Below are 980,000 nucleotides of genomic sequence, written 5' to 3'. Positions count from 1 at the left end.
CAGGTAGCTCTTTTTTACTTTTTCCATATTGACTTATTGGTAATGGCAATCATCCTTTGTCCTGACCATTTTATACTCTCTAAGAATGTTCATCAACAATCCAGCATTTTATAGACTTTTCTAGAATTAGGTTCTGCATTATCATTGAAATTTCTTCGAACCTTGTAGACAATACTGTCATAGCATCAAAGGGTATGAATACTTTTGAATTAGCGTTTTTGGAGTTTTGCAAAAAAAATTACTGAAATACATAGCTTTTTTCCACAAATCAAAATCCACAAAAGCAAAACTTTTCCTACAAGAGATTTTTCCTATAAAGTTGTTTTTTATTAATTTCTAGAAATTATAAATTCATTGGGGTATGTAAAGTTTTGTGATCACATTTGCTACAATGTCTTATGAACTGTTTAGAACCTGATTTATAACTTAAGAATGGCAATTGAATTGATTGATGTCTGCAGGAAAACAGATTCTTAGCAGATTAAGGGATACTGGTTTGTGTTCATTTTCAGTCAAGCTTCTCCGAATCAATAGGAAATGAGTATATTTGAGTTGAGTTAGTAAAGTCAAATGTAAATGAGCATCCTCATCCGTGGAAAACATGCTTTAAACTAACCACTTCGAATCCCTGAAGCCATTCTGTCTATAAGTAGTCTTGGATACCACACCTACAACAGCTAATCAATACATTTGACAGCTGCTTGGTGGATAATCAATATCTGCTGGATTTAGAGCTCTTTAAGATTCTAGAATTAGCTGAACAGTTTCCCCAGTGTTCCCTGGAGTTGTGAGCTCTGCTGCTTGATTTGATTCTTACTGTTATAGTACTTGTATCAAGGGCACATTGCTGCATTATTATAAAAGTGGTGAAAAAAAATGCAACTAAAGTGCGATTTTAACTGGAATAACGTATTCCAGTGCATACTTCATATGTCATTTTAAAATAAGTGTTTATTGACGTCTTAATTTCAGAGTACCAGCTTGTTTGAATTTTCTGAAGAATCCAGATTAATCATTCTGTGTCATTTAGTACCTCAATTTTCCACACTGCCTTGTTTCTGCAATTCTGGGGAAGCTTGGCAAGCTGGAAAAGATTAACATGTAATGAGCAGAGTATTAAATATAATTTGTTCAGCAATCTATTTTGTATGTATGCAGATAAATATGGCTTTCATTTAGCACCATGTCTGAGGCAATGTGCAGATGCAGACATGTCTCAATTCTGAACAAGATATTGAAAATGAGTGAGAAGCAGACATTCAAGGCAGCAAGATGTAGTTGCAATTGTTATTACTGTCTGATTCTATTAATGTTTTTCACATTACTGTAAATCTTGGTTTTTAAAAGATGGAATCTTTTATAGGCTAATAAGGAAAGGAGATGTGCTGTACAATGTAAATATGACAGACTAGAGACAAGGTGAGTTTTATTGAATATTAATGTCCAAAAACATTCAGTACACAAGTTTGAGAAAAGAAATGACAAAATCCAATGACTTTATGTAAATGGACTACAGTTCCTTCTAATGAGAGCAAAGACTTGGTTTGATTGTTTAATAATGCCTTCTGAACGAATTGCAAATGACTTTGTGCAGGGGGAAATAGGCAAAAGTGAAAAAGTATTCTTAATATCTTACCCACTGAAAGGTGACATCTCAATTAAATTAGCATGCAGAATTGATGTATACTATTACAGTAGATATATTCATTTAACAACTCAGTTCCCTTCAAAGTTGTCATTAACTGAAATTTACCAAGAAGTGAAAAGCCCCAGTTTTTAAGTGTCTTTAGATGGAACGATATATACTGTAGTTCTACAAATATGGCACTGAAATATATCTGTTTTAAATGTTAGTGTTAAAAAATGTAAATGAGAAACAGGAAATACCCAAACACGGAACAGTTTACTTCACATGCGTGTAAAACCAGAGAGCAGGCTTAAATAGTACTACAGAACGATGTACTACAATTCTCCTTACAATAAATGTGTTGTACTTACAATAAATTCTAAAGAAGACCATTTTAAGATAAGAAATTGTCCAACGTTGTCTGCTTTTTACAATGTACGACCTCCCGCTGTAAATCCCTCTGTTTTGCATGGAGCTTCGTAGCCAGTTTCAAAGCCATGATTCTGCCTCAGTCCACCAGAAATATGCAGTTGCGAAGTCAATGTGTTATAAAAGCTGCATGTAGTATGCACATAAATCATGCAAATGCACTGTGTGGCACTGGCAACTAGTAGTAAAGTTGTCAATAAGCGACGTGCAGTTGCTAATATAAGAATTACATTAACATATATGGGATGGGATTGGTTCCTTGAAAATGTAAAAAAAAAAAAAAACGAAAAAAAAAAACGAAAGTTGTCTTTATTAGGGTTGCTAATAATTGGCATCTACTGTGTGTGTGTCTGTGTGTGTGTGTGTGTGTATATATATAATCTCTGAGTTAATTATAACGAACCCCCCTGAGACCTGGAGAAATGTTCATTATATCAGGTTGTTCACTATAATAGGATTTGGTAATTTGCTGTATCAAAATAATGAATAAACGCCCAAATTGAATTGAACGTCTTTATACAGTGTACAGTAGTTCGTTCAAGACAACTTCACATTGATCAACATTTAAACTGTATATTTAAAAAATACAGTAAAGAAATTAACAAATAAGAAGTCCACTTACATGTTGAATACAGTAATTGCATGCCCTTAGTCTTGAAAAACATATCCAGCGTATATTGCTTCATATTTTTTGTGCTTTTCTCAATGCACACTGTTTCAGTCTTGATACCTCCTCACACCTGTTGCTGTGGTTGGAGTTTGAGTTTGCATACATCACACGATTCACACTACAATAGGTTATCTATGAATCAGCCTTATCTTCGAATTAGCCTTTGTTTTAGGGCTTTGTTTTCACTGAAATTATAACACATTCACACTGGAGAAAGTTGTATCGGTCACTTCCGAGATTAGTTTTATCCAGGTAGATTTTATAAAAGTTATCTTTCTAATAGGGCTAATTCCCATTGAAAAAATATATCAAACCTATATTTTGCCCCTCCACTTTTTTTTATATATATATATATATATATATATATATATATATATATATATATATATATAATATATAAATTGTGCCTGTAAATGATGTATGTATTTTGGTTGTGGTTGGCAGGAATGGGGTTTATCCCCAGCCTATCAAAATGCATTTGAGAATGTAGCTGCTCTTTAACGAAGCAATTGGTGCTAATAGGGAACAGTCACATGCTATAAAATTATGTTGTTCCTGTGCAGGAAAAACGCTAAAGTTGTTTCTGTGTCTGGGTCACATATTTTGAAGGGTTCAAACGTAACCTTTGCTACAATATATGTTGTTTCACACTAGGAGTGCCAGTATGAAAGCTGCTTTAGCAAGCAATGTCTGATGACAAAACTAAGCGCCAGCACTACATTTAAAACAAAGCTGAGCAAGGAGTATTTTAACTGTTAACATACATATGTCAACATATCTATCAATAAACAAGCCATATTATAACATTTTGTACATGTTATTGTTTGTTTTTTGCTTAGCACTTCTTTAGTAACCTGCATATTGGAATTATAGGTACTGTACAGTGTTTTGCAGATGTACCACTGGTGCTAAAAAAAAAAAAAAAAAAAAAAATGCTCAGTTAGTAAATCTACATTTTATGTTGAAACACCTGTCTAATTTTGGTTTACTATTACAAAAACAGTGACTTGAAAAAAGATTGAACAGTAAAAATGAGGTTACCCAGAACTACTTGGGGGGGAAAAAAATAAATAAAATAATAAAAAAAAAAAACATCTTGCTACGCTTGGCAGTTCTTCTTTACCTCAGCACCCCCACTTGTAAACAAATTTAGGTGCCCATACTGACAAATGATCTAATGCGTTGGGAAACTAAAAAGTACTGTTTCCACCTTAGATAAACGATTTACACTCCCAATGTACTGTACTTTCTGAAAATACAAACTTGTACAAAAACTCAGTGGGCACTGCAGGCGCCAGCTACTACCTTCCCCAGTACTGTCAGTCTAATTATACACAGCACTGTAATTAAATTTACTGCTAGAATACTTGCACAAGTCCCAATGCATACCTTTTTTCTTCAGAGTAAGCACGTATTAGGAAACATGAAGGCAGCAAACGCCGTATGCGCAGCAAATACACAAACATGAAATACAGTACTTAACAAGTTTAGCATTATCATTATTATTGTTAATAATAATAATAATAATAATAATAATAATAATATTAATACATGTCCTAGTTGTAATTGAGATAGACAGTTGGCTTATCACTGACCCATTGCATAACCCTACACACCTGTCTGTTAAATGTATTGGTGATGAGAGTCTGTAAACAGTCAGGCTGAGTCCGGTGTTGTGTCAAATAGTGTCTTCAGAAGAAGTGCTGTCTGGTCCCCTGGTAATAACAACTTAATGGGCAGGTAGGAAGATTGGAATGTGATGACAGTAGTTTATCTAGTCAGTTTAAAAAAATTAATAACAATACATCAAAATAAAATTACCGCTAAAGTCAGCTCGTGTCCGGGTTCCATTTAAATAGTATTCTGTGTCTTTTACAGGTTAGTAATATTGGCAGTGTCATGTGATGGGAAATTCAGATTTTTATTTTTGTATTGATTTGATTCGGGACTTGGAGATCGGAATTGAACACATTTTATTAACATTGGTATTGACTGTCAAAATACCATACATTCAAATGTGTTTAAATTATGAACTTACAAATTGTTCTGTTGGTGAAAATTGATGCCTGTCTAGTACTACTTGAAACTTTTTGTCTCTATTATGGATGACTTAGTCATAAAGTAATTTTAGAACTGCATAATGGATGGAAAAAATGCAATATACTATCGATCATTTTTCAGTGCGATGTCAGAGTTACCGAGGTGCTAAACGTCACTGGAGCGGTGTTTCGCAGATTCCTTGCTTTCATTTTTATTTTATTTTTTGCCACCTGCCTAAACTTTCTTCTCTAGGTGACTGCCTAGTTTGCCTAAGCCTTGCTCAGGGCCTGCACACACAGACACACACACAAACAAATCATTTAAAGATTGTCAGCTTTGGTTAAGTTTGCTTAAACTGACAGATACTGAGCTTCAAACTAAATGTTTTATTAAAAAAGAGAGATTTTAATGCAGTAATATAAGTAAAATATCAAGTGCTGGAGAGTAAATGATGTTTGATTTGAATTATATGGTGTGTGACCTGCTTTATGAATTAAAAGTAGATTGGCGTACGAAACTTTCACTGAACACTTTAATAATTTGCGACATCTACTGTACAGGAATTGTAGGAAATGACTTATCTTACAGGCAGCCAATAAAATGTTTTGGCAGCCAATAAAATGTATTTAATATATATATATTTAATAAATTATACATGGCTTAATTTTATCCACACATGCTTGGCTGCTTTCTCTGTTTTGTTAGAAGGAATTTAATGTAGTGTGCAAGAGTTTTATTACATGGAACTGGCAGAGATTTTCTTTAAATAAATTGGTGACCCCAAGTGGAGTGACAGGTTAGCTTATTAAAAGTAATTTTGTTTTTTACTTAAGTATCTTTCATACTGTTTTTTTAATGGGCCATGTCCTTACACCATATGCAGAATAACATCACAGAAGTGTGCTTGTGCGTGTGTTTTTTTTTTCTTTTCTTGACGGTGACTGTCATCTTTTGAATGGCACAAACTGAGCATTATTTATTTATTTATTATAATTGGAGGTATATTAAGGATGTGATATTTGCTTATTTTTATCCCTTTTCCTCTCCCTGGGATACATATTAGTTGGTATCTTGGAGGGAAGAGTCATACAGTAGACAGCACCTCCAAAAAATGTTGCATTCTTTTAAACAAGTCAGACAAAAGCATGATGTTTACAGCAAATTGATTGTGAGACTAATTATAAAATGTGAACTGTAGAGGGCGGGGAGAACTGTTGACATTTAGGAAAAGATTATACATTGAGCCATTAGCCTCAGAAATGTGTTTTACATGATGATATGTGACAACTGTCTAATCTACTAGATTTGAGTGAATAAAGTGTATGTACAGTTGGCAAGATGTGATATGCAGATAACTAATCTGTTTCCAGTGTGTGTCCCCTGTATCAAGAATATAGTGATGCACTGAAGCCTTTGAAACCACTGTTAACTAATGCACACTATCGTTAATCTGTACACATGTTTGAAGAGCAGCCCTCTGACCTTTCCTTCTCTGTAGAAATTAGGGGTAATGACGTGACCTTTTTGAGTGTCTGTTATGTATAAAATATGGAACTAAGAAAGGACTAAGACCTGGTTTTTGCTTCTCCCATCTTCTGCAATTTGCTATTTAATATATGCATGAACCATATAGACCATTTATTGTGCCCCTTTTACAATAATATTTTCTCAGTCCCCGTTTCTACACTGTGTAAATGTTTAATGCTTTATCAGACTGATTATTTAAGTGCATTTTCCTTTGTTGGAACATTAAACCTATGTAGCTGTGTAATCAAACCAGTTTTGCCCTGTGTGTTCCCAGACTACAGTATGCATTTTTTTTTTTTCAACAACTTTTAATACATCTGAAGAAAAAGCAATCAACAGTCAGATAAAAAAACACCAGCTATTGAAGAATTGTATGATTTTGTTAAGCGTCCTGATAAGTGTTAGTTGGGGAAAAGCATATAATTTCACCTTTTATTTTGTTTATTTTAATAAAGCCACAGAAGAAGGAAGAGAAGCAGATAGATAGCAGAGTGAGTCCTCTGAAAACTGCAGAACCTGCTATTGATCTTTTAGGACTAGGTAAGTAATTAATAATACATTGTGCCAGATTTTATAGTAGCATCAGGGCTACGAGACCTTTGTTGGAATAAAAGTAAGAGTCTTTTTCTCCTTGTGCCTACAGCTATTGTTAAGTAAGCCAGAAATGGCATGACTGGGAATTGTTATGAAACCAGACTAAAGTAACACCACATCCAGAGATCGATATCTCTCTCTCTCTCTCTCTCTCTCTCTCTCTCTTTCTTCTGTCATTTCTGTCATTCAGAAAAATATACTGGTAATGAACCCCTTGGAGAGAAGGAGCAGCAATCTGTTTCCTTTTAGAGAATCCAGGGTATGTGACATTTCAACATCTGCAATACAATAGCATTTAAAATAAACCCACAATGCGCCTTATTGTAGTCAAAGGCACATCCTGTTATTTAGACCCCCCAACGGGCGGCCGGGCGGGGGGGCGGACGGTAAATAAAATGCATCCTAAAGAAGGCCTTCCTATTAGACAGATTATTGCAGTGTCGGTACCTTATGAAGAGTGTGATTTTATTTATATAAATAAACAAAGACCTCACTACATTTTTTTATTTGAGATATATATACACACACAGTGCATTGCAAAAGTATTCAGACCCCTGACCAATTCTCTCATATTACTGAATTACAAATGGTACATTGAAATTTCGTTCTGTTCGATATTTTATTTTAAATCACTGAAACTCAAAATCAATTATTGTAAGGTGACATTGGTTTTATGTTGGGAAATATTTTTAAGAAAAATAAAAAACTGAAATATCTTGCTTGCATAAGTATTCAACCCCCACACATTAATATTTGGTAGAGCCACCTTTCGCTGCAATAACAGCTTTAAGTCTTTTGGTGTAAGTATGTACCAGCTTTGCACACAATGTCGGAGTGCTTTTGGCCCATTCTTCTTGGCAGATTTGCTCCAGGTTGTTCAGGTTGGTTGGACGACGCTTGTGGACCTCAAGTTTCAAATAGTGCCACAGATTCTCAATGGGATTGAGATCAGGACTTTGACTGGGCAACTGTAGGACATTCACCATTTTGTTCTTGAGCCACTCCAATGTTGCTTTGGTCTTTTGCTTGGGATCCTTGTCCTGCTGAAAGGTGAATTGCCTCCCAAGCGTCAGTTTTTTAGCAGACTGAAGCAGATTCTGTTGCAGTATTTTCCTGTATTTTGCTCCATCCATTCTTCCTTCAACTGTAACAAGATGCCCAGCCCCAGCTGATGAGAAGCATCCCCACAGCATGATGCTGCTACCACCATACTTCACTGTAGGAATGGTGTGTCTTGAGGCATGGGCAGTGTTAGGTTTGCGCCACACGTAGCGCTTTGAATTTTGGCCAAAAAGCTCTATCTTGGTCTTATCTGACCACAAAACCTTCTTCCACATCGCAGCTGGGTCACTCTCATGCTTTCTGGCAAACTCCAAACGTGCTTTCAGATGGTACTTTGAATAACGGCTTCTTTCTTGCCACCCTCCCATACAGGCCAGTGTTATTGAGCTCTTGATATGGTTGACTGGTGCACCATTACTCCACTCCCAGCCACTGAACTCTGTAGCTCTTTCAAAGTGATTGTTGGCCTCTGTGGCTTCGTCTCCTTCTTGTTTGAGCGCTGAGTTTTGAGGGACGGCCTTTTCTTGGCAGTGCCTGGGTGGTGTGATGCAGCTTCCACTTCCTGATTATTGATCCAACTGTGCTCACTGGGATATCCAAACACTTGGATATTATTTTGTACCCTTTCCCTAATCTATGCATTTGTATTACTTTATCTCTAACTTCTGTAGAATGCTCTTTGGTCTTCATTTTCCTTCAGATTCACAGCCTTCCCTGTGATCCTTCAACAGTGGGGTTTTTATCCAGAAAATGTGACAGCAACTTAAATGGTTCACAGGTGGAGGCCAATGGTAAGGTAATTGTGTCCTCGTTAGGGCAATTTCTTTCATCGGTGCAAACTGGGAACTTCCACAGCACAGGGGTTGAATACTTATGCAAGCAAGATATTTCAGTTTTTAATTTTTCTTAAATATTTCCTAACATAAAACCAATGTCACCTTACAATAATTGATTCTGAGTTTCAGTGTTTAAAAATAAAATATCAAACAGAACGAAATTTCAATGTACCATTTGTAATTCGTTAATATGAGAGAATTGGTCAGGGGTCTGAATACTTTTGCAAGGCACTATATATATATATATATATATATATATATATATATATATATATATATATATATATATATATATATATATATATATATATACACACACACACACACACACACACACACACACACACACACACACACACACACACGTGTGTGTGTATGTACGTATGTATATGTGTGTGTGCATGTAGATGTAATGCAGCCATTGTTTTGTAGCTGACAGGTGGCAAAATGTTTGTTTGATTTTTAGGCAAAGATTTGACTCCTGCAAAGGTCTGCCCTACTTTCATCTTTTAGGTTGTCAGCTATAATGCACTCTTTTTTTCCTGGGAGAATGGCAAGCAAGGCAGCCATCTGTTTTACAGTTGTCTCTGAAATACACTATATTGAGAAAATACACTAACTGACTCCACAAGGACTTAATTATAATTGTTTATCCTAAGGCAAATTTGTGGTTGCTGTAGCATTCCAGAAAGCAAGTCATTTCATCATTGTTTGTCATCAGTCTACCAATAGATTAGGGAAAGTGTTTGATGCCAAATATCATTGACTCGGTTTTTGACAGGTTGATTTCATAAAACATACAGAAAAATAACACCCAGTTTTGTGGGGGTTTTTTGTTTTGTTTTGTTTTTTCACTTGACAAACCTTCTGTAAAGAATTGTGTAGTCAAACTGCTCAATGATTTAGATCTACCATGTAATAGGATTTAAAAGTAATTTTTGGTTTTGATTTCTCAAACCACATATTTTATCCCTTCGAAGATTAGGTATATGGAAACCTAAATCCAGCTTCATCTTTTACTTACAGGATTCAGTGTTGAGATGTGAGAAACATGCCAATCAGAACTGGGTCAATATTTACTGTGTCATTCCCATTGAGGGATTATGCTATCTGTGTTATATTAGTCAGTCCAAATTATTTTTTTTTGCACAGTTATTAAAAGTTTTTGTTATTTTTTTTTAGATCAAGAATGTGTTTTTTTACCGTAAGTGTATATGTGGCAAAGTGGTTGATTTTATACAGGTGCAGGAGTTTTAGAAATGCTTTTATTTTGTATTTCTGGTAACCAAACAATAATTCCCTGGCAGTACACACCAATGTGTACAACATGGGTATATAACAAGAACAGATAGTAAATAATAAACAATAAATAAACAGTATCCATCCCACAATAATACAATTACAAACAAACAAAACACAACACTCAAGAATTCAGAATTTTATGCACTTTTACTGGCTTCTCGGTTCTTACTCTCTACAAACCAATGCTAAGGAACAGATTACAATTCTCCGTCCCCTTTTAAGCTGGCTCGCATGAACACTTGGTAGACGAGTGCAGCTGCCTCTACAATCTGTGGCTGCTACGTTGTTTCCATTCCGGGTCAATACGTTCTTGCAACGGAATCTTGACGCCTTCCAGACTGACCGATTTCCTGACCCAGAGAAAGAACTGTTAGGCCAGCCCGTCCAAAGAACTCTGTTCTTGCTGCTTACCGCCATCACAGGTCAGGCGAGAGATTTACAACCTAGATTCATTGTATTTCTGCCACAGCATAACATCAGCATACAACTGCAATAAATCAAATACGTCACCAATAAATTAGGCCATCACTTGAGTTTAGTGGTTGATTTTTGAAAGGGTTTTAAATTGATCCCATCAGTGATTTAAAGAAGTGTGATACCCCTGCAATCTTTATTATATATATATATATTTATATATATATATATATATATATATATATATATATATATATATATATATATACACACACACATTACTGTGCAAACATTTTAGGCAGGTGTGAAAAAATGCTGTAAAGTAAGAATGCTTTCAAAAATAGTTTATATTTATATTTATCAATTAACAAAATGCAAAGTGAGTGAACAGAAGAAAAATCTACATCAAATCAATATTTGGTGTGACCACCCTTTGCCTTCAGAACAGCATCAATTCTTCTAGGTACACTTGCACACAGTTTTTGAAGGAACTCGGCAGGTAGGTTGGCCCAAACATCTTGGAGAACTAACCACAGTTCTTCTGTGGATTTAAGCAGCCTCAGTTGCTTCTCTCTCTTCATGTAATCCCAGACAGACTCGATGATGTTGAGATCAGGGCTCTGTGGGGGCCATACCATCACTTCCAGGACTCCTTGTTCTTCTTTACGCTGAAGATAGTTCTTAATGACTTTGGCTGTATGTTTGGGGTCGTTGTCATGCTGCAGAATAAATCTGGGGCCAATCAGATGCCTCCCTGATGGTATTGCATGATGGATAAGTATCTGCCTGTACTTCTCAGCATTGAGGAGACCATTAATTCTGACCAAATCCCTAACTCCATTTGCAGAAATGCAGCCCCAGACTTGCAAGGAACCTCCACCATGCTTCACCTTTGCCTGCACTCATTCGTATACTGCTGTCCAGCCCTTCGGCGAACAAACTGCCAAATATTTCAAATTTTGACACATCAATCCAGAGCACCTGCTGCCATTTTTCTGCACCCCAGTTCCTGTTTTTCGTGCAAGTTGAGTTGCTTGGCCTTGTTTCCACATTGGAGGTATGGCTTTTTGGCCACAAGTCTTCCATGAAGGCCACTTCTGACCAGACTTCTCCAGACAGTAGATGGGTGTACCAGGGTCCCACTGTTTTCTGCCAATTCTGAGCTGATGGCACTGCTGGACATCTTCCGATTGCGAAGGAAAGTAAGCATGATGTGTCTTTTATTGAGAAAAAGATTATATATTAAAAATACAAAACTGAAAGATCATAATTGGATGTGTCTCCACCCCCCTGAGTTAATACTTGGTGGAAGCACCTTTGGCAGCAATTACAGTTGTGAGTCTGATGGGATAGGTCACTCACGACTTTGCACACCTAGATTTGGCAATATTTGACCATTCTTCATTACAAAACTGTTCAAGCACTGTCATGTTACTTGGAGGGTTGATGAACAGCAGTCTTCAAGTAATGCCACAAATTTGATTGGATTTAGGTTGGGGCACTGACTGGGTATCTCAAGGACATTTACCTTTTTGTTCCTTAGCCACTCCAGTGTAGCTTTGGCTGTGTGCTTTGGGGCATTGTCATGTTGAAAGGTGAACTTTCGTCCAGTCTTGACTATGAAAGTTTGTAGCTCTTGCAAAGTTGCCATTGGCCTCTTGGTAGCCTCTCTGATCAGTCTCCTTCTTGCTTATTCATCCAGTTTGAATGGATAGCCTAATCTAGGCAGGGTCTTGGTGGTGCCGTACACCTTTCACATCTTAATAATCGTCTTGATCGTGCTCCAAGGGATATTCAAGGCCTTTGATATTTTTTTGTGCCTTTCAACAACTTTGTCCCAGAGTTCTTTTGAAAGCTCCTTGGTGCTCATGGTTGAGTCTTTGCTTTGAAATGCATTGCCCAGCAGAAGGAACCTACAGGAACTGCTGAATTTATCCTGAAATCATGTGAATTACTACAATTTAACACCAGTGGAGGCCACTTAACTTGGTGTGTGATTTTGAAGGTGATTGGTTACACCTGAGCTAATTTTAGAATTGCTATTACAAGGGGGGTGGACACTTATCCAACCAAGCTATTTCAGTTTTTATTTTTAATTCATTTTCTAGAAATTTCTAGAATATTTTTTCACTTGGAAGTTATGAGGTAGGATGTGTAGATAAATGAAAAAAAAAAACAATTTTAGTGCATTTTTATTCCAGGCTACAAGGCAACAAAAGGTGAAAATTTTGAAATATATAAATATAAATAAATAAATTCAGTAGCATCGCAAACTAATCTTGCTAATCTCGGCCCTTGGAATGCCCCTTACGACTGCCCGTGGCTAGTTTAGTGTTTTCCATAAAACTTGTGTTTACTGTTGATAACTGTTGAGGGTACAAGAGTACTGCGCTCACAGATTTTTACACACATTATATATGATATTAAAATAATCGCTGCAATAGTTTTTACTAGTATGTTTTGTGCACTACAGCCTGTTGTTTGTTGTGTCCCACTGCTGCCTTGTGCCCCGCGTGAAGCCAGCGACTCGAGTCGCTCCTTCCCAGGGAACCCAGGGATCTCCCCCCATGTTGCATTAGCTCCGACTGAATTATTTTTTTTTTTTTGTTTTGGCTTGGACTAAAAATATGAAACGTTTTATATTTATGCAGTTGTTTACTGTATTTGTTGAGTTTTTTTCTCTTGTGTTTTAATTTCTTTTACAGATACTACGCACAGGCCTGTCTACAACATGGTGCTATAGCACACGTGCAGCAGGAGCAGCTGCTGGGCTCAGCAGCACTGCGCAGGACCATGATACTTACTTCGGTTGTGATTGCTTGCAATCTTTTCCACAGTTTTGGTGACAGTTTTAGCATTACCATTATGAAGGCTATTAGTACTATTCTAACAAGCAGGCTTCCCTCAGTCTCGTCATGACTTACTCAGTCAGGCACAAGGATTGTTTCATCCCAACCCATCGAAGTTGCAGCTCTGGATTTGGCCCCTGGCTGCATTTGAGCCACCTGGGGCTTTCTAATAGGGTCATTGACACCCTGAAAAAATGCCAGAGCACCGTCCACGCGTTCCCAGTACGGATACAAGTGGGGTGTTTTCAGGCATTGTGTCTGCCTCGTGGGTTTGACCCTACCACCTGTCCCGTGGCAGTTGCACTGCAATTTTTGCAGGACCTTTTTGACGAGGGGAAATCCCTCTCCATGTTTTTAAGGTCTATCTGGCAGCCATTTCGGCTCGCCGTGTCAAAATTGACTTTGTCTCCCCAGGACCTCGCTTCCTGCCAGGGTAATTTTTGAAAGGCTTTGTTCCTCGCTGGAGTCTAAACGTGGTGCTTAATGCACTCGTGAACCCTCCATTTGAGCCCATGCATTCAGTTGAGTTGACATTTTTATTGTTCAAAGCAGCTTTCTTCTTTATTGTAACCTCCTTAAAACGGTTGAGTGAGATGAACGCTATTTGATCCTCTGACGTCTAAACATACCTACTGTATCCTGGGATGCAATGTAGGGCTGCTTATTACAGTGTCAAAGCAAAACCGCATTTTAATCAAAATATTGTGTATTTCCAAGTAAATAGTACCGGAAAATATTGAATAGTAGACAACAAATCGGGTAAAATCAGTAAAACCAAGGTACAGTTAAAAAAAAAAAAATTAAATAATTAAATAAATAAGTCCTGTAATTTTTTTCAGTGAATGGGGAAAAAAATGGAAATGTGGAACACTAAGTATATTTGGCAATGCTTGCAATAATGTGCAGTGCATATATTGTTTGAAGTGGCAATAAAGGGTATAGAGAATTAAAGAAATGGGAAGCATTTCTGGAGGTCTGACTATGTTAAACCGTCATTATTACCAGGTGCGATTCTCATGACAAACCTGTTTCAGAGTCTTCCTTCCTTTTGATGGCATTGATATTTGTCGAGTTTTACCTTAGTAGCTTGCTTGCATCTGATTCTGTAACTGGTTAATCCCTTAGAGAGGTCTGGTATTTTCAGTCAGAACTTAATTATTATATATTAAATATGCATCTTATAAATTGTGAAATGGAAGGATTTAAGTATATGTATGTATTTATGTATTTATGTATGTATGCGTGTGTGTGTGTGTGTGTATATACACACACACACACACACACACACACACACACACACACACATATGTATATATATATATATATATATATATATATATATATATATATATATATATATATATATATACATACACATACACACACATATGTGTGTGTGTGTGTATATATATATATATATATATATCCTTGTGTAACTGCAGTGAGACTGTTATTCACTGTCCATCTTAAATCAATGATTTGAATCTTTAAATATTCCTCCATGTCAGCTTCTATTACACAATTGTTACAGTTGCAGAATATTTTTGAAAGCAGTGCGATGCAAAGAGAGAGAGAGACAGTCTAGAATGGTCTTCATATGCAGATGAGAAAAACTTAGTAAATTAATGTAACTTTAATTTTAAATGCAAAAACTAAATGCTTCGGAGTACATGATTCTGGAATAGTTTTACAATTCATTGTAAAGTGTTTTTATTTATTTATTTATTTATTTTAATTTTCAAGATGCCCCAGCTGTTGCAAATGGAAGCAGTGCCACGACTAATGCACCTTTGAGTGATGATCTGGATATCTTCGGTCCTATGGTTTCAAATCCGCTTCCATCTTCTACCACACCGTTTACTCAGGTAGGCTCAAGGACATTGCTCATACTGTTATATTTCATCCTTTAAATTCAGCTGGTGGATTTTACATAAGGCTTTCCAACTCCTTATGACCACTTACTGCACAGCCTAACCAGACAGGCTTTCCTAAACATGGATTTTCTTCAGATTATATTCATTATAGAACACCAGGGGGTCTGAATAATGTTACATTCTTTCATGGTCTAAAGTGACAAAATTGCAGCACACTGACATTTACATGTTAAACATGACCAGTGGGAAATAGCTGACTCAATTTTCAATTTCCTCAGTGTACAAAGAAGATTACATTTCTCTTTCTAGTTGCAGGAGAAATGGCTTTGTAAGGTCTCTGATAGATTAAATTATGCTGAGTGAAATGGTATTTGCATATTATCATACTTTGTTAGAGAAACTGCACTCTGGGATAAGGTTAATTTAGCATTTCTTCAGATTTCTAATGTGTTCTCTGTTTCTCCCCCACAGTGAACCACAGCTTTTCTCCATTAAAAATTCAAAATTCAAAAATCTAAAAAAAATAAAAAATAAAAAATGGTATATTTGATGATAAAGCAGCTTACATCTGAGTGTTTATGCAAATACAAGTGTAGAAGACAAGAAAAAAATGGATACCTCTTACATGTTATGGCTTTGCAAAGAAATCATCTGGGACTCCTGAGAGTTTGAGGATAAAGAGCAATTTGTCTTTGATCTGTGAATGTAGTGAGACCACCAGGCCTTGTGTGTTTCAGAGGGTTCCTGTGAGATAACTCTGCTGCTGTTTAACTGATCTGGGAATTGAGCAAGTGTCTAACAAAATCATTTTCCACTTAAAGTGATGTTTTATTGAAATATGTACTGGGAAAGTGTTTCTGCTTTGTAGACTATAAAATGTGTAATGTGCTTCTGTTCATATAGTAGTGCCTTTTTGATACTGGCTTGCATTATCAAACAAAAACTATTAAACCTATTTTTATTATGGCTTCCTTGGAGGTTATTTTTTAATAAAATGTGAAATAGGTACATGTACAGTATATAGATAACAACAGTATTATGTGTATATATAAAGATTTTGGTACCCAAATACATTCCAAAACCAAAGGTGCTACAGAAAAAATACCTGACATTATATAGTTTTTTCTTTTTTTAATGCATATAATATATAGTTTAATACATTTCCTACTCGACAAGATTTTGTTTGTTTGCATGCATATATCAAAGGGTGTTGTGGAGTGTTCTCCATTGTTTTACCCCTCACACAGAGACTTTATCATGTGCTTCTCTTGTATATATTATATTCCTTAAGAACAGCAAGAGAACTGGAAATCTTATTAGCTACATTAGAAGTGTCTGAGCTTGCAATGTTTGGTATGTAGTGTTAAAGTATATTTTCGATCAGCTAGGCAAACTAGCTAATAAAAACATGATATGTTCTTATTATAATCGCCTAGGAGCTTGGAGAATAATTTATATTCAAGGTCAGCACAGGTAAATCCGGAACTGGCTACCTGGGTATTTTTCACATCTTTTTCAGGTAATAATTAAAAGAAGAAAATATATATATTAAAAAAAAAAAAAAAAAAAATACATATATTAGTGTTAAGTGCATGATACCTATTTAAATCTGTATAGTACACATACAGTTCCTTTTTCAGGACTGGAAATATCAAAATAATAATTTCATTGCTCATTTCTTGTAAAGACACAGACACATCTGAATTGTGTTCATTGCGGTTTTCTTTTGAAACTGCTCCAATCACATGAAAACAATTTGTTATTTTCCTCATCTTGTTTTGACAAGTTTTCAAACTTAATCTGCAAAACAGTTAACACGTTAATCGCAGAAGATAACAGCAATCTAATTTGCAGCCCTGTATATTAGGGCTGGGACGATAGTGTTGTGTTTTTGGGGTTTTTTTTGCTATCAATGCATCATTTGTTTCAGAATGCAAAAGAAACGTGTAAATAATAAGTACATATTTTCATCAAATCTAATCATGAAAAGTAAATGTTGTCTTGACAGCAACCGTGGAACACAAGAATAACTATTTACAAGTCCAGCTGAGTTTGTTCACAAGCATCCCTGCTTTGCTGAACACACGCTCACTCGGGACCGCTGTTGCAGGGATACTTAACATACTCTTTGCCAAGGCTGCTAGGTTGGGAAACGTGTCTTGTTATTTTTCCACCAAATCAGGGGATCTTCGCAGATGTTTAATGGAGTTTCAGAAGCATAAATTGTCATCTCTTGTTGGATTAAGGTTTCCTTGGAAGTAGTGTGTGTTTGTTGCCGTCCACGAGGTAAAAATTCCATTGCTTGTTCGGTCTTTGTTTTCTTTTTAACAGGTTAAGTCCTCTGTGTTGCACTCACTTGTACATGCACGATTTCAGTCATTTTCGGGGTTGTCCTCCACCAGCCTCATTAGTTCATAAGACAGTGCTTCAGACGTGGGCATTGGCCTGCTCAGATAGGAAATCCAGATGGCGAAATCATGTGGTCAAGAAATTACACAAAAAGCAGTGGCATAACCTCATTACTTGGTTCATTCAGCTGATGTAAACAAAATCACTGAGACAAATTACTCACTAGCTTGTCTCTCAAACTATGTGTAACTGGAATTAGCAAATCAGTTGAATTAGAAGACAACGATGTTTCCTCTTCATCAGGAACTTCAGTCTGTGTTTTATCCCTGTTACAAGTGGCTACAAAGAACTAGCCGTAACGTTCGAATGGCTGTAGTAGAGGTAGTATCTCAGCCATTAGCTTCCACTGCTCAGTCGTGGGATTTAAACTAGCTGTGCCAAACTTTTTGGTCAAATACTTTTCTGATGTTCAATGTCCGTCCTCAAAACACGATATACATCACGTTAAATACAACTCAAATGATAGTTTCTTTCCATAACGTGCTATACTTCTAATTTAGCAAAATCCGACACATCCACTGAGCCAATCGGCGTGCAGTGTCGCTGTCGTGTAACCCTATTTAATCTTGTAAATGGTGATTTTATGATTAAATGATGAATAACTAAAAAAAAATGCAAGAGTCAATTTTCTAACGGGGTGTAGCAATGGTGAATAAGCATTCACAAATTATGCTTAGAAAACTATCACTCGATCGGAACTGTGAAACCTCGCGTCATCTCCCTTGCAATGCCAACCCCACTTAATGGTGTTTTACCTCTGTGTGGGATGCGAAGTTTGTTTTAATTTACGGAAATGCGTTGCATCTTTAGAAGTAAGCGTAAAGTAATTTTACAAAAATGTGGAGATTTATACTTGGTTACAACCCTGACTAAAGATGTCGTTAGCAAAGGGGGCCGGTTGTACTAACGAGGTCAAACAATAGGTCAAAAAAAGAAGCCAAGTTAGAAGCAACAATTGTGTGAATGTTGGGCCCCAGCATCTTTCTAATTGTGGCTATTTGCTTGGTGCTTGTCAAGGTTGCCCCAGTTGCTTCTCCTGACTTGGGCTTTTGTGTTTGATATCACCACTTTAAACATCTGTTGCCTTTTTCTAACTTGTTGTTTTGCATTGACAATGTTTTTGTTATAGATATACTATGCAGGACTTTGTGGTGATTCAAGTTCTGCGCTGGAGATGACCTCTTAATCGAAGGGAATAGAAAACGAACGTGCATGATAAAAATAACTAAACCACTAAAGACAGTATTTACCAGCAAGATGCTTTTAAAATATGCCAATCTGGCAGCACTACGGGAGTAGCCTATACAAGTTGCATTCATTACCTATTAAATGTTACCTCAAGCTCAATTAACAAATAAAGCAGGAATTTGTATCTTTTTTTTTAATTTTTTTTTTTTTTTAAGAAATCAATATTTTGTTGGCGTTCCAGAACTTTTGGGTTTAGGACTATACCACCACTGAGGGGCAAGCGTTGAGAAGGAGTCCCGCCTCCGCCCCCTTCCAGCCCCCCCCTCAGGGTCTTTTTTGAGATCATCTCCGATGGGGCTCCCCCCCCCGCTCCTAGCATGTTTGCCGGAGGTGGTGGAGCAGAGGAGGCGAGGGCGGTGTAGGGAGAAATGATAGTCTGGAGATAGGAGGGAGCAGAAAGGTCAAGACAGCAATAGGCGAGTACAAGAGTTTTGAATTGGATTCAAGCAACGATAGGGAGACAATGCAGAGAGCGGAGCAGCGGTGTAGCGTGGGAGAAATGAGGAAGGGATGAGCTGCTTATCTGACAAGATATATATTTCAGCGTTTTATGTTGTGAACAAGTTAATTGCTTTCATGAGCTTTGTGTATTTATAGATTTGACCCTTGTTTCGCAGGCCACTTCCAGTAAGCCAACAGCTGCCACCTCTGCTGCAGTGTCAGGGGATATGGATCTATTTACTGAGGCAACCATCAAATCAGAGGAGTCAGCAAAGAAGCCCCTCTCAAAGGACTCTATATTATCACTGTACAGCACCGGGAGTATGCAGCAGCAGACAGCTCCTGGTATTGCATCCTTTTAAATATTATCTCTTGAATCATTGCAATTTAAACTTAGAAGCCACTACATAGCCCAATTAGATACAATTGGAATTTTGAACATTTAATTACCCAGAGCTGTTTGAACTAGGCTATGTCTTAAGACTACTGTATACATAATATTGTGTAACTGTATTATTAGAAATACAGTACACGCTGGTCAGTTTTAAAAACCTGGAATTGACGCAGTTATGCAGAAAAAGCTAATGGTTCTTGATTGTGGGGAATTGTCTACATTCCCTGTTTGTTTATATATACACTTCAATGGAAGGAATCCACACATTCTAAATACGGTTAAGCTAGAGGGATGTAATCCCCTTAGAATTTTTGTAACCGCGTCGCAAAAACAAATCAAACAATATCACTCTGTGAGGGAGCACCCTCACTTGGGCATGACTGTTTACAATGAGTCGTGGTGTTGTGCTATGTTATATATAACTTACTCTGAGGTGTTTTTATTGTTGCATTGTGAAGCCATGTTAGTTTAATTCCGTGTGCAGAGAGGACTGACCAGTATGTGAACCAGTGTTTAACATTATTTAAAAGAAAGTAAATGCTTGTACCTGAAAAACAAAAGTGTCTCTGTGATCCTGACGTGCGAGGTGGACATGTCACCCAATCACACACTCCATCAGCTATTTACAAAATGTCGTTTAAAGTCAATTTCAACCTTTTTAATAAGATGTCAGTTGAGGAATGGTTAAATCAAAACCTCCTGGAAAATACGAGCACCTCTGAGATGTCTACAGCCGCTATAAGTAGCACAGAGAGAAGTACTGCTGGACAAACTGAAAAACCTACCATCAGTACTGCTAGTAGTGCTAGACATGGGAGCGTTACCAAACAGCGACTTGATTTAATTGAAATAGAAAGAACTAAAAAAAAAAAAAATACCAGAAAACAAACAGCTTGGGCAATTAATGCTTTTCAAGACTGGTTTAAGGAAAATAGAATAAAAACACACTTTTTGAGGAAAACACTTGCAGAGTTTAAATGAATATCTCGGAGAATTGTGTGCAACCGTCAAAAATAGAGGGACAAAGTATGGTATATCGAGTTATATTTCTTTGACAGCGAAAATATTCAAATCAATCGCCAAGGAAAAGACGACGACGTTGTTGTTACAATCTTTTTTTTCCCCGAACTTTGTCCTATTTTCACAGAAGCATTTTTGCGCACTAATAATAATAGTAGTAGTGGTAGTAATAATACACTTTATTTACAATCCTTTGTTCTCTGTTTATTCAAATAAAAGTATAGTTTTAAAAATGCTTTTTTGTACTCATTTTAGAGTGCTTATGTGAAAGGATGCTCCATTGAAACACATTTTCCTTAAATATGTTATTTTATGCAGTTAACTATCTGCCCATTTTAATTCACCGTTCCTGAATTATCAAAATTATTTTTAAGATTTTTTAATGTTCATTTAATGTACGTTCTTATTATTCATTAAGTTCTTTAACACCCATTATTGTAATGTTTTTATTACAGATACCAATATTCATGTATTATAAAAACAAATTATAGATGGCTTCAGTGAGTTAGAGGAAAATAATTCCAGCTCGGGTTTCTGTGACAGTTTATAAACTACTTCACATAACGGTTTTGTAGTTTGTGATGCCACATAGACCCGAGATGGAATTCTTTTACTGTAACTCAGTGAAGCCCATCTGTTATTCTTTCTCTCTCTTTTTTTTTTTTAACCTGTCATAATGCTATTACCAAATCGTGTTTTTAAAAATGACATTTTAGAAGGTGAATAATGAGAATTAAGTTATTGTGCATAATTAAGAATCCCCTTTTTTCTGCTTATAAGCCCATGGCTAATATGTGTTCTTATTTTCTGGCAGCTGGCATGTTCATGGGACCAGCTCAGATTCCATTTCCTTCCCAACCTGCAAATTTTCAAGGTTTTGCTAATATGGGAGCCCCTATGGCTGCTTCCACTGGTATGATGGGACAGTCGGTGCCTATGATGGGACAGAATGCAGGGATGATGGTTGGCATGGTGATGCCTAATGGATATATGGGCAACACACAAACTGGAGTTATGGGACTGCCTCAGAATGTCATTGGACCACAAGGTGGAATGCCTGGAAATGTGGCCAACCCTCAAAATGTGTATGGCATGCAGACAAGTCAGCAGGGACAGTGGAACCTGAGTCAGGTATGAGGCTATTTCTATGCATTTACCTCAATCTGTGTATGATTCTTTTCATTAATCCAAAGTATGCTGAAAATCCAGAATATCTTTCCAACTTTCATTGAATCTTAACCTTCTTTTTCCACTGAAATCCTGAGAATTATTATTATCATCATCATGATGTAATTTATGTTTTTCTTTTTTAAAATCTTTGGAAATGTGTCAGTTTATTAACCAAAAAGGCATCTTGGCATATATTGAAGTTTGATGCATTGCTTCATATTTTATATTGTTTAGTTATGGAAAGAAATTCAATAAATAGCAAGTGGAAGGCAATTTTAACATTTTCACACAACCCTGCTGTATTGGTCACATTTAGCAAAAAAAGTAATATAAATTATTTAAAAATCCACCCTGAAACATGCTTTCTTACAGTATAGCCAGAGGTTTGAGATGCAGTGTGATCCAGTCCCCTGCCCTCCTCAATACAAATGATTTATAAATAAACTGAACTCACCGATCAGTATGATGCAAAAACTAAAGTTATGAAGCCGCCTTCCCCTTTTTTTTTTTATATTCTTTCTCGATGTTTAACATGGATGTTATCGACCTTCAGAAGGTTAATTAGATATAGTAAATCGATTGAATGCACTTCAGATAAGGTTGTACTAATTAAAGTCCTCTTCACCATTTGCACACATGAGCACTGTAAAGTTAAATGGCTGAAACACTACATTTATCATTGTCACAGTGTTATAATCAGGAATTCATAAGTTAATAATTGCTTCCGCTGGCAGCACATTGATGCATGTTCTGTTAATATTCTGTATGATTCTTAATTAACATATTGCAGGTTTTATTTTTTCCCCAAAAGAGTTTTGTAATCAGTAGTATATGCTCAGAGGTGGATAACTATGGTAATTAGCCATTTATCACAAGAGGTGAAACCCATATCCCATAATAGTCATCGACAGTAGTAATAGTAAAAGAAACAAATACAAAGTTTTGACTTGAAGTCTTTCTCTGTCTTTAAATGTAAGGCATTGAAATATTTATTTTAGAACATAAGAAAGTTTACAAACGAGAGGAGGCCATTCGGCCCATCTTGCTCGTTTGGTTGTCAGTAGCGTATTGATCCCAGAATCTCAACAAGCAGCTTCTTGAAGGATCCCAGGGTGTCAGCTTCACCAACATTACTGGGGAGTTGATTCCAGACCTTCACGATTCTGTGTAAAAAAAGTGCCTCCTATTTTCTGTTCTGAATGCCCCTTTGTCTAATCTCCATTTGTGACCCCTTTGTGACCCCTGGTCCTTGTTTCTTTTTTCAGGTCGAAAAACTCCCTTGGGTCGACATTGTCAAAACCTTTTAGAATTTTGAATGCTTGAATTAGGTCGCCGCGTAGTCGTCTTTGTTCAAACCCGGAATAATCCTGGTCGCATTTCTTTGCACTCTTTCTAGAGCAGCAATATCCATTTTGTAGTGAGGTGACCAGAACTGAACACAATATTCAAGATCAGATCTTACTAATGCATTATACAGTTTTAACGTTATTTCCCTTGATTTAAATTCAACACTTTTCACAATGTATCCGAGCATCTTGTTGGCCTTTTTTGTAGCTTCCCCACATTGTCTAGATGAGGACATTTCTGAGTCAACAAAAACTCCTAGGTCTTTTTCATAGATTCCTTCTTTAATTTCAGTATCTCCCATATGATATTTATAATGCACATTTTTATTTCCTGCATGCAGTACCTTACACTTTTCTCTATTAAATGTCATTTGCCATGTGTCTGCACGGTTCTGAATCTTGTCTAGATCATTTTGAGTGACCTTTGCTGCTGCAACAGTGTTTGCCGCTCCTCCTATTCTTGTGTCGTCTGCAAATTTAACAAATTTGCTAACTGTACCAGAATCTCAATCATTAATGTAGATTAGGAATAGCAGAGGACCTGCTACCGATCCCTGTGGTACACCGCTGGTTACCTCACTCCATTCTGAGGTTTCTCCTCCAATTAGTACGTTATGTTTTCTACATGTTAACCACTCCTTAATCCATGTACATGTGTTTCCTTGAATCCCAACTGCGTTCAGTTTGAGAATTAATCTTTTATGCGGGACTTTGTCAAAAGCTTTCTGGAAATCTAAATAAACCATGTCATATGTTTTGCAATTATCCATTATTGATGTTGCATCTTCAAAAAAATCAAGCAGGTTAGTTAGACACAGGCTCACTTTCCTAAAACCACGTTGACTGTCTCCCAGGATACCGTTACCATATAGGTAATTTTACATTTTGAATCTTAAAAATTATAGTTTGCATATAATAAGTCAGGCTTATTGGTCCATAGTTACCTGGTTCAGTTTTGTTTCCCTTTTTGTGGATCGCTGTTATGTTCACAATTTTCCAGTCAGTCGGTACAACCCATGTGCCAAGAGACTGTTGCATGATCTTGGTTAGCTGTTTTTTTCTTACTTCTTTCATTTCTTTGAGTACTATTGGGAGGATCTCATCCAGCCCAGGGGATTTGTTTATTTTAAGATTAATGTATGCAGTATACAGCTATTAGTTGTTTTATAGTTAGCAACAAAATAAATGTTTAAATAAATCCAGAGTTATTTATTTTTATGTTTATGGCATATAATAAACAAATATATCTTACATGGGCCTGTAATATATAGATGTACGTAGGTAGATAGGTAAATGCAAGTTTATTGATTGTTCACAGTTAGGCAAATTGTTCTGTATTGTAGAATACGTTTGAGTGAAGTTTATCCTAAATTATGCCCTCAAAAACTTCCACGTGCTTGTATAACCTCCCCTTTCTACAAACCAAATCGAGATGCCAAATGGGGGGGGGGGGGTTTCGGGTCTCTTGTTAGTCGGTAAGACTGTAACAAACTAATTAGACAAACATTTAAAATCAATAAATAGTGGTGTTAGAAATATTGAAACCACCGAGGTGCTGGAAACTGCACCCCAGTTCTTTTTAAATAAAAATTGAAAATGAATACAAAATAATCTTTGGTGTTTTTAATTAAATTACCAGTTTTACTGAGGTGGTGAATGTTAAGCCTTAAAGGAAAGTTAAATATTATTGAGCATTAAGAACCCTACTAAATGCCAAAAGAAAAAAATAAAACCAGCAACTTCCCGCTCCAGCACATTCCTATTATGGATTTTCTTTGACTTAAATTAGTCAGACATTTTTGTTATAAGAGGGGGGAAAAAGACTATAGACACTTATATATTCTGTAGTGCTAAGTTGTTCTTTTTAGCACTATTTGTTTTCAGTGAATGCACAGATGCTACTGAAATGAGGCAGCAGATTTTGTGTGACTTTCCTCCAGAGAACTGGTTCACTTACTCTCCTTGCAAAGACAATAGCTATAAAACATAGCTCATGCCAGTGTGACCAATACACTATACATCATGTAGAGATTCAGATAAACAGATGGGTAGATGCCACAAGGTTAAGTAAGTAATCAACCAAAAGTATTGGCTTTCAGAACTCACTTCAAATGTAACATCTCTACAAACCTGTTTCACATGGAATAATTCACATTTTATAAAGTACTGTCATAGCCATCCTTTGTACAGTATTTTTTGTACTTATTAAAATAAACATTGTGCATTAAAATGTGAGTTTCTCATCCAGTATTTTTCTTATTTTTAGATCAAGAACTAAATTGCAGTATCCGTTCTTACATCATACCACTAATGTTTAATTTTTGATAGGGGCATATGAATGTTTTTGTAATTTTCCAGTACTAATGAAGATATTATTATTATTATTATTATTATTATTATTATTATTATTATTATTATTATTATTAGTAGTAGTAGTAGTAGTAGTTTAGTTAGTCATTAAATCCTAAACTGGTAGGGTAATGGTATTAATATATATATATATATCACGGAAACGTTTTGCAAGTTTGTGGGACTGGTAAGAGGAACCAATTCTCTCATATTACCGAATTACAAATGGTACACTGAAATTTCATTCTGTTCGATATTTTATTTTTAAACACCGAAACTCAGAATCAATTATTGTAAGGTGACATTGGTTTTATGTTGGGAAATATTTTGAAGAAAAATAAAAAAACTGAAATATCTTGCTTGCATAAGTATTCAACCCCCACACATTAATATTTGGTAGAGCCACCTTTCGCTGCAATAACAGCTTTACGTCTTTTGGGGTAAGTATGTACCAGCTTTGCACACAGTGTCGGAGTGCTTTTGGCCCATTCTTCTTGGCAAATTTGCTCCAGGTTGTTGGATGACGCTTGTGGACCCCAATTTTCAAATAGTGCCACAGATTCTCAATGGGATTGAGATCAGAACTTGGACTGGGCCACTGTGGGACATGCACCTTTTTGTTCTTGAGCCACTCCAATGCTGCTTTGGCCTTGTGCTTAGGATCATTGTCCTGTTGAAAGGTGAATTTCCTCACAAGCTTCAGTTTTTTAGCGGACTGAAGCAGATGCCCAGTCCCTGCTGATGAGAAGCATCCCCACAGCATGATGCTGCCACCACCATACTTCACTGTAGGGATGGTGTGTCTTGATGCCTGGGCAGTGTTAGGTTTGCGCCACACATAGCGCTTTGAGTTTTGGCCAAAAAGCTCTATCTTGGTCTCATCTGACCAGAAAACCTTTTCCCACATTGCAGCTGGGTCACTCTCATGCTTTCTGGCAAACTCCAAACGTGCTTTCAGATGGTACTTTGAGTAACGGCTTCTTTCTTGCCACCCTCCCATACAGGCCAGTGTTATTGAGCTCTTGATATGGTTGACTGGTGCACCATTACTCCACTCCCAGCCACTGAACTCTGTAGCTCTTTCAAAGTGATTGTTGGCCTCTGTGGCTTCGTCTCCTTCTTGTTTGAGCGCTGAGTTTTGAGGGACGGCCTTTTCTTGGCAGTGCCTGGGTGGTGTGATGCAGCTTCCACTTCCTGATTATTGATCCAACTGTGCTCACTGGGATATCCAAACACTTGGATATTATTTTGTACCCTTTCCCTAATCTATGCATTTGTATTACTTTATCTCTAACTTCTGTAGAATGCTCTTTGGTCTTCATTTTCCTTCAGATTCACAGCCTTACCAATGATCCTTCAACAGCAGGGTTTTTATCCAGAAAATGTGACAGCAACTTTAATGGTTCACAGGTGGAGGCCAATGGTAAGGTAATTGTGTCCTCGTTAGGGCAATTTCTTTCATCGGTGCAAACTGGGAGCTTCCACAGCACAGGGGTTGAATACTTATGCAAGCAACATATTTCAGTTTTTTATTTTTCTTAAAAATATTTCCTAACATAAAACCAATGTCACCTTACAATAATTGATTCTGAGTTTCAGTGTTTAAAAATAAAATATCAACCAGAACGAAATTTCAATGTACCATTTGTAATTCAGTAATATGAGAGAATTGGTCAGGGGTCTGAATACTTTTGCAAGGCACTATATATATATATATATATATATATATATATATATATATATATATATATATATATATATATATATATATTATATATTATTAGTACTCTCCAGCTAAGAGAACACCCTTTGGGAATCAAACGAACTGTTCTTACTGCCAAAATGCTCTACAAGATGGAATTAGCCATCAGTCACAATATGAATCGATAAGTAAATAAAATATGTATTACTTGTCATGGCACACGTGCATCAACATATGAAATTAACTGAATAAAAGAAAAGCAATAGGCAATTGTATGTTAAAGGGTACATTTAAGACCATTTATTCAGCGCTTGTCAGGCGTGTCAGGTACAATTTATTTTCACACGCACTTTATTTTTACATGCGCAGTTTAAAATATATATTTTGCAGAGTAAAACAGGTTTAAAAGCCACTGAATCACAAAAGGACACTCAGTACTGTATCTCCAGCCAAGCCCCACCCCTTGTTCGCTGTATTTTTCAAATACCTCTTTATAGACGTGCATACTGATAAATCCTCTCCTGATCACTCGTTTTATCACCAAGCTCCTCAATAATGCGATCCAAGGCATTATTTTATTACTATAACATCTCAAAAAGCTCTGCAAATGTCTGTGATATTCTTTGAGCGCTGGATGCAAAAACATCCTTAACTAGAGACCTGTGCTTTACGTATTTTTGATGATGTCAGCTAGGGTCCAACATCGGACTGGAAAGGGAAAATTGTAATGTCAGACCTGGTCTGACATAGGACCACAAACAGTTAAAAGTGGTCAAAATGTTAAAAATAAAGCAAATAAATCATTTTTTTTAAACAATACACACACTCCTTACATAAACAGTTGTAGCAACACATGGGAACATGTAACATAATAAATAAAAAGGTCCTTATGTACCCTTTAATAAACTAATAATAATAAATTAACAGACAAACCTAACATTAATAAACTAACTGTCAAACTAAATTTAACACAGCACCCCTACACACATTAAAAAATTATGCAGTAATATACAAGACATGCATGTTAATTTAAAAAAAATGGTGAAGCAACTTGCCAGAACAGGAAACACCAAATTGCTCGGCGACTTGTCTGATTCAGGTTTTGTTCAAGAGCTCGAACAATTTCAAACTTTTTGTAGCAAGAGAAACAGTGGTGCAGTTCACCGTTTTGTTTACATGCCATTTTGTATATGAGGTGCACTCATGGAAATCAGAATACAAAACAATGATATGACAGCTGTTCTGTAAAGATTTAATAAACCAATCGGTGTGCTTCAATAAATTTATTTGGAACTATAATTTTTCATCCCTAGAGCTTCTGATGTCTCAAGGTTTTAGTCCCCCCCACCCCCCATGTCCCATGTCCCAGCCCAAAATGTGGCTCTTTAAAGAGAATGCAAATAAAGTTTCTCCTTTCCTGTTGTGTTTTTTTTTTTTTTTTTTTGTTTTTTTTGTTTTTAGATGAATCAGCAGATGGCTGGAATGAATCTGGTTGGTCCCAGTCCCATGATGGGCTTTGGGCAGCCCATGAACACGATGGGAAACTGGACAGGAACCACCTCAGGCCAGACTCTTAGTACTCAGCTGTGGAAATGAAATGGGAGACTCTACTGTACCTGGCATTCTTTGCTCTGCTGAATACAGACCCTTTTACTTTATCCATGTACTGTTTCTCGTTAATGTTATGAAGTAAATCCACTCATCGGGTCTGTGTATATCGATTTGATTGATTGAGTGACTGCCTGTTTAAGTACATAAATTGGCAGCTTGTCCATCTTCTCACATCACAAACCCATTTTCTTAAAACATATCATCAAGAGGCTGCTGGACCAATTATACAGTGTCTAATATATCATTACCCAAATCTATAGTGAGTAATAGTATTTAAATGGCAAAGAGATAGGGCAATCATGTTTGGGAACCCCACCCCACAAGTAATCTGTATAACCTCCAATGACCCCAAAATTCTGTAGAAGATATTGTATGAACAAATGTATGTTAACATCAGTAGAAATATAAATGAATCGGTAAAGATTGTTTTGTTACACATACCATCTCTTCAGTTGAGAAGTCAGCCATTTCATACTGATGTTTTATATGTGTTACAGAAAAGCAGAGTTAGTAAATGGAAAATAAACCTGGATGACATACGATTGTAAGTAGTTTCAAATAAGAACATGGTCCTCTTTTTAGACCTCTATAGTGTTAGTAAAATACTAAATTTGGCGCAAAAAATCTACCATTTTTATATAATGCGAAATCTGAATTCTTACAAATGTAATTAGGGTCAGATGTGTTGAAGTAATTGTATTATTTCAGTTTCCTCCAGGTTTACTTCTATATTGTGTTTTTATGGTGCCAGGTACAGGTGGTAAGATGTTATTTCCCAGCATTAAACAGATAACAGCCATTAACTATTGTGTGATCCTTTTGTCTAATGACTCATTTATTATTTTGAATACAGAAAATACTGCCCCACACTGTCAGTTTTCTGGAATCATCCAGGTGCACTGAATTGTAGACCACCTGCTGACAAACCATTTGTAATCTGTAGGCATGTGACATTTTCATTTTCTAGAGGACGATGTACAGCATCACAGAAAATCCTCAAAATGGTCCATCCCATACCCATTTTATCTTGCTTCTTAAGATTTTATAAATGTCGGACTTTATTCAGAGCACAGCATTAAATAAAGTTTAGAACAAGAATAAAAATGCATGCAGGTGGAGACAAAAACGCACTGTATTGGTTCCAAAGTCATCTGATATTCCGTCGATCGGATAAAGGCCCGTCGAATGAGTACCTGGTCCTGTTTCATGGAGACAGACTGAAGAAAGCTTGGAAGATCAGCTGTGATAAGCATTTTGTATTCCAGTCTTCACTGTATGCCTTTTGTAATACTACCTTTATTAAACCTCAATCTGAATGGTGTCCTGGTGATGTTTAGTCTCATTCCCTAGGTTCACTTTTTCAGTTCGAGTGTGCCAAACGAGGACCTTGACAAAGGGGAAAAAAATAAATAAATCTGTTTGCTATTTTAAAAGAAAACTAAAAATGTATTTCATTTTTAGTTTTCTTTGTTTATTAATATTGATGTTGAGTTACAGCTTTACAGCAATAACGGGTATAACATGGATCACGATTGGGTGGTTGTGAGTGGATGTTTGAAAACAAATTGTATTTCTTTTTTTTATCACAATTTATAATTCTTTTGACACATACTGTGTGATTGCTTGCTGTCAATGGATGGTAATGGGGAGTGCATTCTCCACTGTATTTAGCCTTTTCCAGTATGTTTATGTTCCACTCATGGCTTTCAAAAATGGAATTCAGCAATGACAAATGACTGAATATAAATTGGACCTTACCCTAAATAATCTGCATTTTCCAGTCTGACATGGCAGGGCTTTGTACGCTTGACAATTTCCACAAGTACCATGTGTGTTGGAATGTCATTTCATTTTAATTGGTTTAACTTGTGCTAGCAGTGTGAGTTCTCATTCAAAATGCAAGAAGTATTGAAAAAATGGAATTGAATTGTGCTGGATTCAAAGTAGTGAATATAAACTGCATCTTAAAATATTGTTAAATATTCCTTGACATTCTTGACTAAATCCATCAGCACATATCTCTGTGATTGATTATTGATTGTGCGGCTATGGCCAAAAGTTTTGCATCACCTAAAGTTTTAGGATTGAGACAGTTGTAGCCAAACGTTTACAATGGAAATGTGTAATTTCTTGAAACTTCTCACAGAGTTTTTTGCTTTTGTGGATGTGGAAAAAAGTTACAAGAAATAGATGTCTACAATTATTTATTTTTTTTGCAAAAATGCTAATTTAAAAGTATTCATACCCATTGATGCTATGATAATGTCTACAATGTGTTAGAAATTTCAGTATGATGATGCAGAACCTACTTCTAGAAAATTCTGGATTGTAGGTGAATATTCATAGTGTGTAAAAGGATGCATAGGATGATTTGGTGTCATTACAAATAAGCAGTGTGAGGGAAAAAGTAAAGAGCTATCTGAAGACCTTACACAGAAAATGATTTATTAAAATAAAGCTGGCGGAGGATACAAGAAGATTTCCAGGAATTTGAGTATCCCAATTTCAACTATTGTTTCTATTATGAAGAAGTAGTATAAGACACATCGTACTGCCGTAACACTCCCTCGGTCTGGTAGAAAGAAGGTTCTTTCACCGAACAAGTAGAAGAATTACGAGGAAGGTTAATAACAATCCAAGATTGACTGCCAAAGACCAAGGAAAATGCCTGTCTTAGGAAAACATAAGGACAATAGCTTAGAGTTCGCAAAATGACATTTGAATGATGAATCTGAGTTCTGGTCAAAGGTTTTGTGGAGTGATGAAACAAAAATCAAGCTATTTGGTCACGCTGATAGCACCGTGTAACAATAACATTTTTTTTTTTTTTTTTTTTTTTTTTGTTCCTGGGTAGTAAGTGTTATTTCCTAATTGCTTATGCCTCAAAAGTATAGAAAATGGCTATTATTTCCCACAAACTTTGCTTTTGTGACCAGGACAGTGATATTTCAAAATATCACTATTTCCAATGGGAAAACGGGCAAATGTGTGTCTTTTCGTTCACATAAAGTCAGAAAAAAACAACATATGAATCCAAATTAACATGTATTTATACTAAAGTAATACAAAAATGACTACAAAAGATTTAGAAGTGAGTAGTTTTTCGAGATTTACACTTATACTGTAAATACTCACTTCGAAATCTTTTGTAGTCATTTTTGTATTACTTTAGTATAAATACATGTTAATTTGGATTCATATATTGTTTTTTTCTGACTTTATGTGAACGTGAGACACACATTTGCCCGTTTTCCCATTGGAAATAGTGATATTTTGAAATATCACTGTCCTGGTCACAAAAGCAAAGTTTGTGGGGAATAATAGCCATTTTCTATACTTTTGAGGCATAAGCAATTAGGAAATAACAATTACTACCCAGGAATAAAAATTGTGTTACATAGTGTAGTCGTTACGTTTGGAGAAAGTCTGGTGAGGTGTACAAAGAACACCATACCTACTCTCAAACGTGGAGGTGGAAATATCCTTCTATGGGGAAATTTAGTTCCAATGCATGGTAAAATGGATTCCATAGCATACCAAAAGATATTGGCCAATCATCTGAAACCCTCTGCTACAAAACTTGGATTAAACCGAAACCGGACATTCCAACACAACCACAATCCAAAGCACACATCGAAATCTACTTCAGAATGGTTAAAAAACAAAAAATCAAGGTTCTGGAATGGCCTAGACAAAGTCCCAATCTAAATCTGATTGAGAATCTTTGGTATGAATTGAAGAAGGCTGTACACAAGAGAAGTCCTTGGAATCTGAATGAACTGTAACAATTTTGCTTTGAAAAATGGTCAGAAATCACTAAAAAAAATTCTGTCAAAAGCTCATTGACAAATATCAAATTGTTAAAAGAGATTATTATTGCTAAAGGTGCCTCAACTAGCTATTCATTTAATTTTCCTTGTCAGGCTATGAATACTTTTGAATTAGCATTTTTTGAGTTTTGCAAAAAATTTGCTGAAATTAATAATTGTAGATATCTATTTTTTGTAACTTTTCCTACAAAAGAATTGTAAAGTTTTGACTACCACAGTGGGGTGTGTGTGTATAATATATATATATATATATATATATATATATATATATATTTATATATATATATATATATATATATATATATAAATTATGAACATTTAGATATTTTATTTAACATCATGTAATCAAACTACAAAATTGAATCGCATAAGTCTACCAGAAGCCATAATAGTACTACAATATTTTATGTTTGATTTCGAAATGTCACAATTTTCAGTTTGTAGTATTCGATATACATAATGAAACCCACCAAAGCAGTATGTAATTTAGTATGTTAACATTATTCAGCAGGTTTAATTTGACTTTATGAAGCAAAATGTGTTAATTCTATAGGGTAATACAAAACTTTTGGCCCTAGCTATACATAAATGTCATTATAATTGGAACCAGTACCTTGGTACAACTCCGTGCTTTGGGTTCCAGTTCTTCCACTTTTGTTATCTGCTTTAGGAAATCAGATTCCTGCATTCCTGGCTGGGATCCCCGGCGTTTGAACACAGCTTTGGGGTTTGCCAGAATAACTTGAAGATTCACTGAAAATCCTTTAGAAAAAGATTTAAAAAAAAAAAAAAACCTTTTGTGGAGTGCTACTGTAAAAATACCACAATAACGGCACCATAATAAATACCATAATAAAGGCACAATAACCTTCTTTCCCCCCAATCATAGTAATAACAATAATTTTAAATAGTTATAACTATATAACTGCATTATTTTGACAATAAGTGACAATCAACCTTGCACCCACAACACTGCAAACCAAAAAAAGGTGGTCATATAAATTAATTATACTTTTACTATTGCATTGTTTCTTTGTGTCAACTGTAAATGTGCTTTAATTATATGGGCTGGCAATTTATGGTATGTATTGGAAATGAAAATGCATGTACTGTAGTTAGCATGGAAACACATTTACATTCAGATGTTTGATTACCTGTTTCAAATTTACCAGTACAATTCAGAAATGGTAGAAAGGTAGAAAGTCATATACCAGAATCCCAGTGGGACAGCCTGCACTTCAACAGTGGCTTATACTGTCAGCAGCACAGGGATCACAAGAAAGAGGAGAACACAAGAGTATTGAATTTACGTCTCCACGATTGATCTAACCAAAGCAGCTATTGCCTCAGTCTGAGCTTCTCAAACCACTGGAAACATGGGAGCTTATTTAGTCCTTTCAGGTGGGTATAGATAGGGCAGACAGGACCCCTACTAGGACAAAGGTGGCACTCTTTATGATCATTTACTGTCTGAATGGATAATTTCAAACTCAACCAGTGACCATTTATTAATTAAGTAGTAATGCAAGATAGTGTGTGTGTTATCATGAGATTTTGCCACACCTTGGGTGCCTTGTGAGGCACGAGAGAAAGTCGTGTGCTTTCAACCACCCGAGAAGTGGTGATATAACATACAGACCCTGGCATGTATTATTAAATGAGTCTATGAGTGTGTTGTTGTTGATAAATAAAGAAGCCTTTTTTATTTATTTTTTTGTGTAAAAAAGTAGTATCTAAAATTGTTAGCTTAACAATAAAATACTTGATTTTAAACAGTTTTGTGTAATATTTGCTTTTTCCATGCTTCGATAATAGTTTCTTGTTTAGGCTTTGTAAATGTTTAACTGAATGTTGCCATTCATTGTTTCAACATGTATGTTCTTTTCAGTTAGCCAGTCACAGAAAACATTCATAGCCCATTTTGTCTGGCAATTGGCGTTTTCCTTGGTTGTATTTATTTCTAGTTTGTCGAAATCTGCTTCATTTACCTCAGTATGGTGAAATGTTGACATTTGTTTTTCTTTTTCAGTGTTTTCAGCTGCAGAACTTTTGTAGTTAATCTCAAGGACTGCTGTCATTCTGACTGACTCGAATAGTTTTGTTTACCCAGGCGTACGGTTACCGTTGGCGTATTGATTTTGTTTACTGTGATGAAGCCGCTTCAGATAAAGACGTTCTGCACGGTTGTGTTATCACCAGATATCTAATAGCTAGGGAGAAGGTCTCAGCCAATCAGAATCTAGTATTGTCACCAATTGTTTCTATCCATTTAATAATGAGTATTGTTATAATACCCATATACTGTTTAGCCCATATAAATATATATATAAAAAATAAAACATATGAAGGACCGGCTTTAGACCAAATAAATATTCTTTGTTATCTCAATCTAATTTATTTTCAACAAGTATATACTTGCTGCTTCCACATTGAAATAAAAAAAAAAAAAACATTTACCATGTAATCAAATGAGCCTTCTGAGCAGCAGCACAATCGCAAAACTGTCATTCTGTGTTGATTAACAACATTCAGTAACAGCTGCCTTCCAGGTATCCTTGGTCAGTGGTGATGGTAAGGGAAATGTCTGAAAGCTTGTCATAAGGGTTTTGTACAGTATAATCTCAAGAAAGGTACAGAATGGTAATTTGTTTCCCCTAATACAGACATTAACAGTACGAGATGGGTGTATGGTTTTAGTTATATACCGTATAATTAGACAGTCAATCAAGCTGTTTAAAATACTTTGGGGGTGATGTATAGGTGTAAATAATTGTGGATGCAAAATTCAAACTCCATTGCGGCCAGGCAATTGTTTTGCACTGCACCCTATGTAAGCTTAACAGCAATGCAAATTACATGTACAAATAATGATCCTGGTCCACGGTTATGATAACGAGGGTCTCAGTGAGTGCATCGGTCTATTTAGAGGCCGCACTTAAAAGTACAGAGCAGTAGTCGCTGTATGAGGAAGGGCAGCAAAGCCCTTCCCGTACGGAAAAGAAAATAAGTTTTCTTTGAAGGAGCTGAGAGTCCTTATGGCTCACTCAGCATGAAACAGTTGTTTGGAAAACCCTCAGCCAACATCAGTTATGTTAGTATCCTTAGGAAATTGTTCATTACTGGTTTGGAACCTGCTCTTTTTACCATGACATCCAGAAAGTTGCCTAGCACTCTGGAAAAGGTGGATTGGGCTATCCATCCAGACATTCTAACTGTGGTCTGAAAGGAACCAGAGGCTAAGTAGTGCAGAGAACACAGCACTTTCACATGTGCAGGGATAGCGGGTCCACAGATTGACGCTGTGGTCAAGCTCATCCCTCAATTCAGCTAGGATGACCTGTAGAGTGAGACAATAACGTTTAGCACTGCATCCTCTGGCATCCCAAACAAAGTGACCCTGGGATTGAATATGCATTGTCTTCTTCATCTTGCCCTTCTCTGAACGTGTTCCTGTATCTCCTCAACAAGAGCCAAGTGTCGCCACATCAGGAAGTTACCACAGCAGCTACCCTGAGGTCAGTGACAGGTCTCTGCAGGTGTGTGCTTGTATACAGCTCTTAATTGCTCATTTCTACAATGGTTTGCACCTTGTAAAAAGAGGTGTCAAGTTTTTGTAGGGTCAGCAATTGCCCAAGTGCCAGGCAAAATCCTTACATCTCATTATAATGTTTGCACCTGCTTAGTATCCAGATCTCGCCCAATTACATGCTCTTTTCTTCATTTGAATGCATTTCAATATCATTTTAATGGATTAATTAGCAATTTGTAAATTTGATAGCAGGTGGAGAAAGCCATAAGAACACCATTCTTTATATATGCCGCATTAATTGCGGCCAGTAAAATCAGACTTTACGGCTGTTAAACACGATTTACTGCAGCATGACGGAGGTTTTGAACCTGCAAATCACTTTGTGTGTATCCTTACATCACCCCTAAATGCATTAATACCAAACATGCTCATTCTGCTGCTTACTAAAAGGAATGTGATACATTGCTCTTTTCTGTACTTTAAATAGTAGGCAGTAGGCAAAGTGGCTTTAACACTGGTGGGGACAGTTCATCTGTCATCTCAGGTTTAAAGATATGCCCAATGGAGGTTCTGTTCATTTACAGACAGCTTGATGAAAGCCAACTGGCCAAAATGTTGCTCTATTTTTAACTTTGTTCTTTTTAAATAATAAATAATAAAGAATGGAAATGTGATCTATGATCCATTATTATGGTGTTGCACATCTACTTGCATTAATTGTGAACTATATTGGGATATTTGGGAGACTGACCCTGGAGGTAATCCCCAGGAATGGAAATACTGGTAAATAAATAAAATAGTCAGTGTATGATTCAGGTTTGCAAGTATCAGACACTTGTGCACAAAATGGTGTCCATTGTGGACATTTCCATTATTAATGCAACATTACCTAGTCAGGTTTCACGTGCTACAGAACAGGGATCTTTCTGTGAATGGAATGGAGTCATTTATTAGCTGATATTTGTGTTTAGACTTTTATTTACTCAAGCTTTCTGCCATTCTGGTAAGAAATAATAATTACATTAATGTGACACTGAGGTAAGAACATTGAAAGTAACCTACCTGCCATGTCAATGGCAAAGGGCCTGTCTGCCCTCCAGCCCGTGTACCAACCCACCACTCTGCCTTTGTCCACTAGGGGGCGCTCATACCGACGGCCACCTACTAGACCCACTGGCCACACTGACACCCTCCGTGTTGAGCGCATCTGCAACCACAGCCAGAAGGACGATTGTGTTACATATCATGTTTTTTATTATTTTTTTTTTTTTTTAAACGATTAAGAAACATGATAACCATCAAATATTTACTGCATTACTCAATTGTAACAAGTCTTTCTGGTTGAGACTATTCAACTTAATTATTAAAAATACTGCAGTGATGTACTATATTCATGATGTGCAAATAAATGTTGTAACTGTTGTTCTTGACATGGTGCCACCAGGTGGCCAAATACCATAAATGAGACAAGGATCTTAGATAGTTCTTCATACTTCAATTTGCATTATTACAATACTGCACTATCAAAAACCATACAGTTCCCCTAAGTATAATAACAAAAATATATGTATTTCGACATTGAGCAATGCGTCTGCTTCATTATGTTATTTCTTTTTGTAGATTTACACCACCTTCCTGTATCAAGAATAATATAGTAACTAATTCAGTTGTGAAAAGATGAATATCTGCAGCTGGCCTGTCATAGTATTTAAAATATATCCCTTGAAAGCTCCTTTACTGGCACTACATCTCCAGCTGTGAGCTGTGAATATTTGAGATCATTAATTGCTTAAAACCTAACATTTCCAAAACTGATTCAAACTTAGCTATTTAGTATTCTAGCTCCACAAACGATTTTATTCACATGGCATACATTGTCGCTCTAGCTGTTCCCCTGACTGCCTCTCAGCAGGGTTATGCCTCTGCAGCCTTCTGTATGTAGAGTCTTAATGGGCTTAGAGTATTGGCACCATGCATCTTGTATCCAGCAGCAAAGTTACGGAACCAGGGGCTACAGAGTTCCTTTGCCGTTTTATTCTGACCAAGTAAATGCCAGGCTGCTCCAGGAAGAATTCTCCATTGTTATTCGCCACTAGGCTGTATCTGCTTCCACAGTGGATTGAACCTTAGGGCTACCAATCAAAAAGTCAGGTATGTTTTGGGGCAGATTCATCTAAAAGGCTTAAACGACTTCAGTACTCCTTTAATGGGATAGCACAGTCAGTGGAGGTGTTTGTATCTGGTTAGGGTTTATGTAAGGTACATGTTGTTTTGGTTTAAATTAGTATTTTTTGTTGTGTTTTTTTTTTCATTTATTGTGATCAGATGAATACAACAGCCTGTCAAAATCATATCCATGTTTAACTTAAGTGTGTAAAATAACCTTTGTAATGTATTGTTCCCTTTCAAGTCCGAAATGTAACCGCATAAAGATCTGAATCATGACAATTGTATACTAAAGCTGCTATCTGAGCCTGTGATGCAGTCGTGACCCCGCCCCCGAGGGATGAAAAGGACTGCACTCACAGATCTCTGGATCATTTTTCCTTTCAAGACTGACCAGATCGGAGAGCCTGGTACCATCCCAGTATCGACCAGGTGCTAAAGTCACTGAATTGGTCCTGAACTGATCCGATACCGTTCGGGTACGGACCCAGGCTAAACTCACCAAACCGGAACTGAACTGGCCTGATGCCGACCAGGTTCGGAAACTGTAATGAACCAGTTCTGACCAGTACCGGCCCTGTATTAAATACACCAAACCGACCCAGTACTGACCTGGTTCCAGCCCGCTACCAACCCGGTGCCGAGAAAGTAGCACAACAAGGTAATCCATCTTTGATGAGGAGCCTCCCGACACCAAACCGGTACAAAACAGATCCTGCTCGGGTCTTGACCCGCCCAGTCGATATATATATATGAGCAGATTGAAGCAGCAACTGTACTTTGCATTGCTTTTTCCTTGCATCATGCCTGGGTTCCATCCCTGTGAGACATGCAAGGACAATCTGGCTGAGGCCAAGCACGACAGGTGCTCTTTCTGCCTGGGCCTAGAGTATGCCAACATGCTCTAGGAGACGGGCAAACAGGAGCTGACGTTCTGATCTCAAGACATGGAGTCGGACAGAAGTCGCAGGCCAAGCCACAGGCTAAGCAGCAGCCCTAGGAATTTGCTGCCACTCGCCCAGGGACCCTTCTTAGGAAGCCATTTGGACTATTGGTGTCAGTGCACCACAGACATCTGACTGCTTACTACCATTCAGACCGGCTATTCGCTGCAATTCAAGCACAGTCACGGACATAGAGGATGCCGCTGTGGTGTCTCAGGAGGTAGCAGCTCTCCAACAAAAACGGCCTATTCGCATGTTATGCCCCCTCGAGTTGGAGAAAGGGTTCTACTCCAGTTACTTCCTAGTGCCAAAGCAGGATGGTGGCCTCAGACGGATCCTCGACCTCAGACAGGTCAACCTGTATCAAAGCCAGAGCAAGTTCAAGATGTTGACAATGTAACGGCCGTTGCAGTCAGTCAGGCCAGGCGACTGGTTCACTATGGTTGACAACAAGGACATCTATTTCCACATGCCCATAAAACCAGCACACAGGACGTACCTGTAGTTCGCCTTTCAGGGAACAGCGTACAAGTTCTGTGTCTTGCCATTTGGCCTCTCCCTAGCTCCACATACCTTCTCGATCTGCATGGAAGGTATTCTGGCCCCACAGAGACTCAAAAGCATCAGAGTACTCAATTATCTGGATAACTTGCTAATCTGTGTTGCGTCACCAGCACAGACAGAGGCCTACACGGAGCTTGTCACCGGCCCCAATGGTTGGGCCTTACAGTGAATCATGTGAAGAGCCAGCTGACCTTTCTAGACAGCCTCCTAACTGGGAGTGTACTTAGACTCCGAGTCCATGCTGGCCACTCTGTCGGATGGCAGAGTGTAGAGAATAGTGCCTGCTTGGAGCTTTTCCAGCTCAGCAGAGCATTACAGGTAGTAATATTCCAGAAACTTCTGGGCCTCATAGCAGCAGCTTCCCAGACTCTTCCATACATCAACCACCAAGGCGGTCATCCAGTCTCCATCATGTCTCCATCATGCACAAGAATCTCCTCTCACGGCAGGCAGTGCATCTCCTCTCAAGGATTCCCCAGCAGCTCAGAGTGGAAGCTTCACCCCCGAGATGGTAAGCCTCACATGGGAGAGGTTTGGGATTGCAGAGATAGACCTCTTTGTCTCTGTGACGGGGAACTCCCTGTCTATATGAACATGCTTGGAACTGGCAGGGAGGGGGTTAAATTTCTCCCTGCCAGAAAAACATGTGAGAATGTGGCTGGAGCCCTAATTGAATAATTATTGATTAATTGGGCTCCAGCCACAGGGGATAAAAGCCAGAGGAGAGGCCCTGGCTGGCAGTGTGAGTGAGTGTAGTAGAGTAGTGAGTAGCTATGTGTGTAGTAGTGCGTGTAGTAGTGCGTGTTTTTCTATTTGGGTGTGGTCTTTTGTTTGAAAGTTTGTTTTTTTTATGCTGGAAGATTTTGTGGTTAAATTAAAGGAAGAACCGGGACTGTTTTTGTAAGTTCATTTTGATTATTTATTTTTGAACCTTTTTTCTGTTGGCCCTTGTGTCTGTTTATTTGATTACTTTTGTTTAATAAAATAACTTTATTTTGACTTTAATCTGTCTCTGAGCCTCAACACTCTGTCATCCTGTCACAGTCTCCCAGGAATCAACCCACTGTCTGGTTCCCTATAGTAGGAGGCAGGGAACCACTGGGAATAGATGGGGAATATAATCTGGTTTTCAGCCCTGATGCAGCTCCTGAGCTGCCAGCCATGGAAACTGCTGACGTACCACGACCTGCTCAGCCAGGTACAGGGGGAACTTTACGGCATCCTGACCCATCAAACCTGCAGCTCTGGGTCTGGCCCTTGAATGGCTACGTTTAAGCCATTTGGGTCTGTCCAAAAGGGTTATTGACACTCTACAAAATGCCAGAGCAGTGTCCACGCATTCCCAATACGAGTACAACTAAGGCGTGTATATATATATATATATATATATATATATATATATATATATATATATATATATATATATATATTATAACCTATTTTAGCCAAAGTTGTAATGACTCAAATCTGCACTAAAACAAAAAAGGGAGTTTCACTGTTGAGAAAAAGTGAAAAACACTCAGGCTGCCACCACTAAAATTGTAAATAAATGTTTACATGAATTATTTTATTTTGCGGTATCCATTACTGTACATCTAATCCAATTGAGCATTGGTAAAAGGGCTACTGTACAGTCAATAACAAAATCTGCTTATAAATAGGCTGCTGAAATGGAGAGACAAAACACAAGGCAGAAACCTTGGAACTTTAATGATAAGCATCAGTGGGGCAAGTATGACCACATTATTGTGCATCTCAATTTTGTATTTATAATTGGAATGTTCTTTTCTTTTTACTTGTAGATTGCTAATCTCCTGTAAAATGAATCTGATTAAATCAAACTGTCTCGAATTGTCAGACGATAGGTGACTCAACTCCACTCGACACAAGCAAACTCTGTGACTCAACTCGAGCTTGGGATGTCAAAGACTCGACTCGACTCAAGCAAACTCTGACTCTACTTGACTCGAACAAATTTTGTGACTCGACTCGAGCTTGGCATGTCAAAGACTCGACTCAACACGACTCCACTCCTAATGTTTGTGACTCGACTACAACACTGATTTTAGCATACATTAATATTAGACGTTATATAAACTGGCTTTTCCTAGGGTAAATGTAAAGCAACCAGCCATAAACATATGATTATGTCACATATGTCAAAATTAAAGCAGGTCTGACTATTCCATCAGGACTGTACTAGAAAAAAAAAAAAACTGCTACTGAAAATCTAATGGTTATACTAATGAAACACTTGCAAAATAACTACAGCTGTTGATTTCCACTGGGATTTAGTCTTTCCGTCGCCTATTATTTACTGAAATAATTTATATTCACTCAATATGGTGTATGCATACCATTAGAGACTGCTAGTCTACAGATATAAATTTAAAGCACAAAACTAGAAACTATTTATTTATTTCTTAGCTGATGTCCTTACCCAGGGTGACTTACAGTTGTATATTTAACAGGTGCAGTTTTGATTGCTCTAACTACATTAATATCCACTGTAATAACTGACACTACATTTTGAGTCAAGTAAAAAAATTAAAATTCCAAATTCTTGTTTCTTTACTTGTAGACTATATTATCACAAACTAAAACATTAACAGTCAATTAAAAAAAAAAAAAAAAAAAGACAACAAAGTCAACGCTGTGGTTGTTGAAGTTTCCAACATCATAAATCACACTGCTTGCACTTAGTGGCTTAAATGCAAACTGATGTAAAACTATAGGATTGCGCAAGTACCATAAAATCAACATATCAAAGTAGATGGAATGAACTACAAAGGTTTTAATATACACAGACAGGGCATGAAAGACCCCATAACGTGCAATATGCTGTTTCATATTAAAAAAGACATTCTCTAACAAGTATGGCATATGAAACACACACACACACACACACACACACACACACACACACACACACACAAATATATAGGCTGTCACCAAGGCACTGGAAGTTAATCAACAACATTTGTACTACTGTACTTGTGGGACGCCCTTAAGGAAAAAAAATATATTGGTATACAATATATTGTCACTTTAGTTTTGTACTTCTCTTAAATGCTTATTTGTTGTTGTTTATGCACTTGTATGACTACCAACCACTTACCAAACATATTCAAATAAAAAAGCAAGTAATACAACATAATATTTTATATATTGTGCAATATAATGAATAATATATTGGTATATATTGTAGAATACCATTTGTAACTTTATATATATTGAACTACATTAATCAACTTATTACATTTCTCAGTATATGTTTTGTGTGTGTGTGTGTGTGTGTAAAGACGGATATTTACTATTTGACAGACAATATGCCTATAAAACAAGATGATTATCTGTGTAGAGGAAAACAAACGTTTAGAATGATACAATGATTTGTGTGGATGACACGGTACCTATAGTCTTCACCCATCCTTGCAAATTGCCTGTCGTCTTTATCCATACATCCATCAACCTCTCTCTCTCTCTCTCTCTCTCTCTCTCTCTCTCTCTCTCTCTCTCTCTCTCTCTCTGCGTTTTCGTCCTGTCTACCTTAAATACGTGCTTGTAATCTCTGCAAGGAAAATCGAAACTAGTAAATTGCAGAGTTCATGTAAAGCTGGGAAAACAGTGAGGAAAGACAGAGACCAGATCAATAATCATAACCATGAAAAAAGTGAGTGCCACTTAAAACAAGCGTTATTCCTGAAGGAATACATATTTTACAATAACAAATCAAGACGTGCAAAACATAGAAATAAGTAACAACAATACAACAAATAATATTAATAACTCTTAGAAATAACAAAATATGTTAAACAGATAAACGGTTAATGTGTGAGGGTGTGAATGTGTACCTCCTCAAAGAGCTCCAGACTGTAAGTGTTGTCATCATCTGCAAAAAAAACGACCCCGAAGTCCCGATGGGAACGGTGCTGCCGGAGCCAGCCGAGCCCCGCGTTCCTTTGTTCGGTAGCCCTCGGTAACCCAGCTCGCTTATACCTCCTGGGGGTCAGCACATGCAGGTGTGTGTAAGGGACCCCCGAGCGCGCTAAGAAGCGGGATACGAGCTCCGTTCGCATGTTAGAATCCTCCACCAAAATCCAATGGAAACGGGGTACCTGGCGGAAAGTGTTAGCCAAGCGGGTGAGCTCCGCTTTCTGCACCGCCCGTCTGTATGTTGGGGTTATGGCATAGATTGTTGGCAAAGACGAGTGGTTATTATTGTCATTGTGGGTTGTTCTACCCAGTCGCTGTGAATTTCCGAGTCTTGAGAAATAAAGATGCGCTTGACTCCTGGCTAAGGATCGGTTAGTGTCAATGTCTATCATTATAATTACAATCAGAACCCAAGGCAGAAGGATAAAGAACCTACTGTAAAACAGTGATTTCATGATATATGTGATCAGTGAAAAAGTCGACTTGGGTTTATAAATCCTCAAATATATATATAAAAAGAAAGAAATCCAGTACATCAGTGTTTCTTTGCGTTATTATTATTATTATTATTATTATTATTATTATTATTATTATTATTATTTGACATTGGGGGGGCAAGCATACCCATTAACTGACACCCTTGACAAAAGAAAAAAAATCATTTTAGTAATTGCAGTATTCAAAACCAAAACCGCCCCATACGTTATTCAAGCAAACGCTGCTAATCTAGCTCAACAGCAAGTAGATCCAGCACAATGTGAATGACCCGCACATATTCGACTGTGCAACGTGATGGTCGCCCAATTCATGTTTTTGTTACCATCTTGCAAAGTTTTTTTTTTTTTTTTTTTAAATTATTATTATTTCAACACACTCGCTTCAGTAAAAATACCTCGCATATTGATGTTTTACATGTGTCAAAAGCTGAGTAACGAGTCCTTTATCTGTGAAACTACTTCGAAATGTAGCTTTTTGTTTTTCAATAAAGAAAGGTAATGATGTTTCAAAACCAAAACGAAGTAACACTAACAGGTTAGTTCAACACTAGCATTACAGTGCGGTACAGACTGTACTCTCGGGTCTTCTTAGTCACAACATCTTACGCCAATAAACATGGACAGACTTTAAAAGTACAATAAAATATGTTTAGCTTCTGAGATATATTGTTTTTCTTTCTTCGGGGTATATTCTTTGAGTTGTCCTGAAAATGACGTTGTAATATAAGTTCCTGGAAATCTCCAAGCAGCTGGTGCTCAACCAAGGAACTAGGCGAGCAGCAAGAGAAACGGCTGGAGACTGAGAGAGAGAGGAGGAGGAATAACGACGTTGAAGATTTGTTTTGCTGTGCCCTGAAAAAAACGCCAGTGTCTATAGAGATTTGAGAGAAAAGCTTCGCGTGTACACCAGCAGAGTACTCCAGAGAGAGAGAGAGAGAGAGAGGAAGGAAAGAAGGAGGTGGAGCATCTATAATTTAAAAGGTATTTATAATTAAAGAATATTCAAATCCAATATGATTTTTGGAATGCGTTTTTCACATTGACCAATGAAGAATATAGATTACAGAATACTGAGCAGATATACGTAAATTAAATTATGTCAATGATATTTTTGATATTCACGTTGTCTTTTAGATAAACATTTAAAGAAAATAAACAGCACATTCTTGGTAAATGGAAAAACCACATGTTTAGTCTTTCTTTTCAGAACAAAAAGCACAAATACAATATTTCATTTTGAGTCATTATGTCTTTTTGTTATACAAACGTTTTTATTTCTGAATTTTATAAAGTTGTTGTTTTTTTCATATATTTTTCTCTTCATTTTATTTACATATTGCTTTCCTTTCAGGACCATTATTTTTTTAAGCCATGCCCACCCACTCCACTTTATCATTCTGAGGCACATTGATTACCACTAGAATAAAACAATTACATTTGTAGAAGCAGCAGTTCTCAAAGGGAGGGGGAGGGGGATATCCTTACCTGTATATATTAATCTTACTGCTGACACCTCCTGACATGTCAAAGTCATTCTTGTCATCCAACCCATGACAGACAGCTCGGCTCCAAAACAGAAGCTCATCCATGTCACCAACATAGCTAGCTTTTTTTAAATTTAATTGTATAAAAAATTATTGTATACTAATGTGCATGCCTGTTAAACCTGTGATGCACTACACTTTTTTATATATATTTAGTGAAAGTGGTGTGTTGTTGTTTTTTTGTTTGTTTTTTTTACCAGTAAATTTACATGTGTGTGCTGGAGAGGGTGTTGTCAAATGCCACGGGGGGGGGGGGGGGGGGGGGGGGGTAGTCTAAACGTTAACTCTGGTAATTAGATTTTCTTTTTTACAAGTTAAAAAAGTTTTTTTAACAATGACCATGGTACGTGTAGACCATGGTTACCACGTCGTTTGAACAATGGTACCTTAATATATTGTGTTTACATGGACTCTAGTGATATAATATAGTAATGTTAATAATATATGTCATGTATAAATGCAATTACAATGCTGTAAAGTTGTACTGGTACCTATTTTCTCTACAGAAGGGAGTTTAATTAGGGACCGATTACTATCTTTTACCATCAATACTGCAGGTTATTATATATATATATATATATATATATATATATATATATATATATATATATATATAATATAAGACCTTTTTTTTTTTTTTTACAAAAAGGCCCTTAAAGGTAAAAGTACTCAACATCAGTGCTCTTCTGATCAACTTTAAAGGCAGTCTCCAAAGAGCTACCTCTTGAACTACAAGCCCTTTGAAAAATAGCAGTAAATTTTACTAAATCAATATGTTCTCACAACAAGATGTGCAAGCCAAAAAGACTTGCACATAAAAGTAACAGCATTAAATAACACTTTATGATAGAAAGATTAAAGCATCTAATAATTTCTGGTTTTGCACAAAGTTATGACAACATTGGAATACTGCAGCAAATGTTCAAGCAAGCTGACAAGAAAATAAGTGGTATCCACTTCCAACCAATGTAACTGTGAGACGCTGGGTGCAAAGCAGTCCCATCACTGCCCCAAAGCGGGTGTCATCATTTGTAGTGCTTTAACTGAAAGGATATTACTCTTATCCCCTGTTGAGACTGGCAATCATGTTCTCCAATCTAAAGGTATTAAAAGGGTCAGACCAGTTTGCATGAGTAGCTATTAGCGCTTATATACCACATATTACCTTGTCTAACCTGCAAAGGTCAGCAGTAAATATAACAGAAGTGCCACCATCAGTACAACATGTTACATTTGTAACCTATCTCGGCAAATTTCCAAACAGCTAAATGCAAAATGTGTAGTACTGTATTGAAACTGGAAATTAGAAACCCTTAAAGGCAAAAAATGCAGGTGTGCTACCACTCATAATTTATTTTGGAAATTAATAAGTGACAACAAATACAGTGTCCTACACTACTGTTAGTTGTTGTATTATTATTATTATTATTATTATTATTATTATTATTATTATTATTATTATTATGAATTTGTCAGTTTGGTCTGAAATCAGTGAAGCCTTGTTTTGTTTTGTTGTTTTTTTTATCAGCTTTATTGTAAACATTGAAAAGTGTTCTATCATTCTGTTTAAAAATGTACAAATATAAATAATTTAAAAGGTTAAATTAATTCTATATAATAGATTTGAACTGCTGTAGAGTATGGATAAAGGAGTTAGCTGCCTACTGTAATATTGATAGCACGTGACAAACACACTGCACGCCACAGCAAAGGGACAAATGGACATTTATTTTAGTCTTGCTGGACTCGGTATACTATCCTAATGGTATCGGAAATAGATGTTTATTTGGATGGGTTATCCTCAGGGCTCCTCAAGTTTGCTGACATTAGGTTAACATAATGTAGGTTGACAGGAATGCAAAACAGACTTTTGCTAACATATACAAAAAGCTAAGGGATAAAGGAACCGACATGATCTTGCTGTAAAGCAATGACGTAGAGAAAGATTGATTATTATGTTATTATTCTTATATAAAAATACATTTTAAACATAGATATCCGAAATAGGTACAATCTCTATAGTGACTTAAATGACCACATAATGTAGTTTGCTAATTTAAGTGCATTTGAGGACGTGGCTAGCTTTTGTTCTGAAAGTATAAACAAGGAAGATCATGGCAAAGTAATAATAACACCTTTTCTCATGGAGCATTTAGTGAGCAGGATTATGTTATTTGCCCCAACATTGTTGTTTCTGATTAATAAATAAGTGAAGATTTAGTTCTCACTTTAAATGACACCTGTCAAAGTAATAGAAATGAAACAAAGTTTTGCTACCAATTTCAGAAGGGCTCAACTGCATGTGCAAATTTGGAAACTTGGAAAGGTGCCAGCAGGTATCTGGTACAGGATAAAAGCAGGTCACTTTACCCATAATAGTGTAGAAATCTACATAGCAAAGGGGCTTTTATCTTGAAAATGCACGATTATTATTATGCAATAGCAGCTTAGTTACGTATAAGCTAGATATTTAATGCGATACACAACGTTTTAAAGAAGCAATTACTATTTCATAGGTCTTGCAATATACAACAGTCCCTTTATACAATATTCATGATATTATCATGTAATATCTTTCATTCAAACACAAGGTTTTATACGTCTATAAGTAAATTATGAAATAAGAATACTTTAGCAGTTCTATTTCCTAAATGTAGTATATTATATTGTTTTGTTTTATTAGAAGAGAAGACTGACATTTTCACAATCAATGTGCTGTAAAAATGTATACTGTATTTTATTACTCATCTAAAGTAAGCCATGTGGATATTAGATATTATTATAGATAATAGTATTGAATAATGACGGTTGGCACACCTATAAAAGCAAACGTTATGGGCCAGTGATTATACTGCAGATAGATTGCATTCCCTCCACATCCAAATTAAGTGCTAAGAAAATATTTATTAACAAATACAATCGTTGGGGATGCGACTTGCTGACAATCCGTGGGACTGTAATGTGTTTATGTGCCAATTGCAGAACACAGATAGTATTCACAATAGTTGTGTTCTTTATTATCTTGTCTTGCAGTGCGATAAGTCTGCTTTTGTGCCAGGATAATGCATTTATAATGGCAGGCAATGAGGCTCATTATTTATTTCTACAGCCCTCATTTAGTTAAAGATTACTGAAATAATTGGACAGTCTTTTAAGAGGTTCAGTTCAGCAATATCCATTTGGTGAAGACACAATTAAGCAAAAGCATTTGATCATCAAAACATCAACATCATTTATAACTTTGTGGTTTTGATACTATCCACTTAGCTGTCTGCAGGACTGTTTCAATGCTTATTTCTAGCCATTTCTTCAGCAATGCTTTATTACGTGAAGGTCTTGATGGAATCACATTACTTTTTTATACTGTACAAGGTGGCCACAAAGTCCTGTTACCCCCATGTTTTTTGCTACAATTATTATTTGTATTTTCTGTTGCAGGTGAGTTGAGCTAAAACAAGTTGTCAGAGATGTATTTTGCCTCGTCACTCCATCCATGTTATGGAAGATGTCGCACCAAACATGGTGACGGATCATTATCTGCTATAAAAATGATGGCACTCACACAGATCCTCTGGGTGTTTAAATACAGTTAAATACTAAATACAACGAAGTACTTCTAAATACAATTATCATCATTCTTCCACGTTACAGGGGTTGGTCAATGCATTATAGAAAAAAACATAGGGATAACAGGATTTTGTGGACCTGTGTATATGAAGTTTGATGCATATAGGTATCCTTTCAGTGGGTTTTTGTCAGGTATGTACATAAATGTTAATTTTAAGTTATGCATAGTGACAGTGCTGTTACACCTGGTCGTCTGTTTCATGGCTGTGAATAATGTACTAATTCTTATTAGTAACTTAGTTGAACAGTGAAATAAGGAAAAATATCATATCTGGTATTGTCTAAATGGACACATTTGTGCATAAACTGTTCTGGACTATAGATATCTTATAACTTATGAGGTCCAGAAAAAAACTGCTAAATCACTGATTAAATGAATCAACTATATATTGTAATCAATAATTGCATTACCTTTGCAATACAAAGCGTACATATATATTGAATGAACCGCTTTATGTGATGAGGTTTACCAGGTATCGTAGTCATTAATTAAACAATACTGTAACAAACCCCTGAATGTGTTTATACATGTACTTCAATGAAGTTGAGGTCAGGTGTCTTTAATAGGACCTCTATTGTGAGCAGTTACACAGCTTAAAAGAAAATAACATTAAGGTTTCCAAGCAATGGATTAATCAGGAAACATTTGCAACTGAGTCCTGACCAAAAAACATGGGGGTGTATTCCATTGATCTACACAGTGTTGGGTTGAAATACTGCCGTCATAGGAATCATTATAAATCATACATTTTAACACCTCCTAAAATGCAAGGCTGTTTCTTTACTACTTTTACTATAGTTCAGAACTATTTCTATAGTAACATGTAGAACTTCAAGGAGTAGTTTTTTTTTTTTTTGTTGTTGTTGTTTTTTTTCTATTGATGGTGATGGTATTTGGATGAAGTGAATAGGTCCTATGATGTGATTCCATGTGAGCTTGTAAATTTACATTTAAATGCAAAGCATTCTTTAACTAAAGTCATTCTAGCTAATAAAATAGTTCCATAAAATGTCTCCATCATGTTATAGCAAATATGTATTTTCATATCAAAACATGCTTTATGACTGTCTTGTACTTCCTGGGTCATTTCACCTGGAGACTGAAATTGTCCCCTCCCCTTCACTGGCTTTCCTGCCAATAACTGTGAGGAGAAATGACCCAGGAAGTATAAACTGAGAGCTTATTTCAATCTAAAGTACTACCATGTTTTAAAATGAAAATGCATGAGTGCTATAACACGTTTCTTTTAAAACTGCACATTTGAAAAGGCTATTGCTCATGGGAGTGCAAAATGGCTAAGATGTATGGAATGATGTTGATAGTTACAATTGCTTTAAACCCAAGGTTTGTGAGTTAAGAAAAAAATAAAATTGTACATTTATTTTTGTCTTGTAAGAATAACTTAAAAGTGTTCCCGAAGAGCCCTAATATTTTAAATGCTTATGTATCTTAACAATCCATCTGAACCTATTTAAAAACCGCACTGTTTGCATAACAAAAATCTGTTTATATTTCTATACAATGCACCCTCCAATCCCCTAACAAAGAGCTGAGAAAGAAATGGAGTGCATTGGCTCAGTGATACTGAATGTTTTGTTGCAGTTGAATAACCTAGGGAGGATATGACAGAATACATATAATAGACATAGGCTGTTACCGCAATGCTGTTTAAAAATCGAAATTCATTAAATCCTCTTTCAATGCAACCAAACATAAATATTTATTAGTTTCAAATCTGTCACTGACTGAGTTTAAATGTTGCATATATTTACACCATAGTGCTGATGAATGACATGAGCTAGACCTATATGTGCATGATATATGCAGTAATTCAACACTTCTAAATGGCTGAAACTTGTTAAGCTTTGAAGGTGACTTAGGAGGAGAATGTACAGTGCTTCCCCTTTGTAACGTTGCAGCTGGGAACCATAGTTAAGAGACTGCTATTTGTGTTTTGCTTTATAACGAAAATACTAGTGTTAGTGTAATGGCATTATGAGGCAAATGGGAGCCATGACCGTACCGTCTTATAACCTGTTCAGCAGTATAAAGGGCTGTCTTATAAATGGGGAGCACTGTATGTGGTATGGCAGCATTAAAACCAGTGTGTGGCATATTAATGAATGTAAGGAGTGCTAACCCGTTCTTTACAAGTCACTTTATTAACTCGTATTAGCTATATTAACAATATTACTATCCCCCTTTAAATTGTGCCGCTAATGTTTTTCTTAACTTTATTATGAATTTGAGGTACATAAATATTTCCAGTGCAATTCTACAGGTAAACTGCTGCATCCTGGTACATATGCTGTTGGTGATTAGAAAACAGGAAGCAGCAGAAACTTTTCACCTATAGCATTGAAGTATAATACAATACAAAAGATATTCAACCGAACTAAGGGAGGAAAGTTATTATGTCTACCAAAACATAGGTTAAGACTCCTTTAAACACTTCACGCCTCATTCATTAATGAATATTGCATTCTTTTAAAATGTAGGTGTCCAAATATGTTACCGGCATGCCCAATCTGAATTTCAGCATGCTGCTACAATCCACTTCCTGATCTAAGAGGACTGAAGATCACCTTTTTTCACCCATCAAATCCCAAGCAGCAGACTCTGCCAAGCAGCTGAACCCTGGAGTCAAAGTTGCTCCAGGAAGCAGTTGGAACATGACTATATTACCAGAGCATTAACAACTTTAATCCTGCATCTTAAATGTCAACTCGACTAGTTCTGATGAAGCAGAGTACAGGCCTAAAATTATTGAATTATTGAATGCAAAATCATTACCAGTAAACAAAGTACCCAGCAATCACATTTTAATAGTACGTATTCAAGTTTACCGTGGTGAATGTGAACAGTAATCTTGCAGATTGCAATGCTTTAACCTGGCTTTCATTATGCATTCCACATGCTTTATGGAGATTAAACATATTTTAAATTTACAGTACATGCCTATGATCTACCAAGCTTTCACAATGATTCCACGTGTTTTGGTACAGGCTAGGCTTTTACCATAGTATAGTAAACTTAAAGGGATATTTTTATCAGATACATTTTCCTAAAATTTAATTTCTTGCCTATTTAATGTTCGATTATGTTTGTTCTGTATTATTCTGTATTGTCATTAATTATTATGTTTACGAACTACACCAAACTTGGCTACTGAAAAGAGGCTCATTGTGGGGAAGTGAGGTAGGGAATGATAACAGGTTTTCTGCTACAGGTATCAATCAAAGTGCTTCACATGACAAATAAATATACTATACAATAATATAATATACACCATAACATATAAAAAAGACATCCAAAAACAAATGGGAAAAAATAAATAAAAATAAAATAAATAGATAAATAAATAAATAAATAAATAAAAAGGTGTGTGTGTGTGTGTTCTGTTTTCTCAATTAGATATTAAACAAGTAAGGGATCAGATATCTGGGAAATGTAATGATATATCCCTTTAAGGGTCAATGTCTCTAATGTAAACGCACATGCTGTGATCTCTTCCGTTGTCATTTGTTTCATTTTGAAAGATAACACAGTATGCCAACGCCATTAGCTCTGATACCGACGAATCCCACGTCAACGACTGATCTGGCACCTTCACTTTTCGGTTTGAACATTACACCCCCGTGGCTGAGAAATGAGCCATTTCTGAAGCATCAGCCGTTTGATGATTTTGTGAAGAGAAAAAAAAAGTATTTCTGCCCTCCTTGTTATTCTGCTCCTACCACACCCTTGGCAGGTTAAAATCAACCAGCAGATCAGCTCCATCGCTGACTGCAGGTCTAGATCTAGATTTTCTCTGGAAATGTAGTGTGAGCCGCACTAATTAGCACAACGTAATGTGTCAACGTCCATGCTGTAGCATTAATTTTTTTTTTTTTTTTTTTTAAACACCTTATTCAGTGCCTGAGTTTGCAGTTAGTTCACGTTTGCATTTCTAAATATTTGCCTATACGTATATTAACCAGTCTATGTATGTATATTATGTATTTCAATTCTAGTTTATCAATAACTATCAAACACTCGACAGTAAAGAATTTAGATTTCATTTAAAGTTTATTTTATTAATTCTAGTTTGCTCGGTTGATTTAAAATACAATACCTTTCTTCTTTATTTATGTTCATAATAATGTAAATAAAATGTTAATATTGTATGATTACAGGGTTTTAATTACACTGTATTTTCATATTGATCAAAATTATTTTAAATGAACATGGTGTTGTATTCAGCCCATCAAAACTGCACCGTTAAATAAACTCGTTATTATTGTTGTCCCTGACAGCTCATCAAGTTGTCAAATATTTGACTTGCTCGCCACGTACTGCTTGAGATGCACTTTCTTTACAAAAACCCTTGCTGACATTCGTGTTCAGATTATAAACTTCATTAGATTGCTTGTTTAGCATTTTCTCATTTTGCCCAGTCGTTATCATTAATGTAGTTCCGCGTGACCGCTGTACAAAGTAACGAACAGACCATTTAAATGCAGAATATTTACAACCTGTAGAGGCTCACTCGAAGGCGGGGAAATGATAAGAACTTAATTAAACAACAATTGCCGGGCTGTGCAAACTGTTATTGTATGACAGACAGAACTCTACTGACGACGTCTTCAGTGCGCAGCCTGTGTGCTACGATACATTGAAATACTGTGTGTGTGCTTCAGGATCACTTCACTCTTCAGTCTTCATACACAAACACGAATGCAGTAGGTACCCCTTGTGGTTGGAGGTATAATAGCTACCCGTCTGAGTATAGAAACGGTATAATGTGCACAAATACATTATATACTGTAATTTACTAATTAAAAAAAAAAAAAAAAAAAAAAAAAACGTGAACAGACAGAAACCAATGCTGCCTGTGTAAAAAGTGGGTACGATTCCACTTTTTGCTTTTGAAAACTCACCAGGAAAATTGTCTTATATTTATTCCCGGGATTCTATATCAGCATGCATATCTGACGTAAATACAATGAATCTTGCACAAAATAGTGTCAGTTCTATTCCACATCATCACACCATGTGAAGCATTTCTTTCTTTAAAAGTATCCCCTTTGCCTTAATCACTGCCCTCTCCAGAGCTACCCTGACAGCTTGCTTTGTATTTTAGAAGATGACAACAGACCTGCTTTTACAGTCAGTTTCATATTCCGCCAGTTTATTTGAAAACTAGTCTTGTATCTGTGGTGGCCACACCACACTGCAAAACAGAAAAGGTCCTTTAAAGAAAGTGTTGCTGGGTGCTTTGTGTGTTACAGTTGTAACAGAGGTCTAGTAACAGAAGCATTTAATTACAGCACAAAACCTAACAATGACTAAAGAATTAACAGCATACAAGCGCCTCAGTACATCTTGAATTAACCTGTCACCAAAGTGACAGCCATTTATAGCTACTAAATGGTGATTTGCTTTTATTGAAATGTAAACTGATTCTAGGGTTTACAGGCTGGAAAAAAAGAAGTGGCTGCAGCATGTTAAAAACAATAAGAAAGGCCTGTAACAGGGATATGCTCCTTGACATTTTATAGCAGATCTAAGTGTTTTGCATGAGCAAACATTTGTTTATCAAACAGAAATCCTTGTGTACACCCATATTCTGAGGATTTAACCACATGATAACAATAGTATTTTCTAATTCATTTGATATGACTCTGCTTAACCTTCATTTAATCCTACATAATTGGTTAAGGTGTAGTCTAGCATACAGACATGATTATTGCATATCAATCCACATTTCTCTACAATGCACACTGTTTTCAACAAAATCTTGTGTAGTACTCTCTCCCCCACAGAATAAACAGCAGTGGTAGCGCAGTAGATGCGGAACAAATATTGAACAGTGGTCTTGATAGGGGCGCACATTAATACGGGTATGGTATCATGGTACAGGTTTGTCAAAATATGAACATTTCCTCTATGTGGTTCCATTATGCCAAATCTCATAGCAGCTGCCATTGCACTGCCATTGGCTCAAAACGTTTCCATTACAACATTAATGCCACTGCAATGCCATTGAATATCCTAAAGTTTACCATAGTAATTTTGTACTTTTCACATGGTTATATTATTCATTTATTATAGTTCGGTTTACCATGATTTGTAACATGCTTTACAATTAACTCTCTGGGCTTTACAATGCTTACCTATGCTTTAACTTTGCTTTATTACACTTTGCTGTGGTTTTATTGTGGTGAACTTTCATATGGGGGAAACAGCTGGAGAGAGTATATCACAATTACACACAAACAATAGCTGTGTTGTACCATGTACGGGTAAGTTTCTCAACAGGTACAGTAATCCAATGGCAAGTGTTCATGTTAGCAGTCAGAATCACTACCAAGGCAAATCCCTGTGACTTCAGCATAAACACTTCTAGCAGCAATTCCCTCTTTGATATTCTTGTCTAGTTGACACTGAAGATCTTTCTGCACTTTCCTGACAGGGTCATATAGTGTCTCATAGCAGACTGCTGAGAAGGGAGTAGAGAACAAAAAACCATTGACAGGCTGGGAATACACTGGTTTCTTGAAACATCTCTCGTTGTGGTAACCCTAACACTCATGTGATACACAGGGTCCGATTAATGAAAGCTGTTCACCCCAAGGTGCAAGTTGCTCTTATTTTTATGATAGGAGAACACACTTTGTCTTTTACAAACCAAGTCATGCATTCTGGTGCAGTTTATCAATTGCTTGTGTGTGCAACCTAGCACTGTTATTTTGTAGTTTTTCCATATTTATTCTATGCTTTCATCATAGTTTATCATGATTTGCCATGCTTTTTCATATGTTTTACCATTCAATACCCCTGTGGGATTTGCAGAGCTTACCTATTATTTATCTTGCTTTCATTATGCTTTATTACATTTTGCTAGGCTTTTATTGTGATACACTTTTATAAGGTCACAGTAAAAATAAATAAACCTTACTGTGAAGGAAAGTGGAATACTGTATTATCATTCCCCTTTTCATCCACACTTAATTATGGTTTGATTAAGGTCTTCCTTCTGACCTGGTTGCCTAGGGAACAGCTACCCCCACATACAGTACAGGAAGTGAAAAGATTCATGAAATGTTGTGTAACAAGGCATACAGCTATGGTCAAAAGTTTTGCATCACCTATACTTTTACGATTGAGACGTAATAATAATAATAATAATAATATATATATATATATATATATATATATATATTATATATATATATATATATATATATATACACACACACACACACACACACACACACACCTACACCTGCTTGAAACCAGGTTTTTCATGATTATCTATGTTTTTAACTGTATAAACTTGTCTATAAACACTTAATATTTTATTATATGATAGTGTACTTATATAAGCTGAAAACCATAAGTGAATTGCATTCAAAAATTTAATTTTTAAATGAAAATGTAAATCTTGTCAATTTCAATGAAATGGTCACCCGAAGCAAGGGGATTTCAGTCTGAAGCCCAATTCAGTTAAAATCTGAGATGTGTATAACATGGTGTTAGAACACTGGCCTAAGTATAAAAGTGTATTTGTTAGATGTTCTCTGAGTTAACTAGCATGTTACCTAATTAACCTTTTGTCACCAATTGTTGTTAACAGGTGAGGGTCTACGATTACTATAAATATAGGTAGCATAGGCACAAGTTTGTCATTCCTGAATGTAAGGGAGCAGAAAATGGCAAAATACGCTCAGTTAAGCAAAGAAAAAAGTCTGTACTTACTTTAAGAAATGAAGGTCCATCTTTAAGACAAATTGCAAAAACTTTGCAAGTGTCTGTAACTGCTGTGGCCAAGACCATCAAACGATTTGAAGAAACTAGCACTCATGAGGACTGAACAAGGTCAGGCAGGCCAAGGGTGACCTCACAATCAGAGAACAAGTTCATTCAAGTCACAATTCTGCGAACCCGGCAATTAACTGCCCCTGAAATACAAGCTCAGCTAAATGCTACTAGAAGTACAGATGTTTCAACATCAACTGTTCAGAGGAGATTGCGTGAAGCTGGCCTAACTGAAGAATTGCTGCAAAGAAACCATTGATAAGAGTGCAGAATAAGAGGAAGAGACTTGCCCGAGCCAAAAAACACAGAAACTGGACGTTTGAGGAGTGGTAATCAGTCTTATGGACCGATGAGTCAAAATTTGAAATATTTGGGTCCAACCACCGAGTATTTGTAAGACGCAGAGAGGGTGAGTGCATGACTTCTGCATGTGTGGTTCCCACTGTCAAGCATGGAGGAGGCAGTGTCATGGTCTGGGGCTGCTTTGCTGGTGACAGAGTTGATGATCTTTACCAAGTCCATGGCAAGCTCAACCAGCACGGCTATCATAGCATACTTCAAAGACATGCCATTCCATCAGGATTACTACTAGTTGGGCAGTCCTTCATTCTTCAGCAAGATAATGACCCGAAACACACCTCAAAAGTTGTGAACTATCTGGCGAATAAGGAAAGTGAAGGACAACTCAATCTAATGACCTGGCCTGCCCAGTCTCCAGACCTCAATCCCATAGAACTTGATTGGGACAAACTGGACAGAAGAGTCAAAGCAAAGCTAACCACAAGTGCCCTACATCTCTGGGAATTGCTGCAGAAGAGCTGGGAAGACATGTCGGTGATTTCCTGCTGAAACTTGTTAACTGAATGCCTCGTGTTTGCGAGGCTGTTATTAAGGCAAAGGGTGGCTAGTTTCAGTAATCCAAGATTTGGAGACAATTTTCAATTTTCTTGAACATTGCTTGATACTCCTTACGTTTTGTTTTGTAACATGTATTGTTATTTTCAAGTATTTACAGAAACGTATATGACGTCAATTATGAAAAGCAGCAAGTGTACTCAAACTTTTGACTGGTACTGTGTGTGTGTGTGTATATATATATATATATATATATATATATATATATATACACATATATATATATACACAATACTGTGCAAAAGTTTTAGGCAGGTGTGAAAAAATGCTGTAAAGTAAGAATGCTTTCAAAAATAGACATGTTAATAGATTATATTTATCAATTAACTAAATGCAAAGTGAGTGAACAGAAGAAAAATCTAAATCAAATCCATATTTGGTGTGACCACCCTTTGCCTTCAAAACAGCATCGATTCTTCTAGGTACACTTGCACAAAGCCAGGGATTTTGTAGGCATATAGTCAGGTGTATGATTAAACAATTATACCAAACAGGTGCTAATGATCATCAATTCAATATGTAGGTTGAAACACAATCATTAACTGAAACAGAAACAGAAACAGCTGTGTAGGAGGAATAAAACTGGGTGAGGAACAGCCAAACTCAGCTAACAAGGTGAGGTTGCTGAAGACAGTTTACTGTCAAAAGTCATACACCATGGCAAGACTGAGCACAGCAACAAGACACAAGGTAGTTATACTGCATCAGCAAGGTCTCTCCCAGGCAGAAATTTCAAGGCAGACAGGGGTTTCCAGATGTTCTGTCCAAGCTCTTTTTAAGAAGCACAAAGAAATGGGCAACGTTGAGGACCGTAGACGCAGTGGTCGGCCAAGGAAACTTACTGCAGCAGATGAAAAACACATCATGCTTACTTCCCTTCGCAATCGGAAGATGTCCAGCAATGCCATCAGCTCAGAATTGGCAGAAAACAGTGGGACCCTGGTACACCCATCTATTGTCCGGAGAAGTCTGGTCAGAAGTGGCCTTCATGGAAGACTTGCGGCCAAAAAGCCATACCTCCGACGTGGAAACAAGGCCAAGCAACTCAACTATGCACGAAAACACAGGAACTGGGGTGCAGAAAAATGGCAGCAGGTGCTCTGGATTGATGTGTCAAAATTTGAAATATTTGGCTGTAGCTGAAGGCAGTTTGTTCGCCGAAGGGCTGGAGAGCGGTACACGAATGAGTGTCTGCAGGCAAAGGTGAAGCATGGTGAAGGTTCCTTGCAAGTTTGGGGCTGCATTTCTGCAAATGGAGTTGGGGATTTGGTCAGAATTAATGGTCTCCTCAATGCTGAGAAGTACAGGCAGATACTTATCCATCATGCAATACCATCAGGGAGGCATCTGATTGGCCCCAAATTTATTCTGCAGAATGACAACGACCCCAAACATACAGCCAAAGTCATTAAGAACTATCTTCAGCGTAAAGAAGAACAAGGAGTCCTGGAAGTGATGGTATGGCCCCCACAGAGCCCTGATCTCAACATCATCGAGTCTGTCTGGGATTACATGAAGAGAGAGAAGCAACTGAGGTTGCCTAAATCCACAGAAGAACTGTGGTTAGTTCTCCAAGATGTTTGGGCCAACCTACCTGCCGAGTTCCTTCAAAAACTGTGTGCAAGTGTACCTAGAAGAATTGATGCTGTTTTGAAGGCAAAGGGTGGTCACACCAAATATTGATTTGATGTAGATTTTTCTTCTGTTCACTCACTTTGCATTTAGTTAATTGATAAATATAAACTATTTTTGAAAGCATTCTTACTTTACAGCATTTTTTCACACCTGCCTAAAACTTTTGCACAGTACTCTCTCTCTCTCTCTCTCTCTCTCTCTCTCTCTCTCTCTCTCTCTCTCTCTCCTCTCTCTATATATATATATATATATATATATATATAAAACATATTTTAGATCTTTTATTTAACGTCATGTAATCAAAGAAACTACAAAATGATGCTGCAAAAGTCTACCGGAAGCCATAATAGTACAGTATTTCATGTTAGATTTTGAAATGTCACATTTTTCAATTTTTGTCAGTATACGGAAAACTACAAAGTGGTATGTAATTCAATACGGTAACGTAACATTATTCCGTAGGTTTCATTCAATTTTATGAGGCAAAATTAGTTAGTTCTATAGGGTGATGCAAAACTTTTGGCCATAGCTGTACATCATAGGTTGTCAAATATCATCTGTTATATAACAGCAGCTTAAAAGCATTTTTTATAAATTGTGATTTAGGGTTAGAATTAGATTTATGCGTAGCTTGGATGCTCTAAGAAGAGTGGAGGTTCCTGGAGAATTTGGCCGTGTATATGTGCATCATCTTGCCCTCAGAAGGGGACTGGAAGAGGGGACTCATTACAAGTGACTACACAAGACAGAAGAGTCTGCTCAGCTTAATCAAACGGCTGCTGACACACCCGACATTGGTATGTGTTCTGACCTGGTGTCAGCATCCTGGGTTCTCATCTGGGAGATGGCATTTCAAAGACATCAGTAATGTGGGAAAGCTCACATTGCTGCAGCATGGTTTTACAGTCTACATTTGTAAAATATATTTTTCATCACAAAACTTGTTTTTTAAGCTAGCACAGTATACACCATACCCATACTAATTAGGAGCATCCTAAAACTACCATATATTGTTCACTTCCTCAGAAATGTGTAATAACTTTATTAGTGTTTGTTCCCACTGAAAATGAGATCATGTTGATATGTATTAGACAGTGATAGTATAAAAGCTAAAAATGAATCCAGCTCTTAGTGTCTAATATATCACCACATTATAATGAAAGATAATAATACTGTATATGAGGCAATGGTCAAACATATTTTTTAAATGTACATTATATATGTATGTGTATATATATGTATATATATAACAATGCTTATAACAAACACACGTTTTTAATGATCCCAACAGAAAGAACCCATTTTTTTTCAATGCAAATTAGCCTTATTAGAACGATCTCTTACCGGATACAACGATCTCAGTACTAACTGACACTGAACTTTCTCCAGGGTCAAGTGTGCTATTAGTGAAAACAGTGAAAACAAAGAAAAGACCTAATCCAAAGATGACCTATTGTAGTACGAATCATGCATGACGAGTGCAATCGTTGCCTGTTCGTTATCTTCACACAAACTGCAACCAGGTAACGGGCATGAGGAGCAATCTATGCAAAAACTCTTAATTAAATCCATTCCGATTCCATGTTGTAACACAATAAAATGTGGAAAAGTCCAAGGGGGTGAATACTTTTGAGAGCCACCATATATATATATATATGTGGCTCTCAATATATATATATATATATATATATATATATATATATATATATATATATATATATATATATATAAATATATTTTTTTTTTTTTTGTAAGACAGCAGAACATTTTGTAATTATTACAAATGTTTATGTGTAGACCACTCTAACCTCTACATCCTGTCCTCATATGCATACCCAGAATATGCAATATAGTTTTTAAGGAGGCTTCCTATTATCCTTCCGAAAGTTGTTAGCCATTTCAGAATGAACGCTGCAGTGTTAACTACATTCCTGCAGAATTCTATCCTTCTGTGCACTCCCAAAAGTAAGATCTGGTCTAGATTCCCAAAGGTAGTTTTACTGTTTCACCCCCTAAGAGCTTCCTAAATAAACACGGATGTTTGCAGTAACATGTACTTCTTTCAAAACTACACACGTAGGACCTACATAGTGAATGGATGTACAAGACAGGTAAGATTTATGAAATTGTTTCATTAGTTGAGATTGCAAAGAGGAATTACTAAGAGAAATACAGTACACCAAATAATTAAGCCTTTAAAATATTGTTCTAACTGTATTGTCAATAGCAAATGTTACTACTATGCTGTAGATCTATCTGTTTACAGTTTGATATGTCGAATATTAAAGTACCACACAGGGTGTCCCATAACCATAAGTCAAGTACCATAGGCTTAATTGTTAATATTGGTTGGCTTTCAGGTGTGAGCATTTTGATGTTTGGTGCAGATAATAAATGGTGTGTGAACACCCACATTTAACAGAGAATATCCTAATCAGTACAATATATGATATTGTTAATGATGCCTGTCTTAGAGGACAGTCTGGAGTTTAAACTGTTGCTTTCTGATGCCTTATTACTTCTTGAGCTGAAGGTTGGCTTTACTCCCATGATCTGAGTAAGGTTGGAAGTATGGGAGGGCAGGTAGACCATATGAGTGAAACTAAGCTGTTACTGTATGTTGAAATCTGTGTTGACTGTCTCTGTTTTTTCTGCTTCTCCCCTTTCTCCCACTCCATCTATTTGAATCTTATCTAATTGTATGCATCCTGCTTCTGACAGTAGGATATAGGAGGAGCTCACTGCTTAGTGAATTTACGTATTTTTAATTATTTACGTAATTTGCCATTATTACTGAGGGAATCAATGCCATTGAACAATTACTGCAGGGAAATCGATCACTACGCAAAACCATTAGGAGGTTTTCAAGAACAATATAGGGGGTTGGTATAACAAATAATAATAAGTAAAATAGTAATACATAGCGCATATTTTTGTATAAATGGGCACACTCATCATATTTCTGTGATATACAAAAGCTGCCTTGTCTTGTTGTAAATACGTTACAACTGGCAAGAAGGAAGATCTGGCAGACTCTGATAGTGGACTGATAGCTGGCAGGTGTTTCGGTGCACAGAAGTATTTCTGATGTTTCACTATGAACAGTGAGCCAAGGATTATATGGTCATTCTCAAGAACAGACTTTGCAGATTTCCACTCCTAATTTCCCTTAAGGAATTAGAGGTGGTGACAATGAGTAATGTTTTCATATCTTTTCTAAAACAATATATTTTTAAAGATTTTTAATTACCTTCACAGCCATAAGAGGGCATTGAGAATCAGCAATGAAAAAAAAGTAATTTGGAAGGAATCAGCTTGCAGTAAGTTAAAAACGAATTAGGGTAGCTGAGTGGTCTGCATTCAAATCCCAAGTGAGAAGGTTGATAACAGGTATATATTTAAATATTGCGGGAGCTTACAGTGATATCAGATTCTGATGGCCTCACAGCTCGAATCTGAAAACTCATGACTTCCAATAGATGATGTCAGATCTGATATTGATATCAGGCATCTGGGGGACTGGGTCGTCACATACTGCATTTCACCAGGGTGTAAGGTTAAACATTCGTTATTAGATTCCTGGTATATGCAATGAAAATACAGATAAATAATGTGACACTTGCGAGTCACATGACACTAAAGATCCCTTTCTCTGGGGCACTGCCTGGACCATCCATTAATAGTAACATTTAAAATTGCATAAGAATGTTCATTATTATTAATCACTGAGCCAGTTTTTATAGGACTGGAGTCTAGACAATTGCTGCTGAAATAGAAGAGACTAGCTGCTATATTGTATGAAAGTATTGCTGTTGCCACAGAGGATTACAGACCTGTTGATAAAAGGCAATTCTGACATGGAGAGGTCATCTCAGGGCACAAATGGACAAGTCTGCAGCAGTCATCTGGGAATTTCATCTTGATATTCACCTGTTGGTGAAATACTGTATAACAAGGAGTTTTTGTTGCAACATGCTCTGGAGGATTGCTGCAGAGAAATCAGAAGGGAAAGGGTTAGACACAGGTGACCAAGCAGTTATCCGCGAGCACAGAGTGGCGCTAGTGTAGCCAGGGAAAAATATATGAAGGTGATGGTTGTATTCAAAGAACTGTCAAACCAACACTTACACCATGTTGTAATGTATTTATTCGTGCATGCAAATTAAATGCATTCATTCACTAAAATAAGCTAATTTAATTAATATCCTGTTTCCTTTATTTCTACATCTAGAAAGTAAACTATTCCATTATTATTTAGGTATGACTTTCCTTTGCTCCACAGCAGTAGTTAGTGAAGGGATTTCCTTGGGAAGTCATCTTGAAAACACATAAGGTTTTAGTTGCTGACACAGGGAATCGAATAATGACATGTCTAGATATTCTGTTGTCAGAGGAACTAGGAGCACTGCTTTACCAAAAGCAGTATCTAAGAAGGTTGTCTGTATGGGCTGCTGAACACATGAAAATAGACACATAACGTTTTCTTAGATATACAGGTTATTTTTCAAACCTGTATATAAAAAGCTTAGATTTTTAAAACAGAAGTCAGACAGTAGATAGATGCCACCCAGTGGCAACTTCTAATACAACACTGTAGCACACTTATATTTCACCATATATATTTCAATCAGTAAGCCATACATTTAATCAGTTAGATCTCATGTGTGTAAAATACCAAATATAGTTAGCTTTTCACTATATAATTCAAACAAAAAAAAAGGGCTGGGGTTCTGGCATTTATTTCAAACCAATATATATATTTTTTCCTATCTCTCCAAACTGTCCCTGCATTGCCTATTTTTACCGTACACATCAGATATATGAAAGGCTCCTGTACCTACCCACATCTATATCTATCAATTTAAACATATAACTATATAAACATGTATTAAAGGAATCATTTATATCATCTGCATTTTCATAATAGTGCTAAGCTGAAACAGCAAAACATGCATGTTAGCATATAAAACAGATAATAAATTAAATACTCAGGAAATGTGGATGGTATAAACTTGGCATCCCGTTAATATAAAATAAGGGATGTTTAATGTGTAATATTTGATGTGCAATAATTGACATGATTTTTATTTGTACTCTGTTGTCCAAGGGTTAATAAAGGTTAGATTAATGGTTGACTAATGGTTACTATTATAACTCTGACAATATCAAACAAAAATCAGAATTTCCTGTTTATATCCAAGCAATAAAAAGATAAAAGCAGCAATTTTTGAGTCAAGCAAATTTTAATATTTATAGATTTCTATTTATTTATTTATTTATTTTTTGTAGCAAACTCTAGTCAGAAGCCGCTGCTATACTTCAGTGCATGTTAGCCCCATTTCTTTTACATATACTCTCTCAAGGTGTGCTAGATATGGCCCAATGCTGTCTTTTTTAAAAACTGTGTGTGGTTTTCAAAGTATAATTCAAATCATTTTAAAGTCTAGATATCATTCAACAGTCAAAACAAGAGTAATATATTCATCAGAAGTTAATTTAACTACTAATTTTAGAAAGTGTGTGGCATTGCTGTAATAAAACAACATTGTTCCACTTTCATAAGCTCACTGAGTGCAGCATAGTTAAAAGCACATTTTCTACCTCAGTGACTCTCATTTGCTGCCATGCTATATATTGTACTCCCCTGGGAACCTTTCCATACCATATAAGAAGCCGTCAAAATAAATATTTAACATACACATTTCTTCTAGTGCCTCGAAATGTAATCCATCAAACCTAATACATTTGTAAAGGGATTGGCAGACAACATTATTTAGTGCATGTGTGCTGATTTCTCTGACTCACAAAAGAGAAAGATTAGATTTATTTACACATTTGAAATTAAAATGTAGCTTAAATGGATTAGGATATAAGAATGCAGGAATAGAAATGGAAAAAGCACAAGGCAAGATTTCACACAACAAAAAACTCCAGTGGGAAACAGCAGAGAATAAAGAATAACGTTTGTAAAAAATGAAGAAAAACGTCCCAGGTGAAGAAGCAACATCACCCCAAGTCATACCATTGCTGGATGCTTAGTGGTGGAGCATGGTAGTGTGACTACCTGAACCTGCATCGTTTTTGTGTTTGTAAAATAATAAACTTGGGTATTTCACACTTATCAGCAGATTCCCATACCCTTTTACAGGTGGTCTATGCCTTTATAAAAATGTACTAGTATACCATTGTAAAAGCATAGCAAAGTGTAGTAAATCATATAAGAATAGTGAAACTTAAAGTACAGTAGGTGCCTATTGTTCATCATGGTAATTCACAATAAATGCATAGTATTACAAAGGAACTGTATCTTAAACTGCAAAATGACTATGCAAATCCATTGTGGTCAGATTTTAAATTGGCCAAGAAGTTAATGAATGTAAGGCTACATATACTGAACTGTATGTGGTCACATAACAAGTCTTTCAGCCTCAAGACCTATAGAATGTTGTGTGCCTGTGCACCTGGGTTGATCCAGAACACAGCGACTGCATTGACCTTCAACCCTGACCACGACACACCAGTTCCATTCGAGCAATGCATCTAGAGTTACGGCCTCCTTAACACGCTTCAAGCACATGTTGTAGCTACAAGGACTTCTGGTAACCACACAATTAACAATGCCTTATAAGTTCCATCACTAGTTTCTGAGTTAATGAGTTACTTTTACATCGGAAAAAAAGAATGCACAAGAAGAATATTTCATACACTTCTTGATCTTCAGTCACACATCCCGGTGGAGCCTCTACAATCATGACAAGTAATTCATTACTTGATGCTCCAATGAAGATTATCTATTACCAAAAGTCTTTTGCAGATTCTGCTCTGCTGGTACTCCTCCTTATGGTTTAAAGCTTTATTCATTTCACACCACCATTTGCAATACATATTTTTTTTAAAGGGGTTTTCATATTTTCTCTTTATGAAAGAAAGTGAAAACTAACACTGTCAGGTAATTCATGGGTTAGATGAAAAAAGTTAAATAAAACAAACTGATAGATGACCATATGATCTGTATGTACCCTACTCAGCTCAATCTAGGTGGTTGTCATGCTGATGTGCTGGGGAGACCACAACGTGAATTAATCCCCAGAGCCAGCATTGCAGCCGTTGTGTGTGCTGATGCACTGGAGAGGCAAAATAAGCTGATCCCTGGAGCCACCATTACACTTCAGTCATCAACACCAGGTAGAAGGATATCTACATCATCAGATGGAAAGAAACGCAAATAGATGGAGATGCAGATGGATCACATTAGTTTACTGTAAGGCTACGTCTTAGTTGGTGCTTATCTTGGCAAGAGCCGAGTTCAAATCAGCATGACATTTTTTTTTGTTTGTTTGTTTTTTTTAAATTTAGTTGTTGCCAATTATTTTTTTATTTTCTTCCAATTTGAAATGGCCAATTATTATTTATTTAAGCTCGGCTCACCGCTACCACCCCTGTGCTGACTCGGGAGCAGCGAAGATGAACACACGCTGTCCTCCGAAGCGTGTGCCGTCAGCCGACCGCTTCTTTACACACTGAGGATTCACCATGCAGCCGCCCAGGAGGTACAGCGCAGGAGGACAATGCAGCTCCCGGGCAGCTAACAGGCAAGCCCACAGGCGCCCAGCCAGACTACAGGGGTCGCTGGTGCGTGGTGAGCCAAGGACACCCTGGCCGACCTAGACTCCCCCACGACACTCAGCCAATTGAGTGCTGCCTCCTGGGAACTCCCATCCACGGTCGGCTGTGGAATAGCCCAGACTCGAACTGGCGACGTCCAGGCTATAGGGCGCATCCTGCACTCATGCAGAGCGCCTTTACTGGATGCGCCACTTGGGAGACCCCAGCATGAAGTTTTAACATCTACTCTCATGTAATGGAAATCGTTTGTCCACAGCTATTGCTTGTAGTTTTGTGTTTGAAGTGTGGCATATAGGAGAACACTGAGCAACCTAAACACCCTGTGGAGTAAGAAAAAAAGACTTTGAAGAATACTGCTTAGCTTAGTTTAGCTGCAATCTACAAACTAGGACTAAATAGAAATACTGATCATCATATTTCTATGATGGCAGGCTGTAGCTGGCAATGTGGGCGCTGTATAGGGAGGGAAAATTGCATTATTAACCTTGATAAAGGACTTTGGGTGTGACACTGTTGTGGATTCCGAGTTTCATTAAACTGTACTGGGATTTGCTAAAGCTTGCCAACAGATGTATCCATGTGGAGTTATGATGAAAACAAACTGATTTATTTTAAAAGCAAAAAAAAATAAATAATACATTGGTGGATCAGTGAGGCTTATGAAATGCATTCCTGTTGTTATTTCTGGAACAAAAAATCCTTATGAGGCTCAGCCAGGATAAATGTGATACTGGTATGGGTGGTCTTTATTGTGTTTTGTCAGAGCTGACATAAAAGATTATTTGAATTTAACAGTTAACAAAAACACCACCAGTGTTCATAATCAATGTCACTGCTTATAAAAACAAAGTCAAAGTTAATAAGCAACTAAACATTAATCTTTTCCATCAGTACCCTGTACTCACTTGCTCAAAATGGCATGTGCACTACTCTGTTTATGTAACCTAGCAACCACCCATTTCAGCAGTGTGAAACACTGATACTAAAAATACACCAACACATATGAACACTGAGCAACACAGAGTATTACATTTAAGTTGAAATGCAAATGTAAAGCAGAGCTTCTGAATTAATTTTGAAGGCTACCGTAATCCTTAATTTCTTTTTTAGGCGTTTCCTAATAATCATTCAATTTCCCTTTAATATATTCATTTATCAAAGCTGTGATTCGATCCTTGCATTATAAAATCAAATGCAGTCTATTTACACCCATATATCATGTCAGTTGTCTCTGTTGTGTCACCAGATTTACTTTAAAAACAGAAGCCAGTACTTACAGTATATAAGAACATAAGAACATAAGAAAGTTTACAAACGAGAGGAGGCCATTCGGCCCATCTTGCTCGTTTGGTTGTTAGTAGCTTATTGATCCCAAAATCTCATCAGGCAGCTTCTTGAAGGATCCCAGGGTGTCAGCTTCAACAACATTACTGGGGAGTTGGTTCCAGACCCTCACAATTATCCAATTTGTAAAAAAGTGCCTCCTATTTTCTGTTCTGAATGCCCCTTTGTCTAAACTCCATTTGTGACCCCTGGTCCTTGTTTCTTTTTTCAGGCTGAAAAAGTCCCTTGGGTCGACACTGTCAATACCTTTTAGAATTTTGAATGCTTGAATTAGGTCGCCACATAGTCTTCTTTGTTCAAGACTGAACAGATTCAATTCTTTTAGCCTGTCTGCATATGACATGCCTTTTAAGCCTGGAATAATTCTGGTCGCTCTTCTTTGCACTCTTTCTAGAGCAGCAATATCTTTTTTATAGTGAGGTGACCAGAACTGCACACAATATTCAAGATGAGGTCTTACTAGTGCATTGTACAGTTTTAACATTACTTCCCTTGATTTAAATTCAACACTTTTCACAATGTATCCGAGCATCTTGTTAGCCTTTTTTATAGCTTCCCCATATTGTCTAGATGAAGACATTTCTGAGTCAACAAAAACTCCTAGGTCTTTTTCATAGATTCCTTCTCCAATTTCAGTATCTCCCATATGATATTTATAATGTACATTTTTATTTCCTGCGTGCAGTACCTTACACTTTTCTCTATTAAATGTCATTTGCCATGTGTCTGCCCAGTTCTGAATCTTGTCTAGATCATTTTGAATGACCTTTGCTGCTGCAACAGTGTTTGCCACTCCTCCTACTTTTGTGTTGTCTGCAAATTTAACAAGTTTGCTTACTATACCAGAATCTAAATCATTAATGTAGATTAGGAATAGCAGAGGACCTAATACTGATCCCTGTGGTACACCGCTGGTTACCACACTCCATTCTGAGGTTTTTCCTCTAATCAGTACTTTCTGTTTTCTACATGTTAACCACTCCCTAATCCATGTACATGTGTTTCCTTGAATCCCAACTGCGTTCAGTTTGAGAATTAATCTTTTGTGTGGGACTTTGTCAAAAGCTTTCTGGAAATCTAAATAAACCATGTCATATGCTTTGCAATTATCCATTATCGATGTTGCATCCTCAAAAAAATCAAGCAAGTTAGTTAGACACGATCTCCCTTTCCTAAAACCATGTTGACTGTCTCCCAGGACCCTGTTACCATATAGGTAATTTTCCATTTTGGATCTTATTATAGTTTCCATAAGTTTGCATATAATAGAAGTCAGGCTTACTGGTCTGTAGTTACCTGGTTCAGTTTTGTTTCCCTTTTTGTGGATCGGTATTACGTTTGCAATTTTCCAGTCTGTCGGTACCACCCCTGTGTCAAGAGACTGCTGCATGATCTTGGTTAGCGGTTTGTAAATTACTTCTTTCATTTCTTTGAGTGCTACTGGGAGGATCTCATCCGGCCCAGGGGATTTGTTTATTTTAAGAGCTCCTAGTCCCTTTAACACTTCTGCCTCAGTTATGCTAAAGTTATTTAAAACTGGATAGGAACTGGATGACATGTGGGGCATGTTGTCAGTATCTTCCTTTGTAAAAACTTGTGAAAAGTAATCATTTAATATATTTGCTATTTTTTTTTCTTCATCTACGATTTTGCCATTTGTATCTCTTAAACATTTAATCTCCTCTTTGAATGTTCTCTTGCTGTTGTAATATTGGAAAAACATTTTGGAATTGGTTTTAGCTCCCTTAGCAATGTTCATTTCTATTTCTCTCTTGGCCTTTCTAACTTCCTTTTTGACTTGCGTTTGCAGTTCTGTGTACTCTTTCTGCGTACTTTCTTTTTGGTCCTTTTTTAATGCTCTGTAAAGTGCCTTTTTTCGCTGAATATTTTTTTTAATTGATCTATTAAACCATTTTGGCAATTTAGTTTTACATTTAGATTTGTCTACTTTAGGGATATAATTGTTTTGCGCCTCTAGTACTACATTTTTGAAGAACAACCATCCTTCTTCTGTGGGTGTTTTCTCTATTTTACTCCAATCTACTTCTGTAAGTCTCTGTTTCATACCTTCATAGTTTGCTTTTCAGTCCTTAGCTTTAGTCATTACTTTTGGGGATTTAAAAAACACTTCAAATGAGACCATGTTGTGGTCTGAGTTTGCCAGTGGTTCTCTGACCTCTGTTTTAGTTATTCTATCTTCGTTATTTGAAAAGACTAAATCAAGGCATGCCTCCCCTCTAGTCGGTGCCTTGACAAATTGTGTTAGGAAGCAGTCATTTGTCATTTCCACCATTTCTATTTCATCCTTCGCGCTACCCACCGGGTTTTCCCATTTTATTTGGGGGAAGTTGAAATCCCCCATTAGTATGGCTTCTCCTTTGCTACACGCATTTCTAATGTCATTGTATAACAGATTATTGTGCTCACCGTCTGAATCTGGCGGTCTATAGCATGCTCCTATTATTATGCCCTTTGAATTTTTGTCCGTTATTCTGACCCATATTGATTCGGTTTTATTTTCTTTGTCCAGGTTTAACACCTGGGCTTCAAGACTGTTTCTTATGTATAGCGCTACCCCTCCTCCTCTTCTGTCCTGCCTGTCTTTCCTATACAGTGTATACCCACAAATATTATATTCGTCCCCATCACTCTCAGACAACCACGTTTCTGTAACACCTATCACATCATAGTTACCTGTTAGTGCAGTAGCTTCAAGTTCTAGAATTTTGTTTCTGATACTTCTAGCATTTAGATAAATACATTTAATGGTTGTCTTACCTGAGTTGTTGTTCTTGTTTTGATGCGGTCTCCCTTCTGTTTTTTTGTTGATTTCTCCCCCCTTCCTTTCTAGTTTAAATGCTTCTGAACCTGCTGGAGGATCTTTTCTCCAAGTAGAGTGGTTCCCTTGTTATTTAAGTGCAGTCCATCCCGTCTATATAGATAGTCCTCGTTGTAGAATGTGGCCCAATGATCAAGATAGGTGAAGCCTTCCCGTGTGCATGTTACTCACAGGTATTTGTTAATTTAAAAACTACTACGTTTTAGACACATTTGAAAACGGTGCATCAGCGATATTACTAGTTATTTAACTGTAGGCCCTATGTTTAACACCCCTGCTTCCTGTCATAACTTTGGGAATATTCTTACTTCGTTTGCCATGCTCTCTGAGACTTCCCTTCTATTTTTATAATATTCTCGATTGCTGAGATTTTTTACTTCATAGATGTAGCCTTCAACAGCATACAGAAGCCCCTTTTGTCGAATGCGGAACGAGATTTTGTCAGCTGTAACGTTTTGTTTTAATTCTTAAAGTCGAACACTTGGCGCGGATATCATTAATCTTGGTAGCTTGTCCAACGTAGCAACAGTATCTAGGGCGAGACAAGTGGGCGGGGCTAAAGTCGGATTTGCTAAAGGTCATAAAACGAGCTTAGTTTATTCTTCAGAGTTGGACTGTGTAGCGGTGTATATTGCTTTAGGACTGTGCTGCGTCCTAGGCGGTTAATATGCAGAAGGAGTGAGATGTGAATTGGTGCGGAGTTTTAAATGGGAAATCTGCTGGGCAGCCAGAGGTACAGGGAACCAAGTACAGTAGAGGAATGTGACTCGACCTGGGAGACAGACTCGGAGAGCGAGGAACTGCAGGACTGTCAACCCGGAGACCACATCAACATCACGGAGCCTAGCAGCCACAACGAACCAGATTCCAAAGAAGGGGGCGAAAATATCAACTTACAGGTACGGTGCACAGTCAATGAAACTGACAGAAATGATCAGAAATCTTTCTCTGAGGCAAATTGCTTTAGTTTAATGCCGACTTCTAAATCATGTGGACACTAGAACATTGTTTTCGGTAAATGACTATGGCTGACAGTGTGTAGTTATCAGTCATGGACTATGCACAGCAGAAGCATCATGATGGGCTTATGTTCTCGCTGTGGCAAGATAACTAATTTGTAAAAATACAGGCTACTAAACCGGTTGACTTAAGAAATTGTAACATAATTGACGCAGATAGTGGGATTTACTGTACATTTTGCGGTACGTTAAGGACATTTAGTTTAATACAAAGTACGATAACTGTTTCAAGAAATATAATATTGATTTGTTAAATTATAATTACTTGTCAATTACATGTTTACCACTGTGATAACGTACATTTTTGCTTCTGTGTCAAAGGACCGTCTTTCAGTTCAATACTTTCATGATAGCCAGGGTAAAGTTGCGTCAGTCCATTTCAGTACTCTTTGGTTCGGAATTATTATTATTTTATAAATTATTAATTTATAGTTATCTATTTTAAATAGCTGTAGCTTCATCTAGCCTTCATTTCACAGTCAAACCACCATGCAGACTACTGTAATTCCTCAGGAAAGAGATAATTCCGTTTTTTGTTTGTTTGTTTGTTTTTTTTTAAACTGAACACTCATAAGACCTAGTTGCATTATTATACAGTATTTCTCATAACTGAACTCGTTACATGTCATTTAGGAACTTCCAAAGCCATGTCAGAGTAAGCTACATGTATAGTTACACAACTAATAGGAAGCAGTTTTAAATGTTATTCTCAGGTCTGGTCTGAACCACTCATGAGCTGTCATTTTCATTTCAGGAAATCTGTGCAAAATATCACACAGTTGGCAGAATGATAACAGAATCCTAAAACAAAAGTAACATGCAACAGCTTTATTATCACTATTATGCTGCAACTTTCCAGCTTATTTTAAGTTGTATGTATGTATGTATTTATGCATTTACTTTTCTGATAAAATGTAGTCCATATTCCATATTACTTATTCCATGATAGTTAAATTAAAAAAAGAAAATCAAATTATTTATCTTCAAAGTTATCTGTGCAAGTGGTCCTTTACAGTAAACTAATACACAGTTTCATCTTTTTATTTTATTTTTGCATTTATTTCAAATTTTACATAGATTGTCACATTCGGTATTCCACTGAAGTGGTTTACAATGCATCAAGACACTATCAATGTTATTAGGTGATGTGGTGCATCACCTAATTCTTTAAACTGCATGAAGGTGTTTGACAATTCAATTTACTGAACATACTAATATATTAAACCTTATACTTTATACAAAGTGTACTTAAAAAAAAGAAAAAAAATGTATGGGTTGCTACCTCAGAGAGCAAGTGCCAAAAGGAACAAGACCAAGTTTATTGCATGCTAAAAATAGTTTTGTATTAAACATTTCTGCTGCTAAAGATTGAAAAGCCTTGCAGCTCACAAGCATGCTCTGCTAATCAAGGTTAGTCTATTAAACACTGAATTGGGTTTCCAAGTGATGTTTAAAATGACTTTTTTTTTAATGGATGTGATAAGAGAAAAATGTGTTAAATGTACTGTTTTTATAATATTTTTCTATTTTATATGCTGCTGTCCTTTGTATATTTTCTTAAATTCAGTGTAAAGGCAAGCTGATGGAAAGTTACTGATAAAGACATTCATTGGTGTCTGGTACTCCCATGTTGTAATCTTATAGTAATATATTTTATTAGCGGGGGGGGGGGGGGGGGGGGGGGTCAAATACATGCATTGTGAGTATCTTTAGTAAATGTATTTTAAATCAAATATTCAATAGGAGGTTATTGGTGTAGTTTAGAGTAGAAATAATATGGAGATTTATTACAGTTCTCATCAATGTCTGCCCAGAGATTGTCAATGGAAATTAGCCTACTGGATAAATTGAAAATGCAATGCATCTTGTGTCATGTAAGTGACACTTATGTTATAATTGTATGTGTCCCTGATAAATAAATACAATAAACAAAACAAACAAACTGACTAATTGTTGTATTGAACGAATCATAAGACTCACACCAGTGAGCCAGTAACAGATGGCTTACAGTATTCTTTTTCACACCTGTTTAAATTTGTTTCACAGAATAAAGACACACGGGATTCTACACCCAAACTGAAGAGGAGCTTTTATGCTGCCAAAGACTTATATAAGTATCGTCATAGTTACCCTGTAAGTGTGTTCAGTAGTCTTTTACATCCCCATTTTTGTGGTACATAGTTTTAGATCTGCATTATGTTTTTGTTTTTTTTTTATATCAAAGTCTTATGAGTCTCTATTTTTGTTTCTTCTGCACTTGAATTGTGTTATGGCTAACTCATCTGGAAATAAAGCATTCCTGTGAAATTTTGATATACAGCTATTCTCAAACTAAATAAACATTTTGTCATTTTGCTACAAAGAAAATTTTTGCCTAGTGCCTTTCTACCTAACATTTAGAAGCTATATTCTGTGTCTCCCTGGCAGAACTCTAAAGAACACAGACAACTTAGTGATTACCAAAACCTGAGGTTCTACTTGAATACAATTCCATTGGTCCCTGATGGTGAGTACAACATTTAGATTAGCTGTCTAAGAGGAAACCAGGCTATAATAGAAGGGGTACTATATAGTGATCTCAGGTCTATTGGAAGTGCCAGGCCAACTACATTTTGATAATTTGGACATCATGCAGGCCCTCCGTTCCGATAGTGGTTTATTAGGGGTTAGTTCAGTGTTCCTCACCATAGAATCATTATGAAGAGCTGCAAAGTTATAACATTAACAAAAATAAAAACATAGGTATTATGGCATTGTATTAATGTTGCTTTTAAAAGTTATATTGTTTAAAGTGTTAATGAACAGGCTGTAGAGTTTGAAACACAACACATTCCTTTTCCTAGCTTCCTTCTTTGTTATATGTACTTCTGAAATCGCATGTTTTCGATGTCTCTACGTTCCTTCCTTGTAAACTTGATGTAAAATCCAGGGACACAGCGGAAGTGCAGCTTTTAAATAACTGGAATCCAGGAGCAAATAGTATATTCAAAATAAAATACACGTATACTAGGTCTTTTATAAAGGAAAATGTAAGTCTTGAGAAATTATAGAAATTCCTAAAAGCTGTGAATTACTAACTGGAGTTGTGGAGCTTGCTATACTTTACCTCGTTAAGGGGTTAATTTTTTTTAGTTTTGAAACATTTAGCAGTTTACAGAGAATTGGACTAGCTGATTCAATTAATCAAAAGGTCTGTGATGTGAGGCTTCCTTAATTCCACTGTTTGTAAATTTGAATGCATATCTATTATGCTGGATTGAAAGCCCTGTAATTTTTTTAAATCCTTTCTCCTAATTAAACTAAGGGCATGACCGAATTAGATCACCCTCCCCACCCCCATTCAACGTCTAGTCCATGTGGGTTCTTTTACATTTAGTACATTGACTGCTTATCTCTATCTATCTATCAGTCGATCGATAGATATTCAGAATTTACTGAGCAGAAACATTTTTTTAAATATGACTATTTTATTCTCTCTTGAAAATTCTCATGCTTTTTATAGCCACCTAGATACTGACAAAAAATAACTCAGAGGGGTTTTTAATGGCTTTACGTTGTCATTGTACATGAGTAAAGTATAAAACAAAATTATATTCTCTTTTACCTACTGATGAGGTTTTTTTAAAACCACACTATTGATTCTTCATAATCTAACAATTCCCTAACAAGTCATTTACTTAATCAATAATAATAATAATAATAAAGCTCACACATAGACATCCTTGTAGCTGTATAGTACATGTGAATATTTCTTTAGTATTCCCACAGTATGTTATGATTAAGTGCTTTGTAGTTATTGTAGTGTCTTTGGAGCCCTAAGTTGCTTGAATGACTATCAAGTATACCTGGAACTAGGTCATTGTAAATATGGTTTACACTGCAGAACTACACCTTTGGTATTTTGAACACATTTTTTAATCATTTCATCCAACATCATTTTCAGAGATCACTGCTTTGTGTTACATATTATTTAGATTAAAATAAAGCAGTCCATGCTGTGGAGAGCTGGTGAAAAAACAAACTTATTAACAATTAATAAAATTAATTTGAAAGTACCTCATCATATACAGTTTCGGCTAGCCATGCTCTGATTCCTCATAGGCACTAATTGTAGCTTTGCCTGTTGGGCCCCTCTTCAGAATCATTCGGATAAAAAGAAACCTAATATAATGTCAATTGTACTATTACTAAGTTCTCCATGTATTTCTGTTTTGTTTGGTTTTTTTTTTATTATTTGTTGCTTCATTTTGCGATTGAAGTGATACTGGTATGTCTGTAGAAAGGACATATCTGGATTTGTTACTCACTCCAAGGGCGTTGCTGCTGGTCAATATCGGGAGATCACTGCATTCACTTACTGTGCACTGATATGGAAGCACTGCATCTGCTGTCATTGCTGTATGTGTAATTGTGTCCATGTGCTTGTTCAAGTGGAAGTACATTGGCTTTTTTTAGTGCAAACTGATGATCTGTGCTGTAATTAACTACATATATTTTAAATGTATGTTGAATTTTAAATTATTAATCACAGCTATTTCCCAATTTCCACAGGTATTTATATTGAAGAAATTCTCACTAAGTGGAAAGGAGACTATGAAAAACTGGAGCATAACCACACCTACATACAATGGTAATCTCATATACCAATGGTAATCTCATTCTATATATATATATATATATATATATATATATATATATATATATATATATATATATAGTCTAGTACTATAGTACCAGTCAAAAGTTTGAGTACACTTTCTGGAAACTAGGTTTTTTTCATAATTGACAATGTTTTACGTCATATACGTTTCTGTAAATACTTGAAAATGAAAACACATGTTACAATATACAAAACAGAACATAAGGAGTATCAAAGCAATGTTCAAGAAAATTGAAAATTGTCTCTAAATCTTGGATTCCTCAAAATAGCCACCCTTTGCCTTAATAACAACCTCACAAAATCAAGGCATTCGGTTAACAAGTTTCAGCAGGGAATCACCCAACATGTCTTCCCAGCTCTTCTGCAGCAAGAGATATAGGGCACTTGTGGGTAGCTTTGCTTTGACTCTTCTGTCCAGTTCGTCCCATACAAGTTCTATGGGATTGAGGTCTGGAGACTGGGCAGGCCAGGTCATTAGATTGAGTTGTCCTTCACTTTCCTTCTTCGGCAGATAATTCTAGCACAACTTGTTTCGGGTCATTATCTTGCTGAAGAATGAAGGACTGCCCAACTAGCTGTAATCCTGATGGAATGACATGCCTCTGAAGTATGCTATGACAGCCATGCTGGTTGAGCTTGTCATGGACTTGGTAAAGATCACCAACTCTGTCACTAGCAAAGCAACCCCAGACCATGACACTGCCTCCTCCATGCTCGACAGTTGGAACACATGCAGAACTCATGCGCTCACCCTCTCTGCGTCTTACAAATACTCGGCGGTTGGACCCAAATATTTCAAATTTTGACTCATCGGTCCATAAGACTGATTACCACTCCTCAAACGTCCAGTTTCTGTGTTTTTTGGCCCAGGCAAGTCTCTTCCTCTTATTCTGCACTCTTATCAATGGTTTATTTGCAGCAATTCTTCCAGTTAGGCCAACTTCAGCTTCACAGTTGATGTTGAAACATCTGTACTTCTAGTAGCATTTAGCTGAGCTTGTATTTCAGGGGCAGTTAATCACCGGTTTCGCAGACTTGTGACTCGAATGGACTTGTTCTCTGATTCTGAGGTCACCCTTGGCCTGCCTGACCTTGTTCGGTCCTCATGAGTGCTAGTTTCTTCAAATCGTTTGATGGTCTTGGCCACAGCAGTTACAGACACTTGCAAAGTTCTTGCGATTTGTCTTAAAGATTGACCATCATTTCTTAAAGTAATTACAGACTGTCTTTTTTCTTTGCTTAACTGAGCGTATTTTGCCATTTTCTGCTCCCTTACATTCAGGAATGATAAACTTGTGCCTATGCTACCTATATTTATAGTAATCATGGACCCTCATCTGTAAACAATAATTGGTGACAAAAGGTTAATTAGGTAACATGCCTGTTAACTCAGAGAACATCTAACAAAGACACTTTTATACTTAGTCCAGGGTTCTAACACTGTGTTATACACATTTCAGACTTTTAACTGACTTGGGCTTCAGACTGAAATCCCCTTGCTTTGGGTGACCATTTCATTGAAATTTTCAAGATTTACATTTTCATTTAAAAATGTAATTTTTGAATTCAATTCACTTATGATTATCAGCTTATATAAGTACATGTATCATATAATCAAATATTAAGTGTTTATAGACAAGTTTATACAGTAAAAAGCATAGATAATCTTGAAAAACCTGGTTTCAAGCAGGTGTACTCAAACTTTTGACTGGTACTGTATGGATATATATATATATATATATATATATATATATATATATATATATATATATATATATATATATATATATATATATATATATATCTCCATGAACTGTATTAATAAATCCACCATTCTGTACCATGCACTGCAGTACACCACAACTATTTCAAATGTTGCAACAATGTATACAATTTGGCAGATACATACTTAATATATTACATTAGTTTTTTTTTATTTTTATCTGCTGTTAGGAGTTAACATTTTTCTTTCAGTTTGATGCATTTTTTAAATTTATTTTTTGTCTGGATGATGACCGTTATGGTTGTCCACCATTTCAAAAGGAATGGCATATTCTATTAAAGTGAATGGACAGTTTATGTAAACAGAGTGTTGTTTTTTTCTTAGTTATAAATAGTGAACTAACATAATTGCTTCCAGAAAGCTGTGATGTTGGAATGGGAAATATTCAGCATCACAGTATCAGACAGAAGTTCATCTCAGCCATGTACAGTTTTACTGCTGATTAGGAAGCAATGAACTCATTATTTGCTTAATGTATTGCAAACAGCTTGCAGTTCCTCTTCTCTTATCCAAGGCAAAAAGTGCGGAAAATCTTTTTTTTAATTTTTATTATTCACTGTGAAGACACATTCCCTTGTGTCAACTGTGTCATTCTTTAGCATTTTTAAAGCCTCAGTGAAATCAATTATATCCTAAAGAAGAGATGTCTTTCTGGAAAATGACTATATATTATGTATACATTTTATTACAGTTACAGTGATGCAACCCATTTTAAGCACCTGAGGTGTAACCCCATCTTGTGACCTATTTTGCAGGCTTTTTCCATTACGAGAACAAGGCTTGAATTTTTATGCCCAAGAACTAACTCAGGCTGAGATTAAGGTAATAATATCAGAGGTATGGTGTGTCTTTTATCTTGTGTTAAAACTACCTAATACTGACACTACCTAGGACAGACAGTATTCTTTGTATATTTCCACTTGACAATGGTGGGAAAATGCTGCAAAGCTGGCCTTCTGCGTCTTAAAGCTTTAACTGTTGAACATGAGATCAATCTGTCAGGCTGGGATCAAAACTCAACCTAAAAGTTCAAACAAGGTGGCAGATATAGGCTCCTGCAGCATCCTTGCAAAGCCAAGCAAGGATCAGGTGATCAGCTTGCCAAACCAAGCACAGATCAGCTTTGGCTGGCACTTTGCTCCAGCCCAACCTCTGAATTCAGTTCTTATTGTAAAGAGAAGGCAAAAGAGTGCAAAGAATAGAGATATAAATGGACATATATCTCAATAGACTTATTTTGTTGGTGTTACAGTTCAAATAAAATTAAGTAAATCTGATCTCTTTTTAAAGTAGTTGTAGAAAACACAATAATTCCATAAATATTACCAGGTGTGCACTTCTATCCTCTATATAGGTCTCAGATGTAGTTTTTAAATAGACGCATGTTATAGCAATCATGTATTTTCATTTAAAAACATAATATCTGATCCTACATTAGGTTAAATAAAGTTTGCTTGTTTTACGTAAGTCATTCTCACCTCAGCAGTGTTTTTGTGTCAAAGCATGTCAGTCAATAGGCGAAACAACTGGTTCGTTAATAACAGGAAAGAAAGCCTTGAAAAGGATGGGGACAATTTCACCTACCAAGTGTAAACCTAGTGAAGCACCAGATATCATGTTTTAAAATGAAAATACACTATTATTACACGTTGTGTTTCCTTCAAAGCTGCACAGTAAGTGGAAGTGCATGACAGGTAAGATTTGTGTTCATTTTATGTTAGGTAATTGTTTTGTTAATTACAACCGCTTCAAATATCTTACTTCCTTTTATGCTTTGTATTTTCTTTTTACCTGTCAGGAATTTCAAGGTACCAGGGAAGCCAAAAGACGATTTCTTGTGGCGTACACAGTGATGCTGGATTTCTTTGGAATAAAACTACTGGACAAAAATGGAACTGTTGCCCGGGCTGCAAACTGGCAGGATAGGTTTCACCACTTGAATGAGTAAGTGCTGAATCAAAGAAGTGCCTAAAGAAAATATGGTAAAAACAAAGTGGTAGATAGTAGAATAGGCAAAATATAAATTTCTATCCATCTCTATTACCAATACAGTTTTAAAATTGCTTTTGTGGTTGATTACTTTTAACTGTAAAATATAATATAGTAATTGATGTTAAATTGTGGTATTTATCAAGATCCCTAGCATTTATCATTTGTAGCTTTTGTGATTCAATATAGGCTACTACTTCTGATAATAATTTACCCACCCTCCTTTTTTTTTTAATATATTTTTGTAGATCTCAACACAATTATTTACGAATCACCCGCATTTTAAAAAGCCTAGGTGAGCTGGGATTTGAGAGTTTCAAAGCCCCTCTGGTGAAGCTGTTGCTGGAGGAGGCTCTTGTTGAGGAGACCATGCCCAACATGATACACAGCGCCCTGGAGTACTTTGTTTACACCATCCGGAACAGAAAGGAGAGAAGAGTCTTGCTGCGGTTTGCTGAGCTGCACTACCAACCTCCTGAACATTTCATCTGGGGCCTGCCGAAGAAGAGGAAACCCGGTGCCAAAATGAATTGCACTCAAGAGAAAAATACAGCCAGGGCTAAACTCACAAGGGAGGCCGTGGCAAAAAACACTGCTTTTCTGCATATTGGCGGTGACAGCAGCACATGGAAAACTGAAAATAACAGGAGTGACAAAACAGAGAATGAGAATCAGGCAAAAACAGCTAGCCCAGCTAGTACAGATGGGCAAGTCTGCAAAACAGAAGAAAAATCTGTTTCAGGGGGGGAGCGGGCTTCAAAGAATGGGAAAGCATCTGTTGCAAATAAACCGAAACAAGCTAACACTTTCAAGAAGAAACCAGAGCAAGGGGGAAGGGTAGAAAAGCAAAATCAGAAATGAAAAAAAAAAAAACTTTGATCCGATGTCTGTGCAGTATTAGTCCTCTCCCGGGCATCCCAGCAAAGAAAGTATTATTTTTCTGGACAATAAGATGACTGTAGCAATACCTGTTCAATGCCTTGCACCTTTGAAAAAGTGAAGACAGGCAGAAACAGCAGCTTACAGTGCTGCAGAACACATGCAAAGTTTACAAGAAACACATTACCTTGCTTTTGCTGTTTTAAACATATTTATGTGTAACTAAAAAAATATCTAAGCTATCAGGAAAATTGCTGCGATATGGACAACACGGGATAGGGCAAAGGTAATGTGTTTCTTTTAAACACTGCAGGGGGTTCTGTAATGCTTTAAGCTAATACAGATAAATGCAATAGTAAAGCCTTGCTTATAGGGCTTTGTTCATTTTTATGTCTGAGATGTGTTGCATTTAAAATGTTTGTTATAAACATTTTCTGTAGTTCTTGGTTGGCTGACCCTCTAGAAGGACCATAACATAGAAAAATCAAGAGTAAATATATTTAATAGATGCTGTTGTACAGAAAAGCACCTTTTCTGTGGCTGTTATAGTCTTCCTTTATGATTTCCATTACATGATAGTAGTTGGTAAAACTTCATGCTGATATTGGACTCAGCTGTCACCGAGAAAAGCACCAACTAAGACATATCTTCTTTTACTGTAAACTAATGTGATCCATCTGCCAGATATCCTTGTGCGTTGTGTTGATGGCTGAAGTGTAATGCTGGCTCCTGGAATCAGCCTATTTTGCCTCCCTGGTCTATCAGCACACACAACGGCTGCAATGCTGGCTCCAGGGATTAACAACAGTGCGGCCTCTCTAGCGCATCAACATGACAACCGTCTGGACTGAGCTGAGGAGGGTACTTCTCTGGGCTCTTCAAGTGGACACCTTCCATCCTTGGTGTTTCGTCGACTACTCCACAACACCATAAGAGGGCTCGACAGTGATTCTGGGGTCCCAGCATCACCCCCCCCCCCTCCATCCCCCACTCAGCTAAGGCCAGCTTACTTACCTTTCTTTCCATCAGCGTTGTTTTCTTTCTACTATGCTTGAGGTCCCCAAATAGAATCTTTTCTGTCTCAGCCAGAGCCAGTTGCTGCTCCTCTCTGCTTCTTCAGCTAAGTTCTTCACTATGCGTCTGTGGAAGGGTGGTGGGTAATTCACTGACACAGGAGACAGACAGGTGAATTTGGCAACACCGCACAGGTACCCAGTTTTATTTCAGGGTGCTGTTTTTTTTTTAGTCCCGCAGATGGCGCTGTGGGTCCGTGGTCTGATTTACCAACGATGGTAAAAAGAACCACGGGCATACCAAGCGATGGTACACAATACCGGCGCCCTTACAGGTGCTTCGAAACAATAATTCAAAACAGAAGGCACAAAGAAACAGGGAAAATAAAACAGTAACAAAAACTACAAAGAAAAGGTGCTGCACTTTGCAGCGATATCCCGATCGCCACTGCCCGTGCGACCCGGATCATCGTCCTACACTGCCTGCTCACTAGCCTGCTCTGATATACTCATCAGGGGTCTGCCCAAGGGTTCCCCGCCCTCAATATCTCGCTCTGAACCTCCGTTTCTTTCTCTCCCACTGGTTCTCGGTCGTTGACCAGCGCTTCCGCACTCTCGGCGCGTTTAACAGGGCAGAGCTGAGGAAACAACAGAGCGTTAATTTATAGGGCTAACAATCTCCCAAGACGCGCCTCTCAGCCATTCAGAAAGGGGGAAAGTCCACACAGCCACTTTCCCACCTCCCCGTGTCACTGCCATGACTCACAGGCGGTTGTTGGACGACTGTCGCCCTCTTCCTGCAGCCCGTGAACACGCCAGCAGAGTCAGCACAGATCTCTCCCTGCTACAGCGTCGCAACTCTTGACCACTGAATCTGATGTCTCTGAGAAACCGGGTTGTGGAGTGTGCCACAAATCCTAGACAACCCACCTCCACTGGGTAAGCCTGGACTCTCCATCCTCGCTGGTCATCTTCAGCAGCTAGTTGAGCATACCAAGGTTTCTTTCTTCATGCGCCTGATCCACAGCATCCTTCCATGGCACTGTTAAATCTCCCAGGTGAACAAGGCGTGCTGATCCAGACCACAAGACAATATCAGGTTGAAGGTTGGTGGTGGAAGTCTCAGGTGGGAAAATAAGCCGTTGTCCAACATCTGCCAGCATTTTCCACTCTCTAGCAGGTTCAAGTTGTCCTAGACGAGTTTTGGTTTTAATACCTTTTCTTGGAGGTTGCTAATATGTACACAGTGTGGACAGAGGAATGTTGTTTTTCGTGTATCATATATTGCTGGCATTGGTGGCAACCTGTTGGTCATGCTGCGCTTTTCTTCCAATGCTAAGGCCAAACATCGCAGCACCTGGTCATGACGCCAAGTAAACCGTCCTTGGCTAAGACCTACCTTATACCCTGTCAAACTATGTCTTAGTGTAGCTGGCGATGAACACAAAGGACACCATGGATCCTCTCCTACCCATATATTAAAGTTCTGTAGTGATGGGAGAACATCATATGTTGACCTGATGAGGAAATTGATCCTGCTGTGTTCCACAGCCGATCTTGCGTTGTTCCACACTCTCCCATCTTGTCCATTCTCCCTGCTTGGCGTGGGAAACTGCCTTTGTGCACCTCATCCTCTCTTCCTGCTTTTTCACCTCATTGACTATCAGATTCCTCTGTTGAGCTGGGGCTGCTTTGTGCCATGCAGGAAGAGCTGAACTGAAACCAAGGCCCCCTCTTCCATGCTTTACTTGCCCCATGATATCACTGATACGAAGGGCAGCCTTTGCCTTTTCCACAGCTTCCTTTGCCACCCACTTTTTTCCAGTTTTCAACACAGGTGCTGCCTCTCTCACACTTCGTCATGTGACTCTACCTGTGTCATTTCCAATCAAACCTTGGTGCACTTAAACTCCTCGGTTAGAGCTGAGACTGGCAGCTGCAGTATCCCTTTACCATACAGTCCCACTGCTGAGGCAGTGTGGAACCCCTAACCATTTCCTGACGTATGAACTGATTACTGCTGCCAGCTTCTCTACTGTTGTTAAGGAAACTTCATACACAGTGAGTGGCCACAGAAGTCTTGGTAGTAAACCAAACTGAAAGCACCAGTAAGGCGCTGCTGTCTATGCTCTATCCTTGCACTGCTTGTTGCCTAACTTCTCCCACACAAACTGTGTCCTTTAGGTCCCCATCATACCATCTCCCAAGACTTTTCACTGGCTTCTCAGACACTGTTGGTATTGCCTCACCGTTAATGTAGAACCTCTTATCCACTACTTTACCTTTAATTATAGAGATGCCCCTTGATTTAGTGGGCCTGAATTGCATTCATGCCCATTCAATGTTATTGATTCATTTGCCCAATAACCGATTAGTGCAGGCTACTGTTGTAGTCATGATTGTCATGTCATCCATGTATGCTGTAATTGGTGGCAGTCACCAGAAGCCAGAAGCCAAACGTTCTCCTACTACCCATTTTGACGCCCTAATAATTGCTTGCATTGCCTTGGTAAAAGCCAGTGGAGAAATGGTGCATCTTGCCATTATTCTAATTTTTAGACATTGCCATGTAGTGGTGAATTTTGAAGTTGAAAAACAACATTTCAAATCTCCGAAGTAGGCTTTTATTAAGTTTGTTATTGTCCTCGATACACTAAAAAAATCAAATGCTGTCCTAAGAAGTTCATATGGTACTGAACCATATGCATTAGTTAAATCCAGTAATGTGACATGGAGCTCCTTCCTCTCCTTTTCAGCTGTTTGAATTTACTGCCAGATCACACTGATGTGCTCTAAACATCCTGGGAAACCTGGTATACCGGCTTTTTGTATTGAAGTGTCAAAGAAACAGTTCTTCAATAGGTAAGCTGACACTCTGTCAGCAACAATGCTGAAGAAAATCTTGCCTTCCACGTTTTTAACACGGAAATAGGGCGAAACTGACTGATACTCGTAGAATCTTTTTCTTTAAGTTAAAAGACCCCACCTACTCAGCGCCATACTCTTCGTACAACATGTTTTTCCCCCATGCTACTTTCATCAATTTCCACAGGATTCGTAGAACACCAGGGGAACTCTTGTACACTCTGTACGGAACTCAGTTAGGCTCAGGAGATGATGACGCCCTTGCCTTTTTCACAGCTTGCTCTACTTCTTTCCACTTAGGTGCACAGTCCTCCATTTGTTATTCTGGTGGATTGATAGGTGGGATGTCTGAAGGAAGCACCTTTTCTGTGGCTATTATAGTTTTTATAATAACCTGTCTCATTCCAGAAGCTCCTGGCTGATTTTTATGTTTAACTTCTTAATACTGCTTGACATTTTTGTTGTCTGTTGGATTGTTTCAAGTACAACCTTAAATATATCAGCTCTGTGTAGATTTTGCTTTCTTTGCAGTAAAATGTATGCTGATTCTAAAGTAAGATTTTCTTTTTTGTTTGTTTGTTTTTTTTGTTTTACAGCAGTGTACCGAAATTGCCACTAAGTTTATTTATTAGATATACCTGTTCTTTATAGGAGCATGTCTTTCATTTTTTAAAATATGAAGTGCCTCCTTTTTTTTTGTATGACATACAGAGCTTAACTGAGTACAGGGAATAAATGCTTTCCAAACCTTTTTCCACGTTACTGAATTCAGTATTTTGCATGTGTAGCTAACGAGATAAGAACCCACTAAAGCAAAAATAACTGAGGACAGAAAAAGCAAAAAGTTGTACTTTCAAGTTATTTGTGATTAATAAAACTATGTTATTTCTCAAATATAGGAAACATATTCCTTGCTCCTCCTATCCATACTGTGTATATATTAGTGCTGGGACACATATCCGAATATTCAAACAAATATTTTTTTGACATATTCAGATACAAAAATCTGATGTTGGTATTCACTAGAAATGAGAAAAATACCTTCCACTTATTTACCGTCTCACCAGAAGTTGCGCGACAGTTTAAAAAATGGCAAATGAAAAAGAGCTCTGTGTGATATGTGAGATTAATATATTAAATAAATAAATAAATAAATGAATAAAACATAGGATCAACACAGCAACTCCTGAGCTTCTATTTAAAAGTTTTAGACAGCAAAAAGTAACAAACCAGATTATGCACGTGCACTTATGCATAATGATCTCTATGGAAGGCCATCTGGGCAAAAAAAGCATTATGCTGCTTTAGAGCTAGTCAGAATCTCAAGGGACAGAAAAAAGGAAAGCACGTCATTCTGAAATGACTCGCTTAAACAGTGCCCAACTTGCTAGAAATGTTGTGTGGTGATTTTTATATAGATTGTATATATTATATGTATTTTTTTATGTGCAATGTAATACATGAGTACCAAAACTCCATTTCCATGTTTGTTTTATTTCAAGTGTTTAAAGTTAAATTTCAGTTTTCAGTCAAACAAAGTAAAAAATAAATACAAATAAGTTTTCAACTTTATGTACTATTTACTCCAGGAATAAACAAAGCATTATTTAACTTAAACTGCTATTTAGCATCCTTTTGTTTTGTAGTTAATTGCTGCTTCATTTTGATGGCATTACCCCATGCTTCCCAAATTGTGACAAAGCAGGGAACTGGGAACACTGCATCTTATAAGTTATAAATGCTACTTTTTCAGTCTATAAAGGGATGTCCCACAATTTAATATTCATTGTGCTTAATCTTAGCATAGCCATAAAAATCTGGAAAATGAACATTATTTTGTGATATGAAACAAGGATTCTAAAGAAATCTTCCTGTATGTTTAGATTTCTTCTATCCATTTTTATTATGTAGTGTACTGATATACACACATTAATGGCTTAAAGTCAATACTTTTACATATAACATGAAATATGAATTGTAATACATAACTGCTGGTAATCACAGATTTAGAGATGAAGTTTGATCTACAATCTCCAGTCCTCCTAAACCCTTAGCCACATCAGGGTCTATTTCACTGATTTTGTTTTATTACTGTAATAATGTTATTAAGTGGGTGAGTACATCACTCCTTATGGAAAACCTCAGGAAAACTACTATAGGTTAGACAGTTTAGATCAGTAAAATAGATCCCATTTTCTGACAGGTAATTTTTAAAGGAAATTTGCAAGAATTTCTTTAAAACTAATCTGACGTTTCATAAAGTGGTCTCTTTGCAGGGATGTTATGTAAAAATGACAGAACCTGGGACTCTTCCCAATCACATAGATTCTCAAATCACTTCTTATAATGGAGATTGGGAATTTCATTTATCTTGTAATGAAAGCGTTTATGCTGAATTAGTTACAGTTTTGTTTTACAGTTAACTTAAAACAGAGCTGTTAAAATGATTGCAGCGAACAAACTAACCCCATAAATCTTACCGATTTTGTACTTCCATTAGTTACATGGGTCTCAAATGCCCAGTTTTGAAAGAAACCCTGTCATAGCAATGCATTTGCATTAAAAAAACAAACTAAACAAAATAAACACTTAATGGCTGGTGCAAAATCAGCTTAAAGAAAGCTTTCAGTTTTGCCTTATTCTCAGAAAATCTGTTATACCTACACTCCTGGGTCATCACTGTCTTCTGGGTCAAAGATTGACAAGAAAATAGGGGTGGGGACAAATTAATCTTCAAAGTAAGATGACCAAGCAAGTGTAACATGTTCTGAAAGCATGGCCATTAAACAGAGATTTATTTAACCAAGTATAGTACCAGATATCATGTTTTAAAATAAATATTGTTTACATGTTTACTCTGACATTTGAGACAAATGAAGGAGGACATCAGGTAAGATTTAGATCATTCTTTTGTTAGCTACTATCTTTAAAAACGTATCATGGAAATGGATAAACAATTTTTTTGTGAATATATTTAGAATGGAATAAGTGTGTATTAGATTACTCCAGTAAAAGTGCATTGATATATTTTGGTAGAATTGGAACCTTTCCCTTGAAAAAAGAGGGTAACAATTTACATCTCTGATTACTGTGTATTTACATAGTAGTTACTTAGTAAATGCATGTGTACTTACACAGAATTACTATGTTATGCATAGTTACAGTGTTTCGTTTTTTTTTTTTTTTTTTTGCACGATATAACCCTAACGCTAAGCCTAACTCTAACCATTTTCAGATAAAATTGTGTACTTACATATATTGTGCAAAAATATGTACACATTAAGTACATTGTAACTATGTCTAATAACACTGTAATTATGTAAAAGTGCATTTAAAAAATGCGCAGTAATAATTAGAGATACTTACTGTAAAGTGTTACCAAAAATTATTGTCATATTAGATCTGAAGAAAAAATCTTAATTCACATGTAGGAATTCCAATACACATTGTAGTTTAGGCAGATAGACAAGTCTGTTGTTTAGGGATTTATTGAACCGTATAGAAAAAAAAAAATGGACACACCTGTTAAATATGCCAGGATTTCGTAAGGGGGCCAGATCACAAAATTATCGTCTGCATGTCTTGGCCTCATGTTAGGTGTTATCTGGAAACATCCTGGGGCTCTCCCCTCTGCGGGTAATGATGTCTGTAGAAGCCTGCAAAGATCTCCTCTCCTGACACAGTGAACAGTTATCATGCATGCCAATTTCCTTTGTTGCTAAGTTCCAGAAAGACTCAGTAAGGTCAGTGGCTCACACCGTTATCTCACTAAGTGGAGAGAACTATGTGTGATTTGACAGCAGCTGTCTCCAATACAGAACTTGTTTAGGGGTGGAATGGTGAAGTCACGTTCTCATTGGTTTATAATCAATTCCTTATTAAATATGCATGATAAACAGTAAGCACAGCATGCACATGAGAAACAGGATAAGACATATAGGACATATAAAAACCAGTGTTATTTTATTTATTGCATTTATATAGCATTTTTTATGCAAAACACTGTACAGTACATAGAAGGCAGAGCATTCCATAATTTAGGCGCTGTACAAGAAAAAGCCCTACCTCCCATGTTGCTTTTTTTGACCCTAGGAATAACCAGCAGCACTGCATCCTATGGTCTCAGGGAGCGGTTTGGAAGATACAGGGTCAGTAACTCCTACAACTAACAAGGTGCTAATCCATTCAGGGCCTTGTAAATTAACAGCAACATCTTAAAATCAATTCTATACTGCACAGGGAGCCAGTGTAAAGAGGCCAAAACAGGGGTAATATGTTCACTTTTCCTGGTTTTAGTCAGAATTCTAGCAGCGGTATTCTGAACAAGCTGCAAGCTTACAATAATCAATTGTAGATCAAACAAAGACATGCATTAGTCTTTTTATCAGTGGTTTGGCTATATTTTCTCAAATGGTGTAAAGATACTTTAGTAACTTCCCTAATATGAGTCTCACATGATATGTCAGGATCAAAGATGAGCCACAAACTGGTTCGGTTTTGTTTCTCTTTTTGTGGCTCGGTATTACGTTTGCAATTCACCAGTCTGTCCGTACAACCCCTGTGTCAAGAAACTGTTGCATGATCTTGGTTAGTGGTTTGTAAATAACTTCTTTCATTTCTTTGAGTACTATTGGGAGGATCTCATCCAGCCTAGGGGTTTTGTTTATTTTAAGAGCTCCTAGTCCCTTTAACAAACTTCTGCCTCGGTTATGCTAAAGTTATTTAAAACTGGATAGGAACAGGTTTATATGTGTTGTCTGTATCCTTCTTTGTAAAAACTTGTGAAAAGTAATCATTTAATATATTTGCTATTTTTTTTCTTCGTCTATGATTTTGCCATTTGTATCTCTTAGACATTTATCCTCCTCTTTGAATGTTCTCTTATTGTTATAATATTGGAAAAGCTTTTTGGAATTAGTTTTAGCCCCCGTGACAGGGTAGCCAATGTGGTGACATCAGGCCAGAATGCAGGAACATAAACAAGCACAGTACTGCAGGGCAAAAGGCACAGCACAAGCCGTTTATTTAAATAACAATAATAAAATAAAAGGTTCAACAAAAAATACATACTTACTCACAGAGTGAAATAAAAGGTTCAAACAAAAGCAAAAGTCCTGAACATAATACTACAAATATGATCCAGGTCATGCTGGGAAGATCGCCTTCACTATTCCTAGATTTGATTTACTTTCTGTTTCGTTTAGTTTCTTTCACCTCTCTTCCTCTCGCTCCTTTCTCTCCTCTGAACTCCCGCCCAGAACAGGGAGAACTGCAGACTTTTATATTAGTGAGGGAGGGATTAACTAGCTATCAATTATCTGATAATCCCTCAGTCAAATTCTGCACAGGTTTTTAATGTGGATGAGGCTTCCCATCTACGCTGCAAAACAATACAGAAACACACAGCTATGCCGTCAGAAATACAATAAATAAATCATAATACAAATAAATACAAAATATGCACAGGGGCGGGGAGTACCCCTTTTATTAAATAAATACAAAATCAAAACAAAATCTTGCTCGTCCTCCACATACAAAAAAACATTTTATGGCAGGACTTTTCCCTGCCCCCTATTCATGTACAGGGTTTCTCTCCTGCTGCCCTGCTACAGCCCCTTAGCAATGTTCATTTCTATCTCTCTCTTGGCCTTTCTAACTTCCTTTTTGACTTGTGTTTTCAGTTCCAAGTACTCTTTCTGTGTACTTTGTTTTTGGTCCCTTTTAAACACTCTGTAAAGTGTCTTTTTTCGCTGAATATTTTTTAAATTGATATATTAAACCATTTTGGCAATTTAGTTTTAGATTTAGATTTGTCTACTTTTGGGATGTAATTGTTTTGCACCTCTAGTACTACATTTTTAAAAAACAGCCATCCTTTTTCTGTGGAAGTTTTCTCTATTTTACTCCAATCTACTTCTGTTAGTCTTTGTTTCATACCTTCATAGTTTGCCTTTCTAAAAATGTAAACCTTAGCTTTAGTCATTACTTTTTGGGTTTTAAAATTCACTTTAAATGAGACCATTTGTCTGAGTTTGCTAGTGGTTCTCTGACCTCTGTTTTAGTTATTTTGTCTTTGTTATTTGAAAAGACTAAATCAAGCCATGCCTCCCATCTAGTCGGTGCCTTGACAAATTGTGTTAGGAAGCAATCATTTGTCATTTCCACCATTTCAATTTTGTCCGTCATGCTCCCCACCAGGTTTTTCCATTTTATATTGGGCAAGTTGAAATCCCCCATTAGTATGGCTTCTCCTTTGCTACACGAATTTCTAATGTCATTGTATAACAGATTATTTTGCCAGCCATCTGAATTTGGTGGTCTAGAGTATGCTCCTATTATTATGCCCTTTGAATTTTTGTCCATTATTCTGACCCATATTGATTCTTCTGTCCTGCCTGTCTTTCCTATACAGTGTATACCCACTAATATTATATTTGTCTCCATCACTCTCAGACAACCAAGTTTCTGTAACACCTATCACATCATAGTTACTTGTTAGTGCAGTAGCTTCAAATTCTAACATTTTGTTTAGTTAATCAAAGAAAAAGACCCCATGGCAGCCATAATAGGTGTAGTTGGTAACATTGTCCTCCTTAATAGAAGATGTCTGTAGAATCTAGTAATTTATTTTTTAAAGAAATGTAAGAAGTCATTGCAGCTGTGACAGGAGCCAATGTTAAGGGTCGGACTATTAGTGGAAGGATTAATTCATTTATAAATCTAGGATTATTTTTATTTGTTTCAGTTAAATTAGAATAATATGATGATCTAGCAAACGCCAGAGCCTTGCTATATTTAACCAGGTGGCCCTTCCGTGCGTTGTAATGATCATGCAATTTAGATTCCCGCCATCTCTGACTATTTTATGACCCTCATATTTAATTTTACGAGTAACAGAGATGGCTCCCCCACCAGCGAGCAGCAGCCAAAAGAAAAAAAAAACCATGGGATTATCTATTTTGTGTATAATTTGTAATTCTTCAATAAAACAATAAAAATTGTGCTGTTTCTCATGCACAATGTACATTTATTTAGAACGCTTCACATATAAAATGCTAATTTATGGTTATCTGGTGAGTGGACGGCACGGATTAAAAAAATACAAATTAAAAATTAAACCCCACTAGTCATTTACCCTTTCAGGGGGATATTTTGCCATAGTGTACTACATACAACCCTTTTAATGTGCATTTTGCAATCTTTTTGGGGTTAAAAAGAAAAATATACCTTTTTTTTTGGATGGGGAGCCATCTATGTATATTTGTTTGAATTTATTTTCTTATGTTGACATCTGCTTTTGTGTGTATTTTAGTATGTACAATTGCAGGCTATAAATAAATACGCTTGAAATTGCATTTGTGTTTGTAGTTGTTAGTTATTATACATGTATACCATGTATGTGACCAGTGTTAAAAGTGGTTTGAAAAAGGTGCCGTTGTACTGATATTTTCAGGTAAGCAGTAAAAAGCGGTATGCAGCGCACTGCGCTTGCTCATGCATGCCTAAACAATACTTAAATAACATCCACTAAGAAAGCAGGGAAATGTCCATTCAGATCGGGTACGTCAAGCTTTTATTGATCTTATATATCTTCTTTAATTGAATTGAGCATATTTTTCAGTCTTTTACGCCATTGTTAATGCAATTTATCATGTTTTTCCACCATTAAGAAAATAGTATGCAAATATTTATCATATGCAACGCACTGGGTTATTGTACTTTTTTTCTTGTGCAAGTTTGCGGTGGACTTCTCGTTTTGTCTTGTTCATCGTTTTTTTTCTTTTTAGAGAAATTGATTGTTTCCAGTTTAAGTTTGCAAAAAGATCTATTAATCTATTATTAATGGTAAATGTACCTTTGTTTGACAATAGGAAAACATCGATCAGATCGCAATTGATTGTACTTGTACCAAAATCTGACAGTGTACCACTTAAAATGTGACAACATATCACTTTCTGACATTACATGGGCCAACTGCCACGGATCAAATACAGATCTTCTTTTGGTTGTTTTTATTTTATATACAAAAATAAAATGCTGCATGATTAAATTGTAAAACACATTAATATGTTATAAACTATTTTTTTGATTAACAGGTCTCATTAGTCTCTTCGGGATTATAATATATTTATATATATATATATTAATATATATATATATATATATATATATATATATATATATATATATATATATATACTGCTGTGCAAAAGTCTTAGACATGTTTTATTTTTCTACTCTGCATTATGAGCATCAACAATTTACTCAAAGCCTCCACTAGTGTATTCTACTATAACAACCTTTAATTGCATAAAGAAGGAAAAACATAAGTACACAGGAGTTACTTAGTTTTGGTTCCTTATTGATCAGGAAACAGGAGTTTTCAAAACTGACAGCAGCTGTATAACCACCTTAGCATAAAAAATATGATATACTGGTGTGGCACCTATTTATAACTTAAGATTGATTATTTAGGGTAAATTAAGTAAAACTGCATTGGTTAGTATATAAATTACAGTATCGCAAAAGAAAATATTATCTAACCTTTACCAGTTAATGTAAATAAATTCAATTAAAATACCAAGACTACCTTAATATTTATATATGTATTTTTTTTTATGTTCATGATATATAGCTAATTTAATATTTTAAACAATATTCCCAATTTACTTATTAGGTGTTATTTCAAACTAATTTGCATTCAAAAATAAAACCAGACAACTAAGTTAAAAGGTATTAACATAGAATTTCTAATAACTAATTTTGTAATTAGTTAAGCACATTCAGAAAATGAATAACCATATACTTTATCAGAGTTTTAAATATATAAAACATTCAAAAATGCATTCATATATTCCACGAGCTTAAGAATTCAAGGTACGTTCAAACAATGGATTAATTTCACATTTCATTATACACTGTTTACAAATTAATCCTGTAATGCCTATGCACCATGGAAATTCAATACATTTGCATATAGTTACCAAACCTTCATTTTAGCAATAGGTTGAAAACAGTTTTGGAATAGGATTCAGATGAGGAAGAAATTTGTTTACTTCTAGTAAAGAAGATTTTGAAAAGTTCCAAGAATGAGCATCAGTTTTACTTTGGCTGGTGATTTTCTCAAATAAATGAATTTGTGGTTGTGGTCTTTTTAGAAACTTGTAGTGACGTCTCGCAGGATACAAGCATGATAAAGAAGCTGTCTTTCCCATCAGGCCTCGACGCATTCCAGAAGATGCCAGTCAGACAACACACTGTAGCTTTCAAAGTTTGATTCCTTTGGAGCACGTGTGTGTGTGTGTGTAGGGCAAGAGAGAGCACGGGAAGAGAACAGAGTTTGTGGAGAGAGTGTGGAGATATTATGTTGTTGTCAAACAAGCCCTTTTCCAAATTCTGGTATATGATTGGGTAGTATTGAAAATAAACAAAGTTCATCATGTCTTCTTTGTGAACAAACTGCTCCCATTTCCTCCAGACCACGATATATGTTAGTCTATATTGTAATGGAAACAGATGTCAATACACAATAGGTCTCTGAAGTTTCCAGAGAGAGACTGTTTGTCTACCAAGACCATTTTGTTTACTCCAAACAATAAAAATTAGCTTGTGCTCACAGCTGTGAGTCTCTTTGAATTCAAGAACACCAGTAGGGACTTACTATAAAGACCCTCCAAGAGAGGCCCCTGGCCTAAAAACGATCTCCAGTTCAAAAGAGATTTAGGGGTCTATTCGTAAAGGGTTAACGCCTGTTGAAATGAGAAAACAGGAGGACATGATCAGATTTTGTCCATAGCCGCCTATTTAATGGCAGTTGCTATTCATAAGAGATCATTTAGATGCGTTGTTAAGCCCCAGCAATTTTCGTCTAAGAAGGTATGTTTTTACAATCAAGTCTAATCCAACGACAGTCTCGGCCGACTATTTTTTTAAAGACATATTTTATTACTACACTTGCTCTGTTATACAGATTGGCATACATCTATGCCTATTTTGAAAAAAAAAAATCTGTAGCATTATACTCACTCAAGAACATATTCTGTGTTCACAATAGTTTGGAAGAATACTGCATGTGTGAACGTGTTTATTTTCATCAAGCGTTACAATATACAGTATACCAGTGCTACTGATGCAGTCAGTGGGAAATTTGGGCTTGCTTGGTATTGCAAAAACATTGATCGAGCTTCAGTGCGAGGCTGGAAAGTGTTCGAAATGGAGTCTTTTTATTTTGGTCCTGCAGTTGAGAATGGAAATCTTATGTGCGCGTATGGAAATGTTTTTAAAAAATACTTTTTTTCCTAAATTATGACATGTCCATTTTTGGAATCAGGTTTTGCAAACTGCCCGAGACTGGCAGCTGCAGACTCGGGTTTCGGTAGTAGGCTTCTACTGATGGATTCCGTTTTTCTTTTTGTAACAGCTACCAACGCCACCCAGGGAACGTAATAATGCTGATGATGTCATTAAAAAGAGACCGATTTTCATTCTGAACAATGGTATACCCATTTGTAAAGTGCTTTGCGACAGTCGCCCTTATTCTCAGATCATTTTATGAATAGCAATATGGACGGCTTTTGATTAGTTTTAAACAAAATTTGTCTTATTAAGGCAGTCAGCAAGTACTTTTATGGGCCCTTAGTGGGAAGGATGTTTGGTAAATTCCATATATATAAGCTGTACATTAAAAAAAAAAAAATATGTATATCAAATCATTCTCCGTTGTCCAGTGCGGAGAAAAAAGGTATACAATACATGTTAAAGTATAAATATATATATACTTTAACATGTATTGTATACCTTTTTTCTTTGCACTGGACAATGGAGAATGATTTGATAGTTTTTGTTTTTTTTTAATGTACAGCTTATAAGAACAACAACAACAAATGGGGCTACCATATGTATTTTATTTTTAACACCTTTTTAATGTTGAGAAAAGAATCATGTGAGTGAGATTTTGAGTGTTACCTGTGTGATTGAGGATGGCAGGTGGTTTCAGTGTGGGTGTGTTAAACTCTGATCAACTGTGCAGCCAGTCCACTGTGTGAATATGAATAGCCTGTACCCAGGACCTGAGGTCAAATGACAGAAGCAATATGGGGCTTTGGAGTGGTATAGGTTATCTAAATTGTAATTAGCCATATTCATGTGCCACTTTCTGCAATTTGAACTAGTGCATATTGCATCAAACAACGTTTACAGCACATAGAAAAAACAATATAACAGGAGGTACAATTTATTCCAAAACAACACAACTAAATACAACATATAATACAACTCCACGCTTAAATTGGCAAACCCAAACTAATGTATTTAACACTTTTAAGTCACAATGAACTAAAATGAATTTTTCACTCCTCGATTGTAAAAGCGAAGCTCACAAACACCAAATTGAATAATGCCCCTTGGAAATAATAATTGCTTTATAGAAATGGAGATTAGCATGCCCTGGTTTTTATTGTAATTTTAGGGAAATTCACAACCTTCATCACTGATGATTCAGTCTTAACATTAAATGTTAACAGGGAAACATTCAGCTCCAGTGCAGTCAGCAATTACCATACTGATCAGTTCTGTTACTGAGTAATTCCATTAAAAATGTTCCCCTTAAAATGTCATCATTCTATCAAGCTTAGTTGTAAATCAGATACGCTTATTGTTACTTCATGGAATCCTCCTGATGAGTCTTACAGCAAATTCTACACAAAAAGGCTTTCTTTACACTGCACTACTAGATACTGAACACTGCATTTATCTTACTCATTTACTAATTCATTATGATGCCTTAATATTACAGTGGACCCATTGACCACTTTAACGTTTTTTTGGTTTTTTGTAATTGTTTTTCATTGTACTCGAATGTGTGTTAATTGCAGCATCCTAATTATAAACAGTGACCTCAGTTTTGAAAAAGTAATTATACATATGCAGTTCTATTTATAAATGACAGTTCTTTTGAATTTGAACAGAACTTGTTTAAATTAAAAAGCTACTTAAAGCCATTTGCATTGTTGTATTATATATTAAGAGGCAGTGTGGTCCAGTAGTTAAAGTCTAGGGCATAAGCAGAAGGTCACAAGTTCAAATCCCACCTCGGTCACTGTGTGACCCTAAGCAAGTCTCTTAACCTCCTTTTGCTCTGTCCTGCGGATGAGATGTTAAATCAATGTTCTATTGTAAGTGACTCTGCATATAATGCACAGTTCACAGCCTGCCTCTGTAAAGTGCTTTGTGATGGTGGTCCACTATGAAAGGTCACTTTGATTTACCATACTCTTGCCAATACTTTACCATGCTTTATTACACTTTCTTTAGCGAACCCTGCAGTGAACTATGAGCACAGAAATAGATTTTTTTCTTTGCAACAGGCCTAACCAGATTACTCGCTGTCCTTTATTATCCACATAGATATCCTTATAAGTATAACAGTGTCCTAATTAATGACCTAGATCTACACTGCAGTGAATCTAAGTAGCACTACTGTGTAGATAATTAATATACGATTATGTGGGTACTGTGCCAAGATTATGCAAATCAAACTGCTTAGAATCATTCTGAGTGGGTTTAATTGCATATACTTTTTTTAAGCACCATCACCCTCTAGTGTACAGTAGTGCATTGCCTGCAAAACTAAAGGCACTTTGGAGGCAAGATGATCAACAGCGTCTATGCAGGGAAGTACATTTTTAGGGTAAAGTTTACAAATTTCCTCTAAACTGAACTTCCCTCCCTTCATACAACTTCCCAGTAACTTTATAAAATGTACAGAGAAGGGGCTTGCCATTTTTAAATTACACATGGTACTACTCCTCAGTCATTCATCAAACAAACTGGCCTACCTGCCCTCATCTAAGACATTCTGTAGCACATATCTTGATGCAAAGCTATCACATATAGGCTGTAAGAAAATTACATGTTACAAAAATAATCAGTGAGCACCTGTGAACACACTGGCCTACTGACACGGGTCAGGAATTTAAGCATTGTATTGTTTTATACGTCAGCAACCATGCACTGCTTAATGAGGTTAGTGTGCGTATAGTGTTGCTAGCCATGGATCTGAATTAATTTTGTCCATACTTTGTTTTGTACAGTGTATTTCTGTTTGTTTATTTGTTTGTATATGTGTATACAGATAATTATAATTAAATGACTTTTTCCATTTTTTTTGCAAAAGGGACCAATTTGGCATTCTTTGAAGTGTGACTAATTGTTTTATGTATAACTATATACAAATATATTCATTGTTTGTCATCAGTTGAGTTTAGAAATATTATAAAACTGTGTGCCAACGATATCTAACAGCCATCTTGCCAAATAAATGCCCCAAATCTATGCCAAAAGTGAACAGGCTTTGAGTGATAATATGTACTGTACTCCTCTTTTACTATTTGAAATGAAACGCACAGTACTTCGCTTAAACTTAATTGAACTTCCCTGCAGCTCTCCGCTATCCTAAACATTGATTGACTTTGTGGAAATCAGTAGTGGGAAGTTTGCATCATTGCAAACATCATAAAAAGGAAAGGAGACAGTATTAACAAAAAACACACAAGAAAAAACGGACAGGAAGTTCTTTAGTAAATGAACAGGAAGTTATTTAGAGATACCTTAAAATGATTTAGAGCTATCTATAAATGAATCGGAAATTATTTCAAGATATCTCGAAATGACTTCCTGTGAAAATGTTTTGAATGGACTTCCGGTCCATTTACAGATATCTCCAGATCAACCGAAAGTTAATTTAAAGCTAACTCTAAAAGATTTAGGAGATATCTTTAAATAAACAGGATGTTATTTGGAGATATCGCTAAATGATTTAGCGGTATCTTGAACAGGAAGTTATTTCGAGTTATCTCTAAATGATTTAGGGATATCTCGAAATCAGGAGTCTCCAACCCTGGTCCTGGAGAGCTACTGTGGCTGCTGGTTTTTGTTTCAACCAATCTCTGTTACTTAATTGAACCAATTATTGGCTTAATTAGTCAAGATTAACAGGTGTTCCAGATCTTTAGCCACTGATGATGTAAAGACACCTATAAAACTTGTTGGATAGGGGCTCTCCAGGACCAGGGTTGGAGACCCGTGCTCTAAATGAACAAGACGTTATTTCAAGATATCTGTAAATGATTTAGAAATATCTCTAATTATTAATTTAATTATCTCTTAAATTATTTAGAAAATAAATGAACAGGAAGTCATTTTAAGATATCTTAAATTTAATTTCAGATATCTTTAAATGATTTAAAGATGTCTCAAAATGCATTTTAGATATCTCATTTAAAGCTCCACTTAGAGATATCTAAATCAATGTAAGATACCTCTAAATGTATTTTAGATATCTCAAAATGGATTAGAGATATATTTAAATATTTGAAGATATCTTCAAATATTTCGAGATATCAAGAAATTATTTAGATATCTTTAAATAATTCAGGATATCTCTAAATGAATTTGAGATATCTCTAAATGATCATTTGGCTTGCCATATAGATGAGGTATCTTTTTGCGTTGCATTTGCAGTCACTTTTTGAGAACAGAAGCAGGATTGAGCTTGATCATGAATGTGTCTGTTCCAATAATAACTTGCAAATCACTCAGCAAGATATTATCTCGTGCTAACAAAATGTTATGTCGTGTGCACATGATATTATTAAGACAACACATATAAATAGAAAATGTTCCAAAATATCAAACCCTGTTGATTAAACAATCTCATATTTTAGTTTGCTCCCTGCTTACATGGAATCTTCTTCAGAGGTAGGATTTATGACCTGTATTATTTCCCTGTTCAGTTGTACTTTTGAAGCACAGGCAGCGTACAATACAACCTCAAAGCGCTGGCCGCCTGTGTCTGAAGGTCTGGTTTATTATTGAACAAGAACACCCACTGTGAAATGTACTAATGATTGGATATCCATAGAAATAACAGTGCCATTAGAATTTGTTGCCATTTTTTTAAAATGTTTTATAATTGAACTGTAATGTTAACAACACTGCCGAAACAACATACAGATAAAACGTGACATTGATGTTATTCTTTGTTCTCCTTTTGGTCAGTAATAAGTATATAGCATTCTTTTTTCAATTTTTTACTGTACATTATAATGTGTGTTTCTGAATAACTTCACAGATTTGTTCTGTGCTGTAAAGTAATATGTTTTGCTTATAATGAATGGCAGGCACAGCTGATTTATTGTCATTATTTAACACATCCTCTGTGGCATTTTACACTGATTACCCTTACAATTAAACCAAGCAAGATTCCTCTATAATTCACTGGTGGTGCTATATTCTTACTCCAAAAAATGCACTAACAAGCATGTCTAACTCATCAGTAATCAACCAGCCTCCTTTAGATCAATTTTCATGTTTTTTCTTAGTAAAGACATGGCAAAAAAATTCAAACCTTGGAATGTTTAGGGTGCATATAAAAATATATAAACGCATACAATTGTATGGCAATAAACAATACAGGTTGTACCAACAAGTGTTATGTATTGAAAATTACTTTAAATTACTTTTTTTTTTTTTTTTTTTTTTAATATATAAAATACTTTTAGCTGAGAGGGGCGTAATGCTATGCATCTCAAATGAAATGTCTCTTTCCTGTATTCACAAAGACAGTGAGATTAAAATACAATAGGAGAGGAGAGTCAGGAGATTACAGCATTTACAGCAGATATGCCGGCCTTGTGATCAAATCTGAACCTTGCTTTATTAGATATTGAGTGACAGCTCTGTGCAAATATCCAGACAGACTGAAATTATCTGTTTTAGAGCAGCTTTATTAAGTAATGTATCAGTCTAACAAAAAAACATGATAAATAACATGAATCAAGCACCCTTTATTGTAAAGCTCCCAGTCCTGAAGTATTTTTTGTCTGCAATCAGACTGTCATTGTCTGTCTGAATGAAAGCACTGCTTGCAAGTTTTAATAATAAATAAACAAAATGAAGGGTTTGAACAAACAGAACACAAATACAAAACAGACAAACACAGAACAAACAAGTATTGTGCTGGTGTCAAGCCAGCACGAGTAGCAATTGTTATGCTTTACCGTATTTCTTTTACATTGCCTCCCAACTCTCGTTCCGCCTCTGAACACACTCTGATAAGCCACAGCTGCGGGTTTTTATACATGTGACTGTCTCCAAATTAGTAATAAATTAATCAATCTGGAGACAGTCACATTCAACATGAGTTTATCTGAATGGGAAAGTTTAACCCCATCCATGCTACAAAACAATTAACAATACAAATAATGTTTTTACCCACCTAAACAATACATTTTAAATAATAGTACAACAAAAATACACACGGGGCAGGGTGTACCCCTCCACACAAGCCTAATATTTTAAATTGCAGTATCATAATTCAAACTGATTTGCAGTCTCAAGATAGGAGTAAAAGCCCTCACTTTTAAATTTTAAATTTGTTAGTCATATTCACCAGTGGGTTGTGGCTTAACAAAGGCTTCAATGGTGACAGAAATATTAGTGGCACAAAGTCGTAAATTACACAAGAAAGACTTGTGTCAGTATTCTGAAGTTTCTCTGTGAGAACATTTTTGGGTTCTGAGATGAATGTAATCTGGAACTGTGTCTCTCTCATTGCCTAACAGTAGCACACTTTCAACCCCGGCTTTGCTTCCACTCAGTGGTGGAACAATAGCAGAAGCAGCAGGTGCAGCTGTGCTTGAATGTTTTTTTTTTTTTTGTTGTTTTTTTTTTAACAATGATACTGTCCTTCACATTTATATTTGCAGATGTTACACATTTGTATTACTGTAGCTGCCGTTGTGCTGTGCCAGTAATTCAGATTGTATCCTCCCTCATTTCAACAGGTATAGCTATTGTCTTAATTATCCTAACTTTTTCCACTGGAGGCTGGTACAAAGGACGTCTTCATGGAAGGTTTTAGGGTACTATTCAGCACAGACATTTGCAGTTATATTCTGTGTGCACGATTCAAGCTGTTGGGTGCTGCTGCAGGCTCCAAAATAAACTACAGCAAATCAACATGCCTGCATTTCTGATTTTAAAAATAATAATAATAATAATAATAATAATAATAATAATAATAATAATAATAAATAATAATGATTTCCTATGTGAGACAATTTCTGCAAATGACGTGATTGCATAATTGGGGAATCTTGGTAGGATTAGTGATTAAACCTGTTCTTTATGATTGAAAAATAGTGTAGTGTTGGATGTAAAGATGTACGCAGAATAAAATTAAAGTAGGTGAGTAGAAAACATTCTTATTGCATACTGTTTCATAAATGCTAACATTCTAACACTTGATTTGTTGTGTTTGATGTTTATAAATAATGGTTAAATTAACATTTGGGAAGGGGGGCCCACAATAAGGTCCTGCACTGGGGCCCATCTTCCTCTTCCTCCGCCATTGTTTTCACTTTTTAACCCAGGGGGTTGGGGGTGGGGGGGGTGGGGGGGTGGGGGGGTAAAAGCAGTTTTCTGTTTACATCAGACAGCATTTGTCTGCAATCAGACTGTCATTGTCTGTCTCAGCAAATTGACAAGTAAGCCAGAAAGGTAATTCTAGTGATAAAAGCCTTGATTTTAATTGATGTTTTTGGAACCTCTCTTTCCTGCTCTCAATCAAGAGTCAGTCATTTAGACCTATACCACCAACACATTAATAAACCCCAGGAAACACAAGCAGTGAGTCTGCCAATTGCAAGGTTTTTAAAAGTATGTGAAAATATGTTGAAAAACTAATGCTTTATCCCCCTCTAACTAAACTGCCTGGAGTCGATATGCAGTAAGGCAGACGTGTACACATTGTGGGATCATAAATCACACTTGGGGTGCATCGATACTTTAATGTCAGGATACGATGAAATTATCAATTAATGACAATTTTGTTTAAAAACAAAAAACAAATTAGGAGAGTTGGTATTCATACCAACTATAAAACATAAATATTCTTTACTGAAGAACTACTCAGTGAGCTACAATGATCTTTATTGTGCTTTCGGTCTTCTATCACGATACACACAATATATGCAATACCTCTATTGCGATATTATATGTCATGAATCATTACAATTCTAACTCCAAGTAGTTTAAAATCATTACTACCCTTCACATGTGATCTTGAACAGCATAGTATTGCAGTGGTTCCGTAGGGCAATGCTAATGCAAAGGCTGTACCAATTGTATTGCTTTTGTTGGTAAAGCTGTGGTTTTCTTATGGTACTGCGTGCGTTTCTTCAGCCAGCATCTGAAATGGCCTGTTTCATGATTATTAACTCCTGCTATTTACAGAATAGACAGGGGGTGGTGATTAAGCACTCAGCATTACTCTAATTTTGCCATCCTGTTCTCTCAGGCGTTGTTATGAGTAGCATTATGCTGCCGAGAGGTAATGTTCTTCCCACCAGTGTACCTCAATAATTTCATTTCTCTTATTCAAAGGATTATGGTGAGATAAGAGGGTATGTGTCAAAAACCTTTAAAAAGACCCCTACAGCATCACTGTGCCTCTATTTTCTGTTATCAGTGGGAGTTGCAATGTACAAAAGAGCTTTATAATGCTTTGCATCCTTTTGATGGCTTTCTGTTAAAAATGTACCTAATCCTGTTCTGCAGATTACTATACTTAAGACAACTGTATGGAAAGGTAAAGAAACAATAGTCTCTTAATAAAATCCACATTTAGTGATATTTAGTTTTAATAAAGTGAAAGCTAAAGAATACACACACCGCAGTTAAGGGGTAACAGCATGTTCGTTGTATACTGAGAATGTGTTTCCATTTTATTTATTTTTTTTAATGTTTATCATGGGACACATAATGTATCACATAAATTCTAAGATTGTTAAAAGGCAAACTCAAAAGACCTCTCACCATATTTAGATCACATTTTAGGTACAGTAAAAGACCTGATAACCCAAAGAACCTATCATTTGCTGTTGGAAGTTGATCGGATAAATAGAGGGTTGTTAATACTTTGACACTTTCAAATACCACTCTATATGACTCTGGTGCCTTTGCGTAGTTAAGTGAGGTCGCTGTCACTTTGAAGCTCACAGCACTGTGCCGTGCTGCAATTCCTAACAAACTGAGCAATTTTATCCAGAAAAGTGAATCAAAAAATGACAGCTATAATTAAAATGCCACAAATGTTCTGTCAGAAAAGCTGAAACAGTGACAGGATAATTTAAATTGAAGAGATGTTCCTTTAATATATGAAAGGTGGGAGTTATACCAGGGAAGGACTGACAAGTTTTATTGAACTGTACTATAATTACATTTACAATTGAGTATAAATGTAAGTGACAGATAACACTGTGTAACATTTTTTTTTTTTTTTTTCCTGGGTAGTAAGTGTTATTTCCTAATTGCCTCAAAAGTATATAAAATGGCTATTATTCCCCACAAACTTTGCTTTTGTGACCAGGACAGTGATATTTCAAAATATCACTATTTCCAATGGGAAAACGGGCAAATGCGTGTCTTTTCGTTCACATAAAGTCAGAAAAAAACAACATATGAATCCAAATTAACATGTATTTATACTAAAGTAATACAAAAATGACTACAGAAGATTTAGAAGTGAGGAGTTTTTCGAGATTTACGATTATACCCTGCATCTCCCGTACAGTGTCATCAATCATAAAGAAACAATTTGAGTATGGACCCAAAGGAGCCACTATACATTTGTAAATGTGTCCCTCAACATACTCTGCTATTTGGTAATTTAATTGGACACTACACATTTTTTTTGTAAAGCTGCTTAAAGTTTAGTGTTAAATACATGAATTTTAAGTAACCATTTTTAATGTCCAAGTGTGCAGTATAGAATCAAATGGTCTACAGAGCTTCTTACCTTTTATGGTTAGAATACAGTGAAAGTTCCAATGTTTAGTGTGAGTACTGAACTATTTAAAGTAAACTTGACTGCCATCTAGTGCTCTATAAAGCACATTTCTATTTTCTATTTCTTTTTTTTTTCTCTCCACAGTTTTGAAGTCATATCCCCCCTCACAATATAATCAGAAATGTCATTAAGGTATCTCTTGTTGTTTTGACTGTTCTTTCCACTAAAATTGTATTTAGTCATCACTGCTACCCTTCTAATTGAACAAAAGATGCGAATTTACAGTGAATTAACACTTGGTACACATGGCAAGATGCTAGGCAGGCACTCCAAAATGAACACAGAAATGCTAAGAACACATGCAAAGGGTACATGAGGAAAATTAAACAAGTCAGACATACAAACACTATCTTAGTAAAAAAAAGTGATTTGGCTTTGGTATTTAAAAAATGCCAAATACAAACGAACCGATTACAGACGCAAATTAGAATGATCATGTGTTGTGGTAGTATAAGTGATGTCTCAGCACTATAAAGCTGAGGGAGCAGAACAACTACAAACAGCCTATCAAGATTTGCCAATTTTCTAAAGAGGCATGCTAGTGGGCACATAGCATCAAACAAGTAGTTAATAAGCCTCCTCCTATATCCCTCTAGAACAACTCGTTCATAATGCAGACCCCATTCAGCATGCCACGATCCCATATCTGTTAGGTCTAAATATAACAGTTCATTTTTAAAGATACAGTGACCTTTATTGTACTTGGCACAACTTACAACAAATAAACGTTGTCAAGTTAAAAATGGCAACTAATATCAACGTTATACTCTCACTTACAGGTACAAACACTAGATGGCATTGCTGCTAAACACACACACAAGTGATATTGAACACAGGACTTAGAATAGCTTGAAAAACCGAATCCATTCAAGCCCTGTCTGTGAAGTCTGAATTCCTTATTAATATATTATTAGCACCCAAACTCTGTCTATAGACATGCTTGTATTTTATAACAGAGTCACTCAGAAAGCAATACTGATTGAGTTTTGCAGAATGGAAACCCTATGAAAAAGAAACAATGTGACCATTTAACACCTGAGCCACCTCTCAGAATGAGGTACCTGTCTGGATTTCAGGGATTTGTTAAAATATTGTAAGGAAGTCCAACACAAGGGATGTTTGCAGGTAGGATTTCGAAAGGTTAAAGCTGACACCCCTAGTTGTTTCTTGCCAACTGAATTTCATGTGAAACTTGCATATATCAGAAGCAGATCCAGAACTGGATGGCCAGGTTTGCCCCTCCCCCTTTGTCATGGGTCACTTCCTGAAACTCAGATTGCAAAGACTTCTGCCATTTGATATAAACCAACATAGAACAGTTCCCTCAGTGATAAGAGCCTCAGAAGTTCCGGTCTTGAACCTTAGTTTCAGTTCCTGACACTATTTTGCAAGTGTTTGCTTGTAAAGTGCATCACCTTTTACAGTAGTTATTGTTAAGGCTTCATACATCTGATAGCTTTATCGCTATTGTGACTTAGCTACTTTTTTGTATTAATTGGTACCCTACAATAGACCTAAACTTTGTAATAAATAAATAAAACAACTCTTACTGTAAAAAATAGAAAAGAATAAAATAAAAATAAAAAATAGAACATTACTAGTTTCTTCCTGAGCTGTTTTAAATTTAAAAATGTAGTTTTGCTTTTGCACTAGCTTCAAAATAGCACGTGGACAGTAAATACTAACCCATCATTCTGACATAGAGCTTACCTCTGGTCTTAGGTTTATACAGGAGAAAAGTTTAAAGCCACATTTTAACATGCCTTTATTTTCACACATGAAAAAGAAACAATGCATCTATCAAAATATACCATGCATACCATGTCTACAGGATAATATGTACAGTATGCATTATTAAACTATGCCTACATATGAACTAAGAAAATAAATAAAGAAAATAATGACAAGAACTCCATTGGGTGTTTTTGATTGAAAGCCAAGAGCCACTCCAGAATGTCCAAGGGACTCATCATCTGTTAAAAGAAAAACAAAACAAATTTGATAATTCTGTCAAAGTTAAAACATGCCTTTGCCTTAGGGGCTCCATTCATAGCGACACCCTGTGGCTTGCAGAGTTTTTTCAACATTCCCTGCATCATGCTATAATACATAGTATTAACTGTGTTGTGCTTGGCAATGCATCCATTTTTTTAATTGCCCATATCCCATGAACAACCCCATTAGTTTTACAGTTCTCATAGAGCTATGGGCTTAAAAAGCACTCTGCTCAAGTGTGGACAAGTAATTACACATAATCTCCTTGACAACTTACTGTACACCTGAAGGAAGTGTATTTTTACCTCAAGAATAATAACTGAGCAGATAATGTACATATTTTAAACTGCCATGACTGGCAGTACAAGAGAGTTCAACCCGTTCTGATATTTGATGTTCCGTTACCAAACAATTACTGCTAAATTACGCAACCCCAACAGAAACAATGGGTATCTGTTCTTTTGAGGTGGCTTATGATAACTAATTCCTTTGGCTTTGAGAAGATTGTGTAAGGCTTGTGTGTTAATTGTCGATACACAATAAGTGTGTTCAAAGGGCTTTATTGGGAGAGTACATGTGAAGGTACAGAACAAAAGAGATAGGGCAGTTGTTCAGTCTTGCTTACAGTCTCACTCACATCATGTTTTTCTCTCCTTCTCACTTTCTGTATCCCCTAAATAAAAGTCAGCCCCCAGTCAATATGCGGGAGCCCTGACTGTCGAAATCCAAAAGTACAATCGATTTCTGGTCGCTTCTCTTCATTTTTCTGACTACTATTTTTAAAAGACTCAATGCTAGTTCGTCTTTTCAGCAGGAATGATTGTTTTTCCAAGCATTTCAAGAAATTGAAAAAAGAGCACCTGAGCATAGCAGTTACAGCGATGTCAACATACTGACTCTTTAAAACCAGTGTACTCAATGATTCAGTGTCTGTGTGCTTGAAAGTGCTTAGAGAAGCACAATCATATATGGTAGCTAGAAAGTCCATAGAAGACACTGAGAACCAGAAGCAGTATATACCCATCCAAACCACTTAATGTTCAATTCACGAAAAGATACCTCTACACCAAAACTGCACACCGCTTTTATGCTATAAGAACCAATTTAATTAGTCATCCTGGACTTAGGGTACAGTTAAAAAAGGAGTTAACTCAATGTAAATACCCCACACTTGTAGTAAACAGAATTGCAATTATGCAAAGCAAAATACTTTTTCAGGACATAGGAAATTAAAAGTCCTGGTGTGGGAGAGGTCAATTAAGTGGCAAGGTCAAGTGTGTAACTCAGTTGGGTCATCTGTCAATAGGGCAGGAAGAGGAAGGCCTGGAGCAGCCTGTCTGGGGTCTGGGAGTTTCTGATTAAGGTTTCCTTTTTCATTATGGCGAAAGAGGTCCACACTCGAAACTCTCACATGCTGTGCATTGAGTGTCTTTAACTAGATTCCTACTGTCTGTTAGTGAATATTCTGTGGTATTTATTCAAGTGATAAAAATCACTAAAACTTTCTGTTAAAGGATCTCTTGATCACCAAGACAACAACAGTTTTTTATGACCAAGCTTTTGACATATGGAAGTACTGCAGTGACTGGGACACAATTCGACGCCAAACACTGTACAGCCTATCAAAGCTACATAGCTCCCATTTCCTACAGCCGTCACAACTTACAATGTTTAGTGTCTTATAGAAAACTTTTAGATTAGATTTAATGCTGAACAAGTTGGACAAGCATATATTCACAACTGCTTTATGTTTATATTTGCTACTGTATACTAATTTCCAATGGAAATGTGAGGAAAATAAATATCAGAATACAAACACAATTTATGAAAGAGCCAACGACACCAGCCCATTTTCTTATTCGCTGCTTTTCCGAGGCAAACAGCGCAAACACCCTCCTCCTAGCCTCTTCACTTGCCAAAGCTAAGAGTGTAGGATGTTTACACTGCATGTCACTCGGAATTGTCCATTTCTGAAACATCCCACATGTCCCCCTGCATCACAGATTTTTTATATCCTGGTGCACACATGTACCTCAAAAAATAATACAGTATGCAAACAGTCTGGATAAAACTGAGGTTTTGAGATTTAGTATTGCACATATAGATTAGCACTGAACTTACCTAAGGTAATATTATACAATGATGACCCTACATATACAGCTATGGCCACAAGTTTTGAACACCTAGAATTGTAGATTTCGACATGTCACAATTTTAAATTTTTTCAGTTTTTTTTTAGTATACTGTATATGGAAAACTACAAAGAGATTTGTAATTCAATATGGTAACGTAACATTATTCAGCAGGTTTCATTCAACACTATATGAGATAACATTTGTTAATTCTATAGGGTGATGAAAATGTTTGGCCATAGGTATATATATATATATATATATATATATATATATATATATATATATATATATATATATATATAGAGAGAGAGAGAGAGAGAGAGAGAGAGAGAGAGAGTTGCTGAAACTAAAAGGTTTACTGCCTAAATATATTCTGAGCGACTGTATACACAAAACACTTTCCGATATAAACAATATTAATATAAAATGGAAAAAATGTGACTAAAGTCGGCACTCACATATCCAATCCTATAAAATGATGACATCATTAATGGTTAAATTGGTGTAATACATATCCGTTTATTTCATTTTGGCCCATTCCAGCCCTTATCCATTTTTCAGGGAACACAAAGATACAAAGTCAAAAATACATAGCTGAAAGGACTGTTTAAAACTAGTAGGCTTTCAATTAGATGTACTGTGTTGGTTATGTTGTTACAGTTCTATATTTTCAACAGAAGCATTTTAATTCAGAACACTATGATTCTGAAAATATCACTTGCCAAAAGAGACGACTGTAATACAATAACTACTTTTAAATCTGGTACGTATTGTAGCAGTATAAAATTCCCCATTAAGTAAAATTCAAAATGTTAACCATGCACAGAGCTGCGTAAAACAATTTAGCAAAAGATTAAAAAAAAAAAAAAAAAAAAAAAACAGTTTCCTGAATTAAAACAGTATCCAAAGTCAGTATTCACAATTGCAGAATATAGTGCTCGATAAGGCCCTAATGTCACAGTTCACTTGCAAATTAAAATGCACAAAAGCAACTAAAGATCACAGATTAAAAATAAATACATCACAGTATCTAAACCTGTTTAATGATTAACTGTTAACTGCACAATAAAAACAGACATGCGAGAAAAAAAAAAACACAGGCTGTGGCAGATAATCAAATAAAATGTAACACTGAAGAGGAGAGGGGTTTGCATCAGAAAACTGGTGTCTGGTAATGGGAATTCATTTGTTTCTTAAAACATGGGCGGTAAAACGCGACTGACGTGTATCTGAGTGTTGTATATCCGAGTGCAGACTGTATTTATTAGAGGCTTATTGATGGGTTCTCTATTCAAGCCCCTTTACTAGCTGCTGCCAGTCAGGATTTTCAACACATGCTGCCTACCCTAGCCTAGCCTTACACCGCAGCGTTGATCTGTGTTGGCAAGTTAACAGTTCCTTCATATTATTTACAAGCCTGGATTCAAAACGGGGAGCCATGTCAGCAGCGTGTCTTTTTCCCCCATTCTTTCAGATAAAGCTTCTCTGTTCTAGCTTTCTGTGAAGAAGACTGCAAGGTGCATTTTCCAGTGAAAGATAAGTCAACCTTTATTAGCACAACAGGGTCTTTCTTTGAAGTGATGTTACATAAGGAGCAGGAGAAACTGAACTTTAACTACTCAAAATCTAGAAGCAAAAGAGAGAAAAAATGTGTGCATTTGTATTTTTATAGCATTCTGTCAGAATCATTTTAGAATATAAACAGAAACTGTATGCATTTGTTTTAAGAATGATAAAATCCAATAGTGGATTATTAGGCTTACAGTAATATCTTAAAACTGCAGTATTACAAACTGCAGTATTACACACATTGTGGACAGACCTTTTTGTGTACATGATAGTGAGTCAATTGGCAGGATCTCCCAAGTTATTAAACCTTTTCATGTAAAAAGCAAATGTCCAACAGAAAGTTTCACAGTCACATTTTTGTCCAACACTTCAAAGCAAGCAAATATGCAATTAACCTCTAGTGTCAATGTTTTGCAAGAATGTACCTTTATAAGTACCTGAAACCATCTCCCATTGATAAATACCATTTATAGTGAGGAAAAAGCCCAAATATCTCTCTACCGATTTATGCAAAGGATGTAGTTTTCGCTGTGACTGTTAACAACTTTGAATGAGAGCTTTTACAATCAACAGATTATTTCCTCTGTTGGAAGAGAGTCTCCTGAGTAATCCCCTGAGCAAACAGAGACACAGAGTCAGTCCACATTCTTGGTTTGCAGAGCAGCCACAGCACTAAAGTGATAGTCTGGGATAGTGCCTCTTGATACTTGATACATGGGAGCCAACACAAAACAAAGCAAAACAAAACAACACACAAACTAATTAGGCTAGATTTCTGACAATACTCCTTTTTAGCTCAGAGATATTGGCCTATTTTGGAAAACAAAACAAAAAATCCTTGTAAAGAAAAAGTTATGAAAAGCATTTTTAGAACATAAAACACAAGGCCTCAGGGCTGAATAAAACCTGGAAGGCCACCTCACACTTCTGCAGTACATACAAGCCTTTGCTTGAATCCTGTTCCTTCCAGCACAATAACAGCCTGAAACCTATAGTTCAGCACAAACATCTGTGGGAAACAAATAATACAAATAAGTAGTAATTTTAGAAGGGGAGAAAAAAAAATGGTACCCATTAGGTCAAATTTATTATGAAAATGTACTTTTTATTGTGGTTGTGCATTTTCTGATGGGCTTTATTAATAATAATAATAATAATAATAATAATAATAATAATAATAATAATAATAATAGAACATTTAAAAAAACATTCCTTTCCGGCCACAGTGAGCATTAACATTTTTGCACGCGAGATCGAGTTTGTAAATTACATGGAAACCCAAAAGCTTGACTGACATTTGAATCAATAATCTGGGCTAAGGCAGGAGGACTTGAGTATCTGCTTGCTCTCCCCCAGAGTTCAGCACAATGCAACTCTGAAGTGCTGCATTTGCAAACCATCAGTGAGATAGAGTTCACTCCCACACATATGTGCCCAATCAAGCTCTTAATTTCCATGCCGCCTTAAAAGGAGTTGCCAAGTGTCCATATAAGATTACACAAGCACTTGAAGCCACAAATTCAGCTTTCACCAGATATGTCTACTATAGTGTAAGTATCAAAACTGACATTTACTAGACAGCCCTCTAATGTAACTTTAGTGAATTAACTCATGATGCGGGTGAGTCAATGTTCTCTATAAACGTGATGCTCCAAAACCACTACATTGAAGTATAATATAAGAAAGTATTAGCAAAAAAACACAACCCCAGCTAAATTGATACAGTGTGTTTATACAATGATTTTTTTTTTTTATTTCATTTTTTTTTTTTTTTTTTTTATTTTTTCTTTTTTTATTTTTTTTTTTAAAAAAATTTTTTTTTTTATTTTTTATTTTTTATTGTTATTGGCTACTTTTAAAAAGTAAGTTTTAAGTTTAATTTTAATAGATTTTTTTTTTTTGTTCATCATTTAGTCCGGTATCTATCTTTTTTTTTTTTTTTTTTTTTTTTGTATTTCTTATGCTGATTGATCTTTCTTTTAGCTTGCCTAAGAAACCTAAACCTAACTGACTGACCAAAAAATCAATGTATTAATTTGATCTTCCAACTGCTTATGTGCAGGACAGCAGAGACAGAAAACAGATCAAACTAAAAACTTTGGAATAAGAAAATACTAAAAATAACACCACTATCTTCCTATGGATTAGGCTATTTGGGGTCAGTTGAACATAAAAATATACATACATCCTTTGTCTTCACACTGTTATCATACAGCATCTATACGTGAATACAGTAAAATGATCTATTAATACAGGTTAAGACATTTCTTTCATTTAACATAGAGTATGTACAATCTTCCTCTAGGGCTATAATCTGTGTGCCACAAGTATTAAAGTAGAAATAGAGCAACACCTGTAATAAAATGAAAGCAAAAGTTCAGATTCTCTGCTGTATTGAAATAGCTGAAGAGGCCTTGGGGAATCATCAAGGAAAGCCACCCTGACCATGCAAAGCTGGAAGGAATGCCAGGTCAAGTGTGCCTGGGTTGACATTTTCATGGCTAAAGCGAGCACATTCTAACATTACCCTTTTTGAAGTTACCACCCCAGGTGTTTTAACATTTTCAACAAACCAAACAGAAGGCCAACTAAAGAAAATCCTGCCCTCCAGTGTTATTTGTTTTCTATGTTCTTAATGTTAGCAGTTCTTAGAACTGTATGCATTTATAAAACCTTTCACTAGACGCTGACATTCACCTTTTTTATATTAAATTTCCAAAGAAACAAAACAAGTCCACAGGATCGTAATGGGGGAATCAAGAAGTGTTAACACACCATGGGGCAATGCCAGTAGACAAAGCTTATGTACCAGTGAAAAATCTGCACCACTTGTATCTAAAAGAAAACCAAAAGACATTTTGGGCCACATGTACCCATTGGCCCTTACATTCTTAGACATTTATTCCTAGTCTTGATACATAGGGCTGGATTCCCAAAGCGATTTACTCCAAATTGTCATTAGCATTACTTGTCAAATAGGAAAAAAACCCAAAAAACCCCCCAAAAAAACACTGTTTACAATTCTAAAACAAATAACAAACTGTTCAAGGCTACTCACAAGCTCCAGCATCAAATGTCTTGAGTTGTTTTTTCCTGGCATAGTAACTTTATTGGGTGTGTTATTACTTTGTAAAAATATTATGCTACTGTAATGGCGCTTTGCAGTAAATAGATTTGAGAATCTGGCCTAAGGTTTGTTGATTTTGATTAAGAGGGGATACCTAGTACATCTAACAATTGCAATCGTTCACTAATGCTAGGATTTCAGTCCCATAAGATTTTTACAAACAACATGTACAGTACAAGTGTAATGACAACACTTCAACAGGATACATGAAGATTAGTTTATTTGGCAGATGCCTTTATTCAAGATTGAGTGTAACTCAAACAAAACCTTAAAAGGTTTTTAGACTCTTCAAAGCTTATAGACAAGAGGGCTACCTTTAATGAACTGTATTATATAAAATAATTAGGAATTAGGTATAAAATGAATGGTTCCTCCCTTATAGCTCCATGAACCACTCCTATTAGTTACAACTTATTCGTACTGTGGTAATGCAATAAATTCAGAGCAAATTTACCAGCAGCCTGACTGTTCAAACTACTGGCACCTGGTAATTTCAACAATATACCTACAGCAAATAAGGGAATTTTCAAAACCCAGGATTCAGTGCAGGGCTGATGAGAGCTTCAAGTATCAATAGCCGACACTCAGGTACACTACCCTAGGAAAAACATCATAGTGCTATATACCAAATATATAACTACACAAACATACTGTACTGTGTCCCTTTATATTTATAAATATAACACTATGTAACACAATTTTTGTTCCTGGGTAGTAAGTGTTATTTCCTAATTGCTTATGCCTCAAAAGTATAGAAAATGGCTATTATTCCCCACAAACTTTGCTTTCGTGACCAGGACAATGATATTGCAAAATATCACTATTTCCAATGGGAAAACGGGCAAATGTGTGTCTTTTCGTTCACATAAAGTCAGAAAAAAACAACATATGAATCCAAATTAACATGTATTTATACTAAAGTAATACAAAAATGACTACAAAAGATTTAGAAGTGAGTAGTTTTTCGAGATTTACGATTATACTGTATTTACTGTACTAATGTAATGTATTTACAGTATAATCGTAAATCTCGAAAAAATACTCACTTCTAAATCTTTTGTAGTCATTTTTGTATTACTTTAGTATAAATACATGTTAATTTGGATTCATATATTGTTTTTTTCTGACTTTATGTGAACGAAAAGACACACATTTGCCCGTTTTCCCATTGGAAATAGTGATATTTTGCAATATCATTGTCCTGGTCACGAAAGCAAAGTTTGTGGGGAATAATAGCCATTTTCTATACTTTTGAGGCATAAGCAGTTAGAAAATAATACTTACTACCCAGGAACAAAAAAAAATAAAAATAAATTGTTACACAGTGAATATGACATTGAGCAACATTGCATCATCCTGCAACAACGGCATGCAATGGCTGAACTCTTAATAGTCCCAGTTGTTCTCTTGGCTTAGTCTAGTCTGCTAAGTTGCATATTACTGCGAGCTTTGTCACATACAGGATTTATTTATTTATTTATTTATTTTTTTTAATGACTGTACTATTAAGAGGAGGCTGGTGATGTTCCTCGAATGTCTAAGGTAAGTCCAGAATTAGCTCTCTTCTCTGTTATAATCCTCAATCAGTGGTTTTAATATGAGAGAAGTGGCATTAAGAAGTCAATGGCAGTTGGCAGCTGCAAACATCCGACTGAAAGCCACATCTTCTATACCACAGCTTCCAGTCGAGGATGTTTACAGCTGCCCACACTGTCAGACAGTTCTCCTTCACTCCTGTGTGCACCTGCACCCAGCCCGACCGGAAGTGCACTTCCCTGGCAAGCCATCATCTTGTACATCCTCTTAGTTTGAGAAGTATATTGCTTTAGCTTGAAGTGAAGAATATTTAGAGGACTAGTAGAGGTCATGGTAAAGGTGGCAGGGTTTGAATAAAGCACCACCCCACATGTGTGTCAAAATCTCTAGACACTTGCAGTTTTTGACATAGATGCTATCCCTTTTTTATTTTGTTGCTTTTCTCTCAACTGAGGGCTGTCTTCCCAAAATGTAATGCTTGAGCATTGATAATTCTTTGGTATGATCAAACCCAAACTCCCCAAATCATTTAGTACTGTAGCTAAAAAACAAAACAACCTGTTGTTCAAAAGACTTTACACAGTGCACTTGAATAGCTTGTTCATTTAGAAAGTGGCAAATCCAGTTTTAATTAGGGCAGAAGTAGTGACTGAATGAAAGCAAACAGAACAGTAGTGGCTGTGTTTTTTCACAGTATTATGTACTGTACATTATGCACAAAATCTTCCTAGAAACCATTTCAACTGTGTTCAAAAAGTCCAAATGAGGCTTTCCTAGTGATAAAATCAAGCCTGGAACTAACACATTTGAAGGTTACATTCAAAGGACCAAGTGTAAAGCATGTGCTGCTCTAAATTTGTTTGAGGTATTGTGTACACAAACCTCAGCTGCGACCAGGAGCCGCCTTCACATACATACAAAAGCCTGGCATTATTCACACGCATTAGCTTTTCCTAAAAGAAGAACATTTGAAATGATTCACATATTTGGTAAATGGCCACAAGCTGGTTCTCTAAATGTAACGCACTGTAAGTTGCAAAGTACTTAATTAAGGTTTATGTGCTAAATATGTTGCTGTAGCCCTAAAAACCTTTGTCAACCATGTCTAAATTGTCATTTTATATTGCAGTTTATCACCAACAGTAAGAAGTACTGTAAGAAAGATTGCCAAAGTCCATTCCAGGTTAGTAACTGATGTCATATATTCTGTGGTATTATATTCTGAACAGAACAGGCCACATTAAATGAACACGCATAAGCTTTTACAAGCTCTCATGGTTTAATTGCACTCCTGAGGAATGAATTTCAAGGAATCACTACAGTAATGCATTCTGTTCCATTTAGGCGATCACATGATTTACATCGCCCGGGCCCCAACACACAGGGAGCAGTACTGTAGCATTGCTCTTGGATTTCATTAGCCACGACAGACAATGCTACCTTTTCATTTGTGGAGAGGAGGGTAATGGTTTTAAAGCAGGTTCTAGGGCAACATAATTATACAGCCATTTGCTACCTTGGTGTAGCATCCACTCTGGAAAGCTCTGACATAATCTTATTATCGCTTTTTATAAACTGCACTGAGATGTTTACACCCACTCAGGATATTTGTGTTGTCTCAATAAAACATGGCATGTTGATTCAACAGTGTTTGTCTTACCATAAACAAGACCTTATTAAAATACATACATTTTTCTAATAATGTATTAAGCCCTGGCCACGGTTTTCCAGTCAGGTCACAGTTTTCCAGTCAGGTCTGTACTTGTTCTGCTGAATAAACTAACTCATGTAGTCCGCAGGTGAAAAAAAGCTATATGGCACTACATTTCACACTACTGGCTCTCTGCTATTAACATTCACAGGGACCAGTATATTTTCTCAGTAGGTCAAGTCACTGAGGGAACAAAGCAAACTTTATCAGAACAGTGCAATTCTGCATTCCGGGAATTCTTAACACTTGGCAACCGTACAGCACTGTAAAATAAATGGGGGAGGGGTGTTTTTCTTCAAATCAGAGGTCAAACACTTTCTTGCATATACAGTAAATGCAGTGTCACATCTTGTCTAAATCAAATGTAGTTTATACAAAGAGTATAAACATAGGGCTACGGCTAAACATTTTGCTTCATAAAGTCAAATAAAACGTTTTAAATAAGTTACTTTAACATATTGAATTACATCTTGCTTTGTAGTTTTCCATACACTTAATGGAAAACTGACAAATTTTAAAATATAACATTTCGAAATCTAACATGAAAATGCTGTTATGGCTTCCAGTAGCTTTTGCGATGTCATTTTGTAGTTTCTCTGATTACATCAAAATTTTGTTCTCATATATATATATATAACACAGTGTGTGTATATTAATGATGTCTCAATCCTAAAATCCTAAAATGTCAGTTTTACCTAATACCCACAATGTGTGTGTCATGGTAGGAATAAAACAATACAGTATCGGAATGCAGTATCGTTTTTTTCTTCTGCTTTTGTATAATCTAACTAGCGGTGGTATCAATTCAAATGCAAGCTTGACTTTATTGGACCCCTATTGGTACTTCATATGCAGTCCATACCAAACAAGGTCCTTGTTCAACCAGGTCCTGAATACTCCAGTTGACAACTACTTTTCAGACTATTCAAAGAGTAATGTGAATATTACAGCTGGAGCTTTTACTAAATATTTCCCTTAAACTGAGTTCAAATCTGAATATATTACTCTAATTTCCCATTAAAACTGCCCACTTGAAGTTTTCTCAGGTGAATCTTTCTCAAATCCATAAGCTCAGTTCTCTTTGCTTTATGACTGCCCAATAAAGTTATCAAAAGCTATGAAAAACAGAGCTTTTATCCCCAGAAATACAGTAAAACTGTAATCTAGGACAAATAATGAATAGAGTTGTTTTACAGTTTTATTTACTTAAGGGCATAAACTACTCTAATATTTATTTTCTTACTTTTCATTAACTACAATTCCTTTATTAAATTAAATGTGTAATTTTTTTAATCAGTTTCCTTTTAAACATCATTACAAATCTATAAGACAGGCCATGTTGGTCTATATGCCTGCCACAGCGCCCAGTTCACACAAAATATGAACTATGAATTTGTCTCAAAGCCTCAGTAAAGCTGGATATTACAGCAAGTGTCAAGCAAAGTTCAAACTTGAATAGGAACCACTTTCTCAGACCAACATAGAGAAGAGAGTTAATTTACAGTACAGCAGTGGTACTCTACTAACTTGTGGCTCTTTCAATCCATTTCAGACCAGAACCTTGTTCCAACTATGTCCTTTATTAATGAAATGTGAAGTGCAGAGCGATGTTCAAACCAGGGTCTTTAAAGTTTAACAGAACTGGAGTATTCAGGACCTGGTTGAACAAGGACCTTGTTTGGTATGGACTGCATATGAAGTACCAATAGGGGTCCAATAAAGTCAAGCTTGCATATTGAATTGATACCACCGCTAGTTAGATTATACAAAAGCAAGGGAAAAAAAACAATACTGTATTGTTTTATTCCTACCATGACACATGCATTGTGGGTATTAGGTAAAATTGACATATCAGATATACAGCTATGGTCAAAAGTTTTATTAAACTTATGTATTCCTCTTCAAAAAACATTGATAATGCTCTCTTTCCTGATTGAATTCTTTGTGTACTTTGGCAACAGTTTCTGTTGATAATTTACCCCTGTACAGGAGCTACACCCTGGAATGTTTTGGCTTGTTTAATGTCACAACAAATAAACCACTGTTTTATAAACTGGGTGTATTGACAGCAAACCGTGAATCCAAGAAAAGTCAGACCAAAAGTGTTTCAACACATTTCACATTTACAGTACTGTACATAGTGTAGGACTGAAACTAATTTCTACAACAGACACAGACATCATTCTACAGTTCTATATGCTGTACTGTAATACATATTTGATTAAACAAGAAAGAACCTTATGTCACACCTTTAGAATGGTCTTTAACTGTATAACTTGAGCAAAACACCTTCAGTACACATAATTATCACATTCCCCTATACAGACCTTCCAGTGTACACACACACACACACACACACACACACACACACACACACACACACACACACACACACACACACAGTAGACAGATAGAGGGAAACTGACAGAAATGCCAGTATCCACATAAACAAACATTTTAAATATTCAATTAAAAAAACACCCTACAATAAAACAGTATATAAAATTCAAGGCAGAAAAGTGACAATTTTTAAAAACTGCCTCAAAACAGTCATTTGAAATTCAGCCTTCAGGTTTCTTTTAAGAAGGATTTCCTATGGTTGAAAATGGACAGTAGTTAGCAAGCTATGCAAATAATGATCAAAGCAGAAACCATGATAGAGAATTGTACAATCTTATTGATGGTACATGATTATGTATTAATATTGTGCTTTAGTTTTCAGAAAGTTATTAGGATACACTACTACTGCATGTGTGTGTGTGTGTGTGTGTGTGTGTGTGTATATATATATATATAACACACTAAGACACCATTTTCATTATTATGAATTACATAACTCAGTTAATATTAACTCTCCACTTAGGTTCTGTTGAATGCATCAGTAAAAACGGGTTAATGAGTAGCTCATAATAATCTTCAGAACTGTAGTCTGTCCTTTTTTTATTCCCATTACAATTTAGATTTTTAAAAAATGGTACACAAATTAATCACACGTTTTTCCATTTCTGATCTGATAGACACATCCGCACAGCAGAACTAGTGGAAGGAAAGCATTTCCATTCAAATATTTTACAGCAAGGAGCTACCCTGGGGTGCAAATTAGAGGAGACACAAACCTTTTGACCTTTTCTGAAGGAAAGGTTTGCACCCACTACTGCACTGTAAATGATATGCTGAGCACGCTCTAAAGTAAAAAATAACAAAACATACCACTAGTCAACTGTAGCTTTATTACACTGATTAACAGGACAAACGTTAAAGGTCAACTACATGTCACAGTAGTTCCAAAGCACTCCCCCTCCAAAATATCTTCAATGTTTTAAAGTAACTAGCTGGCTTTTACGAAAATGTAACACACTTGGAGAGACTACAGGCCTTTTTCACAAAACTTTAACTCCCAAGTAATTTGTTGGCTTCTTCAACACTACAGAACACCAGTCTAGAACAGTTTCAGGAATGTCAAACCTTATTGTACTAATAAAAACATACTATGAAAATAAAATTCTGTAAATAACTCACAAGTTTATCATTTGTAGATATGGTCCTAAATATACATAAATCTATTTAAAAACAGAAACCATAATATCATGTATTAAAGTATGAGCTGAGAGACCAATTAGAACCTCTTCACTGGATGTAGGATCAACCCTAAAAAATACTATTTACACACCAAGAAACACAACCTCAAACAGTCCGAATACAACACGTTGATGCTTTTATCCCTATATGTGAAAAGTTTAGCTTGAATGTCAATGCCATAACGTCAATTTAAAATGTTATATGACCATGACACATATTTATACTTTTAAATAAATAATATTACTATTTTTTAAGTGAATACACACTTAGATTAGGACCTTTGTCTTGATTTCGTCATCCAAATGAGGACCTGGGGACAATTTACACACGTCTTAATTAACATGTGGAAGCTTGGTGGTCCAGTGGTTAAAGAAAGGAGCTTATTACCAGAAGGTTCCTGACTCGGTGTGTGTGTGTGACCCTGAGCAAATCACTTAACGTTGTGCTCTGTCCTTTGGATGAGACATAAAACCGAGGTCCTGTTGTAATTGACTCTGTAGAAGCAATTGTAATGCATAGCTCAACCCCTAGTCTCTGTAAGTCACTTTAGATAAAAGCCTCTGCTGAATGAATAATACTACTACTACTACTACTACTACTACTACTACTAATAATAATAATAATAATAATAATAATAATAATAATAATAATAATAAATGTCAATAAACAAAGCAAACACATTAAATAAATTGTTTTTTATATATCTTGTACTGTATCCCCGAGTAATCAAAGTGATTGCAATGCACATAAAATGCATAAATTCATCTTTTTTACAAATCACAAAATAGATGTTGCACCATATATTGTAGTATAATCTGAAATAATATTGCAGCTATGACACAAATAAATACGATTTAAAAACAAAAAATCAGGTGAATGAATAATTTAATTAAGTCTGCTCTCAAACAGAAGCAACACTTGTATTTAAAGTTCCCCCAAACTATACTGTATTGCACAGCTGCACGTATATCATGCTGGCTCAGAAGAGCAATTCGTTGTCTTGGAATTTTGTTTTCTGAATATGCAATAGAATTTGTGTCAGAAATAATGTTTAGGCGGATTATACTCCCCTGCCACTTTCGTAAAACTTACTCAATTTGGAATGTAACAGCTGTCAAACAACAAACATTATCCAGATCTTTAAACGCTTTACTTTTAATACAATGAAAACCAACTGTCAGATTTGCAGTTTTACACCATGATTCATTTGCTACCTATACTAACTATACATATTAATAATTCCATTCCCTTCTCATTGAGTATAATTATCCAGTACTGTACTTTTTACCTACAGTACTCTTGCGTTACTCTCAAGTACAACTATAACAAACAACAAAGTTTTTCAACCAAAATTTCAGTTGTGAAGAACAAATACAATTTGACATGGCAAGCATCACATTACATATTAATTATAGAGGTACTCTATTATATAATACTAGGAGTGTTAAGCGATGGATTACCAAATTTTATTACAATTACATTAAAATTGAATTGTAAAGAATTATAAAATCGAGTTTTCTTTAAAATTATACTCACCGGAATGTACTAAATACTGAAGACAAGTGAAGGGTAAATCATTTGACCCCTGTAGTACGCACCCTAAAGTCATTTTTCCATTAAGTGGAGACATTTTTAGGGAGTCTATTTATGATAAGCGTTCACGTTTTAATTTGGCTTAAAAAAACAAAAAACAAAAACAAATTTCAAATGCCCAGTATCTCTCTCCATGTTCTTTGTCTTTTCCACTTTGCTCGTGTCCCTCTGTTTGACAGCTGTGGACTCTGTGCAGTCGCGCTCTCCTCTCTCTCTCTTAGGAAATCGTTTCAGTTCCACTAAAGAGATTTACAAGACAACCCGATCATAGTAACACTAGTAAAACAAGCATAATAAACCACTACACTATCTCTTCCTGTGTTTGACTCCCAATCCCAACAATATTTGCAGTTAAAAATAAATAAATAAATAAATAAAAAACAGGATTTGTTTGTAAATCCCACTCCTGCACACCGTAGGTCTCGACTTTTTCTATGAACGTTCTTTGAATAAGACCATACCCCTTTCTGGCTCGGGTACACAGCAGCGTACAATGTATTTCCGCTCAATTCACATCAATGGGAAAAAATAAAAAAAACTCCACATACACACAGACTCATTGACCTCTAACCAGCCAATCAGCCACAGCGGGTTTTGCAAATGCCCCTAAGGAACCAAGCTGTTACTTGTAACTTTATCTTAAAAAGCTCATCGTAGTCCTGAGAATGCTGAGTCTCGTCAATTAGCCAACTGGTTAAAACAAAAAAAAAACATTCAAGTTGACTGATCGCAACTGATGCAATGTGTCCTTTTGACTTGAGTTTGATAGGGTTGAACTAGACTGAACTCGATGAGTGAGTTTTTTTTTTTTTTTTTTTTTTTTTTCCTGGTTATAACGGTTAAATACACTGGCTACACGATTGATGTAAGACCCAGGGCAGAAAACAAAGAAAATGTATACTTTTGCAAATAAATGGAAAAGCACGATGTTACCTTTTTTTTAACAAAATGAATCCAATAGGTGTAAACACTGGAAAAGTAAGACAGATTGTAAGGGTGGAGTGGCAGAATAATTCTGAAGGGACAAAGTGACAAAATCTGTCAACAGCGTTATGGACCACATTTTAGCTTTTTGTGTTATTGTTGTGTTTCAAACCTTCTTCGATTCTCTTGACATTGGTTACAGAGGTCCCTGTTTCTTGCCCCAGCTGTAGTTTTCATGTTTCCACAAGCACTGCTTCTCCTGTTCGCCTTAGATTTTTCTTAATGACCTCCGTACCTGAATCTACCCATTATATTCTGCTATAACATTTAAATGGCAGGTCGTGGCTGATTCTTTTTTTTTTGGAGCAGTAGGTTGGAGACTCTCATGGAACCTCATGGACAAAAGGATGAGTAAAAAAAACATTGATCTGCAGGTTCTTCTTTTTAAAGGTTATTCAAAATTGCTTAATTGCTTTTTTCTTTCTAAAGATTATTTGTTAAACTACCAGAAATTGTGTATTGTATATTGGTTTTTGTCATATTAGTGGCTAATATTGAGAAAATGCTTGTATTGCACATTGTCTTATAGTAAGTGTAGGGTGCCAATACGTTTGTCTGCAACTGTACAAACCTGATGAAGTTGGCAGATAATTAGCTTATTTTAATGATATTCTGTAAACCTTAGCTACATTTACAAATGCACCCGTTTAGATCAATTGCATAAATAGATTCAAATTAATCATGAGATTAACTGCCCGGTTTTAAGTGAGGGCAAATGTACATGAATGGTTGATCCTCTGGACAAATTATACCCTTTTATGAATAACATCCTGGCTTTGGCTGCCAAGTATTCTTAAATAAAGAAAAGTGTGTTTGAAAAGCAGATAAGCACCTAGATTTAAACACAACTAAGAAACAGTCTGCAGTGTCAAAGCCGTGGCCTTTTTTGAATCTACAAGATATTAAATACATTCACAGAATTAACCCTCACAAACACCTACTGAAAAACAAGCAAGATGACATTTCAAACACTTTGAAGGTATAATCTTCCATTGTGAATTATTAGCAAACTAAAATTTGGGAATATCATTGCGCAATGCATTACTTATATGTTTGCAAGGGTATAATTTTAGGGACACTGCATTTTCTCCCATTAATATTTAGCAAAATGGGGAAAAGCAAAATTCCAGGTCTTTGGTTTAATTCATTCTCAAAGGAAATTTTAATTCTTTGCTCTCTGTGACAGGACATAACTTTTTGTCACTAAAATAAGAAAACAGTGCCCCCCCCACCACAGAGTATTTACACACATATGCATGTAAGAACATAAACTGTACTACCCAATCAGCACAAAACCTGAATGTGTATGACAGTTTACAGTGCATCTTTGTTGACCAAAGCAGAGGTCCCTGAATCAAAATGCTACTTTTCAAGCCTGACAGTTTCTAGATCTGGTCACTTCCCTCTGTAATTATGAGGCCAATGGTATCCCACCCAGGCGACAGAACAGGAAATTACAACATTCCATTCTCCCTCAACTGATTGGACCAGGCGTTGGCAGGCACTGGTAACCAGGGAGTCTGTTGCTCTAATCTGGATGGTTCTCTCCAGGGATTTCTATGGTGTGAGGTATCCCCAACTAGGGATAAAGGAAACATCAGGGATTAACACAAATACACAAAATAAACCAAGACATGTAGCAGGGAACTGTATCATTTTATTTATGTATTCATTTTTGAGAAAGCAATCTGAGTTTTGGGTTCTATAAAATAAACAATCCCAATGGTTAAAGTGCTTTGTTTGGTAGAGGTTCATTTGGTTTAGATTATAAGAGCATAATACTATAAAAGGACAAATCCAAAAAATCTATGATTATGTGTAGTTTCGGACATTAAGCATACATTTGGGGATAGTGAAATTGTTTGAAAATGGGTTGTTTACTGTGATGGGATAAATTATTTTTTATTTTATTTTTACCCACATTTAAATCAAGAAAAGCAATTTCCACAATATAATTCTATTTATTTGATCATTCCAAGACATCTTTTAAGGTTAATGTTCCAGTTATCTACTAGAAACAGCATAAATTACATATCATTTTTTGCAACAGCTGTTACAAGCAAACAATTTTGAAATCATGAGTTACCAAGAATTTCTAATACATATCATTTTAACAGCGTTACAAGCAAAAACAATTTGAAAAACATGAGTTACAACGTAACAAAATTTTGACATATGTTAAAACAAGTATATATATATAATTATATATATATATATATATATATATCATAACTTACGTAGATATATATATATAAACCACCATTAGAGCTGTGTTTCCAATTAAATATGCCTGTGGTATGCAAGTAGTTCGTATATGATTCCCAAAAATCCTTCTATTGCATAAGGGGTTAATTCACATGTGTCATTTGCATGACACCAGTATATATAGGATACAAGGTCAGTCGCATAGTAGGGTGAATAAACCACTTAGAGCTGTGTGTTTCCAATTAAATATTAGCACATCTAGGTGGTTAAAGGCCCTTGGCTTCATCTCAGCATAATCACAACCCATGTGTGTGTATTTTTCATGGGAACTGCATGGCCTGAAGTAGTTTATACTGCTTCTAAAATGTCTATTTCAAAGTTAATTGTCATTTGGGGAAAGAATTATTAACTTTTTAACATTAAAAACTTTTATTGTGTATACATCCAGCTTTATATAGGTCACAAAGGAGTCTTTCATTTGTATTTAAGAAATAATTAAGTTTCACTTAGTTAAAAAATAAACTACACATTTACATGAACAGCCCATTTTGTAGATTTGTGTTTTTTTTTTTTCAAATCTTTGTTTTCTTCTATTTCATTTAGCTGGGCCTCATTTACTGTTATGTGCCTACTGTTGACATTTGCTGTAAGGCTTTTTCTTTTTCAGCTGGACTACTGTAAATGTTCACTGGGAATGTTGGTGCTGTACCAGTTCTCTGGAGTTTCATATCCAAATATATTCAGCCTACTTAATTTTTTTTACATACAAAAAATGCATATAAAATCATATCCTATGCAGCAACACTGTACTGTACCTTTGCAGTGGAGAAGACATGTTTATACCAGCAGTTATTGTCCTCATACTCATATTACTAATTACACAAGCAACTGGACAGTTGTACTTCCACCCATTGACCTTGACTAGGAATCTTGTGTACTACTTTAGAGAGCTTAATACACAGCCTTCTATATCATTCATTTCAGGCTTGCTATTATAAGGTATTCTACAGTATGTTTTAACAAAATTTACCTTAGCCTTTTTAAGACAAAAGTATGGATTAGTGAGTCAACTTCTAGTATATTTGTAGTCTAGCTACACCTTTAATCGTTTTTTTACTGCAGGGTGGAATCTTTATCACACAGGTGCAGTACATTTCTCATTAGATGATGCATTGACTTCACTGCTACTCACACACTAGCAAAGTGCTGGATGCACTTACCTGCAGTGAATGTCACAATGCTGTACTGTGTTATAAACAACAGAGGGCACCAAATCAACTTGTGCTTTCATCACAATTAAATAAGCAGAGTTCTCTAAAAAAAAAGTTTGAACACTTCAACAATTTAAATATTCAGAAAGAAAGTAACCACATCTGCTACTGTATTTGGATAATCATAAGCAACTTTAATTTAAATGTTGTACAGTATGCAATTTTTTTGTACCCAAATAAGAAATTATCTACAGCCGTCCTTTCCCTTCAGTCCAAAAGGCATTTATTCCATCTTAAATTACAAATATGTATGAGTCACTGAATGGGTCTTTTTCAATACTATTTTATGCATTTGGGTTTCCTTTAAACATTACACACAGTGCATTTTTCCTCCACACATACAGTTGCAACATTTTCCAACGGAACCAGCACTTTCGTAATTGTAAGAATTTGGAGCTACTTAGATTTAAAGTGTTATAGGACACCCTGCAAAGTTTATAAGAAATGCATTTGCTGTTTCCCGTATTTTTTTTTTATTATTTTTTTTAAACATATTGCCGGCTCTTGATATTTTTAATCAAACATCATAGGTCATAAATCAAACGGGCAAAACATAAGAACATAAGAAAGCTTACAAACGAGAGGAGGCCATTCGGCCCATCTTGCTCGCTTGGTTGTTAGTAGCTTATTGATCCCAAAATCTCATCAAGCAGCTTCTTGAAGGATCCCAGGGTGTCAGCTTCAACATTACTGGGGAGTTGATTCCAGACCCTCACAATTCTCTGTGTAAAAAAGTGCCTCCTATTTTCTGTTCTGAATGCCCCTTTGTCTAAACTCCATTTGTGACCCCTGGTCCTTGTTTCTTTTTTCAGGCTGAAAAAGTCCCTTGGGTCGACACTGTCAATACCTTTTAGAATTTTGAATGCTTGAATTAGGTCGCCACGTAGTCTTCTTTGTTCAAGACTGAACAGATTCAATTCTTTTAGCCTGTCTGCATATGACATGCCTTTTAAGCCCGGAATAATTCTGGTCGCTCTTCTTTGCACTCTTTCTAGAGCAGCAATATCTTTTTTATAGCGAGGTGACCAGAACTGCACACAATATTCAAGATGAGGTCTTACTAGTGCATTGTACAGTTTTAACATTACTTCCCTTGATTTAAATTCAACACTTTTCACAATGTATCCGAGCATCTTGTTAGCCTTTTTTATAGCTTCCCCACATTGTCTAGATGAAGACATTTCTGAGTCAACAAAAACTCCTAGGTCTTTTTCATAGATTCCTTCTCCAATTTCAGTATCTCCCATATGATATTTATAATGTACATTTTTATTTCCTGTGTGCAGTACCTTACACTTTTCTCTATTAAATGTCATTTGCCATGTGTCTGCCCAGTTCTGAATCTTGTCTAGATCATTTTGAATGACCTTTGCTGCTGCAACAGTGTTTGCCACTCCTCCTACTTTTGTGTCGTCTGCAAATTTAACAAGTTTGCTTACTATACCAGAATCTAAATCATTAATGTAGATTAGGAATAGCAGAGGACCTAATACTGATCCCTGTGGTACACCGCTGGTTACCACACTCCATTCTGAGGTTTTTCCTCTAATAAGTACTTTCTGTTTTCTACATGTTAACCACTCCCTAATCCATGTACATGTGTTTCCTTGAATCCCAACTGCGTTCAGTTTGAGAATTAATCTTTTGTGTGGGACTTTGTCAAAAGCTTTCTGGAAATCTAAATAAACCATGTCATATGCTTTGCAATTATCCATTATCGATGTTGTATCCTCAAAAAAATCAAGCAAGTTAGTTAGGCACGATCTCCCTTTCCTAAAACCATGTTGACTGTCTCCCAGGACCCTGTTACCATATAGGTAATTTTCCATTTTGGATCTTATTATAGTTTCCATAAGTTTGCATATAATAGAAGTCAGGCTTACTGGTCTGTAGTTACCTGGTTCAGTTTTGTTTCCCTTTTTGTGGATCGGTATTACGTTTGCAATTTTCCAGTCTGTCGGTACCACCCCTGTGTCAAGAGACTGCTGCATGATCTTGGTTAGCGGTTTGTAAATTACTTCTTTCATTTCTTTGAGTACTACTGGGAGGATCTCATCCGGCCCAGGGGATTTGTTTATTTTAAGAGCTCCTAGTCCCTTTAACACTTCTGCCTCAGTTATGCTAAAGTTATTTAAAACTGGATAGGAACTGGATGACATGTGGGGAATGTTGTCAGTATCTTCCTTTGTAAAAACTTGTGAAAAGTAATCATTTAATGGATTTTGCCATTTGTACCTCTTAAACATTTAATCTCCTCTTTGAATGTTCTCTTGCTGTTGTAATATTGGAAAAACATTTTGGAATTGGTTTTATCTCCCTTAGCAATGTTCATTTCTATTTCTCTCTTGGCCTCTAACTTCCTTTTTGATTTGCGTTTGCAGTTCCGTGTACTCTTTCTGCGTACTTTCTTTTTGGTCCTTTTTTAATGCTCTGTAAAGTGCCTTTTTTCACTGAATATTTTTTTTAATTGATCTATTAAATCATTTTGGCAATTTAGTTTTACATTTACATTTGTCTACTTTAGGGATATAATTGTTTTGCGCCTCTAGTACCACATTTTTGAAGAACAACCATCCTTCTTCTGTGGGTGTTTTCTCTATTTTACTCCAATCTACTTCTGTTAGTCTCTGTTTCATACCTTCATAGTTTGCTTTTCTAAAATTGTAAACCTTAGCTTTAGAGATTTAAAACATCTCCTTCAGTCTTCCAAGAATAGCAATATATCCCGATCACGCTCCCTCCTGCAACATTAGAAATCACGGCACCAGCATTGTTGCAGGAGAGAGCATGAACTGGATGCAATGTTTAGAAGAAAAAAAAAAACTCTCTACTGGCAAACGTTCCTGAGGAAAAGTTGAAAAAAAAAAAAAAAAAAAAAGTAATTCCCTAGTTAATTTACCCATGGCCGTGTCATTGAAAAAATAAGAAATATCCAAAGTATACTGTGATATGGACAACATGGAATACAGCAAAGGTAAAAGTAACATGTTTCTTGTAAACACTCCAGGAGGTTCTGGAACACTGTGAGCGCTTCTGCAAAGACAAGTTTAACAATACAGACATTGTAAAAAGTGAAAATATTATAAACTATAATTTGGAAGAAATAGTAGACATTTTGGCAACTTTGCAAAGCTAAATACAGCGAGATCTTTTCACCTGATCTAAAATGTAGCTGATCTGAATATCACCATTGATTACAAGATTAAAATAGTGCCCTTTTTGTTTCAAGCTTCTGAAAATAAGACATTAAAATGCATGTGCATCTCTTTAAAGTATTTATGTTTAAAAAATATACTTAAATTGGGATGTTCCTATTTTCTAAAAAGCACCAGTATTTTCCCCCTATTGAAAATCACTTAACTGTCAAGGAGGCAACTAAATGCTGCTAACTGGCAAAGTGAATGATTCTCCTTTGTAAAATCCATAATGGAGCTGGTCATTCTTTACTGCTGCCCAAGGCATCTTTTCGCTGGTAAATCTTGCTACCCAGTCACCAGAGCTGTTAACTACTATAACTCCTCCAATGCCCTGTACTCTTGTCTTCATGTATTCGAGCGCGGTGTCCGCAGCCTTTTCTGGTGACATTCCTGAAGGGGGGGGGACAGAATCGAGTAATTACTTTCAGTAGGGTTACATAAAGCCACAACTGCATATGCAGGTAAAACCTGTGTAAATCAAGCACAGCCATGTGGTGTGCATGGCGAGTCATACAGCACAGGTTCAGGTCCTGGCTGGCCAAATTCGCCGGTCTACGCTGGAATTCCAAAGGGAGCATCGTATTGGCTACGGTGCTCCCTTGGGTTAGGGAGGCAAAACCGGCAGGTACTTTCGTGGCTACAGCAAACCCTGTTGGCTAGGCGCCTAGTGAGCTCAAAAGCAGACACCTGCAGGGCTGGCCTTTGTCCTCCAGAGGTCAGTAGCTCGCTGACATCAGCTCTCGAGTTCCTGGATGTTAAAGAGGAAGCTGGCTCAGTCGTGGGATCAGACGACACCCACTGAACCTTCAGTTCGCCTGAGTTGTGTGGGGAATTGCGGTGGGAAGGGAAAAAAAGACTGGAAAATTGGGGGTAAAACATTTTTAAAAACTTACGTAACAGACCTTGGTCACATATTTTAGGCAGCACAGTAAAACAAACATTCATGTTACATGAGGCGAGTTAAAGACGACATGCGGCAATGTCATGAACGTATCCAGTAACGTGATTGGCTATTCAGCATGCAAGCCCTTGGTTGCTTAGCTGCTGGTCAGTAGGCCACAAAATGGGTTTGAAAGGGGTATAATAGCATGATCTTGTTCCATCTCTGATGAAATGCAACATTGCTGAATAATTTTTCTAGCACTAACCTTAAATCCTCTAGCAAATGGGAATAGTATTCTACATAGCAAGTTAAAGAACATGTTATATGATAAATACATGTAAAAGAAGTACATCAAGAACAAAAACAGTAGTTCACACAACAAATAGGGTCATGAATATTTGTTCCAGACAAAGATTTTCATATCCATTTGCTTAATATGACTGGGATATAGGGAGTTTACTGCAGATATGATTGAACATTATGCCTGATTGAAAGAGTAAATGAAGGAAAACAAATAGACATTGTGGTATTTATCTTACAGTTCTCAGAAAAAAAATGAGCTGCCTAATGTTCTTCATCCTTTGCATCAAATAGATGTTTCTTCCCACCTTCACAATATAATAAAATGACATTTGCCATAACGATCCCGTCTTGTCACTCCACTAAAGCTACTATTACATTCTGCACTAATCTTATTTTAATATATTTTGCATGTATCATTAAAACACTCACACATTTTAAAAATGTCCTATTGAACCCTATTGCAAATATTTATTTAGATTTAGCTAGTCATACCCATAAACAATCAAGAAAAAAAAAAACATACTGAACCACAATGAAACAGGGAAAGGTTGAAATTAAGAACCATGGGTAGCATATGTACACTTGCCTCAGTAAGTACACTGTGCTGATGTGCTGTACAATAACACAAAGTCTTGTTTTTTTGAGTGATTAGATCTTTGTAGCAGACTGGCTTGTTTATTTTCTAACTCTGCATTACGAATCCCTAATTTTACTAGGGGAATTTTTCTTCATAGGAAATTTGGCCAATTGGTCTGATCAACTACTGGGGAGTACAGCAGGTACGTTTTTTTGTTTGTTTGTTTTTTTTTAATCAACTTGCCACCTTAATCATGCATGACTTAGATGAATTCAAAGACCTCCAGTGTCCAATATAGTGATACTCGTAGCCCAGACAGATGCAAAGTTATTCTGGCTTTAACTTCACTTGATGACAAGATTAATGTTTAACCACAAACAAGACATGTGAATGACCTAAAAACAGGTCTTGTAGGCTCAACTGTATGTATTTACATGTTCAGGTTTTACTTGACAAATGTGCCTGGTAATTTCCTTCTCTCACCCTCCAGCATGCTATCAAGCTGAAAGCAGCCCAGTTCATTTCCACTGATAGCAGAACAATATCACTACTTGAATTGGGATGAAGACTGAATACAGGTAAATAGAAATACCTCTGGTTCTGTCGCTCTAATGAAGTATTCAAGTCAATATGAGCACCTATATGCAAATAACATATGTGCAGACTCAATGTGGTTCAAAACTTAGTTTTAAATATTTAATACGATCAAACACATTTTATGAAACATACAGAAATGTGCCAATGTATTAGAACACCCCATTGCTTCCATTTTGATTTGTTGTGCATTTATGAAATCAAGCCACTATAACTGAAAATCTTGGAAAATTGTCAAAATAGGAAAATATAATTGCTTATGTAGCTGATGACTTTAATAGGCCACAATTCATTTAAAATAGTAAGAGAAAAGAAAGACAGACACAAATGGTAAAATGCATGACACTTAGAAGTTGTTTAAGATGCCTGATTAAAGCACAAAGTGGTCTAATATTTTCACACAAGTACCTATTATTTCTATATCACTAATTACTGACTGAACTTAAATTCTCACACCCAAAAGGTTTTCATGCAGGCTGGTATATAAAGAACATAAATGACAAATCTTAAGGAGTTTTAGTACATTTGCATACTACTGTACAATTTTGCTTAAAAGGATGTTTTGAAATATCAAGGTACACGAGAAGGTAGATCAGCCTTAAAAAACAGAACTTAAAGGCATTAAATCAAAATCTACCTGAAGCATTTTCATACTGGTTTATACAGTGCAGTGTTTGTATAAAAACTTCACCTGTGCACACAACACATCCACCTGCACCGCTCAGCCACTCTGCTCACTTTGTATCTACACACACAACAAACAGACTTGTTGTGAGTGTGTTTACAGTACCTTGCTCCATGTGAAACAGGATGAGTCTGCACAAAGTCACCTTCATGATCGCCTCCCCGTGTCCAGTGGGGGAGGCTGCACCAAACAGGTTGTCAGCATAGGCACCACACCCTGGGGAAAAAGGAACAGCCTCCTTTATACGAGTGTGGCTAGTAAGGATGTGGAGAAAAGAAACTAAACTGGAATATTCCACTTGCACGCAGAGTATTACAAGGGCAACATGTATCTTTTTAAAACATATGTATTGCCCCCAGTGTATTACATATGGTTGCATTTAATTAAACATTTTGGCTTGGATACACCCAGGCACCCCTAATTACACATACTGGGTTATTCATGGTATAGATCAGTTATTCATTTTTCATCAGGTCAGTTCAAGTTTATCTACAATGAATACATGGAAACAAATTACAGATTTTAATATACTCAAACTTGAATAAAAAAATAAAGATGTATAATAAAGATTAATATATTGCTCTATTTGACAGACACCTACCTGTATCTTGGTATCTTTTTTATTTTTATTTAAAAAGATGGACATAGGTTTTTATTACTCATTATTTTCAGGAACTTTCTTGCTTTGCTTACAGAATATATTGTTCTTACATACACTTTACACTGCTTACAAATAAAAGTATTTACATACAACTTTGTAGATCTGTTTTCAAAAACATAGAAGGGGTTGCCTAGCAACTAAATCAGCTGCAAATATCTAGCCAATAAAGTAAAAGTCTTATCATTCGTGTATATCACTGTGGTAAATACAACAAGTTAATTAGACATAGAAAGTTCATTCAGGGCAGTTAATGTGAGCCACCTATAAAAATGCTGAGTTAATAGAAAACTTCAGTGTTAAATCACACCTCCAGTTTGTGCAGGGTCAGGTTCTAGAAATGCAGGTTTCCTCTGGCCTAACTCTGCACTGAAGAAGGCAAGTCTTTTAGCCACCATTGTAAAATGACACTCAATTGTTTTGTTATCAATTAAAAACAAACTTGACAATTAAAATGATAGGGTTAGTGTGTTAAAAATAAGTTAGCTGTGCTAGGAATATTGAAGGTTCTCCCTAGACTGTCAGGGAAGGTACATGCTTCACCTAAAGCTCTCCAACAGTTTACCATGTGTGTCTGAGGGTGTGCTCCTTCACTAAAGCAAGTCAAATTGCAGTACATTTGTTTGCTTGCCATACCTTGAATGGGACACTTAGAAAACACCAAATGGAGCACTAGTTGTCCCTGACATGGGAGTCTACAGAGAACCCTGCTAAATATTAACAAGAGCTAATGATTTTCCAGTGTGTAACTACTTTGCATGTCTTTGTTTTCCAGTGCCCTTCTGATTTAGTGACCAAAGGTTACCTCACTTTACAACTTCTAGAGGAGACTTTGCAGTATCTATTTCTACTCCTCTTGATTCCACCACCCTCTCTCCTCATCCAGCAAGAACCTCAGTGTCACCCTCGACCCCTCCTTCTCCTACTCTCAACACATCTCTACTCTGGCACGCTCCTGTCACCCCTTCCTCACCGACTACGCCACACAGCTCCTAGTTCAGGCCCTGGCACTGTCCTGCATCAATTACTGCAACTCCTTCAGGTTATCAGGATGTTAACAATGAAAACAAACATTACAGGTACATTATTTAAACAGTTGTAGAACACTATTTTTATGAAAATCGTTACATACTCTTTAAGGGTCCTACCATCTGCATCAAATTATCTATTTAAAACAGGGGAAAAACGTTGTAAGCCCACGCTTAAGCTTTATAAGCTTCAAGTCAAGGCTCAAGGTTTTTGATTTTATCTGTGTAATGCTAAATATTTTTAACATATAACACTGGAATTTGTAGCACAGTAACATGCCAACATGCTTACCTACGCAGGGTGTATCACCGACACGACCAGCCATTTTGTTTAGCATCCCACCAGTAGAGGTCGCACTGGCCACATTGCCTTGAGAATCTATGGCAACAGCACCAACTGTCCCCATTTTACCCCTGTAATATAAAGAATACAAGCTATTTTAGATACAAAAACACCTAAAGATGATAAAATGCTGTTCAGTTATACTGTATAAATATAATGATCCATGAACCATGGGAGCCTGACCTATTTTGATTTAAAAAAGAAACAGAGACAGACTTTCCATACATCTGACTTTCCACAGGATTGGATCCAGGTGCCAAGTTCTCCACCCATCTCTTTCTGGAGTAATCTGTTTTTAAAGACTCCTCTTCCACTTCTGGTACACCCATTGCTTTTGCAAACCTAGAAGCCCCTTCAGCAGTCAGACACAAATGTTGTGTCTGAATTAAAGAACATTAAAAAAAAAATCATTAACAAGCATTATTCTTTAGCAGTCAGGTTTCATTTTTTTTATTCTAGGTAGTCACTAAGATGGAGAAATTAAATTTAGTAGCAGCACCTAAAGATACATCAGATATTTTATTTTTTGTTGGGGGTTGACAATATCCAAGGGCAGTATACTCAGGCCCTTGGATACTCAGTATTTGGCAGCAATCTGCTATAGAAACTGCTCCACTGGTGGGGCAAAAACATTTGGTGGTGTACTTAAAAATAGTTTTTCATATCCCTAACACAATCAGGAGTCTTTTATTATCATTTCATTCACAGTTGGCGAAAGAATGACATGCTGTTGCAATACCTTTTCCATGACAAGACGAGACAGTTTGATTGGGTTTGCAATCCCCCTGACAGCAGATACTGCTCCACTCGCCAGTGTTTTCCCATCCATGATGATAGCATCCATTTCTACCTCCCCTAATTCATTCAGGACAGATCCACAGCCTATGCCAAAAAGAAGATAGAATTAATTTCCAAAAAAAACAAAAAATGTATATATATTTATACCCAAGTCATCACACAAGTACACATATTTGACGGTCTGCTACTGGAGGATATTAGCTGGTGCAAAACAGCAAAGCGAGTACCAAATTTTTGAGTGCCTATCTAGTTATTATTAACGCTGTTTTCTCCCCAATCAAATTTTCACCTCACTGCTTTAAAATGTATCTGAAGGAAATTATTACCTGCATTATACATTGGATTATCCTCCATTTTCACAACAGCCTCTTCCACAGCATCCAAAGCACTGCCCCCCTGCTGGAGGATGCGATATGCAGCAAGCGCAGCTTCTTGCACACCACGGCAGGATCCTTCTAATCGCTCAGCCCCTACCAGCCCAGCTCCCCCATGAACCACAATAACAGGTAGCATGACTGCTATCCAGCTTCTGAAATTAAATTAAAAAAAATAATAATGCATGCAATACATAAACATTTGCAAAGGAATGCTGAGGAGTACTAAGGAGTGCAAAGACGTACATTCTGTTCATAAAATGAAACACAAATTCCGACTGCTTGCAATAATCTTTCATGTTTGTCTCTCTACCTATGGAATCACCTAATTCCGATACATTAGCTGTGCACGTCTGAAACTAAGGCATTACCAATACCATTCTTGGGAGTGCACACAGTAAGCACATCTTTACTGAATTCTGTACAGAATACAGTATACTATAAAAAGTCTGTCAGTACAGATAAAAAGCGGTCACAAATGTTAATACACAGAAATGAGGCTATTAATCATCACAAGTCAAAACGCTGGCAAAACAGTTCCTTGACTAAATTAATGATAGGCTACACCGTTTTGTTATGAGCCAGTCAATGTCAATAACTTTGAGTAATGTTTTATTTACACACAGATCATTTAAAAGTTATACAAATGCAGAAAGGTGTTTCTTTAAAGAATCTATTGAACAAAAATCAAATCGATCAAAATTGAGCATAAAGCTCTCAAAAACAGTGTTTATTATTATTATTATTATTATTATCTGTCCTACCTGCTCATATTTCAATCCAGGCAATATCTGTAAACTAGTTTTGACTTAATTATTCCATTAATACATACAATGCATGTAGGCCGATATATAACTTCACAATTTAACAACATTTGCCTCTTTTTTTTTTTTAAGAGGGAAAGGATTCCTTTCAGGAATTCAAAAAGATGTTTTGTGTAAACAAGTGCGACGAGCTGTCTGGTATAGGTTCTCATAAAATGTTACATATTCATTACGCTTTCCTGTACAACACCAATCTGTGTTAATCTCATAGCCTATAAAGCACAGCGACACTGCAGAAACACTAGACACTACACACCACAAACGATATACAGTACAGTATTCCACAGCAAATAATACTGAACACAATCGTAAAAAACTTACATAAAACGTAGACAACGTATTTCAGAGCTCTATTTTTACTCTAGTGCACGTCAACTCAAGCAATCTGGGGTGAGTTTTCACGTTTTAGCCGCAACAGGACAAGGTTAAACGACCTTTGACCAATAACCCGTGAACGTGATCACAATGGTCGCTGTTATTAAAAATGGCGGAGGTTGAAAATGCAGTCGCAGGCAGCAGTTATGAATATTACTAATTAACCTACAGGCTGGTTATGTATATAACGCTGACTAATGTCACTGATATGCATGTTAGTTCTGTACCAATAAATAATGCACCATATATCTCTAGGCAAACCTGTTGCGTTGTTATGTATACTGCATTGCACCGTTAAGTATACTGACTATAGTATAGTCAGCGCATGGAAGTTCGAATCAGGGATTTACGAAAAAGCAGATTTTACTCTGTTGTGATTATAAATGTACATAAAGTAAAGTATGAGTTATTACCAGTTTGGTTTCTGCTTTTGTTTTGTTTGTTGGGAGAAATAAGCTGAGTGCGCAGTGAATTCAACTGAACCGAAATGAGTATAAGAGCAGCGCATTTAAATTGTTAACACTGAAGAAAGCACCTTTACTATGTTGTATATCCCATTGTTTGCCACTGTTTCAATATTTTTTAACTTAACAGCAACTGTGTCAGCTGGGCAAGGTAGGTATTTATATAGTGACACAGCAAATGTGTCAATTAGTTCAGGTGTTTATAAAGTGACAGAGCAACTGTATCAACAAGAACAGGTAGCTGACACAGTCAACAAGTACATGCCTTTATATACTGACACAGCTCCTGTGTCAATGATTACAGGCGTTTATGTATTGACACAGCACTGTGTCAATGAGTACAGGTGTTTATATATTGATACAGACCCTGTGTCAATGAGTACAGGTGTTTATATACTGACACAATCCTGTGTCAGTGAGTGCAGGCGTTTATATACTGATACAGCCTGTGTCAATGAGTACAGGTGTTTATATACTGACACAATCCTGTGTCAGTGAGTGCAGGCGTTTATATACTGATACAGCCTGTGTCAATGAGTGCAGGCGTTTATATACTGACACAGAGCCTGTGTCAGTGAGTGCAGGCGTTTATATACTGACACAGTCACTGGTGTCCGTAATACATAGAAAAAATGGTATATGTGATTATAAATTATTATATCTGAAACTTGAATCTATATATACTATAGATAGATAGATAAATATTTTTTCTATTGTAAGTTTGTTTTTCTATCAGCTATTGTTTTGGTGTGCTACTGTTAGCTATATTTAGTTCTACAATGTTTGTATATAAATATGATTTTTCTCTTCATGATGCAACATTATTTAATAATTTAATAAAACCAGCTGTACTGTATTTATTCATACATTTCAAGTTTAAAAGGTTTTACATTAGGCTTTGCAATGTACTTTGTGATATCTTGCTTAGTCTAGACTACTTCCATAAAGTAGCAGACAGTGGTGGAAATAGGGTCATTTTTGAACATTTTTTAATACAGACCATGCTCAGACAAAATCTTAAAGCTCCCCAACGGTAAAAGATATTTGAAATCTGATTTTTTTTTTTTTCATTTGAAGTCATTATAACATCTCACAACTGTAGCATCCCAATATTTTTTCTATAAGAACATAAGAACATGAGAAAGTTTACAAACGATAGGAGGCCATTCGGCCCATCTTGCTTGTTTGGTTGTTAGTAGCTTATTGATCCCAAAATCTCATCAAGCAGCTTCTTGAAGGATCCCAGGGTGTCAGCTTCAACATTACTGGGGAGTTGATTCCAGACCCTCACAATTCTCTGTGTAAAAAAGTGCCTCCTATTTTCTGTTCTGAATGCCCCTTTGTCTAAACTCCATTTGTGACCCCTGGTCCTTGTTTCTTTTTTCAGGCTGAAAAAGTCCCTTGGGTCGACACTGTCAATACCTTTTAGAATTTTGAATGCTTGAATTAGGTCGCCACGTAGTCTTCTTTGTTCAAGACTGAACAGATTCAATTATTTTAGCCTGTCTGCATATGACATGCCTTTTAAGCCCAGAATAATTCTGGTCGCTCTTCTTTGCACTCTTTCTAGAGCAGCAATATCTTTTTTATAGCGAGGTGACCAGAACTGCACACAATATTCAAGATGAGGTCTTACTAGTGCATTGTACAGTTTTAACATTACTTCCCTTGATTTAAATTCAACACTTTTCACAATGTATCCGAGCATCTTGTTAGCCTTTTTTATAGCTTCCCCACGTTGTCTAGATGAAGACATTTCTGAGTCAACAAAAACTCCTAGGTCTTTTTCATAGATTCCTTCTCCAATTTCAGTATCTCCCATATGATATTTATAATGTACATTTTTATTTCCTGCGTGCAGTACCTTATACTTTTCTCTATTAAATGTCATGTATCTAACTTAGAAAGGGTTTGAAATGTTGCTGTTTTTAAAAATATTATTTATTATTATTTTTTTGGAGTTTATTATAGGGTTTTTTTTTTTTGGGGGGGGGGGGGGGGGGGGGTGCCTTATGTATGTATAAACACATTCCATAACAAAATACATGCTATTAATGGAAACAGCTATTCAAGGCCTTTCTGTAGGTATGTCGGGTTTTAATTTCTGATTTAAGGTTGCCAAACTGCAAGCGTTAAAACACAAAGTGCTAAATTAAAATCGCCCTCCTTTGAATGATCCTCTTTTTACATTCTCTCTGTATGTCTTTATGAACTGTGCGAGTGGTGTGGTGAATAAAACAATGTCCAAACAGTTATTTTCCACCAGAATCTCCGTGTTTTTAATAAAAGAACAAAAAGAAACACCCCTCTACCAGCAATGGCATCGGGGTGAACAGGACTGGTTTGCAGTCCAAAATAATGATGCAGGCAGGCTCCGTATTCCTCCTCTGCAGACAACCAACCAACAAACCAATAAACACGTATCACAACAAAACGCAATCCTCCGGCCGGTAGGTTTACGTTATCAGCGCAAGGCCACGTACTGACGTATCTGTTTCCCCTTTGCACCCATTCACTCCTCCCTGCAAGCAACCCGTCGCCATGGTTTCTCCAATAGAGGGCAGTCCCGCAGCTGTTTGGGATGGAGTTGCTCCGGGTACTTGCAACAACGCGCAGCTCCTAATGTGGTTACCTTCCGGTTTCCACCTACCATCAAGGCGATCAATCTAGGAGGCAGTGTACCGTTGTTCTTACCCGGAATCCTTTCTTGTTGGGAGGGAGATTTGCAACATCGATTCTCTCTCTGTCATAGTCTTCCAAACTTTTCATTAGTCTACTGTGATATTCAGCAAGTATACTTTACAGCATCACGCATCTCACGGCAGGCACCAAAGGCATAATTGTTTGATCATTACGGTACAGAACACTAGCAAATTATTTTGACGAGAATCCCCCCCCCCCCCCCCCCCCCCCCCCCCCCCCCCCCATTGTATTTGCATGGCCCAATTGTTTAAACATTATGTATAGCCAACAATTTGATAACTATCTAGGAATCCTGATAAGACTATTTATAATACTATGTATATTACTTTGACGACTTCCTGTGGACCACTGGTCTATAATTGAAAAGAGCTGATATAAGCCGTATTGGATTTAAAAAAAAAAAAAAAAAAAAAAAGGTTAATAAAATATGTTAAACTCGCTATTATAAATGAGATATCATTTTTTGGAATAGGCCGACTGTTCTTTCTCAAAAATGTGTTTTAATAACACTTGCATTTTCATGTATCCATTTCAGTGCAATGTAGTTAATTCATTGTAAGAAAAAAAAAATTAAACATTTGATTTATGTTTCTTATTTAAAAAATATATATATATTCTGGGAAGAGTCAAAAAATACATTAACTTTGATACATGTACTAAGGGTTACTCTTAAATGAATTCATGACCCAGTTCTGGTGTACATTTTTATGTTCAACTGAGCATGACCTACAAACTTGGCTGTCACCTGTAAGAGCAGAACATTCCAAAAAAAGCAAAGTGGCCCAGAATTTGGGACGTTATGTGAAAACCAGAGCGGCATTGAATTTGAGTTGTTTTCTGAAAAGCATATATATGCAATTAAAATAAATCACACACACTACTATAAATACAGTTACATATGTACAACATACATAAATACAGCTATTAGAAAGAAAAAGCTACATCATCACAGAAAGCAAATTCTTACATTTGCGCATCACATGATAATTTATAGAAATTAATAGTCCCCGTAGTTTGTTATATTAGTACAGCAAAATACTATATTATATTTTAATTGAAAGGTTCTGGAAAGCAGATCTGTTGCAGCAGACACACGCTGCTTAACAACAGAAGTTCTGCAGGCCTATTCCTCACCCAACCTGTTCTTAAAGAAGAATAAATTAGCTGTCCACTAATCATGTGAGTGCTTATCAGAGCTTGGGTTAGTACAGTATTATTAACTGCAAGCACTTGAGGCACTTAACATGTGATGATGTTTCTGATGAGCGCCATCTACTGAGAAAAACACTGTACACCTGGAAACTCGTGTTATCACAAACAGTGCATACTTTCATCTCTCTCTCTCTCTCTCTCTCTCCGATCCCAATGTTAAAAATGCCTCCAAGCTTTCCCCACTCATGTTGACGTCATGTTGATGTTGAGGGAAGGGGGTTAAGTCCTTGTGGGTCACTTCATTCAGCCGCCGGTAGTCCACACAGAACCTCCAGTTTCCATCCTTCTTGGGGACCATGACGACCAGTGCATCCCATGGGCTGTAAGGCGGTTCTATGAACCCAGCCTCCCGCATCTTGCTGAGGATCACTTCCGCAGCCTCCTGCTGGGCCAGGGGCAGTTGTCGGGGTTGCAGCTTAATAGGTGCTGCGTCCACAGTGTCGATGGTATGTTGCACCAGGTGAGTTCAGCCCACTCCTTCAGGATTGGTTTGCGAAGGTATTGCTGTATGCCAGCAACAGTTCCCTGCTGCTCCGGTCTAAGCCCCTCACAGCTACGGCGCCAGACTGTGTTCACTGCCGCTGAACAAGCATTGTGTTGGGCAGATGACTGAACTGCTGCCGGACTGGCAGGCTGACGAGTTGCTAGTTGAGGAGACGTGTGTCTGTTTGGTTGTTTGGCTGTTTGGAAGTTTCATTCCTGATCACTAAATTCTATCTTGTGAAGACATAAGAATGGCATCCAAGCAAAGCATTGAGTGGCATCCAAGCAGGAGAAAACAGAATTTGCAAACTCTGCCAAGGAAATATTTCATTCAAAGGAGGAAGCATGAAGGAATATTTGCTTATTTATTTTTAAATAAAGGCTACTTAGTTTATCTTTTTGGTAAGAAACAATATCTGTCCAATGAACTGTAGATAAAGCATTCTGTTTTGGAAGCCACACATTTATTATTAATGGATCACAGAGTGATCACTGACATAAACCAACAGGATGTTGTTTTCTTTCCAATTTAGTTCCTGAGAAGTCACTGCAGTTATTATTGCTGAGGTGTACTTGCCACTTGCTGAGTGTTATTGTTTACTGTAAAACATTGATATCCTGTCAGACCCCTTCAATGGCTCCTACAAGAGGGGAATCAACTACAAGTGAAAAAAGGAGTCACATTACCGTGGATCCACGATGACCATTCAGGTGAGCTCCACTTACAGATTACTGTTCCCCCCAGCCCAGACCCGGATGATATGGGAGAAGTACCACAATGTGGTTGGGCACTTGAGTGGAGAGAAGACTTCTATTGGCCCAAAATGAGGGCCGATGCCCAGATTTGGACTATAGAGTGTCCCCAATGTGGCCAGAACAAGGCAGGAGGAGAGGTGAGAGCTCATATCAAGTAATGTCCCTGTGGAAGTAATGACCATTGATTACCTGCCTCTAGGTCAGCCCACAGATAGTCACCCGTATTTATTCTAGTGATGGTGGACTTATTTTCAAGATTCACTCGGGCTGTGTCTACTCAGGACCAGACAACTCAGACTACTGCATGAGTCCTGTGGCACATTCTTATTCAGCCGTTCGGATGCCCAGAACAGATATATTCTGATTGAGGAGCCAGTTTTGAGTCTGCAATTATGCGGCAGTTGTGGACCATGTATGGGTGTACCAAGAGTTGCACGACCCCCTATCAAGGGAATGGGGCATGAAAATTATTTACTCAAACTCTGTTGTCCCTATTAGGTACCTAAGTGAAGAGGGCAAATGACATTGGGAGGAATGGCTTCCTGAAATGTTGCACACTTCCAATAACATTGTCGATAGTGGAACAGGGTCAACCCCTTTTTGTAATGTTTGGCCATCAGGCTCGACTCCCCATAGATCTTCTGCTGGGGGCAGTACCTAAGGCTGGTGTAAAGTGACTAGATTGGTAGGTAAAATCCCATCACAAGGCCTTAGCCCATGCTTACGATAAGAAGCAGCATGACCAAAATGCCTATGCTACGTGATTTCCATTATATGAGAGTAGATGTTAAAACTTAATGTTGATTTGAACTTGACTCTCGCCAAGATAAGCACCAAATAAGAGGTAGCTTTACAGTAAACTAATGTGATCCATCTGCATCACCATCCATTTGCATTTCTTTCCATCTGATGATGCAGATACCCTTCTGCCTGGTGTTGATGGCTGAAGTGTAATGCTGGCTCCAGGGATCAGCTTATTTTGCCTCCCCAGCGCATCAGCACACACAATGGCTGCGATGCTGGCTCCGGGGATCAACCACAGTGCAGTCTCCCCAGCGCATCAGCATGACAACCGTCTGGATTGAGCTAAGTAGGGTACATCTCTGGGGTCTTCAAGTGGGCACCTTCCAGCCTCTGTGTTTCGTTGACTAGCCCACGACACCTCAAGAGGGCTTGACAGTGATTCTGGCATCCCAGCATCACCACCCTCCACCCCCCACTCAACCCAGCCCAGCTTACTTACCCATACATCAGCGTTGCTTTCTTTCTATTGTGCTTACGATCCCCAGCCAGAATCTTTCCGTCTCAACCACAGCCAGCCAAGTTTTCATTGTGCGATGCAACTCTTGGCCACTGAACCCGACATCTCTGAGAAACCTGGTTGTAGAGTATGCCAAAAATCCTTGACAACCCACCTCCACTGGATAAACCTGGACACTCCATCCTCGCTGTACCACTTCAGCAGCTAGTTGAGCATACCGAGGTTTCTTCCTCTCATGCGCCTCATCCACAGCATCTTCCCATGGCACTGTTAACTCTATCAGATGAACAAGGCGAGCTGATCCAGACCACAAGATAATGTCTGGTCGAAGGTTAGTGGTGGTAATCTCAGGTGGAAAAATAAGCCATTGACCAACATCTGCCAACATTTTCCAGTCTCTAGAAGCTTCCAGCTGTCCTGGGTGAGGCTTGGTCGTAACACCTTTTCTTAGTGGTTGCTCTCCTGGGTGGAGAAATATTGTCTTTTGTGTGTAATGCTTTGATGGAACTGGTGGCAACTTATTGGTCAGGTTACGCTTGTCTTCCAATACTAAGGCCAAAGTAAACCGTCCTTGGCTAAGACTCACCTTACATCCTGTCAAAATGTGCCTTAATGTTGCAAGTGATGAACACAAAGGAAATGAGCCATTGTCCCACAGGGAAAGCAAGCCATCCCATTAAGAAGATTCCAGCATGGAGGGGAAGACCCTATGTCAGATACCTAGAGTAAGGAAAATGATTACCTGTGTGTAGTTCTGTGTTCTTTTGTGTACGTTGTTATTATTATTTAAGATATTGCTTGAATTTTGTGGTGCAATTTATTTTCATTAATTTATTGTTTTAAATATGTGTGCACATTGTTTATTGTTTTTGTTTGTTTCACTAATAATTGAGCACAATCAGTCATGTACCTTTCCTAAGATCCAGACTTTAATTGCCACAGGTGCATGCCATTCTGCATCAATTGACAGTCTGCTGAAATGAGAGCATGCAGGAAGTCAGCAGACACTGAACAGAAAAGAAACATAGGAACAATTCAGAAGTGGATAAATCATTGCTTGAGAAACAAGGGAAGTACCATTTTTGGCACTGTTAGATAACAAATACTAAACTTTTTTCAAACTTTAGTAAAAGTTGGATTAGTATTGTTGTTGTTTCAACGAATCAGAAACATATAACTGCTGTAGTAAATTAAAAGATTGTTTATAAAATCTATTGAATATATTTTGAGTACTGCAGAAGTAATTAAAAGATAGAAGATATCTGGGGAAACAGCAAAGATATCACAAGAAGGATTACAATCATTGGAGACCAGTTTTGTGTGAAACTGTTATACATGTTTTTTTCACTTTCTTTTACATAGGATCCTTGCTCCCTCCCGAAAGGTGGAGGAGGAATGAAGAGGATTAGTGGCTCTATTTCCAGGGTCACCGGGTCTGCCCATTTACGGGACGGAAGCTTCAGACTGTGGTCATTTCCCTGACCTAACTGGATAAAATGGACATGGTTGTGAACATTTCAAAGACTACTGATGCTACAGAGGCTTGGGTTCAGGTCTGATGCATTATGTTATGTCTGACTGTATATATAATTTGTAATGCATGTAGTTAGGCAGTGATAAGTATTTAGTTAGCAGTTAAAATTATAATAAACTGAGATTTGTATGTATAGTTTTAGGAATAGTAGCTGCTTTTTAAAATATTAAATATTAGTTAGTTTTATATTGTCTTTTCTATATGTCCTGGCCTCCTTGTGGATTTTTTTGTTGAAATTGATTTCTGCTGCATTGTTGTTGTTGTTGAGTATTATGTGTTAGAAAATAAAAATATTTGATTCTTACCTATTCTTACCTATTGTGGTCCCTCTTCTCTCATTTTCCAATGGTCTGGGTGGTAACTCAAAATCCAAAGAACCTAAAAAGGGGGAAAATAAAAATATTAGTTATTTATTAAATATTACTTACCATTCTCACAAGTCCCATTGTGACACATACATACTCACTTTACATTGTACAGTAGGCTACATCATATAATGGTTCCTAGCTCCTATAAACAAACTCTCAAAGGAATGATATTCCGTCCCATGAAAGATGTCATGCCAAGGAGTAAATTAAGACATCTGTCATCGATTTGCAAATTAGTAATATCTAGTTATGCACACTTACAGTAACACAAAGGATGAATTTGAATGTGGCAGTTACTGTGAGAGAACGTCGCAGGGTAGAGAAATAGAACAGCAAATGAATGAGTAACATCAACAGGATTATTTATACAATTCAATATGCAGGGTTTTTTTTGCAAATGTGTATCATATGTTTCTGCAAACTTCAGTTTGTGGTGCTGAAAGAACAGCTCTGCGCAAACGTAACGTTCATAGCACCACAAAACCTTTTGGGTTATGGTGACCCTGAAGTGCAAAATGAAAACACAAAGAAAATATGCCAAAAATAGTGTCTTCTTAAAGCAGTGTGATTTTTCTAAAAGTAGTGTGCATTTTTTATATAAAGCACACACCTTTTTTTTAATGCATGCCGAAAAACAGATGTCTTCAAAATAAAATGCTCCATCAAAATTAAACCTGAATTTACTACTGGCAACCTGGTTTTGACCATATAACGATTGGTCAAAGACATGGAGTCACATCCGTTTTAAAAGTTTCATTTCCAGCACACATTTTTATAAGCAAGCATTTTTTTTAAAAAGCACATACATTTTTAAAAAGGTGAGAGCTTCATACAAAGAATGTACACTTCTTTTAGAAAAATGCACACTACCTTTAGAAAAATGCACACTACTTTTATAAAAATGCATACTACTTTTAGAAAAATGCACATTACTTTTCGAAGATACAGCATATTTATTTATTTTTTTGGCATACTTCCCTTTTGGTTTAGTTTTTCGCTTCAGGGCCACCATAAAATACAGTTTATTTACACAATAACATGCACATGATTATTATCGAATTCTACTTGCATGAATGAGAAGTAGGATTGAACTCATCATCTACAATACATAAATCCTATCAATCCTGCATTTCTCCATTTATTATGATGATATTATTACACTGAAATATATAGTGATTATTTAAATCATACATTCTCAGTACAGCTGAGAACATTAATATTTGCTTAGTAATGTGTGTCAAAAATATGTTAAGGGTCATTGCCTTCTCTGTAAACTAACAGTGTAGTTGTAGGTAATGCTACTTTATTTTTTATATTTCAGTTACATTTGATTAATGGCTTGATTTAAACACAATGGATTGTGCAGATCTACCATTAGATGGCACTAAAGAGCACAAAGCACCTCATATGATTAGGATCAGTGAACCAACGGTTCAAAGGGCTCAGTGATTCACAAGGCTTCACATTTCCCATCACTACCAGTTGCAACAGACTCATGCTTCTTAACGATACAAATTCTGCAAGCCTATTCCTCACCCAACCTGTTGTTAAAGAAGAATAAATCAGCTGTCCACTAAAGTGAGCGCTTATCAGAGCTTGGGTTAGTACAGTATTGTTAACTGCAAGCACTTGAGGCACTTAACATGTGATGATGTTTCTGATGTGCGCCATCTACTGAGAAAAACATTGTACATCTGGAAACTTGTGTTATCACACACAGTGCATGCTTTCATCTCTTTATCTCTCTCTCTCTCTCTCTCTCTCTCTCTCTCTCTCTCTCTCTCTCTCTCTCTCTCTCTCTCTCTCTCTCTCTCTATATATATATATATATATATATATATATATATATATATATATATATATATATAGTATATATTTTTAAAGTATCTCCTTTAAAAAAACAAGTTAATTAAAGATGAAATGCTTTTAAAATTTGGGACAATATCAACAAGATAATTGCTAAGGAGTTCCCCATAGGTATATGGAACAAGGAGCCAAGGGGAGCTGAAACAATATTATAGAATCAGTGAAAGTTTGTGGAGGGGCTGCATGAATAATGATTATACGATTATACGATTATGTGCAAAAACTGCAGTAATATTTAATCAAATTGCAGTATTTGCACACATTCTAAAATGTTTATATATATATATATATATATATATATATATATATATATATATATATATATATATGTATGTGTGTGTGTGTGTGTGTGTGTATGTATATATATATATATATATATATATATATATATATATATATATATATATATATATATATATATATATATATATAGTGTTAGCAAATGCAGCAGGCATTCAGGACTACTTAGTAGTTTCTATTGAGTTTCAACAAAATTCTGATTTATTTCCAACTTTTGCAACTGGTAGCAGCAAACTTCATTTTTCTTGCCCATATCTTTACAAAACATCTAATTTATAAAGTATGAATGATTTCAAAAATCTGTGTACACATTAATCAGTACGTTATGCCATGCAATGTCACAGGCCTAATGAATGAGTACGGGCCAAAGAGAATATGTTGGAGTTCGACAGACCCCAGATGGAAGAGACAGTTATAATAATAAAATATAATATCTTTATTTTTATATAGTGCCTTTCATAGTGGACCACGATTACAAAGCACTACAGACCAGCCCTTATCCAGTGCAGGCACCGCTAATGTGATGCTAAGGAAAGTAAGAGGCATCAGTTAAGGAGGACTGAGGAAAACAAGTCATTGTGTGATTGTCAAAAAGGTCTGCTGTCTTATCAAATAAGGTACACAGAAGACTATATTATGGAAGAATGGAGTAAACTGACACCAATAAAACATGTTTGTGTAAAATTGACTGTGTGACACCACAGCTTTAAAATGTTTAATTATCCAATCAAATATATTAATACACTGGTATTGATTAATATACAGTATATATATTAAAGGTCCATATGATTTTATTTGGGTGTTGAAATCCATACAACAGATGGATGTTGCTTAAAAATCCCTACAGTGACAAAACTAATTAGAAAAAGTTTTTTTGTATTTTCAGCTCCATTGACCTGGAATGATTACTACATTCACAGTGTCACAAGCATCAACTATTTAAAGCTTGAACATGAATGAACTGTGTAAGGTTATACATCAGTATTTGGTTTACGCATGTTGTAACAGGCCAGCTTCACTGCTAGGGACACTTTTGAAGAAAGTTTGCCATAAATAAATAAATAGCTGTTTAACTTAAATCTCAATACACAGACAATAATTTAAATTAACAGGAAAAAGGGTCTAAGTGAGATGTTGTTGTTAGAATTGATGTATTTGATAGTATATTAATTTTAGTTGTGGCTAAGCACATCTACAGTAAACAGTGGTGGCTGGTGACCTCTGAGTTGAGGGAGGCACAAGTGTGTATGTGTGTGGGGGGGTGTGACGGAAAGATGAGTTCTGGTGATGAATCTTCCTCCCAACCTGTGAGGGCGCTAAAGAATGGGAGGAGAAGCATTTGGAAGGGCTGGCCTGACAGTTCGTTTCCGGGTCAGGGAAGTGGGTCAGCCTGGAGGGAAGCGCGACTCTGTTGTAAGACCGTATTGATTTGAGAGATAAACGAGAGGCAGCTGCAAGTAATAAGGCAGCTGCAACCGTTTATCTTGATATCATGCGGGATTACATATAGGGGCCAGGGTAACGCTGGTCTTCTCCTTCGTTTGGGTTAAATGCTTGGAGAGAGAAGGATCGAGAGAGGAGCTCTCGTTGTAAAGAGGAATTGCGTGTTGTGTTTGTTTTGTAATTGTCTGCGTTTTGCACCACCAGACAGTTAACTCACCTATCCGGAGCTGTCGACCAGGGTCAGCACAATCCGGATCACCACTGCACGGAACCGTCACGAAATACAGTGTCTTCACCCACCACAAGCACGTCTGCACTCACCCAGGACTGGTGACCGTGTGTTCGTTTTGTTCGGGACCGTGTCCTATTATTGCTATCCCCGTGCTTTACACATTGTTGTGTATAGCCGGGGATTTGTTATTTAACGGTCACCAGACCTGGATTATAAATAAAAGCACCTTTTCACTGGAAACTGTTGTCTGCCTATCACTCCTGCATCGCATCACCGCTATACCTGTTCCCCTCCACTAGCCACTTTGCCACAGGGGGTTGTAATTGTTTAAAACTTTTTTTTCAATGTGCAATCTCTGTGTTTTTTTTAAAATAGGGGTTTTCAACGTGACTTCTAACATAATTGTCATCTTCAACATCACATGTTAACAGTGACAGTGAGTTAAGGTAAAAACAGGTTCATAAATAACAGTTAAGGCCCTACAAAATCTGATTCATTATTTTATGGTTTCAGTTTTTGTAATTCAATTGATTTGATTGAACTTAATGTACAAAGCTGGTGTAGCAAACACAAAACCGTAAATCTACAGGCTCCTGTTCTTTCCATTTGGTTTGAGTTCCTGTGCATTGGAGTACTGTAAGACTCTTTTTTTAAATTGTAATTCCACAAAACCATTTTTTATTTATTTTTGGTTTTATATATATATATACAGCTCTGGAAAAAATTAAGAGACCACTGCAAAATTATTAGTTTCTCTGGTTTTACTATTTATAGGGGTATGTGTTTGGGTAAAATGAACATTTTTGTTTTATTCTATAAACTACTGACAACATTTCTCCCAAATTCCAAATAAAAATATTGTCATTTAGAGCATTTATTTGCAGAAAATGACATCTGGTCAAAATAACAACATGCAGTGTTGTCAGACCTCGAATAATGCAAAGAAAATAAGTTCATATTCATTTTTAAACAACACAATACTAATGTTTTAACTTAGAAAGAGTTCAGAAATCAATATTTGGTGGAATAACCCTGATTTTCAAGTACAGCTTTCATGCGTCTTGGCATGCTCGCCACCAGTCTTTCACATTGATATTGGGTGACTTTGTGCCACTCCTGGCGCAAAAATTCAAGCAGCTCTGCTTTGTTTGATGGCTTGTGACCATCCATCTTCCTTTTGATCACATTCCAGAGGTTTTCAATGGGGTTCAGGTCTGGAGATTGGGCTGGCCATGAAGGGTCTTGATCTGGTGGTCCTCCATCCACACCTTGATTGACCTGGCTGTGTGGCATGGGGCATTGTCCTGCTGGAAAAAACAATCCTCAGAGTTGGGGAACATTGTCAGAGCAGAAGGAAACAAGTTTTCTTCCAGGACAACCTTGTACTTGGCTTGATTCATGCCAAAGTTGCCCGATTTCAGCCTTGCTGAAGCACCCCCAGATCATCAGCGATCCTCCACCACTTTTCACAGTGGGTGCGAGACATTGTGGCTTGTAGGCCTCTCCAGGTCTCCGTCTAACCATTAGATGACCAGGTGTTGGGCAAAGCTGAAAATTGGACTCATCTGGGGGTGCTTCACCAAGGCTGGAATCGGGCAGATTTCTCTTTGTGAAGGGCGCATGAATCAAGCCAAGTACAAGGTTGTCCTGGAAGAAAACTTTAGTATGCATGACAATTAAAGTTTCACACTTACCCTTCAAATATGTAATCTCAAATGTAATGCTCTACTGCCAAATGAAATGACCTGTTCTTATCAGCAATTTCAATTTTTGGTTAATTTATGGCTTTCCTTCAGATTTTATCTTGAGTTTTTCAGCATAACCTAATGTGTAAAATGGAGTCTTAATCAGCTGATCAACTGCGTTATGTTGGATTTCACACTTGACCCCTTCACAAGACAACCACCAAAATAAAACAATAAAAGCAGATATTGTGTTTCTTACCACTGATGAAATGCAAAACAAAGCCATTTCAAACCTCACTCGTACATTGCACGTACAATTACAGTACAGCAGTACTGTACTCGGACCACGCGACCTGCCACTGCTGTTTAATGGGAGAAGGGAGGCTTGCCTCCCTTTGCTAAAAAAAGCTACTCCAGGACCAGAAGACACCATCTGCCACTACTAGTGCTGTAAGCGCGTGTCTTTCAGCAGCCAGAATTACTGTTCGTTTAGGAATGTTGAATCTAGGGTTTGAGTTAAAATATTTGTTTTCTTATGTTTTAGCCAATAATTGTATTTCATTTTATTGAACATTATTATATTATATTGCTATAAAAAAAGTATTTATTTATTTGTTTTTCTTTTGAAAAATTGAGGAAGCTCTGCCTCCCTTGCCTCCACTGGTAGTAAAAATATAAATAACAGGTCTCTATCTAAAAAAATTAATAATAATCTCCTTAAATGTCCGTAACAAATGTTCCTTGAGCATAATACAGTATTTAGAACCATGTAGTTCATTTGGTCTGTCTCTCATTTAGGTTAAAGAACCATTCTCATATATTAAACAGCCAAGGATAAATCCAAGGACTGTTCAGTTAGTGATCCATGCCACCTAGAAATTCTTAAAAAGATTTGAACAACAGAGTTTTCTATATAATGTGTTCTACATAGATACCTTTATATTCGGTTTCCAAAAGTGAAGCATTGAATTATTGAACCTCTATTTATAACGTTATATTTTATTTATATTATTATAGAAATAGACACATGGGTAGATGATAAACAGTGAATGTTAAAAAATACAAAAACGTATATCATTAATTCACCCATTCTATTTTACCTTCTGTCTGAGTCAAAAACACAATAAGGGTTTCAAAGAACTACATTACACATACTGCAAGGTACAAACGGTACAATAGGTAGCAACAATTCACGGTGCTATCCATGGTGCTGAATTATGTTTAATATATGTTTGACCATGCGTATTCACCTGAATAATGTATACTCTTCATCTGTCAACGTGAGCATCAGCTCTGTCGGGTTTAAATCCGTGTAAAATATCCACAAAACCCATTTAGTAATTTAAAGTAAACAATTACTGTAAGCCATCATTCATAAAACACTTCTATTGGAGAAGTCAGTGTTTTATGTTGACCTTTGGAGACACCACTAGGAAAAACAAATCATGAACTGTCGTTTTCAAAGTGATAAAAAAGTCAGTAAATGAACCTAAGACGTTCAGCAAGCATATAATGACCACTGGGAAAGGATTAGTTTGGCAGCATCAACAAATGTAATATATATATATATATATATATATATATATATATATATATATATATATATATATATATAGGCATAGTACTATTAGAAATTGACACACACACATGTCAATTTAAAAAAAGGTTGTCAAAATATGTCTAAACGTTTAGGATAGCCTACTGAACAGATTCACCACGTTGTGCGATACCCTTAGTATGTGGTACTGGTACCCATGAAAATGTGGTTTAGGCGGGGTTAATATATTAGTGTGCTGTACAACTCGCTGGTGTGAATTACATGCGGTTTATGCACGTTGTTGTTGTTTATATGTGGTAGCTTACACGTATTTCTATTTTTTATCTGCTGTATTTTTTGTTCTTTTAATAGTACTGTTCTATACATTACTTGTTATGTGACAGGTACTTGGCCCTTCCAGAGTTATTTATCAAACGTAAACCTTAGTATTCGTTATTTTGTCTCTGCGTTAAAACGTTATGCTATACAATTTAGCGAAGTGAATTACTTACATTCAGTGTAGCCTTTAAACCAAGCTGAATGTTCTGTCGGATTTCACAGTAAATCGACGTCGATCTACATCAATCAGCTGGAGTGGGCAGTACCACTGATTGTTGTTAATGCTTACAATACTTTCAGCAGATTTCGTGATGTTTAATCGATTTGTAATCCTCCTCGTCCTAAGGTTTGTGCAGAACAAATGCAATTCCTGATAAACGTGCTTTTTGAAACACAAGTAATCTGTTACTTTTCAAATTCATATCTGAGTAGACCTTACATACATTTGTGAAGCGAATAGAGTATTATTGATCTGTTTTATTGTCTTAAACGCCTGCTTTGCGACTTTGCTGCCTTAACAGGCCTTACATATTTGCAGGTTTCTGCGAGGAACCAGACCTGTGCTGCATAACCAAATGATTAAGACAAACCCACAAGGCCCTCTAAAACTTAATCAAGAAAACGCGTCAACCACAAAACATAATCATAAAATAAAATAAAATAAAAGGTTATACAAATTTAAAAAACAAACAAACAAACAAAAAACATTTATGTATGGACAAGAGCGCATTCGTTTTTCCAGTCTGGGGTATTATGGGTTCCAGAAATGCTAAATTGGGACCATTATGGTTCTAAAGTAAGTGCACCATCTTTTCTTAATAAATAGCAACGGTGAAATAATTCATTAGTTAGTAAATGTAGGCTATGTTAGTGTTTGTTTGTTTTTTATTTGTTATACCATTTAACACACAATATTATTGCGCCCAGAATACAGAATTTCAAGCTTCCTTCCACAGGCGCGCAAATGCTTCAGATTCTCCCTTCTCCTTAGTACTGGGTATGGAAGGAAACAAGTGTTCTAAAGACTAATAGTACTTGTCATCTATCTGTAGCCGAGTCCTGAATTTTACAGCTTACAGCTGTAAAGGGTATCGACTATAGAAAAACTGAAGGCATTGCATGGTGCAATGTTTGTGTTTTCAGTGAGTGAGTTCAGCAACCAACATCGCATTTGGCTCATATCCTGAAAGTGTAAGAGCAAAGAATAGAAAAGGGAGCGCGCACGGTCGTTGGGGCTTGTGTAGTGTACTTCTTCATCTAGATTTATTTGTGAGCGAGCCGAGACCAGCATGCTATGGGCATGGCAAGGTGATACTGGGGCGCGCCGCCAAACGGTTAGGATAGATGAGGTGCATGAACGAGGAGCCCCATTCTGAAATGTGTACGCGCGTGCCCGTGTAAAGGAGGGGGAGGGGGCGCGCTTGGGGGGCTGCGGTCCCATTGACTGTGTTCCATCTCCCTGACAGCAGCAGCAAAGAACAGAGCGCTGCACAGACTCCGCCTAGCCAATATCAAGCATCAAACCTCACAGCAGCCAAACACAGACGTCGCTGATTTACTGTATATTATCTCCCCAGTTAAGATGGGCTACCAGTAACTGAAAGGGGTGGGAAGGAAACAAGAATTGAAACAAAGCACAACGGTTGGTGCACGGAATCATGAAAGGCTTGCAAGATTTACAAGAGCTGCTGCTCAGTCCGTGGACTACACTGTGAAAAGTGTTTTGGGTTTTTTTTTTTACCAATAAAAAGGCACGATAAGGAGGGGTAAAACATGTCTGCTTCACTGGGGCCCCGCGGCCCTCGCCCACCCACCGCGCCTCTGATGGAAGATCTTCCAGACCTTAGCCATCTGACGGAGGAAGAAAGATCAATTATAATGGCTGTTATGGTTAGACAGAAGGAAGAAGAGGACAAAGAAGAAGCCATGTTAAAGTAAGATCAGAACAACTACATTATTTTATTTCATTGTATTCAGTGCTCTCGTTTATGTAAGGTTAATCAAATATGCCTTGCTTGTATAGGTTAGAGGACTGGATTCCAGTCTGGCATTATTTATTTTATTAAAATATATTCTCATATTTATGGTTACTATCTCAATAACATACACGCTGTGTTATTATTATTATTATTATTATTATTATTATTATTATTATTATTATTATTATTATTGGGATACTGCATGTCTATATATCCTTTTTTTGTTGTTCTTGTATAACTTAAATGACATATTATTACATTGGCCACGATTAACATTTATGCTTAGTTTTATCTATTTAGATTACTGTCAGATTTGTGAATTTGTTCAGTGGGAAAAAATAATGTACATTTTTACACAGGTATAGGTTACTCCATCCATCAGAGATATATCAGTTTCTCTTTAAAAATAGAAAAGATGAAGTCTATTTATTATGATGATTACCCTTGGAGCTGTCTCTGTTTAAGTAACATTATATTTTAACTATAAAACAGTAACCTGGGGTAACATTATTCACAGGTGTATTCAAACATAGGGGATGTGATCAATGCTGACAAACAAATTAATAATCAAAGAACCACAAGCTCAAATTAAGCGTTGTACATGCAATTACTATATAATATAATAATCGATTACCAAGTTGTTCTATTTTTAGACCTAAGCTCCCCCAGGAACGATCCTTGTTGCTGAACAGTATAGTTTGCAACTATAAAGCCCATTGCATTTAGTTTGGTTTGCAAAGCAGCAGATCGTGAATGTGAATTGAATACAATATGGGGGTAATTGATAATGCAGTTATTCAACAAATGCATTGCATTCAACATCAGTGTTTTACGGAACGATAGATGGAAATTCGTTACTTCATCAACAACTGTGATTCATTCATGCATAATCTGTGGCCAACATTCTCTGGAAGTGGATTCCTTGTTGCTTTTTCAACATGTGGGTGTGGTTAACAATTTTGGTGCTTCGTGCTGGCCACTACTTTTTCAATACATTTCTGGGACCTGTAGACACACACACAAACACAAATACACACACACACACACACACTATATATATATATATATATATATATATATATATATATATATATATATATATATATATATATATATATATATATAGATATATATATATATATATATATATATATATATATATAGATAGATAGATAGATAGATAGATAGATAGATAGATATTAATTAGGAACACACATGCCACTGAAACATGTTTTGTTTATTTTTTTGTAGTATAGCAATGTTCACATTTTTCATGCAAGATCAGATAATAACTTGCAGCTAGCGTTGTTTACTAGTTCTGCTGCACGCACAGTAGTAGCTTTGTTTTTTAATTTATATCCTATACAGTACTAGTAATACTTCTGATAAAATGCAGTTTTACCTAGTTTGCAGGATTAATCACTCACTTAAAGAAAAACTGTCACTGTACCCCTGGCTTGTGTGGAATAGTTTATGTGAAAATCATATTTATTGAGGAATGGGAATAGGCTTTTTATTTTTTATTTTTTAAATGGACAAAACACAGAAGGCGTTGGGTTATTGGAAATGGTACATTGTATTGTTTTATAAAAACTGAGATCAGAAGACACACCTCCAAAAAACTTGGACTTAAATTACAGGCTTTTTCTGTGGCCTCATCATTAACACAAAATATGAAGTGTTTTATTACATGGTTGCAATAAGGGGTCATCACAAGTTTCGATATAATTCAATTTTCCTCTATACAGTTTTTAAAATAATATTCGTCTGTGGCTCACCGTGTAAATGCAGATTTGTCTTTCTAACATTTTTTTTTTCTTGATGTCCAAATCTAATAAACAAAAAATGAATAACACTGATAGCTTAGAGACTTTCTCAGGCACTTGTATTAATCCTATATAAAGCACTCCATTTATTAAGTTTCGCAATATACAGTATGTAGGAACAGGAACATTGCATCCAATATTTCCTTTCAATGTGTTCAGCTTTACTGTACTCTGCTAGTCAGTTCACGCAGTAGTTTGCTATTCGAACTTTGGTTTCTTTACTGACAGGCTATAACAGTTTCATGAATATCAAACTGCACATTATTTATAATAGCATCATTATTTTATAATAACTTGTGTGTTGAAGCTTTGAGGATAGGGTCTGATACTGTGTCAGTTGAGTGGCTGTGGTGTTATTCCTGTGGTACTCAGCTGGAATTCATTATGAATTTCCGTCCATTATTTTATAGTGTTACCTACAAAACAACAAAATGAATACCCAGCACATTCCTGTCCATTTTAACCAATCTCTCAATGTTCTGCAAGTAACTGTACACAGTCACAAAAATGCAAAAAGTTGCATTGTAGTGACCCTTGCCTGTGTAGCGTAAAATTAGTTATAAAGCCTTGACTTCCATTTCTCCATAATCTCCATGATCTTATCCCCTTTCACTTGCACATGTGTTAACATTAGAAGGCAGAACACATAGAGCACTGTAACAAAGACACCAGTACAGGTATTTCCTAGTACTGAATTTCCTGCAAGCATTTTTCTTATGGGTCAACCTAGATGACATGTTGCTTGACATCACGTATCCACTCTGTGGTTGTGTAACTGATAGTAAAGTTCTGCAGAACAAGTCTGGAGGCAGCTATCCATGGAGCCATTACTGGCCTGTTATACCAGTTCATGTGAAACATGGAACCTCATAGGATCTATTTTGACAGTATCAATTGCAGATCTCAATGCCTCCATTCTTTAACTCAACATTAACACTACAGAATACAATGCAGCATATGGTGGGAGGTAGTCTACCACTCTATGATGGAACAATTTTAAAAGCTTAAGGATGAAGATCTGCCAATGTTGATCATTAAAAACAGACCATCTGTAAAACAATCAAATATTTTTACATTCAGATAGAACCTATGTATGTTAAAATTGAATATCTGGAACAAGTCCTACTCAAACTTTATTTTTCACTTAACATTTCATCATAATTATACACTGTACTTAAACCTGTATAACTTGTCTTCAGTAACCACTATGATCCATGCCCATAAACTATTGTTTCTGAATCTAAACTATCATACATCCCATGTAAAAGCGGCTTTAATATTATATTATTATATTGAGAAGCAAAACGTATAGTACATGAAGGCTGATTGAAACCTAATATACTTGTAGGGGTGGGTATTAACAAGGCATCTACTGTACATTATATACAAAGACCATCTATTTTTAGTCCAATAAGCAGGCTTGATTATGTACTGTATGTATACAGTAGTTTATGACTCCCTGCAGCCTGAATAAATTCAACACATGATATTACCTGCCCATCCTTAGAAATCTGTCGGTATGTTGGTTTTAGTGATCATGCAATACATGATGTTTATAAGGCCCTATGCATACAGAAGTGGAATCTCTGAGTCTCATGGGGAAAACATTAACCTGCTGCTCCACAGCCTTCATCTCCCTATCTTTGTGCTGAGATGAGGAAGCAAGGTCCTGCTTTGTGAACCCTAAGGCTTCCGTGGCACCTGGTCCCTGACTGCCAATGTCAGAAACTCATTATTGGGGTAAAATGAAGAACACATGTCTCACCCAGTGGTTTTGCATTGGTAGTAAATGGATTGAAATTAAGATATAGCGCTTACAGTATTTGATCATTTAAAATCATTACAGAATTACCATCCCGAGTTGTTGGGCACTTATCCGTCTGTCCAAATACTTAGAATAATGAGTATATATATATATATATATATATATATATATATATATATATATATATATATATATATATATATATATATATATATATATATATATATAATATCCTGAACATCTTTCAGCAGTCATTCATTGCTGAAACTGTGGATATATAAGAGTAAACTTGGTAGGAACAGGTGTTTCAGCTTTTGTAAATTGCATTTACTACCTCAGGGCCTAATATCTAGCCCCTTTTGGGGGAGAAATCTATTTTAGATGCAAATTGCAATCCTTCTTGCACAAATGCAATTTTATAGAACTGGGGATTTTTTTCAGAATGTGTATGATTTTAATGAATATCAGAAAGAAAAAGCGACTACACATCCAAGTAGACTGAGGCTGTCTTTGAACTTTAAAAAATAAAATTTAAAAAATGTTCAGGTTCATTGACTTGCTGTGATTGTGTTGTCTTACTGGTGTTATCAGCACTGGTGGAAAAACACTGGTTATATCAAAACCAAGCTAGTGAAAACTAGTGTAACACAGCCTCCAAGCTAAGGCTTGTTTTCGCCCTTTAAATCAGCAGACTCAGACACAGAACATGCACTTTCGTGCACTTTTATTATTTACAGAAATAAAAGTAACCCTAACTCCCATGTAGAGTGCTAACTTTACTTTTCTTTACAATCCCTAAACTATAAACCAGATGGCTAAGTCATTTACCGGTTGCAAAAACACTATTTCACACACAGTTTTACAAATTCAACAACACAAAGGTTCACACAGTACCTTTTCTTTTGACCACACAGGTCTTTGGTCCTTACACACAGACTTCGGCTTCACAAAGATAGCCCAGGCTACAAGGTTTCCCTTGCTTTTATCCAGGGCTTAATCTGCCTCAGGTGCTTCACATTAAAATGGAGCCAGGTGATTCCCTTCTGGCTCCTGCTAACCCTGTGGCATTCTGGGGAATGTAGTCCTCCAGCACCCTCGACTACATCTCTTCTCCTCTTCCCCCTATTCTGCCACACCAGGCAACAACATTCTCTATGAAATGTGTATTTGGATTCTATAAGATACAAAACAGTCACAAAAGATGTACAAGTTTATGAATGATAGAGGTGGCTGTTGAACAGTTTAAAAGAACCCATTTAAACCAGGACCCAGGACATGGAAATTGAAGTTTAAGCAGCGGTGACGCGCTATTTTTAATAAACCCCAAAACAAAATAAACAAAACAAACACCTAGCTCTTGCTAGAGCACTAACTGAACATTAAAACTCACAAAACCAAACACACAAAGGTTTATTCACAATACCTTTTGACGGTTGCACACACTCACAACCGGGCTCTTCACACTACAGCCCTGCACCTGGCTCTAATTTACAATACACACCAGGTGCAGGGGATAACTAATAATTAAACAACTAAAACAACAAATGTACATTCGCCTGTGTTTTTGGGCAGGGAAAACTTAACCCCTTCCCTGCCATATTACACATCCTCCCCCTTGTCTTTTCAAGACACCAGCCATTTAACTGCCACTTCCCTCCACCCTTAAAAGACCACCTACCCTCAAGTTCACAAAAGTCAATTTTCGCCAGATAGAAGAAAGGTGAAGAAAACATGTCAAACATGTACTATTGATAAATGTATATTTAAAATAACAACATTGCACTCTATAAAATCTTGTGTGATGATTAACCAAAACAGTGTTCACGCAGACCACTGCTGTTTAATTCCAGAAGTTAAAATAAGAATCATTCAATTAATAAAAGTGATAGTTTGTAGCATGTCTGCTTCATTTATGTTACCTTTCTTTCCAGTGTGATACTTTTTTCACATCACTTCTCTATGGTAAAGAGAGAAGTACTAAAAAGCAACATATTGATAATTGTCATAAGAACCCCCCAATACAATCATATGAAATGTAAAAGTTATTTTTAAACACTGCAATATTACAAAAAAAAAAAAAAAAAAAAAAATTATGTAAACTGAATTAGTTTAATTAGGGTTTTAATTTTTGTGTACACTATTTGCTCACAATTTGCTTGATTTAAATACTTCCCAGAAACAGATTTCAAAAGATGTCATTGCTTCCCATAATTTACTCCAAAGTGTGTGTTTTCTTTCTGCGCCAGACTGTTACCATTGCACTTATGTACAAAAATGTGTGTCTGTGTTCTTAATGTGAGCTTAAGTAGTAATTAAAGAACTCCTGGAGGAGCACAGTTTAAAAATTCAGGAAACAAAGTTGTACTTAAGATGCTGGCATGATGGTGGTTCATTTGGCAGTTATGGGAAACAGCCCCCTGAGTGTGCTTATTCTTTATAGAGGGTTGTGTATATAATAAAAAATAAATCATGAAATTATTACATTTAAACTACCAAGATAACAGGTAACATCTTTAGGTAATACAATACTTAAAAGTAGCTCAACTCTACTCAGCAGCATTCCCATGTCACAAGCCAGCGCCACTAGTTCATTGTGCCAGGTTCACATTCCGGTGAAGATTCTCTGTTTATATGCATGGTTGTTGAATGCAAAATCAACTGCATATCACCCACACCTGATAACTGCACTCTTTTTTAGATTATTATTGTGCATGAACAGCATTTTTAATTTTTGTTCAATTTCTACGTGCCCAGGAAGAACTAAATTCTGACTATGTAAAAACTGTTTAAAAATATATGAGACAGGGACACTGCTTATTTAGGATATCTGTAGCAAATTTTTAATTATGCTAAAGCCATTCACAGCAAAAGTAAGTCACATTAACCATACATATCAAAGAAAACAAGTCACGTGTGGTGAATATGCTGTTGCAGAGTAGTCTTTCACATAGAAAATGTTGTTCTTGTTGAGTCACGGTCTACATTTTTATCAGCACTTTCAGTTACTAAAGAGGAAGGGACATCTGAATAGAGTTATTTAATTAAAATGACTCACAATTGCACTTGAGTCACAAAGCAACTCTAGCTTAAACAAATAGATACTGTTAGAAAGAGAAAGCTACTGTCGATGACGTCTCCTCACTGTGCTTCAAAGCCTTTCTGAGAGATTAGATTTGAAGGTTCTGATTGTGAACAATTAAAGAAATTATTGAGGTATGTTTCTTATTCTTCAGGCAGATCTACTACTGCATATAGCTTGATTCACAGTAGATTAGCATGTTTCCAAGTCTTAAAACATCTGAATGCATTCATGAACAGGTACCTGTGGTTAATATAATGCAGCAGATGGTTGTGAAGTGTGTTGAAATGTGGTGGTGCTAAGCGTAGGCTGTGCAATTGTGAATAAAATAGGAATTATCAAACAGAGTTTTCAGGGTATTCCTGCTCTGTTTTAATATGCCAAAAAAACCACCAAATAACATTAAATATAACCCAATCCCCATCAGCAGATTCCAGAATACAACCCAAACCTCCCCAAACAATTGGCCAAGGTTGCAACCACAAATGAATCAGCCGTTGATTTGTGTATTGGGAAATCTGAAGACGTTTCCAGTGTGTCTGAGTGTTTAGTTTCACTGCACTACATGTGTCCAATTATATATTTTCCCACAGTATGCACTTATTTAATGAGTGTCCTTGATGTACTATTATAGAATGAGCGGTCCTGTGTTTCCTCTGTAGAATGTGTAGTATCTTGTCATTTTTATCTTTAAGCAAGTTTTAGGCAAACAGGAGAACAGTTTATCAGACAGAAAAGTACTGTATTATGTAACTTTCCCTCATTGTTTTGAGTTATGGACCACTATGATGAATACACTCACATTTAAGGAACTAGAAGACATGTGTATAGATATACTGCTCACTTGAAGAGACCCCTCTGCCTACAGATGATATTCATAGTCTGTAATACTGAATTTATTTATACAACAATTCAATTAGAAATGTTTTATTTTAGCCAGACAGAACATTTTAGACAAGATAAATTATTGCGCCAAATCAGTTCTCAAAATGAAGACAAAAGAGGAGTTTAATGGTGACCTAAAAAAAATACACACTTGAGAATTAGAAAAGTGTGAAGTTGCCAAGATGTGTAGCATTACCATGAGAATATTATCAAGAAGTTAAAGAGATGTAATTAATTCTCTTATTAACTATGTGACCATCTGTGCAGGATTTTTTCTGTAGGTTTTTTTTTTTTTTTGTCAAATACTAATAATATGTTTTGTCACAATCCTAATGTGAGGGAATGTGCATTCTCAACATTGTATTTGGTTGTCAGAAAACTTGGTCACAAAACATAAGATAAGAGGCTGTAGACATTGCCATAAATATATAATATTGAACAAGCAAGCCAAACATTTTTCATTTTCTTTTTGCAGCTTCTTTGGAAAATGTATTGAAAAAGAAGGCCTCTTCTTCAAACCTGTTAAAATCTACCAGTACTTGAATTTGTAATCATCCATCTGTTTTTTGGTCATATCTCCTGGTAATACGTAGCAAACACATTCTAAATTGGATTCTAAATGGTGTTCACAGCACCATGCCATTGTTCAAAGAGGCATTGATGTTCTTTCATTCAAGACAAATGGAGCTTTTTGATAAATGTATTTGCTTTTCATGTCAACAGATCACTTGGAAGAGATTTGTCTTTTTTAAGGGTTTAAATACACAGTGTAACTGACTGTTGATTAGAAAACAAAAGTCAATGACTTAAAACTAGCCATTCAGAATGTAATTTTTAAATGAATATGTATATATTGCTGGATGACAAGTGTGCAACTGTCATTGAGAACCCCAGGTTAACAGCTATTATTTTAAGTCTCATTGGAATACTAAGGCAATCAAAAATATATTGCCTATACCACTGCTTAGACCCAGGAATCTGCGTGGCCTTCATGTTTTGTGTTATGCCTAAAGTTTATTACCTGGCCCATAGCCTGGCATGGCATCACATCGACAGACAAACAGAAGCATGTTCTGAAACTGCCAGCCCTGTAGTGTGTGTGTGTGTGTGTGTGTGTGTGTGTGTGTGTGTGTGTGTATATATATATATATATATATATATATATATATACACACACAGTACTGTGCAAAAGTTTTAGGCAGGTGTGAAAAAATGCTGTAAAGTAAGAATGCTTTCAAAAGTAGACATGTTAATAGTTTATATTTATCAATTAACTAAATGCAAAGTGAGTGAACAGAAGAAAAATCTACATCAAATCAATATTTGGTGTTGCCACCCTTTGCCTTCAAAACAGCATCAATTCTTCTAGGTACACTTGCACACAGTTTTTGAAGGAACTCGGCAGGTAGGTTGGCTCAAACATCTTTGAGAACTAGCGACAGTTCTTCTGTGGATTTAGGCAGCCTCAGTTGCTTCTCTCTCTTCATGTAATCCCAGACAGACTCGATGTTGAGATCAGGGCTCTGTGGGGGCCATACCATCACTTCCATGACTTCTTTATGCTGAAGATAGTTCTTTCGCTGTATGTTTGGGGTCGTTGTCATGCTGCAGAATAAATTTGGGGCCAGTCAGATGCCTCCCTGATGGTATTGCATGATGGATAAGTATTTACCTTTACTTCTCAGCATTGAGTAGACCATTAATTCTGACCAAATCCCCAACTCCATTTGCAGAAATGCAGCCCCAAACTCAAGGAACCTCCACCATGCTTAACTGTTACCTGCAGGTACTCATTCGTGTACCGCTCTCCAGCCCTTCGGTGAACAAACTGCCTTCTGCTACAGCCAAATATTTCAAATTTTGACTCATCAGTCCAGAGCACCTGCTGCCATTTTTCTGCACCCCAGTTCCTGTGTTTTCGTGCATAGTTGAGTCGCTTGACCTTGTTTCCACGTCGGAGGTATGGCTTTTTGGCCGCAAGTCTTCCATGAAGGCCACTTCTGATCAGACTTCTCTGGACAGTAGATTGGTGTACCAGGGTCCCACTGTTTTCTGCCAATTCTGAGCTGATGGCATTGCTGGACATCTTCCGATTGCGAAGGGAAGTAAGCATGATGTGTCTTATCTGCTGCAGTAAGTTTCCTTGGCCGACCACTGCGTCTACGGTTCTCAACGTTGCCCGTTTCTTTGTGCTTCTTCAAAAAAGCTTGGACAGCACATCTGGAAACCCCTGTCTGCCTTGAAATTTCTGCCTGGAAGAGACCTTGCTGATGCAGTATAACTACCTTGTGTCTTGTTGCTGTGCTCAGTCTTGCCATGGTGTATGACTTTTGACAGTAAACTGTCTTCAGCAACCTCACCTTGTTAGCAGAGTTTGGCTGTTCCTTACCCAGTTTTGTTCCTCCTACACAGCTGTTTCTGTTTCAGTTAATGATTGTGTTTCAACCTACTTATTGAATTGATGATCATTAGCACCTGTTTGGTATAATTGTTTAATCATACACCTGACTATATGCCTACAAAATCCCTGACTTTGTGCAAGTGTACCTAGAAGAATTGATGCTGTTTTGAAGGCAAAGGGTGGTCACACCAAATATGGATTTGATTTAGATTTTTCTTCTGTTCACTCACTTTGCATTTAGTTAATTGATAAATATAAACTATTAACATGTTTATTTTTGAACATATATATATATATATATATACATAAAATGGCCCCCGAACCTAGACATATTTAAAAAAAAAAGAAAGAAAAAAAGACTATATTGCTTGTAGCACTATGCAAGGAGCCATTTAAAGAACATGTGAATGTATTAGTTGGAATTTGCTTGAAGTTCTACTAATACTCAGGAATAATCCAAACTGAAAAATAATTGAAATGGGGGGCTCCTGAGTGGCACATCCAGTAAAGGCACTATGCCCAGAGTGAAGGATGCACCCCATTGCTTGGAGATCACCAGTTCGAATCCAAGCTATGCCACTGCCGACCATGGATGGGAGTTTCCAGCAGGCAGCACACAATTGGCCAAGCACTGTCTGGGCGGGGTAGGGGTTACGTCAGCTGGGGAGTCCTTGGCTCACCACACACCAGCAACCCCTGTGGCTGGCCAGGCACCTTAAGACTGTCCTGTACACAATTCAGAACTGTGTGGTCCTCCAACGCTGTAATTTCTGAGATGGCTGCACAGCGGGCTTTCAGATCAAAAAAAAAAAAAAAAAAAAAAGCACATGGCTGGCGGCCCATGTCTCTCCCATTAGTCTGGGAGTTGCAGCGGTGAGCCAGGTTTAATAATTTTGGACATTCCCAAAAAATATGAGAAAATCAGGAAAAAAATGAATAAAAATCATTATTAAAACAATGAAATGCAGGTTTTTGCCATAATACTGTACCATGTGTTGTAGAGAAGAAAATCCACTAGAAGCAAGAACTGTACTCGTTATTGGAAAGAAACGCCCTGAGCACGGTGAAAGCAGGTAATTGCTGGTATTTGTTTTTATTTTACTGTGTTTATTGTTGAACAATGGAAAATGTACAGACCTGAGTCAGAGAGAATATATTATATCAAATCACTGTCACAGGCTCTGTGGTGACGTCAGACCAGTTTTTGTGAGTGAAATGCGCTGGTGCACAGATTTAATAAACACACAAACAGTTTTCACAAAACAGAAACAAAACAGCACGTTGGCCAAAATAAATAAACAAACAAAACAGACATGTAACAAACACTAAGTGAATCAACTATCGTGCTTGTTTAGAACCAGCACGCATAGCAAGTGTTTCAGTTTAACTTCAGTTTGCACTTCCTGTGCCCACATACAAATATCCACTTTTATCTGAATGTGAAGTGATTGTGCAAATATACATTTGAAATCACCCGTGCTACATAACCTACACTATACACAATAAACCCAAAATACACCCAGGGGCGGGGGGTACCCCGTCACAAGCACTGATTGTTATCTCAAAATATTTTCTATAAAGAGGCTATGTAGGTTTTATCAGACAAGGCTCATATGTTTGTGGGATTTGAAGAGTAGGCAATATACTGCATACCATAGTTACCCACACCTCATTATGAGGTCATTTACTGTTGCAATCGGTGTAGAAAATGTTGACACTAGCTAATGAATGAGTTCATTGTTAATGCTACTGCCAGTGACAACACATACACATCTGTAATTGCAATTGCTAAATAACAATATTAGCAGGTGTTTCACAGATTGTAAAGATAAATGACAACTGTAGTGGACAAGAATGGAAGGTTGCTGAAAAGAGTAAACCAATTATTTTCCTTCTCCATTTTTTTTTTTTTTTTTTTTGCAAAGGTGAACAAAGCATGTTTTAAGATGCTTGCCAATCAATTGGATATGTTTGAAAATATGACAGTTAATTGATTTAAAAACATAGTTGATGAGAGAGAAACAAAGCATCCATCAGTCACAAAGTGAAGCACTTAGTAAATCATTCAGCATTAAGTGCTGCATATATTTTTCAAGACAGAGTGATTCTGTTGTTCGTGTTGTGGGTTTTTCTAAGGTTTTGTTTTGTAAACTGCTGATTAACTATTATGCTGAGAAAAGGTGCATGACACCAATGACAATCTGTAGGTTTTGTTAGCTCATATTGGAGTTCCATTGTAAGCTTTTTTTTTCGGTGAGACTTTATTATGGTAGATTAGCCATTAAAAATATGCAGTTTAACTGCTCAATAATTTTGGTTTGTGATAGTACTGTACCTGGCGTGGATTTATTAACTTAAAAGGATTCAGTTTCTAAAACATATTGAGGTTTTATAGGAGGAGTGGATATCCATCTACAAATAGATAGAATTAGGACATGCAGTTCTCATTATGTCGCTATCTGGTTTACACATCAAAAAATGGTTAAATATTCAAAACAGTGAATTAATGAGGGGCCCTACAGTATAGTAAGTATGTGTATAATTTACCGTTAATTTGGCCTAACTGAATTCACCACTTTTAAGAATTTAAGAATTGTGAAATAACAGCGGAACTGTACATTAGATTTGTACAAGAGCAATTTTTCTGTGAACCTCAGTCCTGAGCTGAAGGCCTGTGTAAGATTGTGTGGTGGTTTTGTAACATTGACAGCGATTCGCATTTGATTACCAAATACGTTTCTCCTGTAAAGTTGTATTCAAACCAGAGAAGAGCCAGTGCATTAGGCCACTGAACCCTCAACCAGCCTCCCGAATGCATTGTTGTAATGTCCCACGAAGTGTTAACATACCCTTAGCATTTTTGATTAGATCGATTAGTTCAGGTATAGTCAGAAAGAAGGACATGTCCCGGAAAAAGGGCAGAAGGTTGTGGAAATGGCTGGGTGTAATTATGGAGATAATCTTTAGGCCTGTTCCCACTGGAACAAAATGAAATTAAATTACACAATCAATAGGTACATGCCTGGTTTATGCATGGAGTTGAGAGCTTGTTTTTAAGAAAAATATTCCTGTGATAAAATATAAATAAAAATGTATTCAATTTTAGGACCATTAGGCTATTTTTATTCTGGTTTTGTTTTTATTTAAGCACAGCAGGTCCCTTGGCCATTTTAACGCCCAGTTTTCTTACTGGGAAGTGCTTGCACAGATTTATTCAGACTGAAATGCATTTATTCAGAGAAACTATGATGAGCTGATTACCGTGAAAAACCTTCATCATGAAGACCTGGGTGCAGCTGTTGTTTTTAGGTGCCATTTCTTAATCTTAGCTTAAGTACTGTTTGCCTTTTTAGCGTGTTTTGGACAACAGTTTCAATGTCTGTTCGCCGCGAGCATACTGTCTCAGCATAAAACCTGATTCTGCATATGTCCAATGGTTATATTTTATATTGCATTCATTGAAGAGTCACACAATGCTATCGTGTTAAAGGTGGAAGCTATTTATATACTATGCAGATATGACCGATATGGAGTCCTGAGGAACTACCTTATTGATCTGTTGCACTTAAGAAAATCTATTAGCAGCCACTACCAGTGTTTGCAGTAGCACCCAAACCATCAGAGCACATCCTTTCCAAGCTCTGCCCGGCTAATAAGATTACATGATCCATTGTAGAACAAAAATTTATAACATTTAGGGGTAGATGTACTAAGATGGGCTAGTCGCAGTGCAAACATTCCTCAATTTGCATTTTCGTTACGACACTTTACAAAGTACACATTTTGTCTTATGTACTAAGGAAAAATATGTTAATGAACAGAGCAGCAATATACTCATTTAAATATTATTTGCCTCTCTAGTGAGAGCTGTGCAACATTTTTTCAGCAGGGGGTGCCCGAAGGATAACATCTATACATGCAATACATGCAAGGGTGCAAGAATCAAAATAACATAGTTTTTGTATAATGCGTTCTGTTCCATCTTCATTTTACCTATTTTAATACTGTTCTATAAAATTATATATATATATATATATATATATATATATATATATATATATATATATATATATATATATATGAAATTACAGTGTGAGGGAGTACCCTCACTGGGGCATGACTGTTTGCAATGAGTCATTTTATATTTAACGTACTCTGGGGTAGTGTTTTTATTGTAGCAATGTGAAGCTGTGTTAGTTTAATTCCGTGTGCAGCTTAGCCACGGTGTTTTATATTAATAACGGTATATTGCATAATAACAGTAATTAAAACCCTAAATATTTAACATCAAGAAAATAAATGAAACGCTTGCATGTTTGTAGGTACTATTATGCATTGTTAAAAATACTGTTTGCATGAGTGCACAGTATAAAAAAGAAACAAATGACTTAAATAAGGTTTTGTATGTGATGTTTTATACATGTAACTAAAGATATATATTTTTGTTATAAAAAGAAACGGTACTAAGTTGTTTAAATAAGGCTGTTAATGTGGGTGTGGCTAGCTCTTTAAAATGCTGCCTGTCTGTGTAAGGGGGAAAAGTGGAGAGGACTGACCAGTATGTGAATCAATACTTGATATTACTTAAAAGAAAATAAATGCTTGTACCTGAAAAACAAAAGAAGGAAAACTCAGAGCGTCTCTGTGATCCTATGAGGTGGACTTGTGGCTCAGACATGTCAGCCTGTTCACAAGCAGTTTAATCCCATCAGATTCTACAGTGGAGCCCCAACCTTCACCCCCAAAAAAGTTTTTCATAATCATACAGTAGCCCCTCGCTAAACCGGACATGTTTGTTCAACATATGAGATGTCAGGTTTAAAAACAACAATAAAATCGCACACACAGACATTAAATATAAATCATTGCACTGAAATAATACTGATGTGTTTTGGGTACACTACACATTGCATTATGTAAAAATATAAATCTGTGCAGTAGGCCTCTACAGTATACAGTACAGCAGTAAATTCAAATGAATACCTAGCACGCTTTTTTGTAATTTAGCCTACTGGTAACTCAAAATAAATCTTATTTTAAATTGAAATGAAATGATTTTAGGTTTTTTTTTTTATTTTATTTTAATTATTATTATTTTTAACTTGGTTTACTTAGTAGCCTAGACAATAGATCATTGTCCTATACAGATGCTCAGTATGAGCTGGAGTGGTTTTAGTGGCAGTCTATTGCTCCCAATAATCTGGGAAAACCAGAAATGCCATAGAAATTTGTTTTCAAGGCTTGTAAGTACACCCTGGCTTTAGTGAAATTTAGGTACTTGGGTATTTGTCTCAAAAATACTTTGAGCGCAATAGGTAACATACGAGAAAAATCGGACTGGGAAGTGCCAGCAACAGTTGCGATTATTTAAAACATGCTTTCAAAAGTTCTTAGCAAATTGATGCAATTGTAAGTGTCACAGTTGCCTGCAGCTTTAGTGCATCTCAATACAATATTTTTGATCCCTCATTTGCACTCTCATCTCCATATTCATTTAAGGCTAAAGCGCAAATAAGAACTGCAGCCGCAAAGCATTCGTTAAAATGATGCTAACAGCATTGTGTTTGTTTAGTACATTTCATGCTACACTTCTGACTGGTTTGCATGTGGTTTGCAATGATGCAACAGACGCAACACTTTAGTACATCTACCCCATAGTGCTTTAAAGCAAAACAATTAAATGCTGAAAGCGAATAACATTTGTAAAGAAAATGAGAAAAAAAACAAACAGTATTTTGTAAAATATCATTGCTTAACTTGGTTCAATTACCAAAAATAACTGGTTCCTGCTATCTATAATCACACATAACATGCATTTTTAACAAAATAAATCTTTTAAAATAAATGTGACCTTGCACAGTTGTATTGAAATTGCCAGCTGTTTTGATGAAAGAAAGAAAGGTAGTGTAGAAGAGTGTTTTTAGCAAGTACTTTACAAAGAGAATCAGAAACGTATTTTAGCAGTTTGTTATACTGCAATTTTATCAAGCTATTAAAAATATATCAAGTTTTTAAAATCACTCTGAAGCTGAAATTTACTAAAAATGTAATATGCTGATAAACCCTATGTTGACTTTTAGAAATACAGAAACTAACATGAACTTGTTTGTGATGGATTCAATGTTGCAGTTTAAATCAGAAAAGCAATGAGAGGAGCTGCTACATTTTTATTGTATAGGTTTAGTTAGTCAAGCCATGTGTATGATAAAATAACTGTATAAAGGTCCTGTTTGGGCATTTCAGATACCTCTGCCATACAGTGACCCATTTAATGAGAGCCAGTAAGTACATTTACAAGCTTTTTCATAATTTTTGGCGACCATTTTTTGCCCATGGATATTGAATTCACTTTTCAATACTAGTTATTCATCAAACCCTATTTTTAATTGCCATTGCTCTTTGACCCCCAGCAACGCCTGAGCTTTTTCTCTCTCGCCATGTGGTTTTAGACAGAAGTGGTCTGTCAGACATTTAACCTTCCTTGGGCATGATCTTGTCAGTCCTGGGTATTTTCAGAAAGTGGGTATCTGTGTTAATGTGACAGCCAAAGATTATGGGCTGTTAACATTTGAACTTGCAGCATACTTAATAACAAAAAAAACATGGCATCTGTCAGTGATCTGCATTAGAAAGGGTTTTCTAAAGTTGACAGTTTACGACTCACGGCTTTACCCGGACAGGGCAATCTGGTTTCAGTTAACATGTCTTTTCACTTTGGTAAATATCTGTCAAGGGACAAGCAGTTATTTTGTGATATGGTGTCGTAACTGTGATAATCAAGGCAAAGGTAAAAATGCTTTTTCATAAACTTAAAGTGCTTGACAAGCGCTGCATAACTAATTCATAGAAAGCGTAACCACTGAGGTGCAGCCATCTCTGGGGTGAAGCACAGAACTTGCACCAGGAAGCTACACAACACCTGTGTTTGTTCTGAAAGTGTATGGTGTCCCAGGACTTAATCACACCCATAGCTGAAAGGATGGTGTTCTAACCACATAAACCTTCTCTAAAACCGGAACACACATTTGCATGTTTCTAGCTGGTTATGCAGGCTTACAGAGATTGCCCTTATTTAACGATGCCCGATTTGGGGTCTCTAAGATAACGGGTCTTTAGATTAGTTTCTCTGGGGAAGGTCTGGTTTGTTATTCTTTAAACCTGATTTACAAAACATGGTAAGTGGTATAAATCTGTTTTGTTTTTCAGCAGAAATGCAGTGTTCTTTTTTTTGCTCAGTAAGGTTAATTTGCCAAAAATCTGATTTTTAAAAAAAATGCCTTTATGCTATGAGAAGGCTTTCCTCCAAACACACTACTAGAACTATTAGGCTATATGACAAGCACTTTGGACTTTTCTTTTTTCCCCCTGGATTTTATGTACGTAGTCAGTAATGTGTTGCTTTAGAGTCTGACTGCTACTGAATCCGTCATCCGGCGACAAGATGCTGAGCTGGACTGCCTATGGAAGCCTTTGTGATTTTTGTCCATCCAAATTGAATCCAAGTGAAAGTGAATGGCAGGTAAATTCCATTAGTCATAATCCTTGACCAGCATTTAATAAATGAACAGACAGCCAGAAAATAAACGGTTGTAACAAACACAAAAACACAGGACACGGCACATTCGCCAAACAAAAGAGACAAACAAAACTGACTAACGCTACACAAAACATGGTGAGCAGATATTTTAACTTTACGTTATTATTTTATTATTTATTACCTCCGTCTCCAATCCCGTTCTCCACTCATCGAACACCCAACCCCGAGTGGGTGAAATCATGCAGCTTTTTTGCAACTGTACCCAGACTTAATTGCTAATCAGTCATTGAATTGGAGTCGCGGTAAAACTGCATGTGAATTAATAAAATGCAATTCCCCGTGCTCACATATTATTACGTTTTACTTGCACGTGAAGTTCTGTGCAATCCTCGTGCCTAAATACAAATATACATTTTAAACACTCGTGTTACACAGACCCGTTTATATCCCGTGTACCAATGACTATATACCAACATTAACACACAACACAAAATACACACAGGGGCGGGCGCTTTGCCACAGGGTGTAATCCTGATTCAGTAAAAGTTGTGGTTTGCATACTAATACTAAAATACAAGTACAAATTAAAAAGGCTCAATACATATCAATGTTGTCTGGATCACTCACAGTATAAGCACATAGAGTTCAGATCGAGCCAGAGGTGATGGAAATAGATCCCCTGTTGCAGACAGCTTGTGAAATGTTGAAATATTCTGTTGGTAGGCTTTTGTTGATGCTGTAATTTTTTAAGAACATCTTGTATATACATTTGATATGTTTTATATTTCAGGAAGGGTCACAATGGGAGAAGCCACTTTCCTCGCTGTGCCTTTCTAAGACTAAAAGGCCTTCAGATTCATTATCAAGTTTTCTGTTCTTTAAGTCATTAAAATGAAAGATTCAAAAACTGATCACTGCAAACAGAAAAAGGAATATTTATTATTTGAAAGTAATTTATTTAGGTGTTCAACTTTAAGTGTACAGTGTACACTATCCTCAAACATTTATTGATGTGCAGTATTCAAGGTCATTTACCCAAGGGGAAATATCCAGCTCAAATTAATCATATTGTTCTGCCTACAGCACAACCAAGTGCTATAAATAAAATTAAAATGGACTATGTTTTACGTCAAACTTTTTTCTATAAGAGAAGCTTAGACTATGTGTCACAATATAAGTCTCTTGCAAGTATGTTTTCTGTCTTGACAGAAAAAAATCTAAGTTCTGCAAACAGTTCAATGAAATATTGTATCCCTTGTTGTTTCATTATAATACATTTTTTGTTACAACTAGATAGAAGGGTAGAGTGTTGTAATGTGTTTCCCCAAATTATTCCCAACTGTTTTATCAGAGTCACATTTTCTTACCATTTTCTCCACTATTTACGTATTAGGATAGACTGCCTTTATAACTCACTGACGTAGAAGAGATTCAGGATATCTCAAAATGGGCTTCACACTTTAGAGGCCTTCATTTTCCCATAGGACTAAATATGGATTCAAAGATAATCAAAAACTGAAGAGAAAGATGATTTTTAATTAGTCTTCCTCTTTGAAAAGGTCTGTAAGACAAGTAAGGAAGAAAGAGTGCCGCCAAATTCACATACAATAAAGTGCTCTCAAATAACACACAGTATTGGTAACATTACATTTTGACATTTCTTGTTTCAAGGGCATGTATTCCAAAAGTTTGGCATCTAGTGCAGTATTATTCAATAGTCAAATACTACAGTAATCCTTCATTTGTGATCATAGACACTGTTGCACTTGTGCACTAACTGTCGACACACTTGGCTATACCTCTGCATTTCTATACAGAACAAGCTGTCACATCCCAGTATGAAGTAACTGTACAGTAGTGTCTGACAATGGATTTTGTCCTAATTATGATATTAATTGCTTAGAAATTGTTAAAATTGTATGTTTATGTGCAGTATTAAATCTATAATGCTAGCAACATAAACAGATTATTTACCAAATGTAATCAAGATTATTATTATTATTATTATTATTATTATTGTTTATTATTATTATTATTATTATTATTATTATTATTATTATTATTATTATTATTATTATAATAATAATAATAATAATAATAATAATAATAATAATAATAATAATAATAAATCACCCACAGCTTGTTCATTAATTTGGTTTACTGTTTAAAAAACAATGAAATTGATATTTTCAAATATATTGTTAATTAATGGGTGCCTGCTGGCTCTCCTTCCTTCTGCAATATGATTTTGAACACATACATTCTTATTAAATTATTTATCAAAGCTCCTTATGAATGTAGGAACAATATGAATATGGCCATATTATGTTTCTGGCCATTTATAATTAAAAAATAAAATAGTGTAGATCACCAGACAACAGTAATACATGTAAAGGCCATCTCTAACTTTTAGTAGTCTGGAGAGTGCTACTGTATATATATAACCTTTGGTAAGATAGCCTAGTCTAAGTGAATACCATATCTACCAAATTATTGCAAGGTAGGAAATGTAATTTAACGTTTTTTTTCCTATGAGCGTTTTTTCAAAATACCCCCAACATACTCTAACCAGGACATGAATCAGATTTATCGGTCTTGGCACTATTAATAGATGGTCCTATACAGGTTTTATATAAAAAGTGTTAATCTAAACCAATCATGTTGTTGTTGTTTTTGTTAGTAATAAAAAACAGATTATTTGCAGCACTGCATGTGAAACAAAAGCAGGCTCCACACAGGCAGGGAGATTCAAGCAAGAAGTTTTAACATGGACAAGTAAACAAACTGTCTGCCATGGACCACGCCAAGGTAAAACAAAATAACCAAAACCTACCCTGTCTCTCTTAATCAGACTACCTCTGGCTCTGTCTCTCACACTGTCTGTCACTTACTCTCCAACTCTCCCTCCACCCCCAGGCATGCACTCCTCTTTATCTCCTTGCCTAAACTGCGCCTTCCAACTGCCTTCACCAATCTCGGGCATGCCATTCGGATCCCAGTCTCCTGCCAGCATTCTGTGGATGCAAATGCATAACCAGGATTGGTGAGCCAACAGTCGTCCCCTCCCCCCCTTGTATAACACAAAAACATAAAGGACAAACAAACTGGACAGTCAACAAATACTTTTGCAGTGCAAATGCCTGGGTTGTTACACTATATATATATATATATATATATATATATATATATATATATATATATATATCTATATATATATAGTGTGAGATAGGGAGGTGGTTTTAAAATTTCTCCCTGCTAGAAACATGTGAGAGCCCAACTCTGTGTGTGTGTGTGTGTGTGTGTGTGTGTGTGTGTGTGTGTGTGTGTGTGTGAGTGTGAGCGTGAGTGTGAGAGAGCAGTCGTTCGCAAGGTAAAGCGTGAGTTTGAGTTTTGTGTCAGGTAAACGACTTAGCCATCGAGAGGGCTTAGTTAGGTTCCAGTTGTTGTTAGTCAGAGCTCCAAAAGGGAGTTAGGTGTTTATTTCTGTTTGTTTAATTTATGTTTTTGATTTGGTGTTTATAAAAAAGTGCGCATCAGCGCTGAAAATATAAATTTTTGTGTCCTGGGTCTATTTTAAAGGGGCAACAAACGTGAGTGAGGTCCAAGGAAGTGTATATATATATTATATATATATATATATATATATATATATATATATATATATATATATATATATATATATATATATATATATATATATATATATATATAGATAGATAGATAGATAGATAGATAGATAGATAGATAGATAGATAGATAGATATACGTATATTGTAACAACCCAGGCATTTGCGCTGCAAAAGTATTTGTTAGCACTATTAATATATATATATATACTGTACGTGTCTGTGTGAGCGTGTGTGTGTGGTTTTGCACTGGACACTGCAATACTACTTTTCCTGTTAATTTAGTATTTCGTGCTGTGTTTTCACACTGGACACTGCAATTGCTTACTTGCAGAGATTACTTAAAGCCCTTTATTTTAGTGGACCGAAAATTTCACAATATTTATTATAGCGTTTTTCAATTTGCAAATGTGGTTTTTCATGATGTGGTTTTGCTCTGGACACTGTTGCTTTAAAGTTTAATGTTTATTTTGTGAAAAGATTTGAAATGGCAAAACAGTGGACATACTGCAGCAGTTTTGAATTGTATTTCAACAGTTATTAAATATGTGTGCAGATGCGTATCAATAAACAAAATCAATCAAACATGAATCTACTTCCCTTTCAGCAGCAAACTTGAGGAACCTAAAAATATCCCTTTTGAGAAGGAAACGATAACTAGGTCATCTTCCCTGAGAAACACAGTTTTACATTTTTACAGTAAATATTAACAAAACTGTCTTATGATTCTCTTGGGGTGGCGGCAGTGGTGATGGAATGCATGTATATATATAGACACACACACACACACTAGATTTTGTTAAAGATGTTAGGCGGGGAGGGTGAGGATGGGCAAAATTACAGGTATTATTGCAGAAAGAGTATTTAACATTAGGTAGATAGATTACTTTTACAATTAGGCATACTTAAAATTAAATGGTAGAGCACAGCACCAGTTAACATATTTAATGACTGTTGAAATACAATTCAAAGCTGCTGCAGTATGTCCACTGTTTTGCCATGTCAAATATTTTCACAAAACAAACATTAAACTTTAAAGCAACAGTGTCCAGAGCAAAACCACATCATGAAAAACCACATTTGCAAGTGAAAAACGCTATAATAAATATCGTGAAATTTTTGTAGTGTAACAACAGGAAAGCATAACGAATCAGACTGCAGAGCAGTGGCTTGCTGTCTACTGTATGTATGCAAGCACACAATATAACTCACACACAAAAAAAATCTAAACATTATATTTATTATTATTATTATTATTATTACACTAATAATAATAATAATAATAATAATAATAATAATAATAATAATAATAATAATAATAATAATAATGTATACGTATCATATTGTCTGGCATGTCAACCCATGCAATGTCACGAGTTGCACCTCGTTACCCGGGCAACGCAATGCTGTGCGACAGATCTCCACTCTGGCCGCCAATTGAAAAAAGTAGCTAAGGCTACAGTATAATAGTAAATCTCGAAAAACTACTCACTTCTAAATCTTTTGTAGTCATTTTTGTATTACTTTAGTATAAATACATGTTAATTTGGATTCATATGTTGTTTTTTCTGACTTTATGTGAACGAAAAGACACACATTTGCCCGTTTTCCCATTGCAAATAGTGATATTTTGAAATATCACTGTCCTGGTCACAAAAGCAAACTTTGTGGGGAATAATAGCCATTTTATATACTTTTGAGGCATAAGCAATTAGGAAATAACACTTACTACCCAGGAACAAAAATTGTGTTACATAGTGTTATATTTATAAATATAAAGGGACACAGTACAGTATGTTTGTGTAGTTATATATTTGGTATATAGCACTATGATGTTTTTCCTAGGGTAGTGTACCTGAGTGCCGGCTATTGATACTTGAAGCTCACATCAAAAAAATTGTTACACAGTGTTATAAGAAATCTAAAAGGTATTGACAGTGTCTAAAAGGTATTGACAGTGTTCTAAAAGGTATTGACAGTGTCGACCCAAGGGACTTTTTCAGCCTGAAAAAAGAAACAAGGACCAGGGGTCACAAATGGAGGTTAGACAAAGGGGCATTCAGAACAGAAAATAGGAGGCACTTTTTTACACAGAGAATTGTGAGGGTCTGGAATCAACTCCCCAGTAATGTTGTTGAAGCTGACACCCTGGGATCCTTCAAGGAGCTGCTTGATGAGATTCTGGGATCAATAAGCTACTAACAACCAAACGAGCAAGATGGGCCGAATGGCCTCCTCTCATTTGTAAACTTTCTTATGTTCTTATGAAATTGGCCACTGAAACTGAAGTTAAAGACCATGTACAAAAGCGAAGGGAAAGAGTTGAAATGGTGTTTCAGTGAAGCTGTGTACAACTACTGGGTCTGTGGATGTGGGGAGACAAACAAGCGAACCAGGAAACTACGGACCAATAAGCTTGACTTTTATTATATTTAAACTTATGGAAATTAAAATAAGATCCAACATGGCAAAATTACCAATATGGTAACAGTGTCATGGGAGACAGTCAGCATGGTTTTAGGATGCAACATCAACAATGGATAATAGGAAAGCATATGAAATGGTTTATTTAGATATCCAGAAAGCTTTTGACAAAGTCCTGCATAAAAGATTAATTCTCAAACTGAATGAAGTGGGGATTCAAGGAAATGCATGCACATGGATTAGGGAGTGGTTACTATGTAGAAAGTACTGATTAGATGAGAGACCTCAAAATGGAGGGAGATAACCAGTGGAGAACCATAGGGTGGAGTATTAGGTCCTCTGCTCTTCCTAATCTACATTAATGACTTAGATTCTGGTATAGTAAGCAAACTTGTTACCTTTGCACATGACACAAAAATAGGAGTGGCAAACACTTGCAGCAGGAAAGGCCATTCAAAATGAACTAGACAGCATTCAGAACTAGACAGACACATGGCAAATGGGATTTAATAGAGAAAAGTGTAAGGTACTGTACTCAGGTAATAAAAGTGTCTGATATAAATATCACATGGAAGATACTGAAATTGAAGACGGAATCTATGAAAAAGATCTAGGTGTTTATGTTGATTCAGATGTCTTCATCTAGAGAATGTGGGGAAGCAATAAAAAAGGCCAACAAAATGCTTGTATTTATGGTATAGTGAAAAGTGTTGAATTTAAATCAAGGGAAGTAATGTTAAAACTTTACAATGCATTAGTAAGACCTCATCTAGAATATTTTGTTCAGTTCTAGTCAACTCGAACTAAAGGAATATTGCTATTCTAGAAAGAGTGCAAAGAAGAGCAACCAAAATTGTTCCAGGTTTAAAAGGCATGTCATATGCAGACAGGCTAAAATAATTTAATCTATTCAGTTTTGAACAAAGAAGACTACGTGACGATCTGATTCAAGAATTCCATATTCTAAAAGGTATTGACAGTGTTGACCCAGAGGACTTTTTTGACCTGAAAAAAGAAACATGGACCAGGGGTCACAAATGGAGATTAAATAAAGGAGCATTCAGAACAGAAAATAGGAAGCACTTTTTTACACAGAGAATTGTGGGAGTCTTGAACCAACTGCCCAGTAATGTTGTTGAAGCTGACACCCTGGGATCCTTCAAGAAGCTGCTTGATGAGATTCTGGGATCAATAAGCTACTAACAACCAAACAAGCAAGATGGGCCGAATGGCATCCTCTCGTTTCTAACCTTTCTTATGTTCTTATGTTATGATTCTGGTAGCGGTGTCTACCTTCAGTTAACGAGGAGTGTTTTGGAATAAGGGTGGATACCATGATTTAAACAATTTACACAATGTCTGTAAATGTCATGAAACTAGCCAGAAACACTTAACCACGTATATACAGTTACGAACATTTGGATAGCTTGCATTGATCTGCAGTTAAACAAACAATGGAGACTTGCTGTCAGACAACACAGTGAAAAAGTCCATCAGATTTGTGACCGGATTTCTACAGTTTAGTCAATGTGGAACCATGAAAAAAGACAGACAAATGAAATTTTGATTTCAGTAGAAAATTATGGTAAGCACACGTCTTTATATTCCCAGTGCACATTAGAAAATGTCTTTATGCCATGTAAAATATTGTTGATTGCCTTACTGAAGAAGTCACGGCACACCACTTCTGTGGAGTCTATATCCTTTGATCCAAAACCACTGAACTCCATGTCTTCATTATCTGAACCGAAGATAACCCTAACCCTGAATTATTCAATGCACAAAGCAACTACTTCTAGGCAGAGTTTTTCTATTCACACATGAGCCATGATATTTCAACTGAAGCATTATTTGAGCATGGTTATTAAAAACTGAAAATTAATGATAAAAATGTGACTTTCAGTTAAAAGTTTTTCAGTTAAAAAAATAAAAAGTTGGGTTTTTTGGACAGGGACATCCTTGTAGTGGTTTTGATCTGGCATGGTGAAGTTTCTCAAAAAGGTCCTGTTAATTTAATCAAGTTGTATAATGTTTTAAATTGTATTTTGTGTAACAGAAATTTTGCTAAAAAAAAGAAAGTTTTGCAAATCAAAGCTAACCAAACACAGCATTTTTTTGTTTGTTTGTTTGGGTTAAACTAATTTCCATTGGTGTAAAACTGAATAAACTACATTGCATTGTAAAATAACAACAACATGAATATAAGAGCACCCTATGTGAGGGAGAAGTGATCAGAATTAACCATAGTCAACAGCAATGTTTTTGGTGTTACCAGTGTTCCACCATTGTCATAGCAGATATCAGTGATTGAAACAAATTTCATGTCTAAATCCTTAGGGAAATGTGCTACTGCTTGACACATAGGAGAAATCAGTAGTACAGATGAGTCACTAGTGGCAACTGGCAAGTACTTTCATTGAACCATTTATCAACCAACAAAAGGGCGTCTTGATTTCTTTAAACCACCGGTGTCCTCGCAGAATTTACTGTGGTTCTATATTGATAATGAATAGTGTTAAGTATGTGACCCTGCCCTGACCTTTCCCGTGGGACTATCATCAACGTCAAAATATAGAGGTGTCTAGAGAACTAAAGATTCCAACAAAAAAAAAAAACGAGGAAGAAAAAGCCTGACATAAACAACATGTCACGGTCTGGACTTAGGTGCCCATCAGTGTATAAAGCATGCAACAGCATCACGCAGTTGAACTGTTTAGAGGAGCCCATGTACTGTAAGGCATTGATAATGGACCAGCATGAAAGTTTAATGTGGATACTCTACAACCCTATTCGCATCTATTTCCAAAGCCTCCGGTGTGTGTTCCCCCTGCATCAGAAACCGTGTGTTTCCAATACTGCACAATGCTGCTTGTAAAACCATTGTAATGCCCACTGAACCATCATCTTCACTGACTTGGTGCAGTAGATCCAGCAGGCACTGTAATGGTGTTCTATTGTCATCACTTTTGAGCAAATGGTTGGAGGGTAAAGAGTTAATAATAAACCTTCTATTAACCAAACCAGCTATTGTATTTTTTTCTTTTAAATTGTGTTGCTTCTGGCTATTGTTTTTGAAGGTCTTGTAACAGGCCAGTTTCAGATGAACTCTGTCCACTGGGACACTGGATTCTTATTGCGGTCTGTGAAATGATTCACTACATTACATAATTTACAGCAATGTTCTGTGCAAATCGAGACTATGAACTCTAAAGCTACTTGTACTGTAGTTCACCAAGCTCCTGCTGATATGGTTTCAAAGCTCAAATCCTAAATTAGTCGCCACTGTGATTATCTGACCGTATTACAAAGTAGTCTATAAGGACCATTTCATGTAGCATTGTGATGTGTCGTTTCTGTAGGTGACAAGTTACTACTGTACTATGAGAAACAAAAAAACAACATTCGGTGCACATATATCATTATGTGCCTGCATCCTAACAGACCACTTTCTGCTCCTGCTTGCCAAGCCATGTAATCCACCACCTGTCTCCCATAAAGAGTACCCGCGCTGTGATTACGAGCAGAGCCAGACCCTCTGGGAGAACTAGCAGCATCGTATATGCAGCCGCTAATGGTGGTGTATTCCATGCGTGTGACATGAATGATGGAGGTACTGTGACAGAGGAAGGAAATCCTACAGCCTACTGATTTATTTTAATGTAAAATGGGAGTAGAGGAAGGGAGGTTAACCTCATGCAATATTTTGATAAGCATCCATTTATTTATTTTTTAAATATCGCACCGTGTTTAGTCACAAATTCATGGTTCTTTAATGTGCTGTAAACATCTTTTATATGCATAGCTTCTTATTGGCACACAAACAAAAAGGAGTTCCATGTGAATCAGAATCTACTGTAAATGAGAAAACCTCCTTGTACTTTAGGGAGAGGGGAAGCAAGTGATTTTTATAGCAGGAGTCTCTTTTCTGAAAGTTCAAACCAGATTTTGGCCACTGTTGTTTGAACTCTTGTCAATAATCCACCCCCATGGAATGCTGGCATCACTCCACAATGATCGTTGCTTGCAGAAGCGGAACTTTACAATACCCTCAAGCAATTCCTGCCAACGCCTTCTCCCAATCCACAGGCAGACAAAGGGGCCGTGGAGAATCTTGCCTGCATTCTTAGGCTTTACCTCCTACAGGATATGCCCCCGCTGCTTACCTTACTAAGAAAAGCAACTCCTCAGGATTGTGGGTTAGGGATTCATGATGCCCCTCTTGTTTAAACAATGAAACATACATTTCTTTATAGGCTTTTCATGGCAAGCATCTCCAGGCACTTTACCTGTAAGTCTTTTCAAAACAAAAAAGTCTGGAGTTTGGATTTCAATTTAGTACAGGAGTTTTGATTCACCAGTGTCCTTAGGCAGGGAATTCCACCATTGCGATGTGTAGTCAATGGGAAATTGCATGATTATAATATTACTGATGATATTTAGTACAAATTCAACAGTAACAGCTTTATTTGAATTGATTGTACTGCAATGTTTATTGGGCAAGGATTGAAAAGAAGTGCAATTTTTCTCACTCTTTCACTCGTCTTGTGCAATTGAATAGTTTCCCATTTTAAATATTATTTAAGTTCAAAGAGATTGATCATTTACTTATGAACACCAACACAGGTACACAGATGTTTAAATGAATAACTGTAATTTATTGGATAACAGTAATAACAAAGTTGCATGTGGAAACCATTACTTAACAGTCGTGGAAAACTGTGACTTGTTCATAGTTATGGAACGTAAATCATTGAAGTATGTGGCAAAGTTCTCTTCACGATGGTTCTTTGATCTCCAACGGGATTGACACATTCTTGATGGAATGTTCTCTTTTTTGGTTCTTCAACCACAACTGTAGTTCAGCTCAGTCTTTAAGATCTTTTGTAAGACTGTAGACTTGTTTATGTGATTATCTTTTCTACTTGTCGTGGTACAGTACTTTGTTTCACAGGCTAGAACCACTTTCTCCCTGTATTGCATCTAAGGAAGAGGTTTTCTTCAGTCAAGGAGCTGCAAAGGTTGTATAATGTTTTAAATTGTATTTTGTGTAACAGAAATTTTGCTAAAAAAAAGAAAGTTTTGCAAATCAAAGCTAACCAAACACAGCATTTTCTTGTTTGTTTGTTTGGGCTAAACTAATTTCCATTGGTGTAAAACTGAATAAACTACATTGCATTGTAAAATGGAGAACTACTACTAGCAACATGAATATAAGAGCACCCTATGTGAGGGAGAAGTGATCAGAATTAACCATAGTCAACAGCAATGTTTTTGGTTTATATAGCTACTGTAAATTATTTTTACTACAAGACTAAACACTAGAAAAGATTTGCAGTGCTTTCTTATTCAAACCTTTAGGGTTTTCTTTCAAGGTTTGTTCTTCAAAACAAGGCAAGAAGTCTTCCAGCTTTGGAAACTTTAAGGTTATATTTTTTTTCTTTTCTCAAAAAACAACTTTTGAATTAAGTTAACCCCAGAAAGCTTAAAAGAAAGACCGAGATGGTACAGCCTTTGAACAATATTATAATGCACTAGAGTAATTCCTGCTCTGTGGAAGGGCTGTGGCAGCTCAGTCATACACTATACTGTTTTGAAAGCATATAACAGAAGATATTGCCACATTTTTCTTACTGTCTAACTACTGTACTTTCTCTAATAAATATACTTCAAAATTATCAAAACGCAGGCAATAAAAAGGACAGAAAACAATACATTACCTTTATAGTCTTAAAAGAGATGATATTGAGTTCATAGACACATACCTGTACATATAATTCTCACTTAGGATTCATGGTAATTACATCAAGGGTTTTTAATGTACATGGTGCACTGTTAACTGTATCAAGTGGAATAATCCATGGACATGCTGTGAGTTTCTCTTTACAGTACTGCCATTTCAGTAATTTGATTAACATTAAGCAGAGAATTGCTGCAGTTTGGTCATGGGCAGTTTCCAGTCCAGTTTCTCCTTCGATTATATCACATGGTAACCAGGTCTATTAGACAGTTAAGATCTTCGGTTTCACTTTCTATTCCTAATTGAAAAGGATGGGTTACATTGCATTGGCTTGGGCCCCTGTGCACCCAGTAAATTGGTCAAATACTTGAATATTTCTGTGTTTTGCTGTTTGAAAGGTGATGAATAATGGTTCTCAGAGGATTGTAAAGCCTTTAAAAGTTGTGATGGCATACAGACACAGAGTTCACAGATGGCTGGAAGGATAGATATTCCGGAGTGCAGCCAGCTGCCAGTGCTGAGGCTCAGAACAGGAGCTGTGAATCCTGAACTGATATGTGTTGAGTGAGCCTTGAGACCTGCATTTTAATGCAGTACCAAAAACCTCAGCTGTAGAGTTAATGTAATTAATGGAAAGTGAAGCAAACTGCAGCTCTGTGGTGGGGTAAACACCCTGCTCCTGTGTTATATTATATTATTTGTTATATTATTATTTAAAAAGTATTGTTTATGTGTGTAGTACAGAATGTGACCGTCTCCAGATTGATTAATGTATTCCTAAATTGGAGGCGGTCACATGTATACAGTATTAACCCACAGCTTTGGCTGATCGAGGTTAGTGTGTTCAGAGGCGGAACGAGATGTGAGTGAAAGAGAAACTGAAAAGCTTAAATCAGAACAATTGCTAGTCGTGCTGGCTTGACGCAAGCATGATACTTGTTTATTCCGTGTATGTTTGTTTTGTTTGTCTGTTTTGGCCACTGTGCTCTTTTGTTTCTATAAAGTGTTTTGTTTTGTTCTATTCAAACCTTTTATTTATTTTACAATAAACCGGCGCACCATTCATATCCCGGCACTGTTTTCTGTCTACTTACTTCCTGACCTGATGTCACCACATGAGCCATCGTGTACATATGGTGTTCAGCAAAAGGAAACAGCGCCTCCACACTCAGGCCAGGAATGGTACTGTGGGTACACAGTTTGAAGAGGATTTTGTTGTTGTTTTTGTGAAGAATAGAGGAGGTGGATATGGAGAGGTGGCATGCGCATCAGAGGGAGTTGAAGGAAGGAGGAGCTCCATGGTGCCTCGTCTGTCTGGAGTATGGGCACCTCCCACAGGTGTGTTCCTATGAAGACCCCCTCTTCATGAAGGCCTTCAGTCAGGGTGAGATGGAGACCGTGGAGGAATGGATCTGTCTAAAGGCCATATCATTGCCACAGGCGGATTAGGACACCTGCCACACCTGCCTTAAAGGGGAAGAGTGGTGCTTTGCTGTTGGAAAAAAACCTACCCCCATGGCAGGAGGACGAACAACTGCCAGCCCCTAAGAGGAAGAAGGGGAGTAGTGGTTGTCCCCCGGAAGAAGGGAAAGAAACCGTTGCAAGTTCCAAAACCCACGAGGGGAGATTCAGAGCGCCCAGCACTCATGAGGGGTAAGCACGAGCATCCAATGCCCTCGAGGGAGATCTTAAACTGACGGATGGACCCTGAGGGGAACTTTGAGGAGGCCCTCCTGATTGCAGTCAACCTACTGTGGGCCAGAGTTGAGGAGTGATGGGATGCCTGGGAACAGCAACACCACCAAGCATCCCTCTCAGACATTGTAGCCGTGGTAATCGACTACCTGGCTGCAGATATGGGAATGCCCTCACAGTTTTGATTCCCATTAGGAGGAACCACACCTACCCCGCCTCCAGAGGCAGTAGGCATGTCCACACCAGGGCTCAGAGAAGAGCCGCACCAGTCTCCAGTGACCGAGGGAGAGCCGCACAACCCAGCTCTCTTTTCGCCACAATCTCCGCTCACTTTCTGCGACCACATTTACTTCCTCTGTTCTATAAGTCACTTCGGATAAAGGAGTCTGCCAGATAAACTACTACTGCTACTACTACTACTACTACTAATAATAATAATAATAATAATAATAATAATAATAATAATAATAATAATAGTAATAATCATCATCACCAAATGTCTCAGCCAATTAGGTCCCGAAAAGTCATCATCTGACGCAGACACCCACTAATCTAACAGGTCTTTAGCATGTTGACACTCTTACTGTAACATATTTGTATTGAATTGTTACTGTAATTTGGAAATCAGAAGTTGCAGTAGGATTGCACAGTATAAGAAGTGTACAGTATATACAGATAGCTGCTAACATGAAGAAACGTTTTGCACTGTCGACTCATGGCTCATAATTAATGGATCGCCCCCCTCTTGCGGTGGTATTTTTGACCCAGTGTGAGGTAGGACAGCCTGTGTTGATGACTGTCAGTCAGATACGGCTACCACCTTCTCAAGAACTGATACCCAGGCAGATGTGAGCAGTTAATGTGATTGTAGCTAACAAAATATTCTCAGAAATCGTACCTGTTGTGTACTTCCATTGCCGGTCTCAATGGTGCAGTTTTGAGAGAAACACATGTTAGGATTTCTGGTACTACACCAGGTGAAATAAACCTTGTTTGTAAGCCATGTTTCAGAATGTGTTGAACATACATGGTCATTTCACATGTAGGGTGAAATTGTCCACACTTCTTTAATGGTTTCTTTGCTGTTATTAACCAATCAGCTGCTTCCCCTGTTGGTTGACATTCTTACAACCAGTAACATGCTTTAACCCAGAAGTGTTAAGACTCAGAAATTGTAGATGAACAGACCACAATATTTAATAAAAAATTTAAAATGTCGATAGACACTTATCACAAGTTTAAACCTAATACACGTTAAACTAAATAGCTCTTTAAAATAATGTCAAACCTAAGAATGACACAATCTAAACTAAACGAATCAGAAGTTGATCACATGTTCCTATAGCTTCCTGGACAATTTGGATGCCTCATGTTTTCTTCAGTCTCAATATAGATGTATCTCATGTCCTGTTGCTTGGAGGCTCATTCAGCCATCCAGTGATGTATTTAAATCTTCAAAACACCACCAGTGTGAAACAAGCGAGCATAAGGTGACTTCTGGTGACCTAGAAATTGTGCTCAACTCCAATATTCCTCAGAGAAACTACCCTTGTTCTTGACTAATCTGCGGTAAGCTTCATCTGTCCCATATAAAACACACACCCACAGTTTGTGTACATGGTTCACTTTTGGCAGGTGCTACATGCAGTCTGCTGTTCATTCCTTTATTCTTTGTTTTCAGGGCTGGGTTAGATTTTGGCTGACTGGTTAGCTTAAAAGATTTTTTAGCCAACTGACAATACAAAATGTATAACTTTCTTCAATACAATTGATGCTATTTTCTGTAGCAGAGGTCCATTGAATAATGTAATATACATACATACATTGATTATAATTAGGTTCTTCTGTTTTTTATTTTTTATTAATTGTATTTTTCTATGCTTATTTTTAGCTATTTTCAACTTTTATGTAAATCTTTTTTTCAGGGCTTTCGTTTTTGATATACTATATGAAATAAGTGCTTTCGGTTACTTTCCAAAATGCTCGACCATTTTATTTTGTATCAAAATATGTATAGTAACTCAACGGTACTTGCACACTTAAGTTGTACCTTCTTTCCTTTGCTGTCTTCCACAACAAAATCCTTATGGTCACGGGCACATTCTTCTGGAGTTTTTGTGTGTAGGCCACATTTCACCACAATTTTGTTTTAAGTCCTACGTATCTTAACTGTAATACAGCTTTAAAACCTGCAGAGAAGCCTTCATTCCTGATTGTAATCTCGTTTTAAATCTCACAAGTGGAGTCTCCAATAGAAATGTAGAAATGTGCTGTCACTCAGTAGTTGGGGCGAGTTTAAAGTATTCAGAACTAATCAATGATAGATACAAGTCAGGAAGGCGGGACATTTCCCAGCAGAACTGGGAAATGTATTTATTATTATTTTTGTAGTAGGTTTTATTTTTTAATGGGAAAAGGGTAAAGTCAAAGTGAATTGATTAACCATTTCCATAGTTTTTCTGGTGTTTTCAGGTGTTTATTGGCTATCCACTGATTTAATTTTTTTTGCATCATGGGTGTTTTATCGGGTTTTATATATTAAAACTGAAAAACAGAAGCTCTAATTATAATTCAGGTTTTCTAACTGGATCAGAAGGAATGCTTGCCAAGGTTTTCTTATGGGTTAGCATTAACAGCATGGCCACTGGCCCCCTTTTCATGTGTTGAAGAACTTTTGGCTCTAGTTATTTATACTTGTTTCTTTCCAGTAAAGTCCAGGTATCTTGTGCCATTTGCCAAAATCCGCTGTTGGATAAATTAAGTATATCTGCATCAGAGAGTATGCACACTCAGGATTTGTTCACCAAAATATATCTTACTTTAATTTGTTCAACATTAAGATTAAAAAGTGAACAAGTTAAATCAACATTCTGGTGCTTTGGTTTGGTAACTTTGGTTAAGTCCTTGTTTAGCACCAGAGAACTTAAAGAGACCATGTAAAGGATCAGAATGTGGACACGTCACTGTGTGCCTTGATGCATGCTTACACCACTTCTCACAAACTTCAGAGATGAGAATGAGAATGTCAGAAGAGGAACTGAAATAGTAATCCCTGATCGCAGTATATTTATAGAGGTGTTAGTTCATTTTGTTCAGACTAAGCAGGGTAGCGCCGTTAACAGTGCTGGAGATGCTTGTATTTCCCCAGTAACAGGGTAGAAATATACTGTGTTCTAGGCAGTTTTTTTCTATTTCTTCTTCATCCCAGAGCTAGGTGAAGTAATGATAGCCCCTTGGTAATTAAAAGACATTTCCAATTGCTTTGCTCAGGAGATGTTAAGCTTGGTTACATTTATTTAAAATCAAATTAATTTTTAAACTTGATACCTAATATTGGCATACACATTGCTTACTTATGAAACTGTTGCTGTTGAGATAGCATTGCTCTGTTGTTTCAGTCTGAAGCTGTTACTTCTGTTCTGGTTGAGGTTCTTAATGATGGTGAAATCATTTGTTTGTTGGAGGGAGTTAAGTGTTTTTGGCCAATGTGTAGATGTTAGTGAACCATATACTGAAGGAGGATGCCCGGCCTATATTGTATTGTTTTGTAAACCTTTTGTTTTGGCCCTCATGTCCTGTTTATTTTGTTCCTGTTTTTGTGTTTAATAAATGTGCGTTTTGTGCTTTAGAATGCAGCATCTGTCTCTGAATCTCTAGAGGGTACTATCCCATTTCTTACACCACATGGGACAGGATAGCACTGTGGCCAAATACTAAAACAGGAACAAAATAAACAGGGCATGCAGGCCAAAACAAAAGGTTTACAAAACAACAGCGACCTTGCCCTCGCCCTCCAACAGACAAACAAAGGATTTCTGCTTCCCTTTATACAGGTGGCCACTCCCCAATTAGTACTCAGTTACTTAATTGGGGAGTGGTCACACCTGTGATTGTTGGCAGCGATAGGATTTGACCCCATCCTTGCCACAGATGGTCTTAGGCATTCACAAATCTCTGTCCTCATGGCTAGGTTTCTATGCAGTGAAGAAGATTTCTACGGTTGCGGAGCATTTTATGTCATAAAGTGCATTCTTCATACAAAAATATTCATAAAACAAAACAGGAAGAATGGAAGGTGAAAGTCAAACTGCTAACATTATAGGACTAGCACAAAACAGCTAAAGTGCATATAGGCGCTCTTAAATTAACATTAAGATTTTACTTTCTTTTTAGAAAAAAATAAACAAATGGTGTTAACTTAGTACAGTGGTAAATGCTTTGTGAATGTGGCCTTAATTGTTTCAAAGACACTCATAATGACAGTGTATAGAAATCTTGTTCAAAAGTTGTTTGATTGCCAAGACCCTGTTTACAAAAAGGGTTTCTTGTTATATTAACCCATTAAGTACCAAATAATTTTTTGTCTTTGAAAAAATCATACCACAAGCTGTATTTATGTAACTACAGTTTCTAGCACCAGTGCACACTTTAATAGACAAAACAAACTAAAACCTCCCACTATTCGGGCTGGGCAATCACCTTCCCTGAACTATGCTCCCCAGAACAAATGATTTAGGTCAGTTTTAATACCATGTGGCTGGGGCTTGATTGCTCAATTATTCAAGCAAGGCCCAGCCACATTCCCCACATAGATTCAACAGAGATGGAATTAACCCAATCCCTGCCAAACCTAAATATAAAATAATTAACCTTTATTTGTACGTAATTAAAACCACATTATTTACCTTGGCAAGTTATAAATCATATTCAACTGCTAAAAATGATTTTATAGATTTGTACTGACCCTAATGCACCATATTTAAAGAACAGCTCATGAGCACTGTTTTTTTTTTTTGTTTTTTTTTTACTGTCAGCTGAGCAACTTTTGCCTAAGGAGAAGCAAAGCCTGTAAACATCAATGTGTCAGTGAGAACATTAATGATGAGGAGATTAGGCTGGATTCTTAATGGCCATAAAGTGTGAAAATAAATGAGATGAAATGTTGTATATGTGTTGAGTTATGTGCTTGGAGATACAGTCACACTCATTTATAAAATGCAGTTCTACTTTAAAATAACAACATTGCACCACATATTTAAATCTAAGCAGTGGGTGAAATGTTCATATATTTTGGAAAATGTAAAGTGTATAAAAATGTACTATACAGTATGTGCATACAGATATGAAACGTTGTTTTCTGATGAAACTTGGATCACACTACTCTGCAGAGGCACTGGAACAAGTTTTATAGCGGGGCTACAGAAAGCCATTGAACAAAACTGTAACCCCTGTATATGATGGAAGCAGGTACACAGCACTTCAATCCAGGGGCTGCTGCCACACCCCCAGCACCACTAGTTCCAGCGCCTCTGTTACTCTAATTAGATTAGGATCAATGATTCCTTTCTAGGTTGTGCCAGCTGTTAGCCCTATCTGTGGAGAAGCTGACAGTAACAGATACTGTCAAATCCATATAATAGGTATACGAATGGGGAACTGATTTAGAATCACCGTGCTCTCCCATTATACAGTAAGAAAACCCTTTATAGAAAAACAGTCTTTATGTAAGCAGAACACATATAGCACAGCTTCTTAACTATGACTCGGATCTACAGCACTGTATAAATACCACACCACGATGTAAAAATGTGAAGATTGTGTAAAAAGCCAGAGGGTAGCACAAGTATGAACGGTAGATCACAGATACACCACGTTTTTAATTTAGGACCAATAACTTGAATCTTACATGTTCCTTTTTGCTTTGTCTGCTTTGTGTTGGCATAGTCTCTTTTGAGAAATGTGGGAATTATAGGGTTTGGAATGGGGTATGTATAACTTGCGTGAGTTATAGCTGAGGTAGCAGTATGAAAGTTTTGAATAAGGCCATTTGCATTTTATTTATATTCTAATGGGGCTCACATATGGAAAGAATATAAAGATAGGAAGGGCAATTAAGACATAGGTATATATATACAGTAGAGCCAAATTCACAAAGCTTTAACTCATCAGGGACTATTTTAATATTCAGGGTTTTTTAATGGTATAAACTGTAGCAGATCTTAATACAGATTTCCTAAAATGTATAAACCAGATTTATTTTGTGGACCATTTCAATATATATTTTTATTGTACATAGTAATGTTAATAAATAGATCAACAAATCAATTCTGGTGGAAAATACCAGCAGGATTATTACAGAATTAAAGAATGGTGGCATTAAGATAACCCACTGCAGTGATCATTTAAACTGACCACATTTTCTTTTCAAAGTCTTTGATGAGTAAAGCTATTTATTGTAACTCTAGTATTAATTAAATAATTTGGGAGTTAGGAGAATAGGAGCATTAGGGGTATTAATTTATAGTTGTCACCAATGTCCCTCCCCAGGGACTATCAATGGAAGTTAGCCAATAGTCTAAATTGAAAATACAATGCATCTTCTGTTATGTAAATGACACTTATGTTATTATTGTATGTGTCCCTGAAAAATAAATAAATAAATTAAATAAAACACATTTATTAGATATGTTTTAGATTCAGTTGTTAAAGTAGTATTTATGAAAATGCTTTACACTGTTGTTGGCTTCTTTAAGAACAGTCTAGAGCAGTTTCATGAATATTAAACTTTATTTTATGCATTCAATTTTGATTTTGAAAAACAAACATCCTTTAAATAACTTGAGTTAGCGTGTTGAACAGAGCCTGTTATTTGTAAATACTAAGTAAAAACCAAGAGGAGGCTGAATAAGAAGCCTAGTTAATAATGTGTCCCTGAGATATACAGAAAAGCCGTCTCTCTTCTCCAGTACACTTGTGTGCATGGCATAATGAGGACATCTCTTCATGTTTTGTATTCTGTACCTTTCCTGTGGGATGAAGTGTGGGCGTCACATGACGTACTTAGTATTAAACCGAAAAGACTTTCCTGGGTTTTCTGAGAGAAAGTATTAATAAGGTATTCCCCTCTGGTAGGTATCTTTTGGATCATAGACGACAGTTGTCATACACTGTTAGATGTAAATGAAGGATTTCCAAGATTTCTGAAAAACAATCAGGATAGATTATTTTGCTCAGAGTACTATTTACAATTAAGTGAAACCTTGACATTGTAACCTAATGACAAAACACCGTTAGTATTAAAATAGACAAACATACATCTGTACAATTAAACTGAGTGCTCAGTGGCGGAGGAGTAGCACTCAAATGGCCCTGTAGTGGTCCCAAAGTTTGGAAGAAAAATATTCAACAATGATAATATTCTTCATCTTGTTCATTTCAACAGTATATTATATAGTGTATATATATCAAATATATATATATATATATATATATATATATATATATATATATATATATATATATATATATATATAATATATATATATTTAAAAAAACCTTTTTTTCTAGATAGTCTATGTAGTATGTGGGAATGTAAAATTGACAGGGGATGGGATTACACTTTACCTGGCCAGCAATCACATTATTTGTGCTCATTCCCCAGTTAGGTAATTGGTGCTATTTGGTGAGTGGACACATGTAGAAAGGAGCCAGAAATCCTTTGTTTGTTGGAGGGAGTTTGGACCTGTGTTTGTAAAGTCTGGAGTGAAAGTGAATGCCCAGCCTACCGGCACATATTGTATTGTATTGTTTAATCTATTATTTTGTGCATACATGCTTGAACTGCAGCTTTCCCTGACTCTGGGTCTCTTGGGGGTGTATGACAGAGTGTCCCGCCCCTATATTCATGTGTGCGCTGTTTTATTATTATTATTATTATTATTATTATTATTATTATTATTATTATTATTATTATTATTATTATTATAATATATGTGTTTGTGTTTTGGGCGGACAGACGAAAGCCATCCGTCACTGTTTGCTGTTTCAGACCGGCGGAAAGCCGATCTCAAAGTGTGGATGGGGTTGAATCCCCATCCCTGCAAAGCTCGTGGGAATGTGGCCGGAGCCTTAATAAGGTAATGGTTTAATGGTTAATTAAGGCTCCAGCAAATATATAAAAGACCCACTCCAAGCTCATTAGGGGAGAGGGTTCAGAGTGGAGAACGAGTGAGGAGTTGGGAGGTAAAACTGAAGTCGAGAAATAAACAATTTCTATATGTGTTGGTTAAAACCAGGGCGATACTTGTTTAGTTACTATTATTGTTTATTTGTTTTGCCAACACACCTTTTTTTTTGTTTCTTTTATGTTTGTTTAAATATTTGTTTTATTATTTAATAAATATACTGAGCGTCCCTCTGCCTCAGTTCTTTTGGAGTCTATGTTTCTGGTCTGACGTTACCACTGCAAGCCACCCTTTCACAGGGTGTTATCCCACTCATACACCATGTGGATAGTGGCAGGAGTGAGGCTTAGAGTCAGGGAAAGCTGCAGTTCAAGCATGAATGCACACGTTTATCACACAAACAAACAGGAACACCCAAAATAGGCACAAGGGCCAAAATAAAAGGTTAAACAATACAATATGTGCCTGTAGGCTGGGCATTCACCTTCACTCCAGACTTTGTAAACACAGGTCCAAACTCCCTCCAACAAACAAAGGATTTCTGGCACCAATTAGCACCAATTACCTAACTGGGGAATGGCCACACATGTGATTGCTGGCAGGAAAAGATGTAATGCCATTCCTGCCAACCTAACATTCCCACACACACACTACGTACAGCAGCAGGGCTTCTGCCCTGCCACACCCTGTAACTGTCTTTGCATGGAGGCTGGTACTAGGCACTGTTTTACATTTTGTTGGCATCTCCTTTTCCAACTCTGCAACTACTTGTGCTTTAGCCTAGTGGTCACTCAACATTGCAAATCAGTTTCTGTTTAAAGGTGTTGGTTACCTAAACAAACTAAAGCAAAATGCCGTTATTTCTGATTTTTTTTATTTAAAAAAAAAAAAAAGGTTTTCTATGTGAGAAAATGTTTGCGAATTTCTGCACGCAATTATTCGTCCTTGTGTAAATTCTGTATTGATTTCTGCTGTCGCTGTGGTTACTGCATACTGTATATTAAAGCATTAAGGTACGAGAGGGCATGGGTTACAGTGGATATTGTCACTGCTTGGTACGTTGTTAGGTACAAGTCATAGCCAAGAACCTGCAACCAACCATGCAGTGACAATATGCATGGTAACACACGCCCTCAAGTACCTTAATGCATTTATAAAACAGATTTACTAACGTAAATATAAATAAATACAAGAGAAATAGAAGATTTATTAAGACATTTGAAAGATAACCTTCCGCAACAGAAAATAGTTCCAATGAACTATTTATACTCAAGTAAGATTTTTCTTTATTTTTTTTTTTAACAATTTTGTGTTCATATACATTAATTTGAATGTTGCCATTAACTGTATAATTCTCAATTGTTGCAGAAGGGGGCACTGAAGTGCAGGAAGGGGGTTTGCTTTCATCTGATCTTATTTTTGTTTTGTTTGGCAAAGCTATGGAGTTTTCCTCCATCAAGATGCGCTTTTGATTTTCTAACGACAGTCCCAATAACTCTCCATGGAGCGCTCCGATCTCTGGCCGCTGACGGACATAATTTCCCTCGCTTGCAATAATCCAGCATTGGACAGTTTCTGTATTAAGGTACTGTGGTTGCAATGATTGGTATATATTTGTGTGGTGCCTGCCTTTTTACATATTCTAGGCAACATTGTTGCTAGGTAATTCACTCCCATTGGTTCTAGCCTATACCATGCACCGCGATAATTAAATGTGTTTTGTTCTTCTTTGTTAGGGTGAAGATAAAGGGCAGGTGGATTTACTGGAAGTTTTGACAAGTATTTCTCTAGTGATGCTACTGGACACAAGCGATTTCCGGGCTCTTCAAACATGAATCCGCGGTGACATTCTTTGTTCTGTTCATAGAGATTTTTGTGATTATTTGTACTTTCCTTAAAGGTCATGGTGACATTCTTAACTCCATTTTCATCTGTTATTATAACAAAAGAATCTGCCCAAGGGCGCTGGAACTAGGGGTCCTGGGGGTGTGGCAGCACCCCCTGGCTTTGCATGGCTTCCATCATATACAGGGGTTACAGTTTTGTTCAATGGCTTTTAGCACCCCCACTTTAAAAATTGTTCCAGTGCCACTGAATCTGCCAGTACTGTAGATGTCTGTTTCGTTCTTTTTCCCTGCATCCAAAATGCTGCATATTAAACTTTACTCACAAGACCAACAGCTGTGTCAGGGTTCAGGGCTTCAAAATGTTTGATTATTTGAAAATTTCTTTCAGTTATTGCATGATGATTTTGTGTTTTATCCCACCCTTCTTATCGAAGTTTTTTAATTGTAGCCACAAACATGTTGTTTGAACTTGTGAATTCTGTGCCACTCATTAGACACCAGGATAAACTTAATGGGGGGTCATTTAAATGTCTGTTCAGTCCAGCACGGAGCCTAACACAGCTGCTGATTCTGTATTGCTTGCCTTTACAGTTTCAAACTGTGCCATAAAAACCTCTAAGGATATTATTTAGCTCTTCCTTTGTTAGTTATATAAATTCAATATGTATTTTTTTTTTCAAACAGCCAGTCATTAAAGCATTTAACAGCTCAACTGGTTTGTTTGGTGGAATTCATTTTATTTCTAGAGTTCTATACCTCAGCGTGACGGTTTAACTTATTCTTTTCTTTGCATGTATGCAACTTCTGTTTCTATCCATTTATTGATTGTCATTGGTGCAAACAGCTCAAAAGCGATGCTTTTTATGGTATATTCCATGACTGCCAGGTATTTTGACAGGTGTTTATTTTTATTTTTTTATTACCGTTATTTCAATAGGCGCAGTGATATAATCGTGCCATGGGTCTAGTGATTTACCAAACGGCTTAGAATCACTGATTGGCCAATCAGCATGCAGCATTATAACAATCCCTAATATAATTTTGCATATACACTCAGGGGTCATCTCTGTTTTGTCTGACTGACTCTTACTAACATTAGGCTCAAAATAAGATGCAGTTTTCTTAAATTGAATGTAACCGGAGCCCAGGCTATTCTGACCTGGTCTGCATCTGCTGGCTCAGCTCCAAGGTCTAGTCAGAGTCTGGGTATAATTTTAATGATCTCTTGTTGTAGTGCTTTCTGCATGTGTCCAAAAGCACTTTGTCCAGAACTGAGACGTCATCTGGTTCTAAAAAATGAACAATATATATGATACCTGTTTAACCCACATGTATGCTTTTATATAGCATATGTCTTACTATGTTACAATACACTGTATATGGTGACAGACTGTTTATTTTATGTTAAACATCCCTTAGATGCATGCATACACAACACCAATTTCCTAAGTCTTCATAGTGCAAGATACAGTGTAAGATGTGTTAGAATTTTATATTACAACATTAGGAAAGCACAAAGTTGATTTTGATGGCTGTGGTGTTTTCAGCAGCTCTTTATTACCGAACAAACAAAAATATTTAATTTTTAAGGCATAAAATTAAATGAAAATACATACATAAACATGCCCCTGTTTTATCTGTAGTAATTTAAGTGAGCACTTTTTGTTTTACCATGGTTATAGAGTTAACCATGAATCTAAATACATTAAGAGGTATCACCCGTAACAGGGCCAAGGAGACAATTATCTTTTCAGGGACACCAAGGTATTTAGTGAATAAGTAGTCTGAGTGAAGGTATCCGGCAACAAACTCCCCATCCCCAGTTGTAATGCTTTCGAAGAAAAAGGAGAACATTTTGGAGTACTGTTCTACTTGTGAGTTTTAAGTAAGGGGTCTGAGTGAGGGAAAATGGTCAATACAATCCACACCCCTGCTCTTGCTGTAAATCATTTGCTGTTTCTAAACTTTTGAACACTACAATAGTTAAGCATGTTTTAAACTTTGAGCACAGACCGGGTGAGTGTTATTTTCAGTCAGTGTTATTTTTAAAGCACATCTCTTCCGTTCAGTTTGGCAACTTTACTGTTGAGCGATCGCACCTGTCGAGGTTGTTAGTTGGATTGGAGCAGCTCACAACTACACCACTACTTGTCAACCTAATCCTGTTCAGTTGCTGCTGGTCCTGAGAAGCAGACTCTCTTGGCATTGCAGGTTCCTGCGAGGCATGCCAGTAGTCAACACAGGCTCAGCTTTCACAATGATACTGATGCCATATGCTACCATGCAGTATGAGAACAGACAGTGAGACCAAATTGAAGTGCTTATGCAAGCTGAAGAAGATATATTAAACGAGGCCCAAGCCAAAGAGCCTGACCACTGACAGGGAGGCTTGGAAAGTTTCTTTACTGTTTGTAGTAGAACCCTGCTGGAAATATTTTAGGCCAACTGCCATCTGCTGTTTATCTAGATAAACTGTAACACAGTTATAAAGACAAACCTATAGATGGGCAACAGAATTTTGTATTTATATTAATTACACGTCAATTGCAGACCGGAACCCTAATGACCACACAGCCTGGGGTCACTCAGTTAGACCGGGAGATAATTGGTTTACTGTTTCTTGTCACTCAGTCAGTCACTAGCACAAAGCCTGCCAGCTACTGTAGGTCTTTTGTCTCAAGGTACCCGCCATTCCCTCTATAGTAAACACAAGGTAACTGCCACTGCTGACAGTCAATCAGTCTTCTAACAGGCTTGTGTTCAGTTTTATATTTGTGATCAAATCCGTTGGTAAGATACCATAGATTCTGACTGCTGGAGAGTTCCACTAGTGTAACCTACAGTACAGTAGATCATTTGCTAATGTACTTTGGTAAATCAAAATCTAAAAATATACCTTTTTTGCTTTCCATGCACTCACTTGAAATTAGTAGTAATGTGAATAGTGAAAAAAAAGGTTGCCTTTATGCATTAGGATGGGTGCAGATGTATTAACTAATAACAGGTGATATGTGTTTATAAATGCAAGCCGTTCCAGTTTTTGTTCAGATAAGCTCAGCGGTTGGTTGTGATATTTTGGTGTACTACTTACAGTATATGTACCTCTTTGTTACAGTACAATGGGGAATACAGTACTAGCTACAGTGTGTGTTGCTGCAAGTGAAATTACATGTTGTCTTACTCTAAGTTCTTGAAAACTCAGTCGTTTGTTGCACAATTATTTCAAACACCCTCACACATGGACCCCATATATCCAGGGCAATTGAAGCTGTACATTGTTGTACATAAACCCTAAGATAAATCTAAAATGGCCTAACAATTTTTGGTAGTGATCGCCGAAACATATTTTTAAACTATTAGGAAATAAAGTTGAGCACATGATGAGGCAATACGGACCTGCCAATTGACTACTACTGGTCAACATGACATCAGACACAACTGCCCAACTGACTCTAATCTGGCCCCTGTCAATATACATTAGGAAATGGTGCAGGTGTGCAATAGTATATTAGATTGTGCCCTTGTGTGCAATCATCTCGTAAAAAAAACCCCAGAAAATTAATCATAATTCATCTGATTGTACGGTAATAGGTTTAGTAGTTTTGTTTCCCCAATGTTTACATTTTCACAAAACGATGATTTCTGGTTAAATGCTCTCTACGTTATTTCTTAGTTGAGCATTCCTGGCTTTCTCAGTTCTGTTGGCTCTACCATTTTATATTACCTGAGGCTGTTTAAGCAGTAGGCTAAATCTCTCTCACTCCTTGAATCTTTCTGACCACTTTGTTGCTCAAAAGTGAACCAAACAACCATCTCCCTGCTAATACCAGTGTGACTATTATACTGTAAGCTCAGTTTTATGTACATGTACATGTAAAACAAAACAATATTTTTTTTTTTTTTGTAGCACCTTGAAAGGTACTTGTCATAACTTTGAGGCTTGTCATAACTTTAGCAGTTAATAATGTCATAGCATAGATTATTTTAATCACATACTTGTTAAGTACATCTCATTAACTGCAGCATTTCAAGGCACTTAACAATAACAGCTAAACAAGAAATATTAACAGGCTGAAACAGGCTTTTAAAAATTATGGTAGGAAGATTCAAACAAGAAGGTCTTCGTAGCCAATTAAAATTGATTAATGGAGCCAATCAGGCAAATATCAGGAGTTAATAGAATACAATACAATTCTGAGGATAAGGACCAACCCAATCAATGGGCTGTGATCAAACTTAAAGGTTCTGAAGCAGTGGTCTTAAGAGTGAGCTGCGTTCTCAAGGAGGCTTTTACACCAACCTGACGCTTTTTCCTGGTGATTGCCTCCTCACATTTGCTTACTGTGGATGTGTTCAGGTGCTTGAAGCTGCATTATTAACATGCATAAAAAGCACTCAAGGCTTTACACAGATTGATCTAAAATATACATATCACACCCCCTTAGGCCAGAGTGACACATTTATACATCTCTGTATGTAGAGCAGCGGTCTGTTGGGGGTGCTATGTGTGTAGGCCTATAGCATCCTCCTGAAAAGGTGCAATATGTAGTCTGAGAAAGAGTGACTCACTAAACTTTATGGATAATTAGGGATCATGTGCCAAAAATAAAGCTCTTCCTTTGAATGCCAAAGAACAAATTAGGCAAAGTGACAGCAGACCATTTTAAGAATATTAGTACACTCTTAAGACCACTCTATTTCAATTGCAGAAATGCTTCCATAAAAAGTATTCAGCGGTAAAGCTAAAACTGCATTCAAACTGCAGTCCTCACTTTTTATCTCGGTTTAATTGTGCCACAGGAGTTCAGTCATAGCTGTCAATCCAGCTGTTAAAGAAAGTACAGGGTTAACAGAGTGTTAAATGATGTAGACTCTGGAGACTTGATGTAATTGTGGTCCAGAGTTGAACCATCTACAACAGTGGTCTTCATAATATGGCCTACTGACCACAAGCAACCCCTAGGGACCAAATATCCCCCACCCCCACCTGCAAGTTGTACACTTGCTGTTATGTTTGGTTTGCCCTGTAATTTTAAATGTTCTGGGAATAAAGGTGATTATACTGCATGTAGTATCTCCCGGTGTACACTATTAGTGTTATTCAATAATTCTGTACTTTTAAATGAAAATGTAATTCCTTTAAGGTAGAATGTGCCTTATTCCCAGATGGATGCATTTATATTGTCATGTCTTTCTATCTTTGGGGCTATCAGAAAGGGATGATCAAAGAGAAACAACGAAGTTTAACTTGTTTTTTGTCTGCTGGATATATCAGGCTGTTGAAAGCCTAAGCAATTTAATTCGGAGGCAGCCTATAGTTGACATATTTGCAGTTGCTTGGGGAATGTATGCTTTGTCTCTTGCTATAGTCTTTGTTGTCTATCTCCACTATAACATATTGCTTTATTTGAGCTTGCATGTTTTGTACCCATGTGAACTACTCACTGTGAACATAGTCCCAGATGTAAACACAGCTCTACTCACCAAAATAGCACAGGAACACAACAAAAACACACGTTTGAAGACTATTGATATATTTTGTGTATTATATTTAAAGTCATATAAATATGACTACCTTCTGTATAGCTGTCTAATTAGCTCACACAAACAAATGCTGTTAAAGTTTAAATATGTAAACCGTTAAAAAAAAAAAAAAAAAATGTGCTGAAATGATGTACATGTCATTTGTTATTTGTTTTAATAATTCAACATGATATAATGTATACCACTGTATTTTAATATTGTGCAATTAAAAATGAATACCAAAGTAAAAGTACAATTTAACGGCACAGTTTGCATTGAATGCACTAGTCTTAACCCTTTTACACAAAAATGTGTTTTTATCCACAATTAAACTAAAACAGATCACTAACAAATAAACCTTTTACACTTCTTGTTAGAAGATTGCACCAACAATTTGAAAGCTACAAGGAGCAAGTTCGGAAGATCGGGGAAGATGCTCGCCGGTGCCAAGGAGAGCACAAGGACGACGCCCCTACCTGCGGGATCTGTCGCAAAACAAAGTTTGCAGACGGATGCGGCCATATATGTTCCTACTGCCAGACGAAATTCTGTGCCCGGTGCGGCGGCCGAGTCTCTCTTCGTTCCAACAACGTGAGTATTACTCTATTCAAAAATGTGTTATGCTATCTGCTTTGACTGGCCTTCGCTTTCTTTCTTTCTTTCTTTCTTTCTTTCTTTCTTTCTTCAGTGATTTTTTTGGTGAGGATAAAAAGACGAAAATCATATTTTTCTCTTTTTGGCTGTATATTTGTTGGTGTGTCGCGTAAATTAGGATGTGTCTTATGGTTGCAAAACAATACCTTCACACTTAACTCTAGGCATTACATTTACTTTAATAACCAGGGCTTTGTACTGTATATAGTCTATATACTGTATATACAGTATTTTTTTAAAGACAAATCATAAGCATTTGGAAAATAATATAGTTAATTCATAAAGTTTGTTATATAGAACTATACCACTCATGTGACTACATTGTATGAGTTACAGTATTTCATGAAATGTTAGCGATCACCTCTATTAGCGAAAATACATTCTAAGCACATATTGAAAGAAATAGGCATATTGAAAGAAATAGGATTACATATTTTGGTGGCACATCCAGTCATCATAAGCACACCGCATCGAGAAAAATCTGGTTAATTTATCCTCTAGAAATCTGATGTGTAGTTTGATAATGTTTCCCTGAATGCGTCCAGTTGCTTATACACTGAGCTTAACGCATGAAGATGCAAAATCAAGATGCTTTGGTAAAGCACACTGTTTTACTTTTAAACTCTGACTATTTTTAACATGTGAAAATTACTTAATTTAAACATTTACTTAATTTAGAAACAAAACAAATCCAAACTCATTTTTACTGTGTTTACTACATCTGGCTCTTTAAAAGTGCATTGCTAGGGCTGGAAAAAAGTATGTGACATGACCGAGGTAATTAATGTCAGGTCTGGAAGACTCGGGCATGGGAGATGTGACAGACACTAGCAGGAGAGATGCATAGTTGTTGGATAAACTAGGATATTGTAGGAGTAGGCTATAATATCCTGAGGGTTATCTAGAAAAAAACAATGATCAATACAGAACATTGGGCTATATTTGTGATCCATTATCACATCTGTACATGCATAAAGTTACAATGCACTTACTGGCACTCTAATGCTTCATAAGTATTATGTGGAACAACTCAAACGGTTTGAAAGATGGGGGCTGTTGAGTCATACCTTGTGATTAAAGTGAATGCATTAGTGTACAGTACAGCATCCAGTTTTAAATTAATTGATCAATGAAACTACCCAATATTCAATATTCAGCTGAGCTGAGTCAGACACCCCTGTTTGACCGAAAGGCTCATCCCATTCCAACTTTAAAATGAATGTCATATTTTCAATTTTTAATTATGCAAAATGCATTTCAGAGAGCATGATGCTGCCACGTTCTCCCTGAATGTGAAACTAATTTTGGTTTAAAAAATGTCTCTCCTTGACTTTTTGCTCAATTCTAACTCTTAGCCCCATGGGCGTTTACTTGACAGAATTCGGAATAGTCTTAGGCACTTCTCCATGCTGCTAAGCCAATATTCCTGAACTCTGCAATGAAGGGCGGGAGAGGAGAATTCAGTCTCTTAAATGATTAAAGTCCCATCAGTCACATCCCCATTGACGAAATGTCAGTCCACTTATTTATTGAGAATACTGTGGTACTCAGGGGTGGGTAGAAAACTATTCACTGGAGACTTAAAAAAAATGCTATGACCGTAGAGGCTAATGTTCGCCTTTAAAATATATAATTGAAAGAACGATTGGGCAAGCATGTGGGGAGCGTAATGTCGAGGCTGTGTGTTAGAGCAGGAGTAATGAGGGAAGTCGTGAGCTTGCTGAGGAAAAGGTCATGGCAGTGGAATGGGGTGGCACTGGCCTCTCGTCAGGACTGCAGGAATACAATGGAGGTTAATAAGGGATATTTTAAAAGAAGGGATTGCTAGACACCAGGGGAACTCTCCTGGGTGTGGAAACTGATACTGTCACATTACATCTATTGTGCAATATTTTGTTGTTGAGGACAAAGTGGCTGTGTGCCAATATAAACAAAGTTAATAAGTAATAGACTGCTTTAAATGTGGAGGAACCTCAATTACAGTATGCTAGTACACATAATCTAAGAATACACTGATGATGTTAATATAAAAAATTGAAAATAAGAAAATATGAAAAAGTTCTTAAATATCCCATCTATCTTATTTTTTTATAAGGGGAAGGTACTGTACTTCTTGATTGCATTAGTTTACTGAACTACGTGCATGACAATTGCGTGACACTTAAAAATTGATTTTTAGAGCATCTATAACACCTGGGAACCCCTGTGGATTGCACTGTCAGCTCATTTTTAGGAGAAAGCATACAGTGAACCTGCTAGCTTAGAGACCGTCATCGTACCAGTTAACTAAACATAGCTATGTAGTCAGATGGTTAAGTACATGTATAATGCTGATGTCAGTACTGTACTTCAGTTGCTCGGAGGAACCTATTACAAGTAGGTACCTTATTATTTATCTGATAGGCACATATATTTCTGAGCGTATTTCTTCCCTACTCGGTGACCTAATTTAATAATTTTTAGGTCATGTACATATAACTAACAGCAACATTATTAGTCAAGCAAATTAAAAGTGACAGCATATGTGATGAGCACATTCATTTAACTAAGTGTGTTCTCTTTACTTTCAGGATTACTAATTAATATGACAGGGAACATTCCCCACCAACTATATAGCACTGTCCTTAAATTAGCAAGTGAGAAAGTTAACCTGTGATGTTGTGTAAACCTGTGTAAGCAACCCAATGGGTCCAGCAGTCTCTGATCCAAATGATGGAAAAGTCTTACTAAGCAATTGTAGCAATGTTGCCCCGCCCTTGTCTGTATTTCGGTGTTGTATGTTACGTGTAGTGTGTTAATGTTGGTGAATAGTCATTGGTACACGGGATGTAATTATGAGGTATGTGCACAAGTGTTTAAAATGTATATTGGTATTTAGGCACGAGGATTGCACAGCACTTCACGTGCAGGTAAAATGTAATAATATGCGCGCACAGGGAATTGCACTTTAATTAATTCAAGTGCAGTTGTACAGAGACTCCAATTGAATGATTGATCAAGTCTTGGTACAGCTGCATAAAAGCAGCATGTTTTCACTTGGGGTGTGTGTTCGGTGAGTGAAGAATGGATGTGGAAAAGGAGAAAGTAAGTATCCTGTGTTTTGTTCGTCTTTCAACCTTTTATTTTCTGTCTGTTTCATTATTAAATGCTGAGCAAAAACAATCACTCATCTTCACCAAACTCCACCTCTCTGTTGTTTATTTGTTGGTTCTGGTCTGACCTCACCCACTACAGCCGTCTTTGTGACACGTGGTGTCATCGTGGGATTACCAGCGCCTCCTAGACGCAGACCAGATCGGGAAAAAAAAAAAAATGGAAGGCTGGAGAGACTGCTGCACTGAGCTGGAGGAACTCCTCAGTGGTATGGAGGACCAAGGCTGGTGCCTTGCCGGCGGGGTGTACGGGCACGTTGTGGCTGTCTGCCCCTTCAAAGAGGAGGAGAAGGAACCTGCCCAGGAGAGGAAGGTGAGGAGAAGGAGTGGCAGGAAAAGCTGCAGCAGCAACCGCAGCAACAGCAGGAGGAGGTTAGGAGGTTTTTTTTAAGAACTTTGCGGCGGAGTTGTGCCCCGGCTGTGGGGCGTATGGGCACACGTTGGCCATCTGCCCCACGCAACATGCAGAGGCGGAAGTAATGCCTAAGTGGGAGGAGCCTGTGCGTCCAGCACCCGATGGGGGGACGGTGAGCGTCCAGCGGCCAGACGGGGGGACCGTGAGGGTCCAGCGCCCAGACGGGGGGACCGTGAGCGTCCAGCGCCCAGACGTGGGGATCGTGAACGTCCAGCGCCCAGACGGGGGGACTGCTGGAATCCAAAGCCCGAGGGACTGCTGTTTACACCTCCACCAACAGAGGAAGACTGCCTGCTGTTTCCACCTCCACGGCCTGTGTGGAAGGAGGCCGAACGTCCACAGCCTAAGATGGAAGGGTCAGTGCGTCCACAGCCCACAAAGGGGGAGTCGGAGCGTCCACAGCCCAAGTCTCCACCAGCAGAGGAACTTTGTCTGCTGGTTCCATCTCTAGCGTCGGTGGGAGAAGTCCTGCTTGCTCGAGGGCCACCATCGAGGGAGATCTGGGAACAGACCCTGACAGTGGCCTGGAAAGGGACCTCCCGAAGGTGATTAACCTGCTGTGGGCCCGAGATGGGGAGAGTTGGGAAACTTGGGAACAGCAACACCACCCAGTGTCCCTCCGAGACATCGCAGCCATGGCGTTCAACTACCTCGCTGCCGATATGGGAGGGGTCCCTCCATCTCTGGTCTTATCAGGAGAAGCCCCAATGCTGTCTCCAGCACCAGAGGGAGAGGAGCCAACGTTGCTGTCCCCTGCAAGTGAGGGAGAGCTGCACCAGTCCCAGGCAAGTGAGGGAGAGCCGCACCAGTCCCCTGCAAGTAGGGGAGAGCCGCACCAGTCCCTGGTAAGTGAGGGAGAGCCTCAGTCGCCAGGAGACTACACGCTGCTCCCACCTCCGTCGCCAGTAGACTACACGCTTCTCCCACCTCTGTCACCAGGAGACTACACGCTGCTCCCAGGAGCAGAGTAGCAGGAGCTGCCTCTTCCTCCGCCACCTCCACCACCAGGAGCTGCCTCTGCCTCCGTCACCTCCACTGCCAGGAGCAGAGCAGCAGGAGCTTCCTCTGCGTCCGCCACTGCCAGGAGCAGAGGAAGTGCCTCTGCCACTGCAAGGAGCAGCTCCGCATCACCTGTGGTTGCATGCCGCTCTATTTCGCCTGTGGAGCCACCTGTTGCAGGGTACGAGGGAGAAGTGGAGCTCCCACTGCCGCCTCTATGGCCAGGGGCTCCCATCCCGAGTTAGCCTCCTGAGGGTCCGCTGCTGCCTTCACCTGGGGTTGCTGGAACTGCTTTGCCAGGGGTCGCCGTCAGCTCTGCTCGGCCGCAGAGGTCAGTGTTGCCGGAGCCCCACCAGAGGGAGTTGCCGGCTATGAAGGGGGGAAAGGTCAAGAGACCATCTTCCTCAGCAGCCTTTCCGCTGCTGGAATTGCCCTGACTGAAGGAGTCAGTCTCTGAGCTGTCAACACGTCTGCTGACAGCCTCGCCATTGGCAGCATTTCTGCTGCCAGTGGTACAGCGGGAGGAGAGACTTGCCCCACTGTCAGCACGTCTGCTGACAACATGGCCAGTAGCAGCCTGGCTACTGGCAACATTGCCACCCATGAACCCCTTAAAGTCCCCGTTCTTGGCCCGGGACTTTGAGCAAGACTTTTGGGATTTTAAGGGGGGAGGTGGCCACTGAGGCCATGTATGCTATACACAAGGGGAGGGCGGGGGGGGGGGGGGTATGCTCACGAGTGTTTAAAATGTATATTTGTATTTAGGCACGAGGATTGCACAGCACTTCACGTTCAGGTAAAATGTAATAATATGCGAGCACGGGGAATTGCACTTTATTAATTCACGTGCAGAGTCTCGGTACAGCTGCAACATGTTTTCACTCACTCGGGGTTCGGTTGTGTTCGGTGAGTGGAGAACAGGTGTGGAGAAGGAGAAAGTAAGAACTAAAGTAAATAAATGATTTAAACTCACAGTGTTTGTCTGTTCGTCCACTAGTTAATCCGTTTTGTTTGTCTGTTTATTTTGGCCTCAAGTGCCGTGTCCTGTGTTTTGTTTGTCTTTCAACCTTTTATTTTCTGTCTGTTTCATTATTAAATGCTGAGCAAGAACAATCGCTCAGCTTCACCAAACTCCACCTCTCTGTTGTTTATTTGTTGGTTCCTGGTTCTGGTCTGACATCACCCACTACAGCTGTCTTTGTGACAGCAATATTTAAAATGGTCACTGTATTGCCTAAGACACAATAAACCTATCACACTTCAAATACCATGACTATTGTTACCACTGCTACGACTACTGCAAATAATAATAATAATAATAATAATAATAATAATTATTATTATTATTATTGATAATAGAATTACAGCCTTATATGTACAGTTTTGGTGTAAATTGATTTATTTACATTTCTATAGTGCTTTTATACAGGGGTATCTCAAAGCACTGTACTAAACATAGCAAAGAGAATGATACATTAAGATAAAACAATACATTAGTATAACATAATACATATACATCTACCACTGTCAGATCATCAGATATATTAATAACAGTGTAGAATAATAGTGTAACATAAATAAATACAAATAAATATAGTTGCCAATATAGACATAGATTTGTTTTTAAAAATTAAAATTAGATGTTTTATCACCAACCTTATTATACACGGGCAATCTTATTATCCACCATCTAATCTTTTTATAAACGGTTCTCGTGCCACCACTGTGTATAATAAGACTGTAAAACACAGATTGTTCAACATAAGAATAAGAGTAAGAGTGTATTGGAAGATGGGTGACTTTAGTTAGATCGTGATAGAAACTACTTTAGTCATTTTAAGTGTTAAGTGTGTCGGAAAAACAAAATCAACTCAAAAGTGAACCCCCACATAGAGATGAATATTTAATGATTCCCCCTTGGTGACGACTGCTATTGAACTACCTGTTACTTTAATTAGTATTCATCTGTAACCAGCTTACGTAGGGGAAGTCGGCAGGCAGCAAAGCCTTGAAGTAGCCATTATTGAAAAGGGTAAATCACTTCAGAGAATCTGGAATGTCAGAGTGAACATCACCTCATTAAAAACACGCACACATCGTGTTATAAACAGTCTTTATATTAAAAAGTTGAAAATCAGCCCTGTAAGTAGGAAAACTATGGGACATGGTTTGTCAACAAACTGCAGTGATACATACCATCGTTTGAATGTGCCTTAATATGCATTTGAACATGGTATGTTCATACCATGATATGTAGCGCCAACATTTGTTTTGAATAAAATACAGTTTTATTCAGGAAACTGTTCTATATTGTTATTGGCTTCATTAACAGAACAGTGACTATCAAACTTTTATTTCTTTATTAAAACAGACTTTGAAAAATCAAAACAAACAAAAGAAGAACCCATAAGTAAAGGCTTTGTGAATACAGCACGTTATGGGTGTTCTCAATAATTGTAGTTGTTTTTTTCTTCTTGCATTGTTATTTACCAGGCTTACTATGGTTCCATCGAAAATAGTCATTTGTTCAACCAATGGATCGGCTTCTAAAAGCTGAAACTGTAATTTCTGGCCCCTCCTCAATTGTGGCAAGTGTGAGTTAATAAATGGAAAACAAAAACCTAGTGGTCATTTTTCAGGCCAACTTCAGAAATTCAATGGTTGGTAAGCATGACAAATACTGATGTAAGCATAAACAACAGTAGATGATGATAGCGCACACGTTATAGAGAACAATGCAGATGATATCCCTTTAAATTATGTGCCCAGGTTTAATTGAAGGACATACAGCAGAAATGTATACTTTAGCCAAGACCTGCAAAGGTATCCGTTACTTGTGCCTTACTTCCAGCAGTGAGGGTTTTTTTTGTTTGTTTTGTTTTTTTAAGGTAGATGCACCATTCTAACAAATATCAAAATATAAGAAATACCCATCATCAAAGAAGTACAGCACTGGGCACTCTGCATTGACGTGCCTGTAGACACTACGGTCATAATGGTTTAGAGGTTGTCTTTTTTGTCAACAGGAAGGCGACCTCCCCCTGGGAGAGCAGACCTGGATCTTGAGCTCTCCTGCGTTGGCTAAGCCAGCCCCCGCTACTCACCAAGCTGCTCCAGTTCCGCTGCTCCCAGCAGTGAGCGCTGCCAAGCTGTGGGGCTCTGAGAAGCCTTGGGAGGTGCACTTGACACAAAATACTAAATCTACAAAGACGGCAAAATGGCAACCCCCATACCTGAAACAAAACACCTCATCATTTGAGTGTGTTCCTGCCCAATGTCCAGATTATTTTTTATATATCAATAATATTATATTTTATTATAATCAATACAGTCTGGTACAGATCTAAGTTAACAAGAGTGTGCTTTCGTTGCTTTTTTATTATTATTTTATTTTTATAACATAAAAACAAATGATTAACAACCGACATATCTAACTATAATAAAATAACAAACAAGTGGAAATATTTTACTGGGTTTTGTACAAAAACAAATACTGTATGTACATACATACCAAACCTTTATTCTGATAGTTACCTTGGAGTGTAATAACAAGATTACAACGTATAAAAATGGCCACTGTATTATGTAAGACACAGTAAATCTTATCACATTGCAAATACCACGACTACTGTAAATAATAATAATACTTGTTTACTTCATCTACTAAACTGCCCACACCCAAATTCAACATTCTTTAATTTATACTCACTTTATATAAAGAAATAACATTGAAGCATTCAGCATTTGTTCATTTTAATACCATCATTAATTCACCACCATCATCCTATATTTCCTATATACTGTGTTATATTTGCAGTACACTTCAGTGACCTTAGTGTGGCATCATTAGTACAGTGCTTTAGTACCATGTATACATAAATACTGATACCCATATCAGAAGAGGGAGAATGTAAAAATAGTAATTTCCACAGGATTGGCTTAAAGGGCAACCTGTTTAATTTCCTGCCAGTGTTTTGTGGGTGTTAATCACATTTAGTAAAACATTTAGTAAACAAGGGTTATGCAAAACAAACTAAATGGGAATAACACATTGATTTATATCCACTGCATTTTATTTGATGCTTTTTATTTTGTTCAACATAGAAAACAGACAATTTCAGTATGTTCTAGGAAATCATTAGTATTAGTAATGGAAGATATACATGCAATAGTATAGAAGCACTAGTTTTATCTTTATTGAAAATTAGTGGTTTCAAACACACATCTGTAGCCAGAGCTTAGCTTAAAAAACACGCTCTATTTGCCATTACCAGACTCCAGCACATAACTATTTCCATTTATGTGCCTAATTGCAACCATTTCTTGGCAGCTAGCCAGCAACTCGTGCACTCAGTGCATTATAGGGGGTAGCATTAGGAACAGAGGCCTTAGCAAGTAGAATAAACAGCCCCATTTCTGCCCTTATAAACCTTGTTTTAATGTTTTTTTTTTTTCTCATGCTTTATGATATAAAAGAATACATTAACACGTAGCCATAATCTCCAGTTCTTGGTATTACTGGCAAAATTATTACTGTAATAATTATTCAGTAAATCCTGTTTGTATTGCCTACCGTAGTTAAGGATTTGGGATAGGTTAGGTCTAGAGCTAAGGTTAATGCTAGTGGCTGGCTTGATACTTACAGGAACTATTGTGACTAATAATAATAATAATAATAATAATAATAATAATAATAATAATAATAATAATAATTTGTGTTTTGGAGCAATGTGGAATTGATTTTACAGTACTTTGTTTAACCATGATCTCCTCCCTACTGTCAACTTCTGTTGAGCAATTTTCACCTTTAAGTCTCCATGACACAAGGAAAATGGTAATTCACCCGACCGCAGCTAATCTCATGAATATTCGATTTAAACAGTTCCCTGATAAAGCTCTTGCATTCCATGCTTCAGAAGTACAGGGGTGTCTTCTTCAGTGCCATTTTAAGCTTAGCTCCTCAAAGAAAGCGATGAAGTATATTGAACTCTGCTTCTGCAATTGCTTTTCAACTGCTCTCTGGAGATGCTCTGAGCAAAGTGAATTTTTGATAATGACCACGACAGAGATCAATGTAATAAACTACTTAATGTAGTGAGTAGAATGGGTTGATGAGATGAACAGTTATGCATCGGGAACCAGGACAAGCTTTGGAAGTCAGTGTATTCATAAAAACGCTCAGGACTGTGTCATGGAGCCTTAAGGGCTATTAATAACCTAGGCTTATTTCTGACCTCTCATTAGCTACTGTGTCTCTCAAGTCCCTTATCATTTTTCTGTTGATAGTTCTCTAGACTTTATTTTCACTTTGAATCTAAGTAATTTTGTTATCTTGCCACAGTGCTGTACTGTAGATTTAATCACCGTACTACAGATGTTAGGATCAGGTAGGGTCGTAGCACCCCTTATAAACGATTTACCATAGTAAAAGCTTAGCAAAGTATAATAAAACATAGTAAAAAGTAAGGTAAACCATAGGTAAACATGGTAAAGCCCAGAGCGCTCCAATAAAGCATATAAAAAAAAAACATGGCTATTTCAAAGTAGAGCCATGGGAGAAACACAGTGTACAAATAAAAAGTAAACTTTTAGAAGGGACAATATGTGAATATACATTGTGTTGGCAAGTAAATTAAGCTTGCACGGGTCAAAGTGAAAAAAAAAAGTTTGAAAACTCCTGAAAGATGATTTGCAAGTTGTTTTTAGTATGGTAAGGGGGCGATAAAATGAAAAACATTGGATATTACAGCTGGTAACACTACAGTGTGAAACTGTAGTGTTTGGATTGTAAATGCAATCACATGTCTAAAGTATTGCATGGAACCTAGCAAGTGTACGGAGAGATTACTGATGCTTGCATGTGGTTGTTTATTTTAATCTATTCAAAATCACTTAGTGGAATTGCTGCCTGTAAAGCTGTCAACAAGCTCTGTTGTATGTTATGATGAGTGCATTAACACTTGCCTTCCTTTTTATCCCCTCTTCTTGTTTTGTTTTCTCTTTTTTTGCTCTGCTTCCTGGGCTGCACTGCGTAAGGAGGACAAAGTGGTTAGAATCTTTTTTATGTAGACTCTTAATAATGCTAGCAATCTACATGTATTATATTGAGCCACAGTGTATCCATGGTTTATGATTTAGTTCATCAGGTTTTTAAATATTTAAACAGTACATATTTCTCAATGTGCACTTATTATTAATTTACATTTATAGTTGTCTAAATATGATTCTAACTGAAGAGCATTGATCTTTTATTTTATTTTTTGTTTCTGTTATGTTTCACATTTTGAATGAAATAGTAAGATTAAATCATTTGGCAAGGTTCACGTTAATATTATTGCCGGAAACACTTTTCACTCTCTTAAGTGGCAGTCATTTAATTCCCTTTTCAAAAAGCATGATCACTCTTTGCAATGATACTTTTTCTAGAATGTCTTCTTTACATGATGTTCATAAGTAGCCTAAGAGAAGTCATGGGGAGGCTGAAAACACCACACTGGTTCACTGACTATCTGAAGCATGTTCATGTATCTCAATGATTGAGTAAAATGTGTCATACATGGCTTTAAATGATATTTCTCTTTTCTATTAAAATATCTATTATATCTTATTAGCATATTACAACTCCCAGAAATCCATAGGGTTTTTTTTTTGTTGTTGTTTTGTTTTGACTTCATTTTTATATGAGGCAAAACACGAGCTTCACTTCCCGTGTTTCAAGGTAATAGAACCGCACTTGACTCTACATAGTTTCCTATGTGCAGCAAGGAATGCGAGTAAGGCTAAGGTAGGAACTGTAACACAGGAAATTGCATCATTGCATCGGGTCAGAAAAAAATCAGTTACTGTACAAAAAAGCGATGTCTGTAAAGCAAAATGATCAACCACAAAAGAATAAGGACTGCAAGAATGATATTATGCTAAGAATTATTTTATTTTAGCCCATGGTTAGAATGTTTGTTTCAGATCGGAGAAAGGCATGGGAGGCACATTATTTCTAGGTGTTTGTGTTATAAAGTAAATCCCTAATGAATCTCTATAGATCATGTTCAGGACCGTTCCTTCTCAAATCTTTTTTGTAGCAGCTTTAGTCCTGAAAATAGATGTCTATCCTTTATTTTCACATCTCTGCAGTTTTTTGTTAAACATACACTGCTGTTTGCAGGTTTTATTTTGAAACACATGCAGAGTTTGCTCTTACATATTCTGAAAGAGTTTTCTAATTATAAACCTAGAAACAAACCACTCAAAACAATAATGAAAATGAGTTGTTTCATACTAGTTTGATATCAACACTGCATGTACCTGGCAACAGCGATATACACTTTAACACACAGTATAACTACAGAACTGCTCATGGAATTCTGATGGCACCTTAGACAGTTATGGAGGGTATCAGAATATGACGAAATTAATGTTGTATGCTTTCTGTAGATGTAGATCATGACAAGCTTTTTTTTTTTTCATTTTTATCATACCGATAGGTCTCATTTTTAGCCAAGATGGGTGACACTATCTTTCATTATTGTTTTTTGGAGGGTACCATTTGCACTGACAAAATTGTGCTTAATGTTTACTTAAATGGTTTATGTGCTCTTTTATCTATATATCGTTTGAAGTCCTTGCCTTTTTCAGAAAGTTTCATCCATGCATGGGTAACACAAACCAAGATATGTGTATTAAAGAAACAAGAACATGTTTAACTGTAGAGGCGTAGGCCCTGTTCTGCTTAAAAGAGACTCCTGTATTAATCACATTACAGTTGTTGAGATGATTGACTTCCACTGCTGCATAGCTGTTCAACTTTTCCTAAAATCTCGTCTGAATTCTGGTATGTTTCAAAATATTGCAAGGACATTTAGATTTGTTTTATTTATTTAAGCCAAAGGATGACTAAAGCATGCATCCCTAGTAAAAAAAAAAAACAATTATAAAATGATGGCCTGAAATATGTTCTGCCTTGCTTGTTCAATGTCCAATATTTTTAATGCAAAACCATTTAAAAACTTGAATTTCCATTAAATTAGTGACTAAACAATAAACCTGGGAACTGGTTTAGTTTCTTACCCAGTTCCTCAAGCAAGATATCAAAAAATAAAAGGAGGGACCCCTTTTAAGTTCTTTACCTCAACACTGCTGCCAACACGTAAGGTTTACTGTTCGCTTTATTAGTCAGCCATTAATTAGATGGCTGTTATCAATCAATCAATCTTTATTTATAGAGCGCACTTCACATCAGTAAAGGCATCTCAGACCGCTTTACATAACATATAATGAGAAAATATATTCATAGATTAGAAGTATATTCATGATTAAATGCAATACAAAATATTTAAAGTATCAACAAAATAATATACCCTTGGCAATATGTAATTGAAAAGTGATAAAGATGTGTATTATAATAATTAAGACCAATACTAAAATCATGAAATAACACAGTAAAAATAGATACTCAAACTATGTTACAGCTGCACTGAAGAGATGGGATTTTAGTAGACATTTAAGTGAATTTAAACTATTATTCCTAAATGCACTGAAAATAACATTGGGAACTTTACATAAGTGAAAAATTTGTTCGTAAAAACCTTTAATTTATTTACAAATATAATTGAAGTTGGTTTGTAATTATGATTAATGAATATTTCTTTTGTATGTGTGAAGTAATGTCAATTAATTGTAATCATTGAAAAGAAAGGATATTGCATAGAACAAACATGAAGATATTGGACTTTATGTTGAGAAGAATTGGCTATCAGTAATTAATACTATTATAATCTGTACCTGGAGAAAAAGCCCTTTAAATTCACTGATATACAAGTTTGCTGTGGTAATTTTGCATTCTTTGCTGTGGTAAATGCTGCACACCAAGCTCATCCACTTTGTGCACTATGCTTTTACAATGCTTCCTATGCTTACATTGTTCCTCCCACACTTGGCTATGCTTCACCACACTCTAAAAAGCTTCTTTCTTGCTTTACCAGAGTAAACATTTATAATGGAAAACACTAAAGGATCAATAACTGTCTTACAAATGGAGGATCAAGTTGGCAGTAAAACTACAAACCTACCTATTAAGTTATAACTGCATTTTCTGCGGTTTGCAAATCTGTTGGCTGAGTGAAAGCTGTTTTCTTAAAACAGTACACAATAACAAACAAACAAATACACAAACAAACAAATACATGTCAGTGGATATCCTTACAGTAGTGTGTGGTTAAAACTATTAGAGCTTATCTAATCAGCTGAAACAAGAGGTGGGAAATTGGCTTGCACCTCATACAGTGGGTTGATGCTGTACCTGGTTGTGCTTTGTTTAGTTTGAAACCTACATTTTCTATGCTCCAGATGAACAGCATATGTCGACTTCTGAAGCTCTTCTGTGTCAAAGATCACACATGTGCTCTGTGTGTATTAATCATACTACGCAGCTTGGTTCCACTGCTTCTGCTCAAAAGAAGCTAGATGTCATTAGCAGTTAAAGTCCGTTGACCCTGTAAATGCCTAGCCCTGACTCCACCAAGTGGATCAGGAATAAACAAAGAAGTCTTTAAATTCTTCATCTGAGGAAGAAAGTTCAATCTCGGATATAAAGTGACCTAAAAGAAAGGATTCCATTCTCCAGCTATACAGTTTGGATAATAGTCTACTGTAGGTTTTGTTTCTATTCACTCATTGCACTCAATTTAATGGATGGTAAAAAGGAAAACGTGATTAGGAAATGAAATGCAAGATTTAAAGACAAGCATTTACCCTATCGGTATGCTGCTGCCATCTAGTGTTTATACTTATAGTCAGACTACATAAAGACTAGCACATTAGCACACTACACACTGCTTTTCTTAAAAAAAAAAGTGTACACTGCATGCCTTTTTCCTGTTTAATTTAAGGATCAGTGGATTTAAGTACCACCACTGCTTAAAAAGACAACTATATAGCGATGACCACAATCCTAAAATTTTAGGACTGAGGCACAATGAAATAAAATTAAATTAAATATAATTTTTATATTTTATTTAACATTATGTCATCAAAGAAGCATACAAAATTATATCGCAAAAGTCTACCGGAAACAGTAGTTCAGTATTTCATGTCAGTTTTTATCAGTTTTTTTGTTAAGTAAAGAAACACCGAACACCAGCACAGACTTCAGAAAAAATTAATTGAAGGCTGTTGGGTTGTAAGCAAACACTTGGTTCCTTGCTTCATTATTCGTCTTTCATAAACAATTGAATTCGATGTTAAACACATCCCAAACAAGTCAAGGCATATTATCATAACAGACTGTCAATCAAAATAAATGCCTCATCAAAGTCAGATTTATATGTCTTAGCGTTTAACGCTAAAACATTTCATGGCTTAGTGGTTTAAATTCTGTGTCATCAGCAGTACCATACATTATTAATAATATTGACCTGGTAGTTTGCAATTGAAATGCTAGATATTTTAAGAAAATGTACAATATTATAAATAGCCTAAACAACACAAAATTAAGGGACATAACATGTTAAAACTTTACAGTGCATTAGTAAGACCTTATCTGGAATAGTGTGTGCAGTTCTGGTCACCTCACTACAAAAAGGATATTGCTGCTGTAGAAAGAGTGCAAAGAAGAGCGACCAGAATTATCCTGGGTTTAAAAGGCATGTCATATCAGACAGGGTGAAATAATTGAATCTGTTTAGTTTTGAACAAAGAAGACTATGCAGCAATCTGATTCAAGCGTTCAAAATTCTAAAGGGTATTAATAATGTCGACCCAGGGGACTTTTTCAACCTGAAAAAAAGAAACACGGCACTTTTTTGCATAGAGAATTGTGGGAGTCTGGAACCAACTCCCCAGTAATGTTGTTGAAGCTGACACCCTGGGGTCCTTCAAGAAGCTGCTTGATGAGATTCTAGGATCAATAAACTGCTAACAACCAAACAAGTAAGATGGGCCGAATGGCCTCCTCTCGTTTGTAACCTTTTTATGTTCTTATGTTCTTATTCTTACTGAGGCTGATATACAAGCTAATTATAAGGACTGGGCTGTAACCTGTTTTATGACAGTCAGTAATCCTTATCCAGGGTTTATAAATCAGTGAATTATTGGTAGTGCATTGCCCTATATTTCAAATTGGCAGTAAATGTAGTATGCATATTACACTATAATGCATTAAATGGTAGCCACAAACATAAAACTAGATCATATTAAATAATGAATTGTGAAAAGAAACAACTATTTTCTACTAAATTCTGAACATCATACCCCCCAAAAGTTAAATAAAGTTATCTGATAATACCTGTCTACAAATTAAGACATTTTTGAGACAAGGACATTTGAAAGTGGCTGTTATCAAAACTAGTTTATTTACATTATTGTATAAAGATGGATATCCTTGTTACACAATTCTTCCTTTTCAAAATACAGCAGTACAGTACCTACTGAACACCAGTCAGCTTGTACTAATTACCGTCCTGTGTTCTGATGCATACAGTCTTGCAAAGGATATAGCAGTATGTGTAACTTGCCAACCATTTTAAATACTAAATCATTATATGCAGGGGTACGGTTTTTGAGTGGGGGTACATAAGTTGCAGCATGAGCCATATGAACATGTTCTGTGAATGCCACTACAGCATGCATTGGAGATGGTTAAATTATTATGAGGATATGAGATTTATTTTGAGATTACATTGATTAGGTAGCCCCTTGCCAGTGGGGTATTGTGAGAATACAAATAGAGAATATGCATACAGTCAAAACCTTTTAATACCTGTGACGCAGAATTGACTAGGTACCCTAATTGTGTACATTAATAAAATGGATTTTTTGTCAAAACATCAATTATACTGTATAACCCATTCTGATAATTAAAGCATAAGAAAGCTGTAAATATATGAAGAGTGCTTCATTGTATAACTTTGTATGCAAAATGTTTGACTAACTGAAATGTAAAAGTTATAGTCTTCTACTTTTTTTTTTCTTTTTTACCAAAGTGAAATTAAGTAGAGAGTAACTCAGTTGTACAACTGATAAATGTTATTGATTTTAACCAGCGTGTAATAATAGTCAAAGTGGTATTATCGGAAGCTTGTCCCCATTCACTTATTTTAATATAGTAATTATATGCGGAGGGTTAAGTGATATTATAGTGATATTACAGTAGACATGTTTAACTGTATATAAAATACACAGGAACTCCCCCTCTCAGTCTACAGCTGTTTTTCTGTTTGTCTTTTAGTTATTTGTATTCTATTATGTGCAGTATTTTTTTTAAGATTGTGATTTTATTAGATATTGTGTTTCTAATGAAAAATGATGCTTCTTTGGGGGGAAAAAAACCCAGTAGGTTCTGTTTGTATTCAATTCAAATCAGCTGCTATTATTAGAAGCACTTATTGGAGAGATTGCTCAGCATTTCATTGAAAATGATTTAATAAAGCCTAATTCATATAACATCTTTGATTGATGGGTCTACATTCCGCATAAAAAATACATCACTCTTTAGAAAAACCTCCGATTTAAAATCCAGGTCTGTACTTTCACTGTTTGCTCAGTCTGACAGCTCAGCCCTCATTTTTAATGCAATATGAGAGGCTCACGACAGAGATGACAAGTTGCTGATGCCGTTAAACACCCTGCGTTTAGAATTCCAGCTCAGGTCATTTCTACTGCCATGGGATAAAGGCTCCAAGCCGTGACTAAAGCTGAATCCACAGTTCTGGGTATATTCTGGATGCAGACTTACCTACGATTACCTAATCTAAATTGTGTCATAGCATCATGGGAGATACCTGGTAGCCCACTCAATGTCACTGACAGAAACGGAAAGAGTGATTTCAAATTTCTACATCTGGAATTCATGGTAACAAAATATATTTCACCTACACTGGTATGTGCAGAGAATTATTTTGATTCATACTAAGCTCTGAATGACCCCAGACTTGATTATCTGTAATGTATTTTGTTCTTTTTACACGTCAACTGAGGTGAAAATACACTAGTCTTCTTATAATCCCTGTGGTTTGGCTCACATCCCATTGTGCCTGTTTCTCAACTCTGAAACACTATTTCCACAAATACCTGGAAGTCCAGCCCCATCAGATTTTAAAATCTGGAATTAAAACCTATTAATTTGACTTACTGCTCTTCTTTTTTATTTCTTTTTTTTAATGTGGTTGTTTTCCAGAACCTTGCAATATTGTATATGTATTGTATAAGTCTTAAATGCTATATTGAATCTTACTGGTTTTGCTTCAGAGAAGAGCAAGTGTCTTCTCTGCTCTGTATAAATAAATTAATACAAATGTTTATTTTTTTATTTTTATGTGGGTCAGCTACTAATTTGGCTCAGTAAAATGAGTCTGGTTTCATCCAGATGTGATATGCAGTAGGTATGAGATTTAATTTGTCTGGCCAAATCACTGCAATTTGAGAAAATACATTTTAGAGAACGAGATCTGTAAACAAAACCTCTTAGAGCCAAAGTTTATGTTCTGCTTAACAGTCAGTTAAAAGGTGCACCTTTATTGGTAAATACTTTTTGTCTATATGATGTTGATGATGACATATAAATGAAATTGATGGATTCCAGAAGCATATTTTCAGTTATTAATACTGCTAGATTTTTGTTTTGGAAAATGTTGCCATTCATTATCCTGCATTTTCTTGGTGTATTAAATAATGTTGAAGTCATCGAATTAGCCCTAGTAATCCCTCATCGTAGTCTTTAGTTGGTTGCCTGACATCTGTGAATTGTTAAGCTAAATCATTACTCAGCCTCGCTTTAGTTTAGATTAGTTTGGACTCAGTCCAAGTATATTCAATCAGGGAATAATGCTTGTGCGCTGCCAGAATGCTGGCCATGCAGAGACACAGCGCAAAAGTCATGCAAAATGCAAGTTGCATTGTGACACTTTGATCATGCTTGAAGCGTTTTACACTTTTAAACTTAACTGTATTAACTAAATGTAACTACTTTTTTAATTTGAAAAAAACAAAAACAAACAAACAAACAAAACTTGTACTGTAAAGAGCGACTTACTCATTCGAGATGGCTGCCCTGTAAGTATTATAAATAAGAATTACTTGTTATATTCTATATAGTAATATTGTCATTTTGGTGCAGTGGTATATTTAATTTTTGCAAAAGATGCTTTGATAGAGACACATCCATTTAAACTACAGGCATAGTGATGCTGACCATTTTGAATGAATGAATCGGGTTTATTTGATTTTTCACTTCAAAATGTCTGTAGTTTCCTAGGTTCCTGTACAATGCTGTATACTAGTTTCTTATTTATTAGTAAATCAGCGCTGAGATGTGGTAAGACTGATTTGTAGCCTGACTCCGATTTGATCATAGTCATTTTTAATAGACCTTTCCTCATATGTCACTAGTATTGTTGCAAAAACTGATCAGTTTCCTGTTCTATTTTTTTGGAATGTGGAAAGGTTATGGGAATTGATTTGACTGTAAATAATATAAAACATACTGCCACTTCTTAAACTAATACATCATAAATGTACATTATCTTTTTGGACAAAATGTATAGAACACTGTTTTTCTTTTCTTTTCCAAGGCGAAAAGGCTGCTTGAATGACTTATTTTATAAAAAAAACTAAATATACTGTATTTATTCTGTTGCATGTTTTTAGTATTTCTGTTTCTTTTTATTCCAATTCAAGCAGGTTTGCACTTTTAAATGTAAGATAACTTGTTTCTTTGTTTTGTTTCTTTATGTATCTGTCTGGGTTTGCATTGGTTTTTAACAATTAATTATTTATATACAATGAGAACTAAAGTCCAAATAACTGGTATATAATGCAATGTATTATAGTCCCTTAAACACCAAAAACTATAACAGTATTGGGCCCGCTTTACTAAAGCTAAGCATTTTTTTTTTTGGATCCTTTACAGCCGTATTTTAAATGTGTGTCAATTACGAGCAATTAATGAAGTAGTTATCTGCAATCTTCTCTGATACACAGTAATATATGTTAACATATAGTATAGTAAGGTTTATAGTAAGGTTTTAGAGCTATAATATGAAGAAAAAGGTTTTTTTGGTTTTTTTTTTTTTTTTTTTTTCCATATTTATTTTCCTTTTAAAAAGCTAAATAAAATATTTTTGAATAGATTTCCTTTTAAATACAATATTGTCTGTAGACCAGACAGAAAGTAACTTAACATAACGAAGCTAGACTGCTATGATTAAAAGAGAACTATATGCAGTATGCATTAACTTTTTCTCCCCCTTTGTTCTGTTAAATATGAATGTTCATATTTAATCAAAAGCAATTTGTAAGCGAAGTTAGAAGAGCAGGATATTTTTAGAAAAGTGCAGCCTCCTAGTTAATGAACCATTAGTGATTCTATTACTGAAATGAAAAAAAAAAAATCAGAAAAAAAATCACATTGAAAAATAATATTTCTTAGTGCCTGATGTTGCTAGCCTAGCTGGCTCAGAGCCACAGCTCCATGTGGATTTTTGTCAAAATTGCCCTTTCTTGTTGACCCACCAATTTTAACCCAAAGTTATTTCCAACATATTTATCACATTAGTAAAAACCTTAATTCTTGTCTAGGCTCACTGGTCTGGATGAGTTATGGGTGGGACTCACGATCATTTTCCCCAATGCTTAAGCTTTATTAACTTTTTATTGTACTGGGACACTCCTCTCCTTAGATTCTGTCATAGAGAAAGGAGCTTTGCAGCTAAGCAATACTCCACCTTGCACACCTGTCCAAATGGGCCAGCTGTCCTTTGAAACCTTTGTATAGCCATTGTTATGCCCTGTACTACAAATTCCTGAGAACCATCCTGTAACATGTCTTGCAGTTATTGGCGACATCACCCGGGTATAATATATATACCTCTACCTGTAAAATATACGATTTATAAAAAAAAATTAAAAATTACCAAAAAAAAGTGACCATTCCTAAATCGGGCCCATAGAATTGCTCAGAAACCACAATATAGTAAAATAGCATTTAAATAATTTCAAATTATTTAAAGTTCTATTATGTTTAATTATTATTTTTTTATATTTTATTAATATTATTTTGTATTTATTTATTACCATACAGAGATCATTTAAACTGTTTTCTTGTTTTTGAAATAGGTAATGTGGGTATGCAATTTATGTCGTAAGCAACAAGAAATTCTAACAAAATCAGGAGAATGGTTTTTTGGAAGAGGTCCGCAGCCATCCAGTCAGGATGGGGCTTTAAGCGATACAGCGACTTGTGGTGATGCGCCTAGAGAAAAGAAGGTCCGGCTTCAGGAACGATCAAGGTCCCAAACCCCCCTAAGCACAGCGGCAGGGTCCCAGGAGGCTCAACCACCCATTGCACTCACCAACAGGGACCAGGGGGCAGACATGCCATCGTCCAGGTCAAGAAGTGAACCCCCAAGGGACAGGTAAGGGACTCACATTTTGCGTCCAGTGGGGTCGTGCATTCGTAGTATGGGACAGGATAGAACTTTTCTGTAAGAAATCTAATTCTATAAAAAATAAATCTCCAGTTAAACACGGCTTCTACAGAAAACCACTGTATTCTTTCAGCAGCATCTGTACAACCACACATCAAACTGTTTCAGTTATTACTATTTGAAAGTATTTAAACAGAGCCCTTTTTGTGTGCATGCTTTTTTCTAACACGTCCCTGTATCAGTGAGAAGGAGTGCTGCCCTTTAAACTCTGTGCCCACAAGAGGAAATTTGAACAGTTATGTCCATCTTTAAGCTGTACTGATTATCTGTGCAGCAGCAAATAAGAAACTGGATATCACCTTGACAGCCAAGGGTTGGAGCGTAGTTTTAATATTTTATTCTATCAGGCATATTCAATTTTGTCTTGTGGCCTCACAGTTCCTCTTTCAGGCCCAGTATCCATGGTGTACTCTTATAACTAATGTCGGTTGTTAACTCTAACAAAGCAGTGGAGGCCTCAGTTTTACAGTTCAGCAGTGCTTCCTCTTCTAATAATGGTTGTTAATATATCTGATTCTGTTTGGGTGCTTTGAAATTGTTACAATATTATGAATTTATAAAGTTGCATTCATTTTTTTCAAATATTGTATATGCTATGCTAAATCAATTGTTGTTCTTTTGGAGATCATAAGCTGCAACTTGAAAAAAAAAAAAAAAAGAAAAGAAAAGCATCATGATTATTTTGTATTGTGACCATGTGAAGTTCTGAATGGACAATGCAACTCATTTCAACCAAACCTTTAATAACCTCACATTGAAAACCATTGTTGTGTAAATCACTTCTCCTTCAGGTGTACCAATCCTGTTCCCAGAAGCCAAAGACCAATAGTAGTAAATGACAAATCCACTGTACAATTCTGGCAGTCCTTTTAAACCCTTGTTCCTATACAACTGTATCGTTTATATAATGTGCTAACATTTATATATCTGTATTTCTAAAATGTTTTCATGGAGATATTTTTTTAATAATAACTAAGGACCAAACCCTTCTGTTAAGATACTTTTCACTTCAATGGCATTGTTGTCAGGATTAGAATTTTTTGATTTCCCTGATGAACTCATTAAGCAAGTGCATTGTTATGCTGTGTAAAATGATCCAGAGATTCTGGCGCAAGTGTATCTTTGTAGCTTTACAATTACAGTGAGCAATTGTCACTTCATATAGAGTATTTGTCTATTGTCTGGGTGGAAATATCAAAGTTCTTGGTCCAAAGCCAATTCAGCCCAAATAAACTGCTAGATCAACTGGAAGAGGTTGGTAAAAAACAGGCAGTCTTCAAGTAGTGAGCAGTAGAAACTGATCTAGAGGGAAGGCTAAAGATATGCCGCAGACTTGTACAAAAAGCCTGCACTTGCTATTACATGTCATCTATAAGCTGGGGTGAAGTTAGGAGGTCATGCAAACATTTTAAAAATAATAAACTGTGGCTGACCATTATTTATTTATGATCTCGAATTTTCTTCACTTAAAAGTATTATTGTTTTACAATATTGGATTATCAAAATGTAGATGGGTCATTGGATTAACAAACCAGAAAAATGGTCTTATTTTGACAACACTATGTGCTAATGACAGTTTGGAGTAAATAACTTTGAGACTAGCTCGTGGTTCTTAATGATAACCAATAATATATTTTCTAATGTTCAATATATCTTCATTTTTGATTCCAGGAAAAAGCCCACACCAGTTCAAGAGCAAAATGGGAAAGGAGGTCAGAAAACCGAAAGAAAGCGGGTTCCAAAAACTCAACAGGGCGAGAGGCAGGCCGTGGAGCGCCGTGAAAGCAGACGCTTGGAGAAGGGCAGGTCGCAGGATTACCAGGACATGGACGAGGAGAGTAGAAAAGCTGAGGAGGAAAAACAAAGAAAAGAGGAAGAGTTTCAGACGCAGTACCAGAGTGAGCCGAACTTAGCAAGGTATCCTGTGAAACCCCAGTCGGAAGAGCAGCAGATGCGGATTCACGCAAAGGTTTCTAAAGCACGGCACGAAAGGAGGCACAGTGACATAGCTTCAGCCAACACAAAGATGGAGGTGTCAGAGGTGCCTGAAAACAGACTGGGAAGGCGGTCTCAACCAGGAACAGCAGAAAGAACTGGGGATGTACTCATTTCGGTTTCTAAGCAAATAGCCAATCACAGCCCACTTACGCAAAGGCGTAGCCTGGTTCCCGCACATGAGTTGAAGGACCAGGACTGGTGCAAAAAACAGTGCCATCTAGATCCCAGTTCTGCTGTAATTATCCACAAAACTAAGAAGGTAAAAATGGAAACCATGCTGAGGAATGACTCCCTAAGTTCTGATCAGTCAGAATCCCTAAGGCCTCCCCCACCCAAACCACACAAAACTAAAATCAAGAAAAGGCAGATTTCTGTCAGTAGCTCAGAGGAGGAAGGAGGGTCAACACCAGAGTACACAAGCTGTGAAGACGCTGAGCTTGAAAGCGAAAGTATCAGTGAAAAAGGTAAGGCTTCTCTCACTCATTTACTAATACCAGATATAGTTTAGGCATGTTAAGACTACATCGCATACAGTAGAGGAAAACAAATAATAATAATAATAATAATAATAATAATGTATTTGTATTTTTGGAAATGAATAAGAAGACCACATATAAAAAAGTAAAGTTTGTCTGATTGGTATAAATCTTTACTGCTGTGTTGTGTAAGCACAGCGTTTACGGATGAGGTGAGATCACCAGTTCACACCCAGCTCTGCCATTGTTTCACTTTGCTTCCTTCTGATAGAAAGCAGGTACGGGACAATGAAACAAGTAATAGTAAATTCAATTGTATGCTCTTCAGTACCCCTAAAATCTGTTTAAAATGGAAGGTAACTTGTTAAAATGTTTTATGTTATAAGTATCTTAGTATGTTGGACCCTGTGATTGGACTTTTAAAACAAATAACAACAATGATAATATGATAAAGATTGTTAATGGTAAATACATTATTTGAAATAATTTGCTACATTTGTTTTTTGTTATTTGATGTTTTTTAAAAGCTACTCTAAGAATAACCATTCCATATTTTTCACTTTTTTAAATTATTAGGGCTGCACATTGATATGACCGCATTATTATTTTGGGGACCTTTTTTTTTTTTTTTTTTTTTTTTTTTTTTTACAATTGATAAATAGCCCTGCAAATTTTATAGCCCACTTTCAAAATCACAAACAATATTACTTTTTCAACATGTATTTATTTATAGTTCTGTATGCAGCTTGAACTATTACAGAATCGGTCTGTTGCTCATATTCTAAAAGAAGTAGGGAACCATTAAATTCTCACTAACTGCAGGATTCTATACAATCTGTCCTGTTTCAAGAAATTGCACCAACTGGTGCAATGACAGGTTTTTTGTAAAAGTGGTTAATGTTGGGAGCATATGTCACCCTGGTTGACATATTTTAAAATTCTGTGCTTTTTTTTTTTTTTGCAAGGGAAAGTCAAACAGTGAGTAAGAAACATACAGTACATCACAATAAAAATAAAAAATAAATTAAAAATGTACCCCAGTATCAGGCTTGAAGCCTCATCCGAGGTGCATTTAGGAACTCTTAAATTAGTTTGAAGGGTTAGAACATGAACATTCTGGGCTTTTTTTAGGAAAAAACAACCTGATTTTCACTTGGTACAGGGGCTAATGCTTTGTGGATATAGAAATCTAATGAACTGCCTTCTAAGCTTGCAAAGAAGCAGTTCATGGAGAAATGTGTGCTGACATCATCCTTTAATTTGCTAATTCTGCAGGATTATTAAATCCAGCTTAAAGTAAAATACCACATAGTTTTAATACATTTAGAATTGTTGAGTTGAACTGGACAGAGCACACATGGTTAAAATTATTATATGCCATCCTATTCTGTACTGGATGTACTGTAAATGTCAGAAGATATGTTGAGACTATCCCTTGGTACAGTATTTGTGTATTCTAGAACACTAATACCTCTCCCAGGGGCAAGACTACCTTGAAACAAGGCTTTGTAAGCTACCAAAAATACAAAGTAACACACTAAAGCTGGTCTGAATAAATATGTTAAGCTGTAAGCAGGCTACTGTACATGCAAATACAATAGTGACTTTGCCCATACAGTATGTCCATACTTTTTAGGCTTATGTATATACTTAACCAGGACAAAATAACTCTTATTACAATACAAATATATTATTTAACATACCATTATTCAGTTAATTTTTCTTCGCATATGCATGAATACCGTATATGTGTGGTGAAAAATAAAAACGGAGATGACCAAGTCCAAATGATATGAAGCCTTAGAGAATTCTGTACAATTCCCAGGCTCTCTTCTCATGTGAATGTAGTTGCCTATTCATGGAACAAAATGTCCTTCATAAATTCATGGTAATGTCTTGCAGCTGTCGGTTATTATAAGAGAAAGCAGAACAGGACTGCTGTCTTTGCATGAGATGCAGTAGCTTCATTGTATTTCTAAACAGTAAACTGAGTATTGCACAGAAGCTCCTGTCAGCCCCCACAAGATCTGTAGCTTGTTAATTGCACATCCCCTGGGCTTGCTTGTGAATGTGTTTTTCAAGAATCTTGAGAATATAGTAAAACAAGCTTCTTTAAAATGTAAAACCTCACTATCCAAAACGTCACATAAATGAGCAACGTTACCTTGAGAATGACTGCACTTGACCACTGCCAAGCACTGTTACTCGATCACATGTATTCCTTAAATAACCCAATGCAATCTGAAAGGTCACTACAAGCAAAGTTTGAAGAACAGCTGAAGGGAGTTAGTGTGGCAGACGGACAGGATTCATGCGTAAGGACTCACATTTGTAATAAGGGCAGAATCATATTTTTCCAAATGGTGTACTGAGTTTTACAGAAAATGCTTATAGAACTTTAGCATTGGCTAATACGTAGGGTAGCACACTTTTTGAATGTCGTATGTAACAAATATGATTGCAACTGTATGAGGGAACATGTTCTGCTGATGGCTGCAAGTCTGCATTTTTAGAGTGAAGACAAGTGCTCCAGCTGTGAAGTTGTGTGAGATAGAGCCCTTACTTTTCAGTTTCTGTTTTCCAAATTGATTTACACTTAAAATAAATTGCAGACATCTGGTTAACTGGCTTTGTCATACAAGGTCTTGGGAATAAATGCATCACTTGTGTTTAACGCACATTCAGAACTGAAATCTTATAACTACATGATGACAATATGACACTGACATTTATGAAGCACTTGGTCGTTAATGGCAATGTTTACAAATTACCCATGATCCATACTGGTATTAAGGTGTAGGAGAAATGTACACCATTTTACAAAACAAGAAACACTTGTATTTATTTTAATATGCGTTGTTCATTAAGGAGGCATTTCTTGCACATTAAAGCACAAAGATATCATGTGTATATTGTACTGTATATTTTGCCTGAAGCTACAAGAATAATAACACAGCTATTGTATGTTTTCCATCTGTCTGTCTGACACTCACATAGGTCATAGAGGTAATTGTGACACAGGTAAAATAGATCAGGTGCAAGGATTGTTGGAAACTTTTGACTTACTGGCCAAGGTCACAAAATACTAGACCACTCCTCTGATGATCTAACTTAGATAAACATTTGTAAAGTACAGGAGATTAGGAGATTGTTTTGATGTTTTTAAAGATCAAGTAGGTTGAAATTAAATGTTCTTATTCAAAAACAAAATTACTCAAATAATGTGGGGTTTTTTATTATTATTTTTATTTTGATGAGTCTATGTTAAGATACTCTCACAGTATGAGTTCAGGAGCTTCCCTTACGTTTCAGATGCCTGCCATAGACTTATGTAATGCAGTTTGTGGTGGGGTGTCCCATCCCTGTGCCTATTTTTGTGTTTTATGTTGAATATGGTGTGGTATTTTTGGGGTGGATATAGTGGTGCACGGGGGTATAAATTGGGCTATGTAGCACAAGTGAATTAAAATGTACCGTATGTTTGTATTTAGGCATGGGGATTGCACAATCACTTCACGCGCAGATAAAATTTGTATTCTTATGTGGGCATGGGGATTGCACAAATTAGTTCACGTGTTGGGATTTAAGTGAATGATTAATTAGTAATTGAATCCCGGCACAACTGTATATATAGATACACAAATCACTCAATCAGTGTTGGGTGTTTGGTGAGTGGAGAACAGGAGTAGGAGGAGGTAATATTATTATTCAAAGAAAGATAACAATTGCTACTCGAGCTGGAAGCACCAGCACCATACTTGTTGTTTTGTGTCTGTTTTGTTTGTCTATTTATTTTGGCCAAAGCGCCATTTTGTTTTGTGTTTTTTAAAATCTTTTGTTTAATAAAAAGCTGAGCGTGGTGGTGTTTCAGTTTCACCCGCAGTTGCCTTGTGTGTTGTGGATTCATTTCCTGGCCTGACATCACCAACAGTCATCCTGTTCACACGGTTATATCAGCCCAAACAGATTTATACAGTATTTGAAAAGTGCCAACACCATTTAGTGCACAGCAATATATTGCCAAAAAAAGCAAAAGGAAACTTAATCCAAAGTGTAAGCTCACTAAATACAGTTGGATCTTATTTCTATAAAAATGTGTTCTTATTTCTATAAAAACACTTGCCTGTGGCAGGCAACTCGAATTGAAGAGTAACACAAGCACATCTGTGGCCAAACGTTTTGCATCACCTAGAATTTTAGGATTCAGACAGAAAAAAAAAAATATATGAACATAATGTAGACCTTTTATTTAACATCATGTAATCAAAGAAGCCACAAAATGATATTGCAAAAGTCTACCACATTTTTTTAATTTTTGTTGGTTTTTCATAAGTTTATGAAAAACTACAAAGTGGCATGTAATTCAATATGTTAACATAACATTCAGCAGGTTTCATTCACCTTTATGCAGCAAAATTAGTCAGTTCTATAGGGGGATGCAAAACTTATGGCCATAGATATAGGTCAAAACAGCCGACATGAATAATAGTAATTATCAATGATTTGATGTGGTTACATTTTTGCACATTATTTTTCAAGTGGAAGTACCGGTAATGCCTGTCATTTTTCACAAGGCACAAAAATGATTGTATGGTGATGTTTGCTGTGTAACATAATGGCAGATACCAGTATACATGCTTCTAGTTAATATATTGTAGCGACCTAGGCTAATGCAGGTAGGCGCACCACACAGGGCAAGGAAATCCACACACAGGTGGGCGTAAACCTGGGACCCCTTGCACCGAAGCACAGCGCCGATACCACTGTACAAAAGAGCTGCATTAATACTATAACAAGGGCATAACGCAGTTCATGGTAAGTGGTTTTATACAGAACTGTAACCCCATAAGAGATATACAACATGACAGTCCAGGCACAGCAAAAAACAATAATAAAAAGCTGCCTGCATTATCATTAAGGTGAACTACACCACTGCTAACCATAAAATTGCCCAGCAGCCACTACTTTCTGCCATCTTGGAATCCACCGTAACAGCTGACCTGCTCCCTTGCAACATTTATAGTTAAGAATAAACATGCTCATTAACATTTACACGTGAAAAAAAGGTTACCAAGCGAAACTGAGCGTGGATTTTCCTGTGTGTTTCGTCATTTACACGAGTAAATGAGATTTACCCTATCCCGCTCTTTGGACGTTTTTTACGGCCACAAACCTGGTTTACCCAAGTAATTCTCCCAAACGTGCACATGCATCACCATTTCACATGTAAATCAACCCGCATGGAAACTCAGTGATTGATATAAAGTACAGTATACAGTACTCTGTTACACAAAATGTGTTATTCACTAGAGTACAAGTACAGTAACAGTTTTATTATTGACATCAAATTCCAGGTTCCCAGACTTGCCACAAGGTCCTGTTGTAAAATAAACTTTGTGGTTAAGTTGGGAAGCAACTGCTGCACCACTAGAACAACAAAATACTAAATAGTACAATATGCTGTTGTTTTTTTATTTTATTTTTTACGTTATTTTACATTTTCACAAATCTAGGAGTTATCTATTTAAACTGTATATAAAGTTGAACGGTAAAAGGTAGTATTTGCAAATATTTGTGGAGCCCAATTCCAGGGGATGTCACATTACACTCTGTTTATTTTCACACAAAAAACAGAACAGCAGCCAGTGAGGCTTTTAAAAGGTCACTTTGTTAAAACACATTGTTGCTGAAATATAAATATGTAAGTGCCATGCAGTACATCTGGCGTTTTAACTTACAACATGCACAGTATAATATTCATCTGAGCTCAGAGGAGACTGCAGACTTGAATTCCTCGCTTTGTTCAGTTTAACATACAAGAAGAGTGGGCTCCAGTTGTTTGTCATACAGTACAACTTAGTAAGTTCTCCTTGTTTGTAGTGAATGATAGTGGATATTTGATTGTTAATAAAAACAACTGGGGTATAACTTGTGCTAGGTTTAGATGTGCTATTTTGTCTTCGTTTAGACATGATAAGACTGTAAAGAATGTTCTGTGCTTTGATGAGGAACTTTAAGTATTTTTCATTACCAACCTAGATATTAGAGATACAGTTTATTCTGTACTTTCTTGCATGGAGGTAATGGAGGCACCTAAATGCCCTTACATTCAACACGTCGGTATGTCCTTACGATGAATCATCAATTTTGCTGCAAGACTTTGTTCCACATGCACATTACAGACTGAAACAAAGAAAGACACCCTTCCATTTATGGCATTTCATTAGATTGCATTGTGTTGTTTCATTAGATTGCGTTGTGATGTTTCATTAGATTGCATTGTGTTGTTTCATCAGATTGCGTTGTGGTGTTTCATCAGATTGTATTGTGGTATTTCAATAGATTGTATTGTGGTATTTCATTAGATTGCATTGTGGTGTTTCGTTAGATTGCATTGTGGTGTTTCATCAGATTGCGTTGTGATGTTTCATCAGATTGTATTGTGGTATTTCATTAGATTGCATTGTGGTGTTTCATTAGATTGCATTGTGGTGTTTCATTAGATTGCATTGTGGTGTTTCATTAGATTGTATTGTGGTATTTCATTAGATTGCATTGTGGTGTTTCATCAGATTGCATTATCAGATTGCATTGTGGTGTTTCATTTGCATTATCAGATTGCATTGTGGTGTTTCGTTAGATTGCATTTTGGTGTTTCATTAGATTGCATTGTGGTGTTTCATTAGATTGCATTGTGATGTTTCATCAGATTGCATTATGGTGTTTCATCAGATTGCATTATGGTGTTTCATCAGATTGCATTTTGGTGTTTCATCAGATTGCATTTTGGTGTTTCATTAGATTGCATTGTGGTGTTTCATTAGCTGTAAGACACTAAGCAACATGTTTGTTATTCATTTCTTCAATAAAGAAAGTCTGAATTTCTTATTCTCATTGATGGCTTCTTTGGGGGTGTACAAGATGTACATTTCTGCACCCGTAAGAGGAAGTGTAATCTATTACTGCTGCCCTGGGAAATGCAATATTAAATGGCAATAATATCTGCTGCACAGGTATTGATTGCTGCGATGCTCTAGGTTGTGCGTTCTTTTTTTTTTACTGCACTAGCAGCATACAGCAAAAGCATTCATTTACTGTGAGCCGCAGAGGGAAGTCAGAATGTATGTCTTGCTAGACAGTTGATTTTGGTCTGATCGAATCTTTAGTGTCTTTCCTAGTAGGAAAGCGTATTGAGCTTCTCACACTGTACCTGTGGATTACCATGCTAATCAATAATTAGCATTATTGATCACTGCATTACCCTGCAGAGATTTGTTTTGATTACGGTTACATTTCTGACCTCGTTGTCTGCTGTCACACTGCTTTACTCTGAAAACAATAAATGCAGGCAATGTGATCTGGCTTGGTTGTGAGTAAATAGTGTTGAGGTTTCCACACATACTAGATCTGCTGACCACATTTCTATTTGGAAATTGAACTCCTGCACATTCACAGCAATGTTTGCTGGGGTTCTTCCGTTTCTGCTAAACACTTTGAACTCCGGGACAGGTAAGCTAATACAACCTGGGCTGATCTATTAATATTGTGCCATTGCACTTTTGTGTTGTTTGTGTTTAAAATGTTGTTTAGCATTAATATTTTATGTATTGATTTGTCACAGTGTAACACTCAGAACTTGAAAACATTCTAAAAGCATAGTTAGAACTTAAAAAGTTAAGTTGAAGAAACAATGATAGAAACTAATGATAAAATGTGATGTTGTTTTCAAGATGTAATTTAATGTTGTAAAGCTTATAGTGCACGTTAGTTTTAAAAGAAAATGGCTAAATGATCCTGTTATGTCTGGTATTTTCAGCTGCTGTCTTTGGCAGAAGACAGTTGGGTTGCCCATCTTCCGAACAATGCTGTGGTTAGTAGACTTCTGAGTCCTCTCTTTAAATATTTGTCTGTGTTTGTTTTTGTTACAATCTGTGCTACTTACAGAATATCACAATTATTTTCACTGTCATAACTAGTGAAGAACATGCAGCAGTCCATAGAGTACTATAATATTAGTTTGGTGTGAAACAATTTCCTTTTTTTATTCATTATTATTATTATTATTATTATTATTATTATTATTATTATTATTATTATTTTTAGTCTCTTTAAAATAATCTCTATGTAAAATTTTATAGTAATGAATTGGTGGTTAGATACACTAGTTTTGTTTTACAATACATGAACAAAATTAAAAACCATTATGTGATTTTTTCTGGAAAGCACATTTTCTACTTGATTTCTCACAGTAAAGTAAATCTGTAAAACACACTTCTTAACCTGTGCTCATAATTTGGGATACGAAGTGTATTAAACAGAAGTATTGAAAGGTAAAGCTGGTGATTTGTTTGTAAAGAGAATACTAAAATGAAAATTAACTTCTGTGATTGAACCATGCTTTCCCCTTCCATGCCAATCCCTTCTCTGTACTCACTGGTAACTTTATGTCTGAAAATAGAGATTACATCTGGTTTTAAAAAATCTAATTTAGCCTGAGCACCCCCCCCCCCCCCCCCCCCCCTCCCCCTCTCCTCTTGTGGTGGATTTTTATAAACACGTGCTTTTTTTAATAATGACATTTTTTATTTTAAAACTAATGTGACAAAAACAGTATACATCTATTGTTAAATATATCCTTTCACAAAAGACACTTGACACATTTGTCTACTAGACTAATATGTTTCTCTCAGTATAACTATTGTTGTTACTTTAACAAGCAAGAAGCTATAAACAGCACCTGCTTTTAGACAACACAATGTTTTTTTTTTTTTTTTTTTTTTTTATTTCAAAATGCAGCTGTAGTGAGTGGTATGTTAGATATCATGTGCCATCCAAACTCTGTGCTGTCAAGCAAAAATGTGCCCAGGCAGACTTTTACATTTGTTTGTGGTGCGAAGGGTAGTTTGCAAATAGTCAGATACTATGTTGCTTTATATAGCTATGCTGTTGTATTTCTGAAATGGGACAAAACAACAGCATAGATCAGCAGTGTTTTAGAAATAGGTCAGCTACGCTGTTATGTAACTTGTGGGATATATAAACCAGTAAGCTTGCTTGAAACGGGCAGGCTGGAATACAGAAGTCACTTGCATGTTACTTTAAAGCTAGAATTTGAGTTTTATGGTGGTGAACTGTCCGTTTATCAAGAGTAAGCCCTAAAGTATTTAGCAATTGTGATTTTCATCCCATTCTAAATTTGTTATAATAATTATAGTACAGAGCTGTATTAGTATTCCACTAGCAGACTGTGAACACTGGGAATACATTGATAAAATAATGAAGCAGGTCAATGATGGTTGTACAAATGTACAGTGTGGAAGATTGTGACTAGGCATTGGAGGAAAGGAGCCTGCTTATTGGAAGAAAGAAAGTCCTTTTTTTCTCTACCTTCCAGTAATAGACTATGAGGATACAATATTCTATATCAGAATGCATTTACAGTGAAATGGGGTAACCTAAATACTTTGTTAATGCTCACAAATGACTTCTCATCGGGCTCAGTTCTACTGGCTTTAACTCATGATTTATTTAAATAATGCTTTTCAAAGTCTGCTTTTATAAATAAGATACAGTAAAATATTAATGAGGCTTATTACTGTAGCTAGACTGTTGTTAACGAAACCAACAACACTCTAGAAGAGTTTCTTCAACTGAAGTTTTATTATAAAAACATTTTGAACTGTATGTAACTGATGAGTTAACACTTCCTGAATAGGGCCTATTGTTACATGTATAAACAATTGAACTGGACAAGTTTGGTGTTGGTATGTGTGACAGGATGCCTTTGTGGTGACGTCAGGCCAGGAAGTAGACAGACAACAGTGCTGGGATATGAAATGCATCGATGAGCTGATTTAATAACAAATAAAAAGATTTAACAAAACACTAAACAAAACCCTCGGCACATTGGCCTAAACAAACAGACAAACAAACAGTGGACGAACCCAAGCAAGTATTGTGCAGGTCCTCCCACACGAGGAGCAATTATTATTCCTTTGACTTTTAATTATTTCTCCTCTCTCTCTCTCCTGTTCTCCACCCAAACCTGTGTGCGTGAAACACTGACTCTTTTATGCAGCTGTATCGAGACTCGATTGCTAATCAGTCATTCAATTGAATCTCAGCACAGTCTGCACGTGAACTAATTTGTGCACTCCCTATGCTCACATATTGATACACATTTTATCTGCACGTGAAGTGATTTTGCAATCCCCTTTATAAATCACTTGTGCTACATAACCCACATTATACCCTGTGCACCAATACATACACATCAACAATAACACAACACATAAAACATAAAACACAAAAATACACACAGGGGCGGGGCACCCTACCACAGTATATCAAAGGAATGTACACACAGTCACTAGTAGTAAATAGAGTAGGCTTGACTGAAATGTGCTTACATGATCAACATCTGTAATTGGAACATTATGTGTACATTATGTATTTATTGATCATTAAGAATATCAATATATTTATAGGGTCCATTTTTTATTTTTAGCTGGACCAAGGAAGCAGGGCATTGTATTTTTGCATGTTTAATGTTTTTAACATGTGTGTAAATGTTTACGACAACTTTTAGCACTAAGACTGGAACATTATTTTTCTAGAAGTTTGATTTCATCCTGCTATACTTTTCTAGATTTTGGAGATGCATGTTCCAAGTGTGGAACACCTGGAGAGGGTAGGCCAGGGCCAGTCTTAAATCTCAGCAGCAAGCCAAACTTGCCATATAGCTCAATTAATAAAGACTTTCTTTGGGCTTTCTAACATCTAGTATTGAATCCTAGTGTTAGAAAGTCTTTTTAATAATGTACAGCAGCTGGAATGGAATCTTTTTACTGCTGGTTTCACTGACAGCGATAAGCACTAATCTTGGACTCTTTAGTGTTACCTTAGATAAGGTGAAACCAGGCCTCTGAGTAAAGATTAAGAATTCATCATTTGATTTTGATATATCAGCTTTACTGTGTGAAAGATGTAACATTCAGTGCAGGTGTGGACAAGAGGTTCTTCAGTACAGTAACTATTAATTTTAGTCATAACATGGTGCACTGAATTCATGCGATGCACCTGTTCTATTTTAATTCCAAAAATACCATTGGTATTAGCATCTGCTTATCATGGTTACATTTCCTATACATTTTAACACCATGCAAGAAAAGCAGATGGGAAACCCACAACTGAGTAATTTGTTTCTGATTCTGAAATGTTTTAGAAGCAGTTTGTTAACATGATTAATATTCTAGTAATATTTTTAGTAATGAAATTGTAGTCACAGTGTGGCCAGTTTTAAAGTCACTACTCCTGCATTTGCATATTCAAACAAGTCATCATAGTTTAGTACAGCAGAGAAGGCTACGATAATTGATTCGAAATCTTATCTGCTGCCAATGACTTTGTCACACACCACATGAACCTTATTCTGCTGGCTTACTTCCCCCCCTGAGTGGTTTACTTCTAAACATGTTGAAAAAGACTCCCATTCTTTCTTAAGTTAATCCTCTTACTGACACTTATTATGTGGGTCATGGTTCATGGGCTATCTGACTGACTTTCCAAGCCTTTCCATGCCGTTACTTGTCAAGGAGAGTAATCAGTTAACGCAAATACTAAATGTCAGACAGGGAGACTTAATGTGATAATAGGAGTTAATTCAGCATATGCAGCAATAGTTAATGGATGATGTGAGGTACTGTGTGAGGTAAAAAATCAATGTATTGTAATACTCCTATGTAGGTCTTCATATCTCCTATGTAGAACTTAAATGTAGATATAAAGCCCTACATAGGATATCTCTCTCTCTCTCTCTCTCTCTCTCTCTCTCTCTCTCTCTCTCTCTCTCTCTCTCTCTTACTTAGCGAGTGAATATATATATATATATATATCTATATATATATATATATATATTATATATATATATATATATATATATATGTATATTATATATATATATATATATATATATATATATATATATATATATATATATATATATATATATATATATATATATACTATTATCATATATATTACTATCATGACAAAATTGAATTCATTAAATTTGGATGGACAAAGCTGAATTTACATTATATATTACATTATATATGCTAGAACAGATGATTATTTCTAAAAGCAAAAATAGGACTGTACAAAAAATTACAGTTTCTAGTGTATTACAAATAGGGCTTCTGTTTTTTGGTTTTTAATACATTTCATTTGTGTAAATTGTTTGTTTTTGGGGCTTTCAATTTTTATGTTCTGTATGAAATTATTGTTTTCGTTTACTTCCCAAAATTCCTGGGCTTTTTTCTGTCACAATATGTATTAACTTGACAGCACTTCTACACTTCACCTATCTTCTTTCTTTGCTGTCTTCCACAATGAAATCCTTATTTTAATGGACATATTCTGTGGTTTAGGCATTTTACACCACAAATTGCAATTATGTCTTAAATTCCATGAGCGTGTAAGTACTCCCCATGGAACTGTACTATAGCTTTAAATATCACAAGCGAGAAGAATCCTCTGCTCTAGTAATTGTAATCTTGTTTTAAATCTTGAACATGTGTTACAGTCCTCCAATAGAAATGTAGGAATTTGCTGCCACTCAGCAGTTGGGGTGGGTTTAACCCTTTGCAGTCCATTTATTCAGCACTTGTCAGGCGCATCAGGTCCAATTTATTTTCACATATGCTGTTTATTTTACGCGCACTGTTTAATATTTTTTTTCAGAGTAAAACTGGTTTAAAAGGCATTGCATGGCAAAATGGCATCAGTACTGCATTTCCAGGCAAGCCTCACCTCTTGCTCGCTGTATTTTTCACATACCTCTTTATAGACGTGCATACTGATATATCCTCTCCTGATCACTCGTTTTATCACCAAACTCCTCAATAATGCCATGTCATTATTGTATTACTATAACATCTCAAAAAGCTCTGCAAATGTCTGTGACATTCTTTGAGTGCTGGATGCGGAAGCAGCTCTCTCCTTTGTTTGTGTCCATGTTATCTCTGTGGTGCATGGGGCTATCAGATACGCCCTTTTTCAGCTTCATTCAGCTCCTATCAGTCTCACTCAGCCATTGAAAGGTTTCCTCAGCTTTTTCCGGAGGAAAAACGACTAGAGACCTGTGCTTTACGACTTTTTGATGATGTCGGACAGGATCCGACACCGGACTGGAAAGGGAAAATTGTAATGTGAGACCTGGTCCTACATAGGACCACAAAGGGTTACAGTATTCAGAATGAATCAGTGCGAGATACAAGTCAGGAAGGCGGGACATTGCCAACTTTTTGTTGGTTACTGTGTTTTATTTTTATTTTTCACAGGAAAAGGGGTCAAGTCAACTGACGAGTAACCATTTCCAGTTTTTTTCCCCAGTGTTTATTGGATATACACCGATTTCATTGTTTTTTATATTGGGGTTGTTTATCGTTTTTTATCGCTTAAAGACGAAAATCAGAAGCCCTAATTAAAACCAGTATATAGAAGGAGAGTACTGGGCAGGAGTATAATGAAATTGATCTAGTACAGCACCAACCCTGGACCATAAACAATGGGTTGAAGGCATGCCTATGGCCCACTTTGTTATACAATGCATTAGGAAAATATGTACTGTGTATTTTGACCTAATCATTTGAGGAGCATGTATTTCATCAAGGTTTCTACTTTTCACATATTTGTTGCAGGTGACTGGGACTGTTTCCCATTGGACACTGCCATCTGGCACGTTAGTGATACTTCACCAATAAATACGGTAAGTTCTCTCAAGCCCTTGTTGTTACTTATCACATTTATTTTCCTTTAGATTTCACCATTTCACTGTTGATGCAATTTAATGTCACTGTTTTAACAGTATACCCATATCCTTGCTTTCATTTCACATTATTCACATTGCTCAATACACCTCTTCCTCTGCCTGTACCCCCCTGGCACCAGGGGCTGCTGGCGGGTCCTCCCATCAAGCCTGGCCCACTTCGCTCGGTACAGGTCAGTAATCACATGCCTGGCATGGCCGTACACGCTGTAAAGGGGTACGCCACTTAGTAGAGGTGGGTGTGCTTTAGGAAACTGATTAGAGATTTACTTTTTCCATGAAAAAAAAATTCTGAAATTCAGAACTACTGCAAATAACCATATGGATATCCAATAATTTGCAGATGGTCCAAAAACACAACAAATTTTGTGGGAACAGACACGTAGTATCTGGTTGCTGTAGGAAGGCGCTCTACTTGGATGTAATTCTAAGTTTAAATGTAATAAAATAAAAATACACAATGTAATAACTCTGCCTGCATATGTCGTACAGTAATTCATTTGCAGTTAACTTGTTATTACACTATATATATATATATATATATATATATATATATATATATATATATATATATATATATATATATATATATATATATTTATGACTTTCATAGCCATTCCATGCTTTTCTTTTACCATACTTTTACTAGTCTTTGTGCTGTTACCTGCATGGCTTTACTTTGCATAATTATGCCTTGCTGCAAGATAAACACATGGTAATAGAGGTAATAGAGGAATTATTTAAGTCTTAGCGAGATTAATGAGTTGCTCAATTAATAATAAAGTGTGAGAGTACTGCTTTCTCTTTTTTCAAACAATGTGAGGCCAGGCAAAGTACACACTTTCTAGTCTCTCACTTGAACAGCTCAACACTTCTAAAATAGAACAGAAAGCATTATCTAAGTGCAGGGCGTGACCTGTGCAATTAAACATGTGCCAAGATAATTACAATGTGAATCATGCTGGTAATTGATAGCACTGTTAAACCAAGAGAGGTATTGGGTATCTTGATGTTTTGTGTTTTTTAGACGGATATTTGTTTTCTGTAATAGAATTAAATCAATACCTTCTTATCTACAGCATCCTGTTACATGGCAGCCATCCAAAGAAGGTGATCATTTAATTGGACGCATTATTCTAAGCAAGAGAACAACTATGACAAAAGAGTCAGGTGCATTACTAGGTTTAAAAGTAAGTATGTTAATTGCAGTACATTAACAAAGCAAAATAAGGAAAAAAAAAAAAAAAACATTTGATTTATAATCAAACTAAATCCTGAAAATTAAGTATATACCATATAATATTACAAATGCATTAGTTTAGAGGACTTTGCATTTTTTTCTTTTGCTTAACACTGGTTATTCTTTCTTTTGTTACACCCTGGTGAAGAAACAAGGTACCAGCAGTGCATTTAATAAACATATTTTTACATTTTTACTGAACTATTATAGTTAGCAAGCGTCTGAGATCTTTTGAACACTGGGGTTTATTGGAGACAGCATTGCTATGTGATCTTTGTTGGTTGATCTAGGTTGTTGGGGGGAAGATTACGGAAACAGGAAGATTTGGTGCCTTCATCACCAAAGTAAAGAGAGGAAGCTTAGCAGACGTTGTTGGCCACTTAAGAGCAGGTATGCGTTGATCATCTGTGTTCCTAAAACCCAAATAGCATTTTTGTACATTTTGTCCCATATGACATGAAATTGTAGTCGTAGTGTGGCCAGTTTTAAAGTCACTACTCCTGCATTTGCATATTCAAACAAATCAGCATAGTTTAGTACAGCAATTAAGTCTACAATAATTAATTCTAAATCTGATTAACCTATTCTGCTGGCTTACTCATTTGCCCTCTGACTGGTTTACTTCTAATCATGTTGAAAAAGACTCCCTCTTCCCATACTTTCACCACGATGTATTACTGTGTACTTAAGAGTCCTGGAGAATGCCAGTGTTCCTAACACAGATGTGGTAATCAACATGGCAAGCCAATACTCAGATAGTCTGAGAGTGAGCTTAGTACCTTGCATGTTGCCAGTCTAGATCTTAACCAGTGTATAAAAGAGCCAGGATTGTTTGGATAAGAAGTTACAGACTTTCTGTTGCTTTCTTGTGCACAGCCTAATTTACACAAGAGGTCAGTCTTGTACCAACTCTTACTGTATGCATCACCCCCTAACCAGTTGCATAACAGTATTGTACTGATGTTAGCTGAGCAATAAATTCTCTGCAGCAATATGCCAGAATCTCCTAAAATAATTATTCATCTTCCAGTATCGCTGTAAAGCTGCACAATCTAACAGGTAAAAGTTGTTATTGATTCAAATATAAAATATGCGTGTTCCAGGTGAATGTTTTATAAAAACTGTCATTATTTCTATCATTATTTAAAATTAATTTGGTATGTTGTAATGTAGTACAGAATTTTCACTTTTGTGTAAAGAAGGCAACTATTTGCAGAAAATAACTCGAGTTGTGTGTTGAAAGGTGACGAGGTGCTGCAATGGAACGGCAAGCCATTACCTGGAGCGACAGAAAAAGAAGTTTACAATATCATTCTGGAGTCCAAATCAGAACCTCAAGTTGAAATAGTAGTTTCAAGGCCAATTGGGTAAGGTATTAATGTCCTTTTACATTGTTACACTTTAAATATGTTAATAGTAAAAGCTTCAGTATGCTGCATGTAAAAATAATAGCTTGAACTAGAGGGTTGCCACCTGGCTCCATAATCTCGGGACACTAAAACAGGCCCAGTTTTTCAACTGACCTCTCTAAACTGGAAATTAATTGATTTTATTCAACGTGTAAAGTCAGTGTGAATTGTGTGATCTGTCGATAAATGAATGAGCTTGCTGATTTGCTTTTTCTCTGATTGAGTGGGATTGTATGAAGCAGAAAGAAATATTAAATAAAGAAAAACTTAACCACAAGGTTAAATTTAAAAGCGTGCAGGTGAGTGCAAATTTCTCTATGATGACAGAATTGCACTATTTTCATAGATATTGTTAACCGTATAAAAATTTCAAGCAATAGTATTTTAGTTTGCTCATCCGATAGAATCACCACCAAAATTAAATAATTAAATACATCTATGGAAGCCTCTCAAGCAATTCACAGTCATTTTACCTGTTGATTAAAATTGGTTCATTTGTGGTTTAGAGGTGACTTGTAAAACCAGACCTGTCAGGTGGCAACCGTATTTCTGAAACAACAGAAGTCTGCCAAAATTGTAATCTGCTGCGTTAAAAAACTGTTTGAAAAAATGTGTCTGGGCAGATGGGAAAACAGCAGCATCATCAGCAAAGTGGCAACCTTCGTGGGGAGCTCTGATCTCTTCCTCTCTGCTTTCCCTGGCAGGCATCCGTTCACTGTTTGTGCATGCTAGAAGATCTGTTTTCAACCCTGGCAGATTTGTAACATACAATATGTGCATATGAAAATATTTATGCACTGGGTTGGATTGTGAGCATATGTGGTCATTTCCTTAGAGACATCCTGCCTTTTTCAGGAGGAGTACAGAGGATTTCTTTGAGGGAATTTGGTCTGGGCAGCAGGTGTAATTACCCTGCTTTCATTAAGTCTCAAACACTACTTTCAGTACTTTGTTTTAGGCACTCTCAAATTGTATTTTGAATAACACAGTTATCAAGTCACCTCTGTATACAGAATCTCCCCATATTTGTTGTCTGTAGGTACTTTCCATCAGACAGGAACAAACTGATTTTGGAGACATAATTATTCAACTGTTGCAGTTTTGATGCTTGTTCTAAAGCAACAATGATTAGAGTAGACATGCTGTTTGAAATGTTCCCTGTGTGAATGCAGTATGCCAGCTTTTGTTGCAGGGCTTTATTGGAGTAATCATGCAAAAGGGGGCCTTTTCACGCTAAATTAAAAGCTGTAATCTGTTTAAGAAAAACGCTAGCACTACAAATCCACATTATAATAGGATGAGTGATATAAAGCTTGGCATTGACTATACTGCTTGTGGTGTTGCTGTTTTCTAGATTAGTTTTGGCTTTTATCATGAGCACAACACATGCAGAACAGTGTGTTTTACTGTATGTCATTACAAACAAGCATATTGTTATTCCATGCAATGTTGAAACAATACTACACTTGTTTTCCCTATATAGCTGCCACAGCTTTTCCAAAACAGACTTATGTTTTTGTATTCATTTACATTTTTGTTTAAAAATATTTTGTATATGTTTTTCTATAAATATATTCTTTACATATTTTATTTCCTGTGTTTTATTGTTTTTTTTTTTCCTTTCTCTTGATTTTTTTTTTCTAAATCATAAGATGTATTCGTCGGTTTCTTTCCAAAAACTTCTTGAGAAAAGTGTACAAAGCCTATCAGTAAGTAAACTGTATAGCTTTGGTAGTCTGAACATCTCCATTTTCCGTTTCTAACTGACTGCTTTGACAGCAGCAGGCAACAGTCTATATTTATAGTTGCTGATCGGTTATAAAGCAGTGGGCCTCTGCAGAATCTCTCATTAAGACATTTCTAGTCTCGGTGCTTGAAAATTGTGGCTTTCAAGGGTGTCCTATTTTCTCCTGAAAAATGGGAAATGAAAGGTCTGAGTACAATAACGCATTCCTCAAACACGAGCAATGCATTTAAATGGGAGTTTTCATATAAACAAATGTTCTGTGTTCTAATAAAATAGCATGGAACATAAGTTACATGTAATGACAAACACATTAAGAGACTGTGCCCTGGAATCCAAACTTGCTGTAAAATGGCCAAGTAAATGTAAAATAATTGGGGCATGCAGCTATATTAGAATGAATAATTGTATCTGCATTTGAAGAAATTGGATTCATTTGATAGTGAGTATTGCCTGATGTTGGTGTTCACTGTGTTGTCTGCCCCCTTCCCATGTTACTGCATTAAAACGACTGTGTTGCAGGATATTCCCCCTTCATGTGTAAACATTTTTGTGGTACATTTAGTGGCTGAAAATAAACTTTGTGTTGGTATTATGATTTGTGTTTCTTTCTGAATTACAGAGATATTCCAAGAATCCCAGAAACGTCTCACCCTCCACTAGAATCTAGTAAGTTTACAAAAAAAAAAAAACATTACAAAGTAAAGATACTTTTTAAAAATGACCCATATTCTTATGGGTATCAGTAACTAGTATGTTAAGAAAGATCTATATTTTTCTGAAGAAATAAAAAAGGAGTATATGTTTTTATTCTAGTATACACTTTTTTTCTATTGCCAGGTTCAAGTTCTTTTGAGTCTCAGAAAATGGAGAGACCATCTATTTCTGTTATATCCCCAACTAGTCCCGGAACCCTAAAAGATGCACCCCAGGTCCTACCAGGACAGCTTTCTGTAAGAATATCATGCTTTATCTGTGCATTAAAGGTGTAACAGCCGTGGCTTTCTCACCTCATATTAGCATGGCAACGTTCTCAGAAGTCCCTTATTGTTTTGTTGCTGATATTTTTGTTTTCCTCGCACAGTTGCTGTATGTTCACTTCCTGTGTCACAGTAGAGCCTCAGAGTTACAAACACCACATGTACAAACTGACCAGTCAACCTAACTGACCACTTGAAACTGGACACAGGGCTCCTGTTTGCCGTAAAAGATGTGAAGATCATTACTTTTTGTTTTCTTATTATTATTTGTACTGGCAGACTGTTAATACAGTACTCGTATATGAAATAATTGAAAGAATTAAACATTTCAGAGTTACACCCTGCATTCCTTATGTGTTCTTAACTTTGGGTTTTTACTTATATAGGCAATAGAGAAACTACATACAGTCCTATAACGTGTAAAACAGGAATACATGGGCCGTGCTTCCATCAGACCTGTAACTTTTGAGGAAAAAAAATCAAAAGCAAAACAATGACAGTGTTATGCTAATGTGAAGGATTTTTTGTTTTTAATTAAAGTTAAAAGTAAAAAAGAAGAAAAAAGACAAGTACTGTAGCCCAGATGTATTTGTCTTCTTCTGTAAACATCTCTATACTGCAAGAGACGTACTGTCATTTCTAGGTTAATTAACTGAAAATAAACATCCTTATTAAATGATAAATGTGCTTTTCAAAGTAAAATGATACTCCACCCAGTCAAAGTTATACTGTTATTGGTCTCAATCTCTCTCTCTCTCTCTCTCTCTCTCTCTCTCTCTCTCTCTCTCTCTCTCTCTCTGTATCTTGTTCCAAAAACATTTTTAAATCTGTTGTTATTCAAGCATCACGAAGCAGTCATATCTTTATTCTCCACATAAAACTTTTTTGACAACATTCTTTAACTATGGCTTTTTGAATTATTTGTAGTTGCTTGTTTGCCTGAACACCAATGTTTATATATTTTCTAGGTAAAGCTGTGGTACGACAAAGTAGGACATCAGCTAATAGTAAACGTGCTTCAGGCAACGGACCTCCCGTCGAGAATGGATGGCCGGCCAAGAAACCCATATGTTAAAATGTATTTCCTTCCAGATCCTCATTGGAATATTATATTCATATGGATATATTATTATATTATATATATATATATATATATATATATATATATATATATATATATATATATATATATATATATATATATATATATATATTTATTTTTATAGATGACCATGGAATGCTGTGCAATTAACTTGGTGCTGCATTTGTTTTAGTGACAAAAGTAAAAGGAGGACCAAAACAGTTAAGAAAAGCTTAGAGCCCAAGTGGAACCAAACCTTTATCTATTCCCATGTGCATCGGAGGGACTTCCGAGAACGGATGTTGGAAATCACTGTCTGGGACCAACCTAGAGTACAAGAGGAACACAGTGAATTTCTTGGCGAGGTACCATACAGCTAACCTACAAAAAAAAAAAAATGAGATGTACTTATAAGTTTTTATAAATATACTTTTTCAGACACTTTGTTATTCATGAAACAATTCTAGGCTGTTTAAAGGTACCAACAAGAGTGGAGGACAGTATTGTGAGTGCCAGGTAAAAGTTAAAACTTTGTAAATAGGGCCAACAAAATATGTTTGCCTCTGCTGATTTTTTAAGAAAATGAAACTACTGGAGTTATCGCTTTCCAGTCCATTACATTTTAAATAAAGCCTGGCAGGCAAGATCTTTAGATTTAAACAGCACCATTTGTAACAACAGTGGTGTTTTTTGCAGATCCTAATAGAGCTGGAGACAGCCCTGTTGGACGATGAACCACATTGGTATAAACTCCAGACACATGACGTATCTTCACTACCTCTGCCTCAGCCATCACCTTATATGCCACGGAGACATGTGCACGGGGAAAGCCCTTGTAAAAAGTTGCAAAGTAAGTGTTCTAATCCCTGTGGTAGCCCCCGTGTCAATTCATTTAAATAAGGCAGTCGGGAGGTAGGTTGATGTCATTGATCTCTACCTGCCATTGCAACATGTAAGATTACGCTGTAGTGATCCACGATAAACAATGTTGAAAATGATAAGTACAAGGTGGACAACAGTGACTGTTTTATGAATATGTACTGTATTTCAGACAAGACAGACATAAATATGGGGGTATTGCTTAATTAATTTTCACAGATTTTTTTAATATATATTACCCCCCACCCCCACTCCCCTCCTCTGGAAATTTCCAAAAGTGAATCTTGTGAAAGTTCCAACTGAAATAAATCTATCAAGCTCGGCTCTATCCCTCACTGTTGTCGACATCAGAAAACTACATCAGGGGTCAGCAAACGTCCCGTTCAGAACAGTCTGCAGAGGCCCAGGAGGGAATGAGCACCTATCCCAGGCAGTTCTTTAGGTGTGGAGGGGAACCAATTGGCTGCCAATGTAGTAAGGAAAGAAACATCACTATGTTTCATTGGGCTGTACCTAGTACTACCTGTAGTTTGTTTGGACTGTACATTAGTTCAGTCAGTATATCACTTTTCAACACCAGAATATGTGATACAAATATATATATTATACTATATGGTATTTTGAAAGAAATGCTGTCATATAATTGTTTTAAAACCATAAGTCTTTTTCCTTTCTGCTTTAGTGACTTTATTTTCTTAAATGTCCTTTATTTTTGGCACCTTGTAATTGTCATTTTCAGGTTTTTACGTAGATTAAACAAATGCAACTATGTTAATGAGAAAAAAAAGTGCAAATAAATAGGTCGTAAAGTAGAAAAAAACTTTTTTTAAAAACTCAATACTAAATGTTTAGCAAAACATATATGTTCACTATCTGATACATATCCAGACAGTCATGTTCTATTAGGTAGTAATTATATTGTTTTTAAAAAAAAAAAAAAAAAAAAAACATTTTTAGCAAGCCTTTCTGTAGTAAAGTAAAATGGGAGTGCTGATTTGGGCCCAGGAATATGTGCAAAAGTCATTCTTTTGTGATATGTAATGAATACCCCAGTCGTGTTGCTGTGTGTTTGTCCCATCACTATACAGGATCTCAGCGAATCAGTGATAGTGACATCTCAGATTATGATGTTGCTGATGGTATTGGAGTAGTTTCAAAAGGTGGGTGGGGGGGAAGAGCATGATCAAGTTATTTTAATCTGTAGTTTACAGGACTTGACCAGGAGGCCAGTAATCTAAATGAACAACCCGCAGTAATGCCAGGCACATCGTGGGCTTTAGTAATGCACAAGGAGCCATGGATGTTATTCATTGATGCAACAAAGACATGCATCAACATAATAGAAAAAGAAAAAAACAAACAACTGCAGTCCATTAAATACAACCTTTTACAAATAAACTGTATCTCTTCTCTGATGCAAAGACTGAAAAGTATATGCGTTTTATAGCTTCTGCCTTCCTGCTTAAGCCCTGAAGACAACTAAATAAAACAAAATAGTTCATGCATGACGTTTAAAAGAACATAAACGTCACATGGAATATAACTGTTCTTTTTCTTCTTAACGTTGCATGCATATTGGAGAAAAAGAACAGCCCCCCGAATATTAGCTGTCATTCAGCATGTGCTGCTTTGCAGAATTGTAGATTAACTCAGTCCTAGCATGACTAAATATTCTCATTGCAGTGAATGTTGCATAGCGCTAAACATTATTTTTTGAAGCTGTACTCATGCACAGTTTCTATTACAACTTTGCAATGATTGCAGTTAACCCAAACTTACCTGTTGTGCACTTCCATTCATGTAGAAATGTGTCTGAAATGTGCAGTTTTGAAAGAAACACATGCTGCATGATACCTTGCACTACACGGTAATTCTCTGTTTGTAAGCCGTGCTTTCAGATTTAGTCCTTGGTCAATTCACCTGGAGTGCAAAATTGTCTCCCCCCCCCCCCTTTAATGACTTCTTCTTTCCTGTCAAACAACTGATTGTCATATTGACTGACAGGCTTTCATCCAACATGCTTTGACCCTAAAGACATTGCTAAAGTGAAATGACCCAGAATTGGATGTGTAAATGATTTCCTGGGGAAGGCATGGGAACTGAGAGTTTTCTTTAATGTAATGTAATCCCGGATACTATGTCTGCTATAACCTGTGTTTCTTTAAAATGTAAGATCTGTTAAGATCTATGTAGCCAATGGAAGTGAAAAACAGTTGCGATTTAAGAAATTAAGTTATTAGGTGCAATAACTTTTAAGCTAACACATGATTGTAACTGCATTTTTTTTTTTTATTTCATTTGTGTCTAGCTACAGAATGTAGATCAAACAATAGAGAAAGTACATCCACTACACTTACTGTGCCAGAACAACAGAGAACAACACATCATCGCTCACGATCCGTTTCTCCTCACCGCGGTGACGACCAGGGCAGGACCCGGTCCCGATTACCAAATGTGCCACTACAGAGGTGCGTCTCCAATCACGTCATTCATAACCTTGCATTTGATTTGCTTTTTTAGTTCCGTTGTCAGAGGAAGTTGGTAGACTGTGAAAAAAGCGTAGTGCTACAAAGATATCACGAAATGTTCCTGTCAGGACAACGGAGGAAGTCAGCACCTCCAGTCACTTTTTTTTTTTTAAATAGAAAAACAATTATTCACTGCCAAACATAAACTATTTTAGTTGTGTAATGGCTGCAGTATTGGATACTGACCTTAGGTTTAGGATTTCGGAGAGGATTATTCATTGTTTTATTAACAATAATATGATAACCAGAGTACAGTGTCCTGACAGGAACATTTCGTGGTACCTTTGTAAGGACAGCGAAAAAAGTAGATATCGCCTTTACTGCGCCTATACGGATTTCTGAAATTAAAGGGAGGGTTCACACCAACTGGCATTTTCTATCTGTGAACTTTAATCATTGAACGCCACGTAGATGGTCGTCTTTGTTTTAAATTTGTAAATATAGCAAACTGTTTTCAACTTTGTGCCAGAATCTTTATTAAAAGCTACATTTTATGTGAAAAATGTTAATGATAACAATTTTTAATATGACATACCATTAGGTATTATAATAGTAGACTGTATTTTTTGGTAATACCTATTATCATTTAATCATAGTGGTTAACTTTACCAGTCTGTTTATAAAAGGCTATTATCTATTTATAAAAATTGAACAGGAATTTGTACGACCCCATCAAAATACAGTGGAAATGATCTCTATTTTTTTAAAGTTGCAATATAGTCTATATATGAATATGGAAACCGTATTCATTATTTTTGTTAATGTATTGTAACAACCCTGAATCTGCTGTAACCACATTCTGGAAGGTTCTGTGACCCAGAGTCAAAGGTTCTGCTGCAGCAGGAGTTTAGGGATGTCAGAGACGGGAGAATCGGTACCAATCAGTTCGTCAATCAGCACCAATCAGGGGCTCAGCTTGCAGCATGAGCGGAACCTGGTTGCAACATTGTTGTCAAAAATCAGGGGTAAAATTGTTGCAACAATGTTTCAAGGGATCAAGAGCTAGAAGTCGTGCATGCTTGGGATTGGTGGCTGGTTCACCGGGGGGCGTGGCCTGGACGAGAGGATAAGTAGCTGAGTGAAGACAGTGGCAGGTTGCTGCAGAACTGAGAGAGAGATTTGGAGAGAACAGCCAAGGAGAGCCACAGAAAAGGGGGACAGGAACAAAGAATGGAACAAACCAGAGACTGCACTTAGTTTGGACTGAGCCTTCCTTCCTTTATTATTTTTCACAGTCTGAGTAGCCCTACACTGCTCAGCTGTATCTGTACCACTGGCTGGTAAAGCAGCACACTTTGCTGGTCAGTATGGAGTCCAGTTGTAACCTCTCATATTATAGCCCAAGAATCTACACAGGGATAATCTGGGAGGGGGGTAGATTTTCAGACTTTACACCGGTTTAATAAACCGCTGCAATCGAGAACCTGAAATACCGGTGTGAGTCTGCCTTCATTCTCACGCAACGCTGCAATATGTATTACACGTACTGTATGGCAATCTAATTAGCTTATTGTTATTGTGGATTTAAAACAAACCTGCATGCAAAAGTAATCAAACCATGTTTCATCAGCAGTGCTTCTCACCCCTGTTGCATTTTTACTTACTGAACCCTAATCACAATAACAGTTATTACAGCTCTTATAAACGTTTACTATAGAAAAATGCATTGCAGACGTAATGCTGTATGTTGAAGCAGTGAGGTATGGTACACTGTATTAAAAACATGGTGAATACACAGGATAACTATTGGAAAACTGAAGATTTACATTGGTAACTTAAAGCAAAAAGTCAGCGTTTGTCAAGGAGTGATTTCAACCACACACAAATATATATTATAACTAAAAACATAATTTGTATAAATTTTTATAATATATATAATATATATATATATATATATCTATATAGCCGTATATATATATATATATATATATATATATATATATATAATTTTGCTAAAAACACATTTCATTAAATATTCAAATACAGCCATTTGTATATATATATATATATATATATATATATATATATATATATATATATATATATATATATATATATATATATAAAATAACATTTTTGATGACAAATATCGCATTTTTAAAGAAGATAACTAATGGCGTTTCGGTCCGAATATTCGTTGAATTTACAACAAACCCTCCATTTGAATTTAGAAATTCGCGCATGCACAGTATAGGCAATATCTTACTTTTTACACGGTCCATCCATTTCCTGTGACGCCGTCACAAAATGTTAGTACTTTCCACTGATAGCATTTTATTCCCAATTTCCCTTATTAAAAATGGCAAGGACAATGATTGTGCCTTCAAGAGTATTTGCCTAATGCATATTCCTGTTTGTGTTGATTATGTAATGCATGCTGCTTTTTAAAATGATTTAAGTCTTACAATCTTAAACTTGCTTTGTAGGAGTTTAGATGAAATTCATCAATCGCGAAGGTCACGTTCTCCCTCTAGATACCATGATGCCTCGAGAAGTCCAGTAGAACACAGGTCTAGGGATATGGACAGTCAGTATTTTTCAGAGGAAAGGTAATATATTGGCTTAAATGCTACGGTTTTTATTTTTGCTGTTTAGAATCCTAACGTTTAGAAATGAGTAAGTGTGGTTCTACGTTCTACGATCAGCTTTTGGTCTTCATTATCTCATGCCTTTCATTTCTGAAGGCCTCGGTTTGAATCAGGCTCAGATCCTGAGTCAGAATAATTTGAATAAGTTAGTCCCAAGTGTCCATAAGTCAACGTCTCCAAAAATGCAACACAATTCAGCACATTTGAAAGTCTATGTTTGAAAGAGGTCCAGAATTATCACAAACGTATACCCTGACTTTTAAAGTCATTACCCTGCATTACCCCCATCTTTATAAACCCAATAAAATAAAAATAATTTTGTGGATTGACACCGTTCCACAACTTCCATCATTTTACCTTTTCAATTAAACAATTTAAAAATATCATTGTAACAGAAACCTGGACTGGAGTTTTGTCCACTTCTGGCCTAAATAAACAATATGATAACAGCATTTACATCTGTGTTTAAGAATAACATTGGTTTACACAACAGTTATGGCACCTTGGTAGAAATGAGTGTCAAGCAGCACATTGTTCAGCTTGACAGTTTAACAGGATCACCCAAACCGTACACCCAAATATGCACCCACTAGATGGCGCTGTTGTACCTCCAGCCTGTCCTGTACATTTACAGTTCTTATGCTTTGTGGAGATATTTTAACAAATGGAAACAGGGAGTTTTATTAGGTTTAAACCACTGCTATAAAACACAGAGTACACGTGTAATACCCAAGTTTAGTTTATCACAAAAAAGCAAGCTAGACAGCATCTAAAAAATGCAAATTGATTGAATCATAGAGTTTCTTTTCCATTTAAAATTGAATTTAGTTAGTATTGTAGGCTTGATGGTGTGGACTATGCTTAGTGCAAACCCGAGTCTAAATGCTTAACATAAGATCTAAACCTAATACAAGTCCCCATTTTCAGTGTTTAAAAAATGTCTTTGGGTACAACTGTAAAATCTTCTAAGGGGCATGAGTTGCTGTCTTGCAACAGGGTTTTTTACCATTAGTTTTACTTGGTGCTTAGCCATCATAGGGGCTGTGCCAGAACAATACATAATTGCAGTATAAATGTACTCCAGCCTAAATGTGCTAAATAAGTTTGCTAAGGTGACAGGGTTTTCAGATATCAGCACTTTTCTGCTTTCTGTACAAAGCTGCTTAATCTGCAGCTGTGAGCGTGAGGCTGTCACGTGTTGTACAGATAGGCTTGTGCCTGGTTATGTTATGCAATATGTTAATTCTTAGCCTGTTTGTGATAATTTAGATGTGTCTAAAGAAAAAAAAAAAGGATTTTTGATTTTTCATTTTGCCCTTTCTTTTTACATTTTCACTAACTCACTGATATACATTTTATTTTTCTGGTTGATTGCTTCATATTTAATTTTATCTATGTCACCCCATACATATTATCTGTGCAGTGAGTTCCTCATGCTGCCCAGAGCAAAACGGGGAAGAAGTGCAGAGTGCCTGAATACTAACAGGTAAATAACTACAAGTGTCTGATAACTTACATGTTGTTTGTTTTTTTTTTAAATCCACACTAAGCCATTAAATATAAAGTACTATGTTTTTTGTACATGCACTAATGACAGTATTTCCTTTAATTTTTTTTCATCTTCATTGAGTAGGTAAACTGATTTTCATTGCCCATCTTAGTTACTGATTCGGTAACTATGTTATTTTCGCAGCTGCTTATACAGGTATCGAGTTGTTATTTGTTAAAGACAGGCATCACATGCAATGGATGCATTTGCTTCTGCAATGTTTGTCCTGGATTCTTCTTTTTTTGTTATATTATTTAGCTACATAAACTGTCTGTGGCTGCAGTCAATCAAAGTCCTGGTGAAAGTCTGCTGTTTTTATTTTGTCCAAAGTCATCATCGTTGTGTTGTAACAGGCAGGAGAATGGGGTTAATTGCAGCAAACAGTCACGCATGATAAGTCCCTTTTTGTTTTTATTATCTGAAGTCAGTTTGACCCTGCACTGTACCATCACAGCAGATCTTGCTTGGATAGTTGGCACATGAAATGTAACTTCCATTTAAACATGATATATCTGGAATCTTTATGTTCAGAAGCTTTTAAATTCTGTCCACAAAGCTGAAGGAATTGTTTAAGTCCTAATGTTCAGTTTGAAGTCTAGAGCAGACCACGTGTAAATTCATACGGCCTCTTATTACAGGGCTACCTACTGTATTACTTTTTAGTCTATTTTAGTGCATTTAGCTTTTGCAGGTTTAAGATAGTCCATGTGGGTTATTTATGACAAACTGTGTCTGTCTGAATTGGAAGTAGCCAACCTGAATCACTTTTAAGTTAGTTGGTGAGGATTAAAGTCAATATGCAGTACATGTCCAATTGGAATCCATAAAAGGGGGGAAAAGGAACATGATGTGAGACAGTTGTAGACAGTTGACAGGCAATATCTGGGTCTAGATTTCAGTCATCTTCTGGGTGCTACTACCTCATTGCTTCTTGAAAATATTTTGTGAAACTTATTTGACTGAAGTTATTATTGCATATCCTTAGATGACACTGTAGCTTGAGAGCCTCAGAAACTAAATTACAACATTCAGCAATTTAGAAGCACTTACTGTAGGAGGTGCAAGGGAAAATAAATTGAGTGGATTTTGTTTGGCTACAGCTATTACTAAATATAGTCTACTGTGGTTTATTTTGTGTATCACATTCCTGTCTATGCATCTGACATAATGTATCTTTTATGATTTTTAATTAATTTATTATGTTACCATAGAAATTGTTTTACTTGGCATGTTTATTTTTATTTTATTTGTGTGTGTGTGTGTGTGTGTGTGTGTGTGTGTGTGTGTGTGTGTGTGTGTGTGTGTGTGTGTGTGTGTGCTTTCTGGCAAACATAAGGAGATCAGTTAGATACAGTAAAAGTTTACCTCCCAAGATGGAGGTAACTTTGGACTTTGTTAGTGAACGCTATTCACAGGAACATATACAGGTAAGGCACAATAAAACATACCAACATTGTGAGGAAAAGTGACATCATCACCAGAAGGCCCATTACATCCCCTGTCAACTTGTTTAACTTTGTCAATGTTTTATAAAACTACCAAAAACTGTAAAAGTGTACCTTACTTTCCACTGCCTACAGTATGACTGTTGTCTTATTATTTTCCATTGGTTTTCCTGTGATTTCTATGTGTTTTAAAGTTTATTTGCCAATGCTACCTATTTAATTGCACCCAGTACACCTCAAACACTGTTTAAATACCTTGGAATACCTCAGCTGTAACTGTTTATAGTGATATCCGGTTATATCGCAATCTTGGAAAGGACTGTTTAAATTTAGCCACCACATCAAGTACCAGAACCTATAACTTGAACATTTTACATTACTATTGGCACAGTATTTTATGTTTCCTTCTGTACTGTGTTTCACTGCTTCATTCAGTATGTTATTTAGTAGCCTAATTACTAGGTCATTTGTGAAATACTATACCATTTGGCCTGCTACATACTGTAAATGTGCAAAGAAAAATTAAACCAATTAAGCTTTAAATGCATGCTAAAGAACTTGTCAGTTAACTTTTTTTTCTCTGCGTGTCTCTTTCTCTTTATATATAGCAGATTTACACGTGGTAGTGTATGTGATTCAAATTGTTACCTTTTTAAGATTAATTAAAATAATACATCAAATAATGACAGTACAGTGATTAAAGTTCCCTATATAGCAGGCCTCCTGTGAAGTCTGTCTACTTACTGTGTAAAGCAGCTTTAAATTTCTATCAGCATTTGGTTACACCAACAATGCCAGACATGGTGTATGGTGGCAGGCTTGTTTTCTCAAAAGCCCAGCTTTGTCATTGGCTCAGACATTGGCCTCTCTGACTGAAGAACCATGAAAAGGTAAACACACACAGTAAACTCTGCTCCTTTATACTGCACACATATTTGCTTCCAGCTCCCAGGGTAAACATAGAACACACTGGCAATGTAAATACTGTTTTAAGACATCTTAACATAATCATGAACCATACATGGTAATCAGTCGACTAGCGTGTGTCTTCAGAGAATGGTTCCAAGTACCTACAGTCCTGTATTAGGACACTGCAGTAGACGGAAGTTAACTGTTAGAAAACTGAAGCACGGGGTCAGTATCTAGATAAATACAGTGTAAATGTGTACTGGGTGCAATGTTTTTTTCTCCGCTTTCTCTTTGGCTTCTCTGTGGATTTAATACATGCCATTTTTAAGGAGCCTATTTCAGTGAGGGAGGCAAGCTAAAGGGCAGTGATTCGGTTTGGTGTGTCCACTCAACAGAAACCATTCGATTCATTTCTTTCGTCTTCCTTTTCTAAAGCATATCAATGTTTCCTCTGTATTGTCTCTCTCTCTCTCTCTCTCTCTCTCTCTCTCTCTCTCTCTCTATATATATATATATATATATACACACACACACACACACACACACACACACACACACACACACACACACATATATATATATATATATATATATATATATATATATATATATATAATTGTTGCTTATGCATGGCTATTTTAAATTTGTATTTTATTTGTGAAGCTCCACTCTACCTGCATGTTTAAAGACCAAATCGCTGATTAGACTGGATACCGCTCAGCCTTGCGATTCCCTTAGCCCGAGAGTGCTGAGATTTACTGATGAAATCATGAATAGGTAAGAGGTAGAGAAAGTGCTTGGATGTTCACAGTTTGCACATCATTATTTGCAGCTAATTGACTGGGATTGTTTAAAGCAGAACATCCTCAAAAGCAGCATTAAAGCTGCAAGTCAGAAATAAGCTATATATTACTAGTATATAAGAACATAAAAAAGTTTACAAACGAAAGGAGGCCATTCAGCCCATCTTGCTCGTTTGGTTGTTAGTAGCTTATTGATCCCAGAATTTCATCAAGCAGCTTCTTGAAGGATCCCAGGGTGTCAGCTTCAACAACATTACAGAGGAGTTGGTTCCAGGCCCTCACAATATGAGTACATACTGTAAAACTGCTACTATATGTGTTCAACATTGAACAAATCAAAAGGTGATATAAAACATGAATTAGGCAATCATTAGGGGAGGGGGAATGGGGTGGGTGTGGTAGACTAAAATATTTAGAATATTCTGATCTACACAAAGTACTAGAAACAAGCAGATTTATCAAGGGCTTTATACCAAAGAAGTTTTTTTGTACAGCCAAAATGATTTACTCTAAGAGTTTATTACAAAGCAGTCTTTCTCATAACAGTCTGTTAAATGCTTTCTACGTTCATCCTATCAAAGTCCTAATTGTTTCTTCTGATCATGTTGTAAGATTACATGGCCTTTATGATTTCCTATCTAACATGCTATTCCCTTTTGTTTTCTTTTTTCCTTCTTTCTCTTCCTCCATTGGATGCTATGCACTGGCACTAGTGATCTACAGCCCTCTCTTGACAGAGTTAGGAGTGCTAGTACCAACTGTTTGAGACCAGATACTAGTTTCCATTCACCAGAACGAGAAAGGTATACATAAAATACTTTTTAATTTATTTGTTCTGTGCTGGTGATTTTAGTTTTTTTTTGTAAGTATTGTAAATATTTTAGATTTTAGTCAACATACAGTAGTAACCACTTTCCGTTTGTTATATTGTATATAAACGTTTCACAATTGCAGTTAAATTGACTGTGAAAGCTATTAACCACTTAGGTTTTCTACCACCTACTATCTACATAATTATAAGTGTCCTTCATATTAGGCCATATTCACAAAGTAGTACCTCATGAGTTATTTGAATCATATTATTTTAAAGTCTGTTTAGAATAATAAAATACAGCTTGATATTTATGAAAGTGATCTGTAGGCTGATGTTGGCTTCTTTCACAATACTCTAGAGCAGTTCCATTTCATTTTATTTCTAATAACAGACTTTGCAATGACATTCTTTAAATAGCTCCTGAGTTAAAGCTCTGTGAAAGCTTTTATTTCTGGCCAGCTTCTGAACCCAAAAGACAAAACAGCATCACACATTTTTCCAACTTAATAACGCTGTGGAGCTTGTGAAAGTTGGGCAAATTTTAACAGAATATTTTCAACAAATCAGACCAAAAACCTGCTGAAAAGCTTTCGAATCCGGTTGGCGTTCTTGTTAATTATTTTTTTTTGTACAGTAGGATCTTAATGAATTATTTGTAACATGTTTGTTTGCTAGTATGTTTATGCTGTATTGCTCATAAGTCACACAAAAATATGTCTTTTATTAAATTTAAAGCAAGGGCAAAATTTGGTTATGAAATAGCAGGACCCTGGATTCACAGTAATTAAGTAAAACTTGTGAACAGTGAATTTGCTTTTGTTTAGCTATTAGACTATTTATCCATTAAACACATGATCTATATTTGTACTTCCATTCATCATTTATATTTTTATAGTGTTTACATTCTTCAGTCATTGAATGCTCTGTATATTTACTTTCTGTGTGTGTGTGTGTGTGTAATTAATCAGAAAAAGTCAAATACAAAGTATCTCAAAAGAGATAAATGTTGTTGGTTTATGTAGTTAGGGGTTCTTATGAAGCTATGTTGTTCATTTACATTACTCATACTTCTCTGTTTTATCATTCCCTTGCCTGTATAAAAAATGGCTTTAGCATTACGCTAGACAGGCAGCATTGCTAAGTGGATAAAGCTGAGGACTGAGAGCCAGGAATGGCCTGGCTTTCAAACCCTGCTCAGCCACTGACCTGCTGTGTGATCCTCCACATTATGGCCTTACTGTCACCCAATACTGTTTATGAAGCCCTAGAAACCAGTGTCTCTATTTAGATGAATAATTTGTATATAGTTTTCTTTCTTTTATGAAGTAAAGCCTGTTCCCGAAATTGTTGCTGCAGGTTTTCATGCCTCCAGACCCAGTTTAATTGTTTTTTTCAAACTCTGCTGCTTAACTCATTCTGTCTTTCCTGTCTCATTAATGGGGCAAACATGGATAGATGTTCCCACTCACTGGATAGGAGACGGCCTACTAGCCCCAGGATTTATATCCAGCATGCCTCCCCGGAGGATGACAGGTACTGGTCAAGACCTCCAATATCCCAGGGTGCCAGGCAAAGCCTGACCCAATTCAACAATTTGAACCCAGATGTAGACCCTTAGTATTCCCTTGATTGTGCAGAATCCTTTCATTTAGAATCACTTAGAATCTTAGAATCACTTAGAATCCTTTCATTTAGAATCACTTAGAATCATTTCATTTGTCCTGCCCTAGTGTTTATTTGTATTTTTTATTTGGGTGCATTGTGTTAATTTCTCTAATCACTTAGACTCGAGCTGTGTGTTATGTGATTAATTCACAATTAAGCGGTCAGGTTCACTAAGCACTTACTGTAGTGCAATGATTTGTTTTGCAAAAGAAAAAACAAACTATGAATTAATTGCATTGCAGCTCTTCATATCAGGCTATATATTACAAGTTTTGTGAGGTAAACGTTTCCTTTTATAAAAAAAAAAAAAAATGTCTTTGGTCTTAAGAAATTGCTTAGTGAATTGAAGCCAAATGTTTAGTCCTGTATTTTAATAGTACAGCAGAAGTCCTAACCTGATACATTATATACACACCCATCACATTGGTGCAATTAAGTAGCAAGCCATACATTTCTTCAGGTAGATTTCCCTTTAGTTGTTTTTTAGTAATATATTATGACATATTCTTAAAGTACACGAAGCACGAAAATGCATGTTGATGTTGTTTAACTGTAACCCCAAGCTTTTCAAGGTGCTTTTTTGACAGTGTTAGTTATAGTCATTGTTAATAACTGTAACATAACTGTAAAATCACTGTAAACTGGCAAATTTACATAAAGTAACCAGTATGAAAACAACAGTTACACACTGCTGCATTTTCATGAAATGCTACAGATTTATTTTTCTTTTTTCGGTGTGTGAGTAATAGTTCAAATCACGCACCTCCACACTTGCTCTTTGAGGCATAATACCTTCCTTGTCAATAAATAAATAAATAAATAAATAATTATGCATGGCGTTGATTCAGAAAGTGGACATAAATGTGCATGGTTTAGGAAAATTGACCTTAACTTATTGCTCATGCCTGTGTAAACCTGACAAAAATGTAAGGATGCCATGTTCAGAAGCCAGCAAAATTACATTCTTGTGCTTTGTGTCCTTTAAATTATTATGTTAATACAACTATGTGCACCAAAGGTACATGTTATTGAATATACTGTTTTGCCAGCATGTGATTTGATGCAGTTTGTCTGCATTCATATTTTTAAGCCTGAAAAGAAGTATTAAAAAAGTATTATCGGTTGTGCTGAATGGATATGTTACTGTGAAGTATTTTAGTTGTAAACAGATAAGCACTGCAAGGCTATGTCCAGAACATCTTCACCATCTCTATATTCCAGAACATTGCAGCAATGTACAGCTAAGGCCAAAAAATTAGCATCATAATAAAAAATTAAAAAATAACTATATGAACATAATTTAGATCTTTTATTTAATATTATGTAATCAAAAAAACTGATATCGCAACAGTCTACCGGAAGCCATAATAATAATAAAGTATTTCATATTAGATTTCGAAATGTCATATTTTCCCATGTTTGTCTATTTTTTGTTGTATATGGAGAACTAGAAAAAGGTATGTAATTCGATATGTTAACGTAACATTATTCAGCAGGTTTCATTCGACATTATCAAGCAAAAATTTGCTCATTGCTAAGGGTGATGCAAAACTTTTGGCCAGAGCTGTATTACAGCTTTAGCAGATGCTGCTGTCGTGGATGGAGAAAACATCCAGAAGATTTTGCAGGGCAGTGCCATCTAGAGTTTATATACAACATTGCAACTCAGTTCCTGCATACAGTAGAGGTTCTAGCTGAAATGTATCTGGGCACAGGACTGTAAACCTGCAGCTATTGATATACATTCCCATCGTCACTGTGTGTAACCATCATTGTGTTGTTTTTGTTTGTTTTTTCCACCCTTTTCCCATTCACTTCCATGTTTCCACTTTTTTCGAAGAAGCTGGACAACGGACCCTGTTGTTCCAAAACAGGAGACTCTTAATCACCTCAGTGCTAGACCAAAAGCAGTCCAGAGGTACCTTTTATATACAACTACCATCTACAAAGGAGCTGGCTCTAAGTGTAACTGCCTCTAACTAATATAATGGCTGAACGCTGTTGGATACGTTTACTAGGTTTTTATATCAGAGCAAATTCTGAAATATTTAATTTTTCTTAGTTTTCTTAAAAACAGAATGCTTAAAAACTGATTTGAAGAATGAAATTAAGTTTGGAATTCATAAAAGTTGTCTTGGCTGTTGTAAAAAGAAGCCAAAAAGAAAGCTTAACAAATAGCAGAAACGTGTTTTAATTAATAAAAAAAAAAAAACTCAGACATAGATTTTTATTTTTTCATTATTTAAATAACTCATGATTTAAAGCTTTGTGAATGCAAAAAGTAAGATAAAAAGCGTGCAGGTCTTAGAAAACATCGGTATTCTAACAAGAAACGAATGGGATGCAGGTAAGAGTGGTTCAATTTTATTTTGAGTTGTTTCCTGTTTTGTTTTAACTAATTCTTTTTAACAAGCACGACTGAGGTGTCCAAAAGTTGAAAATATTGTTTTATTTATTTTGGAAAAATTGTGGCAGAAATGTTCACCCTTTCTAGAGATGTGGATGTTTTAAATGCTCATGTCGTATGGATTCATGTTGAATACAGGCAGTCCGCGCACTTGCGACACAATTGGTTCCTGAAAGTCGCATTGTAAGTCGAAGCACATTTTCCCATAGGAACAATGTTATAAATTGGGGTTACGTTCCTGACTCTTCAGACAGGTAATATAGTTTTACAAAAACGGCCTGTTATATCGTACTCATGCAAATATTTATTTAACTCTTTACACTCAGCATGGTGATTACGCGCATATTACTCAGACACCTAGACTAGGGACTTTCCATTGACGTATTCAGTGTGTGTATGTGGTACTCCTAGCAAGAAATACGATCGCCTGAAGCTAAGCCCCTCATGATATGACAGAGTTCAGCTTAGGTTTCTTTTTGAGTCAATTGCTCTTATCAGACCTTGTTAACAGCAAATACATTAAAAAAAAAAAAAAAACAATTAAATGCATAAAAAAACAAACAAAAAAAAACGTTAGACTAAGTCAGGGTGATCACTGCAGGTGCTGCAGTTCGGACCCCGAGCATGCGCACAGGACGTAGGGCTCAGGTCTCGTCGTGTCATAAATGCCGTATCGATGTCGTAAAGTCAAAGCAGGGTAATAATGCTAAAGAGTCGTAACTGTCGTGGGTCGTAAGTCGAAGTTTACCTGTATTTAAAACACTCTTAGAGTGTGGAAAGAGTCATATGATATGAACTAAATTGGAAATATCCCAGTTTTCAATATTATTTTGTTAATGATCATTGATATGGTATCGAGATAGTTTGGTAGAAATGCATATGCACAGTAGCTGTATAGTGTCTCTTAAAAGGGATCCTAACATTACATTGTAACATTAACAGCTGTGTGCTGGTCGACAGTTATATATAATTTGGGATGAAAAGTAATGATGTTACTGTATATAAATCCTATAATACAGCAGTTTGGGGGTGTTTGATATTTATTATATCATGTTCATGTTTGTTGATCCCTAAATGACTAAATTAATGATATATATGGTACTAAGAATATGCATCTGACTGTGTCTATAATCACTTTCCTTTTACAATTGCATTTCTTAAATGAGATTTTTTGCATAGCACACAGTACCACCTGATGGATGGATGTTGCACCTGTAGTCTAACTGTTATAAGTTTGGACTCAAATAATTTTGACCCAAAGGAGACACAGCAATTGGAAGGGAGCACCCAATAATAAGCTGTGCATGCAATGATTGTGTGATTCTCTAGAACTCAAACAAACAGGAAACACACACAAATGATCTACTGACCCAAGTAAGCAAGGAGCAAAGCCTCAACAGGCCAAAGCAACTCTTAACAAAGTTATCAATCTCTAATACAGTGACTTTTCGTATAGATCTTCTTGAGTGCATTTTTTAACTTGCTATAATTGTCTCCCTAGTGCCTTATTATATTATAATGTAGGTCTTCAGTTTTGCACAGTAACCACAGGGCACAACTCACTTTAGAGAAGCATCACAGCATGATCTCCCAGCAGATGCTATGGGGCAAGAGTTCAGATGTCTGGTTAAATATGTAATACAGTAGACACCAAACTATTATAATGAACAAAAAGCAGCAAAACCTTTAAAGAAACCAGCTGAAATCTTTTTTCTAAAATGGTTAAATGGATTCTTTCATAGAGACAGTACAGAGGTGATAACCATGTTCCTACAACACACCCACAAGTGAGCTGAGACTCTACCTGTCTGTGATTGACTTTTACCAGTCATAGATACAAGACTAAGTAACATCATACATTGGCCAATTTGGATCATATAGACTAGTGTTTCCAAAACTATTTGGACTTCGTCCCCTTCCTCTGGTTTGTGGTACTTGACGCTTCTGACAAATGATGTTTATCACCAGATGGCAGCTGATTTTGTTCAATAGTACGCAATCTTAAATAAAAGGCACCGGTCAGATGTACTGTGCCATCTAGAGACTTTTGACATGCCAAGAATTGTCAGCAGGAAGAAAATTAAAAAAAATAAATAAAATAATCCTGAACCTTCGTTCTGTGCCCCCAGTTTGAACCACTTATGGAGACAAATATGTCTGCGTTTACTTTGCTGTAGATATCTGTAGTTTTTTTTTAAAATATATTTTACAGTAAAACATTGGCAATATTAACTGAGATTTAATTAATGCTTTGTCAATAATGATGCATTGATTGTTACTGCTGCTGCTGTTATTATTTTCGGATGCTCATATGTTGAGTATACACTGGTATTCAAGAATAGCTGTTTCAACAAAATGTACTTCCAAGTTTTTTGTCCAGCTAAAAAGTGAACTGAATTAAGCCTGATGTTTAATTTATTCATCTGTTTTGCATAACCATTTTGCCATTTTATCATTTTCTCATTCTTCATACTTTTTTCTGTTTTTTTTCTTTTCTTTTTCATTTCAAATGTTACAGGCAGTCAAGAACGCTGGAAAGATCTAGTAGCAACAAACATGGTAGAAAAGACACTGCCTCTGAAAATGAAAGGTAGGACAGTTGCCAATCACTGCACTTGTTTTTCCTTTTTTACATTCTAGAGTCCAGTTTTTCAGAATTGTTCATCCATTTTTTTCATCATCTGAATTTGTATAACAACCGTATAAAAGGGTATTTACAGTACAAGAAGAAACTTAATCTCTTGCTATGTCATTGATGTATTATATCCGTTTTTACCTTTCATTGCCCTCCAGACTTCACCCATAGCACTGTAACACTCATCTGAAGTATCTCAAGTAGTGATAATAAAAAATGTAAAAGTAGGGAATCACCCTTTATTGTATCAGCCACCTATACTTCGTAATCCTGGGATCACCCATAGAAAGAAGTGGTTGATGCATTCCAGGTGGATTTCTGGTACTGTTAAATCCAGTTGTGGCTTATCCCAGATCGGATCAACACCTTACTAAAGGTTTCGACTAGCTATGCCATAGCTCCGACTCCATGGGTGCTCCGGGGCTCAAGCTCCCATGGGGAAAAATTAGTGGATGCTCAGGGCGACAGTTTTTTTGTTTTATGCGATAAAGGTGATTAATGATCTGTCATGTTAAAAACACTGCCCACAAATCAGACTTTTAAAAAATGGCTAAAATGAAAACGTCCTGCATAGTGCAAATACATTCTCAGTCCACACTGGTACAGTTCAGCTGCAGAATGTAGTGTGGCTGCTTCACAATCAGAGCTATAGTATTGTAGCTGTTAAAAAGTAAAACGTTAAAGTCGAACATCAGTGAAGATCATGTGTCTATGTGAGTACAGTATTGTAGTAATTCATAGTTATTTACTCAGAGGCTGTAACCCACTGGCAAGAACAAAAGTCGGCCCCCATGAGCTATGCCTATATTTCATATATAAGTAGGACTTACATACTGGGAGAATAAGAAGTTTTGTTTTTTTTCATAAGGGAAAGCAGTCCTTTACAGTTTACAGTATATCCCCAAGGTAGGAACCCTCTCTAAAATTTACAGTGTCGTATTGGAACATTCGAAAGTTAATTTACTCACTGTGTTGATAGTAAGTGATATATATATATATTATATAGTAAGAAAACAGTATGTGACTTCCAATTCCCACACTGGTATTTATGAAAGGGCTATGCGTTAACCTAAATATGTGACTTCTACTCCTTGAAAGTTTCTTTTTCCTATACATAGTCATTGTACAGCATTCCTGGATACAAAAACACCTTTCATACAAAGCTCAGATTAGAGGTCTTGCCCTTGCTGGTCCACAGTGTATTAAATGTGTTGAATTGCAGATGCTTCTTATTAACTGTGTACTGAATTCAGTTCTTGTTTGCTGCATTTGCCTCAGCCTACCAAAGCAAAATCGCCCCGGAGGGCGAGGTAGAAAATCTGGGCATCAGACATGCAGGTAAAGCAAATGCATGGCCATGCGGTACCCAGTGCCTGATAATATCAACACTTATCTGTGCTGGCATGAATCCGTTAGTACTGAATGTGTTTTAAAAAGAAACAGCTGTCATTTTCTTCTGCTGATGACGAGATTGACATGTGCATTCCTGATGTTAATGACAGTAGGCTGGATATACGCTTGTTATGCTTTTTGTATCATCTATCTACAGTAAGGATAATTTGCACTTTACCTTACATATTCGTAAGCATGCCATTGCTGTGCTCACCATAACTAAATTATTTTTATTCATCTTATGACCAAGAAACTGGCCTGGTGATGCGCATGAATAACTTTCTGTTACAGCATTCGACTTTGTAACCCGTGTAGAAACACTCAGTTAGAACAAGCTGAAAGCCACGGTGTCTCTCTGTGAATCCAGTAGGTGTGCCAGTGCTACTGCTTATAGCAGTAGCGTGCTGTATAAGGTGTTGTGACAGGATAGCTGGGAGGACAGAGACTCGGAGACAGTAAAACTGCAGTTAAAGCGCTGCTGCGCTGTTTTAAAATCAACAAAAATAAATCAAAAAGACAAACAAAACACGCTCACAGAGCCAAAAATAAAAGGTCAAACAAAAACTGTTCAAGCTGGGCAGAGCCTTCACTGCTTTGTAACACAAAACCAATTTAGCAACACAGAAACACTCACCCCAAAACACCTCCACCAAACAAAGGAATTTCCCCCTTTTTTATAGAATGTGCCTGGAGCCTAATTATCAATTACTCAATTAGCTCCAGCCACATTCTCACATGTATTTTGGCAGGGATAGGAAATTAACCCCATCCCTGTCAACAACCACCAAATCACCACACAACAATATTTACAGACAGGGCCCTGCCCTGCCACAGTTATCTATGCAGAAGGCATTAAAAAGAGCATTGTTCAAATGATGTTTGCGTGATACTGATAGCACTTTGTAGGAAAATGTGTCTATTGCGTTACATACATGTTTTATCTTCAAACCATGGGACACTTTATGGGTTCGTAAGCTATCAAACCTCTGAAATATAAAAGCTATTTTAAAAGCATGTATAAAGTACTGCGCCAATGAGCATTATAAGCACACTTTTGTCAGTAACCTGTATATAACAATATTGGAAAAATGCAGCTAGAAACAGAATACATTTTTTCTGTTTGGTGTACTTTAGAGATTTCAATGCTATTTTTCTTGAAAAAAAACTTACTTGCAGTTGGTTTCAATTAGTACTACTTGTGGACTGCTACTGCCAAAGTCACATTAGGAAGTTCAAGATTTGGGCTAACGCGGAGTATACTAGAGAACTGTAAAATCAGCCTTATAAGTAAATCAATTATCACTGTGTTTTATTATGCCTTCTTGCAGTATTTAGGTGCCAGTTGCCTTTAACAGATTTATTTATATTAAGATGTTGCTCTTTGAAAAACTGCATCGTACTAACTTCATTTAAATAATTGTTTTGAAGTATTTAGCCTCCATTACAGCAGTGCTAAAAAGATCACATAACCTACCACGTCCTACCAAACCTAAATCCCACACATCAGCTAAAGGGTGTGTAACAGGGCGAGGAGCCCTGTACATTTGTTTGTTATTTATTTTTAGAACGGGGTCTGTGTATGTGTTTGTATTATGATTTATTTATGTATATATATATGACGGCATAGCAGCATTATTTGTTGTTGTTTTTATTTAAAACGTGGTCTGGCAGAGGCGAGGTTAGAAATTAGTAATTAAGTAATTAATAAACTCATGCAGATTGTGGCCGAGGGGTAATAGAATAATTACTAGTTAGTTAAAGCCCTCAGCCACGGTTTATTGAGGCTGTCAGGAAATGTGACCCATCAGTCATCCAAGTGCTTTTTTCCCCAATTTCAAGATTTCATTATAAAAGCGCAAGCACCCACAGCATCTATCCCACTGTGCTATGGAATGACGTGCTTGCAAAAACAAATGTAATAACCTATGCACTTCTGTTTCAGTAAATAGTTGATGATTCCACCTCTACCTGGGGTGTACATCATCTCTTAAGAGGTAGCAAAGATCATATTACTTGCTTGTTTATTGAAACAGAACCTCTGAATAAGGAATGCTTCGTGGGGGTGTCTGTTGGCGAAAGGAGTAGAACTGTAAGACATTGTACTTGAAACTGGTGTCCTCAGGCTTCTTCTGTTTTGTAAAGCACAGCTTGAATAGGCTATTGTGCATAGAATATTTTATAAATGGTCAAGCAGTATACTATCATGTTGTATATGTAGTTTTCATAAAACCTTTCAGTGTTTTTAATATTAATTTAAAAACACTGATAATATCAATCATTTGATCTGGTACATAATAAATATGCAAACTAGATTTAATCCACCCCTAAGTGTGAAGTCTACTGAATATATTTTTCATTTAAATTCAAATGTATGCAGTTATGTTTTGATTTATAACAGTAAGTGTCAATTCAAGTTTGGTCCTTTGGAAAACAGTCATGCAGATGCAGCAGTTGAAACAAATGTAAGTTCAGGTGTGTTATTAGGTATTGACATGCATTCCAATGTATTTTTTTTCATATAAATTTACAATTGAAATGTAATAGAATGGAACCATTTTAAAATGGTTGCCTTTTGTTTAACCTCAAATTTCCTATCTACAATTACCTGTGATTGAAGTTCAGTATAAAGACTGCGAAGTCTGTAGATTTCTCTTATGAAAAGATGTGACTGCAGATCTTTTTTGAGCCTGTACCTAGAGTGCTGCCAACTCCAATTAGAAGAGTGCTTCCTCCAAGCCTGAGGACAGCTGATCAGCTTAGTCTTACACAGAGAAACCACACTCGCTCCCGGTCGAGTGAGCACCCTAGTGTCAGGCATTTGTGCTCTGTCTATCAGACAGCCCCTGGAGGGTCTGCACCAGTCTCCCCCCCTGCTGGACAGGTGGTATTTCATGTATCATTGGTGTCCTGCCTGCCTTGTTTGGTGTTGTGCCTCACCGGGTGTGGAGTGTACCATAGCCACTTTTCTATTGATCTAGTACAGTAGTACTGTATGTATAGTCCCTTTACCACAGTGTTCAGTTTCCCCATCTCTGCTCTTTTCCTGCTAATGATACATCATTAAAAGGATGTAAAGAAAACTATGGTAGTGCGTATGGTGGCCCGTGGTTTTAAAGCTTTGATTTGTCATTGTGTTTTGCTGGTGGCAAATGAAAGGTTATTATTTTCATGGTGATTACTTTTTCATAGATTTTTTCATCATTTTACTGATACTGTACATTTAAAGACATTATTAATTACTACATAGTAATTCGTAATATAATATAATATATCTATATATATATATATATATATATATATATATATATATATATATATATATATATTATATATTTATTTATAATTCCAAAAGGTTTTCCATCTAGATATATTTCTGAAAGTTCTGCGTAGAGTATCACGAGGTTGTTTCGTGGTACTTCTGGTACCTGGGAAAACTTTGTCAAGTCAGGGATAAAGTGGCACAGAAGAGGAAAATGCATCATACCACCCAGACACTACCCAGATCAGGTTGCCCTCCCAAACTGAGCAGCCGGGCAAACAGGCAACTGATTGATGTCACTCTGAAGCCATCAATGACCTTGAGAGATCTGCAGAGTTCTGTGTCTGAGATGGGAGTCAGTGTTTACACCTCAACAATAAGCCGGTCCTTACACAAAGCTGGTGTTTATGGACAAGTGGCAAGAAGGAGGCCATCACTCAAAAAAGCCTCATCTTAAAGCACGTACAGAGTTTGTGAAAAAGCATATAGATGATACTGCAGACATATAAAAAAAGGTTTTGTGGTCAGACGAGACAAAAATGTAACTTTTCGGTCTAAATTCCAAACGTTACAAACCCAACACTGCACATCACCCAGTCATCACCATCCCAAATGTCAAGCATGGTGGTGGCCGCATCATGTTATGGGTTTCCTTTTCTTCAGCAGGGAATGGGAAGCTTGTCAGGATAGAGGGGAGAATGAATTGTGCAAAGACTCTGAAACTTGGGTGGAAATTCACATATCAGCAGGACAATGACCAAAAAAATAGGGCCAAATCTACACTGGAGTGGTTGAACAAGAAGTGAATTAATGTTCTTCAGCAGCCCAGTCAAAGTCCTGACTTGAATCCAATCGAAAATTTATGGTGAGACTTGAAGATTGCAGTCCATCAACGATCCCAAACAAACTTATCAGAACTGGTGCAATTTTTCCATGAAGAATGGGCAGAAATGTCACCATCCTACTGTGCAAAGCTAGTAGAGACCTATCCAAAAAGAATCATAGATGTAATTGCTGCAAAAGGTGCTTCTACCAAGTACAGATTTAAGGGTCTGAATACTTAGGCAACCTGTAAATTTCATGTTGTATGTTTTCTTTGCAAGCTTTGCTGACATTTAACCTCCTCCTCATAAAACAATGTTCAGTTTAACCACTACAGCTTTGAATAAAAATTGTTTGAAAAACTGTGCAGAAATGATTTGTAATTCAACAAAATGGTAGGGGGTGAATACTTCTGCAAACCACTGTATATAGCATTGGATATAGCCATTTCAAAAAGTGTTTTTGCACTGTTAAAGGTAAGTGAAACAATGGAACAATGTATTGACAATTAAATAAGTTGATAGAACATGCTTAATGTCCTTGTTTTGTTACCCCCAAATAGAACACATCAACAAGGCAGCTCGTCTCAGTCACCCCCTACGGGAACTCCCTCGTCAGGACGCAGAGGAAGGCAGCTCCCACAGGTCCCTGCGAAGAGCAGCAGTGTAGAGCAAGGTATGCACTGACATCTCAGCTAAGGGGGTCGATGGGAAGGTTTAGAGAAGACGTGGAGATTCTCCTGCTACTCTCGTTCAGTTTCTAGTGTTAAGTTCAATTTTATCATGATATTTCTCATTGTGCTTTACAGATAAAGGGGAAGCTATGTAAATGCTAACCTGGCCATAAGCAACTAGAAGTTCCCGTTATCTTAGTGCAAATGGTTTCAGTATACACGACAATAGCGTTAGCTGGGCTAATAACGTTCCTCTTCTTTAAATGAATAAAGACTTTAAAAAAAAAAATTATTATGCAAGTTTTCTGCAGTCAAGTTTCCATTGCAAATCAAAAGATGGCAAAAATGATGGCACATTTGGTAACGTGGCTAATTGTGCTCAATAAATTCAGTGAGGGGAAGTGAGGGTACATTTAAGTATGACAAACTGTAGCATCTGTGCTTGCATGGGGTTAGTGTTTATCACTGAATGTCTTGCAAAAACACAGCATATGACTCATGTTTCTTCCGGCTATTGGATTAGCCGCAGTGGTTCTAATGGTAGGTGTTTCTACTAAGTGAAGGTAACTCACTGCGTAATGTGTTTGAAACTGAACTTTGTCAATTAATTTCCCATAAAAGATAAAATATTGATTTTATTTTTTCCAATGTTTCACATGAACCACAGGCGTTCAATGCTTTTACTGCTACTCCTTGAATTTTGATTTCTTTTATTGAATGCAATACACAAAACATTAACTTTATTAAAGTCTGTTTAAATAAGCATTTCTGAACTAAAGAGGATTTGGAGTTTAATGTTGTGTTCCAATGCACTCTTATAGAATGTTTCAAAACACTTAAAAAGCTGAGCTTTACTCAATGTATACCTCTTCAAAAACACATTGTTATTTCAGCCTTGCTGTGATGAAGCAGGATCTTAAATTAAAATAGTTCTGCATTTCTATTTCTATTCATGTCGCGATAGTTTCCAAGCCTTTATTGGATGTATTTTATGGTATTTAGCCACTATTCTTTGTCATATATTTTGCTTGCTTTGCAATGCTTTTGGCGTGCATGCTGTAACTGATTTCTTCATAGTAAATTGCAGTAAGCTGTTTATTTGATGCTAGTCTTCTCCGTTGTTTCAGCCCTAGCGGTAGAAGAGCGAGCACGACAGATGAAAATTAAAGTACATTCCTACGCATTAGCCACGATGTCCAGCTCGAGTCAAGAACTAGAGCGAGAGGTGAAGACAAAGCGAGAGGTACTAATGATACATCTACAAACTGGATTGGTCACTTTGCCACACTACCCTGAAGTCCCCCATGTTTCTGATTTGCTCGAAATCACACATGGCCAACAAAACTAACTTAGGTCCAGTATTTTTAGCTGGAGGGAAATTGAAAAGGTTTGCCAGCTGCTAATGTTCCTCATGTGTTGATTGAATCCAAATCCAGATGTGCACATAATGGGGTAGATTTTCAAAGGCGACTAATTTAAATGGGTATAACTCAGCTTTTTAGACGTTTGGATGGAGGTCTAGTGTAAGAGCGACTTTATAAAGCTTCTAAAATGTTCACCTGATGCTCTTAGACGTCTATTGTTATCTAATGGCATCTATTCGTTTTTGACCTCATTAGCATTTGTACATGCGATTTTCAGAGTATGTAGATGTTGTAAAACAGTAGTTTAGATATCGTAAGTTACACCTGGGTGTAACTGACATCTAAGTCAATAAAACTGAATGTTTTTTCTCTAACTCCTCCAACGTACAATGGTGGATGTATTGGTAGAAGTGTTTGCTGTGCGTACGAGATGCACAAAGAAGAGCTGTTATACAATACTGTTTAAAAATGTAGGTAGTCTTTTTTTTGTTTTGTTATTAAAGTCTAAATAAAATATATAAAGCATATAGTGGACGTTTGGCAAAATATGTCTGCTGACTGTGAAAAAATATTAATTAATTTTGTATTGGATTCCCATGCCCCCTTCTATTTGTGTAATACTATTATAAGATAAAATCACCAGCCAATGGGAAAGCTTGACTGTATTGTGATTTTTTAATGTGATATTTTGGGACGCCGTCTGCCATTAAATAAATACATTATTAATAATAATAATAATAATAATAATAATACATAAAAGTATGTACTTTGTCAGTAACGGCAAATAAACATGCAGATACCATAGAAAAAGTAGGCTATACAGCGTTTTCAACAGTTTGGTATATTTTGAACATGTAATCGTTCAGTTCAAAACAGAATGTTGCAATGTAATGTTAATACTTAAATAACAACTTTGTTCAAAGTATTACAATGTTGCCTTGTCATTTTTAATAGTGTTCAGGACACAATGTAAATGTAAAATTTTCTGCAGTTTGCATGTGTTGTTATTTGGTTGTGGGTATTTAAAAAAAAAAAATTCCAAAATTTAGATTTCGGTTTTCTTATTTCCTAAAGTCTGACATGAGGGCTTAGTACTAAGAGAACCACTCATATAAAGCCAGGATAGCACACTTTTGAAATGTGCTCGTTGGGTTGTTAGTAGCTTATTGATCCCAGAATCTCATCAAACAGCTTCTTGAAGGATCCCAGGCTGTCAGCTAAAACAACGTTACTGGGGAGTTGGTTCCAGACTCCCACAATTCTGTATGTAAAAAGTGCCTCCTATTTTCTGTTCTGAATGCCCCTTTATCTAATCTCCATTTGTGACCCCCGGTCCTTGTTTCTTTTTTCAGGTCGAAAAAGACCACCGGGTCGACATTGTCAACACCTTTTAGAATTTTGAATGCTTGAATCAGATCGTCGTGTAGTCGTGTAGACTGAATCAATTCAGTTCTTTAAGCCTGTCTGCATATGACATTCCTTTTAAACCCGGAATAATTCTGGTTGCTCTTCTTTGGAATCTTTCTAGAGCAGCAATATCCTTTTTTGTAGTGAGGTGACCAGAACTGAACACAATATTCTAGATGAGGTCTTACTAATGCATTGTAAACTTTTAACATTACTTCCCTTAAATTCAACAATTTTCACTACATATCTGAGCATGTTGTTGGCTTTTTTATAGCTTCCCCACATTGTCTAGATGAAGACATTTCTGATTCAACATAAACTCCTAGGGCTTTTTCATAGATTACTTCAATTTCACTGTCTCCCATATGATATTTATAATGCACATTTTTATTGCCTGCATGCAGTACCTTACACTTTTCACTATTAAATGTAATTTGCCATGTGTCTGCCCAGTTCTGAATGCTGTCTAGATATTTTTTAATGACCTTTGCTTTCGCAGCGGTGTTTGCCACTCCTATTTTTGTGTTGTCTTCAAATTTAACACAAATCTAAGTCATTAAGGTAGATTAGGAATAGCACTGATCCTTGTGGTACTCCACTGGTTACCTCGCTCCATTTTGAGGTTTCTCCTCTAATCAGTACTTTCTGTTTTCTACATTATATCTCTTGTACACCATGAACCTCTTATATACTTCTTTACCATAGTAAAGTATGTACAATATTGTATACTACGCACCCTGTATATAACATGCAACTTGTAATAGCACGCAGAAATGGATGCAAGTTATATACTGAAAATTACAGTAATTATTATTGGGGAACACCTGTCTTAATGGACCATTTTCCTTCAGAACAGATTTAGTCATTTTGATACATTTATAACACCACCTTCTAGGACTGGTGTGACCTGCATGACGTTTTCTATTTCATTGTGTGTGATCCTGAACAATAGAATGGTTAACTCTCCCTACTATACAAACCAATATTTATGTGTTTTTTTCTTTTCTTTTTTCTCCATCAGTTATATAAAGAACAGCGCAGAAGTTGTGATAATATGTCCACTAAATCCACGGACAGTGATATCAGCGATGTGTCAGCCATTTCTCGTACCAGCAGTGTCTCTCGCCTCAGTAGCACAAGCTACATGTCAGTGCAATCCGAGCGTCCTCGAGGCAGAGTCAGGTACGTCCTGCCAGAGAGCTACTTTAAAATCCATGCAGAAGCAAGTCAATTAAAGCAGTTTTTGTTTAGTAATTGCATGTCTTGAGTTTTATCTTTTTATATGCATATGAATTCTAGTAAATAATTAGAAAGTGTTTTCTGTTAACAATATAATAATATATTGTATATATTGTTAACAGAAAAAGTTTTAAATCATCTGTAATTATTATTTTCTTGTGATTATTATTATTATTATTATTGTTTTTTAAATTAGTTGACGTTTTGGTTAAGCATCAAGGTTCTGCAAAGACTGACAGGATAATATTTCGATTCCCAAATTTTTCCATGAGAACAAAATGCATTTTTCTGTTTTAAATGACATGTAAAGCAATTCGAGATATTGAAAGGCACTTTTAAGAGTGGTGTTCAGTAACATTTCCTGTTATAATTAACTTATATCTGTTGAGATGAATCAAGCATTATTTTGTCATTTACACTAATGTATAATACACTGATATACAGAAACCCTAAAGGGACATTGTGAAAAAAGAAAATAATGTGTGTGTGTGTGTGTGTGTGTGTGTGTGTGTATATATATGTATATATATCGTGGTCGCCAGATGCTATCTCTTGCTGACTAGAGATGAATAGCTCGCAAATCAATGAGACGTGATTTAATTTACTCCATAGCATGACATCTTTCATGTGGTGAAATAGCATTCTTTTACGTGTTTGTATGTAGGAGCTAGGAACCATTATACTGTACAGTGAATATCTATGAGTATACTGTGTGTGCATAACTAGAGATACCATATACTGTACAGTGAATATCTATGAGTATACTGTGTGTGCATAACTAGAGATTCCTCACAGATCATTGAGACATGACTTAAATGACCCATTATCATGTCATTTTGCACCCACTTTCTGAGAGCAAAAGCAGTCCCAATAATAACTCGCAAATCACTGACTCGATTTACCCTTTATCATGAAGACATTCATGGGGTAAAATATTTGCGAAATTAGTCTTCAGAAACTATAAAATATTGTATGACATAGCCTACTGGATAATGTAAATGGCATATATGTGCGTATTTTTCTTCATGATAAATCGAGACAATTAAATCGCAAATCCTGAAACATGATTCAAATTACTCCATTTGCTTTCGTAACCGGGTGAAATATTCCAGATAGTAAGACAATACAATTGGATGCAATAAATACTGTATTTACGTTAAAACAGCATGAGTCTAAAAGCACACCAGTTGTTCATAGTCGTTATGCCATGAGCAGGAAAATACGGTGATTGTCTGAATGGATTCACCGAGAACACTGGGTGACTGCTGCAGTCAGCAGGATATTAACTGGTGCTCAAGAGATAGTATCTGGTCAGCACGAGGTAGTATTTTTATTTTCACAATGTCCCTTTAGTGGTTCCGTATAAGTGAAATTGACAATTTAAAAATAAATATGGCTGTTTGACTGCAGTAGTGCAATACTGGGTCGGATCCCCTGAGAATTAGGCAAACCTAATGTCACTTTAAACTAGAACTTCAAAGTTACGACATAACAAAAAAAAAAAAAAACATATTAATTTTTACCTGTATTATTTATTACACCTTGTGAAGCGTGTACCTGAGTAAATCCTCAGGAGTAGTAATTAAATGCCTTTCGTCTTTTAGTTTAAATTATACATTTTGTTTTGTGTATTTCTTTGTTGTTTTTAAAAATTTAAAATTGCATGCCTGCATGCTGTGCTGTGAAAAGGTCAAAGTCCTTAGAAAGCTACAAAGGTGAGGAGAAAAAAGAGAGGCGGATATCATGGGAGTTAAATGAGAAGGTAGAAGAAAAGCATGAACACTCGGTAAAGAAGCGCTGTACAGAAGACCTGAGGAAGAGGCGGCATTCAGTCGCTGGTGACTTGAGGTAAAAGTCAGCTGTCACGCCCTGTTGCCTCACCCCAGTGTCTTCCTCCCTGTACCGCTGCCTGACTGAACCACCAACCTGCGCTACTCCCTTCTGCAAAGCCCCATTGCAATTTTACATTTTATAATTATTTATGGTAAGTGCTAATTGGGGGTTGTGAAACCTCAAGTATATTATTATGTAGCCCAGAAATATGGAAGGGTGATGACTTTGTTTGGTGCCTGACTTCAATGTTTTGCTTATGTTATATATCAGTTCATAATGAGTTTTAATTTTATAAGACTTTAATAGTGCTGAATTCTCTGGGTCATTAATGTGGTCAGGAAGTGTAATGAAATTAACTTTTACAGCATGGTGATGAGTCAGTGTGGCTAGCCATGACTGCTTAAACACTGAAGGTCTGTTGAGTACAGTAACACATAGGTGGAATGGTGGCCTTGTTCATCTGACAGCTTCAGCAGTAGCCAGCATTGGTACAGCTTTGTCTCATGGGACACATTCACAGATCCCACTTCATTGTTTATAATATGTCCTGGTAGGTTTGTGAAAAGCATTGTAGCAGGTCTTACGTGATGTTTTTCTGAACTTGGTTCAATGTATTTTAGCTATGTGTTCAAAATACGCTGATTTGCTTTGTTTGGTTTATCGCTAAACAGTGCATTTTTAATTAGATTACATTTCCTTAAGGCTATCCCAATAGTCAAATCATATCTATTTAGATTAGATGAAAGGGTTGTGTGAGATTCCATCAAGACAAGGACATGTTGTGAAACAATATGAAACAAAAACATCCTGTTGAATCTAGGATATCGTTTGAACTTTATCGATATGTTTTACAGACACATAGAAATAGCAGTCCAAAACTGGGGTAAGCGACAGGGACATTTCACAGAGAACAAAGCGTGAGCACACTAGAAGGGTTCAAAAGCATTTAAACTAGAAAGGAAGGGGAGAAATCAACAAAAAAAAACAGAAGTGAGACTATATCAAAACAAGGGCAACAACTCAGGTAAGACAGCCATTAAATGTATTTACCTATATGCTAGAAGTCTCAGAAACTAAATGTTAGAACTTGAAGCTACTGCACTAACAAGTAACTATGATGTGATAGGTGTTACAGAAACTTGGTTATCCAAGAGTGATGGAGACAAATATAATATATATTAGTGGGTATACACTGTATAGGAAAGACAGGCAGAGGAGTTGCGCTATACATCAAAAATAGTCTTGAAGCCCAGGTGTTAAATCTGGAAGAGAAAAACAATATAGAATCACTATGGGTCAGAATAATGAACAAAAATTCAAAGGGCATAATAACAGGAGCATGCTATAGACCGCCAAATTCAGACAGCGAGCAAAATAATCTGTTATACATTAGAAATAGGTGCAGCAAAGGAGAAGCCATATTAATGGGGGATTTCAACTTCCCCTATATAAAATGGGAAAACCTGGTGGGGAGCACGACAGACAAAATTGAAATGGTGGAAATGACAAAAGACTACTTCGTCTCGCAATTTGTCAAGGCACCGATTAGAGGGGAGACATGCCTTGATTTGTCTTTTCAAATAACAAAGACAGAATAACTAAAACTGAGGTCAGTGAACCATTAACAAACTCAGATCACAACATAGTCTCATTTGAAGTGCTTTTTAAAACCCAAAAAGTAATGACTAAAGCTAATTACAATTTTAGAAAGGCAAACTATGAAAGTATGAAACAGAGACTAACAGAAGTAGATTGGAGAAATAGAGAAAACATCCACAGAAAAAGGATGGCTGTTTTTTTTTTTTGTTTTGTTTTTTTCTAATGTAGTACTAGAGGTGCAAAACAGTTACATGCCAAAAGTAGACAAATCTAAATCTAAAACAAAATTGCCAAAATTGTTTAATAGATCAATTAAAAAAAATATTCAGAGAAAAAAGGCACTTTACAGAGCGTTTAAAAAGGACCAAGAACAAAGTACACAGAAAGAGTGTAAGCACTCTTGGAACTGCAAGCACAAGTCAAAAAGGAAGTTAGAAAGGCCGAGAGAGAGATAGACATGAGCATTGCTAAGGGGGCTAAAACCAATTCCAGTATTTTTCCAATATTATAACAGCAAGAGAACATTCAAAGGAGGTACAATGTCTAAGAGATACAAATGGCAAAATCATAGATGAAGAAAAATGATTACTTTTCACAAATTTTTACCAAGGAGGATACGGACAACATGCCTCACATGTTGACCTGTTCCTAACCAGTTTTAAATAACTTTAGCATAACAGAGGCAGAAGTAATAAAGGGACTATGAGCTCTTAAAATAAACAAATCCCCTACGCTGGATGAGATCCTCTCAGTAGTACTCAAAGAAATGAAAGAAGTTATTTACACACTGCTAACCAAGATCGTGCAACAGTCTGTTGACACAGGGATTGTATCAACAGACTGGAGAATTGCAAACTTAATACCGATCCACAAAAAAGGAGACAAAACTGAACCAGGTAACTACAAACCAATAAGACTTCTATTATATGTAAACTTATGGAAACTATAATAAGATCCAAAATGGAAAATTACCTATATGGTAATAGTATCCTGGGAGACAGTCAGCATGGTTTTAGGAAAGGGAGATCGTGTCCAACTAACCTGCTTGAATTTTTTTGAGGATGAAACATCGATAATGGATATGACATGGTTTATTTAGATTTCCAGAAAGCTTTTGACAAATTCCTGCATAAAAGATTAATTCTCAAACTGAACGCAGTAGGGATTCAAGGAAATGCATGCGCATGTATTAGGGAGTGGTTAACATGTAAAAAACAGAAAGTACTGATTAGAGGAGAACCCTCAAAATGGAGCGAGGTAACCAGTGGAGTACCACAAGGATCAGTATTAGGTTCTCTGCTATTCCTAATCTACATTAATGACTTAGATTCTGGTATAGTAAGCAAGCTTGTTAAATTTGCAGACGACACAAAAATAGGAGGAGTGGCAAACACTGTTGCAGCAGCAAAGGTCATTCAGAATGATCTAGACAGCATTCAGAACTGGGCAGACACATGGCAAATGACATTTAATAGAGAAAAGTATAAGGTACTGCACACAGGAAATAAAAATATGCATTATAAATATCATATGGGAGATACTGAAATTAAAGAAGAAATCTATGAAAAAGATCAAGGAGTTTATATCGACTCAGAAATGTCTTCATCTAGACAATGTGGGGAAGCAATAAAAAAGGCCAGCAAAATGCTTGTATTTATAGTGAAAAGTGTTGAATTTAAATCAAGGGAAGCAATGTTAAAACTTTACAATGCATTAGTAAGACCTCATCTAGAATATTGTGTACAGTTCTGGTCACCTCGCTACAAAGAAGATATTTCTGCTGTAGCTATTTGTTTGTTTGTCCCCATGACACCACACATAAACTGAAGTTGGGAAGATTTTTAAACAAATTATTTTGCAATAAATATTTTACACATATTTTACTGGTAGTAGTACTCGCTGTTAACATATTATTATTATTACAGGCATTAATCAAGATTAAGCATATGTTGCTTCACTGGTTATAAGGCTCACAGTGTTGTCTTTAAGTAAGTATGTGAACAAATTGTATTGTTTAATCCTGCTCTGTGATGGGTAAAATACAGTAGCTGTTCAAAATTGGAAAGTGGAACCACATACTGTAGGTTTGTCCTCTTAAGTAACAGGGCTATCTACAGGCTGTTTCAGAATCGTTGGTGAGCTTCAGGCAGCACAGTTTACCAGGAAAATGCTACATTTAAATAAAGCTTTGCTGCAGTGCAGTGGCTTTTTGTTTTTCATTAAATAATAAATAATGAAAACCATTAGGCACAGGGTAACTGTTGTTTCTACCTCTAAATGAAACATTGCATTTCACGATTCATGGTTCATGAGTCAAAATTACCAGTGTATTCAGGAACTCTTGTTTAAAGGCTTGTGTGACAAAGTGTGATTAATTAGTTGGGATTACACAGCAGAATGCAATTTATCTTCCTGCAGAAGTGTCAGGAGCTAGTTGTTTTGACATGCTGCAAACAGCCATGTGTGTCTGTTCAAAAACATGTCAGTTGTTTTGAAGCACCTAAATATTCTGCCCTTTCAAACATATTCACATTATGTTCAAATTAATATATTACCACCTAATCGAGGGAAGTATTGTTTTGAGGATCACTGTATCAAGAAGCAGATTATGACCCCCTGTCGTCAGGCCCATACTTTTATTTAGTTAGAGTATTTCATTTTCTTACCCTTAGACCTGGTAGTTTTACATCTGTGTACCTTGTGCATGACGCATATGATAAGAACTGGGCTAACTACAGGCTTTCACTGTGTTCAATGAGTTAAAAAGCAGTTTGTAAAGACTACCTTTTTTTTTTCTCTCTCAGTATGTATATACTCCACGCCAAGTCAAGAATCAAATTTCAAAGCATGGAATGTCCCGTTTTTGTAAATTAATACATTCAAAGGTATTAAACTAACAAGAAACCAATAAAAACTTTAACTGCTCCTTCCTGCAATTGTTTCTTTCTAGTACAATATGTTTTTAAAACCCTAAGCACTCTACACTACTTTCATGTATGTTCTCCACTTAAACAGCATTCAAAAGTTCTGAAACTTTATTTTGGTATCTTGGGGCCTTTTTGTTGCAACTTACATAATATATATACATAAAAATAAGACTGCAGTTTGCTTTTAGGGTACGCTGTTGCTTTGGAAGCTGAGGCATAGATCTCTCCAGAAATAACTACCAAGGTAAAGGATGCATGTCCCTGACACCAAAGTATACTCTTTAATAATGTTTGTTTCATTTTATTTTAAAAAACATAAAAGCAAATTTTGGGCTGTGTGACCTGGAAAGTATATTATCAAAGTTCCCTTTTATCCCATACAAACTGCTTAGTGAAATAAATAAAAAGGGTTAGAAATAATTTAGGAAATTCAATGACAAACATTTTGACTAAAAGTCTTTTTCAATGCCTTCAACGTTAGTTGTTTGTTATTTAAGAGTTTTTGGGGGTTTTTTTGTATTGGTAAATTAAAGATTAGGTAAATTAAAGCGTGGGTGTAAAAAAAAAAAAAAAAAGTATTTTTATATATTGTATGTCATGTTTTTGTTTAAAACCCTGGATCCATTGCAGTATACCAGTTACATGTTGTTCAGAGCATTTTAAACTTCTCCTTTAACATCCTAAAGAAAATTACACCATCCCTTCATACAGAGGCATTGTTTGCCAAGGCAAAATCCAGCATTTCACCACTAGAGGCACTGTGTGAATAATGTACTGGAATTAGGACTATTGATATGCTGCAATTCATTCTGAATGAGTCACACTAACACAACTACCTTTGCTTTTGTTTTTTTAAATGTGTTTGTTCTCATTTCAAAGTTTTTGTTTATTTAAGCATGTGTTCTTTTGTGTTATCCTCTCTTTTTCTTAATTTAACTGTTTCCCCTTTTTCCCCTTCAGTTTTGTGTCATAGTCCATCATTCATTTGGCACATTCTTTGTGACAGCTATATGAATACAGAGAGAGTGAAGGACTCCAGGCCCATGGAATGTAACATTCTGTCCGGCCAAGAGGGTGTAGCAGCTCTTCGCCAGCCATTGCCAAACCCAGGGAACAGACCACTAACAGACCCTCAAGTCTATTAAAATACTGTGACAGGCTGACGAGTGGATAGAGGCCCAGAGACAGACTGCAGTTCAAAAAATAATACTTTTATTATAAATAAGCAGAAAATAAAAAGGGCACAAGGGCCAAAATAGAGGTATTTAAATCACAAAGCAAAACTTACAGAAAAGGTTTCCAGGCTAGGCGATGCCTTCACTGGACCAGAAATTCAAAAACGCAAGCAGCAAGCAGCAAGCAGCAAGCAGCAAGCAGCAAGCATTACCTTGCTTCCTCAGGTCCCTCCTCTCCATAATGGGAAGCTGAGGCCTCCTTTTATGTCAGGTGGCTGCGTGCTGATTAATCGTTAATTACTCCAATCAACCCCAGCCACCTGAACACAATAAACCCAGGCAGGTAGGGGAATTTAACCCCATCCCTGCCAATCTATAAGGCAGAGCTCTGCTCTGCCACAAATACATACTGCCAGTATGACCAAAATTTCTTGCAACACACTTGGTAAAAGAACAAAGGACAGGCAGAAACTGTTCAGCAAACCAAAGAACTGTCATAAGAGATTGTGTATTATTCGTAATGCCAGATGCATGAATGTTTTGATCTGAAAGCATCATTACATTGAGAAAGGATAAATGTCAAACTAATTATTATAGTACATGCATACATATATACGTGTGTGTGTGTGTGTGTGTGTGTGTGTGTGTATATATATATATATATATAGACAGTACTGTGCAAAAGTTTTAGACAGATGTGAAAAAATGCTGTAAAGTAAGAATGCTTTCAAAAATAGACATGTTAATAGATTATATTTATCAATTAACTAAATGCAAAGTGAGTGAACAGAAGAAAAATCTAAATCAAATCCATATTTGGTGTGACCACCCTTTGCCTTCAAAACAGCATCAGTTCTTCTAGGTACACTTGCACAAAGTCAGGGATTTTGTAGGCATATAGTCAGGTGTATGATTAAACAATTATACCAAACAGGTGCTAATGATCATCAATTCAATATGTAGGTTGAAACACAATCATTAACTGAAACAGAAACAGTTGTGTAGGAGGAATAAAACTGGGTGAGGAACAGCCAAACTCAGCTAACAAGGTGAGGTTGCTGAAGATAGTTTACTGTCAAAAATCATACACCATGGAAAGACTGAGCACAGGTAGTTATACTGCATCAGCAAGGTCTCTTCCAGGCAGAAATTTCAAGGCAAACGGGGGTTTCCAGATGTGCTGTCCAAGCACAAAGAAATGGGCAACGTTGACCGTAGACGCAGTGGTCGGCCAAGGAAACTTACTGCAGCAGATGAAAGACACATCATGCTTACTTCCCTTCACAATCGGAAGATGTCCTGCAATGCCATCAGCTCAGAATTGGCAGAAAACAGTGGGACCCTGGTACACCCATCTACTGTCCGGAGAAGTCTGGTCAGAAGTGGTCTTCATGGAACACTTGCGGCCAACAAGCCATACCTCCGACTTGGAAACAAGGCCAAGCGACTCAACTATGCACAAAAACACAATAACTGGGCTGCAGAAAAATGGCAGCAGGTGCTCTGGACTGATGAGTCAAAATTAGAAATATTTGGCTGTAGCAGAAGGCAGTTTGTTCACCGAAGGGCTGGAGAGCGGTACACGAATGAATGTCTGCATGCAACAGTGAAGCATGGTGGAGGTTTCTTGCAAGTTTGGGTCTGCATTTCTGCAAATGGAGTTTGGGATTTGGTCTCCTCAATGCTGAGAAGTACAGGCAGATACCTATCCATCATGCAGTACCATCAGGGAGAATTTATTCTGCAGCATGACAACGACCCCAAACATACAGCCAAAGTCATTAAGAACTATCTTCAGCGTAAAGAAGAACAAGGAGTCCTGGAAGTGATGGTATGGCCCCCACAGAGCCCTGATCTCAACATCATCGAGGCTGTCTGGGATTACACGAAGAGAGAGAAGCAACTGAGGCTGCCTAAATCCACAGAAGAACTGTGGTTAGTTCTCGAAGATGTTTGGGCCAACCTACCTGCCAAGTTCCTTCAAAAACTGTGTGCAAGTGTACCTAGAAGAATTGATGCTGTTTTGAAGGCAAAGGGTGGTCACACCAAACATTGATTTGATGTAGATTTTTCTTCTGTTCACTCACTTTGCATTTAGTTAATTGATAAATATAAACTATTAACATGTCTATTTTTGAAAGCATTCTTACTTTACAGCATTTTTTCACACCTGCCTAAAACTTTTGCACAGTACTGTATGTATATGTATATATATATATATATATATATATATATACACACACACACACACACACACACACACACACACACACACACACACACACACACACACACACACACACACAGTATATATTAAGGTAACTATTTCACTTCAAAAAAATCCCTCTCTGGGGATTACCCTTTTAAGTACCTAAAATATAATTTACATTAGCGTGTGTTCTAAGAGTTTAATTCTACAAGATCATTTCAATTAATTTAAGAATGTTTTTGTAAAAATCTTTTTGCATACTATAACTAACTACACCTGTATATGTTATCAGTTGGAATCCTGCTACACACTGGAGTTTATTGCCTTGTATAAGTACTGTCACTGTTTAAATAATTAATGAAGGCCTCTGGGTTGTGAAAATCAAATATCAAACCATTCATGTTAGTCTCTTTAATTCTGTGCATAACATTAAATAAAACTTCATATTTTAATAATTTAAATGACGGCAATAATTAGATTCGCTGCTGTTCAGATCAACTGATTAGACCCCTCTCTGCCACAACTGTAAAATTTGTAGGGAGCTCCAGAATTAGTATTGGTGAGACACTATGTTAGAGTGCCACGGGGGCTGAGAACCACAACGTAGTTCTGCATGCGGTAGTAGGGGAAGGCAACATTACCAGTTAGAGCTAAAGCTAAAGGCCAGTGGAGCTGTGAGAGGCTTTGGGAGCAGAAGCCTTTGGGGAGATGCACACTCACTGTGACCAGAAGAAGCTGCACTGTTGACACTGTTGAAGGCAGCACGAGGAGACAGGAGGTGAGGAAGGAATATGTCAAGGAATGCACTTCTCTGAATCTGTTACTTGAAAAATTGCAAATGACACATCAATCCAGTCTTAATCTTGGCTTTCTCTCAAAGATAGGTTTGCATCGCAGTGGGTGATTTAGATATAGAAACCAAGTAGGTGAGTCTGTGTTGTTTTTGAATTTTTGGATAGTGCTCCTGGCTTTCAATGGTTTATTTTTGTATTGTTTCATGTGCCTTAAAAAATCTAGCTGCACTGGTAATGATGTGATTTTAGTGTGATATGTTGTTTATTTACAGACTTGTCAACTCCACTTCAGTGTTTCTGTGTCTTTCAATGTCTTCCCTGTATTTATCAGTATTAAATGCATTTACTAATCACTCCTCCATTAAATGTTCAATGTTCACCTGTTAATATGAATTTTGTCATTTTATTTACTCCTTTTTAACATATGTATTCTTGGTTCATTTATTTTATTGTAATGTGTATCATAATATAATACTATAATGTCTGTAATATTAAATACAGCGTTACACACCTTTAGAGGTGGTATAATGTATCTTTTTGATTTTGGATCAATATATTTCAACACATTTCCATGGTGGATCATGTTGCAAGTTATATATAATGAACAATATGTAGATCAGGGTTTTTCAACCGGGGGTACGTGTACCCCTGGGGGTACTACTGAGGATGATAGGGGTAAGCAGGACGACTCAGAAATTCGAATAAAAATGAAAGTAAAAAGGGCTTGAATTGATTTTCTTTACAGTATTATATATTATCTCTAAACTACTGTGCATACATATTTAACTTTCTTTTTAGAAGTTCAAAGTGAACTCCAGCATGCGTGGATTTGAGTAGATTTCCACTCTGATATTCGTGGGTGGAGCAGAGGTCTAGTGATTCTGTATCTTGTGGTTTATGTTTCTGATGTTATTAACAGTTTAAATGGCACACATAATTATGCTGTGACGTGAAGTAAATGGTAACATGATAAACATTTACAGTACAGCCTATTTTGTATTATTTATAATAACTTTGCGGAAGACTAAGTAAATACGAGTGTTTCCAAAGAGATTCCCAAATACTTTTGATTCTGTGCAGCCAAAGACATGTAATTAAAAGTTTTTTTAGAATTAAGCCTACTGTATGGTATTCTGTCCTAAACCAGCAGTTTGCCAGTTCCAAACTGTTGTGACATAAATAATATTTTAAATAAACATGAAAAAAAGATATTTGTTGATCAGATTATTTTGCCTTTTACTGCAACTGTAGTACCATTCAGTTGAGTGAAAATTCTAAAGCGGTACACAAAAGGCTAGCAATGTCAATGACTCATTAACCAGTTACATATTCTTTGCTGCACTATGTAGTATATCCATGACAACAATGTCCGGAGAATTTATTTATTTTTAATTAAAACTCCAGACAGAAGGGGTACAGTTTCACAAAAAGGCTGAAAACCCCTGATATAGAAGGACACAGTAATTGGAGGGCTGCTTAACTGTCGAGGCAATTACAGATTACAGATTACAGTTTACAGTACTTCGTGAGTACAGTATACAATAAATGGGTACAATGGTGCGGATGACAGCTCCACTCAAGTGGACAATGCTCACAATTACATTAGAGGACTGTGGGCCAGATTTATCACAGTTTCTGTATGCAGTTTCTGTACCATTGGAATAAAGACAAGAGGTACATTTGTAGAATAAAATAATACAATTACCAGGAAACTACATAATAGAATTTTCACAGCTCCCTCCTTGATGTAAGTGGCATCTTTTTATACCTTAATGACTGGTTTATGTTTTAATGTATGTCTAGACCTTAATGTATCTGGCCCTGTGAACAGGACGTATCCACACCACATTTCATTTAGATTCTAATATTTTCATTTTCAATAGCTAGCAAATCTATATTCCTGTTGTCACGGACGGAAAAAATAACCCAGCACCCCCTAACAGCCCCACTGAGACTTTCTCATCAATAGGAAGGTCTTTTGGATCTAACTGTTATATTAAAGGCTGTTTCTGGTTACCACAGTTATCTTACATCCCAAAATATATCCCAACTAATATAAGGATATGTTGGTAATTTTATCCCAGAATCATGTAATAAATATGTTTTGTTTGTTCGGTGTCCTTAACAACCCATAATAAGAAGCCTTTTTTTTTTTTTTTTACAAAGAGACTGTACTGTGCGTAATTAGCCAGAAATGTGTTTATCACTTTCCACATCTATTCTAAACAGTTTTTAAAGAAAAGATGGCTGCTTTGTTAAGGTAATTATTTCACTTCAAAAGAATTCCTCTCTGGATGATTTTGTCATGGATATACTACACAGTGCAGCAAAAAATATGTAGCTGGTTATTGAGACATTGACATTGCTAACCTTTTGTGTATGTAAATACAAAAGCAATATTAAAGAACATAGCAATAAAAGGACATAGTAATTACAAATTCTTGTCATGTAGGATAGGCTTACTAATGAGTACTGTAATTGCAAATTCAAAATCTATTTATATAAGCATGCATTGTCTGCCACTGACTGCGCAACAAAGCCTGAAGCTCTTCGTCTCACTGTGCAGTTCATATAAAGCTTCAGTTTGAAAAAAAGAAAAAAATGAACTTGAAGAAAGCTATCTCCTGTTTACCTCTGCAGTCACAGATTCATTTGAGATATAAAAAGCTTGCTTTACATAGGCTTAGTTATACAGTACTACCATGTCCTGAAATATCACTTTAAAAGGACTTGCAAAAATTACAAAAAAACTAAAATAGCTGTGCTGTACCTACCCCAAATGAAAAGCCACTAAAGAATACTTATGGGTATTATAATTTGCTTTATGAGGCATCATTTTATAGTACTTGAGAACTGGTTTGAGTTTAAACAATTTAATTAAGCACAGTCGTGGGACCAATTCTAAGGCACAGTAAAATTTGTCCAATAGCAATAAATATACTGACATAATGCACCAAGATTATCTGTATGCTTTTTATTTTTTCTTATGTCATTATAGTTGTTTCTTATATGGATCCAGAAAGGCTGTTATGGAAGAAAAGTAAAGGAGATTTAATGAGGATGAGGACATTTTTTTCCTCAAATGATGAACTAGTGTAAATGACAGTGCCCCGTCATTATTAGTTTTGTTAATGCAACATACTGTATTAGGTTAATCCAAGACAGTTCTTTGATTGCATGTTCATAATCATATGGTTTACAAAGTGATATGTCTGTAACTTTTATGTTTGATAGGCTTGTATTTTCACCAAGAGCATTCAAAAGGAATATACAGTAAAACCGGACACTACCAGTTGTCCCTTGCTTTTGGGAGAAATCACAGAGGAGTGTGTGTGTGACTGAACGTGCCTGTATAATTTAACGCATGTTATGTCCCTCTAAGACCTCACCTCATTGGACCACAGTAGCAAGAACCGTGGCCTGCATGGCTGCAAGGCTTTTATTCCAATTATACAATTACGTCTTGTCTTGTCTTTTTTTTTTTTTTATTCCCTGTTTATTTTGATGCAAACAGTGCATTTACTTCTAAAATGTACAGCAGACAAATGCGGACTTCGGGGAGGAACATGACGAAGAGCACAAGCGTGAGCGAGGAGATGTACAACCTGGAGAGGAACGACGGCAGCCAGTCGGACACAGCCATCGGATCAGTGGGGACAGGAGGGAAGAAGCGGCGCTCCAGCCTGAGTGCCAGAGTGGTGGCGATCGTCGGCCTGCCATCGCGGAGGAGTCGAAGCACATCCCAGCTCATCCAAAAAGGTAGGCCTCACGCTTGTTTTAAGATGGCGAGGTAAATAGCTGTTACTGTTTACTTGTTTTTTAAACTGCTGGCGGTCAGGTTAAATAACTTCTACCAATCAAGTACTATTGGTATTCCACTGCTTCTGTGTCAGTAGGTTTCTGTAATGCTCGTTCTGGTGCTTCAAGGTTATCAGAATGTGTTATATTTCCATCGCTCCTTCTCTGTTTTGACCAGTTTTTGTTTTTCAAAATATAAAAAAAGACTGCAAGCTGTAAAGGAGGCAAAGAGTTGGCACACAACATACTAATGTAAGGGTGCCCAAATACTTTTGTCAAAGTATGAAATTAGTTTTTTTGCATGTTCTGTAATTGTTTTTTTATTATAAATCTGCCAATTTTAATTTATATCTTTCAATAGAACACTTAGACATTATAGAAATCACTTTCTTTGTGTTTTTTTTTTCATTTTCTTTAAACTGCCCAAATGCTTTTATCTGCAGTTGTAGTCAAAAGTTGACATACCCCAAAGGAAATGTATAATTTCTAGAAATTTCTCGAAAACAAACAATTATAGAAAAAATATTTTGTAGCCAAAAATGCTAATTCAAAAGTATGCATACCCTGCAAGGAAAATTAAATTAATAGTTATTTTAGGCACCTTTAGTAATAATAATCTATTTTAAACGATTTGGATATTTGTCACTGAGCTTTTGGCATGATTCTTTAGTGTTTTTGACCATTTTTCAACGCAAAATTGTTCCAGTTCATTCAAATTCCAAGGACTACTCTTGTGCACATCCTTCTTCAACTCATACCAAAGATTATCAATCAGATTTAGATCAGGATTTTGACTGGGCCATTCCAGAACCTTGATTATGTTCTTCTTTAACCATTCTGAAGTAAATTTTGATGTGTGCTTCGGATCGTTGTCATGTTGGAACGTCCAGTTTTGCTTTTAAACAAAGTTTTGTAATGGAGAGTTTTAGATGATTGGCCAATATCTTTTGGTATGCTAGGAATCCATTTTACCATGTATTGGAACTAAATTTCTTGTGCCATTAGAGGAAAACAGTGTCATAGAAGGACATTACCACCTCCATGCTTAACAGTAGATATGATGTTCTTTTCTTTGTACGCCTCACCAGACTTTTTGTTTCATCCCTCAATGAAACCTTGGACCAGATCTCATATCCATCATTCAAATGCCATTTTGCAAACGTTAAGTGATTGTCCTTGTGATGTTTTCTTAAGTGTGGCTTTTTCCTTGGCCTGCGACCATTGAGACCTTCACCATGCAACACTCGACCTGTGGTTGACATGGAAACCCCAGTCACACTTGCAGTCAATTCCCTTTGAATATCTTTGGCAGTCAATCTCAGATTGTTATTAAACTTCCTCACAATTCATCTACTTGTTCTTGGTAAAAGAACCTTCTTTCTTCCAGACCGAGGGAGCGTTGTGACAGTACCATGAGTCTTGTACTTCTTGATAATAGAAACAATAGTTTAAATTGGGATACGCAAATGCTTGGAAATCTTCTCGTATCCTTCTCCAGCTTTATGACAATAAATAATTCAGATAGTTCTTTACGTTTTCCCATATTGTCTTATTGATAATGACAGCAATCATCCTATGCCTAACCATTTTATACTCTCTAAGAGTATTCACCTGCAATCCAACATTTTCTAGACTTTTCTAGAATTAGGTTCTGTATTATCATATTGAAATGTCTAGCACCTTGTAAACAATACTTTTGTAGCATCAAAGGATGTGAATATTTGTTAATTAATATTTTTTGGAGTTTTGTTCAAAAATTGCTGAAATAAATAATTGTAGACATCTATTTCTTGTAACTTTATTTTCCATCATAAAAGCTTTGAAAAATATATATATTTTGATATATATTATATATATATATATATTTATATATATATATATATATATATATATAGTGATGGCGTGTACATTCCAGAGCAAACTTGAGCAGCTGTGGGGCCGTGGGTGTAACGAATACACACTCCAACTGGTTAAAGGTTGTATGAATCCTTGAGGAGATGTTTAAAATAAAACAAAAGTAATAAAATATGAAAGACACCATAAACCAACTGGGTGGTAAACAAAGTGTGGAGATAATATAATATGTTTAAAAGTAAAATTAGAGACTTAACAAATGAACGTGAAGTGGCTGTCACAGATTGATTTAAGAAAGGCTGAACCACAAACTTGGGTTCCAAACTATATCCCCAATATAGCTTAATTGTTTAATTGTGTAATTGTCTGCATGTTAAAAGTGGTAAGGCTGAGAAGGTAGGGGGAATGGGGAATGTGAGGAGGACTTGCTGAGAGCCTGAGTGGAGTTCGTTGTGTGTGTAATTCAGGGTAAACAGGAGTAGCCTGTCCCTGTTTAGAGAGGCACACCTTAACTGTTTAGTTAAACCCCAAAAAGGGTTTAGGCTTTTCTTTTGATTGCACCAACAGTGCAGTTGTTTTGTTTTCAAATAAAGCCACGCCCTGGCGTGTTTCATTCTAAGTACTGTTTGGCTTGGGATTATTCTTATATATTACACCACGCAAGGTCATTATCCAGAAAGATGGCAGCAAATGTGTTTATATTTTCAGCAGCCTGGGGCATGGGGGTCTGATTGGTGTTGTGTCTGTGGTAGTCTTGTAACTTTCCACTGCTGAAGTTTATCGGTCTTCATACACTAGTGACATTTATTTACAGATGGAATTGTTGATGGTAGTTGAAGTGTGTACTACAAGTGAACTTCTAAACAAATTACAGGTTGATGGATAGGTTGTTAATAGTGATGGCTCACAATGAATAGGCAGTCATTAAGTATGCAATACATTTATTGCTTTTTTCTTTGAGGGGCTAACCTTTGTCTAGCCTTTTTTTCCACTACAATAAGAAGAGAATCAGACAATGATTATTTTTGAATAAAACAAGACCTGGAAAATAAAAGGCTTTAGTGCTTGAGATCTCAGACCCTTGATTCTCGTTGCACAAAACTTAAAAGCCTATTAGATGTATGTGGCCTAAAGGAACTCTTCCTTTTGTAAGGAGATAAGAGGTATAAGAATACCTTGGCTGGGTCTTGCATTTGAACAACCACCACATAGAGCAAAGGCAAGCTGTCACTGGGATAAAGAATGTGAGTAAATATTGTAATTAATTTACTGTTTTTAGGTGAATGGCATTTGATATTGTAATACAATTAACTTCTGCACTTTAGATGGCTGTACATGGTGAATTCATGTTTCACTTGGGGAATAATACAAATAAATATGCGATTACCATACTATAGACTATTTTATTATAACAACAAACATTCTTTACAAGTTTGACGTGAGCTTCTTGAAGAGAAAGTAAAGCATAATAATCTTCAACTGGAATTCATAGATAATAATTCTTTGTTATTACCCGCTTAATATTTATAAACTGGTACGTGACCTAATTTATTTGTTTGACTAACAGTTTGAAATTGCGGCCCCTATTCACAAATCTTTAACTCAATAGATCTATATATATATATATATATATATATATATATATATATATATATATATATATATATATAGTACGTAAAGGTGCACAAACTACAACATAAATACTTAAAGGTTTTTAAAATTGCTTTAAAAATTTTAAATAATATCTATATATATATATAGATATATATATATAGAGATATATATATCATATATATATATTATATCTGGTTTTGATTAATTAATAGAATTTTGTTGTTTGGTTTCTTGTAATAAAGCAATTGGTTTATCTCATTTAACTGAAATCAGTGCATTCTGATGGGTTCATTCAATCAGAAGTTGCTCATTCTGAGGATGTACATTTAATAAGGTAAAAGGCAAAGCTGAAACTATGCATTTATTAGAACTGTGTGATAGTTTTCGTATTGTATTAAAACGATCACTTCATCTTGTAGGTGATTTGAAACGGCATGTTTTGCTTCAAGATATATCTTGAAATTGATTGAAAAAGGTGTGGGTGCTTTGTGCTCATACCCTGGGGATTTTCTACAGAAATAAGATTTGTGTTTTGCAGACATGCTGCTGGTTCTTATTGAGTGTGTAACGTCACATTCTGAGTTCTGTGGAATGGTTTAATGATAAGCACTGCACTGACCCACACTAGCAATCATTTCAGTCAGGGTTTCACTGCTTATTAAAAGGTATTCTATGCTGTGCAAGAATGGTTCTGTAGCGTATTGTTAATGATTTGAATATATATATATATATAGTAGCCCTGTAAAAAATAAAATGTGCATTATTGTTTGTTAATTGTATTATAGATAATAGATTTCTTAATTACTGTCAGCTGGCGAACATTGCAAATTGCAACCAGCTGCAGTGTATTTAAGAACAGCAGGCAGTCTACTCGGGGCTCTGCTGTGGGAAGTCGTCAGATTGAGAGTGCTCAATCGTATTCAAATGTACTGTGTGAAGCTTTTTTTTGTTTTCATGTTAAACTGTGTACTCTGTTTTGTCAACCAGTAAACAGCTTACCTATCTGTTTATTTAGGTAGGTTCCTGAAACGTGTAGTTAGTGCTTGAAGAGAGCTAGATTTTTGTTTTCATTTTTATTCATTTTGTAAATTAAGAAAACCTCAAGTTGTGTGTCAGGTCACCTTTTTAAAGGGGCAACAAACCTTTTATTTGTGTGGTTACAAGACAAAATGTGTGGCAATATCTCACACACACATATATAATATTGAAGTGCCCCATTGTCTAATAGACATTTCAGTAAATTATTTGTGATTCAATTCCAAACAGGGGATAGGAGGACTGTTTAAAATCCCTTCATTTGTTATGTTTTTAGGATCCTATTTTTTTAAGAATTACTTTTTTTTCCACATCACATAAATACTGTCCTGTCCTCATTCAGTGTGGTTTTATCCACACAAAAATTCCAGTTTTGGAAAAAGTGTTCCAATTCATGTCAACACAAATGTTTTGCTATGAGAAAATGAATATTCTAACTTAGGGCTGGACCAAATCAAACCCTAATCGCTCTTGCGAAAAAGTGTTTATGCGATAATATCGCTAGTTTCCTGTGACAAAGTGGCTGAGTGGATTCAGGTGCAGGGGTGATGTAGTGTGGTAAAGAAACAGACAGAGAGGTTTGATCCAGTTGGAAAAAAAATGCTTTATTGTTGATGGTATTTGTATCCAGGTCTGGCGACTAATACCAAATAATAATGGGTTTGGAGACCCTAACAATAACAATAACCCAAACAATATATCCGCCCCACAATTATACACACGGTCACCAGTCCTGGGTGAGTACAGTAGTGTTCCTGGTGGATGATACAGGTTAAAGCTGTGACAGTTGTGGTGCTATTCCAGCTTTAGTGCCGTCCCTTAGCGACAGCTCTGGAATCGTGTCTAATGTGGTATAACAAACAAGACAATTACACACAGATAAACAAACAAACAAAACACTCACAAACACAGCTTTCTCATACAGGGGTCTCTCGGTATCCTTCTCAGTTTAATAACACATAAACCAAAGCGAAGGAACAGATTACGATTCTCCATCTCCTTTTATGCTGTCACACATGACCCCTTGGTAAACTAGTGCAATTGCCTCTCCAATCTGCGGCTGCCACGTCGTTTCCTTTCCGGGTCAATGCGTTCTTGTAACGTAGTCTCGCTGCCTTCCAGACTGGATGACTTCCTGACCCTGGGAAAGAACTGTCAGACCAGCCCATCCAAAGTACTCTGTTCTCACTGCTTAGCGCCCTCACAGGTCGAGGGAGATTTACATCCAAGAATCATTGTATTTCTGTGACATTTCCATATCTAATATTCTTTATCTCTAAACCAAAACTAGCCATTTCCAAAAAACCACAAACTAGGCAGAGAGAGGTTTCGCAGGAGTAGGAGTGACCACTGAACGTACTGTGAAAATGGCTTTTGACCAATCCCCAGCCAGTATTTGTGACCTTTTGAAAGGGAGGAAACAAGGCGGTAACATGTGAAAAAGGCAGACGAAGACAGCCAGGGCAGAACAAAAATAAAATAAAAATCTGTGTTGTACTACTGTTTCGTTTGAATATCAGTGAATGCTATTACATACAACTAGTAGTAACAATAATAAAAATATGTTTATTAGTAATAATAATAATAATAATAATAATAATAATAAAATAATAATAATAATAATAACAACAACAATTATATGCTTTTATTTTTATTGTGTAAAACGGAGGAAGCTGGTAGTCAATGAGGTGCAAAAGCAGGAGGAGAGGATCAGGTGTGTAAAGGCCATTTCCCAGGCCAAGCAGGGAGAATGGATGAGATGGGAGAGTGTGGAACAATGCAAGATCGGTTTGCAAGACCTATGGACAATGGAACCGAGCAGTATCAGTTTCCTCATCAGATCAGCATATGATGTTCTCCCATCACCACAGAACCTAAACCTCTGGGTGGGTGAGGATCCCTCATGTCCTTTGTGTTCATCACCTGCAACATTAAGGCACATTTTGACAGGATGTAAGGTGGGTCTTAACCAAGGACGGTTTACTTGGCGCCATGACCAGGTGCTGCGATGTTTGGCCTTAGCATTGGAAGACAAGCGTAACCTGACCAATAAGTTGCCACCAGTTCCATCAAAGCATTACACACAAAAGACAATATTTCTCCACCCAGGAGAGCAACCACTAAGAAAAGGTGTTAAAACCAAGCACATCTCAAGCACAATAGAAAGAAAGCATTGCTGATGTACAGGTAAGTAAGCTGGACTGAGCTGAGTGGGGGATGGAGGGGGGTGATGCTGGAACGCCAGAATCACTGTTGAGCCCTCTTGAGGTGTCGTGGGCACTTGGCGATTACCTCATTTCCACAACGTCTGCAGCATCGTGCTGCATTGCACTGTTATGAAAGTGTGCCACAATGTTTTCGTGATTTTTGTAAAAATCCATACCGTGCCCTGGCTTGTGTCAGCACCTTGCAATGCCAGCATCCTCTTACCCGACTGGCATGGTGCTGCCCAGAGCCCGGTTGTGCACAAGGCTGTATAATAGGTTATAACTGCACAAGAATGAAGATTAAAAAAAAAAAAAAAAAAAATGTTGGTTAACAAAAAAAACTCTATGCGAGTATTATAAAGATAAAATGCTGATATAAAAAAAAAAACAATTTGAATAGAACATCCAAAAACCAACATAACACTGTCACCAGGATCAGTACCTGTACATATTGTAGCGAACCTCAGTTCCTGCAGGCAGGCTCCTCACACAGGGCGAGGCAATCCACACACAGGCAGAGGGCGAGCACAAACCTTGACCTCTCGCACTGAAGCATAACGCCGATTACATCATCTACCAGCCCTGCAGCTGCCTTCCCCCATGCATGCTACAATATTATACAATGTGCCATGAAAAAAATAACGTTGATTGCAATTTTTTTCATTGGACAGTCAGGTAGTTGCATATTATTATTATTATTATTATTATTATATTATTATTATTATTATTATTATTATTATTAAAGGTATTACATAATTATGTTATCTACACAGATTAGTCAAAGAAAAATTTGCTCTTCCTTGTACTGGAATGGTGGGCATGTTCTTATATGCCGAGAATTTGGGCTTCATGTAATGGTTCTGTGTAGGCCTATATGTTGAAGTACCTTACGAGAGCAATCAAATGTTAAAAACTAAAATTAAATACCTTTAAAGTGGTTAAAACATTCATACATTCTTCATTAGTATAATAGTTTGTTCACATTTGCTAGCCTGTAGTTTTATCGAAGTTCAATGTAAAGGAGCAATGTACCTTTGAGAAATTAATAATTTGAACAGAAGTAGGTGACGTCATAGATGAAGTGTGAGTATGTCCATGGACTTAAAAATAAAAATGTACCGTAGTTGTATCTTACTACAAAGATAAGAAATAAAAGAAAATAGATCTAAAAAGCTTTACCAACACTGAAAGAGACACTGCTCCACGCAAAGCTATCTGTGCGTAGAAAAAAGTTTATTGTTTGTACATATTAAATAAATAATATATATTGCTTTATTAAACACTTAACTCGAACGGTCTTGTTCGTGTTTCATTTAAAGGTGCAACAAACACAACATATATTGTGATAATAATAGGCACAATACATATAATAATATTTGATACTGTAAATTATTCATTTTAAATTATTCAATGGTGTGTGCATGTGTTCGATATATGAGGTCTTTTTTTTTATTTTTTTTTTTTTTTTTTTTTTTATTTATTTTTTTTTGCAGCTATTTAATTTTTATTACTATTTGCTTAATACTCGATAGCTTTTGACAACTTCGAAGTTGACTATAAAATCCAGTCCTGCGAAAGTCTTGCAATGTGATTTATAGCTGGAATTGAGTAGATTTGGTTGGAGTGATAGCAAACCACTTCCCCTTCTCAACCTCCCTGTAGTCAACAAGCGATATCTGCTTTTTGAAGGGCGAAAAGGGCATGTTTTGGTTCCACGAGATTTCACTTGGAATTTTTCTTGAGTTTTCATACTGCGAGTGCTTTCACGTCCTCGTTCGTTAAGTACTGGCTTTGATTTGGCCCTTGGTTTCGTTATTAAATAATCATGCTAACGTGATTTCCGAAATTATGTTGATTTACGAAATAATGTTAATATCTTAACGAGCAGTGTTTCTTGTGACTATTTCTTTTGTTTTAACACAGCAAATCTGTGTTAATTGTCAGAATTTATCAGGAGTTAATTTGCACTTGGAAAAGTAGGGTTTTAATTAACGAAAGACTATATAATTCACCTTGAAACTGAAATTGAACAGACCGCAGCTGTGACGCTGATGATACAGAGACTACCTAGATAATTCAGTATTTGTAGTTATGAACATATTTTAGAATTTTATATACTTGTGGTTATGAATGAGATTTGTTCACTTCTTTTAACAATTTGTAACCTTAAGCCCGGAGCACACTACTCAATGATATGACAGGAAGGGGTGCATGGATGCATAAAGTACAGTGGCAATGGAGCGAATCAGCAGGCTAAAAAACATAAGGCTTTGGCAGTAATAAATATCTACAATTTTGGCTAGAACTTAAGGCAACAAAAATCACATATGACTGGAGACATGCATCTATTCTCTGTATTACACACACACACACACACACACACACACACACACACACACACACACACGCGCGCGCTCACACGGTATTCCATTGGTTTGTAAACAATGTCCCTGCCGATATTTTTTGAAAACAAGACCTAGCCGCAGCCCCACATATTATATACGAAATATTTACAGAATACTTAAAAACTGCTTCAATTATTATTAATATCTTTATCATTAAATTATGTCAAATCACTTTTTATATTTACAATGAAGAGCACCTATACTGTGTCCCCCAAATGATTATAAAGTCAGCAAAAACATGGTGTCCCTTTGTTGTAAATAAATACATGATTTGGTATAGTTTCATTATAACGCTAATAATAAACTAATCATGCAGCATGGTCCTAATAGCAGTTGTTAAGTACTCTGTAAACGTTTCATCTAACAGTTAAAAAGTGCAACATGGGTCTTGCTTTCAGAAGATATCACCACAGACATGAATGGAATACCTAATTGACATTGACATGGATTTTGCCTAACTTATTTTATTGTTGTCAGATTCCCACTTACTTTAATGCTGTCATGTGTACAATGTACAACTCTCACCTTCACATGTCTGCATGCACATATTATAACATTATAATACTGTAAGTGTTCGGTGGCTACTTCTAATCATGTTGAGTTTATTTATTGCAGAGGCGAGCAAAGAGTACCAGAGAAAATGCATGATTAGAGGAATTCACCAAACAATTAACTATAAACAAATTGTGTATTAGATTAGAGAGTTCTATCATCATTTTAAAAGCTTAATAAATATATAATTAAGTGTTACATACATGGTATACATGTATAATAACTAACAACTACAAACACAAATGGCTCGTCAAACATATTTATTTATAGCTTACAATCATACATAAGAAAATAAATTCCAACCAATATAGATAGATGGATTACCCACCTGCACCATCCAAAAAATAAATAAAAAGTTATTACTTTTTTAAAATCTGTGCAATCTGATTTTTACCCATATGCCAGATAATTGTAAATCAGCATTGTATATGTGAAGTTATCTAAATAAATTTACATTCTGCATGTCAAAATGCACAATTTTAAACAAATTTTACAAATTATACACAAAATAGATATTCCCTTTATTTTTTTATTTCATTTCAATTTAGCTGCTGACCACAGGTGACAGAGCTGTCTCCCTGTACGTTAGTAGTTTCCACAATAATGAATTATGCTTCCATTCATTTTTCTTGATCTCATTAACATGCATTTTGATTAATGACTTCCCCTTATTTAGTCATTGAGACAGGAACTGATGTGTGTAACCTGCAACAATTAAGCTTTTTAACGAGAAATGCGTTCATTAACAACCTCAACGACTCAACTTCAAAGCATTAACGGATTGATTTATTTAACACATTTTTTTTGAAAATCACTTGCTACTAAAGCTGTCGTTACTATACCAAGAGTTCGATACAATAACACTGTTTTTTGAAAGTCCTGCCCTGAAGCTCTTTGTTCAGCTCTGTCTGTACTTTAATAATGTGCAGCATTGACAGACCTGTCATAAAGCATCATCGTTCCCAGCTGAAAGAATGAACTGCACCATTGCACATAAAGCACCTGCTTTCAGGAAGATTGAATACAGACAAGACAGACTGGAGGCCAAACACTGAATTCCCATCTTATCATTCTTTATCGCTTAGTGCCAGCATACCTTGCTTTTGTTTGTTTAGCCGAGGCAGGACTGCAGTTTATGTATGTCCGAGATTTTGTATTATTATTATTTTTGGAGAAGACTATCCTAAATGGAATAAATGTTGCACTTATTTGCACCCCTGATCCACCTCCCAGAAATAAATCAGACTATTCAAATAATTACAGTAATTGAACTATTAAAAACCTGGGGCTTTACTTAAATAACTCTGTGTACTCAACTCGGGTCCAAACAAGCCAAAATAACACTATGTAACACAATTTTTGTTCCTGGGTAGTAAGTGTTATTTCCTAATTGCTTATGCCTCAAAAGTATAGAAAATGGCTATTATTCCCCACAAACTTTGCTTTTGTGACCAGGACAGTGATATTTCAAAACATCACTATTTCCAATGGGAAAACGGGCAAAAAGATTTAGAAGTGAGTAGTTTTTCGAGATTTACGATTATACTGTAAATACAGTATAATCGTAAATCTCGAAAAACTACTCACTTCTAAATCTTTTGTAGTCATTTTTGTATTACTTTAGTATAAATACATGTTAATTTGGATTCATATGTTGTTTTTTTCTGACTCTATGTGAACGAAAAGACACACATTTGCCCGTTTTCCCATTGGAAATAGTGATGTTTTGAAATATCACTGTCCTGGTCACAAAAGCAAAGTTTGTGGGGAATAATAGCCATTTTCTATACTTTTGAGATATAAGCAATTAGGAAATAACACTTACTACCCAGGAACAAAAAAATATAAATAAATTGTTACACGGTGTAATCACTCCCATCATTTCAACATGTTATAAACTATTCTCTATGTTCTTCCTACGGTAACATTGCAACAAGTACTGTCAATTTATACTTTGGCTACCTATGTTTTAATAAATGGTCTTTTGAAAGGTCCCTGGCTGCTTTTTCTGCCAAATCCCTCAATAAAATTTTAAAAGCAGATGTTATGTAACAGTTTGAAGTTACAGCTGCTTTTTGCTGTTAAAAAAAAAAAGCTCCTTTCCGCATTAGTGAAGCTTGCCAGTTTGGTGAACTTTTTGGATAAACTGTGAACTTCTATGTGGCGCAATTGCTAAACGAATCACAAAAAGACAAAATCACCTACAGAAGTACAATTATTTTGTGTGTGTGTGTATATATGCACAAGAACACAGGAATTAGACTATGGAAAAATGGTTAAAGGTAATGTGGACTGTTGATGGATGGACAACGACACCTGTGACTTCTGCCAGTTCTGTTGTCAATTCAACATCTGTCGTCTTTCTTCTTTCTAAGGATATTATCTTCAAATGTTGCTCATCCTTGTTAGACAGCTTCCAGTCCTGGGTTTGTCAATTACTGATGATGTTCCTCTGTACTTGTTGATTATGCTTTGGATATCACACCTTGAAAATAAAGTGATGCAAGTTATTTCACTCAATGTTTTTCCATCTTTATGCAAGTCAAGGTTGTTGTAATAGTAGAAAACACTAGTGGAGGCTTTGAGTAAATTTTTTATGCCCATAATGCATCAGAGTAGAAAAATGCAACATGTCTAAGAGTTTTGCACAGCAATGTGTGTGTGTGTGTGTGTGTATATATATATATATATATATATATATATATATATATATATATATATATATATATATATATATATACAGTGGCTCTCAAAAGTATTCACCCCACTTGGACTTTTCCACATTTTATTGTGTTACAACATGGAATCAAAATGGATTTAATTAGGAGTTTTTGCCACTGATCAACACAAAAAAAAAGTCCATAATGTCAAAGTGAAAAATAAAATCTACAAATTGTTCCAAATTAATTACAAATATAAAACCGAAAATAATTGATTGCATAAGTATTCACCCCCTTTGCTATGACACACCTAATAAGCTCTGGTGCAACCAATTGTCTTTAGAAGTCACATAATTAGTTGAATGGAGTCCACCTGTGTGCAATTAAGGTGTTTCACATGATTTCAGGTTAAATACACCTGTCTCTGGGAGGTCCCACAGTTGGTTAGTACATTTCCTAACAAAAACTACATCATGAAGACAAAGGAACATTCAAAGCAAATCCGGAATAAGGTTCTTCAAAAGCACCAATCAGGGATAGGATATAAGAACATTTCCAAGGCATTGAATATCCCCCAGAGCAGAGTAAAGTCCGTTATTAAGCAATGGAGAGAATATGGCACAACTGTGAATCTGTCTAGAACAGGCCGTCCTCAAAAACTGAGTATCTGGGCGAGAAGGGCACTAGTCAGGGAGGCCACCAGGAGACCTATGGCAACTCTAAAGGAGTTACAATCTTCCATGAATGAGCTGGGAGACACTGTGCATACGGCAACAATAGCCCGGGTGCTTCACAAAACTGGCCTTTATGGGAGTGGCAAAAAGAAAGCCATTGTTGAAGAAAACTCACATCATATCTCGGCTAGAGTTTGCCAGAAGGCATGTGGGAGAGAAACCAAGTGGATGAAGATTCTATGGTTTGATGAGACCAAAATAGAGCTTTGTGGCCTCAATGCTAAGCGCTATGTTTGGCGCAAGCCTAACACCGCACATCATCCTGAGAACACCATCCCTACCGTGAAGCATGGTGGTCACAGCATCATGCTATGGAGATGCTTCTCTGCGTCAGGGCCTCGAAAGCTTGTGAAGATAGAGGGCAAAATAGATGCAGCAAAGTACAGAGAAATCCTGGAGGAAAACCTGCTGAAGTCTGCAAGAGACCTGGGATTTGGGCGAAAATTCATCTTCCAGCAGGACAATGACTCCAAACATACAGCCAAAGCCACACTGGAGTGGCTTAAAAACAAAAAGGTCAATGTCCTGGAGTGGCCCGGACCTCAACCCAATTGAGAATATGTGGAAAGACTTGAAAATTGCTGTTCACCAACGGTCCCCATCCAATATGACAGAGTTTGAGCAATTTTGCAAAGAACAATGGGCAAAAATTGCAGTGTCCAGATGTGCAAAGCTGGTATATACTTATCCAAATAGACTCATGGTTGTAATTGCTGCCAAAGGTGCTTCTACCAAATATTGACTCAAGGGGGTGAATACATATGCAATCAATTATTTTCTGTTTTGTATTTGTAATTAATTTAGAACAATTTGTAAATTTTATTTTTCACTTTGACATTATGGACTTTTTTTTGTGTTGATCGGTGGCAAAAACTCCTAATTAAATGCATTTTGATTCCATGTTGTAACAATAAAATGTGGAAAAGTCCAAGGGGGGTGAATACTTTTGAGAGCCACTATATATATATATATATATATATATATATATATATATATATATATATATATATATATATATATATATATATATATATATATATATATATAATGTGTGTGTGTGTGTGTGTATGTATGCACTGAAGTACTGCCCTGCAGCTTTCAAGCAGCTAGCAGGAGTAAGAGATTATCCACAAATTACGACTTTATGGAAAAGGGAGATCGAATATTATGGCCAACTGTTTTGTTTTAATTTCCTGTTTTTCTTTTTATTAATTTAAAGCAAAGCATTGCCTTTCGCTGTTGAAATTACTCCATTTGTCAGCTGACTAATTCTTTCTCCTAGCGTATGTCACCCAGTCATTTTAATTTACCTGTAGTACGTCTTAAATATGTTTAGCATTGATTATGCTCCATCACACCTTTTCCAACCAATCAGATTGACCTATTGAAGAAGGATATGTTTTGATGTGCAGTAAAATCTGAGGTATATTAGCAATTAAATAATACATGTAAATGCCTCCTCGATGATGACAATGGCATACGTTCTATTTGATTAGGCTCCATACAAGCTGTCTATAGATTAATTTACAGGGACAGATGTATTTAAAATAGTGCATGCGCATGTCTGTTAGAATGGAGGGGAGAACGGGGTCCATCCTGTTCCTTTATCATAAACCTAGCGCATATAAGCAGTCTTCTAAACGGTATGTAACACAATACAATAAAAACAACAAGTGTATATATACAGGCACTCCACACTGTATATAACCCCCTAACATGCCCTGATGGGTTTGGCTCATTGATGAAGATGTCCTCCTTTGAATTAGAGATGTTACTACATTAGTTCAAAAACAGCTGTTCTCTTACAGCAAGCAAATTGGTTGTTTGTTGTTGCATGAACAATATCTCCTCTCGCACAGGGAAATGGTTGGTTTAGCCAGCAGGTATTGATATATAATTGCCAGTTGGTAATTAATCGTTCGTTGTGTTTAACATCTTAGTGCCCTTTAGTAGAGGCTATTATCATTGTAGCAGTTAGCTACCTACATTGTCTGATTCTTACCTCTTTGCTAACCCATTCTGCTAAGCACAAAGCATTTAGTTTCGTTTAAAAGGAGATCTCCTACTTTATTGCTCTGCAGCAGTGAGGGTTACGATACTTAAAGTAATATGTCCAGAAGCAGCAGATGGCTGAATGGGAAATGAGCCCAGGACAGTGTCTTATGAGAGCTGGCTCAGCTTATATTTTCTAAATACCTCCATGGGGAGCACTGTACTCTTGGAAGGCACATCAGCGCAATGAACTCTGATGGAAAGCGGTGCAGTTGTTACAAAATTAAACAAAGTGACGAGCGCTTAAAAACACAGAAGCTGTTGAACACGGGCTCAGTCTGCGGAAATCGGAAGAGCAGGGCATAGCATGTTTTGAATATGGCAATTTTGCTGTAAGACAGAGATTTGTATTTCTGGTTAATTTTTAATTTTGAAGCTGGGATATGTATGTGCAGTGACACCATGCTTGTTTTGAACCGCTTCAGTTCAGTATGTACAATAAAGTATGTGTGCTTCAGTGGTTAAAGTTCAAGGCTTGTAACTAGAAGATCACTGGTTCACATCACAGCTCAGCCACTGACTCACTGTGTGTGACCATGAGCAAGTCACTTAACCTCCTTGTGCTCCATCCTGTGGATGAGCTGTTATATCAGTATCCCATAAGATCTGAGTTGCGATAAACAGGATCGTGGTCCAATGGCTGTACCACAAGCATCCACCTTTTTGTAGTATAGTTACACCATTTTTTGTTTATAATGATTGATCTGATTGTTCATTTTCTCTTTCTTTGTTCAGGGCTATTTTTACTTTTAATTTTTCCTTCCAAAGTACCCTGTTATCCTTCTTGGTGATTGGGGGGGGGGGGGGGGGGGGGGGGGGGGGTCTTCCTGCAAACTTGAGACATTTTCAGTAACGATGTCACTGATATGCACCTGTTGCTTTATCGAATGCATTTGTTTGCAGAAGCTGGCCACAAGAAGTTGAAAAGTACCATACAAAGAAGCACAGAGACAGGAATGGCCGTGGAAATGAGAAAGCGCATGGCCCGGCAGCCGAGCCGTGAGTCCACCGACGGGAGCCTGAACAGCTACAGTTCAGAGGGGAAGTGAGTCAGGGCTGGGGCTCAGGAGAATGGGGTCATCTTTTCTACTTGCCTTATGTTGTCTTCTACAGTAGTTAGGCTGGCATTACAGTATTTTATTTTTTTTTTAAAGGTGGATGCTGTCTTGTTCCGTTTTGCTTGCACAAGGTGGCTGGTTGTTTTTGTTATACACCAATTAAATACAGTAATACACCACTTAAATACATTTAACTCACAAAATAATTCCAGTAAATCTTGCCTAGTATATATAGCAATAATTTTGTAGGTGTTACAGTTTCCTATTGGCAAGATTCACACATTAAGGTGTCTTTTTTTTCTGAAACTATTAGTGAAGATGCAAATATTACGCTTCCTTTTCACCGCATTCTACTTTAAAATGCATTTTATGAAACGCAGTCGACACTGAAAACACATCAGTAATAGAAAAGGTGAAAAAAAAGATTTTCTTGACCAATATGTTTTTTAAAAAGAACGCTCAAAAAGATTGTTTTTCCTTTTACAAGAACACAAGCAATGTATTTTCAATGTCGACCGTTACAAAAACAAAAAAATGCAATTCAAAATCACATACACATTTACCATAATGTTTGCATCTTTCATGTTGGAAAGTGTGACGTCTACAAGATGATGGTACTACATAGGTAAGATTTTAATGTAATGTTTTGTTGCTGGAAATCAAATGTCTGTTATCTGGTGTTACTGATTTGGGCTACCAGAGCATTTGATTAGTTTTCACATAATCTGCAGAGCATTCACAAAAAAAAGTCCAGCATTCCTAATCTGGATCAGTATCATGTAATATCCTCATGCACACAAAAGTAATGACAGATTCATTTCTAATTAAAGGTCAAAAGTTAAATTATGTATTTTTGGCAGATTGTTATGCACTGTAGAGTAATGCTGTGAAGTACGGTTGTGTAACTTTAAGATAGTATATGGTTTTAATGTCAACCTGTTTAAGACAGCTCGAGAAAGAAGACACTCAAAACCCTTAGCATTTTAAAAAAAAGTAAGAATAAATAAAATGTTATTTAGTAATATATCCTACATGTCAGTTTTTTGAGCATGTGTGCTCAATTCTCATGAGGCTTTGTCACAATGTTGCGAAGAAGAAGATATGTTCCTCGGCATCTTTGAAATCTAAAAAGTCAGAAAGAAATTCTGTTTTCATAAATCAAGGTAAATGTACAAACAAGGTTCTAACAACAGATAACACTATGTAACACAATTTTTGTTCCTGGTTAGTAAGTGTTATTTCCTAATTGCTTATGCCTCAAAAGTATAGAACATGATTATTATTCCCCACAAACTTTGCTTTTGTGACCAGGACAGTGATATTTTAAAATATCACTATTTCCAATGGGAAAACAGGCAAATGTGTGTCTTTTCGTTCACATAAAGTCAGAAAAAAACAACATATGAATCCAAATTAACATGTATTTATACTAAAGTAATACAAAGATGAGTACAAAAGATTTAAAAGTGAGTAGTTTTTCGAGATTTACGATTATACTGTATTTACTGTATAATCGTAAATCTCGATATTACTTTAGTATAAATACATGTTAATTTGGATTCATATGTTGTTTTTTTCTGACTTTATGTGAACGAAAAGACACACATTTGCCCGTTTTCCCAGTGGAAATAGTGATATTTTGAAATATCACTGTCCTGGTCACAAAAGCAAAGTTTGTGGGGAATAATAGTCATTTTCTATACTTTTAAGGCATAAGCAATTAGGAAATAACACTTACTACCCAGGAACCAAAAAAAAAAAAAAAAAAACTGTTACACGGTGTAATCATACTAAAGAATGTGCTATGACAGTACATTGTTTTATGTAATACCAACCAATCATCTATACTCTATGACCCTCGATCTGAAATAATACTGGAAACTGAATGGCTGTGTATGGATAAATGTACTAAATTGAAAAATGCCCTCAATTTTCTCATTTTAGTTTTTTATTTTAATGAATGATGGCACAGAGGAGTTTGGAAAGCAAACATATTTCAACCAATTACGGGCTGATAAATAGCAAAATGCTCCTCAAATCTGTGGTATTGAATACTTTGAATGGTTGGCATCTTCAGCTGACAATAGCATTCCTAAAGGGGTTAGTAATGGGAAGTATGCACCCCATAAGAAAGAAATTAGATGTAGCCATGTTTTTTTTTTTACAACCCATAGAATTACCTTATTTGTTAAGGACTAATGCTGTAGAAAAGGAGTGCAATGTAAAAACCATCCATATGTTGAAATTCTCTTGTTATATAGGTTATTCAGTTAAGTTATTATTTAGTTAAGTAATTGTGAGCTCGGTTATAATGAAAACCAGAAAACTTGGGTCCTGAGGACCAGGGCTGGGAACCACTGCTGTAGATCAATGTTTCTGACAGTTAAACAATCTGCTAAAAGTGAAGATTGTCAAGTTGGAATCTACGAACATCTAAAGTCTGGGTATAACTTCATTCTAAAGTTCCTAATAAATTGCAGCATTTCAAACAACCCATGTTGATCAGTTGCGAGTGGCACACAACACCAGCAGAAATCATTTGGCACAGTTTGAGCAGACAGAATGTGCCCAAACCACACACAAGGACATTATTTTTAATAATAAAAGACACACTATACTACAATAAATAATGAGTACATAAAAAATACACAATTGTAGCTAGTCATAAAAAGAAAACGCTGTCTGCTTTTGCTTCTTTTGTGGAGATGAAATAAAATAAAGAAATAGCCTGGGTACACCACACACTAAAAAAATGACGTTTAACGGTGAACATTTATATATGAGCTGGTTTAACATGTAAATTATTAAAAAAAAAAAAAAATAAAAATACATCTGCACATATTTCTTTGTAAATACTGAGAAAATTAGTTGAATATAAAGTACTTTTATTGATTTTCAGTTTTAATACAATCTTCTCAGTTAGTGTGTGAATGTGATTATTATTATTGGTCAACATTATTAAAACAAAGAAGCGTCATTATACAGAAATACGAAACCAGTGTGTGGCGCTCCCCGTCTCCATCGACTAAGATTAAGGTGAAATAAAGAGATAAACATACCATCAATTTCCAATTCTTCTGCTATTTCTTACCATATTGTGTCTTTCTTTTTACTGTCTTTATAACCACTGACACTATAGCATCACAAAGAACATTATATTTTTCCACTTTAATAATTACATTACATCAAACTTCTATTTTATTTCTGTGGTCATTTCTGCATGAATGAGACAGTGACGGTCTGACAGCTTCTCCTTTGACTCTGTCCAAGTAATGACCTGTTGTGTACAGAAACATAGAAGGCTCACCCAGACAAACCGTCATTTTGAGACAAGGCAATTCTATCTTTGGAGTAAGGGGGTAGTTTGCGTAGCAGCTATAGGAATATAAAATGGCAATGTACACCTCTTCATGGTGACCACCCCCACTCCTCCAAAATGAATAATCTGCTTGGAGAGTTGTATTGGATTGTCACAAGGCTGGCTGAGTGATGACGTCACACCCGGAACAGTAACACACAGGACAGACAGAGACATGGAGTCTGATGAAGCTGAGTGCTTGGTTGTGCTCAGCATTTAATAAACAAAATAAAAGATTTAAACAAAAAAGCAGCACACCAAAATAGGACACAGCACTTGCGGCCAAAATAAATAGGCAAACAAAAACATACTAACAGACAAATGAACTTGTGTTCATAACCCATATTATATCGCATGTACCGACTACAATACACCAACATTAACACACTACACACAACATACAACACAAATAAATAGCCCAGGGACCGGGCACTTTGCCACATATACCCTCCCTTCTGCAAAGCACACCTGGCTTCAACAGCCACCTCCACCCTTAAAAACCCAGCAGTCCAGGTCAAAGTCTTTGTCCGGGAAGGGAGGCTTCACTGGGCCCATGATAGAAAATGCTGTCAGCTCCTCTGCCGGTAGTGTCACGGCTGACAGCATGGTGGTCCACTCCTGCAGCGGAAAAGCTGCTCTGTCCCATTGCACCCCTGGCAGTGAAAGAACTGCCAGGGGCAATGCTGTTAGCAGACCTGCTGACAGCTTCCAGGCTGACTCATTCAGCCAGGGTAGTCCTGGCAGCGGAAAGGCTGCTGGGGTTGGTGGTCTCTGGACCTCTTCCCCCTTCTTCGTGGCTGGCAGCTCCCTCTTGTGGGGCTCCGGCCACAGTCTCCTGACCTTCCCCACGATCTCTGGCAGCGAAACTGCTGCTGGGGTTGGTGGTCTCCAGACCTCCTTCCCCCGTCTTCACAACCAGCGGCTCCCTAGCTGAAAGCGGAAAGGCTGTCAGCTTACTGACTGGCAGCAGAGCCATTATTGGCTTCCGGGCTGGTTCCTCCAGCTTCAGCATATCTCCAGAGCTGGCGGCAACCCCTGGCGAAGCAGTTCCGGCGACTCCAGGCGAAGTAGTTCAGGTGACCCCAGGTGCTGCGGAGCAGTGGGCATTCCCAGGCACTGCAGAGCAGCAGGCAACCCCAGGCAATGTTGAGCAGCAGGCAAACCCAGGTGATGCGAGGCAGGCATCCTTGGGTGAAGCGAGGCAGGCATCCTTGGGTGAAGTGAGGCAGGCATCCTTGGCCGAAGCGATGTAGGCATCCCCAAGCGATGATGTGAAGGCATCCTTGGGCGGTGTCATGCAAGCATCCCCGAGCGATGACATGAAGGCATCCTTGGGCAGTGTTATGCAGGCATCCCCGAGTAATGACATGAAGGCATCCTTGGGAGGTGTCATGCAGGCATCCCCAAGCGATGACGTGCAGGCATCCCCGAGCGATGACACGAAGGCATTCTTGGGCGGTGTCATGCAGGCATCCCCGAGCGATGACATGAAGGCATCCTTGGGCGGTGTCATGCAGGCATCCCTGAGCGATGACACGAAGGCATTCTTGGGCGGTGTCATGCAGGCATCCCCGAGCGATGACGTGAAGGCGTCCTTGGGCGGTGTCATGCAGGCATCCCCGAATGATGACTTGAAGGGATCCTTGGGCGGTGTCATGCAGGCATCCCCGAGCAATGATGTGAAGGCATCCTTGGGCGCTATCGTGCAAGTATTCCCCGAGCGATGATGGAGTCAGGACCAGTCGTGGTGCTGTGGTTGGCCACTGTGGTCGTGGAGCTGTGGTTAGCCACTGTGGCAGTGGCTGCGGCGGTGCTAGCCCTATTCGTGGCCGCTGCAGCCAGGCTGTTTTCCACTGTGCTCCCCTCAGCAGACTATGCAGTGGCTGCTGAAGAGTGCCAGCATCAGGCCCTGGTCCTTCTTCTGGTGAAGGGAGAAGCAGCTCCTGCTCTTCTCCCCCTAGTGGTGATGGAGGCAGAGGCAGCTCCTGCTCCTCTCATCATGATGGTGATGGTGGGGAAAGTGATAGCAGCAGGCATTCACCCTCTGCTAATGGATGGGGACCCAGCAGGCATTCACCCCCTTCTGGTGGATGGAACCCAGCAGGCATTCACCCTCTGCTGGTGGACAGGGACCCAGCAGGCACTCACCCTCTGCTGGTGGATGGGTACCCAGCAGGCATTCACCCTCTGCTGGTGGAGGTGTTGGAGGCAGAGTCAGCTCCTGCTGCTCTGTTCTGGCGGTGGAGGTGGTGGAGGCAGAGGCAGCTCCCGCTGCTCTGCTCCTGCCGGTGGAGGTAGTGGAGGCACAGGCAGCTCCTGCTGCTCTGCTCCTGCCGGTGGAGGCAGAGGCAGCTCCTGCTGCTCTGCTCCTGGCGGTGGAAGTGGTGGTGGTTGGAGCAGCGAGTAGTCTCCTGGCGATGAAGGTGGGAGCAGCGTGTAGTCTCCTGGCGACGAAGGTGGGAGCAGCATGTAGTCTCCTGGCGATGAATGTGGGAGCAGCGTGTAGTCTCCCCTGGCGCTGGAGGCGAGAGCAGCAGGTAGTTGCCTAGCAGTGAAGGCGAGAGCAGTGGGTAGTCTCTCTCACTTGCAGGGGAGTGGTGTGGCTCTCCCTTACTTGCAGGGGACAGGTGTGGCTCTCCCTTACTTGCAGGGGACAGGTGTGGCTCTCCCTCTTGCTCTGGGGGCGAAACCAGCAGGCATTCTTTCTCTGCTGGTGGAGATGGGGACAGTAGGCATTCTTCCTCTGCTGGTGGAGGTGGGAACAGCAGACATTCTTCCTCTGCTGGTGGAGGTGGAAACAGCTGTCTCTTGGGCTTTGGATTCCCGCGGTCGCCCCATCTGGGCGCTGGATGCTCACAGTCCCCCAGTCTGGGAGCTGGGCACTCACGGTTCCCCCCGTCTGGGTCCCCCCGTCAGGGCGCTGGATGCTCACATTCCCCCCTTCTGGTCGCTGGATGCTCACGGTCCCCCTGTCTGGATGCTGGATACTCACGGTCCCCCCGTCTGGGCGCTGGATGCACGGGCTCCTCCCGCTCAAGCATTAGTTCCCCCACTGCGTATTGTGTAGGGCATAGGGCCAACATGTGCCCATACACCCCACAGCCGAGGCACAACTCCACCTCGAGGTACTCCAAGCCATCGTCCCGACCTCCTCCTGCTGTAGCTGCAGTTGCTGTTGTGACTGCTGCAGCATTCTTCTCCTCACCTTCCTCTCCTGGGCCGGTTCTCCTCCTCCTTTTGGAAGGGGCAGACAGCCACTGTGTGCCTGTACACCCCACAGGCAAGGCACCAGCCTTGGTCCTCCAGACCACCGAGGAGATCCTCCAATTCCCTGCAGCCGTATTTCCAGTCTTCCATATATCTTTCCATATAAAAAAAAAGACGCACTTTCCTTGGTCTGACGCTTTTTGGTTGCACTCAGCATTTAATAAACAAAATAAAAGATTTAAACAAAAAAACAGCACACCTAAATAGGACACGGCACTTGTGGCCAAAATAAATAGGTAAACAAAAACACACTAACTGACAAGACAAGTGGACAAATGTTAAACAAATAAATACCGTGCTGGCCCTCCTGCATGACTTAGCAATTGATATTTATTTTAACTCTCTTCTCCTCACCCATTCTTCATGCGCATACACACCACCCCGAGTGAGTGAAAACATGCTGCTTTTATGCAGCTGTACCGAGACTCGATTGCTAATCAATCATTCAATTGGAGTATCGGTAAAACTGCATGTGATTTAATCTAACGCAATTTCCTGTGCTCGCATATTATTACATTTTAACTGCACATGAAGTGTTGTGCAATCTTTGTTCCTAAATACAAATATACATTTTAAATCACTCGTGTTCATAACCCATATTATATCCCATGTACCAACTACAGTACACCAACATTAACACACTACACGCAACAAACAGCACTTTGCCACATGGATTTACCGCTGTAACATGTATAAAGGATATCACAGCCTTGCAAACAATAACAAACTTATGCACAAATGTGAGAATCCATTGCACGGCCGTGAGACACTCAAAATTGTTAAACAACTTGAGTTTCACGGGTAAACCTTGAGACTTGACATCCATGTTCAAGTGACATAAATGATCCCTTTTAAATTGATTAACTAAGAAGCCAAGTGGATGTGATTCAATTAGCGTACAATTTAGATTGAATTACCAGCGATATGTTACTGTAAACCAGTGGTACTCAGCTCTGGCCCTCGAGATCCGATCCAGTCCAGATTTTTACTCCAAGCAGGTTCTAAGGTAGTTAATTGAAAATGTTAAGAAGCAATTAACTCATTTAGGCCCTGGATGGAATAAAGGCCAGGACTGGAATAGATCTCGAGGGTCAGAGTTGAGTACCACTTCTGTAAGTTACATATAATGTGTTCGCCACATTTAGTGCATGCATTTATTTACACGTATTTCCCAGACTTATCTGCTCAAAAGTGGAATTGACTTCCTGTTGAATTCCAGTAGGTACCCAAGAAGCATCAAATGATCAATTCCTTTGTTGACTCATGTGAACAGCCTCATTCCAACTGTAATTCACTTGCCATAAAACTAAATGCATACCTGTTTATACATGTAGGTTATGTGTTTAATATTTAAATTGAAAGTTTCTTTCGAAGTGCAAAGAAGGTGTTATTGATACCACCATTGCCTGGGGTTTTAATTTCATGTTTCCCTTTTCAGTTTGATATTCTCTGGGGTGAGGTTAGGAGCTGATAGCCAGTTCAGTGACTTCCTTGATGGGCTGGGACCTGCACAGCTGGTTGGTCGACAGACACTCGCCACTCCTGCCATGGGTAAGTGATCATCTTCTCAGTAACAATCTTACCAAACAAGGTACAGGACAGTGCATGAGGGGTGTTCCAGTTATGACCATGTTACCCTTTAGGGTGTATGACTTAATCTGCGACAGCTAATTACAATAAAAAGAATCCTGAAATAACTTATAATCATGCCTAATAACCTGCAGTTACCTATCATATATTACTAATGCAATTAAAAACCTTTCAACTGAATGGCTGGTGGTTGATTTAGCTGTCATACCATCACAGTTATAAACTTGTGAAGAAATGGGCTTGTAACCAGGAGGTCCCAAATCCCAGCTCAGCCATTGACTCATTGTGTGACCCTGAGTAAGTCACTTTGTGCTCTGTCTTTCGGGTGAAACGTTGTTGCAAGTGACTCTACAACTGATGCATAGTTCACACACCCTAGTCTCGTATCTTGTAAAGCGCTTTGTGATGGTGGTCCACTACAAAAGGCGCTATATAAAGATTATTATTATTATTATTATTATTATTATTATATATTATTATTATTATTATTATTATTATTATTATTATTACTGCCATGCTAATCACTGTCTTCCATTCTAAAATGACACACACTGCAAGGGATGCATATAGCTGTAGGCAGTTTCCTAATATTGCCCAATTTTCTTTTCAGGCAACATTCTACAGCATTTGTGTTTATTTATACTACTGTATTTTACTGTAACATGTTGCATATGGTGGTTCCTTACACCTCTGGTGGAATAGACTATATTACTGTATAAACAGCACAGATTGTTAACATTCTACCAACTGTCCTGGACCAACCTAATGGAGGATTGTTGAACTGATCCTTCACAATCTTAAAATGTGTTCATCTGAATGGTGGCCTGTATTTGGGAATTACTCCATTGTTGTAAGTTTAACAGTCCCTTAGGCTGGTCATGCCGTCAATAGAATCCATTTTACAACAGTTTTTTTTTTTTTTTCTAATATTTTGAAGTGTATTTACCACATGAAAAAAATGAATTTGCCTGAGCTGTAGTAAAAGTAAGCAGCCTTAATCCACAAGCAACTGAGTGCATGCCAGATTGGATCACAACTCTAATGGCATTGCTTGCTTATGCTTTTATGAATGAAAACTATTTCAATTTATTGTTATTGATAACACGTCAGTTTAAGAATCAGTCATATATATGTAATAACATGTAATATCCAATAGCTGTGTGCAGCTTATCTGATATTTCTCTTTACATTTTTGGCTTGACACCTGGCGGTAGCATTGGCAAAAAAAAACCTGGGGCAAAACGTGGTACCAAAATCACTTTACAGGGCAGTCTGATTGAATCCATTTGCACCCACCTATTGCCCCATAATCAGTCTCTAAAACCCTTTCCCTTGGTGCTTTGCCATGATCAAAATTGCGCCCTAAGTCTTTATTAGCAGGCACTGCTTATTGTAATGTAATAGTAAGTCTGTATAGAAACGTACTGCTTATTGTAATGTGAGAAGGTAAATACTACTTAAAAATGCAATTGTAAACCAGCATTGTCTTGAACCTGTTCTGCTGTGTTTACTGTATTCCACTGCTAGAGCTGATTTTACTGTACTTTATTACCGCTGTTATCCGTAGTGTAGTGTGATATTGTGTAATGTGATATGTTGCAATGTGATACTTTGTATTGTGATATTTTGTAACAACTTTAAGTCGCTGTGGATAAGGGTGTCTGTTAAGAAATAAATAATAACAATTAAACCTGAATCAATTTTCCATGATCGCCCCCTGGTGCACTTTCCATGAAAGCATTGGGACAGATCTCCTTGGCTCCAGTGCAAAGCTTACACTACTTGTTTCTTAAGTAGAGTATACTATTTATGTGTTTTTCAACTCAGCAAAAGGCGTATTAAGTCTGGTCCAGAGTGTACAGGAAAACAGAACAGTTATTTCTCAACTTCTTTCCTTAAACACAATTGCAAGTAAGTTCTGATGTGCTTGTGCAGCGGAATGAATTGAAGGCTGTCAGCCCCAGCAGATCATAACCTGATCTATTAAATATTTAACAAGGAACAGAAGAAATCCCTGGTTAATGACAATGGCAAACGTGGACATTTCCTGGATAAGCAGTTGAAAGTTACTTTTCATCAACCCATGTGTATGTTATCATTGCTGTATTTATAAATGCCCTTTAAATCAAGCCATATTTATTGAGTTGTCTGTGGACTTTCATTCTAACAGGTGATATTCAGATTGGGATGATGGACAAGAAAGGGCAGTTAGAAGTTGAAGTTATCAGAGCACGTGGCCTCACAGCTAAACCAGGTTCTAAAAATCTTCCCGGTGAGTGACACAGAGCATAAAACCCTGTCTTGTATGTCACCATAATGCAATTCTAAAGTACAAATAGGCATATTCATTATGCTCTTGGAGTAGTGTAGGTAAATGTCTGAGTGACACAATGAATGTCCACACAATATTTTTTTTTTCAAAACATCCAGGTTTTATTGTCAAATCAGTCCCAAAAAGAAACCAATTGATACGGTTACAATCCCCACGAAGTGGTGCTGTTCGAAACGGGAATAGTGGTGTGTTGTGCCGGTGTGCTGTTGTGCTGTGAGGGTAGTGTTCTGAGGTTGCATGCTGGCTCCGTGGCTGCAGCTTCCTTTCACTCATACTCTGTGGACATAACAAAGACAAAAACACAGCACTCCAGCGCGTTAGCCACATCAGCATAAGGGGCCGTGCTTGCGTAACTGCATTCCCCTTTGTACTACAAAACCCTACCTGTGATTATCCGGGCGCCACCGTCTATCTCCAATCACAGCAAGCCCCGTAGATGACCACGATGGAGTTGTTTAGTAGACTTGCAGCTGCGTGCCCTTACCAGATGGCTGACTTCCGGTTGCCACCTACCGGCGAGTCAGCCCATTTATGGGAAAGCATACTACCCCCCTTTCTAGTCGGGAGGGTGATTTGCAGCTCAGATTCCTTCTCTCTCTGTCACATTGTCCCACTTCTGTAAATTTACAAAAAGTACCACTATCTGTACAGTTTATAGTATAAACATTTATGTAGTGATTCACAATTTGTAAAACGTGTTTAGTGCAGATGCTAATTTGACTTGTTGTGTTTCAGCTCCGTATGTTAAGGTCTACCTGCTGGATAATGGAGCATGCATAGCCAAAAAGAAAACAAAGATTGCACGAAAAACGCTTGACCCCTTGTATCAACAATCACTGCTTTTTGAGGAGAGTCCACAGGGTAAAGTTTTACAGGTCAGTGAATTACTGTACTTCCTTTCCATTTCCACATGCCACTCTTGCACGATTCATTTGAATTTGTCTTAAAAATCAACATGGACTTGTTTCATATGTTTGCTTGTTACAGATTGTTACTGTGCTTGCTCTGCATGCTATCAGTATAGTAGAAAGGGCTCTTTACAGGCTCTCTATTAATCTCTAACTATATAAAAGATTTTCCCTGAACTCCAAATGCACCAACATGGAAATGTATTTAAATTGCCTGAAACTATGAAAATAATGATGTGGTTGGATGGGATAAAATAAAATAATGTGTCCCTAAATTTGTCTTCTTCAACACAGTAAGTTAAATGTGCTGTATTTTCTGTTTCTTCTAAACAGGTGATAGTCTGGGGAGACTATGGACGTATGGACCACAAATGTTTCATGGGAGTTGCACAGATCCTATTGGAAGAGTTGGACTTGACAAGTATGGTGATTGGCTGGTACAAACTGTTCCCACCCTCTTCCCTGGTGGATCCCACATTAACACCCCTCACCCGCCGGGCTTCCCAGTCATCTCTTGAAAGTTCAAGTGGACCTCCTTGCATAAGATCATAGGGCCCTGGCTGGAGGTCTGTACTAACGCAGAACATAGCAACGGGGACAACAATCAGAACCAGGCGTAAGCATGATCAAAGCTTTGTTGGAGCCAGACAATCACTCCTGTTGTTTTTTTCCGGTAGTACTTTTTTTTTTTTTTTTTTTAAGAAATAGGGCTGTTAAAAAAAAGAATAATTAAAAAAAAAAGAATAATATCACAAAGCTGCTTTCAGCTGGCAGAACAAAGCACTACGCAGAATCTAGTAAGCCAGTGACAGTCCCTGTTATTTGTGATCTTGTACAATCAAGATAATGAGTAATATACTGTAGCTTAAAAGAAAATCAAAGTAAACTGGAAAGTCCCCAACTCAGTTTAATGAAAAAATGTTTGTCCACACTGAATGAAACCATAAGCAGTGTTAACATGATTTTTCTGCACTTCTTCCACGATGCTAGCAGAGTCCCTTTCAAAGGGCTGAAGTCTGTCCTCTAAGCATTGCAAAGCATTCAACAATTAAGAGCAAACACCCCCCCCCCCCCCCCACCCACCCACACCCCCACAGAGGATACGGTGGTTCCCAGTCAGACCAAGGGATTTCTTTCTTTGTTTCATTCATTTGTATACAGGCACACACATTTGCATTATGAATAAAGTTTTTTATGTTTTCTGGTGTTTTGCATGGGAAAAAGAAAATGTTCTAAAGCAATTTCTCTGCAAGCAATGCCGGGACTGTTAAAAGCAGCTGTAGTTTTAATTTTTACAGTATGATGTTAAGTTGTAATGCAGTTTTCTTCCTAGAATTATGAAGAGTTTTCAGTGTATAAATTTATATTTGACTTCTGGAGATGTTGACCAATAAAGGGGGTTTAACATATGACACTTTTGAGCTGTACCTAGGATTCTCTGGAAGCGTGTCGCTTTGGACACCTGTTTGCCCTGGATAGAGCACTGTACAATTTGTTTGGAGTTTTGGTGAAACATCCTGCACAGGTTTAGTGTTTTATCAGACTTTAGTTTACATTATGTTGAGATTAATCCAAGCACAAAAGCTTGATTTTTTTACTGCAAAAAGTTTAACTTTTGAAAAAAAAGAGCCAAATTTCAATTTGCTCTTTGTCCATTTTATTTCCTCTTTGCCTTGACAAAAATAAAATCCCTTTGTGAATCATATCCTCTTTGCCTTGACAACAACAACAAAACATCCCTTTGTGAATTTCTGTAAATGTGACAAAGACTGCAGAATGATAATGTTTCTTTCATCGTTTAACAGGCCATTTTATTTTATAATTACAGAAGTAGATCAGCATGACTCTGGAACTGTTCAAAGCTGCATGCACATTTTGTAAAACAAAACAAAAAAAGGGTTATTTAAACAAATATGTGTGTTAGTACCACAGAGGCCAGCTTGTATGTTGCATGTAGTTGTACAGTTTGCTCGTACTTATTATAAAAAGAGCTATCCAAGAAATTGAAGCCATTCATTTTTGTATATAGACATTTTGCCGACTTTGATCCAAGCTGTGTTTCTCAGTCTGGTGCTAAATGTCTATAGACAGACTTTATTTTTTGCCCTATGGAAAAGTGACGTAGTACAGACCAAACCCTTCTAATAAATATGTTGGTGTTGATTCTTACTGTGGGGCTGTAACAGATGTAGAAACTGTGTAGTACAAGTAAGATATATATATATATATATATATATATATATATATATATATATATATATATATATATATATATATATATATATACACACACACACACACACACACACACACACACACACTCCCTGCACCAATTGATTTTCTTATTAACAAATAGGTCAAGACTAATCTGTCCATAATTCTGCATGGCAAACAAGGTTGGTCACTGCTCGACCTGCTGGAAGACCTGTATCATGGGTGCACTAACATTAGAATGTATTGTTTTAGTGTAACAGTGGCCAACTTAACTACTGGTAATTAGGTGGTATATTTCTATTTAAATCAGTTGTCAGAACACTCCCCTGTGTTTTTAAATGAACTTCCAACTCATGTCATGTAAACATGTTTAATAAAGTTTACTTTTTATGTCCAGCAGGGCTGACTTGTTTATTTTGTCAATGTTAATAATAAAATACTGATTGTTTACAATTATGTGTTCCACAAGGAAAAAAAAGTAAAAATGCAACTTTTTACCTATGTGGCAGATGTGGCTCTTAAATTGACGTGTGTGTGAGTGTGTGTGTCTATATATATATATATATATATATATATATATATATATATATATATATATATATATATATATAGATAGATAGATAGATAGATAGATAGATAGACACACACACACACACAGTAATCCCTCATTGCAGTTGGTAAATGGGAAATAGGAGGTTAGGTTCTCCACAGCCGCGGTTATACTTATCAAAGTCTATCTAAGTTGCATTTTCCTTCACTAAACACAGGGGGAGATGCTGGCAAGATGTGAGCGCAGAAGCAAGTGTGGATGCATCATATATTTCCGTGCAAAACCCCGTATACAGAAGTCTATATGCTGCGGTTGGCAAATTTGTATACAAAAGGAAAACCGTGTATACATGAATTCCACGGTTAGTAAATACTCGGTTTGCATGGGATTACTGTGTATGTGTAAATATAGATATATATATATATATATATAAGGACCGTGATCTAGATACACCACAATGTTTACAAGAGAAACACTCTCAGGTAAAATGTATTCCCCAGGTGATATATGACCCATGATGTGCAAAAAAAATCTGGAAAACAATCAAGATTATACAGCCAAGGTTATGCAATATGTTTTCAGGGTGTTAAGTAACACTTCTATAGAGCATACATAATACACAATTGATTGCCTGTAAAATGCCTGTACGATGTTTGAAATGAATGGAGTACTGTGGGTAAAGAAAACAAGCATTCAGAATGACTGTACAATGTTTAGTGAGATACTTAGTGAGAAATCTCTACAGTACATACTAAAAGATTGCTAAATTTCATTTAGTCAGTTTAAGTTGTTTACAAAAGTTAATTCTAGGAATTATTCCTTTCAAATCAAATCTTTCCCTGAATTAAGTGTCAATGACCATGGCTGGTTTTAATTATGCTGGGAAACAAAAAATAGGAAGTAGGACCCTGATTTGTATCAATACAGGTGCATCTTTAAGTTAAAGTGGTTGATAACTTCTCAAAGGACGTGAATTAATGCAACTTATTATAAAAGAGCTCTATATGTGTTATTAAAGCTATAACACATATGCCTGCACGTCATTTCAATAATGTCAAATACTGGAGATGCAAATAGCTGTGCCTCCTGGGTTTTCTCTTTGGTCTTCTTTTTTTATTCTCCTCATGCTCTGTACTTAATATCAATTTACTTGCTTCTACATATTTTCCTATATTACCTTTTTCTGCTCTAGATTCGTAATAGTTTACCCTAACTAAAGGGAAATGACAAAATTAATTCTTCGCCTATAGTGTGTGTCAGGATAAACTGCAGAATCTCAATGTCATATGGAACGAGTTCCAGGAATGGGACATTACAAGCAGGCTGTGAACAGATATTTCAAGAAGCCTTTTTTTTTTTTTACTTTAATGTTGTTTTATTTATGTTCAGTGAGTATAAGAACATCAGAATATAAAAGTTAAGAATGATAGAGGGGTCAATTTGGCCCATCAATATTCTTCTGGATTTTAGCAACTTTAATTGATCCCAGAACCACACGAGACAGCTAGTACTTATGTGGGTTTTTATTAAAGTTAAGATGTCCATGTGACCTGTTCATAATAAACCTTATAATCTTACAGCTGTATAAAATAAGATTGTGAACTCCGGGAGATCTAATATAATCTATAGGGCTGCAAACGGCTACTGCTGATTATATAGAGAATAATGCAAGGGCTAGTGTGTGATATGACAATGTAATGCACTACTCTGTGCTGTATTTTTTATCATCTAAGATAAGCAACTTTTTTTCCAGGCTGACAAGCGAGCGAGAGAAGACAGCAACTATTTGAGTTGGAATTCCTCTCAGTTTGACAGTTCACGCTGGGGTCGCGTTCTGTTGCTGGTTTTAATAAGCATGTTTCCCTAATAACCGGACGGATGAGCCCATTGAAACAAATGCTTGCCAGTTATATATATACACACATGCCTATAGAAAGTATTCTCCCCCCTTGGACATTTTCACAGTTTGTTGTGTTACAACCTAAAATCTTGATGCATTTAAAAGGGATTTTTTTTTCTTTGATTTACACAACCTACTCAACACTTTCAATGTGTGAAAAAATGGGGGGGGGGGGAAATCAATTAAAAATAAAAGCCTGAAAAATCTTCATTAGATAAGTACATGCGGTGTATTTGCATGCTGCCTGTATGTACTATCTACCAAGGACTCAACATTGGATATGTTGGCTATAGCTAGATAATAAAGTTTGGAGATCAAATAGTGTTTGTAGTATACCTAGTAGACCCTGGCTTTAATGGTATGAGAGGGTCATTTAGTGCAAAGTGCCATTCATTTTTTTTTATCAAGATAGTTAAGTGGGTATATTTCCTGATTCCCCTAACATGTATGGTGTCCATTTGAGGACATCCTCAGCTGTCACCCCTCCTCGAGTCAATCCTCACACCTCCTCTAGTCAGTCGCCCTCCCTCCTCCAGTCACTCATCACCCCTCCTTCAGTCAATCCTCATCCCATCTTCCAGTCAGTCGTCACCCCTCCTCAAGTCAATTTTCATTCCTCCTCGAGTCTGTCATCACCCCTCCTCAAGTCAGTCGTCATCCCTCCTCGGGTCAGTTATCACCCCTACTCGAGTCAATCCTCATCCCTCCCTGAATCAATCATCAGACATCAGTCCTCCTCGAGTTTTTTTTTTTTTTTTTTCGGGGAGAATGAGGGGTTGGACAGAGTCATCTGAATCATCCAATCAAACAAGTGCAAAAAAACTTTCAGTCTTCCATTGGATAAAACAGATATCAGTGTAGCTGCTGATTGGTGCATGCATTTTTACCTTTCTTCATCTTTTAATATGTATACTGTAAGAGTTTTAAAAAATACTTAAAAGTTACAATGTGAAATTTCATTATTTGAATTTGTTTGGATTTACATTATTGTTCTTTTGTTTGTTTTTTAAACAGTGTCAATGTATTTTTTATTTAATTTATTTTTGTTATGTAAAGCGCTTTGAGATGTCTTACGTGAAAAGCGCTATATAAAAATTAATTGTTTGATTGATAACCCCATCAAGTGTGTGTTTGTGTAGGGACTGGGTAAACCCAGAATGGCGAAACTTAAGTTTGCATTTTTTCTATAATAACAAATTCATGTCTTCATATTGTCTTTTTATAAAACAGTGGGTTTTACACATTAAAAAGGTAACCGAAAACAATCCAAATTACACATGTACTATGGGGTACACACCCTAGTCTCGTATCTTGTAAAGCGCTTTGTGATGGTGGTCCACTATGAAAGGCGCTATATAAAAATAAAGATTATTATTATTATAAACAAGACTGAGATGAGTCATGAAAAACTGTCACCAAATCAAATTATCCTCCTTCTTGACCTTTTCAAGATCCTTCACTAATCAACATGCTGATAGCGTGCTGAACAATATTTTCATTACACACATTCATAATTATTGTGTTGTTCAAGAGTATCGTGCTAATATTCATGCATGAAATGCATTTAAAAAAAAAGAAAACTATACAGAATATTACAAAGTTTGCACAATTCCTCATCAGAATAAAAGCAGCAATCCATGAATAGATAAAAGGTAATTACCGTTATTTAAAATAAAAAGAAATACAAAAATAGTAACATTTTTGGCAGATCTTTAATAAAATAAATAAACAATAAAAAATAAACATCTTTGTTGATACTGTAGTGTGCATAGGTGTTTGGGTCATGGCAGTGCCTAAATACAAAATATACATTTTATACACTTGTGCTCGCAACCCATATTTATATCCTGTGTATTTTATTCATAAACACCAACATTAAACACACTACATACAAAAGAAAACACTAATAAACATAAAGGTGCCAGACACTCTGCCACAGTCACCCATATGTATTTACCCCAGCCCAAAAGGGATTTTGATACAAAAACCGGGCAAAACACGGGACAGATAGCAAGTAGGCATGCTATCCAATTATTACAAATTGAATAAGCAACTGAGGTATTTCAGGGATTAAAACGTTTTGGGTAACTTATTTCAAAGCTGCTTCTCACACAGGGGGAACCCCTTTATGTCACCCATGTGTATTTATCCCGGCCCAAAACGATTTTGATACAAAAAAAGCATAAATCATACAAAAATTCGGGGCGTCACCATTTGCAAAGACTGTAACTCAGTAAGAGTTTACACGTTCATCCAGTCTGCATTAACGAAGTGTGAACTCAAAACATATGATTTCCATTACATGAGAGCAGGTGTTAAAACTTCATGCTGATATTGGACTCAGCTCTCGCCAAGATAAGCACCAACTAAGACATAGCGTCTTTTATTGTAAACTAATGTGATTCATCTGCGTTTCCTTCCATCTGATGATGTAGATATCCTTCTTTGTGGTGTTGATGGCTGAAGTGTAATACTGGCTCCAGGGATCAGCCTATTTTGTCTCCTTTGTGCGTCAGCACACACAACGGCTGTGATGCTGACTCCAGGGATCAACCACAGTGTGGCCTCCCTAGCGCATCACCATGACAGCCGTCTGGACTGAGCAGAGTAGGATACTTCTCTGGGGTCTTCAAGTGAGCACCTTCCATTCTTGGTGTTTCGTCAACTAGCCCACAATACCTTCTGGTGTCCCAGCATCACCTTTCTCCGTCCCCCACTCAGCTAAACCCAGCTTACTTACCTTCCTTTACACTGAGGTTGCTTTCTTTCTACTGTGCTTGAGGTCCCCAACCAGAATCTTTTTGTTTCAACCAGAGCCAGTTGCTGCTCCTCTCTGCTGCTTCAGATAAGTTCTTCACTGTGCATCGCAACTCTTGATTACTGAATCCGATATCTCTGAGAAACCAGGTTGTGGAGTTTGCCACAGATCCTCGACAACCCACCTCCACTGGGTAAACCTGGACTCCTCATCCTTGCTATTCCGCTTCAGCAGCTAGTTGAGCGTACCGGAGTTTCCTCCTTCATACGCCTCATCCACATCATCCTCCCATGGCACTGTTAACTCAAATTCAAATTCAAATTCAAAGTGCTTTATTAGCATGACCAATTCATAGTATTGCCAAAGCAATAATGTCAAGTTGTCATCTTTTACATAAAACAATTTATATTTAAAACATGTTCACAGGTAAATATTATAACAAAAAGCAAGTAAAAGAAAATTAACAGTATATATAAACAAACCACAACAACAACAATAATAATGATGATAATAATATTTTATACTGTTTTCCTTGTGTGAGGAGAATCAGTGTTCAGTCTCTGTCCCCCTGGCTGTGACAGGCACTTGTGTACTGGGCTGCCACTTCTACACAGCTTGTCTGCTCTCTGGAGTTTTTCTGGGTTTGGCAGGTCTGGGAATTCTGTGCAGAGATGTTTTATTTTCAGGAAGAAGGCTTCCCTTATTTTATTATATTTTGTGCACTGCAGTAAAAAGTGTATCTCTGTCTCGACCTGATTGAGCTTGTAATGATCACACAGCCTGTCCTCGTTGGACAGTCATGTCTGCCTGGCCAGGCTCTGCTCGCTGAGCCTGTATTTTGTTAAGGTCTATCTCTGTTTACTGTCTTTCACCCTGGTCAAGTATTCAGCCAGAGTGTAGTGTCTTTTTAGGGCCCGATATCATTCCAATTTGCTTTATGTTTTTGTGTATGTGTCCCAGTGGCTGAGGTGTTCTTGTTTGTGTTGTGCTATAATTTGGTTGACTCTGATTGTGTGTGTTGGAGTGGTGTGTGTTTAGTTACACATTCCAAAAGAAAATGAATGGCACACAAAGACCTCAGCCTGGTACTAGCCATGGTGATGAGGATGCTCAGAAGGGAAAACTGAAATTTACCAGTATGGAATTAGAGATTTTGGTACAAGCAGTACTTGTAACATATGAAGATGTGTTACAAGCTCAAAATACATCCGCAGGATAAATGAATAAAATATGGAATGTGCGGTGGCTTCTTAATAAACAAATGTACCACTTCAGAGTTTGTAGTAGGTTGCTTGTGCATTGCGACACATCATCCAGTTACTGTGCTTCGCATATTAGTTCAAATTCATATAGAATAATTCCAGGCATAGAGACTTTTCAAACTTCAAAAACAGTAAGTTTTATTTACTTACATCCATGGCAGTCAAATGGATGGATAATCCTACCATTGTTGTACAGTCTTCAGTTTAACTACAACTTATATCTTCTTAAAGTCTTATGCAGTTGCAACTCTTCTATTTCTTTTTCTCCTATTTGTTTCTCTGTATTTCTTACTCTATGCATGATTTTAAAGCATATCTGTATAGTATATATGGTCGAAAAACTATACTTGCTCTAGCTACAAACTAACTGCATCATCTGTCCCTCTGTCCTAATTTTACCGTTTTATTTCAAACTCGTATTTAACAGTACTGCCTGAACTAGCATTATTAAATAGCAGAATGCCATATTATAAAAAATACATTCTGCAGGCATTACTAAAATAACTGTGGAGGATGAGCCCTCATTGTATGAGACTTTTTCTTTCATGTGCCTCGGAATATTGTTCCATCTTAATCTCCTCCACCATTCTTTTAATAATGCCTACAGTCTAGAAGTAAAGGCTCTCGTTAGAACCTTGCTTTGCCACTGTGGGAAGACCTTTTTAGGTGCTTCTAAGAACCTTTTTTAAATGGATTCTATATTCTCTATTTTCAGACTTTCTGTTTTGTCATGTAAGCTATGAAACATTTATTGAAAGTTGGAGCTTACAAAACAATACGGTAGCAGTATTATAAACCATAATTTACAAACTGACTTGATCAGACGGGTTAAAAAACGAGCTCTTTGCAAAATGTTATTAAATGTTTCTTTGTCCTTGAAAACAATGTCTCCTTCTTGCTGTACACAAGTCTCCCACCTTCACCTTGCCTTTTCTATAGCCTACTGTCTGACAGCGGTAAATTAACGCCTGCTTTTCAGAGTTCTTAAAACCATCACGCAAATACGAGGCCCTCAATTACTGGCAGCTTTAATAAATTAGACTGAATATTTAATAGGCCTCATTTGCAAAATCCTCTCCCAATTTTAGCGGTTTCATTCAGAAATGCCACAGAATTACATATGCATATACAGAATGACATATGCATATACAGAATTATATATGCATTAGTGAATGCATGAATAAAGGGGGGGTCTAGGTCAGTAATGGTCTAATCTACTACACTGTTGCCAAGAGCCGAGCTTTAGGTGTATCTTCCCAAAGAGTCTCCTCAAATCCTACCATTAACAATGTACAGGCCCAGGCCTTGACAGAGCTGCAGTAATTGTCTCCCGTGTTTATTCATCTCCCTGTCATAACTGTTGCTGTGGGAGCTGATGGGTGTGGAGTATAGGGAGTTTTGACCAAATATGTGGTTGTCTCTGTGTGTGCTGATACAGTCAGGCTGCGTGCCTGGCCTGGCATTCAGATCGCCACAAATCAGTACATTCCCCTGGGCCTGGAAATGGCAGATCTCTGTCTGGAGATTGGAAAAGATTTCCCCGTCATAGTATGGGGATTCTAAAGGGGGAATATATACTACACTTAGGAAGATCTCATTTTGACTGGAGACAATATATCTGCTCTTTTTTAGGCACATGTGTGACTCCTTTTGATTCCATGTACTATAAATTTGGTGAGCTCTACTTTTTACCAAATAATGACTCCTACCAGAGTCTCTGCTGTGCCTGACTGTGCTGTGTTTCAGGGAGGGCACTATGATCTCAGTCAAAGCACTGTAAGGCCAATAGGACGTGCTGGTGAATAAGGAAGCTGTCCTCTACCGCTGCTGGTGAGACGCAGCCATGGATCACTACCTCTGGCAGCTGGTTGTCCTGCAGAGCCTTGACTCTGAAGTGCTTAAAGGTCATACAAGGGGGCCCGGGCTTCGGACACTTCGGCATCTCCAAAATAAATAATTTTTAAGAATAAGGACATTGACACAGGCCCAATATTGCCTGTTTATTTTTTTCTCATTCATGATGCTATTTGGGACAGAGAATATTTAATGCTGACACAACTCCCCAACACTCTCTGAAATGATACCCCTGCTGCTGAAGTCTCATAAACATAAGGTATAGCTTTTGGGCATGGTTCCACCCTCTAAAGTTGTGCCATGTTTTTGACATGCACTTCCTATATGTGACTGCTACGTCACATAAGTCATGACATTGGAGAGACAATTTGGAATTTCTACACTATGTGGAAACCCAACCACTGTCAATGACATATAAAGTACCCTAACCCTAACCCAAAATGGGAAATGCTAATGGGAATAAATGTTCTTACATCAAATGTTATTACTTCATAATAATTACAATCCATACCACCTGTTTTTAAGTATGTGTCATATACAATTTGTCTCCCAACAATATTTATTATATTATTATATTTTAGTAAATTTATATCTGGGTTTTAGAATGTATGGTATTCTTTACAATTACATTAACTTGTTCCAGATGAAGGCATAGCCTGTAAAATGTAATTAAAATAAAAAATCTAAACTATTTTGGGGACATCAGAGTTGTGGTACTTCTTATTATATTGCAGTATACTTGAATGTATGCTTTAAGTTACTAGCAACAAAACTTAGTGAGAGGAATTTTTTTCAGTCTTCTGGATGTTTTCAGCAGGTGTTCTAATACACTGCCAGCTGTTTAACTGATAGCCAGCACTGTTGAATACACTCTATTATTCTTTTGAGCCAAATGACTCCTTTAATCTTACAATGGATATAGTTATATTTTGAGAGGCCCTGTTATGAAATGCCAAAGCAGTACTAATGGGTACCATCATGTGTCAGCCATGCTGGGAACAGGAAGGAAATTTATGTCCCTTTTTATGAAGTGCAAGAGTGAAGAACACCAGTGAAATGAAAGGTGCCTACAGCTATCTGGCAGGAGCAGCGCAGACAGTAGCCTATGGCTGACTTAGCACAGACAATACAAAAATGTTTTTTATGTGCATGTGGTCATTTTGAATGCTTAAAATCAAATGTGCATAACGTTCCCCAAATCACATACAGCTGTCAAGACATATTGAATATTGAGACTATAATGTACTGTTGACTTATTTAATTTTAACCAATAAACCTTTGAGTGTAACCATGTACATGTCTTTCTATATGTCTCTCTGCAAACACAAATCAATATCATAGAATTTGGTAGTACCTGACTTTAAGTGGCTTTATCTGCATTACTATTACACTATAATAGCAGGTGTGTTCCTGTGGTTAAAGTCCAGTGCTTGTAACCAGAAGGTCATCGGTTCAAATCCCACCTTTGCCACTGACTGACTCATTGTGTGACCCTGAGCAAGTCAATTAACCTCCTTATCCTCAATCCTGCGGATGAGATTTTAGATCAATGTCCTATTAAGAGTTCATAACCTACCTCTGTAAAGCGCTTTGTGATGCTGGCCCACTATGAAAGGCACTATATTAAAAATAAATAAATAAAGATGTGGTTACATTGTGAATACACAACTACAGTACATGTCTAAATGCACTGTAATTACAAGACACTAGCAACTGATTGAATGGCACACGTATATGAACTGATATATAATAAAAAGGTATTTAGCTTTCACAAACAGTGACTAGTGCTTTCATTTTGTAATTAAACATGTCTTTTAATTTTATATGTGTAATTACTGTGTTATTTGCAGTCACAGCGTAGCTTGAAGCACTTAATGTTAAGTGTTACCTGTACTTCAAGATTTTATTATTATTATTATTATTATTATTATTATTTTTATTATTAGTACACGTTGCTCTTTAAACTCTCACCTCAGTGTGTCTGCTGAGGCTCAGAGCAGTTATTTAATGTGCTCCAGTAAATATAGTACAGTCTTATGCATTTTCTGGAACAATCCTGCCTTGTGAAAACAGCCTTCCATCTGGCTGGGTTTTGTAATCAATGTTCTCAGGAGCATGTTTGGTAGAATTTGAATCTTGGAGAAGAGAGGTGTGAAATTGACAGATGGGGGGGGGGGGGGGGGGGGGGGGGGTTCATTCGGGGGGGGGGGGTTGGAGCCAACATCAGTGAGACGTGCACAATCTGAAACAACAACAGCAGCAAAAAACTGTAAATAATCAATAAAACTGAACAGTAAAATACTTTTGATTCATTAAATGTGTGCGCGTGGTTGGGTTTAATGTGTTTCAAGTATCTATCTGCTGAAGAATATCTGTCCGGAAATTATAACAGATGTTTCCCTAATATGGTGCAGTCCCATGTTATTGCCACTCAACCTATCTTTAGATGTATCCAGAGGCTTATTAAAATCAAACCGAGCAACAACAGTCTCTAATGTCATCTCCCTTACATTCTGAGCAATTCCCTAATCATCTTTAAATGTGTGTACTTTCTGTTGATGGCCAAAAATCAGTGTGTGTCAGGGTTTTTATTTTTTAACACACTACAGAGTGAATTGTTCTCTTCTTATCAGTGTTTATCAGTTAAAACCTAAATACAACATTTGGTTACAGCGTTTGTGATGCCGTTAAAATATGGATAGTGTGACATATTTTTTCACCAATTTGGAATAGATCACTTTCTGTGAATATTTGGATCAACTCCTGTATCTATTTCACTGAACTGGATGTGCCAAATTATTAGCAATTGCTGTCTCTTGGTATATGTAAAGTATATACAATCCAGTTGGTGTTTTTTTTTGTCCATGCATTGGTTAGACCGTAATTCACCAAAAATTCTGGCATGTACTGTATAGTGATTGAAAGATACCCACATTACTTTTTGCACTGCAATTTTGTAATTTTCAGTCCAAATCTATAATACTATTGACTATTGTGCAGTATATATATTTTTTTTTATTTTTTTTTTATTTATTTATTTTTTATTATTATTATTTTTTCTTAGGAGCATATCAGTGCACTGTGCATGTTGATCCAGGATAAAAGTGCCCACAAATAACAATGTTAATCTGTGTGATTTATTGTTTTGCTTGACAGCTGTTTTCTGACTAAGAATGCAATAATATATATTTTGCCAACATCCCAGAACATTCCTGCAGTGAAGGCAAAAAACTGGGAAACCAGGCTCAGTTCACCTGTAATTTACTTAAATACATAAACAACACCTACAGTTAAAGTGCTACTACATTTTTATATAGATATATATATATATATATATATATATATATATATATATATATATATATATATATATACACACGATATATATATATATAATCTAAGGATTTCAATGCTATGATCGGAAGTACTTTTCACCCTTAACTGCATCCGAATTTGAGAGTTGATTTGCTGTACAGGCTTTGCTAGAAGAGGATAACCAACCCTAGCCCCATAGTCAACAAAGGGATGTATTATATTGCCACCTGCTGGCACATTGTAAGATCTTCTGCATCTACTGTACTATTATGTCACTGTCTTCCAGCAGTACTAAAATGCAATACCTTAGGACCTCACTCTAAACTTAACTGCCAGTTCTGCTAATGGTGAACTGGCGTATTGTTGATGTCTATAGCATGCAGTCTCAAAAGCAAGTATTGTACCTGCACTCTTCTGTTCGTACTGTTTGGTTCCTGTTTATTTTTGTTATCTAGTTACAATGGAATTCATTACATTGGTTCTTAAAGTCTCCTTCCACCCTCACTTCTGCAGAAGGGTATAATTAGGCTCTAACTTGAAGTGTTGTACAGTATATGCTTTTTGTAATGTGAACTGGTGAACTGCAGCAGCAAAAAATTACTATTTTTCTATAGAAGACCATTCTAAGGTTTTTAAATATGTACACCTTTTTTTTTTTTAACATAAATATAAATAAAACATGTCGCTTTTGTTGCTTTATTAGCCAGTGGAAAGAATTTAGTTTGCATTCTAATTGACCTTAGTGATAGGTATTGATAGACACTCATAACACTGTACCATGCATGTTGCGCAAAGAAAGACAAAAAGATATTGTTGCACATTGCCTCCAACTGCACAAGCTTGAGGCAGTTATGATCCATCTATATACGTGGGATCAGGAGTGGGATGCTGTAGTCCTGGTCATTCTACATCAGATTTGACTAGAAGTACAGACATCATTGTAATGAATTGATTAGATTATGCAGATTCGTTCCATGTCTCTTAAATATAACATTTTAGAATTAGCTGGTGGCATTGTTTCTGTCAAATTTATTTTAAATAATTTCTGGAAACTACAATAATCCCACCTACATGACCCCCTTCAATGTGGATACATTCTTTGGATCGATATCTTGCCGGTAAGGAACTAACTAAAACTGACCCTGGTTTGTGATGTAAAGTTCATGACAAAGGCTGCGTTCAATTTCTCTTTAAAGGAAATCATTAAAACATTTCTCTCTCATGACCTCTTAGTGGAACTACTGCTTCCAAACTTTTGACCATTTGGGTAGTGTACAAGAGAGCAGTGTGGTGTACTTTAATAACAAGGAGCCGAACACTTTATCAGAAGATTATCTGCAACCCACAGGAAACACAAATCAGTCCTCATGTAGATAAATAAATGAAATGATAAACAGAAGACTCCCTACAATAAAAATGCACTGTTATCTTTTAGTTATTTGTCAGCATCGAGAATGGAAAAATACACGTCAGTGTGTGATTAACCTTGACTTTGGAATGTGTTATTAAAAGTCCAGATACAGTCTGTGGGAATGTACAATATATGCCTGAAACTAAATATTGTTGTATTGTTTATTAGGCCAATGATAGTAAATATTTTTTGTTTGGTCGACACGCTATTTCTCAGTGAAATTAGGCTTATAGTTTTAGGTTGTCAGAATTAAGATTCCCCGCTGTTTCAGTTATTCAAATGTACTTTTTTGTCTTTTACCTTTGTGTGTTTTCTGACAGTGTCTTACGAGTCTACCTTGCTTATTGTTTTCAACATCTTTTCTGATCTCATGTTGCTTGTGATCTAAACCAGACTTGTTGTTTTCTCTATTGTACTGGGTTAGAATGGAAATTTATCTGCAAAGCATCTCTGAGAGCAAACTCCAGCAGGGTCTGACTTTCCCTGCTAATCCTCAGTATCATAAACAACAGCTAAGGGTCTCTTTCATATACATAGGATGTCTTGGCACATGCCAAATTACCAATCACTGATTTTCTATGACTCAAGCTATCCAGGCAGTCTGGTCTTGATTATTTAATTATACCCAATGGAAGCGCGGAGGAGCAAAATTCAAACTGGTAGTGAAATATTCCCTAGCATGGAGGTCACTTAAAGTGATTAATTTTCCTTTACACTCATTGCTATGAAAAAATAACTTTTAAAGATCAAATACACATTTAACATGCTGTGTGCTTCTTCATATGGGAAAACGGGAGACTAGTATTCACAGTCAAAATATACTGGTATTATTTCATAAGTATTACAACTTTTAAAATCCTCATTACAAGTCTTAAAACCAAAAGATCTTAGATACAGCAGTAATTGTTCTATATCTTTGCTCATAAAACTTTGAAAACTGAAGCCTGGGTTCAATTTCAGGATGGAAAATGAGAATCTAGAACTGGTGGTATTCACTTGTACAGTATGTGGGTTGTTAATTTGTCCTTTCTATTCTTAACTATAGTCAATATTTAAAAGAAAAAAAAAACTACAAACTTCCAAATAAGGTATCACAAACTACATGAAATGCAACTTATGTATCAAAACAAGAACTTTCCTTTAACCTTCAGTCTTTAACTATAGTTTGATAACTGGAAAAATCAAGGTAGATTACTATTACTCATTTTTTTCCCCTATCACACAGAACATAGATATGTTTGGTGTCTTCTCCTTGCTTACGTGTATATTAATCAATATGTCCCAAAGGGAATGGGTAAGCTTTTGAGTAACAACATTGTCTTTTATCTATTGACAGATACACAAAATCCAATTACACTGAAGTCCAGCATAGTACTTTAATACTTTGTGTAAGAAGAAACTTTTGTGTCACTTTTCTTGTTTGACCAGTAAATTTCCTTTTATGCTCATTTGCAAGTCTCTCAAAAACAGAAGGGAAACATAAGTTAGGTAGGTTCATAAATAATTGTACGCACAAAAGTAGTCCAGTTTTGTCACTGGCATGAATATATACAATACAGTGCAGAAGTCTTAGATATGTTGCATTTTTCTACTCTGATGCATTATGAGCATCAACAATTTACTCAAAGCCTCCACTAGTGTTTTCTACTATTAGAACAACAGCTTTCATGCGTTTTGGCATGCTCTCCACCAGTCTTTCACATTGATGTTGGGTGACTTTATGCCACTCCTGGCGCAAAAATTCGCAGCTCGGCTTTGTTTGATGGCTTGTGACCATCCATCTTCCTCTTGATCACATTCCAGAGGTTTTCAATGGGGTTCAGGTCTGGAGATTGGGCTGGCCATGACAGGGTCTTGATCTGGTGGTCCTCCATCCACACCTTGATTGACCTGGCTGTGTGGCATGGAGCATTGTCTTGCTGGAAAAACCAATCCTCAGAGTTGGGGAACATTGTCAGAGCAGAAGGAAGCAAGTTTTCTTCCAGGACAACCTTGTACTTGGCTTGATTCATGCGCCCTTCACAAAGACAAATCTGCCCGATTCCAGCCTTGCTGAAGCACCCCCAGATGAGTCCAATTTTCAGCTTTGCCCAACACCTAGTCGTCTAATGGTTAGACGGAGACCTGGAGAGGCCTACAAGCCACAGTGTCTCGCACCCACTGTGAAATGTGGTGGAGAATCGGTGATGATCTTGGGATGCTTCAGCAAGGCTGGAATCGGGCAGCTTTGGCATGAATCAAGCCAAGTACAAGGTTGTCCTGGAAGAAAACTTGCTTCCTTCTGCTCTGACAATGTTCCCCAACTCTGAGGATTGGTTTTATACACATCTCATACACACACACTATATAGAGAGTGCTGTGAAAAGGTATTTGCCCCCTGTCTGATTTTCTGCATTTTTGCATATTTCTGACATTGAATGTTACCAGATCCTCAACCAAAATCTAATATTAGATAACAGGGACCCTGTGTGAACAAATAACACAACATTGTGATACTTATTTAATTTATTTATTAAAGAATGTTATGCACACCCAATGCCCCGTGTGAAAAAGTAATCGCCCCCTTAGACTCAGTAACTGGTTACGCCACATTTAGCAGCAATAACTGCAACCAAATGCTTCCTGTAGTTATTAATCAGTCTTTTCCAGTGCCGTGGAGGAATTTTGTCCCACTCCTTCCTGCAGAACTGCTTCAACTCAGTGACATTTGTGGGTTTTCTAGCATAAACTGCTCATTTCAGGTCCTGTCACAACATCTCAATGGGGTTTAGGTCTGGACTTTGACTAGGCCATTCCAAAACTTTAAATTTCTTGTTCTTCAACCATTCTGATGTAGACTTGCTTGTGTGTTTCGGATCATTGTCTTGCTGCATGACCCAGCTGCGCTTCACCGTCAGCTCACGGACGGATGGCCTGACATTCTCCTGTAGAATTTTCTGATACAGAGCAGAATTCATGGTTCCTTCAATGATGGCAAGTAGGTCCAGGTCCTGATGCAGCAAAGCATCCCCAAATCATGACACTACCACCACCATGCTTGACCGTTGGTATGAGGTTCTTATTGTGGAATGCAGTGTTTGGTTTTTGCTAGCTATAACAGGCCAAAAAGTTCCACTTTTGACTCATCTGTCCATAGAACATTGTTCCAGAACTGTTGAGGATCATCTAGGTGCTTTTTGGCAAACATGAGATGAGCATTTATATTCTTTTTAGTGAGCAGTGGTTTCCTCCTTGCTACTCTGCCATGAATCCCATTTTTGCACAGTTTCTGATGAGTCATGAACACTGACCTTAGCAGAGATTAGAGAGGCCTGCAGATCCCTGGATGTTGTTCTCTGACTGTGGTTTGGTGGAGCCCCAGAGCCTTAGAAATGGCTTTGTAACCCTTTCCAGACTGATAGGCATCAACAACTTTTTTTCTGGAGGTCTTCAGGAATGTCTTTTGATCGTGGCATGATGTGCCTCTAGAACCTGTGTGCCAACAACTTCACTCCGATGGTAAGGGCTAAAGTTATTTATATTAGGCAGGGCTAGCCCAAATCAGGTCTGATTGTTAACCAAAGTATTCAAACAGCTGACCCTAATTATCCCTTTAATTGAGTTGAGTTAACTAGTTGGGTAATAACTTTTTCACACCTGAAGATTGCATGTTTGATTACCTTGCACACCAAATAAATGAAAGAAGCATCAAACTTTGGTGTCCTTTTTTCTCTCAGACTCCCTCTATATACTACTACAACCCAAAAAATTTGAACAAATTCAATTTGAAAAATGAGCAAAAATGCTGAAAAATATATATATATATATATATATATATATATATATATATATATATATATATATATATATATATATATATATATATATATAGACACACACACACAGTGCTCCCTCGCTATAAGGCTCTCGGTTATAACACGCCTCGGATATAACGCTCATGCAGCATGTGCCCCAATTCCCTATACTAGTGATTCATGCAATATTTCTATAGTAAATACAGTACCGGTGTTGTTTAAACTGTAAACAACTTCTCAACTTCCGTTTCTGTCTCCCTTTTGATACAGTATCTGAATTGTAGAAAATCTGCTCTGGCACTTTATAACACAGACATCTTATTCAGCATTCGTTTTATAAGTAAATAAATATTAGACCTATTACATGGTTATCTTTCCTAATGTATTCCATCCGAACCTGGGGCAAGCCCATTCCCTCTTCCCCTCACCCGACCCGCTCTCCTTCTTGGATTGCTTATCTGTTGCTTCGAACTGAGTTTCCGACTGCCGTTTAACCAGGCTATTTATAGTTTAGTTACATTTTTTTGCTTAACTATAGCATTATAGAGAGGGAGCTATTTTATTTTGTATTTTACAGATGTCTGTTGTTATGTGTCTCATGAAGCCCCCCCACCCCACACACTCCCTCCTGGACTTATAACGCTCATATTGTGTGTGACCATGTATATATATATATATATTATATATATATATATATATATATATATATATATATATATATATATATATATATATATATATATATATAGTGCCTAGAGAAAGTCTACACTCCCTTAAACTTTTTTCACATTTTGTTGTGTCAGTGCCTCAGAGTTTCATGCATTTAAATGAGGATTTTTTTCCACTTATCTACACACCATACTCCACACTGTTAAAAGGAAAAAAGTTTTTTATTGAGAACAAATTATATATTAATAAAACAAAACTGAAAGATCATAATTGGATAAGTCTCCACCCCCCTGAGTTAATACTTGGTGGAAGCACCTTTGGCAGCAATTACAGCTGTGAGTTTGTTGGGATAGGTCTCTAACAACTTTGCACACCTAGATTTGGCAATATTTGACCACTCTTCTTTACAAAACTGTTCAAGCTCTGTCAAGTTCCTTGGAGAGTGTTGAGGACAGCAATCTTCAAGTCATGCCACAAATTTTTGAATGGATTTAGGTCAAGGCTCTGACTGGGCCACTCAAGGACATTTACCTTTTTGCTCCTTAGCGACTCAAGTCTAGCTTTGGTTGTGTGCTTTGGGTCGTTGTCATGCTGAAAGGCGAACTTCCATCCTAGTTTCAGTTTTCTTATAGAGGGCAGCAGGTTTTCCTCAAGGACTTCTCTGTACTTTGCTCCATTCATTTTCCCTTCTATCCTGACAAGTTCCCCAGTCCCTGCCGATGAGAAACATCTCCAGAACATGATGCTGCCACCACCATGCTTCACAGTAGGGATGGTGTTCTTTTTTGGTTTGAGTTTGCGCCAAACATAATGCTTTGCAATTGTTTTTGTGTATACTTCAAACAGGATTCAAGGTGGGCTTTCTTGAGTAATGGCTTCCTTCTTGCCACTCTACCATACAGACCTGATTTGTGATGTGCTTGGGATATTGTTGTCACATGCACACTTTGACCAGTCATAAAAGCCTGTAGCTTTTGCAAAGTTGCCATTGGCCTCTTGGTAGCCTCTCTGATCAGTCTCCTTCTTGCTCGATCATCCAGTTTGGAGGGACGGCCTGATCTAGGCAGGGTCTTGGTGGTGCTATACACCTTCCACTTCTTAATAATCGTCTTGACCGTGCTCCAAGAGATATTCAAGGCCTTTAATATTTTTTTTTATACCCATCCCCTGATCTGTGCCTTTCAACAACTCTGTCCTGAAAGCGCCTTGGTGCTCATGGTTGAGTCTTTGCTTTGAAATGCACTACCCAGCAGAGGGAATTTACAGGAACTGCTGAATTTATCCTGAAATCATGTGAATAACTACAATTTAACACAGGTTTGAGGCCACCTATCTTGGTGTGTGATTTTGAAGGCGATTGGTTACACCTGAGCTAATTTAGCCTGATTGCTATTACAATGCTATTACATTGGTGAACACTTAACCAACCAAGCTATTTCAGTTTTTATTTTTAATTAATTTTCTACAAATTTCTAGAATATTTTTGTTCACTTGGAAGTTATGGGGTAGGATGTGTAGATAAATAAAAATAGAACAACTATTTTAATGCATTTTAATTCCAGGCTATAAAGCAACAAAAGATGAACATTTTGACTATATAATATATATATATATATATATATATATATATATATATATATATACTAACTCCAGTCGTGGTCATCTACCACACGATAGAGCCTGCATCAATGGGCTCTATCGCATTAAATAAATAAATAAATATTTTTCAGTAACTGAGAGCTCAGTTAGAATGAAGACAGAGGGGTCCCCGAGGACCGGGGTTCAGAACCACTGCTGTACTGGACAGTTCAGTACTAACAAAGGTGCAGATACTTATACTAATAACTCCAAAAAAGAAACAGAAGTCATAATACTTTAACACATGAAACTATATCAAATAAATCAAACACAATTTCAACCAAGGATACACAAACCAACAAAACCAAAAATGTGCAAAGTGCAAACCTTGCCAATATTTAATTATATGTAACTATTTCATTACGTCACATCACACACAACATTGGAGGCTATGAGGTCCAGTGGTTAAAAAAACAGGCTTGTAACCAGGAGGTCCTCAATTCAAATCCCAGCTCAGCCATTGATTCATTGTGTGACCCTGAACAAATCACTTAAACTCCTTGTGCTCTGTCTTTCTTGAGACATTGTTGTGAGTGACTTTGCAACTGATGCATTGTATCTTGTAAAGCACTTTGTGATGGTGTTCCACTATGAAAGGTGCTATATAAAGATTATTATATTATTGTTGTATTCAGTGATAATAAAAGTCCATGTGGTTTTGTACAATGCAAATCTTGCAAAATTGTACTGAAATATGACATCAATAAGATGGGAAATTCTTCTATGCAGCAGCACACTGAAAAGGGATGAATTTGTCCTATAGCTGGGCCAAGTCAGTCATACATGACTTTCTTTTGTCCAAAATGATTATTTGAATTTGCAAGAGCATCTTAATATGTGGCTGTGAACTGGATGGCTGTAGGATGACGTCAGACCAGGAAACAGAAACCACAGCAAGTAATGACTGCAAACTGAGAGGCTACTTATTTTATTAAATAATATAAACAAACAGTTTAAACACAAAACCACTCAAAACAAAATACCAAACAAATAAACAATAACAGTAACAAATAGTATCGTGCTGGTCTAAAGCCAGCACGTCTAGCAATTGTTAACTCTATTCAATAATATTGTCTCCTGTCTCCTCACTCGAACACCCTTCCGTGAACAAGCAAAGCTATTGGCTTTTATATCGATGACGGAGGGATTAACCAGCTTTAATTATCTGATTATCCATCTGTCACATTTGCACAGGTTTAATAAGGATGCGTGACTGCCAGCTAGTTAAATACTCAGTAGCTGATCAGTCACGCATCCTCACAAGGTTTTTACAAATAATAACAAAAAATAACAGTAATGGAGGTGACTTTGTCTGCGCCGCAAATAATAACAATACATAAAAATAAGGTTTTTGCCGGTCATATTTACATAAATCATAATAATACAAAACAAAACAAACAAAACAGCGCACAAATATCCACAGGGGCAGGGCTCCACACCAAAGTGGCTATTTATAGTAACAAAGTGAAGTGCACAAGCCTGTTGTCGTCTTTTAAATCATGCAGCGTTGGATTATTGGGAAATGAAGAAAAATAAGATATGATTAATTGAAAGTGATTTTTTTCTTATGTATTTATGTTTTAACTGGAAATTGGGAATATACTCTACATGGAAGGTACTTAGTTTCAATAGCATATGTTAGGAATATTTGTGGAGGTGGTCAGGTTGGGTTGGGAATGCAAATATTTCAAAGGGCTTGGGCTTGGTCAGGTTTGATTTGTTTGGTCGGGTCGGATTTGGATTGGGCTTTACATTTTGGCCCAAGCAGACCTCTCCTAGGGATACCATTGCTGGGATACCATTGCTGGTACCCTAGAGGCAGCCACCAACCACTGCAACTGCCTGCAATATTTGTGATTATTAATAAAACCTGGCCATCTGTGTGGTGTTTCAATCGCAAACTATCTGTATCTCTCTAATATCTCAGCAGATACCTACACTGTGACAGTACCCCCTGTCACAGTAAGTTATCACCCACTAACGCAGTATAGGTGTAGTAAATATGTATTTATAGCAGTTGTAAATCAAGTCAGGTCCTTGACAGGACATAAAATACATTAAAATATAATGGGCATTTCTCTACAAGAAAAAGAATGGAAACTAAAATAAACCCAAACTTCCCTCGAATCTACACAATGACAGGATGTCTGGAGATTACACCGTATACCAGTCCTGGGTGACACTTTACAAGTAGCAGTAAATGTAAACTTACCCTTAACTTTTACACTTTTACCAGAAAGTTTTTAAACTAGCTCAGCTCTCCCCGGGCTAACCCCAAGCACCCTTTTATATAATCATTGCTTTATCACAGTCAATCTCTAACCCCAAATTATACCAGCAAACAAAAACCCATGGGACCCCCACTGGTCAACCACGAGCCCTGTAATGTGCTATAAGTCTTTCCCAGCACAATCCATACCCCAGACACACAAGTTGGTGTGTGTAGCTGTAGAACCACCTCGGGAACAGGCTGGTCCCTAATGCTGTTTCCCCTTTTACCCCAGTGGCTGTGATAGCACATTACAATATGCTGGATGTATCCTTCTACTTTTTCCTAACTGATTTAGGCCCTATTTATACAGGATTATTTTAGATGAAACATCTTAACATCTGAGCGAATACATTTACTCAACCTTACTACACCAGAGAACCACCTAGCAAGTTATGAACAGTCTCATGTCTCTGTGTTCCCTGTTTATCGAGAATGCTTGTCAAGGTGTATGGAGCTCCTGGTTAATATCAGGGGAGATGCTGCACAGCAGCTGTGAAAAGTTTCTACATATGAAAATTGATTTATGCCCATTCGTGCAAATATGCTAAAAAGCTGACTAAGACCAGACCGTCCTCTTAAATGAACCCATTTCTAACATTTTAGGACTCATTATTCATTCCACTTCTCCTTGATCCCGATGGCCATATAATTCCGTCGGTATTTCTCATGACTGAGTTTGCTGGAGGATCTGTTCGAGCTCACGCAGCTCCCAAAGGCTGTGCCATGTCTGCAGTTTGAAGAATTTTGTTTGGAGTTGAAGGTATACAGATCTTTGGAGCTGCAGAATCAGTTTTTATTTGGTTGGCAGGTTATACACATTCTGTTGTTTTTAGTATTTGTGGAGTGCTACCAGTTTAACTTTCGGCACAGCAATGTTAGGGGTTAGGGTTATAGAGATTGTTGTGCAATAAAACAAATATCCCCTGTATACCATGGAGACAAATCCTGCAGAGCTAATGTCAAGGCAGTTTCTATACAGCGGAATCAATTAAGGAAATTGGTTAAAGTTGGTCACCGGGGGAGAGATTACTAACAATGCAAGAATATACATTATACAGCACCATGGGGTTTTCTGGATTGTACCAACCATTTATTTTTAGGGGTCATCCCCTGATAACCATGGCAGGTAGCTGGTGCAACTGTAACAGGTACTGTTGTTATACACTCCCGTTGTGGATTCTGTCCTGTCCCGTCAGTAAGATGAGATGAGGTTAAAAGCTTTAAAATCACGAATGCAGATGAGCCCTGCTCTTTTGCACTGTGGTTAAGGTGCTTGCTTGCGGTGAGCAGGGTTGCAGGTGTGCACCCAGCCTCTGCTCTGTTACACAATCCAGCGTGAATCCCCAAAAACGCTCTCAGAGAATCTAGCTGTGGCTTATCCAGTCAAGGTATAGGTAGATCTAATCAACCCCTAACTTTCTTTGTAGCACTAGCTTATATACATTTGTTCTTTGTGCATTTTGGACTGAATTTTAAAAGCTCTTTAATCATTAATAGCAGGAAAATGTTATTCAGTAAAAATAGATTTAATTAGGTGCTTGTACGGTAGAACCCAAAAGAAGAGCACCGTGTGTTGAAGAATGTTCAGAAGACTGAAATGCCTGTAATGCTGAAACTTGTCTTGGCTTCAATGATTTAAAACACTTGTATTGTATTAATAAAGATTCTGCAGTTTAACATTTCTGGTTTCAATAGGTGTGTTTGGTTAGTGGTCAGTTCGTATTTGTGGGATTCATAACTTTGACATTCTACTGTATTGTATTTGTATTTATTTATTTTTATCAAAAAAGTTAACAACAATTTGGAGAACAAAGCTTATTGTGTCCATTTGAAAATAATTAATCTAGGAAGACTTTTTATTGCTTGTGTTAATGGCTACATAAACCACTCATGAACTCAGAAAGGTGAAGCAATAAAGAAAGCCATACAATTGTGGAATATGCACTATGCACAATAATTAATTGAATTAATAATATTGTAGTTATCTTTCACAGAGTGCTGTGAAAGTAACCCATCATATTATGCTTCTTGTGAACATTTTTTTTTTGGATTGATAAAAAAACATAATGAAATACAACGGTCTGGAGTTTGTGTTTTGATCTATTTAAAGAAAAGAAAACAGTATCTATTACTGTCTGAGTGTTTCATTCATGTGTAACCTTGCTGTAAACCAATGTGCTTTCTTTCAATATTACAACACTAACCAGATTAAACAAGGTAAAAATCAATAACTGTGTTTGGTATAGTTTTGGGCATATTCTGAATTTGAAAAATAATGCATAGTACCCAAATAGAGATTTGCTAAATAATTAACATTGTATGTAGGCTGGTAATTTGAATGATGTTTTTTTTTAAATATCTTTAGCAATAATGTATATTCTGGTTTTCCATGACAATCTGCCTACGGCAAGATACAGAAGCAGGGGGGTTGCAAACATTTTATTTCTGTCCATTTCAGCAAATGTGTTTTTGGTTTAAATCTTAAGCTTTGGTTTGCTTTATTCATTTTTTTTATTTCCTCAAAAATCCCATACAAACTGAGAATCGGAGCTCTGAAGAATGTTATAGGACCAGTAAGTGGTAAGCGTACCAAAACTTGACCTGTGTAACGTTAGAAAATTGTATGGTGTCAATGCTGTGATTGACGTCTACACAAATCACTACAAACAGAACAAACTGTAGTTCACTCACAAAATCGTATATGTTTAAACTTTTAGATAACCTAATTTGTCGCTCATCAGTTAGTCACATAAATTTGCTTAATTATGAATAATGAAAAATATATATTAAAAATAACTTTAAGGGCCAAATTCAGTACATCATACCCCTTTCAGATGGGCTTTTCTTTGTTTTCTGAGCTAAAATCATTTTCACATGCAAGGTCAGTAAACAGTGTACCACTTTTTAACACGTACCACAAAATAGCACCACACATGCATTGTATATTACCTATACTTGTCCCGAAAATATTCTGCAAACTAGTTTCACAGTAATACCACTAGAGGGCGTTGCTTTATTAGCACATCAACAACCTGTAGGATGGTAAAAAAAGCAGTCTGATAAAACGGAATCTCTTTTCCCAGTGTCATCAATCCTGAAATTGTAATTAGGTCTTTTAAAGATTAAACCCTTTTTAGAAGAGTCAGCTGTTTCTAATTACAGACTACTTTGAGACGGAATTGAAAGATTTATACCAAACTGCTCACACTAAACAATGCAAAGTCAGGAAAGATCTATGCAGTGTAATGTTAGAATTGGGGTGGAGGGAGGGGGGTCAATGTCAAACAAGGTTTTAAAAATACTTCTGTACACATTTAAGACTTTGTTACCTTTAAATCCATGTTAAAATTAACTGGGCATGGGTTTCCCATAAAATGTTTTGTATAACAATTCTATGTTCTTCTTTATTTATATTTTTTGCAGAGTTTGCACATACATATGAAAAGGGGTAACTCCTGTTGCTTCAGGTGCTTTATATATAGATATATACACTGTTATATGCTATATGTAGTATAATATAATGGTCACTTTACTACAATATTTCCTGCAACTTTTACTATTATCAATTCTGCTGCTTTAGCATTAGGTCACGTTACGAAAAACATACTAGCTAGTGTTTCAGTGTATAAATGAACACAAACATTTAAGATCTCTCAGGATCATACAGCACTCTGCAGTATAATCATTCATTCATTCTCTCTCTCTCTCTCTGTCTCTCTCTCTCTCTCTCTCTCTCTCTCTCTCTCTCTCTCTCTCTCTCATTAGTCACAGTGACTCAAAAACATACATATTGTAGCGATGACATGTAGCCACCCACTGGGCAATAAACACATTTCAGTATATGCAGTTTTAGGAAGATTTCAATGCCCATTGGTGTTCTGAACAGGGTTACTGTAGGGCTTTGAACCTATGTAATCACTATATTGATCTCACCCTTGCAGCTCTGTGCAATATTTCTTAATGGAATTTTTAGTGAGAAGAAAGTATATCTGGTTTCCATCTTCTTGCCTTCAAAGAAAATTTCTTCCAGGACATTTCAGAATTATTATCTAAACCTTTTATCGCTTTAAAAGGGATTTTCATTCATTAGTATTAAAACAAGATGAAACCTTTTACTCTATTATTTGGTCTCAGAGATCATAGGTCTAATTTTGACAATACATTTGTGTTTTGGCTTGGGTTTTACTGACCAATACCAAGAAAAATAAATATTTATATTTTATTGTCCTTAAGTTTAGAGTAAGGACAACATACATTTGCAAGGAGAGTCATTTTAATAGGGGATAGTATTAGACGTGTAATATACTATCTGACAGAGGACAGTATTTGACATGCATAAGACACTATCTGACAAGGAACTGTATTTTGCTTTACACAGGAGCAACTTATTTTATACAAAAATCTATGGAACTAAATCCAATGACTTTGCTACTACTACATCACTGCAGTAAAACTGAAGAACGTGTGGGAGGGTTCATGGACTAAACCTTGATGACAGTGCAAGTGGCCTGATAGGCTAATCACTTTTAGCACAGAATCCACTACTGGTAAAAAAAAAATTAATTAAAAAAAATAAGCCATCGTAGAAACACTGCTTCTGCATGAAAGTGTTTCCTTCAACTCATTCAGCTTAGTGGCAATTAAGGTATAATGCTAATACCCTTGTGTCACAGGATGGCTTGTAGTGGTGACCAGCTTGCGCTGGTTTATTGCAAATAAAAGGTTTAAACAGAAAAAAAAAAACCACTGAAAATCAAGGGCACAATGGCCAAATGAACAGACAGACACTAACAACAACACACTACATATAACAGATAACACAAAATACACACAGGGGCGGGGCACACTGCCACACAACTCCCCCTTGTGCGTAGCACACATGGCTTCAACGGCCTCCTCCCCCTTAAAAGCCCAAAAGTCCCAATAATAGTGCTGGGCCAGGAACAGAGGCTTGAAAGGGTCCACAGGTTGTAATGCTGTCAGCAGCAATGCTGACAGTGGGGTGGCATACTCCTGCCACTCTTCAGCAGAAATGTTGTCAGTGAACTGGCATCCCCGGGCGGCGCAGGCTCGGCAGCCCTAGGCATTGCAGGACAGGCAACTCCAGGCGATGCAGGAGAGGAGCAGTCCCTCTGTAGGCAATGGCAGCAGCAGACCCTCGTAAGGTGACAACAGGTGCAGACCCTTGAGAGGTGATAGTAGGGCGGGAGCCCCCGGCCAATAAGGCGGCAGCAGGAGCTCTACTTCTCCCCCTATTGATGGAGGCAGGAGCAGCATTCTTCCCTCTAGTGGTGGGAGTGGTAGGTAGCCCTCCTCTAGCCCTACGAAGGTGCAGGTAGGTGTGGCTTCTCCCGCTTGGAACTCAACCTGCTGGGGCAGTCCCATATCAGCAGTCAAGTAATTTATGACCATGGCTGCCGGGTTCACTGGGTAGTGATTTTGATCCCAGTGTTCCCAATGGTCCCCATCTCAGCCCCACAGTAGGTCAACCACTATCGGGATGTCCTCCAGGTTCCACTCTGGGTCCATCACCCATTTAATCATCTCCTCAGAGGATGGCTAATACTACCTCCTGGGTGCTGGAGGCTCCGATTGCTGTTGTTGCTGCTGCTGTGTGGTTGTGCCGGGATTCAATTACTAATTAATTATTCACTTGAATCTCAGCACATGAGCTAATTTGTGTTTTCCTCGTGCTGACATATTAATACACATTTTATCTTCATGTGAAGTGATTGTGCAATCCCTGCCTAAATACATATACATATTACAACACTTGTGCTACATAGCCCAACATTATATCCTGTGCATTTATACATACCCCAACAATAACACACTATATACAACATATAACACAAAATACACACAGGGGTGGGGCACACTGCCACACCTTGTCACACTGAAAATACTTGTCATTAGTCACATTTTTAACATGTGCATTAACTTGTGCATTATTTAAGTAGTCTGAATCGGCTATAAGTATAATACTGCACTGATGCATTATTGATAATGGTTTCTGCTTATCTAGAAGTTTAAAATACATTCACTCATTAATGTGGTTTAACAGGTACCTGCTGAACACAATCTGTCATTGAATACAGTTTGAACTTTTAGGTTGTTCCTATTGGCTTGTCTGCTGTAGTGAACTCAACTGTGATTTCCTTAGATCACCACAAGCTAGTTAAATATGTATGGACTAGACAAAGCTAGGGTCACAGCATGAAGCATGAAGCTGGCTTCAGGGATTAGTCATTAGTCAGCTATCTACAGCATCATTAGAAGAGAGATGGGAGTAAAAAAATATAAAAATACACAAGGACTGAAACCTCAGGCATCAGTCACAAGGATCCAACAACACAAGAAACCACAAATAAAAAAAGTTGACAAAAGTAAAAGAAAAAAAAAACAGTTGAAAGGAAAAGGTATGGAGATATATAATCAAAGCTATTTATTCATAATCGTCAAAAAGGCACTTTCTTCTAAAAGATAAAAAAAAAATCAATTATTCTAAAATTAAAAAAAAAAAAAAAAAACTATTTAAGGCTACTAACTAGCCCCAATATTAAATGTCTAAGTTGATCATTTTATTGGCTGAATTTAACTTTCTGAAAAAAAAATGTGCTAATGACTATTTGAAGTAAATAGTTACGTGCAAGCTCCAGGAATCAATTGTCCACACATTAGTTTATATAATTTCTGTTTTGTTTGCCTGTGGCCAAGATGCTTTTTTTAAAATGTCCGTCACCACTCGAAATGGTGCAAACCCCAGTCCTGAACACATAGATATCAATGAAGACGTGAGCCTTAACATATCTGGCTGATTTTGCTTATAATTTGACCTCTGAATTTATGGTGGACTATTTGAAGTCATATTAAAAACAGCTGTAGGAGTCAAACACAACTGAATCCAATCTGCGATTCAGCCTAATTCAGCAGCAGAGACAACTGAGTGGTACATTTCAGTGTTTTCTCCAGAGAATTCCAGTTGTCAGCTATTAAGAATTCAAAAGAATATCTACCAGATTATCATTGTAACTGTAATGGGACTCAGTTTTACACACAGTATTATCTGATCTAAGGTAAATTTAACGGTGCGATAATAACAAGCAGGTTCTAGATATGATGTGTGGGACCAATTCATGTTTAATAAAGAATGTATCTATGCTAAAGTCCTCAAGCAGTTAGCCAGGTCATTATAGTCTCTCCTTTGAGTATTTTAAGTCTATAATACTTTGTTTTATGATTTCAGGCTAAAAATGTAGGCCTACTACAATAATGGTGTGCACGGTAAGGTGCGCCAGTAACAAATGCAATTGTGGAGTGGTATAGCCTATACAGGCTACCCAGCCATGTTCAGAAAATGTGCTAATGTGCAGAAAAAGTGGTATGAATGAATATATGCAGTTCTGTTGACGTCATAAATAGTCTTAGTTGGTACAACTGCAATACGAAAAAAAAAAAAAAATGTATTGGTCATATTTATGTAGATTACTTTTGTACTATTTCCTTAATTTGGCTATGGTGACCTCTCCGGCACCCGGCGTGTGTATTTCATTTCAGTGGATCACGTGGGTCGTTTCTGACAGCAGCACATTGCCTTAGAATAGAGAGGCAGAGAGAGTGAGCGGTATGGGAAAGAGAGATTGTATGAGGCAAAAAAGGAGTGCAGCGGATAAACATTCAGATGTTACTTCGAACAAGGACGTGTTTCATTGAGGTTGCTGCTGCAAAACTGTTTTCTTTCCATATATACACACACACACATACAAAGAGCGCAGTCAGAGAACGAACGCCGCAGGTTAAGAATCTATATGTAAGTAGAAATTATTGCCACGATTTGCGCTGAATGTGGACAGAAGAGATTCGTTCTTCTTTATTGCTATCTAAGTATTCCCAGTACGCTGAAGGGAAAGTTTGCTGCCGTTTATACAGTATAAAAATAAGTGTGCAGGGCAGAATTCAGCTGGTTTCCGGAGCTGGTGACTGGAAATGTGTATGTTGAATAATCTGGATCAGTTTAAAAGCCAGATAAAAAAAATGATAATGATGAAAAAGTCTAACGGCTTTAACGAATGAAATGTGTATTTTACTGTGGTGTGTTATGCTGTCTTTGTGGAAGAAGCAAATAAGACCTCGGGTTTTTCTTCTGCTTCTTCTTTTGAGTTTACTGATTAAGTAATTATTGGTATGCCGGTAGAAGGAAGTGCTCTTTGAGCATTCGGTGGCCTCAGTATTAGACAGTAGGCTACACTACTTTGATTTTATATTTTTAACTCGAAGTCATAAAAGGGTACTGTATGAGGAAACTGGTCAAGCAGACTGGACCGACTCGGCTGCTTGCGATATATCTGGTGTTAAAGACTGACAAAACAAATACAAAACGATGACTATATAAATGCTGGGCCCTTCAGGACGTTTGGATTGAAAGCAACAGCTTGCACTTGCTGCTCATGTGCTCAGACCAGTTTGGAAATACATTAGAGAAATGCATTTCTGCCCTTTAGAAGATAAATAAATCTATCTATCTATCTATCTATCTATATATATATATATATATATATATATATATATATATATATATATATATATATATATATATATATATATCGGGTTATGAACCATCATTTAATAATAAACAAAATAAGTGCCAAATACGTTGCTATGTACGTTTGCCAATTTTGTTTTAAAATACATATCTACAAAGTGCAACTCTTACGCTGTATGTTTTGTGATGTTACACCACACATACTCGTGTGGGTCGTGTGACTTTCAGCACTTCAGCCTGCTAAATGCTTTTTTTTTTTTTTTTTTTTTTTTAACAGGAAAAATGAGCCTTAATTAAAAAAAAAAAAAAAAAAAAAAAAAAAAAAAGGGAAACTGTTTTTTTCTGACAAACGGATGAGCAAGAAATATTGAACAATGTGGATTACCGGCAAGTTTACCAGATCTGGGATTACTAAAACAGGCTGACGCCTAGCCTTGTGAAAAAAACAAAAAACAAAACAAAACAAAAAAAAACAAACAAACATTGATCGTTTTTTAATAAAATCAAAAGTTGAATCTTCATAATTTGATTGTGGTTAGACGGTTTATTTGCATGCCCTCAAAGCACAAAGCGCCATCCCAGCCACTGCTGATGATGAGATGCCCCGCAACCACAGCGGAGATGAGGGCAGCTGTGGGCTCTGGATGAAAAATTCACCTGGGCACCGCGCTGAATTGTATTGCATGAAGGATGTGGAGTCTGGCCAAAGGATGAAGAACTCGGCGCAAGCGGTGGACGGCTTGCTGCTGGCGGGTATCCGCTCGTCGCCATCGACCACAGGTGTAGGAGGTGGAGGAGGGCCAGAAAGTCAGAGTGGGAAGCAAGGAGCCCGCTTGAGCCTGCTTGGAAAGCCGATCTCGTACAGCAATAGCCAGAGCGGCAGGAGGAACGTCCGCTACCGGAGACTCCAAAACTGTCTGTACAATGTGCTGGAGAGACCCCGGGGATGGGCTTTCATCTATCACGCTTTTGTGTAAGTACTGTATAATTCAAACTATAACTAAACACACAGAAAGCCACACTAAACAGGAGTGCAAATAACCAGCATACCTCCTAACTTGTTGCAGTAGTCTCCATAACCCTGCCTTGTATTGTACAGATTGCATTACTATTATTTGCAAAATAATCAACTGTAGGCTACAGTGAAAGTTCCATTTCATTTTTTAGTTTGTAGTTATCCACCAGGCGAACCTAGCTGTGAAATAACAAGAATGTTTCTGTTTTAAGTAACGTTATATATATATATATATATATATATATATATATATATATATATATATATATATATATATATATATAATAAGCGGATTTAGTTATCGGAATGTCATAACAAACTTACAAATAATTCAACTTAAGGAATAGGTGATGGAATTGGTTTTGATATGTAGTATTTGAATAGATATTAATTGATAGAAAACATGGATAGCATACCGGTAGTTTCAATTAACATTTTTTAAGTGAATTAGCTTTCACTTTTCACTTTCATTAGCTCCCCTCCCCACACACACAATCAATTGAAGTGAAGTTTCTGGCTTCAAAACTTGCACATTTTCTCAAATCAAATGACAAGTTAATGATCCAGTGACATACATTTTAGAGTTCAGTGGGGTGCATTTTGTCTGTTTGGTACCTTTAAGCATGATATAGACTTGTAGTTTCGCCTTTCTATAAAATGAAATGATTCGCAACACAGCAGCAAGTTCCAAAAGTAGCACAGCTATATTGCAGCAGTCTGCATGCGTTTCCGTTTATCATTTCCAATCATATAGTGTTCAGATGAAGAATGAAAGGGACTCTACGGTCGTCACTAGGGTTTGTTATAGTGCCCTAAGTTAAAAAGTCCTCTGGTGACTTTAATGGTATAGTTTAGCAGAAAATACAATTATTATTATTATTATTATTATTATTATTATATTATTATTACTATTAATAGTATCATTGGTATTGGTTTATTTATTTGTTTTATTGCTCTATATGAAAAAAACATATAGAACCATATTACAGTGTTCAACAAACCTATTATTTTGTAGTTAGCTATACATGCTATGTACTGTACCTTCTACTAACCAAATACTGTACATGAAATGCAACCTAGCCCCCCAGAAAATAGAATGGCATTACCTGTGTTCTGTTTATTTTATTGAAATTTTGTTCTGTACTGACTTTTCTAGAAAATTAACTGCCTGGGAAGTAACCAGTGAGGTTTCTTGTTTTAGATTATGTAATTCTTTACACCTGCTACAAGAATAAAAAAAGGCAAATAAATGCTCGGGTATATAGTGAAAAGTGTTGAATTTAAATCAAGGGAAGTAATGTTAAAATTTTACAATGCATTAGTAAGACCTCCTTTAGAATATTGTGTTGAGTTCTGGTCACCCCGCTACAAAAAGGACATTACTGCTCTAGAAAGACTGCAAAGAAGAGCAACCAGAATTATTCCTGGTTTAAAAGGCATGTCATATGCAGACAGGCTTAAAAAATTCAATCTATTCAAGCATTCAGAATTCTAAAAGGTATTGACAATGTCGACCCAAGGGACTTTTTCGAATTGAAAAAAGAAACAAGAACCAGGGGTCACAAACGGAGATTAGACAAAGAGGCATTCAAAACAGAAACTAGGAGGCACTTTTTTACACACAGAATTGTGGGAGTCTGGAACCAGCTCCCCAGTAATGTGTTGAAGCTGACACCCTGGGATCCTTCAAGAAGCTGCTTGATGAGATTCTGGGATGAATAAGCTATTAATACCCAAACATTTCCTCATGTTTGTAAACTTTCTTATGTTCTTACGATAGCAGCGCCATAATTAAAATTGAATTTCCGACCGTAGAGTGCTTGTAGAAAACAAAACAATACAAAAGTCAGATTGATATGTGACTGATAAGTATTGCTGAATACAAACATATAGTAATTAAGTAAATATAATGATTGAAATCCACTGGACTGTATAATGTACTCAAGCATGCAAAGGTCTACAGATAAAATCTGCTGGAGTATACTGAACAGGAGATGCTGCTGGGTGTTAATGCACCAGCAAGTATTTTAATGATCACAGGATTGCAGAAGATATTCTTCCAGTAAAATAGTGCCTTATAGGACATTTTCACTCTCAGTGTTTTTTTTTTTTTGTGCCTGTGATTGCAGATCACGAGAGAGCAGAAAAGATGCAAGCAGTGCAATGCCAGCATTGCCAGCTAGCCACTTGCATGTGATGCTCTGGAGTAGAAATTCATCCATGCTGCATTTTGTTGTGTGCGGAGTGGCTCAACAGGAAGTTAATCTCTGATCTTTGTTCTTCTGCCTCTTTGGGTTGGATTGTATGTTTGATTAAATTAGGTTGTACTGTCTATTCTCTGCTCTGAGCACAACTCTCCCAGTCTTCCCTATGGCACACTATGCTTGCCTTAAGAGTTCAGTTGCTGTACAGCATTATAAAGCATTCTGATTTAGGCTTAAGTGATTAAGCTGTTGATGTGCCAAGTAAAATGTATACAAGGCTTCTGTTGTATTGTAAAGTATTACACTGTGCTACTTGATTGTAAAGGTGCAAATGTTCATTGGTCAGAGTACAGATGCTTTCCTGAACCATTTAATGCAAGGTACTGATAGGAGTAGCTTGTGCTAGCCATATGCAGAGCACCCCAAATGTCCTGTCGGTGCTCTGAAGCACCTGTTTCAGTACTTCCAGGTCTGTGATGTCATACCATGAAGCCAACCTGCCACATGGCTCTTGACTTACAAAAAAATAAAGTTCAAAAGGTCTTTGTCCCCTGTATAGACCTGAATGTCACGATGCCATAACAGCATGAGTTTATTATTGGCTTCTACTACCTGGACACAATTTACTAACATAAACTGTATTTTTCCTCAGACTTGCCATCTGTTCTTGGCCCCAGGGTATTAGTATATCATAGTAATGTATACTTTTCTGCAGTGGTTTCTGGTCCTAATAAACCTAAATGCACAAGTAAGAGAACTTTTGACAAAGTCCCGCATAAAAGATTAATTCTCAAACTGAACGCAGTAGGGATTGAAGGAAAACAGAAAGTACTGATTAGAAGAGAACCCTCAAAATGGAGCGAGGTAACCAGTGGAGTACCACAAGGATCAGTATTAGGGTCTCTGCTATTCCTAATCTACATTAATGACTTAGATTCTGGTATAGTAAGCAAGCTTGTTAAATTTGCAGATGACACAAAAATAGGAGGAGTGGCAAACACTGTTGCAGCAGCAAAGGTCAAGATCAAAATTATCTAGACAGCATTCAGAACTGGGCAGACACATGTCAAATGACAAATGACATTTAATAGAGAAAAGTGTAAGGTACTACATGCTGGCAATAACAATGTGCGTTATAAATACCATATGGGAGATACTGAAATTGAAGAAGGAATCTTGAAAAAGACCTAGGAGTTTATGTTGACCCAGAAATGTCTTCATCTTGGCAATGTGGGGAAGCTATAAAAAAGGCCAACAAAATGCTTGAATAGATAGTGAAAAGTGTTGAATTTAAATGGGCTGAATGGCCTTTACCCTACACCCACTTGAAGGCATTAGTTTTTGCCAGTTACTCCCTTATGAGATACTTGAAAACCAACACATATGTCATAAATGATGCTCATGAGAATTTTAAAAGGTTTTGAGAAACACACAAGATAGGTCGGAAGCAGCTGCTTCTTACTCAATCTAATACATGTTCTAGAGAAACTAATCTTTGGTCAGTGACTTGCTATGTGCGGGTGCCATAATGACAAGGGTCTCTAAACAGCAAGAAGCCTACCACTTGACAGGACTTTCCACTCAAATGGTTTACATTCTTAACATACTTGTAAAGATGAAAAATGTGGCCCGGTAATTGGATTTTAAGGATAACATAATATGCATTGTAACTATGTTTGTTCTATAAAAGATAATTAATTTGGTCAAAGTTTGATAGCAGATGTGAAGTCTTGCCTTAATGAAGGTTCATTAGTGGCAGCTCTCAAACAAACTGTGCACTTGCTTTTATTTAGTGTAGTGGCATTGTAAGAAATTAATCTTAATCCCCCTCCAAAAAACATGTACAGTTGTTTAATCAGAATGGCATGTACATTTGATAAATCAAAAATGTAGTTTTCAGAGAGAAAAAAAGCTTTTTTAACTGGATAATAATGCCTAGGGCCCCCAAAATATGGGATCATGTAAACAGCTGTAGAGTAGGATACCAATGCATGCTATCCATATATTGTATAATATTTATTTTCCATTATTTTAACCAGACTGCATGAAGACACATCTTCAGTATGTCTGTGCTCATTAAACATGTGTAACATTTAAACACATTGATAATTTGACTGTACAACTATGAATTTTAGGATTGAGATTCAATTGAAAAAACTACATAAACATAATTTAAATCTTTTATTAATGTCATGCAATCAAAGAGGCTACAAAATGATGGTGCATGTTTGGTGATGGTGATGATTGATATTGAAATGTCACATTTTTCAATTTTTCTAAAGCAAAATTAGTTCATAATATAGGGTGATGCAAAACTTTTGCCCATAGCTGTACTTGCTTCTACCAAAGATTACAGATTACCATTGTGATCTTATTCAAACCCATTAGGATCTTTGAATTGTAAAGTGCTTTGTGATGGTAGTCCACTATGAAAGGCGCTATATATAATAAAGATTGATTTATTGATTGATTGATTGATTGATTGAATGTGATAGTCCACTTGTACTTCAATAGAGACACATTGCATATTGCAGAACTCAGTTTATATTTCCCCACTTGGGTAATTTCTAAGATAAAATATTGTAAATTAAACAACCTGACAAAACACTGCCTTGACTGACTTCATACTGTATCCATGTATTGTAGATTTATTGAAGCTGAAGAGAGTTGGCTTTCTTGTGTTTTTTTTTTTTTTTTCCAGCACTGCTCATGTATCTCTGTGAGAATGAGACATTCTTTATGAGCAGATCTTAGGTGTCCGCTCATGCCAAAAACAGCATGTCTATTCAGCTTACCTGTCGGGATTACTAAACAATTCATCCTTACAAGTATGTCAGACAAAAAAAAAGCATGAAAAAGGATACATGCTTTCAAAGCCATAGTCTGCACAGGTATCTCTGGCCCTGACAGAGTAATCACAATCACTTTGTGTTTTCTACCGTTCTTTCTTTGCGAGTTCTGTTGCTTAGAAATCAGTTTGAAAATCGTTTTTCACATGTCCTTGTGCCCACCAGAGATTTCGGGATTCAATATTCTTAGATTACAGCACACGCAAGCAAAAGTTAAATACATTATAGTACTGTTTAATCAGATAAATCAATTACAATGATCTGGCTTTAAGTGGTAACCACCATTTCCAAAGTGTAACGTGACTGAAACTCCCATTCAACCTTTGTACAGTATATTGCCGTCTTTAATAAGAGATTAGATATATGTAGACAGCAGATGTTTAACAATCTGCAGAAGCACATTTTGGATAATGTTAAAGAGTAAGTAGAAGGATTCCGAAAAATATAGCGTTAACCATCCCCACATGTTGCTACAACTGTTTAAATAACATAACTGTAATTTGTTAACATCCTGACAACTTTTTACACTTCTAACTTTAAAGTCTGTTTCAAAGTTCTTTTCAAAATGTCTGCTCTAGTGCACTCAGCATTTTTCGGAACCCTGCTACTTACTCTTTAATATTGGAAATATTACCTACATAATATTTTGCTTATACAAGTTAGTCACCCAACTCAACACATGATAGGGGTGGTCTTCAGTTCCAGTGAGCAAAGTATGAAGATACTGTTGGGCCATGGGTATGAGGATGTTCTTCATTTTATTCATATCTTCAAGCTGTCAGTGTTCTCAGACTGTTTTTTTTTTAAATTTCATCTAAGCATAATGGAATCTATTCTAATCTTACCAGCGGCAGATCTAAATACTGTTGCCATTTTAATTAAAATAGGGCCCTGAAAAATACTTACAAGATCCTCACACTTGTAGATGTTTGATCTTCTTAAACTTGGTACACAGAAGGCCTAATGTAACTTATCTAAACACTGACGGCCTTAGAAATACAGATTTAGTTTCTTGTTCCTGTACAGAGGTACCCTGCAAATGGCTTATGAAAATGAACCGAAGTAGCCAGAAAGTGGTGAGATTGTTATTAACATCTGCAAAGCAAAGACTGGGGCTGGTTCATGTCTGTGCAAAGGTGGTTGTGTATTTGCTATGTATAGCTGAAGAGGTTTTAAACAGTGGGGCTTGAGATGAAAGACTGTGGTGTTTATTTTGTATTCCAGTTTTGTTTTTCTTCTTTACCATCAGCAAATCTCTAAAAAAGACTTTCCTGCACTTGCAGACATAATTTCATTTTATAGCTGCTTTTCCTTAATACATATTAAAAAGAATAGGCCTATGAATACGGTTTATGTTGTCTCAACACTTTTATTAGACCAATAAATTTGGCCTCAGCCCTTGGAAAATCTATTTTAATATAACATTTCCCATAATATTTTTCTATTGGGTTATTAACTTGGTTTTATGTAGAATGTATAGTATTTCTTAATTTTTTTTATTGGGTTTTTATCTGTTGTAGTTTCTGTTATTTTGTACAAAAAAATATCCCCTTCAAGTCTACAGTAGTTAAGGAAACCAATGATTGTTAGGGGTCAAATTCATCAACTGTTGTCTTATAATTGTTAACTATACAAGAGGAAACAGGCGTTGTTCAGGCTGGAGTTACTAAAATAATGTCTGTTTTTATGAATAAAAAAAGTTAGTCATCAAACTGTTATGGCCTGAGAAACAAGCAAAAACCTAGGATTTAATGAATATCAAACTGTATTTTATTCATAAAAACACATTTAACAGTGAATAAAAAATAACTCATGAGCAAAAGCTGTGCAAATAGGGACCAACAACTTTGGTCAAAACAGCAAAGGCACAGACGTTCATAATTGTAAGATAAACACGTACAGGCTAACTGACTTGTCTAAGACAGTCACCTTGCATTAAAGTGTTTTTCAACCTTGATCCCTTCATTGCAGTCTGCATTTCACAACTCAGAAGCTCTTACGAATTATGTGGCTTTTAATAGGAAGCGCAGCAGTCTTTCTTTTTCCTGTTAGACTTGCCACATGTTAAGTGAAAGAGCATGCTGTTTAAAGGGCATGGTCTATGTAAATGTATACTTGAACAATACGTTAAGATTATGAGAAATGTTCAGCTAAAAAAACAGGTAGGTAAAATTCTTATTACAGTATTGGGCAGGTAGCATGAGTTTAGGTACTCATTTGTAATTTGGGTTTTACTACTGTAGTTTCTGCAGTAACAAATTTGTTTTTTGGACCATCAACCTACACATTTGTTTTCCTCTCCACATGTAACTCCTGAAATGACAACACAGATGGCTTTTTAATATACATGGTCTATAGAAAGTCTACACCCCCTTGAACTTTTTTTCACATTTTGTTGTGTCAGTGCCTCAGAGTTTCATGCATTTAAATTAGGATTTTTTTTTTCCACTCGTCTACACACCATACTCCACACTGTTAAGGGGAAAAAAAGTTTTTATTGAGAAAAAATATATATATTAAAAATACAAAACTGAAAGATCATAATCGAATAAGTCTCCACCCCTCTGAGTTAATACTTGGTGGAAGCACCTTTGGCAGCAGTTACAGCTGTGAGTCTGTTGGGATAGGTCTCTACCAACTTTGCACACGTAGATTTGGCAATATTTGACCATTCTTCGTTACAAAACCGTTCAAGCTCTGTCAAGTTCCTTGGGGATATAATATGTTAGTGCTGAGGTGAACACAGGATTTTCACGTTTTCAGATTCGTTCATAATTTAAATATTCATTCAGATATTTGTTTGTTTTCAAAAAGTAATAAAAGCCATTATATTGTTCAGAACACAGGCAGAGACCGCATAGCAGCAGGGGCCAGGGTGTGTGGCCCATGTGTGTGCCTTTGGTTTACAGCAAGACGTTACAGTCAAAGTTGAAAAATATCACAGGTTTAAACAATACGTTGTGTAGGCCTTACTTTAACCTAATGAATTAAATACAAAAACAATGTCAGTTCAAGTTAAACACTGTTTTGTTTATTCATGAAATAAATAGTACATAAAGTTGACACCGCATTTCACAAGTCAACTTTACACAGAATTCTGCATTATATATACGCAGGACATTTTAATAAAATGCAAAAAAATGAAAGCAGTTTGTTCCTAAAACACAGATCCCTTTCATCCCTATCCAATAATTTTGTTTATATTACAAATTAAAAAATAGAAGGCTGGGCATCTAAAACACGAGGCAGTAGCTCAATTGGGGCTTCAAAACAAAACCAGTTTCCATTAGTCATTGCTGACAGCGTTAGTTTAAAGCTGCCGTTCAGTAATGTATGTTTACTTAACATTCTCGGATTCTTTTAAGTCAGTTTATGGAAATACATGTGCAGTAGTAAACAGTGACTGCATTTGTGTCTGTCCTGTGACACAAACAGCGGAATGACAAGGGGCTGACAACATGTATATGCGAACAGCCACTCAGGTTCCAGATCTAGCAGGCTTCTATTTTGCATAGATGCCTGCTGGAACGTTGTGCTGCTTAATTGTGAATTATATTTTAAAATCAATCCACGCATAAATACTGTCTATTTCCCTTAACATTCTAATCTACAACTAATCCTATAACATAAAAATCTACTTAAACATGCTTTCTAATGCTGGTCTAGAGACAAGCAAAATAGTGTCTGTGACAGGACACTGTAATGAAAGCTCATTTCGCAGCTACTGGACAGCAAATCAACAGGGAAGACATGATTGGTCCACAAGTCTGTGTGTAAAATCCTTCCTGCCAATCACATGTGCAAATGTGTGTAATGTAATTTATTTAATTGTTAATTATCACCTGCACCTGGGTATTATTGTAAATTACAACCAGGTGCAGAGTATTTAAGGAAAGCAGTTGCTCTCTTCTGGGCAACAGCTCTGTGGAGTGCTCGACTGTGCATCTTAACAGTAAGCAAACATGAGCTGTTGTACTGTTTCAATTTCGTGATTAAAACGGTCTGTGTTTTTTATTAGTCAGGTAACATTCTTGTTGTAGTTAGCACTTCGAAGGAGCTAGGTGTTTGTTTTTGTTTTGTTTATTTTGTATTTTTAAACATGCGCATAAGCGCTACACGTCCATTTCTGTGTTGGGTCAGTCTTTTAAAAGGGGCAAAACAAATATATATATATATATATATATATATATATATATATATATATATATATATATATATATATATATAACAACACCAGAAGGATATCCACCACGGTGACTTCCACTGTTTGCAAAATGCTAAATATATTGCAGAGTTGAATACTTTCTCATGAACAGTATATGGATGGGTATAATTACAACTTTCAGCATGTATTAGAATAGTCATCTGAATTATAAAATCATATTTGGATATGAACAAAAAAAAAAAAGATGAAAGGATCATAGTACTGTGGGGCATGGGACATACCAGAATATGATTTGGATAACTTATAATGTTACGTGCACATTTAGTATATGTGCAAAAAAATGATGTGTGTCTCTCTCTTGTAATTAAATATAATTGTTTAAACCTTTTATGCCTATTAGTATCATTTGTACACACTTGGTGACCATGATGACCGCTGTTTTCACCATGTTGATGGCTGTATTTTTGTATTTACAGCAGTGACAGGGGAGTTATGTTAGTAAATACTTGCAAGCTTCTGTTTTTTGTAGCAGATTAATATTTAAACAGTTTAAAGTCATGCAAAAAATGTTTTACGTAATTTAAAAAAATAGCTTGTTTCAGTGTTTTATTTTGTGAAAAAATACAAGGGTGTATGTATAGAATATGTTTTATAAGTAAACTTGTAGTTTATCATCTGTAACAGTCAATGATAATGTATTCTTGTATGATGATGTAATTTTTAATATGTTTCGTGTCATCTTTTTTTTGCTATTTTTTTTATTGGGATTTATACAGTAAAAACGTGCATTAAATTAAAAGTTGGATGGGGGAGGGTGTGGCGCGGTTGTTGTTGAATTTCTCAATGACTAAGAGACAGTATCTCCACACCGTTCTTGCTGAAATAAACAGTTTTTCAATTCCCATTACTTTACTGCAATGAAATGTACAAAATATGATTCCTGCAGCCAGGAGCCAGACATGGCTCTTTGGTTGTGCCTAACACATGTATTAAATATCTCTTGGGAGCCTCTCTGTCAGCAGATGTCCAGCTCTGTGCGTATCCTGCAGTGTTTTTTATTGCTGCCATGTTTGTAGTTGAAACTCCCACGACCTACTGGAGGATATTTCATGTCTGACCACTTGGTTAAGGAATAAGCACCTTCTTCATGCAAATAAACCTTGTAACTAAATCTTAGACCAGATTTACAAAACTTTATCACACCATTTCTTTCTAGTAGGATACAAAAACCTGTAAAAGTTTAAAAGCAAAAAATATATAATAATGTGTTGTAATGTATATTCACAGTTTTCTAGAATGAGCTGCACATTATTCATGTTTATCATTGTGCAATACAATAACATAGAACAGTCCATAGTTGCTACAATGCAGATTACAGAAACAGTTATGATGCAGATTACATAAACATTTTGTGAAGATTCAGAGTTTGAGACTTTAGTGCTGGATTATTCATTCAAAGTATGGGTTGAGCATTATGAGAAATCTCCATGATCCTCAACAGGGACTTATGAACTGATCAGACAGCTCTCCTGGCTTGGTTTTTGCATTCGTATTATTATCCCTGAGGTTAAAGGCATGATTTTATAATAGACTACATATTCATTAGATCACAGAACCCGAACTTGACCGTCCTTGGTTGATTGTGGGTAAGGTAGTTCAAGACCAGTGCTAATCTGGATCTGGGAATTCAGCCGGCAGAGTTACAGACTCATTTCACCCTAACTAAACCACTTTGAGCCTCTACTATACTGTTATAGGTTTTGCACGACCCCTAGTAATCCAAATCAACAGGATAAACCGTGAAAAAAAGATTTACAGTAACCTGATTCACACAGTTCTATGAAAACACATCATACCGTATGGTGTTTTTTAATGTAAGTTTTGACATGAACCCCCAATTAAATATGAATGCATTTCATGCTGATTATTACTCTTAAAAACATATTTACAGTGTCCGCGCCATATGCGGTTTATGAATTAAAATAAATAATGCATAATTTTAATAACACAGAACTATGTATAAGCGTTCTCTTTAAACCATTGAGATCTTTAAAACATACATTTCAGCAGCTGAAAGTATTCGCCTTTCTTTATTGCTTTGTGTTGGAACCCAAGATCCTGGTTTAATTAACAAAGTAGTCTGTTTTAAAATATTGTGAGCGGTTGAGTAAGCGCTAGTGGGCATGAGTTATTGAGAGTGATTCATGTCTGTATACAGTCTGTATACTTTAAGCACCTTGTGATACTTTTGTCATACTTTAAATGCCTTTTTTGTTTACAGCTGATGCAACAAAATCGTTTTACATAAATATCAAAATGATTTAGGACTGCCCTAATTTCATGGTGAACTGGCCTTGGGCAAAGTTGTGGCATCTGTTTATGTAATTGCAGGCATTGTTTATTTGTGGTTACATGTCTCCTTTAACATAATGGCTGTAATAAGCAACCATTTGAACTCTGAATATATAATAAAAAAATATATACATACATATATATATATATATATATCATATATATATATATATATATATATATATATATTTTTTTTTTTAAATACAGTATTATTACAGTAGCAGTATTTACAAACAGGGGACATACACTGCAGCAGATGCTGGCCACCACAACGAAGAGCCAGAGGTGAATTTGAACTCCAGTACCAGAAAATAGTCTGCATATGTGAGGCCAGTTTTAAACGACAAAAACATTTTAACCGAATATGACATTGCGTGTTTGCTAAACTGTTACTGTAGTTTAAAACCACATTCAAGCAATCGGAACAATTGCTGGTCAACCTCAGAATATCCAAATAGATTTAGGAAAAGCTGCTTCATGGAGAAATGTTAGTTACATTTGATGCTCTTCCTGTTTTCTGTTTTTGTATTTTAATATCGTATTTAGTGGCTTGGCTAAAAGCAACTGTTTGCTTTGCTAAATAAAATAATTAAACCTGTGGTTGGTAAAAGTTTAAAAGTCACTAAATGTTTTTTTTTTTTAGACATGTGGAGCAAAAGTGACTCACACATAATATATAATACAGTTTCAGAGCAGAGTTCAGATTTATATAAACACTGCAAAACACACTTTCTTAATATTGTTAGATAGGTTAAAATGTACAGTTAACTGAACAGTTCCCGTCAAGAACCTTGTACAAGGCGGTTTGTGACAGGAGATTGAGAACTAAATTTAAGTGTAAAGCCCTTGGATGATAAATTGGAAGAGCAAGAGTTGTGGAAGTCCTGTGTGAGCAGTCTCGCTTGAATAGTGATGACTCCAAATAGCTATGTTAATACTCAAGACAACAGATCAATGGCAGGGAATGGGTGGCTGTCTGTCACTACCCCTTTTTGTGTTGCTCTTCTAAATGAACTTGACACAGGAGCATACCTGGGATGTTTCTATTTGGATATGCTGTGCTAATTAAAAATTGCAGGATAGTACATTTTAAGTAAGACATAGTGACTACAATTCTTTATTGGCTAATCAGGCCAGATGAACTGCTAAGTATTATGCTATCTGAAATAAATGGGCAAAGCCAATAAATTTGACTTATAAAACTGAATCATTGTACTAGACAAAGGTCAAAGTGGAGTAGACTTGTTCAGTAGAAGTCATTGACCATTGTTCAGTTCTTTCTAGTATAAAATTGGGCTCTTTTCATGCACTTCACATAATAGCCTACTTGGTATGTTTGCCTATTTGCTGATTATTATAGCTCTGAAATTATTATATTGGAAAAGAAAAAGAAACATCGCAATGCTACACTATTTAATAGTCAGTAGTTGCATTTTCATACCTACAACATTCATCATAAAGATGATAATCCTTTATTAGATCGCACTGGCTTATTTGGAATAGGTTTGTTGCCAATTATTTAACTGCTTGAAGAACCACTCTGCATAGCCTATTACCACGTGAACAAAAAAGTTGAGCCGCTGAATCACTAGTTTTCAGTAAGTGTACAGCAAAACATAGATTTAGATCATAAAGCGCCAGGACTGCATCTTATTTCTTTCGAAAATATTTATATTGTATTCCCACAAATTGTATCGTCCTACTTGGTTTCTTCTCAATGCTGTTGGCAACCATCGTTTATATGAACGGCTTAGTTGCGAGCCGCACCACTGCAAAATGTTGTGTGCAGTTCCATGCCAGCGGCCTTGAAAATACAACTGTGCAGTTGTGACTGAGCCATCACAGTATATAATGTAATTCAAACCCTAATTTTTGGCTAGTGAAACATGGCTAGTGGTATATTTCTGGTATCTGAAGTGTGCTAATTTTGAAATATCTGCTTAATTCTCTCATCTCACATTTTAGAACATGTCTGCAAACTGAAGCTGCTAAAGCCACAGTGTTGGTTTAAGGAATTCTTGCAAGTTGCTGTCTAAACAGTAGGATTTAAATTAAAGCTATTTGGATTGTGTAATGGTAAAGTTAACCCACACGCTTTTTTAAAAGTATTTTTTCAGTGCATCCTAAAGAATACTGTTTGATGTTTACAGGAAAGCAAAATAAATAATTTCTGTATTAAAAAAAAAGCCATTTGTAAACCAGGAGGTTACACCTCTTACACACAGTATTTTCTCTTAACTCGAAGAAACTATCTTGTTTAGAATTTGACATTCTTGCTATGTTAAGGAGAAGTGATGTGAAAAATAAACAACGACATACAAACAAATAAAAGCTGTTGAAATACAAGAGTAAAACCAGAGATTAACAATTGTGTAACTGCGCAGGTCATTATTAGAGTACTTACAGTAGTTTGAATGAATACTGAAGTGTGCAAGGCGTTTGTTATGCACTCTTATTAATATTGCTACTATTAATATAATACACAACAGATCTTGTATTGTGACGCTGTTCACACAAATTAAAGCAGGTCTTGTTTAAAGAATGTATTACAAGAATAAGACCTGTTTTTGCCACTGCCATTCTGTTGACCCAAAGCTCACATTCCAAGTACCCAAATGAATATTAAGTTTTCGCTAAAGTGGCCGTTGCTAGGAGCAACCACAACCCAAGCCAAAAGTTTGATACTCCAGTTTCGCTGTATAAAGCCCACTTTGTGAGCCTACATAAAGAGATGGATTGCAGCAAGAGAAGTTGAATAAATAGAAAATATCTAAAATTCTCTGGATACTTCCCACAAAACAAAGGTGTTTGGTTCGAACACTGAAAATACCTTCATTAGATAACTAGTGCAGCATTTTTACTGTAATTACAAATACTTGTGACAACCCTTGTAAAACTTGTAAAAACCCCTACATTTTCAAATGTGCAAGAATGTGTGGTGATTTTTTATTTAAAATAAATATAGTGTTTGATATAGTTTTATGAAGCAGAAGTCACATATTCAGTCTGATCTTATAGACAAATCTTTTTTTGCTTGTATACATATTTCATTAGGACCTGAATTATAAGATATATCATATAGGACTCATGCTACACAAACTGCTTTTACTTTCGCAATCAGAGTTTGTTCGTCTCAATCCAATACAATTTAAGTAGGTTCAGTTAGTTGGTCTTTCGTTGAGTTCATTGCACAACTAAAGCTTGTGTAGTCGTAATACAGATGAAATGGGACCTGGGAGAAAGTGGTGTGGGTTTTACTTCACTTAGGGAAGCTTTTTAAGCCTTAGCCTGTCTTTGCCTAGCCCTGGGTGTACTGCATTACATATTATCAAAGAATATTATCAAAAATAATTGGTCCACAGGACACATCCAGTACAGAGGTTTAATAAGCATTTTCTTCATAACAGGCTACGATTCTCATACGGTGTAAAAACTTGTTAACTTGCATTTATTGGTCTGTGTTTGAACAATATATTTGTATTTAACTCCCTGTGGTGGGTAAACCTGTTGTTTCTGTAGCGGGCGCCATAAGAGGTTACGAAGGACTATGGAGGTTTGTTATACACCAGCTTTCTTTAGTAGCATATATTAGTTGACGTCAAATTCAGGTACATGATCCGCACGTGACCATTTTCATATTCAAGAACAACATAGCTTTCATATTCATATTGCCATGGTGTACGATATTTGGTGTTGGGACCTTCAATGCATTTAAGTGGGAGCATAACGCATTCTAGTGCCCAGACTAACAAACTCTACCGTGTTTGATCATAAATGAAAATCCCAACATCTATTTAATATTAATATAGGGACTGAGAAGCTTATTGGAATAGTGATATTTTAATTTAATATGCAATTGCGTATTTAATATTAATTTATGCCACACAATATAAAGCGTTACCATACATATACCATGAAATACTATACTGCTACCTAGTAGTTTAATATGTAAGCATTGTTCAGTTGTTTTGTTTCAAATAAGTGCACAAGGGAGGTACCACACATTTTTTATTGTGGTTAAAAAAATCAAAAACATTACATCCATTAAATGTGATTTGCCTTCAATTGAAAACCAATAAAGTGGAGCATAGTTCATGAAGCTTCATCAGTTCTTTTGTGTCACCAGTTCTGTCTGTCAATTTCAATTGGATTAAGAGCTGACTCATTCAAAATAGGAAGCTAGCACTGGAGGATTTCCTGCCTCACTTTGGTCTTGGAGAAGGTAAAGCGATACATGAAAATGGATTGCAGGAATGTTTGGGTGAAGAGGTCCTGCAATTAGTATAGCAGAGCTGTGAAATAGTTCACTTTTTTTAAAAACATAAAATCTCTGTAAGTGTAAATTCCAGCTGATGTTGACTGGAAAGTGAGATGCTGGCTAGTTTAATGTAAGTATTGTGACAGTGCATCAGAAAGCAGTCCAAACACCCACACACACACAACATGGCAATCTGCACAGTAGCCCTGCAGCTACTGTTACTGGTTTACATTTACCTCTGCTATTCTTGGCAAGTGTGCCTTGATTTTGCAGAATATACAAAAACAATTCAGGCTCCTGCAGTGCTTTTTTTATGTCATTCTTGAGTCAAAAGTGTGGCTGTGCATTGCTGCTGGGGGTGTTAGGTTTTAACAAGTGCACGCTTCTGTTGGGTTTACTACTACAATAATAAATGTTTAATAAATATAAAGAAAACTCAGCCACTAAATTATTAGTTGTTTATTTAGCAGACGCCTTTATCCAAGGCAACAGTGAGTCAGTGATGGAGCGAGGATTTGCACCAGGGACCTCCAAGCCTTTTTCTTTAACCACTGGACCACAGTATGCTTTTTATCCATGTTGTTACTCAAACCATTGCTTTTTATTGCCTACTGAAAGGGAGGCAAAGTTATAGCAAGGTAAAGTTTAATTGTGTACTTTGTCATTTTGTGAGTTGGTCCCTGCATTGTGTCTTTGACACAATCATTATGTATTTAGGTGTAAACAGTTCTGTTTAGTTTAACTGGAGTTAGTATACAGGTTTACAAATGGATGCAAACATGGAGGGCCTGACTGCTACATCATTCTTTTTATTTGACCGGGCAAAGAATAATGCAGTTAAGCAATATTCAAAGCTTAAACCTGGAATGGGTATGAAATATCAGAGTTACCACATGCATTCTTCTTGTTTTTTAGATTTAGAGTGTATCGATTTCTGTTTCAGTTTCATCACAGCCTGATAACTTTTTTTTAAATGTAATATATTTTATTATTTCAGGACAGTACTTTTTCATTTAATACAAGCTGTGTCGTCCTGAAACTGAAGCACTGGTTATTGACTTGTACATTTTTTCTCTCTGATAAGAGCACACGCAGAACCTGTGAAACTGGCCAAAGTCAAGCTTCCCCTGTGAAAGACATTGCATCACCAGAGGCAGCCACTGCAGAGGCAGAGGGTTTGGTCCCAATCCAAGAATCCATATATGTCTGGAGAATGAAAAAAAGCAATCTATTGGCTTCCTGGTTTGCAACCTTCCCCAGTGCCCCATCCTGTGTAATGTGTGATCTCAGATATAATATACATTGTATGTTACTGTGGCAAAGTGCTTTGTAGTGCACAGGTGTAGCGGTGATGCAGTGATTAGAAACAACAGTTCAAGTAGTGAAAACAAGGCTTTGTTATGGCTTTTATATAATAATACTGACTATAGACAACTATGTGTAAAGTCAGTAAAACCACTGGGTTTAGTCCCGAAATAATAATAATAATAAAGACACACACTTTTAAACACAGTCCAATAGTGAGTGCAAGTGAGATTTTTTTTTTTAGATGGATTTACCAGTGAGCAGGAGGATGATGGGAAATGTAGTTGTGAGGGGTCCATGTGGGTACATGGGAAGCCACCTTGATGTACGGAATGCAATTTAAAAGTTCAAAAAATGGGTCAAAATGTAAAAAAAATAAATAAATATAAACAACCTTACGTAAACAGTTGTAAAAACACATGGGAACATATAACACAATAACATTTTTAAAAAGGCCTTATGTACCCTTTAAGTTATCGTTCCAGAGGGAAAGCGATGTGGCAACCACGGATTGGTAGAGAAACAGCTGCACTTGCTAACCAAGGGGGTGCGGCTGAAGGTACAAAAGGGGACGTGGCTAGGTGATCTGTTCCTTTGTTTATGGTTAAGAAAAGGATAAAGGACGAGCGAAATATTGCCGTGTCTAGTGTTTGTTTGTTTTGTCGGTTGTCATTGTATTGTTTTTTATTAGACAGCTAACATGATCCGGAGCTGTTGCTACAGGCCAGAACTAAACCCGGACAACACTGCACCATTGTACACAAATAAATTGTATATTCACTACAAGCACAATTACAATGAACGTATGTCTTTGTGTGTGTTACACTGTGTTTCATTAATTACAAACTGTGTCTTATTATTTCGGGACTCCAAGCCATTGTAATCCCAACATTGTGTATTGCCTGGGATTATTCTTTGTGGTCGCCAGACCAGGATTACAATAATAAAACCTGTTTGGATTGTGAACTTTATTTTCTGTCTTCTGTTTCCTAATCACATTAACACTACACCTGAGCACTGCAAACCACTTTGCCACAGTGACCTATAGGTATCTCAGTGTAAGATTGTGTACCCAGACACGGAACAGCAGCAGCCTTTATTGCGCTAGAGGGGTAAACAGATATTTTGTGAAGCAATTCATTTGAAATGGATAGCAGAGGTTATTATTAGAAACATCATTGTATATCGCATTAATTCTTTATTCCTAACCTTTTTTTTTTTTTTAAGTAAATGGCTTTGTGCACTTTCCCTCTCTGTGCTGAAAACTCAATTTTTCAAAAACCTTTCATAATTTTATTTAGATTTGTATTAGGTATGTGTCACAGATAATGAGTGGTAATGTGGAAGTGGCGTCAGAGCCACAGGTATTCCAGGTTTAACCAGCAATGGTTTTAATTAGAGTGACACCGTGTATAATTCAGTTCAACAACAATGGTGACGACAGTGCAATTCCAATAGTAGTGCTCCATGTTCCGCTGTGCTGTGTAGGTTCATGGCATGCTGGGGAAGGTGCTGGTGCATATGCTGAGTAAAGGTCTTAGCTCCAGTCCTCTCTCTCCCAAGTTGCACTAGTTTCCTGTGAGACAAAATTAACAAACACAGCCTTGCTTCACATAAATAGGTTCCAACAGCAATGGGTGGGCCTGTTTCCTGTGAGACAAAATTAACAAACACAGCGTTGCTTGGCATAAACAGGTTCCAACAGAACGGGTGGGAAACGTCTTTCTCTTCACATCGCCATAAATACCCAGCTAATAAAACCGAGTCAATATTTGTTCCATTTTCTTACCAGGTTGGGTTACAGTCCGTCCTGTTTCCGGAGCTTGGCATACCCTATACAGTAACTGCCCAGTTATGGTGTAACCAGTAGATGCAAGCAGATGAGTGCTGTCAACTGCCTTCCCCCGAATGTTCACCAGAGTAGGATTATTATTCTGCTCCCACTCTAGGTCAACATTCCGGGTCTAGATTTCCGTTATATCGAGTGGGGCCGGAGTAACCTCGCTGTGCAGTTCACACTGCACACCAACCTCCTTGCCCTGTCGTTTAACAGTTAAGCAGAATCTCCTAACCCCTAACCATGTCTCATTGAGAACGCTTTCCCAGAAGGGAATATGTCGGCCTGTAATGGGAAGATTCGGCCAATAGAATCTTCCATTTACTGCTCTGCCAGGATAACGTGTGCACGGGGGACTGGCCTAAATTTTTCTGCCACCACTTTGTTATATTTTGTCCAGTCTCATGCCAGAATCACTACATACGGCAACTTTTCTGCCACGGCCACGATTACGCAGTACACTTGTTTTCCCACTATTAAATCAATTTTAAGTGTAGGATATGACTTTGTTTCCCCATGGATACAGGAGATGGCCACAGATCCCTGTGGCTGCCAAGCCACACCCCCTATGAGAGCTTTCCAAAGGAAAGTTTGACCACACCCTGAGTCCACTAATGTGTGGGTGCTCACTTTTCCTACTTTCACATCAATGATACAAGGCCCCTTACATGTCTACAGTGTTGGGTATATCGAGGCCACATCACCCTGGCGATGTGGCCAACCTCATGGCACCAGAAACATTGCGGGGAGGAGGCGCTGTCGGACTTGTCATGTCCTTGGGCTGTGTAGGCATCGGGTTAGGGGAAATGGTCCTTACCCAGCTAGGGGCCAACCGTATGCCTCCATCTTTGAGAGGTTGGGTTGAAAAGCTCTGGGTGCAGTTAAGAACATAAGAAAGTTTACAAACGAGAGGAGGCCATTCGGCCCATCTTGCTTGTTAGGTTGTTAGTAGCTTATTGATCCCAGAATCTCATCAAGCAGCGTCTTGAAGGATCCCAGGGTGTCAGCCTCAACAACATTACAGGGGAGCTGGTTCCAGACCATCACAATTCTCTGTGTAAAAAAGTGCCTCCTATTTTCTCTTCGGAATTAAGAACATAAGAAAGTTTACAAACGAGAGGAGGCCATTCGGCCCATCTTGCTCGTTTGGTTGTTAGTAGCTTATTGATCCCAAAATCTCATCAAGCAGCTTCTTGAAGGATCCCAGGGTGTCAGCTTCAACAACATTACTGGGGAGTTGATTCCAGACCCTCACAATTCTCTGTGTAAAAAAGTGTCTCCTATTTTCTGTTCTGAATGCCCCTTTTTCTAAACTCCATTTGTGACCCCTGGTCCTTGTTTCTTTTTTCAGGCTGAAAAAGTCCCTTGGGTCGACACTGTCAATACCTTTTAGAATTTTGAATGCTTGAATTAGGTCGCCACGTAGTCTTCTTTGTTCAAGACTGAACAGATTCAATTCTTTTAGCCTGTCTGCATATGACATGCCTTTTAAGCCCGGAATAATTCTGGTCGCTCTTCTTTGCACTCTTTCTAGAGCAGCAATATCTTTTTTATAGCGAGGTGACCAGAACTGCACACAATATTCAAGATGAGGTCTTACTAAGTGCATTGTACAGTTTTAACATTACTTCCCTTGATTTAAATTCAACACTTTTCACAATGTATCCGAGCATCTTGTTAGCCTTTTTTATAGCTTCCCCACATTGCCTAGATGAAGACATTTCTGAGTCAACAAAAACTCCTAGGTCTTTTTCATAGATTCCTTCTCCAATTTCAATATCTCCCATATGATATTTATAATGTACATTTTTATTTCCTGCGTGCAGTACCTTACACTTTTCTCTATTAAATGTCATTTGCCATGTGTCTGCCCAGTTCTGAATCTTGTCTAGATCATTTTGAATGACCTTTGCTGCTGCAACAGTGTTTGCCACTCCTCCTACTTTTGTGTCGTCTGCAAATTTAACAAGTTTGCTTACTATACCAGAATCTAAATCATTAATGTAGATTAGGAATAGCAGAGGACCTAATACTGATCCCTGTGGTACACCGCTGGTTACCACACTCCATTCTGAGGTTTTTCCTCTAATCAGTACTTTCTGTTTTCTACATGTTAACCACTCCCTAATCCATGTACATGTGTTTCCTTGAATCCCAACTGCGTTCAGTTTGAGAATTAATCTTTTGTGCGGGACTTTGTCAAAAGCTTTCTGGAAATCTAAATAAACCATGTCATATGCTTTGCAATTATCCATTATCGATGTTGCATCCTCAAAAAAATCAAGCAAGTTAGTTAGGCACGATCTCCCTTTCCTAAAACCATGTTGACTGTCTCCCAGTACCCTGTTACCATATAGGTAATTTTCCATTTTGGATCTTATTATAGTTTCCATAAGTTTGCATATAATAGAAGTCAGGCTTACTGGTCTGTAGTTACCTGGTTCAGTTTTGTTTCCCTTTTTGTGGATCGGTATTACGTTTGCAATTTTCCAGTCTGTCGGTACCACCCCTGTGTCAAGAGACTGCTGCATGATCTTGGTTAGCGGTTTGTAAATTACTTCTTTCATTTCTTTGAGTACTACTGGGAGGATCTCGTCCGGCCCAGGGGATTTGTTTATTTTAAGAGCTCCTAGTCCCTTTAACACTTCTGCCTCAGTTATGCTAAAGTTATTTAAAACTGGATAGGAACTGGATGACATGTGGGGCATGTTGTCAGTATCTTCCTTTGTAAAAACTTGTGAAAAGTAATCATTTAACATATTTGCTATTTTTTTTTCTTCCTCTACGATTTTGCCATTTGTATCTCTTAAACATTTAATCTCCTCTTTGAATGTTCTCTTGCTGTTGTAATATTGGAAAAACATTTTGGAATTGGTTTTAGCTCCCTTAGCAATGTTCATTTCTATTTCTCTCTTGGCCTTTCTTTTCGGTCCTTTTTTAATGCTCTGTAAAGTGCCTTTTTTCGCTGAATATTTTTTTTAATTGATCTATTAAACCATTTTGGCAATTTAGTTTTACATTTAGATTTGTCTACTTTAGGGATGTAATTGTTTTGCGCCTCTAGTACTACATTTTTGAAGAACAACCATCCTTCTTCTGTGGGTGTTTTCTCTATTTTACTCCAATCTACTTCTGTTAGTCTCTGTTTCATGCCTTCATAGTTTGCTTTTCTAAAATTGTAAACCTTAACTTTAGTCTTTACTTTTGGGGATTTAAAAAACACTTCAAATGAGACCATGTTATGGTCTGAGTTTGCCAGTGGTTCTCTGACCTCTGTTTTAGTTATTCTATCTTCGTTATTTGAAAAGACTAAATCAAGGCATGCCTCCCCTCTAGTGGGTGCCTTCACAAATTGTGTTAGGAAGCAGTCATTTGTCATTTCCACCATTTCTATTTCATCCTTCGCGCTACCCACCGGGTTTTCCCATTTTATTTGGGGGAAGTTGAAATCCCCCATTAGTATGGCTTCTCCTTTGCTACACACATTTCTAATGTCATTGTATAACAGATTATTGTGCTCACCGTCTGAATCTGGCGGTCTATAGCATGCTCCTATTATTATGCCTTTTGAATTTTTGTCTGTTATTCTGACCCATATTGATTCGGTTTTATTTTCTTTGTCCAGGTTTAACACCTGGGCTTCAAGACTGTTTCTTATGTATAGCGCTACCCCTCCTCCTCTTCTGTCCTGCCTGTCTTTCCTATACAGTGTATACCCACAAATATTATATTCGTCCCCATCACTCTCAGATAACCACGTTTCTGTAACACCTATCACATCATAGTTACCTGTTAGTGCAGTAGCTTCAAGTTCTAGAATTTTGTTTCTGATACTTCTAGCATTTAGATAAATACATTTAATGGTTGTCTTACCTGAGTTGTTGTTCTTGTTTTGATGCGGTCTCCCTTCTGTTTTTTTGTTGATTTCTCCCCCCTTCCTTTCTAGTTTAAATGCTTCCGAACCTGCTCGAGGATCTTTTCTCCGAGTAGACTAGTTCCCTTGTTATTTAAATGCAGTCCATCCCGTCTATACAGATAGTCCTCGTTGTAGAATGTGGTCCAATGATCAAGATAGGTGAAGCCTTCCCGTGTGCACCACGTCTTCAGCCATGCGTTTTGATTAATTATTTCCAGCTGTCCATATGGTCCTTTGCAAGGTGCGGGTAGTATACCAGAAAATACCACAGTTTTGGTTTTCTCTTTTAATTTCCTTCCTAGCTCTCTGAATTTATTTTGCAGGGATTTTGGTCTGTCTCTTCCAATGTTGTTTGTACCGATGTGGACGACTACTACCGGGTCGTCTCCTGTTCGTTCTAGGAGCCTGTCCACGTTTTCAGTGATGTGCTTGACCGAGGCTCCCGGAAGGCAGCACACTGTTGTAGTAAGGGGGTCCAAACTGCGAACTGAACTTGCTGTGTTTGTCAATATGGAGTCCCCAACAATCATGACCTCCCTTCTTTTTGCTGTCTGGTCACCACTGTCAATGGGGTCCTGGATGTTGTTCCTTTCATTCTCTTGTTGTTGGTTCTGCTCATCACAATTCTGAAGTGACTCAAATCTGTTGGTTGTTTTGATTTCTGGTGGTTGTGTTTGACGAAGTTTCTTTTTTTCCCTGCTTCTGCCTACCTGAACCCAGCTGTTCTGACCTTCTATCTCCCTGGTGGCTTTCAGTCTGTTAGGGGTGATGCAGACTTCCATGAATTGTGGGTGTGCCAGTTCCTCAAGATCCTGTTGCTGTCTCACTTCCTCCAGCTCCATTTCTAGCATACTTACTAGTTTATGCAAATCCTGGATCGCGCGGCACTTTACGCACACTTGGTTTAGCTCCGCTGGGTTTTCTCGGATTTCCCACATCAAGCAGGTGTCACAGATTACAGGCTTGAAGACCATGTTGAGGTTTTTTTTTTTTTTTTTTTAGTTTAGTTTCTTCTGCAACTGTCAACCTCCTTTATCTAATGTCCATTTCTGACCCCTGGACCTTGTTTCTTTTTTCAGGTCGAAAAAGTCCCTTGGATCAATATTGTCAATACCTTTTATAATTTTGAATGCTTGAATCAGATTGCCAAGTAGTCTTCTTTGTTCAAGACTGAGTAGATTCAATCCCTTAAGCCTGTCTGCATATGCCATGCCTTTTAAATCCGGAATAACTCTGGTCGCTCTTCTTTGCACTCTTTCTAGAGCAGCAATATCCTTTTTGTAGTGCTTGGAGGGTTGGAATGCTTCGGGGAAACCACTGGTGTCAGACAGGTAGGAGACATGCATACATACAAAATAAGGGAGATATTGCACTGTGTCCAAACTAGAGTTTTTAAAGTGAATTAACTCTTTGTGGTCCTGTGTTGGACCAGGTCCGACATTACAGTTTTCCCTTTCCAGTCCGATGTTGGACCCTGTCTGGTGTCATCAAAAAAAAAAGTAAAGCACAGGTCTCTAGTCGTTTTTTCTCTGTAAAAAACCGAGAAAACCTTTCAATGGCCGAGTGAGACTGATAGGAGCAGAATGAAGCCAAAAAAAAAAAAGGGCCGTATCTGAGCAATACACATAGCCCCTGCACCACAGAGATAACACAGACACAAAAAAAAGGAGATAGCTGCTTCCGCATCCAGCGCTCAAAGAATATCACAGACATATGCAGAGCTTTTTGACATGTTATAGTAATAGAATAATTGTGAGTGGGTTTATCAGTATGCACGTCTATAAAGAGGTTATGAAAAATACAGGGCACAAGGGATGCGGCTTGGCTGGGGATGCAGTACTGATGTCCTTTGCCATGCAGTGCCTTTTTAACCTATTTTACTCTGAAAAAAAAAAAAATTAAACAGCACATGTAAAATAAACAGCTCTTGTGAAAATATGTTGGACCTGACGCGCCTGACAAGTGCTGAATAAATGGACTGCAAAGGGTTAATGGGTCTCTTTTTGTCTTTTAAGGACACAAAACAAAGTCATACAAGTTAAAAATGCATTCCACTTTATTTGGCAGAATCACTGTGATACAATGCTTCTTTTTAGTGATTTTCAAGGCAAAGCAAACAGCAAACAGATTAACAGCGATACAAATAAAGAGTTCACATCAGATATTGGAAAAGTAGGTTATTCCCCGTCCCTGTTAGCCTTTCCAGTGACACCTGCAGTTTATTTTCAAATACTGTTTATTTTATGAAAAAAAAAAATAAAATAAAATGATAACTGTGGAAAGAATAATTCAAACTTTTATTAGAAAGAGTAAATATATTTGTCCCAGGTCTGGGTCACATCAGAGACAACCAAAATTCATAGTCATCAAATGCAAACATTCGCTGTACCCTTGAGGCTCTGGCTGTGAGCATAGGTTGCAGATTTGGTAGCAGCCAGTACTTCACTAGAAGGCTATATTTGTGAGCCGGTTCAAGGTAGTCAATTTTGCGTAGAGCGCATGCAGTAGTTATCTAGGTTCATCCTGTTCTCAGTCACAATCTTCCTAACCATGCTGAAATTTCTCTCTTGCTGTGAGGGATGCAAAGCAGTGCCTTCATTAATGATGACAAGTGCCTAATTCTTGCTTGCTTGCTTTCCCACAACTCCCCAGAATCTGTCTACCTTCCCTTCTTTGGTATCTGTGCTGTCTGTTATCTGGAACTCAATCATTTCATCTCTCAATCTGTCTACATCACATTTCAGCTGTCAGATGACTTCCAATCAGATATGACTAACAATTAAAGACACTGGTTATACTAAAGTAAAGATTAATTATTGTATTCCAGCAGGATTGGAATTTACATGAATACTTCATTTATTTTACTTGACGAGTAGGACTTACATCTCAGGAAACCATTGCCAGCAGTGAGTCGAGTGACAGCACTGGCACGGGTGCTCTCACGTCTCCTGAAGCTGCTTCGTCTACGTTACCAACCCTGACACGCTCCTGCGTTGCCTTCCTCTGGCTTTCCCTGGGTGCTAAACTATGACAGATATCCTCCGGTACTGTGCTAAGGGCACTTTGATTTAGAACTTGAAAAATTAGGAAACAATTACTTTGGCAAAATATTAAATTTTAAATACGGGAGAAAGTTTAAAATACAGGAGAAAGTTTGTCCCGGGAGCTGACCGGGAGATGGGTAAAAAATACAGGACCCTCCTGGCAAATGCAGGAGAGTTGACAAGTATGGACATGAAGAGGGTGGTCACTGTAGCCAGGGAATCTTCAAAGCCCTCAGAATGGACTGTAGAATGGCCTGCTCCAGGGTCTTTGGTTCATTCCGGCTGACCCAGTCCTGGGTATCGGGCCCCACAACATAATAAATTGCTCAATGACTATACTTTGCAGTACTTCTTCTTTTGTATTATGGGTGGGGTCCATCCAGCGGGTAAGCTGGTCAAACAAGTATTGTTAGTCGAGGTCTGGTGTTTTCCTGTCTCCTATACTCCCGGAAATGACAACAATAACTTTCCACCGAAATATTGAGGCGCTTGAGAATTGCCTGCTTGCCGAGCTGGTAATCCAGTGCGAAGTCAGCTGTCATTGCTCTATACGCCACCTGGGATTCTCTCGTCAAGCAGGAATGTGAGTTAAACAGCCCACCATTCCTGAGGCCGCCTCACCATGGTTGCCATGGGGTCGTCCTCCAGCATCATTTTCTTCGCTTTTGAGGTGGGCAATACCATCGATGGTACTGCTGCCACTGCTTTCAGCTTTCAAAGCCTGTGTGCAGTGAAATATGGAAATATTTCGGTTTTGAGGTAGGTGATGATGAAATTGTTTTTCTCCATGTATGTTTATGAAGCAAAGCACCACTAAGTTAAAGTAAGTTATTGCTTTTCACATGTAAATATCTGTTATATATACGCTCGTCTCCATGGGAGCAGGAGGCAGAAGTGTGTGCTGGTTTATTTACAGTCTGTGTGTGGGACTGTGTGAGGCTGTTAAACTGCAGCAACAGAGAAGTTGAATTTGTCCGTATGATTTGTTTACTGAGCAAGAAAAGCAGATATCACAACTCTGTTCTCCCAAATAAAAAAATTAAAAACTAACACACACTGTCAACATCCTAGTCTGTACACACTGGATGCCACCTCCGCAGTGAAGTCATCTCTTTTGGCTTAATAAAAAACGCATGCTGTGTAACTACGAAAATGGAAAACGAAAACAAAAATAATTTTATGTTGCATCAAAGCTCTAAACTATATTGATCGTTTGGAAAACGGAGGCTGTCAAAAAGCAGTTTTTTGGCTTGTTCAGTAACTATGCGGCAAACCAAAACTAATTAAAGAAAAAACAACACAAATATCTTGAGACTGATTAACTTTTCATATTAGTTTGGGATTCTTTCATGTTGGAATAATATTTGGTGCACTTTGAAATTATTGATTTTGAATAAAAGTTCAGCTACAATTCGGGATTGTTGCTTTTTGTACTGCATTTTAATTCATTAACGAATAGGTTAAAGCAAAGACAGAATACTGCATACATGAGATGAACAGGTATGTGTAATTATACTTTTATTCACAATTTCATCTCATTCACTTATTCCAACAGTTTAGCGTTCATTTTGATTTTGGCCCTTTTGCTATAACGAACCCCTGATATAACAAACAAAAGGCTTGGCCCCCAACAGGTTAATTATAGTGAGGTTGCACTGTAGTATTTGATACTGCAATTGTATGATTATATTTTGCTATGTTTTGGAAGACTTTGATATTATCGATATCAAAATATGTGCACGATATCGATATAAGATTTTCATGTCGTTGCCCACCACTAGTAATAGTGAATATTAGTTTTTACCAGGGGTTAATTTGTGCTGGATCACAGATCCGGTACCTTTTTGTCTTATAAGCGACAATTATACAGTTTGCAAATTATGAACCATACGAAAGAACTCTATTCACATAGTGTGTACAATAATGAAAAACTTTCCGATTCCATAAACGAAATGACAGAAGTACTGCAACGATATATGTTAGGATGCAACACCTATGAGTAAGAATGGCGAAACGCAGAAAAATGAGCGCTCTGAACAACAATGTTGTCACTCCTGTTCATCAGAATAGTGGGTCTGAAGATTATGTTAAAACGTAGGTAAAGGTTGGCATGCAGTTACCTGCACCAACATTAAGGCATGAAACCTATAATCAGATGAGAACTTGAAGCATATATGGAAGCTACTGTAAGTCAATACATTAGGTCTTGAAACAAAAATGCTATCCCTCTTAATGATAAGGTACCTTTTTGTTTACAAATTAACCCCTGTTTTTTACCAAAGTAAACGTCATAAAAAAATATTCTAAGTTTGGTTGGCAACTAGAGGGTCGTAATTTGTAAGGTTTAAAACCTAGTATAACAATCCCAAAACTGCTATGGTGCTAGAACTTTTGTTTTTAGCTGAGTTTAGCCGTGGACATAATACTTGTTTGCCTCTTACCAACAGGTGCCATGGGCCTGGAGTGTGCTGGCAAGTTCCTCTCTATCTTCGAGTATGCATGCTCTCAGATTCATATCATTACAGAATGTTGGAATGGCATATCTCTGCTTTGATGCCCTCAGCTATCTCGTTTATCAAAACTGTGCAAGAGCACATTTTTGGTTAGCAAAACAAAAAATACATCATGTGTAGCTGAAGTGGATTTTAAAACAGTGATTTAAAAGGTCCATCACCCTTTAACTTCAATGTGTTTAAACCTTGCACTGAAGCAAACGATGATAGGCAAACATGATATTAAAAGTAAAAGTAAGAGCCAAGCAGATGTAACCCTATGCAATGTGGTGCCAGTGTGAGTCTGTGTACTATATATATATATATATATATTATATATATATATATATATATATCTATATATATATATATAGATATATATAGATATAGATATATATTTATATTTATATTTGACCTTTGGATTATACTGGGCCTTTTAAAATTACATAATGTGTGTGAATGTGTTGGCTTGTGCTGTATTTCTGTGGAAGCAATGATTGCTTAATGTAATACACAGTTTAAGCATGCTTTTTACTCCAAGTTGATATTTGCACATACAAATACCTATTACAATGAATAAACTAAGTGTCTTTACAGGAAGACACATTTCACTTTATTTTGGTGAAAATAAATAATAATTGACTTATAATACTTATAGCACAGCCCCCTAAATCAAGTGGTGGCACCATTTATTTATGGTTTTAAGTGTGTTTTTCTTTAAATAAAAAATAATGATGTTAAGAATGGTTTAAATAAAGAGTTTAGCACAGTGACTTATATGATGAGTAGTGTTCCACGTTTCCGGTTTATTCCGAATTTTGCCAAAAAATGACAGGATTTTTTTTAAATGGACGTCGGTTTTTACTGATACCTGGTTTTTGTCTATTATTCAATATTTTCCCTATACTATTTTCTAGGAAATATGCAATATTTTTATTTAAAATGCTGGTTTATTTTAACTCCAACATTGTAATGACCAGCCCTACACTGTATTCTAGGATACAGCAGACTATTAGACGCCAGAGGATCAAATAACAAATAACTTTGCAAACACATTATCACCTCATTATGTTGACCAATCAAAGTCTGATTATTGTGGCGATTGCTGGGCGTAGTAACTACTAGCTTGATCAAAAACTAAATTGAAATACTTACACAAAAATATAATTTTAGTTGATGAGGAATGGGGAGAAATCGTAAATCAGTTTATGAATATTCAAAAGAAAACAAATGTTTCAAAGTATGCAAAAGGTAAAAATAGCAGAAGTGGCTCAGATGAGGCGAAGGATGCATAGCTCTGCACATACTGCTGCATTGAGGTACATGTTCACACTGACAGTAAAAGAACATACTGAAAAATATGCGACACATCAAACTAAAACAAGAAAGTGAAATGAGAGGCAAGAAATCAATTTATGCTGCTTTTACACGCGCTTTAATAGAAAGAGAGTGCAGAATGACTGTTAGTGAGTATGTCAGACCACATTGAGAGTTCCCGCCACGTCTGATGTGGTCAGTGAAGTATGTCTACACAAATGTCTTAGAGAGCCGAAGTCCTTCTTGACTGCTAGATAAAGTTCTGGGGTTTGGTCACTGCTTGGGCTTGCTCCAGTGTTTCTTTGTCAGTTTCTATTCTAGTTAGTGGCAACTGTTTATGACAAGACACTATCCCCACTACAGTATACCATCTGCCCTTGCATCTGAAGGGCCAGGAGAATGGGAACTGTTAGCACTGTGGTCAGTTGTCATCGGTGTTTCATCCTCTGCTTCTTTTAAAACTCTGATCAAGGATTTTTAAGCAGCCTTCTTCTGTCAGTTCTGTCATAGCTTTCACCAGTTTAAACCGGCAAAAGTTTCCTTTTTGCTTTGTTTTGCAAAACACAAAAACAAAAGAAAGACCAGCTGCGAAAATTGGTTATACAAATATACATGATGTTCAGGGATATAATATAATTGAAAGCAGCTGCTGTATATAGACACACCAGTGGAACACCTGTATCAGTCTGTACCTGCTATAGTAGATATCAACCCATTGTCATAAGGTATGACACAATGCAGCTGTTTTGCAATAACAAACTGTGGCCGTTATTTGCATGTTGTTAAGTAACTGTTTTTTGCCTGGGTGGACTTGATTGTTGGTTTGCAGTAATGTTGTAACTAACAAACTAATTCCATTAAATGTATACATTGTACATTTCCATCTGCTGCATAGGTTTCAAATGTGTAGTTCTGAAAGAAACACACATTATAGCACACATGTATTTTTATTTTGAATCCTAAGATGTGGCCCAGCTCCAGGAAAAGTTTCGGGTTCCAAGCCTATCTCTCAGTTAAGCACAGTGGTGGAAAGTAATGAATTCCTCATTTAAATGCATGAAACTTTAGGGCAATGACACAACAAAATGTGAAAAAAGTTAAAGGGAGTGTAGACTTTCTATAGGCACTGTGTGTGTGTGTGTGTGTATATATGTATATATATATATATATATATATATATATATATATATATATATATATATATATATATATGTGTGTGTGTGTGTGTGTGTGTGTGTGTGTATATATATATATATATATATATATATATATATATATGCCATATATAATCTATTATATGGGGCTGTTAAAATGTGGTCTGCAAAAGCCAGAAAGAATTTGCTAGTCAAATAAACTGGTGATGCAAAAGCCAGAAAGAATTCCCTGGTATTAAGGGAACAGTACAGCAAGATCCTCTTTCTTTCTGATACGTTCCACTGGAGTGAGTCTTTAGGGTTTATGTGCCCTTGGTGAAGTCTTCACGCTTTGGAATTGCCTTCTGTGTCACCTTTTCTCTTTGTTGTATTTGGACCTCACTTACACGCTCTCCAGTGAGGATAGAAGAAGACTGAATGCACAGATGTGAATATCGCTCAGGGTGTTTCCCTTGGTGTTGCAGGGGTCCTGCACCAATGTGCTTGATCCTGAGAGACATTACGTATGGCTGCAGTGTTAAACTGTTAATTGTACAGTGTTGTACTGTAATTCTTTATGACGCATATGGGTAAGGGCGTCTGCTAATAAATTAATAATAATAATAATAATAATAAACAGCACTGCTTACCTCAGATTATTACTTCAACTGCTCCTACCATCATTGTGTAAGCACAGATTGATCTCATGGAGCCACCTGGGACTGTCCTTTACCATGCTGGTTTATAGGGTGTTAAAAAAAAAATAAATACATTTACAAAATTTGTCTAGTTTTAAAAACCTTCATCTGGTGTAGTCTGAAAGCTATTTCTACACTGCAAAAGGAGGAAACATAACAAAACAAGTAAAAACACCCTTCGGGCTAGATTCGCAAAGCTATTTCATGTAAACCATTATTAGGGCATTTTTTGTCTGAAATGAAAAAAAAAAAAAAACACTTTAATTCTAAAAAGAATAAGAACATTTTAGATGACTCACAACCCCCTGAATTAAATGGCTGTGTTAATTATTTCTGGTTTGGCAATTTTATTGAGCGCATTTTTACTAACTGAATAAGAAAATGTACTAGTGATGATTTGGAGTAAATAGCTTTGAGAATTCAGCCCTTTGTTTTGTTCTAGGTTTTTTTTTTTTTTTTTGTAAATCTGAGCCTCTTGATTCTTTGCATGCTTACTAAAGCATATGAATATTCCTTTTTCAAGAGAGCATTGATAAACGTAGACTTTCTTATATATCCTGTGAAGCTTGGATGTTTCGTAGGTGGGTGGAAAGGAAGCTCAGTATTGTAACCCTGTTTGTAAAGCTGTTAGCCCAGTGGTATGAAACAGATGGACTCATCCCAATGTTCTTTCTCAGTGTGGGACTTACAAAGACAGGAACATCCAGGAGCTTTCCCTCAGTAGCATCCCCATTCTGTTCTTAAACTACATCCATTAAATCTTACCTTTGAAAACCCAGTAGGTCACTAAGAAGGTGAGCCAGTGCGTGAGTTCAACAAACATTCTGAATTTGTTTTTCAGTTCTCAAAAGGAACTTGCATATTTCCAGTGTCGCTTGCGTTTCTTTATTGCGTTACTGTGTGCATCTTTCATATTGGAAGATGTTAGGTGTATGGAGTGATGGTAATACATATTTGGTAAGAGTTATTGGGATTGATTTGTTTTCCTATGCACTTAAAGATCATTCTCTGGTTAGAATATAATTTACATTGTGATTTCACCAGTATTTGCTTAATGGGAAATGTATTAAAACTATTTTACAGCGCTATTTATATAGGTATGTATATTAACAAATGCATTATGGTAATTTTAAATTAATGGGTGGATTTTTACTGGATTTTTAATATTATTTTGTCCTCATGCTAATGAAGTCCCTTGAAGGTACTCTAATGCTGCAGCATTATGTACAATCTTATAATTATTTTACAGCTAGAAAACACAAAATTAGATCAATTATTTAAAATGTTATGACAAACATTTGTAATGAATTTCAATTTATGATGTTGTTTAGAAGTCTGTGGAAAAAAAAGGAAGCTTAGCATTTAGAAACAGCAGACCATAAGGATGGTTTGGCTTCCATAGACCTTGCATTATAGGGTGTGCTGTCATGTGCTGTATATGCTTGTTGTTACTGACCTTGTTACCTGCTAAGTTGCACTATGGCTCTAATTTTTCACCTTGCATCTCTGGAAACCTTTTTAGTGACTTTTTATAATGTTACATGGCCATGTTACATTTCTGAAGCATGGGTATTATTCAGTAGTATGCCGTGATCTTCTCTGATACAGGTATGAAGTTACGCAGATGTCCTGTCAACACACTTTGTATTTAGGCAAAATGAGGATTATATCATGACCTTTATACAAGTCACCAGCTGAGCAACCCTTGTGCAACAGGATTACTATTTGCATTGAGCTTGATTTTGCTTCTGGTCATTACAGGTGTACCTGTTTGTATGAAAAAAGCCTGCAGTTTCATGTGCTGATCCATATAGTCATAGTAATAAAGGTGAATCTGCAATTTTTCATTTTTGTTGGATATTTATGCAATACACTGCCATGACCAGATGTATTCTTACCTAAGAAAATGTTCAGAAAGGCCACGGGGCAGCATCAAAACCACTTGCTGATCTCAGGGCCAATCAGAGAGCAATCTACAACAGAGTAGTATGTGAATGTTTTCTCTACCCTCAAGTCACAAGAAGAGACCAAGGGAACAGACATAAGCATCTTCTGTGAGATTCAAATTTCAAAATCTTAATAAACAACTATGATTTCTTTCCCCATATGTACTGAAGTTAAGCCACAGTAAGATTACTAACCACCGTCTCACTCACTACTGTACCTGCCAGGATTATATCTTTGATCAGGTCACAGGCGGATTGACCAACTCACATTTTGATAGGAACCTTTAATGACCTTGATATTAACTTGACAAATTTCAAAATGTTTGTCAAATAGAGATTTGACTGTGGGTTTAATGATCGGAAATAGGACTTCTAGCTATCAGTAATACTAGTACTGTTGACAGGACATTTCCATTGCTGCATTTAAGGGTTAAGAGGTCAAAGTTAAGTAACATGTCTTTGTTTCCTATTGGTGGACAATGTAATGTCTTAGCCTGGCATTTTGTGGTGAGTGTTATGTTTGGGAGATTAATGTTTTGTTTTTGTTTTTTTACGAGATTTAGGCACCTTTTAAATGTATTAATCGATTGTTTGTATTTCTCTGCATGAAGGTGTTATTGCATATATTATTGCAAAGCAACAAGTTATTCAACTCAAAAGGCTGAAGCTCAATGAGACAGAACCCAGAAGTTCTGTCTCAAATACATTGCTGTTGACGCTGAACATTTGAAAGGACTGATGCTGCTCAATTTACTAAATTGAATCATGAGGTGTAGCCATTAAACATAAAAAGTAAGCACATGCAATACCTTATGTTTCAATTCCATTTTCAATATAAAGTTTACAATATCTATATCTATATAATGGTCTATGTATATACAGTCAGCACTGACATATCTGACCCTATAAAATGTTGACATCAGTGACAGTTAATACTTTTAAGTACGGTACATATTGTAGCAGTATGTAAAATTCCCCATTAACGACCCAACAGCAAAATGAAATCAAAATGTTACCCATGCACAGAACTGTGTCAAACATAAAAGGCAATGCAACTGAACAAAAGAAAAAAGAAAAAAAAACGCAATTTTCAGAATTAAAACAGTATCCAAAGTCAGTATTTAAAATTTCTGCATATAGTACTGCTCGATAAGGCCCTAACATCACAGTTCACGTGCAAATAAAAATGCACAAAAGCAACTAAAGACCACAGAATTAAAAAAAATACATCACAGTATCTAAAACTGTTTAATAATTAACTGTTTTACATTACAGTAGCAGGTCTCGTTTGCTTTGTTGCTGCATTTTTGTCAGGTGAAGCTGGACGAAACGCTGTGTAACTGCACAATCTGATCTGCGCATGTGAGAAGAAAAGAAAGATTGCCGGCTGTGACCAATAGTCAAATAAATCATAAATCGTGTGCGAGTGCTTTAATTTGTTACATATTCTAGCTATCTGCACCTGTGGGTTGGGAGTGGGGGGGAGCATGAGTCGTGGCCCCAGTGTGCCTGTGAACGTTGTCCAATCGTGTTGTGTTTGGGGCTCGTTTGATTTGTGGGGTCTTGCTATGTCTACATTGTATGTCTTGTTATGTCTAAAGGTTACATGTTTTCACTGGGTTTTTCTGTATAAAGGGGCAGCTTGCATGCTGCTGTGGGCTGTGTTGTTGTGTGCTGACCCTTGATAAATACAGTCTGTTGTTTAGCAAACAAGATCTTGCTGCGGTCATCCGGCTCCTTATTTTCACTCAGTTACAATATATATATAATGGGAATTTGTTTGACGGTAAAATTTACTCAAAGTCTCCACTAGGGTTTTTTACTATTGTAATAACCTTGACTTGCATAAAGAAGGAAAAACATTGAGTGAGAGAGCTTGCATCACTTGATATTCAAGGTGTGGTATCCGAAGCATAATAGTACCAAGAAACATCCATCAACAGTCCAAAGCTTCCATAGTCCAATTTCTGTGTTTGTGTGCATATTTTAGCCTTTTAGGCCCAGATTTATAAAAGGATTGTGCTGAGGGTTCTGAATTCTTGGATGGGATTTAAAAAACACACGCAATGGCATAAACACGCAATTAACACATGATTTGCGGTGGCAGCGCTTTATCCCTTGATGCATGTGTAATTCTGTATATGCATGTGTAATTCTGGGGAACTGCTAAAATTGGGAGGGAATTTTGCAAATGAGGTCCATTAAATACTCCTTGTTAGACAGCTTTTTGGGTCTTCTAGTCTTGGGTTTGTCAATTATAGATGACAAACTGTACTTGTTGATTTTGCTTCAGGTAACACACCTTGACAATTGAGTGATTAAACATGGGGACAGGTTTTGCTTTAAAAGTAAGCAAACGTAAATGAGATTAATTAGACTACAAATACACAGTGTTGCTATGCGGTTTACTATAAGCCAGCTCCACGTTAAGCTTTTTAAAAAAATAAATTAAAAAAAAAGGTAAATGTACAGTAACCTGCAACTGATGGCTTCTTCCTTAACTCTTGAAGTCCCTGCCTCCCTGGTTCGGCTTTCTTAATATCTCTGTCACGGTACTTTGCGCTCTTTCTTGATATTGCCAACAGCCAATAAGCACCTCGGTTTGAATATTGCTTTGGCTATTTTAAAGAAATGGCCGGTAAGCATTGCGTTTATGAAGCTTGCTTTGTTTAATTCAGATGCATTTAAAAACTACAACAACACGCTGCCAATATCGGCAAGCGTGCGCTTCGTCATATATAGACATTGCACAAAAAAAAGCTTTCTTGACTGGTGTATTGAAACGTCACTGCTACACGCAGCTGACTGACACACACACACAGCCCGCCTCTCTTAAAGGGGAATGCACCAATACGGTGATTGCTATAACGTTTTCTTTCTTTTTCCGTTGCGGAAGCTGCATTTGCTGCTAATGCCTACTTTTAATATTTATTTATTTAAATATTTAGTGAGGTGGTTAATTGATCAGGGCGTTATGTGACGATCGGATATGCGACATTCCACTGTGTGTGTATGTGTGTGTGTGTGTGTGTGTGTGTATGTCTATCTATCTATCTATCTATATATATATATATATATATATATATATATATAGTCACCACCAAAATTATTGATACCCTTCATAAAAATGAGCAAAAAAGAAAATAAACAACACAGGTAATGAGCTATATTGTAATTTTCCAACATGTGGAATATATTGTACTTTATTAATAATTCAAGGGCATCAAACAAAATTACACATTTCTCAAAATATAAATTGATTTCCAAAAAAATTAAGTGTCACAATTATTGGCACCCTTGTTTTCAGTACTTTGTGCCCCCTCCCCTTACAAGATTAATGGCACTGAGCCTTTTTCTGTAATTTTTTATGAGATTGGAGAACACATTGGAAGGGATCTTAGACCATTCCGCCATACAGAATCTTTCCTGATCCTTCATATCCTTCGGTCTGCGCTTATGGACTGCCCTCTTCAATTAAAACCACAAATTTTCAATAGGATTTAAGTCCGGAGACAGAGATGGCCATTGCAAAGTGTTGATTCTGTGGTCAATTAACCATTTCTTTGTGGATTTTGATGTGTGCTTGGGGTCATTGTCTTGCTGGAAGATCCACTTGAAGCCAAGTTTCAGCCTCCTGGCAGAGGCCTAAAGGTTTTGGGCTAAAATGTCCTGGTACTTGGTAGAGTTCCTGATGCCGTTGACCTTAACAAGGGCCCCAGGACCAGTGGAAGCAAAACAGCACCATAACATCAAAGACTATATTTTACAGCAGGTATGAGGTTCTTTTCTTCATACGCATCCTTCTTTCGACGCCAAACCCTCCGCTGGTGTGCATGGCCAAAGAGCTCCATTTCTGTCTCATCTGACCATAGCACCCGGTTCCAATCCAAGTGCCAATGCCGTTTAGCAAACTCCAGACGCTTACATTTGTTGGTTGCTCTCAATAAAGGCTTTTTTTCTGGTAACCCTTCCAAATAGGCTATTGGCATGGAGGTGGCGTCTAATTGTAGATTTGGAGACTTGGTGACCCCAAGATGCAACCAAGTTCTGTAATTCTCCAACTGTGGCCCTTGGATTCTTCTTTGCCTACTGAACCATCTTTCTTCATTCCTGGTGTGTGGGGCCAAGATGCACTTGCGTCCTCTACCAGGCAGATTTACCACTGTTCCACTGGTTTTGAATTTCTTAATTATTGCCCTAATATTGGTAAGTGGTATATTTAGGTTTTTAGCTATTTTTTGTACCCATTTGTCTCTTTTCATTTGTGAGTTCTTTGCCTTTCCCCTTGGTGATGGATTTTACATTTGTGTTACAGGAAGCCATGGAAGATCACAATACAGTTCCTTAAGACTGAAATGTAGTTAAAAAAGTAGAATGTTAATTTAATTTTGTTTGATTTTATTTATAAGAATCTTTAGGGGTGCCAATAATTTTGACACCTGTCTTTAAAAAAAAAAAAAAAAAAAATTACTTTTTAAAAATAAAACTTTTTCTCTTAGCAATTGTATTCGTATAAAAGAATATAGTTTTCCCATGTTTTTGAGCATAAAATACTGTGCTGTTATAAAATACATAAAATACTGTATTTTATACAGCATTTTGTAGCTCATTTTTATCATGGATGTCAATAACTTTGGTGTTGACTATATATATATATATATATATATATATATATATATATATATATATATATATATATATATATATACCATGTAAGATGGTTTATTTTTTTGCTTTAACTTCTAGTTCAGCTATTGTGCATCCATACTCTACTGACTGAAGTAATTTGGCAGGATACAGTATCTGCTCTCCTGTTTTTTTCAGCCCACCCCAGTCATAAGTCACTGTAACAAATGTATTCTATTATATAGGTCCACAGAAATTGATGATTGGTCAGTAGTAGCAATGTCTTTGCACATGGCCTGCCTTCTGAAAGCCATTTTCTTTATGTAGACAGAGAGTAGTGCACGTTTGACATTATTTAAAATATATTGCCAAATCCCATTTGTATCGGTTAAAAAAAAAAACTTAATTGGTATTTTGGGAGTGGGGGGGGGGGGGGGGGGGGGGGGTCAGTTATGATCGGTTAAAACTGTTTGGACATACATTAAAATAAAATAATGTAATCTTGTTCGCTCACCTTTTGTCATCCAGTTCATGGAGGGTTATGAGGCTTACATTGTTTAATTTCCTGTAAACTGTAAACTGTAAACAGCAGAGTAAAAAAATGCAGTTTTTCTGCTCTACTCACACCTCAGCTCCAGTAATTATCCTTATTCTGTCCATGCTACAGAAAAGAAATATCAGAGCTTACTAATATACTTTAGTCTCCTGACATCAAACGCATGGTTTGAGTCATTACCGAACGTCAACTTTAAATAAAAAAAATTACAAAATTGACTAATGGAAACGCCTCAATGCAGAAACTTTAAAGAACACATAGAACCAGTATGTGTGTATAATATACGCCAGAATTGAATACTTTCAGTAATTTGCAGTCTATCACTGTAACATGTTATATTCATGACAAAAGAAAATAATCATAGCAGAACAAAATAACTACATAACACTGGTAGTAATGCAGGTCAGGTGGTTTATAATTCCTCTATCATCTGCCTATGTTTACAATAAGTGTTAGTCCTTGTGAGTAAAGGTTGGAATAAGGCTGTTCAATTTCAGTTTAAGTGTGTTTTAGGTTATATTGTGGTCGGGATTGCTTAGTCTGTTGAAAGCGAGTTTGGTTAGCTTTAAGGAGTGAGTAGTGGGGTTCCGAAAGCTATAGTGTAATACGTTCCCACGTGTTGCTACAACTGTTTAAATAACACATCTGCCATTTCTTTTCATTGTTAACATCCTAACAACTTTTTATACTCATAACTTTAAAATCTGTTTGCAAGCTCTTTTCAAAACGACCGCTCTAGTGCACTGGGGTTTGAGATCTATCCTCTAAATCACATCAGGAAGAGTGATAAAAACAAAACAAAAAACATAACCAGATTTTCTGTTCCGTACCACATGATGTATCGTTATTGCTGTTAACTGTTTGACAATGTGGGTAGAATCCTTACACTATCAGTGCTCTAGAGTGACCATTTTGAAAATAGCTTTCAAACATCAAAGTTGTAAGTGTAAAAAGTTGTATTTACTCTTTAAGAGGGCATCTACCTGAAGGAAAATGGCCACTCAGTATCTGATTGGCTGAGACGATCAATGAGGTTTATTTGAGGTAATTGTCCATAATTTCTTCATTGGGCTCCACTAGGAGCATTTATCTTTGTACTTACCATGCCTTTGTATACTCAGCACCTACATTGTTACCAATGTGTTTTAAAGCTGTAGAGTCACACAATCATTGTCAGGTATAAAATTAAATAATACTTCTGGGTCACCAAATCTATATGGGAGGCAGTTAGGTATATATATATATAGATATAGATATATATATATCTAATATATATATATTAGTTTATTTTTAAATACAGCAAACACATACATAGCTGCCATATTTTCATAGGTGTACATTATGATGCAATAAAGATGTAACAAAATCCATGCATGTAATGGATTGTACAACAACAGTTAGTTGGTTGAAGATTCATAGTTCTCGTATATGGTAAATAAATTACGCGAACATGATATGCAGGACAAATAGTCACCAAACCAAACTACCCTGGGTGGCACAAAGGTTACCATATTATTATTATATATATATATATATATATATATATATATTATATATATTTATTTTTAAATACAGCAAACACATACATAGCTGCCATATTTTCATAGGTGTACATTATGATGCAATAAAGATGTAACAAAATCCATGCATGTAATGGATTGTACAACAACAGTTAGTTGGTTGAAGATTCATAGTTCTATTAAATTGCAAACAACCTGAGACACAGCCGTATTGTTTAACAGCAACGTGAAAAGTCTTCATACAGTACCTGTGGAATCACATAGCAATGTAGGCTTAGGCATGTGTTAGAGACTCAAAACATGAACCTGCAGTCACCCTGTTGCTTACCACGAATTTGCAATGCTAAATTTGAATTCGTCTAGTGTTCCTAAGTCTCCATCATGTCCGCTTTTGTGGTGCAAAGAAGTAAGATATAATCCACCATTGTTTTTTAATTTTCCCCTCATGATCTCTTACTGTGTAAAATGCTGTACTTCAACATCCACCTTTTACATTATTTTCATATTTCATGTCACAGTACCTGTACAAAACCTCCAACACTGCAAGTGCTTTTAAGAGCTAAGTAAATTATATAAAATCATTTTCTCTTCAAAATGAGTTTTTTGACAGGCATTTGATATACAGCTAGAACAGTAAGCATGTTTTAGAAAGCTTTGTCTGAATAATTAATTGTGATTGAAGATTTGTTTCCATGCATTTGCTGATCTCATGTTTTCTTATAAATTGGAAACCTTCATTTGCACATTACTGGAAAACGTTTGACAGTGTGCAGTTTAATTGCTCATCTGGCTCTACTGAAATGATAACAATAATACCAATTTGTATATTAAACCAGGAACAGTGTAAGGAACAGGTGGTCGTGATTGATAGTTTATCAAGAGAAAATACCCTCTCAACTTAGATAGCCACTGAACACTTCTAAACATATGCTAAGCCATTAAATGTAAATAAAATAACGATAGAAAGCTGATAACATATTGAATCTGTTTAAATAGAATAAGGTGGTGTTTAAATGTTAGAATGTTTTGTCATCGACAATCCGAGATTGAGATCTACAGTACTACTCCCAGTATAATGAATCTTCACTCCACCATCTCATAACTAGTTATTATAGTGATTCCACTGTTAACATTGTCCGTAGAGAGAAGTAAATGGGGTCTGTTTTACTGAGCTAAATACAAGCAGATCTACCGTCATGGAGGCTGTGTGGTCCAGTGGTTAAAGAAACAGTATTGTAAGCAGGAGGTACTTGGTTCAACTCTGTCACTGACTGATTGTGTGATCCTGAGCAAGTCACTAAACCTCCACGTGCTCCGTCTTTCGGGTGAGACATTCTTGTAAGTGACTCTGCAGCTGATGCATAGTTCACACACACTAGTTTTGTATCTTGTAAAGCGCTTTGTGATGGTGCTCCACTACGAAATGCGCTATATAAAGGTTATTATTATTATTATTACAATAAGTACTGTGACCTTTCAACTTGTGAAACCTCTAACAAAGACATCTTTCCACTGTATTAAGGGATTGTTTAGATCAACCTATTCCTCAACGGGATAAGCCATAGCTTGATCTTTATACAGCACTGGATAATCACCCTGCTTCAGTCACCTCAGAATTAGCTCTGAATATAAGTGTTTCCATGCAATTCAGGAGGATTCTCTGGTATTACGGGTATAACGTTTATGTACAAGGTGAGTCCGATGCATTCTCCCTGCACTATCATTCTTGAAAAATATTTCTGTTCCATGCATTCCCATCAGCGTGATATATCTGCCAAATGGGCTAAATTCAGTAGTGTTGCAATAAAACTCCTCAGAATGCTGCTTTTTTTAAGCTGTGCTGAGAAAGTGGAGAAATTAAACTGTCAATTTATTCACTTATTTTTTTTTTTCCATGGAAACCTGAATTACAGTAGCTGTTATTTTCATGTGAAACAATTTGGAAGCCCCCTATCATTTGTGAATTAATACAGTGTTAATAATCAATGTTACAAAGTATGTTTACTACCATAAGCAACCTCACCACAGGACCCCATTGTGATGGAAATCTTTTAGTGCTTTTTTTTAATTTATTTTTTTGTTACTTTGATTCAGGTGATACAGATTTCTTTTTTTACAGATTGACATTATATGTACTAGTGAACTTAAACTGCTGTTTCCTTGGATGAGTCATTGCTTGTAATCCTTATAATGCTGCTAGCTTTGTTTAGTTATCATGGTATCTCTGTGTCATGCTAGTCTTTTTTGATTGCGATAAAAGTTGGTGTTCTCAACCCAAGTATGTTCACACTACCTGTTCAGTGGTATCAGTACTCTCTAAATACTTGCAAGACCATTGGAAAAGGAAATGAAAAATCATTTGTTGGTTATATATCCTTGTCACAAAGACGGCTGCAGTTGGTGATGTCAGACCAGAAACAGGAAATAAACGACAGAGAGAGGTGGAGTTTGGTGGAGCTGAGCGAATGGTTTCGCTCAGCATTTAATAAATGAACAGACAGCCAGAAAATAAACAGTTGTAACAAACACAAAAAACACAGGACACGGCACATTCGCCAGAACAAAAGAGACAAACAAAACAGACTAACACTACACAAAACACGGTGAGCAGATATTTTAACTTTACGTTATTATTTTATTATTTATTACCTCCGTCTCCTATCCCGTTCTCCACTCACTGAAAACCAAACCCCGAGTGGGTGAAAACATGCAGCTTTTATGCAGCTGTACCATGACTCGATTGCTAATCAATCATTCAATTGGAGTCGCGGTACAACTGCACGTGAATTAATAAAGTGCAATTCCCCGTGCTCACATATTATTACGTTTTACTTGCACGTGAAGTGCAGTGCAATTCTTGTGACTAAATACAAATACACATTTTAAACACTCGTGTTTCACAGACCCATTTTTATCCGATCTACCAATGACTATACACCAGCATTAACACACAACACAAAATACACACAGGGGCGGGCAGTTTGCCACAATCCTGTAAAGCATCAAAGAGTTAATAGACTTGTTTGCCCTCTTACTGGCAGATAATTTCAAATTGATACGATAGAATGTTACAATACCCATAATAAAATTCAGTGAACTTTTGTGCTTTTTCAGAAGGTAGTTTTTATATGTTCATTCCTTACAACACCGAGAAGTCTGATGTTTTGGGTGAAAAAACAGACTACAACGCTGAAATATACCGTTTCAAAAAAAAAAAAAATTTTGTGTAAAAAACAAAAAATCAAACAAAAAAAAAAAGCCTTTGAAAAATAAGCAAATGTTTTTTTCATTCCCTTGGGAGCTGATTATACAATAATACATTAACGTTTTTAAATGCACAGACTATTTATTTACTCCACAGATGTGGAATGTTTAAAGTTAGATAAATCTGCGTATGTATTCTTGAAATTAGGCTTGAAATGCATCTTGCATAGCTTGAACGGTAATGTCTTTTTTATTACCACTTCTCTTTAGGGTGCTTATTGCTTGGGATTTGAATTTGTTATTTTGATTAATTGTATTAAACAGTATCAAGAAGGAACTGATCATACTTGAAAGCAAAAATCTGCATGCATCATTACCCTGGCATTGTTGTAAACTGTGTGCCTAGTTAGCTTTACTTTGATCACAACTGTAAATAACAATGAACGTTTAACACAGTGTATCTTTGCTGTAGCCCATTAGTTTGAATCACAGAGAAAACATATACATGTCACGGATAATTTAAGAAAGACAACAAACCTCTTTGACCCCTGAATATATGAGAAATAATTTATCAAATGTCTGTTTTTAAAATTATTTAAATATTTTTGATCAGTGCATGCCTTGAGATTTTAATACAAAAAATAGCTTTGTTTGATGTAGGAGAGAAATAGTAATAATACAACACAAGCATAAAATGCAATTTATACTTCTAATGGCTTGAGAAAATATTGTAATTATGGACTGGACATGCCTCGGTGGAAGAGAGGTAGGTGACATCCATCTTCCTGGAGCCACTTGCATTACCATAGCGCAAAATCAAATTATAACACTCTAATACCAAAAAACACAAGGCGATTGATCTTACTAGACTAAAACAGTACAGTTTATGATCATTTAAAGCCCATATACCACAAAATGTCATTGAATGTCACCATAATACAGGAAAATAAGGCATGTGGTATTTTATTTATTTTGTTTTATTAAATCTCCCCGTGTCATATAATTTCTGTTTGAATGTGTATGTAACAGCTAATAAACAGTATCAGAAATGAAGAATTTCTAATGAGGTCTGTTATATAAAAGAATAATTCCTCGCAAGTCACTTGGTGTCACCCACAATTAGAAACCAGGCATAAGAACATGGTGCTGGTGTTGGCCAAATTGATAGTCCCCATAGTAGAAGCCAATTCGATTGCTGTGAAGCGGGCCATTTTTAATCGTGCACTGGTGGAGATTTGTTGGTCAGGAAACAGATGGGTATGTCTTGTGTGCTACAAGGGGCTGTATGGGATGGCAATTTTTTGAACATTAGGTTAGGAGATTTATGACCTGAACAAAGTTGTCAGTCGTTGCTTAGATGACCTGTGCCCCTTAACCAGCATTCCAGGCTGCCCCTCAGATCATGTTGCAAATGTTTACCCAGCACTTTCTTATTTTAGAATCAAAGACTAGCAGGGGCAATTTTGTAATTGGCCATGACTCTCAGTTCAACTGACCCTACTCTAGAGAGGTTAAAACGCATTCTGTCCACTGAGCTACCCCTCGCTGTGCAGGAGGGAGATGAGACAGAAGTTAAAGAGCGATTGTAGATACCATTTGTTGTATTTAAAGTGTATTAGTTGTGTTGAAAAACTCACTGTTTTGTTATTATTGTTTACAGCCTGGATGGGGTTAAAATGCCCCATCCAGATAAAATCATGAGAATGCATGGTCAACAGCGAATGATTACTGACAAATTGGCTGTTGACCACGCAAATGATAAAACCTGTGCTAAATGTGGTTGAGGGGTAAATTAGGTAACTGATAGCCAGGTGACCCCTCGGCCACAATATAAAAGTCCTGCAGCTTTGGCTGACTTGCTTTTTAAGTGCCGTTTTGTTTTGTATAAGTGTTCTGTTTTGTTTAAACTTTTTATTTATAATTAAAATGTGCAAGCAGATCATTCATACCCCAGAGTTGTTTGTGCCTGTGTCTATCTTCCTGGCCTGACGTCACCACCCAAGCTATCCATGACACATGCACCCACTTGACATGGAATACGAAGCGTGAAAGACAGATTTGTGAAACGCTATTTTCAATTTGAAAAGCACTTGGCCACAGAATCATGTGTAAGGATTCGTAAAACAACAGAAGAGTATAGAAAGGGTTATGTGCTGAACAGGGAATATGGTCGTAAGGGTTAACCCATTGATTTGTGCAAATGCAATTTAAGGCATTTGTATGTTTCAGCGTGTAAAGATTCACTTTTTATAAAATCTGTACAAGAAGACAAAGAAAATATCCCTGTCTTGCGCAAGATGAATCTCTGTTGCCGAGTATTTTATTAGCCATGTTCAGATGTGTATTCTATCTATTTAAATCTCAGTTGGAAGCTATCTCCTTTAGGGCTCAATGTTTCTTTCAGTCTTTTGTGATCAAATTGATTTATTTTAGCAGGTTCTCCCCCCCGATAATGAGGTTTTCTAAAATAAACTATATTGTAGCACTCTTCTAACTCCTGCTGTTGCCTCCAAGGATGTCCTCCTTGTACTTTTATAAATTGATGCACTCAGTGTTTCAACAGCTTATATCATGTAGCACAAACAGCCAGATTCCTTATCATTTAAGGCAGCATACTTTTTTTTTTGTGATGCACAGGTGTATCCAGGGTATTTTTAGTGTGGGGTTAATTTTTTCCACCCCAGAAGAAAACAAACCCCACCATCAATTGACTTTGTTACAGGTCAAAAGTTGTGTTCCACCCGTCACCAGAAAAATGGCAGTGATTCCACTTTTTTGAATAGCTGTATTTATTTCTATGATAATTTCAGATTGCACTATGAAATAGAAGATTATGCTCCTTGATGTACTCTCTCTTCTTCCTTTTCTTGCTGTTGGATTTCCAAACCTTTGCTGTTCACTTTACTCCTTTTAACTATAGCCACGTTATCTTTTGGGGAAATCTACCACACAAAGTTAAGTGTGTTGAATTAAAATCAAAGGAAGTAATGTTAAAACTTTACAATGCATTAGTAAGGCTTCATCTAGAATATTGTTTTCAGTTCTGGTGCACCTCGCTACAAAAAGGATATTGCTGCTCTAGAAAGCGTTCAAAGAAGAGATTTGTTCTGGGTTTAAAAGGCATGTCATACACAGACAGGCTGAACTAATTTTGTGTACTACAATTCCCTAGGAACCAACTCCCTAGTAATGTGGCTGAAGCTGACACCCTGGGATCCTTCAAGAAGGTGCTTGATGAAATTCTGGGATCAATAAGCTACTAACAACCAAGCAAGCAAGATGGGCCGAATGGCCTCCTCTTGTTTGTAAACTTTCTTATGTTCTTATGTTTTAAAGGAGGAGATATGTTGCAAACTTTGTGATTGTTTGACTAATTTTTAAAGGGTTAGCTGTTTGGAAGCAACAGGAAGGGTTCTGTGATGATGCATTACTTCATCTCTGTAATGTGAGGGAAAATTACAAACTAATAGTTGTTCATCAATTAAAAAAAGGTTACACTGTCTGACTCGTTTACATGTAGCAGAGATCTGTATTCAAATTCACTTCCCTTTGAATGCTATCAATCTAGCATGTCCGGTGTTGTACTAGGGGAAAAGGAAAGGTCAGTGGTTATTAGTGATGTGCAGTTTGTGAACGATTCGTTCTTTTTGAAAGACTCATTACAGTGACTCATAGGAATGGGTGTTCAGAATTCCGTTTGAATTGATTCATTTGATTCACCTTATCAAACACACTACATGACATGAGTCGAGTTACCAGCCCAGAAATTCCTCTTGAATCTACCGATCATTCTGATATTTCCAACTCAAGTCTACACAGTACACAGAGCCTACACGAGTACCAGTAAACTTACCTCGTATCACCAGACAAATGTTTTGGTTTTCCCAGATTTAGCACAAATGTGTAATATTGTACTTTGTATTATTATTTATTTATTAGCATTATAGTAGCTGGGGACATGAGTTGCATTAATTCATATGTGTCATCTAGCTAACTGAAAAAAAACAAGGTGTATTTATTTAAATGGACATGTCTACTATTTGTCAGATATTTATGTATTATTTTGAAGTGTGCGTGGTGTGTGCTGAGTGCTGCTAAATTCATAGTCAGGGTTGCCATGACTTTAGCTGTTCTTTCCTCTGATTCATTGTAACCGGGCAACCAGGTGGGTTTCAATCGCATTGTTGAGTAAGTTATGAAACTTAATCCCAAATCTGCCATGTTGGGTTCAAATACTCTATAGTTTAGTACATGTTGCTGAGTCTATGTTGGAGCCACAATGGTGTCGGTTTCATAAGCTCGACTACAGATGCTGTACTAATATTTTTGGTTTTATTTGTTTTATTTTTTATTTTTTAAAACTACATCGATTACATTGAGTTTTATAGATATAATAGTTAATGGTAGTCTTTTTTTCATTCCACTTAACTGATTTGATTTGTTTTAAATACTTTGTAATTTTACGATACAGTGTACATTACTACAGGATCTCAGTACATTATACACTTTACTCTAAAACCTACCGCAAAAAAAAGGGTGAGATCACTTCAAACCACAAGGGAAGTTCCATTTGGTGCAATTTTACTCCAGTCACAACCAGCAAAGCTAAATGCGACATATGTCACAATGAGCTATCTTACAAAGGTGTGTCAGCTACAAATTGACATCGTCGCCTCAAAACAAAACATCCATCAGTACAGCCTTCTCCATTGAGAACAGTGGGAATTGGATCTAATCCTAACTCAGTGTCAACTTGGAATGTAACTTCAACAGATGCAGAAAGTGCCAGTACAGAGAAGATATCCAAAGTCAGCAGGTGTCTCCAGCGAGACCAACGAGCAGTGTCAGAGTATATTGCAAACACATATTACTAATTATGCCATTCAACCTACAGTGCCTGCAAGACAGAAACAACTTGAAGTAATGGACGATCAGCCATTTTTAGAGCCTTTACAAATTAAGAGCCTTTACAAATTTGATGACTCCGTCATATGTATTACCATCCTGACCAACCCTACAGCTTTATGAAAAATCCAATTCTGAGGTTCAAGAGAAAGTAAAGACAGCATCAGCAGTGTGTCTCACCACCGATAGCTGGACATCAAACACAATGAACAGCTACATTGCAGTAACTTGCCACTTCCTTAACCCAGATTTTCAGATGACTCCATGCCTTTTGGACTGTTCTGTATACTCTGAAAGATATACAGCTGAAACCCTGAATGATGCGCTTCTCCGGATTACCAAAGTATGGAATTTGCAAGACAGAGTTGTAGCAGTTGTCAGTGACAATGCTGCTAATGTTACTGCAGCAATAAAGCTTACAGGATGGAAGCACCTACTTTGCTTTGCCAACACTTTAAATATTGTGGTGAGAGAAGCACTGAAGGAAATTAAAATCACTTTGGAAAAGGTAACATGAATAGTGGAGTATTTCAGCAGCATGGGATGTTGTGACTGAGTCATGTGATGTTCCAAAACCATTTGATGAAGTAACAGCTGAAATTAGTTCAGAAGGACTTCTGAAGATTACCACTACACTACAAAGGAGTACTACCCTTCCATTATCAGTCATAAACATGCCGAGTGTCATGCAGACCAGTATGTCCAGAAGATTTCACAACACTGAGTAAAAAACATTGCTTGCAAAAGTTTCTCTTCTGGATCCTCATTTTAAAAAGTGTGCTTTTGCTGATGATAGAGCAGCAGAAGAGACAGTCAGAAATATCACTGCAGCAGTTGGGAGAATGAGTGTTGCCTCTAGTGGTACTACTGAGCCAACAAGAGATAAATAAACACAAACTCAGACAGCAATGTTTAGGAAAGACTTTGATGACCATGTGTCACATCTTGTTTCATCAAGTAATCCAATGCCCGAATTAATCATTGCAGTAAGATCCTTTCTAGGTGAACCTCTGCTTTCCAGAAAAGTAGACCCATTAATGTGGTGGGAAGATCATTCTATGGTATACCAGAGGCTATCACAGGTTGTGAAGACAAAACTGTGCATAGTGGCCACATCTGTACCATGTGAACAAAGATTATTACTGAAAGGAGGAATTGCATTAGCCCTGCCAAAGTGTGCCAAATTGTGTTTCTAAATGCCAACCTGCTTAAAAGAATTGTTGTTACCTGACTTTTCAACAGGGAATGCAAGAGTCTAATTTAAGTTGCTCTGTTATAGATTTGGGACTTTATTTATCAGACTGTATTTTAAACACCCAAGCAAGATAAATGTTACTTTTGCGTATGTTAATGGAGAGTTGATTACTTACACTGTGTTAGGCCACCCCTTATACAACTACAGTAGCTACTGTATGGAAAGGTACTGCATAGTAGTCATAATACTTATGCAGCAGTGCAGCACTAAAAAGTCACTGTCCAAAATATTGTATTATACTGAATTTTATTGTAATACTGTAGTGTAAATGTTACATAGACCAATATTTCAGTTTAGTGCTCAAATAATATTGAACAAGTTGCTTCTTTATAATCGTTAAAAATAAATGAATAATTTGATATGCAGTGTGTTGATATTCGGATTGCTACTAGTCTCCATTCTGTTGACTGGAACTGAATTTTAACAACGGGTGCAAATCAGGGTAATCAGTAACTGCATTGTGCTTTTGCAACCTCTAATTTGTTGAATAAGCTTTTATGCCAGGGAGCCTATGAGTCCAAGTAAAACAGGCTGGTAAAAATCAAAGTAAACGGGATAAATATGACACCGTTCTGATCAACCAGACTTTGAAAGTAGAAAGACTAAAGGGACAATCCTAAAAAAAGTTAATATGCAACACACATAGAAGATATTAATAAAAGGTAGTTAAAAGTGTATCAAAGCCCTGGACGTCTTGCTAGCTCCTGCGACAGATACATGAACTGGCAGAATAAATAACATATATTATTGCTACTCTTATAAGTTCAATCTGCTCTGTACAATCTCATATAAAAAGGTAAGTAAGAAATCGACTATTCATAATTTCATTACACTCATAGCTTCTAATTTTTCATTTTTGTAAAATTTCAGGTTATTAAAAAAGGATTTTTCTTTTTTACTAAAACATAGTTGTTTTTTTTTAAAGTATAATACAATTTCCTGTGTAAGCACTACTCAAACAATCAATGATCCTTTCTGCACATTTATCAGTTCCAATAACCCAGTGATTCAGCCAAGACATAGTTGTTTTGCTTCAGTAAATCAAGCGAACCGATTTGAACCGATTCAACAAACTTAACTGAATCAAACTAATCGAGTCAGTAAAAATAATCAAATTGCAGTAATGGTCATGCACACATCCCTAACTAATTTAATCAAAGTATATTGAATACTGTGTTTGCATGACACCTCCTTTGGAATACAATCAAGGAATTCCTGCCAAACTACTCAGAATACTGGTGTCTAGAATACTGTTCTTGTATGCTGCTTATATCACAGAAGTCATTTGCATTCTGAATAACAAGTATTCTACAAACAAACACATTTTTGTCTGCATGCAATCATAGTAATTGTGAGCCATCAACGCTGGATATAGATTTCAGTCATGGAAGCAAAACCATAAAGACAACATCACTGTGACATTCAGCCAATACTGTATTACAGCATGAATATCGACATCTGGTACCACCATTAAATTTGTTTAGTTATGAGAAGTACTCCTTATGCTGGCAGTAGGGTATTATTGAGCTTATAAGAAAATGGCTTTCGTTTTAGCAGCCTTGCCAATCTTTCGTTGGAGATACGTCCAGAAATAAATCAACAATTGCTCATGTTACCTGAGAGGGTCTGATAATTGGTCCTGTCATCTCCCTGACGTACAGCTTCTGTCAAAAGAAGATATAATTAATCACCTTGATATAAGTTGGATCACAGACAACTGAAGCCTTCAACATTACTATAGATATCAGACTGCAATGGATAGTGGAGACACTGGCTTCAGTTGAAATGATTAGTTTTGTTCCTGTACCTGCTGAATGCTGATTCATACGCTGGAGCATGGAGCACTGTATGGTACTTGAACCAAATGCGCAGAGTCCTGTTTTGATATTTTAGCCTCAAACCTGTATTGTTTGCTACAGTGGAAAATGGTTGGTACTGTGATTTCCTTTAGTTTACTTTTAAACGCAGTTCTACACAGAGTGTCTGCCTGCATGTTTAAATACACAGCATTGTTTGTATTTTAAACACAATTCACATACTGTAAGCTGAACAAAAAACAAGTTTAGCCTTCTTCATTTTACTAAGAAAGAGTGCAAGCTGTACTATACATGCATATACATAAGCGTTGCTACCCTCAATTCCATTTAATGTTATTTCTCTTAGCATGCATAAATACAGCTTGTCATTAAATGATTTAAGACTGCAAACATCAATGCTCTTGGTCCATAGCACAGACTGTCTGCAGCTCTGAATCCAGCCGAGTATTGCTGGTTTGAGCAGAAGAAGCTGGTAAAAAACTTCATTGACTGGCTGGATGTTAAATCCTCTGCAAAGGCCTCTCTTGCAGATATTCTCTTTAACGGTTGCTAGGGATGTAATTTTGCATGTCAGCTTGAATGCTGTCTTCTGAGTCTTCCTCTCAGCAGATTTGCATGCTGTCATGCTTTCTCTCTCTGTATTTTCAACAAGTTCCATTTTAGATGCCTGGGGCACTGTATAAGTTTGCTTGTAAGAATCTGTCCAGTACTTGCTAACAGATTTAGGTTACAAAACAGCGTTCCTCCCCATGGCCCTTCACACATTTTGAATGTGTAGTGTTATTTTTTTAGGAACTTGATTGATGCCAAACAGCCAACTTCTTAAACTAAAACTTCAGTTTAAGAGGTAAAGGGGCTCGATTTGTGTAAGGCGGTTGCTCATTGAAATTAGCTTGCAGTCAAAGACTCCATCATCTTATAAATGTTTTATGCACAGCTATTAAACCATGGTAATTGTAATTACATTTGTGCTATTTCCACATAGAAAATGGAAATATATTATATATTGAAGTATATGGATGTGAGGTAATGGATTTATTCTGTTTCATAAAAGTAAGATGTTTTTCTTGGTCTGATTTTATCCAGGAGTGTAACCACTGGAATATAAATAAACCTGGAGACTGATGTTTGTCAGATATTCCTTTCAGTCATTTACTTTGGTCTTTGCCTACTGTTAAGACAAGAGCTTTCCAAACGAGTTTGGCCCATTTGTCAGTTTAAAGAAAGTTCAGGCTGTTTCCTTCTTTTACTGTAGAGTTTTTCTTCTTTTTTTTCTCTCCACAAAAGGGCACAGCACTCGTAAACACAAAGCTATGTATTCATCTGTACTTGTGGATTTTTCAGTTTGGGCAGTAACAGTGTCAGCCATTCGCTACTGTAAGTGCCTTTGAAAGGTTTCTCTCAACGAGAGCCTCTGTGTCATTCATAGTGGGCAGTTCAAAATAAAATTATGTTAACAGTTCAGGCCTGAATAGAAATATCGGGTTTATAAATAGAATTATCCATAGGAAATAGAAGGCTGGCCATCTAAAACACGAGGCAGTAGCTCAATTGGGGCTTCAAAACAAAACCAGTTTCCATTAGTCAGTGCTGACAGCGTTAGTTTAAAGCTGCCGTTCAGTAATGTGTGTTTACTTAACATGCTCGGATTCTTTGAAGTCAGTTTATGGAAATACATTGCAGTAGTAAACAGTGACTGCATTTGTGTCTGTCCTGTGACACAAACAGCGGAATGATACTGACACTCAGACAAGGTTCTGATACAAGCCGGCGAGAATTCATACAGGCAGTTTGTAATAAAGGCAAGTGTAATAACAAAGCATTCACTGTTCACAGTATTTATTCTAGAATGAAAAATATTGACTTTCAAATTAGGTAGATGGATTGGCCTGAACTTCTGTTATAATTCTATGCTCTGAATAAGACAGAAAGCAAGCAAGTAAATCCAAATATCCAACTGCAACAAAATGCTGAAGAAAGTAGCTTTCACCAAATGACTGTATGTTTGGCTATTGTTAACTCTGAAACAAAGGAGTGATGCAGTTGGGGATTAGGGCCTTTACAGTGCAAAACTTCCGATTGAAAATGTGGCTTGACTCTTTTTTTCATCATTAAAAACGTTGGCTTGAGACTTTCATTCTCAGGCTGTATAACCAGTCACTATGTTTTGTTTACTTGGTTCCTATTGTACAATTTATTGATGATACTTTAAGACTATTTCTCTCTGGCTAATAGAAATTCCATAACAATACGTCATCAATCACCTCACTCAGCAAGACCCGTTCTTGACCCATTTCTTATGTTTCAAGTGCATCTTGATAGCTATACAAATAGTTCAGCACAGTTAATCAGCTAAAGACCAGGGCTGACTGGGTAGTAAGTGCTTCATTTCCTTTTGGATTCTTTTGTGCACAGGATTTTCATAAAGCCTGTGGGTTGGTGTGTAGGAATGAGGATATGTTCCCTCAGGAGTGAACAATTGTAGCACAGGCATTCATTCTGAATGGTTTTAATTAAACTTGGGACATTTATTAATGTTGTTTAAAAAATGAAAGGGATAAAATGCACTATACTGGACTGTTTACACACAATATGGTCTTTACACAAATACTCAGGTTTTTTTATTTTTTTTTTATTGTATTTTTTATAGTGCCAAGCAGCTGATGTTCCCATTTTATTTTACATAAGAGACCTTTTATCTTGCTGGTTCAACTGGATTTGTTTGTTGTGTCAGTACATGCAGCAGTCAGTAGATCCCTTGACATACAAAATTAATGAGAAAAGTCTTAACTACAAGTTTCAAAGGAAATAGAAAATACATTAAACTCTGTAACAAAAATCTGTATACTGTAGCATTCTTACAATATGTCACAGGCATTCAGTGCTATTATATTTAATAATCCATAACTGTTAATAGCATAGTTAATAACTTGCTTATAGACTGTATATAATAAACTTAAGTGAGAATTGTGATAACAGAATAATAAACAATCCAGTGGTATGTACTATTTTGCTGTATTCCATTGGGTCTAAGAATACAAATACTATGGCTAGGAAGATTGACAGTAGTGTATTGGGAACTGATTTGTTTAACACTGCAACAAGTACTTTATATTCTCCAGGGAACAGGTCTTAAAGTATCTTTCGTAGTCTTAAAGTAATAATGGGTGCTGCTTATACTTGTCACAGTCTTCTGTACTACTTTGTAAAAATAGAATCCCAGTGTTTTATAGTAAATGTTTTTCAGTGCACAGGAAAGGTGTCCTGATCTTGAACACAATACAATACTCTGCTAATTAGTTGTCAGACATGGGAAACATTGACATTCAACTACAGTACGGAGAGTCTGTCTTTAGTGGTAATTAACAGAATGCTGTGAAGCATGGTTTTCTGGTTTGTCAGAAGAATGGTGTGAAGTTAAAATGAGAAACACTGTTGGGAAAACACTGTAAAGTTAGTCTAAGCAGGTCATAGAATCACGGACCCCCATTAACAAAAACCCATTCTTGAGATTTTTTTTATTAAGTTATATGGGTAATAATTATTCTTTTTGAATGCTTCTAGAAGAATTAAAATGACACTGCTGTACAGATTTAAATGTGAGTTAAGTGAGTTATACCTAATCAGGAGCCTGACTGAAAGCAGAGAGAACAAAGGCAGCTGTATAACTTTGTTCATGAACACTAGCCTCGACTCGAGTCACTTGCTGAGATTTGACTTTGAACGCAATCTGTTTACAAAATCTATTTATGTTGTTAACTTTGCAACAAAAATAAACTTTCATAACATAACTACAGTTTTCATTTGGGTAGTGTTGATGTTCCACAGTCATCCACTTCACCTGTACTTTCATGCATGTTCAAACCAGCCACCAACATGTTTTCTATGAATAATACAGTCGACATGTAGACTCTTGTCTCATTGTTTTACTGTGTACAGTATGTCTTTGTAATATATTTTCACACCTTTTCTGAGAAGCTTAGAGTGAAATTCAGGGGAGTGATTATTGAATAATTGCTCTCTCATCAGATCACTACCTCGGCAGGGTCATTACCTGAGTTTGGTTTCTAACAGCAGTAATCCCCTCGGCAGGGTCATTACCTGAGTTTGGTTTATACAGCAGGAATCCCCTCAGCAGGGTCATTACCTGAGTTTGGTTTATAACAGCAGGAATCCCCTCAGCAGGGTCATTACCAGAGTTTGGTTTCTAACAGCAGGAATCCCCACGGCAGGGTCATTACCTGAGTTTGGTTTATACAGCAGGAATCCCCTCAGCAGGGTCATTACCTGACTTTGGTTTATAACAGCAGGAATCCCCTCAGCAGGGTCATTACCTGAGTTTGGTTTCTAACAGCAGGAATCCCCACGGCAGGGTCATTACCTGAGTTTGGTTTATACAGCATGGAATCGTTTTGTTTAACAAAATTTAATCTAAATTTTTGACTCATCAAAGTAGCCACCTTTTGCAGATATAACAGCCAAACACACTTGTGGCATTCTTTCTACAATGGAAATCAAACATTGTTTGGAAAGTTCTTCCCAACACTGTTGCAGAAGTTCCCACAAATATGTTGCACTTGTAGGTTGCTTTGCTTTCACCCTTCTGTCCAGTTCATCCCAAACCAGCTCGATGGGGTTTAAGTCTGGAGACTGAGCTGGCCATTCCATGATTTGAAGCCTACCGTCTTGTTCTTTTCTTCAAAGGTAATTCTGACATAGATATGATATGGGTCATTATCTTGCTATAGGATGAACCCCTGACCAACTAGGTGTATCCCAGAGGGTATTGCATGGCGCTGCAAAAGAGCCCCACTTCCTCCTCCATGTTTGACAGTTGGTGTCACACACCGAGGAACCATCCTTTTGCCTACTCGACGGCATACAAAAACCCTGCGTGATGAACCGAAGATTTCAAATTTTGATTAATCAGTCCATAAGACCTTCTTCCAGTCTTCAGTAGTCCACTGGCGGTGCTTCATGGTCCAGGCAAGCCTCTTTTTCTTATTTTGCCATCTTAGCAATGGCTTTCTTGCTGCCACTCGACCTGTCAAACCTGCAGCTTGAAGTCTTCTCTTCACAGTTGAAACTGAGACTTGCTTACTTCGACCAGTGTTAAGCTGTGCTTGAAGCTGTTGTCCTGTGAGCCGCCTATCACGCAAGCTGTTGACTCTCAGAAACTTGTCTTCTAATTCTGTTGTGGCTTTGGGTCTGCCAGACCTCTTCCTGTCAGAGTTTCCTCCAGTTTCCAAGAGCCTTTTGATGGTGTAGGAAACTGTACTCACTGACACCTTGGCTTTCTTTGCAATTTCTCTAAAGGAAAGACCTACACTTTTAAGGGTTATAATGGTCTGTCTGTCTTCCTTTGTTAATTGCCTTTTTCTCGCCATTATGATAGCAATATACTACTTCCTGCAGTACAATACTGTCCAAATAATGCTTAAGAGGGTGTAGTAACACTGTCTGTTCCAACACTGCTTTTATACAGGCAGAGGATTTGTAAGTATCAACAAAAGTTGGGACACCTGTAGGAATTGTTAGCATCAACTTTCAAGGCTTAATTTACTTCCATTGCTGCAGAACAACTGTAAGTTGTTAACCCATTACTTGTTCCCTGAAAAAGGCCTTTTTGTATAACTCTGAAATGTACATTTTTTTTCAGTCTATTTTTTTTTTTTTTTGTTATTCCTGCTCTTAAGTGAATTGGTGGATCCGCTCGGTCTTTGGCTTTTGGGGGAAGGCCACAGCTTCGGCACAGTCCACTCTACTGACCGGGCATCGTCAGATGAGTTCCTCTTTCAGAGAGCCGTGGCTTTTTCTCCCCTTAACAGGAGGGAACAGCGGCCAAATAGTCCATAATCACTTCTCACCATACTCATACAAGCAGTTATGATCACCCCTCTCACTATACCCATACAAGCAGTCATGATCACCTCTCATCATACCCATACAAGCAGTCATGATCGCCACTCATCATACCCATACAAGCAGTCATGATCACCACTATCACCATACCCATACAAGCAGTCATGATCACCACTCTCACCATACCCATACAAGCAGTCATGATCACCCCTATCACCATACAAGCAGTCATGATCACCACTCATCATACCCATACAAGCAGTCCTGATCACCACTCATAATACCCATACAAACAGTCATGATCACCACTATCACCATACCCATACAAGCAGTCATGATCACCACTATCACCATACCCATACAAGCAGTCATGATCACCACTCATCATACCCATACAAGCAGTCATGATCACCACTCATCATACCCATACAAGCAGTCATGATCACCACTCATCATACCCATACAAGCAGTCATGATCACCACTCATCATACCCATACACGCAGTCATGATCACCACTATCACCATACCCATACAAGCAGTCATGATCACCACTCATCATACCCATACAAGCAGTCATGATCACCACTCTCACCATACCCATACAAGCAGTCATGATCACCACTCATCATACCCATACAAGCAGTCATGATCACCACTCTCACCATACCCATACAAGCAGTCATGATCACCACTATCACCATACCCATACAAGCAGTCATGATCACCACTATCACCATACCCATACAAGCAGTCATGATCACCACTCATCATACCCATACAAGCAGTCATGATCACCACTCACCATACCCATACAAGCAGTCATGATCACCACTCACCATACCCATACAAGCAGTCATGATCACCACTCTCACCATACCCATACAAGCAGTCATGATCACCACTCTCACCATACCCATACAAGCAGTCATGATCACCACTCTCACCATACCCATACAAGCAGTCATGATCACCACTCATCATACCCATACAAGCAGTCATGATCACCACTCATCATACCCATACAAGCAGTCATGATCACCACTCTCACCATACCCATACAAGCAGTCATGATCACCACTATCACCATACCCATACAAGCAGTCATGATCACCACTCTCACCATACAACAAGCAGTCATGATCACCCCTCTCACCATACAAGCAGTCATGATCACCACTCATCATACCCATACAAGCAGTCATGATCACCACTCATAATACCCATACACGCAGTCATAATCACCACTATCACCATACCCATACAAGCAGTCATGATCACCACTATCACCATACCCATACAAGCAGTCATGATCACCACTCATCATACCCATTCAAGCAGTCATGATCACCACTCATCATACCCATACAAGCAGTCATGATCACCACTATCACCATACCCATACAAGCAGTCATGATCACCACTATCACCATACCCATTCAAGCAGTCATGATCACCACTCATCATACCCATACAAGCAGTCATGATCACCACTCATCATACCCATACAAGCAGTCATGATCACCACTATCACCATACCCATACAAGCAGTCATGATCACCACTATCACCGTACCCATACAAGCAGTCGTGATCACCACTATCACCATACCCATACAAGCAGTCCTGATCACCACTCATCATACCCATACAAGCAGTCATGATCACCACTCATCATACCCATACAAGCAGTAAATAAAATCACTCTAAAATGCATGTGTCTACATGTTCTGAATTACCACTTTTTTTTTAGAAATTGCCAAATCCCATATTAAGTATGTATATAAATGTTGCAAAAATTCACCTTTTATATGTGACTGGGTACATTTTAAATGCACATCTTTGTCTTTCTGCACAGAAAGTCACTGTGCATTTTGTCAATCACTGGCAGACTCAATCACAGCACTGGTAAGCATCCTAGAACGTCAGTACAACTGTCTACTCAAGCCTTTTGTGTCTGCTGCTTAAATTAGTTTTTATCTGCATGAAATGATTCACTGACAACATGTAATATGCATTCAGTCCTTTCAATAAAAGGAAGCTTGACCAACAAGGTTGACAACAGTAAAGATAAAATAGTTTATCAGTAATATACTGGATTTTTTTTTTTCTAAAGCAACATAATGGTAAGAATGTCCTGTCTTTTAGTGTGTTTCTATAAATGTACTATGCTTCTCATTTTTTCTGAATTACTGCCAGAGAATAGTTTTATGTGAACCATATAAACAATCCTGACTTAAAAAAAATCAACCTTCTTTCCCCCAAAAAGCACGCCTTACAGCATATCTGTGTGCTTAACAATGGGAAAACTCTGTTATTGGTTAAATAAGAGAGGTATTACTTATTAAATTTAATCAAATCAAATTTTATTTATAAAGCACCTTTCATGGCAAGCCATCCCAAGGTTCTTTTAACAAGAAAAATAACATTTGGAAGTACATTTAGTACAATAAAAACAATATGAACAATAAAAACAGCAAGAGAAAACAACATTTTAAAATTAAAGCAAATAAAAGCAACACACGAGGAACTCAAACCAAATAAATAGGAATTAAACTATATAAAAATAAATATTATAAAGACATTAAAGTATAAAAGTATGTTTTTAATTTATTTTTAAAAATTGCCAATGTAGGTGTTATAGTTGAGAGCCATATAGTAGTTCAGAGACAATGCAATTTGGATTCTGATATATAACGATTATGAACGCTCTTGTGGAAATTTATTATGGAACAAATGGGAGCCATGACCATAACTCCTTATAACGATTCAGCAGCGTGAATGGATACATTATAGTGAGGGAGTACTGTATCAAACTCGGAACATGACGTGATGGATACAGGCGACACTGGAGATGGTGTAATTTTATTGTAGTTGCTTGGTTCCTACTTATCAGGGGGATTTTACCACATGAGTGGTAAACACATGTTTTCAATAAAAGCCAATGATATCAACGTGGTTTATTGTTGGATGTATTATTTATGGATTATGGATGGATTTGGACCAGCACGATATTTGTTGAGTATTGTGTTTGTTTATTTTGGCCACCGTGCTGTTTTGTTTTGTGTTTCTGTTTTGTTTTTGTTCTGTTATTTAATTAAAGAAGGAGTTCATTTGCGACTCAGCTGCAGTACTTGTGTTGCTTGTATTTCTTGGTCTGTGACATCACCACTCAGCCACCCGTGACACCCTGTGGAAGTTTGATTGAGTTGTGATATAGAACAGGGGAAAAGTGCAGGTCAAAGCAAAAAATGTTTGTAGGTTACCTGGTTAAACTGTAATGTTGCACGCCAGAAAGTCAAAATAATAGCAGGCCACTGCAGAGCTGGGAATGGTACCTGTTTCAAAGGGGTACGAGGGAAATCAGCTCCCAGGCCAAAACGAGTGAACAAGTTCTTGCTGATGATCGAGTTTGAGTCACAGTTTCCCTAGCGCTGCTGTGCACTTTTTGACAGATACTAATAAAAGCTGTCACTGTGCTGAATTTGTGAGAGCAGCAGCAGTGCTGTGTTAGCAAAGCGGGAGTTGACCTCTCGTGCAGCTCCGGTCTCTTTAACTAGAAGAGGAAGCACATCGTCGTAAGCAAACAGACAGTAAGGGAGTTAGACCAGAATACAAAATGCAGCACAGATTCTCTAGTCGTAACAGGTGATAAAACATGTGCTCCAAAGGCTGCAGTGACAATGATGTGTCACTATTCATGCAATAGATTGATTTCCCCTTCCCAAGTCACTAATGGGCCTAAAAATATGTCATGTCATTTTTTCTTTTGCTTTTCTCTTTTTAATATTTAATCTGTTAGAAAATGAATTTATCAGCCAGAAATAGAAGGTAATTTTTATTTGGAAAAATGTTAAATGCTAAAAAAAAGTGAAAATAGTCTTTAAAATTTTGTAATTATAGAATACCAGGATGTAGTGTTTCAGACAGGGAGTTATTTCAGTGCTCTAAAGAATTGTACTGATTTCTTAAAATATTCCTATATTATCTTCTGATTCATCCAAACTATTAACACTCAGAAGTAATGCATTAGAAAGCCTAAAAGACAATTTTGGAAATTCAATGACAAATGTATTTGTAACTATATCTTATTTTATAGCTAGGTGCTTTACAGTATGGTTCAGCATTTTGTTTTACATTTTTATGCGTAACTTACTGTACTGTAGTCTCAAGCTTTTACTTTTAGAAATGACAATTGCAGCTAGAGAGGGTAGCTTAAGAAAAGCAAACTCTTCTTTTCTCTGTCTGGATCAGCAGATGATGTGGCGGTATGTGGGAATCCTCTGTGATAAGAGCTGGCTTCCTTTCCCTTTCAATTATACCATGCTTTCTGAAAAGGCAAAAGGGCAAATCATCGCTCAAGAGGAAATTTGTTAGGATTTTACTAAACACTGCCTTCTAAGTTTGAGATCCTGTATAATTTGTTTTTGTTGGAAAATGAATTACCCTTTAGTGAAAAGAAAACAGCGGCATTTCTCAATAGCAAGGATGCTGAATGTTTTACTGCTCAGAAACTTAGCAGAGAAAGCACTGCACTTTCCCATTCATCAACCGCAAACAATGGCTGAACTTTATATGTCTTTTTTTATATTTTATTTGGTTCTCAGAAATAAAAGCAATTAAAAAGAAACCCGCCATTAATCTATCTAAGTGTGAAAACTGTTTTTTTCAAGATATGACCAGTAGTTTCCCTGCTCTGTTTACTTTTCTCTATTCATTAGCAGTTTATTATCAGGCTTAAGTCATCTTATTATGATGCTGCAGTACAAATTGAGTAGCACAGTTACCATTTTTCTTGTTATGTTAATTTGCTTTGTGCCTTCTAGTAAAAGCTGATATTTTTTCTAAGCAAAAGTAGAACGACTGTGTTGGTACTGAATAAAAGAATTACCAGTAGTGTTCGTAGCATTTTGGAAAACAGTAACCCCATTGTTAGTTGCTATGTTACATGCTTTGGTAACATGTATGAATTGCACACAGCCTGTCTCTGTGCTGTGTGCTTCTGTTCACATTACTTCATGAATACACAGAACAGATAGAAGGTGATGGTGGCATGGCTATAAGCAGCATCATAAGGGGGATAAGATTGCCATTTAATGCAGAGCTGAAAAATAAAATCATAATTAGGTAACCTTAAGACAATTAATGAAATCATGTCAGTGTAGCATAAAACAATACCAAATATTACAAATGGGCACTCCGGGAACTGGTTTTCTAGCCTGCCGTGTTGAGTGGAGTTACAGTATATCTTTCCTAGACAGCAACAACAATCTGCCTTTTTCTACATGTCTGTGCAGATCTGTAGAGTCCATAGAGTTTTAATCTATGTAGCCTCATTTCATAAAATAAATTTGAAGAAAAAAGTGTTTGAAGAAATACTGCTTAAGGCTATGGTCAATTGCAAATCTTGAACACAGTCTTGAATTCCTGTAGCATTACTCTTACCGCTTGCTATGTATTAAATCTCAGCGGTTAGTTTGCCAAGAGAAAGAGTGCTGTTGAACAATGTAAGTACTTTTTGAAGTATAATTATGGTATAAGTATAATTGTGGGTATTTGTTTTTTAAAGAGTGTCATTTCTCACACGCTGGCCTGTGTGGTTTCTTTTTAATGACAGCGTTCCTTTTCTCCTTGCATGTGGGATTATTTCCATTACAGAAAGAACGTGGTTATCCTTATACAAGTTTCCAATAGTAAAAACATAACAAAGTGCAATAAAGCATAATGAAGGCATAGTAAAGCATTGTAGAGAATAGTGAGGTATGGTATTGATAAACATGGCAAACCAGGATAAATGCATAGTATAACCATGGGAAAACCAAGGGACAACTGCAAAAATAGCGTGATAAACTTTTATAAGGGTAACTGTGAAGTCACAGTGTGTATATTTTGCATCTTGAGTCTAGATGTGGTGACACCAAAAGAAAATGTGGATGGTCGTTTTATCCTTCATTTCAAAGCACTTCCTCTCTAATTAAACCCAGCAGTTCGGAGAAGGGTGCTGCACAGCTTGAACCAAAGTTTGGGAAGGATTCCATATGAGGTGATAAGCAAATATTTGCTACTTTTCACTCTCTTTTATTTCAAACATAGCTGAAGTCAGGTAATAATTAGTTAGCATTTAACATTAAAGTGTGCCCTTTTAAACACTCAATGGTGAACTTAATTGCCGTTGATTGGTAGTCGGTTGTAAAGGTGAGGGAAGGACAGCTTTTCTTGTTTTGAAATCAATGCATTATTGAATGGATTTATTTAACACCTGCGGATAAATACTTCTTAAAGGCAATTGTGAGTAGGAGTAGGAGTATTAGCACACCCCTATTGGGACTCCAATTACATTGTTTTAAAAAGGAACCAATGTGAAGCATGATGGAAATAAGCTGTTCCTTATGCAGGCTGACAAGTTGTATGTGATTACTTTTATTTCCGAATTGGTTTACTATGTTGAAACTCGGTTTTTGATCACCCTGGTATATTGCAGCGTAAGGAACAGGCAATGAGTTTTAGGTGAACTGCTATTTTCTGTATAATATATTTGTATTACAAGTGACAGAAATACTTGGTATATTTTTTTTTTTTTATGCCGCAGGTTAGAGGATATCTTTTATTGCTCCTCATTAGTGTACATATTACTAAATGTAACAAAAGGGGTCAACAGCAAGTTGGAGAAAATGGGATAATGCGACATTTACCACCATTTGACAGGAAGCTTTCTGTAATTAGACTTCTAGTCCCAATCTTCACCATCCACATTGTCCTTTACATCTTCTGCTCTGCCATATCCCTGACTTTAATTAATATGCCCATACATTACTATAACTTAATCTTCCCCATTGCACACCAATGAAGGGAGGCAAATTGTAAATTAATAGGCATGATGCCATTTCCAGTGACAGTTAATCTATGGTTATTCTGCTGAAACAGAATTACACAGAAGCCCATGCTGTAATAAATGTATTGACATAAAATAATTCTCCCAAGCCATTAATTAAAGAAGCCTATTATCAGCTAATTCAGAATGTGATTTTGCTGCAATGCTCGACAACTGTGAGTCCTGTGAGGTTCACTCAAGACAAAGATTTGATATGAAACAGAATGAAGACTCTCCTGAAGTGTAAAAGTCATGATGGCTTGCTGGCTAGTTGCACTACATAACATTCTGCTGAGTCATTTTATATATAGTGTATAGCACTCAGTGGGACTGCAGTGTCATTCACATTAGCTGCTCACAGACATTGAAAACATATACAGATGAACCCGCTTTATATCATGATTGCCATGCAGGCGTAATTCGTCATGTAAGCAGATTTCATGTTTGCCTGTGGCAGCACATTACGAGTGTGAGAAAAATACATTTTATATCATCAATTGGAGCAAAACAGTCTGTGTCATTATCTAAAAAGAGCATGAATTGTCGACCGATGAGAGCTATCTGTTAGGCGTTGCACTTGGTGTTTTTTTGTGTGCATTTGTATAAGACTAACTGTGAAAAGAAAAATGTGGTGACGTTAGTGTTTTGTAACTGAACTGTATCCCTTTAAAACCACCCATGCAGCATTTGACAGGCTGCACAAAATATCAGTTTATCAGCCGAGATTATTTTTGATTGTTAGTTGTCCTTTGTCCTTTGGTTACTTAGAGAAGCCTGGTCATGCAACATTTGACAGGCTGCACAAAACATGACAATAAGCGGGTTTGTGAGATTATATTAAGAGAGGTAATTTCTCAAAGAACCTGTGGTGCATGGCGAGTGGTTTTTGAAAAATCATGATAATAAACAGGGAATGATATTAAGCAAGGTGATTTAAAACGGGTTCATCTGTATATGTATTCTATATACACACAAGCTGCAGAAACATGTGTTCTCATATAGCCAAAGCCTTATATCACATATATGCATGTATTTATGAAAGAAGCATCTCCAAGTCAACCAGTTTCAAATCTTCCATCAAACTCAGAGCTTCAGAGCGATGTAACTAGCAGAGTCTTCTCAGACTAATAATTTAAAAAAAAACACAACTGCACCACTCTCTCTGCATCTCCACGCCTTTGTTGTTTATTAATTGTATTGTGCACTGCTGATGTATGCGTAGAACATCTACTGTAACCAATATATCTAGCCAGGAAATTTCTAAAGCCTATCAAAAACTTAGCACAGCGAATTAATAGTGCAGCGTGGTTCCCATATCTCACAACTATTGGTTCTGCTTATCATAAAAAAAGATGTTATCTTCTGCTGAACAATATTAGGGTCTAGTTAATACTGGACAGGAAAGTCGGAAGAGCACTACAGAGGTTCACCGTACTACCATTTTGTTACAGTAAATAGGTAATTTTTACAGAAATTACTTTTATCACAAAAGTTAGCAAAGGTGAGGCTTGGGCCACATACTATCCACAACAGGTCAAAAAACAAAAAAAAAAAAACATCTATTGTTTGAAATTAATAGATAGATATTATGTGTGTAGATTTTGCAGATGGCTATGTACATTTATCAAACTTGACAAGAGGTATGCCCCACTCGGGGACATGGTGGGACAGTTTTTTTTATTATTATTTTTTTTATTTTATTTAATTTTTCATTTACCAGTAACACATTGATTCCGTTAGCTGAGCAGCTAAAAATAAAATAGTCACAATTTCCCTTAAAATAGTGCTGAAGGCTGCAGGAGTTTAGCTTTTCTGCAGCATCATATATTTTGTGCAAACATTTAATAGTTAGCAATGCCCCTGAGGAGCCCTTCTGCAATGATTGCTCTTCTACACAGACTTCTCCACGATTTCAGCGAGACCAGTCAGAGAATTAGCCACTAGATGCTGACACCATGCTGACTGTGTTGGCGGAAGGTTTGTGAAGTAAAGGTTTCTGTGGAAAGTAGGCTGCAAAGAAACTCGTAATTGAAGATTACTTTTTTTCTCATCAGTTGAGACAATTGGGTGTTACTGTGTGATCTGCACAAATTGTTTTATCTGCGTTAATACAATGTTCAAAAAACAATTCAGGGAGGCTACTGTAGCTGCAGGGTTCCAATTATTTAAGCACACAAGGTTCATTATAACTTCTTCGACTGAGCTTTTAATTAATACCCCTTTTCCACCATCATACTCAGCAAATGAAAGCAGGGGAAGAATAAAGCAAAAGCAGAAAACATTGTCTCAAACAAGCAAGGCAAATAATTGGCCTTTTGTGCACAAAACAATATGGCACAAGAGGTTTCAACATATGCAGGCAGTATTCAACTAGGGTGACTTAGTAAATGCCCAGAGCGCACCTTAATTAATTAGTGCTCCAAGTGTTATAAATAACAAATACCTATACTGACATAATATATAATACCCCTCTAGAGTCCTACAGCTTTGATGTTAAACAGGTATCAGGTAAGATGTCAGGTGATAATGTGCAAATATCTGACATTACAACCTAAGATGGGATAGGTCCTATATGTCCACTCTTCTTACAGTGTCAGTATTGTGAGTGGTGTATGCAATACAAGGGTTCATTTATGCCAGATCACAGACCCGGTACCTTTTGTCTGGTGAGAAATATACAGTTTGCAATGATGAACCATATAAAAAAAAATTGTAATGACCCTGTGAACAGGGTGGCTTTGTAGGGGTGACATCAGACCAGAAGAAGGACGAAGAACAACAAAGGTAGGGCGGTGAATCTGTGATGCTACGGCGTCCAGGGTTTTATTGCAAATAATAAACAAAAAGGTTTAAACAAAAGACACAAAACAGGACACGGCACTTGAGGCCAAAATAAAAAGGTAAGCAAAACGCACAACACTAAACAAGACAGTGGACGAACAGACAAACAAGTACCGTGCTGGCACTTCCAGCACGCTGTAGCAATTGCTCTCAAAACCCCCAAAAAACTCCTTCTCTCTCCCGTTCTCCACTCACGAACACACAACCCCAAGTGAGTGAAAACATGCATCTTTTATGTAGCTGTACCGAGACTCAAGTGCAATTCCCCGTGCTCACATATTATTTTACTTGCATGTGAAGTGCTGTGCAATCCTAAATACAAACTATACATTTTAACCACTTGTGCTCGCCACCCATATTTATATCCTGTGTATTTTATACATAAACACCAACATTAACATACTACATTCAACATAAAACACTAATAAACATAAAGGGGCGGGATACTCCGCCACAGGCCCTTAAAGGGTTCTTCAAGCAGATGTAGACATGAAACATATATGGGAGCTACTGTAAATCAAGGTCAGTACATTAGGTCTAGAAACAAAAATGCATCCTTCATTATAAAATCTGGTACCTTTTTGTTTACAAATTAACTCCTGATTTAGTAATACTAAAATAAACAACGCTGTAATAAATGTTTCTTCTAAAAGTCTGTGTTTATGTCTAGAGTTTGTATTTTTGTGTTTGTGTTCCTGTATTTTTAGCATGAATGTACTTTCAAAATTTTACATCAAATATGAGCTTTTAAACACTTGTATGTTGAGGCTGTGAATGCACGGTCTTTCTTGCAGCAGTGCACCATCACTACAGTGGCATTCCAACTCCAATTACATGCAGATCATTTACAGTTACGAGACATGTCAACTGCTATCCCACAAAAACAATCCTTTTTAGTGTTTGTACCAATGCACAGCACTGTTAACTAGGAACTAGAGATGTGATCAGAATTTAGTCACCAAGTTCATTCAAAAGAGCTGAGAGCCATTAATTACTTGTGCAAGTTAGTCAGACAAAATAGCACAGTGTAAAGGAAATGTCTTTCAGCTGAGCTTGAAAAGTTGTTCAGAGAGACAAACACAGAGCTTAAGAGCATCTACCATTTACAATGTTCCTCATCATGTTTCATTCAATTATTGGTAGTGTTGCCATCCAAACAAATGGTGGTTGGCTCATTGTCAATTTCACTGTCAGTCATGGTTGTTTTCTATATTTTCATGCAAATAAGGCTGACAGACATCTAGCCAACAATATAATTTTTTATTGAGATTTTAATGATTGGGTGTTTTAGAGTAATAGATTGATGTTGGCACTTTTGTTCCTGTGGGCTTTATAGACCAGTTTCCCCTCAAATATCCTAAACATGTTAAAAGAAAGAATAGTATTCATATAGATGAGAAATTAAAGATTTTGGGGGCATTTTTAAAAAGTTTAAATTACAGTACTTAAATTGAAAATGTAAATAAAATTGAGAATAAGCATTTCCTAGACACAAATCCATATATTTTACAATCTTTTTGTTATTTATTGTGTGTTATGGACAACGGTAGGAAATACAGTGCTAGGCTGTACAGAGCATTGCCACACTGCAAAATTACCTGGGAGCAGAGTGCAAATAATATGATGCTTGTACAGCCCCAGAGTGATACCAAATTAAGAATAAGCATGTTCAAAAAGCAGAAGCAGGAATGTTTTTACACCACTCAAATAATTTAAAACTGAGTTTTATTTGGGTATATGAAATACCAGTTTCTTTAATTAGTATGTTATAATATATAATAATTCTAACATCAGTAAAAGTTAGTGTACAGTTCAAAAGCATTTTTATATTTCCATTGAATTTTAAACTAAATATCATGAGTCACTGCGTTTTTACTGTTCACCTTAAAAAGGAAATCAGTCGTTGTGGTCTCATTAGCACTTCCTTAATCTGTGAAATGGGAGTTTACTAAACAACAGTATTTTGCTTTCTTGTCTGGAAATAATTCTTGCAAGCTGAAATAGTGACTAAAAAATAAACAGGAAATACTCTTTAAAAATAAAAAAAAAGTTTTAGAAGGAAATTCAGTAACAGACGTAATATTTGTGTTTGTCTATAACTTGTGATTTCAAGTTATTGCTAGCAATTTTACACATTTTCCTCCCAGGAATTGTACAGCACTGGAAAAAACCTTTTCTTATTTTGTGTCCCAGCTCTACTGATTTCTGTATTATCTGGATAGATTTCTAATGCTGCCATCTGTCACCACTGCCGGTTTACACAACCAGCCCTTTTGAAGGGTTGGGCTTGATGTGATGTGTTTTCATGTGACAGTTTATGCAATGGGAATGCCCTCTGTACATAAATTATTGTACCGCTTAGAGTTTGTCATGCGTTTGAAAAAAAAAAAACTGACCTAGTTGTGACATAAAATTGATAGAAATACGTTTATATTAGTGACTTGGTGGCGTGATTTAATATAAGTATGCTTTTTTTTTATGTATGAGTATATGTATTTCTATGCAGTACAGTGTGTTGCAGTGAAATCAGTTATGCATGATTTAGTGCTCTTATTTGTGGCCAACTAGTCATGCCTTACAGATCTGGGAATACAGTATGTGTTTTACATAAGTTTGTACAGTGTACTGTTCTGTTAAAGCCAGGATATAAAACTATTGAATGGATAATCACCCTGTACAAATACAGGCACTGATTAGCATTAAAGTCCACATCACTGTAAACACAAGTAGGCTGTCTAATGGGATTTAGCTGCCAGAAGTGCTAACAATGGCTTCCTTTCTGTGAGTTATAATGAGATTGCTCTCAGACCGTTAAGCTTTTGCAAAGAGACAGGATTATTGGGAGTGAATAAGAGGCATTATGTGATTTTTTGAGTCCCTGCCTTTATTGCTCTTTATTTAAATATGTTAATCCTAATTTGTCTTGGAGTAGCCAACTAAAACTACATGTCACATACCGTTAGTGCATGCTGTTTATGAATTTTTTTTTTTTTCTGGACACTTTCACCTCGTGCGGTCTTTAACCTCTTCGCTCATACTTTCACTTGCAACACAGTCAGTAACTGCGTATGAGAGCAAGAGGCTATCACGTGTAATATTTAATATCAAAGCGTAGAGCAAAGGAAAACTGTTTTCAACATTTTGCTCAGAAGACAGAATGAAAAAGAGCTAAATAAACTATTCAATTAAAGATGCTTTATTTTCCTATACTATTGTCACATAAGGAATTTTATAACAGCAAAACATTGGAAGCTGCTTTGTTGAGTCACTGAACCTCTAAAGTGGTTGTAAAAAGTCTGCAGAGCAGTGCTAAAAAAATAAATCGAATTCATAATGAAGTTTGGCTGAGTACTGCCAGCAGTAGTAACACCTGGATATTTTAATCACTTCCTCAGAGTTCTAAAGTATTAATTTGAATTCAGCCCTTGTTAATTTGTGTGGATTTAATTTCCTATATTCATTCAACGTTCCTTTGTAGCAGATGATGCTGATCACATATAAAAGGCATGCGGTCGTACCCCCTTACTTGCCCACCTAGGGTGACTTATACATGGAATCAACATAATTTGTTACAAAGGAACATGGAATGAATTCAGATAATTAAATCCAGAGAAATTAACTGATTCAAAACAGATTCAAAGTATCAGGTGTTATTCTTGTGGTATTCTGTCAGAATTAATTCTGTAGTTGCAGCCATTATTTCTAATTGTTGCTGAAGTAATTGACCACAAGGGGTAAAATAATATGCTTTATGGAAAAAATACTCACACATCAGTGGTTTTTTTTGTCATTAAATACCTCCCACTCTGCTGTATATTGTGTAATTGGGAGGGGGGTGGGGGTTCAACTTGGTAAACCTTTGATGCAGTAGACATTTTCAAATGTCTGTATTGTAAAGCATATCAATCCTTGTCAGTGTGTATCATTGGTTATCAAGTATGTTGCTTCAAACAGAGTGCTGGAAGACCTGCAAATGTAGCCGTCAGAGCTTCATCCATTATCGTTCCTCGCATTATTTATAGAACCGAGAAGCAGCTATTTAAATAACACGGCTACATACAATAGCTTTCCGTCTGGGGGATATTACAGTTTACAAACTGAGCTGCTTTGCAGGATAACAAGGGGGGTGGGTGTCGTTAAAGAAATACTGTATCTGTTGAATAATTACTAATTAGCCTGGTGATTAATGACCAGGTGCGGGAGACATTGGGGGTTAAATTGGGCTTTATATTGTAATTTCATTAGGTTTGTTTTCTGCATTCATTGTGGAAGCAAACCATTTTGTATTAAGATATTTACTGCTTGTAGAGACATACACTTTCAAGCAGCAGTGATTTAGTGTGGAGTTGTGGGGTCCAAAGACCCCTCATAGAGTATGTTTAACACCCACAGTATACTTAGTCAAAATATTTTTCAAAATGTGTACATTTACAGTACTGTTTCAAAAAGCTAGGGACACTGGTTGGAATTTTGTCCCTTTGTCTTTAATCTTGGACCAATAAGACCAATATATTATGTAATATGAATGTGTGTGTGTGTGTGAAAGTAAATCCACAATAATACAAGAATAATAGTGCCCTTTTGGCAAAAGGACTTATTTATTTTCTGTGCAGTACATTTAGTGCCGTCATTTTGAAAAGCATCTCTAATTATCTCACATGTAACACCAAATGGCTTTTTTTAATTTATTTTTTATTTTATTCCACAATTTTATTAATGGAAAATGTGGGTTGATTTATTTCCAAGCAGTTATAAAAATGTCCTCCTGAGCCGTGACCACAGTACATTTTGGCCAACGACGGCAGTTTAGTGCCGACAGAAAGGTGTCAGCAAGCATTTCAAAACAAAACAGAAACATATTTACTGAGTAAAAAGCATGTTATTTTGATTCATGTTTGTATGAATAAATGGAAAAAAAGGGAGTATGCGGTTAGCAAAACCCTCGTTGATATATGGGTATGTTAATCGGTTTGATAACTATTTAATTTATGCTGGTTGCTGCAGTCAGCAGTACTGTGATCCATCATAACTAAACATGACTGCTTAGTGGATGAACCCCTAAGACCCCTAATGTGCCCATGCGGTCGGTACCCTATCTTATTCCCACTATGGTAATAATAAAATAAAAAACTGCAGGTTTGGGAACACTGCACTTTTCCTTAAATAACTATGATTAATGCTTATCTCTTTGGATTTGCTGCTAGAACAGGAGAGAGGGTTCCATTTCAAAATGTATGATGGTGTAGCCCAATACCCAGAGTAATTATTATTAAGCGCAGCTCTTTCTGCTTACCTCAGCGATATTGTTTAGTCATTTCAGGGCCAAAGATGAATAGTGGTCGGAAACTGTGAAGACGGCCTTTTTTTGGCACCCACTGTGCTGTAGTCCCTTTACTGGTGCTGCTGGAAATACGAACAGCAGAATACATTTGTTGAATGAGAATATGCAGTCAGCTTTATTAGTTTCACATTCAACTTTAATTACTCTGGGTATTTTTTAATCAAATTATTTATTTAATGTCTTTCTGGGTAAAAGTTATAACACCAAAGACTCCCTGGAATCATAGGAACAAATGGAAATAAGACTTCCATTGCATAGGAGGCTGACCCATTCTTAGTTTTACTATGAGTTTAATAAGACACACCAAGCTTGTTACCTATCTGGCTAATCCAGCTCTTAGTAGAACCTGGGATGGATGAAACTGCTGTATAATAGGAGTGTCTTTTAATACTGCCACAGTAACATCCATACTGTATTAATCCTGCTGGCGTTGTTGCCCAAGACTGTATTTTACTACTGTCTGTACTGTCTCATGTTCTGAGAGCTACACTTCCGTGATCATTCTTAGAAAGACAGTTGGGAATATGCAGTGCCCTCTGAGAGTCGAGGGTTTCAGACAAAAAATGTCAGCTCCGAATTGAAATCTACCTGCATGTCTGTATGTAATGAATATAGAAATAGCCATGCAGTGAATAGTGTTTGGTTGTCAGTGATCCATCAATGTATTCTGAGTGGCTCATAGGATGTGCTTGAAATATGTTTAGATATGTTCATTCATTAGGTCCAGTCTGGCCGTGCTAGTTTCCTACCTAGCATGTAATTAATGACACATTTCAGTTATTGCTCTGGCAATTGTTAAGGTGTTACTTAAATCAAGACACTAAATGTGTGGTTATCAAGTCAAAGATCTATTTTTCTTTCAATTAAACATGTTTCTACTACCCCAGTGTCTGCCATAAAAACTAGTGAATCATGTCTGAGGTGAACGGACAAGATGATAATATACCAGTTGATGTCACCATTTAACAGTACTGTACAGGGTGACTTCTGGTTAAATTGGCACAGCCTTATTTCATGATCAGATGCAGTCTTGAAGAGCAATGTGCATTCTGTCACACTAGTTCATAATCGTAAGCTGATACAGTTTTTCATTGTAGGGCAGATGGGAGCTGGATTTCATTGGCAGCTGGAAAATTTAATCAGGAATACAGCCTCCGCGGAGCACTTGCCAAGTCCATATTTTTAGAGGCACATGTCACTGTTGCTATTTGGAAACAGTGGGGCTGTTGTCACTGTTAATGATGTACAAATTACTCAGGATACACCGCCCACTATAAAATATTTCAACAAACTGCTCCTCCACTCACTCCTGCCTGCTGGTTCACCTAGAGCACATATCCAAGAGTTAAAGCAATGATAACAAACATAGTCCATTGGAATTCTTAATTGTATTGGATAATGTCATCTTGTATTGCACTGGGGGCCACAGACAGCAGGAATTTGCTGCATTGTATCTGGGTGCATGTGTGTTACAGTTGCTGTTGCTGGAAATATGCCTTGACTGATTTGAGGACTGTTAGCAGCTGTGAATTTCAGTGGACTTGTCACAAACAGAGTAGAAAGTTATGTGTTCTTGGCATTAGTGCTACAGAGATGCTTTAACTGTCAGAAACATGAGAAATTATCTAGATAGAAATGATCAGCTGATATTAACATTCTCTTAACTGTTTATGCAAATACAGTACGCTGATTTCATTTTTGGATTATCCATCACATTTATGGTGTTTCACAAAGATATCAAGTTAAACTGAATTTAAAGCTGTAGTTACAAAAATGTGTTTGCTTGGTCGTGTATAGTCACCACAGTCCTCCATATTTTTTTTTCTGTCCACCGTTTATAGCACACATGCGTGTCACTTTGTGAGTTGAACAGTCACATAGTCTTTTAAGAGGCTATGCATGCATGGAGATGTAGGCAAAACAAATGAAAAACAGGAAATACATTTTTGTCCATGTGATGTTGTTGGCCTGCATCAATACAAACAATATCAGGTGATCTCAGTTGGACCTGTTTAAGTACTTCAATGGGGCACCTTCATTAAATTCAGTCAAAACTATGGTTCTATCTCCAGTGTGGTCATTTAAGATACTGTGGCAGTATCACTGATTTTCAGTGAGATTCTCATAAGAACATAAGAAAGTTTGCAAATGAGAGGAGGCCATTCGGCCCATCTTGCTTGTTTGGTTGTTAGTAGCTTATTGATCCCAGAATCTCATCAAGCAGCTTCTTGAAGGATCCCAGGGTGTCAGCTTCAACACATTACTGGGGAGCTGGTTCCAGACTCCCACAATTCTGTGTGTAAAAAAGTGCCTCCTAGTTTCTGTTCTGAATGCCCCTTTGTCTACTCCATTTGTGACCCCTGGTCCTTGTTTCTTTTTTCAGGCTGAAAAAGTCCCTTGGGTCGACACTGTCAATACCTTTTAGAATTTTGAAGTAGAGGATCCAATATTGTAGTAACAAATGCAGAAATTATGAAATGACATACACTATAAATTACAGTAGCAGTATTGTTGTTTTCCAATATTATATGGCGTATAAAGCTATTGCTATTGCAAACTATGGTGCCTACTGTGTGGTATTATTGGGTGAGATATTACATGATGATTACATGAGGCAAGTGGCAGCAAGTGCAACATAAAGTAATTACGGTGGACAGAACAGAACACAGATGTACAACATTACACACAAGTAACAACAAAACATCTTGAACATCTTCCTGTCATTTAAATAGGGTTCTGTAGTGGCAGTCATTTTGCTTTTAAATCTATTAAGATGGAGATGAGTCTAATGTCAAGGGTCAGTAACAGAGGTTCCACTATTGTAGTAACAAATGCCGAAATTATGAAATGACATACACTATAAATTACAGTAGCAGTAAGTTTTTTCCAATATTATATGGCGTATAAAGCTATTGCGAACTATGGTGCCTACTGTGCGGTATTATTGGGTGAGATATTACATGATGTAATATTATTTTAGACATTGGCTGGCAGCCTAGGTTTAAAGAATCTTTGTGCAGCTTGATGCAGGTTAGTATTTTCTGCGGTTCACAGGAAACACAGAGGCACCTGTCACGGGAGGCCACTTGGCACCGTGAGACTGAAGAATTTTCAGCGTGATGCGAAAATGACGTGCCATCGTCAGCAAGTCATGAAATAAGGAACAGATGTGGTGGCTGTGTGTGGCTGCATTGAGACATCACATATTCTTCTTTTCTTTTTCCAAAACAAAGTCATTTCTGACTTTTGGAGTTGTTTTTTTTTTCTGTTTTGTTTTTTCAATTACTGAAATTAAATGCAACACATTTATAAAACTGAGAGGTATAACCCTGAAATAATTTGCTTAATTGTTTAATTAGAGGAAACTCACATTATTAATTGTGTTTCTCTAAATTTAGCTTACAAATTTAGTACAGTCTAACGGATGTGGATTTGGAATATACAGTCTTCCCTTGCTATTTCACAATTCAGTTAATTCTCCGTCGTGCTATGTCTACAGTAAATTACAGTACAAAGGCCTTTCATTAATTCACTGTTTTCAATATATCATGTTTTTTGATGTGTAAGTAAGATAGTGAAATAATGAGTGTATTTAGGAATTCTATAAATTATAAAATAGCTAAAATGTTATTTCCATAGTTTTGTAATATTTCATTTGGTAGGCAAAATATAAAATACAAAAATATAATAAATGTGGCGTTTATTCTACAGAGCAGAACAACGTTTATTGCATACATTTAGAGGGCTTCAGATGCTACTACAGTAAAATGTCTATATTGCATTTATTTTTTTACTACTTTTCATATTTCTTCGAACGCTTCGTGAAGTCATGAAGATTTATATGTGCATGATATTATTTTTTCAGCCTTGTGGTTTGTTAGTCCCAAATTGATACTAAAACAAGAATCAATTGAAACACAGTGAGCCAAAGCTCAGCCAGTCACAAAAATGGGTAGTCAGGTTAGCAATTTAATCAACACGACTCTCATCTAAATGACAGTCATTTTACCTTACTGGTGGGTGTCCTTGCATTAATGAGAACAGAGAACAGAATGAAACTGCAGAGGGGTGAAGGGCCATTTTATTGACAGAAGTCTGTGAATAAAAGTAGTATTTCTCTATAGATATCTACTGTATTCGCCTGCTTCCCTACCTGTCATGGCATGTATTTCTTTTAGGTGCTTTTTTAAATTAAAATGGTTCACTGCTTTTCTGCTGTGTTTTACTCATTTGTTTAAAAGGACAATTGGTTAAACACTTCCCCACAATAGCATTCGCCAGAAGAGCTGGCTTAAAGTACCCTGATCCATGGCATGAATTATCTGTGCTGTAGTTATCAAGTGGCATTAATACTGGAAATCCACTATGAATTCAGGGAGAACAGAAACTGCAGAAACCAATAAAATTGGTACATTAGGCACCATTCTTTTGTATTATTAAAATATGTGACAGTTTCAAGTTGTTGTTATTGCTCCTGCTGCTGTGCTTCTTCTGTGCCATCTTGGAGACCTGATCTCAATTTCATAAGCCTTTGATTTGGATGCTCGAGCAGACATACAGCAACACAGAAAATATAATCTCTGATGTATTTAGTCCCGTGACAATTTAAAGCACACCAAAAACAGAAGTTATTAAATGAAGCCCTCTTGGAAGCTATTGGTGGAACCTAGGAGTCTATTCATAAAGGGTTAACACCTGTCGAATGAGAAAACAGGAGTACACGATCGGATTTTGTCCATAGCCGCCTATTTAATGGCACTTTCTATACATAACAGATAATTGAAATGTGTCGTTAAGCCCCAGTGATTTTCATCTATGAAGGCATGTTTTAAATGAATTGAGATAAAGCTTAACAATTACTTCATTAGCATAAAGTTTTAAGTTCTATTCGTAAGAGTGAACAACAGCAAAATGCTGTCGACAACTTTGAGTTATTGAATTTAGGTGGAGTCTAAACTAGCGACAGCATCAAAATGACATTATCTGACCATACTTAACAAATACCCCCCCCCCCCCCATAAAATTAAATAAATGAATAAAACAATAAAAAAGACAGCAATTGTTTTTTTTTTTTTATTAAACTGTTTGTATAAAAGTTGATTCCCCTGTTATTAACACTGCCTATTTTTTTTTTTTTTTTAAGTAATGTTGTATCTGTGTTAAGCTGAAATAATGATTGAAATAATTGGTTTAAAAGTGTTTTTAATTTAATTGCGTATGTTGTGAAAAGCAAAGGAACATTAAGTAATTTAAATAACCTGAACATGATCACATCCTCCAGTATATAAATCACATATTGTACAGGCAAGCTGTTAATAACGTGATGGGTGCTGCTGTTGGTAGATTCCATTTGTTCATGTTCCCAAAAACTATACGGAACTGAGTGAAGGTTTATAATAATAATGATATCTTTATATAGAGCCTTTCATAGTGGACCACCCTCACAAAGAGCTTTACAGAGGTAGGCTGTGAACTGTGCATTATAAGCAGTCACTTACAATAGGACATTGATTTAATATCTCATCTGCAGGAGAGAGCACACAGAGGTTAAGTGACTTGCTCAGAGTCACACAGTGAGTCAGTGGCAGTGGCATAGGTGGGATTTGAAGCAGTGACCTTCTGGTTACAAGCCCTGGACTTTAACCCTTGGACCACACTGCCTTTGTTTATAGAGCTCATGATGTCATCAAAAGAAGACAGATTTTGGTCATGAACAAATACATACCCATTCATAAATTGCTTAGCGACAGTTGTCGGTCTGCACAGATAATTTTATGATTATCAACATGGACGACTTTCGTTAGTTTTAAACAAAAGTTGATTACCTAGGACAGTCAGCAACTACTTTTATGAATAGAGCCTCTAGTCAACACTGAGGCTTTATGTGATAATATATCAGGGGATAAAGGCCAAGCACTGCAATTACACATTATCCCAGAACTCTCTCAGGCAAAGGCCCCTAAAGGGAACTCTCTCAGGCAAAGGCCCCTAAAAATTGGCCTTGGGCAACCTTTTTAAAATTGCATTCAACGTTTATTTTACCAGTCGTAGTAAAAGCAAGGAGACAACAAAGCCTAGAAACACATGTTAAACTAATAATATAATATATAAGTGCAGCATGAGGCTCAAAATAGGGCACCAGGGCAATTAATCACTAAATTATATATTTCTTTGAGACTCGCAAAATTAAATATTCATCAATTCATTGTTGCATCTCTATTACTAACAGAAGGATTACGTTTGAATTATGCTGCCATCCTTTTCAAAAGTACCAAAAACTGTATTAACTGTGTTATAAAATGCACAAATATCTTTATCACAGTTGTTGTTTATTTGATTTGTACTTTTTAAAAGCTGCTATAAGCATAACGAGGGTTAGTCAATTAAATATATCTTTAAAGTCTGTGTTACTTCATTATTATTTATTTTTTTAAAGCTCTGGGGGACTCAGCCTGGTAGCTGTGTGTACTGCATCAGGCATGTTCTGGCCAACCACTATTAAGTTTGGCAGTGGCAACTCGTTATATTCTTGGGATCCATCCAGATTGACCTGACTCTCCGTAATTGTCCTCCCCCTGCCAAAACAGGGTTGTCTAAAAGTGAAAACGATGCCACTGTAGAAGTAAATTAGCTTGCAAATGTCACACGACTCCCAGAATGGCAATTAACAGTGCTTTAGAACATCTGGCTTTCACCAGCCAGTCTAAATTAGACAGAAGCAAACTTCTAAGGAATCAGACAATATGTGTCACTCTATTTATTTTTGCAGTTGGCTATGTAGCCTTTGACAGAAAGTTAAAGAAATAGGCTTGCTTGGGGGGACTCAGACCTGGTGAGCTGTGTGGCACGCATGGACAGCGGAGGAGCATACCTAACTCATGGCTCTGTGACCATGAGCAAGTCACTTAACCTCCTTGTGCTTCGTCTCCTTCCATCTCTGGCATTGGGGACAGCGGCGGATCCTCCTCCCTCTCGGGCTCTGGGAGGGACGGATGCTCCTAGTGACTCTGGGAGCGACAGCAGATCCTCCTCCTCTCTGGCTCTGGGAGCGACGGGGGGTCCTCCTCCCTCTCTGGCTCTGGGGCCAACGGCAGCTCCTCACCCCTCTCTGACCCTGGGAGCGACGGCAGGCCTCACCACTGCAAAACATGGGTGCGATAAAAGTGAAAACGATGCCACTGATGTTGGTACCCCGTCAGAAAAGTGCATCTCGCATGTTTGACGACGCGCTGACAGTAAATTAACGAGTCTCAACTAGCGACGACTGGCTTTCACCCTGACACTCGGTTCAGACTAGGACAGTCAGCAACTACTATCTCATCGATCCCGGAATGGCTTTATTTGAAATCTATTTGTGGGGGCTGGGAGGCGCCAAGCACTGCAACTGTTACTCCCCCCACTTTATCCAGCACACAACACCCGAAGGCGGCTCACCCCTTTCTAAGGGAGTGACTTGGGCTGCCAGGTCTACCGCCAGGTAATTAACCAACATGAGGGCAACCTCTGGGAAGGACGCCTGGTGGTGTTGTTCCTCCCACTGTTCCCACCTCTCCCCATCTCGACGCAACAGCGTGTTGAGTATGGGGAGAAAGTGGACGAGAGACTGCCTCAGCCTAGAAACAACCAGTCCCAGATCTCCTGGGACGGTGGTGAAGGTGGTGGGGCTGGAGGTATAAGTGCAGCATGAGGCTCAAAATAGGGCACCAGGGCAATTAATCACTAAATTATATATTTCTTTGAGACTCGCAAAATTAAATATTCATCAATTCATTGTTGCATCTCTATTACTAACAGAAGGATTACGTTTGAATTATGCTGCCATCCTTTTCAAAAGTACCAAAAACTGTATTAACTGTGTTATAAAATGCACAAATATCTTTATCACAGTTGTTCTTTATTTGATTTGTACTTTTTAAAAGCTGCTATAAGCATAACGAGGGTTAGTCAATTAAATATATCTTTAAAGTCTGTGTTACTTCATTATTATTTATTTTTTTAAAGCTCTGGGGGACTCAGCCTGGTAGCTGTGTGTACTGCATCAGGCATGTTCTGGCCAACCACTATTAAGTTTGGCAGTGGCAACTCGTTATATTCTTGGGATCCATCCAGATTGACCTGACTCTCCGTAATTGTCCTCCCCCTGCCAAAACAGGGTTGTCTAAAAGTGAAAACGATGCCACTGTAGAAGTAAATTAGCTTGCAAATGTCACACGACTCCCAGAATGGCAATTAACAGTGCTTTAGAACATCTGGCTTTCACCAGCCAGTCTAAATTAGACAGAAGCAAACTTCTAAGGAATCAGACAATATGTGTCACTCTATTTATTTTTGCAGTTGGCTATGTAGCCTTTGACAGAAAGTTAAAGAAATAGGCTTGTAACCAGGAGGTACCCAGTTCAAATCCCAGCTCTTGATCTCATTGTGTGACCCTGAGCAAGTCACTTAACCTCCTTGTGCTGTCTCTGGATTCAGGTGAGACGTTGTTGTAACAACTTTTGGATCGTCAGCAAATACTCCCTGGCATCACCCGTAGAAATTGTTTCTTGATAACATATAAACCAAATGCACATTACATTAAAAGTATTATAGTTCGAAGTAAATCCCATAAGCAGAGATAGGAACCCATCCCATCCACAATTATGGCGTCCCTGGGGAATTTGATACGGACTTTCGCATAAGCTGTTGATAGAATTATTTACTAACAAGGCATGAATCTGTCCTAATGCTCACGTGCCTCATAGTATCACACCTTCTATATAGTGTAGTTCGAGTATCTATTACTACATGATCAATTAATACGTGTTGCTATACACTGGTTTCAGCATATTTTATTTGAAAAATAAACAACACAGGTAATGAGCTATATTTTATGCTCAAAAATATGGGAAAGCTATATTCTTTTATACTAATACAATTGCTCAGAGAAAACGTTTATTTTTAACAAGTAATATTTTTTTTTCTCAAAAAGATAGGTGTCAAAATTATTGGCACCCCTAAAGATTCTTATAAATAAAATCAAACAAAATGAAATCTGCATTAACATTCTACTTTTTTAAGTACATTTCAGTCTTAAGGAACTGTATTGTGGCCTTCCATGGCTTCCTGTTTTACTGGGTTATAAAAATGAGGTAACATGCATGTAAAATCCATTTGTCATCCATCACCATTTGGAAAGGTAAAGAACTCACAAATGAAAGGAGACAAATGGTTGCTGACCTTCATAAATCAGGCAATGGGTACAAAAAAATAGCTAAAAACCTAAATATACCACTTGCCACTATTAGGGCAATAATTAAGTTCAAAACAGTGGTAAATCTGCCTGGTAGAGGACGTAAGTGCATCTTGCCCCCACGCACAGTGAGGAAGGTGGATTGGGGCAAAGAAGAATCCAAGGGCCACAGTTGGAATTACAGAACTTGGTTGCATCTTGGGGTCACCAAGTCTCAAAATCTACAATTAGACGCCACCTCCATGTCAGTAGCCTATTTGGAAGGGTTACCAGAAAAAGCCTTTATTGAGAGCAACCAACAAATGTAAGTGCCTGGAGTTTGCTAAACAGCATTGGCACTTGGATTGGAACAGGACGCTATGGTCAAATGAGACAGAAATAGAGCTGTTTGGCCACACACACCAGCGGTGGGTTTGGCGTCGAAAGAGGATACATATGAAGAAAAGAACCTCAGACCTACTGTATGTATATATACACACACACACACACACACACACACACAGAATACTCCATGGACGTTAATGGAGTCATGTGAGTATTTTAAGTGTAGACAGCATGGAATAACCACACTGCTGCATGAATGTTCATGGTGTATCTTCATGTATGTGTTTAGATACATTTGTCTATACTGTATATCTTCATTACCTGTCATCCAATTGTTCCAAAACCTTTAGATTTGTTTTATGACTGCTTTTTATGACCTTTTTGACCTTTTCCAAGAAGCGGCATGTCTACGTGGATCACCAAATAAAAACAGTGACTATCGCAGCAATACCAACAACTTATTCGTACATCTTTTCACTGTCACCACATCAGACACTTCACCTGACATACTGTTAGGGGCCTCTACAGTACAGCTGTGACCAAAGATTCACCCTATAGAATTAATTAATTTTGCGCCATAAATGAAATGAAACCTGCCGAATAATGTTAACATATTGAATTACACACCCTGCCAACTTACATATTGTATACTACCGCCTTGTAGTTTGTTCGGGAACATAAAAAAAACCAAATGGTATATAAATTGATTTTTGACTGTTTAACTTTTTACTGTAAAGTTTACATTGTAATTTATGACATCATGATAATACGGAAGACAATTGAAAACGTTTTTATTAAATCATCAAAGAAACTGATGTACTACAATGTGTTTTATAGAGTTAATACAAAGTATATCACAATAAAAAAATAAAAATGTTTATTTTTTTATTATGTTTCAAGCCAAAAATTCTAGGTAATGCAAAACTTGTGGCCATAGCTGTAGGTATGAGCGATAGACAACTGTTTATTTTCCCTTGCAAAGGTTTAATTCACAGCAGCCCCATAAAACATAAATTTAATAAACCTGCTTGAGTTTAATAATGGATCCTTTGGGAGATTTGGGCAGAGAGGTGGCCATAAAAAGAAAAAGGCCCTGTGGAGACAGACTAAGGCTGGTAATTTGATAATGATATTGTTACAAGATGATAACCAGATGTTTGGAGCAAAACAGATCTGTTATGTAGTAAACAGGGAATGGGCACATTCTGTAAAACTGCAGGTGCTTAAGCTTACAAGAAGAATTGTCAAATTAACAGTGAGTTGTTTGTACATGCAAGGCAAAAAAGAGTGAAGGTTTCGGCAGAATTAGTTGCATAGATTCTGGATTCGCACAATTTTTTAAAAGTAGTTATACATTTGAAAACAGTGCTGGGAATTTGGTGTATTTGATTCAGTAATTGTGAGTAGCATAAAATATTAAAATCATTTTTAACTTTCTTGGACTGCATAAACGTTTCAATGTCTTTCCATTAAAATGATTAAGTCATCAGTTTGCTGTTTTGTTTTTATGATGTAATGAAATACCCTGGTGACAGCTAAGATCAATTATACTGCTTTTAAACCCTTTATTCTATACATTGAAAGAATTAGCTGATATAGGAACGTCTGTTGTTCTAAACTTACTGTAAGTAACAATCATCACCAATAAAAATGTGTAAAACTTTTTTTTTCTGCTGCCAGTTTAGATCTGTTGTTTTAGTGTAAGGAAAATGATTTGAAAGCTATATCATCTTTGAAAACACTTGGAAGACATGTCAAACCACTGCTTAAAATGGCATATATTTTGACAATAACAGGGAAGTTTGGTATTCTTAAAATGAATGTTGTTTTTCAAAATAGATTTTTCTTTGGTTTTGGTGGGAGGGTTGGAACAATAAACAATTACTGTGATTATATCGAAAATGCCTATCCAAAATCATATTAGTGTCATTATTTGTGTTTTTTTGAGTCATCTAAAGCTAAAAAGGATCGGAGCCACCACTATCAAGATGTTTGTTCCACCCTATTCATGTAGACGACCGATTTGTCCATCAAGAGATTTATTTAAAAAGTTAAATTGGGCATGTGAAAACAACTTTATTCTGGAAGAGAACAGTGGTATTGTATAGCTTTATTAAAAAAAAAAAAAAGCAGCCAGAAAACAAAGAAGGAATGTGTGAATTATCGTCCATCCATGGTTGGTGGGCTGTCTTCACTTTATGCCAACTGTAGTTTTAGCCTGTCTCTTCTCCACTGGCATGTAGTATTGATTGAGGATAACTGCTCATCACACCCCTACAAAGTGGACACATTTATGATGATGCTGGCTCCTCAACCCGTAGGGAAGCTCAAATGCACAGCTGTTTGGAGTAGTTGTCCTGGAATTTGCTGATTGATAGAGTAACAGATCCAGTTATTGTGGAAGGGACATTTGAATATGGTGACGACTCAGTGTTCCAGCCCAACAAAAGGGCTGGTGGAACCCCAGGATAAAATTTAGGATACAAAATTAGGCTGTGGCAGCCTATTTTGTTACATGAAAAAGGATAAGTTCATTTTTCTGGTCAGGAAATATTTGTTTTCTGTATATTTTAACTAATTGTACAGTTCACACCCATATTTATGCATTGCTTAAAGAGTAAGTAGCGGGGTTCAGAAAAATATAGCGTTACACGTCCCACGTGTTGCTACAGCTGTTTAAATAACGTACCTGTATTTTTTTTTCTTTTCATTGTTAACATCCTCACAACTTTTTTAGTCCAGACAGTCCAGTTTTTAAACTCGCTGTCCGGTTTTCAAGTACACTGAAATGCGGTCACGCATAGCCTGTTAACACTCAGTGCCTACGTCACCGAAAGGCGACCACCGGCTGGTGCAAATTTGTGACTGCTGTGCGTTTAATTATCAATTGCTGTTGCTAAAACAACAAAAGATCCAAACAAATTGACGTCACCACGAAGAGTAGCACGATTTCAGCTTTCCATGCTATTCGATTATTTTCAGCATATCGCTCTAAAGACAGATGTTGCTAGCAGCCAAACCGAGAAGGAGGTGGTGCCTGCGTTGTGTAGCAAGCCTGTTGGTTTTGTAAAGGCTGCTACACACCAGACGCAATGTGACAAGAAGAACTGTGCAGCGATGCGAAAAAATGAATACAACCTATACTTTTGATAATTACACCACAGGAGACGCGACAGGCGACACAGGTGTTATATAGGTTATTATTAATAATAATAATAATACTTTTTAATAATTATAATAATATTTTTTAATAACTGTTTCGAAAATATTTTGCTGGCAAAATGGAAAAAAAATCTTCAAACTGTGTGTCTGTGTATGCTTGCTTATAAGTGATGTTGGAAATGTACAGGTTCGATGCCGACAGACGTCATCAGAGACTTCTAGTTAGTGATACTTATGGGATTACTTTTACAAGCATGCTACCAACTAACAGATAAAAAATAAATGTGCTGAAAAATCAATTGCAGTGATGTTAGACAGCTGAGCCGGGAAACCGAGCAAAAATATAAAGCAATAGGTCAGTAAACGAGTGAGAATTCTGTACTGGGAAATGCCTGAAGCGTCTTACGTGAGGTTTTGAATTAAACAAATAGAATAAAGAAATAAATCATTGTGGTAGATAAATGTGATTTTTTCTTTTCTTTCAGTGTCATTTGTATATATAAATATTTGAAAAAAAATGTTTGTCTATATTGATTTTTTTTAGTTTCTGTAAGATTAGCGTGACACAACTCCAGTGGCTGGTGGGAGGGGGAGGTGAGTGGGATCAAGGTGAAATATAGTATTTATCTGTGTATTTCCTGACAAATAAAGTTTAAATGAACAGTTTGCTAAATCAAATCGTATATATAATGTTTCTGGTTCACTTTGCTTGGTTGAACGACTCATGACATCAATCTACTTCAAAGTTGTAGTTCTAGCATCAGTTCCCTCAGTTAGTTTCTGGGAGCCATAAAGGAAACAAAATGAAGAAAACAAATAGAAATTTCTGGGCAAACAATACCATGAAATAGTTCTAAAATGCACCAGATTGCACATTTTTTTCAGATGTCAGGGCTGAAACCACCACCAGACCCTGACACCCCCCACCCGAGAAAAAGAAGTGGGTGGGCAGGGGGGAGTGTCCGGTTTTGAAAGAATGCAAAGTTGGCAACCCTACTCAAACCCACCTCACTAGAGCAGCCATTTTGAAAAGAGCTTTGAAACACATTTTAAAGTTGTCAGGATGTTAACAATGACAAGAAAATTTAAAGGTACGTTGTTTAAACAGTTGTAGCAACATGCAGGGACGTAGAACGATATATGTTTTTGGAACCCAGCTACTCTCTGTTGAATGGGTGTTTATTTTGTATGGTTTTTATTGTACAGACAGTTAGAGGAAATGAGTAAAAACATCTTGGAAAAAATTCTGTTTAAAACCACTTCAGAGAAGACTGTCATGGTTTCCTGGTGAAAGAGAGTTCACAGAGAGTGAGGGAGAGGGTAGAAGTTTCCGTGACGAAAACAAAGTATTACATTTAATACCAGTCTTGCCAAAGTTAATATTTGTGCATGTGGATGCAGCAATACTATGACTTTCTTGCTTTAAAAAAAACAAAAAAACAAAAACTGTTTTGCATTTATTTTATTTTAGACGGGACTTTGGTTTTTGGTTACTAAGACCACAGGCAGCTGAGTGGCAGAGCTGTTTAGCAGATGATGTGTTAGCTCCTGTGTGAGACAGTTCAGTACTGGTAAAATGCAAAAGGGACAGCAATACATTTTATAAAATATAACAACTTTTCATTCTGGATCAGAACAGCTAACAGAGAGAGACAAAGGTGGTCTGATAAATTCTAAACAGCAAACTTGCGTCATGCTTCTTATATCTAGCCTGGCTAGGATGTAACCTGTAGAGTACAAAACTAAAAAATATCATTCCTGGTCGGTTTGATACGTGTGCTTTGCTACTCCACAGGAAGCAATGCATATTAAAACAGTAAAGAGAATAGCCTTCTTTTCTCTGGGTTATTGGTTTCCACAGTTTTTATATATATAAATGTATATTTTATATTAAGCCTTCACTTAGCAGAGACCAGTCATTGTCTGCTTGGTATTTACAAGGGAAATGCATTGGAGAGTAGCCTGGCTTTACTCCAGCAACAGTAACAGATAGTAGTGGTAATAATTGAAAACTAAGCACAGGTATTAGTATATCCTAATAGAGCCATTAGCTGTAAAGATAACACACACAGGATAAAGATAACCACACACACACACACATATATATATATATATATATATATATATATATATATATATATATATATATATGAAGTGTATCTGAAGTAGTAAACAGAGCTTCTTTTATGTTCGCATTAGAAAGAAAACTCTGCATCATCACTTACTAAATGTGGCAATTGCTAAGGTTTTGGACCAATTATAGGTCATTCTAAACACCATCAATTATGCATGTCATTGAGAGTATTATGGGCACTTACCCAGATAGCTCCTAAAGATGTGTTACAACTTTGTAGCCAAAACATTTCCCAGGTCTTATACAGGAACAAGGTGGATGATATTTGAGACCTCTTACGGAACAAACAAAAAGATATGAAACATATATCGCTAGTGTATAATAACAGAAATTCAAAGCATGGCGTTTGTGTTTGGCACAATAGTGGGACGTCTCAGCATGCAGAAGTTAGTTAAGATATGATTTGTACACATACCAATTTGCCCTTTAACTATATTTTGAATGGACAAACACAACCGAGAAAGAAACCACGTCTGTGTGGTAGAGTCCTGCATGGGGTCGGGTACCCACGGGGCCCGTGGGTGACCCGCAAAAGCGGGTCAGGTTCGAGACGTAATGTGAACTTTCCCAAATAGCGTATTAGAAGGTAAATGTACCAGTATTTCCAGCACTAAAGAAGGAAATTAGGGAGAAGTCAGCTGACTAAGCAGTGTTGTTCTTACTTGTTTGATACGTCGCAAGATCTTTTTATCACGTCTGCTTAGTGATATTAAGAATGCAGGCTTTATATCATTGTAGTGGATACAGTGCGAGAGGTAAATCACAAGTGTGGAATTATTTTTGAATCATAGCGATTGAAAAATATGAACATGTGACTGGATTCGTTGCTTGTAAAACCTGTCATTATGTTTTTGTGAACGAAAACTGGTACATCACCTCTGCAAAAGCACAGGTGTAGCTCCCTTTCAACTGGTGGAACCAAAATAATAGACAGGTATTTTATGGTAAAGTAAGTAGTGATAGTTAATATGTTACAATGTTAAAATATATGCAGACCACTAGAGAAAGCTACAACACTGTTGCCTATTGTGTAAATCAGTCTGGAGAATGGTAGAGATGGCAGAGCGTGAGAGAGCCAGTTGACGCAGGCAGTAGGTAAAGGACAAACACTTGCGGGTATGGGTCGAGTTACAGGTCTTATTAAAGTGGGTCGGGTCAGGTCGTGGGTAAGAAGACGATGTTGCAGCGGGTTGCTGTTTCTGGTCGGGTCCTATCGTAGCGGGTACAGGTCGGAAGCGGGTCGTAGAAATCGGACCAGCGCAGGACTCTACTGTGTGTTCTTGAGCCCAACAGTGAATGGCATTGCATTCAAGGTCAGATGTACTTAATTAGCTTTACTGTATGTAAAGTAACTGTTATAATCTTACTAACACTGGTAAGTACATTTGAGCTGCCACAACAATCAAAGCCGTCTGACATTCTCACCAAGTGCCTTGTTCTTGTGTGCTTTAGGTCTGCTTGCTGCTTTAATCAGATTTCTTTGCAGCTTTATGCCCAGAAAATGAGGCAAATCAACATTTCTGAACCGATCTGGCATTCTCTTTTAGCCATTACAATATTCCCATTGTGACAACTATTTAATGGTCTTGTAACTGATGAAATAATTCCAAAAATCATACCTTTCATTCACTGTGCCGATGTTATTTGTGCCATTTTGAAAGAAGCATATGCGATGGCAAACATGTTTTTGTCTTTAAAAAATACATCTAGTACCATACAATGCTAAAGAAAGCTCAGTTGCATGCCTTACGTTCAGGTTATCTCTTACTGTTTCATAGATAACTGACAGTAAAGCATGGCAGTCATTCAGAGAAGTTGCTGGTGGTTAATAACAGCAAAGAATGCATTGAAAGGGATCAGTTTCATTCTCCAGGTTAACACTGAAACCACCACAGCAGTCATTTTGACGATTTGAGGTTTTCAAATTTAAATTTCTCTTGTCCATTTGACTTTTCCAAATATATGTATTAAATACCGTGACGGCATTTGAAAATAAGGAAGTTATAATCCCGCCCACCTAGAACCGCCAAAGCAGTCATTTTAACTGCCTTTTATAATGCATGTTTTTATTTTTAACATAATGTAGAATATTATATATACACACACACACACACACACAAGCCTGTTGTTATCTCTTCTGGACCTGGCAGCCATTTTGAACATCCAGCGGGGCAGCTCTGAGCTTAACTCAAACAGCTCAGCAGCTGGCATCAAAATAGAAAAGTAAAGCGGGAGCGGTCAAAACAAAGTTATGTATTGAATACCTGCGAAATAAAGATAAAAACATTTTAGTTTAAGAAACAGTTACGTTAATGTATTATTATTATTATTTCCACTTTTTACTTTATTTTGAAGTGAGTTAAAAAAAGTTGCTTTATAAATATCAAACAATTGACAGTTTTTTTAGGAAAATTGTTGGGAACAGGAGTAATAAAGGGGAATTTTATGTGAAACCAGTGTCCCCTGTAGTGGATCGAGATTAACTGTGAAGGAGATACTAGTAACTTAACAGGTGTACCGGTACACATTGTCAATGTGATACAATCGTGATGCAATTCAAGAGGATTTGGTGCTTTAAGCTATCTCTCTTTATGTTTGGTAAACAAATGCCAATGTATGACAAAGACTAAATATATGTGGAAAGTGACCATGACATGAAAAGCCCCAGTAGTCCAGACATATCTTTTGATCAGAAGCTTATTGTGAAGGTGGCTTACATTGACCGAAAAAGAGCGATCAACATACACAGCAGCTGAGGACAGGCAGAGGCAACGTAAAGTGAAACTGCACTGCTTACCGTTTAATTTTAACATGTATTCTTTATCTGGTGTAAACAAAAAATCTTTTTTTTTCTTTCCCCTTTAATGCATACAATAAGTGATTTTGTGCAATGGTATCTTTTTCTTTTTCTTCTGCTTACTCAAGAAATATTGATTAATGAGATGTAGACTCAACTCTTCCTTGTCGGCATTGCCAACCTGTCCTCTGTTTGGGCAATTTAATATAATTCCCTGGGAGAATTAGCAGGGCTTTTTTTTGTAAATTGCAGTTTATTAAATTGCAATTTACAAAAAGTTTTAAAAGCTGAATGACATAGTTTTAGATAAATTGTTAATATTCTAAAGCAGGGGTGTCAAACATTTGGCACACAGGGCATTTTTTTTGGTGGCCCGCCCATTAGTTTCTAAAATTGCATTGATGTACTTTATCGTTTTGGAATTTTTCTTTAAAACAACCCGCCTCTTTAATGTAACGTGCATATTCAACATGTGCAGTCTGCTTTATATGAGTGATATTCCTATTAAGCCAATCACCACTCAGAGGTAGTAAAATAGCCAATCAAATAGCACACAGGATCAGTTTCCTCAAGCACATGTGTAACACAGAACACATAATTTTGATTAGGATAGCAAAGCGAAGGCTTGTTTAATCTATTTATTTTACTTTGTATAAAATTTTAAATCAAGTAGTTGGAGATGTCACTGAGGCGAACGGTGGAGGCGGAACACAGAAGATTCCAAAATCTTTAGCCAGATGATTATTTGTTCAATGAATAGTTTTGATGGCAAGGCAATATGTCTGATTTTCAGTGCAACGGTTGCAGTTATGAAAGATTAGAACATACAACGTCTCTATGACACGCTGCAGAAAGCAACGTATTTTGAGTTTACTGGAAATTAAAGAAGCTATGGAGTCTCAACGAAAGGAAAGGACTTTTTTGAACTTAAAGAAACTATTTTTTCCCCAGTGCTGTTGAATTTTGGAATATAAGTTAAATATTGAGATTATATACTCTGACATCCTTTTTTTTTTTTTTTTTTTACTGTTTGTAATTTCCATTGAAATAAAATACTCTACTATGTCCTCCATTATATTACATTTGTGATATTGATTTTTTTTTTCAGGGCTCTAGGAAAGCTATTTCTATCTGCCTATTTCTATACTATAAAATACATTAAGTAATGTGTTGATTAATTGATTGAAACTGTGCCTGCATAGCTATTGATGACTAGGAATCGTGTAGTGAGGGTAATGTGTTTTGTATAAAGTAGTATATTTGAGTGTATTGGCCTACATACACTTTATATAGACATATTCACTTACATTACGATTATATATTTTTATATAAATTTTCATGACCAAGTGTGAACAAGTAATTTGCAGTGTGCAGGTGTAGATGGTGCAGTGCTCAGGAATAACACACACAAGACAGTGAAAGTTCAATGAAACCGCTCCTTTATTTGGCTGTGTTGCAGGCTCGCAACTCTTAATTAAGTACTTGGCTCTACACAACAATGTGTATCACACAGGTAATACCAAGTGGTACAGTCCCGAAATAATAAACAAACAACACGAATAATACACGAAACACAAATACCGTCACAGGTCCAGAGTGAGTGCTTATTAGTGTACGTGGTGAAGTACAGTGATGACTTCTGGTATTGTGACTCAAATGGCTTCCGACTGAGCCTGGAATGAACTGCCAAACCATCCAGTACGAGGCACACTGTTCCTGTTATACAGCGCCCTCACAGATCGAGAGGGAGATTGTTGACTGGGATTCATTCGCTCTCTGTCACACCAAGTAATTTGTATTTAATTTGTGTTAGTGAATCAGTCAATCAACGAACAAATCTGTTGAACTGATTCATTAACTGAAGAATCAAATGATTCGAGTCAAATAATCAAACTACACATCACTAATTTTCAGGCCAGAAAAAGAGGTTTAAACAGCACGCCTATTAGTGGTTAGCCTGATTTCCATAGACACTAATAAAAGATCACTTTAATGCATGCAATAAATTTAACATTCTTTAGTAAATACCATATGAATATTGCTCATCTCATTATTCTGAGCTGGATGTTCATTTATACATCAGCATGCATTGCCATAAAAATCCCATATTCATTATGATTACCATAGTGTGAAGCACTAAATTTAGTGCGCGCCATAATTTGCCAAGTGGCGCATGCGATAATGAGTAAAATTGCAATAGTAAATACAGAAATCATGAACATACACACTGATTGCAATTATCGTGAACCATAAAGTTTAGCGCCCTTCCGTAAATGAGGCTCAGTGAGACTTAACTACATACATTTTTTGTAATAGTCTCTGATAACTCATATAATACGTTACACTGTGTGCTTTATTGCAGTTTTCATAATAATGTTGTCACATAAGTTTTACATAACAATGCTGGGGAAACTATTTTATTGCATGTGTTACAAATAAAACAAGAAGACACATATACATTTAGTGATGTACCATTTGGGTAAAATGGGTAACATTGGGAATACATAACATTATAAATATTAATAATACATATAACAATAATAACTACTGGGATGAAGCAGGTCATTGAAATAGGCATCCCTATCCAAATGTGTGGTTATTTTATTCTTGAAAAATTATCTTTGATACAGCTTCAGAAGTAGGGTTACTGTATTACCAGAGTGAGAAACTGGGGCATTTGAAGCGTTACCCTTCCAAATGCTGTGCCAAAAGTAGAGTATCTGTATTTCTGTGCATGCACCTCAATACCAGACTGTGCTCAGAAAACAGCATTTTTCATAATAATGATGTACTGTCATAATTTGACAATGTTGCTGTTTTCTTAGAGACCTTGGGCAAAACTGAAATTTACTTTAAAAGGTATATACATTTTTTTTAACATAGCAAAAATCAGCTGCGTTGGCATGGCGCCATTGACTTCAAATTAAACAATTTAGAACATGGCTGGAACAAAGACCAGGAGCAGCAGACACAACTTTGGACACATGTGCAGTATACTGTGCAGCACAAAATGCATTATACAGGCACCTGTACAATTCAGGATGAGAATAAAAGTAGCAGAGAGAGGGAAATTATTGGCAAAAAGTATCGCCATATATGTAGTTAAAAGTTTCTATTGTATGTACTGTACAGTAACCCTTTCACTCAGTAGATAACCCATATGCCCAGGGCAGAACTCCATCTATGATACAAAATGGAAATGTTGCCAGGTTGACTCATATTCTGTACTGTACTGTACCTTCAGGAAAACAACAACTGATTTGCAAAATCCCAATGCTGAATTACATTAAAGGTCATATGCAAATGAAATCAACTATTTCCACAACAGTTCAATGGAGAAGCGAATTCAGTGAATCTGTCGACGCCTACATGCAGTCTCATTGAGTTGTGGGTTGTCACTGGGAGTGAATAATAAAGTTTTTTTTTTTAATTAAAAGGTTAAACAAAGAGAAATGGGACACAGCAGCTATGAATGCCCATTGAAATGAACTGATTTACATAGAAAAGGAAAATTGGATTAGGAGAACTATCAGATGACTTTGCTTTAAACTGTGTAGCATCTTATTTGCTGACAAAAATATGTTTATAAGACAGTATGTCATCTAAAATGAATCCACTCTTGAAGGTACAAGACTGATTACATTAAATGGGAGCTCTGCTTGACAATACCCAAGCTTGGCTAGCCAGGGTTGTTTTTGAAATGATGGTAGTTATTTCTCCACTATTATATCTAATCATAAATTATAATGTGGGGGTCAAGAACACAGACGCTATGGGCCGGTAGATGGTGTCTGGGATTGATTATAATATTAAAATCATATTTTTTCAGTGTAAAACATTTTCTGTGTATAATGTGCAGAATATTGAAGAGATGGTCCCTGAGGTCTAAATACTTTTCAGCTACCATGTGAGACAGACTGTCTGTGACCCTCCATTTGTTTCCTTAATTTTCTGTGGGGTGTACTATATGAGGAGATGTGTCACAGTATAGTATGAAATTGTGATTTATAAAAAGGAAAAAGGAACTAATAATCTTGGTTTGGCACATGTTGCCAGTCTGTCTTTAAAAAACAGAATGTGGAGCTTATTTGCCATTCAGCTATAAAGAAACTACACAAGGAGATCCACACTAAGTGTAGTATGATCACATTGTTGATAAACCACCATGCTATGTAAACCCTTTTTTTCCAGGGATAAATGTATTTTCTGGTTTTCCAGAGATTACATTTAGGTGCATGATGATTAATGGGTTCTGGTATTATTCCTGATTATGATGTGATTACCTAAATGAAGTGACATGTGGAAACTGGATTATATGCATTGTTCTAAGAAAAGGTCTGCTAATGGTTGGAAAATACCTGAACGCATTATACATGGTGCCACTTACAACCCGCCTGTTCCTAACAATTAGGGTATAATGGCTCTATTTGATGCGTGTAGGGGTAAATTTACTGCTTCTTTTTTAATTAGATTGTATTTAATTACCCTTCCCCCCCTCCACACACACACATTTTTTCACACAAATTTTCACATTTGTACTGACCTAAATGAAATTGATTTAATGGATTATTTTGTAATGTTCCGATTAATCATGTATAAAAAATAGCAATCAGTGTGTCTAATGAAATTAGCAAAGCACCTGGTTTTGTGTGTTAAACATCATATTAGATTATGCAATGTCACAGCTAGAACACCTGCCATCCTGAAATATTACACGTGGCATCCTTGCAAAATTATGTTCCTTTGGCACTTCCCAATATAACACCAAAAATAAATACTGTAATTTTAGAAAGAAAGACAAAAAAAGTTTTACAGATTTGTGTGTTAACATATCTTTCTGTTTTACTTATGAAAGTCATCTGGCAGATTAGGCTGTGGAAGTATATAGCTCTACAGTGCTTTCTGTGTGACCACCCACACAAAGCCTTTGCACAATCACCTCTTTAGACATTGAGGGAATGTTGCCTTGACCTTGTAGAACAATGTTTTCATGTTTCTCTGCTCTGAAACAGATTAGTCTTTTCTCTTAGAAAGAGCTCTGTTTAAAGAAGCAGAACCCACTTTACTGCTCTGATCATTGCACTGCAACAAGACGTAGTTTGAGCTGCAGGATCCAGCACTCCTGACAGTATTCCATAATGTAATTCTGTTGTTCCAGAGTTCAGGCATCTGTACTTAATCATAAAGCAGTCTGGTACCAGTGGGGTACTATACTAAACCCCTGAACCTACTTACCAGTTTGCCAAAGTGCATACTCTTGCTATTTTGATTTATTTAAACTGATTAAAATCAAGTTCAGAAGGTGACAAATGTTGTGTGCCTTGGTTTTCTTGGCATACCTTACTTTAACCCAAATTAAGTTTAAGAAACCCAACTGCATTCAATCTGGCAGTGGTTATAACATAACCCAGAAAAAAAAAATGGTTGCTTTCTTTTAAAATGAATGCCTGCGCAGATATCAGAAATCTTATTGTATCAGTTACTGTCTACCTCAGAGCCAGGAAGTCCTAATTTATGAAGAGCATACCAAGGTTCTGCGGGTCTAAGCCCTCTGTGTGTGTGCAATCTCTCACTCTGCTCATTCCTGTGTCCATGCCAAGGCTGCTTCAGGTCATCAGAGTATAGTCCGCATATGTCAAGATGTCTGTAGGCAAATTTCATTTTGCTTACATTGCTTACATTTGTGCATTTATTAAGAGTGCCTGCATCTGTGATGTCGTCACATATATTTATGAGTTTCCCGTGATCTGCTAGGCATGTGTTGCATTTTTAAGCAGGAAAAAAAATGTAATTTAATGGGTTTTTTTGTGTACTGGCTTATTTGGTCTCGTTTGTAGTTAAAAAAAATGAAAAAATAGTAGTAATGTAACAATACAGAGAAGAAAACATAAGAAATGAAGGGTACAAGAAAAGCCCACATAAAAGCCTGTGCATTTCCATTGCTTTCATGATCACAATCTTCTCTCATTACCTGATTTCCCACCATCCTTGTTTTTTTATTTACTTGACTAAAGCCTGCATCATAAGCTGTGTGTGTAATTCCCAGAGGTTTGATAGAGGCTTTTATTATTATTTATTTAGCAGATGCCTTTATCCAAGGCGATTTACAGAGACGTACTTAATCACAAAGCCTTTTAAATCTAAGTTCTTGGTATATTGTATTACGTATTTAAATAATTTGATTATATGAAATTTTATTGCTAATGCTCTTAATAATAATAATAAAAAGAAGACGACGAAGAAGAAGACGAAGAAATGAGGTACACCCAACTGGTCATAATAAGGCTGTGGAAGGATGATTCCTCATCACTCAAGAGCCTCTGCTTTCTGAGAGCCATCAGTCTGCACTGGCTGAGATATTCTTATTAAACTTTAGTTTTTTTTCTAACCTTGCATTATTTTGCTCTTCCACAAAATGTCTCCCTGTCTTAAGCGGACAGGGATAAAAGTAATATCTGCAGGCCATTGGTTTGCAAAATGTAAGCTTCATAAGTGTGGACTTGCATGTAATCTCATGTAATCAGTTAAAGTGAAACACACATTTTAAGTATATAGGATTGTACTGTTTATTTAGTGGTAGTTATGAGCAAACGGAAGCAGGTAAGTTTGGTTGAAGCCTTGAAAAAGAGCGAAAAATCATTCTTCTGATGAGCCAGAATGTCAAGAGGGAAAAAAATCAGTAAAAGCACCTAACTGTGTTTCTGGCACTAACGGTGGTGGAGTTTTAAGTATTGAATGTTAGTAGTGCGTCTGCATAATCTGAATGCTCTTCCAGGATTGACCACAGTAAATGCACATTTATACAATTTTATCAGTGTCTTATATTAAAATATTTAATAATACATTTCTTAATAATTAACACATAATTGTTGTGTTATTATTATTATTATTATTATTATTATTATTATTATTATTATTATTATTATTGCTGGTTTATTTTTTTAACTCTGTTTTGACACAATGTGTAAAGTAAATGTTTGTACACCATGCTTAGGGGTTGAGTAATGATTACATTAATGATGGAGCCAGCATAACAGATTTGTGTGCTGGTTTTCCCCCTAGTTTAAGTCTGTGTTTCAAATCGGTTTATTTGTAGCTTTTATTGTTGTTGTGGACTATTAGACTGTCACTGTAGTTGCTGTTCTGTCTCGATGGCAGTGTGCTGTGTTTATTAATTGAGGTTAGCACTTATTATAAATGCAATGGCTCTAATTTTCTATTTTAAATATGTTTTATAGATTTTTTTTTTTTTAATGTTTCCCAAATGGAAATGTTGCCCATGTTAAAAACAAAGGAAAACAGCTTCTGCTTCGAGGGTATCTGTGGTCTAATGACCGAGTAACTTAGAACCTGATTGGCTGAGACAATCTGTAAAGTTTGTAATTTACCTTAGTATTGTAGCATTTCGCAGGAGGCAGAAAACAGGAGAAGATACGCATTGTCCCTAGTTCCAAAAACTATTTATTTCTTCTTCTCTAGACGCTCTCTCAGCACCCAAGCCAGAGTCACTACTCTGCGCCCACCAGAGTCCACTGCTCTGTCTGCTTCACAGCATACACTTTTCACACAGGAACACAGGAACCATGACAACCAGAACAACAACAACATTAATGGTGGCTCAGCGCCTTTTTATAACCTCAGCTCAGCCTCTTTAATCGAATAGGGTACCGGCGTTTACACATCTCGTTCATCCTCAGCCGCACACTTCGGACCAATGGGAACATACGGAACACGTGCACTCACAGTGACTCACGGACAGGACCAATCACAGGGGAGACACAGACCATGCACTAGAAGCAGGCTAAGACTACACAGATAGACAGAGCTACACAAAACCAGCGGCGGGAAATACAGAGCGGGAAGGGAATACAAAAACACTGGAAATAAAGCACAAAAACACAAACGCATGGATCACTAAAGTATGATGCAGTAAGCTTTCACTGCAGTGCCACAATGAGATCTTCACAATCCCCCATCTTTCTTCCGGCCCAGCTCTGCCACATATTGGATTACAATTAAAGCCAGGAAAATCACAATTTGAACAAAATAAACATAGGCATAAAGCATAGGATTTGATCAAGAAAAACATGATAAACTGATGGATAAAAAACAAAAAGGTTGAAACTGAAGATTAATATTTTAGTCATTCAGTTCTTTAATAAATTGTTCTTGAACCTGTTTTATATTTTATATTAACGTGTTTTAAAATGTATGCCAAAAATGCCATTAAAATAATAATAATTAGGGTGACAAATTTCTAGTTCAATTGAAGGTATAATCAGTGTATATATTCTAGTTGTGCTGTGACAGAGGAAGGGAAGTCTGTTTCTTTCCTTGTCCCGTCTCTAATCAGCAGTCAGTCCGGACTCTGTTTAGCAGCTGAATCAAGTCTAGCCTTGCATTGAGATATGATGATATATAGCATCCTTCTTATGGTTAAAGGCATGGTTTATACAAATGCCAATTATGTTTAAAATGACGTCTTATGAGCAGCATTTTAACAGTTGTAGTATAATTGGTTATGCTTGAATAGCACAGGAAGCAATAACACAGATCAGTGAAATGTAAGCAGTTGACTTTTCATCTGGTATGAGTTTGGTTTACCCCACTTAAGTTCAGTGTTAAAGGTTTAGACCACTCTATGTTCTTAACAGTGAAGTGTAAGGCATTGTCTTACAGTCTCAACATTTGTCAAAGTGACAGCTGTTTATTCCCTATGCCTGCCTTTCCAAGGTGAAATATTTAGTCGTTGGGGCTCAGCACTGGCTATACTGGAACACAGCTTTATGAGACAATTAGTTAATTGCTGTGGACTGAAAGATCACTAAAGTTGGATTTCTGAATTAAAAGGTAGTGGAAATAAGAAGACTAAACATAAAAGGAGTTGTCATGCTGTATATGTTTATGTACATAATAAAGTCCACAGAGATGTTTTTCTTACAGTTAAAATTACAGTAGTTAGTAAGGCCTAGCTTTTGCACCAGTGCAAAGTTTGGGGCTTCGTTCCAACATGTGGTATACTAAGTATGCACCATTGAATACCTGCAGCACAACAGGGTAAAATAAATTGCTCAGAGCCCATTAAATTCATCTGTAGACTATGTCCCGTAAAATACCGTAAACATAACATCAATGTTTGAGGGTGTTGTTCCTTGTATTGGCACTGAGTTGTTTGTATTGTTCTTATTGGCATTAGCAATGTCATTTACTGAACTATGTATATTATGCCACAGGTAATCTCTCACTACAGCATTTTTTTTCCACGGCTCTCATGCAGTGCCCTACAGATGCAGGGAATCACATATTTTCTCTGAGTTATTCTGATTCAAGAATGGATTGCTCTAGGTTTCCCTTCCTCATAAGTTATAGCGATGCAGGGAAATTCATTGCACACACTGGATTAGTTAATTAGGTAATAAGTGATTCATGTGTGGTTTGACTAATGACTACTGGAGTGCAACCGTCCCAGGAGTGTGCCAGAGTTCACCTGTGCCGATTTAAAACTTTGTGCTCCAGCCACAAACACATTCCTTATTCCTTAACCATTTTTAAATAGTGCTGAGCTTGTATTTCCACAATAATATTAGTACTATTATTAACTTCAAATACCATTTACAGTGACATTGTTATGGTACTGTTATTACTGTATAGTGACATGATTTTTGCTCATATGATGGGTTCATTTTTGGCCGTGTTAGATGCTGTGAGTTTGAGGCCAAATATTCAGATCTAGTTGCCTTGCCTTTGACTTTGTTGTTGATAACAGAGTTACCATACACCTATGCAAAGCTCTGTTGAGTGGTCAGAGAAGGCACCATATACTACAAATATATAGTGTGGAAGAGGGTTATAGTTTTTTGTTAGGAAATGCCTTCATGGGCCCTAATTTGAAGCGCAAAGGATAATGTTCATTTGTCTGAAAGGAAAGAAATACAGGATAAAACTAGAAGTAGACTATTCTGAACAGTTTTCGAACACTTCCTGGAACTGTTCCTTCAGCAGCTTTTAAGAGCATATAAGCTCAGGTATGAAGGGATGAAATCGGCCGAGTGAAGAATGTGAACGTAATGAAAAATGTAGGGACCATATTGTATTAGTTGATTGGACTGGTAAAAAGTAACAAGGGAAATTGGGTAAGAGTGGAACAGAGCTTATTCAGCATGGATGAAAAAGCTGGTGTTCTCAAGGAAGGAAAAGCCAGTAGCTACTGTACTGAAGGATCTAGTCCCAGCCGCAGAGCGGCCTCTTCTGGGTATGAGATCTGAAGGAAATGTGATAGCTGCATCTGTCAGGCTCGTTGTGTCACTGAACCCCGGGTGAATCTGTAAAGAGGAAGTCCAGCTGGGCGCTTCATTAGTTTGAAGACATGTGTTAACAAATAAATATAAAAACCGAGCTTCAAAAGGGTTAATTCACCAGTATTGTTAATTCATAAAAACCATGCAGTAAAAGCCATGCAGTACAGATACAATTGAAGGGTGTCCTGGAAAAACTTGAAACCCACAATTACATTTTTTTTGTTTGTGGGTTTGAGTTTTTCCACCACCTATTTTTTTTTATTTCCCAGAAAACTGTTTTTGATGGTAATATTAAGCAGATTTAGGTGAATCAGGAATTGTGGCTTATTAAGTTTTTCCTACACCCCTGAATTCTGATGTTGAATCACACAGTGACTATTGTGTATTATCTTTATCCATGGCAATACTGTGCTCTTATTGTGAGTCAGAAAACCTTTCTTTATGTTCACTGTCAGACTGACAGAGGTTGCTGCCTTTCTTGATATTATCCTTAAGTTTCCATTGCAGCAGGTATCGTTGCTTTATAATATAGATGTTGCGTGGGATTGTTAATTGTAATATGCAGGTAATTAATCATGACTCCGAGGTAATCTATCAAAGAATATTCCTGCCACATTAATTAGCCTTGTGGAGTATGGGGTTTGAGTTTTACTAATTTACTCTAGCCTTGCACTGCCTTTAATTATTTCACAATTACATTTTCATATTTGCTGAGCTGTACAGAATATTTTATACTGTGGTGTATAATTAATCCTGTAAAAACGTAACAAAGGTATCTACAGTAAAAACTTACCTATGATAAACCTGGAGCTGAGTTTAACTGTCTTTCTGGTTCATGTTTCAGATAAGGAAATCTTTGATCTTGCATCAAAGCTATGATATAAATCTCCAGTAAGGACCAGGACATGTAATTCATTGTCATTGCTGGCTGCAAACTGTGCACTGTGCTTCCATTGACATCTTAATATTGGATTAGCTTCTCTTAATTGGAAACAGAAGCCTGATGAGGTTAGAGAGGGGCCTACACTGTAGCTCGGCATGTCGAGGGGCAGTGATGTTGACCCTGTAAAGCCACAAGCACCTTTCAAACTGGCACTCCTACCAGAGTCCGGACCCAGCTCCTGGCTACCTGGGTCACAATCCTGTATAGTGTGAAACCATGTACCTGGGTCGTACCCGGGTTAATCCGGGTCCCAGTGACCCACCTCAGGATTTGACCTGGTTTGAGCAAGGCAAAATGCTTGCGGCCGTTCGTAAGCCGACGCAGTAACAAACAGCCACATCTGCATGAAGGTTTCACTTCCGCAAGGAACATTTCTGTCTATTCTATTTAGCCATATCTTTGTTGATTGAGATCCAGTATGAGCCCAATTGCAGCAGGGATATAGAAACATTTGCTCTAATCATCATTTATTCAATCCAGAGAAGCTTGGATGGGAGCATTGATGGGTCATTGATATGTGCATTTTGCACTTGCCTGTCACCCAGGTCAACCATACTTTATCAAAAGCAGCGTGAAATCGCGTACCCAGCCGCATGACATCGGTCCTGAGTAGAAGTTAAAGTGCACAGCCACTCACATGATTCAGAATTCTAATCCCCTACATGTCCATGTCCCTATGATGCCAGATCAAAGATTTCCTCATCTGAAAAAGTATATACTGTATTTGTATTCGTATGTGTGACACGATGGCTCGTGTGGTGAGTTCAGGCCAGGAAATGTAGTACACAGAATGGTGAGTGAAATGCGCTGGTGCGCAGATTTAATAACAAAACAAAATAAAAGGTTTGTACAAAACACAAACACTTTCACAAAATACAGACAAACCGGCACCGTGGCCAAAACAAACAGACAGAACAAAACAAGTGTTGTGCAGGTGTAAAACCAGCACGGGTAGCAATTGTTTTCAGATATTACTTTCTTTATCTCACAACTCACGCCTCTCGTTCTGCCCCTGAACACAAATGGTCAGCCAAAGCTGCGGTTTTATATACATGAGACCATCTCTAAATTAGTAATAAATTAATCAATCTGGAGACGGTCACATTCTGCACGAGTTCATAGCATGGATGGGGAAGTTTAACCCCCCATCCATGCTGCAAAACAATTACCAATAAAATAATGTGTTTTTACACACATAAACAATAAATTTTAAATAATAATACAACAAAAAATATATAATACACACAGGGGTGGGGTGTACCCATCACAATATTCCTGTTGAAATCAGTGTTATAATGTGTTGCTGCTTCTGTTTCTGTTTATTGTTTCACTGTTTTTCAGTCAGAAAATAACATAAGTCACTGGCAGACTTGACACCATTAGAGATGCAACAGTGATTATTAATCGGCAAGGATTTTAATTTGCATGTACCATTAACCAAACAAGTTGCCCAGTTGCCTATTTGAAGCCTCATGCACATTATAATTCTGTGCGCATATGCATATATATATATATATATATATATATATATATATATATATATATATATATATATATATACTGGGTTTATATATATATATATATATATTTTTGTTTGTTTTTTTTTTTTTTTTTTTTTTTTTTTTTTTTTAGAGTTACGGTTACACTTTTTTTGCTTTTTTTGCTTCTTGTGTTTGACTAATAGGGTGTTCTCAATACATCAATTATTGTGTTTGCACAAATCTTCTTGCTATTATAGTAAACAGATCATTGTGCTTGATGTTGGTTCGCTTAGATCCAGCATAGCAGTGATACTGAGGAGAACAAAGTTATGCTTTGCTAGGTCATTGGACTTCACAGTTGGATGGCATTCCAGTCAAGGCCTTCCAAAGTGCTGGTTTCAGACATTTCCATGGCTTAAGGGTATTATCCAATGACTCAGAGGAAATTCAGTTTAAGGTGTTCTAAAAAATCTATGAAGTATGAAAAGTCAAGTACATTTGTAACTTTAAATGGAATGTGAAAGGCCATTACACACCCAAGACCAGTTTTAAATGGAGCGAGGAGTATATTTTTCTTCAAAAGTGATGACTCCAGAAAGATCTTCCCAGAAGAAACAGGATGGCTATACATATAGTAATTGTGAAGGGATATGTGAATGTAATGCAAAAAAATGGCTGGACCTGAGCAGATTATTGAAGTGACAAACAGTCTTCTCAGTTTGTACTCTTTATCGAGGTGTCGAGGTGGAAAAGCAACAAAAATTGGAAGCTAGAAAAATAATATACCTGAACCGAACCTTTATTAGAATTAGATGGAAATAAGTCAGAATGATGCATTTTATCCTCTTTAAAATATTTAGGTGAGTAATGGATTTGCTGGGTATCAAATACAGGGCAGTCATTAGATTTTAGGGGTTTCAATATGAGGGACTGTACTTCACTTTAATAAAGTAAAAACATTTGTTTACTAAGCACTAGATTTTTGCAATCATTCTCATTTTGCTAATGGAAATATTTAATCTAATAAGAATAATGGAGACTGACTGGACATATTCTTTGCACATCTGGTCATTGTTATCCAGGTGGAATAGTCATTCTGCAGGTGAAATCAAAAGTATTTTAACAATTTATTACTGTTTAGAAAAACTTTTGTAGAAACCTGACCAGCTGCCAGTCTAAAATCATTACAGTACAGTCAGCAGACTTCCTTCTGGCCAGGTTTGAAATGTAAGCTATATGTTTACTGTACCTTCAAGTTATTTGTCTCCAAAGTCAGAACTTTTTCAAGGTCAGATTAAAATGACCGTCAATGTGGGAGTTTTGAGTCTATCTTTCTAAACTAATATTTTCTTCCTTGACTTGGTGGTGATTCAGTATGTCTTGTGTTTGTGCCTTTTTAGAACCTTAACTGTGCTTGACTGGGTTCCCTTTGTAACGTCTTAGTGAAACTACCCCCATGAAACTACTTTATTTTAGTTAATCAAATAGTTGGTAAATGTATTCTCAGCTTAATTGAAGAATCATGTATTATAATATGCAAATATTCTTTCCATTCTTCATTAAGTTGCATATTTAATTGGTTGAAGTTGAATGAGATGGATTCCATGCGTCACTGTATTATTTATTTAGTTATTTTACTGCATTTAAATAGCATGTTTTATACAAAAGTATCGCAAAACACTGTACTGTACATAGCAGAAAAACAAGAACAAACCACAATACATTTGTATAGCTGCTATACAAATGTATTGTGGTTTGTTCTTGTTTTTCTGCTATGTACTGTACAGTGCTTTGCAATACTTATACTATAGCAGGTCACACATACGACTGCCACACTCAGCCCATTTAAATACAGACTTAGACAGTATGTATGTATGTACAAAATAAGCAATTTTAAAGTTACATTAAAACCCACTAAGATAAGTGTGTTTTTAGTCTTGACTTGAAAAATTGTAACAGCCCCAGCTTCACTGATAAACGAAGGCAGAGCATTCTATAATTTAGGAGCTCTAAAAGAAAAAGCCCTCCCTCCTCCCATGTTGCTTTTGTTGACCCTAGAAATATCCAGCAGCAAATAGCTAGTGCTAATTCATTCAGGGCCTTTTAAGTTAACAGCAAAATCTTAAAACCAATTCTATGCTGCACAGAGAGCAAGTGTTCACTTTTTTCTGGTTTTAGTCAGAATTCTAGCGGTGGTATTCTGAACAAGCTGCAAGCGGGATACCACATGTTTTGGGACACCAGAGAAAAGTGCATTACAATAATCAATTCTAGATGAAACAAAGGCATGCATTAGTCTCTCAGCATCAGATACGGAAATAATTGGTCTAAGTTTGGCTATATTTCTCAAATGGTAAAAAGATACTGTAGTAACTTCCCTAATATGAGTCTCAAATGATAGACTAGTATCAAAGTTTCGATCAGAGACTGCTAGGGTCAAGCTCATGTAATCCCACATTTCTTTTTAGTTGGTTCTGTGAGCCAACTAGCATAACCTCGGTTTTATCTGAATTCAACCTTCTGTGACATCCAATGCTTGATGTCTGTAGGCAAGAAGCTAATCCCAGGCAGAAGAAATTCCTGGCTTTAGGGACAAATATAGCTGGGTATCATCAGCGTAGCAATGGAAGTTCACTCTGTGTTTGTAAAGACAGCACTTGAATCAAAAAGAATTAATACAGATGGAAAGCCCAAGTCAGAGTTTATCAGCAGATTGTTCAAAGCTCTGACAAGGGCTGTTTCGGTGCAATGTGTAGAACGAAAACCAGACTGAAACATCTTGAATATACCATTAAGAGTTAGACATTCTTGTAACTGAATTGCGTGAATTTTCTCTAAAACCTTTCCTAAGAATGGTAGGTTTGGGAGTGGCCTATAGTTATTGAGGACTTTAGGGTCCAAATTGTGTTTCTTAAGCACGGCTACCTTTAGTGCTGAGGGAAGTATACTGGAGGAGAGTGAACCATTTTTAATATGTGGGTGTTAATAACAACAAGAACGTCTTTCAATAGTTTTGTAGGAATAGGATCAAGAGAACATGTGGTAGCTCTCATATGTTGAACTAGCTCTGTCAGTTCCTGCAAGGTAATCAAAGAAAAAGCCCCCATAGTAGCCTTAATAGGCATAGCTGGTAAAATTGTGCTGGAGTCCTCGTTAATAGAAGGTGTCTGTGGAATCTCATTTCTGATGTTAGTATTTTATTTTTAAAGAAAAGTAAGAAGTCATTGCAGCTGTGAGAGGAGCCAGTGTCAAGGGCAGGACTATTAGGGGCCGTTTACTTCATTTATCTAAGGCAGCAAAACAAAATCTAGGATTATTTTTATTTGTTTCAATGAGGGCAGAGGACTGATTCATTGGTGTTCTGCGGTTTTGGGGTTGGGGAGGCAGGTTACCTCAGAGTAAATCAGCGAAAAGGAAGCTCAGCAGAAGTTTGACGTTGTTCCACTGTCTCTCCAATAAAAGTAGAAATATGGTATGAAAGAGGTTGCTATATTTTAGTGCAGCCTCTTTTTTTTTTTTTTTTTGACTTTTTAGATTTAAAGTGCATGTGGTCTGTCAACAAATATCTTGAGCACTCATTTTGCTGGGACATTTCTTTCACATGTAATTTAGCTTCTGTAATTTAATAAGGAAAGCTGCGTACACCAGTATGGTGACAATGAGCCCTTAGAACCAGTTGGTTATTTAAAGAATGGTTTTACAAATAAGATAAAACTTGGTATTTTTGCATCTGTAACAACACTTTAGAACAGTTTCATGAATTGAAAACTTTTTCAATTTAGAAAAAGCGCACTGAAAAATATTCATTACATTTTTGTTAATAGGGATAGCCCAGTGTTTTGTTTGAATATTTGTCTCAGCCCTACATTACAGTCAACAGGCCAGCCAATGCAAACACTGTAGCGTAGTAAAACCCTGATTACTGTAGGTAAGTAAGGCCCTGTCCACAATATGCCTTTAAACCGTAGTTGCCTTTAAACAGGCTTAAAAGTGTTAAATACGAATAGCATCCACACTACACAGTGTTTAATACTGTACTCAAGAACCACACTCAAGACCACCTCAGGGGGTAGTGTCGAGCCCTGTTCTAAATTAGATTGCATCAGGAAGTGCGGTTTGTCAGAGGTGTTGATGCTGTTATACCAAACTACATTTTTTGTGTATCCTCCACTAGCCCAAAATGCTTTCTAGTTTTGGCACATGTATATTCCAAATACAGTACTCAGAACAGGCGCCTGTCCTTAGTTGAGAACGACTCAATATTGCTGTACCGTATACAATTTCTGAGGCTTGCTGTAAAGTGGTGGATCGTGGAGAGAAGTGATCAGATGCCGAAAGGCACAGTGATATCTAGAGCAACGAAATCGGTCAAAGAGAACTTCAAAACAAAACGCACATATTATGATACCTTACTTAGGGAATAATTACGTTTAAAAGAACAGTACTTGCTTTTCTTTTAACACTTTCCTTTAATAAACTACATGTGTGAATTCTAGGTGCAGCACTGTGCAGAGATGCCCTTGGTACTGGTTGTGCCATGTGGTGCTACTTGCATATATTTGTAATTTTTGCATGCTCAGTAAATACATATTGAACATTTTATGCTGAAACACGTTCCCAATTTTGTCGGCTTACAATTACTAAAACCGTAACTTCACCACAGCAAGGTTTGCTTGGTTTCTAGAGATTCTTAATTGTAAAAAAAAAAAACAGAAATAATAATACATTTGCATCTCTATGCTCAGGAGTTAGTTCTTCAATCTACACCCCACTTTTAAGACACCAATTCCTTGGATTATTGTTTCTGACATTGATTACAACCATAAATTGTACGGCTTTTAGAATGAAACACTCACCTATAGGTACCAAAACTGACTCAGAGTTACTGAATAAGAGAGTCTTAGTCAAAATGATTATTGGCTACTTTCACCCATGTATCTCTATTACAGTAATATATTGAATCCAAGCCCACACTGCTGCACCAGTAAATATTTAGATAGCTTGTGTGGTTAAGTCTAGGCTGTCTGTTTGGTGTTTTGGCTTTTGGGGAAAGTTCCAGTTTCTCCTCATTCACTTTCTCTGAACTTGCTTTTCTTATATTTATAATATAAAAGGTTGTTTTACACAGCCTGGAGTATTGTTTTCTCCTGCTCTGTGTCGAGCCAAAGCAGTAGTCTCAGCAGTTTGGTAACACCGTGTCGCTCTTTGTTCTGCCTTGACCCAGAAATTGTTTTTTTGGGTTTTTTTTTTTTTTTCATAAATAAATAATAAAATGACATTAAGTAAGCACACGGTGTCTGAGAAGCTTATTATAGACTGACCCTTAATCATTAATATCCTTTGCATAAATGGGAATTTTATTGTTAGCTGTGTGAAGTATTGATTAGCCATAGCTTCAGAATGAAAATAAACAACTCTGATTTATGGGTAATTGAAGCAGAGGGTCATGCTTCTGTGCTGTCTAGCATTAGGTACTTCATTTCTATTGTGGTTAATGAAATCAGCGCACAGGTCAGCCATAGCATAGGCCCAGCGTAGCCTTGAGCTTTATTGGAGGAGACATTCAGTGTACTGTGCAGTGGGAATGACAAGAATCAACTAGGTTTCTGACTCTAAATAATTTTAGGGTAGCTTCAAGAGACAGGGTGCCTAATAGTGTTTATAGAAGAATAAATTGAAACAATGAAGTTAAATAGCTCTTAATCTAACTGGTGTGTCCGAGTACATTTAAAATGTACCTTTGAATATATTGAATTATTTTTCTGTAAAAAAAGCTAAACAAATTGTATAATCCTATCAGAAGAAACTTCTTTTTATTGGACAAACTTTCAATTGATGAACTAGAAGGTCACTTTATTTGTAAATGTAAAATCCTGCCGTTCACTCATTGGAAGACATTATTGAAGTGACAGCGGTCTATTGAGTTAATCTAAATGGTGGCAGCTCTGAATCCTGCTGTTTAGATCAATAGACCAGGACCTTCACTGGCCGTGAAGTTTAGATTTATTCAGCTTTTTATATTTAATTAATTGGGTAGTGAGTTCTGCATATCCAAATGTATATGTTTTAATAATAATAATAATAATAATAATAAAATGATTTAACAATACAGTATACTGGTAATATACAGCTATGGCTTAAAGTTTTGCCACACACTCTAGAGTTAACTCATTTTGCTTCTTAAAGTCGAATGGAACCTGATGAATAATGCTACTTTAAAATTGAATTTGTAGTTTTCCATATACGGTACTTAATGAAAAACTGTGACATTTTGAAATCTAACATGAAATACTGTACTATTATTATTATTATTTATTATTATTATTATTATTATTATTATTATTATTATTATAAATACTACTGATATAGCTTCCAGTAGACTTTTGCAATACCATTTTGTAGTTTCTTTGATTACATAAAAAATATTAAATCAAAAATCACAAATTATATTCACATAGTTGTTTTATTTTTTAAATTATGCTTCAGTCCTAAAATTGTAAGTTATGCTAAACTTTTCACCATAAATGTACAGTAGTTTTTAGATCTGCATGGTAAAATCTGTTAAAATAAAACTAAAATACTAATGCTAATACTAAAATAAAGCCATATTAGTTACACTGTATTTAGCAAAACCTTCTTATTCATTTTATGCGTCCTGTAAATGAAAAATGGCCGCTAACTTTATAGTGCAGATTGTCAAGTAACTTGACTAATGGGGGTGTAAGCACTCTAAAGAAAGTATTTGCTGGATCCACACCCTGAAAGTAACAAGGATGCATTGCAAGAGTGAACACTACTAAGAACCAAAAAGTGTAACACAGCCAGTTGTGAAAACTGACAATCTGGTAGATTAATGGCTGTATACTCGTTCTATACTGTTATTTACTGTTATTGCAGAAATTCCAAAACTAAAAAGTTTGCTGTATAGTAAGTCGTTTGGCAAATAGTAGAAGCTTTCCTATACAACAGTGAGCAGGTTGGACGCATAGCTGCAGGCGGTACAATCTCTATTGTGTATGTTCTTCCAGACGCACCCCCAGAGATTTTTCACATGGTACGCAAAAATTGAACCACACTGACAACCCATCTTATGCTGATAACAACTCTGCATCAACATGTAAAGTGTTTCAGCCAATCGAAGTGCTGCATTTCTGTTCTTTCCTGAATTTCACAGCACCTACACTATCACATTAGAAAACTGCAATCACCCTTCACCCTTTCTAAAAATAAATAAACACAGCACAGTGCCATCGAGCCAGAACAGCCAAATAGTCCGCATAAAAGCTACAAATAAACCTATTTGAAATACAGACTTAAACCAGGGGAAAAACCAGCTCACAAATCTGTTATGCTGGTTCCATTTCTAATCATTACTTTCACAATCACTACAACTAATGCAATCATTGTGCCCCCTAAGCATGGCGCATAAACATTTATGCATCAACAATAATAATGATGATGATGATGATTATGACAATAATAATAACACAACTTGGCAATTATGTGTTAATGATTAGGAAATGTATTATTCATTTTAATATAAGACACTGATAAAATTAAAATATAAATTAAACTTGTATAAATCTCTTTTCTTTTTCAAAGCTTCAGCCATACTTATCTGATTCCGTTTGCTCATTACTACCAGTAAATAAACAGTACAGTAACCTTAAAGTGTCTGTTTCGCATCAACCGATCGCACAAGATTATATACGTCCACGCTTATGAAGCCGAAATTTTACAAACCAATGGTACACACAGTGTGTAAAGAATGACAACCATTACCAAAGGGGAAGAGCCTCTCTGACCTGTCAATCACTAAGCATATATAAAAAAGCTGCCCTATCAGGGCCCTGCTGTGAGGGGGAAGTCCTTCCCACCTCCTGCTGAAGAGGGACATCCTTACAATAGCATATCGCCATTTCGAAATCCAAGGTCAGAGAGGAGACCAAACCAGGTGCGCCTCAGCCATCTGGGTGCGACCAGCAAAACCTGGGCTTTCTCCACCCTGATCCTCTCTAGTGTCAGGGACAATAGCGGTAGAGGAGGAAACGCATACAAGAGCCCCTGTGGCCGGTGGTGAGCTGGCATGTCTACTGCCAGGGGACCCCCTTATCTCTCCATAGAGAACCATATGGGGCAATGAGTGGACTCGGCTGTGACAAAGAGGTCAACTTGTGCCGTACGAAACCTCTCCCAAATTTGTTTCACACCCTGAGGGTGCAGTCTCCACTCTGAGCTGTCTGGAGCTCCTCTGGACAGGAGGTCTGCTGCACTGTTGTCCACAACGAGAAGGTGAACCGCCCTGATGGAACACTAGTGTTTCTGTGCGTCCAAGTCAGGAGTCTGTGCGCCGCATGGTGAAGGCCAGGCGAGCGCAGGCCGCCTTGGTGTTTTATGTAAGCTACCATGGTGTCGGTGACCGTAGTCGGCACCAGCGTTGGCCGACTCAGAAACAGTATGAACTACGTGAGGTAATAAGAGAGAATAAAAGCTTAGCGCCAATCTCTAATCTCTAATCAATAGAGTCTACCAGAGCGAGACTAAGGCAACTATCAATCTCAAAAACACTTGTAATATTGTAGCTTACCGTAGTGAATCCAATTTGCAGGATAAAATCGTACAAATGAGCCAATTTCCAGCACAAAGAGAGCACAAGGAAATCTAGGTATTGTCTCAGTGAGGCAAGAGAGAAAATGGAAATATTCTACTGTGAGGACGTCCCTCTTCAGCAGGAGGTGGGAGGGACTTCCCCCTCACAGCAGGGCCCTGATAGAGCAGCTTTTTTATATATGCTCAGTGATTGACGGGGTCAGAGAGGCTCTTCCCATTCAGTAATGATTGTCGTTCCACTTGAAAGGGAACTGCATATGGCTGCGGACGCCAATGTGTTCCTCTATCGCCTCAGAGGATGATGAAATTGAGTTGTTTGGTTTGATGTAAGACGTTGTTTAGATGCTGTGATGTGGGGACTTGTAACAAAGCAATACTGTTATGCATATGAAAATCATTCTGCATTACAGTCTACCCATATCAAAGATTACCATAGTAAAAACACAGCAAAGTGTAATAAAGCATATGGAAAGCATGGTAAAGCATAGGTAAGCATTGTAAAGAATAGTGTGCTATGGTAAAGCATATTAATAAACATGGCAAACCAGGGCAAACTATGGTAAATGCTGAGTATAACCTTGGATAAAATACAATGCAGAAACGCTGTGGTAAACCTTTGTAAGAGTGTTTCCCCAGCATGTTTTTTGTTCATGTGGGAAAGTAGAAATGCTTACATGGTAATTCTACTTCCAAATATCAGATGTGATTTATTGCTTAGCAGAGGCAACGGCCTCACTAGACCTTGTAAGTGCCGTGTTGCATTTTCTCTTTAATCGTGTTAGAAACAATTCATTAATACTTAATTACCTTTTTAAAGAATATATCACAAGCTGATATGTAAGCTTGCTGTATCTCAACAGTCCAAATGTTTGGTTTATCACACTGTTTTTGAAAGCTGCTCTGAGAAGCTCTTTTCTTGTGTTTAACATATGTGATGCTACAAATCCAGGACTTCTGGTGCTAATTAAGTTCAGATTCATTAAGCACAGTCAATAGAATATTCATGTATATTTATTGCAGACCTTATTGTGCAAATTTATTATTTTTCTTTGCGGCATAAAAAAAAAAAAAGTTTATATGTGGTTGCTGTATTTTCTTTTTGGTTGACAATAATATGTACAGTAATACTTGTTTTATTAACATTGTTAGAACCCTATATTTTGCTTACCTCTCCAGTGGAAGAGTATTCTGTACTGTGCATCACTGTACTTTTAGGTTGGCCCAGGTATGTAACCTCTTCTGACAGGAGGATTTCCAGCGACTGAATTACAATAGGATCTCTCTGGCAGTTGTTACACAGTGTGAAGATTCTTACCTCCGGCAGTAAAGCCATTTGCAGACTGGCACACGTGCTTCACTTCTTTCTTACAGTGATTGTTTGCGCTGCATTGGTGTATTTAAAGGAATACTACCTATTGCCCTAGGCTTTGCTAATATCTCTCAGTGAAGTTTTGATTATTGCAAAGGTCATATTCCCTACATGGCAGTTTTCATGTTCTTTACCTAAGTGCATATATTATATTTTAGACCTGCCAGACCTGCCACATCGGATCTCACAAGCAGTTTGCAGGTTATATTTATATTAAGTGCTTATTCTTTTAGCATATCCTGAGATTTAGCTAATATAAAGAAAAAAAGAAAAATTAAAAAGGCAGAATATCGTGATTTTGAAAACAACTTACCAGAGTTAAACTCAAGTGTTTAAATACAACATTCGTCACCAGTTTAGCTGTTCTTCTGCCTTGTTATTAAGATATTTCATGTTTTGCCTGTTGTACTGTCTACACCATTTTTGTTTTGGTCCATCTTGGAAAGAACTTATTTATATTGTGCCAGGCATTGGTTAAGTGCTTCACGTAAATCAATTCTGCCCCGGTCTTGCCTGCTATTATTATACTAGCACTTGAAGCAACCCTCTACTCTTGCATGATGTCAGGGGACTCAGCAGTCAAACACTGTACTCCTTAGCCCTGTTTTCATATTAACATTCTGGAATCCTTTCATTTAAGTCTCACAGCACAACAGGCATGGAACAGAGAACTAATGCAGCCAGACTGCAATGTTCGATTGGCTCTGCTCTTTTCTATTCTGACTGCCTTTGCTATCATTTCACCTAATGTTTATTGCTATAAACTGTCTAAAATAATTTCTTATGTACAGTAGCAGTTTTGTACAGATCACCATTGTGAGTAATAATGCTCACTTATGTAGAGACCGATTTATTATAAAGTACAGAAATGTTTTCAGTAAGTTACACTGAGCTTTTACCCCCTCCTTCTCGTGTCTTTAAAGAGTTTAATTATTTCAGCAGGAAGCCTGCATCACTTCTTTGGCAGTTTTGCTGATGGCTTTATGTTTTAAAAGTAGCAGTTAAGCATTTTTCAATCTTTAGGCAATGTTTAATCCAACATCCTGTCCCATTTTTCACTGCTGTATTAAGTACGGGAGCACTTTAATTGACTAATTGAAACCAGAAAACTATGTGCAATGATTTGAAAATACATCTTATCAAATAAATAAAGCCGCTCCCCCTTCTCCTGCTCTGTTTTTATACTGCTAAATCTTTAGTTCATGTGGCTCTTTCCATTACCATCTGTGACATCTGCAATCCCAACTGGGGGCATCCCCACCTATACTGACTAGAATTAATATAAAATACCTTGGTTATTTCAGACACAGAAAAGGATTTGTCCACAGCAGACATTTATATCCGACATGTTTGTTGGCTGTCAGTTACTGCTTAAGGATATGTGTGTTTTAAGAGATGTGTACCTGCTCTACTGTACATATTGTTACAGCAGTAACGTCTCCCATAGATAAGATATATGTAACTGAAGATGTATGTATGGTGTTCAAACTATAATATTCTTTTTAATTGGGTTCAATAGTTACAAAATGGTACTCGATTGGCAACATGAATGTGTTCGTCAGGCAATGAAGCGACATTAGGCAGGCGTGTGCCATTAGCTTTCAAAGCCTATCAGTCAAATTTAGTAATGAGTAACACAAAAGGGGAATGCAAACATATTAATCTGTTTAAGTGCAGGCATTAATTCTTAGATCATGGAACCAGTGAATTGCACCTTTGAACATGTTAGTTCAGTATTACTATTGTGCAGTTTCCAGGGCTTGTGCCTTAAACAAAGCAACATTTTAAAGTTCCCCGAGTTTCACGTTAATTTACTAAGTGAACCCTTCAAAGTCAATTGCCTTTTATTTTCCCTGACGCACGGGAAAGAAGCACATCTGTACTATGTTATCTAAATTCCGAACGTATTGAAATTAAGTTTGGATGCAATTTATTACAGTCCTTCTAGCATTAAGCATATGGTCATTAGTATAGGGTAAAATATGTGCATCAACTGCTTATTGAAAGAAACAAACCACATATCTGCCTTTCGGTACTTTGTGGTTTCTTTGGAAAGTGGGCAAATGTTCACACCAGCTGGGAAAACTGTGTACCACATTTAGAAGGACTAGGTGTAAGCTGGCATATCCCTAAATAAAACCAACATGGGTATAATGCCTATAGTGAGCAGTTTTATTATGGAAAATTATTTAATTAACATTCCATAACATTTAACTATTAATATATGTAACCCTGTAAAATCACAGCATGGAGGCCTGGGGTCCATTAAAGTATTGAGATTTCATTGCCTCATTGCAGGAAACTGAATACAAAATGTGAATTGCTTTCTGAATAATCATATACCTCACTTGTTTAATTAGTGCTTTGTTCCTTTTCTATTTAATGTTGTATTTTTTTAGGAATTAGGGGCTCATAAAAGATGCTAGAGGCTAAAAGATTGACAGGTGTAATTACTTTGAATAAAAACCTTCTGAATAAAAAAATATTCTGTAGCAGATTACCCATTGTGTGACGTTTCCAGTAAATCTAAATACCTAAAAAAAATGGAATCCAGAGGAATCCAGGTGGAGATGTCACAATATAGGCTCCTACCTCTGGGATTGATATCTATTGGAAACAGAGATTGCCTGCTGATCATTAGTCTTGATCAGTCAGTGGGTTGATGTAACATTTTAACTGGTTCCCTTTCAAGCACTAAATTAGGGCAATTCAAGCAGTTATTACCTACTGATTTGGGTCTCCCCACCCAGTTTACTTCTACTACTGACTATTTTGAATCTGGACAATTATACGTTACTTTCAAACGGTTTCTAATGACGATATTTAGAAAGTAGTATCGAAGCTCCGTTCTAGTTCATGCAGCTAAGACCCTTGGTCTTCCTGGCTCATTAAAGAGTGTATCTCAGTCCTTTGTCCTGTCTTAATTAACAGTGAATTCCTCTTTAACTTTAAGTACTGTTCCCCTAGATTTGAAACTGGCGCAGTTGAGATCTCTTCTTAAGAAACAAGATCTCTCCTCTGAGGTGCTGGGAAACTACCGTCCTATTTCCAACATACCATTTTTTGAACAAGTAATTGAAAAAGTTGTTGCTGACCAACTTTATGACCATCTCAGCAGTAATGATTAGCTGGAAAAATTTCAATCTGGTTTTCATTCCAGTCATAGTACTGAGACTGCTTTATTGAGAGTTTGCAATGATCTTCATGTGGCTACAGACTCTGGAATGCTTTCAATTCTGATTTTGTTAGATCTCCTTGCTAGCATTTGATACCATTGTTCGTGAAATTCTGTTAAATTGCCTGCAGTCTCATGTTGGTCTTTCTGGGAAAGCTCTTGATTGGTTTGTTTCCTATCTGTCTCATTGTCGCCAATTTATCTCACTGGGCAACTGTACCTCTGAAATAGGTACTGTACAGTTTGGCATTCCTCAGGGCTCTGTTTTGAGTCCTTTGTTGTTCAGTACATATTACCTCTTGGGGACGTTATTAGAAAATACAATCTTGATTCATTTTTATGCTGATGATACACAAATCCTGTGCATCATTTCCAGCGCAGGCAGATACTGCAATAAATACACCTACAGAGTGTTTAACTGAGCGCCAATCATGAATGGCTACAACTTGTTGAAAATAAACTTAGACAAAACTGAGGGTTTGTTAATTGGTTCTAACATGGGTTTAACAAAATGTAAACCAATCAATATTAATTTTGATGGCAATTCCATTTTACCTTCCACTAGAGCGAAGAACCTGGGTGTTACTCTGGACCCTGAGCTTTCTTTTGATTTCTGTTATCAGAATAGCTTTTTATCATTCAAGAAATGTTGCAATATTTAAATCCACATTGGATGTGATAGATTCAGAGATGTTGTGCATGTATACCTACTTGTCTTGATTATTGCAATTCTTTGTCTGTTGGTATACCTACCCCTAAACCCAGAAGGCTTCAGCTTGCTCAGACGCAGCTGCCAGGCTGCTTTCTCAACACATTACTCCAGTGCTTGGGTCCTTACATTGGTTACTAGTGATCTACCAAATTGATTTTAAAGTTGTTGTAATAACTTATAAGGCTGAAAATGCAAAACTTTTAATTGTTCCAAAAAGTCATCTTAAAACAAGAGCTTTTTTTGCTGTCGTGCTCCTCGGTTGTGGAATTCTATTCCGATTAGGCATGCTGAAACACTGGATTCTTTTAAATCTAAATTGAAAACATAATTTTTTGAATGTGCTTTAAAAAATTGGTTATAAGTAGAGTGTGTTGCATACATGAGCTATTTTGTTGTGATTTTAACTTTCTACAGTGCTTTGGGATGCCTTGGTGTGAAGGATGCTATATAATAAAACTTGGTATATGTAATGTCATGAAGTAGTGTGCTGTCATATTGCAAGTGGTGTGCTGTCAGATTTTGGTACATGTGCAATCTGATGGGTGTTTTCCTACAGTCAAAAAGAGGTACATTTATTATACGTTATTTTTTTGCAAACTTAACTGGAAACAGACAGTCGATTTCTCCAAAACGAAAAAAAATCAAGTCCACTGCAAAGTTGCACAAGTCTCATGTTGGTTTCTTAGAGGAAGTTGTTTAGGGATGTGTGAAAAAGCGCAGTGCTTGAGTACCACTTTTAATACGTACCTGAAAATAACACTACACTGGTAAGAAATTAAAGTTATTTTCACCTCTGGCTGTTGTAGCATCTACTTTGACTTCAATTCGGGTAAAATCTGCCAGTCTGATTTAGACACTGCCGGAACTGTATATATACTGTGTTCTTAAATAGTAAATGTTGTATTGTTTTTATTGTTTGTTTTGCAAAACAGAAACGATATGTGCTTTTACTGATTTTTTCTCTATCATATAGCTCATCAGAGAAAAGATTTTCACTATTTTTACAAGGCTTCAACCAAACTTATCTGTTTGGTTCTCTTATTGCTACCACTAAATAAACAGTAGAATCCTATAAGATTGAAATGTCTGTTTCGCTTCAAACGATCGCATAAGATTATATGTCGACATTTTGCAAACCAGATGGTACATACAGTGCGTACCGTGCGTATGGCTGCGGGTGCCAATGATCCTGCGTGTAGACAAACTATTGAATATAAAAAGTTTTTTTTAATTGGTTGATGTTGATTTGCCTCCAGAGATATTGCTCTACTGTAATAAGGTGCTATATTTTCTGATAACTGTATATAGTATTTGACTTATATGCTTAATACACGACACTTGCACATTTTAATATATAATGCGTGCACATTTGTTATTTCATTTCTGTTATTTTTCACCACCCATAGTGTTCAGCATTTAACAAGGGTATAAAGAAGTTTGTATCAGAATCCAATATCATCCCTTACAAAAAAGTAACATACTGCAAGTATACTTGTGCCAAAATGGTCTGGTTTTAATATACTATTGGTACCATTATACTATCCTATTTTGGCACAAGTATACTTGCAGTATACAACTTTGTATATTGTTTTTATAAATAATGCAACATAGTTCTCAAATATTGGACATTTCTTAGACTGTGTCTTACTTCTCTTTTGCATACCTGCATTGTCTCTTGCTAGATATGCAGATTCCAGACTCTTCCGAATACTTTTAGAAAACTAGGAGCAACTTCTGCTCTGTATCAAAAAGCTATAATGCTCCGCGGCTGCCTGCCTATGTGGATAACTATCACAAAACTAGTAGAAACTAACTAAAACACAAGACTGGGAAAAACAAATGGCAGTCTGGAAAAAGTATATTGTATATTGAGTACAAATCACAGTCCAAGGTCAATTATGGGCAACTTGACGTTTTTTTGGACAACCAAATGTCTACAATGGACTGCCCGAAGGGCAAGTACCATTACCATAATTTTGTGAGCCCTGTATACAATATGCAAATTTGTAACTGATCTTGCATGCAGGTACGTGCATTTGCTGCTGAATGACAGGCAGGAGATCAAGACAGAGGTTGAAGTTGACATGCCCCCCAGGCAGACCAGGATTTATTAATACAAGCAGAAAGTAAATAAACAAAAGAGGTCATGTGACGTTACCAACGATGGTAACGCACAGAGGACACATACAGCAAGCTGTAAAAAATAAAAATAAAAACAGTACAAAAAACTATGAAAATAAAGGTGCCTTAAAAACGGCGTGCGCTACTCCCTAAGGTCCCGCTCTATACACCTCGCTCACTATACATTATTGGGATTTAGAATCCCTGAACTAATCTTCTCTGTTCAATTATACCCAAACCCAACTCCGACTACTAGCAGGGCCGTCAGAGGTTTCATTTCTGGTCCCGGGTCACTCTCACGGAGATCAGGATTACACAGCCAGGTCTGGGTAGCGAGGAAGGTGTTCAGTCCATTTTTCTTGGCTTTGCAGCAGCCCTGAGGTGAACAAACAGGACCTCTTTGTACTTGATGCCGTGCTTGGACACACCTACCTGCTGATTATCCACAGCTGACAATCACACACAGCAGGCAGGCTCTCCCAGGAGCATCAGGTGCTTCATTAATTAATTGTAATGATTACACACATTAACAATATATACCCAAAACTCTTCATATGCAGGGCTCCTGACCTGCTGCAAGGCTTTATTTGGATTTTCAGATAATTAACAATGAATGAGTGTTAAAAAATGCCTTTGAATTTTTTAATAAATTCAAACATTTAAATTTCACTTTGTAGCAACACTACAAATCTGGATAGCAGGCCTAGAAAATACTATGAAAATATTTTCTTTCGCTAGGAATATAGAAAATAACATTGACATCAAGAATACTGTGCACTACATTTAAGTGTGTCTTTGTCTGTGTATTTCTGTCTTTGTGTTTTCCCTAAAAACGGTAAAACTGAGCCTTTAATTTATTATAAAATGTGTTTGCCCATAGAATTATCGGTGACATATTAACAAAACAAAATATCCTGTGGAATAATCAAAAGAGCTAGTAAACCAAATAATTGGAAAAACAAAGTCAACACAGAGACACTGGAACTATACATTTCTTCAAATAGATTAAATGTCTTCTATTCATGTACTATGCCAGTGTAATCAAATTTAGAGCACAACACAAACTCAGCTGGAATGATTATTACTGTATAGTGGCGATTGCTGATTTAAAATTGTATGGCTCAATAAATCATTCATGTTTTAAATAAAAAATCTATAGCTGTTTGTGACAGAGATCGAATGATTCTCTGTGTAAAGGAAACAGAGTACCGTGGACTAGATGGACTGACAGTTCACTCCTAGGGTTAGGCGGAAGTCAGCCATCTAGAAAGGAGACTAAGCTGCGGTACACTAAATCATTGACCCAGAAGGTTAATGGTGTGGCACCTGCTGATTGGAGGAGGGGGTGTAGAGAAAAATACTGTGAGTGTTTTGTTTGTTTTGTCTGTCTCGTCTTTAATATAACTTGTTTGGTATTAGATTAGATGGCTAACACAATCCAGAGCTGTCACTTAAGGCCAGCACTAAAACCGGAGAACACTGCACATTGTATCACGGATAACTTGTACTTCACCACGAGCACTACAGCACTAACTTTGGACTTGTGACCGTGTTTGTGTTTTGTATGTCTTAACTGGATTATTGTCATTATTTACGGGACTGCAACCCATAATTATCCACTGCGCAATACACATCACTGTGTGTCGCCAGCCCTCCTTTTGTGTACCGTTTGGTCATCACACCGTTTGGATTTACAAAATAAAACAGAAACCATTTCACCCGTACTTTGTTGTCTGTCTTTAATTGTTGGATTACTGCACCTGCAGTGCACCTGCTCTACATCTGTGCACGAATTACCACTTTGCCACACAGTCTAATAGTTAGTAATAAAAAAAGAATGCAAAGCAAGTTTGATAGTTATTTATGTTCTATAAATCTCTGGACTAGAGTATTAAGCCTCTTGATTGTGTTAGCAGTGAATAGTCTATATGAAGGCGACTGAAGGTATGCATTGGCAGCCTGGTTTGATAAATACGGTTTTAAGTGATGTTTGACAATATTAATTTCAAATGACTAATTGTTATTGTATTTTAAAAAATTAAACAAGTAAAATAAAATAAAATGGTCTTGGTCAAACAGTGACCCTTACTGGGAGAAGGCAGAGAGTTGTGGAGGGTCATACTGTAAATGAAAGCAGGCTTTAAATACAACACAAATAAATCTCACCTGCCTGACATAAATTTGTCATACTTTTATATTATATATATATATATATATATATATATATATATATATATATATATATATATATATATATATATATATATATATATATATATATATATATATATATATGTGCTGCTGGCTTATTATAATGTGATAACAGTAACAGGCCCACAGTGAAGCGTACATGTTTTATATTTAATATATGTTGGCCCTTTTTTGCTCCATGATGCTAAAATAATATTGTTAGAATGTTTTCTCTAGAATTGTGCAAGATGATGAAAGCATCTGCACCAACCTCTTTATACAATAGGAGGAGAGTTCTCTGCTAGAAGGGAGGCCTGAAGCGTACTTGAATATGTTGCCATTTCATCATTCAGCAACTGCCTACCAAAGCACATTTCGTCCTCCGAAGGGAATGGACTTTGCTAATCTGTTTTTATGCAGTTTTACAATGACAACAAATATTAATGTTATTACTAGGGTAACACTCACAATCATATTAATCAGCAAATAGCTTGCAGATGTATGCATTAGACTGCAGAGCATTTACTCATTTACACACACACACACACACACACACACACACACACACACACACACACACACACACACACACACACACACACACACACACACACACACACACACACACACACACACACACACACACACACATAATAATTTAACCATTATATTAAAAACAGTCTAATACAAAATGTTATAAAACAGAAATAAAAAAAGAGACACAGGGTCACAAAACACCTTTGCGACGCATGATAAGTTGCAAAAAGTATTTTCAAAAAGTTGTATTTCAGTGGAGCAATGGAATTTTAGGCTTTGCAACTTGCATTACAGCTTGTTAAGCAATTGAAATTCATAATTGGTTCTATTTGGAAAATAACGACCTTATTTTCAAAACACCAAAATACACCCGCTATGACATGCCCCCCTCTTGTGTCTTATTTAAACTGCGACCGCTGACAGGGATACTGAGCAGTAATCGACAATAGAGGATATCGAAGCGCTTCCAATTCATTGACTGCGGCACGAGAGGGAAGGGAGGAGGAAAAAATGACCCTACACTAAACCCAGAATATTTCATCCCCTGTAACTGTAAAACAAGTTATTCGTAGTTACAGTTTAGATACAGGTGCTATACAGCTGTGTGATCTGCTTAAGTCTGATTTAGAATCACAGACAGCCCACAGTCGCACTATACCTCTAGCTGTAAAAGTTACAGTAGCCATTCATTTTCATGCAATGGGTGCCATCCAGACAACAGCTGGGGACAGATTAGGCATCTGTCAGTCTTCTATGTGAAAGATACTGATTGATGTCACAGATGGACTTTTCTGTAGGGCAAAGTTACATACTATTTCACAGGGCAAGGGTGTATACTATTTCATAGAGCAAGGGTATATACTATTTTATAGGGCAAGGGTATATACTATTTTGTAGGGCAAGGGTATATACTATTTCCAATTGGGGATGTGGAACAAAACAGAACCAAACACAAATATCATCAGTTGTCTGGCTTCCCAAACGTGCTAGGTGTAATAGATTGCACACATGTTGCTATATCCCCAGACTCAAGGAATTAAATCATTTTTTCATTGTGCAAGTTTTATGTGATGCTCAGTTTATCATCACGGATGTAGTTGCCAAGTGCCCTGGCTCATGCCATGACTCATTTATCGTGGAGAACAGCGCCTTGTTCAGAAAATTTGAACAGGGGCTTATAATTGGAGGCTGGCTAATTTTAGAATATATTAAATACATATTTAACATATGACCATTCAAAAATATACTTAGGTGGCAAAAAACTTGCTGTGCAAATGCATTGCAACCTCTATTTCCTCCCTAAAAACGTGCCTTCTGAAAATCAGGCTGGTAATGTGGCTTTAATGGTCAAATTTGAAAAACTAAGATAAAAAACTAGTTTGGAATTATTTTTTTAAAGGAGAAAAAATCATGTAAATGTTACAAAATGAGACACACATTGAAAGTACTAAAGATAGTTTGTATTATATTGCCTAATTTGGTTCTAGTTTTGTAAAAGTAACAGGGGTTCTACCTTTTTTAAAAAGGAGTTAATTAAAGATAGTACTAAAGGCTTTGAAAATATGGCTTTATGGCTTCCAATAGCCATGAATGGCTTCCATTGCCCTAGGGGTTGTGAACATGCAGTGTTAACAGCTCCTGACTTGAACAAGTTTGGAAGGACAAAATAGGGTAGAACATGAACATGTCATTGTTCTTTAATTAAAAAATTGAAAGCAACTATCAATCAGGATTTAGATGAAACAAGTTTTTTAATACTTTTGGATGAAACAGTTATTAATATGTTGGACTGCATTATATTGATGTTCAAGTACAGAAGGTAAAATATTTCAAGTATACAGTTAGGGCCAAAAGTTTTGCATCACCTAAAATTGAGACATAATAACAAAAAATAAAAATAAAATAAAACATATTTAGATCTTCTATTTAACATCATGTAGTCAAAGAAACTACAAAATTATATCACAAACGTTGACCGTAAACCATAATAGTAGTACAGTATTTCATGTTAGAGTTCAAAATTTCACATTTTTCCGTTCTTGTCAGTTTTTCGTTAAGTATATGGACAACTACAAAGTGTATATAATTCAATATGTTAACATAACATTAGTCTACAGATTTAATTTGACTTTATGACGCAAAATTAGTTAATTCTATCAGGTGATGCAAATCTTTTGGCCATCGCTGTATTATGCTATGAACACCATACATAAATCTTCAGCAGCTGTCCTTATTATTTTTTCTATGGGAAAAGTTACTGCTGTAACAGTATACACATCTATAACAAAGCAGGTATGCGTCTCTTAAAACATATTTTGGCCATAGCTGTATATAAAAAAGATCATCAAGTACAGTCCTCAGCGAAGAATTAAAGAAACAGATCAAAGTAAAAGGTCAAGGCTATTTCTCTTCTATGTGTATTTTCCATGCACTCTTCTCTGACTGCCACTAAATGTGTTTTCCCCGCTCAACACTATTTCTAGGCAACAATCTTCTCAAACAACTGTGAGCAAGGACACTGGCCTGGCTGTTCGATTTCAAGCTGTCCTGGGCGTGCTCCTTATGCATGGGGCCTCAACATATCAATTAAGCACCTTCTATTGTTTCCGCTCATTCATTCGTTAGCCACTTTAATGGGACTTTTGTTTATATCCCAGGACAATAATACTTGATATTCCTGCCTTAATTCACCTTATGAAAATTCATAAGGTGGAGCACACTGCATTCAGATGTCTTTGTAACCGGTTCAAGCTGGCCTGTGTTTCCCTGGCAAACAGGCTGTCATGTCTTAAGTGGTTGCACATGAAACCTTCCTGAGCTACGTAGATGCCTCTGGATTTAGAAGAAGTGGGTTCAAACTGCCACGGCTGAGTCAGTCTAGATAAATGGGTCTCAAGGGTAGGCAAATCCTACCTAAGTTAGGCCGGTACATTTTATTGCGATGGAAATGGCCACCCAGAAGTAATATAAATCCACACATGATGTAAAATGCAATAGGTGTTCTAAGAATAGACATGCAGTTGTGGAAAAAGAAAGATCAGTTAAACCAGGGCATGCATTCCGGCCACACAGCATGTGGGGTTTGAGCACAAAATGGGAGTCTGTTTCTGATTGAGATACATTTGGGGCTTGGCTGAAGATGCAGTACTGTTGTCTCACTGCCTTGTTTTACTCTGAAAAAAAAAAAATATTTTAAACAGTGCGTATAAAATAAACAGAATCTGCGAAAATGGCGTGAAAACCAAGTCATGATTTTTTTTAAAGGCAATCAAATGACACAGAGAGCAAAAACCAACCAAACCCAAAAAAGCAATGCACTAAAACGCCGGCAAGCCGAAAAATACAAAATCACTGGTTTCAAACTTACAGCTGGCTGAAAAAAGAGGAACGATCTGATGGCCCTGTTCACCTAAGTAACCTGTGCTTATCCGCTGGAGAAAAGATCGCTGGTAAATCCGATTTGCTAACCGGCTGCACTACTTTTAAAAAAAAAGATACTATTGACAAACATAACAACAGCAATAAGCACAAAACATTTTGTGCTTGAATTCTAAACAAGGTGCTGTCACTCTGCTAAGCGAAGCTGCAACTCCAGGACTCAGCTTAAAAACGGACCCAAGAAGAGGAAGCAAGCTGCATACGAGTCGCTACCACAAGCAACGAGACTGAGGCCCGACTGGAGGACTGCCGTAAAACGTACAGAGACTGTTATCAGACAAACCAGTCTGGGTCTGCTGTACACCTAAAACCACAGTATCCAAAAGAAACTGTGCCCTGCTGCCTGCGTAGGTAAAAGATTCAGCGAACAGGATAGCAAACAGCTGCTGTGGATCCTATACCGAGGACTGAAGACTTTCTTGCAGCTGTTTGTTGATTCTATCGAGAATTGAAAGCTTTGTTGCCAAGTTTGATCCAACATGGGATTGAAGACTTTGTTGCTGATAGGTGAGCCTTTTGTACTGGACACTTCAACAGTTTCCAAAGTAGTTTCCAAACTAGCGGACCAAAAGTCTAAGCTTCAAAGAACCTTTGAGTGTAATTCCAGTTGCATTTTCCTTTCATGGACCTAAATTAATTAATTGTAACACATTCACATAGAATTAAACTTTATTATTTAGTTTGCATACTTTGCATGTGAAATAACTTTGCGTAAAATTTGATGAACCATAAGTAATCTACCTCATAGTGTTGTATGAATAATTTATTTAAAAGTAAACTTGCCATATCCTTAGTCTATATACCATTAATAAGCTTAATGTGATATATTCTAAGCTGTCTGCATTAGTTCAGTTTAGACTGTGCATGTGTGTTGGGGGGGGGGTGTGGGTGAGCAAGTTACTAGCGACGTCACAGCTTGCTTGGACTGAGGAAGTGGCTGCTTGGTGTGTGAGGAGATAGGCAGTGTCATATTTGAATTGCCTTTCTTGCCAGCATGAAAGCAGTGAGGGTTTTGAACTTGAGTTTGGTGCTTAGAGACAAAGAGATTCACTTTCTGACTTTTCTCATTTCAGTTTAATATTTGTGTTCTTAATAAAATACTACTATTGATTATCCCTTGTGTCTAGTGAGTGTATGTGGGTTCAAAGTAAATCCTCAATCTTTGTGACACATCAATTAAATATTATTAATAAGAAAACTAATCAACCCAGATAAACTCTAAATGATCAACTATTGAATTGTTCCTAGAACAATGTAATACCTACTCAATAGCCAAAAATGAAGATTCATTTACTAAATTTGTACCGCTGCTGAAAACTCAGAAGAAAAACAGGGTACCAGTCAGCATGAACTACATGTCTGATGTGAAATGGGCAGAGTTATTTCGACAATAGCAGAATCACTGGAAAGAAATGATGGCATGCACTGCCGATGGCGCATCTGTTAACAAGCTAAATTCAAATAGAAAGCCAGTCACACAGTACATTTTTGGTGTATGTGTCACAGGCTTGAATTGGCAGTATCCGAAAGCTTTAAAAAAAATGTTGTCTTTCTACAACCGTTATTGAAACGATGGACTTGATATACAAGACATACCACTTTTCTTGCAAGTCGGTGGTTACAGAACTTGGGGACGTGTTGTTGCACAGTAAATATGATAACTGACATGGGACAATGTGTTGTTATTATAACACACACAGAGCACCTTGCATCATCTTACAACAAAGCAGAGATAAAAGAAAGCAAAAAAAGATGAGTTTTAACTTCTTATATATAATACTATAGTTAGAGTAATGAAGTATGGGAATGGGGGAGCATATCTTTCAAACTGTTTTCTATACACTGTTAAATAAAGTGAATACTATTTTGTTTAGAAGTGTGATTATCATTATTTAGATTTTAGTTTCTTTATCATTACTGATGATTTGTATTAATTTTAAGATATGCTTAGTGGTGTCCGTGTCCCCCCCCACCCCACCCCACCTTTTAAAAATTAAATTGACCACTATTAAGGTATTTTGGCTTCCTAATTAAAACTGAGAAATAAGTACAAATTTAAACATCACTAATGTTTATTTTGTTGCCGTTCAATGATCTAATCTAACTAGATGAGTAAGCTATTGAAAAGAAGCACTACCCAGTTTTTGCAGTCTACAAACAATAAAACTTGGCCAATGTAAAGGATAATTTAGCTGAATTACTTTGCAGAAACTCTTAGGGTGAACCAAATACACAAGTAACAGTTTTTTGCATTGGAATTAAGAAACACTAATGGTTCAATGGATATCAGTTTAATTAAAGCAAAACCAATCAATCAATCAATCTTTATTTTATATGTGCCTTTCGTAGTGGTCCACCATCACTTGCTTGTTAAAGCTCAAAGTGAATCAGAACCTACACAGCAGGGGCTTTTCTCCTTTCAAGGAGTTGCTGCAACTAGCAGCTTTGTGCAGCTGAGTGGTGGAATACAAGATTTACCAACAGTCCTGCCTTCTCCAGTTAGGGATTGCATTGTACACTGTAGCAGCTTTAGAGAACTAGATTTAGCAACCTTTTTGAAGATAACAAGAGGGTGGAGAGAAGTCCTGCAAAGGCTGTTGCATGCCTTGCTCATTGCTTCCAACCTGGCAAATGGCCAGAAAACACAATGGACCTAGTCAGCTATGGTGACAGTGAAGTTGATTTTCTCCTTGATTGGCTTTGATTACTAGGTAGCGCATGACTCATTTATACTAATGTAAATGAAGATTTAGTGTTATATACATTAATACTTAAATTTTCTATATATAAATTCAAATCATTAATGATACATTATAGTAACATCTTTATACTTGTTTACCAGAAATGGATGCAACTTTTAGGCAGGCAAAGGAGCTGAAGACTGGTTTCCCAGCAGTTTCGTGACAAGTTTTTTCTGTCTTGTGGGCCCTACTGCTTGACAAAGAATCATACAAGGATGACTTAAAATGGGTTGAAGAACTCTGAAAGGGCAAGAAGTTACATAAGTTGGCCCACATCTGAGGAATGATGTATGGCACATGTGAGGATGAGCAGATTCAAGAGTAGCATTTAGCATTTCTACCAGTATGTTAGTTATACTGACAGTGTATAAAAGTGTTCTACTTTTGTTGTTGAGTTGTTGTAGTTAGTGTATTACAGTTTTAAGTCCTGGCATCAGGTATTTTATTATATCTCAAGCTGTTGTAGGTCAACTTTCAGTAAGTTTGGTTGTTTTTGTTTCATTCATTCATTCATTCATTCTGTCCTCGCTGTGTGCTAGAGTTTGCATCCTCCTCCCCAGCCTCCATCGCTTTCTTGGCTTCATTTAAGGGGAAGTGCAGCTATTAGCCTGAATGGCGAGGCCAAAGGCCAAAGAATGTGCAATAATAATATATTAATGTATTGTTGTCTAATAAACTGTATGCTTAATAAATATTCTTCATCTATTGCATGAGTTTTCCTGAATGGATTTGTTTTAGCATTCCATCTTATCAGAGAAAAATGTCTGGTTGTTAAAGAGTTAGTACATTTTACATAAGTTAATTAATTTAGTGTCAGTAGAACAATGCCTTGTTAAATAGCTGGAGTTATAGATCTAAGAATATTTCACTTGGCCCTAAATTTTGAATTGGCTACCAAGTGTTGAAGTCTAGGAGCCAGATGCCCCTAAGGATTTTGGCAAACTTTGAGCCCTGCAAATACCAGATCAAATTGTCACTCAAATAGCTAGTATCTTATTTGTCCTTTGATAAACAATAAATCCAATGATCAGCAAGGAAAGGATTTATATTTTACTCCATTACTTTCCTGCTGTGCGCCAGAGTTTGACTCCTCCTCACCAGCCTCCACCTGCTTTCTAGCTTAGTCTAACAGGGGAGGGCAGGGAAATTATTCATGCTACTGTCAGCTGGAGAGCCCTTGGGTACGAATGTTCAGAATACTAAGCATTCGTTATTTTAGGGTTCCAAATATTGGTCACATATAAAGCAAATAATGCATTTCACAGGAGGATAAATGGCTATGTTTGTTATGAATTTGGAGTAAAAGTTTTGAGAATTTCTGGAGGGCCATTCTGGAGATTTCCTGAAGTAATTGGAAGCAGTATTCATTGATGTATTAAGGTCACATATCCCTCCAGAACTAGGGTGACAACCCGTCCCTAATTGGGTGGGACAGTCCCGAAATGTAAAAATCAAGTCCTGGTCCCGGGCTTCATACCTCCGGGACTGCATTTCTCACTCGCCAGTTAAAACAATAAAAAAATGTATGTATATATCCAGACGCGCTCCCAGAAGTCTTTCACATGGTACACACAACTGAACCACACGACATCCCATATCATGCCGATAACGACTCTGCATCAACATGCTGTGAAGTGTTTCAGAGTGCTGCATTTCTGTTCTTTCCAGAGTTTCCCTTTTTAAAAATGAATAAACACAGCGCACTGCTATTGAGAACAGCAACTACAGTGACAGCCAAATAGTCCACAACAATAAAAGCTACAAATAAACCTATTTGAAATACAGACTTAAAGGAAAAGCTAGCTCAAAAATATTTTATGCTGCTGGTTCCATTTCTAATCATTTTACTCACGTAATCACTACAAGTATTCACGCTCTTGGGGGGGGGGGGGGGAATAAAAAAAATGTAAATAGAGTGTCCCGTTTTTGCATTTTGAAAAGGTGGTCACCATATCCAGAACAATTTAAACACAACAGTTTTGTGCTGGCCTGGTTGATCCTGGTACCCCAGCATTCTAATATCATTGATAGGTAAGGTGCGTCTCTGTTTTTTTTTTTTTTTTTAAACAGTAGGATTGATTCAGCAAAAATTATTCAATCAGATGAAAGGTAAGAAGTGTGTAGCAGTAGTTTAAAAAAAAGAACCTTGTGCTTTGAAGGAGAACTGCTGTAATTACTAATCATTTGAGTGATTTATTTTATTTGCACAATGTATGTACAGAACTCTCACTAATCCAAATCCTAAACCATGCTTACATAGTGAAATACATGTTTTGTACAGGTTAATTTGCCTGATTGGTTTAATTCAAGTCATTTTTTTTTTTCATTTGTTTATTGCATTTAATAATATAGCAACCTGATAGGCTGAGATGAATTGTGAGGTTTAGAATGATTGTCGGTTTTGTGATGCTAACTGATGCCAAGTAGGAGGTAAGCTGAGACTTCCAATCTTATTTCACTTGTGACCTGAGCCAGATTCAAGACACGAAATGCTGGTGAATAGCCAATTAAGCCAGATAGTACAGTTCCCGCCAACCAGCCGCAGCTTGGCCAAAAAATAAATAAAAAATAAAAAACAACAGTCAGTCAGCCATGTGTTCCTGCACCGGGGCTGTGCTCTAGACTGCCCCACTGTCAAGGAGACCTCGCCGGCTGCCTCAAGCCACCCACCTCGGTTTGGGCCTTCAAAAAAAAAATAAAATAAAATTGTGTTCTCCTTTCTGTTCTGTTCTTTATCAACTAACTGAGCTCTTGTCTGCTGCAGCTTCGGCCTGTGTGTCTCCCCTGGTGCATGCTGCGCGCTGACCAGGTGTGTGGCTACGTGCGGTCAGGGTAGGCAATGCTGCATTAGTTGCTCCTGGTGCTTCGGTAGCTCGTGCACTCTCAGCCCTTGGTACTTCGGTGCTTGGTGCGCACAGTGCTTCAGTGCTCACTGCACTCTGTGCACTCGGTGCTTCGGTGCGCATAGCACCGCAATGCTTGGTGCACATGCTGCTCGGTGCACTCACTGCACACGGTACTCGGTGCACACGGTGCTTGATGCGCAAGGTGTTCAGTGCCTCAGTGCACATAGTACAACGGTGCATATGATACTTGAGGGGAGGTCTTTACCCATCGGAATGGTGACTCCGCCCTCAGGTGATGCAGTGCATTTGGGATCGCTTCCAGGAAGCCCAGGTCGATCTTGCCCCTTGTGGTTCTCCCCCCACAGGTTCGGAGGTTCACTAGGTGTCGAGGCCCTTGACGCTTTTCCACCGGTACCGCTGCTCCCTGTCTTACTCGAGAAGGTCAGGAGAGAGGAAGCGATAGTTCTCCTGTTGGCTCCCAGGTGGCTTAGGGGAATCTGTTTTTCGAACCTTTGATAGCTCCAGCAGGGCCGCTGAATTCTTTCTGCCCAGTTAGGGCATTGAGAGGTTATATGGATAGGAAAAAAGCGCAGCATCAGTCTGACCAGCTCTTCGTTTGCTACGGTGAAAGAACCCTGGGGCAAGCCCTCTCGAAGCAGTAACTGACCCACTGTATTGTGGACACAGTATCAACTGCGTATAATGAGTCCAGCCTACCCCCACCTGGGATTGCTGCCATGCATTCTACTAGAGGTGTGGCCACGTCATGGGTACTCTTTTGAGGAGCATCATTGACTGACATTTGTACTGCGGCTAGCTGGGCTACTCCGCATACATTCACCAGGTTCTACTGAATCAATGTGGTAGATCCATCTACGCCTTCATTAGGCACAAGAATCCTTGAGGGTGCATGCGCGCACCACCAACACTCGTATGCTGGTGCTCACTCTCCCTCGCAACAGTTTCCAAAAGTATTGGTTGGTCGTGGTCTTCGAATTGAAAGGGAACGGTAGGTTACTTAGCGTAACCCTGGTTCCCTGAAAGAGAAGATGATCACCAATCCTTGCAAAGTCGCATCACTCGCATTCGCTGGTTTAATGCAAAAGATGAAGTGGTTTCAGTGGAGCGACTACTTTTTTCCTCGGCAGGCGGGACCGAGGACGTCACTCCACAGAGGGGCCTATCGGCAGCTCTGACATAATATGCTCAGCGAATACCTACCTAAGGTAGGCATATCCCAAAAGTATTGGTTGGTGGTCGTCTTCTCTTTCAGGGAACCATGGTTGCAGTAAGTAACCTTTTACAGCTTAGATTAGAAGAAGCACACTTGCTTCTCTTAGACTGTGTTCACACTGGGTCCGTTTAGAGGGTTTGGTCCACACTCGGTATGATTCGGTACATTTGGTGTGAAGTGTGAACAACAAAGTCAGCTTTGGAAATGAACCGCACCGAGTGGGAAACGAAATATACAAGGTAACCTGACTCAGAAGTAAACAAACAGCATCTCTGGGAAATGCACTAGGGTTACCCGACATCCTTGGAAAATTCAGACTGTCACAGTTTTCACCCTTAATATTTTTTGTCCCGGTCGGAAACAGTAAAATTGTTGATCATCCCAGTTTTGCTATTGCATTTTTTAATTTATTTTTTTCAAGTACAAAACTGTGTCAGCGTGTTGAGCAAGTTAATAACAGAGTATTGTATTGGGTTGTGTGTAGTGCCATTCAAAAATAAAATAAACAATCTTATGGATTGTTTGTTTAATCATTCTGATTAGGTGTATACCATATGTTTCAATGGTAATAGCTGATCTATATTTAAATATTGTACATTTCACAGGCCCGATATTCTAAAGGTTTGCACACCACGCAGAGGGGTATGTGCGTCGCAAATGGCCGTTGTGCCAAAATTGTGCCAAGTTGTCATATTCGAAACGTCCTTTTGCGCGTCACAATCCATTCAATAAAATATATGCATCGCGCAATATAGGGGGAGTGACTGACAATATGCGTGATCCTGGTATATTCAAAGGTATGCACCAAGCACAAAACCAGGTTTGTGACGCGCAGAATAAGGATTGTAAAAGGACTCCACGCACACTACCATTCCAGCACTGACTACAAACAGGCAACAATGGGAAACGTGGGTAGCATGCAGCGTGTCCGTCGATGTGTGGATGTGAATGATGCAAGGCACAGCCAGCAACAGCAACCCAGACATAGTTGAAGATATGCTGAATGGGTGCACCGGCCTCGGCACACATATGAGGAGCTCAGCAATGAGCAAATCGTGTCCAGGTATCTCTCGACTCATCTATGCCACATGCTGCATGATGACCTGTCCAGAACAAACCTGCGCAGTCATGCCTTGTCTGAGCAATTTGTAGTGTCTGTTTGTATGTGTAGCCTGCCTACCGGGACCTTCCAGAAGGTAGCAGGTGATACAGTGAGGATCACCTAGTCAGCCGTGTCCACCACCTCGAAAGGTTCATAACTGTGTTCCTGCGACGTGCTGAGTAACATATTCAACTCCCCAGTACCAGAGCAAACAGTGAGGAGATAATGCAGGGTTTTTATGAGGTCGTGCACCTTCCGTGTGTGGTAGGTGCAATTGACTGCACCCATATTGCTATCCGAGTACCTGGTCCGGTTGTCCTGTTCTATCAGGATTCCAGTTGTATTCAGAATAGTGGGAAATTTGAATAATTATTCCATGCCATGTAAACAGGGTATTCCAAATGAATCCGTCCATATTCTGGATACCAGTATTCCGAAAATGTGATACCGAATACCCACTTAGTATTAGGATACTATCGGAATACTAGCCCTTCTAGACACCTTATTTTTTTTCTAGATACACAAGTTGTCGTTTTATAATCTATAATATATAAGATGATGGCTTGTGTGCCCAACAAAGCCTTTGCAAAAACTGCACAAATATATTAATACTTGTATGACCCCAAACTGGTTGTCAACTATGCAACATCTTCTTTTTTTTAGTAGATCAACAGTCAATACCTACGAGTGAGACCTAACCAAGCAGGTAGCAGCAAGTCAATCGGACAACAAGAACAATACACAGTAAAATACAATTAAGACACAGGCAAAATACACAAAAGTAGTCAACTATTTAAACAATTACAACTCTCAGTCACGAAATCATGCCGTTTACTCTTAAATTGCAATAAAGATATCTGGGTCTGCAGCTGTAGTTTGGACTGGAACTCATTCCAGGACCATGGGGCATAATAAGCAAAGGATCCTTTACCAGCCTCAGTACGCACATTTGGAATTTTAAAATGCAAAAGAGAATGAGATCTGAGGCTATGGTTACAATGGGAAGTTATAAGGTATTCATTTAAATAAGTATATTCATATAATTTACATTGAATAGCCTTATATACCAGAATATACCAGTGCTTCAACCTGCGTAAAACCAAAAAAGTCCAGCCTACCAAACGCATAATATACAATGATGAGTATTAAATCTTGTATTTGTATTGTACCTCGATGCTGCATGAGATTGTCCAGTTTACCTGAAGTTGATGGTAATGCAAACCTATATACTGCATCATCATAGTCAATTTGCAGCAAAAACATACAAGCAATAAGCCTCTTTTTTTTTTGTTTCCATAACATATACAGTACTGTGCAAAAGTTTTAGGCAGGTGTGAAAAAATGCTGTAAAGTAAGAATGTTTTCAAAAATAGACATGTTAATAGTTTATATTTATCAATTAAAAAATGCAAAGTGAGTGAACAGAAGAAAAATCTACATCAAATCAATATTTGGTGTGACCACCCTTTGCCTTCAAAACAGCATCAATTCTTCTAGGTACACTTGCACACAGTTTTTGAAGGAACTCGGCAGATAGGTTGGCCCAAACATCTTGGAGAACTAACCACAGTTCTTCTGTGGATTTAGGCAGCCTCAGTTGCTTCAGTCTCTTCATGTAATCCCAGACAGACTCGATGATGTTGAGATCAGGGCTCTGTGGGGGCCATACCATCACTTCCAGGACTCCTTGTTCTTCTTTACGCTGAAGATAGTTCTTAATGACTTTCGCTGTATGTTTGGGGTCATTGTCATGCTGCAAAATAAATTTGGGACCAATCAGATGCCTCCCTGATGGTATTGCATGATGGATAAGTATCTGCCTGTACTTCTCAGCATTGAGGAGACCATTAATTCTGACCAAATCCCCAACTCCATTTGCAGAAATGCAGCCCCAAACTTGCAAGGAACCTCCACCATGCTTCACCTTTGCCTGCAGACACTCATTTGTATACCGCTCTCCAGCCCTTTGGCGAACAAACTGCCAAATATTTCAAATTTTGACTCATCAGTCCAGAGCACCTGCTGCCATTTTTCTGCACCCCAGTTCCTGTGTTTTCGTTCATAGTTGAGTCGCTTGGCCTTGTTTCCATGTCGGAGGTATGGCTTTTTGGCCGCAAGTCTTCCATGAAGGCCACTTCTGACCAGACTTCTCCAGACAGTAGATGGGTGTACCAGGGTCCCACTGTTTTCTGCCAATTCTGAGCTGATGGCACTGCTGGACATCTTCAGATTGTGAAGGGAAGTAAGCGTGATGTGTTTTTCATCTGCTGCAGTAAGTTTCCTTGGCTCTGCATCTACAGTCCTCAATGTTGCCCGTTTCTTTGTGTTTCTTCAAAAGAGCTTGGACAGCACATCTGGAAACCCCTGTCTGCCTTGAAATTTCTGCCTGGAAGAGACCTTGCTGATGCAGTATAACTACCTTGTGTCTTGTTGCTGTGCTCAGTCTTGCCATGGTGTGTGACTTTTGACAGTAAACTGTCTTCAGCAACCTCACCTTGTTAGCTGAGTTTGGCTGTTCCTCACCCAGTTTTATTCCTCCTACACAGCTGTTTCTGTTTCAGTTAATGATTGTGTTTCAACCTACATATTGAATTGATGATCATTAGCACCTGTTTGGTATAATTGTTTAATCATACACCTGACTATATGCCTACAAAATCCCTGACTTTGTGCAAGTGTACCTAGAATTGATGCTGTTTTGAAGGCAAACGGTGGTCACACCAAATATGGATTTGATTTAGATCTTTCTTCTGTTCACTCACTTTGCATTTAGTTAATTGATAAATATAATCTATTAACATGTCTATTTTTGAAAGCATTCTTACTTTACAGCATTTTTTCACACCTGCCTAACACTTTTACACAGTACTGCAAAACATGTTCATATCATAGTGACATTTATAGAGTATTCCCATGCCCAACAGACGAGTGTGGAAACATGCACTCACCTCTGTCCAGCACACTGCCTTCCTTCTGTTCCTTTAATATGGTCCTATTAGCATATGGTAATGCATCGGTAAATAGAAACATGATATGCAAATGTATTCTAGGTGGACATTCAATATGCACATAGTGCAATCACATTTGAATTGGGTGAAAGCCCTAATTCATCTGAATATACCAATCTGTGCGATAATTGCGACGTACTAGTCCCAATAACTGCGCACCTCTGGCTCAAATAGTGTCAGAGTAACAGTCCACTCTGGAGTTGGGTACAATAGTACAGAACCCCAACCCTACCCCACCCTACACCCCCCCCCCCCCCCCCCACATCTATAAATTAATTGTATAAATACGCCATATACTCATCTTTTGGCCCATTGCTTTATTTGGCTATTCCATAGGTTGCTATGCATTACAGGTGAGGAGTGGGCAGCTGCAGTTAACGTTTTCCTAAAATCAGGCCGGTGATATAATCAACTAACCAATCTCTGCAGCAGTCCAATTATAAGTTAGCTGAGGCAGGACAAAAAGTTTTTATGCGTTTGTCCAGTTTGCGGAATGTCGGTGTTGCTAATTTTACAGAGCCTGTTCATTTATTGAGAAATTATAGTAGACTACATTTAATATTTTAGGAGCTTGTTTAGAATTAATTATGATTCGTACAAAAAAATGGCATAACGAAAAAAATCCATTACGGCGACACTCAAAACCTTACAGACTGGGCTTAATCATGGTGTTCAAATGGGTAAGTAGAATAAATAACATAACGCATTTCTTGGTATTGTGTACATAAAAATGCTTGATTGATGTTTACTTTACAGGTGAATGACCTTGTTACATTTACAATTGAACAGTGGCTTTATCATTACATTCATTTGAAAACTCAGCGCCTAGCTATGGAGCCAATTGTGTATTTGAATGGTATGTGTGCACGATATATTGTGTGGTCTCGTCTGCTGTCATATCTGTGCATATACTATGGCAACACCAATGATAGCAGCTTGTCGCATTACTAATAGTGACTGTCCATCATTCTGAATTCTTGCTTGGCTGTTGTGCGCGGTTGCTATATTGGTAGTGAATGCGCAGACGGTTTTGTGAGGCACAAACAGATCTGCGAATTGCTCAAAAAACTGCTATATTCCAATGTCTCGCATTCCATTTTGGAATATCTCTCATTTTGTGCCAAAGCACTATTTAATATATATTCAGTCTTTTCTCAAGTTACTTTGTTTAATGCCAACAATAGGAGAACCTGCAGAATTGCACAAACTGCATTCTCCTACTGTAGACATTCAAGAAATGTATTCATTAAATTAGCGAAGTGCTCCCTTGATGCTTTCTTCCACAGCAATATGTAAGAATCAAACATGCTATATTAAAACCGAAGCAATGCAATTTAATATGGCTTGCAGGATATTATAAACTTCCAGTTCATACACCACATAAACCAGCCGAGTGCACTTGCAAACCGCATTGTGAACACAAACTCGGGCCTGAAAAAAATGGAAAGGAACCAAAGTAAGTTAACTTTAGTTTGCATCTGTGGAAGGGTTGTGGGTAATTCACTGACCAGGAGACAGACAGGTGTACTTGAAAACACCACACAGGTGCCCAGTTTTATTTTGAAGGGTGCCTTATTTCTTTTTAGCCCGCAGATGGCGCTGTGGGTCCGTGGTCTGATTTACCAACGATGGTAAACAGAACCGCGGGCATACCAAGCGATGGTACACTATACCGGCGCCTTGCAGGTGCTTCAAAACAATAATTCAAAACAGAAGGCGCAAAGAAACAGGGAAAATAAAACAGTAACAAAACTATAAAGAAAAGGTGCTGCACTCTGCACCAATATCCCGGTCGCCGCTGCCCGTGCGACCCGGATCACCGTCCTACGCTGCCGGCTCACTAGCCTGCTCAGCTATACTTTTAAGGGGTCTGCCCAAGGGTTCCCCGCCCTCACTGTCTCGCTCTGAACCTCAGCTTCGTTCTCTCCGACTGGTTCTCGGTCGTGGACCAGCGCTTCCGCACTCTCGGCGCGTTTAAAAGGGCAGACCTGAGGAAACAACAGAGCGTTAACTTATAGAGCTAACAATCTCCCCAAGACCTGCCTCTCAGCCATTCAGAGAGGGGGAAAGTCCACACATCCACTTTCCCACCTCCCTGTGTCACTGCCGTGATTCACAGGCTGTTGTTGGACGACTGCTGCCCTCTTCCTGCAGCACAGTGAACACACCAGCAGAGTCAGTCCCCCTGCTACAGGATCCAAAACACATACAGAAAAGTAGAATATAACTTTTTATTTAAATTTAAAATTTTGCTTTTATTTAACAGTGAACACAATCAATTAGCGATTAGTCCAATGTTTGCTTCATGAAATTTAAGATAAAAAGCAGTAGTGGCAGCATTATCACTAGCACTAGGTTCACTCAGCTCTTTTGCATTGTTTTTTTTTTTTTTTCTTTATCCTGAACCCAAAGTTCAAAACACTGTGAGACATGGCTAAAATTACAGCTATTTCCTAATGTTTGTTTAAACTTCATTTGTTATTATACAGCACACTGCTGCCTTAGTTTCAGGAATAATGGCAAGTTATGATGACGTACTGTATCACTTTAAATAATAAACCATGCAGCCTTATAAAGACACATGGAAATATGAGTCATTCGCATTACTGGCAGTCTGTACTTTTTATGGGGAACTGTAACAGGGTAGCGTCATGACCCAGGCTGATTACCGGCAGGAAATAGACCCAGAGACAGAAACCTGCAGTTTAAGCATTGGTGCAAACAAACAGGGCATGAGTGGCAAAATAAAAGGTTTAAACAAAAAAAATGAAATAGTTGTAGGCTGGGCATTTGCCTTCACTACAAAGTAATACAGACACAAACAAGTGTAAACAGACACCTCCACCACCTCAACTTACCTCACCTCCACCTCCTCACTTCACCTCACCTCCAACACCTCACTTCACTTTACCTCACCTCCACTACCTCAGCTCACCTCACCTCACCCCCACCACCTCACTTCACCTCACCTCGCCTCGCCATGCCTCGCCTCACTCAATATTTTAATTGGCGTGCCGGTGCTTTTAAGATGTCAGACTACCCCACTGTATTTATGGTTGACGGTACCACCTGCATATTTTACTTCAACCTTCAGCTACAATTTTTCTTCCCATTGACTTCTGTACTGACTAGTGAGTATACCAATAAATGATTGTGAAATAAAAGTTTTAGTACTCCTGCAATGTGAGGGGGACATTTCCCCATCATTGAAAAAGTGAAGGGGACATGTTCCCTGTGTAAATTAAGCCCATGTCTCAATAACTTCAGCATTTAGGTCATGCTCTTTTTTTACATTAGATCAGGTGCTGGAGCTCTTACAACCATCTGCATGTGTGAATATTCATTAGCTGTCATTGTGTGATCTTTTTATAAGAGGGTCTAATTAATGGGTACTTTTTAGTTATGCCCTTTTCCAGTACCTCAATCTGTTATCGCAATTGATTCTGTTAAACATACGGGAGCTGCACAATAATAAAGAATGCAAAAAAATAAATAATTGCTATGTTATGTTTTATTTTTTTAAGCACCATCCAGACAATTTAAAATGGTCCCAATTCATTACTGATAAGAGTGGTAATTTCATTCAAGAGGGACACAGGGTCAGAACCAGGGGTCGACACCTTGTTCGTACAAGGACACGCATGTCTAACACCAGTGGTGCACCGCGGGGGGGGGGGGGCTAAGCAGGCTATAGCCCCCCCAACGAACCAAAAAAGAGCTCAGCCTTGCTATAACGTTTCTTTCAGCAGGTTATACAGCGTCTATGTTATTTTGCTGCTCACCAGACTGACAGCTGAGAGCTCTCTCGGTCAAAACTGCGGCGGGAGCAGGGGGGCTTGGCTACCAGACTGCGTGTTCTGTTGTTTATGTTCCAGTAAGTGTTAGGCACACTGGACTAGCAAGCGAAAGGACAGAACTGAAGGGGGGGGGGGGTTTGTACAATCATGGAAATCATGAAAAATACATGCAATTTTAAAACAGCGATTTCCAGGTCTGGAAAAAGTATTGTAAAAGTCAACAGCTGTACCAGTTTGTTCTATTTGGCTCAGGTTTGCCTTTGGACTTTCCCATCTGCTTTAAAGAGGCTTTACCAGGAGGAAAATAGCATTTGTTGCAGGACATCTTCAACATATTTATTTTTTAATTGGGATTTTTTCAGTCATTCTGTGTGACAAATTCTGTTGTATGTTTTGCGAAGCCCTCGAGATGGGTACTCAAATGGATGAAAGAGGGATTAGAGCTGAGTGCAGCCTGCTGCTTTCCCTCTGCCTTTAGTTGAGACATGATTAACTGAGATTGTGCTTACTGTTCAGTCAAGAAAGGGGAACGCGAAATACTGTTTCTGTGCTGAACAGCACAGAACACCTACACAGAATTAATAGGCAGTTATTAAAAGTGAAAATCAACAAACTTTACACATAACAACATGCAAATTCACATAACACAAAATAATGAACGTTGTGATACAAGTCTGATCCAAATAACTGCTGTGTAAGTGGACTAGTTATACCTTACTGCAGACGTTAGGAAAAAATCTCTGTCGGTTGGAGGTACAGTACCAGTCCAAACCTCTTCGAAAGTTGGTCAGAATGAACTCTGTTAACATCAAAACAGAACTAAGGTTCTGCTTCATGTCAGTTAGAAAGCTGGCAAAGCACATCCATATTAAAAAGCCATTGTGGAGATTGAGGTCCTCTGTACAGGCAGCTGTGTCATCACTCAGACCAATCTGACCCTTTTGAAGATGTGAACTCAAAGGCAGACGTTTATTTCATCACACTGCAAATTCCCACATTAGGAGGGTATCATAGCTAAAAAAAAAAAAAAAATTAAGTAACAGCGTCAAATGGAGCCTGACATCTGTTTAACACAGCTACATGAAGTCTGAACAGAAAGGGCAAGCCTGGGAATTAGAGCTGATAAAAACCTTCTGCTGATACTGTGTGTACCAGTGTAGTTTATTAACCTTGTCAGCTGTTAGTCGCTTTTTATCTGGATCCTGTTAAACAGGGATTTGTATTCAACTCATGGAAAAGAACTCTGGCTTTGCTTTCTTTACCCTAATAGTAAAAGTCTCCTGGCTCACACCTTCAAAGCCACTAAAGTCTACTACATCATGGAAATTTGGCTGCAATCTCAGAGGCTGTGGTGATATAAAATACAGGGAAGAAGAAGAACATCCAGTGCAATTTCACAGAGCGCAACCCCTAAAGTCAATCTGTGAGTCATGGAGTTTAGAAGGCTGTTTTAGTGTTGAATGCTGTTTCAACTTTTGTTTTATTCTCAAGCAGAAGGAAAAATTACAATAGTACAAATAAACAAATATAAAAGTTAATTAGAAAATGATTCAGTATCTGCGGCCGATCAGCTTTCAGCTATAGGGGGCATTAATACACAGTAGATGCCTGCTGGAACGTCACCACATCACCTCTGAATCTAATTTAAAATCAATCCAAGCAAGTGCTGGCTTTTTTACTTTGACTTGGTGTATTTTTCAGCTCAGTTTGGACATGAAATACTAAACAAAGACACAATTGCTCCAAACTTATTTTGTTATCCATCGAAATCAATCAATCAATACTTTGCACCACCGAAAGCAACCAGTCCTGTACCGGCAACTGTAGAGTCAGCCATTCACAGCCTTTTATCTTGACTGGAGCTCAGACACAGTATCTTTCAACAACAGCAGACCGAGACACGGACAGTAGAGTAATATTGCAACATTCAGCAATCTGGCACTATTTAGACCAACTATAAGCAGCTCTGACAAGTAAAAAAGTTATTTGTTTAATGAAGTTATTTGTTTTTTTTCCTCATATTATGGAGCGATCATTTATGAAAATTTGTGGGACTATTTTCCGAAAGCTTTTCTCAACGGAAGGGTACCCATCAAATCATTACACGTTCAAGGTAAAAGGCGGGGGGGGGGGGGGGGGGTTAAAACCAGGTCCTGTGGCTTTTGGAAACACGTAAAAACTAGTTTGCAGAGGTCAAGAATGATAGCAAACACACTACAGCATAGAAAAACAGAATTACGGTGAGGCGAACAACCAGTGATTGCAAGTGGAAAGGAAACAGACATGTGATAGTAAAAATGGATTCATTTACAGATGTAGACATTGGCTAGCTTATGTTTGGTCAAGTAGTTGCTTAGATATTAAACATTGTGTTGCAAAGAGGTATTGTAAATTACAGTATCATACTGTAAAGTAGCGGATTATAGGGTAATAAAGGCTTATAGGGTAATAAAACTCTGAATGGCAATTTGCCTAAATATGAATACTTTCATTCTGACACATCACTCAAAAAACAATGGAGCAAAATGTGCAGTGTCATTTTGTTTGACCAAGTGTCCAATGTAGTGTGGCAACAAGGGCTCTTGGTGCACTGTTTATTCGATGCTATTTGTTTTTCAAAGATTGCAGATGGAGGAGGATAACCAGTTCAGAAGAGGGGCTTCTAAAGACACCCAGAGAATGTAAACTAGAGAAACTACAACACTTAATAGTGTGGAATGAGGTGGGGTGGGGTGGACCTCACCCCACCCCCACCCCCGAACAACATTGTGGTTGACACGAATCAACTGTAGCTTAAGGTCTTTACCTTCCAGTTGGAAAAATTTATCTAAATAACATATACACAATCTTATAATACAAAAAAACTATTTCTCAAATAATTCTTTAAACATTCACAAATGTATAAATCTAACCTACAACCCACACCTTTAGAGTGATTATTATTACAAATCACTAATAATAAATATTACCATTTGTTATAATGGTGTGTAAGTTTTTACAATTCAATTTTCAGTGACATAGTAATATAATATAATCTATATATATATATATATATATATATATATATATATATATATATATATAATTTATTATATATCATTATATATATAAAATTAGTAATTAAATTATTTTTGGGCCATACATTTTAAGGAAGTCATTTAATTTTCCTTTTATCTGACAGGTAGCGCCTTTCCAGCTGTAATACATATAGTATTAGGTGTTTATATTATGTGAAAGTTGGACATTTCTCACCTTTCTAGTATTTAAGGATTCACTTTTTTATATCACGTAAGGTGTCTTTTACTCTTTACAGTTGGAGCTGTCATGCAGATGAATTAGCATAGTCATACGCTTCATTTTTTTGCAAAGCAGCAAGTCAACTGTCAAAACAAATCTAGTTTTAAATGAGAAAGTGCAGCATATGCTTAAATTAAACTGAACTTGGGGGCATACGTAAAGATGCACTCATTTTCTGAGCTGCTTTTTTTTTTTTAATGAGTTACCTTTGACTAAACGACCAAAAATGTCAAGATGTGGACAGGATGGTTTGGTGGTGATGTCAGACCAGGAAGAGACAGACAAGTACTGTGGGTTGAGGCACTGAGGGTGTATTTAATAGGCAAAGTAATTAATTAAACAAAACAAAACAAAATACTTTTACAAATAAAAACGGCACAATGGCCAAAACAAAGCAGACAATAATCAGACAAATATGCTGGTTTAAAGCCAGCTCAGGTCAGAGTTGTTTTCTGTATTTTCAGTTCTTACTTGTGCTTCATTCCTCCTCTGAACAACCCCACCCCGGTCAGCAAAAGCTGCTAGTTTTTATATAGTGGTTGAAGGATTAACTGGCCATTAATTACCCAGTTTATCCCTCGACCACACTCTGTAAGGGATTTCTGATACATGTGGTCGACAATCAATTTGTCGATAAATCATTAGCTGCTGACCACACATTCTCACAAGTTTTAGGTGGGGGGGGGGGGGGGGGGGGGGGCGGGATTTAATCCCATCCGTGCTGTCAAACTATAATAACCAAACTTGGTTTAAAACAACCACAAAGCAGTACTTTTAAATAATAATAATAATAATATGCCACAAATACAAAATAAACACAGGGGCAGGGTGTCACACAAGATTAAAACCCCTGAGATGGCATTCAGTCAGGACAATCTTGCGTTAAATAACCACCTTTATTATAATAGAACATCCTACAGATTTCCAAAAACATTGAACACAAACAATGGGCGAATAAAAAAAAAAAATAGTTGGAGCACAGCCTCATCCCTTGGAACATCCCGGTGTCACCTACTGAAAAACAAACAATAAAATAATAAATCTATGCGACGTGTTCATCGAGCATCATATACTTCCCCTCTCCGGACGAGGCTGGGAGTGAGGTGGTGGTGGATAGGGAGGAGGTGGTCTGACTGAGTTTACGAAATAGGTTATATACACACCTTATAGCTTAATTGGAACGTGCTGGCAATAGGCTTGTAGATTAACCAATGAAGCAGGCGCTTGTACTGTAGATTTCCTGCCTGAAACCTTGCAAGCTTTCTGCATTCTGGTGCTAAAATTTGTACCACAGTTATACAACCCAAAAGGTATTTGTATATATTAGTATATTATATTAGTGTACTCTGTTTCGTTTGTTGCTATTATATGCTGCTTCCTCTCTGTATTTCAGATTTAAACAATGGGCACAGGTTTCTGAGAGATTTTTACAGTGTTGTTTTATCCATGTTCAGACAGTTCAGGACAAAGGTAGGGTGTCTGAGAAGACGTGTAAAAATGAAACTCTAACAGAAAGAAAACAACCCAGCATGATGTTAGGCACCAGTAAAATAAAGTTCCCAGAAGTCATTAGGCCTTGTTTTTGTTCTGGCTTCATCTGTCTTGTTGTCTCACATGGCTGACGATTCAGTTATGTGTATAAGAATGAAGAAATTGTAGATAGTTACCCGGTTCACTTGTTCTTGTCAAAATCTATAGGAATGCAGTAGCTGGTCATTGGCTTGCCAGCATCGTTACCAGTTGTTCATATACCGTATATGATTAGCCTCTGAAACACACATAAAACAGTCACATAAGAAAAAGTTATAATTCTGATTTCTGATGCATAGCCGTGATTCAGAGTTGTGAATTACGCCCGATTGACTGAAGTAGATTGTGCAAAAAAAAAAAACAATACTATAAAAATAAAAACAGAATCTGTGTAAAATAATTAACTATTTGATTCCAGAATATATCACAAGTTTTATTGCACAAATCTGTCTTTACCTGCAGCCCAACCTCTTTAACTTGATCCAGTCGTGCATGATTGAATTCAGAATGGGAAAATGTCTGGGTCAGGGACCAAGAACATTGTTGTTTCCATCCTTGTATCAAAGCTTTTACTGGAAATCAACTTTGTATGCTAATGTATTAATAATATTGAGAAAAATGTGTGTGGAAATACTTAAGGACACCACTCACTGTATGTTTTTATACTGAAACGGTGTACCTTAAAAATATGTAGTCCCAAGCATTCTTTCCTTTCATGTGATTGTGGCAATTTTGTATAAAGACAACAAGGATGCTGTTTACAGTGAAAGTACTTGTATTTAACAGTGGATTTCTAAATTGGATTGCCAGTGTTACACTGCTAATGAAGCATCTCTTTCATTCGGTCTCTAGAATACTTGAAGTTATGGAGGGCTTAAAAATCTGCTCACTAATAAGCTATTATCCATTAAAGGTTAAGAGCTACTCGTTGTGATTCAAGAAATATAATTTCTACAACAATTAACCCACGCCCACAGAAGGGAGAATCTGCAAAAATATGGTGATGTATTGCAGGCTTTAGGACTGCAATACATTATCATGTTTTTTATCTCAGAACAGCAGCAGTGGTAAACTGGACAGAAGTCCAAACACTGGGCGGTGTTTGAATGCGTAATCCAATCTGATCCCTGAGGTTGTAGTGACGGGAGACGGAAAATTTGAATGACATGAGCACTAGTTCATGGGAAACATCACTAGGTTTTATCATCCAGCTAAGTGCACTACTACAAACATATTTTGAGGTCTGACTGACATAACGTGACTTTTGGCTTGTGTATCGGGACAAATATTCACCAAAAGTATAGTGTATTATGCCTTTCTAAACAGCTGAGAATCTGAAGAGTATTAAGATAATAATGCTTTCACTCTATGATGAAATATACCCTATGATTGCCTATTTTGAATGTAAATAATGTTTCAAAATCTGGGATGGGATGGATCGGGGTTGCAGCTCATCCACTGGTACATCGCTGATTTGTAACTGCTACTGCTTGACACTGGTGGGTTTGTTGTCAATCCCGCGTCTGACGCTAGTGTACCATTTTCCAGGCAGGTAGAAAGGACGGAAACAACACGCTTGATTCAAGTTGCAATGCTTTTATTTCGGATGCTAATCTCTAGCACCCGCTTCAGAGACCACTGCTCTGACTGCTTCACCGCATACAAGGAACAATAACCAGCTTTCAGGGCAGGCACAACAACTACCTTCCAGAACACACAACACATGTATTTGGTGGTCCAGCGCCCTTTTATAATGTATCTCCGACCCTTTATTCTAATGGGGTACTGGAGCTTACACACATCCCATTGGTCCTCAGCCACACACCAGGATCAATATGCACAGACAAACAGCAGCGAATAGGGACAGACAAACAAAAACACAATTACATGGATTGCTACAGTATTATATTTACATATATTACGTCTCATCTTGAGCAGGTACTGTAATCCCTTTCAAAATAAATACAGTGCGTTTGTCATCCACAAAGCTCAACAGTATTTAATGTACACAGCATTTTTTTTTTAAACCCTTCATTCAGATCTTCAAGCGAAGAGCTTGTCAAAAAGAATCCTTACAAAAATGTGTTTTTATGTGTCAGGTATTGTGTTTTGCTTCATAATTAAATATATTTTAAAGTGTATAATACTTACAGTATAAACAGAAATCGTGGCAAAAACACCATAGTGTTACATTTAAAGTTTAATACATTGTAGATCTACAGTACAGTACAAATTACAGAGAAACTGTAGGCAATGTTCTATCCTTTGTTCTTGTGTAGTTTGCTGCCATCAAGAGATATCCTAACTACTGTACTGCACAGCAATGCTAGTATTTAAAATGTCTTGCTCTCGCAAACATTTAATGTTTTGCAGTACAGTACGGTAGTGTCTTGCGGCTCTTGACCATATGGAAATTTTGGTATTCGGCAAGATACTGAAATGCTGCACCTCATAATAAAAGGTATTTCGATTGGCCTAGGGCTTTAGTGAAATGCATTTTAACTGGAGAGTCATCCATGATGTTTATTCTATGAATATTTCACTACAGTTAATATTTTGTTTATATGTTTTTAGGTTTCTAAACATTTTGGACAATTTATTATGATCTCTGTTAAGCTTGTACTTGTGATCGCCAAATCTCCCGACCAGAAAAAAAATAAAAATAAAAACTCACTTATCAAGCTTTCTGTTTATCTAACTTTACTTTTGTTTTGAAAGTATATAAAACCATCCCTGATTGGTTGTTGGAGCCTTTGGAGAGGGCAGTCAACCAATGGTTGTATAAAATGGCTTAAAATGGGCATCTAATGTCACCATTAGTTAAGCTGGACAGGTTCTATCCACAGAACACGACTGAATGTGTAGTACCCTTGAAGCTGCAGTGCACATTACAGTAGTATTGTGTGCGACAGACAGAAGGTTCCCTCTTCAGTAATGGATATATAAACAGTTCATACCGCTGTCAATCTGTTATCAGTGGTATGCATGGAAACTGTCAGGTTTGTTGAGCCGATGTAATAGGTATAAATCAGTGCCAATCATGAGCCGATAACTCCTGCACAGTAGACTGAAGTGCTTTGCATTGTGTTTCTTTTTTTTTCTTACAAAGAATTGAGTCCACAAGGTGACCACATTATCTGCAGCCTTATTCTAATGAGTAAAACAGACAGAGGAAAACATCTGCCCTCTTGCATACATCCGCGTACATCAAACTCTAGAACATCGGGAATTGCATGGGACGAGTTAATGGCTGCCAAGGCTTTTTCTTACCGGCTTTAGGAATATTCCACATTAAAAATGTGTTGAGGGGGGCAATTATTGTCCTTGAACTTTTTGTAGCTATCTAAAAATACCACTGTAATAGGATATTTATGTAGTAGTATTTGAGAATTATTTTGATAGGCTTGAATACGCCTGTATATCGATCTGTTTCTCTTTCTTTTACTCCTCCCCAGATTTCCAAAGTTGTACAGTTCAAACACTGCCATTAGTGAAGTATACAGAACTATCGACCTACCAGAATATAACCCAGAGTGAGTTTGCAAAATTAATTCAAATGGGCCAACCAGCATATAACACAATACATGCAGTAAAAGGATGATTTCAAGTGGGAGCCTATTTTCCCTTCCATACTCTGAAACAAGATGTCATACTTGCACGAGTATCAGTGAGGGAGAAGAATGACCTGGGTGAGGGAAAAGAATGTCTAGATTCAAGTATTGAATTGCAGCCCCCAATAGGATTCCTTTGCAAACTCTTGACAGAAGCCAATGATGTGATTCAACCAGGTCCTTGAATCTATATCCAATACAATATAGACTTTGACAACTTGATTCCTGATCATTTTGAAAGCAGTCGTGTTTTATGTTCCTTTAATCTGTACTGTAAGTCTTAGTAAATGTGCCTGTTGCTATAACTAAGCTGTTGTATTTAAAAAAGCAATGCATAACATGGCATAATTGTATGATGAGAATAATAAATTAGTATCCTTATCATCAAGACCACAATTGGCGCTGGAGTTTTATGTGCATTTTGTAAAGCACTAGTCCCTCCATCTTTCTCACAAATATTGATATCCCTAGAAACAGTAGTAGCTGCCCAATTGTGACTGGGAGCTGATTTAATGCATTTTTAATACAAAGTAATGAGCAGTAGGCTTCTTTACATGTGCATAATTCATAGTAGGAAATATCATCGTAGCAAGTACTTGTATGAGCCAAGTACTTGGCACACCCCTATTAAAAACTAATAATGAAAGATTAGTGGAATTGGTTGTATTTCTGTTTATTATTATTAGTAGTGAAGTAGTAGTAAATCTGGTGTTGAAAGGCAAAACTAGATCTGGAGATGTGTTTGATGCTAAACTAAAAGCCATACAATTAAAAACAATGCAAACTGGAAGTACTACAGTACCTTGAGAAAAAAAAATAGTATTTCATGAAAAACAAAGGGTGTTTGAAACAAACTGCAACAAGACCAACTTTTAAAGCACCATCTGTAAGAGTTTCCTGAAATGTGATTTTCTGAGCGATCCTTTCCCAAGGTGTTCGATGCGGTTTGGAGGTCATTTCAGATAGCTATACATCGGAAGAGCAGAGTACTGCTCACTGCTCTTAATGCCAGGCTGGTTGCTGTGTACAGTCTCGGAGAAGCCAAGCCACATCCTTTTACCGGTACTACGTGCTCTTAAGAAGAAAGGCTTTATGAAAGTTGAAAGCTTTTTTAAGAATGAAAATTGATCACCTTTGGATTGATGACATTCCTACAAAGACATAAGCTGTGTCAGTAAACTCTTTTTGCAGTTCAATATTTAATAAAATAAATCATTACAGATGACAGGAGCGTATTAGCAGTGCCAAAAGAATGTCCAGACATGCAGTTGGTGTGAAAGACCCAGACAAACTCGAGGGAGCAGACTTCCATATAAACATTCCATGACATGCAGCTCTCTGTGCAGGAGAATGGACCTGCTGATTTGGGCACTGTGTGATCAGCTGGATGAGGGAAAAGAATGACTGCCCTTGATTTGTATTGCTGTACTCAATAGGATTGCTTTACAAACTCTTGACAGAAGCCAAGGATATGAAGCGTCCCAGGGCCTTTACCAAAGCCTTGACCCTGTATCTTATACTATTAATACAGACTGACAACTATACTGATAATTTTGAAAGCAGTTGTGTATTTTGTATTGTACATCTTAGTAAATGAGCCTATTTGCCTGATATTAGCAGCTGTATTTAAAGAATAAAACACAACAGCTGTTTTTATGTCATGACTTAATTGTATGAAGAGGGAGAGGATAATGAATGAATATCCTTAACACCGAGGCCATATCCTCCTTTGAATATAATAAGAGAGGAATTCTGACGCTTCAGTGTTTCCAGAAAATATATAGATGAACCCATTTTGTATCACCTTGCTTAATATCATGCCCCGTTTATTACAATTTCTCAAAAACCACTCGCCATGCACCATAGGTTCTTTGTGAAACTACCTCTATTAATATCATCTCACAAACCTGCTTATTGTCACGTTTTGTGCAGCCTGTCAAAAGCTGCGTGGCTGGGCTTTACTAAGTAACCACATGACAGAATTACTTTCTAACGCAACTAACAGCCAATAATCATCTCGACTGATAAATTGATGTTTTGTGCAGCCTGTCAAATGCTGCATGGGCGTTCTTGACGGGATACAGTTCAGTTACAAAACACCAACGTCACCATATTTTTCTTTTTTAGCATTTTTTGCTCGTATTCAGAATGTGCTGTCAGAGGCAAACGTGAAACCCGCTTTGTATCAATCATGATATACAGCGGGTTCATATATACTCTTACGGCCATGAGTGTCAATAGTGCATGGTACATGGACGGGTGGTATAGTACAGTAAATACCCCACTGTGTAGTTGCTGAAATTTGTAATACAACATACAGGTTATAGAAATGTGGAAGACAGAAGAGGTGCTTTTGTTAACTTACTATTGTCAAAACTTAATACCAGTTTTGGTTGGGACTTGAATTCAAACTCCTTATTATTGATATTTTTAATAAGATCACACCGGTACACATCTTTTATGTTCCAAATTTAGCTAAACATGCTTTTGTCTACATATAAAAAACAACATATGTTTCCTAAATAACATCTATTTTACACCAGGAACTCTTTGTGGGGAACCTGTTTCTTTCAAACCTCTACAGATTTATAATTGTGTTTGTAACTGATTGAGTACATTGATTAATCCCATAAATGGGGAAATTTATGAGCTTTATATGCTTGGTGTGGAAAGGAACAAATGTTTTATTTTTTTTTGTTTTGTTTTGTTTTTTTTTTAATACACAGAATGGGTCTGATTGCAAAGCTTGCATAATTAATTAATTATATAACTCATGGGGAAAGTCAAGCTGCCAATTGATGGGACAAATTATTTTTATTCCAGTGCACCTTTTTAGATAAATAAGAGGATAAATCTATTCTAGCAGTGGTACTTGCTTTTGAGTCATTTTTTAAAGAGGCTACTGGAGACCACTATTTATGTGTTTTTAAATTGTACACAGATCCATATGTAGTTCAGGAAGAGAACATTGTGACAGAGAATGAATGAATCTTGGTTATAAATCTCCCTCCCGACCTGTCAGGGCGCTGTGGAAAGGGAACAGTGCCCCGGACTGGATGGTCTGACAGTTCATTCCGGGAAAGGTGGAAGTCGGCCATCTAGAAAGAGGGTGGGGCTATAGTACCCCAAGTCATTGCCCCAGAACCGCTGATTAGAAGAGAAACGGTTCCACTCGCTAACCAAGGAGGCGTGACTGACAGTACAAAAGGGAACGTAGCTAAGCGATCTGTTCCTTTGCTATGGTTGCGAGCGAATCAAAAGGAGAACCAAAAACGTACCCAAAAACGTGAATGTTTAGTGTTTTGTTTGTTTTTCGTGTCTAATTATACTTGTTTGTTCTTGGTAGATGATCCAGAGCTGTTTAAGGCCAGCACCAAACCCGGACAACACTTCAGCACTGGGCACTAATAAATTGTATTTTACCACTTGCATGTTAGCACTCACTGTGGTCTTGTGATTGTGTGTGTTTAATACTGTGTTTATTATTTCGGGACTGTAACCCATGTTTAACATTGCTGTGTATTGCCTGGGATTATCATTTGTGGTCATAACGACCTGGATTATAAACGGTATCAAATGAAACATTGTTTGGACCGGGAACTTACTTGTTTGTCATTACTTGAGCACTGCATCACCTCTACACCTGCACACTGCAACCCACTTGGCCACAAACATTAATAATAATCTATTTAAAGGTTTGTCTGACTGTTCCATTCAAGTTTTATCGTTCAAAATGATACAGCAGAGAGAACACATTAAACTCTTTAGCACCACCACAAGATACAGTGCTCATGTCTTCAGTTTCAGACAGAAAGGGGCTGTTAGAAGCTCAGAAAATATTGAATACAGATGTACTGAAAGTATTTGTATAAAGTATTCAATAATTCAAAAGGCACCCGTTATAATTCAGGCAAAATTGCATTTCGGATGATAGGTTTCCCTCTTTATATATCATAATAATCTGATGGAAAATGAATTATCTTAATCATGTGAGAGGACAATGTGTTGGTGATATAGCCAGTACTAGCGGGGGAAAAAAACAATCCAGGCCGCAGCCAAAATATTATTTTACTCCCCACTGAAATACGGTGTGCGCTTTTCATTTTGTTATTTTTTTTGGCCATTTATTACTGAAATACTTAGGTCAATTACTCTTTAATGGAAAAGGCCTCTGTTTTAAGTATTATGATTTTGCTTTTATAAACCTATTTATGATCTATATACAGTTATTTATGTTTAAATATTATGGAAATACAGACTGTAATTAAGGATTGCAAACTTTTGCCCCAAGGGTCAAAGAAGTGAGTGCCAGAGTTTGAGGCCTAAAAAATAATTGTTGGCTGTCAGGCACATTGTGCAGCCTGGGGTGAACAGTTTCCCACTAGAACCCTAAGGACTACGTCCATACATTATTTGTTTTATTACTCTTTAAGAAAACTTTTGGCAGGCAATTGAACAGTAGTTTTTTAAGTTTTTCTCTAGTACATTTTTCATTGTCTTCCACTGTCAGTTGTCTTACATATATACATTCCAGAAGCACTGTTAATGTCATTTTTATAACCACTTTGTTTTAAGAGACTTTTTTATTATATAACAGAGTTTGATTTCTCTCACGAGACTTGTGGAAATCATTCTGTGTTCAGGAGCTCAGCCAAATAAGTAGGGGAAGGGGGGTAATGGCTGTAGTCAGAATGCTGGGCTATAATTTATAACTAATGACTGCTGGACAGACTTTATCCCATTATATTTGTTTGAAGTTAGTTTGAATTTGCAAACAAAGGGTTAAATTCCTGTAGTTTCCTGTGGTGACTGAAATTTAAAGGGGTTAAGCTAAATAAATAATTCTTTATTTCTTCTAAATAATTCTTTATATTAATTCTTTTTTATTACCGGCATTACACTGGATTAAATAAGTTTCTGTTTGCATGGCTTGTTTTCAGTACTGCACCCCCTTTCTTTCCAGTGAGCCTGCAGGGTAGCCGTGTCTCTGATAGGACTTCCATTCTCTTTATCTAAATATTTCTTTCAGTAGGCTTGGCATCATCTGCGAGATTCGCAAATTATAGCCAAACACCAAACCAACTGGTAGCTTCAAAATCATCTTTCTTTGCATCAATGTAACATTGTGAAAGAGGATGCTACCATGCCAATTTGAATATATACTGGACTGAATTGTTTCTCACAGTTTAGACTATCTCAGGGCACCGGAATGAATAATACTGCTCTATCTGAATTGCAACAAAATTAAACACAAGAGAGCAATATAATTGTGATTACTATAAAACAAAGGATGAAGGGGTTAGTAGCCTTACACGCTAGTATACACACAAATCTGTAGCCGCTGCCAAACATCTGGAGAAAGACAGACAAATCTTGGGTCCTGTACTAACCTCATCAGTCAATGCAAAAAGATTAGCAGTAGGCGAGAATCTGATGACAGCTTACAAGAGTGACCTCTAGTGTGCAATATTGTCGTTCTTGTGCATTACAGAAATGTTGTGCTCCTTTATGTTAGTTTAACAATATAATGAATATAATGCAGGTAAAATGTTTCCTTGGATGGGAGTTCAATTGGTTCAAATATATCATTTAGAAAAGGGTTGGAACAAAGGCCAGGATTGGATGTGCCAACTATGCCCACCAGTGACATAGAGGACTTTTATTCAATTTAAATGTGAAATTGCAAGACAATGAAAACATTAAAAATTAATTTATAATTATATATATATATATATATATATATATATATATATATATATATATATATATATATATATATATATATATAATATTGGGATATTGGGGGTTTCTTGGTTCACTTCTCCCTATAGCTCTCTGTTTTGATCCTGATCTTCATCTTGTTGCCCCTAGTACTATTTAATTTTTTCCATTCCAGCCTATTTCTTTCTGTATCCCTGCAGGCCAAAAATAAACAATAGGCTCCAAAACAAAGGCAGGTGGCCAACACAACTCCAGTTGGAATCTGCAGCAGTAAGCATTATGAGTTCATTTATGTAACTTGCAGGTTGAACATTTTACCATGGCACAGAGCTGGCTGTAAACCATTTTTCATACTTTCTGATAACAGAATAAGAAGGAAAGTCAATGAAGTGCCTGTAACTTCACAAACATTTGTTTAGCTTTCCAAAACATCTTTCAAACTCAATTAGTTTTTTTCTTAAAGATGCTAGAAATGTAAAGATTACTATTCTTATTATATGTAGGCTTAGTGGTGGGATTGGAGGACTCCCTCTGTATAAACTACCCTTTATGTGTATATATACACATAAAGACACATAAACAGATATATATATAAGTAATATTTGATTTCCTTTATTGATACTCGTATTATTTCCGTTAATTGCTATATATAGGTCGTATAAATTGCACAGAGTCCTTTTATGTTCACGCAGTGCGACGTTTGTCAGAGGATGGTTTTGGTTACAGGAGGAAGACTGAAGATAGGAACATAGCACAAGTCAAATGTGAACCTCAGTTGAAAATATTGGACATCTGTCCTTTTTTTTTTCATAGTCAATGGTGCTTGGTGATAAGGTAATCCGCGTTAGGATAAACACTAGTGTATGCCAGAAAGAATATTGTTCTTTCACGGAATCGTCCTCTTTTTCGTTTCCAAGATATGGTTTTGGTTGGTATTGGACTAACTTCTAAACCAATTCCGATACTAACCAAATGCAAATTCCTTTTATTAATCCACCGTGTGACAACGCATTTTCTGATGGCACATCTCGTAGAAAATTTTGACGGGGTCTCTGTTGGCCAACGCAAAATTAAAAGGAATAACGTTAACGTTCTGAAACTGAGTGCCAAGCGCAAGGTTAGCTCTCACTACAAGGAGATAAGGGGTCATTCTTATCTATCCTTGCATTGATATTTACTATGCATTATTTCAACTGCTTATAAACAGGAAGTAACAAACACATTTTACCACAGAACACCTCTTCCATCCTCCAAATCCTATGCTGTATCTTGTTCAGTTTATTTCTCATCAACAAGATAACCTGAGCAGGAGAAAAAAAAAGTAAACCACAAAACCAAGCATTATGATTGGTTACTGCTATGATTGGTTAAGTTACTGGCTGCTTAGCCCTAAAGGTGTTGGCCTGTGTCAGTCAGCTTCCTCCCCCCCCCCCACAACCTACCGGATGCGACTCTTTAATATACCTGTACAGTAAATGGAAATATTATACAGTTTCACCCTCATTACCACCGCTCAGCATCTTTAGAACAACAGATTACTTCTGATTAAAAACATATGGTAGCAACCACGAGGAAAAGGCTTCTATAAAAATTACTGTTAATTAGGATTTAAGATTTGTTAAGGTTAGATTCTTCATTTTACAAGTGTTATTAGGTTTTCACAACTTTCGTAAAGACCAAAGTTTGAAGATAAGCTTTAAAAATGCCTTTTGTTTTTACCTTTTAACTTTTAACTTTAACCCTTTGCAGACCATTTATTCAGCGCATGTCAGGCGCGTCAGGTCCAATTTAGTTTTACAAGCACTGTTTATTTTACACACACGTTTTAAAATATATATAATTTTTCAGAGTAAAACAGGTTTAAAAGGCATTGAATCACAAAAGGACACTCAGGTATCTTCAGCCAAGCTCCACCCCTTGTTCGTTGTATTTTCCACATACATCTTTATAGACATGCATACTGATAAATCCTCTCCAGATCACTCCTCCAAACGTCTCAATAGTGCGATCCAAGTCATTGTTTTATTACTATAACATCTCCAAAAAGCTCTGCAAATGTCTGTGATATTCTTTGAGTGCTGGATGCAGAAGCAGCTACCTCCTTTATTATGTCTGTGTTATCTCTGTGGTGTATGGGGCTATGAGATACGCCCTTTTTTCCGGTTTCATTCGGCTCCTGTTGATCTCACTCGGTCATTGAAATGTTTTCTCTGCTTTTTCCAGAGAAAAAACGATTAGAGACCTGTTCTTTACGTCTTTTTGATGATGTAGGACAGGGTCCGACATAGGACTGGAAAGGGTTAACTTAGTAACTCACCTAGTGACAGTGATTCTTTGCTGAGATTCTTCAGGGAGAGTGTCTCATTGGTTCTGTAGCTTCCACTATTTAGGGAGGCAAAACTGTCGGACTGAGTCACCTCACCACACTACTTGCCAGACACCCTGTGAGCTCAAGCTCGCCAGCATCCACTGTGAGCTTCTGAGTGTAAAGATATGATTTGCTTGGTGGAGGCTGGAGGATTCCTATTGACTTCAATTTCTCTTGATCTGTTGTGGGAGAAAAGCAGGGGTAAAATAATTAGCCAATCTATGAGTGCATTGTCTTGAAGAATGTCTCACAGAGCAGCCTCATAGTACCGATAATAACTTCAATCATTCCATCTGTCCGGTCAGAGGACTAAATGTTTGCCCGTGGGATTTGGAATATGATCAATTCTGTACTACGTTTCAACCAGGTATAATATAAGAATAAAACCCCACTATTTTTTCCTTTATCTATCATACTGTGTCCTCTTTCAAAAGAGTGAAAAGTGTAAATTGTGTGTGCAGATGCTTTTGGCTCAGCTCTCGGCTTTTTACACAGGATCATATTAAGGAACACAATTCCATTTACATTGTGTGGGTAGGTTCTTTGACTGCACTATGATAAGTACATGCTTTTAGACTAGTGCAGATGTATACAAAGGAGGCTCGCTGAACTGACAGGTTACACTATTTTTAGGTTTAAAGTTGCACAGGAGCTAAGGCTGAACAGTTCTGCTGCAGCTTACCACCTAAGGCTAATGTTTTACTGTCTGTAAAGCATGAGAGAATCAACCATCTGTTTGTTCAGCAAATCAAATAGGCAAGCTGCAAAGCTTAAGATTTCAAATTCAGAAAACGCTGTGTTTGAGTCAGAAACCAAGCGAGGACACTAATTATATAAGGTTCCGCCAGGGATACGGTTTGGAATATGTGGTGCAGACAGCTGGCTTTAAACAGCACTCATTTCTTGTTTCGAACAGAAACTCACAAATATTAACTAAACAAAGACAGTGTTGTGATAACTGCTAATTTGTACAATACACAGTCAGAAAATAACTTGTAACACTATAACTTGTTTTTATTTTTGTGTAGCTGTAACCAAGATGTGTAGATGACAGGCTGCAAATGAGTATACACACCTTCTTTCATTTTGAGAGAGAACTACAAAAAAACTAAGTCAATCAAGTCCAAGTTTTGTCTAATCCCTTCAACGCGGAGGCTAATGCCTTCAACACAGATGAAGACATTGGACAAAATGTATCTATCCCAATCTTTGTTTAGGAAAGTTTCATCTTATAACAAGTAATTCAACACAAGGAAACCTATAGAGGTACATTCAAGGTGCACGACTGAGTCAGTTTGCAGTTGAATTATTACTTTCCTTAGATTACAGATTGTTTATGTGGCAGGTGAGTCATCATGACCCATTGTTCAGCTCACACAGAGTTACAGGAAATGTTAATTCTGTCTGAGTTGTTTTCTTTAGTTACAAATTAGAGTAGAATTATTTTATAAAAAGCCTCAATAGTTCACCGGACTGGACGAGGTACACCCCCAAGCTATAGCTGCTCAGAAAGGTCTGCTGCTTTGTTTAATTCCAGCCTGCCCTGCCCTGAGTCAAAGTTCAAGGTCACTGCAGTGATACAGTCAACAGCAGTTTTCTGTTGGGATAATTGTGTTAGTTGGAAGGGGATCGTGTGTGTTTTATGAAAGCCGTCTTTGAGGAAGCTCTTAACATGTAATGCAAAACATCAGGAAATAGGTATGTCATGAACCTAGGCTAGCATAGCCTTGAAAATCTCAATGTGATTCATCTGGACTTGAGAGCAATCTGTCTCTTACTGGTTATTTTTTTAAATTGAAGTCGCTTTGGTTAACTTGTTTAGCATATAAAGGGTACTCAATAGCTTTTGCGGATCAGTTCAGTGGTTGTCGATTGTATGTTTATCAGTAGAAATAAAAAGATGAAAAGGTAATAAAGTTAACTTTTTATAGTATATTTGTTCTGGGATCCCCCCAAAACAATTACAAAACAGCAGTAAAACAATATTGTATTGTTATATGCTGCTATGGCCAAAAGTTTGGCATCACCTAAAATTTTAGTATTGACTTTAAAAATATATATATATGAACATAATTTAGATATTTTATTAAACATCACTTAATCAAAAATACTACAAAATGATATCATGAGTGTCTGCAGTAAGCAGTAATACAGTATTTCATGTTAGATTTTTATGTCACATTTTTTTAAATTTGTGTCAGTTTTTTGTAAAGTATAAAATTCAAATATGTTAACGTAATAGTATTCAGCAGGTTTCATTCAACTTTATGAAGCAAAATGTGTTAATCATATAGGGTGATGTTTGGCCATAGCTGTATATTTAAACTGAATCTTGAGAAATGTACAACGACTGTGCAAATAAAATAAAAGGGAACTCAGACGATCTATGTGCATTCAGCCTGATTTTTGAGAAACGGACAACTGACATTATATTTTCAGCTGATGACATTCTTTATAGCTTTATTGAAAAATAGGTAGAGATCTGAAAGTCATACCAAATGCACAAAGACCACTAAAGCGATTTAGGCCATCAAATCACTATTCCATGGTTGCTTCATGTTAATGCATTTGATGCCAGTAATATTAAATGGCTTAATATGGAAAACAATGACATAAAAAAATACAATTCAATGGTTTTTGTGTAGTTTTGATATCTAAACTCTGCATTGGGATAGTTGTAAGGGTTTTGGTAATACACTGTATTGAAATGTTGAGCTCAAGAGTACTTTAACTAACTCTTAAAACTGCATTTTCTTTTGCAGTTTTATTCTGGTCTTTGGCTGCTTGGTTCTGTCTGTCTTTTCCACTATCCCAGAATACCAAGAGCTCGCCTCCCGTTGTCTTCTCATTCTGGTAAGCTGAAAATGAGCCTATTTTTTAAAATGCATGATTTACTCTTTTAAGATGAGTATTGCTTTATGTAAGAGATGTTTTGCACCTGTTGTTTAGAACGATTTCGACATTCTGTCAACTTCTCAACGCACCCCCTTTGTACAGTATTCTCAAAACACGTGGGATGTTGCTATGCAATGGCCAGCATTGTGTAATGCACTGCCGTTGCAGATTCTGTCCCGTCAGTGAGATGACAGGAAACGGGACTGTCAAGAACACTTACACAAACAGAAAAGCTCTTTCAGGAATTTGTAAGTTTACAGACCATGCCCAGATTAACTGTCTGGGTGCATTTTAATATATAATATTAAAGCAATATGTGCATATGTGATTTTAGACAGTTAACATAAGGAAAAACGAAATTGGAATACTAGAACCCCAATTGTCCCCATTAACCCAGCCCCACGCGCAATTGGAAATCCACACCAACCTTGAAAAAAGGAGGGTGATATTGTTGCAAACATAGCATGGAGGCCCATGTCTCGTTGTGAGGAAAACAATATAGTATCACCTAACTAGAACTGTGAAAACGGAGCTCTTTTCAATGCTGCATGACTTTGGGGGTTTCCCCATTTATGTTGTCAGCAGTTTTTTTTTTTTTTTTTTTAACTTCTTTTTGTTAAAAATGGCACCAGATACTTTACAATGGCCCACAGCCAGTGAAAACAAAGCGCGGACCTAGAAAAAAATTTACCAAAAGGACATGTGGTGTTTAAATGAACTGTTCTCTAAATTACCGAGCACACACCTCACAGCTTCTTTTACCAGATTGAGACCTGTAAAAACTACCTGACAGACTGAACAGACCATTTATAAACTGTGTTCGGTCATCGATTATAAAGTGTTCCAGATCTGACATGGTTAGTAAGGGGTTTTGGGCTATTGCTCATTATATAAGGTGTGATTTGTGTTCCTGTTGGATTTATTGGGGGTTTGGCATTATTATAAATCACCCGGTCCTTCTCAGGTTACCAGAACACCTGAATCCATAATTTAACATAAATAGGTTTTTCCTATGCTCTGAGAATGGTTCCTTATTTGCTTATATATCGTATTACTTTAATTTGGCGCTGCCCTCGAATAAACGCCGCGATCAATAAAGAAACATTAAGGTATTTTTTTTTCTCCCCCTTATTAAAAAAAACACACACAGTAAACTAATAAATGTGCAACACTGACTATGTACATGTAACGCCCCCTAAGAGGAGGGAGCCTCAATCTAGCACGTAAATTACAAACTAATGTACACACACATAGTAAGCACATTTTATTTTATGGTAGTACAGTTCTGAAAGAAAATCCAAGATAAACTACATCTAGAACAGCAGTCCTTCTGAAGTTCTTATTGTTTCTAGTTCATGTAATTCCCGTACTCAATCCTGTACAAATAAAAGCAATGTGCTTACTATCTATGAGAATATTTAGTTTCAGTTTTTCTTTCAGAGAAATTAGAAACATGCAAGTTATAGGGAGAAAAAAATAATGAAGTAGGATGTATTGACAGAAGTCAAGCTGCAATTGGTGCAGAAAAACATCTACGTCACACTCTTAGATCTAACTGCCACAACAGCATTGTCCTGCCCCTTAACAACCAATACACACACCTGATTCGCTGGTACAGTACTCCCCAGACCTCCCAACTCCCACACAAAACACAGTATTATACTACCAATATAAAGAGCCATTAAAGAAACTAGAATGGAAATTTTGATTGTGTCATAATTGGAATTCTCTGTTAATCAAATCCCTTCCCAATTATAAAACAATGAGGGGAAATAGATTTTCTGTACTTTATAGTGCTGCAAGAATGCACTTTAGTCCCACTGGGGGTGCATAGCAGCACAGTTGGGAAGATAGTTTAGCACATCATTAGTAAAAAATCAATGTTCAGATTCCTTTTTGCTCAAAAAAATTAATTGTGGCACTGATCTAATGACACCTGTCATTGCTCAATATAATTGAACAGCAAGCTATGGCATGCACTCAGAAGGAACAGCAAATCAGAATTGTGTTATTAATCGTGTGCAGTGCAGATCAGCAGGGCCCCTACAGGTACAAATGAACTGTATTAGGCTAGGGTGCCCTACAGTATGTGTCCTGCAGACACATAGAAGTCAATGGACGCGGGTGATCAGCACTAACACAAGTTAGTTTACTGAGGCCCAAATATTGAAAATAATAATAATAATAGTCTTTATATTTAAAGATATTTTTCAAGTTAAAATAAGCTGCTTTTTTATTTCTGTTGAAATGTCTCTTTCGAAAATAAATAACTACAAACTGAGGGGAATCAATACTGATTGACACTGTGCCATTTTCCATAGCTGAAACTGCCCGCTGTCTTTCACAATTGCATGAGAAACAAATTATGCACAGAAGACACAGACGTTTGGTGGATATTACTGCAAGGCTTTAATTTTGCAAATGTTTTTGGCTTGAGTGACTCGACTTCAATTCTCTGGGCCTCATTCATTTCTTTGTAATCAAGCCAAAAGCAGCCTATATGAAAGATTATAGTAGTTAATAAGATGGAGACAAGAGAATGCCAATTCTAATCCCAACTTGACTTTAATAGGAAGTCAAGCTTTTAACAGCGATGATCCGATGCAGCGATGAAACAGGATAAAAAATAAATAAAAAATTATGCATTCCAAATTGGGGAGAAAACCGGTTATTGTATCATTTTTGTTTAAGAAATGTATATTTTGTTGGAGTTCCGATACTTTTGGATTTAGGACTACACCACTGCTGTAGAGGATAGTTTTTTTCTGTTTTTGGAGCTGCCTTGAAAAAAGCAACACAGACTTTTCGGTTTGATTGGAAAACCAGACAGTAATAACTTGCACACACATCTGTCATGGTTTCTGCTGTGAGTAAGACTCAGTAATAAGGCATCAGCGATGTTAACTACCCGTGAAAATAGGCCTAACTATTTTGAACTGTGTTCACTTGGGGCCTGTGAGGGCTGCTTTTCCTCTTAGCACAGCTTCCTAAAATCATTTTGCCCTATTTGGTTGGAAAGTGTTTATGAAAGAATTTCAATGAGTGTTTACGACCCACTCTTAAAACAAAAAAAAAGTGCTTAGGGCAAGTGTAACCGAGCTCTGGCTGTAAAAGAAGTGACATGTCTTTTCTTTCTAATTGTAGGAATTCGTCATGATCGTGGTGTTCGGCTTGGAGTACATCATCAGGATCTGGTCAGCAGGCTGCTGCTGCCGGTACAGGGGATGGCAGGGCCGGCTTCGCTTTACAAGAAAACCATTTTGTGTCATAGGTAAGTACATTATTAAGCCTTGATTCTTGTCTTTTAAATCTGTGAGTGTCACATAAATGATTCTTTGGCCCTAAACTCACATTGTTCCTAAGCTTTTGATTGATTTACATTAGCCTGTAGTCTCCAAAGGCTCAGGGTCTGCCTTAGTCACATTCCCTACAAGACACTGATTACTTACTTACTATGGCACAAAAAATCAGACAGGCGTACAAAAGCTAGAGCTTGCCAAGCTTGCACCTGTGTTGATTTTAGGCTTCAAAATACCATCAGTGATCCCTTTTAAATGTAGGCCAATGTAAAATTATTAAAGCATTCCTATATATACCGTATAACAAGTTTAAAAGGTTGATTAATATTACATCATCCCCAAATACATGTGAAATGTGTACAGCAGTAAGATGGATAATGGGTTCAAATTAGATTCTAAACATCGTCGACCTGATCTCATCATTTCCAAGGTTCTGGAGGTGCTTTTAGTTGCTGATTGTAAGGATGTGAGGTGGGGTAGCATTGTGCAGTGCACTCAAGCCTGTACATGTAGGTGGAGCAGTGTGCATTGAGGCCTGTACAACATTGATATGCTTTCCTGACTTACTTACCCTTTGTTGGTAAGCATAGCAAATCATTATTTAAACATAGAATCATATAGATTTCAGGATCTAAAGCTTTATTCATGTGACAGACTAATAGGATAGTAAACAGGTTATAAATAAAAAAATAGGAACATGTAGATCATATATATGAAAGTATCCTGTACACTAGAGCCCAGAACCACACAAGACACATCTGGTTGTAAATGTAGAACAGGCTGTCGCAGTAAATAATGCATTATTCATGTCTCTATCAATAACATAATATCGAAACAGGTCAGAACGATTGAACATCTCTCCAGATCAATTTCTTATGAATGGGAAAGCAGCTGATGAAGTGCTGTAATGCTTGTATTTACTGAGGCTGGGTCAAACAGATCATCACAGTCTTTCTATGTGCTTTACTCTGTATTACTTTCACTGTATTATGAGAACCGCTCTGCCTTGAAAAGTCACTCCTCAGGAGAACAGAACTCATACCATCAGTTCCTAGTAGAATCATAGATTAGTTGTGATTCTTGTTACAGTAAGAGCTCATACATGTGCCTCAGAAGAAGATATTGCAGAGTTGTTTTTCTTTAGGATGGAGTGGCATTTTTCATCGGCAGGATCAAATAAATCCATGTGACCAAAGAATTTTCTGCAGACAGTTTGGCAGAAACGTAATACAGCAGGTGCTGATTTATCACAACCTGCTTGGTGCTAGTGCAGAGAGATTGGATTCTGTGGAATGGAAATGCTATAGCAACACATCAAAAGCAGCAATTACCTAGAGGCATGTATGATACACAGCTACATTCAGAGGCACACTACGATTCCAAAGAAATTAAAAATGCCATCATGCTATTTCACATCAGAGTCTGTTATGTAAATCACTTACTGTACTCTTTACGAATTTGATAATGTAGTTGATTACTCGTTGACATTGTGCGTCTCTGCATAGATCAGAATGGTGAGCTTTTTTTGGCTATATGTGTGGCACAGTAGCAGCTCAGCACACTAGGTACATGACTGCCCTGCCCAATGCTTCCAAGTTGAAATTCGGAACAGACGTTTGCGGTTTTTAACTGGGAAGTCCTGATTTTGTTTACAGAATGATGCATCTATTCCTGGATTCCATACTTAACTAAGTGTTGCAATTGCTACCCATTGCTTTAAATTTTTAAACAGCCAAACAAGTAGCATTAATAAACTGCAGTGAAATCAGAACGCAACATTTACAGTACTGGTATTATTTAATCTATGTGGCTGTCACATTGCTAGTATCAACAGTTGTCTTATCTCAGTTCTACAGTATAAAAAGCCCCGCTCCTTCATAAAGCTCTTCACAGACGGTCAGTCTGCATCTTGTCACGGAGAGATGGTGTATGGTCGATAAAGGAACTGCTAAAGTTGTCACTGCAGATACAGGTTGACCTGACAAAGGAACTCCACATTCTGTACATGATAACTACTTCACTTTAAAACACCTTAGTGTATTTTAAAACACCATTGTAAAACTTCTGGGTATCACCTGAATAACCATGTAATTACATTGTAATAACTGCTCTTATACAGAAATTACTGTATTACATGGAAATAGCCTTGTAAACAACATTGTGTTCCCTGATATAATCCCATGATAACAGACCATCTCCATTTAATTACACACTTATTCTAACACGTACCATGTAAGAGCAAGAAACATTGGTTATTACCAGGTTATTAAAGTGCTACCGGCTTCTGCTATAACGATACCCCAGTTTTTTCAACTAAATGATAGTAATTTTTATATAGCGTCTTTCATAGTGGACCACCACCACAAAGCACTTTATAATATACAAAACTAAGGTGTGTGAACTATGCATCAGCTGCAGAGTCACTTACAACTACTCACCAACAAACACAGCACAAGGAGAGTAAGTGACTTGCTCAGGGTCACACAACAAGTCAGTGACTGAGCTGGGATTTGAACCAGTGACCTCCTGGTTATAAGTCTGGTTCTTTAACCACTGGACCACCTTTGGAATTTATAGCAGTCTAAAGCCAACAGTGAATGTATGGGAATTGAAAGCTAGGCAACTGAAAGAAAAGAAAGATTAAAACTCAATCTCAAGCAGCACGTTTTTTCAGTTCCAGAGCTTCGTTTCAGTAAAATCAGCAAGGTGTCTACAGAAATGGTCATATAAAAAAAGAAACAGGATTCTCTTCAAGGCCCCTTGCACTCTACTCAAGCACTCCAGCAGTCCACTCCTATCCACTAGGCTGGTCGATTCTGGATGCATCCCATCACTCCTCTTTGTGTCTCCTAGATATCATTGTTCTCATTGCCTCAGTGGCTGTGGTCTCTGCTGGGAGTCAGGGCAACATTTTTGCGACATCAGCACTGAGGAGCCTTCGTTTCCTGCAGATCCTACGCATGGTGCGTATGGACAGGAGAGGGGGGACCTGGAAACTCCTGGGCTCTGTTGTTTACGCACACAGCAAGGTAGGTTCATGCAGTTAAGAGGATCATGTTTTAGGAATAACTCTTCCACTGCAACATTAATTTAGTCCAAAACTGTAACAGCAATTTACGCACAACAGCATTTCCCTGTTTAATAGACACTTTTCAGTGAAACCCACCAAGCCATACAACTGATTGACTCTCTGGGTCTAGATTATCTTTGTGATTTTACTGTTTGGTAACAAGGTGTTTAATAGTTTCACACTTAAGTCCCTTTTATTTGATAAAGTTGATCCAAGCAGCTAATGAAAGCAACATTTTAAATCCTTTCATATTGTGTATTAGTCTTTTGAAAGGTTAAGTACCCTGTATAGTCTTACCTGGGTTTTATAGACTCTGTGTTAAAAAGAGTTGGATGCCATCCTCAGTTCTGTGTGGTCCGGTGATATATTAAACAAGGGCTCAAGATGAATTGAGTGCTTTGTTTTAGAGTGCAGCTCCTCTGCAGTCAAGTGCAGTAAGCTCTGGACCTGACAGGGTCGCCAACCCCTGACCAGTACGCCGTGAAGTGCTGATGCACTTCATTTTAATGGAGGAGAATTAATATTTCAAGCAATTTATATATCAAGCGCTCTATTTACCACTGCAGGCAAACTGCAGATGTCATGCATTTACTCTGTAGTGGGCAGTTTGCCTACAATTTGCCCACAGTGGAAAATATGGGACCAGATGTCCTGTCGGATGCATTAACATTGATGACTTACTGTGGCAACGTGCCCACCCCTGTGTGTATTTTCTGTTATATGTTGTGTGTTAATGTTGGTGTATAGTCATTGGTACACGGGATATAAACGGGTCTGTGTAACACGAGTGTTTAAAGTGTATATTTGTATTTAGGCACAAGGGTTGCACAGCACTTCACCTGCAAGTAAAAAGTAATAATATGTGAGCACGGGGAATTGCACTTTATTAATTCACGACTCCAATTGAATGATGCAGTCGAGTCTCAGTACAGCTGCATAAAAGCAGCATGTTTTCACCCACTCGGGGTTGTGTGCTCGGTGAGTGGAGAGCGGGATTGGAGATGGAGGTAATAACGTAGTGAATAAGTAAAATAGAAGCTCACCGTGCTTGTTTGTATAGTTCGTTTTGTTTGTCTTTTTGTTTTGGCGACGAGTGCCGCGTCCTGTATTTTTGTTTCTACAACCTTTTTATTTACTGTTCTGTTCTCTCATTAAATGCTGGGCAAAACCATTCGCTCAGCTCTACCAAACTCCATCTCTCTTGTTGTTTATTTCCTGTTTCTGGTCTGACGTCACCAACTCCAGTTGTGTTTGTGACACTTACCTACAACAGGTTTCTATAATATAGTAAAAAATGAAGACTTTGTCTGTAACATGCTTATGTACAGTACATTTCAATTTCACTTTTTGAGCAAATTTGATATTGCCTTCAAGCATAATGACAGTATTCATTGTTGCTCCTCGAGTTTAAGGTGTCATACCATTTTTTAATTTCCAATTTTTATTTGCATGTTGTAAATTACATACATATTATATAATATAATGACATAAAATGGGAGGGGGGAGTTGATCCCAAAATCTAATTTAAATAAGTCAAGCTGCTGGAAATATTACCAGTATGACCTTGAGTAATGTTTTCCTGTATACACGGGTGTAGGACTGCTAGAAACTTATACATATTTGGTCACACACATTTTCTCTCTTTGCAGGAGCTAGTCACAGCTTGGTATATTGGATTTCTAGTTCTCATATTTTCATCATTTCTCGTCTACCTTGTGGAAAAAGATGTCAACTCCCAGTTTTCTACCTACGCAGACGCTCTGTGGTGGGGCACAGTAAGTGAATTCTGCAAAATAAACAAGCTGCTGTATTTCTCATTGTAATACAGGACTTTTGTTTACCCATCAACAGGGCAGATACTTGTACTTTCTAAACATTTACACAGACAGTTAGTGCTGTATTCATTTTCCATAGATCATCTGAACTTCATAATCCCTGCTTTATTATATCCCCTTGGAAACAAGAAAACATTATTCTAGACATCAGACAGGTCTGCAAACATTTACATGACTGTTTTATATTGGTGCCTCTCGGGCCAAGTCAGTTTTTAAATGTTTAAAATATAAAAATATCTCTCCAAAATCTGTCAGGTTTAAAAGTACCCTGTCATGATATAAAATATCCATATCCATATAGAGTGAAAGCAGAATTAACTGTCCATTTTAAAATGGTCATAGTTTAAGATAAGTGGCTGATTATTCAAGGCGCCTCATTCATCAACCTGTTTTGAAAAATATAAATACATTGCGATGTTTGCTGACACTTTAGAGCAGCTGAATGCTTAGTCCAAGTAACCAAAAATACAGGCTTTACTACTGTAATAGCGTTGCTTTAAAAACATGGACTGTGTGAAAGGTTTCTTGAACAGGCGGTCATGTTGTGGAAACCACAATCTACAACTCTTCCTGAACTGCAGCAGCACAGGCCATTGACGGAATTTTGTTAGACAAACAGACTTTGTGGAACAGGAACATGTTTTTGGAACTGCTCATTGAGCAGACCAGACTGTACACCAGAACAAGCGAAACACACTCCAGAGCAGGAAGGTGGACGATTTTGCTATAATATCAGATTGTCCAAGTCTGTCCAATCTGGGCCGAAAGCAGTAGGCCTCTTGCTGCCTGCAACATGCATAGGAGGATTGTGGGAGGCCCTGTTGGGGCGTTCCTGTGCCTTCTTTTTATTGACATAGAACAGACCTGCCACACAGAGGAAATTAGCAGCAGGCCATTTCAAATAGTTTTGAAAGTTTGGTTTTCCAGAACCAACACTGCTCAGCACTGTTGGAATGAGAACATGCTTTTTTTTTTTTTTTTTTTTTTTTTTTTTACTTGCTTTACTTTACTTGCTCCCAGGCATATAATTTGCGAAACAAATTGTCTTGGGAGGAACAGCCCATTAACACCAAATGCGCAGAATAAAGTACATTATTTGCACTTCTATTATTTTGTCCAGTCAATATGTGCATATACATTCAGTGGAGATTTCCATCTGCATACCTTGTAAAAGTTAACCGGGGTAAATGTGCACAGTAATTTTTCAGTTTTCCAATGCTTTTCTCATGGTTATAGTATGCATGTACCATAGTTTAGCATGGTTTGCCATAATTCTCTGAGCTTTACAGTGCTTATCTATGCTTTACCTTGCTTTCACTGTGCTTCATTACACTTTTCTGTGCTTTTACTATGGAATGCATTGTAAAAGGGTATGCACCCCTATTTGGCAGGGCTGGTTGGCCATTTGTCAGTGACCCATAACTGCTGGGAGGTTTTGACAGTGTAAACAAAAAAAGTCTACTGCAGAAGAGTGCCGAGGGGAGGCATCATTTAAACGCTGCCGAGTAATATTAATCTGCCAGATCACACAGTTTTATTAGAAGTGTAGCATTTTGTTTTAGCTTCAGCCCAAGGAATCATAATCACTCACGTACTTGTAAGCCACGTTTTTTTTTTGTTTGTTTTGTTTTTTACAAAAAATGTCCACGAGTACAGCACTTAGATGTTAATAGTGGATATTTATTACATTCAGTTTTATTACGTGCCATATACAGGTTGATTAAAGACAGTTGGCCACTGCCTAATGTTGTTGAGGAAAAAAACAGTCACAGCAGAGACTGATGCCACTAAATAATGGACAGCAACATTTTTGACTAACTAAAGCTGTCACTGTAACTGATGTCCATTAAGTGTTTATAGATAAACTTCTTATATAGTTTGAATCTTTAAGGCCCTGTTCACATTATGTATTTAAACTGTATTAGTTGCTTTTAAACCAACTTAAAAGTGCTAAATACGGTTAGCAGCTAGACTTCAGAGCGTTTAATACTGTACTCAAGAACCATACTCGGACCACCTCAAATAAGAGTCTCGAGCCTGCTTCTAAATTAGATCCCATCAGGTAGTGCAGTTTGTCAGAAGTGTGGACGCTGTAATACAAAACCACATTTTTTTGTGTATCCTCCAATATCCCAAAATGCTCTTTGATATGTTTGACGCATGGACATTGCAAATACTCAGAACCAGGTCCCTGAAAGAGTTGAGAATGACTGTCAATACATCTTCACTGTATACAATGTTTTGAGGCTTATGTTTTAAAATGGTGGATTGTTGAGGGTCATGGTCAGATCCCGAAATCAAGGGACCTATTCATATCTGGAACGATTAAATCATTCAAAGAGAACTTCAGTGTTCAATGTTGTAATTGTGTGGCTTTTATTTTGAGACACATGTTTTACATTTTTTTTCAGGGTCTATTTTAATGATCTAAACTCTGTATTTTAAAAAACAAAGCCATAATGTCCATGCTAAGAAGCGCTATGTCTTTTGTGGGTATGGGCTCTATATTTGCAGGGTTGTAAACATAAAATACAGTGCATAGTGGGATACTGTCATATTTAGTCCCGTTGTTTGTACGCATTAAACCCAACTAAACATGAAGAGGTACTTCAGTGTGGGGGCGCTTTGAGCTGGATTAAAGAATGTTTTCCGGTACAGTTCTCAGATCAGTTATGTAGTGTGGACATAGCCTCAAATTTAAAACAGCAGAATACCACCTTTTTTTTCCACATGGACAGAAAAATATCACTTTAAAATGAGATGATATCCTTCAGAATGTGAAGGAATGCTTTTGCTTGTGAGTATACTTGTTATATTCATGTGAAATAAGATATATATATATATTTTTAATTCTTGGTATAATGCATATTAATCTTTGATCCATAACTTTTAAAACACTCAATCAAAATATGTAAAACTTCTAGGAAACTAAAGTCAAGTAAACAAGGGTTTCTGCAAGTTCCTTCATAAGGTTAGTGATTAAAACACCTTCAAATGTTTCCAGGACGGCCTGCAGCCTATTTCCTTTTGGCTCACAGGAATTATAATAATAAGCAATAACAGAAAAAAATGTAAGTTGTTATACAGTAGCATGACTCACAAAAAAGTAGAACATGATGTAGAGAACATTTTTCTTCAGCTTTCCTTCAACACATTTTCAGATTACACTGACCACGATAGGCTATGGTGACAAGACTCCCCACACGTGGATGGGAAGATTGCTGTCTGCAGGGTTTGCCCTTCTTGGGATCTCCTTCTTTGCACTGCCTGCTGTAAGTATCTGAACCAATGCACACAGCTGTTCAGCAAGAATGATGTCAGATAAGGCCACTTCATATCACTACAGATTAGAACAATGTCTGTGTGGGAAAGCAGAGAATCTGTTTTGTGATTTTTACAAAATGATGTCATAAAAGGTGAAAATTCCAAATGAATTTCAAAATCATGAACAAAACCTTAAGTGCACAAAATACATTGCATTATATGAGCTAAGTAAAAAATAACTGGTGTTAATGCTTTAAAATATGCCCCAAAAGTCTAATAAAGTCTAATAATATCTATCTCTCTTCGATTATGCTGATTTTCTTTTTTTTTCTTTATCTGTTGTTTTTATGCCCAGGTTTATTTATTTATATTATAATACTGACTCCTGCTGGTAAACGCGACAGATGCACGTGTTTGTCAGTGTAGGTGTTTTACCTTTGTGTAAGAAACTTCACAAAGTCTTTTACTTTAATTGTGTTTCAGCAGAGTAGTTTTTATTCAAGCAGGAATCTTCATAGTATTAAAGCACGTTGAGCATAACTTGCTAGGTAAACTCCACGGTATAGAGAATTACAAAGGAGTCCGCTTTTCATTTGATATGTAAAGTCACTAGTACACAGCCTACACCCTAGGCCCCTACAATGGATACATACTTGTTAACGTAGGGGCACATATACCAAAGACAAACATATCTTCTAATAACCCTACAAACTAGTTATAAAAGCACATTAGTCCTCGCTCTGATCTGACAACATGGGATGCACTTAACAGAATGTTTCATGAACACTCTGCTATGCAAGCAGAAATACACAACCCAAGCACCTCCGACTCGAGCAAACAACACATAGGATCTCATTTCAACTGTGAGTGGAATTTGACCCCATGTATATACCAATTTCACCTAGTCAGTGTATTCTTCTGAATCAGTACTGCACATAAAGCTATCTAACCAATGCCTTACACCCCCCCCCCCTCCTGTTATTGCAGAAAAAACCCTCCCCCAGTATTCAGAGCGATTCAAATTGAAGCATCTACAGCATCCAGAAAGAATGCTAAATGGCTGTGTGCAAGGGAAACACACTGTAAAACATGCCCTGTGTTGTGCTCTGTTGAGAACTCCCGTCAGCATGGATTGATTGAAGCCTAGAGGAGTGTGGTGTCTACTCAGACATTAATGATAAATGACTGTGTCACGGCTTTGACAGCACAAAGAAAATGGCAAATAAACCAGATATCCTGAATAATTAGTCAGTTGCCAGAAATAAGTCATCACAAGGAGGGGGGTTGTGAAAACAAACTGATATAATTGTGGCTATTGTTTATTTTCTTGTTTATTTATAAAAGTTTTTTATTGGACCAAAAATATCTTCAGTAATCAAACATGTGTTTTTTTTTGTTGTTGTTGTTTGTTTTAAGAAAGGCTACCCTCCACATTTGTATTCTACAAATTGCACCTGTTCTAGTTTAATGAGCCAAGAGATGCACACAACTCTAGGTCAGTGCATTCTGGTTCATAGGCAGGCCTTGACAGGCAGTCTTTTCGTAAATTAAAAAAAGGTTTACATTGTAGGTCAAGTTACAAGTAAGTAGGTTAAAATGTCATTTTTAATTTAATTTTACATTACCCTTACTATTTTAATTTGATTGAGTTGTTCTGAGTGGTTCTGGGTTATGTTCTTTAAGTAGTGACTTACTGTATTTCTTCTCTGGCTTTGAACTTGTCTTTAGAATCCTAAATTCCAGGATTGAACTGCCTTCTTCATTATATTCAAATCATGTGACAATCAGTGCGTTTACATGAGCATAAGAATTCCGATTTTTTTTAAAAAAACTAATTCCAATATTAAAAGTCATGTTTTTGGAAATTGTATCGGAATATTCCAAAAGTCAGTTTTTAGAAAACAGCACCTCGAAATTTCCAATTAAATTCTGAAAACTAACAAAATGTGTATCAGGTAAACACACTTTTCGGGAAAACTTATTCCGATAGCGTACTGCACACTGACTTTGAGCTTCATTCTTGCACGTGGTTTTAGAAAACAGAGAAAATAAAAATAATCTGTAGTCAGTCTGCATGCATCCATTTGTCTAGTTAGGGATAAAGTAATACATTTGTTAAAGTCTGCATGTATTTGTTAATAGCCCATACTGAAGCAGCAAATGTTTTCCAGCTTTAAAATGACGTGACAATTTTAAATAAATGTCTGCAAAAGAAACTAGTAATACAGAACAGGATGAGCTGTTGGAAAGACTGATTGCCCATTGTGGGGAATCTGAATAGAGGTATAGAATAGTAATCTTTTAATTTAAGACCTGACACTTCGATGAAGCACTATATTGGATTGGTCTTCTTCTATTGCAGAAATGTCCGGTCTTCAAATCGTACATAGGCTACTACAGTACTTTGCATGTGAGAATATCCTACATTTTCCAAAACATCAATCCATGTATGCAGTTGAATCCTAATTAGATTTACTGTCGTTAATTATGTAAACATAGAAAAGTGACATTTTAAGAAAATCAGTTTTGTCATGTAAACGTACTGAATGTGACCTTTCAACTCTGCCAGCCACATGAGACACAGAGCAGACATGGCTGGCAGAGTTGGAAGATCACATTGTCACATGATTTGAATGGAATGAGGGAGGCTGTTAAGTGCTGGTCATTTGGATCTCTAGCTCAAGCTCAAAGCTAGGTAAAGACATCCATAAAAACTGTTAATACCTTAACACTGGAGCCGCAGAAAAGAGAACCACTCAGAAAAAATGCATGCACCATAAAACAGTAAGGGACATGTAATTAAAAGTAAAGTTTTAAGGTACATCCTCTTTGACAGCCTATATTATAATGTGTATTATTTCTTTCTTTCTTTCTTTCTTTCTTTCTTTCTTTCTTCCTTTCTTTCTTTCTTTGTTTATTACACAGGGTATTCTGGGCTCAGGGTTTGCTTTAAAGGTTCAGGAGCAGCATCGACAGAAACATTTTGAAAAAAGAAGAAACCCGGCAGCCAGCTTGATTCAGGTAAGTGGAAATATCACACCTTTCCAATGAAAATATAAAATCCTGAACACAGTTCTGCTGTACCTTTGTCTTCTTTTACAATAATGTATCATTGTATAACATGTGTTTGTGCTTGTTCAAATGGGGGAGATATTCTTGTTAAGTAAGCCAATATCTTTTTCCCATATGAATTGACCCAAACTGGCGCTGCTTTCTATATTTTGATTGTCAGCAAAGTGTCCTTATTAATAGGCCCCTGCTGTGTAAGATTCAGTCTGTGGTATTTTTTTTTTTTTTTCTGAAAAGCTGTGAGTGATGACACAGTTACTTTGGCTCAAATTGGTAACCCCCTGTTGATCTCTAGTGTTTGGCTGCAGGATTCATGCTCTGTTGATCTGAGATTAATATACAGGTTTTCACAGGCCAGACTAAGCAGTGTAGATAGTGGTGCTCCTCGTTTTCTCCAGTCCCAGTCTTATAAATTACTTGGGAAATCTGAATCGATCATAAAGTGCCAGGGTTAGTAGAAGGCAGCGGCACTCCCTGCTCACATTCAATTACTTACAAGCACTGAAAGTACAAAAGGCACTGAAGAAGCCAAAGCCAGACTTTAGAATAAAACCTCTAAGATTTACAGAAGTACTTTTCACTGAAATGAAGCCAAAGGAATAATTTGGATGTTTTAGCAAAACTGAGAGGAATAAGTGATGTCAATTGTGTGACTTATTTTGAGACACACTTTTGTAATGATCTAAATTCTGTTTTTATTGCAGCACTAGTGTATTTTACCCAGGTTAATTTTTTCTGAAAAGCATCAGTTTTATACACTTTAGTATGGCGGTAATAGATCATTTAAGGTCCTTCTCATAACTAATAAAGCGCTAAATGGCTCCAGCTTATTTGAAGGATCTTTTAGTCCCCTATGTTCCTCGGCAGCCTCTCTGATTCCAGGATGCTAGGCTGCTGACTGTCCCAAGGATTTTAAAGCAAAAGACAGGTGGTAGAGCATTCAGTTATAGGCTCCCAAACTCTGGAATGCTCTCCCTTGCTCAGTGAGAGATACACCTACTTTGGCAATTTTTAAAAGGAGATTAAAAACTCACTGTTATAATACGTCTTTAATACTTTCAACCTGGTCGTTGTTATTGTTGTCATTCTCTTGTTTTACTGTTTTTATTATACTAATGTTTTATTGTACCTAAATGCTTTTCTTCTTTGTTAAGCGTCTTGAAGATGGTTTTTGATACAATTTGATTTGATTTGATAACGTTTAGATAATTCAAATAGACCCCCATCACCTTTGAACTAGTTTCTACTGTATAGTATTAGTTTAACTAAAGAACATTGTTTTAATGAGTACCGTAACTGAAAAAAATACTAATTAATTGTAAATATACAGAAGCACTTAAAAGACTTTATAGAACATACAAAAATACGCTATCAAAAGCACAAATTTAGTACGACAATGTAATCAGACTGTTAGACAATTTGGAACTTCAGCTTCAGTATTAGCAGGAAACATCTTTGATATCAAAAGAACATCAAGGTTGTTGTTGATCCCAACCTGGCCTGCAAGGTAGAACAACCCTGTGACCTTGTGTGCTTTCTAGAGTCCACCACGGTGCCAGGTGTGCAGGAAGATAATTATTTCTGTGTCCAGTGATTTGAAATCTAATCATATGATATGTTTATAGCTCATATTCCTGTGCTGCTGCCATTACACTGGTTTTCAAATTGAAATTAAAGAGCTTCTTACTGAGCAGCAGTTTTTAGTACATCCAAAGATAACATTCAACAAAATATTTTATGACCTTTTCATGGAAAGAATTTCAAGATATGCTATCCCCCAGATCTACACTTCCCTTTTATAGACAAGATGTATTTTTTTGTTTTTTTTTACCACAAATGAAGGTTTAGTATGTTTTACTGGAGCTGCTTAAGAAACTTTGACTGAGAAAGGTAACAGAGAGCTCCACACTGTAAGCTAATCACATTTAATTTTTCCACTTTTCTTTCCCGCCATTTATCCCTTGTGTTGTGTTGTCCCTGTTGGTGGCAAAAAAAGTGTCATTGTTTTTCTCTGAAAACTATGGGCCCTATTTTCAATGCATCCTCCATACTTTAATTCCTATTTTTTTGTAAAAGAGAAAAAACATGTTAATGTTACAAAATAAGAAATAAACACCATGAGATTGCTGAAGAGAATTTGGTTCATATTTTTTTTTAGTTTTAGTTTGATAAAAAAAAAAAAAAAAATAAAATACCAGCCGTTTTACAGTACCTCTTTAATTAAATAGTCGAGTAAATACTTTGAAAATATGGCCCCATTTGTCTTACCACACAATTCAGTACTGACAATTCAGATATTATTATACTATAAAAATCATACAATATCGTATGTTATCATACTGGCCCACTTACCAAATTAATTATAAAATGTTACCCTAGAATGGCAAAGTGTGGTAAAGCACAGTGAAAGGGTGGTAAAGCACAGTGAAAGTGTGGTAAAGCACGTGAAAGTGTGGTAAAGCACAGTGAAAGGGTGGTAAAGCACAGTGAAAGGGTGGTAAAGCACAGTGAAAGGGTGGTAAAGCACAGTGAAATGGTGGTAAAACATAGGTTAGCATGGCAAAGCCCAAAAAGCTATTGTAAGCACAGGCAGAGCCTGTAGTGTTTCTGAGATAAACAAAACTAAAACTGACAAATATGTATTAAGGAATATCATAAAAATCTGTCCAGTCATGAGGTTTTCATTGCCGCAACCTTTAAGGAGTCTGTGAGCTATACATTTCATGGGTTTGCTGACCTTTCAAAGAGAATACTCTCTATATTTGCCTTTGTATACTGATGGAAAGAAATCTACCATTGAATTTCACTTTACAGCTCAGTTTGACCAATCTAAAGCAGTGTTCACACTGGTTCCGTTTAGTTCGTTTGGTCTGCATTTGAAAATGTTCAGTATGTTTGGTGTAATGTGTGAACAACAAAGTCCACCTAAAGAGCTGGACTCGGCCATTTTGCACATAGGAAACAAACTATACAAGGTAACACCACTCGGAAGTAAACATTTTGTGCGTAGTTTAGTTCATATTCTGAGGAAACAAGTAGAGCAAAAATAGACTTCATTTTTTGTCCTGGTCGGAAACAGTGAAATTGCTAACTCATCCCTGTTTTGCAATTGTATCGCCTTTTTTTTTTTAAGTACAAAATTGCAGAGTCATTTATTAGCAGGGGCATAGTGCTGCCAGAGCGCACCGGAGTAATGCTCCCAAACTGTGGGTCGCAACCACAAGTGGGGTCACAGGTGGGCTTGCGAGAAGCCACCTCAGTATTTCTCCTACTTGCATACTGCACAGCACACTGACAACCTATCTTGCAGGCAAGCCTGCATAGGCTCTACTGAACTCCACAAATCACATAACTCCCTTACCAAATAGGGTCCTCCCACATGCTAGTCTCAAATGCACATCACTGAAAGACACCCCATTCCACCTTCAGTTTGATTTTGTTAATTGTTATAGTAGAGCGGCATGGATTTTTTTTACAAAGAGCATCAACTTCCAACAGTGATTCTACTGATTTTAATGTGAATGGAAAACAAGAAGAGGGCAAGAAACGTTTGCAAATACGATGAGGCTTTCCTTGAGTGTGGCTTCACCAGTGCATTTGTGAAAAACGAAGAAAAGCCAAAAGGCCTAATATGTCACAAGGTGTTATCTAGCGAAAGCATGAAGCCAAATAAACCGCAGCGACACTTGGAAACCCTTCACAAGGAATTCATGGAGAAACCAAAATCATTTTGCCCGCTGCAGTCGATATGGTGAGAATAATATGTGGGGAAACTGAGATGAACAAACTCAGAGCCATACCTCTCTCCAACAACACTGTGAAATGAAGGATGAAGACGATAACAACAAATCAAGAGAACACACTGGTGGACGTCTGAAAAACATGGATGCTTTTGCACTTCCAGTTGATTTGAGCACTGCGAGGTGCGATGCACAGTTCTTTGCTTTTGTGTGATACTTACAGGAGGGTGCAATTCTCGAAGACATTCTGCACAATCCACAGAGAGCAACTGACAGCTAAATATTTAAGCACAGAGCTAGGTGAAGTCTTGCAGCAGGCCACATCCATTGTGAACCACGTCAAGCCTCATCCTCTTTGCACGAGTCTGTTTGCAAAACTGTGTGAAGACTTGGGGTCCGATCACAACATGTTGTTCCACACTGAAGTTTGTTGGCTCTCAAGGAAGGAAGGGTACTAGAACTGTTTTTTTTAACTGAGAAGAGCTACTTGCCTATGCGATGGACTGCAAAAAAATGAATTTGTTGTTATTTTTTTTTCTGTGGTCAAAATATTACGTCCCTTCTTGCATATCCTACAGATGTATTTGCAAAACTGAATGAGCTGAGTGCATGTTTGCAAGGAAAGAACTCTAACATCTTTCAGCTGTGATCAAATCACAGCATTCGTGAAAAAAATGGCTTTCTGGAAGAATATCTATTGAAGTCAAATTATGAATCCTTTCCTCAGCTTTGCAAGCTCCTCGCTGACAATTATATTATTCAGCCTCCCACACAGGTCATGGCTGAGCATCTCAGGCAGCTGGAGTCACAGTATGGATCCTTTTCCCCAACTTAGACATGACAAAATATGACTGGGTCCAAAACCCCTTTCAGTGCACACCTGATACTATGGATTTGCCAGCAGCTGAAATCGAACAGATAATTGACATTTACTGTGATCATATTAATGTGTTGGTTGCTATGTTATGTCGATTTGGTTACGAATAGAGATTGTTAAAAAAAAAGGAGGTATGTAACACAAATACCCAAACCGACACAGAAAGGGAAGGGATATACTCACCACCTCCGAAATTAAAATTATTAAAGGTATCCGCTGTCAATTAAATTTTGTTGTTTGTTTTTAGATTCTATTGATTTAGAAGTATTATTATGCAGGACAGCTTCTGTAAGATTGTTACCTTTATTAAAAATATGGATAAACATTTTTTATCGAGTTCTTGCCGGGATTAATAATTATATTATCTTCCATACTATATATATATATATATATATATATATATATATATATATATATATATATATATATATATAGTGGCTCTCAAAAGTATTCAGTATACCCCCCTTGGACTTTTCCACATTTTATTGTGTTACAACATGGAATGAAAATTGTTCTAAAGTAATTACAAATATAAAACAGAAAATATTTGATTGCATAAGTATTCACCCCCTTTGCTATGACACACTTAAATAAGCTCTGGTGCAAACAATTGTCTTTAGAAGTCAAATAATTCGTTGAGTGGAGTCCACCTGTGTGCAATTAAGGTGTTTCACATGATTTCAGGTTAAATACATCTGTTTCTAGGGGGTCCCACAGTTGGTTAGTATATTTCCTAACAAAAACTACGTCATGAAGACGAAGGAACATTCAGATCAAATCTGGAATAAGGTTCTTCAAACGCACCAATCAGGGGTAGTATATAAGAACATTTCCAAGGAATTGAATATCCCCCAGAACAGGCATCTTTAAGCATCTACTTAAATGTCTCGCTAAACACGGTTTTGGTGACTTCTAGCTAAAACAAAACCTTTTGGCATTCACAAGTGATGGTGCCAGTGTTATACTAAATCTGGCATAGCTCACAAACTTTTGGAGCAATACCCAGGTATTATTGTATGGCACTGTTTAAACCATAAGTTAGAACTGGCAGTGGGTGACTCAGTCTCAAAAGTCAGAGGAGTTAACGATTTTCATTCTTTCATGGACAAACTGTATTCAGTGTATAGTCGATCTCCTCAAAATCAGCAGCAACTTCAAAAGTGTGCTTCCGAACTTGAACAGAAAATCACCAATATTTGTTGTATTTTAAGCACCAGGATTGGAGTGCACCAACAGGACATAAGTCCAAGTCTTAAAAGTCGGTCGTAAACCCTAAATCAGACATAATTACATCTGACTTTTTTTTTTCAATATGTCTGGTGCACCAACACACAATTCTCAGGAGTAACTACGCCCAGCGTTAATGCTTTAAGTCTGGTGTATGTAACGCACGTTTATGTGAACACAATGTGTATATTTAAATACATCTGCTAGTTGTGTTTTAAATAAATATTACATGATCACAGTATGTGTGATTTCATTTATTAGAATGCTCTTGCCTTCATTTCCTTGAAAAATATCACAGGATATTTCAACCTAGTTGCTAAGCACTCAGAAACTTCCTACACCCGCGAGCCTTTAAAATTGTGTAAATTATCGTGTACTGAGCGCAAAAAAGAAGAAAACTAAATTTACCGACACTGAAATTAGAAAATTGATAGAAATGTATCATAAATATAAATCTATTCTAACTGCCAAGCAAAACAATTTAGTCACGAACAAGAAAAAGAACTCGGTTAATTGATGCTGCAGTGAGTACAGTGTTGAGGAAGTGAGGAAAAAGTAGAAGGATCTTTTAGTGTGTATGGTGTCCATTTTAGGACATCCTCAGACCTAACCCCCTCTCATGTCAATCGTCACCCCTCCTTGAGTCAATCCTCACCACTCCTCGACTCAATCCTCACCCCTCCTCGAATCAATCCTCACCCTTCCTCGACTCAATCGTCAGACATCAGACCTCATACCTCCTCAACTCATTTGTTACCCCTCCTTGAGTATATAATGAAATAAATAAATGAAACATAAAAAACAACTTGACTTTACAGGTTCATGTGATAGTGTCTTCTTATACTGTGTTGCGTCACATTTAAAAATTAGTGATTATGATGCGACTGTGAACCAAGCATCCATTCATGTCATCTCTGATCTCGCCTGAGAGGTGCAGAATGTCCCCCTCATCTGCAGCTTGTGTAACATCTTCCTGAGGCAGCAGGACCCATTTTTGGATACACATGTTGTGAAGCACAATCATAGCAGTGATCACAGTACGTGCTCTCCCAGGTTGCATTCTTATTTCCCCACGTAAGCAGTGAAACCTTCACTTCAACACACTGATACAGCGTTCAGTTACATTTCGTGAGGCTGTATGAGCATTGTTGTAATGGCGTTCCCCTTCAGTTCGGGATGCTAACACTGGCATCATTCGCCATCCTTGCAGTGGATATCCAGTCACCGAGGATACCATCTAATTTCCTTGACTCAAAGTCCCCTGAAATTGTGCTTTCTTTAAGGATGCAGGCATCGTGTGCTGAGCCCGGCCATCTCACTACACAGTTAAAAATGGTCATGTCTGCATCACAGACAAGTTGAGCATTTAGGGAGTGATAACCCTTCAGATTTATGTACGAATGTTGACCCTGTGCTGGGGCTTGAATTCTGAAGTGATTTATACAGCCAATTATACCAGGGATTCCTGATTTTGCTATAAACTTCTGCTTTATATTGACGATTTCTCTCATGTGGATCCGGCACATACCTGTGCAGTCATTGCTGTATTGCCAGAGAAACTCTGTGAATTGCATGGCAAGCAGTTGTTCGATGTACATTCACCATGTCTCCAACTGCATTTTGAAATGCTCTGTTTGCATAAAATGCAATAAGCATTTGACTAGGGGTAGTATGCTGTTCATGCTAGACCCCTGTTGTAATCGCCTGAGAGTTCATCAGTAAATTCCGTTAACTCACATCAGTAAAAATTAAACCTTTCAAACAATTTGTTGTCATAATACTTGTCCAAAGGATTAATTCAGTCCAGTCAGCACACATTCATGCCTAAATGCTCACTGGTACTGGAATCTGCACTAAACATAGCAAACTTTGTACTTTTATTTTTTTATTTAGATTGTATATACTTTGCTCCAGTTATTTAAATAAGTTACATCTGAGACTAAGTCATTAGGCCTAAAATTTATGAGTAAAGATCTACTTAAATCGCAATTTCGCAGAAATCCTGAAATTGAGGGGTCACCACGAAATTCACCTCTTTTAGGGGCCTATGCATACAAACAAGTACGGAGAAAAAAAAAAGAAACCTTGTTTAAATTAACTACTGCACAACGCAAGCAACGCAAACTACGTATTTTCCTTCTGTAGATAACCCTTTTTTATTCCTTCGCCGTCCTGTGTGCAAAAAACAAACAAAAAACACCCACAAATAACATTTACAAAAAAAATTATCCAAAACGGTTAACTTTCTTGTTTACTATTCAAATGAGAACAAAGGTTTAATCAGCCTATCAGTGCATCTTTACTGCTTTTCTGTGACCTGTACTGTGCAGTGGGGGTGGGACAAAGTTGGTGCTGCATTGTTTTTGTTTAGGTTGCTAAAATCTAGTTTTCAGCATTGGAGGTAAAATAGTAGAAGTGGACGATGATCATTTCAAGATATTTCCCAAAGAAACTGTACATGCAGATTGAGGTAATCTTAATGTATCTTTTGAGAAAATACAATCGACCGCTATTTAGCTTCGGAATCATACATTAAACAAAAGGCTACTACAGAGACTGCTGACAGGAATGTAAAATAAACAGCTTTCAAAAACCAAAATGGAAAGTCTGCTTAGACAAAAAGTATTCCTGTCTGCAAGTTAAATCAGTACTAAAACGATCTAGCACAGCCACCTCACTTCAACCTGCTGCTTACTTTTTCGCAGTTAGAATTTTAAACACGAATAGGCACGTTTTCTTTGTTTTGACTTGGTACAAATAAAATTAATTATTGGATCGTACAAATAACACGACAACTAACGTGCTGCATATGCCAGATGCCCTTGGGTAACCTAGTTTTGGTGCTGTTTCTAATCAAGTTCCACATCTGTATAACTTGGCAACACTTTGCCTTACACTTGCCAATTCAGTAGATGCAGAACGTGCAGTCTCAATGTATGGGCAAGTCAACTGCAGGGGGATGCTGCATTCTTGCCTTTAACAAATGACAACACTGTTTTAGTAAGGAAGCAAGTACCACTATTTTTAAGCTTTATAGTGTTCTGAAATACTGTCTACTTGGGTTTATTTAATGTTTAAACAGGTCTGCGAAATCCTAATTTTATTCTGTAACCTACCTGTGAAAAATAAGTAAATTTACAGCGATTTAGGTAGACCCTATTTATGAAGCGTAGGAGTTAATCACTAGGTGTACATTTTAAGTCTGATTTATTTTTGTTTTTAAGTCTGATCCATTGCGGCACACGCTTCTTTGAAGGACTGAAAGAACAACCAGGTACCAAAGCTCTTGAGGCTGAAATTGCAATTGCAGAAGGAAAATATGGAGCTGTTTTGTGACAACAAAATTATTAGCATCAATCTTCAGCAATTTCTTGCCAGTCTCATTAATAATCAGAAATGTTGGATGTTCATTACATCTTCATCAAAAGGATCTTGTTCAGCATCCCACGCTCAACCCAACTATATCTCTCTAATCAAACAGATACAAGTTCATGAGCCTGACTGGCCAGCTCAGCTTCCTCCAGGGTATGGGGAATTAGAGGTAACTTCTCTCTGCAAGTGGTTTAAATTGCCATCTACTACTATTATAAATGCCTGCACTATACAATACATTTGTCATTAAGCTGGAGCAAAGCAATTTTCATATAGAAAAGCCAGCCTTAATGGAGCGCTGTAGGGCTGCGCTGGCATCTTTTTATTGTTGGATTTAGGTCTGTAAAATGCACTGCCCCAGATCTTTGGCTATTCTTTCTAATAGATGTTAGTTGTCATTATGTGGAACATATGAAATTATCTTGGTGCAATGCGTTCTTCATATAGAAATAACAGCTGTAATGAGCCAGCACATATAGCTGTGGGTAACGTCATTTCAATGGTCAATAAAAGTATGTAAATCGCATTGCCACAAACAATTGTCATTATTCTGGAGCAAGGCGTTCTTCATATGTAAATGATAGCCTTAATAAATCACTATAGGGTCATTCCATATGAAATCAATCGCCAAAAACCTCGACCTTTGATTTGTTTTAAAATTTGGGGAGAAGTGGTTACAGTGTAAATTTGTGGTCCTACTTGACATCCCGTTCATGAGATACAGCTCATCAAAACTGACCCATTTTGGACCCCCCACCCAACCTTTCCATGGTCATTATTGACACAGAAAGGTAGTTTTGGTGTCATTTTGAAGCTCTCGAATAGCACTATCTTCTTATTCTATGGAAGGTTCTGTGTAGTGTAAGATAAAAAAAAGTTGTGTGATTCTGTGACCTTTGACCTCACCCAGGTCAAATCACGTAACCCTGGCTTTTCGTCAGTTTCGATAGCCTTATCTACATTTCCTGCAAGTTTCATTTTGTGCCTGCCATTGGTTGAGGCACAGCACAGAGTGCAGAGTGTCAGGTGAATCTTTTAAATTAAGCGATTACACATCTAGTACAATTAAACAATTATTAAGTTGTAATCAAGTATACTCACCTGTTAAATTGAAGCTGCAATGAAGTGATGCAACTGTAACATTCATGTTAATTAACCAATTTGGCCTATTAACACTTGTCTAAAGTGTAGCACAGGTGAATTAAATACAGACCAATACTGAAATGTGCCCTTTATAAAGTGAAAAACAAGAAAACCTAACTATAACTCAACTAACATGTGTCCTTAAACCTGGCACTCTTCCAAAAAAACATTTATGTATTATACCTATCCGTTTTACAATCTTGACATTAAATCTTTGTAGCTAAAATTCTTGCAGTTTTGCAGTATTTTTTAAATTGAAGACAATTTTTACATAGCAAGTACTTCCAATGACTTTCTTGGAGTTAAAGACATCAAAGTATGCTATTATCAATTTGCAATTAATGCCAGTAGGTGAACAGTGCAGTGTTGTGTAACTGAATATTGCACTATTCTTCTACTGCATGTCATTCAACACATGTATTAATTAAGTTAGTGAAGTGCTTCCCCTGTTCCCCTGCTATCTTCCACAGAAATATCTAAGAATTAAAACATGCTATTAAAAAATGAAGCAATACTTCAATAGCTGCTATCTTTAAAGATATTGTAAACATCCGGTTCACAAACCATAAACGAACCAAGCGCACTTGCAAACCATTGTGAAAACAAACTAACTAAAAAAAAAAAAATCAAAAAACCAGAAAAGAAAAGCTTTAGCTCTCATCCAGATGAACTCAGTCCCTTTGCTCGCAGATAAGTGTGAACAGCAAGGACACTGATACATTGTTTTAAAATAAACGAATCAGACCAAGTCCATTTGAAACTGACCCAGTGTGAATGCAGCCTATTTATCCTCCACCTAGGAAAGCTTAGGTGGGTGTGACTAATTAAAGTGGCATAGCTAATTTGTGGATACAAAATAAAAATAATGGCTCTAATTTCTGTGCAATGGGAATCTTTTTTTCCATCCATTTTGTGCACTGATAAAGCTTTGGTGGAGATTTAGTGTTAAATGTTATTTATGGAAGCAATAGAATTAAATCACAAGTTAATGAGTGTTACAAATATGCATTTATATAAAGTAAAACTAAGTGCAAATGTTGCAATATATATTTATATATATATATATATATATATATATATATATATATATATATATATAATATATATACACACACACACACACACACACACACACACACACACACACACACACACACAATGCCTACATTTTCTCCACTGACCAACATAAGCTACCATCCTATTCCTGCCATTCTTTTCCAAGATATCAGGTACTAAATAATGGAAAGGGATGGTGAGAAATGCATATGTATTGTCATTGTACTTACAAGGATGTGCTGTTCGCCCTGTGTTTTGTCCCCACTGAAATGGAATAAAAATAATTGTTTATCAGGCAAGCCACCAGAAACACCCCTGACGAAAGCAAATGTGTGACAATCTTGTTTTGCCATTGTGCTTCATGTGTTGTGGTTCCTTTGTGCCTTTTGTATCTCTTCCCCCTGTACCAGGCTGCTTGGCGGTTTTACTCCACTGATGCCAGCCGAATGTACCTGAATGCCACCTGGCGATACTATGAAAGTGTTCTCCCTCCACTCAGGCATGTATCAGTGCTATGAATGATGATAAAGCCATGACTTGTACTGGTTTTTACTAATCTGCTTTTCAATTTTTTTTTGTTTTATCCCTGCTCCCTCTGGCCTTGTTTTTTTTTTGTTTGTATATCCTGCACGTAGTGTGTATGGCGTAGTTATGCGGCTGATGAGAACTCGGTTTCCATTGCTACCTGGAAGCCTCATTTGAAGGCCTTGCATACCTGCAGCCCTACAAAGTAGGTACAAATATGGCAGCTGATGTTGTACTTGGTGTCTGTGTTCCTGTAGCTTTTGAATACCTGGTATTTCTGTTTGATCTGTCTCTTTCTGTAGCTTTATCTCTCTTCTTTTATTGTATTTTTTTTGTTGTTGTTTTTTTTGTAGCCTTTTTATTAAAAAGGGTCACAGCCATCAAACAATCCAATATTGTCCAGGCTCCCATTCAGACATACTGTATCATGAGTCCATAATATTTGCCCAAAGTTCCCACATTGGCCCTATACACACTGTTCAGACCATTTCACAGGATATAGCTTGGCACCAACCAATGCCTGCCTCTGGAGTTGCGTACAGTTAATAAAAGTCCAAGGTAAGAACAGATGTTATAACACTCCCAGAAAGACATCGCCTCCTCTTAATGAACTCAGCAGATGCAGTGCTTATAGTAAGTATTCACCCCCCTTGGACGTTTTCACAGTTTGTTGTGTTACAACCTGAAATTGTGATGCATTTAAATGGGATTTTTTTTTCCCTTTGATTTACACAAAATACTCAACATTTTGAAGAGGCAAGAGAATTTTTATTGTGAAACAACAGTTAATGAAATATAAAAAAAACTGAAATGTCTTGGTTAGATAAATAGTCACCCTCCGGAGTCAATACTTGCTAGAACCACCTTTGGCAGCAATTACAGCTGTGAGTCTTTTGGGGTAAGTCTCTATCAGGTTTGCACACCTGGATCGTGCAATATCCACCCATTCTTCTTGGCAAATAGTTCAAGCTCTGTCAAGTTGGATGGGGATTGTTGGTGGACAGCAATCTTCAAGTCTTGACAAAGATTCTCAATCAGATTCAAGTCTGGGCTTTGAGTGAGCCACTCTAGGATATTCACTTTCTTGTTTTTAAGCCACTCCAATGTCGCTTTGGCTGTGTGCTTGGAGTCATTGTCCTTTGAAAGGTGACTCTTCATCCCAGTCTTAGGTCTTTTGCAAACTGAAGCAGGTTTACATCAAGGATTTGCCTGTATTTAACTCCATTCCATCCATTTTGCCCTCTACCCTGACAAGCTTCCCAGTCCCTGCCAATGAAAAGCATCCCCATAGCATGATGCTGCCACCACCATGCTTCACAATGGGGATGGTGGTTGTTACCTGGGTGATGTGCTTTGTTGGGTTTGCGGCAGACATAGCGCTGTGCATTTAGGCCAAATAGTTTCATTTTCTTTTGCCACATGTTTTCAGAGTCTCCCACTTGCCTTTTTGCAAATTCCGAGCAGGATTTTAATGGGCTTTTTTCAGAAATGGCTTCCTTCTTGCATCTCTTCCATACAGGCCATGTTTGTGGAGTACCTCAGCTATTGTTGACAAATGGACAATTTCTCCCATCTCAGACATGGAATGCTGTAGGTCTTTCATAGTTGTGATTGGCCTCTTGGTGGATTCTCTGACCAATGTCCTTCTTACCCGGCTGCTCAGTTTGCGAGGACTGTCTGGTCTAAGCAGATACTGGGTGGTGCCGTATACCTTCAGCTTCTCAATGATCTACTTGACTCTGCTCCAAGGGATATTCAAAGCCTTTGAAATCTTTTTATACCCCTCGCCTGATCTGTGCCTTTCCACAATTTTATCCCTGAGTTGTTTTGACAGCTCCTTGGTCTTCATGGTAGTATCTTTGCTTTGAATGCACTACCCAACTGTGGGACCTTACAGAGACAGGTGTATTTAACCTGAAATCATATGTACCACTTTAATTGCACACAGATGGACTCCATTTAACTTATTGTATGAATTCTGAAGGCAATTGGTTGCACCTGAGCTTATTTAGGAGTGTCACAGCAAAGGAGGTGAATACTTACCTAATGAAGACATTTCAGTTTTTTATATTTTATTTATTTGTTTTTTCACCCCCCCCCCCCCCCCCCCCCACACACACACACACACACACACTTTTTCATACATTGAAAGTGTTGAGTAGGTTGTAAATCAGAGGGAAAAAAAATCCTATTTAAATGCATCACGATATCAGGTTGTAACACAACAAACTGTGAAAACGTCCAAGGAGGGTGAATACTTCCTATAAGTACTGTAGAAGAGGGAATGCTGACAACATTTGTTTTCATGTAACTGTAGGTCAGGTAATGGTGGAGCCTGGAAATATTGGGGGTACCATCTGCTGAAAAATACATAGACCAAGCAACTAACAGATTTAAAATCAAACTAATAGCTCAAAAATATATTTATAAAACCCTTCTGTTTTAAAAATATTTAGTAATTAACATATAACATTTCCTCAGCTCAGATTGGAAGGAAATATTTAGTTTTCACCTCCCAAATAATATAAACACAAAATTTGCGGATTCCTCGTTATTTCTGTCCTTTCAATCAAAGCTTTCCCAGCTCAGTCAGTCTGCCTTGGTATGTATTATGCATTATGCGCATGTCTGCTCGTGTTTGTTGCGGGCGGAATGTTGTAGTTTGTCTTGCTGAACTGACTATGAATGGTCTTCTCTGAATGTTCATGGATCCCTTTGTTTTGCTTGCCTGGAGGTTTGTGCTTGATGGTTTGGTTTGTTTTGTTTTGTTTTTGTTTTTTTTTAATGTTTATTCATGTATAACAGTAACAAGTGAATATATTGACGGTGACTTCTCAATATATATGTTTATTATGTTGTATTTCTATTTTTTTTTTTTTTTTTTTTGGTGTGACAATGATTATAATAATTAATCTATTTAACTTTGTCCCTTTTCCTTTGTTTACTAACAACTGAAGGAGAGACCAAGGGGAGACTTCTGGCAGGTTTGTTACATTTCCATTTCCTGGAATTTATTAAAAATTTATTATAAATTTATTTTGGATTCTGTGATTATCTTTATTAGTTATTTTGTTTCACAAAAGGAATCTCTTTTTTTAAGTAAATTGAAGTGAGGCAAATTAAATTGATGTTAGATGCCCCCTCACTTGATATTACAACAATACTGGTTGAAAGTTTACTTGTAGCCTTTTATCTACTGAATTGCCCACGAACAAGTTCTGGGCATGATCATCTCAGTGCATCTGGGGCTTCTATAATGGCTCAAAGTTTTGCCCCAAATCAAAAGTGAAATGGAAAAACAAAAATATGAAACATCTTTAACTGTTCCAACTGTTTAGTCTGCCTGTGCCAGGCAGGATGTGTTATTAGAAGTTTATGAACTTGGCTTTAATAAAAGGGGTATCTCCAACAGAGCTTCAGCTGTCAGAGCCATAACCTTTAAAATGAGATACTGAAATATTAGATAGCACTGAAGCTAGCAAGGTCCCCTGCTTCTCCAACATGTTTAAACTGCACAACCTCGGCATTTGTCATGTGTACACTTTCAGAGATTATGCTGTCCAGTCTGTGTAGCTGTTTGATGAATGACTTTTTCCATTAGTGGTTTATTTAAGTTACTCATGAAATCAGCACCAGTGCCTAGAGGAGGTCTTCTAGAACCTTGTGAGAAGTGTTATTAAATGTTCATCAGCTACTGCTACAGACCTCTTTGGGCTCGCAGAAATGACCTGTTCCTCATTGTAGACTTCCTCCCTCCTACAACTGAACCATGTTAAATAAAATGCATTGTTTTCCTTTTTCGCAAAGCAGAACCCCAATGTAGGCATAAGAACTAAACCCTGTAGACTCTGATACTAATATAATTTGTACAATACTGTACAAATCCTTCTTGTAAACTTTAAATAAGCACATTTATAAAACTGTGTTTAATATTTGTAGACTAATTGGAACCTAAATGTCTTTTAAATGTCTTGCTAAAAACTACTGCTGTAGTAGTTTGCTGGGATAAGATTATTTATTTATTTATTTGTTTCTTTGTTTTTATTAAACATATACCTTTAGGGTAAATTTTTCTAGTTATTATTTCAGTTAGAGTAATTGGCATATAGTTGTGCAGAAAATGCATTTTGTGAATTTTGTACAGTATGTGTTTCCTGTATTTAAGGCAAGTTAACTGGACCGTATGGATATGCAGACACAACAAGAACACACAGCTGAAACAATGACAGCTGTTTTGTTTCTGTTTAACCCTGAATGCCTAACCAACAATGAATCAGCTGCTTTACTGTTGGTCTTTGTAAAGGTATCCGTTTTCTTAGTGAAATGACAAGTAATGTGGACCTCTATCTCCCCTCACTCCTAGTAAGCTTTTTTGTAATAAACAGAAGCTCTTCAGGATGTACACGTCACGGAGACATAGGTACCCAGCATCCCCTCCAGTCACATGATCTTTGAGAATGCAAACTAACAGCAGGTGCATGATCAATTACAATACCTCTTCTAAGTGCCTTCCCACTTCCCCCTTCCAGAGGGACTTTTTCTTGATTTGGTGTTTTTTTTGTTTTTTTAACTGCTTGTTGTTTTCCTTTCTGCTTGTTGCCTGCCCTAAGTGAACAGTAAATACGTATACGCAACCCCCAACCCCCCCCCCCCCCCCCCCACACACACACACACACACACACACAGACAGTACCAACCAGCCCTTGCAACTTTGATTCTGAAGAGAAGTAAAGAAAAAAAAAAGAAGAATGATACCTTTATTGTACATCATTTGTTACAAACAATTATTATTATTTGGGCCTACTAAGACAGGACGGCTTTTCCTGATTAAAGACCCTTTGTGTTATTTTTTGTGTCACGCAGCCAATAAAGGTATAATTCTTGTTTTTTGACTTTCTTCAAATTCAGAATCTTTTTAACAAGCCCCATTGCAGTGCCCAGCAAGGATGGACTTGCCTGGGGCATGAAGAGGATTACAGTAATGGGGAATTTTAAGGAAAATCCAATGACAACAGAGGGCGAACCAACACGAATGTCACATGGATAAGCAAATGTCCTTAGGGCCTCACAGATTACTGCAATGCTAGTTCTGTGCTCATGATACGCAACCATTCATTTGTGGTGCAAAATAAGGTTCGCTAGGCTTGAATGATGACTTCCACTTGTTACTGCTATATAGGAGCATCCTCTCGGATCTGGCCTGTGGAGCCCCTGTCTGATTCAGTTCATTAGTTCGGAGCTGCGGGACTACATGCCAGGAGTGATGGTGTTTGCCTCAGCTGGGCTTCACTGGCCCGTGTATCTTTCTTGCCAGAAACAGTATCTCATAGCTTACAGTACTCCAGGGAGCAATCAGTGGCTGTCTGCCATAATATTGTTTTTATCAATTTTTCAAATCAAGCTAAATGGTTTTGAAAAAAAAATCATTGTGACATAGCACATAAACATTTTTACACACTGTCCGGCATGAATAAATTAAAGATGCGGTGCATTGCACTTATTTGCAGTTTATAAACCTGCAGGAAGATTCTGAGAAGCAACACTGTAGCTGAAAATACTGCAGCAGTTCTGCAAAGCCATGCTGAGCCCAGCAAGAATTATACAAGCAGGCAGTTTAAAGGACCCAACATGTCTATACTTTGATCAGTTTATTAATAAATATGCTTTCAAGCAGTCCTAAACCTTTTACTACTTCAGCTTTTTATTGCTGATATGTACTGTTATTTGAGCTGTGCCTCCCTTTCAATATAATAATAATAATAATAATAATAATAATAATAATAATAATAATAATAAATAATATTAATAGTAGTAGTACTCAACATTTATTCTCCACATAAATCCAATTATAAATCCTCATTATAACACATGTATGTGTTGCAACTAAAATTCTAACAAACTTCGAGATAAAAAATGTGTTTAATCTTTTAATAGCATCTGAAATAGTCCAAAAAACGTACGCCTTAGATTTTACTCAATTTGAATAAAAAAAGAATGTTTAACCTATGCCTAACATACATAGAAGTGAACAGTAACAACCAAGAGGTAGCCCTGCCTCACCTATATGAACCAGCAGGGATTGAGCTGCCTCAAATATAAAACCTTAAAAGGAAGGTGTTTCATTTATAAATGAAAACTTAAAATCAATTTGTAAAACAAGGTGGATTCCCTTTCAAGTGCAAAATTTAACCATTACCATATTGTTATTTACCTCTTAAAGACCCTAAATCTGAATCAGATGTTTCAAAGCTGCTCACAGCATCTGTGACGCAGTCATGGCCCGCCACTGAGGGCATAAATGTACTGCGCTCACAGACCCCGGGGCCATTTTTCCTGACCAGAGCCTGGTTCAAATAAGTACTTGTTGCCTATCTAGTTTTTTCTCACAATTATTGTGTTTACACAAATATGAAGCAATATTATTACACTGTGTTTTTATTACTAATTTCACGTATATTGTGCACTGCAGCATGTTGTAAGTCCGACTGCAATCTTGTGTCACTCGTGAAGCCAGCGGCTCGAGTCACTCCTTCCCAGGGATCCAGCAACATAAGTCAGCTGACTTTGTGCTCTTCCCTCAGGTAGCAAATATGAGATGTTTTATATAATATTAACTGTAATTTTTTTAATTACTGTTTTTTGTGGAGAAAAAATGTTCTCTTGTGTATATATTTCTGTGTTTTTTTACATATACTATGCGCACAGCTACTGGGCTCAGCAGCACAGCACAGGACCAAGATATGCACTTCGGCTGTGATTGCTTGCAATCTCATCCACAGTAACTTGATGCCGTTTTGGTGACTGCCTTTGCATCACCATTGCAAAGAATGTTAGTACCTCGAACAAGCAGGCTTCGCACAGTCTCGTGTGTCATACTGACTGAGTGGCTTTTCCAGTGGCCTGTACAGGTAGGCATCCCTGTACACGACTATTCACGTTGACTTTGAACCATCACAGAACCGAGTTTGGACCCTCAGGAAAGTAGCCCTGGCAGGAAACCCTTCATGGTCTTCCTCATCTTTCTCTGCTTTTCCTTCTCCTCCCCTGAGGGCATTCCCAGAGATTGGTGGTCTCAGAGTAGATGGAAAACCTTTGGGCTGCTGTTTCCCACCAAGGAACATTTCTCACAGAATTACTGCGTGAACGTTCGGCACCGTCTGCCCCGCTTGTCCCCTTGGGGCCCCAATGGACTATGAGCGCAGATTTGCCACAGAAGGACACCCTGTCCATCGCCGCCTCTGAGGAGGAGGGCGAACCAGTTTCCGTTGGATGATGTGGAATCTGACGGTACTTCCCCGGCAGCTAAGCTCTCCCTGTCGGCAGAGCTTCTAATGCTGATTAAGAGGGTCACTGCAATCTTGCAAGTGGCCTGGCCTACAGAAGGCAAAACAGTCAGTTTTTGAAGATGAGCCTACCGCCTCTCCCACATTCCCCCAAGTTGACCCAGATTTTCTCTTTTCGTTCTGGGATCATCCAGCTACAACTCCTACTGTTCCCCGGTCAATGGACACCCTTGATGCACTTTCCACCAGTAGAGGCTTCAATCGCCACCTTGATCCAGGTGTCTAATTTTCCTGTCCAAGGACGCTACCTGCCCCAACAAGCAGTGCCGGGTCTCAGAGCTGCTCCTCAAGCATGCCTATGCAGCCAGTTCATTCACCGCACAGCTAGGCAATTATAATAGCATTCTGGTTGTCTACCAGTCCCATTTGCTGAGGTCCCTTTCTGAGTCACCGGCCCTCTCCACAACAGATTGATAAGCTGCACCTGGTTAATAAGAACCTACTACGTGTGTTAAAGCTCCACCGGCAAGCAGTAGGGAGTAGCTGCGCGTAGGCAGTATTGACTTTCCCAAGCACGCATGCCTTACGGGGACAAAGCACTGCTGTTGGATGCCCAAAATACGCCTGGCTATTTGCATAATAGACCCCCTCCAGTTGGAGGAAGGGTTCTACTCCCGGTACTTCCTTGTGCCCAAGCGGGATGGTGTCCTCAGACCAATCCTCGACTCCAGACAGGTCAACATGTATCTGAGCCAAAGGCGGTTCAAGATGTTGACAGTGCAACAGCTGTTGCAGCCAATCAGGCCAGACGACTGGTTCACCACGGTGGACTTCAAGGACACCTATTTCCACATCCCCATAAAACCAGCACACAAGAAGTACCTGTGGTTCGCCTTTCAGGGAACAACGTACAAGTTGCGTGTCTTGCCATTTGGCCTCTCCTAGCTCCCCATGCCTTCTCAAAGTGCATGGAAGTGTTGCATTGTTATTATTTATTTTCAGTTTTCTTGTGCTCTGCATTACGCTGCTTGCCGTAGTTAACAGACTGCAACACTCAGACATGTATTCACTTTTAGAAACAAATTAATTTACAGTTAATCAGCATACTTAATATTTATATACAACAGTACATAACCAGGAAATGCATCTGTGTCTGAATATTATTCCTCCAGTAATTACTTTTAGAGCATAGGCCAGTATAACCTATTCAGAAACATATAAACTTTCACAGTTTAGGTATTCCAATGTTAGTTATCATTCTTAATTTTGCATTTAGCAATTGTCAGTCTAAATGATATCAAATATATTTTAGCATTGTGCTTAATTCAACAAAATAATATGCCATAAGTACTTTTTCATGTTACAATTAAATTCCACTAGGGCCTATACATACAGCACTGGAGCACATGTATACCGAACACGTTTCACCAGAAGTGGATATGTCTACTACCATACATATTAATAATAGATACTAATTAAACAATAACAGTGAAACCAATATTGCGTATAACTACTGACTTTTTTACTAAAGTCATATTTACATTAAAAATACAGCATCTTTAACCACAGTCAACATTTCAAAACACTGGTCTACTAGGCCTTCACTTTTCCCATTGACCTCCATTACAGTGAGTGCATGGTAAACAAACTACATTTTAATCCTTGTTTGATATTCTTTAGTACACACTGAAAGTTCACAATATCCAACCCAGATTACTTAGAATACATTTACAAAGCATGTATGTTTAAGTGGGATGACTATCTTACCTGTAAAATAAAAGATTTACACTTTCTAATTTCAGTTTTCTCACGCTCTGCATTACGCTGCTTGCAGTGGTTTACAGACTGCAGTGGCATTCAGGGTAATGCTGGAGCTAGTATTTCCACCTACTGACAAACTAAACAAAGCAGTAGTATGGTGTCCGTATTAGGACATCTTCTTACGTCAGGCAAAAAGGAGTCATTATGTGCTCCCTCCTTTGAACTTCTTTTTCCTGCTTTTGAATCTCCATCCTCCCTCTTCTGAAACTCCCTCCTCTGTAACTCCCTCCTCTCGCCTCTGAATCTCCATCCTCCCTCCTCTGAAACTCCCTCATTCATTCTGTAAAAATCCCTCCTCCCTCTGTCATGCTCCAAAACGCGTAAGAGTTGAAAATGGTTCTTTATTGGCTGATCTCATCAGACCAACAAAAATGATAAGGGAGGGAGGAGGGAGCATGACGGAGGGAGTTTTAGAGCAGGGGTGGGGAATCCTGTTCCTGGAGGGACGGTGTCCCCCCTGGCTTTTGTTCCAATTGTGCCCTAAATTATTTAATTGGACCAATTATTACCAATTATTGGTCTAATTAAGTAATTAGAGGACGGAGGAGAGGGAGTTTCGGAGGAGGGAGGAGGAAAATACAGAGGAGGGAGCAAATAATGACTCCTTTTTGCCTGACATACGAAGATGTCCTAATATGAACACCATACAATTGAAATATATATCAGCTAGTAACAATACTTATTGAAAATATATCTTATTTTAATTACTTTTACTTTTTAAAGGGGGGTGTATTATAGTCAGTCGCTTTTAATATGCACTGTGTCATAGACGCTATCCTGGCTTCTTTGAGACTCAAGGCATCAGAGTGCTCAATTATCTGGATGACTTGCTCATTTGTGCCCAGTCTCCATCACAGGCAGAGGCCCACGCAGAACATGTCACCGGCCACCTTCAACGGTTGTGCCTTCCAGTGAATCATGTGAAGAGCCAGCTCAAACCTTCTCAGACAACCTCCTGTCTAGGAGTGCTTGGACTCCAGGTCCATGCTGTGCACTCTAACGAAAGAGTATAGAGAATATTCGCCTGTTTAGAGCTCTTTTAGCTCAACAGAGTCTTTGGGGCTTGATGATAGCAGCTTCCCAGACCCTTCCATTGGGTCTAAGCAGAGGCTGTCCAAATGGATAGCAGACACAGTCTGGACTGCCTATGAGATGTCCAACCTGCCCCCTCTGGAAAAGCTCACTGCCCACTCCACCAGGGCATGGCAACTTCGTGGGCTTTATCCCAGGGTGCATCTTTCAAGGACATATGCAATGCAGCGGTGTGGGCTACTCCCCATACCTTTACTAGGTTCTACAGACTGAATGTCGTGGATCATCAAAACCCTGGGTTTGGAACTAGTATTAAGGGCAGCTTCTCATTCAACCCTTACAACACAACCATAGGCTTAGCTTAGTAGCATTCCAGTAGTTCTCCAATCTTGCCCTTGTTATGGCTTTGGTGCACTCACCCATACTGTAGTGGTTACATTTCATACTTGAAAGGGAACGTTAGGTTATTATCATAACCAGGGCTCCCTGAAATAGAACCGTTAACCTTCAAGGTCGCTGCGTCCATGATTGCAGCAGGCTTGAAGAAAGAATGACAGGTAGGTGGGCCAGGCAGTGGGCCATGTCTGCATCACAGGCTTTGTGGGCAGGTTTCATATATCTTATTCAGTTTCGGGTCTTTTAAGCGGTACATACCCATACAGTAACTGTTACATTTCTATTTCAGGGAACCAGGGATATGATAATAACCTAATGTTCTGGCTTCTACAAATACATATAATACATGTATAGAGATAAATTTAAGTAGATAACTGTAACAATATTGTGGGTTGGGTTTATGAGGCCAGTTTAATTGCTCAGTTTTAATTAAGTGATATGTATGTTATCATTGGAAATGCTCATATGAGGCTTGTGGATCAGTCCTAATTTTGTCTCACTTTTCCATGAAGGCACACACACAAACAACACACACACACACGCAACACATAAACAGGTGGGTACAGAATTAAACAGGTAAAAGCTAATGATGAAGAAAGGTTGCAAGAGGATTCAGGGTCTGCAGTGAAGCAGTCCAAAGAGCAACTAGAAACTAGACAAACACAGTCGCCTGTCATTTCCCTGTTCTGTGGCAACATTTATGCACACTTTCTTGAGGTTTGGAATGTGTTCCAGTGTACAAAGGAGCAACTGGTATAATGTATTTTCAAACCCTGGACCATGGGGGATGTGTTATTCCCCTGGAAGTTTCCTGTAAACTTTACCAAGTTCAGATTAAGAGTACACATAAAGCATAAATGTTTCTCATGATGGAGATTCTTTTACATATTCAGTGTGCAGAGACTTGTCAGAGAAGGAAATACATCCTCTAGTTTCCAAATATAACAGACGTGAAACAGTCTAATACAGGAGCTGAAGGTATATCCCCTACAAAGATTGAAAACCAAAAACAAAGTGTGTTAGCTAACAGTATATCAACATTTCAAAATAAGAAAGTCAATATCACATGTTGATATCTTGGGACCTTCACCTGAAGAGCAGATATCAGAGAAATGGAATCCACTTTGGTCTTTTCAAGTGTTTTATATATTTATATATATATATTATATATATATATATATATATATAATTATAATATATATATATATATATATATATATATATATATATATATATATATATATATATATATATATATATATATATATATATATATATATATATATGTGTGTGGAAAATTGTTGAATGATTGAAACCATTGATGTGGTCCCTCTTAGTAACCCATAATTGCCTGCTGCCTGCCAGTGCCTGTTGCATGTGCTTTGCTTGATCAAGAACTGAGCGCTTTAATCTGGGTTTGTGTAACAGAAAGGCAGGCATAGCACATCCATCTTCCTTTTGGTTTCTTTAAAGGGCTGTGAAACAGATTGATTAGATATCTGCAGTTTTACTTCATTTCAGGGAAGCTTTATGTTCCCCCCTCGTGGTATTTGTCTTTGTCTGTCACCCATATGCTGAAATGTTACGCAGAGTCAAGTACATCAGGGTTTTATAACCATTCTAGAGGGGTGTGCAATTCGTATCAGGACAACAAGACTTGTGTGAGGGACAACAAGTTTTGCCGTTATGCTTTGCCAGTTGGACAAGTAGTTTTTATTTATTTATTTTTGCTCTGGGTATATTTCTAGAGAGCCATGCAACTTTATGAAAACTAAACTGTGAAAGTGTTTATGTCCCACCCTTATCGCTTCTGATTGAAAGAAGCTGATCTTCTATTGGCTACAAAGAACCCCAGAAATGGCTGCCTGAGAGCCTCTGGCAACGCGCAGACTAATCTTTTAAACTTGAGGCATTACCGGTATTTACGTTTTTTATAAACTGATACTGCTTTCATAATGCATGAAACTGGCATTTAAATGCAGCAATCTAGTAAAGTTTCAAACAAAAGAAAAAAAAAAACATCATATTCGCTAAGGTATTAGAAGATTATAAAAAACTGTTGTGTATTCTTAAACTAACAGGAGCTTATTATAATAAGCAACCTATAATGCATGTACTTCTTGGGGTGTTTACTGTTTAGAGGCATTTCAAGACAAACTTGACAAAAAATGTAATGATTTTTTTTTCTTTAGTTTTTAGTGTTGCTAACCTAGTTTGATATTTACCATGTTTACATTTTTTATTTAGATATAAACACTATATTATTTTATTTATTTTTTTTACTAGATTTAAACAGAAGCGATGTTAGTTATTTATTGGACATGTACAATCCATCGATTTATGAAACTCTTAAAACATGAAGATTGACAAATAGTCTGTTTATGATTGAAATGAAATTCTTGTATATGAGATTATCTGTACACTAAAATAAAGACTGTAAATCTCGTGGCAATGAATGGCCCTCCCAAAAAAAACAAAACAAAAAAAAAACAGCAGGGTATAAAACCAGGAGTTGCAGCAGTGTTCCAGCTAGCCATCGTGGGACAAGACATTAGAGAGGAAAATAGCGAGTGGCGCATCCAGTAAAAGCACCTGCGTGAGTGCAGGATGCGCCCTATAGCCTGGACATCGCCGGTTCAAGTCTGGGCTATTCCACAGCCGACCGTAGTCGGTAATTCCCAATTGGTAGTTCTCAATTGGCTGAGCGTCAACCCAGGTGTCCTCAGCTCACCACACCAGCGACCCCTGTAGTCTGGCTGGGCACCTGCAGGCTTGCCTGATAGCTGCCTGGGAGCTGCATTGTCCTCCTACACTGAATCCACAGTGTGTAAAGAAGCAGTCGGCTAACGGCACACATTTCATCTTCGTCGCTCGAGTCAGCGTAGGGGTGGTAGCAGTGAGCTGAGCCTAAATAATTCAATTTCAAATTGGGAGAAAATAAAAAAATAATTGGCAACGTCTAAATTTAAAAAAATAAATAAGAAAATGATGGAGCCTACTGCAAATATTGCGTGCATTTTGGTAGACAAACAGTAAAAAATGCAGAGAAACCTGACAGGTTATACACAAGACCTTTAATAATCTGGGGTTCATCAGTTACAAAACTGAAAGAACATCAAGAAAAATCAGAATTCCACAAAGCAGAAGTAATAGTTGGCAAATATTTCATATCTGTGATGCAATAAACTAAAACCCCTGTACATCAGGAGTTGGATTCCGCTTATAGAGAAAGTGGGGGAAAAAAAACAGGCAGACGCTATTTTTATATTTCAATAACTCCCATGTATTGCTTATTATAGTTGTACTCTTAGTATGATACTTACATTTACTAGCAAATGTGTTCCAAACTGCATTGAAAGGAACAGTTCCTTAAAGTATGTTATCCATTTATTGAGGTGAGGCGGGATCAAAGGGAAGAATGTGTAGCTTGAAGAATTTACTGAACCCATCAAGCTACAAGGCTAGATTTTCCCCTGTAATCACTAACTGATTGATTGTGTTCTGTTAAATAAAACCAAAATCCTACAAGTTATAGTCAACTTTTTTGTGTGTGTTTTGGGGCAAGCAGATTTTTAAGAAGGACAACACGTTTTTTGGGTTGTTTTTTTTTTAAATTGCACACCCCTGGTTCAAGGATTTATCGCTCTTGCTTGGCTCATAAATCCTAACTCATCATTGCTTCCATGCTGCTAGCCCTCTTCTGGGTGTTCTTTTATGTTTCAGGTCCATCAGTGTCATGCAGAATATTCTACCCGTGTATTAGATAGAATTCAACGAGCAAATAGCCTCTGACAGACTTCAAGCTACATTCAGTGCTGACTGGCATCTCTGTCAGGTTTCCCTGCTATATGCTGTAGATTAAAGTTCAGTGAGCATTGACAATGATATATTATAACATAGTATATATTTAAGGCTATTTAAATGTGTGTATCTGTTGACTGAGGATTGAAGGAAATCGTGCTAGTGCAACTTGCATGCTACAAGCAGTATGCATTTGGTGCCTTGATTGCATGTTATCTGATGTTAACCGGGGCAATTTCTCATTTATTTCAAATTATTGTACACTGAGACTAATAGCCATATTAAGTCCTGTTAAGTCAATTAAGCTTGATAGTTTAATAGTTTCACTTTCAGCAATAAACCATTTAGAAACATTTCAAGACCTGCTGCCTGCATCTAAAAAAAAAAGAAAAAACATGCAAACACAGAACAGCACTGCGCATACACTGTAATGCGGCATTGAGCAGTTTTTGATTATTAAAACAATAATAATAATAATGATTAGTGGTGGGCAACGATATGAAAATTGTATATCGACACTGTGAATGTATTTTGATATCGATAATATCAAAGTCTTCCAAAACACAGAAAATATATAGTAACATAATTGCAATATTATATATATATATATATATACACACACACCACACACACACACACACACACACACACACTGCCGGTCAAAAGTTTTAGAACACCCCCATTTTTCCAGTTTTTATTGAAATTTAAGCAGTTCAAGTCCAGTGAATAACCTGAAATGGTATAAAGGTAAGCGGTAAACTGCCAGAGGTTAAAAAAAAAAAGTTTAGGTTACCAAAAACTGAAAAATAATGTACATTTCAGAGTTATACAAAAAGGCCTTTTTCAGGGAACAAGTAATGGGTTAACAACTTACAGCTGTTCTGCAGCAATAGAAGTAAATTAAGCCTTGAAAGTTGATGCTAACAATTCCTACAGGTGTCCCAACTTTTGCTGATTACTTACAAAAGTATTATATATATATATATATATATATATATATATATATATATATATATATATATATATATATATATACACACAGCTCTGGAAAAAATTAAGAGACCACTGCAAAATTATCAATTTCTCTGGTTTTACTATTTATAGGTATGTGTTTGGGTAAAATTAACATTTTTGTTTTATTCTATAAACTACTGACAACATTTCTCTCTCCCAAATTCCAAATAAAAATATTGTCATTTAGAGCATTTATTTGCAGAAAATGACATCTGGTCAAAATAACAAAAAAGATGCAGTGTTGTCAGACCTCGAATAATGCAAAGAAAATAAGTTCATATTCATTTTTAAACAACACAATACTAAAGTTTTAACTTAGAAAGAGTTCAGAAATCAATATTTGGTTGAATAACCCTGTTTTTCAATCACAGCTTTCATGCGTCTTGGCATGCTCTCCACCAGACTTTATGCCACTCCTGGCGCAAAAATTCAAGCAGCTCGGCTTTGTTTGATGGCTTGTAACCATCAATCTTCCTCTTGATCACATTCCAGAGGTTTTCAATGGGGTTCAGGTCTGGAGATTGGGCTGGCCTTGACAGGGTCTTGATCTGGTGGTCCTCCATCCACACCTTGGTTGACCTTGCTGTGTGGCATGGAGCATTGTCCTGCTGGAAAAACCAATCCTCAGAGTTGGGGAACATTGTCAGAGCAGAAGGAAGCAAGTTTTCTTCCAGGACAACCTTGTACTTGGCTTGATTCATGCGTCCTTCACAAAGACAAATCTGCCCGATTCCAGCCTTGCTGAAGCACCCCCAGATGAGTCCAATTTTTAGCTTTGCCCAACACCTGGTCATCTAATGGTTAGACTGAGACCTGGAGAGGCCTACAAGTGTCTCACACCCACTGTGAAAGTGGTGGAGGATCAGTGGTGATCTGGGGGTGCTTCAGCAAGGCTGGAATCGGGCAGCTTTGGCATGAATCAAGCCAAGTACAAGGTTGTCCTGGAAGAAAACTTGTTTCCTTCTGCTCTGACAATGTTCCCCAACTCTGAGGATTGTTTTTTCCAGCAGGACAATGCTCCATGCCACACAGCCAGGTCAATCAAGGTATGGATGGAGGACCACCAGATCAAGACCCTGTCATGGCCAGCCCAATCTCCAGACCTGAACCCCATTGAAAACCTCTGGAATGTGATCAAGAGGAAGATGGATGGTCACAAGCCATCAAACAAAGCCGAGCTGCTTGAATTTTTGCGCCAGGAGTGGCATAAAGTCACCCAACATCAATGTGAAAGACTGGTGGAGAGCATGCCAAGACTCATGAAAGCTGTGCTTGAAAATCAGGGTTATTCCACCAAATATTGATTTCTGAACTCTTCCTAAGCTAAAACATTAGTATTGTGTTGTTTAAAAATGAATCTGAACTTATTTTCTTTGCATTATTCGAGGTCTGACAACACTGCATCTTTTTTGTTATTTTGACCAGTTGTCATTTTCTGCAAATAAATGCTCTAAATGACAATATTTTTATTTGGAATTTGGGAGAAATGTTGTCAGTAGTTTATAGAATAAAACAAAAATGTTCATTTTACCCAAACACATATCTATAAATAGTAAAACCAGAGAAACTGATAATTTTGCAGTGGTCTCTTAATTTTTTCCAGAGCTGTGTATATATATATATATATATATATATATATATATATATATATATATATATATATATATATATATATATATATATATATCTAGCCAGCCATGAAAAATCACAAGGCACTTATGTATAGTAACCTACAGTGTTTATCGAAGGCAAGCCCCCAAACCCCTACCTAAAATGATAATATTCACAACCTGGGTCCTGTAAACTATTGCATAGAATTGTTAAAATGAACATAAACCAGGTTCACTAGACTGCAGTTTACAAGCCGTTTGGAATTGGGTTCACTAAACTGGGGGCTACCAAGGTTTTATGCTATACCTTATTATTAAGCTGATACTTCGTTTTAAATCAGCATTATTATTTTGCTTCACCTTGTAAAAAAAAATGATAATAATCCTTGGTTGTTTCGAAGCCATTTGAACACGTTTAACTAACAGTAACAGCTTTGTTGGTATGAACTGGGCCATATGGTGTTGCTGTAGTCTGCAATGACAGTAAAAGAGTTTGAAGAGCACAGCTGTAGATATCAGCAGGGAATTTAATTACAAAGAGGGATGGACTGCATTTTATTTTGCAGCAAAGCAACATGTAAGAGAGCTCAAATAAATAAGTATTAGTATGATTTTAACCGAGGTCCGTGCCTCATAGCTGGCTATAGCCTTGCATATATAGACATTAACAGATATTTACTAAGATAAGCAATAACTTACTTTAACTTAGTGGTGCTTTGCTTCACAATATCCATGGAGAAAAACAAGGTCTTGTTCTATTGTTTTACTATTCCATCATCAGCCACCTCAAAACCGATATATTTCTATACCTCATTGCGCACAGACTTTCTAGCCAATCCAGAAGTAACTGCATCTTCAGCTGCTCTGCATGTAAGTGCTGGCACACGACACCTCTAAAAATATTAAGTACGGTGTCATGCAGAATATTGCATTATTATGAGATGTGTTTTGATATTTTAAAATTACATCTCATTTATAATGCCGAAAGTTCACATTTAAAAAATACATTAATAATAATGTAAGTAATCACATGGACAAAATGCATTGAACCGCTGACTCATGCACATATCTCAAAAAACGGATGCCCAATAGTGCTTAATGCAGCATGGAAATAGCGTTTGGTACCTAAATATTGATCGTTGGAATACAGTGGTTAAATAATACATTAGTGTGTGATGTTTGCCTACAAAACTGACAATGATTGGTTTGTATCTTAATATAAAATAAACTTGATTATACTGCATAATAGCAGTGTTAGCAATAAAAAGTATGTCTCCACGAGCTTACATGAATTTGTTTTTTAATCTCGCGATATTGCGATATTAAAATTATTATTGATATCGAACGATATCAAAATATCGATATTGGTGCCCATCACTAATAATGTAAAATAAAAGGAAAGCTGTCCATCTCCATTCAGTGGGTGGTGTTCAGCATAACCACTATGCAGTTGTTAACGCATCTACTACACTATCTTTACCTGTAACATGTTAACTGCCTATCATTCTATATTGATTAAAAAAATCAGTATCAAAAGCTTCAGATAACCAGTTACTAAGAATTCCTCTCCCTTTGCCTCTCTTGTAGCCAGAAGTTAAGCTTTAAGGAACGGGTGCGAATGGCCAGTCCGAGAGGCCAGAGTATTAAGAACAGGCAGACATCAATAGGGGGTCGCCGGTCGCCCAGTGCTGACATCACAGTGGAAGGCAGTCCAGCCAAGGTGCAGAAGAGCTGGAGTTTTAACGACAGAACCCGGTTCAGACCCTCCTTGAGGCTCAAGAGCCAGTCCAGAACCACACCAGATGGTAGGCGGTAATCTTCATGCCTTCATGTTGTCCTGGTGCCAAACCCAGGCAGTGTTCCCTGACATTACTGCTAATGCTAGCTGCAGTTAAAGGGGTACCGTCTACATTTTACAAATACTTAATTTCTTGACCATTAAATGTCCTATTGTATTTCTGCTTTGATCATTATTTGCTGTGCTGACTAACTATTCCAGCTGAAATGGTTACTGAAACAAAAATAATAGGATAAGATACACCATGAAAGTGCATAGAGTGCTGTAGTTATTCCACAAATGAGGAAAGCGGAATAACCCACAGGTCAAGTGGGTTGTTTACAGCTCTTCTCATGAGTGAAATAACCACAGGACTCTGAACATTCATGGAGTACTATGTTTACATAACAAGTGCAATGTATGTAAAAGAAAGTATGTTTCAGCCAAAGTTAACAGCTGTATTTAGAGAATCACTTTCCATAGAATCAAACTCTGCATCTGCTTAGCCAGTTGGATCAGTGCAATATATTGGGTAGAATATTATTCTTTTATGGAATACCTGTGTATCATGGAGGGATTCTTAACAACTACATAATACAGGTATTTGTATTGATCAGAAGTGTCCTTTGTTTGTGTCTTTGGAGCAATACTTTTTATACAGTACAAATATTTTAAAACCTTAAAATGTCTGTGATCATGCCCTCTACAGGACCCAGAAACAGTTTTCATTGTCTCTGTTTTGTGACGGCGATCTTCTTTATGTACCATGGCATCACAAACCAGCTCTCTCCTGTCAGCTTGAGTGCTAATCCGCTTTGCTCTGTGTAGCTGCTGGCATCTCGCTTATGCAGTACAACCTCCTGACAAAATAGTTTTGTGTTTGTTTCAACTCACAGTGGATAATGAGGGCATTAACCAATGAGATACACAAAAGACAATAAATATATACTAATACAAAGTGGCTTTTATGACAATATCAGTAAAGAATCTCCTAGGGTTGCAAAAAAGTAAATCTTATGCTGAAGGCAATATCACACAAACAGTGCAGCTTTTGTAACCTAAGGGAAATAATTAGCATCCTTTTTTTTCTTTTTTTTATTCTTTTTTTTTAACCATTGTCAAGCGAGCTGACGCATGTCTGCGCAGCATCAGAGAAAAAATGCGTATGTCCAATACATGGGCCCCTTGCCACATGTGGCGAATTTATGCTCTTCATCAGTTAGAATTTTTTTAAAACTTTGAAACAATATTCAAAATTTACGTTGTGTGTGTGTGTGCGCGCACGCGCGTACGTGTGTGTGTGGAAAATGTTTTCCATACGACAGAGACTGGGAGCGAAGATATATAGCGTCGACACCCGTAGACAGGCATACGATGACTGCACTGCACAGTTCCCAACGAGCTGTCCTGCGATAAAAGTCGTATTTGTCCACATCTATATACTGGTAAGCTAATAACATTGCCAGATTGTTTGATCCACTTAATTATTTTAATTTACTACAAGTTTTTATCTAATTATTTATCTACTATTCAACTATTCTTTTATTATGATTACTTTTGATTTTGAAGGTAATTCATTTACTTAAATATTTTTCCCTTATTTCAGACATGGATAGGTTTGATATCAGAAAACTGACTATGAAAAAGCCTGCATTTTGCAGAAAATGCAGCAAAGAAAAAGAGATTGGAAGAAGAAAGTCGCCCGTAAATTTCACAACGAATGGGAGTTGGAATTTGCCATCGTGGAAAGGCACGAAAAACCGGAGTGTATGCTGTGTAAAAAAATCTTTAATGAAAGCAAGGTGGACAGTTTGAAAAAGCATTTCCAAAGCGCATACAACGAGTTTGATAGCAAGTTTTCTCTTGGCAACCAAAATCGAGTCGACGAAATCGCACGTCTGAAGTCAGATTTGAATCAGCAGCACCAGATTTTGAAACAGTTTTTTTCATCGTCTGAGCTGGTGACTTTGGCTAGCTACAACGCGGCGTGGATTTTTTCTCGAAAATTGTACAATTGTGGAAACTTTGCTTGAAAATTTTGAACCGAAGACAAAAAACAAGAAGGGTCGAAATCTGCAACTGAGTCACCAGACGGTTGCTCGTCGATTGCAAGATTTGTCGAAAAAATCTTGAAGCTCAACTGCGTGCTCAGTTGAAGAACTGTGAGTCTTTTTCAGTAGCATTGGATGAGTCATGTGACATCCGAGGCACAGTACAGCTCCTTTTCTGTATTAATTTTGTGTCAAAAGACTTGGGGAGTCACAAAAAAATGCTGGCAATTTGTGGGCTGAAAGACCGCACTCATGGCGTCAACTTCTAGACGCTTTCAAAGGTGCCGTGGAAAAGTTTGAATTGGATTTGAAGAAGTTAGCTTCAAATGGATGGTGCACATGCGATGATTGGACAAAAATCTGTGTATGTCAGTCTGCTGAAGCAGTATCTGACAGCAAATGGCCTTAATGGTGATGATTTGGCCTCGATTCACTGCATTTTGAACCAAGAAAATCTTTGTGCTCAAATGGCAGGGAGAGACACACTGAAAGATTTGAAGGACACAGTTATCAAAATCGTCAGTTTTATTAGCGGTAGCACTCTGAACCATCGACAATTTCTGGAGTTGAAAGAAGCTGAGTCTGATTTCACCGAAATGGCTGAGTCGTGGAAAGGTCTTGCTACAATTTGCTGCCTTGCTCACTCCAATCCAAGACTTTCTTGCCAAGAAAGGAAAGTTGGTAACTTACGCTGTGATTGAGGATGAAGCGTGGCAATGTGACTTGTGTTTTCTGACCGACATCACCGCCCACTTGAATGAACTGAATCTGAAACTTCGGGGAAAGGGAAAGCTAATTTGCGATTTGGCACAGAATGTGCAAGAGTTTCTGTCAAAACTGAAACTTTTGGTGGCACACATGAAGAGTCAGGATTTCACGCACTTTCCAGATCTGCAGTGGTATGCAGAAGATGCTGATTTTGACCTGCAGCGCTATGTGAATTGGTTGGAGAATCTGCTCAGCAAATTTGACAAGCGCTTCTCTGATTTTGAAAGTTTCAGGCTCGCCTTTCAGTTCATGCAAGATCCATTTCACTTTGGCATTTGTAATTCTCGACTGTCTCAACAGCTTGTCAGTCTGCTCTCCCTAGACGGGTGTGGTTTCATAGCAAATTTGCTTTCGCTTCAAAGCCAGCTCAATCATCATCCAAAAGATGAATCTGTCTTGATGCTGTGGAGTCGGTTTTTGAAAGAAAATGAGTTCATTGTTCTCTGACATCGCAAACCTGCTTTCGATGTTCGGATCATCGTGGCTCTGTGAATCCACTTTTTCTCCAGTGACTTTCATGAACTCGAAGCATCGATCGCAGATATTGGATGTAAATCTGGAGGCGGAGTTGAGATGCTCAGTCTGCAAAAGTTTCTGCTGAATTTCAGGATGTTGACGAAAGAAAAAGACTGCAAAGTGTCACACTGAACGTTTAAATTTGAAATAATAAATACAGTATCTGAATATTATGCTATGTTTATTTTGTCGGTACATTCATGTTGTTGCTGATTCTTTTTTCTGGATAAATAATGGTTACTGTATTTTAAACTCCTAAGTTACCATATTTTACTGTGTATCATTCTTTGACTGACGGTTTACAGCCTCAAACCAAAAGATTGTGCATCCTATTTATTAATATTGCATATATTTTGCATTATGTGATGAATATTGTGAACTGATCACCACACATTGAAATCCTATTGGACACCCATGGTCTAGTGTATGACAGTGGGGTTTGTGAGGCAGCAAGGTGGGTTCAAAGAAATCTTTTACCTTTTGGTATCAAGGGTTTATGCCCAATTCACCTGTCTCTTGCTGTTCTAACCTTTTTCACATTCAAATTGCGCCCCGAGTGCCAAGCAGATCTAATTACAAAAGACATACTTTGAAACAGGATGTGAGAGCGACGTGGAGCCATTATTGCAATGGCACAGCAAAGTTACTACCAGCCGAAAGGAGACAGTGACTGGGTTTGTTTGTTTGTTTTTAGTTTTTGATGTACTTAAATTGAATGAATGACATTGAAACTGAATAGTTAAATATTCCCCCTCCAACAAGTCCTTTTAGCACTTGAATAGTGAATAAACAGTGGAAGCAGCCATCTGCTGTACATTCAGTGCTTAACAAAGCACTGGCACTTCAGCAATTAAACAGCTGATTATTATTTGAAATTAGCCGTGGTGCTTGTTTAGCGTGCAATAAATCTGTAGTTTTAATTACTTTTAATTGACATGCCCATTGCAATTAATCAGAAGGTCTTAATGAAATTTAGCTAGGTGAGTTAAGCCTGCATCCTGCATTTCAGCACTACAGGGAAAAAAATAATGCTGTTTTTTTTATTTCTTTTTTGATAAAATGGACCCCAGTCTTTCTACTCAGCTCTGACTGGAGTGCATTTATTTATGACTGCTATACATGACACATTGATATAGGGTGAAGTAATGATATGGGGATAAAGCTGCCACTTGTAAAGATCCATTTTGAATACACATCTAGTAGAACCTGCAGACTTTGAGTGCTGATTTGTAAGGACTGGGGGTGGGTGCAACAGCATCTCTAAAGCAGATATCACCATCTGGGTACAAGTGCAGCATATTTGGGTGAACCTGATCTGAAACCATGCTTAAGCGAACTGCAGCATTCATTCAGCCTTCCAATGGAGTAATCAAGGGTATACCATAGAGTGCATTCAAATGGCTGGGCTGAGGAGGAGTAAATCAGCCCAATGATTCATTGTTGATATTCCTGATTGTTAAAGAGTGAGTAGCTTCAAATTACTTTTTATTTATTGTGTAACCTTTCCCTTCCTTTTTATGATGTTTGGAATTATGTTGAGTGGTTCTGGGTTCTGTTGATCCAATACTGAGTTATTAGTTATTAGTGTTCTCTTTGCGCTTGGCAGGAAATTTCAAGGACTGAACAGACTCCCTCATTCCAATCAGATGATGTACTCTTTAACGATAAAATGTCAGTGTCACACCACACATACGTTATAACAAGACCTGTAAGCTGTATTGGACTTTGCTGTGCTGTTTCCTATGGTCCCGGATCACTTGAAATAACCTTCACTACTTTTTCAATCTGCATCAAAGCTATGTGGTATTGTTTTCATTTTTGGCTGCAGTCCTGGAATTAGCATAGTCAGTGGATGCACCTATTATTCCTGACTGTGGTCAAGACACATCTCTTAATAAATAATTAAAAAATTATTCTAATAAATATGATTCTGAGAACTTGCTGTATGTCGTTACAAGTCAGTTTAGAAAACAGCTAAACAGAGTGTCGTTCTGCTCCCCTGACAAGGTGGCAGTATTTCAATGACAGGTTACTTATATTGCGGTGAGCAGGTAAATCTTGATTCCTGCAGTCTTTTGAAATCAAGTCAGGGTTATTTTAAATTCAGTTTTTTTCATTTTTATTTAGTAGTTGCCAGCTGATTTTACCCAATTTTTCTCTCAATTTGAACTAGTAATTGTATTTTTAGGCTCAGCTCACCGCTACCACCCCCACTCTAACTCAGGAGTGGCGAAGACGAACACACACTGTCTTCCGAAATGTGTGCCATCAGCCGACCGCTTCTTTTCACTCTGCAGGCCCGCCCGGAGCTACAGCTTCGAAGGACAACGCAGCTGTGGACAGCTTACAGGCTAGCACTGAGGCGCCCGGCTAGTCTACAGAGATCACTGGTGCGCGGTGTGCCGAGGACACCCTAGCCGACCTAGCCCCCCCTTCTTCTGGGCGTTGCTTGGCCAATTGTGCGCCGCCCCCTGGGAACTCCCATCCACAGTCAGCAGTGGAATAGCCTGGACTTGAACCAGCGACCTCCAGGCTATAGGGCGCATCCTGCACTCCACGCGGAGCGCCTTTCCCAGATGCACCACTTGGGAGCAAGTCAGGGTTATTTTCAAGTAGCAATTTGATGGATGGGATTTTATTGACAAGAAGCATCTGTAAAATAAATTATATTCATTTCATATTCAAAATGTGTTATTGAAAGAAAGAAAGAAAAAGAAAGAAAGAAAGAAAGAAAGAAAGAAAGAAAGAAAGAAAGAAAGAAAGAAAGTGATATATTAGCTTTTAATACACTAGCATGGATTTCATAAACTGAAGCAAAACACATTAGATTAAATGGGATGTTAAAAATATATAGATTCTCTCTCTCTAGCTGTCTCTATGGGATACACAGAACATTAAAGTTTGCCAAAATTAAGCTAAATCCATTTGCATTGCTGTTATCAGCAAGCTATTTCCCCTGTGGCGCCAAGTGATGCTTTAGGGATTGTAAAGTCTGCTTACCAGTAACCAAGGAAAATAACAAGCACACAACTAGATTTATGGGTAAAATAAAGCCGTCAAATATCCAAGAGGTAATTTCCATTCCAATCATTACTTATATGATTTCCATTACATGAGAGTAGGTGTTAAAACTTCATGCTGATATTGGACTCAGCTCTCACCAAGATAAGCACCAACTAAGACATAGCGTCTTTTACTGTAAACTAATGTGATCCATCTGTGTTTCCTTCCATCTGATGATGCAGATATCCATCTGCTTGGTGTTGATGGCTGAAGTGTAATGCTGGCTCCAGGGATCAGCCTATTTTGCCTCCCTGGCTTATCAGCACACACAACGGCTGCAATGCTGGCTCCAGGGATCAACCACAGTGTGGCCTCCCTAGCACATCAGCATGACAACTGTCTGGACTGAACTGAGTAGGGTATTTCTCTGGGGTCTTCAAGTGGGCACTTTCCCTCCTTGGTGTTTCATAAACTAGCCCAAGACACCTTAAGAGGGGTCGACAGTGATTCTGGCATCCCAGCATCACCCACCTCCGCCCTCCACTCAGCTAAGCCCAGCTTACTTACCTTCCTTTACATCAACATTTTTTTTTATTTCTACTGTGCTTGAGGTCCTCAACCAGAATCTTTTCGTCTCAACCAGAGCCAGTTGCTGCTCCTCTCTGCTGCTTCAGATAAGTTCTTCACTGTGCATCGCAACTCTTGACCACTGAATTTGATGTCTCTGAGAAACCAGGTTGTGGAGTGTGCCACGATTCCTTGACAACTCACCTCCACTGGGTAAACCTGGGGCTGGTTGCATAACGATAGACTAACATTTGAGACTGCCTAATGTTAAGTCAGTCTTGTTAAAGCCATATGGCTAAGCCTGTTGCATAAAGGCGTCTTATCTGAGACTGGTCTAACGAGCCAACGTGCGTTCTGGGACACTGACAAAGAAGGAAACAATGACTGACGTTAGAAAAGAAAGACGTACGCAGTTTACCACAGCTGAACAATTATGTCTTGAGTACAATGATGAAAAAGGAACACTGTTAGGGACATTTTCCAGCAAGTGCACAAACACTACAAACACCAAGCACGGGGAAGAATTACTGAGAGTGTAAATAACGTTAATCAACAGAGCAAGCGGCCTGTAAAAGACATGCAGAAAACAGTAGAAAAAGATGGAGCAGGACGCTAAAAAAGAAGTCTTTTTAAGAGGAACATTTCAAAAATTGATGGTGGTCCTCCAACCAAATTGAAAAGAGTAACTGAACTTAGGGTACAGGTTTTTGGAGAGGAATCCAAATAGGATTTGTAGGCGAGAGTGGGATTGCTCAGGAGGGCGTAACAGATTCACTTTCAGAACTTGTTGCCCCCGAAACAAACAACAGTGTTACTGAAATTATTTTAGATGTATCACTAGATTGAGGTAGGCAGACAGATGAAAAAGGTAGAATGTTTTAAAATTAATACATTTGTGACTGCTGTTATTTTTATTTTCAAACTGCTGTCTGTTACTGTGTAGAGCGTAACTTATTGAATGCTTATTATAATTTGTTACTCATTCACGCATGCCTTTGCTGTCGTATATTAACTGCTAATAAAATTAATAATAATAATAATAATAATAATAATAATGATAATAATTACTATGCATGCAAGTGTAGTAAGAACATAGAGACAATAGGGTTAAAGCAGAAAATAAAATATATATATATATTTGTTTTGTTAAAGTTTTGCGTCATAAAGAAATAATACACGTTATTATTCAGTTAGCTCAAACCGTTAAAGCTAATTGATCATTTTAAATCACCATAGTATTCTATCATTTAAACCATGGCTATTATTGTATTAGAACAAGTTACAGAAGTAACTGAACAGGGACAGGAGCAGTTTTTTGACAACAGCATGGAAATAGTGAGAGAGAAGGAAGTGAGGGATATCACCTTGGCAACGATACTTACAAACAGTATGGAAATTCTAACCTACAAGAGAAGAAACTTAATTTGGAGATAGAAAAGCTAGAATTAGAAAAGAAGAAACTGTGTATGGAATTAGAAAGGCTCACAAAAAAACTAATTAAACTAATTAGAAAAATACTTGTGTTTATGTCATCTGTTAATAAATTAAAACGTTTCACATTCGTGTATAGGAATGATGTTTGTAAATATTATTTCTAATATTTTAATGTTTCTGTATGTGTAAACTGTTTAAATAAGTATATGTACTGTACATATTTTCTGTATTGATTTTTAAAATACATTTATCAAATAATATTATTGTCTATGTGGAATAATCATTAGGCATTATTCATAGAAATAATTCTCCACAATCAGCTGTCTGATGTATCTCCCAGAGTCTTCATTGTGGAGGTTTGCCTGCTGCTCAGTTGCTATATCATGGCAACAAAGACTCAGAGTCTGCCTGGGGCAGAGGAGGCTAATATTTTAGGCTAACAATAAGTCACTTTTTATGCAACTGTCTAACTTTCATTAGACTAGTCTAAGTGACAAAACTAAGACCGGTCTAGCAGTTTAGACTAGTCTAAACCACTTTTATGCAACTGGCCCCTGGATTCATCCACAGCATCCTCCCATGGCACTGTTAACTCTACCAAGTGAGCCAAGCGTGCTGATCCAGACTACAAGACAATATCAGGTCGACGGGTAGTGGTGGTAATCTCAGGTGGGAAATTAAACCGTTGTCCAGCATCTGTCAGCATTATCCAGTCTCTAGCAGCTTCCAGTTGTCCGAGACGAATTTTGGTTTTAATACGCTTTCTTGGAGGTTGCGCCCCTGGAAGGAGGAATGTTGTTCTTCTTGTGTTATATATTGCTGGCATTGGTGGCAACCTGTTGGTCATGCTGCGCTTGTCTTCCAATGCGAAGGCCAAACATCACAGCACCTGGTCATGACGCCAAGTAAACCGCCCTTGGCTAAGACCCACCTTACATCCTGTCAAAAAATGTCTTAATGTAGTTGCCCATGAACACAAAGGACACCACAGATCATCTCCTACCCAGGGGTTTAGGTTCTGTATTGATAGGAGAACATCATATGTTGACATGATGAGGAAACTGATACTGATCTGTTCCATTGTCCATAGATCTCGCCAGCCAATCTTGCGTTGTTCCACACTCTGCCATCTCGTCCATTCTCCCTGCTTGGCCTGGGAAACTACCTTTACCGACCTCATCCTCTCTTCCTGCTTTTGCACCTCGTTGACTACCAGCTTCCTCCATTGAGCTGGGGCTGCTTTGTGTTATGTAGGAGGAGGTGAACTGAGACCAAGGCCTCCTCTTCCATGCTATACTTGCCCCATGATATCACTGATATGAAGGGCAGCCTTTGCATCTTCCACAGCTTCCTTTGCTGCCCACTTTTTTTACAGTTTTTAACACAGGTGCTGCCTCCCTCACACATTCATCGTGTGACTCAACCAATGTAATTTCCAATCAAACCTTGGCGCTCTTAAACTCCTCGGCTACAACTGAAACTGGCAGCTGCAGTATCCCTTTACCATACATTCCCACTCTGCTGAGGCAGCATGGAACTCTTAACCATTTCCTGACGTATGAACTGATTAATGCTTCAAGCTTCTCTACTGTTGTCAGTGATTGGCCACAAAAGTCTTGGCAGTTGACCAAACTGAAAGCACCAGAGTTTAAGTTTGCCCGATAAAGCCCTGTTGTCTGTGCTCTTTAACCCTTGCACTGCTTCTTGTCTCACTTTTCCGACACGAACTGTGTCCTTTAGGCCCCCATCATACCATCTCAACACTTTTCACAGGCTTCTCAGACACTGTTGGTGTTGCCTCACTGTTAATGTAGAACCTCATATCCACTACTTTACCTTTAATTATAGAGATGATTTTTGGCTTAGTGGTCTTGCATGCCCATTCAATTTTATTGATTAGTTTGCCCTATAACCGATTAGTGCAGGCATCCATGTGTGTTCTAATTCAGTGGTGGCCAATACACCAAACATTGCAACCCATTTTGGTGGATCTCAACGAGATTTAATATATTAGCCTCCAATACATAAAATAACAATAATAAAACAAAACAACCAATCAAAGCATTTTTAATATTAAGCATAGGTAGTTATAAAACAGAAACTTACCAACATTTTTCATCTGAGCACACGTGTTCCCAAGTAAAAAAAAAATGTAAACGCACGCTGAGAAATTTAGGGGCACACAAAAAATACAAATGTATTGTTGAATATCTACAAATCCTTTTTTTTCTTCCTTTTTTCATAACATGTGCAGTTCAATACTTTTGCATGAACAAAATTATAATTGATAACTAGCATCGTCTTCAGAATGTGCTACTTGGCTGTTTATAGTAGCAGGATGGCCTGGCTGACGTTTCTAGATGTATATGCCTCTGCACATTGCATGCCATTTTGAAGCACTGTGCTTTAATATATTTTCAAGTTTGAACTTCTGGCACCCTGTTAAAAATGCAGTCTTACCTGCCATCAGTTCCTCTGCATCCTGACAAAAAGTGTAAAACATGGATTTTTTTTTAACATTGTCAAACTCAATCCAGGGAAAATCTTTTAGCCACTGTTGGTTGAACCTGTATATTCTTTTGCTACTTATAACTGTGAACACGCAGTAACTAACATAGCCCTTCTTGAAGTTCCCTGTTCACTTTCATCTTCTGACATACTTTCATTGCTCATTTCTTGTAAAGATGCCGACATATCTGAATTTTGTTCCTCGTGGTTTTCTTTTGAAACCTCTCCAGTCACATGAAAATAATTTGTTATTTTCATCATCTCGTTTTAACAAGTTTTCAAACTGTCTGGAAACGAGTATAAGAGATAAATCAGTGAAATTGACAGGGTATAGGATTTGTAGTTTTTAATGTGTGATTAAAAGCGGGCAGTGGACACCAATAAACTACATTCCCAGAGTACATTATGATTGAGAGTTTAGATCCGACTGTGAGGTTTTTGTTTTTGTTTATACTTTCAGCTGAAATAAAATCAGGTTATTTTTTACAGTCAACCTTTAGGAATTTCTAGTCGCACATGTTTGCACATGCATTTTTTTAGTCCCATGTGTAGAAACTCTCTGGATATTTTCATCTGTGCTACTGGACAGCACAGAAGGCTGTCCCAGTCAGCCCTTACAAAAACTGTTGTATGCTTATATGTTAGTGCTTGTTCTGATTTGTCCCATGATCCACCAAAGTCTTTTTTCGATCCACCTATTGGCTGCCACAGTTCTAATTGGTGGCAGTCGCATACCGGAATCCGAGCGTTCTCCTCCCACAACCCATTTTGACACCCTAATAAAAGCCAGTGGAGAAATGGTGCATTCTGCCATTATTCCAATTTCTTGACATTGCCATGTAGTGGTGAATTCTGAAGTTGAAAAACAAAATTGCAAATCTCCGAACTAGGCTTTCACTAAGTTTGTTATTGCCCTCGGCACACTGAAAAAATCAAATGCTGCCCAAAGAAGCTCATATGGTACTGAACCGTATGCATTAGCCAAATCCAGGAATGTCACATGGAGCTCCTTCCTCTCCTTTTTAGCTGTTTGAATTTGCTGCCAGATCACACTGATGTGCTAAGCATCCTGGGAAACCTGGAAAACCGGCTTTCTGTACTGAAGTGTCAATGAAGCAGTTCTTCAATAGGTAAGCTGACAATCTCTGAACAACAATGCTCAGCGCCATGCTCTTAGTACAACTTGTTTTTCCCAATTTCATCAATTTCCACAGGATTCCTAGAATTCCAGGGGCACTCTTGTACACTCCATTAACCCCAGGAGTTGATGGCGCCCCTTGCCTTTTTCACAACTTGCTCTACTTCTTTCCACTTAAGTGCACAGTCCTCCATTTGGTATTCTGGTGGATTGATAGGTGGATGTCTGAAGGAATCGACATAGGCTCCTGCCTTTTTTAATCTGTATGTGTTTCAAGCTCAGACTTAGTTGCTTTTAGTGTGCCATGTTTCTCCCCGGTGAATAACTTCTTTGCAAATTTGATTGGGTCTTTATAAAAGTTAGTTCGCACGCTCCTCCTCTTTGCACTGTTTCCGTAGGCGTTCAGCTCTGCGCAATGTTACAACCTTATCTTTTATGACCCTTTGTAATATATTGGGTGCCGCCTTCTGACTTTGTTCTGCTCTCCTCCATTGCTTCCTCAGCTCCCTCATTTTTCTAAGTGCACAATCTCCTGCTGCCATCTAGACTTTACAGCAACAGCTTTCTTTTTTCAACTCCAAAAACTCCAAACCTGTCACTTCCATATTCATAGATGGTATACCCAAATTTATCCAGCTTCTTTTCACTGTTCCACCTAACCTAATGCCAAACAGAGATCCTTGTTTACTGTGTCCCACACTGTTTTCTCAGAAGCTCTTGGCCATTTAACTCCAGGCTTGTGCCCGTTGAGGTTTTTTTCTCTCTTATGCTGGTTTATCTGACCGGGTTCACAAGGATCATTAGGCTCATCACTAGTTGTGTTTATGCATTACTTACAGATTTTACCAAAGGCAGTAAACATGTGAAAACTGCATCACGTTTCAATATTCATGTGTAAAATGAGTTTTAACTTGAAAGGATTACCGCTAATGGCAGACCAAAGTTTAAGAATGAACATTAATTACTCCTGAGTGGCTGTGTATACAATCTAGAATAGAATGATGAGTGTGCATGTTGTGTGGACAATTCAATTTTTTTTACTTTTTTTTTCTTTTTGAAGATACAGTCCTATTTTAATTAGACATGGCATTGATTTCTTTATCAGTATTTTTTTTATGAACATTTTATTATTGACGAAGCATGCAGGCCTGTTAAAGTATTGAATACACTGAAAATGAGATTAAGATTATTGTAATAAAAGTTAGATGTGTGTTGCATTGTTGTGACACTTGCAGGGCTGCCGTTCACAAAGCTCACAGAGGCTTTTAGTCTGTAATGTTCTTTGTCAACAGCCAACAGACTTGTTTAAACACTGTGCAGCATTGGTTCATTTTAAACAGTCCACAACATTTTGTAGATGGTTTTAAAGTTTTAGTTTTTTAGGTCACTCAGCCTGTAGGTGGCTGTATAATACCTAAGGCCAAGTCAGTAACTGTCCAGTGTAGATAACTCTTCTTACATGAGGGGCACTCATTCTCCACTCCCACAAGTAGGGGGGCATGAGGCAAGTCTGTCACTTTCATTTTTCTTAGTCCTCCTAAGTCACACCAGACAACAGTAGCATGCATTAGCATCAGCCATTTAGTTTCCAAGTGTCGCTTGTTTACAGGATGTCGTTGAGGCGAGTTGATTTTTTTTTCCCCAGATCTCATAAAGGTTTCGTGCCTTTGTAAATAAAACCTAGCGCTGTAGGAAAACCAAACATGTAATCAGCGAGGCATACCATACAGCGCCAGGAAACTTTCATTGCAGGCATTTAACTTTTGTGTTACAAGTGGCCTTGCTGATGTTTTAAACCTGCTCTTTTGTGGACATCCTTCCTGCACATTAATGATTGTGTTTTATTAAAGCTAATATTAAGGGGGTTGATAGATCAGCACCGGAGGAACACACCGGCAGGATTACAATACTGTCGTGTTAAAGGCAATGTTTCCAACACTGTTTCAATTATTAACAAACTCCCACTGTTTTTTCACAGTTTGGCTAGAAGTTCTTCAAGGGTTAAGCATTTATGAAGCCATTAACAACAACACCTCTACTGCACACAGGACCGAAAAATAACAATGAGCTAATGTTTAACACCTCCTGAAACGACAGCGCTGAATTATGATCTCTCTTTATCTTCCAGCTGACACCAGTCTGGGGACAGATGATGGATTTGATGAGAAAGGGTGTCACTGTGAAGTATCAGTGGAGGATCTCACCCCAGCTCTTAAAACTGTCATTAGAGCCGTCAGGTTAGTGAAAGGGGGAGAGATGTGTGACTGCGTGTTAATATAATGTGCTGTTGTGAAATCCCTGCAGCCCTCAATCGCCCCCTGCAGTCTCTCTGTTACTAACCATTTGTTATATATATATACAAACACACACACACACACACACACACACACACACACACACAGATATACTCCTCCTGGGCAACGTATGTGGACCCCCAGGTGTTTCCAGATCCTTGTTTGAGATCCACTGATCTATACGGTTCTATATATCGTTCCATACGTTTTCTCTCTGACACTCAATACATCATTAATTGATATGGCATCTTTATTGCACTGTAGTGTGTGGTTTAAAAAATTGCAACCATATGCAGTACGATATTTAGCGCTTTATGAATATACTGCTTCAGAAACGTATATCCTTTTCTGTGCATGTGTAGATACAAATAATATTCCAGTTTCTACGATGCAGATTAAAGTTATTATACCTTTTGCATTGATACCTGCTTCAACAGTTGTTTTATTCACTCCTAACTACAATTTTTCCAAAAAAGAGCTAATGATAGTAAAACCTAAATCTTGCATCTCCCCAGGGTTTGGCTCACATCCTCATAATGTAGCAGCTAATAAATCCTGCCATTCTAAGACCAAAGGCAGTACTTTTTGTATTTGCTGAATATTTTACTTGGCATGTTCAGCATACTCCCACAGACCTGACAGCAGATTTCCTATCAATGTGCAAATGTAATAATACAACTAATGCATCTAATCTCATGAGGTGTCACAAGGTCACATTGCAGTGTTTAAACATGTAGGTGTCTGTCTAACAGATAGCCTTTCACCAGCATCAGTGACAGATATATACATCACAACTTGCTATTAAGTGTGGAGCAATAATCCTTCTAATGCTCTTCAAACTGTACTGTTGAACTCCTCAACCTCTTGCAGAATAAGGGACAATTCTAACAACACATCATAGACCCACATCAACAAAAATGTGTTAACGTTTGGCTGTTTTCTTTTTCCACACTGTAACATTGAGAAATGATCACATCTGCTGCTGGTAATCCATAATTTATTGTAGCACATTCCTTTTCCCCCACATAAGGGAATAAGTGGAGAACTGGTTTCTGCTGCCTTATCAAAACACTCGTCAATTTAAGTTTATATATGGTAAATCCAATAGGTCTGTTACTCTATTTCATTAGGGTCCACATAATCTTTGTTTAACGTTACTTGCAGTCTTGTAAACTTCAGGCTCATTTTTAACTTCTGCTCCTTACCTAATAAAACCTTCTCGTTATTTAGATTTTTTGTATTATTTATTATAATCATTATTATGATTAATCATTTCCAGTGTTTACTCCTTAGTTATTTGTTATCAGTATAAATAACTGATTTAGCTGATGATGATTTTATTATTTGAATCTTTGGTGTTTGAACCATGATATACAAGTGATGTGAACTTGATCTTCATTTTTATTGTCATTGGACAAGCGTTTCCACTTTAACATGGCCATTTGTATATCAAGTTTCAATATCCAATGGTTTTTTGTAGGAACTATTCTCAGATACTTAGCTCCCTTTCAAGTATGAAATGTAACAATTACCTAATGGGTGTTTACTGGCTAAAGACCCCGAAACCTAAGTATTATATACCAAAGCTGCACGTCAGAGCCTGTGATGCAGTCATGCCTGCCCCTGAGGGTACAAAAGGACTGTGCGCTATTTATCAGATCTCAGCACTATTTATCCTTTCAAGACTGACCTGGTAGGGGAGCCTGGTATTAGATAAGTACTTTTGCTTATGACGGTATAATTTTTGCTAATTATTGTGTTTTACATAATTTATGCAATATTTAATTTACACTGCAATATAGTGTTTTTTTTGTTTTTGTGTTTTTTTTTTAATGAATGAAATATATATATATTGTGCATTGTGTGGTTTTGCCAGTAGATTGTACAGGTGGGCAACCCAGTACAGTGCTACCCACGGCAACCAACCCGCTCCGTTCTCGATTCGCTAAGTTCCTGACCCAGTAACATACCGTACCGAACCGAGACCGAGGTTAATGCACCGATATTGTACCATATCGACCTGGTACTACAGTTACAAAACCGGTACCGAACCGACCCGGTATTTCACTTCTTTCATCATGCCTGCACTTTATCTCTGCAACACATGCAAGTCCAGTCTGCCTGTTGAAGACAAGCACGGCAAATGCTCTTCCTGCCCGGGGGCCGACCAAGCCAAGCATGCACTGACTAACTGCAGTTTCTGTGCCTTTTGGGCATCTTTCTCCAAGTGCATGCTGGAGGAACGTCTCTCCTGCGGCTCTATAGAGCATTGCGTCCCTCACTCCTGCGCAGCACTCTTCCTCATCACCTTCTGGTGTAGGAGAGGTGGCTGCGTCCTCTCCCCAGGGCTCTGTGCCAAGGGAGTTTGGACGACGCATCTAGGAAAGAAGCCCACGCAGGAAGCAGTCCTCACGGTCTTTCTCATCCTCCTCTGCCTTTCTCTTCCCTCAAGGAATTAGAATCACCATACCAAGTGATCTGTGACCTCAGAGCCGATGGAGACACTCTGGGCAGCTTTTTCCCACCAAGGAACGGTGCTTGCAGAGTTACTGCATGAACGTTCAGCACCAACTGCCCCGTCTGTCCCCCTGGGGCCCCACGAGGCTACAAGCGCAGACTGGCAGCAGGATGACATTCTGTCCGTCGCCGTATCTGAGGAGGTGGGCGAACAGGAGCTGGCAATCCCATCTGTGGACGTGGAGTCAGACAGCACCTCCCCAGCGGTTAAGCTCTCCCTATCAGCAGAGGTTCTACTGCTGATCAAGAGGGCCACTGCAGTCTTGCAAGTGCCCTGGCCTACTGGGATTACCCGGTTATTAACGCCGCTTTATCCCCGAGTATGCCACAGTGGTTAGCCCTTTAGTCAACCTCACCAAAAAGAGTTCCCCACTCAGTTTGAGTGTGAGGGGGCATTTGATACTATTAAGCATAAACTTTGCCAGGCTCCCACCCTTATCATACCTGATTTCATCATGAGATTCATCCTCCACAGCGATACGTCGGATGTGGCTTTGGGTGCGGTCTTGTCCCAAAAGGTAGACTGAGTAGAGCACACGATAGAGTATCTTAGTAAAAAGATGCTCCCTCAGGAGAGCAACTACTCCGTAGTCTAAAAGGAGTGTTTGGCCATTAAATGGGCTACTCACTCTTTATGATATTACCTGCTGGGACATTCATTTGATCTTGTCACAGACTCAAGTGGTTAAGCACAATGAAGAACAAAGTGCCCAGATAACTCGGTAGTATCATGTACCACATGGTACACCGTGCGGGGAAAGACCTGTGAGGGCACTAAGCAGCAAGAATAGGGTTATTTGGACGGGAAAGGGGTGAGACTCTGTTGCAATAACGCATTGACCCAGAAGGGAAACAACGTGGCAGCCGCAGATTGGAGAGGCGGTTGCACTCGTTTACCAAGGGGCCATGTGTGACAGCATAAAAGTGGACAGAGAATCGTAATCTGTTCCTTCGTACTGTTTTTTTGTAAATAAACTGAGAAGGACTGTGAGAGACCCCATTCCACAAGCACTACTGCACGCACCTAGGACAGTTGACCGTGTATGTATTATTGTGGGTCAGATATTGTCTTTATTAGTTGGGACTGCAATCCCATTATTGTTTATCCCGTGCAGTACACATTGTCGTGTATTGGCGGGGGATTATTGTTTAGATCACCAGACCTGGAATATAAAATAAAGTTCACAGTTCCAAACTGGATTACAAGGCTCTATCTGTTTAATTATCGCACTCCATCACTCCTGCATCTGTTCCCACTCAGCCACTTTGTCACAGTCTGGCAACATGTTTCAGCTTGGATATAAATTACCCTCATAGAAATCAACAGGAAAAAGGAACATTCCTCAAAAACTATTCAGTACTATTTACACACTACCTGTGAGTACTGCTGACTGTGAGAGAGGCTTTAATAAAATTAATATAATTAAACATATTCTGTGGCTCTGGCTGAATGTGGCAAAATCATCAAACAAATCCTCCCCAACACATTTTCTGTGCATATCGGCACCTTTTTCAAACCACTTTAAACAGTGTACACCTGACATAGAAAAAAAAGCTGACAACATTATAATGCATTTTTGTTTTACAAATAGTGGAACATTGTACTTATAATTGGACAGCAAAGTGATAAAGAAGCCGATTTCTGCTTACTAGTAATTTTTATGTTGGCTTCTGCTTCTTGAACTTATACTTCTCTGATCGTGTAGCTTCCAGAAGTGCCTTTTCCTTCAAAACATAGGCATAAAACTCTTGGCAGTCTTGTTCATAGTTTACCTTGACTTGAATCTCACTCTTGATGAGTTCCACACTGCTCCGGTTATGCTGATCTGTCTGTGCTCCAGGCATTAAGGAAAAGAGTCTTTCAACTAAGGTGCTGATTAGAGGCAGGCTTAATGCTAAAGAAACCAGAACAGTAATAGTTGGCGCTTTTCAGACATGGCAAAATAATGCAAAACTCATAATTGAAAGCATCCATTTCTATCTTGGATGTCATTTGAAGAGCTTCAAGTGCTTCACATAGTTCAGCAAAGCTGACCTCTTTCATTGCATTGCATTCACTTTAAGTAATTAGCCTCAGAAAAATCAATCATTTTTTTCAAGTAGGCCAGGAAAACAGGTAAAAACATAAAAAGTCATCTCGAATTGTCAAACCCTGTGAAGGAGTAAGTTGCTTCAGGGAAGAGTTGGTCTCAAATCCAAAGAAAGTCGGTTATTCTTTGCTGGATTTTTAGATGGAGTGTGGCCATGATTTCATACAATTTGCATGCCGTTACTTCATTTCCCTCTATAAGAAAGCCACTGTAGAATATTTAAAGTGCTTTTTGTAGGGATTTCACATATATCTCAAGTCCACACAGTATCACATCACCCTCTGTATCATGTTCAAAGTATTTCCACAGGGTTCTTGGACACTCATATTCCCCTAAGGAGAATAAGTAGCTCTTTAAGGAGGGCCAGCAATCATGTAACCTCTTGACTGCAGCGAACAAACTAAGCCACCTTGTAGGTACATGCCTACATAGAGTCAAATATTCTTCAGACACAAAATCCCGAAAGATTTTTAGTTTAGACACATTTGGCAGATGACGACAAAAGAGTGTAAATTTTGGTTACAGCACTCTCCATGTCGAGTCTAAGCCTGTCAGCTGCATGATGTGCAGTTGTGTAGAATGTGGGCCATGCAGTTTGCTTTAATGATGCCAGGATTCTTATCCTGAATCTTTTTTAATACAGATTTATGTTTCCTATAATTTATACTAGCATTGTCCGCTGCGTAGGCAGAAACTTGTTTGAAACTCAAATCACGTTCAGCTAATCTTGTGACAATCTGATTGAATATAGCATCAGATGTTTTGTCATTGTCTTCATAAGATCAGGTCTCCAAAACTGGATTGCAAGAGGAAAGAGCTTTGTGTTGCCATAATTGGAGGCATCTGAAGCTACAGAAAAATACATTTTCATATCAACACATAAGTCAGCCACCACCTCGAACATTTTAGCCTGCAGATTTTTTAAGCACCTGTCAGCAGAAGCAGGAGCAAGCACATCTGTAACAATTGAAAATAATTTTGTACACCCGCATGACAATTTTTGTGCTGTGTCAGAGTCTGGGAACAATGTGGAGGTAAGTTTTATTCCACAATCTGCTGATTGATAGGAATGCCCATGACGAATTTTGTGGTAGATGCTGGTCAGCTCAGTTATTTTGTTATTACAGCTATCTTGGATAGCGATTTATTTTTTTTCTTGTTGTAGCTCAAACCTTTTGTGCAATTTGTCAGCAGCATGATGTTTAATTTCATTCTCTCATCCACGGTGGTGTCTCAGGAGGTAGCAGCTCTGCTGCAAAAACAGACTATTCACATGATAGAGTCCCTCCAAGTGGAGGAAGGGTTCTCTCTAGGTACTTCCTAGTGCCCAAGCAGGATGGTGGCCTCAGACCGATCCATGGATAGGTCAACCTGTATCTAAATCAAAGGAGGTTCAAAATGATGAAGATGTAACAATTGCAGTCATTCAGGCCAGGCGACTGGTTCACCACAGTAGTCGACAAGGATACCTATTTCCACATCCCCATAAAACCAGCGCACAGGAAGTACCAGCAGTTCGCATTTCAGGGAACACCGTACGTGTTCCATGTCTTGTCATTTGGCCTTTCTCTAGCTCCCTGTGCCTTTTTAAAGTGTATGAGAGCTGTCATGACTCAAAGGCATCAGAGTGCTCAATCATCTGGACGACTGGCTCATTTGTGCCCAGTCTCCAGCATTTCTGGGCTTCATGGCAGCAGCTTCCCAGACCCTTCCATTGGGTCTCCTGCGCATGCGCCCTCTGCAGGCCTGGTTCAACAGCAGGGTTGTTGAGCCTATGTTGAACCGTGACCGCGTATTGACAGTGTCTCGCCACCTCATTTGAGAGAGGTTAAGGAGAGCAGAGATAGATCTGTTTGCCTCCCAGGAATCAACCCACTGTCCCCTCTAGTTTGCCATAATAGAAGACAGGGACCCGCTGGCAGTAGACGCCTTGGCACACCAGTGGCCGAGACAACTGTTATATGCACTCATAAAGTCTCCATTTGAGCCCTAGCATTTTGCATCACTCAAAGTGTTTTCAAAGTGTATTTCTTGCTTGCAATCACCTCTGCAAAATGGGAGAATGAGATCCAAGCATTCTCAATTGCAAAAGCCTACTTAATTTTTGCAGAACACAAGACAAAGGTTACACTCCGTACCAATCTTGCTTTTTTGCTGGTCTGTTTCGGCATTTCATCTCAATCAGTCTGTGGAATTGAAGTTTTTCCATCCACCTCCTTTCCAGTCTAAGAGGGCAGCTCCATACACTCTGTCCTGTACGGGCATTAGGGTATTATATTGATAGGATGAAAAGTTAGCAGCAGTCCAAACTATTTTTGTCTGCTATGGGTTGAATTGCCACATTTTAACCTTGTCTAAACAGAAGCTATCCAAATGAATAGCAGATAGTCAGTACTGCCTATGAGCTAGTAAACTTGTCCATTCCACCAGGGGAATGGCAACTTTGGGGGCTTTATTCCAGGGTGCATCTGTCAAGGACATATGTAATGCAGCGGTGTGGGCTACTCCCCATACCTTCACTAGGTTCTACAGACTGAGTGTCGTGGATCCTTAAAACCCTGGCTTTGGAACTAGAGTGTTAAGGGCAACTTCCCAGTCGACCCTTACAACACAGGATTTATGATTTCCATTACATGAGAGTAGGTGTTAAAACTTCATGCTGATATTGGACTCGGCTGTCACCAAGATAAGCACCAACTAAGACATAGCTTCTTTTACTATACAACTAATGTGATCTATCTGCGTGTCCTTCCATCTGATGATGTAGATATCCTTCTGCCTGATGTTGATGGCACCTTAAGAGGGCTCGACAGTGATTCTGGCGTCCCAGCATCACCCCTCTCCGTCCCCCCATATATATATATATATATATATATATATATATATATATATATATATATATATATATATTTTATGTTTTATTTTTTTTTACTTCGTCCGGTTTTTAGCATGCAAGACTTCAAAGCCCAGACTTCAGGACAAACATGCAAATGTTTACATTTACTCACATACTTTTTAGAATACTCTGCCACTCGCATTTGTTTCTGTCTGTCACCTGCTATCATTGTGTATGCAATTCTGCTGCCAACTGAATTTGCACATTGGTGTTAACACTTTGATACTGTATTCTGTATCTGGAGGCATGCCTTAGTCTAGGCGTCTCATTATTGTACAGGCTGTCTGACTGAGACAGCAACAGTCCTCGAAGCTGCTATAAAGCTTTCTCATTCTCATACTATATAATTTGAAAGTATTCAGAAGTCCAATTTGAATAATAAAATCAGGTTGTCACAGAACACTACTTTGTCCTCAATATTATTCCCTAAGCTCGTCTTTGACACAACCATCAATCTTTTTTCTTGCAAACACAAAAAACAATGATAAAGGCGTTATCATTCCTTAAACTTAGCTTTGACCTACATTTTGAATTAATCAAGTTATTTAAAAGTGCTAATGGGATGTAAACCTTTGGTTCGCAAAGCAACTTCCTGCAAGTTTACTACATAACAAAACATTACTGTACTAGTCCAACTAGCAGAAATGTGTTCCCTCTAACTGCATTGCAATAAATGCAGTAGCAGATAAGGAGTTGCGACATTAAGTCTAACTGGATGTTGAAGACACAGGTCAAATGTAATGAACTCTTTTTCAAAAACATAAACAATTAATAACCTCTGTTGTTTTCTGCACTACTTTGATTGAATTCTACATGTTCACAGGCCTGCTGAGTAATGCTGTTGCTTATGCCCTCCAGTGGCAGTACTGTGTATATAAATATCTTATCCTAATTAATACACTTACTATATTTGAGAACTGTTTATATTGGGTTCCTTAATCGCCCCCTTGTGGCCATTATGAGACATGTTTTACAAAAGAAGTGGACATTACTCACTGATTACGGCAAGCCAAATGATCATTTAGAGATATCTCAATTTGCTTTTTAAGGTATCTTGAAATATTTAGAGATATTTGTAAACCATTTTCAGATGTATTTAAATTAATTTGAGAGATCTGTAAATAACCCATTTTGAAAATATCTTCATTTCATTTTAGGAACATCTTTAAATCATGTTTTGCTAGCATGGTACGCCAAACTGTCTTTTAGAGATATCTCTAAATAATTTCCTGTTCATTTAGAGATATCTCTAAATCATTTTAGGATTTCTCTAAATAACTTCTTGTTCATTTATTTAGAGACATCTCCATTTTAAAGATATCTGGAAATAATTTTCAGAAATCTCTAAATGTATTTTAGATATCTTAAAATGATTTAGAGATATCTGGAAGTGATTTAGAGATATCTTCAAATATTTAGAGATTTCTATAAATTAATTTTAGATATCTCTAAATGATCATTTGGCTTGCTATACACTGACTGCACACCTGATAATAATCATTTGAAATTAAATGGGATATCAGGGATATACAGTACTGTAAAGGTAGCATTCAATTTATTTAAATAACCTTGGATTTTGTATTGCCTAATATATCAATTTTTTTTTTTGTTTTGTTTGTTTTTTTGAGGTTTTTGTTTTATATGTAATAAGGCATTAGAAATATTCAAGAATTAAGAATTAGGCTTTATTAACATTTCTGTTTTTTCTTCAGTTGCATCAAGTGCATGAGCATGCCCATGCAACTGGACTGTCAACAAGGCCTGTTTTGTGATAGACAAAGAAGAAAACATTATTTAATAGACACAATGGAATTGTATGCTTGTGGAAGTTTTAACATGATTGTAGGGGCACTGCAGCTGTAATAACTCTGGGCTATTCGCCCTGAAGTATTTGCTGGTACTCTGGCGTCATTCTTTCCCCAAAGTTTTATGATGAATTAGAGGATCAGCAAACTGATCTGTACTTATAGATCAGTCCCCTCTTGTTGAAACACACAAAGCCAAGCAATCAATACAGTTTGGCAATATCAAAATGTTGGGAAATAAAACATCCTGCTTTTACATGAATTAACTGTAATGTGCGTGGCTTTTAATTGAATTATTAATACAAACTGTAAGCAGGATTGGTGCTAATGCTTAAAGTGGCACAAACCAAACTTCAACAGTAATTTCATTAGCACTTACATGCTGTTAATTATGATTACAGGAGCACTCATAGACTGTTTGTGAATTCATTACACCACTTATTATAATAATTACCTGCAATGCTTTTACTTAAATGTATTGTGTAAGAAAAGAACGGGTCTTTGCTCGATATGTACATAAGAATGGAAATCATAATATATCACAGGCCTCTTCAAGTGGCGGCCCGCAAACCACATCTGGAGCACAAGGGACAAGCAAGTGACCCCCCTGACAGTCATCAAAAATTATACAAACTAACTAAAATAAGTATGCAAAATAAAAAATAAATAAAAAAAAAACAGTAATATCGTAAATCAACTTGTGATTAAGACTTGTTTTATTTTTGTATCCGGCAAAGCAGCGCGCGCATCACACCACCCCCTTATCAGTCACTAGCCACTTCACACGACTCATGCAAGCCAGTTCCCATCGAGTGACGCTTTGCGCACTCTGTGGGCGATTTTAATTTTTCACTTGTGCTGCTATTAAAAGTTTTTTGTTTGTTTTTGGTAAATATATTTCCAGAGGGCTCAGCAGTTAGCTCAAAAGTAGAGGAGCTGATCTTTTCACTCCAACGTGCTTGTGCAGCTCCTGTGCTCCTTGCACTCATCCATTGTGTTTTGAGAGTCATTAAAAAGTATACCATACAAAGGAGATTAACAGTTTGGTCAGAAACATCAAATATCATTATTTGGGAAATTAACTAAAATATAGAAACGTGATTACGTCCCTTTCCATGGGACTAACCTGTTTGTTTTGAACTTATTCAAGTTTTCATTTTTGTGTCAGAATAGAAACAAAGACACTAGTTTTTAAGGGGGCCAGATTGGAAAAAAGTTAGGAGTAGGCGGGCCAGACATATTTTACTCGCACATTTTTTATTAATATAATAAATATTATATAATGTAATGTTTGGATATTGAACAAGACTTAAAAAATGTTACCATATGAATAGTACTTTAATAATAGAACAGTGAACATTTAACAGAGCATCATTGCAAACATTTGAAAATGTATGTGCCATAATAGCATAACTTTTATACTGCAATATATACTATTATATACAGTCTGAGAGCAAGAACTGTGCAACAGTGTGGTTGTAAGGTATTGATGTGCAGACAAAAAACTTTCATCACACAATATGTGAGTGTGCCATTTAAATAAACTAGCAGAGCTCTGCATTAATACCTAATTTATAGCTGTGATGCTGATTCTCAAAGGCTCAGAGCGAGTTTCAGAGAGATTTCTAAAAACATGAACCTACTATAAGGTAGTCCCATTTCCATTGATATAATCTAGTTGATAATCATTAACCCTTTAGGGTCCCAGCTATTTCCGCCTGTTTTTACTGTTAGATTTGTGCCTATAACTCTTTAACTAGAAAGGTCACAGGTTCATACATGGAATGAATGTGCACACAAAAAATATTAAATAGTCTAAGACTCACCCTGTTTAGACAAATAACAAAAACCTCAGAAAAAGAGAGAAAAAATAAACAATTATTGATTGTTTATTGTCTTTTACATGGCCAGCTCAAATCTGACAGTATATAATGAAACTTTTATAGGGAACATGGAAATAACAATTGAACAAATTGGATAATAAATAAATCAATTATGACCATATATATTAAAACAAGGTACCAAAAGCAACGAAAAATAAAGAACAATTAAAAACAAAAAGAAAACAAAGAAAAAAAATTAGTTATTCATGCCAGGGACTCTGATCATGTGGTGCAAGATGAAGTTGTGGCTTCAAAGCCAACTCTAACCCCTAACCCTAACCCTAATGGGCCAGGTTTTTAACATGGGGCAGAACCTAAAATGTTTTAATTAGGTGTGACAGAAAGACAATGATTCTTGGTGGTAAATCTCCCTCCCAACTTGTGAGGGCACTAAGTAATGGGAACAGAATACTCTGACTACTTGACCTGACACTTTGTTCCCAGGGTTAAAAGGAAGACGTCATGTAGAAAAGAGACGGAGCGTCGTCTCATTGACCCAGAGGGCAAATGATGTGGCAGCTGTAGATCATAAACAGCTGCAATCGTTTACCAAGGGGTCATGAGTGACGGTATAAATAGGGGAAGAAGCAATGTTATCTGTTCCTTCGCTTTGGTTGGTATTAAGTAACCTGGAAGGACCTGTATTTTTTTGGGATAATTATGAGTGTTTCTTTTGTTCTGTCTATTTGTTATGTGTTATCACTAGACAGTTAACACATTCCGGAGCTGCAAAACCTGAAACAGCACTTTACCTGTATCACAAATAAAACTGTATTTGCACCACTATCACTAATTCATTCACTAACATACTTCTGTATGTGTTTCGTGTGGGTGTGTAATAATAACAGGATTATTATTTGCGGGGCAACACAGGGATTATAAATTAAGTAATACCTCCTTATTGTTTACTGTTTGTTTTGCCGTCAGGCACTGGACTTAAAAATAAATAAGACAAACCTTTTCACCTGGATTATAATGGTTTGTCTGTTCTTTAATCACCTGCACCTGTACACTATCAACCAGTTTGCCACAGTAGGGTGGAAGGACCAAAGGTGAAATGTGCTGCAGTGTCTGTGGAACACCAAGGTGGCTGCTACTGTACCACTGGGGGAAGAACCAGATGATGTCAGGAACAAGACATCTTTAAAAAAAATAAATAAATCTACAATTGAGAGAAAAAAATGTATAATGTATTTATTTGTTCTAGAAAGTGATTTAAGCTGTCTTGTTTTGTTTTGTTTGTTTTTAATTCACAGAATAATGAAATTTCATGTTGCAAAGAGAAAATTTAAAGAAACACTGCGGCCTTACGATGTGAAGGATGTGATCGAGCAGTATTCTGCAGGGCACCTGGACATGCTCTGCAGAATCAAGAGTCTTCAAATGCGGTGAGCAGGCTGTGGACGCATACACACTACACTGTCTTAAAAGCACACACAGCCCTATCTGTACAGAACTAGAACAGCACAGTCACCCTCTTGAAAGCACAACAGTGAATGGCATTCACTTACCCATAGCAACACTGTATAGATGTTGTAAAGACAAACTTCGGTGCAATTATCCACAAATATAAAGATTAAAAAGAACTTGTATAGCAGCTCACTTCATTGATAGGATGAGATGTTAACTGCATAGGTATTGGCATAATTTCCACCATTTAGATGTTTGAAGTGATTTTTTTTGCATTTCTCTTTTGCTCTGAGACCATGCATTGTACTGTAGATTGTTTGTTCTTTATTCACTGTATAGGAATTACACAGAGCAGTGCAGTGAAAAGGTAAACGAGAGGTATCCACCGCCATATTTTCTTTACATATCACAGATTAAAAAAAAGAAAATATTTGGCAATGATTCAAACTTTGAAAAGGAATAAAACATTATGTATAAGAGACTGATCTTTAACTTTGGGTCTTTAAAGTTGTTTTTTGCTTCAAACTGTTGTAACAAAAAATGGTAAAGGAGATCATATTATTCCTATAAAAGTGGGGTGGAGGCATTTATTGCTGAGATCCCATTCTCTCTAAATATGTCATTATCTCTTATTCCTTATTAGATTATTGGCCAATCCTCGATACATGGAAAATATTATAAATCAGCACTCTATTCCAGTGTCCCAAATTTTATTAATGGACTACAAATCAAGAACAACTGGGTGGGACATTTATCTAAAAATGGGTTCCTGCAATTGTGACTGGTACAAAAAACTTTACTGGAGTGTCTCTAATCACTGTGTATTTACACAGTAGTTACTTAGTACATACATCCTTTTGCACGTACACAGTTGTATCAGAAAAGGGTTAGGGGGTAAGGGTTAGGTTAAGGGGTAAGGTTAGGTTTATATCATGCAAATAAATGTCTACACATTAGTTACATTGTAACTATGCATAATAACATTGTGATTATGTATAAGTACACTTGTATTTACTAAAGAACTACAATGTAAATACACAGTAGTTAGCCATTTAATCTGAAGTTTTACCAATAATCCCACCCCCAGTCATTCTGTACTGAACGGTTTCAAATAATGTCTCTTCACACCCTCAATAAGTCTCACATTTTGTAATGTATTTACCTGCTTTCTTTCCCAATGTAATGTTACCTCTTTCATGTAGGTTGGACACCATTGTAGGTCCACAGCCACAATTGACGACCAAAGTCAAGTCCTTTTCCTCCCCCTCTGTGCACTTATATTACAGTCAACATGGCAGAAAGCAGTCCACACCAGGGTTAGGCCTATTGCTGTGAAGCTGTTTCTTTGACAAAAAATGAGATCTGAGGGGACATGTTCTAACATCTTCTTATGTCAGGGGGTCAATATCAGCAACAATTTTGCAATAAGGAAATACATGACTTGACATTCATGAAAATGAACGGTAGTCAGAATCTTCATTTTTTCTTTGGGTCTTCCCTTCATTAGTGCCTGGTACTGTCCTGGAACAGAGGTGAAGCCCCTCCTAATAAAATAGTGATTGTAGCATACTTGTTTTGCACTTCTGTTAGCTACATAGGTCTCAAGTGTTCAGTTTTGAAAGAAACACATGTAGCCAATAGGTAAAACAGCAGGAAAGAAGCAATTGAAGGGGTCAAATTCGATGTGTCCTTCATTCAGCAAATAATGAAGCTGCACAGCTTTTATAGCTGCCTGTGCCTGGCGTATCGCATTAATCTCCAATGTATTTGTTCTTCTGTCTTTACAGAAAACAGCTCACTCGCAATTCTTTTGTACTGTAAATCCAGAAATCTTTGCAAGCCTTTTATTATGCGATTGTCGCAGGTTAAAAAAAACTGTAAACATTTTTGGCACATGTATAAGTGCTTCCAATATATAAATGCTTCCAGTCGTTGACTCATACGAAATTCATCTGACCGCTATGGGGCGAAAGTAGCCCACATTATCGATATTGATGTGGATCTGAAAACATCCACAGTAAAGCCAAAGCATGCAAACTGGCTTATGTCTGTTCTCCACGAACTGGGGGGGGGGGAGAAATGATCATTTCAGGCTGGTCTCTTTCAGGGATATTGAATGCAGTTAAGGAAAGCCTCACTACCAGCACAAGCGATATTCCTGAGTAAAAAAAAAAAAAAAAAAAAAACGAGAACTGAATTTAAAATTGTTTTTTCAGATTGGTTTTCAGTACAGTAGCTTTGTATTTGGTACAATTTAGACTATCTTCTAAATAGTAAATAAATGCTACTGTAAATGGTTTGGGTTGATTGAGTTTCATATTCATTTTTCTGTCAGTAAATTATATTTTATATGCAGTATTGTGTGTGTCTTTTTCTTTCTTTCAAACCCTGTGATAACCTGTCATGTTACATTAGCCTATGTGTAAAAATGTTTTATTTTATTTATTTTTTGAAGGCACATACACAGTAATATTAACCATTATGAGGTCTTCATGATGTACATACAGAATTATGAAGTAGTATACAACTTTCAGGGCAACAGGTCGGCAACATTTCTGCAGCGAAATTGGTCTTATGGGTGTGATTCGCCAAATATTTCTGGATTTACAGTATTTCAGCTGTCGCCCATTTACATGCTTCCCCGCTCATCTATCTCATTCGCTGCCCTACATAGCTACTCTTAAATGCTTCGTGTACCCAAAAAAACAATTTACACATACTCAGAGATTTGTATTTTCAGTGCATGACATACTGCATTTTTAAAGGAAATAAAAGAATAGAGGTGCACAAGTACTTTGTTTGCTGTAATCTCTTAAAATTAGTAAAACGTGATCCGTCCGCTTTGGGTCAGGGGGAATTATCTCTTGTGTCCTAGCAAATTGAATCAGTTTGACCAGGATATAGTAAAGATGATATTTTGAAACTGTGCAAGAATTTTGACTTCCTGATGTCCTAGTTTGTAATTGTGTTCAATCATGGGAACTGTTTTCTCTTATTTAATATAGTCTCTCTTTTAACAGCTGTGTGTTACTCTGTAATGTGAGAAACAAACATTTTATAAAAAACACTTCAAAAGGGAGAGATTAAAGCCCCTTTCACACTGGCATGCTCTACCTGGGTCAGGACCCGGTGTCATGCGGGTCGGGTACGTGATTCCACACTGCTTTTGATAAAGCAGGGTTGACCTGGGTGACAGAGACAAGTAAACAAGGCACATATCAATGCCCCGTAAGCAGCAGCTGGTTACAGATGCTTCCATCCAAGCTTCTCTGGATTGAATCATCGGTCCAAATGTTAATTAGAGCAAATGTTTCCTCATCCCTGCTGCAATCTGACTCAAGCAACAAAAATATGGCTAAACAGAATAAACAGAAGTATTCCTTGCAGAAGTGAAACTTTCACGCAGGCGTGGCTGTTTGTTATTTCGTCTGCCATCATGCATTTTGTCTCTCTCAACCTGGGTCAAAGCGTGTTGACCCACATCCTGAGGTGTATCGCTGGGACCTGGATAGTCAGAACCCGGGTCCAGACCTAGGTAGGAGTGCCAGTGTGAAAGGGGCTTAAGATTAGCAGGTAATTTGGGCAAAATGACCAATTTGAATTCAAGCTTTTAAATCTCTATTTTTCATTTTACAGCAGTTACTATCCCTAATATTTTGCTACTATATTTAAATTATTACTATTCTGGTCAATTGTGTGCAAGTGTTAAGGTTAGGATGTTGGATAATGTTCTTAATAATATTTTGGTATGTTTCCACAAGACACTCACCAACCTCCAAAAACTATTGGGATGCAGTCATTTCATTTTTGTAACAGTCAGAATTTATCCTGGCTGGGCAGAGCCTTCACAGGCAGCGTCTTGCAGTTGAAGGGTTCAGTAGTAGTTATCCTGTGGAGTGGACGCTGTCCTCCTCGATGTAAACGAACCACCCCACTGTTAAGCATGGCAGTGCATTCGCCTTGAGCTGTGGCTCAGACACTTCTTGAGCTGTGCGCAGGCTCCCCGGGCACACCTCCCGGGCACGCCCCCCCTGCCAATCCAGACCTCATCACCTGCTAAATCGGTTAATGCATGCCTGGAGCCAGTGAAGGCTTTGCCAGTCTAGTTTTTGCTCTTAAAAGTTACATTTTTTTACCATTTTAATGATCAGGTGTTACTGGAGCATAATATTTAATCCAACAATCCAACCTTAACATCTGTGCTCTCACGGTTGTCAAGATGTCTGCTTATTCAGATTAATTATTAGAATACTGAAGCTAATTGCTTTTATTGTCTTACCATACAATCCCATCAGTGTCTTGTTTACTAACTCTCAGTGACTGTTCTCCTGTCCTGTTGCAAGATATTTTACACTGGGTTCATTTCTTCATTTCTTTACACAGAGTTGACCAAATTCTTGGCAAAGGACAAATACCAGGAGATAAGAAAACTAGAGAGAAGATTATGCCAGAGAGTGAGACGACTGAAGACCTAAGCATGCTGGGACGAGTATGTAAAGTGGAAAAACAGGTGAGGTTTTGTAGATTTCTGTAAATTTAATAGACATGTCGCTTACTATTTCTGAAGTGTGAAATAATTATGTGGTTTTGTTATGTTGCTCCAATTTATTTACATCTCTCTTTCTGCTTTGGAGTTTACTTTAACCTTCCTTGTTATAAGGAGGTGGAAGCAATTATAATTATTTTACTTTTAATTAATCCATGTTGTTAATGGTACTTGACAACAGTGAGTAAAGTATATCAAACATATTTATTAAAGCTTACATTATTTAAGGACTAGCAATCGAAGATTATTAGTAATACACAGTTATTCTAATTATACCTCTAGGCGTGATATAATAGTCAGCTAGTTTTAAACAGCATACAGAGTAATTGGACACTATTACCTGAAGCCAGATGTTATATTTTTCAGGAACAGGAGTGAAGGATGTCATCTTGAATCTACCGAATAGCCCAAGAATTGTATCTAGGTTCAGTGTATTTATATGCTACAGCTCCAACTCTAGGATGAGGCCCTTATGTGTAATTGGTTACATTTCTATATGTGTTGAGATTTGATTTGTTATAAAACAGCTGCAATGCTGCCATCACTATTACCCCATAGTTATAACATATATTATGAAAAAGTCATCTCTATCACGCCATGTACTTTCAATCTTGTACTGTTGACTCAATGCAAACCTTCATAACCCTTCATAACCCTTTCAAACATACAATTAACCCTTCAATATATACAATTTCAAACATACAATTAACCCTTCAATATGATAACCTGATCCTTCAACGCTGCCAGCCCCACTAACTATAAGAGGTAGTAGACAGGCTTGCAGAGTTGAAAAGTCATATAGTAATATGACTGGATCAGAATCAGTCCAGGTACTTATAGTTAGATCTTTAGTCAAGCTCAAAGAAAGCACCAATCAAGGTTAAGGCAGATTTAGAGAGAAAAAGAGAAAATAATTCAATATTGAAGCAACACAACCATATCATAAAATAGCAAGGGAAATGTAAAAAAATATATTAAAATTACATTTAAAATTCTTCAAGAATGTACTCAATTTAGTGAGTGTTTTTGTTTTAAGGCTGTACTGTCATCATCCCATAAAAATCCAAGTTTTGCACAAAAAAAGCATCAACTATCTAAATCCTAAATCCTTTCAATTTGTTTTCACCTTCCAGGTACAGTCCATAGAATCCAAGCTGGACTCCCTCTTGGAAATCTACAGACAGGTTTTACGAAAAGGATCGGCCTCAGCGCTGACCCTCGCCTCGCTGCAGATGCCCCTGTTCGAGTTTGAGCCCACCTCTGACTACCAGAGCCCCTTGGACAGCAAAGACGTCTCCAGCTCAGCGCAGTACAGCAGCAGCGTGTCCAGATCTGCCAGTGCCAACATTCCCCAAGGATTGCAACTGATATCGACGCCAAACGAGCTGAACAATTCAGCGTACTATTCTTACTCTCCAACTATGCATGGCTTAGCCACGCAGGTGCCAATGAGCCAGAGTGAGGGGGCTATACCTGTAGTGACACCCAATAACTTGTCAAGCCAAATGACTCAATCTTCCAAGCCAGTCGCCCCGACGACCTTGCAGATCCCCTCTCTGCCATCCCTTAAGCATATCAACAGGCCCGTAAACATTATTCCAGTCACCACACAGGAGGGTGCTTCTGATGTCACTGTCTGCCTTGTTGCTTCAACAGATAATGGACAGACTGCACAGACCAATGCAAAAGAGAAGGGCTCATGGAGAAGGCATGTGGGCCTGGAGGGGGAAGCCTCAGTTTCAGGGCCCTCAATGACGGACAGAGTCTTGGAGAAGTCGCTCTCTGTTCAAGACCTGATGCAGTCCACGGAGGAGCTCCACACAAACCACTCGAGCAGTGACTCAAATGGCTCACAAGGGAGCCAGGAGATCTATCCCGATTGGAAGGACACAGAGCTGTTCATAACAGACAAGGAGTTGGACGCAGGGACCATGACAGAGGGCTTTGATTTCCTCACACAGTCCACAGTGGACGCAACACTCCCCGCTGACTTTCTGATGCCTGGAATAGGAAGATCATCTCAAAGTACTGGTGGAACCGGGGACAACTCCGACTCCCTCAGCCTGCCTCATGTCCGACTAAAATAGCACCACACAGGAGAGTTTTCTTTGTAAACTTAGTACTTCCTTTAATCATACATATCATTGCATGGACTATTCCTAAAAAAATAAAAAATAAAAATGTAATCGGACGTAAACTTGCAAGAACCTGAAAGAATCCGAAAGGCAGTTGTATGAGCCCATAATCTCCTAGCTGCATGACATGTGCATGTTTAAATTAACAGTGCATTTAATTACTGTAATATACATACATCAAGCCCTTTCCGTTAGCAAGAGTACAAACAGATTTTGTGGTAATCTTTCTAGCTAATGCAACAGAGATCTGCCAAATCCTAATGATTGAACTTACTAAAATGTACTGTTACTTAGCTGCAGCAGTCATTAAAAAAAATAGTTTAGCATTTTACTTTCTGGTGGGAAAAACCCTACCGTTAGTGGGTAATACAGAATTTTATGTTTACAATGAAATATCTTAAGTACAGCTGCTAGCAAAGGTACTGAGGAAAACAGAATAGTATGGCTGCTACTTACAGAACACACTTTTGGTCATTTACTCTTTGGTTGAATGTTCATTTCTACATATCCTTGGTCAGTCAGTGAGTGATGTGTACAGCAGCACTATCAGAACATTCTCAAGAACAAACTTTTCATACAAAATGTGGAAAAACTTTTTTTCAGAGGATTTATTATTATTATTACTATGGTAGAAAGGAAGTTACTGCAGTCTTAAGTGTAGCTTTAAATGCCTCAAACTGTAAGATAAAGGACTCTGCCAAACAGTTGTAAGTTACCCTCAACTTCTTTCTTTCTTTTTTTTCAAACATATTCTTGGATGTTACTCATCAGCTGTGTGACATGAAAGTTAATGACATACTGTACAATGTATATATCATCACGTTAATATGTGTATGAGATGTCTGAATACTGGGTAGCAGTGTACTATAGTTTATGTTTAAATCAATGCCAACAGGTGGATCCAGAAGGCTGTCTTGAAGCACAATTTGCTCTGAAGTGATCTGCCAAGCAATGCAAAATGCATACCAATTTATAACATTCTGCCACAAGCTATCTATGTATGAAAGCCATGATAAAGCTAAATAAACAGATACAAAATGTCAGACTGCTTAAAGCTGGACAGCAAAGAACAATAACATTTTTCAACATCTCAGAAACATTAACTTATTTGGCATACGTTCTACATTTCAAATGATAAAGGATTCAGATTTTTAATGAATGTCCACATTTGGCTAAACTAAAACTGAATTATTGTATAACATACACCCTATACAGATGTAATGATTTGTTTCCTTTCTTTGATCAGATATGCTTTATGGTGCCTTTCTTGCATACTGTTTGTATTTTGTATTCAAACTGTTACAGGTCTCCTGTAATGGAGACTTCTATTCTGACGATGATATCAATCAAACTGTTATGTGTTAGAAAATACTGTTTCCTGCTGCAGATCTGAACACCATGTCAGTTAATTACACGTGAATATGTTTTTTTTTTTTTTTAAACTAATTATTTCACTGGTAATTTATTACACAGAACTGGCCTTAACTTACATGCTTGAGAATTTTAAGGTTCTGTTTTGTTTTTAACTAATTTATTTCAAGAAAATATGTGCACATAACAGAGATATTCCATAAACTCTGTAAGAAAAACAAATGCAAAATGACTTTTTTTCAATAAACTTCAATAAACCAGGAACATTTAAAATGATGCCTTTTGTGTTATATATAAACGACTATAAAGTATATATTTGAGGACATTGCATTTCAGTGTCATAAAAAAGGATATTAACATGATGACCTGACATACATACATACATACATACATACAGTGGTTTGCAGAAGTATTCACACCCTACCAATAATGTCACATTTTGTTGAATTACAAATAATGTGTGCACGGTTTTTCAAACAAATGTTTTTATTCAAACTGTAGTGGTTAAACTGAACACTGTTATGAGGAGGAGGTTAAATGTCAGCAAAACTTGCAAAGAAAATGTACAAAATGAAATTTACTAATTGATTAAGTATTCAACCCCTTAAGTCAGCACCTTTTGCAGCAATTACTGCTATGAGTCTTTTTGTATAGGTCTCTACTAGCTTTGCACAGTAGGATGGTGAAATTTTTGCCCATTCTTCACAGGAAAATTGCTCCAGTTCTGATAAGTTTGTTGGGGATCGTCGATGGACTGCAATCTTCAAGTCTAGCCATAAATTTGCGATTGGATTCAAGGTAGGACTTTGACTGGGCCACTCAAGAACATTATTTTTTTTCTTGTTCAACCACTCCAGTGTGGCTTTGGCTTTGTGCTTCGAGCCATTGTCCTGCTGAAATGAGAATTTGCTCCCCAGTTTCAGAGTCTTGGCAGACTCAAACAGTTTTTTCCTCAAGGATTCGCCTGTACTTTGCACCATCCATTCTCCCCTCTGTTCTGACAAGCTTCGCAGTCCCTATTGAAGAGAAGCATCCCGATAACATAATGCTTTACAGTTGGGATGGTGTTGATTGGGTGATGTGCAGTTTTGGGATTGCGCCAGACATAACGCTCGGAATTTAGTTCAATTTTTGTCTCATCTGACCACAAAACCTTTTTCCACATGTCTGCAGTATCATCTACATGCTTTCGCAAACTCCATACATGCTTTAAGATGAGGCTTTTTGAGTAATGGCTTCTTTCTTGCCACCCGTCCATAAACGCCAGCTTTGTGTAGGGACCGGCTTGTTGTTGATGTGTGAACACTGACTCCCATCTCAGACAAATAACTTTGCAGCTCTCTCAAGGTCATTATTAGCTTCATAGTGACATCCCAAACCAGTTTCCTGATGGTGACCTGATCTGCAAACCACTGTACATACACCTCCATATATTCCCAGATTCTGATACTCGTTTGTGTCCAGTGTTACCACAATTGGATAAGCAGGTCTATAGATATGCAAAAATGTTAGCGTGGCGTATGAATGTACTGTAAGTGCATGTGAACAGACCTGTGAATTAAAAATGTGTAGAAGAAGGTAACCCACCAAGTTTCAGCACAATTACATTACTGGTATTGTATGATACAGTATATACACAGATTCTGATATGTCTTTACCAAGTAGGCTTTTCTCTATTTAGGCTTCTGATTCTGTTTCTTCTGTGTTCTTAGTTACTGGCTACCATTAGGAATGCCGCAGGTGGGTTGATCATTTATGTATGTAAAAATGTAGGTGTGACACCTACGTACAGGTGGGCATCCACTTATCCACAGTTTCTCATATTCCCAACTGCTTGCGCTAGTGTTAACTGATGGTGTGATCTAGCAACTGCACATTTCTGTAAAATTCATCATATCATTTCTTCATGCTGTACTACTACTGTATTTAATAGATTTGCTGTGGAGATTTACACAGTAAGATATTATTGATTATAAGTTAAAGCACTGCTGAAGTTGAACAAATATGGCAAATAACATTCATTTAAAGTTAGACAAAGTTAAACGAAGACAATTTAAACAGCTTATACTTTTTTCTTTCCACAAAGTAACACACCATGCAAGACTGAGAAGACAAACAAAGTCGTGCTGCTCATATTTATAGCCTTTGTTGCCTTGGCACATGCGTGCTGATCTCCTGATTACCGTGTTCGCTAACGTTAGGTTATTACCATAACCCTGGTTCCCTGAAAAGGATAATGACAACCATTACCGAATGGGAAGAGCCTCTCTGACCGTCCATCTCAAATATACAAAAGCTGCCCTATCAGGGCCCTGCTGTGAGAGGGAAGTCCCGCCCACCTCCTGCTGAAGAGGGACGTCCTCACATTAGCACATGGCCATTTTCTTTCGAAAACAGAGGTCAGCTGGGAACACGACCTCAAAGGGTAATGGTTGTCACTCTCTTTTCAGGGAACCAGGGTTATGGTAATAACCTAACGTTCTCTTTCAATTCGAATGACAACCATTACCGAATGGGAAAGCTGTACCATAGCTGTCGTGGCTCCAGATTACTGACAATACAGCCCCACGACGATAGCAGCAGAGCCCACATGACGCCTAAGGCCTGGCCGTCTGCAAATTCTAGAGCCCAGAGAGGGTCTCGTTCGGTTTGTCACATCAAGTTCGTAAAAATGAACAAATGTCTGACAACCTGTCCATGTTGCAGCATTGCATAACTAATCTACGGAGGAAAAGCCTAATCTAAGGAAAGCCCACGAAGTTGCCTGGCCCCTGGTAGAATGGGCCGTAATGTCCCCCGGTAACCCCAAGCGTATCGCATCTGCCACCCAGTGAGTTAGACGTTGCTTCAATAGGGCCTGACCTCTAGAGCGGGACCCATAGCAGACAAACAGCTGGTTGGACTGTCTCCAGGACACCGTCCTATCCAAATAACAGCGCAGAGCCCGAACTGGGCATAGCGTATGTTGTCTACGGTCCTCCTCTGACTCGTGCGGGGGAGATCTGAAAGTTTCCAAAACCATTGCTTGGTTAATATGGAATGAGGATACCACCCTTGACAAAAAGGATGGATTTGTTCTTAATGTTACCCGTGAGTCATTCCCAGTGAAAGCCATACATATGTCATCGATCGACAGCACATGAAGCTCATTTACTCGTCTGGCAGACGTAATGGCTATTAAAAATGTCACTTTTAATGAAACAGGGCGCAGTTCTACTGACGCCATGGGCTCAAATGGGGGACCCATAAGGGCCCTCAGTACCAATTCTAAATTCCACTTGGGGACCATACTTTTCATGGGAGGATGAAGCCTCCGAGCCCCTTTAAGAAATTACACTGCCAGGAAATGTGCCCCAGGGGACACCGAGTCAATTTTGTCATAGCACACTGATATTGCTGCCAGGTATACCTACAAAGTAGATGCTGATTTTCCTGCATCAATCAGGTGTTGTAAGAAGGTTAATATAGTCTCAATCAGGCAAGTCACCGGATAGTGACCTTCGGCAAGGCACCAGTCTTGGAAAACTTTCCATTTTTATGAGTACTGGGCTCTAGTGCTCGGCGCTCTAGCAGAGTGTAGTGTCTCTACAACTGCATCTGGCAAACCTCGTCTGAATAGACGGCTCTGTTCAAAGGCCAGACCCAGAGTTGGAGCTGGGCTGGGTTTGGGTGCCATAATAGCCCCTCCGCTTGGCTCAGGAGGTCCTTGCGCAGTGGATTGCTGCCACGGCTGATCCGACAAAATGTCGGAGAGGAGAGCAAACCAGGAGCGTCTCGGCCATCTGGGTGCAACCAGCAGAACCTATGCTCTCTCCACCCTGATCCTCTCTAGTGTCATGGATATTAATGTTAGCAGAGGGAACACATACAAGAGCCCCTGAGGCCAGAGACTCATCTGTTCTGGAGGCTGAAGGTGCAGAAGCTGGGTTGCCCCAGGAGGAGCACACCAAATCCAGGAAGTCCTGGCATAAAGGGAGGGCATGCTGTGGGTGTCCTCTCTGCTGGAGGAAGCGGTTCCCCTTTCCCTCTTGCTCCGCCGGCCATGGGATGTCCGTGGCTGCAGCTGCCCGCTGCATTAGTGGCACGAACTCCTCCCTCTGGGACACGTGTGGCAAGGGCGGCAGGGCGCTCCCCACTGTGGCCGGCACGACGGAGGTGGCTGGGTCCGACACATCCGACCTGGATGCCGTGAAGAACAGCTCGCCTGGGCTAGGTGGTCTAGGCAGAGGGGACGGGGAACCAGATTGTGGGGGCTGGGGCTGCCCGGTCATAGGGAGCAGCCTGCCTTGAGACTTTAATAGGGTCTCCAGCATAGTTTGCTGAGCCCTTTTACAGTCTCTGCCAGCTCTGCGAAGCGCCGCTCGGCCGAGCTTGGGCGCCTTCGTGGCGACTGCGATGGTCACCATCTGCGTCTGTGTGGGGAAGGGGCGCGGTGCCTGCGTGGCGACCGTCTGTCTTATGGTGAGCATCCCCTTGAGTGGTACTGCCTCGGCGGTGACCATCTCGCCTCCCCTGAGAGGTGCCTGCACCTCTGCACCACTGGTGGAGAAGAGGAGGGTGACCAGGTTGTGTGGGAGAGTTCCCTGGTCGTTGTAGCAGGGGGAGTCCTGGACGACCTCTGCAGAGGCTCTTGGACCACAGATCTCATTCTCCCATGGCTTGAGGAGAGAGAACTTTTAACAGGGAGAGCAGTCCAGCTCACTGTCAGTGCCTTGGCCATGTGTTCTGGCCCCAGACACCTGGTGCAGGATCTATGCTCGTCCTGCCTGGGCAGCTTAGCTGAGCACCAGTCACACTGGTGGATCCAGCTGAAGACCCAGTTGACTGCACCGACATGTTTGCAGTTGTTGTTGTTGTTTTTTTTTTGGTTTTTTTTAAACTGCTGTGCTCAATGAACAGCCTGCAGATGCGTTTTTAAAACGATTCACCGGTGCCGAATCAGTCGGTGCCGGGATCGTCGTCGAGGCAACCGCTGTCAGTGCTGAGGTCGGCGTCGAGAAGTACCACCGTCTGTGCCGGGCTGTAGACTGCCTCAAAGCTATTCCCCGGTGTCGAATCAATCGGTACCAGGATTGGTGTTGAAAAGAGCGCTGTCGGCGCCGGGAGGTCAGTGCCGAGTCAATTGATGCTGAGGTCGATGCCGACGTGTAGCGCGGTCGGAGCCGGGCTGTAGACGGCCTCGAAGAGGTTCATCGGTGCCGAATCAATCGGTGCCGAGAAACGTGCTGCCAATGCCGAGACAGTCAGTGCCGAATGGACCTGTTCCAAGGTCGGTACCAATGGTAGGCACGGTCAGGGCCAAGCTGTAGGCCTCGCCAAAGATGTTTACACCGGTGCCGAGTCAATCAGGACCGGATAGGCGCTGTTTCTTCAACCTCGTGATCGATGGGAAAAACCGCGGTCGATGCCAGGGTATGCAGCCGATTCAATCACCGTGGTTGCCGAGGACAAGCACAGCCGTGCTAGGAAAGCCCGAGGATTGAAGTGGGCGCAAGGCCCGAGCTGGTTTTTTTTTGTTGGTCGCTGTAACCGATTAAATCGGTGTAGAGGGCGACGCCGCGAGCCCGTGGGGGTTTCCTTACAGCACCACAACAGCTCTCACACGGTGTATCAACTACACAAAGCCTTGTGTAGTGAGAGTAATGGCCGCTCGCTAATCCCTGAAGAGGGGTCAAAACCAACTCTAGAAAACATGATTACCAAGGATTTTTTAATTTATTTAAAGTCAAATAAATCAGCCAAATTCGGAATGCAAATGCAGAAGTAATTTACGACCTGTATCAGAGAGATAAGAGAGAAAGTGGGTGATGTGCTACTGTGAGGACGTCCCTCATTAGTAGGAGGTGGGCGGGACTTCCCCCTCACAGCACGGCCCTGATAGGGCAGTTTTTATAGATTTGCTCAGGGATTAACGGTCAGAGAGGCTCTTCTCATTCGGTAATGGTTGTCATTCAAATTGAAAGGGAACCTGTTGCGCGCCATCCAGACATTTTTAAGCCTATCATAGCCAGTCCTGGCTGACGGCTGTCTTCTACTGCGCATGTGCGCGGCGGATTTGGGCGCTCACATTTCTGAGCGAGCATAGCCTGGCTTCAGCCCATTAAACAGATGGGAAGAATGGCATTGTTGATATGCCGTGTGTCATGTGAGAGGGGGGGATGAAACGAACATCAACACCCAGAAGAAGGGAAGCGCGATTCTGTAATAAGAGACTGGGGGTTCATCGAGCAAGCGAACACTGTTACGGTCACAGAACCATGAAAGCATATTGGTATCACATTAGCATTTGAAAAGTAGATTCTGATCTGCTTGACCATTACAATCCTGAAACACATGGACATAACAGTGTAATGTGCAAATGTATTTAACCAGGATAGAACCCTGAGATAAGATAGGCATGGATCTCGTTTTAAAGTGAGTCTTGGCATACTGTCTCTAAAGACCGTGGGAAGCTGACCTACTAAATTGTGTGTGGGCACTTTGTTGTGTAATTTAAGTCTATGCTTGTTTGTACTAAAGAACCTGTATGCCATACAATTAGCAGTTCTGATGGGGAGGGGGGAAGTGAAAATCTTAAAATCCCAATCTGTTGAGAATTTAACTTTATTTATTTAAATAATAAATGTGCTTACAGACATCCTCTTAAAAGTGTTTAACATATTTGAAGCTGTTGGGTTTATATTTTAAACAGACTGTGGGATTGTTACAATCTGTGAGCTTGAAGAAAAAACAGGAGCAGGAATTAAGGTAATTTAATACTGCAGGTGAAGATGTTTTTTCATTGAGAAAGTGTTTTCTTTTTTTTTCTAGAGCTTTATACAGCGTAATTTACAAAGACACACCTAATGGGCCAGATTTATAAAGGTGTTTTCTCTCAAATACAATTTGGACAAATTTTCTGAAAGTAAAATCAAACTGTCAATGTTGCAAACCAAGAAAGAAAGTATTTGGAAGGTTCATTTCAGGGCATTTCAGCATCACTGATTTTGTAACTTAAACAATTGAACTTTCACAAAAAAACGGTGACCGCTTTATTTTGGTGTAAAGATATTGATAAATTTGGCACAGTTTCCAGAAATGCCCTGTGACAGAGAGAGAATCTAAGCTGTAAATCTCCCTCCCAACCAGAAAGGGCGCTGTGTAAGGTGAGCGGTATGCTTCCCCGTAGATTGGTCGACTTGACGGTAGGCAGAAACCAGAGGGCAGCCATTTTGGCGGAAGCGCGTAGCTACACATACACCAAACGAATCCCTTGCGACCAGCTACAGGACAGACAGTGATTTGAGAAAGCCTGGCACCGAGCTGATTGCAGGGAGGAGTTGGGTTGTACAAAGGGGACGCTGCTACGTGAGTACAGCCCCTTGCGCTGAGACGTAATTGCCAGCCGGCAATTACACACATACCATCATTCCATTGTTATGTTTGTTTTTGCAAAGATAAACCAGGGGACAATGAAGGTGAAATGAAAGTCTTTGGAAGTAGTGAAGCCTTAATCAAAGCCAAATAATTGATTGATAAACTCATTGAAAGCAATTCAGAAAAGGTCCCGAGCTACTACAGAAATGAACAAGGTAGAAAACTACCATAGCTGAGCTGACAGTTTTACTGAAATGTACCTTTCCGAGAATGTGTCTGGAATTTAGAGTTTGAATATTGAATTCTGAGTTTGAATATTGAATTATTATAATTGTTTTATTGGGCTCCCTGAATGTAGTTTTATAAATATAATAAATACATAATACTGTTGAAATCCAGTTACTGAGTCTGTAAAAAGTGTTATGACATTTGCTAATCAGATTTAGCTAGCCTATATAATATCTTTGAATCGAATCTGAGGACATGCATGTGAGAGAGGTCAGTAATTTTCCTTCAGGAGTTGATTTACCAGACTGGTTTGGAAGCACTCAGATGCATTGCATTGTGAAGTGTGCTTTATGGGTATTGGCCAGCAGGTGGGAGTACAGTGTAGCTGTATAATTGGATCATATTTGTTTTTTTAAAAACAAATATTTACTGAGCATACATTTCAATTCCCCTTTGAAATAACCTAATTTATTCTTTATATTAATTTATGTTGTTTAGTTTGTAATACAACACTTAGCTGTTTATAAGGCTAAGATCTGTGCCTTTCAACAACTTTGTCCCAGAGTTCTTTTGAAAGCGCCTTGGTGCTCATGGTTGAGTCTTTGCTTTAAAATGCACTACCCAGCAGAGGGAACCTACAGGAACTGCTGAATTTATCCTGAAATCATGTGAATCACTACAATTTAACACAGGTGGAGACCACTTAACTGGGTGTGTGATTTTGAAGGTGATTGGTTACACCTGAGCTAATTTAGGATTGCTATTACAAGGGGGTTGAACACTTATCCAACCAAGCTATTTCAGGTTTTATTTTTAATGTTCAGAATTTTCAAATTTTTAGAATATTTTTTTCACTTCGAAGCTGTGGGGTAGGATGTGTAGATAAATGAATTTTTTTTTTTTAATGCATTTTAATTCTAGACTATAAGAAAACAAAAGGTGAACATTTTGAAAACGGTGTAGACTTTCTATATGCATTGTATATAGTAGCAAATGGGCTGGAGGCGGGACTGTTAGTGTTGTTGTGTTTGCATTCTGCAGAGCTGTGCAATGTTTCCGTTTGTAGTCCTATCCCCACTCTTTATTTTGTGTTACCCTTCTCCTTTACTTAAAGGTGTAGTAATAAAAATGTCACTTCCTATTGTAACGCAGCATTCCTGAAAGCTAGATGGCCACTTGGTTGTGTTGAATTACACATTCTCCTTTTGTGCCTGTAAAATGTTCCAAATTAAATGTAGCCATTGGTTGCCAAAACTCTCACTACTGGTAGCTGATTAGTGGTAACTGATACGCTGAACGTAATGTACATGGCTGGCTAGATAGTAATAGAAAGTGAGTGCAGAACTGGCCAACTGCAGGTTAAAAGTTCATTTAAAAAATACATGAAAACCTTGGCTATCAGCTGGGGAGGGAGGCAGTATGAAAAGAAAATATATCAATGAAATGTCTTTATTGAAATGGGGATTACTATTATTAGTCATATTTTCCTTACTTCAACAGCAATGTTAAAGGAGACAAAAGTAAAAACAGACGTGCGATATATACGGAATTATATTTCAACAAAATACAGTGCACAATGTGGGATGATTACATGCCTTCCGAATTATGAAAGTGAAACATAACTTAACAATTTAGAACAAAAACATCCAATTTGTACTTTGAAAAATATACTGCAAAATCAAGTGAGGATTAGTACCTGCTACTTGCAAAAACACTAAAGCAAATTCTGGAACAACTAATCACGAACACACTTAGGGTTACATTTTTTTTTTTTTTATGGTCTCAATTTCCACAAACTTGTTAGTCACGGTGGTGTTCCTATTTAAAAGTACAATGAAAACTAGTAACGGTCACAATACAAATTAAAACGAATAGTCAACAAAACTTTTTTTTTTCCTTCTGATACTTTTACGATGCATTGTAATAATTAACCAGTCTTTGACTATTGAACTTAAATTGTCAATTGAATTAAAAAAATTAGAGACCATTCTGCCATTGATTACTGAGGAGGCAGGTAATGAGCATATAATTCATTTAGCCTTTTGAGCCTTCTGGGCAGACTTAGTGATCTTCCCCGAGGTGGAAGCCTTCTTCTCCACAGCCTTGATGACTCCGACAGCCACAGTCTGCCTCATGTCACGCACAGCAAAGCGCCCTGGAAAAAGTTGTAATTTGTCAGGCATTTACATTTTTTAAATAGAGCCATCCCTGTCATTATACGTTCATTGACAAAATATAAACTTACTGTTAAAAAGATGTTGACAGTTCTGCCGCCATACAACTAGGTTTTAAATTAGTTCATCTTTATAACTAGAAAATGTCCCTAAAACACCAGAGGATCATTTTTGACCGACTAGGATACACAAATATGCTATACTGGAGAGGATGAATATCACACTTTCCAGATATAACTCGCCAACACATGAAAAAAGCACAATTGGCAATGCCCTCTGAGGACAGTGTAAACAGTGCTGTAAAACACAGCAACACTCCAAGAGCTATGCTTCTAACTTAAACTAATCGTGTTCCAAATGGCAGAGGTGCTCACCCAGAGGAGGATAGTCAGAGAAGCTCTCAACACACATAGGTTTGCCTGGGATCATGTCAACGATGGCAGCATCACCAGATTTCAAGGATTTGGGGTTGTCTTCCAGTTTCTTGCCAGAACGACGATCAATTTTCTCCTTCAGCTCAGCGAATTTGCAGGCAATGTGAGCAGTGTGGCAATCCAGCACAGGGGCATAGCCAGCGCTGATCTGACCTGGGTGGTTCAGGATGATGACCTAAAGTTTACAGAAGAAACATTTACATTTTACTTAAGTCCCTGGTGGTTACATCATTTAGATGTTGGACGTGAATTATCTTCTTTTTTTATCATATAGAAATCTGTGTATTGATTTTGAAGTAGTAGATCTTTATCTGTAAACCAAAAAGTCAAGTTATGGGTACTGGTGGATTTTGTCAGGGAAGTTTCCACAACGCTGAAAATATCAACTTGGCATCTCAAGTCTTTTAATATTCGAATTTGAAGATGCGCCGTACTTACAGAAACATATAAGCCCATAATTATACATACTTTAACTAATATAAAGTGACTCAATCATAACCAGTCACACTGCAACTGCAAATAGCAGCATTGTGTTAAAACTTGAGAGCAACACATTATTTTGCATTTCTTTATGTGAAATATCTTTAGTCCATTCACTGTCAATAAAATTATTTACTGTAAACCATTTAGGCAACAAAATGTTTCACCTGTTTGAAGACAACCCCACCTGTGCAGTGAAGCTAGCAGCCTCCTGTGGAGGGTCATTCTTGCTGTCTCCGGCAACGTTTCCACGGCGGATGTCTTTCACTGATACATTCTTGACATTGAAGCCAACATTGTCCCCAGGAAGTGCTTCGGACAGAGTCTCATGGTGCATTTCAACAGATTTGACTTCAGTGGTGATGTTGACAGGAGCGAAGGTAACCACCACACCTGGTTTCAGGACACCAGTTTCAACACGGCCTACTGGCACAGTACCGATACCTTTCAAAAAGATGCAGACTTTTATTGGATCTGCAAACCACTACAAAGTGATACAAGACTCATAAAACACAGACACCCTGCCATGCTGTAAAAGTGTGAAAATCTTTTTCATCAAACAACCCGTACCTCCAATTTTGTAGACATCCTGCAGAGGCAGACGTAGGGCTTTATCAGTGGGACGAGATGGTGGCTGGATTGCATCCAACGCTTCCAGAAGGGTAGTACCAGCAACACTGCCATCTTTGCGGGTGACCTTCCAGCCCTTGAACCAGGTCATCTTAAATTGAAGAGGAAGGTGAGAAATCATTAAATCACTTTAGATATTTTATATACAATGCCTTTATGTCAGAGACGGCTTGCGTCACCAGTCCTGAAGCCTGAGTTCATATTACTTACGTTAGAGCTGGGCTCCAACATATTGTCACCGTTCCAGCCAGAGATTGGCACAAAAGCCACGGTGTCTGGGTTGTAGCCGATCTTCTTGATATAAGTGCTGACTTCCTTGACGATTTCTTCGTATCTCTTCTGGTTGTAAGGTGGCTCAGTGGAGTCCATCTTGTTAACGCCAACGATCAGCTGTTTGACCCCCAGGGTGTAGGCCAGCAATGCATGCTCGCGAGTCTGCCCGTTCTTGGAGATGCCAGCTTCAAACTCTCCAACACCCGCGGCGACAATCAGAACGGCACAGTCAGCCTACATGTACATCAAACATGGTCAACACCTGTACTTTGTTTCTTTTCTGGGTTTTAGATTAAAATACAAGTTATTACACATACCTGTGAGGTACCGGTGATCATGTTCTTGATGAAGTCCCTGTGCCCTGGAGCATCAATGATGGTAACATAGTACTTGCTGGTTTCAAACTTCCACAGGGAGATGTCAATGGTGATACCACGCTCACGTTCAGCTTTCAGTTTGTCCAACACCCAGGCATACTTGAAGGAGCCCTTGCCCATCTATATATAGAGGAAGACAGTGACACAGTAAATTAACAGATGTCCTACTGCAAGAAGAATCCTGTCCAACGCTGCAAGAAGCAGATGGACTTTTAAATTCAATATATCATAATGTCATCATAATAACTTGGCACAAAATCCTTGAATCTAATCTCACCATGTCCTATTCCAAAACACAGCGGCTCCCTAAATCACCAAGTAGGTGAGTAACTACCTTATTACTGTCAGCACTCAGATATACAACATGTCAGTCGCCTTTTACCATCCTTTTTTAAGAAACAAAATAAATTCCCATTATATATACCAGCGTTCCAGATAAGGTTTTGGGTCTGGGGCCAACTTACCCTCTAACTTTAACACTGAGAGAGTACAAATGTATTTTCAGGGGGTAATATGCAACATTACTTTGAAGTCATGAGTAATCTAGATAAATACTGTACAATACTTAATGATAATGGGGCAGGCATTATAAAAATAGCCTTTCATTTTAACTGTTACTTTGAACTACTGTACAACCATGCGTGTGTTCTACAAGGTTCTTCAGCTCAGCGGAGTTTATTGTGCAGTTACACAGCGCTTCCACCAGTTTCACCTGAGGAAAATGCAGCAACACCAAAGTGAACGAGACCACAGTTTCATAATGTGATGTTTTTAGTTTTTTTTTTTATTATTATTATTATTTTATCTGTGATCTTTAGTTGCTTTTGTGCATTTTCATTTGCAAGTGAACTGTGAAATGAGGGCCTTATCAAGCACTATATTCTGCAATTGTGAATACTGACTTTGGATACTGTTTTAATACCTTTTAAGTTGTACGCATATTGCTACAATACATACAGGATGGGCAAGTGATATTTTCAGAATCATACCTTTCTAAATTAAATGTCTTCTGTTGAAAATATAGTACTGTACCAACAACTACAGTACATCTAAATGGAAGCCTATTTATTTTAAAACACAATCTTTTCAGCTATGTATTTTTGACTTTGTATCTTTTTTGTGTTCCCTGAAAAACGGACAAGGGTTGGAACAGATAATCAGATATGCGTCACACTCTTTTAACCATCACTAAAGTAAAAATTGTATAGGGTTAGATATGTGAGTGCTGACTACAGATAACCTATATAAGGCTACATGTATAATTTAAAGTTGAACCGTATTAAGCCTTCATTTATACGCTTGTTGACAGCTGATCCGAATGTATTTCGATACAGTCTATGTTTTCTATAAATCTTTTAATGCAAGACTATACCTCAGCAGCTTCCTTCTCAAATTTCTCAATAGTTCTCTTGTCAATGCCTCCGCATTTGTAGATGAGATGACCTGTAGTGGTGGACTTGCCAGAATCCACATGTCCAATAACTACGATGTTGATGTGAGTCTTTTCCTTGCCCATTGTGGACGTTTTAGTGTACTACACAACCAAACCTAAAATAGAAAAAAATAATAACTTGTCATATAATGAAGAATATAAGCCTCTTATAAAAAGAACCCCTCCAGATCAACACAGTAAAAGAGCTGTTTACTGTACAAAAATGATCTGATACTTGCTAGCGGAATATAATAAAAGCACCACTACAAAACTGGTTTGCAAGCATCAGCTGCAGCATCACATGTCTACTCCAATCAAAAGTCTATTTTGATTAAATGATCTAGTTATTAATCGTCCTCTAGATTAACTTTATAATCTCACTGAAAGTGCCATTCTGACCTTGGTACCTGTGTTGTTAAAACTTTATTGTTTTTGTTATGTACTTTTTTTCTGTGAAAGAAGGATCAGTAAAATTCTCACACTATAAACTTGTCACTTAGCCCTCCATTTTGTAGAACATTTCCACTTCCACACATAAAGCAGCCATTACAGTAACACATAGACTACTTACAATGCACTACAAAAAATACACCTTTTAAAATACACATTACAGCACAAACAACATCAAATATAATTACAAGGTACAGTTATGTCTTTATTTGTTATTAAAGGTACCTCTTGAATTTCACGTTTTAAAAACGAGTTGTTTATTTAAAGAACGCACCATGAATTAAAAATAAAACACACTACGCATTACCTATTGCGCAGGAAGCTACTGATATAGCAAAACAATATGATGCCATTGTTTGACCCTTTCTTTAACGTGTTGCTTTACATAGTAAGCAATGTTGTTATTATTTCTAGTAAAACTAAAAACCTGTGCATTATTTTGTAGCTATTTATATTTTGCAAAACGAACCTTTTAGTAAACTTCCTTAGCCATAAATACACTCATTATATCAATGTGCAGTTTACATAAAGCTACACTAAGCTGACAATCGACTAAAGTAACGCAAAAAAATCCTTAAGATTATTGATATAGCCTGTTGGATAATTTAATAACAGAAGTACTGAAGAAAAGTTATCAGCTGCATGAAGGTACACACCCTGTCCCTCTACCAGGTCATGCCCTTGCTCTATTACCTTCTCAACAACTGTGCAATTCATAATAAATAATTCAATTTTCTAGAAAATGTACACTGAAAGAACCCTCTGCCATACTGCTCATGTAAACACTACACTGCCACAGCCCTTATCTACGCCAACTTACTGACGGCCGCATTTATCAACAGCAGATGGTGGATGCAAATTATTTCAATATATTAGAAAACATACGTGTAAAGATATTGCTACAGTTATTTCCTACCTGTCTGTCTCACACTTGCTTGTTGAAAAGACAGAATGCCGCCGCTGATCTGTTTATATCTCTGTTGGGAGGGGGTACAGTTATTGTCGTCAGGGCCGATATTATTGGTACCCCCTCTAAGGCAGCACAGAGCCAGTGTAGGGATCAGGCTTTCTCCACGATCCCTAGAGCGCCCAATCTCCGCCCTCGGTTGTCAAGGGCAGGGAGCTATTAAAAGGCTGTCTTTAATGTAGGGACTCTTGAGCTGGCTTGTTTGTCCGTAAATTAAAGACAGACATTCAATGTCTCTCTGTCCTTGACATCCTAGGGCGGAGATTGGGCGTTCTCCAAAAAGTGAACTTGTGCGCTGTTCCCTTTCTCGGTGGTTCTGAAATCCTTACTGGAGACTTAAAGTAAACGACTCTGCTGCCGTATTGTAATGGTTTAATATTGATTGAACTTTAGTTTTCTTTTTTAGTTTAAACAAAATGTCTTATATTTGGAAAAGGCCTATAGTAAAAAAAAAAAAAAAAAAAAAAAAAAAAAAAAAAGTTAATAAGGTAATATCGATATAATAGGATTAGACCTTTCTGAATGACACCTGACTTGTCATGTGACTATAGTGTCTTTGCTGGCAAAACCGGATCTCCTAAAGCTGCCTCTTTACTTACCCTGTTGAATATAGTTTACCACTGCAGTACAGAAACATCCAATTCACATGAAAAGCAAAAACTGTGACGATGTAGCTTTTTTGGTCTGTTTTTTATAAACGCTTCCACCACCAAAATATATTTGTAAGTACTACAGATTAGCACGTTTGATTTATTCTATTGATTTAAGTACACTAAAGATTCTAAGAAAACGTGGATCTCTTGTTTAAATAAAATTCTGAAAAAGGGTGACCTGTTCTGAATGCTGAAGTTTTTGCCATTGTTAAGTAACCCTATTGTACAGTAAGCTAGAACAGAACCGTTTTAAGTCGATCTGACTCATGAAAATTTTGAATTTGTAAGAAAATGCATGTTGTGGACAAATAGTACCGTCAGTATGATATAGACCATGGGTGGCCAAACTTCTGACCCTACGAGCCGCATACCAAAATTGTCATATGGCCGATAACCGCAAGACATGGGGCAGGATTTTCAAAAAAGTCTGCTTTGACGTTAATGAACACATTTCTCAATAAAAAGTTTAATTGTCGCAGGACACGTACACTACTTTCTGTCTCAATGACTTGATAAGAGGAAATCATTAATCAAAATGCAGGTGAACAAGATCAAGAAAAATGAATGTAAGCATAATTCTCTGTTATGGAAACTACTAGTGTACAGAGAGGCGCCTTTCCCACCAGCGAGCAGCAACCAAAAGGAAATAAAAAATAATGAGAATATCTATGTTGTGTATAATTTGTAAAATTCATTTAAAATTGTGTATTTTGTCATGCAGAATGTGCATTTATTTACAACACTTCACATATAAAATTATGATTTACGATTATCTGACGGCATGGATTAAAAAAAATAAAGTTAAACCCCATTAGTAATTTATTTTGCCACAGTTTACTATAGACTCAGTGGTCCTCAAAGTAATTTGGGCACGGGCATAAATTGATTTTACTTGGCTGTTGCATAAGTTCTTATCTTACACACTGCCATCTCGTCGCGCTATATAGAATATATATATATATATATATATATATATATATATATCTATATATATATATATTATATTCCTATATATTATATATATATATATATATATATACACATATATATATATATATATATATATATATATATATATATATATATATATATATATACATATATTTACTTTAGTTTTAGTGGGGTTATTCTTGGCTCACTCTGATAAAGCCAAGTCTCAGGTAGTAATTGTGCGTGCTGCGCTTATTTTTTTAAATAATTTAATAAAATACGCAATGCAAATATTTTTAATAGCATGTTTACACAGATAACCATGAATAAACTAAAATAAACGAGTATATATAGCGTCTTGCTTTGTTTCAAATTGTACAGATTTGTAAACACTACTCTGTTTTAAAGATCGCTCATCTCCAGTACAATTATTCAGAGAAAGTGGATTCGTAGCTAAATATACTACGGTGTTCCACTTGTTTGGTGAAAAAAAAAAATATAGAGATAGAAAATTAAATTCTAAATACTGAAATGTATTATTTTTCTCAATAACAGTCGGCGAAATTCAGTGCTTACCCGGCGGCATATTAACGCAAGCCTCTGCTCAGAAATGATTGGACAGCTGTCAGATATGTTACTTTCCCATTGGCTTCTCACTGGCCTTCAATTTTCATGCAGAATACCGTGAACGGCCACTGCTTGCTTATGATTGGACAGCTGCATAAAACTTGGCAGATATTTGACTCTCCTATTGGTTAAACTTACTGTCAGTAACTGTAACTGAAACAGAAACAGGTTATGTCCCACCCAGCTAACTTATGATCGGGCTACCGCAGAGACAATGCAGATATTCAATTGGTTGATCGTATCGCAAAAGCCATTCAAAAAAAAAAAAAAAAAGTCGAGTACGTACAAGCTCACCATAAGCTCACCTTTAGTTGGAAAACGTGTTTAAAGCTTTCTTTATTTTCCCACGCTACGACCCGTCAGAAATGTGTTCACGACCCATAACTTAAAAACAGCTGCCGCGGGCACGATGGCATGGCTTCGCGGGCACGAATTTGTCCGCGGGCACGACTTTGAGGACCACTGCTATAGACAATGCAGCCTCTCTCTCCTCCGTCCTGCTCCTGCGCAAGGTCGACGGGACAGGGTGTCCTCGTTGGCATGCCTTTCTCCAGGTGTTGAATCTTATACTGCAAGGCTTGCAGCTGCTCTATCCAGCGGGCAACCTATCCCTCGGTTTCCAGGAACGTCATCAGCCATTGCAGGGCAGCATGGTCCGTCTGAATGGTGAAGGGGAGTCCACTGATGTAGTGCAAAAATGATGTGCCAACATAACAACCTCCTGATGCTGTCTTCGGATGATGCAGTATCGGCGGTCAGCCTTGCTGAGCAACCAGCTATAGTACGCTACTCTCCTTCAGGCCCCGCTTGGGACAGGACAGCTCTGATGCCCTCGTGGCTCGCGTCTGTATCTAGCAGGAAGGGAGAGTGGGGGTCCGATAGAGCCAGCACTGGAGACTGGCACAGGGCGCTCTTCAGATGACCGAATGCCTCCTGTCAATCAGGGGTCCAAACAAAGGCCTCTTTGCCGGTGGAGAAGGCGGTCTTGGGTCATGCAGAGGGGGACAAAGCTACTTGACAGTAGCCACTTAGGACATCGAGAGAGGATAACCACTTTGATCCGGACCTCAGATCCAGGGACTCATCGATACGGGGGCGAGGGCATATAAGTCCTTCTCCGTCACATCGTTCAGGCACCCCTAGTCGACGCAGAAGTGTCACTTGCCATCCTTCTTGGGGACTACTGGGGATGTCCAGCGGCTGTCCGAGGACTCAATGACGCAGGCTTCCCTCATCTGGAGAACCTGTTCTGTAGCCTCCTGACGTGCCAGTGGTTGGCGGCGGGGGCACAGCTTAATGGGACGAGCTTCCCCTGTCTCGATCTGGTGCTGGACCAGGTGTGTCCGGTCTACGTCCTCCGATGTGGCAGCAAAGCTGGATCGATACACGAATAATAGATCCCACAGCTGGGCATGTTGCTCTGGGCAAAGCACCTCACAATTCTGACGCCAGACTGTGGTCACCATGGCAACAAACTGGTCCTCTGCAGGGGCTGGCAAGACCCCATTGAGTGAGCTTGATGATGTTGGTGCTTGTAGAAGGCTAGGGGAGGAAAGGATTTGATTCCCTCTGAGCTCACCTGGGCCAGTGGAGGGCTGATTCAGACAGGGTCAGACAGGGTGTTGTACTGTCCGTCCAGCTACTTCAATAGTGAGAATGCCCTTCCCTTGCTTTGGCGCTAGCTCTCCTGTCACAGTGCGTAACTGTACAGTGGTGCGTTCCAGCTGAACTCCAGCGGGGAGCATATCAGGGCAGACTAGAGTCACTGTTGAACCTGTGTCCACTACAGTAGTGCACGGAATCCCATCGACTCGGACAGGGTCGTGGCAGAAGTCCCCTGCAGTGGTCCTCCCAAACACTACAGCCGGGTCATGCTGTCTGTGATCCGTGGCTTCCCAGGAGAGCAAGGCCCCGCTCTCCCAGCTACACTGGTGGGTCCTGATGGCAGGTGCTTCAGCTTGGTACTCTACGGTGAAAGTGACTGTGTTTGGGGCCCGTGCTTGTCCCATCTACGTGGGCCCCTTGGTGTTTCTGTGTAACTGCTGTGTCAGATGTAGGTGGTTGGGCTGGCCACAGCCCCAGCACAGTGGGCAGGCTAAGTGATTGCTGCCCTTATAACGGTGACCAGCTCTGTGCTGGTGCCGTCCAGGGCTTCCTCTTCACTGGGTTGGGCCATGCAGGCTCTGGGTGGTGTGTGATCGGTCCTCCTCTTCTGCTGACTCTGTTCCCCCATGCTCCCCCTCCTCGAGCACAGCCTTGACTCGTTCGGCATGAGCCACAGAGAGCTCTAGGGAGGTTGGGGCAGCACTCAGGACAGTCAGGGTCAGTCCGCAGACAAAGGCCTCCGTGACCAGGTTATCTTGGGTGGCTGGTGGGAAATCAGGTTACTCTCTTCCGGTCAGGTACCTGATGTCAGCTGCCAGTATGCCTAGTTTCTCTCCTGGGCCTCGAATTCGGTTGACCAGGCGTAGGCACAGGTCGACTGCAGGCTTCACTCTTCCAAAGTGGCGATCCAGGGCTGTGGCTAACATGCTATACTGGTCCATCTCATCTTGGCCGAGGTCCAGCAGAACCTACAGCTCTTCTCGCTCCAGTGCAGCTGCCAGCTGTCTAGCCTTCGAGGTAGGTCCCCAGCCATTAGTGGGATTTTCCATCATAGTGACCTGCTTTCACTGCCTGCATGCTCACTGAGTAGGGTTCTCGAGATTGGTTATGTAGTGTGGACAGAGCCTTTGTTGTATGCATTAATCTCGACTAAACATGAAACGGTACTTCAGTGTGGACTCTTTGAGCTGGATTAATTAGAATGGTTTCGAGTATGGTTCTCGAGATTGGTTATGTAGTGTGGACAGGGCCTAAAAACTGAAAACAAAGAGCACTAGGCATGGAATATCACTTGACAAATGTCCTTATTCAGACAAATTAATCTTTTGATAAAACTGGAGTGGTGGTGCTAGACTAGAGAATGCATGTTTAAGGCCCTGTCCACACTACATTACTGATCTCGAAAACCATACACAAAAACCTTTTAGTGAATCCAGCTCAAAGCATCCACACTAAAGTACTGTTTCATGTTTAGTCAAGTTTAATGCATATACACACACTATTAAAATAGTGTCAAAGTGCATCTCATAGTGCATCTATGTGTATGTATGTTAAGTGGTCATGTATTCAAAGCAAATATTAAAAAGCATGCAATGCACATAAAGCTTATAACAGTAGCCTATATACAGAGGTTTGCAGAAGTATTCACCTTCCTACCAATAGTGTCACATTTTGTTGAATTACAAATAATGTATGCACAGTTTTTCAAACAAACTTTTCTTATTCAAAGCTGTAGTGGTTAAACTTAACACTGTTGTATGATTAGGAGATTAAGTGTCAGCAAAACTTGCAAAGAAAATGTACAAAATTAAATTTAGTGGTTGCATTATTCGGCCCCTTAAGTAAGCACCTTTTGCAACAATTACTGCTATGAGTCTTTTTGGATAGGTCTCTACTAGCTTTGCACAGTAGGATGGTGACATTTTTGCCCATTCATCACAAGAAAATTGCTCCAGTTCTGATAAGTTTGTTGGGGATCATCAATGGACTGCAATCTTCAAGTCTCGCCATACATTTTTGATTGAATTCAAGCCAAGACTTTGACTGGGCCACTCAAGAACATTAATTATCTTCTTGTTCAACCACTACACTGTGGCTTTGGCTTTGTGGTTTGGGTCATTGTCCTGCTGAAATGTGACTTTCTTCCCCAGTTTCAGAGTCTTGGCTGACTCAAACAGGTTTTCCTGAAGGATTCGCCCGTACTTTGCACCATCCATTCTCCCCTCTTTCCTGACAAGCTTCCCAGTGCCTGCTGAAGAGAAGCATCCCCATTACATTATGCTGCCACCACCATGCTTGACAGTTGGGATGGTGTTGACTGGGTGATGTGCAGTGTTGGGTTTGCGCCAGGCGTAATGCTTGTAATTTAGACCGAAAAGTTACATTTTTGTCTCATCTGACCACAAAAACTTTTACCACATGTCTGCAGTATCATCTACATGCTTTTTCGCAAACTCCATACGTGATTTAAGGTGAGGCTTTTTGAGTAATGGCTTCTTTCTTGCCACCCGTCCATACAGGCCAGCTTTAAGTAGGGACCGGCTTATTGTTGATGTGTGAACACTGACTCCCATCTCAGACACAGAACTCTCAAGGTCATTGTTAGCTTCAGAGTGACATCCTGAACCAGTTTCCTGATGACGACCTGATCTGACTCCCATCTCAGACGCAGAACTGTGTGGCTTCAGAGTGACATCCTGAACCAGTTTTTGGTTGCGTTTGACCTGACGCTACACTGTCCACCGCTCAAACACTTCTCAGCCTGGGAAGAACCTACTGCGGTCCGGTAGCGGAGGGGCAAGCTATGCGGTCTGACTGGGCATCCGTGTAAGCCCCCAGTTGTCAGGGACTGATTTGAGGACGGTGCAGGACCCCCAAGGACTCTCTCCTTGGGGGTCGGACAGCGCAGAGCTCTCTCTCGGGGGCTCTGGCAATGCTTAGCTCTCTCTCTCGAGTTCAAACGATGCTGGGACCTCTCTCGGGGGCTCTGGCGATGCTGAGATCTCTCTCGGGGGTTCTGCCAATGCTGAGCTCTCTCTCTGGGGTTCAAGAGATGCTGGGATCTCTCGAGGAGGCTCTGGCGATGCAGGGCTCTCTCTCGGTGGCTCTGGCGACACACGACTCTCTCTCGGGGGCTGTGGCGATGCAGGGTTCTCTCTCGGGTGTTCTGCCGATGCTGGGCTCTCTCTCGGGTGTTCTGGCGATGCTGGGCTCTCTCTGGGATTCTGGCAATGCTGGGCTCCCTCTCGGGGTTCTGCCGATGCTGGGCTCTCTCTTGGGGGTTCTGCCGATGCTGGTCTCTCTCGGGGACTCTGGCAATGCTGGGCTCTCTCTCGGAGATTCTGGCGATGCTGGGCTCTCTCTCAGGTGTTCTGGCGATGCTGGGTTCTCTCTCAGGGATTCTGGCGATGCTGGACTCTCTCTCGGGTGTTCTGGCGATGCTGGGCTCTCTCTCGGGGATTCTGGCAGTGCTGGGCTCTCTCTCGGGGATTCTGGCAACACACAGCTCTCTCTCGGGGGTTCTGCCGATGCTGGGCTCTCTCTCTGGGGTTCCAGCGATGCTGGGCTCTCTCTCGGGTGTTCTGGCGATGCTGGGCTCTCTCTTGGGGGTTCTGCCAAGGCTGGGCTCTCTCTCAGGGGCTCTGGTGACACAGGGCTCTCTCTCTGGGGTTCTGCCGATGCTGGGCTCTCTCTCGGGGGTTCTGGCGATGCTGGGCTCTCTCTCTGGGGTTCCAGCAATGCTGTGCTCTCTCTTGGGGGCTCTGGCGATGCAGGGCTCTCTCTTGGGAGCTCTAGCAATGCGACTCTCTCTCTCAGGGTCTCGAGTGATGCTGGGCGCTGAGTGCTGGGCTCTCTCGGCGGCTCTGGTAGCACGGGGCAGCGTTTCTCAGGCGGCGTGGGGCACTCTCTCGCTGGTGGCTTGGGACACTCTCTCTCTGGAGGCTGTTGTGGAGAGCAGCAACTACGGGCTCTCTAGTAGCTGCCACGGTTCTCCGCTAGCTACTGCAGGCTCTCGGTCAATGGCTGCGGACATTGTGGTAGCAATGCTTGCTCAGGTGCTGGCACACCAGCTGTGGCCACCCTGGCAATGGTGCGGGGCAGTACATGTCAGCAGTGGTGACGGTACCGGCAGTATCAACACTGGTGGTGACGGTGAGCACTCAGGCCGTGCCTGTGGTGTTAGCTGCTCCTATGGTGCCAGCTGCTCCTGCTCTCTGCTCACGACCTTTGCAGGGCTTGCTGTGGCAGCGGTGGCGGCTCTCCCCATCTTGCAACTATTTCCAACACCGGGGCTCAAGGAGATTCAGCTACATTTCCTCTGGCATGCTGGGGCAGTACATGGTGTAGTTTCTATACCCTCCGCAGACACAGCTCACAGCATCCAAAAAGTACCCCCGGTTTTCAATGCTTTCCTCCTCCTCCTGAGTAGGGTGCAGGGGTGCAGGGGATTCCAGCGGCGGCAGCACCTTTCTCTCCGGCATTATAACGGGCAGGTCCTCCATCTCTGGCACTAGAGCAGGCAGGTCTTCCCTCTCTGGCACTAGAGCGGGCAGGTCCTCCCTCTCTGGCACCGGCTCCTTTGACTGCCTTCCAGAACAGCCGCCCCTCCTCCGCTATCATTTTCCGGTACACAGCTCATCTCCCTCTTGGCTCAGGAGGGGACAGTGGACCTCCTTGTGTCCGAACTCTCCACAGGCAAAGCATCAATCCTGGTCCTTGAGGCCACCGAGAAAATCCTCCAGTCTGCCATCCCACCGGATTCAGGACGTGTCGGGGCTCCAGTAGTCCCAGTGGTCCATCATTCAGGCATTCCTTGCAGTCTTCATATCCCGCTTTGTTCTGACACCAGTGTAGCACAGGATGCAGCTCAAAGCAGTAAAAACTGCTATTTTATTAAGCATTAGAACAGCAGGTAAAGGTAAGCTTCTCTCTCACCTGATGCAGCTCAGCTCCAGGACACACACTCACAACACCACATGCAGCGCGCAGGCCGTGTTTATATAGGCTCCTGCTTATTGCTCATTAGCTGGTATTTACAGTGACTAATTTACATAACCTACCACGACTCACACGCACAGTAAGCCTGCCATGGGCAGAGCACACATAGAATTGGCAGCAGAGCCGTTCACAAAAATACAGGCAGTACAGCTCATTCACATATAACAGTAAAATAACAGACCTACTCACAGAAACTATGATCCCATTCCCCCTCAAGTTCAACACCGAACACACAAAGTCCCAGTCTTTGGTTATGTTTGACACAATGCTACAATACTACATGTAACTCTATTGAAAAAAAAAAAAAATATATATATATATATATATATATATATATATATATATATATATATATATGGATTCTGTGCTTTTTGGTTCTTTTTTACATCTGCAATTCAGGGCTCCATACACTATTGAGGTAAAAAAAATTTATTTATGTTTTTGCTGGTGGCTGAGGTGATTGAAACGCCTTTTCTATTAAAATATAACGTTATTGGCTGAAGCAGCTTTGCTTGAGACTGGATTTTCATTGGTTGCCTTTTTGGCATAGTACAAGATTGACATTTGACAATTAATCTTTCAATTCATTAATTCGTAGGTCAATCATGGAGCAATAGATTCGCCCAGAAGCCCGTCAAGCCTTTCGTATGGATGAATTGACTAATTGATTCATGAATAGCTGCACAAATTGATGAATTGCCAAATTAATTTATGAATTGACGGACGAATGGACAAATTCAGTGATGAATAGTTTTGGCACAAATGGCGTTCCATACTCACAAAACTGATTCCACTGACAAAATTAGCCACATGCTACTACTGGACATAGGCTTACTGTTTTTCTTAAATGGGTTAAAGTAATTTTGATCAAAGTCTTGATCAAAGCTTGATCAAAATATATGACCAGCTGGAAAAAGGCAATATCTAATAGCCTATGGGGGTTTAACATTGTTTTGAAAATATTTATTGACACCTGCTGTATTTTACAAAACACCCCTTATTAAAATTGTACATCCTGCCACTATTTGATCACTTTGTGGTTGCCTTTGAAATTGGAATATATTTCAGCAAAAGACAACCAATTATCCTGGTTAAATAATATTCAGTAATATCAGGACTTTAAGCAAATAGTACGCAGTAACTAACCAGTTTCTCTGCTTCTGCTGCTGGCAAAAAGAGATCAACATGTCATTATTTGATGTCTAGTTTGAGTCTTTCTGTAACAGTGCAAATAATAACTACCTGTTGAGCATGGGTAGTAATATATTGCAATTCTAAATCATATAGGTACAATGTTCTGCTATGTTGTTATATACTCTGTGGGGGTCAAGAAGAGCTACTTCCTCGTAGTGACCCCTGGGCAACGTCTCTGACGGCAAAAAGCTATTCAAATCGAACTTACCATGCAATTCTTAAGCAAAGCAATGTTGGCTTGGTTAGTACTTGGATGGGAGACCACCTGGGAATACTGAGTGCTGTAGGCTGCATATTAAGCTCATATATATATATATATATATATATACACACACACACACACACACTCTGTGTGAACACTGCCTTAGACAGCTCTTTATAAATCAGTTTTGAAAGTAAAAATAAATTGTGGTAACAAGGAAAACAGCAACATAAACTTATTGGGGAAAAAACACACCATAGTACTGGACCCTTGCCATGGTTGCTAACACCTTTGAAACACCTTCTTTGTTAATGGCTGAGATGACTTCCCCAGGCTGCACTAACTAAGCTAAACTAGACATGAATCCTGATACCATGAAAACATGTTTTTAATGATATCTAATGTGGACCTTTTGCTCATTTTTCTGGAACGTTGTAGCAACAGGAATATTCCCCTTAAAGTTTACTGACCATGTTGAAAGCTAGGTGGGAACCTCATGGTCCCCAACCATGTATTGCAGTATCCTATACTGTACTAAGGGGTCAGGTAAGTTTTCTCTGGTAGCTATTAACAGCTTTTACAGTATAGCGTATTACCTTTTCTTACCAGCAGGAAGCAGCATTGCCCAGTGCAATACCCAACATGTTGCACAAGCTTGGTTTTGGTGCAAGCAAGGATAGCAATAAAAATGTCGGTAAACGTCATAAAAGGTGTGGTGTACCGTTGTGTTAGTATTATCTCATAAACAATGCATAGCAATTGAAATGGTCAGTTTATCTTGTGTAATTTAATTTAGCTTTATGATTAACAACCATAGATATGAGAATAACAAAAAACATGTTTTCACTCAAAATCTCTTCCTCTAAGCCATTGCCTTCTTGGTTTAACTACAATCCACCTTTTGAGAGTAGATTTGGAATGCCCATGCAATAACATGTACGTTTGTCAAAATGGTAACCAAAGGAAGGGAGTTTTCTGGGTTGTCGTCAAGGTATCACCCACCATCAAAGCCAAGAAAATTGTCCTTCCAAATTGTACTTCCATAGATGCAGAACGACTTTGGGAATAAGCTGTTTTGTCAGAGCTGGGCTGAAAGATACTTTGTAATGTAGTACTGCTGCTTTAATAATAGTAATTAGGCCCAATGAACTATGGCTACTCTATCATTGCCGCTGTGTTCAAAGGCAAAAGCACAAGGAACTTAGAGCTAATGCCTTTGTCTCTGATACCTCAGAATGTGTGATTGAGCGTTTCAAACAGTGGATTATAGACCCTGCTGATAATCAACTGGTGACCAAGAATGAGTTGGTGATTGGAGCAATTACACTGTGTAACAATTTTTTTTTTTTTTTTTTTTTTTTGTTTCCTGGGTAGTAAGTGTTATTTCCTAATTGCTTATGTCTCTAAAGTATAGAAAATGGCTATTATTCCCCACAAACTTTGCTTTTGTGACCAGGACAGTGATATTTCAAAATATCACTATTTCCAATGGGAAAATGGGCAAATGTGTGTCTTTTCGTTCACATAGTCAGAAAAAAACAACATATGAATCCAAATTAACATGTATTTATACTAAAGTAATACAAAGATGACTACAAAAGATTTAGAAGTGAGTAGTTTTTCGAGATTTACAATTATCCTTGTATTTACAGGATAATTGTAAATCTCGAAAAACTACTCACTTCTAAAACAAGTTGACTTTAGAACTTTATAATAACATGATTTATTCTGGATTATTTTATTTTTTTTGGTCGTTTGTTTGTTTTAGATCAGCTTAACCAGTTCCTAAACCACACAGACCAGCGCACGTCAATGCTGACATGCCTGGGGCCCAAGGGGAAAGTAGATGGCATCCTATACAGTAACTGTATCAGTAGAGTGGTAGTAACATATTAGTGAGTGAATGGTATCTGTGTATGTTACTGTGGTATTAGCTTGCTGTAAATGGAAAGTCTGCCTCCTGCCAGACACGCAAGCCAAACACACACAGACAAACACACATTGTACTGTAGCTCTTTTAAGTAAAATGTATTCATTACTGATATACGTAATGATAAAATAAAGTAGGGAAATTACATGATCTGGGTTGGACTCTTTGCATTATTCTATTGTCCCAATAATAGTTTCTGGCCCCCCAAGAGGAAATATAAGCTCTTCTTGAGGAAAACAAAAAGGCTTTTTGCCATGAATGAGACAGTTTGTTTTAGATCAAAGGAAGCTGCAAGTCTTCTCAGATTTCAGGGCAGAGATTTGTCATTCAGGTGAAACCGAAATGCACCTTGGAATGTGTGTGCGTCCTGTTGTTGTGCCAGCATTGTCGGCTTTACTCTTACTTGGGAGAAACTGTTGGCTTTAAAACAGCAACCGCAAGAATGTATGTTGAAGCCTTCAGGGAAAGAAACAGGGACAAAAGCACTGAAGCTTTACAAAACCTTATTTCCTGTACTGCAAACTTCAATTCGCACAGATTCTCTCATGAAGTTAACCTTTGTAAGTTAATATGTTGTGTAGGGTGTATCTTCTTGTTACCAGCAGGGTTGTATTTTTTTCCATGGCATTTCACCATCTAAAAATAGGGATTTCAAGATATTTTACGATTAAACATAATATTTATTAAAGCAGAAAAAATAGCAATCACATTTAAAATTGATATTTATTTTTTAGTTATTATACAACAAATGTTCCTAAATAGGTAAATGCTTACGTGGAAAACAGTATGTGGTAATTCATAGAATATTTTGTTTTTTATGTCCACTTTTAAAGACTATTTCTATATAAAATTCTATTTTCACCTTCAGTTAATTATCAAACAAAATAAAAACATCAATACATGTAAAAAATAACAACAAACACATGAACTGTCTCTTTCTTGTACTGGACAGAGGGATTTTTAGCAGAAGTATGTCCGATCTTTCACACAACCGTCTTTTTCATTGAAGACCTTTTTTGAAGAAATGGTGCAGCTCTATACAGTGTGTTCCATAATTTCCCAGACGGCTGCCAGGTACCTAAATGCAGTAATGAAGATCGCCTGGTTGCTATCGGCGTGATTGAAGGGGGCCTGTCTGTGAGAGAAGTTGCCTGGAGAATGAGATGTTCTGCTTCACAATCAGAAAACTAGTCAAGAGAAACTAGGAAACCAGCTATGTGAGGGACAGGTCATGACCTGGAAGGCAAAAGGTCACCACCCGCCCACCACATCGTGGTGAGCATTATACTGACTGTTGCGTTGCTCAAGCCAACCAGTGGGGCAGTAGAAGTGTGATGATGTGGAGAGGAATCTCCTTTAACACAATAACGCCTTTGGTGCAGATTGAGGGCAACCTTCCTGCTCAGTATTACACTGATGAAGTCCTTGAGGCAACAGTTTTTCACTTCCTGCAAGTAAATCTGGAAGTCAAGGTCTTGCCATTGCCAGCTTTTTCTTTTGACCTGAGTCCAATAGAACATCTATGAGACCAAATCATCAGTGCCATCCACAGGAGACAACAGCGACCAGCCAACCTTCACCAGCTGGCTGCAGCTGCACAGGAAGAGTGGCGGAACATTCCACAGCGGTCTATCCAGAGGCTTATCAGGTCTATGAGTCAACACTGCCAGGATTGTGTGCTCAGGGAGGTCATACCCGATACTAACTTAAGGTTTTCATTTTGACAGTGTGTCACTTTTCATATTGAAAACATATCATGATACTTTGATCTGTATTTTTGTTCACATTTTCTGTGACTGTTTGATATCTACATTTAAATCCATTAGACCTGAGTGTTGTATTTATTTCGTGCATCAGTATCTATCTATCTATCTCTATCTATCTATATATATATATATATATACACACACACACACACACACGCGCAAATTTGTATTATTTTACTTTAGAACGTTGTCGTGTTCTTTCCATGAGATGACAATGACAGCACTGGTTTAGAATGTACTGCAATTTTTTAACCCACAAAAAAGACTTCACAAATTTGTTATACAACAATTTATTACAGTATGTGTAAAATTCAAATCTTTGAAATATATCACAATACACACACCACTAAGGAGGGATTTCAGGCAAGCTTTTTTGATACAAATGCCCAAGTTGTTACAATTGTACACAGCGAGTCAAGTAGAACTCAGACAATTCCACATGTTTTAAAACCACAAACTTCTGACGTAAGGAAGAAACACACCCTGAATCAAAGTGATCAGGGACTTCTCAATGAAATTACATTTTAGTACAAATGCTAAATAATTCCATGTTCTAATGTATATAAAAACTAATTACAAGTGATCTGTGAAAAATCCTGCACAGATATATATATATATATATATATATATATATATATATATATATATATATATATATATATATATATAATATATAATCACACACACACACAATCACGTCACCTGTTTAAAAACAAAACGCTTCATTTAATGCTAACTTCTACCATCCACAATGTGCTAGAACTAGGCATCTTACATTCCTATTAAACATCTAATAGGTTGTCCTGTAAGTTTTAATTGTAAATGCAATTACAAGCTTAGTGTTTTTAATCATGGTTTCAGCTGACGTATTTTCCTTAGTCTGTTTCTTACCTCCTCCCCCACCTCCCCCCCTCCCTGCACCCTCAACAGCAGTCTTCACATGCAAGTCCCATTCTCTTTACTTTCTACCACTCTGGTTCATCTGATCCAAGCCAGACTCAAACAACAAAAAAGCTGATTTTGTTGTGAATAAAGAAAACTTTCGTTTTAGAATGCAATTGTTTTCATTGGAATGTTAAGAGAACACATTACTATTATGCACTTTTTAGCTGTACTGTATGTTTTTCTTTTGTTTATTAGGCGTATTCTTTTCTCAAGTCAATAGAGGAAGCTGTGAATTATTAATTCCAAACAGGCTACACAAATGACTCCAAGGTGACGGGGGTTTGCGTCACAACAACAGGGAATGTCGATGTGTGCGTTTCTTTTGTCCCTACCTTTTTGTGATGTTTACAGTCAGCCAGTCATTTCAGTGTCATTTTTGCCGGTGTCTTTCTGTTAAGTTTACATTGTTTTGTGTCAAGTTTTTCTTAATTCCATCCGTGCTTTCCTTGAAAACATATGGTGCCAGATTTCTCAAAGTCTTTGCACCATAATGCAATTTCTAGGATTCTTTGATAAATGACTTTCATACAGTTAATCTACAGGTAAAACTAGTAACATCCCAAACACTTCTTATTCATTAAATCAAATGAAGACTCTGCGTTTTATATATATATATATATATATATATATATATATACTAGTACCAGAACATTTACTGCAGTTATTAGACAAACCTCACCAAATGATAGTGAGTGATTTTGTTGCCAGAACATTTACTGCAGTTATTAGACAAACCTCACCAAAATGTGAGTGATTTTGTTGCTGTATTTTGTTTATCATTAAATCCCCCCCCCACTACTTCCTTTGACTTCCACTCAGATGCCACAACGTTTTACGTGTACATTCCCTGCTCAGGAAAACGCATATATTGAAAGGTTCAGAAGTTACTCAGTCTGCTTGAGAGGCCAGTGTCTTACACAAGAGGCTATACAGGTTCTGTATAGCAAAGATAGTTCCTTCAAGAACCATGTTCCTGAAAAACCTCAGTCTCAATACTTTAGTGCATTGAGGCGTGCAATAGTATATGTGTATGCTCTAGGACCAGCAAGAGATTTCTGCTTAACCCTTTAAAAACCAGGCTTGAGTTTTCTCAAGACTATGCTCATGGTATGACTACACTACGTGATTATTGGTTATGTGTTGTATATGCTTTAGATTGGGGATGAGCTTTACATTCTCTGCAGGGCACACTTGTGTACTTGCTTATGCTATTGTTACAATACTCACTGTATTAGATTTTTCAAAATACCGTGTCCACTGCACATTTCAGAAACAATGAGAGACTAATAAGAATAATAAACTTGTGATTTGTGATCTGTAGTAAACATTAATCTGCAGTTTGCGCCCTGCTACTGCTCTTTTTGTCTGGATATAAACCGTTGTTTATTTAATTTTTTTTAAAAAGCATCCCAATGCTCAACAACAATGAAAATACAGTATATAATATTTCATATTATAAAAGACATTTAAGTGCATTTGATACATTTTAAAATTGAATACCAATGGTGTTTGCGGTGCCAGCGCTAGGTCAAAAATACCTGGTCTTCAAGGGCTTACAGATTTTAGAAATGTTACAAATTACCACAACAGTTTACCAGCAACTGCAATTGTTTCTAACAAATTTACAATACTATTTAGTTGACATAGTTGACATTTTCCTATAAAAAAAAAAAATGATGCCATCATGTTAACAGTCTTGAAGGATGAAACCCACCCAAAATGCAAATGACCTGGTGCACTGCATCAGGAATTCCTTTCACTTGTGGAGAATGTGGGCTACAAAACAAAATATGAGATATCAAATAATAACAGTATAAGGGATAATGTTTCAGGAGCTTGAACAGTGCTATTGTTGTTCTTCTATTAAGATACACAATCCTGTCTCCCCCCCCCATCTGTCTAAACCCTAACGCTGAGGGTTCTTGTTCTAGAAAGAGAAACGAAAGCAATGCACTGGTGTTCTGATACAGAATGCTTCACCGAATCCAATGTCTGTATCCTGCCAGCAAGTCACACAAACATTTAGGTAAGAAGCAAACGAGGGCACCAGTTCAGTCCACCTCATGACTCCTAGAGCCAGGCCTGAAGGTTCACGGTTTGAGATCCTGACACTTGGTAGCAGCTCAGGCTTTCTCATCCAAGAACCAGAATTGTTCATTAACAGACAAGTTTACTGGGTGCCACCCAGTACAAACAATCAGTTCCTGAATTAATTACCAGAATTTTAAAAAAACAGCGCAAGGTATTATCTTGCTTACCCAGATACCAAGCCAATTACCCTGCCAGCAGAAAATAGAAAAAGATATAGTTGTTTGAACAGTTTGGGTGCTTGTTAGAGGAAAGTATTTCCGTTCTCTTCATCAGGGGGGACGCATATCTGAAGGTTTGTGGGACGTTTGTAGACAAAATGGAAGGGAAGTGGTTGGGGTCTGCTGTGTATCTCGGCTTTGATTTTCTGAGGGTAGGTGTCCGGAGCTAGCTGCTGGCTCGTCTCCTCCGTGACGAGGAACAGGGCGTAGGTACTGGGTTCCTGAACTTTGAACTTGTCGGCACACATCTCGCACAGCTCCTCGGTAGTCGTGTACGGTTTCACTACCAGGGTCTTGGCTGTACAGCCACTGTTTACTTCTTGGAAGGCCACCCGCAAGTAGTTCTGTGGAGAGAGAAAAGAAAAATGTGTAGAAGTAGAGCAGAACAGTCAAAATCATTGTACTGCACACTGCATGGAATGATCTCAGAACTCAAGAATCCAGATTCATCGAGCCTTATAAAACAATACAGCTTCTTAAGAAAAACACTGGGAAAACATATTTCTGCTAAAAAACAAACATTAGATAAAAACAACTGTATCCTTAATGCTTTGCATATCCACTCCCCACTAGGAACTGGGCGACATGCAGCTCAATGTAACATGCAAAGCTGACTGCTTAAAAATGAACCCTTCGCGATGGAAAAATCAGGGAGATACCTGGAAGTCGTCCACGGTAGGGATGGTCCGGTTGGTGGTCCTCCTGCGGTGCCACTGGTGTAGGGTGTTCCTGGTCTCGGAGCTCAGTAGCCTGGCTGCCTGCTCCTCCTGGAAGTTTTTGATCAGAGACATGGCTCCATAGGCACTGGTCAGATAATACCCACCTGGAAGAAAAATCACAACTGATGGGTATACAGTATATCCTTTAGAATTTGTAACAGCCACATGCAAATTCAATAGATTTCATAGCTAATATTATTACAACATGGGATCGATTAATAAAATTTGAACTCATCCTTAGGTTTAGTGTTCAGACGAAATACACTGACAAAGACTTCTTGTTGAAACGTGTCTAATTTCATAGCACATACTGTTTTGGTACTACATAAATCTTGGAAGTGAGACTTATGGGAATTTTAAAACACAAGAAAAAACTTTGTGCTGCGGCAGGTTAGGGCCACAGCGACCCTTACTGGCCTAGAGGAGACCATTCTAATGGAACTCTTGCCTCCAGGGTATAGGTCTTCACAGATCCAATTTAATCAACCCGACCCAACCACGAACCACCCCAATGTAAAATTCTTGTTATTAGACCCAGAATGCTTTTCCTTTCCCCAGCTTAGTATACGCACTGACTAGAAACACTTTTAAATCAGTGTATTTTTCCAGTCAGCCTGAAAATCTGTCTGAACTACAGACAGTGTTTATTCCATCATGCACCTAAAATTAAATATGTTTGTGTAAAAGAGATAAAGATAAATACATAATCTGAAAATCAAATTAACTGAAGTGCGATCTCATAAAATGTGTGAATTTATTACAAACTCAACACAAGAGCAAACGGAACTGAGATGTTAAATTTGTGTTTTGCAAAACTTGTTTTCCTTCTTTGTCCACAATAACAAATGATTCCCACACTGCAGACTTGCATTTCTGTGAGATTTTTTTCATGGAATTTGTTTTTCTTTAGTTTTTCTTTCACGTCCTCCATTACTCCAACTTAAGAATGATCTAAAAGAAACACCTTCGACATGAGTCACGTGTCTGATGCTGCGTGTCATGTGCTAGTGAGTGAAAGCCAATCCATGTAACAGGAAATATAAACAAGGATTTTTAGGACCAAAGAGAGCCTCTTTACTCGTATTCGACAGTTTACTCCAGGGTTGAGAAGATTGGCAACATCCACTTTCCAGTTTACCAAGTGAAATCTGTCGATTGGCTAGATAGGGTGAGCTGAAGACTCACTTTCACATACATTTTTCAAGTACAAGTAGGGGACAAATTGAGGAGAAATTGAGGGTAAAAGTTTTAACGAATAGGACACATGTTGGTTCCGAACGATAAACAGAAGGTAACACGTTGTTCCGCACACTATTTTAATTTATGGTCGTTGTTCTGCTCTGCCTCTATTTAGGACAGCAAATTGTTCTTCATAATTCCAACGTTTGTCCTGGTGTTGTTATTTTATTTATTTGTTGCACTACCACTTTGCATTGTGCAACTTGTTTGGAATGATGCTGCTGCTAAACACAAGGCAATATCAGATTTAAATGGAGCTAAACTAAAACTATTTAAAATCACTACATATAATACTAATGTCACCACCCCACATCTTTCCTTCATCTTCTTCTAATCAGCACCATTTGGCTTCCTCCTCATCATGCACAGACAAAGTGTTTGGATTTCTGCTTCGGAATCACAGAAAACTAAGAGGACAGTGCATAGTGAGCATGCAAGTACAATAGAACCGATCTGTTTTTGTGGCATTGCTCTCATGGTCTACTGCATTAAAAAGCAGATAACTAAATATCTATTAAACTAAAGAGGCCACAGCTAGGCAACCTCTGAAATTAAATACAATCTACAGAGTCCCTTTAAATAGTGCACAGTGAGGTACATTGATTTGTATTGGATACACATGTCAAATACCAGAGGCTGCTATTATTAGAGTCAGAACTATGGTACTTCTACAGAGAAGTCAGCTTCCTGTAACCCAGGGAATGTTTCACTGACGCTCAGTGAAACATCTCCCAGCAGCAAAGAGGCAAATATTTCACAGAGTCTCAAGAAGTCAAGCCATACACTTGACGCCACTATGCCATTTTTGAAGACCTAATGAGTAATATGATGGAAAAATTGTCATGGGACTAAAGTGACTTGATATTAAGCCTGAGCTGTGATACAAATCAAGTTATCTTGGCTCTTGCTGCAGGGGACTCTATTGTTTCCACATCCCAAGTGCAGTACATCATGTTCCTCAAGGAACGCCTTGATAAATGTGAGATAAAGCCCAGGAAGGTAAGGGGTTTAAATTATGCTTAAACAAATCTTTTAAGTCCCAAACATTGACAGGATGTAATAACTTCAGTTCTTCTGAACAGACTTTCCCCAATCGTTAAAATATGTCGGCCTTCCCATGGAAAAAAACAATGTAATTTCCGTTGTAGTTTGGTTGCCTGCCACTGAATAACTCAAGGAGCAATACTTGTTACTTCATTGCAAGTTGCATGATGTAATTCAGCTTAAATGTACCCCTGCAGATCCTATTTCCACCAATTACAATGAGATGTGGGATTGGTAATAACAAATTACATGAAACCACATCACTTTGAAACTACTGGGATGCTTTACAAAATGGAAATCATGCCATTGTTCAAGCTGACATTTTCAAAATGTATACTTAAAAAAAAAAATAAATAAATAAATAAATAAGTTCATCATGGTTCCTTTTGTTTATCTGAATCACTTTTTTTGAAATATTCTTACTTTTAAACAAAGAAGGAAATACTTCTTGCATAGCAACTAATAACTGTGTGCTTAGAATAGCTGGCTTTTAAAAATGAACAACTAGTAATGGTCTTTTAACCAGAACAAAGAAAGTTTAACCCCGACTTCAAAGATTACCACACTCAAAGCTTTCAATTAAATTCTTTCCCATACCTTCCCCATGCAGCAGTGAGGGGTCCAGGAGCTCCATCATGTACTCAATCTCAGTGTCCAGCTCAGGCATGTCACACTGAGCCAGCACATAGGTCAACATGGGAAGGAAGTCGTCAGCGCCGTACATCCTCCCTGTGAACACAAACAACACAATTAATGTCCCCATCCCAAATCCACTTCCAACCTGTTTCTGAGAAACACACTGAAAACACCATCTTGAAATGACCACCTTTACAGCTAATGATGTTGTGTGTTTTCATTATTTAAAATGTATTATTCTTGAAAGTCAGATGCAACATCTCAGTGGTTGACTTTGACCAACTCTGCTGTAAAATGAAGTTGAAGTACAGAGTCTGCATTTCCATGAGTGGCACACCAATGTGTTTTCCACAATGTTCTATACTGCAAGATTAAAATGCTTGGCCTACCACTGTGTTTCCATTACTAGCAGATTGTGTTTAACCCCATGTACAGCCCCTTCATCAGAAAGGCAGCAGCGGCTCCTACCTGAGTTGTTCTCCATGACGGTGTAGATCAGCTTGCAGACTCGCAGGAATAGAGCCACTTTCTTCTCAGGCGAGTACATCTTCTGCATGGTGACAAACTTGTGGCGGATCTTCTCGATGGTGACTGAGTCTGGAGCTGTCGCGTCCACCCCGAGCTCCTGGGGTTTCTTCTGCTTGGCCAGCAGCAGGTTCTCCTTCAGCTGCTTCCAAGAGCCACTGGCTATTTGGAAGTCCTTCAAACTGGCTTCAATGTGGCTCTTGAGGGGCTTCAGGATGCACTTGTGCATGGCCTTCTCCAGGACTACGTCTGCAAAGAGAGAAGATGGACATGGAATGAGCTTCTACTCTCAAAGGACCAGGCATTTTATGGGTTATCACTTTTATTAATAATTCATGGTAGACTGCTGAAGTTTGAAAGTCCTACCAAAAAAAAAAAAAAAACAAAGCAGATACTGGCACCAACCATTGTATATTAACAAGTCAGTGTTCAGGAGTAATGCATGTAATGCTTTACTGTAATAGGATTACATTTTTTCAGTAACTTGTAACTGTAATGGTTCCTGTTTCAGACAGGTAACACAATGTGGTAATGGATTACATTTTAATGTGAGAAAATAACAGTTACTTTTCATTTCATTTTTAAAAAAAGGGCTACGGCTAATGCATTATATGGAAAGCGATTCAACAGCAAGTCAAACCTTACAAGTCACATGAACGTGCATTTCATATTATCTGTGCCTGAGAAGTAACTTTTTTCAAAGTAATAAGTTACTATAGAACTATGGCATCTGTGAAGACGTCTGCTTTATCAAATAATTTTATACAGTTTTATATCACATCCATATTTAAAAGGTGCTCCAGTAATGCTACAGTTTGAGTAAATCACCAGTCATTCAAAACAAAACTGAATTAGTTTATTGCTTGCCATAAAAACCATACAAAAACCACGCCCAATTCGACTTTAAAAGTCAAACCAGACCGCTGTTATAAAATGCGTAACTATTACAATAAAAAAAACACAAGGCTGTCTGATTATATTATTTATGAGCAACAGCAGTGCCAATGTTACACCCAAATAAAACAGAACTGGTTAAACAGAACTCAAAATTCAACAGTCATGTCATAAAAAAGTAGTCAGATTTACTACTGCTACTTCACTGTAGAATATTGTTAGCCCCTCTCTGCTGGCTGCATGTCAGCTGCTGGCTAAAGGCTAAGCTGACACTGCATGGCTTATAAAAGATCACAAGGACATTTTATACACTGCGAATGCTGACCATATCCCCATTACCAGGACTGAACCATGATTGAATATATGATCCAGGGTAAAGTGTACTTTCAATGTGGCATTTACTTTGTCAGGTTTGTCAAGTATGAAATATTTGTGAACGGAAACTGTGTTAAAACATCTTCAGCAGAAATGCTAAAGTGCCTCCATGGTTTACTCAATTAGCCTTTTAAGCATATTAATAATCTTCTGAATTAGTGTATCACATTATACACAACATCATTTGTGGTTTGTTTTACAAGAGGAAACAGGACACCTCGTCATACAGCACACCTCCAAAGACCAAAATAGCATGAAACCACTAGAACCACAAACTACGTTCTACAGAAAGACTTTGAATTGCCATAGTCACATAAACATTATGGAATAATATTTTTTGGATGCAAAATTATTAGATTATCTGAGTCTTTTTAGAAGTACTTTTTGCTATAAAAGTAGGCAGGGAAACTAATGATCATACAGAACACACATTAGTGTCCATCAAACAGAAATTAAATGTTTGGGAAATGAGTTGATATTTAACAGCATGAAAGCATGGTGAACAATCGGTAATATGTTAAAGTTACATTTGGTAAAGCATGATAAATACATTAGTAAGCCATGCTACATGATCAGTATAAGCAGAATGGGAAATCTACAACATTACAGTGCAAATTTACCATGCTAGACTTTTATATTATATGGGTAAGAATTGTCTTAAAATAAAAACTTCACATATGTCCAATTTGTAATTGTTTTTGTCATACAGTACATATATGATAACAGAAAAGAAAACTTGTTACTTTTGAAGGGGAGGTAGGGCTCTGGTTACTGTTATTTTTCTTTTATATCCTCTTTCCTCTTCGTACTCAAGTAGCTTCAAGGTTAATACCACGTCACTACCTACAATTATGTATTTGCAGGGAGTAAATCGAAAATATTTTCAGAAGTTCTGTTTTGCTGTTTCATTATCTACCTTTACTGGCTATCTGCTGTAAACAATCAAAAGCAGCAAAATGGCAGTAAATACAGAACCAGGTACACAACCTGATGCAATAAAATATTCCATGTGTCTAATCCCTTATAGTTCACTCACATAGTTGCTTCTCTCTCTATTTATTTTTTTTTTTTCCTGGAATCCGAGTCATTTACACACATAATCTACTTTTCCTCACAAAAGGTAAAATCCAACGTTTTTTTCAAGGAAGACTTGAAAAACACAATATAGGTGGGGGAAATTACTGACTGCAAGAATGAAAGTTTGCTTTATAATAATAATAATAAAGCCTTTTACTGGCGTGTTATGGCTTGAGAGAGGTAATGGACCAGATTCTTTTTTTTATCTGAAGATCAGACACTTCTCCTGCGTAGACGGCTACAGAGCAGTGCCAGTTTTAAAGATATTATCGTTCTGCGTCTCGTATACATCACATCTTAGAACTGTGCCGAAAACTATGTTCTAATGAATTTAACTAAACGTTCATAGGCGCCGCCAGCTCGGGTTGGAAGCAAAACTAGGCATCATACATCAGTGCTGACAGAAACACATTTATAATGAACCGTCCCGGGAATATTAAAATATATTCCATCGCACGTATAGCCTTGTTGTGTACGGTTTATTTGGGGCACCTAAATGCATGATGGTTTTTGTAATTTTTACATTATAATTTTGAAATGAAATTCTGTACATGTATTCTGTACATAATGCAGTGTATGTATGACTCAAGACAAAATGTAAACTGGAACTTAAGTGGGCAGCAAATATAAAATGGTAGCAAGTCTGAGCCATTCTAGGTCTACTTGAGAGCCCAGTTGTAAGTTACCTGTCTAAAATGAGCATGCTGTGTCCGGTTAAACGCAGGTGTGTCTAATTATGCTCACACTGAAAGCTGGTATAGCTCAAAGTAAATGAGTTTTTGCACACACAATAGTACAGTGTGTGAGGAAATATGTGGATGTGTGAGTGGATATAAATAGCAGTCTGTGGGCCCTTCATTGCAGAAATGGTCTAGGAGCTGTGAGTCACTGCTTCCTGAGGATGTGTGTGTCTCACTTCATCATCTCAGACACGCTCATATTATGCTGACCGATTCCTCATAAAAAAAAAAAAAAAAAAAAAAAAAAAATGTTGCAGAGTGAAGAAGAAACAATGCCAGCTGTCACATTCACACACAGAACAAGGCCCTGTCCAGACCACAGCTTTCAGCATCGTTTTTCAACAGATAGTGTTTAAAAAGCCGATTGAAGTTAACTTTCCTCTAATCCAAGGAGCTGATGTTTTTATTGCCGTAGCGCTGTGCCGTGGATGTAAATTGAACCTGCTGGTATCTTGATTAAGCAGCACTTAAGAAGAGAAGTGCTGCAAACTTCTTAGGGGACGGTGACTGTAAACAAAATATAATTTGCCACATATATAATCCACAATAACCATTTCAAATGCTTATGGTAGATTTCTAAACAGGATGGCCTTAACTGTCAAGGTCTTCACATGTAAGCATTGAACTAGTAGTAAGCATGTAAGACCTTTTTTTATTTAATTTTTCTTAAATTTGAGTCAAAGCAGCCAATGTGTGTGCCATATGGTGCATGTGCTGCTGAGATAAGCATTGTTTTATTACAGTCAGCTCCCTGTGGTCTTCCAAGGAAGTATGTGGTAAGGTAAACACACTCTATTCTGCTTTCCCTTTTGTCCAATTATTTGAGAGTGTGAAGAAATTACTGTTTGCGACTAAATAGATACTATAGGAATGGATTTAAGGAATGACAAATATCCCAGAATTACAGAACAGTGTACCTGTGATTAGACTGCTGATACTTGTACTGTACTTGAGTTGCAGGCCCTGTGTTGACCTAATCTTGTGAAATATATACTTTTTAAACTTACAGTAACTCACCATCCATTATTCAACATTCAAGACTTTACACTATGCCCCCTGTACAGTAACAGCCACACCTTGGACTACCAGTGTTAATGACGCACCCTTGAGGACTTTGTGCTTCTTTCAATGCTGAATGAACCAGCAACATACAATAAAATAACAATAAAAGAGCCCAATTCAGTGCCTCGCAGGATGACAGCCAACAGCCAACCCCTGGATGAAATGAGTCAAGACTGCTCTGTGGTCCTTAACCAAAACATCCTGTTGCTCCTGCAATGTTTTATTGTAACGCTTCTGCTGTGGGGAGGTAGGCACAGGATCACACTAAACATTCCACCTCCAAAACCAAAAAGCATCTTAGAAATATATTTGCATATTTAAATGCTATACATATATATATAAGACACACACATAAATAAATATTCAAATCTAAGTATAAAGGAAGTTGGGTGACTCAGTAATGTCAATGTGGTTTGAACCAGTCAAGTCAGTCACGATCCAAAGTTTTTTTTTAATGACGCAGTTTACAAGGCAAGGGGGGTGGTGGCTATTTTAATAAAGAATTGAAGAGACAGAAGTAAAAATCTTTACCAATCCACCTACAACTCTTTAAAAGTGTGTAGAGCTGTAAATGTCTTTGCTATGTCTTGTACTTACACTTGTTCTCCTCCAAAGGGGGAGCTAACTGCAAATCAGTGCAGTGCACTTCCAGGACTGCACAGTATACTTTGACCAACAAAATATGAGACACTGGAGTAGTATGTGTGAAAACTGCATATACTGTATATAGACCATGCTCCAATTTCCATGATTACACAGTACTGTACTTACAATGTATAAGGTCTCATTACCAGAGAAGTCTGGGCACAAATTACAAATGTAAGGATCAATATAATGTAAACCTTACTGAAACACAGTAATGAAAAAGCTGATAGAGTGCCATAGTTTTTACAAGTGAAAGCATTTGATAGTATTCCAGCTGTCTAGATGATCTGCAGCCTTGGTTAAAACGTCTACGTCTGCCACATAGTTCTCTCAATTAAACCAGCATGACAAAACAGTCTTTTGTCTGGGATTACAAAGAGGCCAATATTGTTGGGGTTTGGAAGCAGAGGGTCGTACACAGTGCTGATTTGCCACGGTACGCTGCACAACGAATATTGCTTTGCTCTTCTGCAACACTCTTTAACTTGTTGGTTGTGGAAAAATAATGTATTATTGTGCTGAACTCGGCAAACATAATTCCACTCCCTTGACCAGAGGTTTTTTTATCCCATATATAAATATTATGTATGAGCACTCTTATCTAAGCAGCAGAAACCGGTAAGAACATAATTGTAATGAGAGGCTAATATTAAAACACACAATCAGTAACAGTTAAGTACAATAATATTCTTTGTTATTTATCCAGTTAAACAAGCATGTCTTTTTTCATAAACTTTGACTCCATGCTACGGGATCAAGCTTCTGAAAAGAAAAGTACACAGCGTTTTTAATTTCTCATCTGGAAGATAGCGCCGCCAACATAAGAGAATAAGAATTATTCAAAAACTGTTTCCTTTTGTAAGTCAGTTAGTATAAGATTTGCATGCATGAAGCAGTGTTTAAACCATTGTAACACAAGGGCCCAAAATTTCTATTCCAATTGAATACCGTGTACTTTATTTTTTGGCTTCTATACGTAAGTTTATGTATGATATGATTACATGATATATGATACAAGGTCAGTCCAGTGCTAATGGAGGTTTTGCCATTCTAATGTTAAAGTATGAATAACCAAGATAAAATGTAATATTTCATTTACAAAAGAAAAATTAAGATTATACTGTACAATGTAAAACTGTCAGGTACAGTATACCTATAAGCTAAACAGACCTAAGAGCATTACTTTAAATGATGAATATTGATTTAACAGCAACCTGTCAAAGTAAATCATTTAATTTCACTGACTTCAGAAAAAAAAAAAAACACTAAAATGTTGACTGTCCCTGTGAGTTTAAAACAGACTCCCACATTGTGGATCCATTAACAATATTGATCACAATTTCATAACACTAAAAAACAAATAACAACCCCTGTTTGAACTGTTTCGCAACTTCCAATGCTCACCATGATATATTCTGTAAAAGCTGCAAAACAATGACTTAATACTTTCGTACATGAATCTCCCATACACCAGTACAAACAGTAAAAACATGTTACAAAACTGTGTTAGTAGCGAGGGAGGCTGAAGGTCACACAAAAAAAAAAAAAAAAAAAAAAAAAAAACACGAACCAACAACCATATAAAAATCCTGGTTAGAAAAAAAAATAAAAAATTCAATCGACACAATTACAGGACTGGTGCTCACTAAAGAAGCCAGGGGCTGCAAGATTGTGAAGACCAGGTTAGGTGGCCCTTTTGTGGCAGTGCTGCGTAAACTGTCAGGGTGCAGTGTGGGAATCCAGCTTGAGCACTGCACCTGCTTGATGGTTGATAGAGAACTCTGGTATCAAATTCTAGTGAAATGTTTTGAAAGCTGTACTTATGGGACGTTTTTGCCAGTTTATAAACTGCCTTTATACACTACCCACGTAGTCAATCTTTCATTTCTTTTTTTTTTTTTTCTCACTGTATGCAGTAACTGGTTTAAGAGGAAATCTAACAAATTTAAAGAAATTATAATGGCAATTTGAAACAACTGAACATTGATCCAGCAAGGAGGACAAGACATTTACGACAAAAATAAAAAAATATTCCCCACTATTAAGTTTTCAGTACATTTAGAAATTATTTTGCCCACACAAATACAAATATTGCTAAGCTATTGATTAAATAACTGGCTTACCGATTTCTTCTTCTGGGATGAGAGACTCAATGGGTGGGTCAAGCTCCGAGCTCTGTGCCAGGTAGTTCTTCACCTGTGTCATGAACTGGCGGATGGTCTGCAACATATCGGCTCCAGAGACATGACAGCCCTTGTTCTCCTGCAGGAAGCTGATGTAGTCCTGCACCAGGCAGCCGAAGTAGGTGCGCTTGTCCTGCGAGACCTCGGCTATCCTCTTCACCATCCTCTTCTCTGGGGTCATGAAAGAGTTGAACACCCCGCTGACTTTCCGGAACTGGGTCTTTACGATGCGAGGCAGGACGAAAGAGCCGCTGCGCTTCTTTTTGGGCTTGATTGGCGGGACCATGCTCTCATGGTCGCTATCGACCTCATAATCTTCCTCCAGGCTGCTGTCCCCACCCTGGCCACCGGGCACAGCATAGCTGCGCTCGTAATCCAGCGAATCCGAGGAGGATGTTGAAATGCTCATGTCGCTCAGTCTCTGCCGCCCACCTTTGTTCTGCTGCACCATCTCCTGCAAGCAGGGGGGCGGGCAGTTCACGTTTGCGTTCACCAGAACGGGTTCCACACCAGGAGCACTGCCAAGGTTCCTGGCTACCACAGACTGGAGTTTCTGAGATGATATACTGGAGTCTCCCATTTGGGATTTTCTGCTGCCCTCGACCTCCGAGAAGCTCATGTATTTCTTAAAACGGGGAGGTGGGATTGGAGTGGCCTTTTTGGTGGGACCAGCACCCATATTGTCCACCTCTATTTGTTGCTGCTTGATCCAGCTGACAGTTTCTGGCATGCTAACCTGCTTGCCGTGTGCACCGATGGCTTGAGCTTTCCTAGGCGGTGGGGGTCTAGGTGGAGGCGAGCGGGACCGTTCTGGAGAAATGGGGTCTCGGTTCTTGGGGCGCTTGAGCGAGCTGCCACTGCTGTTGCCTGTGCCCTGACGGTGCACTTCCAGGAACAGTGGGTTAACGAAGCACAAAGCCCCCTTGGTCTGGCTGCATTCCAGCTCTGAAGGAGTGCGTGTCAGTAGGGAATGCAAGCCCTTGGCAGGGAAGACCTGCTGCTGCCTCTGTAGCCTGCACACACTGTCTGAAGGCAGGGGGCGAGCGGGACGAACAGGGGGGCTCTGCTGTTTGTTGTAAATAGGAGAATTCCAGAATTCTATTACAGAAAAGGAAAGGCAGAAGAGAAAACAAAAACAGTTAAATCAAGTAGTATAAACTGTCCCAGCTCCTGAAAAGTGCACATGCTCAATAGACTGTTTGAACAAGGCAAGCTCTAAATTCTCTAAGCTCTGGAGTCTATGTACTACTCTAAAGCACAAGTGCAGCTCACACCCATACTTTGTGTGACTAGATACAGGAGTGGGCAGACCACAAATGTTTTTTTTTTTTTTTCTCTCTCTTTCTGTGTCTCTTTAGCATTTTTCCTGTTATGTAGAAGCGGGGAAAACTGCATAATGTTTTGGACAGTTCTTCCCATGCTTTATTCTAAAAACATTTTTTTTTTTTTTTTTTTTTTTTATGATTTTAGTCATACTGATAATCACCTATACATCAGGTCTGTATGTGGGCTAGGTTAGATCCTTCCACAAAAAAAATTGCTACAAAAACATTCACTGAAAAATGTAAATAAAAAATGATATCCTGCTGTGTAATTCTGATCCAGTAGGAAAACAGAACAGGAAATAAGATATCATGCAATTAGAAATGTATGCGTTATTATAACTTGGAAATTGTATTCGGGAGATAACCGGGCTTCCAGAAAAATGTCTGTATTATTCTGGGGAAAGAAGTCACTGGGGCCAAAAATTGGGTTTGCACACTACATAAATAACACTACAGTAAGCATTATATAGCTCTGACATGAAAGAAGGGGATATATAATTAAAACCAAATTACTACAGGCAGGATATTGGATATAGAACAATGCATCACTGTATGCAGATGTCCTTGAAGTCTGGATACAGCCATTTTCTGTTTATATATGCATTTTCTCTACCAAAAAATTGCATGGGCTGTGACACTCATGCTAGAGTCATGAAATCTGACCTTGCAAAATTGACTTGTAAAGTCAACACTTAAAGTGCCACAGCCGGTCTTTATCTGTCTCCTTAGGATCACTCAGTAAAAGAAGTAATGCAAATGACTATTTTGCTTGGTTGCTAAGCTCTAAGCCTGCAGATCTGGTTGGAAAAATGTCATAATTTGACATCCATTATCTTTATGGACAGCAGAGTGCATGAAGATGTCCACTGTGTGGGATGGGTCATCGCCTTTACAGTGCAGATTAACATGAATTAATTAACAGTATTGTTGGGCACAGTGGGATAAACACACTGGCATATACACTGTATCCCTAAAATCTGGTCAGGACACAACCTCCTTTAGCTATTTTATCTGACATAAATGGCAATGTCTGATCATAAACACATTTCCCTCAGATAACATCATCAGCAATGTTATTGTCATATGAAATGTGTCTTATAATTTCATCAATATTGTCCTGCACACACATAACTGAATAGCAGAAGCAGCATAATATATACCTGTAGGTCATACACCAATATCTAAACTGTGGTAAAAGAATCAGATCCACTCTTATTAAAAGCCTATATTCCTGTAGCCCACCGCCTCACATTCGTAATTACCATCACCCCTTTGTCAGAGCCCCAACTCTAATTTTGACCAAAATCTAATGTATGACCCGGCATGTATTAACAAGAGGGAGTCTTGTGTGATATGATACATACGCACTGGCCCAACACCAATAAGGGTCCTCTTTCATTTGAGGAAAGTATGGAACTACATGACAAACACCAAGGCCTTCCATGTAAATAGGGATAGTAAAACTTTGAGAAAAAAATCTGTAACGATGGGAATACACAGAATATAAATATATACATAACACAGATACATAAATATACAGAACAAACGATACCAAACTATTTTTTTTTAAAAGCAAAACCATGTCTTTAAATGCCAGTAGAGTCACTGCATCCAATTATTCATGTAATATTGTATTTTTTGTTACTCTGAACCTCGTATAGGAAAAAAAAAAAAAAAAATTCCAAATGTTTGAGTCAATTAAGTTATAAATAGAAATAGCTGTTCCTACACAATCTGAAAAACAAATTCTCACTTGTAGCGCATGTATCCGCCTGACATCTCTTCTTACTGTAAGTGTGGTGATTAAAATGTCACAAAAACCACACTGCAAAACAGGTGGAAAAGTGAGCAGAAAATGATTGAGTTTGAGCAGCATCAGTATGCAAAACACGGTCACCAGTACGTATTTAAAGTTGCCAAATATGTTTACATTGATGTGTTGAGTGATATTTCAATGGGGTTACATCACCGGATGCAATAATCTCTTATCTAATGAAAGGTCAATGGGTTCCATTAATAAGCCGACTTCTAAGTGATTTAGTAGTTAGTGTTTACTGCTGCATTATTTATTACTGATATGATCCAATTGTATGAACATGGTTTATTCTGAATATTAGGAAGTCTATGGATATGTTAAGTCAGCCAATGACCAGGCACTGTTGTCTGAGCCCAACAAAAGCATGTGTATGCTTTGAACAAACAGGTCACTAGCAGATTGAAAAAAAAAAAGTTCAGAAAATCTAAATGCTGTATACAATACAGTCTTTGTTTAAACATCCCGAAATATCCAGTCGCCCAAAAATATATTTTTAATCCCAAAAATAACTATGCAAAAAGAAAAAACAGCTTGGTCTCACGTAATCCAAATCGAGAAGGAGGATTCCTCAGCAATAATATTCTTGCTGATCACGGCTTTGGAAATTAGCAGCTGTTAACATCACTGGGGCACGGTTTTTCTCAAACACAAGAAAGATTTCTTGTCACAATGTTTGCAATAGAATTATATACGTTTCTATCAGTACTACTTCAAATAGAATTTCTCGCAGTAAGTTTTTTTTTTTTCTCTCTCCATCTGCCATGCAAGCTGTACCAATAAAAAAGTAACATATGTTTTAGATTTTTCAAACTATTGGCTTCAACTCTTACAATCTGATTTCACTGATTTACACACCTACCCAAAAAACTGACAGGACTCATTTCAGGAATCAGTGGTGTTCTAATCCAGCAACATGCGTCAAGGAGTTCATTTCTGCTGACGTCAGTATATCGGCTGGCTACACTGCATCCCAGGTGTGCATTAAGAAATAATTTGAGAACCCTCACTGCTCCTAATCAGCTACAAAGGAAAGAGCAGCTCCTCTCAGTCAGTCACTAAACTCTTCATTAACTCTACAGATAACTGCTAATTAATGTGACTGAATCACATAGAAGTAAATCACAGTTACCTGCATCCACAAGGAAGACTGCTACACACCTATTTACAGTATACCGCTACCCCCATATTCTGGTACTCTTACTAACTTAAAGCTAAAGAACGGCTTTGGTAAGTAATTTCATTACAACTGGCCAAGCAGTTATCTAGAACAAACTATACAACAAACATACTGTACAGCTATGGCCAAAAGTTTTGCATCACCCTATATAATTAACTAACTTTGCCTCACAAAGTTGAATGAAACCTGCTGAATAATGTTACATTAACATATTGAATTACATACCACTTTGCGGTTTTCCATAAACTAACAACACTTGAAAAATGTGACATTTTAAATCTAACATGAAATACTGCACTTGTATTATGGCTTCCAGTACACTTTTGCGATATAATTTTGTACTTTCTTTGATTACACAATGTTAAATAAAAGATCTAAATTATGTTTTTTTTTTTTTTTATTTGTTTTTTTTTTTAAGGCTCAATCCTAAAATTCTAGGGGACACAAAATTTTTGGCCATAGCAGTACTTCGACACAGTAAACCTGTAACAAACAGATTCATTTGATGAACAGATCTTAAAGTTTTAAATCAATTTTCTGTTCCACAGCAAAAGCAAGAAAGGTGCACTTACCAACTCCCAGCTGAGCAACCTCTTCAAGGTCTGCCTGTGTTTTTGCTGCTGCGATCGTCTCTGGTAACCTCAAGGTGAATGGCAGGACATCCCTTCCAAGAGAAGGAGCAGCAGTTAATATGGGCGTCTCAGAACGGGAACAGAGTTAAACATTGCCTGCCTGGAGGCGGTTTACTTGGGGAGGAAGTTACAGCTGAAAAAAAAAAAAAAACTGCATACGGTAGGGCTTTTAAACTCGAGGGTTGTTTGCTTTTGACTGCTTTCTGAAGATCAATGTCTAGGAAATGTTTGTTTTTTTATGGTATGTGTAAAAAAATAGATAAAATTGTCATTTTTCTTTTTGACACTTGTTTGGACAACTTAGTCAAAATAAAAAAGGCATATACTTTGCCCCTCAAGCAATATAGCTTATAATTACAGTTTTTTTTTTTTTTTTTTTTTTTTTTTTGCAAAAAAGAAAACAAGAGGTTTGGAAATATTGCACTGAGCATGCTGCCTTCTATGGCAAGGGACTAGGGGAGGCTGGGGTGTTGGTTTTCAGAAGGGGAATTAACTGAATGACTGAGACCCCCTGGGAGGTTTCATTACCACATTATTTGTAACACATTGGGGGTCAAAGTGAGTTCCACCTTGTGACAGAAGTTTAATTATATGTGATGAGTTTCTTTCCATTTTAGCCTTGCTTTTTTGCTGCCAGTACAGCTCCAAAACATAGCATTTAGAAAAAAAATGACTAGTCTTAGATTTAAAAAAACAAAAACACAAGTTCTAAGTTAACATGTGTGTTGGAGCTACACTGAGGCTTGTCCCACTTCTATGTTTTTAAAGATCACATAGAGCACTACTTTGAGCAGTTATTTGTTCTGCAGATGAACAACTGCGAGAAAGAAAAAAAGATTCAATGCCTGCTTTCAAGTAGAGCTCTTTTTTTTTTTTTTTTTTTTTTTTTTTTAACAAGAATCACGCTTCTTGAATTCCAAGCTCTTTACAACAGTGCATGGACATTGGTTTAAAATGTGATCACCTGCTGTAGTAATACTTACAAATCAAAGTTAGGACTTAGAGAACGAGGACGCGAAAGCATTCGCGTTAGAAAACAAAACAAAAAATTCCAAGTGAAATCTCGCAGAAGCAAAAGAAGCCCTTGTTTTTCGCCCTTCAAAAAGTTGCTACCGCTTGTTGACTACAAGTGGGTTGAGATGGGAAAGTGGTTTGCCATCGCCCGACCAAATCTACTCAATTCCAGCTACAAATCACATCGCAAGACTTTCGCAGGACTGGCTTTTATAGTCAACTTCGGCTCTTCTTTACTACTTTTTTTGCAACAGTTTGAGTTAAATGTTTCATAAAACAATACGTGTTATTACTTTAATACGTACGAACAAAAAACTATTTTCTAATCATGGAGAGCTCTGCGTGGAGCAGTGTCTCTTTCAGTGTTGTTAATGCTTTTTAGATATATTTTCTTTTATTTCTTAAGTTCTTGGACATACTCACACGTCATCTGTGACGTCACCTACTTCTGTTCAAATTATTAATGTCTTAAAAGGCACAGTGCTCCATTACACTGAACTTCGATCAAAGCGAGGCTAGCAAATGTAAACAAACTAGAATACCAATGAAGAACGTATGAATGTTTCAACCACTTTAAAAAGATATTAACGTTTAGTTTTTAACATTTGGTTAAAAAAAAAAAAAAAAAAAAAAAAAAGAGTAAAAGATGTTATTTGTTTTGTACACTGTGAAGGTGACACCCGATGCGATCCAGAGCGCTCTACAGTCAGGGGAAATTTACATCGACTTGTTATGGTCATCAAAACGCTGACCGTCTTCCTAATTTGAAAACATCAGCTTTCAGGTACATAAATGCAGCAACTTGCTGTTTAATCTTGTCTCGTCCGATCGGAGGCGTTCTTTTTCGGAAGACAAACTGAAAGCTGATGTTCCTTTATTTCAATCTTGGAATACAGAAAGACTATGTGACTTTAAAAAAAAAAAACTTCTACTAGTATTTGATATCCAATATTTACCCAATACAACTGTACAATACTGTGTTACTTTGCACATACTTGTACAGAGATACCGCATAATTTTTATTTTTTAAGTGCATAATTCCCTGGGGTGTAATTTACGCCAGACGCGCCCAGAGAAATAAGAACACAGTTTATTTCATACACCATCTGTTTCTCTACGCGACCGATGTGAAAGCATGCATCGTATTAACAAAAACAAACAAACAAAAATTACGTTGGTTGAAAGACTTTTAACTAAGTTTTGTACTCTAAAGTAACATCTACATTTGCCAGCTGTCAAAAGCAACAGTTTTTATATTATTGATTTTGGTGTACTATTTAAAAGCTCTTGTGTGTTCATGTAGCTAAACCTACATTATTTGGTGGCCTTTCTGTGAATTCTTGTTTTTCCTTAAGTCGCCCATGGAATGGTACTAAAAATCACTGCCAAAATCGTATCCTTACCGATTATTAATGCTTACTGTACCACTACTAGACCACACTGCTGAAAAAAAAAGTTGGACTGCAAAGTAGCTCTCAGTTACTATGGAATACCCTGTGCTTATTAACCGATTCCATCTGAGGTTATAGGAAAATATAACTCATAAAAAGAACATCCAATTGCATCAATAGGAGTTACTTCCATGATATCCACCAACCACACTGGGCCCTGCAACTATAAAATACAAAACAAAAGAACACTAAAGCAAACTACAAGAGACACAAAGAGTGCCTCTAGGGCAGGGTGACTAGAGTCACATAGTTTTGTTGGCCTGTTTTGTCAATGCTTAAGGTCCATGCAAATTACAAATGTGTTTAAAATGCATCAATAACATTGTTTTTCTGCCTTACCTGCTGATGCAGTAGAAAGCAATGAGTCTAAACAAATCCGCAAAACTGATACCAGATCCTTCCAGAGAAAAAGCTACAGAAAGAAAAGAAAAAAAAAAAAGTGGTCAACATAAATATTGCACAATTCCAATTGAGCTTGTGCTGCAATGGAACTAACATGTTTCAGTCCAAATGAAAAGCTTGTTTTGACATACGAGAAGCAAAAGGCTCCCTCATAATGAAAAACATGTGTGCAGACTGCCTGCTCAGAGCAAAAATAGCACAAGTAGAAGAATTGGTAATCTGTTAGTAATGCCTGCTTGCTGAATTAAAACAAAAGTTTTAAAAGAATACAACCCTGTAAATCTGTATTAGCTAAGAACTTAGTGAAACATTAACCCACACCAACCAATATAAAACTGCTCGACAGACTAAAAAATAAATGTATTCCTGATTTACAACAGCAAATAACCTTGAGGTGGCCAGCGCATTCAGTTCTAGGTGACAAGCCTTGATTCTGCCAAGATCACGTAGACTGCAAACAGATACTGGATGTTTTAACTTAATCCTTTCAATTGATGATTTTTGTTCTTAAATCTGCGCCCAGTTCTGTAACCAAGTTGTGCCACAACCATAAAATAATGGCGGGAGCATCATTCAATCAGCTGGAGTCTTGTGGTTTCTTTAATATCAGTGGCACCACAGTAACTGTTGCTTCAACCTTTGTTTACAACTAGCACAAAGAGTACAATGTTATACACTATAGACTTTGCTATTCAGGATATAGTTCCATATAAATGATATTTAATAATGTCATAAAACTTGAATATTCTTTGTAATGAAGTTTTTTACACAGCAGAATATACTGCATTTATTTATGAAACCAGTGGGGTTGTTTTTCAATTAAAATGACACAGTGAACAGATGTCTGGTGTGTGTGTGTCTAACATACTGGTTTATTTACTTATTTATTTACTTATTTATTTTTAGAAATGTGATTTACTACATAGTAGTTTCTGGTATAATGAAAATAACCTGCCCAATGGTGCGAGTCTGACCCTTGGTTCAATAACTCTCCAGACGGGGAGAGAATAAAACAGATCTGATCATTTACAGCTCACATCCTAGTCTCTTATTACTGGTACATAAAACACTTTCCCTATAGCACAAGAAACAGGGTTAACTGTTACAAAGCACCTGCTGAAGCTTACATTTTGTTAATCTTTTTTTTTTTATTTTAGAAGAATATTATTTATGACAGAACATCATTTTTCAGTTAGTTTCCTTTTGGTGAAATAAGACAAAAAGGTTTTTGGTAAGGAATTAAATGAAAGTTTGACTACAGTAGACTAAACCCACCTGTCTTGATTCACCAGCTGTATGATATTAAAATACTGTAAAGGTGCTGTTATAGGTACACATCAGTTCAGGTCTAGATAGTTGCATATGTAGAGTTGTATACAGTATGTGTTCGGTTGTGGTGATATACAGATTGGATTACAGTATTTTAAATGTTAAATGGTATTTAAAAACTGATCATATGGTTTAATCTACAATCTCTAGGTAGCTGTAACAGGGTGACTTACTGATCTACACAGGATTCAGAAATGTCTAGGACACCACACAGGTGCCAGGATTTATTATTCACAAGGTGTGTCATTATTTGACACTCTTATGGTTGCTACCAGCAATGGTATCACCCTGAGGTACTGTACGTGTAGAAATAATAGTTTATAATCAAAAGGAGAAATAGAAAGGGAAAACAAACACTGCAAATAAAACTACAAGGAAAAGTGCTGTTAAGCAGGGTCTTGCAGCCTCTGCTAGCCTGCAAGGACACGGATCTGTTCCCTCAGTACACTTATATGGGGTTGCCCAGATCCCCCTAAGCTCAAATAAATAACATCCCAGGGACTGTATTTTTACCAGTTTGGGAACTTAAGCAAACTCAAATCGAGCGGCTGTCTTCCTGTGCCTTTATGTAGTCTCTGCTGCCGCCTTCTGCTTTATCAGGATTGTGTCAACGCCACGATTGACAGGCAGGCACCCCCCCCCACCCAGGACCATGAATGCACTTGATACCCAGCACAGTTCTCTCCCAGTCACAGTATCTTATATACATTTTGAATTGCTAAAGGCAACCTCTTTAAAACAATTAGAACATAAGAACATAAGAAAGTTTACAAACAAGAGGAGGCCATTCGTCCCATCTTGCTCGTTTGGATGTTAGTAGCTTATTGATCCCAAAATCTCATCAAGCAGCTTCTTGAAAGATCCCAGGGTGTCAGCTTCAACACATTACTGGGGAGTTGATTCCAGACCCTCACAATTCTCTGTGTAAAAAAGAAGTGCCTCCTATTTTCTGTTCTGAATGCCCCTTTGTCTAATCTCCATTTGTGACCCCTGGTCCTTGTTTCTTTTTTCAGGCTGAAAAAGTCCCTTGGGTTGACATTGTCAATACCTTTTAGAATTTTGAATGCTTGAATTAGGTCGCCACGTAGTCTTCTTTGTTCAAGACTGAACAGATTCAATTTTTTTAGCCTGTCTGCATATGACATGCCTTTTAAGCCCGGAATAATTCTGGTCGCTCTTCTTTGCACTCTTTCTAGAGCAGCAATATCTTTTTTATAGCGAGGTGACCAGAACTGCACACAATATTCAAGATGAGGTCTTACTAGTGCATTGTACAGTTTTAACATTACTTCCCTTGATTTAAATTCAACACTTTTCACAATGTATCCGAGCATCTTGTTAGCCTTTTTTATAGCTTCCCCACATTGTCTAGATGAAGACATTTCTGAGTCAACAAAAACTCCTAGGTCTTTTTCATAGATTCCGTCTCCAATTTCAGTATCTCCCATATGATATTTATAATGTACATTTTTATTTCCTGCATGCAGTACCTTACACTTTTCTCTATTAAATGTCATTTGCCATGTGTCTGCCCAGTTCTGAATCTTGTCTAGATCATTTTGAATGACCTTTGCTGCTGCAACAGTGTTTGCCACTCCTCCTACTTTTGTGTCGTCTGCAAATTTAACAAGTTTGCTTACTATACCAGAATCTAAATCATTAATGTAGATTAGGAATAGCAGAGGACCTAATACTGATCCCTGTGGTACACCACTGGTTACCACACTCCATTCTGAGGTTTTTCCTCTAATCAGTACTTTCTGTTTTCTACATGTTAACCACTCCCTAATCCATGTACATGTGTTTCCTTGAATCCCAACTGCGTTCAGTTTGAGAATTAATCTTTTGTGTGGGACTTTGTCAAAAGCTTTCTGGAAATCTAAATAAACCATGTCATATGCTTTGCAATTATCCATTATCGATGTTGCATCCTCAAAAAAATTGAGCAAGTTAGTTAGACACGATCTCCCTTTCCTAAAACCATGTTGACTGTCTCCCAGGACCCTGTTACCATATAGGTAATTTTCCATTTTGGATCTTATTATAGTTTCCATAAGTTTGCATATAATAGAAGTCAGGCTTACTGGTCTGTAGTTACCTGGTTCAGTTTTGTTTCCCTTTTTGTGGATCGGTATTACGTTTGCAATTTTCCAGTCTGTCGGTACCACCCCTGTGTCAAGAGACTGCTGCATGATCTTGGTTAGCGGTTTGTAAATTACTTCTTTCATTTCTTTGAGTACTACTGGGAGGATCTCATCCAGCCCAGGGGATTTGTTTATTTTAAGAGCTCCTAGTCCCTTTAACACTTCTGCCTCAGTTATGCTAAAGTTATTTAAAACTGGATAGGAACTGGATGACATGTGGGGCATGTTGTCAGTATCTTCCTTTGTAAAAACTTGTGAAAAGTAATCATTTAATATATTTGCTATTTTTTTTTTCTTCATCTACGATTTTGCCATTTGTATCTCAAACATTTAATCTCCTCTTTGAATGTTCGCTTGCTGTTGTAATATTGGAAAAACATTTTGGAATTGGTTTTAGCTCCCTTAGCAATGTTCATTTCTATTTCTCTCTTGGCCTTTCTAACTTCCTTTTTTACTTCCTTTTTGACTTGTGTTTGCAGTTCTGTGTACTCTTTCTGCATACTTTCTTTTTGGTCCTTTTTTAATGCTCTGTAAAGTGCCTTTTTTCGCTGAATATTTTTTTTAATTGATCTATTAAACCATTTTGGCAATTTAGTTTTACATTTAGATTTGTCTACTTTAGGGATGTAATTGTTTTGCGCCTCCAGTACTACATTTTTGAAGAACAACCATCCTTCTTCTGTGGGTGTTTTCTCTATTTTACTCCAATCTACTTCTGTTAGTCTCTGTTTCATACCTTCATAGTTTGCTTTTCTAAAATTGTAAACCTTAGCTTTAGTCATTACTTTTGGGGTTTTAAAAAACACTTCAAATGAGACCATGTTGTGGTCTGAGTTTGCCAGTGGTTCTCTGACCTCTGTTTTAGTTATTCTATCTTCGTTATTTGAAAAGACTAAATCAAGGCATGCCTCCCCTCTAGTCGGTGCCTTGACAAATTGTGTTAGGAAGCAGTCATTTGTCATTTCCACCATTTCTATTTCATCCTTCGCGCTACCCACCGGGTTTTCCCATTTTATTTGGGGGAAGTTGAAATCCTCCATTAGTATGGCTTCTCCTTTGCTACACACATTTTTAATGTCATTGTATAACAGATTATTTTGCTCACCGTCTGAATCTGGCGGTCTATAGCATGCTCCTATTATTATGCCCTTTGAATTTTTGTCCGTTATTCTGACCCATATTGATTCGGTTTTATTTTCTTTGTCCAGGTTTAACACCTGGGCTTCAAGACTGTTTCTTATGTATAGCGCTACCCCTCCTCCTCTTCTGTCCTGCCTGTCTTTCCTATACAGTGTATACCCACAAATATTATATTGTAACAGTTCCAATTAAATACAACACCACTAATAATAATATTTAAAAGTGCTATTAATAACACCCAGCATAAATAACTGCATATGTAGCTAGTGTACTAGAGGAGATACTCACTGTACTGACTCTCCTTTATTGGTAAGTCTCTGATAGAGGGTCCGAATTCAGTGCCAAGGCGCAGGGATATAACCTTCTTTTGCAGCTTAGCTGATTTCCTCACCAGGAAGATCTAACAGGAGAAAGACAGTGAGCTTACTGGAATGAGGTGCAAACAGCTCCTGCAGGGGCTGGACAGAACTGCTATAGGTAGAGTAGGTCCATCAAAGCTACTGTCTGCCCACTCGTTTAGCAGAAGCTTGTGCAGGATAAGGTATACCCCAGTGTAAGATTTTCTGCCACTTAAGGCTACTCATACTAGGTGAGAGGTACTGTGGGTTTCTAAGCCCATAACTAAATTCCACATTTTTCTGATCTCTGTTATTGCTTCAGAAGGTATACAGAACAGAAACAGTCTACAAGAAACCCCCCTATACGAAAAAGATAATTGAAGTAAATATTCCTAAAGCTACAGATGATATGATCTGTCTCTCCGTGGGACTCTACGTAATATATTGATTATATATATTATATATATATATATTATATATATATAATCTATAATATATATATATATATATATATAAGATATATACTAATTGCTTGTTTGTATATTTTAAATTACACATCATGGGTCAAAAATCATGCCTTTTACTCAAAGCATTTGCCAGGATACAGTAGATTTCACTTAGGAGCATCCCAGTGTATCCAGCTCATGCTACCTGCTGCAGCAATAATGGTGTTCCAATTGAATTAAAATGGTATATTATGGGCCAGAAAACCAAGTAAACAATATAAACAACTTAAAGAAAATAAAAATATTTTCAAGACCAAATTCAAAGAAAAAAACTTAAAAAACCCTCAAAAACCATCATCCGTAGAGTCAACCCCAATCTCACTGGTGTGTGAAGCAGGGATAGAAATAATTGCACAGCAGTTTCACCCATTCCAGGTTTTAACATGAGCTTGGTTAGCCACAGTGTAAAGGTAACAAGCTCAGGTGTGTCTTATTAAACATAGTAAAACAAGGAATGGATCAAGCCGCTATGCAATGGGAGTTTTCTTTTCATCCCTGTGAAGAGTTTTAAATATGGCTCTCACCCCAGGCTGCTGTTGTCGCAGGATTCGGTGTGCTTCGTCGTCACTCAAAGTGAGCAGAAGCCACACTGAATGGGACAGGATGAGCCGGTCCAGGATGCTGAGTTTCCTCTTCAGAGAGTCGTAGCCTGAATCTCGGGCACTGCTCTTTGTGTCCTTCTCCTGCAGGTACAGACTGCTGACATCTTCCTCTAAGCTGCTGCTAGGAGAGATCAAGCAGAGCTTATTATAAGCAGGGCTGCCAATTAGAAGAGGAAAGTCCTGCATAGATTCCTAAGCTTTAGTCAGCTTTATCAGTAAACATGCTATATTATTTTTCACCTTTGAATAATGAAACAAACAATACATAAATAAATATGTCAAAATGTGATATTTCAAGATGCAATGAAACTACATTGTTGTCTGTACTTACCTAGACAAAAACAAAACAGTCCATGAAGGATTCAGTGGAACACAACTTATATAAATATCGAAACTTTCTGCAAAGCAGTAGAAAAGGAGGTAAATATTGATAAAATATATTAATAAAATAAGTCCTTAATCCTGGTTGCCATAGGGCTCCAATGTTTTTAGCATTGTTACTCAACCCTTAACCATGTCTGAATACCAATAACAAACACTTTAGAGAGCAATGTCTCCCCCCTCAGGTATTTCCTGTCAAAGACTGCATTTTTTAGCTGTCTCTGTTGATCAAAAACAACCATTGTGTTTTTTGGTTCTCCTGCTGTACAAGTACATGATGCAATATTCTGTATTAAAAAGGACATGGAAACATTTTATTTAACTTGTGCAAAAAGAAAAAAAAAAGGTCAAGCACAGTTCCAAATCCAAGTTGTTCCTCTTGAAGGGGGGAAAAACAAAAAACAAAATCAGTCTCAAAATGATTCTGTGTGTTGGAAAGCACATGGAGAAATGGCTGGATTGGCGTATCTTCCTTTAAGTTTGTTTATTACAGCTTTCTTTTAAAAACCTGCCATGTATGAACTGAAGAAATGTTAACCACATTTATGCTGCTCTTCATATTAACTGTGGAGTGTGAAACCAAGAGGAACAACATTATTAATAACCTGTAATGTCAACCATGTTAAATAGTGTTTGGGAACGGTTACTTTTATAATTCACATTTAACTAAAAGCTGTACGTCATAGAATAACCTTCTTCTGACTAATTGTTTAGAGTTTCAGTATTTTTTTTTTTTTCAGGAGGAAGAAGTTATTGTTTTAATGTTTAATTTTACAAAGTTTATTAGTATGCACTTAACTGTGTTTTAGCTTTTCTGCAAAGTTTACAGTTCATCATACCCCCCATTTTTTTTTTTTATTATTGATGTTTAACCTATAGTCAAGTCAGCAGTAAGTTAAGCTCCTTCAATGGTTTAGTGTTAGAAGAACTGAAGCAGGTCATTTCCAATCTAAAAGATGTGATTCAGATAACATTCTGTGGCCTGCATACGAGTGATTCACTGACTGCTCTAAAGGTATATCGTAGTCTTCACTCAAGTTCTAATCTGCACTTTATATACCTAATACTCTGTGCTCTGAATCATAGCTTCTCTAGAATACAGCATATTGATGAGTGGGAGAAAATTGAATTTTCCCCAGTCAGTGAGATTATGATAACCTTTAGGAAATGTTTTATTTCAAAACAATGGTGTGCAATTCTATCCCAGATGGATGCTATTACCACTGATTTGACAGTACAGCAAAAGCACCATCAACAGTATCATTGTACAAGACCCGGTTACCTTTTTCACATTATCATCGCACGGTGGGTAACGGGGGATGGATTTGATGAGCAGCTTTGTACCATCTCTTTTTCCACCGTGAACAACCTTAACTGCCCAGGGAATGACTTCTTGTTCCTAGTGTTCATGCAAAATGTAATCAAGTTCGGGAATATGCATCTTGAAGGAGAATTATTTTAATGATGGAGAAGCAATGTTAGTTTCAATTTTGGAATCATGAAATACCAAAAGAATGTTCAATTTACGTCGTTTCCCTATTCGAACTTGGCATGATGCTTTTATCTTTGCATTTATTTTGGCACTCTCTGAAGCATTGTAGAAGGTGCTAATGCTGGCCTTTCCCTTGTCTGATAAAACACTGATGAGCTACTAGTCTAGGTCTGCATGCTTCCACAAAGGTACATTGTCTCGAGTTCTGGGATGTCTTGATAAGCAATGTTCCCAAACAAGAACAGGGAAGAACCTCTTTATTCTGGCAGGCTGTTAGCATTCCCTAAGATCAAAGCAGATGTGTAGCATGTCAGCCAAACATAAGATGATGTACGTGTAAAATGGAGTAAACACTTAGATAAAGAAATGTATTGTAAAATGTGATCTAAAGTTGAACATAAAACACAAAAACAAATCATTAAATGATAACCAGCAAGGCGTTATAATCATAACAGGCAATTAAATATCAGCTGTGATACTGCAAGTCTATGGATTCCCATAGATGAAACAGGCAGTGTTCAGGCAATGCCAAGGGAGGATTATGGGATTATTTAACTTTAAAAGAAGCCAAAAATATCTTATCTCCACTGCAGCCAGATCAGTCTTGTGTTAATCCCATTGAAATCTACTCTGTGAAGACAAATTAGGACTTAATTTGCTACTCTTCTGTATTAAACATAAAGACCTGCTGAACTGAACCTATGATCTTAGTCATATCCTATAAACACAGGACCATTTACTGTAAATATATACAAACACACAGTCAGTGCCTTGCAAAAGTATTCAGACCCTTCCTATGGTGTCTCATTTTGTGAAATTACGAAATGATGCATAGACATTTTTTTTTTAAACTTAATATTTTATTCAAAACTTGAATGCTCAAACTGAAGACTTCTAAGGGTAAGAAGTTACAGCAAATGTCAGTAAAAACTAAAAAGAAAAAACTAGTATCCAAAGTATTCAGACCCGTCAACTCAATATCTGGTGGAAGCATCTTTGGCAGCAACTACAGCCGCAAGTCTTTTTGGGTAAGTCTCTACCAACTCTGCACACCGTCTTGGTGCAATTTGTGCCCATTCTTCTTGGCAGATTTATTCAAGCTCTCACAAGTTGCTTGGAGATCGCTTATGGACAGCAGTTTTCAAGTCTTTCCACAGATTCTCAATAGGATTCAAGTCAGGACTTTGGGCCATTCACTTTCTTATTCGTAAGTCACACCAGTGTAGCTTGGCCTTGTGCTTTGGATCACTGTTCTGCTGAAAGGTGAATTTTCGCCCCAGTTGTAAGTCTTTAGCAGACAAACAGGTTTTGCTCTAGTATTTGCATGTACTTTGCTCCATCTATTTTTCCTTCAATCCTAACAAGCTTTCCAGTCCCTGCTGAGGAGAAGCATCCCCATAGCATGATGCTGTCACCACCATGCTTGACTGTAGGGATGGTGTTGACTGGGAGATGTGCTGTGTTGGGTCTGCGCCAAACGTAACATTCCAACTTGGTTTTGTCTGACCACAACACCTTTTGCCACATTTTTGCAGGATCACTAAGGTGCTTTGTTGCAAACTCCATGCAGGCTTTGAGATGGCTTATTTTTAGTAGTGGCTTCGTTCTTGCCACCCTGCCATACAGGCTATTTTTGTGAAGTGTTCTGGATATTGTTGACTAATGCACATTTTCTCCTATCTCAGCCTTTGAACTCTGTAGCTCTTTCAAAGTTGTCGTTGGCCTCACAGTGGCATCCCTCACCAGTTTCCTTCTTGCCCGGCTGCTCAGTTTGGAGGGACAGCCTGATCTAGGCAGTGTCTGGGTGATACAATGCACCTTCCATTTCTTGATGATTGAGTAGACTGTGCTCACAGGGATATTCAGAGGCTTCGATATTTTTTTGTATCCTTCTCCTGATCTGTGCTTTTCAATGACTTTATCCATGACTTCCTTTGAAAGCTCCTTGGTCTTCATGGTTGAGTCTTTGCTTGAAATTCACTACCTGACCAAGGAACCTCACAGAGACAGGTGTTTTTATTCTGAAATCATGAGCACCACTAATATTGCACACAGACAGAGGCCATTCAACTAATTGTGTGGCTCATTAAGGTCATTTTGTGCACCTGAACTAATTTAGGTTTGCCACAGCAAAGGGTTTGAATACTTATGCAATCATGACTTCCATTTTTATTTCCTATTAATTATCTATTTGCTTCTTTTTTTTTGTTTTTCCTTTGAATGTGTGGAGTAGGTTGTGTATATAACACATTAATTCCTACTTCAAAGTGTCATGACTGCAAGCTTTAAACAACAAAATGTGAAAACTGTGAGAGGGTCTGAATACTTTTGCAAGACACTGTGTGTGTGTATATATATATATATATATATATATATATATATATATATATATATTATATATATATATACACACACATATATATATATATGTGTGTGTGTGTGTTTGTATGTATGTATGTGTATGTATGTGTGTGTGTATATATATGTATATGTGTGTATATATATATATATATATATATATATATATACACATATACATATACACACACACACACACACACACACACACACACACACACACATATATACATACATATATACACACACACCACACATATACTGTAGCTGCAACTCCCTGTTCAAATAAATATTCAGTCACAATAAATAAGGGAGAACCAACAGCACTTGGCTTGTAGGTGCAGACACTGCTAACGCTATTGAGGAAATCACTGAGGAATGGTCACAGATCAATCAAGGGCAAGTAAGAAAACACAAAACACCACTGGGGTGAATAAGTGTTGTCCACTGACAGTGTTATGGCAGGGTTTTCTAAATATTGTTCAGAGTACAGAAACAGGCTTGATGTTGCCAAGAACACAATCTCCTTTTAGTTTCCTCTTTCATCTCCTGCTCGCCTCCTGTTTGGGTTGGGGGTTGCTTGCGCAAGATCACAGGATTTCATAATATATATTTTTTTCAGTCAAAGTAATGTGTTTACTTCTACTTAGCAAATACTTTGCTGTTATTAAAGAAATGCTACTCTGGGCGTTAGATCACTTGCACATTTTCAGTAACTTTGCAAATGTACATATGGGAATAAGAACAGCAAAAAAATGAAGAAAGAAAAAAATACATTTCAACTCTGCAACCTCCTCAATAGTTGCATATAAAAAGCCCATGGTGTAACTAAGGTCTACAACTCTTGGTAATTTGTACCGCAAGTTTTATAATTTAAAGTACAACTACAATCACCATTATATTCAGTATAGCATTTCCATTTTATTTAGTAACTGGTTTCATATTAGGAAAACTGGCTAATACCACGTGACACAATGTCTGTCTCATGTGAGTGTTAATGACGTACGAGAGTTCATTTCTGCTGAAGCCAGCCCAGTGGCAGCCACAAAGGTTTCCTTTTCCTTAATTCATGAAGTTTCTAAGCAAAGGAACATGCTTAGGTCAAGAAATGCACACCTCAGCATGTATTAGTTCCTTTAATAGCATAATGGTGTACATTTAAAGAAATAAGGATCTACAGCATGCAATCAGTGTACTTATAATATCATTCTTACATAACTGAAACCTAATTGTGGTCACCTCAGCATGTGGTAGTTCCTTTAACAACAAGGAATAAGGACCTATGCAATCAGTGCACTTACAATTTTTTACATAACTGAAACCTAATTGTGGCTGACAACGATTACTTCTCAACATAAAACGACATTCAGGCTTCAATTGACCAAGTCAATAAAACAGATTGCTGCTTATTCAAAACACTTTATTCACTGTCATTTATTGTGTTGAATCCACTTTTCTTTCTTATCAAATCAACAGCCACAAACAATTGGTAAACATTGGTATTCATGATCACAAAATATCAGCATAAAATGTCAGCTAATAACAGTTCAGAAATTGGCCCATTCACCATTAAATACCAACTCAGCAAGTGCACAATATAAGTTAATTAAGTATAAGTCTGTTCAAGCCAGAGGAATCCCAAGTACTGGTTTTATCCTGCATACATATTTATTTAACGCAGTTGCTAGTGATCAATTTCAAGTAAGCAGGGCACCCACGCCTTCATAGTAAAACCTTTTGCCCTGATCTTGTTTATTTATTTATTTGTGCCATACTGGAGGGGCAATAGCACTTCATTCTCACATTTCTACAAATTAACCATTTCTCATAGTATTTCCTGCTGTTTAACTACTAAGCAAAAGGAAAAGCCTTTTGGCGACTGCTGGCGAGGGGAAAGAGCAAGGTCCAGAGGCGTCAGATTCAGCACTTATCAAACACATCAAATACACAGGTAAACCTTGTTATAAACTGATCCGGATAGGAAAAAAAAAAAAAAAAACTTTGCGTTTATTAAGCACACCACCCAAACTGCAGCTTCCAGTTTATCAACAGTTGTTTATTCACATACATTTCGTGCAAGGAATAGTGTATCGGGACATAGATGAATTCAGGTCTCAGTTTAAATTTAACGCAAGCCAATATAAGCAAGAACGAACTAGAGAACTGTTTGATAACAAATATCTTGGACAGACAATTAAAATAAATATTCAATTTTAATAACCTGAAGTTCAACATTGACATCATTTTTGGTACATGCCTAAAAACAGATCCATATTAACCAGCTTACAGCAGCTAACACTCTTGCCTGCATTAAAAAGAACTGCACTAGACTTGTAGACACTGCAACGCTCTAGTCAATAAAACCACGGGAACCAACTTGTTAGTATGTACAACTCTTCCTCACACAAATAACATGCTCCACTCCCCACAGCCCATCATGCTGTTTTCCATGTGGCTGGGAAGCTGGCACGACGGGGGTTAAGTGTCCTGCTGTTTGCCTGCAGAGAGAAGATGGAAGAACAGTGACTTACCTCTGCATGTCTGGAGTTTCAGGGTCCCCGTCGGCTGCAAGGCCCGTCTGTACCATCTCCTGCTTCAGCTCTCCAATCTCCGAAGCAAAGGTGTTGATCAGCTGCTTGAAGAACACAAAACACAGCAATGTTATGAGGGGCAGTGTATAGGATGCTGTTAGTCATTTTTCTAGGAACGTGGCAATTGCCAACATCCTGAGATTGTCATCTGCAAGGACTTCCCGTTTGTTAAACAAACAGAAAAAAGTAGTCCAAGTACCGCGAGGACCAGGGCTCCAATTTAAAAGAAGTGCTGTTAACATCCAGTCAGGCTGCTCAGTGGTTGGCTTTTACCTCTAACTATATACAGACTTTGTAAACCCTGATTAACCCCTCTATATAATAGTCAAGAAACACAAAATACTTCTGATAACATGCCACAAGCAACATAAAAACTCCTTAACTCATATGTATCCACACCACTTAAATATAACCTTAACATTAATATTTATTAATTTGCAAAGTGCATACAAATTTGAGAAACAGGATGTATGCGGTGACTTGTGTGGTTCTAAAATGTGAGGTAAATGTTAATGTACATAAATTACACACCGAAGCCTGAATCAGTACAAACAGAAAGCTGTTTTCTGTTTATTTTATTCCCCTGTACTTTTGTAATTAATTTACTGTTAAACATTTCCTTTTGACTAATGCACAAAAAGTTCTGGTTATAGCAGCAGATGCCGTTGCCAAAAAGAATGAGAATTTTGGAAATGCCCTAAAAAACAAGCATTTACACCATGCAATTGAGCCATTAAACCTTTGTGAAAATCACCACTGCATACCCCAAAGAACACTTAACTGATATAGAAAGGAGGACAACACTTTAGCACTAGGTTAACTACACTTATCAATGTCAGAAAATAAAACTGGAAACTTTTGTAGGTTCAGCATACTGCAACATGTACATCTATCTGTCCTTTCTGTATTTTCAAACAAACTTTATAAATATGAATTTGGATTATTAATGTTAGTTGTTAATCAGTAAGCACCAATGCTTCCAAGTCTCTATCCATTGTTGAGTTAAGGTCATTACACCCATAAAAATCTACACTTTATACAACTCAGACACTCAACAGGACAGATATTTATGCATATAGCTATGGCCAATAATTTTAGGATTGAAAAAATAAAATAAAACTGTATGAATATAATTTAAATATTTTATTTAGCATCATATAAACAAAGAAACTACAAATTATATTGCAAAAGTCTACCAGCAGCCATAATAGTAGTATGGTATTAATGTTAGAGTTGTCTAAATGATCAATTTTATATTACAAAGCAGAATGTAATTCCATATGTTAAAGTAACATTATTCGACAGGTTTCACTCACTTTATGAAGCAAAAATTAGTTCAATCTATAGGGTGATGCAAAACTTTTATTTTACACATATGCAGGACTTATAGTGATACAAAAAAAAATTCATTTAGCCATTAAAATGGCCTCATGCCAACCTTACCCCCAAGAAGATTTCCATTTTCCATATTCTGCATTTATACTTAGTAAACTAGCTCTGAATTGAGGAGTTCATATCAGCTTGTGATCCTCACACATGTACTGTTAAAGATTACTTGTCATTGTAAGGCAGTTTCATCACATGACTATACCCATTCTAAAAATGATATTCAAGCAGCCTTCAAAATGATTTTGTTCCGTTTGTTGCAATATTCCTGTTATCTGGCAACTCTCCAATTGTTTTAAAATGTTGATGTAATACTGGCAATGCACAGTAGATGGCAGCGGTTATCTGTCATTTTGGGGAGAAACTAGCTATGAGAACTTCACAGCTAATCCTTACGATTCCTGTAGTAAACGCATGGCAAAGTGTAACAAGAAGGACATTTCTTATGGTTCTTTTTTTTTAACCATCATACTACATTGTCACTATTATTATTATTATTATTATTATTATTATTATTATTATTATTATTATTATTATTATAAAAAAACTATTTTAAAACATGATTAACTTTGTACCCAGCACATTTATGGAAAAGAAGACCAAAGCATTTTGGCATGTGTGGTACATCCCAATGCTGTGCATGGTTACATCTGAACAGTCACAATGGAATGTCTTCTGTCTGTGGCTCCATGACCTGTCGTTAGATGAAGGACTACTGTCCGATACAGTACTATTCACAAGGAGCCTCTTCCTAAAAAGGTTATAAAATCAAACTCCTTTTATCACAGTTTATAAGTCATAACACGCATGTACACAGGTATTTTCTATCAGGATATGTGACCAGATATCAATGTAGATACAGTAAGGGTAGTTATCAGTGCGGGTTTTTCAAACAGATTACACTATCAGGTAATTACTGTAATCTGGTACCAGTAACCAGTGGGCAGCAGTTCCGTGTGATCTAATATGGTATAGTCCTGATTAGGATATCAGATATTTCTGCAATCATATTGTCAATATTTTTCAAAACTTTGCAGCTACTACCCTGTTTTTATGAAATACGTGGATGAGGTAGTTAGTGTGGCTGGAGTATTGACATCACCTCAATATCTCATATTACAAGAAGCCAAAAACTATATTGTGTATGGCATGACTGGCATCTTTTATGATTACCTAGATCAAGCCATTCAAATAAAAATAAATGAATAAAAGGAGAGCTAAAATAAGGTCTAAATACATTTGGTTACTTACTTAATATGTTAAACATACCGAAATGTTGGGAAGTTGGCTCTTTGAGCAAAAACTAATATATCCTATAAATACCTCCAATGTTTTGATTCAAACACATGCTCCCTTGAGAAAGATATGTACAACATACTGGAAAGTTGGGGAGCTGGCTCTTTGAGCTAAATATATATATATATATATATATATATATATATATATATATATATATATATATATATATATATATATATATATATATATATATACACACACACACACACACACACACACACACACACACACACACATATTATATATATGTTTTGTTTTTTTTGTTTCTCAGTCTTGGGGAATGTGGTATATATTTTGTATTGGGGGAATGTGGTATTCCTTACAGTACATTCTGGAGAGCATTGGAACAATTGGCTTGAAGTGAAGAAATAATGCATTGTGGTAGACAGCCTTCTAATGTTGTTTTGCATTTCATTTGGTGAATATCTTGGAAGTCATTTCTGCAAGGTGGACACTCGTCATTCATGCAATATTGTGTCATAACCCTTATGTAGTACATTTAAAGGCCCTAGAAACACATAGGAGAAGCTGAAGTGAGTCGCCTCGCTGGGCAGAAGGGCTACCTGGTCTTCTGGCCATGTTTTATGTTTTTGTTCTTAACGTTTCAAGGTGGAAATCTGATTTTTTTTATTATTATTTATTTAATACCGGTACAAAAACGATGTCCCACCAGACAACACCTTTACAATTGGCAGTGAGCAGAATCCTCTTTACAAAATGTTTTTATTACCATTTTTGATTTACTATAACATGAATAACCTTTGAAATTATGAATGCCACTATCAAATTAGACCAATGAGCATGCCATTTACAGTAATAAAATGGATCAGGTTAGCACAGCATTCCAATTGCCTGAACAAGATTCCAAGCAGTGCTTTTGTTAGACAACAGTGTACAGCGTCTTCTGGAACGGACCATTTTATTCACAAGAACACAACATGATGTGCTTCATTCTGAAATGTTCAAACAGCTTTACCTTGTTTCTAACAACGCATCTATCAGATCGGTATTTCACACCTCAGTGTGTTCTACTGCTTAAATAATGTGCGTTAGTGCCAATGTTGTCTCTAAGTCATGATATGTCCTGCACTGTACTATTTAAAAAGTTTTTGTATGCGTTTATGTGGTGACTATTTCTTATCGGTGTCAAAATGCAACTTTAACATTATCCGAGACACAAATTATATATTTTAAAGCACAGTCTGACAAAGAGGTATGGGTTAAATAACTTCCTACAAACTACAGTATAACACTGTATTGGTTCTGTAACTCTGAAGTTGATGCTAAGCAAGAATTACAAAGCAATAACGTCTTATAATAATAGCTTAGATCTGCAGGAGTCCATTCTTCGAAGAAGATTCTCAAACAATGTAGTGATATGAAACAAACTTGGTGGTGCAATGTGTGCAAACAGTTTATTACTATGCAAATGGCATCTTACTACAGCAGTGGCAAGAACATGCATTTAAGATTTAGTGCAATGGAAGAAAATTGAACAAATAGTTGTTTTCCATGTTTATCATTGCGTTGTGCAAATTTTAAGAGTGGAGGTACTGCATTTAGAGTGACAAGTTTGTCAATGAAATAGACCCAATAAGAAATAAATAACTGTTCTACCATGGTGTGATCTACCCAAACACAAGCCAGACCTCATGAATAAGAAGTTACATTAAGTGCCACGACCTAGATTGTAATACCCTCAAGGTCTTGGTATAATGATGAATGTCCATGCCAAGTTTCATCCCAATTTGTCGACTGATTCTCCAAAGTGAACACTTCTATTTCACAATAATAGGACAGTATTTAATGCTCCTACAATTCTAAGAAGTCAAAAAATTCAGTCGTGTGTTTAAAACAAAAGGGTTAACTGGCATCTAACCTGTTTCCCCAAGCAAAGCACATTCCAGTCAGCTTACTAAAATTGTGGCAGAAAAACAAAACAAAACAAAACTTTGCAAATGATGCAATGATGTGTGTAACAGCTGAATCCCTGTCTGAATATATGTTGTTAAAAATAATAAAATAAAAATGGAAATTAACACTTGTATAAAGAAGGTATTCAGGTTTAGTCTGCAGATAGCAGAACATTTACTTATTTATTTTAAAATGACTCCCGCTTTCCCCTTGTCTTTTAAAAGGAAAATCTGATGTTATGTACATGGGACAGCATGCTATAAATCTCTTCAGTGTTCTGCTATGCAAGCTCAAAAAAAGTAGATACTTCCAGACAACCAGGGGATTTTAAGAGTTTAGATCCTAAAAATTGAACCAAAAGATATTGGCGGTCAGGGCTTCTCTAAATGGGGTTGATTAAGCCAGTGGGCATGTCAAATAGAAGGTCCCTCAGGCATGCCAGGAATTTAGTCAAATATTCACAATCCTGTTGCACTTGTTGGAAAAAGATTGGCACAGCCAGCTGTATAGCCCAATACAATATGTGATACCACCAATTATTCTGAAAACAGGCAGTCTACTGAAACAAGGCACAGGACCTGGTATTAACAAGTAAAGTTAAACATAACTATCAAACTATAATATGCATTATTTCTTGACAATTTCTAAAGGTGTATGTTTTTGCTAATTAGTACCATTGATAACAGTGAAATCCCCCCCATTAGCAACCCCCTTTGTAGGGTCCCCTTTTGTGACATACCCATGCCCCTTGATTCCTTTTAAGTTTGCAGTATACACTTTTGTTTCAACCCAGTCTCTAAATACAAGGGACATGAAGCTTCGTCAAAGGGTGTCAACTGAACTTTAATACAAGCTTCATATTCTAGTTATTTACTTAGGAAAAATTCTAAATTTCATAAGTCCCGGGGTGGAGTAAAAGAATAGTATGAACTCGATGATCCCTAGTTTGTCTTTTTGCTTGCAGCTGCAAATCTAGTTATTGGCAACAGTAGCAACAGTAATCAAAAACAACTATGAGAGCCCATGCACCAGCAACAGCAGTATTACACAATCCTTGGTTTCAAAGACCTGGCTGGAACAAGGTCCTGGAGTGGAGCGGATTGAAAGAGCCACAAGTTAGTGCCTGGTCTAGAGGGTTTCATGCTTCAGTAAGATCAGTTTGTCTCTCACAGTTAGAAGCTGTGGTGGAGCATCTGGTTCAGTTGTGGGTCTCCCAGCAAGTATTACTTTATATGTTATTTGTATTTTCCTGTTTTCTCAATTTCACATGGGCTTGCTTTACAAACACTAAAGGCACTGGCATAACTACCTTGCCAACCATTATTTTGGTCCTGCCAATAGTGTTAAACAAAACAAGCCAAGCCACATATACCCAATAACCAACCAGCACACGCTTTATTTTGGGCAAATAAAAAAAAAAACACATATTGAAAAACAAACAAATGCATGGAATGTAAACACTTAATTGTAACACAATATCTCAGGTCTTTTCCTCAAGCACATTTACTAAGCTCAACATTGCTGTCTAGAAAAAAATAAAAATAAATCTGAGCACGCTTTTACCTCCAGTACCCAAACCGAACTAAAAAGCTTCAGGATGCTTTCCTTTCAGCACTTCCATCGCATACTGTGTTTTTTTTTTTTTTTTGTCTTTCTGTTTTGGCTGGGACCCCAGCAATTTCTCTGCAGCTGGCACTCTACAGAATAGGTTTCTGACAAGCACTGTTTGCTAGGAAGTGAGAAGATATCAGCCAGTTTACAGAAAAACAGAAAATCAGACCAAAAAAGAAATCACAATACCTTGAAGAAGCTTCCTGTCCTGTCCAGCCGGCAGGGATCAATTAGTATGCTCGACATCCTCCCGTCTGTGTCTGTAAAGGCTGCCTAGCCCCTGAAGTCCTGAAAGTAGAGACATTTAATGGTTAGTCCAGCCTGTAGGAAATTCCATCGTGAGCCGCAGGAACAGTCACAACATCAGCTCTGCCAAAGTTTCTTTTTCTGTCAACAGCAGCCTTGTGCTTATTCCCTCTCCTCCCACCTCCAAGATATCCTTGTTATTCCTGCTTGCGTGCTCTGGTTAAGCCCACCGGGTTGACTTTGTTTTGGTTTGCCCAAAACAAACCCTCCCCTCCATCTCCACCCCAGTCTCTTGAGCTGTTACTGCAAGTCTTAATAAATGAATGTTCTCAGACAGTCTAGTGTGCACTCCCATGCGTATAGGGGTGCTGTAATGGATTAAAGGACTGCCTTGCAGTGCTGGCTTATCACCCGCTAGCCTTGCTTTCCAATTCCAGACCATGCTGAAGTGATTAAAAGTCCTCTAGTGTTTGCAGATGTACAAAGCAGCAGTACACTTCAGCAAGGTTAGAAACTAACAAAATGATGGTACTTTTGAAACTTACTAGTCCTTATGAAGTTTCTGAGATCCTTAAATGTTATTTTCCTAAAAAACAAACAGATACAATAAACATTAATGCTCATTCCCAAATACATTGATTGGGTTTCTGCATCTGCCTTCCCCACATTCTGAACCCCAACACTGTTAACAGCATACTTCACGTAACATATCGCTGCCTCAGTAATGGAACAATCTGTAGAACCATCCTAGACAACCAACAAATATTTAGCAGTTGGGCTGGATGCAGGGTCCTCACAATAGCGTATATATACTCCTGTGCCTGTTTAGAATTTTTATAGGTTTTCCCCACATTTAATTATTTTGCCTCATCCAGGTCAAACATCCATTCAAATGTTTATGGTGTGTAGTAATTGTTACGTTTTTCAAGTGCCTTGTTTGGCAGTCATTGCCTTCATCAGTTTCACACAGTTATAGTGATGACTTGATTTTTCATGTGCTTTAAAATCAACTATTAAAGGTAGACGACCCATTCACAAATGTGCCACTCTGGCTTTTGTCACACTGAAAAGTGTGCTGCCTCTTCTCTCTGTCACATTCGCTGTGTTTGCGAATCATCGCCTTTTTTTCCCCAAATCAGTGCAGACTCACCAGTCTGGATTGCAAGTAGCTTTGAAAATTGCAATTAAGCAGTAGCGTAGCTGGACAGCTACAAGAAGCTCGGCAGTTCAATAAAAAAAAACAAAAAAAAAAAAACAAATAAAAACTGTGCAGTTATTCTGTATATTTCATCTGGTTGCCGCCTACCGGAAAAATGCAGGCATTTCCTTTGGTGCCTTGTAGACAAGCGTCTTAGGTTAGATAACTCTGGGCCATAGCGCACACAGAGCAAAGTTCTTAAAATCCTCTGCTGCAGATGTAAACAAAACAAATTAGAGCAGATCGAACGATAACACGAAAAATGAGATCACCGTGACTTACAGTACTGTAGAACATCCTCTGTATGCACACATTCAAAATGTAAGTTTGTCATACACACAGACATGTCAAAGGGATGAAAAGATGACCATTGCATAGCAGTTTGATATATTCCTAGTTTAATACAAGTTTAATAACACTTGAACTTGTTACCTGTACTCTGGCTAATCAGGCTCATTTTAAAACCAAGAATGGGGGAAACTGGTATGCAACAGGATTCATATTTCCATCCATGTGTCTCCATATATCCACAGACTGATACTATCAATACTGCCCTAACCAAGTTTTAGAAAGGATGGAGAGACTCCCAGACAACCTCCACATACTGTACTCCAGAACAGATTTCAACATAACTGCACATGCAGTACAAAATGAACGTCTAAAACAGAAAAGCGTGCAGGGGGCAATGATAATGTTCTAGTGGAACTGGAAGTATTCATTTATTTATTTTGTAATATTTACATCAACAGCCACCTTCATTGTCACACCTTTAAATACAGTGAACTTACAGTGCAAAAAAATCGGTCGCCAAAGAGACTGAACATTTGTTGCTACTTAATAGAGGTTGCTGCTATTTAAAGATACCCCTCTCGCACGTATTTTGAAAAAAAGAAAATACCTTCTGGTTAACACAGGTATTACAATGCTTTTCTAAAAGCAAGCCATTAGCATTTCTAATATTTTGTGGGAAGAAAACACTGAATACAAAGTCAGCTAGTAAATTACAGTACTAACTCCTGTTAATGTCAGAAATCAGTCAGTATTTTCATCTGGGTGCTGAACTAGGGGTAACAACATGCGAAAAAAAACACATGGAAGGAAAAGAATGAAAAAAATGAAATCAAGTTCAGGCTAGTTGGGATTTTTTTTTTTTTTTTTTTCCCAGAAAAGAACTAAATGTGGGTAGAATCAAAACGCATGGTCTTGCAGTGGAACTGTCCTCAAAGTAGCTGAACAGCATTAATGTTGTTGTTTTTGATTTTGTGACGTTCCAGAGATATTTTTTTTACTGCCTTTTTTTCTTTTCTAAAAGACAACAATCCCTGGGCTTTGTATTGTAGATATTGTCCTTCTGTTTTTAACTAATTTCTTCATACATCACAAGGCATCGTGAGAACCGCAACAGTTGAATATTATTTACAAAATCAGGCAATGCGACCAACAGATAAACAGGAAGGCCGCCTCATTAGTCCTCAGTTGCATTGTGTAAACAAACAGAATTTGATTAGACGCACTTAACATGCTCAACATGCCTGGGCAATTGCTGTTTACAAACACAGGCCTTGTTTTGCTTTCCAACAAGTATTAAAGTCAGGAAAAAAAAATTAGGGGGATATTAAATTAAACGCTTAGCTTGTTCACTTAGTTATGGTTCAAAACACAGATGGTAAGATTAAGGAAGCATTTTTAAATGCTTTTTAAATGCAGAATACACAAGATATATTTTTTTTTTTATATATATATAGCCTAATATAATATTATAGTATATATATACATATATATATATTATATATATAATATATATACGCTAGGCCTATGGCTATATATATATATATATATATATATATATATATATATATATATATGGCTCCATTCACTGACCACTCCATAGAAACATTTAAAAAATAGCTGAAGAAAACAAAATTATAAAAAGCCTCTTTGAACTGTTTCTTCTGCAGTACATGCCTAGCTGCACAGATTACTGTTGTGCGTCCGACGCCACCCTTCTGAAACCTTATATACTGTAGCAGGGTAAGAAACTCACACTCGACCTGCACCCAGTCCCAGTGTATAGGTATACAATGGTCCAAAATTCTCTAAAGGAAATACTGTTTATTGCTATGCATTTGTGCAGTTGTCACTTCTACATTAAGCATAATCTCTACTAAAAAGTTTCTGAAGTTGTTACAAATCATAACTTTTGTTACAGTACCAACAAACATTAAACAACAGATCACCAGTACTTTATTTGTTTCTGTATATGATACATGTTGGCCAACAGCTGACAGTATAACCCTGTCTTACAGCCGTATGCTAACATATGCCATCAGAAATCATGCTGGAACCTCCCAGGACTCCCCTGGGTCCCAGCCTGAGGTAGTGTATAAATATCTGTAAAAAAAAAAAAAAAAAAAGTTTTGTCCTGCTCTCATGTATACTCAATAAAGGAGTTATTTTTGGAATTCTATAACTTAATTTTGACAAAGAGAATCCAGGGCTGAAAGGGTTAATTAACACGTTTGGCAGGATTTAGGAACAAAGCATCCCTAGAGGATATCGCCACGGTGATCCCTTCCTGGCTGATAACAAAGGAAGTAAAATACATTTATAACTTTACAGTACAGCAGTAAAGTATGCCCTCTTAGCTCACAGAGCAAAACACTAGCAGTAGGGTAAGCTTATAGCTGCAGCTATCCCACCTTTACTAACAGGTGGTGCTATTAAGCAATTGACTTTGCACACCACAGGAGGAAATACAGCAAAGTCACTCTGGTAAGTCCAGCTGGCACATTCCAATGAGGCTGCTGGTTTCATGTCAGTGAATCTATATAGCCCATTTCACACGCATGATCTATCCGGTGTCATGCCGGTCAGGTATGTGATTTCACACTGCTTTCATAAAGCAGGGTTGACCTGGGTGACAGACGCAAGTAAATAATGCGTGCATCAATGCCCCGGCAGAGGCTTGTTACCGACACTAACAACCAAGCTTCTCTGGATTGAACAGTCGGCTCAAATGTTGATTAGATTAAATGTTTCTTCATCCCTGCTGCAATCTCATTCATGCTGTGTCTCAAGCAACAAAAATATAGCGAAACAGAATAATTACAAATGTTCCTTGAGGAACTGAAACCTTCACGCAGACGTGGCAGTTTGTTATTTCATCAGCTGGTCATGCATTTTGTCTCGCTCAACCAGGGTTAAAGTGTGTCAACCCACATCCTGAGGTGGGTCACTGGAACCCAGGTTAACCCAGGTACGTGGTTTCACACTATGCAGGATTGTGACCCAGGTAGCCAGAACTCGTGTAGAAGTGCCAGTGTGAAAGGGTCTTCTGAAACAGCGCCAGATACTACACAGCTGCTGATGGAAACAACAACCACCAAGTTACGAAACATGCCTCTATTTTGACGTAGACTTCAAATGAAGGCATTGCTTTTGCTTTTTTTTGCTTGTCGAGGCAGCTGCATCAACACAAAGGGACATTTGGCCCCTTTCAGTGGATCAATACCCCCACAAGCACAAAGAGACCTGTTGTCCTTAAAACACTGATGTCTAAGTTACAGCACTGGTGTTGTGTTATTCTTTGTTTTTATCAGTGTGGCGCTTTATCATCGTCCCAGATGACCTCCGTAACAGAAGAGCTGTACAAGGAACACTTCCGAGCCTGTAGCTTCCGTGTCAGTGACTAAACAGCAAGCAGAATGCATGGACACAGTGTACAGCAGAGTAATACATGCAGAGGTAAAGGTGTACATCAGTAAACCAATTACATTAATAAGAACAACTCCAACATTGGACATCAGTTGTGTGTATTATAAGTCTTAGCCAAACAAGTGGCGATTTAAGTACTTAAACTGATGGCCCAAAACCAAATTTGAGGATTACGTGACATAACAGTGACTACAAGTGAAGAAAACATTTTTTGGGTCCCAACAGACGACATCATTACCTATGGGCTTTATCAAACCCACAATCTTTAGTCTTTCTGCTACACTATTTGGTTAGAAGGTTGGTCTCAGCCACATATTGAATGTTTTTCATCAGCACAGGAAGTAGAGATCTGACCAAGCACAGTCAAACATGCTGTAGTGAGAATATGAAGAAACCAGGACAAGTGGTTTCTGTTATCCACAGCTTTTATTAATACAGGGTTTACTGCGCTGTATTAGGAATCAGATGTGGAAGATTTAGATTGAGGCAGCCACCAAACTGTTCTGAATGTCCTTTTAAAACTCAACACATGCTGGAAGACAAAAGAAGACCTTAAAAGAGAAATAATCACTTGCAAAGAATTACTGATGTAACTGGAACGATGTTAATCACTTTGAACCCTGAGCTTACATCAATTGAGACCCTCCCCCCTTTAATTCATGCATCAGAATGCAAGATGGGGTCATCTGCACTACTTTAAATTGTAGAGGAGGGCAGAAAAATCTGTGCAAGAAAGATACATGTATAACATTAGAGCATTTATCAAAAACCCTGGAAATACAAGAGGCAATACGCCCTAAATTAACGGCTTCAACCTCACACAGATTTTGTTTTGGCAAAAAAATGACAGGGTCATGGAATTTGAATAATACAGTACATAGGATCTAAATGAAATTAATTAAATACTAAAAAAATACTTAAAAAAAACACACTAATTCAGAGATGATCTAATGTACCCTCTGATCACGCTTCCCAGTGAATAACTGTGTAGTCTGTCAATGCGATTTGCTTGCTTTTTTTTTTTTTTTTTTTTACATATACCTTTTGAAAATATTTGGCACAAAACTAATCTACTAAAGACTAAATGCTACTGTATTATTTTTCAAGAATTTCTTTTCAGACAGCAAGTTCTGCAGACAATCAGTGTTATGTGTTGTACAGGGATATTAACAAACACAAACACTGTGCCACACAGGAATATTATGGCGATACAATGAGCACGCTTGGATCCATTTTGTAACATTCTGTCTCCAGGTAATCCTTGTTTATTAATGTAGGCCATGGAATTTATTCTTTATTTCAAAGCCATAAAACTCACACTTCTTGTCTGTGCTACACATACAGTATTAGTCTGAGGTAATTTGAGGTTCTAATAGATTTACCTTCTGCACAAGAAGAGCACTAGGAACAAATCTTCAATCAGTCAAGTGGCTGTAGTCTGGAAAATGAAAAGACAAAATTAAGGGACGTGTAGTACGTGGAAATGTTCTTTTCCTATGGTAAGAAGATGAGGCAAGAAGCTGTTTTTAAAAGCTTTGTCTGTTTCACTTTAAAAGCTACATAACTGATTCAAATCAAGGTACTTAACTACACTGTCAGTTCTATCCTTGAAAGATAAGTGGAATGCAGATGAGGGGTGAGGGTTGCTGAGAAAAAATGGTTTAAAAAAGGCTGAAGATCCTGAACAAGAGAATTTGAATAATAACCTCACAGTGCAGTACTGTATGTATCTCACATTACCTCTTTTGAGATTGGACAATATTTCAAATATTTACATAAGGTGCTAAATGACTTAATGGGTGTTGCCTGGCAAAACATAAATCATTTGTCAAATAAAACCATTACTTAGCAGATATGATGCATGTTTCTCTGCCGTCTTGTTTACTGAAAACTGAAAGCTCTGAGGTTAAAAGTCAGGTCACTTAAAAGAAAAAAAAGTACTTAGCAGTACATGAAAATATAAGACCAGGAAGAAATAAAATCAAATTCTGCAAGTGTAGCGTTTATCTCTGTACAATCAATAGCACATAAACTCTGTGTGCAGATACTCGCACGAGACTCTTTGTCAAGCACTGTGTTTTACATTGAGATAATTAGTTCTGAAACAACCGTCTGGAAGTTCAGAGATTTGTCTGTTTGAGAAAAAACAATAGAAAACTACTTTTTCTCTTTTTGGCAAACATTTGGAAAACAGTTGTGGCTATAAATAGAAAATAATAGGCTGCCGCCACTGGGAAATTGCGCCAAGTGTTCAGACATGATTTAAACAATTTGTTAGTTTTTATAAACATGACATTCTGGCTGGGCTCAGTTAGTGTCGGGGTGGAGTTCAAGTTGTTTTTGATGTGCAAACATAAAACACATTAGACCAGTGGTTTTCAAACGTTTTAGGCCCTGTACCTCTTTCCAAATAATCTAGTCTACCGTGAACTCCCATCTGAGATAGGGTCATAATATACCTATGAAAACAGAAAAAAACATTGGTAATTACTAGATTAAGTACTGTAAATGGAAAAGCGCTGTTAAAAATGAACGAAATAAAATACAATTAGTTAACCACGGTGCAAACGCACTAACTAATAATGCTATGTAAAATGATTTTAAAATCCAGACTCCAAAAAGTATGCCAAAACAAGTCCAAATTAAGAGTCCAAAAACAGGTTATGCTTCCGAAAAACAAAACTAAAGGTTCCAATTTAAAATAAAAATCAAAAAGCAATTCTTAAGACATGCATTTCTTCTAACAAATACAGAAGTGTAGAAAGAAAACTGATTTTTTAAAAAGTTTTTTTTGATTGAACTCGAATTTTATCATTGAACAATTGAGCTGAGACAATGTAAAATGCTGTGTGTGTCTTGTCATTGAAGTGAATATTTCCAAAAGCTGATTTGTTTAAGCAGAAAGGGGAAATTATATCAGGCAGTCAAAAATGACTTTTAGCAAAATGCTTCTATGTTAGTGTTTAGTGCATTACTCTGTTCATGTTAATCAGCTGTAAAACGTGATATGAACACACTCAATATGTCTGGAGTAGGGAATCCAACTCTGGATTCCCTACTCCAGGGAATCCAACCCAGGATTTATTTATTTATTCATTTTAATCCCGCGATTCCATTTCTATAATAATAATAATAATAATAATATTATTATTATTTTTTTTTTTTTACACAGAGAATTGTGAGGGTCTGGAACCAACTCCTCTGTAATGTTGTTGAAGCTGACACCCTGGGATCCTTCAAGAAGCTGCTTGATGAGATTCTGAGATTAATAAGCTACTAACAACCAAACGAGGAAGACGGGCCGAATGGTCTCCTCTCGTTTGTAAACTTTCTTATGTTCTTACAACGTGGTAAAAAGTGTTTTCTGTCATTACAGGATTTTTCTTGCATATCCCCTGACGAGAGCTTGCGTATGTGCACCCCAGTTTGAAAACCGCTGCATTAGCCTGTAGGGAATTCTGTTTTTCTTTTATAAGAAATGTCATTGCATGAGGGCAAGCAAGGATGGGAAAAATGACAGGATGTGGTTCACAGAACTGAAAACCTATCTGGTATTTGATTTTATTCTAGGGTGAAGTCTGTACTAAACAAAAGTCTTGTTTATCTGGTGTTTTTTAGGGTCTATAGGAAATGAGTTTATTGTCAATAAGTGAAACTGAGATAAGCAAAGAACCAAGTAGCCCCCTATAGCAGGGTGAAGGCACATTAGTGGAACAGTGTGGGGAAGCTCATTTTCCCTGTGCTTAAAATAGAAGACTTCATGCAGTACAATTTGGCCTTACTCATACTCATCTTACAAGGTAGTTTTTAAGTGTTATGAACTTTACACAGTATTATTTTTGGGGATACTGTTCATAGGACAATATCAGATCCATGTCAACTACAGTCTATCCGTAAGTGGTAAATTATTGTTTTCACATTTGTATCTGATGAATTTAACATTATAATTGAATCAGTGCCACACATATGGTGTGTCAGGACTCTCAGGTTTGCAGTTGTCTGCATCCTCGGGAGGCGCGTCTGACACGGGCAGCCACACCGCACTTGTTTTTTTGGTTGATTTTTTATTTATTTTTAAATCAAGCAGGTAATACAGCTGCGTTGTGTGAAGTGCAAGCTTCATAACAATGATGGGCCCCTACTCTGCATTGTAGTTCCCGCTGTGGAGAACTAGAAAACGTGGACCCCGGTACTCTCTTGAATCGGAGCAGGAGTTGCACCCCTTTCGCGTGACCTCTTGTATACTATTTTTGCTGAATCTATTTCAGTCTTCCTTGCTGACTGCTTCCCAAGCATACTGTAAGCAACTGTGTTTGAAAGACATTTGCGGCTGTGGACAGAAAGAAATGGCTCAGAAGTTTAATAATGTTTTTTTTTCCGCTGTCTGTTTGGCAGCACTGTAGTTACAATACTGCTAAGTTTAAGGGTATACTGTGGTTGCTTGTAATTCTTGACATTATTAATGGTAGTAGTTCTGATGTTGTGCACCGGTATAGTATTAGAAAGTGGTACATCGTCAGAATGTTGTATGCGTACCAAAACTTGACCCATGTAATGTCAGAATGTGGTACGCTGTCAGAATGAAAGTGGTATGCTGTCAGAATTTGATACATGTGCAATCAATTGCGATCTGATGGGTGTTTTGCTGTTGTCAAAAAAGGAAAAAACTATTCACGACAAACAAGACAAAATGAGAAGTCACTGCAAAGTTGCACAAGTAAAAACATTTACAAGACCCAACATACTGCATATGATAAATATTTGCACACTATTTTCTTAAATGGTGGAAAAATATGATAAATGCAATTAAAAAATGATGTAATAATCGAAAACAGCATAACTTACCAGATTTAAATGGCCATTTCCTTGCTTTGTTAGTGGAAGTTGTTTAGCCAAGATTCTGTTTGTGGCTTTTAGTGTATGTTTCTTATTATAAAAAAAAAAAAAAAAAGTCAAAACTTTAATTAATGAAGGAAAAAAAAAAAAAAAGATTTCTGTACTATACCATTAAGACTTTATACTTTATTGGGACCCCCAGTTTTTTTAGTTGCGAGTCCAGGACCATTATTATGTGACACAAGCAATCCCTCACTATTACTTTGAATCCCCAACATTTTGGATGGTTATGCAAAACTGAATTTATATATATAGCTATATATATATATTATATATAGATATATATATATATATATATATATATATATATATATATCAGTGTGTTTCACTGGAAGGTTACTTAAAGGCAAGGAAGCCAAAAGGCTACACGAGAACACATATATGCACTATTTCAAATGGTAACATTCCAATCAAATTCTGCCCTACCGTCTGATGCTTGGAACCGAGGACTCAGATACTGAAGTCTGGGTTAAAAATGTGTCTCAGTAACTAACTTGAAAGATAGGCAATAACTGACTCCAAAATAAGGCAGTAAGTGCAGCCCAATGGAAAAAAATGTATGAGTAGGGCGATGCATCGATTTATAATGAACATCTCACAAGTGTATTCGTTGTTAAATACAATGTCTGGCTCAAATGAGGGAGTCGGTCTCTTGACTAGGGTTTCATGCCTTTCATCTGTACAGGTCTGGTATGGAGTCTGACACTCTCTGCTTGAGAGATGTAGACTGAACTTTATTTGGCCTATCATTGCTAAATCATTTTGAAAGAAAAAATGTGAAAGTATAGTCCAGTACCCTCCCCTACTCACCCACCTCCAATACTGTACCTGGCCGAGCATGCCAAAGGCAGCTGGTGGTTAACATTTCACAGATGCTTAAAGACAGCCTTTAAACACACTGTCAAACTGAGTAACTCCTACCCCATGCCTGTACTAGTGGAATTAACTGCAGGTGGAATGTTCTAGGGCTTTATTTATCTTAACATCTTCCTAATCTTCTATTAAAATAAACACAGAGGGCCCTATTTACAAAGACAAGAGTATTTTCTGAGAGGAATAAAATAATTGTACTCCACTATTAAAAAAAATTGTCTTTGCACAATCATGTGCATTTTCACAGTGGAATACATTTTTAAATTATAGCAAGAAACTACTCAGAACCACTATTTAACTATGCAGAAAACATGGATGAAGAACTAAAGTTTTTTTTGTTTTGTTTTGTTTTTTTAAAGCAAAAGGGGCCAGAATAATTTTAATCAGCTAACCATAAAAAATAAATCAGTATTATCTAATTTTAAATGTAGGATGACACAAACTAACGACGTACACTGCTGTGAAAGTCTTAGACATGTTGCATTTTTCTACTCTGATTATGAGCATCAACAATTTACTCAAAGCCTCCACTAGCGTTTTCTACTATTATAACAACCTTGTCTTGCATAAAGAAGGAAAAACATTGAGTGAAATAGCTTGCATCACTCGATTTTCAAGGTGTGGTATCCGAAACAAAATGAACAAGTACAGAGAAACATTATCTGTAATTGACAAACCCAGGACTGGACCCAAAAAGATAACATTGAAGATAGTATCCTTAAGGAATAGAAAGAAGACAAGCGTTGAATTGACAACAGAACTGGCAGAAGGCACAGGTGTCGTTGTCCATCCATCCATCCATCTATCCATCAACAGTCCAAAGCACCTTTGACCACTGTTCCATAGTCCAATTTCTGTGTTCTTGTGCATAATTTAGCCTTTTAGTCTTGTTCCCCTTTCTTAACAGAGGTATTCTTACTGCAACACATCCTTCAACTCCTGATTTCAAGAGTGACCTTCATACTTCTGATTTGATGGACAACGACACCTCTGCCTTCTGCCAGTTTGTTGTCAATTCAATGCTTGTCTTCTTTCTATTCTTAAGGAAATTATCTTGAAGTTGTTAGACAGCTTTTGGGGTCTTCCAGTCCTGGGTTTGTCAATTACTGTTGATGTTTCTCTGTACTTGTTGATTATGCTTCGGATACCACACCTTGAAAATCGAGTGATGCAAGCTGTTTCACTCAATGTTTTTCCTTCTTTATGCAAGACAAGGTTGTTATAATAGTAGAAAACGCTAGTGGAGGCTTTGAGTAAATTGTTGATGCTCATAATCAGAGTAGAAAAATGCAACATGTCTAAGACTTTTGCACAGCAGTGTACGTCTGCAAGATTAACAAGAAGCCACTATTGCATGTGTAAGTGAATGTGCATACCTGTACCAATCAAACTGTGTTTTTCTTTTTCTATAGTATACTACAGTAGCATTGTAAACCTTTCCACACACCATTATACAGGGTAGCCATTTTGAAAGAGTCAAAAGGTGATCTGGTTGTCATCCACAAAGCTTTAACTAAGTTTAGTTAAGTGTATATTCCTCTGGTTTCAGCAAAACAAATGACCACTAATCTTAAACAATCTAATGTTACCTTAGGTAGTGTAGTTCAGGATCGGTGCTAATCAGGGGTTCCACGTGTGGGTTCAAAGGCTGCTTTTCAACTTAGTTCTAGTTTTGCAAATAAAGACATGGAAAAAGACTTCAAGTCTAAACATTTGTTATTGAATTTTAGTTTCTTTTTGTATTTCTTTAATTACTTACTCGTGAAGATGCCCCTTGAGCCCATTTACAATAATTTAGCCAGAGGTTTTGTAAAGACGTAAAACTTGCCAGACCAGATGTGAAGCTATGCACTGTCCAGACCTAAGCTGCTAGAATGAAACTATCAACAGTCACAATGAATACAGTCAGAACTATGTGTTGACAAACTACTGTTCTGAAAGTTTAACATTTTTTTGTGAGGGTGCAGTTAAAACTGGATGTTAGCTTCAAGGGATCCTGGAATTCAAGTTGTTTTTCTGTAAACTTGGGTTTTCTTTTATATAATAAAATATATAAATGCATAGTGGGCTGAACTAAAGAGTGTTTGTTTGATCCCCACATGTATACTGGGCATCAAAAGAAACTCGTCACATATTTGAGCATCAAAAGAAACGTATCACTTATATTTGAGCATTAAAATAAACTTTTCACTTATTTCGATAAAATGCACTAGATGCGATAAAAAAATGGCAAACTGTTTCAGAGCAGGTGCAGTGACTTTTTACTGTGCTGATTAACAACTGACATCACGAAGACGCTGCAAAATGATCTGTCGATCTTGGGCAGGTGCTGTGACTCTTCGTCTCACAGTTCGTGGCCTGTCATTGACAGATTGCCTCTGGTTATACCGTCTTGCCAGGTTTGAAATTGCTAGCTGTGAGCACCCAAGACGACGAACCACAGTATGCTGCCCTATCCAGCCTCCAACATGTCGACTGCACGAAGGCACTGATCTCGACAGACGTGGCATACTGTTTTCTTCTGTGATTTTCTTTATTGTTTTTATTCAAGCTTGCAATTCAACAGCTGAAATCACTCCATATCCAGGGTCCAATCAACTGTCTCACTAATTAGGTGATTAAGTGCATGTGCTTCAGTCACAGTCACTCAGGCGCATCATGGTCAAGGATGAATGATCAAGTGATTAAAAAGAAACCAAAAACATTTTGTCAATGTCTATCATTTATATACCTTTTTTTTTTTTTTTTAAATAAATGTTATAATAGTGATAAGTTTCTTTTGATGCTTAGTATAGTTTACTCATCTTAAAAGGGCAAATATAAATGTGTAGTGTTGACAAATATACTAGAAATACCTACAGTATGTAAACCAGTCATACTAATACTAGTATGGTGGGAGGTCTTCAAATATATTTTAATGGTTATGTTCCCAAAAACAATGAAATAGTGCCAACGATTTACAATTTACAGGGTAAATACTTAGTTAGCAAATCACTGGATCAGCATTCTCTTGAATGCTACATTGCTTTGCTGTAGGTCGTTTAGTTTCTAGACTTAATGTTCACTTTGCCAATTCATTTGGCTACCTTGCTATAAATTCTCTACTTGTACAACTTCGTCACCCCATACAACCCTTTTTGAAGCAAGTAGTGCAAAGTCAAATGTTCTTATTAATTAGTCATACAGATACTTTTACATAAATCCCATCCACACTACATGCGATAATTTGAAGTTGATGTTTTTGTGAACAAAAACAAAAGTATTCCTGGGGGGTTATATAAAGGGAATATAGGATCCAATCAAATATTTTGTAAACAAAGTAAAATTAAACATTTCAGTTAGGGTAACTAGGTTTTCAGAACTCTCAACTAAGCCTTTAAACTAAAAGGCTTTCTGAACAGCTACAGCAATTCCCAGGAAAATTCAGTTCTACACAGAGACACTTTAACCTATGAGACATTGCCCCAGAAACAAACCTACCAACAACAACAAAATAAACCAGAGCTTCCTTGTATCTCAAGGGTGATAAGGACTTGAGCAATTGGGTATCCAGGAGTCTAGTTTAGCGATCACAGAAACAATGGTCTAACTTCCAGCTCAAGAATGTGTACCATTCTAAACATAGCTTACCCATCCTTGATGGTTGCTAGAGGGAAGTCAAACTGCCTGGGGCTTACATCAATCTTGTTTTCTTTTTATGTTACTGACAGTTTTCAGAAAACCAAAAAAACAGACACTATGAGCTAACTTCATTGTGTCCTTTCCTACCCACCTTTTCACTGGTAACTCCCTGTGACTTGTCATCATGAGAGTGTCTTGAGGCACACCGATTGGTTTATTACATCTTTCCAGGACCGCCGTCATATCATTCAATTGTTTTTTATTCCGATTCCCACAAGTGCACTACAAAATGGCACGTAAACAAACGGCAAAATGCACCGATGTTTCTCTCGCTACACCAAGGTGGAAATTATTCGAGTTCTTGAAATAAACCTGAATCAAGACACAAGTCACTGAGCAATTTGGTGTTTCCCATTCTGGTGAGTTGCTTCACTATTCTGTTAAAAAATGTGCATCTCTTGTATATTGCTGCTGCATTTTGTAACATGTGTAGGGGTGCTGTGTTAATTAAGTTTGACAGTTAGTTTATTAGCATTAAGTTAACCCTACGTAACACTCATTATGTTTGCCTCTGCTATTGTGAGACCCCGAAACACACCCACCAGCATAGTACATAGCAATTTAAGCCTTTTGTCTGTGTTGTTTTGCTTTAGTTTTATTAATGTTAGTTTGTCTGTCACTATTATAATAGTTTATTAACATATACTTGCCTACTGTTTTGCTTTTACTTATTCAGTTCATTTCAAATGTGCATCCTGACTAAATACATATGTATTTATTTATTGATTCATACTGGTGTCTGGGGTGGCTAACTCCATCTTAGAGAACACTTTTCTTGCTTCCCGAGGGGTGTTCTCTTGAGACTACTGTACCAAGTTAAAGAAGTCAAAGCAAAACATAATAAAAATAACCTACTTTACAGTATACCACTGTGACATGGTGAAGAACCCTGTGGATCTAAAAAAACTGCTTCATGGACTCCACTTACTGCATGTATGAAAACTGAGTGTTGATAAACCCCTTTCTATTTTTACCTCTTTCCAGCAAGCTGTTTCATAAAATAAGCCTGTTATCACAGGTGCTAGAATGCAAGCACAAGGAAGTTAGTAATACACAGCAACAGTAAACGATCTTGGATTCGTTCAGGGAACAGCTGGTAATTCATTGAAAAATGGAAACGTACTGGGAAAGCCGCAGTTCATTTGCATGTGGAGGCTAAAACTTTGTTGTTTGTGCCACTCCCCCTTTTGCAAAACTGCAGTTTCAGCCCAAACCTCTGCAGGTATTTTCTGTTTAAACAGTTGTTTTTTGTGTCATGAACTGTTCAAATGATCTGCTTGTGGATTTCATTTCCTGTAAGTGAGCACAGCAGGAATCAGCAGAGGGAATTACTTGTGCAAGTCCCAATACCTTTATTTTGTTTTAGTTTGCTACTAAGTTCCGGCTGCAGCTTTTCTTTTCTGTTGGCCTCTTTTAATATGGCATGATTGGACACGCCAAAAAACTAATCTGAACCACAGTGAGAGACTTGGAACACGGCCCATTTAATGATTTGAAAAGGCACAGTTCCTCTCTTGTGTTTTCTTTTATTTGTCCCAGCAAGCAAATAAATTTGGGTGGGATGTTGATTGGTCAATGGTCTGTACTCTTAAGTATCACTTATCCATTAAGAAGAAGCAACAGATTAAAACACAGAACACACGTGAGCTTGTGGTGCAAGTTGTAAACATTAATAAGAAAATCCAACGTTCAAGTGGAAAGCTGTGAGAAGGAAATACAGAATTTGAATAGACTTCAATACATGGTGGGAACACGTACTAGAGACTGGAATTTCCCTTTTAATGAGTGAGTAGTGTCTGGGTACTTTTTAAGATTTAAGATTTCTTTGGCTTCCATCTACATACAATAAGCAATGTTTACTTTAATTCAAAATCAACCCATGGTTTAGCAATGGTAAACTTCCTGCTGATTTTTACCATTGTATAGGCCTAAACCTTTTAGTCTAAACTAATGAATCTCTTATCATCACTCTTTTAAACAAAGCAGTTTCCTCTCTCCTCTCTGAACTCCCACGCGCTTTTCATGGGTAGATAGTTTGTCTGTCTCCAAATGGATCATTATTATGATGACCTCTGATGCTCCAACTGCACAATTCAACATCCACCGCTACAGAAACGTTCTGGCAAAGGCCCATCATTTCAAAGCATTTATTTAAGTTTTCAACTAGCTTTCTGACAGGCGGAGTGACAATTATAATAAGAAACAAACTTCCTGAGCAGTCATATGAAAACTTCTTAAAGTATTTAAAAATCGGCAGGCACTAAATAAATCTATTCATGAATGTGTTGAATTATAAAACATAAAAAAAAAAAAGTTGTCAAAAGGCAATTAACTTCTACATTGAGTGTTTTAAAAGCAGACAAAGTGAATTTTCCTCTCGTCTGGGGAGTTGACATTTTTGCTGCCGCACCACTGTATCAAGGCCATAAACTGCGGAATGCGGAAGTTTTATTAAAATTATTTAATACCTACCGATAAATACTTCTTAAAGGCAATTACGAATACAAGCACCAGCAGACCTTTTCTCTGCACACTAATTGTTAGATACAGTATACCACACCAGTTAAACCAGCTATGGTATGTGCTGCCTGTCCTCAACAAGAGCCAAGCGTCACCGCATCAACAACAATTTTGATTTATATAGTGCAGACCTTCACATCTCAAGGCGCTTTACACAGTTTAAAAAAATATACATCTAAAAGAGAGAAAAAAAAAAAAAACAATCATAAAATCAGGACATAAACACAAAAGCAAATTTGGTTATAGAAGCAAACAGATAGCAGAGGACAGTGGGAGACGGTCTTCTCGAGGGCCTTAACTCGAGAGCGAGCAGATAATTCTTAAGGCCTTTTATAAACATTCGACTGACTGGCAGTTCCTGATGTCGGCGGGGAGGTCATTCCATTGCACTGAAGCCAGGTGGCTAAAGGAATTTCACATCAGGAACAACCAGCAGGCCAGCCTGGGAGGATCTAAGGGTACCACTCGGTTGACAAGGAAAAAGTAATTCAGTAAGCTAAGCAGGAGCAATACCACTGTGTGAGCTATTAGTCAGGAGAAGTAGTTTAAAAAAGATTCGATACTTAATGGGAAGCCAATGAAGCGAGAACTGGGTGTAATGTGGTGGTACTTTTTCGTACCAGTCAAGATTCTGGCAGCTGCATTCTGAACTATTTGTAATCTATCAATTGCTTTAGATGGAAGGCCTGTAAATAGAGAGTTACAATAGTCAAGCCTAGATGTTACAAATGCATGGATCAAAATGTCAGCATCACTGAGAGAAAACGTCCAATTCTGGCAATTTTCTGTAAATGGAAAAAAGAGGATGACAACAGACGAAATATGTGCCTCAAAAGACATTGTGGTGTCTAAGTGTAAGAAGAAGCTGATGGCTGCAGTAGATAGTTACCACAGCTAAACTAAAAAAAGTGAAATATTTCACTTGTGTTTTAGAGTCAGTAAGCAGAATTTCAGCTTTTACCAGCAATAAATTAGCAGAGATCCAAGATTCTGTGTCTGCAAGACACTTGGTAAGCACTAATATATCAGCAGAAATGTTTGTACCATATCTTGAAATTTAGACGCAGCCCAAATTAACCACTCTCAATTTGAGGAAAAAATAAAACATCAAATAAATATGCATTTACAAAGATACAACCTCAACTATGATGTTGCATCATACAAAACTGACCCGAAAGTGTTGTTGCAGATTAACCACGGAGCTTATTTATTGTGCTGCGCACTGTATAATACTTAAGATGGTGTCTGTTTCACACATACCACCACTTATTTATGGCATCACACACAACAACAAGCACGACACAACACTCCATGGCATCAGGCAACATGTAACCCAGCAACCACAACAGCATTGAACATTGCTTGGCATGTCGAAAAATACGGAGTCTGAGCAGCATTTCCGATCTGTCCCGCTAGTACTGTTTGTTAGAAATGCTGAAATTGTACACATTTCTCTTGGAATTCCTCAGGAAGCTTGGTTTGTTTTTTCTCAGCAGTGTCACGTTGCTGCTTGTGTATTCGGGCAGACGCCTTTGTTGTCTTTTCTCAGCAGTCAGTCGCGTTGCTGTTTGTGTACTCGAGTAGTTACGTCTTTTGTTGCTGATTTTAATACACGCATCACTATACTGTACTCAAATTAAAGACGCGGGCTATTGTTTGAGAAGCAAAAAATGGTTAAAAGTGTGTCTTAAATTCGAAGGAATACGGTATTCAGATCTAGCTGTGTATAATCTGCATATGAATGAAACTGAACACTCTTCAAGATTAGGTAACATCCAGATTTCTTACAGTAGCTGGGCTGTGGTGGTCCAGACATGGTACGGTATGTTTATGGTAGGTCTTTAGTATGTTTAGCAGGGCAACCTGGCAAAAAAGAAACCACCAAAAAAATTCACAAAATAAAATGGATGCTTCGATTTATTAAGGTTAAGCTAAACAAAGCTAAGGATACAGCCTAGTACAATATTAAAATCAACAAAACCTGCAGTTGAAAGTTGAAATTACCTTATGACCACTGCTCTGGGCAAATCAGTGCTTTCCATTATATATCTAAATGTAAACGGATATTTCCCTCACATCAAACACTCTGATTGTACTGAATAGTCAATATAAATCATTTCACATTTTTACTACAAAATTCCTCAACACTGCCATTGCAGTCTTTGTTTAATTACAATGCATCACCTCACAGCCTGGCCTGCACTGACCAATTTTTGGTCCTTTGTTTCTAAGGATGACTCCACTTCAAGATTAGTTTTCCATTCCAGAAAGACCTAAATTTGGAACTTGAGAACTCTTCTACAAAGTACAGTGATGAATGCGTTTCAAAAGAGGCCTTCATGTCTTTCTATAGTTAGTGAAAAACAAAACACAACATAAAACTGACATCTTTTTTTTTTTATTTATTTTTTTTTTAAGTTTGATGTTTTTTGGGATATTATTAATTAAATACATTTTCACACCTGCAGGTACTGTAAGGCAAAGGTCAAAGTCAACTGCTGGTCTTCATACTGTAAACAGTTTATAAACATCATCATAATAATAACAATAATAATAATAATAATGTCTTGCAGCGAGACAAAATGCTTGATGGCCATTTGTGAGCCGACGCAATAACAAACAACCACACCAGCGAGAAGGGTTCACTTCAGCAAGGAAAATAACTTGTTTATTCTGTTTAGCCATTATTTCTGTTGTTTGAGACACACCATGAGCTAGATTGCAGCAGGGATGAAGAAACGTTTGCTCTAATCAACATTTGAGCCGATGGTTCAATCCAGAGAAGCTTGGATGGAAGCGTCTGTAACAAGCTGCTTCCGGGGCATTGATATGCACATTGTGAACTTGCATCTGTCACGCTGGTCAACCCTGCTTTATCAAAAGTAGAGTGAAATTGCATACCCGACCTGCATGACACACGGTTCAGCCAGGTTAGATTCAGTCCAGTTAGATTCAGTCCAGTGTAAAAGGGGCTTTAGTTTACAAATCAGTGAAAGCAGAAACATCAACCAAACAATTCTCCAATCCACACCAATGTGGTTACAAGTATGTGGCTCTGATTTGGCATCAGAGATTCTGCTTAGACAAGGAAGTCTACTACTGTACTTATGGTATTGGTTTAGGACTATTTTAAGCTATCATATCATTAGACTACCATCTGCTTTTAGATGAATGCCAGTTTAAATTACACTATACTGACTGTCTGTTTACAAAGTGTGCATCATCACATCTGGCTCTGTTATCAGAAATATTTAGGGAATCATTAAAAAAAAAGAGATAATGATAGACTATAAACTACAACTTTGCCACTGCTCTCCAAATAATAACTCTTAAGGATAGATAGTTTGTGTGTCTTTTGGCAAAATAAATGATCTTACAATGGCTTTGACATGCTCAGAAACAATATTACTATATCATCTGAATGTCCTCAATAAACTGACTTATTCTACCTGATAAGTCGAACGGGTTTAAAACAAAAAAAAAAAAAAAAAAAATATAATCAGTTGCAGATTTTTTTATATTTAGTTTACTACTACAGGCATTTTGGAAAGATTTCAGGTCATAAACTGCTTAACATTTCAGGACTGCCAGCATGCACAGACCATTATTCAACAGCTGTCACACTGCAGCCAGAAATTCATAATATATAGGAAACAAATTGCTCTTTTTATGTTTTAGTATTTTTGAAAATTAACTGTCAATTAACATCCACAGTATTGTAATGTGGCTTGAAGTACTTCATCCTTTAAAGCGAACAAATTAAGCATTATTACTGTGCCACATTATACATGTATTTCAACTGATGACATTATCTCATACTGTGAAACTGAGCTGCAAATCTACTTCCCGACCAGGGAGGACGCTAAGTAAGGTTGGTGGTACACCTTCACAGGGATAGGCCGACTAGATCGTAGGACGAAACCGGAAGTCAGCCTTTTAGGGGAAAGAGCGTAGCTGTAACATTGCTGAACGGCTTTACTGTGATCAGCTGTGTTGTGTGCAGCAATTGGATAGTGAGGGGTACTGCACTGATCACAGGGAGGAGTTTAGCAGTACAAAGGGGACACAGCTACGCGAGTATGGCCCCTTACGCTGAAAAAATAAACAAGCCGGAGCGCTGCTTGAGTTTGGTAATTGTTGTGTATTGGCAGAGTTCTACGAATCCTGGAGCTGAAGCAACTGAGCCAGCACAACCGCCCGGAGAATCTACACTGCCACCTGGGCATTCACTGGAGAATCTACACTGCCACACCACAGCCACCTGGGCATTCACTGGAGAATCTACACTGCCACACCACAGCCACCTGGGCATTCACTGGAGAATCTACACTGCCACACCACAGCCACCTGGGCATTCACTGGAGAATCTACACTGCCACAGCACAGCCACCTGGGCATTCACTGGAGAATCTACACTGCCACACCACAGCCACCTGGGCATTCACTGGAGAATCTACACTGCCACAGCACAGCCACCTGGGCATTCACTGGAGAATCTACACTGCCACACCACAGCCACCTGGGCATTCACTGGAGAATCTACACTGCCACAGCACAGCCACCTGGGCATTCACTGGAGAATCTACACTGCCACAGCACAGCCACCTGGGCATTCACTGGAGAATCTACACTGCCACACCACAGCCACCTGGGCATTCACTGGAGAATCTACACTGCCACAGCACAGCCACCTGGGCATTCACTGGAGAATCTACACTGCCACAGCACAGCCACCTGGGCATTCACTGGAGAATCTACACTGCCACACCACAGCCACCTGGGCATTCACTGGAGAATCTACACTGCCACACCACAGCCACCTGGGCATTCACTGGAGAATCTACACTGCCACAGCACAGCCACCTGGGCATTCACTGGAGAATCTACACTGCCACACCACAGCCACCTGGGCATTCACTGGAGAATCTACACTGCCACAGCACAGCCACCTGGGCATTCACTGGAGAATCTACACTGCCACAGCACAGCCACCTGGGCATTCACTGGAGAATCTACACTGCCACACCACAGCCACCTGGGCATTCACTGGAGAATCTACACTGCCACACCACAGCCACCTGGGCATTCACTGGAGAATCTACACTGCCACACCACAGCCACCTGGGCATTCACTGGAGAATCTACACTGCCACACCACAGCCACCTGGGCATTCACTGGAGAATCTACACTGCCACACCACAGCCACCTGGGCATTCACTGGAGAATCTACACTGCCACACCACAGCCACCTGGGCATTCACTGGAGAATCTACACTGCCACACCACAGCCACCTAAACATTCCTCAGAAAATCTACACTTCCCCACCACCTCAACCCGTGTGCGCACTGGTGGACTGGATATTGTATTTGTTGGTAGCAGGGGTACTCCGTTTGTAAAAATGCAACTGCTGTTTGGACATTCTATCCTTCCCCACATACTCAAATCCTGACACACGCATAAAACATCTGGTAATTCTCAGTCTTAACTAGCATTACAGTAATATAAAACAGTTGCTATAAACCCTTACAATGTGATATTTCCATTAAAACAAATGAATCTCAACCCCCCCCCCCACCCCCCCCCCCCCCCCCCCCCCCCCCCACCCCCCCCCCCCCCCCCCACCAACCCCCACCCCACCTAGCCAACTCTGAACGCAGCCAACACATCCCAGTGATTAAAGCTTTGGACAGCTATCAATTCAGCTATAAGCTACTCAGCTAACCCTGGAGCTGCAACAGAGAAGGTTAAACCTGGTTAAGTCAGAGAAAACCCTATTGAAAAAGGTGGGCTGGAGGTCCTCACTAACTTCCACACATCTGATTGAAGCCTACTGTACTAAGCTTCAGCACTTACTGGCATGTTTAGGTTGGAAGATCACCTGTTTTTTCAGGAAAAAAAAAGAAATAAAAGTAAGCTGTTAATGTATCTTATACGAGTTTAACTTACGTGAAAGAAAAGGTTTGGCACAATACTGCACTGGGGTACCCAGACATAATGTGTATTATTTAAAAGAGTCTAGAACTATAAGCAGGGAACTATTTGTCTAATTGTAAATAGGAGCGTGGGAAAAGCCAGTCAATAAACTGCCATTATCACAGCAAAACTGCCAGCTTGCTAAACAAAGCCCAGGAGTGAACGAATGAATGATCAAGATCACAGCAAGAAAGGTTAGCCCAGTGTGACACTTAGTTAAAAAGTGCTGACAAAGCAGCAGGGGGGGTAGCTTCTTGTGCAGTGACACATTCCGTTAGGGGACACACATTACATAGTCAATTACAGTCTAATTACAGGCAGTCCTCGCACTTACGACAAAACTGGTTCCTGAAAGTCACGTTGTAAGTCGAAGCACATTTTCCCATAGGAACAATGTTATAAACTGGGGTTATGTTCCTGACTCTTCTGTCAACCTGTTATATTGTACTCATGCAAATAGTTATTTAAATCTTTACACTTGTTTAAAAGTACAGACTAGGGCCTTTCCAATGACGTATTCAGTATGTGTACGAGGTACTCCTAGCAGGAACTACGATCACCTGAAGTTAAACCCCTCATCATGTGACAAAGTTCACAGCTTAGGTTTCGTTTTGAGTCCATTGCTCTTATCGGACATTATTAACGTCAAATAAATAAATAAATAAATAAACAGTTACATGCATTAAAAAAAACGCTAGACTAAGACAGGACGACCACGGCAGGTGCTGCGGTTCAGACACCGAGCATGCACACAAGACTCGCCGTGTCGTAAATGCTGTATCGATGCCGTAAAGTCGAAGCAAGGTAATAGGCCTACCCCTTTTTAAATAGGCCATGCCGCCATGTTTTTTTGGGTAGCATTAGGTATTAGGTGAAGGAACTGACACAAACACCTAATGATTTTCCACTGTTGAAAACATGATGTGTGTCTTTTTAAATTAGGTGTGGGGTTAGAATCCGACGAATGCCTCATGCAGTTAAGTTTTGTTTTTAAACCAATTGTTTGTTAGGTTATTTTCATTCAGCTGCTCCCGGGGCTAACATCACATCCTCCAATGACAGATTGGTTTGGATATTTATATTCATGGCGTGCCTGCCCTATTTTCACTTCTGGTGAAGATCATTTATTTTTGGCTCAGCCACGCAAATGTCAAATTTAGCACGGGAAATAGACAACAGTTTTGTCAACGCATCCTTTCAAAATACAGATCAGGAAGGCAGACCACTGCCTCTATAAATACTACAGTGAACACTGAAATTCATCTAAAAGAGAGGAAATGATCAACATTACATCTAGAACAGGGGGGCCTTTTACAAAGACAAGCGGATTACAAATGTATAAATACTTTCAAATCTGAATTTCACCTAATAATATCATATAACATTTACTGATATTGGCACATGTATCTTATCTGGCAAATAACTATACACTGGCCTACTGATAAACATGGTGCTATTACTTTGCCTGGATTGATTTGGATTGATTCATGCCAAAGCTGCCCGATTCCAGCTTTGCTGAAGCACCCCCAGATCATCACCGATCCTCCACCACATTTCACTGTGGGTGCGAGACACTGTGGCTTGTAGGCCTCTCCAGGCCTCCGTCTAACAATTAGACGACCAGGTGTTGGGCAAAGCTGAAAATTGGACTCATCTGGGGGTGCTTCAGCAAGGCTGGAATCGGGCAGATTTGTCTTTGTGAAGGGCGCATGAATCAAGCCAAGTACAAGGTTGTCCTGGAAGAGAACTTGCTTCCTTCTGCTCTGAGAATGTTCCCCAACTGTGACGATTGTTTTTTCCAGCAGGACAATGCTCCATGCCACACAGCCAGGTCAATCAAGGTGTGGATGGAGGACCACCAGATCAAGACCCTGTCATGGCCAGCCCAATCTCCAGACCTGAACCCCATTGAATACCTCTGGAATGTGATCAAGAGGAAGATGGATGGTCACAAGCATCAAACAAAGCCAAGCTGCTTGAATTTTTGCGGCAGGAGTGGCATAAAGTCACCCAACATCAATGTGAAAGACTGGTGGAGAGCATGCCAAGACGCATGAAAGCTGTGCTTGAAAATCAGGGTTATTCCACCAAATATTGATTTCTGAACTCTTCCTAAGTTAAAACATTAGTATTGTGTTGTTTAAAAATGAATCTGAACTTATTTTCTTTGCATTATTCGAGGTCTGACAACACTGCATCTTTTTTGTTATTTTGACCAGTTGTCATTTTCTGCAAATAAATGCTCTAAATGACAATATTTTTATTTGGAATTTGGGAGAAATGTTGTCAGTAGTTTATAGAATAAAAAAAAAAAGTTCATTTTACCCAAACACATACCCCTATAAATAGTAAAACCAGAGAAACCGATAATTTTGCAGTGATCTCTTAATTTTTTCCAGCGCTGTATAATATATATATATATATATATATATATATATATATATATATATATATATATATATATATACACACACACACACACACACACACACACACACACACACACACACACACACACACACACAGTACTGTGCAAAAGTTTTAGGCAGGTGTGAAAAAAATGCTATAAAGTAAGAATGCTTTCAAAAACAGACATGTTAATAGTTTATATTTATCAATTAACAAAATGCAAAGTGAGTGAACAGAAGAAAAATCTACATCAAATCAATATTTGGTGTGACCACCCTTTGCCTTCAAAACAGCATCAATTCTTCTAGGTACACTTGCACACAGTTTTTGAAGGAACTCAGCAGGTAGGTTGGCCCAAACATCTTGGAGAACTAACCACAGTTCTTCTGTGGATTTATGCAGCCTCAGTTGCTTCTCTCTCTTCATGTAATCCCAGACAGACTCGATGATGTTGAGATCAGGGCTCTGTGGGGCCCATACCATCACTTCCATGACTCCTTGTTCTTCTTTACGCTGAAGATAGTTCTTAATGACTTTCGCTGTATGTTTGGGGTCGTTGTCATGCTGCAGAATAAATTTGGGGCCAATCAGATGCCTCCCTGATGGTATTGCATGATGGATAAGTATCTGCCTGTACTTCAGCATTGAGGAGACCATTAATTCTGACCAAATCCCCAACTCCATTTGCAGAAATGCAGCCCCAAACTTGCAAGGAACCTCCACCATGCTTCACTGTTGCCTGCAGACACTCATTCATGTACCGCTCTCCAGCCCTTCAGCGAACAAACTGCCTTCTACTACAGCCAAATATTTCAAATTTTGACTCCTCAGTCCAGAGCACCTGCTGCCATTTTTCTGCACCCCAGTTCCTGTGTTTTCATGCATAGTTGAGTCGCTTGGCCTTGTTTCCACGTCAGAGGTATGGCTTTTTGGCCGCAAGTCTTCCATGAAGGCCACTTCTGACCAGACTTCTCCGGACAGTAGATGGGTGTACCAGGGTCCCACTGTTTTCTGCCAATTCTGAGCTGATGGCATTGCTGGACATCTTCCGATTGCGAAGGGAAGTAAGCATGATGTGTTTTTCATCTGCTGCAGTAAGCTTCCTTGGCCGACCACTGCGTCTACGGTCCTCAACGTTGCCCGTTTCTTTGTGCTTCTTCAAAAGAGCTTGGACAGCACATCTGGAAACCCCTGTCTGCCTTGAAATTTCTGCCTGGGAGAGACCTTGCTGATGCAGTATAACTACCTTGTGTCTTGTTGCTGTGCTCAGTCTTGCCATGGTGTATGACTTTTGACAGTAAACTGTCTTCAGCAACCTCACCTTGTTAGCTGAGTTTGGCTGTTCCTCACCCAGTTTTATTCCTCCTACACAGCTGTTTCTGTTTCAGTTAATGATTGTGTTTCAACCTACATATTGAATTGATGATCATTAGCACCTATCTGGTATAATTGTTTAATCATACACCTGACTATATGCCTACAAAATCCCTGACTTTGTGTAAGTGTACCTAGAAGAATTGAGGCAAAGGGTGGTCACACTAAATATGGATTTGATTTAGATTTTTCTTCTGTTCACTCACTTTGCATTTAGTTAATTGATAAATATAATCTATTAACATGTCTATTTTTGAAATAATTCTTACTTTACAGCATTTTTTCACACCTGCCTAAAACTTTTGCACAGTACTCTGTGTGTGTGTGTGTGTGTGTGTGTGTGTGTATATATATATATATATATATATTTCTCCTTTATCAAAAATTCCTTACATTACCACACATGTATATTAATAAATCCAAGATATGTATAAAACGCTAAATACAGATTCCAGATGCACTAAAATCAGTCAAACACAGAAGCAGCAGACAGGAAACATGACTAAGAAATATTGCCTCCAAGACGTTTAACAACAAGCCAATCCGTTAAGAATCTTAATCCTCATAACATACAATGTTCTGAGTACGCCAAAAACATTGTGCAGCACCATACCAGCATGTCAAAACATGATCACACACACAAGGGCAAGGCAGTCTCTTAGGGAGCCAATATTTTGGGAAGTCAAAACCCCATAAAAATGACATGGACAGATACCATCTATTAATCAGCTGTGAGCTGCAGTACCACTCAGTTCTCACTGCAGGAATCTGTGCTTTAGAAACTGAAGTTTAACTCACTGAGTAAACTTGTATAGTAATTACTCCCAGTCTAGCTCATTTTCCCTTTTCAGGGTGATTTGGGGCGGGAGTGCTTAACCTGGCAGATATCACGCTCTTCTTAAATTCCAATCCTCTGACATAGCCTCAACAAGACTCAACTCATTTTACAGATCAATCTTTAAAAAAAAAAAAAAAAAAAAAAAAAAAAGTTCCTTAATTTAGGTCATTTAAACCGGTCCTCTGCGCACCTTTCAAACTTTCAACCCCTATTAACTTACCACATCTAATCAGCTGCAAATCTTTTTTTTTAAAAAACATCTACAAACATTACAGGGGTCAAACTGCCTGTGTTGTTTGGCAGTGAGCCAACCAAGCTACTGTTAGTCATGGAATTTAGTATGGTGTGTTACAGCACGGGCACCCAAACTGTGGGCCGAGTGAGCAGCAAAATTCTGTGTATTTGTTTATACATATATATATATATATATATATATATATAAATATATATATATATATATATATATATATATATATATATATATATATATAGTGTATATATATGTAGTATATGTAACAACAGATAATAATACTGCTTATATATATTTATATATTTCAATTGTAAACTTACAGTATTAAGACTACTGATTACATCATTCAGAGACCCAATACTATATTAAAAGAAACAGCCATTTAGAAATGTGTCAGTTAAACACACACAGCTGTTAACTGTGTATATGTGTGTGTGTGTGTGTGTGTGTGTGTGTGTGTGTGTGTGTGTATGTGTATGTATATATTATATATATATATATAGCCTTACGAAAATAACCTATAGGGTTCTATAGACCTATCGGCCAAATGTCCCAATTCTCTATAAAAACCTACTGTATATGTTCAATACAATAGCCTACAGGTCTTCTATAGAATTCTACAGAAATGCAACAGAATATTCTATAGTTAACCTATAGGTTATTTTCATAAAGGTATATACACACACACAAACACAGTGTTCCCTCGCTATAAGGCTCTAAATTATAACCTCGGATGTAACACTCCTACAGCATGTCCCCCCAATTCCCTATACTAGTGATTCAGGCAATATTTCTACAGTAAATGCAGTACCAATGTTGTTCAAACTGCAAATAACTTCTCAGTCTAACTTCTGTTTCTGTCTCTCCATTTTGATACAGTTTCTGAACTGAAGAAAAGCTGCACTGGCACTTTATAACACAGGCATCTTATTCAGCATTTGTTTTATAACTAAATAAATATTAGGCCTATTACGTGGCTATCTTTCCTAATGTATACTTTTTTGCTGCGAGAGGAGCTGTGGCTTTCTCCAGGAGGCGAGACGCTTCAGCCCGGCTCTGGCAGCCAAACCTGGGGCGAGCCCATTCCCTCTTCCGCTCCCCCAACCCGCTCTCCTTCTCACACTTGGTTTGCTTGTCACTTTGAACTGAACTCCTGACTGCAGTTTAGCCAGGCTATTTATAGTTTAAAAAAAGCTAATTAAAATGATCCAGGAGTGGGAATGTTACAATTTTTTTTTTTTGATTACATGCTGCGTTTTGCTTCACTAAATGTGCATTCTAGAGAGGGAGTTATTTTATTTTGTATTTTAGTGAGATGTGTATTGTGTCCCGCGGCTCCCCCCACCCCCTCCCCCATTTATAACGTTCACATTGGGTGTGTCCCAAGACCCGCATTATAGCAAGGGAGCACTCTGTGTGTGTGTGTGTGTGTGTGTGTGTGTGTGTGTGTCTATATATAAGCAACAATAAAACACTAATGAAGAAATAAGCCAAATAAAAAAGAACAATTTAGATTAAGTTTATTTAGTGTTAAAGGTTTAAAAATGTTTACTTTTTTTAAAAATGTATCATTGTGTTACAGAATGGACATTGTGTTGTTGGGTCATACAAATTCTGCAAACTCAGGACTAAACAGATATATATTGTAAGACAACAGCTGTCCACCAATCTTTTAGTACTGTAGATGTTGATACTGACAGCGAGTCTGCAAGAGGTTTACATGAGTTCTATATATTTTGACTCATTTTTCATTGTCATACTGTATAAGCCAACATCCCCTTGCCATTGCATTCAAAAGCAGGGCAAAGCTGTTTAATCATATAAAAAAGTAATGACGTGTTTGCCCACTTTGTTATGACAACTGAATCAGCCTCCAATAACAGACATCTATGTCACACACACACACTAATGCCTTTTAACGCAGATTTAGCACATGTTATTAATAGTGACCGTGTGGATAGCACAATGCCTGTCAGGTAAAACAGACACCAGACATTCAAAACTAGGAAAACCAGACGAACCAACATGTTGCGGCGAGGTCAGCAATGCACTCCATATGTTTCTGTTAGATTTTATATAGGAAGAAGTTGGCTTCATCCGCCTTACAATCCTTGGCCATGTTTACGAAAACTATTCCCAATGCTTGATACTGTAACAGTGCGGACCCCATTCCACCTCTCTAAGAAGGACACCTGCCAAATATCTATAACTATAATATAACTCCACTATAAATAAATTAAAATGTTCCTTCATATGTTTACATTTTCACCCTTTGCAACACTATCTGTAATAGGTCTGTTATGGTCTCACACTACATAAAGGTTTACCATACCTCATTTTAAGCATGACTTGCTCTGTATATATGACCAATTTATTGACTTGGTAATGTTGTGTTCAAAAACCTAAATGTTTTCTCATTTAAAAAAAAAAAAGTACTCTTTTAACCTGAACAAATTATTACTGTATACTGTTCACAAAAAATGTTATAGCATAAGTTAATTAGCAAGCTAAACAGTGATGCCCTTTCCAAAGTTTAAAACTGATAGTTAAGATTGCTAGATGAACCATGTTTTCATATTTTTTCTACACTATAAAAATAGACAACCACAGTGTGTTCTGGTAACACTTACAATTTAGAGCACAGATAGAACTGCCATGTTTCAGATGCAAGTGGTAGAGTCTACATAGGAACAACTACAAAAGTAGGCCTGTATGCACTATTCTGAGATATAAAATCTATACAAGGACCAGCAGAAATGCAGACTGCTGGACACCAGTGTCATCATTTCAGGACCTTTAACTTGAAACTAATTTTTATTTTATTTTCAGATGCATTAAACACATCACATAACAAAGAACGTTATGTAATACAGTACTATAAATGTGATGGGGATGGTGTAATGATTGGGAGCATCTGATAGGGCGCAAGTGTAAGAACATAAGAAAGTTTACAAACGAGAGGAGGTCATTCAGCCCATCTTGCTCGTTTGGTTGTTAGTAGCTTATTGATCCCAGAATCTCATCAAGCAGCTTCTTGAAGGATCCCAGGGTGTCGGCTTCAACAACATTACTGGGGAGTTGATTCCAGACCCTCACAATTCTCTGTGTAAAAAAGTGCCTCCTATTTTCTGTTCTGAATGCCCCTTTGTCTAATCTCCATTTGTGACCCCTGGTCCTTGTTTCTTTTTTCAGGCTGAAAAAGTCCCTTGGGTCGACACTGTCAATACCTTTTAGAATTTTGAATGCTTGAATTAGGTCGCCACGTAGTCTTCTTTGTTCAAGACCGAACAGATTCAATTCTTTTAGCCTGTCTGCATATGACATGCCTTTTAAGCCCGGAATAATTCTGGTCGCTCTTCTTTGCACTCTTTCTAGAGCAGCAATATCTTTTTTATAGCGAGGTGACCAGAACTGCACACAATATTCAAGGTGAGGTCTTACTAGTGCATTATACAGTTTTAACATTACTTCCCTTGATTTAAATTCGACACTTTTCACAATGTATCCGAGCATCTTGTTAGCCTTTTTTATAGCTTCCCCACATTGTCTAGATGAAGACATTTCTGAGTCAACAAAAACTCCTAGGTCTTTTTCATAGATTCCTTCTCCAATTTCAGTATCTCCCATATGATATTTATAATGTATATTTTTATTTCCTGCGTGCAGTACCTTACACTTTTCTCTATTAAATGTCATTTGCCATGTGTCTGCCCAGTTCTGAATCTTGTCTAGATCATTTTGAATGACCTTTGCTGCTGCAACAGTGTTTGCCACTCCTCCTACTTTTGTGTCGTCTGCAAATTTAACAAGTTTGCTTACTATACCAGAATCTAAATCATTAATGTAGATTAGGAATAGCAGAGGACCTAATACTGATCCCTGTGGTACAACACTGGTTACCACACTCCATGTAATATTCAATCCACTACCATTAAAGGGATGACAAAACATCTAAAAATTATCAGGTGAATAACAAAAAAGCGTTTGAATACTACAACATAAATAAACATACAACTATGTCAAAACATAAAACATTTTATTTGGTGTATAATGCAGATGACATTTGAAGTGACATTTCACCAGAGGTACATGCAGCTCCAAAAGCCACCACAAGAAGCTACCGGCCCTTTTCTAGAAACAGATATACAAATATATTAACACAATTATTTTCTATCTGCATTCTTGTCTTTTGAAACTGGTTTCAGTAGCATTCTTGTCTATTGCAACATGGGTGCTTATAAAATTCCTGCCTGCTTAAATCATGGCGTCAATAGCATGTGCCTTTAACTAATGGGTGTAGTTTAATAGGTTTCAGTGGCCTCGTCATTAAAGTAAACAGCACTGAGAAACTTTGCCGTAAACGCATTCTTTTTTTTTTTTCTTACTTCAGGTGGCTTTTACAGTATGTTATATAAGATGATGTCAAGGTGAACAACTTCCAGCAACCAGAGAGGCTTGCAACTTAAATTAAACTAAGCTACTATAACACAGATCATTGGGTGCCAATTCAAAGTTACTGAATACATTACTGTACAGAATCACTGTTGAAAGAATTGCTCCCCCTGCTGCTTACACAGACTTAAGCTGACTACATGTAATGCACTGTTGACAAACACACTGCACGTAATGTAGATGCTTAAACAATACATATCAGTTGTCCTAGTAAGCCATTACGGAATTTCATTAAACCCCAATATTGTAAAACTATTTAACTATCACAGCGCCCTTTTTGCACCTGAAACGAATGCACACGGTGTGCCAGTCAAATAACATGTGTTTGTATATGCAGGTGCTGCGTGTTGAAAATGACGAAAGCCTTGAAATCCCTAACTGCCAGTATGCTACTAAGTGTAATGGTTTCCCTAAATGCGCTACTGAATATTTGTCTGTTTTTTGTTAGTTTTTTCTAACTGTGGTGATCAAATGATTAAAACACAGACTACACTTTTCAAGGAAGTATATTAGATATCAATTTTACATATGTCTCACTTTTGGGACACCGCTCTCGGAATGTTAAATGATCACCGACGCTGCATAAAAAGTGTGTGTGTGTGATTGTGATTATTTCGCCTTTAATAAAGTACCGTAGCGGTACAGTTTACAAAGTTTTAGCTGACCGCAACTTTAATTACTACACTGTTCTCTGAATCAGTTTTCCATACCACTCCCCAGTCGTTCTATCAATGTATTAAAACGTTTAATCTGTAAATTCCTGTTATGTGAAACTTCAAAGGCTGAAAAGTTATTTGTGTTAATATGAAAATAGATTGTAAATAATACACCTACCTCACTGATGCTCCACCCACAGTACGTGCAATCTAGATGGTGTTTTACTTCAATTAAAATGCGTCTAGTTCCCGATTTGTTATTTAAAGCTTGTTTCTGTGGGCTGTTTTTCTGGAACACTTCATCTTGGTTCTAAAAAGCTGCCTCCTGCGTTGCCTCTACAGCGCATGTGTGACCTCACCAGCCACAACAACAAAGTTCAGAGAACAAAGTAAACTTTTAGAGTCTTTAACTTTCTCATTACGAGCCTCTGCTGGAATTTCTGGGATCGTGTTTTTTTTTTTTTTTTTTTTTATTTTATTTTTTATATCCCCTTGAAAAACACACTATGTGATCTTGATGCTTCTGTTGGTATCTACAGACTATATTGTTTTATATTTTGACATTTTAACGCTGCTAAGAATCTTTTTTTTTTTTTTTTTTTCCAAGGGATGTACAGGACCTTGTCCGTAAAGAAATACTGGAGATGCAAATGACATCTGTCTTTTTAAAAGCTGTTGAGATGACCGACAAAGTACAGCAATGTTAATTAATAAGAGTTTTAAAAAACATTTTATCTCTACAAAGACTTGTTTGTTTACACAAATATACTGCAAGAAATATGTTTTAAATTCACCAAATTATTTTTTTTACTTGAGACCTAAACAGGATTAGGAAGAATGGCATTATCACGCTGCGCCACCTACCGCTAGCTCTCCTGTTTGCATTTTCAATTTATGTACTTCAGAATTGCCCCCTGGAGTGGGATGGTGTGAACATAAAACAAACACAGATTAATTAATTCTACCAAAATGACGAAGGTTGTGTTAACTGGGGTTAGTGTTGAAGGGTAATATTAAGAGCATTCACATACACAAAGCGGTCTTTTAAAATGGCAGCAGCTAACACAAACATCCATAAATCTCGCCTGTTGTGCACATCCATTCGTTATAGATCTCGAATTTCTAGTTTTGACTGACAGATATCTTCAAGAAAACTGGGTTTCATTTGTATCTGATGGGGCTAGTGTTATGCTAGACAGGAACTCTGGTGTGGCAACAAGATTGTGTTCTAAATATCCAAAACTTCAAATGGCACTGTATGAACCACAGGCTTGAATTAGCAGTGGCAGATGCTATTGATGAGATCACCACTATCAGCCATTTCAGAGCCTTTATGGAAAAGCTCCTTAATATTTACAGCCAGACAAGCAAAAGTGAACGTGAGCTCAGTGAATCAGCAGCAGAAGTAGGATCCCAAATCCTACGCATTGGACGAATCTTGGCTGTACGCTGGGTGGCTAGTAGTTTGAGGACTGTACAAGCTGTATGGGTGTCATTTAGTGAAACAGACTACTAGAGCGTTAGCCTCCTTCAAGGACTCATCACGAGACAAATACGAGGAGGCTTTGAAAGCCAAAGACGGGAGAATTCAGGGCAATAACTCTATAGCCATATGCAAAGCTGGAATGTATTATTGTTGGGCAGCTTCTTCAGAGTCTTGTTAAGAATATGGTAAAGCACCTTTCATATGGAGATGGCATCTTGACAGTATCTCAGTATCTTGGAGTCATGTAGATGGCCATCAAATCCAAGCATTCGCCATTTTGAGAGAAAAGTGAGCCAATGCTTCAGTTTGAGCACAGAACAAGCTATTAATAAAATGCGAGACTAAGTAGAAAACCCTAACAGTGAACCGGAGGACTTGAAACCTCTTATGCCCTGTATGGAGACTTTTCCATGTAGTACTGCTGAGTAAAAGAGGTTTTAGCCTCATGAATAACATTGCAACAGATAAGAGAACCGTTCCATCAATGCAACATATTGCCAGTTTGATGATGATTAGAATCAACCCCCCACTGCACTATTTGAACCAAAAGAAGTACCTCAACTCATGGCTGCAAAAGCACCATTCCGCCAGTTACACTAGATCTAGGCAGTGCAAGGCCCACTCCTCTGATAGCTGTCATGATGATTAAAAGGCCTTGTGGCGCCTGCTGAAATGTTTTGTGCTCATGTAATGACTATACAGTATGTGTGCTTGTGGCAGGGGCGGAAGCTCTGCAAATGTAAGTGTATTGTTTATTTGATTTATATATAAAGTTAAAAATATTGACAATAAGTGTGTGTTAGATAAGGCAGGGCTGGAGGTTAAAATTCCAGAATTGGTAATTGTCTTGTAAGTAAAGCTTAAATATTTTGAATTTAAGTTTCCCAGGAACTTAAATCCCATTCCTGCCAAATCCATGTGTGGAATGTGGCTGGAGTTTGATTGATTGATGGTCAATTAAACCCCAGCCACATGGTTTAGCTGGAAACCCAGTTATTTGCTCTTTTATTATTATTATTATTATTATTATTATTATTATTATTTCTTAGCAAACACCCTTATCCAAGGTAACTAACAATTATTACAAAATATCACAGTACAAAGTATCACATTACAGATAAAAGCAGTTAAAGTACAATAAAATCATTAGCAAAAGATCAAAATCAAATAAGAGCGAAAAATAAGGAATACAGTAAATAATTACATGTAAATAAGAGCAAGTACAAAAAAAATCCATACACACTGGATGAGAGAACTTATGCAGCACATGCAGTTGGTGAAAGTAAAATGAACTTTATAAGGCTCCACTGCCAAGTTTCTTTTTTATGTGGCAGCCTTTTATTTCTTATTATAGTATTTTGTGTAAATTCCAACTGACTCAACTGTGACTTCCTGTGACTCTAACTTTCCTCTGTTCTGTCCTGTCTTCTCTCTTCTTTTTTTTCTAATCTTTCTGTTTATTACACTGATTGTGAACTGTACATGTGAACAGTGATTATAAATGTCTAAATGTGTAAAATCCAATAAGCAGAACAAAAAAAAAAGTGAGTACGGATACTCGTAAGAGTAAAGTCAAATAAAGTTACAGGAAGTAGTTATAATTAAGAGCAGTAGTAGAATACGGCAAGGTGTGGAGCAGTTCAAGCTGATGCAAGTACTGGTACAATTGGGTGCCATATAGTCCAGTATAGTCGAGAGTTGTTTGAACAGGTGTGTCTTGAGGAGGACCTGGAAGGTGGTCAGGGACTGAGCAGTCCTGATATCCGTGGGTAGTTCGTACCACCTAGGTGGTGGAGAAGGAGCAGGTTCTGGAAGGGGGGTAGCGGAGGTGGGGGAACAGCTAATTTTCCAGTGGTGGAAGAGCAGAGGAGGTGAGAGGGGGTGTAGGGAGAAATGATACTCTGTAGGTAGGAGGTAGCAGAAAGGTCAAGACAGCAATAGGAGAGTACAAGAGTTTTACAAGCAGCGAAGTAGTGTGGGAGAAACGAGGAAAGGAAAAGACAAAGTGAGCAGCAGAGTTTTGGATGAGCTGGAGTGGACAGATGGCAGAGGCAGGGAGGCCAGTTTGTGGATGTCCTCCTGCATAAGGGTTACCATAGCTACTATCCCTGTGGCAACCACCTGTTACTGCAACTGCAATTGTAACTTGTAAATAAAACCTGGATGCCTGGGTGGCATTTTCAATTGCATACTTCATTCAGGGGACACCCACAATTGACATAGCAGGTAACAAAACCTCCTGTTACAATGCTGAATAACAACTGTTTGGATGGGGGTGACATTGGTTTGTTAATTTTCTTGGGAGAGGGCTTCACTATTTTATTTTAAATAAGTTTTTCCAGAGTTTCAACATTTATAACGTGTGTATTTTGTTTGCCTTGGAGACTCTTCTTTATTCTGTGCAAGAAATGCATTTTAATGGCTTTCGTTTTTGCCCCTGATGTCCTCCAAACCCAATTAAAAGATCAGAAACAATGGTCAACTTAAGTTCTTACCATGCCACTGCCTGACCTGGGGCACCAAACAGGGGAGTTTACCCACTTTTATTTACCACTACACCACTGCTTTAACCTAATGCAGTGCACCACTGTGATGAGTCAAAGGGGTTTCAGTCTGTAATTCAGCCTCCCGACAGTAGAAGTCAAGCTTTCATGTAACAAAAAAATAGAACATAATTTTTGTCTCACCTATTTTCCTCTGGAAATTCCATTTTTTTTCTCACATGCCTCACAACCACATATCATGTTTACAGTTAAAATACACATGTTTCTTCAAAACTGCATATTCGAGACCAATGTAGCTAATGGAAGTGCAAAACAGGTATGACTTATGCCATTTTGTGATCCCTGGTTTCTATAAAAACAAAGACTTATTTCAAAGTGTATAAAGCCAAGTAAGACAGACTGAAAAAACACAGATTTGTACCTTCATGGGGTACACTGTGCTACTGTCAAAACTAAATAAAAAAAAAAACTGCCTAACTCTTTCTTTAGCATGATCCAAAAGATTATGATGTATTTTCTCCTTGAATGCCACAAGGAATACTTTAGAAAAGCCAAGTATATTTGAAATAGCTTGCAATCTCATTAAGCAAGCTTAGGTTCAAGCTCACTAAGTCTGCATTACCATTTTTCATGCAAACAAGTTGGATGAGGTGAACATTTTGATTAGCTACTCTGATTAGAATTAAGTTCAAGTGAAGTGAACGGGTTATTAGAGCAGGTTTTATTGCTCAGTTTAATAAAAGACATGGTACTGCAACACAGCAGTCAAAGTATCAGCTTCTTTACAAAACAGTGAAGTAAGATATGTTGTTAATATGCCTATGCCAACCCAAAAGGAGACCTCCAATGTAACAGTTTACACTTTATCAGTAGACTGTACTTTTCCAGATCAGTGGTATTCACTGGCTTGTCATTCAGGGAGATCTTCATTTTGGTGTACATGTCATTAGAGTAGCTTACATGTAGAATTATTTGTTTATTTGTGAGAAAAAATAAAACACATCCACAATGTTATATTACTGATAAGGAACGTTTTGATAACACTATGTAACACGATTTTTGTTCCTGGGTAGTAAGTGTTATTTCCTAATTACTTATGCCTCAAAAGTATAGAAAATGGCTATTATTCCCCACAAACTTTGCTTTTGTCACCAGGACAGTGATATTTCAAAATATCACTATTTCCAATGGGAAAATGGGCAAATGTGTGTCTTTTCAGTCACATAAAGTCAGAAAAAAACAATATATGAATTTAAATTAACATGTATTTATACTAAAGTAATACAAAGATGACTACAAAAGATTTATAAGTGAGTAGTTTTTCGAGATTTACAATTGATTTTCACCCCACTCAAGGTACCAGAGTTTATATTAGATGGAAATGTTCAAATTTAACACACACACATATGGCCTGGGGGATATCAGCTTGTATTATACAGCAACATGGTCACTATTTATTATCGATGAAAGTTATTGCAGGTTATTACTTTTGTTTCAGGTAATGCCGACCCCTGCTGGTGTGACAAGGTACTGGAATTAAAGTGAATAACTACCAGCTCTAACTGCTCTAAGACTTTCTAACAGCAGAAATTGGTGACTTTGGTGCTTTCGTGATGCACTGTACTTTATTTTCATTTACGAGTAACATGGATTCCAACAAATTCTGTAATGGAATGAAGCATTCCAAGCCAATGCCAAGTCTATCTCCTTAATGGAAAACCCAAAAGAAATATTCAGCTCAGCATCTGGAAATACTGTTGCTAACATGCAAATTGCATTTAGAAGAAAGCCAGACACTTGCTAATTAAAGTACCATGACTGCTTTTGAAGAATGTGATTTAGTTTTCCATTAAGAAATCTTGGATATCATAAGCAAAGTTAAAAAGGGATTGATATGCCATTTCTTTTAAATCTCTCATAGAAGCCCACCACTTAATAACACAACTGGGTGTTTATAAAAGCAGTATCTGCCAATGGCTGGAAATCATGTAATTTATCATAAACAAGTGCCAGACTATTAGGAATAACATCTGCACAACATTTAGATTTCCTTATTAAGTTTTACATATTGTATATGTACTACTGCTTCATTGGCAATGTAATATATTGTGCATACCAAATCTGAAAATCATCTAGGGCAGTTTAAACAGGTCCCACAGGTTCTCAGCTTTGTAAATAATTTAAAAAAGGATAATTCAGAATCTTAAATTCTCTAACACAAATTTGATTGTTCCAAAAATCATCTAAAATGAGTTAGGGTAGGTTCTCTTAGTACAGCAGTTGATTATACAATTGATTATATCTCATAGTCATTATTTTGTGCATTGTATCTACTGTGCTACTTGCTGTGCCCTTTATTAATAAATAACTCAGAAATGCTTCATTTCATGCTTGCATTTCTCATGCTTACTGCAGTACTGTGGAAGGTGATTCACATTTTTCGTGCAACCCCTTTAGTGCTTCTTAATGTTCTGGTAACTTTAAGAAGATTCTTCAAATAACTTCACTCAAACAAGAAAAAAAGGAGACTTGTATGTAAATCAGTTTATTGCCAAGATGTCACTTGAACTCACAATCTTTAGCTTTTTCTTTGGATCAAGAACAGCCAAAGAAAGAGTCAAGAGGGGATTCACAAACAATCAGTTAATTACTTTCACAGTTGCAGGAAACATTACAGTAGAATATTTAAACATATGAATATACCGACATTCTAGATATTACAATCTGCCTTAACATTCTTACTTAATCTAATAATATTTTAAAAGTTTGAACATCATTCAAATTGTGTCAGTTTTCTGTGTCAGTCTTTGTTGTACACAAAGTAAAATGAACCTGCCCACAGTGGGGGTTTTATTTACGTTTGAAACATTAAACGTGCAGGAACCTCTTTCTTCTGAGAGCTACATTAAAAAACAAGAAAGAACTCTCAACAAAATACTGACTTTGTATCTACTGTACATAAACTATGCTCTAAGAAAACTGTTTTTTTAATTTTTTTTTTTTTTTTTACCAAGCCTCTATTTATTTACACTTTCTACAGTTTCAACATCAAATGCAGGACTGAGCACAACAACAATGAGAAAACGTCTCCACAGCAAATAGCTGTAGCTTTTTCCTGGAATGATAAGATCTTTTACCATAGTTAGATCAGGTTCTGTTGACCAGTATAGGATATACGTGCACCAGCACATCCTGCCTATAGTAGCTTTCCATTCCCCTACACCATTCTTGAAATGTAATTAGGTATGGACCTGAGTAACAGCCTTTTCTCATAGTAAAAGTAAACCATCTCAAGACTACCTCTTCTTCAGTATACTAATATTGCTATTCAAATTTGTTTTGTTTTTCTTTGTTTGTTTTTAAAATGCAGTTTACTCATAAAGCCTTACCAATACCTTATTAAATATTAAAAACAAGTTGTCAGATAACAACAAGGTTGAGCAAGGTTTCTGGTAAGTTTTATTTAGACACATAAAACATTAATAAATATCTGGTTAATTGATTAAATAATTCAAAATAATAATATTAATATAACTGTTTTTTTTGTTTTAGTTTTTTTTAAAACTCCAGTGTTGCTGACAAACTAATAAAAGGACCAACATTACAACTTAGCAATGTTCTTAACAGGCACCTGTTTGAAGATTGATTGAAAATTAGGAAAACAGACTGCACATCTATATATATATATATGTGCAGTCTGTTTTCCTAATTTTCAATCAATCTTTAACCAGGTGCCTGTTAAGAACATTGCTAAGAATTACTATACTATATATAGACACACACACACACACACACACACACACAGTTAACAGCTGTGTGTGTTTAACTGACACATTTCTAAATGGCTGTTTCTTTTAATATAGTACTGGGTCTCTGAATGATGTAATCAGTAGTCTTAATACTGTAAGTTTACAATTGAAATATATAAATATATATAAGCAGTATTATTATCTGTTGTTACATATTACTACATAGACCTCTGTCATACTAATGATGCACATAAAAGCACTGGGTAGTCTTTTTAATAAAGTCATTAAAACAACAAAGATTCAGAGAGCAGGATTCAACTACTAGTACAACAGGCATCTAAAACAAATTCCACTGGGATAAAGCAAGCAACTCGACATGTCAAGCAGATACTGCTTTTTTAATATATTGTTTTGTTTTATCAGTGATGATGCAGTTCTGTCACTGGCTGGCAAGGAATATGGAATGGTATTATATACCGGCCCCAGTACTGCACTGGTTTATACCAGTGCCTCACTGGAGTGTGTGTCGGGTGCAAATCCATATCATGAAGGGAACTGGACCAGACAGTTGAGGATTTGGTCATTTAGTGGCTTGTGAATGAACATGAATGCAATGAAATAATCAAACTGATTATATATATATATATATATATATATATATATATATATATATATATATATATATATATATATATATATATACTGGTTAATTGGGAGAGTGTTGTGTGTCTCTCTAGTTTAATATAACCTTATATATTAATAACTTGTGGGTATACTATAGACCATCTGTTACTTGGACTTTGTGGTCCTAAGAAATAAAACACAAGTACTACACAATATTTTTAATATCTCTCAGGATTAGCTTGAGCTAGATTCTAAAAGCTATTTACTCCAAATTTTCATTAGAGTGATCTTTGTCTGAAGGGGAGAAATACTGGTTTACATTTCCGAAACAATCAAGAAACGACTTCAAATTACTCACAAGCCTTTTCTGATTTGGCAAATTACTGGCTGTTTTTATTATTTAAAACAATTTGTGCTAATGCCGATTTGGAGTAAACAACGTTAAGAATCTAGCCCATCATGTCCCAGTTGTATAAATGTATCCCTAAATTGGTGCTTTAGCAAGCGCCCCCTTACTTTTGGAACACTCTCAATACTTCTTAAGCACAATTGATTTGGATATGTATATCCTGAAGTGCAAAAATCAAGTAAGAAGAAATTTCCCAGCCCACAACTTCAAATACCTTAGGGGGACATCTGCCAGCTGAACACCACACTTGCACAATGTAAACAAATAAAATCAGTCACAATTGTGTTTAAATAAAACATATTACAGTACAAAGTTCCAGGATCAGCGACAGGGCGTAGATAGAAAGCTATGAGAATAGAAAGATTTTTACTAACACACTAATGCACAGATTTATAAGAGATTCCCATAGTAAAAACATAGCAAAGTAGAATAAAGCAGGGAAAGCATGGTAAAGCATAGGTAAGGATTGTAAAGAATAGTGATTTATGGTAAAGAATAGTAAAAAGGCAAACTATGGTAAACTAACCCTTATTAAAGTTTATAGTAAAAGCATAGCAAAAAGTAATAAAGCACAGCAAAAGCAGAGGTAAGCATTGTAAAGAATATGGAGGCAATGTGTGGTAAAGCATATTAATAAATATGGCAAACGAGGATAGACTATGGTAAATGCATGACCATGTGGAAAGGCATGGTAAAACTACAAAAATACCATGCAAAAATACTGAAGTAAACTTTTATAAGGGGAATCTTGAAGAACCGTGTGTTGCTGAGCCTGTATAATGGTACTACAGGTACTGTACTGTACATGGAGTGCCACAGGTATAGTGTTTCACATAGCATCATGTGTGCCTAGCTTTACTCTGACCACCTATTTCAACACAACAAATGTGGGTTTGTACTTTTACCCACCGGTCTGTAACCAAATATGTTTCTGTGCTTGCAACAGGGGGAGTTATTAAAGTTACAAGGATGCCTCCTAGCCTCCCTTAATAAGTTAATGAGTTACACAGCCCTTAAATATCAGGGGAGAAGTTATTATTAAAATACAGGATGCATTTACAGCTCCATGTGGATTCCATTATGAATTACGGACACCGTGGCTCGCAGTCACTTTTGCTTTTCTCAGGGCTCCACTCGAGTCTGCTAGCAATTTTCTGTACTTATGCTGGTCACAAGTAACTAAGCTTTTTTTGGTGAAACACATAATAATGTGAGTTCAAGGAATGCGTCTCATAGGTGCCAGATCAGTGCAAAAAAATCAGGGTCATCTTTTGAAATCAGGATACAGAAAAGAGCTTGTATTTCAGTCAATAGTATAGAGTTATTTTAAGTCATTTTTTGTTTCTATTTCCCAATACATCCCAGTAATGAGTTGAGTGTTTTGCCTATGATAACCAGTAATGGTTGCCCCATTTGTCCATACTACACTGGGATATTTTTCAGAAGAGAATGTAACAACTTGACTTCATAAAGCCAATAAACTAAATACACTAATTACTCTCAACTGGTATCACTAATTCTATTTCAATACAACAGTATTATAATAGACATACATTATGGGTATACGGATTTTGGATAATGTTGATTGTATATCCAATATATTAACTTTGCATTATTTTAAATTATAAATCTAATAATTATTCTAACTAACTTCCGCAACTAAAGTCTTTTTGCAATTGTATGCTCATATTTTCAATTAAGGCTGCCTGTACTGCACTACTACTTTTGAAAATTAAATATATACTGGCAAAGCAGAACATTGATTATGCATTATTACCAGTATATTTAATAGCAAGAACAAAAACTACCTTACCTTTTTTGTTATGTTTTTGCTTGAGTTTTATATACAGTGGTGCTTACAAGCAGTTATCTAACAGGTAATAGGTAATTTAATGCCTAATCTAATTAAAATCTAATGACAGTGATGACAATTTACCATTCATTTACCATAAAAATGACCGTGAATATGTTTAGTAATGAAATGACATGATGGTAAGTATTTTATTAAACATCCAAGACGTCCTTTGGATTGATCACAGCTCCGGGATGACCTGGCATTGCACGTACAAGCTTTTTATTTGCAAGTCAAGGGGGCATATCTTTTCCCACTATTCACTTTATTTGATGTTAGCCTAGGCTTTGGGTCAAGAGCCTTGATGCTGTTACCCCCTGGTTAAAACATTTTATCAAAATCAATTGTACTGTACTGCTGCTCAGCAGAATTTTATTCAAATTTAAAAATAGGAAGTTAATAAGTTTTATATCCTGGTGGGAATGTCACTTTCCAAACTATACCCCTTAATTTCCCCATTTGGAGAGCCTCACGATTAAAAGCATATTGAACCCTGCTCCTTGAAAACATACTAACTTACACTTTCAACATAAAACAAAACTGACAAGTACCACAGACCTAGCTTAACCCTTTCATGCATGACAGTTTGAAAATAGCTGAAAAAAAAAAAATCTAAAGTCATAGTTTTAATTGAAAATTCTCAACTTTTTTCCATTGCTTTATATGGAGAAAAAACGGCACTCTATAGCAGAGTTCTTTTTATCTGCCCCCATATGAGGTTGCCATGCATGAAAGTTAAGCCGCCGCTATTTCCAAAAGCAGTACATCATTTTTTAACCTTTTCAATCATTCAACAGATTGTGACACATCTTTATCAATGTGATTATGGGTCTGACTTATTTACAAAAAAATAAGGACTGTTTTAAGGAATGTCTATAAATATTCTTACAGGTTAAATAGTGCTTTGAAAGATGAGAATAAACCCTCTCAAGAAACGTTTAATCAGAGGCAAACTTGAATTTATTAAATAAAATGGACTTTAAAAAAAAACAGTCCTTAACAAATCACCCCTTAAAGCTTTCTGAAAAGGACCCAAATATTGCTAAACCTTTTCACAAAGGACCAGCTTTTGCTGTTTAATAACAATTGTATATATCTGTTTTCCAAATGATTTCCAGCAACAAAGCAGTCTACCGTAAAACAGGAAATAAGACTCCCACAGCAACACTGGACCTTTAACCTGACCTATGCGAAAGGTCATTTTATTTACATTACAGTAGCAGGGATCAGATTTAAAAAAACAAAACAAAAAAAAAACCTCTTTATATATTAAACATCATTATACGTACAGTACTTTTGGAAATGATCAGCTGTAAAAGTAAAAATATACCACAGGAAGGCTATGATTTAAAACCAAGCATGCAGATATGCATAACAACAGCCTCTTCTAGAGTGCCCTGTGCCTATTACATAATTATATCTTATAACTGTGATTTTTAAAAATAAATAAATTACGCTTTTTTTAAAAAATCACCATGCCGTCAAAAATCCAAGTAAACCATTTTCAATGGCTATACATTGTAATTTCCATCATAATCTGAAATAATAGATCATAAAACAGTGCAGACGAACAAAAACAAACTCTATAGTATATAATATATCTAAGTATATTTAACATTGTTATTTGGAAGAGAAAAAAATACCAAAGATATACAGATAAAAGTCAAAATATATACACACAAGTACAGCTCACTCTGTGAATATCACAAATTAACAAAGTTTCTTTTATTTTGTTTGTTTGTGCAAGACGGAGTAACTGCTGAGAACAAAATAAAAGTCATCACAGTAACATACTAGGAATGGAATTCCATATAAATTTGAGTACCTTATAATGTAAAACCTCAAAGTCTTTAAAGTTATAATATATTTTTATATAGAAATTCCCAACTTGAAAAGAGAGCTGCTCTTGTCAACTGTCCGCATTGTGTCTCTGGTTTGTTTGTGTTTGCGGAGCTTTGAAAGTGGCAAAGTGAGTTTCACAAAAACATCAGCGGGACCCTAACAACAAAGAAAGCTGTTAAAACTCAACTCCCATCTAAATGACTTCCTTTTAAATCAAAATGCTTGACATTTCTCATTGTTTACATTTTCACTCCACCTGAAGCAAACAGTCTGTTTCAAAGCTCTTTTCAAAATGGCCGCTCTAGTGCACTGATAGTGTACGGATTATTCCCCACATTGTCAAATAGGTAATACAGCAATAACAAAAACCATGATGTGGTACGGAACAGAAAAGCCAGAGCAGTTGTTGATTTTTTTTTTTTTTTTTCTTATTTTTTTTAAATCGCCTTCTGCAGTGATTTTGATAATAGATCTCAAACCCAATGCACTAGAGAGGACATTTTGAAAAGGGCTTTGAAATAGACTTTAAAGTTCTAAGTGTAAAAAGCTGTCGGATGTTAGCAATGAAAATAAAAATTACAGGTATGTTATTTAACAGCTGTAGCAACACGTGAGGATGTATAATGCTATATTTTTCAGAACCCCGCTACTTACTCTTTAAACAAAACTATGTGGAAACTACAAGACATTTCAACAGGAATACAAACATAGGTATATATTACTTTAAATAAATACTTTATGGGGGACTTTATCTTGAAAATTACATTTGAATCAGAACAACAACCAATACTTTATATACAGGAATGGCTATATCTAGCACTTAAACCACAGTAGTTGAGAGTGCAAGTGTACTAGAGGGAATGAACGAAAGCATTTTAAGATATTGTAACTCAAAGGGAAAGTGGAATTGTCATTTGGAATATGGGTACGTATTAAACTGCTTGATATATGAGAACCGCTAACAACAGAACTGCAAACAGATATGAAATTTAAGACGGACACGTGCAGTTTAAAACTATATAGAAATACAATGGCCATGAGACAGGGTGATATCAATGTTGACTGAATTGCAGAAATCTTTACACAAGAAGACTTAAAATAAGCTATGTATACGAGCTATGTATACAGTACTAAATTCTTCCAAAGAAAGGTGTGCAGTTTTATTCCCTTTAAAAATATTTTAGAACTATTAACAGTACTATTAGCTGAGAAGTGATTTTTTTTCTCGTAGCACTTCAAATGGTTCTGTGACATATATATGTATATATATAAACCTTCTAAATGACTATTCATCTTGTTCATTCAACATGCATTATCAGGTTACCCTGCAATAGTGATGCTTAATAAAAATACAGTAATCCGTCACGTATCTGCCCCAGCCCTTTATCCGCCATGACCAACCTCTTCAGCAACGTTAGTTTACTACTGAACACAGAAGATTAGTACAGATATTTTTCGTACACTGTGTTGTATGTCCATGCGCTGCCATTGCTGGTAGTGCCACGTGAGCTGTTCAGTTCACTACTCTGTCACAAGCATTAATAACTTGTATCTTCTGAAACAAGGGATTTGGAGGAGCTCCCTAATAAAGCTGAATTTCAAAACAATAATTGTGTGAATATACTAATTGTTACAGCTGTGTATAATGGTATTTAAAACAGGATTCATTAATGTGCCTTTTTACATATCCACCCTTACTCTGGTCCCAACACTGTCGGATTCGTGACAGATTACTGTAATAATAAAAACTAACTTTGTGCACGTACCTTATAAAACCTGTTGCCAGTCCTTTCTGAAATCGTAGTTTGTAGCCAGACTTGTTATCATTGAGTTGCCACCGTTATCTAGGTAGAGTGCATATCAACAGATCATGGAACAGCTTCACTTTATCATTCCCTGTTAATGTGCTGATTGACTTAAACAAATTCAAGGAAAAGATAACGTTAAGATAAATGTACAATACATAGCAATGAATTCCAGCATTGACATGACAGATAACGCATCAATACAAAGGAAGTTAATTCTGGGTACAGACAACATCCTCATTATGATTCTGTCACAACTAAATGCTACAGAGCAGTAGTGCTTAATAAACATGAATTTCTTTTGAAATGAATTACTTGGTGACCAAGATGCATATTCCACAGCGAAAGATTACTTGATGGACACGTTTCTTTGTAATCTTTTGATGAAGACTGGCTGGATTACAGCCCCTGTACAGCATTATTCTTCTATTAGTTAACAATACAGACAGTGCTGAGGCAGTCCTGCAAACCTTCTCAAGCAGACTCCTCTATGTGCTTGAGTTCAGGCCACCTTCCTAGGGGTAGAGAGGCCATTAAATACTTGGCCTCTCTGGGTAACAAAAGCGTGAGTCGTGAAGGTTGCTATGCGATGCAGTTGGTGGAACCTTCCAATTTGAATTGTAATTTACACAGAGGCCCCCACCTAGCAAACAATCACCAAAGACAGCCTTGTAATGAGGGTGGAGAGTACAGACTTTACTAAGGATGGGGCGGGATGGTTCAGTCATAATAATATACAGCTGCTTTATGACACACATTATTTCAATGTTATTCTGTTCTTTGATTCTCTTAAAAATATGTCCAGGTGTACTGTGGGAGATCATACTCCTGGTCCCAACACACTCCTAAAATAGATATTTGACAGGAAAGGGAAATCATGCTAATCATAAAGCAGCACTGCATTTTTTAATGGAATAAACCCTTAGCCTAAAGTATTTCATAATTTCCCCACAGATATTCTAATGAAATTTATAATACCCTGTGAGGAATAGGGTAATTGTGATTTACAAGAGACAAAGTTCCACCCTTGTTGCTTGCAAGTGTGGCCTAAACCTAAGGGAACACAAAGCCACTTTCGCAAACCAGTTTGAGGCAACTTTGCTGTATCAAACCTCAAGGCTCCCCTGGTGTGCTATGCAGTGGCCTGAAACCTACTCCTGAAACCAAGTTCCAAGCCACAAAGTGGCATCGTGTTCCCTCTGGCGTCAGGAACGGTTATGAGTCTCTTAAAGTGACAGTGCTGAATACTGGCCTGAATAATCAGAGGATAACCTTGTCATTTTTTTTCCACATCGACTCATACAAGTATAGTAGACCTATACTATATAAATAATTTAATAATGAGTTAATACAGCTAGTATCTGATTGTATTCTTTTTGTTTTACGATAATATTACTGCTCCCATGTTATCCCATTATAGAATGCTGCTAATTATGAACCAGTGATCTTTTTTTTTCATGGAACTAAAATGTCAATACATTTGAAATGCAAGAATCCTATTCTGTATAATCAAGCGTATTTCGTGATGCAGTTCTATGAGCAATTTTAAAGTAAAGGGTCAGAGATTATAATGCCATTTCACTAGACAGTACACTACTCAGTACATGTTTGGTTGATTTGCTTATAGTTCAGTGCTGAGTATAAATGAAATAATTGGAGGAATACTTAGGGCAAGAACTCCAAGAATTGCACAGTTCCGCAGGCCTGTACTAAAACACTGACCATATAAAGCAATGCTGATTTTCAATAATCAATGCAATACTTTTAACAGGATAAAACCTGCATTAAAAAGAGCATCTTACACTCCACCTTCACAATAAAGCCCTCTGTTGGCTTGATAGAAGGCTACTTTCCTTTTACTTGGGAGCAACAATCTGTCTTGGCATTGTGAATTTCAATCCATATATTAATTTTGTACGCAGGCAGAATGATGAGGGAAAACAGTTTTAAACGAGGCAAAATCGTTACTTCAGCACTCCAAAATTTTAAAAGACGCAATTTCCCATCTCCAATTATATACAGCAGGTCACCTGTAACTTTCATTAAGTCTTGTCTGTCGCAAATAACAAAAACAAAAACAAAAACAAAAACAAAAACAAAAACAAAAATCCATTACAGCATTCTCTTCTGTTCAGCTCTCCACTGGCTAGCAGCAAATAAAACTGAAGTTGCCACAACCCATTGAAAAAGTCAGGCCAAGAATCACAAAAAAACTGTAAAATACATTTTCACATCAACACAGGCATTATTCTCATTCTTGAATTTTTTTTTTTTTTACAACAGTCTGAAAGATATTCTTTGTGGCTTTCTCTGCGCCATATATTATGCTCTGTACCCAATAGAAATGCACAACGTGTTCATATTGCACCGTAGAACAAAAACAATTAGAGAAAACAAAAACAGAAACCAGCACTATGTGTCTCCAAGCTGCCATGAAAGTGGATCAGAGCTCCTGGCACATTGGCAAGTTGACAAAGGTGAAGACATTGTACTCGATCAAGATGGAGAAACACAGGAAGATAGCGTACAAGAGAAGGCAACCACACCCCAGCTTCTTATCCAGCTTCCACTTGTTCAAATGAACCGCCACAACCTACAGGAAGAGATAAAACATGCATGAGGGCTACAGTAAACTGACAATTTAAGATTACAAATGGGCACACATTCACATACAGGCACATTTATTTTATAGGCTAATGTGTTAAGTTCAGGGTAGGGATGGCTACAGTTGGCCTTCCACACCTGGTCTTTTTTTCCAACCCTTTTCTAAATTGTTTAATTGTACCAATTAAATCTCCAGACCCTGAACTAGTTAATTATATCGTTTTACCTGTTAAACCTGGAGTGGCATGGACCTCTTAAACTAATTTAGATTCTAAAAAGAGACGTCATGCACACAGTAGATTAACTTGTTATAAAGTACAACGTTTTTACTGAGGAACTACTGTTAAAAAAAAAAAAAAAAAAGTGTTTATTTAAAATTGTGTCATATGTTCTATGCATAGGGTGATAACTGAACACAAGATAAGATGGACAGGAATTTTGTGAAATCCTAAACTGTGAGTTGCTCATTTCTTATATGTGATTTATAACTGTGTTTAAAAATGTCCTGCATGAAGTAGGTAAACATGGTTAACATGAAGTAAAATGGACATGTGAAAAAGTTCAGCAGCATGGATCATTTTTATATTATTGAATAGCACTTGTAATGGAACTTGACTGAAAGAATCAGAAACCATGGCAATCAACCTAGGTCATAGGTCAAAGCAGCAGGTGCCTTTACGATATACCCGAGGAGTTTCCACAACTTTGGAAATATTATGTGGGTATCGTCAATGATTTATGAGATAGTAGCAGTTGTAACGGTGAGAAAAACAGTGCAACATATTGTAAATTATAATTTTTTTACATTATGGTATTCATTAAATGCATATGGCATAAGAAATCCATAGGAATCTGACGCAGTCATCTATTTTAATAATGTAATCAAGGCTGTAAGTGAACCACTTTGAGGACAGTCAAAACTCTGTCATGGCAGATTCAGCAGAAGCTTTACCTAGCACAGATGTGTGAACATGAGCTGTAGCAGGGGGGCTGACATGAAGCTGAGGTGTTGCATCACTGTTGTTACGGTGTGATAGAAACAGTCCTTCATTTGGTAATGGTGTTTGTTTGGTGAGTAATGAGCGTCACATTTTATTAAAAGTATGTGGAAAAGGTCATGCAGCAGAAACTTGCCACACAAGACAAATGATAAAGGACAAGGCCTTTGGATTTTAACGGTTTTAACCCCTTTGGATCTGATTCTTATGGCTGTCCCTTCTCTTGCAAACTATAACTGGTTGATCTCTTACAGGTGATTTATAATTACAAAGCTTTAAACTTTCATTGGGAGTTTTGAGGTGACTTAAAAATATGTTGTTTTCTTTATAGTTTAGTGCATGAAACCTTTCTCCAGTAAAAATCCATCTAGGCTTTTATTATAAAGCACATTGAAGAGGAAAGTATAGGTCAGATGGGACAGAGTGTGTTTGTCTTTTGTTTACGCCACACAACAGAATGTTATAATATCATTTACTTAGATTATGTACTTACTGTGAGAAAAACTGAAGCTAACAACAGTCCCACGGAAAATATCAGTCCTCTGCTGTTCAAATGAATCTACAGGAAAAAGAAATGAATAAAAGAAGGATTATTTTTTTTGCTTTCAGATCGTGCTTGATCTCGCTTTCTTTCGTCAAAAATTCTAGGCAGGCCATGAAGACAGGGCTGTAGCAAACATCCAAGAAGAATACAAAATCGCATACTTTCATGTAGCTTTTCTTTTCTTACCAAATGTTTTTTTACAATGTCAAAACATTGTGTAACTGCAAGTCCATAACCTTCCTCGTCAGCATTGTTTGCCGTAAGTAAAAAGACAGCCTTCGTTTTCTCAACCAGCATAAACTACTTTCACAGTATGTGAAATAACTCAAATGTCTATTCAAAGTATTATCAAAACCTGTCAAACACTTCTGAAGGACTCACCATGAACTAGATTATCATGTCTTCAAGAAACTAGTGTGAAGAAATACCAATCTATTCACTACTACTGAATGAGCAGTGTAAAATACATCAATATAACCCTTGTGCAGGGTATATAATAACACATATCAGTATCTTTGCTTTCTCTGAATAGCCTTTGTTAAGAACTACACTTTGTAATGTAGAACAATACTACTATTACTACTACTACTACTAAACATACTAATAATACTATTAATAATAATAATAATAATAATAATAATAATAATAATAATAATAATAATAATAATAATACCTTATGCCTGGTACACAAAGAAGGCAATCACATCTGGAAGGTAACGCTTGCTTAGTTTGGTCACCTAATCTAATGATGAACAGATGACCTGTGTAAAATTCCTGGGAAACATTGCGCTGTGCCTAACAGTGTACTGTACAGTAAATGTCTGTTAATTACAACCCCTGGGACCCAGAAAGCATTTAATGGCCTTTAAAATGCCTGTTCATGACATCATCATCCTGATATTTCTTCATCTTCATGCCATTTTCATTACTGAAGCTTTGCGTGTCAGATAATAGAAAATAGCATAGCCTAGCAGAGAAACCATTAGCCCTGGAACGAGGTGGATCAGGATGAACACTATCAGTGACTCATTCAGGAACTGAAACAGGCGTTTGATATTACAACCTTTATTACAACCTGGAATTGTCAAATTAAACAAAACACTCACAGTGTCCTCAGATTGAGAAACCCCAGTGTGTGACCTTTTTAAAACAACGCACTCCAGGAATCAACACAGAGTAAGTCCCTCTAAATAAGCACTTATGTGAGAAATAATCTAATGGTAATTCAGGCTGAAACTTTATTGTATAAGAATAGCACCCTTTACTGAACTCGATATAAGAAAATAGCTTACTCAGAATGCGTTTCATTGGTTATGCAGATAATACAGATTGTCTGGCCAAGCTTTTCAAGATAGATTTTATCAATGGAAATTCAATATGAACATTTCAAAACATTTTGAACTACCCCCATAGAGCATGTATAATGTATGCACTTTCCACAACATGTAGGCACTGTGTAAATTACAAAGCATTTAGAATCACCAAGTCTAATTCCAATCAAATACCCTTTGTGTGGTTAATCCGTCAGGATTTGATATGACGTGATGTGAATTTAGAAGTTAATTGTTTCTCTCTTAGTCACCTTCTGAATCGACCTCATTTAAACCATTACTGCACTGCATCCACTGCACTTAACAACAGCTGCACAGCATTCTTCGATGTAAGTGTGGATGTACCCTCAAATGCTTGTTGTAGACATAAGGATGACACAATATTAAGCATGTAACAACAATTTAAATACACAGCTTACTTTCCATACTCCAGAAGTTTGGAAAAAGCATATATGAAAGTTTTTCCATAATCATACATATTCAAAACAAAGCTAAATGCTGTGTGGAAGATACTACTGTAGATAAAACTGTCATGGGAGATTTAGAAAAACATTGGGAGTGGACTCGTTGATGATATAGTAAACGTTCAAAGTCAAATAACTGGTGCACTCCTACTATATAGATAAATTTTGAAAGGAAAATAAAGCTATCCTCATACAGTATGTACGATATAGCTGAAGTGTGTCAATGCGTGTAGCGAATGCAAGATTTCTTTTTCTACATTATTATACCCCTGATTTTCTTCCTAATTTAGAATACTCGCTTCTTTTTCCCCCTCACCGCAGCTCAGCAGAACTGAAGGTTTAGTGGGCATCCTCCGATCCCACAACCAAGCCAACTTCCCCTTCTACACCCAGGAATTCAAAAGTGGATGTCAGTGAGCTTCTGGCCTCTGGAGGACAATGGCAAGTACTACAGGTGTCTGCCTGAGCTTAGTGGGTACCTGACTGGTAGCATCCACTGTAATTAAAGGAGAGTAAACAATCCCTTCCACTTTTACCTCCCTAACCAACCGGGGCATCAAGGCCAATCCAAAGCTCCCTCTGGAATCTCCAACCAGCACTGATGACTTTGCACAGCCAGGATGTGAACCTGTGCTCCCCTGACTGCATGACTCACCCTTCACTCCATGAGCTGCTACTTTTACCAGGTGAGCCACTCGGGACCCCCATGTAAAATATGACGTATTGTATTAGATAAACACTTACATATGAACCATAATCGATGACCAGGGTTTGCAGTGCCCAAGGAAGTCCCAGCCCTATTAAGATATCAAACACATTGCTGCCGATGGAGTTTGAGACTGCCATGTCCCCCATACCTGCAGAAAACACACAAGTTATCCAATGCAAACAACACAAGGACCTACTGTGAGGACATGGCTTAAGAATATTTATTTGAAAAGTTCAGCACATTTTACTCTAAAATAACAAAGCTTCAATCCACATGAGGCATTTCAGCAATGTTGTTTTTGGAATATGTTTCTGATATAATAATCATACATATTCAATTTCTGGCTTACAAAGCCAACTGTAGCCTACAGAGAAGAAATGATAGAAGTGCTAGCAACTAGCTTACATAACCAAAGAATAGAGTCTCCCGAGAAGGCCTGTGGAATGTTAGGTGGTATTGACAATCCTGGAAACTCTGAAATTTCAGAAGATTCCACCATGGACAAAAACAACTCCTTACCTTCTTCAAATCCTTACCCTGTCCCTTTGTTTTGTACACAAGCAGGGCTATGAGCATTGCTTACCTTGGGAATCACAGAAAATGCTTAGGTTGCAGAAATTCATTTTAAAACATGCACACAAATATTAATAGCTAAATTCAATACAATTTTGATGGTGGGAAATGCCGAACTACAAATCTGACACGGAGACCATGACCGGAAGACACTTTTTTACACAATAGTGAGGACTGGAATGGGTTGCCAAGCTCATCATTACTGAATAATTTGGAACCAACTAGACAAAGTTTTGGGATCAATCAGCTACTGGGAACCGGCCAAGCATTGATGGGCTGAATGGCCTCCTCTGAACTGAAACCTTGATTACAATTCTTATTCAATTAACTTGCAGTTAATGGAGCTAATGCTATTTCAATTCAATGGTAATATGTGGTTAACTTAACCCTAAATAAGTCTGATGTTTTCTTTGTTAATTGCATGTGTATGAGTTAACCACTTAGCTGCTCAAACCTTCGTTTAGGTTTCCAGAGATGATGGTCTCTTGTCTTACCTTGTCGTGCCACAATGAGGCTGGCCATACAGTCTGGTACACTGGTTCCAGCTGCAAGGAATGTGATGCCCATGATCACATCAGGAATTCCCAGTGTGTATCCGATAACTGTTACCTGGGCAACGAGAGTGACATGACCACATTAGTGGCTGGGCTAGAAGGGGTTAGAAATAGACTTTAATTGGCCAAATACATTTGCTGCAATACAAATAACAAATCTGTATTGAATTGAACAATTTACTTGAATTGCCCTTAATAATGACACAGTAATCATCATAACCACACGTATAATGAATATTTTCTGGTATTAGCTTTCTGGCACCATTTCTGCAGTGAATCTTTGAAAGGTCCATTTAATTCCTCAATTTTTCCACTAGCAACGGCAGACATGATTAGAAATAAATATATACATATAATAAAAAATATATAAATATATAATAAAAAAACTGTGTGTGTATATATATATAAGATTTTAAAAAAAAAAGAAGTTTTTTAATTGATGTGGAATCTTTAATGATGGTCTTAGATAGTACCACATAACTTACCATCCAGACCATGATGTAGGAGAAGCCTGCGATCCACATGGTAGATGTTGCGAAGGTGACCATGAACCATTTCTCCCAGCGGGGGTTGGCACAATTTGGGACAGTGAAATACAACAGAAGACTCAGTGGCCAACCAACAAGCCACTTGACCTTATCAAATGCCCCTACTGTGAAAAGGAAATACAGTGCTGTCCTCAGTTTCTGTCATTTAGTTTTAAGTTTTTAATTGACTGTGTAAAGTAAAGTCAGGTCTCTTAAGTACTCTCATATTGTTTGTTTCCACATTAACTAACATTAACATGCAATTCCCTCTAGCAACAAGAGTTTGTTAAAGACTGGAAAAATGCTCATAACTAGGATTTATACAGAAGTATTATACAGTATAATGAGTCACATTCATAAAACATTAGTGTGCCAGACAGTATATACACTGAATAAAAGTACGAACTAAAGTTTTTAAGTATTGGGACTTGACTGCCATTGCCAGCAATTGGGATAGTGGTATTATGCTGTGAATAGAACTAGAATGAGACTATTATATCACATTTATTAATTTTACATAGGTCTCCTATTTTTCGGTGCCAACAGCCTTTGCGACCCTTAAAGTCTGCCTGTTACCTGGCAGTTCAAAGGGCACCAGGGGTCCTTGATTGTCATCATCTTCTTCCTCTTCCTCCTCGTCATTCTCATTGTTCTCGTTGTCCTCGTTTTCGTTCTCCGTCTCGTTCTCTGCTTCGATCCCATCCTCCTCGCCATGATGTCCGTTCATGCCCTTCTCGGAGGAGGCGCCCAGGCCGTTCTCGATCCTGTGCTTGTTGGATATCCTGATGGCCACCTCCGAATCACCATTGGTGAAGGACTTGTTGTTTATCAGCCTCTGCCTCTGTCAGGACAAGGAGCAATGCATACTTAAGCAATGTACTGGTAACGCTTAATCTGTGAGCCAGCACTGAAGATGCATGCCTAGAACAATCAATTCAAAATGACTTTACACCAACCTGGCTACTTTTGTCATTGTTCTTTTTAACCCTGTAATGCTCAAGTATTTTGTGTAGAGAAAGAAAAGGTATTTGCATGTATATTACAACATACTGTTCCTTGTACCAAAAACAATACCAAAAACATAATGTGTTGCTTAATAAAATACTTTGAGGCAGGATTATGAATGCAATATTCTACAGGGGGTAGAAAGGTACACTTCTGTATAAAATGTGATTCACTAAATGGTTATTGCTAAGGTTAAGGTTGAATACAGTACTTGGAAGTATTCATGTTTGTATAGTTTGTATGTAGTTCTTGTGAAAGGCAGCTCTGAGTCGATGATGGAAGACCATGTAGCAGGTTCAACAAAGGAAGCAGCAACAGGTGCCACCCCACACTGCCTTGTCTGCAATCCTTTGCCTTCCTAAGAGATTGCCCTTGAAGTCACGCATTAGTGCCAGTGTCATTGTGTTGCTTGCAATGTAGACTTCTGTCCACAGAGAACTGGCCTGAAACCTCATTCTGCATACTGTAGGCCCCCAGCAGACACTGGATTAAAAGTACCTCAGTGATGAGCATGCGGCTGGCCATGGTGAGCCTGGTTCTGGGGGGAAAGTGGCTGGTGATCATGATCCTGAGGCTGGCATCGGAGAAAGTGAGCTGGTGAGGGTAGGCGGACAGCAGCTCATCCACCATCAGGACCGAGGCCTTGCGATGGAAATTTGCTAGACAGAGAAACATCATAAACATTATTTTCACAAAGCGCACACAATTTAATCATGTGTCCTTTAAGGTTAAATGGAAATGGAAATAAAACACAACTAAAGCAGGGAGGAGAGAGTAGAGAGTTAATGCTTTTGATGTTTCAATGTGTTTTTGAAATGATAAAAATCTACTAATTTCAAGTCATTTCAGATATTTAAAATAACAATAAACAGGCCTGCTGTGGTTAACTCATGATTATAATTTGCACTAAAGCTCCACTCAGATGATTTATAATGTCAGAACTTTCATGCAAATACTAACCTTGTAATTCACTACAGCCCTTCTTTTATTGTGAAATGATTTCTGGTATGCCTAATAGAATTGCTTGTTAAAACAGAATTTGCTTTATCATAAAGCAGACCTCATGGTGTTTCTTAGAGGCCTTCTATTTACATACACGCTTTTTCTTACTAGGTAGGAAAATGAACACTATGTTATTACAGTAAATCTGGCCCAAGGTCTTTCACTGTAAATTATTTTATACAGACTAAAAATACACATGCATATAATATCCTCCCAGCTGTATGAAATGTAGCTTCCCTCACAGGGAGTCTACTCAACTCAATCCAGCGAGTCACTCACAAAATAAATAAAAGAACTGCCCCACATTATAAGGCTTCCCTAAGATGGGCAGAATTTTTGTTTTAATGGTTTTGTCGTGGCACCATTTGAACGGCTTTCATTTGAAATTGCCCTTGTTACCGTAATCTAAGTAAAAGAAGCAACAGAGAATGGTGCACAGGCCGTAGTCATGCATGTCTTATTCTGTCATCTCAAAACACAAAAGATAAAGTTCTGTTGTTTTTAAGCCATGCCAAAAAAAAAATTTAAGTCCAGTGCTTCATTAAAGATGAGTATACAACTAGGAACCTTTTTCAAACTCACAACTAATAAATTAAACAACCTTTATATAGGGTGTTAGAAATATCATATACAAGTTTTGCTGTAACTAAGGAATCACATAGACTACCTTTTTAACTTTTTTAAAAGAACATTGACACTGTCAGTGATTCAGACAAAGTTTTTGCATTCTGAAAACGAATGTTAGGTGGCTGCCACACATGACTGTTGACAGAAAGATGTCTGTGTATAATTTCTACAAAAATCCCAGTTGTGAATTCAGCAGGGACCCTTGGTGGCTTACCAAGCCAGATTCCACCACAGTCTAATCAATTCCATTTGTTTACAGCATATAAACACTATAGGCTGAAGAGTTGGATACCTACTGTTATAGGTAGCATTCGGTAACGTCAAAGTAAAGAGACAACTACACTAGGTGTTTTTTTTTTTTTTTTTTTTTTCTCTGAGTCGCTTTACAGGCAAACTCAGAAATCATGTGGGGGTTATGAAATCTAGTGAAACATGAAAACAGACTTTTTCCTTACCCTTTGATTTACCTGTCTTTGAAATGGGACGTTATTACAGGTTTACAAAGGCAACATTTCAGTATTCAAGTACTCAAGTAACAATGTACCAGTATTGCTCTCTCCAGATGAATGCATCAAGTAAAGCCGTTTCACTAACCTAATGAAATACAACACAATGGCATCACCTTTGTTGATACCCATGTTTGTTAATTTCAGATATTCTTTTGTCATAGCCCCTTCCTAATTATACAAGTGCCAGTACACAATTTAAAGCCACTTGGGTGCTGACAAGAGCTGGTAATTTAATAATAATGCACCTATATACAGTAAACACGTTCCCTAAATGTAAAAAAGTACCTTTCTTGAGTAACACCACAGTGGCCTCACAATTGCTGTCTATTTCCGTGTTGCTCGTCGTCCCATTGGTCATGTTTATTGTACTCTTCTTCCTGCGATCAAAATAACGCAGCGCCCTGTAGTTGAACCTGAAACAGAATAATAAAAAGCCTTTACAACAAAAGAAAAAAAAATAATAATAATAGAGTCACAAACATACATGACCCCCTACAATTAAAAACATTTTACTTGGTTATTTCACTACTTAAAATAGATATTTTTTTCCTTGAACAGTACCAGACATAATTAAAAAAAAAAAAAAAAATTCTAAATACATATTTGCTATAACATGTGTTTGTTTCAAAACTGCACATTTCAGACCTACAGCAGATAGTGAATGCATTCTGGAATTATTCAGTTTTCCATCATTTTCACTGTGGCTGGACTGAAGTTCCCTCAACTTACTTCATGATCACTATGTACACCAGGTACATAAGGACAAGCACCAATGATTCCCACCTGTCAAAGAAAATGAAATAGTTAAAAATATACATTTTTTATATATATATATATATATATATATATATATATATATATATATATATATATATATATATATATATATATATATTATATATACACACACACATTTCCAACAAGCATGAATAATATAGCTTCATATTATACCAGCAGGTTTTTAAAATATATATATATATTTCTGAGTAAAAAAGGCTGATCACTTTACAACTGTAATAATAAGAAACACAAAACAACTACAGCACACTGAGAAGAGACACATCGCGTGCGGTAGTCACTACACGTGTGGCCACGAGAGGGATTGCCAAGTCACAATAGATTGCAAGGATTTGCCAGAAGGCAAAAAAATATTGCTGTATTGCAAGTAATCTCCCTTCCCATGTCAACACTGTTGGGCTATTTTTTTTTAATGGATTACAACACATGCATATATTTTCAATACAGCTGTTCTGTGCCCATTGGATACAATAGTCATTATTATCCAAAGAAACTGGAAGGCTTTTCACAAACTACATTTGTTATAGCGCTGAAGAAGCTAGAAAAGCAGTACATGCTGCAGTCATTATATTTTGTTTTTCAGGATACAGTGTATATTAGAGGGACAGAGGGTTTGGAGAACTAAATGCGGGTGTGACTTGAGCAGTCTGACAACGGCCTTGTACATGAAAAGGTTTCACACCAAGACTCACCAGGACACTTTCTCATCATGAATAAACTGCAAAAAAAAAAAAAAAAAAAAAAAAAAGAGAAAAAAAAGAAACTGGGATTATAAAAGGTAATGATATCTGGGTTAGTCACTGTTTGAGCCGAAACATGTCCGACTCTCATGTCTTTTCGCATAGTTCATTAAATCTACCATTCCTTCCCTATGCTTTACCAGGACTTTACCACGCTTTACTACACTTTGCTTTTTGTAGTAAACTTTTACAAGGGCTACTATTGATATAATATTTAAACCGACTTAACTGAGGTCACAATCATGTAGTGCAGCACTGTAACAGCATAACACAGTACCGGACCTCAAGTGGATTCAAGTTCTCTTTGTCTTATAGGCCTGATGTTGCAATAAATTACCACAAGATGGCGAAAGAGGCCTTGTGTTTGCAGCACAGAGAGCTTACAATGTGGTGGAGTGGGCACCAGTATCTGATAAGCCTTTCTTCCATTCTTTGAATAAGCAAGCAGGTCTCAGTAAAAGGCTGTCTACTTAAAAATGATTTCATCATCAATGGTTTGATGTTAAAACCTGACAGCATATGAAACACTACCACACGAGATCCTCTAAGCTTATCCCAATCACAGACCTCAATTAGAAAAGCTGCTATTGGTGTTTACTATTTCAAAGCCTCCTACTGTACTTTCTGCTAATTGAAAAAAAAAAAATCTAAAAGATTTGTATTCTCTGTTGTATCTGGGGACGTACTGTGCATCTCAATATGAGTACCCCAGCACAATATGTGATTTAGATTGTTACTGGTTTGCACATCCTGACAGAGAAGGTTTTGGATTGGTACAGTATGCACTCCCTCGACCCAGGAACAAGAATGGCAAGCTTTTCCATTTCAGTAATGGCTTTTCAATAATTCTGAGTGGTAATTAAGAGATTTCATTTTTTCTAAATAAACTGTCTACATAAATACCAACCAATATATCTGATGTCATGTGTAACTGGGATAAGGGTTTCTTAATTTCATTATTCAATAGAATTAACCCTGCTTTCCCATGTTTATTAATATGCTTCACTATACTGTACCTTGCAGTTCTTTACAATACTTACCTATGCTTTACCATGCTTTCACTATGCTTTATTACACTTTGCTATGCTCTTATTATGGTAAACTTTTATAAAGTATCACATTAATATACACTGTTGAAATGGTAAGCATACTACAAACAACTGTGCCCGATAAAGAGGCACAGTTGTTTGAGTAAGATCAAGTGCATATTATGACATTTTCCCCTAGGATAACTTTCATTCAATTAATTGAGGTATATTCTTTCTTTGATATTTTAGTTTTAATAGTTTCTTTCATCTTGTTGTAATATTCATGTTTTTATCTTGATATTATGTTGTATTTCTGTATTGTTGTGATTTTTTTAATTTTCTATCTGTATTGTCTCTCCCATTTCCCTTTTCCCATGGGGTGGGGAAAAGAAAGGAAAATTAATAAAAGTAATTGTTCACAAAAAAAAAAGGATTTACATAGAAATAAGATGATAAAAATGTGAAACTCCTGCAGTTTTGTGTAACAGGCCTGGGCCTTAGATGACTGGTTTCTTATGCAAATTGAATCTCCTGCCATGTATTATTATCTATAGTTACGAACACCAAACTTCCGAACTGACCGATCAACCAAACACCTCACTTTCTATGCAATCAAGGCAATCACAAAGCAACCAGACAGGCACACCTATAACTGACGTGCTGGTCATGAAGAAGGCAACATGACTGTACCAAAAAATGTATCCAGACAGAGGTGAGGCAGATTTCAAAGCAAGTACATGCAATTTTGCAAGGAACATTTTACAAAGCACTTTTTTTTTTTCAAGCCAAAAGGAGGCTGAATGCTTGAGCGAGCTGCACGAATGCATTGAGTTTAAAATAAAACAAAAACAAGCACAACGTTAACCCAGGTTTTCCACAACGTTTAAATCTGTGTGTTTGCTACAGTTACAGTTTCAATAGTAACTTAAATGTAGCCTTTTTCCATTTATAGTATGATTAAAGACATTAAAACCACAACAATATGAGTATTGTATTACTGTGCTGCATCCTTGTATTATTTGCCAGATTGAGGGTGTAGATAGCAGGTGTGCAAGTTTATCAAAATCATGGAAATTGAAAATATGGCTCTTCAGAGAAGCAGGAGAAAGCACGCTGGCATTTGAAATGAAAAACACCGTATTTGAGTAGGTTTAATAAGAACCACTCCAAATGATTGAATCATCATAACAAGGGATGGTAAAAATAAAGCACTTAAATGACATTTTAAGCTTCTTACTCTGCTTCCTAGTCAGTAACTGACAATCCGTTCTGAAAAGGCTACTTTCATATCAATATAGTTACTAATACAAAAGATTGTTCAGTGTTTCAAATGTTTAACAAAATGAATGAAGAAATAAAGAAATCCACCATATTGCAGAAAGTCCTCCTCCCTCTTTTCAGTACCTAGCTAATTAGTAGCAAGTCATAAAATCCTGTTAAAACAGCAGAAAATCAGTGTCAACACACCAACACTTCCATCACAATATTGCTGCAATTCAGCGGGTGAATTATGCATATTTGTTCTCAGCTGAATCAGCCTGTTTGTCGCACTGCTGATAGCTGTAAATGTGAATGCTTATTTCAATGATGAAGAACCCTTTTTTTTTGTATCTACAGTGCTCCTCCTTTATAACACTGCAGTCGAGGCCAGGCAAATTGTGCTCCACCTTATAACAAGAATACAAGTATATATATATATCTATCTTCTCACCCACAGGGGGCAGCACTAGTGTCCTTAAGAGCACTCCCACAGACCCACTCTAGCCTTGTTACAGTTGTGGTTGGGCTGGATTTGGCAAATGATCCAAAGCAAGAAATACTGCTAGCAATACATGATACTTACATGAGTATGAAAAATAAATCTTACCACAATAAGAGCCACAACTGACAGAGTATAGTAAGATGAGTCCCGAAGAAGGGTCCAGCAGGACAAATGAACAGCCTGTAATGAAAGAGCAGAGGAATTCAGTCCCTGTTACAGTCATGTATTGCACTGGTTTCAATCAATACCGTCAAAAACTCAACCTTAGAACAACACAGAAGTGAATAGGTTAAGCTGTGGCTAACACCGACAATGGAACCTGACTGAAAGAATCCTAGAGAGCAGATGTGTACCAACTGTCAGCAGAGCATCTCAAAGTATTTGGCATGTATCAGTGATATGGCCATAGGTTAAGATTCTGTGTCAGCGAAATGGTCAATTTTTGCTAGTCAACAACTCCCATAATGGATAACTTAATTGAGAAAATCATAGGACTCATAGAATACAGCAACACAACATAACAGATGATAACTACTGTGTATTATTCCTGTAGATCCCAACCACTGCCCACTGCAGCAACCCTGACTTCCCACCTGAGAAGCACATCCTGCGAGTATATACTGTACCAGCTCCCAGCCACACCATTATACAATTTATATTCCATTGATTATTCTGTGTATTTATTTGGTTTGTCTCCTGCTCTTGTAACCCCCTGTTGCTAAGCCTGCCTAAATAATAATGTAACAAGGACAGGCCAACATTGCACCTATAAATCACTTTGGAAAGGGCATGCATTTGCATGTGACACATGGGTACCCTAGGGTCACCAAGCTTACTTTAAAATCATAATCCCGACACAATCAGGGTGTGAGTAGACGCTGTAAAAAGCATGAAGTACTTCTGTACCTGTATTGTGTAATGCCATTCTAATTATCTAGTGTTTAGAATGTTGTATGTATACTGTCCTCTGGGACTCCATTAACATCTCAAACTAATGGATAATAATAATTACTACAAACTAGTACTCATTAAAATAGATATCATGTATGGCCTTTTTCACAGAGATTGAAGGTGTCTACAGCAAATCTGCAACTGTGAATTAATGCCAGACAAACACAGTTGAACTGTGGGGCCAAATTGGGCTTGGCACATAAACTGAAAAATCTTATTTTATTCTGCATTCATTTAACATTAACATGGAAAGGCTTATTGAAATGCAGTTTTGAAGATGGTTTCCATTATACATTATCATGTGTATACTTCACAACAAAATCAGCCCCTAGGTATATTGACACCTTATGGCCGAGACTGAGTTAATTGAATTGCTTAAAATAAAATCTGAATAGCACAATAGAAAGTTCCACATTTCTACTGCGGCACAACAGAGTGAATAATGTTCAATTTACAGTGAAAGGGCATGCATTGTTTGAGACGACTGAAGCCAAGGTGATAATATTTACCAGTTTGCTTGTAAACAGTCACTGTATAAATTAGATATACTGTATCATTTGTGTTGCTCTAGAGTGACACATCATTGTCATACAGTATGTACATAAAACTAGTTTGGCTCTCACTTAATCAGAGCCTTTTTCATTGGTATTGTTTGTATTTAATGTTTTTAAAGGCTTGGTACCTAGTTATGGTAGAAAGGACTGGCATTGTCTACGTTCTCAGGAGTCTGTTCATTTGGCTGTTCCAAGGGTCCGAACAGGTATGGAAAGAATGATCTTCTAAATATCAACTACCGTAGCAGAATTTGATAATCTTTCTTTCTCTGGTTTTAAAGATTTTGCTTAGAACCTCCTGCCAATGCATCTCCTTCAGTCCACATAAACAAACAGATATGTATTTTATTCTTTGATCTCTGTATGTTCGCTGATTAAGTTTGAACCGCACGTTTATATTGTGTTATTTGTACTTTGTAACTGCCTTTATTGTATTGTTTTCCAGGCCCCCCTTGTAAACGAGGCCTCGTCTCAATGGGTGAATCTCCTGGTTAAATAAATAACGAGCAGATCGCAGACACAGGAACTTGGGCTGGGAGTTCATTAACCTCCCTGGTCCTTATTGACAGATTGGCAGAGAAAACAGCTTTATATTTTGATGTGTCATCTGTCCCTCTAACCACAGCAATCTAGCAATCCTCTGTAGCAGGAGTCCAGTATTGTGTAAATATGGTACATATACAGAAGGCTGTGTGTTCCAGGGGTTAAAGAGAAGGTTAAAGATAAGGAACCAGGTGGTCCCGGGTTCAAATCCCAGCTCACTCACTGTGTGACCCTGAGCAAGTCACTTAACCTCCTTGTGCTTCATCTTTCAGTTGAGACATTGTTGTAAATGACTCTGCAGCTGATGCATAGTTCACACACCCTATAATCTGTAAGCTGCCTTGGATAAAGGTGTCTGCTAAATAAACAAATAATATTAATATATATTTTCACCCACTTATTCCATATATTTTACTGACCTCTTATTACCTATCCTATTACAGGCTGTGTCTTGGCATTTAGTCACTCAAAAGAGACTGAATTTGTAATAGACTTTTTAAAATACATTGTTTCAATCACAACCAAACTAAAGTTATTAGTTCAATCACACCAATGGTCTACACGTAGCTGAAATCAGGACACAGGATCTACAGCAAAAGGCACCAAGATCCATAGCCTTATAAAATTGATTGCTCAGCACACTTTAATATAACCACAGTTGCTTGTGAATGAAGTATATCAGTCAAGGTCAGGCACAATACAGTCAAGCCCAGTGTTGGTGATTTTTTTTATTTAAAAAAAGAAAAAGAAAAAAATCTGATTTTTTTTTTAAATTTTAATTGATTTTTTAAAACAAATTTGTAGCTCTACAGTATCTCCAAACTGTAAATTTAACGATGTTGGAAAAGGTGATTTGTGAATAGTAACATACCAAACTAAATTACTCCATCATAAATAAAGCCGTTCGTGCTTGCACTCACATTGGCGCTGTGATCAGAATACAGCCCCAAGAGTTTTAGTTTATAGATAGTAAGAGTTTAAGATGTTTGTGTTAATAAAAGATTTTTAAAAAATACTTTTCATGTATTTTCCTTGATAAACTATATAAAATAGGTAGTAAATGAAACAATGATTTAAATCATGAAATCGACCTGATTTAAAATCGGCCAACTCTAGTCAAGCCATTAAACAGGCGTTTCAGACCCTGTTGGTTACTGTTTGCACCAATTCTATTATGACTTCTAAGGCTAACATGGGTGTTATATCCTCTGCTAAATGCCTTCAGTAAATGGAGCTAAACTGGTATGAAAATACCCTGAATAAAATACCACCCAGAATTACAGAAACAGTACGAAAATTAGTAATCTTGGTATAAGAGTATGTAAGGCCCAGAGTCTGTGTTCTTCTCTTGCACTGTAATGTTACTGTGGAACCAAAACATCCTTTTATTCCAGTAATTGCCCCATCTAGAAAAAAAATCTATTATTAGAGGCTTTTAGAATAGTAGCCATGACTCAGCACCTTTTACATCTGGTATGTCTGCTCATAACAAGTACTAACTACTGTATGCACTAAATCTGAAGTAATATGCATACCCAGCTCAAAATGCTTTCCTCTTTTGTGTTAGCTCCGTCATTAAACTTTCTCTCTGCTCTTGGGTCCAGGTACAAATGTCAATATCACATACAGTGCTGATTTCACATACAATACAATCTTTTTGCAGGCAGAGCCCTGTCTGTAAAGCAAGCTGGGATGATGTATTGGTGGTGGTTGGCAGAGATGGGGTTAATTTATACCAAATAAATGTGGGTTTTGTTGCTGTTTTGCACAGCCACAGGTTTAATTGATTACTTGTTTGATTGGTTTAGAAAATTTAATTAGCAGGCAGGTTTTAAAACAGGTCAAAAATGTTTGGTTGGGGTCTGTGTGAAGGTCAAAGTCATGTGTGGGATAAAGAAAAGGTAATCTGTGACCCTTAGTGTTATTTAACTTGTAAACTGTGTGTGAAAAAGTGCTTCTGAAATCGGTAAATGGCTTAGCCGTTCAATATAGCTGGAACGGAAGAAAAGTTTAGTTTAGCACTCCAATAGGAGTTAGGTTTTGTTTTGATTTGAGTTATTCTGTATGAATAGAAGTGCACCAAACTGCTTGAAATGTGCAGTTCTGCGTATGTTAATTAAAGGGGCAAATGAGCTGAGCAGAGTGCTCCCTCACTATAAGGCTCTCAGGTTACTAGATGCCTCGAGCTGGGCAGAGAGAGGCTATGTTACTATATGTTGTGTGAGCTATGCATCAGCTGCAGAGTCACTTACAACAATGTCTCACCTGAAAGACAGAGCACAAGGAGGTTAAGTGACTTGCTCAGGGTCACACAGTGAGTCAGTGAACTGGGATTTGAACCAGGTTCCTCCTAGTTACAATTCCCTTTCTTTAACCACTGGACCACACACCCTCTTATAAGGACTGGTTTAATATATAAAACTAACAACCTGAGATTTTGGCTTTTGTGATGGCAATAAACTAGCATAGAGGCAACCAGATGAATATTTGAAATATACCACTTAGCAGTAATAATGTGTTACCAACATGGTGGGAAAGATAAATACAATCTGTCGAGTCAAATTCTAGAAGAACTGGCCAAATTTCATTAATGTTGAGTATTTTACAAGCCTAATGTTTAAATCCAGTAAGTCCTTCTGGACAGGATGGCTTGGTGGTGATGTCAGACCAGGAAGAGACAGATGCTAATACTGCGGGTTGAAGTGCTGGTCGCGCATTTATTAAATACACAGAACGAAGCACTGATACAGAAAACAAAACGGCAAGGTGGCTAAAAAAACAGACAAACAAACAAACCCTTCTGAACAAGTATCATGCCAGTTTAGGACCAGCACATGTAGAGATTGTTATTTCTTTAAACTCCTCTCTCTCGTCTCGCTCGTTCTTACTCCCTGAACACCCAACCCCGGGCAGCTAAAGCTGCTGGTTTTTATATTGTGGTCGAGGGATTAACTGGCCATCAATTACCTAGCTTCCCTCAACCACATTCTGCATGGCTTTTCTCATATGCGCGGTCGACAGCCAATCTGTCAATAGCTGTCAAGATGCCAACCACGCAATCTCACGAGATGTAGTCTGGCAGAGACGAGAAACAAACATTGTCTCTGCCAAACTACATTAAATTATAACAATAAAACAAACACAGAACAGTACATTTAAATAATAAATAATAATAATAATAATAATAATAATAATAATAATAATAATAATAATAATACAAATAAACACAGGTGCGGGGACACCCAGTCACAGTCCTTCACATAAAAACATGCTGTATAAAAGCAGTAACACAGATGTATGTTAAGTCTAAACTAGATAAACTCATGCAGAGTCTGGTTTGGACAGTCATGAAGAAAACTAAACATTGACCTTGACATGGGTGCTATTTTATTTCAGATTAAAATAAAACAAAATTGAATTTCCACAATATTCCTGTTATGATATTCACAATAAATAAATTAAGCAACAGAAATGCATTTGATGGATGGCAGCACTGATACTATTAAAAAGTGTAAACAGAGAATGATCTATGAGTCAGAGCCCCAAGGCAGTCAGTGTGTAAATTGATTACACTGAAATATGAGGCTTTAAAAAGCACACTGGATAGAAATATTATTAACACAGCAGCTTGATAGTAAATTCATTCTGTGATTTAATCCTCACTTTGTTTTATTTATTTTTTTTTTAGATAAAACATTAGGCTATGTCTAAATAATTAGGGCAGTCAGAACAGAATGATTGCTTTGGAAGTAACAGATAATGAACCAGCTAGTTTACAAACAGTATCACATCCCTTTCAATCAACCCTGTCTTTATCCACAAATATTCCCACATGATTATCCCAGGGAAAGCATGGGACAGTTTTATCTGTTACTTCAATTGCTTAAAGATTCTACTTCAAATAAGTGGTTCCTTTAAAGTGTCATTCTTTAAAACCCAAAAGGCAAACATAACAAGAAGAATAGTTTTTACAGTTCTTAATGAATGTATTTCTTTTTTTTGTATTATCTAGGTGTAGTTCAGAAATATATGCACTCACATTCAGCCACTGTCGCTACCACATACCTCTTCCTCTTTAAATTCAAAATTACCAGTCATAGATTGTATGGTAAAACTTATAAGATAATATGGGCTCAATGAAATCAACCTGTACACTGCCAGTATTCACCACAGCTGGGTTTTCAGGGCATTTTAAAGAACTGGGGTATCCTGGGATTACCAATAAAATGAGTTCATGCAATCCAGTTGGATTCTGAAAATGTATTGGTTTATTCCAGCAGGGTTTAGCACAGTTGCCAAGGGATTACCCAAATAAAATTGAGGCATTTTTTGTTTTCTAAAATTGGTAACCTCACTCCAAATAACAACTATTTTAACAAGTGGTATATCTTTATAAGAAACATTACAATGAAGGGGCTGTGAATAATTGTATTGGAATCTTATTATAAGTCTATTCATAAAGTGTTAAAGACCTTGGGTTTGATGTAAATATTTCTGACCGGAATATAGAGCTCTCAGTTAACAAAGTAAAATGTGAAATCCATATCACCAGATCTTGTCTGCTTGACCAGGCATAAACACCCCACAACATGTTGTTGTATCCCACAGAAGTAGAAAAAAAAAAGGTTTTGGTGTGTTGTAGAAAATTTGGAAAGAAACCGATAAACCAACAGCATACTAGTGATGCAATGTATTTCAGTAACAACAGAATACATGGCATGACTCTTGATGGGTCTTCATTAATGTCAGGCATTATGACATTTTCGATTTCCAGAGTTTGATATTGCAACAACACCTCCTGGAGCCTTACTTTATTAAGGTGTCTTTGTGTCAATTGTGTCATATTTAGGTGGTTAAATTTGGGAATATTTTGCTGTAAAATAACAGAACAAGGTGCATAAGATTTCTTCTGAGCTTGGTAATATGCTAATTCAATTAGTTTTTAACTGAGGAGTCGCATTCTCTTGGTGGCTCTTGTGATGTCTATTGTTAAAGCAGGACTGGGGACCACAGTGTTCAGATATATCAGCTGTCACAAGTATTAGCTGAAACAGCACTGAAAAAAAAAAAACAGCTTATTCCTGCCAAGCTCAGCGTTATTGTTGAACAAGTCAGAGAAAAAGCCTCTTTCTCAAAACTGTCAACTTGTTTTTTTTTTTTTTAAAGACATGAAAAATAATAATGAATAGTGTCTTGCCAAGCTGGGGTTATGACTTTGTGGTCTTTTCTTTAGTGATAATACAGGTATAATACTTTGTATTTTTTTATTTTTTTTATGCCAGCAAGTCTACAGGCCATGTACAAAACAAACTGCCATTACAAGTTAAAGAAATACTAAAATCTAAATTACCAGCCAGTTTAGGGAGACAATTGTCTCACCAATAAATCAAGAATTACACTTGAGAGTGCTATATGCATTTTTTAAATTAGTTTGACATTGGCTGTTAACATTTATAAGTAAAATTATAATGCTAATATTCGCAAAGGTTGTCAAAAAGTTGAACATATTGCTTCTATCAAAATTGAATCCAAGCTGGTAAAATGCTGCAGTAGCCGCAGTGACAGCAGGAGTTATAATGCGGACAATGTCTTGCCTGGGGACTCCAATACCACATCCACAATGGAACATTAAACCTTGTTAAAAAATAATTATCACACCATGTCTGAAGGTAATATTAAGTGCAATTGTTCTATTTTAAATACGGTGGCAGCAGTATTTTCTACAAAACACCGCCTGCTGTTTCATTTGACAAATAAATGACACACGACCCTGTCAATTTTGATGTGTACAAGCCGAGTCAGATCACAATCCATATACAATAACAAGTTTGGTGCGAAAGTGTGGCGTAATACCTCATTGTAACTGTAATGAGTTTGCACAGAATCTAACACATGACAGTGATTCATCAGAAGTTGTTGACAGCCACTGTATGTAAGTCTGTTGAATTTTTTTTTTTTGTGGCTTTCAAAACATTAGAAAAAGGTTACTAAATGCATAAAAAAACACACACACACCGATGTCATAGTTCTATCGACGCCACTCTCATGGCTTCTATAGACCTCTCAAAATTCTCTCCAAGCACGGCTGGTTCAACAGTTCACCTAAACTGCCCACCTGCAACACTCTGCCCCTAGAGGATATAAATGTTACCACATTTGTTCAAAGCGGTACTGTGTTTGTATCTGATGTAGTTCTTCTTGGGGGCATACCAGCAAGGGGCGCCTAACTGTTTAAAAGTGGGGGGTGGGGAGGGGCAAAGGTAAAGAATAACTGCCTGGAGAAGCAAGTAAAGCGTCATTTTTGACAAGAAGCTCTGGTAAACCTAATTTTTATTGTTGAATCGTTTTCACGTTACTGTTTTTGTAATAGTAAACCCACAAAATTGGGCAGGTGTTTCAGCATAAAATATGGAGTATTTACTGTGCTTGATGCTGGTAGGTTGAAACAATAAGCACCCACTCTCACATGGCAATGCTAATTGGTTGAAACTGCTTGTTCATGAGCACTTGCGTCCTCTGAAATGTGTGTCATCAGCCATCTGCTTTTTTTCACACTGCAAGCCTGCAGTGAAGACACTGCAGAGCTACAGCGTTGGAGGGCCATGCAGTTCTGAATTGCACACAGGCAGGCCTGCAGGTGTCTGACCAACCAAGGGGTTGCTGGTGCGTGATGAGCCAAGGATTCCCCAGCCAACTGCTGGCCGGCAGTCGCATAGCCTGGATATGAACTGGCGATCTCCAAGCTATAGGGTATATCCAGCACTCCAAGCAGTGCCTTTATTGGATGCGCCACTCGGAAGCCCCTCTAAATTACACGTTTTTAATGAAAAAAAATTTATCCAACAAAAATAAAATGCTGATGTGATTTTGAAATGCCACTTTTTTATATTTTTATTACTGCTTAATCTAAGTTAAATAATAAAATAATTTGGTGGGAATTGAACTTGAACTTGTTCATGGTCGTGCGGCAACATTAACCTAATTTTTACTTCTAAAACTTAACATTATTAATTTTTTAAAATGTTATAAATGTTTTCATTGGTTAGGGACATATGATACCAGCTACACTTAGAAAGAAGACAGAGAGCCATTTAGAGGCCACAGGGATGCGTTAAAAACTGTACCAAGTTAATCTCAGCTTCATAAAGGATACATTAATACTGTGCAATAAGAGCATTGTGATATTTCATACCATTGCCAAGTTGCTCTTTACTGCTGAGTGCATTACCCTTCAACAACCGCTCTTACAATATTAAGGGATGTGTATGCCTATGTCTTGTTCATAGCTAATTAAGTAATATTGGTAGCCCTTGTAACATTTTAAAACAAACTTGTGTGAACTTCGCACCAGATGTCTGCCTGAAGTCAAAATGTCCCTCAAGAAACTTGACTATTCCACCCCTAGAGCTTCTAGTTACAAAACACGCACACTTTGTTCTTTCTTCAATTACTCCAGAATTAAACACATACAGTGGAGTGTGTGTGTGTCAAGGAAACCTTGTGATTAATGAAGTCTATTACCCTTTCTTTTTTCTACCCTTTAATAGATTTTCTATTATTGCAACCAAGCACAAAAAAGGGTTACCAAAGATATTACCTGCCCGGCAAAGATCCCACAGACTCCAATGATGCAGAGGATATTGAATACTGCAGACCCAACAATGGTCCCAACGCCCACGTCTCCCTTGGTGATGAACACTCCTGGTTAAATTAAAAACAACACAGAAACATTAGACCTCAATTTACATATTGTTTCCAAACAAAACTTGCTTCCTTAGGCAAGAAAGTGTTGAACAAAGCTAGAGCTGTCTTCTAAGATATGGTGTTTCCTTCATTCTGCAATAGACTTTTCATATCCACATGTGGTATGCTGCTTAGCCCAGCTTTAGTTCTTGACCAGTGTTGTGGCTGTTATATTGACTATTGTAGCACACAGAAGATGGCCTGCAAATCTATATGGGAATCAAGTCATGTTTACACAGTATTTAATAAAAGGACTGAAATCATTAAAATAGGTAAGGGAGGGGGTAAAAGTGATTAAAACGGCATCTTCTCTTTCAGGGTCGACTTCCCTCCAAAGGAAAGCCCTTTACAAATGTGACCGAAACTATTGCTAAATATTGAAACAACAGTTTAATAATGAAACAAGAAATTGTTCTGGGGAGTCAATGACATCTTCCCAACATAGAGACAATTATATTGTTACAGGGTTTTTTGTGTGTTTAAATCCAAAGCAGTTTTTTTTTTTTCTGTAATGGTCTTTCCAAATGAAGTCTGGAAAACTGTTATGGTATAACATTGCCTGGCTATCCCTCTGTGGAAAATTATGACTTATTGAGAAACAGTGAATGCTTTCCAGATATGATCCTTCTTCAGTTTTTAAATGGGCCAAAATACTGAAAGCTAACTGATAAATACTGTGGGAATGTCAACACAGTACCTCGAAAGCCCAGTGTCACAGATACCCTTATAAATATTTACCGCTGTAGTAATGCTCTTCCTATGGTTCCACTGTGCACTTACCAGTTTACTATGTTAATTAATATGCTCTAGCATTCGTTGCTATTCTTTACAATGCTCACCTATGCTTTACTACACTTTTTTATGCTTTTACTTTTACTATGGAAAACTTTTATAAGGGAAGTGTGGCAGGCTGGCGAGTGGATAGAGGCCCAAAGACAGACTGCAGTTCAAAAAAATAACTTTTATTATAAATAAACACAAAATGAAAGGGCACAAGGGCCAAAACAAAACAATTTAAACACAAAGAAAGACAAAAAGCAAAATTTACAAAAATAACAATCTCCAGGCTGGGCAATGCCTTCACTGGATTCAAGCTCTCCAAACAACCAAAAAAAAACCAACCTGCTTCCTCAGCTCCCTCTCCCCAAATGAGAAGCAGAGGCCTCCTTTTATATCAGGTGGCTGGGCGCTGATTGATCGTTAATCAACCTAATCAACTAATCAACCCCAGCCACCTGAACATAATAAACCCAGGCAGGTAGGGGAAGTTAACCCCATCCCTGCCAATTTAAAGGGCAGAGCTTTGCTCTGCCACAGGGAGACTATAGTAAATATCATACAGCATTAGCACCAGAGGCACTTTCACACTCTGTTCGGGATCCCACCCAAATCAAGACCATAAAAATAGAGTACATTATATGTTAGGTAATTCAACACCCGTGGAAAATGTTACGGTCGCCCACAAGTGTCTCTCAAGTGTGCATTAGTGCTGTGATATCTATGGACATGGAATGTATCAGAATTACACTCTGCAACCATGCAAAGGGAAGTATATTTCTGTATACTGAAATGTTCAGAATATAACTGTATTACATTAAAAAAATACAGTACACAGGAATTGGTATACCAGAGAGACTTTCTTGGTGGTGTAGTGCAGACCATTTCCATATTGTTATGCCTTTCAGAAACATTGTCACTTCACCTGAAGTTGCAGGTGTACTATGCCTTGATTTGGACGGTATTTTTGTTTCGAAGACATACTATTTTCTGCATGTTTGCAAATGCATCCCATTTAAAAAAGATAATGTATTTCATGGATCCATATATACCAAGTGGTATTCAACAATCCCCATTTTAACTATGTATTGAACCACTGCTACTGCATGCGGTTTTCAGAGCTGGGACATCAGACATACTCATCATAAATTGTGACGTACAGTATTTTGTCTGCTTTGGAATATTGACGAGATTCTTTAAATGATCAAAAAATGTTGTCCTGTTCTTACTCATACTCAAAAAAGGAGTTCCTTTTTCAATTATATAACTTAGTTTCACATTCTTCAGCTCGACAAAAATAATTCAGCTAATATAACCCATGAATTGATTAATATTTTTGTCTATTAAAAAACAAAACAAATCCAAAAAAACTATTCAATACCGTACCAATAACTGAGGTAAACAGTTCAGGAGCTGAGCTTCCAGCTGCCATGAATGTAGCTCCGGCAACATCTTCACTGAGCTGCAAACGCTGGAAAAGAATTCACAGGGGAAGAGGTTACACATAAAAGCAGGGATATCAAAGACTGCTGGCATTTCACTGTCTGCTGAAAAAGCCTTACCTGTACTGGCCTTTCATACCAAGCATGAGTCTGAGTACTACTGAATATGTAAGATTAGGCAGTTCAGGGGAACATAATGCTCCAGTTAGCTAACATAAACACTATGATTCAAAACTAGCATCTTTACAATTCACACTGATCGCATGTCAATTGATTAAAGATATTAATTCATAGTAATTTTGTGACTAAACTCACCAGTCACATTTCAGTTTATAAGTATTTACGATAGTTTCATTGTTACCTGTGTTTAATTTACTTTTTTATTTATTAGATTTTATTTTTTTATTAATCACAAAAATAAAATTCACCTAGTTCAATTACAGTATAGTATACGGACCCCTATAACAATACCACACAAAACAAAAACCAACAAAACAACTATTTGATATTGTTAATCCCTGATAAATGTTTACCATAGTAAAAACATAGCAAACTGTAATAAAGTATAATGTAAAAGGATAGTTTAGCATTGTAAAGAATAGTGAGATACAGTATGGTAAAGCATGTAAGAAGCATGGCAAACCAGGGTAAACTATGGTAAATGGATAGTATAACCATGGGAAAAGCATGGGAAAACCCAGTAAGTACTGTGGCAAACAACACATTTTCTTAGAATTATTGTCTCTTTCAAACTGTGATCTCTGGCCTGTTTTGAAATTCAACACTACAACTAACATATCATTCATTGAAGAACATGGAAACAAGAACACAACAAAGAATACCGCCCTTTTGAAGAGATACCCAAAACTAGGAAGAGAGGCTAGAGAATTTTTATAAATGTTAACTTAATTATTGACACAAAAGTTACATTCTATATGTGCAAGGGTTGAAGAGCACATACAGCAGCGATTCAGCGGGCAAAATTAATCTCTGGTGCTTTCAGTTTGGTCTACGGCCAAGGCTGCTGTTGCCACTCACTGTGCAAGAGGTCTCTCTTGACAACAGTAGAGAAACTGTCAGCGTTAATCAGTTCATATGTCACAAAATGATTAGGAGTTCCATACTGCCTCAGCAAAGTGGGACTGTATGGTAAAGGGATACTGCAGCTGCCAGTCTCAGCTCTAACAGAGGAGTTTAAGTGCGCCAAGTTTTGATTGGAAATAACATTGGTAGAGTCACGCGATGAATGTGTGAGGGATGCAGCACCTTGTTGAAAACTGGAAGAAAGTGGGCGGCAAAGGAAGCTGTGGAAGATGCAAAGGCTGCCCTTTGTATCAGTGATATCATGGGGCAAGTTCAGCATGGCAGAGGTTTCAGTTCAGTCTCAGTTCAGCTCCTCCTACATGGCACAAAGCAGCCCCAGCTCAATGGAGGAAGCTGGTAGTCAATGAAGTGCAAAAGCAGGAGGAGAGAATGAGGTGCATAAAGGCAGTTTCCCAGGCCAAGCAGGGAGAATGCACAAGATGGGAGAGTGTGGAACAATGCAAGATCGGCTGGCAAGATTTATGGACAATGGAACAGAGTAGGATCAGTTTCCTCATCAGGTCAACATATGTTCTCCCATCACCACAGAACCTTAATCTATGGGTAGGAGAGGATCAGTGGTGTCCTTTGTGTTCATCGCCAGCCACATTAAGACACATTTTGACAGGATGTAAGGTGGGTCTTAGCCAAGGACGATTTACTTGGCATCATGACCAGGTGCTGTGATGTTGCCACCATTGCCAGCAATATATGACACATGAAAAACAACATTTCTTCGTCCAGGGGAACAACCTCCAAGAAAAGGTATTAAAATCAAAACTGGAAGCTGCTTGAGACTGGACAATGCTGGCAGATGTTGGACAACAGCTTATTTACCCACATTAGACTGCCACCACTAACCTTTGACCTGATACTGTCTTGTGGTCTGGATCAGCACACCTTGTTCACCTGGTAGAGTAAACAGTGCCATGGGAAGATGCTGTGGATGAGGCATATGAGAGGAAGAAACTTTGGTACGCTCAACTAGCTGCTGAAGCTGAACAGCAAGGATGGAGAGTCCAGGTTTACCCAGTGGAGGTGGGTGGTCGAGGATTTGTGGCACACTCCACAACCCAGTTTCCCAAAGCCACTGGATTCATTGGTCAGGATCTGCGATGCATAGTGAAGAACTTATGTCAAGCAGCAGACAGGAGCAGCAACTGGCTCTGGTTGAGATGAAAATATTCTTGTTGGGACCTCAAGCACAGTACAAATAAAAAAATGTAAATGAAGGTAAGTAAGCTGGGCTTAGCTGAGTGGGCGACGGGGGGGATGGGGTGATGCTGGTACTCCAGAATCACTGTCGAACCCTCTTAAGATTTGTGGGCTAGTCGACGAAACACCAAGGATGGAAGGTGCCCACTTGAAGACCCCAGAGATGTACCCTACTCAGCTCAGTCCAGACTGTTGTCATGCTGATGTGCAAGGGAGGCCGCACTGTGGTTGATCCCTGGAGCCAGCATTGCAGCTGTTGTGTGTGCTGATGCAGCAGGGAGGCAAAATAGGCTGATCCCTGGAGCCAGCATGACACTTCAATCATCAACACCACACAGAATGATATCTACATCAGATGGAAGGAAACGCAGAAGGATCACATTAGTTTACAGTAAAATAAGCTATGTCTTAGTTGGTGCGTATCTTGGCGAGAGCTGAGTCCAATATCAGCATGATGTTTTAACATCTACTCTCATGTAATGGAAATCACCAAAACCTTGGTATGAATAACAACCTCTTCAATCACTGCAGCCCCCCTATTATTCTATTAATAATGCCTGTATGTACAACATATACGGTTACTTTAATTTTTCCTCAGGTTCAAAATGGTGTCATTCACTCAGATTGCCAACTCAGGAGTAATTGGTTTCCTCGCTAAACCCTTATACATGGGTCAAATGGCATGTTAGCTGATCCACATCAGCAATATGTATAACATTATACTTTAATCCCATGAGTATCATGACTGATCTCTTTATTCACAGGAGATTTAAAATAATGTATATATGGAATCAATTAACATTTGCACATTCCAACATTTCAGGCAGCCACCTTAGTATTAATAGGTGTCTTAGTGAAAATTTAAAATGACGTTGTAGTGGCCACTATCCTATATAGAATATGGAAAATTTTAATTGAAATGGTAGAAATGACAAATGACTGCTTTCTAACACAATTTGTCAAGGTTCCAAGTTGAGGGAGTGCATACCTTGATTTAGTCTTTTCAAACAAAGAAGACAGAATAACTAAAACAGAGGTCAGAGAACCATTGTTAAACTCAGATCACAACATGGTCTCATTTTAAGTTATTTTTAAAACCCCAGAAGTACTAAAGCTAAGGTTTACAATTTTAAAAAGGCAAACTAAGAAGGAATTAAACATATACTAACAGAACTAAATTGGAGTAAAATAGAGAAAACATCCACAGTGAAAGGGTGGCTGTTTTTTAAAAAAATGTAGTACTAGAGGCGCAAAACAAATACATCCCAAAAGTAGACAAACCAAAATCTAAAACAAAATGGCCAAAATGGTTTAATAGCTCAATTAAAAAAAATATTCAGAGGAAAAAAAGGTACTTTACAGTGCATTTAAAAGGGACCAAGAACAAAGTACACAGAAAGAGTACTTGAAACTGCAAGCGCAAGTCAAAACAGAAGTGAGAAAGGCCAAGAGAGAGATAGAAATTAACATTGCCTTGGGGGCTAAAACCAATTCCAAAACATGTTTCCAATATTATAACAGCAAAAGAACATTCAAGAAGTAAATGTCTAAGTGATACAAATGGCAAAATCATAGACAAAGTAAAAAATATAGCAAATATATTAAATGATTACTTTTCACAAGTTTTTACAAGGGAGGATACAGACAACATGCCCCACGTCAACCTGTTCCTATCCAGTTTTAAATAACTTTAGCATAACCAAGGCAGAAGTGTTAAAGGGACTAGGAGCTCTTAAAATAAACAAATCCCCTGGGCCGGATGAGATCCTCCCAGTAGTACTCAAAGAAATGAAAGAAGTTATTTAGAAACCGTTAACTAATATCATGCAACAGTCTCTTGAGATGGTTTGTACAGACAGACTGGAGAATTGCAAACATAATACCGATCCGCAAAAAGGGAGACAAAAACGAACCAGGTAACTACAGACCAATAAGCCTGACTTCTATTATTTGTAAACTTATAGAAATATAATAGATCCAAAATAGAAAATTATCTATATCGTAACAGTATCCTGGGAGACAGTGGGCATGGTTTTAGGAAAGGGAGATCCTATCTAACTAACCTGCTTGATTTTTTTTTTTAGGATGCAACATTGACAATGGATAATTGCAAAGCATATGACATGGTGTATTTAGATTTCCAGAAAGCCTTTGGCAAAGTCCTGCATAAAAGATTAATTCTCAAACTGAACGCAGTAGGGATTCAAGGAAATTCAGGCACATTGATTAGGGAGTGGTTAACATGTAGAAAACAGAAAGTACTGATTAGGGGAGAAACCTCAAAATAGAGTGAGGTAACCAGTGGAGTACCACAGGGATCAGTATTAGGTCCTCTGCTCTTCCTAATCTATATAATGACTTAGATTCTGGTATAGTAAGCAAACTTGTTAAATTTGCAGATGACACAAAATAGGAGGAGTGGCTAAAACCACTGCAGAAGCAAAGGTCATTCAAAATGATCTAGACAGCATTCAGAACTAGGCTGACACATAGTAAATACATTTAATAAAGAAAAGTGTAAGGTACTGCACGCAGGCAATAAAAATCTGCATAATAAATACCATATGGGAGATACTGAAATTGAAGAAGGACTCTATGAAAAAGACCTAGGAGTTTTTGTTGACTCAGAAATGTCTTCATCTAGGCAGTGTGGCGATGCTATAAAAAAGACCAACAAAATGCCTGGATATATAGTAAAAAGTGTTGAATTTAAATCAAGGGAAGTAATGTTAAGACTTTATAATGCATTAGTAAGAACTCATCTAGAATATTGTGTAGAGTTCTGGTCACCTCGCTACAAAAGGGATAGTGCTACTCTAGAAAGAGTACAAAGAAGTGCGACCAGAATTATTCCTGGTTTAAAAGGCATGTCATATGCAGACAGGTTACAATAATTGAATCTATTCAGTCTTGAACAAAGAAGACTATGCAGCGATTCAAGCATTTGAAATTCTAAACGGTATTGACAATGTTGACCCAAGGGACTTTTTCGATCTCAAAAAAGAAACAAGGACCAGGGGTCACAAATGGAGATTAGATAAAGGGGCACTTTTTTACACAGAGAATTGTGGGAGTCTGGAACCAACTCTCCAGTAATGTTGTTGAAGCTGACACCCTGGGATCCTTCAAGAAGCTGTTTAATGAGATTCTGGGATCAATAAGCTACTAACAACCAAACGAGCAAGATGGGCCGAATGGCCTCCACTCATTGTAACATTTCTTTATGTTAGTATGTTCTAGTAGTATCCTATTTTCCATAAATGGGTAACACAGTCCCAAGCATACAGTGGCGCCAAAATAATTAAAGCAGTAGCCCTACATTTTAATAGCCATAGTTTTATATATAGTACAGTATATACAGTTAAATCATGTAAAAAAACGTAGTTTTATATTTCAAACTGGAGCCTGCTGCATTAGATGGCATTGACTACCTCTTAGCCTTATAGATCTGTGGATATTTGACCAATTTTACGAATGAAAGGAGACCTTTCAACCCGGTTTCTAGTAACTAATTGATCTCAAACCTTTGTCAACTCGTGTCTTAAAGATGCCACTGATTTGGCATCAACAACATTAGGTAGCCCATTCCATACCCTCACAGCACTAGAATAACACCATCTCCTCTATGCTCGACGGAAGGTACGGTGTAGCCTGGTGTGTTATCAGCTATCCCAAACCCCTTTTTAGGCTTTTTTTGGGCATTTGACAAAGGTATCTCTGTCTCCACTTAATTTCCAACTCTCTCTGGTTTCTGTACTGCGATTAAATTATTGGCTAGGATTCAATTCTAAAGTATTATCATGTTAGTAAATTCCTACAATTTCAATGTAACTACTGGCACGCTTACTGTAAGCTATAGGAATAAGGCCCAATGGGACTTGCAATAATATTCTGAATAACTTTTGATGACATTGTATTTCTAGTGCACAAATGCATATTTCTAGCAATACAAAAATAATCTTGACCTTTACTACCTGTTCTATTGATGGAGCTGGCTGTAACTTCAATAAAGAGGTTTTGACTGAACTAGCATGAGTTGCAGGTGTACACAGGTAACAGGTAGCTAGAAGAGAACAAGGATGCTTGACTCAAGGTACAGCTCTGCTTTGGGTGTTATCAGCTGTCCCGAGACACTTTCAGACGTTATATGCATTTGACACAGGTAAAATTGTAAAACTGAAAATCTTTGTGTGTAATGAAGTAATTTACAGCCACTCACACTGTCTAGAGTACTTGGAGTTTCATACTGAATAGGCTGAGTACTTACTTCAGAAATCTTCTCCAAGGAGGGCACAAAGTAGTCATCACAGACGATAGCCAGGGCATAAAACATGTACATAGCCTAGGGAAGAGTTACAACAAGCAGTCAGTTTTGTCATTCCCCATCACCAAGCTTAGCTTAGAAAAACTTAACAGAATTAAAGGAATAAAAAAAAAGTTATCCACATATATTGATAAAATACACTGGACAGGGTCTGGACAAAAGATTAGATACCAACAACATCCTATAATATTGTCACTATAGTGCCATAGACAGCCAATACAGCACCACTTCAGTGTGACTACAATGTCTTTAAACTATGGAAGGATATATGATCATTCCTTTATGAATACCTCAGGGACCCTGAATGGCATACAGAGTTTAAAAATGGTTCCTCATTACAGTTTACATGACCAGATTTCTGATTCTGATGATGTATCAATCAGACTTGAACAGAACTGAATAAGCACTTTTGAGACTGTTCCTCATAAACCATCACAGCTTTGTGCTGTGAATTTAAAAGCAACTACCAACGAAATACACCGTCTTTCCTATAGTGACTCAAACTGACAATAACTGAAACAAGAACAATCTTCCAGAGTACACGCATTTAAGAGACAATGTGTTCAAAACTATGTTTGTCCACTGAAGGTTAAGTTTATAATTTTGCTTTCCCAGACCTCCTAAGAAGCAACTGACCTGAGATATCAAGAATGTCAACCCCAAAGCTGGCCTAGTGAAGATCACAATACAACTCACTGCAAAGCACATGAGCTCAAGACACCAGCATTAAGAGAACATTCACTCTAAGGCAGGGGTGTCCAAAGATGGCCCTTCCACGCCTGTTCTTTGTTCCAAACCTGTTCTATATTGTTTAATTAAACCAATTCAACCTCTATCCAGACCATAAAGTAGTTCATTATATCATTTTACCTGTTAAACCGGGAGTGGAACAGCCCTCCAGGACCCCTTCTCTAAGGCAGTGGTTCTCAATCCTGGTCCTCGGGGACCCCTGTGCCTGCTGGTTTTCATTCCAGCTCAGCTCTCAATTACTTAACTATTTTCAGCTTTTAAGCAGTTGCAGATTTGAAGTTAGTTATAACATTTTATAAGTAACTTGAACTATGCAATAGCTGAAAACAATTAAAAAGGTTTAATTGAGAAAATTATCAATTCATCTAAGGGTCTAGTTAAGTAACTGAGAGCTCATTTGAAACGAAAAGCAACAGACCCGGGGTCCCTGAGGACCAGGACTGAGAACCACTGCTCTAAGGCACGGGTCTTACCATGCTGAACCAGTCTAGATACAGACCTTTTTTGTCACGACACCAAAGTTAAAGCTTTTATGGCTCAGTGAATTGAGTTCTAAAATGTCACCACTTGAACACATTGCAAAACCACCATTAGATTTGAAACATGCCTTGGCTTAATTAAGAAGGCTGCTTGAAATTGACATTTCACCTCAGGTACATTACTGAATTATTAAATGTGTTTTACCAGAATATCCCAATCAAACCATTCTACAGTACTGTACGTTATCAGTATAATGCTGAATTAAAAGAGACTGCAATCGGTCAGTTCTACAAGGACAATGAACAGCAATAATTAGAAATTCCACTAAATACCACACAGAAGACTGAAGATTCAATTAGTGAAAATATTTAAGATATGTTTTGTACATTTTGTAAGCCTACAGTGGTTCCTACCTACAACACCTAACCTTCCCCCCAATGCAAAAATGAAACAATCAATCAGATCTAGAAATCTACAGTCACACATTGCCAGGTGTTGTCATTCGTCCATGGATGATTGATGAGCTGTACAAAGTAGAAAATCTGCCTTTTGCAGACAGATGTTGGATGACTCGATTGTAAAATGGCACCCCTTTGCAACAAAAACTATACATGTAACATGTACAGTAAATCAAGGTATTTCTAGGTGTTAACTATCTGACTGCCAAGGGGGATCCTATCCAAAGAATTTCTCTTGTTGGGAGTTATGTTAATTGCTATATTTGGAATCCCTGTGCTAACCCTGCAATGTCAGCTTCCAAAGCATACGGTAAGAGTTACATTCAACTGACATTCATTTTTATAGACTATATTTAGAAGCCCTGTTACAATTTTGTATACTGTCAACTGCACAATGTCAAAGCATCACATACATTATTTTCACATTTCCTATTACATTTTTTTAAATGTAATTTGTTTCTGAGTAGTTTTGGTCAATTATTATTATTATTATTATTATTATTATTATTATTATTATTAATATTTTATCATAGCCAGTCCTATAGTGCTTTTACCGTAAAGTACAGTTCTAAATGGTTGAACACCAGTGGGGGGGGTTAGGACTTCTCTATTACAGTAAATATCTCTTTCGCTGATGGTTCAGGCTCTTAATTTTAATATAAGCTTCCAATGCTAAAAATGTGACACAGCAAATCACAATTAATTAATAATTAATTCCATTGTTCTCAACAGGGATGAAAAATTTGCTATTTAAACCCAAATTTAACCACAAATCAAGAGAAGCACGCTATACATACAGGAATCATCCCATTAAAAATATTGAGAACTATAAAGATTGTATTCATGAAAAAGTACAAAGCATCCCTGTGAGAAAGAAGAATTGCATCTCTGAGGGAGGTTACAACAATGTGACAGTGGACAGCAGCCTAAATGGAACTTGACTGTGATAATCATAGAATACAGCTGTGTACCAAATGTTAAGACAATAATTCAGAAGGGTCCTGTTGCTATTGTATATTTCAGACCTTTTTGTTTGCAATTATGAAACGGTAGATAATTTAAACAGCCTGGGTGAAATTCATAGACAAACAGTAAATTTACAGTCCAAGTAATTTTTAGTCCATCATTTTACGTGATGATTAGATTTGTGCACAGTACAGTAACTCACACAGAATATAAATACAAATGAGATATCTGGAGCCTGTTATCTGCTGTATTTAGCTGCTGGCAATATATTGTAGGCACACAAGTGACTCTTCCTTTTCCTGGGAACTGAATAAATAAGATATAATTTGCTTTTACAATTAAAACTGTTGTTTTATTAAAACCCTTTTGGGGTTTGCCCAGTATTAAATATTCCTCTGAAAACCTGGCCCTTCAACTCTTTTTACTCAGGCACTTTGAGAGACAGCCCTGGAAAGAGGAGATTCAGACCTTTAAAACGACGTCCTACTTGTGTATTTCCGGTAGATGACCATATTAGGGGATAACCTTAGAGCGTTTTGGAATGCTGCTGCTGCGCTGTTGACAAGACCTACATTGGTGCAGTAAACAAACATTTTCACACAAAATCTTTACAGAATAAGAGAAAGGGCGACAGGTTGTTTTATGGATCAGATGCACAAGGCCTGAGTTGTTTAGGGTTAATGTTGCTCTGGTCAGCACCTTACTGGCTATTCAAGCCACAGTGAACAGCCTCATCTTGTGCCACATAATCAGGGTGCCTGGGACGAATAATTTTTTTTTTTTTTTTTTTTTTTTCTTTTTGTTTTCTTTTGCACATTTTCAATAAATCCTTTTTTTTGTTTTTGTTTGCTTTTGGTCCCTTTTGTATACATGGCCATTATTCCTTTATTTTGTATCCAGTTTGTTCAGATTTTCCATGTTCCCTGCATGTTGATGTTTCATTGTGCATTCAGATTTGAGCTGGCCATGCTAGAATATTTTTTACAAACAATAAATAATGTTTTTTTTTTTCTAAAAAGCGTCTCTCTTTTTCTGTGTTTTTTGTTATCTGTATTGAACACTGGAACTGTATTTTAAAACAGGATAAACAGTACTGTGGAATAAGCACATTCGTGCGATTATACATTCTGCATGTATATCCATCTTAAAACCTGAGTCTGGTTTTCAGTTTGTATCTTTACTTTGAACCCAAGAGGCTTAATAGCCTCAGCAGTTGTTAAATCAGCAGCAGTCAAAGCCTGTGGAGAAGTGTGTGCGGTTCTGAGAAAGCCCCTTGGAGCAGACCCTGCTGTGCTGAAGCTGTCGCTGTGTGGTGGCGGAGGTAATAAAGGGATATCACTAGCACTGTGTGAACTGCCTTGATAATGAAACTGCCAACGATTGAGGTGCAGAGCTGGCTGCAAACACAGGCTTCCTCTATTACAGAAGAACCCTGCTCTGCATTTGGTATTGGTTCAACCACTTATCCATTCGATCATATTTGGGTTTGCTTATTACTTGAAGTGTACCGAATATGATAAGAAAGTACTGGCAGTACATATACACTTTAAATTCAATCCCATAATTATTTTAAATTGCATAAGTTTTGAAGTATAGTGTATTGTACAGTACTAAATGGATTATTCACTTTCCGCCAATCAGGGGTAACCTTTACAATAACTTACAGTTCCATTGCAGTTACATGCATTTCTGCCAACTAAGGAGAGCTTTATTAACAATTTTACACATACAGAGCCAGGATCAGATTTTTGTGCCCTGCATTATTTCCATGTTGAGTGGTGTTGTTAAACCAAGCTGCCATGCATAGGAATATACAATTTAGAAGCAAAAATGACAAAATAACTATATGGTTCCTCTGTAAATATAAGGAACCATCTTCTGGTCAGGTTCCTCCAAGTTAATCATTTGCTTGTAGGGCTGGAAATAAGTCTCCCATTGCTCAGTCTGTGCTACTTTTATACTGGGCCCCTGGCATATAAGCCAATATATGAAACCAAAAGAAATGTATTTTCACAGGATACATATAGCCAGGTATTAACAAAATGTATATAGCAATTAGACACACCTGCGCTTCCCAATAAACTCTGGGTACTTCTGTGCAACGGGAGTTGTATATCTAATGGGGTTTTATTTTAACCCATTAACTGACAAAAGACTGTGCCTGTGAATGATTCATGTGGTAGATAATTCTAATGAAAATATGCTAGCGAATCAGTTACAAGTGCCAGTATGGGCATGACTCACGCCACATTCTTTCTGCCTGACCGCCCTGGATGGGGCACACGAGTAAGAGCGTATGGTGGTGGTGGTGGTGGTGGTGTCTTACAGAACAGCAGTCTGTAATGAATGTGAGATGTCAGCAGGACTCTCCAGCCAGGGCGACAGGGAACACGGGGCTGATGTGTGCTGACGGGCAGCAAAGGCTGACATCCAGGCTGCCTGACATGGAGGTGATGAGTGGATGACATTCTGCCTTCTCTTTCAAGTCGAGAAAAAGCAGTTCATCTTAACAGACATCACACAGAGGAGGCAACAAATTATAATTATATATATATATAGATGGCTCGAGATGATATCAATCAGCAAGCAATACTGGGTAAAACAATCAGCACCAGAAGCCGTCTGTTCATAGCACCTTATTAAGATATCAAATGGTGGGAAAACACATTTGAATTGCAGAAGTTAGTTTAACAACTTTCATTTAATTCAGAATGAAGATCACTGATCAGAAACATCAGAACTGTCATCCACCAATCAGGAAGCTCTTACCTTCCTGACGCGGTCAGTTAGACATATATACTTATAAAACTTTAGTCTTGCTTCCTTATATTTAAAAGACTTGCTGACTTCATACATCCCTAGTCACTCTCTTAGTTCACAGGATGAAGGTTTGCTCAGCATTCCGCAGACGCAGTGAAAGAAGGTAGGTGGCAGAGCGTTCAGCTTTAGATCTTCTAAGTTGTGGAATGATCTGCCATAATTTGTAAGGGAGGCATAGTATCTTGCTGTTAAAGTATGATTAAAAACACATTTATATAATTTAGTATATGTATTTTAAAGGGAAAATGTTTTATCCCGTTTTATTCTATTTCTTTTTTTATAAATAATGTACATTTTTCACTGCCTTTTAAAGTACGATTAAAAAAAGACATTTATTATTTGAATATATGTACTTTTAAGGTGTATTTTTTTTTTTTTGATCTGTAAAGTGCTTTGAGACGATTGTGATTGATTGGTATGTTCTATAACACATAAAAGATCTCCCTCTACAAATCGTTTACTCCAGTCTTTAATTAACTCCTGTTTTTGAAAGAGGGAAAACAGCTCATTCACTTTACAAAACCAGAACCAAACCATTAAGTTACATACTGTTTGTCAAGTTCTCCTCAGGGCTCTCAAGGTGCTTTGTTTTTCAGTTTGTAATATCAACATGATTTTTTTTCTCTTATTAAAGAATGGCGGAAATGCTTTGAAAACTTGTCTCTTTCAGTCTCCATGACCACAGCAGCAGTTCTAGCAGACTGATAGTAGGCACTTGACTGGCAGGTGCATCCATTTCCAAGTCTGTACAGGTTAATAATGAATCAAGAGGAATAGCCTAAAAAAAGTTACAATTAAATGGGCTTTTATGGAGAAACAACTTTGCTGTAGATTTACAACCCATAACTTCCCTGGACATTCTGACTTTTCACTGTGGGAGGAAGAAACTGAGGGAAACTACGTCCTCTGTGAAAGCTTTCACATACCACAAGCACCCTTTAAAAACCTGTACTAAACAAAATAAGGCCCTCTTTGTCTATTGTGAAATACTAAAGTAAATGCTTAAAGACTTACGCAAATCACATGCAGCGCCACTGCTCCTTCTTTCCTTTGCTTGATTGAGAAAACATCAGTAGGGAATTCGTGAAGAGCTGAAAGAAGGAAATGCAGAATTATAAGATGCCTCTGCTGGACACCACTGAGGCTGATTTGTTCTCAAAAACTACCTTGTGTCTCTATGGGGTATAACTGATTATACACAGCATGGAATCAGGTGCAGATAAATGACAAAGCAAAGCAAGGCAAGACGACTCAGTGGGTAAGGAGCGATCATTATAGTTTGCATTTACCATAGTTTACCCCGGTTTGCCATGTTTTTTATATTCTTTACCATACTGTACCTCTCTGTGCTTTTCACTGCTTTCATTACACCATTGCACTTTGCAATGCTTTTAAGACCATTTACTCTTTTGTGGACTTTTGTTGGCTTTCCTGTGTGTGTACTGTACATTCCCTAAAAGTGGTTTCAGTTGCAGGTACACTTCCCTCATTAAAGCATTCCTGTCACTCTGTCACTGAACAACTGCCTGCAGCTGTAGGATGACCTAGATGGCAACTGCGCGTTCTGCTGTGGTTCAGGGCAAGGTAAAGAAAAAAGATTTGTTTCCAGTAAATACAATTCTGATATTTGATTGATACTGTACAACATTTCTCCACTATATCAAACCTGAATGCATCTGATCACTACCCAAAGCACTTCTCCACATTATGAAATGACCTGCTGACTTATTTACTGGTGCGTGTCAATACCGACAATGCACCAACCTACAATATTACCAATCAATCAATCAATGTTTATTTTATATAGTGCCTTTCATAGTGGACCACCATCACAAAGCGCTTTACAAGATGCAGTAACAACAAGAAAATCCATAATATATTAAATACAGTGGAAAGTGTATAGTACATGATATTAACAAATACATGAAATAGTAGCAGTAACACAGCAGCGAATAGCAAATATCAGGCTTAAAGAGCATGGAAAGCAAGAGAGAACAGGTGGGTCTTGAGAGTTGATTTAACGTGAGTGATGTTGGGAGCATCACACACCAAAGCTGGGAGAGCGTTCCAAAGAGTCACAGCCATGAAGCTAAACAAGCGTTCTCCAAGTGTGGTGCACTTTTGCTTGGGGATAACAAGCAGGCCAGAGTCAGAGGACCTCAGTTTGCAGGCAGGGACATAGCGGGTCAGCAGGTTGAGGAGGTACTCGGGACTGGTGTGATGAAGGGCATTGTAGGTGAGCAGGAATTTTGAAAATAATCCTGAATTTTACTGGTAGGCTGTGCAACTGAGCAAGATGAGGGGGTGATGTGATAGAGAATTACAGTAGTCAAGACAAGCCAACCTATATTAAAATACAACACAGGGCTTGTGCTGGGGTGACACAGTTCTTTATGTATTAGGAACCACACAACGCAGAGTGTAAAAACCTTGTCTTAAAATGAATTCAAACTGCTTTGAAATCCTACACGGAAAGTTTACCAGTGTCAGCAGAGTTTCAGCCATGCGAGGTGCCAGCACACTTGAGACTCAACAATGCAAGCAGAGCAAACCTCCTTCAATCTACTGTGCACTGCATACTGCTTCCCTGTGCATCACATCCTCTGACTAAGCCACAGCAGGGCATGTTGAAAACTCCAAAGAATAACAAATAGAATGACAACAGCACTGTTTACTTGTAAAAGCGGAAACACAAAAGAAGCAAACGGACTCTGGACCAGATTTAATAAGGCAGTTTGTACCACTGTTGTAAAGAAAACAAGACAAAACTAGCAAGAGACTTTAAATCATGTCTTAACAAGCACATTTTAAAATTTCCCTAAATATTTTGTGTTGTTTAGCTTTTACAACCCAATCCATGTCATACATCAAACCAAAAGTCAATGTACGATTTAATCACATATTAACACTGAAGCACATATTAACTGCACTAATGCCATAAGAGATAGGCTGCATGGCTAGCAGATCTGTTTCACAAAGCCAGCAGCTGTTATGAGACATGAAGAGACAGCATGTAGGGATCTAATTAGATGTCATAATAATAAGTTACACTGGTAACTGTGGATCTGACGCAGTTAGTGTGGCTTGTCATTAACCACAGTGTTCAGAAGAACTCCCATGGAGAACATGGGGCTTGAACCAACCAGGTGGATCAGCACAACCACTTTAATAATATTGCTTTAAGGAGTTGTTAAGCACATTTTCTTCCAATGGGATTCATCACCACATTATCTGTGGCACGTACAACACTAATGAATTGCAACATATTACTGTACAACTGATTATAAACCGATTGGTAGATTGTAAATTTAAAGTCTGCAGTATATGCAATCTGATAGCTGTGTGAAAGATGTGTGCAAATATTCAGAAACAATCACCGGAAAGCAGAAGGATCTCAGTAACTTCACAAGGGGCAAGATTATTCAGGTGCTTGTGTAACCGGATCATCCCTCAGCACAGTAACCGCATTGACCAACATGTCCATCAAGTGTTCATGAAATGGCAAAGTTTGCATAAAGCCAATGACACCAGAAAGCATAGCTTGCAAGCGGTAATGATGCGTCGAGCCTACAGATGCGTGCAACATATGGTAAGGAGCAACAGATGTACTTCAGCAACCCAAATCACAGGAACCCTGTACAAAACACACCTCTTTCAACTCAAACAATGCGCCTGTCCAGCAAAACCCTCTATATTTAATAGGCGTATAAACAAAAAAAATGAAATTAGTTCGTTGACAAACCCACAGTGCTGCTAACCGTAGAGTTTCAATTAACATTCGTCTAGAGTCTGTGATTTTTACACCTGTGTAACTGCATCACACTGATTATAATTCATTGGAGTTTAACAATCTTTTAACAAATGGGCTGATTCATAATTCTTTTTTTTTTTTTTTTTTTTTTTTTATGACACAGGGTAGGCTTGAATTTCCTTTATCGGTTGTACAAGAAATTACAACATAAGGACACCTTGATCACTACCTGTTTGGTTGAAATCTCAATGAAATAAACTCTAACAGCATTTGTCCACAGATTTCATCATGGCAGCAGTCAGCAACAGTAAGTTGTGGTTGAGGGTACTGTTTGACAACACTTCGAAGAAGAAACTGAGGTACAGACAACACAGATTAAAAAGGAAATAAAAACTGTGGTACTAAACTAACAGCAGGAGGGTTCTATATGTAAAGTGATGTCAAATGGCAATGGGGATTGTGATGTCCATTCACCCAACAGTGGAATTTTGAAGTATTAACTTCTTTAATACATCATCCATAAAGAACCTAAAAAGAGTTACATGAATAAATGAGATTTATTATTGCCATGGATTAGGGGTTTTGATCGTATTGATTTATAAGGACCATACTTTAGTGCAGTGATACACATGCTTCCTTGTTCACTATGAACTCAACCCATGTGTAACCCACTGCCTTCTGGGAGGTTCGAGTTGTAAACAAAAGTATGACGTTGTAACCCGTCATGTTCATGTACCAGTAGTGGAGCTGTAAAAATGTTTTATGAAGTTGAACATGTAAAAAGACAATGATACTGCATAACATACACTGCAACTTATAATAAATACATGTACATTATTTTTATGTAATAAAGTCTCAACCCACAACTGTGAGGAAGAAAGAACTCACCCATGGGTGTGCCAACCACTGTATACTGAACTACAGTATGACATGATCATATCATTAATGGCTGAAGAGGTGATGTCAAAAGTGCTTTAGTTCAGTGACACTGTTACAAAAAACAGCAGTGCTGCCTCACACTAATGTAAACCGACAGGGCAATGTTGTGATGTCCTTCAAAGGGCATGCTTTGCCCTGGCAATATGCATTTTGATGTATGCTGGAGAGAGAATGCAGCCTCCAGCGAATGAGAAGAGGTTCTGAGAAGAGTCATCCCAGGTAATTGAATGCAGATGCATACCTGAAGTCAGGCTGTTTACATAGGAGCTGGCTGTTTTCATGCTTAATTTACTTTCTCCTGAGTAAGCCTACTCTGCCTAATGGAGAAATTACAGTTAGAGGTCCTTTTTGGGTGCCTCAGGCAGTGGTAGGTCCAATGTCATGCAAGACCTTTCCTCAGACCTTAGGATCCTGTTTAAGGTGAAGAGGACATGGAGCCAAAGAAAACCCAGTTATCACTATACTTAGTCACCAGCCTGTCTGTCTTGGTGGCTGGCCTTATGTTTTTTAGACCACAAACCACAAACAACAGCCATGGTCTGACTGTCCATTGTTCTAACCACATTGGACAATCAGGGATAGCAAATCAACCAATCAATTTTATTTGATTACATAAGAGTTTGTCAGTCACCTTTCTGTCCATGAACAATGAGTAAGACATACACAGAACTACATGTAACAGTTGCACGGACCACAGACAAACAGGGATGAAGCCTATTTAAGGCTTAACCCCTGCTGACTTTCATCTGGATAGTGTTGCTGATGCAGAGAAGTATTTACATTTTTGTGTGTGTTTATTTCAGAATATTTCCCACAGCTTTATTGGCGAGAACTAGTTTGGGAAAAAAATAAATCTTTCAGATTGAAGGGAGACAAGATGAGAAATAAAGCTTACGCTCCAAACAGTGGTCATGTTAATTAGACAGCAAACATATTTATAGCATGCCAGCAATAGCAACGAAAGCAATACTGACTCCTACATGCATCTGGCACCCAAACATGAAAAAACTCCTAAAGACCACCTGGGTCAGCCCCAGGTTAGTGATCTGCAATCCTACTAGTTAGACATTTCATTCCTGCTCCTCAAAATGCACATTTAACACTTATTAGCTTATGAATAGGAGGTACTTTATCTCCACCAGCTGGCAGACCCCTGAATTGTCAAACTACTAAAACATCTACTATGTAGATTTTAATTATAATGTACTGCATTCATAATTACATTAATTAATAACATTAAGTTAATATGTTAATTAAAATCAAGTGTTTCCAAGACAGTTTACAATCATAATCCAAAGACATATTATTTTCAAAAAAGTAAGTGAACATGGCAATGAGAACTCAGTTAGTCAGTCAGTTAAATTGTACATTTGATGGCCACAAAATGAGAATTGTTTCACGCAGCCCCACAAGGTTCTTATTAAGGAGGTGTGACCGAATGAGATTGTAAATAACTGGCACTGGAAATGTCTTCAATATTGTGCTGTGGAACTCATTTGTCACCTGTATATAAGGTCACCACATCCCAAACTGAAAAGCAAATGCAACTTTCGTCTAGTGGCTTTTATCTCATAAGTGTAAAATATCGGTGAAACCAATATCGCTGTTGGTTCTGCTAAACTGAAGCACTGAAAGCCACTATATAAGTATAAATAGGCAGACTACACAGCATGTACGCTACATACAAATAACCTTTTTTTGCTAACCCTAACCCTTAACCAAACCCAAACCCTAAAACCAGCCCTAACACTAACCCTAAACCCAGCCCTAACCCTAAACGCTAACTTTTAAATGGATAAAACATCTACATCACTTCATTACCACAAGTTGCCATTACAATTTGTTATGCACACACAGATTCATGCATTTATAAAGATTAGAAGGGACGTTGCCGAACCCAAGTAAACAGGTAAAAAAAACATTAATACGCTAAGTTGATTAATAAATGTGCATAGACACAGGGATGCAAGCTCTCTAATGCCTGGCAGAAACAAAATAACAGTAATAACAAGTCTAGTCAGCATTGTATAACATTAACAAATAAATTACCAGCTAGATACTAGTATGTATAAGATAAATCAATAAGTTGAAGCTGTGTTTGACTTTCCTAGTAGTAGTTTGCCTTTGGGTCAGAGGGTAACAAGATTGAAATGTGTTTTGAGGATTACCTGAGCCTCAATCTGGACTGGTGAGCCGTGAAGGGGCTCTGTGATGTCAGAGGTTCTGCCGATATGAAACGAATGCCCTGTCTGCTGTCTGCTTGGTGGTTCAATATCCCATGGCAGAAGAGCCTGGTGCTGATCACACTCTCCCAGCCAGGCTTTGTTCAATAACAAACATTTCAATACAGCTACCCTGCAGAGTTCATTTTAAAGAAGGCTTGGATATTTCTGTCAGCTACAGCAAACAGAAGTGCTGCAACTATACATGTGGCAACCAATCCCAGGTGCCCCATTGATTAGCCTGTCTGTGTCCATTAAAAGGTCATGCTGACAAGTGACTTTCATAGGAATACAAGAAATCCCCTTGAATCTATGTGGCCATGTACTGTACCGTACTGCAGTTTTCATACAGTCAGTTTTTTCTTACTAATAATTTCATAATTGCAGACTTCTGATAGCAATAGGGATCCTTTCAGATTGGAATGTTTCTTTTTATCATCCTCTTTCACCAGCTGAGAAAAAAAAAATTGATGGAGAATGTCCAATTCTAAAAAACATCTGTCTATCTATCAATCAGACCAACTGTCACTACTGTACTGCAGGGTTTTAAAAAAACAAGACTATTGTACACAATAACCCCATAATAGAATCCTTTAAGATTCCTCTAGTGGTAAAACAAAAAAAAAACTTAAGTCATTATTTCACATTGATAAAAAAGAACATTAACACCCAAGTGTTTTTTCTGAATAGCCTCTTGCTCTATATACGATTGTGCAGTAATTTGGTACCAGTACAGTGTGTATATACAGTTTGTATTGTACACAGTATTTTATACTTTACAATATATGTAAGGGTACAACCAAAATACAGAATCATGATTCCCCCTTGTTAAAAATACATATAAGACTCCCTCTGTGTGACCAGTTTGATGTAAAGATCAGCTCCCTACCTCTCTGTCAGTTCTATGAAGATCTCCCTTGCCCTCTGTACACCATGTACTATAGACATATTAGTATGCCACACTGCTTTTTCACATGCCTGGCGTCGGCTCAGCTTGTTCTGACTTTAACAACAGCTTTTAGAACCCCTTGTGTAGATTTATTTGTGGAAAAACCTTTCAGAGGGATTATTCAAGCAAGCATGAGCTCAGCAATGAGTCCTGCACTGTCACTGCACTGCCACTTCTCACTAACACCCATTACACTCCTGTCAATGAGAAACCAGTGACGTCCGATAGGTGCGGTGAACTGCACTCTGTGATGCAAACGCTCTCGCTAGCAAGGCTCAGCTGTGCCTTTTCTTTTTATTTATAATTCAATAGCAGACACACACTCTTCCACTGCACATAATCTATTGCAATGGGGATTTTTTGTTGTTGTTTTTTCACCACGGTTGGGCAGTCCTGATAAAAATCCAGTCTTAACCTGTGAACAGCTATATGTTAGTGTACTTTATTTCACTTAGTTTTTTTCTCCCAATTTATGTTTAAATATTTGGACAATTATCAATCAGCACAAGAAGAGACAGCCAGACAGACAACACGGATAAAGGCTTTGTCTTCTTATTTAAAGAATATTTAAGATCTATATATTATATATATATATATATATTTTATTATATATCTATAATATATATTATATATATATATATATAATTATATTAAATTAATTAATTATTTATAATATAAAAGTTAATTAAGGTAATTTTGTCTTGATCCAGTACAGGCAGTGGAACTAGGTTTCGCCACCTTTCTAAGGACTTATTGTACCAAGTTCAAAATCATTCAACATTTTATTATTTGTAAAGTTGGCAACAAAGAAGAGACCAGAATTATTCTGGGTTTAAAAGGCAAGTCATATGCAGACAGGCTAAAATAATTGAATCTATTCAGCCTTGAACAAAGAAGACTACTTTGTGGCAACCAGATTCAAGCATTCAGAATTCGAAAAGGTATTGACAATGTCGACCCAAGGGACGTTTCTGACCTGAAAAAAGAAACAAGGACCAGGGGTCACAAATGGAGATTAGGCAAAGGGTCATTCAGAACAGAAAATAGGAGGCACTTTTTTTACACACATTTGAGGGTCTGTAACCAAATCCCCAGTAATGTTGTTGAAGCTGACACCTTGAGATCCGTCAAGAAGCTGCTTGATGAGATTCTGGGACAACCAAAAGAACAAGATGGGCCAAATGGCCTCCACTCGTTTTAAAACTTTCTTATGTTCTAATGGTTTTCAACGTCCACTTGAAAAGAGTTCAGCAATGAATTCAGAGATGTTGGTACATGTTAATGAGTGCGCATGTGCATGTTGAAATAAAGCAATTACTATATATAGACAAGAAGGGATAAGGGTAAGTGAGCCTAATGGAAAAGGTCACACTTACCCTGCACTTTAAATAGTATAACACAGAGCTGAAGATGTGACTTTGCCCTTTTCTGCTGGGTATGTGAACAACTAATAAATATTTTAGTCATTTTACTCATGGTTGACTTTACCATTTGGTATAGTCCATGAAACCTATGTGTTCCATAGGCTACATTGTAGAAGTCAACCAATCAAGCCCACTTTTTTATGTATCAATACTGCACTGACGGTCTGACATGTCTTTTCTTCATGGAATGCAGGGAACGCACAGAAACAACATGATTAATATCCACTCTAGCAATCAAAGCAAGATTTATAGTTGGCCACAAACATCTGCTTTGTATTGCCTAACATTTCCCTGAAAATGTATCTAGACAATGGAGCTGGCTGCGGGCTGCAAATGTTCCAAAGAGCTCTGGGAGAGAGAGAATATTAAGACAAACGAGAGAAGGGAAGAATCCAAGGGGGTGCGGGGGTTGAAGTGAGTATAAACCAGACTTATATTTCATAAATCATAAACAACATTGCACCCCCCCCACCCTTTTGTATTGTGACTTTTTTTTTTATCTTTTTGCACTTAACTTCCCACACGTGAGCCAATGGTACTCCACTGTAGTTTTGCAACTCAATATTCCTCGCAGCTTTCTTGAAACACATTCACTTTCCCACCAAGACACACAAACATATTAAACTTCAGGTCAGAAAGAAGTCTCTCACCTACTAGTCACACCTCTCTATCTTAACAGGTGCGTTACCATACTTTCACTATGCTTTATTACCCTTCACTATCCATTATGGTGCGCTTACTGCAAATTACATAGTACTATGTTATTACATACAGGTACTACTAGTGTACTAACATGTTAAATTACTTATACTTTATGTAGTCTAGTCAATTAATCTAAACATCAATGAGTCTTCCTTCATCATCTCTTCAACGACAATAATGACCTACTGTTCAATGCACAGGTACAACGGTACTGTAGCAACAGGGCAGCTACAATGGACCATCATATAGACTGTTAAACCTAACTGACATGTCAAGGTGCACAGTAAACCTTCATATTTTTTATTGCTTTATCAAACGTTTGATCATTCCACCGTTAAGCAAGCAAGATGGTTTGAATGAACTACTGAGTTCTGTACTGAGTTCTTTTTCAAAGGGTTTGAAGCCACGATAATAGTAACAACTTTGATGCAATTGTTATGCCACATACCTGTACAAAAAACACAGTTTTCTCTAAACATAAATAAAAACAGACAATGGCACATTAATTTGGAGCAACAGAATTTGCAGCACCTTAGACTGATTGTAAACATCATCCAAATGTAAGTGAAAGGGTTACAAATACAAGTGAAGCTACAGTACTTTGTAATCTTATTTCAGATTTCAAATAATTTCAGGTCATTTACAGCATTTGTCATCAAGGTTTTAAATTAAATTTGAACAGTTTTAACTGATGCCCTCACTTCCTTTTTTTCTTTGTAGTGAATAGGTAGTGGATACAAGGCAACAGTAGCAGTTGCTTTCATTTGTGAACATACATTTTGACATTAAACACTCAGGCCCAGATTTACGTTTTACGTTACGACCGTAAAACGGGCGCTGAGGGTTCTGAATTCTTGGATGGAATTTATAAAACACACGCAATGGAATAAACACGCAATTAACACGTGATTTGCGGGGGCAACGTCTCTGTGAGCTTTAGCCCTTGATGCATATGTAATTATGTATATGCATATATAATTCTGGGGTGTTTCTGAATGAAACCGCTAAAACTGGGAGGGGATTTTGCAAATTTGGTCTATTAAATATTCTGTCTAATTTATTAAAGCTGCCGGTAATTGCGGGCCTCGTATTTGCGTGATTATTTTAAGAACTCTGAAAAGCAGGTGTTCATTTGCCGCTGTCAGACAGTAGGCTATATAAAAGGCAAGGTGATGTGGGTGACTTGTCTGCAGCAAGAAGGAGACATTGTTATCAAGGACAAAAAAACATTTAATAACATTTTGCAAACAGCTCATTTTTTAACCCTTCTGATCAAGTCAGTTTGTAAATTACGGTTTATAATACTGCTACCGTATTGTTTTGCAAACACCAATTTTCAATAGATGCTTCAAGCTTACATGCCAAAAACAGAAAGTCTGCAAATAGAAAATATATAATCCATTTAAAAAGGTTCTTAGAAGCACCTAAAAAGGTCTCCCCACAGTGGCAAAGTAAGGTTCTAACGAGAGCCTTTACTTCTAGAGTGTTGGCATTATTAAAAGAACGGTGGAGGAGATTATGGAAAGATGGAACGATATTCCGAGGCACATGAAAGAAAAAGTCTCATACAATGGGGGCTCATCCTCCGCAGTTATTTTAGTAATGCCTACAGGATGTATTTTTTGTAATGTGGCATTCTGGTATTTAACAATACTGGTTCAGGAAGTATTGTTAAATTCGAGTTGGAAAGAAAATGGTAAAGAAAAAAAGGACAGAGGGACAGATGACGCAGTTAGTTTGTAGCTAAAGCAAGCACAGTTTTTCGACCAAAAATACCATACAGATATGCTTTAAAATCATACATAGAGTAAGAAATACAGACAAACATAAGAGATATGAGAGTTGTAATTACATGACACTTTAAGAAGATATAAGTCTTATTTAAACTGTAGACTGTTCATAAGCAGCTGTATTGTTGCTCAACATATTGCTGTACAACAATGGAAGGATTATCCACCCATTTGACTGCCACGGATTTAAGTAAATAAAACTTATTGTTTCTGAAGTTTGAAAAGTCTATACGCCTGGAAATATTCTATACAAAATAGGAAGCTGAACTAATATGCAAAGCAAAGTAACTGGATGATGAGTCGTAATATATAAGCAACCTACTACAAACTCTGAAGTGGTACATTTGTTTATTAAGAAACCATCGCACATTCCATATTTTATTCATTTGTCATGGTCATGTATTTCAAGCTTGTAACACTTCTTCATGTGTTACAAGTACTGCTTGTACCAAAATCTCCAATTCCATATTGGTAGATTTCAGTTTTCGCTCTGAGCATCCTCATCACCATGGCTAGTACCAGGCTGAGGTCTTTTTGTCTCTTTTGGAATGTGTAGTCTACAGTATTCAATAGTGTGAAGAACAACCTATCAGCTAAAGTAAATTATTTAGAGATGGGAACAGTGGATATTCAATATAGCAACTAACTCTACGACATAAATAGAGCAAAGCTGCAAGTGACACAAAGGCTTCAAACAGTGGGGGTGGGGTAGAAATCTTTGCAAACCATCAGCAATCCCACGCTACTCCTGCTGAGATGTTTCTCATGTCACTGTCTGGTTGGAGGTTGTAAGTCCTGACCAATTAACCTCAGTCCATACAGCCTCTTGAAAACATAATAAGCCTCCATTACCCATACTCACTCAACTCTATGGAGACTTCAACTGGCACCAAATCATCCTCACACCATATCCCAACCCCTGGTGACAGCGGTGGTGATCCATCACTGCAGCGCCCAACCACTATAAGTACACAGTGCATGGATTCTTTTCTTCAGTCGGCTGCTGTTTTATACATTGAAGATACTCATCTTTTAACCTTTATAAACTATGATTTAGTTATATAGTGTTGCAGTTAAAAATGCAAAAACACATAAAAGATATATTGACAGTTGCATGTAAGCACATCTCGTATTTTTTTCTCACTGCTGTTTTCCCAATATTAACTGCTTCCATAAAGTATTTCAGTTTTTTAAAATTATTTTATAGTTTCATGTCTGCACACCTACAGTAAATTTTTTTCTTGACTTTGTATTGTATTGGCACTGAATTTCATATGCATGTGAACTTGCAGCTCACATGTTATGTGTGGATGGATGGTTAAAAACTTGTTGGATTAATTTGAAAATTTGTACATACCCTTATAAAAGTTTACTATGGTATTTTCACATCAGTTTTACCATGCTTTTTCCATGGCTGTACTAGGCATTTACCATAGTTTACCTATATTTGCCATGTTTTTAATATGCTTCGCCATACCTTACCATTCTTTACAATGCTTACCTATGTTTTAACATGCTTTCCTTGCTTTGCTTTTACTATGGGACACTTTTATAAGGGCACCTTCATAACACCGAACACATCCACCCACTGGCTATTTATAGATTTCGAAGCATAACCCTTAGAGGTTGGCTGTGTTATGCAAAAACTCTTCTAATTGCATTCTAATTGGAGAGAAAAAAACCCAATGCCATGTTCTGATTAATATCACAGGAACGGACAGACGTCCTTGTTTCTCAATGGCATCGTATCCTTAAGCTGATCCTTTCCAACACCAATTCCCAATTCCGCTACTCAGAAAAATCCCTTTTTTATTTTCCTGGAAACTGTGATCTAGGAGAGACTAAGCTCTCAGAAAGACAAATTATCCTGCTCAAACTCCTGCAGTACCATATTGGATTTGTGTGTGTGTGTGTGAGAAACAGAATGATCTTTGGTGGTAAATCTCCCTCCCGACTTATGAGGGTGCTAAGTAACAGGAACTGAGTACCCTGGACTGTTTGGCCTGACAATTCATTCCCAGGTTTAAAAGTTGGTCATCTAGAAAGTGGCCAGAGCTTCAGTGCACTAACTCATCAATCCAGAAGGGAAACTATGTGGCAGCCGCGGATTGGAAGAGCGGCTGCAATCGTTTACCAAGGGGTCATGTGTGACGGTACAAGAAGGGGACGAAGCGAAGTATTCTGTTCCATATTGGTTACAGAATCGACCGGAAGGACCTGTGTTATATCATGCATGTGTTTTGTTTGTTTTGTCTTGTCTCTAACTGTTACTTGTTATTTAGTAGACGGCTAAAAACGTCCGGAGCTGTCGCCAGAGGCCAGCACAAACCCAGACATCACTTCACTTGTTAACACGATTAATTGTATTTTGCACCACGAGCAATACAGCACTCACCCAGGACTGGTGACCTTGTTTGTGCACTGTGCGTGTACTATTGACTGTGTTTATTATTTGGGACTGCAACCCGTTTATTTATTCCAGTGCATTACATTGTTGTATATTGCCTGAAATTATTGTTTGGTCACCAGACCAAGATTATAATTAAAAACCAGTTCTGAGGGGACTACAATTGTCTGTCTCCTGATTAAACACTGCATCACTCTCGCACCTGTACACTGCAGCCACTTTGCCGCAGTGAGTTACAGATTCAAAAACTAGAAACAGTAAGGACTGCATTTATTCCTATAACAATCAGGGTGATTATTGCAAGGTAAGTTACTTTAAACCCTAGATACTGATGATCCAACTATTATAGTCCCCACAATCATTCCCCTTTCTAACTTTGATAAAACATTTTCTACCCATTTTAGAGCAAACAGTGGAGCATGTGGTACATCATTTACTTTACCCATCCTTGTGATGTGCCTGCTTTTATCTGCTCATAGTTCCTAATAAAACTGTCCAGTTCCTGCACAGTTTAAGTGGTTTGGCACCGGCCGTTCAGTTTATCCATGATTATTTGCTTAAAATATTGAGACGGGGAATCCCTGTAAACTATGCATCCTTGCTTGTTTCCAAAGAGTTGGCCAATGTACAGGGGTCAGCATCCCTGCGCTCTGCCAAGTGCTCTGGGATCTCGAATGACTGCACAGCAGATGGGACCTTTTACTGTATATCCACAGACACAATAACAGCAAGCCCATTTCATACAAGCAATTCAACTGCAGTTCAATTAAAGCATTTTAAGTATTTAAAGGGTTTTCTTCAACCATGGAAAACATGCTCTGCAGTAGAGGTGTGGCTCCACTTTATTAGGAGCAATAGGGAGAGAAAGGGAGATCCTTAATGAGGGAACTGTACACAAAATGAGCTGATCAAATGATGTGACTGTGCAGTGTAGAAGTCCTGTTAGCTGTTAGCAAAAGTTGGTTGTAAAACCACGGAAGAAACAGACATTATTTATAGATTGAATGAGGCTTGAGAGTGTGGGTACCTGGCTTGCTATAGCATCTGTAGCCCATGCAACGCAAAAATGAAGAGCAATAAGACTTAGCAATAAGGATGTTGTAGATCAAATAGAGAGAAGGGTTCACTCTGTTTCATGGTGCGCCCCTATACAGCCAATTATATCACTATGTGATTGTTAGCAAATTTCTGTGTACTGCCATGGAACAATGGAGAGAGGAGGTGTGTCATGGATCTCACAGCTGTATTGTGATTTTATTAATGAGCACAGGAAGATGCTAGTCTGGGGCAATAGTAAGAATTACCTAGAACCTTTCCTAGAGAATTGTTCTGTTAATGATTGACAGCAATATCAATTCTGCAGTTGTGTGATTAAGCAAGGGGTGTGAAATTCAATTCAACTCTTTTAGTTGAATTTCAGCAAAATGTTGTAAGACAAGCCTGAATTAATTTCAAGATTTTGTTACACAAACTTTTATTTCAGTACCACAAAAAAAAAGACCCCAGCTGCATTAAAGATCGAAAATATTTCCGCTAAAGATCTCTCTGTCCAGTAAAAGAAGGGGACATTTCACGAGTCTGTTGTTATTTTTACATTTATTTATGTTTTTATTTTGTTTGATAATTCACTGATGGTGAAAATACAGTGTCTTTAAAAAGTGGGCATAAAATTAAATAGTCTGCAATTTAGCATACTGTTTTTCAAGTAAGCATTTTTTCAGCTTTATTAAATATTATGTTGAATCATAAAACTTGAAATACCTATTTTTATACCGTGAACAAGTGTACAGCCCTGATAATAAGTCTCAAATATAAATCAACAGCCTAACCAGTGTAAACAGCCTAAAACAATCCTAAACACCGGTAACAACCATTCTTCATCCAGTCTCAGGGTCAGGAAACACACCAGATGGAAATGACGTTACATTAAAAAGAGCTATACTATTTCATTATTCTTATTTGAACTATATGTTATAAAAAACAATACAGACTGCAGTGTAAGCTGACTTTCACTTAGTCAAGGTCACATCGGTCACTAAGCCCGTAGCTGCTCTCACCTCTCAACTCTCAACCAGTGGATTTCAGCGTGTCACACAAGATCCTACATGATATTCTATGCCACAGTATGTTTTGCCTGTTGTGTAACGTTGGTCTGCGGGATTGTTTGGCACCCTTTTAAAAAACAGTAATACAAATCAATAATAAAAACAGGACTGGAATAAGACAACAAACAGACAAACAGAGCCGGGCAGCACAAAAAACTTTTGGCAATACAGCTATACCGCTGTATGTAATGTACACCGTTTCGATGTCTTTACTAGAAGTTTCTAATATGTGTGCATTTGTACGTGTGTGATGTTTATGTAGCTGTAATAGAGTGGAGGCTGGGTGGAAACTGGAGACCTCACACACCGCAAACACCACAATGCAAAAAGGACGGGCTTGTCGGCATTCGTGACTATAGAGCTTTTAACCTCCGACAATAAAGTTAAAAGCAGACAGGGGACAGAAGCCAAAATGAAGTCCATCACACAACACTGCCCATTACAGAGCCAGTACTGTACTCCTGTATGTACTGACAGAATGTGTTCACTGCAGTGTGGTCAGATCATTTATGATGATATCTGTTGCAGCTCCATAAATCCCCAGTTTTAAAGCCATGCCAGCTCAAACTGGTTCAGCAAAGCTGGAGCAGAAGGAAATCAGAGATGTCATGCATATTATATAACAGCATGAAAATGATATAATATGCATTTCATAAGATTCATTGCAATCCCATAAACTTTAAATAGGCCACAAGGCAATGATCCAGTCAGGATAAACATGTGTAAGCATACCCAGTTGCTCATTGTTTTGTACATTTTAAAAGGCAGGCAAAGGCTAGGAAACATATATGGGTTTAATTAACACACACTCAGACATAGCTCTGCCAGCCTGAGGTATTTTTATGTAAGCCACAGTCCATGATATGCACCAACAACCATGAATATATGGTGCTAACATACAGTACAGGCCTGGCATAAAGTTGCATGGGTTATTTACACACACTAGCTGCCATAGTGTGCTGAATGAAAAAGCTATGGGCAACATGAGGCAATATAAAAACACCTGTTGAGGGCATTGTTGAAGCCCATATTACATAGCTACTTAACTGTGATTGTGAACATCAATGCTGAATGGATGAGCTGAGGCCTCACATGAACCATGTGATGTGGCCTTTTTTTAATGAATCATTGTGTAGTCCATGGCTTGTTCTGTCCTGTACCATAATTCATCACCATGTCTGCCAGACAGTATGTGTGGTGATACCCCAAAACCAGCCATGCATATCTAGGGTTCTGTTTTCTACTTAGGATGATTGTAGTTTCTATAGATTTTGCTACACTGCTTTTCAATCTTCTTCAAATACCTTTGCAATACAATAATTAAGTACAAATGACAGTAAAGGCACATATCTGCACCATCCTCGCTAAACTTCTTTCAGCCTGTATTATAAACACTGGTGGAAGAAATCCCTGCCATTGATTTCCTCGCCCCACCTTCCTTATCAACTCAATTCTTTCCTACAACCTTAAAAACAAAGGCAATTCTGACTGACACACAAATGTTCTGTATGAATGTTGTGGAAACTGCATGGCTGCTCTAGTGTCTTTGCTAGGGTAAATCATTCACGCATGTAAGCCAATTGGTTGATTTCTTATGGAGTGAAATAACTGTCAAACATGATTTGCTCCAATATGTGTTAAGTAAAATAATGCCAGCTAAACCAACATCATTATCACGAATACTGCGATTGATTGGTGCACTGAGCATGTCAACGATTAAAAGTTGAAGAACCTGTCAAACGAGGTTGTTGCTGTATGTTGGATGTCTCTCGGCACATACCTATATGTGGATTGTAACCTGTACTCAATGAACTCCCAGTTAAATAAAGATTTGCTGTATTTTCATTAAGTGGTGTTTTGGGTCACGTTCATTTCTTCAGCACAGTGACACCCATGTTGATTGTGTTTCATAGGTAAAACAGAGATAATTAAAAAAACAGAATTGCTGAAAACAAAACTGCTATAAAGAATCATGACCCTAAAGCATCAGTAACGAGACTTTTTAACCTAATGTACAGGACATGACATCTGCTCCCTTAGATTGATGGGTATGGAATGCACCAATTCAATCACAATATTTACGATAGTGATGTTGGTTTAGCTGGCGTTATTTTACTTATTTGTTTTCCTTCGTAACACATATTGGAGTAAAGCGAGATGTAATTAAATACAATGGATATCAAAATAAACTATTAATATACATTTCAATAATAAACAGTGGAACAATGCATGCTCAGCTGAGAATGTGCACAAAGCAGCTCACAAACCTACACATTTATTTTACAAACACACAGAATGCTTTTTACAGGTACTTTTTTATGCACACAAGTATTTTTGACAGCAACTTCATTCCATAATTTCTCTTCACTTTCTGACAGTGTGAATTTAAGAAATAATTAAATGCTGCGAAATACTTGCAGCTATGACTAAATGTTTTATATCCCTCTATAGAATTAACTCATTTTACTTCATAAAGTCTAATGAAAGCTGCTGAATGTTATGTTAACATATTGAACTACATACTTTGTAGTTTTCCATATACTTAATGAAAAACTGATACAAAAAATGTAAAATTTGACATTTTGAAACCTTCAAGGAATACTGTACTACTGTTATGGCTTCCAACAGACTTTTGCAATATAATTTTGTAGTTTCTTTGATTATATAATGTTAAATAAAATATCTAAATTATGGTCATAAAGTTTTTCTCAATCCTAAGATAGTAGGTGATGCTAAACCTTTTGCCATAGCTGTTACTAGTAGCATCAAACTAGTGACTGCCATACATTGTATGCCAGTGGTTCAAACTACATTGTGGTAACCCGGGAGTTGTCCTCATGTACAGTAAAACCAGCCTGAGGCGAGACTTAATGCTTATGTTCTCTGGATGAACCTCATATTTCTTTGAAACGATTTGCACTTCAAAGTTGAAAAGGAATCCTTCTTTAGCAACAGAATCCAGAACGGAGAATGTTTCTGATTAGGGGCCTAGTGGGAACAATCAAGCCTACCACAATTTGTAATGTCCATTTGATCCTTTCCATCTCATGTACTGCACATCGCTCTGTAGCAGCTGCCTATTGGCCTCTACATACAAGTTTTTGGTTAACTTCCTGCAGGACAAAGAGCTACTTTGCTCAGGCTGAGGGGGCCTTTTATTCAATCAAAGCGGCCTTCAGGGGTGGGCAGTGGAATGAATTTGGCAGAATTCCCCCAGTTGGTTACGGACACCATGTACAAAATAAACTGAAACAAGATGTAGTTACCCAGGAGGCCTCCACAGTAAGTACAGTATGGGGTGACCCAATTTAAAACACTGTAATATAGAAAAAACAAACACTTTCATTTCAAGATTTGAGATCTTGATTTCACAATAATGAAATGTTAGGCTGAATGTACTGACAAAATGCATTTGAACGACCAACATAGAAAGATCGATATGCTCCTCTGACATTCATTTTATGATCAACTTATAACGAGTTCTGGAAGTCTCATTCCAGTTCCTTTACTGTAGCTTATAATTAAGATATGAATGATAACTGACCAGAACTCAGCCACTCAGAAGGAGAGCACCACCTGTTGGCACCTCAGTCCAATTGCACTTACAACACAAACATGGTAACCTGGCCTAGCTTTATCTACAAAGCTTCTGTATTTTCAAAAATTAAACTGTGCATGTTCATTTTTTTAAAGGTGGATATTTTGAAAGTGTAATAACTCTGAAAAGACACACTTTCCATCAAGTTATCATTATAGCTTTAACCACTGTAAAGCTACTCTATCTTTCAATCTATATTTTGAATGTATTTTCAAGATAAGACTCACTATATATATTTTTTTCCATATACGTGCAAAATCTTTAGTTAAACAGAATTACGCAACATAATTACAAGTCAAAGGTGTCTTCAGTTCTTGTTTATACTTTTAACAGAAGTTATACTTGTAAGTTAACATGGATATTAATTCATAATAATAAAGCTAGGGGCTAGTGGGCATGGGTTGATATAGGCACGCTGCAAAGCCAATGAGTGGGAGTCCCCCTGGAGTGTTAATGAGCTAATGTTGGGGACAGGGTCTAGGCTCCACCTAGTGGAGGGAGGAGTTAGTGTTCTTGTGTGAGTGGAGCTGTGGCCATATGTTTGAACCCTGGAGAGTTAATTAAAAAAAAAAAAAAAAAGATATGTGGTCCTGGTCCTATACGCCCCTGGTGACTCTGTAATAATAATAATAATAATAATAATAATAATAATAATAATAATAATTTTCTTAAACGTTCTGAAAAAATACACAGTTGATCAAAACATCACCAAAATATTTTTGAGAAACTTGATCAGAGTTTCTGTAAGTTTACTTGAACTATTCCAACCACCTCCTATAATTATCGTTTTTGCATGCAAACAATGTAAAATGCATTTAGTGTTAGAATATCAAAAGGATTTACAGCGGTTCTATAACAGCGCATAGAAGTAGACAATGGGATACCATACCTTTAACTGGACTGCTCAACAACTCTATAATCTGCTTTCAATTAGTCAACTTATAAAAAAAGGGCAGTATTTTGAGAGCATACCCAGCTCCACAGATACATTTCAGAGGAGTCTTTAATCTTCCCTCCAAACCAGAAGCTTCTAAACATAGGGGCTTTCAATTAATGATGTATGAGCTGCAGAGGCTATTTATCAAAGGCATGGTAATAAAATACATGCAAAACCCTTCCACTGACAGTGGACAAACACAGCATTCATTAACATTTTAAAAGGGAAGAATGACATCCATTTATTTTAGCACTAGAGGTGACACTAAAAGGGTTTCCAGGCGCTGTTTATGTCAGTTTCACTGTGTAAGTACTGCTTGGTCTGGACTCAAGAGGAGACTGCCTGTGAAGAGGGATGGAAAAATAAGTACATTTGCAAATAACTAAAATAGGCAGTCAAGGCCAACTAGAGACAGATCGTGTTATTACAAATACACATGTAGAACTACATAATACTTTAAGTGAATAGGTTATGTGCAGGGTATCTCTCACTGTAGAAGACATGTCATGTTTGGGTGACACTCAGTGAAGCTGAGTGGTTCTGGCTGCTCAAACTGTGTGAAATGACGTCTTCTATACAGTAAGAGACACCCAGGGGTGAAATTCTCAACAGAAAAGTGCAGGTACTCATATGCACAGCTGTGTGTAAACATAATGAATAAATACTTTTAAAATGTATACATATTGGTGCATGATAAATTTATAAATACAAAACAAGCCTTAAAAAATGACTGATCAATTATAACCAATTCACCATAAACAAGGAAAATGAAAATACTGAAAGCTTTGTACCCTCTGCATGTGTCACTCACTCATGTATTATAATACAACACTTTAATTAAACCTTAAATGATATGTATTAAGAAATATGACACTATGCAGTAACTGCTGTAGAGAGGGGTTTGTTTCAAGATATTCTAAAAAAGGGACGATGTTATAAAAAATGGTATAAAACAAAAAAACTGCTATGAAAAAATGATACAGAAAGGTCTAAGTCAAACAATGCACAATAGGGGCTAAAATACCCCTCAATGTTTTAAGGTAACAGGCATTTCCAGACCCTGGGTACTCTCCTACAACAGGACCTGGCCATGTTAACAGCCTTGGATTAGAACATATATCACTGCTTCTTTTATTTATTGTGTACTTATTACTTATCTTACAATAATATTTTCTGTGTGCTTCTCTTTTGTGTTTCTTTGTAGATTAATTACCATGATCTATTCTAGACAAAGATTTTTCAGACAGAAACAGAATAAAAGTAGACTTTCTTTGTTTATTTTATCCCTGGTATTGTGATTTATGCACAAGAAACAAAGTGGCAAAAGACACATTTTCATAAAGTAATATCATTACTGTGGTTTACTTCTAACTTTTTTTTATAGATGTAGATGTTTTAGATGTAAATGTTTTAGAAAAGGGGGCATTGTACAAGTTGCGTAGTGGAGAGTGTGAGAGGACGGAACGCACGTTGGATGAAAAGCAGGTTAAATAAGTCCCGGTACCCAGTACCGGCATCAAAATAAGTCCCGGTACTGAGTACCAGCAGAATTTCACCAGTGGAGACACCCTACACACAACGTATTCACTTATTATAAAATCACACCAACAAAGACTGTACTCAGGAATAGCTTTAGAAAGATTTTTTATAAAACATTTTTATCACCTCTCATTAGCCAAATAACGTTTCCCAAAGTGTTGCTTTGTTTTGCTGATTATTTTCCAGCTTTATGGTCATTATTAAAATTCATCTGCAGTATTTGCAGCCTACAGGAGTCATGTCAGAACAGAGTTTAGTCAACGGTATGTGTGGGTGCTCCCTAAGAGTATACAGCAATTGTTGGAGGCCAGGAATAAAACAGCATCATCACAGATGAATGTCAGAATTTTTTTTTTGCACTGTATTTTTGTAGTTTTACCATGCTTTCCTATGGTTATAGTTAGCATTTACCATAGTTATCCCTGGTTAGCCATGTTTATTAATATTCCTATACTATATACCTTGGTATTCTTTGCAATGATTGCCTATGCTTTACCATGCTTTCATTATGCTTCATTAAACTTTCAAAGGCTTTCACTATGGAAACTTTTTTAAGGAAAGGCATGTATAACTGGGCACGAATGGGCAACCGGTGCCTTATCTGCAATGGTCCCATAACACCCATGATATCAATTGGTTCTACATGATCGTCATGGAAACAGGAAACTGTTAAATCATTATAATTTACTATAACATTAAACTAAACACAATAACTGGGCAACATAGAGTTAATGACTCTACTGCTCCACCCGGTTAGCTTGTATGAAATCTCTGAAAAGATTAGGCAAGAAGCTTGTGAAGCCCAAGAATTAACACTCTAACCATTTTCTGTAGACATTAACATTATCTTTGTACTTACAACAGTTGCTTTTTTGGCAACTTTATTTTCTTGCTGGCCAAAAAAAAACAAAAACATTCAAGAAGTTCTGCATTAAAACCCTAACATGGATACACACATTGTATTAAATCCCTTGACTTAAGAACATAAGAACATAAGAAAGTTTACAAACGAGAGGAGGCCATTCGGCCCATCTTGCTTGTTTGGTTGTTAGTAGCTTATTGATCCCAGAATCTTATCATGCAGCTTCTTGAAGGATCCCAGGGTGTCAGCTTCAACAACATTACTGGGGAATATGGACTTGCTCTGTCAAAAGCTCTAGAAATTTCTAGAGACACCTACTGTAAGAAATACATTTTCTTTACTGTATTATAATAAATCACTAACCACAGATACAATCCCAATCGGATTTATATGACAACATGCTACTATCAAAATGTATTTAGTTTTCTTAGCCACACAAAACATGAATTGCACAGGATTTATGGCTGTATTGCATTTTCATACTGGGAAGTCTGATTAATGTAGGCTTTGTGTTCTCTTTAAGGTTCATAATAGCCATTAGTTATTAATAGACAATCTTCTTTCATGACTTGTGTTGGAAAACATGGATCGAGAATTGATTAGCAGTTTGCTACGCATGTGGACTGGCAGAGCTGTACTGTGTTCTTTTCTGAAAATATACTAATATTGCAGATAGCAGACTGTTTGGTTCAAATTGCATGTACTGCTAACAATTGATAGAGACCTTGCGTCTACAAGCTTCTTGCCCAGCACTGACTGCAAGCTAACAAGATAACAATGCTGTGGACCAGAAGGGGCCAGGCTCTAAGACTTTTGGAATGCAAAGCATAAAGGGGCTAAAAGGCTCCTAGGGACTGGCGTTGGACCCAAAGGTTCTCAGGGAGAATAAGAGCTAACGCCACTGCACTCAAAGGGTCGCGCAAAACGGAGAAATATGAACAAGGAAGATGACAAAAACTAGATGTAAGGACCTTTTGGGGCACCAGGGGTTTGAAGAATGCACTGAGTTCAGAGGTTGTCACACAAGACTTCACACACAGACACACACACACACACAAACATACACACTAAATTAAATACATATAGTATATGGTAACAGAATAATGTGTTGTACCTTTGCTATTGGCTAAATATCAGCGAAAGAGGAGGTGGACCATCTATACAGAGGGGTATTTAATGTCATGCAAAAATTGTAAGAACGAGTATTCTGTTTGTCCCGTACCTGGGACCAGACTCCCTGCATATTTCAATGCTGATTGAAGAAACTTTTCTTGTATCTACTTAATCACCATCCTTTTTTTAAGTTACATCAACTTGTATAGATCAGGCAGGGAAGATGGGTAATGCCACTGGCCAGCAGATTTATTACCTTTTCTCATGACACAGGTTAGCTCTGATCGAATTTACAACCTGCGAGGCCGGTATAGGACATACTGTGTATTGGTAAATAAAAATTGGTAGCTAAGGTGAAACAGCTTTATGAACATCCATATGTTTGTTAAGGCTTAAGGTAGAGAGCACTGATGTCAATAGACCTCAACTAAACTTATGACATGCAATTTACATTTAAAAAGAATCATTGCAAATCATTATAAACTATACAGCATTACCAAAGTCACAATTACAAGTAGACAAGAAGTGCAAGAAGTGCATTATACTAGGTATAAATATACGAGGTAGGCCTAAGCATTTCTAAGCCACACCGCTGCAGAGTTAAAAATGCAAAGAAATATTACTCTGGGACGATCGACAAAAAAATGAAATGACAGGGGTTTATTTTTACCGATACCATTTTTAAGAAAGAAAAAAAAAACATAATCAAACAACTTTACCTGCACGGTTCCCCCACTAAAATTGTCATTAATGATAATGTGTTATCAGCCCTGTAGTTATGTTAGTGATGTACTTCAATATCAAAGCACACCTCAGTATACAATGCCACAATGTGATTGCTCTCTACATCTCAATGTTGAGAATAAGATAAAGACCCAGGTGCTTGGGCTCTCCCTTACTTCCTCACTGTTCTCCATTTGTATTGTGTTGTCAATGCATATAAACATAATCTTTCAAAATAAAAAAAGTATTAGTTTCACTGGGATTAGTCTAGTTCCTGTTGTCTGACTCTCCATGTCAGCAATAATGGCAAGGTATTTTTCGTAGCAGGCCTGTGTTCTAGTTTAACACAAATACACTATTTTAATCTTATTTTAGTCTTTCAGTCTTCAAATGTTGTATGAGGTGTGCTTGCAGAGATGAAAGCTGAAGTTCAGCTGTTGCCTGCTGACAATGTGCATAACTAGACAATGCAACCTTCAGCAAGCCTTTAGACTCATTAAAATCATGTTAAACCACTCTATCGAAAGGAAGGAAACTAGATTTCCCACAGGAAAGGGTTTCTCATACAACAAATTTATACAATACAGTAAACCTCGCCTAACAGCATTGACCTACCATATCATTACCACTGTGTAGTCAATTTGGTCCATTACCGGTAAAGCTTTGGTCTATGAATGTTTTTTGCCTGGGTATTTTATTAACTTTTTGTAATGGCACATACAGTTGCCCTGTTACTTTGTCCTACCTAACTGCCAGATCTCATCCAATTAAATCAGCCTAGAGATCAATTTGACACTTCATTCTCTGAGCTCAGTAGACTACCCAACATTTTGTAGACTCTTCCTGGGTCCCCCAAATTGATATTAGGGCTGATCACTGAGCTGCTTGATGTATACTGCTAAAAGCTTACAAAATTCAGTTACCAAAAAAAGCCATCTGCTGCCATATTTCATGCTGTTGCACAAAGGCACTTTTCATACGAACATACCATGAGAACAAACAGTATTTCAGTTAACAGCATTACACGCACATACATTTAAAGTTAATAGCATTACATGCACATACATTTATTACTATAGATTGCAGAGTCAAGGACAAAGTTGAATTGAACTGATTGAAGCAGACATGGTGAGCATTGTGCAAAAGTTCAGAAGATGACAGTTGTAGGAACAGAGGGTCACCACTTCATTATATTTACTGGGATGTTATTTAATCCGCTTTGTCAAATGAAAGCTTTCTCTTGAATTAAAAAGGCATACTAGGTAAAGAATAGACTGTACAGTAGCGTAGTAACCTATTAGCATAAACAAGTTTAAGGGTCACGGATGTCCTTCGGAAAAGACTTTCATCCTTTAGAGAGGCTAAAAGGTTAATGGCACAATCAATTCAAATAAAGATCAGTGTGTGAGGACAGGATTGGGTTAAAATGAACAATAAGCACCGCACACAATCATGGGGTTTCCATGCAAGTTTTTTTTTTTTTAACTCAAGTTCGTGTAAAATGCTTTTTTTGGGTTTCCGTTCGCTCAGTTGTTTTTCAAATGTCATTAGTAGTGAATACTGTATCTTATGACTCATTAATTAAAAATAAACTTGGAGGTATAAAATGAAACTGACCAACAGGTATTGCAGATCACCATATATACAGTGTGTGTGTGCGTGTGTGTGTGTGTGTGTATATATATATATATATATATATATATATATATATATATATATATATATATATATATATATATATAGTGAGATAGCAGGGAGGGGGTTAAAATTCCTCCCTGTTAAAAACATGTGAGAATGCACGTTTGGGTGAACGGGCTAAGGGTTTTAATTGTTTTATTGTTTAGATAATCCCCTGCACCTGGTGGTAAGTGTAAATTGGAGCCAGGTGCAGGGTATTTAAGAGAGGCAACCAAACTGATCAGGGCTGCTGAGAGAAGAGCCTGACTCTGTGTTTGTGTTTTGTGTGTGTGTGTGTGTGTGTGTGTGTGTGTGTGTGTGTGTGTGTGTGTGTGTGTGTGTGTGTGTGTGTGTGTGTGTGTGTGTGTGTGTGTGTGAGAGAGAGAGAGAGAGAGAGAGCGAGCGAGTGAGTGAGCAGTCGTATGCAGAGTAAGGTGTTGAGTGAAAACCTTTTTGTTGTGTATTGTGTTTGTGTAGCAGGTAAACAACTTAGCTGTCCTGTGGGTTAGTCAGGGATATATTGATGTATAGTCAGAGCTCCAAAAGAGAGCTAGGTGTTTGTTTCTGTTTTATTTATTTTGATTTTGTGTTTATTAAAAGTGCGTGCAAGCGCTGAAAAATCAATTTCCGTGTCCTGGGTCTACTTTTAAAGGGGCAACGAACCGTGAAAGTGGCGCAATCTTTCACAGCATATACCAGGGAACCTACAAGAGATACACAACATGACAGTCCAGACAGAGGAAAAAACAATAATAAAAAAAGCCGCCCGCATTATCATTAAGGTGAACTGCACCACTGCTAACCATAAAATCGCCCTTCAGGCACTACTTTCTGCCGTCTTGGAATCCACAGTAACAACTGACCTGCGCCCTTGTGATATTTATAGTTAAGGATAAACATGCTCATTAACATTTACATGTGAAATGCAGGTTTCCATGCAAAACTGGGAATGGATTTCCTGAGTGTTTTGTTATTTACACGAGTAAATGAGGTTTACCCTATCCCTCTCTTTGGCCATTTTTTTTGGCCACAAACCTGGTTTATCCGAGGAATTCTCCTAAACATGTACGCACATCACCATTTCACATGTAAATTGACCCGCATGGAAACCCCATGAATGATAAAATAACGTGCTATTTTGTGTATTTATTTGTACGTTTCCTCTAACGATTGTGTTGGTTCCAACTGTGTTTTTTGAGTCCTGACTGTTTGGTTGGCTCTTCTTACGGTGTTGTGGCATTTAGCTCACTTCTTGTAGTCATGTTATCATCTGAACTCCACCTCACTCAAATCTTACTATCACCTGGTGATCCAGAGGTTTCACTATTACACTCATATTGCATGTAATTGCAATGGGTACAGTTGGTGAGTCTCCCATTCAGATTGGTGGAAAACAGGGACTCTGGGAGGTGGTTTTCTTTCAGTGGACTAAAAATCTGAGCGGTACTGTGCAATTTAAGCCCGGTTAGCATAAAACAGATTGGTATTACATTTCTATATCAATGTTTTTACAACCTACCATGGGATTAGGAACAAACTAACATGGGGTTGAACTTTAATTAATAAGTAGTTTTAAATACACTTCCCTTACTAGTTTATGGTGTCTGCAATCAGTGGTTCTGGTTTATGTTGCTTTATTATTAGTATTTTACCCTCATTTTAAGGAAACTGTTTAAATAATGAAAGTCAATTTCCCCTAATTTTCCACTTTTCAGCACACTTCAACGGATCACACTCCATCTGATAGAAAACATATGGTAGCAGTTACCAAGACAAATGTGTTTAATAGGGACTGGGTGTAATATTACCAAATGCACCAGCTTTTAATCTCTAGAATTCTGGGTTGGAATCTGACTCCGGTCACAAGACGCTTGTAGCTCTAGTCCTGGTGGATAGCGGGCCATCACAAAACTAGGACAACTGGATTTAAACCAAATGGCAAATCTGAATTATCAAAAATACTATCAACCCTACAGGCCAGGGATGGAGTGATGGGTAGTAATCAAATGAAATACTGTAGCAGTCTAACACAATTCCTACCCCTGTACAGTATGTGTTTCTGGACAAGCATTTCTCAAGCTACAAATCCAAGTCACATAAATATACACACATACAGGCATCTTTATATCCCTGTTGGCAGGCATATACAGTGCATGACCTGGAAATCGTGGCCATATCCTGCCCAAGCCTCCACAGGGCTTGTCCTTAAACCATTTATACAGTCTCAATATGGTACTTATATTTCCAGGAATTCTACAAAAGTGTACTGTCATTTGAAAGACTTTCAGGCTAGGGCTTCTGGGCTCCCACTGTTAAATATTCAACATTAAAAATCCTCTGCATGGTGGCAGAGATAGTTAATCAATCAAACAAGCTTGTCATACCTGTCCCGCTGATGCCTAGTGGAATCCATTTCCAGCTAAGTTCACCAAGAAAGCTTCTCTCTTCAGGTGCTGTTCATTAGGGCCCTTCAAAAGAAGGATGACTTACGAGGTGCCACAGCAGGCCCTGACAGCTACATTTTGAGTTCTGAAGAAGTTCTAGAAGCTTCAAGATGTCTGCCCCATCTATCCCAATTATTTTAGCATCCTGTTGAGCTCTAGGGAATGCAGGAGGCTGCAGGTGACCTACACCCTTTCTCCTCTATCCCTATCATCCCACCACTTACCTCGACACACACACACACACACACACATTAAGATGGGCCTGCAAATAAAATGTCTGACTGAGCTACTGATGAAGCCAGGTCTTTCTTTTAAGGCCTTGGCTGTAAAATTATAATGCATCATGGTTTTCTAATGAAATAGGACGTGTTTATTTTTAAAACAGTCAGTCAACAAGCATGCCTTCCCCAGAGTTCAGGTTAGTCGTACTGGAATTAACAGATGGTTATTCCCTCTGTCCTTAATTAGGATTTGTGTGTGATATGTTATTGGTATGTGGTTTACTACATTCATTAAGTTGTCTATTACCAATTATTGGTTTAGTACAACTGCCTATCTGCAGCATTTTCTTCAGCTTTTTTTCAGACATACAGTATGTTGGCATGAAGCCATCTCTCGGAACATCCTTGTGAACAAGCGCTATATCTTAATAAGTAACTTCCGGCACAAATAAATAATATGTTGGCCTAGTATCGCAGAGGTTTAGTTGTTGGAGCAATGATACTACATTCAGGATCCCCAACATGGAAAAGAATGACTACTGAGCAGGTATAGTTCTGACCTCACAGTAGCACTGGCTATTATCTTAGTCCTCCCATCATCAGTCCCAAAGAAACAACACCACACATGTCTTGCACAACCCTGCCCTACTTAAAACCAACTGCACTGTCAGAGGAATGATCAAGTATCTCGTTAGGAATATATTAAAACTGTTCGAGTGCAGCACAGTGGAGTCCAATTAAAATTAACCAACCACCCCCTAACACAGTAGCGATTCAGATTAAACCTCCTTGATTGGTCTTCAGTTTTTTGTCATGACATAACTGAGCTGGAGTTGCATGTCTGCTGCAGTGTTTACAGACCTGAGATAAGTAAAGCAATTGTGAATTCACCTATTAGAGTGAAGAACTCCTTCCCAACTAAGGATACACTTCCGTGCTGCTCTAGAGTACTCTCCCTCACTGCCTCTACAGTCATTGTCAGCTCATGTGATCCATCTCCAGCTCCAGCTCTCTGTTAGAAAAGCCTTGCTGACCAATGAAGAAAACCTCTTTCTGTCATCTGTTGATAAAGTATCTCGTTCCTCGTTTAACACTCTAGCCGTGGCAATTACGGCACATGTCTCTGCTGCTTGGGAAGTATGTGGAAAGGGTAGAAATAACAACACTATGAATTTCTGAAAGAAATCAATTTCAGTTTAAAAGCAATAACTGGCTCCCGAGTGGCGCATCCGGTTATTCTACTGCACGCCGGGGGGGTGGGGGGCTTAGATCGGACAGGGTGTCTTCGGCTCACCAAGCACCAGCGACCCCTGTAGTCTGGCTGGGCACCTGCGGGTTTGCCTGTAAGCTGCCCAGAGCTGCATTGTCCTCAGATGCTGTAGCTCTGAGGTGGCTGAATGGTGGGCCTGCAGGGTGAAAAGAAGTGGCCAGCTGACAGCACACACTTCGGAGGACAGCGTGTGATCGTGTCCGCCGCTCCCAAGTCAGCACGGGGGTGGTAGCGGTCAGCTGAGACTAAAAATAATTGGCTTGTATTAACAATAATTGTATTAACAATACAATATCCTAATATTTGTGTAAGTAACAAAGGCATGACTGCAGGCATTTCCCAGGACTGAATTCTTTGGTTAGTACTGGTGCATACTAGAAATAGGCACTAACTACTAGAACCTTGACAGGTTCTAACTAAAGAATGAGTGGGCAAAGTTTCAGATTCCAAACCTTTTACCCTTACAAACTAAAACCATTCATATATTATCTGTGATTGTTTGTCTATCCTTTCGATATAAAATCATTTTGATTTCACTTTGCTTGACAAAATGCGTCATCTCTGCAGTGAATTGCGGGATTGTAGTCCTGGCTTAACCTTTGATTAAACCTGAGGAAAAAATACGTATCTCAGTAAGTCAACAAAGCAGTAGCTCTTAAGTTTAGTTGAAGGAAAGGTCACATGGTCAGAGTGAAAGGCTTTTTAAATCACTCTAAGTGGAAGTTAATCGTCATTGACTGGTACTCAAAGGTGAGGGAAATGCTTTTTCCTGTTGTGAAATGAACACATAAATTAATAGGTGTGTTTGGTTTCACTTAATAAAAAAAAATTATTAAGGGAATTCATCGAAGAATACAAGCATATGCACATGCCTAGTTTGTATATTGGTCAATATACAAAGTCCAGACACATTCTGCACAGCTCACAACGTAGGTAGATCATAAGAACATAAGAAAGTTTACAAACGAGAGGAGGCCATTCCGCCCATCTTGCTCGTTTGAGGTGTCAGCTTCAACAACATTACTGGGGAGTTGGTTCCAGACGCTCATAATTCTCTGTGTAAAAAAGTGCCTCCTATTTTCTGTTTTGAATTCCCCTTTATCTAATCTCCATTTGTGACCCCTGGTCCTTGTTTCTTTTTTCAGGTCGAAAAAGTCCCTTGGGTCGACATTGTCAATACCTTTTAGAATTTTCGCTGCATAGTGTTCTTTGTTCAAGACTGAATAATTCAATTATTTTATTGCCTGTATGCATATGACATGCCTTTTAAACCTGGAATAATTCTGATTGCTCTTCTTTGCACGCTTTCTAGAGCAGCAATATCCTTTTTGTAGCGAGGTGACCAGAACTGAACACAATATTCTAGATGAGGTTTTACTAATATATTGTAAATTTTTAACATTACTTCCCTTGATTTAAATGCAACACTTTTCACAGTATCAGATCAGGTTAAATGCCAGTAAAACTCAGTTGCAGGTTTTTCATTGTATGGAGGTTTGAACAACATTGTAATTCAAGCACAGTATTATGCTGCAGTGTAATGTTTCTCCTTGACACTGCAGTTATAACTAAGAAGAAATTACAACTCAAAGTGCAAAAAAAGCATTCTGGCACAGAAGCAAACTAATGACTTCATTATCCATTCATTACTATTGTGTATTTTTGTCATTACTCAACATTCATTCATTCAAACAAACAACAGCGTGTTAGTTGAGCCAAGTCTGTAGGTGTCAAAGTGTGGAAGTCAAATTACATTACATTTAGAGTCTACACAGCATAACAAAACACCCACAGTTTCACGATTGCATCGCCTTTAAAAGAAAACTGCTTCTCACCGATTGGGAAAGAATAAGCAATTATTTAAATCTTTGAACAAAAGCTGTCAAGTATGAGTTATTTATTAATTATATGTGTGCTGCATGTACTTATTTGGAGGCTTTATTTCGCACAGTTTGTAAGCATTTGCCCACACGCTCTGTGACAAGGGTTAGTTAAACAGATCAGTTATCAGACTACTTGTTATGATAAGTTGACTGATTTGCAGTGGCCTGTGTATTTTTCAAGGAACTATCCCAGTTGAGTAAATCAGAATCTGATATCATTGCAAAGAAGTCTAAGCTAAGGTGGTCAGGCATAAAGGTGTTTATGTTCTTGTCTACTGAGTCCACAGAAACAAGGTATGCTACAAGCATGGAGTATCCCTTAACCAAGGATATAAATAACAAATAACATGTACCAGGAAAAGGTGACCATGACCTGCCAGATAATACAGAATAAAAAAATTGACAGTTATTATGGTGTTCCACCTCTGTTTTCATTAATTGTGATCAATGTTGGGATATTTAGGAAACTGATCCTGGAGGTAGCACCCAGTAATATAAATAATTATAACATAGTCGAAATATAACATAATAGAGGTGTTCGGATAATCAGGGGTCGGATAATCAAAGTTTTACTGTAAATCAAAACAGCCTCCCTGGTGTTCCGGGAATGGAAACTTGTTGCAAGAGGGTCACAACGGATCGAGCCTGTGCAATATACTGGGTCCAAATCACAGAAACCGTCAACACTGGAAAAGACCCCAAGCCCTATGCTGACAGCAGGACTGTCATGGATAAGCTTTGTGTGGTGAATGCAGACCAGGAAGTTGAGACACAGATTGCATAGATTCATTATAAATGAAATAATTAAACAAAACAAAACACATATACAGAAAACAAACGGCACATTGGCCAAAATAAACAGACAAACCAAACAGTGGACAAACCCCAAACAAGTATCATACTGGCTCTTCCAGCACGAGTAGCAATTGTTATTTTTTTAATTCCCCCCCCCCCCCCCCTCCTCTCTCTCTCTCTCTCTCTCTCTCTCTCTCTCTCTCTCTCTCTCTCTCTCTCTCTCTCCCGTTCTTCACTGCAAACACACCAACCCCCAGTGAGAAATTCAATCTGGCCCCGGCAGAGTCTGCACATGAACTAATTGTGACACACACGTGCCCACATAACAATACACACGTTAACTCACCCGTGCTGCATAACCCACACTATATACAATAAACCAAACACACCCAGGGGCGGGGGTGACCCTGTCACAGAGACATTTTGGGTTATCTGCTATGTGTACAACAGGAAAGAGCTCTGATATCTGACAGACACTTTAATAACCTGCTTTCCAAAAAGTATTCAGAAAAAAATAATCACACTCCCTGCATGTGACAGTTATGCGCCTTTTTGATATAAATTAATGTATAATTGTTCTCTGAATTGTAATCCGTGCCCTTTATCTCAGCAGTTTCATAACCATGGCTTCATATTCTTGTATGAAATATTAAAATGAAAGTGTCTTTCAGAGTAAATTTATTCTAAATAAGACATGCAAACACCACCACAATAGTAAGCAATCCCTCTTGGCAAAGCTATTAAAGTGAACCATTGGAGCTGGACTGATTAGAGTATACTTGCATAAATATGTAACTATGTGGTTTCCTTTTCATTTGAGCCATTCCTATTTAATCCAGGGTGTTAAGATGGGAATAAACCCAATGACTTTTCCAAATGGGAAAACGTTTGATTAAGGGCTGTAAGGCTATATTTTCAGAGTGTACTCCAGTATTTAATTAACTCCTATTTTTTGGATGGAGTTAGACAAGAGAACTGAACAACACTCACAATGGAAAACTAAAACATTCAATCCAAAATAATAATAAAACACTGTATATGTATATATTAGAGGTCGGTACGGGTAAAACCCAGGTACCCATCGGGTTTTAAATTACCCGACCCGGGTCTCTTTTTACTACCCGGGTATCGACTATTAATTTGAGAATTTAAAGAAAATGTAGAAAATATGGCAATGCATTGACATATGACAGAAAACAATAACGCACAGCAGCAAGTACACATCAATAACAATAACTGCTGCGACCATTCTTAAACTAAATCGGAAAGAAAACAACAACATAATAATATCTTTATTTTTATATAGCGCCTTTCATTGTGGACCACCATCACAAAGCTCTTTACAGAGGCAGGCTGTGAATTATGCATTATATGCAGAGTCACTTACAATAGGGCATTGATTTAACATCTCAACCGCAGGACGGAGCACAAGGAGGTTAAGTGACTTGCTCAGGGTCACACACAGTGAGTCAGTCAGTGGCATAGGTGGGATTCTGATTAAAAGCCCTGGATTTCTGGCCCACTCTGCCTCCTATGACACCATCCTGTTGGTTTATGTCAGTGATAATAATCAACCATGTGGCTTCCAATACGGAATGCTTTGTCTACAGTTATTGTGCAGATACAGTTCCTTACAAAGACGATTAAGTAAGTAGTCTTTATTTAAAAATAAACAAATAAATACAGTATTGTGAGTGGTGTCTCCCAGAAAACAGACTGAAAACCGTAAACATTTTTTTTTTTTATTTTATTTTAATGAAAAGCATACAGACTCCAAAATGTGTAAGGTGCAAAGTACAAAATTAAATCAGTATAAGAAAAACATTACTCACACACTTAGGAAAAGCTGACCTATTTTGTTTTGGGTTAAATAAAAAATATTTGTGGAGCATGTTAAGTTAGTGTGCTAGTGATTCCTCCAAATTCCTGCAAATTCAGTTTCCTCCTGCTTTGGTAAAGAATGTCCATTTGCTGAATCCCTTGATGTCATGTTTTAAAACAAGAGAAGCTGACCAATAATTTCTGAGGCTGTTTTCTCACAGATGCCAGTAGCCGGCATAATTTCCCTAGACTGTAAACCAGCATTGGATGTTATGTGGACTAAATGACTTCCGTGTCAGTTTGCGCAGTGCTGCAGTCCTTCCCGTCCACGCCAGGCACAATAGAATTCTATACTGAACCTGACCTTGTTTAAAAGCCCAACGGTTGTGTCAGCAGAGAACAGGAGAGATTTTAAATATGTTTCTGAAATCGGACGGTAGTGGGGAGATGTATCTGTTGTGTCGAGTTTAAATATTGCATGCTCGCTAGTCAGTTTTAAGGCGCTATTTAGTTTAATAAGTAGATGCAGCTGCTGCATATACAGTATATTACATGCTGAGTGAGACTTGCGCTGTGATTTCTCAAATGGCTTTTGAATAGTGTTACTACTACTGCTTGCCTCTGAGTTTTCTTTGTTCTGTTCTCTGACTAAATAAATACCACAGTATATTTGCCAATTTTTCTGTAATTCTTAGTGACAGAGATGAAAATAAAAACAGATTATTGAGTGACTAAAATGCTGTTTCAGTTGTATGTTGACATTTTTACCTACAGAAACACTGTTTCAATAATTGTTACTGTTAAGGCCTAGTAATATTAATAGATCAGGTAAGTAAGTTGGTCTATGATGTCATAGCCATGCGGTAAGACAATTATTACTGCACGGTCATGTGATCTTGTTCAGCCAATCACAGTATAAATGCAGAAAGACATGGGGGGGGGGGGGGGGGGGGGGGGGGGGGGGGGGGGGGGGGGGGGGGTGGGGGGGGGGGGGGGGGGGGGGGGGGGGGGGGGGGGGGGGGATTGGTGCTTGCTTAATAAATATCTTGGCATCATAGATCATAGACCTCTCCTCAGATATATGCAAACATTTTATTGATCAAGCCATCTGACAAGCTATTATCCAAAATAAAAAAGTTCTCATTTAAAGATGTCTCAACCAGATCCTGCTAATGTTAAACTTTGCTTTCTTATTATTCAGTTACGGTCCAACACTGCTTATACTCCTAGAACATGTTTGTTGCTTTACGTGTTTGTGTGCATTGCATGCCAATGTCTGGATGGTGGACAGCATCCCACTGAGAAAACATCAAATGGGAAATTATATCAACTGGCATTTCCAGGGGAGCCTGCATGGCGAGCAGCCAATAGGATTGTGATTCGCAAGCGGTGCTTCTGGATGCTGGCAAGCACCTGGGGGTAATGGGCCGTGAACACCAGGCACTGCTCCTAACAGAACCAACATTAAATAGAGGCGACAAGCGGGACACTAGAACCTGCTTCACAGGAGGCAATACTTACAAACTTGCTGCATCCAAGAAGGGCAAAAAAAGCAAGGGGAAATCCTCTGTATTTTGTCACTGAAACAAAATAAAAGAATAAGTTGGAACAAACCAGAGCAGTCTGGTTAGGAGCTCCTGCTGCTTACTTGGGCTGGCTTAAAACACTGGCTTCTTTTATAATATTATCTTGGCTGATGTTCCCTTTGTGGTTTGTAAAAAGTATTACAGGTACTTATGTGGCAGCTCCTTGTTCAACAAAACAACAGCGTGGTATCACTGGTGTTCCTAAAACAGTGGGAAAATGTGTTCATGTGCTTTTATTCTAAACATTTGCTAGTGATTTAATTGTGTATACAATTAAATCCGTTTACACAGATTGTGCCAGTAAATGAGAATAAAACATTGTTTTATCTTTTTTCCCTGCTATGCATATAGCTGTATTTGTTTTTTTTCTAAATATCTACATGTACAGTGGTTTGCAGAAGTATTCACCCCCCTGCAAAGTATTCACATTTTGTTGAATATAAATAAGTAAGATTTACAGAGAAAAACAGACTAATCTCAATTGCATAAGTATTCAACCCCTTTGCTACTGCAGCCCTAAATCAGCTCAGGTACAAATTATTTGTTTGAAAGGTCACACAATTAGTGACATAGTTTCAGCCTGTGTGTACTCAAAGTAGTTTAACTTGTTGATAATTTCCCTCAGGTATATAAAGACTTTCAAGCTGCAACTCACATAGTGATCCAACTAAGAAACCATAAAGACCAAGGAGCTTTCGAAACAAGTCAGGGATAAAGTGGTAGAGAGGCACAGAGCAGAAAAAGGGTACAAGAATATTTCAAAGGCGCTGATTATCATTAAAGTCCATCACTAAGATGTAGAAGATGCATCATATCACCTAGACGCTATCCCGTTCAGGTTGCCTTCCGAAAAACCGAGCAGCCAGGCAAGCAGGAAACTGGTTCGGGAGGTAAATTGAAGCCAACAATGACCTTGAGAGATCTGCAAAGTTCTGTGTTTGAGATGGGAATCAGTGTTCGCACATCAACAACAAGCTGGTCCCTACACAAAGCTGGCCTGTATGGACGGGTGCCAAGAAAGAAGCCATTACTCAAAAAGACTCATATTAAAGCACATACGGAGTTTGCGAAAAAGCATGTAGATGATACTGCTGACATGTGGATAAAGATTTTGTGGTCAGATGAGACAAAAATTGAAATTTACGGTCTAGATTCCAAGCGCTACATTAGGCGCTATTCCAACACTGCACATCACCCAGTCAACACCACCTCAACTATCAAGCATCATGTTACAGGGATGCTTCTCCTCAGCAGGGACTGGGAAGCTTGTCAGGGTAGAGGGGAGAATGGATGGAGCAAAGTACAGGTGAATCACTGAGGAAAACCTGTTTGAGTCAGCCAAGACTCTGAAACTGGGGAGCAAATTCAGATTTCAGCAGGACAACGACCCGAAGCACAAAGCCAAAGCCACACTGGAGTGGTTGAAAAAGTAGATAATTAATGTTCTTGAGTGGCCTAGTCAAAGTTCTGACTTGAATCCAATCGAAAATTTACGCAAGACTTGAAGATTGCAGTCCATCGACGATCCCCAACAAACTTATCAGAACTGGAGCAATTTTCCTGTGAAGAATGGGCAAAAATGTCAACATCCTACTGTACAAAGCTAGTAGAGACCTATCCAAAAAGACTCATAGCAGTAATTGCTGCAAAAGGTGCTTCTACCAAATACTGACTTAAGGGGCTGAATAATGCAACCAGTACATTTCATTTTGTACATTTTCTTTGCAAGTTTTGCTGACATTTAACCTCCTCCTCATATAATAGTGTTCAGTTTAACCACCACAGCTTTGAATAAAAAAAGTGCATTTGAAAAACTGTGCAGATTATTTGTAATTCAAAAAAATGTGACAATATTGGTAGGGTGTGAATACTTCTGCAAATCATTGTATACGCGTGTGTGATCCCAAACTTGTCCTTTTGCAGTTTAGTCTCCCTCGTTGCACCTGCCCATGGTTTTACCAACTCCCTTGCTTGATTACATCTTGCCTTATTTGTATCCCCAAACGCCTCTGTGTGGGTGCTACAGTTTATGCACAATGAGCCACATAACACACATCATCCACCAACCCTTCCTATGAGCTTTGTGGACACGCTCCAGCAAGATCTTCTTTACATCGCGCTACAACAGTGAAAAAACTATCTCCATGGGAATTGCTGTAGATGTTTACATAATAACACTCACATTGATGAATTAATTTCAACTCCCTGGATGATGCTCTGACTGATGTTACGCAACGATTCCTTCTAATATCCTTCTGAGAATGGCCTTGGTGTTAAAATAATTTTCATGAGGAAAATGCTTGCTCCTCGTCGTAAGGCATGGGTTTCTTATCAAATCTAAAAAATACAATTATTTACTCTGAGTTTGCTCTGTTTCTAGGTGCCTACCACTGATGGGGGTTTGTATCTCGAGGCTGGAGATTATTTAAGACAGACAAACCAGAAGGGGCACATCTGAAATAAAAGGCCAAAGGTACTTAAGATCAGCCACATCTAAAGGATGAATAAATCTAGTGGCATAACCGGAACAATGAAAAAACCCTGCTGGGAATACTTAGCAAGGTTTTATATAGTTGTTGGGTTTTGTTTTTTGTTTTTTCGCAAGGGAAACATACCGTGAAATGCATTGAGTAATCTGAATTCACCGCATCTCCCTCTTGTCCCCAGGGCAATAAATATGATTCGGGTCAAAGGAGGGTTTAGTGATAAATAAATCGGAAATGAGTCAGAATTTGTGGGAGTGCTATGACAGGAACGGAAGATCTTTCGGCACTGGTGAATCAGGGATAACCAACATGGCCATTTGTAAAAATTGCTAGGGTAAGTGTTTAAGAAACTGTGACACTATGGCATATGCATTTGAATGTCAAATACAAAACAAGGACTGGGAGAGTGTAAGAGGCGAGTGAATGTACATACTTACAGCAACTAAAGGTCTTTCCACTATACCGGTATGCCTGATGAGTACTGGTAAAAGGCACTACGTACTGTACTTCAATGCAAACTTCATAAAGTAGACCACACAGAAATCAATTACGACAGGCATGGCATGCATCCATAAACAAAAATAAAAAATAAATCAAATTAATTTAATTTGGTTTTCTTTTTTTAATCCTTAGTAATTTTAAATTGTTGATCTCACTTTTAATAACCTGCCTTAATCAAATTGAGGTCGCTGTACACCGCAGCTTGACTGTCAATTAGTTTCTTAAAATGGTTAGATTTACACTGCTGGAGATACAAGAAACATTTGTCATTTTTTTTATAAACTGTCTGGAAAAGCTGTACGTGTACCTGTGTACAACTTATACCCTGGGTATGACAAGCATGGCTCAGTACACACCTATATTGTGTGTTCTACTGGGTATTATATTACATGTATACTTCGTTACTTAAGTTATGTACTAAATTATATCAAAACAGCCAGCCGCAGTTGATCAGATAAATCAGTAAGTATTTTATTTTATTGAAGCAAATGGCCATGGGAGATTATAACTCAAAATCTACCTGGTATATATTACATTTAAATGGCTTTTCCGAGAATTGTGGTGCAGTTCATAAGCCTTCGAAAGATGTTCTCATTCTTCCCCCAAGCCCATTGTGCATGTGATTATGCACATTGGCTATTCATGGAAATCATTTGCGGTCTCAAAAGATGATATAATTCACCCCAGTCCCTAATGTATTCCAGTACACAGGCTTACTTTCCATGTATTTATTTCTTGATTGTAAATAAAATCTAAAAGCGCACACAAAATATGACCTTACGTTTACTATTCCAAGCAAGCCCAAAGTGATTCAAAAGAGAGGAACTGAACACAATTAATCAGATGAAGCACTTTTTGGTAGAAAGTTGAAGGAACTTACAGTAAAATATGAGAAAAATAAATTAACTTCTGTTTTTGAGGATCAGTTTTTTTTTTTTGACAGCAATGTTTTTTTCTTTTTTCCAATTGTCTTTTTTCCATTTTTATTACAGTACAGTATTACTGTACAGTAGACTCAATACAGAAGAAAGTGTTTAACTTTGAACTACACTATTAAGGTCTCACTGTTTTCATAAGACAAATGGCCTCATATAGTCCTTGTGGCCCTCCTTTATATACAGAACTGTGGCAAAGTGCTCGCCCGTGTGCTATAAGTCATTGGTACACAGGATATAATATGGGTTACGAGCAGGAGTGTTTAAAATGTATATTTGTATTTAGGCAAGGGGATTGCACAGCACTTCACGTGCAGGTAAAATGTAATAATATGTGAGCACGGGGAATTGCACTTAATTAATTCACATGCAGTTGTACCGAGACTCCAATTGAACGACTGATTAGAAATCGAGTCTCGGTACAGCTGCATAAAAGCAGCATGTTTTCACTCACTCTGGGTTGGGTGTTCGGTCAGTGCAGAACGGGATTGGAGACGGAGGTAATAGTAAAATAATAGTAAATCATAATAAGAGCTATAATAACAGCCGTGTTTGTCTGTGTAGTCCGTTTTGTTTGTCTCTTTGTTTTGGCTACCAGTGATGAGGCGGCAACAATTTACATTAATGGAATCTAATTACAGTGCATTTGCATAGTAGTTACTTAGTAAAAACACATGTACTTACACAGAATTATTATTGTTATTGTGCATAGTTACAATCTACTTAATGTGTAAATATTTTTGCACGATATAACCCTGTCCCTATCCCTAATCCTAACCCTAACTCTTTACTGATACAATTGTTACATAAACTTCTCTTGCTGCACGTGTGCTGAGCACCACATTGCAGACAGGCCTGCGCGTAGTATCTGTTAAAACTGAAAAAACACACGAGAAAAAACCTTAACAAAAAACAGTAAAAGAAAGAAAATAAGCTCCAGCCAGAGCAATGCAGCCTGGGTGAAAAGCACAAAGTCAGCCTACTTATGTTGCTGGAACCCTAGGAAGGTGTGACTAGAGCCACTGGCTTCACGCGGGGCACAAATTGCTTGACAGACCTAGTAAGTACACATGTATTTACCAAGTAACTACTATGTAAATACACAGTAATTAGAGGCACTTAGGGGGAGGGTTAGTATTAGGGTTAGCGTTAGAGTTATATCGTACACAAATATTTACACATTGAGTACAGTGTAAAACCACTACCAGAGGCATCTGTTTGGTCTGAACTTTTTTAAAAGTTACTTGATTAATTCAATTAAGCATCTATGCAGTATTCCATATATAAATATATAACAGAACCTATGATTTTTGTAAAGGCCACAGAGCGTAAGTAAAATAATAATTTAAACCATTTCATAGTAGTTTGCTGCAATGCCCTTGAGAATGATAGCTATTTACTGCTAATCAGTTGTACATACTCTGATGTCAACTCTGATCCTCATTCATACACAAAGGTTTAAAATCAGTAAATGCTTTTTAATAAACGGACAGGACTAAAAGCCCTTGGACTAAAGAAGCAAAACAAATAGATTATATGAGCATTACATAGGCTTCCAATAAATAAATGACAGAGGCCCATCGGTCAGGGCCTGTAATGGTCCAGGCCTTTAATGGTCAGGGCCTGTAATGGTCAGGGCCTGTAATGGTCCTTGCCGATGCAGACAATGCACTTTGGATTGATTGTTCCCAAACTGAACGTGTTTAGTTGAACAGCCCTGAGCAAAATTGCAAACACATTTTGTTTGTTAAATGGCATTCCTGTAAATTGGAGGCATGCTGCCAGTATTATAGCAAAAAATAAAAAAGTTTATGTGTCTGTGTGTGTGGGAGAGGTGTTGTTTTGCTTGCCCCTAATTAATTCGAGCTCCTCAGCTGAAACTCTGTTTAACAACCTCTTCTAGTTTCCATGAAATTATTATTTTTTTTTAAATAAAAATACACAGCTTTCAATTCCTTTTAAAAAACATCCTAATTTCCCAAGCTTTTGTTTAAATGCGACAGTCAAACTGTAAAGAATGAAAGGAATAAAAAGGCAAATGAGGTCATTTATAAGGGAGCTCGTCTTTCAGTACCGCTGTCCCTTTTTATATCGGCAACTATGGGGCAGGTAACAAACTGCGCTCTAACGAGAGTAACACTACAAATCTAAGAAACTGCTGGATGAAAATATAGCATTCCAAACACTGTATTTTACAATAACAACAACATTCTGTGCTATACGGTAAACTCTTTTTTGCATTTTAAGTGGTTAGGTGAAGGGATGCTGGGAATCAGTTTAATGCAAAATGATAAAGAAAAGCACATCTGATAATGTTTATTGCATCAATACACACAAGTCTAATGCACAAGATGTCAAAACTGGGTCATTGTTTTTTTTGTTTTTTTACAAAATATAATTACAGCTGCTCTTTCATTTCAGCAGAACCCAGTGCTCTGTAAGTAACTTATTTTTTCCTCTCTTCTGTATTAATTCACTTGTGTTTCATTATAAGTGCTGCTAGTTCAGCAGGAGCATCATAGCCTGTTGTGATCACTGTGCCCGCAGTGTATTGGGATTGCTGTACATCCTCCTACTTTAAAGACTCATTTCAACCCACACAGTTTCTGCAGTGGGAATGCCGCTGCTTCACTTTATTTTATTCCTGTTCAGGGTATTCCAGCGTCCTTGCAGACACTTATTTTTCTTTAATCTTCTTTTCTTTGAAACCCTCATTATAACTAAATGATGATAATTAAAGGGAGTTAACCGTGAGCACTTAAATATGCAGCCAGAACAACAGGGTATCCAATTGTACCAAAAACAAACAAACAAAACTTTTTAATGTTTTTGTACCTTTCTCTTATCTTTTGCTCTCTCACTGAGATTGAATTTGAATCATTTTCCCCATTCAGCCAGTCATATAGATTGAAGGTTGATGTTCCCACAATGCTCCAGTATATTTGGATGGGAGTTGTTTTGCGTGACAGACTGCACTGAAAGCCTCAGTGGGTCTCTTTCTCGTTTCACTCATAAGTTGCCAAACCACAAATGGTGTCAAATAAATGCCTTAAATGCCAAAGTCTAAAAAAGTCTAGTAAAAAATGAAAAAGGTTACCTGCACATTGAAAATACACATTCAGCTGAATTGCTAAGAGTCTTTATTCATTTTACATCTTTTTTTTTGTTTGTTTTTTGTATTTGTGCCCTGCATGCTGATGTGACTCATCAGATGGTCTTTCCATGCCAGTAAACACAGTGGATACATTAGAGTACAGAGCAGTGGCTTCATCATGCCTGCACATACCTGAGCTGAGCCTAGATGCGATCCAAGACAACCCCAGGAGAAATGTCAAATTCACAAGTTATCAGCTGAACCAGAAGCTCTTTACAGTACTTGGGAAAGGGATCAAAAGTTACTTCTGTAAGAGGGACATAATGTACTGTGTGCTAGTTTGCTGGGCCAAATTAGCACTTTATGGATGAGGTAGTTTTGAATTCAACTAAAATTGTAAAAAGTCTGAAGAGAGAAAAGAGACTTCCCTGGCAGAAAATTATAGCCTAGCCCTGGAGTCTGTGTTACACTTTACAGTAAGTGCCAGAATTATGAAACAAGCATGCATTCGGGATACATTTAATACATACCCATATTTTTTAATGATTAATTTGTGTTTAATGTTAGGTAAGTGTGAATTATTGTTTACTAAATTGAAATGTAACTGTAAATCATAATGTTTATACTCTATGTAAATTGTTATGTACTTTAAGTGCACTTATTATAAAATGTTCCAAAGCTTTTATTATCCTCCATGTCCCTCCTTGTCAGAGCAGTTAGCCAATAAATAATGTTATACTGTAGGTGACCAATAATATTATTAATTACATTACAATGTCCATTTTTAAATCATTTTAAGTATATATGGATTTATATAATAATTAATATTAGGGTTGTACTAATACTTGCCTTTAAGAAGTATTTATGCGCAGCTATTAAATAAATCCACAATTTATGGCCTAGGTACAGCAGTACAAATATCAGTGCTCCGAATGAGAGATAAATCAGCTTTGCGGGTTTTAAAACATTAAATGCGGAAGTTCATTGTCATGGATTGGTACTCAATTGTAAAGGTGCGGGAGTGTATTAAATGGAATGTCCAGACAGTAATTTATGTGTACAGAAATAAAATAATTTATTTTTATTTTCTATACACAACAAAAAGGATTAAATAACAAACGAAAAACAAAATGGTGTGAGGGAAGGAGTGCAGGGGTGAAATCCAAAACAAACTGTGATGACTCGTCTTTAATTTGTCTTCGTGGTGACCCATACATAAACAAAAAAAAGACAAAAGAAATGTTAGTGTTTCAAAAATCCCGCTGCACAAAACCAGACTCTCCCTCCACCCGTTACTCCTCCTACTTTACTTTCGGACCAACCCCGAACACAGTAGTACGTTCCCTTTAGTATGTAATGTCCCGCCTCTGTAGTCAGTGGAACACCAATCCCCAACTGACAAGTGTCCTTATCCTTCACTTGACTCCAGTGGCTGGAATTTACATACTCGTACTTCCGCCCCTCACCAAGGTGCCGCCCCTCAAAAGATGACTTTTGCCATGGTCACGAGATCTTGGTAAGGGAAGTCCCGAGTTGGTTTGATGCCACCTACTGTCGGGAGGCTGAATCACAGACCGAAAACCCTTTGACTCATCACAGGAATTGAATATTTTCTTGTTTTGAAATCAACACATTAATTAATAGATTTATTTAATAACTGTCCACAAATAATTCTCAAAGGCAATTCCAAGTACGAGGACGTTTATGAGTATCAGCACACCCCTAATTAATATCATAAATGTATTTTATCGCTATATAATTTCACAAACAGGCTAAAACCTGTTATCCATTGAACAATTTTAATGTCAGTGGTGTCATTCTTAACAACCAGGGCCTGTTTGAGATAAGCAGATGTTCAGTCACTGGGTACTCTCCGTCAGAGACGAACTGCAATCTGTTAATATGTCAATTTTCATATACCCATCAAGATTATTTTTAAATGAAAACACCTGCCGCTGCTGGAGTTATTGGGTCTATTATGATATAAATGTATTTCTGTTCTATTATATAATTGGGCAGAAAAATGATTGCCCAGGGACAATGATATTGAAGAGAGTTCCATGAATTATTCTTATTTTAATTAGCATGTTTAACAATAAATCAAATGAGTAACACAATGTCTTCCAAGAAAACAGGCATATTAACATATTAGAAGAGAAAAGGTAGTCTCTGGGAATATGGGACTACATTCCCCAGAAGGCCACGGGCTGAAAAGACTACAATTGGTATAGATTGATTGTACTAGTGATTATTGATTTGTGTAACTGTCTAATTATTGTGGGGTATAAAAATAAGATACAGTGAAAACAATATTCAGGAGTGTTAAATAAAAAAATATATTAAACAATAGATCTCTCAACACTTGTGGTATAACTGAATATATCTAAAAAAGCTAATTGGGCTAAGATGAAGTACTGCAGGCTGCAACAGCACACCACGGGTGAAATGTGTTCATGCCAGTAACTATTATTACCAGATAGATAGCTCTTCAAAACCCATTAAAAGTAATGTCACTACTTAACAGCTGGCTGAAGGCTTTTTAGAACAGCTACCACAATTTTCAAACAGAAATTTTCAAAAGCCACTTTACTTAACCAGTACTTGTATGTATGTATATGTGTGTGTGTTCCTTAGAGCAATTAACTTTTATACTGAGACATGTCATAGTTAAACACAACCAAATGTTTGTTTTTTTAAGTCTCTGTACATGTAAACTACCATATACAGTATACATTCTTTTGTACACTGAATGAATTGAAAACATAAATGCAGCAAATGCTGTATCGGGTGGCTGATATTGCATGGTACAGTAACTTTGAAGCAGATGATTTGGGGAGTAATGGGGGACGACGACATAAAGCTGGTTCTTCTTACTCAGTGGAGTATTTGTAGTAATGAGTCGACCACTATGCTCACTCACACCTGTCTCAGCTTTAGCCATTTACAGAATTAAGCCAGTAGCCACACAATATGTTTGGGGTTTTTTTTGTCATGCTGATGTACAGTACAGTGTTCAATGCAGTGTGGCCTAAGTTTTATACTGTAACAGATGGCTATGAGTCAGTATCCAAACACACATAGAAAGGGACTTTGAGGAAATGAACAAAAAAGAATGTACCATTGGATTATTGTCAATTAGTTTCATCAATTAAAATGGCAAAGCCTGAATTACCCGCATTAGCATGTTTAACCTGCGCAGATGAACAGCTTAAATAAAAAGATAATGGATAGGACTTCTTAAGACACCTTGATAGACTGTGATTTATTTAGTACTGGATATAATAAGAAGGCTCTTGCTGTTTATCACTACAATACGTTGGCTGCACCTTTATTTGTCTATCCATAGAGCAGGGATAGCACAGGCAGCGACAACAGGAGTTTCCTACATTACCCAGTGCTGTGTGCATGCTCTTAGAGGATGAAAAAACAGTTCATTTAATTCAGTCAACTAATATTCCAGATGGAGCGGGACACCATTCCATAGGCACAGTAACTGGGTAAATTAAAGATAAATTCCTTTACGCTATATTGACCAAGTTGTAGATGTAAAAACAGGTTATGAAGCTCTTTCATTTACTTTTTTTTTTTTTAATAATAAGTGTTGCATTAATTAAAAAAAAAAAAAAACTAAAAAATCAAGAATGATTGTTTAACCTAGGCCTGAACTTGTAAACTCAAAAGGACTGGAGGCTGACCGTGGTGATGATATCATACGCAGTGTGGTTGCCATGGGAACCCTTACTATAGGGATGCTGGCAATCTGCACAATGAACAAGGCAAGCAACAATTTTGCCACCACTGGGCATGTTAGCATACAATGAATAAAGGAGGGTGTTTAAAGCGAATGCAATGGGACAGCTATGAAAACATAAGGCTGCCCTTCACCACGTTTAAAACACTTTCTTCCTTGAGCTGACACTTTCACACAAGAGATCAAGTCTGTGTGACCCCCTCTCTAAAATACTCAGGCTTATCGCTGATGATTAATCCACAGCATCACTTCACAGAAGCCCTTTCTATATATTAAAACAGTATAAAGTACAGAGAATTCAAAAACAGCAAACACCTCTATATCCAAGGAGAATCAGGATCCAACACGCTATTCATCAATCACTAGAAATACTTAATGAAGAAGAAAAGTAACTGATAAACTGAAAACTCACTTTAATAATTTTCTACATAATTAGCTGTTTCTGGTGTTACTGAGTGTGTGTTTCCCGTATTAACTGGACGTTTCAAAATGACAAAATATCCTGGTATCTGAACAGATAATCGTCTTTGGTAAATATTTTAATGAGCAAGACTCAAGAATGGTACCTCCAAATCTTCTCCTTTTTCTAGGAAACTGGTACCACTGAGGATGGGGAGTTTGTTGCCGGATAACTTCACTTAGACTACTTTCTCTTTAATTATCTTGGTATCCCTGAAAAGATAACTGTCTCCTCTTTAAAAATATACTAAGGATTTGGACAATAATGCAATTACAAACTGAAGAAATGGTTGCGTCTTTAAAGACATTTTTAAAAATGTTACTCTTACTGGCTCACACTCAAGTTCACCTTGCGAAATATATAAATAAACCCAATCAATATATTCCTTAACTGGTGTTATATGCAGTGACTGGGTAATGTTTCAGAACCCAGACCTGAAAGGTTAGATATGAATTCAGAATGAAGTTCATTACTTAGAAAAACCACTGGTTTTGCAAAGTAATACAATCAACTATCAAGCTGAGCCATTCTGCAAATGTGTCATATCAGTGATTACCTTCTATTTATAGACCAACCGTCTGGGATTCAAAGCCCTGCCAAGGTGATAGATTGATTATGCAGCAAGCGCAACACAGATATTTTCTGTGAACCCTACAGGATTCTCATCTGTCTTCATGGGGAAATCAGTTAATCTTGCCTAATTTAATTTGTGAGGCCCTCCTGCATATCCCTGCTAATTATGTTCCAGTGTTTCAGTGCGATTCGGGAGACGGCTGTGTATTTCTTCACGGATAGATGTTATCACTTTTTTTTTTTTTTTACATATTTAATTCAGCAGCAGTTGGGCTCATTCAGCCACAATAAATCAAAGTCAGTTAATTTAATCCGTTATTGATTGCTTTAAACACATCTGAACTCATATTGAGACATGATCTTTAGAATACAATATAACTACAAACTATTCATTTATGTGCATGTGTTCCTGACAGTTTGTGCATGTTGATTGGTTATCTAGCTATTTAAATTCGTCTTCAACAACAAAACAAATATAATTTTATTTCAGGGCCAATAACAGTAAAAATCTGCTGATTTACTGAGTTTTGAAAGTTTATTCCGTTAAATATTTGCATTAAATTTGAGACCAAACTTCTCTTATCTAGACAATGTGGGGAAGCTATAAAAAAAGGCCAAAAAGATGCTCCGATATATTGTGAAAAGTGTCGAATTTAAATCAAGGGAAGTAATATTAAAACTGTACAATGCATTAGTAAGACCTCATCTTGAATATTGTGTTCAGTTCTGGTCACCTTGCTACAGAAAGGATATTGCTGCGCTAGAAAAAGTGCAAAGAAGAGTGACCAGAATTATTCCGGGCTTAAAAGGCATGTCATATGCAGACAGGCTAAAATAATTGAATCTGTTCGGTCTTGAACAAAGAAGACTACGTGGCGACCTAATTCAAGCATTCAAAATTCTAAAAGGTATTGACAGTGTCGACCCAAGGGACTTTTTCAGCCTGAAAAAAGAAACAAGGACCAGGGGTCACAAATGGAGATTAGACAAAGAAGCATTCAGAACAGAAAATAGCAGGCACTTTTTTACACAGAGAATTGTGAGGGTCTGGAACCAACTCCCCAGTAATGTTATTGCAGCTGACACCCTGGGATCCTTCAAGAAGCTGCTTGATGAGATTCTGGGATCAAAAAGCTACTAACAACCAAACAAGCAAGATTACATCTAGTTTGTAAACTTTCTTATGTTCTTATGGTTAGACATTTGTCCATGATAGGTTTTCATACATTAATACAGTAGGTGTAAATGGACCCTTAAACGAAACTAAGTCCAGTGGACAAGCATTTTGCACAGAGGAACGGGTAGCAATAAGCAAATCCAAAGTTTCCATTGGTTGATGTCGCTACAAGTGGTCAAAGTGTTTGCCATGATGTCACGTCTAGTGGATTATCTGCATTATTATTTATCCAAGAACAAGCAATTAAAAAGATGAACTTGCTGGCAGCTCCAGCACATAGAGAGACATGTCCAGGCAGCAGATAATACACAACAAAGGTGGTGTGAACTCAAAAAGAAAAGGTCCCTCAAAAGGCAATCCATGAAATAATAAATAAAAAGAACCAGCAGGAACATAAGGTGTGTCCAGTGGGAGCTGCAGGATGAATGAGGTTTACTTGAACAAAGGAGATAAATACGGAAGCAGTAAATAAGCTTCCCTGGATAGAAACAAATGGTAGACGCTTCCAAAGTTCATCAGTCTTGATGAATAATGGCCACACACAGCCATTGCCTGGTTATACACGTGGTGCTCCCACAGTAATCGATTCTCTTCTAATAAGCTCAAGAAACCTGAGGCAATTAGAAACCCAAACCCCAGCATGTCTCTATGTATTGTTCCATTCATAGATAATTAAGCACTGTGGGAATATTTTATTGCAATTATTGTTTCTTAAGAGGAAGAAATCTTATAGTTTTAGAATTGTTTTTATTAAGTTAAACAAAGTGATCATGGTATACATTTCAGTTGACTTAATTTTGTAAACTGTAACATGTTGGTATTTAATCTTAATAAAAAAAATATTCTAAAATGTATGCAGTTCTGAGATTTGTTTTTCTTTTCTATATTGTTTACTCCTTTGTGTCTTTTCAATAAATTCAAAACAAGACACCATGTTATCGATGAACAGTAAAACAGATGTATTCAATTAATTGTACAGTGTTGCACAATTAGCAGCCATTTAAGTTAGCATATGGTGGCGAATTAGCTAATGGAATAAACTTTTTTCTGTTTATTTATATTCCTGACATGGGTGCAGTTTAGTAGACACAAGTTAAAGACAAAAGCTGGTGCATATTTATGTTGAGGTACTACAGCAGATATGTCTACTTGCATAAGGGCTAATCTGATCAACTCCACACAGAGTGAACGATACTGTGATGAGTCAAAGGGATTTCGGTCTGTGATTCAGCCTCCCGACAGTAGATGGCATCAAACCAACTCGGGACTTCCCTTACCAAGATCTCGTGACCATGGCAAAAGTCATCTTTTTGAGGGGCGGCACCTTGGTGAGGGGCGGAAGTACGAGTACGTAAATTCCAGACACTGGAGTCAAGTGAAGGATAAGGACACTTGTCAGTTGGGGATTGGTGTTCCACTGACTACAGAGACGGGACATTACATACTAAAGGGAACGTACTACTGTGTTCGGGGTTGGTCCGAAAGTAAAATAGGCGGAGTAACGGGTGAAGGGAGAGACTAGTTTGGTGCAGCGGGATTTTTTGAAAACACTAACATTTCTTTTGTCTTTTTTTGTTTATGTATGGTTCGCCACGAAGACGATTAAAGACGAGTTCTCACGGTCTGTTTTGGATTTCACCCCTGCACTCCTTCCCTCACACCATTTTGTTTTCTTTTGTTATTTAATTATTTTGTTGTGTATAGATAATAAAAATAAATTATTTTATTCTGTACACATAAATTACTGTCTGGACATTCCATTTAATACACTCTCGCCTCACAGATACCAATGCACTTATGGCCTACAGAGTGACAGTATGAGCAAAGTAGCATGAGATTGCAGCAATGTGAACATCGATGGAGGGTAGATAGAATTCCTGTCAAACAGGTAGCTGAATTTCCATTCATCTGTATAATCTGAAACCTGAAAGTTTTCCTGAAAACCCCTTTAAATTTAAAATGTGTTCATTTATTCCCTTAACCAAGTAGGGTTTGTACTTGTTCAGATAACTATAGCTCTTTAGTAGTTTCCCTTCACTCTTCAGGCAGCTAACATCAACCGTAAAGTATTATGGAAAACATTGTCCTGTTCTAAACAGCAGATCGCTGTGCCACTGTGGGTGCAGAGCAACGCTTCCACTTCAGTCTTGGCTGTTAAGTAGAACTTACGCCTTAAGATGTTAAGGAAAACATCCTCATATGTTTAGATCTGGCTACTGAAATTGAGAGGATGAAATCCTTCTTAATACAGTATAAATACCTGTATATGCAATGATTTACCATTATGTTATTATTATTTCACTTGGCAGGCACCTTAACAAGGTGCCTTATAAAAGTTACAAACAATATACATTGTACAGCAGCATGATTTATTTTGTGTTACCAGTGGCCTACAGGCTAAAATAAAAAGAAAGTGCACTAGGTACTCATTTGATTTTACTGCTGTACTGTATACTTTATAGGCCTATTGGACAGATGTATATTTTTACATAATGTAATGTGTAGCCTACCCAAAAACACATTAGCGTTATTTCAGAACAATGATTTATATATTTCAAATATATTAAGCACTATAAATGTATGAGTGTGTGAACATTACCGTTTTTTTTCTGCACCCCCGTTTTTCACACTGATTCAGTATTTTCTAAAGCTGCGGTAAACATGACGGGACTCTATCCGCTAGTTTGTTCTTCAGTTATTCTGACGGTTTCTTTTGGTGGAATATGTAGTGATCTAAGAATCTGTGTCTATTTTCTAAAGACAATAGTAATAGATAATGTGTGCGTGTGTGTGTGTGTGTGTGTGTATTACGATCCCTAGCTGAAATACAATCCCATTGCAATGCACACAATGCTCTTTACCTCAAGCCGATCCGACAATCTCTTTGTATCAAAGTAAGAATAATTTGGATTATTCTCCAGGGTAGCCCCAAATGTGTCAAATTTTAGGTTACTTTGCTTTTTTATTTTTGTAACTTTCCAAACAAACAGATTTAAAAAAAAAAATTAAATACAAAACCTTAATGCGATGATGATGAAGTTGGCTTCTTATTCAGTCAGCTTTTTATTCACTAATATGCACAAATGTAACTCAAATTGAATAAGTAACGGGTATCTCAGGGGATAAATCGCCTCAGATGCTCATTTCAGAGTTACTACAAACAGGGCAACCCCTTAACGTCATCCATATGTATTTATCCAGGCCCAAAACAGAATTTGGTGCAAGAAGCACATGCAAACATGGCACACAGCAATATTGACATCGGGTTTAGTGCAACATTTCAAAGTAGTTATCCGGACGTGGAAACCTTGATCCATGTTATCTTCTGTGCCTAACATGGAATTTGTTTTCCTTTGTTATCATATCTAATTACAAAGTTTTAGGTTTTGTGTTTTCCCCATTTAATATTGCATACTCACACAGACCTGAACAAGAAAAAGTCAATTTAACAAACCATTCTGGAGGAAACTATAAGGTCTATAAATATGCTACAGAACTAAAATGTTTTTTAGGGGTAGAGATTGATGTTGAACAATGACACAGTGTACACATTGCTTTGCACTTCAGATATAAGTTGAGTTTATCTTTGAAAAGTAGAAATAGAAACTTTCTGTAAGGTAAGGTGCAGCATAAAGTGGTATTGCACAAGTGGCTTTACAACAGAATGGTTAAGTGGACTTGTTCCAGGCCTGTGTGTGCAATATTAAATGGGAAAAGCATAAAAATGGGCTATTAGACAAGACAACAAAGGAGCGCACATGGTAATTGGTAGAATTGTACACAGTTTTTGTTTTGGTTTTAACAAAAGTTTACATGATTAAAAAATTATTTATTTCAGGACGTAGTAGACTAAAGCACGTCTTTAAATAAATAAATTATAAATTATTAATTTAAACCTTTTGTGTACATCCAAAAAAAAAAAAAAAGATGTTTTTATTCATTTTCATTTTTGTACACTGCAGCTATAGCTCCTTTCAAACCTACAACTCCCATAAATTGTGTGTTTTATGTTGTCCTAATTAAACAAGCGATTGGTAAGACTGAATTGAAATAAGAATTTGCCCTTGTGGTTGCATTTGCGTTTTGACTCATTTTTCAGCTGGTGTGGTACAATCTTCGATTGTGTTTACATGGCATTTGCTAACACAATTGAACCGGAAATATTGTTTTGGAGGATAAAACCACTTAAATGCTCATTACTTATTCATTTAGAACTGCAGAAAATTATGCATGAAATGGGATCCACCAGTGGATAAAATGGAGGATCACATTAGAAATAAGGCAGATATTTTTTAACGGATTAACAGGGGGAAAAAATCTGCACATTTTGCCATTTCCACCGAAAATGAAACACCTTTTGAAACTCGGGCCGTATGTCTTCTAGATATGCCTCAGCTTTGATTTAATAAGAAATTAGGTCTTAAAACTACTGTAATGAATCACTTCAATGAAACTGCAAGCTGTTTCAGGCAAACACTGACTGCGGTTTCACAAGAAGACTCTGCAGTAATCTGGACACCTGAGAATTCTTTGTTGACAACTGTCGGCACTCTGTACCTGAATTCTGTGCACTTGGCTTCCAGATCAGCCCCTAGGGAAGTCACACAGATGGCAACTTTCCCTTGACTGTAGAATGACTGGCTTTCCTCGAAATTTCCTGTTTTAAGTACGGCTCTGTAAGCTTCCCCAGTTTTTCTGAATTCCAGAGAGAGAGAAAAAAAAGACAAAAGATTTATTAACTTTTCAGAAAAACCTTATGCACTTGTCCCAGTCAAAGTTCTCAGATGTTTGTGGCCTGTTCTTCACAGCTGATTTCTATTTGAAATGCAGTACATGATGTACATTTACTCGTATGAGGAGAAACTTTTTTAAGTTAAAATGCTTATTCTGTGAGGAAGAGAGGAGCCTCAAGTACTAGTCAATGCAAGAAGCTCTGCATGCTGTTATATCTAGAGCTAGAACACAGCTGAGCTTGTTTGCAAAGGTAGCATATGGCATGCAAGCAAAATCTATCGCATTTACATCAGACAGCGTCTCTGCTTCAGCTCTCTGGGTGCACTAGGTGCCTAATAAGAAAATAAACTTGTTAAATAATCCCCCCCCCCCCCCCCGATGACGTAAAAAGCAATCCGGTTATGGGATACCGAGAATAGAACAGGAATAATAACACGTCACACCAAAATACTATGCAGCCAAAATCTGTGGAGGAAGTTTCATTTTGGATTTAATTGTACCATTTTTGTTTGACACTTCTAACAGTGAATGCATAAGCTGAAATGCCTGTGTAGTTCGTTATTTTTTAGCTTTACCTCTGATTGAGTGTTTGAAGTTCAAATTCAGCTAGCAAGACTTATGGACAATGGAACAGAGCAGGATCAGTTTCCTCATCAGATCAACATATGATGTTCCCCCATTACCACAGAACCTAAACCTCTGGGTGCGTGAGGATCCCTCATGTCCTTTATGTTCATCACCTGCAACATTAAGGCACATTTTGACAGGATGTAAGATGGGTCTTAGCTAAGGACGGTTTACTTGGCGCCATGAGCAGGTGCTGCGATGTTTGGCCTTAGCATTGAAAGACAAGCGTAACCTGACCACCAGTTCCATCAAAGCATTACACACAAAAGACAATATTCCTCCATCCAGGAGAGCAACCACCAAGAAAAGGTGTTAAAACCAAGCCTCGCTCAGGATAACTGGAAGCTGCTAGAGACTGGAAAATGCTGGCAGATGTTGGTCAACGGCTTATTTTTCCATCTGAGATTGCCACCACTAACCTTCGACCAGACATTAACTTGTGGTCTGGATCAGCACGCCTTGTTCATCTGTTAGAGTTAACAGTGCCACGGGAGGATGCTGTGGATGAGGCGTATGAGAGGAAGAAACTTTGGTATGCTCAACTAGCTGCTGAAGCGGAACAGCGAGGATGGAGAGTCCAGGTTTAGCCAGTGGGGTGGGATGTCGAGGATTTGTGGCACACTTTACAACCCGGTTTCTCAGACATGTCAGGTTCAGTGGCCAAGAGTTGCGTCGCACAGTGAAGAACTTATCTCAAGCAGCAGAAAGGAGCAGCAACTGGCTGTGGTAGAGACGGAAAGATTCTGGCTTGGGATCTCAAGCACAACAGAAAGAGAGCAACGCTGATGTACGGGTAAGTAAGCTGGGCTGAGTTCAGTGGGGGACGGAGGGGGATGATGCAGGGATGCCAGAATCACTGTTGAGCCCTCTTGAAGTGTTGTGGGCTAGTCGACGAAACACTAAGGACAGAAGGTGCCCACTTGAAGACCCCAGAGATGTACCCTGCTTAGCACAATCTAGATGGTTGTCATGCTGATGCGCTGGGGAGACTTCACTGTGGTTGATCCCTAGAGCCAGCATCGCAGCCGTTGTGTGTGCTGATATACTGGGCAGAATAAGCTGATCCCTGGAGCCAGCATTACACTTCAGCCATCAACACCAGGCAGAAGGATATCTACGTCATCAGATGGAAAGAAACACAAATGGATGGAGATGCAGATGAATCCCATTAGTTTACTGTAAAGCTACGTCTTAGTTGGTGCTTATCTTGGCGAGAGCCGAGTACAAATCAGCCTGAAGTTTTAACATCTACTCTCATGTATTGGAAATCATAAGTTCAAGTACAGATGTATAATGATGATTTTAAAATCAGCCAGGAAACACAGGTATTTATTTAAACAACTTTCCCTATTAGCAAAGCTCATAAAAAAGACTCCAGCTTTAGCAGTCATGAAAGACAAGTCAGAATGTTGAAGCTGTTATTAAACTAGGCATCAACATACTGTGGTTTTGAAACAGCAATATAATAGTAAACAAATGATGCTGCAATAAATAACAAATGCTCACTGGAATGGATTGTTTAATAATGGGTCATCTCATGGAACTCTAGCAGACATCACCTTTCAGTCCTGTTTTTGTTATGGTGTAATCAAAAACTCCTTTTGACAGTAAGGTAAAAAGGGAGCTTTGGAACCTTCAGATAATATTGTTTTTATGTCTTTGGACAACACATGTAAGAATAGGCTTAGAGTCAATTTCATGAGTTTAACGTTGCTGCTTAACAGCCCCCCCCCCATTATGTCAAAGCCAGGGTCACCTACAACAATCACAGATAGATTGAGCCAATTAGGGCCTCAAGAGTCATGAATAGTGATTATTAGCTGAGACTGCCAATTTCACAGTTACTGGAGTGCAACAGGGTGTCACAAGGATTACCTAGTATGACGGGGTCAATTAAATACAATACACGTTTCACTATAACACACTGGGCTCCTCAGGGGCCTGCTATTTGGCTACCAATTTCCAAATTCATATTTTTATTTAAACTGAAATAATGTTTTAACTTGCAGGACTCCAATGGAGTCTACAAAACACGCTGCATCTATTATTTTTAAAACGCTTTTCATTCAATACGGTTGTTTGAAAAAAAAAACATGTTGCAGTAAACGGTCAGGTTCTATCCACACAGCTTGTCAGAAAGGAAGATGAAATTGTATTGTGATGTCTCCATCAGTGGAAACAGGATTCGTGTTTCTCTTGCAAAAAAATAAGTCTGTTAAGCTGCCTGAGATCTGATTATACCTCCAGAAAGTAAAACCTCCCCTCCGTGCCATCTGTACCACCAGTCACATCACATGAAAAAAAAAATAAAAAAAAAAAAATCTACAATGCCCACTGCCTCACTTACTAATGCTTACAGCAGCATAATAAAACAATCTCAATTCAAGCCACATTAAACCTGCATCAAACTGCAAGGAACACAATATTCAGCTGTTGATTTGAAAGGGAGAAAATTCCAAGGCAGCATGTGAAACTATGAAGATATTCAGCACCTGCAAACACAGTAGAGATTAGACATAGTCGTAGGCACAAACCCAGAACCTGAAACATACCGAATCTGAGGGCAGTCTTTCTTTGATTTTATGCGAAATCTTCATCAATCTGGAAATATTTTGTCATTTTAGATGAATATTTACCACACAGAACTGAACTTTTTCAACTTGTATAAGTGAAGCACAATATTTGCATTTTTTGGAAACATAAATGCTCCAGTAAACATAAATAGTCATCACAGTACTCATACTCATTAATAGGGTTTTGTTTTTGTTTGTTTTATTTATTAAGCACGGCTGCAATTAGCAATAGCGGGTGCTTGAGTTTGTTTTTGATGTTTGAAATGGATACATTTCTAACTTACAAAAGAAAAAACAAAGGAAGAAAACACAAGTCTACAGAAAGTGCAAAGTGACAGAAAGTCCCTTTAGATATTTTTTATGCTGGCTTTAATAATAAAAAGTGTATTATTGTTAGTTACTGTAGTTTTAGCTTCAGGTTAATGTTTTTGATATTGTAAAAATGTTAACTGGCACACAATTATACTGACATGGGAGGTAAATGGGAACATGATAGACATTTATAGTGCAGACTATTTTGCTATATTTATAATAACTTTGCCGAATAGAAAACGAATACAAGTGTTCTCAAAGAGATTCCTAAATACTGTCTTTTAATTCTGTGCATCCAAATACATGTAATTAAGATTAAAAGAATTAAGCCTGTACTGTTTGGTATTCAGTCAGTCCCAAACTGTTGTGAAAAATGATATATTAAATACATGGAAACAAAAGAAACGTGTTGATCACATCATTCTGCCTTTCATTGCAACTGTGGTACCATTCAGTGTAGCGGAAATTGTAAAGGGTACTTTAGCTGACAGAAGGGTAGTTTAAAAAAAATTTGAAAACCCCTGCATTAAGCATTGCACTTTGGTCCAAGCACCATGCTAGTGGACAGGGGTCACGTTTAACAAGAGTTTTAGACAAATCCTGCCCTTTTCCACTGTAAAATTCAGATCCATGTCTCAATAGCAGATGTTTGATAATGGAGCTGTTTCTAATGGCCATTGTTCGGTGTGTATTTTGATACTGCACTCAAATTTACTAAAGCTTTATTCTTACCAATTTTAATTATTTTGAAAATACCTTTCAATGAGAAGGTGGAAGGTTCCAGTAAAAAGTTATCTAACAAGATGTATTCAAAATAACAGTTTCAATGTTATTTTCACACAATCATAATATCTGTTACACTTCCTTTGAGATACACTTTCCTTTGGCATACACGTATGTACTGCAAACACACATAAGCCCAGTAAAATGAATTTTCATCCAAAAATCTTTTCGGGGATATACATCTCCAGCTGTGGATAATAACTGATAGTTAGGACAGGCTGTCCCAATGTTTGTTGCACAGGTTACCTCTGGAGTATTACACAGTAGATCCAGGAAAAGGAGCTTTGTCTGCTCGAGTTCACAGCAAACCCACAGGGAATGGAGATTTCATACTAGAAATGCTTTGGCTTGGCCGAGAATAAGACATGTGTGATTTTTTTTTCTCTCTCTCTTTCTTTAACAACACGTTTATAAGGGTATTTTTGTTTATTGTATGCAGGCAGTGCTCGGCTTGTCGGTTGTTGTTTCAGATGTGAAGCATTATTCTGACACATTATTCCGACACAGAACCCTTGGGAGCTGAGGAAATCACATCACTGCCTGATTTGGCCGCTCCACAAGCTCTGGATTATACCAAAATTCTCTCTGACGTAAAAAGCAAAAAGCAAAGAGACTACTAGGGGGGCAGTTATGGAGCAGAGGTTAAAAGCAAGAGTTCCAGTAACTTTAAAAATAAATCACAAGCAATACTAATCAATCATTTTTTGACCAATCTTTTTTTTTTTTTGTCTAATACAACATAGTAAACTTAAATTCTAATATTTTATTAGACTTATTGGCTGTTGTCAGTTCAGCATACTTTGTAATACCTCCAAAACCATCAGGCAAAAAGTCAATGGCTGCTGATCCAACTACCCTCGCTGCCGGGTCGAACGCTGATGTGGAGAGAGCACTGCGGAGCCTGGTTACAGCTCCGTGATGCTTGAAGATTTCCGTAGGATCGTCAAGGAAGTTATACGAGATGAGACTACTACCCTTCGGAGCGAAATTCAACTAGCAGTTGCTCCCATTCAAGCCACGTTGTCAGAATGCAACGAGAAAGTACAGCAGATGGAGGATTCTATGAATGCTTTTGAAACCCACCTTGCTGGGACTGAATCAACCTGCAGCTTGCTTTCCTCTGAAAATAACAAGCTCTGTGCAAAGATTGATGATCTGGAGAACCGAAGTAGGAGAAACAACCTGCGTTTTATCAGAGTTCCAGAAGGAATGAAGGAAGGCAGACCGACCGAGTTTATGTCCGGCTTCTTTGGCAGATTCTTTGGGCAGAATGGCCTGGACTCCACATGTGCACTGGATCGAGCACACATTTTGAGAGTGCCCAGTTTTCAGGTTAAAGAGCAGCTTCTGCGTTTGGCAGGGGAGAGAGATAAGCTTATATTCAGCGGAAACAGTCTTTATCTTCCCCGATTTTAGCACAGACCTGGTAAAGTGCAGAGCAGCATATAATGAAGTAAATACTCTTCTTCGTAATGCGAAGGTGAGATATGGCCTGTTGCATCCAACCTGTTTTTCTTTCAATGGAGCGGATAAGGTCTTTGATAAGCCACAAGCAGCAAAGGAATTTTTTGTTCGAGAGATTGGCCCAAAGCTACCTGGCAGACTAAACATGGGAATGGAAATATAGATTCATTAGAGCCTTTTTGTCTGTACAATTAATGTTGTTCATTTTTGTACTATTATTTTATTTTTATTTTTAAATTTCACTGAAATACTGAGTGCGGGATAAAGCTGTATCTGATGCAATCTGTGGGGACGTTACTTCTTATTAATGTCATTGATTTGGTTCCTCTTTGCTTTTCTAGCGTGTGCTGATGAAGGGGAGTTATGTGTGATTTGCAAGGCTGATGCAGCTTCTGTACTACATTCACTGGGATGCTCCAAATCTAATTTTATTTAATTCACTGTTCGCTTATTAAAAATAAACTGCACATGTTTGTTTATTGTGAATTTCTGCATCGAAAGTGCCATCTCACTAGAAACTAGAGGACTGATGATGATGATGGGCGGAGTTTCAAATGACACTAAGGAAGGTGAGCAGCTGTGATGGAGACTGAAGCCGGATCTTGAGTTGAGTTTGTGGACTGGTTATATGCGAGTCACACTTATTCTAGTACGTTTCTATCCTTTTGGATCTCAAAATATGTTTTTGTTAGTTGTCAGATACCCTCACGTCCAAGTCATGACTGATTAAGTTAACGACCGAATCAGACTTTACACACCAATCCGACCATGGTGTCAGGGGACAGTGCCTCTATTTCTCGCAGACACTTTAAATCCAGGCCGGTAATTCGGGGGGCTGTGTCTGGCCTTATCTTTACCTGCTTTTCTAAGAGTTGACTGAATGCTGGTTTCCAGTTGAACTTCTTGCACTGGCATAAAATTCCCTTAATGTTGTTGAGATTTTTTGGACTTAATATTTTTTTTTTTCTTTAAGTACATTAACCATCCCATGCTGTAGTTTTTTTGTTTTTCAGTCTTTGTTTTCTTCGGTTTCATTTAGCTGTTCCTCATCTACTTTTATGTGTCTACTCTTGCTGATGCACTTATTTTTTTCAGACGGACTGCTGTCTTCACTCAGAAAGTTGGTGTTGTACCAGTTATGTGGAGTTTCTTTCCCAAATATATTAAAGGAAATTAGTGAAATTTGCAGTGGTTTTGTAACTAATAACAAATAGAATGGCAGCTTGTCATGGAATTTAGAATGTACTGGTGCGTAGTGATTTATTCAGCGTGAAGTGGCTCATTAGTATGCAAGCCGTGCTATACGCTATATATACACACGGTCATGACACGGTCAACAGACTGAGTGGGACAGCTCTCAGAATGAACTGATTGTGACAGGGAGGACCCTGTCTATGGTTGTTGCATGATTGTGTGCTGCAGAGACGCTGTCATGGATGGCTAGAGTGGTGGGTAGCGACGTCAGAGCAGGAAGTGAAAACCAAACACAGTTAGTACGGGCAAGAAGAGAACTGCTGCAAAAACACACAAAGAAAAGGGAACTGGCCAAAGTAAAACAAATACTAAAAATTCTAATTATTTTAAGCACACAAGTACCTTGTTCGCTGGCTGGTAGCATCCGCTCTTATTCTCCTCTTATTCTGGCATTTCCGCCGGTCTCAAACAACAAAACAACAACGTCAGACTGCTTTCGCCCATCCACACAAAAAAAACAATTATAATAATAGTAATGATAATAGTAATGATGACAATAATACAACACAAATAATAATCATACATAAATAATAAAAGGGGCAGACACTTTGCCACAGGCGCATAACAGCAGACACCTTGGTAGGCAACCAATTGAGCAGGTAGGCTTGCCCGGCGCTGAGCTGATTGGGAGGTCTGGATTGTCTGGGGGGCGTACCCAGGGAGGCTGCACGCAGCTCAAAAAGTGTCTGCGTCACAGCTCAAGGCGACTGCACCATTATGCTACACGGAGGGGTGCTCTGTTTACATCAAGGACAACAGTGCCCGCTCCACAGGATAACTACTACGGAATCCTTCAACTGCAAGACGATGCCTGTGAAGGCACTGCCCAGCCAGGACTGACACAACGACCCGGAGTCCCTGGGAGTCCGGGACTTCAGGAGCAACAGCACTATGTTAGTTTAGGGCATGCTGATCCCAACCAGTATAGAGACGGTTTCTTAGTGTAAGTAGGTTCCTGGAGAAGGACGTCTCTTTTAATGAGACTAGCGCTTGCCTTGTATGGCAAACTTTTACTTGTAGCTGTTTTGTTTTCTTTATTAAATCTGACACTAGGGCTAAACCTAGTTCAGCACGTGTGTTTATTTAAATCTGTATGCATGTGCTATGTGTCAACTTATTATTATTCAGTGACGACCCACAGACGTAACATTCCCCCCTTTACACTTTTACAGCTAGATCAGCAACATGCTAATTCCCATTCTAAATCTCTACAAATGACATTTGACTTTACAAGCTGAATTTAGCCTTAATACATTGCATGCCATGATCTAGTCATTAATTGCTCCACTAAACAGGTGGAGCAATTAATGACTAAATCACGGCATGCAATGTATTAACACGGTGACAAGACAAGCAAAGTTTTAGCACATTATCTGCATCAGTCTACTGCATCACATTTGATTCCACAAATTAATTTGCAATTGGGCCTGCCTACAACTTACCAGCAGGAGATCAATGATCAATTTTAAAAAATGTATTCATCGCTTTACAAATAAGAATCACTGGTGGATCCTTCCTTAATTGAATCTTGTTTTAGGAGCCATCCTGTTCCGGCTGTTGACCAAGCATCTAAAGCCTGCCTAGAGGAGCCTTATGCTCCAGATGAAATAACTCAAGCTATTAGGTCAATGCAGAGTGGTAAATCTCCTGTCCCAGATGGTTTTCCCATATAATTTTATAAGAAATTTAGCTTGTTTATCTCCCTTATTGAGTGCTGTGTTCTCTGAATCTTTAATTCTCTGCCCCTACCCCCAACGCTGCGCCAAGCCTCTATATCACTGTTATTGAAACAGAATAAGGACCCTCTTGACTGTGGATCGTACTGCCCGATATTGCTTCTTAACACAGACTTTAAAATTCTTGCTAAGACCCCAGCACACCATCTTGAATCAGTTCTCCCATCCATAATCTCCCCTGACCAGACAGGGTTTGTGCAGGTCACTTATTTTAATCTTTGCTGTCTGTTTAATATCACATATTCTCCTTCCTTCTCCCTTGCCTGAAGTTATGTTTCACTCAATGCAGAAAAGGCATTTGACCATGTGATGAGTGGGACTATCTATTTGCTACTCTACATCAGTTTGGCTTTGGTCCCAATTTCATTTCATGGATCAAGCTCTTATATACCTCCCCGTCAGCCTGTTTGCACAAATAGCATGCAATCTAAATATTTCCCTCTCTACTGGGGTACATGACAAGGTTTCCCACTCATTCCCCTCCTTTTGAAATTGCCATCGAACCTCTTTCGATACCCCTAAGGGGGGTAAGGGGGGTAATCTGGGGGAGCCATGAGCAGAAGGTATCTCTCTATGCTGATTACCTTATTTTCTATATATCCTTTCTTCCCCATGGCTTAGCTATATTAGAGCAATTTAACAGGGTTTCTGGATATAAACTCAACCTACACAAGTGCAAACTCTTCCCTCGGCTGCCCTCCGCTGTCCCCTTGATAAGATCCCTTTCAAAATTATGTCCAATAGGTTCACCTACCTCAGAAATCTCAGTTACATGCTCATACAACATGTTTTTTACTCCCCTAGTAGAGTGCAACAAACAAGATTTTGTTCGTTGGTCCAGTCTACCTCTTTCCCTAGCAGGTTGTATTAACTCAAGATGAACACCCTCCTGTTACTCTACCTTTTTCAACGTATCCCTGTTTTTATTACCAAAATGTTTTTCAGCATCGTAGATCAAATGGTTTCATTGTTTATCTGGAACAAGAAATCTTCCAGAATCCACCAAAAAAGAGACGAAGAGACAAACCTTCATAGTTTCTAAATTGTTCTGGAGGGATACAGTATGTGAGCATTCCTAAGTGATTACTGCCACTTATTACTTAAGGAAAGTGTGGATTGGAAATCTGTTTTCAGTGAAACAGCTCCGATTTGTGTGTTGAATACTGAAGCACATCAATGATATAAAATGTTATCATAGCTGCCGTCATGCCTATTGCAACTTGCAGATGCAGCTTTTTTAAATGCTTATTTATTATTTATTTATTTATTTATATAAGCAGCATTTTTCTTCTCTGCTTACAAAGGAAGCAATCAACAAAGAATCAACACGTTTCATCACTCCATGAGTGTCCTCTGGAAAGTGTGTCAGCAGCAACTGCTCATCGGCACATATCTCAGGCTCGAGCTAATTACCGGTTCTCATCTGCATATTCATTTCATTTAAACTCCACATCACACCAAAGAAGATATTCATTTCATCTTTTTGATTAAACAGAATATTAAAGACTGGAAGAATTATCCAACTACTGCAGCTCAACGCATTCAGAAACTGAACTTGGTCAAAATGGTCCGTGACAGCCACTATAAAATAAGAAATAAACAAATAAAATTGTTTTCATGTTTATGCATGTGGGGTGTTAAGCGAATGGAACTGCATCACCTTTTCACTGTTTTGCATCACCTTAAACAATGGATTTTGCTTCATAAAGTCGAATGAAACGTGTTAAATAATGTTACGTTAACATATTGAATTACATACAGCTTTGTAATTTTCCATATACAGTAGTTTCTTTGATTACATAAAGTAGTTTCTTTGAATAAATGATGTTAAATAGAATATCTAAAATATGTTCACATTTTTTTTATTTTTTTAGTAGGTCTAAATCCTAAAATTCTAGGTGATGCAAAATGTTTGGCCGCAGATGTAGTAGAGAGAGCTGTTGGGAAGATGAAATCATGTCAGCATTGGGTCAGAACTCAGAACCCCTTAGAATGTTTGAAAAAATGTAATAAATAGAAGGAAAGGGTAAAAAAATAAAATTAAAAAATTATTTGAAGTTATAAAGTGTTTAAGCTGTAAGCTAACAAGTGCACAAAACTGACACATGGACCTGCCCTTCAACGTGGACTTAAAAAAAGGATTTGAGCTTCTGTCTTGCATTAGTTTTTAAGAGAGCATAGTGCTTTAGCAAATTGCGGCTACAATAACCTGCAATTCCTAATGGAAACAGTTTCAGGTTTTCTTCACAAGGATTAACTACCATCCTTAGTTCAAACAACAGTCACCTAATCCAGCCAGCCGCAAAGCTGCTTATATTAAACTCCACATCACACCAAAGAAGGTGGTTGGCATATGAATGTCAGTCTTCTATTATCTTCCCATAAATTCATTTTAATTAAATTCTTGTACTTTGGGCCCCCTGCCGATGAACATAATTAGGTTTTAGGCACTTGGCAAAATCAATGTTTGCAAAATGTATGTATTTAGGGCCTAAACTGTTATTCAAATATGAAAACAATACCCCTTCTGTCTGAAAGGCCTGACATTGTTTTAAAAGGCAAATGTTTTATAAGGTAAATATACTTTATCAAGTAGATTAATATTGCTCTAACGTGGTTTATTCCCTAAAACAATATGCTGTAGAAATAAACTTTTGAAAAGTAACTTTTAAATTACATTGAATGCAGTCACTATTACAGTATGGGTGCTAGGTTGCTGCATCCAAAATAGGTAGTCATGGAAGCCATATGTATTTTATATTTAGGGCTTCCGTTTTTCTGTTTTTATAATTTTATTTTTGGGTGCTTATTTTTCACTAAAATCTTTTTTTTTCGGGGCTCTTGCTTTTTATATACTGTACGGAATTGTTTTCAGATACTTTCCAAACTGTTTATTTATTTATTTTTTGTCACGATATGTATAATAACTCGATACTATCTGCACACTTAAGTTGTACCTTTTTTCCGTTGCTGTCTTCCTCAACGAAATCCTTACGATCACAGGCGCATTATTCTGGGTTTTTTGTGTCTAGGCATTGTTTCACATTTCGCCACAGTTTGCAATTTTGTTTTAAATCCTCCCTATTTAACTGTACAGCTTTAAATCCGTGAAAGGTAATTTGTTTTTATTTTTATGTAGTACTTGAATTGAGCAATTATTTAAGGTGTTTATTGGCTATACACCGATTTCCTTTTTTTGTATCAAAGGTGTTTTATCATTTTTTATCGGTTAAAAAAATAAAATCAGAAGCCCTAATTATATTGTGCGTCATTCACACTTACAGCTAATTAAATGATTCTGTAAATTGTCCCTGTCATGCAATCTATACTTCCACTTCCTAGGTCATGGAGAATTCAATTATCTCCACCACTGTAAGCATGCCACTCAATAGGGCAAGTTGTTAGTTAGTTCATGACAGCAAAAAAGATGTTGAATGTGTTGAAAAAAGCAAACAACTTTGGCCCATTGTTAAAGTAACAAACTGGCAATTGAATATGAAGTACTGTAGTAAAACAGTACTCACGTTAATAATAACTGGAAATCAAAACTGCCAGTTTGCCTTGTTTTAGAGGAGAGGATCGTTTTTTGCTCAATCACATAGCTGCTTCTTCATTAACAGTTCGGGTCAGTATAGGACTGCTGCTCCAAGTGCTGTAAGGGGTGGTTGGGGGTATTTGACATCAGTACTTGGCTAAAAAAAATAGGGTAATAGCGTCTTTTAGACTTTCTAGCACTCATTGCTCCATGTGCTACACAAGAGACATATTTTACATTTGGAGAGAGAAAAAAAATAAGATTGTGTCATCTTGTGAAGTAAGCGATGCCATCAGAGTGAGCAGATGAATAGCCTTTTGTGTGACGTTGTTTACTTCAAATGATTACGTTTGGTAAAAACATATGAAAAAAAATCACAAAACAGAGTAGGCTACTGTTCATGTTTGAATTCTGGATTTTTTGCTTTCCCAATGAAAGCTTGTGCATGCCACTAGCATTATACCACGTTTTAGATGTGAAGACACCATTTCTGCATTTACAACTGTGCACAGTTTTCACTGTCAGGTGGAAAGGGGTGGTTCAGTTTATAAGGAGAGACAGATAATATATATATATATATATATATATATATATATATATATATATATATAGATAGATAGATAGATAGATAGATAGATAGATATAGATAGATAGATAGATAGATAGATACAGAGAGAGAGAGAGAGAGAGAGAGAGAGAGAGAGAGAGAGAGAGAGAGAGAGAGTGTGTCAGACAGCCCTCCCAGTACATAGGTAAGTGGGCTTGAAGAAACCACACGGATAGTCTAAAACCATAAGACTAATCATTTACATTGAAAATTCAAAATTAATTGGCTGATGGGTAAAAATGGTATGTGCCAGTCTGAGATGTCTGCCAATTAATTATTTATGCACCAGATGGCAAAGTATAATGGGAACAGGGCTGGCGTTAGACTCATGGGCGTGAGGGCCCCTCCATTCTGCCACACCCACACTGGATGGCTCCCACTGCTACTTTGCTTGGAAAAAGACTTTCACATAAGAAATAAGCAAATCACTTAAATTCAGAATGCAAACTAAAAAAATCAGTAGTCTCATTATTATTACGCACCTGCTAAAAGGTAATGATACAATTTTATATTAAAAATAGTCATAAAATCAAACAGTTTCATGAATTAGACTACGTCACTTTAAGGTGACATATGCACTACTATTATGATTTTTTGCATTAAATGTATGTTTTGACAGATATGACCTAACTTAACCTAGTGGAGCCCCCATGGCCTGGGGCCCCAGCAAACTGCACTGGTTGCTAGCTCCTAAAACCGGCTCTGGATGGGAGTGTTTGTGACTAGAGCTACTACTGTACAACTGTGAGCAAAACCAGTAAAAGGGAATCTATGAAACAGTGGCCAGCCTGAAACCAGCTTCATCACAGATCTCTGTCAACCACATCTTAACTGTGTGGTTTTAATAAGGGGGTTCAAAAAAACAGCAGGACTGATCCATGGCCATTTTGGTTTTACATTTAAATGTTATTAAATTAATAATCTCTGTTTTGTTAAAAACTGACATGAAACAAAGCTTTTACCGTGGTACCACTAGGTGGCAGAAACACGTTACATGGCTGCACAGTGTCAAACCAGAAAGCGGGATTACACTAGTGCACCGCGACTGATAGTAGGGTAATGAACGTGAGTAGGGCCAGGGAGGAAACAAGATGGATAAATCTGTGTTCAAAATTAACAGTGGGAAAACTACAAGAACAGAAAGTGCTTCAGCAAATACTGTAGAATCTGTAGCCAGTTCTGATGATCTAACGGCTGAATTAACTACCGATAAGTTGGATACCAACGAGAGCAAACAAACCACAAATGAAAGACCAGCCTACATTTTCAAGAAGTGCAGAGAATGATTTTCTCTAAACGAGACCATGCAGCTGTTGAGAGAAACTGGTTTTCAGAATCTGTGGAAAGAAGCTTGTGCAAAGGCCAAGCAGTTTGATCTTGACGAGCCCTGCCTGCCTCGTGTAAGGAAGGCACCTAGACGAATTGATGAAGGAAGCAGTGCCCATGTTTTTGCAACTCCGATGGATGTGCATCGAAAATTATTTAAGTTTTCGACCATGTTACAAGGAGTCTTGGCTTAAGATTCGAGAGCATTTGACGCATATGGAACAATTTGTAACTGGTAGCGTTATGGTTAAAGTTGAGCAAGTAACAGACTTTTATGCAGATGACTTAGATAAGCAGAGATTGAAACTTCACAGAGACATGTTTTTGGATATAACACGACAGAAGAATAACCCCGTCTCCAGTGTTGATGATGTTGTTTCATTTTTAAAAGCATTGTTAAAAGGCAATGAATATTTGTGTACTATGCTACCAGAGTACTGCAAGTTTATTAAAATCCTTCTCACTGTGCCTGTGTCATCCTGCGCTGCCGAACACTCATTCTCCAGCCTCAAAAGATTTAAAAACTATCTCCGGTCATCAATGGTACAGGCGAGACTGAATAATGTAGCTGTCCTTAATGTTCATCAGGACCATACCAGAGAACTTGATGTAAATAAGATTGCTGACAGTTTCATCCAGAAAGCTACAGTGAGGCGTAATGTCTTTAAACTGGGACATCAGTGAAGAGGTGGCTTGTGGGTGAGTGCAATTATTGTAATCCATAGGCCTATATAAAATGATACTGTAATTTATAACTGTTTTTAATCATTACAGAATAGTTAAGATACTAATACACTGAAAATACCGATATCATCCTATCCCCACCCCCGGCAAAAAAAAAAAAAAAACAGCAGCAGCACCCACTGGCAAAAACAAAAGAAAAAGAAGCAGCAGCACCCACTGGCAACACATCCCCTCCGATCACTCCCTCCAGAAAATCACACTCTCCAACAAAGAGAAAGATCAACAGTCTTATTATATTCTCATAACATTAGTAGCCCAACAACTCGAACTCAGCCAGAAGTATAAATGTTAAAACACCCTCTCATCCATGATGGTCAGAACTCTCTAGAAGTGCATTGAGCTACCAATCAAACTTAAAACATGCACTTGCATGCAGGTTTGCACTGATAGCTCAAAGAAAAACTGGGTGACAGAGGGAAAGTAGTAAGGTAACTCACTGCACAATTTCAGTATGTTGCACACCTGAATTTCTAATATGTACTGTATTTATTGTGAATGTATTGCTTCCGCTATTTCAATAGGTTTTTTCTTTTTAATTATTATTTTTATATTTGTTTTTTATATAAAAAAAAAATTGAGAATTTATTATTTAAGGTACAATGTCTAAGTTTTTTTTATTTTGCTAATTTGAAGCATCCGGATAATTTTATCATTATGAATAAAATGAGTGTTTATTCTGATTATCATAGACATTACCCTGATGAAGGGGTGCCATTGATTTTTATAAATACTGTAATACCAATATTTGTATTTCTATTTGTACTTGTAGTTCTTGCAATTTTTTGCCCCTGTTATGTTGTTGTTGTTGTGAGATTTCCCCCCCCCCCCCTCCCCAAAAAAAGATTTTGATTAAACAAAACAATGGAGAAATGCTGAAAGAAAAAAGGAGTTACAGTGTCAGGTGCAATACATCCTTAACACAATATTGTATTACTGAAATCTCCATTGTTTTCTTTTTCTATTTTCACAAATATTGAGTGAGTTTTTTATTTTTTATTTTTTACAGGGAACATCAAGATCGCGAAAATAAGAAAGTTATAATCCCGCCAACCTAGAACCGCTAAAGCAGTCATTTTGACTGCCTTTAACAAGCATGTTTTTATTTTGAATATAGTATGAGTATGAATCGTATTAACTTTGAATTGATTCCTGTTCCACTATTTGTCAAATGTTATGGCTGCCTGCTGAAAGAACATACTTTGGTTTGTCCAAATTATGCTTCTTTCAGGTCTCATTTGGGAAAAAGCACATCATACACAGGTGAGTCTTCAAAGTATCAATCAGGCAGCAGTCAATGAGCCCTTGGCCTGGTGAACATGGGACACGAGAAGCATAATAAAGCCCTTCTTCTTGTGCCCTGCTCGGACACTCCGAAACAAGTCATTGAGGACAGTGTGCATCAGAAGCTCTGGACTACATATATTAAATTTGATACAAGTGACGTTGAAAGAAAATTAAAGCCATGCTGCCCCTCTCTTTCTTATAACTTATTGAACTCCTATTACCACTGACCACTTTATATTTCTGGCCATGAATATCCATGTAATTACACTGTAAAAAGTGGTCAATTGCTAATAGTTCTTAAACAGTAATTACTGTGAAATTACATGGAAATCAGATGTAATTATACGGTACAGGTAATAGCATGGGACAGACCATGTTTATGTAATTAAACACGTATACCACAAAGTAGTTACCATGTAAGCTCAGGAAATGGTGGTAGTTACACAGTTATTACTGTGGTATTACAATATCATATATGACCAGTAATATAAAGTGTTACCTTATTTTTTTATTTAAAAAAAAAAAATCTGCACTTCAATAGCTCCAACCAAGTGGTAATGTCATCTCAAGATATTTATTGACATAAAACCTTGAATTATATTTCTATACACATATAAATAGTAATTAAGAAGCCCTAAAAGGTAACCTTGTCTAAAGACATAACCAGATTTATTATTTTCCAAGTATATAAATATAATACGAATAATAATATTCATTATTTATTGTCGTGTTAATGGGTTTTTAATTGCTGTATGTTTGTGAATGAGCTTTTTTTTTTTTTAAGTATGATTTTCCGAAATGCCACTGTGAATATATATTAAACGCCATATATTTTTAAATAAATAGTGTCACATTAATGGCCTCTAATGGCAGATACTGTCCGGTTTTATAAATCGGTCTTATTTATGTATCTCAGAAGCAGAGGCCCAGATTTCAGCTTCCAGCATGAAAATTCACTTAGACAGAATACAAAATATGTCAGCACCTATTATGGTAATGCTGTTATTAGCTTGTGCCAAATCAGCTCTTTTCTTTGCATTAACACACAGTTTCTTGGCCAGTGCTGCCAGGTCAGATTATTTAATGTTGCTACTGAACTCTCAACATTAGCATTTTTTCAATGCTAAAATATTGTGCTACCCCCCCCAAAAAAAAAATAATAATAAAAATTATAATAATAATCCAGTTTTAATAAATTAACACAGTCCAGCAGGGACTGACAAGACAGTCCCAACCAGTGGGCCAGATAAGCTGAGTAATTGTGCTGTTTTTACGCATAAAATAATCCAAAATATGCACTGAATTTGTATTATTATTGCATGTCCTTATTTTATTTTATCTGTAGGCTTTATATTGAAGTTTTAACATGTTCACTGAGTCAGTGTGATACCTCTAAAAGAATAAAGAACCTTGTAGAACACACACGTGGTTATACAGGGCAATTCAAATGGAAGGCTTCTTTTAATGCCTACCCCACTACCATTACAGATTGTGCAGTACGTAAATTGAGATTGCTCATGACTTCAAGGTAATGTTGCATTTTAACCCCTGAAAATACAATTGTACTGTCTCAGCGTTAAAATTAGAGGGTAAGTTACTCCCAGACCCCAAACCTTATCTGGAGCGCTGGTCCCAACATTTGGGTGTCACATACATCAACTTCACATACATCTTTTTAAAATGGTCTCAAACAGACTATCATTTGTCTGACTTTTTCAATGGTTATGTTTTTTTATTATCAACATCTGTCTTGCTTAGCTGACAACAGAATCAAAATGACAGTCCTTCAAAATAACACTCATCAACTGATATCAATTCCAGGGGCACAGTAAATCATAGTTGTCAAGGTACAAGGGTTTTCACAAGGAATATTAAGCTGAGGCTTGTTTACAACACAAGATTCTCCTGAGCTGTGTGGGGAAGTGCTGTGGTGAGGGGGCGTGTGCGTGTGCGTGTGCATGTGCGTGTGTATCTGTGTTAGGTGGGGTTTGGGTTTAGTTTTTGCATAGCCACATTTTTGTTTTATTGTTATTATTGTTTTGCCACTACAACTGTTATCAATATAAACATTTATAAAGGATATAGCCCGAGGAAAACAAAATCCCAGATAATCAGAGAACTGCACCCCGACTGAAATTCAACAAAAACGCTTTTTGATGGAAACGTGGTCATGCAGCTACAGTAAGTAGAACGCAACAACTCCTCCACTGGCCAGGAAAGGAAGACTAGAAATACTGTAATACTGCTTCCATAGCATCCAGCCATGGCCAAATTCTGTATATTCAGTAAATCCAGTAACGCATATAGGAATATTTGAATTATAATAATCATAATAACAGCTGCTACCTGTAGTATTGAAATGATTTATACAGTAGCATCTAAAATATACCATAAAAAGAAGAGACAGAAGCAATCACCATTATCGTCAGTGAAGAGCTTTTTACTGGGTGAAATCTCATAAATAAAACAGGTTGGACATCGACATGCTTTTAGAATCAGGCCCATAAGAAAGCTTGTAAAAGAACACACAGACAGACAGAGAGAGAGGAGAGAGAGAGAGAGAGAGAGAGAGAGAGAGAGAGAGAGAGAGAGAGAGAGAGAGAGAGCACGCAGCACAAGGAAGTGTTTTTGTGCCAAACGTAATCCAAATATGAGGGGAAAAAGGGGCGGGGGCCTGAAATTAGTCATTGCATATTTTATGGTGACCTAATGTGAATCCCAATGCAAATAAGTAAAAGCCACTCCAGGATTTTACTCCAGTCTGAACTCTTAATACTCTTTATGGTTTCCCTAAGCTCATAGTAAAACGTGTAATGTTAAACTACTGTGCAACAGGAATTGTATTTCTGTCCTTGCCAAGACAGTCCTTCAGTCGTTCTTCTGCCTCTATTTCTAGGTGGGAAACAATAAGATGAATAGTTTTGCAGGCAGTGACGAAAGCTTCTCTGGCACAATAGCCTGTTTGCTGCTTTTTGTTTCTGCAGGATTCAAAACACTCACACTCACACACACACATACACAATTAAACGAAGGAATGACTGAAGGGCTGGACATGAAAGAGACAGAGGGCAGATACAGAGTCTCCTGGTCCTGCTGCCCCTCTCCCTTATCTCTGTCATTATCACACATCTTCCCAACTGTGAGCAAGCTAATTCAACTCCTGTCTGGCAGATCAATTAAAAGCAAATTCAATTCTAAAAATAAAATTGTCTTTTTCTACATCTAATGCTCTTCTTTATTGTTCCATCTGCCAAAAGCAGCACCAGATATTTTTAGGATTCAGTCCACACTCTTAATTAAATAGTGCTTGCCATTGATTAGGGATGTAACAATGTGTTATTTAATCTCAAGTGTGAAGAACAGGTTAGTAGGCATCCTGCTTTTAACCATGAATGTACCAAAGTGCTCTGGCTGTGACACATTCTTGACCCCTTTGACAAACAATGCATTCATGCTAAAACTAAAAGAACATGACAAGGGAAAGACACAACAGAGTTACAGTCAATTCTTAATTACAAAATAAGCCAGGGCAGATCACATTCTTCTAATGCATATGCATAGGAGTAAAAAAGAATGACTTTCAGCTAACTTCACTGCTGGCTATGGATTGCTAGAGTGACGTCTCAGTCTTTTGTTGCCGTATTCCACAATATTACGTGATGCTCTAAACTTTCAGCTCAGGGCTGGATTTTTTCACGGTAACATTTTTTTGATTTCACTGTATTTTAAGATATTTCACGATTAAACATAATATTTATTAAAGCAGAAAAAAATAGCACTGTCGCATTCAAAATTGGAAATTGCTTTATGAAACACACGCAGCGCCGACCTCCTCGTCCTCATCGCAAGCACATTGCAATCGCTGGACTTTTGTGAAACGGGCCCCTGGCAGACGGGTTAGTTTGCTTTGGCATGTTTTAGAACATACCATGGCACTCATACTACTAGCTCGCTGTGGAACTGTACACTTTGTTGTAGCTGCTACGGCTAAATTGTAGCTCTTGGCATCTCTGCAAATATTTATATAGATTATATTCTTTCAGAAATGGGATTTTTCACAGGGAACTACATATTAGAGTCAGCACTCGGTCTAGTCAGCAGTTTTTTACCGTCCTTGTATTAAGAAACAAATCAATCCCCATTATATATGTAACCAATTAATGCACTTACCTGTCACACGCAATTTCCGACTCCGTCACCAGTTTTCTAATACAAAGCCCACCTCTTCAATTTTCAACTTATTTGATTATCCGTCACAAGCCGCATTTTTTATTTATTTATTCTTCTTGCATGCCAAATCAGTCTGCTTTCATTCTGCAGTTACACAGCGCGTCCTCCAGTTTCACATGAGGAAAATGCAGCCAAAACAGAGCGAACGAGACTCTGTATTTTTTTTTTTTATCTGTGATCTTTAAGTTGTTTTTGTGCATTGTGCATTGCAACAAATTAAGGCCCTACAGAGCACTATATTCTGCAATTCAGAATACTGACGTTTGATATCTGTTTTAATTCTGGAACCTGTGGTGGTGTTTTGTTTTGTTTTTAATCTTTTGCTAAATTCCTTTTACGCAGTTCTGTGCATGGGGAACATTTTTATTTCATTTTGATGTTGGGTCATTAAAGGGGAATTTTACATACTGCTACAATATGTACCAGATTTAAAAGTATGTACTGTATTACAGTCCATGTGTTGTCTCTTGGCAAGTGACATTATCATATCGTTCTTAATTAAAATACATCTGTTGTAAATATAGTACTGTAAGTAACCAACTACATCTAAATGGAAGCCTACTTATTTTAAAACACAATTCTTTCAGCTATGTATTTTTTGACATTGTATCTTTTTTGTGTTCCCTGAAAAACGGACAAGGGATAGAACGGGTTAAAAAAAAAATGAAATAATCAGATATGTATCACAAGCGTTTAACTGGCACTGAAGTCAAAATTTTATAGGGTCAGATATGTGAGTGCTGACTGTACTAGGCAATCTGTAAATTTTATCGAAATCACGAAATCCATGAAAGCAGTGCAAAAAATACAGCCTACTCATAATTACCTACACTGTGTGAAGCCAACAGAACTGAAAGATAAAACACCAGACAGCAGTGAATGTAGCATGGAAAGCTTGTAAAGTTTGTACTATTAAAATAACACTTGAAGCTGCTTCCTCCAATTCAAAAGAGCTCAGGTAGACCACAGCAGTGTAGCATATTGAAACCATATATAACCCTTACCAGGCTCAGTGCAGTTTTTAAACAGGTGGGGTGTCAATTGCTCTTCCTCCGTTTCGTTCCTGTCGGCTTCCTGCATCAGTCGCCGGCTGCTCCACCTGCCATTGTCTTCAGTAGTGTAGCTTAATATATCATAACCTGAAACGAAAAGAAAGCAAGAATGCATTCATTATTGCAAAAGCATTCACTTGCTGCTGAGAGGATCAAACAGGTACCTGGAATCCCTCTCACCCCGAAACATCCTTCACTGGCATGTGCTGCATCCCAAACATTCAAATCTAGCCACATGTTTACACAGCTGTTCATACCATACCAAACGCTAAGCAACCTCTGGAATTCATTGTTAACAAAACAATGGCTTTTTCTTGAACAATCACTTCCTTAGAGCATACAGTACCGTATATAACATTTATTAGTGTTGGTGATTATGGCCAAAGCATTCCCCAGCTTGTCCATGTGTGCTTGTGCTTTCCCATGTTTTCACTATTCTTTCTATCTCTGTGCTTGAACTACACTTTCCTATGTTTGCACCACATTACACTGCAGTAATGACATTTCTTTTTATTATTTGGCACAACAATTTTACCCAATGTTTTTCTTCTCAATTTAAATGGTCCAATTACGTTGCATCACCACAGCGATCTCCACAACCGTTTAAGAGAACTGATTACTCTGACTGCACAACCAAACAAATTGCCTCTTTACACCCAGGAGCTCCAAAGGATAAAATAGAGTCATGCAGGTGTCCACTGTGAGCTCAGGTGTTACCTGGCCAATAGGGTCCACTGTAGCACAGAGCAACGCTCCCTGTGGAATACAAGTGAAGACTGGCAACTTTCCACAGCTACTCCACAAATCTGCGTTCCTCCGTCTGTGTGACTCAACCCGAAGACCACACAGTTGTGCCTTTACCAGGTGAGCAACTCTGGGACCCCTACCACAGTATATTTCTATAAGGGATTGTTCTCCAGTAAACATTTTGCACCAGAAAGAAATGTGTTAATTAATTGTGCAGCTTCCACATACATCTTAGCTGTTTTATAACAGTGTGCAAATACTCTTTGTTGAAGCAAATGTTTAGTGCATTTTACATGTTAACAACTGCAAATAAAGACAATACTAAATGCCTTTTCATCTAACCAACTACAAATGCGATTTGCTGAAATGCAGTAATAACAATTACAAAGAAAGGTTTCTGCACAGGATTAATCAAAATTAGGCCTGCTGAGTATAGCAAGCAACAAGCCAAAACATCAAACGAAGTTTATTATCTGTATATCTCCTTTTTTACCCAGCTAGATCCTTCAGGTGCAAAACAGATTGGGTTATATCTGTGACGATAAAGAAAACAACAAAAAATGATACCAGTTTACCAGACAACTAAAAATGAACTAGAAAAAAACTAAATGTACCCGTGTGCATAATGTTGTGAATGACATACCAAACTGAATGGTTTCTAAGCATGAGGTAAAATGTGAAAAAGATCTGTATCATTGATATGACAAACAAATTAAAAAAAAAAAAATGGAAAATATTATATCCAGTCTATGCAATTATATTTTACACAACCATAATATTAATGGAGACAACATTAGCATTTTACTTCTACTGTTTTCAAATAGATTGTTATATACTTTTGCCGCTGCACTAAAACTAATTTTTCTTCAGGCTTTGCTAAAAGGAAATGAGGCAGAATTTATCAGCATGTTTTCAGGTCAATAAAACGCAGTTATTAAATTAGGAAAATGTAAAACACTGCAGTCTTAAAGTGGAAAGGAGAAAGGATTGCAAAACCGAGTTAGACGATTTCAGCAATGGCAGGTGAAATTACCTGAAAAAAATTGTTCAAAAGCATATTCTTAACTGGCATGCTGTTTACATTCAAATACGGTACATTTTTGGACAGCTCTCTCTCTCTCTCTCTCTCTCTCTCTCTCTCTCTCTCTCTCTCTCTCTCTCTCTCTCTCTCTCTCTCTCTCTCTCTCTCTCTCTCTCTCTCTCTCTCTCTCTCTCTCTCTCTCTCTCTCTCTCTCTCTCTCTCTCTCTCTCTCTCTCTCTCTCTCTCTCTCTCTCTCTCTCTCTCCACATATTTTTACATACACACTGTATGCATTGGTTGGTATACCCAGAACATGGAAACCTATTCAAGTCGCACTGTGAACATGGCGACTTCAGCCATTTGAAACATTTATATAGCTAATGAATGTCCAGGCGTTGCCCCTGACTACATGAATTTGTACTCGATTTGTAAATACAGTGTACTGCCTGTAGTGGTAGAGATTATTGTCTAAAATTGCATACTGGAATCTGTAGGAGTGCTAATCAAGATTTTAAAATGAACTTATTATTAGCAACAGCAGCATATTCACTGGTCCTCCTTTTCTTGTGTTGACGATCTTTGGGGTCTTATATACTCAGGATATACCTATATTTAAAGTACAAAAAGAAAAAAGAACTTTATTCCTGGTATCTAATCATTTCATGTGCAGAACAGGGTCTGATTTGCTCGTGCGATGGAAGGAAACTGAGACAAAGGAAGTGATTTCATACCAGGAAGCAACAGCAACTTGTACTTATATAGTGTTTTTATAGGGTTTTTATTTAATAAAAAAACTGTGACCATATTACTTGAGAAATATACCTGTATTATAGACCAATATCATTACACCACAGTAGTTTTCCATACTATTTTTGTAGGCTACTATACTGTAGTTTTACTATGAATATACCACTACTTTACCACGGTTAGCCATGATGTGCAATATGTATCTTGTAATGTCCCTTGTTTATTGGGATTGGGGGTACTTTACTTGCAGCAATCCGGAAACCTGGCTTTTCTTTAAGAATAATCCAATATAGGGAATGGCAGGGAGGGATTTAACCCCATCCCCAACCATCTCACTTTCCCAAATAACACTCTTTACATGCGCACCCACAATGTATAATTAATTTCTTTATTCAAGCTGTCAGAGGAAATACCTGTCATTTCGAATTAGCAATTGATTGCTAGTAAGTGGCTTAAATGGTAGCATAAGGCATAGAACTGACGTGTCATGTGTCAAAGCACAAAATCTGATGAGCACTGGCTATGGTACCTGTCGGCAGTCAGAGTAAGAAGCAGGTGTAACAGGGTGGAGGTTCGGAGCTAACCAGCGGCCCTGCACAACGCAAGTGAGCACCATAACCACACTGCAAAAGAGCTCCTCTGCGTTTGTGGTTTTAGAGCTTTTAACCTCTTCTCACCCACGGGACAGGACAGAATCCACAACGGCAGTATATCACATATCACTGCCTGTTACACATGTCAAGGAGCAGATAAAGGAAAACTACTGGGTTGAGCTAAGAGTTAAGGTGGGGCTCAAAAGGATTTGAAAGAATCAAAGACAACTCAGTGAGGGCCAACAAACTGATCAACTGGACAGCCTTCAGATATTAAAGCACTTTATAGCCGCTGAAATTACTTATCATTGTTTTTATTCTGAAATCTGGCCCATTTTATGGTAACGACATCACCTGTCCAATTAACTAGAGTGAGTACTGAGGAATCAGCTATTACTGAAAACATACTGTAAGACAACACTGCTTCCATGAAACAAGGGCCAAAGCCAACACTCTCACTCACTGCAAAGGTCCATGCAAAACAACTCAATAGAGAAGACCACAATCAATCAGAGCCGCGATAAGGGTCACCAAGGGCTACCAGGTGGGGGTATGTAATTATACACTAATTTTGCAATACGATACAGATTGTGATAGGCAGGTCTGATTACAATGTATCACACGACATGTGATGATCCTGCTGGGCTACCTGTATGATGCATAATAAAGATCAATGATGGATTATTTTGTTAAAAGACAAAAATTATGGGGCTCCCGAGTGGCGCACCCGGTAAAGGCACTCTGTGTGGAGTGCAAGATGCACCCCATAGCCTGGAGGTCGCTGGATCCAGTCCAGGCTATTCCACTGCTGACCGTGGACGGGAGTTCTCAGGGTGCCACGTACAATTGGCAGAGCGCTGCCCGGGGGGGTGGGGGCTTAGGTCGGCCAGGATGTCCTCAGCTCACCACGCACCAGTGACCTCTTAGACTGGCCGGGCACCTATGGGACTACCTGTAAGTTGCCCAGAGCTGCGTGGTCCTCCGACACTGTAGCTCTGTGGCGACTGCATGGTGGGCCTGTAGAGTGAAAAGAAGCGGACAGCTGATGGCACACATTTCAGAGGACGTTTGTGTCCGTCTTCATCCTTCCCGAGTCCCGGTGGCCTGGGTTGAAATAAACAATAATTGGGCTTACCAATTTTGGGAGAAAATAAGAAAAATAATTGCCGATTGTAAATTAAAAAAATAATAACAATAATTATATGAGATAGGGAGAGAATGTATTCATGCCAACTATAAAAGATTTCTCTATTCAAGAGCCACTTGGTGAACTACAGTGAGCTATGTTGTACTATTGGTCTTGTATCATGATACAAACCTCTATTACGATATACTGTACGTAAAGAAATGCACAATGAATTCATTGATACACGACAAATCGATCCTTTGGACCATACTTGATACACACAGGAAATTGTTGAGCGTGAAAAACCCAGCAGCGTTGCAGTTCCTGACACACTCAAACTGGCGCACCTGGCACCTACTACCATACCCCGTTCAAAGGCACTTAAATCTTGTCTTGCCCATTTACCCTCTGAATGGCACACATACACAATCCCTGTCTCAGTTGTGTCAAGGCTTAAAAATCCTTCTTTAACCTGTCTCCCCTTCATCTACACTGATTGAAGTGGATTTAACAGGTCACATTAATAAGGGATCATAGCTTTCACCTGGATTCATCTCGTCAGTCGATTTCATGGAAAGAGCAAGTGTACCTAATGTTTTGTGCACTAAGTGTATATACATATATAGTGATAGAGTATGTGTTCCCGACCTTAATTTGGAGGCTTTAGGACCCTGGGGGTTTAGGGAACATCTACTCCATCTTGGTGAGGGAGGCTGCAAGAGGCAACCATGTTAATGAAAATGGTTTAATTGGTTCATTTAATTGTATGATTTGTGAATTTGTTTTGGCAGTTGGCATGACCATTGTAAATTAGAGCCAGCTGCCCACACTTGTTACACTTGTTATAAGCCTCCCAGTTTGTTAAGTCTGGGCTGCCGAGTTGGAGGAAGCAGAAAGCTGTGTGCTCTGCTTCAAAACAGTCATGTGAAGTAAGTACTGTGCGCATTGTGTTTCCGTGTAATAACTGTGTGTTGTTGTTTCGTATCGGTAAGCAGCTTAGCTGCCCGATGGTCAGTCAGAGACTGTACTCTGTTCAGTTAGTACTCCTTCAAGGAGTTAGGCTTTTGTTTGTTTTGTTTGTTTTTTACGAATAAACATACAAGCCCTGTCCTGTTTAAATTGCATCTGTGGTCCAGTAAATGTTTCTTTTACACACAAGAAGACAGTGAAAAGGTCCCGAATTGTGGCAAGGCACCCCCACTTTATATATATGATATTGCAATCATGTCATTATATTTTTCTTTGTTTTCGAAATATGGACAATTTCGATATCAAATGCTCATATTGTTGCCCACCACTATAGTAACTATGAATCACTCAGTACTGCTAAATTCAGAAAGAAACTTAAATTCAATGGTTTCAAAGACACTGCTGAGGACATTGATAAAGCAGGGATGGAAATAAGACTCTTGCTGCCTAGTAGTTTCATCCATTCTAGGTTTTACTACAAGCTTGTTTAGCCCCACAGTGTACAAGTACGCTCAGATCTGTCTTACTAAACTCATAGTAAGACCACGAATGGATCAAACTGCTATGCAAAGCAAGTCTTATTTTCATCCCTGTAAAGACTTCTAGTCGAATCATTGGTCACTGAATTGATGACATGTCCTTCAGTATATTCTGCAATAATACTATGTTGTTCTAAAGGGCCCTCTGATTTTCCATCCTCAATATTCACACAGTTTTAGCCAAGTTTCATTCAGCAGGCACATCAGGGCAAGGTTGAGCTGAGTGATGGAAACATGCACAATGGTTGTTATGACGATACATTCCCCAAATGCCAGTTCAAATTCCTGGCAGAATTCTATTTTTGTCACTATTATTTTATTTTGTTTTCACAATGCATTAAAATAAATGCACAGCTAAACAGAACGCTATAGTGTAGTGCAACGGTCCCCAACTGTGGCCCCAAGCTTCCTTTCCAGTCCTTCTCTGTATTCCAACCATAGTCTAAATTAGTTGTATGAACCTGCTAAGGGGGAATTCATTGGAACAACGGCCCTGACTGGAATAAACCTCAAGGGCCAAATATGGGAACCATTGTGTAGTACAGTGGTGATCAAAGTTGGTCCTTCCAGCCCTGGTCTCTGTTCCAATCCTAATTAAGTTGCTGTCAATTATATATGACAGCTCCTGCATACTTTGTGATGATCTGAAGGCATGGGTGCTTGCCTCTGACCTTGGTGGTTTCTCTATGCCAGAACATGGAGGGTCATGCCACTCCAGGTTTAATAGGTGTTTTTAAATATTTAACTACATTTGAGCCTGGATAGTGATACCATTGGTTCAAAAAAGCATGGTTGGAACAAAGGACTGGACTGGAAGAGCCAACATTGTGAACCCTGGCACAAACCCGGTCCTCGAGGGCCAGAGGCTATGTGTTTTTTCTACTGTTACCCTCAATTCCTTATTTAAAGTAATTTAAACTCCTTCCTTAATTAGTTAATTATTTAATGAAACTCATAAACCCTGAATGACTCCAGACCTCCAGGACACCCCTGTGCCATCAAGTAAGCAACAAAAAGTTAAGGAATAAACAACAACACTTAATCATCATCAGTGTGAAAATCTCCAGTTGCATGAAAATATGAATTTGTTAAAGTTAATTTAAAGCGATCTGTGTGAAGTTCTTCCACGGGGGTTTCAGATATAGTTGAGCCCAGGGGTAATGGGGTTAAGATAATGTTTTTATTTTAGATACCTTTGAGATAGATGAAAAGAAAAATAAAAGACTGGAGCTACAGTAACACTTTTAAAATATATCCCAAAATCTACGTAAGATGGTAACTGCTTAGCAATAGTATTTTCAATACCCTAAGTTTAAATATTGCATTATCAAACTTTCAAATGATGTTCTCTTGAGAATGGTTATGAAGTTCTTGATTCAATAAATGAAATAAATCTGTGACATGTTTTATTTCAAAGGGTGCAGAGTAGTAGAACACTTTGTATAAATGCCAGCAAGCAAAACTCAAAGAGCAATGCAGCCAGAGGGTGATAAACACTGATGCACAAAAGAAAAGACAGAACAATGCAAACAAAGGGGTGAGTGGCACATTACGGAAATGACAATGCTGCCTATCTCAAGCCGGAGATGAAGCATAACTAAAAAACAGAATACAAAAATCATCACAAAAGTAAATACAGTAATGGTAATCAGTGCACACACACACACAGAGTGGCATTGCTAGACGGGAGATAAGACTAAAAAAACCTGATTATCAGTGCTTTATCTCCCCATGTACAGTACCCTGGCTTGTGATTCTGTTCCCAGATAGAACCTTTTCCGATGTGAAAACAGCAGCAGTTTGTGGCTTGTGCTTTTGAGTAAATACGCAGTATGGTTTAAGGAGCCAGTCTCAGTATCAAGAGCAATTTACAGGCACAAGAGCAATGGGCTCTCTGAGGCCTTGTTTAATGTCTTGCTAATTAAGGCTGCTCTGGCCATGGCAAGCTGTGAAGTAATTTATGGGTAATTTGTAGGCTGTCAAAAGTAGTTATGAAGGGTTTCTACCTATAAATAAAGGAGATTAATCATCTTTTATTAATTCTCCCTTCCAGGTCAAGGTGCCCATCCCTTAAAACCAGGAATTTATCAAATAGCCCATCGAATTCTATACCTGCTTCCTACTTTCTAGACAAATAAAGCATTGCTTTTAGCAATGGAAGCTTCATGATGAGAAGGGATCTGTGTATGCTCTGTTTAAAGCTATGTATGTTATTGAAAAAAAATCAGTGTAAGAACTTGGCTCTTGAAATCTTAATTTGGCTACTACTTTTAGAATTTGGTTATTTTCAACGACAAAAAAAATGCTATTGTTTTTTGGTCCTAAAATAAGCCCTATAACCTTTGACAAGCTAGAACTTATTCAAGATTCATTTACTAATAAGCATAATCACAATCCTTTGAGCCAAGTATGTGTTGACAATAGACAATGGACAATGGATAATGGATGTGGTGTCATTTGGGCAAGACATGAGACCAAATTGCTGGGACCTGTCTGCTTTATGGTCACGAATATTTCCATGGATCTCATCCAAAAAGACCACTTGCAGTGCAAATCCGAGAAAAACATTCTTAAGAAGCTCTAAGTCCAAAAAATACGGCAGAAAAAGGGGCAACAATCTAAGCAAATCGTAAATTCATCAATTTAACAGCCTTCCATGTTTTAACATTTGGAACTGGCCTTGCAACTTTGGTGAAAAAGGCAAAAGAAATCCTGGAACACCATCTCGGTCACCTCATCATGATTACCCATGGAAAATATATTGGTTTTTCAGAAATGAGTCATTTTAATTTTTTTTTAAACAGATTTTATATTAGTGTGTTAGTGCTCACTTAAAAAGTAAGTAGCGGGATTTCGAAAAAGATAGTGTTGCATGTCACCATGTGTTGCTACAACTGTTCAAAACGTCTGCTGTAGTGCACTGATAGTATTGCCCACATTGTCAAACAGCTAATCCAGCAATAATGATCCATGATGTGGTACGGAACAGAAAAGCTAGAGCACTTGATGTTGTTTTTTTTTTTTCCAGCAGTGATTTAGAGGACAGAGCTCAAACCCCGGTGCACTCAAGCAGGCATTTTAAAAGAGCTTTGAAACAGACTAAGTTTACTCTTTCAATGTGAGCACTCAAGTGTTGCTTCTTAATATGGCCATTAGTTTTATGACACAAGGTGATCTCTCTACCAAGAAAAAGAAAGCTTTTATAGCCATGGTTTTTACTATATACAGGAAGCAAGGCTGTTTACCAAATAAAGTACTACCTTTATAACAGACATTTATCAAAGGTGACGAAATACAGTCTATGGATCATCTCACACACACTGAAACAGTATGGCAAAGGACCTGCAAGCTTTCTGTGTGCCATGCATATGTAGTTACTACTAAACCCAGTTAGAAAATCATTCACCAAGTTTGTTAAAGTCTTGTTTTACATCTGATTTAAAATTTCATGAATACATTCCCTGGTAGCCTTCAGGGTTTTAAGTTTACTGTACCTGGCAAAAGTGTAGTAAAACAAGCATGTCAGTGACACAACTGTTAAAGCAGAAACAGCCATCAGTAACATGAAAACATAATGTGCATCCCAATGACTTACATATCATGTCAGCATAGAAAAGGATGGGTCCAGTAAGAGTTCTTCTGCCAGCAAGAGCATGGTATATGGAACATATGAGAGAAAATAAGCAATTTAATTTAAAAAACTTTGTTTTAGTTAGAAAATCCTAATTTTGTTTTTCTTCTGTCCCTGTTACAGTTCCAGTATCCAAGCACTGTAAACTACAGTTCTGTACTGTCTGTAGCCATGCTTTGATTGTGTATCTTTTCCAACTGGTAGTCATTCAATCCTGTGATCATGTGTAATTGTATACTGTGTGGTATTATTTCTTCGTTTTTGTTTTTGCTGTTGCAGTAAAACCGGCAAGTTGATTTCCAAACCAGTCATCTCCCAAATGTTAGCTCAGGCAAATTATAAAAGTTTGCCAAGGTATTTTTACAATTTCCCCCAAATGCTTTTCCCATGGTTATACTAGGCATTTACCATAATTGACCCTGGTTTGCCATGTTTATTAATGCTTCAGCATACTTCTCTGTGCTTTACAACGTTACCCATGTTTTACCATGCTTTCACTATGCTTTCACTATGCTTTATTATGTTTTTACTATGGGAAACCTTGAAAGGATATGACTATCAAAATCTAATTATAATGCTGTCTCTCTGTAATTTAATGTAAGCAATAGTTTCTTTAAAAAAATAGTTTCGTTTTGGAAAAATGTTAAGAACATTTTAATTTCCTGCATTTTGTTTGCTGTATATATGCTGCCTCTGGGTGCTGTTGAAGACATGAAGGAAACTTTCATTACTATCCTGATTATACTCAGCTCTATTTATCTTTGAAGCCAGGTGATACCTCGACCGGAAATGATCTAACTGCCTCTCTTGCTGACATTCAGCAATGGATGTCAGAACATTTCCTAATGTTAAACCCAGACAAAACAGAGGTAATGTTCGTGGGATGAACAACTCTGACCTTTGTCTATCACTTGTTACTGTCTTACTGTTTTGCCCCTGGGAGGAGCACCATTGTTACTTGTAGTTTATTGGCTTGTGTGCTCATGTTGTCTTGCTGCTAGAACCTATTCAGGGGCTCGGGAACTCCCACCCTGTCGCTTCACTCCTCCTATGGGGCCTGGTATAAATGATTATGTCTTCCGCTTTTTCTTCAGTCTATTGAGCCTAGCAAGCAGACGCAGACTCCATACTGCCGTGTGCAATAAAGAAAGACCTATCTGCGTGAATAAACCCAAAGACAATCTCCGAGTTTTATTCCTTCATTTACATTAAAAGAAAAAGCTTATCCGTTTCATATAGGGAAACTTGCCGGACCAGGTTAACATTGCTGTAAATCAAAGCCCTGTGAAAATATGAAGTACATGTAACAATGCACCCTGACAACAACACATAATAAATTATAGCCGTCACAAAGAATAATCTATATCTGGACGATAAGCCTGCATTGGCTCCACCTAGTCTTGAAACTTAAGACCAAGTGACTCCAAAACAATGCTTGAGAAGTTTACACCACAATCACCATTGAATCAAAGATACATTTTCACACTTTACTGTCAAACACTGTTTTCCTAGCACTTATGTCAACAAAAGAATTACAAAACAGCTGGCAGTCGTCCATGAATGTCTTGGCCCGGGCACTAAAGTACACAGCAGTGGAAACTTTGCATCAGTTATGGAAAGAGGAACCCATATTAAGATGAAAATGTACCTTCCACCCTTATTTGGCTGATTCAGCAGCTTATGTATCCACAGCAGACTTGGAAAGGCTGAACTAGACTTCTCTGTCCCCCTTGTGTAACTCCATTACCTTTGAAATGATCTACTGATAACTCCAAAGTGTGTGTCTGAAGGAGGAATACTGTTTAACTGGAGGTACCATTGTAACTCATAATCTGTACAAATCATAGTAAGTATGTAACTACAGAAGGTTTTGTGATTCATGACGCAATAAGTTGCCTTGTTATGGTCACAACACTACAGAGTAACACACATCCCCACCTCCACGGCTATGAATAACTGGGCCCTATTCACAACACTTCAGGGACTGTTTTAAGGAATTATCTTTTCAGGACTGTTTTATGAACACTTATTTTGATTCATTCAATTTCCTGTTCATTAAACTGTTTTTAGAAGCTCGTTCTCATTTTACAAAGTACTGTAACCTGAAAGAATGTCTATGAACACGCTTAAAAAAAAAAAAAAGTTCCTTATAATAATAAAAGATTAAACCCAGAGCAGTGTTGTAATTCAGAAATGTACTGGCTGCTGTACCCAAGCAGTAAATATATGAATATATCCTTTATTAAACTCTGTGCATGCCTTATAAGCAATAAAAAAAAAATCTATCAATTGAGTCCCACATAAAACCTAGATTTGTAATATAGTATCACAGTACACTGCGATACACTATAACTTGCCAGCAACTTGCAGGTTTTTTGGGTTCAATGGTTTGTCAGCTCACCACTGCCTATAACTTAATGTCAGCAAAAAAAAAAAAAGAAGAAAACCACGTCATTAATAATATCTATAAGGCCATCACATCTAGTAAATTCTATTTTTAGCTGAGAATGTAGGACATCCCCCCAGTTACGATCAACCCTGACAATATTAATGACCTCCTTTTTATCTGAGCTAATCACAAGAGACCAAAGGAAAAGTCATCCGTGTCACAGTGAATGCATAAACTCCATATTAGTACATAGACACAGAGATTATTACAGCCCTACTTTCAACTATATGGAGTGTATATAAAACGCACAGTGGAAACAAAAACAAGTCCTTTACTAAAATCTGTTCATATGTGAGAGGCACAAAACTGATTAACTACAACTGGGCCTGTACTGTACTGAACGACAATGACGTGGTGTTGTTCTATTCAGGTCAATAACAACGTGAGTGGGTTTAGATGAGTGTATGTTGCTGGTGTGTACATGAATCCCTGTTCACTTTCTGACCAGACAAGAACAATGTTTAACTCGGTTTAAATCATGTTACAATGCAACATATGTAATCTCATAATGCAGCTGCAATGTAGTTGTAGTGTAACAAAACTGCAGCCAGCTGCACACTGTTAATTCTTGAATACATTGCCCTTTCACTGCTGTTTTCCATATGGATTCGACAGCACAGCTCGCCCGTCCCAATTAACTCCCTATTTCTTGGATACCTCTGCAGTTTTAGCCGGTGTTTGCCAAGGATTTGTCTCCGTTCGTAGTTCTGAGGTAACCATTTGTTTGTGTGATTTCCAAACTTCCTTTCCTTAGGTCAGTTCTAACAAAAATATATGTATTTGTATTATTTCTGGAACACAGCCCCAAGGATAAAGAAATTAACTGATAACGGCTGTGTACACAACTTTGCCTCAATCAATGGTGAAGCTTAGGTTCTTGTTCTTCCGATATCTAATTGATTGATGAAGGAACACCAGTTCTTCAGACAACTTTTTGGGACAACTAAAGCATTTTTGTGACCGTATTCAAACAATCTTCTCATAAACAACAAAATTCCACTTAGGTATTTCACTAGCTTCTCATATCTTTGGTACAGCATGGAGCCAAGTGATGGACTATACTGGTCTTACTGGAAAGTAAGGGCTGTAGGACCCTGGGGAACATGAAGGTGGTAAGGGAAATTCTGGCTTCAGGCTGAGGGCAGGTAGAAAGTTTGGCCAAGCTAATTCGTTAAATAGTTTCAGGTTTGGTTATTATCTCTGCCTGTCCACAACAAACATATTAAGTCTGCTCTATAAAACAGAGGAGGTGACAACCATCGAGAAGGACTACCAGAGAATACAAACAACTGTGCCGTTTTGAATCAGGCTGTCCAAACAAGAGGTCAGTTACAAGGTTTAAATATTTGTTGGGGGTAAAAAGACCTAACCTTTCCCCACAGTGAGTATAGGGTGGAATTGAGGAGAACTTACCCCCTGATAAGTTTAGGTTAGTTCTCCCAAAGGGTGATTGGTTTTTGGTTTTTGGTTATGTTTCTTAAAAGGGCCAGAAGCCCACTATAAAGTTTGTTTTTCTTTGGAATAAAATTGCACAGCCAGCATTTTGAACTTTGACACAGTGTTTTTGTAACTTTCTTTCCACCTGACCTACAAGGCACCAATTCACAGTCTGATATTGATTTATCTAATGTGATAAATTAATGAGCTGTAATATCCTTATAGATGACCTATAGATAAAATACCATGGTATAGCAATGCTACTTCACTGTCATTTAATGTAATTTCAGGAAGGACATGGTCGACAACAAAATGGCACACTAGCAGCCACATAGGACTCAACAACTTGAATAAACTAAAAGTAAAATCATGATGCAGCACAAACCGAAATATTATGTTCCAAATGACCCTGACACCTGATAAAGCAATGTTCCCCAGGCTGAGCGATTAATTTCTTTAAATTCATGTATTTATTTACCTTCATTTTATAAAATACAAACCTAACAGCTCCAGCTTGGTAGTTGAAAAACAGATCATACAAATGAATGCAAAAACTGTTCTTAAAACTCTGGAAACGTAGGTATTCCAGCAAGTGGAATGTTCTGTCTGGGCTGAACTCAAGCAATGCCACAGTATGGTGCAAGGGGGCACTGTGCTGTTGGAATCACACATACAATGAAAGTCCCATCCAAAAAGGCATTTACAATGCCTATAGAAAGTCTATACCCCCTTGAACTTTTTTCACATTTTGTTATGTCAGTGCCTCAGAGTTTTATGCATTTAAATGAGGATTTTTTTCCACTTATCTACACACCATACTCCACACTGTTAAGGGGAAAAAAGTTTTTTGAGAAAAAAATTATATATTAAAAATACAAAACTGAAAAATCATAATTCGATAAGTCTCCACCCCCCCTGAGTTCATACTTAGTGGAAGCACCTTTGGCAGCAATTACAGCTGTGAGTCTGATGGGATAGGTCTCTACCAATTTTACACACCTAGATTTGGCAATATTTGATCATTCTTCTTTACAAAATCTGTTCAAGCTCTGTCAAGTTCCTTGGGGAGCGCTGATGGTCTTCAAGTCATGCCACAAATTTTCGATTGGATTTAGGTCGGGGCTCTGACTGGGCCACTCAAGGACATTTACCTTTTTGTTCCTTTGCCATTCCGGTGTAGCTTTGGCTGTGTGCTCTGGGTTGTTGTCATGCTGAAAGGTAAACTTCCATCCCAGTTTCAGCTTTCATGCAAAGAGTAGCAGGTTTTCCTCAAGTACTTCTCTGTACTTTGCTCCATTCATTTTCCCTTCTATCCTGACAAGTGCCCCAGTCCCTGCCGATGACAGACATCCCCATAACATAATACTGCCACCACCATGCTTCACAGTAGGGATGGTGTTGTTTGGGTGATGTGCTGTGTTGGGTTCCATTCTAGTTTCGTCAGACCACAAAACTTTTTGCCACATGGCTACAAAAGTTTTTTTTTTTTTGCATACTTCAAACGGGATTCAAGGTGGGCTTTCTTGAGTAAAGGCTTCCTTCTTGCCTCCCTACCATACAGGCCATATTTGTGGAGTGCTTGGGATATTGTTGTCATATGCACACTTTGACCAGTCTTGGCCATAATAGCCTGTAGCTCTTGTAAAGATGCCATTGGCCTCTTGGTAGCCTCTCTGATCAGTCTCCCTCTTGCTCGGTCATCCAGTTTGGAGGGACGGGCTGATCTAGGTGGTGCCATACACTTTCCACTTCTTAATAATTGTCTTGACCATGCTCCAAGGGATATTCAAGGCCTTTGATATTTTTTTATACCCATCCCCTGATCTGTGCCTTTCAACAACTTTGTCCCGGAGTTCTTTTGAAAGCGCCTTGGTGCGCATGGTTGAGTCTTTGCTTTGAAATGCCCTACCCAGCCCAGGGAACCTATAGGAACTGCTGAATTTATCCTGAAATCATGTGATTCACTAAAATTTCACTAAAAACACATGTGGAGGCCACTTAACTTGGTGTGTGATTTTGAAGGCGATTGGTTACACCTGAGATAATTTAGGATTGCTATTACAAGGGGGTGGACACTTAACCAACCAAGCTATTTCAGTTTTTATTTTTAATTATTTTCTACAAATTTCTAGAATATTTTTTTCACTTGGAAGTTGTGGGGCAGGCTGTGTAGATAAATGAAAAAAAAACAATTTTAATGCATTTTAATTCCAGGCTATAAGGCAACAAAAGGTGAAAATTTTGAAAGGGATGTAGGCTTTCTAAGGCACTATATACTGCACATAGTAAATGCATTTTCATTTGGGCAAGCTCTGCTTTTACAACATCCTTTATAGTGCTCCTTGTCTGCTTTAATAATTCAATCCGGACAGGCCCGCTCCAGTTCTCTCATGTGTATTACATCTATCAATAAATAAGAACTCTTCCTAAAAATAAATCAAGGGCCTTATGAAATTGGCTCTTGCAGCAAATCCCTGCTCACTTACAAAAAAAAAAAACAACAGTTAATCAAAAAAGCATTGCCAGTTTACGGCCATTTCTGGATATTAACATAATCCCTAATCAATTCTGAAACGCTGAATTGACCTCTTGAAATCCACTTAGCTACATTAAATATATCTATGACTGCTTCAAATGAGTCCAAGTGCTTACGAAATACCACTTGTGTGTACACAAGACTTTACATGCAAGTCTAAACTCATTCAGACTTACTCATACAAATGTACTAGCGCAATATGTAGCTAGCAGTGCAAGCTCCTTCTAGGAGGAGAATTGCTATACTTATTTATTTTAAACAGTGTTGCTTTTTGACCTGCATTGTTCCCCTGTTCTGAAGTGACATTAAATAAAACTTTTGGACAGGCAGCTTTCACAGGGAACATATGCTGTACTCTATAGACTCTACAGACAGTTTCAGAGTGTATATTCAGATATCAGAAATATAAACATCTAGAGGCACATTCACAAAGCACTTTTAACCTTCATTAATTCATTTTACAAAAAAATACTGCAAGGTATTAAAACTACAGTCAGCACTTGGTTATCCATTACCCAGATACACGTCAGTCGCATTTTACCACCCTTGAATTAAAAATAAAATCAATCCCCATTATATATATATTTATTTCACAGGGCGGCGCTATGGCCCCTGATAGTGTTTATTGACAGAGTTAGTAAACATATACACATGGAGAGAGGGGTTCCGCCTCTTCAAGGCTCAACATTTACTTGATTGATAGACACGATAAACAGGAGAGGGGCAATGACCTCCATAGGTGAGGATTCTGCCTTTTGAAAAGAGGTCTCTTGCTAGATCTAGCAAAGTCTTTGAGGTGACCCGATATACAAGAAGGGCACCGTCTCTGAGGTTACCCGACATATGAACAGGCTCACGAACCGGAAAGAAAAACATAAATTACTGTTGTTAACACAAAAGAGGTTCTGGCTCTTCCTGACCCAACATATACGGTAGGGGGGGTTCCGTCGCTGAGGAGACCCGACAAATAGGAGACTCATGGAGAACCCTCCTCTATGAGGTTAATGAAGCGGAGCTTAACAAAGGGTTGTAGAAAGTGGAATCACTAACCCCTCAAAAGATGGACCCCTGGCTCCCCGCTGATGCAACGTGAAGAAAAAGAGAACCGCCAATGCATAAGAAAGAAGAAAAGAGAAAACATTTAGACGAAAGAAAACAAACACTTAATGTGACAAAGGGGTTAGTAGACTGTACCCTAATGACTACGTGAAGACCCTCTGCACAATGGAAAGAAAAAAACACCTTTCTTTTAATTTTATTTCTTAGGGGGAAATCTTTGGTGGCTAGGGCAGAAAGATCGTCCCCACTCCGGACATACTAGCAATGGACTGATGTGCAGAGGATATTTCAGATGATGAAGAACGAATATAAGTTTCAACTGCTGACGAAGTCCAGCGCCCCATATTTTTAATTAAATGCTGGTTAATGTTGGCTTTTGTAGCTGAAGTAGCTGCCCCTATTCTAAATGAATGAGGAGTATAGAATTGCAAAGGAAGACCTGCTCTGGACACCACGGTGTGTTGAAAACCAATGCCTTGGTACAATGGACCGGTTTGAATTGATAAACAAAGGGTCAGAAGATGAAATGGCCTTGCATTCTGCAATGTACTTCAACATGGAAGTGAAGGGACACAGAGGAGAGTTGATCTTAGAAAGCTGAATACATTGGCCTTGCTGCAGTTGATCTGTTTTTGAAATGCAAAGAATGCATTGCAAAGAATGCATAAGAAAACATAAAGTTAGTATTTGTTCAAACATATAATGCGTGGTGTTCCGCCTCTTCAAAGCCCAACATAATAGAAGGGGGGTTCAGTCGCTGAGGAGACCTGACAAACAGGAGGGGTGCCACCGTCTTTGAGGTGACCCGACAAACACGAGGGATGCCACCGCTTGGGGACCCTCACATAGAGGACATAACGTCTTTTGCAGAGAATGCTTTACGATACTCAAAAAACATAGTCCCTCCGTATCTGACAGATAGCTCCACGATGTAGTATTCATAGGAGTCCAATTCAGCTCTGCGGTTAGGATGTACCGAGCATAACACAGGATAAAGCAGGACAAATTCCCCTAATGTAAGATTTTTAAACTGTCTGGGATCTCTGGATTTTAGAGTTACTGCCAAATCTCCGCAATCCACTACTCTATGGTCCAAGAATTCCGAAGTCGTCATTAATAGTGAAACAAGATTATTGTCCTTACCTTCGAGAATGTTACATCTGATTTGTGAAGATATAGTGTGACGTCTAGCTGCAGTTGGAGAGGAGGATCCGTATGTAAAGGCAGTAGCGAGGTTGTATACTGGAGGATCTGCTTCGCTGGCTGAAATTAGGACTGGACCGGAAGAAGCTGTAGGTGGTGCTGCAGTATTTGATGCTGGAATTAATGACAGCGCTGTAGATTGTTTTCCCTGTTCCATATTAGACACCCTTTTATCTAGATCCAACAGTTGAGAACTGACCGAAGATAGAGTATCGGCAAAAGGCTGCATAAATGATTTGATCATGATTTGATCAGGCATGTCATATGCAGACAGGCTAAAATAATTGAATCTGTTCAGTCTTAAACAAAGAAGACTATGTGGTGACCTAATTCAAGCATTCAAAATTCTAAAAGGTATTGACAGTGTCGACCCAAGGGACTTTTTCAGCCTGAAAAAAGAAACAAGGACCAGGGGTCACAAATGGAGATTAGACAAAGGGGCATTCAGAACAGAAAATAGGAGGCACTTTTTCACACAGAGAATTGTGAGGGTCTGGAATCAACTCCCCAGTAATGTTGTTGAAGCTGACACCCTGGGATCCTTCAAGAAGCTGCTTGATGAGATTTTGGGATCAATAAGCTACTAACAACCAAACGAGCAAGACGGGCCGAATGGCCTCCTCTCGTTTGTAAACTTTCTTATGTTCTTATGTTCTTAAATATTTGCGAATGTTGGATTTCAATGGCTGGCTGCTGGTTAGCGGTGCTAGTTGTGGGGGTGATTTGATCTGGAATAGACTGCCTGCTGTCTGTTTTAGGACGCTGAATGGCTGGGCGCGGCTGATTATGTTTTTTCGGAGGAAAGACTGGTTCTGCTGAGACTGAATTTCAATAGAGAATAAAAAGAGACTCTCTATCACTCCCTGCTGGAATCGCATTTCTGACTCTGTCACGAGTTTTCTGATAAAAAGCCCATCTCTTCAATGTTACAATTTATCTGAATATCCATCACAGCCCACGTTTAAAAAAAAAAAAAAAAATCTCTTTAACGCCAAATCAGTAATATTGTGCAGTTACACAGCGCTGCCTCCAGTTTCACCTGACGATAATGCAGCCAAAACAAAGCGAACAAGACAAGCTACGGTAATGTAACAGTTAATCATTAAACCGGTTTAGATACTGTGATGTATTTTTTTTTTTAATCTGTGATCTTTAGTTGTTTTTTGCATTTCCATTTGCAAGTGAACTATGACATTAGGGCCTTATAGAGCACTATATTCAGCAATTTTTTTAATACTGACTTTGGCTATTGTTTTAATTCTGGAAAATGTGGGGATTTTTTTTTGGGGGGGGCTATCTTTTGGTTTTGGTAAATGCATTGCTTTTTACGTTTTAAGCAATTCTGTGCATGGGTAACATTTAGATTTCATTTTGCTGTTGGGTCGTTAATGGGGAATTTTACACACTGCTACAATACATACCGGATTTAAAAGTATGTACTGTATTACAGTTAACATGTCGTCTCTTTAGTTTTGGCAAGGGATATTTTCAGAATTACATTGTTCTGAATTAAAATACTTATCCTGTTGAAAATATAGTACTGTACTAACAAAACCAACACAGTACATCTAAATGAAAACCTACATATTTTAAAACACAGTCCTTTCAACTATGTATTTTTGATATTGTATTTTTTATGCTCCCTGAAAAACAAAGACAAGGGTTGGAACGGGCCAAAATTAAATAATCGGATATGTGTCACACTCGTTTAACCATCACTGAAGTAAAAATGTTATAGGGTAGGATATGTGAGTGCTGACTGGAGTATAATACCTCTTATTATTCCAAAAGAAACCATACTTCCTACTGAAACACCAACACCTTCAGCTGGTTCAGTGGGTGGTTCTGAATTCTTACCAGTGTGCCTCCCTACCCCTTATTAGGCACTTTGCTAGATCTAGCAAGAGACCTCTTTTCAAAAGGCAGAATCCTCACCTATGGAGGTCATTGCACCACACAAAAAGAAGGCTTTTGTCATGAGTGCAGAACTTTCATTTTGTTCTCTTGCTGTTTGTGTTGGTTTTTCAGACAAACATTTTACTGAGAATACGTCAAAAGCAGATTTTCTCCTCTCACAGACACATATTACTCCAAGTGTATCTGTTCCTAAAAGGTGAAATAAAAACTTCACAGCAGACTGCAATCAGCATACTGAAACACCTGTGAGCACAATCTTGCCAGTTCTATGATCAGCCAGAAGAGGGCGCTGAACTGTTTTTCTAAACGACTACCCAAGGTTTCATTAAGACAATCAAGAGGCCCTATTCAATAAATCTGTACAGCAGCGCAATTCACAAAATAAAATTGCCATTCCTAAAACTAGCCCTGGATTCAGTAAGAAATGAGTACTGGCTAGTCAGGCATGGTGTAGACAGGTCCCATGAGAGCTTCCTCTCGCAGCTCTGCGAGCGCACCTCAGTCCTGGCCTCAACACCCCTTCCCCCCAACTTCTGGTCTCTCTCAAGTGCCAGTCTGACCAGCTCATTTTCAATATATTTAGTTTTGACTGTAAATTGGGGGGCAGGGGGTGGTGGTTCTGAACTTGATAACTATCAAAAGTTAAAGCCTCCTTCTTTTTAAAATGGTAGGCATATTGCACTTTCAGACACAATTAATGTAAGTTGAAAAGTAGGAATAATAACCCCACCTGCCTCCCGTGGCATGCGAATAATTGGCAATCTCCTGTGTATGTATTTCATTTCCATAAAGCTATTTGTGTCTGTACTGAGAGAAGTCACATTAACAACCACATGTGTGCAGTTAAAAACAACAGTGCCCGTATATTTAGAAGCACTTGCCACACGCAGCACACACTCTTGTTTAAAGGTTCTTTCTTTACACAACTGATTCCTTTGTTTTGCAAATGGATTCCATGACAAGTATTCTGGAATTTATTACATAAATGCTCCCTTAGTCACAATGGCAAGACAGCAGGTCTAAGGCACCTTTTCAACAAAGCTGAAAGTAGGCGCTTAGTTTACAGCTGCTACTGCTCCATATCCAAGACTGCAGAAATTACTGATGTTTCAAAAGTGATCATTCAATGAGCTACTTTCGACAACACACTTTTCAGCTGATTTTCACCACCAGTCTCCCTGAATAAATAAGAGGCAGCAATCATGTCATGTATCTCTCCAGAATAAAGACCCACTGCCACAGCTGCACATCTCATACACAAACAAAGTTTGTATGTCAGCCTAAAGGCAAAACTTCGGGGGATGTCGGAGAGGGCCCCTCACTCACTACGATCTCAGTTTCCTACCTCAGTCCTGTCTCAATCCAGTCCTCCCGCATAGTCCGGATGAAACCCGACGCGCGTAGTTCTGGGTAGCAAGGTTCTGCCTCCGCTCCCGAGCTCCGTCTTGAAACCTGACCCCCAGCTGCACCCTGTTGATATATCTCATGTGTGGTAGAACTTTCAGTGAAATACAGAGGGACAATATTCTAAGAATAAAAAGTTTCTCAGCCAAGGCAGCAGCCTTCCTTGCATCGTGCAATCATATCATTAACTGGGGCACTCCAAATCATGATTTGTTCAACCGGGTCTTTGGAGGCCTGCAAGCTCACGCTTGTAGGGTCTGCGCCTCCACTGTGCATAATACACATCTCTGCCCAAAAACAGCATGCGCTGCCAACATTAGCACCCCTCAGCCTCCAAATCCAATCCACGCATCTGTACTTCCCACTGCCTCCCATAACAGGGACAAATACGTGCGACCTATTAAATTTGCAGTAGAAAGGCAAATTTGTAATAACTTATTAAGTCGTCCTGTTTCAATACAAACTGCAAATACCTGTACGTCTGTAACTTCTGTGGCGACGTTCACTCCCCGCTCATCTGTCCCCTGCAGCACAACAAATGACTTTCCACATTGACAGTACGCTCACCTATCAACATAGAGGCACTCACTGAAGCTCTCCTCTCTCACCCTGACTAACAATTCACCCAGGACCTCAATAGACGGGTTACAAGACAGATTAATAGTATCCCTACTTCATCCTATACCTGCAAAAATCTCAGATCCGCCACATCGGATCCACAGGCTGTCTCCACACTCAAAGCTGAAACTGATAAAGGCTTCATGGCTGGGCCTTTTCCGTCTCCATCATTTACAGAATACTGCATCAATCCTATCGGTATAGAAACGAGGAAGAAACATTTGATTATCGATTTATCAGCTCCTTTCGGCCAATCCACCAGCAGCATCAATGCACTTCCTCCTCACGATCAGTTTTCACTGCAGTATACTACACTCTCAGATGCCATCAAATGCCTAAAAATAGCAGGGCACCGGGCATGGCTAGCAAATGCAGACATCACAGGCGCCTTTAAAGTCATGCCCATTCACCCCTCTCAGAGACATTTATTCTGGATTTTTTTCCAAGACAATTCTACTTTTCAACTCAATTAACTTTCGGATGCTCGCTTTCAGAAGCACTTTGCTGGATTCTGTTTAACACTTGCCACGTTCCCTTTTTCTTGCACCTACTGGATGACTTTCTCCTAGCCTCACAATCCGCAGTGCAAGCCATTACGCAACTAAGAACACTTCTCTACCCTGGGTGTCCCCCTCTCCGAAGAGAATACTATAGGCCTCACCAACTGCCTTGAGTTCCTTGGAATTACCCTGAATACAATTAAATTCAAAGCCCGCCTTCCTCCTGCTAAACAAGAGTGCTTTAATAAGCTCATCAAATCATTTCAAAAAGAAAAACAATAAAAAGACTCGTCAATGATGCTATACGCATCACCCCACGAGGCAAGACGTTCATATCCTGACCCTCTCTACCACCACTCAAAACCTCAATGCTTCCATCCTCATCCCTCCCGAAGCCAGGAAGGACATTACAATGTAGATAACGCTGCTTCAGCACTGGAACAGACTGTCACTTTTCTATGATGATTTCATAGCAGCTCCAGACCTCAGCTTGTCCATGGACACCTCATGCGCAGGATTTGGCAAGCTGTTTAGGTCCCAGTGGTTTTCCAGTACATGGCCTCAAGAAATTCAAACACTCAACAAAAACCATCAACTCTGTAGGAACTGCATCCTATTGTAGTGGCAGCTTCTCTTTAGGGACACCTATGGTCAAGAAAATCCATTCTGTTCTTCAGTGACAACACATCCACAGTTCACATCATGAATAAAGGCCGTTCTTCATCTCCATTAGTCATGCAACTACTTTGCTGTCTAGTCTGGTTATCGGTGTCAAACAACTTAATTATACAAGCTCGCCACCTACCGGGTATTCTATATAACACTACTGATGCTTTATCTGGTCCCAGCAGTGGACTCTACACCTCTGCAGGTCCCTACCTTCAGCCATCTGACGTTGTGAGCAACTCAACATTATCCAGCTTGGACCAGTCAGTTTACCAATACATGGCTGCAGCGTTGACTCTATCCACTTGAGCTACCTACGCCTCTGCATGGACTGCCTTCTGCGCCCAGAATCGGATTTCACCATATACATTCAATCAAGTTTTCCTGCTGGCACTTATTGCTTATCTCCGAGACATTCTCAAACTGGCACCATCATCTATCCGGTCTTATATCTCTGGCATCCAGTACGAGTACTGCCTTAGGTCTATCCATCCCCTCCTCTGCTATCAATTCCAGCTCTCTACCTAACTATTCAAGGAATCAAAAAGAGCTTGCCTTCAGCCTCCCCAACCGGACAGCCGATAGCCCAAGACATTCTTTCCAAAATCATCAATACATTGCGAAATGGCTGCTTCAATGCAGGAGACGACCTCACCATGGAAACCTTATGTCTCACAGCCTTCTTCAGCTTTATGACACGTGAAGAGTTTATAGTACCATCAAAAAACAGCTTTCCAACCCTGGGTCTATGCCACTCCGACCTGTCTCTGGTTCCTGGCAGACTCTTCATCCTACATCTCAGAGTTTCTAAGACTGATCAACTGTGACAAGGGCAGTTCATCCAACTATCCAAATAGACTCTCCCTTGTGCCCGTTTTTATCCATATCCAAATACCTCGCCACCAGGAACTATGCTCTCCCAACAGACCCGCTATACACTGACATATCCAGGACAATTAATACAAGACATTGGTTCTCCTCCCATCTATCGGCTCTCACTTCAGGAGCCAGCCTGCCGTCTCAGTTCTACACTCCACACTCCTTCTGGATAAGAGCAGCTGCTTTAGCAGAAAGCACAGGAGTGAACCAGAACCTCATCAAGAGCCTGGTCTTCATCAGCAGTACAGACTTATATCAGCTCATCCCCCTCAGACATTGCAACAGCCCAGCAATCAATTGTTAGCTTACCCAGAGTGAGGGTGCCCTTTCTGCCAGGACCACCACTAGCCAGCTATCTGTCTTAGCGCTTCCCTCTAAACTGTCTCCTATTCACACGTTGCTTCAGATCACATGTCCCGGCACCAGACGCCGGCTTGACTTCGACCACGAGGTTGCCACTTGGTGCCGGCCCTGTCTAAACCTTTTTTTATTCTAGGTCTGCGACCTTTCTGTCACTATGGATAGCCAAGTCTCCCCAGGCCACTAGAACATGGTCCTCCGAGCAGTAAAGGGACTCTCCATGTGTTAAATGTTCTTCGGTTCCAGCCATACCGGAACCTCTTGCTGTCACAGGTATCTTGCTCCCAGACCGCCGAGGAAGCTCCTCAAGGTTCTCAGAGTAGTGAGAGTCATGTCTATCCTGTCTGTCTACTAAATGTCAGCCCTTAAAGGCGGCCTGTGAAGTTTATTTAAAATATTTCCCAACAATTTTAATTAGGGATCAGTTTACTTTTTAAAAAGTTGATAATCCCATTGGTTGTAAATGTTTTTTTTTTATTTATTTTTTATTGTATTTATTTAATTTATTTTTTCACCATTCAGCATAGATGGGGTTTTGATTCCATGACCTCTGAGCCAAAATTTGTACCATGTCTGATGATCACTCCAGGTTTTATTTCTGTCTTGGGTTCAGTAATAAACATTTAAAATAGATTAATCGATTGACCATGTTGCAGTGGTGAATATAGGATGACTGTCCCTAGAATTCAATCTTAATTACCACACTGCTCTCCTTACAGAGGCTTTTGATTAGTACCAAAACAAACAGCAACTGTGATAAACACAATAACTGTGATAAAGCTGTGGCTTTGTCATTATTAAAACATAACTATAAGGGATTCATTTTTAACATCGGGAGCTAGTAGATACAGTTGACTAAGGGACACTTCTTTTACACCTTACAGAAAGTATATGCCATAGCTGTATGGCTATTTATCAACATTTCTCAATCATGATGTTTTCAATGAAAATCTTCTGAGATTTATTGTGCAATCATGATTGCAATGGGACCTCAATAAATCACCTTGTCAACTCATTTAGTTATCGCAAGGGCCAAAGAGAAAGGAGACATTAGGATTGGCTGATGAAATACTAGTAAATTAGGCAATTGCTACTACCTGCCGTTACCTATCAGAGTGCAATAACATTACATGGACACAATGTAAAATATTCAAAAGCTGCCCCTGCATTGAAAACATTACATCACCTGTTATGCAATGGTGAGATGGCATTGATCCATGCATTAGTGAATCACAAGAATCTGTCTGCAGCTGGTGCTGGGACAAACATTGATTCAGTACTCTTGCATTTTGAATTAGCTGCAACATGTATTATATATCACAGCATGGCAGTATGGGGAATATCTTCAGAGTATGTTCAAACCTTTCACTCCACCAGGTTACCTTACAAAGCAGTGCAAGATATGTTTCTATACATTAGAATTGGCTTTACTTAATTCAGATGTCAGCGAATGCTTCCCAGGGGAAACTTGGTGGCAGGGAGGCTTTCATTTTCACAATTTCTTTTTTTTTTTAAATCTAAAACATTATTTCTAGTGAACATACAAACACTGAATTGTTTGTCTGTGAATAAGGTTTTTTGAATATTCAAATATTTGTCCCAACACTAACTGTAAGTAAATGTAACAACCAAAACATCAACACAAAAGATGTAAAGGTTATGTTGTTTGTTACAGTAAAAAGCAGCCACAAGAACATTTTGGACTTCTTTGGATTGTAAATGGTGGCACACAGTAATCACAGGACTGTATACTTTTTATAGTTATGAAGAAAACAGAGCTTGTTATAGCAACTATTAAGGCCCACAACAATTCAGTTTTAAACTTGGCAGAGGGGTAACATCAGTGATGTACCAGGCAGAGGCTATAAGCTGGCCGTGATTGTCTGAAGACAAGAATTCCTGGTGACTTCAGGTACAAGAAATTGAAGTCAACCACATTTCAGTGATGGCTACTTGATTTGTTTAACAAACAAAAAAAAAGGAACACTATGTCCTCCATTTACTGTTGTGCAATACAGACATACTATCTATAACATTACAGCAGCAACTTATGTAACCACGGCACTGTAGATTAATATTATATTAACTTAACACATATCCACCGCAAAGACTTAACTATATTTTATTAAAAATAAATATTTATGTTAAGTCCCCATTAAATCTTTATTGTACAATGAAATACAGATTGCAATAAATAAATTAGATGAAGATAGTTGTGTGGTACCGTGATGTATTTGAATACATAAAACCAAATAAATCATTTACATGTACTGGATGCTAAACAAATTCATGGCATTATGGACAGGCTGAGGTAACAGAATACAATGCTCCCCAAATTAAGCATTTCAACAGTTTAAGGAACAGCACACTATACATGTCTGCAACTTTCACGTGACTGTCACGTGTCAAAGTTAAATAAATATATAGTATGTTAATACAGTAGTACTTTGGAAGTATGATCTTGTGTAAATAATATACTAGTGCGTGTATTAGGCTACTGTCAACTTTGCCCAATTTGCAGTCTAAATGATAGACAAATATCATGTAATGTGTTAGACAAATTACAATTTAATACAGAATCTGTGTTTATGTCTAAAATGTATGCACCTAAAACTAACTGCTAGTTTCTGAATTACGCAATACACCAACCTGGGATAGCTAAAACTGTGTTTTGTATATAATAGGATACATTGTGCATACAATAACAGTAAAACACTGCCGCTATACTGAACTGAAACTTCTAATTGATCAACAACAATGCTGTAGCACATCTAGTTAACACTGGCTAGGAGTTTATATTACTTAGTTGCATTGAGAGAGCACTGTATGGACCAGAAAGACTTCTGTCAGCGCAGAGCTGTACTACAATGCTTCCAAGTACATGTTTTTTTTTTTTTTTTTTTTAATATTATATAAAGCGCTTCCTCGAAACGCGCTCACTAAAACTCTGGGGTCGAGTCTGAAAGCCCATTGAAAAAAAAATGTTTCGCTGTAGTGCAAAACAAAAAACCAAAAACTCGTATGCATGTCTGTTTTTAACACCGTTGCTTTTAAGTTAATGCTGAGCTCAAGTTATGGGATTGATTTTCTTACTTTGATCTGATCAACAGAGAACAGCAGAAACAATTAAGAGTCTGAGGCTGGGCTGACAAGAAAAAATAAAGCAACACATTTCAGAATAAAGTAACCAAATACCGATTTTAAATAAATAAATAAATAAATAATTTAAATAAATAAGAAGAAAGAAGAAGAAGAAGAAGAAGAAGAAGAAGAAGAGGTTACTTAAACAGAAACACAATGCTCGCAGTTTTAGGAAGTACATTATATATACTAATCTAAACGCAAGCTCACCTGATTTATCAGCTAGGAATGAAAAACACGATACAACCAGTAGCAAAAAGCCAGTGAAGCAGATCTGTCCCAAAAACAACTCCTTTCTCTTTTTCCTCCGAGCCGTGATCTTTTTCTGGTGAATCGGTTGGTTCCCTGGCATCATGGCAGCAACCGCATCCATGGGTCGCAAATGAAGATCAGAATCGTTTAAAAAGAAAAAAGAAAAAAATAAAAATAAAAAAACGGAGAGGGGAAAAGTTTCAAAACTGACTGAATCCAATACAGTCTGTTTATGCGTGCAACGTGCTTGCTCTATTTCATTTTAAGTCCTAATAATGTGCAATTAGAGGGTGCTGGGCGGTGAGAACGGTCCATGGGTGGCTAGTTGGTGTTAAGTCTTGCAGGACTGTCTCTGTTGTGAGTCTGTGGAAGATATATGATGCGCTCTTCTCAGATTGATACTGTGCAGCTGCTTGATGGTGAAAAAGCTCCCGAGAGAAAGAGAGAGAGAGCAGAGGCAGAGAGAGTTATTTTGAGCCTCGCATATAAACATCTACCACTGCCCTCTACCGGTTTAAGAGTTATGATGATTTAAATAATAGAAGGCTGTAATAGCATGTTGAAAATACGTCAACCGTAGAACTACATTGCTCCCCCATTATACTGCGGAACAGGTTATAATGCGATACGGTCATGGCTCCCATTTTACCCCATGATGCCATTACACTAACACTAGCATTCTCGTTATAAAGCAAAACACCTTAACTATGGCTCCCGACTACTGCGTTATATGTTTTCTATACAATAATATAGTCATTCGTTTTCTACAGAGGAATAAACATTTTAAATTGGGACTTAACCCATATAAAAATTCATTGTGTACAATATGGAAAATTCTAGTAAACTACAGTGTTTTTGCCACTACTATATAACTTTCTAGCAGGCACTATTTCGTAAGACAACCACTGTATTATATACATTAATGGCTTAGATTATGATATAGTAAGCAAACTTGTTAAATTTGCAGGTGACAAGAATAGGAGGAGTAGCAAACAAAGTTCCAGCATTAAAGGTCATTCAAAATCAATCAATCTTTATTTTATATAGCACTTTTCATAGTGGACCACCATCACAAAGCGCTTTACAAGATGCAAGAAGCAATGAAAATCCATAATACTTTAAATACAGAGAAATGCATAATACATGACATACAGTAAAAAAAAAAAAAAAAAAAAAAAACGTGATCACGTTTTTTACATCTGGTTAGGATCCTGGTATGGGCATTCTGAACTAGCTGCAGTCAGTTTATGGTGCATGCCCGGAGACCACCATATAGAGATTTGCAGTAATCGAGTCAAGAGGAGCCAAATGCATGACAAAGTATCTCCTCATCTGGGAGGGAAAGGTAGGGATGGACTCTGTAGATGTTTTGAAGATGGTAGAAGGAATATTTGAATATTAATGAGGAGATGTGGGCATCAAGGAAAAGCTTTTGCTGTCAAGAAGTACACCATGGTTTCCTATTGTGGGGGAAGGCAGCAGCAGACAGTTTCTGAGGTTCAGGGCAGCATTTGGTTGTTAGAAGCTTATTGATCCCAGAATCTCATCAAGCAGCTTCTTGAAGGATCCCAGGGTGTCAGCTTCAACAACATTACTGGGGAGTTGATTCTAGACTCCCACAATTCTCTGCATTAAAAAGTGCCTCCTATTTTCTGCTCCTTTATCTAATCTAAATTTGGGACCGCTGGTCCTTGTTTCTGTTTTGACCTTTGTTGTGACTTTATTTGAACTTCAAAGAGAGGGAAAAAATAAGTTAGGCTCTTATAGTGAAATAATAGTAATAATAATAATGCTATAGTTTAGCATTGTGAAAATGAAATTCCACAAAACTGTTGGAAAAAAAATAGAACGCAACACTTAAAATGGCACTGTGATGTCCTAAGGCACTGTAATGTAATGATGTGTTCTGGCCCGGCATACTGAATGTAAATGGATTTGACATTTACATGCAGTATGTGTGAGAATGCAGGTCATAAAATGACACAGTGCTATATTCAGACCATAAGATTGCTAGCCTAAATAAAATATATTTAAATGGCATATTTACCCAGGCTCTCCAGAGAAGGATGCTTTTGAAAATGTCATGTAGTTGGAGTGAAATCTCAATGATGTTTTCTGATTGCTGTGTTTGAAACAGGCAAGGGGAAGGCATATTAAGAAGGTCAGAGATAAAACAGTAACAGATAAATTAGATGTTACCATAAACTATGCACATTTTTACTGTGTTCCGTCACTAACAAATGTATGGCAGAACAGGATACACTGCCTTTTGAAGTGAAGAGGTAATATCATTGGGAAAACAGTTGTTAGATATACATTGTGTTCCTAGATGGATGATAATTAAGGATGTTGGTGGGTTTAATGTTGTAGTATTGGGATACACTGTAGATTTTGTTAAATAAATGAGAAGTTAAGTCAGGCGATGAAATTTTATGATTTTGAGTCTCAACTTGGAGCCTGGAAGTGTCCACTACACTGTTATTGTTTGAGTGATAAAACAAAGAATTTGTAAAATTATCCTACAGTTTATCATAACACATGTTCCCTCAATGGTTTACTCCGATCACTTAAAGTTGTGACTTTACCTCTTTCCTTCAGTCGTAAAGTATCTTTCCTACTCTTCTCCCACCACCCGGCCTTGGTTGAACTCTGACAAGATCCTGGGTCACACCTATACTATTGTAATGGGGGTGGTAATGGAAGCCAAAACCAGTATAGGAGCATGCACAGCTACCATGAGGGCAATTACACTCAGGCTAATCCAACCATGCCAGCTCTGTAAAAGAAAGAGCAACTAAAATGTAATGTTTGCCAATTTTGCCTTAGTTCAATAGCACAGGTTCTTTTATTGGGAAAGAGCAATGTATGAACTATAAGAAAAGCAGAGAGCAAGCAAAAATGGAGTTCAACATTTTTATTTATAAAGGTAAAATATGCTTTTCGCATTTACAAAACTAGTATATATCAAACAGATCCTTTTTTCCAGGGCTTCATAAAAAGAGGCATGTTAGTTATCAGCTACACAAATTAGACACCATCGTTCACAAATCAGCATCACAGTTTGTAAAGCACTAAAGGGCACCTAAGCAGAATAAAACCATCAAGAGTTAGTTGCATTGGTGAATTTGAGACGTGGTTGAGGACTCAATCAAGAAAATGTATTTCAATCAAACTAACGCGGTGCTCCAACGAAACAAAACCTAGCGAGTCCTCAATTTCACCTTCAATAGAGTTCAGATAAAGAGCATCGGGCACATACTCCATTGACTGAATAATCCCATTCTCACAGGTAGCAAAGAAAGGCTAAATAATCACATAGGAGCCATTCTAGATCTCCCCGTACCCCTTTCACTACAGGCAGAGCCGGTACCGGGCTAAGAATGTAGCAGCAGCAGCAACACATGAGCTACAATTGCTATATGCAGATACACACCACCGCCAGTATACGCTACAGTTCATAAACTTCACAAACAAAGTAGCAGTTGCTCAAAATCCCCTACTGCCACTCCTACTTCCCAGCCCGGTATCCATGCTCATACAAAGTGCTCGTTATCCTGAACATCCTCCCAGCTCTATCCTTTCTTCTTAATTAAGCTTTATAAAGTATTTCGTTACAAATAATTTGACTAATTAATCAACTACAATGCAATTTCCTTACATACATTCACACATTTTTAAAAAACACATCAATATAAAATAGTCAAAGTGCAATAGAAAAACGACAGAAAACTTAACACTGTTACACTATCATTCCCTTAAATAAATAAAGTATGCTAATGCTTAATCATGCTCTCTTTCTGAAGCAAATAGATGCAATGCAATGGGTAAAAATGGGTCTGGAACATGTTGCCCTTATACCTATTGTAACAGGGCGAGCAGACCGGTACAGTTATTTTTAGAACAGGGTCTCCCCCTCTGCCCCTGTGTTATTTTGTATTTGTTTAGTATTTATTGTTATTTGTATATATGACAGCGTAGCCGCGTTGTTTTGTTTGGGTGTGTTCTGGCAGAGGCAAGGTCGGCAACTTGTCCTCTGCCAGGAATAATTAAAAACCTTGTGCAAAATCACCCGAATTAATTAGGTGATTAATTTGTTGCTAATTGAGAGATGGTCATCTGCATATAAACCTGCAGCTCCCTGCTCTCGTGGTGGGTGTTCAGAGGAGGAAAGGGAGAGCGAGAGGAGAGAGAGAGGTGATTTAAAAACAAAAGTAAAATTAAAAGCAACTTAAAGGATCAGTGAAGGTGATTGCCCACTCCACTCAACTACCCCCTCCCACTAGAAGAATGCCTGCTGTGCCCATCCTCACCAGCAGAGGGAGAATACCTGCTGGTTCTGCCACCTCCACAAGAGGGGAGGAGCCTGAGCGTCCTGCGCCTGAGTGGGAGAAGCCCAAAGTCCTGCGCCTGAGTGGAAGGAGCCTGAGCGTCCTGCGCCTGAGTGGGAGGAGCCCGAACTTCCTGCGCCTGAGTGGGAGGAGCCCAAGCATCCACAGGAGCTGCCTCTCCCTTCCTTATTGGAGGGACCAGGGCAGGATGTTGCCAGTCCTCAGCAGCCCCTGCATAGGTTGCTGAGGGGCGCACGGGGGAAAACCACTGGGTCGCAGCCGCTGCGAAGAGGGCTAATCCCAGCACCACCCTAGTCCTGGCTCTCCTACTGCAGTCACCCCCCAAGGGTCCACTGCCGCTATCGCTTTCGAAGGGACCACTGCTGCCCTGCCTTGCACCGCTCAGGGATGCCACGCCCTATTCGCCTGGGGCTGCATGTTTCGCCTTTGATTCCCCTAAGGTTGCTGCCAGTCCTGCCTCGCCTGGGGTCGCTGAGGGCTCTGCCTCACCTGGGGTCGCTGAGGGCTCTACCTTCGCAAATATGTAACAGGGTGAGTAGCCCTGTACAGTTATTTTTAGAACGGGGTCTCCCCCTCCGCCCCTGTGTTATTTTGTATTTGTTTAGTATTTATTGTTATTTGTATATATGACAGCGTAGCCGCGTTGTTTTGTTTGGGTATGTTCTGGCAGAGGCAAGGTCGGCAACTTGTCCTCTACCAGGAATAATTAAAAACCTTGTGCAGAAGGTGGCCATCTCCCGAATTAATTAGGTGATTAATTTGTTGCTAATCTGGAGATGGTCACCTGCATATAAACCTGCAGCTCTCTTCTGACATGGTGGGTGTTCAGAGGAGGAAAGGGAGAGCGAGAGGAGAGAGGTGATTTAAAAACAAAAGTAAAACTAAAAGAAACTTAAAAGATCAGTGAAGGCGATTCCCCGGCCTGACCTGGGTTTTAATAGTGCTTGGGGTGCAGGGTGAAACATGAATGATTTGAATCCTGTTGTTTGGCTAGAGGTCCACAAGGAATGGTGAATTGGCCTTTGTGCTCCCAGAAAATTGGGAATTAGGGATACTTCACCATCAGTGAATTGGGCATTACAAATTGCATAGGAAGCCGAGAAAGAATAATTGATTAAAAAAAAAAAAACAGAACAGCACTGAAAACCAACAGAGAAACATTTATTTAATATCTGTCAGTAGAAATTTGAGACTGCGTGGGCTCCAGAGTTGATCTGCTGTACAACTTAATCTTACTGGTGGGCATGCATTTCAAAATGCTCCATTTAACTGTTCTGATATTGCTTTTAATTAATTTCTTGAGGTCTGTGTTACCAGAGTTGGTAATGCTAGTTTTTCTATTTGAGCTGAGGGGAGTAATACATGATTCAGCCAGGAAACTCATACAATATATTATTTATTGAAACCTAGACTAGACTACATTATGCATATTTTCTCATTACATTGTTTGGCCTTTGGCCTCGCCTTTCAACGTACCACTGCCCATAAATGAGTTTGCAGATAAGTGGAGAGGCTGAGCATAGGGAAACCATGGGCAGGGGCAAGATAGCACAGTGGGACGTAATGGATTAAGGTAAGATATAAATCCTTTCCTTTGACGTATTGTTTATCACAGGACAAATAAGATACTAGCAATTCGACTGACAATTTAATCTGGTATTAAAAGCACCGAAAATATGCTTGATGTTTACCTGATTTGATCTAAAGTTAAAGTGAGTTTCTGCTAGAGCCACAGTTTTGTTTAGTTTCCTGCAGGTTTCTGTTAGTCGTGGCCAGACCATTGCCAACTCATTTCCCCCAAAAGAACATCCCAATTCTAGAGATGCTGTCCCAAAGCATTGAAGGAATCCAAATCTCTTCTGAACGGTTTAACAAAAAGTCATGTTTTTGTAATAAGTTGGCTTATCTGAATACATTATTTTACCTCCCTAAGGAAACAGATCTGAGCTGATTGGTTTTAATCTATATTTGGTACAGTGCAATCTAAAAATGTATAAAGTATATTATATTATGACAACTGCAATCTCTCTGACATTCACTTTTAATTGGGATTTTAAATCCTGTCATCCTGCAAGAACATGTCATGGTACTTTTGGATAAGCAACCATCCAAAAAGGTCCACAGCAACAGCAGTATGTCTCTTCTTACTTCAAACTGATTCAGTTAAAGGAAGAATCAGAAACATACTTTTTTTCTATAAAACCCAAGAACTTAAAAATAATAAAAATCCAAACTGTAGTGTTATGATAGCTATAGCTACAAGGTGCACAGTGTAGTATATTTGGAGACAACAGGCTTCGTCACATATTAAATTTCATAGTTACATGATCAATAATAAAAATATTAAGAGAAGCTTAGTAAATCGTTGAAAAAAGATTTATAGTTGAATTGTCATTAAACGTATTACATTTCTTTTAGTATTTCTAAAGCCCTGTAATTATTAATTAAAGGTCATTTGTTGCCTGACCACAAAACACTCCAGAAACCCAAAGGACACGGAATGACCTTGAGAGCAAAAAAGAATAAAGAACATTTCTCAAACAGCAGCACACACAGCAAATGACTCAACGCGAGGTGTTCCTTTCATGATAGAGTCCCTTAGGAATCTCTTTGCAGAAGGGGCACTTGTTAGATGCATTGGTGATACGAGGTATTTGTTTTTCTTGGGCTGCGTAACTCTCAAAATCAAATCAAAATTCTTTGGCTAGCGGGCATTTTTATTTTTGGCATTCTGCATATTTTATTGTTTGCAAGTAAGACTCAGTGTTTGAAGTTGTGGGTGAAAAAACAAGCACAGGCAGTAGTGAATTAAAGAAAACACTCATGGCAAATTTATAGAAAGGAAATGTTGACAGAGTAATGTTTATACCGTAGATACATGTGTGTGATCCTGAGCAAGTCACTTAAACTCCTTGTGCTCTGTCCTTCAGACGAGATGTAAAACCCTCAATGACAGCTCTCACTATGGTAGCCATGAAGTAAATGAATATTGGGTCCCTCGCACATTTGTACCCCCAGGGGAACGAATATTTTTTTTCTCACCAGCAGACATTTGTTTCCCCCTATAGGCATGTTTGTTATTTGTCCTATTTCTATGGAAATCATGCATGTATAATGTTAGTAAATGCGAGCAATGTTTGCAGGCTTTTACCCTTTATTATTGTAGGAGACAATGGACCTGTCAGAGAAGAATGAATGGTACAAGTTTAAGGTTTTAGTTGAAAGAGCATGGATGTAGATGTATATGCAAAGAAAGATTATTTTGTTACAAAAATTAAGGGAGTGCATATATTCAAAAGGGGAACCAATATTCATTTTTGGGGAAATGAATATTTGGGGGTGTGGCAAAGCGTAAGCCTTGCACAATGAAATATGTAGTTTATTGTATGTTTTTTTGTGTTGATTGTTAATATTGATTTAATTGTTTAGCTGCTGTGGTGCTCTGCTGGGGACGATTACCCGTCTGCTTGGAGCAGCAGCTGAAAGCAATCAGCTGTTCCAGCAGGCGGGTGGGCGTGTCGGCGGAGCGTCGGTATAAAACCATGGCGATCGCTGTGATCAGGGCTGCTGCAAGGCCTGCCGTTTTCACGGCACCTTTGATTTATAGTTTGTTGTATCGTGTTTTATTTTGCATTTTTGTACAGTTTGCTGTGTTAGTCCTCTGTGCATTACCATTGCTGGTAACGTAACGTGACCACCTTTATTTTACTTTCGTTTTCTGTTTGTTTGTTAATAAAACCTGCGCGCCTGTGTCGGCGTTTTCAACAACACCACGTCTGCCTCTCTGTATGCTTGAACAGCGGCTACCCACACGTGTGACACGAGGAAGACCCTGTCACAGGGGGGAACATTCTATATATTCTCTAACACCAAAATGGGGAAATGAGAAGATAGATCAATACAGTATTTCAGCAACATCACCCAGAACGTCTCTGACCAGTTGCAAATATCATACAAAGTTAAGGGAAAATAAAAATAGATAAATAACAAAACGTTAAAATGTAATTTGAATCTGCTTGCTATTTAACATAGTATAATACTGCACATGATTTCAAATCTCCACCAAAACAGGAGTATGACAGTGAAATTATTTTATCAGCCATAGCCACTTTAAGTAACCCATGAACAATTTTATGAATTGGTTCCACTACTGCATGTATCTGAACCTGACTACAATACAGTAAAGCACCTCCTCATATTAGCTCTCATGACATCTTGACCTCATAATTCTGCAAAATGTTTTCTTTCAATTGGCAGCCCCCATCTCTTCTCATCCAAGGTATATTAAATCAACTTCTGCAGCTGTGAAAAGGCACTTGCACACTCTGCATTAAGTGGCAGCCCTGAAGGGACAAGAAGAAGGATCTTCGATTGTTGTTGTTTGTAGTGCATCGCAGAATATCTAAAACAGGCTAGCTGTCCTATCCAAAGGTCACCGTGGAACCAGCAAAGTCACTTGAGTCCCGTTCAATTTTTTTACCACCCTTTCCTGTTAAAGAATCAATGTGTGCCTGTCATCTCCAGCCTGTGATCTACAGTGGCTTGCGAAAGTATTGACCCCCCTTGGCATTTTTCCTATTTTGTTTCCTTACAACCTGTAATTAAAATGGATTTTTGGGGGGTTTGTATCATTTGATTTACACAACATGCCTACCACTTTGAAGATGCAAAATATTTTTTATTGTGAAACAAACAAGAAATAAGACAAAAAAACAGAAAACTTGAGCGTGCATAAGTATTCACCCCCCCCCCCCCCCCCCCCCCCCCCCCCCCCCCAAAGTCAATACTTTGTAGAGCCACCTTTTGCAGCAATTACAGCTGCAAGTCTCTTGGGGTATGTATCTATAAGCTTGACACATCTAGCCACTGGGACTTTTGCCCATTCTTCAAGGCAAAACTGCTCCAGCTCCTTCAAGTTGGATGGGTTCCGCTGGTGTACAGCAATCTTTAAGTCATACCACAGATTCTCAATTGTATTGAGGTCTGGGCTTTGACTATGCCATTCCAGGACATTTAAATGTTTCCCCTTAAACCACTTGAGTGTTGCTTTAGCAGTATGCTTAGGGTCATTGTCCTGCTGGAAGGTGAACCTACATCCCAGTCTCAAATCTCTGGAAGACTGAAACAGGTTTTCCTCAAGAATTTCCCTGTATTTAGCGCCTTCCTTCAATTCTGACCAGTTTCCCAGTCCCTGCTGATGAAAAACATCCCCACAGCATGATGCTGCCACCACCATGCTTCACTGTGGGGATGGTGTTCTCAGGGTGATGAGAGGTGTTGGGTTTGCGCCAGACATAACGTTTTCCTTGTTGGCCAAAAAGCTCAATTTTAGGCTCATCTGACCAGAGTACCTTCTTCCATATGTTTGGGGAGTCTCCCACATGCCTTTTGGCGAACACCAAACATGTTTGCTTATTTTTTTCTTTAAGCAATGACTTTTTTCTGGCCACTCTTCCGTAAAGCCCAGCTCTGTGGAGTGTACGGCTTAAAGTGGTCCTATGGACAGATACTCCAATCTCCGCTGTGGAGCTTTGCAGCTCCTTCAGGGTTATCTTTGGTCTCTTTGTTGCCTCTCTGATTAATGCCCTACTTGCCTGGTCTGTGAGTTTTGGTGGGCGACCCTTTCTTGCCAGGTTTGTTGTGGTGCCATATTCTTTCCATTTTTTAATAATGGCTTTAATGGTGCTCCGTGGGATGTTCAAAGTTTCGGATATTTCTTTATAACCCAACCCTGATCTGTACTTCTCCACAACTTTGTCCCTGACCTGTTTGGAGAGCTCCTTGGTCTTCATGGTGCCGCTTGCTTGGTGGTGCCCCTTGCTTAGTGGTGTTGCAGACTCTGGGGCCTTTCAGAACAGGTGTATATATACTGAGATCATGTGACAGATCATGTGACACTTAGATTGCACACAGGTGGACTTTATTTAACTAATTATGTGACTTCTGAAGGTAATTGGTTGCACCAGATCTTATTTAGAGGCTTAATAGCAAAGGGGGTGAATACATATGCACACACCACTTTTACGTTATTTATTTTTTAGAATTTTTTTTAAACAAGTTATTTTTTTCATTTCACTTCACCAATTTGGACTATTTTGTGTATGTCCATTACATGAAATCCAAATAAAAATCAATTTTAATTCCAGGTTGTAAGGCAACAAAATAGGAAAAATGCCAAGGGGGGTCAATACTTTCGCAAGCCACTGTACTACTACTGCTACAAGTAGTAGCAGCACTAGTATGCATTTTTGGTTCAGTGCACAGACACCAAAGGAATGTTTTAGTGATAATTCTAACATGGTTTTGGGATGCTGCAACATCAGTTCCTCATTAAATGATAGCACTGACCAGAAAGGAGCTGCAGAAGGGAATAACAATATTTCAGTTAACTGCTTGCAGACTGCCAATCAGTAAATGTCTCTTCCTCTTTCTTATGCATCCAAACTAGTCTTCAGCAAAGTTTTGATTCACTTTGCTTTTCTGGAACCAAGACTACAGTTTGCTTGCTAAGATCTAAAAACAGGAAGTGGTTAAGAGGAAGTGAATAGGTCAGTGCTGGTGTTCTGGTGTCACAAATGCAGTCACCAATGTGTTGTCCAAACTAGTCATGCAACCCTATTTGCTTTAACACGTTGAAACTGGCTGTATTGTTTTTAAAGGGAAATACTTTTGCATATTGCATATACCAATTGTTTTGTCAATTGCTATCAAAGTAAGATAAAGAGCAATACTGTTTTTTGGGGTTTTTTTGCAACATCACTTGCAACATTCAGCTTTGTGGTTTATAGTGTTTTATTGACAACAGTTGCAGAATTGCTTCATATTAGTCAAGCCGACAGACTGCAGCAATTCAATAATATGAGATTTACCAACTAATATTTATCCCAACAATATTCATTTCATGCCACACACTCATAAAATGTCAGGAATGTCAGACACAACATAAAACTGCCTTACACCACACCTAGTTAAGAGGTCTAGAAAAGCACAATCTGTTTTTAGTGAAACAATAACCTTTGCCTCAAAGCAAAAAAGAAATGGGGCCGAACCAAATCAAATGCTGGTCGCTCTTGCGAAAGAGTGTTAATGTGATATTAGAAATCCATTGGGTGCGAACAGCCAGTCAGCTTCTAGATCAAGCTGGCTTCTATTTTGCATAGGTGGCCGCTGGAACGTTGAAGTGCTTAATTCTGAATTAAATTTTAATTCAATCCGCACATAAATTCTGGCTTTTCCCCTTAACATTCTAATCTACAACTAATCTGATAACATAAAAACCTACTTAAACATACTTTCTGACGTTGATCTACAGACAAGGGAAATCATGCCTGTGACGGGTCACGGTAATGAAAGCTGAATTCGCAGCTACTGGACAGCAAATCAACAGGAAAGACACGATTGGTCCACAATTCTGTCACAAGCTGGATTCAAACAACGTCCTGCCTCTGGACCAGCCAGTCAAACTGCCAACACTGTTTCAGGTCTTTCCGCACCAGCCAATCCACTCCTTTCCAGGAATGACGCCCCGCCTCCAACAACAGGTTTCGAGTCCGACTCTATACTGCACAGACTATTCAACAATCCTGCAGTTAATTTATCTGGCAGTGTCATAATAATAATAAAAACTGTTTTCTCTACGTGTATGTCGTTTTTCTATTCTAATTATGTTAGGGACTATTTTCATCAGCGGAAGGTTACCCGGCAAAAATATCAGACGTTCAAGGTAAATATAGGCTTTAAAGTTGTTGTTTTTTTTTTAAGAGAAAATAAAGAAATTAATCGTTTTCTAATAGCGATAGAGCCCTCTCGATGCGGGCTCTACCGTGTGGTAGATGACCTTGACATTGGTTAGTGCCCTGTTCTTAATAAGAGAAGTTTATTCACCCAGTCCTACTGTCTTAAAGTATATAGTCCGACTCTGGTGTAAAATGTTAGGTGCTTTAAGTATAAGTGGTCAAGGGGGGCATGTTTTGTCTCACACCTTGGTTGCAACTTTCTGTGAGTAAACATTTTCATGTCTGGACAAAATCATTTTACAGGCCATGTTTGTGAGAACAAAAGCCAAAAACCCATATAAAGGTTTACCATGGTAAATGTGCACAGTAATTTTGCAGTTTTCCTATGCTTTTCCAATGGTTATACTATGAATTTACCATGGTTTGCAGTGTTTTTAAGTATGCTTTACCATATTATGAATTGTAATGAGGAAAGCTATACGCTAAAGAATTTGTGCAAACCCAACCGTTCATTTTAAAAGCCAGTCAACACTGCATCCCACAGGGCGACCTTTACTTTAGCAGTGTGCAGCAGAACACATCTCGGGTTTCATATTATTTGTTCAAATTTGCCTAAGTGATGGACACCACCGATTGTTCAGCATAAGTGTTCTTAAAAATAGCACTGGAAATTTCCCATGAAGAATGGAAAAAGTGGTTAAGCTCTAGGCTACACAGTTCAATTTAGCCTTTAACCCCTTTTAATCTGCAACACTGCAGAAAAATGCTAGTTGTATAAAAAAAAATGTCTGTTATCAGGTCCCTGTACAGTAGTTCTTAACAGTAATTTGGTTAATGTGCTTCAAAAGAGGAACCAGTGCAAGTTGTAAAGGCTCTGTTTGTCAAGAACAGAGAAATGTTAGGGGGCTGGGTAAAGCATCCTATATTGTGTAGTACCTGTCCGTCTCCAGTACACAGCCAAGGCAGCAGTTATTTAAAAATGTCTGCTTTGGTTCCTATGCAAAATAGAGAATTGGAAGATGTGAGTAAGATGACTGATCTGAAGCAGTTGCCGATGACTGCATCTATTTTTTATTTGTTTTCTGCCTTCTAGGGCTTTCACTAATAGCCACAGTAGTCCTTAATTGCAGTCAAGACCGCTCCGACTAATAGGGCATGCGCTATCACATCCTCACCATCAATTTGTGCTCCTACCAGCAAGCTAACATACTGTAGGATTTCCTGTGATCCAGCTGCTTCTCATAACATTGCATCATGAGCGCCTGCTTTTCAATCCCTGAACTGCAGTTCTTAGAATAAAAATACAGTTAAGACAAATTCTAGCTATTATCAAGCACACTGTTGTTAGTTTTAACTAACACCTTTTTAGCGTGAGGTTATCCAGTACTAATAAAAAATGAAATGCGTTTCCTAGGTCATTTTCAACAGCACTAGCAATCAGGAAAGTAAAAAAAAAAAAATCTCTGCTACTTGATTCTTCTCAAAGTTATAAATGTATGCAATACCACTGGCAATGCAGACAAATCTTTTTTGTGAAGCATTTTTCTTGTTCACTGTTCAATTGTTCAATAATGTTCTCTTAATGTGGTTACAAAGCAATCTGCTGCACTATATGGTGGATTCCCAATAGTTAAACTTTTTACAACAAATTAACTCTGGCTAAATTGTTTTTCCATTGCCAGTGGGCATTGCGAGAAAAGTGATACAGTTTAGAGGGACAGCTCCATAACCACTCTAGGGGCAAAGAAACAGCATCTCTGGAATGCAATATACCCTCCCTTTCCACAACAAAACTGTTCGATGTTCAATGTGGTATCTCAAACAGGCTGGGTTTCAGCCAACCCAGAGGGTTTGTGATTTTTGGAAGGGGAAAATATCTGAATTTGTGTCAAAATTAAATTGATAATTGCAGCTCACAATTTTTTTTTTTTTTAGCAAAACAAATCTTGATTCCCGGTCCTGTAGTTTCTTGGACTGCACTTTAAAATACATATTTAAGAGTCACTCGTAATCATAATCAAAGTTAGTATGGGGTGAAAAATAACAAGCTCCAAAAATCCATGCTGTAAGTTCTAACAAGATTGAACCAGCTTTTTGCTAAATGTGAGTAAGCAGCACGAAATGTAAGGGGTTTTAATTCAAAGTCTGGCCTTGCTCTTTAGTTGTAGTTGCCTAGATCAGCCAAAGTTTCTTTATATTAGCAAGTCCGAGCACCCTCTTGTGCACAGCAGTGAAACCTATAGGAAGCATCATCCAAGTGACTGATCACTAAATGGCGCTGGCTCTTATCTCTATAAACACGCTTTGGCTGATCTAGCCTATGCTGTATCTATGACAAGAAACTAGAGTGGAAGAGCAGCTCTTGAGCTTTTTAAGAATTGCTGTAGTAATAGACTTTTAAAGCTAGGCTGAGAATGGAAAAAGTTCTAGAGAGGGGTGGTTATCTGATAACTATAAATGGAAAACAGACCTTTAGATCGTTCATTTTGGTAAAACCTGTATAGTCTGCTGACACAGGGTCTGGTGAATTCAAAGCCAATGTGGGGGAAGAGCAATTTGGCAGTATTCACATTACTGGTTTTGTGTTCATAGGTCAATTGTCTATTTTGAACCTAGTCCCCCACAACAGACTTGCAAAACCTTAACTCGAGCTTCAAGTGGAATGACTTAGTTTGGTCCCTGGTGAAATCCGGACCCATTTTCCTTACCGCTGTCTGTGTTATGTTGTGTTGTGATGGATTAACAAGACGTTTCCGTGTCTTCCTGTTGAGTTCAGCCTGTTCATTCTATGGTCTAGATGCAGTCTCTGGGATTTCATGCTAGTTCTCTCTGTCGTTATTCTTTCTATTTTCTTTTTTTTTTGCTGTGCTGCACTTTCTCTTAAGCACCTCTGGAGCAGCAGTGATAAGGGTTCTGCATTACTGCAAAGCAAGAGGTTTTATTATCTACATCTGAGCAGCCAAATGATTCCCTGTTATTATAATGTAATTTCAATGTTTAGTAATATATAGGTTACTGGTAAGATTAGGTTAAAGCTATAGGATTATCCAGTTACTTCTAGAACTAGAAAGTACAATTTGCAGGATAATTCCAGCAATGTCCAGTTTTGGCCAGAGATTCTCTGAATTAACCATTTTCTTATATTAACAGTATATGGATTGGTTAATACTTCATATATTATACCCGATATGTTGTATTCATAAAACATTTCCTATCTGGTAAATGCTCGTTGAAGGGGTGGGCATACATAATTCTGTTTATGACAAGAATGTGTGCAAATATTCTTTTGTGAAGTAATTGTATCTGATAATTTGAGAGATTGAGAGATCTGCTGAAGATTCCAACAGCTGCTAGTGAGCTGGTGACCAGCTATGAGTAAGAAGCTGGAACAATATTTATTCCTCTTTCTGGGGACCCAGCAAGTCAGTGGCATAACTTTGGTTTCGAAAGTGGAGTGGACAGTTACTGTAGCTAGGGCATTGTGGCAGGGCGGAAACCCTGCACAATGGAATATGTAGTTTATTGTACGTTTTTTTGTTAATTGTTAATATTGATTTAATTAATTGTTTAGCTGCTGTGGCGCTCCGCTGGGGACGATTACCCGTCTGCGTGGAGCAGCAGCTGAAAGCAATCAGCTGTTCCAGCAGGCAGGTGGGCGTGTCTCAGCGGAGCGTCAGTATAAAAACATAACGATCACTATGCTCGGGGCTGCTGCAAGGCCTGCCATTTTCACGGCACTATTGATTTATAGTTTGTCATATTGTTTTTTAGCTTTAGTGTTTGTATAGTCTTTCCGCTACCATTGCTGGTAGCTTCACATGACATTATTGTTTTGTTTTTTGTTTTGTTTTGTGTGTTAATAAATGTACTGAGCGCCGTGCTGGCGTGTTTCACTGCTACAAGAGCACAACACAAACAAAGCAGTACCTAACTGTAACAAGATGAACTGACAGTTTTTTGTTTTGGAACACTGAAGAATAGGGGGATTTTAGGAATGTACAATCTACATATTTACCATAAATAAATAGGGGTGTTTATAGGAATGTACTATATACATGTATTCAACATTAATTGTTGGGTGTTACACTTTCATAAATTAGGGTTTGTAAAGTTTGGACGACCACTGTATATACACACATGCACACATACGGTATAAATCTATTCTCTAGCAGTTTACAGGATTACATTTTAGGTGCCCTGCCAAACGGGCAAACAAACATTTATATATATATTGTGGCGGCTGCGGGCAAAAGAATCACACCAAAGGCAGTTTGGGGCCAAAATAGTGGTAACAACAACCACTGTTTATTTCTTCCTTGAGAAATAGACGCTCTGAGAAATGGGATGGGGGACTGCTAGTAAACAAAGAGAAAACATAGGCACATCCAAAGTCTTTCAAGGTGCAGGGTAGAAAGATTTGAAATTTAAACAGACATAGTACATGCACACTTATATATTATGATCCAAATTTATATATATTTTTTTTTATTATACCCAGGTTCAACGTTTCAATCTGCAAGAGATCTTCAACAAACCTGGTATGCTACTGCTTTAAAATTGTACAATAGCTAGGTCATATTAAAACCTGCAGGCGGGGGGAGTTCCTGGTAAGTGACATGTTTGTGAACTTCGCAGAGTCTTCTGCAAATTGAATTGTAGTTCGGTGCAGTGATGTCGTAGCGCTGTTAAGCATGGTCGCTGTAATGGTCGGCGCTGTAATGTCCATCGCGTTGATGTGGTAGCGCTGTTAAGTGCGGTCGCTGTAATGGTCAGCGCTGTAATGTCCATCGCGTTGATGTGGTAGCGCTGTTAAGTGCGGTCGCTGTAATGGTCAGCGCTGTAATGTCCATCGCGTTGATGTGGTAGCGCTGTTAAGTGCGGTCGCTGTAATGGTCGGCGCTGTAATGTCCATCGCGTTGATGTGGTAGCGCTGTTAAGTGCGGTCGCTGTAATGGTCGGCGCTGTAATGTCCATCGCGTTGATGTGGTAGCGCTGTTAAGTGCGGTCGCTGTAATGGTCGGCGCTGTAATGTCCATCGCGTTGATGTGGTAGCGCTGTTAAGTGCGGTCGCTGTAATGGTCGGCGCTGTAATGTCCATCGCGTTGATGTGGTAGCGCTGTAATGGTCAGCGCTGTAATGTCCATCGTGTTGATGTGGTAGCGCTGTTAAGTGCGGTCGCTGTAATGGTCAGCGCTGTAATGTCCATCGTGTTGATGTGGTAGCGCTGTTAAGTGCGGTCGCTGTAATGGTCGGCGCTGTAATGTCCATCGCGTTGATGTGGTAGCGCTGTAATGGTCAGCGCTGTAATGTCCATCGCGTTGATGTGGTAGCGCTGTTAAGTGCGGTCGCTGTAATGGTCGGCGCTGTAATGTCCATCGTGTTGATGTGGTAGCGCTGTTAAGTGCGGTCGCTGTAATGGTCGGCGCTGTAATGTCCATCGCGTTGATGTGGTAGCGCTGTTAAGTGCGGTCGCTGTAATGGTCGGCGCTGTAATGTCCATCGCGTTGATGTGGTAGCGCTGTTAAGTGCGGTCGCTGTAATGGTCGGCGCTGTAATGTCCATCGCGTTGATGTGGTAGCGCTGTTAAGTGCGGTCGCTGTAATGGTCGGCGCTGTAATGTCCATCGCGTTGATGTGGTAGCGCTGTTAAGTGCGGTCGCTGTAATGGTCAGCGCTGTAATGTCCATCGCGTTGATGTGGTAGCGCTGTTAAGTGCGGTCGCTGTAATGGTCGGCGCTGTAATGTCCATCGCGTTGATGTGGTAGCGCTGTAATGGTCAGCGCTGTAATGTCCATCGTGTTGATGTGGTAGCGCTGTTAAGTGCGGTGCTGTAATGGTCGGCGCTGTAATGTCCATCGCGTTGATGTGGTAGCGCTGTAATGGTCAGCGCTGTAATGTCCATCGCGTTGATGTGGTAGCGCTGTTAAGTGCGGTCGCTGTAATGGTCGGCGCTGTAATATCGCTCGCGGTGATGTCAGCACGGTCTTGGATATGCGGTGATGTCGTAATACGATTAAATCCCTCACAAGGTTTACAACAAACACTTCAACCGGCACCAGCGTCCCATAAACAAGCTTTGTCAACTCATGAAATACTGTAGTGACATCTTCCTCTGTGGTTGCTGTCATTTGCCTCCATAAATCAGTTTGTTCACCGGGGAATCCAAAAATATCTTTTCGAATGCAAACACTCCAGTGATGTACCTTAGCAAAGCATCCCCAAAGCCAAAATAAGTTGCTCCTGTGGTGCCTCATTACTTATTTGTTGCATGGCAGCAATTCTTTGTTTTAAGCAGGGTCTACAAAATACACGTTGCATCCTTCATTTATTTAATTTCTTTATGCAGGCTTAAAGTGATTACATTTCAGTATTACTTGAGCTGCCACTTTTGCCTGATTTGCCATAATGCCCTGACAATTAAAGATAATTAGGATGGATATTTCATTAATTTAATCTCAGGCCAAAAGCATCTCTGCCTTGATGCCCTGTTCAGTGCAAAGTGCAGTGTTCTTAAATGTAATAGTCATAATACTATGGGCTTCAGACCCACCGCTGAGAAGATAATGAATGCACTGTGGGTGGCTAATCACTCTCAGCTCTCTAATGTGCCAGATATCTTTGACATTTCAAGCAGCGCACATTCTGAACTATTGTCGAATGCAAATTAATGACCCATAGGAAAAGTTCAGCTTGAGGGGAGCAGAATGGACTGTAAAAAAGGCATTGCAGAATGCTGACACAACCAATGATACTCCAATACTGCATCAAATACATTATCTGTTGTTCAAGGTACAGGCACTTTTTAAAAATAACTGTAGGCTCTATAACCTAACTGTCGCTTACTTCTTCACTTCCCTCTCCCTCCAGAGAACAAGGTTGTGTGATTGTTTACTGTGGACATTACATACTGCACAGTGTGCGTAATAAAAAGGTTTGAAAAGCAACAGTAGCTATACATTCAGTGTTAACAATGCACTTCTGATTCATCTTCCAGAAATGTACACTACTTTTTTTGTTATCAGAGAAGACAAGGCAGGATCCTCTGTGTGCCCCCTATGCATTCAGACTACCCTAAAATATGGCAAACAGCCAGAAAAACTGAACTTCTAGAAGGGTAAGGGTGTGCATATAGACAAAGCATAACCTTAATAATATAGACTACTGTAATGGTTGCCATTTAGGATATCTGCTATCATTATGAGTGGTTCATGTTTTTGAGGCTCCAATATTATACCTGGTCTTTGCCTGACTCTTAAGTTGCTTTGAACTTGTCTGGAGAATTCAGCCTGCCTAGCACTAAACAGACTTCCTGATTGTAATGAGACTTTTCAACTCTACAGACTCAAAAGATACATTATGAACTTAGATTTGGATCTGAAACTTGCTGTACTAGGTTTGCATTTTATAGTATATTCTCTTTCACTTTGTCAGATGTCTTTACCGTAATGAAACAGAAGACATGCTTTTTCATTTTGTTTGAAAGGTAACTTGGCACTTTTTTTTCTTTCACTTTCTCAGAGAGTCATATCCTGGGGAAAGATAGTTTGAACAAATAAACAGATCAATTAAAAATAGCGACACAGATCAAGAGTATCATGCTGATATGTTCTCCTCAGAGTAATGCTTCACCTCCAGCAATTTCGTTTGCAATAATATCCCCTTATGGTTTATTATTAATTTGTTTCAGCTCGAAAACCGCGATATAGATATATATATATATCTAATGTTTCACCTTAGATATTCTATATATGTAATATAATATTATATATATATTATATATATATATATATATTAGAAAACAAAAACCTATTTTGGACTTGTGCAGGAAGAAAACTGCTGTGTGTTAAATTATGTATTTCTAGTAAAAACCAATTAAGAAATAATTAACTGACATCGATCATTCCCTGTTTGAAGGTAAATCTCTTCATGTTTGTTTTATTAAAAAAAAACATTTTAAAACTTCAACTCTTAACCTACAAGAAATGAACTTCTTATTAATTATGTAATTTTGTAATTCCTGTTCATAATTACTACAGGACCAATCTTTTTTGGCTAGTCTAGGGTATTATTTCTGCTTTTTAGAATTTAAGTGTATTTACATTGTAGTTAATTAGTAAATACATGTGTACTACACATAATTACAATGGTATTATGCATAGTTACAATGTACTTAATGTGTAAATCTTGCACGTTATAACCCTAACCCTAACCCTAACCTTAAAACCTAACCCTAACCCTAACCCTAACCCTAACCCTAAACCCTAACCGCCCTTTCACACTGGCATGCTCTACCCGGGTCGGAACCTACCCGGGTCAGGGCTTGGTGTCATTCGGGTCAGGTGCACAATTTCACACTGCTTTTGACAAGGCAGGGTTGACCTGGGTGACAGACGCAAGTAAACAATACAATGCCCCAGAAGCATCTTGTTAATGACGCTTCCATCCAAGCTTCTCTGGATTGAACCTTCTGCCCAAATGTTGATTAGATTAAATGTTTCTTCATATCTGCTGCAATATGGCTCATGCTGTGTCTCAAGCAACGAAAATATGGCTGAACAGAATTAACAAAAACATTAATTGTGGAAGTGAAACCTTTAGGGACACGTGGCTGGATCCCAGGGTTTCAGCTTCAACAACTTTACTGGGGAGTTGGTTCTAGACTCCCACAATTCTCTGTGTAAAAAAGTGCCTCATATTTTCTGTTTTGAATGCCCCTTTATCTAATCTCCATTTGTGACTCCTGGTCCTTGTTTCTTTTTTCTGATTATGGCTTGGGCCTTCATAACAGTATTTATTTAACTTTATTTAACAGAGCAATTTTGTAGATTATGAACAGTTTACAACTAGCTTGCCATTAATTTTAAAAGCAACCTGTAATTTAAACTGTAATTACCATAAAATGTTTTCGACATGAAAAGTATTCTTTTTGTTGCTGTTATTCCTCAAGGTCTCCCTTGCAGTCCAGCAATGTGACTGGAAAGTATAGCTACGGCCAAAAGTTTTGCATCACCTAGAGTTGTAGGATTGAGACATAAAACATACTTTGACTATAATTTAGATATTTTATTTAACATCATATAATCAAAGAAACTACAAAAAGATCTCGCAAAAGTCTACCGGAAGCCATAATACTAGTACAGTATTTCATGTTAGATTGTCAGTTTTTCGTTAAGTATATGGAAAACTAAAAAGCAATCTGTAATTCAATATGTTAACATAACATTGTTTAGCAGGTTTCATTCAACTTTAAGAAGCAAAAAGTTTTAATTCTGTAGGGTGTGCAAAACTTGACCATATCTGTACATTCCATTCATCAGGATTAAGTTCAAAGTCTATATTCTACTGACATTTTCAGCCTCTTTAGCATTTCCTCCAGATCTATCAATAACTGTAAAGTAAATACTCAACATCTTAAGAAAAGCAAAATGTATTTATTTCAAAGGGATACTGTGACAGGGTCTTATTCGTGTCACGCGTGTGGGTAGCCGCTGTTCAACTGGGGTGAAGTTGAAAACGTCAGCACAGGCGCACAGGTTTTATTAACAAACAAACAGAAATGAAAGTAAAATAAAGGTGGTCACGTTACGTTACCAGCGATGGTAACGCACGGAGGACTAATACAGCAAACTGTACAAAAATGCAAAATAAAACACGATACAACAAACTATAAATCAAAGGTGCCGTAAAAACGGCAGACTTTGCAGCAGCCCCGAGCTGTCTCCCGCAGATGTTTTTAACCTGACGGACACTCAGTCGAGACCTGCCCACCTGCTGATTGAGGACCAGCACAGCCAATCACTTGCTGCCCTTCCCCTCAACCAAGCATAGCAGGCAGCAAGTCTCAATCAAGTGTCCGTCTAAACAATAATTCAGTTACACAAATCAACTCCAAAACAACACAATAAACCCATTCCCACATATAAATCACACCAACACTAAATTACCATTGTGCAGGGCAATCTCCCTGCCACAGATACCTTTAATGGAATTGGGATAGATATTGCACAGTGGTCCTAATATTGTTGTAATGACTCTCCTCCTATCAGTTGATGAGTTAATAATACTGACATCTTAAGACATACGCATACCTCTCAACTACCTAGCTTTTCCATTCAATTCAGTGGGCTGAGATGCCAATTTATTACACGGTGACAGACTGCAATGTCAAATTGAAAATGAAGCTCTACCAATGGCTGCCTGCCCTTGTTCTTCATTGCTTCTCAGTGGTATTGCAATGTTGGATTGTGCTAACAGTACCACTGTATTCCATTAAAGATGGTTGTTTCTTTGATTCACTAATATCTGAGCAATAAGACATATGTTTAGAGCCTCAGTCAAACCACAGCATATCTGTTTGGAGTAAAGCCCTTGCCACTTAATTTTGCAATGCCATACACCACTTCAGAATAATTGACACATTGGATAGCCAATCTAAGACATACAACTATATAATCCCACTATCATGTGACATTTTACACTCACATAACATGTTCCCCAACAGCCTGACACTGATCAGCTTTGGCAATATTTTAATTTCTGTGTTGTCTTTGTTTATGCAAAATGGCTTGCTATAAAAGTGGAAGTGATACATTGGGAAAGGAAGGAGTACCCTATAAGGCCGACTCCACCAAAGAAAGAAAGGAAGCACCTGTGCAAATTTAGAGTCTAATGGGTTATAACGGCCATACACGTGGATTAGGAAAAGTGATTTTGTTTAATCCTTACCTTCATTTACATGCTGTGCATTCATAGTCTCATAACATCACACACAGAATAAATCATCACGACCTAGTTTAGTACTAAAAGAGGATGCATTCTAGCAATGAGCTTCTAGTGTCACTCAAACTAATCCATCAAATGCTCCTTCTCCTTGTTTGGGTTCATCTGTGAAGGTCAGTCAAAATGATTCATCCAGTGTGAGCGATGGCAGGAGGTCTGATTATGAGAGGGGCAATTTCTCAACCTGTTTGGGAAAGTAGAACGTCCCAGTACCAGTGGGTGGGGTTCTATTATTTAAGTAAGCATGTACTGCAGATTTTCACTGACTGCAAAATCTCCCTGCACTCTGTGTTGGTAGCTAATTCCACCCCATTAATTGCTGTCACTCGCACAGCTACGCCGCTATGACTAAGCCTAACTCAATCAACTAATGCATTTCTAATTATTGACCTAAAACAACGCAACAAGAAACCAAACTATATTCAGTTTTGAAGACTATCCTGTCTGATTTGACCAGTGAGCCAAAATTACCCACTGTATCCTGCTCCAAGCAGCAGGAAACTGATACCTGATTTTGGTTGAAAGTGAAAGCAAACCAATCTACACATTTAGATTACAGGGTGTAACCCCAGGCTAGCTACATGTAGTGGACATTGCAGTCAATTGAGGGTATGGCTGGATACTGAAATGCACAGTTTGAAATCATTTGAGAAACCTGCAAGTTAATATTTTTCTCTCCTCATCTCTTGGTCAGAGGTAGACAAATGCAGCTTTGTGAAGCTGGGTTGTAAAAATACCTTTACATAATCACAAACTGGGATCTCTGCACAGGCAATTCTGGCAGATTTTGATGAGAAACAGGCACGGGTGAGTCCCCCTGTCGTCGTCCCCAGTCCCCCCCGCCCCCCCCTGAACCCTCAAGAAAGCGGAGATGGAGGAAGCCAGTCAATCACCCTCGACAAGGCAAAGGAACTTTGGTTTAACTGTCAATCACGAGCTGTGGGCAAGGAGAATGAGAGGCCCAGAGACACACCAACCAGTGCTTAGGAAAGTTGCGTGACTTTAAACACCAGCAACGAATTCAACGATCCAATCAAGATGGGTCAGAGTTTAATTCAAAAGACTGAGACAAGCAGAAAATAAAAAGGTAGAATCCGGTTCAAAAAATGTCTAAAATAATGTCTTGAGAAGGCTAAGAGGAGACTGAAAGCTCTGAAGAGGGCCCTGCTCTCTGCTCTGCAAGAGACTGAACCAGGAAACAGGGCACTGCATTGATCCAAAAGCGGGCCTTTGTTTTTATTTTGCTGCTTGAAACCAACCATGAAATGAACAGAAACAACTAGCCAGCAGCTGTGCCTGTGGCAGGTCCCATAGCCTGTACAAAAGAACTGCAACAAGAACACTTTTACAAACTACAAAACATTTCAGTTGCAACGCATTTTTTGAACTGTGAGTTACGTCTGATCAACTGAGCTATTTCCAGTTGGAAACCTTCCGACAAGTCAAAGATAATGTTACAAGACTATTGGAAATCAACAGCTGTCTCCCTTTGAAAATAACTATTGTTTTGCTGAGAGCTGACGCAGTGCAATGCCTACTTCAATGACAACCGGCTTCTTTTCTTTCTGTGGAACTTCAGATCCAGAGAGAGAGGAGAAAGTGCAGTGTTCTCATCACCCTAAGAAGACTGACTTCTTTGTTTAAAATCGATATGTATTCAACATATCAAATATAAAGCATTTTATGACTCAAGAAATTAACTGTAGCTAATGTTATCAAGTTAGTAGATAAATTGTTCTAGAATAGAATATAACTTCCTGTTTTGGAATGTGCAAGAAATTTTGTTTGTTGAAATGTGTAATTCAAAGGAGTTGACTAATAAATGCAGAGAATTTGATCATTGCCCCATTTCTGACTTAATTTCAATATAGAATCAATTGAGATTGATAACATATTGTCAGTTTGGTAGATCACATGTAAACTAAATTAACACAGTAAAAGTCATTTGATAAATTAGTTAATTGAATATTGGATTCCGTTCTGAATGGGAAGTTGAGTTAATTCTCATGCATTTTGATATGAAATATGATTGATTGAAATGAGAAATGAGTATTGAAAATGCTAATGCAAAGTAGACCACTTTGTGTGACTAACCATAATAAATATTAGTATCTTAGCCATGTATGCTAATAATGTTGTGGTCATTGTAATCGTTTGACTAAGGAATCAATGAGCTGTATACTATTCACGAATATATCTAACCAATAGCCTTTCCTTTCTGTAATCTCTTATTCTGTAAACCATTTTCTTTAACACTAGACATTTCTCGTTTATAATGCATATTCTAAGAGTTAGATACAATATCTCTGATCACTTAACAAATATAATACTGAATGTGCTTTCTTGCCATCAGCAACACGTGGTCTGCAATCTGTTAGTTTCACAAAAACCAAACCAGAATTAAAAACACAAAAGACCAAAGGTATCTCATATCTCACACAATAACAACAGACAAACAAAGAAATGCCTTTGAACACAAGGCACAGGTCTGCTTTTCATTCTGCCCTCTCCATTCTCTCTCCTTCCAAACTTGTTCGCCTTTTTAAGTAAACCGTAAGTGCAAATCGATTCAATCAACGCTTCTCATGCCGTCTTGCTCCCACTCGGAGGACAGCTGTCAATCACTAGAAATCGACTCCACGCTCTGAAGGGGTAGGAACACAAAATAATTTAAATATTCACACACACACTTTATGCTGTGATCAAACAATAATTCAATAGAGAATAAACAAAACCAACACTCATTATAAATCATAGTAATCTAAGTGATACTAAATGACAAACAATATTGTGAATGTGCAAATAAAACTACATTAAACTAACACCGTGTTAGGTCTTTCACGTCTCATCATTCCAGTGCTTTAAGCTGACAAAACTTTACAGGCCTATTAACCTCTGCCAAATATAAACATATTTTGGACATTTCCTCTAAAAGGTAAGGCCATTTGTTCTCCAGAGTATCAGTGCAGTGTTTTCTTACTTCACTTTTCATTACAAGATCATTTTTTTCCCTGCTGGTTCTATATTATATGTTATTATCACATTTTAGTTTATGTCATTGTTTTGTGAGTTCAGTATGAAAATCCCCCTAACCACACAAACAAAATATTCAAGAAGATCATGCCCAGTGTTTCACTCAACAAAATGCTACACTACACAGATGGGACGTGCCTATGGACAGGCACCCAATCTTACCTTGATTGTTTTTTAGATGATTTTACCCAGAATTCACTGCATTTGCATGCTACTTTCCTAGTGATTGAGGGTAACACCCTCATCCATATAGTTCTGGGAGGTGTTAAAAGCACTCTGCTGCCTTGAATCCATGAACTTTCACCTCCACTGAATAATTCAAGGAGCAAATGTTGACTCACACCCGTCAGCATTCACCTTCATCACTGCCATCCACTAGCTTGGATGATTGGTCTCCTGTAATTGTCCTATGTCTTTTTGAGTCTGGTGAAGCAGCATGTGAAGGGCTGTTGTTGGTGCAAAGAGTGCCATTGAACATTATACACAGTATCTGTAAGTGTTTCTCATGGGCAGTGAAAAAACTCAAATTGTTACATAAACCTGTCTGTTATGCATTGCATTGCGATGTATGGCTTTCAGCTGTCACACTCAGTAATAGCTGTAGGGCCTCCTCAACCAGTTTCATTAACTATCATACTGATACTACACACTGCTACAGGAGGATAGGGGAAAGTTCTGCTTTACAAATTTGTGAAAAGATCTACACAAAATCAATGATAACATTAAACTCTGTACATACCAAAAGTATAGATGCTAGTCTGTGTTATATAATGGTAATGGTTCTGTCAGTGGTGAAACAATATTACGTCAGTAACACTTTATATTAAGTCTCTCTAATTAATATTGTGCATTTACATAGTAGTTACTCAGTAAATACATGTATACTTACACATTATTCCATTGTTAGTATGCATAGTTACATTGTACTTAATCTACTATATTCACATGATTAGAGAGTGTGACGGGGTGCCCACCCCTTGTGTATTTATATATTATTTATTTGTGTTTATGTACAGATGGACAAAAGCTGTCCAACATTATTATTTATTATTGAGACCAGCGAAAAGCCGGTCATATAAAGTGTAACGAGCGTGGATGGGGTTGAATTCCCTATCCCAATAAAAACTGTGGGAATGTGGCTGGAGCCTTAATAAGAGAATTTATTAATGAATAATTAAAGCTCCAGCCACCAATATAAGAGACCCATTCCGGACTCATAGGAGGAGAGTGTCGGAGGAGAGACCAAATCGTGAGTCAAGAGAACCAACAGTAAAACAGCTGTCTACCAATACCATAATGCCATGTCTACACCTTTTAGAAATATTACTTTAAAAAGACAAGGGGCTCCCAAGTGGCACATCCAGTAAAGGTGCAGAATGTGCCCTATAGCCTGGAGATCGCAGGTTCAAATCCATATCATCGCCAACTGTGACTGGGGGTTCCTAGGGTGCAGAACACAATTGGCCAGGTAAGGAGGGCTTAGGTCAGCAGGGCAATCCACCACACATCAGCAACCCCAGTGGCTGATAGGGCACTGCAGGTCTGCAGTAGAGCTGTTCAGATATCTGTTGTTCTACAGCACTATAGGTCTGGTGGCTTCACTGTTGATCCACAGTGTTCAGCCTCCATTTTCCCAAGTCACTGGGGAGTTGCAACAGTGAACCAGGGCATTCCAAATTGAGGAGAAAACCAGGGTAAAAAAAACATTGGTGACAACTAAATAAAAAAAAGAGAATACAAACTCCTTCAATAAATTTGTGAGAAAGCAACATTGTAAAATGAAAGAAGTGATTCAAACCACTATTTAAAAAATTATATAAAAAACAGTCATGACTTTAACTTACAGCATTACTTTGATACAGTGTTTGCCTTCATAGTTTACTAATATGAGACCTACTAACCCAAAATGTAATTTTAAGTACATACATTATTGATGTTCAGGTGTAACATTGAATAGACTGCAACTGATACACAATAACAAGCACAAAAAGACTAACTCTACCCACCGGAACGCAGTCATGTGGCCACTGCATTGGAAATTGAATTCCACATTGATTTTAAGCTGTTCTTTACCTTTAAGGCAATCATAGCCTTGGGCAGCTTCACCCTACAGTACTTCCCTGGCTGCACTTTCATTTGTAATTTTTATGTTCCCTAAATTCCAACTCAAAAGTCACACTATGCCAGGGCTTTTAGTTCTTATGAATACTTGATAATGGTTGACTGACAGTTTTTCTGTTTCAGGTTTTATTTTATTTTTTTATATTAGTCTGGAGTTCAATCATACTTTTAAAATAAAGAGAAACACCACTGTGGTCATAAACAGCCAGTGGATGTCATTTTACTGTTAATGCGAATTTCATTTCTGACAATAAGAAAACATTCAAAGTACTGGGTGCTTTTTCATTAGTTCAGCCATTTCTGCACTAACCTTGTGCATGTACAATTCCCAAAGGCAGTTTTAGATGGACACAAGACCCCACCCCCCCATTAAAAATGTGGTTGCTATACCACTCCATGAGCCCAGCACACTTTGTTCAATTGTACCACCAGACTAAGGAGTTTATATAGAAACAAAACAAGCAGATAAACTTCTTCTCCCACATTTTACTGGAATTGTAATTAGAGCTGGTATTTTTAACATGGTTTTCAAGAACACTAAAAACTGAAAAGCAGGAAAGAGGGTGTCAAGCCCTCCTGTGACTGCCAAATACAGACAGCTGGTTATCTATGCAGACACAATTCAAGTGTGGATGAACTTTGCAGGCTTGCTACAGCTCCAATTGGCTTCTGCTTGCAACAGTATTGGACAGCTTGGTAAAATCCATACCTAAATGAGGTCCAAGTTTTCAGACTTGGAGCCTTGTGGATGGCAGATATTTATGCAATAATATTGAAGGTTGAATTTTCAACAGTGCATGCAGGTCTGACTGTAATCATTAGGAAATTACAAGGTGCAGAACTTCCAGGAAGTATAAATTACTAAGGTCACTTGCAATCCAGTAGGATTTTGTATGCACCCATACTTCCCCATAGGTACTGTACACTCCCACTTCTTGCATCTAAATATTGTAGTATTTCTAGATAGCTAGTTTACCTTTATATTTTATTAATTATTAATTTGTTCATGACTCGTTCTCCTCGTAAAATGATAATTACACGCACATTGACATAGTAATTACATGGTTACTATGGATACATGGTTATGAAAGCTCATCCTGTTAACACAAATTCTATGCTGTATGTTGATTTGACTATAATCTTCTGATAACCTAAAGGTAGTACCAAAATGTAGTGTCGTGTAATTTCCTGGTACACATCAGAATCTGGTGCATCACTGCACACTACTAAGGTACGTCCAGTCTCTTTTGACTTGAATTTACCTTGCAGTTCATGGGGCGTGAGCTGAAAGGACCGGACTTAGGATAGAGGAGCGGGCAAGGCCCTGACTCCAGTAGCAGACCAGCAGAGCCAGACATGGAACCTAGGACAGAAAGATGGTCACTGACTGAAGACGACGATGCCGACACATCCCAGGGGCAAAGGACCAGGCAACCAAAACAGGATAGAAAGATGGTCGCTGACTGAGGGCAACGATGCCGACACAACCCAGGGGCAGAGGATCAAGCAACTGAAACAGGATAGAAAGTGGTCACTGACTGAGGGCAACGATGCCAACACATCCCAGGGGCAGAGGACCGGGCAACCAAAACAGGATAGAAAGATGGTCACTGACTGAGGGCAACGATGCAGACACAACCCAGGGGCAGAGGACCTAGCAACCAACAGGATAGAAAGATGGTCACTGACTGAGGGCAATGATGCCGACACAACCCAGGGCCACAGAACTCAGCACCCGAAACAGGATAGAAAGATGGTCACTGACTGAGGGTGACGATGCCGACACAACCCAGGGGCAAAGGACCCAGCAATCGAAAACACATACAAGGGTTATGACACGTGGAGCTGCCCCTCGGGAGGAAGTCAGTCCCAGTAGATGACACGAAATGAGACAGAGAGGTACCCAGCATCTGAGACTTCTGTAAAGGGTCATTGTTAGACCCCCAATTGGCTGAGACTTCACGCTGCCTGGGACCTGAAATAAATAATAAGTAAGGCAAAGTATAGAACAAAGCCTCGAGTGAGGTAAGATAAGCGCAGAAGCTGTGAAAGGACAGAGTGTGGCCGGGGACTCCGCTCTGATTCACATGGTGAGAAACCCCATGAAGGTAAGGGAGACGAATGAGACTCACTTGCCCCCCAAAGGATGGACTCCCGGCACTCCCCGCGAAATCTCCCACACTGTGAGACGAACAAAAGACAGCACATGCCAGCACATTAAAACATAAACAAAAGACCAGAAGGATAAAACGGGACAAACAGGAGGACAGTTAGTAATTTAGTAGGATGTGACTATGTATATACTTGCTGCTCAGTGGAGAGAAAAAAAACCCTTGAGGCTAATTAGGGGAAAACCTCTGGTGGCCCTGTCAGACAGGAAGCCTCCACTCCGGGCATGCTAGCAATTTTAAAATGAGCAGCAACTATATCAGAGGAGGATGAATGAATGTAAGAATCCACCGCAGAGAAGGACCAGCTCCCCACATTCTTAATCGGGCTGTGATTGATGTTGGCCCTCGCAGAAGAGGTGGCTGCACCTATACGGCATGATGGGGTGGGGTGGAGTCGAGGAGGGAGGCCTGCTGCAGTAGTGGCCAAATCTGAAGCGGGAGTGGAGATCTGCAGTAGTGAGCAGAGGTCAGAGGCCCAACTGTAGAGAGCAGAGATCTGCTGAAGCAGAGATCTGGAATGGTGAACGGAGGACTACCATCGGTAGAGTGCGATGAATATTGGTCTTTGAGAGGCAGATTTAGATGGAGCCAGAACATTGACTGAACGTTGATAATCGTAAGACGTGGTCCTGTGTCTGACTGGCGGCTTGCTATGATGAAATGATGACTTTGAAAGTTGAATAAGGTGAATAAGGTGCTGGTCAGAATGGAGAAGCGGAGCCAGATGAGGAAACACGAATCTGGGAACAGGAATTAATTGCAGGAATGGATGCCTGATGCAGGGAAGCTGGACATTTCTTTAATGGTAGATTCTGAGCATCTCAAAAAGCAGCTGAGTGTGTTGCTTCATGACCGAGTCTTCGACGAGGGGAAGAGTTGAAATTGAAGAATGTCACTTGATATAGGTATGCAAAAGGTTGAGGCAGGAGGGGAACAGTTAGTCATGTATATTAATTTGTTAACGCAGTATTTAGATGTCACAATTCAGCGAGTTGAATGCACCCTCACCGGTTGTGAAAGTGCAGCAACAGGAAGCCAGAAGATTGCAGTACTGAGGTATGGAGCTCGCAGTGCCTGATGAAGCTGCCTGGTCACCATGGCAACTTACCACTCCCCACAGTCACTTAATGAGGGCATTGCTGTGGTAACCATCATCTGAGAGGCACCGGTGGAAAAGTTGCAGTACAGCAGTGTCGTTGGAGCATGTTGTGACCAGTCAAAAGCACGAGCCACCACAGGCTGAAATGGACCATGAAATGGGCTGGATAGGTCTTTTTAAAACGTTGAACGTAGCTAATAGAAATCCAGGGCAGGATCTTTTGAAGGAACGGTAAATTGTGCTGGCTCTGAGAGCGGGGGAGAGGCATTTGATTGCAAGCAAAGAGTAAAGATTCAGCTGACAGAGCTTTGTGGTGGATTTAAAGAGGAGCTATGGCAAGGCAATCACTGACAATGGAAATGTCGATGTCTTGTCAAAGGAGCTTTGAAAGTTTTAGCAGAGGGCCAGTCTTTCTAATAAAGACACGGACAGGCTGAGTAATGAAGCTGCGGTTTGGACGGTGCTGTTGCTGGGCTGGAAGCTGGATGGAGCAGGAAAGACTAACGTTGGCGCTCCTGCAGCTGAATAGAGAAGCTGAATGATGAGAAGAATCATCGGAGCAGGCAGGAAAATAATTGATAATATATTGAGTGCGCTGCGCAAAGAAGTGGCCTGCAGTGAAAGGCAACGAAGTTTAGCAGTGAAGCATGAAATGACGGCGTCGGAGTGTTTGCTACAAAAATGAAACACTAGACAGTGAAGGAGCAAGTGATCAGGGCTTAAATAGAAAATAGGTACTAATTGACAGGAAATTGGAAGCCCCCAGCTCCACGCCCCCCGAACTACATTGGCTAACATTTCAAATATAGCAACATGATATTCTGATACTACAATTATATAATTGTAGGGTTTGGGATAAGTTTAAAACTGTCCGACCCAATTAAGGTTATGTTTTGATACCCATACTAAACAGCATACCAAATCATGACTTTACACCAGTAATATTTGTGAATATATCTCAATAACCACTTCTTAACAACAGTCTCCCTTGGACAAATATAAAACAGATTTGGGCGGTGGGCTACTTCTTACCTTGCCAAGGATGGTTGGAACAATATTCCTGATCATAATAAATGGTCTCCTGTCCAGTGTAAACACTGTTTTTTTTTACTGTTTTGTTTTACTTACCTCCTGCAGGGTTTTTAGACGGACAATGAGAGATGACTGTGGGCTTTTTTTATGACAAGGAAATGTTTTCCATTACAATACGTCTGTCATGCAAACCACCTCTGACTAGGAATAATGAGGATAGATTTCTTTTTAAACGGTCTCCAATCTCTTTTTTACTGGCGAGTTGTAAATCTGTTAACACTCTTTTCATTTCCAACTGCTGACACTTGTTATCAAGCCACCAGGCAATATAAATATTTTGCTTATGAGCAAGAGGTGAAGCAGCTTTATTTTTAGCAAGTAAAGTAACAGACGTTCCATGTGATTAAGGAAGCTACATTTTAGATAATTTTTTGATAAGGCCTGCTCAGAAACGATAATGTAAACAGTTTATTTGAAAAAACAAAACTTAATTTGAGGACAGTGGGTAAAGAGCTAAACAAAATAGATATAAATTGACAGCTTTGTGTGTTGTAAGAATATTTTGTGTGAGACCATGGAAAGTGTGTCACAGGCTACCCTTGTGTAATGATGGGCAGGCTTGTTTGACGAACAACAAACAATAACAAGTACTGTGCTGGTTTAATAACCAGCCCGCTTATCAATTGTCATTTTCTTCTAAATGATCTTTTACTTCCCGTCTCCACTCTCGTTCTCCACTTACGAACACTCTCTCAATGTGCAGCCAAGCTGCAGGTCTCTTTATATGTGTGACCGAGGGACTAACTATCAATTATCCCTCAGTCACATTCTGCATGGATTTACTAAGTGTACATGACTGTCAGTTAGTTAAAAAATCAGTAGCTGACAGTCACACATTCTCACAGGGTATTTTAAAACATTACACAATAACAAATAATGGCGGTGGTTTTTCGACCACGCTGCAAACAATAATACAGGCTTTTCGCCGTCATATATAACACATATATAATATAAATCATAGTACAAATATAAATTTTACAATTAATCATAATAATGGCGCACAATATATACTTGGGGGCGGGGCTCCCCGTCACATGGCTGGCAATGTTGTCAGCGCACCTGCTGGTAGTGGCAAGGCTGATGGTGGCAATGCTGTCAGCGGAGTAGCTGACAGATCCCAGGTTGACTCCTCCAACCTGGGCAATCCTGGCAGCAGAAATGCTGCCAGCAGATCAAGGTCCTCTTCCTTTGGACCTGCTGTCAGTGGAAATGCTGATAACAGGTCAAGTTCCTCCTCCCATTGCGCCACTGGCAGTGGAAATGCTGCCAATGGCGAGGCTGTCAGCAGACATGCAGACAACGCCAAGGCTGGCTCCTCCAACCCCAGCTACACAACTGTATCAGAAAATGATTAGGGTTAGGGTTATATTATGCACAAATATTTACACATTAAGTACATTGTAATTATGCATAATAACATTGTAATTACTTGTAAGTCCACATGTATTTACTAAGTAACTACTATGTAAATACGCAGTAATTAGAGACAATGTAAAGTGTTACCAACATTTTAATCACACCACCCTAGACAATTATCATGCTATTTTCAGGTCTGTTTCCTTGCCCTCTCCCTGTGAAACCTCCCTGTTTAGGGTCACCTGAATTTATTGATTAAACAAATAGTAGCACACGAGTAGATGCAAAGTAGTGCAATGATCTCCTGTCATACTAATGCTTTAAGAATAGTACTGTGACGCAAGGGCAAGGCATTTTTTGTTAGCTTATATTTACAAGAATATAAAATACCACTAATTGCAGAATTCAACATACAAGTCTATATTTAATCTATTCACAGTAACATTTAAAAGAGACCTATTGCTTTAAATAGAGTTGATCAATATGTACTGTCACCGAGCACCTGGCACATCTTTAACACAACACAAGCTCTTCAGGCCTGTGGGAATTTTGGAATCCTCTTTTTATATTCTTAGAATGCACCACTGTCTAAGGTTTCCTAACATCCAGAAAGTATGGATTACCAAAGTCTGGACAAGGACACTTGCAAGAAGTGTTATTTTTATACACCCATCCTTCCACATAGGTGCATGTACACCAAACCTACTGGCATCTAAATGCATCACCTCCCCACACACAAAAAGGAGTGAGCCTAAACACAGGTATGCTGGTTAAGACAAAGTAGGTTTGCTGTCTGTTTAACCTGGTAACCAAATAGTATCCGGGTAACTGTGACAGAGATTGAATGACACATGGTGTTAAATCTGCTTCCCGACCTGTGAGGGCTCTAGGTAAGGGGAACAGAATACCCTGAACTAAACGGCATGACACTTTCTTCCCATGGGTCGATGAAGTCAGACGGCTAGAAAAGGGACTGAGCTACGGTACCCAAACTCAATGACCTGGACGGGAAACAGCGTGGCATCCGTGGATTGGAGAAGCAGATGCGCTCGTTAACCAAGGGATCATGAGCAAGGGTATAAAATAGGGGTGTAGCAAAGTAATCTGTTCCTTTGTAAATGGTTGGATATGACCTTAAAGTAGTAAAAAGTATTGCTGAAAACCATGAGTGTTTGTTTGTGTTTGTTCATGTCGGCTGTGACTGTTGTTTTTCTTAATAGACTACCAGTAACACGATCCAGAGCTGTAGCGCAAGCCAGCATCAACCCGGACATCACTTTCACCCCTGCATTTCACAGAGTATTGTAATTACACCACTAGCACCTAATTTCACTCACTGTCTTGCGTTTGTGTTTTGTGTTTAGTGTGGGTGTGTGTGTGTAAAACTTGGACTTTTGGTTTCGGGTGAAACCCGGGGATTACAATTATGAGTGATACACGCCGCTGTATCACTCCTCCATTTATTATTTACAGGTGTTTGCTTTAAGGCTATGGACATTGTAATTATTTCAATAAACACTCTTGCACCTGAAAGCAATAGTGTGTGTGTGATTAATCTACTCTGCACTGCACTCACCTGTATTCACTCACCACTTTGCCACAGTAACCAACTATACTTTATTGTTGTTCCAATTAAATTGGCACCAACTTCTATTTCCCCAGTTTTATGCTTGTACAATAGTGATAACAGGTGTATAAAGTGAGTCTGTGGGGAGCACATCAGTAAAGGCTTTTAACCCCTTCACATCGAGTCCTGCGGTTATAACAGTTTTTACATTATTTACTCGGCTTAAATCAATTGTTGCCATTTTCCTTCTATATTAAATATATACAAAAATAACACCAAGTAAAACCTCTCCCAATTAATTGTGACACCTGACAAAGCACAGCAGTTATTTCAAACACTTACCATGATTTCAGCTTTATCATACTTTTATAATCTTCATTTCCAATGCCTGCTCTAAAAATATGTACAATTATACAGCAAAAGAGGGTGAATATACTATGCATAGAACACAAATTCAAATTTCTATACTAATCCCCAGTCAGGATAATAAATGTGATGGGGGCCTTGAGCCAAGACAGTTTGGGAAACCCTGATCTACAGTCCTTAGTTAAAAATGTAAATATCAAATACTTACAGTGTACGGTAGTGGAATGTTATATGTTTAACATATGATGGCTACAAGCACTCTATATACACCAGGTAAACAAATGTGTGTCAATATTTATTTGTTGACCTAAATAAGTAAATAATTACATTGATGACAGAACTGATGGAACACTAAATAAAGTATGAAGCACAAGTGTTAGGCTCATTTATCATTTCCCTTCTGTAGTTTTTATGCTTTAGTTGAACTGCATTCAAACCCAGTTTCCTTTGGAAAGGGTGACAATACAATGAGATGGATTCAGTTCAGCTGTTTGCAATTCAGAGAGTTTTTTGTGAGAAGTTTGTTTTCAAGCAATACAAATGAGTTTAAATTTTTTTGAATGGCCCTACTCCAAAACAAGCTGCACAAAGGGTGTGCTGTTGAGACTTCTGCCTCTTTTCCACTACTGGCCACAACAGTCCTGGCCAGCCACGGACAGCTTTTCTGGCATGCTTTGCTTTATCATACCCGATGTGGCCAGACTGCTGACAAAGGAACTGTTCCCAACAGGGGAACAGAAAAACACTCAACTCTCTACAATGGCTGCCGTTGAACAAAATTGTGGTGGGATGTGGGAAAATGAGGAGACAAAATATTTGTTGTCTGTCTGGGCTGACTTAGAAATACAAAAACAATTAATGGGCACTGTGTGGAATATTCAAGTCTAGGAAAAAATAGCAAAAGTCCTTGCAGATAACGGATTCACACAAACACCACAACAGTGCCGGGACAAAATAAAAAAAGCTGTGGGCTGACTACATAAAAGTTAAAGGAGCGGGAACAGTCAATTTTACTCTTGTTTTATGAACAAATAGACAGTGTTTTAGGGTGCCGGCCCGTGATTGAGCTGCAGGGTCATTTGAATAGTGCCTGTGTGGAGAAAGCCACGATGGAACAGCACTCTACAGGTATATAAGCTTTACTGTTCTCTCTGAAAGCAGAAAACTGTGTCTGCTAACAGTAGTCATGCTTCTGTAAACATTCAGAGCACTACAGTGATTCTAGAGTAAAATGTGTCTTGGGGGTTGGTACATGTTTACGGGAGAGAGCACAATACTTTTTTGCCCAGGCTAAACTTAACAACAAAATTTAAGAATGTTTGTTTCTGGCATAGATAAAACACTAATGTTACCTACTTGAAAATCCTACATGTTTAAAGATGTGTTCCTTGCTACTGGTGTTAGATTTATGTATTGTTTTTAACATGGGAGCTATCAGATTAACTTTCAATCTTCTTTTTGTCTTGAAAAATTGGGTCTTGAGAATGCTGTGTACAATCGTGTATAGCACGAGAATAAAAATATCGACAAAACTTTTTTTTAATGGCTCAGGCATTTTCTTTTTCCTGAACTTCTGCTACTACGGGTTTCTTTACAACACAGCACAATACTATCCCACAATCCCCCAGTGACCTGATAATGCAGGACAAGAACTTCTGAAATTGGTTATGTTAATTAAAAAAAACACAGAAACGCATGTCTGTTGTAATGGGCCAGCCCCGGCCTGCAGTGGCATAAGGGATTGATTTGATCTACTTACACCCTGCAGGGATGAGGCTCAGCTGGAGTTTTTTTTTTTAATAGAATCATCCCGCTTGTTTTGGAAATAGGCCATTCAACCACCTAACCATGGTTACCCTGAGATAACACTTAAATGCCTAGATTATCTCCTGCTGTGGAATCTTATTTTTATCTTTTTAAAACTAAAAGTAACTTTTTTGATCTGCTTTTTAAAAATAAATTTGTACAATGAATAAATTAAGATAAATGGAGGTATATCCTATACCTGTAGCTCCTGACGTGCTGAACTTCTCATTTCAATAATTAAGGCTCAGGTGGAACAATATATTGGACTGGAATAGTTTAGTAGAGCCCCTGCTATACTACGGTATACAGTATACAGCGGGTGCCACTGGTATACTACAGTATACAGTGAAATGAAAAAGGCTCTCAACATTGATTATACTCATATAATTAACCAGCAGGTAGGTTTGCAGGGCTTATAAATTACATTGAAACAAACATCCATCCAAAAAAACATAGAACTGTGTGTGCTCATAATAATAGTGTTTACCATGACAGTAGAAGACGAAAACTCAACAGTTACTGTACTTAGTGTATCCTGTCTGATAACAACCATGGAAGGGAAGTGTGAATGATAAGTTTTGCCTTAACTCAAATGTTCACAAAATAAGTTTATTAAGACCTCTGCTTCACTTTTCCATGTCTATAGATTTATTACAAGTGAATGGATCATATTACTATCTGTATTTTTGTAAACATTTTTTTTTCATTTTGCTGAAAAATTATATTATGAGGTGTTTATTCTGTGATGTAGAAAGTACAATTTGTATTTGCTTCAATGAAAATATACCTATTGAATATTTCTAAGGCAACTATGACAAGATATTTGGATACACTCATCTGGAACAAGCCATTTATTAAGCTAAATCCCTGCTGTGAAGATTGGCTTGGCTTGACTTTGTTAAGCACATTTAGATTGTTATCAGAACTAAGTATTGCACTTTAAATAGATTTTTGTTTAAACCTTGTACCATGAAACTGATAACAGGACATTATAAAGTTCTTACAGACATCGTGTCTAAAGGAATGCAAATTCTATAGGAGATCTGGTCAAAATGGTGTCATACTGCCATCTGGTGGACAATGGAGATGGTTCAGTTTGTAAATAAAATACATGAAAATATGTTAACTGTTATAAAAATGATATTCTTGTGAACTCTTAAATTTACAAAGATTCAAGCTATTATGAAGCCTTACTTAAATCACTAACTAATTCAGGTAATTGATTACAATTTAATTCATTCAATAGCATAATATTTATGGGAATTATACAATTTATTTTGGTACTGCATTGTGTGAAATCACATCAGGAAAATAGAAATGTGCTTATCAAGTAAAAATGAATAACTTAGGAAAAGTTATTTCACCAAAGAGTATTTTATGATATCATCTGCTTACATTTAAAACAGCCAATAAAATTACCAGATGGAGAGTTTACCAATAGAATCACTAGAAGAACTGACCAATTGAATGACAATTATCTGAGAGATACATCTATTCTCAAATGTTATAAGAATGCTTGCAGCATGTAAAATCGATCTCTCTCCAAGGAAAACTCTCTCTCTCCAAAAACAAAACAAATCTGTTTCAACAACAACTTCCCAAGAACTCAAACAAATCAAAGATCTCCAAGTATGCTCTCTTTCTCAAAATACAATACTGCTTTTGGAAAAGCTACACAGAAACATCTAAGTGTCTACAATTGGACTGAATCTCTAAAAGCTCAACAACTCGCAACATTCTTACTTCAAGGAACAAAAACTAAAACATAACTGCCACAAAAGAAAATGACTTCTTTTTTTTAAGAAAAGATCTTAAATCAAAGGATGAATAAAAAGACTTGCTACTAAATCTAAAAGTATGATAAAATAAACAAAGAAGTACAAAGAAGAATACTGAAGTTACTTAATACAAAAGTACTTTTTAAATCTACTCGAATTTGACGCTTTCTTGATACAAGCATCATCTTAAACACACAGGAAATGTGGTTGTGTTGCATCACGGGATATGGAGTCCTAAAGAAAAAGGCATCTAATCCTTTAACTGAAGAGGACTACAAACTTTTTAACCATGAGGAGAAAGCTATATCTGGACAAAATCACCTCACTAGCTACAGACGTGCGCTTGCTACTGCCACAGTGAAGTACTTCTCAGAAATCTATGGGACACGGTAAACCAAATATTCTCTTGAAAACCATTGATCAAATCTTGTATCCAACCGCAGATACATCCATCTCCCATACATCCTCCTCTCTTACCTGCCATGATTTCCCTTTCTTTCAGAACAAAATCGACACCTTCTATTCTATGCTCTCCTTCCACAAACCCAGTATAGTACTTCAGCAACTTGACTCCCCTCCTGCTTTCTCTTCCTCCTCTCCACTACTGATGTCTCTAGCCTATTATTGAAAGCAACTACCGCCATGTGCCCCTTGGACCCCTGGCCAACAAAATCTCATCCGTCTCTGTGCTTCTGATCTTGCTCCTTCCATTATGCACACTCTCAGCCTGTCCCTGGATTCAGGTTTGGTTCCTGCTGCCCTCAATACTGCTTTAGTAACGCCAATGCTCAAAAAACCCTCCCTTGACCCGGCTGTCTTATCTAACTTCTGTCCCATATCCAATCTTCCTTTTCTCTCCAAAACTCTTGAAAGGGCTGTAGTCTGCCGTCTGGCTTCTGGCTGCATCACCGTACAGAAACTGCTCTGCTCCGGATTGTAAATGATTTTCTGATTAATGCTGATGATGCTGCTCCCTCTGTCCTTGTCCTCCTTGACCCAACTGCTGCTTTTGATACCATAGATCCTAGCATTCTTCTTGACCACCTTCAGAAGTACATAAGAACATAAGAAAGTTTACAAACAAGAGGAGGCCATTTGGCCCATCTTGCTCATTTGGTGGGATCTCTGGAACCTGTCTCTTCTGGTTGTCCTCTTACCTATCTGGATGTATGCAGTCTGTCTTCTATGATGGAAGCAGTGGTGACGCAAACCTGGTCACTTGCAATGTCCCTCAAGGGTCTGTTCTTGGGCCTCTTCTGTTCAACATCTACATGCTTCCCTTGAGCCACCTCATCTGCCAAAATAGCCTCTTGTTTCACTCCTATGCAGATGACAAAACTCGACCCTGGATGTCCCTCTGCCATGGTCCGGCTCTCAGCTTGCATCCAAGACATCGAGGTCTGGATGTCTGCCAATTTTCTTCAGCTCAACACTAACAGATCTGCTTCTAGTAGGTTTGAAAACTGAACTTAAGAATCTCAATATTACCATCCTGAACTTCAGAAACTGTCTGCTGCTGCCATCCCCCTCTGTACGAAACCTTGGTGTACTTCTGGATAATAACCTCTCCCTTGATGCCCAAATCTCCTCAGTGGTCAAATCTTCCTTCTACCACCTCCGTAACATCTCAAAGGTCCCTACCATTCCCTCCCAGATGCAGAGATATTCTGTAGTGCATTCATCTCATCTTGACTTTACTGAAACTCTCAGCGGGTTCATGTCTTGCCCAACTGCACTGGCTACCTGTTAATTTCAGGATTATTTTCAAAATTCTCCTGCTTGCCTAAAAAGCCCTTTATCACACATGTCCAGAGTATCTCTCCAACCTGCTAACCAGCTATGTCCCTGCCTGGCTTGCTTGTTATACCCAAGCAAAAGTGCATCACACTCAGAGAGCGCTCTTTTAGCTTTATGGCTCAGACTCTCTGGAACTCTCTCCCAGCTTTAGTGCGTGAATCTCCCACAGCTCTTTAAGCCTGATATCAGTTATTAGCTGTTGTCTAACTTGCTATTTCAGATTTTTCACTGTAATCTTTATGTTACGATTCTCTATGACACATGTATCCACGATGTTTAGAACTCACATCCTAACCTTGTATTTAATGTACTTTGTGTTTTATTTAATTGTATTTAATGTATTGCATTGTGTTCACTGTTTAATGTATTATGTGTTTCCTGTAAAGCACTTTGTGATGGTGGTCCACTATGAAAGGCGCTATATAAAATAAATATTGATTGATTGATTGATTGATATACAGTAATTCTTCATTACGTGACTGTAGCAGGGCAGCAGGAGAGAAGCCCTGCACATGAAAAGGGGGCAGGGCAAAGCCCTGCCATAAAATGTGGTGTTTTTGGTTTTATATTGTTTATTTATTTTAGAATGGGGTACCCCTCCGCCCCTGTGTTTAGTGTGTATTTTTTTGTATCTGTTTTGTTTCATTTTTGTATTTATTTAAAAATATATGACGGTGTAGCCATGTATTGTTTTTTATTTAAATGTGTTCTGACAGAGGCGAGGTTGGCAGCTCGTCCTCTGCCAGGAGTAATTAAAAAAACACTTCTCGATTACCCTATCACTGTGACTCATTCAACTTTCTTCACATATAAGGACTGGAAACTACACAACTATGAATTTCCATGGGTCATTAATTGTAAGATCAAGAATACAGGGGTCAAAAATGGAGAATAGATAAATGGGCATTCAGAACAGAAAATAGGAGCCTTTTTTACACAGAGAATTGTGGGAGTCTGAAACCAGCTCCACAGTAATGTTGTTGAAGCTGACATCCTGGGATCCTTCAAGAAGCTGCTTGGTGAGATTCTGGGATCAATAAACTACTAACAACCAAACAAGCAAGATGGTCCGAATGGCCTCCTCTCATTTGTAACCTTTCTTATGTTTAAATTTAAGTAATATTAATCTGTGTTGAATTACATGATAGAATATGAATGCATTGTTGAATGTTGAATATATTTAAAATCTGAACTGAATATATGGTTAATTTGTCTTGAACATACTTAGTATATTACTTATTATACATTGAAAACAAATTACTACAATCAAATACAATCTACTTTTAATCTTATATTTATAACTTTAATATGCTGAAACAAGCGTTGATATATGATAGCACTGAATTTAATTAAAATTGAATATTGTCTAAACCTTAAATCATATGTCAAATGAATCAATCATATTTATAGCCAGAATTCTATGATTACTGTAAATTATATGTTCATATGTTTAAGTCTAACTTTTGACTGCACTTGGATATGAATGTAGTTTTGATGGTGATATAGAAGGATATTGTGGTCAAACTCTAGATCATTATAGTAAGGTATTGTCTATACATGGCTAAAGGCGAATCTTGAGAAGGTATCCAAATACATGTTTACTTGTCTCGAGATAGCTTAAGGGTTTATTTTACAATTACTTTGTGAATCAATGGTCTCTCCCCCTTCCTGGGCAGGGCTCTCATGCTTTCACTCCTTCTCTCTGACCTCACTTTCCTCTTTTTTCTTTCTATTTTCTCACTCTTCTCCTCTTCATCCTCCCCCATCACATCTGTTGTCTCACAGACTCTTTCATTACCTTTTCTCATCTCCTCCTCTTGAACATCCTCTAATTTGATGTCACTTTCTCCTTTTATCCATCTTGCATTCCTTTCTTTATCCTCTTTTACATCTCTTCATCACTGTCATTCTTTTACTCTATTTCTTGTTCTACTTCCTCCCTCACTTCTCATCCTCCCGTTTCACATTTCTCTCCCTGTCTACTTCCTCTTCAATTCATCTATCACTTTCCTTTTATCACGGGTCTTCAGGACCTTGCCCATATAACTTAGTCAAAAGAACATGAGAAAGTTATGTTTTTGCTTGTTTGGTTGTTAGTAGTCTATTGATCCCAGAATCTCATCAAGCAGCTTGAAGGATCCCAGGGTGTCAGCTTCAACAACATTACTGGGGAGTTGTTTCCAAACCCTCACGATTCTCTGTGTAAAAAAGTGCCTCCTATTTTCTGTTTTGAATGCCCCTTTGTCTAATCTCCATTTATGACCCCTGGTCCTTGTTTCTTCTTTCAGATCAAAAAAGTCCCTTGGGTCGACATTGTCAATACCTTTTAGAATTTTGAATGTTTGAATTAGGTCGCCACGTAGTCTTCTTTGTTCAAGACTGAATAGATTAAATTCTTTTAGCCTGTCTGCATATGACATGTCTTTAAAACCCGGAATAATTCTGGTCAATTGCACTCTTTTTAGAGCAGCAATATCCTTTTATAGTCCACATCATTATGCTATTTAAATGCTTCCTCCAGCCAGCTGTAAAGATGGTTGTTTCTGGTGTTTTGTGTGCTCAATTAATAAAATCAGCATCTTTGTGATGCTTCACAAGCATTAAAGAAGATACAGATGACATCACAACAGGTCCATGACATCATGCTAGGGCATCAGACTTGCCTTGATGACGCTGGGAAGCTTGAAATGTGTTGTGTCTGATTTTCTGTTTTGTATTTCTATGCTATGTCTATGCATAATGATTTTGTAATCACATGTACAGTAGGTTTGTGTGGGAGTATATTTGATATCTTACCATGGTAACTTGACATTGGAACAAAATATTGTTACACATTTGTAGATCAGAACTGGATAAAAAGTTTGATTTTGGGAGCAAACTTTGACCTTGAGAAAGAAAGCACCTATATTATGAATAGAGATTAAAGTAAAACGATTCAATTTTACAGTTCTAACCCATGAACTAGCTTGTGACAGAGCAACCTGTTTATGCGCTTTCTATGGTAATGCATGTTGATTAACCAGAGGAATGTATTTCACCTGCAGCCTCATTAGTGATAAACAGACAGTAGATTGTCCAGTAATAACTTATTAAGGCTTCAAAAGATTCCAGTCCATTAGCATTACCTCTTTTTTTGCATGGGCAGTGATATTTTTGCCAGTGTGATTGAGGAATACACACACATATTGAAGTTACAGACATTTTACTTTTAAATGTAGCTGCTGTACAAGATCCTGTTCAAGATGTGCACTTATCTGTATCAGATTGTCCATCTATCAATGAATTTCAGTGTCTGATAATACTCGACGGTGGAATCTACGGCAATGTTTACAATGAATGGAATGTTTTTTTTCTAGAATTTCGACGTCATCATATTGTCATCATCCTCTACTTTTCTAGATATTGGAAATGGAGAGGGTATATTCAAAATTCATAGTACACAAGGGACTAAATGATTTTAAATCAGGCAACATAAATGCATTTCCTTTATTAATTCAGACCAGTTTCAGTGTCTTTAGAAATTATTAAAAATAAAATCCATACATGCTATAAAAGGGTTATGCAAAGGTATAATAACATATTTTCAAATGCAGTCAATTCTCTTTAATACGAATTTCAAGGGACCAGGACAAAAATGTATCTTATCAGTAATTCTTATTATGAGGAGTCTAAAGCCTGTTTTTATTAAGTTACAGTAACACTGAAATAAAATGTCAATTACACAACAATGAAAAATCTAATCAATTTAAAAGTATTGTGCATTTTATTGAAAATAAATTGCTGCAAGTTAACTTTTAAAAAGTAGACATTGCATATGAACTGCACTTGAAATCTGCATGGCCCATTCTGACCAGGGGCATTTTTAAACCATAAAAGCAAGACCTGTATTACTGTATCCCGGTTTTTTAGAATGATTGACAGTGTTCAGAAGAATGTTTTGAAATCTGCAGCACCATCTTTCTTTTTCTTCTACAGTGGTGAATTATGCACACCTGTCCAATTTTCTCTGCAAGGACAGTGTCTGTTTTTACATGAGCACTATGGCAACATGAAATGCATCATAGGATCAGTAGTCCCCAAACAGCACTAAAATACAGCACAGAGGCACTAATCTGGATGCAAGTTAATACATTTCATATATTTCCATTAGCATAAATTGAGTATCTTAAAAGCTAAAATAATATAATATATATATATATAATAGATATATATTATTATATATATATATATATATATGTACATGGAGTGACTTCAGTTTTCAGGTATTGTGATACATATTTGTGCATAACAATGTTTATTACCACGATCGCCGTAATTTGTTAAACAATTTGTGAAGTCAAACAATAACGTCATCATTACAAGAGCTGTCTGTGTGTCATAGCGCATCATTGGACTTTGCAGTTTTCACCTGTGTCCATCACACACCTGTTTCTGCTGCCACTGGTTCAAGATTGCTATGGATTCAACTTCCCTGCTGGTGTGAGGGCAGCGTGTGCAGGAACCGTGTAAGAACATCAGTAAAGGACACAGGTTACTTTGGGGCTGTTATGTGTTGGTATATGTTGTGTTATTTTATTAGTTAGTTACTTCAGTATTTTAAATGTTTAGAACTTCATCTGCTTTTATGTCTACTATGTCTTTTCATCTGCAACTTTTACTGTTAGTTCCTAAAATTTAGCAGCGAAAAAAATAAAAGTTTTGGTAATGAAAAATATTTTGTTCAGTAATTTGTTCACAATGTAAAGATTATTCAAAGCGTCTTACTGGCTGACTGCATCAGTTGTTTGATTTCTTTAACTCATCATTCAAACCAGAGACTAGTTGCTATTGTGGTTAGTGTATTGCCGCTGACAGCAAACACTATTTTCGATTTTTAAAAAAACTTTATTTGTTATACTAAATTTAAATAGACTGACTGAGCGTATAGGACAGCGAGGAAGCTGGTTTAGTCCACACTGACAGACAACATTCAGTGGGCGTGTACAAGAACAGAGATCAAGCAGAAAAAGGAAAAAAAAATACAGAAATACTGTACTGTATTGGCAGATTTTTCTGGAGGATTTATTTAGAACAGTGATTAAACATAATTTGAAAGATAACATTCTACCACAGATCAATGCCCTCGTATTGACAAATCAGTTTAAAGGAAATCTCCGATCCATTTTCAAATAGCTTTTTTATACCTTCCTGTTGATAAATATAAAGAATACAATGTAGTCCAAAGAAGTGTCAGTGGCCCACAAGTTTAAAGACAAAATCCTTTTTATAAGACATATCCAGTGTAAGGGTACATTTGTTGTTTCCCTAAGTACAATATATTTTGCTAAGCCTCCCTTTCCATGCAGCACATTTGCCACTTAAGAGTAGTTTTTAAAAGCAAGAAGCACAGACATTGCATTTTACTAGCATGTACACACAGCCATTGCCCATGTAACTTTCAGGCATGTTTTAATTATGCTAAATGTTTGTCCCTTTTTCACAGTATCAGCTTCTTATGATGCCACATATATCACGCCTTCACGTATGCTCTGGTAACTTTGCTACAGTATTTGAGAATGGTCAGGTATGCAGACGTACAAACCCCACAAAACAAAGCTCATGTACTCTCTGCTATATGATATATTGAAATGTTTTTCTTGGGCAGGCAGACCACACTGAACTGGATGGCTGTTAACTGTTTTATGCCAGAAAATAGAAGCTGCTGCTACAAACAACATAACACATGTTCTACAACACAATTGCTTATTTTCAGCGTGATATTACAAAAAAAAAAAAAAAAAAAAACGGCAAAATAAATAACTCATGCCTGGCCCCTTAGCCATGACAGAAAACTTGTTTCAAAAGTGTTGTTTTACATTTAGTCAAACTTCTTTACATTTCTGTCCAAATTTAAATCAAGGTTTTGATTTACTTTGGTTTAACATCTAAATAAATATAAAAGTTATTTCCCCAGAGTCCTCGTTTCAGTAAAAGATGCCCAAGCCAATGAAGTTTAAGTCTTATGGAAATAGTTCACCATGCGCTAAGAGAAAACCTAAAAGAAAGAAAAAAGTAGTATTAGCTGTGATTGAGGGTTGATCTTGCAGTACTGTATGTCACAAGCAATGCTAATTAAAAATATACCAGGATCTGAATTGAACAGAAATTAGATTTATTTTACCTGCTACCTACACACATAAAAAAAAATCTAGGCTTAACTGCAGGTTTGGTAACATTAAAAAATACAGTCCTGTAGAAGTAAAAAAAATATATAATAAAACAAACAAAAAAAACTTTAAAACTTAGTTTTAAGTATTCTGTCCAGTTACCCTGATACTTCAACTGTAGTATATCAATGTCAAATATACTGGACACTGGGCAGCAAAAGGTTCAACTGGTAATCGATGCATATGTTATTGGGTGTACTGCTGAACTAAAAACTATTTCAAAATGTTATAATTTGGGATGTTACTACCCTAAAGTTGCATTAGGCAAGTCCAAAACAGGGAAAAGGATCAAAATTCATGAAAACCCTAACAGAAACCCAACTGAAGCTCACATATACTGCTGCATAGTCCATGTCACTAAAATGCAAGAAACCACTAAAAAACTACTGTACAAATATATGACATAAGTATTAATTAATGAAACATTCAATGTCTTAGTTTACATGTTTGTTTACTCTTACTCAAGGCATTTCTGTCTCGTGAAATAAACATGGACTTGATACCTTTTTGAGTTTCCATGTGGAGCCTTTCACTTTCCTGGGAACGCCCACTTTACCCCTGTCATGCAAATTAATGGAGAAGGGGAAGGGCTGATATTTAAAATTAGCCATGCATCATGCCCAGTTCGATTCTCGTGCAGTTTAGCAGGAAGCTTGCAAAAAAACTGTTTCCATGTATAGAGAAGGCTACACGAGAGACTCCTGAGGAAATACATGTGACATCCAGTTCGATATAAATGGTTAATAAAGCTCTGATTCGCTGATGGATCGTGCCTGCTTTTTTAATACTTTGCTTTAGTGTTGTCGCCTACACTGCTTTTCACACATCATCTGAAAGAGGGTTATATTTTTATTAATAATAAATTGGGCCAAATCCAAATAGTGGTTGAACAAGTGTTTGGGCTATTGAAAGGGAGATGGCAGATACTACTGAAGAGTACTGAAGTGAACCATGAGTTTGCTCGCCAAATTATTATCGCCTGTTGTATCCTGTGCCAGGAACATAAGGAGGTGTTCAGGCATCAGTGGCTTCTGACGGAGAGTGAAGTGGAGGAACAGCTACCTCAGCTGCCAGCAAGAATTACACAACAGCGATATGAAGAGAGTCCTGCTATTAGAGATGTACTGCATCTTTATTTTTGTAACCCGATGGTGTGCTTTTATTTTGCATCACATTTTTGTTTCATTAGCTTATTTTGTATCTCTTTATACAAAAAATAGCATCCTCGTTTGTGTTGTACTTGTATGACTAATTCTGCTAAATAAAGTATTGGAATATTGAATAGTATTGTTGATTCCCAAGAAATAAGTCACAAAAATTCCACAAATTTTATTTTGGGAGTGGTTAAATAATTTTCGTGTTGTGCATTGTATCAAGCTGCCTCATCATATCCTCCTCCCTTATTATGGATATTAAAACCAGAGTCTCATCATTGCTCCAACGGATGTAAGTGGAGGATGGACACTTCGCTCAGACATAACTAGGAGAAATTGCACAGGAGTGTAGTTATACACATTTAAACATTGTACTCAGTAGTACTTTACAATACAGATGTTTTGACAGTTGTTTGCTGCAGTTTATCAAACATTTTTAGTAACAGTTTTAAACAGAAACTTGGTAAATACAATCTGTATGATACTTTACAAACATCTTTAGATCCATGCATGATTAGCATGTTTTAGGGAAGACGAAGAAAAAAGTGAGGTTATCTGCAACATCAATCAGACAAGGAAAATACTGCAAACAAAACATGAAATTCCCTGCTGCCATCTTTGGACCATAGTAACTTATGTATTTTATAGTGGCTTTAGGTAAGGCACTTGAATGAGCTAATTAACATTTTCACGAGAAGCTTGTGTTTCCATGTGCAAGTAGCCATTGATTTCACGAGAATTTCCTTGATTCTCCCGGATAAATTAGACTTTCCTGTTGAAGTACTGCGGCCGTTTTTTGCGGGCACTTTCACAATACAATTTTGTTTTTACTTATAATCATAAATATGCTATCTGGATTACCTACTCCAAATAAAAGTCTAGTGTGCTGGACACAAAAGAACATACAGTTAAAATTATGAGGACATGACACATTTGTTATCTAACCCTCTGGAACACTGGCTTTTTTAAATATTCACCAGAATGTATCTGATGACAGAGTAAAAGCAGTGGGGGAATGATCTAACAGATAGAGCCTGCTGGCAGTTTTTCCTGACTAAACTAGCTACATTTTTTAAAAAAAACATCACATCAATGTCCTGCTGGGATGAGTATTGTTTGTTGAATTGCTTCCTCTTGACAATTTGTCCAGTCGACACACTTCTAGAATTTACCTTTTTTTGTTGGCAGTTGTCATTTTGATGTTTCCAAGCTCAACAAAAATGTCAGACCAATACTTGACAGGACTATATCCCCACATCCCAGAGACAACCAGAACAGACGCCTGCGTTAATGAGACTACAATGGCCGCTGTTTACACTGAAACTGGGCAAACACCTCATCTGACAAATTAAACTATGCTTCTCATTGGCACAAGTGCCTCCTCAATAACGAAGCCTGAACTGCATTTTCAACCTTGACCTTGACAAAGAACTTAGATCATTTAGATTTTTTTCATAAGAAAGGATTTTTGAAGTTGGTTCCAAGAGTGAAAAACTAAAGATGTGCTGTGTTTGGAGACATTGAAACCTTTCCCAAGGGAATCTGACCTGCCCTAGGTGAAAGTACTGCTTGGATTGTTTTAATTATTTTTGGTTTAATATCTCTATCATGTTGTTTAACTGCTCAAGTCGAGAGATGTACTTGTGCCCAGTACTTTCAAGTCAAAATCCTGGTCTTCCGAACTTCAACAATGTTCTAAATCTGTTAGAAAGTTCTTAATGTTTAAGTTAAACAAATGTGTTTTATTTAAATACCGTACACATGTACTTGAATTAGTGTTTCAGACTAAACTTTGTACATTTCTGCATCATACTTTGTACTGCTTTTAATGGGATACTTTGTTTTTTAACAAGTAATAAGTAGACATCTTATTAATATATCAAATCAACCACAAAAATTGTGCAAAACTTTAAAAAGAAAGAAAATGTAAGTAGCGACTCTTAAAATAAAATGCTGAGCCCAAATCTGGCAACTCTGCACTCTAGTAATGACAGTCGTCTCTCTCTGCATCTGTGCTAATTTGGGAAACACTTCCTGAAGTAAGAGCTTTTAGGATCTCTCTTCAGCTCCCAAACCTCACCACCACAAGAGACAGAGGGAACAATAACCACCCCTTTGAAGTGATGAACCGAGGTATGTCACTAATATTTGTACAAGTGTGTCTATCAGGGGAAACAAGACTAATGGTAATCTCATCTGTTTCAAAAAGCGTACCGCACTCCAATTTAAGGCTCTCTTTCAGACGACACGTCCCCCTCGGCTCCGCTGCTGGCGCTGGGGTCAACTTTAGCCCGCGCAGCAGCTTTCTCCTTGCCTGACTCGGAGGGTCCCTTGTTTCTGGTCTTTTCTTTCCGCTGCTGCTGCTTTTCCAGCTTTGCCTGCTGGAAGGAACAAAGAAAAGTCAAAGTGTGTAAAAGTGCTGTGGTTTGAACTGATATTGGCTCACCTACAGCTATGGCCAAAAGTTTTGCATCACCCTATAGAATTAACTAATTTTGCTTCATAGAGTCGAATGAAACGAGCTGAATAATGTTACAGTAACTTATTGAATTACATACCGCTTTGTAGTTTGCCATATACTTAACTGACAAAAAAATGTAAATGTGAAATTTCAAAACCAAACATGAAATACTGTATTACTATTATGGCTTCCGGTAGGATTTTGCGATATCATTTTTGCGATATCAAATCACATTCTCTCCAAGCGTCGTTCAAATCACATTTTCTCTAAGTTGCCAATCTTGGCTGGGGTCCAGCAGGGAGCGTTGCATTTTCTTTACCCTCCCGCAGAAATAGGATGGAAAATTGTAAGTGTCAAGTTTGCCTCGTTGTGCTCCTTGCAACCATTGCTGGTCAGACTCCCAAAGCATAAAGCCTGAAATTTCACAGGCTCAGTTTTGTAACAAATATTAAGCCAACATTGCCAGGGGTTCAAAAAAACTATAATTGGGCAGTTCTCACATAAGTATCATCAGAATTGTTTTGGTCTGCATTGAGATAAATATAAATAAAAGATAGAATAACCGCGTCTTACATGAAAGCAGGGATAGGCAAAAAGTAGACCAGCCTGTGTGTTACCCCTGAAGGCTTTGTATGTCAAAAAAGAATGATTAAAAAAAAAGGTTTTTTTTGCATTTTTACACAGACTAAATATATTACAATGGGCTGATGAAAGGCAGCACCAATAACACCATTTCAAAAAGTAACGTCCTCCCAAAAACACTCTCCAAGGCTCACGTTTTGTATGATTTCATCTGTTTCACACTGGTGTTGGCAAGGCAAAAGCAAATTTTTTTTGCTCAAAAAATATTTATTGAACAGCATTTTACAAGGGATGTAATGTAGGAGTTAGCATATAATTGAACATGACAATACACAAATAACAAAGCAGACTTTGCTGATGGTGATTGATTTAAAATCTGCTTATTCTGGGATAATTGCCTTGGAAGAACCCAGAAAAGGTACATTTCTGACCAGAAAACTCTCCATTCTAATACAATTCAAATCTGGGCATCGTTATTGTTACTGTGCCATGAGCATTGTTATGTTATTTTTATTTATTTTACGTTTTTTCTGCGCCATATGCTATGAAGGCGAATGAAATCAATGCATTACTTGCAAAAGAGCCAAAACAATGCGGGAAAAACACTGAAACAGCAGCAGAAGCCAGCAAGTGGAGACTAGCACGTGACTATAGAATGCACTTTTGGAATTGATTCCACCATATTAGATCCCAGCACTGTATGTGTATGAGTTAACTGATCACAGCAGTGCAGCCACAGATAAGGCAATCACTTGAAAAAATCAAATTTAAAGAGTTAATTATCATTATAGAATGTCTCAGCCACATGTGATGAAAGGACAATCAGTCTTATAAAAGGAACAGAAACACAACTCATTATTTTGGCTTGCCCATTATTGAAAACCCAAAGATGAACTTCTACAGATACTTCTCACAAGGAAAAAAAAAAAAAAATTGTTATTTATGGAGGACAAATAAATTAATCATGTAAAGAGCTGCTGCCAATAGGTCCTATAAATCCCTTTAAACAGTCCAGGAACAGTAATTTCACTGCTGTTTATTACAGCGCGTTATCTAACTTCTTCAGGCCTTATGGCACAATATATCTATCCGCTCTGTTTCTGCTAAATCATCCCTTCCTTGTGGATATATCAGCTCATTGGGTCCCGCTCTAAAAATAGATGGCAAATCCTCACCCGCCGCTATTAACTCCTTCGACCCTTATTAAAAAGGTGAACATTTTCTGTTTTCAAAACCATACAAATCAACCTGGGACTGTAAATTAGACAAACTAGCCCATAACGTTTGATGCAGTCAATTGTGTGCTTTTGGGCAAAGTGTAGTTACTCACTGTGCTGCTTAGCTTTTGTTTTTTGTCACAAAGCTGATTTAGAGTTGAATGCATAATGGTATATTAACTTACTGTGAGAAACATCTATACCAGTTTAATTAAACTCAGCAGACAGTGACACAGATTGCCATATTAGGTTTGGGATCATGTTAAAGGTCACCTACCAATTTTATCTTCCGAGTTCATGCAACTTGGCAAATATGAAGTCTGTATCTCAAATGCTTTCTAATATGAGTTGCTGAACCTGTGACCAATCTAACAGTACTAAAACAACCTTATGGGATGTTTAATTCAATGAGTACCACTACAACTCCACATTTTTGTTGGCATGTCAATATTCTATAAAACTACCTAAAGATTTGCAGATAAAACTATGGACAATTTAAATGTATATGTATATTGCAAAAAAACAGTCCTGTAATTCAGACACTTTCAGACAGTCCATGCATATGGATGGCTACAATACCTAATTTCTCAATTTTCCGTGCATTTTCAGAAACAAGTCTTTCTTATTATAATTTATAAAAGCTTGGCCTCTAGAAAGCGTCCGAAGGCTTACGCAAATTATTTTCTAATCCCAAGCGGTTCCACATATCATCCCTGTGGTGAATCATTTTCATCACTATTAACCACTTCAACTCCAGATGTAAAAATGAAACCCCTTCCCAGGTATCAGATATGAAAATAATAATGTTTTCAAATCAGTACTGGCTAAAAAAATATTAACATATGATGAATAAAAGACAAACAAATGACCTAAACTGTGTTTTTCATTAACCCTCTATGTTCCTGTGTACTACATACCCATGTTCAATAAAACAAGTTGCTTTTTTTATTTTATTTTTTACTTTTTGTTTGAACAATGAAAACAAAAGCGCTGCTAATAACAATAATAACAATAATCAGTAAACAGTAATTATCAAATAAAAACCAACATCAAAATGTGTGCCATTATCGACTTGCTCTGTGCCACTTACTGAAATGCTGAATACAACAGAACCCGGGATTGGCGTAGCAACCACTGCACATTTTTTCTTGTTTCCTTCTATTGTTTTCATTTTCATAGCAGACCCTGCACCTTTTCTGCGGTCTCTGCCTCCCTTGTGTTGGAGGGATAGACACAAATGCGTGTACACAGCTACTTCGGCAGGCATTGTGATGGATCTGGCTGTTGCAGACGCCTGCTTCATTGCCTTGTACCCAGAGTTGTGTTTTGATAGTATTTCGTCACAGCACTGCCATTTCAAACCAAACAGCTTCCCGTTTGCAGCTGGCTTACCTGTAAAGTAGCTGCATGCTCTTTTGTTTGTACAGACACAAAAGGTAAGTGATTAGCTTTTCGGGAACAAAAGCCAATGGAGAACGCAAACTCTCAAGTCCCACGGCAGGGTGCACATCTGTGTAAATAGGTGCAAAATCAAATAATGGAGGACTGGCATCATGGTAGGGATCAGTAATAAACACCCGGTCCCCTGCTGTTCTTGGCACCACATCCTCCTCTTCATCATCATCGCTGAGTGATAAGTCAGCATCACTGTCGCTGGTATCAAAATCCTCCGAACCAACTTTGAAATCCTCTTCACTCCTGTTATTGCTCTCCACGTACATTGCTATGTTTAGCTTTCGCTAAAAAACTACATAAACTACAACTAAACAAGTAAAACTAATAATAAAACAAAAAACAATAATATAAAACATTATATATACAGTGCCTATAGAAAGTCTACACCCCCTTTCAAATTGTTCACCTTTTGTTGCCTTATAGTCTGGAATTAAAATGCAATAAAATTGTTTATTTTTTCATTTATCTACACATCCTACCCCACAACTTCCAAGTGAAAAAAGTTTTTTTTGAAATTTGTAGAACATTAATAAAACATAAAAACTGAAATAGCTTGGTTGGATAATTATCCACCCCCTTGTAATAGCAATCCGTAATTAGCTCTGGTGTAACCAATCACCTTCAAAATCACACACCATGTTAAGTGGCCTCCACCTGTGTTAAATTGTAGTGATTCACATAATTTCAGGATAAATTCAGCAGTTCCTGTAGGTTCCCTCTGCTGGGTAGTGCATTTCAAAGCAAAGACTCAACCATGAGCACCAAGGCACTTTCAAAGGAACTCCGGGGCAAAGTTGTTGAAAGGCACAGATCATGAGATGGGTATAAAAAAAATATCAAAGGCCTTGAATATCCCTTGGAGCACAGTCAAGACGATTATTAAGACGTGGAAGGTGTATGGCACCACCAAGACCCTGCCTAGATCAGACCGTCCCTCCAAACTGGATGACCGAGCAAGGAGGAGACTGATCAGAGAGGCTAACAGAGAAGTCCTTGAGGAAAACGTGCTGCTCTCTGCAAGAAAGCTGAAACTGGGACTGAAGTTCACCTTTCAGTATGACAATGACCCAAAGCACACAGCCAAAGCTACACTGGAGTGGCTAAGGAACAAAAAGATAAATGTCCTTGAGTGGCCCAGTCAGAGCCCCAACCTAAATCCAATCGAAAATCTGTGGCATGACTTTGATTGCTGTCCATCAACGATCCCCAAGGAGCTTGACAGAGCTTGAACAGTTTGTAAAGAAGAATGGTCAAATATTGCCAAATCTAGGTGTGCAAAGTTGGTAGAGACCTATCCCAACAAACTCACAGCTGTAATTGCTGCTTCCACCAAGTATTAACTTATCCAATTATGATGTTTCAGTTTTGTATTTTTAATATAGAATTTTTTTCTTAATAAAAACTTTTTTATTTATTTGACATACGTGCATACGTTATGGTGTTGAAGTGGTTAAATCATAACCCTGTTTATTTTGTTGACTTAAGTAATAGATTACCTTTTTTTAATCTTTTCAAGAATCAATGGCAGCTGCAGAATATAAATATGCTAGATTGCAAGAGAAAAAAAGTTGCACATTGCTAACATGCATGCTAACTTTTTTTTTTTTTTTAATGAAAACACAGCTTTGAATCTACCAATACAGTAATCTGTCACATATCTGACTGCGGTGCGACAAGAGTGAGGGCAGATATGTAAAAAGAGGATGAATGAATCCTGTTTTAAATACCATTACACACAGCTGAAACAATTACTATATTCACACAATTATTGTTTTGAGATTCAGCTTTTATTAGGAAGCTCCCCTAAATCCTTTGTTTAGAAAGATGCAGAGTATTAATGCCTGTGACCGAGTAGCTGTCTACCACACGGGTGTGTGCATTCGCTGCTGAGGGGCAGGCAGGAGATGGAGACGGAGGATGAAGTTGATACGCCCCGTAGGCGAACAGGATTTATTTACATATCAACACACTGGAGAGCTCACATGACACTACCAGCAATGGTTATGCAAGGAGCACATACAACACGGTTTACGAAAACTCTGGTAGGATCTACAATATCTGAACTAATCTTCCCTGTTCAATAATAAACTAACATTGCTGATGAGGTTGATCATGGCAGATAAACAGTTAGGGCGGATATGTAAACGTTTTGTTTTATTGATGTTAGTACTGTTAATATTACATTAGTGTTCAAGTAGTTTATGTATACCGATTTTTATTAGATTATATTGTGGAACATGGGTGGGTGAGTTGTTTAAACCGATGGTTACCTGTTTCATGGACCTGATTTTTTTTTGTTGCTGTTTTTTTAATGCTGAAAATCTGGAAGCCCTAAATATAATGTAAAAAAATAAATTAAATAAAGGTTGTTTATAAGGAGCCATATGTGTTATATACAGTGCGTTTGCATCAAAGACAAAAAAAAATCAATTATCTGTTTATGTGCATTATATTTTGCTATAAAACTCTTTCATGGATTGACATTGTTCTGGGAAAATGTGTTACACTTACTGAAATAAAAATGCATTTAAATTAGAGGGGAAGAGGAAGGGACTTTATTAATAATATAAACAGACAGTTATCACAAAAGATCAAGATAATTGTTTTCTGCCAAAATGGGCCCCAAAGATAGGCTGCAATGGCAACAGGGAATACTTCACGTAAGGCTGTGGATTTAAGCTGAGGAAGATTTTGATTTCTGGAGGCCAGACATCTGAGAACCACTGATTAAGAAAAATTCCACCAAAACCGACAGAAGCATCCCTATGAAGTGAGAGGTCGTGGGGCAGAAATTAAGTCATCATAAAACAGAGAAAGGATCACATCCTCATGTCTTTACGGGCTTCAGCTGTAATATTAATGTGAGAGTTGAGATTTTTAGCTGTTGTAGAGACACCGAGATGACGAGAAATAAATGTCCCACCTTGAGGAATGATACAAATAGCAAAATTGAAATGTCCCAGAGAGAGAGTCAATGTGTTTCAATTTAAATCGGAAGGCAGTCGGGCTTCAAATCGAACAGTATCCAAAGTTATTCCTAGGAACTCAAGAGAGTGAAATGGACCGATGGTTTTCTCCTCTGAGAGGGGGACACCAACTGCTGAGAAGAGAGACCTGAGTTCTAAGAGTGCTTCAGTTGGAGGGGCTGATGGAGGAGATATGAGGATAAAGTCATCCAACAAGTGCAGCAGAAAGGGGATGTGATTAAAATTGAGAAGAATCCAGCAGAGGGCTTCGTAGAGTAAATCAAAGACCTTAGGGCTGCTGCAGCATCCAAAAGTTAGTTTAGTAGTGAAGTAAAATTGCCCTTCCAACACATACCAAAAAGATGGAGAGAAGGGAGTATAGGCATGACTTTGAAAGCGTCGGAAATGGCCACTTTAGCTCACCAGGAACCCCGTCCTGATACTTTGATGGAATGGATGGCATCAGATATTGTGAGGTAATGAAGAGAAAACTGATCCGAGGGAATGAGAGAATTACTGCTACTGACAGAAGAGTCGCGAGGGGCAGAGAGGTCAATGAAGAGGAACTTCTTGCCTGACATTTTCCTTGTAGCTACTCCAATAGGATTGATGTGGAACTGAGGGAAGGGAGGGGCTGAAAATAGGCCCTCCATTAATCCCTATGAGATCCCAGAATTGAAGAGCGAATCGATGACTTCTGATTCCTTTATATCAGATTGGAGGTTTTTTACAAGTAGAGGAAGAAGAGATGGATTATAAACCAGCAGAAAAACCACTAGTAAGGCCAGAAATAAGATAATTAACAAAAAACAATCAGGGTGATTTTGAACAGCATCTGATAGAGCCAGGATGTTGATGGGGTACAGGCGATTAGTAATTTGGATTTCTGTTGTGACTTTTGAAGCGAAAAAAAAAGGCTCTGCCAATACAAAATTGCAGTACGAAACTAATAAAGTGGTCCGTTCGCTCCCTGCTTCAATGGGCAACCTTATTTGAACAGAGCTTTCAGGAGTTTGTTGATGGGCCAATCCTTGTAAAAAAATGCAACAGAGATTCATCCTCAGGTTTGATGCATTTAGAGTGGCGAAGAGGAATGGCAACGGGCACAGCTGGATAAGCGCAGGTTTAATGAATGTTTAATGAATTTAATTAGTCCTCTTAATAAAAGTACCTTCAAGTCAACCCATTTTTTTTACACTCTTAGTACAGGCAACATTCCCAAAACTTCTCTTAAATCAGATGGTGCCAAACATTAAACAGATTCATATTAGGTTGTGTTCATTTAATCTACTCTCTTACAATTCAGAGTAATTAGGCACCGGTACTGAATTTCCTAATCCTTTGTATTGATGTAAAAATCAATCCCCGGGATCGATATCAACACCTGAAAAAAGTTCAATTTTAAAAGCATGAAAGACAGTAATGTGCAGAGCTTGGAAAGCATTTATTAGCCTGAACCAATTTTTCTGCAATATCAGCATCTCTTCTACAGCAATGTGTTTTTGTGTTCTACTTTCAGCTCTGTGGCCCTGTACACCTGCTATAAATAAATGCACTTCATCAATAATAAACAGGATAGGTATTCAGTGGGGGCAGTTATAGATATATACTGTGCAGGAACGCATAGAACTGGACAAGAACGTTCTACTTTTCTTTAGCCCATTTTACCATTCTCATTTAAAATGCAGCTTTGGGGAAACATGCTGATTGTGCAATTTGGAATGCTTGCACCAGTACTAAAGCTACCACAAGTTTGGGAGGATTTTGCTATGAGAAAACTTACTGTATAATAATTCCTCGACTAATTTAGCTTAATGCTACCATGCGACACATCCGAACTAATGGAATGTTTTGTATTACACTGGGTCCTATTCACAGTTTTCACGTATAAGTTGTTTAAAATACATTGTTCTTGGAGGTTTCTGGCTTCTTTAATGACACTTATGAATATTATCCAGACTTACTGGGTCATGTTTACTCATTATATTTAGGACACACACCACACACACACACGCTGCCAACTGGGGCAGTTTTATAATGTAAAACAACAGTCATAGCTACAGTGACTAGCCAAAAAATTAGACAATCTAGGAAAAGTCAGAAAGAACCCTGGTCTGCAGTGTATGCAAATGTGTGTGGTTCCTTTTACCAATTCAAGCTGTGTGAGAGCTGAATGCAACTGTTCAGCAACAATCCCGGGAAAGTAAGGATCTCAGACTTTACAAGAGGCATGGTAGTGGGTTCCCATACAACTGGCTCATCCCTCAACACAGTGGCTGTATTGACCAACACATCTATCTAGACCAGGACTTCTCAAACTCAGTCCTGGGGACCCCCTGTGGCTACTGGTTTTCATTCCAACTGAGCTCTCAGTTACTTAACTAGACCCTCAATTGAACTGATAATTTGCTTAAACAGTTATTTTTACTTGTTTTCAGCTCTTGAACAGTTGCATAGTTCACGTTGGCTGTAACATTTTATAAGTAAATTGAACTGCAGCTGTTTAAGACCTGGAAACAAGTCAAAAGGTCTAATTAAGCAAATTATCAGTTCAATTAAGGGTCTAGATCAGTAATTGAGAGCTCAGTTGGAATGAAAACCAGCAGCCACAGGGGGTCCCCCGGACCGAGTTTGAGAAACCCTGTTATAGATGGAGATGAGATTACTTAATTACATGTACAAATGCATTAACAGAGCTATGACTAGAAAGGCATAACAAAAAACATACAAACAGAAACTGGAAGTTTGATATGTTGCTGGATATTTCAGAGCATTTTACAATACCAAGGAATCTACCTGGATTACATCTAAATATATTTTTGGTTTGTAATCCCAGGATAACTGTGGATACTATAGCTGGTTGATACACTAAAGCAGGGCTTCTCAAACTTGGTCCTGGGGACCCCCTGTGGTTACTGGTTTTCGTTCCAACCAAGCTCTCAATTACTTAACTAGACCCTCAATTGAACTGATAATTTGCTTAATTAGACCTTTTTACTTGTTTTCAGCTCTTGAACAATTGCATATTTCACGTTGGCTGTAACATTTTATATGTAAATTGAACTGCAGCTGTTTAAGACCTGGAAACAAGTCAAAAGGTCTAATTAAGCAAATTATCAGTTCAATTGAGGGTCTAGTTAAGTAACTGAGAGCTCGGTTGGAATGAAAACCAGCAGCCACAGGGGGTCCCCAGCACCGAGTTTTAGAAGCCCTGATCTATAACTTTAAAATGACCGAATTCTGCTTCAGCAGCAACCCCCTTGGTCCACTTCACCTGGAATGGCCCTATATCTAAGGGTCGTAGGGGATACAATTAATACTACTGTGCATAAATATTTCATTTTTGTTTAGCAGCTCAAAGGCTAGTGTTGTATAATTTCAAAAATGATCATCCATCTGTACACATGTTTGATTTCAATGGCGTGGATTTCCACTCTGGTACCAGGCGGAAATTTAGTAACAGTACTACATTGTTAATTATTACAGTTTTATCTTGAGGTTAATGTTCCTGGTGTTGTAAACATTATAAATGGCACACCATTATGCTGAGATGGGATGTAAATGGTAACGAAATAAGCATTTTCAGTGCAGAGTTTGGATTATTTATAATTACTCTGCCGACTAAAAAGTGAATACATGCATTTCTGAAGATATTTTTAAATACTGTTTTTTTAATCTGCGCATTCAAAGACTTGAAATTAAAAGTTTTAAGAATCAGTATTTGTTATTCTGTCCTAAACCAGCAGTTTGTCAGTCCCAAACTGTTGGGACATAAATTATATATTAAAATAAAGAAGAAGAAAAAAGTAAAATCAGATGTATTTACTGCAACAGCAGTATTGTTCAGTACATGGAAATTGTAAAGGGGTTCTTGAGCTGAAGCCTACAGACAGAAGGGGTATATAAAAATATTTGAAAGAAAAAAACAGTGCCTATTTCCACCTTCTCTTAACAGCTTGAGTACTTTAAAACCAAAGGACGCACAGACAGAGGGAGGACAACAGGTTCACTAGAAAGGGAAAAGCAGGCCTTCATTTTCTGAGTTGAAACAGCTTCTTCTGTTGGGAGCTTCTCATGAAGCTTTGACATTCAAAAAGAAACCCATTTTAAATATTAATTCTAGGCACAAACCCTTGGTGACTGTACACTAGTGAGTCTCCTTTACAATACATGCAGTGCATAACAAAGCATTAAAGAAATGTTAAGCTTTGCATTTGAACTACAGTATGGCCATTATGTTCTACTTAAGCAAGCACACAGCTCTTTACTCCATATTTAGCATCACACAGACAATACATCCAGCTGCTGCTATGGTCCTTCACCTCTCAGCAAGCGTGTCACTATTAGGTGTGGCATTTAAAGATCATTACATTTGTAAAGTGGATGCATTTTTGTTGGAAATAACAAGTCACAGACATTTTGTGCACTGCCAGTATTTAAAAACTTCAGCACAGCTTTGCTCTTCTTCTAGGGAGGTTACCACCAGGAAGTTTTAATTGTGTGTGTGTATGTATATAATTAGATTTCATTGTTTTATTGATTTTCCTCATTTTATTTACAAAATAACATCAAGTTATGAAGCACATTGCAATATACTGAACTACAGTATATGCATACATAACCAGTTTAAAAGAAAAACAGAAAATGACAATTAAAAAAATAAAAGAAATATACACAAACACATATGCGCAAAAACTAAATATAATAAGTAAAGAAGTAGTTATTATAATAAACAATGACTTATTATAATAACAACATTTAAATAAAGAAAGAAAGAAATAAAAGTGCCAGTGTCTTAACCCTGTCTCTCTGTGTTCTAGATGTCTAATATCTCTGTGATAACATTTTCTCCATTTTGTTAACTAGCCTATACGAGTCGCTCATAGTCTGAAGAGCCTTGCTACCCAACCTGAGTCGGGTTCGGGTGGAGTCGGGTGTAGTTTGTATATTACAGTTCGGGCTCGGGTCGGGTCAGGTCAGTGTGTTATCAGTGAGTGGATTATAGCATTTTTAATTTTAAGTGACTAAGTGACTTTCAAGTGCTTTCTAAAACTCACTTCTTGCATCACGATTTTTTGAAAAACCACCTGCCATACACCACAGTTTCTTTGAGAAATTACCTCTCTTAATATCATCTCACAAACCCACGTATTCGTTTTGTGCAGCCTGTCAAATGCTGCGTCGTCTGGCTTTACACAGTAACCACATGATATAATTAATTACAGGAATACAACGTATGAAATTATAAAATTCCCTAAAAGTTTGGTTTATTTTGCATGACTCGGTCACAAAATTTACCTCTCGAGCCCTCACCGCTGGTATATGAGAGCTGCCGCCTCTTGTTTTAAACGGCGAGCCTTTTCCACTGTTAATTGTTTAGCTGCAGCAGCTTCTTTCTATCGTGAAGAGTACTGAATAATAAAGCAGTGTGGCAGAGTGAAAGCCCTGCCCGTGCACGGGTGTGTGAAACATTGGGTGGCAGGGAGGGGGTTAAATTCCTCCTTGCAAAAACATGTGAGAATGTGGCTGGAGACAAAAAGTTTAATGAATGATTAAATGATTAATTAGGTATATAAACAGGGTGAGCACAGGCATTGGTTTAGAACAGTGATGGTGAAAGTGCTGTGCAGTGTGGTTTGCTGTTTTTGTTGTTTAAATAAATGCAGGTGAGCGTGTGAACTGTCTCATTGCCGATGCTACCCGATCACACCCTCAGAAAAGCCTTCATGGCTTCCCAAGTTACCTTCGCAGAAGAGGAAGGCACAGTAGTCTCTATATAGAGAGCAATTTGGGCTCTAAAGCTATCTCTGAATTCTTCCTCTTGTAAAAGACTAGAGTTAAACCTCTATCTTGGGAATTTGTTCATTTTTATAAATGCAAGCAGTTGGAGGGATATACTGGCGTGGTCTGACACAGCAATATTGCCAATGGTGCAGGAAACAGTGGAATTAATAATGCATTTTAGAGAATACATTAGGAGGATGAGAGAAGAATGTATAGTCTCTTTCCTTGGGTTTTTTCAGGTGTCAAATATCTACTAAGCCCAGCCTATCACACCTGCCCTTCAAACTCTCACTGACTCAGGTGCACAGCCTGTGAAAGGAGAACTGCGGTCTAAAACTGTATCCATTATCTGATTCAAATCTCCCCCTGCTACCAATGGATACTGACCCATTTCATTTAGTTTATTTTCCACATCCCTAAAAAAGTCAGAGTCATCACCATTTAGAGCATAGACATTAGCTGGGATAACCCTCTGGCCCTGTATCTCAGCCAATATTATTACGAAACTACCCATTTGATCCTTTATTTCTTTAACAAGCTTGAATTGTAGTTTTTTCTTGACTAAAATGGCAACCCCTCTGCTCTTGCTGGTACAAACAAAAATTATCTGTCTCCACCCCTTTAGACACTAAATGCCCCTCTCAGTGAAGTCACACACACAAAATACAACAACTATCAGGAACTGAACATCAGTCCCTCCCTTATGCAATGATATGTGTGGCCCTGTCAGTCACAAAAATGAAGTGCTTTTTTTTATCGTGTTTACACGAACGCGGTCCTAGAAGCTCATTACAGTATGATCGTGTTAACATAATCCCAGTCTTTAAAGGGTTAAGACTGGATAAAACCTTTGTTGTCTTAATAGGGTGGTTTAAGCCCTTAACATTCCATGAGGCAATACCTAATCCATTGGAGGCTTGCCTATTTTATCAGAGAGAAAAGGTAAGCAGACATCTGGAAACGGTCTATATGCAATATACTAACCACAGCTGGCACAAAAAAAAAAGATCGGTAAATAAAAACAGTAACTAAATAAAAAACACTTTAAGTCCATGATTCTCCTTGTGGTATCCATCACTCAAACCGTGCCCCCACATCCCCAATTCAGTCATACATACCCATATTCATAGATATACGGCACCAAGTGACAGAGCAGAGTGGTTAAATTAATTACTCTAGGTGCCACTTAGCAAACCACAACGTGCCCTTCAATTCACTGTTGTTACCATATGCACCTGATACTAAAATTGTTAACGATGAATTGTTAATAGCTGTACAGTTATAAAATATGAATGTTTCGTTCTTTTTTTGCTCAATCTCATTTAGTATTCTGGGGCAGGGTGCGGTCCCAGGGGACAATAAGCTCTATCCATTTCTAGTTTCCTGTGATCCTTCTCCAAACTCTGATTTTTTTCTTAAGAAATGAATCATGTCCTCAGCCTCAATCCCATCAGGAGATCATTGCGGCGATTTCTATTCTCAATGCCGTCCAGCTTGCTGCAAAGGGTCTCCAATTCAGACTGGGAGGTCAGGGGATCAACCTTCATTTCTTCCTGAGAATCCACCAGGGCCTCAACCCTGTTTTCAACCCATTGCACTCATGTCATTATATCAGAAGGTTTCCCCTCTACAGCTTTAATAACTTTTAGGTGCATAAATCATCTAAGATATTTTTCAGTACAGCATAGATTATTATTATTATTATTATTATTATTATTATTATTATTATTATTATTTAGTCATTTAGCAGACACCTTTATCCAAAGCAGCTTACAGAGACGAGGGAGTGAGCTATGCATCACCAGCTGCTGCAGTCACTTACAAAAGAACCTTGGTTTTATGTTTCATCCGAAGGACGGAGCACAAGGAGGTTAAGTGACTTGTATATGTGACTGGAATCAGAATCAGAAAAATGCAGCCAAATCTATTCCATAACTAAGAAAAAGGTTTGTTACATAAAAGCTGGCAGGAGACTGGTGCTCTTACTGCACTAGTTTGTTTATCCTGTTTCAAATCCTGAATACCTTGCACTTCAATTCCAAAACCCTCGTAACACTGGCAAAAAACATGGAAAACCATACAGGGCCCTTTTCACAGAGTTTTAACTCAGTTACTTAAAGATGTTTGGTACCACTTTCGAACGATAACATTGTAATAACATTGTAATAACATGGTAATTACATACAATACTGCTCTTGGTAACTACTGGGTGAATAAGTATAGAATTAAATAGGGACAGCACGGACAGCTCAAAAATGTTTGCATGTTAGCATGTATCAGTAAAGCCACTTTCACACACAAATTCTGCTACTGAGCCGTCTCGGAGACGTTAAGCAAATTCTTTAAAATATCCATTCGCACAGCACGGAATAGTGCAATCTATGCCAGTATAATACCATCACAACCCTTTCACACAGCCAAAGGGATAATTTCAAACCTGTCAGTCAACAAACTGTTGTCATGGCAATGGCGATTCTCATCGAGAGATGGTTCAGAGACAGCATAACATATGATGGCTCTGTGACAGTACAGGAAATTCACACAGACCAAAATGGCACATCAGTGCTGGTTCTGAGCCGTCATAACTTGTCTGTGTGAAAAGGGTACATGAGCAAGGACATGTTATTACATTGTTATTAATATGCAATTACAAGGCTATTTAAGTCATGTTATCTAAAGTGATGCCAAATGCTTGATATTCATGAAACCTTTCTAGACTGCTATTAGATTAATTAACAACAGTATACAGAATACAGCTGGCCATTTACACACATTTTAAAAAATATTACTGTGCCAAGTCCATCCCATTCAAACAATGGCCCCATAATTTTAATTTTCCTCACTACAAGAAATACCAAGCCACGACCTGTAGTAAGACCTACAATCACTAACCTCTTTCTAAAGTTTTAGAGCCATCGTTCAAAAGGTTTTCTGCAGGACAGCTACAGTACTAAGAGGATATCTATGATCTGCTGGCCCATTGTCAATAATCTACTTACTGTATTATCCAATCATCTTATTTTAGTTTTAAAAAATATGCACTATGCAACAAAGAAGGCATTTTGTATCTCGAACAGATTGCCCAGTCCATCAATGACACTAACTTTCTTCTAGTTTTACTACTATGCTTTATCACTCAATTCAAATGTAAAATGTACAAGATTTTAAAAATGGACCCATGACAACTTTTTTTAAGCTTTAGCAAACTTGATTGCAATGCCAGCCTGATTAAAAGGCTGGGCTCTTTGATTCAAGAAAATACATTAATAAGAGAGGTGTAGCTGTTTGTCATAAATGTCAAGCCACCCACGCCAACACTGTTTCCATACCAACCTGGGTTAAGATGTTAAAAGCATCTATTCAACACAATAGGTACAATTAGGCCCTTTAGAAAGTGTCTCAAACTGGACGCAACTGTGAACAGCAGCACTAATGCCACTCTACATTTTGTTAATGAAGCAAACATTCATTTACATGGAATATGGCATATCTTATTGCCTGGGGTTGCGCTCAGGAAAGCTAAAATTAAGGTAAAGATGACACTGGCAGCTACTGTCAAAACACGCAATCACCTGATTCTTGTAATGTGATCATAACCTACTGCAAAAACTGTGATATGAAATCTCTATAAATACACAAATTACTATACTGTATAATCCATACAGGTGTAATTAATATGAGCATGCACCACATTTTTTCTTCTTTTTTTTTCGCATTTAAAATATTACTTTAAAGCAACAGAATAAACCAAATTGTCTGTGTTCTATTGTTTCACCTGCTGTTTTTGTTTCTGCCACAAGACTACAATTTCACTTCATGTGTTAAGCATATGCTTGGGGTTAGGTGTTATGCTATTACGTGTAAAACAGAAAGGACTCCATTAAATTGATCTAAATGATCAATTTAAAAAGGTATTTTACCAGCCTTTAAGGGCATTAGAAACTGTTAATACACAAAAGAGACTCAAAGGCACGGTTTTCTAAAATTACACTTGTTATAATAGTAAACTGTACAGATAAACTGAATAGACCAATTTTAAGAACTTTTATTTTTTAATTGTTTTGGTTTATTTAACCAGGAGATTTACCCATTAAGGCCTCGTTTACAGGGGGGTCCTGTTAAATATATATAACCAACCAGAACTTCAAAAACACTCAATTTAAAACAATGAGTACACTCAGGGTTACAGTAGGATAAATGGTCATCTTCTGTCAAACAGCACACAGAACTAGAGGGGAAGTGATTACCTTAATGAGTGGTAACAAAGGGTTTTTAAAGGCTGGGTGAGGTAGTAATTGAGTACAAGGTTTACTTTGAGGCATAAATAAGAAAAACAGCCAGGTCAGCTGAAGCCTCTGCTGCTGTTTCTGGAAACATGTTGCTTGTCTAGAACTTCAAACTCCTGTCGAGGAGCATCCTGCCAGACTGCAACCATTGTGAGGGGGCTTCATTTAGCACCCCATTACCAATATTCAAAATAGCACGCAGAGAGCTAACCTCCCGCCTATAAGAATTGCACAGTTTGAAAAACCTATTGCAGGTGCCAAGAGGGCGGTTCCATATCAAGTTATGCAAACAACAGACATACACTGTGGATCATAGGTTACTGGCAAAATAAAGAAAGGTCTGATGAACCCATTTCAGGTTATTTAAAGTGATGGTTATGCTGTGAGTACATCTGGAGAAGCTCAGTAAAGGTTATGAACTGCTATGCATGGTGCGAAGTGTAAAAGGCATAGACGGCTCTAACCACTGATTCATGCACTAAGTGACTGCTTAGCTCTAGGTGGTGATTCTGGACACCGCTGTTTAGACAGGCACTATATGCGAGCTTCCCTGTAAATCTCTGCCAATCCACCTCAATCCTGACCTGACTCACCACTATATTTACTTTCACCTCATTCCACTAACCCAGATTCACCCAGATTCACACAACTCTAAAGATGGAAACAGCAGCAGTGGGTACACAAAGTGGGTGATAAAGAAAATATGTAAGGCACAGTAAGTTAAATACCACAATTTAAAAAATGCACACAGAAATGTAGAGGTGAATAGGTTACCTAATATGACTTCAGGCAAGGTAGTCCAAGATTAGGGATGATCAGGGGCTGTGAAACTGGACGATAATGTTTGGTATCTACCCAAGGTGTATGGATGGATCATACAGCAGACACTTATTTTTTTTACAGACTTTGACCTTAAATATTGCAGTTGATATAATATGCCTGCCTCCAAGGACATAAAGCATACTCACTTATGTTAAATTTGGAAATAATAACAGCTGCACCTATCAGCCTTTTAAACATATTACAGTGAAAGCAGATAGAGATCCCTTCATAAAGTACACTGGCACAGTGTGCGGTTCAGACTTAAAGTAAATACACCTCTAAGTTGAAGCCATTCAACTCTGAAGGATAATGGCTCTGATTTGAAATCACACATTACTGTACACATCAGGGTCTACTTAACTGATCTACACTGCAGCACCACCCTAAATACCTGTGCTCAGTGTTTCTGATTTACATAACCTTGTCAAACAAAGGGAATTATCTTTGTAAAATCTATGCGGTTAATAAGGAAGAAGATAATGTGTCAGATCTCTGACCTGGGGGGTCACAGACTACTCACAACAGCAATTTGGATAATTGTTAAAAGCAGGACTCACTCCTGGCAGCATGTTGGGACAGCTGGTTGTTTCATTCAGTTGAATATTTTTATATATTTTGGTTATTTTTACTTGCTTGTTAACTGATCATTTTATCTTTTGTATGAAAACAGATTAATAAAAAAAGTTAAAATAAAATACATAAGGTAAAAATAACAGAATTTAATTTAAACAAGTAATTTAATTGCATAAGATTTGTAGCCATTGTAAATGCTGTCTATTCTGCTGCAATAACTTTGGCTTTAGTGCTCTTTCAAGTGTTGCGCTACTGCCACCTAGTGACTTCAGTACTACTCAGGCAACCCTGCCGTATGGACCTCTGCTCATTTTAATACAGTCCTTAGTGTTCTGTTGTAATTAAGTGCAGCAATCTACATGTGTGTACAAAGGACTATATTTGTGCGTGCTTGCATGCCCGTTTTGTTTTTAAACCGTTGCCATTCTAATTAATTGTACTGAATCATTTTCAATACAAAAGGGAACGTTGCTTGGCTCTCTATTTTCTTCATTCAAAACACAGTAAAACTGCAGATAAATAAATATAAACAGTATTTATACTTCAGTACTGTTTTTAATGCAAAAGGATGTGACTGTGCATGTGCAAACTATGAATAAACACAGCACGGTTTTCACTTTTTAACATTTGTCAAGAATTATGAAAACTGGTAATCAGTAACATTGCATTTATATATATATATATATATATATATATATATATATATATATATATATATATATATATATATATATACAAATATAGGACAGAATATATAGTTACATCTATATTTAAACCAGGGGTTTGTACTGACTCCCACCCCATCCCATAAATACCTGCTTTAGATCAGCGGGTCCAGTTGGCGATTCTAACTCTATAGTAACAGGCCCATCATTCTGAATATGTACTTGCATATAGGCGCCAAACTTCCCATCTGAGGAACATAATAAAAATGGAATAAAGATTAATATAGCATTACTGACAATACTTCAAAACCTGTACAGCACACATCCATTGACGCAGGAGGGAACTGGCATATTCCAACATGAGCTTCAGTAAATGAAACCGGTCGGTTTCATTCCTCTTCAAGCTTCACCATGAGATGTCAGTGAAAGACCCCAAACATGTTCTAATACTCAAATGTTTGCACAGCTTGTCAATTTTTACTATAATTCTGGAGATGACACCCAGCTCTCCAGTGACTTACAACTTTTTTGCTGGATTTTTCACAAGTCGGGCAAAAAATACAAATTTGTAACGCGGAGTGGAACACAGCCTCACCAGTTTGCAGAGCTCACTAATTAACGAACCACCCTATCAGTCATTCCAGCATATGCATTTTGGTACGTTTTCTCGTGTGATGTAACCTACTTTCATGACAGCACATACTTCATTGACACAGAGCTCCTCTGAAGACACCAATCATTATCAGCTTGAAATTAAGAGCTTTTTTAATGATCTTGGTGCAGCGAAAGTTATCTTGGTGTTGCATATGAATGGAATCAATCTGGAGCACTGTTTTTGTTTTATTTTTAATTGCAAATTCAAAAATCATGGTTTCTCATCAGAGGTCAGCTGTGAGCGCTCAACAGTCATTTAACTAAACCACAGCGCTTTAAAATATGATTAACATTGTTCAAGTTACTCCTAAATGCATCTCTTACCTGCTACTACTATTTGAAAACTTTAAAAAAAAACATTTTTAAAGTTACATTAAAAAAAAACAAATCACTGGCAATTTAATTTTTACACATTTTGCTGGGTATTTTAGGTGCAATGCAAGGAAGAAGACTAAAAAAAGACTTTGGCTTGAGGTTAATGATCACATTCAGCGCTCCAGATAAGGTTTTGGGTCTGGGATTAACATACCCTCTAATTTTAACACTAAGTAAAATGTATTTACAAGGAATTAAGATGAAACATTACCTTGAGTAATGTCAATAAATACTGTACAGTCTTTAATAGTAATGGGGTAGGCATTAAAAAAGAGTCTTCCATTTTAAGTGCAATGTTACTTTGAACTCCCGTACAACCACACATGTGTTCTACAAGATTCTTTATTGGCTCAATGAGTTTTTTTTGAGCTATTCATCTGCAAATGAATTACGCTACTTATATTTTAACATTAAATTCATAAGGTCAGTGAACATGTTAAAACTTCAATATAATGCAATACAGATAAATACAAAAAGGAAATGCATTAATAAGTTATAAAACAGCTTGTTTAATATCATAGGCACCTTTTTAAGCAGTTACCACTGACAATTGTTACAGTTGGATTTGCAGCTGGACTGGGGTGTTTACGCTTCAACCTGTGTAGCTTCGATTTTTTCATAGTCTTACTGTAATTGGCTGCAAAGACAGCAGGGCTAGCCAGAGATTGAATAATGTTTGTGGGGTTGGTTTTTCTTGTATACAGATTCTCAGTAACTGAAGACATTGTATTCTGGGAGATGTAGTTGTTAGTGGAAATGTTAGGGAAGGCAGGAGAGGAGGCAGACAAACTGTGTAGCACAATTGCTATGCATACTTGTACAGATTTCAGATTTTTTAATGCAGAAAAACGTCAGGTACGCAGCTTATCTGGAGCGCTGATCACAATGGAGTTTGCTGGTCTGTAAAGGATTATTTCTATGCAACTGAAATCAACCTTGCTGCAGCATTCCTCTGCTTATGATACATTTGTAGTGTTATTATTTAAAGTTGAAAAAATGTATTGCAGTTGCACAATATCTTTTTGATAACTATACAACTAAACAATGCTTTGTTGCAAAGTGTGTATAACAAGTAACAGAATGCTCTTGATAGAGGCAGCCATGCTGGTCTAAGGATTCTGTAAGCAGGAAGTACCACTTTTCGCCTCTTTTATTGTGCTACTGTTTCAAACACAATGCAAGAAAGGCAATAGTGCACATTAGCCTCTTCATATCGCCCTGATTATCAGAGATTCAGTGCACATTAGCCTCTTCATATCGCCCTGATTATCAGAGATTCAGTGCACATTAGCCTCTTCATATCTCCCTGATTATCAGAGATTCAGTGCACGTTAGCCTCTTCATATCACTCTGATTATCAGAGATTCAGTGCACGTTAGCCTCTTCATATCGCCCTGATTATCAGAGATTCAGTGCACGTTAGCCTATTCATATCGCCCTGATTATCAGAGATTCAGTGCACATTAGTCTCCTCATATCGCCCTGATTATCAGAGATTCAGATTCACTCTTAATATGTTCTGTACTTCCCTTTGGGCATTTTTAAAAATGTTTTACTTTATCTGAAAATTGCCAAAAATGCAGTTTCATCCTATTTGCAGGTTGTCCCCATAAATCAGGAATTGACATACTGCAAGTGGATACCTCACACCGTTCCCTTTAATCCCACTGTCACTAATGCATAATGTTTCATTCATTACTCAGCTATATTCAGGTTTTGCACGTGATTACAGCTGAAATTGTACTTAACGTACCAGCAAGCTAGGCCACCAAAATGAGCTATTGCTACATGTGTAACGGACGGTGTTGTGTGATATCATGGATTCTGTCCTGTCAGTGAGGTGAGGTAAAAGTTCTAAGCACGAATGCAGATGAACCCGGCTCTTCTGCATTGTGGTTAAGACACTCGCTTGTGGTGCGTGGGGTTGCCGGTTCACCCCCAGATTCCTCCCTGTTTTTTAATACAGTGAAACTGTACCCAGTTACCTTTAATCACTTCTGGCTTGTAAGTCTTTCTCATGTGCTCAAGGAAGTCGTTGTAGAATGGCTCAGACTGTTCTGTTGGCATGGCGGCATGATAGTCAGGTTTGTTCCCCTTCAGGATGCACTGCAGGGTGAACTGGCTGACACAAAGCACTTCGTACTGTTTATCCATCACACTTTTACACCAGTGCTTTCCATTCTCATCGTCAAACAAACGCAGGTTCAAAATCTTTCGCACTCTAACAGAGGGAAAAGAAAAAAGAATAATTAGGTGGACAACACAGTAAAATAATGACGTACTGCTGCTGCAGAATAGCAAGTAACAATGAATGCAAACGAATATGTATACTTACAAGTATTCAATATCCTTTTGTGTGTCCTCCACAGAAATCCCTAATAACACACAAATCCCTTTTCCAATTGAACTTATCTGTTCCTCTCCCACTATTAAACATTAAGAAAAATAACACACATTAGACAACATACAACATGCAACACAACAGCCCATTTGGTCAATCTACCAGTGCCAATTTATTAAATGCTGTCACTGTCTTTATCCTGCTGGGTTCACCTTTGGTCATCAACAACTCAATTATACATTTCTACAAAGCCAAGTGCTGGAAATGATGCATAATTTAAAGTGTGCAACCTTTTCCAGTTTAGGTGTCACTATGTTGTCTTGTAATCTCGTCACCTCCACTGACTTTATTTTATATTTAACAAGATCACGTTAGTCAGTGCTCTGTCCCTGTAAACATGTATTTGGTTGAGTGCAGTAGTGATGTAAAATAACATAAACAGGTGAATGGAAGTGAATTAAAACCAAATCAATCCGATGTCTGATTCTTTGTCTTTATTAACCATTGTACTTAATATGCTCGTGTTATAATTCACTTATTTACATGTTGTTTTTTAATATTAAAATGTGGGTTATTATGTTATTTAAAAATCATAATGCAATGTGATGCATTTTTTTTACAGACAGGTGGAACTGATTTGTACTTTACAGGATGGAACAGTTACACACACTTTCACAAATGTTGCGGATTTATTTACAGTATATATTGGTAGCTTTACATGCTTAAAACTCTAGGGAGACACATATACCTGCTGATCTGATGTTAATGTAGTTAAATTAAAAAGCCACAAGACGTTAACAAAGCACCACACTGTAAAATGATTTTCAAGAGAATATTTTCCGATTTACATTGGCATACCACTTCAAATGATGAATTGACCTATGTGCAGTTCAATTTCTATCCAACAAGTAGCGTCAAATCACCCCCCCTCAGGAAGACGGAAATCAAACAACCGGCTTGTAGACAGTTCTCTAGACGCTACTGCAGCTACACCGCTAGTACTGCGTGACTGAAAATGTTCCCTGTTGTTTTTTCTGTTACCATATTTAGCTGCACTCTTCCACGAGTTGCTAAATTGTCAAAAATTAGGATAAGAATTCGCTAAACGATTAAAGTATTTCTATCAATTATCAATATAAAAGCTAGAAGCATGTCCTATTGTGTTCTGTGCAAACCCACATCTGCATAATAAAATGCATGCATGGCCTTCCGTTCTCTCTCACACAAATAATTCAGGAAGGCATTTTTTTTAAAAGCCTCTAGATACATTAAAATGATTTGCACTAACCTGTCACGCTGGCTTTTGCAACCCTCTGAATAATTACTTTCATGTTTGTTATGGGTATTTTTGTGTGTGTTTGTTTTGGTTTTGTTTCTGAATAGAGTTGCTCAAATGCAGTCTCCACTTCCACAGCCAGGCACACGCAGAATCAAGCTAAAGCAGTGTGTTGAGCGCCCCCTAGCAGCAAGCTGCAGGTACTGTAGCTGTACCTTCAGCACCCAACATGGTATAGCTGCGGACTACACGCTCTTCTAGAGTACCTCACCGAGGGCACCTCAATTACGTCATAATGAAGCCGAGCTCGAGGGTAGTTCATCTAGCACCACGGTCACATGACAATTTCATAAACAAAGAAATCAAGCATCAAAAATAGAGACAAATAATTGTAGGGATAATTTCAATAAATATTGTATATAAACACACATATATTTAAGTATATTATTCTCATTCATCCCAAACGCGTATATATATATATATCATATATCATATATAATACTATCAATATATATATATATATATATATATATATATATATATATATATATATATATATATATATATAGCCTCTTCTTGGTACTGTTGCCATATTACAATAGTACCAAGAAGCTACTCGCTTTGACGTGCAATCATCAAACCTACAAGTACACGGACAGAACAAGAACTGTAATGTTGATCTTTCTACATTGAACTGCCTGCATACATGATTACTGACATGACAGCCTGCCCGTTGAGTACAAATTTGTAGCAGTTTAAAACATGCTAAAAAAAAAAAAAAAAGGGTATGATTTAATTAAAATTGGAAAAACGTTATCAATAGATTGTATATACATATTGATAAAAAAAAACAAACATACAATTATTTACATACAACATTCCTCCTCCCTTTTTTTTGTTTTTTTTTTTTTTTTTTTTTTGTTTTTGTTTTTTGTAAAATGTAAGGTATCAATCACAACTGTAAACTACGTAACCTTGAAAACGCAAGGCAAGAGATTCCCTCATCATGTGATCGAGCTATACCGATAGAAGAATGAAGTAATTAGGAGCCGGCATAAAGGGGTAAGATTCTCTCCATGAGGTACGCTGGATGAGCCTGCAGTCCGCAGCTATACCCCATTTTCTCAGCGCCTGCAGAATTACCACATATTTCAACTATACTGTACATCGAATTTTTCAAGTTGGTAACGCTTGGCCCCTATGATTATACAATTGCTGTATTTCTCGACAGGTCTGGCGTCATAGTTTGTATCTACTTGCATTTCACTTTCCAAACATTACTGATTATAAATATTAAAGAGGGTTAATAAAAAAAAAAAAAAGTTTTTACTTCTCAAAAGGACACAGCGCTGTAAATTCACTCCTTGTGTAACAGATATTAGGACCCCACCAGACACCACCAAAGTCCTGTGTGCATTAAAGGGAGTTTAATTGCACAGGGATCGAATTTCCAGTGTGGTAGCTGGCTAACTGTGCTGCTTCTTATGGAAAGTTAAACTACCTGCTATTAGTATGGAAAAATAATTAGGGACTTGTCAAGTTGTTAGGCTAATGAGAGGTAAGGGAATGTTTTTTAAGCATTGGTTACTTATAAATAAGGTTACGTTTTTGTCACAGAAGTCACAGATATCGTGAATTTGAAAAAAAAAAAGTATGTTAAACCTTGGAAATTGAAAAAATGCAGTATGCCATACAAATGTGCGACTATAAATTGTTTGCTTGCGTACACGCAGCATTTACGTGCAGCTTGTAGGGCAGCGAATGAGATAGCTGAGCGAGCAAGCATGTAAGTGGGGGACAACTACAATACAAAAAATAATAATTAAAAATAAAAATTTGGAGTGAGCTGTACATAAGAACAAATGCATCCGCGAACAGAAATGTACCAACTTGCACATGCTTTCTTTAAACATGCTGTTTGTTTCAGAATCGTACTCTATTAAAGCATGGTTCACACAGCACGTCTATTGCAGGTGAACGTGATACAGTTTGCTGTACAGGACTCGTTTGTCGCAGCCCATTTTGAATGCGCAAAGGTAGCAGCAGGGCCGGTAGGTGACATAATCCCACACAAAGACATGGGAAGGCTCTTTTGTACAGCGATATTGGCGCTATGCTTTAGTACGAGAGGTCCCGGGTTCGCGCCTGCCCTTCCCCCTGTGCGTGGATTGCCTCATCCTGTGTAGGATGCGCTTGTCTGCATTTCACTTTCCAAGAACTTGGTTAACGCACAACACTTTAAATACAGTCAGTATTCGCGAAATTGGACGCATATATTTAAGTAGATACGCATAGTTTGTACCCCTTATTCAAACTATGAAAAGCGACGTCATTGGTACATTCATCCCCTCAACCAACTGAAGGTATGTGACAGTGAGAGATGTTTTAGGTATTTAGAATGGCATGTGAAAGGTCTGACATATGTTAAAGCTGTACGCCTTTCCAAAAAAGAGGCACATCGCAAGATTGTAGATTATGTAATTCCGACTTGTCTGAAGTATGTACTGTAAGTTTGTTTTGTACGTAACATCTACATTTTCCAGCAGTCAAAAGCAACAGTTTTTATATTATTTGTTTTGGTGTACTGTTTAAAGCTATTGTGTATGTTGATGCAGCTAAAACTACATTATTTGGCTAACTTTCGTGAATTCTTGTTTTTTGCTGTAACCTCGTCCGTGAAATGTACAAAAAATAGTGTGCAAAAATCGTAGCCTTCCTTATAAGTACTTTATAATGTTTTATTTCCTGTATAATATTATAGCGATCTCGGTTCCGACAAGGAGAGGCAATCCACACACGGAGGAGGGCGAGCACGAACCCGGGTCCTCCCGCATAGAAACATTGAGCTGATATACAATCCTTGCAAAGGAGCCAGCTTTTTTGCACAGCGGTATTGGCGCTATGCTTCAGTTTGCCTGTATGTGGATTGCCTTGCCTTGTGTTAGGCGCCTGCCTGTGGGAACCGAGATCGCTACGATATTGCAACGTATGTGAGATATGTCACATGCACCGGAACATCTGGAGTAGGAGCAGCTCTGTTACTCATCGTGAAGACGGCACAGCGCACAATAACAACAGCGCAGCAGACGGGTCGAACAGCCTATGGGCAACAGGTAAGGACCACAGGAAGCTGCTGGTGATTGGTAGTGGAGTGGGACGAGGCGGGACTAAAATGTTGTTACAAACCTTTATTTAGTTTTAGAATGTGTTAATGATTTGCTTTGTTATCTGTACCTATAGAAACCTCTCTCCATCTCACAATTCATTTTGCAAACTGCTGGAAAATTGGCAATAGAAAATCATTAACAAGTTAAACATGATCTATTCCCACCCGCTCTCCCTGGACCATATCACTAGAGGAAGCACACAGTCAGGCAGGAGATGTTCTGCATGTGCCTGTGATTGATCTTCTATTGTCGTCTCGTGTTAATGTGCAAATAGGTACCTAGGTGTTTTATATACAGTAAAAATGATAAGAACTAAATTGTATATACACATTTTATAAACCATGAGAGAGAAATGTATACTTTTGGGAGATTATTTTTTATATTCTTGTAAAAAAAAAAAAAAAACATGGACAAGACAGATTCATCCTAATTCTTATTTTTTTTAGAGAGTCACCATACAAAATAAGAAACTTTATCAGACCATTTGTTCTCGTTAGATTTTTTATTCAGCATTTATTGTCACCAACTACAAGGCACGTTTGCTTTACATAGGAAGACATATGTACTGATTATCTTTTGCAAGCTATGTTACAACAAACTCCAAAAGCAATGCATGAACCTTGAACCAGCATTTTTACCAGGATTAAGTACTACAGTAATTTGTCAGAAATGTCATTCACTGCTTACTAACAATAATTTCCTGTTTTTGCATTGAAATTCCAACTAAGCTAGAAGTTATTTAATTAGTTTGAACAATAGTCTTCAAAGCCCTACCTTGAACTATCAAAAAAGTGCAACCTGTGTTGGGAGGAGGGGGTGGAGTGGAATTTGTTCCCCTCTTACACTGATTGCTAATTAAATATCTTGTTTCCCAGAACAGAAGAGTCTTCTGAGCAAGCTGTCTAACAAGTGCAGTGATTATACAATCAAATATCCTACCCAATTGTTCAGCCATTGTAGCAAATAGATGCAATTTGGGGTACCACTGAACTCTGGGATGGCAGACAGTTGCTTATTAAAATATTTATGTGATCTGTTATCTATTCAAGGAAACAAATGCTCAATTCCCCAGCACAGATAAAAATAATCTTTTTATGTGAGTGTGAACTGGAGTTGTGGTTGAAGACTGCTTTAAAACAGACATATTAAAAATTATTTGACTTTAAGTTCCTTTATTATTATGCACAGGCCTGGGTGACTCATTGTTTTCAGAAAAGTCACATTCTATATTCTACATTCTCCTGCTGTATCACAGGGGTGGGTGGTGTTCATTTAGGCTGCATGGTACCAGACTTCATTGTGTCGATTGAAGGGTCTGAAGGGAGGGTCATATCCAGCTGCCACAAAGCTCTTTCCATCAAAGGACAAGCCCTTGGCTTTTAAGTCAGCAGCCAGAGATTTGGCTTGATCAACATTGATCGTTCCCATAGCAAACCCCCCGAAAGATCTGGAAAACAGAAAACCGCATCAGTTTTTAATGCGTCACGGGATCAATCCAACATGCTGCTGCAGAGATGTTGCCTTTTTTGCACCCAGCTTGTTCCTTGCTACTTTTATATTGTTAGATAGAGTTGGCAGGGAGGGGGTTACAATCCCTGCCAGATCACATGTGAGAATGTTGATGGAGCGCGTGCATATGTGTGTGTGCATCGTATTTGGTCTATATTGATCAGTGAAGGTGAATGCCCAGCCTGACATCAGTGTATATGGTATTGTTTTGTTTAAACCTTTTATTTGGCCCTTGTGTCTGTTTATTTGTTTGTGTATTAAAAGTGCTCAACAGCACTTAAAACTGCAGCTTTTCTTGTCTCAGAGTCTCATTCCTGACGCTATCCTGCCACAGTTACCATTGTTTTATTGCTCCCTGTTCTGGTTTTAAAATAGGTTGGTCCATTGTCCTCTCAAGGCTTTTGCATCATGAAAAGACATGGATCTCCCAGTACATTATGTACAGTTGTTTAAATAAATGAGTAAGAAACACATGCCAACATTTTGTATTTTAAGTCACCTCCACATTACCCCCTTGAAAAAAAAAAAAAAACACAGATGCGAGCAAGAACACTACAGCAACACATTTTGTGAATAAGGTCCAACAATGCTGTGAATATAAACATTTTACTTTCATGATTTCCCAATGTAAATTGAAGTGTGTAATGTGAAACAACCTGTTTTAGTGCAATACAGCGTTCAGTGAACTCACCTGACATACATAGTGCCTGCTGGGACACTTAATTTGTGAATTCTACCATCTTTCGGTTTAGGCGGGTCACTTCCTGGTGGTACGAAGAAGGAGACCGAGTGATTATTTGACATGCCTGTGCCTTTGGCAGTGGGATATACAACAACAGCAACAGGTGCCGTCATAGGAATCTTTTGCCCTAAAAATAAACAAATGACAACCAAACTTAAGTTTTTGCAATCTGTTAGCACGCATTTTTCAGTGTGAAGAGAAAAAAAATGGGGGGGGGGGGGCTCAATATAGAAATACCATTGATATGTAGCACATACTTTTGTACATTTTTTGTACAGCAGTTTATTTGTAATGCAAATAAATTTCCAAATAAGACTTTATATAAAAGCTGCATCTCCCAGATAAAAGGCAGCTTAAGTAACAACGGACAAGGCAACATGTGCCAAACTTGATGGTGTTCAGCTGGCAGGAGCTTCCCACAAAATAATGTAATACACTACACCCTCGCTATAATGCCCTTCTTAACAAAGTCAACTCTTTTGTCTTAATGAAAAGCGCACGCTGTGTAACTGCCTCTGAAACAAAAAATCATTTTATGTTGCAACAAATCTTGAAAGTATATTGATCGTTTGAAAAAAGTAACACAGGCATATCTCTGTCGTGAATATAGGTTGTCAAAAAGCACTGTTTTTGGCTTGTTCAGCAATGATGTGGAAATGCAAAATTGATTTTAAAAAAAAAAAGATCTGATGAGCTTTTCATATCAAACTTCATGTCCGGTTGATTTGAAATAAAAGCTCAGTTTGGGAGTCTTGCATGTTGGATTAAGATTTGGTGCATTTTGAAACGATGTTACCTGCTTCATTATCTCCTTGAATGTATCTGAACAGCCGCATGAAGCCTTTAGAGACAGCAGTCATATAATTCCCTTCCACCTCTGTGGTCATCCAGTCGCTGGCCTCATAGATGCGCACTTCAAACGTCTGTAATAGAAATCATTGAGAACTTCAAACAATCATTAAATCTCCAGTAATAATAGTACATTACAATACATTCGGAATAATTTTAGAAATATATGCCACATTTTACAAAACTGAAGTTAGTTGTTCACACACAAACATTAGCAAAAGCCATGTATTTAAAAACGTATTCTTTGGGATGCTCATACCTTACAGTCTGAAATAGGTACTACGGCATGTATCCACAATGGCACCCGCAGGGATGCAGATTTTAAAAAGCTGCAGCACGTCTTACTTTGGCTATTGCACCACAGAAACCAAAACTGTCCCAGCATCCTAAAGAAAAGCCCTAATTTGCATGATAAAAACAACCGTGTTTACTGCAGGGCTTTGTTTCTACAGCAACATCATAACAGTAAACGCACTGCAGTTCTACGGACTGGTATGCACCGTAATTACATCTTTCACAATTATTACACAAATAGTTTCCTGCATCATATTTTTTAAAAGTCTGGCAAACTACTTTTCTTTCCACACTAGCCAGACTACACTAGCAAATCTATCACATCTACCATACTTGCCAACATTTGGAAACTCTTCGTCTCCGGGGCGTCATAAGCATATACACATGGGAGGAGTCATACGCAAAAAATATTCATTATCATATAATAGACGTATGCCCCCCAACTCAACTCGACACGACCATCATGACAATAAAAATAGACCTAAAGAAGCGTTCTTCCCTTTGTATAAGTCAGTTATCAGCAGATGTGTCAGCCGCATGAAGAGCACAGCGTGTGGTTTTCACTAACTCTACTGCGCAGAATAAATCTTTTTTTTTTTTTTTTCAATGGGTAAATATCGGGACTTTCTTCCTGTGCATCGGGGAGCTGGACGCTATGAAATCTGGACTGTGCCGATTGTTTTTCAGCAGTCGCCTAAACTGATGCAAGAAACATTTATTCGAGCTAATTATTTTACCGCAAGCTAATTTCCTTTGAATAACTTGAATATGGTCAATAGACAATTTGGGTGTTATCGAAAAACACAATAAAAAACAAAACAAAAAGGTAATTGTAGATATTTAGATAACAACAGTGAGATTAATGTATACGTTTATAAAATAACCCACCTCATACTTCTTCACCAGACTGTATTTTGGGCAGCCCAGATTATGACAAAACCAAGGAGACTCGTCGTCTGGCTGTAACTCGTTTTGTTCAGAAGCCAACACCCCAAACGGGGCGAGCAGCACCAGGATATACAAGTTGTTCATGACTCTTTTGCTCTGCCGTTGCTGTGTTATCAAGGTCACGGTATATGGATGCAAAGTTACTCTTCTGCTTTTTATACCCTCACGAGTTTCACAGCAGTGTCTTGCCCCACCTGGCCAAACAGCGCCTTGCAGCAGCAGCGCTACACGTGCTTTGCAACGTGTCTGAGTTTCATAACTCGTGCGTTTCAATTTGCTACCGCTAGAGGCAAAGAAAGGGTTTTAATTCCGCTCACCCTACAACTGTATTATTATGAAACAAAGTCATATATAACCAATAAGTCCTTGTAGTGTATATCAGGAAGTGCATTCTTTCTAAAGATTTTTGTTTGTGTTACACAATTGATTATAACAATTAAATTCATCAGAATTTACACCATTGCGGATTGATAGTTACCTACTCTCCCCCTCAAGACAATATAAAATGTTTTGGTTTTTTTTGGAAATGCACATTTTCCCTTTTATTACCTAAAAATATGGCCCCTATTTTTTTTTTTCCATTCAACCCACTGAAGAGTCCTCACCAGACAAGTGCTGGTAGAGACAAGATTGTAAATTATTAGGAACTATTGAGAAATGATGTAGAAGACACACCATGGGGCAATATTATAAAAAGAAGCTGAACTAGCTAGGCAAGATTGTATATGGCCCAGTTAGATAGATCGTTCATTGGCTGTTTGATCTGCGGTGTGTGATAGCGAACGGCCAGACAAGTCAGAGAGAGTCTGTATCCCAGACAGCAACTGCAACCTGGACCTCAAAAACTATTGTAAGAAACCCAGTTGCATACAAGAAACAATTACCGCTCAGGGAAGATGACTACACCCTCTGTAACATGTAACGATATCAATCAACGTGCAAACACTGGCCAGTATGTTAGCAGAGACAGACAGGTTAAAGGCCTGTGAATAGCATACTGGTTCTTACTTGATATACAAGTACACTATTATAAAGTGGGTACGAGCACTGCTGGAAAAATCTCTGTCCTAAGGTTTTGAGTTGATAATGTGAAACACAAGCTTGCAGCTACAGTTTCATTCTCATGCAATGAACAATAATACAGTTCTGCCCTGTGTTATTGTTCAGGCAATGCTTCCCTTAGTTATCAGGTTTCATTAATTGTATTAGAAAGACAAGCTGTGCTCAATACAAAAAATGCAAGGTCCAAAACCGGAGGCTATCTATGAGAAACCTTACAGAATAGGGTGCTGGGATTTCAAATAATATGCAGCAGATCAAAACGTATAGTGTGTAAGCCTAGAAACACAGTGTTTAATATATATATATATATATATATATATATATATATATATATATATATATATATATATATATATATATATATATATATATTAGTGATCCATTTTTATTCCTTGGACGGATTATAACTCAACATGGGGGACAAACCAATATTGAGTTGTACCCCCTTTTTCCCTCAGAACAGCCTCAATTCGTCTGGGCATTTACTCTGCAAGGTGTCGAAAGCGTTCCACAGGGTTGCTGGCCCATGTTGACTCCCATGCTTCCCACAGTTGTGTCAAGTTGGCTGGTAGTGGATCTCTACTCCGAGTAGCTCGTTCCATCATCCCACAGATGCTCAGTTGGATTGAGATCTGGTGACTGGGCAGGCCACTGCAGTAAGCTGAATTCACTGTCATGTTCGTGGAACCATTCTTGGACAATCCTAGCCTTGTGGCATGTGGCATTATCCTGCTGAAAAAATCAATTAGCAGATGGATACACTGCTGCCATGAAGGGATGCACCTGACTGGCAATGATGTTCAATCCTGTGGCATTCAAATGTTGCTTCACTTTTATCAAGGGGCCCAATGTGTGCCATGAAAACACATCACACACCATCACACCACCACCACCAGCCTGCAATGTTGACACGGGGCATGATGGATATATGTACTCATGTGGTTTTCTCTATACCCTAGTCCTACCATCAGCGTGAAATAGCAAGAACTGGGATTCATCAGACCTGGCAATGAATTTCCAATCTTTTGGTATCCATTGTTTTTATCCTTAGCCCACTGCAACCGCAGTTTCTTGTGTTTTGAAAGAAAGAAGTGGAACTCTGTTAGGTCGTCAGCTGCCATACCCCATTCATGTCAAGGTACGACGAGTTGTGTATTCTTTCATGGGTCTTTCGGCACCAATGTTGCACTGGATCAGTCGACTAACTGTAGCTGTCTGTTGCTCTGCACAATTCATGTCAGCCTCCTTTGGACTCTTTCGTCAATGAGCCATTTTCGACCACTGGCCTGCCATTGCCTGGATGTCTTTTGGGTGATGGACCATCCTTGATAAACACAGGAAATTGTTGAGCATGAAAAACCCAGCAGCGTTGCAGTTCTTGACACACTCAAACTGGCACGCCTGGCAGCTACTATTATACCCCGTTCAAAGGCACTTAAATCTTTTGTCTAGCCCATTTACCCTCTGAATGTCACCCATACACAAGCCATGTCTCAATTTTGTCAAGGCTTAAAAATCCTTATTTAACCTGTCTCTCTTTCATCTACACTGACTGAAGTGGATTTAACAGGTTATAGCAATAAGAGATCATAGTTGTCACCTGGATTCACCTCGTCAGTCTATTTCATGGAAAGAGCAGATGTTCCTAATGTTTTGTACACTCAGTGTATATATATATATACAATCTCCAGAGAACAGGTAACCTAGAACTTTGTATTGAACTATTGATAACCTTGAGAAATGTAACAGTATCACTCTCTACCTACATAATGCATACATGGTATGTAACACACTAAGTATTATGCACTTTCAATACACTGTAAACAGAGCTAATGTAGATATGAACTTGTAAACTATTGCATTAACTTTGTGGAAGTTGGAGGTTTATGCCACGAAAACATGCAAGTATTATAGAATGACTGAATTACATGAAAAACAATCCTCACCTGCACAGTTGTTCATACATGTTGTATGCAGACCAGCGCTGCAGTTTGCACGCTTATCTTTTTTCTATTTCCACCACCTCACTATTTCTGTTCATTTTGATAGTATACTGTAATTAATATTATTATTATTATTATTATTATTATATTATTATTATTATTATTATTATACGATTTTTATGTCCCTGTCTCTTTAAAGTAATGGGTACCTACTTGTTGGTAAACCCAGTAATGCTCAGCACTGGTCTATCCTGGTCAGAGATGGTAGTTTGCTGGCTCAAGAGAAGCTTTAAGTATTAAGAGATGCGCTAACGATGCTGGTTGAAGAAAACTGGATAAAACATGAATACAACTGAAAGTTTCTTTATACTGTAAAATACTGAAGCAAACCCACTGTTGTCCACAGTCGTAAATGAGTTGCTGTTAAACTGATGACCTTCTGATTTACCTGGTGGGATTCCAGTAGGAAACCAGTAAAATGGATAAGGGTCTGTAGATGGGATTTTGTCACCAGTGATGGCCAAAAGGGAATTATTTACAGTGGAAGTTGTTTCACCTTTACTGTAACTACCACAGGGTACATTTGCAGAAGCAACTTTGCTCATGTTAAGTTCATTTGTTACTATTTTTAATGCAGTATGTTGTTTAGTATTATTCGATGAGATAAACAAGTTGATATTGTTTAAGGTGCTCCCATAAAAGAAATGGCAAATATACCCTATGGGGATGAAACATCTTATATTGAAATATTACATTTTTGTCCGTCACTTATCTTATAAACTGTTGAACTTCATTGTTTTAGTTCGCACATTTTGCTTGTTCCCCTGCTCACTCTCTGTTACTGGAGTTTGACACGACTGCAATTCTCACCAAAATAACTGCTGCATAGTTATATACCTTATTCAATTTCCCCCAGGGTTCATTTGCACCATACAATTATACAACACAGAAAGTTAATGTTTTGTTAAAGCAGTAGAGAAAGAGTTTTACAATCAACCTTTCTGACAAAAGCCAGTACCAGAAAGTGTGTTTGAAACTATATTCATTTATTTCTATTTAAACCTATTATTGTGTGTGTGATGTAATTTATTACATAGTTAATGACTTAACAATCTACTATTCCTTTCAATTTAAAGCTTCAGGCATCACTCATAACTCAGTCTATATATATATATATATAATAGTCTATATATTATATATATATTTTACGGCGTCCCCCGAACTACGCCATAAGGCTATATTTAATCAATGAAAAAAATTGACAAATCATTCAAACAGGACACAAAAATAGAAACAGTCATAAAAACATTAATACAAAATAAAAGCATTAAAAAAAAACGATTCCAATTTACATGACCCTGATCATAGTCAGTATTATACAGGATTTGCAACCCTGGTCAGATTTCAAATGCATATTTATGAGTGATTTAAAAAGATATTGTGAAGAGGCTGTTTTTATGGTAGAAAGCAAAGATGATATGCTTGATATACAAAGGCGCACTGGGCCATATTAGATCTCAATTCAGGGATTTTAAAAGAAGGCACATCATTTGATCTTAGTGCATAGGTTGAGTTGCACGTCTCTAACAGAGAGGTACGATAACTTCGAGCATTTATAGTGTACACCTTTTAAACTAAACATATCTGACCTGTTCTGTGAAAAAAGTAGGAAGAAGGAATCCATATGTCCAGGTTTTTAGAACTAGCTTGATGTGTTAAAGAAATGATCTTATGCTGGATATCTGGAAATCTTGCTCTGAACTGAGTCGTTAACAACAGTTAGATTCCATTCACTTCAATTCAGTGTACTATAAAACCTGACTTAACATGCATCTAAAACATTCACCTGTTCTTAAACCAGCTATTATTTTTTAAATACAAGTAAATGACAGAGACACCTTTCTCAAAGAGTAGTAACTACCAGATGTTTAGTTCATGGCTTGAGACCTGACTGAAATCTAACATGATCAGTATTTCTTCTGTCTATTCACAGCCTTTCTCCTCAATCGCAGTGAAATTTAGATCTTGTCCGGAAGAAAAAGGAGCCAAGACCAAGTGAGATTTTGTCTGCCATTGATCTCGACCTTATTTTCTTTACCCCCACCCTGGAATAATAGACAGTCCTCATCGATGCTCGTTATTTAAACAGGATGCATAGCTTGTGTACAAGAAGGCCTTGGAAAGATTTCTGTTAGCGAGACATTGATCTCTGATTGAATTACAGTGCTAAACACGCCTTCTTATTTTGTATAGGGCAAGTATGCAGTGGTCCTTTGTTATTTCTCTATATTAAGCATAAAAACATTAAAAAAGTGAAGGGTCCTTATATCAAATATAGAACATTTATAATTGGCTTAGGCAGTACAAGACAGTGGTAAATCAAAGTCTGTAACCAGTGATAAAAGTTTACTATCAGCAAGGCCTAAGTGAATTAATCAAATTGAATTGTGAAATTACTTTTACATAATTTGAAGCCGCTGGAAATATTAAGGAGTCGTGGGTTGATAATGTAATTAGATTAGTGGTATAACTTTAAAAGACTGAACCATTTTCATGTTTGCACTATTGTTTGGGATACAGTACCAGCATTAGTATTTCAATAAAGGGATCACGCTGTAATTCCGTTGCTGGTCTGGTATGAATATGGATTTGTCCCTTCAGAGCTTCCGTATGAATTTGTTGATAATGACGTGTAGATGAGCTGCACTGGGGCTTATAGTTTTTGTCAAATTTATACCAGGTATCTTTTCTTATGAAAGCTTTTGATTGTTTTTTTTTTTTTTTTTTTTTTTTTTTACGAATAGGCCTATGTGTTAATAATAAGCTTGCTTTCAGTTCAAACAAATAATATGGCTATATTTTTGTGCTATTTTTAAGTGACTTTGGGCTAAAAACTATATAGAAATCTGGCAACCCTGCTGATAATATTCTTGTGTCACTTGATGTCTCTAGCTTGTACACCCACATCCCACATACAGGGGGCGCTGAGGCTGCCACTTTCTATTTACATTCCAGACCCACTGAGGTTATTCCACCCTCTCAATTAGTTATACATGTACTTGATTTGTGCTAAATTCCAATTATTTTGAGTTTGAAGGTCAATATTCTTCCCAGATAAAGGGTACAGCAATGGGTGCAGCATTTGCTCCCAATTATGCCAATTTGTATATGGGATTTTGGGAGGAGAAATGAATCTACAATAATGATAACATCTTTTTACCATTTATCTCTCTATTGCTTAGGTACATTGATGATGTCTTATTAATATGGTCAGGATGAAAGACTCAACTTGATCATTTTGTGGATTATATTATATGCAAATAGTCATTTAAAATTTAAATATGAATCTGATCTAGATCACCTTACAAACTGCTGCATTCAATAAACCAACGGATCGGAAATCATTACTGGTAAAAAGTCAACATCCTCACAATTTGAAATTAAATCTGAAGAAATGCACTCCAAATCTATTACCCAAGGATATGATGACCGTATTCTTAAAGAAACAATGTAAAAGCTAAAGATTGAGATCGAGAGAGACTACTGTACATAATAATGATGGAGTGATACAGCGGCATGTATCACTCGGTACTTGTAATCCCTGGGTTTAACCCATAACCAAAAGTATATGCATATGCATAAACAATACTTTGCAATGAATACACATACAGCACATACTGCAGCTATGTAATCATTTAATTCCAGTTAAAAAGTAAAGCAAACATGAATGTGTTTTATGTTAAAATATAGAAGAGAGCTTTTCAGTATAAAAAAGAGAAACAGATAAACATTACATCTGGAATGAAACAACACTTCAAGAATATGATTACCTATATAAAATGGTGTTCGGACACAATAATAAAATAAGAGAAATTGGACCCTTACATACTGTATTTCCATGTAGCTTATAATGCTGTACATTTGCTACTGTGGACAGCTAAAGTCCTTCAGGTAACAGCAAATTAACACATTTTGCAAGCGCATTGAAAGACAACATGAAATAAATCATTTTACTAAAGTTATTATACATTGCTGGGAGGTTACCTTTTTTAGACAGTACAATTTCTTTCCTCAAAACTACAAAGGTTAGTGAGTGCTGAAGTTCAACACACATGCTAATAAACTGCTGTTTGTGACACTGGAAGACACTGGAAAAAAAATGATATGAATTTAAATTGAAGAACAGCTGTTTAACATTTATGATCAAGTCTTTTAAAAAAAAAAAAACTTCACGCAAGTAATGTAAAAAGGCATGAGGAATGTATAAAGGTGGTCGGATTCTCTTAAATAAACTAGTTTCAAAACATTTTATATAAATATAATTATTTTATCTTTTCCAACTCCACAAAGGAATGATGTTCTTCCCGTTACCACTGAACAATAAATAGTTTCACAGTTCATGTGGGCTAAGAGAATTAAATTCAGTATTTAAGGATTTGAAATGTTGACAATTGTTTAATAACATTCTTAAATACTTTTCATAAAAATCACAATGCACTGGATACTGCCAGTTTCTTCAAATGATCCATGAACACTTGCAGGCTGACATCATCGGTTAGGATCGGGGCTCCAGTTTCCTGCAAGAAAAAAAAAAAAAAGTCATATGAAAATACTTGATTTATAGAACGAAGAAATTCACAAACCTACAAATCAAATTTGGCAGAGTACTAGCAGATATCTTCCCTGCAATTGGGCCCTCTTTTTATTTATTTCCTTTACGCCAGGGGTGGCCGAACCTGGCCCTTGCAGCCCTGTTCTAAATTGTATGATTGAACCAATTAAATCTGCAAACAGAACCTGAAGTAGTTCATTCTCATATTCCCTGGAATGGAATGGCTCTCCAGGACCGTGATTGGACAGCCCTGCTTTACGCTTTTATTTAGTAAACCTACAACTACAGCAACTAAACCTGCATAAGCAAGTACCCTGGTAACTGGGTAAAAGTAATCTCCGAAATGCCTTTCTGCTCCTTCATCTTCCAGTGACATATACTGTATTATCCTTTGTTACATCCTATTATGTTTCTAGGAATTATGAAGCTTATAAATTTAGCATGGCACGCACCTATACAATACATTTTAAAAGCAATCACTCACCTGTCCCCATGCGTACAGATTGTTATGAGTCTGTGACGGGTTCACTTTGGAAAGAAGGAATCGAGCCTGTGTAAGACAAACCAAAAGAAATCAGGTTTAAAGATAGAAAAAAAAACATGCATGAATTAAGGAATTCATGAATCTATCTTCCCTATGAGAGCTATACTGAAATTTGTAGAATGATTTTCTATCAGATCCAAAAATTAGACAAATAAACATGAACACAGAATGAGTACAAACAACTGTATTCAACTATTACACAGGACTTCAGCGAGAAAAGTACTTGACTAATCATCCAGCGTACAGGCACCTCCAAAATTATTGGCACCCTTGATAAAGAAGAGCAAAAGAGGCGGTTAAAATAAAAGTAATGAGCTATATTTTAGGCTAAAAAATATGGGAAAACTATATTTTTATACTAATACAATTGCTCAGAGAAAAAGTTTTTTTTAACAAGTAATAATATTTTTTCTCAAAAAGAGAGGTGTCAATTTTTGGCACCCCTGAAGATTCTTATACATAAAATCAAACCAAATTTAATCTGCATAAACATTCTATGTTTTTAAGTACATCTCAGTCTTAAGGAACTGTACTGTGGCCTTCCATAGCTTCCTGTTTCACTGGGGTATAAAAATTAGGTAACACGCATGTAAAATCCATTTGTCATCCACTATCATGTGGGAAAGGCAAAGAACTCACAAATGAAGACAGACAAATGGTTGTTGACCTTCATAAATCAGGCAATGGGTAGAAAAAAATAGCTAAAAACCAAAATATACCACTTACCACTATTAGGGCAATAATCAAGAAGTTCAAAACCAGTGGAACAGTGGTAAATCTGCCTGGCAGATGACGCAAATTCATCTTGCCCCCACGCACAGTGAGGAAGATGGTTCGGGAGACAAAGAAGAATCCAAGGGCCACAGTTGGAGAATTACAGAACTTGGTTGCATCTTGGGGTCACCAAGTCTCCAAATCTATAATTAGACATCACCTCTATGCCAATAGCCTATTTGGAAGGGTTGCCAGAAAAAAAGCCTTTATTGAGAGCAACCAACAAATGTAAGCGTCTGGAGTTTGCTAAACGGCATTGGCACTTGGATTGGAACCGGGTGCTATGATCAGATGAGACGAAAATGGAGCTCTTTGGCCACACACACCAGCGGAGGGTTTGGCATCAAAAGAAGGATGCATATGCAGAAAAGAACCTCACACCTACTGTAAAATATGGTGGTGGATCTTTGATGTTATGGGGCTGTTTTGCTTCCACTGGTCCTGGGGCCCTTGTTAAGGTCAACGGCATCATGAACTCTACCAAGTACCAGGACATTTTAGCCAAAAACCTGGTTGCCTCTGCCAGGAGGTTGAAACTTGGCCGCAAGTGGATCTTCCAGCAAGACAATGACCCCAACACACATCAAAATCCACAAAAGAAATGGTTAATTGACCACAAAATCAACATTTTGCAATGGCCATCTCAGTCTCCAGACTTGAATCCCATTGAAATCCTGTGGTTTGAATTGAAGAGGGCAGTCCATAAGCGCAGACCGAAGGATATCAAGGATCTGGAAAGATTCTGTATGGAGGACTGGTCTAAGATCCCTTCCAATGTGTTCTCCACTCTCATAAAAAATTATAGAAAAAGGCTCAGTGCCGTTATCCTTGCAAGGGGAGGGTGCACAAAGTACTGAAAACAAGGGTGCCAATAATTGTGACACTTTATTTCTATGGAAATAAATTTATAATTTGAGAAATGTGTAATTTTGGTTGATTCCCTTGAATCATTAATAAAGTACAATATATTCCACATGTTGGAAAATTACAATATAGCGCATTACCTGCGTTGTTTATTTTATACAGCCTTTTTTGCCAATAATTTTGGAGATGCCTGCATATTCACACTTGACAAAGTTTTAAAACTACAAGTTTCAGAATTTATGATCGTTTGTCTAAACAGATGAAAATCCAGTTTAAACATACCTGGCTGCCCCCGTGTTCTGTATCAATGTATCGAGGCATTGGGAAGCGTGTCTGAAGGATTTCCTGAGCGTCATCCAGCGGGGCCTGAAGAAGCTGCTTGAAGTTTTCATACTCTGCCATCTCCTGGTAGCCTGCTTTACGCCACTGTGCAATAGTCTGTATACCAAAAAAATTAAATAAACATTACTGCAAACTTTCTGGTTAATTAAAATTCTGTTCCTTTAACTCTTAACCACACATTCCTGCTAAGTGGGGACCCGTTACTGCGATTATAAAAGATTCTACAATGGTACAAAATCCGTACCTCGCCATGGTAGATAACAAGTTGGAAGAAGGTGTCCATCAGAAGGATTTTGTCTGGTAGGATGCTGCTGCTGTCCAGAAGCACAGGCTGAAAGATATAAAATCATAACATGAAGCGAGACGTTTTCATTTTCTAAGTTATTCATATTACAGCTAGGGCTTCTGTTTTTCTGTTTTTATTAATTTCACTTTTTTGTGCTTACTTTCGTCAGGAAGGCGGGACATTGCCGAGCTGCACTGGGAAAGGTAGTTTGTTTTTTGCAGTAGGTTGGTTTTTTTTGTTGTTTTTTTTTTTATAATGGGAAAGGGGTGTCAATGTGACTTGAGTAACAATTTCCAGTGTTTTTTGGTTATACGCAGATTTAAAAAATTATTTTTTTTTAAATCGGGTGTTTTAGCTGTTATCGGTTAAAACCAAATTCAGAAGCCCTAATTAGAGTATTTTTTTTTCTTATTTTCAATTTCAATCCTCACACAAGATTTCTTGGGAGTCTCAGAAGGCAACAAACAAGGATCTGACATAGGGTCGCCTACCAACCCAGTTTACAATTACACTGCTTCAATCTTTCACAGAAGAGCTAGTAGCGACGTTCATAAGAAATGATAAAGGTGATGGATCCCGCACTCACCTCCGGGGGCCCATAGAAGGAGTAGGAGTAAAGGACAGGCTGGATCATGATCAGTGACTGAGTCAGGTCCTGTCGCACAAAGTGATGCCGGTAATACGAAGACTCATCAGGGCTGTTGTTGAACACCTGAAGGAAGGGGGACCTCCGCAAGTGGAACATAAACTAGAAAATTGAGGAGAAAAACATATTAGCCAACATTTCTGGCTAGCGTAACTGCCAGTTATCTTATTTATTTAAATGTGTGTTTTATTAAACCTCAGAAGGCATACATGAAGCACCTGGCACTAAGCAGTAATTTATAAATGTTTAGTAATTACATTTTTTTTTTTTTTTTTTTTAAAGTAAATATAGCAGCATCTTAGCCATGTGACAGGTAGGAGAAGATATGAATCTAGTAAAACCTGCATTAATATTTAAAGCCACTGCAGTGCGTGGAATCTATGATAATCCAGATGCCCTGAAGTTCAAACTTAAAAAAAAAGAAAAAAACCTAGCGAAAGTGACATTGTCCTTGTTTGTACCTGTGGATAGAGTGAAAATGACTCCGACAGCCTGAAGGAGTTGGGGTCATCTTTATGGAACTGTCCAAACTTCTGACACTAACACAGAAATGAAAAGGCAAAACGAATGTTTACAGTGAAAACATACAACGTACAGATTAAAATACTTTACAAAACCGACAGTAATGTTAAACAAATATGACTATGAGCCCTTACCAGTCTGATTAACTGCCTGTCGAGCCATCTAAGAACATCAGGACCCTCTTCAGACTGTGCTCTGCAAACCCCCAGGCGTGCCATCAGCACTGCTGCCGCCTCCTGATCAAATGCAGCTTCAATATGCTGAATCTGGGACTGGGCATCTGCCCAGCTGGAAACAGGGAAGCAGTCGTGTTAGGAAATGTTTCACCTTTAATCAGTGTTAACCACAACCTGAGAGACCATATTATGAAACAAACAAAATAATTATGCTTTATCCTGATCTACAAACAAAACAGCATGTACAGTAATCTTAAGGTTCTCGATTTCTTAATATTAGTAATTGGTTGTTAATAGAAAGTATTCTGTATTTAGGCTACTTGGCCAAATTAGGGAAACTTACTTTCTAGCTATTGTAGTAACTCGGATTCTCTTCTGTGTGCTGGAATGCTGGTACTGTGTGATGAACTGAATGGCTCCTCTCCCACCCTGCGGGACTGGTGCATTGTGCTGAATAATAAAAGAAAAATACCAGCTGGTTATGAAGAGACAAACAAACAATCGATGATACATTATTTAAAAAATAAATAAAGTAAGTAATTTTCACCACTAAATAAGATCACACTTCTGCAAGATCTTCAGTTTTCCTTATTGATCTGGGTTGAATCCAAAAGTTTTTGGTGCAATCCAACACGTTTTTCATGCCGACACAACTAAGTAATGTAAGACTCTTGAATAGCTTATGCAGCAAAAATAAATAAATAAATAAATGTTTACTGCTGTAGGCAAGAAAGTTAAGACACTCACCTGATTTACAACTTCGAAATACATTCCCAGTGTCGTGAATGGATTGATGCCGCAGATCTTCCACTGACTCGTGCCACCCAAACCTGTTTCCTAACAAAGAGAAAAGACAATACTATATGAGAGGCAGAAATCCCCATTTCATGCACAATATTTATAACACTGTAGCCAGGAGCCATAGTTCAGACAGTGTGCTACTTTCCCTTATACTATAATTAAAATGCAAATGGTAGTGCACTGGCATTCTGGGACAGTTTTGAGCCATGAACATAATGCCTTCCAATCGCTTCTGCATTAAAAGTGCTGCCTTATAACAAGAGATGAATGCTGGGGGGCTATTCATATGCTAGGTTTTTGAAAGAGACAATGCATTAAATACGCACATTTTCAGACACACATGGCCCCTTTACATTTAGAGAGACACACGGACCGATAGCTCCAGAAATCTTCAGTTCCCTTGAAGTCTGAAATGCAATAAAACACATGTTAGTTTGAAGAATATGTATTTAAAACACATCATAGCTTAAAGTGTGCTATAAGGTATTATTCTGCGCACACACACTGTCCTACTGTTCATATTAAGAAATATATAAATATAGCATCTTACCTTAACTTCTAATTCTCCTCCAAAAGCCATTTGGAATTCACCATTGTAGTCTTTAGTGAAAACCCTTTGGTATGTCTGCTTGAAGAGGGAGGTGTTGAAGGAATCACCCATCACAATGTGACCCCTAAAAACAAGATTTAAAAAAAAAAATAACATTATGGTAATGGAAGTGTTTGCTTAGTTACTCAGCAAACACTTCCATTACTTGCTTAGTTAACAGCTAAATTCATGAAATTGAACAACCAAGGAAAGCAACTAACCCTGTAAGATTGGAGCAGCATTTCATCTCCAATAGTCCAGTCTGATCCAAAGCAAAGGCATATATATCGATACAGTGACCATTCACTGCTGAACGGTTGGCCAAAGCATCATAGTACTACAGAGAGAGAAACAAACAGTATTAAAACAAACAGTAACACTACATGTCAGAAACAGACTAAGTATCCGGAACAAACTATGAATATCCAAATAAAGCAGCAAACCTTTGTGGCCTTTTTCAGATATCTGGCATTATCCTTCTCAATGTCATGCCAGGAGCGGATCGGGGTTTTCAGCTCGTCTCCAACCACCATGCCAGGGCCTTGGGTGGGAGGGCCACCAGTGAAGAGCATAATGCGAGCTCCTGTGTTCGGGAAAGTACCCTGGATAACAAAACACAACAGAAAAGATTAGCAGTCAGCAGTTTTCCCACTTGTTTTTGACCATTCCAACATACTACTTATATCTACAAACTGAAAGGCATCAATCCTTCCCAAACCAGAATAAATTGACTTAAAGCTATAACAGTAGCAGTCTCAGTGAACTCCAGTGCGCCCAAGACGAGGGTTTGCTTGTTGGTGTGAAGGTGGTCACTAATCATGTACATTACGTATGCAAGCAGAAAGTTACCTCAAGCAGGCCCACAGCAATAGATAGGGCAATGCCAGTAGATCGCAGGGGGCGTTTTCCCTGCGGCACAGGCCAGGGGTCCCTCTGAAGCTCACCAAGGAGGTCTGTCAAATTCATGTCAATCTTATGCACAGGCTGTAAAAATCTAAAGTATTAAAACAAACATCTGATTAAATTCCTGCTGTAATTTGTAATGCAAACAGCAGGAACTAACTGAATGCTGATTGCTAGGCTGGCAAAGCCACCATTAAGGTGCGCTACTTCTCTATGTATTTAAATATTCAAAGTACCTGCTGGAGACAGAGTGATCCTGAGGCTGCGCTGGTCTTCCTTGCTGAACTGGTGCTGCTGGCTTAGTGAGACCCAACATTTCCTGAAAAAGAAATTACATAAAGAAATACCTTCATGTCTGCTGACCTTAATTTCTCATTATGCATAAAAATCTACTGGCGAGTGTCTGTGTACCAACCTGTATCTGCTTTCCTGAAAGATCCTTGGTTCCTCTGAACACATAGCTCTTTGATATACCCTCACAGCTCAGCTCATGGACCTGTACCATTCTGCCAAAAGTAATCAGGCCGACCAAGGCATTGGGAGACAAGAGACTCAGAGACATCTGTAAGGACTCCTTCAAAGCCTGAAGGTCTTCCTCTTCCAAGCATGTGTCCACAACATACAGGAAGATCAGAGGGGTCTGGGGGCCATTCTATAAGCCAACAAACAAGCACAAACCTATACATTCAGGGCAGTTTTCATTTTACCTGTTATCTGTAGCTACTAGCTGGAGATCAATTTACCCAGTTACAGCCAAACTCTGTTTGAAATACAAACTGGATTTGTAAGATCTACCAGGATACAACGATAACATCAAACCCTATACAGTTTATCCCTTGTGATTCAATCCTTAACTCTTTTAGTCCTTATCGTAGCTCTGTAAGTTAACACATGCTGTCGGAAATGACGTTGGAACTTCACGGGACTCCTAGGTTCCAGTCTAAACATAATCAGCTTAAACAAAATTCAGGACTGAAAGGCGTAAATTTAACAGTGTACACATAACTGTACTTATTTTTATATTTACCTGTACAATGTATTCAATAGTAGAAAACTGTGGCATTAATTCTGCTGGCTGATTGATGTCTGATATCCCTGCATATGCAGGGGGAAACTGTAAAGAACAAAGAGAACAACCAAAAAGGAATGGGTAACATAATAAACCAGCAGAGACCTTGCAATATGAAAATGTAAATATTTTTTAATCTTAGCAAAAAAAATTTAAAAACTTCTCAAACAAACACTCACGTGATTTCTCTGGAAACAAAAGTTACATGCCCATAACTTGGCTCTGTAGTCAACTTGGCTGCAAGAAAGAAAAAGAAAAAAACAGCTAAATTGCATTGCAGTATACTACTTGATCATTCAGACAAGGCATTTCTGTTCAGGGACGCATAATTACTCATTTCAGTAGAATTTAATAACAGCAATAACCTTTTATAGTATATCTCACCTTACTATTGAGGTTCTACTATACTCTGTTGGATATAGTACATGAAATTAATCATATTTACTGGTTTAAGTACGTTATGGTTGAGCATCTCAATATTTACAACATTGCAAAGTCTTGGAGAAAATAATTAATATTCATACAAGTACAAAATCACATGTATTAACTGTGTGAGAACACAATTAAGCTGAATTAATTTTGCACAGGTTTTATTCAATGTCTTGACTTTGATGAACACTATAAGATTATTTAGCAGCTTGAAATGAAAGCATGCCATACCAGAGTGGGTTGAGGACTGCCTTGCAGGTGGGTCTGCTACAGAGCACAGGCTCGTACTGGACTGGAGGAAGGTCCGGACGCTCCTTTAGGGGGGTGAAAAGGCAGGAGAGGGGCACCACCATCTTGGCGGCCTCCAGTCGACTCGAAGGCCACACGTTCCAGCTGAAGCGCACACCATCCCTGTCCTCGTTCTGCTGGATAAACTCCTGGTACGTCGCCATGGAACCTCAAAGGAGCTGCAGAGCAAGAAAGAAGGGTTTTTATAAATAATGTATTCTGATAATAAATCATAATCACGTTTACATGATTAAAAGAACTACCAGAGCCAAAGTCTTCCTCAGTGTTGTATATACACTTGAAAAGACCCAAATAAAAAGCCAAAAAATGACTTCCATCAAGATTGTATTATTTGACAAAACCCTGAACTTACACGTACGTAAAACCACTATTGTAATGTGGGAGCCAGAATAATTCAGAAGCACTAGTAAAAATTTAAAACGGTCCCTTTAGTATTTATAACATAAGTCACTATTAAAAGCTTTCAGATAAATTTAAAACTCATAAACAAACACTATTTATTATTTCACAAGGGGATTAACAATACGTTTAACAGGGGTTGCTCAAAATCCTGGCTACTGAATCATTTACATCACGGCTTCTCAAACCCAGTCCTCGGGACCCCAGTGTCTTCTGGTTTTTATTCAAACTGAGCTCTCAATTACTTAACTAAACTGTTAATTGAACTAATATTTTGCTTAATTAGGCTTTTTTAATTGTTTGCTGCTCTAAAACAGTTGGAGATTTCAAGTATTGTATGAAACCTGAAATCTGCAACTTTTTAGGCACTGAGAACAATTAAAAAGGTCTAATTAAGTACATTTTGATATTATTATCTGTCTGCTATTTGAACATATGATCCTGTAATGTAACACTGGATGGATTCCTATGGTCTGTCATAGCCACGAATGTAAAATATCAGACTCTTTTTCTGTAAAACATATTAACGAAATAATGGTAAATAAAGCTGCAATAACTTAGATAAGTATTATTGTGACTATGAACAAAAGTATGAATTCTGCAAACATTACTTTTATTAATGAAATGTATATATTGGGAGTGTTTATATTATAGCCAATCAGGGAAGCCATGACACTATTTTATCCATCACTGCCACCTGTATAGGTAACAAGCTTAGGTGTGTCTTAAACTCAGTAAAACCAGGAGTGGATCAAACCGCTATGCACCTGTAGTCTTATATCCATCCTAGGTATACATGAAAAAGTAATATTGAAATATGAAATAAACTGGCCTACACTGCACAGTTTTTATGACATCAACCCTAACCCTAAAGCTGCATCCACACGGGACTTGAGTGAATAATTTAGAGGTCACTGCAGTCAAATGGGAGTATCCCCGCCAGCAGCGAGCGACATCGCTTTGAGAACATTTTGCTTCGCCAAAATAGAACCTATTTCTATTTTATTTTATTTTTTCATCGCGCAACTGGAATGAAACTGACCAATCAGAAGCAAGGTTAACACCCTTGACACAAGTCAAACACATGCCTGAAAACAAGTTAATCACAGACGACGAAAGTTCATTTATGATGTACAGCAGTATCCATTATTATATGATTGAAAATTGATTACAAAGACATCCAGAACAAAGACAATGACAATGACTTAAGTTTTGTGGTGATTCACCAAACAAACAAAAATATTATCAAGGTCCTACTATTGTATAAGTTGTAAAACAATGCCAGCAACACGTTTGTATTCTATATTACACATCCCAACATTACCCAGCTCATACACAGTTTTGAAGATTACGAAGCCATATTTATAAAGCATTTTCTGTCAAGTTCACCTGAATGTTAAAAGGAAAAACTAAATAAAAGTAAAGAATAATACAAGGTAAGTGGTGACCTGCGCATAATAACACAGATTTTAATAATAGTAATAAATAATGAAGATGGTGATTATGTAGTGCTTAATAACAACAATGTAATACTAATAATAATAATAATAATAATAATAATAATAATAATAATAATGTTGCACTTTAAAATACTAAAGTTAATAAACAAAAAGGTTCAAAGAAGGAACTTGTAAAGAAACACAATTGAGATTGCAGTAAGTTGTATATATAAATGAATAACAATAAAATAATTTTGTTGAAAATATCAGTTCAACTATACTCTATTGTCCAGCAGTCTTCTGACAGCTGGATATGTACAAATGTACATGTCAAATCAGACTACTACTACTAAATGGTATCACGAAAAAAAAAAAAAAAAAACAATAATAATAATAATAATAATAATAATAATAATAATAATAATAATAATAATAATAATAATACGAGTACAACTTACAATGACTACTACTAATAATGATGATAACAATAAAAATGTTGGATATATAGGGATATTTAATAACTGATGCCGGAGGTCAGAGTAGTAACCTTTTATCAAAACAAGGCATGTTTTGTAATGGGACAGCCCATCTCTAGTATGTCCATTAGGAATGCGTGGACGGGGTCATGTATTTATTTCCAGTCTTTCGAATCGTTTCTATGTCTCATCTGGTGTTGATTGACATTCGGCGACTTCGCTGGAGTCGCTATGTCCAGTGTGGACGCAGCTCTAACCTCGCTCGCTGCTGGTTTGCATATGCCCATTTGACCGCTAGTGTGTGCTTTTGTTTTTTTTACCTGAATGTACTAACGTGTGTGTGTGTCCCAATAAAGGCATTGGAACATCGTATATTTGCCTGTTTACACTGTTATTGCTATTAATTAAATTGGACTCCGCTTTGTGATGCCTGGTAATCATCACAGTTCACTTCAATAATGTTTTTATTTTTTTTTTTACTATTATTATCAGGTAGCGTTTTAAAATCATCACGTTCCCGACCGCAGCAAATGCTTGAAATTTGAACATTTGTAAACCGCTCTGGGATTGTGACAAAAGAACAATTCACGTATTATACAGATCCACAGCTCGAGAGATAGTGCCTTTAACTTAAGAACTAATCCTGACCACAGGACCAAAGAATGAGAAATAATGAGGCAGCAGTGAACCAAAGTGTTTGCTGTGTATGTGTTTCAAGGTTCGTTTATACAAGGGGTTAATCTGTTTGCATAAACTTCGATATATATAAGCTATATATAATATATATATATATATATATATATATATATATATATATATATATATATATTTGCCAAGGCCATATCATTACCCGTTTCAAACAGTATTTTAAAATCTAACATGTTATTGTACAAACTCAACACCTGGTTGTCCAGTGTATTAAGCAAGCAGTGTTCACAAGCAAAATTTTAACCAAGAACAATTTTACACACTAATGTACTGGCAGATGACAATACAAATGATGGACGTTTGCACAGTTAGGTAATACTGTACAACAGGAATACAAGTACTGTACAATTCCAGTCCCTCGGTGACGACTTACCCCCACAAACTTCCCCTGAAAGACAATCAATTATCGAGGCCAGCCGCAAGCTGTACCGATCAAGCAGCGGCCTGTTGTAAAATGCACCTACCTTAAAAACGAAACGAACCCCTCAGCACGATCGTGGCAATGGAATGTGCTTTTAGTGTTTGTTTTTCTATAAAGTCGAAACTTAGGTGGAGATATAGACACTAATATCGGTAAATGGATGAACCGGATCCCAGACAGTCAGTGCCCTGTATCCTCGGAATGACGTGTTACTACAATTTTGTTGGAATGCAACTAGGCGCAAACTCCATTGGGGTACGTCATTCGTTACGTCACGTCACTGTCACTAGTGGAATGTCACGTCTGTAAGAGTAGGTGCGAAACCCGTTGCAAGTACAGAGCACTGGCACCTAGTGTTTCCAATACGCACAGCAACTTGCTGATCAAGAATATTTATGTTACCGGTACTGAAGGATTGAACATAATTGGTATAACTTATTTATTTATTTATTTATTTATGCATAAAAATGAAAATAAAAATCAATTAAAAATTATATGCAGCATCTATATTTGGAGTGGGTACCGTGTGATAGTACATTGTATTGTTTTATTTGATTAAAGATTAACTTCCTTCAGAAATTATTATTTTCAATAATAATATACATTTCTATTCCAGTACAGTTTGGTCTGAGGTGTGAGATTTCGGGCTCTGAAATGAGCTTTGAAGCCCTCTTACCATCCTGTGAACCAAACAGATAAGCTCATGCAGCAGCTGGATGTTATGAGTGTGATATGCAAGCTCCAGTGTAGTTTACAGAAGCAAAGCTATTTGAAACACGTTTCAACAAGAAGTGTTTGTCACAGTCTTGTGTGATATATTTACAGCAAACAGAATCACCTTTAGGGCTGATATTTTCCAGTGCGTAACAAATATTTCTAGAAATGTATAGGGCGCTACACTTCTAAATACAGTGACAGCACCCCCTGCCCCCAGATCTACACCTAAAAACCAATGTAATATATCTAATATAGTTACCCTAGCAGGTACTCATTTTTGCATTGGTAGTAAGTTGATAACATTATAGAAAACCACGATAGACACAGGTGATCTTTGACCTACTGTATTATGTAACAACAGCAGCAGCCCCAGTTTGAATCTTAAACGAAACACTATGCAGCGGTACAGATCGCTTTCAGTATGCGATGACAAAAGTATTTAAGAAAGATTTGAAAAGAATGACACAAGTACGAAATTAATGTTGACAATAGTTCTGGCGTTCTTCCTTGGCTCAATTCACCCTAAACATTGAAAGAATTTTGAAAACCTCAGCATTATATTAATAATAACACGTGGAATGGGTTCTTATTTGTTTTGAATTCTTCATCACTGGCTGCGTTTGCAACATCATTCCAAGAGCTGGGATACATCATGCAAGGGAACATTCAGGACAACAAAATGGCACATGAATTCCTTGAAATAAAAAAAAATAAAAAAATCGGTTCTGTTTTTTAAGGGGTGTCTGTTTCTAAGGCCATTGTATGTTACTACTGGCCACTAAATATGTCAGTCAGTAGGGGAAGCAATTGGTTGGTTAATGACAGAAAGGCTGTTTAACGGTTAGGGGAAAACTGACCTAGGAAGTGCAAAGCTATTTGAAAGCAAGGTTCATAAATAGATATTTCTTAACCTAGTGTATTATCAAATACCATGTTTAAAGTAAACATATATGGCTCCTTTTCTACTAGTAACTATTAAAACTGTGCTCAGTTGAGCTTCTTGTGTATTAAATAATGCTCAATTTTTGCCTCTCAGTGTATATAGGAATGTATTAAAGAGTAAGCAGCGGGGTTCCGAAAAATATAGCATTACAAAATACATCATTACAGAATATAGCATTACAAAATATAGCGTTACAAAATACATCATTACAGAATATAGCATTGCAAAATATAGCGTTACAAAATACATCATTACAGAATATAGCATTACAAAATACATCATTACAGAATATAGCATTGCAAAATATAGTGTTACAAAATACATCATTACAGAATATAGCATTGCAAAATACATCATTACAGAATATAGCATTACAAAATACAGCATTACAAAATATAGCATTACAAAATACATCATTACAGAATATAGCATTGCAAAATATAGCATTACAAAATACATCATTACAGAATATAGCATTGCAAAATACATCATTACAGAATATAGCATTGCAAAATATAGCAAAATACATCATTACAGAATATAGCATTGCAAAATACATCATTACAGAATATAGCATTGCAAAATATAGCGTTACAAAATACATCATTACAGAATATAGCATTGCAAAATACATCATTACAGAATATAGCATTACAAAATATAGCGTTACAAAATACATCATTACAGAATATAGCATTGCAAAATACATATTACAGAATATAGCATTGTTACAAAATACATCATTACAGAATATAGCATTACAAAATATAGCGTTACAAAATACATCATTACAGAATATAGCATTGCAAAATATAGTGTTACAAAATACATCATTACAGAATATAGCATTGCAAAATACATCATTACAGAATATAGCATTGCAAAATATAGCATTACAAAATACATCATTACAGAATATAGCATTGCAAAATACATCATTACAGAATATAGCATTGCAAAATATAGCGTTACAAAATACATCATTACAGAATATAGCATTGCAAAATATAGCGTTACAAAATACATCATTACAGACATATAGCATTACAAAATATAGCGTTACAAAATACATCATTACAGAATATAGCATTGCAAAATATAGCGTTACAAAATACATCATTACAGAATATAGCATTACAAAATATAGCGTTACAAAATACATCATTACAGAATATAGCATTGCAAAATATAGCGTTACAAAATACATCATTACAGAATATAGCATTACAAAAATATAGCGTTACAAAATACATCATTACAGAATATAGCATTACAAAATATAGCGTTACAAAATACATCATTACAGAATATAGCATTACAAAATATAGCGTTACAAAATACATCATTACAGAATATAGCATTACAAAATATAGCATTACAAAATACATCATTACAGAATATAGCATTACAAAATATAGCGTTACAAAATACATCATTACAGAATATAGCATTACAAAATACATCATTACAGAATATAGCATTACAAAATATAGCGTTACAAAATACATCATTACAGAATATAGCATTACAAAATATAGCATTACAAAATACATCATTACAGAATATAGCATTACAAAATATAGCGTTACAAAATACATCATTACAGAATATAGCATTACAAAATATAGCGTTACAAAATACATCATTACAGAATATAGCATTACAAAATATAGCGTTACAAAATACATCATTACAGAATATAGCATTACAAAATATAGCGTTACAAAATACATCATTACAGAATATAGCATTACAAAATACATCATTACAGAATATAGCATTGCAAAATATAGCGTTACAAAATACATCATTACAGAATATAGCATTGCAAAATATAGCGTTACAAAATACATCATTACAGAATATAGCATTACAAAATACATCATTACAGAATATAGCATTGCAAAATATAGCGTTACAAAATACATCATTACAGAATATAGCATTACAAAATATAGCGTTACAAAATACATCATTACAGAATATAGCATTACAAAATACATCATTACAGAATATAGCATTGCAAAATATAGCGTTACAAAATACATCATTACAGAATATAGCATTACAAAATATAGCGTTACAAAATACATCATTACAGAATATAGCATTACAAAATACATCATTACAGAATATAGCATTACAAAATATAGCGTTACAAAATACATCATTACAGAATATAGCATTACAAAATACATCATTACAGAATATAGCATTACAAAATACATATTACAGCATTACAAAATACATCATTACAGAATATAGCATTACAAAATATATAGCTTTACAAAATACATCATTACAGAATATAGCATTACAAAATATAGCTTTACAAAATATTTACAAAATATTGCATTACAAAATATAGTATTTACAAAATATAGTGTTACAAAATATAGCATTGCAAAATATAGCATTACAAAATATAGTATTACAAAATAGTGGTACCAAATATACCATTACAAAATATAGCGTTGCAAATTATAGTATTGCAAAATATGGTGTTACATGTCCCCCGTGTCATTACAGCTGTTTAAATAACGTACCTGTCATTTGTCTTTTCATTGTTAACATCCTGACAACTTCACACTTCTAACTTTTAAGTCTGTTTCAAATATCTTTTCAAAATAAATGACTGCAGTGGGGTTTGAGATCTGTCCTCTAAATCATTGCAGGAAGAGCGATTAAAAAAAAAAAAAGTTTAACATGTGGTCTGGCTTTTCTGTTCCGTACCACATCATGGTTTGTGTTATTGCTGTTACCTGTTTGACAATGTGGGCAATAATCCGTACACTATCAGTGCACCCTAGTGGCCATTTTGAAAAGTGCTTTGAAACAGACTTTAAAGTTGTAAGTGTAAACAGTTGTCGAGATGTTAACAATGAAAAGAAAAATTAGAGACGTAACAGTTGTAGCAACACGTGGGGATGTGTAACACTATTTTTCAGAATCCTGCTACTTACCCTTTAAATCCTCTGATAGGTTATTATACCAAGTTATAACTTATTTATTTTTTCTTCTTTTGGATAAAGAAAAATAATTAATTACACCACTATTGCCTAGGGGACAAGACTACACATAATTTATTTGTCCTTTCTTGCGCTGTGTGTGTGTCCCATCTTAACTTCCAGGATATATTTTTCACTCCAGCAATCATCGTTGAAATATGATCACAACATGTAAAACTAGATGCTTTTGGATGAGATGTTTCTTTTCACCATAACAATGGCAAGATGAGAAAGTCAGTAATCGCTTCTTTTAACGTATTTATTTAAACCATATAAATATAAAAGCTATCGTGTTGGAACTCATATGGATTCTTGGTTTTAATCTGTTACCCTAACCCGGACATGAGTGGCAGTTATATTGAGCAAATAATGTATATTATTTATTTATTTATTTAAAGAAAAAAAAAAATAATAATAATAATATTTATAAATAAGAAATGAAGTGTATATAAGTTCTTTCTTGCCAGACTATCAGAGTGATAGTTGAAATGCATTTGTTAGAAAGTAAAACCACAACTAACCACAATGGGAGCTGTTCTGTGAGAGGGCATGCGCGCTCAACTTCACGTCATCTGAAGGCGCTACACCCCTATCACATGACAATATAGTACCACCCTGTCGCAAATGATTATTTATTAACGCCTTGTATAGGGCTGTAACGTTAAATGCTTGCTGTGCTTTTTATTCTTTTTTATTATTATTGTAGAGCGCATTGCGATTGTTTGAAAGGCGTTCTATACGTTTAATACAATATTATTATTAAAATACGGCCTTTTTTTTAAAGTTAGAAAATTGAAATGTTTCAATTTTGGTGAAAATATGCATAGTATACCTTGATTTTCAATGAATACCCCGAAAAATAGAAAACTAAACAATCGTGTAACTTAAAAAAAATTACATGCTATCTGTGTAATGAAAGGGTCGTAATCAGCCTGCACCACAATGCCTGGGCAGAATACTGCAGACCTGTGACACAGAAGAAACCGAGGATTTAACCGAATCCGAAATCCGTCAGACACACATCAATTTTAATACATCTCTCCAATGCGTGCAGTTCTTCTTTAAATAAAGGACACAAATCCGTTATTGAGCGTAACTGTTTTATTTAATAACATGTATTCAAGAACAAGAACACGTTTGATGAACTGTTTGATGAAGCTGCTGAATTTAAACATACCCCTAGTCACATCACACTTCAAACCTGTAATACATAGTAAAGGTAAACTGTTGTAGACTTTTGTGCTTTGTTGCTTTGTTTGTGAAACGTGTTCTAAAAATAATTGAGATAATTAATGACTCGTGTAAAGTAATTCACAGATTTATACTTCAGATGCTTTGAAAAATATTTATAAAATTACATTTAAAAAAGACAAACCTCTTACATTTATTCTCCAAAATATCACTTCAAAATAACCGATTGAAAACCCCTCCAATAGATTACTTCAACATTTATTTTTTTTAAAAACACATTTTAAAAAGGATAAGGATTTAAAAAAAAAAAAAAAAAAACACTCCGAATTGCACTGCATGTTTAAGGTGAGCACTAAAATGTTTTTTAATGCTATACTGATCCTGCTTTGGTTTGAAATGTGATGGTTGACAAAAAGGGCAGTGGGACAGATTACAACAGTCTGAGCAGCGCCTTATTTTTTGCAACACTCCTGCCCTCAATACAGTAACTGAAATTTAAAAAAGGAAATAAATTAGTGACACAACATAGTTACAATGACATGATATTGTTACAATACAAAATGACAAAAGTAAAACTACATTTAAGAAATTGCTACAAATAAATGTCTATGAGCCAGAAAAATGTGATGTAGTCTCCAGCGGGCTACATCATAAGGGGGCACATGGGACACAGCAGATTAGAATAAAGGGTTGGGTTTATTGTAACAGTTATACAAACTAATAAATTAATAAACAGTTGCTTGCCAAAGTGTACATGCATAGATGGAAATATTATTTGTTGAATATGTGCCTAAACTGTCAATATTCTTTTTGTCCATCATGTGCCAGTGCCCCTGGGTTTGTACCTGAAAAACCCCATTTAAGCAGGTGTGCTCTCAAACAAAGGAGGAGGTAGTGTCAGAGGGAGCAAGCCTCTGCAGTGATTTTTGCTAATCCCAGAGTTCAAGAATTATTATAAAAGTTTTTTTCCTTGCGATATGGTGCGCCAGAAACATGCATGTTTAACAGCTGTAATTAATTACTTTTGTCCGTGAAACTGAACGATTGTTTGGAAACCGTGTTTACTGGGGATTTGTTGGTCTTTTGATAGCCTTGCTCTCCTTAGTGGACCGGAAGTTCTTTCCTTTTCTGAAATTTTTATTAGATCATTATCTGCACAGCAGCCCTCGCAGAGCAACTACTAATATATGCTCATACGCGTGTATTTAAAAATGTGAAAAATGCACACGCAACATATCTAAAAATAATTGGTCAGTCCGTTTGCTGAACAGTATCCTTGTTTCACTGAACTTTGGTTTGAAACTTTTCCATCCACACTGCGAAATACTATTATAAGCCATAGCTACACAAAAACTATGCACCTCACGCAAGCCTTGTGTGACTAAAAACATGAGGTGTGACGATTACAGCACTTTACTTTTAAATATATACAAAGTGATACTGGGTCACACAATTCACATCAGTAAAAGGGCTTAAGAGTAGGCCTGCCTTGTTTTGTTTGTTAGGAGTAAGTTAGCTGTTTACCCTGCGGGAAAAAAATAAAAATATATATACTATATAATATATATATATATATATATATATATATATATATACTATATATATATAATATATATCTGTGTGTGTGTGTTTATTCTGAGAATTTCAATCTTAAAGTTACTCGCAGTAAACCCATACAAAATACACAACGCTTTGTCATAATATTTCCAACAAGTATAAATAAACTTGTTTTGGCATAATTTACAGACTTCTATCGCTTTCTCCATTTCGTGCAATCTCCATCTGCCTAACTGTCGCTGCTTCTTTTAATCAGGTGATAGGGGCGCAACGCCTTGAGTGATGACATCTTTTAAAGCTGCGCGCCCACGCCCTCCCACACCACAGCCGCTAACAGTACAGGGCTCCGGGCTGCAGTTACACCCCTCTCAGAGGAGCGGGAACAGAGAGCACATGTTCAGGAAGTAGAACTCATCTGGAAGTACATTTGGGCATTTTAAAATAAGGTAGGAAGAAAAAAAAAAAAAAAAAAAAAAAAAAAAAAACACTAATTGTGACATAATACACACACCAGGACAAACGCACATTTAACAAAAGGAGTTCTGATCTTTTGTGGACAATCCCATAATGTTTTAATTAAGTTAGCTACATATCTAGTTATTCACAAGGATTACCTCAGTATGGGTTACATTTTACAGTACATTGTTTAAATCAAGTTTTAAACCTAAAGCATGTCCTTGTCATTGCAGAATGGGATCCAGCGCATACAGAAGGAGAAACATCTCATTATGGGCAACTCAACTTAATATCAACGGAGAATAAACACCAAAAAAAAAAAAAAAAAAAAAAAAAAAAAAAAATTACTGCTATGCTCCCACAGCACTTTTCACTGAAGGGATATAAACACACTCATTTATGCCATTTCCTTTAATATCAGAAACACCATCCAAATGCTTAACAAGTCACAACTATAAAAGGTGGTAGAAAGGCTAAACAAAGGAAGTTTGAAGCTCCTGCAAGGATACAGACAGGATAACAATAAATGCCCAGCTATTTAGCCACTGCTAAAGTTGCGCCCCCTCAATCTTTTTTTTTTTTTTTTTTTTTTTTTTTAGCTGGCTGTCGCACTTTGTATCAAGGAGCTTCGTTATGTTTTCCCAGAGAACCTCCAAAACCACAAATTTGCATGAGAATTCCTGAAAAATACAAAAGGGATACAGAAACGTATACATGTTTGAGGTTTGCATATTTTAGGCTGGATAAATAATTGAGGAAACAGACTATTACGAGTGTACAGTGGCACTACACAGTATCTAACTTTAAAAGTGAAAACTAAAATTTACTTCCACTACAAGACTCCAGTACATTGAGATTGCCCCAGCCTGAAGGTGGTTCACTTCAGTTATTACTTCAAAACCCTTAACTGATTGTTCACAATATTTAATGGTTTCACACAAACAGATTATTATATACATTGCATTTTTAGTTTGCAGCAGTTAGTCATCTGCCCACTTCAATTTAGTATCCCCATAACAATGAGGAAGGCGTTACCTTGTTATGACAGCCATGTGTGCGTCCCATCTCAATATGCAAGTAAAATTTCATTCCTGCAACCACCTGTTGAAACATGCAAACTAAACAGATAACTGGTGCAACATTACAAAAAAAAAAAAAAAAAAAAAAAAAAAACCTACTGTGGTGATTAGGGTTTAAAAGTAATAAATAAAAAAGCAAGGAAACCCTGTATTTCGCATATAAAGATACTTTATTTGAACGCACATGTAAAAAAAAAAAAACCCCACCACACAATGCGTTTCAGCTTAACATTGCCTTTATCAGGGTACAAAGCACACAAGAGACAAGACAAATCTGTATCAATCGCCAGAAGCAGCAAATTAGCAATACACTGGGCGTATTTTGGAAGACAATAGGAAGAGTCACCTGTACTTGGGCAGAGACAATCCGGATCATCTTGCTGGTATATGAGTGACTGGACGCTTTGTTGTATTCAGCGACAGCAAATTTGGCTGCCCTCTGCACATCCTCTCTGTCTGTAGAAACATCTTGAAGACCCCCAGGCATCTGGGCAAAGGCAGCAACAAAGAGAAGTACACAGAGACTGGGCCAACAGCATGCCATGTTCACAGTGTAGCCTGGAGAATGAAACCAAGAGAGAGACCACAGGGTAGCTGCTATATATTGAGGATATAGCTTACCAAAGAAAAGTGACACTGCATCAAATTGTACCAGGGTACTAAATAGCACCGCTACTACTGCACATGAAGTTTTCTGAAATTCTAAAAGCAACCATGTACAGGATGTTCTAGCTGTATATGACCATGCAACTTCTGCAGAATTTTTTTGAACTGTGGATGGCAACAAAGTAGAAAGCCTGGTTTACACAAAGTTCTACATTTTTACACTAGGAAAGACTATATTCAAATACTGCAACAGTCACTATATGTATTCCAAATGCGTTACATTTTAGAAGTCATTAGCTTCAATCCAACATACAAATACATTACCAAAAATATAGGTCTTAAATGCAGACAATTTTTGCATTAAAAACAAAAAAATCTCCAAGGTCTTAACCAGTCAACAGTCATCTGACCAAGCAACGAGACTATGTACTGCAAATACAGTATTTAAACATATGTTACCAATAACAATGTAGCCAATGAAGTAAAGCAGGCTATTCTTCATTTAACAAATTCTTACACTACTATCATACCAAAGTAGTACAGTTATCTACCAGAAGTAGATCTGCACAAACCAATTATTCAGATAAGCTCTCCACAGGTGAGGGTCATTGGTACTGGACTGGGCCAATTTCAAGTGAAACAGCTGCTTGGATTTGTGTGGATTGCTGTTCTCCACAGGTCTAAAGCCCAGCATACACTTAGAAAAATTGTCAGGAAATGTTTAAGCAGCAAGGGATCATTCCTGCTTGTTTTAAAGGACGAACAAAATCATTCCTGCTTGTTTAAAAAAAAAAATTATAGATATATATATATATAATCTATATATATATATATATATATATATATATATATATATATATATATATATATATATATATATATATATACACACACACACACACACACACACAGAGTTCTCCAAAAGACAATCACCTATGGCAAGTTTAGTTCTCCTTACCTCCCTTTGGAGAGTGCACAGTAGCCAATAATGTTAGCATAGCATCCCTAGGAAATTCCATTTGTACAGTATCCATTATTATTAGGTTAGTGACCCATGTGGCTCACAGAATTTACAAATCACTGCCTAAAAATTAAAGTGTTACTTATTTTTACAATATCTTATTTGCATTACCTAAAAACAAATTTACCCAAGTACCTGGCCTTCCCAGAGACAGCAAAACCTGTTTTGACGGTCACATCACCTTTAAAATTTCATTGTCACTGAAGTGGCTTGTAATATTTGCAGTTGCAACAGGGGTAACAACTAGTGCTGCACAAAACAATTAGTCAGACAAGCTCTCCACAGGTGAGGGTGATTGGTGTCAATTGGGCTTATTTGAAAGCAACAATTCACACCGATCCAAGCAGCTATTTCTTCACTTGGCATAGTAAATGAGCCCAATCAACACCAAAGGCCCTCACCTGTGGAGAGCTTATCCACAAACTTGTTTCATGCAGCACTAGTAACAACTAAATAACTGGTTTAATCAATTCTTGTACTGCATCTGGTCTAAATATGTAATCATGTGTTTGAACTGCGATTCAGGTCTAGACTCAAACATAAGCAGCACCAATATAGTATAAAGAAACTAAATAATCAAGTATTAAAAAAATAAAATCAAACAAAAACACCCACATGATCCCTGATGGAGTCTATTCTAAAATCAAAATGAAGCACTTATGATGAGCAAGCGCTCTTTAATTATTTCTGTTTTTAAATATTCACTTCACAGAACATGTCTTATCTAATTCACCCAAAAAAGATGTACTATTTGTTTTGAATAATTTATTGATGGCATTTTTGTTAACATTATAAATTAACCTCCAATTTTCCACATGCAAACAAGATTTTGATATGAAAACTTCCCATCGTGCTCACAGAGTAAAGTTTCAAACCCCATTACACTGGGGAGAAAAAGAGATAAATCAACTCACCTTACTTAGTTGTGCTCGTGAAACACAACAATCAAATCTACTCCCTGTTTTTCAGGAAAGTGAACCCTGTTTATAGAGGCTGGGGCACCTTTAACTTTGTGTTCCTTAAAGGTACAGAACCTTAATTTGACAACCTCCATGGTGTTGAGAACTGCTCTTCCAGTTTCATCTATATTACCAAACACCAGTTTACAGTAAATGGCACTTTTAAATGTTATGTTTTTGTAATTGATACCTCATCTTAACAATGAACTTCTCCTTCAAACAATTCCAACTGTGAAGTTTCTTTAATTATTACTACAATTGAGCAACCCAGTGTTTAAGAAGAAGAAACCATTCATAAACTCTATTGGAGAAATTGATATTCAAATCAGATTAATTACAATTAGCAAAGCCTTGGAAAGCAGTCTGCTAGTGGCACCCTACTGTTGTACATATACATACAATCATTGTAGCACTATATCATGTCCCAGAAACTGTCAATTCATAACTGTAGATTAATTTTATTTTTGTCATTGCTTAGTTGGTTTGCAGCTGCTTTCCAAAGAGCTGGGCTACACCAAGCCAGGGAGCAACCAGGACTACGAAATCCCACGTGAATTTCTGAAACAAAAACATAAGAGACTCTTAAAGATCTGTGCTTGAAAAAACAATGACGCCTGTTCACAATGATTAAGAATGATATTGCAGGGTATGTATTAAAGAATAAAATACATTTTGATATTCACAAATGTTTCCCAAACTGTTGCTAATGAAGTCAACTACAGTCAAGATAACTTCATTTCAAGATCAACCTGTATTTCACTCATTTTATGATCTACTTTGGACATAGTATGTGAAGTAGTATGCATTATCTCAACAGCATCAATACTGTTTCTATCTCAGAATTTGCATGTTTCTTAATATTTGTTTAATAGCTTAATTTATGTCACGTCCATATTCAACTGCTTTACAAAAACCTGGAGAAACCCAGTATGTGTATCACAATGTAATCATTGCACAATGTAAAGATTATTTTGATTTAAAAAAAAAAATCTTTGCTTAAGATAAGATTAAATAACTCAAATACTTCATAGCCCATTTTCTTTTCAAGGATTTCATTTTGAATACAATATGCATGCATATAGTTTTTTTTTTATCTACTCTGCAGTTTCTAGCAGAGTGAAAGTCAAGCAAATGTTCATTATGTTTGAAGCACTTGGAAGTTTTTGCATGAGTGCACAACTTTTCTTTTCTGATTAAGTGGATTGCATAATACATTAGCAACTTTTGAGGGAAAAAAAAGAGCGCAGTAAATTTGGATTTTTTTAAAAACATTTTTTATAGTTTTTAAGATATGCAGCTGTGGCCAAAAGTTTTGCAACACCATAGAAATATCTAATTTTGCTTCATAAAGTTGAATGAAAAAAGAAAAAGACATAACATGTTTTGGCCTGTGCTCCTCAATTAGAAGTAATCAGAATGTAACAATTAGAATTGGTAAAGAGTAGATTTAAGCTATATGAACATGATTTATAGATTTTGTAATTTCAGAGTGAGCCAATGTCTCCTCGGAAACAGGCTCAGCCATCATTGCACTTCAATAGGAAGGTCTTAGCAGGCATCAGATAGGCAACAGAGGTTATGCCAGCCAAGGCAGTTAGGTTGAGAGATAGGATGGGCAGTACTGTCCTGAACTTTTGTCACACATACAAAGACTGGACAAAAAATGACTGGGCCAAAGTAATTTTCTCTGACGAGTTCCCCTTCAGCTGTTTTAGAAACCGAGGTGGGAGAGGTGTTGAAAGGCGGAAGGAGAAAGATACAAGCCAGTGTAACGTCCCAATGATAAAGCATCTGGAAACTGTTCATATCTGGGGATGGTTTTCTGCCAAAGGTACAGAATCCCTACATATTTTTACCCCAAGGGGACAGCTATGAACAAGGACTGTTACCTGAAAACACTTCAAGACCACCTCCTCCCTACAGCTCAGAACCGTTTTCCCAACTGTGATTTCTAAGTCCAAGATGACAAGTGAAGAAATAGTTAGAAGACAACAGTATCAGGCCATTTCAATTTTGGTCTGGAAATTTGTCGGATCTCAATCCTGTTGAGAATGTTTTGGGTCTGATAGGACAGGAAATTATGAAAAGTATGAAAAAAATTGTATATAGTACAGCACCCCATACAATATTCTATATAAACTAAAATTATATTTAATATATAGGAAATACTATTAAGTATTAAGATGCAGCTTTTCTTTAACAAAAAAAATCAACATTACATAGAAATTGCCATCAATACCAATAATTAACCTGATACCTAAAAAAGTTGCCTTATTATATAGTAGCCGGTTAATATAACTTGTAATAATTCTCCTAATGAATAATTCATTCATGTTTGTGTAATCACATCTGTTTGATTAGTATTCCTAATTCAGTTATATGTTCTCATTTGATGAATGAAGACTGATTACAGCACATTTCGGGCTTTTTACCTTTGCACGATAATATTAATAGGAAACCTCTATTACATTGAAGCGAAATTGTAGTTTGGTCTAAGATTACCAATAGCGGATAAATCAATAAATCCCAGTTGTCAGGGCTAGCTGCCTACCCAGTTCTGTCTCTACCCTTGACCCACATAGGAAACTTGTTCAGGAATAACTATTGCACACCTTCCTGATTAAAGACTAAGTGTTCTAGAATGCAATGTATTACATAAGTACCCGCTACTGAATGCTAGCACTTACAAAAAATAAATTCATCTTTGCACAGCTTCATATTTTTCCATCTGTATGTAGTTCTCATATCTTATCTTGCATATAATTTGTTTTCCTTATTCCTATATTTGAGCTGTGCAACATCTCTTAGACTAACAGATTACATTGTCATACACATACTATAAAAACCCAGATTGGCCACTTCATTTCATTCTCCGAGCCCAGGCTTAAGAGTGACCATGGCTTCTTGGTGGCATTGCGTGTTTCTAGTCCTCACTGTCTCTACAGCCTCAGCTGAACAATTTGGGGGTCTTAAAGAAGCTTCTCTAAGTAGCCCAGGTGTGCAGAGGGCAGCCAGCTTTGCTGTTGCTGAATATAACAAAGAATCCACTGATGGGTACGCCAGCAAAATGACTGCAGTTCTGTCGGCTAAAACACAGGTACAGTAAGCACAATATTATATGAAGTATTCTTTCAAGTATTTTCGCAGCTCACTATACAGAGATATTTATTGGTGTCATCCAACAGGTGGTTGCAGGAGTGAAATACTTCTTGGATGTTGAGATGGGACTCACAAAGTGCAAGAAAGGAGAAAGCAATGATGTGCAGTCTTGTGCTTTAAACAACATTGACAAGGTAAAGACCGTTTTTATTACAATGCATTAGACTGTAATAACACAGGAATTATACAGATGGTTGTAAATTTGCAAAGCAAGTACATGTTTATTATAAAATTTGTGTTGTGCTTTAAGCTAGTCATGTTGAGGTAAATCATTTATCTTACAAAACATAAGTACCATTAATCTCTGAACATCCAAAATAATCTAAAAAAAACTTAACAAAGATGTTAAGAGGTAAGTTATAAATGAATTTAAATTGATTTGCACTCCAGGCTGCTCTGGAGTACACACCAGATCCCACTTACAGAAGTGCTGGTCCCTGAGGCCTGGATGAGAGTAGTAAGATTTTAGATCAATTGTTCACATATCTTTCTAAAGCCAACTTTAATAATAAGTCCCCAAGTTACTAGGACATTTAAAAATACATTCAAAATGGTTTAATAAATTTCAATCTGGTGCCATTGTTGGATATTTTAGAGTGTGTTCTACCATTGTGTTTCAGAAATTCATGTGTCATTTCGTAGTCCTGGATGTTCCCTGGCGTGGTGTAACCCAGCTCTTGGAAAGCAGCTCCAAATCCGCCCTCCCTGTTGCTGTCTTGACAGCCTCGGAAGAGCTTGTTGGGGGTCTTGAAGACATTTCTACAAACAGACAAGATGTGCAGAGGGCAGCCAGGTCTGCTGTTACTGAATATAACAAACAATCCACTGATGAGAACACCAGCAAGATGATCATAGTTCTGTCAGCTAAAACACAGGTAAGCAAAATATTAATTTAGTGCTTTAAAAAAAAAAAAAACTCAGCTCAGTATACACACAAGTTTACACATTGTGTTAACAGGTGGTTGCAGGAGTGAAATACTTCTTGGATGTTGAGATGGGACTCACATAGTGCAAGAAAGGAGAAAGCAATGATGTGCAGTCTTGTGCTTTAAACAACAGTGACAAGGTAAAGATTATATAGATGGTTGGGAATTTGGAATGCAAGTACATGTTTATTATAACATTGGATAAGGTCTTATAATTACTTGTGGTTGTGTATTTATAATTTATTACCACATGACAAGTGCAATAACAAAGTTGCTTTTTTACAATGAGTAAAGCACACGCTTTTTATGGTGTAGTTGTATTTTTTCTGAACACTACAGAAATAGTACTGTTCTTTGTGTTTCAGAAATTCACGTGTCATTTCGTAGTCCTGGATGCTCCCTGGCTTGGTGTAGCCCAGCTCTTGGAAAGCAGCTGCAAACCCGGCCAGGGATGATAAATGGGAACAAATCTCAATATTTCAGTCCTCCATGTGCCGCTGTATCGCACCAACCCCCAACCATATTCTAAAGTAGGAATTGTTAGGTTGTTAAGGTGTTCTACATTATTGACACATGTTGTTAAACAATAAAACAAATACAAAAATAAAATAATGGTTGCACTGGTTGTGTTATTTCAAAGTCGTGTCGAACCAAAATCACAAGTCAAGAGTAAGCCCACAGCTATTGGACATTCTCCAAAAAAACATGCTACAATCAAACTTTTTGTAATTACTTGTATTTTCCTAATCTACATTAATGATTTAGATTCTGGTATAGTAAGCAAACTTGTTAAATTTGCAGACGACACAAAAGTAGGAGGAGTGGCAAACACTGTTGCAGCAGCAAAGGTCATTCAAAATGATCTAGACAAGATTCAGAACTGGGCAGACACATGGCAAATGACATTTAATAGAGAAAAGTGTAAGGTACTGCACGCAGGAAATAAAAATGTACATTATAAATATCATATGGGAGATACTGAAATTGGAGAAGGAATCTATGAAAAAGACCTAGGAGTTTTTGTTGACTCAGAAATGTCTTCATCTAGACAATGTGGGGAAGCTATAAAAAAGGCTAACAAAATGCTTGGATACATTGTGAAAAGTGTTGAATTTAAATCAAGGGAAGTAATGTTAAAACTGTACAATGCACTAGTAAGACCTCATCTTGAATATTGTGTTCAGTTCTGGTCACCTCGCTATAAAAAAGATATTGCTGCTCTAGAAAGAGTGCAAAGAAGAGCGACCAGAATTATTCCGGGCTTAAAAGGCATGTCATATGCAGACAGGCTAAAAGAATTGAATCTGTTCAGTCTTGAACAAAGAAGACTACGTGGCGACCTAATTCAAGCATTCAAAATTCTAAAAGGTATTGACAGTGTCGACCCAAGGGACTTTTTCAGCCTGAAAAAAGAAACAAGGACCAGGGGTCACAAATGGAGATTAGACAAAGGGGCATTCAGAACAGAAAATAGGAGGCACTTTTTTACACAGAGAATTGTGAGGGTCTGGAATCAACTCCCCAGTAATGTTGTTGAAGCCGACACCCTGGGATCCTTCAAGAAGCTGCTTGATGAGATTCTGGGATCAATAAGCTACTAGCAACCAAACGAGCAAGATGGGCCGAATGGCCTCCTCTCATTTGTAAACTTTCTTATGTTCTTATTATACTGTCCTTTTACTCAAATTATACAAACAAAATGGGGTGGTATGAGGTATTATTAATAGGATACTGTAGTTTTATTTGTTAAAAATGTGTATTTATACAGTGCTGTTATCTTGCATAATCATTCTTAATAACTTTTATTTATGACTTCAATATCATTTTAGAATGCGCGCGTTACTTGCATTCTACTTAGAATGTTCCTCTTGTCCAAAGAGGATTTTTATATAGGGTAAATATGTTAGTGACATTTTAAATATGAAAACCGTTACCAGCAGAAACAACAAATTTAAGAGAAGCACCATGAATAGTGTATGTTTCCATCATGTGTATATGATGCCCTAGTAAAGGTCAAGGTGGCTTGTGTAATACTTAGTGGTGCCACATGCTCAGATATAGAGCACACATTTTACAAGTGATCTGTTGGATTAAGCATAATAAGCTCTCCCCTAGGTCCGTAGCTTTCATGCTAAAATAATTACTTATTTTTATTTAGAGCTATACACTTGAACACACATGAACCAAACATCAAATGCATTCAGGTCAGGCACCTGCTCTCCGATGCTATAACTCTGAAGTGGCTGCATGGTGAGCCTGCAGTGTGTAAAGAAGCAGGCAGCTGATGGCACATGCTTCGAAGGACAATGTGTGTTCATCTTCCCTCCTCCCAAGTAAGCACAGGGGTGGTAGCGGTGAGCTGAGCCTAAAAATAATTGGACATTCTAAATTGGGAGAAAATAATAAAATAATTGCCGACCACTAAATAAAAAAATAAAAAAATGAGAACGGCAAGACCTCGACATTGTTTTCTTGAAGTTGTGATTGTAATCCTAGCACTGTGTGGTCTTGCCTTGTCCTGCTGGAAAAATCGACACTTCTGAATTGGTTTGCAGGAATGGAAAAAAACTGTTGTCTCAAGGACTTTGTTAATGTAATACTGAGCAATAAGGTTACCCTCAATCTGGACCAAAGGCGTTCTTGTTTTAAAGGACATTCCTCCCTACATCATCACGCTTTCACTGCTCCACCGGTTTGCTTGAACAATGCAAGTCAGCATGTTGAGGTCTTGCCGTGGCCAGCTTGTTCTCCTGACCAGAGTCCAACAGAACATCTGTGAGACCAAATCGCCAGTGACATCCACAGGAGACAACCGCAACCAGCCAAGCTTCACCAGCTGGCTGCAGCTGCACAGGAAGAGTGGCAGAACATCCACAGCAGTCTATCAGGAGGCTGATCAGGTCTATGCGTCAATGCTGCCAGGATTGTGTTAATGCTCAGGGAGGTAAATTTCAAAATATCACTATTTCCAACGAGAAAACTGGCGCTTTTGCGTCTTTTCGTTCACATAAAGTCAGAAAAAAACAATTTGGATTCATGTTAACATGCATTTATACTAAAGTAATAAAAAAATGACTACAAATTTACAGTATAATCGTAAATCTCGAAAAACTACTCGCTTCTAAATCTTTTGTAGTCATTTTTGTATTTAGTATAAATACACATTAATTTGGATTCATGTTGTTTTTTTCTGACTTTACGTGAACGAAAAGACAAAAAAACGCCCGTTTTCTCATTGGAAATAGTGATATTTTAAAATTTACCTGTCCTGGTGACAAAAGCAAAGTTTGTGGGGAATAATAGCCATTTTCTATACCTTTGAGGCATAGGCAATTAGGAAATAACACTTGCTACCCAGGAACAAACAAAAAAAATAATTGTTACACGGTGTAATCAATGTGCTCTTTTTCAACCATTATAGCGTTGGTCTTGATTTGCTAACATGCCCAGTACTTGGGGCCACTGGACTCTGACATACAAGTAGAATGCAGTAATCCTACTTGCCACACTCCTGATGAGTGCTGTATGCAAATCTGATACAAATGCAAGGTCAGCAAAGGTTAAAGAAATAATGTGAGCACACTTGAGAATACTGGGTTCAAGCACAGCTGCAAGGTGGGAGGATGTTTTTCAACTCAGGATACAGATGAATGAGGAAATGATAAAGTGTGGTACATGTGACCTTGTGTAGAAGAGATTATGTTCTGTGTCTGGAACAACATTGTAACTTATGCCATAAAATGGTTATTGTTGAGATATTGTAAAGAAAACAGAGTGTAAAGAGAGTTTAGCTTCACATGCAGTTCGGTGAGAAAAGCTACCTGCAGCCTCTCCTGCCACCAGACCATGACCGTACCTCAGCTTTCTCCCAGAATATTAGGCAAATGATCATTATCTGATTTCTGTTGTGTCTAGTGTTAAATGTTTAAGCTATATGTGTGCAACTTTTGAATACTGGAATCAATAAATGGAAACTTACTAACATAGCAATTGGTATTCTTCCACAAGCTGATTTGTGTATTTTGTTTGTCCCTGAAGACATTTAGCTCTATCTATGGAAATGCCCACCATACATGGCCCTTCTAATATGGCTCTCTTAGTCATTCACTTTTTTTTTTTTTTTTTTTTTTTTTTTAAAAAGAGCGTACTAATAGCATCCTCACAAATGTGCCGCTGCTCACATGCTACCTCACTGTTCTTTTAGGTCCACCTATCCCTCTTATTGGTGTTTCTATTCCTGGAGTCTGTTTTACCCTATACAGGGTTTGAGTTGCTGTAACAACTTGCTCGTTGCAAACCACTTGCTCTAAATTTCTATTCAGCCTTGCTCTCCAGTCTAGATAAAACAGCAAGACTTGCACAGGGGAATAGTAAAGGGAATATGGAGAAAATGTGTATTATTTGGTAATTGTATACTTACAGAAGGCAATTTGCATATAATTTAATGTGAGATAAGTCATTTAAACATGATTTCATTTCTGTCAACCTCGTCACAGCTAAGGAAATACCAAAAATACATGTACTTAGATGTCATGACAGTGACTATCATAGTGAGCTCTGGATGATCCTATATAGAAATTCAACAGCTGATTTCATTTCTTCAAGCCAATAACAACAATAAAAATAATCTCCAAGGTAATGATCCAATGTTTAATTAAATAGAAAAAAAAAAAAAAAAGGTAAACGTGTACTTAAGTATCCTGAAAGAAATACAATGGAACACTATATCTAGATATTGTTTTAGAAACAACTCCAGATTATTGTGACTATCAAACTCTGAATTTACCAGTTCTACTGTAACATTAACATTACAGAATTATTTCAAAGGTTAAGAATCCCAGACCTCACTGTGTGCAATTCTACATAGAGGGAATTTAAACACATGCTGGGCAGAAATGTGTGCACTAACTGTTAATTAAGAAGAATAAAAAAAAATATATATAAAACAGCAATTCATATGTTCCAATAGTTTATGCTTCCTGTACATTGACATTGTTTGCAATTAGTGTTCCATGAATGAATAATGTCTAAATGGGGCACATAAAAAAAAAGGGGGGGGGGGGGGGATTGCAAATTGGAATGTAGTATTTTTTAAAATGAAAAAAAAAAAAAAAAAAAAAAAAACATCTTACACACTGTGGTAACCTACACAATGGACCTTTCTATGAATTAAAAGGCAGTCGCTCAGGTTAACATTTCCATTATAGAAAATGGCGAGTGCCAAGTCCTTGACCTTTTCAAATATCATCAGGGTTAGGTGAAAAGAGTGTTGCCAAGCCGGCACTATTGCCATCAAGGGTATCCAGTGTCGGCTCAGATTTGTTTTTCTTGAATAGGGATGGTAGGTTTTTGATGTGAACTTCCTTTTTAAACTGCTGTCCAAGGGGTTTCTAAAACAAGGGGAACAAAATATATATTTTTTAAAAAATAAGCACTTAATGAAACAAAACAAGCAATGTAGGTATTATGAATATTTGTCTTTTCTAAATTCAAAAGGAACCTTATGTTTAACCTTATGTATTAAAAGGGGCAATTTTAAAAATGTTACCATTTAATTGTATGCTTCTACAAAATAGTTGTGCAGTACTAATAACTGCAAAGCCTGATGGGAGATGGAGGACTGGCTGGTATCACTGTACAGCAACACTGAACAGTGGACCCTCGTGATGACCCAGTAAGAAATAATTAAAAGAGACATATAATAGGTACCAAAACACAACAGATTCTTAGTAGTATTACTGAAGCAAAGGATGCTAGAGTTAACACTGTGTTCTTCACCTACCCCAACTGTGCCAGAAATAAGCCTTTTAAAGATGTCCTTCCTCTTTTTGTCTGCTGTTTTCTGCTGTCCAGGGTTCAGCACTTTCAAGTCAAACTGGTCCAGACTGTCCATCTGGATCTGGGGGATCTGTTCCATCACAGTCCTCAGCTCAGGGAAGCGGGGTCTCTGTGGAACAATGAAATTAAATACACCTCCGCTCAGTGTTGTCCTCTAAAACCAACGTTAAAACAGTGTTGCACTGCATCAAACAATCAACACCTTTACCCAGAGGAGTCAATTGAGAAAAAAATTCTTATTTACAATAACAACCTGGTAAGAGGCTCGAAACACCACAGCAAACATAAAACACATGAAATGAGGAGTAAAAAACACAAACCATACATATATAAAACATAATTAACACTCTAGACATTTAACCTCAAAAGTCCTTTTAGAATATGTCTATTAAAAAAATTAAATATTCTATAGGGTTTATGATAAGATAGCTTTGAATTATTTTCAACCATCCAACCAATCCATCTGGTAATTATCAACAACCACTTGTAAATTAACTGAACACTCGAAAGGCCCCTCCCTTCAATGTTCCTGTGGTTAACCCGTATTTCTTTGGCTTGATGATTCTATTTTACTCTACAAAGCAGAGCATGTTGCACATGGAGGAGGGGGTGGCACACATGCTTGGTGTGTAGGCTGTTTTCTGGTGTTCAGACTCACCAGTGTCTCATAAATGAAGAAAGCCAGCTGGATGAGCGCAGTGTTGCAGCCCTCGTGCTGCCCATGCATCTGCAACCCCCTCAACACGGCGCCGTAAAACCAGGTAACTGCATCCGCCAACAGACTCCCAGACATCACCTGAGACAAACACGCACACGTCACAGAAAACCACAGCAGCTACTGTACAACACACTACAGCAACATTTAATGCTGACTTTCATAATTATATTAAAATACATTTTAAAAATGAGAGAGCAAAAAGTAGCATTTGTAGTGTACGGTTTCCGAGTGCATTGGGGTCACTATTGCACAGTTTATACAAAAACAGTTTTTCCTTCCTCACAAGTGGTTAATTTATAACAATTTTATTGTTAAAAGTGCACCTTTTTTCATGCTTTAAATAGTTCTGGGTGTGACACTGAAGCTTGGTTAGCTGAGCTAACCAAAAGACATATATCGTGGCTCTCAAAAAGCTTTAAGAATATTATTTCTTGAATTTTTAAAGTAGACAATATTGTTGTGCTTTTCAGTTATACAGTTCACAAATAAGTTCATGGTTTATGAAATGACCCAATTTATCTTTAAAACAAAAACAAACAAATGACTTCTAATGATATACTCTTATTTAAGGTGTCGTGCCGAAAAAGCATCAAGCTTTACTTCTTTGGATTAACAACGTAACTCTGCAAGAGGCTTATATGTAGGGGCTGCAGGTTGACACTTGGGAGGCCTCAGGCTACTCAAACAAAAACCACCAACCATTGTATCACAAACTCTGCAGTGAAGTGTTCCACTGCTGTAGAGTAACTGAAAAATAATGCATAAGAAAACACTGCTCTGGGAAACCCCAAACCCCAAATAAAGATTAATGGGGGCCCAATAATGACAGCGTCAAGCTAGTCATCCACATACAGACACTGAACACTGATTCCCAGTGACTAATTTTAGTTAGACTAACAAAGTTTATTTTAGTACTGCTCGGTGCTACCTGTGAAGTCTGCTTAGCAAAGCCCTTTGAAATTCAGTATGAATACAAGGACGCTCACCTTCCAATTCACCTTCTTTAGCACCAGCTGCTTCAGATCCCCTCTTCACAATACAGCATACACCTGAACGAAGCAGATATGCAATTAAACGGTTTCATTGGCATTCAGATGAAAGGCAGCCTGCACAGTCCAGCACACTTACTGAGGAGGTCCATGACTTCCCGGGTCAGCAGCCTGACCAGCTGCTCGTCCAGCATCTCCTGAGACATGGGGTTCTCTTCAGGGGGTTCGTCCTCAGAGTTGCTATGGAAAAACACACACAAGGGGAAACGATATGAAAAAAAAAAAAAAAAAAAAAAAAAAAAAACACAAATTAAGAGCAAAAACACTCTTTACACAGCATACAGTATATAAGGTTATACTACAGCAATCCTGACCTCATATTTCACTAAAACTAGAACTGAATAAAATGAAATCACATTTTACCAAAGGCTACTTCTCTGGTGGATGACCTGCCACTTCTGAGTAAGCCTCTGGAGACAAAGAAAAAGAACATTACATTTATCAAAGTTTTTAAAAAAGACCTGACATTGTACCTGCATGTCAGCTAGGGTTGTGCACAAACATAAATATAAATGGCACTACCCCTTAAGGCAATAGCACTACATTATGGACTAATATTATAACTGTCCCTGCAAATCTACTGCACACCACAACTAACATGTAGTACAAGTCACCAATACAATCAAACTAAAGAAAAAAAAGAAAAAAAAAACGTTAAGATCTTGCATCATTCCTTAAAGCAGTCCCTCACTCCACCATTATCTGCTGAGATCTATCATCTCAGCCATGACTGGCAAAGGCACCTGCATGTGTTTTTTTTTTAAGATTGTCTTACCTGTAACAGATAGGCAAAGAGAGGCCCCAGGATAGGGCACATGAGGGTGTTGTAGTACTCCGGAGGGCAGGAGAGAACCAGCTGCTTCACGAACACACGTAGGCACAACAGAACATTAAGGAAGAACCTCATGAAATGGCTTGATAATAGAGAAAACCCATGAAGCAGCTTCCAGACAACTTTGTTAGCAACCAGCTGTATGAGGACATTTTTGTGAAGAGTTCAACAAAGAGTGGGGTGGATTACTCACTTCCCCATATGAAGCTGTGGTGATAACAGCCCTTTGTTTATTTAATTATACCTGTTTAAAAGTGACATGCAATTTAAAAATAAATCACATTTAAGGGTAAAAGGGAAAACATGAAAACACACAAGTGTTTTTTTGTTTTTATAACATTACGAAACAAAATTAGGTCATGTCATTCTCATTACAGCAAAGTGAAAATAAAGCCTAGTATCACATCCTTTTTGATTTATGAAACATTAAAACTGATCGAAACATGCTCAGTTTGAAAAGTTATGTCAAGCAGATTTTATTGTACAAGTAGCAATACTTGAGACTAACTGTCACGTCTATAACCAGGGAACAACTGGTCTAGCAGAAACCAGTCTCCAGAAAAACGTGCATAGTCATTGCTGCTCTAAGTCCTAAGCTACAAAAGTCTGTCACTTAACCATTCTTCATAACCAACTTGAGAATGTCCTTACAGCTGCTGGAATAGCAAAGGATATGAAGCATGGGGCGGAGCCGGTAGTCAGGAACATTGGCCAGGTTGACGAAAGCAGAGGTGATTAACTGGCCAGCCAAGCCATCGATGGTGTAGAAATCCTGCTGCAACGACTGGCCTGCATTTCCCAAAATGTGGAAGCTGCAAACAAATTGGGAAACAAAGCAAAACTTTTCATTATGTAGACATACTTAACATGACAATATCCGGCCAGCTAAAAGGTCACCCATTCCCACTTCATACTTTTGTTTTCACAGCAGCTCCTCAAGTACTTGGGAGGTGTTGTACAGCACCCAATACAGAACATTGCACAGGGGTGAGGTCCCCCGGCATAGTCATAACTATTCAGAATAAATACAGAAAACATTTAAATTCACAGCAAGAGGAAACTGGTAGGTACAGCATACAGAAAACTCTACACCCAGAGTGTACTGTGGCCACAGCTAAAGCACTGCACTTAACAAGGAATATAAGGGAAAACAGAACCCTTACCAGTTATCATAGAGCGTACAGAAGAAACCCTGCATTCGTTCCAGCACTGTTTTATATACAGGGGAGTCGTAGAGGTCCAACAAGGGCTGAGGGAGACCTAAAAGGAAGAGAACCAGGGAACTTTGCACACACTAATACTATTATACAGCAATAAGCCACTGTATAGCACTTCCACCCCTTAGCACACATACCGTTACAAGGGGACTGAAAACGAAGGAACGTCCTTGTTCCCACGTCAACACTCCATGCCGCAGTGCCTGTATCTGAAGAGCCATTTTCTATGCGATTGTTTTCCCCTCTTTGTATTAAACTCTAGGCTTAATATGTCTATGGCAATGTAATATGCTGCTTTTATTGCCAATAGGCTACCTTTCTAAACAAAGCATTGGTTTCATTTTTTTATTAAAATAGCAAGCAATGCATTTGATCTTTACCGCTGGTTGCTGTAAAGATTTACTTTAATATCCGATTCCTCCACCTTTCAAGAGTTAGTGAATGCCAACAGGAAAAGATCCCTGAGCAGAGTTCATCATCCTTAAACTTCACCAATTTCTAACCATTTAACTATTAGATTGTGTCCACTTGAAGACAGACTGCCAAATGTAAAAGCCTGGTTTCAAACACAGTACTTGCAGTACTGCAGCCCATGACTGTAATTTAATTAATGGTCACTATGGACATGTTGTCCTCTCTATACAATTGTAGCTGCAATTCTATTTTTTTTTTTTTACCCAAAATAGCATTCTTCTCCACTTCCATCATGTCAAAGGCTTTGCCAAACGTCTCACTCAATTTGGCCAAGTTCTCAGGCAGGAACAGGTTGTTGTGAGTCCTGCAAAAGAAAAGGGGAATTCCAGAATATTTCCCTTCAATTCATATACACAAAGCATAAGATACTGCACAAAGAGATACTGGGAGGACTGCACAAGCATGCATGCACTGCATGAAAACAATGCAGCACTTTTTACTATGTCCGCAAGAGAGAATAAAGGATACTTTGTCATGTTGAACTATTCATCTGCAGAGAAGTCATCATTTTTTTAGGAACATCTTGCATTTAAGATGAATGTTTTCCACCACTTGCCTAACGTGATTAAATACAGAAAACAGGACAACTAAATAGAGACCATGAATACTGATCCCAATTTAACAAAGCGTTTAATATGATTATAAATTGTCTAAGGAACTCTGATTTGGTTTCACTTTTTCAATGACAGAAATGTGTTCAAGTCTGAAATAAAAACTGCTTACACTTCACAATTCTATAAAAATGGACTTCAGCTGCCAATCATGTGATTAAAATAAAAATATACTAAAATTGCTAAAAACTGTTTATTAATAATTTGTTCTTTTAGGACTCAAAACAACCCACTCTACTTACCTGTACGCTCCATTTTCAAAACAGATGTGTTTATGATCAGAATAATGCAATTTTGCTTAAAGGAATAATAAATAAAAAATAGTAACAAAAAAGACGAGGTAATAACGATGCACTCTGAAATACTGATACTTTCTAGACTCTTCACAATGAAAAAAGACCATCTACCAACAAATCTCCCCAGATTTTAAATTTCTCTTCATAAGTTTTCCAAATCACAATTTCTATTATCTCTAAAAAGTGGGGGGTACTTAGATCTGCCATAATTTACATTAAACCTTGACTTAAATTTCTCTTCAATAAGTTTCCCCAGAACTCTCCAATTTCTTCCAAGCCCCTTTCCCCATCTAAAAACATAAAGATTTAGCTTTAGCTATGAAGAGGGATCGTACTCGAAGAATCGAAATGCCCAGTTTTAGAGTGGACATGACTTTTAATAAAGCAAAAAAAAACCTTGACTAAAAAACAAAACAAAAAAAAACCCCAGAACTCCTCAATGTCTTCCAAGCCCTTTCCCCATCTACTAAAAATAAAGATAGCTTTAGCTATGAAGAGGATCACACTCGAGAATGGAAATGGTTAGAGTGGATACTGACTTTAAATTGTGTTAGCTCTGTCCAGGTTTCGTTTACTTATTAACTGAGGAACAGGAACCAGGGTTATCCTCCAAAGAAAAAGAATCACAAATAAGGCGTCTCAGCAGGGCCTCCACTGAAAGCAATCTTACAAATACAGCACATGCTCAGAAAGCACCTCATAGACCCAAGATCAGAAGCTTAAGGAAAAAAGGGAATAAAAAAAATAAATAAATAAAACGAATAAAAGGGGAAACAAAGGAATCTGGTACGGTTACCCCTATCTTTGCAGTGCTAACTCCCACTGTGAAACAATGAAAGGTAGTACCGCAATATTAGTAGAACTCCCAGCACGGGCTCCCATTGTTTCAAATGGAAGAACGTGGTCCAGGAATACAAGATTGGCCGTTTGGTCTCCACGGTTTTTTTTTGTTGTTTTTTTTCCTCTCCATACTCTCCTCCAGTACTGCAGCCCACTTACAACAGTAGGAAGTAGTACTGTGCAATGCACCCAGCCCGTTCTCCCACTGTTTCAAAGTGGGAGACAGCGTTCTGAGCACACTCAAAGGCACTGAAAAGTGCTGTGGTACTCACGTCCAACTCGACCCACCTTATGAGAGCGAGCAAGTTGTGGAGAAGTTTTCGGACCTGCTCGGCGCAGGGGTTGCGGTAGATCGGATTGCCGTTGGGGGCGTACCCGTCCACAAATCCTCCAGCTTTGGCTTCCTCCAGATCACTGGGCCAGCGGGCCCGTTTCACTACGCCCAGAATGGTGTACACACAAAAGCTTATCTACAGCAGAAGGGGGGAAAATGGGGTGGGGGAAGGAGAGCTGCACTTAAAGAGATTATTGCTGTGTTACTCACAAGACATGGTGTAGGAGGTGGGCAAAACAAAAAACTAAAACTAAAAAAAAACCTCAAAAATAACCCGCAGTGAACAATTAGATGGAACAGTCCCAGGCTGAAGACTTCTTAGTCCTAATGGAACCAGTTACCAATATTACCAGTCTACAACAGTCTTTGGGCTTCTACCTAACACCACAGAGGCAGTATACAGTTCAATAGCAAGATGCTATCTTGTGACCCTAATATGAACCATTTCCTTCTCTGGTGGTACCTGTACAGCACAGCTGGATTTTCTAGGATTCTCCCAGGTTACCACTGGATACTGAAACTTATGGTGTTATTTTATTTTAAAATCTCAGTCACCAAAGTGCTTTTTACAAGAGGAGTGCATGCATTATATTTACAAGATTACTCAAAAGGTGTCAAACAGCCTGGTGGATAGTGATCACAGTTATTTCTTAGAAGGTCCTGAGAAAAACCCCCCCCCCAAAAAAAAACAATTACAG

At 37.6% G+C, this 980,000-nt stretch overlaps 13 protein-coding genes across 34 annotated transcripts in view; 4 read left to right on the top strand and 9 right to left on the bottom strand.

Annotated features, from left to right (window-relative positions):
* Positions 1–29,713, top strand: part of LOC121315735 (stromal membrane-associated protein 1-like) — an 89,605-nt gene extending 59,892 nt beyond the window's left edge. For both annotated transcript variants that reach the window (XM_041250099.1, XM_041250098.1), the window contains 5 exons: positions 6,749–6,833; positions 15,094–15,215; positions 19,499–19,667; positions 21,551–21,867; positions 28,765–29,713. In XM_041250099.1, the coding sequence (XP_041106033.1) occupies positions 6,749–6,833; positions 15,094–15,215; positions 19,499–19,667; positions 21,551–21,867; positions 28,765–28,899 (828 nt within the window). In that variant the 3' untranslated portion in view covers positions 28,900–29,713. The remainder of the gene's footprint in view (positions 1–6,748; positions 6,834–15,093; positions 15,216–19,498; positions 19,668–21,550; positions 21,868–28,764) is intronic.
* Positions 29,714–29,815: 102 nt separating this feature from the next.
* LOC121315736 (galactosylgalactosylxylosylprotein 3-beta-glucuronosyltransferase 2-like) lies at positions 29,816–44,399 on the bottom strand. The gene is made up of 4 exons (XM_041250100.1): positions 43,802–44,399; positions 37,336–37,480; positions 33,358–33,506; positions 29,816–30,300 (listed from the first exon to the last, which is right to left on the bottom strand). The coding sequence occupies exons 1-4, from the start codon at positions 44,336–44,338 to the stop codon at positions 30,214–30,216; spliced, it is 918 nt and encodes a 305-aa protein (XP_041106034.1). The 5' UTR covers positions 44,339–44,399; the 3' UTR covers positions 29,816–30,213.
* Positions 44,400–72,280: 27,881 nt separating this feature from the next.
* Positions 72,281–82,369, top strand: LOC121315261 (opioid growth factor receptor-like protein 1). Its single transcript, XM_041249304.1, has 7 exons — positions 72,281–72,610; positions 74,777–74,863; positions 75,158–75,236; positions 77,282–77,360; positions 79,929–79,995; positions 80,972–81,117; positions 81,411–82,369. Exons 1-7 carry the CDS (start codon positions 72,419–72,421, stop codon positions 82,021–82,023), a joined length of 1,263 nt encoding a protein of 420 aa, XP_041105238.1. The 5' UTR covers positions 72,281–72,418; the 3' UTR covers positions 82,024–82,369.
* A 25,342-nt stretch (positions 82,370–107,711) lies between these two features.
* asrgl1 (asparaginase and isoaspartyl peptidase 1) lies at positions 107,712–138,515 on the bottom strand. Of its 4 annotated transcripts, none has more exons than XM_041250095.1 (7): positions 138,119–138,515; positions 136,926–137,128; positions 136,541–136,683; positions 135,985–136,181; positions 135,751–135,872; positions 133,878–133,988; positions 130,142–131,120 (listed from the first exon to the last, which is right to left on the bottom strand). In XM_041250095.1, exons 2-7 carry the CDS (start codon positions 137,110–137,112, stop codon positions 130,909–130,911), a joined length of 972 nt encoding a protein of 323 aa, XP_041106029.1. In that variant the 5' UTR covers positions 137,113–137,128; positions 138,119–138,515; the 3' UTR covers positions 130,142–130,908. The 4 variants fall into 4 exon arrangements, 2 of the variants coding, with proteins under 2 accessions (XP_041106029.1, XP_041106030.1); XM_041250096.1 differs by lacking the exon at positions 138,119–138,515 and adding an exon at positions 137,738–138,077 and having other exon boundaries at positions 136,027–136,181; XR_005950315.1 differs by lacking the exons at positions 130,142–131,120; positions 133,878–133,988; positions 135,751–135,872; ... (2 more) ...; positions 136,926–137,128; positions 138,119–138,515 and adding exons at positions 107,712–107,801; positions 123,017–123,312; positions 123,535–123,728.
* Positions 138,516–155,792: 17,277 nt separating this feature from the next.
* Positions 155,793–318,520, top strand: LOC121315731 (regulating synaptic membrane exocytosis protein 1-like). 9 transcript variants are annotated; one of them, XM_041250094.1, is made up of 34 exons: positions 155,793–156,289; positions 203,021–203,234; positions 213,900–213,911; positions 223,968–224,266; positions 226,010–226,800; positions 234,629–234,682; positions 240,513–240,580; positions 241,720–241,830; positions 242,171–242,270; positions 243,124–243,247; positions 245,656–245,702; positions 245,874–245,986; positions 246,982–247,108; positions 247,284–247,459; positions 247,791–247,944; positions 249,062–249,133; positions 250,282–250,441; positions 252,928–253,050; positions 254,513–254,575; positions 258,509–258,598; positions 260,065–260,142; positions 262,118–262,192; positions 265,200–265,271; positions 266,595–266,654; positions 271,352–271,464; positions 272,590–272,705; positions 275,255–275,415; positions 277,162–277,320; positions 289,548–289,768; positions 305,824–305,965; positions 314,042–314,154; positions 316,364–316,465; positions 317,261–317,400; positions 317,767–318,520. In XM_041250094.1, the coding sequence occupies exons 1-34, from the start codon at positions 156,129–156,131 to the stop codon at positions 317,983–317,985; spliced, it is 4,830 nt and encodes a 1,609-aa protein (XP_041106028.1). In that variant the 5' UTR covers positions 155,793–156,128; the 3' UTR covers positions 317,986–318,520. The 9 variants fall into 9 exon arrangements, with proteins under 9 accessions (XP_041106028.1, XP_041106020.1, XP_041106022.1 ...); XM_041250086.1 differs by lacking the exons at positions 155,793–156,289; positions 203,021–203,234; positions 213,900–213,911; ... (9 more) ...; positions 246,982–247,108; positions 277,162–277,320 and having other exon boundaries at positions 247,314–247,459; positions 289,524–289,768; positions 305,827–305,965; XM_041250088.1 differs by lacking the exons at positions 155,793–156,289; positions 203,021–203,234; positions 213,900–213,911; ... (10 more) ...; positions 249,062–249,133; positions 277,162–277,320 and having other exon boundaries at positions 247,314–247,459; positions 289,524–289,768.
* Positions 318,521–348,645: 30,125 nt separating this feature from the next.
* On the top strand, positions 348,646–590,009 carry LOC121315730 (potassium voltage-gated channel subfamily KQT member 5-like). 2 transcript variants are annotated; one of them, XM_041250084.1, is made up of 16 exons: positions 348,646–348,880; positions 349,890–350,585; positions 509,476–509,566; positions 512,753–512,879; positions 515,761–515,936; positions 517,627–517,752; positions 520,974–521,084; positions 524,002–524,097; positions 536,196–536,290; positions 539,043–539,069; positions 540,449–540,505; positions 554,630–554,847; positions 568,933–569,041; positions 581,546–581,677; positions 586,083–586,209; positions 587,379–590,009. In XM_041250084.1, the coding sequence occupies exons 2-16, from the start codon at positions 350,212–350,214 to the stop codon at positions 588,330–588,332; spliced, it is 2,820 nt and encodes a 939-aa protein (XP_041106018.1). In that variant the 5' UTR covers positions 348,646–348,880; positions 349,890–350,211; the 3' UTR covers positions 588,333–590,009. The 2 variants fall into 2 exon arrangements, with proteins under 2 accessions (XP_041106018.1, XP_041106019.1); XM_041250085.1 differs by lacking the exon at positions 540,449–540,505.
* An 8,761-nt stretch (positions 590,010–598,770) lies between these two features.
* On the bottom strand, positions 598,771–604,827 carry LOC121315729 (elongation factor 1-alpha 1). Its single transcript, XM_041250082.1, has 8 exons — positions 604,502–604,827; positions 603,076–603,251; positions 601,644–601,823; positions 601,264–601,560; positions 600,994–601,144; positions 600,611–600,867; positions 599,884–600,118; positions 598,771–599,490 (listed from the first exon to the last, which is right to left on the bottom strand). Exons 2-8 carry the CDS (start codon positions 603,217–603,219, stop codon positions 599,366–599,368), a joined length of 1,389 nt encoding a protein of 462 aa, XP_041106016.1. The 5' UTR covers positions 603,220–603,251; positions 604,502–604,827; the 3' UTR covers positions 598,771–599,365.
* Positions 604,828–620,112: 15,285 nt separating this feature from the next.
* Positions 620,113–693,193, bottom strand: LOC121315728 (ras and Rab interactor 2-like). Of its 7 annotated transcripts, none has more exons than XM_041250075.1 (14): positions 693,019–693,193; positions 666,299–666,354; positions 660,550–660,590; positions 659,948–660,046; positions 653,489–653,592; positions 646,649–646,847; positions 645,569–645,680; positions 640,605–640,677; positions 637,741–637,832; positions 632,791–633,948; positions 625,818–626,123; positions 625,311–625,442; positions 622,371–622,534; positions 620,113–622,055 (listed from the first exon to the last, which is right to left on the bottom strand). In XM_041250075.1, exons 4-14 carry the CDS (start codon positions 660,002–660,004, stop codon positions 621,735–621,737), a joined length of 2,718 nt encoding a protein of 905 aa, XP_041106009.1. In that variant the 5' UTR covers positions 660,005–660,046; positions 660,550–660,590; positions 666,299–666,354; positions 693,019–693,193; the 3' UTR covers positions 620,113–621,734. The 7 variants fall into 7 exon arrangements, with proteins under 7 accessions (XP_041106009.1, XP_041106014.1, XP_041106015.1 ...); XM_041250080.1 differs by having other exon boundaries at positions 646,649–646,844; XM_041250081.1 differs by having other exon boundaries at positions 653,489–653,589.
* Positions 693,194–709,176: 15,983 nt separating this feature from the next.
* Positions 709,177–851,220, bottom strand: LOC121315727 (sodium/potassium/calcium exchanger 3-like). Its single transcript, XM_041250074.1, has 17 exons — positions 850,741–851,220; positions 822,941–823,075; positions 748,007–748,083; positions 741,462–741,536; positions 734,841–734,925; positions 732,532–732,635; positions 722,992–723,066; positions 720,049–720,074; positions 719,288–719,341; positions 718,844–718,971; positions 716,919–717,079; positions 715,992–716,256; positions 715,374–715,540; positions 714,829–714,943; positions 713,797–713,909; positions 711,207–711,272; positions 709,177–709,704 (listed from the first exon to the last, which is right to left on the bottom strand). The coding sequence occupies exons 1-17, from the start codon at positions 850,901–850,903 to the stop codon at positions 709,555–709,557; spliced, it is 1,959 nt and encodes a 652-aa protein (XP_041106008.1). The 5' UTR covers positions 850,904–851,220; the 3' UTR covers positions 709,177–709,554.
* Positions 851,221–896,811: 45,591 nt separating this feature from the next.
* dtd1 (D-aminoacyl-tRNA deacylase 1) lies at positions 896,812–924,856 on the bottom strand. 3 transcript variants are annotated; one of them, XR_005950313.1, is made up of 7 exons: positions 924,661–924,856; positions 923,367–923,457; positions 923,017–923,252; positions 920,153–920,250; positions 901,406–901,569; positions 898,541–898,595; positions 896,812–897,865 (listed from the first exon to the last, which is right to left on the bottom strand). XR_005950313.1 is itself a non-coding variant. In XM_041250072.1 (6 exons), the coding sequence occupies exons 1-5, from the start codon at positions 924,701–924,703 to the stop codon at positions 901,417–901,419; spliced, it is 624 nt and encodes a 207-aa protein (XP_041106006.1). In that variant the 5' UTR covers positions 924,704–924,852; the 3' UTR covers positions 896,812–897,865; positions 901,406–901,416. The 3 variants fall into 3 exon arrangements, 1 of the variants encoding a protein (XP_041106006.1); XR_005950312.1 differs by having other exon boundaries at positions 901,406–901,572; positions 924,661–924,852; XM_041250072.1 differs by lacking the exon at positions 898,541–898,595 and having other exon boundaries at positions 901,406–901,572; positions 924,661–924,852.
* A 3,446-nt stretch (positions 924,857–928,302) lies between these two features.
* LOC121315725 (heme-binding protein 2-like) lies at positions 928,303–932,345 on the bottom strand. The gene is made up of 4 exons (XM_041250071.1): positions 932,098–932,345; positions 930,863–930,989; positions 930,016–930,193; positions 928,303–929,262 (listed from the first exon to the last, which is right to left on the bottom strand). Exons 1-4 carry the CDS (start codon positions 932,239–932,241, stop codon positions 929,088–929,090), a joined length of 624 nt encoding a protein of 207 aa, XP_041106005.1. The 5' UTR covers positions 932,242–932,345; the 3' UTR covers positions 928,303–929,087.
* Positions 932,346–938,840: 6,495 nt separating this feature from the next.
* LOC121315723 (protein transport protein Sec23A-like) lies at positions 938,841–951,716 on the bottom strand. Its single transcript, XM_041250070.1, has 20 exons — positions 951,515–951,716; positions 947,951–948,186; positions 947,470–947,527; positions 947,249–947,335; positions 946,637–946,873; positions 946,458–946,540; positions 946,168–946,312; positions 945,762–945,920; positions 945,540–945,655; positions 945,280–945,403; positions 945,056–945,136; positions 944,676–944,765; positions 944,272–944,378; positions 943,887–944,040; positions 943,692–943,769; positions 943,171–943,332; positions 942,543–942,629; positions 942,239–942,394; positions 940,259–940,324; positions 938,841–939,739 (listed from the first exon to the last, which is right to left on the bottom strand). The coding sequence occupies exons 2-20, from the start codon at positions 948,169–948,171 to the stop codon at positions 939,650–939,652; spliced, it is 2,301 nt and encodes a 766-aa protein (XP_041106004.1). The 5' UTR covers positions 948,172–948,186; positions 951,515–951,716; the 3' UTR covers positions 938,841–939,649.
* A 20,477-nt stretch (positions 951,717–972,193) lies between these two features.
* On the bottom strand, positions 972,194–979,790 carry LOC121316377 (exportin-5-like). The gene is made up of 12 exons (XM_041251454.1): positions 979,257–979,790; positions 977,425–977,525; positions 976,694–976,790; positions 976,206–976,342; positions 975,474–975,571; positions 975,062–975,108; positions 974,778–974,878; positions 974,624–974,698; positions 973,869–973,891; positions 973,590–973,766; positions 972,876–973,040; positions 972,194–972,483 (listed from the first exon to the last, which is right to left on the bottom strand). The coding sequence occupies exons 2-12, from the start codon at positions 977,453–977,455 to the stop codon at positions 972,331–972,333; spliced, it is 1,104 nt and encodes a 367-aa protein (XP_041107388.1). The 5' UTR covers positions 977,456–977,525; positions 979,257–979,790; the 3' UTR covers positions 972,194–972,330.
* Positions 979,791–980,000: the final 210 nt, after the last annotated feature.

This window comes from Polyodon spathula, chromosome 5 (genome assembly GCF_017654505.1).
Source record: "Polyodon spathula isolate WHYD16114869_AA chromosome 5, ASM1765450v1, whole genome shotgun sequence".
Lineage (NCBI taxonomy): Eukaryota > Metazoa > Chordata > Actinopteri > Acipenseriformes > Polyodontidae > Polyodon > Polyodon spathula.
Note: the sequence above shows the minus strand (reverse complement) of the source record. Positions and strands in the feature narration are given on the sequence as shown.

Bases quoted from the DNA above. Each gene is read 5' to 3' on its own strand.
- LOC121315736 (XM_041250100.1), bottom strand. From the start codon at position 44,338: ATGAAATCACTGTTTTACAGTAGGTTCTTTATCCTTCTGCCTTGGGTT. The intron at 37,481-43,801 runs GTACACATTCAC...CTGTGGTTGCAG, and splicing joins GTCTGGAGCTCTTTGAGGAG to ATGCGCTCAACACGGAGGGT. The intron at 33,507-37,335 runs GTAGGTTACTTT...CTTTTTCTAAAG, and splicing joins CTTTGCCATTGACATGGCAG to GATTTTCAGTGAATCTTCAA.
- LOC121315261 (XM_041249304.1), top strand. From the start codon at position 72,419: ATGGGAAATCTGCTGGGCAGCCAGAGGTACAGGGAACCAAGTACAGTA. The intron at 79,996-80,971 runs GTAATAATATCA...TTTACCTGTCAG, and splicing joins TAACTCAGGCTGAGATTAAG to GAATTTCAAGGTACCAGGGA. The intron at 81,118-81,410 runs GTAAGTGCTGAA...ATATTTTTGTAG, and splicing joins AGGTTTCACCACTTGAATGA to ATCTCAACACAATTATTTAC.
- asrgl1 (XM_041250095.1), bottom strand. From the start codon at position 137,112: ATGCTACCTGTTATTGTGGTTCATGGGGGAGCTGGGCTGGTAGGGGCT. The intron at 136,684-136,925 runs GTAATAATTTCC...TTTTTGGCATAG, and splicing joins TAATCCAATGTATAATGCAG to GCTGTGGATCTGTCCTGAAT. The intron at 136,182-136,540 runs GTATTGCAACAG...TCTTTAATTCAG, and splicing joins CTCGTCTTGTCATGGAAAAG to ACACAACATTTGTGTCTGAC.
- LOC121315731 (XM_041250094.1), top strand. From the start codon at position 156,129: ATGTCTGCTTCACTGGGGCCCCGCGGCCCTCGCCCACCCACCGCGCCT. The intron at 226,801-234,628 runs GTAAGGCTTCTC...TGGTATTTTCAG, and splicing joins CGAAAGTATCAGTGAAAAAG to CTGCTGTCTTTGGCAGAAGA. The intron at 316,466-317,260 runs GTGAGTGACACA...GTTGTGTTTCAG, and splicing joins AGGTTCTAAAAATCTTCCCG to CTCCGTATGTTAAGGTCTAC.
- LOC121315730 (XM_041250084.1), top strand. From the start codon at position 350,212: ATGCCCCGCAACCACAGCGGAGATGAGGGCAGCTGTGGGCTCTGGATG. The intron at 515,937-517,626 runs GTAGGTTCATGC...CTCTCTTTGCAG, and splicing joins TTGTTTACGCACACAGCAAG to GAGCTAGTCACAGCTTGGTA. The intron at 539,070-540,448 runs GTTTGTTACATT...CCTCACTCCTAG, and splicing joins CAAGGGGAGACTTCTGGCAG to TAAGCTTTTTTGTAATAAAC.
- LOC121315729 (XM_041250082.1), bottom strand. From the start codon at position 603,219: ATGGGCAAGGAAAAGACTCACATCAACATCGTAGTTATTGGACATGTG. The intron at 601,824-603,075 runs GTATAGTCTTGC...CTCTATATATAG, and splicing joins TTGAGAAGGAAGCTGCTGAG to ATGGGCAAGGGCTCCTTCAA. The intron at 600,119-600,610 runs GTGGGGTTGTCT...TGTAAACTTTAG, and splicing joins CTGCTAGCTTCACTGCACAG to GTCATCATCCTGAACCACCC.
- LOC121315728 (XM_041250075.1), bottom strand. From the start codon at position 660,004: ATGTCGAGCATACTAATTGATCCCTGCCGGCTGGACAGGACAGGAAGC. The intron at 637,833-640,604 runs GTAAGGCAGAAA...TTCTCTTGGAAG, and splicing joins GCTTTCTACTGCATCAGCAG to GGATGTCCTGCCATTCACCT. The intron at 626,124-632,790 runs GTAAGCCAGTTA...CTCTCTTTGCAG, and splicing joins CATCCCAGAAGAAGAAATCG to ACGTAGTCCTGGAGAAGGCC.
- LOC121315727 (XM_041250074.1), bottom strand. From the start codon at position 850,903: ATGGATGCGGTTGCTGCCATGATGCCAGGGAACCAACCGATTCACCAG. The intron at 711,273-713,796 runs GTAAGTGTTTAT...TTTTTCCTGTAG, and splicing joins TCATCGATTATGGTTCATAT to ATTCATTTGAACAGCAGAGG. The intron at 709,705-711,206 runs GTAAGTACATAA...CTCTTCCTGTAG, and splicing joins TAGCTTCAGTTTTTCTCACA to GTTGTGGCGGTTCATTTGAA.
- dtd1 (XM_041250072.1), bottom strand. From the start codon at position 924,703: ATGAAAGTAATTATTCAGAGGGTTGCAAAAGCCAGCGTGACAG. The intron at 923,253-923,366 runs GTAAGTATACAT...TCCCTCTGTTAG, and splicing joins CAAAAGGATATTGAATACTT to AGTGCGAAAGATTTTGAACC. The intron at 901,573-920,152 runs GTATTTATGGGA...TGTTCCTTCCAG, and splicing joins GACCCGCTGATCTAAAGCAG to CAGGCAAAGCTGGAAAAGCA.
- LOC121315725 (XM_041250071.1), bottom strand. From the start codon at position 932,241: ATGAACAACTTGTATATCCTGGTGCTGCTCGCCCCGTTTGGGGTGTTG. The intron at 930,990-932,097 runs GTGGGTTATTTT...TTTCTATTACAG, and splicing joins GTCTGGTGAAGAAGTATGAG to ACGTTTGAAGTGCGCATCTA. The intron at 930,194-930,862 runs GTAACATCGTTT...GTTTATTTTTAG, and splicing joins TCAAGGAGATAATGAAGCAG to GGCAAAAGATTCCTATGACG.
- LOC121315723 (XM_041250070.1), bottom strand. From the start codon at position 948,171: ATGGCGACGTACCAGGAGTTTATCCAGCAGAACGAGGACAGGGATGGT. The intron at 946,313-946,457 runs GTACTTTGAATA...TTAATACTTTAG, and splicing joins GATCACTCTGTCTCCAGCAG to ATTTTTACAGCCTGTGCATA. The intron at 945,656-945,761 runs GTTTGCTGCTTT...CTCTCTCTGTAG, and splicing joins ATCTGAAAAAGGCCACAAAG to TACTATGATGCTTTGGCCAA.
- LOC121316377 (XM_041251454.1), bottom strand. From the start codon at position 977,455: ATGATGGAAGTGGAGAAGAATGCTATTTTGG. The intron at 974,879-975,061 runs GTAAAATGTGAT...GTTTTTCCATAG, and splicing joins CACCAGAGAAGTAGCCTTTG to CAACTCTGAGGACGAACCCC. The intron at 973,892-974,623 runs GTATTCATACTG...ACTGTGCAATAG, and splicing joins ATTGGAAGGTGAGCGTCCTT to TGACCCCAATGCACTCGGAA.